Source organism: Syngnathus floridae, chromosome 11 (genome assembly GCF_059516105.1).
Source record: "Syngnathus floridae isolate MCC-2025c chromosome 11, RoL_Sflo_1.0, whole genome shotgun sequence".
In the NCBI taxonomy this organism is placed as follows: domain Eukaryota; kingdom Metazoa; phylum Chordata; class Actinopteri; order Syngnathiformes; family Syngnathidae; genus Syngnathus; species Syngnathus floridae.
In genome coordinates, this window is record NC_142423.1 from 2,997,428 (window position 1) to 4,094,920 (window position 1,097,493).

The 1,097,493-nt window shown below is 43.5% G+C and overlaps 65 protein-coding genes, 13 long non-coding RNA genes, 4 other non-coding genes and 1 pseudogene across 179 annotated transcripts in view; 39 read left to right on the forward strand and 44 right to left on the reverse strand.

Moving 5' to 3' along the window:
- The window catches only part of LOC148390313 (uncharacterized), a 139,312-nt gene extending 129,737 nt beyond the window's left edge, over positions 1-9,575 (reverse strand). The window contains exon 1 of the long non-coding RNA XR_015861392.1: positions 9,419-9,575. This is a non-coding gene — a long non-coding RNA (uncharacterized LOC148390313). The remainder of the gene's footprint in view (positions 1-9,418) is intronic.
- A 6,831-nt stretch (positions 9,576-16,406) lies between these two features.
- Positions 16,407-46,895, reverse strand: LOC148390319 (uncharacterized). Of its 2 annotated transcripts, XM_088390202.1 has the most exons (3): positions 43,999-46,895; positions 43,453-43,869; positions 16,407-25,585 (listed from the first exon to the last, which is right to left on the reverse strand). In XM_088390202.1, the coding sequence occupies exon 3, from the start codon at positions 21,856-21,858 to the stop codon at positions 20,863-20,865; it is 996 nt and encodes a 331-aa protein (XP_088246328.1). In that variant the 5' UTR covers positions 21,859-25,585; positions 43,453-43,869; positions 43,999-46,895; the 3' UTR covers positions 16,407-20,862. The 2 variants fall into 2 exon arrangements, with proteins under 2 accessions (XP_088246328.1, XP_088246329.1); XM_088390203.1 differs by lacking the exon at positions 43,999-46,895 and having other exon boundaries at positions 43,453-43,990.
- Positions 31,397-43,171, forward strand: rspo4 (R-spondin 4). Of its 2 annotated transcripts, none has more exons than XM_088390206.1 (5): positions 31,397-31,663; positions 32,690-32,878; positions 33,760-33,897; positions 36,675-36,905; positions 37,330-38,262. In XM_088390206.1, the coding sequence occupies exons 1-5, from the start codon at positions 31,591-31,593 to the stop codon at positions 37,611-37,613; spliced, it is 915 nt and encodes a 304-aa protein (XP_088246332.1). In that variant the 5' UTR covers positions 31,397-31,590; the 3' UTR covers positions 37,614-38,262. The 2 variants fall into 2 exon arrangements, with proteins under 2 accessions (XP_088246332.1, XP_088246330.1); XM_088390204.1 differs by lacking the exon at positions 37,330-38,262 and adding an exon at positions 41,516-43,171 and having other exon boundaries at positions 31,470-31,663.
- Positions 46,896-49,297: 2,402 nt separating the features above from the next.
- Positions 49,298-50,611, forward strand: LOC148390321 (uncharacterized). The gene is made up of 2 exons (XR_015861368.1): positions 49,298-49,491; positions 49,589-50,611. It is a non-coding gene; the product is annotated as an uncharacterized LOC148390321 (long non-coding RNA).
- Positions 50,612-50,783: 172 nt separating this feature from the next.
- chd6 (chromodomain helicase DNA binding protein 6) lies at positions 50,784-145,890 on the reverse strand. Of its 10 annotated transcripts, none has more exons than XM_088390192.1 (48): positions 145,495-145,889; positions 143,883-143,959; positions 142,772-142,824; positions 139,664-140,047; positions 139,226-139,421; positions 138,991-139,093; positions 138,776-138,926; positions 137,921-138,070; positions 137,658-137,723; positions 137,527-137,591; positions 137,338-137,455; positions 117,106-117,192; positions 116,904-117,041; positions 115,637-115,758; positions 114,988-115,231; positions 114,244-114,420; positions 113,891-114,034; positions 113,608-113,706; positions 113,386-113,542; positions 112,855-113,065; positions 101,547-101,742; positions 98,277-98,441; positions 81,240-81,419; positions 80,943-81,053; positions 80,659-80,861; positions 80,143-80,223; positions 79,213-79,337; positions 78,971-79,130; positions 78,224-78,313; positions 77,879-77,982; positions 77,680-77,809; positions 77,405-77,474; positions 77,282-77,339; positions 74,714-75,107; positions 74,075-74,283; positions 73,502-73,599; positions 73,200-73,424; positions 72,338-72,802; positions 71,758-71,985; positions 70,597-70,846; positions 69,304-69,903; positions 58,380-58,528; positions 58,052-58,249; positions 56,363-56,881; positions 56,012-56,248; positions 55,223-55,363; positions 54,567-54,671; positions 50,784-54,486 (listed from the first exon to the last, which is right to left on the reverse strand). In XM_088390192.1, exons 3-48 carry the CDS (start codon positions 142,802-142,804, stop codon positions 53,455-53,457), a joined length of 9,168 nt encoding a protein of 3,055 aa, XP_088246318.1. In that variant the 5' UTR covers positions 142,805-142,824; positions 143,883-143,959; positions 145,495-145,889; the 3' UTR covers positions 50,784-53,454. The 10 variants fall into 10 exon arrangements, with proteins under 10 accessions (XP_088246318.1, XP_088246324.1, XP_088246317.1 ...); XM_088390198.1 differs by having other exon boundaries at positions 56,363-56,821; positions 142,772-142,870; XM_088390191.1 differs by having other exon boundaries at positions 142,772-142,870.
- An 11,983-nt stretch (positions 145,891-157,873) lies between these two features.
- ripor3 (RIPOR family member 3) lies at positions 157,874-211,551 on the forward strand. 8 transcript variants are annotated; one of them, XM_088388548.1, is made up of 26 exons: positions 157,874-158,358; positions 161,444-161,492; positions 161,763-161,861; positions 187,771-187,926; positions 188,701-188,779; positions 189,294-189,317; positions 189,394-189,447; positions 190,237-190,386; positions 190,634-190,697; positions 190,778-190,821; positions 190,934-191,059; positions 191,570-191,715; positions 191,798-191,924; positions 197,896-198,047; positions 198,581-198,760; positions 201,626-201,725; positions 201,876-202,070; positions 204,309-204,421; positions 204,593-204,737; positions 204,801-204,930; positions 205,088-205,270; positions 205,620-205,787; positions 205,858-206,060; positions 206,124-206,207; positions 206,280-206,370; positions 206,449-211,551. In XM_088388548.1, the coding sequence occupies exons 3-26, from the start codon at positions 161,764-161,766 to the stop codon at positions 206,547-206,549; spliced, it is 2,913 nt and encodes a 970-aa protein (XP_088244674.1). In that variant the 5' UTR covers positions 157,874-158,358; positions 161,444-161,492; position 161,763; the 3' UTR covers positions 206,550-211,551. The 8 variants fall into 8 exon arrangements, with proteins under 8 accessions (XP_088244674.1, XP_088244673.1, XP_088244676.1 ...); XM_088388547.1 differs by lacking the exon at positions 161,444-161,492; XM_088388550.1 differs by lacking the exon at positions 161,444-161,492 and having other exon boundaries at positions 201,632-201,725.
- On the reverse strand, positions 191,729-193,202 carry LOC148390324 (uncharacterized). The gene is made up of 3 exons (XR_015861150.1): positions 193,070-193,202; positions 192,163-192,969; positions 191,729-192,070 (listed from the first exon to the last, which is right to left on the reverse strand). It is a non-coding gene; the product is annotated as an uncharacterized LOC148390324 (long non-coding RNA).
- blcap (bladder cancer associated protein) lies at positions 211,115-214,121 on the reverse strand. Of its 2 annotated transcripts, none has more exons than XM_088388564.1 (3): positions 213,909-214,121; positions 212,080-212,409; positions 211,115-211,550 (listed from the first exon to the last, which is right to left on the reverse strand). In XM_088388564.1, the coding sequence occupies exons 2-3, from the start codon at positions 212,290-212,292 to the stop codon at positions 211,500-211,502; spliced, it is 264 nt and encodes an 87-aa protein (XP_088244690.1). In that variant the 5' UTR covers positions 212,293-212,409; positions 213,909-214,121; the 3' UTR covers positions 211,115-211,499. The 2 variants fall into 2 exon arrangements, with proteins under 2 accessions (XP_088244690.1, XP_088244688.1); XM_088388562.1 differs by lacking the exon at positions 213,909-214,121 and adding an exon at positions 212,489-213,902.
- A 160-nt stretch (positions 214,122-214,281) lies between these two features.
- On the reverse strand, positions 214,282-224,423 carry podxl2 (podocalyxin-like 2). Of its 6 annotated transcripts, none has more exons than XM_088388558.1 (12): positions 224,294-224,423; positions 223,332-223,375; positions 223,122-223,257; positions 221,873-221,910; positions 221,299-221,458; positions 221,058-221,227; positions 220,789-220,863; positions 220,372-220,528; positions 219,619-219,680; positions 219,361-219,543; positions 218,960-219,157; positions 214,282-216,679 (listed from the first exon to the last, which is right to left on the reverse strand). In XM_088388558.1, the coding sequence occupies exons 1-12, from the start codon at positions 224,367-224,369 to the stop codon at positions 216,623-216,625; spliced, it is 1,356 nt and encodes a 451-aa protein (XP_088244684.1). In that variant the 5' UTR covers positions 224,370-224,423; the 3' UTR covers positions 214,282-216,622. The 6 variants fall into 6 exon arrangements, with proteins under 6 accessions (XP_088244684.1, XP_088244682.1, XP_088244683.1 ...); XM_088388556.1 differs by having other exon boundaries at positions 221,299-221,451; positions 221,873-221,928; positions 223,112-223,257; XM_088388557.1 differs by having other exon boundaries at positions 221,873-221,928; positions 224,294-224,422.
- A 6,617-nt stretch (positions 224,424-231,040) lies between these two features.
- Positions 231,041-259,420, forward strand: rbl1 (retinoblastoma-like 1 (p107)). The gene is made up of 21 exons (XM_088389384.1): positions 231,041-231,402; positions 233,333-233,466; positions 233,694-233,974; positions 243,508-243,636; positions 245,781-245,935; positions 246,184-246,248; positions 246,324-246,516; positions 247,496-247,662; positions 247,739-247,851; positions 249,332-249,435; positions 249,684-249,821; positions 249,893-250,057; positions 250,207-250,348; positions 250,672-250,887; positions 253,305-253,489; positions 253,551-253,727; positions 253,975-254,046; positions 254,137-254,230; positions 254,303-254,421; positions 254,658-254,813; positions 258,323-259,420. Exons 1-21 carry the CDS (start codon positions 231,241-231,243, stop codon positions 258,515-258,517), a joined length of 3,162 nt encoding a protein of 1,053 aa, XP_088245510.1. The 5' UTR covers positions 231,041-231,240; the 3' UTR covers positions 258,518-259,420.
- Positions 259,421-272,345: 12,925 nt separating this feature from the next.
- tmem74b (transmembrane protein 74B) lies at positions 272,346-275,505 on the forward strand. Of its 2 annotated transcripts, XM_088388975.1 has the most exons (4): positions 272,346-272,440; positions 273,211-273,408; positions 274,043-274,174; positions 274,259-275,505. In XM_088388975.1, the coding sequence occupies exons 2-4, from the start codon at positions 273,259-273,261 to the stop codon at positions 274,538-274,540; spliced, it is 564 nt and encodes a 187-aa protein (XP_088245101.1). In that variant the 5' UTR covers positions 272,346-272,440; positions 273,211-273,258; the 3' UTR covers positions 274,541-275,505. The 2 variants fall into 2 exon arrangements, with proteins under 2 accessions (XP_088245101.1, XP_088245100.1); XM_088388974.1 differs by having other exon boundaries at positions 274,043-275,505.
- On the reverse strand, positions 275,280-282,630 carry psmf1 (proteasome inhibitor subunit 1). The gene is made up of 7 exons (XM_088388973.1): positions 282,080-282,630; positions 278,338-278,490; positions 277,602-277,684; positions 277,227-277,403; positions 276,228-276,284; positions 275,901-276,062; positions 275,280-275,820 (listed from the first exon to the last, which is right to left on the reverse strand). Exons 1-7 carry the CDS (start codon positions 282,206-282,208, stop codon positions 275,769-275,771), a joined length of 813 nt encoding a protein of 270 aa, XP_088245099.1. The 5' UTR covers positions 282,209-282,630; the 3' UTR covers positions 275,280-275,768.
- A 57-nt stretch (positions 282,631-282,687) lies between these two features.
- Positions 282,688-287,154, forward strand: pigu (phosphatidylinositol glycan anchor biosynthesis, class U). Its single transcript, XM_088388970.1, has 12 exons — positions 282,688-282,941; positions 283,453-283,517; positions 283,620-283,679; positions 283,830-283,892; positions 283,982-284,091; positions 284,291-284,391; positions 284,463-284,560; positions 284,677-284,831; positions 285,025-285,168; positions 285,239-285,363; positions 285,438-285,580; positions 285,944-287,154. The coding sequence occupies exons 1-12, from the start codon at positions 282,812-282,814 to the stop codon at positions 286,055-286,057; spliced, it is 1,308 nt and encodes a 435-aa protein (XP_088245096.1). The 5' UTR covers positions 282,688-282,811; the 3' UTR covers positions 286,058-287,154.
- Positions 286,996-300,638, reverse strand: cyc1 (cytochrome c-1). 2 transcript variants are annotated; one of them, XM_088388972.1, is made up of 7 exons: positions 300,488-300,638; positions 290,448-290,638; positions 289,431-289,557; positions 288,624-288,781; positions 288,242-288,402; positions 287,380-287,480; positions 286,996-287,303 (listed from the first exon to the last, which is right to left on the reverse strand). In XM_088388972.1, the coding sequence occupies exons 2-7, from the start codon at positions 290,630-290,632 to the stop codon at positions 287,199-287,201; spliced, it is 837 nt and encodes a 278-aa protein (XP_088245098.1). In that variant the 5' UTR covers positions 290,633-290,638; positions 300,488-300,638; the 3' UTR covers positions 286,996-287,198. The 2 variants fall into 2 exon arrangements, with proteins under 2 accessions (XP_088245098.1, XP_088245097.1); XM_088388971.1 differs by lacking the exon at positions 300,488-300,638 and adding an exon at positions 291,429-291,588.
- Positions 290,993-307,502, forward strand: LOC148390332 (uncharacterized). Of its 3 annotated transcripts, none has more exons than XR_015861199.1 (4): positions 290,993-291,095; positions 291,920-292,150; positions 292,247-292,401; positions 301,508-307,502. It is a non-coding gene; the product is annotated as an uncharacterized LOC148390332 (long non-coding RNA). The 3 variants fall into 3 exon arrangements; XR_015861201.1 differs by having other exon boundaries at positions 306,143-307,502; XR_015861200.1 differs by lacking the exon at positions 290,993-291,095 and adding an exon at positions 291,500-291,834.
- A 3,303-nt stretch (positions 307,503-310,805) lies between these two features.
- On the reverse strand, positions 310,806-314,112 carry LOC148390333 (uncharacterized). The gene is made up of 3 exons (XM_088389833.1): positions 313,954-314,112; positions 313,333-313,390; positions 310,806-312,868 (listed from the first exon to the last, which is right to left on the reverse strand). The coding sequence occupies exon 3, from the start codon at positions 312,445-312,447 to the stop codon at positions 311,023-311,025; it is 1,425 nt and encodes a 474-aa protein (XP_088245959.1). The 5' UTR covers positions 312,448-312,868; positions 313,333-313,390; positions 313,954-314,112; the 3' UTR covers positions 310,806-311,022.
- A 5,528-nt stretch (positions 314,113-319,640) lies between these two features.
- Positions 319,641-330,321, reverse strand: ahcy (adenosylhomocysteinase). Of its 2 annotated transcripts, XM_088388741.1 has the most exons (12): positions 330,155-330,270; positions 329,082-329,262; positions 327,503-327,693; positions 325,958-326,033; positions 325,404-325,556; positions 323,843-323,955; positions 323,285-323,492; positions 322,664-322,751; positions 321,055-321,172; positions 320,742-320,864; positions 320,472-320,543; positions 319,641-320,092 (listed from the first exon to the last, which is right to left on the reverse strand). In XM_088388741.1, the coding sequence occupies exons 3-12, from the start codon at positions 327,635-327,637 to the stop codon at positions 319,961-319,963; spliced, it is 1,218 nt and encodes a 405-aa protein (XP_088244867.1). In that variant the 5' UTR covers positions 327,638-327,693; positions 329,082-329,262; positions 330,155-330,270; the 3' UTR covers positions 319,641-319,960. The 2 variants fall into 2 exon arrangements, with proteins under 2 accessions (XP_088244867.1, XP_088244866.1); XM_088388740.1 differs by lacking the exon at positions 329,082-329,262 and having other exon boundaries at positions 330,155-330,321.
- Positions 325,195-325,273, reverse strand: LOC148390335 (small nucleolar RNA SNORA17). Its single transcript, XR_015861511.1, has one exon. It is a non-coding gene; the product is annotated as a small nucleolar RNA SNORA17 (small nucleolar RNA).
- Positions 330,322-331,694: 1,373 nt separating the features above from the next.
- On the reverse strand, positions 331,695-343,767 carry LOC148390336 (charged multivesicular body protein 4b-like). Its single transcript, XM_088388742.1, has 5 exons — positions 343,419-343,767; positions 334,020-334,197; positions 333,182-333,296; positions 332,986-333,112; positions 331,695-332,101 (listed from the first exon to the last, which is right to left on the reverse strand). Exons 1-5 carry the CDS (start codon positions 343,606-343,608, stop codon positions 332,040-332,042), a joined length of 672 nt encoding a protein of 223 aa, XP_088244868.1. The 5' UTR covers positions 343,609-343,767; the 3' UTR covers positions 331,695-332,039.
- pck1 (phosphoenolpyruvate carboxykinase 1 (soluble)) lies at positions 335,681-354,711 on the forward strand. 2 transcript variants are annotated; one of them, XM_088388730.1, is made up of 9 exons: positions 335,681-335,835; positions 351,174-351,426; positions 351,765-352,153; positions 352,221-352,408; positions 352,484-352,646; positions 353,024-353,248; positions 353,356-353,487; positions 353,689-353,784; positions 353,909-354,711. In XM_088388730.1, exons 1-9 carry the CDS (start codon positions 335,685-335,687, stop codon positions 354,364-354,366), a joined length of 2,055 nt encoding a protein of 684 aa, XP_088244856.1. In that variant the 5' UTR covers positions 335,681-335,684; the 3' UTR covers positions 354,367-354,711. The 2 variants fall into 2 exon arrangements, with proteins under 2 accessions (XP_088244856.1, XP_088244857.1); XM_088388731.1 differs by lacking the exon at positions 335,681-335,835 and adding an exon at positions 350,384-350,534.
- On the reverse strand, positions 336,600-343,403 carry LOC148390338 (uncharacterized). The gene is made up of 2 exons (XR_015861170.1): positions 337,609-343,403; positions 336,600-337,517 (listed from the first exon to the last, which is right to left on the reverse strand). It is a non-coding gene; the product is annotated as an uncharacterized LOC148390338 (long non-coding RNA).
- Positions 354,712-355,895: 1,184 nt separating the features above from the next.
- Positions 355,896-358,927, reverse strand: LOC148390339 (uncharacterized). Of its 3 annotated transcripts, XR_015861168.1 has the most exons (6): positions 358,686-358,927; positions 357,442-357,507; positions 357,298-357,378; positions 357,131-357,204; positions 356,782-357,021; positions 355,896-356,714 (listed from the first exon to the last, which is right to left on the reverse strand). It is a non-coding gene; the product is annotated as an uncharacterized LOC148390339 (long non-coding RNA). The 3 variants fall into 3 exon arrangements; XR_015861169.1 differs by having other exon boundaries at positions 355,897-357,050; XR_015861167.1 differs by having other exon boundaries at positions 355,898-357,021.
- A 472-nt stretch (positions 358,928-359,399) lies between these two features.
- Positions 359,400-364,900, reverse strand: hp1bp3 (heterochromatin protein 1, binding protein 3). 4 transcript variants are annotated; one of them, XM_088388729.1, is made up of 13 exons: positions 364,745-364,900; positions 363,598-363,678; positions 363,319-363,487; positions 362,808-362,885; positions 362,544-362,700; positions 362,334-362,471; positions 362,192-362,251; positions 361,979-362,118; positions 361,634-361,724; positions 361,378-361,537; positions 361,166-361,277; positions 360,791-360,934; positions 359,400-360,638 (listed from the first exon to the last, which is right to left on the reverse strand). In XM_088388729.1, the coding sequence occupies exons 2-13, from the start codon at positions 363,662-363,664 to the stop codon at positions 360,011-360,013; spliced, it is 1,944 nt and encodes a 647-aa protein (XP_088244855.1). In that variant the 5' UTR covers positions 363,665-363,678; positions 364,745-364,900; the 3' UTR covers positions 359,400-360,010. The 4 variants fall into 4 exon arrangements, with proteins under 4 accessions (XP_088244855.1, XP_088244853.1, XP_088244852.1 ...); XM_088388727.1 differs by lacking the exon at positions 364,745-364,900 and having other exon boundaries at positions 359,400-360,150; positions 360,187-360,638; XM_088388726.1 differs by lacking the exon at positions 364,745-364,900 and having other exon boundaries at positions 361,979-362,115.
- A 563-nt stretch (positions 364,901-365,463) lies between these two features.
- Positions 365,464-399,472, reverse strand: eif4g3a (eukaryotic translation initiation factor 4 gamma, 3a). Of its 10 annotated transcripts, XM_088388716.1 has the most exons (36): positions 398,735-399,471; positions 392,374-392,446; positions 390,860-391,027; positions 390,193-390,285; positions 389,735-389,767; positions 385,952-385,972; positions 384,302-384,481; positions 383,408-383,519; positions 383,135-383,295; positions 382,831-382,965; positions 382,288-382,450; positions 381,551-382,041; positions 381,295-381,433; positions 381,045-381,133; positions 380,207-380,486; positions 378,276-378,409; positions 377,078-377,197; positions 376,721-376,876; positions 376,445-376,642; positions 376,133-376,279; positions 373,452-373,688; positions 373,221-373,325; positions 372,987-373,125; positions 372,499-372,611; positions 372,008-372,098; positions 371,709-371,829; positions 371,387-371,631; positions 371,219-371,316; positions 370,969-371,141; positions 370,756-370,881; positions 370,595-370,676; positions 370,308-370,406; positions 370,078-370,224; positions 369,710-369,791; positions 369,458-369,604; positions 365,464-367,060 (listed from the first exon to the last, which is right to left on the reverse strand). In XM_088388716.1, exons 1-36 carry the CDS (start codon positions 398,893-398,895, stop codon positions 366,879-366,881), a joined length of 5,241 nt encoding a protein of 1,746 aa, XP_088244842.1. In that variant the 5' UTR covers positions 398,896-399,471; the 3' UTR covers positions 365,464-366,878. The 10 variants fall into 10 exon arrangements, with proteins under 10 accessions (XP_088244842.1, XP_088244834.1, XP_088244833.1 ...); XM_088388708.1 differs by having other exon boundaries at positions 381,295-382,041; positions 382,288-382,447; positions 398,735-399,472; XM_088388707.1 differs by having other exon boundaries at positions 381,295-382,041.
- An 846-nt stretch (positions 399,473-400,318) lies between these two features.
- On the reverse strand, positions 400,319-421,432 carry LOC148390342 (endothelin-converting enzyme 1-like). Of its 5 annotated transcripts, none has more exons than XM_088388724.1 (24): positions 421,285-421,432; positions 417,552-417,638; positions 417,141-417,273; positions 415,405-415,617; positions 415,205-415,329; positions 414,972-415,118; positions 414,808-414,873; positions 414,391-414,579; positions 414,152-414,294; positions 413,972-414,086; positions 413,360-413,470; positions 413,192-413,290; positions 413,030-413,107; positions 412,857-412,960; positions 412,602-412,712; positions 412,349-412,416; positions 412,080-412,270; positions 411,874-411,969; positions 411,450-411,622; positions 407,172-409,763; positions 406,777-406,888; positions 403,664-406,622; positions 403,082-403,497; positions 400,319-402,975 (listed from the first exon to the last, which is right to left on the reverse strand). In XM_088388724.1, exons 2-20 carry the CDS (start codon positions 417,636-417,638, stop codon positions 409,655-409,657), a joined length of 2,358 nt encoding a protein of 785 aa, XP_088244850.1. In that variant the 5' UTR covers positions 421,285-421,432; the 3' UTR covers positions 400,319-402,975; positions 403,082-403,497; positions 403,664-406,622; positions 406,777-406,888; positions 407,172-409,654. The 5 variants fall into 5 exon arrangements, with proteins under 5 accessions (XP_088244850.1, XP_088244848.1, XP_088244849.1 ...); XM_088388722.1 differs by having other exon boundaries at positions 417,141-417,291; XM_088388723.1 differs by having other exon boundaries at positions 421,166-421,298.
- On the forward strand, positions 402,360-411,136 carry LOC148390343 (endothelin-converting enzyme 1-like). Of its 3 annotated transcripts, XM_088388720.1 has the most exons (20): positions 402,360-402,510; positions 402,728-402,784; positions 402,952-403,041; positions 405,298-405,421; positions 405,493-405,705; positions 405,778-405,902; positions 405,987-406,130; positions 406,363-406,425; positions 406,494-406,682; positions 406,744-406,886; positions 407,011-407,122; positions 407,203-407,313; positions 407,383-407,481; positions 407,558-407,635; positions 407,713-407,816; positions 408,087-408,200; positions 408,466-408,533; positions 408,832-409,022; positions 409,116-409,211; positions 409,290-411,136. In XM_088388720.1, the coding sequence occupies exons 3-20, from the start codon at positions 402,952-402,954 to the stop codon at positions 409,452-409,454; spliced, it is 2,229 nt and encodes a 742-aa protein (XP_088244846.1). In that variant the 5' UTR covers positions 402,360-402,510; positions 402,728-402,784; the 3' UTR covers positions 409,455-411,136. The 3 variants fall into 3 exon arrangements, with proteins under 3 accessions (XP_088244846.1, XP_088244843.1, XP_088244845.1); XM_088388717.1 differs by having other exon boundaries at positions 402,491-402,784; XM_088388719.1 differs by having other exon boundaries at positions 402,492-402,784; positions 408,096-408,200.
- On the forward strand, positions 414,403-416,779 carry LOC148390344 (uncharacterized). The gene is made up of 2 exons (XR_015861173.1): positions 414,403-414,637; positions 414,943-416,779. It is a non-coding gene; the product is annotated as an uncharacterized LOC148390344 (long non-coding RNA).
- Positions 419,937-431,075, forward strand: alpl (alkaline phosphatase, biomineralization associated). 7 transcript variants are annotated; one of them, XM_088388735.1, is made up of 13 exons: positions 419,952-420,090; positions 423,039-423,090; positions 425,815-425,941; positions 426,301-426,420; positions 427,281-427,396; positions 428,043-428,217; positions 428,458-428,633; positions 428,742-428,882; positions 429,037-429,106; positions 429,166-429,300; positions 429,380-429,571; positions 429,641-429,760; positions 429,830-431,075. In XM_088388735.1, exons 3-13 carry the CDS (start codon positions 425,863-425,865, stop codon positions 430,102-430,104), a joined length of 1,599 nt encoding a protein of 532 aa, XP_088244861.1. In that variant the 5' UTR covers positions 419,952-420,090; positions 423,039-423,090; positions 425,815-425,862; the 3' UTR covers positions 430,105-431,075. The 7 variants fall into 7 exon arrangements, with proteins under 7 accessions (XP_088244860.1, XP_088244861.1, XP_088244863.1 ...); XM_088388733.1 differs by lacking the exon at positions 419,952-420,090 and adding an exon at positions 422,108-422,255; XM_088388738.1 differs by lacking the exon at positions 419,952-420,090 and adding an exon at positions 422,124-422,213.
- LOC148390346 (uncharacterized) lies at positions 427,970-433,702 on the reverse strand. The gene is made up of 2 exons (XR_015861172.1): positions 433,490-433,702; positions 427,970-428,233 (listed from the first exon to the last, which is right to left on the reverse strand). It is a non-coding gene; the product is annotated as an uncharacterized LOC148390346 (long non-coding RNA).
- A 12,725-nt stretch (positions 433,703-446,427) lies between these two features.
- LOC148390347 (uncharacterized) lies at positions 446,428-454,731 on the reverse strand. The gene is made up of 2 exons (XR_015861345.1): positions 454,474-454,731; positions 446,428-453,203 (listed from the first exon to the last, which is right to left on the reverse strand). It is a non-coding gene; the product is annotated as an uncharacterized LOC148390347 (long non-coding RNA).
- Positions 454,732-457,091: 2,360 nt separating this feature from the next.
- gnl3 (G protein nucleolar 3) lies at positions 457,092-472,016 on the reverse strand. Its single transcript, XM_088388963.1, has 18 exons — positions 471,890-472,016; positions 471,746-471,804; positions 471,537-471,677; positions 471,257-471,376; positions 471,097-471,183; positions 470,886-471,021; positions 470,716-470,807; positions 470,291-470,441; positions 470,112-470,199; positions 469,828-470,005; positions 469,606-469,748; positions 469,275-469,411; positions 469,053-469,201; positions 468,809-468,866; positions 468,587-468,740; positions 463,938-467,735; positions 457,373-457,526; positions 457,092-457,313 (listed from the first exon to the last, which is right to left on the reverse strand). Exons 1-15 carry the CDS (start codon positions 471,900-471,902, stop codon positions 468,634-468,636), a joined length of 1,659 nt encoding a protein of 552 aa, XP_088245089.1. The 5' UTR covers positions 471,903-472,016; the 3' UTR covers positions 457,092-457,313; positions 457,373-457,526; positions 463,938-467,735; positions 468,587-468,633.
- Positions 464,866-468,473, forward strand: glt8d1 (glycosyltransferase 8 domain containing 1). Of its 3 annotated transcripts, none has more exons than XM_088388967.1 (9): positions 464,867-465,740; positions 465,856-465,954; positions 466,151-466,361; positions 466,490-466,607; positions 466,699-466,783; positions 466,875-466,987; positions 467,063-467,229; positions 467,309-467,421; positions 467,580-468,473. In XM_088388967.1, the coding sequence occupies exons 1-9, from the start codon at positions 465,731-465,733 to the stop codon at positions 467,759-467,761; spliced, it is 1,098 nt and encodes a 365-aa protein (XP_088245093.1). In that variant the 5' UTR covers positions 464,867-465,730; the 3' UTR covers positions 467,762-468,473. The 3 variants fall into 3 exon arrangements, with proteins under 3 accessions (XP_088245092.1, XP_088245093.1, XP_088245094.1); XM_088388968.1 differs by having other exon boundaries at positions 464,868-465,196; XM_088388966.1 differs by having other exon boundaries at positions 464,866-465,954.
- On the reverse strand, positions 469,486-469,559 carry LOC148390350 (small nucleolar RNA SNORD19). Its single transcript, XR_015861510.1, has one exon. It is a non-coding gene; the product is annotated as a small nucleolar RNA SNORD19 (small nucleolar RNA).
- Positions 470,529-470,664, reverse strand: LOC148390351 (small nucleolar RNA SNORA47). Its single transcript, XR_015861514.1, has one exon. It is a non-coding gene; the product is annotated as a small nucleolar RNA SNORA47 (small nucleolar RNA).
- Positions 472,017-472,395: 379 nt separating the features above from the next.
- On the reverse strand, positions 472,396-490,273 carry LOC148390352 (uncharacterized; annotated as a pseudogene). Its single transcript, XR_015861197.1, has 8 exons — positions 490,075-490,273; positions 489,587-489,704; positions 489,022-489,246; positions 480,753-480,858; positions 477,825-477,931; positions 476,785-477,681; positions 475,675-475,747; positions 472,396-472,705 (listed from the first exon to the last, which is right to left on the reverse strand). The product of XR_015861197.1 is annotated as an uncharacterized LOC148390352 (transcript).
- Positions 472,549-475,606, forward strand: LOC148390353 (uncharacterized). The gene is made up of 2 exons (XM_088388964.1): positions 472,549-472,813; positions 473,636-475,606. The coding sequence occupies exons 1-2, from the start codon at positions 472,633-472,635 to the stop codon at positions 474,604-474,606; spliced, it is 1,152 nt and encodes a 383-aa protein (XP_088245090.1). The 5' UTR covers positions 472,549-472,632; the 3' UTR covers positions 474,607-475,606.
- LOC148390354 (adenosine receptor A1-like) lies at positions 482,723-487,190 on the forward strand. The gene is made up of 3 exons (XM_088388969.1): positions 482,723-483,416; positions 484,756-485,050; positions 485,138-487,190. Exons 1-3 carry the CDS (start codon positions 483,088-483,090, stop codon positions 485,525-485,527), a joined length of 1,014 nt encoding a protein of 337 aa, XP_088245095.1. The 5' UTR covers positions 482,723-483,087; the 3' UTR covers positions 485,528-487,190.
- A 3,049-nt stretch (positions 490,274-493,322) lies between the features above and the next one.
- Positions 493,323-557,701, reverse strand: cpne5b (copine Vb). Of its 4 annotated transcripts, XM_088389230.1 has the most exons (21): positions 557,543-557,701; positions 557,196-557,468; positions 546,138-546,178; positions 543,859-543,905; positions 541,235-541,338; positions 540,535-540,574; positions 537,982-538,058; positions 524,826-524,889; positions 521,104-521,207; positions 519,629-519,733; positions 510,558-510,599; positions 510,382-510,457; positions 509,225-509,278; positions 508,602-508,663; positions 507,068-507,114; positions 506,266-506,447; positions 506,070-506,197; positions 505,228-505,330; positions 495,343-495,400; positions 494,821-494,894; positions 493,323-494,594 (listed from the first exon to the last, which is right to left on the reverse strand). In XM_088389230.1, the coding sequence occupies exons 1-21, from the start codon at positions 557,599-557,601 to the stop codon at positions 494,403-494,405; spliced, it is 1,932 nt and encodes a 643-aa protein (XP_088245356.1). In that variant the 5' UTR covers positions 557,602-557,701; the 3' UTR covers positions 493,323-494,402. The 4 variants fall into 4 exon arrangements, with proteins under 4 accessions (XP_088245356.1, XP_088245358.1, XP_088245357.1 ...); XM_088389232.1 differs by lacking the exons at positions 543,859-543,905; positions 557,543-557,701 and having other exon boundaries at positions 557,196-557,263; XM_088389231.1 differs by lacking the exons at positions 546,138-546,178; positions 557,196-557,468; positions 557,543-557,701 and adding an exon at positions 544,833-544,929.
- Positions 557,702-561,747: 4,046 nt separating this feature from the next.
- Positions 561,748-562,685, forward strand: LOC148390356 (uncharacterized). Its single transcript, XR_015861388.1, has 2 exons — positions 561,748-561,924; positions 562,008-562,685. It is a non-coding gene; the product is annotated as an uncharacterized LOC148390356 (long non-coding RNA).
- A 3,314-nt stretch (positions 562,686-565,999) lies between these two features.
- On the reverse strand, positions 566,000-604,961 carry kif21b (kinesin family member 21B). 2 transcript variants are annotated; one of them, XM_088389717.1, is made up of 34 exons: positions 604,520-604,960; positions 592,756-592,978; positions 592,160-592,342; positions 590,982-591,131; positions 590,139-590,276; positions 589,525-589,707; positions 589,241-589,356; positions 588,949-589,144; positions 588,254-588,443; positions 588,108-588,171; positions 585,558-585,788; positions 584,882-585,005; positions 584,675-584,807; positions 584,380-584,568; positions 584,102-584,301; positions 583,925-584,032; positions 583,402-583,718; positions 583,148-583,331; positions 582,862-583,065; positions 582,619-582,720; positions 581,933-582,098; positions 581,784-581,844; positions 581,654-581,702; positions 580,955-581,205; positions 580,692-580,760; positions 580,504-580,614; positions 578,904-578,942; positions 575,158-575,294; positions 574,891-575,071; positions 574,591-574,755; positions 573,962-574,079; positions 573,695-573,865; positions 570,815-571,014; positions 566,000-569,509 (listed from the first exon to the last, which is right to left on the reverse strand). In XM_088389717.1, exons 1-34 carry the CDS (start codon positions 604,558-604,560, stop codon positions 569,461-569,463), a joined length of 5,043 nt encoding a protein of 1,680 aa, XP_088245843.1. In that variant the 5' UTR covers positions 604,561-604,960; the 3' UTR covers positions 566,000-569,460. The 2 variants fall into 2 exon arrangements, with proteins under 2 accessions (XP_088245843.1, XP_088245844.1); XM_088389718.1 differs by lacking the exon at positions 566,000-569,509 and adding an exon at positions 570,265-570,372 and having other exon boundaries at positions 604,520-604,961.
- Positions 604,962-611,748: 6,787 nt separating this feature from the next.
- lhfpl5a (LHFPL tetraspan subfamily member 5a) lies at positions 611,749-612,742 on the forward strand. Its single transcript, XM_088389988.1, has 2 exons — positions 611,749-612,244; positions 612,492-612,742. The coding sequence occupies exons 1-2, from the start codon at positions 611,836-611,838 to the stop codon at positions 612,740-612,742; spliced, it is 660 nt and encodes a 219-aa protein (XP_088246114.1). The 5' UTR covers positions 611,749-611,835.
- A 336-nt stretch (positions 612,743-613,078) lies between these two features.
- srpk1b (SRSF protein kinase 1b) lies at positions 613,079-621,525 on the reverse strand. 3 transcript variants are annotated; one of them, XM_088388567.1, is made up of 16 exons: positions 621,409-621,506; positions 620,796-620,850; positions 617,757-617,878; positions 617,563-617,671; positions 617,353-617,440; positions 617,179-617,266; positions 616,710-616,816; positions 616,463-616,628; positions 616,075-616,100; positions 615,790-615,994; positions 615,208-615,609; positions 614,987-615,081; positions 614,793-614,900; positions 614,521-614,590; positions 614,329-614,421; positions 613,079-614,141 (listed from the first exon to the last, which is right to left on the reverse strand). In XM_088388567.1, exons 1-16 carry the CDS (start codon positions 621,419-621,421, stop codon positions 613,960-613,962), a joined length of 1,929 nt encoding a protein of 642 aa, XP_088244693.1. In that variant the 5' UTR covers positions 621,422-621,506; the 3' UTR covers positions 613,079-613,959. The 3 variants fall into 3 exon arrangements, with proteins under 3 accessions (XP_088244693.1, XP_088244691.1, XP_088244692.1); XM_088388565.1 differs by having other exon boundaries at positions 614,329-614,590; positions 621,409-621,525; XM_088388566.1 differs by lacking the exons at positions 620,796-620,850; positions 621,409-621,506 and adding an exon at positions 619,573-619,842 and having other exon boundaries at positions 614,329-614,590.
- Positions 621,526-621,987: 462 nt separating this feature from the next.
- On the reverse strand, positions 621,988-633,288 carry mapk14b (mitogen-activated protein kinase 14b). Of its 2 annotated transcripts, none has more exons than XM_088388569.1 (12): positions 632,829-633,288; positions 629,779-629,908; positions 628,205-628,263; positions 627,831-627,942; positions 627,327-627,356; positions 626,935-626,982; positions 626,613-626,727; positions 626,381-626,452; positions 626,201-626,280; positions 623,958-624,036; positions 623,589-623,762; positions 621,988-623,490 (listed from the first exon to the last, which is right to left on the reverse strand). In XM_088388569.1, the coding sequence occupies exons 1-12, from the start codon at positions 632,942-632,944 to the stop codon at positions 623,423-623,425; spliced, it is 1,083 nt and encodes a 360-aa protein (XP_088244695.1). In that variant the 5' UTR covers positions 632,945-633,288; the 3' UTR covers positions 621,988-623,422. The 2 variants fall into 2 exon arrangements, with proteins under 2 accessions (XP_088244695.1, XP_088244694.1); XM_088388568.1 differs by lacking the exon at positions 626,201-626,280 and adding an exon at positions 625,852-625,931 and having other exon boundaries at positions 632,829-633,284.
- A 432-nt stretch (positions 633,289-633,720) lies between these two features.
- Positions 633,721-635,844, reverse strand: tmem167b (transmembrane protein 167B). Its single transcript, XM_088388574.1, has 3 exons — positions 635,591-635,844; positions 634,833-634,964; positions 633,721-634,673 (listed from the first exon to the last, which is right to left on the reverse strand). Exons 1-3 carry the CDS (start codon positions 635,598-635,600, stop codon positions 634,591-634,593), a joined length of 225 nt encoding a protein of 74 aa, XP_088244700.1. The 5' UTR covers positions 635,601-635,844; the 3' UTR covers positions 633,721-634,590.
- Positions 635,845-635,864: 20 nt separating this feature from the next.
- Positions 635,865-638,370, forward strand: LOC148390362 (axonemal dynein light intermediate polypeptide 1-like). Its single transcript, XM_088388573.1, has 6 exons — positions 635,865-636,270; positions 636,531-636,670; positions 636,737-636,906; positions 636,977-637,155; positions 637,513-637,677; positions 637,758-638,370. The coding sequence occupies exons 1-6, from the start codon at positions 636,190-636,192 to the stop codon at positions 637,791-637,793; spliced, it is 771 nt and encodes a 256-aa protein (XP_088244699.1). The 5' UTR covers positions 635,865-636,189; the 3' UTR covers positions 637,794-638,370.
- b3galt6 (beta-1,3-galactosyltransferase 6) lies at positions 638,371-641,201 on the reverse strand. 2 transcript variants are annotated; one of them, XM_088388572.1, is made up of 3 exons: positions 641,039-641,201; positions 640,837-640,945; positions 638,371-640,546 (listed from the first exon to the last, which is right to left on the reverse strand). In XM_088388572.1, the coding sequence occupies exon 3, from the start codon at positions 640,534-640,536 to the stop codon at positions 639,517-639,519; it is 1,020 nt and encodes a 339-aa protein (XP_088244698.1). In that variant the 5' UTR covers positions 640,537-640,546; positions 640,837-640,945; positions 641,039-641,201; the 3' UTR covers positions 638,371-639,516. The 2 variants fall into 2 exon arrangements, with proteins under 2 accessions (XP_088244698.1, XP_088244696.1); XM_088388570.1 differs by having other exon boundaries at positions 640,837-641,141.
- Positions 641,202-641,443: 242 nt separating this feature from the next.
- LOC148390364 (dnaJ homolog subfamily C member 16-like) lies at positions 641,444-647,078 on the forward strand. The gene is made up of 15 exons (XM_088390470.1): positions 641,444-641,831; positions 641,948-642,014; positions 642,275-642,411; positions 642,552-642,727; positions 642,812-642,996; positions 643,320-643,424; positions 643,524-643,682; positions 643,826-643,956; positions 644,033-644,210; positions 644,316-644,498; positions 644,579-644,655; positions 644,875-644,955; positions 645,050-645,139; positions 645,379-645,549; positions 645,734-647,078. Exons 1-15 carry the CDS (start codon positions 641,644-641,646, stop codon positions 646,221-646,223), a joined length of 2,418 nt encoding a protein of 805 aa, XP_088246596.1. The 5' UTR covers positions 641,444-641,643; the 3' UTR covers positions 646,224-647,078.
- cdab (cytidine deaminase b) lies at positions 646,985-649,161 on the reverse strand. Its single transcript, XM_088390471.1, has 4 exons — positions 648,926-649,161; positions 647,693-647,804; positions 647,508-647,565; positions 646,985-647,436 (listed from the first exon to the last, which is right to left on the reverse strand). Exons 1-4 carry the CDS (start codon positions 649,110-649,112, stop codon positions 647,296-647,298), a joined length of 498 nt encoding a protein of 165 aa, XP_088246597.1. The 5' UTR covers positions 649,113-649,161; the 3' UTR covers positions 646,985-647,295.
- A 1,968-nt stretch (positions 649,162-651,129) lies between these two features.
- Positions 651,130-654,176, forward strand: LOC148390366 (calcium/calmodulin-dependent protein kinase II inhibitor 2-like). Its single transcript, XM_088390790.1, has 2 exons — positions 651,130-652,097; positions 652,679-654,176. The coding sequence occupies exons 1-2, from the start codon at positions 651,929-651,931 to the stop codon at positions 652,750-652,752; spliced, it is 243 nt and encodes an 80-aa protein (XP_088246916.1). The 5' UTR covers positions 651,130-651,928; the 3' UTR covers positions 652,753-654,176.
- A 169-nt stretch (positions 654,177-654,345) lies between these two features.
- On the forward strand, positions 654,346-656,428 carry LOC148390367 (uncharacterized). The gene is made up of 3 exons (XR_015861375.1): positions 654,346-654,564; positions 654,655-655,370; positions 655,903-656,428. It is a non-coding gene; the product is annotated as an uncharacterized LOC148390367 (long non-coding RNA).
- Positions 656,429-660,660: 4,232 nt separating this feature from the next.
- Positions 660,661-666,657, forward strand: LOC148390368 (ATP-dependent RNA helicase DDX19B). Of its 2 annotated transcripts, none has more exons than XM_088389025.1 (12): positions 660,661-660,885; positions 661,343-661,382; positions 661,465-661,536; positions 662,196-662,331; positions 662,453-662,545; positions 662,639-662,741; positions 662,854-662,968; positions 663,056-663,233; positions 663,531-663,768; positions 663,968-664,130; positions 664,559-664,750; positions 664,867-666,657. In XM_088389025.1, exons 1-12 carry the CDS (start codon positions 660,823-660,825, stop codon positions 664,926-664,928), a joined length of 1,455 nt encoding a protein of 484 aa, XP_088245151.1. In that variant the 5' UTR covers positions 660,661-660,822; the 3' UTR covers positions 664,929-666,657. The 2 variants fall into 2 exon arrangements, with proteins under 2 accessions (XP_088245151.1, XP_088245152.1); XM_088389026.1 differs by having other exon boundaries at positions 660,662-660,885; positions 661,468-661,536.
- Positions 666,619-672,197, reverse strand: pusl1 (pseudouridine synthase like 1). The gene is made up of 9 exons (XM_088389027.1): positions 671,868-672,197; positions 670,915-671,193; positions 670,779-670,839; positions 670,327-670,514; positions 668,755-668,904; positions 667,514-667,684; positions 667,258-667,312; positions 666,956-667,118; positions 666,619-666,725 (listed from the first exon to the last, which is right to left on the reverse strand). Exons 2-9 carry the CDS (start codon positions 670,986-670,988, stop codon positions 666,649-666,651), a joined length of 939 nt encoding a protein of 312 aa, XP_088245153.1. The 5' UTR covers positions 670,989-671,193; positions 671,868-672,197; the 3' UTR covers positions 666,619-666,648.
- On the forward strand, positions 671,924-707,615 carry acap3b (ArfGAP with coiled-coil, ankyrin repeat and PH domains 3b). 8 transcript variants are annotated; one of them, XM_088389019.1, is made up of 26 exons: positions 671,924-672,204; positions 686,917-686,974; positions 689,623-689,742; positions 690,024-690,077; positions 692,226-692,284; positions 692,395-692,578; positions 692,733-692,777; positions 692,891-692,986; positions 693,176-693,250; positions 693,834-693,845; positions 697,847-697,959; positions 698,059-698,110; positions 698,228-698,328; positions 698,537-698,648; positions 698,730-698,962; positions 699,267-699,336; positions 699,506-699,600; positions 699,672-699,892; positions 699,984-700,076; positions 700,226-700,318; positions 700,403-700,626; positions 700,700-700,809; positions 700,904-701,014; positions 702,971-703,032; positions 706,459-706,505; positions 707,328-707,615. In XM_088389019.1, exons 1-26 carry the CDS (start codon positions 672,158-672,160, stop codon positions 707,394-707,396), a joined length of 2,556 nt encoding a protein of 851 aa, XP_088245145.1. In that variant the 5' UTR covers positions 671,924-672,157; the 3' UTR covers positions 707,397-707,615. The 8 variants fall into 8 exon arrangements, 7 of the variants coding, with proteins under 7 accessions (XP_088245145.1, XP_088245147.1, XP_088245143.1 ...); XM_088389017.1 differs by having other exon boundaries at positions 671,925-672,204; positions 700,217-700,318; XM_088389021.1 differs by lacking the exon at positions 706,459-706,505.
- A 453-nt stretch (positions 707,616-708,068) lies between these two features.
- On the forward strand, positions 708,069-711,466 carry ube2j2 (ubiquitin-conjugating enzyme E2, J2 (UBC6 homolog, yeast)). Its single transcript, XM_088389028.1, has 7 exons — positions 708,069-708,231; positions 708,709-708,839; positions 708,991-709,031; positions 709,568-709,670; positions 709,778-709,916; positions 710,017-710,097; positions 710,334-711,466. The coding sequence occupies exons 2-7, from the start codon at positions 708,709-708,711 to the stop codon at positions 710,622-710,624; spliced, it is 786 nt and encodes a 261-aa protein (XP_088245154.1). The 5' UTR covers positions 708,069-708,231; the 3' UTR covers positions 710,625-711,466.
- A 1,868-nt stretch (positions 711,467-713,334) lies between these two features.
- Positions 713,335-717,744, reverse strand: LOC148390372 (uncharacterized). Its single transcript, XR_015861366.1, has 2 exons — positions 717,605-717,744; positions 713,335-714,640 (listed from the first exon to the last, which is right to left on the reverse strand). It is a non-coding gene; the product is annotated as an uncharacterized LOC148390372 (long non-coding RNA).
- On the forward strand, positions 714,249-715,260 carry LOC148390373 (RING finger protein 224-like). The gene is made up of 3 exons (XM_088390154.1): positions 714,249-714,322; positions 714,398-714,736; positions 714,913-715,260. Exons 1-3 carry the CDS (start codon positions 714,312-714,314, stop codon positions 715,019-715,021), a joined length of 459 nt encoding a protein of 152 aa, XP_088246280.1. The 5' UTR covers positions 714,249-714,311; the 3' UTR covers positions 715,022-715,260.
- LOC148390374 (uncharacterized) lies at positions 717,321-718,506 on the forward strand. Its single transcript, XM_088390155.1, has 2 exons — positions 717,321-717,857; positions 717,946-718,506. Exons 1-2 carry the CDS (start codon positions 717,553-717,555, stop codon positions 718,052-718,054), a joined length of 414 nt encoding a protein of 137 aa, XP_088246281.1. The 5' UTR covers positions 717,321-717,552; the 3' UTR covers positions 718,055-718,506.
- Positions 718,507-718,627: 121 nt separating this feature from the next.
- On the reverse strand, positions 718,628-727,919 carry LOC148390375 (homeodomain-interacting protein kinase 1-like). 3 transcript variants are annotated; one of them, XM_088390151.1, is made up of 18 exons: positions 727,583-727,919; positions 725,909-726,639; positions 725,611-725,802; positions 725,354-725,535; positions 725,156-725,279; positions 724,928-725,047; positions 724,756-724,842; positions 724,495-724,679; positions 724,235-724,385; positions 723,976-724,162; positions 723,673-723,791; positions 722,949-723,083; positions 721,834-721,991; positions 721,081-721,152; positions 720,824-720,994; positions 720,533-720,747; positions 720,336-720,448; positions 718,628-720,256 (listed from the first exon to the last, which is right to left on the reverse strand). In XM_088390151.1, the coding sequence occupies exons 2-18, from the start codon at positions 726,635-726,637 to the stop codon at positions 719,780-719,782; spliced, it is 3,417 nt and encodes a 1,138-aa protein (XP_088246277.1). In that variant the 5' UTR covers positions 726,638-726,639; positions 727,583-727,919; the 3' UTR covers positions 718,628-719,779. The 3 variants fall into 3 exon arrangements, with proteins under 3 accessions (XP_088246277.1, XP_088246276.1, XP_088246279.1); XM_088390150.1 differs by having other exon boundaries at positions 721,834-721,994; XM_088390153.1 differs by lacking the exon at positions 722,949-723,083.
- A 575-nt stretch (positions 727,920-728,494) lies between these two features.
- Positions 728,495-778,740, reverse strand: LOC148390376 (calmodulin-binding transcription activator 1-like). 2 transcript variants are annotated; one of them, XM_088389432.1, is made up of 23 exons: positions 778,677-778,740; positions 776,641-776,736; positions 769,540-769,643; positions 751,763-751,830; positions 747,709-747,844; positions 746,180-746,251; positions 744,389-744,542; positions 741,654-743,509; positions 740,862-740,988; positions 740,435-740,569; positions 737,781-737,929; positions 736,905-737,089; positions 736,755-736,833; positions 736,413-736,680; positions 735,794-736,302; positions 735,539-735,687; positions 735,414-735,475; positions 735,229-735,344; positions 734,993-735,061; positions 733,986-734,131; positions 733,833-733,904; positions 733,667-733,697; positions 728,495-732,487 (listed from the first exon to the last, which is right to left on the reverse strand). In XM_088389432.1, the coding sequence occupies exons 1-23, from the start codon at positions 778,699-778,701 to the stop codon at positions 732,455-732,457; spliced, it is 4,641 nt and encodes a 1,546-aa protein (XP_088245558.1). In that variant the 5' UTR covers positions 778,702-778,740; the 3' UTR covers positions 728,495-732,454. The 2 variants fall into 2 exon arrangements, with proteins under 2 accessions (XP_088245558.1, XP_088245559.1); XM_088389433.1 differs by lacking the exons at positions 733,667-733,697; positions 734,993-735,061.
- A 1,720-nt stretch (positions 778,741-780,460) lies between these two features.
- Positions 780,461-789,095, forward strand: LOC148390377 (dnaJ homolog subfamily C member 11-like). Its single transcript, XM_088389435.1, has 16 exons — positions 780,461-780,586; positions 781,422-781,551; positions 781,662-781,735; positions 781,802-781,903; positions 782,013-782,141; positions 782,212-782,334; positions 783,010-783,083; positions 783,187-783,376; positions 784,280-784,365; positions 784,939-785,055; positions 785,138-785,293; positions 786,142-786,211; positions 786,293-786,350; positions 786,752-786,894; positions 786,963-787,092; positions 787,573-789,095. The coding sequence occupies exons 1-16, from the start codon at positions 780,512-780,514 to the stop codon at positions 787,596-787,598; spliced, it is 1,683 nt and encodes a 560-aa protein (XP_088245561.1). The 5' UTR covers positions 780,461-780,511; the 3' UTR covers positions 787,599-789,095.
- A 328-nt stretch (positions 789,096-789,423) lies between these two features.
- Positions 789,424-793,903, reverse strand: phf13 (PHD finger protein 13). Its single transcript, XM_088390178.1, has 5 exons — positions 793,487-793,903; positions 792,470-792,574; positions 792,060-792,239; positions 791,560-791,959; positions 789,424-791,499 (listed from the first exon to the last, which is right to left on the reverse strand). Exons 1-5 carry the CDS (start codon positions 793,529-793,531, stop codon positions 791,255-791,257), a joined length of 975 nt encoding a protein of 324 aa, XP_088246304.1. The 5' UTR covers positions 793,532-793,903; the 3' UTR covers positions 789,424-791,254.
- Positions 792,908-800,641, forward strand: LOC148390379 (uncharacterized). Of its 2 annotated transcripts, XM_088390174.1 has the most exons (5): positions 792,908-793,046; positions 793,257-794,240; positions 794,504-795,048; positions 799,432-799,475; positions 799,544-800,641. In XM_088390174.1, the coding sequence occupies exons 2-5, from the start codon at positions 793,874-793,876 to the stop codon at positions 800,385-800,387; spliced, it is 1,800 nt and encodes a 599-aa protein (XP_088246300.1). In that variant the 5' UTR covers positions 792,908-793,046; positions 793,257-793,873; the 3' UTR covers positions 800,388-800,641. The 2 variants fall into 2 exon arrangements, with proteins under 2 accessions (XP_088246300.1, XP_088246301.1); XM_088390175.1 differs by lacking the exons at positions 799,432-799,475; positions 799,544-800,641 and adding an exon at positions 798,368-799,261 and having other exon boundaries at positions 792,920-793,046.
- A 226-nt stretch (positions 800,642-800,867) lies between these two features.
- slc48a1b (solute carrier family 48 member 1b) lies at positions 800,868-803,102 on the forward strand. The gene is made up of 3 exons (XM_088389778.1): positions 800,868-801,267; positions 802,104-802,271; positions 802,378-803,102. The coding sequence occupies exons 1-3, from the start codon at positions 801,138-801,140 to the stop codon at positions 802,512-802,514; spliced, it is 435 nt and encodes a 144-aa protein (XP_088245904.1). The 5' UTR covers positions 800,868-801,137; the 3' UTR covers positions 802,515-803,102.
- Positions 803,103-806,129: 3,027 nt separating this feature from the next.
- On the forward strand, positions 806,130-815,297 carry LOC148390381 (twist-related protein 2-like). The gene is made up of 3 exons (XM_088390672.1): positions 806,130-806,972; positions 810,415-811,366; positions 814,657-815,297. Exon 2 carries the CDS (start codon positions 810,474-810,476, stop codon positions 811,044-811,046), a length of 573 nt encoding a protein of 190 aa, XP_088246798.1. The 5' UTR covers positions 806,130-806,972; positions 810,415-810,473; the 3' UTR covers positions 811,047-811,366; positions 814,657-815,297.
- A 2,272-nt stretch (positions 815,298-817,569) lies between these two features.
- On the reverse strand, positions 817,570-842,049 carry LOC148390382 (histone deacetylase 7-like). 2 transcript variants are annotated; one of them, XM_088390308.1, is made up of 25 exons: positions 841,827-842,049; positions 832,639-832,820; positions 832,443-832,527; positions 831,957-832,071; positions 831,806-831,882; positions 831,095-831,208; positions 830,916-831,007; positions 830,426-830,524; positions 830,038-830,191; positions 829,422-829,651; positions 829,134-829,328; positions 828,552-828,747; positions 827,741-827,874; positions 827,483-827,603; positions 827,276-827,325; positions 826,612-826,719; positions 825,781-825,836; positions 824,979-825,066; positions 824,787-824,906; positions 823,241-823,338; positions 820,696-820,814; positions 820,484-820,617; positions 820,310-820,394; positions 819,190-819,331; positions 817,570-818,765 (listed from the first exon to the last, which is right to left on the reverse strand). In XM_088390308.1, the coding sequence occupies exons 2-25, from the start codon at positions 832,768-832,770 to the stop codon at positions 818,723-818,725; spliced, it is 2,787 nt and encodes a 928-aa protein (XP_088246434.1). In that variant the 5' UTR covers positions 832,771-832,820; positions 841,827-842,049; the 3' UTR covers positions 817,570-818,722. The 2 variants fall into 2 exon arrangements, with proteins under 2 accessions (XP_088246434.1, XP_088246435.1); XM_088390309.1 differs by lacking the exon at positions 841,827-842,049 and adding an exon at positions 838,098-838,525.
- Positions 842,050-854,784: 12,735 nt separating this feature from the next.
- On the reverse strand, positions 854,785-874,981 carry LOC148390383 (vitamin D3 receptor B). Of its 4 annotated transcripts, none has more exons than XM_088389980.1 (10): positions 874,856-874,981; positions 874,147-874,220; positions 865,913-866,060; positions 864,986-865,116; positions 863,630-863,826; positions 863,129-863,228; positions 862,349-862,529; positions 861,276-861,427; positions 860,960-861,076; positions 854,785-860,462 (listed from the first exon to the last, which is right to left on the reverse strand). In XM_088389980.1, exons 3-10 carry the CDS (start codon positions 866,056-866,058, stop codon positions 860,209-860,211), a joined length of 1,278 nt encoding a protein of 425 aa, XP_088246106.1. In that variant the 5' UTR covers positions 866,059-866,060; positions 874,147-874,220; positions 874,856-874,981; the 3' UTR covers positions 854,785-860,208. The 4 variants fall into 4 exon arrangements, with proteins under 4 accessions (XP_088246106.1, XP_088246107.1, XP_088246108.1 ...); XM_088389981.1 differs by having other exon boundaries at positions 874,852-874,939; XM_088389982.1 differs by lacking the exon at positions 874,856-874,981 and adding an exon at positions 874,624-874,839.
- Positions 874,982-878,265: 3,284 nt separating this feature from the next.
- trnaq-uug (transfer RNA glutamine (anticodon UUG)) lies at positions 878,266-878,337 on the forward strand. Its single transcript has one exon. It is a non-coding gene; the product is annotated as a tRNA-Gln (tRNA).
- A 753-nt stretch (positions 878,338-879,090) lies between these two features.
- On the reverse strand, positions 879,091-894,354 carry LOC148390385 (tensin-2-like). Of its 2 annotated transcripts, XM_088390351.1 has the most exons (25): positions 893,914-894,354; positions 887,002-887,034; positions 886,871-886,920; positions 886,610-886,793; positions 886,473-886,523; positions 886,266-886,388; positions 886,127-886,191; positions 885,971-886,054; positions 885,653-885,765; positions 885,517-885,577; positions 885,228-885,303; positions 884,948-885,077; positions 884,553-884,618; positions 884,357-884,467; positions 882,912-884,204; positions 882,689-882,830; positions 881,836-882,602; positions 881,635-881,766; positions 881,437-881,529; positions 881,268-881,345; positions 881,015-881,092; positions 880,627-880,795; positions 880,493-880,561; positions 880,236-880,265; positions 879,091-880,094 (listed from the first exon to the last, which is right to left on the reverse strand). In XM_088390351.1, the coding sequence occupies exons 1-25, from the start codon at positions 894,019-894,021 to the stop codon at positions 879,950-879,952; spliced, it is 4,251 nt and encodes a 1,416-aa protein (XP_088246477.1). In that variant the 5' UTR covers positions 894,022-894,354; the 3' UTR covers positions 879,091-879,949. The 2 variants fall into 2 exon arrangements, with proteins under 2 accessions (XP_088246477.1, XP_088246478.1); XM_088390352.1 differs by lacking the exon at positions 880,236-880,265.
- Positions 894,355-896,338: 1,984 nt separating this feature from the next.
- Positions 896,339-903,368, reverse strand: eif4ba (eukaryotic translation initiation factor 4Ba). Of its 5 annotated transcripts, none has more exons than XM_088389193.1 (15): positions 903,347-903,368; positions 901,574-901,717; positions 901,227-901,432; positions 900,956-901,072; positions 900,810-900,864; positions 900,569-900,718; positions 900,151-900,270; positions 899,843-900,019; positions 899,497-899,764; positions 899,335-899,423; positions 899,011-899,254; positions 898,889-898,926; positions 897,936-898,059; positions 897,471-897,543; positions 896,339-897,271 (listed from the first exon to the last, which is right to left on the reverse strand). In XM_088389193.1, the coding sequence occupies exons 1-15, from the start codon at positions 903,351-903,353 to the stop codon at positions 897,197-897,199; spliced, it is 1,887 nt and encodes a 628-aa protein (XP_088245319.1). In that variant the 5' UTR covers positions 903,354-903,368; the 3' UTR covers positions 896,339-897,196. The 5 variants fall into 5 exon arrangements, with proteins under 5 accessions (XP_088245319.1, XP_088245321.1, XP_088245323.1 ...); XM_088389195.1 differs by lacking the exon at positions 903,347-903,368 and adding an exon at positions 902,830-902,988; XM_088389197.1 differs by lacking the exon at positions 897,936-898,059.
- A 2,284-nt stretch (positions 903,369-905,652) lies between these two features.
- On the reverse strand, positions 905,653-908,671 carry LOC148390387 (keratin, type I cytoskeletal 18-like). 2 transcript variants are annotated; one of them, XM_088389200.1, is made up of 7 exons: positions 908,183-908,671; positions 907,163-907,245; positions 906,696-906,852; positions 906,451-906,615; positions 906,249-906,374; positions 905,926-906,146; positions 905,653-905,769 (listed from the first exon to the last, which is right to left on the reverse strand). In XM_088389200.1, the coding sequence occupies exons 1-7, from the start codon at positions 908,585-908,587 to the stop codon at positions 905,751-905,753; spliced, it is 1,176 nt and encodes a 391-aa protein (XP_088245326.1). In that variant the 5' UTR covers positions 908,588-908,671; the 3' UTR covers positions 905,653-905,750. The 2 variants fall into 2 exon arrangements, with proteins under 2 accessions (XP_088245326.1, XP_088245327.1); XM_088389201.1 differs by lacking the exon at positions 905,653-905,769 and having other exon boundaries at positions 905,922-906,146.
- A 4,449-nt stretch (positions 908,672-913,120) lies between these two features.
- Positions 913,121-916,819, forward strand: LOC148390388 (keratin, type II cytoskeletal 8-like). The gene is made up of 9 exons (XM_088389199.1): positions 913,121-913,632; positions 914,487-914,695; positions 915,027-915,087; positions 915,219-915,314; positions 915,402-915,566; positions 915,649-915,774; positions 915,886-916,106; positions 916,178-916,218; positions 916,309-916,819. The coding sequence occupies exons 1-9, from the start codon at positions 913,198-913,200 to the stop codon at positions 916,560-916,562; spliced, it is 1,608 nt and encodes a 535-aa protein (XP_088245325.1). The 5' UTR covers positions 913,121-913,197; the 3' UTR covers positions 916,563-916,819.
- Positions 916,820-924,786: 7,967 nt separating this feature from the next.
- LOC148390389 (keratin, type II cytoskeletal cochleal-like) lies at positions 924,787-928,235 on the forward strand. The gene is made up of 9 exons (XM_088389237.1): positions 924,787-925,296; positions 925,973-926,181; positions 926,256-926,316; positions 926,391-926,486; positions 926,569-926,733; positions 926,816-926,941; positions 927,023-927,243; positions 927,318-927,370; positions 927,449-928,235. The coding sequence occupies exons 1-9, from the start codon at positions 924,916-924,918 to the stop codon at positions 927,601-927,603; spliced, it is 1,467 nt and encodes a 488-aa protein (XP_088245363.1). The 5' UTR covers positions 924,787-924,915; the 3' UTR covers positions 927,604-928,235.
- Positions 928,236-930,766: 2,531 nt separating this feature from the next.
- Positions 930,767-933,632, forward strand: LOC148390390 (keratin, type II cytoskeletal 8-like). The gene is made up of 9 exons (XM_088389236.1): positions 930,767-931,259; positions 931,618-931,826; positions 931,937-931,997; positions 932,067-932,162; positions 932,245-932,409; positions 932,492-932,617; positions 932,699-932,919; positions 933,012-933,067; positions 933,142-933,632. Exons 1-9 carry the CDS (start codon positions 930,864-930,866, stop codon positions 933,288-933,290), a joined length of 1,479 nt encoding a protein of 492 aa, XP_088245362.1. The 5' UTR covers positions 930,767-930,863; the 3' UTR covers positions 933,291-933,632.
- Positions 933,633-938,261: 4,629 nt separating this feature from the next.
- Positions 938,262-939,435, reverse strand: LOC148390391 (uncharacterized). Its single transcript, XR_015861369.1, has 2 exons — positions 939,170-939,435; positions 938,262-938,550 (listed from the first exon to the last, which is right to left on the reverse strand). It is a non-coding gene; the product is annotated as an uncharacterized LOC148390391 (long non-coding RNA).
- A 1,172-nt stretch (positions 939,436-940,607) lies between these two features.
- vstm2lb (V-set and transmembrane domain containing 2 like b) lies at positions 940,608-957,545 on the forward strand. Of its 2 annotated transcripts, XM_088389443.1 has the most exons (6): positions 940,609-940,853; positions 945,247-945,413; positions 946,393-946,437; positions 946,564-946,868; positions 947,054-947,240; positions 956,689-957,545. In XM_088389443.1, exons 1-4 carry the CDS (start codon positions 940,748-940,750, stop codon positions 946,819-946,821), a joined length of 576 nt encoding a protein of 191 aa, XP_088245569.1. In that variant the 5' UTR covers positions 940,609-940,747; the 3' UTR covers positions 946,822-946,868; positions 947,054-947,240; positions 956,689-957,545. The 2 variants fall into 2 exon arrangements, with proteins under 2 accessions (XP_088245570.1, XP_088245569.1); XM_088389444.1 differs by having other exon boundaries at positions 940,608-940,853; positions 946,564-947,240.
- On the reverse strand, positions 947,759-954,338 carry tgm2b (transglutaminase 2b). The gene is made up of 13 exons (XM_088389442.1): positions 954,127-954,338; positions 952,056-952,235; positions 951,042-951,260; positions 950,815-950,933; positions 950,384-950,512; positions 950,131-950,311; positions 949,838-949,970; positions 949,640-949,746; positions 949,325-949,564; positions 948,981-949,256; positions 948,761-948,921; positions 948,553-948,689; positions 947,759-948,295 (listed from the first exon to the last, which is right to left on the reverse strand). Exons 1-13 carry the CDS (start codon positions 954,134-954,136, stop codon positions 948,145-948,147), a joined length of 2,043 nt encoding a protein of 680 aa, XP_088245568.1. The 5' UTR covers positions 954,137-954,338; the 3' UTR covers positions 947,759-948,144.
- Positions 955,600-971,429, reverse strand: quob (quattro b). The gene is made up of 24 exons (XM_088389440.1): positions 971,141-971,429; positions 966,369-966,566; positions 964,743-966,243; positions 963,255-963,458; positions 963,020-963,140; positions 962,282-962,375; positions 961,837-961,923; positions 961,653-961,769; positions 961,392-961,490; positions 961,152-961,300; positions 960,944-961,082; positions 960,756-960,872; positions 960,468-960,665; positions 959,492-960,369; positions 959,151-959,400; positions 958,858-958,947; positions 958,335-958,559; positions 957,557-957,727; positions 957,167-957,344; positions 956,981-957,097; positions 956,576-956,830; positions 956,247-956,470; positions 956,132-956,177; positions 955,600-956,062 (listed from the first exon to the last, which is right to left on the reverse strand). Exons 1-23 carry the CDS (start codon positions 971,141-971,143, stop codon positions 956,145-956,147), a joined length of 5,448 nt encoding a protein of 1,815 aa, XP_088245566.1. The 5' UTR covers positions 971,144-971,429; the 3' UTR covers positions 955,600-956,062; positions 956,132-956,144.
- A 4,200-nt stretch (positions 971,430-975,629) lies between these two features.
- Positions 975,630-1,027,628, forward strand: dlgap4b (discs, large (Drosophila) homolog-associated protein 4b). 4 transcript variants are annotated; one of them, XM_088389990.1, is made up of 16 exons: positions 979,638-979,954; positions 992,981-993,034; positions 993,428-993,543; positions 1,007,430-1,007,469; positions 1,013,578-1,014,827; positions 1,014,967-1,015,181; positions 1,015,895-1,015,996; positions 1,016,569-1,016,719; positions 1,017,229-1,017,481; positions 1,017,708-1,017,860; positions 1,021,019-1,021,440; positions 1,022,193-1,022,281; positions 1,022,880-1,023,370; positions 1,023,921-1,024,012; positions 1,024,998-1,025,168; positions 1,026,322-1,027,628. In XM_088389990.1, the coding sequence occupies exons 5-16, from the start codon at positions 1,013,631-1,013,633 to the stop codon at positions 1,026,562-1,026,564; spliced, it is 3,579 nt and encodes a 1,192-aa protein (XP_088246116.1). In that variant the 5' UTR covers positions 979,638-979,954; positions 992,981-993,034; positions 993,428-993,543; positions 1,007,430-1,007,469; positions 1,013,578-1,013,630; the 3' UTR covers positions 1,026,565-1,027,628. The 4 variants fall into 4 exon arrangements, with proteins under 4 accessions (XP_088246117.1, XP_088246118.1, XP_088246116.1 ...); XM_088389991.1 differs by lacking the exons at positions 979,638-979,954; positions 1,015,895-1,015,996 and adding an exon at positions 975,630-975,880; XM_088389989.1 differs by lacking the exon at positions 993,428-993,543.
- Positions 1,027,629-1,030,022: 2,394 nt separating this feature from the next.
- Positions 1,030,023-1,036,279, forward strand: tgif2 (TGFB-induced factor homeobox 2). The gene is made up of 3 exons (XM_088389715.1): positions 1,030,023-1,030,357; positions 1,031,966-1,032,207; positions 1,033,011-1,036,279. The coding sequence occupies exons 1-3, from the start codon at positions 1,030,339-1,030,341 to the stop codon at positions 1,034,373-1,034,375; spliced, it is 1,626 nt and encodes a 541-aa protein (XP_088245841.1). The 5' UTR covers positions 1,030,023-1,030,338; the 3' UTR covers positions 1,034,376-1,036,279.
- Positions 1,036,280-1,036,625: 346 nt separating this feature from the next.
- On the reverse strand, positions 1,036,626-1,039,381 carry myl9b (myosin, light chain 9b, regulatory). Its single transcript, XM_088389716.1, has 4 exons — positions 1,039,227-1,039,381; positions 1,037,721-1,037,924; positions 1,037,479-1,037,640; positions 1,036,626-1,037,346 (listed from the first exon to the last, which is right to left on the reverse strand). Exons 2-4 carry the CDS (start codon positions 1,037,902-1,037,904, stop codon positions 1,037,171-1,037,173), a joined length of 522 nt encoding a protein of 173 aa, XP_088245842.1. The 5' UTR covers positions 1,037,905-1,037,924; positions 1,039,227-1,039,381; the 3' UTR covers positions 1,036,626-1,037,170.
- Positions 1,039,382-1,040,480: 1,099 nt separating this feature from the next.
- LOC148390398 (phosphatidate phosphatase LPIN2) lies at positions 1,040,481-1,047,945 on the forward strand. 3 transcript variants are annotated; one of them, XM_088389957.1, is made up of 21 exons: positions 1,040,481-1,040,715; positions 1,040,839-1,040,886; positions 1,042,102-1,042,302; positions 1,042,374-1,042,469; positions 1,042,599-1,042,864; positions 1,042,958-1,043,059; positions 1,043,134-1,043,239; positions 1,043,326-1,043,974; positions 1,044,084-1,044,177; positions 1,044,289-1,044,470; positions 1,044,549-1,044,642; positions 1,044,716-1,044,785; positions 1,044,958-1,045,050; positions 1,045,115-1,045,173; positions 1,045,309-1,045,459; positions 1,045,544-1,045,692; positions 1,045,795-1,045,881; positions 1,045,959-1,046,111; positions 1,046,294-1,046,408; positions 1,046,675-1,046,778; positions 1,046,862-1,047,945. In XM_088389957.1, exons 3-21 carry the CDS (start codon positions 1,042,111-1,042,113, stop codon positions 1,047,004-1,047,006), a joined length of 2,907 nt encoding a protein of 968 aa, XP_088246083.1. In that variant the 5' UTR covers positions 1,040,481-1,040,715; positions 1,040,839-1,040,886; positions 1,042,102-1,042,110; the 3' UTR covers positions 1,047,007-1,047,945. The 3 variants fall into 3 exon arrangements, with proteins under 3 accessions (XP_088246083.1, XP_088246082.1, XP_088246084.1); XM_088389956.1 differs by lacking the exon at positions 1,040,839-1,040,886; XM_088389958.1 differs by lacking the exons at positions 1,040,481-1,040,715; positions 1,040,839-1,040,886 and adding an exon at positions 1,040,923-1,041,887.
- A 276-nt stretch (positions 1,047,946-1,048,221) lies between these two features.
- On the forward strand, positions 1,048,222-1,053,163 carry tpra1 (transmembrane protein, adipocyte asscociated 1). Of its 2 annotated transcripts, none has more exons than XM_088389959.1 (11): positions 1,048,222-1,048,433; positions 1,049,075-1,049,252; positions 1,049,319-1,049,451; positions 1,049,629-1,049,715; positions 1,050,168-1,050,240; positions 1,050,369-1,050,448; positions 1,050,573-1,050,683; positions 1,050,781-1,050,841; positions 1,051,400-1,051,502; positions 1,051,683-1,051,763; positions 1,051,847-1,053,163. In XM_088389959.1, exons 2-11 carry the CDS (start codon positions 1,049,086-1,049,088, stop codon positions 1,052,115-1,052,117), a joined length of 1,167 nt encoding a protein of 388 aa, XP_088246085.1. In that variant the 5' UTR covers positions 1,048,222-1,048,433; positions 1,049,075-1,049,085; the 3' UTR covers positions 1,052,118-1,053,163. The 2 variants fall into 2 exon arrangements, with proteins under 2 accessions (XP_088246085.1, XP_088246086.1); XM_088389960.1 differs by having other exon boundaries at positions 1,051,598-1,051,763; positions 1,051,847-1,052,096.
- Positions 1,053,164-1,053,408: 245 nt separating this feature from the next.
- chchd6b (coiled-coil-helix-coiled-coil-helix domain containing 6b) lies at positions 1,053,409-1,083,094 on the forward strand. Of its 2 annotated transcripts, XM_088390075.1 has the most exons (10): positions 1,053,445-1,053,648; positions 1,053,748-1,053,822; positions 1,054,266-1,054,350; positions 1,054,471-1,054,525; positions 1,054,593-1,054,749; positions 1,061,045-1,061,065; positions 1,062,330-1,062,413; positions 1,068,098-1,068,168; positions 1,073,211-1,073,346; positions 1,082,767-1,083,094. In XM_088390075.1, the coding sequence occupies exons 2-10, from the start codon at positions 1,053,796-1,053,798 to the stop codon at positions 1,082,788-1,082,790; spliced, it is 660 nt and encodes a 219-aa protein (XP_088246201.1). In that variant the 5' UTR covers positions 1,053,445-1,053,648; positions 1,053,748-1,053,795; the 3' UTR covers positions 1,082,791-1,083,094. The 2 variants fall into 2 exon arrangements, with proteins under 2 accessions (XP_088246200.1, XP_088246201.1); XM_088390074.1 differs by lacking the exon at positions 1,053,748-1,053,822 and having other exon boundaries at positions 1,053,409-1,053,648.
- The last annotated feature ends 14,399 nt before the right edge of the window (positions 1,083,095-1,097,493 follow it).

Here is a 1,097,493-nt window from a genome sequence, read left to right on the forward strand (position 1 = left end):
ATTCTCATATAGAGCTTCACTAAGTCGAGGCACTCTGGCCAAGGTCTGCCTGTTGTTTCCATGCATTTTTTCAACCTGCTTTTGATGGTAAAGTTTGCCCGTTCAACCAGGCCTGCACTCGAGGGATGCCAAGCACAGTGGTTTTTTAACGTTATTCCAAGGTGTACAGCCATGTTCTACACAACTTGGTTCACAAAGTGTGGACCATTGTCACTGTAAATGGTTTGGGGGATGCCATGAGTTGGTATGATGGTTTTGCAGATGGCTTTTGCCACTGTTAAGGCATCTGCGCGTTTGGATGGAACTATTTCCACCCATTTGGAAAATGCATCAATCATCACTAGGCAGTATTTGTGAGGTCCACTTTGTGTGAGTTCAATAAAATCCATATGCATGATTTGAAATGGATAAGAGGGTTTTGGAAATGAGCCTCTCTTAGGTCTCATGTTTCCTTGTGGATTATGTTTCACACAAACAGGACATGCTTTACAATTTTTTTTTAAGTAAGCATCTAAACCAAAGGTAGTGAATTGTTGATCTATGATGGTCTTCATCCCTCCTGTCGACACATGGCAAGGCCCATGTGTCGCAAGCGCTGCTGCCTTAAAAAGTGATTTTGGTAAAACAGGTTTGTCATTGATGCGGTGGATATTATCTGTATCCACTATTGCACCTTTTGTCGTCCACATTCGTTTCTCCACCATTGGAGCATCGCCCTGCATATCTGTCAGCACAGTCTTATCTATGAGTTGTGTGTCCTCTGAACCCAATAAAAAAAATTCATGGCCATGTCTCCATGCAGCTGCTTCTTTTGCAATTTTGTCTGCTAATCTGTTTCCATTTGAGACTTCATCTCTGCCTGTGGTGTGAGCAGCACATTTACACACAGCTAGTTTAGCAGGTAAAAGAATGGCCTGCAACAAGTCTTTTAACAAGGAGGCATGGGTAACCGGCTTACCGGTTGATGTTGTCATCCCTCTGCGCTCCCATTGTTTCGCAAAATAGAACAGAGTAGAAAATGCATACTGACTGTCTGTGTATACAGTGACTTCCTTATCTTCCGCTAATTGACAAGCTCTTGTTAGTGCAATTAGCTCAGCAGCCTGTGCTGACCTGTTGTAAGGAAGCTTCTCTGCTTCAACAATCTGGTTTGGCAATTTCACAATTGCATAACCACTTTGATTGTTTCCTTTAGGATCCTTTGAACATGATCTATCCACAAACCACTTTTCCCCTTTGTCAAGTGGCGTGTCACTTAAATCTTCTCTGGGCAGCTGTAGATGTTCTGTAGCATCCAAACAGTTATGTGGTGTTCCATCCCCTGGCAACGGGATCAACGTTGCTGGGTTAAGGACTGTGCACCTCTTTATCACGATGTGTGGTTGTGACAGAAGTATAGCAGTGTAGGACAGATGTCTGGCTGGTGACAAAAAGTTCATTTTGCTTTGCAGCAGCAACACATATACAGCATGTGGAACTAGCAGCTCCATTTTGTGAAAGAGCACCACATCTGCAGATTGTCTCACTGCAAGCGCCGCCGCGCATACTGCTTGGACACAGTCTGGCAAAGACAGAGCCACTGGATCCAGTTTTTTTGAATAAAATGCAATTGGTCTTAGTTTGCTGCCATGACCCTGCAGCAACACTGAGGTCATAAAACCATTCCTGCAGTCTGCTGTTTGCACAAAGGTTTTATTGTAGTCTGGCAAGATAAGAGTTGTGGTTTCTATCAGAGCCTGTTTCAGCACTACAAAAGCATCATCTGCTGCTGGTGTCCACATAATTTTTTCTGTCATTGTCATGGGAACTCCATGCACAATATCCAGCAGCGGTTGTGTTTTTTCCGCATAATGTGGGATCCATGCTCTGCAGTAATTGCAGAGCCCCAAAAATGACATCATTTGTTTTTTTGTTTCAGGTTTCGGTGCATCTGAAATAATCTGCTTTCTGGTTCTTTGTATCTGTCTTCCAGAAGCCGACAAAGTGTGACCTAAATAGTTCACTTCCTGTCTGACCCATTGTAACTTATTTTTGTTCACTTTATTCCCTGTTTTGCAGAGATAGTGTAACAATGCTAAGGAGTCTGCCTTGCAAGCAGCTTCAGTTTCAGAGGCTACCAGGAGATCATCTACATAAACTAGAAGTTGGCTTTTGTTTGACATCTGAAAATCAGCCAAACAGGCCATAATAGCTTGAATGAAAATAGTTGGACTATCAGCAAATCCTTGTGGCAATCTGGTGTATGTATAGCTTTGTCCTTTAAAGGTAAAAGCGAACCAAAACTGTGAGTCTGGGTGAATTGGCACTGAGAAAAATGCATTGCTGAGATCAATTACTGTGAAAAACTTCTGATTAGGTTTCAAAGTGTTCAGAAGTGTGTGTGGGTCAGGCACATTGGGTGCTCTTGTTTGCACTGCATCATTCACTGCTCGTAAATCTTGTATCATTCGCCAATTAATTTTGTCGGCCTTTTGGACTGGAAAAATGGGAGTGTTGCAAGGAGAATTCGAGCATTCCCTAATGATTCCTCCTGTCAAAAGATCATTTATAACAGGGGCAATCCCATTTATTGCCTCCTGTTTTAAAGGATATTGCTTAACTCTCGGACGCCACTCTGATCTTGGTTTGATCTGTACTGGGGAAATGGATCGTAAAAGTCCTACATCAGATGGGCCCTTGGTCCACAGTTTTTCAGGAAGCCCAGCCAATTCCTCCTCCTCCTTTTCATTCAAACAAATGTCAACTAGTCAGGGAAGCGCACAAGTGCCTGCTCTGCCTACAGCTACTTCACACACTGTTTGCTTCCACACGTCACAACTGGTACTGTAGCTCCACCCATCACCTTTGCCCTCATAATCAGTCACAGATCCAGCAAGTTTAATTCGGGAACCCACATCTGCCCACGTTATACTGTGAGGTTTAAACAATGAGATGTGGGGTACAGCCGACAATTTGTATCTTTCTGAGGAGCGGGCAAGAGCACAGCAGCAGCCGCAAATGACCTGCGATCAGTGTACAGAGCAGTGATTGTTAAAGTTACTTCTGTGTCGCTGAGAAAACTTCCAATATAGTCATCTTGTGGATCAGTGAGAATATTCATGGTGACATGTAATTCTGTACAAGTCATTTCTGATTCAGGTTGGGACAATTGTTTTCGAGCTTCACTCAGCATTCTGTTTGGGAGTTTAGGATTTCGTTCAGGAGGGATGGCATAGGAGCAGCAAATCTGTTCACCTGCTTGTGCAGCATATGAGTCCACATCTCTCACTCTACATGCTCGCATGCCATCCTTTACTGGAATTATTGCAATTCCCAACCGAGTCATCAGATCTCGTCCCAGCAGGTTTATGGGACATTTTGGAGATAGGACAATCGAAACTGAAGCCATGCTTCCAGTTTCCTTATCTCTCACTTCAACTGGATTTGAGATACTCTCCTTGTGTACCTGCCCATCAGCAGATTTCACCCAAATAGTATTTTGGGAGGCCTTTAGATTTGGGACTTTAGTTTTTATCACGGTTTTACAAGCCCCGGCATCACACAAAAACTCGACATCACTGCCTCCAATGTTTAGAGTAACATATGTTTTTTCTTTTAATGTACTCAGAATGTCCCATGCTGTATGGACATCTACTATTTCTTCCTCTATAGGAGCACCAGAGGTCAAAGGGGGGGGATCTAGTCATGCTGAGAATTTGGCCTTTCCTCTGCCCCTTCCTGCACCCTTTGATTGATATTGTTTTGCAGAACTTGCAAGGTGTCCTCGTTTCCCACAGTTCCAACAGTTGTCAGAATCTCGTGGGGGTTTTGAATTATATGGCGGCCTGCGACCTTGTCGGCCTCTTCCTCTGCCTTGCTGGGACCCTTGGAAGAAGACTGTTGTATCTTCATCTAGTTCATCATCATCATTATCTAGATGAAATACATCAGAACTTTTGCCTTTTTTGATCACTTTTTCAGCATGTCTGGCCCATTGCATAGTTGTTGTCACACTTGCAACATCCACTTCCACCAAATGTTTCCTCACCCAGTTGCCTATTTCAGGGCGGAAATTAGTGAGGAGCGCATTTTTAAGCTGTTGTTGATAAGCACTCTCAGCTGTATCATTGAATGGGATGCCACTATGCACCCTGAATTCTTTTTCAAATCTCAAACGAAAATCATCAGTATCTTCGCCAGGCTTCTGTTTTATTCCTGCCAAATGACCATAATTCGCTCGTCTTTGAAATATAGTTCGCACTCTTTGCACAAGACCATTCCATTGTGCTGCATACTCCCCTCCCAATTGATTTCCCTCAACGGGATAGGGAAAAGGCCCTTGATTATTTCTACCTGTATAATTTCCTCTAACTTTCGCCCAGTCTTTTCCCAAGGAGGACATTGCAGCTTCTCCTGCCTCATGTCCATTCAGTCTATAGGAATGTATAATTCCAGCCATGTCCTCTGCCCATATATCTGGGTCTTCAGCAACAGAGGTAACCCCTTCAACTGCTTTTCTTGCCTCTTCCAAAGTCCATGGCCAGAAAACATATGTATGTGGGAGTTGGCCTTCCCCTACATTAGGATTTGGCACCTGTATCATTGGGCATACATCAACCTTGTTTAAAATTTGAGAAAATCTAGCAGCAGCGGTCAAACTTCTTGTTTGTACAGGACTCCTACGAATGTGACCCCGACTTCTTTTGCTGTTACATGGGGGGGGGGCTGCAGGTTTGTTAAGCTTGGATACAAGTTTTGTGTACGAGCGGAAGGCCCCTCTTGCTCCTCTGCTTGAGCTTCGGCTGGAGCCGTGGCCGCGGCAGTGCGCCTGCGCACTGTGGCCTCATTGTCTTCCGGCCTGACAAACATAGTCTCAGCCTCATCACCTTCCATCTTTCTATCTTTTGTCTTTTGGATTTGTTCTCTTCTCTCTTGTGAAGCTTTTAACCACATTTTAGCACAATCCAATTCTCTCTCTTTTCTTTTCTTTTTCAGTCCATTTTTCTTTTTATCCACACTCTCTTCCAAAACATCAACTACTATCTTCCACACTTCAACTCTCAACTTCCCTTCTACTCCATACTTTTTCTTCCACTTCGGCATATATTGCATACAATTAAGAAATCTACTCGCCATGTACTTCTCAAGAGGTAGAGATTTACCGTTATCTTAATTCTAGTAGTTTTAGGTTATATAATTTCTTTGTCTCAAAAATATTATTATTATTATTATTACTTATTTATTACTTATTTATTTAATTATGTCTTTGAGGATCCTCAATGCAGGTTTAAATTGACCTTTCAACAAATTACTAGCCTGTATTATTGCCGTGGATCAATGCTAGAACTGCTATTTAGTCAATTTAACCTACCAGTCACACTCTCAATCACACAAACTCCAGCGCTTTTTTTTTTTTTTTTTTTTTTTCAGGCCTATCCAGGGATGGGTGTAAAACCCTCCCAAACAGCTTTGGAAAAACGGACAAAAGAAAAAATCTACGCCCTTCTTCAATTAAGAAAAAGAAGCTCTGTTTTTCTTAGCCCGTTTCTTCCACTGGGACTTGAACCCAAGCTGTTCTTTGGCTTGGAAAAACATACAAAGAAAAATCTACGCCCTTCTTTGATGAACAAAAAAGAAGCTCCGTGTTTCTTAGCACGTTCCTTCCACTGGGACTCTAACCCAAGCCAGATCCCTCAGCTCGGAAAAACAGACAAAGAAGAGTCTACACACTTCTTCGATGAACGAAAAAGAAGCTCTGCCTTTCTTAGCCTGTTTCTTCCACTGGGACTTGAACCCAAGCTGGCTCTCGTGCACCTCTACGTGTTACGCGTTTAACAACACAACACAACTTAACTTACTTGTCCCCTGGTTCGTTGCACTGCCGGGTCCCGTCAATCCACCTCTGTCAGATGAAGGCAGACCTAAGATGCTGGCCCAGCGAAGAATTTCCTTCCCAGGTCTTTCTTTACCAGGTCCGGCTAATGGACGCTGGCCCGTCGACGGTGTACAGCGCGTCGTCCTCCGTCAGCCAGATGGCGGGTATGAGAGATCCCGGGTTTCGGTACCAAAATGTTAGAGATTTGCTCACTCTAACTTATTTTGCAAGAACCACACGGGAGACAAGCAAGTCCTTTTAGACACCTGCAGGTGGAGAGTTCACTCGTTCAAGGAATGAAGTCTGAACCCTCCTTCCTGTGAGGGGATATTTATTAAGAGAAACAGAGTGGGGGTATGGGTAGACTGGCTAGAGAGCCCTTGTCCTCTAGTCTAAACATGTCAGGGGATGTTTTACGACCTTGTGATAAGGAGGACAAGGTAAGGTATTTATTACCTGTTGCATTCCAACATAATCCTACGATAAAGATAACCTGGAAAACCCTAACATCTATCACCTGGCAAAATGATATCCACTGCAAGGTGAAAAGAGTAGCCCATGCCAAAGCGAAGGCAGCCGTCCAAACACAGGTTAGGAAACTGAAGAACCAATGGTGGACAAAGAAGGCTCTGGAGATCGAGCAGCTTGCTGACTCTGGAGACACGAGAGGCTTCTTTGATGCCACAAAAGCGGTGTATGGTCCCAGCCACCGCTGCCTAACCCCCCTTCGCTCTAAGGATGGCCTGCTGCTGAAGGACAAGGAGGCAATTACAAACAGGTGGAAAGAACACTACGAGGACCTCTTAAACAGGGACACTATACCTGAGATAGAGGCTCTTGATCAACTACCATAACAGCCCACAGCTGAAAGCATGGGAGAGCCACCCAGCCTGAACGAGCTGCAGGATGCCATTGGGAAGATGAGGAACAACAAGGCTGCTGGGCCCGATGGAATTCCAGCAGAGGTCTTGAAGAAAGGCGGACCCGACTTTCTCAAGCACATTCATGCCCTGCTTCTTAAAATCTGGGAAGAAGAGGAAATCCCTGCGCAGCTCAGAGATGCCTTAACCGTCTCCGTATTCAAGAAAGGAGACAAGGCAGACTGCGGGAATTACCGTGGCATTTCTCTCCTCTCTACCATAGGGAAAGCCCTTGCTCGGGTTCTGGCCAACAGACTCACCCCCCTGTCAGAAATCATCCTTCCTGAGTCTCAGAGTGGATTTCGTCCAAGCAGAGGCACCACAGACATGGTTTTCATTGCTCGACAACTGCAAGAAAAATGCCGGGAACAAAATCAACCACTATACATGGCCTTCATAGACCTCACCAAAGCCTTCGATTCAGTTAACCGTCAGGCCCTTTGGCTGGTTCTATCCAAGATTGGCTGCCCAGACAAATACATCAGAGTACTGAGACTACTGCATGATAACATGTCAGCCACAGTGCTCAGCGGCAATGGAGACGAGACGGAACCCTTCAGGGTTGACACAGGTGTCAAACAGGGATGCGTCATCGCTCCAACACTATTTTCCATCTCTATTGCTGCTATCCTCCGCCATACAAGCAAGCATCTGCCCCACGGAGTCAAAATCATGTACAGAACTAACGGTCAACTTCTCAACATCAACCAACTCAGGGCTTAAGGTCAAACCACCACCATATCCATCATGGAGCTGCAGTATGCGGCCGACAATGCCCTTGTAGCCCTGTCGGAAGAAGACCTACAGAGTATTCTGTCTGCCTTCACGAAGGCATACAAACAGCTTGGTCTAGCCATTAATATAAAAAAGACCCATATCCTCCACCAACCACTACCAAACTGCCGTTTGACTGTCCGCCCCCCAAACATCTCTATTCATAACATCCGACTGGAAAAGGTTGACCACTTCCCCTATCTCAGCAGCCTCCTGTCATCTAAAGCCACCAATGATGATGAAATTGACCATCGCCTCAGCTGTGCCAGTGGGGCTTTCTCAAGGCTACAGAAGCGAGTCTTCGAGAATCGTGACCTCCAAGCAAAGACCAAAATCCTGGTCTACAAAGCTGTGGTCCTCCCCACCCTTCTGTATGGGTCAGAAGCCTGGACCACATACAGCAGGCACTTAAGGGCACTGGAGACCTACCATCAGAGATGCCTCCAGAAAATCTTCAGGATCAGCTCGAAGGACCGACGCACCAACACCAGCGTCCTGGAAGAGGCTGGCTTGTCTACCATCACTGCCATCATTGCCCAAAACCAACTGAGATGGATTGGCCATGTAATCCGCATGCCTGACTCTCGCCTCCCAAAACAAGTTATTTATTCCCAGCTCGCTGAAGGAAAGCAGGCCCGGGAGGTCAAAAGAAGAGGTTCAAGGACAACATAAAAGGAAACCTGAAGAAGTGTCACATAAACCTTAAAACTTGGGAAGACAAGGCCGCAGACAGGACGACGTGGAGAAACCTTGTCCGTGACGGCGCCGCTCAATATAACGTTGACCTCCACCATGCCGCTCAAGACAAACGCAGACGCAGAAAGGAGAGAGCCCCCACCAAGCAGGCCCAACCCAAACCCACCACCATTACATTCCCCTGTCCACACTGCACCAGCGTTATCGGGTCCAGGATCGGCCTCTTCAACCACCTGAAGACCCACAAAGACCAGGAAGGAGGACCGTCATACTCGACTACGAGTGACCGCCGATGATGATGATGATATAAGTCCTGTCTGCCCCTCACGCCCTGTCGGATCATTGTGTGTGTTGTTGTTGTCTTGATGTCTTTTGGTTCCTGTTGTTTTAATGTCTTCACGTCCTTTGTTTCGCATCCCTGTCGGTTAGTCCTTTTGTTATTTCGTTTAGTCATGTCAGTTTGCCGAGTCTATGAGTTTGTTTTGCTGAATAAACCCTGGTCCAAGCTGCATTTGGTTGCCCTGCTCCATCCAATCTGTGACACATACAGGATTAAATAATGGGGGCTATTTAACAGAACAAAACTACATTACAATATAAATATATACTTTTGTGTAGGACATATCAAACAAAACAACCAGCTCGGCGAAACACAACAATATAAACATCACTCTCTTGTGGGCTTTTGATAGCCCTCTTTGCTACTCACCGCTGGAGCCCGTTTTAATTTTAAAGCCATTGCGGTCCTTGTTTCATCATCCGTGGCCTCTGTGCGTGTCGCCAACAGCTTCTACAAAGATGAACTCGATGTATATCAGGCACCACCCATTGTAGACCTTGGGATTAATCTGTAAAAGAAATATGAATATGGGGAAAAAAAACATGACTACCTGTAAAATAGTTTTTCCTTGATGCATCTCATGTCAGTCGCACATTTCGAACATGAAGCAATCGTACAGGAACGAGGTTTTTTTTTTTTACCAGCGCTATCAGAGCAGTCTTCCTGAGGGCCCTCTGCATGAATCACACGAGCACGCATATTGAACGTTGTCATTGTCATTTGTGTAGAGTCTACAACAGAAATAAAATGTCAACAGTGTGTGGAGCCACCGTGTCGTAAGCCTTTACTGGTGTCTTTTTTTAATCTTCAGTACAGATGTCAAACTAATCATACCTGTCCATGGTCTTGGAAACATGCAGGTCTTCAAATCAGCGGCCTCCTAACACAAGACTACTTTGCAATCTGTATACAAGGAATTATGAACAGTGTCTCAGAAGAGTGGAATTAAGAGTAGACATAATTGAATTGGGGACTTTTTTTCTTATAAATCAAGCAAAAAAGTAACTGAAAAGTCAGTAACTTTGACAGTACAGCAATTAAACCAAGCTATCAAGAGTGAGGGTGGGGACATCCAAAATTTTGACTAACCAATTCTAAGCTTATTCTAAGACAGAATAATTCTAATTCTAATAATAATTCTAATAATTCTAATAATTCTAATTCTTTAATTCTAATAATTCTATATTCTAAGCCAGGGATTGCCAGAAGGGGCTCCCCAATGGCATTCAGAAACTCTGAGAATAAAGAGAATAGATATAAAATACTCAAATTACTGCAGCTATGACCTCTTTTTAAATGACTAATACCTACAAAAAAAAAACTTCACACTCACTTCCTAGCTGTTGAAGAATGAAGCAAATGTTAGCTGCAAGATTCAAATGAACCATTATCCAATGATAAACTTTGCCCTGTTTTAAAAAAAAATAGTGGCATTCTGTCTGTGCCTTTGAATGTGGTGCAAATTAATTTGGCTGTTGTACATATCCAATCACATTATTTTAAAATAGTACTGATAAAATTGCTTCTACAAGTTGTTATCCAAATGATGAAAATGTACAGGGTAAACCTGGGTTTTATTTTGTACTTTGGCATCCGCCCCGGTTTCCGGAGTGTGAAAGTCACACTCACAGTGTGAAAGCACAGATAACGCTAGGCCAGTGGTTCTTAACCGGGGGTGCTCGCACCCCCTAGGGGTGTGAGAATGCTTCCTAGGGGGTGTGAGGATACCCTGGGGGAAATTTACAATTTTTCGGGGATAATGGTCGGGTAACCGAAAAAAGTGAAAAATTCTGGAAATCAAGAAGTCATTGTGTTAATTGGCATTAGTGATAATGCTAATTAAGCCTTATAGCTGTAAAATAAACCAATTATTATTATAATAATTATTTAGGGTTAGGGGTGCAAGAACTGGTTGGTGAATTGAATGGGGTGCGAACAAGGAAAAAGGTTAAGAACCACTGCGCTAGGCAGTTGTGATTACTTCTACAATCAAGAATAAATCAAAAATCAATCTGTACCTTGTGGAGTCCGGTCTGTTTTTAATAAATCACTACATGGGTAAAAAAGGGAAATTACATCTTTGCCATGCCATCATTTCAAAGCTCATCCGGAGTGAATGGTTTTGTAACTGTTTTGTACCCTGCGAATAATGACATATGTATGCAATTTACAGAATGGTTGTGGGTTTAATATTTCATATTTGATTATTTATTTTTGTCGTCTATTTTAGGCTTATGTGTAGACCTAATATATACGTCTATTTTAGGTTATTCTATAGACCTAAAATAGACATCTAAATGAGATCTAGTATGTGTAGACCTAATATAGACGTCTAAATGAGGTCTGCAGATAGACCTAATATAGACGTTGAACAGGTTTCAGAAATAACCACACTTCACCCGGACCAATGGTTGTTTAAAACAAAGCAATGCAACCTCTGTTCATTATTTATACAACCTACAGCTAGTTAATGGTTTAATATTTCATATTTAATGGATTTGTCATCTATTTTAGGTCTATATATAATATATATATATATATATATATATATATATATATATATATATATATATATATATATATATATATATATATATATATATATATATATATGTAGACGTAATTTAGACGTCTATTTTAGGTCTATAAAATAACCTACAATAGACGTCTATATCAGGTTACAGAAATAACCAATTCACATGTATGGATCAATATGCTTGTTAAATCCAAACAACTTCTGTACATTATTGATACAACTTACAGCTGCTTGAAACTTTTGAATTTCGAAATATGATCATATTTGATATTTTTAATTTAGACGTCGATTTTAGGTCGATACCGAAACCAATTTTAGACGTCTAAATTAGGTCTATACAAGACCAGACGTCTAATAGACGTCTATGTCTGACATGGATGGATGGATGGATGGATGGATGGATGGATGGATGGATGGATGGATGGATGGATGGATGGATGGATGGATGGATGGATGGACGGACGGACGGACGGACGGACGGACGGACTGGTGGACGGGCGGACAATTAGATAAGGGAAAATGCAATCCACCGATAAGAGGGAATAGGCTTTGTTGGATTTGGTCCACAATTTGGGAAGCGCGCTATCCGCACCTCATGGCAAGAGCCATAGCTAAACACCTGTCATCCAATTCACTCACTGCGTTTTAGTTATTTCTTCAGTTTTGAGGACAACAAGACACCGAAACAAAAATTAGACTTACACAGGTTGGTTGAGTTCAATCACAATTCTTAAGAAACCTTTGTTGTCAGGAAAAATACCGTATTGAAGCGTTTTTTGCATTGAAATAAGACTGAAAAAGTGGGGGGGTCATCTTACATTCAGGGTCTAGACATTATACCCATTCACAACGTGAGATGGCGCCAGATATCTTCAAAGCAAATGCTGAACTTAACTCCCCAGGCCAAAGCGAACCCCTGTCACTAAGAAGAAAAATAAAAATAGCGGTAGCAGTTTGCATTATTTTATTGCAATGTTTTTCCTTATTCAGATTTGTTTCAAGACTAAAGTTAGTTAGACTTTACTTTGATGGTTAATGCAGTTATTGCAATTTTGTTGTTTTATCACAGTAGATTGGTTTATTTACATTTCAAAAAACAGAAGCTATTCATTTACAAATGTGTTAGTTTACATATTTAAATGTTCAGATATTAAGAGGTGATAGACAGTTTTTACATGATTTGAATGAGGCAGAATAACATGCTTTTTCAATCGAATATATTGTTATAATCATTTGTTCTAGATGTACTGTAATTATTTTCTGTATACAAATTAAATTTGGTGTTCAAAAAGTCTTTTTTCAAACTTGAGTCTTGAAAAAGAGGGGGTCATCTTATAATCAGGGTCGTCTTATATTCGGGCCAATACGGTACAATACAGCACTGGGCCTTTCGTGCAACGATGCTCAAGAGCATCATTCAGAAAAAGCCACGTTCAAAGTTCCTTGGTCAGTTTTTATTCAGTTGCACATGCAGTTGGTGACCGAGTCCATGGGGCCAGGTTGCATGAGAGTTGATTCCATGGACATAGGTGTGAGTTTGATAAGACCTGATTTGTGTTCCGGAAGGGTCACACAAAACACCTGCCGCTGATCATCGACGGTGCTGTGGTGGAGAGGGTGAGCTGCACCAAGTTCCTGGGGGTGCACATCAGTGAGGACCTCTCCTGGTCCGCAAACACCTCGTCACTGGCAAAGAAAGCTCACTGCCGCCTGTACTTCCTGCGGAAGCTCAGGCATGTGCTCCTCAGGCAGTCCTGTCTTCATTCTACCGTGGCACCATTGAGAGCGTCCTCACCAGTTGCATCGCTGCCTAGGGTGGTAACTGCACTGAACAGAACTTGAAGGCCCTGCAGCGCATAGTGAATACGGCTGGTAAGATTATTGGTGCTTCGCTCCCCTCCCTGAAGGACATTTACACCTCCCATCTCGCCCACAAGGCAACCTCGATTGCGAGAGATGTGAGTCACCCGGCTCACTCTTTGTTTGACCTTCTGCCTTCTGGGAAGAGGTACAGGAGCCTGCGCTCCCGCACCACCAGACTCGCCAACAGCTTCTTTCTCCAGGCTGTTAGGACCCTGAACTCGCTACCCCATTCTGCGTAGTGTGCGGCACTGTTGCGCTATTTTCTGTAATGTCTGCTGTACGCTCACTTGTTCCTTTTTTGCTCCTCTTATTTATTTATTTGTTGTGTTATTTATTCATTATTTATTCAGCACGCTGTTGTTATACTTGTTTACTTGTTTGTCTGTTGTGGGCCATGTCTTGTCACCGTGGGATAGGGGGGAACGAAATTTTTGTTTCTTTGTTTGTCTGGCATGTGGAGAAATTAACAATAAAGCTGACTTTGACTTTGACTTCCATGAGAGGTTGATGCGGTGATGGGCGATTTGGTGTGTGTGTGTGTGTGTGTGTGTGTGTGTGTGTGTGTGTGTGTGTGTGTGTGTGTGTGTGTGTGTGTGTGTGCGTGCGTGCGTGCGTGCATGTGTGTGTGTTGCGGGGGGGTTGGCTTGGTGGGGGCTGTTGTTTTTCCATCCACCTGTTTCCAGTCTTTCGGCCTTGGCCTCACCCTTTGGCCAGGTTCTTGGCTGTTCTCCTGCCGCTCTCCCTCTGGCACCTCTGCTGGTGCAAGTAACATCTCTGCAGACCCTTCTCACCCAGGTCACAGTCTGTCCAAACTACTCCCGTACGGACGGCGTTAGAGAGTGCTGTATGTCAAAACCAGCAGACACAGACACAGCTTCTTCCCCCATGCTGTCGCTCTGATGAACTCACACCACTCATAGAGTCTTAGAGACATCACTGTGCAATAACATCTTGCTCTCGCCACTTAAATGTTGTAGCAACCCAAGATTTTGAAGGAACAGGCTTGGACTGTTTCTGAACGAGTGTAGTTTATTGAAGAATTGTGCATAGGCACCAACATCGTCGAACACCGTGAAAACTGTGACACAAAATGACAAGCAAATTAGCCTACAACAGGCACATACTGTAAACAACAACTGCATATTAGCAGGCTAACAAAATGACAAAGTATATGAAATACTATACAAATCAATATATACGGTACCCAAATGAATCATACCTCGCTCCGCTGATCAAGGGTGCTAATGGGAATCCTTGGAAAGCTGCCACCGATACTGTTGCAAAGCTAGTTAGCCATGAACGTTGCTAGGTACACAAAGAAACCAGTCTTCTTTTAAACTAAAATTGCCGATAATTCTATCGCTAAACGGGACAAAAAGGCACACAATAACACTGTTAACCAACACTGAGTGGAATGAAACAAAAGTAAACACTCATTAACAGAGGAGAGAAGACGTTGAAAGATAAATTATTATGAGCTGTCATTCTTGCTACTATCTTCTTCGAGGTCTCGTCTTTCTCCGAGCTTGACCGTTGGCGCGCACACAGAAGTTACAAGGCAAAAGAAATTTAAAGTGACAATGCTCAAGTCACACAACTCACGGCCACTTACAAATGTTGTTAGTTGCCTGAATGTTGACAGTCACTTAAATGTCGTACAGAGGCTGAGATCAACTGGAGTCAAATTCCCTGTTTGGCATGCACAAACTTGGTCAATAAAGCTGATTCAGATTCTGATTCTGACTTACTTACTTTCGTCACATTCTCAGTAAATCATACTTGCAACCATATCTTTTCGTTGTTCGGCCAAACGTTTCGCTCAGTCCAGAATATTCTCCAATAATCTAAGGCTGGCATCTAGCATTAGGCAACATGCGACGTAACATCAAGCATTAGGCAAAACATAAAATGTAATCAAGCATTCAGCATTCTTAGACGTCCTTGGCAGTGTCCATGATTTAGAAAAACATCAGGCATGCATTGAACAGTTAATTAAGATGTCATTAAGATATTCAGGCAATATACCAAAAACATTTATTTCAAAGTGAATAAAAATACATATCAGATCATGAAGTTATAAAAACATTTTCTCATTACCACTTAGTCCATCACATACCAAAAATGTCTAGTTACATCTTTATTGATTTAGTGTGTATTAGGTATTAATATATGCTTAAAATGTTGATTTAATGTTTGAATATAACTGTAAATGTATGTACTTTATTCAATGAGGTTGGAGCAAATCTGACAGACAGCATTGCTGCTATGTCAGCCGACACACGTTATGCCGACATTGTGTCAGGAATGAGTTGAGCCAGGGCGACCAAATGCAGCTTGAACCAGAATTTATTGAAGGGAAAGGGAGTTGGAAGGGAGGTAGGTGGGGAGCCGAATACACAGACAGAACAGAGACTCACGGCCAGCAAACAGACAGACTGACCGACAGGAGTTCGCTTGGACAAGGTTACAATTCTGACCATGAGCCTCCAGATAGACCAGGGGAAAACCAGCCAACAGGAACACTGGGCACGGACAGGGACGGAACACAACAGTAGACACCAACAAGAAGGAACACACGGGCAGGGTTTAAATACATCAGGTAACAAGAGGGAGCAGGTGACAGACATGACGATAACGAAGGGGTGTGGTTGAGGGAAGTTCACGGCCGAGCGTGGTCTGTCACGGGACTGTGAGCCTCCAGGCAGACCGACAGGGATGTGAAATAAAAGACGTGAAGACATTAAGACAACAATGATCCGACGGGGAGTGAGGGGCAGACAGGACTTAAATACAAAACAGGTAACAAGAGGCAGGTGACTGTGGTTACATTAATTGAGGTGAAGCAGGAGAGGAGGGGAGACACGAACAGAAACCATGGCAACCTAGACACATAGCAAAACTGGGGACGTGACGTGACACATTGTTGAGTTGAGCTGCAGGCCACACCCCTCTCTGGCTGAGCTGCCTCAGGTTTGGGTGTGTCTTCCTGCCTGGAGGCAGCTGATTAAGTGCACCAGGTGGAGATGTTGGGAAAATCAGTGTGGTTTGGAGGCACTCACACACGGGACATTGAGGAGCAAGCAGTGTGTGTAACAAAGGGAAAAGCTGGATGTGAGGAAAAGAGACTGCAGGACAAAGGCTTGTGAAGGAATGGGGTCGAAATACAAAAAGTCCTGCCTTGCTACAAAAACAGATATGCTCAAACCTCATTGAATAAAGTACATAAGCAGAAAAGTATATTCACATATTAAATCAATAAAAGAAACACTTTAAGCATATAATTATACCTACACACCAAATCTATAAAGAAGACATAACTAGACATTTTTGATAAGTGGTAATGAGAAAGGTTTTTATAACTTTATGATCTTATATATATTTCTGAGCAATTTGAAATAAAACATGTCTTTTGATATTGCCTAAATAGCTTAATGACCCTTAAGGAACTGTGTAATGCATGCCTGATGTTTTTTCTCTAAATCATGGACACGGCCAGAGTCGTCTTGACCGTTCAGTACTTGATTGTATCTTATGTTTTGACTAATGCTAGACGCCAGTTTTTGATTACTACTGAACGCTCTGCACAGAGGGAAATATTTTGCCTAACAAAGAAAAGATACGGTTGGAAGCATGATTGAACTAAGAATAAGCAAAGACATGAAGTATCAAAAGAACAGAAATAGATTAATGATGTCACAGCCAAAAGCTAACATAATTTCGTACAAAATGACAAAATTGAAAGAATGAGGTACGACAGTGTATGTCCAAGATTGGAGAAGAATGTTCACAGGAAGCTCACGTGGAGATAAAACCAGCAGGTGCCAGAGGGAGCCAGCCAAGGATTCGGCCAAAGATGATCGCCAAGGCCGAAAGACAGGATGGAAGACAACAGCCCCCACACACACCGAATCGCCTATAACCAGCGCACACTCCTACGGCGAACTTGCCCCACCCCAAAGACTCATCAGCCATCAAACTCGGCCCACACTGGCATGTGCAACTGATATAAGCGAACCAAAGAACCTTGAACGTTGCCTTTTCTGAATGGAGACTTTCTGCTCTTGAAGGGCCCAGCGCTGTATTGTACTTTCCTGAAAACAGAGCTTTTTGAACAAGAATTGTGATTGAACTCAACCAACCTGTGTAAATCTAATTTCTGCTTCAGTGTCTTAGCATTTTCCTAAATCTGAAGAAATCAAACGAGCACGCAGTGAGTAAATTGGATAACAGGTGATTGGCAATGGCTTTTGCCGTGAGGCGCAGATAACGCGCTCCCTAAATTGTGGACAAAATCCAACACTTGCAAAGACAGAAGCAGGAGCCGGTGAGCTTTTGGACATTTGCATGTTTTGCAGAGAAATGGACTGATAATGTGATGAATAAGTTAAAATCCGCGAGTCGTCACCTTATCGTGGTGGAGGGGTTTGCGTGCCCCTATGATCCTAGGAGCCATGTTGTCGGGGGCTTCATGCCCCTGGTAGGGTCACCCATGGCAAACGGGTCCTAGGTGAGGGGTCAGACAAAGCACGGCTCACCCAAGCCCCTTATGATGAAAACCATAAATGGACTTTGTTTTCCCTCGCCCGGACGCGGGTCACCGGGGCCCCCCTCTGGAGCCAGGCCTGGAGGCGGGGCTCGAAGGCGAGCGTCTGGTGGCCGGGCCTTCGCCCATGGGGCCCGGCCGGGCATATCCCGAAATGGAAACGTGGGTCCCCCTTCCCATGGGCTCACCACCTGTGGGAGGGGCCGAAGGGGTCGGGTGCAATGTGAGCTGGGCGGCAGCCAAAGGCAGGGACCTTGGCGGTCTGATCCCCGGCTGCAGAAGCTGGCTCTTGGGACATGGAATGTCACCTCTCTGGCTGGAAAGGAGCCCGAGCTGGTGTGCGAGGCAGAAAGATTCCGACTAGATATAGTCGGACTAGCCTCCACACACAGTTTGGGTTCCGGTACAAGCCCTCTCGAGAGGGGCTGGACTCTCTTCCACTCTGGAGTTGCCCACGGTGAGAGGCGTCGAGCAGGTGTGGGTATACTTATTGCCCCCCGGCTGGGCGCCTGCACATTGGGGTTCACCCCGGTGAACGAGAGGGTAGCCTCCCTCCGCCTTCGGGTGGGGGGACGGGTCCTGACTGTTGTTTGTGTCTATGCACCAAACAGCAGCTCAGAGTACCCACCCTTCTTGGAGTCCCTGGAGGAAGTGCTGGAGAGCGCTCCTTCTGGGGACTCCTTCGTTCTACTGGGTGACTTCAATGCTCACGTGGGCAATGACAGTGAGACCTGGAAGGGCGTGATTGGGAGGAATGGCCCCCTTGATCTGAACCCGAGCGGTGTTCTATTGTTGGACTTCTGTGCTCGACACGGATTTTCAATAATGAACACCATGTTCAAACATAAGGGTGTCCATGTGTGCACTTGGCACCAGGACACCCTAGGCCGCAGTTCGATGATCGACTTTGTAGTCGTGTCATCGGATTTGCGGCCGCATGTTTTGGACACTCGGGTGAAGAGAGGGGCGGAGCTGTCAACTGATCACCACCTGGTGGTGGGTTGGCTCCGATGGTGGGGGAAGATGCCGGTCCGACCTGGCAGACCCAAACGCTCTGTGAGGGTCTGCTGGGAACGTCTGGCAGAATCTCCTGTCAGGAAGAGCTTCAACTCCCACCTCCGGCAGAGCTTTTCCCACGTCCCGGGGGAGGCGGGGGACATTGAGTCTGAGTGGACCATGTTCCGCGCCTCCATTGTTGAGGCGGCCGACCGGAGCTGTGGCCGTAAGGTCGTTGGTGCCTGTCGTGGCGGCAATCCCCGAACCCGCTGGTGGACACCGGCGGTAAGGGATGCCGTCAAGCTGAAGAAGGAGTCCTATCGGGCCGTTTTGGCCTGTGGGACTCCGGAGGCAGCTGACAGGTACCGGATGGCCAAGCGGAACGCGGCTTCGGCGGTTGCTGAGGCAAAAACCCGGGCGTGGGAGGAGTTCGGTGAGGCCATGGAGAATGACTTTCGGACGGCTTCGAGGAAATTCTGGTCCACCATCCGGCGTCTCAGGAGGGGGAAGCAGTGCAACGTCAACACTGTTTACAGTGGGGATGGCGTGCTGCTGACCTCGACTCGGGACGTCGTGAGTCGGTGGGGAGAATACTTCGAAGACCTCCTCAATTCCACCTACACGCCTTCCATTGAGGAAGCAGGGCCTGGAGACTCTGAGGCGGATTCTCCAATCTCTGGGGTCGAAGTCACTGAGGTAGTCAAAAAACTCCTCGGTGGCAAGGCCCCGGGGGTGGATGAGATCCGCCCGGAGTTCTTAAAGGCTCTGGATGTTGTGGGGCTGTCATGGCTGACACGCCTCTACAACGTTGCGTGGACATCGGGGACAGTGCCTCTTGATTGGCAGACTGGGGTGGTGGTTCCCCTCTTTAAGAAGGGGGACCGGAGGGTGTGTTCCAATTACAGGGGAATCACACTCCTCAGCCTCCCTGGTAAGGTCTATTCAGGGGTGCTGGAGAGGAGGGTCCGTCGGGAGGTCGAACCTCGGATTCAGGAGGAGCAGTGTGGCTTTCGTCCTGGCCGTGGAACAGTGGACCAGCTCTACACCCTCGGCAGGATCCTCGAGGGTGCATGGGAGTTCGCCCAACCAGTCCACATGTGTTTTGTGGACTTGGAGAAGGCGTTCGACCGTGTCCCTCGGGAGGTTCTGTGGAGGGTGCTTCGGGAGTACGGGGTGCCGAGCCAACTGATAAGGGCGGTTCGGTCCCTGTATCACCGATGCCAGAGTCTGGTCCGCATTTCCGGCAGTAAGACGGATTCGTTCCCAGTGAGGGTTGGACTCCGCCAAGGCTGCCCTTTGTCACCGATTCTGTTCATAATTTTTATGGACAGAATTTCTAGGCGCAGCCGAGGCGTTGAGGGGGTCCGGTTTGGGGACCTCAGCATCGCGTCTCTGCTTTTTGCAGATGACGTGGTGCTGTTGGCTTCTTCAGGCCGTGATCTCCAGCTCTCGCTGGAACGATTCGCAGCCGAGTGTGAAGCGGTCGGGATGAGGGTCAGCACCTCCAAATCCGAGTCCATGGTCCTCGATCGGAAAAGGGTGGAATGCCCTCTCCGGATCGGGGATGAGATCCTGCCCCAAGTGGAGGAGTTCAAGTATCTTGGAGTCTTGTTCACGAGTGAGGGGAGGATGGAGCGTGAGATCGACAGGCGGATCGGTGCAGCGTCGGCAGTAATGCGGACCCTGTACCGGTCCGTTGTGGTGAAGAGAGAGCTGAGCCAAAAGGCAAAGCTCTCAATTTACCGGTCGATTTACGCTCCTACCCTCACCTATGGTCACGAGCTATGGGTCGTGACCGAAAGAACGAGATCTCGGATACAAGCGGCCGAAATGAGTTTTCTCCGCAGGATGTCCGGGCTCTCCCTTAGAGATAGGGTGAGAAGCTCGGTCATCCGGGAGAGACTCGGAGTAGAGTCGCTACTCCTCCACGTTGAGAGGAGCCAGATGAGGTGGCTCGGGCATCTTATCAGGATGCCTCCTGGACGCCTCCCTGGGGAGGTGTTCCGGGCATGTCCCATCGGTAGGAGACCCCGGGGACGACCCAGGACGCGCTGGAGAGACTATGTCTCTCAGCTGGCCTGGGAACGCCTTGGGATCCCCCGGGATGAGCTGGATGAAGTGGCTGGGGAGAGGGAAGTCTGGGAGTCCCTCCTAAAGCTGCTGCCCCCGCGACCCGACCCCGGATAAGCGGAAGAAGATGGATGGATGGATGGATGGATGGATAAGTTAAAATGTGTTTGTGATTAATCATGTGAAAACTTCAAGATAGAATATTGTATTTTTAATATTATTCGGGTGAAAATACAGTTAATAATGTGGTGCGTTTAAAAGGTATTGGTGTCAGAAGCTAGGTTGATCAGGGTCCCAATTTTCTGCCCAGCATTGGCTGTTACCGCCAATCATGATGACAGGCCACTCTGCTAGGCCGCTCTCTGCCAGAAGACTTGAGTGACTCTTTGCTACATGGGAGTTGCTCACTGCTGTGTTACAGAATGCGTCCCTGCATTGTTGGAGTACTTCAGGTGAGAGCTTCCTGAAGAACTCCTCCTGGACCTCAGTGTAACCCCTCCTGTGGCCGCCTCCCACTGTGCTGCCTTTGCTCCTCCTCTGGGCCACATTGCCTCTGGATGCTTTGAACTTGGCACACCAGAAGTGGTGATCTTGCTTGTCCTCACACTCAGGATTTCTGCACAGGAACGATGTTTTACAGTCATTCCCTTCATCGTGGATCTCCAAACATTTCCGGCAGGCTCCCAGTTCCCGCACTGCCTCCTTCTTTTCTGCGAGCTTCAGTACCTTGAACTTTTTACAGAAGTACAGCGTCTTCTTATGCCCGCTGTCACCACAGACAATACATACAGAGTGATGCCTGCTGGCTTGATTAGAGGCTCTGGTTCTGGCTTGCCTTTGCTCAGGTCGAATCTTTGATGGCTCTTCATCTCTCAGCTGGTCCAGCTGTTCATATATGTTTTCTTGACTCTTAAGGAAGGTCAGAAGATTGTCAAAACGTTTCTCTGGACCAGCTCTGCCTCTCTCAGCTGCACAGAGAAGCCACTCTTTCTTCAATGCATCAGGAAGTTTGCTTTCTATTGACTTTGTCACCAGAGGATTCTTTAAAGCGCCGGTGTCACCAAGGTCACTGAGGTCTTGAAGGGCTTTCTCAACAGCTTGGATGAGCTCAACAATTTTCTTGGGCTGGTGACTTTTGACAGCTGGAAGTCTCTGGAGCTCCTCAACTATTTCGATGGCGATCAGCATTTGGCTTCCAAACCGGTTCTCCAGGACCCGAAAGATGTCGTCTGCTGTGTTATAGGTCATCACTCTAAGATCTCTCATTACTTTGTCATCTAAACTGTCGAGGAGCTGGAATTTTTTTACCTCCTTGGACCCAGTAGGCTCCCCTTGCCTCTGCAGGGCCTCCCAGTCTCTTCTCCAGCGATGGAAGTCTCGCCTGATGCCAGTAAATTTGGGGAGGGAGGTTGGTTTCAGTCTTATGGCCGGTATCTGGTGGCTGGGGTTTGCACTCACATCTCTGTCTTCTTTAGCTTTTGCTGCAATTGAAATCTGCTTTTATTGACATTAACTTTGGAATGAATTGCTCGAGCTCCCTTACACGCAGCTGGAGGTCTTTCTGCTCAGCAGGTGGGGCCCAACACTTCCACTGTGTGTGCAGCTCCTTCGCCCTCTTAACCAGTCCTTCCATATAGTCCAGGGGTGTCCAAACTTTTTTTAGTGAGGGCCAAATACAGAAAAATAAACAAAGGGCCGGGCCACACACTAGAGGTGTCATACTGACACATGAATACTGTGTATTGTGAAGAACATTGCACTCAGTGGGAGCAGTGATGCTGTCCTTTGGATTGAAGGATGGCTGACATGTCAGGAGAAAGTTTGGTGGTTGAGACACGAAGGACTTCACAGAGATGGCTATCAGTTATTCTGGTTCTCAGTCTGCTTTTGTTCTGATTGAACAGAGAAAATGTTTGTTCACATATGTATGTCGAGCCGAACAGGCTCATCATTCTTTTTGCGTGGCGTCTCATCAGAGGAAACTTGGCATTATCCAAACTCTGATAGAATTCGGGGAGGGGGAGAAGCTGATGCTGACTCTTCAGAGAATCATCACATTGAATTTCAATCAGCTCTAACTGCAGACTCTCTTCCACTTCTTCTGCATCCATCAGGAAGGGGGTCGAGAACAGCTTGATTTGTTTTTCAATGGCAGAAAAATCTTGGAAACGCTGGTTGAATTCCGTCATGAGAGAGGAAATCACAGACACATATTTCTCCTTTTTAGCAGAAAAGTCGGCGTTTGGAAAAGCAGACTTGATTTCAGACAGCGCAAGGAAGTGTGCAGCATTAAAACCTCGTAGTTGTGTCTCAAACAGGTGGAGCTTTACGCAGAAGGCTTTCATGTGTGCATGCAGTTGTGGCACCAGCTGTTCTTTGCCTTGTAGGTTCTTGTTCAGTGTATTCAGATGATGCGTAAGATCAACTAAAAATGCCAGATCTGCCAGCCACTCTTTTAAAAACTGGTCGATTTCTGATCTCAGAAAAAAAAAAACGCTGCAGCACAGAGCCGCGACTGAGCCAGCGCACAGTGGTAGAGTACATCCCTGTATTCAGCATCCACATCAGATAGGAAAGCCTGAAATTCTCTGTGGTACAGTCCTCTCGCTCGAATTACGTTGACAGTTTTTACGACAGTGTTCATCACATCGCCCAGCTGGACAGTCTTGGCACACAGTGCTTCTTGGTGGATTATACAGTGCATCCTAACAGCCTCACCTTCGCTCTCTTTTACCTTGGCGCACACCAAAGATGCCATTCCTTTGCGCTTGCCAGTCATGGCCGGAGCTCCATCTTTTCAACTGCCTCTGACACAGCTTCAAAAATATATTTTCCCGTCATTGTGCCTTTTAGGCTCATCATATCAAGCAGCTCCTCCGTACAGCAAAAATTATCATCTACTCCCCGCAAAAAAATTAACAGTTGCGCGGTGTCTGTGGCATCTGTGCTCTCATCGCATGCTATTGAGTAAAAATCAAAAGCACAAGCCTTGTCTCTCAGCTGGAGTTTCACGTTCGCTGACAAGTCCTCAATTCTCCGCACCACTGTGTTTCTGGATAAGCTCACGTTGTTGAAATCCGGCACTTTTTCTGGGCACATTACTTCCGTGACTTTAATGAGGCACTGCTTTATGAAATCACCGTCTGAAAACGGTTTGCCGTGCTGGGCAATAAGTGTAGCGACTTCATAGCTTGCTCTTGTGGAGTTTTCCTGTGTTTTGTTGGCATGAAAAAAAACCTGCTGTTGAGCTTGCAGGCTAATTGCCATTTGCTTAACTTTCTGTGCTCGTTCAGCACCAGTGTACGATGTGTAGCTCTGATGTTTGGTCTCATTGTGCCGACGGATATTATACTCTTTCATCACAGCAACATCTTCATTACAAATCAAACAGACACACTTTCCGTTGATTTCTTTGAAGAAATACTCATTTTCCCACCGTGTTTGAAATCTTCTACACTCACTCGCGATTTTGCGTTTCTTTGGTGCAGCCATTTCTGGTGACTAGCGGTAAAAGTTTTTCTTCGCTTGATTTCGTTTGTTTGGCGGACTCCATCTAGTGTTGAAACTGAGAAGTGCAACAGAATTGAGCTCAAGCTTCTTGTGCGGGCCATATTCAATTATGTTTTCAGAATTTGCTGCGGGCCAATAAAAACTGGCCCGCGGGCCAACTGCATATTCACCCAGCTCCTCTTCTTCAGAGTCACGCCACAGGAACCTATGCAAATGCACCTCTTGATCTTCCAGCCATACTGAATTGTACTTTTTCTTTATGTCTCCAAGAGCAGCAAAACGTCCCCTCTGAAATTTAAGCAGCACAGCACGAATTGAGTTGAGGACGTCTGGGCCTTTCAACAGGAGATCATTTAGACTCACACCTCTATACTTTTGACTGCTGTTCCAGACCAGCCTCACCGGAGTTGTGACGGAGTGTGGGTTGGGTGCGATGAGGTGGCTAATGTACCATACTGGGCCAGTCCATTCACAAAGGACATCTTTGGTCAACTTCATTGCGGCCCAGTGCTCGACCATCTCGTGAACTTGAGCAGCATAGGCGGCCTTCCATTCCGGCTCCCTGGCCAGCTGCCTTTCAGTCCTCAAGAACGTGGCCTCAACTGCACTCCTGTTGCTGGGTAATGTGGCTGGATCTTCCACCCAGGGGTACTTGGTGTGCCAGTGAGGCCTCTCACTGTGGTCATCAGCTGCTATGTATTTGAGCCCACTCTTTACCACCTCCAGTTCCCTTTCTTCAGCCAGGGTCATCTCTTTACCGCCTGGCTGACAGTTTCCACAACGACAGCCCCCACATCCCGGGACACAGCCAGCATTGGTATGCTCTCCCATTTCCACCAGTCGAGGAAGTTGGATGTAGTAGCAGCACAGCTAGATTTTTTAGGTTGGCCTGCAGTTGGGGCCTGCTGGCTTTGAGGAGGATGAATGGGGGGTTCACAGGTGTGTTCTTCATACTTTACAGCAGCAGTTCTCATGGACCTTGCAAAGTGTGTCCTCGACAAGTGGGCTGATACAGTGACCTCTTCAAACAGCTCAGGATGGGTGCCAGCAACTGTCTTTCCCATTGGTCCGTCCCACAGCACGAGGTCTCCAACCGCATGGATTTTCTGTGGAGCCAGCCGTCCCTCCTTGTGACTTACAAGGAGCTGGATCTCTTTTGGCCTTGTCAGGTCGCTGAGCGGGATGTCTGGGAAGAACTCTTGCAGTTTTTCGACTGACACATGTCTGTGAATATCTGCAATGCTGTCTCGGCCATAGCAAACCAGCTGGTGGGACTTGAGAGTGCCTCTTGAGGTGTTAATCCGAATTTTCAGGAGATATCGCTTTGTCTTGACGAAAACTTTCATGCCTACCACACCATGAACCACAAGTGTGATGTCTTCACTTCTGAGATTCAGCCGGTCTGCTGCCTCATGGGTAATGTAATTGGTGTCAGAAGCTAGGTCGATCAGGGTCCCAATTTTCTGCCCAGCATTGGACAACTCTGAAAAATAAAAGAAAGAAAGAAAAGAAGTCCAAATCTTGTACATTTGAGTGAATTCCATTCGAATCTTCGAAGCAAGCCTCCTTATCAAGTGGGGGAACTGCAGTTTAACCTCACAAGAGTGAGGTCCACTTGACACACATTGATGTTTTAATTTGTATTTGTTGGGTTGTAGTTGTTGGTGTTATTATACCGAATGTGTTTGTGTTTGAATAAAAGGTTGGGAAAAAAAACGTTATGCCGACATTTGTTATTTTGGGGAACACCAACTCAAATACATATACACATACCGTATTTGCCGGTGTATTAGTCGACCTTTTTCGATCCAAAATCGACCAAAAAAAATCGACCTCGACTTATACACCGAGTCATAAAATTTAACTTCGTATTCATCGCTTCAAATGTGATGGTAACCAAGGCCGTTTCTCATGCATCTCATTGTGCGTGGGTGTGCGTCCGTCAGGCTCATCAAACAGCGAGAAACGGAATCATTATAAAGCGTTCGTCGCATTAACGCGCATCCTCAGCAACAATTTCAAATATTCTCACCTCAATAACGGGCATCGAAAGACGATGACTGCTAGGGGGAAGTACTGGGTATTGAGCGAATGTGCGAGTCATCGCGCGTCAAGCAACGACAATAACTACCGGTACGTAAACATTCAATCGCCATGTCTAAATGAATGTCGTTGGCACTTAGAAAATATTCGCCAAACTTGGCCAGACTTCCAGGGGAAGAGGCCGAATTTTCACTTGTTCTGGCCGACCGGAGGAACCAGCCGAGGCGGACACTTTACGGCGGTTGAGTCGTTGGCACTTAGAAAATATTCGCCAAACTTAGCCGGACTTCCAAGGGAAGAGGCCGAATTTTCACTTGTGGTGGCCGACACGGGGAACCAGCTGAGGCGGACACTTTACGGCGGTTGAGTCGTTGGCACTTGGAAAATATTCGCCAAACTTGGCCGGACTTCCAGGGGAAGAGGCCGAATTTTCACTTCTGGTGGCCGACACGGGGAACCAGCCGAGGCGGACACTTTACGGCGGTTGAGTCGTTCGCACTTTGAAAATATTTGCCAAACTTGGCCAGACTTCCAGGGGAAGAGGCCGAATTTTCACTTGTGGTGGCCGACATGGGGAACCGGCCGAGGCGGACACTTTACGACGGTTGAGTCGTTGGCACTTAGAAAATATTCGCCAAACTTCGCCGGACTTCCCGGGGAAGAGGCCGAATTTTCACTTGTGGTGGCCAACACGGGGAACCAGCCGAGGCGGACTCTTTATGGCGGTTGAGTCATTCGCACTTTGAAAATATTTGCCAAACTTGGCGAGACTTCCAGGGGAAGAGGCCGAATTTTCACTTGTGGTGGCCGACATGGGGAACCAGCCGAGGCGGACACTTTACGGCGGTTGAGTCGTTGGCACTTAGAAAATATTCGCCAAACTTGGCCAGACTTCCAGGGGAAGAGGCCGAATTTTCACTTGTTCTGGCCGACATGGGGAACCAGCCGAGGCGGACTCTTTATGGCGCAAGAGCCGTTGGCACTTAGAAAATATTCGCCAAACGCTTTTCGGAAATAGCGACGATGAAGACGAATTTTGAACTCTATGTACCGGCAATCACTTTATAATTATAATTTGTTGTTTCTTAACTAAAAATAAACCAGTTTCTAAGAGTGTTCATTGTTAGTCTCTCTCGGCGCGTAATATCACAGGGTCATGAAGTAAATAATATTTAAAATGGCGTATAGATTGCTCGCTACAAACTCGCGAATTTGAACACATTTCGTCAATAAATTTCGCATATTTCTGATTGAATTTTGAAGTTTAATATAATGCAACAATTGAGCTCGACTTATACAAAGGATATATCATAAAATCGGAAATTTCCGTCGAATTTTAGGGGGTCGACTTATACACCGAGTCGACTTATACACTGGCAATTACGGTATACATTTTGTCATATAAAACAGTTAACCAAATGTCAGATTTTTATGTTTTAATTGGCGAATATAAAAACAAGGAATAAAACATCAGACGTTTTAACGTAAATGTTTATTAAAATAACAATAATAATAATAATAATAATAATAATAATAATAATAATAATAATAAAAATAGCGGCTCAGTGACGCACCGGGTAGCACGGCCGCCTCACAGTTAGTAGGATGGGGGTTCGATTCCACCTCCGGCCCTCCCTGTGTGGAGTTTGCATGTTCTCCCCTGGCCTCCGTGGGTTTTCTCCGGGCCCTCCGGTTTCCTCCCACATCCCCAAAATATGCTTGGTAGGCCGATTGAGCACTCCAAATTGTCCCTGGGTGTGAGTGCGAGTGCAAATGGTTGTTTGTCTCTGTGTGCCCTGCGATTGGTTGGCAACCGGTTCAGGGTGTCCCCCGCCTACTGCCCGATGACGGCTGGGATAGGCTCTAGCGCAACCGTGACCCTCGTGGGGACTAAGCGGTTCATTGGATGGATGGATGGATGGATGGATGGATGGATGGATGGATGGATGGATGGATGGATGGATGGATGGATGGATGGATGGATGATAATAATAATAAAAGTAAATTTCAAACCAGCAATCTAATGTGAAATTGCAGTAGATATATTGGATAACAATATTTAGGCGCATATATGTATATACGTGTTATTTAAGAACTACTGTATTATAAAATAAGATTGCCCAAAGAGAAACATAATCTCCCCGTTGTTGCATATCTATGCATTCCTTCATGCAATCAAGTTAGACGTTAGCTTGGAGAAAATGAGCACAAAAGAAGTGGTGTTTCAGAGAGTGGTTCTTTCTTTCCCTGGCAAATCGTTTATCTACATTCCGGCTTACACGGTTCACGCCAGGAGACGCTAGAGTGTAGTGTACAGTGACTAGCGGTAAAAGTTTTTCTTCGCTTGATTTTGTTTGTTTGGCGGGCCCCATCTAGTGTTGAAACTGAGAAGTGCAACAGAGTTGAGCTCAAGCTTCTTGTGCGGGCCATATTCAATTATGTTTTCAGAATTTGCTGCGGGCCAATAAAAACTGGACCGCGGGCTGTAGTTTGGACACCCCTGGTTTAGCCTGTTGTTGCTCGTTCATGTCTGTTCTTGGTGTTGGATTTTGTCGAATAAATTTCCCCCCAAAATGCGACTTATGCTCCGGGGCGACTTATATATGTTTTTTTTCACGTTATTGTGCATTTTATGGCTAATGCGACCTATATTCCGGAGCGACTTTTAGTCCGAAAATTATGGTAAACTCAAACAATTCAAGGCCACCCAGCCCTGGGGAGACGCATGCAGGCCGCAGCGTGGTGATGAGTGCAGCAATAGATGCAAGCCAGATAGAGTTCAGCGGCTATTTGTGTCTTTCTTGGAGGAGCGTTACATTTCTCTGAAGACAAAAGCATCTTAGAGCCTTGCGTAATGGCCCCGAATGTTAGCACGCTCTTCACAAGCGCCGCTTTCTGCTCATTTCGTACCAAACGTGTCACAACTCGTCCCCGGTTGTTTTATTATATGTAGGTTGTCATGGTTTCTGTCCACGTCTGTGTACTCGCCCCTCCCTTCCTGTGTCTACTCACAACCTATGTACGAATTAATCACAGTCACCTGCCTCTCATTACCTGTCGCGTATTTAAGTCCTGTCAGCGTGTCACTCCCTTGTCGGATTATTTCATGTCTTCTGTTCATGTCTCTCGTCTGTCGTCTTGTTTCTCATTGTTTTGTCTCGTCTTTCTGTTCGTTTAGTTTCTCTCCAAGTTGGTGTGTCTGTCTGTCGGTTACCCCTGTCACTCTGCCTCTGTTATGTTAGTTTGCTGGTTCTGTTGGTTTGTTCCCCACATCCTCCCTTCCAACTACCTTTTCCCTCAATAAACCCTGGTCCAAGCTGCATTTGGTCGCCCTGCTCCATTCCGATCCGTGACAAAACGAGGTTCATCATTCAGAAACGTCCCATTTACAGAATTAACAAAACATGCGTGTACACAAATCAAAGCCAAAGGTGTCTCCAACAAACGCAGAGTGTTTTTGTGAACATCAAAAACTAACAAACAGATAAAGAGGACAATTTAGAGTCACTACCTGCAACAAATGTGGATGGCGCTGGCCCAAAAATCAACTTGCTCAAAACCTCAAAATGCTACAGAACTCGTCGACCTGTTAATAATAATAATGTTAATAATGGACGAACGCGTCGACCTGTCTGCAGGTGGCAAGCTTCTGGGATTTCCTCGCCATTTGCACATCACGTCATCGACAGGCTGAGCTGTTATGGCGCAACGCGACGTATGACGACCAGCGACTTTTTCTCGCTGGTCGTACAGATTTCCATTTAAAAATGTAAGAAGGATAATTCAAGTATGCGAGGAAAAAAAATGACTCAAGTATAGTAAGGAGGAACTTGTACTTTGTTACATGCCATCCATCTGCAGGGGTTTTTCCGCTTGTCATGTGAACGCTCGCCCAGCTTTCAGGCTTTAGCCTTGTTTGGGTCAAAGCGCCTAGCTCTGAATAGCTCTGAATTTGTCGCGCCCAAGGCAGCGCTATCTGGGCCAATGCTGCTGCGCACGTGTCAGAGCCCACACTGAAGGGCCAGAGTGTGACGCAACGGCTCCTCCACATTTCCCCCATCCATACGAACGTACTTGAATTTGGGGTCGCAGCGAGGAACATTTTCCCGTTCTGACTTGAAGTGTCGATGACGTGACAATAGTCCGTATAGTCCAATGGCAGAAAAATGCAAGACGGGGAGCTTGGTGTGTTACTGTCGATGCAATGATTAAACGGCAGGTTGGTTTGTGACATCTTGTCTGGCTTGTACGACCGAGGTGCGGTTGAATGCAGCAGCAAACACGCGACACTGAGCAAGTCACGCAACACAATTATGACGGAAATGCGCTCCAGCAGGGATGCGCAGTGAGACAATTACAAGACATGTGCATGCAGCCACATCCAATAAAGATATTACATTAGAAAATAATGCATGCGCGCTGCTAATTGTGGACGGATATGTGTACATCTTCTCTTTGATTTCCACTTTCTTTGGCATTGTGGATGAATCATGATGCTTGATGATACGGATAAATCCGCAATCGTGGAGCGTGCAAGGTGGCGCTGCTGCTGGCTTCCGTCGCCGTGGCGTTGAGAAGAGAACACATTTGAAATAACTTGCCCCTGAGTTCAGTTAGCTAACTTTGGAAATTACACTTGGCCAAAGAGCCGAGGGAATTGCTTATTGCTCTTAATTCATGAATTCGTCCTGGCTCTCTGTGTCCCCAACCTAACCCAACCCATACAACCACCACCATGGGAAGTTTCCATTTTCAGAAAATTCTCAGAATTTGGTTATCTAAAATTTGTTTTGTACGTGTGAAATATTGCATTTGCAACTCTGATCCAAATCAGAATCGTCACAAGTGTTTGTTACAACAGAGGGTGTCGTGTTCTGGATTTCCCAATTTGGGGCTTCAGCGGCCGCTGCTGTCGGCTGTGGCTGAGCCTTCCCGCCGCAAAAGGTTCTGGCTCTGAGCCCAATGCCCATGAGTGAGAGGCCGAAGTCAAAGTTTCGATGTCGCAGGTGAGACAAGCAAGACAGAGCGAGCGAGACAGAGCGAGACAGAGCGAGACAGAGCGAGAGAGAGACTGCTCATTTTGGAAAATAATTCTGCACGTCCAGCAGGAGGAGAGGAGGAGGAGGCTGTCATAGATCTCAGTGCAAATGTGGAACCACTTACGGCCCTGGAAAGGGTTAAAGAGAAAAAAGAAGAGAGGATTAAAGCGGCTTGTTTAGAGCAAAAGCTGTCAGAGCTGCTCAGCGGCGACGTTTCCTTGACGGCATCCAGAAGGAGCTCCTCTCAGTTGCTCCTCAGCTGCTCTTCTTCCTTGGCCAATCCGCTCTCCTCCAGACCTGTCATCTTCTTGTCAACGCAGAAGTGGACGGTCCGGAGGGCTGCTTTTTTCCCGCGGATGTCGGCAGCCCGAACCTGAAGGCCAGCCAGCGCCTGCCGGGAGCCCAAATGCGTTTGCCACTCGTCGCCATTGTCATGTCTTTGCTTTGCCACGCCATCAGGAGTGTGAGCCGGCCCTATGGTAAGTGCGCCCGACCGCCCGCCTTTCAAGCAGAGACTCCGCCATTTGAGTCCAAGCATCGGACTTGAATTAAACCGCGTTGACCAGCATTGAGACTTTTGCGGGTGGATTTTCTAGCCATGAGCGTGGTTTACTCGTAGGCTTTGAAGGGCAAATTTGGTTCGAGCCATGTTGCGGGCGGCCATCGTCCTCCTCAAAACGATGGCGTCCACGCGTAAGCTGTCACACTCCAACCACATTTGACAGAGACGAGAGTGACCGGTGATTCTTTGGCATCGTCTGTTTGCAATGTGATTTGATGTTTGCATCTGTTGTGACTTTTCAAAAGCAACTGGACTCCCGAGAGCCAAATGACAAAACTGACCAGTCTCGTCCTCAGAGGGCACGCCATTGTCATTTTGAGGGAATCAAAATAAGATGATTTGGACACATTCCCCCAAAACAAAGTCACAGAAGTCACAAGGAAGTATCACGAGAAGCGACAAAGCGGCGAGGTGCCACGGCAAAGGGGCCGCTGACGAGCGGGCTGCCGTCGGCAGATGAGCCAGCGAGCGCCGTCCTTCGCCCCCATGCATGTGGTCGGCAAACGGACATCCCGTCGTGCTTTGGCCTTTTGCTGGCCTTTGGCCTTTTGCCGGCCTTTGGTCTTTCATCCCCGCTCCCGCGCAGGCGAAGGGCAACCGGGTCCTGCCTGATTTGCGCTTTGATGGCTCAGCGGCTGTACCCGTGCCGCGTCTGCAGATGGACAAACAGATGTTCGGTGTTTCCCTCTTTCTGTTTGCAATCAGTACATGGGGGAATGCGAGGAATGAGATCCGTGTCGGGGTGGCGCACGGCGTTTGCCGGGCTCAGAGCTGGGGACCTTTTTATGAAGGTGGTCGCTCCAGAATTTAATTGAAAAAGCTTCCGAGGACAAGAATGTCAGCAGTTAAAGGGGAGCCAAAGTCTGGCCTTCGGTTTTGTTGAGAATAACAATTTGGTGGCTGACGAGGCCTTTTACTTCTTCTTGGTGTCCTCTCTCCTCAGCTGAGCAAGATTGGTCGCGGAGTTGCACAAACTGCAAGGAGTGTTCCCGCGACAACGGCTGCGTGCGCTGCGCCGAGCGCCTCTTCCTTCTGCTGCGTAGGCATGGTGTGGCCCAGCACGGAAGCTGCCTGCACGCCTGCCCCACAGGATACTTTGGCCAGAGGGGGCGCCACCTCAACCGATGCTTGAGTACGAGCGCAGCGCCGACGGCCACAATCACACGTGACAAACACCAGGTGGCGCGCATGCCACAAGTGCTGAAGCTCGATACTAAACTTTTCAAGGCTCTTGAAAATATGCACACAGCTGAGATGAGTGATGCTCCGCTCAGATTTCTTGCATCACTTGTGCTCATTGTCCCCCGCCCTCAGCCAGTCCAAATGAGTCAAGGAAGGCAGCGTCTGAACATGCAACCATTTGATGGGCTTGATTTGATGTTCGATTTGATTGGCCACGGGACCACTCGAGCGTGTGTCGGCCACGCCCGTTGACAAGGAAGAACATTTACAAATGGCAAAAATCTCAAAGGTTGCAAATAAGCGTCTCAGATGAAACACTCAAGTACTATACAGGAGCATCTGCAGTCGACAGCAATGCAAATGGCGATTTGACAAATGGGGCAGATTTGTCAGCAAAGCATCGGATGGGGCCTAACGGCTGCGTCCTTGTGCTGGCGCCCTCTGGAAATGAGGAGGTGTCAGCTTTTGTTAGCAAGGTGACGCAAATGGAGAGCTCTGCTGTTTTACCGGGTGGCCTTCTGAGAGCTGCTGAAGCATCCCGGCATCGTCGAGTAAAACAAATTCCCGGGCGGAGTGCACGGCCACTTTGTGACGGCAGCAGAAAGGGCGCATGGTTTCTTTAACAGCTTCGACGCTGCCGGGGGTGCGCGTCATGCTTTGATGCGAGTCGTTTTCAAATCAATGGCAGCCTTGTTTTTGCTTGACATGTAAGGCAAGGCTCAAAAAGCGAGCGGCAAAATGTCAAAATCCCCACTCGGCTCAAAGACACATGTGGCGCAGCGCCAGGCCAGCGCATTGTTTGACCTCATGCCTCTTCGCTGTTGTGTGCAGAGTGCCGCTCGGCCAACTGCGAGCGCTGCTTCGGACGGGACTTTTGCACGCGGTGCAAATTGGGCTTCCACCTCTTCAGCGGCCGCTGCCTGAGCGTCTGTCCCTCCGGGACCTTGGCCAACAACTCCCAATGTCTTGGTAAGGATCATGGGTTTGCAACGTGACGCTCGCACGACGTGTCCATCGAGAGTAGAGCCACCAAACGTGGCCAAGCTGCAAAATACTAAGAAACCCATTTTGGTTTGAACCTTTCATTGTGAATATCAAACCTCCAGTTCTGAGATGCTCACTTTTGAAAATTGGTCCTGTGACTTGGCAACATAAAATTTGGAAGACAATTTCTATCATGGGCAGAGCCACAAAAACGTCTGGAAAGACGCAGGAGGTCTGTCAAATGGACACAATTTGCAGACTGACTGACTAAGTGGTAAAGAATGTTTTTTGTCTTTGAAATTCAGCACCTGGTCAATTTGCCAAACACGTCTGTCACGAGCATAAGCACCCAAAAAAAGACTCCCAAATTCTGAAAAGTCTCAGTCCTCCGTTTTGGTTAAGAGTTGGATGAGCCGCCGGCAAAGGCAAGACTCAAGAAAAAGTCAAGTCAAAGTCTGCTTTATTCTCAATTCCTTCACGTCAAGACATACAAAGAGATCGAAATTGCGTTTCCTACGATCCCACGGTGGAGACATATTACACCCAATTGGTCCACAGACAAACAAAACATTCAAGTAAACAATACAAAATGTAAAAAGAAGAAGGCACATATAATGAATAAACAAGAGCAGCTCGGTTGAAATGGTGCAATTGTGCATACAGCAGACAGTCAGTGTAATAGCGCAAAAGTACAAGTGGAGTAGTGCAAGTGGAGTAGTGCAAGGCAGCCATCATGGCCAAAAAGGCCAGGACATTATGCAGCCGAGGGTGGAGGGGGGAGAGAGCGTTCAGGATCCTAACAGCCTGGCGTATGAAGCTGTTGGTGAGTCTGGTGGTGCGGGAGCGCAGGCTCCCGTACCTCTTCCCAGAGGGCAGAAGATCAAACAAAGTGTGAGCGGGGTGACTCACATCACTCACAATTGTGGTCGTCTTGTGGGTGAGGTGGGAGGTGTAAATGTCCTTCAGGGAGGGGAGTGAAGCACCAATAATCCTTCCAGCTGTGTTCACTATGCGCTGCAGGGCCTTCCTGTTGTATTCAGTGCAGCTTCCACCCCACACAGCGATACAGCTGGAGAGGATGCTCTCAATGGTGCCTCGGTAGAATGTGGTCATGATGGCTGGTGGAGCACTTGCACGCCTGAGTTTCCGCAGGAAGGACAGGCGGCGCTGAGCTTTCTTCGCCAGTGATGCAGTGTTGGTGGTACAGGAGAGGTCTTCACTGATGTGCACCCCCAGGAATCTGGTGCTGCTCACTCTCTCCACCACAGCACCCTCGATGGTCAGTGGCAGGTGTTGGGTGTGGCCCTTCCGGAAGTCAACAACAATCTCCTTGGTCTTGCTGACGTTCAGCAGGAGGTTGTTGTCCCTGCACCACGTGGTCAGAAGGTCGACCTCCAACCTGTATTGAGTTTTTCACCCTTGGTGATGAGACCCACCAGAGTCGCGTCGTCAGCAAATTTCACTATGCGGTTGTTGCTGTGGGTTGCAGTGCAGTCATGCGTCAGCAGGGTGAAGAGCAGCGGAATGAGCACGCAGCCTTGGGGGGCCCCCATGCTCAGCAAGATGCTGCTTGAGATCGCTTGCCAACACGTTCTACTTGAGGCCTCTGACAGAGGAAGTCCAGTAGCCAGTTGCAGAGGTGGGTACTGAGTCCCAGTTTGTCGAGTTTGCAGATGAGTTGTTGTGGTACAATGGTATTGAATATAGAGCTGAAGTTCACAAACAGCAATCTCACATACGAGTCCCTATTTTCCAGGTGGGTGAGGGCCAAATGGAGGGCAAAGCAGATTGCATCCTCAGAGGACCGTTTGGCTCGGTATGCAAACTGGAAGGGGTCAAGGGTAGGGGGGAGAATGGATCTGATGTGTGTCATAACAAGCTGCTCAAAGCACTTCATGATGATGGGTGTCAGTACTACGGGGCAGTAGTCACTGAAGCAGGATGGAGCAGTTTTCTTCAGCACAGGTATGATGGTGGCAGCCTTGAAACATGATGGGACGATGGCTTGCTTCAGGGAAGTGTTAAAGATGTCTGTGAAGACACCCTTAAGCTCATCAGTGCAGTTCATCAGCGCTCGACCTGGGATGTTGTCCGGGCCTGCTGTCTTACGAGTGTTGATAGCAAGTGTCCTCCTCACGCTATCGGCAGAGAGGCACAGGGGCTGCTCGTGTGGAGGGGGAGGGGTCTTCAGCGGGCAAGTACTATTCTGAGCGTCAAAGTGAGCAAAGAAGCGGTTCAGATCGTTGAGCAGAGGGATGTTGCTCTCACAGCTCTACAGCGTGGGCTTGTAGTCCGTGATGGCCTGAATGCCCTGCCACAAGCAACTGCCCCTGACTGCAGCATGAAATTTGCATCCATCATGGCAAGAGCCACAAAAAAAAAAAAAACTAGCAATTTCCAGTCACTTGCACCACTTGTTCCTCTTGAGATGGCGCCTGAGGTTTTTGTCAAACGGTGCCCCAGAGTCCACCATAGGCCGCTCTCGAATGGGCCGGCTGCGGGCAAGGTGACCTTTGAGTGCAGGGACGGCGGTTTCTCCCTTTGTGGCTCTTGTTTTTCCTCGGCACGGCACAGCTGCGGCCTCCCCCTGCAAGCGCTCCCTCCGTGCCTCTTCCAAGCTCGTCACCTTGAAGGCCATCTGTTGAGAATTGCTTTGAATGTTTGATGATGGTTTGCACATGTCACTGCTTTTGCTCTTTTATTGCACCAAGAGACTGGCTCCATCAGTCGAATGGATGGATTTTTTTTCTTTTTCTTCTCAGACGAGTGTGTCCTGGCGTCGCTGTCCGAGTGGAGTGTGTGGAGTGCCTGCCTGCGTGATGGTGCCCCTTGCGGTTTCAGGTCGGGACAGCAGAGCCGCACGCGGGAGAGCGCCCCGCCCAAGCACACCCCGCCCGAGCACGCCCCACCCGAGCGCGCCCCGCCCGAGTGGACCACCTGCCTGTTGCATCGCGAGACCAGAAAGTGCCGGATGACCATGATGTGCCCCGCAGGTCAGGGGGCACCAGCCCACACGCACACATGAATTGCAAACCTTGTCAAGTGAATTCAGAAACCCATTTGTAAATGCCACAAATGCAAACGCGGGACTAGGGCAGGGGAGCAAAGCTTTGACACGACAGATCACTTGCGGAGCGGGCCAGGCAGCTTCTCTTGGTCCTCTTATTTTTGGACTCCTTTCTTCCCTTACCAGGTGAAATTTCTTCTTTCTTCCTTGACTGGACTCGGTCGCTTTTTCTCCATTCCTGTCGTTCTTTCCTTCTTGGGACTGGAACCCAGAACCTAAAAGTGCGAGGCCTCCCGTGGTGCCGCCCCTCTCCCCTCTGATACTCTCCGTCATCAATTCCCTCAAAGTTCCTATTTTGCGCTCCATTTCTTCCTTCTGTCACTATTTGCTTGCTTTCTGTGTCCTTGCAGGAAAACAAATGGAGGCAGCCTGCAACCTCCCAGTAGCGAACTACCAGTACAAAAAACCCTACGATACACAGAGTTGCCCTCTTGAAATGAAGACATCTCAGCTCCTTTCCTCAGCATTGCTCCAAAGCGGAGCATTTGGATTTCGAATTTTGCGAAAGAGTGGTGCTAACCTCCACTCTGGCCAGACCTTTAGGACGGGGAGAGTGCCCCCCCCCCCCCCCCGAGTGGAAAAGCTCAGCCGCAAATCTTCAGCACGCCCCGCCGTCTCGTACATCAAACGCTAAAGCGGCCTGCTGGAATTTCAAGCAAAAGCAGATTCGTTAGCAAGCTGGCGTGGAATTTGGTAGTCGTATCCACCATGGGAAGACCCACAAGACAAAAAGGCTCATGTTTGAAGAGACACAAAAAGTCCCTCACCGACACTCTTAGGAGCTTCTGTCAAATTTTGCAGCGGGATGTGCGGTGGGCAAGCCTGAAAAGATTCGTCAAGTTCGATCTTTTGCTGTGAAACATGGCCCGTTACCAAAAGGGCGCCTTGTAAATTTTTGTAGCCATGCAAACACATTTGGAGAGCCTTTCCATCTCCAAAATCATGAACACGATCGGCGGGCTGCGTCACTGACGCAAGCCAGGACTGTGTCCCGTTTCTTGGCGCATTTGTGCAAATGTTTGCCCATGTGGGATCAAAAGACAACAAGGGCAATTTCACATTTTTGCCACCCAAAAAAAGCTTCACCATCAGTTGGTGGGGGAATGAAAGCAAAGTTTGGTTTGCTTTTCTTTGCTCCATTCTCTCGGTCAACAAGCAAGCTTTCAAGCTTTTTGTGTGTTTGGTTCCCCGAGCGCAACTCTGACAGAAATCAGAAATCAACTGTTGAAATATAGTGGGACCGCTCAGTCGACACCAACTCGAGCCGACCGATGGCACACGTTAAGGACCAAAACAGACTTGATGGCTTCGCAGCATTTTGTGGCCAAGAAGTTTTTGCGATTTCTGTGACCAATATAAATTTTGTAATTCTTTTTTCAAATGATGAAAATAGCACTCAATAATTCAGAGCACTCAATAATTCAGTTCAAAATTAAAACAATTAATCTAATATTGGGTGAACTTATCAAATCTTTGGCGTTATTCATTGTTGAAGCAGATCGAGAAAAGTTTCAGAATTCCCTTCCTTTTCTTCCAAAACAAGACTTGACTTCAAAGCGAGAGCGCCGAAAATGTGGCAAAATACGTCGACGATGACTCACAGTGCTTTGGTTCGTGCCAAGTGGACAAAGTGGCAAAGACATTGAGCATTGTGTTCCAAAGTCAGAGCAGATGTTTGCAAATGTCATATTTGGAGTCCATGCAACCATCGGAGGGAGGCAGGGAGGAAGGAAGGAAAGAAGGATGGAAGGTTTACGCGGGGGAAAAAAAAAAAAAAAAGTTGAGGATGACAATTCCATCAACCAAAGTCGCAAACGACGCTCCTGATGGGGTTGGGGGCTCGCTGCTGCTGCCGCCGCCTCTGCCGCCGCCTCTGCCGGCAGCCGTGACTGCGAGCAACTGCAAGAAACCCATCAGAAATTGTATTTTTATGGTGGGGTAAAATGGATGTTATAACTTGAAGCCATGTGGCCTTGTTAGGAGAAACACAGATGTGCTCTTGTTCGATTCCAGAGTGGTGACGTGACAGTGAAAAACGTTGACGAGAGCAAGCGCGTCTCCACGCGCAGGCGGAAAATCCCAACTCCAGGATAATTCTGTGTTCATCGCTCATCGCACTGCCAACAAACATTTTGCTATTGTGCCCCGCTTGCCCTTTTTTTCTGCATGACGCTGCTGTTTGACTCTTGAGCGGCGTCTAGAGGATCCCCAACTGGGAAGAGACAAGGGCTTTCTAGAATTACGTAACGAAATCTTCTTTCGACTTTTCCCCTCCCTCCCTTCCTTTTTTTAACCCCTCCGCCTCTTTTTCCTTCTTCCCCCTACGCTTTCCTTGTTTCTCCTTTTGCCCTCTCGCTGACATTTGTGACTTCTGCTCCTTTTCTTCTGCTTCTTTTCTCCCAGCCAGTACATCTGCCCGCTCGCTCGCAGTCCTCAATGTAGCCGTGCCACAGCCTCATGCAGTCAAAGGAAGGCGCATCAGCAATTTCCAGGCACCGTGAACATTTGCTGAGAGCTCACATGTCCTCTCTGAGTGCAATCACACAAAATTGGTACACACACTCTCTGGCTCGGGCGCAACTTTATGTTTGCTCATCAAAGTGCTTCATTTCTTCTTTTCATGTCCGCTGGTTTGGAGTGAACCCACACAAGCAAATTCCATGACGCGGTGAGACGGCACATGGACAAATTTGGCTTCCTGCTATTGGGCAATTTTCTTCCTCTTCCTCCTCTTTCTTTACTTCCTGTCATGTGTCCCAATACTTCTGCAGGGGTCAAGCATGGCATTCTCTTTTGCAACTTTTCTTCCCATGGATCCACATCACTTGCGTTCTTTGCTCTGGCTGGGAGTCACGCGCATTCACGTGGACCATGGCCCAAGTGTGTTTCCTGTGAATTGTCTCACAGTAAACGCACCGCAAAACAAGTTTTCAAATGCTGCTCTGGAAAAGGGCCTCAGTCTGCGGCATATGTGGGGAATAAAATGAAAAAGGGAGACGGTTGAGCAAAGAAACGGGATTTGCTTTTACAAGAGAAATGGGAGAAGGCAAATTGTGCAGATGAGTTTAAATCAAACACGGGCTCCAAATGATGAATTCACGATCAAAAGAGTTCCCACTTCATTTGCTGATAGCTAAATTGTCAACAATCAAAGTCAAAGTCAAAGTCTGCTTTATTGGCAATTTCTTCACATGCCAAGACGCACAAAGAGATCGAAATTACGTTTCCACTATCCCATCGCATGACTCGTCCACGCTTGCGTCAAAATTTGGCGGAGTTAGACAAAAAAAGCAGCCAAAATAGACGGCCACTTGGTAGGTCTGAGTTCTCTGCCCCCTCCCTCCCTCTTCTTCGGATTTACTCCGGACAAAGCCATTTGCTGCGTGTAGGCGACCCAATCCGTCTGTCCATCTGTCTGTCCTTCCGTCCATTTGTCCACCTGTCTGCCGCCACTTGTTGTGACGTCATTCCAAACGTCGGCTTTGGCCGCGTCAGTCGTTTGCTGACATTTTTGCTACCGTCCCTTAAACAGAAACAGCCTGAGTTGTCTCGGTGCCGGCCGAGCAAACAAAATGGCTTTTGAAACATCTTCTCATCCCCAGTTTGAAAGGTGTTTATGGACTTTTGTTTTGATGCCGTGTGCTGGCATTAGTCACGCAGACACCAACCAAACTTTGCCTTTGTGTGTAACACGTCCACATAATGAGGGACAGGACGAGCTCCAGCTGACAAGCTGAAGGATAAAGCGGGACAAATGGACATGGACGCTCCAGACTATTGTGCAGAAGGGCCAACGAAGCCCGCAATAAAAGAAAATATATACTATATATATATATATATATATATATATATATATATATATATATATATATATATATATATATATATATATATATATATATATATATATATATATATATATATATATATATAGAGGTCTTTCCCACGTGCTTTAAAGACATTTTCAAACTGATAACATTGGCTAGTTGATTTGGATGCTTTCAAAAAGAAATTATTTTACACTACAAAATAAGACAATGACATTCAAACATTGAAAGAAATTGTCTAAAAAAGGACAACACATTGCACAACAGTTCTGACTGCAATCTCAGCATAGAAGGTGTTCAAAAACACATCCATTCAGTCAAACGTCCGTCCGTCCGTCCGTCCGTCCGTCCGTCCGTCCGTCAGGAAAGGAAAGGAAAGGAAAGGAAAGGAAAGGAAAGGAAAGGAAAGGAAAGGAAAGGAAAGGAAAGGAAAGGAAAGGAAAGGAAAGGAAAGGAAAGGAAAGGAAAGGAAAGGAAAGGAAAGGAAAGGAAAGGAAAGGAAAGGAAAGGAAAGGAAAGGAAAGGAAAGTGGCAGCTCTCCAAAGAAACGCAGCGTGGATGTTCAACAGAATGCGCAGCCTCAGCAAATTTTGCAAAAGCTGACACATCATCCAAAACCCCGTCGACGGGTCAACAGAATGCGTGGCAAAAAAACGAGCAAGTGGATTTGCATGAACGGCTGTTTCCAAAAGGCTTTTCTCGTCTCCAGGCACCAGAAGGCCGAGGACGCGAGGGCGAGGCAGCGACCATCCTAAGAAACCGCTGTGGATGCTGGCCATCAGCAACGCCAGCAATGTGCGCAACGTTTTCTGAGATGCCCAGCAGACCTGCTCGCTCAAGGACAGCAACGAGGCAACAATTCAAGAGTCGGCCGCAAACTGGGACACCCTCTTGTCAATTTAGTGCACCTCGATAACACGGACACAAGGATATTGCGGTGCTATTAAAGGTCCCGAGACGGAAGGGGCGGAGCTGCAACAAACAGTTTGCAGTCTTTGCAGAAAAGGTCTTTCCAAAGTGGCCCTGCTTGAATGTGGACGTGCATTTGGACAAGAGGGCGAGCTTTCAGAGGGCAGGTCAGCGGTCGCATTTAAAGGGGCGGGCCTCTAGCCGCTATGCTTGCGCAATGGCAAAATGTCCCAGAGCGGAGGGGTCCAGAGTGGATGGGCCCAAATTTGTGTGCTGAGGCACACAACTGCAACTTTCAAAATACGAGTCGTGTTTTATTTGGACTGTGAGGCCCAGTCCGAAGCAGTGGACGGGCCCCGCCTAAATCAACCACAAAAGCTATCGAGATATGCAGCAAATTCATCAGCAGAGATGAGACAGCGGCCCCGTGAGAATTTGTGCCCCCCTCCCATTTTGAGAACGGTGAGTCTTGGACATCGACTGACTCTTTGTCTTCCTGGGCGTCTGTTCAGGTAGTATGGCAAATTTGAACAGATTGCTTCCTTCCTAGCCCAAATTACAGGGGGGGAACAAATCCTCAGAGCGGCCCCGTGAGAATTTGTGACCCCTCCCATTTTGAGAACGGTGAGTCCTGGACATCGACTGACTCTTTCTCTGGTTTCCTGGGGGTCTGTTCAGGTAGTGTGGCAAATTTGAACGGGTTGCCTCCTTCCTAGCCCAAATTACAGGGGGCGATCAAATCCTCACAGCGGCCCTGTGAGAATAAGTAGACCCCCATTACACTTTTCACATTGCTGTAGTGTCAACATTTAATTATAATGCACTCATTTTAATGCAAATTATTAAATGCAACAATATTAAGTTGCTTAGAAAATACATGAATAATAAAAATAGATTAATGATACTCACAATGAAGGAAAAGGTCTCCTTTGTAATATATAGTCCTTGTAGCATGTAATGCTCCCCAAAACGAGGAGCTCCTTTGCATCGAGGTCTATGCAAAGATCTCACGTAATTATAGCATTGCTTTTTGGGAAGTGAATGAGTGTTCCGTCTGTACGATTGGTCTTTGAACGCACCTCGTGTCAACGGCAGAACGCGAATGAACTTAGAAATAAAATGAAATAAACCCTTTATGAAAATTAAAATTGGCTGACGCAGATGTGTGTTCATGTTTTTATTGAAAACAACCAAGTGCTGTTGCCGCACGGCATCGCTTTTTCGCTTTCCACCGCTTTCCAAACAAGGCGTGCGCGCTCCCGCGGCAGGGGAAACAAGTCTTTACGGGTGAACCTACACAGGCACACCTGTTGACCTCCCCTCCTTCAACTTTATTGCATGAAGTGATGCGTCGGTATGCAACAGCGGGGAGATTATGCTTCTCTTTGGGAAATCTTTATATTATAATACTTACAGTAGTTTTTAAACAACCAGTTTATGCATTTATACGTCTAAATATTGCAATTTCACATTAGATTGCTGGTTCGAAATGTACTTTTATTATTATTATTATTACTATTAATGATTATTATTTTAATAAACTTTAATTTTAAAACGGGTGGTGTTTGAGTGGTTTATTCCATGTTTTTATTTTTGCACATGAAAACAAAAAAATCTGACATTTGGTTAACTGCTTTATATGACAATATGTATATATGTATATGTGTTATACGTTATGTGTTATATGTGTTGGTGTCGCCCAAAATAACAAATGTAGGCATATTGTGTAATACTTACTTAGGCCTTTACATTCCTTTCGGAACATAGGCCATTGATGAAGAGTTTTCACCCTCGTCTGTCTTGTGCCATTTTCTCCAGCTGTTTCCACGACAGTCCCCTTTTCTTGACATCCAGCTCTGTGCTCCTTCTCCAGTTGTTTTTGGGTCTCCCTCTACTTCTTTTGCCTTGTGGGTTCCATGTTAACGCCTGTTTAGTAATAGCCGTGTTGTTTTTCTCAGGGTATGTCCAATCCAGCTCCACTTCCTCCTCATATCTCTATTGTTTCTTGTTTGGTGCGGTCCCACAGGCTGGTGTTGCTGATGCAGTTGGGCCAGAAGATCCTGAGGATGCGTCTTAGGCAGTGATTTGTGAAGGTTTGCGGTTTAGTGGTGATGTGTTTGGTGGTCCTCCATGTTTCTGATCCATATAGCAGCACTGTTTTGAGGTTGGAGTTGAAGATTTGAAGTTTAGTATTGAGTGAGATTGTCAGGTCTAAGTACCATCAGATATTATTTTACACAATATAACAAAGAGGAGAAGACAATCAGTATTCGTTTTACTTACGAGGAGAATTACGTAGAAGGCCCAGTTACAGTCCTCCACCAATGAGCTTCTCTCCCGCTATCTCTTCTTTTTATTTTGGGTTGCCCTGGTTACAAAAGGCGTTGCTACACTAAAGGGAGGGGAGATTGTGGCTGTAGCAACGCTGATTAGCTAACGAATGTTATGTGGTGCAAGGCCTTGGCCAATTCGTGACTCCAGCAATGCAGAGTCTGTCCTGTTACTCCTCAGCTGGTTGGCAGCCGGTTGGCTGACTCGTCCTTGATTAGATAGCGTGTTGAGTGTCGTTTTCCTGTGGAACAATGCAACTTTCTTGCTAAGTGTCACACAATACTAATATTGAGTAAATATGGGATAACTTATATGCAACTACTTCAACAGATATGTTTTTTCTGTAACACTTAAAGACAAACAGTCTAAATCAACAACAACCCATAGATAAAAACTACAGAGTTGGCTTATGAGGACAGAAGTCCTTGTGAATTAAAGAACTAGTGAGATAAGAAAGGAAGGGAGCTAAAGGAATTCTCTGAGGCTAGACAGAGTCCTTTGTTGAAGCAAAGGACTCTCAACTTGTAAATAATGAGGCCTTTGGTCAGGCCGACCATCTAATTATTCCAACAGAAATGTTTTTGGTTTTCCAGATCTTGATATTGTGTAATGCGGTCACCTAATGGCCCAATGTCTTTGTTTCAGTATTGAAGTGGGTGAAACAGCAATGTGTGCATATTTTGTTAAGTTAGACAAACTCATATACTTTTTCATGTTCATATGCGGGCAAATATTATTATTTTATATAAACATAACTGCTCAATCAGAACATGGCTACAGCACCAAGAACTTTGTGGCCACATCGGCGCACACGCACACACACACACGCACGCACGCACACGCACGCACACGCACACGCACGCACGCATGCACACACACACACACACACACACACACACACACACACACACACACACACACACACACACACACAAATACGTATAAGGGCGGTAACCTCCCAATACACACAGGTACCAAATGGTCAGGTGATGCTTTCCCACCTTTTCTGGACAGTATAAAATCTTGTGAACTCGAGAAGGAGACTGTTGTTTTATCTGCTGCCGTGCCTGGTGTACTGGCCGCCATTAAACAACCCAAGATCTTGCCAATAATGAACTAACTTGTTGGAATAATTTAGGTGAAGCCTTTGGTTGCCAGACCTGGGGGCCTTATCTTTTCCGAGTTGAACTCCTTCTCATTTTTGTTCAACTGAGTTCTTCTAATTTTATCTCGCTCCAGGGATGTCCTTTGACTCCCAATCAGTTTTATGTATCCTTCCTGTCCTTTCCTTATCTGTTTGTTAACTGCTGTAAGAGGCCGTCACTAGCAATGAGAAGAGCTCCTTTGCACAGGCAAAATGTTCGTTTAGTTCAAAGGAACTTCTTTCCTTTTTGTTAACTGTAGCTTTGATTCATAGATTGCTGTTGATCAGAAATGTTTTTCTTTGTTGTGTTATATGCAGTTTGAAGTAGTTGCATATAAGTTATCCCATATTTACTAAATGTTTAAGTGTTTGGGGTTATTTACTCAATATTATAAACTCATTAGACAAATTTAGCAAAGGTTTAGTTGCATTGTTCCACAGGAACGCAGCATTCAACGTGCTTCAACTTATCTGATCACAGTCGAGGACGAGTCAGCCAACCATGGAGAAGACAGCCGGTTGAGGAAACAGGACAGACTGCAATTCCAGTGCTGGGGTCACGGACCGACAATTAAATGCTGAATCACACCACACTACATTCCTTAGATAGGCAGCGTTGCTACAATTCCAAACCCCCTCCCTTTAGTGTAGCAACGCCTCTGTAACCAGGGCAACCAAAACATTAAAAAGAGGAGTACGCAGAGTAAGGACTCAGAATTGATGGAGATTGTAACTGAGCTTCCTTTCTCTATCGTTCTCCTCGCGAGTAAACCTATCCTGGTTGTCTTCTCTTCTTTGTTCCAGCGTGTGGTTTAATGTCTGATGGTACTTAGACCTGACACAACTCTTACTCCACATCTTTGTTTTTCCTGGCTCAACAACGGACATCCCAAACAACATGCAACAGATGGTGACCCTGATGTAATTTTGTCCAGTTGAGCGCTTTTCGCATGAAGAAAGGTGAGGTATTGCACTGCGGTTCGGAGGTCCGGGCCCCCACCCCCCCACCTTTGGGAGGTAAGACTTTCAGGGACTGTGACCTCCGCGCCGTAGTGGTACTGCCTTTCCTGACCCCAAATTTGACAAACCATGAATTGACTAGATTTGATGTAGAGGAACGTGTTTTCTTGGTACAGTTAAGGTAGAATTCATGTAGAGCAGGGGTGCTCAAACTTTTTCAGCTTACAAGCTACTTTTAAAATGACCAAGTCACAAAGAGCTACCCACTACAATAAATTAAATAAATAAATAAATAAATAAATAAATAAATGAATGAATGAATGAATGAATGAATGAATGAATGAATGAGTGAATGAATGAATGAATGAATGAATAAATAAATAAATAAATAAATTTATAAATAAATAAATAAGGGCGGCTCGGTAGCACATCCGCCTCACAGTTAGGAGGGTGCGAGTTTGATTCCACCTCCGGCCCTCCCTGTGTTGAGTTTACATGTTCTCCCCGGGCCTGTGTGGGTTTTCTCCGGGCACTCCGGTTTCCTCCCACATCCCAAAGACATGCTTGGTAGGCCGATTGAAGACTCCAAATTGTCCCTAGCTGCGCGGGCGAATTGTTGTTTGTCTCTGTGTGCCCTGCGATTGGCTGGCAACCAGTTCAGGGTGTCCCCCGCCTACTGCCCGATGACGGCTGAGATAGGCTCCAGCACACCCGTGACCCCCGTGGGGACTAAGCGGCTCAGAAAATGGATGGATGGTTAGTTAGTTAAATAAATAAATAAATAAATAAATAAATAAATAAATAAATAAATAAATAATATAGTGCGTGTATTTTTGTAACGCACTTAGAAAATGACAACCTGCGTGAAGTTGGCCCCCCCAACCTTGCAAAATTTAAGGAAAATAGTCTGATTCGTTTGTGCTTCGTTTGTGCCGGTTTGTGCAGCAAAAATCATCGTTTGTGCTGCTATGGTTTTTTAGTTATGAACGATTATTTTATAGGTCATCCAGAGTTCACCCAGCCCCCCCTTTCCCCCCAAATGGACCCAAAATGGTACCGTCCGTTTGTGCTTCGTTTGTGCCGGTTTGTGCAGCAAAAATTTTCGTTTGTGCTGCTTTCGTTTCGGAGATATTACACAGTTATTTTTTAGCGATGACGTCATCGAGCCCCCCCTTTTCCTCCAAATGGACCCAAATTGGTACCGTTCGTTTGTGCTTCGTTTGTGCTCGTTTGTGCAGCAAAAAGTTTCGTTTGTGCTGCTTCCGTTTCGGAGATATTAGGCATTTAATTTCTAGCGATGACGTCACCGTGAACTTGGCCCCCCCTTTTTCTCCAAATGGACCCATAATGGTACCGTTCGTTTGTGCTTCGTTTGTGCTCGTTTGTGCAGCAAAAAGTTTCGTTTGTGCTGCTTCCGTTTCGGAGATATTAGGCATTCAATTTCTAGCGATGACGTCACCGTGAACTTGGCCCCCCCTTTTTTTCCAAATGGACCCAAATTGGTACCTTTCGTTTGTGCTTCGTTTGTGCTCGTTTGTGCAGCAAAAACTTTCGTTTGTGCTGCTACGGTTTTGCAGATATTACACATTTAATTTATAGAGATGACGTCACCGTATTTCGTCGCGAATTTCAAGTTCCTGGACTGGAATGCACCTGCGTGAAGTTGGCCCCCCCAACCTTGCAAAATTTAATTCGCGACGAAATTCGCGACGAAATACGGTGACGTCATCTCTATAAATTAAATGTGTAATATCTGCAAAACCGTAGCAGCACAAACGAAAGTTTTTGCTGCACAAACGAGCACAAACGAAGCACAAACGAAAGGTACCAATTTGGGTCCATTTGGAAAAAAAGGGGGGGCCAAGTTCGGCACAAACGAAGCACAAACGAATCAGACTATTTTCCTTAAATTTTGCGAGGTTGAGGGGGCCAACTTCACGCAGGTCAAATGACATTGTGAGAAAAAAGTCCAACTCCCATTCCGTTTGAAAGTGATACGTTTTTGGCTTCTTACTTGGTCCAGCAACCCCACTCATTTTTGATGGTCATAAACTTTCTTTTGTTTAAAAGAAAAACGCGAGTGCGTGCGTTGATTAGCTTATAAACTTTGGCGGTTTGTGTGTGCGCGGCCGTTAAACTTGCTGCAGTGAGGGGTTGTAGTCACCGTATATTGCGCATGTGCGGTTCACTGTGATTGCCTCCCGACAGGCCTACCTGTATGTCAATCAAGCGATGGGCTGGATTCTAGCATACTGCTTTTTTTTTTTTTTTAACGTCATGCGATCTACCAGTAGTAGCTTGGCGATCGACTGGTCGATCGCGATCGACGTATTGAATAATACAATAATAATAATGATAATAATACAATAATGCGACCAGCGCGGTGCTGTTGCGCGGTGTGTCAGGGTCCGGGGTGGCATGTTTCTTTTATCCACAGGGGGCAACTGTGAGCAGGGTGCAGAGGGCCCAGGTGTGACTCATCAGGCTCGTTAAGGAGTGCCCTTACATGCTGTCGACTGAGCGTCCCTACCAGTGTGATAATCTCCACGGTTGTGCCTCTCGCTCCTTGATCTTGCTCCTAGTTCTCGCCTTGCTCATCCACGCCACGCTCTTCAGATTCCTCTTATTACTTCCACCGATCAGCACCAAGATCCACGCCGTTCTGGTTGAACTCCTCACGCCCCGCCACTGCTGCCCCGCTCCGTGCTCCTAGCTCCGATCATCCCGCTCTACCTCAACGCAGCTCCTCCAATAAACACTCCCAACTCATTCTGGACATCTGAGTTAGTTTTCTGCATGTGTGTCAAATCAGTCGTTGCAGCGATGACACGGTGGGCGACGGTTGCGCGATCGGACAAATATGCGCAAATGAAAAAATGCTTAAAAAAGGCGGGGTTTTTTTTGTCTTGAAACGAATTTAAAAAAAATCCATTATTTGTAATGGATTGATTGAACATTTATTGATTCCCGGGGGTGGGGAAAATTCAGGCCCCAGCAGTACGGGTATACAAAAGACACACAGATGGCATGAGCGCAACTCAATAGGCTCTCACACAATGGCGCCACAAAGAAAGCCAGAAAGTGCGAAAGATAAAAGCCTTCAAAGCAAAGCAAAAAGACAAAGGAAAAAAAATAACAGCGGCCAACCAGAACCCCTCAATATCAGAGAACACCCCAAAATACACAAAATAGCCTCCACAGGGTCCATAGATAGGTGTAAGGGCAGTCCAGTTCAACGGCGCCCAATGGACCGTGGTCGTGAATCGGTGAAAACATCACAAACCAGTCACTTCACTGTTGACACTCTGATGAAGGCGGAAGAAACCGCCGAAACATGTCAGGTAATGCACCTAAAATAATTTGTTTGATATAAAAGAAACCAATGAAGTGATTAAAAAGGAAAAACAAGATGAACTTAGTACAACCATCACAAAACAGGCAAACGTGTGAGCAGCGTCCTGGGCACCCAGCCGGGGCACGTGCAGATGATCACCACGGGGCTAGCACGGCGGAGGTCGTTGGTTCCGACGAGCACGAGGGTGCGGACTCCCCACAGGGGTCGTGGCTGCGAGGCCAAGGCAAGGGACCCGGTCAGCACTGGCCGGATAAGCAGGAAGCCGTTGTAGAGTTACGTCGGTCTCGACCGATGTGCGCAGCTGTCCCGGTCCCAGGGGAAAAAAAATATCCGATCCGAAGCGATACTGAGGTGCGGTAGAAGGCACCAGCATTGCCGAATGGACAAAAAGGCAGAAAGAAAAAAGAGAAAAGAAGGAAATAGAGAAAAAGAGAGGAAAAAAAGATTCGGGATTCGACCGATTCGCTTCTCGAACTTCCTTTCTGGAACGGATTGTGGTCAAAAACTATGGTTTGAATGTATTTTTGCTATTCTTATTAAAATCACACATATGAACTGGAATTGACAATAACACACAGTGAAAGCCAAATTGAGCAAATTGTCTATTTCAGAAGTGTGTGTCAAACTGGTAGCCCTTTGCCTTAATCAGTACCCAGGAAGTAGCTCTCGGTTTAAAAAAGGTTGGTGACCCCTGATGTGACCCATTTGAAAGAACAATATTTTAAGACCCCAAACAACTTTTGATTTCGGATTAAAGATTAAAGTGAAAGATTTAAAAACAATGTTTGTAGCAGCTTACATGAAGGCCTTTTCCGAGTTCCCAGCTCACTTGAGCGCAGCAGCACGCCCCTCTGGATCAAAACAAACTCAAATCTGTGCGCAAAAGAATGCAACTCTTCATGAAAGCTGTGATAACCTGACAGGAATAACATCACTTTTTAAGTCGAAGTCATTTTAATATTATATAAAGGAATTGGTGTGGTTTTCTCTTTGTTTTTCCAGAAAAGTGGAGTTTTCCCCAAAAAAGTGAAACCACAAAATGAGTGAGCAAAATGTCAGGCTGGCCCTCGGGTTGCTTGGGAAAAAAAAATAAAATTCTACAGCACCTTGTGTGGAATCCAGGCCATTGGCCAAAGAACCTCCTCCTCTGCCCTCCAGCTTGTGAATTAGATTTCGGTTTCTTTTTGGTTGTCGTCTATGAAAACAGGCGCTCAGACTCCATCTTGTGCTTTGATAGATGTCGTCTCACCACGCAAACAAACAAAGGCAAATGAAGGGTTTCTTCATGTTTTCTTTTACTTGGATTAATAAGACAAAATAATATTTGGCCAAAGCAAAAGGTATCATCATAATAATAATAAATTATGTGGCACCACAATAAGTTGTGGCAAGGCAATGTCTACCAAGTGTTTTTTTTTGTCTTGCCACACACGAGGACTGTGCAAAAATGTATTTTTTTTCACGTCATTTCAAAAACAACGTGACCCTGTTGGATGTTCATAACTTCCTGTCAGCACGCGCGTGCGCACACTCGCACACGCACGCGCACACACAGTCAGCCAATGAGTAACAAGCAGAAGGCCAAAAAGAATCATTAAAAAAAGCAATATAGAGCACCACACGTGTTTGTTGATATATACATGTGTGTATATACGTTTGCAAACCTATTTTTTCCGCTTTTTAACCCCAAAGCTTTTCTTTTGCTCCGTTGTGCTTTCTGAAACAGCCCACGTTGGCGCCCAAGCCTCATCGCATATAAAAGTAGAGCTTTGGTGCCATGTCGTAGCATCTCATTGCCAAAGGACTACATTCAAGAGACAGGAGCGTTGTTTGGAAGCAGAAAAGTAGTGCTTGGGTGCCTTTTTGCGGCATCTCAGGAAATGTTAATGACTTGCAGTTTGTCAGCAGTCACAGCAGCGCTCAGCATCAGCAACATTACTGCACTGTACACTTTACAGGACATGTACAGCTATACACGACTAGCCAAAAACAGTTGTACTGGCTTTTAGAGTGAAATTTCCACATGGAGCACTTGCGCTACAGCTGGGCAACCTAATTAGTTTTGGGAAGGGGGCGGCGTGGCTCAGTGGTCGTCTCCCAAGTCAGAGGTCGGAGGTTCACTCTCCAGCCACTGTGAAGACTGCGCCGAAGCGTTGCTCTAGTTGCCGCTTCATCCATCAGTAGGTGAACGAGGGAGGCAGTGCAGAGCGCTCGGAGTAGCAAAGGTAGAAAAGCACTACAACCCATTTAGTATTTTACCAACGGGTGGAATTATGGGGAGTACCTCTTCAATTTGCTGATCAGAAGGTAGGAGATGAATGGAAACATTCTTAACAAGGGGTTGATCTGAAGGCGATTTGTTTGGTCGACATGCCATGGTGGGGGGGAGGCCAAAAAAGCAAGCCACTTTTAGATTGGAAGCCCACCTTTGCAGGGCCATTTCAAGGGGACCTAACAATGTTTGTCTTTGTGGGGAGGATCCACTGCCAAAGCCAGTTTGACCACACTGCCATGACAATTGAGGGCACTGCAGCTCTTCACTTTGAATATGGACATATAGTTTTTCTTTGGATTGTTTTACATTATGTTCCACGTACCCTCTCTGTATCCATTGCAACCTGGTCATTCTGGAAGGGGGATCCTCCCATCTGTGGTCTCTTCTCAAGGTTTGTCATTTTTCCACAGTACGGGTTTTTCCCTTGCCCTCCTGGGAGTTTAGATCAGGGGATGTTGAGAATAATTGTCAATTTTGCACATGTGAAGCCTTTTGAGACTTGTCTGTGATTTAGGGCTATATAACTAAACTTGACTTGATCAAGCAGCCTGGATTTTGCCGACCCACAAAAAGAGTCTCTGAAGGCCATGCCCAAAAAAAAAGTTTGTTTGATGTCAAGTGGCCATTTTAGTGTCCGTTTGAATCAATACGGACGTGACGAGAAATTTGGCAGACAGCTCCCGGACAAGAAAATCTCAAGAAGCCATTCTGCTTAACAGGGAGTTTTACATTCTAATGAGAAGCAAATATTTTGGGTGCTTTTTATTTGGCAAAGGAAGCGCTCCCATCAAAACTTCTCAGTAGAGTCCGATTGCGACCCAATTCGAAGCTTGTTGGGAGGCAAACAGGTTGGTGGGGTAAGTGTGTGTGTGTGGGGGGGGTCTTCTGACTTTCCAAGCTACACTCCAAATGACCTTGTCCTCTGCCCTCGAGTTAAAAAAAAGGGCTGTTGTGTGTGAATGTGTAGCAATGTCACAAAAGATACAAACAATCTCTTTTAATGGGTGTGCATTGGTGACAAGTGAATTGGCTTCCAAGTTCCAATGGAGCTGTGCAAATGTGTGTTGATGGATGTGTTGCTGCTCCCTGCAGCATCTGTCAAAGTGAGTGAGAGAGCCACAGACTCCACAAAAACATGTCATGGACGCCATTCTTTACCCTAAAAGTTGCAATATTATAAGGATAAAGTCAAATCAAATTAAAGTGTATTTTTTTTTAAGCTTAAGGTAAGTCTTTCCCCAACAAAATGTTGTCTTCAAGAGAATCTATATTGTTGGGGGGTTTGTTGATGACTGTGGCTCTAACACTTGTCAGTAAGAAAGTGACTGCGTGTGTTTGTGTGCGTGCGTGCGTTTTTGAAAGCATGGTCTTCTCAGTCATAAAAAAACAAAAATCATACAACCAATAACATGCATCATGATTGTTCTCTGCTTTGCTTTTGTAGTGATGGGTCGGCGTTGAAGAGATGAAGTGGAAAACGGAAGTGCCCGCCCGAGAGGGACCATTGGATGGCGACACGTCATAGGAGCTTAGAGAATAGAAAGGAGCATCTCCGATGGAGGGGGCTACGTCAAAAAAAAATATGTTGGTCCGAGGAGGAGGAGGATTCATGTCGGATGACTGACTGACAGATGTGGCACAAACGTTACACTCAAGAGTTTCTTTCCTGCACTGTTAGACGCTTTGCTCCTGTCTTTCCGCTTGTCTTGCTCTCCTTTCTGGGTCACGTGGCTCTCCCGCAGGCCTCTGATGGCAGTGCGCTTCTTGTGTCGGGGACAGCGAGGGCACCGGGACAAACGGGCTCCGCTCGGCCTGCGGCTGTGGCTCCTCGCTGCGCTGCTGCTCCTCTTCCGTCTCCAGGCGCAGATCCAGGTCCTTGCAATATTTCGACTCCTGACGGCATTCCGCTCCCTCTTGGAGTTCTGACTCCCGGCGCGGCTGCGGTTCTGGGTCCTGGAGCAAATCAGGCTTCTGGCGCAGAGGGGCCCGCTCCGACTCGTCCCGCTCTCGCCGCCGCCTCCTCTTGGGGCTCCCCGGGGAGGCGTCGTTAGCAGAGGCGCCGTGCGGCACGGCGGGCAGCGCCATGATGCCACCGTGTGGCACAAACATATGCGGGTAGAGCAGGCCGTGCGACACGCCGGGTATCAGGAAGGGGTTGAAAGTCAGATGGCCGCCGGGATGTGAGTCGCACTTATTCTGGCCCTGGGAAGGGACGGCCTCGGCGGATGCCGCCGAGGCGCCGCCGCCCATTTCTGCCGCGCTTGCAGTGGCTTTCGCAGCCGGTGAGGCGGAGGAGGGCGAGTGCAGCGGCATGACACTGAACAGTGCATGTTGCGGGACGGCGGCCCCGCGGGGGGACGGCGGCACGCCGTGCAGCATCATGGGTAACATGCTCAAGCCGTTCTTGGCATCCTCGGCTGACGCCCCGCCCACGCCCGCCGGAAAAACGTGAGGGAAACCCGCCGCCATGATGCTGGAGATAGGGATGCCGGGCATCCCGCTGCGCAGGTTTTGCATGGCCACCACTGAGTCGACGCCGCTCATCAGAGCTCCGTTCATGAAGATGGGCGGCGGCGGGCCCGAGGCATCTGACGGGAGAGGTTTGGGCATCTCACTGCGTGGGCGGCGGCCGCGACGGCGTGACGAGGGGTCCCGGTTGACTGGTTCCGTCAGGATGCGGGAGAACTTTCCCTCTGGGAGGAAACCCTGCGGGTGCGAGACTGGTTGATCAGACGGGATTGGCGGCAATGCCCGTGGGTGAGACCACAAAAGTGTTTGTCACTCACAGATTGTTTGACCACGTCCGCCCAGTCTGGAGCCACAAAATACTCTGAGTTGGCATCCAACCAGCGGGACAGCTCCTTGATGGCTGGAGCCATCGCGCCACCCAGCTGCAAGGCGGGAGAACACAAGTTGGACAATGGATTGAGCGGCACCGGCGCACATTCAGACCATAGAGGAGGCTGGGTCAGAGGGCCGACCCTCCTGCCTCTAACCCAGTGGTGCTTAACCTGATTTGATCGAACCCTAGGGGTTCGGTGAGTCTGTCTCAGAGGTTCGGTAGAGCCTCCACTGCGGAAGTCCAAACACACCTGATTTATCATGTAAATTCACGATGACGCATATCTGAACTGGTCTCACAAAGGCAACAGCAGTAGTCACACTGATTTGTAAGTATGTAATTTGTTGTGAGTTCATGCGGCCGCTAATGTTTTGTTCTTTGAACAAGGTGATGTTCATGCACGGCTCATTTTGTGCACCAGTAAAAAACATCCATGTCTTGAATTTGAAAAAAAAAAAAACTATATATAATTTTCACTAAAGAGGGGTTCGGTGAATGGGCGTATGAAACTGGTGGGGTTCGGTACCTCCAACAAGGTTAAGAACCACTGCTCTAACCCCTCCGGCAGCGCGCTGACAAACAAAGGCGGCGTGGACATACCCGGCGTCCGGTGGCGCGGTGCACTACTGGCACACGCTCCTCGCCTGTCAAGGAGTTGACGTCCAGCTTGGTGGGATCTTTGCAACGGTGGCGCCGCTGCTTGGGCCGCTCCACCAAACCGTGCAACACCCCCGTGCCAACCTGCCAAGGGCAAAGACCACAAGTCAGGAGTGATTTTGCCATGTCTGCTTGCTATTATTGGTTGCAATCATTACCATGATTATTTCTGCTCAACCCGCGCGTTTTTTTTTGCCAGAGATGTATTGTCATCCTTGTTTTAGTATCGCTGAAGCCACTTAAATAGCCTTTTAGAGGCTTTGAACTACATTTGTTCAATCATTCTTCTTATTCCCCAAATTAAATCTGATTTGTGGGCTTCAACATATCCTTATTATAAAAATCAACTTTGATTATTATTATTTACTATTAGCGTTGTTTCAAACCTTACAGTTGTAATGTCTGCAACATTCAAAAAATGTATTGTACTATTAACATTTCTGAATAGCAGCGAATAATGCACCAAATTTAGAGGCAGTTGTTTGAATTGTTATGTTGTCATCAACCAGTGCACCAATTACTAAAGCAATAAATGTTGGATTTTTTTTGTACAAGTTCAACTCCCAGCAAGTTGTTTGAGTCCTCCCTCTTTGCTTTCGGCTAACTTTATACTTATGGCAAAGGTATTTCCAAAATTCAAGTTGCCCTCCAGCAAATACCTCCACCCCACCCCCACGTACCGAATGCGCAACAGGCATTTTTTAGAAAAATGCAAAGTGTGAAATAACATACATGAACCAAAGGAAGGTCCAAGCTGTATCCCGGTTTGTGTCGCAGCCACTCCATCAACCCTTTGCCGGCGGTCCCCTCCCGCTCCATGGCTGCCGCCTCGGGGCGGGGCGGCGTGGACGCCGAAGTGGGTGCAGACGATGTCATAGGCGGTGCCGCCGCCGGACACTCTGAGGATGAGGCTGACTGAGCTGACGTGGATGGCACCGCCGCCGACGGGCTCAGAGCCTCGGCGCGATCCTGGACATGCGTACAATACATCCACGGACGTGGTATGTAGGTAAATGGCCTTCTATCCACCGCAGATGGATAGTTTATGGTTTGGGGTGGATGCCAAAGTGTAGACTGAGTCACCTGTGCTGTGTCAGGGAGGCGCATGGCTTGAGCTTTAGTGAATTCCGAGTAGAGCGCCTCAACGTTTCTCCTGCGTCCCCGTCTCCTCCTCAGGCAGTCGTCGCCCCTCAGACTTCCGTTGACAATCTGTCCTGTCACTGGGTGGATAAGCCCAGCCTGCAGGATTCCCGCCATGTCCATTGCCGCTGAGCCCGGCTGGGGCGCCGTAATAGGCGGCGGCACCTTGCAGGTGGCGTCCCCTGACCCAGAAGCCAGTGAGTCGCCTGGCGACTTGCTGAGATCCATTGCCGCCTCCTGCCAACCGTTCATCAAGAGATTGGCCGGCGGTGCGTCCACCCCAGGCGTCCTGCTCGCCGCTGCCTTCCCCGCTAGGGCCTTAGCCGTTGGTGCTGCTTCAAAGGAGTGCCGCCCTACGGAATGCTTGAGTTCGGGGAGGAAGCCCGGTGCCACCAGTCTCTCCTGTAAGAAAGGGAGGGAGGTGAGGCGCCAAGCCCTGCGGCCGCCGCCCCGCCCCGAGTACTGCCGGAGTGGACAAGACACACAAGAACGATAGGCTGGTTAAAACACAAAATGAGCAGCAGCATTATTTAGTACACACATCAAAATTGCACCTCTGATGCCAAAACCACTTGGGAAGGCTTCGATTATGAGGGAATCCTCAACAAAAAATGGCAATGGCCCAAATAACACAGTGAATTTTGCTTTGAAGCAGACAATTTAGGCTCAACTGGATTAAGCACAGCCCACGGGGCCATTTTCACTTGCTGACATCAAATTTGACCCAGAGAAAAACGGCAACAATTATCCGTTAAAATTAGTTTAGGGACCTTTTTTAATTTAGAGTCATCCAAAGCCTCACAATTTGATAAAAGAGATAAATATTCTCACCCACCCTCCATAAAAGTCGATTGGTTGCGTGTTTCTTCTGCAACTGAAATTTCTGTTTGTATAGTGATAAACAATGATAGACACGTGCCATTTTTCTAACGGACCAAAACAGGGGCGATACCCTAATTTATTTTTTTTGCATTTTCTTCACTGTCAATTTTTTTAATAAAGGGTGGATTCTTTTTTTTTTTTTATTTGATTCATTGATGAAGTTACAAAATAAATGAGATTAATCACTTCTTAAAATAAACATTAGTTGAAAGTATGTTTAAACCTGCAAAAATCTTTCAAGAACCCATGCCTCAAAAGGAATTCATCCAGTTTTGTTTGCACCAACCATTTTAGGTTTGTTTTGCACATTCACAAGGCTCCTTCAATTTTTGATAAACTCAACCCCAGACGCCAATTTCAGTGAGAAACATGAACATTTTGGAGACATGTCTTCTATGATGTATTCTACAAAAAAGTCTCAACAAACCATGCCTGAATAAAAATAGGAAGTCAGCCATTTTGATTGAAGCAGACCTATGACCGATTGAGCACAGCTAATGTCGAGCCACAAATGAATGCCGTTTCTGAAACGTCTGCCATTTTGCTTACTTTGTAGTGGCTGTTTTGGACATTTCCAGTTGTTGTTTAAAGGCTCAAAACTGGTACCAAGCATCCATGTCATGTACATTTGAGCTGTTTCTTCGTAAGTACGACGAAAGCGTTAAAGAAAACGACGCGCATACGCGAACACATGCATGTGCAGGCACGTGGCATGACGTCAAGCAGAAAAGCTGAACGGCTTCAGCTCACCTTGGGCAGTCTGGCAAGAGGAGGCGGTATGATGGGGAACGCCAGGCCCGGGTTGAAGGCAGTGCGCTGCAGCTGCTGCCGGGCCAAGTGGTTGGCACAGACTGAGGCTGGTGAGTCGTACTGGTCACTGGCCGAAGGCCATTTGCCCTTCAGAATGGCGTGACAGATGCTGTCCAAACGGTTGATGATCACGCGGTCCTGCCGAGACCAAACAAACAAGGGACGCCTCGGCATGAGACAAGAAGTCAACCCAAACTATCTTGTGAGTACTCCAACTTTGTGGCACAAAACAGAACGCAACGATGCTGTGATGTAACGGTCGGAGTACCTTGGGCCAGTCGGAATAGGAGTAAAGCGCTTTCTCCTGGAGCAGCTGAGCAATGGTGGGCTCCCGGGCGTCGTGGATTTCGGGGGACTCGCACACAGTGAAGGGAGCGGTAAAGCCGGGACTTCGGGAATAGTCCTCGGCCGCCGTCACTGTAACACACCAACATTGACATCTCAGCAAGGAACGGGCGCAGTGACTCGCGAGACGACGCTCCAAATGATCTTTGCTATGGCATTGGGAACGAGACATGTTTCAAATGCCTGTCCGACATGAATGAATTATGATAAGCTGAATCAGGCAAAGCATGGAAAATGCATTTGGCAGTGCCTTCATTTGCTCTCGCCCTTAACGTCCCATTCACAAAGGATTTTGCGCTCAAGGCAGCCCAGGGCAAAGGCTACCCCACAATTTACCATTGCGGGCATTGCGGCATGGTCAAACGATACCAGTTTGGAGGAGACTCTTTGGCTCGATTCAAATCACAACTCAAAAGGCACTCGTTTCAAACTGCCGATTCAACGTGTCATTTCTATCAGGCCCCTTCTGGTTGTATTTGACTGTTTTTTTTTTGTTTGTTTATTTATTTCGAACATTTAAAAAAATACAAGAAAAGAAAGTAAAAAAAAAAATACTGAAAATAATAACTCCATAGTACAATAGAGAAGAAAGAAAAGAAAAAAACATTGCGTTATAAATTTTCACTTTATCGTAAAAATCTTATTTGTTCAAAAGGGAGTAGAAGGAAGCCTAGGCTTATCTAGCTCTACCCCTTGTAACCACGTTTGCTTGATTCCGTCAAGATTTGTCCATTTTCAGATATGTTAAAGATATACATATATATATATATACATATACATACATACACATATACACACATACACGTACATATGCATACATATATATATATATATATATACATACATATATACATGCATGTAGACATACATACATACACATACATACATATACACATATATATTACACACATATAGACATATACACACACATATGTATGTGTGATACATACGGACTCTGATGCGGACTCTGCCGTGCATCTGGAGCAGCTAGTGTGCTGTCGGGCGGACCGTGCCATTGTACGAGGGGGAAAGTCGCGAGGAGGTGGGATATGCGTCTACATCCGAGAAGAATGGTGCCGGGACTCTGTGGTGGTATGTAAGCACTGCTCGCCGCTTGTGGAGTTTGTGATCATTAAGTGCCGTCCTTTTTATCTGCCGAGGGAATTTACCGCGATTCTGCTAGTCGCGGTATACATCCCGCCTTCCAACATCGAAGGAGACAGGATCGCGGCGCTTGGTGAACTGTACCAGGCTGTCAGTGAACAGCAAACAGCGCACCCTGACGGTTTCACCATCTTCGCTGGAGACTTCAATCATGCCAACCTGAAGTCTGTTTTCCCGAGGCTTCACCAGCATGTTCCTTTTCCGACACGTGGAGACAGCTTCCTGGACCTAGTCTACTCGGCGCAAAAGGGAGCTTTCAAAGCCACCCCCCTCCCCCATCTGGGGCTTTCTGACCATCTCACCGTTTTGCTTTTGCCCGCATACAGACAATTGGTAAAGGCATCCAGGCCGGTTCGGAGGCAGGTTCGAGTGTGGCCTGAGGGTGCCTCCGATGCACTTCGTGACTGCTTCGACACCACTGACTGGGACTTGTTTAGGCAGGCAGCCACCTACAACGGTTGGACGGAAATAGAGGAGTATACTGACTCTGTTACCTCTTACATCATGAAGTGCATCGATGATGTGACTTGCTCGAAATCCGTCGTCACTCGCGCGAACTGGAAGCCGTGGCTGACGGGGGCTGTCCTCAGACTGTTGAGGGCCAGGGACAAGGCTTTCAGAGCGGGGGATGAGGCTGGCTTGAGGACAGCGAGGGCCGACCTGTCCCGAGGCATCAAAGAAGCGAAGAAGGCGTTCTCGTGCAAGGTCTCCACCCACTTCAAGGACAGCAAGGACGCACGTAGCCTTTGGCGGGGCATTCAGACCATCACGGACTACAAGCCCGCGCCGAGGAGCTGTGAGGGCGACGTCCGTCTGCTGAACGATCTGAACAGCTTCTTTGCTCGCTTCGACGCCCAGAACAGCACTTGCCCGCTGAAGGCCACTCCCCCCCCACACGAGCAGCCCCTACGCCTCTCTGCCGACGGTGTGAGGAGGGCGCTTGCCGTTATTGACACCCGTAAGGCGGCGGGCCCTGACAACATCCCGGGTCGAGCGCTGAAGGACTGCGCTGGGGAGCTGTCGGGTGTCTTCACGGACATCTTTAACGTTTCCCTGCAACAGGCCATCGTCCCCTCGTGTTTCAAGGCTGCCACCATCGTTCCTGTGCCGAAGAAACCTGCACCGTCCTGCTTCAATGACTACCGCCCTGTGGCACTGACGCCCATCATCATGAAGTGCTTTGAGCGGCTGGTCATGGAGCACATCAAGTCCGTTCTCCCCCCCACCATTGACCCTTTCCAGTTTGCGTACCGATCCAAGCGGTCCTCTGAGGATGCCATCTGCTCTGCCCTCCACTCGGCCCTCACCCACCTGGAGAGAAAGGACTCATATGTGAGGTTGCTGTTTGTGGACTTCAGCTCTGCCTTCAACACCATTGTGCCGCAGCGACTCATCTGCAAACTCGACGAGCTGGGCCTCAGTACCTCTCTCTGCAACTGGCTACTGGACTTCCTCTGTCAGAGGCCTCAGGTGGTGCGTGTTGGCGACAAAATCTCCGCCAGCATCACGCTGAGCACGGGGGCCCCCCAGGGCTGCGTGCTCAGTCCATTGCTCTTCACCCTGCTGACGCATGACTGCACTGCGACCTACAGCGACAACCGCATAGTGAAGTTTGCTGACGGCACGACTCTGGTGGGTCTCATCACGAAGGGCGACGAGACTCGGTACAGGTCGGAAGTTGACCTTCTGACCACGTGGTGCAGGGACAACAACCTCCTGCTGAACGTCAATAAGACCAAGGAAATTATTGTTGACTTCCGGAAGGGTCACACAACACACCTGCCGCTGATCATCGACGGTGCTGTGGTGGAGAGGGTGAGCTGCACCAAGTTCCTGGGGGTGCACATCAGTGAGGACCTCTCCTGGTCCGCAAACACCTCGTCACTGGCAAAGAAAGCTCAGCGCCGCCTGTACTTCCTGCGGAAGCTCAGGCGTGCATGTGCTCCTCAGGCAGTCCTGTCTACATTCTACCGTGGCACCATTGAGAGCGTCCTCACCAGTTGCATCGCTGTCTGGGGTGGTAATTGCACTGAACAGAACTTGAAGGCCCTGCAGCGCATAGTGAATACGGCTGGTAAGATTATTGGTGCTTCGCTCCCCTCCCTGAAGGACATTTACACCTCCCATCTCGCCCGCAAGGCAACCTCGATTGCCAGAGATGTGAGTCACCCGGCTAACTCTTTGTTTGACCTTCTGCCCTCTGGGAAGAGGTACAGGAGCCTGCGCTCCTGCACCACCAGACTCGCCAACAGCTTCTTTCTCCAGGCTGTTAGGGCTTTGAACTCGCTACCCCCTTCTGCGTAGCGTGCGGCACTGTTGCGCTATTTTCGGGAATGTCTGCTGTACGCGCACTTGCTCCTTTTTTTTCTGCTCCTCTTATTTATTTATTTATTTATTGTTGTGTTATTTATTCATTATTTATTCAGCACGCTTTTGTTATACTTGTTTACTTGTTTGTCTGTTGTGAGCCATGTCTTGTCAACGTGGGATAGGGGGGAACGAAATTTCGGTTTCTTTGTGTGTCTTTGGCATGTGGAGAAATTGACAATAAAGCTGACTTTGACATACATAGATACATACATATAGATATTATACATACACACACTTATACATACATACACCTCCTTTAGATAAATACAAAAGCAGTTTAAACACCTCACAGCATGCTACGGTATCCCATCAGTATTTTGCCTTTATACATTTTTTTAAACTGAGGTAAAGTACTACAATTCTTTAGTTCGTCACTGCTGGTGTTCCATAATTCCACACGTTTAGCTGTTATACAATGCAACTTTAAAGTTGTTCTCACCAAATCTCTTTTAAACATAAGTGTTCCTCTTAAATAATAGGTACTTTCCCTCCACTCAAACAACCTCTGGATACTGTTTGGTAATTAATTATTTTTTATTTTGTACATGAGTTGGATGGTTTTAAAATCGACTAGATCATTGTATTTCAGTGCATTCAGTTTTACAAAAAGAGGGTTAGATGGTTCTCTGTAATCAACATTATTTACAAGTCGTATTGCTTTTTTTTGTAGAATGTAGATTGGATCTGTGTTTGTTTTGTATGTGTTGCCCCACACCTCCATACAGTCCATAATGTATGGGAGTATGAAGGAGCAGTACAAGGAATATAATGATGTTTGCTTTATAAGATCTTTTACTTTATACAATACTGCCAGCGATTTTGAGATCTTTGATTTGATATACATTATATGTGGTTTCCAACTTAATTTTTTATCTATTAGCACTCCAAGAAATTTTACTTCATTCACTCTTTCTATTTCTATATTATTTATTGTAAGAATTTTGTCTGTGTTTGTCGGACGGTTTCCAAATATAATATACCTTGTTTTACTTAAATTCAATGTAAGTTTATTTGTGTCAAACCAACTCTGTAATTTTTCCATTTCAATACCCGCAGTATCCAGTAATTGGTCCGGGTCGTCCCCACTACAGAGCAGATTCGTGTCATCTGCAAAAACTACGGCCTTGAGTAACCTGGAGACCTTGCACATATCATTAACATACAAAATAAATAACAAGGGGCCTAATATTGAGCCCTGAGGAACCCCACACTTTACCTGCTTTAGTTTTGATTTGAAGTCCATTAATTGCACATATTGATTCCTGTTTGATAAATAACTGTTTAACCAAGTGAGTGGCATACCTCGTATGCCATATCTCTCAAGTTTTGTTAACAGTATTTTATAATTTACAGAATCAAAAGCTTTCTTAAGATCCAAGAAGACACCTACAGCATATTGTTTATTTTCAATAGCTGTTGTTATTTCAGCTACGAAATCTAACAAAGCCATTGTGGTGGTTCTATTTTTCCGAAATCCATACTGTTGGTCACACAGAATATTTTGTTTTGTGATGAAATCATCAAGCCTTTTATAAAATATTTTTTCTAGTATTTTGGAGAATTGTGGGAGTAAAGATATTGGCCTGTAATTTGAGAATATGTGTTTGTCCCCAGCTTTATATATCGGAATAATTTTAGCTGTTTTCATTCCACTCGGAAAAACACCATTTGTCAGGGATCGGTTGCAAATATGTGTTAGGGGTTTCACCACACTTTCAATAATATTTTTAACAAGTGACATATCTATTCCATTACAATCAGTTGACTTTTTACCTTTAAATCCTCTAACAATTTCTATTATTTCCGTCTCATCCGTTCCCCTTAGAACCATACTTTTGGCTATGGGTACATCCTTAATTAGGTCACTTGTACTCCCTTTTTTTTGGTACTTCTTCCGCCAAAGTAGGCCCAATACCAACATAGTAATCATTAAACTCCTCTGCAATCATTGCAAGTTCATTTATAGTTATATTGTTTCTGTTTACAAAGTAAGAAGGATATCCTGGCTTTCCTGGTAAAGACTCATACTGTACATTAAGTTAATGAATTCTGTTATTGGAGTCAGCTGAAGTGGGTTCAGTAGATCTATATTATAATCACCACAGACATAGACCATTTTCGTATTGATTTTTCTTTCATACATTCTTGATAATAGTTCACTAAATGCCCCAATACTTGAACCTGGACATCTGTATACACAGCTTACCAGAATGTTTTTTGATGATTCCATTTCTATTTCAACAGTAATACATTCCATGAGATTATCTATTGCTTGAGACATATTTCTTACTACCTTACACTTATAGAATGAATTAAGAATTAAGAATGGTGCCGGGACTCTGTGGTGGTATGTAAGCACTGCTCGCCGCTTGTGGAGTTTGTGATCATTAAGTGCCGTCCTTTTTATCTGCCGAGGGAATTTACCGCGATTCTGCTAGTCGCGGTATACATCCCGCCTTCCAACATCGAAGGAGACAGGATCGCGGCGCTTGGTGAACTGTACCAGGCTGTCAGTGAACAGCAAACAGCGCACCCTGACGGTTTCACCATCTTCGCTGGAGACTTCAATCATGCCAACCTGAAGTCTGTTTTCCCGAGGCTTCACCAGCATGTTCCTTTTCCGACACGTGGAGACAGCTTCCTGGACCTAGTCTACTCGGCGCAAAAGGGAGCTTTCAAAGCCACCCCCCTCCCCCATCTGGGGCTTTCTGACCATCTCACCGTTTTGCTTTTGCCCGCATACAGACAATTGGTAAAGGCATCCAGGCCGGTTCGGAGGCAGGTTCGAGTGTGGCCTGAGGGTGCCTCCGATGCACTTCGTGACTGCTTCGACACCACTGACTGGGACTTGTTTAGGCAGGCAGCCACCTACAACGGTTGGACGGAAATAGAGGAGTATACTGACTCTGTTACCTCTTACATCACGAAGTGCATCGATGATGTGACTTGCTCGAAATCCGTCGTCACTCGCGCGAACTGGAAGCCGTGGCTGACGGGGGCTGTCCTCAGACTGTTGAGGGCCAGGGACAAGGCTTTCAGAGCGGGGGATGAGGCTGGCTTGAGGACAGCGAGGGCCGACCTGTCCCGAGGCATCAAAGAAGCGAAGAAGGCGTTCTCGTGCAAGGTCTCCACCCACTTCAAGGACAGCAAGGACGCACGTAGCCTTTGGCGGGGCATTCAGACCATCACGGACTACAACCCCGCGCCGAGGAGCTGTGAGGGCGACGTCCGTCTGCTGAACGATCTGAACCGCTTCTTTGCTCGCTTCGACGCCCAGAACAGCACTTGCCCGCTGAAGACCACTCCCCCCCCACACGAGCAGCCCCTGCGCCTCTCTGCCGACGGTGTGAGGAGGGCGCTTGCCGCTATTGACACCCGTAAGGCGGCGGGCCCTGACAACATCCCGGGTCGAGCGCTGAAGGACTGCGCTGGGGAGCTGTCGGGTGTCTTCACGGACATCTTTAACGTTTCCCTGCAGCAGGCCATCGTCCCCTCGTATTTCAAGGCTGCCACCATCGTTCCTGTGCCGAAGAAACCTGCACCGTCCTGCTTCAATGACTAGCGCCCTGTGGCACTGACGCCCATCATCATGAAGTGCTTTGAGCGGCTGGTCATGGAGCACATCAAGTCCGTTCTCCCCCCCACCATTGACCCTTTCCAGTTTGCGTACCGTGCCAAGCGGTCCTCTGAGGATGCCATCTGCTCTGCCCTCCACTCGGCCCTCACCCACCTGGAGAGAAAGGACTCATATGTGAGGTTGCTGTTTGTAGACTTCAGCTCTGCCTTCAACACCATTGTGCCGCAGCGACTCATCTGCAAACTCGACGAGCTGGGCCTCAGTACCTCCCTCTGCAACTGGGTACTGGACTTCCTCTGTCAGAGGCCTCAGGTGGTGCGTGTTGGCGACAAGATCTCCGCCAGCATCACACTGAGCACGGGGGGCCCCCAGGGCTGCGTGCTCAGTCCATTGCTCTTCACCCTGCTGACACATGACTGCACTGCGACCTACAGCGACAACCGCATAGTGAAGTTTGCTGACGACACGACTCTGGTGGGTCTCATCACGAAGGGCGACGAGACTCGGTACAGGTCGGAAGTTGACCTTCTGACCACGTGGTGCAGGGACAACAACCTCCTGCTGAACGTCAATAAAACCAAGGAAATCATTGTTGACTTCCGGAAGGGTCGCACAACACACCTGCCGCTGATCATCGACGGTGCTGTGGTGGAGAGGGTGAGCTGCACCAAGTTCCTGGGGGTGCACATCAGTGAGGACCTCTCCTGGTCCGCAAACACCTCGTCACTGGCAAAGAAAGCTCAGCGCCGCCTGTACTTCCTGCGGAAGCTCAGGCGTGCATGTGCTCCTCAGGCAGTCCTGTCTACATTCTACCGTGGCACCATTGAGAGCGTCCTCACCAGTTGCATCGCTGTCTGGGGTGGTAACTGCACTGAACAGAACTTGAAGGCCCTGCAGCGCATAGTGAATACGGCTGGTAAGATTATTGGTGCTTCCCTGAAGGACATTTACACCTCCCATCTCGCCCGCAAGGCAACCTCGATTGCCAGAGATGTGAGTCACCCGGCTCACTCTTTGTTTGACCTTCTGCCCTCTGGGAAGAGGTACAGGAGCCTGCGCTCCCGCACCACCAGACTCGCCAACAGCTTCTTTCTCCAGGCTGTTAGGGCCCTGAACTCGCTACCCCCTTCTGCGTAGCGTGCGGCACTGTTGCGCTATTTTCGGGAATGTCTGCTGTACGCGCACTTGCTCCTTTTTTTTTTCTGCTCCTCTTATTTATCCATTTATTGTTGTGTTATTCATTCATTATTTAATCAGCACGCTTTTGTTATACTTGTTTACTTGTTTGTCTGTTGTGAGCCATGTCTTGTCACCGTGGGATAGGGGGGAACGAAATTTCGGTTTCTTTGTGTGTCTTTGGCATGTGGAGAAATTGACAATAAAGCTGACTTTGACTTTGACTTTTGACTTATAGTTTTTGTCTATGAATAGAGCAACCCCTCCGCATCTTTTTCCCATCCTATTTAATGTATAACTCTCATACCCCTCTATGTCAATCTTTTCAGACTGATCTTCCTTTAACCAGGTTTCAGATATTGCAATAACAGTAAACGGATTATTCATATCTTTTAAACATTGTTTGATCTTAGAGATGTTTGCTTTCAAGCTCCTACTATTAAAATGTATAATTGACATTGCCCTATTTGTTGCTACATTCTCGCTAAATTGCTCTACAGTGTAGTATTTACAGTTCGTTTGATTGTAGTTGATAAAGAAGTTATTCACAGGATCAATATTGTTCTCTATATCAAATCCCTTATGATCAGTGTAATCAAATGTTTTCAAATCAAGTTCTTCATTTTCAGCTATCAGTGCTTGCTTGTTAAACAGACCAGTTGGAAAGGAAAGGCATTTGTCAGTACTGTTCATGATAGGTTGATAATTTCACCAGGTTTTTTACCTTCCATTATATAAAAGTATCAGAACTTGAGGTTCTACGTAATGATGTACAGGTTACTGATCTCCTTCATACCGCTTAAGTTGCTCTATGGCACTAATGCAGAAACCATGAGAACGCTCTGCTGCTCCAACAGGTTTGATGAATACCTTACAACCTGCAGTCCAAGTGGACTGTATTTTACTGTTTTTCTTAAGAGCTCTTGCTTTTTTAGCTATTTCATCATTTTTCTTGGTAAGGTGTTCATTCATGTATACGTTGGTGCCTTTTAGTTTCCTACCTTGTTTGAGTAGATTTATCTTACTTTTCCTATTTGTAAAACGGACAATTATAGGTGGTATCTTGCTATCTAGACTCCTCGTTGGCAGAGTGTGGCATGCCTCAATATTGATAGTGTCAATGACGATGTCTTTGCTGTGGAGGAAAGATTTTACCTGCTCCTCGGTTGTCTCCTCATGTTCAGGATAGTCCTCTGAAGCAAGGCCTTTCACAGCCTGCTGGTAGCTTCGTGGTTTAATCTTTAAACCTGTGATGATGACATCGCTCATTCTGGAATACTGCTCCAAGTTGTCTAATCTATTTTCCAGGGTGACTATTTTCTTATTTTGTTCAGTATTTAATTGTTTGAGCTGCTTCACCTCTCCCATCAGCTCTGTAATAATGGCCTGTTGCTTCATTATGGTTTCAAGAGTTGAAGACATCACTTCCATTGATAGCTTCGGCTCCTCCATGTCCTTCTGGAGCAATTTCATGGCCATCCTGACTATCAACCTGTAACTGATGGTAGCTTTCCCCCTGGGGCTGGAGATGCTATCCCACTCAACCCGGTGTCAGATGACCTCCTAGGGCGGCTGGTGGTGCCAACTCACTGGAGCTAGTGGTGGCTATCCTCCTGAGCCTGGTGATGGTAGTCTGCTGAGCCTGGTGGTGGCTGTCCTCTTGGGGTTGGTGGTACTAGCTTACTGAGCCTGATGTTAGCTCTCTTCCAGGGGCTGGTTGTGCTAGCACACTGGGCCAGATGGAAGCTCTCCTCCTGGGGCTGATGGTGTTAGCCTCCTGGAGGTCCGGTGTAGACCGCAGGTCCGGCGTAACTGGCACGCAGTCACCGACGGTCACAGGTCCAGCGTTGCTGGGACGAAGTGCAGCACCGACCGCGGGTCTAGCGTTGTTGGCTCGAGGTCCGGCAACGGCAGCGAATCCGGCGACGTTGGAGTGGGACACTAATGCGACCGCGAGTCCAATTGCGCCGGGAGGATTCCCAGTGGCGGCCGCGGATCTGGCGTCGCGCTACGATCCGTCAGTTTCAGTTACTTTCACATCAGCTCGGCTCTGAGAAATCCGTGCAGCAACTTCAAATGAACTTCTCATTTGAGAGGAAATAAAAGTCCTGCATTTCTCTCAATGCAATTCTTGTTCTTTTAATGAAGGTCATCGTACGGTTTTATGATTATGATTCCAAGCCCAAGTAGCGTCTTTAAAATTATCAGTTGGACAGAGGTTGCTCATTTTGGACGACAAGCCCTCGTGCAAATGAGTAATGGCCGAAGTAATGTCTTGTGTATGTTGGTCACAGAGTAATCCCTCACGCTGCTCTGGTAACCAAACTGGAGCTCGAATTTGAATGAGAGTGAATCAAAATGAGGCTCATTTGCACAGAGGTGGGAAATGTCTCTGATGTTTAAATCGGGGAAAATACCACCAGCGCGTCGAGATGCATACTACCCAGCGACGTGTGTTTTTGCCCCATTTTTACCGCTTCGTGCCGCACAAAAGCGACGCAAAGCTGTCGTGAATGTGGCCCCCGGTGTGCAAGTGTGGATGTAGCGGAGCGGCCCTTACCTGGTGAAGAGGGCAAGTCGTTGTCCTTGGGCTGACCCCTGAGTTGGCCCGGCCGCTCTGTCTTGGCCTCCACAAAGTTCCGCCCACTGTCCTTCGAGTCCAGAGCACCCGGCTCGGTTTCCTCAGCTGTGGGCCGGAGGGCGTCCTGTTCTACGGATTCGCCTACAGGGCGGACTCCGACTTCCGACTTGACGGTGCTCGTCTCAAGGTCCTGGTCTTCGGTCTTGATCCGGAGCTCCGATTTCTCCTCTGAAGGCGGCGCTGCCGGCTCACCCCGCTGGTCCGCCGTAGTGTCGTCCAGAAGACAGAAGCCATCGGCCGTCCGCTCGGCAACGGGGTGGCCGCTGAGGCACCCGTCTTCTTGGAGAAGCGCTCTGTGAGCCCCGGTCATCAAGTCGGTCACGCCGGTGTGCTCCTCGTCGTCGTTCTCCTCCTCCTCTTCTTCCTCGGCAAACATCAAGGTGTCCACCTCCTCCATGGGACACATGAGCTGGTTGGGAACCTCCATGCCGTCCACCGGATCCCTCAACGCCGACGACGGAGGCTCGCCAGCACCCATGTGTGCCAAGTCCAAAGGCAGACGCAGACTCGGAAGAACGGCTGCCAAGTCACAGACACGATCAAACCTCATTTGAATGCTTGATTGGAAACTTCAAGAAGACCTTCATTTTAAGCCCCAGTTTGAAACCCGAGAAAATTACAACACTGATCCTGGCTTCTTAAAGTCCAAATTTTGTGATGGATGAGGCGGCCTCAGGAGGAACCGGGGGCTCAGCGCCTCGCTGGCGCGATCCTTGGAACAATAGTCGGGGAACGAAGCCCCGACCTTTGGCTTGGGGGACGGCAGCTCTACCACTGAGCGACTCCGTCCTGAGGCTCCAAAGCCTAACCTGAAGCCGTGGCCCTGGTTTTAATCCCTAAACCTAATCTTAAATTTGACTCCCTATCATTTCAAATTAGAACCCAAATTTCATATTGCAACCCTAATTTGAAAGCCAGGTGCTTCTACTCGGGGAGTTGGTTGACCTGCCTGTTGAGTAGCAGTACCCGAGTGTAAGGCTAAAGTCTTCTGCTTAAAAGCCGACCCTGAATTTCCTACTCAACATCCACTTTCAAACCTTGGCCTGTCTTGATACCCCACTTTGAAAGCCTCGCCCTCGTCCAATGTAATACCGAGTTAAGAAACCGGCATTCAATTTGAGCACACGTCATGAGCTCAGCGGGCTCTCTCACCCTCGTACGTTGACAGAGAGGCCACAAGCCGAGCTTTTTTGCAGCCACTTGTGCCGATACCTTTGTGTGCGTCAAGCAGAAGGCCATCTTTTTCGGTGCCCACGTCTTGGCACTTGCCGTCAAAGCGGAAGCCACCTCTGCCTGGGCCTTCACTTGCACCTCCATCTGCGTTCTGGCTCCCGACATCCTCCTCCCGGTGGCCCGCGATGTCAGGGGAGGAGAGCGGGGTGTGCGGGGGGATGTAGGGCGGCAGCGGGCTCGCCGCCAGGTCGTTTTGCTCCACGCCTGCTTCTTCGTTCACGCCAATGTCCTGATCACAAGCAGACGGATGAGCAGAGAATTGCATCGTAGTCCAAAAGCGGACAATGCTTGAACCTATTCGGCTGCTTTCAAAGCAGACTGGCCCATATTGGCTGCAGCCCGACTGGTCAGCTAATGACAATATAAGCATTGAACTCGCACTGCTGACTCATGACTATTTGAATACTCTCGCTGGGTTTCAAAGTTGACACCACCCATGCTTTTCTACCCGTATGTGTGTGTTCCAACATGTTTATGTTAAGACTACAAAGGTTTATCAGCCGCTTATTTCCTGTAAGCTTCTACAGAGCGAAAAAGGGCTTTAATGGCAAAATATTACTTTCTGTCCAGATATTCAACCATGAAGCATGCGCTTTGAGTGATGCTGACTGACACGAACTGAGTTACCTTTTTGCATCATGGCGACACACAGTTTTGGTAACCTGCACTCTGTTCGTAGCATTCCTACAGGTTCTCTGTTCAAGTGTCAGGTCCCTAAACTTGTGCGACTTCCTCCCTGTTGCCATTTGCTCCTTCATAACATATGAGCAGAGATTCCTTGCAGTTTACAGTCCTGTTCATTGACAAAGCTGAATTTGGCAGAGTGTGCCCATTGAAAAGCATAGAATATGGATGGCGACGACAATAAATGGCAGGATTCCAGCTGACCAATACAAAGTTCCGTAGCAGTTGAGAACAAATGCTCTTTAGGGATTGCCGTCATGACGAGTTCAACAGGCGAACTGGGGATCTTTTCAAACTTTATTAAAAGCTGTCTGATATGAATCCCTGGATTATTCATCTTTTCCCTTTCAAAGACTTTATTCTTAATTGGACGCAAACGGAAGGTGAGAACGTCATCTGTGTGCAATAGCAGGATGGACAATGCTACGAGTCTAAGTCCTGCCAAGCAGCACAAACCTTGAAAAGCAGGAAACTGGACGACTCTACGGAGTCTGCGGCCGAGGGGTGAGAGGGCGAAGACGGGGGAGGGAGGCCCAGACACTCTTCCAGAGTCCCATCGGCTGTGCCGTCGCCCCGCCCAGACTCCTCGTCCTCCTCCAGGAAGCCCGTGGGACCCAAGATGGGGTCCGACTCGTTGAACATGTGGTGTGCTGGGCTGGAGTGGTCGGTCCCGTCCCAGGGCGCCTGCACGCAATGCTTGCTCAGTACCGGCAGACGGACAGAAAGAAAGAAAGCGATGCAATCATCCTGTTCATTTGGCTTCTTCTTATCTTACATTTATGTATTAAGAATATACGGGGCCGGCTTCTACCACTTCTGACAGGGCCAGCACAACTGGACCTCGCCAGCGCGCTCACCACCATCAGGAGGATGAAGGAGCTGCATGCAGCTCTGGAGCTGTGCGCCGCTGCCCCAAACTGTTGCATGTTACTGTTGCGCCCGCTTTGTTTCTTTTTCTGCTTCTTTTCTTTTTGGGAGAGGGTAGCATGTTTCCATTTGTTGGTTGGTGTGCGGTGAGGGAAGCGTGCTGAAATACCTGCAGCCGATCCAACTCCACGGACGGCGCCAGCAGCCCGGTCTCTTCGGACGATCCCTGCTCACCCACCAGCACGTCGCTCCTCAACTCGGAGCAGAGATCAGTCCCGCCTAGTCGTCCATACGGGTTAAGCATTCTCTGACCGCCCGCCGCTGAGTTGAAGGGGAAGCCGTTCAGGGCATCCTTAGAGGCCTTGGCGCCGTGCAAGGCTTCCGCAGACATGGGGTCCAGGTCGGCCAGGCTCTCGTCCAGTGGAGGGCAGTCCAGGAAGTCCCCCCGAGAGGTGGAAACCATTCCCAGGCCTGTAGCGGTCGCCTCGTCCAAGGTAGGTGGAGGCGGAGCGCGGAGGTGAGAAGAGGGGGAGGACGACGAGGGAGCAGAGGGAATGGTGACCTGCTGGGCGGCCTGCTGGGGATAGTCTGGAGGCTGGGCCGCGTCGTACAGGCAACAGTGAGGGGGCGGCAGCTGGGGAGGACAGCAGATCCATCGAAGGTTTAGTCACAAAAAAATAATACGATGGTGCCTTGAGATTCATACATACGCCATCAAGAAATGTTTCTCGGAATCTAAGAAACATACGGATTGCGTTTGAAGTGAAAACATTTTGGTTGCAGTTACTGTTTGTGACATGGTCATTGTTGTTTACTTGCCATTGTTCAATGATGAAACAAAGCCAAATCAACAAGGAGCAATGTGCCACTCTTGATGTCAAATTCTGTTTAATGGGGCTGGCAATATACGTCATGGCTTAGGTGACAATGAATGGCCACTCCTCTTGATTTCTCCAGTATCGCGCTTTGCTAACATCCGCAATCAAATCAATCAATCCACAATTAGAGACCGGGCACTTTTCTTCACGTACCCTGTGAAGATGCGAGGCGTGGTGTCCCCTCACGTAGTTGCGGTGGGCCTCCAGGAAGCTGAGCTGCGGGTCGTTGAGGATGTAGAAGTCGGTGCGACTCAGGCCGTGTCGCGCCGCCCCAACCAGGAGATCGCGGTCGTGCTTGCCCGACTCCCACCACACAGGGAGGTAGAGGGAGGGGCGGCACAGCTGCAGGCGCGCCGACAGCAGCGGGTGACGCAGAACCTGAGGGCGACCGGGATCCCGGCTGTTGATGACTCGCTCGGCATCTTACCCGTTTGCGGCGTTAGCGATTTAGTCACCTGCTCGCGGATCTTGCGGAGAAGCTCGATGCGGTATAAGGTCCGAGCAGCTCGCTCTTCTGTCAGAGGCTCCACTGGAATGGCAGCGTCCGTCAAACCTGTGTGGCAGAGAGGATGGGGAGAATACAGGTTCAGACAGAGAAGAGGACCGCCAGAGACGAAGGCTGGGCAAATACGCAAACAAATACAAATAACCACGCTTATCTTATTGATCTTGAAATTATGAGAAATATACAAAACTAAATGTATTCGCTCAACTACCAAAAGTCAACTACTCTGAATTACCATCCGAGACTCAACTCGGGCCGCCCATTCAATGCTGCATGTTGAGCACTTGATTCAGGTGTTTTTCTATTAGTGTTTTCTTTCCTGATTGCCTGTGTGTGCGTATGTGATCCTGCAACATAATTGAGGGAACATCACTCCCAGATGCCAATGTTAATTGGCCATTAGCATGCAAATGACTTTGGGTAGAGCACCGGCCGGCAATGTTCTTTAAAAGGAAGCGTGGCTGTGTGCCTTTGTCTTAAAGCTTCTAGTCAAGCGCAACTGTGCTGCCCTGAAACAGGTCACCTTCCTCCTTCCTGGGCGGGAGCTTGCAGGCGGTGCGACACATGCTGACGAAGGAATTGAAGTATCTTTCCAAGCTGTCGTCCGTCTTCCTTTCCAGACGCGCCAGCACGCGAAACTGCGACCAGTCGAAGGCTTTCCTCTCGGGATCGAAGGCCACGCCAAAGGACGACACCGTGCGGTAAAAGTCCATCTGCTCGCGCCGGCTCCATCTTACAAACACCATACACAACTGACCTTTCAGACACACCGACCAGAAAGGAAAACAAACTGTCCTGGCTTTACACACAAATTGTTGATTTTGACTTGCCTGACATGTTAACATGCAGATTGTTAAATTTGTTTGATCGCCCTGAGCCATTCAAAGACATTAGTTAAATTTTCAGATTGATACCTGTTTGCAAATTGCCCATCTTATTTTCCCTGTGCCTTTCACACAAAAATTTGGAATTCGCGCATTTCACAAACATTCGCACAATTGTGGATTTTGTCTGCTTCTGCACAATCAAACTGAAAAAAGAAAATTACATTTTCACCTGTCCGTGTCTTTCACACAGAGATCTGCTAAGCTGATGTTTATCTGCCTGTCCATTTCACACTTAGAGCTGCAAAAAGTATTGACAAAGTCAATCATCCTCTCACCTTCTCTGCCACTCCATAAAAACAGCGTCTGATTCAGCGTGGGAGGCGGAGCAGCGCCTCAACTCCTCGCCAAGCTGCCAAGCCAGTGCTCCCCCCGCGTGGTGCCCGAGAGGGGCGCCTCCCGCGCTGCCGGCCCCCACCCCAAGGGCCGCCAGGCCGTCGTGGAGGAGGAAGTCGGGGCGCAGCGGGGGCTCGCGGCGCAGCGTGAAGCGCTGGTAGGCTGTGATGAGGCGGCGCAGGCGGGCTGTCAGCGCCGGGCCAGTGGGCCAAAGGGGGCGCGCATGGACCACATGGAGGGCCGCCACTCCCGTGCCGCTTCCCACCGCCCCATCGAACATGGTCGTCACCAGCGTGGCGTCCTGGGCGCACAAGTCAGCAGCCGCTGCATGCGAGTCTGGCGAGCGTCAAAGGCAAACATCATCGATAGGCTGCTCTGACTTTCACGCTTCACCATCTGCAAAAGTGGTCTTTTTTTTCTGCCTGCACTTATCACACAAACCATTTTTTCTGGTGGGGGTTTTGTTCCACAGAAATATTGCAAAATTGCTTTTATTTGCCTGTCTGCTCGTCACGAAGAGAACTGCATTTTTGACCTGCCCGTGTCTTTTAAAGCAGCGGTTCCCAACCTTTTTTGCGCCACGGATCGGTTACATGTCAGACAATATTTTCATGGACCGGCCTTTATATAAATATATGAAACATTTGTAATAAAAACGGCATAAAAATAAAACTCATCATTAAGTATCTGCTCCGTAGCTTTGTGGGCTCGACTGGGGAAACATGTTACGTGACCGGGACGAGCGTCTTGACCTAAATTATTTGATTGTCGATATTTTTTTTTTTTTTTTTTTTCTGTGCGGCCCAGTACCAAATGACCCACAGACTGGTACCGGTCCGTGGCCTGGTGGTTGGGGATCTTAGTTTTAAAGGACAGTTATCTTGCAAAACCTTTTTTTTTAATCTTCTTGTGCAAAATAGTGTTGTTTTTTTAAATCTGCCTTCAACTTTCAGATAGAGCCTGCAGGTGCCTTTCATACAGACGTCCTGACTTTTTTTCTTAAGTCTTGTTTGTGCCTTTTACACAACCTTTTACTAAACTGTTCATGTTTGTCTGCCTTTCAAAAAGAGAGCCTGCCTTTTCAAACACGGTAAATTGCGTGTAGTGGTAAACCAGTAAAGTGCTCAGTGGCCTTGTGGCAGAGATGGGACCAAGTCACACATGTGCAAGTCTCAAGTAAGTCCCAAGTCATATTTTTCTTGGGCAAGTCAAGTCAAGTCCTTAAATAGGTCAAGTCAAGTCCAAGTCAAGTCCTTAAATAGGTCAAGTCAAGTCCAAGTCAAGTCACCTTATTGTTGCAATTTTACCCGCAGAATCTAATCTTAGTAGTGAAAAGACAAGATATCAGTAACTTTAAGTAACCATCATTGTCCAATGTGTCTAACCTGTTTAAAAAATATGACAATAATTTGGATTTGCACTGTAATTACTGATATTCAGTAAAATACACCATGGAATCAAACAAAAAAGAAATTACCTCATACAATGATTTATTGACAGCTCAATCTAAACAAATGAACGTCTGCCGACAGTATCTGACACATTTGAGTTGCAAATTTTACTTGGTAGAATGGTTCTTCAAATGACGGACAAAGTTTGAAGTTGTCGTCTGGCTGTCCGAAATGTTTTTGTTGCATATTTTGCTGTCATAAAAGTAATTGCGATTGCCGAAGGTTATGACTCGCGGTACCGCTCCCGCTGACATGTTTGCGCATGTCTGATATAAAGGGGCGTGATTCTCCAATAAACATGTTCCGTAGGTAGAGAGGGCACGACTGATTGATTGACAGGGTAGTGATCCAATCATGACAACGCCATTCTCAGCCTGCACTCCTACTGTGTTATCGATATTATTTTTTTAATGTATTATTAATTTTATATTCAAACTGAAAACATAAACTAAATAACACTGAAGTCATTCAAGTCATCGTGTCTCAAGTCAAGTCAAGTCCCGAGTCTTTAATTTCCAAGTCCAAGTCGAGTCTCAAGTTTTTTCATTTTTTGTCAAGTCAAGTCACAAGTTATCAAAACAGCGACTCGAGTCGACTTGAGTCCAAGTCACAGTGACTCGAGGCCCCATCTCTGCCTTGTGGTATGAATGTCCGCCCTGAGACTGGGAAGTCGTGGATTCGATCCCCGGCCGAGTCATACCAAAGACTATGAAAAAATGGAACCTGATGTCTCCCTGCTTGACACTCAGCATTTAAGGGTTGGATTGGGGATGCTGTAAAAGCTGCACCTTCTTGGGCCGCCCTGCATGTGGCAGTACCTGCACCTGCTGGGCAAACGACCCTCTGAAGGCGAGAGGGTGGCAAGGGGACGGCATGGCCGCTTGACACCTAAAACAATCTTTGTGCTGGTAAGACTTACAGAAATAACTGCTAGTCTACTCATCCGTCGGATCGACGGGAGATTCCATCCATCCAAATTCCGTGTAAAAAGGCAACCACAGATGAGTTGTGTGAAAGTCTCCACTTGATAGTGAGGCTCGCGCGAAAGGGGGTACTGACCTGGGGCAGCAGCGCCACCGTCCGGCTTGTCGGCGGTGCTCAATCGGCTCTCCTCTCCCTGAACAAGGTGTGCAAAGGAGCAAACGTCACAGAGCTGACGAGGAAGACGTACGCCCTACGTACCTTGTCGTTGTCGTCTCCTCCTTCACTTTGACTGTTTACGTTCTCGCTGACGTTGTCCACTTTTGCAATGCTGCTCAAAAGAATAAAAACAAACACGCACCCACTCTTATATTATTTGTCTCTAATCCGCTTGTTCTTACTAAGGTTGTTATTGCTAAGGTTACTCTGTTTGCTTTGTTCTGGCTATCTTTGTTTTTGTTGTTGTTTTCAGTGCCGTTGTTCAAGTGTTTTTGCTGTCGCTACTTTGTTTTTGTTGCCCCCTTTCATAGCGCTACCTGTCAGCGGCGTCGGCAGCTGGCTCTCCTCCTCCCTGCTCAGTGGAAAGCGCGGTGACGTCGGGCATGCCGACCCTCTCCAGGAAGCACAAGTCGGTGTCAGCCCGCATGGCGTTGTAGCGCTCGTAGCCTGTTCGGGCGCATGTTTCAAACACTGTGCCTCTTCTTCACGCATCAAACATTGTGTCAGGTAACTCACCGTGTTTATGGACGCCTACAAGCAAAGACTTGTCCGCATCGGCATCCCACCACGACGCCGGAATCTCGATGTAGTCGATGTCAGGCAGCGACACGTCCAGCTTACTGGAGTCATCAAATGAATATGAATTTCACTCGTGCGGAGCTCTGACCTTACAACGTTTCAGTTCAGTTCAGTGTGTGCGTATGTGTGTGTGTGTGTGTGTGTGTGTGTGTGTGTGCGTGTGCGCCTGCATTCAGAAACGTGAGTGACTACCACTGACATGAACTGAAACAATGACCAAACATCATGGCTTGCATTGGCATTGTCCTACATTTATGAGTTAGTACGTGTGGTGCCTTGTACCTGGCGGGTGTGCCCTCCAGAGCCTGATTGGCTGCTTCACCCAGAACCTCTACCTTCAGGTAGTACAACATCCTCACCCTAAGTAGAACCCTGCACACAAACACGCAAACATACTAATTCAAGGCGAAAAGAGTCCAATGCGGCAAACGCCACAATTATGCAGTGGCTTTAAGCCAAAACGGCACACTTCCTTTTCAGTGGATCGACTTGTCTTGGACAAAAAGTGCATGATACGAGGTTGAAATGGCTTCAATGTCAGAATTCATGTTGGTAGAGCGAGTTTGCCATTGAAAGAGCCTTGGCAATGGCCAGCCTGATCAAACGGCACCTCGAACTCAAGCTTCCTGTGTATTTTCTTGCCAAAAAGTTCTCGTCAACAATGTTCATTTGTGAAGGCTCCCTGAAAATGGCAACACAGACTGTTTCACACAAAAAGGGCAGACTTCCCGTGGGACTTGGTGGGTCTTCTTTCGATAGACATTTCTCTCTGATTTTGGGGGCTGAATTTTAACAGTGACAAGACTACTTCCCTAAGTGTCACCGAAAATGGCCAAAATGAGGCGAGTGTGTCGGCTGCTTGACAAAATGCGCTCACTACCGGTATCTTTTCGGGCATATGGTTTTGCTAGACTTTTTGTTGGGTCTACTGATGATGCACATGTCCACCAAATTTGATGTGGCTTTGTCAAAGTCGCAACGCAATTCTTTTTTGGGGGTGAATGAAGTAAAAGGTAGGGCTGCTCTGACTTGTTGCAATGCTGTTTGAGGTGTTTCTTGTAGCTGTCGTCCTGCAGAACCACTTCGGGGTTGCAGTGGGCCAACCAGTCGGCATTCTTCAGCTCTGGAACAGTCAGCGGACTCTTGGGTCTGTTGCCCTTGCGTCCACGAGGAACCGGAGCCGACAGACCTGAGGCGCAGACACGCACGCACGCGGAAGTCAACCCTCGTTGATGGAGACAGCTGGACTCGTAAAAGTCTGCGGTACCGACCGGAGTGGTTGAGCAGCTCTTGGTCCTGGTCCTGGCCCTCCTTGCTGGGGGAGATCAGGTCCCAAATGAAGCTCTTGATCTTGTCGTCACCTTTGTAGTGCTTCAGACTGTAAACCAGCAGAGCCCTGAAGGAAGAAAAGACAACAATATATGCCGGAACGTACAAGCGTTTCATTTAGATCACAGCTCTCAAACTCAAAGCCCGGGGGCCAGATACGGCCCGCCACATAATTTTATGTGGCCCGCGAAGACAAATTGTGCATCAAATGCGTGTGTCATTACTAGAATTGCAAATTGTCTTCACTTTTAATATCTTTTTTTCTTTTAATATTTGACCAGCTTTTACTCGTCTGATTTGAAAACGAGTTGTTTGTCAGTTTGTTTTGTAGCTTTTACTGTATATAATATGAGGTGCTCATACATTTATTTGGGTTGACAGTCATAATGACCCTCCGATAGAAACTATGACTACAATGCGGCCCACGAAAAACATGAGTTTGACACCCCTGATTTAGATCAACAATTCATTTATAGAAATGATTCCCCAATTCATTCATCTATCCATCTGCATACATACTGTATCAATTCCCAATCCATTGGTCGACCACCATCTCAACATCCATCCAGGAACCATCCATTCATCCAACCACTCAGACATGCACACCCACATCTAGTGATCTTATCCATCCGTCTGTCTGTCCATCCATTCATTCATAAAGCACTCCTCAGCGACCATCATCATTATTGAGGCACCGTTTTATTTTTTCATCCTTGTAACATGCAAGCAACTATTCACTCATCATCCGTTCTTTCTTGGATCAACAATGTTTGTCTGTTTAATGTTTCACTAATTCATCATCCATCTATCATACATTGATCTGTTCCAAATCAATCATCCATGCGTGCTGTAACATGTCGGCGGCGGGTGACCTGCAGATGGCCTCCATGTCTCTCTCGGTCAGGTGCCACTTGAAGCGACCGTGGTGGAGGATGTCCTTCCAGCGGCCCCACCTACACACACCACCAAGATCCAAAAACTCAGTAATCTTCCATGCATATGACATGCCTGTACAGCATAATTCCTGATTTCTATTTGATCAACTCCTCGGACCTTCAGCCCGTAAACAGTACCGACTGTCACATTTTTGTAGTCCTCCATGAAAACGGACTGATTATCATTGCCTTTAGCAAAATAAGACGTTTGCAAATATCTGCTTCTACTTTGGAAAAGAAAGCTAAACATTTTTAGCAACTTTCTGACATGTAACATACCAATCAGGAATTGAATCCTAATTTATGATTGGCCATTGATTTTCTGCACTGTCAGTTTTGTTTTGTTTTTTTAAATGAAATCTGATCCAATGACAAAGTTATGGACAGATGAATCGCCTCTTAAAATAATCCAAGTGGTTGCTGCCCTAACAGATGACGCCAACTTGATTGTACCCAAAGATGAGCAGGTTCTTCTCCACGCGGAAGCACTCGGCACGCAGGTAGCGGCGGCTGCGCTCCCCCAGGCGGCGGGTGCGGCACGGCTTCTCCTCCGAGTCGCTGTCCAGCTCCGAGAACTCCATTAGCTCATCATCCTCGAAGGAATTGTAGTGGCGTGTCTGCTTCCTGACGCGGGGCGTGTCAATCACCAGCGACTCCTGAGCATTGCGCGGGCCAGGGCGGAAGGGAGGCGGATCAGCAAAGATGCGAATTGCATCGTCAGCTCATCTTTTTTGTACCTTCTCCGACTTGGAGTCAATCTCCACTTCAGCGATCTTGGCCCACTTCTGCCAGAAGTTGGGGTCGTCAAGAGAGATGTCTGTGCGGTTACCCGAGGAGACAAAGCTGGCCTGGAGGAGGGGGGGAGGACAACATCAACAAAAGAAAAAGTTGACATGTCACAAACTGGATTTGACAGAGCGATTGGACCCGAAAGCTGAGCAAGAACTCTGACTCATTATAAACGGCCAAAACAGACGTAGCAATCAAAACAGAGAACGAGCAATAAGAGAAAACGATGACTCTTTGTGACTCACCTTGGCAAAGGTGGAGCCTTTGCCTTCCGACTGGATGGTGATGGTCTGCGTACGTCTCTGCAGGATCTGGTCGATGTCCTCCTCGCAGAACTTGGAGCCTTCGTCCTCTTCGTCCATCAGAGCACCGTAGGCGCCTTTCTTCAGCAAGTCCTCCAGCTCCAGCTTGGACAGCTGCTGCACCTGCACCCACGCCCCAAAGCGCATCACAGACCTGCCGAAACCTGAACGTTGTCACCAACGCGCACTACACCCAATCGTAGCCCCGACTTGCTGTCGCTCGTCCTGCGGAGCGTCCTTCGAAAGGACATTGTGATTTCCATTTTGGCTTGCCTCCATTTTCAAATACCGTATTTTTCAGACTATAAATCGGTTTTTTTTTTTCATAGTTTGGGTGTGGGGGGGGCAATTTATACTCAGGAGCAATTTATATGTGAAATTATTCACAGATGTTCAAAATTCAAAAATCCGCGATGTAGTGAAACTGCGATAAACAAACCGCGATGTAGCAAGGGATAACCGTAATCTGAATTGCAACTCCAGCGCGGCGCATATGCGGTGGTGTTTTACATAAAGGACAAAGGATTTGATCACGGGATTTAATGACTTGGAGTGACAGAGATTGTTTGATAAAATTGTTGTTTATAATTACCGTATTTTCTGGACTATAAGTCGCTCCGGAGTATAAATCGCACCAGCCATAAAATGCCCCAAAAAGTGAAAAAAAACATATATAAATCGCTCCGGAATATAAATCGCATTTTGGAGGCAATTTATTCGACAAAATCCCACACCAAAAACAGTCATGAACGAGCAACAACAGGCTAAACGATAGCAACAACAGGCTAAACGATAGGTATGCTAACGTGACAAACTCAAACAAAGAGCTGAGAACGGGCCTGACGTAACATATAGAGTGATTAAGGACAACTATTACATGAATAACATGTTTATAAAACCATCGGTGTCACTCCAATTCATTAATTAGCAACAACAGGCTAAACGATAGGTATGCTAACGTGACAAACACAAAGAGTTGAGAACGCGCCTGACGTAACATATAGAGTGATTAAGGACAACTATTACATGAATAACATGTTTATAAAACCATCGGTGTCACTCCAATTCATTAAATCCATCGATCGTTCTTTGTCAACAATGGGTGCGCACGGCTGAGGGCGCTTGCACTTCAAAATATTCCACAGGCTCATATAACAATAGATAAACTATATTTCAAATAACTATAATACAAGCCAATAATATTATCAAACCATCCGTGCACTTTAATTCCATTAAATCCATCGATCAAATTCCTCGTCCTTTGTCAACATCGCCGCGCGTGCGCCCTGACGTCAGCCTCGTCTTTATTCCACAGATCTACTATATAACTATATTGTAGCGTTAACAAAGTACAAGGATAGACGTGGGCTTGGTAAACGGCTCTTTATTAAACAAAATAAACTTCCAAGCGTGTGGCGGCGTGGACTTCCAGACAGATCGGCGTGCGTAATGGCCATGTCCGAGCCCCGCGCACCGTTCGCGGACAGCCACTCGGCCGAGCGCCGGCCCCCGACTCAGTAGACTAGGACCGGGCGTGCGTAAAAGCCATAATAGTTTTTCAAACCTTCTATGTCACTCCAAATCCTTAATTCCTTCAAACTCTTTGTCCTCCATGTCACTTAGAAATGATCACCGCTAATGATGCCGGTAGTCCTTATGTGGGCACGTTTGTATGTAAACAACCGCCGCGCCGCGCTACTGACGTCACTTGAAATAGTAATCCATTGGTACATCACGGTTCTCCAAACTTTCTTTCTGCTGCTCGGTTACTGTTTTCAGCTGCATATTTTACAACTTGAAGTTTGTAACCTGCAAAATATGAGTTTCTTTTTGGTGCCATTTTTCTTAAGCCCACCCAGTTGATGAGTCACGGCGAACGGTGAAATTTAGAGCGCCCTCATCCAGTTTCGTCTGAAAATATAATTTTTTTTGGTTGTTTTATCAAAGTCAAAGTCTGCTTTATCGTCGATTTTTTATTTTTTTATTTTTTTAATATACTAAGACACACAAAGAGATTGAAATTACGTTTCCACTATCCCTCGGTGAGATAGTACACATATGCATACAAGCAACACAAAAAAAACCCAAGAAGGCACAAACAATGAATAAATAAGAGTGTTGAATAAATGATAAATAAACAAATAATAATAAATAATAATAATAAATAATAATAATAAATACAAGAGGAGCAAAAATGGAGGAAGTGTACATACAGCAGACAGTGGACTTGGATATGGTGCTTTAAAGTGTTAATTGCTTTATTTGATGTTTTTTCTATTTTTATGTTTTGAATATGTTCAAGATAAAGATATAAAAGCATGTGAAGTGATCAACTATACTAAAAATAACATGGGAAGTGGTACTATACTTGTAAGTGATGTCTTAATGATCAAGTAAAAATTTGTGAAAAAAATACATATATAAGTCGCTCCTGAGTATAAGTCGCCCCCCCCACCCAAACTATGAAAAAAACCGTGACTTATAGTCCGGAAATTACGGTATATGGGCCTGTGGAATATTTTGAAGTGCAACCGCCGTCAGCGGCGCGCACCCGGCATTGTTAACATCAAGGACGATCGATGGGTTTAATGATTTGGAGTGACACAGATGGTTTGATAATATTATTGCTTACATAATAGTTATTTGATGTATACCGTATTTGCCGAGAGCTGGAGATCACGGCCTGAAGAAGCCAACAGCACCACGTCATCTGCAAAAAGCAGAGACGCGATGCTGAGGTCCCCAAACCGGACCCCCTCAACGCCTCGGCTGCGCCTAGAAATTCTGTCCATAAAAATTATGAACAGAATCGGTGACAAAGGGCAGCCTTGGCGGAGTCCAACCCTCACTGGGAACGAATCCGTCTTACTGCCGGAAATGCGGACCAGACTCTGGCATCGGTGATACAGGGACCGAACCGCCCTTATCAGTTGGCTCGGCACCCCGTACTCCCGAAGCACCCTCCACAGAACCTCCCGAGGGACACGGTCGAACGCCTTCTCCAAGTCCACAAAACACATGTGGACTGGTTGGGCGAACTCCCATGCACCCTCGAGGATCCTGCCGAGGGTGTAGAGCTGGTCCACTGTTCCACGGCCAGGACGAAAGCCACACTGCTCCTCCTGAATCCGAGGTTCGACCTCCCAACGGACCCTCCTCTCCAGCACCCCTGAATAGACCTTACCAGGGAGGCTGAGGAGTGTGATTCCCCTGTAATTGGAACACACCCTCCGGTCCCCCTTCTTAAAGAGGGGAACCACCACCCCAGTCTGCCAATCCAGAGGCACTGTCCCCGATGTCCACGCAACGTTGTAGAGGCGTGTCAGCCATGACAGCCCCACAACATCCAGAGCCTTTAAGAACTCCGGGCGGATCTCATCCACCCCCGGGGCCTTGCCACCGAGGAGTTTTTTGACTACCTCAGTGACTTCGACCCCAGAGATTGGAGAATCCGCCTCAGAGTCTCCAGGCCCTGCTTCCTCAATGGAAGGCGTGTAGGTGGAATTGAGGAGGTCTTCGAAGTATTCTCCCCAACGACTCACAACGTCCCGAGTCGAGGTCAGCAGCACGCCATCCCCACTGTAAACAGTGTTGACGTTGCACTGCTTCCCCCTCCTGAGACGCCGGATGGTGGACCAGAATTTCCTCGAAGCCGTCCGAAAGTCATTCTCCATGGCCTCACCGAACTCCTCCCACGCCCGGGTTTTTGCCTCAGCAACCGCCGAAGCCGCGTTCCGCTTGGCCATCCGGTACCCGTCAGCTGCCTCCGGAGTCCCGCAGGCCAAAACGGCCCGATAGGACTCCTTCTTCAGCTTGACGGCATCCCTTACCGCCGGTGTCCACCAGCGGGTTTGGGGATTGCCGCCACGACAGGCACCAACAACCTTACGGCCATAGCTCCGGTCGGCCGCCTCAACAATGGAGGCGCGGAACATGGTCCACTCAGACTCAATGTCCCCCGCCTCCCTCTGGACGTGGGAAAAGCTCTGCCGGAGGTGGGAGTTGAAGCTCTTCCTGACAGGAGATTCTGCCAGACGTTCCCAGCAGACCCTCACAGAGCGTTTGGGTCTGCCAGGTCGGACCGGCATCTTCCCCCACCATCGGAGCCAAGGTGGTGATCAGTTGACAGCTCCGCCCCTCTCTTCACCCGAGTGTCCAAAACATGCGGCCGCAAATCCGATGACACGACTACAAAGTCGATCATCGAACTGCGGCCTAGGGTGTCCTGGTGCCAAGTGCACACATGGACACCCTTATGTTTGAACATGGTGTTCATTATTGAAAATCCGTGTCGAGCACAGAAGTCCAACAATAGAACACCGCTCAGGTTCAGATCAGGGGGGCCGTTCCTCCCAATCACGGCCTTCCAGGTCTCACCGTCATTGCCCACGTGAGCATTGAAGTCACCCAGTAGAACGATAGAGTCCCCAGAAGGAGCGCTCTCCAGCACTTCCTCCAGGGACCCCAAGAAGGGTGGGTACTCTGAGCTGCTGTTTGGTGCATAGACACAAACAACAGTCAGGACCCGTCCCCCCACCCGAAGGCGGAGGGAGGCTACCCTCTCGTTCACCGGGGTGAACCCCAATGTGCAGGCGCCCAGCCGGGGGGCAATAAGTATACCCACACCTGCTCGACGCCTCTCACCGTGGGCAACTCCAGAGTGGAAGAGAGTCCAGCCCCTCTCGAGAGGGCTTGTACCGGAACCCAAACTGTGTGTGGAGGCTAGTCCGACTATATCTAGTCGGAATCTTTCTGCCTCGCACACCAGCTCGGGCTCCTTTCCAGCCAGAGAGGTAACATTCCATGTCCCAAGAGCCAGCTTCTGCAGCTGGGGATCAGACCGCCAAGGTCCCTGCCTTTGGCTGCCGCCCAGCTCACATTGCACCCGACCCCTTCGGCCCCTCCCACAGGTGGTGAGCCCATGGGAAGGGGGACCCACGTTTCCATTTCGGGCTATGCCCGGCCGGGCCCCATGGGCGAAGGCCCGGCCACCAGACGCTCGCCTTCGAGCCCCGCCTCCAGGCCTGGCTCCAGAGGGAGACCCGCGTCCGGGCGAGGGAAAACAAAGTCCATTAATTTTTTTCATCATAAGGGGCTTGGGTGAGCCGTGCTTTGTCTGACCCCTCACCTAGGACCCGTTTGCCATGGGTGACCCTACCAGGGGCATGAAGCCCCCGACAACATGGCTCCTAGGATCATAGGGGCACGCAAACCCCTCCACCACGATAAGGTGACGACTCGCGGAGGGGTGACGACTCGCGATCCAAAATCGACCGAAAAATATCGACCTCGACTTATACACCGAGTCATAAAATTTAACTTCGTATTCATCGCTTCAAATGTGATGGTAACCAAGGCCGTTTCTCATGCATCTCATTGTGCGTGGGTGTGCGTCCGTCAGGCTCATCAAACAGCGAGAAACTGAATCATTATAAAGCGTTCGTCGCATTAACACGCATCCTCAGCAACAATTTCAAATATTCTCACCTCAATATGACATCGAAAGCCAGGCAGCGACGATGACTGCTAGGGGGAAGTACTGGGTATTGAGCGAATGTGCAAGTCATCGCGCGTCAAGCAACGACAATAACTACCGGTACGTAAACATTCAATCGCCATGTCTAAATGAATGACGTTGGCACTTAGAAAATATTCGCCAAGGTCGGCCGGACTTCCAGGGGAAGAGGCCGAATTTTCACTTGTTCTGGCCGACCGGAGGAACCAGCCGAGTCGGACACTTAACGGCGGAATAGCCGTTGGCACTTAGAAAATATTCGCCAAAGTCGGCCGGACTTCCAGGGGAAGAGGCCGAATTTTCACTTGTGGTGGCCGACATGGGGAACCGGCCGAGGCGGACACTTTACGACGGTTGAGTCGTTGGCACTTAGAAAATATTCGCCAAACTTGGCCGGACTTCCCGGGGAAGAGGCCGAATTTTCACTTGTGGTGGCCGACACGGGGACCAGCCGAGGCGGACACTTTACGGCGGTTGAGTCGTTTGCACTTTGAAAATATTTGCCAAACTTGGCCAGACTTCCAGGGGAAGAGGCCGAATTTTCACTTGTTCTTGCCGACATGGGGAACCAGCCGAGGCGGACTCTTTATGGCACAAGAGCCGTTGGCACTTAGAAAATATTCGCCAAACGCTCTCGATGGGACAGAAGACAACCTTATCTGGGAAGAGGAGGAGGAAACTGAGGATAGAGAAGACCAAGAAGATGTCCTTTATGACGACAAACTAAACGAAAACGAATGGAACGAGCTTTTCGGAAATAGCAACGATGAAGACGAATTTTGAACTCTATGTACCGGCAATCACTTTATAATTTGTTGTTTCTTAACTAAAAATAAACCAGTTTCTAAGAGTGTTCATTGTTGTTAGTCTCTCTCGGCGTGTAATATCACAGGGTCATGAAGTAAATAATATTTAAAATGGCGTATAGATCGCTCGTTACAAACTCGCGAATTTTAACACATTTCGTCAATAAATTTCGCATATTTCTGATTGAATTTTGAAGTTTTATATAATGCAACAATTGAGCTCGACTTATACAAAGGATATATCATAAAATCGTAAATTTCCCTCGAATTTTAGGGGGTCGACTTATACACCGAGTCGACTTATACACCGGCAAATACGGTAATCTATATATCGATATATGGGCCTGTGGAATCATTTGAAGTGCAACCGCCGTCAGCGGCGCGGCGCGCATGCGGCATTGTTGACATAAAGGACGATCGATGGATTTAATGATTTGGACTGACACATGGTTTGATAATAATATTGCTTATATGATAGTTATTTGATATATAATTTATATATCGTTATATGGGCCAGTGGAATGATTTGAAGTGCAACCGCCGTCAGCGGCGCGCATCCGGCATTGTTGACATAAAGGATGATCGATGGATTTAATGATTTGGAGTGACACAGATTGTTTGATAATATTGCTGATATAATAGTTATTTGATATACAATTTATATATCGTTATATTTACCTGTGGAATAATTTTAAGTGCAACTGCGGTCAGCGGCGCAGCACGCACGTGGCATTGTTGACAAAGGACAATCGATGGATTCAATGATTTGGAATGACACAGATGGTTTGATAATCCATCCATCCATCTTCTTCCGTTTATCCAAGGTCGGGTCGCGGGGACAGCAGCTTTAGGAGGGACTCCCAGACTTCCCTCTCCCCAGCCATTTCATCCAGCTCATCCCGGGGGATCCCAAGGCGTTCCCAGGCCAGCTGAGAGACATAGTCTCCAGCGCGTCCTGGGTCGTCCCCGGGGTCTCCTACCGGCGGGACATGCCCGGAACATCCAGGAGGCATCCTGATGAGATGCCCGAGCCACCTCATCTGGCTCCTCTCAACATGGAGGAGCAGCGGCTCTACTGCGAGTCTCTCCTGGATGACCGAGCTTCTCACCTTATCGCTAAGGGAGAGCCCGGACACCCTGCGGAAGAAACTCATTTCGGCCGCTTGTATCCTGGATCTCGTTCTTTCGGTCACGACCCATAGCTCGTTACCATAGGTGTGGGTAGGAGCATAGATCGACCGGTAAATCGAGAGCTTTGCCTTTTGGGTCAGCTCTCTCTTCACCACGAGAGCTCAGTACAGAGTGCGCATTACTGCAGACGCTGCACCGATCCGCCTGTCGATCTCGCGCTCCAACCTGCCCTCACTCGTGAACAAGACCCCAAGATACTTGAACTCCTCCACTAGGGGCAGGATCTCATCCCTGATCCGGAGAGGGTATTCCACCCTTTTCCGACCGAGGACCATGGACTCGGATTTGGAGGTGCTGACCCTCATCCCGACCGCTTCACACTCGGCTGCGAACCGCTCCATTGAAAGCTGGAGATCATGGCTTGAAGAAGCCAACTGCACCACGTCATCTGCAAAAAGCAGAGACGTGATCCTGAGGTCCCCAAACCAGACACCCTCAACGCCTTGGATGCGCCTTGAAATTCCATAAAAATTATGAACAGAATCGGAGACAAAGGGCAGCCTTGGCGGAGTCCAACCCTCACTGGAAACGAATCCGACTTACTACCAGAAATGCGGACCAGACTCTGGCATCGGTGATACAGGGACCGAATCGCCCTTATCAGTTGGCTCGGCATCCCGTACTCCCGAAGCACCTGCCTCAGAACTTCCCGTGGGACAAGGTCGAACGCCTTCTCCAAGTCCACAAAACACATGTGGACTGGTTGGGCGAACTCCCATGGCCCCTCGAGGATCTTGCCGAGGGTGTAGAGCTGGTCCACTGTTCCACGGCCAGGACGAAAGCCACACTGCTCCTCCTGAATCCGAGGTTCGACCTGCCGACGGACCCTCCTCTCCAGCACCCCTGAATAGACTCTACCAGGGAGGCTGAGGAGTGTGATTCCCCTGTAATTGGAACACACCCTCTGGTCCCCCTTCTTAAAGAGGGGAACCACCACCCCAGTCTGCCAATCCAGAGGCACCGTGCCCGATGTCCACGCAATGTTGTAGAGGCGTGTCAGCCATGACAGCCCCACAACATTAATAACTTTAATAACTCCGGGCGGATGTCATCCATCTGGCCACCGAAGAGTTTTTTAACTACCTCAGTGACTTCGACCCCAGAGATTGGAGAGTCCACCTCAGAGTCTCCAGGCCCTGCTTCCACAATGGAAGGCGTGTAGGTGGAATTGAGGAGGTCTTCGAAGTATTCTACCCAACGACTCACGACGTCCCGAGTCGAGGTCAGCAGTACGCCATCTCCACTGTAAACAGTGTTGACGGTGCACTGTTTCCCCCTCCTGAGACGCCGAATGGTGGTCCAGAATTTCCTCGAAGCCATCCGGAAGTCATTCTCCATGGCCACGCCAAACTCCTCCCACGCCCGGGTTTTCGCCTCAGCAACCGCTGAAGCCGCGTTCCGCTTGGCCATCCGGTACCTGTCAGCTGCCTCCGGAGTCCCGCAGGCCAAAACGGCCCGATAGGACTCCTTCTTCAGCTTGACGGCATCCCTTACCGCCGGTGTCCACCAGCGGGTTTGGGGTTTACACCAAACCTCAGAATGCTGCGCAAAGCCAAGGAGGAGGCCTACAGGAGTGGGGATTGTGACCTGTTCAGGCAGGCCAGGAACACACTGACTCGAGAGATCAGGAAAGCTAAGAAGAGCTATGGGGAGAGCCTGGAGCGGCACTTATCTGCCAATCCTGATCCCTCAACAGTGTGGAAAGGCCTGCAGAGCATCACGGGCTTCAAGAAACCAAGCCCCCGTCCTGTGGAGAACACAGTGCTTGCAAACCAGCTAAACAGGTTTTATTGCAGGTTTGAACGGTCCACCCACACAACAGGACCTCCTGCATCACAATCAATAACCACACCTCCCCCCACAACCCCCCTGTTCATACCTCCATCGTTGTTATCACTACTCTGTGGAACAGCGATACACTGGAACAGGCCTGTTCTCGGAAGTGTCATCTGTGGTTTTATCACCAGTGGCTACCTTCCACCCAGACAGTCTGGTGAACGCGCACTCACGCACACCGCCCGGGACTAGATTGATCGTCGCTCTTCGGACACAAAGTATGGCAGCGGACCAAGAGGTTTGTACGGCTTCGTGCACCAACTGCACCCTTCTCTTAGAGAGGTTGTCTCTGCTAGAGGGACGTGTCCGCCAGTTAGAGCAGAATAGTGCGATAACAGTAGTTGCGGTGGACACAGACGCGGGCTGTAGTCAGCCCGCTAGCCCGGTTAGCATTAGCCCCAAGCAGCTTGCTAATCGCGATGAGCCAGGTAAGACGCATAGCCGTCCAAAGTCATCTCGGTCTACTGGCCCTCGCACTCTGGTCATAGGCGACTCCATTACCCGAAACATTACGCTTAAAAATCCAGCCACGGTAATGTGTATTCCTGGGGGCAGAGCACCCGACATAGAAGCTAATCTTAGGGAGCTGACTCGCAATAGGCCTAGTCAACAGCGTAGTTCCACCAACACTAGCTACTCGGACATAGTAATACACGTCGGCTCCAATGATGTTAGGATGAGACAATCAGAGATCACAAAGAAAAACATAGCGAGGACTTGTGATCTTGCCAGAAAGATGAGTCGGCATCGAGTATTTGTCTCTGGCCCCCTGCCTGGGAGAGGCACTGATGAGAGGTTTAGTAGATTAGTCTCCCTTAATCGATGGATGGCTGGGTTCTGTAAAAAGCAGGGACTGTATTTTATAGATAACCGGTCCTCCTTCTGGGGCCGCCCCGACCTGCTGAGGAAGGACGGCCTTCACCCTAACCGTGAAGGCGCCTTCACTCTTTCTAGGAATATAGATTACTGTTTGAGCCACTCATGACAGGTCACTTTAGAGCAGGCCAGGGCACAGGTGATTAGACCACCTGTGAGGATGGGTTTGAAGTCTGTTAAGTTAAAGTTAACTAGCGCTAGGCTAGACTTTCAGCATACACATAGCTCCTCGTGTAGACTAGAGCGCGACAGTTTAAATAGTGCTGCAGTACACATAAACACACTTTCTACTGGGGTAGTAGACAAATCCAATCACTCCGTCCCGACCGGTCTTGCTAATGAAACTGTGCCTGTTTTAGATAACTTCACATGTGTAACAAATATTCATCATCAAATTCCCACGGTCGTTTCATCTCACCGCGCTAATAAACTTTTGAGAGGTGATGTTAGGCCTAGAGAACACAATTTTATTCGCATCCCGTTTAAAAATCCTTCGATAGATACGCACCCTGATCGACCGATTACACTTAAACTCGGTTTTATGAATATTAGATCGCTTCATACGAAAGCAGTTCTCGTTAATGACCTTATCACGGAACATAATCTAAACGTTTTTGGTCTTTGCGAGACCTGGTTAAAACCTAATGAACTGCTGCCACTTAACGAGGCCTCGCCTCCAAATTTTGTGAGCTCGCATGTGGCACGTCCTCGAAAAAAGGGTGGGGGTGTCGCCCTCATCTCAAATTCTGAGCTTAGATTTAGGCCTCGCTCAATTCACGTATTTAAAACATTTGAAGTTCTCATTGTGCGATCCACTGCTTTACCGTCATTCTATCTTGCTGTTATTTACCGTCCACCCGGGGCTTACTCTGGCTTCCTGGATGAATTTTCAGAATTTGTGGCTGATTTAGTGACAAATGCAGATAATATAGTTATCATGGGTGATTTCAACATCCACATGAATTCACCGTCAGAACCACTGACTTCGGCATTTCAGACTTTAATCGATACGTTTGGTTTTACACAAGCCGTACAGGCAGCAACGCATAAGAATGGAAATACCTTAGATCTGGTATTATCCCGGGGACTAGCAACCTAAAATATAGCAGTACTGCCATACACTACTGTTCTGTCTGATCATTTCTTAATAAAATTTGAAATTTTAGTTCCTTGTCAAAGACAAGACAGCAATCAGAATTATAGCAGCCGTAATTTTAACTCCATGACTGCAACTGCGCTATCTGAGTTACTGTCGCCGGCAACCGCCATGTTTCCCGCATACAGCGGCTCTATTGATAATCTTACAAATGAATTCAATGCGACATTATTAAAAGCCATCAACTCTGTGGCACCGCTACGTCTGAAAACTCGTCGTAGATGGCCAACTCCGTGGTTCACAGATGAAACAAGTACGCTTAAACAATTATGTAGAAAGCATGAGCGCAGATGCCGTTTAACCAAACTTGAGGTTTTCCATCAGGCATGGAAGGACAGCCTCCTGAAATATAAAGATGCGCTTATCTTAGCAAAAACTCGTTATTTTTCGCAAGTCATTAATCTCAATAAAAACAATCCTAAATACCTATTTGATACAGTGGCAAAGCTAACTCTGCGCCAGCCGACCCCCGATAGCTCCTTCCACTCAGCTGACGAGTTTATGAAATTTTTTGCACAAAAGATTGAGTCCATTAGGGACGAGATCAAGAATACCATTCCAATCGCTCAGCCGGTTACTAGCGCTGGGGATCATGCAATAACCCTCTCAAATTTTAAAAGCGTTTCCCTTGAAATGCTTACAAAATTGGTTAGTGCGGCTAAACAAACAACATGTTTACTCGACCCGCTTCCAGCCGAACTACTTAAAGAATTATTTCCAATTTTAGGACCGTCCGTCTTAAATATAATCAATCTGTCTGTTTCCTCTGGGATAGTGCCAACAGCCTTTAAAACCGCTATTATTAAACCGCTACTTAAGCGAGCAAATATTGACCCGGACTGTCTCAGTAATTATAGGCCAGTTTCAAACCTCCCATTCATAGCAAAACTTCTTGAAAAAGTAGTAGCGCAGCAGCTTATTGATTACATGGTCGCTAATAATCGATATGACTCTTTTCAGTCTGGCTTTAGAGCTAATCATTCCATAGAGACAGCACTTGCTAAAGTGACTAATGATCTCCTCATAGCTATGGATTCAAATACGTCGTCTGTATTGTTACTACTCGATCTTAGTGCTGCCTTTGACACTGTAGACTTCGATATTTTATTAGGGCGTCTTAAAAATTGTGTTGGTATCTCAGGGTCAGCACTCAGCTGGTTCAATTCCTATCTATCAGACAGGACGCACCGAGTGGTCCATGGCAATACGTCCTCTGAGCTCTATAATGTTACGTGTGGTGTCCCACAGGGATCGGAATTCGGACCGATTTTATTTAATATTTATATGATTCCGCTTGGGGACATAATACGTAAATATAATGTTAGTTTTCAATGCTACGCGGATGACACCCAATTATATATGCCGTTATCGATGACAGATCCGCGGGACTGTTGTAATCTCGAAGCGTGCCTTGCGGAGATCAAGCAATGGATGTCTCTCAACTTCCTTCGTCTTAACCCAGATAAAACTGAGATGTTGATAATTGGTCCTACTCGTTATCAACACTTATTTAAGGAAACCACTATAACTATAGATAACCGTACTATCGCTCAGAGTGATACGGTAACTAATCTCGGGGTAATATTTGACCAAACGCTCTCCTTTCAAAAACACATTAAGAATATAACCAGGATTGCGTTTTTTCACCTTCGTAATATTGCTAAGATTCGTCCGATCCTCTCGATCGGGGATGCGGAAACTATTATACATGCGTTCGTCACGTCGCGCCTGGACTACTGTAATGTATTATTCTCTGGTCTTCCTAAGTCCAGTATCAAAAGTCTACAGTTAGTGCAAAATGCCGCTGCGAGGCTGCTCTCACGGTCAAGAACATTTGATCACATTACCCCAATATTGGCCAAATTACATTGGCTCCCGGTCCATTTAAGATGTGACTTCAAGGTTCTTCTACTAACCTATAAATCACTGCATGGCTTAGCGCCTTCATATCTCGTCGACCTAGTCGTTCCTTATGTTCCGTCTCGTAACCTTCGTTCGCAAAACGCTCGTCTTTTAGTTACACCGAGGGTCAAGAAAATGTCTGCAGGTTCTAGAGCATTCTCTATTCGGGCTCCAGAGCTTTGGAATGCCCTACCCATGGATATTAGAACTACTACCTCAGTAGAAACATTTAAGACACGTTTAAAGACACATTTCTATGAGATGGCCTTTAACTAACTTGTAGTGGCCGATTTGGCCGGAGTTTGTTTTGTTCTCTCTGCCCACCCCCTCCCTGGCTGGGGAGGGGGTTAGGTGGCGCAAAAGCTGATAGCGGCTAGCTGGATTCTCGGGGACCAATTCAAGATGAAGAAACTGCAGCTCAACCTCCTTGAAGACACTGCCAGGACAATCGAGGGCACCTCCGACATCCATTTTTTCATTGATTTTCATATTAGGTATTACTTGTGTCCTCTCTGCATCCATTACAACCTGGTGATCCTGAAAGGGGGATCCTTCCATCTGTGGTCCCTTCTCAAGGTTTCTCATTTTCCCCTGGCAGGGTTTTTTTGACTTTTTCTTTGCCCTTTTGGGAGCTTAAGATCAGGGGATGCTTTGAGAATAATTGTCAATTTTGGCTATGTGAAGCCCTTTGAGACTGTTTGTGATTTAGGGCTATACAAATAAACTTGACTTGACTTGACTTGACGCTCTCTCTTTCAGAAGCCGCGCCCGCACTTCAGATCCGCGAGGAGGAGGTGTGTCAGATGTTCCGGAGACAAAAGGTCAGGAAGGCACCAGTCCCAGACGGCGTGTCCCCCTCCAGCCTGATAGTCTGTGTTGAGCAGCTGGCACTCACCTTTGCACAGATCTTCAACCGTTCCCTGGAGCTGTGTGAGGTGCCATCGTGCTTCAAAAGCTCCACCATCATACCGGTGGCCAAGAAGCCCGCCATCACAGGTTTGAATGATTATAGACCTGTCGCCCTGACATCTGTGGTCATGAAATCCTTTGAGAGGCTAGTGTTGAGCCAGCTGAAGGACATCACGGGCCCCCTGGGGTGCGTCCTCTCTCCACTGCTCTTCTCTCTCTACGCCAACGTTTGCTCCTCAGGCGACTCTTCTGTGAAGCTCCTGAAGTATGCGGACGACACCACTCTCATCGGACTGATCTGGGACGGTGACGAGACTGCGTACAGACAGGAGGTGGAGCGGCTGGTCCACTGGTGCAGCCAAAACCATCTGGAGCTGAACCCGCTCAAGACCGTGGACCAGTCATGACAGTGGACTTCAGGAGAGAACCGCTTCCACCCCTCACTATCCTCAGGAATGCTATTCCCTTAACAGACACCTTTAAGTTCCTGGGATCCACAATCTCTCGGGACCTGAAATGGACCTGCCACATAGACTCTGTCTGGAAGAAGGCCCAGAAGAGGCTGTACTTTCTGAGACAGCTCAGGAAGTTCAACCTGCCACAGGAGCTGCTGAAGACCTTCTACACTGCCATCATCCAGTCTATCCTCTGCACCTACATCACTGTCTGGTTTGGATCGGCCACCAAACAAGACAAGCACAGACTGTAACGGACAAGCACAGACTGCAACGCACAATCAGGACTGCGGAAAAGATAATCGGGACCAACCTCCCATCTATCCAGGACTTGTACCTGTCCAGGACCAGGAAACGTGCAAGTAACATCGCTACAGACCCTTCTCACCACGCCCGGACTGTCCATCGGGAGAACCGGGAGTATTCTCGAAGCGCCGGCCTAGGATTGGCCTGCTGGCCTGAGTCTCTCTGCGTCACTCTTTTTTTTTTTTTTGTGTGTGTGCTAGTGCGGCGGCTCGCCTATCAGAGAGACAGGCCAGGCCACTCAGGCCAGGAGCATGTGAGGAGGGAAAGCCGATTGGTTTATATCAATTAACACCCGCCCCCACAGTCCGTATCAACCACACAGCGCGTGTGGAGGAAGGGGTGTGTTAAAATAATTACTATGCAAGGTGCTGGCTGCTTTAGCTAGCAAACGGTGCAAGTGAGGATAATGGACTTCGAACGTGGTAAAAAGAAGAGGAAAGGCGGTGCGGAGAGGGACAAAAAAAGAAAGGCGCTGGAGGAGGATGCGGCCAAATGCAGAAAAGTTACGGATTTATTCAGCCCCCCCTTACACACACAGCCATTAAAAACTGTGTGTGCCGGCACGTGTATCCATGCCAGTTTGCATGTGTTGTGTGCATATGTGCCGCTGCCATCTAATAAGGCTGTCCCTCTGCTGATTTATTGTTAGATTTAGTTCTAGTTGATTTTGTAAGTTGAAGAGTCATTTGTTAGTCTTTCTTACTTGCACATTCCTCTAAAATTTGTAACTGGCCCTGGCTAAATTAATATTAAAATATATGTCTATGTTTCCTATGCAAAGGTGGAAATATTGCCAGTTTTGGTGCTTCAGAAAGTAGGTCAGAGCAGCTGACAGGTATGACTATGCATGAAACATTTGGGGGAAAAAAGCATATATTTAACCGTATCATTCTTTTGATATTGATTAAATGTATTCTTGTCAATAATATAATTATTATGCTGGTTGTTCTGACACTCCCAGCAGATGCAGAGTATACTGGCAAGACAAGTCCAGGGAGCAGTGCAAGGGTAAGGCCAACTCAGGACACACAGACACACAGTCAGACTCAGAGAGACCTTTTGATTATTTTGCTCGCCCTCATTCTAGAGATTTTGATTTGTTTTTCCGGTACCACCCACAACAAAACCCAAAGAATGATTGTGTGCATGTGTGTGCACACTACTGCATTTTGCTTGTGCCCATGTATTTAAGTGTGGGTGTGAACATGCACGTGTGGGCAAGGCCAGGGTGGCCTGGTTACATAACTGACTCCTGGCCTGAAAAAATCTCTGTGACCTGCTTCTTACCCAGGTCACAGTTGTTTAAAACTACTCCCCTCCGGACGGCGTTACAGAGCGCTGTACGCCAAAACCAGCAGACACAGACACAGCTTCTTTCCCCAGGCTGTCGCTCTGATGAACTCACACCACTCAGAGTCTCAGAGACATCACTGGGCAATAATATCCTGTTCTTGCCACTTAAATGTTGTTAGTAACCTGAATGTTGTTAGTCGCTTAAATGTTGTACAGAGACTGGGATCAACCGGAGTCAAATTCCTTGTTTAGCATGCACAAACTTGGCCAATGATGCTGATTCTGGTACAAGAATAAGAATCACAGGTCACCGAGTTAAAAAAAAAAAAAAAAGATGATCCCTGATTTGATCACAAGATGGATTAACCTATTTGAGACAATTCTGTGCAAAAAGACAAAACTGTTTAAAAATATTGTTGTTGTTTTTTTTTTTTTTCAATCCAACCGTATGTGCTGACAACTGCAGCACAGGACATCCCTGGAGTGGAGGAGATTTTGTTTAGTGACTCAGTGTCAAATTATGACACTGATTTTTGCAATGAAATGCCAAGTATCTGCCAATCAGATTTGCGTTAAGTCTCGGACAAAGCATCGAACATGTGTGACGACTGGCCATGAGGCGAATACGGTCGAGTTTTAGTACTGTAGTTTTGAAGTCACTGAAGGACGGTTCACTAAATTGTGAGGACTTTTGTCACATTGCCCTGCTGGCCCAGCCAGACGGACATGTCTCACCCCGTTGAGGCCGCCCTTGCGGTTGATGTCCTGGAGGACAGCCTTGTCCAAGCCCAGCTTGAGGCTGGCCTTGTCGAACATCTCTCGCTCGTAGGAGTTCCTGGTGATGAGGCGGTACACCTTGACCGCTTTGCTCTGGCCGATGCGGTGGCAGCGCGCCTGAGCCTGGTGGGGGAAGCGGACACACGACGTTTTGATTACTCCCTAATCTACCCATATATCAATTCTTCCAACATAATTTGGGCCAGCACTCATCCTACCAAGTTGAATCGCATTTATTGTCTACAAAATCGTTGTGTCCGAATCATTCTACATGCTAACTACCTTGCTCATTCACTACCGCTATTCCAGGAACTATCAATTCTCAGTTTATACCAGGTAAACTGTTCCCCAATACACTCAATAGCTTTTACAGGAGAAGGGAAGACTATCACTGTCATAACACCAGAAATAAGGCTAGACTTGAGTTGCCCACCATACGAACTTCCCTGTCCAACTGTAGTCTTCATTTCAGGGGTGCCAAAGTATTTAATCCATATCCATTTCTTTGACCTTTCGTCCTTCATGTTTAAAACTGCTGTTAAATGACACATATTCACAAATCACATATGCACTATGAGCTATAGTAGTATTACCTGAGTTAGGTTGCTTGTTACCTTGGCTACTGTTATTATTTTGCCTTGATGTTGCTATTATTTGTTTACTAAGGATTTATTAACATTATTTGTTTATTAAGTTATTATTGCCATCCCTTTGTAATTACATTGATTTCAATCCTACTTAAAATGGTAGGCTAATTGATTGATTATATATTTTTTATAAAACTTTCTTTAATTTTAACTTGAAATCTGAGGGAGACACCTACTCTTCCTTGCGCATGACTATTTTCTTTATTTTTTTTTTCTTTATATGACATTTATGTTATTATGTGTGCGCTAACTAAAAATAAATAAATAAATAAATAAACAAATAAATAAATAAATAAATAAATAAATAAATAAATAAATACCGTAATTTCCGGACTATAAGTCGCGTTTTTTTTCATAGTTTGGGTGGGGGGGCGACTTATACTCAGGAGCGACTTATGTATGTTTTTTTTCACAAATTTTTACTTGATCATTAAGACATCACTTACAAGTATAGTTGACCACTTCCCATGTTATTTTTAGTATAGTTGATCACTTCACATGCTTTTATATCTTTATCTTGAACATATTCAAAACATAAAAAATAGAGAAAACATCAAATAAAGCAATTAACACTTTAAAGCACCATATCCAAGTCCACTGTCTGCTGTATGTACACTTCCTCCATTTTTGCTCGTCTTATATTTATTATTATTATTTATTATTATTTGTGTATTTATCATTTATTCAACACTCTTATTTATTAATTGTTTGTGCCTTCTTGGGTTTTTTTTGTGTTGCTTGTATGCATATGTGTACTATCTCACCGAGGGATAGTGGAAACGTAATTTCAATCTCTTTGTGTGTCTTAGTATATTAAAAAAATAAAAATAAAAAAAAATCGACGATAAAGCAGACTTTGACTTTGATAAAACAACCAAAAAAAATTATATTTTCAGACGAAACTGGATGAGGGCGCTCTAAATTTCACCGTTGGCCGTGACTCATCAACTGGGTGGGCTTAAGAAAAATGGCACCAAAAAGAAACTCATATTTTGCAGGTTACAAACTTCAAGTTGTAAAATATGCAGCTGAAAACAGTAATCGAGCAGCAGAAAGAAAGTTTGGAGAACCGTGATGTACCAATGGATTACTATTTCAAGTGACGTCAGTAGCGCGGCGCGGCGGTTGCTTACATACAAACGTGCCCACATAAGGACTACCGGCATCATTAGCGGTGATCATTTCTAAGTGACACCGAGGACAAAGAGTTTGAAAGAATTAAGGATTTGGAGTGACATAGAAGGTTTGAAAAACTATTATGGCTTTTGCGCACGCCCGGTCCTAGTCTACTGAGTCGGGGGCCGGCGCTCGGCCAAGTGGCTGTCCGCGAACGGTGCGCGGGGCTCGGACATGGCCATTACGCACGCCCGGTCTGTCTGGAAGTCCACGCCGCCACACGCTTGGAAGTTTGTTTTGTTTAATAAAGAGCCGTTTACCAAACCCACGTCTATCCTTGTACTTTGTTAACGCTACAATATAGTTATATAGTAGATCTGTGGAATAAAGACGAGGCTGACGTCAGGGCGCACGCGCGGCGATGTTGACAAAGGACGAGGAATTTGATCGATGGATTTAATGGAATTAAAGTGCGTGGATGGTTTGATAATATTATTGGCTTGTAATATAGTTATTTGAAATATAGTTTATCTATCGTTATATGAGCCTGTGGAATATTTTGAAGTGCAAGCGCCCTCAGCCGTGCGCACCCATTGTTGACAAAGAACGATCGATGGATTTAATGAATTGGAGTGACACCGATGGTTTTATAAACATGTTATTCATGTAATAGTTGTCCTTAATCACTCTATATGTTACGTCAGGCCCGTTCTCAGCTCTTTGTTTGTGTTTGTCACGTTAGCATACCTATCGTTTAGCTTGTTGTTGCTATTTAATGAATTGCAGTGACACCGATGGTTTTATAAACATGTTATTCATGTAATAGTTGTCCTTAATCACTCTATATGTTACGTCAGGCCCGTTCTCAACTCTTTGTTTGAGTTTGTCACGTTAGCATACCTAACGATTAGCCTGTTGTTGCTATTTAATGAATTGGAGTGACACCGATAGTTTTATAAACATGTTATTCATGTAATAGTTGTCCTTAATCACTCTATATGTTACGTCAGGCCCGTTCTCAGCTCTTTGTTTGAGTTTGTCACGTTAGCATACCTATCGTTTAGCCTGTTGTTGCTATTTAATGAATTGGAGTGACACTGATGGTTTTATAAACATGATATTCACGTAATAGTTGTCCTTAATCATTCTATATGTTACGTCAGGCCCGTTCTCAGCTCTTTGTTTGTGTTTGTCACGTTAGCATACCTATCGTTTAGCCTGTTTTTGCTATCGTTTAGCCTGTTGTTGCTCGTTCATGACTGTTTTTGGTGTGGGATTTTGTCGAATAAATTGCCCCCAAAATGCGACTTATACTCCGGAGCGACTTATATATGTTTTTTTTTCACTTTTTGGGGCATTTTATGGCTGGTGCGACTTATACTCCCGAGCGACTTATAGTCCGGAAAATACGGTAAATAAAGGGCTCGCTCGGAGAACCCCCCCCAAAGGCAGGACGAGCGGCTACCTGCAAGTCGTTCTGCGGGTTCCAATCCGAGTCGAAGATGATGCAGGTGTCGGCAGCCGTCAGGTTGATGCCCAGGCCGCCCGCCCGCGTGCACAGCAGGAAGACAAAGCGGTCCGAGTCCGGCTTGCAGAAGCGGTCAATGGCCGCCTGACGCAGGTTGCCGCGGACGCGTCCGTCGATGCGCTCGTACGTGTAGCTGAGGACAGGCACGCACGCGCACAAAGTTGGGTTAGAAAACAACTGATCACTCCAACGTGCTTATTCACAGTGTTCATATTCATCAGCCCTTTCAGACATCCTTGGTGGATAATGGCTTTAAATTCCTGGTAGTTCATAGTACTGGGTATCTATGAATTGAGAGTACCTTTGCTAGCTTTCCTATTTGTGTGCACGTGTTTCTTTTTATCGGTTGTGTTTCAAATGTAAGTCGAATTTATATTTTTAATTTTTATGTGTTCTTGTCTTGTACTGTCTGTTTGTGTCAATAATTTGTAGTGATTATGTAGTAAAAAAGATTGTGTTATACGAGGACAAATAAAGTGTTGGGGCAAAAAAAGCTAACTCCAACCTGCTAATAAGTTCACGGGAGAGTTGTTTATTCGACCGAGCAATGATTTGTGCTTGCCGGTAAATGGATTAGATTGACCGATGACCGGAACCTGACAATGAGTATATTCAACCGGCCAATAGTGTAAAGATGTTGGTGTACAGTAATCCCTCGCTACATCGCAGTTCATTTATCGCGGCTTCAATACATTGCGGACCCCCAGCAAAAATAACAAAGATTCAAAATAAAAATTCTAAATTGAGGAATTATGGCATGAAAGTTGCCCGCACGCCAGCAGAAGGCACGGAGTGCCCACACAATTGCAGTATGTACACTTGTACCTTGTTATAAAAAAGTTGTTATAACCTTGTTATAAATGTTTTTATAATAAAAGAGTTCTTGAAAATATATTTACAGTATGTACACTTGTATCTTGTTATAAAAAAAGTTGTTTATAATGAGAGTTCTAAAAACATTTACAGAATGTGTACTTTTGCGACACCTACATACACACGCGCACACGCACACACACACACACACACACACACACACACACACACATTATTTTCTGTATGTCATGAATACAATTAATATAGTATTTACATGTTTGAAACTATTTGTTGTTCTAATGATAAAATCTGCACTTATATGGTTTAATATGCATTTATTGATACACAAAAAAGTCCTCGCCTTCCAACACTCGATTGATGTTGTCTGCCTCCAAGAGACTCACATTGGCACAGAGGAAGCGGGCCGCTTCACCATCAAAGTCTTTGACCTCCTGTGCTACATCCCACATGCCACCTATGTGCGCTCTAGGAAACCACTTAACAACACATTTCTCTGACACCATAACTATCGGTGGTTTCAATATTGTCAATGTGTACAAGCCCCATAGTGCCAACTGGGATGTGCAGGTCCTACCCACACTACCCCATCCTGCCATCTATGTGGGAGATTTCAACAGCCACCACCCTGACTTGGGATACCCAGCAGCGGATAGCGATGGAAAGGCACTTTAAGACTGGGCATCTAAAAATGACCATGCCCTGATACACGATCCCAAAGAAAGAGGAATCTTCCACTCCGCCAGGTGGAAGAAAGACTACTCTCCTGACCTGTGTTGGGTCAGCTCTTTGAATGGAACGCCATATCCTGCTCAGATCCTCATCCTTGATGACTATCCACACAGTCAACACCGCCCCTTGCTCATACACGTTGGCCTACAGCTTTCAGTCATAAACAGCCTGAGGAAGATGCACTGGAACTTCCGCAAACAACAAATATTCATCATCAAATTCCCACGGTCGTTTCATCCCACCACCCTAATAAACTTTTGAGAGGTGATATTAGGCCTAGAGAACACAATTTTACTCGCATCCCGTTTAAAAATCTTTCGATAGATACGCACCCTGATCAACCGATTACACTTAAATTCGGTTTTATGAATATTAGATCACTTCATACGAAAGCAGTTCTCGTTAATGACCTTATCACGGAACATAATCTAAACGTTTTTGGTCTTTGCGAGACCTGGTTAAAACCTAATGAATTGCTGCCACTTAACGAGGCCTCGCCTCCAAATTTTGTGAGCTTGCATGTGGCACGTCCTCGAAAAAAGGGTGGGGGTGTCGCCCTCATCTCAAATTCTGAGCTTAGATTTAGGCCTCGCTCAATTCACGTATTTAAAACATTTGAAGTTCTCATTGTGCGATCCACTGCGTTACCGTCATTCTATCTTGTTGTTATTTACCGCCCACCCGGGGCTTACTCTGGCTTCCTGGATGAATTTTCAGAATTTGTGGCTGATCTAGTGACAAATGCAGATAATATAGTTATCATGGGTGATTTCAACATCCACATGAATTCACCGTCAGAACCACGGACTTCGGCATTTCAAACTTTAATCGATACGTGTGGTGTTACTCAAGCTGTACAAGCAGCAACGCATAAGAATGGAAATACCTTAGATCTGGTATTATCCCGGGGACTAGCAACCTCAAATATAGCAGTACTGCCATACACTACTGTTCTGTCTGATCATTTCTTAATAAAATTTGAAATTTTAGTTCCTTGTCAAAGACAAGAGAGCAATCGGAATTATAGCAGCCGTAATTTTAACTCCATGACTGCAACTGCGCTGTCTGAGTTACTGTCGCCGGCAACCGCCATGTTTCCCGCATACAGCGGCTCTATCGATAATCTTACAAATGAATTCAATGCGACATTATTAAAAGCCATCGACTCTGTGGCACCGCTACGTCTGAAAACTCGCCGTAGATGGCCAACTCCGTGGTTCACAGATGAAACACGTACGTTTAAACAATTATGTAGAAAGCATGAGCGCAGGTGGCGTTTAACCAAACTTGAGGTTTTCCATCAGGCATGGAAGGACAGCCTCCTGAAATATAAAGTTGCGCTAATTTTAGCAAAAACTCGTTATTTTTCGCAAGTCATTAATCTTAATAAAAAAAATCCTAAATACCTATTTGATACTGTGGCAAAGCTAACTCTGCGCCAGCCGACCCCCGATAGCTCCTTCCACTCAGCTGACGAGTTTATGAAATTTTTTGCTCAAAAGATTGAGTCCATTAGGGACGAGATCAAGAATACCATGCCAATCGCTTCGCCGGTTACTAGCGCTGGGGATCATGCAATAACCATCTCAAATTTTGAAAGCGTGTCCCTTGAAATGCTTACAAAATTGGTTAGTACGGCTAAACAAACAACATGTTTACTCGACCCGCTTCCAGCCAAACTACTTAAAGAATTATTTCCAATTTTAGGACCGTCCGTCTTAAATATAACCAATCTGTCTGTTTCCTCTGGGATAGTGCCAATAGCCTTTAAAACCGCTATTATTAAACCACTACTTAAGCGAGCAAATCTTGACCCGGACTGTCTCAGTAATTATAGGCCAGTTTCAAACCTCCCATTCATAGCAAAACTTCTCGAAAAAGTAGTAGCGCAGCAGCTTATTGATTACATGGTCGCTAATAATCGATATGACTCCTTTCAGTCTGGTTTTAGAGCTAATCATTCTACAGAGACAGCACTTGCTAAAGTGACTAATGATCTCCTCATAGCTATGGATTCAAATACGTCGTCTGTATTGTTACTACTCGATCTTAGTGCTGCCTTTGACACTGTCAGCACTCAGCTGGTTCAATTCCTATCTATCAGGCAGGACGCACCGAGTGGTCCATGGTAATACGTCCTCTGAGCTTTATAATGTTACGTGTGGTGTTCCACAGGGATCGGTACTCGGACCGATTTTATTTAATATTTATATGATTCCGCTTGGGGACATAATACGTAAATATAATATTAGCTTTCAATGCTACGCGGATGACACCCAATTATATATGCCGTTATCGATGACAGATCCACGGGACTGTTGTAATCTCGAGGCGTGCCTTGCGGAGATCAAGCAATGGATGTCTCTCAACTTCCTTCGTCTTAACCCAGATAAAACTGAGATGTTGATAATTGGTCCTACTCGTTATCAACACTTATTTAAGGAAACCACTATAACTATAGATAACCGGACTATCACTCAGAGTGATACGGTAACTAATCTCGGGGTAATATTTGACCAAACGCTCTCCTTTCAAAAACACATTAAGAATATAACCAGGATTGCGTGTTTTCACCTTCGTAATATTGCTAAGATTCGTCCTATCCTCTCGACCGGGGATGCGGAAACCATTATACATGCGTTCGTTACGTCGCACCTGGACTACTGTAATGTATTATTCTCTGGTCTTCCTAAGTCCAGTATCAAAAGTCTACAGTTAGTGCAAAATGCCGCTGCGAGGATGCTCTCACGGTCAAGAAAATTTGATCACATTACCCCAATATTAGCCAAATTACATTGGCTCCCGGTCCATTTAAGATGTGACTTCAAGGTTCTTCTACTAACCTATAAATCACTGCATGGCTTAGCGCCTTCATATCTCGTCGACCTAGTCGTTCCTTATGTTCCGTCTCGTAACCTTCGTTCGCAAAACGCTAGTCTTTTAGTTATACCGAGGGCCAAGAAAATGTCTGCAGGGTCTAGAGCATTCTCTATTCGGGCTCCAGAGCTTTGGAATGGTCCATAGATGTCCATAGAGTTCAGCTGCTATTTCTTTTGACATATAACAGCCATAATCATTTTTAAAGACTCTTGAGGCACATGTGGGTGAGTCTTTTGGGAGCTCGTCTGTGTTCATTTCCTCAAAGCCTCTTGCAACTAATCTGGCTTTAGGTATGACCCCCGGTGGGGTTTCCTTGAGTGTGCACACCCACCTTGTGGAGATGCATTTCTGACCTTCATCTTTGACCTCTTCAAACACATTGTTCTGTTTCCAGTTGCTGAGTTCAGCATGTTTGGCAGAAATTAAGGCGTCATCATTCACTTTCAGTATGTCCTCTACATGGCAGTCTGTACATAAATCAGCATGCTCAGTTGGACCCAGCTGAGGATTGTCCACTTGTCCTAAGTCCACTGATCCAGTTGTGCCAGCAATTTCCTCAGGTTCTGTATACTGTAAGTTGTACCAGTTTTTGTATGTTCCAGTGGACTTTTCTGCCCGGCTGAGGATTTTTCCGGTTTGTGCTTGGCCACTTACACTGTCTGTATATGTGACTACCTGTCCAGTTTTCAGCTTTAGTCCTTCAATAATAGTATTTGAACGTGCTGATGTGTGAGGGGGCTCATTGTTATCCTCAGCATCTCCATCGTTTGAGGGTGCCTCTTCCTCACTTTCATCTACAGTGTTATTTTCAAAAAGTCCTGTTTCTGGTAAGGTGACATTTTTAGTTCTCATTAACGGCTCATCTCTTTCCCTCAACACACAGCCATCAACTCTTTGAAGTCTGGATTGATGCACACGGACATAAGTGCCCGCGTGGCGAAACAAATATCACCACACCATCTTGGCCGATGACCACACCTGGACCTTTCCACTGTCGAATCCACCCGTTTATAGTAAACTTTATCCCCCGTTTCATACAGGTCATCAGTGGGTCGCTGTTGTTTACGAAGGGCTCTTCGGATCTGCTCAGAGCATTCTGCTTCTGCGAATGCTTTCCTTGTGGCATGCAACGCTGAGATGTGCTGAGCTATCCAAGTAGACATGCTAGTCCCTTCCAGAGCTGGCGGCTTATCAGTGAGAACTGACGGCAGATTTGGGTTCTGCCCGAACACAAGTTGGTAAGGACTGTAGCCATGCACATTATGCATAGAGTTTTTTGCCATCAGGGCCCAGTCAAGGGCTGTCTTCCAATCACATCCGTTGTCTCTCTTTACTTTCAACAGGATTTCAGTGAGGGTTTGATTATGCCTTTCTAAGAGGCCATTGCTCTATGGGGTATATGCTGCAGTTGTTTTCACTTCCATGTTAAAGTTTTCAGCCAAGTCCCTCATTTCTTTATTATAAAATTCACCCCCATTGTCAGTGAACAGTCTGCGTGGAGGGCCATGAACACTTATCCAGCAGTGAATAAACTGCTTCACAATTGCTTTGGATTTCTTTGTGGTAATAATGCTCCCTGCAATGAATCTTGTGAAGTGGTCAATGGCATGCAAATACCACACTCCTGGCTCGAGCTCATGTAAGTCCATAGCTACAGTTTCATTGTAGGCTGAGGCCATGGGTAGACCTATTGCTGGCTTTTGCTTTGGTTTACTATACCTGATGCGTGTCTCACAGTTTTTTACAATTTCATGCAGGATTGTGATGCACTCCTCATCAGTATTACCTGAGCAGGTCAGTAGTTTTTTCAGTCTGTCAACTGAGGCATGTCCAAACTGTTTGTGCAATTTCAATAGCACCTTTTGTTTCTCTTGATTTGTCATATGTTCTGTCACAATAAGGATGTCATTTTCATTTAGGGTGTCACTTCCATCTGGGGTATTTTTGTCCCTCAAGTTCACACAATAATGTCCTGATGATGTTAATTCAAGTTTCACTGGTTGCTTGAACATTATGGCCTTGTCATTCTCAATGTCCAAAACAGTACCAGCTCTTTTCCGTGACGTCTTGCTTAAAATCAAAGGGATATCGGCTGGGACAACTTCTGTCTCAATTTGGCATTTAGTTTGTGCTATCACAGCTGGGATTTTTACTTTCTTTGTAGAATGGACAATTTGCCCATCACCAAACTTGAATGGTCTTGCACTTTTCACATCTTTCATTTTCAATAACTCATAATAATGATCAAGCCATTTTTCACCACACACTGTTCTGGTGCAAGCTGCATCAATTACAGCAGATCCTAGAGACTCCACCATGAAAATCTCTGCGTTAGTCAATGCATCTTTAGACAATAAGGTCATATTGCATTCATCAACCTCCGTTTGTCGTTCTTCTTCTGTTAGTTTAGCATGTTCATTTTTGTGGGGGCAGTCTTTTGCCCAGTGATATAAACTTTGGCAGACTGCACATCTCGTTCTTCTACCATATCTGTCAAATGTATTGGTACCTTGAACAGCTGCTTGTTGTCTCGGATTTGACCTACTTTCTCTCCTGCCGGCAAACCTTGTGTAGTAGGCATCGTCAGTTCCATCTCCGCTCACCTGCAGAGCACCGACTCCGCCTTGTGGTGTATTGTCGCTAAATATCCTCTTCAAGGCAGCCTTCATGTTGTCAAACGTGAGGCTTGGACAAGGTAAGTGCCAACTGTTTGTCTTTAAAGTCCCAATGATCATCGTCACACACACATCTGGGTGTGGTGAAATTTGTCCTCTGCATTTAACCCATCCCCATGTGATTTTAATCCATCCCCTGGGGGAGAGGGGAGCAGTGAGCAGCAGCGGTGCCGCGCTCGGGAATCATTTGGTGATCTAACCCCCCATTTCCAACCCTTAATGCTGAGTGCCAAGCAGGGAGGCAATGGGTCCCATTTTTATGGTCTTTGGTATGACCCGGCCGGGGTTTGAACCCACAACCTTCCAGTCTCAGGGCGGACACTCTACTACTAGGCCACTGAGCTTTAATATAAAGTCCCGCAGTGTCTGGCAGCTTGAAAGCTAACACCGCATCGGGTAACTCCATTTTGAACTGACTTATTCTGTTGTACCTCCGTTCAAACTCGACCATTGAAATGGCCGTGTCTTTCGTTATCCGGTCGAACTCCGTATATGCCTCGCATTGGCGGTCCTTTTCCTCCTTCAAAAACACAGAGTCCAGTTTTCCCAAAAGTGTAGTCATTCCATCATCTGCATTCAAATCCCCTGCGGATATTTACAGCGCGCTGTCTCTCGCTCTTCCCGTTAGCGACAAGGCAACCGCCAAAGCCTGCTTCTTTTTATCCAAGTCCGTAACAAGTCTCTATATTTCGACTTCATTTTTCCAACTTTCGTAAGACTTCCTCTCATCAAACGCTGGCGGAACTTTGTAATTACCAGCGGCCATCCTCTGCTACCATGTTAAGTTGACAATACGACAATAACAACAACTGTGCGTCTCGCTAGACTTTACTTGTACATCTGCACAACGTGACAACTTTACCACCACCAACACACAACACGTCTGCACATGCTCAGTAGGAAAAGCATATAACAAATGCATATAACAAACACGCAGTAGGAAAAGCATAACACAGAGTTCACCTCGGTCAGAACACGAGTGCATGGAGAAGGCAGACAAACGGGCTGCCACAAGGCTCAGTTCTAGCTCCAACGTAGTTCAATCTCTACCCAAATGACCTACCCACCACCAAATCCAGGAAATTCATCTATGCAGATGACATCTGTCTGGCATTTCAAGCACCAGACTTCGATTAACTGGAACGGGTGCTCACAGAAGATCTTGCCAAACTGGACCAGTTCTGCAAAACCTGGCGCCTAAAGCCAAGCCCAGCAAAAACTGTATCCAACGTATTCCATCTCCATAATGCAAAAGCCGCCAGAGAACTAAACATCTACCTGGGTGGACTCAAGCTGAAGCACGCCTCGAACCCAACCGACCTTGGAGTGACCCTTGACCGGACCCTATCTTTCAAGGAACACCTAAAAGGGACGGCAGCCAAAGTTAAATCAAGGAACAACCTGCTCTGCAAACTCGCTGGTGTAAAATGGGGGGCAGCAGCGTCCACACTGCGCACCTCAGCACTGGCCCTTGCATACTCTGCAGCTAAATATTGTTCCCCTGTCTGGTCAAGGTCCCCCCACACTCACTGTGTGGACACCCAGCTCAACACAACCATGAGGACCATAACCGGGACTGTCCGCTCAACACCACTCCTCTGGCTTCCTGTCCTATCAAACATCCCCCCAAACACATATCCGGCGAGAAGCAGCCACTCATAAGATGCTTCAAAAGATCAAAGACTCCCCATCTACCGATCTATACAGACATCTACAACCCACCTACTGCTCGACTCCCGTCCAGACAACCAATTTGGAAGAACATCCCACCAACCGACTTCACCATCCAGCTGGCTTGGAAAATGGAATGGGAGTCCAAGGAGGTCCCAAACAAACACGTGCTGCCAGACCCCAACCAACAGGTCCCTGGCACCAAACTCCCAAGACGACAGTGGTCCACACTCAATCGTTTCAGGACTGGACATGGCCCCTGCTTGGCCAGCCTTCACAAATGGGGCAGCAGCCCCACCCCACTGTGTGCTTGTGGAGAGGAGCAAACCATGTAACACATCATAGAAGTTTGTCCTCTCCACAGACTTAAAGAGGGTTAGTCACCCTCCATACAGCAGACCAGGAGGCAACTGCTTGGCTTAGGGACTTTGCATTCGCTAAATAAATAAGATACACAAAAAATGTACCGTAATTTCCGGACTATAAGTCGCGGTTTTTTTCATAGTTTGGGTGGGGGGGCGACTTATACTCAGGAGCGACTTATATATGTTTTTTTTTTCACAAATTTTTACTTGATCATTAAGACATCACTTACAAGTATAGTTGACCACTTCCCATGTTATTTTTAGTATAGTTCATCACTTCACATGCTTTTATATCTTTATCTTGAACATATTCAAAACATAAAAAATAGAGAAAACATCAAATAAATCAATTAACACTTTAAAGCACCATATCCAAGTCCACTGTCTGCTGTATGTACACTTGCTCCATTTTTGCTCCTATTATATTTATTATTATTATTTATTATTATTTGTGTATTTATCATTTATTCAACACTCTTATTTATTAATTGTTTGTGCCTTCTTGGGGTTTTTTTTGTGTTGCTTGTATGCATATGTGTACTATCTCACCAAGGGATAGTGGAAACGTAATTTCAATCTCTTTGCGTGTCTTAGTATATATAAAAAAAAAAAAATCAACGATAAAGCAGACTTTGACTTTGATAAAACAACCAAAAATATATATATTTTCAGACGAAACTGGATGAGGGCGCTCTAAATTTCACCGTTGGCCGTGACTCATCAACTGGGTGGGTTTAAGAAAAATGGCACCAAAAAGAAACTCATATTTTGCAGGTTACAAACTTCAAGTTGTAAAATATGCAGCTGAAAACAGTAATCGAGCAGCAGAAAGAAAGTTTGGAGAACCGTGATGTACCAATGGATTACTATTTCAAGTGACGTCAGTCGCGCGGCGCGGCGCGGCCCGGCGGTTGTTTACTTACAAACGTGCCCACACAAGGACTACCGGCATCATTAGCGGTGATCATTTCTAATTGACACGGAGGACAAAGAGTTTGAAGGAATTAAGGATTTGGAGTGACATAGAAGGTTTGAAAAACTATTATGGCTTTTACGCACGCCCGGTCCTACTCTACTGAGTCGGGGGCCGGCGCTTGGCCGAGTGGTTGTCCGCGAACGGTGCGCGGGGCTCGGACATGGCCATTACGCACGCCCGGTCTGTCTGGAAGTCCACGCCGCCACACGCTTGGAAGTTTGTTTTGTTTAATAAAGAGCCGTTTACCAAACCCACGTCTATCCTTGTACTTTGTTAACGCTACAATATAGTTATATAGTAGATCTGTGGAATAAAGACGAGGCTGACATCAGAGCGCACGCGCGGCGATGTTGACAAAGGACGAGGAATTTGATCGTTGGATTTAATGGAATTAAAGTGCACGGATGGTTTGATAATATTATTGGCTTGTATTATAGTTATTTGAAATATAGTTTATCTATCATTATATGAGCCTGTGGAATATTTTGAAGTGCAAGCACCCTCAGCCGTGCGCACCCATTGTTGACAAAGAACGATCGATGGATTTAATGAATTGAAGTGACACCGATGGTTTTATAAACATGTTATTCGTGTAATAGTTGTCCTTAATCACTCTATATGTTACATCAGGCCCGTTCTCAGCTCTTTGTTTGTGTTTGTCACGTTAGCATACCTATCGTTTAGCCTGTTGTTGCTCGTTCATGACTGTTTTTGGTGTGGGATTTTGCCGAATAAATTGCCCCCAAAATGCGACTTATACTCCGGAGCGACTTATATGTTTTTTTTCACTTTTTGGGGCATTTTATGGCTGGTGCGACTTATACTCCGGAGCGACTTATAGTCCGGAAAATACGGTGTGTATGTTAAAAATGAGAGGGTAACACTACTTTGTGGCTTTTCACCTATCGTGGGTGGTCTTGGAACCAATTATCCGTGATAAAGAAGGGATTACTGTATTGCGAACCAACAACTTGAACCAACAAGCGAGCCGTCCTGGATACACTTCCTAAACTGTTGGTTAGTGTCTCAGAGTGAGCACTGAACTCTCAGTCCATGTATAGGAGTGGCCACCAAGGGCTGTAACAAATGAGCAAAGTGTCTTGGCGCGCGCTCACCGTCTCTGTATGAGATAGTCCTCGAGGATGTCGAGGCAGCGGACCATCTGCGAGAAGACCAGGACCTTGTGTCCACCACTCAGCAGTTTGGGCAGCAGCTTGTCAATGAGCACTAGCTTGCCAGCCGCCTGTATCATGGCCTGCAGCTGCAAGTCGCAGGCGTCGACCATGTGACTCTTGCGGAAGCTCTCCAGGATCTTCTCCTCGGCCCCTGCCCAGACAACAGTCCGTCACGCTAGAAGCCAAGTTGCTAGCAACTCCCAACACAAATTTTTCGAGCGACCAATAACTTGAACCCGTTGGAAATGTATCACACACCTAGCAGTGACTTAACTATCAGACTGAGCAATAACTCAAATTAAAATCAATCAACAACTTGAAACTGAAAGTACAGGAAATGTATTAAATTCACCAGCCGCTAAAAGATAAACGGAGGAAAATCATGTCCCGTCTCGTCACATCACGTCAAGTCAAGTCAAGTCAAATCAAGTCACGTCACTTCAAGACTTTAGGAGGTGCGCCGGCCCGCACCGGTGATCAGGTAAGGATGGTTGCAGCACTTGCGCAGCTCCATCATGGTGTTGATGAGGTTGGGCATGTTGTGCTGGTTGGCTCCTTTGGACAGGAAGGAGAAGTTCTTCTCCAGAATCGCCCGGTAGTATTTCTTCTGCATGTTGGTCAGCTCCACCTGCAGGAGGATGCCGGCAAGCTCAGAGTGGGAGGGGAGGGGGGACTGAGACAAGAAACTCCTACCTCAATGATGGTCTCCTCTTTGGGGGCCAGGTTCTTCTCCACGTCGTCCTTCAACCTCCTCAGCATCATGGGCTTCAAGATAGCCTGAAGCTTCTTCACCTGGGAGTGCAAGAAAGCAAGATTAAGATCTGACGACCACATAGTTGGGAATCAGATTTAAAAAAAAAAAAAAAAATCCACATTGTCAAGAGCAACGCAAACAACCAGTCGTGGCATTCACTGCCTTTAGACGCCCAAGATCCTTTTCAACTGGGTGGGCGGTCAAAGAGTTAAAGGGCCTTACCTGCTCCTCGGTTTTCAGGTCCCCAAACTCGTCGAGGAAGGCGCTCTCCGAGGGGAACTGCAGCGGCTCCAGGAAGTTGAGCAAGCTGAACAACTCCTCCACCGAGTTCTGCAGCGGCGTTCCCGTCAGCAGAACCTTGTGCTCCTGCTCCGAGCAGCCAAAACAGAAGTCGCAAGTCAGTCTCAGGTCTCAGTCTCTGCCCTTACGCTTTTCCACAAGTGCCCCCGAAACAACCAAGATCGTCAACCTTTTAGAACTATTACAGACAAAGCCGTGACTGAGACGCAGACCAACCAATGACTTAAGCATGTGATGACTTTGTTTGTGAGAGGGGCCGAGAAGTTTGGACTGACCAAGTTCATGAGTTTGAGTCCTTCCAGCAGCTTGCAGTTCCTGTTCTTGAGGCGGTGCGCCTCATCGATGACCACGCAGCGCCACTGCAGCTTCTTCAGCTCGGGGCAGTCGGCCATCACCATCTCGAAGGTGGTGATCAGCGCATGGAATTTGAGCACGCTCGGCGCCGCAGTGCCCTGGCGGAAGCCGCATGTTAGCTTGGCGCTCATGCCAGGGAGCATCTCGGTATTTGTGCTTGACGCATTTACACAACGGACCCAACGCAAATGCTTCCGCCACATGCGGACAAACAAAATAATGGTGCTACGTTCTTTATCTTCTGCGTGGAACGATGAAGAGTGTCACGCCAATGCTGGGCACATTATTGAGTGATGCAGTGTGGCAGAAACGGTTGAATTCTATTCAGCTATAGTTTTCTTTTTTACCACATGGTTTCAGGCTACAGAGTCACAGTGATGATTTTCCTGATAAAAATGCATGTTAAAACATTTTTGTAATCAACCTGAATTATAATTAAGTAAAATTGTCAAAGATTTTCATTTTAAAACATCATCAAATTCTAATAATGATAGACTGCTGTGAGTTGTGTTGCGACTTACTTTTCCACTGCTTGCCAAGAAAAGATTACCGAGTGGAACTTTGGTCGCTGCAAATACTGCAAATACCAAACTGGGGAGGGTGTATATGTCGTTGGAGTGTGATGCACGTTTGCGTCTGTTGTGTTTGCCAAAGAAGAGCGAGACCTGCGCTTTGTGATGGAACATCTCGTACTGCAGAATCATCTGGCGGCTGATCTGCGAGCCGTGGTACACGATGACGTTCATGCGCGTCCAGGTGCGGAACTCGCGCTCCCAGTTGGTGATGGTGGAGAGGGGCGCGATGATCAGGAAAGGCCCCCGGATGCCCATGCTGAACATCTCGTACAAGAAGGTGATGGACTGGATGGTCTTGCCCAGGCCCATTTCATCCGCCAGGATGCAGTTCTTCCTGCCGCGGACCGGCGGGAGGAGGAAGGCGCGTTCAACTTCTACTGTGAGAAGGCGTGTGTATGAATGGATTCTGTCTGCATGTGTCTATGTGTCTCTCCCTATATGTGCGTGTATCTGTCTGCAGGTACGTGTGTGCAAGTGCATCTGTGTGTAACTGTCTCTGGCTCTATTCACACCACAGGTCTTAATCAAAACAGTCCCAAGCGGAGCGCATGATGTCGTCCTGGTGAGATATACACCAACTGGCTGCCACCCGGCCGTTCAGACCGCGTTGCAAAATATCCGAAATGTATACAATCTAGAAGCACGAATGAAAGTGGCCGGAATTGGGGGAAAAAAAAAATTTAGAATTGTGCCGCAGAATGAACGTAGCCTTTGTGTTTGCATATGCATGCGCGTTCACCTGTTGTACCAGTTGAAGAGCAACCAGTTCATGCCCTCCAGCTGATACTCTCTCAGCTGGTTCCCATTGCGGTAATCTCGTGAACGCTCCAACTTCTGCCATTTGTCCGGGGGAGGACGCTCCTGAGCACACAGACAAAACACACGCTTGTACGTTGACATTAAAATACTACACGGTGTTCACCATACATTTGCCATTCATGACTTGTGAATGTACAGTGGTACTGCTACTTACGAATGCTTACACTTATTAACTTTTTAAACTACGAACTGGAGCCTTGCAATTTTTTTTGCATCTACTGATGAACCAGTTTTTGATTTCCGAACCGACGCACCCCTCCACCCGCCTTGTCTCTGACATTCCCTGTTCGTCTCGGCGCGTTAGTAGTGTAAGAAATAAGTAGTGTAGTCGAGTATGTCTTCAAAGACGATCGACATGATACACAAAATCATAAAGGAGCATAGCAAAGGCATGCGTATCATCGGGTTTGCGATGGAATATAGCCGGTGTTGTGCCAAAATAGGTATCCCCTGCTGCTGGATCATTCACGGCAGCATCCCTTTATCTGTGTCTTCTTAGGGGTATTTTCACTAAGTGTAGCAAATGTGAAAAGGTGGCCCCCTCTACAAGCAGTTACAGGGGTACTCATTCTAACAGTAGCCCTATTAGAAAAAAATCAGCCCGTGAGAATAAGTGCACCCCCCCCTCATCTTCAAATTGATTCCAGGCCATCAACCGTTTCAGGCAACGGTGATTCCTGACTGCCTAATGGCTTTTTTCACATGGCTCAGTCGTAGAGTGATAGTCTCGCAACTTAGAAGAGGTGGGTTTAATTCTTAATTGCACCAAAACGTAATGATGAGTATGTGAGCCCATTGCAAGGAGTGTGTGGAAGCTCACAATAATTTATTAGCCTGACTTTTTCTGTGTCTTCTTGGGCAAATTTTTAGCAATGGTAGAAAATTAGAACTTCCCTAAGCAAAGTTGGGAGGTCAAAAACAAAGCAACATTTATATTTTGTTCTAAAAGTTTAAAAAAGCACAAATAAAATAATTTGCAAATAAATTCTTTAAAAGTCAGACAATGTGATTTTCTGGATTTTTTTTTTAATTTTGTCTCTCATAGTTGAAGTGTACCTATGATGAAAATTACAGCCATCTCTCATATTTCAGTATTTAGTCAGCGACAATTGGTGGCTGACTAAATACTTTTTTTGCCCCACTGTATGTAGCAGAAGGTTCCAGAAGGTTGTCTATGGGCTCCTCACCAGATGTCGCAAGTCTGGCGGCAGCTTTTGAATCTCCTCAAACTCTTTGATTTTCTCAGGGTCCAAGTCCTCCTGGAGCTCCCAGGTGGCCTCTTCATAGGACAGGCTGCACCACTTGACCAGGTAGTGCGTCACCTCCTGAACACGCAAAGTGCGGCATATGAGCGCGCGCATGTGAGCGTGCGTAAGCGCATCAACCAACCTCTCCAGTCTCCGTGTCCGTGGTAACGGCCACCTCCAGCACCCTGTCCACCTCCACGTAGTCGGGATTAAACAAATCCTCGTCAGGCTGGAAAAGGAAAAAAATAACATGGGGAAATGGCCCAAATGACAGTAAAACGGCGGCAAAATGGCAGACCCTGGGAAGAGGGACTGTTCATATTTTCAAATCCACATAGGATTTACTTAAGGAGTGATTACTTTTTAATCTTCCGCAAAGATATGCATAGGGCTCTGGACTGTGAAGTGGGAATTATGGACCTTTCGGACCATAGCCCTCTCTTTTTGGAAGTGCAACTTGAACAAAGTTGGAGAAATACTTTGTGGAGACCAAATTGAGTCATATGAAAGAGCAACTTAAAAAGGACATTTCAGAGTTTCTGGAATTGAATGATCATCACGAGGTTTTACCCCCAATTCTTTGGGACACGTAAAGCGGTACTGAGAGGCAAGATCATAGGATATTGTTCCTATTGAAAGAAACAAAAACAAAAAGAATTGGATCAACTATTGGCAGAATTGAAAATGTAAGGCTGGATTTTATTTGTTGTTGATGATGTGAAGGGGTACCCCACGATTCTTATTCTAGGGAGTTTTGGATTATTACACAGAGTTGTTATTGTTCATTGGTGGTAAAAGAAAATATTCATTGCTGCATGTTTGAAGTACCGTATTCTCTGCACCTTGTGCAGACTCAGTTGCAGGTCTATTTAGTATTTAATCCTCACATAGGGTGCACCGCATTATAGGACGCATGCATACCATGACTTACAGTAAAAAGAAAAAGTCACGGGAGCAAGACAGTGAGTTCAGTTGTAGTTTATTCTACTGTTTAACCACATACTCTACTGTACTCACATTGTTAATCAATATTGATACGCAAATCCGTCAAAGTCCTCATCTTCTGTATCCAAATTAAACAGTTGGGCAAGTTCGCCGTTAAACATGCCAAGCTCCCTCTCGTCATTGTCTCGTCGTCACGTTGCTCTTCTGCAATGATCCTGGCTTTCCAGGAAGCTCTAATTGTGCTTCGTAAGCATATCTCTTTGTCTATACCATTTTAGAGGGTCCTAGTGCTGTTTACTTTGCACAAACGATAGTATTTATTTATCAATGGCGACGGAGGTACGTACTCTCTGTGTGACGTACAGTCCTCTGATTGGTTTACTGCCCCGGTCGCCGTAAAACATAATGTCCTCTGATTGGTTCATCACGTCTACATATTATGCCTGTATATTACGCCTCTGTGTGGTGGAAGCCACACAAAACAACTTTACAGATTTGCAGATTTGTAATACCGTATTGGCCCGAATATAAGACGGTGTTTTTTGCATTGAAATAAGACTGAAAAAGTGGGGGTCATCTTACATTCGGGGTCTAGACATTATACCCATTCAGAATAATAGATGGCGCCAGATATCTTTAAAGTAAATGCTGAATTTAACTCCCCAGGCCAAAGTGAACCCCTGTCACAAAGAAGAAAAAGAAAAATAGCTGTTAGAAAGGTTCCTATGTTGATGTTAAAATGTTGGAAAGTTATATCACCGCGCCTTACGTCTCGCGTGAGTTACCTCAGCTTATCGCGATTGTTGGAGCTTGTGCGCAGCGGTAAGTTAAAGGTTGCTGCTATCGACTGAGTATGTTGCTGTGATCGTGTGCGTCTTTGACACAAAGTGAGTATATACATTTCATTGTTACTACTGTCTACTCGAACAAACTCTACTCGTCCTGGTTCTAGAACAAATCGGAATTCGAGATTTTTTTGCTTCGGTTGTCGAAAAAAATTCGGAGGTCGAACCTCGCGAGATGAGCTGAAGGGACCCGAGAAAACCCGACCGCGCGGCCCGGATGCCGACTGACTCCGTTCGTTATGGTATTTTCGTTACTTTGAGGATTGTATTAACCCCTAATCATGCCTCCAAAGAAAGCAAGTGGGAGCAGTAAAGCCATCCTAAAACACAAAGACGCTCTTAAAGCAATGCGACAGTGAGCGCCCGGCGCGCTGCGGTTGCGCGATCGGACCAAATTAATCTCCCTGCGCACTGAGGTCCACTTAAATTTTGGAAAATACATCAGGACTTTGAAAATATTTTCTAAATTTCAGTGACGACTCTGTCACAATAATGCGACCAGCGCGGCGGTGCAGTTGCGCGGTCAGCAGCGCACTACGGTTGCCCGTTCGGCAGTGCGCTGCAGTTGCACGATCAGACAAAAATGCGCAAATGAAAAAATGCTTGTCTTGGAACGGATCCAAAATTTTTCCATAGTTTATAATGGGAAAAATAGATTCGGACCAATTCACTTCTCGAACTGCCTTCTGGAACGGATTGTGGTCGAAAACCGAGGTTTGACTGTAGCTGTTAAAATGTTGGAAAATTATGTCACCGCGCCTTAAGTCTTGCGTGAGTTACCTCAGCTTATCGGGATTGTTGGAGCTTGTGCGCAGCGGTAAGTTAAAGGTTACTGCTATCGACTGAGTATGTTGCTGTGATCGTGTGCCTCTTTGACACAAAGTGAGTATATACATCCATTTCTATACCGCTTGTCCCCACGGGGGTCGCGGGCGTGCTGGAGCCTATCCCAGCAGTCTTCAGGCAGTAGGCAGGGGACACCCTGAATCGGTTGCCAGCCGATCGCAGGGCATACAGAGACGAACAGCCATCCGCACTCGCACTCATACCTAGGGGCAATTTGGAGTGCTCAATTGGCCTACCAAAGCATGCTTTTGGGATGTGGGAGGAAACCAGAGTGCCGGGAGAAAATCCATGCAGGCACGGTGAGAACACGCAAACTCCACACAGGTAGGGTCGGAGGTGGAATTGAACCGGCACCCTCCTCACTGTGAGGCGGACGTGCTAACCGGTGCGCTACCGAGCAGCTGAGTATATACATTTCATTGTTACTACTGTCTACTGTTGTGCCGTTTGTCTGATCGCGGTTTGTTTCGTGTGTGTGCCGTTTGATTGATAGCTTCAGCGCGCTCCTTTAAGTTTGCCTCGCATCGTACGAGTAGCCGTTATGCAGCGGCACGGTCGCCAGCAAATGTATTTTGTTGTCTCGAAGGCTTATGTTTGGTGTGTTGCAGAGTATTTTATTCATGGTTATTTAGTATAGCGGAACCGTTACGCGCAGTTGGTTATGTATTGTGTGCCGTCTACTAGTGGTGTGTGACGTCAGAAGTTGAGCGTTGACTTACGTGCTTTATTTCTGTCTGTTGCAGAACCACACACCACACACACACAACCTTCCCACGCTTCATACAATAATCACACAGACAAGAATCACATTCACACACCCAAAGACTCAGCCATGTACACGACACACACCTGCTTTCACATCCTTACGACCAAACGTGTGCCTATACCCTTTTGCCAGTTTGCCATTTATACCCCTATGAGCCACAGTGCTTGTTACTTTTTTGCCAATAATTTGTGTTATTCTATGTTATTCTGTTATTATTATTATGTTTTTCTACACCATTCACTTTATTATTTATTTATTATTATTAGATTAGATTCAAATTTATTGTCAATGTACAGCACAAGCACAGTACAGCGAAAAGAACTTTGACATCCAACCAGAAGTGCAAAAAGCAGTAAAGTGCAGAGGTAAAAGAATACTGAGCAGTGGGTACAGTGCAATCAGGTAAATATGAGGTGAGTTACGCTATGCGGGATAATATACAAGAGGGACAAGTGCAGATATGACTGGCTAGGTATTTACAATAAGGTGCAGTAGAACAAATATTTGCAGGCGGTACTAGAATGCTAATTATAAATATAGGGTTATAAATATATATAGTGTCAGTATAACCAGATATGAAGAGATATGTACAAGCGGAGTAAGAGTGATGAATAAATATATAGATTATATAGAATTATATGCAGACATGGACAGTATATGCAGGTAATACAGGTGTTGTTGCAGTGGGGTTATTGTGCTGCAGGGTTCAGAATGATAAGAGTTCAGGGGGATGACAGGGGTGTTGTGCTGCGGAGTTTAGGGCGATGACGGCATAGGGGAAAAAGCTTTTCCTCAGTCTACTCGTCTTGACCCGAAGAGTCCGGTATTGCTTCCTAGAAGGAAGAAGATTAAACAGTCTGTGGTTCGGATGACTGGAGTCTTTGATGATGCTGCGTGCCTTCTTCAGGCACTGTTTTTGGTAAATGGACTCGATGGTAGGAAGTGATGTGCCGATGATGCGTTGGGCCATCTTCACCACCCTCTACAGTGACTTTCGGTCCGCGGCTGTGCAGTTGCCGCACCAGACCATGAGGGTTTGGTTGCGGGGGGGGGTGTTCGTCCGAGATGGCCCGGATGCCCAGCCACATGCGCCGGGGATCGCCGTTGTTGAAATGATCCTCCACCTTTAGCATGTGGCTGTGCTTGGCCTTTTTTATTGCTTTATTCAGGGCAGCCCTGGCTGAGCAGGAGGCCTGCTTGTCCCCAGATCTGAAGGCAGTGTCACGTGCCTTAAGGTGTAGACGGACCTTGCTGTTCAACCACGGCTTCTGATTTGGAAATGTGGTAATCCGTTTGGTGGTGGTGACACTGTTAATGATGGAGTTGATGTGATCCACCACAGAGGAGGCGTAGGAGTCAATATCAATGACGGAGTCCCTGTTGGCCTGGGTGGCAAACCTCTTCCACTCGGTGTCCTGCAGTCGTTGCCCCATCTCAGCGTCAGCCCCCTCTGGCCAGATCTTAACAGACCTAGCAGAGGGCTTCACACGTTTGATGAGGGAGGTGTATCTGGGCAGGAGGAACAAAGAGAGGTGGGGGATTGTCCCAGGTGGGGGAGGGAAACAGCCTTGTATGCATCCTTTGATGTTAGAGTAAACATGGTCTAATATCTTCTTGCCCCGAGTGGGACATGTGACATGTTGATAGAACTTGGGGAGCACAGTCTTTAGATTGGAGTGATTGAAGTCTCCTGCTGCTATAAAGGCTGCCTCTGGATGTAGGTTCTGGTGTTTGCTGATGGTAGCATGTAGCTTTTTCATAGCTTGCTTAGCGTTAGCATCGGGGGCTATCTAGCAAGCAATGACTACAGTTGCTGTGAATTCCCTGGGCTGGTAGAAGGGTCTAAATTTCACAACGCGATATTCTGCATCAGCAGAACAGTGACTCTCAACTGTGGAACTGTCTGAACACCAAGCCTTGTTAATAAACCTCCTTGAAGACACTGCCAGGACAATTGAGCGCACCTCCGACATCCATTTTTTTTCATTGATTTTCATATTATGTATTACTTGTGCCCTCTCTGCATCCATTAGAACCTGGTGATCCTGAAAAGGGGATCCTTCCATCTGTGGTCCCTTCTCAAAGTTTCTCATTTTCCCCTGGCAGGGGTTTTTTGAGTTTTTCCTTGCCCTTTTGGGAGCTTAAGATCAGGGGATGCTTTGAGAATAATTGTCAATTGTGGCTATGTGAAGCCCTTTGAGACTGTTTGTGATTTAGGGCTATACAAATAAACTTGACTTGACTTGACTTAAAGACGCACAAGCCTCCAACGCAGGTTTTCCCGGAGTCGCCAGTTCTGTCGGACCTGTGCAGGACGCGGCCTGCTAGCTCAAAAGCGCTGTCAGGGATAGCGCTACAGAGCCATGATTCTGTGAAAATCATGACGTTGCAGTTCTTAATCCATCACTTGATGTAAATCCACAGCCGCAGTTCGTCCATTTTGTCCACCAGAGAACGGACATTGGCAAGGAGTATGCTAAGAAGTGCCGGACCGTGGGGCGCTAGCCCCAGCCTAGCCTGTGCGCCTCCACGCTTGCCTCGCCTTTGTTTACATTTTCTGGCCGGGTGCGCGATACAGCCAGCCGGTTGAGTCACATTGGGTAGCCACGGAGAGCTAGCGATGTCGTTGTCGATTCGTAAGCCTTCCAATCCAGCGTGTTGATGTTGTAATCCTATGTCCAGGAGATGTTGTCGGGTGTAGGATAACAACGCACGACTATTTTGGATACCGTATTTGCCGGTGTATTGGTCGACCTTTTTCGATCTAAAATCGACCGAAAAAAATCAACCTCGACTTATACACCAAGTCATAAAATTTAACTTCGTATTCATCGCTTCAAATGTGATGGTAACCAAGGCCGTTTCTCATGCATCTCATTGTGCGTTGCACTTAGAAAATTTGAACCGGGCGGCGTGCGCGAGTGCGCGGCCCGCTGGAAGTCGAATGAGGCTCCGCGATTTCATCCGCGGTGCTTATAAAGTGCTGATCCGCTCGGCGGGAGCTATTTTCGGCCACTTGGCGCGTGCGCAAGGCCTCCCGGATGTGCCGGGCGGCGTGCGCGAGCTCGCCGGCCGCTGGAAGTCGAATGAGGCTCCGCGATCTCCTCCGCGGTGCTTATAAACAGCCGATCCGCTCGGCGGGAGCTATTTTCGGCCACTTGGCGCGTGCGCACGGCCTCCCGGATGTGCCGGGCGGCGTGCGCGAGCTCGCCGGCCGCTGGAAGTCGAATGAGGCTCCGCGATCTCCTCCCGGTGCTTATAAAGAGCCGATCCGCTCGGCGGGAGCTATTTCCGGCCACTTGGCGCGTGCGCACGGCCTCCCGGTGGTGCCGGGCGGCGTGCGCGAGCTCGCCGGCCGCTGGAAGTCGAATGAGGCTCCGCGATCTCCTCCGCGGTGCTTATAAACAGCCGATCCGCTCGGCTGGAGCTATTTCCGCCCACTGCGCATGCGCACGGCCTCCCGGAATTTGAACACATTTCGTCAATAAATTTCACATATTTCTGATTGAATTTTGAAGTTTAATATAATGCAACAATTGAGCTCGACTTATACAAAGAATATATCATAAAATCGTAAATTTCCGTCGAATTTTAGGGGGTCGACTTATACACCGAGTCGACTTATACACCGGCAAATACGGTAAGTAGACTGACAACTGTAAGGTAAATAACTACGTATTTGCAAAATCTGATCGGACCTCTGGCTTCGCTGTGCAACCACTGCGCCGCCATCTTGAACATCTGTTATTCTACACCACAGGTGTCAAACTCAAGGCCCGGGGGCCATTTTATGTGGCCCGCAAAGACAAATTGTGCATCAAATTCGTGTGTCATTACTAGAATTGCAAATTGTCTTCACTTTTAATAATATCTGTTTTTTTAAATATTTGACCAGTTTTTACTTGTCTGATTTGAAAACGAGTTATTTCTCAGTTTGTTTTGTAACTTTTACTGTATATAATATGAGGTGCTCATACATTTATTTGGGTTGACAGTCATAATGGCCCTCTGAAAGAAGCTATGACTACAATGCAGCCCGCGAAAAAAATGAGTTTGACACCCCTGTTCTACACCATTCACTTTATTATTATTAGTGTGAAGGTGAAGGCCTTCACACTTATGATATTCTACACCATACACTTTATTAGTGTGAAGGCGATGGCCTTCACACATGTTATTCTACATCATTCACTTTATTATTAGTGTGAAGGCCAAGATTTTCCACAGTATGTGACAGTTTGACCTTGTGATAATGACTTGGGCACATATGGCTGGCTAAGGAGCACATGACCGGGGTCATGAATCGCATTATACAATAAACTCCTTCGTTAGCTAGTCATGACCAGGTCATGAGTCTGTTATGATATGGCTAAAGCAGACAAACGCGTTATTTAATCCATAGTCATGAGTACGCCGCGGATGTATGCATCCCAGGGGCACTAAGACCCTCCTACTTAACTTTGTTAAAGTCATTAGACGACCATACTGCTCTCTCTATAATAGCATCCCTGTTGTTCTGTGGTCATGAGATGTAATTATGAGATGTCCTTGCTGTTTAAGAAACTATGCATTCATGTAGACTCCCCCATTGTTTTTCCTCAATACAAGGCACGACCAAACTGGAGGAAGAGCGCAAATCTCAGCCACACTTGCTGTGTGTCTGGTTTGCGCCCTTCTGCAGAGGTCGCTGGCCATCGAAGACGTCTTCTGCCTCTGAGATTCTTTTCAGATAAACCCAACATTTTGTGGGGGCTCGTCCGGGATTCCAAGAAATCTGCTCGCTGATCCGAGGAGTGTTGAAGACGCCAAATCCGTGCACGGCAGAGGTCATAGGACGCCTGAAGGAAAGCCCTGGGGAGCGATGTTCATCCACCAGGCCGGCGAAGTCCAGTTCAGCACCTCTAGGTGGCGATGAGTGACGGAATCTTCAAGAGAAATCTTTCAGAGATTCGGTGAGACCTCTTTGTTGGCTGCGTGGTTGGGGTATCTTAGTCCCCGGAAAAAAGGGTACCCGGGTAAGGACGGCGGAGTCCTTGTTCTGAATTCCAAGTGATAGGAATTCGTTCTACAGATGGAACTTGTAGACGGAAATACACCTCGTTGTGTTAAGAAAATTCCGCGGTGTGAATGTGTGTGTGAATGGTCACACGTATCACTCGGTATTGTGCTGCATGTAACATGGTGGGAAGAAATAGCGAATTTCTGTGGAAGCACAGGCAAGAATTCCTCACCGGAAAACTGGTCGAAGCAGGAATTACCACAGAAAGTTGTTATCCCACTAAAGAAACATTCCAGCTTTAGAAATCCCTAAGATTTGACAGTTGGACTAAATTGATTAAAATGGGGGGTCGTCGAAGTGTTACTGACAATGTATCAGGAGATGAGAAGTATATGTTAAATAAGTTACCATACTTGAGGCAAGTGTCATTAAAAGCGATGAGGCCGCAAGTATGATTGTCAGACAATGAAGCCACAGTGCGCAGGCGCACTGTTAAGGCGTGGCTCAAGCAGAGGAGCCTGAGGCAAATGCTCCTTCTGCTCCTATGCAAAACATGCATCTAAATTTAAAAGACCTGAAAACTCCCCCATATACGTAATAGGAAAATATGTCATGGTCAGTCAATTAGAACTCCTGTACAAACAAGAAGCATGACCAAGGCTGTTAAATTTCCCCAAAGTATAAACGACGCTGATGTATGCGAATGATACAGGTGTCAAACCTTATTGAAAGATAAGGCCACTAATATGAAGAAAAAAAATAATAAAAATAGTAAAACCACAACATCAAATAGAGGATGACGTTTGCGCAGCGTTGTTTGTTGATATTGTTTGTGTACTGTCTTTATTGTGGGCCCTTGTCTTGTCCTTGTGTGTTTATGTGTGTCTATGTGTTAATATTATGAAATTGGCTAAAATAGTGTGCAAGGAAATTTACTAGACTGCGGTCTATTTGATTTGCACCGCGACACAAAAAAGCTAAATGATTTTGACACTAGAAAATGCAATTTTTGGAGGAATTGCGTGTGAAGGCCAAAAAGATGAATAAATACTTAGGAGATGCAACAGAATGATGTTAGAGCAGAATTGAATCAGTTGAAAAATGTAGAAATTAGAGGTGAAAAATGAATTTTGTAAAATTTTGCAGAAAATTTAATTGATCAATCTTTTATTGGCCAAGTTTGAGCAGGCCATACAAAGAATGAATAATTTACCGTGAAAACATGAATTTTTTAATTTTGGGAATGTTGAAAACTTTCCCCGGTGTGATTTGAATGGGCTGAATGATGTGAATTTCAAACTGGGACAATGTAAATGTGACACGTGGAATGTGCCATTGAGAATGAATGGAAGGAAAAATTGCCGTAAGTTTGCAGATTTTGTGAAAAGCTTATGGAATTAAATGAATGCAAGCATCTCTTGCGTACATTTTTGGAATATGTCAAAATTGGAATGAGTGGGTTGTTTTATCAAGAACCTTGAGATAGGACAAATTCGAATGAGGAATGTGAATTGAAAATGATGTATGACTGTGTGAACAGCTTGAAGAGAGCTTGAGGAGAGTGAGACCAGTGTGTAATGGAGGCCGTGTGTGTGTGTATGTGTGTGCGTGTGCGTGTGTGTGTGTGTGTGTGTGCGTGCGTGCGTGTGTGTGAGATGCAGATGAGCAGGAATGAATGACTGACAGGATGAGAAGAAAATACAGGTTGAATGGTTGACGTTATTGGAGACTGCTATGGGAAAAGTAGTAGATCAACTTTGAAGGAAGAGTGATTTTGAGCAAATTTAATGCTAAGTAAAGAAAATAGGGCTTATTTCACAGTGATTGACTGATTATCTTGAATTGAATGGCTGGTTTTACGCTTTCATCTAAAAGTCAAGTTTTGGTCTACGTTGGTGATAATTGCTTTTGAAACAAAGGAAGCGCGAGGATGAGGTTCCTTTCTCCACATGCAGCATTTAGGCCAGAGACGAAATGAAGTCAAGTAACAGAAGTTACGGTGGGTAAAAACCAGAAGTAAAATATCTTGGTTTACCCTCAGCGAAAGGGAGAGCAGTGCAATGGGGCAGGGAACAGGCTATATTAGACACACCACAACCTTTCACAAAGAACAACTTATGTCTTTCTTTCTATGATTGCTGCAGAGGTTGGGCTCCACACTATGCTGAAAGCCACTAACAGGAGTGGCTCATGGACAGCCGTTAGCAGTCGAAGATACATTCGCGTGGACACCAAAAGTAGAAGAAGCATTGACAAAATTGAAAATGGCATTAGTTCAAACAACAAAGGGTGCGATAATGGATAAGGTGTTATTGACCATGTCAATAACATAACTGTTTTGCCAAAATGACTTTTTAAGGCAAACCTGGGCAAATTACGGCCCGCGGGCCACATCCGGCCCTTTGTGCGTCCCTGTCCGGCCCGCATGAGGCCAATCGTAATTTAAAAAAAAAAAATTGTGTCGTGCGTACAATACAACTGTTTCGCTTTTATTTTGAAAGGCGTCGCACTTCCGTGTAGCGTACGTGTATGTGAGCTGTGCGTGAAGGTGAAGAGTGCGAAGTAATGCTGCCCGAGAAACGTGTGCTGACCCTCAGAAAAGAAAAGTTGACAAGGAGCGCCGTGTTTTCAACAAGACATGGACTGGCAAGTATTTCTTTACAGAAATTAAAGGTAAAATCATGTGCCTGATTTGTGGTACACAGGTCGCTGTGTTTAAAGAATATAATTTGAGTCGCCACTACACGACCACCCCTCCGTGAGTCGTCACCTTATTGTGGTGGAGGGGTTTGCGTGCCCCTATGATCCTAGGAGCCATGTTGTCGGGGGCTTCATGCCCCTGGTAGGGTCACCCATGGCAAACGGGTCCTAGGTGAGGGGCCAGACAAAGCACGGCTCACAGAAGCCTCTTATGATGAGTAAAATAAATGGACTTCGTTTTCCCTCGCCTGGACACGAGTCACCGCGGCCGACCTCTGGAGCCAGGCCTGGAGGCGGGGCTCGAAGGTGAGCGTCTGGTGGCCGGGCCTTCGCCCATGGGGCCCGGCCGGGCACAGCCTGAAAATGAAACGTGGGTCCCCCTTCCCATGGGCTCACCACCTGTGGGAGGGGCCAAAGGGATCGGGTGCAGTGTGAGCTGGGCGGCGGCCAAAGGCAGGGACTTTGGCGGTCTGATCCCCGGCTGCAGAAGCTGGCTCTTGGGACATGGAATGTCACCTCTCTGGCTGGAAAGGAGCCCGAGCTGGTGTGCGAGGCAGAAAAATTCCAACTAGATATAGTCAGACTAGCCTCCACGCACAGTTTGGGTTCCGGTACAAGCCCTCTCGAGAGGGGCTGGACTCTCTTCCACTCTGGAGTTGCCCACGGTGAGAGGCGTCGAGCAGGTGTGGGTATACTTATTGCCCCCCGGCTGGCCGCCTGCACATTGGGGTTCACTGCTCAAGAACACCAATAGGAAAAACGCAGACAGGTTATGCTGTAGTGGAAAACCCAGATACAGTAATAGAAGCAGCAACTCTTCCTTCGCATTTCTCAGCCCAAGCAGCTGAAATCATTGCACTGACCAGAGCATGTACTCTAGCAGATGGACAAGACCTAACCGTATACACAGACAGCCAGTATGCATTTTCAACAGTTTTTTTACTTCGCAAAACAATGGGAAAGGCGTGGAATGATAACTTCAACAGGAAAGCAAATAACCCATGCGCAACTTCTAATCCAGCTCCTCCAGGCAGTAATGTTGCCCACAAAGCTTGCAATTTGTAAATGTGAGGCACACACACGGAGGAAAGACTGGGTATCACTAGGCAATGCCTTAGCAGATAAAATAGCAAAGGAAGCTGCTATAGGCAAATACGGAACCTCAGACCTATTTCTGAGATTGCCGTCAGAGAGGGAGGAACTAATAAATACGCAGATCTTGCATGATATGCAACATTTAGCCCCTAAACAAGAACAGAAAATGTGGATTGCTAAAGGTGCACAACTGACAGACAAAGACATATACGTTGTAAATAATAAACTTGTTCTCCCTAAATCCGTTTTTAAAGCGGCTGCAATTTCGACACACGGAAGTACTCATGTGTCGACAGGGGGGATGCAGGAGCTAATATCACAACACTTTATAACGTATGGTTTCAATTTGTACTCAAAGCTTTTTTGTAGAGCATGTGAAGTATGTATAAAAATAATCCACAAGGGAATGTAAGACCAAAAAGAGGAAAATTCCCAGAACCAACATATCCGTTCCAAATGTTGCATATGGACTTTATTGAACTAAACAGGTGTGGACTGTACAAATACTGTTTAGTCCTAATCGATGCCTTTTCAAGGTGGACAGAAATGATCCCAGCAAAAAATGCAGATGCTATAACAGTAGCAAAGGCTATCTGCAAGACCATCATTCCCAGTTATAGCATCCCAGAGACCATTTACAGTGACAACGGACCACATTTTGTCAATTCGGTCATTAACCAAATGCATGGCAGAAACAGGAAGACCATGGCCCGAATGTCTAGATTTGGTAAAAATTACGCCCTGTAGCAAGGGTCTAACCCCTTATGAGATCATTCATGGCAGAGCATACAGGCTCCCTCTGTTCTCACATGATTTAGACAAAGCTACAGAAGAGCTAACTCTATCTGACTACATGATCAAAACCATGCAAACGAAAAATGTGTCAAATGCAAATTTACTCATATATACCAACTTATATGTGACCAAGTCATAAAGATCTACCCACTAAAACAAATAATTTATTTTTTATATATATATATATATATATACACATATATATATATGTATATATATATATGTATATACATATACACCGTATTTGTGTATATATATATATATATATATGTATATGTATATGTATATATATATATATAAAAAAAACTTTTTCCTCACCCCCCGTGGGTGGTATCTTTTTCCCTTCAAGCTCGGGTCCTCTACCAGAGGCCTGGGAGCTTGAGGGTTCTACACAGTATCTTTGCTGTTCCTAGTACTGCACTTTTCTGGACTGAGATGTCAGATGTTTTTCCTGGGATCTGTTTGAGCCACTCCTCCAGTTTGGGGGTTACTGCCCCTAGTGCTCCAATGACCACAGGTACCACTGAAGTCTTAACTCTCCAGGTCTTCTCCAGCTCTTCTCTGAGCCCTTGATATTTCTCAAGTTTCTCATGTTCCTTTTTCCTAATGTTACCATCATTTGGGATGGCTATGTCAACCACAACGGCTTTCCTCTGCTCTTTGTCCACTACCACAATGTCCGGTTGGTTCGCCATTACCATTCTGTCTGTCTGGATCTGGAAGTCCCAGAGGATCTTGGCTTGGTCATTCTCTACCACCTTTGGAGGTGTTTCCCACTTGGATCTTGGGACTTCCAGTCCATACTCTGCACAGATGTTCCTGTACACTATTCCAGCTACTTGGTTATGGCGCTCCATGTATGCTTTACCTGCCAGCATCTTACACCCTGCAGTTATGTGCTGGATTGTCTCAGGACCTTCTTTGCACAATCTACACCTGGGGTCTTGTCTGGTGTGGTAGATTTGGGCCTCTATTGCTCTGGTGCTCAAGGCCTGTTCTTGTGCAGCCAGGATCAGTGCCTCTGTGCTGTCCTTCAGACCAGCTCTTTCTAGCCATTGGTAGGATTTCTGGATATCAGCTACTTCAGCTATGTTTCGGTGGTACATCCCATGTAGGGGCTTGTCCTCCCATGATGGTCCCTCCAGCACCTCATCTTCCTTTGATGCCCATTGTCTGAGACATTCACTGAGCACGTCATCCGTTGGGGCCTTATCCCTGATGTACTTATGGATCTTGGACGTTTCATCTTGGATAGTGGCTCTCACGCTCGCTAGTCCTCGGCCTCCTTCTTTACGGCTCGTGTACAGTCTCAGGGTGCTGGACTTGGGATGGAACCCTCCATGCATGGTTAGGAGCTTCCGTGTCTTGATATCTGTGGTCTGTCCTTTGGCCACCGTATGATTCCTGCAGGGTATCTGATTACTGGTAGGGCGTAGCTGTTAATGGCTAGGGACTTGTTCTTGCCATTGAGCTGACTTCTTAGGACTTGCCTTACTCGATGGAGGTATTTGGCTGTGGCTGCTTTCCTTGTTTCCTCGTCAAGGTTGCCATTTGCCTGTGGAATTCCAAGGTATTTGTAGCTGTCCTCAATGTCTGCTATTGTTCCTTCTGGGAGTGAGACCCCCTCTGTGTGGATTACCTTTCCTCTTTTAGTCACCATGCGGCCACATTTCTCAAGTCCGAATGACATTCCGATGTCAGAGCTGTAGATCCTGGTAGTGTGGATCAGGGAGTCAATGTCCCGCTCGTTCTTAGCGTACAGCTTTATGTCATCCATGTAGAGGAGGTGGCTGATGGTGGCCCCATTCCTGAGTTGGTATCCATAGCCCGTCTTGTTGATTATTTGGCTGAGGGGGTTCAGTCCTATACAGAACAGCATTGGGGACAGAGCGTCTCCTTGGTATATACCACATTTGATGGTCACGTGTGCAAGTGGCTTGCCATTGGCTTCAAGTGTGGTTTTCCACTGTTTCATCGAGTTGGCGATGAAGGTTCTCAGAGTCCCATTGATGTTGTACAGCCTCAAGCATTCAGTGATCCAAGTATGTGGCATTGAGTCATATGCTTTCTTGTAATCAATCCAGGCAGTGCTCAGGTTGGTACGTCTAGTTCTGCAGTCTTGGGTGACTGTTCTATCCACCAGGAGTTGATGTTTTGCTCCTCTGGTATTTTTACCAATCCCTTTCTGAGCAGTGCTCATGTATTGATCCATGTGCCTGCTGATCTTATCTGATATTATGCCCGACATCAGCTTCCATGTTGTGGAGAGGCAGGTGATTGGCCGGTAGTTGGATGGGACTGTACCCTTTGATGGATCCTTCTGGATCAGGATCGTACGCCCTTGGGTTAGCCATTCAGGGTGAGTCCCATCCCTTAGCAGCTGGTTCATTTGTGCTGCCAGGCGCTCATGGAGAGTTGTAAGTTTCTTGAGCCAGTAGCTGTGGATCATGTCAGGGCCTGGTGCTGTCCAGTTTTTCATTCCTGAGACTCTTCTCTGGATGTCTGCTACTGTGATGGTTACTGGGTTCTGTTCAGGGAGCTTGCTGTGGTCCTTTCTCAGAGCCACCAGCCACTGTGCATCCTTCTTATGTGATGCCTCCCGCTCCCATATATCCTTCCAGTACTGTTCAGTTTCCAGCCTTGGTGGGTCTGCTCTGCTATTATTCCCCTGCCACTGAGCGTACACTTTCGCTGGTTGTGTTGTGAACAACCTGTTTATTCGTCTGGCTTCATTCTCTCTTGTGTACCTCTTTAGGCGGCTGGCCAAGGCTTGGAGTCTTTGTTTGGCAGTTTCGAGTGCTTCAGGTATGGGCATCTGGCTGTATTTCTTGGGAACTTGCTTTTTCATTGCACCTTTCTGGGCCTCTGTCATTTGGCTCACTTCTCTCCGTGCTATCTTGATTTTGGCCTCCAGCCTTCTCTTCCATGGTGGGCACTGTTGTGTTGTGGTCGCATATGGTCATTCTTCTTGCAGCCAAGCATTTCTAGGATCACTGCTGCTGAGGTGTATATCAGCTCATTGGTTTCAGTGATGGTAGCCGTAGGAATTGTTGTCAATGCTGCATTCACATCTTCTAGGAGACTTTCTGAGGGTACTTCACTTAGCCTCTGCAGTGTATATCTAGGTTCCCGAGCATTCATTCTCACCGTGATCTTGTTCTTCAGGTCAGTTGCTGCCTCGTTCAGCTTGATTATGCTTATTGGGGTTTCGTACCCAACCTCTGGACTTTTACATGGATTTAACTCGTCTCTGACCTGGTGCTCTGGTTGGCCTTCGTTATGGCATTTGTGTTGTATCTCATCAATCTCGAGGTGTGATAGCAGGTGCCGTTTATGGATATTGGAACATTGAGCTACTAGTTGCTTGGCCGATAGTGTTGACTGTGGGTATTGAAGTTGCCATTGTTCCCGCATTCTCCGCATGTAACCCCTCTCGCTCGGGTTGCTGGAGTAGTAGCATTCCAACAGATCCTTATTCTCACATCTCGCCCATTTGTGTCTTGTTCCAGTAGCCCATTTTTCATCAGGGTACTCTGGTTCCCCAGCACCTGACGCAGACCTTGTTTGTCCGGGCGACGTCTGAGCCGGCATGTCTTTCGTTTCTTGTACTCTCATTATCTCTGAGGTAGGCGGTATCGTTAAGGGTCTTGCCTAAGGACCCACACTGACTGTTGGTAAGGTAATCAATCGCTCATTGCTCATATTGTGCCCCTGCCGGGAATCGAACCCGGGTCTTCCGTTTGTAAGTCATGTCACTTACTGATTGAGCTAGTCAGCCGGATAAAATATATATATATATATATATATATATATATATATATATATATATATATATATATATATATATATATATATATATATATATATATATATATATATATAAATGTATGTATGTATGTATGTATATATATATATATATATATATATATATATATATGTATATATATATATATATATATATGTATATATATATATATATATATATATATATATATATATATATATATATATATATATATATATATATATATATGTATATATATATATACACCGTATTTGCCGGTGTATTGGTCGACCTTTTTCGATCCAAAATCGACCGAAAAAAATTGACCTCGACTTATACACCGAGTCATAAAATTTAACTTCGTATTCATCGCTTTAAATGTGATGGTAACCAAGGCCGTTTCTCATGCATCTCATTGTGCATGGGTGTGTGTCCGTCACGGACATCGAAAGCCAGGCAGCGACGATGACTGCTAGGGGGAAGTACTGGGTATTGAGCGAATGTGTGAGTCATCGCGCGTCAAGCAACGACAATAACTACCGGTACGTAAACATTCAATCGCCATGTCTAAATGAATGTCGTTGGCACTTAGATAATATTCGCCAAACTTGGCCAGACTTCCAGGGGAAGAGGCCGAATTTTCACTTGTTCTGGCCGCCCGGAGGAACCAGCCGAGGCGGACACTTTACGGCGGTTGAGTCGTTGGCACTTAGAAAATATTCGCCAAACTTGGCTGGACTTCCAGGGGAAGAGGCCGAATTTTCACTTGTGGTGGCCGACACGGGGAACCAGCCGAGGCGGACACTTTACGGTGGTTGAGTCGTTCGCACTTTGAAAATATTTGCCAAACTTGGCCAGACTTCCAGGGAAAGAGGCCGAATTTTCACTTGTGGTGGCCGACCTGGGGAACCAGCCGAGGCGGACACTTTACGGCGGTTGAGTCGTTGGCACTTAGAAAATATTCGCCAAACTTGGCCGGACTTCCAGGGGAAGAGGCCGAATTTTCACTTGTTCTGGCCGACATGGGGAACCAGCCGAGGCGGACTCTTTATGTCGCAAGAGCCGGGCGGCGTGCGCAAGTGCGCGGTCCCCTGGAAGTCGAATGAGGCTACGCGATTTCATCCGCGGTGCTTATAAAGTGCCGATCTGCTCGGCCGGAGCTATTTTCGGCCACCCGGCGCGTGCGCACGGCCTCCCGGCTGTGCCGGGCGGCGTGCGCGAGCTCACCGGCTGCTGGAAGTCGAATGAGGCTCCGCGATCTCCTCCGCGGTGCTTATAAACAGCCGATCCGCTCGGCGGGAGCTATTCCCGGCCACTTGGCGCGTGCGCACGGCCTCCCGGAGGTGCCGGGCGGCGTGCGCGAGCTCGCCGGCTGCTGGAAGTCGAATGAGGCTCTGCGATCTCCTCCGCGGTGCTTATAAAGAGCCGATCCGCTCGGCGGGAGCTATTTCCGGCCACTTGGCGCGTGCGCACGGCCTCCCAGTGGTGCCGGGCGGCGTGCGCGAGTGCGCTGGCCGCTGGAAGTCGAATGAGGCTCCGCGATCTCCTCCGCGGTGATTATAAAGTGCCGATCCGCTCGGCTTGGAGCTATTTCCGGCCTCCCGGTGCTGCCGGGCGGCGTGCGCGAGCTCGCCGGCCACTGGAAGTCGAATGAGGCTCCGCGATCTCCTCCGCGGTGCTTATAAACAGCCGATCCGCTCGGCTGGAGCTATTTCCGGCCACTGCGCATGCGCACGGCCTCCCGGAATTTGAACACATTTCGTCAATAAATTTCGCATATTTCTGATTGAATTTTGAAGTTTAATATAATGCAACAATTGAGCTCGACTTATACAAAGGATATATCATAAAATCGTAAATTTCCGTCGAATTTTAGGGGGTCGACTTATACACAGAGTCGACTTATACACCGGCAAATACGGTATATAGATAGATAGATAGATAGGTAGATAGGTAGATAGGTAGATAGGTAGATAGATAGATAGATAGATAGACAGACAGACAGACAGACAGACAGACAGACAGACAGACAGACAGACAGACAGACAGACAGACAGACAGACAGACAGACAGACAGACAGGCAGGCAGGCAGACAGACAGACAGACAGACAGACAGACAGACAGACAGACAGACAGACAGACAGACAGACAGACAGATAGATAGATAGATAGATAGATAGATAGATAGATAGATAAATGTCTGACGTAATTTTCGGAAGTCCAAACATTTTAGTGGGTAGATCTTTGTGACTTGGTCATTTCAAAAGTAGCTCACGAGCTGAAATGTTTGGGCACCCCTGGCCTATACAGTCCTCAGGCTCCCCAACAATAGAGGTAGCAGTTTGCATTATCTTATTGCAACGTTTTCCCTTTTTCACATTTGTTTCAAGACTACAGTTACAGTTAGACTTTACTTTGATGGTTAATGCAGTTATTGCAATTTTGCTGTTTTATCACAGTAGATTGGTTTATTTACATTTCAAAAACCAGAAGCTATTCATTTACAAATGTGATTGCACTTTAGTTTACAGATTTAAATGTTCAGATATTAAGATGTGAGACAGTTTTTGCATGATTTGAATGAGGCAAAATAACATGCTTTTTCTCTCAAATATATTGTTATAATCATTTGTTTCAGATGTACTGTAATTATTTTCTGTATAAAAATTTAATTTGTTGTTCAAAAAGTATTTTTTCAAACTTGAGTCTTGAAAAAGAGGGGGTCGTCTTATATTCAGGCCAGTACAGTATTTATTTATCAACGGCGGCGGAGGTACGTACTCTACGCGTTACGTATAGTCCTCTGTTTGTTTGTTTGTTTGCCCTGATCTACGTCAAAAGTACTGTCCTCTGATTGGTTCATCGGGTCTTCATATTACACTTGTATATTATGGAATCCACACAAAACAACTTTACAGATTTTGGAATTTAGTCCACACAAAAGGCGCACCTTATTAAAAGGTGCACTTCGTTTTTTGAGAAAACTCAAGGCTTTTAAGTGCGCCTTATGGTAAAATCTGGTACTACGAGTCGAGAAAAGTGGATATGATTAAAATGTGCAGAAGTATGGATGTTTATTTTGTATCTGCTTTACAAATGATGGACATGTAAACTACAAAAGTGTTAATTCAAAAGAGAAAATGGCCCAAACGAGAAAAAGAATGTTGGCTTCAAAGCAACATTCATGACCTCTTGTGTTTTTTGGGCTATGACTTCTTCCCTTTTTTGGGGGGGGAGTGGTATCCTGTTGACAAACGTGTCAACAATTTTCTATGTTCTTTCACAAAAGTTTTTTTTTTAAAACGCAGAAGATAGCACCAAAACTACATTTTGAAGGGCTGCAGGAAGGGGCCAAAGTGTGGCCAAAGTGTGCCCAAAATGTCGCTTTCCGATTGGCTGCGCTCACCATCAACCATCCGCGTGCCCGTTCGTTGCCAGGGGACACCGCATGGTGTGAAGTCGGTCCCAAAAAAATCCAACATGTTTATCTGCTAAGATTATCTTTGGAGCCATGACTGGAATTGCGACCAACCTACAATTGTCGGGGGGGACTTAATTCGGGCCGCTAATCCTGCCAAGTGACGGCGTAAAGTGTTACCTCGCTGAAAAGGTGCTTCATCTGCGCCCGCTTGGTCCTGAAGCGTTTGATCTTCTGGTGGATTCTGGGATCTTTCTCCAGCTCACCTAGCGTGGCCCACTTGCAATGCAGGTACGAACTGCAAGGGGCATAAAATGCAAGGACCAATGAATGACTGAACAAAACAAAACAAAACCAAAGTTGACTCACAAGTTTCTGTATTTGACGTAAAACTCTTCCGTCTCGTCGGCTTGCTCCTCCGGCGACGACGTTTGCTAAGGAAGCCCAAAGGCGACAATAACGATAGCAGCAAGCAACAAAAGGAAAAAATAACGCTTTACCTCTTTCTTGACTGGTCGCACCGACAGGATTTTCTCGATAATGTTGGCCTCATCCTCGGGCGGCTCCTGTGGAGAAGATGTCATTCATTCATTTGATTTTCATGTAAATAGGTCAATTTGACTTGTGAGGGTTTATTTTTCTTCTTCTATAAAGTTTTCTTTTCCTTTGAATGCAAAACACATGCACAAACTGTTCCTTCCATATGAACATGTTTTGTTTTCATGTCAATCCAATCCAGTAAGGTTTCCTTCCTTGCGTGTACCTCAGCTTGCCAGGCCAGCGCCGTAGCACTGAGCGCTGCGATGCGTCCCGCTCCCAGCACGGCAATGGTCTCTCCGTCGTCGTCCACCACTTTGAGGTCCAAATCCTCGTTGTACTTCCGGCGTTTCACTTGACGCCCTGAGCGCCGCTTCTGAAGGTGAGAGAAGACAAAAAAAAATAAAGGTTCCTGTCGAACAAGTCTTGTGCGCAATAAAAACGCGCATGCACTGTCGGTACGGCATGTTGACAAATGGCCAACAAAAGAATAAATGTAATGCTTGCTTGATTTTCACACAATACCCATATGGACGGCTCTCAACTCAGTGATTGCTGTCTTCCTTGATATTACAAATGAAAAAAAGAATAGTGTACAGACTGGTGTAAAGACAGTTGGAGCCTCATCAAAGTTGTACGATTGAGAGAATACCAATGTCATAACTTGGCAATTAGTACTTTCCTTCATCAACTGCAAGGTCTCGAGAACAATGTCATTTTCATATTCAGCGACATCAACACACTGTTGAAGCTTTCCCAGCACCAAAGATGTACAGTATGCAACCAGTATAATTGACAACTAGTCAATTAATAATTTATCGTCCAACCTGTCATCAGTGATTATTCTCTAATTTCAGTATTTAATGAAAGCATACTGATTATATTTGCAAACATCCGCTTTTAATTTGGGGAAGAAAAAACAATGATCACCATTCTTTGCCAATTTTCTGACAGACGTTACTCTCTGCTGGACTCGCAACTGAATTATCAATTTTATGATTAATTTTTTTTTGAGGTTAATGACTGTTGTCAAAGCGTGCCAATTGGTTTTTCCATCCAACGAGCCATGTGTGAGGCTCACCGTGTTGTCCATAGGGTCCTGGCTGTCCTCTCCGCCCGTGTTGACCGACAGCGAGGTGGTGTCGTCACTCTCGGCCCCCTCGGGGAGCGCCGCCATCTGCTTTCTCCTTTTGGCCTTCTTCTTCCTCTCCACCGGGGCGGCACTAGCATCTCTGGAGAAGGAAGACGACGCGAGGATTTCTCTTTCCGCCGCGTTCTTCACTCTGATGGCCTTACCTGGGTTTGCGGGCCCTCTGCTTAGGCGCAGAGTAGAGGTTGGGCTTGAGGCCGGATAGGTTGTGGTTCTTAAGGGGCGGGGCTGAGGCTGGAGCAGGTGTGGCTGTAAGGAAGAAAAGCATGTGACATCAAAGCAAAACACCACTTGCAGTGCATTCATGTTAATACATATTTCAGAGTCTACTGTACACACACACGCATGCATGCGCGCACGCACTCGCACACACACACACACCTTGATGAGGGGGATGAGGGGGCAGGATTTTGATCTTGGGTTTCCTCCCACGTTTTCCAGGCACCTTAACGGGCACCTCTGAGGGAACCGGCACGGCTGTGGGGGCAGAGGCGTTTTTCCGCCCGGCGTCGTGCTTGAGCTCAGCCCGGTCGTCCGGGGTGGCGTCCCCCCTCCCTTTGGTCCTGCTCTCCTTCCTCTGTTTGGGAACCAGCGTTTATTATTATTTGCAATAACTAACAAAATGACAGAAACTAGATTTCATAAGTGCATTGTCCATTGACAAAATTAAGGGTGGCTTCATACTGCAGAGAAATGTGACCCAGATTGGCTTTTATTTTGCCCACATGCACCTCGAAGCAGGCCCCCTGTAAAAACGAATGCCAACAAAATGATTTGGAAAGCAAAAAGGGAAAATCAAATCAATCAAAGTCCGGTGACCTTATTTGGAAGCACGGTGGCGACGGGCACCTCCCTGGCCTGCTTGCGCTTCTTCACCGAGGCTCTGTTGTCGCCCTCCGCCCGCTCCCGTTTGTCCTTCTTCTTCCGTTTCTTCCTCACCCTGCCGACGGCCCCGTCGCCATCGTCATCCTCCTCACTCAGGGAAGAGGGGGGTCTCGGGGTCGCCGCCACTACCAGGGCGGGGGCCTTGCAGTGGTTGGACAAGCTTCCCACAGGGGCCAGAAGCCGGAGCTGGTCCTTAGAGCCCACCAGGAGGTGGGCCCTGGGGATGGCAGGCAGCGAAATCTGCGCACCGCTGGTCTGCTCCGGTGGGGGTGACGAAGCTGACGCCAGCGGCGCGTGCTTTGGAAGGCCGCCCAACGTCTGAGAAACAACAACAACGATGGTTTGGCTCGCATGTTGCCGTCAGAGCAGTCACCATCCTGAAATCTGGACTTTCATTGGGGTTGTCTCCAAATTGGTAGGCCAAATGTGAAGGCCACGTGGCGTAGCTTCTTGTGCGCCTTAACGACACGTAGCCTTCAAATAGAGCCTTCCAATCTCCCCTTCCTCTCCATGGAAAGGAGTGAAGGCTGTTGTGGAGCACAAATGTGTCGCATCAATATCGGGCCTCGACATCCAAGGCACTTTACTGTGGTTGTTTCCATGGCAACAGCTCAAGGATAGCAAATTTTTGGTTGTAGTTTTATTTTGCTGTTTTTCTGTGTTTTGGTGGCATGCCTTATCAATAAAAAATATCCTGAGATAACATTTCAATCAATGCCACACACACGCACACACACACACACGGAGGGGCATATGGGCTGTTGCCATGGAAACAGCAAATGTTGCGTGGAAAAGCAGACATAAACAGGTGGTTGCCATGACAACGGCCTTTTGTTGCCCGCCCGTGCATTCTACCCATTTGGACGCGTTTGTGACGCACCAGTCAAAACATCGATGTCATCCATATTGGAAATTATTACAGCTTTGTCTTTTTTTCGCTATTACGTGCGTATAACGAGACTGTTTTTTTTGTTCTTCAAAAGATTGATTCATTTTTCCAATTTTACCCAATGTTTATTTTGCATCAAATTTGCTTTATTTCACATAATTTGATAAAAATGGGTCGTGTTCCTATAACTTCATCAGTAACGATTAAGACATAGAATATTGCGTTTCCATCTGAAAAACAATACATTTTCATTGGAAGATGGTATCATTCAAAATAAAAAAATATTTCTGAATGAAAAAACAAAAAAGCTATTGAGTGATGCTTGTCGCACAGTGTCTTTAATGTTATGTGCCCCAAATCACATTTCATGATTTCAACATGATGCTTGAATATGTTTCTCCAATTGCTTAAAGTTATCTCACAAAAAAATACCCCAAATGCATCTTACTGCTGTCAAAGTATGGTGCTTTTGGTCCTTTCTTTTCATTGCCACTCAAGCTATCTTTGGGGTTCATGCAATCGAAAGTAGCCTGGCTACAGTATGTCGTCGCAGGCCTCCAGAGGGAAGTGGCAGAATGTCGCAGAGATTGTGCGCTCCCGTAGCAGCAGATAGCAAAAGAGATGCAGGCGCTCTTTGTGAGCTTTGCGAAGGCCCCGGAACAATTACATGACTTCACCACTGACAAATCGTCTTCAAACCCATTTTTTCTCCTTGGCTTTTGACTCCGCATGAGACTCGGATTGTTTTAGCGTTTTGTGGTGTTGACTGTTTTTGTGTAAATAATTGATTTTGAAAGGTATGAATTTTTACACTTTGTGTTCAGCAAGCGTTGTTTTTAAAGCGCTCTATAAATAAAATTGAGTTGATGTTTTAACTATTATGGCCTAAAATTTAACATGATTTTAATTTTCTCCTTTTGAATATAGGACTCCAAGCATGGCTGACTCAGGATGGGAGATGTGTGCAAATGTAAAACCAAGGTGCCATGAAAAATAAAATTTCATTGAAAACAAAATGATGGTTTTTGGACAGTTAATAAAAAGTTGTTTTTTTTTTTTTTTTGTGCAGCAATTGTTATTAATGTATTTTGGTGACGCGTTAACGTAGTTTATACAATTTTATTTCACTGACCTTAAGGCAATATAAATTGTTTGTTCTCATTAACATCGGCTAAAATTAGCTGCTACGATAACACGGGCTCAATGAGCAGAACTTTACGCAGGCGCTCACACATAAACGGGCAACACAATGCCAAAGATTTGTATCACAAATCACTACGCCTGTGCCTGTATGGATGACGTCACGTGTTGTAATGGCAATCGGACGCAGGCAGGCACACACAGTAGCATGCTGCGCCGTAGTGGCGGCTGCCAGCCCAGCGAGCACAGCTGCCGCTTGCAGTCACACACCAGATGAATCACGCAAACACGCACATACAAAGAACACGTCTTTGGGCATAAGTGAAGCGCTTGGCTCTGCAGTTTCGCCGCTGCTCCTGTGGCAGCCAGAACCTGTTTAGCATACTTGCTAAGTTATCCCTGCAGTGTGAGCAATGCCATTCACTGTGCTCTGGGTTAGCATTTGGGACAATCCATTACTGTTGCGTCGAGCGCTCAACAACTAATCTTGATAGCAAACTAAACAAAAAAACAAAAATCGATGAATTGTTTTGAGTTTCAATTTGATTTGTCAAAACGCGCTGATTCAAGGCTCTCAACTAGGACTGCACCAAAGTATTTTATTCTAATGATTAATCTGTCATTTATTTCCATTAATCAATGAATCCGATTTAATTTTCATCCCTTCATTGAAAAACAGGACCTTTTTTCAACCTGACTGTGAGGAAAATAGCCTAAACTTTATTGGTTGATTCACTGAGTGGCTTAGTATGTAACATCTGTCCGAAAACAGGCAGAAATGTTGATCACTGCAATCCAAAGTGAGAGCAAATTGTCATCTTTGAATTCACTACAGAGGTAATCGGTCGGCTTTCAAGGAGGATCACTGAAACCTCCCCAAATTGAGAGGCCAAAATTCCAAGGATTTCTTTGGACAAGTGAAACGGAGTTCTTGAAGCAGACGGGCATTTCTTTTGGGGGTACTTGCAGCATTTTAAGAAGAAAACTGGATGGAAACATAAAGGGCAACCAACCTGCTGCTGCTTGTCCTTTTTGTAGATTTTCATCTTCTAGGTCGTCACTGCATCTGTCTCTCACACACGCACACACACACACACAGACACACACACGTGCTTGATTAAGCACAAAGCACTCCAATTAGTGATTGGCGCATGCAAATCAAGATGTTCCGATCAGGGTCTAATGCTGCCGGTTCCGAAATCGATTCTCCGTGAGCGATATGGGCCGACAGCAATTCAACTGGTACCAATCACATGGATGAGGCGCACACTCTCTGGATGTTTTCTAACCTACATCGGAACACAGCTGCTTCAAACGATCACGATTGTCGGGCAGAGTGTGCGAACCTTGCGGATTATGGCGCACAAGCAGGTTATGGTGTGTGCGCCTGATGTCACATTGGAACGCCATGTCACGTTCGGCTAGGCTATTATTTTGTAGCAACGATTATGGATCACGGCAGCAATAGTCATTGAAGTCGCATACATCCAAAGCAGCACACACATGGTCCCTCGCTCGTTCTCAATCCTACGCTTGCAAACGGACATGATCTTTGCTGCAACTCCTCGACATAAGTTTGCCAGTTTATCACAATAAACTACCATACCGTAAACTACCAGCTGAAAGAAAGGACATTCATCGAAATTGTTATGGATTTTCTTTTTTGTTCCCATTCCAGGTGCATTTTGATTTTGTAGATCAATGTAATACTTTCAATGATACATACTAGTGGAGAAAAGCAAAAAGTTTTGGATATAAAGTTTACATCAAAACAGAAACTAGAAACCCCATACATGTGTTTTCTTTTGCACCATGCCATTTCCTCATTTTACTTATCAGTATGTTCTACATTTACAAAATGCTTGATGCCCGAATGGAGTAAAATATGTCAACCAGTATTTACTTTTGGTATTTGTGGTTACATTCATAATGCAACTATGCATCATTGATTGTTCGTTTTTTTTTTCTAAATGCACTTGACATTGACAGCTAAAAATGTTCAGCCCACAGTATTTCCTTCATTAGAAGTTGCTCCACCATCTGTAAACATGTCAGGAGTGCCGATACAAGCTGAAAAGTTTAATACAAGTTGAATACACATCTTAATGCATGATTTGCACATACCTCAAAAAAGGGGCGTGAAACTCTTTTTTGTCACGGACCACATTGCAGTTACGGTTTCCCTCAGGGGGCCGTTATGGCTGTGAAAACATAGAACTGATTCATCATCTCCACATATGATGACATGAACAGTGAACAACAAATTGAGAATACTCCTTTTGAAATCAAAAGACAAGAATAGTTTGTTCAATTATTGTTAAATTTGTGATCAAAACATAAACAAGAAAATGCTTGCAATATATCTCGACGATGTAACGATTTATTACATATGACAATTTGAGATTTTGGGGCCTATTTTAGCAAGTGTCATGGAAGTCAATATGGGTTTGTCGCCTGTACTTTAAAGAATTCAAGCTGTGAGCAAAGTGTGGTTTCACAAAAGTGGACGCTTACCAATTTGGGCTCTGTGCGATCTGACCAGTCGACTCATCGAGACTACTACCAGTGCCGAGTTGACTCGCGATTCATATTGATGGCCTTGATTTATTGCCCCGCCCCGAGTGGAAGTCAAGGGAGAATATCGAATGAAGTTGAACTTCTTCATTTAGGTTTGAATGCATTTTTGAACAGATTTTCTGTAAGCATAATGACAAAACACCCCCACCCCACAACATGCCCTATACACAAAAAGTCTCCAGAACCTATCATGTGTTTTTCAAAATTTGAGCTTCATTGTACTCAGGCTGTAGTGGCCATTGCAACCAGACTGAGCGTTTGGAGAGTTGGTCTTTTGGGGAAATGTTGACATGATTCTACTTTTACTTCTCATAACTCTGAGCACCTCTACCAACAGTAACTGAAACTACTGGATTTATTAATCGTGTTGTTTACTAACTATAGTAGAATGTGTGTCTCAAGATGTACATGAAAATGGATCTGATATACTGTCGTGTCAGCATTCAATGTAAATTGGACATTTTTGTCCCCATTGTACAATTTTATCTTTGGGGCCTGAGCAACGAGGTGTTGCTTAGTATTGCAGCCTTTTGATGACTTAACTCGTATCAAGACTAGTTCATAAAATGCTCTGTTTTGTGATTGTGGTATGAACGTTTGGAAGCTGCGCTAGCCTTAAAGCCGGGCAACATCAATATCCACCTACCTGGCCAGGTGAAAGCGAGAGGACAACGCGCGACTATTTCGTTTAATTGCCATCTTACAGCAGTTAAGTGTGAAAAGGCATTCGCCTGAGCTAGGAGGCTAGCCTGCTAGCTAGCTAGCTTCCACATCGCTCGGGGGGCTTGAAGGGGATGCTATCGAACGCGGCGGCGATCGCTCGGCTTGCCCGCCTCCATGTCTGAATATTCCGCCAGTGAGGCCCTCGTCTCGGATCGAAGGAGAAAGGAGGCGGTTAGCATGTAGGAGGGAAAAAAAATAAAGCCAAGGCGGGCAGGGAAAGCGGAGACCCTCGCCGGGTTGTTTGAGCCCCTGCCGTGTTAGCCACCTAGCTCGGTGGGTCGGCTAGCTCAGTCATGTCCCCGCAGCGCTGGAGGAAATGCATCCCCGGCATCTGCCTCCTCCTAACACGTGCGGAGCTCCGAGGGAAAAGTCCGTCCGGAGCGACGACACCGCCGACTACGACGAACGTAACCCGACCAGCCAGCCAGCTGCTCACCTGCTCCGGCGGCCGCTGGCACGCTGACTCCCCCCTCAGCCCGGCAAGACGTCCGAGACGGCCCGGTGAGCGCGAAAGTCCGCCGCCGCCGCTTGCTTCTGCTGCTGCTTATTTCCAAGGACACAAAATCGCCATGACAGTTAGGAAAAATGCATAAAAAATGAGCGGGAAGGAGGGGCAGGGTGGTGGGGAGGAGGGCAGCACGAAAAGGGGGGAGCAGGAGCAGCGGCGGCAGCAGCAGGGGGAGGAGGATGAGGTGGAGTGGTGATCCACATCCCCTAAAAAGACTCCAGTAGGATGGGACTGTCTCCTCCAAGCCCCTCAGCTGCCTGGAGGAGCCAAAATGGAGCCCCCTAAAGAAGCGCCTCAGGATGGATGCTAGGGAAGTTGGCCGTGCTTGCGTGTGCACGTGTGCCGCAGGTAGACGTGCACGTTTGCCTCGTTTCGTACATGTGTTTGCGTGTTATTGTTGAGTTTACATTTGACCACCAGGTAATCTCGCGGTGCGAAATGTATTCGGGTTCTCGCATAGATTTTCAACAATATTCAGAATTGTTTTGTGATTCATCCATCAATTTTCTACACTGCTAGTTCCCACGGGAGTCGCGGGCGTGCTGGAGACTATACCAGCAGTCATCGGGCAGTAGGCGGGGGACACCCTGAACCGGTTGCCAGCCAATCGCAGGGCAAACAGAGACGAACAACCATCTGCACTCACACCTAGAGGCAATTTGGAGTGCTCAATCGGCTTACCAAGCATGTTTTGGGGATGTGGGAGGAAACTGGAGTGCCCGGAGAAAACCCATGTGGGCACGGGGAGAACATGCAACCTCCACACAGGGAGGGCCCGAGGTGGAATTGAACCAACACCTTCCTAACTGGGATGCGGACGTGCTAACCCAGGGGTGGGCAAACCTTTTGAATGGCGGGCCGAATTTGGTCTAAATTTTGATCGGGGGGCCGAACCAGGAGCAGATGGATGGAGTGTTTGTGTGAAGTAATTGAAATGACATGTAAAGGTCATTGCATAAAAGGTTTGTGCTTTTAGTAGGTAGTAAAGCATAGATATTCAAAAAAAGCTTTTTGAAAACAAATGCATTTATTAACAGCATTAAAAAAATATTTCACCAAAAAACTACTATCAGTGATTCTCAGTTATTATGAATAATAGTTTCCATCACTTCAGCGCCTGCAGGTCAAATGTATGAAATATGTTTGTCTAATGAGGCGAAATCACATCAAACAACAAACATTCCGACCAAATACATCATCTTGAAGAATCAGTGAAAGAATACTTCTAAATAAAGTAATAAAGAAAGCAATAGTATTGTTGGTCTCCCTATTTTGCTAGTGCATCATGGTCTGGAGTAAAATTTGTTGTGGTAATTCTTAGGATAGAGCCGAGGTGTCGGTCCGTTAACCTAGAGCTGTGACGGGCTTTGTTGACGTTCATGTGGCTGAACGTCTGCTCACACACGTAGGTTGAGCCAAATTGTCCTCTCTTTTTTTTTTTAAACACTCGTCCACCTTTCTTTTCCTCGGGCCACTCATTTTAGTGGAAGGATTCCAAGGGAAGGTTTGTGGGTGGCATTAACGTAAAATTGTATCTGAAAGCTCAGAGCGCGAATAACGAGAATGCTGACGTCACAGCCCACAGTCGAAATTCGGCATCGATGGAAATAGAGCGCGGAGTGTGCCGGGTCCGTACTACTTAGTACGTACACGCACTTGTGAGTGTGCACCGAGCTTTCTGACATGTCTTCCGGCAGTAAATGCGCGGGCGGGCGCTTCCCCATCTATTGGGGAAACATCCTAATTGCAGTATGTTCAATAATACAATTTATTCAAGTTTGGCGGGCCGGATTAAACGGCCCCGTGGGCCGGATGTAGCCCGCGGGCTGTAGTTTGCCCATATCTTAGATCTAACCAGTGCACCACTGAGCCTCTGAATTGTTTTGTATGCCACGAAAGGGTATTGTTACAAAGAGTCACCATTTCAGCAGAAACAAAGACACTAGAGTGGTTTTGTTCTCCACATTCAGGAAAATAAAGTTGTTAACTCTGCCCCCCCCCCCCCACCCCCTAAACACACAAAAAATGATATTAAGAGATCATTTTAGATTTTAGGACTGAAAGAACAGAAGCAGAACAAAAACAATGTCAGAAAACCTGAAAAACACATGCTGCATAGAAGTGCACACACGTACTGAATGCACGCACGCGCGCACACTCACCTTCGGCAGCCATTTTGGCTCGGACAAGCCGGTCTGAGGCAGTTGCCATAGCAACTGATGTTGATTTCCGGCATTGCGCGTGTGTACGTGGGTCACAAAAACAAAAGCCCTAGATTTAGTACACACCTCTAGTAAGCATATCGTTTTATCCAACCATCCATTTTACACCACTTACATACAGTCCATAATACACCTTTAGCTACCGTATTTTTCAGACTAAAAGTTGCTCCGGAATATATGTCACATTAGCCATAAAATGCACAGTAAAGTGAAGAAAAAAAAAACATATATAAGTCGCTCCGGAGTATAAGTCGCATTTTGGGGGAAATATTTTGACAAAATCCAACACCAAGAACAGACATGAACGAGCAACAACAGGCTAAACGATAGGTATGCTAACGTGACATAAACAGAAACGAAGAGCTGAGAACGGGCCTCACGTAACATTCAGTTATTCAAATAACTATTACATAAATAACACGTTTTTAAAACCATTTGTGTCACTCCAATTCATTAAATCCATCGATCGTCCCTTATGTAAACGATGCCGCGTATGCGCCGCGCCGCTGACGTCTAAATATTCTAAATATTCCACAGACCCATATAACGATATATAAAGTATATATCAAATAACTATCATATAAACAACAATATTATCAAACCATCTGTGTCACTCCAAATCATTAAATCCATCGATCAAATTCCTCGTCCTTTGTCAACAACGCCGCGGGTGCGCCGCTAATGTCAGCCTTGTTGTTATTCCACAGATCTAGTATATAACTATATTGTAGCGTTAACAAGGTACCAGGAAAGACGTGGGTTTGGTAAACGGCTCTTTATTTAACTAAACAAGAGTTCAACGAGCCAACAACTACTGAACTGTAACAATAAAAACATATACAAGTTGCTACATGAAATAAAATATATCAAATAACTATAACATAAATAGTTCACCGTCACACGGCCCCAAGCACCGGCGTCGACTTCCAGGCGTGTGGCAGCGTGGACTTTCATCAGAGATGGCACATCCAGCCACGAAGGTGGCTGGGACCTCCATAGAGTAGGACCGGGCGTGCGTAGGAGCAGTGTCCGACCCCCATCCACTGTCCCCGGACAGCCAGCTGCCGAGCGCTGGCCCCCGACTTCCAGCCATGGTGGAAGAGAGCACCATAGAATAGGACCGGGCGTGCGTAAAAGCCATGCCCGAGCCCCATCCACCGTCCCCAGATAGCCACCCGGCCGAGCGCCAGCCCCCGACTTCTATCCACGAAGGTGAAAGAGAGCTCCGTAGAGTAGGACCGGGTGTGCGTAAAAGCCATAATAGTTTTTCAAACCTTCTGTGTCACTCCAAATCCAACTCTTCATTCTCCATGTCACTTACAAACAAAGCCGCTAATGATGCCGGTAGTACATGGGGCCCTTCGTCATCTTCGTTATCCCGTGAACGAATCTTTGTCCTTTATGTAAACAACCGCCACGCCGCTGACGTCACTTGCAGTTCAAATTACAGTAATCCCTTGCTACATCGCGGTTCGTTTATCGTGGTTTCACTTTTTTTTTTTTTTTTGGGGAATTTTGAAAATTTGTGAAAAAAGTCACATATAAGTCGCTCCTCAGTATAAGTCGCCCCCCCCACCCAAACTATGAAAACAAACACGACTTATAGTCCGAAAAATAAAGTACATATGATCAAATCTATCAGCAATGACGCCTTGATGTCCTGGAGAAGTGATTTGAAAAAGTGTGTATTTTAACCCCCCCGTTTGTTTTTTTTCATTCCCTTTTCCATTCTATTTTTTTTAGAAATCGTTGACATTAATGTTCCCAGCCCACCTTTTTGTGCATATTTAGTCACAAAATAACAGTAGGGGGCGTCATAGTACAATAGTGTAACGACGTAATTAGGCTTCATGAGTTCAGTGGGTCACAAACACGGCAGCACCATGCAGACCTGCACTTTGACTTCATTTTAAAATGTTTACGACAGTTCTGATTTGCAACTTGTCAACGATGCGTCTCAACTTTTTTTCAGGCCCTAAAAGGGTGACCTCTGCTGCATTGTGTCTTAAAACAAAGCTAATGAGGGGATACCTAGAGAGGAGCTGTGCTGCTGCACGGGGAAGTCTGGAGTTGCAGAGTATGTATGTTAGTATGTATGTTAGAATCATAGCGGACATGTATGCGGGCAGCGGAGAGCAGCTAAAGTGGCTTGCAGCTGCGACAGAAGACTCCAAGGTGGAAGTGGGACTGCCTCAGGGTTCAAGCATGATCCACCTCCTCTTTGCAACAGTGATGGAGAGACTGACATGAGGTTAGAATGTAATTGCCGGGGACCGTGATGACGGCAGATGGCAGGGGCGGGGGGGGGGGGGCTTGCATTTAGAGAGGCGGAGGCCGGCGCTGGAAAGGTGAGGAATGAAGATGAGCACAAGCAAGACAACGTGACTGAGATAGGCGTAAGGAGGTAGAACGAGTGAGGCTGCAGAGATAACGAGGGTGGAAGCCTTGGGATACTTGCTTAGTGGGGTCACGAGGTGAAGAGTCACATCCGAGCATGGGTGGAGGAAGGCGTCAGCTGTGCAGAGATGTCTAAAGTATTGGTGCTCAATACTTAAATAAAATAGTACTTGTGCAAAAACAACTGAACACACTGAAGCTGCTCCTCACTTGAAGTGCTACTTTACTCATTTATCCATTATCATCAATGTTCATATTTTGTCTAGAATGAGATTGTCAACTGCATTATTTTTCATGTGCAATTAACAAAAAATATAGATTATTATTTTGCCACTTGCTGGCGACTGAAAATTACATCCCATGTGCTTCGTACTCAGGTAATGACCAATAGTGACTCAGCTTGCAAATGTCATGGGGGGAGGGGGGGGATACATATGGATCCAATTAAGTCTGCACAGAACATTCCAGAAAGAACATGAAATGACAGCAGATAGACTGCAGGCTCCACACTGCACATATGACTTTGAGTGTACATATAAGTCAAAGTCAGCTTTATTGTCAATATCTCCACATGCCAAAGACACACAAAGAAACCGAAATTTCGTTCCCCCCTATCCCACGGTGACAAGACATGGCTCACAACAGACAAACAAGTAAACAAGTATAACAAAAGCGTGCTGAATAAGTAATGAATAAATAACACAACAAATAAATAAATAAATAAGAGGAGCAAAAAAAAAAGGAGCAAGTGCGCGTACAGCAGACATTCCAGAAAATAGCGTAACAGTGCCGCACGCTACGCAGAAGGGGGTAGCGAGTTCAGGGCCCTAACAGCCTGGAGAAAGAAGCTGTTGGCGAGTCTGGTGGTGCGAGAGCGCAGGCTCCTGTACCTCTTCCCAGAGGGCAGAAGGTCAAACAAAGAGTGAGCCGGGTAACTCACATCTCTGGCAATTGAGGTTGCCTTGCGGGCGAGATGGGAGGTGTAAATGTCCTTCAGGGAGGGGAGCGAAGCACCAATAATCTTACCAGCCGTATTCACTATGCGCTGCAGGGCCTTCAAGTTCTGTTCAGTGCAGTTACCACCCCAGACAGCGATGCAACTGGTGAGGACGCTCTCAATGGTGCCACGGTAGAATGTAGACAGGACTGCCTGAGGAGCACATGCACGCCTGAGCTTCCGCAGGAAGTACAGGCGGCGCTGTTTGCGGACCAGGAGAGGTCCTCACTGATGTGCACCCCCAGGAACTTGGTGCAGCTCACCCTCTCCACCACAGCACCGTCGATGATCAGCGGCAGGTGTGTTGTGTGACCCTTCCGGAAGTCAACAACGATTTCCTTGGTCTTATTGACGTTCAGCAGGAGGTTGTTGTCCCTGCACCACGTGGTCAGAAGGTCAACTTCCGACCTGTACCGAGTCTCGTCGCCCTTCGTGATGAGACCCACCAGAGTCGTGTCGTCAGCAAACTTCACTATGCGGTTGTCGCTGTAGGTCGCAGTGCAGTCATGCGTCAGCAGGGTGAAGAGCAATGGACTGAGCACGCAGCCCTGGGGGGCCCCCGTGCTCAGCGTGATGCTGGCGGAGATTTTGTCGCCAACACGCACCACCTGAGGCCTCTGACAGAGGAAGTCCAGTAGCCAGTTGCAGAGGGAGGTACTGAGGCCCAGCTCGTCGAGTTTGCAGATGAGTCGCTGCAGCACAATGGTGTTGAAGGCAGAGCTGAAGTCCACAAACAGCAACCTCACATATTTGACCTGCTGAGGGCCGAGTGGAGGGCAGAGCAGATGGGATCCTCAGAGGACCGCTTGGTACGGTACGCAAACTGGAAAGGGTCAATGGTGGGGGGCTTGTCATGGAGCACATCAAGTCCATCTTGAAAAATATATAATATAGACTATATAGCAGTGTTTCCCAACCTTTTTCATTCGCGGCACACCTTTTCATTTAAAAAAATCTCGAGGCACACCACCAACAAAAATCTGTTAAGTGTTACACCAGATTCTACATTAAAATCAGTTATATTACAAAGGAAAACGTAAAGTCCTATTCCTATATACCAGACCTGGGCAAAATACGGCCCGCGGGCCACATCCGGCCCTTTGTGCGTCCCTGTCCGGCCCGCATGAGGCCAATTGTAAATTATATTTGATTACAACTTAATTTAAAAAAAATTAAAAAAAATCTGTGTCATGCGTGCAATACAACTGTTTTGGTTTTATTTTGAAAGGCGTCGCACTTCCGTGTAGCGTACATGTATGTGAGCTGTGCGTGAAGGTGAACAGTGCAAAGTAATGCTGCCCTAGAAATGTGTGCAGACCCTCAGAAAAGAAATGTTGACAAGGAGTGTCGTGTTTTCAACAAGACATGGACTGCCAAGTATTTTTTTAAAAGCCGTGTGCCTGATTTGTGGTACACAGGTCGCTATGTTTAAAGAATATAATTTGAGCCGTCACGACACGACCAAGCATGAGTAAAAAATACATCTATCTTATAAACAGCGCGCAACAGAGGCTGATGCATTGCTAGCAAAACTGCAAGCCCAACAAGGACTTTTCATCAAACTTCACACCCAGAGATGCAGCGGCTTTGTCATTTGAGGAAAAGTTAAAGAAGTTAAGAATAAATTGTACTGATTAATGATTATTTTTTATTTGACCTATACACCACAATTTCACATAGCTTAATATAAATATAAACAGAATAATTGTATTCTTCTAATTACCAGTACCAGCTATTTAAAATAAATAATTTAGTGCATTTTACAATGGAAGAAAATTGAGAAGGTTTAAGTTATTGTAGGTGTGGCCCTCTGACACAACTCAGGTTTTTCATGTGGCCCCTTGTAAAAATGAATTGCCCACCCCTGCTATATACCGTATTGGCCCAAATATAAGACAGTGGTTTTTGCATTGAAATAAGACTGAAAAAGTGGGGGTCGTCTTACATTCGGGGTCTAGACATTATACTACGACCCGCGGGCCACATCCGGCCCACGGGGCCGTTTAATCCGGCCCGCCAAACCTGAATAAATTGTATTATTAATTACATAACTTTTTGGAGGGGTCATTTTCCCTGCAATTACCATGTTTACCCAATAGATGGGGAAACGCCCGCCCGCACATTTACTCCCGGAAGCCGCGTCGGTGCACACTCACAAGTGCGTGTACGTACTCGGTAGTACGGACCCGGCGCACTCCGCGCTCTATTTCTATCAGTGCCAAATTTCGAGTGTGGGCTGTGACGTCAGCGTTCTCGTAATTCGCGCGCTAAGCTTTCAGATACAGTTTTACACTAAAGCCACCCACAAACCTTCCCCTGGAATCCTTCCATTAAAATGAGTGGCACAAGGAAAAGAAAGGCGGGTACTGAGTGCCGAGTGTTTAAAAAAGAGTGGACAATTTGGCTCGACCGACGTGTGTGAGCAGACGTTCAGCCACATGAACATCAACAAAGCCCCGTCACAGATCTAGCTTAACGGACCAAAACCTCGGCCACAACAAATTTTACTCCAGACTATGATGCACTAGCAAGAAAAGGGAGACCATCGACATTGTTCCCACTGAAAATGAAGGGGAGTTTCTCTAGTTTGTTGTAAAAAAAAAATAATAATTTGGAAAATAATTTGTGCAAATAGCAGGGATTGAAACTAGTGACCATTCTCATTTTCAAACAATGCAGGATGCTCAAGGACATTGATGCACCACCTGTTTGCGACTAATCTTACAATTTAAAATTCTTAAGGCTGACTTTAAGGAACTGTTTCCTCACCTCTATCACCAGGTGTTTGTGAGTTTACGCTCTGCTCTGCTTTTCAGATATCGGTCACTGTGTTGCCGTTTTGATTTCTTTATTACGTTATTTAGATGTTGAAGTGTAATTTGGAATTCCCTCTCTATTCCTGTAGGTGGCCTTAGAATGTCCACCTGGCGTCGGTGACACGATTCTATTCTATATTTGCTGGTCAGGGAGAATTCAGTTTCAGCAATGTGTGCAATCCTATAATAAGGTAAAGTGGCTGTTGTCGTCCATCACCAACAGCGCTGGTCAAGATCTCCTTTTTAGGACTGAAGTAAACTAGTAGATTGAAAACCGCAGCTGGTGCACAAAGCCATGACATCAGCTCCTTGCCAGGTATAAAAGATACGGGCCTGACAGGGGTTGGGGGGCTTTTTACATCCATGCCTTGGGCCACTCAACTTTTTGGAAAGACTTCACTCTGACATTGGTTGAATAAAATCTTTTCCCAATCAGCCGTGGTCCCTTGAAGTGCTCATTCGTCGGGAAACAGCCTCCGATCACCGAGTGTTTTTTGAAGACCAGCGAAGCAGCAAAAACCATATACCACATTTTATTCTTTCACTGATTCTTCAAGATGATGTATTTGGTCAGAATGTTTGCCGTTTGATGTGATTTTGCCTCACAAGATAAACATCTTTTATAAATCTCACCTGCAGGCACTGAAGTGATGGAAACTGTTATTCATAATAACAGTGTTGTATTTAATGAGAATCACTGATAGAAGTTTTTTGGCAAAATATTTTTTTAATGCTGTTAATAAATGTTTTCAATAAGCTTTTTTTGAATATCCATGCTTTGCTACCTACTAAAGGCCAAAAAAAATCCACGCAGGCATGGGGAGAACACGCAAACTCCACACAGGGAGCGTCGGAGGTGGAATTTAACCGGCACCCTCCTCACTGTGAGGCGGACGTGCTAACCAGTGCACTACCGAGCAGCTGAGTATATACATTTCATTGTTACTACTGTCTACTGTTGTGCTGTTTGTCTGATCGTGGTTTGTTTCGTGTGTGCGCCGTTTTATTGATAGCTTCAGCGCGGTCCTTTACGTTTGCCTCACATCATTCGAGTAGCCGTTACGCAGTGGCACGGCAACTAACGGTTGCCTGCAAATGTATTTTGTTGTCTCGATGACTTATGTTTGGTGTGTTGCCGAGAGTATTTCATTTATGGTTATTTAGTATAGCTGAACCGTTACGCGCAGTTAGTTATGTAATGTGTCAGAAGTTGAGCGTTGACTTACGAGCTGTATTTCTGTCTGTTGCAAAAACACACACACATACACACACACACACAACACACACACACACACACACCTATCACACGCTTCATACAATAATCACAAGAATCACATTCACACACCAAAAGACACCTGCTCTCACATCCTTACGACCAAACGTGTGCCTATACCAGGGGTGGGCAAACTTTTTGACTGGTGGGCCGAATTTGGTTCTGAATTTAGACCGGGGGGCCGAACCAGGAGCAGATGGATGTAGTGTTTGTGTGAAGTAATAGAAATGATATGTAAAGGTCATTGCATAAAAAGTTTGCACTTTTAGTAGGTAGTAAAACATGGATATTCAAAAAAAGCTTTTTGAAAACAAATGCATTTATTAACAGCATTAAAAAAATATTTCACCAAAAAACTATCAGTGATTCTCATTATATACGACACTCTTATTATGAATAATAGTTTCCATCACTTCAGCGCCTGCAGTTCAGATTTATGAAATATGTTTATCTAATGAGGTGAAATCACATCAAACGGCAAACATTCTGACCAAATACATCATCTTAAAGAATCAGTGAAAGAATACATCCAAATAAAGTAATAAAGAAATCAGTAGTATTGATAGTCTCCCTTTTTTGCAAGTGCATCATGGTCTGGAGTAAAATTTGTTGTGGTAATTCTTAGGATAGAGCCGAGGCGTCGGTCCTTTAACCTAGATCTGTGAGGGGCTTTGTTGACGTTCATGTGGCTGAACGTCTGCTCACACACGTCGATCGAGCCAAATTGTCCACTCTTTTTTTAAACACTCGGCACTCGGTGTCCACCGTTCTTTTCCTCGGGCCACTCATTTTAATGGAAGAATTCCAGGGGAAGGTTTGTGGGTGGTATTAGCGTAAAACTGTATCTGAAAGCTCAGAGCGCGAATTACGAGAATGCTGACGTCACAGCCCACACTCGAAATTCGGCACTGATGGAAATAGAGCGCGGAGTGCGCCGGGTCCGTACTACTTAGTACGTACAAGCACTTATGACTGTGCACCGAGCTTTCTGACACGGCTTCCGGGAGTAAATGCGCGGGCAGGCGCTTCCCCATCTATTGGGTAAACATGGTAATTGCAGGGAAAATGACCCAAAAAAAAGTTTAATAATACAATGTCTGGCCTATACCGTTTTGCCAGTTTGCCTGTATGCCCCTATGAGCCACAGTGCCTGTTACTTTCTTGCCAATAATTTAGTAAAGCAATCAAAACTGAACCACATCCTCCCTCCTGTGTTCTGACCGACACCCGGGGGCGAAAAGAGCATAACCATCCAAGCCAACCCCCTATTCGGTCCTGAGGCTCAATATAACAATAGCCGTAGCTGTTTGCATTATTTTATTGCAATGTTTTTCTTTATCCAGATTTGTTTCAAGACTACAGTTACAGTTGGACTTCACTTTGATGGTTAATGCAATTATTGCACTTTTGTTGTTTTATCACAGTAGATTGGTTTATTTACATTTCAAAAACCAGAAGCCATTCATTTACAAATATGATTGCACTTTAGTTTACATATTTAAATGTTCAGATATTAAGATGTGATAGACAGTATTTGCATGATTTGAATGAAGCAAAATAACATGCTTTTTCTCTCGAATATATTGTTATAATCATTTATTTCAGATGTACTGTAATTATTTTCTGTATAAAAATTAAATTTGTTGTTCAAAAAGTCTATATTCAAATTTGAGTCTTGAAAAAGAGGGGCTGTCTTATAATCAGGGTTGTCTTATATTCAGGCCAATACGGTATGTATGGAGAGTCGAATAATTTAATAAAAATAAATACTAAATAATCTTTAAATTGCATTTCTTTTTTTAAATGAAAGTGACAGTTTTTTAAAAATGTTTTAGACGGTGTAAGGAATAAACTATTGAAAGTGATTGTGATTAAAATCCAAAAGAATCAACATAACTTTGTTTACTGTTTTAGACTAGCGCTACAAATATTGCGACACGAAGAACAAAGTCACTTTTAAAGACACTGCTGTTCTGACAGCAACTGAGTGGATATCACAGTTGAGGTGTCTCAACTTGACAGTGTATTTTATGTTGGTGAAAAATTAACAATCCAGGTTCTCCGGTTGAACTGCATGCTTCGATTTCCATTGGACCACAAAGTCACCACAGCCGTCATAGTGTCACTGTTAGCAAAAGCACACAGCAACACACACACATAAACTAAATATGTGCCGATGCAATACAATCAGACCGACACAACATGAAATCTCAAGATTCTCCGATTTGCCACGCATGCACGATTAGCAAGTGGCTGACCAGGCCTTGCACTAACTGACCAGTGGTTTGGCGATCCTGTTTACAATGCGCTCCGTAATTGATAATGGACAATTTCCCGGCACAGCTGAACATATCTCTCGGGGCACACACCAGTGTACCACGGCACAGTGGTTGGGAAACACTGCTATATAGGATGTAATGAACTTTAATGTGTGTCCGCGTGAAGGTCCGCTTGTTGTGTATGTCAACGCTTGCGTGCGGCGCTGGATGTAGGAAGGAATGTGTTCAGAATGTTACATGGTCCAGATGTATGCAAGCTTCGACGTTGGGGGGGCGGCAGCAGAGTGGAAGCAGAGGAAGGGAGAGAGGAGGAGGAGGAAGTTAAAGCAAAGGCAAGTAAACAAAGGAGGCAGGAGGGGAGTAGCGGTTGGGGGAAAAAACATCAAGGAGTGCAGGCAAAAGTGTCGGAAAGAACTCAAAAAGACGAAACGCAGCATTAAAGACAAGTGGCAAAAAAACAGAAGAGGAGCGCCGGAGCAGAGAGGATCTAGGTGGATTGACAACAGCGGAGAAAGGATGACGACGAAGGGCAAAGGGGCAAGACAGGGCGGAGGAGAGTGGGAGTGGTGACTGGTGAGGAAAGCACAGCTGAAGCAAGAGAGACAGCCACTCACGTACGGTGACGTCCTGAAACGTCCGAAAAGTGCTATCAGCAACTCACATGCGCACGCACAGGAACAGGTATGCAGCATGTTTATGCCACTCAGGCAGAGGAGCGCCCTAATAGTCCAGCATGGAACCTCTGAGCTAAGGAAGCCTCGGACTTGGAACTAACTTCTTACTAAATACTTCTTCACGGACACCACAAGTGAGTGACGTGCTGCCCGTGTCTTGTTATCGAGTAATCCATCGAGCGATGTGTTGTTGGATGAAGGACATGTGCTGTGTGTGTAGACGAGACCAACATACAAAGAATTCCAAAAGCTCAAACCAGCTGTTTGAAACCTCAGATGGATTCTAAAACCGAAAATCATAGCAACTGCATCAAAATAATGCAAATATGAAAGCAGCATTCAGCAACGCAATATGCAACAAAATAATCCGAAGCATTAGATGTCGAAACAACTGCAAATGTCTCAAATCATTGGTATTATCCTACTAAATATATACAGAAATTAATGTGTAGTGCGACAATGCTCAGCGTCAAGCAACTCTTCATGTATGAATTGTTTGAGCTGGCTACGACAGTACAGAAGTCAAAATGAGCAGCACCACAGAGTTGCTTGTCGTTTAATGTGTCAACAGGCAGTCATCTCAGAGATTGCTTATGAGAGATTCATTTACTACTTATACATAGACTCACGAGTCTCAATATACGTACTCTAAAGTGGCATGTACATATTATACATCTGTACTAAAGTGGCATTGATAGTCAGCAGTAATAGTCAGCAGCAAGTGTGTGTGTGTGTGTGTGTGTGTGTGTGTGTGTGTGTGTGTGTGTGTGTGTCACACGTATCACGAAATACTTGTTTAGACATACTGTATACGCAGTCTTGAATATGTTATCAACAGTTAAAATAGTCTGCAGCGTATGCAGTTAAAGTAGAGTAAAAATCAATACGCACGTTTGTATACAGGTGAATTTGAGCATTAGCAGTACTAAGCATAGTTGCATGTAACAAAGGCCGATAACGGATGGATTATAAATAGTCGAAATGCAGTACACAGCGTAAACTGCACAGCTTTTGTTTTTAAGCAAGGATCAATCCGTGTGCGGAGGTGAACGTGAAGAGCAGCCGCAGCAATACTCGTCAGTGTTGCTCGTCTATAGTGCAACAACGACACGTTTCAAGCAATTGTACACTCTGGGTTGGAATGTAGTCCAAGTGCAAAAGGCAACAAGAACAGCAGCAAAGCTCAGTATTTTACATGAAGAAGCAGTTTAGGTGTCGGAAGTACAGAGTAAAAGTGAGTTGTATTGCAGCGTTGAATGGCCAGGCGACTTATTTCAATATACTCGTGGCTGTGAGGCAGCCAAGCTAGCCGAGCTTGAAACATCCTGACCGAGCGTGCACGCACTCGAGCGCGTTGCAGCTCTCAGCAGGCGTCGCTCATCTGTTGGCTGCAGATAGCTGAGTTCAGATAGCAGAGAGCGCATGTAGCAACAAGTAACGCACGCTGCCACAAACGTTGCCACATTCAAATGCTCATGTCGCCTCAGATCTTGGCTTTTCAATGCCAACAATCATTTCAGTCTTTCTAATGTCAACGTGCCGTGTCATCTTTAAAGCCAAATCAAATTCCTAATGGAGTCCTGTAAGGTAGTATTTGCATTGGACCTTTCAGGACCAATGTATCGGTTCAATGGCAACTTTAAGCCTTAAAAAGAAAATCTAGTCAAGTCAAGTCACGTTTATTTGTATTGCCCTAAATCACAAGCAGTCTCAAAGGGCTTCACATAGACAAAAATTGACAATTATTCTCAAAGCATCCCCTGATCTTAAGCTCCCAAAAGGGCAAGGAAAAACTCAAAAAAAAACTACCAGGGGAAAATGAGAAACCTTGAGAAGGGGCCACAGATGGAAGGATCCCCTTTCAGGATCACCAGGCTGCAATGGATGCAGAGAGGGCACAAATAACACATAATATGAAAATCAATGAAAAAGTGGATGTCCAAGTCAAAGCGAAGAGCTGCCGGAGGTGCCGTCGATTTTCCTGGCAGTGTTTTCGATGATGGTGAGCTGCAGTTCCTACTAAATCTACTAAAAGCATTTCTTTAACAGTCAGACTTTCTACAAGATATACTAGTATGACTATGTGTGAAAGGTTTGCCCGGTCTTGGGGATTTGAGAGAAGTTTCAAACTGATTGATTGATTGATTGATTGATTGATTGATTGATTGATTGATTGATTGATTGATTGATTGATTGATTGATTGAGAATGACCACTCATTGCTACTAAGTCACTTTGCTGTGCCTTGTCCAACATCCTGTCTGCGTGTGTGTGCGTGTGTGTGCGTGTGTGTGTGTGTGTGTGTGTGTGTGTGTGTGTGTGTGTGTGTGTGTGTGTGTGTGTGTGTGTGTGTGTGTGTGTGTGTGTGTGCATGCGCGTGCGTGTGTGTGTGTGCGTGTGTGTGTGTGGCATAGTTGCCCACCCTGGGGAGCATGAGTCATTTATAACCTCTGAACTCTCTGTAGTGAGTCGGTCTTGTTTGAATTGGCGTGGACCCTAAAAGAAGAAGATGAAGAAAGTGAAATCCTCAAGATGTATTTCAACTCAATATCTCTAGGTTCTGTGTTGTTGTTTTCAAAATTTTGTTGTGCTGTTTCAACACTCGTCCTCAGTTACGAGTGGAAACAAGAGGGAAGTCCCGAGCAAGACAACAAAAGGAGGAAACGCAGCCTCGCAGCCCAAGATGACTCAGTCGTACGTGCGAGAAACGGAATCAACTGGAACGATGGAAGAGGGGGGGAAAACAGAATTGAAAAAAAACAGATAGGATGGACTTTTGTCATTCTCTAAATGGGGAAATTGTGGTTTGACCGCAGAAAAGTGGACAGTCACAAAGTAAGTCAAAGGTCTGAAGTCCAAAGTAAAAGGTTGTAGGCCCAAAGTCTAATGTCTAAAATCTATGATCTGAGATCTAAATTCTGACTTCTACAGTGTGAAGTTTAAAATCTGCAGTCTGATCCGTGAAGTCTCAAGTTGTGGTATGAAGTCTTAGGTCTAATATTTATGGTCTGACATCTAAGTAAGAATGTCTAAAGTCTGAGATCTAAAGAATCAGGTCTGACATCAGATATCTCAAATGTGAAGTATAACATTTTTAATCTGAAAGTCTGAAGCTTGAAGTTGAATGTCTGAAGTATGTTGTCTGAAGTCTGAAGCCTGCGTGCGATCTGCCGATTGTAATTTAAAGTGAAGTCTAAAATCTGTGGTCTGATATTCCAAGGTCTGGAGTCGACGGTCTTTGCTATGAAGCCTAAAGTCTAACTTCTGAGGTGAGAACTCTGAAGTCTAAAAAAGAATGTCTACGCTCTGAACTCTGAAGTATGCAATCTGGGTTCAGAAGTCCATGGATGAGATCTAATGTCTGACGTTTGCGATTCTGGCAGTTGTTCATTCAAGGTACCTCCGTATTGTCTTTGGGAAAGCCAGCGTTTGCGCTGACTGGTGCTCAGTGTTTTTTGGGTCCATTGGGGAGCTGATGCACGTGAATGGATTGGGAAACAGGAAACAGGACGCCTGACAACCACTTTTCCTGCTTTCAGGATGTCGGTCAAGCTGCGATTCGACTCACCCTCGGATGGAAAGCCAATCCGTCGGAGTCGCTCCTTCACAGGGTTCGGCTCTCTAACAGGACGACGGCGGTAAGTGTTCGCATCATTAGCACCGAGCAAACAAAGAAAGTGCTAACACTCCGTTGCTTAACCCTTGTGCAGTATCTGTCCATTTTCTGGACATTTTTTCCACATATAAGGTATTTCATCAAAGGCCAAACATTGAATACAAAACCTAAGGAGCTGAAATTTCACGCAGATGTTCAGAACATGTCAATCGTCAAAATGGCTCCATGCTGTAATTTCAAAGTTAGATATTCTTTAAAGTGCATTGGCTTCATATTTTTTACCGTTCCTTCCGTATTTTGCCAAATTTTGGCAAATTCAAGTCAAATCAAGTTTATCAGACACTCACAGAGACAGGCTGGCTGCAAGAGAACGCCACCGTCTTCTGAACTCTCTTTCACTGCGGTGGTACAATTGGACTCAATTGAAACCGACAACGCAGAAGGACGCCATCTTTGTACGCGTGGAGAGCACCCACGGACTCAGCGTCTATCTCCAGCTGCACATACAGCAGCGGATATTCGAGCCACCTCCTGCCAAATAAACCCAACGGCGCCATCGGAAGGAAGCTGACGGTGCCAAGGGCAATAGGAGACCGGCCGAGGAGGGACACTGACGACTTGCCGCCCGATCAGGTGTCTGTTAGAGATGTTATGCTGGGTTGTGTGACGTCATGACGCTCGGGCGTCAGTTGAATACAGACACAGACAGTTGTCGTCCGCGGTCTCTTTCATATCAGTATATATATACACACAAACATGGTGTCAGAAGCGACTGGACCCAACCACAGTTTGGCTGGACGGCGCTGTGCTTTACTGCGGGGCCAGTGAAAGAGGGTGAAGAGGGACAGACGGACAGATACCAAAGACGAGCGGAACGGCGGTTAGCAAAGTCAAAGTCAAAGTCAAAGTCAGCTTTATTGTCAATTTCTCCACATGCCAAAGACACACAAAGAAACCGAAATTTCGTTCCCCCCTATCCCACGGTGACAAGACATGGCTCACAACAGACAAACAAGTAAACAAGTACAACAAAAGCGTGCTGAATAAATAATGAATAAATAACACAACAATAAATAAATAAATAAGAGGAGCAGAAAAAAAAAAAGGAGCAAGTGCGCGTACAGCAGACATTCCCGAAAATAGCGCAACAGTGCCGCACGCTACGCAGAAGGGGGTAGCGAGTTCAGGGCCCTAACAGCCTGGAGAAAGAAGCTGTTGGCGAGTCTGGTGGTGCGGGAGCGCAGGCTCCTGTACCTCTTCCCAGAGGGCAGAAGGTCAAACAAAGAGTGAGCCGGGTGACTCACATCTCTGGCAATCGAGGTTGCCTTGCGGGCGAGATGGGAGGTGTAAATGTCCTTCAGGGAGGGGAGCGAAGCACCAATAATCTTACTAGCCGTATTCACTATGCGCTGCAGGGCCTTCAAGTTCTGTTCAGTGCAGTTACCACCCCAGACAGCGATGCAACTGGTGAGGACGCTCTCAATGGCGCCACGGTAGAATGTAGACAGGACTGCCTGAGGAGCACATGCACGCCTGAGCTTCCGCAGCCTGCTAGCAACCTGCTAGGCTAGCGACACCACCCACCATGGCAACGAATATACCGCCGCCGGAGGAGATGAAGATGAGTGGCGACCTCGCAAGCAATCGGGACAATTTCAGAGGGGAATTTGAGGACTATTTACTGGCAACGGGATTATCAGAGAAAGTGCAAGCAGCAACCCTACGGAGAATAATGGGTAATGAATGTCGTCACATATACAAGCATAACTTGGGACTCACGGCAGACCAAGGGAAGGATGTAAAAGTTATTCTTGATGCTTTGGCGGAGTACTTCAAACCAGCTAGGAACGTCATATTTGAGAGATTTGTTTTTGGAAACTGCAAGCAAGATTGATGTGTTCGTAACGAAACTGAGGGAGAAAGCTGCTTCATGTGGGTATGGACAACTCAACGAGGACTTGATCAGAGACAGGCTGGTTCTGGGTGTGAGTGATGAAAGTGTGCGCCGCCGGCTGCTCAGACAAAAAGATCTCACACTAGCATCGGCCATAGATATATGCAGAACAGCAGAGATGACAGACACGAGGATACAAGCAATCACGCAGGACAGGCCTCCAGAGATGGTGCACACAATGGATGGCCCGCGGCCACGACACCCGCCCAGGCAGGAGCGTCCGGACAGAATTCGAAATCAGACACCGAACACATATGACAGCGCTACGTGCAGATTCTGCAGCAACACGCACAGGCGTGGCCGTGATTTTTGCCCAGCCTTTGGAAAAAACTGTAGGAGCTGTGGGACCGCAAATCATTTTGCCTAAGTTTGCATGAAGAGGGGCCAAACCACGGGACAGCTGCACGCGGTAGACGGTGAAGTACCTGAGGACATGGACAGGTCTGACATGGAGGCACACGTTTACACAGCGGAGAGCATAGGGGCAGTTCAGGGGCGGGGGAAGAAAGGGTTTGTTAACTTAAAAATGAATGGTGGGTTTCAGAGGTGCCAGATAGATTCGGGGGCCACGTGTGATGTCATGAGCATAAAAGACATGAGGATACTCGACCCTGGGGCTAAGCTACTACCTAGCCAGACCAGGCTGGTATTGTATTCGGGCCAATCCATGCAATCCACGGGCATATTCCGCACAAAGTGCGTAGTGAAGGGAAGAGTACACAGGCTAAGGTTCGAAATAGTGAGAAGTGGACAGAGACCTCTGTTGTCAGGCAAAACGAGCGAGCGGCTAGGCTTGGTGCACTTCACCATCCCAGAAGAACTTCTTATGGTGGGACACGGCAGCTCAGGGCCATTAACCAGACAGAACCTTGTACAGACGTACGTAGATGTTTTCAACGATCCAGTTGAGTCACTCCCAGAAGATGTTCATTTTGAGTTAGATACTAATGTACCCCCAGTGCAGGCTTCCCCACGCAACGTCCCGGTGGCCTTCAGGGAGACAGTCAAGGCCCAGTTGAATAGGTATGAGGCGGATGGCCACCTAACGTCAGTGTCTGAGCCTACTGAGTGGATTAGCAACATGGTGATTGTCAGGCAGGCAGAAAAGTTGAGAATTTGCATAGATCCCAAGTCATTAAATCGGGCTCTAAAGAGGTCCTACTACATTATGCCAACACTTGAAGATGTGTTGCATAAGCTGCCCAGGGCCCACGTTTACACTTTACACTAGTAGATGCAAGAGATGCCTTTCTACAGTGCAGATTAGACAAAGAGAGCAGTTACACCACCACGTTCTGGACACCGTGGGGCAGGAAGCGGTGGTTAAAGCTGCCGTTTGGAGTGTCTGTGGCCCCAGAGATTCACCAGCGAAAGCAGCATGAGCTACTGGCAGGGCTAGATGGGTTGGAACCTATAGCTAATGACATAATGATTGTGGGGTGTGGTGGGACAGATGAGATAGCCACACGGGACCATGATACAAAGCTGTTAGCGCTCATGCAAAGATGCAAGGAGGTAAAGCTGAGATTGAGTTTAAAGAAACTAGTGTTCAGGGTCAAAGAGGTCAAGTTTCACTGACACATCCTATCAGCGGAGGGCCTTAGAGCAGACCCGAAGAAAATCAGTGCGGTCCAGGACATGCCACACCCCGAGGACGCCAAGGCCGTGCAGCGATTCATTGGGTTTGTGACCTACCTCGCAAGGTTCATGCCACGCCTCTCTGAGGTGTGTGAGCCACTACGGAGATTGTTGGACAAGGATGTTCCATGGCATTGGCTGCCAAAACACGACGCAGCAGTCGAGGAGATTAAGCGACTAGTCACGTCGGCCCCGATCCTGCGATACTACGATGTGACCAAGTGACGCGAGTCAGAAGGGACTTGGCTGTTGCCTACTGCAGGAGGGTCAGCTTTGCGTCACGGGCACTTACTCAGACGGAGCGGAACTATGCACAAATCGAAAAGGAATGTCTGAGCATAGTGTTCGCGTCTCAGCAATTTCATTACTACCTGTATGGGTGGGGGGAGATCACAGCGGAAACCGACCACAAGCCACTCATCTCCATTTTCACCAAGCCACTCCTCTTAGCGCCCAAACGACTCCAGAGCATGCTGCTCACACTACAGGGCTACAATCTGAAGGTGGTGTACAAGCCAGGGCCCGACATGCACATCAGTGACACCTTGAGTAGGACCACGGCTTCACCGCAGGGGCCTGGCACGAGATATACAAAACAAACTGTTTGCTGCATGCAGAGAGCACAAGTGGATGCTGAACAGATAAATCAGGCTGAGCATCTGAACGTCACCAGCCAGCGGCTGAGGCAGATAAAACTGCATACAGTGGGTAATGGGAGTCTTCAGCTGTTGCAAGAGGTAGTGCTCCGGGGATGGCCAGATCGCCGGGAGGACACTCCATTGGCAATCAGAGAATAATGGTCAATCAGGGATGAGATCAGCGCACAGGATAGAGTGCTTTTCAAAAGTCAGCGAGTCATAGTGCCCAAATCATTGCGTGCTCAAATGTTGAAACGCATCCATGCCAGCCATGTAGGAGGAGATGCCTGTTACCGACAGGCCAGAGACACGCTATTTTGGCCCAACATGCACGGTGAGATCAAGGACTATGTGAGCCAGTGCTCTGCCTGCAACGAATATGCACACGGACAGCAGCGGGAGACGATGATGACCCATGCACTCCCTACACGACCATGGCAGATCCTCAGCATGGATCTGTTCACGCATTCTGGCAAGGACTTTCTGATCATGGTTGATCATTATTCGGATTTCTGGGAAATAGAGTTGCTCCCAGATCTTTTACCTGAGACCACGGTGCTGAGGTGCAAGGCCCAGTTTGCACGGCACGGTCAGCCTGACCGAGTAATTATAGACTGTGGTGCCCAGTTCGACTGCGAAACGTTCAGGAGATTTGCGAGAGACTGGGACTTTGACCATGTCAAATCCTCTCCCAGGTACCCAAAATCGAATGGGAAGGCTGAGTCAGCCGTGAAGATTGTCAAGAGCCTGTGCAAGAGGTCAGCGAGGGCGGGGACTGACCCTTGGCTGGCCATCTTGCCTGCTCCAAAAGGTGAACACCATTTTCAGTGCCTCGGTACTTTGTGCACTTTTCAACATGTATTATTACAGACGATTGCGTATGGTCTTTTGGCCTATATTGACTATTATCTACCTGAGCCTTCTGGATCAATCCGGAAGGACCACTGGCAGTCATTCGCACAGGCCAGCCATAGTCTACTATGGTGATGGCACGATGGATTACAGGCTATTGCCCAGAGACGTTCTCACTTTCTGGATCACTAGAAATACAGGATTTTCTAATCTGTCTGGGCTAAAATCTCCACTGTATTCCTTTTTTCTATTGCAGCAATTCATTGACTCTCCCTTTCTATTATATGTTAAAACCTCATTGAAAGAAAACTGCAATACTCCTAAAAAAACTTTTATCTATGTGCTCAGGCGCAATTGAATCATTCTCATGCTGCTTATCTCAGGCAATATACATCCAAACCCAAGTCCAGCTATTCTTAATCAGAATGTTTCTATTTTGTCATTCACTGATTTTTGTGATCACACATCTAAGGGTTTTTTACATATTAACATTCACAGCTTGTTACCCAAATTTGATTGGTTGAAATCATGGATTCATACTGCTACTCCTAATGTTCTTGCTATTTCAGAATAATGGCTTAGAAAAAGTACTGTCAATTCTGTAATTTCTATACCAGGTTACACTGTTTTCCGTCAGGACAGAGCCACCAAAGGGGATGGTGTTGATTTATATATAAAAGACCATCTGCAATGAACTATTTCCCTATCAAGGTCTGTCCATCAGCAATTGGAATTATTAGTGGTAAAGATAAAACTTATAACTTCTCCCTTTCTGTTGCTGTCTGCTACAGACTACCTTCTGCCCCTGTCTCATCTTTAACTACCCTCAGTGAACTCTTGGCCCCACATATCTCCTCTGAGTTCATTCTTTTAGGTCAGGGGTGTCCAAACTTTTTTTAGTGAGGGCCAGATACAGAAAAATAAACAAAGGGCCGGGCCACACACTAGAGGTGACATACTGACACATGAATACTGTGTATTGTGAAGAACATTGCACTCAGTGGGAGCAGTGATGCTGTCCTTTGGATTGAAGGATGGCTGACATGTCAGGAGAAAGTTTGGTGGTTGAGACACGAAGGACTTCACAGAGATGGCTATCAGTTATTCTGGTTCTCAGTCTGCTTTTGTTCTGATTGAACAGAGAAAATGTTTGTTCACATATGTATGTCGAGCCGAACAGGCTCATCATTCTTTTTGCGTGGCGTCTCATCAGAGGAAACTTGGCATTATCCAAACTCTGATAGAATTCGGGGAGGGGGAGAAGCTGATGCTGACTCTTCAGAGAATCATCACATTGAATTTCAATCAGCTCTAACTGCAGACTCTCTTCCACTTCTTCTGCATCCACCAGGAAGCTTGATTTGTTTTTCAATGGCAGAAAAATCTTGGAAACGCTGGTTGAATTCCGTCATGAGAGAGGAAATCACAGACACATATTTGTCCTTTTTAGCAGAAAGGTCGGCATTTGGAAAAGCAGACTTGATTTCAGACAGCGCAGGGAAGTGTGCAGCATTAAAGCCTCGTAGTTGTGTCTCAAACAGGCGGAGCTTTACGCAGAAGGCTTTCATGTGCGCATGCAGTTGTGGCACCAGCTGTTCTTTGCCTTGTAGGTTCTTGTTCAGTGTATTCGGATGATGCATAAGATCAACTAAAAATGCCAGATCTGCCAGCCACAGAGGGTCACTTAACTCATGAAGAGGTCGGCGCTTCTCTTTTAAAAACTGGTCGATTTCTGATCTCAGCGAAAAAAAACCGCTGGAGCACAGAGCCGCGACTGAGCCAGCGCACATCAGAGTGGTAGAGTACATCCCCGTATTCAGCATCCACATCAGATAGGAAAGCCTGAAATTCTCTGTGGTACAGTCCTCTCGCTCGAATTACGTTGACAGTTTTTACGACAGTGTTCATCACATCGCCCAGCTGGACAGTCTTGGCACACAGTGCTTCTTGGTGGATTATACAGTGCATCCTAACAGCCTCACCTCCGCTCTCTTTTACCTTGGCGCACACCAAAGATGCCATTCCTTTGCGCTCGCCAGTCATGGCCGGAGCTCCGTCCGTTGTTACTCCACAGAGCTTGTCCCATTTAAGCCCCATCTTTTCAACGGCCTCTGACACAGCTTCAAAAATATATTTTCGTTGTGCCTTTTAGGCTCATCGTATCAAGCAGCTCCTCCGTACAGCAAAAATTATCATCTACTCCCCGCAAAAAAATTAACAGTTGCGCGGTGTCTGTGGCATCTGTGCTCTCATCGCATGCTATTGAGTAAAAATCAAAAGCACAAGCCTTGTCTCTCAGCTGGAGTTTCACGTTCGCTGACAAGTCCTCAATTCTCCGCACCACTGTGTTTCTGGATAAGCTCACGTTGTTGAAATCTGGCACTTTTTCTGGGCACATTACTTCCGTGACTTTGATAAGGCACTGCTTTATGAAATCACCGTCTGAAAACGGTTTGCCGTGCTGGGCAATAAGTTTAGCGACTTCATAACTTGCTCTTGTGGAGTTTTCCTGTGTTTTGTTGGCACGAAAAAAAAACTGCTGTTGAGCTTGCAGGCTAATTGCCATTTGCTTAACTTTCTGTGCTCGTTCAGCACTGGTGTACGATGTGTAGCTCTGATGTTTGGTCTCATAGTGCCGACGGACATTATACTCTTTCATCACAGCAACATCTTCATTACAAATCAAACAGACACACTTTCCGTTGATTTCTTTGAAGAAATACTCATTTTCTCACCATGTTTGAAATCTTCTACACTCACTTGCAATTTTGCGTTTCTTTGGTGCAGCCATTTCTGGTGACTAGCGGTAAAAGTTTTTCTTCGCTTGGTTTCGTTTGTTTGGCGGGCTCTATCTAGTGTTGAAACTGAGAAGTGCAACAGAGTTGAGCTCAAGCTTCTTGTGCGGGCCATATTCAATTATGTTTTCAGAATTTGCTGCGGGCCAATAAAAACTTGACGGCCCGCGGGCCGTAGTTGGACACCCCTGTTTTAGGTGATCTAAATTGGGATATGACTAACCCACCGGAACTGGTTGTGCAACAATTTGATGCCCTAAACCTCTTTCAAATTATATCTGAACCTACTAGACATAACCTGAAATCTCCTTCTTCTGCCAAACTGCTAGATGTTATCCTTACAAACGCTCCCTCTAATTATAAGTCTGGTGTTTTTAGCCAAGATCTGAGTGATCATTGTGCTATTGCTTGCATACGCTCTGGTTCTTCGGTTAAACGCCCACCCATGATGGTCTATAAACGCTCCCTGAAAAAGTTTAACCTAGACGTCTTTCTCCAGGACATTGCTGCAGTGTGCTGGGAAAAAATTAACACTTTTTCTACTGTAGATGCTGCGTGGTCCTACTTCAAATCGACTTTCGGACCGATCAGCAATAAACATGCTCCGCTCATTAAACTGCGAATCAAAGACCGCTGCAGTCCCTGGTTTTCCCGAGATCTGGCTGTGTTAATCCGTCAAAAGAGCACCTTATGGTGGAAAGCCTGTTCCTCCCAGTCTCCAAGTGATTGGCTTGCTTTTCGGCAATATAGAAACAAATGCACACAGGCAATCAGAAAAACCAAAATCACCTATTTTCTGGATAAATTTGCATCCTGTTCCTCTGATGCCAAAATATTTTGGAAAACAGTCAAATCCATGGAAAATAAATTGACACCTCCCCTATTTCCCAGTGCTATGACTTTTGGTGACACTGTTGTTACCAATAAATTTCTTATGGCCGCTCTTTTAAATCAACATTTTGTTAATTCAGCTATTAATCTCCCAATCATACCCGCCACCGCTGCCATTTTACATTCATCTATGTGTTCTAGCCCAGTGAGGTTCTCCTTTAGACCTCAGAGGTTTTTGAGGAACTCTCTAAGCTGGATAAGTCGGCAGGTTATGACAAGTTGGACCCCAAGATTTTTAAAAATTGCTGCTCCCATGCTTTTTAATATGTCCCTGGGGTTGTCTGTCTTTCCTCCAGACTGGAAATTCGCATGGATTACTCCACTCTTTAAAGGAGGTTCTGGCTCTGACCCCAACTGTTATAGACCTATTTCCATCCTGCCCTGCTTGGCTAAGGTCTTAGAAAAACTGTTCCACAAACAGCTCAGTCTTTTTTTGGCCTCAAATAACATCCTGTCCAAACTGCAGTCTGGGTTCCGCCCTGGCTATGGATGCACAACAGGTACTTAGAAAGTCCTAGACGGTATCATTACTTCCCTGGATTCCAAGCAGATTTGTGTTGTTGCCTTCATTGACCTGACGAAAGCCTTTGACTCCATCATCCATTCCATCCTCCTGCGTAGGCTCTCTATTATTGGCCTGTCATCACAAGCATGTGATTGGTTTGCCAGCTACCTAAATAATCGCCTCCATCAAATTAAATTGGAAAATATTCTTTCTGACCCTCTCACCAACTCCAAAGGGGTTCTTCAAGGCTCGATCCTAGGCCCATTGCTGTTCTCCATTTACATTAATGATGTAGTCAAGTATGTCGGCAGTTCAAAGATCCACTTTTATGCTGATGAGACTATTTTATACTCTATTCTATACATTGTTCCCTCAATCTAAGGTCAAGTAATCTTATTAAATTCACCATACCCAAAGTACGTACAGTTTTTGGTCGAAACTCCTTCCATTTCTCTGCAGCTTATGTTCGGAATACTATGCAAAATAACCTTAAATTCACTGTCATCACATCATTTACAGTTTTTAAACAAAAATTGCAACAAGCTTTAACCAACTCTTGCAGCTGTTAGTTTAAATATGTTGTTATATTGTATAGGTTTATTGTTCCTGGTGGTTTTTGATTGTGTATTTATATAACCTTGTTTTATGTATTTATTCATTTTTTAGCACGCCATCCCCCATCCCCCTCAAAGTGCCATTGTTCTTTGGGTCAGGCCGCAGTTGTAAATAAGAACTTGTTCTTAATTGTTTGCCTGGGTAAATAAAGGTTAAAAAAAATAAAAAATAAAAAAAATAATAATTTATATAGCCCTAAATCACAAGCAAGTCTTAAAGGGCTTCACATGTACAAAAACTGACAATTATTCTCAAACATCCCCTGATCTTAAACTCCCAGGAGGGCAAAGAAAAACTCAGAAAACCCCACTGGGGGGGAACTAGAAACCTTGAGAAGAGACCACAGATGGAAGGATCCCCCTTCCAGGATGACCAGGCTGTAATGAATTCAGAGAGGTCACATACAACACGATATAAAACATTCCAAAGAAAAAGTGGATGTCCAATTCAAAATGAAGAGCTGCAGGAGGTGCATTCAATTGTCTGGCAGTGTCTTTGAAGGTGGTAATCCACCACAGTTCCCTCATCCCGATTGGTCCACGAGAAATCCAGACAGCCGTTAGCAGTTTGGGTGTCACCGAACCCCCCCAGCTGAATTCTCAATCATTTTCTGTGATGCCCCCCCCAGGGAGAAGAAAACATTTAGCGCCCCCCCATGTTAACATGAAAGAAAACAAAATATAAATAAAAAAGAATGATCATCTGACAATAAATAACTTTATTAATAATATTGTTTTTTAGTCTGTAACAGAACAGATTCAATGTGCATCCCTTTGCCTGAAATCAAAAAATGAGTTATAATTATTTAAATTATAAACATTCTTGACCAACTGCCATTTTATGCTGAAAAAAATACAATAAAATAACAATAAACATATATACCGTAATTTCCGGACTATAAGCCGCGACTTTTTTCCAAAATTTTGAACCCTGCAGCTTATAGTCAGGTGCGGCTTATATAAGATTTTTTTCATGATTTTTTTGTGATGACTTGATCACTTTTATACACTCGTAAAAAGGCTGTGGACCACTGTTGTGCGGTATCTTGAAGAAAAAAACAACAACAAAAATACTATTTTGAAACACTACTATGGCTGCTGTTTATTCTGGCTGTGTTGCTTGTGACTATAATGAGCTTTAATAGGAATGCACGCTAGGTGACCTGCGTCAAAGGGCTCTAAACCCTTTCTCTTACTCTGCCATGTGACTCAGAGATTACACAAAGCAGTGGCGCTGTTTGGACCATCTGCATTGTATTGAAACCCAATCAATCAGCATTTAAATTCAATTCTTCTGACATTTTGCTCACCAAAAACAAGTTGTAATGAATGTGAACTTTTAATGCATTTTATTCAGAAGGTTACTTTGAACCCTGAGGCTTAAATGGCGGCGCGGCGTATTTATGGATTTTTACAGCTTTCTGTGTACTGTCTTTCTTTGTAAAAAACTCATGTGCACGTGCGGCTTATAGTCCGGTGCGGCTTGTGTAAGAAAAAAACAAAAATATCCCTGAATTTTAGCTGGTGCGGCTTATAGTCCGGTGCGGCTTATAGTCCGGAAATTACGGTAATATTAAATTAAATAACAGCAATAAATAACATTCAATTCAAAGTAATCAGCAACATTAACTCGCTAGCACAATATACAAAACATTTTAACCTACATTTTAACCTAAAACAATTTGTGCTGTTTTTTTCAATCAAAATGAGGCAGCATGACGGAGACCATATCCACGCCTGCAGGTAGTATCAGCTCTTCTGCAATGGTGTGTTTTTTTTTGCACTGAGCAATTTGGTGCGCTGCTTTATATGATGCTTACAGTGCTTGCTGATTGACAGAAGTAGCATTCACAACGTGGGATAATTGTTAGCAATATTCAGCCCGTTTTTGCTGAAAAACCTCAAGCATCTTATCAGCGTGATTGGGGTGCAAGGACTTTAAGTGCCGCCTTAATTTATTTGGCTTCATACTGTCCGCTGCCAACATTGTAAGGCACAGTAAACACACCGGTCTTTCCTCGTCTCCCATCGTAGTCACACTGAAGCCGAGCGCTACGTACGCTTCATCATATTTCCTTGTCTTAGCTTTCGTGTGACTCTCAATTCTCTTATCGCCATCTCTCTCCGCCGTTCTTCTCAATCCTGTTAAATATTTTTCCATGGTGTCCCACTGCACTTTTTATCGCCTGCTTTGTGCTGTGTGTGCGTATGTTCCGTGCGCTCTACACTGTAGAGTGAATATACTCCTTGTGCACACTCTTACAGTGATACCGCCACTCCCACCTACTGCAGTGGATGTCTAATTACCCTTTAATCTAGTATAGCCAAAAGAAAAGCATGTTCCCTAGTGTCACACGCGCCCCCCCCCCCCCTTTTGGTAATGCATCGTGCCCCCCCCAGGGGGGCGCGCCCCACTATTTGAGAAGGACTGGGTTAATTCAAGGCCATGTCATAAAAATGTGTCTTTAATCGTGTCTTAAATGTTTCTACTGAGGTAGCAGTTCTGATATGTATCGGTAGGGCATTCCAAGCTCTAGAAAATGCTCTAGACCCTGCAGACTTCTTTTTGGCCCTCGGGGTCACTAAAAGGCTAGCGTTTTGCGAGCGGAGGTTACGGGACGGAACGTAAGGAACAACTAGGTCAACGAGATACGAAGGCGCTAAGCCATGCAGTGATTTATAGGTTAATAGTCACATCTTAAATGGACCGGGAGCCAATGTAAATTGGATAATAGTGGGGTGATGTGATCAAATGTTCTCATCTGCGTGAGCAGTCTCGCCGCAGCATTTTGTACTAACTGTAAACTTTCAATACTGAATTTAGGAAGACCAGAGAATAATGCGTTACAGTAGTCAAGGCGCAACGTAATAAACGCATGTATAATAGTTTCCGCATCACGAGTCAAAAGAAACGGACTAATCTTAGCAATATTACGGAGGTGAAAAAACGCAATTCTAGTTATGTTCTTAATGTGTTTTCGAAAGGAGAGCGTTTGGTCAAATATAACTCCGAGATTAGTTACAGTATCATTATGAGTGATAGTAAATTTATCCATTTTTATAGTGGTTTCCTTAAATAAGCAATGATAACGAGCAGGACAAATTATCAACATCTCAGTTTTATCTGGGTTAAGACGTAGGAAATTAACAGACATCCATCGTTTAATTTCTGCAAAGCAAGCCTCAAGATTATTATTATTTGTCGTCGATAACGGCATATACAGGACTGTCTCAGAAAATTAGAATATTGTGATAAAGTTCTTGATTTTCTGTAATGCAATTAAAAAAACTAAAATGTCATACATTCTGGATTCATTTCAAATCAACTGAAATATTGCAAGCCTTTTACTATTTTAATATTGCTGATTATGGCATACAGTTTAAGAAAACTCAAATATCCTATCTCAAAACATTAGAATATCATGAAAAAGTATACTAGTAGGGTATTCAACTAATCACCTGAATCGTCTAATTAACTCGAAACACCTGCAAGGGTTTCCTGAGCCTTGAAAAACACTCAGCTTGGTTCAGTAAACTAAATCACAAGTATGGGGAAGACTTCACTGGTTCTTTTATATCAAAATAATTATTTTAGGTGCATTAACTGACATGTTTCGGCGGGTTCTTCCGCCTTCATCAGAGTGTCACTGATGTGGTTGTGAAGCGTCAGCTGATAAAGACGAACTTAGATGAACAAGATGAACTTAGTACAACTATGGGGAAGACTGCTGAGAGGACCATCATTGACACCCTCCATCAGGAGGGTAAGACTCAAAAAAAATTTCTCGAAGAGTTCTGTTCTGTTCACAGAGTGCAGTTTCAAAGCGCATCCACAAAAAGTCTGTTGGAAGGGGGAAATGTGGCAGGAAACGCTGCACAACCAAGAGAGATGACCACAGCCTTAACAGCATTGTGAAGAAGAGTCGCTTCCAGAATTTGGGGGAGCTTCAAAGACAGTGGACTGAAGCTGGAGTCCAGGTATTAAAAGCCACTGTTCACAGACGTGTCCGGAAAATGGGCTACGATAGCCGTATTCCCATGGTGAAGCCACTTCTGAAGCGTCTGACTTGGGCTATGGAAAAGAAACACTGGACAGTTGCAGAGTGGTCCAAAGTCCTCTTTTCAGACGAAAGCAAGTTTTGTATTTCATTTGGAAGTCAAGGCGCCAGAGTCTGGAGAAAGGCTGGAGAGGAGCAAAATCCAAGTTGCTTGAAATCCAGTGTGAAATTCCCACAGTCAGCGATGGTTTGGGGAGCCATGTCAGCTTCTGGTGTTGGTCCACTGTGTTTCATCAAGTCCAGAGTAAATGCAGATTTTAGAGCACTACATGCTTCCGTCTGCTGAAAAGCTCTATGGCAGGGGTGGGCAATTAATTTTTACAAGGGGCCACATGAAAAACCTGAGTTATGTCAGAGAGCCACACCAACGATAATTTAAACCTGCTCAACTTTATGCCATTGTAATATGCACTAAATTATTTATTTTAAATAGCTGGTACTTGTAATTAGAACAATACAATTATTCTGTTTATATTTATATTAGGCTATGTGAAATTGTGGTGTATAGGTCAAATAAAAAAATCATTAATCAGTACAATTTATTCTTAGCTTCTTTAACTTTTCCTCAAACTGCGAATTACAACATATTTATAGAAACATATCAATGTGTCCTCAACCCGCCTTGTTACGGTACGTCGGGAGAGTGACACATTCTCAAATGCGCTCTTTTTCTCCAGGCATATCAGTGCAACAGAGTCCAATAAGCACTCCTTAAAAAAACTCTCCGTCAGTAAACGGCTTACTTTTTCTGGCAATTTTGCGGGAAATGACAAAACTTGTCCTGACCGCTGCATCTCTGTGGGTGTGAAGTTTGATAAAAAGTCCTTGTTGGGCTTGCAGTTTTGCTAGCAATGCATCAGCCTCTGTTGCGCGCTCCTTATTCGACAGATTTCTGTATTTTTCCTCATGCTTGTTCGTGTAGTGGCGACTCAAATTATATTCTTTAAACACAGCGACCTGTGTGCCACAAACCAGGCACACGGCTTTACCTTTCAGTTCTGTAAAGAAATAGTTGGCAGTCCATGTCTTGTTGAAAACACGGCACTCCTTGTCAACTTTTCTTTTCTTCGCGTCAGCACACATTTTGAGGCCAGCATTACTTCGCGCTGTTCACCTACACTCACAGCTCACATGCACGCACGCTACTCGGAAAAGTCAAAGTCAAAGTCAGCTTTATTGTCAATTTCTCCACATGCCAAAGACACACAAAGAAACTGAAATTTCGTTCCCCCCTATCCGACGGTGACAAGACATGGCTCACAACAGACAAACAAGTAAACAAGTACAACAAAAGCGTGCTGAATAAATAATGAATAAATAACACAACAATAAATAAATAAATAAGAGGAGCAGAAAAAAAAGGAGCAAGTGCGCGTACAGCAGACATTCCCGAAAATAGCGCAACAGTGCCGCACGCTACGCAGAAGGGGGTAGCGAGTTCAGGGCCCTAACAGCCTGGAGAAAGAAGCTGTTGGCGAGTCTGGTGGTGCGGGAGCGCAGGCTCCTGTACCTCTTCCCAGAGGGCAGAAGGTCAAACAAAGAGTGAGCCGGGTGACTCACATCTCTGGCAATCGAGGTTGCCTTGCGGGCGAGATGGGAGGTGTAAATGTCCTTCAGGGAGGGGAGCGAAGCACCAATAATCTTACTAGCCGTATTCACTATGCGCTGCAGGGCCTTCAAGTTCTGTTCAGCGCAGTTACCACCCCAGACAGCGATGCAACTGGTGAGGACGCTCTCAATGGCGCCACGGTAGAATGTAGACAGGACTGCCTGAGGAGCACATGCACGCCTGAGCTTCCGCAGGAAGTACAGGCGGCGCTGAGCTTTCTTTGCCAGTGACGAGGTGTTTGCGGACCAGGAGAGGTCCTCACTGATGTGCACCCCCAGGAACTTGGTGCAGCTCACCCTCTCCACCACAGCACCGTCGATGATCAGCGGCAGGTGTGTTGTGTGACCCTTCCGGAAGTCAACAATGATTTCCTTGGTCTTATTGACGTTCAGCAGGAGGTTGTTGTCCCTGCACCACGTGGTCAGAAGGTCAACTTCCGACCTGTACCGAGTCTCGTCGCCCTTCGTGATGAGACCCACCAGAGTCGTGTCGTCAGCAAACTTCACTATGCGGTTGTCGCAGTAGGTCGCAGAGCAGTCATGCGTCAGCAGGGTGAAGAGCAATGGACTGAGCACGCAGCCCTGGGGGCCCCCGTGCTCAGCGTGATGCTGGCGGAGATTTTGTCGCCAACACGCACCACCTGAGGCCTCTGACAGAGGAAGTCCAGTAGCCAGTTGCAGAGGGAGGTACTGAGGCCCAGCTCGTCGAGTTTGGAGATGAGTCGCTGCGGCACAATGGTGTTGAAGGCAGAGCTGAAGTCCACAAACAGCAACCTCACATATGAGTCCTTTCTCTCCAGGTGGGTGAGGGCCGAGTGGAGGGCAGAGCAGATGGCATCCTCAGAGGACCGCTTGGCACGGTACGCAAACTGAAAAGGGTCAATGGTGGGGGGGAGAACGGACTTGATGTGCTCCATGACCAGCCGCTCAAAGCACTTCATGATGATGGGCGTCAGTGCCACAGTGCGGTAGTCATTGAAGCAGGACGGTGCAGGTTTCTTCGGCACAGGAACGATGGTGGCAGCCTTGCAAAGTGCGACGACTTGCAAAATAAAAGCAGCACAGATGTATTGCATGTACGACACAGATTTTTATTTATTTATTAAGTTGTAATCAAATGTAATTTATGATTGCGGGCCGGACAGAGACACACCAAGGGCTGTATATGGCCCGCGGGCCGTATTTTGCCCGGGTCTGCTCTATGGAGATGATGATTTCATTTCCAGCATGATCTGGCACCTGCCCACAGTGCCAAAACCACCAGTAAATGGTGTACTGACCATGGGATTACTGTCCTCGATTGGCCTGCCAATTCCCCTGACCTGAACCCCATAGAGAATTTGTGGGGTATTGTGAAGATGAAGCTGAAAGACACCAGACCCAACAATGCAAATGAGCTAAAGGCCGCTACTGAAGCATCCTGGGCATCCATAACACCTCAGCAATGCCACAGGCTGATTGCCTCCATGCCACGCTGCATTGATGCAGTAATTCATGCAAAAGGATTCCCAACCAAGTACTGAGTGAATTACTGGACATTTTCAAATGTTTGATTTTGTTTTGCTGTTATAAATCTTTTTTTTTACTTGGTCTGATGAAATATTCAAATTTTTTGACATAGGATTTTTGAGTTTTCTTAAGCTGCAAGCCATAATCAGCAATATTAAAATAATATCCATCCATCCATCCATTTTCTGAACCGCTTAGTCCCCACGGGGGTCGCGGGCGTGCTGGAGCCTATCCCAGCCGTCATCGGGCAGTAGGCGGGGGACACCCTGAACTGGTTGCCAGCCAATCGCAGGGCACACAGAGACAGACAACCAATCGTACTCACACTCACACCTAGGGACAATTTGGAGTCTTCAATCAGCCTACCAAGCATGTTCTTGGAATGTGGGAGGAAACCGGAGGGCCCGGAGAAAACCCACGCGGGCCCGGGGAGAACATGCAAACTCCACACAGGGAGGGCCTGAGGTGGAATCGAACCCGTACCCTCCTAACTGTGAGGCGGACGTGCTAACCAGTGCGCCACCGAGCCGCCATTTAAAATAATAAAAGGTTCGAAATATTTCTGTTGATTTGTTGATTTTTTTTAATTGCATTACAGAAAAGAAAAAACTTTATCACAATATTCTAATTTTCTGAGACAGTCCTGTATAATTGGGTGTCATCTGCATAACATTGAAAACTAATGTTGTATTTAAGTATTATGCCCTCAAGCGGAATCAAATAAATACTAAACAGTATTGGTCCGAGTACCGATCCCTGCGGGACACCACACGTAACGTTAGTGAGCTCAGAGGTCGTGTTGCCATGGACCAATCGGTGGTTCCTGTCAGATAGATAGGAGTTAAACCAGCAAAGTGCTGACCCTGAAATACCAACGCAGGTTTTAAGGCGCTTTAATAAAATATTGAAATCTACAGTGTCGAAGGCAGCACTAAGATCGAGTAATAATAGTATTGATGAGGTGTTTGAATCCATAGCTATGTCTCAGTGGAGTGGTTTGCACTAAAACCAGACTGAAACGATTCAAATCGTTTATTGGTCACCATGTAATCAATAAGCTGCTGCGCTACTACTTTTTCAAGAATTCTTGCTATGAATGGGAGATTTGAAACCGGCCTACGTATAATTACTGAGACAGTCCGGGTCCAGGTGTGGTCGCTCAAGTGGCGGTTTAATGATAGCTGTTTTAAAGGCTTTTGGAACTATACCAGAAGAAACAGACAGATTAATTATGTTTAAGATGGATGGTCTTAAAATCTTAAATAACTCTTTAACGAGTTTGGCTGGAAGCGGGTCGAGTAAACACGTTGTTTGTTTAGCCGCACTAACCAATTGTGTAAATCTTTCAAGGGACACGCTTTTAAAATTTGAGAGGGGTATTGCATGATTGTCAGCGCCCGTAATTGGCAGTCTTGACTGAGTAATTGATCTTGATCTCATCCCTAATGGATTGAATCTTTTGAGCGAAAAATTTCATGAACTCGTCCGTTGAGTGGAAGGAGCTATCAGAGGTCGGCTGGTGTAGTGTTAGCTTTGCCACCGTATCGAATAAGTATTTAGGATAGGTTTTATTGAGATTAATAATTTGCGAGAAATAATTCGTTTTTGCTAAAATAAGCGCATCCTTGTACAAATTGGATTCGGTTGAAGTTGGGAAATTGTGTAAAATGTAAATAAAAACAAAATACAAGGATTTGAAAATCCTTCTCAACCCATATTCAATTGAATACACTACAATGACAACATATTTAATGTTCAAACTGATAAACTTAATTATTTTTTGGCCAAATAATAATTAACTTAGAATTTCATGGCTGCAACACGTCCAGTAGAAGTTGGGAAAGGTGACAAAAAATACTGAGAAAGCTGAGAAAAGCTCATCAAACACCTATTTGGAACATCCCACATGTGATCAGGCTAATTGAGAATAGATGGGTACCATGGTTGGGTATAAAAGGAGCCTCCCCAAATATGCTCAGTCATTCACAAGCAAGGATGGGGCAAGGTTCACCACTTTGCGTGAGAAAATAGTTGAACAGTTTAAGAACAACATTTCTCAAAGCAAAATTGCAAGGAATTTAGGGATTTCAACATCTACGGTCCATAATACCATCAACAGGTTCCGAGAATCTGGTGAAATCACTGTACGTATGCGCCACCGCCGGAAACCAAGATTGAATGACTATGACCTTCGATCCCTCAGACGGCACTGCCTTAAAAACCGACATGAGTGTGTGAAGGATACCACCAAATGGGCTCAGGAAAACTTCAGAAAGCCACTGTCAGTAAATACAGTTCATCACTACATCAGTAAGTGCGGGTTAAAACTCTACCATGCAAAGCAAAAGCCATTTATGAACAACATCCAGAAACGCCGCCGGGTTCTATGGGCCCGAGCTCATGTGAAATGGACTGATGCATAATGGAAATGTGTTTTGTGGTCTGATGAGTCCACTTTTCAAATTGTTTTTGGAAAGACTGGATATTGTGTCCTCCGGACCAAAGAGGAAGCGGATCATCCAGACTGTTATCAACGCAAAGTTCAAAAGCCAGCATCTGTGATGGCATTGGGGTGCATTAGTTCCCATGGCATGGGTGACTTACATTTCTGTGAAGGCAACATGAATGCTGAAAAGTACATACAGATTTTGAAGCAACATATGCTGCCATCCAAGCTACGTCTTTTTCATGGACGCCGCTGCTTATTTCAGCAAGATAATGCCAAGCCACATTCTGCATGTGTTACAACAGCGTGGCTTCAACGTAAAAGAGTCCAGGTTCTCCCCTGGCCCGCTTGCAGTGCAGACCTGTCTCCCATTGAAAATGTGTGGCGGATTATGAAGCGTAAAATATGACAGGGCAGACCCCAGACTGTTGAACAACTGAAGGGTTCATCAAGCAAGAATGGGAAAGAATTCCACATGAGAAGCTAAGAGAATTAGTGTCCTCTCTTCCAAAACATTTATTGAGTGTTATTAAAAGGAAAGGTGATGTAACAAAGTGGTGAACATGCCCTTTCCCAACTTCTACTGCACGTGTTGCAGCCATGAAATTCTAAGTTCATTATTATTTGAAAAATAAGATAAAGTTTATGAGTTTGAGCATTACAGTAAATACGTATGTTGTCTTTGTAGTGTATTCAATTGAATATAGGTTGAAAAGGATTTTCAAATCCTTTTCAAAAACATTATTTTGTTTTTAATTTACATTTTACACATTTTACATCTAACCCTAACCCAACTTCAAACGAATCCGGTTTGTATTTCAGGAGGCTGTCACGCCATGCCTGATGGAAAACCTCAACTTTGGTTAAACGCCATTTGCGCTCAAGCTTTCTACATAATTGCTTAAGCGTACGTGTTTCATCCGTGAACCACGGAGTAGGCTTTCTACAGCGAGTTTTCAGACGTCGTGGCGCTACAGAGTCGATGGGATTTAACAGTGTCGCATTGAATTCATTTGTAAGATTATCAATAGAGCCGATATATGCGGGAAATATGGCAGTTGCCGGTGGCAGTAACTCAGAGAACGCAGTCACAGTTACGAAGTTAATATTACGGCTGCTGTAATTTTGATTGCGTTCCTGTCGGTGACAGAGAGCTAAAATTTCAAATTTTATTAGGTAGTGATCAGACATAAATTGACTCCCATTCAAAATCATAATTCATGATTATAAGTGTATTTCCCACCATCACCAAACGAATCCCTTCTATGGCAAGGAATTACAAACCCAAGTCATGAAACTGGTGCTGGGAGTGTTAACAGCTTTTATCCAGCAGGTAGAGCCAGAATACAACTCACGATTTTGGGTGTGATTACGTATGTTATTGTAGAGTGAGTTTCCATGCACAGAATCGGCCCGGAACGGTCTTATTTTTGAGAATACTGTTGTGTCTTGGTATGCAATCATGCACAAGAATGTACAGTCACGTACGCGCGTGTCATCCCTGCGCATTTCAGCAAGTACATTTTTACGCACACTACGCATAGGGCAATACGCAGTGCATCATAGTTACTTGTGCTCATGGCACAATATTGCTTTTATTGCCCGTAGAGGGTATGAAATACAAACAAATAAACAATACATATGTATGGATAGGTCTCATGCCGCTGAACATTTTGAGTGGCTGAAAGTAAAAAAGTATAAAAAATATGACTGAGTTATCACATTTCAAAGAGTGTGCCATTTCTTGGACAAAATAATGCATTTCATGGTCAATTATATTTCACTGCACAATTGAATTTTCAGGTATTTGTACTTGAGTACATGATTTTTTTCCATCCATCCATCCATCCATCCATCCATCCATTCATCCATCCATCCATCCATCCATCCATCCATCCATCCATCCATCCATCCATCCATTCATCCATCCATCCATCCTCCTGGGCAGCAGCTTCAGGAGGGACTCCCAGACTTCCCTCTCCCCTGCCACTTCATCCAGCTCATCCCGGGGGATCCCAAGGCGTTCCCAGGTCAACTGAGAGACATAGTCTCTCCAGCGCGTCCTGGGTCGTCCCCGGGGTCTCCTACCGGTGGGACATGCCCAGAACACCTCCCCAGGGAGGCGTCCAGGAGGCATCCTGATGAGATACCCGAGCCACCTCATCTGGCTCCTCTCAACGTGGAGGAGTAGCGACTCTACTCAGAGTCTCTCCCGGATGACCGAGCTTCTCACCCTATCTCTAAGGGAGAGCCCGGACATCCTGCGGAGAAAACTCATTTCGGCCACTTGTATCCGGGATCTCGTTCTTTCGGTCACGACCCATAGCTCGTGACCATAGGTGAGGGTAGGAGGGTAAATCGACCGGTAAATTGAGAGCTTTGCCTTTTGGCTCAGCTCTCTCTTTACCACGACAGACCGGTACAGAGTCTGCATTACTGCCGACGCTACACCAATCCGCCTGCCAATCTCGCGCTCCATCCTCCCCTCACTCGTGAACAAGACCCCAAGATACTTAAACTAAATGATTAAATGATTTTTTTCCAACTGATTTTTTTACACGGACTTCCGAACATTTGATGTCAGATGTCTGTACCTTCTACACTTTTTTTTCAGGTCTCAGATTTTTTTCAGGCCAGGAGTCAGTTATGTCACCAGGCCACCCTGGCCTTGCCCACACGTGCATGTTCACACCCACATTTAAATGCATGGGCACAAGCAAAACGCATTTGTGCGCACACACATTGTCACGGTCGGGTGGAGCATGGAGCAGGACGACCAAGTGCAGCTTGGACCAGGGTTTATCGGTGAACTCAAAAAAGGCAAATTGACACGACGTAACCACAATAACATGAATGACTGACTGGGACGTGAACCCAGACGACATCAGGACATGACGACAGCAAGACCGGACGACAACAGGAACCAAAAAAGACCTCATGACAGGAACACACAACGTAATCCCAATACCGAACAACCACAACCAATGATCCGACAGGGAGTGAGGGGCAGACAGGACTTATATACACGACAGGTAACGAGAGGCAGGTGGGAATAATCACACTGATCATGGGCACACAGGAGGGGAGGGGCGAGCACACAGACAGAAACCAAGATAACAGACACATAGTGGAGCAGTTGGGGACGAGACGTGACACACATGCACATAATCATTCTTTGGGTTTTGTTGTGGGTAGTACCAGGAAAAACAAATCAAAATCTCTAGAATGAGGGCGAGCAAAATAATCAAACGGTCTCTCTGAGTATGACTGTGTGTGTCCTGAATTGGCCTTTCCCTTGCACTGCTCCCTGGACTTGTCTTGCCAGTATACTTTGCATCTGCTGGGAGTGTTAGAACAACCAGCATAATAATTATATTATTGACAAGAATACATTTAATCAATATCAAAAGAATGATATGGTTAAATATATGCTTTTTTCCCTCCAAATGGTTCATGCATAGTCATACCTGTCAGCTGCTCTGAGCTAGTACTGGGCCTACTTTCTGAAGCACCAAAACTGGCAATATTTCCACTTTTGCATAGGAAACATAGACATTTATTTTAATATTAATTTAGCCAGGGCCAGTTACAAAGTTTAGAGGAATGTGCAAGTAAGAAAGACTCTTCAACTTACAAAATCAACTAGAACTAAATCTAACAATAAATCAGCAGAGGGATAGCCTTATTACATGGCAGCGGCACATATACACACACAACACATGCAAACTGGCATGCATACACGCGCGGGCACATACAGTTTTTTAACGCACCGTGTGTGTGTGTGTGGGGGGGGGGGGGGGGGGGGGCTGAATAAATCCATAACTTTTCTGCATTTGGCCGCGTCCTCCTCCAGCGCCTTTCTTTTTTTGTCCCTCTACGGACCGCCTGTCCTCTTTTTACCACATTCGAAGTCCATTATCCTCACTTGCACTGCTCGCTAGTTACAGCAGCCGGCACCTTGCATAGTACAGTCAAACCTCGGTTTTCGACCACAATCTGTTCCAGAACGCGGCTCGAGAAGTGAATTGGTCTAATTCCGAATCTATTTTTCCCATTACAAATAATGGAAACATTTTTAATCCGTTCCAAGATAAAAAAAAACAAACGCCTTTTTAAAGCATTTTTTCATTTGTGCATTTTTGTACGATTGCGCAACTGCAGCGCACCGCCGAACGCGCAACCATAGCGCGCCGCCGACCGCGCAACTGCATCGCGCTGGTCGCATTATTGTGACAGAGCCGTCGCTGAAATTTAGAAAATATTTTTAAAGTCCTGATGTACTTTCCAAAATTTAAGTGGACCTCAGTGCACAGGGAGCTTAATTTGGTCCGATCGCGCAACTGCAGCGGGCCGGGCGCTCACTGTCGCATTGCTTTAAGAGCGTCTTTGTGTTTTAGGATGGCTTTACTGCTCCCACTTGCTTTCTTTGGAGGCATGATTAGGGGTTAATGCAATCCTCAAAGTAACGAAAATACCCTAACGAACGGAGTCAGTCGGCATCCGGGCCGCGCGGTCAGGTTTTCTCGGGTCCTTTCGGCTCATCTCGCGAGGTTCGACCTCCGAATTTTGTTCGACAACCGAAGCAAATAAAATCTCAAAATTTTCGTTAGAATTCCGATTAGTTCGAAAACCGGGACGTTCGAAAACCGAGGTTTGACTCTAATTACGATTCACACACCCCTTCCTCCACACGCGCTGTGTGGTTGATACGGACTGTGGGGGCGGGTGTTAATTAATATAAACCAATCGTCTTTCCCTTCTCACATGCTCCTGGCCTGGGTGGCCTGGTCTGTCTCTCTGATAGGCCAGCCGCCGCACCAGCAGACAAAAAAAGAAAAAGAGTGACGCAGAGAGACTCAGGCCAGCAGGCCAATTCAGGGCGGCGCTTCGGGAATACTCCCGGTTCTCCCGATGGTCAGTCCGGGCGTGGTGGATGCCAATGCTTCATAAAAAAAGCGGGGGGAAGGACAAAGAGAGGAATGAGGGGAATGTCAACCGTGATCTTGATTGAGATCTTCTTATCAGGTGGGGGCAAAACTGGGATTGCAGCCACGTGTACGAATGGGAACCAAGGTGCATTCACAATAGAAGCTCCAGATGAGGAGAAGGAATGGCCCGATTTGAGGATCGTGTGTTGTTGTTTGCTCTTAGAACAATTTATGTGCTGTGTCATCTTAAAAAGCAAAAGTTTCCGTCATTAAAAAATGTGCAGTCTAATCTGACAAAAGGCATACAAGGTTTTTTGTTTGTTTGTTTGTTTGTTTTGTTTTTTTTTTGCTTCGAGTTTTTGTTAATGGGGCTAATTAAGCATTTTAGGAGGTCACATGGTTCACAAAGTTTTTTAGCATAAAAGTCAACCCAATGCTAATTAATGCTTGGTTGAAATAACATGTAACATAATTTTTGTCTTCTCCCCAGTATGCGTATTAGGCAAGTTCAGAAAAGAATGGAAGCTATTTTGTGTGCAAAGGTTCTTTATTTGGAAGCTCTTGGGTTGTTTTACGGCAGCCAGTACACAATGCACTTCAGCAGATGAAACAACAACCTCATACTTCCCGTCAGAAGGCTTTATAGTGGAGGGGAAAAGAAGGAAAAACATATCCTGTTAGAGATTTGCTCACTCCAACTTATTTTGCAAGAACCACACGGGAGACAAGTAAGTCCTTTTAGACACCTGCAGGTGGAGAGCTCACACGTTGAAGGAGTGAAGTCTGAAACTCTCCCAACTGCAAGGACATATTTATTAAGAGAAAGAGTGGGGGCAAGAGTAGACTGAATAGGAAGCCCTTGTCCTCTCGTCTAAACATCTCAGGGGATGTTTTAGGTAAGGTATTTATTACCTGTTGCATTCCAACATAATCCTATGATAAAGATAACCTGGAAAACCCTAACATATCCTCATAAGGCAGACATTTGTTCTGTTATTCCCTTAATGTCTTGTTATCTACTGAATGTTTTGTATCTATGTGTCATGACGTTAATGAGCTGTGCCTTATGTGTAATTGAAAAGTTACCAAGCTTTGTGTGCTGTGTCTTTGCTCTGATGGAGCAACTATGTTTGTATAAATTAATAAGAGTATTTACACATTGCCGTTGCTCCCTCTTCAGTTGAAATAACATGTAACATAATATAATATAAATTAATATAATTTTTTTTCTTCTCCCCAATATGCGTATTAGGCAAGTTCAGAAAAGAATAGAAGGTATTTTGTGTGCAAAGGTTTTGTTTTCAATTTATCAAAACGGGTATTAAATTCAAAAGTCACTTCTTAACTATGTAGTTAATTTTCAGTCTGGTTTTGTTTTACTTTTAATTAGGTTTCAAATCAATACTTGTACTTTGACCAAAGTATTTTTTACACAAGTATCCCTACTTCTACTTGAGTGCAGGGTATGAACACTGCCTATGGCTGCTCTTTTCAGGCCTTCCTCCACTCGGAACTCACTGCGCCTCAACTCCGTGTCTGAAAGAAAAACTCCGAGAGCTCCTTTGTCTCCTAGAAGAGGGTTCGGAGCCATCTGGTCCATGCAGCCAGAGGACGTTGACCACGTCTTCCAGGCGCTTCGCAAAGGCCTCAGGTAGGGTTACTCCAGGTCACGTGCCATTTTCTGCTCATGTGGCACGGATGGTAGGTCTGCCATCTAAGATCTATTGTCTGAGTTCAGAAATCTGATGACTCACCTCTGAGGCCCGAAGTCTGTTATCTAATGTGTGAGAAGTGAGTTCTGATTCCTGAAATCTTTTGCTTGGGATCTGAAGATTGGTATTAGGCGAGTGAAATTTCCCATCTGAGCTTTGAATTGCGAGCTCAGAGTTCTGAAAACAGATATGGGATCTCTAATGTGAATTCTGAGGATTGATATCTTATGTTTTTAGGTCTGAAATTTGGATGTCAAAGCTCTGTTGTCTAAAGTGTGAGGTCTGAAGTACTGTACATGGACAAGAGGTTTAGAGTCTGTAATGTCTAACATCTGAGGTCTGCAATCCAAGTTGTGAAAATTGAGGCCTGAGTTCCAAGGTCTGACTTATGAAGACTGGTATTTGTGGTCTGAAGTCTAATATCTGATGTTTGAAGTCTAAGATCAAGGGTCTGAAAAGGAATTTTGGGTCTCACATGCAAGTTGTGAGAATTGATATCTGGTCTGAAATCTCAGATCTGTAGTCTGAGATTTGAAGTCTGTTATCCAAAGTCAGCGGTCTAAAAAACTGAGATGAGAGATCAACAGATTGATGGTCAAGGACTCAAATATACCGCCTGATATTTAACCTCAGAAATCTAGGTCTGAAAACTGAGCTTGGACGTCTAAAGTGCGAGTGTATGTGCACGTGTGTGTGCACGTGTGTCTCCGCAGGGAGCATGTGCACCGTCACCAGACTGAGATGGACTTTCTGTCTTCACGCCTACAAGAAACAAAAAGAAACTCCAGGCTGGTGAGTTCACAACGACCTTTTGGACACTATTATGATAGCGAGGTTATCCAGAAAAAGAGAAGAAGTAAGTCATTTTCATCTCTCACCTGTGTGATTTCCACCTTCTGCTCCGTATCCAGATCGTCTTCTCGTTTCACTGCTGAATGTGGAGATGCTACTCAGTACGAGGGCAGATTCTCATCCACTGGCCACTCCAAACTCCCCGCCAAAAACGTTACTTTTTGCTTTGCCTTCTAATTGTGGTTTTCTTAAAATAATGCTGTACAAAATCAATATAGAATGTCTTTGCATATTAGCATGTGAAGTCAAATAAAGCTAACGAATGTCAAAGAGGCCCTACTAGCCACCTTTGAATGTTGTGTACCTTGGAAGAATCGCCCCTAGCATAGACCCTAATTCATCCTGATGGTCACGTGTGGGTCAAACTATATCTGATGGCGCAAGCCCAGAAGTTTAGGTCAGCGCTCGAGACCAAACAATATCCCTTAATGCATGGCCTCATTTGTCTTTGCAGGGCTTTCAGTACGACCTTGACAAGGTGAGCAACTCTTCTCGAGCTTCGTGTCTCTCAGGGTCAACCAACAATCACTTGCCGTTCGACTTTGCTCTTGCAGGAGATTCGAGTTCAAGAGAGGCTGATCCGCAAGTTGGAATTCCAAATCAGCAAGGTAAATGCTCCAGTTAGGAAAGTGTGACATCACTATCTCGAGTCCTAAACTTTATTTCTGGCCAGTTATCAATTACTGTGATAAAACAACAACAACAAAAATCAGCCAAAGAGGAGTCCAGCTGGACTCAAGTCACAAATAGAGCATAAAACGTACAGTGCTCACAGGTGTCTCTTCTCTCTTTGCCACCTGGCAACTTGGGGCACAGCACGCCACTTTGGCCATGATCACATTTACGAAAAGATGCTGAAGTGGGACGTTGCGAAACTGCACCTCTATGGTAAAGATCACAAGCTCATTGAATTGAGCCAAACAGTCCAAGTTAGAACAAATTGTAATTCCCTCCGCAAGCAGTTGAGCTAAAGACAGCTTTATGCAACAGTGTTTGCCATCACTCAGCACGCACACCAGCTAACACGTTAGCCAGCTGCCAACCTGCCAAATGTCGATATCACTAAGTCACACGCATTCAGTCTCAGATACAACACTAGTGTTGAACGTGAGGCTGGCGAGCCCTTCAGCCAGAACATAGCAAGGAATAAAACAAATAAATACGTATGTGGTGACCTCTTTGCAGATTTCATCTACGACTGGAGGCCAGTGCTCTGGAACGTAATAGTGATTGAGCCTGGCGCACACGAGGCACCATTTGTGCTCGTCGTCCCGGGCGCTTGTTGCGTCGTGCACGCCAGGCTTTAATGAGGCCGTACTGTGCTAAGGCGGATCTGTGCTTTCCCACTAAGGCTACTTCTGACTGAGATGCTACCAATTACGTAATCCTAAGCGCAGGTGGACGAGCTCTACGAGAACTACTGCATCCAGTGGCGTCTCTGCCAGGGAGCTGTCAACATGAAGAGAGCCTTCTCCCTGGCACCCTCCACCAAGGAGTCTAGGGAGAGCCTCCTGGAGCTGGGACGCAGCCACAGGCACAGCGAGCAGGTTCTTACCACTCCCAATTTGTTGTTTACTCACACTCAGCCCTTTCCATTGTACGGACTTCAAGAGTTGCCCAGTTACACGATTGCATGCTTGCCATCGGGATGCCGAGCACAATGGTGACAGCCGTCGGTGGGTGGGTCACAACACCTTGTGCTCGCGAGGAATTCCAGCAGAAAAACACCTCTTTGCCTTTATTACGCAACAACAGTGACCTAGTCGATAAAAGCAACTTGTGTTCTCTCTGCAGGCCATGTCGGCCATGGAGGAAGAGCTGGAGGTACTCCTGGGAGAACTTCACGTCAAGATGAAAGGTAGAAAAGGAAGAGGTGGATTGCCTGTAACCAACGACGTTAGAATGGATGGATGGTTTTCATGCTTTTTCCACGCCCAGGTCTCATTGGTTTCGCCCGGCTATGTCCCAGAGACCAGTATGAGGTGAGCATCTCCAGCCAACTCCACCTACCTAGCTCGCTAGCTCCTGAGCTTCCTCCTTTCTGTCTTAAGTAAGGTGCCTACTTTCTTATCCTTTTGCGTCTTGGCGGTTCAGGTCGTGCTGCAGTTGGGCCGTCAGCGCTGGAGGATTCGCGGCCGGATCCAAAGCGACGACGTCCAGTCCTGGGACGAGGAGGAGATGCTCTTCCTACCGCATATCAAGCACAATTTTGAGATCAAGGTGAGGCGGAGGCTTTCTACAGCAATTCTTCTCAAATTGGGGCTCCAAATACTCTGCAATAAATCAAGTATGAGTGCATCAATAAAAGAAAACAAAGAAACTTTGCTCAAGTTTTTAGCCAATCCCTCCTCGCAACTGGAGCTTTGGGCCAATCAAAAGCTCTAAAATAAATTCTTGCTAAACATTGTTTTGCCTTGCGTGCTAAGCATTAAGCCCGCAAATTTTTCGAAGGCTAAGCGATGTGATAGGTTTGGATTCACAGCGTGTTGCTCTCTTTCTTTTGCACTCTGACAGTCAACTGCGACTGGGAGTTGAAGGAAACCAACAACTTGCAGCCAGTTTCAACAATTCCTCACAAACATTCTTCACTCAACATTTTCTTAATTCCTCTCAAATTTAGGGGTATGGATGCTTGTAATGTTTAACTGGCATTAGGGTTAGGAAAGGCTTCTTGGAAACATTTGTGGCCCACAAACTTGAGGATGCTGAAGTCAGCACCCCCTCGTTCAGGTTTCGGAGGCCAAGGGTCTGGGCTGGCAGCTGGTGGGTGCGGTCACCTGTGCCAGCGCACACTTCTTTGTGGCTACTCCCCAACTCATGCTGGTGGACATCACCCAGCTGGGTACCATCAAGCTACAGCTGGAGGTTACCTGGAAGTAAGTAAGACACACAAAGGCACACCACCACCACCACCGAAACAACACTTACCGATTGCATTTTGTGATTCTGCGTGTATAGTCCATTGGACAGCAGTGAGAAGGTGGGACTTATGTCCAGCTGCCGACCATCTGGGTGGAGCAGGAAGACTTTGGTGCAAAGCTGGACCGCACCCAGCACGCCGTCCATCTCGGAGAAGTACTTCCTGGTGAGTGTGTGGCAATGACCTGATAGCGACAGTAGGTGTTGGGGAGCCTGAGGACTGTATAGGGTGTTGGCTCGCAAGGGTATGCCCGTCTCTTGCGTGTACAATGCCCGTACGATGCAAGGCAAACCTAAAGGAGCGCGCTGGAGCTGTCAATCAAACGGCATGCGCGCCAAACAAACCACGATTGGACAAACAACAGCACAACAGTGGACAGTAGTAACAGTTAAAGTGTACTCACTTTGTATCAAAGACGTACACGGTCACAGCAACACGCACACGGTCGATATCAGCAGCGTCGAACTCCTTTCTCTGTCATCGTTTTAGCGATTGAGTTGACCCACATGCAGAAAAACCAACTCTGACGTCCACAATGAGTGAGAAGTGTTTATTGGAGGAGCTGCAGTGGAGGTAGAGCGGGATGATCGGAGCCAGGAGCACGGAGCGGGAGCAGAAATGGTGGTGCGTGTGGAGTTCAGCCAGAGCGGGGTAGATTTTGGCGGTGATCGATGGAGGTAATCAGAGGATCTGAAGAACGTGGCGTCGATGAGCAAGGCGAGAACTATGAGCGAGGAGCTAGAGGCACAACCGTGGAGGTGATCACACTGAAGGGACACTCAGGCGACGAGCAGTTGACAGCATGTTCCTTAATAGCCCTCCTTTAACGAGCCTGATGAACCACACCTGGGTCCTCTGCACTCTGCCACTCTGCTCACGGTTGCTCCCTGTGGACAAAAGAAGTATGCCACCCCGGACCCTGACACCCACGCTTCTTTCAACGGCCGCCCCCTGGCGGCCCAGAAGAGGAAGACGGGAGTGACGACCAGTAGTCCTAGATGAGAGTAGGGTCGCAGATGTAGGAACGGGGCACCCACGACTGGTCCTCGGGCCCATAGCGCTCCCAGTCAACGAGGTACTGCCACCCACGGCCCCGCCGATGGGCGTCCACGATCCGTCGGACCGGGTAGACCGAGTCGCCATCAAGATCCCGGGCAGGAGGCGCGGTCTTGGCTGGGGGAAGGAGCTCACTGGACTCGACCGTCTTAATCTGTGAGACGTGGAAGGTGGGATGGACTCAGAGGCTTGGAGGAAGATGGAGACGACCTGGGTAATAAACTGGGGCAGGCGTGCGTCATCCGTCAGCATACTTGCAGTTCTGTTCGATGGACCGGTGAAGGGCCTTGACGGCGTTGGACCAAACGTTCTTGCAGCGTCGTATATGGTGGCGAACAGACGTGACCGCGATCTCCTTCTGATCGGCTGGAAACAGCGGCAGTCGATAACCTAACGAAATCTCGAACGGGGAGAGTCCTGTGGCAGAGGAGACATGAGAATTGTAGGCATACTCTACCCAGGGAAGAAACTTGTTCCACTCTGACGGGTTATCAGAGCAGAGACATCGGAGCAGAGACATCGGAGCAGAGACATCGGAGCAGAGACATCGGAGCGCGGCCTCGAGCTCCTGGTTCAAGCGCTCGGTCTGCCCGTTTGTCTGGGGATGGTAGCCCGGTGTCAGGGAGACCTTTACATCGAGGGCTGAACAGAACTGTTTCCACACCTGGGATATGAACTGGGGACCTCGATCGGACAGGATCTCCTGCGGGACACCATGGAAACGGAATACGTGTTTGACGAGAAGCTGAGCTGTCTGGAACGCAGAGGGGAGTTTTCTGAGCAGTACAAGGTGACATGACTTGGAGAAGCGGTCGACGATGGTGAAGATGGTGGTATGGGACTAGGGACGGTTGGGTATGGCGAGAAGCTGTAGAAGACGAGCAGGGGGTCTTTGGGAGGACTTGTTGCGAGCGCAGATGGGACAGGCGAGAACGTATTCCCTGATGTCCTTGTGGACGGATGGCCACCAGAAACGTCTGGTGATCAACGCGATGGTGCAGCTGGTCACGGAATGGGCTGAGAACTTGGCCGAATGAAACCAGTGAATTAGGAGAGGATGGACTGAGGAAGGGATGTAGGTCCTTCCCCGTGGCCCCGTGCCTGGACCGGGTTCCCGTAGCTGAGCCTGAGCAACGAGCCCCTCGATATCCCAGGAGAGGGAGCCTATGGTGCAACTGGGGGGAAGGATGGGAGCTGGTTCCTCCACTGACTTGCCGGGAGTGAATTGGAGGGACAAGGCGTCTGGCTTTGTGTTCTGGGAGCCTGGGCGATAAGAAATTGACAAAACGGGAGAAAAACAAGGACCAGCGAGACTGTCGAGGATTCAGGCGTTTGGCGGACTGTAGATACGACAGATTCTTGTGGTCGCTCCAGACCAGCACGGGTTGCTCAGTGCCCTCCAGCCAGTGACGCCACTCCTCAAGCGCCAACTTAATGGCCAAAATTTCCCGGTCACCGACATCATAATTCCTCTCTGCAGGTGACAGACATCGGGAGAAACAGGCACAGGGGTGAAGCTTCCCATCAGAGTCCGAGCGCTGTGACAAGATAGCCCCTACTCCTGTGTCGGAAGCGTCGACCTCCAGGGTAAATTGTTTGCAGGGATCCGGATGAATGAGGATTGGTACCTGTGAGAACCTCTCCTTTAAAGTGATGAACGCGGCGTTAGCTTCTTGAGTCCAGGTGAATGTTGTCTTGGTCGAGGTCAAGGCTGCTAGGGGAGCGGCTGTCTGACAGTAGTTGCGAATGAATCGACGGTAAAAGTTGGCAAACCCAAGGAAGCGTTGGACCTGGTTGCGGTTCCCAGGAACGGGCCAGTCCAGGACGGCCTTGATCTTGCCGGGGTCAGGCCGAACTTGACCTCCCTCGAGAATGAATCCCAAGAATGTGATGGATTGTTTGTGAAACTCGCACTTCTCAGTCTTGACAAACAAGCGATTTTCCAGGAGGCACTGCAGCACCAGGCGGACATGGTGGCGATGTTCTGAGAGGTTCCGTGAATAGATGAGGATGTCATCAAGGTAGACAAAGATGAATATGTTGAGGAAGTGCTGATGGACATTGATGACTAAGGCTTGAAAAACTGCGGGGGTGTTGCAAAGTCCAAAGGGCATGACAAGGTAACTCAAAGTGGCCTAGCGGGGTCTTGAAAGCGGTCTTCCACTCATCTCCCTGGTGGATCCTGACCAGATGATATGCATTACGGAGGTCGAGCTTGGTGAAGATGGTGGACTCCTGGACTGATTCAAATGCTGATGAGAGGAGGGGAAGAGGATACCTGTTTTTGACGGTGGTGAGGTTGAGGCCATGGTAGTCAATGCAAGGGCGGAGAGTCTTATCCTTCTTGCCCACAAAGAAGAAACCTGACCCCAGGGGTGAGGAGGATGGGCGAATGATGCCAGCGACCAGTGATTCATTGATGTAAGTCTCCATAGCTTGTCTCTCTGTGCGTGAGATATTGTAGAGTCTACTGGACGGTAGCGGGGCTCCGGGAAGAAGCTCAATGGCGCAATCATAGGGGCAATGTGGCGGTAAGGATGAAGCCTTGCTCTTGTTTAAAACCTGTCTTAGGTCATGGTATTCTTTGGGCACTTGTGAAAGATCGATCGGGCCAGGTTCCTCGGGTGCTACTAGCGGCGGGCGAGATGGCACGGCAGACTGAAGACAAGAGGATAAGCATGTCGTGGACCAGGACTTGATTAGGCATTCTGACCAGTTGATCTGAGGGTTGTGTCTCTGGAGCCAGGGGAAACCAAGTACAAGGCCTGACTGTCTTACGGGGAAGACATAAAAGGAAATGATTTCACGATGGTTGCCAGAGATGATTAGCTCCACGGGTTTGGTGCGTTGGGTTATGCTGGAGAGCCCTCTCCCATCGAGGGCAGAGACAGCGAGAGGCGTAGGGAGAGGTTCTGTCTCGACTTTGGCTCAGGAGACGAATTCCTGGTCGATCCAGTTTCTCTCGCACCCCGAGTCGACCAGCGCGGATAGCTTGTAGTGATGGTTGTGCACAGACATCATGGCGGGTAGGGAGAAGCGGGGAGACTTAACACTTGTCGGCTGGTCCGGCGGTCCTCCCCTCAAGACCGCCGGACCCTCCCATTTGGCCGAACCGGACAGTAGGCGATGAAATGATCCGGGGAGCCGCAGTACAGACACTGTCGGGACTCGCGGCGCTGCTGCAGCTCCTCCGGAGACAGTCGGGCCCGGCCAATGTGCATGGCCTCGGGTTCTGAAGAGGACGGGCTAGGTGATCGCCTGGGCGGACTGGGTCTGGCTAAAAAAAACTGTGATCTCTCCTCCGTCCGCTCCCATGAAGAGCTTCTCCATCTCTCCCTAATTCGATTGTCCAACCTAATGGCCAGGGAAATCAGGTCGTCCAAAGTCCCTGGTTCTTCCAGGACTGCCAGTTCGTTCTTTAAGGACTCATTTAAGGCTATGAAATAAGCCGTTTTCAAGGCTACAAGGCCCCACCCGGACGCAGCTGCTAACATACGAAACTCAATAGAGAAATCTGACACGGTGTTGTTCCCTTGCCTAAGCCCCCACAACCGGCTAGACACACCGGTCTGATCGGTCTCGGTCGAAAAGGTCTGCTTAAATTCCTTTAAAAACTCTTCGTAAGAACAGCCAAAAGGCCTGCAGTCAGAAAATCGGGCTTCTGCCCAATTTAGCGCCTTGCCCGTGAGGAGTCCCAAAATAAACGAGATCTTAGCTCCGTCGTGGGAAAAAGACTGGGGAGACCGATTAAAAACTAGCAAACATTGCAGGAGGAAACCTCTGAAATTACCACCCTCTCCGGAGAACTTCTTCGGATGAGGGGAACGAACCTCGCCGAAGTGCAGACTCGGTGGCGATACTGAGGAGCTCGAGGCGCCAGCTGGCGGCAAGGTGACCTGGGTGTTTTGAAGCAATCTGGTAACTTGTTTCAGTTGATCGTTGGTTCGCTGCTTCTGCTCCAGGAGGGCTTGGAGAGTGGACTCGTGGGATTGGAGTTGGTATTGCTGTTTTGCGAGGGCGCGTCTGAGTGGCTCTGCTGGGTCTGATTGGCCTGAGTGTTCTGTCATCGTTTTAGCAATTGAGTTGACCCACATGCAGAAAAACCAACTCAGACATCCAGAATGAGTGAGGAGTGTTTATTGGAGGAGCTGCGGTGGAGGTAGAGCGGGATGATCGGAGCCAGGAGCACGGAGCAGGAGCAGCAATGGCGGAGCATGTGGAGTTCAGCCAGAACGGGGTGGATCTTGGCGGTGATCGGTGGAAGTAATCAGAGGATCTAAAGAACGTGGCGTCAATGAGCAAAGGCAAGAACTATGAGCGAGGAGCTAAAGGCACAACCGTGGAGGTGATCACACTGAAGGGACACTCAGGCGACGAGCAGTTGACAGCATGCTCCTTAAGAGCCCTCCTTTAACGAGCCTGATGAACCGCACCTGGGCCCTCTGCACTCTGCTCACGGTTGCTCCCTGTGGACAAAAGAAGTATGCCGCCCCGGACCCTGACAGTCTGTAACTTACCGCTGCGCAACAAGCTGTAATTCACGCAAGATTTAAGGCAAGGTGACGTAATTTTCGGCACAACATGGACACATCTCGACACGACAATATTCAACACAAAATATATATTGATTTTCAGCATCAATATGAGAACCTTTCTCACAGTAGGTGTATAAGCAGTTAGGTAGGAAGATGAACAAGTTGGCCATCAAAAAGATGGTTAGCTCGGAAGCTAAGAACATAGATATGTGGTAGTTAGGGACTAGCTAGGTAGTTAAAAAAAAATTGGGGCCTTCACACACACATTCACACCGTCACTCACACACAAACATTCACACCGTCATATGTGGGAATCGAACTCATGGTGTCGGCACACAAGACAAGCACGTGTGTCCCTACACCATCAGCGACTCCCAGGGAGTTACATTTTACGTAGCTAGGCAGGAAGCTAGGTTGATAGGTAGCTAGCAAGGGAGCAAATGTATCAAGTTAGGTAAATTTTTGTCAACTAAGCTGGTCGGTGGGTAGCTAATGAAGATGTGAATATAAAAATATTGTGTCTGAATTTGATTTTTGTGTTGCAGTCAATGGTTCAAGAGCTGCAGGAAGGAGGAGGAGGAGCTTCAGTCCCACTCCGAATGATAAAAAGTGGGCGGGACAGGGGTGTGTCTTTAATGAGCTACCTGTCACACTCGTCCATCACATCCAGCCTCTCACAGGCCAAGACGCCGCCCAGGTACATGCACACAGCACAGCACACCCCACTCACTCCACAATCAACCTTCTATGCCTCCATCCACCCAATATTCTGTCCGTCCATCCTTTCATCCATTTGTTTGCCTAATCAACCATCCATCCAGCTATACATCAATGATTCGAATTGATTTGATTTGACTTTATTAATTCATGTTTGCAGTGGAGCCAAAAAAAAAAGGCCCGACTGAAGGGACAGCAGAACAATAACAACAGTAAAATATTAAATATTTAAAAACATGTTTTTCAAGGCAGCGGAGCATGGAAATTCAATCATCCTTCCAGCCAGCCATCTAGTTTTCTGTCCTTCTTTCCGCCCAGCCTATTTTAAAAGCTTCTGCATCCATTTGGCCATCCATCTTTTCACCATTTCATTCCACCGTTCATCCAGCCAACCTTTCTTCAGGCCATCAGTCCACTTTTGTTCCTTCCCTTTAAAATTTCATCCATCCAACAATTCAGCTTTCCTTCTGCGCATCCATTATTTAATTTATTGTTCCATCCATCCAACCTCAGCAGCAGCAGCGTGGCAGGTAGTCACACTCAATTTTCCCTGGGGGAGGATGGAGAGGGAAGAGTGACTGGCGAGAGGAGAGGGAGGAAGCTGGGTGGGAAGGAAGAGGAGGAGGAAGACGATAACGGGGAGCCCTGGAGAGGAACGTTTGCTTCTTCGACTTCTCTCGTGGATCTTCCCAGGTGACAACTTCAGCATCAGTCATCTCAGCCGTGTTGAAGCAAGTTTAATCAAGTTTGGCAAAGTTTTTTTTTTTTCACTTTCAACTTAATCAATCATATACGTTTTGCATCAAACGGCTTCCTGTCTCTATTGTGGTCACTTCCGAGCATTTAAAACCCATGAAAGGGAATTTTAGGGTGTTTTCACACCTGGAGCCTTTTAAAAGAACCAAAGTCAGGCCTCTTTAAGTCAGGCCTCTTTAAGTGGACCAAAAAGTGGACCAAGAGGAAACAAAGTCAGTTCTTTTTGTGTTCACATTGTGAGTGTATTTCAAAGAGGACCGAGTTCTTCTTTTGTTTTTGCGCCTGCAGTCACGTAACCAATCTACGGCAAGCCAAGGAGGTTACAATACAGTGCAAAAAGGCGAAGTGAACCCAGTGCGCTTTGTGTTCACAATGCACAGATTAGGTGAACCGTACCGTTGACTTTTTAGCGAACCGGTGGTCTCAGGGTGTTTTCACACTTGGTCCCTTTCAGCCCTCTAAACGAACTCAGATCGATGACTCAGAATTTTTTGTGCATATGTGAACACGCCAACCGTACTCAGACCCCTTTAAAACGAACCGTACCTCACTACGGTTCGCTAAAAAGTCAACGGTACGGTTCACCTAATCTGTGCATTGTGAACACAAAGTGCACTGGGTTCACTTCGCCTTTTTGCACTGTATTGTAACCTCCTTGGCTTGCCGTAGATTGGTCACGTGACTGCAGGCGCAAAAACAAAACTGTAGAGAACAGAGAATCCAAAGTATGGCAGCAGCGAGTCGTGGTCGTGACCGTGGTTCTAATAGTAAACGTAGAGAATCATGTGCCGTTCAAAGTTCTTCCACGGCACCTGGACGCGGCATAGTTTGGGGAGAAGACGAAACGGAATGTCTTTTGGAAATTTGGAACGACGACAGCATTAAATCACAACTATCTACGACCCACCGTAATGCGAAAGTATTTCAAGAATTTTCTGAGAATGAAAGCAGCCGGTTTTGATAGAACTTCAAAACAATGCAGAATAAAAGTGAAAAAACTAAAGTATTTAGCTACTAGAGATAAAATGCGAAGAAGTAGGGAGTCAGGGGATTTCAAAAACTACCCAGAATGCAGTGCAGTGGGAGTGTGAGAGCTCTAGAGTCTAGAGGACCTAGTGTGAACAGAAAGAGGACTGAGGCCCCATCAAGGCTGAACTGAACCAGAAAGAGAACTCGGTCCTCTTTGAAATACACTCACAATGTGAACACAAAAAGAACTGAGTTTATTTCCTCTTGGTCCACTTTTTGGTCCACTTAAAGAGGCCTGACTTTGGTTCTTTTAAAAGGGTCCAGGTGTGAAAACACCCTCAGTACGGTTCGTTTTAAAGGGGTCTGAGTACGGTTGGCGTGTTCACCTATGCACAAAAAAATGCTGAGTCATCAATTTGAGTTCGTTTAGAGGGCTGAAAGGGACCAATTGTGAAAACACCCTTAAATACAGTGGAGCCTCGGTTTTCGACCACAATCCGTTCCAGAAGGCTGTTCGAGAAGTGAATCATTCAAATTCCTAATCATGTTTTCCCATTACAAATAATGGAAAAAAATTAATCCGTTCCAAGCAAAAAAAAAACGCCTTTTTTAAGCATTTTTTCGTTTGCGCATTTTTGTCCAATCGCGCAACTGCAGCGCACCGCCAAACGCGCAACCGTAGCGCATCGCCGACCGCGCAACTGCACCGCGCTGGTCGCATTATTGTGACAGAGTGGTCGCTAAAATTTAGAAAATATTTTTGAAGTCCTGATGTACTTTCCAAATTTTAAGTGGACCTCAGTGCGCAGGGAGCTTAATTTGGTCCGATTCCGCAACCGCAGCGCGCCGGGCGCTTACTGTCGCATTGCTTTAGGAGCGTCTTTGTGATTTAGGATGGCTTTACTGCTCCCACTTGCTTCCTTTGGAGGCATGATTAGAGTTGATGCAATCCTCAGAGTAACAAGAATGTAATAACGAACGAAGTTAGTTGGCAAGCGGGTCCTCTCGGCTCATCTTGCGAGACTCGACAACCGAATTTCGTCCATCATCCGAAGCAAAAAATCCCGAATTCTTTGTTCGAATACCGAGGCTTCACTGTACCTTCTTATTTCCTGTTTGATTCTCCAAAATATAAGTCACATGGGCCTTATTCAAAGCCCAACACTTGCAAATTTGCCTTTTGTGTGTGTGCGTGTGTGTGTGTGTGTGTGTGTGCGTGTGTGTGTGTGTGTGTGTGTGTGTGTGTGTGTGTGTGTGTGTGTGTGTGTGTGTGTGTGTGTGTGTGTGTGTGTGTGTGTGTGTGTGTGTGTGTGTGTGTGTGTGTGTGTGTGTGTGTGTGTGTGTGTGCGTGTGTTTTCTACCAGTTTACATTTGGTAACACTTTAGGGTTTAGGGGATTTTGGGTTTGGATTCAAACAAGGAATCTTTGTTTCTCATTTCCCCTGGAGTTTTGAGTTTTTCCTTGCCCTCTTGGGAGTTTAAGATCAGGGGATGTTTGAGAATATCTTTCGTTTTTCACATGTCCTGAGTATTGTTGTTAGTGACCTAAATGTTGAACAGAGGCTGTGATTTACCGAAGTCAAATTCCTTGTTTGGCACGCTCAAACATGGCGAATAAAAAACTCTTGAATCTTGAATCTTGATACGCTGACTGACTAGAGAAGCATTCCATTCGAATTGAAGAGGATGCGGTGAAAACGCCCTCTGCTGGCTGCACCACGCAGCTCCAAATAAACTGCAATTAGCAGAGTTGAAAACTACAAATGATGGCTACAGATGATGTTGGTTAAAAACTGCAGGAGTTAGTGTTAAGGCTTTGACAATATTTGTCAGTTTTAGGTCCAGCACCCCGGATATCCTCAAAGACAACCCCGCAGGAAGTTGCGAGGAGGCCGAGGACGGGCAGCCCGATGGGGTCAGCCGGGAATGCAAAGTTTGTTGAGCTATTCTTTGTTGGACTATCATCTTGGCACAACTCGAGTTTGCGTTTTGGCCATAATTCCAAGCGGGTGTCATCATAATCATTGCCTTCTGTCAACTGAAGGAAACGGGACTTTTGACTGCCTCACTCCCTTAATTGCAGGACATAGGGGAGTCTCCCGCATCCCCGGTTGCCTCGGCAGCTGCGGAGCCCGGCGGCGGAGAGCAGCGGGCGCAGGCCCTGCAACTAGGAACGCTGCTGGGGGAGCTGGAGAGAAGCCTGCGGCCACTGCGGGGCTGCGAGAGCCCGCTGAGGCTCCTGAAGCAGCAGATAGAACACCTCAACACCATTCTGAGGGTGAGATGATCACTGGAGCTCAAAGTGCTGAACCTGGCTCTGACCAAAAAATTGACACCGGCTCTAAAAACATTGGCGGCAGAGAACCTCAGATGGCAAATGTCCCGTGGCACTGTGATGCCACCAGGTGGTGTTACAGCACTGCATTTGTCCAAAGTTCATCAACTGCCCTTTGGATAGTTAGTTAATTGGCAAGAAGATGCCACAAGATATCGACAAAGCAGCGCTTGTTTCCAGTGTACACGAAGCTCCCAACAAAGCAACGAAGTCAACCACAGGGATGAGAATCTTTCGCGGATCCGCGGATTTCCGTGGTTTTTTTTTCCGTCCTGAGTATCATTTTCGTGAATCGTTGAGAAATTTGTTTTATATGGGGGAGGGGCAGCGGCTGGCAGCAGTATTGCGACAACAGCCGCCTTATTTTCGGCAGCATTTTGGCGCTACTTTCATCACATCATTTGCCTACACGTTTGCCTAATTGGCAAAAGTTTAAGCCAGCATGGCGAAAGTTTTAGAGAAAAAAGACGAGGATCGTGCCAGGGAAATAGACAAGTCGAACGGGATCAGGAACAGCTTCAGATGGGCATGGCTCGAGAGCAGCGTCATCTTACAACTCGGAACACAGTCCGTAACCACCTGTCTGACGGATCATATCCGTAAATTAGATGTCCCGGTGAAGGTTTTGTGCATTATTTGTCAAGATGTGATAAGCTATGTACAAGCATGTGGGTAACATGATATTACATGTAGTAAGTTAATGGTAGGCTATTGTGATAATATCGTTAAAGAATAGATCTTCAATGATAGATAGATAGATAGATAGATAGATAGATAGATAGATAGATAGATAGATAGATAGATAGATAGATAGATAGATAGATAGATAGATAGATAGATAGATAGATAGATAGATAGATAGATAGATAGATAGATTGGGTGGGTGGGTGGATGGATGGATGGATGGATGGATGGATGGATGGATGGATGGATGGATGGATGGATGGATAGATAGATAGATAGATAGATAGATAGATAGATAGATAGATAGATAGATAGATAGATAGATAGATAGATAGATAGATAGATAGATAGATAGATAGATAGATAGATAGATAGATAGATAGACAGACAGACAGACAGAATGACAGACAGACAGACAGACAGATAGATAGATAGATAGATAGATAGCAGGGCTGTGGACTCGGTCGGATTTTTGCACCGAGTCCGAGTCTGAGTCCGGCCTCTTGACCACCAAGTCAGTGTCCGAGTCCGGCTGTCCATTTTTTCTGTTAATTCATGTGACCGCTTAGTCTTTATTCAAGGCTAATAATCAAAATAATGATATAAGCTGGGTGACATAATCATCCTTGACATTGGTACATAATGTAAACATTAGCCTAAGTGCAACTCAACGTGGCCGCATTGATCGTAAGCAGGGCTGTGGACAGTATTCCTACACGCATTCTCAGAAGCATGATGAAAATAAAATTTAACGTATTTTTTTTTATTGTCGGACTCGGTGGACTCGGTCAAAATCAGCACCGAGTCCGGCAAAAATGACCGAGTCCGACCGAGTCCGAGTCCACAGCCCTGATAGATAGATAGATAGATAGATAGATAGATAGATAGATAGATAGATAGATAGATAGATAGATAGATAGATAGATAGATAGATAGATAGATAGACAGACAGACAGACAGACAGACAGACAGACAGACAGACAGACAGACAGACAGACAGATAGATGATGCAAAAAATTTACAGTTTTCATCAAAAGGAAAAACTCCAGAATTGATTGTGCCATTTCGATATATTATATTCACCTTGGTAGCCCACCAAGCAGGAATATTTTTTTCAACAAAACTGTTGAAATTGAGTGATGAAATTAATGGTTTTGGGGTTGCTATACTGCCAAAATCTAGGAGTTTCCAGGGAGCTTTGCCCCCTGAGCCCCCTCCGGGGCGTTGCCACTGGCCACCAATGGGGACCTGTGGGCCCTGTGGCCCCCAATAGGGGCCTGTGGCTCCTGGCGCCCTGTGGCCCCCAATGTGGGCCTGTGGCCCCTGGCCCACTGCGGCCCTCATTAAGGGGGTCTGCAGCCCCTGGACCCCCATTGGGGGGGGGCTGTGCCCATTGGGGCATGCGGCCCCCAGACCCCGGCTACTTCTCAGTGTTTTTTTTCATTTGCCGTTCTCATCCCTGCAACCAGTGTGAACGTACACTTTGAACCCCCTCAGAACGACTTGTCCCTCATCAGACCGTCGTCATGGGACGACACCTTGGCCGTGGAGGAGGTTCTCTGCAGCTTTGACTTCCTGTCACATGACGACGACTCTTCCTGTTCCGGCGGGTGAGAAGAGTTGATCCGCGCGCGCGTGTGTGTGTGCGTGTGTGTGTGTGTGTGTAAGAAGTAAGCATGGATGGGTCATTGATGTGTGTAAGTAGGCAAGTCCTGGAGGTAAGTGCTCGTGTATCTTTGGGGTGGGTCATTGAATTGTCAGCGTACGTGTCATGTCCACAGCATGTCTTGTCCGAGGAGCCCTTTCCTGCAAAACCACCGATGGGGTTGTGAGAAGGAGCCGCCGGTTGTCCCGCTGACTTGTGGCCACTGGGGTCTTGACCAGGTTCTGGAGACACACCTGGACACCTGTTGCATCCTACTGGAGGTACTGAGGCTTTCCTGTCGATGTTCCAGGATGTTCCTTTGAGGTTCTCGTGGTTCTCCTCAGATGCTGCAGAGGATCAACTTCAGTTTGACTCGTGTTGATCTCCTTGAGGATGTTTCTCAACAAGCAGACGTCCTGAACAGAATTGGCTGCTTGGTGTTGGAGGACAAGAACGGCATCTCCACTGAAGACCGTCAGTATCACTAACCTTTTAACTAGCTAGCTAGCTTGCTAACAAACTGATGGCTTCTGATAGCTTGTTTGCACAACTTGCTTGCTTGCTGGTCAGTCGGTCGCTCGGTCGGTGGTTCAGAAGTGAAAGCTTTCTTATCCGCTGTTGTGGTGTCCAGTGCTTCCGGAGGATCAGCGGAGTCGAGATGTTTTGCTGTTGTGGGCTGAATGTGTGCGAGACTCCGATTCTTCTTCTCCATTCTGCTGCCACTCAGACAACTTCGTCAATGCACTCAGGAAACAATACTCGCACAAAATTAAAGCCAACGCAGAGGCCAAGCAGCCCGGGCTCTCCGAAAGAGGTCAGAACAAAGACTTGTGTGTGAAGTTAAGTAAACTCGTGCCTTTGATACGAGTGAGTTGTCTTGTCGTGGGTTAACGTGTCTTAGTGACGCATATGTAAATATGACTCTCTGATGTGTTCACATAAATTAGCTTGTTCTTTGTTTCTTTCGTGCGAGTCTGTACATGCTCTTTGATGTAAAGATGTCAGAAAGTGAAAATGTATTTGATGCATTTAACTAATCATTTGATGTGTAGAAGTCAACATTTGGATATCCTTTGATATGTTCATCAGTACATTGTGTATAAGTCACTATTTGTCTTTTATGGCAATAAGTAAGCAAAAGTGTGTCTTTGATATGTATTCAGTGTTCCGCACGCTGCTGCAGCAAGTGCAGGCAGCCTGCAGGGTGGCGCTGTGGCCACCACAGCCTCCGAGCGCCGCCGACAGAGTGAGCGTGTTCCAGCTGTCGATTTATCTGAGACGGTGTGGCATCGCCACGCTGGGCGAGCACGTTGCCCACCTCGCCAAGGAAGGTGTGTTCCGTTCAGCCGTCACCCACCCCAGGCCAAAAAGTCACAATTTTCGGACGTCATGGCCTTTCAGAGTACTTCCTGTCGGCATTGAAGGGTCCCAAGCGGCGGGGCATGCTGACCAGGATGACATCGCGGGGCGTGGCCCGCCTTCTCCCACTGGGCTGCACGTTGCAGGCCATAGCAGCACTCTTGACAGACGCCGACCGCAAAGCAGGCCAGGCGGCTGCCCGCTGCCTGAGACGGGCTTCTGCCTGCGCAACCTTCCGAGCCAGGGTACACCACAAGTCCCGCGTTAGCATGTGGCAGGGCTAACGCTCAAAGTGTGTGTGTTCGTAGGCACTTGTTTATTTCACAGAGAGTTTGAGGAGCACTGACGTCGTCGTCCAGCGGAACTCTTGTTTGGCGCTCCAATGCTTGGCGGTGAGCGCGCAGTGGCCTCCCATTGCACTGGCTCCCACACATTCATTTGTATTTGTGTGCGTGTATTTGCAGGCCACAGAGAGCGTGGAGCACATGGTTGAACTTCGCAGGTGTCCCAATGAAGACGTTCAAAATGCCGCCAAGGAAGCGGTCCTCTCATTTGGTAGTTGGTGCTTGATTGGTTCACAGCTTTCTTTCCTTTTTTTTAAATTTTTTTATATTGATTCCATTTTTTTGACAGGTAAAAAAGGCCACGCAGCCTTCCAGAAGATGGAGCAGCTTGACTTGGAGATGCAGGAGGACTTTTTTCAGAATTTGGAGACTGAGATCACTTTTCTTTAAGAGCAATTTTTGCTGTCTTTTTTCCTTCATGGCCAACATATGAAATATATCCAACTATCTATCTATCTATCTATCTATCTATCTATCTATCTATCTATCTATCTATCTATCTATCTATCTATCTACCGTATTTGCCGGTGTATAAGTAGACTCGGTGTATAAGTCGACCCCCTAAAATTCAACGGAAATTTACGATTTTATGAAATATCCTTTGTATAAGTCGAGCTCAATTGTTGCAATATGCGAAATTTATTGACGAAATGTGTTCAAATTCGCGAGTTTGTAGCGAGCGATCTATACGCCATTTTAAAGTCAAAGTCAAAGTCAGCTTTATTGTCAATTTCTCCACATGCCAAAGACACACAAAGAAACCGAAATTTCGTTCCCCCCTATCCCACGGTGACAAGACATGGCTCACAACAGACAAACAAGTAAACAAGTATAACAAAAGCGTGCTGAATAAATAAAGAATAAATAACACAACAATAAATAAATAAATAACACAACAATAAATAAATAAATAAGAGGAGCAGGAACGATGGTGGCAGCCTTGAAACCCGAGGGGACGATGGCCTGCTGCAGGGAAACGTTAAAGATGTCCGTGAAGACACCCGACAGCTCCCCAGCGCAGTCCTTCAGCGCTCGACCCGGGATGTTGTCAGGGCCTGCCGCCTTACGGGTGTCAATAGCGGCAAGCGCCCTCCTCACACCGTCGGCAGAGAGGCGCAGGGGCTGCTCGTGTGGGGGGGGAGTGGTCTTCAGCGGGCAAGTGCTGTTCTGGGCGTCGAAGCGAGCAAAGAAGCGGTTCAGATCGTTCAGCAGACGGACGTCGCCCTCACAGCTCCTCGGCGCTGGCTTGTAGTCCTTGAAGTGGGTGGAGACCTTGCACGAGAACGCCTTCTTCGCTTCTGTGATGCCTCGGGACAGGTCGGCCCTCGCTGTCCTCAGGCCAGCCTCATCCCCCGCTCTGAAAGCCTTGTCCCTGGCCCTCAACAGTCTGAGGACAGCCCCCGTCAGCCACGGCTTCCAGTTCGCGCGAGTGACGACGGATTTCGAGCAAGTCACATCATCGATGCACTTCGTGATGTAAGAGGTAACAGAGTCAGTATACTCCTCTATGTCCGTCCAATCGTTGTAGGTGGCTGCCTGCTTAAACAAGTCCCAGTCAGTGGTGTCGAAGCAGTCACGAAGTGCATCGGAGGCACCCTCAGGCCACACTCGAACCTGCCTCCGAACCGGCCTGGATGCCTTTACCAATTGTCTGTATGCGGGCAAAAGCAAAACGGTGAGATGGTCAGAAAGCCCCAGATGGGGGAGGGGGGTGGCTTTGAAAGCTCCCTTTTGCGCCGAGTAGACTAGGTCCAGGAAGCTGTCTCCACGTGTCGGAAAAGGAACATGCTGGTGAAGCCTCGGGAAAACAGACTTCAGGTTGGCATGATTGAAGTCTCCAGTGAAGATGGCGAAACCGTCAGGGTGCGCTGTTTGCTGTTCACTGACAGCCTGGTACAGTTCACCAAGCGCCGCGATCCTGTCTCCTTCGATGTTGGAAGGCGGGATGTATACCGCGACTAGCAGAATCGCGGTAAATTCCCTCGGCAGATAAAAAAAACTTAATGATCCGTCCTTTTTATCTTAAATATTATTTACTTCATGACCCTGTGATATTACGCGCCGAGAGAGACTAACAACAATGAACACTCTTAGAAACTGGTTTATTTTTAGTTAGGAAACAACAAATTATAATTATAAAGTGATTGCCGGTACATAGAGTTCAAAATTCGTCTTCATCGTCGCTATTTCCGAAAAGCGTTTGGCGAATATTTTCTAAGTGCCAATGGCTCTTGCGCCATAAAGAGTCCGCCTCGGCTGGTTCCCCATGTCGGCCAGAACAAGTGAAAATTCGGCCTCTTCCCCTGGAAGTCTGGCCAAGTTTGGCGAATATTTTCTAAGTGCCAACGACTCAACCGCCGTGAAGTGTCTGCCTCGGCTGGTTCCCCATGTCGGCCACCACAAGTGAAAATTCGGCCTCTTCCCCTGGAAGTCTGGCCAAGTTAGGCAAATATTTTCAAAGTGCGAACGACTCAACCGCCGTAAAGTGTCCGCCTCGGCTGGTTCCCCGTGTCTACCACCACAAGTGAAAATTCGGCCTCTTCCCCTGGAAGTCTGGCCAAGTTTGGCGAATATTTTCTAAGTGCCAACGATTCAACCGTCGTAAAGTGTCCGCCTTGGCTGGTTCCCCATGTCGGCCACCACAAGTGAAAATTCGGCCTCTTCCCCTGGAAGTCTGGCCAAGTTTGGCAAATATTTTCAAAGTGCGAACGACTCAACCGCCGTAAAGTGTCCGCCTCGGCTGGTTCCCCGTGTCGGCCACCACAAGTGAAAATTCGGCCTCTTCCCCTGGAAGTCCGGCCAAGTTTGGCGAATATTTTCTAAGTGCCAACGACTCAACCGCCGTAAAGTGTCCGCCTCGGCTGGTTCCTCCGGTCGGCCAGAACAAGTGAAAATTCGGCCTCTTCCCCTGGAAGTCTGGCCAAGTTTGGCGAATATTTTCTAAGTGCCAACAACATTCATTTAGACATGGCGATTGAATGTTTACGTACCGGTAGTTATTGTCGTTGCTTGACGCGCGATGACTCGCACATTCGTTCAATACCCAGTACTTCCCCCTAGCAGTCATCGTCGCTGCCTGGCTTTCGATGTCCGTCATTGAGGTGAGAATATTTGAAATTGTTGCTGAGGATGCGTGTTAATGCGACGAACGCTTTATAATGATTCAGTTTCTCGCTGTTTGATGAGCCTGACGGACGCACACCCACGCACAATGAGATGCATGAGAAACGACCTTGGTTACGATCACATTTGAAGCAATGAATACAAAGTTAAATTTTATGACTCGGTGTATAAGTCGAGGTCGATTTTTTTCGGTCGATTTTGGATCGAAAAAGGTCGACCAATACACCGGCAAATACGGTATATATATATATTAAAGGGAAATGTGCTTTTGGGAGTTTGCAAACATATTTTTAAGGTTGTGTTAAACTTATAATCATATTAATATCTAGTATTGGAGTGCTCGTGTGGATTGGTGGGGGCCGAGGAATGTGCAGGCAAACTGCATGAACTTGTTTTCTTCGAAGTGTTGTGGAATAGGCCCGGATAGGGAGTACCGGAGAAGACCACCTCAAGGTCGGTGAGGAACGAGAACAACAGCACGTCTATGAGACACGGCTTCGAGGGGAAAACCCAACCGTCTGACCTCAGCGACACCTGGACCGGGGAGGAGATGGCCATCGACCAATCATCTCACAATATTTTGCATGCTTTAATATTCATATTGTGTTTCTTTAAAACTGGGCAACTCGGAAGAATGTGTCGTCTTTTGGTGGTCACAAAAACGCACGAGTTTTAGTGTGAGGGACCCAGGACCCAGGCCTGTATTAGTGCGCTTTGTCAGGAATAAATAATTGGTAAATTTGGTCTAATTGATCTACTGGTCTTCTCTTTGACAGAACGAACTTGCAAAATTGTTAGGTGCGCCAGTGTGTGGATTAGGACATAGCAATTTATGTGTTAAGTGTTGATCGCAATTTGGAGTCAGATCAATAACTAGAATCCGTAACCTAACAATATATATATATATATATATATATATATATATGTATATATATATATATGTTTAAAGAATATATATATAATTTGATACATATTTAAACAATAAAGTCAGCTAAACACAGCACAAGTGTCAAAGTACATTAAAAAAAATTTCAAACATTTAGCATTTAATTTTTAAATTATACATTTCCAAAAATGAAAGAGGTTTCCACAAGTGTTCAGAATTTAAGGTTTTAAAAAAAATTGGACAAAAACAAATCAGTATTTTTTTCAACAAAGCAGCTAAAAATTTAAATGATGCTGGCAAAATATTAAAAGTTTCAACGCGGAGAATCCACAATTAATTTAAATGCACAACAGACTAACAGATCAAGTTAGAAATGACAAGATAAAAAAAAGACATGTTTGATTGAAGGAGATGAAAAATGATAAAGGAATCCATGCTAAATCCATCACAAATTGTGAAGGCAATACAGCTTCATGTCGTTGCCGACCATTAACTGTGACAATCTGGATATAGCATCCATTAGACCAGTGTTTCCCAACCTTTTTTGAACGAATCGTTCACTCACGAGCCAACACTAACAGCAACACACACATAAATTGAGTATGTGCCGATGCCACAACATGAAATCTCAAAATTCTCCGATTTGCCACGCATGCACGATTAGCCTTGCGGAAACTGACCTGTGGTTTGGTAATCCTGTTTACAATTCGCTCGGTATTTAATGTTGGACAATTTCCCACGGAACATTTCTCACGCACGCCGCGGCACACAGCAAAATCTAATTCCACCTTGACAATCCATCTAGTCGAATGATCAATAAGGCAGAAGTTCTATTACATTGGCCACACGCATTGTACGTGAGAGAGCGTTTGGGGAAATTGACTTCTCATATCTCTTTTCAAATTTTGTCACTGTTGGTGAAAAATATGACACCTTCAACAATAAGTTTTCTTTTTCTTTTTTTAATTCATGTACTCAACACTATTGGAGGAAAAACTAAATATTTTATTCCACTTAAAAACCAAAAACAACATTGTGATGAAACACAAGGATTAAAAAAAAAAAATGTTGCCATCCAACTTTGTGTGTGTGTTGTTTCTTTTGGATGTGCTGAAAATACTGACAATCACTTCAAAGAACATGGTTGTGTGCATTTAGCCAGAGGAAAAGGAGTGGTTGGCAACATTGATTGTCCGGTGTGTGGAAGATTGTGTCTGCGCACGCACAGCACGGCCTGGGCAAACAAAATGTCTCCCGCTGTCTCCGTTTTCAAGTCTTTACTTCAAAGTTGGTCTTGTATCCAGCATGGCGGCAGCAATGGCGAGGGGCCTCTAGGCGCCCACGATGGCCGGGTCGTGTGCGGCGTGCGGCAGGGCGGTATCCTGGAAGTGAGACGTCAAAGCACATCAACCTTCGTTTTGACAAGATGCCACCCAAAGTCAAGTTCCATCAATGTACTTCAGTAGGACTTCAACGATGACAGTTTGCCATTTAATTTTTCCTCCTCTGATAATTTGCTTACAAAAAAAAAGGAATGACTGTTAGTGCCAAGCCAATAAAAGTACTTTGCTCCCATCTTGATAGTGAGCTGCGGCGCTTCATTGAGACAAAAGCAGTGCTTTGTTGCCTTCTGGTGGCATCTTGGTGCCCAGGAACGACAGTAGCTTTGACTAGAAGCGCTTCGCTCAGGCAAAGGTAGTGCTTAGCCGCCATGCTGATCCTAAGAAACTACACCCATGTGAATTGAGGAGCCTTCTTTAAACAAATGTAGAGCTTTGCAGCAACTTTGTTTCAGCTGCCGCTTTTCAAGTGCTCTGCAAAATCAAAGCGAATTGTCAAACACGGCACTTGAATAGAAAAAAAAAGCGGTCAAGCAACGTTTGATTTGGGAATTTTGTGTTGTATATGCACCTGGCAGTGGTAGAGGAAGCAGTTGCCCCAGCAGCTGTAGCAGATGAGGAAGAGGGCGGTGAGGAAGACCAAGGCACAGATGGTGCAAGGCTTCCTCTCCAGCAGGAAGCTGAGCAGGTAGAAGCCCATGAACATGGAGTGGTTGAACCACAGCGCCGGGTTGAGCGGCTTGGGGATGAGCAGCACCGGCAGAAGCCACTGCAGGCAATACATGCTTGACGCCCTACTCGGTGGGTGGCAGCAGTCGGCGGGACGGGCACTGCACGGTCTCAGCGGAGGCTGGCCAGGAAGTGCAACACGACAGCAAATTTTGCTGAGGTCAGCTCGTCCCTGCGTGTGCACAACACAATTCCACAGTCAATGATGAATCTTTGCTGCACAGCCGCTCGCACGGCGTGCGCAGGTGTACCTAATCAAGTGACCCACACCGCTGCTTCCTGCTTGGCTCAAGGTCTCCACAACCGGGAAACAAACGATACGATAACAATAAAAAACATTACATCATTAGAAAAGGAATCAATCAGATCTTTGATCATCAAGTAATTGTCAGAATACTTTTTTTTTATTGAATGTGTCCATATGCTTGGAATTTAAGCTTTAAACCACTTTCTGAAAAGATATTCAAACTAATAATCACCAATTGTGCATTCCTTCTGACTTGTAAACTGTCACTGAATCATTTGTTTGTCATTTCTTGCCTGTCAAATTAAATGTTTTTGAATAAAGGGATGGAAATTAAAACTTTTGCTGAATTTTCCAATTTATATTGCAATATAGTCAAATGTAATTTTTTAAATCGCAAAGGCTGAAATTTAGGAAAAAAACAAAGCAAGAAAGACTGCACCCTTGCAGTTAGTCGACAGTTTTTTTTTTTTTTTTTTATATTCCGACATTCCTGAGACGCTTCTCTATACTTCAGTGAGCTATTATCATTTCCTAGACTAACTGACTTAAGTTTAGGGCACGCTGGAAGTGGACACTTAAAGACTTGAAGTCACTGCAGCGAACAACTTGAACAGGAAGGATTTCAACCGTCAGTCATTAGCATTGAAGACCAATGCTTTGGATACAAAATCGGATCTCGGAATTCTACAGATCAACATATTACTTGCAAACGTGAGAGGAGGAACTTGAAAAAAATATAAAGTGCATATAAGGTTAAATAAGATTTCGACGTGTTGCTTGAGCTGCTGTAAAGTGTACCTATTAAAGTGACCAATTAGCCTTCCTGCTTGTCTTGAAAGTGTCCATCACTAAACGATAACAATAATGAAAATAACATCAGCAGCAATAAAACGAAGAAATAGAACAAATATTTTTGAATCCGGACGCCGACCAAATTCTTAATTAGAAAAGGATGGACTTTTGAGTTGCCATAGCTGGGCACCAACAAGGTGTCCATTTTCGACTGCTCAACACTTGCCAATGGCATGTCACGCTTGAACACTTAAGCGGAGCGCAAATACGAAAAAAGTTGCAAACATTAGCGTTCTTTTGTGGCCTTTTCCAAAACGCCGAACGCCACTGAGCTCTCACGTCGTCCACGTTTGAGTTACTAGCGGAGCGTGCGAGCGGCGTTAGCTAACTGCCTCCGTTCCTACCGTGTTGTCGCTCCAGACGCGAATAACGTAATTTACAACCAGCAACGTCCACATAAATTTTAATGGCGCTTTGTATTTTGGTGTTGGAGCAAGGTCACGCCAGGAAGGCCGATGACGCTGGCCTCACTGCCCGCTTAGCTTTCGATTTAGCGCTGACACACAAAGGAGGCGAAACGGCCCAAATGCTGACGAAAGATCGCCTTCGTGGAGACCAAGAAGCGGACAAACCTGGCAGCCATGTGAATCATTCTGGCCTTAAACTGTTTCGCTGAGCGTCTGCGTACGTGTTTGCTATCGACAGCAATTTGGCTAAGCAACGACAAGGACCCGGCGGCCAGCTGGCAGAGGTGTCCGTGGATCTGCCTGAAACAACCGATCGTTGACTCTGGCAGACTGGAGACGTCAAGTGCTGATTGCGCCCTTACACTGGTCAGATGACAATGCAGCACCCACATGCTCCACTGACGCTACAAGCCTCACAGAACAGCATTTACTTATTTTATTTATCAAATCTGATCTACAAACACATTTTAGAAGTGTTTCCCTCTAATATCAGATAAGAACGATTTACGCTGTAAGAGAAAGTCAATGGCTTCAATGATAGGAGTTTCAAAACTTTATTTGGCACATTCCAGACCGACAAACAAATGAGCAATGACGCAAACGCAACGTATCACAACTCAACAACGCCAAATTGTTTTTGACACGGGAATGCGAACTGACTTGTACTAGCATTGCTACAAGTGCAACCATTGCCAAGCAGGCTGTCATTTATACTCTGGATACATTTGTTCATTATTGTTATGATTTTGCTTCAACAATGAAACGTGATTATTTTTCTTATTCTTATACTAAGTATTAAAATGAGCTTGCTAGCAGAGCTAAACACAGCCTGTAATTTCTCTTTTGCCATTTAGGTTGCCAAGCACAGAAACTGTTAGTATGGTAATGTTTTATAACTTGAACGTTTCTCCTTTTTTTTAACCCCCAAACGAGGTTTTGAGGTTTTCCTTTGCCGTTTGAAGGGGCTTCAATGAGGGGATGGCATCGACCTTTGTCACCTGCTGCCCCGTGAAGCCCTTTGAGACTCTTTTGGTAGGGCTGTACAAATAAACTTGCTGTAGCATTGTATCAAATCTCACAGGAAATCGAACCCAAGGACAAAGGACTTCCTATTTGTCCTCTGAGTCATCAGAAGACCCACACGACTTATCAGTCTTCTTTGACCCTTTCCCTACGAGCATTCGATCTGTTCTCATTTGAGATGCCACTCGACGACCGTGCAAAATATATCGACTGCTTATCGGGCTACTTAAGCACTTTCTGGGTATTTGTTTGCATGCCATCTGCTAGGGTGACCAGATTTGGGTTTCTGAAAGAGGACACCTTTTTGTTGGGGGGGGGGTCATTTGTTTTTGGTTTTTTTGAGGGGGGAGGGGTCATTTGTGTCATATATTATGACACAAATGACATGGTGTCTGTATAGCAATTCAGTCAGGTGGGAGGGGTCATTTGTGTCATATACTACGACACAAATGACATGGTGTCTGTATAGCAATTCAGTCAAATTCCTTGTTTGGCATGCACAAACTTGGCCAATAAAGCTGATTCTGATTTTGAATAACACAAAAAAATATATACAATAACAAAGACATTATTTACACTAACAAAACCATATGTGTACACAGACATCTATGAGTTTTATAGTGGTACACTAAGTAAAAAAAGACAAAAGAAATACGGCCATCGGTGCAGCATTTGAAGAAAAAAAAAAAAGGCTCCTCTTCAGTCCTCCCCTTGCAGGGTGCGTTGGCACCTTTATTTGGCACATACACGTAAGTGCCTGCCTTGCATATCAAGCACTCAGCTTCATAAGGATCACGACCCTGGCGAAAGCACGGGAATTTAAACGTGCATTTTCGTTTCGGCATTGCTTGTAAACACTCGGTATGAACTGAACAGCCCACCCTATTTCGTAGCAATGTGACTAGATTTGGGGAGAAGGGCGTGACTTATTTGCGAACGATACAGAAAAACCTGGAATTGTGTGAAATGGAACGGAGTGGCAATTCTATTGACAACGTACTGTACATGTATTATGTTTGAGGCAGTACAACAAAAAGTACTGTACATGTATTATGTTTGAGGCAGTCCAACAAAATCCCGGACGATTTTGAAATTCCCCCCAGACATTTTTTTGGGGCTCAACAGTAGGACATGTCCGGGAAAAAGAGGACGTCTAGTCACCCTACATCTGCTCACATATGTAGCATAGCTCAACCTCAATCTTAGTTGGCTTTAGCACATTTATTGGTTGGAGACACAAGGTTGTTAGTTGCTATTGTATTGTAGTATTGCTTCAAATGCAAATGCCCATTGTGGAGACAGTTTTTGTCAACTGGTAGCAGACCCATTATTTATTTCATTTATTTACGTACTATTTTTAATGGCATTATTGTTGTTGGCGGGCAAGTGATGGCATGTTGTCATGCGTGTTTTTACACAATAAAGCACCACTATTATGTGCCTCACGATGGGTTGCACAGTAAATAGTCACCTGACTACAGCTAGCATAGCACACCGCTAATGCAAAAACAACCATGCAGGCTCAACTGCGTGCAAAGTAAACAGCCTCAATGTCAATAGAACCTCTGAGCTTTTCACTTGTCTTTCACGTGCGTAAAACCTGAAAGAGAAGAACATGTTAGAACTATCCAATCAAATATAGAGAGCATATTTTGGATGATATTTTTGTTTTGCAAATTTTCATCATTTCCAAACATTGCGCTAAATTGCTTCAGTATTTTTCAGAAGAATGCTGATCGCACTGGTTGTGGCTAACAGATAGCGTGGCTAAAAAGCCCTGGCGATATCATGTGGATAGGTGATTCTCTTTGGCGCCCTCCCTCAAGGCCCAGACATTCCATCCTCTTTCTCCTCCATCAAAGGTGTGTGTCCTCTTGTTCTTCCTCCTCAGCTGCTGCTTGATTGACAAACACCTAGAGGACCAATGAAATGGCGCTTATTGTCGAGCAGAATAAAAAGCACATGACAAAATAGGTCCTACTCTTGGGAGAAGAATCTTCTCTAAGAGCAAGAACCTTCTTGGGGAATAAAACATGCCCTGGACTAGAACCTTGTCTCGGGACTCACTACAATCTTATCTCAGTATAAGTACCTTCCCTTAGATCTAGAACATACTCTCTGGACGATAACCTTTCCGGACTAGAACACTTTCTTGGAATTACCACCTTGTCCCAAGACGTGCGTCTTTCCTCCGGGCTAAAAATGATCTTAGCCTTTTCACTGAACTAAAACTTTCTCCCTAGACTTAAACATTTCTCGGTACTGCAACATTCTCAAGGGAGCACAATGCTTTTCTTAGGGTGAAAACCTTTCACTATGCGCCAAACCACAGCTCAGAGTCCTCATCCTTTTTGGAGTTCTTGGAGGGGTGTGCTGGAGAGTGCTCCCCCTCGGGACTTCATCGTTCTGCTGGGGGAATTCAATGCTCACGTGGGCAATGACAAAGCTGTCAACTGATCACCACCTGGAGGTGTGTTCGCTCCAATGGTGGGATAAGATGCCGGGCCGACCTGGCAGATCCAAACATATTGTGAGGTTTGATGTCTGGCAGGATCCCCCTTTGCCCACGTCCCAGGGAGGCAGGACACACTGAGTCTAAGCGTTTCGTGCCTTCCTTGTTGAGACGAACAATCGGAACTGTGGTCGTAAGGTGGTCGTTGCCTGTCTTGGTGGCGACCCCCAAACCCGCTGGTAGCGGGTAAGGGATGCCGTTAAGCTGGAGAAAGAATCCTAGCAGGCCTTTTTGGCCTTTGGTCACAGCTGATAGTTACCGGATGGTCAAGCTTAACATGGCTTTGGCAGTTGCTGAAACAAAAACCCAGGCGTGGGAGTAGTTTGGTGAGGCCATGGAAAATGACTTCCGGGCGTATTCAAGGAGATTCTGGTCCACCGTCCGGACAGGGAAACAGTGTAAGACGTGTATAGTGGAGATGGGGCGTTGTTGACCTCGACTCAGGATGTCATGAGTCAGTGGGGAGAATACTTCAAAGACCTCCTCAATTCCACCAATACCCCTTCCATTGAGGAACCAGAGCCTGGAGACTCCGAGGTGGACTCGCCTATCTCTGGGGTTGAAATCACCGAGGTAATTAAAAATCTCCTTGTTGGCAAGGCCCCCAGCGGTGGATGAGATATGCCCGGAATTCCTGAAGGCTCTGGACGTTGTGGGGCTGTCCTGTTTGACACGCCTCTACTACTTCACATGGAGATCGGGGAGAGTGCCTCTGGATAGGCAGACCGGGTTGATGGTTCCCCTTTTTACGAAGGTAAGGGATAGTCTATTCAGGCGTGCTGGAGAGGTGGGTCCATCAGGAGGTCGAATCTCAGATTCAGGAGAAGTAATGTGGTTTTTGTCCTGGCTGTGGAACAGTGGACCAGCTCTTCACCCTCACCAGGGTGCGTGGGGGTTTGGCCAACCAGTCTACATGTGCTTTGTGGACTTGGAGTAGGCGTTCGACCGTGTCCCTTGGGGAGGTCTGTGGGGGTTGCTTCGTAGCAGGGTAGCGAACCCCCTGAGGTATGGGATGTGACCGAAAGAACCAAGTGGCCAAAATGAGTTTCTTCTGCAGGGCGTCTGGGCTCTCCCTTAGAGATAGGGTGAGAATCTCGGTCATCCGTGAGGGACTCCGAGTTGAGCTGCTGCTCCTCCGCGTTGAGAGGAGCCAGACGAGGTGGCTTGGGCATCACATCAGGATGCCCCCTTGAAGCCTCCCTGGTGAGGTGGTCCAGGCATGTCCCACCGGCAGGAGACCCCAGGGACCACCCAGGACACGCTGGTGAGAATAAGTCTTGGCTTGTCTGGGAATGCCTTGGGATCTCCGGGATGGGCTGGACGAAGTGGTTGAGGAGTGGGAAGTTTGGGCTTCCCTTCACAAGCTGTTGCCCCTGTGACCCGACTCTGGATAAGCAGGGAAAAATGGATGGATGAATGGATGGATGGATGGATGGATGGATGGATGGATGGATGGATGGATGGATGGATGGATGGATGGATGGATGGATGGATGGATGGATGGATGGTACCGTCTCTTGAAAGTAGAACCTTCACTCGGGGCTTTTTGGAAAATGAACATTCTCTATTTAAAGGCTTTCTCGGGACTACGACACCCTTCTCTCTGTACTAAACTGGTGCTTCGTCCTGAGCTAAATAGAAAGCACCTGACAGGTTACCTCCATCAAGGTTTTCATCCTACCTGCCAGCGAGGGTTGTCATCCCCGCCGATACCTTCGCCTCCCCCCACAATTCCATTGGTACTAATCCCCTTGTTCTTTATCTGTTCTTCTTCATGGTGGTCTTCAGGCCGGTTGTCAGGCTGGTTGTCGCCTGCCACGTCCAGGGTGGGGTTGTCATGGCAACCGTTCTCCACAAAGCGAAGCTCCTCTGTGTGGAACTAAGCAACACCAACAAATAGGTATCAGAAAATGGGGGCGTAATATTCGTATTAGAACTTAAAGTGCTTTTTCTCAGCGGTACTTTGAACATGACCCGGGTAAATGAAAAATTAACCGTTTGATACTACTTCAACCATTGTCATTGAAGATGCCCCCCAGCTACGGCTCCCCCCAACTTTGAGACCGTGCATGGCGGTCTTACAGTGGTCTTGGTGGTCGAGGGCCGCCTCTGCCAGCAGATGTAAATGAAGCCTGACGTGATGATGGCCAGGCAGATGGAGCCGATTACCACCAGGACCACAAACAGTTTGCTGTAGTTGCTGCGCTGGGATGGACTGCGGCGGGGAGAGCACGTAGAAGGCAGGCCATAGTCCTGGATGCCTACCTGAGGGGGTGGGGGGATTGGGGGTTAGTACAAAGACACCACAAGCTCAGAAGAATTTTCTATGAAAAAAGTTACTTTGTTTAAACTCGGACGCATTTCTCCCAGCAGGTTCAGCAGGTCCTTAGTGGACATCACACCTGGAAGATACACACATGCACGCACTAGCAATCCAATCGGAAAAATGTCACACAAAAAATTACAGGACTCTTGATCATGTAAATGCTTGACGGCCACACGTTTCCCACCCCTGGCTTGAAACATAACAAAGCATGCGGACAGTAATTCACATCATATTTCAGCCATTTTGCATGATCATCCATCGAGCAGATAACAATTTGGCAATGTGGGTCCATGTCCACACAATCTGGTGTTAGTTGCTTCCAGGGAAGATTTTTCTAATTATGCTGGTAGGATAAATTTGTCTTTGATGTGTCCTTGTAAATGGCCACCATGGCCCTGAAATGCCAATTTTGAGCAAAAATGTTGAATTACTTTTTAATTTTGGGGTACTTGTGAATTTGGAGAGCCACCACTCGCGTGAATTTAAAAAAAAATCATAGGGTAATTAAGATACAGTCCTAACTTGACAAATGGTGCAAGGACAGCCACAGTTAGAGAGACAACACGTCTCCAATTCAAAATGAGAACACAAGCAAGGAGCTGCTGTAGGTCACGACTCACCCCAAGAAGCTCACATGCAAACTAAGTGGCTTACCCGACTCCGGTGGCTGACGTCACTCACCACACCACGCCCCTTCGACACGCACATACTGCAGTGCGTACAGCATAAAAGCAGTTGATTTTGCGTTTTCTTGTGTGTGCGTGTACCATGCTCAGAGGCCGCGTGCATCAGCATTTGTCGTCGTTGGTGTGTGGGCTTGCTTAGGTAAATGACCCACGGCCCCTCTGGGCTCTTCATGCGCCGTGCAAACTGGCGCTCCATTATCTTCAGCAGGCGCACACCACCATCACTGCGGAACTCCTCCTGCACACAAACACCATGCTGTAAAATGTTGAGTGGACCTGTGTGTGTGTGCGTGTGTGTGTGCACTTTTTCGTTGCAGAGAAAAAGTATATGAAAGGTTTGTGCATGTGAGTCCGTGAATTGTTTGTGTCTCTCTAAATGCTTTTTGTGTGTTTTGTTGAATTTGCATTTAGTGAGTACATAATTAGAATGTACGCGCACAAGTATGCGGGTGCACCAATTTATCCAGTTAGCATCACGATGTTGTAATTAGCACTTACGCAGTTGAGATTGTGTGTCATGTTCAGGAGGACGTAGCCATGCCCACTTGGCTGCATCCAGTCCACGCACAGCACCTGACGGACAAAAGATGAGAAAACAAGACAAGGAGGCAAAACGGCAGACTTGCTGAGACTTATCAGTCAGCCTCTTGAGACTCGGACAGTGTCTCCTCCTAATAGACACATCCACCAAATTTCACTCAAAGTGGCAACATTTTTATGTCAGTGTTGTCGACTTGAATTCCTTTTATACATTTAAAAAAACGTACATGTTCCTCCTGAGGGAGCGTGGTCATCCAGTCCCAGCTGGTCGCAGCTAAGCCTCCATTGGGTAAAACATTTGAGGTGGGCGTGGACCTAGTTTCCTTTCCTTCCTCCTCCTCGGGCTGTATGCTGGTGGCCGTGTCACCGTGTGCCACAGTGGCACTGTGGGTCAAATCTGCAGGAAGGACTCCAAAGTCAAGGAAAGGTGCTTGGCTGACAGCCAAAACAGACATTCTGTTGCTTGACCTTTGACCCCCAGTAGTCCAAAGTCGGTGCCTGTCCCGGGGGCCGCTGTCGTCGCGGCAGTGTTAGAAGACGCTGTCGTCGTTGTGGACACCAATACGGAGGAGCGAATGACGCCAAAACCGCTGGAGTGACCACCTTCATTGAGCTCCTCCTCTAAAACCTCAAGCAATACAAGTCAACGTTGAAATAACAAACAACAATATAGTATCACTGTTCAAACAACAAACAAAACACAAACAAGACCGGTACTATGGCATTCATCTTCTTTGTATAACATTTAGGTTTCTTTTTTCAACCAATGTCTGAACAAAAGAAACAGAAAACTAAACAACACAGGGCCAACAAATGGCAAATAACAGAACAAAAATATCCAACAGCAACACAAATATTTACCTATTCTTAGTTTATTAGTTTGTCCGTCTGTTCATTCATTCGTAGCAAATGTTTATTTTGAAGTCTTTATCTCAGTTCATTTTAATTATGTAGTTTGGTTTAGTAAAATTCAGACAATTCGTAATTTTTTGTTATTGTGTTATTTTGATTTTAGTAGGTCAGTTAGTCAATGACTGATCACCTGATGAGGCCCCGTCTGGTGGGGGAGGTCTGGGGGTGCTGAGGGAGGAGTGTACCCTGTCAACATGTCACCATGTTTGGGTTGTTCTTCCAAATATTACATCGCCAGACACTTCATTAGGTACACCTCAGCACATCACATCGCAGCCAGCCTGCGCCTCTAACTACAAAAAACACTGTCAGAAATCATTGACAAATATGCACTATCATAAATCACAAGTGTACATGCATAGTCATGAATCGAATGTGTGCATGTAAGTCATACATGTACATCCAACTCTGCAAATCTTATGCGTACATGTACAACCAAACTATGTGTTATCAAATGGCCATAAATCATACATATTACTGGGCGGTCATAAATCATATACATGTGCAGTATTAATCATGTGTACTCAATTGTGGTCATAAATTATATTAAAATGTAAAGTCACAAATCATATGTGTACATGTCTCAAATCATGTAATACATCATAAATTGTCATATTATTGTCATGCCCGTGCCAGAGCACGCTCGGCCGGCAACTTTCCTCAGCCATACCCCTTCATCACCGTAATGTCTGTCACCTGTTCCCTCTCGTTGTCTCATGTATTTAAACCCTGCCCGTGTGTTCCTCCTTGTCAGTGTCTACTGTTGTGTCCCGTCCCTGTCCGCGCCCAGTGTTCCTGTTCCTGTCGTCTGGTTTTGGTTCCCCAAATCCTGGTTCAAGCTGCATTTGGTCACCCTGGCTCAAATCATTCCTGACAATTATTCATTCTGTAACTACATGCATGGTGAAAAATTATGCATATACTTGCATGGTTGTGAATTATGTCATAAATCACAAGTGTTCAAGAATATTCAAAAATCATACAGGAGTCCTACATTATGTTAATAAATTACAAAAATGGTTAGAAGTTATGTGTCTATCATAATTAGACATGTGAGGTCATAAATAACACATGTACCTCAACATAAATCTAATGACTGGAGAGGCAACCTGTTTGTTATGCGTCTATACGTAAACCTGCCATTGATTGCCTGGTGCATCATTTGTGTATATGTGTTCCCCCACTCCTCCATTAACTGATGACCAGTGCATTTTTTATGGAGTATGTGACCTGGCATTTGTTGGTGACCAATTCAGGGTGGATCTCTCCTCTCGCACAAGGTCATTTGAGATAAAACAGCCTCCAACCCTAATGAGGGCAGGTGGAACCGGTGACCATTCTGTCAGTGTACCCAATGAAGTGACCACACCTGCACCGACCAATCATAGCATCTAAGTCCAGTGTGGCGTGCGTCCTCTTCGCCACGAGATGCTTCTCGAGCCAGCTGAATGAACCCGAGGCCTCCTCCAGTGAAGAGTCGGAGTACCCGCCAAGTGGCCCCCTCTTTTGTTCCTCCTGAGGAAAATCGAGAGGATGATAAGACAAACAAGACAATCGTATTGAGTGGTTGTCAGCGTTCCTCTTCTCACCAGGTTCCAGGACTTGGACACAAAGGACTCAGACAGCTGCAATGCTATAGGGGTAGGTTAGGATTTAGGGGATTTGAGGGGAGAAGGGAAAAAAACATCACTGTTAGACCGAGGCTCCATTCCCCCAATTATTTGCAGACTAATAATTTTCACTCTCAAGTGCGCACACACGCACACACAGACGCGCACGCATGTGCACGCACACACACACACACACACACACACACACACACACACACACACACACACACACACAAACACACACAGAAAACCTGAAAGCCATAACAGTATGGTGGTAATAGTTGAATGGTGGTAATTTTTCCATCTGTGTGGAAGGATATGAAAGTAATTGTCAGTGACATTGCGTTTGTTGCACCAACTGCGTGGGCAAGATACCAACGTTTCTGTGTGAAAGGACACAAAGTTGCGCAAAGATCCTTAGGAGGGTTCTGTGTCGAAGGCAATAAAGACAAATTCTTGTTCTCCTATGAGAGTATGACTAAACCCTGTCGTTTCATTCACTGTGGCTGTGTGGAGTCACAGCAATTTCAGAAATATCTTGTCTCTTTACTGTGCTGTGTGAAAGGGAAAGAAGAAAAACATGTTTTTGGGGGGCCTCACCAGACACGGATGTCATCTCATGATCTGATGCTGTGTCACTTGCAGCAATATGCCGCCTTTACTACTTTCTGTGTGTATGGCAAATGAGGATATTTTTTTTCACCCTTTCTATTACGATCAGACCAGAGGCGTCACCGATGGTAGAATGCCGTGTTGTAGTATAAAAGTACAATAAGATGTAAACATATCCCACCTTTACTGCATTCTGTGCGAAAGTACATACGATCACGGCAATTATACGTGTTCAAGCCTAACGGAAAAATCATCGTCGTCATCGTTGTTACATTATCATGCAAACAAGTCATCAGAGCAATCGTGCATGTGTGCGCGTGTAGACTGACCAATCAGCGTGACGAAAGTGAAGAGGAGAAGGCTCGCCATGTTCGCTATATTGCACCTCATCATGATCTTCATCATTTTCTTATGTGAACGCGCCACAGCCCGCTTCAGCTGCGCGTGCGCAGTGGACACACAGGAGAACGTTGACATGTAGTTTACAATAAAAGCCACTAGAGTACGCCGTTGCTTGCCTAGTTTTTCAACAAAGCTGCTGTTTTATTCATTTATGCGTTAGAACGTTTTCATTCATAGTCGGGTTTGAAAAATATTTTTTTAACCAACGTGCATCAAAAAATATATATTTGCTAAGTGAGAGAACCAATAATAATAATAATAATAATAATAATAATAATAATAATAATAATAATAATAATAATAATCATATGTAGCGTTTAAATGAATCAGGCACGTCGTGTTTGGTAACTGGCTCTTTATTCCACACAACAAAGAGGAGTACAAAGTCAAGTCCCCCTCCCACACGCACACGCTCCCCCCCTGCTGCTTTCACAACCTCCCTCGGCAATCGGACAATCGAACAGCAATTACACCCACTAGTTGCTACACTGCGCCCCCCTATCTCAAAAACCTTGTCCCGAGGTGTCACAAATCAAATCAGCCAGGTGACCTGGTGGCCTTCTCCATCGCCGAGGGCGGTCTGGGGTCGGCTGCCCCGGAACAGCCTGTGTGGAACCAGGCAATGAGTCTACAAGAACAACGGCCTGTTCGGGGGAGAGAGGAGGAACAGTGGTTCGGCTTGGGGATGTGGGAGTTGTGCCGCGCCGGGCTCGAGACCGGGATCCCGTGTGCCACTGCGGACGAGCATCACCTCTATATGAGGCCAGGCGGTCCCTATGAAGAGCCACCCGCCTGCCCCTAGGGGCCAGCTGTATACCACCTCCCCAAGTCTTTCCAGCACCTCACACGGCCCCACCCAGTGGCTGTCTAATTTCGGGCATCTGCCTTTTTTCCTCTTTGGACTGTACACCCACACCAGCTATCCAGCCACGAAGTCTCTTCCTTTGGCCCGCATGTTGTAGTTCCTTTTCTCTCTAAGGCCGGCCTTCTGCAGTTGATCTCGAGCAAAAGTGTGGGCTGACTCCAACCGGTCCTGGAGCCTCCTGGCATATTCCGGTCCTGGCGGCACGGCCGGCATATCTGGAGGTCTGCCAAATGCCATTTCTACCGGCGTCCGCAGTTCACGACCCAGCATGAGCAGGGCTGGAGTGCACAAGGTAGAATCCTGCACAACAGACCTGCAAGCCCACAAGACTAGAGGGAGGTGCTTGTCCCAATCTCGTTGGTGCTCCGCTGTGAGGATCGCAAGTTGTTTTGCCAAGGTCCTATTAAAGCGTTCAATGAGTCCATCACTTTGAGGGTGAAGAGGTGTAGTGCGCGTTTTTCCATGCCCATTCTCTCACATATTGTCGCGAACACAGCTGACTCAAAGCTCCTGCCCTGGTCGCTGTGAATGACCTCAGCTGCCCCAAACCTCGCGAACATGCCTTCCACGAGAGCATCTGCAACAGTCTCAGCCTCTTGATCGGCAATGGCATATGCTTCCGGCCATTTCGTGAAGTAGTACATGGCAGCTAGGACAAAACGATTACCTTTGTTGGTGCGAGGGAATGGGCCCATTATGTCCACAGCAACTCTTTCCATTGGTGCGCCAACTGTCAGTTGTTGTAGACGCGCACGAGACTGTTCCGGGAGTCCCTTGTACGCTGTGCAGAGGTCACAGCAGTGGCAAAAGTCCTCAACATCTCTCCTGAGCTGACCCCAATAAAAACTTTGCCGGAGTCGGCGGAGGGTTTTTGAGACGCCAAAGTGCCCTGCTCCGGGAGGCCTATGACAGGCTTTCAACACAGCCTCTCTCAGAGCCTTGGGGACAACCACCTGCCACCTCTCTTCCCCAGTAGCGGGTTCTTTCCAAGCTCTCTGGAGTACCGTATTTGCCGGTGTATTGGTCGACCTTTTTCGATCCAAAATCAACCGAAAAAAATCGACCTCGACTTATACACCGAGTCATAAAATTTAACTTCGTATTCATCGCTTCAAATGTAATGGTAACCAAGGCCGTTTCTCATGCATCTCATTGTGCGTGGGTGTGCGTCCGTCAGGCTCATCAAACAGCGAGAAACTGAATCATTATAAAGCGTTCGTTGCATTAACACGCATCCTCAGCAACAATTTCAAATATTCTCACCTGAATAACGGACATCGAAAGCCAGGCAGCGACGATGACTGCTAGGGGGAAGTACTGGGTATTGAGCGAATGTGCGCGTCATCGCGCGTCAAGCAACGACAATAACTACCGGTACGTAAACATTCAATCGCCATGTCTAAATGAATGTTGTTGGCACTTAGAAAATATTCGCCAAACTTGCCAGACTTCCAGGGGAAGAGGCCGAATTTTCACTTGTTCTGGCCGACCGGAGGAACCAGCCGAGGCGGACACTTTACAGCGGTTGAGTCGTTGGCACTTAGAAAATATTCGCCAAACTTGGCCGGACTTCCAGGGGAAGAGGCCAAATTTTCACTTGTGGTGGCCGACACGGGGAACTAGCCGAGGCGGACACTTTACGGCGGTTGAGTCGTTCGCACTTTGAAAATATTTGCCAAACTTGGCCAGACTTCCAGGGGAAGAGGCCGAATTTTCACTTGTGGTGGCCGACATGGGGAACCAGCCAAGGCGGACACTTTATGATGGTTGAGTCGTTGGCACTTAGAAAATATTCGCCAAACTTGGCCGGACTTCCAGGGGAAGAGGCCGAATTTTCACTTGTGGTGGCAGACACGGGGAACCAGCCGAGGCGGACACTTTACGGCGGCTGAGTTGTTCGCACTTTGAAAATATTTGCCTAACTTGGCCAGACTTCCAGGGGAAGAGGCCGAATTTTCACTTGTGGTGGCCGACATGAGGAACCAGCCGAGGCGGACACTTTACGGCGGTTGAGTCGTTGGCACTTAGAAAATATTCGCCAAACGCTTTTCGGAAATAGCGACGATGAAGACGAATTTTGAACTCTATGTACCGGCAATCACTTTATAATTATAATTTGTTGTTTCTTAACTAAAAATAAACCAGTTTCTAAGAGTGTTCATTGTTGTTAGTCTCTCTCGGCGCGTAATATCACAGGGTCATGAAGTAAATAATATTTAAAATGGCGTATAGATCGCTCGCTACAAACTCGCGAATTTGAACAAATTTCGTCAATAAATTTCGCATATTTCTGATTGAATTTTGAAGTTTAATATAATGCAACAATTGAGCTCGACTTATACAAAGGATATATCATAAAATCGTAAATTTCCGTTGAATTTTAGGGGGTCAACTTATACACCGAGTCGACTTATACACCGGCAAATACGGTACTCCATCCCTCACCCCGAGCATCTCCATCTTGGCGTATAGTCCCTTCATGGCAGGCGAGTGCTCAGCGACCTCTTCCCACTTTGGTGTTTGGCCCCGTTCCACCCACTACATAGTGGGTTGCAGATCCACATCCTGTTGCTGCTGTTTCCTCTATTCGGGTGCATCCACAACTTGCATCTCTCTGCAAACGTGTTCGCCGAGATCGCGCTGAGGATCCTGTTCCTCACCGCGCAGCTCTTTCTCTCTGCCTTCTATTCGCTCACAGAAGAGGCAGCCAGCAAGTGCACAAGGGCGTCGAGACATAGCGTCCACATTGGTATGGCGAGGCCCAGCCCTGTGCTCCACTCGGAAGGTGTATGGTGCCAGTTCTTCAAGCCAGCATTCAATCTGTCCTTCGGGTTCCTTAAAAGACATGAGCCACTGGAGTGCAGCATGGTCAGTGCGTACCGTGAAGAGCAAACCCGCCTGATAATATCTAAAGGAAAATGTGCTTTCGGGAGTTTGCAAACATATTTTTTAAGGTTGTGTTAAACTTATAATCATATTCATATCTAGTATTGGAGTGCTCGTGTGGATTGGTGGGGGCCGAGGAATGTGCAGGCAAACTGCATGAACTTGTTTTCTTCGAAGTGTTGTGGAATAGGCCCGGATAGGGAGTACCGGAGGAGACCATCTCAAGGTCGGTGAGGAACGAGAACAACAGCACGTCTATGAGACCGGCCTTTGAGGGGAAAACCCAACCGTCTGACCTCAGCGACACCTGGACCGGGGAGGAGATGGCCATCGACCAATCATCTCACAATATTTTGCATGCTTTAATATTCATATTGTGTTTCTTTAAAACTGGGCAACCCGGAAGAATGTGTCGTCTTTTGGTGGTCACAAAAACGCACGAGCTTTAGTGTGAGGGACCCGGGACCCAGGCCTGTATTAGTGCGCTTTGTCAGGAATAAATAATTGGTAAATTTGGTCTAATTGATCTACTGGTCTTCTCTTTGACAGAACGAACTCGCAAAATTGTTAGGTGCGCCAGTGTGTGGATTAGGACATAGCAATTTATGTGTTAAGTGTTGATCGCAATTTGGAGTCAGATCAATAACTAGAATCCGTAACCTAACATATCGAAAGTGGCTTATAGCCCTCACGATAGCCAGCAGTTCCCTACGTGTGGCGCAATAGCTCCGCCTTGTTGAAGGTTTTGCTGAAGTACACCACAACTTTTTCTCCCTTCACCCCCACCTGACTTAAGACTGCCCCATCCCAACATTGCTGGAATCTGTGTCCAGGAGGAACGGCAGTTTAGGATCGGGGGGAACAAGGATGGGAGACTCTGTCAATGCTCCTTTCAAGGAGCTGAAGGCCTGTGCGCACTCCACCGTCCACTCAAACTTGGTGTCCTTGCGCTGCAGGTGGAAAAGAGGAGCGGCTATGCACGAAAAGCCCCGTACAAACCGCCGGTAATAGGACGCTAATCCAAGAAAGTTCTTCAGCTCACGCAAGTTGTTGGGAGCAGGCCAGTCTCGCACGGCCTGCACCTTCTCTTCCAAAGTCCTAATGCCTTCCCCTCCCACCTTGTGCCCCAAGAACTCCAACTCTCTCCTCATGAAGCAACACTTGTCAAGATGCAACTTCAGGCCAGCAGAAGCCGCCTTGAAAGAGTTCCCATGGACAAGAATGTCATCCAGATAGACCAAACATTCCTGTCGAGAAATGCCAGCCAGCACCTTTTCCATAAGCTGCTCAAAAGTAGCGGGTGCGTTGCAAAGACCAAAACAGAGGACTCGGAACTGCTACAAACCTCTCCCGGTACAGAAAGCTGTTTTTGGCCGTGCCTCGGGGGCGAGAGGCACCTGCTAATATCCGCTGCGCAGGTCCAGCGAGGAGAACCAGGATGACCCAGATACCAGGTCTAGGGTCTCATCAATGCGGGGCAGAGGGTAGGAGTCGTCACACTGTTCAGGGGTCGATAATCCACGCAGAAGCTCTTCTTCACTGACTTTTTCTTGTTAACCATGACGACCCCTGAGGCCCATGGGCTATCAGGTGGCTCAATGATGCCAGCCTTAAGCATCTCATCGATTGCCTTGTCAGCGTCCTCCTGGTGTGCCAGCGGAAGGCGGCGGTGTTGTGTTTTGATGGGTTGTGCATCCCCAGTGTCAATGTTGTGCTGCACGAGGTGTGTCAGGCCCACCTCCTCTTCATTCAGAACAAAAATGTCCTTGAATTCCCACAGTAGAAGCCACAGCTCCTCCTGTTGCTCCACTTTCAAGCCATCACAGCTGCGCTTCCACACCTCCCTCACCGCCGACTCCCTGCCTGCATCATCTGCTGCGGAGCCCCGGGCAAGGCAACCGAGGCAGCCAAGAGGATCCTGTGTGGCTGCAGAAGGAACTAGGAGCAGTGAGGAGAGGTCAGGCTCATGCTCTGTCACTGCTACTCTTGACATCGGCAGGTGTGTGATTGGGAACTGCGTGGGGTGTACCATTTCAACAGTGGGGCCTCCTGGAAAGGTCAATGTGTTCCTCCCCAAGTCCAACACGCAACGGGCTGCTCGCAGCAAGTCCAATCCAATGATGCAGGGATCCCCCACCGCTGCCACCCACACCCGAAAGTTCATGCACATTCCCCCCACATGTAAAGTCACCACCACTCTTCCCAGCATTGGGGTGAGTTTGCCAGTCACTGTACGCAGCTTGACACCAGTAGGTTCCAACTGTGCTCCTGCTGGGAACACATCGGGTCTCAATATTGTTGCAGTGGGCCATGATATAATGATTAATTAATTATAGATATAATCAAAAATGTGCAGGATTGTCATTTGCTGCCTTCACGGCCTCCCTAAGCAATCGGACAACCGACAGTAATTACACCCACTAGTTGCTACAATAATAATAATAATAATAATAATAATAATAATAATAATAATAATAATAATAATAATAATAATAATAATAATAATAACGTTCGGTAAGTCAGTAATTACGGTCAAACAGAGCTTCATTTAGACCACCCCCCGTAAACATGATATAAAAACAAATTCTCCAGAGTTTAAAAACGCATTCTTTGATTTTTTTTTTTTTTTGTCGTCGCATGAATACATGTTTGTTTTGTAACATTCCGGAAGTGACAGAACAGTAACTTGAAGAGGAGGGGTGGAGGAATTGTTTACGTCAGTGACAGTAAATATGACAAACGTAAAAATAGATCTTCTAAGTATAATGTCTTTGGGAAAAGATCTATTCGTGAATTTCTATCCAACAGTGACAGATACCTTGTTAGCGGTTTATTGAAATGCTTCAGAAGGCAGCACTGGTTGGGTGACTACCTCACGTGACCAACACGCCGATTCACCTCCTATTGGGACTCGCTCGGCAGTTTTGGCGCCACTGTTTAGCGGAAGTGGAGCTAGGTCATCGTCTCGGCTGCTGGAGGAGCGTCGTGTTTTTGTTTTGCTTTCATTTGTGGGTCCGTTTTTCTTAACACCCCCCCCCCCCCCCCCCTTAAAAAAAGGATTACCACCTCCCAGCTGCGGCCACCACAAGTGTGAAGATAGCGATAGCCGCCCTGTCGGCCACGATGCGCGGCGACGAGTCGTCCGATTCGGAGTCGGGCCGAATGGAGGAGAGCGTCGCGCGGAGGAGTTTGGAAACGCTGTGTCAAGAGCTCAACATGGACGAGCGCACGGCCACCGAAGCCATGGATAACTTCACGACCATCTGGAACACGTACACGCTGGAGGTGAGCAGCAGGGGGCTACTTGAATAGACTGTTTCTGCCTCACCAAACAAACAACGACAACCTACGGACGTCGGAATTTAAGCACTCTAAATGTTCGCCGTCAATCGGACGTTCGCACATTGACTTTTAATCATGAACAAGCAATTGTAGTCATTTACAACTCAACGATAACTTCTTGCGATAATATTGGTGATTGCACGGTGATGCTAGCTACATAGACTATGAAGAGTGTTTGGGATTAGTTGTGTTTACAGACGGTCCTTGAAGGCAGCTAGCTCCGACGTCACCGACCTTTTTGAAACTGAGTGTTCTCGGGTACAAAAACACCACCAAAGAATCCTAAAACAATACTTATTGGGTACTGACTAATCTGTACTGTGGAGGAATACGTAACTGTGTTATACACACTTATGAAATAAAACTGTTGCTCAAATTACTTATACGAACGTAACAGTCACAAACATAGTAGTCTGTTATTGAAAATTACTTATACGAATGTAACATAGTCACAAACATACTAGTCTGTTATTGATCATTAGTCTTCATTTATTTGAAGACAATCTTAGGTTTTTCTCAAATCAATATGCAACACTACTTTCCTTTATAAATCTCTTCCAGTGTTCACATCTTTAAGTGATCACTTCTGCAACATTCCCAAAAAAATTCACTTGTTCCCAACCAGTGGCGGATGCTGGTCTTTCAAGGAGGGAAAGCTCAGTTTCGGCCTACATTATAAAATGTGTCTGTTTATTTACCTGCTGCTCGGAAGGGACAGACACATAAGTTGAATGTGTTGTAGTGCATATTTAGTCAATGACAATGACACACAACAGTATATATGTGATCACTTATTTTTTGACATTTTAGGGGAAGCTGAGCTTCCCTTACAGTCTTGGGGCGTATTCAGACCTGACTGTTTGGTCTACTTTAAACGGACCAGGGTTCGATTGTGACTTTGGTCTGGACCCTTTATGCAGGTGTGAATACACGCAAACGAATCCTGGTGCGGATTAAAGAAACGGACCGAGACCCGCTTTTTGAAGTGGTCTCGGTTTGCTTCCGAACAAACTGGTGCGGTTCGCTTCAGGTGTGAATACAAACAGATCCAAACCAATGCAGCGCAGAGGACTCGCATGTTATCCTCCATTTCCGGGTCTGTGCTCTGTGTGCCGCCCTGGTCATTGCTGTCCAATGGGAGCACAGATCCTCACAAGCTTGGGTGTGTTTTCAAAATATACTTCGCTCGCAAAATGTACAGTCTGAATAGGAATCGCACTAAACGAAAAAAATTCAATCCGCTTTTGGTCCAAACTAAAGGACCTTTCTGGTCTGAATACACCCTTAGAGCAATCGCCTCTGGTCCCACCGCTGGTGCACTATCCTTAGAGCAGCCTCGCGAGCTAGTCATGTGGTCGTCGGAGGCTGGCCGGTGCTCCTGGGCAACATGTCAATGACCCCTGAATTCAACACACAAGCTCGCCGTGTAGGTGTTGAATGGTCAAAGCTGGGATCTCACCGAAGGCAACACCAGATCATTCATTCATTTTCCAAACCGCTTCTCCTCGCGTGTGTGTGCTGCAGCATACTATCTCAGCTGACAAGCAGGGCACACCCTGAGCTGGTCACCGGCCATAATAAGCAAGAACACAAATACATAATCGATAGCAAAATATGTAGAGCTAGGTAACTACACACCTTTTCTTTGAGTTGTTAAAATAAGAACCTCCCCAATGTGGCAAGAAGCCGTCATGTTCTGAGCAATATGAGCGGGTGTTGTTTTAGTAAATTTAATAAGAAACCCACATTGCCGGCCCATTCCTGACCAAAATGGTCGGCTGCGCTTGAACAGGACAGTACTGCATTGTTTCTTGTACTTGTGTGAAAGTGATGGAAAATGACGTGTTGTTGTTGGGTGTACGTGTGTGTACAGGGTGAGGTAGTGCACTGGCTGGCCTGCTCGCTGTATGCTGCCTGCAGGAAAGGAAGCACACCCACGGTGGGCAAAGGCCTGATGGAGGGAAACTGTGTGTCGCTCACCAGGATACTGCGCACTGCCAAACTCAGGTGCTAAAAAAAAAACCACAGACTTCAAAAAGTTCAAACAATCACAGCCTAAAATCACTCTTTTTTTTATTAATTTTTTTATTATGACAATAGATATCTGATTATGGACAAACCATAATATTACCAAAGCATTTTGTCATTCTGGTTAAAAAGAAAACACGTGTAGCTGTTTTAAAGTTGGGCTTTTCTTCTCACGAATGGCCTTGACTCGCCGGTGCGTCCTGCAGCCTGATCGAGTTCTTCTCCAAGATGCGCAAATGGTCCGACATGTCCAACCTGTGCGAGAACTTCCGTGTGCGCATGGAGCGCCTGGAGCGCAACTTTGAGGTTTCCACTGTCATCTTCCGCAAGTTCCAGCCCATCTTTGCCGCCATGTTTCGCAGCCCGCATGGCTCCGAGGCGCCACCTCCTCTGCCGCGCCAGCCCCGCGGCCGGAAGCACCGCCGGTTGCCCTGTCACTCTCCCGACATCTTCAAGTTCTGCTGGACACTCTTTGTCTACACCAAAGGTAGGCCGCTAAACATTGACACCCTTGTTTTTCCCAGCGGACGAGACATCGTTTATGATGCCGGTTTGCTTGCACCTTTGCTGAAGACATTGGTGGTACAATTGCAAAGCGATGTCTCTCTGAGGCTTCAAAATGCTGACACTATCAGCTTAGGTTGTTGCATTCTATGAGTTAATCACTGGAGGACAAATAATTTAGACATAAATAGTAGGGCGCTCCCTGGTGATGCTGGGGGGTACAATTGTAAAGCAATGTCTCTCTGAGGCTTCAAAATGCTCACACTATCAGCTTAGGTTATTGCATCCTATGAGTTAATCACTGGAGGGCAAAGAATTTAGACATACCGTATTGGCCTGAATATAAGACGACCCCCTCTTTTTCAAGACTCAAAAAATACTTTTTGAACATCAAATGTAATTTTTATACAGAAAATGATTACAATGAAACAAATGATTATAACAATATATCCGAGAGAAAAAGCATGTTATTTTGCCTCATTCAAATCATGCAAAAACGGTCTATCACATCTTAATATCTGAAAATTTAAATGTGTAAACTAACGTGCAATCACATTTGTAAATGAATGGCTTCTGGTTTTTGAAATGTAAATAAACCAATCTACTGTGATAAAACAACAAAATCGCAATAACTGCATTAACCGTCAAAGTGAAGTCTAACTGTAACTGTTGTCTTGAAACAAATCTGAATAAGGAAAAACATTGCAATAAAATGCAAACTGCTACCGCTATTGTTGGGGAGCCTGAGGACTGTATAGGGCAGGGGTGGGCAAACCTTTTGACTGGCGGGCGGAATTTGGTTCTAAATTTTGACCGGGGGGCCGAACCAGGAGCAGATGGATGTAGTGTTTGTGTGAAGTAATAGAAATGAGATGTAAAGGTCATTGCATAAAAGGTTTGTACTTTTAGTAGGTAGTAAAGCATGGATATTCAAAAAAAGCTTTTTGAAAACAAATGCATTTATTAACAGCATTAAAAAAATATTTCACCCAAAAACTACTCTCAGTGATTCTCATTAAATACGACACTGTTATTATAAATGATAGTTTCCATCACTTCAGCGCCTGCAGGTCAGATTTATGAAATATGTTTATCTAATGAGGCGAAATCACATCAAACGGCAAACATTCCGACCAAATACATCATCTTGAAGAATCAGTGAAAGAATACATTCAAATAAAGAAATCAATAGTATTGTTGGTCTCCCATTTTTGCTAGTGCATCATGGTCTGGAGTAAAATTTGTTGTGGTAATTCTTAGGATAGAGCTGAGGTGTCGGTCCGTTAACCTAGAGCTGTGACGGGCTTTGTTGACGTTCATGTGGCTGAACGTCTGCTCACGCACGTAGGTCGAGCCAAATTGTCCACCTTTCTTTTCCTCAGGCCACTCATTTTAATGGAAGGATTCCAGGGCAAGGTTTGTGGGTGGCATTAGCGTAAAACTGTATCTGAAAGCTCAGCGCGCGAATTACGAGAATGCTGATGTCACAGCCCACACTCGAAATTGGGCACTGATTGAAATAGAGCGCGGAGTGCGCCGGGTCCGTACTACTTAGTACGTACATGCACTTGTGAGTGTGCACTGAGCTTTCTGACACGGCTTCCGGGAGTAAATGCGCAGGCGGGTGCTTCCCCATCTATTGGGGAAACATAGTAATTGCAGGGAAAATGACCCAAAAAAAAAGTTCAATAATACAATTTATTCAGGTTTGGCAGCCCGGATTAAACAGCTCCATGGGCCGGATGTGGCCCGTGGGCCGTAGTTTGCCCATGTCTGGTATAGGGGGTTGGCTTGGATGGTTATTCAAGATTCAAGAGTTTTTATTCGCCATGTTTGAGCGTGCCAAACAAGGAATTTGACTTCGGTACCTCTGTTCAGCATTTAGGTGACTAACAGCACTCAGGACATGTGAAAAATGACTGTTCAACATTTAGGTGACTGACAACACTCAGGACATGTGAAAAATGACAAATATTCTCAAACATCCCCTGATCTCAAACTCCCAGGAGGGCAAGGAAAAACTCAAAACTCCAGCTAGGGGAAATGAGAAACCTTGAGAAGAGACCACAGATGAGAGGGTCCCTTTTCCAGGATGACCAGGCTGCAATGGATGCAGAGAGGACACGTAGTACAAACAGTGTAGACAATTCAAAAAAGGTGTGGAGAGCAGGATGTTATTGCACAGCAATTACTCTGAGACTCTAAGAGTGGTGTGAGATCATCAGAGCAACAGCGTGGGGGAAGAAGCTGTCTCTGTGTCTGCTGGTTTTGGCGTACAGAGCTCTATAACGCCGTCCGGAGGGGAGTAGTTCAAACAGACTGCAACCTGGGTGAGAAGGGTCTGTAGAGATGTTACTTGCACGTTTCCTGGTCCTGGACAGTACAAGTCTTGGATAGATGGGAGGTTGATTCCAATTATCTTTTCTGCAGTCCTGATTGTCCATTGCAGTCTGTGCTTGTCTTGTTTTGTGACCGATCCAAACCAGACAGTTATGGAGGTGCAGAGGACAGACTGGATGATGGCAGTGTAGAAGGTCTTCAGCAGCTCCCGCGGCAGGTTGAACTTCTTGAGCTCTCTCAGAAGTACAGCCTCTGCTGGGCCTTCTTCCGGACAGAGTCTATGTGGCCGGTCCATTTCAGATCCCGAGAGATTGTGGTTCCCAGGAACTTGAAGGGGTCTGTGGAGAGAATAGTATTACTGCGGATAGTGAGGGGTGAAAGTGGTGAAGGGTCTCACCTGAAGTCCACCGTCATCTCCACGGTCTTGAGTGGGCTCCAGGTGGTTTTGGCTGCACCAGTGGACCAGCTGCTCCACCTCCTGTCTGTACGCAGTCTCATCACCGTCCTATCAGTCCAATGAGAGTGGTGTCGTTTGCATACTTCAGGAGCTTCACAGGAGAGTCACCTGCGGAGAAATCGTTGGTGTAGAGAGAGAAGAGCAGTGGGGAGAGGACGCACCCCTGAGGGGCGCCAGTATTGGTGGTCCGGGTGTCAGATGTGATGCTCCCCAGCCTCACACTCTGTCTCCTGTTGGTCAGGAAGCTGGTGATCCACTGACAGGTGAAGGCAGGCACCGCGAGCTGGATGAGCTTCTGTTGGAGGATGTCAGGAGCGATGGTGTTGAACGCCGAGCTGAAGTCCACAAACAGGATCCTGGTGTACGTTCCTGGGGTGTCCAGGTGGTGCAGGATGTAGTGCAGTCCCATGTTGACCGCATCATCCACAGACCTGTTTGCCTGGTAGGCAAACTGGAGGGGGTCAAGCAGGGGGCCCGTGACATCCTTCAGGTGGTTTAGCACTACCCTCTCGAAAGATTTCATGACCACAGATGTCAGAGCGACAGGTCTATAGTCATTCAAATCTGTGATGGCGGGCTTCTTGGCCACTGGAACGATGGTGGAGCTCTTGAAGCACGAGGGGACCTCACACAGCTCCAGGGAACGGTTGAAGATCCGTGCAAAGGTGGGTGCCAGCTGCTCAGCACAGACTTTCAAGCAGGAAGGTGACACGGCGTCTGGGCCCAGTGCATTCCTGATCTTTTGTCTCTGGAATATCTGGCACACTTCCTCCTCGTGGATCTGGAGTGCGGGCGCGGCCTCTGCAAGAGAGAGACTAGGTGACAACGGTGATGGAGGTGTGGACAGAGCGGTTGTGGGGGGAGGTGAGTTTGTAGATTGTGCTGCAGGAGGTCCTGTTGTGTGGTAGGACTGATCAAACCTGCAGTAGAACATGTTTAGCTGGTTAGCAATCCTTGGGGTCTCCACAGGACGGGGGGTTCGTTTCTTGAATCCCGTGATGCTCTGCAGACCTTTCTACACTGTTGAGGGATCAGGATTGGCAGAGAGGTGTCTCTCCAGGCTCTCCCCGTAACACCTCCTGGCTTTCCTGACCTCTCGGTTCAGTGTGTTTCTGGTCTGCTTGAACAGGTCCCGGTCGCCGCTCCTGTAGGCCTCCTCCTTGACTTTGCGCAGCCTCCTGAGGTCCGGTATAAACCAAGGTTTGTCGTTGTTGTACGTGCAGAAGGTCTTAGTCTGCACACACAGATCCTCACAAAATCTGATGTATGATGTGACAGTCTCAGTTCATGCAGGTCTGAAGTTGCAGCTTCAAAAACTCCCCAATCGGTGCAGTCAAAGCAGGCTTGGAGGTCCTGCCTTGACTCCACTGTCCACTTCCTCACAGTCCTCACTACAGGCATAGAAGTTTTTAGTTTCTGCCTGTAGGCTGGGATCAGATGAACTAGACAGTGGTCTGAGAGTCCTAAAGCTGCATGAGCCACAGAGTGGTATGCATCCTTAATTACGGTGTAGCAGTGGTCCAGTGTTTGTGCCCCTCTGGTGGGACACGTTATGTGCTGTCTGTATCTGGGGAGTTCGTGTGTGAGGTTTGCCCTTTTAAGATCACCCACAACAATGATTAGTGAATTTGGTAGAAGTTTCTCCATGTCTGTCACCTGGTCAGCCAGCATCTGTGTGGCTTTACTCGCACGTGCGTGTGGTGGAATGTAAACAGCCGCCATGACGATCGAGGAAAACGTCCGTGGTGAATAGAACGGCAGGCAGTTTATAAAAAGTGTTTCTAGGAGAGGGCTGCAAGACTCTTTCAACACCGTGACATCAGTACACCAACGTTCATTAATGTAGGAACAGAGACCACCTCCCTTTAATTTTCCGGAGAGCTCCGCGCTGCGATCTGCACCCATTAGCCGAAACCCAGCTGACTCCACGGCACGGTGTGGGGGTGGTGCGTCCGCTAAGCCACGTTTCAACAAAACACAGCGCAGCGGATCTGCTGAAGTCCGTGTTCCTTGAAGTGAGGAGCAGCAGTTCGTCCATCTTGTTCGCCAGGGAGCGTACATTCGCCAGATGAATTGATGGTAGGGCAGAACGGAACCCTCTCTGCCGAGGGCTCCGGCTCGTTTTCCGCGTCGTCGTGCTAGTTTGTGTAGCACCGCCGCTTCGGCTAAAATCTCTGACAAACAGTCTGAATCAGAGAGAACAGGAGAGAAAATACCAGAAGACAACTGTCCGATGTTTAACAGCGCTTCTCTGGTGAAAGTGATCCGGGATGGACACAGAAAACACACAAAATAAGACAAAGAAACAGAGCAACTCACCGTGGCGGCCATCCGCGGCGCCATCATGACGTCATATACTCTTTTCGCTCCGGGTGTCAGTCAGAACACAGGAGGGAAGACGTGGTTCATTTTTGATTGCTTTACTGAATTATTGGCAAAAAAGTAGCAGGCACTGTGGCTCATAGGCAAACTGGCAAAAGGGTATAGGCACACGTTTGGTCGTAAGGATGTGAGATCAGGTGTGTGTAGTGTACATGGGTGGGTCTTTGGGTGTGTGAATGTGATTTTTGTGTGTGTGATTATTGTATGAAGCGTGTGAAGGGTGTGTGGGGTATGTGGTGTGCGTGCGTGCGTGTGTGGTTCTGCAACAGACAGAAATATGCTCAACTTCTGACGTCACAGAACACTAGTTGACGGCACACATTACATAATTAACTGCGCGGAACGGTTCTGCTATCCAGACCTGGGCAAAACACATCCAGCCCTTTGTGCGTCCCTGTCCGGCCCGCATGAGGCCAATCGTAAATTATATTTGATTACAACTTAATTAAAAAAAAAATAATCTGTGTCGTGCGTGCAATACAACTGTTTTGCTTTTATTTTGAGAGGCGTCACTTCTATGTAGCGTACGTGTATGTGAGCTGTGCGAAGTAATGCTGCCCTCGAAATGTGTGCTGACCCTCAGAAAAGAAAAGTTGACAAGGAGTGCCGTGTTTTCAACAAGACATGGACTGCCAAGTATTTCTTTACAGAAATGAAAGGTAAAGCCGTGTGCCTGATTTGTGGTACACAGGTCGCTATGTTTAAAGAATATAATTTGAGTCGTCACTACACGACCAAGCATGAGATAAAATACATCTGTCTGATAAACAGCGCGCAACAGAGGCTGATGCATTGCTAGCAAAACTGCAAGCCCAACAAGGACTTATGTTCAAACTTCACACCCAGAGATGCAGCGGCTTTGTCATTTGAGGAAAAGTTAAAGAAGTTAAGAATAAATTGTACTGATTAATGATTGTTTTTTATTTGACCTATACACCACAATTTCACATAGCTTAATATAAATATAAACAGAATAATCGTATTCTTCTAATTACCAGTACCAGCTATTTAAAATAAATAATTTTGTGCATTTTACAATGGAAGAAAATTGAGCAGGTTTAAGTTATCGTAGGTGTGGCCCTCTGACACAACTCAGGTTTTTCATGTGGCCCCTTGTAAAAATTAATTGCCCACCCCTGCGCTATACTAAATAACCATGAATGAAATACTCTCGGCAAGGGTCGATATTGGGACCAAAATTATTCATATTATACTTAAACGAAATCCGCAATGTCTCAAAAATTCTGAAATATGTCATTTTTGCTGATGACATAAACATCTTCTGTATAAGTAAAGATCTCCAGCACCTTTTGGAGGCTGTTACAGCAGAATTGGGGAAGCTTAAGTTGTGGTTCGACGCAAACAAACTATCTTTAAATTTAAAAAAGACCAAATTCATGGTCTTTGGCAAAAGAAATAAACACCCAAATACTTCTGTAGAATTAATGATCGATAGTGTAAAATTGGAAAGAGTGTTTGAGAATACATTTTTAGGAGTGATAATCAACCACAACTGAAACTTGAAACCACATATCAGGCATATCAGATCCAAGCTGGCAAGTACTGTGGGGATTTTATGTAAAACGAGACATATTCTGAACAACAAATCACTGCAAACACTGTGTGTGTGTGTGTGTGTGTGGTACACTCTTTTTACCATATCTGGGGGGCAGGGGGTTGATGATCCCAGGGAATATGTTATTTTTGGCTGTACTAGGTGAAGTGGCGATATTACTGTAAGAGTGTGCGCAGGGAGTATTCGCTCAGTAGTGTAGAGCGCACGGAGCATACGCACACAGCACAGAGCAGGCGATAAAAAGTGCAGTGGGACACCATGGAAAAATATTTAACAGGGTTGAAAAGAACGGCGGAGAGAGATGGAGATGAGCGAAATGAGAGTCATCCAAAAGCTAAGACAAGGAAATATGAAGAAGCGTACGTAGCACTCGGCTTCACGGTGACTAAGGTGGGAAACGTGGTGTGTTTACTGTGCCGTACAATGTTGGCAGCGGACAGTATGAAGCCAAATAAATTAAGGCGGCACTTAATGTCAATCCAGCCCAATCATGCTGATAAGCTGCTTGAGTTTTTTTTTTTTTTTTTTTTTTGCAAAAACAGGCTGAATATTGCCAACAATCATCCCGTTTTGTGAACACTACTTCAGTCAATCAGTGAGCACTGTTAGCATCATATAAAGTAGCGTACCAAATTGTTCAGTGCAAAAAAAACCCCCACAGCATTGCAGAAGAGCTGATATTGCCTGCAGCCGTGGATATGGTCTCCATCATGCTGCCTCATTTTGATTGAGGGAAAAAAACAGCATAAATGGTTTTATTCATTTTTGTTATATAGGTTAAAGTGTTTTATTTATATCATGCTCCTGAGTTAAAGTTGCTGATTACTTTGAATTGAAAATGTTGAATTGATGTTATTTAGTTTAATATTACCGTAATTGCCGGACTATAAACCGCACTGGATTATAAACCGCACCAGCAAAAATTCAGGGATATTTCAGTTTTTTTCTTACATAAGCCGCACCGGACTATAAACCGCACGTGCACACAAGTTTTTTTTACAAAGAAATACAGTACATAGAAAGCCTTTTTAACATTTTAATAACATACTTGAGCATATCTTTCGAAACATTGCCTGTGACGCAGCAGTAGTACCGCAGCAACGCGGAAGTGTACACGCGAGTTATTAGCAAAGAAAGACTGGACACAGAATTTTTTTTTAAAGCTTTAATAACATACCTTAACATTTCTTTACAAACACTGCCTGTGACGCGGCAGTAATACCGCAGCAACACGGAAGTAACACAGCAAAGTCACTGAGACGCGGCAGTAACACAGCAGCAACACAGCAGCAACACGGTAGCACAGCACTAACAGGGCTGGTTAAAAAAAACATACCAGTAAAAGTAAAAAAAGAGCCGTCTCCATCTTCCTCCTGTGCACTGAAACCATCGAAGTCCTCCTCCTTAGTGTCCGATTGGAATAGCGTTAGATATCCTTCGCCTCACACTTTCTCAGTCTCTCTTTCGTCGTCGGTTTTATGCATTTCTTCGAGTGTGAAGAGGGTCTGTTCATGCTAATCTTATTCATGCACGAAGCGCTAAATTACATTAAACTAGCGAGCGACACGTATAGCTTAAAAGCGGCATCATATGCATTTCTTTTGTCCCCCATAATGACGGTTTGTGTATAAAATCTTCCTGTCTTTGTGTGAATGCGGGTGTGTGCGTGATGCGCGAGACGATCAAAACACAAACTAGCACGTCTTCTTCGGCGTATTATCTCTTCTTCGTCTGTCTCGCTCTTGCTTCCTGCTAGAGCGCCCCCTGGAGGCCGGAGGCCGCAAAAATCCATAAGTACGCCGCACCGCCGTTTAAGGTTCAAAGTAATGTTCTGAATAAAATGCATTAAAAGTTCACATTCATTACAACTTGTTTTTGGTGAGCAAAATGTCAGAAGAATTGAATTTAAATGCTGATTGATTGGGTTTTAATACAATGCAGATGGTCCAAACAGCGCCACTGCTTTGTGTAATCTCTGAGTCACATGGCAGAGTAAGAGAAAGGGTTTAGAGCACAGGTGTCAAACTCAAGGCCCGGGGGCCAGATACGGCCCGCCACATCATTCTATGTGGCCCGCGAAGACAAATTGTGCATCAAATTCGTGTGTCATTACTAGAATTGCAAATTGTCTTCACTTTTAATAATGTCTTTTTTTAAATATTTGACCAGTTTTTACTTGTCTGATTTGAAAATGAGTTATTTGTCAGTTTGTTTTGTAGCTATTACTGTATATAATAGTGTTAATAGTAAAAGTGATCAAGTCATCACAAAAATCACGAAAAAAATCTTATATAAGCCGCACCTGACTATAAGCCGCAGGGTCCAAAATTTTGGAAAAAAGTCGCGGCTTATAGTCCGGAAATTATGGTATTCATTTTTATTTTACTGTTTTTTGCATAAAATGGCAGTTGGTCAAGAATGTTTATAGTTTTAATAATTGTAATAATTAATAAAAAGTAATAATTTTTGAATTTCAGGCAAAGTGATACACTTTGAATGTGTTGTGTTACAGACTAAAAGCAATGTTACGAATAAAGTTATTCTTTGTTGTAAGTTGATCTTCCTTTTTTATTCATTTTTTGTTTTCTTTAATGGGAATAAGAGTACAAGTGTGGGGGGTGCGAAATGTTTTCTACTTAGAATGGGCATCACTGAAAATAATTGAGAAGCATTGCTTTAAGGGGACATAACATCTGTGTGGCGTTTCTCATTAAGCTAGCTGAAGGCCGATGCAGTTAATTTATTTCTACGTCCACGGCAGGTAACTTTCACATGATCGGAGATGACCTGGTGAACTCATACCACCTGCTGCTGTGCTGTCTTGACCTGGTCTTTGGAAACGCGCTGATGTGCGCCAACAGGAAGGAGCTCATCAACCCCGCCTTTATCGGTGAGAACTGTAACCCTGCGCCATCGCCGTTTAATTCAAGGGGCTGTTAGGGACAGCGGAAGACTTTATAATAAAAACTGTGACATTCAAATTCCAAGGATAATTAACACTTTGAATGCCAAGCGTTTACAGAAAAAATGACCCCTAAAATCCCAGCCGATTTTGAGCATTTTCACTCATTTTGTAAGGTCTACACAATGTTGTGTGCTGTGGCTATATACACGGGTGGTACCAAATGAAAGATTGGACCCTCCTCTTTGATTAGGAAAAAAAAGTATGATTCTAACTTATACCGTTCTGTTATCACCATTTAAAAATAGCTTGGTTTCACTCAGACCAGCAATATCAGACAAAATAAGGAGAAAATGAGGTTTTTGTGCAAGATGTATTTTCTGCACAATTGCGACTTTGACACTAATATTTGTTGGTTTAGTGACATCTCAACAGCCCTTCCCTTCTATAAAACATGGACAAAAATAATGAAAAAGTGTTTTTGAAGGCAAAACATTTATTTACATATTTGATAATGTGCGCAAACAGCAACATTTTCACATTTGACAAACTCTTTACAAAATTTTGGGCTATTTGCAGAGATGTTTGTGTGGGTGCTCAAAATGGGTGTGTGTGTTTTGCTATTTAGAAGGGATGTATTTGTGCGTCACTGTATCCCGCATCAGAATACTCATCAGATGACAGCGATACATTTGACCTGTGGCATGTACGTGTATGACTAAGCCAGTGGTGACTGGTGATGCGGACTTCCGTGTATCGCTTACTCACAGCCATCCATCCATCCATCCATCTTCTTCCGCTTATCCGGGGTCGGGTCGCGGGGGCAGCAGCTTTAGGAGGGACTCCCAGACTTCCCTCTCCCCAGCCACTTCATCCAGCTCATCCCGGGGGATCCCAAGGCGTTCCCAGGCCAGCTGAGAGACATAGTCTCTCCAGCGCGTCCAGGGTCGTCCCCGGGGTCTCCTACCGGTGGGACATGCCCGGAACACCTCCCCAGGGAGGCGTCCAGGAGGCATCCTGATAAGATGCCCGAGCCACCTCATCTGGCTCCTCTCAACGTGGAGGAGTAGCGACTCTACTCCGAGTCTCTCCCGGATGACCGAGCTTCTCACCCTATCTCTAAGGGAGAGCCCGGACATCCTGCGGAGAAAACTCATTTCGGCCGCTTGTATCCGGGATCTCGTTCTTTCGGTCACGACCCATAGCTCGTGACCATAGGTGAGGGTAGGAGCGTAAATCGATCGGTAAATTGAGAGCTTTGCCTTTTGGCTCAGCTCTCTCTTCACCACAACGGACCGGTACAGGGTCCGCATTACTGCCGACGCTGCACCGATCCGCCTGTCGATCTCGCGCTCCATCCTCCCCTCACTCGTGAACAAGACTCCAAGATACTTGAACTCCTCCACTTGGGGCAGGTTCTCATCCCCGATCCGGAGAGGGCATTCCACCCTTTTCCGATTGAGGACCATGGACTCGGATTTGGAGGTGCTGACCCTCATCCCGACCGCTTCACACTCGGCTGCGAACCGTTCCAGCGAGAGCTGGAGATCACGGCCTGAAGAAGCCAACAGCACCACGTCATCTGCAAAAAGCAGAGACGTGATGCTGAGGTCCCCAAACCGGACTCCCTCAACGCCTCGGCTGCGCCTAGAAATTCTGTCCATAAAAATTATGAACAGAATCGGTGACAAAGGGCAGCCTTGGCGGAGTCCAACCCTCACTGGGAACGAATCCGACTTACTGCTGGAAATGCACGGTACTCACAGCCATCTCCTCTAAATTCACACTATCGTTTTGCCCTACCGCTATCACGAAGCGAAATAGTTTGCTCAATTGTAAGTTACATAAAAGCCGATCACTTCTGTTTCGCCAGCAAGAGCGAGTGGTCAGAGTTAACCACTTGCTTTTAAGTGGGGAGGTGGCCGGGGGTCTTATTTACTCATTAAAAAAATAAAAATAAGTTGACAAGAATACTCGTCAACGGGATCCTACGTCATTAATGGTCAATGACGAGTATTGTCGTCGCTGGCATACAAAGAGTTAAAGGACCGCCTTTTTTGATCGGTAGAGGTCTAATTGCAGCAAAGCTGAAACAAAGTGAAAACAAAGTGAGCACTAAATGCGTTTGCCAGGCACATCGGGGGACGAAGTCCAGGCGTGCGCCGATGAGGCGTCTCCATGCGTGTTGGAGAGATTGTGCGAACTTCACGACGGCCTGGTGGTGGAAGCCAAAGGCATCAAGCAACACTACTTCAGGCCTTACATGCACAAGCTCTTCCGCAAACAGGTACTCAAAGCCCCTTCCTTATATCGCGGGAGTCAGCCAATGAGGGTGTCGAGTCGGAAGTTGAGTTGACTCAGAAAGAGTGTTGAATAAAAAAATATCGGTCTAAAATCGGATAATGGCCAATTTCAAATCTGTGAGACGGCGAAACAAGTTTTGGTGTGGCAAGGGACGTCACGACACTGGCTCGCGGCCTTTCCGGGCACAGGTGCACAGAAAGAATGTCTGGCTTGATCTTTGTTCCCGATCAGATCCTGAAGGGCAACGAGAATCTTCTGACCGAACTATTGGATCCCCACAACTTTATTGACAACAAGTAGGTTGTCGCTCCTCCGCTTGGTGCAGTTTTGCGTTGGGGCCTGCTAATGCCTCGCTCTGTCTTTGCTTTCAGCAAAGCGCTCAACCGCCAGTATGAGGAGTACGTCTTGACAGTGGGAGACTTTGACGAGCGCATCTTCCTGGACGCCGACGCCGATGAGGAAATTGGAACGCCCAGAAAAAGTTTCCAGCCGCCAGCTGCCGCGGGCACAAGCATGGGACATGCCACCGCCGCTCAGACGCAGCTGCAGCATCACATGGAGAAGGTTAAGCGCGACATGGCACAATCAGCCTGCTGACGCTAATGCAAATGTAGCATGCTAACAGAAAGGCGCCGACCCTAGTTGGGATGAGAACACACTGCTGATGCCAATGAGTAGCTGCTATCGGGCACGTACTGTTGCTAACGAGGAGTGCTAACATAATCATACTGGCTAATGAGCGCAAATGCCCACAGCAAGACACTGAGGCATATTAGAACAGGCCTATGAGAGCGACTGCTAACAGAATTGTGCTCGTGCCTACTCGGACTGGAACATTTCTAGATTCAAGAGTTTTTTATTAGCCATGTTTGAGCGTGCCAAACAAGGAATTTGACTTCGGTAAATCACAGCCTCTGTTCAACATTTAGGTGACTAACAACAACACTCAGGACATGTGAAAAATGAAAGATATTCTCAAACATCCCCTGATCTTAAACTGATCTTAAACTCCCAAGAGGGCAAGGAAAAACTCAAAACTCCAGCTAGGGGAAATGAGAAACCTTGAGAAGAGACCACAGATGGTAGGGTCCCTCTTCTAGGATGACCAGGCTGCAATGGATGCAGAGAGAGTTTCAGTGTTAACCAGAACAAATGCTACGAGAAAGACACTAATGGCTACTAAGGGCTAATTGGAATGGGCGTGCACCATTGCTATTGTTATTGTGCGCTAACGACATCGACGCCATCTTAGAAGTTAATGACGGTAACTGGATCAGGAACATGCTAATATGAATGAGAACTTGCTGACAGTAGCAGGAACACATTAAGTCCAACGGGAACAGGCATGCACTAGTGGTAACGAATGCGAACTTAACGATAACGAGTGCTAACAGAATCGGACTGAGCGGGAGCCCCTTTGAATGCTGATGAGAAGTGACCGACGCTAATAGAAAAGCACTTAGGGCAAATGAAACAGGAACGCATTGCTGCAGACGCTAAAGAATGCGAAGGTACGCGACTGACGGGAATTGTGACTGTGCAGACGGCCTCTCTGGCGCCTTCTACGCCTCTGACGGGTCGCGCCTACCTAAAGGAGAAGGATGTGCCGGTGACGCCGGTGTCGTCGGCCACGCAGAGCGTCAGTCGTCTTCAGAGCATGGTGGCCGGGCTCAGGGGGGCGCCCAGCGAGCAGCTGCTGTGCATCTTCAAGTAACCTTGCTTTTTCTTCACCTTTCGCTTTGCGTTCAAAATTGAGGGGGGGTTAATAAGTTGTTTTGGGCTTCAGGTCGTGCTCCAGAGACCCCACGGAGTCCATTGTGAACCGGGTGAAGGCGTTGGGACACACCTTCAAAAAAGAGTACACAGACGACGCGGATCACTCTTCAGGGTCGCACATCGGTACTGACGGATACCACACAGTTTTCAAGCAGGCCTGGACCACGTGTAAATGGCAAAATGTTGCGTATCATTGACCACCGCCGTTATGATTGCATTGGCCGGAAAAATAGGTCAAAACTTCAAAGTGAAATCCACAATATTGAAACACTCCCTCAACATGTTTTTATAGCAGAGAATGTGCTTACTTTCTAAAGATCTTTGCTTCAAATCCAAAACACAAAAGCATTGAAACATGCTGAATGTGTTGCGAGGGAATACAAACAGTGGGTGAGGCCAAACTAGGGTTGTCACGATACCAGAATTTCAGTAGTCGGTACCAATACCTGGGATTTTCCACAATTCTCGATACTAATTCTGTACCATGGTAAAAAAAAAAAAAAAAAAAAAACAGAATCCACTTACTTTTAAAATCACTAATCCATCTGCTATAGCCACCAAGGCTTGCGCACACACCCTCAACATGAGCCCAAGTGTAATTTTGCATATTTGAGCCTTTGTCTGCACATGTTGTCTATGTGTTTGACATTAAATACGTTTGGTAACCGTATCGCCCCAGCCGAAATGACGGCACGTAGGCATATTCGGGTTAATGTATTTATAACGTAACGTGGCACAACAGTGATAGTAAACGGATGAATCTATAATTGCTCCGGTTGCATCCGCCTTGAATGCAAAATATTTCCACACTTGACTCTTTGAGCGACCTGACTTCTCAACAAGCCAGTGTGTTGGACTTTACTCCCACTTGCTGAAGCCATTTTTGAAAGACTGAAGGTTTTCTTCTTCTTCAGCGCTGCTGACTGCTGCTCCGTGCTGCTCCATGCTGTCCCCTTCAGTTGCGGCAAAAATCAACACAGCTCGCCGAGTGAAAACTTAAATATTCGGTTCTGACGTTATCATAAAAAGCAGGTATCGACGTATTTTTTGCGTGTTGGTACCGAATTGGTACCGGAAGTATCGGTTCTTGTGACAACCCTAGGCCAAACTATCGCAATAACACTGTAGCAGTCCCTCGCTACATTTACCCACCAAGCCAAAGGGGCTGACAACTGCAGTGAGAAAGTATCTACTGTCTCGTACGGTTGTATTGAAAATTCCAGGGGACTTTTCATTTGCAGGGCTCCCTGCACATTTTGTTTGTTTTTAATTTCAAGATCAAACAAAACATGTTGCAAATCGAAAGAGCTGGTTCATAAAACACATCCGTAGACACATTTGAAGGAAGTCGAGTGTTTGCTCGATTCCAAATCTCAAATTTTGACACCAATATTTTCACTTGAAGCTCAAATGAATAGCGACTCCAGACACCAGCTATCGGCCTCACTGACTATCAATAATCGGTATTGGTATCGGTCCTGACAAGAAGGGTTTTGGTTTATCACTCATAAAAAATGGTTGCCCCTTTTCAGCCTCAATTGCCCAGCCTACAAAATGGCTGAATGCCCTTGTGCGGTGTGGTTTTCATTGTGTGCGCCGTTAGACTTTGCTGAGAGTCGCCTGAAGCTAGCCGAGATTCTCTTCTACAAAGTTCTGGAGAACGTCTTGGTGCAGGAGACCAAGAGGCTGCAAGGAAAAGACATGAGTGTACGTACACACGAGCACGCTAGGCTCCACCCTCAAGAACATTTGGCCTCTTCTCTCGCAAACAACTGCGTGTGTGTGTATTGAGTTTTCCTTTCTGGCATGTTTCTTCTATTTATTTTTGTCTTGCATGTGTTTTTTTGTTTGTATGTTTGTTTTAGAAGCGTGTGTGTGGTTTTCCTACTGTGCGTTTATTTGCAAGCAGAGTTTTTCCTGTGTGTGTTCATTTGCTTTTGGATGGTGTGTGGCAGGCTCTACTGGAGCAGGACATCTTCCACTGCTCTCTTCTGGCCTGTTGCCTGGAGGTGGTTTTGTTCTGCTACAGCTCCCAACGCACTTTCCCGTGGATCCTCGACGTCTTCAAGCTGGGCCCATTCTATTTCTTCAAGGTGCGGCCTCCGCACTGCCACCCGCCTGCCTGTGCACACATGATCTCACAGCTCTGCGCGCATGTTTGCAGGTGATCGAGGTGTTCATCCGCTCCGAGGAAGGCCTGTCCCGAGACATGGTCAAGCATCTGAACCTGATCGAGGAGCAGGTGCTGGAGAGTCGGGCATGGACAGCAGACTCCGCCCTGTGGAACGCCTTGAGCGCCGCCGGCAATAAAGTGCCCTCCGTCGAGGAGGTCAGTGCAATGCTGCAGCAACGAGCTCATCAATGACATTTAGTTCCGCTTCGACAAAAGGCCCATGTGGTTCAACGATTTCCTCAGACGCTAACCCCTCGCAATGACTGGCCGCACCCTTTGGAAATATTTTTTGCTTTTTGTATCAGGTTAATTTCCCGTCCAGTCTGGACTCTAGCAGTTCTGCTTCCACCGGCAGCGCCCAGTCCCACCTGCCACTGGTGGCGCTGTCGCCCATCGTACATCCTCGCATCCAAGAGGTCCGATCTGGAGTGGGCAGCATGCGCAAAGGTAACCAGCCGAATGCCAGCCGGTGTTCCTCTGCGCCGTTCGGGGCCTGTCTGAGATTGTCGTCTGACATTAGCAAAACTCAACTCATCGCAGGAAGAGGACGGTCTTTGCCAGTACCAGAAAAACTTTCAGCTTTTTTTTTTCTTCTTTTTTTACATTCTTTCGTATTTGGCCTGGAAACTTGTTTCCCTAAAATCACCAGTGTCTGAGCAAACATTTGAGAAAATATACATGTCAAGTGTATAAGTGAGCTCACCCAGTCCAATTGCGGCCAAACCATTTGCTCAGGCGCCGTTGCTTAGACTAGTTGTTGTTTCTTGTAGAAGTTCCACCGTCGCCACTATCGGTGCACGACCGCTACAGCTCTCCGGCCGCCGGCAGCGCTAAGCGTCGTCTGTTTGGCGACGACCCACCGGCCTCCGTGACGGCGAGCGGCCCTGTTGCATCTCCTACCAAACGCCTGACACTCAGCTCAGCCGGCACCCTGAAGATCGGCCCCCAGGCGGGCCAGACGGCCGTGCTCAGCATACCGCTACAAGGTGAGAGTCGCACGCCACGTGACAAATAGAATATTCTACAACAACAACAAAAACTAAAGGATGGAATGCAGTGTTTAAGGAGTTTTGAGTTTTTCCTTGCCCTCCTAGGAGTTTAAGATCAGGGGATGTTTGAGAATAATTGTCAATTTTTGCACGTTGTCCTGAATGTTGTACAGAGGCCGAGATCTACCGGAGTCAATTTCCTTGTTTGGCATGCTCAAACTTGGCAAATAATAGATTTATTGATGAAAAGATTGATTGATGAAGGCAGAGGTATTCAAATTCATTTTGGATTACTGGCACTATTTTAATTATTTTACTACTGTAATTGCCGGGCTATAAGCCGCACCGGATTATAAACCGCACCAGCCAAAATTCTGGGATATTTCAGTTTTTTTCTTACATAAGCCGCACCGGACTATAAGCCGCACATGCACACGAGTTTTTTACAAAGAAAGACATTACATAGAAAGCCTTTTTAACGTTTTAATAACATACTTGAACATGTCTTTCTAAACATTGCCTGTGACGCAGCAGTAGTACGGCAGCAACGCGGAAGTGTGCACGCGAGTTATTAGCAAAGAAAGACTGGACACAGAATTTTTTTTTAAAGCTTTAATAACATACCTTAACATTTCTTTCCAAACACTGCCTGTGACGCGGCAATAATACCGCAGCAACACGGAAGTAACTCAGCAAAGTCACTGAGACGCAGCGGTAACACAGCAGCAACACGGTAGCACAGCACTAACAGGGCTGGTTAAAAAAAACATACCAGTAAAAGTAAAAAAAGAGCCATCTTCATCTTCCTCCTGTGCACTGAAACCATCGAAGTCTTCCTCCTTAGTGTCCGATTGGAATAGCGTCAGATATCCTTCGCCTCACACTTTCTCAGTCTCTCTTTCGTCGTCGCTTTTATGCATTTCTTCGAGTGTGATGAGGGTCTGTTCATGCTAATCTTATTCATGCACGAAGCGCTAAATTACATTAAACTAGCGAGCGACACGTATAGCTTAAAAGCAGCATCATATGCATTTCTTTTGTCCCCCATAATGACGGATTGTGTATAAAAGCTTCCTTTCAGTAATGTCCGTCTTGATCTCGTTCTGTCTCTTCTTTGTGTGAGTGCGAGTGTGGGTGTGTGCGTGATGCGCGAGACGATCAAAACACAAACTAGCACGTCTTCTTCGGCGCATTATCTCTTCTTCGTCTGTCTCGCTCTTGCTTCCTGCTAGAGCGTCCCCTGGAGACCGGAGGCCGTAAAAATCCATGAGTACGCTCCAGAGTAGACACAACATAATGTCATCAACATCGACTGCCTTTGGCTTAAAAGCGGCATCATATGCATTTACTTTGTCCCCCATGATGACGGTTTGTGTATAAAGGCTTCCTTTCAGTAATGTCCGTCTTGATCGTGTTCAGCGTGATGCGCGAAATGTAAACACAAAATAGCACGTCTTCTTCGGCGCATTATCTCTTCTTCGCTTGTCTCGCTCTTGCTTCCTGCTAGAGCGCCCCCTGGAGGCCGGAGGCCGTAAAAATCCATAAGTACGCCGCACCGCCGTTTAAGGTTCAAAGTAATCTTCTGAATAAAATGCATTAAAAGTTCACATTCATTACAACTTGTTTTTGGTGAGCAAAATGTCAGAAGAATTGAATTTAAATGCTGATTGATTGGGTTTTAATACAATGCAGATGGTCCAAACAGCGCCACTGCTTTGTGTAATCTCTGAGTCACATGGCAGAGTAAGAGAAAGGGTTTAGAGCACAGGTGTCAAACTCAAGGCCCGGGGGCCAGATACGGCCCGCCACATCATTCTATGTGGCCCGCGAAGACAAATTGTGCATCAAATTCGTGTGTCATTACTAGAATTGCAAATTGTCTTCACTTTTAATAATGTCTTTTTTTAAATATTTGACCAGTTTTTACTTGTCTGATTTGAAAATGAGTTATTTGTCAGTTTGTTTTGTAGCTATTACTGTATATAATAGTGTTAATAGTAAAAGTGATCAAGTCATCACAAAAATCACGAAAAAAATCTTATATGAACCGCACCTGACTATAAGCCGCAGGGTCCAAATTTTTGGGAAAAAGTCGCGGCTTATGGTCCGGAAATTACGGTATTTCTATTTTAGCAGAGTATGGAACCTTTGATGTGATCTGATTTTCTCTTGAGAGATTTCTGTAGCCCTTCATGAAAGCAGACTGATGATTTTTGCTGTTCAATCGAAATACGATATTTACGAATGTTTGCTTTTCCCCTTTGTTGTCGTCGAGTTGCATTGGAATCATTTACCGTACCGGTACCACAGCGGTGGGCTGATTGCACACTTGAACGCAAATTCCAACGTAGTCTGCAAATGGATCAGCCTGCACCGGCCCTAATGAACAGATCGAAGTGGTTATTTGCATCCAGGAAGCGGCAGCGAGCACACCATCACGCTGATCCCCGTCCAGCCGTGCGACCCGACGGCCGGCGGTCCCACTCAATTCTTGCTGACGGCCTCGCCCGGCCGCCCCCTTCCGCTTCCCGTTGCGGAGGCCCAGCCGGCGTGCAGCCGGCCGCAGCGCACCGGATCCCTGGCGCTTTTCTTCCGAAAGGTGCAAAAGCCGTCTTCGCAGCGAGTAGACCTTTTCCTGACCTTTGACCTGTACGTGGCAGGTGTATCACCTGGCTAGCGTACGGCTTCGCGATCTATGCGCCCGACTGGACATTTCGTGCGAGCTGCGCGCTAAAATCTGGACAGCCTTTGAACACGCTCTGCTTCACGCCGCCGAACTCATGAGGGACCGACACCTGGACCAGATGTTGCTCTGCAGCGTCTACATTATTGCCGAAGTTGGTTGCATGCACTGAAGTCTCCCACGTGCACTCGCTCTAGCTCTCCTCACACACTTCAAATGCTCTCACAGTCATACACAGTCACACAAACTTCAAATCATAGTTCAGTACATTGTAAAACACGCACACAATACAGAGCTAATGCTAGCATGCTGACGTGATTAGTCAGTGAGAGTTATTGCCAGCAGTGAGTGGGCAAATGGAGGGTTGACACTCAGCGGTGTGCGTGTGCTTCCTGCTGCAGATTTCTAAGGAGGAGCACACCTTCCAGGACATCATAAAGTGTTACCGCAGCCAACCGCAGGCCAGCAGCCACGTGAGGACACGGCCATCTACCTACAGCCTGCATACAGTTGCTAGCAGTCAGTTGCCATGATGACGTGCGTGTGTGTATATTGGTGTGTAGGTGTACCGCAGCGTCCTTCTTCATCGCACTCCCAGCCACCGGGTGGCGCCGTCTGATGAGAACATGGAGGTTGACCCTGCATCGGAAGCAGACTGTAAAATAATCCGCTGACGCTAACGTGCTAACGTGACCGCTAGCTCTTGACGTCAACTTTTCCTTTTTGCAGCTGCCGAGAAGACGCAAGCGGGCAAGGAGGAACGCGGCGACTTGATCCAGTTTTACAACGACGTCTACGTGCTCAAGATGGAAAGTTTTGCTATGAGATACGCTGCGCATGACAACAGAGTACGTGCACACCGACACAAGTACAACAATTCCATTAAATGACTTGAAAGGAACTTGCTGAGTGTTTGTGTGACTGATTGTGTGTTGTTTTTGTGTGATTTTGTGTACGTTTGTGTATGTATCCTATATTGTGTGTCTGCATTTGTGTGTTGTGTTTCTTTGGCGTACTTATGCACATGCATGTTGTGTTTCTTTGCGCGTACTTATGCACATGCGTGTTTATGTTTGTGTGTCAGATGCCCGTGTCACCGTTCCCATCAGTGCGTTGCCACCCGCCGTCTCCTCGTCGAGTGTCTCAACGTCATTGTGTTTACGTGTCGCCTCACAAAGCGTCGAGGGGAGGCCTGGTGCCAAACTCTTTCACTTTCCGCATCAACAGCAGCCCCTCCAAGGTAAGCTCGCCTCACCTGGCAAACAAGTGACTTGTCTGTATTAGTTCCCAGTTCCGAGCTCTGCTTCTTTCACTTTGGTACATTGTGACTTTTGGGCGGGAACTATTGTCCAGTGTGGAAAAACATCAAGCAAGGAGTCGTTTTGTCATGTTTTTGTTTTTTTTTGTCATTGATTTTCTTCTTTTTTTTACTTGATCGTTAGCTAGTTGTGCCTTATGCTAAAGCCTTATGTTATTGCTATTCCACCCACTTTTTTGATGCTTAACTATCTATCCATCCATTATCTGTACCGCTTGTCCCCACGGGGGTCACGGGCGTGCTGGACCCTATCTCAGCAGTCATCGGGCAGTAGGCGGAGGACACCCTGAACTGATTGCCAGCCAATCGTAGGGCACACAGAGACGGACAACCATTCGCACTCGCACTTAGGGACAGTTTGGAGTGCTCAATCGGCCTACCAAGCATGTTTTTGGGATGTGGGAGGAAACCGGAGTGCCCGGAGAAAACCCACGCGGACCCAGAGAGAACATGCAAACTCCACACAGGAAGGGCCGGAGGTGGAATCGAACCTGCAACCTCCTAACTGTGAGGCGGTTGCGCTAACCAGTGCACCACCGAGCTGCCACAACGCTTATCTACTTCCACATGATTCATCTGATTCATTACACTTTTACCGTATTTTCTGGACTATAAGTCGCTCCGGAGTATTAGTCGCACCAGCCATAAAATGCCCCAAAAAGTGAAAAAAAAACATATATAAGTCGCTCCGGAGTATAAGTTGCATTTTGGGGGGCAATTTATTTGACAAAATCCCACACCAAAAACAGTCATGAACGAGCAACAACAGGCTAAACTATAGCAACAACAGGCTAAACGATAGGTATGCTAACGTGACAAACACAAACAAAGAGCTGAGAACGGGCCTGACGTAACATATAGAGTGATTAAGGACAACTATTACATGAATAACATGTTTATAAATCCATCGGTGTCACTCCAATTCATTAAATCCATCGATCGTTCGATGCAATGCAACAGGCTAAACGATAGGTATGCTAACGTGACAAACACAAATGAGGAGCTGAGAACGGGCCTGACGTAACATATAGAGTGATTTAGGACAACTATTCATTAAATCCATCGATCGTTCTTTGTCAACAATGGGTGCGCGCGGCTGAGGGCGCTTGCACTTCAAAATATTCCACAGGCTCATATAACGATAGATAAACTATATTTCAAATAACTATAATATAAGCAATAATATTATCAAACCATCCGTGCACTTTAAATCCATTAAATCCATCGATCAAATTCCTCGTCCTTTGTCAACATCACCGCGCGTGCGACCTAACGTCAGCCTCGTCTTTATTCCACAGATCTAGTATATACATAACTAGATTGTAGCGTCAACAAAGTACAAGGATAGACGTGGGTTTGGTAAACGGCTCTTTATTAAACAAAACAAACTTCCAAGGGTGTGGCGGCGTGGACTTCCAGACACAAGAGCTCCATGGCATAGGACCGGGCGTGCGTAAATGCCACGTCCGAGCCCCATGCACCGTTCGCGGACAGCCACTCGGCCGAGTGTCAGCCCCCGACTCAGTAGAGTAGGACCGGGCGTGCGTAAAAGCCATAATAGTTTTTCAAACCTTCTATGTCACTCCAAATCCTTAATTCCTTCAAACTCTTTGTCCTCCGTGTCACTTAGAAATGATCACCGCTAATGATGCCGGAAGTCCTTACGTGGATACGTTTGTCCTTTATGTAAACAACCGCCGCGCAGCCCCGTGCCACTGACGTCACTTGACATAGTAATCCATTGGTACATCACGGTCCTCCAAACTTTCTTTCTGCTGTTTGATTACTGTTTTCAGCTGCATATTTTACAACTTGAAGTTTGTAACTTGCAAAATATGAGTTTCTTTTTGGTGCCATTTTTCTTAAGCCCACCCAGTTGATGAGTCACGGCCAACGGTGAAATTTAGAGCGCCCTCATCCAGTTTCGTCTGAAAATATAATTTTTTTCAGATGTAGTTTTTTGTTTTGTTTATTTGGTTGTTTTATCAAAGTCAAAGTCTGCTTTATTGTCGATTTTTTTTTTTTCATATACCAAGACACACAAAGAGATTGAAATTACGTTCCCACTATCCCTCGGTGAGATAGTACACATATGCATACAAGCAACACAAAAAAAACCAAGAAGGTACAAACAATGAATAAATAAGAGTGTTGAATAAATGATAAATAAACTAATAATAATAAATAATAATAATAAATATAAGAGGAGCAAAAATGGAGCAAGTGTACATACAGCAGACAGTGGACTTGGATATGGTGCTTTAAAGTGTTAATTGCTTTATTTGATGTTTTCTCTATTTTTTATGTTTTGAATATGTTCAAGATAAAGATATAAAAGCATGTGAAGTGATCAACTATACTAAAAATATCATGGGAAGTGGTCAACTAAACTTGTAAGTAAGTGATGTCTTAATGATCAAGTAAAAATTTGTGAAAAAAAAACATATAACAAACAAATATTCACGCCAAATATTCACGCCAAGCGTGCGTGTATTTTTTTCATTCCAAATATTCACAGTTTTCAAGAAATTCAAGCAAAAATTTCACCATTCATTCTTACCAGGACATTCAACGTTTCTCTTTTTTTTTTCCACATCATTCATCCGATTCACCTCCTTTCACTTTACACATATTCTAGATCACAGGTGTCAAACTCAAGGCCAGATACGGACCGTCGCATCATTTTATGTGGCCCACGAAGACAAATTGTGCATCAAATTCGTGTGTCATTACTAGAATTGCAAATTGTCTTCACTTTTAATAATTTCTTCTTTTTTTTTTAAATATTTGACTAGTTTTTACTCGTCTGATTTGAAAACTAGTTATTTGTCAGTTTGTTTTGTAGCTTTTACTGTATATGATATGAGGTGCTCATACATTTATTCGGGTTGTCATAATGGCCCTCTGAAAGAAGCTATGACTACAATGCGGCCCGCGAAAAAAAAATAGTTTGACACCCTTGTTATAGATATTCATATCATTAGGGCCTCTGTTTTTTTGTTTTGTTGGTACATTGTGACTTTTGGGCGGGAACTATTCTCCAGTATCAAGCAAGGAGTCATTTTGTCATGGAGGCTTTTTTGTTTTTGTCTTAACTTGATAGTTAGCTAGTTGTGTGAAGGGGAAGGCCTTCACATGTTATTGCTATTCCACCCACTTTTTTGACGTTTAACTACTTCCACATAATTCATCCGATTCACCTCATTCCACTTTTCACTTATTCCTAATATTCACGCCAAGCCAAATTTTCACTTTTTTTCCCTGTTCATTCTCTATGGGCCATTCAACATCTTTTTGGACGCTTAACCACTTCCACATAATTCATCAGATTCACCACATTCCACTTTTCACTTATTCAAGCCAAATTTAACTTTTTTCCCTGTTCATTCTCTATGGGCCGTTCAACATTTGCTCATTCCTTATTACCACAGGATCTGTCCGACATCAACCGTATGCTGCGGCAAGGTTGCAACGGCCGCAAGAGAGCCCTTGGCATGGAGAGTGAGCTGATGATGTCAGTGTGCGACTCCCCCAGCAAGCGGGCGTGTTCTGAGAGCAGCGCCAGCGGCCCCGACATTTTGCTGAAGAGGTTACAGGATGTCGTGTCAGAGAGGCAGAGCCACTGATGGAGCAGTTACCATGAAAAATGCGTGATCACGCTAATATTGTTCATCAAAGAGTCAATGTTAACTCCTTAACATGACTCCTAGCTATAGCACTGATGCTGCCATGCTAATATTACTGGTCATTACTGAGCTTACGCGCATGACCAGTCACTATGAAGCTAACGCTTGCTTGGTAACATAACCGGTCGTTTTAACGTTAACTCCTTGTGGGACTGTAAATATGGTAGTGTTAGCTGTTAAACTACTCAAGACAGGGCTAATGCTAACATGACTGCTCATTACAACACTGACTTGCTCAAGTTAAACGTAACATCGCTAATTATGTCACATAATCAGTTGATGTACAGCTAAAGCTAGCATACTAACATGACTGGTTATTACAGTTACATGCTAATGTTACTTTTCATTCTGATGCTACAGCTAACTGTCATTACCCAACTAATGTTAACTCTGACACAACGGGTTTCTGTGGCGATAATGCTAAAGTTTAAGTTGAAGTGGTAATGTTTTCATGAGACTTTGGAAAAGGACTTTATAGTTCTACGTAAGTGAACGTAAGACTGTACCGTTCTGTTGTTCCACTCGATTCAAGGGACAACTATGAGCCTGTAATGCTAACTGTTAGCATGCTACAAGTGTTTGGTTTTATTTGTTTTGGCTGCCAATCCAAGTTATCACATTGGCTATGTCGCCATGAGAAATTTGTGAAATGTTTTTGAGACGTTTTGATCTTTTCGTGGTTTTTCATTGGAATTTGCTCGACTATTTAATGTCATTGTGCATGTGTGTGTGCGCGTGTGTATCATCTACACACGTTTGGCGAGCGTTGAACTTTTTCTTGATCTTATCTGTGTGTAACCATGTAGGTTAACTTGTGAAATTGAAATACAATGTAAAAAACAACGTGTATTTGAAGTATTTGTCTTTGTACCACAGTCAAAATTTTGCCGGTCCATCATTTGTCAGCGGCCCCTTTTATTCGTCTGTCATTAAATTTTGTAAATTGCCCATCTCAGCAAACAAGTGATTTTAAAGTGCAAAGGGCAGTTTTGAACAAGAGTTAGGGTTTGTATAGTATAGTGTGTGCGTGTACGTGTGTGTGTGTGTGGGTGTGGGTGTGTATATATATATATATATATATATACACACACACGTGTATATATATATATATATATATATATATATATATATATATATACACACACACACAGTAGAGCCTTCCAATCCGTTCCAGAAGGCTGTTCGAGAAATGACTGTTCGAATTCCAAATCATGTTTTCCCATTACAAATAATGGGGAAAGAAGTAATCCGTTCCAAGCAAAATAAAAACGCCATTTTTAAGCATTTTTTTCATTTGCGCATTTTTGTCCGATCGCGCAACTGCAGCGCACCGCTGAACGCGCAACCATAGCGCATTGCCGACCGCGCAACTGCACCGCACTGGTTGCATTATTGTGAAAGAGCCGTCGCTGAAATTTAGAAAATAATTTAAAAGTCCTGATGTACTTTCCAAATTTAAGTGGACATCAGTGCGCAGGGAGCTTAATTTTGTCCGATCGCGCAACTGCAGCGCACCCCCTAACGCGCACCCGTAGCGCGCCGCCGACCGCGCAACTGCACCACGCTGGTCGCATTATTGTGACAGAGCGGTCGCTAAAATTTAGAAAGTATTTTTAAAGTCTTAATGGACTTTCCAAAATTTAAGTGGATATCAGTGCGCAGGGAGCTTAATTTGGTAAATCGCGCAACCGCAGCGTGCCGGGCGATCACTGTCGCATTGCTAATGGAGCGTCTTTGTGTTTTAGGATGGCTTTACTGCTCCCACTTGCTTCCTTTGGAGGCATGATTAGAGTTGATGCAATCCTCAGAGTAACGAGAACGTAATAACGAACGGAGTCAGTTGGCATGCAGGTCCTCTCGGCTAAATCTCGCGAGGTTCGACAACGGAATATCATCCGCCATCCAAAGCAAAACATTCTCGAATTTTTTGTTCGAATACCGATTTGTTCGAGAACCGGGACGTTCGAGTGTGTGTGTGTGTGTGTGTGTGTGTGTGTATATCTAAAAAAAAAATATATGAACTCCTCACCCCCCGTGGGTGGTCTCTTTTTCCCTTCAAGCTCGGGTCCTCTACCAGAGGCCTGGGAGCTTGAGGGTTCTACGCAGTATCTTTGCTGTTCCTAGTACTACACTTTTCTGGACTGAGATGTCAGATGTTTTTTCTGGGATCTGTTTCAGCCACTCCTCCAGTTTGGGGGTTACTGCCCCTAGTGCTCCAATGACCACAGGTACCACTGAAGTCTTCACTCTCCAGGCCTTCTCCAGCTCTTCTCTGAGCCCTTGATATTTCTCAAGTTTCTCATGTTCCTTTTTCCTAATGTTACCATCATTTGGGATGGCTATGTCAACCACAACGGCTTTCCTCTGCTCTTTGTCCACCACCACAATGTCCGGTTGGTTCGCCATTACCATTCTGTCTGTCTGGATCTGGAAGTCCCAGAGGATCTTGGGTTGGTCATTCTCTACCACCTTTGGAGGTGTTTCCCACTTGGATCTTGGGACTTCCAGTCCATACTCTGCACAGATGTTCCTGTACACTATTCCAGCTACTTGGTTATGGCGCTCCATGTATGCTTTACCTGCCAGCATCTTACACCCTGCAGTTATGTGCTGGATTGTCTCAGGACCTTCTTTGCACAATCTGCACCTGGTGTGGTAGATTTGGGCCTCTATTGCTCTGGTGCTCAAGACCTGTTCTTGTGCAGCCAGGATCAGTGCCTCTGTGCTGTCCTTCAGACCAGCTCTTTCTAGCCATTGGTAGGATTTCTGGATATCAGCCACTTCAGCTATGTTTCGGTGGTACATCCCATGTAGGGGCTTGTCCTCCCATGATGGTCCCTCCAGCACCTTATCTTCCTTTGATGCCCATTGTCTGAGACATTCACTGAGCACGTGATCTGTTGGGGCCTTATCCCTGATGTACTTATGGATCTTGGATGTTTCATCTTGGATAGTGGCTCTCACGCTCTCTAGTCCTCGGCCTCCTTCTTTACGGCTAGTGTACAGTCTAGCACCCTGAGACTTGGGATGGAACCCTCCATGGATGGTTAGGAGCTTCCGTGTCTTGATATCTGTGGTCTGTATATCCTCCTTTGGCCACCGTATGATTCCTGCAGGGTACCTGATTACTGGTAGGGCGTAGCTGTTAATGGCTAGGGACTTGTTCTTGCCGTTGAGCTGACTTCTTAGGACTTGCCTTACTCGATGGAGGTATTTGGCTGTGGCTGCTTTCCTTGTTTCCTCGTCAAGGTTGCCATTTGCCTGTGGAATTCCAAGGTATTTGTAGCTGTCCTCAATGTCTGCTATTGTTCCTTCTGGGAGTGAGACCCCCTCTGTGTGGATTACCTTTCCTCTTTTAGTCACCATGCGGCCACATTTCTCAAGTCCGAATGACATTCCGATGTCAGAGCTGTAGATCCTGGTAGTGTGGATCAGGGAGTCAATGTCCCGCTCGCTCTTAGCGTACAGCTTTATGTCATCCATGTAGAGGAGGTGGCTGATGGTGGCCCCATTCCTGAGTTGGTATCCATAGCCCGTCTTGTTGATTATTTGGCTGAGGGGGTTCAGTCCTATACAGAACAGCATTGGGGACAGAGCGTCTCCTTGGTATATACCACATTTGATGGTCACGTGTGCAAGTGGCTTGCCATTGGCTTCAAGTGTGGTTTTCCACTGTTTCATCGAGTTGGCGATGAAGGTTCTCAGAGTCCCATTGATGTTGTACAGCCTCAAGCATTCAGTGATCCAAGTATGTGGCATTGAGTCATATGCTTTCTTGTAATCAATCCAGGCAGTGCTCAGGTTATTACGCCTGGTTCTGCAGTCTTGGGTGAGTGTTATATCCACCAGGAGTTGACGTTTTGCTCCTCTGGTGTTTTTACCAATCCCTTTCTGAGCAGTGCTCATGTATTGATCCATGTGCCCGCTGATCTTATCTGATATTATGCCCGACATCAGCTTCCATGTTGTGGAGAGGCAGGTGATTGGCCGGTAGTTGGATGGGACTGTACCCTTTGAAGGATCCTTCTGGATCAGGATCGTACGCCCTTGGGTTAGCCATTCAGGGTGAGTCCCATCTCTTAGCAGCTGGTTCATTTGTGCTGCCAGGCGCTCATGGAGAGTTGTAAGTTTCTTGAGCCAGTAGCTGTGAATCATGTCAGGGCCTGGTGCTGTCCAGTTTTTCATTCCTGAGACTCTTCTCTGGATGTCTGCCACTGTGATGGTTACTGGGTTCTGTTCAGGGAGCTTGCTGTGGTCCTTTCTCAGAGCCACCAGCCACTGTGCATCCTTCTTATGTGATGCCTCCTGCTCCCATATATTCTTCCAGTACTGTTCAGTTTCCAGCCTTGGTGGGTCTGCTCTGCTATTATTCCCCTGCCACTGAGCGTACACTTTCGCTGGTTGTGTTGTGAACAACCTGTTTATTCGTCTGGCTTCATTCTCTCTTGTGTACCTCTTTAGGCGGCTGGCCAAGGCTTGGAGTCTTTGTTTGGCAGTTTCGAGTGCTTCAGGTATGGGCATCTGGTTGTATTTCTTGGGAACTTGCTTTTTCATTGCACCTTTCTGGGCCTCTGTCATTTGGCTCACTTCTCTCCGTGCTATCTTGATTTTGGCCTCCAGCCTTCTCTTCCATGGTGGGCACTGTTGTGGTCGCATATGGTCATTCTTCTTGTAGCCAAGCATTTCTAGGATCACTGCTGCTGAGGTGTATATCAGCTCATTGGTTTCAGTGATGGTAGCCGTAGGAATTGTTGTCAGTGCTGCATTCACATCTTCTAGGAGACTTTCTGAGGGTACTTCACTTAGCCTCTGCAGTGTGTATCTAGGTTCCCGAGCATTCATTCTCGCCATGATCTTGTTCTTCAGGTCAGTTGCTGCCTCGTTCAGCTTGATTGTGCTTATTGGGGTTTCGTACCCAACCTCTGGACTTGTACATGGATTTAACTCGTCTCTGACCTGGTGCTCTGGTTGACCTTTGCTATGGCATTTGTGTTGTATCTCATCAATCTCGAGCTGTGATAGCAGGTGCCGTTTATGGATATTGGAACATTGAGCTACTAGTTGCTTGGCCGATAGTGTTGACTGTGGGTATCGAAGTTGCCATTGTTCCCGCATTCTCCGCATGTAACCCCTCTCACTCGGGTTGCTGGAGTAGTAGCATTCCAACAGATCCTTATTCTCACATCTCGCCCATTTTTGTCTTGTTCCAGTAGCCCATTTTTCATCAGGGTGCTCTGGTTCCCCAGCACCTGACGCAGACCTTGTTTGTCCGGGCGACGTCTGAGCCGGCATGCCGTCTTTCGTTTCTTGTACTCTCATTATCTCTGAGGTAGGCGGTATCATTAAGGGTCTTGCCTAAGGACCCACACTGACTGAAAGGTAATCGCTCATTGCTCATATTGTGCCCCTGCCGGGAATCGAACCTGGGTCTCCCATTTGTAAGTCATGTGACTTACTGATTGAGCTAGTCAGCCGTATATATATATATATATATATATATATATATATATATATATATATATATATATATATATATGCGTGTGTGTATATATATATACACGTATATATATATATATATATATATATATATATATATATATACATATATATATATATATATGTATGTATGTGTGTACGTGTATGTGTGTACGTGTGTGTGTGTACGTGTGTGTGTACGTGTGTGTGTGTATGTGTGTATGTGTGTACGTGTGTATGTATGTATGTATGTATGTATGTATGTATGTATGTATGTATGTATATATATATGTATGTATGTACCGTAATTGCCGGACTATAAGCCGCGACTTTTTTCCAAAATTTTGGACCCTGCGGCTTATAGTCAGGTGCGGCTTATATAAGATTTTTTTCGTGATTTTTGTGATGACTTGATCACTTTTACTCTTAACACTATTATATACAGTAAAAGCTACAAAACAAACTGACAAATAACTCGTTTTCAAATCAGACGAGTAAAAACTGGTCAAATATTTCTAAAAAAAGCTATTATTAAAAGTGAAGACAATTTGCAATTCTAGTAATGACACACGAATTTGATGCACAATTTGTCTTCGCGGGCCACATAGAATGATGTGGTGGGCCGTATCTGGCCCCCGGGCCTTGAGTTTGACACCTGTGCTCTAAACCCTTTCTCTTACTCTGCCATATCACTCAGAGATTACACAAAGCAGTGGCGCTGTTTGGACAATCTGCATTGTAATTGTACTAAGTTCATCTTGTTTTTCCTTTTTTTAATCACTTCACTGGTTTCTTTTAAATCAAACAAGTTGTTTGATAATAACTTGTTTGATATAAAAGAAACCAGTGAAGTAATCTGCATTGTATTAAAACCCAATCAATCAGCATTTAAATTCAATTCTTCTGACATTTTGCTCACCAAAAACAGGTTGTAATGAATGTGAACTTTTAATGCATTTTATTCAGAACGTTACTTTGAACCTTAAACGGCGGCGCGGCGTACTTATGGATTTTTACGGCCTCCGGCCTCCAGGAGGCGCTCTAGCAAGAAGCAAGAACGAGACAGGCGAAGAAGAGATAATGCGCCGAAGAAGACGTGCTAGTTTTTGTTTACATTTCGCGCATCACGCGATCAAGACGGACATTACTGAAAGGAAGCCTTTATACACAAACCGTCATCATGGGGGACAAAATAAATGCATATGATGCAGCTTTTAAGCCAAAGGCAGTCAATGTTGATGACATTATCTTGTGTCTACTCTGGAGCGTACTTATGGATTTTTACGGCCTCCGCTCTCCAGGGGGCGCTCTAGCAGGAAGCAAGAGTGAGACAGACGAAGAAGAGATAATGCGCCGAAGAAGACGTGATCGTCTCGCGCATCACGCACACACCCACGTTAACACAAAGACAGGAAGCTTTTATACATAAACCGTCATTATGGGGGATAAAATAAATGAATATGATGCCGCTTTTAAGCTATACGTGTCGCTCGCTAGTTTAATATAATGTAGCACTTCGTGCATGAATAAGATTAGCATGAACAGAACCTCTTCACACTCGAAGAAATGCATAAAACCGACGACGAAAGAGACTGAGAAAGTGTGAGGCGAAGGATATCTAACGCCATTCCAATCGGACACTAAGGAGGAAGACTTGGTTTCAGTGCACAGGAGGAAGATGAAGACGGCTCTTTTTGTACTTTTACTGGTATGTTTTTTTTAACCAGCCCTGTTCGTGCTGTGCTACCGTGTTGCTGCTGTGTAACCGCCGCCATTACCGCCGCGTCTCAGTGACTTTGCTGTGTTAATTCCGTGTTGTTGTGGTATTACTGCCGCGTCGCAGGCAGTGTTTGGAAAGAAATGTTAAGGTATGTTATTAAAGCTTTAAAAAAAAACTTTCTGTGTCCAGTCTTTCTTTGCTAATAACTCGCGTGCACACTTCCGCGTTGCTGCGGTACTACTGCTGCGTCACAGGCAATGTTTAGAAAGACATGTTCAAGTATGTTATTAAAACGTTAAAAAGGCTTTCTATGTACTGTCTTTCTTTGTAAAAAACTCGTGTGCAAGTGCGGCTTATAGTCCGGTGCGGCTTATGTAAGAAAAAAAATGAAATATCCCTGAATTTTAGCTAGTGCGGCTTATAATCCGATGCGGCTTATAGTCCGGCAATTACGGTATATATATATGTATGTATATGTGTGTATATGTATATACATATGTGTGTGTGTATATATATATATATATATATATATATATATATATATATATATATATATATATATATATATATATATATATATATATATATATATATATACCACCGTCGGATGTCCGTTGAAAGGCCAGAGCTCGCGTGGCGTCGGGGGAAATCCGCGTGAGCTCGACTAACATCTGCTCTCCCAGTTCCCGTTCGAGTTCCAGCTCCTTCACGCTACAAGCACGCATCCAGCTTGCGGCGGGCGACCGCAACGTGGCGGCCTTGGTGGATTCCGGAGTGGAAGGAAATATCATGGACATCAGTTTGGCCCATCAGTAGGAGATCAAGTCCCTGCCCCTGAGCCCGTCAATCCCCGCTCATGCCATTGACGGTCGGCTGATTGGCGAGGTGACTTCCATCACGGAGCCAGTCAGGTTACTTCTCTCAGGCAATCACCATGAGACGATTCAGTTCTTTCTCCTGTCTCTCCCAGAGCAGCGACTCATCTTGGGGCTTCCCTGGCTGCGGCTGCACAACCCGGTGCTGGACTGGGGGGTGGGAGGCGTTCGGCAGTGGAGCGAGCGATGCCATCGCTTATGCCTAAGAGCAGCTGCCAACCCACTCAAAAGGCCTATTCCAGGCCCTAACCCGGACGTTTCCGACGTCCCGGCACAGTACCATGAACTCAAGGATGCTTTCAGCGAAGCCAAGGCGACTTCTCTTCCCCCAGTCATACGATTGCGCAATCGACCTGCTACCTGGCACCTCACCTCCCAAGGGCCGCGTGTACTCCCTCTCTCCCCCTGAGCGTAAGGCCATGTAGGAGTACATCCAGGACTCTCTGGCTGTCGGTATCATTCGGCCATCCTCATCACCCGCAGGAGCAGGGTTTTTCTTCGTGGGGAAGAAGGATGGGACGCTCCGCCCGTGTATTGATTACCGAGGAATCAACGAGATCACCGTGAAGAACCGCTATCCCCTTCCTCTCCTCTCCTCTCCTCTGCCTTCGTGAGCCTGCAAGGCGCCACTAACACTTATCACCTGGTACGCATCCAGGAGGGAGACGAATGGAAGACGGCCTTCAACACTCCCAGCGGGCACTATGACTACCTGGTGGTTCTGTTCGGGCTCACCAATGCCCCAGCAGTCTTCCAAGCCCTGATCAACGATGTTCTGCAAAACATGTTAAACAGGTTCGTGTTTGTTTACCTGGATGACATTCTCATCTTCTCCTCCTCCCTCTCAGAACACATCAAACATGTCCGGGCGGTGCTGCGCCGTCTCCATGAGAATTCCCTGTAGGTTAAGGCGGAGAAGTGCATCTTCCACACGTCGTCTGTCAAGTTTCTCGGCTACATGGTGCGAAAGAGATCCGTTGAGATGGACCCCGAAAAGGTGAGGGCAGTCACGTCTTGGCCAGTTCCCGAAACACGCAAGTGGCTGCAGCAATTCCTGGGATTTGCGAACTTCTACCTCCGCTTCATCCGCAACTACAGCACCGTGGCGGCACCCCTCACCACTTTTACCAGCCCCGCCTCCCCGTACAAATGGGCAGACCTGGCAGAACATGCCTTTGCGGAATTAAAGAGGAGGTCCACTCCCATCCTCCGAGTGCCAGATCCCGAGAGGCAGTTCGTGGTCGAGGTGGCCGCCTCCAACGTGGCAGTCGGGACAGTATTGTCCCAGCGTAGCCACGAGGATGATCGCCTCCACCCATGCGCTTTCTTTTCTATCTGCCTTTCATCCGCAGAACGAAATTATGACATCGGCAATCGGGAACTCCTGGCGGTCAAGCTGGCTCTGGAGGAGTGGAGGCACTGTTTGGAAGGCGCCACCACGCCGTTCATCGTCTGGACGGACCACCAGAACCTGGAATACTTGATCGGCCAAGAGACTGAACGCCAGGCAAGCTCGGTGGGCCCTTTGTTTTGACTGGTTTGAATTCTCGCTCTCATACAGGCCGGCCTCCCGCAACGTGAAGGCGGACGCCTTGTCGCGCAGGTTCCCTGGAGGGGAGGAGGTGGAGGGTCCGATTCCCACTATCCTTCCGAGCTCTGTTCAGGTGGCGGCCCTGTCGTGGGAGATTGAGTGTCAGGTGGAGGCCGTGGCGCGCGATCAACCTGGTCCCAGCAACTGCCCAGTGGGTCGCCTGTTTGTACCCGAGGACCGGCGGTCATCCGTCCTTCAATGAGCACACGACTCCCGCCTCGCCTGCCATCCCGGGACTGCCCGCACAAGGTTCATGGTGGCTCAGTGGTTCTGGAGGCCCACCTGGAGGGAGGACACACGGGATTACGTCTGGGCCTGCCCTACCTGTAACCGCTGTAAATCATCTAATCAGCCACCGGTCAGGTTGCTCCAGCCCCTGCCTGTCCCCCGGCGACCCTGGTCTCATCTGTCGGTCAACTTTGTCACGGGGCTTCCGTCCTCGGAGGGGAACATTGTGGTCCTCACAGTCGTGGACCGGTTCAGCAAGATGGCCCATTTTATTCACCTGCCCAAACTCCCGTCTGCAAAGCAAACGGCGTTGATTCTGCTGCAGGAGATTGTTCGGCACCACGGCATCCCTCAGGACATTCTGTCGGACCGTGGCCGCCTTCTGGGCGGAGGTCTGCCGGCTCCTCGGCGCCACGGCCAGCCTCTCCTCAGGGTTCCATCCGTAGTCGAATGGGCAAGCCGAACGTCTGAACCAGGAGCTGGGCAAGGCTCTCCGGTGCATGGTTGCTGGAGATCAGCGCTGGTGGGCCAAACAGCTTCCCTGGGTGGAGTATGCCCACAATGCCCTTTCCAGCTCGGCCACAGGTCTGTCACCATTTCATTGTGTGTTGGTTATCAACCACCCACCAGGAGCAGAGCGTGATGTGCCCGTCGGCCCTCGGTTGTGTGCATCGCTGTCATCGGGCCTGGGCGAGGGCTCGGGTCTCTCTCCTCTGCTACGCTCGCCAGGCCAATAGGCATCGGACGCCAGCTCCGTCGTACAGCGTGGGAGAGCGTGTTTGGCTCTCGTCGCGGGATCTGCCGCTGCGCACGGAACCCCGCAAGCTAGAGCCCCGCTACGTCGGTCCCTTCCCCATAAGCAAGGTAATTAACCCATCTGCTGTTTGTCTGCGCCTTTCTAGCTCCATGAAGGTCCATCCCACGTTCCACGTGTCTCGGGTGAGACCCGTGTTTGAAAGCCTCTTCGCTGCAGCGTCTGCTCCTCCTCCGCCCTGGCTTGTCGAGGGAGAGCCGGTTTACACCGTCCGCTCCTTGCTCCGGTCGCGGGATCGTGGCCGCGGGCTCCAGTACCTCGTCGATTGGGAGGGGTACGATGATTCGCACCGCTCCTGGGTGCCGAGTTGCTGGATCCTCAACCCCTCACTCGTCGCGGTGTTCCACCGCCTCCATCCGGATCAGCCGGGCCCCCGGCGGGGGCATCCGTGTCCGTGCCTCGCCGCCTCCTGCGCCCGCGTCTGCTGCTTCAGCATCGGATGTCGATTCGGATGCTTCGACGGAGTATTGAATTATTGAATGAATGAATAAATAAATAAATACATAAATAAATAAATGAATGAATAACCATAAATCAAATACTCTTGGCAACACACCAAACATAAGTCATCAATCGAGACTACAAATATATATATATATATATATATATATATATATATATATATATATATATATATATATATATATATATATATATATATATATATATATATATATATATATATGTGTGTGTGTGTGTGTGTGTGTGTGTATATATACCGTATTTGCCGGTGTATTGGTCGACCTTTTTCGATCCAAAATCGACCGAAAAAAATCTACCTCGACTTATACACCGAGTCATAAAATTTAACTTCGTATTCATCGCTTCAAATGTGATGGTAACCAAGGCCGTTTCTCATGCATCTCATTGTGCGTGGGTGTGCGTCCGTCAGGCTCATCAAACAGCGAGAAACTGAATCATTATAAAGCGTTCGTCGCATTAACACGCATCCTCAGCAACAATTTCAAATATTCTCACCTCAATAACGGACATCGAAAGCCAGGCAGCGACGATGACTGCTGGGGGGAAGTACTGGGTATTGAGCGAATGTGCGAGTCATCGCGCGTCAAGCAACAACAATAACTACCGGTACGTAAACATTCAATCGCCATGTCTAAATGAATTTCGTTGGCACTTAGAAAATATTTGCCAAACTTGGCCAGACTTCCAGGGGAAGAGGCCGAATTTTCACTTGTTCTGGCCGACCGTAGGAACCAGCCGAGGCGGACACTACGGCGGTTGAGTCGTTCGCACTTTGAAAATATTTGCCAAACTTGGCCAGACTTCCAGGGGAAGAGGCCGGATTTTCACTTGTGGTGGCCGACATGGGGAACCAGCCGAGGCGGACACTTTACGGCGGTTGAGTCGTTGGCACTTAGAAAATATTTGCCAAACTTGGCCGGACTTCCAGGGGAAGAGGCCGAATTTTCACTTGTTCTGGCCGACATGGGGAACCAGCCGAGGCGGACTCTTTATGGCGCAAGAGCCGTTGGCACTTAGAAAATTTGAACCGGGCGGCGTGCGCGAGTGCGCGGCCCGCTGGAAGTCGAATGAGGCTCCGCGATTTCATCCGCGGTGCTTATAAAGTGCCGATCCGCCGGCCGGAGCTATTTTCGGCCACCCGGCGCGTGCTCACGGCCTCCCGGCTGTGGCGGGCGGCGTGCGCGAGCTCGCCGGCTGCTGGAAGTCGAATGAGGCTCCGCGATCTCCTCCGCGGTGCTTATAAACAGCCGATCCGCTCGGCGGGAGCTATTCCCGGCCACTTGGCGCGTGCGCACGGCCTCCCGGATGTGCCGGGCGGCGTGCGCGAGCTCGCCGGCTGCTGGAAGTCGAATGAAGCTCTGCGATCTCCGCGGTGCTTATAAAGAGCCGATCCGCTCGGCGGGAGCTATTTCCGGCCACTTGGCGCGTGTGCACAGCCTCCCGGTGGTGCCGGGCGGCGTGCGCGAGTGCGCTGGCCGCTGGAAGTCGAATGAGGCTCCGCGATCTCCTCTGCGGTGCTTATAAACAGCCGATCCGCTCAGCTTGGAGCTATTTCCGGCCTCCCGGTGGTGCAGGGCGGCGTGCGCGAGCTCGCCGGCCGCTGGAAGTCGAATGAGGCTCTGCGATCTCCGCGGTGCTTATAAAGAGCCGATCCGCTCGGCGGGAGCTATTTCCGGCCACTTGGCGCGTGTGCACAGCCTCCCGGTGGTGCCGGGCGGCGTGCGCGAGTGCGCTGGCCGCTGGAAGTCGAATGAGGCTCCGCGATCTCCTCTGCGGTGCTTATAAACAGCCGATCCGCTCGGCTGGAGCTATTTCCGGCCACTGCGCATGCGCCCGGCCTCCCGGAATTTGAACACATTTCGTCAATAAATTTTGCATATTTCTGATTGAATTTTGAAGTTTAATATAATGCAACAATTGAGCTCGACTTATACAAAGGATATATCATAAAATCGTAAATTTCCGTCGAATTTTAGGGGGTCGACTTATACACCAAGTCGACTTATACACCGGCAAATACGGTATATGTATATATACATTTATATATATATATTATTTATATATATGTATATATACATATACCGTATATATATATATATATATATATATATGTATATATATATATATACACATATATATGTATACACATATGTGTATATATATGTGTGTAAATATATATGTATATATATAAATATGTGTAAATATATATGTATATATATATATATATATATATATATATATATATATATATATATATATATATATATATATATATATATATATATAGTAAGGCTTTTTTTGTAAAAAAATAACCATGTTTCAAACTACAGTTAGGGTTTTAAGGTAGGGTTATGGTAGGATTTGAAACTAGGGTTGTCCCAAAACAACAAACCATGAACAAGAGTTCTTCTGACCCCAGAGGAAGGGTCTGTATTTTGACAATTTAACACGTTTAAAATTATATATTACATTTTGATGATACAATCGGGGCTCATGCGAGAACTTTGGGGATTCAGCGTCCTTTGAGAGAGTGAGCGAGCGCGTCCTCTAGCGGCCGATCACGCCACTTTAGAGTGCGACATTTGCCTCTTGTGCGCCTGCGCATTGCTCCGCGCTCGTCCCCCCACTGGTTTCCTTCTCTGTCGTCCATCCATCTTCCGCTCCTGCCTGCCGACAGGTAAGTGCCCTCCTCCGCTTCCTCATGCTTTTCCTCCTTTATCCATGCTCCGGTCGTCATCCGATTCGGCGTCTGTATGATTGATCCACGTCTGAATTAGATGCTCATCTGGTGCGGCCAGACGCTACGCGTGCGCGTACGTAGAGTCAAGTGAACGTCGCCATAAGGTCGCGCGAATCATTCGCTTAGTGCGCATGCGCATGAATGGTGAACCGGTGGTCGTTTCGTGAGATTGCGTGGTACCTCTTCCATATGGCGTCCTAATGTTACGTTATTTTGGACAGACACTACGTTTGAGAGCGGCAAGCTGGAAAGTAAATTTGAAAAAGCAAGTCATGTCAAATCCATCCATCCATCCATTTTCTGTACCGCTTAGTCCCCACGGGGGTCGCGGGTGTGCTTGGAGCCTATCCCAGCCGTCATCGGGCAGTAGGCGGGGGACACCCTGAACCGGTTGCCAGCCAATCGCAGGGCACACAGAGACAAACAACCATTCGCACTCGCACTCACACCTAGGGACAATTTGGAGTGCTCAATCGGCCTACCAAGCATGTTTTTGGGATGTGGGAGGAAACCGGAGTGCCCGCAGAAAACCCACGTGGGTTTTCATGTCAAATCTTTAAGTATAAATTGAAATAACTCCGATGACATGTTTGGAAGTGTAAAAATAAGTTAATCGCTGTTGACATGAACTAATGGCGGGAAACAAAGAGCTGTTGTTTGCATTTTCATGTTATTAATGACAGTGATGTTGATGTCATCGTGTCCAGTGAGGAAGATGCTGATCGGACGAGCGACAATGACGGAATCGCTTTTCCATGGACTCATCGTTTGACCTCGTAGAGCTCCTCGAACTACCAAACAAGGCTAGCGACATTGGCCGAGGCTTCCGCAACGCTTCCTACGAGCACGACCACGAACGCCACCAAGAGGCGACAGGCTTCACCACCACCTCGGGAAGCTGCAAGGTTCTTCCTTCATGTTTCGTGCATAGACACACACAGCAGAGAAACACAAAGATAGAATCATAGCTGATGCAGAAAGATTAGGCCAAGAGGCAGAGTCAAAACACATGCATGGATAAGTCCAGAGTAATGTCACAGCAGAATCTGTTCCCATAAGCACAATACAAATAGAGACAAAAAGTCAAGACAGATGTAAGCTCTCATGTCTTGTGCATAGACACACACAGCAGAAAATCACAAAAATAGAATCATAGCTGATGCAGAAAGATTACTCCCTTAAGGCCGAGAGTCAGTCAAAACACATCCTCAGGTCCAGAGTAAAGTCCCAGCAGAATGGGTTCCCGTTAGCACAGTAAAAATAAGTCAGGACAGATATACTAAGGAGAGCAGTCCCATTTGGAAAATAAAGTCAAGAGTAGTGTCACAGTAAAAACGCCAGCTGGAGTGGATACCAAAGGTTGAGACAAAGGTAAGGAGAGTAAGAAACAGGGTCACGTTAGCTACAGTCTCACAGTAAGTAATGTTCTGTAGCGTCCGCTGGAAATAAAAGTTGCGTCAAGAGGCCAGAAAATCTGGGGTTTGGACAAAAGTATTGGGACCACAAGCAAGTGAATCAACTTTTGTCCCCCCCCTTCAGGATTCATCAGTTCCATCTGGTGCTGCTGATGATGAGGTGGTCCGGGGTTCCGGCGACAACTGGACTGTCCCCGACGGTGGCGGTATTCGGCGCTCATCCGATACGGGCCTGGCTCTTGCCGTGGCGCTGCTGGTGAGTGGCGTGGCACTGGTCCTGGTGGCCTACGTCGTCCCCAGGGAGGCCCGCGTGGACCGTGATGCCGTGTCGGCCCGGCAGATGGAGCAGCTGCAGCTGTACTATGCAAGGCTGGGCTCGCACCTGGACAAGTGCATCATCGCCGGTCTGGGGCTACTCACCCTGGGAGGGATCTTCCTCTCTCTGCTCCTCCTGGCTTTCATGTGCCGGGGCCACGGCGTCTCGCCCTCGCACTGCCGGGCGCCCTTCGTCCGGCCCAAGCGGACCTACGGCTCCGTCAACATGAGGATGAAGCAACTCGCCGCTGGCGAAGACCAATCATCTGGAACCGAGCGGGAGGGACCTGCTTTGCCGGCCGAGTGATCCCACCGACCGCAGCGATTTGGTGCTAACGAAGGATGCCCGTCCATTTCTACGTCCGTCCTCTGCAAGGCAAAAATGAAGGAAAGCTGGATGCTGGCTATGAAGTTTTGGGATGCAAAAATGAAGAAAGTGCCGAATTTGAATTTAAGTCTTGGGACAACCATTTGCTGAAAATGGGGAGGGAAATGTGAAGACATTGTCATCATTCCTACTCAAGTGAAGAAATGTGGAATGTGGCCAAAAGCGAAAGTGGCCCTTGGACAAGAAAAAGTAAATTTGGACCAAAATGTGGAAAAAAAAAAAAGTAGATTTGGGGCAAAAACGTCAAATTGGTAAACGGGGCATTTTTGTCCATTTTGAGCTGTTTCGACAGGACAAGAAATGTTGGGGGCTGTCATCCAAAAAGAGGTTGTTCGCTGCGCCCGTTGGATTGTTTCGAACGCCAAAGACCTGATCCGGAACATCTTTGTCCATACAGCCAGTTGGCTTGAGACATAAGGCACAAGAAGCTGGACCTCCAAGGCGGATGTCATTATAAAAAGCTGCAATAGATATAGTCACGCCCCCCAGCGCCAGAGGGAGACGCATATTCACTGATAGTTTTTGTTTGTTTCTCGGGGTTTTGCCGTTCGTTGCTGTCATGTTGTTTTGCAGGTTTTGACGAGCCTGTGGGAACGAAGACAAACCTTCGCGACTTTGAATCAAAAGTTGCCTTTTGGAGCAGGACATTTTTCAGATATTTGACATTTGAGTATCTCACATGTTTAATGATCAGCTGTTTGAAGAATTGCAAAGATATGTCGACATTACAACATGAGCTGCAGTTAATGACATTCAAAAAAAGATCCTATGCAAAAAAAAAAAAACTAATGATGATTTTTTTCCGTTGAAAAGCTAAACAGCACTAAAAGGGTCAACGTTTTGTCAAACGCTGAAAAGTTCCACTTGTAATTCCGAAGCATTAAGGAAACAACAAAAAGGGATTTTAGTCACTTTGTTTCTTTAGATTGTTGGATTTTTTCTTCTGCCAAAAATTGTCTCAAAAAGGTCTCCCCATGGCCGGGCCCTGTTATTTCCTAATTCCTTCCACATTTCTTGAGAGAGTCAAACCAAAGACATGTTTCAGTTCTTCCCAATTCCAAATTGTATTTTGGCGAGTTGCAGCGCTTCCTGATTTTGCTAGCAACAGAAGCTGATGGACTCTGATTGGCTAGAGGACTGGAAGCAGCTACATGAACATGTCGTCGTAGCCCGGCGGGGGAAGGTGGTCCGGATCGGGCCTGAGGGAACATGACCAAGCTTTGTGAGACACGACACTGGCCAGGCAACGCGGGTGAGCGAGTGAGACGGCACATCTCACCCGGGCTGGCGGCGTCCCACGGAGTTAAACGGGTCGAAGCGGGCGCCGGGTGGCACCGCACCAGGGGGCAGGATGTCCGGGATGCCACCAGATGGGTCAAAACCTGAGCGGGGGTAGCCCATTCGCAGAGGGTCTGCCATCATGCCGCCACCTGATGCCGACCTGCCGGGAGGCAGAGAAAGTGAAAAGCACGTGTCTTGCCACTACGGTCAATGTTGCACTCAAGAATTGGACCGCAAGTTTGTTTGGCGACTTCAGGAAAGACAATGAGTAATTTGGACCCAGAAAAGGGAAAAATGCGTGTGATGCGGCAAGCGTGTGACTCACCCCAAAGGATCCAGATCGGCGCCTCCCACTGAGAATGGCGGCGCCATGGGTTCGGGCCTGAAAAACACACGTCACGCCGTGTTGCAACCAAGAGTGTATTCAGACCTGACTGTTTAGTCCACTTTAAACGGACCAGGGTTCGATTGTAACGCTGATCCGGACCATTTGTGCAGGTGTAAATACACGCAAACAAATCCTGGTGTGGATTAAAGAAACGGACCCAGACCCACTTTTTAAAGTGGTTTTGGGTCGCTTCCAAATGAACTCTGGTGCGGTTCGCTTTAGGTGTGAATACAAACAGCATAGATTCAAACCAACAGCACAAATATGCGGCGCAGGAATGCATGCGCGTAGGCTGTGCTCTGTGTGCCGTCTTGGTCATTCCTGTCCAATGGGAGCACAGATCGTCACAAGCATGGGTGTGTTTACAAAATATACTTCGCTTGCAACATGTACAGTCTGAATAGGAACAGCACCAAACGAAAAAAAATTAAGCCTGCTTATGGTTTGGACCAAACAAGGACTTTTCTGGTCTGAATACACCCTAAGTATCGGCTCAGCAACAGGAGAGGAACTTGTGGCAATCCCCACAAAGGTGTGTGGAAATTTGCAGGAAATTTGGAAAATTGTCGCATCATTGTACAACTACGCAAAAATTCAAAGTGGTGTCCTGGGCTGCTTCTTTTGTCAAAATCAATCTCCACAACTTGGGTCCGCACCGGTGCTCGATATGGCGAAGAGTCACCACTTTTCTTCAAGCCAAACTCCCCGATCCATGTAGGCACTAGTGCTGGTGCCTGAGCGCTACTTTTGTCTAAACCAAACTCCTCCACTCGGGTTGGGACGGATGGTTCTTGGGCACTACGCCGCCACAACACTTTGCCAAAGCGCCGTTTGGTCAAAATCCCCACAGGTGGGCACGACTCGGTCCTGATGCTTGTTACCACGGCGACTTGCGATCAAGGCAGTCGGTCGGTTGGCCTGCCGGTTGGTTCATACCAGTGCGGCTGCGCAGCATGTCGCGGGTGCCTCTCAGGGACCCGCGTGGAGTCGCGGAGGTTGTCATCGTCGCGGCCGTCTGGCCTGCGCGTCCACTCCGCTTGCGTGCGTTTGTCTCGCGACGGCAGCAGCTGAGAGCGAACGGCCGCCGCCAGGCCACCCACGTCCTTGTAGACTCTGAACACCAAAAACGAGAGCAAAACGTCTTCGGAGAAAAAGGTTGGAATGTTTACAAAGCGCTGGCTGGATGGCCCCTCTCGGGTTCCCAATGGAGGATCAGCGATGCGCTTCTGCATCTTCGAGAGCAACTCCTTCTCAATGTGCAAAAACATTATTTGCAGATGGTGCTATAGCCACAAATCCTGTGGCACTCACCTGTCGAATGTGCGCAAGTGGCCAGCTTCCACGTGCTCATTGAGGTTGACGATCACGTCCGACCTCTGCTGTGTGCTGCGGTTCTTCACAAACACACACGCGACCACATCAGTCACAGCTCCGAGCGTTTGTCAACAACTACTTGAAAGTTGCTGATTTAAAAATCTCCCCCCCTTACCAAAAAAACAAAAATCAAGATTGACACATGCCGTTGGTGAGGAGGCGCAATGGAAAATAAAAAAATAATTTCCAATCGCTTCATGAAAAACAGGACGTTCATTTCCATGGACACTAAACTAAATTAACGACGATTTGGGTTCGTCGGTCCTTTCGTCATATTTGTCGAAAATTGGCAGAAAATGTTCATTCTTCATTTGGAGGATTTGGACAGTTTCAAGTTAAACAAGAGCTCCAAACGTTGATCCAAGTAATAATTTGATCATAAATGGGTCTTGTTAGTTTGCTTTATTAATCAATCCCTTCACCTCCAGTGCCGAGTGTGGTTAGAAAACTGGGCTTCAGAGAACAAACGGTGGCAAAAAATATCATAAAAAAAGAAACACCTTCCAATTAGGAGTAATTGAGTCAAATTAATTATTCAATTTACTTGTCAAGTTTCTTTTACGATTCATTGAAGAATTAGATAAAAGAAGATTGAATCTTCTGCTTTATTGTCCTTTCATGTTCGCATGACTTGCCCGATTGGAAATCTCTCCGCGCAAGGCTGATGACTCACCATGAGGTTGAAGACGAGCGCCGAGTCGACCACCAGTGCTTTGAGCAGCAGCTGAGCGTCTCCCGGCTCCGAGGCGTACCTCAGGGTGTAGATCTCCTTGTTACTGCTCCAGCCCGACGGCAGCAGTTCCGACTTCTTGTCGCTGCTAAGCGCCTGACCAACCCCGAAACAAAGAGAAAGAGAAAGGTTTGGGGAAATACTCACAAAACTTCACTACAGCCACTTATCATCCTGCAGAAAAGAGCAATAAGGACTATTCATAAAGTAAACTACTTGGAACACACAAATCCACTTCTCATACAATCCAAACTATTGAAATTCACTGACAGTATCTTATCAAACAGTAATCATCTTGTATAAGGCAAAAGCAAAACAACTACCACAAAATATCCATAACTTACTTAGGAATCGGGAGGGAGGTTATAAGCTAAGGGGAATCATAACTTCAAAATCTTAAACATAAGAACAACCTTAAGAGGTTTCTGTATATCTATAACCGGGGTCAAACTATGAAACAGTCTAAGTGAGGAACTCAAGCAAAGTCCAAATATCCACCAGTTTAAATTGTTTCTACAAAAACATGTTGTTTAGCGGGTACAAGGACTAAAGATCATAGATTGTGTGTGTGTGTGTGTGCGTGTGTGTATACTTGTGGGTATATGTGTATGGAAGTATAAATATTTGTGCGTGTGAATACATACGGATACATGTAGGTGTATATATGCTATGCTACTCAAAGTCAAAAGTCAAAGTCAGCTTTATTGTCAATTTCTCCACATGCCAAAGACACACAAAGAAACCGAAATTTCGTTTCCCCCCTATCCCACGGTGACAAGACATGGCTCACAACAGACAAACAGTAAACAAGTATAACAAAAGCGTGCTGAATAAATAATGAATAAATAACACAACAATAAATAAATAAATAATTAATTAAGAGGAGCGTAAAAACGCGTACAGCAGACATTCCCGAAAATAGCGCAACAGTGCCGCACGCTACGCAGAAGGGGGTAGCGAGTTCAGGGCCCTAACAGCCTGGAGAAAGAAGCTGTTGGCGAGTCTGGTGGTGCGGGAGCGCAGGCTCCTGTACCTCTTCCCAGAGGGCAGAAGGTCAAACAAGGAGTGAGCCGGGTGACTCACATCTCTGGCAATCGAGGTTGCCTTGCGGGCGAGATGGGAGGTGTAAATGTCCTTCAGGGAGGGAAGCGAAGCACCAATAATCTTACCAGCCGTATTCACTATGCGCTGCAGGGCCTTCAAGTTCTGTTCAGTGCAGTTACCACCCCAGACAGCGATGCAACTGGTGAGGACGCTCTCAATGGTGCCACGGTAGAATGTAGACAGGACTGCCTGAGGAGCACATGCACGCCTGAGCTTCCGCAGGAAATACAGGCGGCGCTGAGCTTTCTTTGCCAGTGACGAGGTGTTCGCGGACTAGGAGAGGTCCTCACTGATGTGCACCCCCAGGAACTTGGTGCAGCTCACCCTCTCCACCACAGCACCGTCGATGATCAGCGGCAGGTGTGTTGTGTGACCCTTCCGGAAGTCCACAATGATTTCCTTGGTCTTACTGACGTTCAGCAGGAGGTTGTTGTCCCTGCACCACGTGGTCAGAAGGTCAACTTCCGACCTGTACCGAGTCTCGTCGCCCTTCGTGATGAGACCCACCAGAGTCGTGTCGTCAGCAAACTTCACTATGCAGTTGTCGCTGTAGGTCGCAGTGCAGTCATGCGTCAGCAGGGTGAAGAGCAATGGACTGAGCACGCAGCCCTGGGGGGCCCCCGTGCTCAGCGTGATGCTGGCGGAGATTTTGTCGCCAACACGCACCACCTGAGGCCTCTGACAGAGGAAGTCCAGTATCCAGTTGCAGAGGGAGGTACTGAGGCCCAGCTCGTCGAGTTTGGAGATGAGTCGCTGCGGCACAATGGTGTTGAAGGCAGAGCTGAAGTCCACAAACAGCAACCTCACATATGAGTCCTTTCTCTCCAGGTGGGTGAGGGCCGAGTGGAGGGCAGAGCAGATGGCATCCTCAGAGGACCGCTTGGCACGGTACGCAAACTGGAAAGGGTCAATGGTGGGGGGGAGAACGGACTTGATGTGCTCCAAGACCAGCCGCTCAAAGCACTTCATGATGATGGGCGTCAGTGCCACAGGGCGGTAGTCATTGAAGCAGGACGGTGCAGGTTTCTTCGGCACAGGAACGATGGTGGCAGCCTTGAAACACGAGGGGACGATGGCCTGCTGCAGGGAAATGTTAAAGATGTCTGTGAAGACACCCGACAGCTCCCCAGCGCAGTCCTTCAGCGCTCGACCCGGGATGTTGTCAGGGCCCGCCGCCTTACGGGTGTCAATAGCGGCAAGCGCCCTCCTCACACCCCTGCGCCTCTCTGCCGACGAGAGGCGCAGGGGCTGCTCGTGTGGGGGGGGAGTGGTCTTCAGCGGGCAAGTGCTGTTCTGGGCGTCGAAGCGAGCAAAGAAGCGGTTCAGATCGTTCAGCAGGCGGACGTCGCCCTCACAGCTCCTCGGCGCGGGCTTGTAGTCTGTGATGGTCTGAATGCCCCGCCAAAGGCTACGTGCGTCCTTGCTGTCCTTGAAATGGGTGGAGACCTTGCACGAGAACGCCTTCTTCGCTTCTTTGATGCCTCGGGACAGGTCGGCCCTCGCTGTCCTCAAGCCAGCCTCATCCCCTGCTCTGAAAGCCTTGTCCCTGGCCCTCAACAGTCTGAGGACAGCCCCCGTCAGCCACGGCTTCCAGTTCGCGCGAGTGACGACGGATTTCGAGCAAGTCACATCATCGATGCACTTCGTGATGTAAGAGGTAACAGAGTCAGTATATTCCTCTATGTCCGTCCAATCGTTGTAGGTGGCTGCCTGCTTAAACAAGTCCCAGTCAGTGGTGTCGAAGCAGTCACGAAGTGCATCGGAGGCACCCTCAGGCCACACTCGAACCTGCCTCCGAACCGGCCTGGATGCCTACTGTGCGTGTACCTATGTATGCATATAAATTATGTTTAGATAAAGGGGTGAGAGCTACAAAACTATGCTTCTCACTCCTTTCCGAATGTCTTTTTTTCCTCTCTTTTTTTCTCTCCGTGTTTATTTTGCTTCCTCAGTTTCATTTGGTTTTACGCAGGGATTTTGTCTGAAAGCAAACGGGAAGCTCGGTATTGTTTGTGTATTTGAATGCTCGGAATAAAAGTTGTAAAATAAACAAACAAAAACGATGAAAAAGACGAAAAGAGGACAGAAGCCCTTTTCCCGTTTTGTACTTCTTTCTGAGACTCTTCCGGTCTCAAATACGTTCCAAACGAGTGTCCTTGTAATCAAAGCGTAAACAGGGCATCGACTCTCGATAATACGTCTCTGGGCATTGCGGAAAAGAATTTTGAGAAACTTGCATCTTGTCCATAAGCACGTAGCATTACGTTATGTGTGCAGGGGCTAGTGGATTGGTAATCACCGACCTGGACTCATCTAACTTGAAGTGGGGTGTTGGGGGTGTGAAACTGATCACGTTAAAATTTGATGCTCAACTTTTATCTTCAGCTGCAACCTGATAATGAAACCCTTTAAAAATGTCTCCTTGAAAGAGGCGACGGTGTCGCGTGACTTGTAACGTTACGCATTTGGCTCGCAGCCTACGAGCACGGGTTAGTGAAGAATATCCGTCTATGGTCAGTAGACAAAAAGAAGAAAACGAGGTGAAACGACACGCTCAAGAGCCACTAAAGAGTGCGTTTACCTCGTCCCCGGAGCCGAGGCACTTGTATCCGCTTTTGACCACTTCCCAGTGGACGAAACACACGACGGCGTCCTGCGGACACGAGATGGCGTCGCCAAGGCAGGAGTATAACAGCTCCAAACCCGCCATGGTACTAACGCAAACAAATGTTGAGAAGCAAAACGAAAAGGAAAAACGCAATGAAATGATGTGATGTCACATTCACAATCGGAAGACGGGCGGGCTTCCCGCTCGGCCTTTTCAGCGTAAAGCGTCAAGAGGGGCGACACTGCACTGCCTAGTCACTAACAACCGACTATTGAAATGATTGAAACTATTGAAAACAATTGGTCAAATAGACTATTGTATTATATAACATGTTTTATCTCTTCTGTGGGTGTGAGGGAAAACATTAACGGTTCCAGCGTTCATTTTGAAATTTGTCATCGATATAAATTGAATAAATTATTATTATATCCAGTTACCCACGTTATTTTGCCGTCACGATTTGTCATATAGTTTGCGTTACATACTACGATTAATATTAAATGCTTACGACGAATTGATTGCGTTTTGATTATATATAGTATCGTAATATCTCGCCCGTCAGTTGAATTTTGAGCCACACTTAAATGCTCCCCTGAAAACGTTAGCTTTCGCCTTAGTTCCGCTCTGTACAATTAAACAAAAGCTGTGACTGTCGTGAATCTGTTCATTTCCCAGCGTGCACCTAGACTAAGCCTTAACGTCAAGATGGCCGCTCCGTTGACTCTCCTTCTGATCGTGGCTGTCACCATTCGTGCAGCTCTTTTTAGGTCCGCCTTGGCGCATTGGATCGCCGAGAGGGTGGAGGTTGCGTCCCCGTTAACCGCCTGGAAAAGAGGTGAGCGTGGCGGACACTCTGAGGGGATTAGGGTTTAGGGGGTTGAGTTCCACTGCTGAAGCATCCCTCCTGTGTTCCGCAATGAAAGCCAGTATGCCTTCAAAGTCACTATTGATTTTGCGTCCCGTTTGGCGAAAAACAATGTCCCTAAAGCGAGTAATGATAAAAAATGAGCATCAATACTTTGGTTTGAATATGCCTTTTCTTAGCGCATACACCCGGAAGACTTTCACAACTTTGATGTGTATCGGTGACGTCACAAGTGTCCAGCTGTCCAACCACCTCTCGTACTCGGTGGACACGACATAATTATAGTTATTCTGTTTAGAGGTGCAACGTCAATTATTGAAATAATAAACAACTGATTTGATCAGATTAATCATTTAGAGACCTGGTGTTTAGCGTTTAACACAATGTTGTCCGAATTTTCACTTTTTTTACAGACCGAACACTGCTGCGAAAAAGTTTATCACACAAAAACAATAATAACCCTCTTTTTGTTGGCTTGTAGTGGTGGAAGGTTTGGCGCTACTGGACTTGGGAGTGTCGCCATATGAGGGAGATGTCTTTCATGAGGTGAGGGGGTTGAACACGTGCACGCGCACGAGGGTATTGGTTCTCCTGAACTGGTTGTCATGACAGCGATGATGGATAAACGCCTTTTTCTGTCTTACTTAGACCCCTCTCATCATCTACTTCTTCCACTTTCTTGTGGACTATGCGGAAGTTACCTTCATCGTAAGTAACATCTGTTCATTATAACACCGTTAGACATGGTGAGGCGTAGAATTTCAGGAAATTACGGGTGTAGAATACATGACCATGAGCACTTTTAAAGTAGACTAAGGTGCAAAGGTTAAAAGAAAGAGCTTCTCGGTGTCTCTCCAGTTGGCCGACATCATCGTGGCCGTGTCCTTGTACCACGCAGTGAAGGACTACAACAAACAAGTGGTGAGGAAGTCAAACAACCATACATGGCCGTAATGAAAAATCGTCCCGGCCTATCAATAACCGCCAACACATGCCAACCGTGTTTCCAGTTCAGGAAGCAGAAATTCGCTCTGCAAGCTGAGCGCTACCCCGCCGATTGTCACGAGCTGGTTCGAAGCCCCAAAGAGATGCACTACATCCCCCTCAAGGTGGCCATGTTGTGAGTACCAATCCAATGAAAAAGCAAAACGCACTTACACAGCCAAATTTAGGACAAGAGTCAAATGTATTTCATATCAGGGGTAAGGGAGCAAACATTTTGCTTTTGCCCCCCAAATTATTTTTTTCCCCAAAAAATAAAGCCAAGAAGCCATCGTCTTTTTGATGCACAGGATGTTCCATGTGCTCTGGTTCCGCAGTTACCTTCTGAACCCGTTGAGCATACTGTCCTGCGTGGCCAAGTCCACATGCGGCCTGAACAACGCCGTGATGTCGCTCTTCATCCTGGCCACAGTGAAAGGTGAGGCGGCTGAGTTAATCTGGCGTGGCGTGCAAGGGGGTTGGGTCTCATCCCTTTCCTTATGTGGGCAGGGAACACTTTGCTGAGCGCAGTCTTCTTGGCCTTGGCCACGTACCAGAGCTTCTACCCACTCACGCTATGTGCTGCTGCTCTGCTGTACCACATGCAGGTAAGCTCGCAGACAGATCCCGAGTCGTAATGAGCAGCTTATTCTGCCATTAGATGGCGACCCACCTCTCCTCAACTGGTTGACTGCAAAACTCCTGGCTTGCTTTGTGTGTGCAGCACCAATTTATCCCCGTCAACGCGTGTCGTCTGAGTTTCTGGTGGTTCGTGGCACAGTACGCCTTCATGTACCTAGGCAGCCTTCTAGTGACAGTGGGCCTTTCCTTCTTCCTGCTGGGCTCGTGGGACTTTGTACCCTCCGTTTATGGCTTCATGTGAGTATGCGGTCAAGTATCTGAAAGTACAAAAACCTGAGCAACTTGAGTAGTGCGGTGCCGGCTTGAGATTCAGATGACAAAACTCACCAATTGCGCTGAACGTTGTATCGTAAAAACAACCAGGCCACGGAACAGAATTGTTCCAAATGGTGGTGAAAGTACAGTGACGCCCCGCCGCGTTTGTTTCCAGCCTCACTGTTCCAGACCTGACGCCCAACATCGGCCTCTTCTGGTACTTCTTCGCAGAGATGTTCGAACACTTCCGCCTCTTCTTCCTCTGCGTCTTCCAGATCAACGTCTTCATATACACCGCCCCCCTGGCCATCAAGCTGAAGTGAGTCCTCCTCCGACACAGCGGAGAGACCACAAACCGGGCTGCCGAATGACATTTGTACGTTTTTCAGGGAGCATCCGGTATTCCTGATCTTCATGCAGCTGGCCATCATCTCTATCTTCAAGTCGTACCCGACGGTGGGCGATGTGGCTCTCTACATGGCCTTCCTGCCCATCTGGAGTCACCTCGCCAGATGTGAGTCAGGTGTGATGGTGCTCCCATCGGTGTCCCGCTATCTATCACAAGTTGCCATGCTTTGCCCTTTGTAGTTCTTCACAACGTGTCCCTGGTGTCCTGTGTGCTGCTGACGTGTTCGGCGCTCTTTCCAGTCTTGTGGCACTTGTGGATTTATACGGGCAGCGCCAACGCTAATTTCTACTTCTCCACCATGCTGGTCTTCAACGTCGCTCAGGTCAAACTTTTGTCACTTTTTCAAAATCTCGCCAACTCGATAGTTTTGTCCCAGACCCTGACTTGTTTCTCTCCCATCGGTTTTCTTCTCCTGCTATATGGCTTTTTTTTCTCTTTTGAGTGTTGTGTGGGGAAAAGCACGTGTTTGAATGGAGAATACCTCAAACAAATACTTGGAGACAAATTGATGTAGGCAGTTTCTTGTTCTTCCCTCCCGTCGAAATGCACACAGTTGGCTTTACACCTCCGCCTCGGGCTAATGATTTTGGGCAGACGGACTGGAAGCAATTCTTGTGTACTTGACTTCAAACAGCTGTCGTTACTCACTATTAAAGGTACAAAAACCTCTGTGTGGCCCTTTCAGATGCTGCTGGTGTCGGACTACTTCTATGCCTTCTTGAGGCGAGAGCACCACCTGGTCCATGGACTTTACCCAAAGAAGCAAGACGGGTCGGAGGCCGTTCTGGTGCTCAAATGATCCCTTCAAACTTCAAAGCACGGAGAAGGAACGACCAGCTGATCTTCTTGCAATTTTCTTGGAATGGGGGGGGTCGTTCTGGTGCTCAAATGATCCCTTCAAACTTAAAAGCGCGGAGAAGGCGCGACCAACTGATTTTCTTGCAAGGCTCTTGGAATGAGGGGGTGGGGTCCTCACTTTTTTTTTTACTTATTGAGGACAAATTAACTGATGATTTCTGTGAAAACTCCGGGAAGAATGTTAAGGGCACACGGGGGGTGGGGGGGGTTAATTTATGTTTTGTAATGATCATGCATTGGAAATACTATGGTTGCGAAGTTATTTTTTGTTTCAAGTCTAAAGAGTGAAAGTCATTCTCCAGGTTGGGGTCCATACTGACTATTGAGTTAGGAACCAGGTTCACCCATCTGAAGTCATTCACACTTTGGCATCAAAAAAGTCTGGCAGTCAAAAGATTGTTTTGGAAAGCTATCAAAACGTAACAATTCAGTTTTTGAGTTCACGCCAAAGCTAAAATAGTTAGTTGGGCTTCGGTGGTAAATGAGGGATGACTGCGTACGCAAGTGTCAAGCTTTTGAACTTGACCAAGGTGACATTCGGGTGGTATTTTGAGCCAATTATTCATATAGCGAATTTGTTTGGATTGAGCTGAATGCAATAGCATTCAATATTCCTGGAGCCAAAGTAGAAGATTTTTCTCGTGACAGCAAATTCATAAGTGGTCGATGAAATAAATACATAGATCAAGTTAGGGGAAATTTTCTTAAGGTGGACGAGACGGACTTGCCTATGCAAAAAGTGCATTCAGCCTTTTGGTCGCAAGTTGCTAATCTAACTTATGTTTTCTGTTTACATACAACTTTTCTAACTAAAGTGTTTTGCTTAAAGGGTTTGGTTTGATTTCCATGTCTGATAATTACTGATGGATTGAACAGAGATTGCTTCTGGATATAATTTATTTTGTACAGTAGAACAAAGGCAGGAATCTCACATGGTTGTCAAGTGTTTACCAAACAAAAAAACATTGAATGTTGACATGCAGCAGCGAGTTTGTTACCTTTTTTCTTGCTTTGTGTAATAAACATGATGGAAAGATGTTTATGTGTGTGGTGCGCTTGCGTGCGTGGCCACGCCCCATGCCTTATTTAGGCGGCCTGTAGGCGATTTTCCTGCTCTTGAGTACGGCCCACCTGTGTCGCTTCATGTAGTAGAGGAGTGGCACCAGGATGGCTGAGCCCATCAACAGCTGCACCAAAAACAAGAGCCGTTGCTGATTTGTTACATGTATTGTGCTCAAGTGCGTGCGTGCGTGCGTGCGTCACCTTGAGTCCCATGCGCTTGCGCTGGTCGTGCTCGGGCTCCGCCGCCCACCTCAGGAAGGTGCACACGTCTTTAGCCACCTGGCTCATGGTGGCAGGGGTCCCTGTGAAAACAGCATCTTTGTGCTTTTCCATGTCTATGTTTGCCTCACGTTGAAAAGATATGCCCCCACGGTCGCTGAAAAACGAGGGGTCCACCTCATTGCTAGATACAATCATGATTATTTTTTCCCCGAAGGGACTCATGCCCTTTTAGGTCCTCAGTTTTTAACGGACGAATGGTAAAGCCTACTAAACAGAAATTTGTCCTTGAAGCTCTTGTTTGGCGTTCTCTTCAATTCAGCATCCTTTATGGCATTCTTTGCAGAATACTTGTACTACCAAATGTTCAAAAGTATTTTGGGGGGTGACTGGTTATCACTGACCTTCTATTGGTTTAATTGTGCCATCTCTATTATGAAGGCAGTTTTAAGGAATAACGCCACCGCTGAGATGCCACGTCTGTCTCCATGTGCAAATACTGACAAGTTTCATGTGCACACGTGGGAAATGTATCACTCATGTTACTTGCATCACTGTTCTCTCGTATGCAGCTAATCTGGCAATTACCATTGCATCAACAAACCGTGCACATGACACTTGAGCTTGTCTACCAGCAGCTATTCCGACTTCAAAGACAAATTGGGAGTACAAAGGAGCAGAGGGCAGATGACATCTGCTACTTGCATGCCACACACACCTCAAACGCTACGCGTTTATGTCACGTTTATGTTTTCTATACTCATCATTTTTCGTTAATACATTGCACCTCTAATGTGGCCTATTTGTTGTTTCTTGCGTACATCTGTAACGTGGCATATCTTACCGTCATCGTATTCCAGAATCTCGTTGTAAATGGGCGGCGCCATGCCAATTGCCTGTCCGGGGAAGTAGGGGTTGTAGTAGAGACCCTCCCTGACCGCCACGCCGGCGGGGGGCTCGCAGTAGCCCGTCAGCAAGCTGAACACGTAGTCCTCACCACCGTGCCTGGGAGGATTTGTAAAGGAAAGGGCAGAATTTTAACAGACAGCCCCCCGCAAGCTTTATTAAGCTTGTGCGAACGACTGGCGTCGTGCCGTGTACATATATGAGCCGGCCACCCAAAATGGTTCATCTTGCACATGGCCACCCCCCGAGACGGACCCCAATATTAGTGCCAGAATGCATGACGAGTGAGCAGCCAGGCGCATCCGAGGCATTTTTGGCACCTGGCATTGACGATGTAGCTGAGGTCTGGCGGCAGGGCGCCGTTGTTGGCCACGCGGGCTGCCTCTGGGTTGGCGTAGGGTTTGGGGAAGTAGTCAGACAACTTGCCGGGCCGGGTGAACATCTCGCCAGTCTCATCAGGACCGTCTACCACCTCCACCTGAGGGGGGCAGGGGGCGACTGTGAAACAGTTGCCAGATAAAACAATAGTGCGCTCTTTCCATCGACATCGACGGAGATATCCGCGCTCCTCAAACTGACTGATTTGTTGTGCTTTTTTTGTGCAGAGGCCATTGCTTGGCACCATTGCCATCAACCAGGTTCCAAATTTGTTGCTACATTAAAGTCCATTGTCAGTGCTTTTGGCATTTCACAGCTTAAGCGAGCTTTTGTCGTAAGCCTGCATATTAGTTTGCCCTTGAGTGATGTCATGGCACTTTTGGAAGCCACTATACTGTCCATCACTAGCAATAGGAGGGTGCTTGCTTTGCGTGGAACAACGTAGCTGCTCAACACAGTTGATGCGACGTGGATTTAGGCGCGTGTTCATGCAAGATGCACAGCACTGAGGATTTTTGCCATCTCATGGCATTTGCATGCTCAGTTATTGTTCCGTGTCGATGCTCACAGGTAGCGCTCAATGCTAAGCTAAGCTAGCCGCAGAAGTAAGTGGTGACATTCATCTGCAAAAAATTGTGGGGGGTAAAAAGGTTTGCTTGAGCAAAAACGGAGTCCGAATGTGAGAGAGGAGTTCATTCCTGTGATAGTGGCATCTTGAATTTTGGCAACATGATTATTATGGCACTCACCTCCTCAGCTATGGCCTTGACTTCATCCTCGGTGTGCGAAACTCCCACCAGGTTACGGAAGGCAAGGTACTCCATGCTGTGGCAGGCTGAGCACACCTGCTTGTAGACCTGGTAGCCCCGGCGAATACTGCACGCGCACACACATACATACAAATTTTGGACAAAGTGATACATATGCACTTGGCTAAGAGTCCAGGAACATTTCTTGCATTCATTTAGACATTTCACACTAAAGCCACTAAAGCGAGTGGATTAAAGTGCACTGGTCCTTTTTAAAAATAGCAGAATTGTTTTATGTGAATAATCATTATCACAGGTTGACAAACTAAATCATTCAATATGAACATTGAATATTGTATTACTTTTATTAGATAATCTGTTCAATTATTTACTGCAACCAAAACGATGTTTAACATTTTTTAAATTTACAAACTGTTGAATGACTTGTAAAGTCAAAATAAACCATTCTCCTCAAACACTAAATGTGTTATATTTAATAGAGAATACTCATTTTTTGTACAGAATAGAAAAATACATCCATTAAACAATTGATGATACTAAATTGTAAGAATTTCTATTTAACTTTTTCTTAAGTTTTTCTTAAGTAATTTGACATGTTTTAAACAAAAACAAGCAAAACAATTTCACCTCCTCAACTTTTCATAAATCAGTTAGTTTACTGTATGTAAAAAAAAAAATCTGTACTAGTTGATTTTTAACTGCGAAAATCATTTTGAACAACACACAAAAATAGCTACAGACTGTTTTACAAATACAAAAGAATAGTGAAATAACCAGTTGACCATTACATTTAGTTACATTTAGGTTGGAGTATTATTTTTGCCTGAGAATCGTTGACACGATTGCGGTTGGAATAATTTTTTCAAATGAACACATCAGGATGACTTATGATCATATGACTACAACAAACTCTTGGCCCTAATTGCAGGCATGCCTTTGGAAACTCAGAGGAGGATGCATGCATGGTGTCAAGCGTGTGTGAGGCATGCCCCTAACCTGCCATGGTCCAGGGACGACAGCGGCCCAGCGTGGCTCCAGGGGTAGTTGGGCGGGTGGAGCTCTAGGTCAGAGGCTTTGACGGACTGGTGCAAGGCCAGGGCCACAGCGGCGGTGCCCGCACCTACCAAACCCAGTGTGGTCAGTGCCACCTTCTTGCCGCGAGGCAGGCTGGCCAAGGACATGTTGGCCTGCGGGCAAAGCAATCTCATACATGTGCTGTACAACAATTTGCTCGATAACAAAAGCACAGTCAGTGTTGACAACTTGGTCATTTTTTCTTTCACGAAAGGGCAACGTCACATTACAGTTTGTGGCTGAGCTCGATGTCTTCTTTCTCGACAACTCTGACCTCCCAGTCTAAAGAGGTGTTGTTGTGCACTTTTTCTAGTCCGAAGTCGTTAAAGTCCGACTTCCCACCTCGCCCGAATGCAGCAAAAATAATAATAATAATGAGGGCCTGGATAAACCTGCGACGGAAAAAACGGAAGTCTGCTCAGTCTTTGAGCCGGAAGTACATTTAATTATTGAAATGCTAACCAATTGAGCGTCACACAACCGATTGGCTCAGCACCTCGAACAGGTGACAACTGTATGGCGAGACGACCGTTGCACGAATATCGGAATTCCTACCGCATCTCAACAGCGGTGAAACATTTGAATGTACTTCTAGTGTGGCCAAAGGTGTAACAAGCTAAAGCCTAGTCGGGTTTATGCTACACAACATGACTACTGCCTGCATCCAATAGGGCTTTACAACTCGATGTCATTTCATTCTTAAGTAACTATAAGTTATAGATTTGAAATAATGAAACATGACGCAAGTGACCTTGTCTCCACCACCTGACTGCTGTCCGCGTTAGCATTAGCTCCGGGCTAGTTTACTCGTAGCCAGGGTATCCGTCCCCGTGCAACGACAGTTACCAAGACTTTGTAGTGAAAGCACAGCGTGGGCTAGTTTACACGCTCCGGTTCGACTACCTTTGGCGTGGTGATGCTTTTTGAGGTACGCAGGAGGGCTCTCCCGTTGCCCGAAAGCGACGCGACTCGTAACGCCGCCATCTTTACTTCTGCTCGCTCGCTCTCAGTTGGCGCCGACAAGTTTTGACTTGTTTCCTCGCGGCGTTTCCGGTATTAACTTCCCAATGCTAAAGCTATTGGAGTTGAAGCACAAGATGATTTATTTATTCTGAAAATCCCGGCCGTTCTCTAACCAGAAATGACGTACATTTTATGCAATCGTGGTTCGTAATGTTATAAAATGAAGGTGAAACCTTTTTATTTTTTTATTATTTTTCAATTGACAATCAATTAATTCAGCTCAAGACGCTCGTCCTGGTCGCGTGACATGTTTCCCCAGTCGAGCCCGCAAAACTAGCAAAAATGAGTAAGAATTTATTTTGAAAAATATAAAAAAAAATTGGCGATCCTCTCCCAATTACATCCGTCGGTGCATCTGTGTCTCTTGACAGATTAATTCGGTCAAGACACTCGTCCTGTTCACGTGACATGTAACCCCAGTCGAGCCCGCGAAGCAAACAAAATGAGCAAGAAACAGAGATGTTTGGAAAGCTTCTTCGGAAAGGGAAAAAAGCCCAATGAGGAGACGGAAGAAGAAGAGGCAACGACTTTTAATAAAAGGCAAGCTGCAATTAAAAGAACATTTCTGGAGTCCTACTTAAAATATGGATTTATCGCCACAGGTGACTCTGACGCGCCACTCTGCATAATATTTGGCACAGTCGCCACAAAAGCGCTGAAAACCCTGATTCCTTTTCCAACAATCTATCTTTGTGAAGTTGGATTTTCTTCGGTTAAAGCGACTAAAACAAAGCTGCGGAGCAGATTGGACATCAACGGCACACTTCGGGTGTCATTGTCTCCGATGACACGTCGATGGGACCGGCTCGTTTCTGAGAAACAAGCTCAGTGCTCCTACTAATTCAACGTAATGGTGAGTTTTATTTTCATGTGGTTTATATTTGTTTTTATACCAGTCGTATAATTTTATTTCTTCGTATTTATATATTATCAATGTATCATTTATTTATATAAAGGCCGGTCCGCGAAAATATTTCTAACACGTAACCGGTCCATGGCGCAAAAACGGTTGGGTACCACTGCTTTAGAGTGCGTCTGCTCCAGCAGGAGGCGCAAAAGCCTCACCTGCCAGGAGCTAGATTTATACGCGAATCACTCTACAAACTTCACAGTATAGTCGCAGCCAAATATTCCGGCCCCAAACCTGTTGTTGCTTTGTGATTGGTCTGCACCATCAGCGCAGGGCTGAGAATTTTCCGCGGATTTCCGTGTTTTTTTCCGTCGAAAGTATTTTCGTGAATCTTGTAAATCCGTTGAGATTTTTTTTTTTTTAATATAAATGGGGGGACGGACGGACGTTAATTATTGAAAGGCGAACCAATTGAGCGTCACACAACCGATTGGCTCAGCACCTCGAACAGGTGACAACTGTATGGCGAGAGGACCGTTGCACGAATATCGGAATTCCTACCGCATCTCAACAGCGGTTAAACATTTGAATGTACTTCTAGTGTGGCCAAAGGTGTAACAATCTAAAGCCTAGTCGGGTTTATGCTACACAACATGACTACTGCCTGCATCCGATAGGGCTTTACAACTCGATGTCATTTCATTCTTAAGTAACTATAAGTTATAGATTTGAAATAATGAAACATAACGACGTTTAGAAAGACATGTTCAAGTATGTTATTAAAATGTTAAAAAGGCTTTCTATGTGTCTTTCTTAAAATGTTAAAAAGGCTTTCTATGTGTCTTTCTTTGTAAAAAAACTCGTGTGCACGTGCGGCTTATAGTCCGGTGCGGCTTATGTAAGAAAAAAAATGAAATATCCCTAAATTTTAGCTGTTGCGGCTTATAATCCGGTGCGGTTTATAGTCCGGCAATTACGGTATATGTTGATGAAAAGGACAGAGACTTCCTGAGATTTTTGTGGTGGCCAGGCGGTGATATCAGCAAACCACTTGAGGTTTACAGGATGAAAGTTCACCTCTTTGGAGCTGTATCATCCCCGAGCATTGCAAATTTCGCCCTGCGCCAAACTGCTGATGACAATCAGAAGCATTACTCTGATGAAGTTTTGAAAACCATCAGAACTAACTTTTATGTGGATGACTACCTCAAATCTGTGTCAACGGTGGACCAAGCTGTAAAGCTTGTCAAAGATCTCTCAGAAGCCTGCAGTCAGGGAGGCTTCACATTGACAAAATGGATCAGCAATAACAGTGAGGTGTTAGCAAGCATTCCTGAGCATCTCAAGGCAAAATCAGTCAAGGAACTGGACCTGGATAAAGAAAAATTTAAAGAACAAATCACACTTGAGCCGACACTTGGAATCTACTGGAAGACTCACAGTGACACCTTCAGCTTTAAAGTAACTGTCAGAAGCAAGCCTGCTACCAGAAGAGGCATACTCTCCACAGTAAGTTCGATTTATGACCCGTTAGGTTTTCTCTCCCCTTTCATCCTGAAAGCTAAACAACTACTTAAAGAACTTTGCAAATCCAGGTACGGCTGGGATCAAGTTATTCCACAGGCCTTTGCAAGGATCTGGCAGAGATGGATTGGAGCGTTAAATCAGTTACGTGAGTTTCAAGTACCGAGATGCATAAAGCCTGAGAATTTCAACCCAGTGAAGATGGGTGAACTACATCACTTCTGTGATGCAAGTGAGTTAGGTTATGATACAGTAAACTACCTGAGATTAATGAACCAACAGGGCAAAATCCATATCTCCTTCGTATTTGGAAAAGCCACAGTCTCACCTTTCAAGCAGATGACCATTCCCAGGCTTGAACACACTGCAGCAACACTGGCCGTGAAAATGGATCGTATGTTTAGGAAGGAGCTGCATTTACCACTCACGGATTCAACTTTCTGGACAGATAGTACATCTGTATTAAAATATATCTTTAATCAGACAAAGAGATTTCGGACATTTGTAGCCAACAGGGTTGCATTAATCCATGATCTCTCACACACAAGCCAGTGGAGATACATAAATTCAAGAGATAATCCATCTGATGATGCATCACGAGGATTACATGTGGAATCTTTCTTAAGATCAAGATGGCTGAGAGGTCCAGAATACCTAGGCAGAGAAAAAAGTACCTGGCCAAAAATCACATAAGGTCTGGGAGAGACATCAACAAATGACCCTGAGGTGAGAAAAGAGGTTACAGTATGAAGATTGAAAACCAACATCCAATATGCACATTAATCAAATATCACTCATCATGGAACCGATTTAAGAGGTCTGTGGCCTGGATATTGAAGGTGAAAAAACGACTTCAACTGCTAAGCCAACTAAGAAAGACACGTGTCTTCAGAGATGAAGAAACTAAAAGATGAGTGCAGGATGCAAAACCTATCAGTGGAGGATATGCAAGAGGCAGAGAGGGCTATCATTTGTTTTGAACAAGGATGCTACTTCAGTCATGAACTTAATTACCTGAAAAATGGCAAAACCCTCTGTTCAAGAAGCACCCTTCACAAACTGGATCCGATCCTTGACAATGGCATCTTAAGAGTAGGAGGCAGAATAAACAAAAGTGCAATGCCAATGCATCAGAGAAATCCAATTATTCTCCCTAAAGCTTCTCACATATCTACCATATCATCAGAAACTGTGTATTTTGCAGACGCATGCAAGCAAGACCCGGAGAGCAGAAAATGGCAGATCTCCCTGAGGATCGTTTGTATCCAGATCTACCACCCTTTAGCCATGTTGGCATTGACTATTTTGGTCCCATTGAAGTGAAGAGGGGCCGAGCACAGGTGAAACGGTGGGGTGTCATTTTCACCTGCCTGGTGAGTCGAGCTATCCACTTGGAGATGGCAAACTTCCTAACAACAGACTCATGCATAAACGCTATCCGCAGATTCATCTGCAGAAGAGGATCAGTTATAAGTATCAGAACTGACTGTGGGACAAACTTTATTGGGGCCCAAAGAGAACTCAAAGAAGCTCTGAAAGAACTAAATCACCAGAAGATTCAGAACACTGTTAACAGATGGAATAAAATGAGTTTTTAACCCTCCTTTTGGAGCCCACCACGGCGGAATCTGGGAGAGACTGATCAGATTAGTCAAAAAAATTCTCACATCTGTTCTAAAACAACAAACACTTGACAATGAAACTCTACTAATCCCGCTGTGTGAAGTAGAAGCCATCCTGAATGACCGGCCAATAACTACAGTATCAAACGACCCCAATGATTTAGAACCACTAACCCCAAACCATTTACTTCAGCTGAAAGCAAAGACAACTCTGCCACCAGGAATCTTTGAAAAACATGATCAATATTCAAGAAAGAGATGGAGGCAAGCACAATATCTTGCAGATCTCTTTTGTAGACGTTGGACAAAGGAGTATCTTCCACTCATGCAAAAGAGAAGCAAGTGGAACAGCATCAGAAGAAACTTTAGCCTTGGAGATCTGGTCATTATTGTTGACAACACAGCACCAAGGAACTCATGGATTATGGGCCGTGTTATAGAAACCTTTCCAGATGCCAAGGGTTTTGTACGAACTGTTTTGGTTGAAACCAAAAGCAGTGTCATTCAACGACCAATAGACAAGCTCTGTCTTCTAATGGAGGCAGCAGGATGAATGGAGAGAGGCCGTAGTTTCCCAGCCTCCACTATGGACTGCATCAGACATTTTGACATAATTCTGAACTTTGATAAGACAGATGGTCATCAAGTAACTTATTTGAACTTTTGCCTTGATTATTTGAAGTACCGTATTTTCCGGACTATAAGTCGCTCCGGAGTATAAGTCGCACCAGCCATAAAATGCCCCAAAAAGTGAAAAAAAACATATATAAGTCGCTCCGGAGTATAAGTCGCATTTTGGGGCCAATTTATTCGACAAAATCCCACACCAAAAACAGTCATGAACGAGCAACAACAGGCTAAACGATAGCAACAACAGGCTAAACGATAGGTATGCTAACGTGACAAACACAAACAAAGAGCTGAGAACGGGCCTGACGTAACATATAGAGTGATTAAGGACAACTATTACATGAATAACATGTTTATAAAACCATCAGTGTCACTCCAATTCATTAAATAGCAACAACAGGCTAAACGATAGGTATGCTAACGTGACAAACTCAAACAAAGAGCTGAGAACGGGCCTGACGTAACATATAGAGTGATTAAGGACAACTATTACATGAGTAACATGTTTATAAAACCATCGGTGTCACTCCAATTCATTAAATCCATCGATCGTTCTTTGTCAACAATGGGTGCGCACAGCTGAGGGCGCTTGCACTTCAAAATATTCCACAGGCTCATATAACGATAGATAAACTATATTTCAAATAACTATAATACAAGCCAATAATATTATCAAACCATCCGTGCACTTTAATTCCATTAAATCCATCGATCAAATTCCTCGTCCTTTGTCAACATCGCCGCGCGTGCGCCCTGACGTCAGCCTCGTCTTTATTCCACAGATCTACTATATAACTATATTGTAGCGTTAACAAAGTACAAGGATAGACGTGGGTTTGGTAAACGGCTCTTTATTAAACAAAACAAACTTCCAAGCGTGTGGCGGCGTGGACTTCCAGACAGACCGGGCGTGCGTAATAGCCATGTCCGAGCCCCGCGCACCGTTCGCGGACAGCCACTCGGCCGAGCGCCGGCCCCCGACTAAGCGGAGACCGGGCGTGCGTAAAAGCCATAATAGTTTTTCAAACCTTCTATGTCACTCCAAATCCTTAATTCCTTCAAACTCTTTGTCCTCCGTGTCACTTAGAAATGATCACCGCTAATGATGCCGGTAGTCCTTGTGTGGGCACTTTGTATGTAAACAACCGGCGCGCCGCGCTACTGACGTCACTTGAAATAGTAATCCATTGTTACATCACGGTTCTCCAAACTTTCTTTCTGCTGCTCGATTACTGTTTTCAGCTGCATATTTTACAACTTGAAGTTTGTAACCTGCAAAATATGAGTTTCTTTTTGGTGCCATTTTTCTTAAACCCACCCAGTTGATGAGTCACGGCCAACGGTAAAATTTAGAGCGCCCTCATCCAGTTTCGTCTGAAAATATAATTTTTTTTGGTTGTTTTATCAAAGTCAAAGTCTGCTTTATCGTCGATTTTTTTTTTTTTTTATATACTAAGACACACAAAGAGATTGAAATTACGTTTCCACTATCCCTCGGTGAGATAGTACACATATGCATACAAGCAACACAAAAAAAAACCAAGAAGGCACTAACAATGAATAAATAAGAGTGTTGAATAAATGATAAATAAACAAATAATAATAAATAATAATAATAAATATAAGAGGAGCAAAAATGGAGCAAGTGTACATACAGCAGACAGTGGACTTGGATATGGTGCTTTAAAGTGTTAATTGCTTTATTTGATGTTTTCTCTATTTTTTATGTTTTGAATATGTTCAAGATAAAGATATAAAAGCATGTGAAGTGATCAACTATACTAAAAATAACATGGGAAGTGGTCAACTATACTTGTAAGTGATGTCTTAATGATCAAGTAAAAATTTGTGAAAAAAAACATATATAAGTCTCTCCCCCACCCAAACTATGAAAAAAACCGCGACTTATAGTCCGGAAATTACGGTATAAGTGAGTTCTATTGTATACTTGTTCTGTTTGGCTCCCTTTGAATCTTATTTATGTAATTGTTTTGCTAAAGCCAACAATTAGGGGCCGGGATGTTGGAGCCTAAATTATTCTTTAAGATTTGAAATGCTAAAGATAAAAATTATGAAAATGATGAGTATTGTAGATTAACGATTATTGATTATAATTGCCTTTTGCTGCTCAGATCACTTGCTCCTCCTCTTCCTCCTTGCCAGCCTTCTCCTGATAAGGGAGTGAGGACACCTGGCTTCCCTTGGTCTGATTCTGCTGTTGAAGGAATCGAGAGAGGAGGAGTGATATAGTTTTTCAACCACTAAAACGCTCTGATTCGACCAATATATGCTTATTTATTGATTTAATATGTGAATATACTTGTCTGCTTATGTACTTTATTCAATGAGGTTTGAGCACATCTGTTTTTGTAGCTAGGCAGAACTTTTTGTATTTTGACCCCATTCCTTCACTCCCTCTGTTGACCTCAGTTTAACTGAGGTCACCAAAATCGTTGATGCCACCAGGGTCCCTCTGTTGGCATACAACGTCCCTCTGTGGAGCCGCTTCAAGTCCCTCTGTGGGGCCGCCAATGAGTGAGAAAAATATAGATAAAATTCATACCCAGACATTTGTAAAAGATAGAGAGTGGAAAGGCAATTGGCCTAGACGGCATTCCAGTGACAGCATGGAACTATCAAGGAGAGATGGCAGGGGAGATTCTTAAAAAGCGAGAAGATTCCCGGAAAGGTGTTGACTTCTATTTTTTATTTCAGACCATGGCGATGCGCAGAACTGTAGTAGCTACAGAGGTGTTGTTATGTTGATTAAGCAAAGCATGAAGTTATCGGAAAGAATATGTCAAACGCACCTCTTTCAATACGGTGCCCCCGGCTCCCCAGTAACGGGTTTGTCTTAGCCGGGTTCGGAGATTCGTCCGTAATCTAACCACCCGAGTTAAATTAACTCCACCGGAATCAATCTAATTTCTGTACGACGCCAATCCCTCTCAAGTCACCCGAAGCTCGAGCCGAGTAACTCAATTCGAGGCAAGACTTCGAAGTGACCGCATCGTATTGATGGCTCCCCGCTATTGTTTGAAGTTCTTATTATGTTACGGATATTTTTAGATGTCTTTGTTAAGACCTCAGGGATTCATTTATATAGCGCACCCAAGCACTAGTTTTGCCGAAGTAAATGTTGATATGGGTCCGTTCCACTTGGTCGCTCAAGCAGCGAGCCGACCAACTTTGTTTATTCGAAAGAGAATCGAATTAATAAAAGTGTGACAATAATAGCATTTAAGAAGAAAATTAATGTACTTTATATTATTAATTCTAACTTCTTATTTGTAGATCTAGCACTTAACTGCCGGAGTGCTTCACCCCACTTGATTACTTTTAAAAAAATAATAATAACTTTTTTAAATCGAATAAAATGTCTTACTCTATTTAGATTTGCCCAGTAATTAATTTGGAAGGCAAGTCTATTTTTCGATCGGGTCCTGTTTAACTTTTGATGCGGCCCGACAAAAGGGGAAACGGGCCGCGCCCGACGGACAATCGAAATACTTTTATCCATCACCCACTCAAATAATCTAATTTAACCATCGTCGTTTATTTAGAGCAAGTAGATTTTCAAACAAATTAACAATTAACAAAATTCACTCTTCCCTTAAATATTTACGAAAGTTATTTAATTCTCTAACATGTTCGGAGTTGCGTATCACACGGCCCGTCAAAAAAGGGGAAACGGGCCTGCGCCCTTCAAATAATTAAATTACTTTCAGTTCTACACCCAACCAATAATCCGATTTAAACACTTCCGCTAATTTATTCAGACGAAGCAAACTTTCAAACGGATCGAAATTCACTCGTGTCTCAAATAACTACGAAAGTTATTTAATTCTCTAAAAATTGTCTGATGTTACTTTTATTTATTACGGTTCTATGTTATACCATAATAATCCCCCCCACATTAATCAAATTGTCAACTCAACCCCAAACCATCGATTGCACATTCAGTACCAATCAGCGCACAACGAAGTAGATAATATACAAAACACATTTATTGAAGAAACATGAAATAGAATTACAAATCTCAATTACTCCAGAAACCGAACAATTTCACTCACTGATACCCGTGTTAATAAAATCATTCAATCCCAGAACAATTCGATTGCAAAACACAGTTCATGAAAGAGGGAAAAAGGAGATACCAGCTGCGTGCTATTTTTGGTGGAAGCAAAGTCGAGTGATCAATTCGATCTTACTTCTAAAATCCAATTCAGAGAAACAGGCTGGCCTCGAGGGGACCGACGACCCGATGGCTATTCCCTTCCTTCGCTAAAATAAAGAAAAGTCGTTCCCCTCACCTAGTTTCGTCTGCAAAGTTGTCCAGTCCAATTTTTTGGAGTAAATCCAAGTTAATTTCAGACCAGCGATCCTGCGTCTCGCACAAAGATCCCGGGACTCTGGAAAAAATCTTGAAACTCCCTCGGGCTTCTTCACGTATGAGCACTCTTTGGGGGAAAAAGCCTCGTAGCTGCTCCTGCAGGACTTTTTATAGACTTGTCTGGTACCTATATCCTCTCTATAGGGTAAGACCGCCTAGTTTCCCACGCCTTATAGAATTTGGTCAGTTTTCCCACGCTGTATAGGGTTTGGACAATTTTCCCACGCTGTATAGGGTTTGGACAATTTTCCCCCGCTCGTACACTTGCTGTCCTTCAGCAGATGTTTCCGCCTTGACCACGCATTAATTTCCACCAATGTACAGCTAGCCCCTGGTAAAGCCTTTCACTTCCCCTTTTCTTCACTTCCTGTTTCATGAGAATAACTTTTTAAAGTTACGCTTCAATTAACTCTGAAATAAAAATCCAAACCTTTGATCTATTTCTTTAAACAATTTATGTCACGCCACTATTCTCATAGTGGTGGGCCTCTTGATCAAATTGACTAACAATATTGCTTTAAGCTGTTACAGAATACATTTTTAGCCAAGCAAAGAAATCAAAAAGTAAAAATCACATTTGTGCTTCTCCAAACAATTTATGTCACACCACTATTCTCATAGTGGCGGGCCTCTTGATCAAATTGACTAACAATATTGCTTTAAGCTGTTACAGAATACATTTTTAGCCAAGTCAAGAAATCAAAAAGTAAAAATCACATTTGTGCTTCTATGCGTGACTCACAATCCGACACCGTGTTCCTGTTTTATTTCTATTTTAACTAGTTTAGCTTATTGTGGCCCCTTTTTGGTCTCATGTTTCGGTCTGGCGCCATCTTTTGGACAAATTTGGAATTTCAGCTCTGCCTATTTATTCCTGTGAACAATCCATCTTTTACCATTTGCACCATCTTTTCCCCCCATGTTACATGACAAATATTAGAAGCAAGGCTTGGAAATCTCTACTGGCCAAAATAATGGAGAGTGTGGCAGAGATGAAGATGGGACATGCAGATGGTTGGTGTGACCGCACAGAAAGATATGGAAACGATTACTCTGCAGACACGGCCCCTAACAGGAGCAGCCGAAAGAAGTGGAAGATGAGAAAGAAAATGTGAAAGAAAAATACATAAACAAATAATGAAATACATACATACATACATATATAGTACACACATATAGACAGACAGACATCGAACGATTGCCCATTCGGTCACTCAGTTATTCAGTCACTCAATGAATCACTCAATCAATCAATAAACCAACCAATCGATCAATCAATCAATCAATCAATCAATAAACCAAGCAAGCAATCAATCAATCAATCACACAGGTGTTAACTAATTTGTAATTGTATTGCAAGCAGTTTAAACTCTAATGGAATATGTGGATGTCCATATCAGTTTTATCAAATTCTAATCCTACTTTACCTTTGTATAAGGCACAGGTGTCAAACTCAAGGCCCGGGGACCAGATGCAGCCCGCCACATCATTTTATGTGGCCCGCGAAGACAAATTGTGCTTCATATTCATGTGTCATTACTCGGATTGCAAATTGTCTTCACTTTTAATAATATTTTATTTTTAAATATTAGACCAGTTTTTGTCTGATTTGAAAGCGAGTTACTTGTCAGTTTGTTTTGTAGCTTTTACTGTATATAATATGAGGTGCTCACACATTTATTTGGGGTGACAGTCATACCGGCCCTCCGAAAGAAGCTATGACTACACTGCGACCCGTGAACAAATGAGTTTGACACCCCTGGTATAAGGGATAGCCTTCTCAAAGCATAGTTATCGTAATTTATTGAATCTGTTGTTTTACTAACATTTAATCATTGATCAATCACGTATCTTAAATTATGCTTTTCCTCCTTTGAAACGACTATGAACTTCAAACCCAAACGGCACCATTTTATAGGGAAAGAAAAATTTGTTGAATCTATTTGTTTTCGACATAATACTCCTGCAGTCATCTTAAATTTGTTCAATTTATCAATCCCTTCCATTGTTTATCCTGCAAATGAATCACATGAATAATGTGTTATTCAAACTTTAACGTTCATAATCCACCTGTTCCCAATTTGTTTGGAGTCTGTATGTTATTGTTCTAATTTTTTTTACATTTAACACTCTCCCACCTATTTGATCCTATATCTTGTGAAGGTCTACAGTTTATCATAAGCTATTTTGAAACTCTTCACACTTGTTACCAGGCTTTGGCTCCATCTCACGATGTTGTCTCCCATTCACTTAATTTCTGCCGAGCTGCTTCTTCTCCTCCGTCTAGCATGTTGAAGACTTAAAAACCATCAATTCTGAAAACACTTAAAATCTCACAATTCCCCCCTTTGGTTTTTTTTTGTTTTTTTTCTTCCACCTCCCCCTTTTGACACATTCTAAAAAATGTGTCACAATGGTTAAAAAGTAAAAATAACAATGTCCATGGTGACATACCCATCGCCAGCTGGACTTCGGTGTACCTCCAGATGCCATCCTGGCCTGGAATCATCAATTCTCAGTCCCTGAAACTCGACTGGCAGCATCTCACATGGCTGTATGAACAAAAGCCACCACCCACCTATAGCTGTGTATGCAGCTCTCCGTACAATAAACATCCATAATACCAAAAAATAAAATTCATAATGATAAAAAAATAATCCACACACGGGCGCATGTCAAACGCATGAAATAGAAAATTGGAGCCTGCCGAGCCTGTCATGAAACCGATCACATTTACAAACTCATTATGAAAAGTAAGGGGTTAGTTGTTAATGCATGTTCACAGACATGACACAAAATTCTCCAAGACTGCAGTTGACAACCTGCAAAGTAAACGCAAGTTTAAAAAATAAAGCACAATCTGCTCCCTGGGTTGCTGTTAGAGGCTGCAATACAATTAGGTAAAACATCAAAACAAAACAAGTCATCACAAATTCCGTCACATACATTTCGTCACACTGTCAGGTAAGTCCAGAGTTGTTGTCATACACTTTCATGGCTCAGAGTCTTGATTGTCAATGCTGGTATAGTCACGTCTGGTCATAATCTTGAAATGGGCCTTCTCCATTGAAGTCTTTTGTTGTCACTGGTGCCCCAGAGTAATCCTAAACCCATATTTAGTCCAAAATGAGCCCTGATCAATCTTGCTTTTTTAAATCTGTAGTATCTTTATATTTTTCAGGTGAGAGGAATGTTATCCTCTGCTGTGATCACATCACCCCAACCTTGAATCATGTTAACCATTCACAATACACAAACACCACATCCCAAGTACAGACTTGACATTCATACAGCATTACAGACAAACTGTCATCCCACAATACGTACACACATAAAACATACAATATTAAATTGTAAAAGGAACCCTCCCTACGCAAAATTTTCTCCTCAATTAAAATTTCCCCTTTTTATTTTAAAGCCATTAATATCTAATTGTCTGGTCTCCTGTCCTCTCATCGTTTGCCAATATGCATAATACTGGAACATGATTTAACTCCCCATTTAGTTTGCTCACATCTCACACTTGGACTATTTGACACTTTGTGTTGAGCTGTAACTTCAATATTTCCACCTTCCCATATTTCTTCCACTAAACAGTTCCATTTTGCTTTCAGTTTAAATTCATCCCTCCAAATAACTACCTCTGGCAAAGAACCAAAAAAGTTTAGAGCACTCCCTTTTACTGTTACCTTGTTCCTTCATTCATCTCCTCACAAGCATTACTGACCCTAATGTATTTCTTAGGAAATAATGATACTGAAAATAATGTTTAAAAAATATACACAGCTTCCTCCTGCCACTTACACTATCACCTTGGATTATCGTTCTCATTTTTGTTGATGCCAATTCTTAGAATTAAAAAGAAATACTTACTCTTGATACTCATTTTTGTTGATGCCAATTCTTAGAATTAAAAAGAAATACTTACTCTTGATAATGGAGTCACGCTATATCACAAATTTTGAAAATCTTCTATGTTCCCCCTTTGTACCTATCAAAACCAATTAGAAATATTTTTGCTGTCATGATCATCATTGTGGCCCTCACACTTATTGTTCTTGTATTTTAAATTGGCAAATTTTGTACATTTGAAGCCCTTTGAGACTTGCTTGTGGGCTATATAAATAAATTTGAATTGCCTTGACTTTATTATTATTCAACTTCTTCTGCATTCTTCTTCCTTTTATTTTATTTTTATCTGAACTACTTCCACATAATTCATCTGATTTACTCCATTACACTTTTAACTTCCTAGATTCAAATTCAAATTTCACATCCTCACTTCCAACATTGCGGTAAAATTTTGCAAAATTTCGTTTTTTCCCTTCTAATTTCTTCTAGTTTTCCTTTTTTCTTCTTTTTTTTTCCCACTGACTCAACCCATTTCAATTTTTTAACTGTTCATCTTATGCCTACCTATTCCAAAACTTCCCACTTATGGAAAATTTTAAATTTTTAAATTCACGCCCAATTTTAGAAAATTCTTTCTATATTTTATAACAATTTTCTGACCAATTCAACACGTTCCAAATTTAAACATAAACTTGTAGCATTCCCCGAATTTTTATTCAGCCTCTTCGCCTTCACACGCAATTTCTACAGAAATGACAAATTCTAGTTATTATCGTTAATCCTCCGTGACCCTCGTAAGGACAAGCCGCACCAGTAATGGATGGATGGATGGATTTTTAATTCTAACCCTAAATGCCTATCATAAATTGCCATTTAAATCAATTGTCGCAAGGGTCATGTCAATGTATTTGTTATTTAAAGCCCTACTGTATTCTTTTTTTAATTAAGTAGTGCCCTGTATTACTATTTTGCTGACTATCCAGAATTCCAAATTTCTTATGGCCCCTCTACTCCTTCAAGCTCAAATATGCATCCTATAAATCAGTCGCAATTGATATATAATTAAATTCTGTCGTTTGGATAAAGGACAATTAAGTTTAGCAATTCAACCTTCTGTTGCCCGAATCCAAATTTCCACTGGTCCAATTATAAAATGTCATTATTTCAATTAGATTAATCATGTCGTCAAAATGCTGTTACATATAAAAATTTATGATTCAAATGATTTAATTTCTATTGATCAATGTCCACTTTGCAAAGTTTCTGATCATGCTGTCGTATAATTTGTCAGTGCATCTTCACTGTCCATATCGATGTATTTTGTTTTTTATCCCCGTTTCAGTGTCAATAAGCAGCCTTATTATTCCCTCTTTTATCAAAACTCCTCAGTTATGTCTGCCCCAGCACCCAAACACACTTCCATCCCTTTTGTCCCATACTCCACCAACTTTGTAATGCTTTAACAGTCTTTAGCAATGTGTCCAGTTTGACTTCATGTGCCTCTTGCAAGTCTTTAGCAGCCTCTCCTCTTAGATTCTCATGATGATGATTCTGGGCTGGATCGTCCGCCATTCTCAAATGCGTCCATGTTGTCTTTGTTCTTTCAGTCCATTTTCTTTTTGATCTGCAACTGTGTGTATTCCACCAACTGTGGTTCTTGTCCTGTGAAGAGCTGTGCTTGCCCCCTTCAAGCATGATAATAGTTCCTGTTGTTCTCCCAAAGGTCAAAGGTGTCTCATGACCAGGGACAGTCCTCTGTTGATTTTGAGGCAGCCAGTGGAGTACAAGGACTCAGTTCAGGACTTGTGCCACGCGCTAGGGCAGAACACACTGGGACACAAATTTCACAAAACTATCTTCGTGTTATCAGTCTTCCTGTGTAGTATTTGTTCCTTACACCCCAAATCTTCCTATTAACATTTTATATCTTATCAGTTGCGCACACTCATCATCTTACTATCAAGCCGCCCTTATCAAATGCTTTTTTTTTTTAGTAATCCATCCACCCTACCCATTAACACAGCTAAAATCAGTGTTTATCATCAAATAAAGTTCCGAAATCCTTTGTAATAAACTGTAATGTAATTTAACAATCTACCAACATGGTTTTGAGTTTTTCCTTGCCCTCTTGGGAGTTTAAGATCAGTTTAAGATCAGGGGGTGTTTGAGAATATCTTTCGTTCTTCACATGTCCTGAGTGTTGTTGTTAGTCACCTAAATGTTGAACAGAGGCTGTGATTTACCGAAGTCAAATTCCTTGTTTGGCACGCTCAAACATGGCGAATAAAAAACTCTTGAATCTTGAATGGTTGTATATGCAGTGAATGTTATTGTTCAATCTATAGGTCATACAGCGCGGAGAGCTTCGCCACCACCACGTCACACAATGCAACCCCCCACCTCTGTCCAAAATATGCATTTGTGCCCACCTGACCGTTTGGCCCAAACTTTAGAGCCGCACCCTTTTAAAAACAAAAATGGTTACAGTTTAACCCCACCACACAATGGGATATAACCTTCATGCCAATTATATATACATTCTTTATCAAATTCTTGTTAAGCCATTTTTCTGACTCCAACTCACATGCAAAATAAAAATAAAAATCAACAATTTTATACCAATCAACTTATTGTTCTTGATGAACCACAAATCATCACTTCCATCCCATGAACAGCACCACAACTAATCACTCACTTCTTCAGCTGTGTCGCTGTCCCATCTGACAGCCAAGTCTGCTTTCCACACAATATCATCATAGACACACTTCAACAATTATGTAGCAACCTGATTAACCCAGTTACCCTTCCTGCTATATCAGCGACGCCTTCACCTGTTTTTGTATTTTTAATTTTTTCCACAAATCACTTTTACCAAGTTCCACACAAACACATTTCTATACAACCACCATTCCTGAACACAGAGCTGAAATTATTAATTTCGTATTCCGCTTTCACTCCACAATATTGCTGAACTGGGAGAGAAAAAAAAAAGGTTCCCTCTAACCTTTTGTGCCGATCGGACTGCAATATTGTTGCGCAAGAGCGGAGAAGGAAGAATCCTTTGTGGAGCATTTCCCTTCTGAAGAAATCACGTCGGATGGTCACTATTTGTTGGATTTTGAGACAATTTAGGGAGCGCGTTATCTGCGCCTCACGGCAAAAGCCATTGCCAATCACCTGTTATCCAATTTATTCACTGCGTGCTCGTTTGATTTCTTCAGATTTAGGAAAATGCTAAGACACTGAAGCACAAATTAGACTTACACAGGTTGGTTGAGTTCAATCACAATTCTTGTTCAGAAAGCTCTGTTTTCAGGAAAGTACAATACAGCGCTGGGCCCTTCAAGAGCAGAAAGTCTCCATTCAGAAAAGGCAATGTTCAAGGTTCTTTGATCAGCTTATATTCAGTAGCACATTGTGGGCCGAGATTGATGGGTGATGAGTCTTTGGGGTGGGGCAAATTCGCCATGGGAGTGGGTGCTGGTTATGGGCGATTCGGTGTGTGTGGGGGCTGTTGTCTTCCATCCCGTCTTTCGGCCTTGGCGATCATCTTTGGCCGAGTCCTTGGCTGGCTCCCTCTGGCACCTGCTGGTTTTATCTCCACGTGACCTTCCTGTGAACATTTTTCTCCAATCTTGGACATACACTGTCGTACCTCATTCTTTCAATTTTGTCATTTTGTACGAAATTATGTTAGCTTTTGGCTGTGACATCATTAATCTATTGCTGTTCCCTGACAATGTAAAGTTTGTTCTTTTGATACTTCATGTCTTTGCTTATTCTTAGTTTAATCATGCTTCCAACCGCATCTTTTCTTTGTTAGGCAAAATATTTCCCTCTGTGCAGAGCGTTCAGTAGTAATCAAAAACTGGCGTCTAGCATTAGTCAAAACATAAGACACAATCAAGTACTTGAACGGTCAAGACGACTCTGGCCGTGTCCATGATTTAGAAAAAAACATCAGGCATGCAATACACAGTTCCTTAAGGGTCATTAAGCTATTTAGGCAATATATCAAATGACATTTGTTATTTCAAAGTGCTCAGAAATATATATCAGATCATAAAGTTTATAAAAACCTTTCTCATTACCACTTATCAAAAATGTCTAGTTATGTCTTCTTTATTGATTTGGTGTGTAGGTATAATTATATGCTTAAAATGTTTTCTTTTATTGATTTAATATGTGAATATACTTATCTGCTTATGTACTTTATTCCATGAGGTTTGAGCACATCTGTTTTTGTAGCTAGGCAGGACTTTTTGTATTTTGACCCCATTCCTTCAATATATATATACACACATATATATATATACATACATATATATACAAATATATATATACATACATATATATATATATATACATACATATATATACAAATATATATATACATATATATATATATATATACACGTATACATACATATGGCATGCCGTTCAGGAAATTAATATTTGAATATATTGAATGAACCTTGAATATATTGAATGAACTTCGGAATATATTGAATGAACCTTGAATATATTGAATGAATTTCGGAATATATTGAATGAATTTCGGAATATATTGAATGAACCTTGAATATATTGAATGAACTTCAGAATATATTGAATGAATTTCGGAATATATTGAATGAACTTCGGAATATATTGAATGAACTTCGGAATATATTGAATGAACCTTGAATATATTGAATGAACTTCGGAATATATTGAATGAACTTCGGAATATATTGAATGAACTTCGGAATATATTGAATGAACTTCGGAATATATTGAATGAACTTCGGAATATATTGAATGAACTTCGGAATATATTGAATGAACCTTGAATATATTGAATGAACTTCGGAATATATTGAATGAACTTCGGAATATATTGAATGAACTTCGGAATATATTGAATGAAACTTGACTGACGTCATCATTGCCGCCATCTTGTACATGCATTTCGTTGCTGCCGCAATTATGAACCAGTCAGCTCGCAATATCGTGTCAGCTATTCTTAGCAATGATGAAATTGTCAATGCACTGGCGAGTGCTTGTACCACCCAAAATCCCCCGGAGACACATGCCCAGCAATATAATACTTTGGACGAAGAAGTCCAGGCTGCTTTTAATCGGGGCAGACCTGGGCGCACAACAGACCAGGCTTCTGTTAATCATCGCAACCTCAGCTTGCCATCGACCTCACAGCAGTGCCCCACAACAATCTACGCCCGTTCACTAGAAAGGGCCCAAGACAGAAGAAGTAAGAATAGGTAGGGTTAATTTAAACCGCACGTTGAGCCGTGAATATGGTCCGTGAAAATATTGTCTGACATTAAACCGCCCCGATTAAAAGCAGCCTGGACTTCTTCGTCCAAAGCATGATATTGCTGGGCATGTGTCTCCGGGGGATTTTGGGTGGTACAAGCACTCGCCAGTGCATTGACAATGTCATCATTGCTAAGAATAGCTGACACGATATTGCGAGCTGACTGGTTCATAATTGCGGCAGCAACAAAATGCATGTGCAAGATGGCGGCAATGATGACGTCAGTCAAGTTTCATTCAATATATTCCGAAATTCATTCAATATATTCCGAAGTTCATTCAATATATTCCGAAATTCATTCAATAAATTCTGAAGTTCATTCAATATATTCAAGGTTCGTTCAATATATTCAAGGTTCATTCAATATATTCCGAAGTTCATTCAATATATTCTGAAGTTCATTCAATATATTCCGAAATTCATTCAATATATTCAAGGTTCATTCAATATATTCAAGGTTCATTCAATATATTCCGAAGTTCATTCAATATATTCAAGGTTCATTCAATATATTCAAGGTTCATTCAATATAATCCGAAGTTCATTCAATATATTCAAGGTTCATTCAATATATTCAAGGTTCATTCAATATATTAAGTTAAGTTAAAGTTAAAGTCCCAATGATCATCGTCACACACACATCTGGGTGTGGTGAAATTTGTCCTCTGCATTTAACCCATCCCCATGTGATTTTAATCCATCCCCTGGGGGAGAGGGGAGCAGTGAGCAGCAGCGGTGCCGCGCTCGGGAATCATTTGGTGATCTAACCCCCCATTTCCAACCCTTAATGCTGAGTGCCAAGCAGGGAGGCAATGGGTCCCATTTTTATGGTCTTTGGTATGACCCGGCCGGGGTTTGAACCCACAACCTTCCAGTCTCAGGGCGGACACTCTACTACTAGGCCACTGAGCTGGTATTCCGAAGTTCATTCAATATATTCCGAAATTCATTCAATATATTCCGAAGTTCATTCAATATATTCAAGGTTCATTCAATATATTCCGAAGTTCATTCAATATATTCCGAAGTTCATTCAATATATTCAAGGTTCATTCAATATATTCCGAAGTTCATTCAATATATTCAAGATTCATTCAATATATTCAAATATTAATTTCCTGAACGGCATGCCATATATATATACGTACATATATATATATGTACGTATATATATGTACGTATATATATATATATACGTATATTATATATATATATATATATATATATAAAAAACTTTTCCTCACCCCCCGTGGGTGGTCTCTTTTTTCCCTTCAAGCTCGGGTCCTCTACCAGAGGCCTGGGAGCTTGAGGGTTCTACGCAGTATCTTTGCTGTTCCTAGTACTGCACTTTTCTGGACTGAGATGTCAGATGTTTTTCCTGGGATCTGTTTCAGCCACTCCTCCAGTTTGGGGGTTACTGCCCCTAGTGCTCCAATGACCACAGGTACCACTGAAGTCTTAACTCTCCAGGTCTTCTCCAGCTCTTCTCTGAGCCCTTGATATTTCTCAAGTTTCTCATGTTCCTTTTTCCTAATGTTACCATCATTTGGGATGGCTATGTCAACCACAACGGCTTTCCTCTGCTCTTTGTCCACCACCACAATGTCCGGTTGGTTCGCCATTACCATTCTGTCTGTCTGGATCTGGAAGTCCCAGAGGATCTTGGCTTGGTCATTCTCTACCACCTTTGGAGGTGTTTCCCACTTGGATCTTGGGACTTCCAGTCCATACTCTGCACAGATGTTCCTGTACACGATTCCAGCTACTTGGTTATGGCGCTCCATGTATGCTTTACCTGCCAGCATCTTACACCCTGCAGTTATGTGCTGGATTGTCTCAGGACCTTCTTTGCACAATCTACACCTGGGGTCTTGTCTGGTGTGGTAGATTTGAGCCTCTATTGCTCTGGTGCTCAAGGCCTGTTCTTGTGCAGCCAGGATCAGTGCCTCTGTGCTGTCCTTCAGACCAGCTCTTTCTAGCCATTGGTAGGATTTCTGGATATCAGCCACTTCAGCTATGTTTCGGTGGTACATCCCATGTAGGGGCTTGTCCTCCCATGATGGTCCCTCCAGCACCTCATCTTCCTTTGATGCCCATTGTCTGAGACATTCACTGAGCACGTGATCCGTTGGGGCCTTATCCCTGATGTACTTATGGATCTTGGATGTTTCATCTTGGATAGTGGCTCTCACGCTCGCTAGTCCTCGGCCTCCTTCTTTACGGCTAGTGTACAGTCTCAGGGTGCTGGACTTGGGATGGAACCCTCCATGCATGGTTAGGAGCTTCCGTGTCTTGATATCTGTGGTCTGTATATCTTCCTTTGGCCACCGTATGATTCCTGCAGGGTATCTGATTACTGGTAGGGCGTAGCTGTTAATGGCTAGGGACTTGTTCTTGCCATTGAGCTGACTTCTTAGGACTTGCCTTACTCGATGGAGGTATTTGGCTGTGGCTGCTTTCCTTGTTTCCTCGTCAAGGTTGCCATTTGCCTGTGGAATTCCAAGGTATTTGTAGCTGTCCTCAATGTCTGCTATTGTTCCTTCTGGGAGTGAGACCCCTTCTGTGTGGATTACCTTTCCTCTTTTAGTCACCATGCGGCCACATTTCTCAAGTCCGAATGACATTCCGATGTCAGAGCTGTAGATCCTGGTAGTGTGGATCAGGGAGTCAATGTCCCGCTCGTTCTTAGCGTACAGCTTTATGTCATCCATGTAGAGGAGGTGGCTGATGGTGGCCCCATATATATATATATATATACATATATATAATCAGGGACGTGCAGTCAGAGGAGGCAAGAGAATAAAAATGTAAAACTATACATACAGTATTAAAAAATGGGGGCTATTTAATACAACAAAACTACTATGTTACAACAATATAAATATATACATATTTTAAGTAGGACATATCAAACAAAACAACCATCTCGGCGAAACACAACAATATAAACATCACGCTCTTATGGACTTTTGATAGCCCCCTTTGCTACTCAGCGCTGTAGCCCGTTTTAATTTTAAAGCCATTGTGGTCCTTGTTTCATCATCCGTGGCCTCTGTGCGTGTCGCCAACAGCTTCTACAAAGATGAACTCGATGTACATCAGGCACCACCCATTGTAGACCTTGCGATTACTCTGTAAAAGAAATATGAATATGGGGGGGAAAAAAACATGACTACCTGTAAAATAGTTTTTCCTTGTCAGTCGCACATTTCGAACATGAAGCAATCGTACAGGAACGAACAGACAGGTTTTTTTTTTTTATTATTTACCGAAAAATACGGTAGTACTGAGAAAATTGCTTGCTTAAAAGTTGTTATCCAAATGATGAAAATGTACAGGGTAAACCTGGGGTTTTTTTTGCACTTTGACATCCGCCATGGTTTCCGGAGTGTGAAAGTCAAGGCAATGAATGACATGTTATAAATGCAAGTTCCATATTGAAGATTGCAATTACAACATACACTTTTTGCACATGCGCGACAGTCGCTAAGCATACATGAGTATATTCAAACCACCAATAACAGATAAATTTCCAAAGATAATGCAAGGCAGTTTGTATTACTACAATCAAGAATAAATCAAAAATAAATCTGTACCTTGTGGAGTCCAGTCAGTTTTTAATACAGATGCTCTTCTTATCTCCAGGCTTGGAGTCTGAAAAGGGGAAAGGGAAAAAGAAGAGGTCTGATTTGACAATTCACCCATTAACCGCTGTTAATAACATGACACAACACAATTTTAACTTTTGAAGTGATTTGCCTTAGAGTTCCAAGGCCTGTTGAGCGCAAAACAAAGTTAGGTGCACATTTTAATGGCATCAGAAGATAAACACCTACTTTTTCACGTGCCACTCCTTGAGCTAAATCTGGAGTCACAAATCAGTACATGGGTAAAAAAGGGAAATTACATCTTTGCCATGCCATCATCCCAAAGCTCATTCGGAGTTTTGTAACATCTTTGTACCCCGCGAATAAGCCCCACCCCGGAAAAACACGCTCACTCCAACTACGAGCAAAAGTAGTTTATATGGGTCTACATTTCAATCGACATAAAATGCCTTACATTAAAAACGTAAGAGGAATAAGTTTTAACCACGTTTAAAAAGTAAAGGATGTTAACTTTACCTAACCAGCCCCCAACAAACACATACAAACAAACCACTCGCAAAAACATTCTTGAAACATACAGACCATGCTCTGTTCAAAATTATTACGTACCTAAATGCAGCCCTTCTTTGTCTTACAGAAAAGTAAGTTGGTCTGTTCTTTTTCTTTCACAACTTGAAGAACGAAACCAATCGGCGCTTCTTTCTTCCTGGATTTTAAAATTATTACCAGACAAACCGTTACCGGAAATAAAAGCGATTACTTTTAACCCAAAACTCGAATTTCTGCCCCCTCGTGGAGAGAGGCAAAACATGCGTGCAAGTTGATATTTTATTTTACTTTAATAAAATAAAATAAAAAATAACAAATAAAATAAATAATAATAAAATAATTATTTTATTTTGCTCCACTTGATGAGCCGTTTTTTGGGCGTACACTATCTAATTTATTTTATTCAATCCCCCACATGTACAATCTACATTGTAGATTCTACAAGTAGACGTGTGGTTAAAATTAATAATAGTTGTTGAAAATTCTGTACATTATTTATACAACTTACAGCTGATTCAGAGTTTTATATTTTAAATTTGTCATCTATTTTAGGTTTTTCTATAGCATCACAACAAAGCATCACAACTTCACAAATAAAACTACTTATTTATACAACTTACAGAATAGTTTTGGGTTTAATATTTTATATTTTATGGATTTAATTTGTCATATATTAGCCCCAGTGACACTTTACAGTGTAACCATTGGGGCAACCATTGATCCGTGTAAAGTTTACACGGATCAATGGTTGTTTAAAACATGTTTGTTTTGGCTTCAATATGATCATATTTGATGGATTTAATTTTTTTCATCTATTTTAGCTAAAATAGATGACAAAATTAAATAGTTAATTAATAGTTAATAATTACAGATAGAACTAATATAGACGTCTATTTTAGGTCTATATATACAGACGTAATTTAGACGTCTATAAAATAACCTAAAATAACCTAATATAGACGTCTATTTTAAGTCTACATATAGACGTAATTTAGACATCTATAAAATAACCTCAAATAACCTAAAATAGACGTCTATTTCAGGTCTATATGTAGACGTAATTTAGACGTCTATAAAATAACCTAAAATAGATGTCTATATCAGGTTACAGCAGGGGTGGGCAAACTTTTTGACTTGCGGGCCGAATTGGGTTCTAAATTTCGACCGGGGGGCTGAACCAGGAGCAGATGGATGTAGTGTTTGTGTGAAGTAATATAAATGACATGTAAAGGTCATTGCATAAAAGTTTTTTACTTTTAGTAGATACTAAAGCATGGATATTAAAAAAAACTTTTTGAAAACAAATGCATTTATTAACAGCATTAAAAACATATTTCATCAAAAAACTACTATCAGTGATTCTTATTAAATACGACACTGTTATGATGAATAACATTTTCCATCACTTTAGCGCCTGCAGGTCAGATTTATGAAATATGTTTATCTAATAAGACGAAATCACATCCAACGGCAAACATTCTGACCAAATACATCATCTTGAAGAATCGGTGAAAGAATACATCTAATAAAGTAATAAAGAAATTAATAGTATTGTTGGTTTCGCTTTTTTGCTAGTGCATCATAGCCTGGAGTAAAATTTGTTGTGGTAATTCTTAGGATAGAGCCGAGGTGTCGGTCCGTTAACCTAGATCTGTGACGGGCTTTGTTGACGTTCATGTGGCTGAACGTCTTCTCACACACGTAGTAGGTCGAGCCAAATTGTCCACTCTTTTTTAACATTCGGCACTCAGTGTCCACCTTTCTTTTCTTCGGGCCACTCATTTTAATGGAAGGATTCCAGGGGAAGGTTTGTGGGTGGCATTAGCGTAAGACTGTATCTGAAATCTCAGCGCGCGAATTACGAGGATACTGACGTCACAGCCTACGCTCGAAATTCGGCACCGACAGATGAAATAGAGCGCAGAGAGCGCCGCGTCCGTACTACTGAGTACGCACACGCACTTGTGAGTGTGCACCGAGCTTTCTGACACGGCTCCCGGGAGTAAATGCGCGGGCGGGCGCTTCCCCATCGACTGGGGAAACATAGTAATTGCAGGGAAAATGACCCCCCCCCCCAAAAAATTAATAATACAATTTATTCAGGTTTGGCGGGCCGGATTAAACGGCCCCGTGGGCCGGAGGTGGCCCGCGGGCCGTAGTTTGCCCATATCTGTAACAGTTACAGAAATAACCAATTCACTTGTACGGATCAATATGCTTGTTAAACACAAATCCAAACAACTTCTGTACATTATTTATACAATTTACAACTGGTTCAGACATTAAAATTTCAGAATATGATCATATTTAATGTTTTTAATTTAGACGTCTATTTTAGGTCTATACCGTAACCAATTTTAGACATCTAAATTAGGTCTTTACGAGACCAGACGTCTAATAGACGTCTACATAGACGTCTATGAAGACATATAGATATATATGTATTTATATTTATATATAAGTCAAAGTCAAAAGTCAAAGTCCGCTTTATTGTCGATTTCTTCACATGCCAAGACACACAAAGAGATCGAAATTACGTTCCCACTATCCCACGGTGACAAGACATAGTTCACAATGTACATACAAGTAAACAGCAAAAGAAAAATAAAACAAGAAGGCACAATCAATGAACAAATAAGAGTGATGAATAAATAATAAACAAATAACACAATAAATAAGTACAGGACGCTACGCAGAAGGGTGAAGAGAGTTCAGGATCCTAACAGCCTGGAGAATGAAGCTGTTGGTGAGTCTGGCGGTGCGGGAGCGCAGGCTCCTGTACCTCTTCCCAGAGGGCAGAAGATCAAACAAAGAGTGAGCGGGGTGACTCACATCACTCACAATCGTGGCCGCCTTGCCGGCGAGATGGGAGGCGTAAATGCCCTACAGCACCATGGGCAAACTACGGCCCGCGGGCCACATCCGGCCCACGGGGCCGTTTAATCCGGCCCGGCAAACCTGAATAAATTGTATTATTGAACTTTTTTTGGGGTCATTTTCCCTGCAATTAGTATGTTTCCCCAATAGATGGGGAAGCGCCTGCCCGCGCATTTACTCCCGGAAGCCGTGTCAGAAAGCTTGGTGCACACTCACAAGTGTGTGTACGTACTCAGTAGTACGGACCCGGCGCACCACACGCTCTATTTCCATCAGTGCCGAATTTCGAGTGTGGGCTGTGACGTCAGCATTCTCGTAATTCGCGCGCTGAGCTTTCAGATACAGTTTTACGTTAATGCCACCCACAAACCTTCACCTGGAATCCTTTCACTAAAATGAGTGGCCCGAGGAAAAGTAAGGTGGACACTGAGTGCCGAGTGTTTAAAAAAAAAAAAAAAAAAAAAAAAAAGAGAGGACAATTTGGCTCGACCTATGTGTGTGAGCAGACGTTCCGCCACATGAACATCAACAACGCCCGTCACAGCTCGAAGTTAACGGACCGACACCTCAGAATTACCACAGCAAATTTTACTCCAGACCATGATGCACTTGCAAAAAAGGGAGACTATTGAAGTGAATTTTGAACTTTAGGCGTATCTGTATGTTGCATTAGATGATCCAATAGTATCAGTAAGACTATCAAACTATATTTGCTGTACAGAGAAGATTTAGTTTCAGTAGTGTACAAGTACTTAGTAGAAGATAGAAGGGCCAGTTGTCCGTGACCAGGGAGAATTCAGTTTCAGCAATGTGTGCAATCCTATAATAAGGTAAAGTGGCTGTTGTCGTCCATCACCAACAGCGCTGGTCAAGATCTCCTTTTTAGGACTGAAGTAAACTAGTAGATTGAAAACTACAGCTGTTACCCAAAGCCGTGACATCAGCTTCTTGTCAGGTATAAAAGCTACGGGCCTGACAAGAGGGGGTTCGCTCTAGCGGGTGCCAGGGGTCTCTCATTTCAGCGGGGGCTCGCTCTAGCGCGGGCTCGCTCGCTCCCTCTTTTGGGGGGAGGGCTTTTTTACATCCATGCCTTGGGCCACTCAACTTTTTGGAAAGACTTCACTCTGACATCAGTTGAATAAAATATTTTCCCAATCAGCCGTGGTCCCTTAAGTGCTCATTCGTCTGAAAACAGCCACCGACCACCGAGTGTTTTTTGGAGACCAGCGAAGCAGCAAAAACCATATACCACACTATCAATACTACTGATTTCTTTATTACTTTATTTAGAAGTATTCTTTCACTGATTCTTCAAGTTGATGTATTTGGTCAGAATGTTTGCCGTTTGATGTGATTTCGCCTCATTAGATAAACATATTTGACCTGCAGGCGCTGAAGTGATGGAAACTATTATTCATAATAACAGTGTCGTGTTTAATGAGAATCACTGATAGTAGTTTTTTGGTGAAATATTTTTTTAATGCTGTTAATAAATGCATTTGTTTTCAAAAAGCTTTTTTTGAATATCCATGCTTTACTACCTACTAAAAGTACAAACCTTTTATGCAATGACCTTTACATGTCATTTCTATTACTTCACACAAACACTACATCTGCTCCTGGTTCGGCCCCCCGATCAAAATTTAGAACCAAATTTGGCCTGCCAGTCAAAAAGTTTGCCCACCCCTGCCCTACAGGGAAGGGAGTGAAGCACCAATAATCTTACCAGCCGTGTTCACTATGCGCTGCAGGGCCTTCATGTTGCATTCAGTGCAGCTACCACCCCAGACAGCGATACAACTGGAGAGGACGCTCTCAATGGTGCCACGGTAGAATGTAGTCATGACGGCCGGAGGAGCACTTGCTCGCCTGAGTTTCCGCAGGAAGTACAGGCGGCGCTGAGCTTTCTTCGCCGTCACTGGCGAAGTGTTGGCGGACCAGGAGAGGTCCTCACTGATGTGCACCCCCAGGAATTTGGTGCTGCTCACCCTCTCCACCACAGCACCGTCGATGGTCAGCGGCAGGTGTTGGGTGTGACCCTTCCGGAAGTCAACAACAATTTCCTTGGTCTTGTTGACGTTCAGGAGGTTGTTGTCCCTGCACCACGCGGTCAGAAGGTCAACCGCCAACCTGTACTCAGTCTCGTCGCCCTTGGTGATGAGACCCACCAGAGTCGTGTCGTTAGCAAACTTCACTATGCGGTTGTCGCTGTAGAACGCAGTGCAGTCATGCGTCAGCAGGGTGAAGAGCAGCGAACTGAGCACACAGCCTTGGGGGGCCCCCGTGCTCAGCGTGATGCTGGTGGAGATTTTGTCGCCAACACGTACCACCTGAGGCCTCTGACAGAGGAAGTCCAGTAGCCAGTTGCAGAGGTAGGTACTGAGGCCCAGCTTGTCGAGTTTGCAGATGAGTTTTTGTGGCACAATGGTGTTGAAGGCAGAACCTTTGCACCAGGGGCAGAGCGAGAAGATGGCCATAAGCCCTTTGCATGTGAAGCTGAATGCAAATTTCTTTGGAGCCTTGAATGCCCAGCTTGTCGAGTTTGCAGATGAGTTTTTGTGGCACAATGGTGTTGAAGGCAGAACCTTTGCACCAGGGGCAGAGCGAGAAGGTGGCCATAAGCCCTTTGCATGTGAAGCTGAATGCAAATTTCTTTGGAGCCTTGAATGCTTTTATCATTTTGAGATTTCAAATGAAAAGACTGAGTGGGTAAACTGTCAAGATTTCCTGGTTGGCTCAAAACACCTGCGATGTAAAGGAGATAATTCAAACTGTATTGCATTTTTTTTCTTTCAATGAGGAATAGTATTCCTTGCCATCCTTTCAACAATAATACCTATTGTGTAGACACCTTGATAGTGAACAAAAAATAAGGAAATTCCCAAGTTTATTGTTCACAATCATCAGTAATGTTGCAATATTAGTCAGTTGACAGAGCTGAGTGGTTCAAGTCAAATTAAATTCATTAATCATTACATATTAAGACCTTGTCAGAAATCCTCTCTGTCCTCCCCTGTACCTGACAGAAGGCTTGGTGGGTGACAAGTACTAACTAGCAGAAGGCCACTGCAAGTAGTTAGTTAGCTAGCTAAAAATGCTCCAAGGAAAAGGCTTAATTTGATTCAGTTAAAAAGAGCAAAGGGCAGCAGATGAGTCCAAGAGACCGCCACACTTTTTCTGGCTGCCAGCATCAGTAGCGGTAGTGGTCGGGCTTGAAGGGTCCTTCTGCGGGGAGCCCCAAGTATTTGGCCTGTTTGTCAGTCAGCTTGGTCAGCTTCACGGCCAGCTTGTCCAAGTGGGCCTCCGCCACCTGTTCGTCCAACTGCACGTGTGCACAAAAGCAAACAAAACGGGTCCAAACGTCACAGCTTTGTTTATGAAAGCTAAACCAAAATTACTCTTCCCAAAAAAAAAAAGGGGGGGGGGGGGGGAAGCCTGACAGACAAACAAACAAAGCTGAGAAAAATAAAAACGAAATAACCAAACTAAAAAAGACGAGAGCTCAAAATGGGAATTAAAAAAATAATTAAAAAAACAAAACAAAAAACAAAAAAAACATGTGGGGGGGGGGGGGGGGCATTAAAAAAGAAACCATAAAGGAAAATATTAAACAAAATGGATGAGAAAAAAAAAAAAACCTCAAAGCAAACAGGAACCCTAAATGACAACCAGAATAACAGTAGTATTAAGCACCATCTGACCTTTTTGGGGAGGAAGTAGACGCCTACGGGGTATTTGTCATTGTTGGTCCACAGTTCGATCTGAGCCAGAACCTGAACACACAAAAGTGTTGGAAATACTCTACATAAGGCTCATTTCATAGTATTGACTCCACAAAATTTCATTTCAACATATGATTGGCGAAACATATGTTTTTCTCTTAACATTCAAAGGAAAAGCCAACATAGGAAGCATGACGTTTTGCGTCGAGCCGCCAGGGCTGTCGATATAGTGACGATGCTTAGGGGCACCTGATTCGTGAAGGAGTTGCTCATGACGAACGAGGGGTGTCCCATCGCGCAGCCCAAATTCACCAGCCTGCCCTCAGCCAGCACAATGATGTGGCGTCCACTCTTCATCCGGTAGCGGTCCACCTGCAGCCATAAAGAAGCAGCTCTTAAGCCTTTCCAGTTTGCCTTTGTCGTTTGAGTCCATGGTCTTTCATCTTTTTGAAGCATATCAGCTGGCGTTGTCGTCAACTCCTTTGCACTATTTGGAGTTCCTTGCAGAGGATAAAAAAATATCACATTGCCGGTGTACTGTTCTATTTTTAACGTGTTTGACCTGTGGCTTGATGTTTATCTTCTCTACAGCGTTGTGGTTGAGCCAGCTCATGTCGATCTCACAGTCAAAGTGTCCAATGTTGCACACAATGGCGTCGTCTTTCATGCTCTCAAAGTGCCTGCAAGAAAAAACAAAAAACAAACCTTAAGCAAAACACCTCAGCAAGACCTTTTGTGTTATGACCAAGGATGAGCACCCAAGTCGCTACGGACGGATTAGAGTCAGTACTACAGTATAGATCAGGGGTGGGAAAACCTTTTGACTTGCGGGCCAAATTGGGTTCTAAATTTTGACTCGGGGGCCGATCCAGGAGTAGATGGATGTAGTGCTTGTGTGAAGTAACATAAATGACATGTAAAGGTTATTGCATAAAAGTTTTTTTGGCCTTTAGTAGGTAGTAAAGCATGGATATTCAAAAAAAAAACAACAAAAAAACCAAATGCATTTATTAATAGCATTAAAAAAAACTATTTCACCAAAAAACTATTAAATGATTCTCATTAATTATGACACTGTTATTATGAATAACAGTTTCCATCACTTCAGCGGCTGCAGGTCAAATTTATGAAAGATGTTTATAATTATGAGGCGAAATCACATAACGGCAAACATTCTGACTAAAAACATCATCTTGAAGAATGAGTGAAAGAATACATCTAAAAGTAATAAAGAAATCAAAACGGCAACATGGTGACGGATATCTGAAAATCAGAGCAGAGCAAACTCAAACACCTGGTGACAGAGGTGAGAAAATGGGAAACACTTCCTTAAAGTTGGGTTTAAAACCTTTAAAAGTTAACATTTGTCGCAAACAGGTGGTGCATCAATGTCCTTGAGCATCCTGCATTGTTTGAAAATGAGAACGATTGCTAGTTTCAATCCCTGCTATTTGTACAAATGATTTTCAAAATGCATTTATTTACAACAAACTCCCCTTCATTTTCAGTGGGAACAGTGTAGTTGGTCTCCCTTTTTTTGCTAGTGCATCATAGTCTGGAGTAAAATTTGTTGTGGCAATTCTTAGGATAGAGCCGAGGTTTTGGTCAGTTAACCTGAATCTGTGACAGGCTTTGTTCATGTTCACGTGGCTGAACGTCTGCTCACACACGTCGGTCGAGCCAAATTGTCCACTCTTTTTTTAAACACACACTTTTAAACACACCTTTCTTTTCCTTGGGCCACTCATTTTAATGGAAGGATTCCAGGGGAAGGTTTGTGGGTGGCTTTAGCGTAAAACTATCTGAAAGCTCAGCGCACGAACTACGAGAATGCTGACGTCACAGCCCACACTCAAAATTCGGCACTGATAGAAATAGAGCGCGGAGTGCGCCGGGTCTGTACTCCTGAGTACGTACACGCACTTGTGAGTGTGCACCGAACTTTCTGACACTGCTTCCGGGAGTAAATGCGCGGGCGGGCGTTTCCCCATCTACTGTGGAAACGCAGTCATTGCAGGGAAAATGACAACAAAAAAAAAGTTTAATAATAGTATAGTAATAATCTGGTATCAATTGATGTGAAATCAAATGCTATCGCATTTCAAAGCCAAATTGTGGATTTGTGATGAGTTACGCGTGTGCAGGAGTAGAAGTGTTGCGGCGCCACCTACTTCGCCTGTATGATGTCCTCACAGCCGGTGGTGGTGACAAAGATGTTTCCTTCATGGCAGGCTTCATCCATGGTGGTCACCTCATAGCCTGCAAGGTACATTGCATAGGAATAGTCTGCACACCACTGTTCCAAAACTAGGTTATCGTCAAAGCGGCACCTTCCAGAGATTGAGCACGCCAGGCAGTATTTTAAAAAAAAAATAATAATAAAATAAATAAATAAATATATATATATATATATATATATATATATATATATATATATATATATATATATATATATATATATATATATATATATATATATATATATATATATATATATATTAAAAAAAAAAAAAAAAAAAAAAATCAAGGTTTCATCAAACACCTAAATGCTCAGTCACTGGTAATGAATCTCTTGTTTTTTTAGGGGACTTGGATCGCAGGGCTCGCTAAAGGAACGTTTTTTATTGAGCTAATGGCGTGTGTGTGGCCCTCGGCTTTTTATTCCCCCTTCTCAGGAGGACTCTGGCAAGTAGGCAATTAGTTCTGTTCTAAAAATTGCTGACCAGTAATGGGACACTGGGACTTATTAAGGAGATTCATCACAGACGGACAATGTCAAAATTGCTCCTCACCCTCCATGGCAGCCTGCAGGGCGTTGATGGGGTCGATCTCCGTGACGATGACTCGGGCTCCGAAGGCACGCAGCGCCTGGACACAACCTTTGCCCACGTCGCCGTAGCCCGCCACCACCGCCACTTTGCCGGCGATCATCACATCAGTGGCGCGCTTGATGCCGTCAATGAGGCTCTCGCGGCAGCCGTACAGGTTGTCAAACTTGCTCTGAGAGCAAGACGGCCACACCGGTCAGTCCTCGCGCTCATTTTCACCGCATTTACTCACATTGACATTGCTTCAGAGTTAAAAAAAGAAGAAAAATAAAATAAAATTTGCAACTACCCACTCAACTCGCCCAGGACATACAAAATCAAAATTAGTCAATTTCAATGAATCTTAGAAAATTTGTCTAAATGGGGAAGGGTGTAGGTTTTTTTTTTTTTCTTCTTCAGAAAAAATAAAAGACTTCTAGTGTTTGATGACAAAGGATTTTGCTGAGGGAAAACAAAGCCAGAATACGGTATCTGGTTGTAAGAATGGTACGATGACAAGCGTGTCACGTTGCGGTTTAGTACCTTTGTGACAGAGTCGTTGACGTTGATGGCAGGCACCTTGAGCTCTCCCTTTTTCATCATCTTGTACAGGTTGTGGACGCCCGTGGTGGTTTCCTCTGACAGGCCGCGGATGCCTGGGGAACACACGCCGCCGCTTTAGTACGTGGCGTTCAGAGAAAGCACATTTGTCTTGTTTTGATTTATATGCTAACTATATCTTTATAATATATCTTTCACAATTCATTTCCGAAAGATAGGTATGATGAGTGTTCTTTGATAACAAGATATGTGGTTGTAGATATATGTTGCAAAAAATTAATAGTTTTCATTGAAAGGAAAAACTCCAGAACGGTTTGTGCCATTTTGATGTACAGTCTAACCTCGGTTTTCAAACGTCCTGGTTCTCAAACAAATCGGAATTCAAACGAAAAATTCGAGATTTTTTTGCTTCGGTTGTCGAACAAAATTCAGAGGTCGAACCTCGCAAGATAAGCCGAAAGGACCCGAGAAAACCCGACCACACGGTCCGGATGCCAACTGACTCCGTTCGTTATTGTATTTTCGTTACCTTGAGGATTGTATTAACACCTAATCATGCCTCCAAAGAAAGCAAGTCGGAGCAGTAAAGCTATCCTAAAACACAAAGACGCTCTTAAAGCAATGCGACAGTGAGCACCCGGCGTGCTGCGGTTGCACGATTGGACCAAATTAAGCTCCTTGCGCACTGAGAAAGTACATCAGGACTTTAAAAATATTTTCTAAATTTCAGCGACGGCTCTGTCGCAATAATGCGACCAGCGCGGTACAGTTGCGCGGTCGGCAGCGCGCTACAGTCGCGCGTTTGGCGGTGCGCTGCAGTTGCGCAATCGGACAAAAATGCGCAAATGAAAAAAGGCTTAAAAAAGGCATTTTTTTTAAAGTCTTGGAACAGATTAAAAATGTTTCCATTATTTGTAATGGGAAAAATAGATTCGGAATTCGACCGATTCACTTCTCGAACCACCTTCTGGAACGGATTGTGGTTGAAAACCGAGGTTTGACTGTATTATATTCACCTTGGTAGCCCACCAAGCAGGAATATTTTTTTAACAAAACCGTTGAAATTGAGATGAAATCAATGGTTGCTATACTGCCAAAATCCAGAAGTTTCCAGGGGGCTTAACCTCCTGCGGACCCTAATAGGGGCCTGTGGCCCCTGGCCCCCTGCGGCCCCCAATGGGGGCCTGCGGCTCCCCAATGGGGGCATGCGGCTCCCAGACCCCGGCTACTTTTCAGTGGTTTTTCACACTTGCCATTCTCATCCCTGTCAGAGGGCCACGTGTCGGCAATCGGTCGAAAAAACGCTAAGCCGTCACCGTTGTCGACTCGGCGCAAATAACCGCCTTTGCTCTCTGCCGTCTTCTGACACGATGGCAACACCGACTGCTGCACCGCAACGCCTCAAGGGGCATCCTAGAGTACGGAAAAAGGCTCTTCGTGTGCTCGGCGGAGCGCAATCCTCTTGCCGTTCAATCCCCGACACATAAGAGTCCCTTTAACCTCAGCACTTTGACTCCGACGAGAAGCGCCGCTGTAGACTCACCTTGGAGCAGTTTGGGGTACTTGCTGTGGACCAGGTTGGTGAGGTCGCCACCGTCATCCAGGATCATGTTGAGAGGTTGCCCGTCTTTGAAGAAGATGGTCTGCTCGATGCACCACATGTACTCCTCGTCCGTCTCACCCTTCCACGCGTACACTGTGTACAAGTTTGCAGGCAAGTCAAAAAGTTAAGCTGCCCGTTGATTTGCGGGGGTTGCGTTCCATCCGCCCGCAACAGGTCAAAAGACACACCAATTTTACAACCATCAAACTCCTTCAAGGGCACTTTTCAAACAATTCTCCAAACAGGAGGCAATGTGTGCTTCCTTCACGCCGTTTGTCACTTAGACACATGCACACAAAATTAATACACTACACTATACACACACACTATAAGCAGGTCAACAGTAATTATTTAAGTCTGTAACTCAAAACTCCAACTTCTACTTTAACGCACAACAAGAAGACAATATTCAAAGTTGTCCAGCCCCTCTCTTCTGCTTTCTCGCTCAGTGCTACAGTGGAGGCAGCCCGCCAAGGAAAAGCTGTCTGGGTTACCTGGGACGCCAGTTTTAGCGATGGCCGCTGCAGCGTGGTCCTGAGTGGAGAAAATGTTACAACTGGACCACTGAACCTGCCATACAAACACACAGTGACAACTTGTCAGATCCTAAAGGACAAAAATAAGTTGGGGGGGGAGTTAGGTTTTCTCATTGGGAATATGTATTTTCAAGAAGGTCTAAGTTTTTATTGAATTGTGTTTTCCTGTGCAAAAATTCAAGTCCTACATTCAAGGAAATAGTGTTGAGGGGAAAATAAGTGTTCACGTACGAGAAGTTGTTTTCTCTGGGAATTAATTCTTTAAAATATATAATAATAATTCATTAAATTTGTATAGCGCTTTTCAAAGACCCAAAGACGCTTACAGGGAAACAAGGCGAGGATGTACAGGGGGGAGACTGGGAGGAGACAATAGGATAAAGTTAGGAAGAGGACACCAGTTATGGGTAAGGGAGGTCGTAGGCTTGAGAAAAGAGGTAAGCTCTTAGACGGGACTTAAATATGAGTGAGGGTGAGTCGCAGATAGATTGAGGGACAGAGTTCCAGAGTCAGGGTGCTGTGCAGGAGAAGGTTCTGTCACCGAAGGATTCGAGTTTGGATTTTGGGACTGTCAGACGTGTAGGATCGGAGGGGACGGGTGGGGCGGTAGGGGATAAGGGAGTCTGATAGGTAAGGAAGAGCCAGGTGGTGAATGGCTTTGAAGGTGAGGAGGAGTATCTTGTAGATGATGTGCTCTTTGATGGGGAGCCAGTGAAGAGAGTGGAGAATGGGAGTGATGTGTTCGCAGGACCGGGTGTGGGTAAGGAGGCGGGCAGCAGAGTTGTGGACTAGTTGAAGTCTAAGGAGTGAGTGAGCAGTGATGCCAGTGAGAAGGGAGTTGCAGTAGTCAAGCCGGGATGAGATGACGGCATGAATGAGGGATTCAGCGGCAGTGAGAGGCGGTGTCGGATTTTGGCGATGAAATATGAAATACAATACAGAAAAAACTAAGCTATTTATCCAAGAATGCCCAGAATTTTTCAACTAATTCCTACTCAACAATGTGGTCGGAATTTTACACGTCGGTGCAATAATTCATCATTCATCACAAATTATTGAACAACTTGTATGGACTACTCCAAATCCTCCAATTTCACCCTATTGACATTATATATTCTCACAAATCTTTTGTGTACTCTGAATATCAGCTGTTACATTTTATGGAGTAAACCTAAAAGTGCATGGTGATCAATTTAAACAGTTTGCACCCTCAATTTCAGACAATGTCTTCTTATTTAGTAAAGGAATGAGGGGGAAAAAAGACAGATCAATCAATTACTAAAATAATGATTAGCTGGACAAAAAGATTTGAAAGACGAATCGCCAATGTTTAGTTGCGTTGACTCGGCCTTCGCTCTCAGTCACCTTTTAACGCAGCTTTAACACCGACAGCTGAGCTGCACTGCCTCAAGGGGCAAACTCGCAGGACACGCGCGGACGCTGCGCCAATGCCGACTGCGCAATCAAGCGGACGCAAACGGAGAAGAGCGGGCGAGCGCGGACCTCGGCTCCGAGGGCGGTGAGCGTCTCAATGAGCACGGCAGTCTGCAGAGTCATGTGCAGACATCCGGCGATCCGGGCGCCCTTCAGAGGTTTGGAGGCGCCGTACAGCTCCCTCATCTTCATCAGGCCCGGCATCTCGTTCTCGGCGATGTCGATGGCCTTGCGCCCCCACTCGGCCAGGCTGATGTCAGCTGAGGGACAGGGCAGGGGGAAAGAAAAGAATTATTAGCAAGTCATCCTCACTTTTAAAGTCAGGAATTGAAGTCGTCTCAACTTTGGCAGTAATTTCTTGGTGTACCACTAGAGCACCCAAGTATCACTAGTGGTACATGCAACAAATGGCCCACAAATCATCAGTTTACCAGCTCAGTGTCCTGCTGCGAGAGTGTCCACCCTGAGACTGGAAGGTTGTGGGTTCAAACCCTGGCCGGGTCATACCAAATACTATAAAAATGGGACCCATTGACTCCCTGCTTGGCACTCAGCATTAAGGGTTGGAATTGGGATGTTGGATCACCAAAAGATTCCTGAGCGCGGGACCACTGCTGCTCACTGCTCCCCTCTCCCCCAGGGGATGGATTAAAATCACACGGGGATGGGTTAAATGCAGAGGACAAATTTCACCACACCCAGATGTGTGTGTGACAATCATTGGGACTTTACCAAGAACCAGGAACATTTAGTCAAAGGCCTGAAACCTATTCTTGAAAACCAGGACATTTCAAATGGACTAAGCAGAAAATGTGCTGGCAAATAGGATGATTCAATTTGTGCTTCTGTCCATAACATCATTAGAAAATCAGCCAAAGTTTGATTTCTTTTTCTACCCCCAAAATAAGCAGTTTGCAACTTGATCAGTCTCCCTTTCTGAAGGACTACAGAAAAGAAACAGTGTATTTGAGTGATTCCCTCAGTTTTACCACAAGTTTTCTACTTTCACCCTAAAATTTCAGGTTTAGATTTACTGGACTCCTGATAAGGAAATAAAAGCTTGTCTGAAGCCTTGTAGACAATTAAAATCTGCTGATTATTTCCAAATTGACGGATGAATCAGGAAAAAAAAAATCGTACCTAAAATGTATTACTTTTCAAAATAAAAGCACGTGTTTGTAAACATTTCATTTTGATTAAATACATGCTTTCATGAAGGACTACAGAAAGTAATTGCATGTTTGGCCATTTAAATTGATAAGTTGTCAATTGATTGTTGCAACTTATAAACTGGTGGTGACATGGTTAAAAAAAAAAAAAGAAAAAAATTATAAGTCAGGGACTGGAGGACCATCATTTCACAAATTGACAGTCTGTAAATCAACCACTGGCCGGAATGCTGGACGCATGAAACAAGGCTAAATTTTAACGGTTTGTACGGACTTTGGCCCTTTGCTCTTATCTGACCGCATGCTGTTGAGCAACATGCAATTTTCAACTGACTTGACTCATTTTTGCAGGACAAGACAATGTGACATTACCATGTAAAATGTGAAGGAATTTTAGAAAATAAATTATTCGCACTCAGGATTTATAGACTATCTCTGAGAGTGTGGCTGTTCAATTATTCATTCGTCTTCTGTAACACCTCTTCATGAGGATCCTGGGCATGCTGAAGCTTATCCCAGTAGTCTTTGGGCAATAGGCGGGGAACACCCTGAAGCAGTCAGCAGCCAATCGCAAGGCACACAGATGAACAACACAAGCACATCTTCGGACAATTTGAAGTGGTCAGTCGGCCTTTGGAATGTGGGAGCAAACCGGAGTACCTGGAGGAAACCCACGCAGGCACGGGGGAGAACACGTATTTATGTAAAAAATAACATGTACATTTGTGTAGAAACGTTTTGCAATAAAGTATGGAAAAAAATAATGAAATTTGCAATGAAATACACACAACAAAAGATAATGAAATAAACAAAGGAATTTTGTACTTGCGGTATTAAAAAACACTCCATATTAATTGAAAAAATAGGTGATGTGAGTATGAAAGTAAAAGTTTTGAAAACATTTTGAAATTATCTAATGGTATGTAGAATTGGTACACTGATGGATTGCTATTCACTCATGTGCTTTTAACCCAAATGTGTCTTTATTAATACATTAAAGTACAATTTTGTGGATTTTTTTTTAGTTAGATAATATGCAAATACGTTGACCATTGATTTACTTTAATTTGGCATTTGAGTTGGTAGTGAGCACGTGTGGCACTACAACAGTCTGCTGCTGTCATTCTGTCCACCATAAAGGGGGCGTGGTATATTGCATCATGGGAAAGGCAGTTCGCAGGCATACGTCCTGTGAGCAATTTACCGCACCCACAAACTACAACATCCAAAAATCCTAGGCAGTTGATGGTTCATCGTGACGATTCCTTTCAAAAATGTTTACACGCTGCGGAATTGAACAAGCAGCTGTCCAAAAAAATCTCCATAACGATCCAAACACATAAGCGCTTTGCAATTCAAAACGCGGATTGTTAACGTAGAAAGAAACGAGGTTATTATGAGAACAAGTGTTACTATACAAACGTAAAAAGCTTTTCTGATCTCGTAGTGATTGTGCCCCTCGCTCATGCTAGCGCGCTAACTCGCCCTAAAAACATCGCCACACACGCACGCAAAACTCGACCTAAAGAGAACAACTAAATTCAACACTGACCAACTTTGAAGGCAATTTTCTCTGACATGGTTGCGAGTTCGCGTGTTGATCGAGCTTGGTTGGGTGAAGTGGCGACAGCCTGGCCGATGAGTAGAGGCGGAGAGGAGGCACCTAAACACGTCGCCGTGCTTTTCAAGATTGAGGGCGGTGCTTGGAGGGCGATTTATGTTTTCCAATTGGCTGAACGACAACACCAAATATAACTGACGTGTTCGTTGAATGGTGCGGACACGCCTCTGCAAATGATGCGTTCAAGTGCCGCATGTGGTTGCCTGCCACTAGTTTGGTGTGGAAACTGACAGCTTGAGTTCACGTAATCGTTTCTTACGACACATCTTATTTAACGGTGTCCTGTGTTTTTAAGTGAAAATGTACAACTGAAGACAAACACACGGACACAAATACAGATGGGCAGACTTATAAAACACTGACCTGCACTTGCGTGGAGCCTTTGAATCCCCGTCGCTACGAGTTCTCAGTACGGCAAAGTATAAGCGTGCAACCAAAAAGGTTTGAATGTGTTCAGAACCCAGCTGTGGTTAGCACTCATGTTGTGAACAGCTGTCTCCTCCACTCACATCTTCCAAGCTTGCCGTTGTGTCATAATGATTAAAAAAAAAAAAAAACATTTTTGGTACACTGAAAAATAAACAAAATCTGAAAGGTCTCATCATGAATTTTGAATATCAGGTATGACTCGATGCACTTTGTTGTAATTTGATTATTGAACTGGTAAACTCAAATTTGGTCAAACACCAGGGGTCCTTGCTGTATTAATCGTGGCGGCATTGAGGAAACAGTCATAGGACAGGAACCCTCTTGATGAGGTTTCATTTGAGGTGTGATTTGATCCACTTTGGCTGTCATTTGTTAACTTTTCACCCCATTAGTCCTATTTGTCACTTGCCCTACAAAAACGTTTATTGGTTATTAATACAATTGTATGCCACTAAACTTTTTGTTGTTTTGGTGGATCATTCTAGCAAAATGCAATTGGACCTTAAACTTGAAACAATCACAAAGTAGCCAATGTTTTACTTCGGATTGATCATTGAGTGACAGACCCTCATTATAAATCACTGCACTTTTTGCTCCCCCCCACCTGCTCATCTATTTTAGACACATTAACACGCACGCGCGCGCGCACACATTCGCACACACACACACACACACACACACACACACACACACACACACACACACACACACACACACACACACACACACACACACACACACACACACACACACACACACACACACACACACACACAAAATCTGTCACAAACACTCACACAAAAACTCACCCACTCAATACGAGTGTACAGGTACTGCAAGCACAAATATTGACACACACACAAACACACGAATAATGCCACTAAGCCGCACAATCCACACAAAAGCCTTGTGTCAAAGTGAGGCACCGTGCGTACGAGCGTCCATTTTCAGACCTGACGTGTGTTTAGCATGTGTGTCGAGGTTGAAGTCGACGCGCTCATCAATCTCAACCTTCTCCAATCAAGCAATTTCTTTTGGTAGATTTTAGTCTGTCAGCTATAGTTTATTGAACAGCAGAGCTTGATGATAAAACATGCCCACAAGTCAGGACAGGACATTGTTTTCTGTATCCACCGTCTTCACCTTAATGTCTTTTTTTCTTCTTCTCGTTTTGTCTTTTTTTAAGAATAAAAGCAGCACAAATATTTTGAGTGGTGGCATTGTTGTTGTGTGCGTGCATTGATTGTTCACATTGAACGCTTCCACCTGAAGAGGATGCACAACGGGGTCCGGCATGAACGCACACTTCAGGGTGGTGGCTCGCCAGGAGGTGGGTGGGTGGGGTCGGAGGGGCGCCCCTGCGGTCCCTCCCCTCATCCACTTGAGTTTAGTTGGTGGCCCAGGCCTGCAATTCGGCCATGTCCATGCCATCATCATCTTCCTTCTTGGCTGAAAGGCAACAAAAAACACTAACATGTCATTGCAGAGCTCCAACTCCTAACACAGATGTGTCCAAGTAGACCCACAAAAAAAAAACATTTAGCAATATGCAATTTGTCCAGAAAGAAAGAAGGGCGCTGTGGCTCAAGGTGAACATTTGTTCATAGTAACTATTTTGAAAATGATGTCCAGGTTAATCAATAGTAGACCCACAAAAAAAGCCAAAGGAAGTCAAGCCTACAGAGAAAAAGGAACCCAGCCACTTTGACTTTGAAGCAGCCAGTTGGCACTTGCTTGTTTAAAGGACACATATCTTGGAACATTTTTTTCAAATCAATTTCTTGTTTATCTGGAGTATCCATTAGTGTAGAAAAGTGTAATATGTTCCTTTCAGGTGCTGCAGAGATACGGTTATGATTGTTTTGAGGGGCTATTTTTTACTCTGTTCAGATTTCTCTATTTTCTATGACGTTTTTTTTTTTTAATTATTACATCACATCCGTTGAGGCGGGACAAACCAAACAAGGTAATTGGTGTTGCCAAACGAAAATCCAAGTCATAAACATGGCGGATTCGCGAATCCACCATGTTTAAAACGAATCCGCCATGTTTATAAGTCGGTGAGACTTTTGTAGTCCAAACAACTTATGGATGCCTAAGTGGAGAGATCAAAATGTTCCATTGTTGATTGTTTTAATAGGTAAGTGTTCTCTGAATGAGTTAGTGTGGTGTGGTGTAGGTTGATGAGCTACAAAAAAAAAAAATGGGGCTGATTTTGCAAACTACACGCCTCATGCTATAACCAGGTGTTGAGCATCGCTCCAAACATATCTTGATCTTCCAAAGGCTTTGAGGGAGGTATTTATTGTTTTTTTTGCCAAAGGACAGCTCACCTGGTCTGGACGGCAGCGACACAGACGGGACGCTGGGCAGGTTGACATTCGCCAATCCTTCCACATCCAGAAGGTTCCTGTCCAGCTCTTCTTGCTCAAGCTCCTCCAGCTCAGCCATGAGCTCATCCTGAGGAGTTCAGTGGTTATTGTCAGGCACCAAAGATGGGGCATGGGGAACAAGTCAGTGAGCTCCTACCTCATCCACCTGATCGCCAAAGCTGATGGGATTGGAAATGACGCCCGTGATTTCCTGCGCCAGCTCCTGCTGCTCCATGATGTCCGACATCAGGTCGTCCACGCTGTCCACGTTCCTGCCGTCCCAAACAAGTCACAATGTGAACATTGACGAGCTGGTAATTTCTGGATCGTTTCCGAGAAAAATGATATCTTTTCAAAAAAAGACCAACTTTTAGATGACAACCAGTGAACATGTGGAGTTGAATTTCCCAAGATTTCTGAGTTGGAATGTAATCGTAGGTTGATTCGGTTTGCTTTAATAATATAGCCAATGAAACACATTTTAAAAAACTGACTTTTTAGCCAATCTAAATAAGAAAAGTACAACTTATTGGGTCATTGGGAAATTACAACAACCTTTAAATCAGTGGTTCTTAACCTTGTTGGAGGTACCGAACCCCACCAGTTTCATATGTGCATTCACTGAACACCTCTTTAGTGAAAAATAAAATTATTTTTTGGAAATTCAAGACATCGATGTTTTTTACTGGTGCACAAAATAAGTCGTGCATGAACATCCCCTTGTTCAAATAACAAAATCAACACAATGCATGAACTCACAACAAATTACATACTGGCAAATCAGAATTTAAACAATAAATCAGGTTTGTTCGGACCTCCTCAGTGGAGGCTCTGCCGAACCCCTGAGACCGACTCACCGAACCCCTAGGGTTCGATTGAACCCAGGTTAAGAACCACTGCTTTAAATCTAATAACCTCCACGTGGCAACTTTTTGGAGACCTCATTTACAGTGATGTCTTTGCGTGCGTGTGTTCGTGCATGCGTGTCGTCTCACAGTTCTTTGTGTGCGGCCTTCATGGCCTTGGCGGCGAAGCCCATGTTCTTCAGAACCTCCGTGTTGGTGTTGGCGTTCTCTAGCGCCTCCCTCTGGAACTCTATAGTGGACAGCGTACCGTCGATTTGCTCCAGCTGCTTGCTGTAGCGTTTTTTCCTCTTCAGGGCCTGCAGCGCCGCTGCGGCCACGGGAAAGAAAGGGCAAAGTGAAGGAGTTAAGAGCATGCGGTCAGCAAAGAAACTAAGCACAGCTGGGTAATTTAAGAAAACCAATAAATGGACGTGGATAGGCTTGGACCTGCGGCTTTTCCCAGTTACATGCCATCGTATGGTAAATTTTCTTTTCCTTCTTTTGTGAGCTAAAATTTGAGTTACACCTTACGAGTGACGTTACCCAATTACAGGTACTGGGATGCACTGGCATGTGGCCAAGACAAGTGGCGAGGTGGGACTGTAGGCCACAACTCCTGAGCAGATTCTCACACACAGATGATTTGTCGCCATCTCTCAATGTCTCCTAGCAGGCCACACCCCTTAAAGGCACACCAACACTACAGCGCTTGTGAAATAGCAAACCTGACGTTTTCCTTACAATCTCTTTTACTCGCCGGTGGCGCGGGAGTGGTGTTTCTTCATTCAAAACATCTCTGGGGGCTCTGGAAGGGATTATTGACCACCGCTTTGCATCATTAGCAAGCACACAATTGGGTTTGTATCCGAATGAACTTTGACGCGAGGTCCTCTGACAACGCAGTCAAAATGCAGATCAGATGTCAACTGGCAAGTTGAGAAGGCAAAGCAACAAAGAGGACAGATTGCAGTCTGAGTCAAGCGGGACTCTTTTTTTTTTTTTTTTAATCTGATTAAAGCCTATCTGATTAAAACATACGGCAGCGGCTTTTCGGCTCAGCGACTGGGCAGACCGACATCTTAAAAGAACAGTGCAGATGCTCCGCTCCACTGTAAAAAGCGGACTGGAAAACAAAAGCAAGAGTTGAAACATGGCGCATATCCAAAAGAGGCACGTCTTAGGCTACGATTTGAAACGGACTACTCGGACAATGTAAAGGGGCTTTCTTTCTTTTTTTGCAATTTGCATTGAGTAGTCGACAAGCATGTTCAAACTTATTTACTCGTCAGAATATTTGTCCTCCGCTTTGGCAGCTACATGCTTGTGTAAAAAATTATGATGAATATGATTTTTTTTTTTAAAGGAATCATCTGACGTCCAAGTCACATTGCCCTATCTGTCCGTCTACAATCTGGCTTGTTAGTGGGCACTCCCTCCCCATAAAAGTAATCCAATTTAATGATTTTATATTATTTGATCTCAATTCGCGTTATGATCTTTTTTATTTTGTTTATGAACTGCCCGTTATAAAGCAGCTGTACTTAAAATGAAAGAAACTAGATTGAAGTTTAACATTTAAATGATAAAATAGGCAAAGATTTTTTTGGTCTGCAGCAAAACAAAATTTGAAGGATATAAGAGTTAACTATTTGAGACAGTCTTGTGTTTTAGCAAGAGTCCAAATAAAGAAAGTCCTGAAGCTTGTAATGTGCAAGTTGATAGATGATGTTTCAAAGGGCGTGACCTCACGAAAAGATGATGCCACCGATTGTTGCTTTGCAGCCAAGCAGCTTGTTAGTAGTGGCGAAAGCGCATATGTCTTGTGTGTGGCCAGCGCTGGTATTTTGCTGCTTTCCACACCATCGCTTGGCTGGCTTCGCTCCTTTTCACGATTCAATGGCGAACGCCAACATATCGTGTATATCAGATTCACATGCTCACTGTCGCCAGCGCCACACAAGCAACGGTAAGTAAGTGGCCTCGTCGGTTGGGGAAAACGCAGAGTCACGGCTGACATCAAATCACTCAGCCATTGTCTCTTTCTGACGATCGACTCGCAAAGCAGAGTGGGAAGAATTGACTCGGATTGGTTGGTGTTTGGCACCTGAGTTAACGCAAAAAGTCAATGTCATATTTGTACAAACGACGGGATCGGTTGAATTCCAGAAGTCTGATTTTGGTTCAGAAAAAACAAAAACGTATATACCGTATTGGCCCGAATATAAGACGATGTTCTTTGCCTTGAAATAAGACTGAAAAAGTGGGGGTCGTCTTACATTCGAGGTCTAGACATTATACCCATTCAGTTGTGCGCAGCGGTAAGTTAAAGGTTGCTGGTATCGACTGAGTATGTTGCTGTGATCGTGTGCGTCTTTGACACAAAGCGAGTATATACATTTCATTGTTACTACTGTCCACTGTTTTGCCGTTTGTCCGATCGCGGTTTGCTTCACGTGCGCGCCGTTTGATTGACAGCTTCGGCGCACTCCTTTAAGTTTGCCTCGCATCGTACACGCATGACTCCAGCCGTTACGCAGCGGCACAGTGACTAATGGTCGCCAGCGTATGTATTTTGTTGTCTTGATGACTTATGTTTGGTGTGTTGCCGAGAGTATTTCATTTATGATTATTTAGTATAGTTAGTTATGTAATGTGTGCCGTCCATAGTGTTGTGTGATGTCAGAAGTTGAGAGTTGACTTACGTGCTGTATTTCTGTCTGTTGCAGAACCACACACACACACACACACACACACACACACACACACACACACACACACACACACACACACACACACACACACACACACACACACACACACACACACACGCACACACGCACACTTCATACAATAATCACATTCACACAACCAAAGACTCACCCATGTACACTACACACACCTGCTCTCACATCCTTACGACCAAACGTGTGCCTATATACCCTTTTGCCAGTTTGCCTGTATGCACCTATGAGCCACAGTGCCTGTTACTTTTTTGCCAATAATTCAGTAAAGCAATCAAAACTGAACCACGTCTTCCCTCCGGTGTTCTGACCGACACCCGGGGGCGAAAAGAGCATAACCATCCGAGCCAACCCCCTATACCAGGGGTCTCAAACTCAATTTACCTGGGGGCCGCTGGAGGTAGAGTCTGGGTGAGGCTGGGCCGCATCAAATCGTAATCCACAAAAGTAATCCATAAAAAAGGTCAACTGATCCAATCTTCTCAATTTGAACAAATTAACAGTCAGAACATGCAGAACATGAAGAACAGGAACAGTTCTTCAGAACATAGGCTTCATTTACTTCCTCCTACTCCTTGCTGCCAGAGACTTGGCAGCGCTTCCTCTCACACAGCTGAGCCACATTTGGCTTGAGGGAGGAGGCAACTGAGACCCTCAGTATGGCTTTAAGATGCTCATATTTAATTCTGGACCTGTACTTTGACTTATTGAAGTTCATTGTGGAGAACAGCTTTTCACACAGATAGGTGCTGCCAAAAAGGCACATGGTCCGCTTGAACATCCTGGAAAGCTCAGGGAAGCTGGGGGGCAGTTCTCTCAAAAATTGTCCAAGCTCCACTGTTCTTCCACTCACTTCTCTGAACTTGGCTTTGAGTTCAGTATTGCACTGCAGGTCAATTAGCTCCATCTGTAGAAGAGGGGGGGCATCCTCAACATCAAAGGAGAAGGGGTCCGCAAAAATGTTAAAAGTGGCTCTGTGTGTCTTGAAGTCTGCAAACCTGTGATCAAATTCTTCTTGTAGCTTCCCAATGGTATCAGCATACTTCTCACCACTGAATGCTGTGCCTGAATCCATGAGTGTCTTGCAAGCTGAGAAATGGCTGAGGTTTTTCTGAGAAAGGTGGGCTTTCCATAACACAAGTTTCCTGGAGAATGCTCTGACATTGTCATATGCAGCACTGACAAGCTGGCCCTGGCCTTGTAACTTCTTATTCAGTACATTCAACTCCTGTGTGATGTCAACAAGAAAAGCTAAGTCCATCAGCTATTTAGGATCACTTAGCATAGGAACAGGCATCCCATCCTTCTCGATGAAGGCTTTCACCTCTTCTCTCAACTCAAAAAAACCTCTTCAAGACTTTCCCCCTGCTGAGCCAACATACCTCGGTGAAGTAGAGCACGTCCTCATATTCCGACTCTATTTCTGCCAAAAAGTCGCGGAACTGTCGGTGCTTTAAAGCCCTGGATTTGATATGGTTGATCATCACCTTGTTAAACCCCAGGAAATTTTCTGCAAAGGGCCTGCTGATGGATATTGCAGTGCAAAGCAATGGCATCCTCCACACCCTCCTCTTCCAGTTTTCTTTGAACAAGTGCTACAAGTCCGTTTTTTTCTCCCCGTCATTGATGGCGCTCCGTTGGTAGTTATTCCGGCCAAACGTTTCCATTGTAAGCCGGCATCCTCAATGGAATCACACAGCTGTCGGAATATCTCCTGACCGGTGGTCTGGCCATGCATTGGAATCACTGAGAGCAATTCCTCCGTAACTTCAAAATTGTTGTCAACACCACGGAGATATATTGCAAGCTGCGCCGTGTCAGTGACGTCTGTGCTCTCATCAAGAGCCAGCGAGTATGAGTGGAAATGTTTAGCTTTCTCACGCAGTTGATCGTAAACGTTACCCGACAAATCAGAAATACGGTCTGCCACTGTGTTGGCGGAAATACTGATGTTACCAAACAGCTCCTTTTTTTCCGGGCAGACAATACTTGCAGCCTGGATCATGCACTGTTTTACAAACTCACTGTCTTTGAAGGGCTTTCCAGCTTTTGCTATCATTTCACTCACAACATAGCTAGCTTTCACAGCCACTTCGTTCTCTTTGCTTGTTTTTTTGAAAAAAACTTGTTGCCTCAGTAGAGATGATTTAAGTTTGGCGACCCGATCCTCTCGCTCATCTCCCAGGTATTTTGCATACTCCTCAGCATGTTTAGTTGAGTAATGACTTCTGATGTTAAACTCTTTATTAACAGCAACTTTACCCATGCATATTAGACAGGTTGCGACGTTCCTGTGCTCAACAAAAAAATATTCCGCCTCCCACTTCTCCTGAAATTGCCTGTGCTCATCCGCAACTTTTCTCTTCACGGCAGGTTTTGAAACAGACATGACGGGGGCTGACAAACAATGTACAGCACTAGGTGACAGTGACAAGATATTTCCCTCCACTCGCTCATTCAAACATGTCAAAGTGCTAATTCGCCAATTAGCCAATTGCTAATTCGCCCAGTTGTCACGAGCCTGAGCTACGGGAGCCCATATGTGTCAAAAAAAGTAAAACGGCCAGATGCATGTGCGAAAAGAAATGCGCGGGCCGCACTAACGCACAGCTTAGATGTCACGCAGGGGGCCGCAAATTATTGTCCCGAGGGCCGCAATTGGCACGCGGGCCATGAGTTTGAGACCCCTGCCCTATACAGTCCTCAGGCTCCCCAACAATAGCGGTAGCAGTTTGCATTATTTTATTGCAATGTTTTTCCTTATTTAGATTTATTTCAAGACTACAGTTACAGCTAGACTTCACTTGATGGTTAATGCAGTTATTGCAATTTTGTTGTTTTATCACAGTAGATTGCTTTATTTACATTTCAAAAACCAGGAGCCATTCATTTACAAATGTGACTCCACTTTAGTTTATATATTTAAATGTTCAGATATTAAGATGTGATTGACAATTTTGCATGATTTGAATGAGGCAAAATAACATGCTTTTTCTCTCGAATATATTGTTATAATCATTTGTCCATCCATCCATCTTCTTCCGCTTATCCGGGGTCAGGTCGCGGAGGCAGCAGCTTTAGGAGGGACTCTCAGACTTCCCTCTCCCCAGCCACTTCATCCAGCTCATCCCGGGGGATCCCAAGGCGTTCCCAGGCCAGCTGAGAGACATAGTCTCTCCAGCGCGTCCTGGGTCGTCCCCGGGGTCTCCTGCCGGTGGGACATGCCCGGAACATCCTGATGAGATGCCCGAGCCACCTCATCTTGCTTCTCTCAACGTGGAGGAGCAGCGGCTCTACTCCGAGTCTCTCCCGGATGACCGAGCTTCTCACCTTATCTCTAAGGGAGAGCCCAGACACCCTGCGGAGGAAACCCATTTCGTCCGCTTGTATCCTGGATCTCGTTCTTTCGGTCACGACCCATAGCTCGTGACCATAGGTGAGGGTAGGAGCATAGATCGACCGGTAATTGCCAGCTCAGTGGCCTAGTGGTAGAGTGTCCGTCCTGAGACTGGAAGGTTGTGGGTTCAAACCCCGGCCGGGTCATACCAAAGACTATAAAAATGGGACCCATTGCCTCCCTGCTTGGCGCTCAGCATTAAGGGTTGGAATTGGGGGGTTAGATCATCAAATGATTCCCAGGCGGCGTGGCTCCGCTGCTGCTCATTGCTCCCTTCGGGGATGGGTTGAATGCAGGGACAAATTTCACCACACCCAGTTGTGTGTGTGACAATCATTGGGTCTTTACCTTTTTTACCTTTAAATTGAGAGCTTTGCCTTTTGGCTCAGCTTTCCCTTTACCACGACGGACCGGTACAGAGTCTGCATTACTGCCAACGCTGCACCGATCCGCCTGTCGATCTCGCGCTCCATCCTGCCCTCACTCGTGAACAAGACCCCAAGATACTTGAACCCCTCCACTTGAGGCAGGATCTCATCCCCGATGCAGAGAGGGGATTCCACCCTTTTCCGACCGAGGACCATGGACTCGGATTTGGAGGTGCTGACCCTCATCCCGACCTCTTCACACTCGGCTGCGAACCGCTCCAGTGAGAGCTGGAGATCACGGGTTGAAGAAGCCAACAGCACCACGTCGTCGGACACCCTCAACGCCTCGGCTGCGCCTAGAAATTCTGTCCATAAAAATTATGAACAGAATCGGTGACAAAGGGCAGCCTTGGCGGAGTCCAACCCTCACTGGGAACGAATCCGACTTACTGCCGGAAATGCGGACCAAACTCTGGCATCAGTGATACAGGGACCAAACCGCCCTTACCAATTGGCTCGGCATCCCGTACTCCCGAAGCACCCTCCACAGAACCTCCCGAGGGACACGGTCGAACGCCTTCTCCAAGTCCACAAAACACATGTGGACTGGTTGGGCGAAGTCCCATGCCCCCTCGAGGATCCTGCCAAGGGTGTAGAGCTGGTCCACTGTTCCACGGCCAGGACGAAAGCCACACTGCTCCTCTTGAATCAGAGGTTCGACCTCCCGAAGGACCCTCCTCTCCAGCTCCCCTGAAAAGACCTTACCAGGGAGGCTGAGGAGTGTGATTCCCCTGAAATTGGAACACACCGGTCCCCCTTCTTAAAGAGGGGAACCACCACCCCAGTCTGCCAATCCAGAGGCACCGTCCCCGATGTCCACGCAATGTTGTAGAGGCGTGTCAGCCATGACAGCCCCACAACATCCAGAGCCTTTAAGAACTCATCTCATCCACCCCCGGGGGCCTTGCCACCGAGGAGTTTTTTAACTACCTCAGTGACTTTGACCCCAGAGATTGGAGAGTCCGCCTCAGAGTCTCCAGGCCCTGCTTCCACAATGTAAGGCGTGTCGGTGGAATTTAGGAGGTCTTCAAAGTATTCTCCCCACCGACTCACGACGTCCCGAGTCGAGGTCAGCAGCACGCCATCTCCACTGTAAACAGTGTTGACGGTGCACTGCTTCCCCCTTCTGAGACGCCGGATGGTGGACCAGAATTTCCTTGAAGCCGTCTGGAAGTCATTCTCCATGGCCTCGCCAAACTCTTCCCATGCTTGGGCTTTTGCCTCAGCAACCGCCGAAGCCGCGTTCTGCTTGGCCATTCGGTACCTGTCAGCTGCCTCCGGAGTCCCGCAGGCCAAAACGGCCCGATAGGACTCCTTCGTCAGCTTGACGGCATCCCTTATCACCGGTGTCCACCAGTGGGTTCGGGGATTGCCGCCACGACAGGCACCAATGACCTTACGGCCACAGCTCCGGTCGGCTGCCTCAACAATGGAGGCGTGGAACATGGTCCACTCGGACTCAACCTCCCCGGAGGTGGGTTAGAGTTAGCTCTTCCTGACAGGGGATTCTGCCGTTCCCAGCAGACGCTCACAGAGCGTTTGGGTTTGCCAGGTCGGACCGGCATCTTCCCCCCACCATCGGAGCCAACCCACCACCAGGTGGTGATCAGTTGACAGCTCCGCCCCTCTCTTCACCTGAGTGTCCAAAACATGCAGCTGCAAATCCGATGGCATGACTACAAAGTCGATCATCGAACTGCGGCCTAGGGTGTCCTGGTGCCAAGTGCACACACGGACACCCTTATGCTTGAACATGTTGTTCATTATAGAAAATTCGTGTCGAGCACAGATGTCTAATAATAGAACACCGCTCAGGTTCAGATCGGGGGGGCCGTTCCTCCCAATCACACCCTTCCAGGTCTCACTGTCATTACCCACGTGAGCATTGAAATCACCCAGTAGAACGATGGAGTCCCCAGAAGGAGCGCTCTCCAGCACTTCCTCCAGGGACTCCAAGAAGGGTGGGTACTCTGAGCTGCTGTTTGGTGCATAGACACAAACAACAGTCAGGACCCGTCCCCCCCCACCCGAAGGCGGAGGGAGGCTACCCTCTCGTTCACCAGGGTGAACCCCAATGTGCAGGCGCCCAGCCGGGGGACAATAAGTATGCCCACACCTGTTCGACGCCTCTCACCGTGGGCAACTCCAGAGTGGAAGAGAGTCCAGCCCCTCTCGAGAGGGCTTGTACCAGAGCCCAAACTATGTGTTGAGACAAGTCCGACTATGTCTAGTTTTCTTGTGTTTGTGCATTTCAAATAATGTCATGTTTTTGAATAGAGGGATAGCTTATATAAATGTTTTTTTCCAAGTCACCAGTTCATCAACAAATTAAATGGGTCAATTGATTACGAATATACTATAACTATTTGGATAATGGATTTCGGGAACAATAAAGATGTTTGAGAATGAAGTTTAGAGACCTTGTTAAATTTCAGCCTCTCAACTGGAATTATTTTCTGATTCCTGTAGTCTTTGTGTTGAATCAAAATAGGAATGTTGCAAACTTTTGCTTTGCCTCGGGAAAACAATGATCAGCATGTTGGCCACTTTTCTACCACGTTACATACCAATACATTGAATAAATGCTAATCTGTTGTTTCTGCACTGCCATTTTCAATGATGTCCTGTTTTTTTTAATCAAATTAATCGACAAATGACCAACGAATTAATCGCTGTTTAAAATATTCTAGTTACAACTTGCAGCTCTACTATACATTTTCACTGAAACATTGAAGTCGAATCAGACATTCTTTTTAGACTCAAGTAAATGTCCTTCTACTCACGTTAAGAGTGAGTACATTTAATTTCGAACAGAGTAGGAGTATTTTTCCCACCTGTTTTTTTTTTTTTTTTTTTTAAAGGCGTCGCCTATCAAGGTGATTTAAAAATGGAGTCCCGTCAAGTTAGCCCGTGTGCTTACAAGTGATGAACTCCGCCGCCCCTCACCCGACACCCTCCAACTCCACTTCCCACGCCCCCTCACCTCGCTGGTTCTTCATGCCGTGCTTCTTGGCCATCATGATCTCCTGCTCAATTTTTTTCTCGAGGAATTCCTGCTTTTTGGCCAGCATCTCCTCGGTCTCGCGGAGTTTCTGGACAGCCTCCTGGGGTGTGGGCCCCTTGCCCCCTTTGCCCCCACCGCTGGTGCCGAACCACTTTCCGAACAAAGACATGCTTGCAGACCGAAGACGATTGAGCTCTTGACCAATGAAAGAATAAGATTTTAATTTTTTTTTTCTTTGGGAAACCTTTCCGCCGAGTCGAAGCTGCCTGCTTGGCGCAGCTATCGCTGATGTTGTTTTCAGTCTCCTTCCGCCTTCTACATACGGGTCTCGTGGTATCATGACGTCAGCGCCCTGACATGACTCACCGGGGAGTTTCCCGCCCAAAGTGGGACAGGCGTCATCACAACAAAAGAAATATGTGATTCACCGTCAAAATAACGTTACAATTGGAAATGACATAAATCAATTTGAGTTATTAAAACAGTGGAGCCTCGGTTTTCGAACGTCCCGGTTCTCGAACAAATCGGTATTCGAACAAAAAATTCGAGATTTTTTTTGCTTCGGATGTCGGACGAAATTCGGTTGTCGAACCTCGTGAGATGAGCCGACAGGACCCGCATGCCAACTGACTCCGTTCGTTATTACGTTCTCGTTACGCTGAGGATTGCATCAACTCTAATCATGCCTCCAAAGGACGCAGTAAAGCCATCCTAAAACACAAAGACGCTCCTAAAGCAATGAGACACTGAGCACCGGGCGCGCTGCGGTTGCGCGATCGGATCAAATTAAGCTCCCTGCGCACTGAGGTCCACTTAAATTCTGGAAAGTACATTAGGACTTTAAAAATATTTTCTAAATTTTAGCGACCGCTCCGTCACAATAATGCGACCAGCGCGATGCAGTTGCTCGGTCGGCGGTGCGCTACGGTTGCGTGTTCGGCGGTGCTGCTACGGTTGCGCGTTCGGCGGTGCGCTGCAGTTGCGCGATTGGACAAAAATGCGCAAATGAAAAAATGCTTAAAAAAGGCGTTGGGTGTTTTTGGCTTGGAACGGATTAATTTTTTTGTGTGTAGCGGTGCTACTCAGTGACGTGCGGTGAGGTTCATGACTGGGGAGGCACTGACGTAACCTCCCCAGTAAAATTTATCCGGCACCTAACCGTGTCACAAAAAAGGTTGGGGAACGCTGCTCTAGTGTGGCTTATTCATTATTTAATTTTAACTATTTTAATTAAAATCTCATATCAGCAGTCTTCGCACATAAAAACACTCAATAAAGCACATGAAATCAAAAACTTGTTTTCAAATCGTGTGTACCACTCCGTTCCGAAGTCCCGTTGTCCGAATCAAACCTTTTAACTCCGGAGTTGGTCTTCCTTTACTGATGACCTCCTGCTTCGACCGAAAATCCATAGTTGAAAATCGTTTGGATATGTAATCCTCCATTGTAAAACGAAATGTAAACACGGAAAAGAACAAAAAAACGAATATAAAACAAAACAAATGGACGACTGCTCCTCAGTTGTTCACTGGTGTTGGCAAGTGAGTGAACAATTCGATCAAAAAGAACGAGTCCTGTGGAATCTTTTACCAGGTAAGCCAATTGAGAACACGTTCTCCTTTACAATGGCGACCTGGAGGCAAGGTGTGTGAAGTGTCTTGCCCAAGGACACAACGACATGTGACTGACAGAGCTGGGATTGAACTGCCAACCCTCCGGTTACTAAACGACCCACTCTACTGCCTGAGCCACAGCCGCCATATAACTTCAACCAGTAGGTGTCGATAATGCCTATTGAAGTTGGTGCCACCTCGCCGTAAAACAAAACGAAGAAGAAAATGACGTAACTTCCCGTTTACGAACGAGTCGTGAATTGCATTTTCCGTTCACCAACGAACGAATCTGTGAGTGAACGAATCACTCACTGAGTGAATCACTCACTAAGTGAATCACTCACTGAGTGAATCACTCACTTTCAAAATATCGCCTGCAGTTCACATTAGATTGCTGGTTTGAGATGTACTTTTTTTATTATTATTATTATTATTATTATTATTATTATTATTATTATTATTATTATTATTATTATTATTTTAATAAACATTTATGTTATAATTTTTCTGGTGTTTTATTCCTTGTTTTTATATTCGCCAATCAAAACATAGAAATCAGACATTTGGTTAACTGCCTTATATGACAATATGTATGCGTTTTACGTTGTTATATGAGTTGGTGTTCCCAAAATTAACAAATGTCGGCATAACTTTATTTTCCCAACCTTTTATTCAAACACAAACACATTCGATATAATAACACCATCAACTACAATCCAACAAATACAAAATTAAAACATCAATGTCGGCATAAAGTGTGTCGGCTGGCAATGGCACAGCGGCAATGCTGTCTGTCACTCACTCGTGAATCTTCGCGAACGACCAATCAGCAGCGCCAGCGAGCGTTAGCTGGAGGAAGGACTTTACGAGTCAGTGACGTATTTCCCGTTCACGAACGAGTTAGTGACGCAATTACCCGTTCACGACCGGGTGAGAGACTGTTGCCAACGGATCAGTGTGTAAGTGTTGTATTATAGAAAGAAATGTGTTAATTACCCGAGCCAATTGTTATTATATATAATAATTGGGGCGGGGGGGTAGTTGTATTGTTTGATGTGTATGGGTTATTTCCACTGGATGTTATTAAAAAAAGAAAAAGAAAAAAAAGTATCAGTGTGTTCGTTTGTACGAATCTTTTGAGTGAACCAGTTCTAAAGATTCAATTCACCTAAAAGAACTGGAATGCACATCACTATAGTTATAGTTATAATTTGAACTGGAGATCTCTTATTCTACAGGTAGGCACATGAAGCATCCCCGGGATCACTAGCACCCCCTGCCATAAAGTTGGAGAACCTTTTTTCGTAGCCTCCGTAAGATCCCTTTTCAAAGCCGTTTTGTTCATGACGAAAAACACAAGATGTTATATACACCAGCTTAACTACGGAAATTAATTAATATAGCTACAGTGTTTGAACACTTAAACAGCGACATAAAGACAGAGCAGTTCAGTCTCACTGCCGTGTGATGACGCAATCCTCAGAGGAGGCTTGACAGGACGTTGGCTCCTCCGAGCGAATCGTTTTCGGTTTCAAAATAACTATAGAAATTCAGCGATTTTGGTTCAAAATGATACAAAATTATTGAAATTAAAAGGAAAATGACTATAATAAAAACAATTGAATTTGTTTTTCCCCTTTTCATGACGGCAGGGTAGGCGTAGCAGACAGTCACAAGTCAACTTTGAGCTGTCCAAAAAAAAAACAGAGAGATGGCGCTACACTAGATTAACTCAAGGTGATGCTCCTATCAAATGTACTGGACATTGAAGTGGCGCGCTCAACTGCTACGGACAAAAGCATTGGGACACCCACAAGAATTGAAAAGAGAAAATATGAAGCTTGGATCAAAGAAGTGGGTGGGACATGCTGGAGAAGTGAAAAATTGAAAATATGTAGCTCATTCAAGGAAGAATTATTTGGCAAGAATGTGATGATATTGAGTTTGGTCAAAAATAATTGGGAGGAAGTAAATAGGGGAAAAAAATATGGAAATTTAGGCCCAATTTGCGGGACATGTACAACTGGTAAAAATCACAGAAAAAATTCTGACAGAAGTAACCTGTACCCAACCGTCTTGACAAATGACACAATCATTCAGGCTGTAGTCCGGCCTTGGATGCATTCTTTGAGCGATAAATAAACAAAATACAATGTAAACATGCGCAGAAAAAGTTTACAGCACCTGAACAATAACATGTTGTTTGTTTGAGCCATATACTTGTGCGTCATTGGTAGTATGTGAACCTTGATACACGCCTTGACGTCACCAACCTTAAGTGTGCGTGTAAGTGTGTTTGTGTGTGTTATTCATTGACGTGTGTTTGCATTGCAACACTGATGTGCATGCTGATGTTGCAGTCAAGAGGCGACATGCTGAGTGAAATTCAATGCGCTTAGCTTACTTAGCTTTTGACTAACACTTGATAGAAAGCTAAAGAATTAACAAACTAACCAGCTGTCAAACAAACAAACAAACTTATCAAAAGAAGTAACTTACTAAATAAATGAATAGATGACAAGCTAGCTAACAAATTATGTTGACGATTTAAGAAAAATTATTACAACTCAAAACCAATAGAATTTATTTGTAAAAAAAAAACAAAAAAAGAAAAAGGTCGAAAAGAACAAGGGTGGAAAATCTCTTGGTTTACAAATGTTTGTTGTTGTTAAGGTTAATTGAGTTGCGATGTCATGTGCTGAAGTAAACATTGGGGGCGTCTCCAAAGTCTTTGAATTGGTGGCTTAAAGAACGCACTTGAGCACATAGGCCATTAAACACAGCACTTACGTATGTCATGCACACTGTAATGTGACCGTGTCGTGATCACCAAGTTGCTTCCTGCCTGTTTGTAGATACTAAAACACAGGGCAAAGTATGTTCACCACAAACACCTGTAGAGTATGGTGGTAGCAGCTCACTGGCCTAGTGGTAGAGTGTCCGCCCTGGTTGTGGGTTCAAACCCTGGCCGGGTCATACCAAAGACTATAAAAATGGGACCCATTGCCTCCCTGCTTGGCGCTCAGCATTAAGGGTTGGAATTGGGTTGTTGGATCACCAAGCACCGAGCACGACAACACTGCTGCTCACTACTCCCCTCTCCCCCAGGGGCTGCATCAAAATCACACGGGGATTGGTTAAATGTAGAGGACAAATTTCACCACACCCAGATGTGTATGTGACGATCATTGGGACTTTAACTTTTAATGCACGTGACAAAAGTGAGTGCCAACTCTCACAAAAAAAGCTTTTTTTATTTTTATTTTGCTACAGCTCAAACTGCTGGATCTGTTTAGTCACCATCCCAAAACAAATAAATTAAATAAATTAAATATAAAAGTAACTGAATAAATACATACCTAAATAAACTAGACTGACTGACTAACTTCCAATTTAATAGCTAACCTGCTAAGTAGCTAACTAGATAGCAAGCTAGTGCTAGCTAACTGGCAACCTACCTAACTAACTACATACCTAAATAACAGACATACTGAGAATCTAGCTAACTACCATAAATGACTAAGTGAACAAAGAATGAACATATAAACTAACCAACCAAATAACCAACTCCCAAACAACAAATAAATTAGGAAACTAACCAATGAAATAATGAATGTGCAAAAAAAAACACAAAAAAAAAAAAAAAAAACACCATAGAACACCATGAGTATTCAATATATGAAATGATACATACAATATAGTACAGGGGTGGCCCACCCGCGGCTCGCGAGCCGCATGCGGCTCCTTGCAGGGTTTCATGCGGCTCCTTGCCGGGTTTCATGCGGCTCCTTTACGTTCATATCAACATTTGTGGGTTTATTTGTTTGTTTGTTTTTGTGCGTGTTCGCTTCGCTTGAGTTCAATATGGTATTTTCGTCAAACGCTGCGTGTTCGCTTCGCTTGAGTTCAATATGGTATTTTCGTCAAACGCGCATGCGCATGCGGTGAAATCCCGCAAAGGAGGAGAGGCAAACCCATTCGAGGAAACAATTAGTGTCAATTTCGTTCTCAAAATGGCAGGGGAAAAAATGCACAGCTAAATGTGGCCCATTTAAAACCGAGCTGCTGGGGGGGGGGGGGGGGGGGGGGGGGGGTAGTTCATGTGTGCTCATGTGTATGATGTGGCTCTTTGCAGTACACAGTAAAAAATGTGGCTCTTAGTCTCTGACTGGTTGGCCACCCCTGATATAATATGATCTATATATACTGTACATAAAATTGCCAGCGACCGTATGGCAGAGGGGCTTAACTGGGGCTCCACAGATGGTTCCATCTCAAGCGCAGGATCCCAAGCCTGGACACAAAGCGGAAAAAGGGGGGCCATGAATCAGTGAGCGACCTGGGCGCTATCTAGGAGGAAACAACAGGTCTCCAAGAATTCCTGCCTTTTAGAGGTTTCAGGCAACAGGAGCTCAGTAAGAAGAGAGAGCCAGATGGACTGTCATGGAAAGGAAAGCCCCTGCATGACAGGTATTGCCGAAGAAGATGGATGGATGGATGGATGGATGGATGGATGGATGGATGGATGGATGGATGGATGGATGGATGGATGGATGGATGGATGGATGGATGGATGGATGGATGGATGGATGGATGGATGGATGGATGGATGGATGGATGGATGGATGGATGGATGGATGGATGGATGGATGGATGGATGGATGGATGGATGGATGGATAGATAGATAGATAGATAGATAGATAGATAGATAGATAGATAGATAGATAGATAGATAGATAGATAGATAGATAGATAGATAGATAGATAGATAGATAGATAGATAGATAGATAGATAGATAGATAGATAGATAGATGGATGGATAGAGAGAGAGACAGAGAGAGAGAGAGAGAGAGAGAGAGAGAGAGAGGTGGGTAGGTAGGTAGGTAGGTAGGTAGGTAGGTAGGTAGGTAGGTAGGTAGGTAGGTAGGTAGGTAGGTAGGTAGGTAGGTAGGTAGGTAGGTAGGTAGGTAGGTAGGTACTTTATTGATCGCTGGGGAGAAATTCAGGAGCTAGCAGTTAGATACAGAAAGCTGACATTGAGAAAACATAGCAGCGGCTGGAAAAGGCTGGACCGAAAGACAATGCGGAGCTGCTAATCATGGCAGCGCATCCAGTGGCGGAGTCACACCGTCAACTTACGTCATAATAGGTCAAAGTTCAAAGGCAACTGCTGCTCATTATGGTATGTTTTATCTGTGCTGTGGTGGGGGCTGCAGATAAGATGATCAATAATCAATAGGCTGTAAAGTCTTCATCAAACCACTCCGGTCAACGGCTCAAACGGTTCTGGAATGAATCATTCACTTCGTAAAGAACAACTTGGTCCGGACGCACTTGAGAACCTCCCCCCCCCCTACCTGGGCCAGGCCCTGCCCTCACGTGTGATATGCCAAAGGATAAAAAGAGCGCAACTTAGTGAGACACACGCACACTGGCATATACAGGGTGGATGACACCACAGCGGAAACACGATAAATCAGGTCGGTCATCTTCACTTCTTCACCAGACAAATCACATTTTATGTTATCACTTGTCACTTCCTTTCTCGAATAATAGAGGAGTAAATCAGTTGCGTGAGGCATTCCACAGAGTCCAGAATACAGAACATCTCATTGTGCATGTCCAAGTCACCAAATAGTCAGTTGGTTATTTATGCTTATTTCAGTAGTTTTTTTACCTTGTAGATGTTATACAAGGCAGCCAGTCAGTCTGATAGCAACCAACTTGGTTATTTGGTTCATCAGCTAGTTAGGAAGTTCATTTGTTTGATGGCTGGTTTGTTCGTCTGCTTTGTGCTAGTTCTCAAGCTCATTTATTTATGTATTTATTTATTTATTTAATTTATTCATTGGTTGCTTGCTTTGTACATTGGGTGGTTTATTTACATAGTTGGTTAATGAGTTCATATATTGGTCATTTGGTTCATTTGGTGTTGTCCACTACTTCATTCTTGGTTACAAGTATTTCTCGTTGATTACTTGGTTAGTTTGTGAGACACTTTTGTCACCATGTGAGGTGGTTATTTCTTTGTCTTGTTTATTTTTTCATTCTGTACTGAGTTTCTAATTAACTGTCAGTATTTCTTTGACCCAAGACCATTTCTCCTTCTCATCCTCCAGCATCTTCCCCTTTGTCAGAGTCGATCGTGATGCCTCCTCAGCTACAGTCCTCAAAGCGGGACGGGCCTCAGGTTCTGCAGGGCGACCTGAGCGCCCTCAGTCCGCCCGTCAGGGAGTTTGTGGAAGCCAACGTGACGCTTTGCCAGCCTGATGCCCTCCACATCTGCGATGGCTCCGTCGAGGAGAACCGGGCCATCCTGGCCCAGCTGGAGGAGCAAGGGCTGATCAAGAAGTTGCCCAAGTACCACAACTGGTAGGTGGAGTGGAGCGCATGAAATGCTTGCAGGGAGTCTGGACTGTTAAGGCTGTCGCGCTTGTCCGTGTACAACAGAGCTGAAAGAAAACCAGCCAAAACAATCTCCTTCCATGTTACACACACCAGGCTTTTTAGAAAAGTAACCACTCAGTGTTGAGACCATGAATCAACACGTTTGTTTTTTTCCAATTCACACATTTCCTTCACTTTTCACTACCCCCAGAATTTCCCTTCCCACACTTGTTGCAACTCTTTTATTCATGCTCCCCATTTGCGTGACTCTTCAGCGGACGTGTTCCTGTACTTCCCTCAACTTGAGCTTTTCCCTTCTGCAGCTGGCTGGCCAGGACGGACCCTCGGGATGTAGCCCGCGTGGAGAGTCGGACGGTGATCGTGACCCGCGAGCGCCGTGAAACGGTGCCCACGCCTCTGGAGGGTGGCGTCAGCCAACTAGGCAGCTGGATGTCACCTGAGGAGCTCGACAAAGCTGTGTCCCAGCGTTTCCCGGGTTGCATGAAGGGTCGCACCATGTACGTGATCCCTTTCAGCATGGGACCCGTTGGATCGGCGCTGTCCAAGATGGGTGTGGAGTTGACTGACTCGCCCTACGTGGTGGCCAGCATGAGGGTGATGACCCGGATGGGGAAGGCGGTTCTAGACGTCCTTGTGACCGGCGACTTTGTCCGATGTCTGCACTCGGTTGGCTGTCCGCTGCCACTTCAAAGTATGCCGACTCCTCTCACAACTTGACTGGAGGCGAAGATCTAAGACTGCACGTCTCCTGTCTTAAGGGCCTCTGGTGAACAACTGGCCTTGTAACCCCGAGCAGACGCTCATCGCCCACATCCCAGAACGCCGGCAGATCATCTCTTTCGGGAGCGGATACGGGGGCAATTCTCTGCTTGGCAAGAAGTGCTTCGCCCTTCGCATCGCCTCACGCCTCGCCAAGGAGGAAGGCTGGCTGGCAGAACACATGCTGGTAGGACGCCAAATTGTCTCATTAGTCTGCCAGAAACCACCCTGCGGAATTGCTATTGATTTGTGTCTGGCTCAGATCCTGGGCATCACCAACCCCACAGGCCAGAAGAAGTACATTGCAGCAGCATTCCCCAGTGCCTGCGGGAAGACCAACCTGGCCATGCTGAGCCCCACGCTGCCCGGCTGGAAGGTGGAGTGCGTGGGAGACGACATTGCCTGGATGAAGTTTGACCACCAAGGTTCAGAGTCATAGGCTGTGCGCAGTCCCGCTCCGATGTTTCTTTTTCTTATTGCTCCTGTCGTTCCCTTCTCATCAGCTCAGTGGCCTAGTAGTAGAGTGTCCGCCCTGAGACTGGAAGGTTGTGGGTTCAAACCCGGCCGGGTCATACCAAAGACTATAAAAATGGGACCCATTGCCTCCCTGCTTGGCACTCAGCATTAAGGGTTGGAATTGGGGGGTTAGATCACCAAATGATTCCCAAGTGCGGCACCGCTGCTGCTCACTGCTCCCCTCTCCCCCAGGGGATGGATCAAAATGGGGATGGGTTAAATGCAGAGGACAAATTTCAACACACCTAGATGTGTGTGTGACGATGATCATTGGGACTTTTATCAGGTCGTCTGCGAGCCATCAACCCAGAGAACGGCTTCTTTGGAGTAGCACCGGGCACCTCCGCCAAGACCAACCCCAATGCCATGGCCACCATTGCCAAGAACACCATTTTCACCAATGTGGCAGAGACCAGCGATGGAGGCGTGCACTGGGAAGGCATGGATGAGTCTCTGCCCCAGGACGTCACCGTTACTTCCTGGAAGAACGAACCTTGGAGCCCGGAAGATGGTAAGCCTTGGTGAAAACATCAATAAAAAACAAAGACAACAACAACAAAATCCAAAAATGTAGGTCGATCAGTCGAGATAACAAGTCAACATTGCTTGTTTCTTTAGGAGAACCTTGCGCCCATCCCAACTCCCGCTTTTGCACTCCGGCCGATCAGTGTCCAATCATCGACCCACTGTGGGAATCGCCCGAAGGTGTCCCGATTGAGGCCATTATCTTCGGGGGACGCCGGCCTGAAGGTGAGCAGGACACTTGAGGTTCCAGACAAGATGTCTTGGGACATTTTTTACGCAGTTGGAAAGGCACATGAGCCACTACAAGAAATGAACCAATTTTACAGATCATCGACAAATTTGGACCAGAGAAAGCCAAGTATACTGTAAACACAAAAGGACCCCTAAAGAATGTGTGATGTCTAAAACTTTTTTCCCTATCTTTAGGTGTGCCACTGGTCTACGAAGCATTCAACTGGCAGCACGGTGTCTTTGTCGGTGCAGCCATGCGTTCAGAGGCCACTGCCGCAGCAGAACACAAAGGTACGTATCGGAAGAAGCTAGAAGGTTTAGGTCAGGACTTGCACATCTGATCTATTGCCACCGAATGGTAAGAAGTAGCATGAAGAAGGGAAGTCGACTTACTTCTCCTCATTCCTGGCCGCAGGCAAGGAGATCATGCACGACCCGTTCGCCATGCGCCCCTTCTTCGGCTACAACTTTGGTCACTACCTCTCTCATTGGCTGAGCATGGCGGAGCGTCCCAATGTCAGACTGCCCAAGATTTTCCACGTCAACTGGTTCCGCAAAAGTCCCACCGCTGGTTTTCTCTGGCCCGGATTTGGCGAAAACATCCGTGTCTTGGACTGGGTGTTCCGCCGGCTAAATGGCGAGGCCGGAGCTAGGCTCTCCGCCGTGGGCTATCTACCGTCCCGCGATTCCCTAGACCTGGATGGCCTGAGGGACCCGGTGGACCTGGACCAGCTCTTTGCTCTGGACCGGGCTTTCTGGCAGAACGAGGCAGAAGAGGTTGCAAAGTACTTTGCCACGCAGGTGAACGAGGACCTGCCTGACGAGGTAATGAGGCAGCTGGAACTCCTTCGGCAGAGGGTGGACCAAATGTGAAAAAAGCAATAAATGTAGTTAAAGAAAATTCTTGAAGTTGGGAATCTTCACTTAGTATTTTTGGCTAACTCCGAGTGATTCAAATTGATTTGTTTCACTGTGAATCTTGCTTCATAGGAAGGTAGTAATATAGGTGGCACTCATGATAGGTAGCAATCTGTAGTATAGAGTTCTAAACAAGAGATTATATTGTTTGTTAAAAAAGGTTTTAAAACTGTAACAGAAGTTCTGTAATCTCATTCAATGGTTGGCATTCAGCGCTAACAGCTAAACGCTCAATCATCAAAGTGTTTGTGATGCCTACATTGATTTGATGCTAAGGAATTAAAGGAACACCTCGTTTTACGTATGACTTAATTTATTTTTGTATTTATCTATCCATTTTACTGATATTTGGTGTAAATCTGATTTGAAAACATTTATCTGTGCTACTGCAATAAACACTGAGGAATACCAAAATTTGACTTTGTAGTTTAGGGCACTAACATGCGTACAATTGTTGAGGTGACAAACTGGCCTCATGCTGCTTCACCAAGTCTGAAGAAAGAAAACTCCAACTGACATGTTCCCAGAAAAAAAATCGCTTATCTGATTTTATGGTGGTATTTATCTTTTTTCACGGACCAATGACCACAGAGTAGCGCTGTGAGTGAGGTGATCAGTTTCACATGTTCCATCACATCGTCATGAAAATCATTAACGGCGTATCGGGCCCATTCTGGCCTTAGCCCCCCAAAATGGAGTTTGAGGGGTCAAGATGGTTTTGAAAAGGAATTTATAGTTTATGCTTATGACAACAACTAATGTTAGGCAGTTACTCTGCAAGCTGAAAGGGCCATGAAATGGAAGGCGGCTTTTGGGCTAAGCGCAAGGATGAAGTTGTGAAAGTGTTCTTGAGTGTTGTTTTTCTCAACTGTTGCGTAATATGTAAAGATAATGATGCTGGACAAAGTTAATCATCACTAGCGTGTTTTCAACAGCCCTCATCTTGGCTTTGCCACTTCAGGGAAAGACACAAAAACAAGTGGAACAAGGTCCACTTGTTACAAAAACTCACAGAAGCGTGTTGATTCGTGCATGCTCATTCTGATTAGTCTCCATCAAAGCATCACAGCACAGGATGCAGTTTGCGTTGACGTGCAAGAGCAGAAGCTATATTGAAATTATGTGTAATTAAGTGAACTGCTAGCATCCCCCTCACTTCAATTGCCCGGCTTTACTATATGCTAGATTTTCCTACGCGTGGGCCTCGCTGAGAAAACTTCTGGAAGCTCGGAATAAAAGTAGAAATAATAGAAGGCATTTGGGTCCACCTAAAATGTTTGACATTTGACACCATGCAGCATTTCCACGCAAGGCAGACGGTGCCTTTCAGAAAACTGGGAAAGCGGCAAATTGCAGGGAAAAGTGTCAGCCGGGCGTGTTCCACTGGAGGCTCCACTTTATATCATTGAGTATCAAATGTCTTCTTTTAAATCAAGGTATTATGTCCTTGCTATGTTTTTTTTTTTTCAAATGCAGCATTACGACTTGACCAACTCATGATTATTCCTTTCCTTGATTATTCCTTTATTTATTTTTTTAATGTTGGAGGCAATATGATGCAATAAAAGCATAAGGGATAAGATGAAAACGCAGAAGGCACACGCTTAGATGCCGCGATTAGCGCAAGACACACTCAGGGTTGATTGGGCACTAAAAAAACAGAACGATACAGACGTGTGCAGGGCAAAACATTAAAAACTACAACAATGCTAAGATAAACTAGCACAAAACAAGGCAAAGAGTGGATGTATTGCAACATACTCGCTACACAAAAAAAAAAAAAAGAAATCATCATTATGTGTCAACCATCATCATCCAAACATCTTTGAACCTGTGTCCCAGGATGATTAACAGTCATAACCGGCCGTTCTCCTCGCAATCAAAATGCATCACCAGGGAGATCACGGAAGGCGCTCTGTCATTGGACAGACAAAGTAGGAAGCAGACACTAAGAAAGGAAGCAGGGAAGGAAGTGAGTGGGAAGTGTGGGTGGGGGGGACACTTTACAGGCCGACTGTGTGTGTGCGTGTGTCAGTGTGTGCTGAGTCTGCTCACTGTGTTTGGTTTGCAGTCTGAACAGCAGCAGCACTTTCCAGGATGCGCACGCACACACACATATACATTCAGTCGAATGTAGTTAATAGATTTCTGCCTGTCCATAACTCACTGCTGTGAATGACATTTATGTACATATATGAGCCTACATACATACATGTACATATTTGACAACTCCGCCTCCTCCACCTCCTCAAGAAATCACTAGCCAGCGAAAAAACAAGACAACAAAATCGATGTCATCGGCTCTGAAAAAAAACAGATGCAATCGTCACCGCAGGATCCCTGATCAGAACCCGTCCGATCTTGTCTTACCCGTAGCGACCCTCCCAGGCGGGACAACCACACCACAACCAAGCTAACTTTAGCGACCATGCTAACGTTAGCGGCCATTTCCCTGTGAGGGGCACTGTTGCATAAAGACCGGGCGCTAGTGGGCGCTGGATTTGATAGGATCTGAAAACATGCCAGTACAGCTAGGCGTCGGCGCTGCCCGGGTTGTGGGAGACGAAGGCGAACTGGGAGTCGCTGGGCTGAGCGGTGGACAGTGTCACTCTATGAAGGGCGTGGGCCATCAGAAGGGGCTCCAGGACGGAAGACAGGTTGGAGCACATAACCATTGTTAAGTGCAGTTAGAAAAAAAAAATGAAATAAACATCCATACCATTTCATCCTTGTCGTACATTTTCACGCTGTGATGGAGAACTTGAGGGATACAGGCCTACTTTTCTTGCATGTCTGACAGCAGAAGTACAGTGGTACAGAAAATGGATGGGGGAAAAAAATGCTTTTGAACTTGTAACAATTTGAAAGTCAAGCAGCAGGACTTACATTCAGGGTCTTCAGGTTCCTGTGCAACTGCTCCATCTGATCATCTAGGCAGCTGTCGTGCATCAAAAACGACCCGACATACTTTGGAGCCAAAATGGGGCATTAGATGTAGAATAATGGCGGTAATATACTAATAGTGCTGACCTCAGCTGATCGGATCACTGCACCATCCTCTCTAACTGCTGTTTCTCCCATGCCGTCTGGAGATTTCTGCACATATGCATACAGTTTACATCAATGTAGAAAGAGGAAGAATTCTATTAACTGTTAAGTTGAACAGCAGTTTTTTGTCAACTTTATCTTGTCAAATCAAATCAAAAGAGGATCACCGACAGACTAAAGGCATATAGCCAATCTCTGCGTTTAGGATGCCCTCACACTGATATAGATACTCTATCTCAGGGGTCTCAAAGTCCAGTACTCGGGGGCCGCATTCCTACGTTTTCCAAGTTTCCCTTGTTAAACACACCTGATTCAAATGATCAGTTCATCCTCACATTCTGCAGCAGCCTGATAATTGAATCAGGTGTGTTTAACAAGGGAAACTTGGAAAACATGTAGGAATGCGGCCCCCGAGGACTGGACTTTGAGACTCCTGCTCGATAAGCATTGGATTTTCATCCACTTTGAAGGTCCACATTGTAATTATACATATCCCAAGCACCACTTGGACATGTGTTACTTGAACAGTGTTCAAATTTTATGCTATGTACTCAAAGTTGACACGGAAATTCCAATCTAGTTTGTCAATTATTCACACTATTTCATCTGGGGAAAACAGTTATAAAATTTTTAAAAAATCCCAAATTGGAAGTGGTATAGAAAGTGGATCATGGATGACATTTTTCTTGTGTTGCATCTCACCATATTCCACAATTACACACAAGCAAGTTGGCAGATGTAATGAAGACAGCTAATTAAAACATTCTAAGTCAGGTATTCTCTTTGAATTATCTCGACGAATTTCCTCCATAAAAAACAACAACAGTCAACAGTGTCTCAACAGTCGCGGAACGTCTCCCTTCTCAACCGAGATCGTCTTCGTCGACGCCCCCGCCACCTTTAAATTTAAAAAAGTTAAGTTAAAGTCCCAATGATCGTCACGCACACATCTGGGTGTGGTGAAATTTGTCCTCTGCATTTAACCCATCCCGGTGTGATTTTAATCCATCCCCTGGGGGAGAGGTGAGCAGTGAGCAGCAGGGGTGCCGCGCTCTGGAATCATTTGGTGATCTAACCCCCCTATTCCAACCCTTGATGCTAAGTGCCAAGCAGGGAGGAAATGGGTCCCATTTTTATAGTATGTATGACCCGGCCGGAGTTTGAACTCACAACCTTCCAGTCTCAGGGCGGAGACTCTACCGCTAGGCCCATTGGGCTTTAGTCACCTGAAGTCCGGCTGTCCGAGTTCGGCTGGTGCTTCGACCCAGGTATTCTGTTCAAGCCGAGATAACGGGTGGGTGTTGGGTTAGAGGAGAGGGCGAGCAACGGGAAGCGAAGTTACGTGCTTTTCGTCTTGGTGTTGCCTCTTGGTTCTCAAATTGCTACTTGTAACGGCTGCGACGTCACAAGTCAGAAGTAGCACACCTCCACGCGATGGAATTCCATATCGCCCTGCCCCCTAATTGTTATCACGCTCACGGCTAAAGGAATAAATGTGTTGTTTCTTTTAAACTTTTAAGGTCTAAAAAAGTTTGCTCACAATTAAATCAGTCTAGAAACTTGGAATTAAAGAAATAAATGTATATTATCATTTTAGTTGTGGAAATAATGTTTTATTCTATACCTTTGTTTTTTCCAAATTTGAACTATTTTAGTAATAAAAAGGTCAGTTTCATTCTACTGTAATTTAGTCATAAAAGAACTTCATCCAGCATTGTGTACTGTCTTTTTTCAGTGTGATAGTTACATTGCCTTGACACACATTTTCTGTTTCTTTCATTTTTGTTCAAACCAGCAACGAAGAGCGCTCCCCTCAACACATCAAAATGTAAGAAAATCTAAACTAACAATATTAGACTACTGTACATGTACAGCTAATGCACTGAAAAAAATAACACTTATTGTATATGTTCTGGTGTATGGGAGGCAAAGGGGGGAAGTCATGTACAAATAGCCATTTTATTACTTGGAAAAAAGGCTTAACAACACAAAAAATACACATGCAGGGGGTGGAGATGCTACCCTAAGCAGCTTTTTCCTTATTCACAACATGGCGCTGCGCACCGAATTACAGCTGTGAAGCATTAAAACCAGTTTTTTATCACACACATACATTCATATGTATATACATAAAAATAAAACATGGGACATTTGATGTTTGGACGTATAAGAAGAGCAACAACGCATAATATATTTTTTAACAGGCTGCTTCTTTGAACCACAGTGTTAGAACAGGCTGAAGGTCTGAACTAAAATGACCATTTCACTTCCTGGAATAAAACCAGCTGCCAACACGGAGCGGACCAGGTAAATTTAGAAATAAAAAAAAAAAAAAAATAAAAAAAAAAAAAAGAAAGCTACATGGCCCTCACTTATAGGCTGTCAGGCCTGAGCTGAAGTGCGCTTCTCTACAAACGTATTAAAAGCAAACTGATGGTACCACCTTCTTCTATGTTGGATATGAGAAAAATAAAGAAACTACTGCCCCATTAAGAAAGGGGAAGACAAATAAGGGAGCACTGATGAAAACGGAGGTGGTGAGACTCAGGGCTCAGTTCTTTCCTCTCTTGGACTTCCGGGTGGACCCCTTGCTAGGAGCTACTTTTTTGGCAGGGGGCTTACCGCTAGCATCAGCTCCAGAGCGCCTGGACTTTGCTCTCCCTGCTGGCTTCTTGGCCACTGGCTCTTCAGGCTCCGCTGGCTCTTCAGGCTCCGCTGGCTCTTCAGGCTCCGCTGGCTCTTCAGGCTCCGCTGGCTCTTCAAGCGTGGGGTCTTCCTGCTTTGAACGCTTGGCAGCGCCTCTTTTAGCAGGCTGCATGGCTGGTGATGCTGGCTTGGAGCTCTTTGCAGAGCCCCGCTTCTTTGGGGCCACGGGCTCCTTTTTCAATTCAGGCTTCTTCTCCTTGGGCTCCTCTTCCTCTGGCGATTCTTCTGGGGTGGCAGGTCGCTTGGATCCCCGTCTGTTCAAGCGTTTAACAGTGGGCGTCTTTGGCCTCTTGGCAGCTGCTCGCCTCTTAACAGGCGTGGTGGCTTTGGAAGTCGATGCCTTGGCTTTAGTCACCTTCTTGGCCGCCACTTTCTTGGCGGGAGAAGTTTTGGCCAGGGGGCGTCCTTTGTCTGTGCTGGCCTTCTTGGCAGCAGGAAGCTGGCGGACCCTGGGAGGGGGTCTCTTCGTGGACCTGCAGTCAAATCAAAACGAGTCACAGACTTGAACATCGAAATGACTAAAAGTCATTCTCTACTCATGTTTTATAAATAGGTAGTAATCGATATTAGGTTTGGGGGTGCACAATAACTATTGGATCGATAAGAGAACAGTTGGAGTATGCACTTCTTTTGCACGGGAGCTTCGTCCTCAGAGTCTTCCATCTCATCCTCTTCCGACTCCTCCTCTTCAGATGCAGCTCTCCGCCTGGACCTGGAGGAGGGCTTGGTGGACACCTTGTTGAACTTGTCCGGATACAGGGTAGTTGGGCTGAACACAGGCAAATGAATGAATTGTCTTTTTTTCTGAAGTAAAGCGGGGCAGTGGTAGTCTGCACTAATAGTTGAGAGGTCTAGATGTTTATTTTATTCATTTCCATGGAAAGTGTGGATTGGCCTTTTTGTGCATTTAGTCAATGTAGACAGAACACCAGTGATAAATTCATATTGAGATACTTTAATTTTGAAGAAAAAAAAAAGCTTTTTGAACAAGAAGTATTACCTTGGGTAGAACGGAAAGCAGAGCCTGTAAGTCCCTGTGAAACCATGCCCGGTGATCTGCTCCATCCAGCCGAGGACTTTACATTTTGTCAGGGTCCTCCTCAGATTGGCCACTTAACAGTATACACATTCAGTTTGTCTTTTGTCATACAAAAACATGGCTGGCGATGTAGCGGTTTTACAGGCATGTCCTCTAGAGGGGGCCAGACTCACCTAGCTGGTACTCCTTGGCATCCTTGTTGGCATCAACTAAATACTTGCGCAGTGTAGTGGTGCTGCATGTCTTGGGCTCGTTCATAGCCGTGATGGCCGCCAAGATGGCGTCCTCCAAGGTGCCGCCTTTCAGGAGCACTTGGTTGCCGGTACGTTTCAGCTGTGATAAAATGGTTTGAATTAAAAATGCTTGCATTACTTGCAGTTATATGAGGGTTTAAAATACTTAGATGTGTAGAAATGAAGGTGACTTTACCTGGAACGTTCCGGAGGCTCCCTTCCCTGTAATTTGCTCCAGTTGTCCTCGCTCCACCGCCTTCACCAGGGCCGACTTCAGGACTTCTGGTCTGGGGGGGAATCATTGACGGTACATCAAGCCAAAGTTCCACAAGAGAAGATTCAGCATGTTATACAGAACGCAGTAAGGCGGAATTTTACTTTCACAGAGCAATCTGCAATTTGACATTGTGACAGCAGCATATACATTAGAATGGAAACAACAAATGCCTACAATTGCTTTTGAGTACAGGGCAGGAGAAGAATGTATTCAATTTAAGACCCACATAGCAGAATGTCCTTCAACACACACACACACACACACCTGTTCTCGATGTTAAAACCAGGGAAGTGCTGCTCCAAGTACTTCTTAATCAGCAGGTACGAAGCCTCCTTGGGCTCACACAGACGTGTAATGATGAGCGGCAGAGCGTCTCCAAGCGCCTCCTGCTTAGAGCCAGCCTTCTGTGACACACACCGCTCGCCATCATCACCATCAGCATTTGTGACATCAATTCTTGCAGGACCAGGCACTTACTTTGGACGCAGAGGTCATCTTCCCGATGGCGAAAGTGCCCGAGAGGCCTTTGCCCTTCAGCTAAGAGCACAGCGGAAGAAAAACGTGTTGTGATGAGCAGCGAAGGAGGTTTTAAACGGGCGTCTTGATTTGGCTATTTCACCTGTTTGATGGTGCCCTTCTCCAGATGCCTCTTCATCGCCTTCTTGATGTGAAACTTCTTCTTGTCTAGCTCCATGTCGGGGCACTTTTTGGCAATGTACTTTATGACCGACTGGTAGGAAACTCCAGACCCTTGTGACTGTACAAAAAGAAGGTTTTGACATGTATGAACCTTCACTTGACTTGCATGAACGCACACGCACACACACACCGTGATGGCTTCGATGAGGAGATGGTCCAGTCTGTTCTGCGTGCCGGCGTAATTGGAAACAGGAAGCTTCTTTCTGGCAGTGACGCTGGCCCAGACTGGGATGGTCCTTTTCACCTTCTTGACTTTGGCTTTCTTGTACTTGTAGCCATCCTTTAGCCTGGAAGTAGAGAGACAGCGAGGAGAATTGAGTGTCGTAGCTCATCAAAGCCAAGGAGCGATATTTCACTGTGATGGTTCCCACCCTTATCTCTATCGCATCCTCACCTTAGTAGGAGAACATAGCAGTGTGTTGCGCACTGGCCAGCCACGCAGTCCTTGCATTTGTCACTCTGTCCGGATAAACTGAAAATTTGAGAACATCTGTCTTAATAAATAAGTCGTAGCTACTTTAGCGCACTCTCGTTTGCTCAGAAGAACAAGAAGAGATATTACCACAGTCATGAAAAGCTAAAATAATAGACCAGAAGATGTTTTCACAATAAACAGAAAAGTGAGATTAACTACGAGTTAACAATACAAAAAAATGCAATTAAATATTTTAATCGCTTGAAAGCCCTTTAGCCCCGAGTCAACCAAACCTTTTGTTTCTAATCATCTGATCTGCAATCTAAAATCACCTCACAGTGGGAATGTAACATCACACCAGGGTGGAGCGAGCAGCCTGCCATTACAGGGCGGAGCTATGGACCATGTGAGCAGATAAAAGAGCTATCAGAGTGAAATATCGCAGTAGGTCCCCCGTTGTGGTGACTGGGTGCACTCGTGGAGAACTCACTCTTTTTTCTCTGTTCCGTCATCCAACTTGTCACAGGCCCCATCATCCGCTTTCTCGCCGTTCTCAGCCGCGTCGCATGCCTTTGCCTCGCTCTTGGCAGTGGTCTCCGCGGAGGACACGGGCGGATCACCTTCAACGGATGGAGATTCCTTGGGGGTGTCTTCGTTCCCTGATCATCATGAAAAAAAAAAGGAAATTCACGGAAGGTTACTTTGGCTCTATGTTGCTTCATAAATAGCCATGTTTAAGCTCGGAGTTGATCCTCTTCGTGGTCCTCACCTATCTCTACTGCAGCCGAAGGGGGTTTCTCCTGCGTTGGAGTTGCTGCTGCTCGGCGAATCGGCATCACAGGAGGGTGATCTGCAAATGTTTTAGGAAAACAAAAGACAATGCCAATGCTGCTTCACATACATACAGGACGCTACATCGAGCTGGTTAGGCGATCCAACATCTTATGCATGACTACCAAACTTTTATTTTGACCAATCCTCGCTTCTAAAAAGATTAGTTTGTGACAGCCCTAGTGTGAACTCCTCAACAAATGTGAAAAAAGGTACAATACTCGACCCCTATTCTTTCAAAGTCGTCTGTTATGCAGGGCCTTCACTATCAGGTAATTTTATGATCAATAATTCTATTATTCCAATAGTGTATCAGACAATTTTATTTTGCATAGTGTATTAGTCACGTTTTCCCAATTGCTGTTTATTACCAACAAATGTGTGATTTAAAAGAAAAAAACTAAACTAGGCAATCACAAGTGTGGCGCGGTGCCTACTGGTGAACACGTCCGCCCCACAGTACAGTGGTCCAGGGTTCGATTCTGGATTCTTGCTTTTACTAGGTACATGGTTTTTTCAATATGCAATTTAGGGAAACTCGGTAACGTACTAATAAATATCTACCCTGATGTCCAGAACGATATGCATACGGTGGCAGGAAAGTTGAAATGGTTTCAATCAATCAAAAACCAACAAAACCGAAAACCAAAATAATAAAATAATGAAATGAATAACACCAAATTCACACTACTGGATGTGGAGAAAAAATGAATTGGGGGGCGGGGGGTGTAGTTCAGGGCCCATCACTGTGAAAGGATTCAAACAGGCAAATTTTACTCCAATTCGCAGAGGCCCCACGCCGTTTAAGAGAATAAAACTGTCAAATACACGAACTCCCCCGGGGGTCGACAAAGCATTTCGAATCGGTTGCTCTCTTAGAACTCCTGACCAATGTCGGCAGAAGAAAAGTCGCCAATTTCGCCATTTTGTCCTCTGGTTAATGTTACACGCACACACAGTATCGACACACATATAGAGCGGTGGTGGTGATGGCGTCGCGGGAGCATTGCAAGAACTCGCCCAGGCCTGCAACAATTCCCACGTACGGCATTCCGAGCTCCTCTGAAACTGCAACGTAAACTTACCTTTGACTTTATGGGGAAAAACTGGAGATATTCGCGAGTTAAAAATGAGTGTTCGAGCCTTTATTTCGATTCCTCTGTTTACGGGCCCCGCCCCACTAGAGTGCTGTGTGACGTCAAGGCGCCTCGACTGTCATGGCGGACCGCCGGGAAGTCGACTCTCCCACCATTTCCTTCACCTCGGTCTTTGTTTTATTAGAACTACCTAATCGAATTTATCCACAAATTTCAAGTTCACGTCATGGTCAATTGAAATTTATGGGAACAAAATAGGCTTTAGTTCGATATTATTGTTTAAATTGATCCCCGTGTGTATTAAAATAAGACTATTTTTAGGACACCCCGTAATTAAATGCAACTCTTATTTACCATGGCAAATCAATCATGAGGCTTGCCGGCTACAAACATGAACGTGTATCGAGAGGAACTGCGCCTATGGTTCATGGGAGTTGTGGTCCAAAAGCGTAAAGTTGTTTAGGGGTCCGCGAAAGTATACGATTATGTCGTTCATATTTGTAATTGTGGTACTTCGCAGTTGCACTTGTTTTATTCTGTATTTTGTATTGATTTTATACAGTTCTTTTAATCCTCCAAGTGACATGGAAAATAAAATGCACCATCATTTGCATCAGAGGTTGAATAATGTTTTGGGAATTCATTTGATTTAAAAAAAAAATGGACGGACTTGCCAGATCACTCATAGATAAAAAAATAAGCTAAAATGAACGTGTTGAATAATTTATTCTTATAATGTATTCATTTGGTCTAAAATTGAGTAAAATCTAATCAAATTAAGATTTTAAATTTAGTAAATTTTCTTTACAATAAAGCAATCGCCCTAATATCTAATTTACATTACATTATATTTTCTAAAAGAAAAAAACCCAAATATAAATATATGAACATTAAAATAAGGTTAAGGGGAAAACAATCGAAATTATCAAACAACTGTGATAATGTGACTTCTTGGCGGGCAAAAGAGAACTAGAGTTGAAGAAAAGGGACAGTCAAGATGTGACTTTAGAACACAATAAACAAACGGGTTAATCATCCCAGCAAATGAATTTAAGGTGCTTCTTCAAACCTGCATTGACACACTTTTGCGCAAGCACTTAAAAGAAAAAAATTAAGACAACTGAAAATACTGCAGAATAACACATTTCCATGCTCACAAAGCAGGTGAATGCATCAAGGCGACATTAAAAGTCAATTATCACATCATGATCAAATTTGTGATAACATTAACCCTCCTGGTGTTTGTTTCTTTCATACACCAAACTGCTGCAAGTATGCAGCACTACACTGAGGACACTCACAAAGCGGTATGTTTTAAGGGAACTCATAGGCGATTAAGTCGTCGGAAAAATATTCCTTAAGAGCATAATCATAGCAGTTCAATGGATGACATGGATATTTGAGTTTTGAGGGTGTCTCAGCATCAAATAGGAAAAGGAGGATGTTTGAGAAGACAGACACATACAGAATCATCTGCAAGTTTCAAAACACTTTTTTTCTCTCCATCTTTAATGTATTTACAAGCTTTCATTGAGCTGGGTGGGGCTGAAGTATTACAAGCATTTTTGTCATGAGCGCTTCGCTTCCCCTTAGTTCCTCCATCGTCCTTCCTGGCATTTTATGGTTCCGGGTCCACTTTGTTCATCTGCGATTGTCCGTTTTCCGTCGCGCCGACGTCAACTGTACAAGCAGAGGCCGAGGGAGGTTTTGGGGGGCATTATTTTAACCGCAAGCTTGGCTTCTTTTCAACCCCAAATCAATGATTTATTCCTTTGTCAAAATTAATATTTTGTTATCATTCTTATTTAATATTATTATTTCTGCTGCTTCGGGTTCTTGCTTCCATATTTGCAGTCCTTAAAAAAATAATAAATTAAAGAGTCCAGAATCTATGCTGCTGCTTCTTTTTTTAAGTCTCTTATTAAAAAGTAACAAAAAAAGTAAGTTAAAATTTAAAACAAAAATATTTTCTATATATAATACATGTATTTAGTGCTTCAGTCATTGGAATTCAAACTGAAAAAGGCGGCATGTTTCCAAACCGTACCGCAGAAAAAGGAATTCCAGCGAACATGAACGGGTCACGTTCAACATTTTGTCGAGCGGGGCCATGCACGTCTCCTCAATTGTCCTCTGACTCTTCCTCGGCCTCCTGCAGCCACGTGAAGAAGGCCGTCACCGACTTAAGGGCCACGCCTTTGCCCTCCTGCTCTGCGGGGTCTTTGCTGGTCTCCCACTTGTTGAACGCCTCCTCCGAGATGACGTCCTCATCATAGAGGCAATCGAAGAACATCCGCAGTAGGTCTGGCAGATTGGTCACAATGAGCTTGTGCTTCTTTAAACTGTGACATACTGCTAGAAAGCTTCAGTACTTGAATGGTGATTGGTTAATAAGGATCCAATCATTAACCGGCAGTGCTTACCGTAATTTCCGGACTATAAGTCGCGTTTTTTTTCATAGTTTGGGTGGGGGGGCGACTTATACTCAGGAGCGACTTATATATGTTTTTTTTCACAAATTTTTACTTGATCATTAAGACATCACTTACAAGTATAGTTGACCACTTCCCATGTTATTTTTAGTATAGTTGATCACTTCACATGCTTTTATATCTTTATCTTGAACATATTCAAAACATAAAAAATAGAGAAAACATCAAATAAAGCAATTAACACTTTAAAGCACCATATCCAAGTCCACTGTCTGCTGTATGTACACTTGCTCCATTTTTGCTCCTATTATATTTATTATTATTTGTTTATTTATCATTTATTCAACACTCTTATTTATTCATTGTTTGTGCCTTCTTGTTTTTTTTGTGTTGCTTGTATGCACATGTGTACTATCTCACCAAGGGATAGTGGAAACGTAATTTCAATCTCTTTGCGTGTCTTAGTATATAAAAAAAAAAAAAAAAAAAATCAACGATAAAGCAGACTTTGACTTTGATAAAACAACCAAAAAAAATTATATTTTCAGACGAAACTGGATGAGGGCGCTCTAAATTTCACCGTTGGCCGTGACTCATCAACTGGGTGGGCTTAAGAAAAATGGCACCAAAAAGAAACTCATATTTTGCACGTTCCAAACTTCAAGTTGTAAAATATGCAGCTGAAAACAGTAATCGAGCAGCAGAAAGAAAGTTTGGAGAACCGTGATGTACCAATGGATTACTATTTCAAGTGACGTCAGTAGCGCGGCGCGGCGGTTGTTTACATACAAACGTGCCCACACAAGGACATCATTAGCGGTGATCATTTCTAAGTGACACGGAGGACAAAGAGTTTGAAGGAATTAAGGATTTGGAGTGACATAGAAGGTTTGAAAAACTATTATGGCTTTTACGCACGCCCGGTCCGACTCTACTGAGTCGGGGGCCGGCGCTCGGCCGAGTGGTTGTCCGCGAACGGTGCGCGGGGCTCGGACATGGCCATTACGCACGCCCGGTCTGTCTGGAAGTCCACGCCGCCACACGCTTGGAAGTTTGTTTTGTTTAATAAAGAGCCGTTTACCAAACCCACGTGTATCCTTGTACTTTGTTAACGCTACAATATAGTTATATAGTAGATCTGTGGAATAAAGACGAGGCTGACGTCAGGGCGCACGCGCGGCGATGTTGACAAAGGACGAGGAATTTGATCGATGGATTTAATGGAATTAAAATGCACGGATGGTTTGATAATATTATTGGCTTGTATTATAGTTATTTGAAATATAGTTTATCTATCGTTATATGAGCCTGTGGAATATGTGGAATATTTTGAAATGCAAGCGTCCTCAGCCGTGCGCACCCATTGTTGACAAAGAACGATCGATGGATTTAATGAATTGAAGTGACACCGATGGTTTTATAAACATGTTATTCATGTAATAGTTGTCCTTAATCACTCTATATGTTACGTCAGGCCCGTTCTCAGCTCTTTGTTTGTGTTTGTCACGTTAGCACACCTATCGTTTAGCCTGTTGTTGCTATTTAATGAATTGGAGTGACATCGATGGTTTTATAAACATGTTATTCATGTAATAGTTGTCCTTAATCACTCTATATGTTACGTCAGGCCCGTTCTCAGCTCTTTGTTTGAGTTTGTCACGTTAGCATACCTATCGTTTAGCCTGTTGTTGCTATTTAATGAATTGGAGTGACACCGATGGTTTTATAAACATGTTATTCATGTAATAGTTGTCCTTAATCACTCTATATGTTACGTCAGGCCCGTTCTCAGCTCTTTGTTTGAATTTGTCACGTTAGCATACCTATCGTTTAGCCTGTTGTTGCTATTTAATGAATTGGACTGACACTGATGGTTTTATAAACATGTTATTTATGTAATAGTTGTCCTTAATCACTCTATATGTTACGTCAGGCCCGTTCTCAGCTCTTTGTTTGTGTTTGTCACGTTAGCATACCTATCGTTTAGCCTGTTGTTGCTATCGTTTAGCCTGTTGTTGCTCGTTCATGACTGTTTTTGGTGTGGGATTTTGTCGAATAAATTGCCCCCAAAATGCGACTTATACTCCGGATCGACTTATATATCTTTTTTTTCACTTTTTGGGGCATTTTATGGCTGGTGCGACTTATACTCCGGAGCGACTTATAGTCCGGAAAATACGGTACATCCTCCAAATGCAACATATTTACTGGTTTAGAGAACCTGCTCGGCGGACACTTGCAGCATCTCAAGTAATGAAGGAGTACTTACTGGGAGGCTGATCGAGAGAGACTATCAGCGTCTGAAGTGCATAAAGTGCTTGCAGCTGTCGCTCAGTGTCTGAGTTAAAGTACTTGAGTAATACGGGCAACCTCCTCTGGATGATGGCTTTGTCTACTTGACAGTTGGTGCCAATGTCTGCCGACGAAGCAAGGAGGAAGGAAGAAAGGAAGCAGTTGAGTGAGTGAGTGAGTCCCCCCCTCCTCATCTATGACTGGCAAAGACAAAACGGACGTGGCTTACCTTTCACCGCTGCCTTGCACACGGCCGTCATCAGTGCCCTCAGGAAGGGTGACGAGCTCATCTGCGTTTCGTCCAGGTTTGCCTAAGTGGCAGATACGTAAAGCAAGAATACTTAAAACACAAAAGAACTACTTCATTAATGTAAATAAGACATTCACAAACATTGTGCCACAGCGCATTAGTGTGCTGTGAGAGATGAATAGGTGTGTTGTGGGAAATGACCGAAATAGTACATATATTGTTTTATTGACTACAAATAATCTATCTGTTGAAGTGGCGAGGGATCACTGTACATAAAATCAACAGTAACAAATTTCAAGTATTTGCGAGTTGCTTCCTTTGAGAACGCAGTGAGCGCCCCTCAGTACCTCCACCCAGTCAAAGATCTGCTCGTCGCTGGCCTTGTCCTCCAGCAGGAGCCTATCCAGCTGCTGGCTCAGCTCCTCAGGAGACAAGGTCTGTTTGAAGAGAGCAGCTTCGGGTTGCGCAGCATCCAACTGGGTGAACTCCAGCCTCTGCGTGCGAGAGGTAAAAGATAAATCAAAGATAATTCTGTGGACCGCAGCTTGTTGGTGGACGTAGAAGCGGCTCGGGGTACCTGTTGTGAGATAAAGGCCTGGACATCCTCTCCCTCTGGCAGGAAATCAGGCCATCTGAGGTCAGATTCCCTCCACAGAGAACCCACAGCTGTATGGCTCTGAGGAGATAACCGGTGTGCATAAATCCATCAATTAATTAACAAAAAGGAAAAATGGAAATACAGGTGAACAATAGTACAAGGTGATTAATTTTCATTGTAACAGACACCACTGACATCTGCGGCGTCTGTCTTCGTCCACATGCGCAATCAAGCATGTTTAGACAGCAGATCAACGTGTCGCTTACCATATGTTTGCATAATATGTGCAGTACTTCAGATATGAGGATTCCTGCTCTTCCCACAGCTAACAAGGGTTTGCTCAATTCACTGTGAACACAAACGGCATTATCAAACTAATGAGTCTACACATCCAAGCCGCAAGGGAGGCAGCGGGCACACTGGCTACCTGAAGTGCTCTCTCATAGAGAAGTCTCCGTCCTTCAGCACGGGGCTTAGCAGCTGGGCCAGGTACAGCCAGATATGAGGAATGTCGATAACCATATCGTCCGCCTGCTCCAGTATTTCCGCGAACCTGTGTAGGCATGTGTGTTTATTCACGCTGGCTGGTCGGTACCGAATTTGATTCAAAGGCTGTGCCTGCTCAGTGTGCATGGGATACCCTTTGTAGAACTGGTCTTTTGGCAGAACTCCCTGCTGAACCAGCCGCAAGAAGAGCAGGCCCATGTGGTCCCGTGTGATTTGACTGCGCTCCAGCGTCGACTCCACTCCGACACGCACGAAGATGTGCAGCTGGGGGGCCGAAACCAGCTCGTCCACACACTGAACGGCCTCCTGCAGATACCGCAATGGCCAACTCAATGGACTACTTAAAGAAGATGATGGATTAAACGTCCAGTGAGTGTCAGTACCTTGTAATCATTAATGTGGAGGAACTCATCAATGATGGACTTGGACTTAAACTCCATGTCTTCCTCAGACAGGACAAGCCTTTCTGGCTCCGGTTTGACTGTCAAGGTATCGTAAAACAACTATGAGTCTGAGGTGTTCTTTTTTGTGATCTGATTGACATTGCTTACCAGGCTCTCTGGTCTTGCTACGCTCTGGTTCTGGCTCTGGTTTGTCCTCAGTGACACTTTTTCTGCGGGGCTCTGCTGCCTCGTTCTCCCGCTCCCTCCGCGTCTCCTCCAGTGGATGGCTGTCTTGCAGATTCTTAGAACTGTCACCCCGGTTGAAAGACGTGCGCCTCGGCGACGACGACAACGGTGGCGCTGTTTGGACCTGTGACTTCTCACTGCGCTCCCGTGTCACACTGCTACGATTGCTGGAAATGAACAGAAAATATTTTTGTGGGATAAGCACAATCAACCATAGCTGAAACTAATGATCATTTTAACTCACCTTCCGAGAGTCCGCCTCGAATCAAAGTCTGGGTTCTGTGGAGCAGCCGACGAGGCCTGTTGAGACAGTGTGGACTGCAGCACAGAGTAGTGGTTGAGGCTGCTGCCACTCCTCAACAGTTCTAAAAGTGGGGAGGAGAAAATAATTACCAGATCAATGGGAGCTTTCACAAATTCTAAGCAACATCAGACATTAGACCTCTTTCATCATTACATGATGAAAGAGAGAGAAAGTGAAAGAGAGAGAAAGTGAGAAAGAGAGAGATGAAGATATTGAAAATCAATTTGTAAAGATCAGACCTGAGTCGCTGGCCTTGGCTCCACCGCTGCTTCCCTTCACCCATGTGACTTGAGCCCGCGGGCCAAGCTGGATCTTCTCATCCATCTGAGGCTGTAGAGAAAGTTAGAAAACGTGTGATGACACCAACTTGAGGGAGACTTCAATTTGACAGGTCAATGATTTATCAGGGTCAAGTTTTAAAAGTTCGGAAAGAATCTATTTAATCCATATGATAGTTTTTTGGGACTGTCCATTTCATAGTGATTCCCAACCAGTGTGCAGTGTGTTGTGAGAAATACTGCAGGAAAATAGACAAATTCACTTTGTCCAAAATGTATTTTTTACAAATATAACAATATCTAACCTGTGGACTTAAAATCATAACACGTCGCTCTAAGCATGCAAACCGCCAACTTGGTTCAACTCATGAGGGGAATTCTTTTTAAAAAAGCTCTGATGAGGGAGTTAAAAAAGTTCTGCAAACAGACCTGACATAGCAGCGGTAGCTTACCTTTGATATCTTTGGGATTTTATTCGGGTCGATCGTCCTGCTGTTCTTGGTCATGGGCACGGTATTCCAGGTCTCTTCTCTGGGCATGCGGGCCTCTCTCTGCTCTCGCATATCTATAAAACAAAATGTGACCCACCCACCATTGTAGCGCAAAGGGTTAGAGCGTAAGGTAACTTCGTTAGATAATTGAAGCTGAACATTAAAACATTAAAGGACTGAGAGCTGATACAGAGAACAATGCATCTGATGAACTTTCACATTTTATTTCCGTCACATTCATCGCTACGGGGCAACGAGGTAACGTTCAGTGATTTCTGTAATAAAACGCAGACGATCTATGTAACAGCTGGCAGCTCAGCAGAGGCTTCCCGGTGGCTGCTGCGTAAAACTTCGTATCTGCGCGGTCATGCGGACATAAAGTTGGAACGTTTGTAGACGCGCAGATGTGACTGGGAGTCCTATGAAAACGATCATGCAGGTGGCCTCACCTCCTCGTCTCTTGTTCTCTTTGGAGAGCAGCTGTTGGTGCACTTTTCTCTGCTCTTCCTGCTCTTCAATTTTGGCCTCCTTGTGGATCTGCTCAATGGTTTTGGGCCCCTGGTCGGCTCTTCTGGACACCCAGTTGTGCTACAAGAACAGGAGTGACCACGTAGCAGTGTCACATTGTGTATGGCACTTTAGAAAACGACAAAAGTCACATGGAGGCATTTGACAAAACTCACCAATCTCAGGTCAATGACATCCTGCAACATAAAGCGTATCCGAGACGACGTCTTCTTCTCCTTCACTATTTTTTCCATCTGAGTGAAATATTGATCCATTCGAGGCTAGGGAGAGGATGAAATTAATGTGGGTTATTCAAACTTGCGAGGTGTGCGTCTGTGGCTCCGCCGATCATTTTTTTCACTCGCGTTTACAAATGTTTGCCGTCAAAATCTCACCATGGGGCTCACCTTGGCTTTTTCAAAGTCGAGGTCTTTTCCGATTGTGGTGAGAAGCCTGCAGAGGCACTCAAGAGACTCTTCGTCATGGTTTTTCAGCAGCTTGACAACACAATCGTGCATGATGGCCTCTGTCAGCATTTTGAGCTTGAAAAGCTCCCCGATGAACTTGATATTGCCGATGGATCGCCGACGTGCCTTATCCTTGGCCTCCTCTAACTCCTCCTGAAGCCGCTCACGCTCCGTGGACTACATGGACATGATAAAGAAAGGAAAACACTGGTAGGTGGATTCAAGATTGAGATGGGCTTTTGGGGTGTCCGTGACCTTAAACAATTCAAAGGATGGATTAAAGGTCCAGAGACACCGGTATATGTATAAATCAGTTTTAGTTAGCTTATGGGCTTATAAATATAAATTGACGATCGAAACAACGAAAAGGAAGCTGTTGCTCTGAAAAATATAATTTAAATTTGCCGCGCAGACGAGTTTAACTGCACCGAGCCGCCTCCTTCTAGACTGGGGAAGAAGCCGGAAGTGACATTTCAAGTTGTTCGCGTTTAGCTTCAGTGAATGTAAACAAAAAGAGAAGAGGGGCCAGCGCGGAGACGTCGGGCCAGGCTTGCAGCCAACCCAGCTCGCCCAGCCGTGCCTTCCATTCTCCTGGCGTACATTCGTTCGCGGGAAGACAAGATGGGTTGCGTTCACCTGATAGGATCCACGAACCGGACAGTGCGTGCCTGCTGTGTGCTCGTGTTCACAGTGGCGTGGTTGACTGTCATCTTTCCGGACTCTGGTGTGCATCGGGAGCTGCTAGCGTGCTATCACTCTTATTGTTCATTGATGTTGACTTCTTGTTTTATTTTTCTTGTGTTGTTTACTTGTATGTGCGTTGTGAACTCTGTCTTGTCACTCTGGGATAGTGAGAAACGTAATTTCGATCTCTTTGTGTGTCTTGACATGCGGAGGAATTGACAATAAAGGAGACTTTGACTTTGAGACTTTGACTTTGAAAAGTATGTCGAAGCGTGACGGGAGGGGCACAAATCAGAAAACGTGCTCAGCTCGTCGAGAAAATGTGATTTAAGCAATAAAATTAAAAATGCGATTCAAACCTAAACCAAACGCTGCAGATGGTCATTTCTTCATGCGCCGTGGTCACCTCGGCACTCTAAAGCAGTGTTTCCCAACCACTGTGCCGCGGCACACTGGTGTGCCGTGAGAGACGTTCAGCTGTGCCGTGGGATTGTCCAATATTAATTACGGAGCGCATTGTAAACAGGATCGCCAAACCACTGGTCAGTTCGCGCAAGGCCTGGTCAGCCACTTGCTAATCGTGCATGCGTGGAGAATCGGAGAATCTTGAGATTTCATATTGTGTCGGTCTGATTGTATTGCATCGGCACATATTCAGTTTATGTGTGTGTTGCCGTGTGCTTTTGCTAACAGTGACAGACACTATGACGGTTGTGGTGCGTTTGTGGTCCAATGGAAATCAGAGCATGCGGTTCAACCGGAGAACCTGGATTGGTTATTTTTCACATACATAAAATAAACAGTCAAGTCGAGACACCTCGACTGTGATAGCCACTCAGCTGCTGTCAGAACAGCAGAGCGTCTTTAAAAGTGACTTTGTTCTTATCGTTGCAATATTTATTGACCTAGTCTAAAACAGTAAACAAAATCACGTTGATTCTTCTATTTTAATCACAATCACTTTAAATCGTTTATTTCTTACACCGTCTAAAACCTTTTTAAAAAACTCACTTTTATTTAAAAAAAGGAATACAATTTAAAGAATATTTAGTATTTATTTCTATTAAATTATTCGACTCTCCATACATATATAGGAATAGGACTTTACGTCTTTCATTGTAACATAACAAATTTTAATATAGGAGCTTAACAGATATTTGTTGGCGGTGTGCCACGAGATTTTTTTTTAAATGAAAAGGTGTGCTGTGAATGAAAAAAGGTTGGGAAACACTGCTCTAAAGCCCCCTAGAGAACCTTTTACTATGCCAACCTAACCAGAGTGACGGGAGAGGCACATCTTAGAAAACGTGCTCAGCTCGTCGAGAAAATGCGATTTAAGCAATAAAATTAAAAATGCTTATAAAACCTAAACTAAACGATGCAGGTGGTCATTTTTTCATGTGCCGAGATCAACTCGGCACTCTAAAGCCCCCAAGAGCACTTTTTACTATGCCAACCTAACCAGAGTGACGGGAGGGGCACAATTCAGAAAACGTGCTCAGCTCAGCCCAAGTGAACTGCTAGATTCATCATATTCTGCGTCAAAAGAGGTTTCTGAATCTGATAAAATGATGCTAATATTGCCGCTAGAAATGGAGCTGTCGCTATCATCTGCCATGTTGTTTGGGTTTGTTGAGCTCCGGATGCACAACTTGTGACGTCACAGTAATGGCGCCACCAGTGTGGCTGTGTGCGGAACCCGATCGATAAACTGGCATTTAATTTTAGCTTTATTCTTAGTAATCGGTGTCCATTTTTAATTTCCAATGCGGCAAATGTGTTCTCTTTATAGATTCTATCAAATTCCGTTCTAATTGAAAAAAAAAAAAAAGGGATGTCTCTGGGTCTTTAATAGTTCTATGAATAATTTTCCATGACTGCTAATTTCTTATGACACACTCCGAAAAATCACCAGCTTAAAATTTTTTGGCACATACCGAATCAGCAGAGTCCAGCTCTTTCTGCTTCTTCTCAAACACCACGTCATCCACTTTGTCCTTCTCAAACTCCTTCTGGCAGCGGTGGAGCAGCAATTTACGAAAGTTGACTGTGTTGTTGGGCTTGTCCGCAATTTCCACTTTGAGCTGTATACACACGCACGCATGCAACTTCTGTTTAGCAAGCATTATTTTCTGACCAGAATACAGACAATTGCAATTTTGTTTTTCCAAAGGTGGATGTTCGCCACTTTATATATCTATAAAATTTATCACGTTATTATAAGTTAATCATAGCAGCTGTAGCTTTACCTCGGCAAGGCACCTGCACATGTTCCCGTAGGCGACAGAAAAGCTGGGCTCATCAATAGCTTTCTCAAAAACGAGGTCGATCACCCCCTTCAGTCGCTCTTCTGTGTCAATGGTCAAGTCCATCACCTGCTTCATCAGCTGGCTGAACTTCTGTGGCGTGAGCTTGTTCAGAATGCTGCGCACTTTCCTGAACAGCTCCTGGAGGAGACAAGACCCCACAAAAAAAAAAATGCAGCAATTCCATCTGTGGAAGGGAGGTAAAATCCAATTTCCTACCTGTGTCCTCAAGGTCTCCGGGTCCTCGACCACACACTCCCGCTTGGAGCCCGGCTTCCAGGCGTTCTTTGCCCTCTGCAGTTTAACTTCATCATTCACCGGCACGCTCATGATGATCTTCCTTGGAGGAGGCCGCCGCGTGCCCATGTTCATTAGCTGTGCAGGAGGAGGGGAAGAGAATGATTTAAACAGAGCTAGATATTTTCAAAATGTATTTTTATTTTTCCTAATGGGGATAAAGTCACACATCTACAGAAATTGAGGGAGGCATTTATTTGTGTTGACCACTTGGGCCCTGATCAAATGAAAGCAGTCACGAAGCTTCAGAAGAGTTTGTCAGGTATTTATGCGACTCACCATAGCACCTCTTGCACTGCTCATCTGTCTGCCAAAGTCTGCAAAGGCAGGTGTGAAATCTGGTCCCCTGGAAATCACCCTGGGATCCACCGCTCGAGAAGGCAACTTGTTTTGGTTCATCTGCAATGGTATGCATGTTACTGAAAAGTCTAAATTACTCAAGCGTGAATATAAGTATGATTGGTGGTTTGTCTACATGTGTCCAGCTTAGGGAATGCCCTGCTTCACTCGCCAAATTGAGTTGGCTCCAGCTCACCCGTGACCTTAAAATAAGCGCAATAGAAAATGGCTGAATCTTCAACAGCAGGGGGAGCAGTCATCTTCCGCCAATATTGGAGAAAAGGTTGGCCTAAAGGTGACTCGTTGCAACTGACAGCCTTGCAACATTTTAAGTTGTTTTGCTTGGTGTATTTTTTTTACAGTACAGCCCTGCTCAAATGGCCGTCCAGTGAGAACCAGATGTGGGGGGAAAGAAAGGAACGTAGAAGCAAGAGGGACTATTGCGGGGGAAGAGGGAGAAAAAAAATTATTCAACTCATTGACCTCTCCGTTACTCCGTAAAACTAGGAGTTTTGACATCAGCCAGTTTAGCGGCTCTTGACAGAGGTGGAGGACGGCCTCTTAATGCTGCCAAGTGTGACATAATGGCAGTGTGATTTTAATCAAAACAGGATTTCAGCAGAACCCCACGCTCTACATTACACACTCAAATACAAAAATCAGGAGCCTCTTTGACGCGATCTACCTTTGCGGTTTACACAGCGGAGGGGGATTTTGCTGCAACTATTCACGCTTTCACACCACATCCCGCAATTGGATTATTAGATTTTTTGAACAATAAAAAAAATATAACTGAATAGAAGAGATTCTGTGGCCAGCAGAGAAAGCCGTTTGAGCGCTGCGTCAGCTTATAGTCCATATATTACATGCCATTTTTTTCGCACTAGTAAGACAAGTCAGCATACTTTGTAGGTTGTCAAATAAAAGCTAAAACAGTTTGTAAAGCATTTTTTCAACATCCTACCAGTGGGTTGAATTTTCTTACTACAAAAGGCGTACTAATGAACCTTAAACTGGGTACCATGGAAAAAGAGTCCATGCTCAAAGGGCTTTTGATAAGCCTGGAAATAAAGACCAGATGGTAGGTAAAAAGTAATCAACCCAACCGCCATCAACTTCTTTCAAATGGGGTACTCACCTTGTCAAGCACCACGTCGCTGATTGGTGGGAGACCCTCTGGTTTCTGTACACAAGCAGGCATGAATTGGAAACGCAATAAGTAGCTCCTGTCGTACTGTCGCTTCTTGCTGGGATCGGACAGGTCTGGACCACCTAGAAAATAAAAAAATAAGACCGGTGGTCATTATAAATCAGATCAGAGGAAGGCTGGATTTTGAAAATATTTCAAACTTAAAAAAAATAATTAAAAAGGTATCATACTCTAGCATGAATATATATATATATATATATACTGCTCAAAAAAATTAAAGGAACACTTTGAAAACACATCAGATTTCAATGGTGAAATTTTTTTGGGGGGGGGATAGCTATACTGATATGGGCAGTTTAATGTCTCAGGAACAAAAGGATGCCACATCTTTTGATGGAAATAAAAGTTTTCAGCCTACAGAGGGCTCAGTATACAGACACCCCGAAAATCAAAGTGAAAAAATGATATGGCAGGCTCGTCCTTTTTGCCTAAATTCAATTTCTGCAACTCAAAATTCTTTTCGATATCTTGTGTGGCTCCCACGAGCTTCTATGCATGCTTGACAACGTCGCGGCATGCTCCTAATGAGACGACAGATGGTGTCTTGTGAGATGTCCTCCCAGATTTGTCTAAGGGCATCAGGGAGCTCCTGTAAAGTCTGAGGAGCAACCTGGCAGCGTATGATGGACCGAAAGATTATGTTCCAGAGGTATTCTATCGGGTTTAGATCAGGTGATTGTGAGGGCCATTCAATTGTGTCAATTCCTTCATCCTCCGGATACTGTCTGCATACTCTTGCCACAACAGGCCGGGCATTGTTGTGGATCAGGAGGAACCCAGGACCTACTGCACCAGCGTAGGGTCTGACCATGGGTGCAAGGATTTCGCCCCGAAACCTAATGGCAGTCAGACTGCCGTTCTCTAGCCTGTAGATGTCTGTTCGTCCCTCCATGGAAATGCCAACCCCAGACCATCACTGACCCACCACCAAACCGGTCATGCTGAATGATGTTGCAGGCAGCATAGCGCTCTCCTCGGTTTCTCCAGACCCTTTCACGTCTATCACAGGTGCTCAGGGTAAACCTGTTCTCATTTGTGAAAAGCACAGGGCGCCAGTGGCGAACTTGCCCATTCTGGTGTTCTATGGCAAATGCCAATCGAACTCCACGGTGCTGAGCAATGAGCACAGGAAACACTACAGGACGTCGTGCCCTGAGGCCACCCTCGTGAAGTCTGTTTCTGACTGTTTGGGCAGAGACATTCACACCAGTAGCCTGCTGGAGGTCATTCTGTAGGGCTCGGGCAGTGCTCAACCTGTTCCTCCTAGCACAAAGCAGCAGATATTGGTCCTGCTGATAGAATGAGGACCGTCTACGGCCCTGTCCAGCTCTCCTAGAGTAACTGCCTGTCTCCATGCTCTGGAGATTGTACTGGGAGACACATCAAATCTTCTTGCAACAGCACGCATGGATGTGCCATCCTGGAGGAGTTGGACAATCTGCGCAACTTCAGGAGGGTTAAGAAATCGCCTCATGCTCCCAGTCGTGATAATGACTCTAGCTAAAGCCAACACTTGTGGAAGAACAGTTAAAAAAGATCAAGAGGGGGAGGAACTTGAAATGGCCTCCACCTGCAAAAATCAGTCCTGTTTTGGGGACCATCTCATTGTTGCCCCTCTCGTGCACCTGTAGTTAATTCCATCAACACCAATGCAGCTGAAACTGATTAACAACCCCCTCTGCCACCTACCTGACCAAAACCTTATCAGAAAAGTCTAACTGAATTCATGCCATACCCTGATAAAAAACTGTTCCTTTAATTTTTTTGAGCAGTGTATATATATTATTTTCCAAATTCCCATATACTTTGGTTAACTTCTAGAATTTTGCAACACTAGTCTTGAGTGGAGTTTCTCTCACCTTCTATGTCCTGCGAGGCCCCAATGGAGTTGTGTTTGTCCCTAGGCGACGCGCCACTGTCGTTGGTCTCATTTTCAGAGGTATGGCCCGCCCCGTTCCTTAAAGGCTCCAGCTCGGCATCCCCGTTCTCCTCTGGTACAGCCAGCCTTCTGTTGGCCTCGGGGCTGCTGGCAGGAGCTGGGACGTCAGCAGAGGCAAAGAGCAATGACCCGGAGCCTCCAAGCAGTGTCGACTGCAACGCCGGATCCGCAGCAGCAGGGTCAACGAGCCGAGGCTTGTCCTGCAGCAAGAGTTTACATACGCAGGGTCCTCAGTTTACATCCATACTGGCATTATATATTCCCAGCGACTGGTCATTTATTTATATATATATATATATATATATATATATATATATATATATATATATATATATATATATATATATATATATATATATATATATATATATCCAATATAATACTGGTTTGAAGCTTTGTCAACGACGTCAAACTCGAACAAGCCATGAAAAAGTCTATGAAATAGTAGGGGTGTGGTTGTCCATCAATGAAGGCAGAAAATGAAAGAAGCTGAATTTACAAACAGTGTGCTGAACGAGCAGCGAGGATGATGGATAACACCTTGCTTGACCCAAAAGTCACGTCTAAGCGCTTTCCTGCAGCACACTAAGAAACATTTTCCACATGATTTATTGTGGCTTTCTGTTCTTCGCACTCTCTTTCCAAGTGTCATGCTTCTTTGATACGCTGACATTTTTCAGTGGCTTTCATTTAAAAAAAAAAAAAAAGAAAAAGTGTACATCAATGTGAAAAATGTCCAAGCATCTTCCTTCTCTTACCTCATTCTCCTTCAGAGGTGTTTCTCTGGCGTGAATCAATTCATTTGGTTTTCTCCAGGTCTTTGGTGTAGCAGCTGAAGCCTGATTTACTGCAAATAAAAGCTACACTTTAGAGCTTTTTACACCTTCAGGAGTTTCTTTGGTACTCCAATTACTTCGAATGACTACAATTTAAAATCAGAATTATTTCTCAAATATACTGTATAGAGTGAAAGTTTATAAGTAAGCTGTTTCCATTGTGTTCATGTACCTGTAGTGGGGCTCTTCCGAGTGAATGAATTATGCTGGGGCTCTGCTTCAGTAACGACTCCAGTGGCCTCTGCCCCCACCCCGGTGACAAGGTCCTTTCTCTCCAAGGGCTGCTTGGGCTCATCACTCTCTGCTGTGGCCTGCACAAGAGGGGGAAGGCCGGGGGGGACCGAGACATGCAAAGTTGTGACAGGGCTGGAGGTCAGGGTGACCATCGCCAAAGACGTCATGGGAGCCAGCTCAGTAGCGACGGGCACCTCTGGTCTGACGTCAGAGGGTGAGATTTCCAAAGAGGAGGTCTCTTGAAAAGAGGGAGAAGCAACAAGAGGATTTGCTCCAGATGGGGACGCCAAAGGCATCTCAGGGGACGGCACATCCGCATCGGTGTCAGGATCCGCGACACCATTCACAGCCTTGGAAATCGATGACAGTGAGACAGTCGGAGTCCGAGAGTGGGCATCCGAAAGTGTGTTGTCAGCGGTGGGAATACAAGGCGCCGTCGAAGAATATTGATGCTCCCCGCCAGAGCAGAATGAAGCAGTCGAGGGTGGCTGGTCACCAGTGTCGACAGCCGTGGGCGGCAGGACCCCGAGGGTGGGCTGAGCGGCAGGGAAGGCAAGCTCGGGTTCAATGGAAGAGGGTTCCGATGCAGGAGGGCTGGCTTCCAGTCCCTCCAATGGAGCTTCCGGCTGCAGGAGGCCAGTTGGGGAAGACTTTTGGACAAGTGGTTCCAATTTTGGTGACACACCTGTAAGGAGCAAAAGCACAGGTCACAAATGTTAGCAAAAAAAATAGTGATATCATTAAGGGACAAAGTTTCATTTCATGCATTTACCAGAGCAGACGCTTAGGCGCGTTTAGATTTATTTTGAAATTTTATCAGAAAGCCGAGTTTTCCAAATTTTTGGGGACTAGTATATTTTTATTTTCAATGGGATCACAAGTGTTTCCGAGTTGGTCAATCCCAAAACAGAATGTATGTATTGAAGCCCACCTGGCCCTGGTTTGGCTTCTTGGGCGCCAGTTGTCACCCCTTGTTGCGGCTGCTGCGGGGACGCCGAGGGCTCTGGCGTAAAGTCTTCAGAAGAGCCATGCTGAGGCTGGGGAAGCTGCGAAGGCGACCGCAGCTCCGGAGTCTGCCTGCTGCTCAGCGGCTGCTGCGGTTTGAGGTAGAAAACGTGAGGATAATAATCAGGGTGGGTCCAGGAGAACTGAGCAGCACACAAATCAACAGAAGCCACAGAGATGGCCAGACAGCATTAGACAACAAAAAAGTACAAAGCGGAATTAAGCAGAAACAATGAATCCACGTGAGGTGTGGTGTGTAATAAGACAAACGGAGCAACGGGAGGAAGTTTAATGTGACAGCAATTACAGCACAAAGGACGCGGATACATGCCCAAAATCAAAACAAACAAAATCAAACAAAGACAGAGGGAGAGGAAAGACACACTGTTAACACACAGGGAGGACAAAAAGCCGCCACATCAGCATTTAGAGCTGGCCTGCTCTTAAAGCGATAGTACGATGAGCCTACCTGAGGGGGGGTAGGAGTGGAGGAAGGAGGGCCGGCAGGGGGCGTTGAGTTCCTGCTCCCTGACCCCCCTGCCATGATCTCCTCGGTGATGTCCCTTCCACCCCGATTGGGGTCGCGGATACGAATCTGGGAGGACAATGGCACAAAAAGAGCACATCTCAGTAAAGCGCACATGTCCAACAACTGCTGCTGAAGGCTTCTCGTAACACACATTTGTACAGTGCTCTACCACTAACGCAGTCGTAAAGTCATAGTTAAAATACATTTATATTACAAATCCTGAATGAACTACTAAGGTGCTCACTGTTTTTTTCTCGCGCTTGGCTGGTGGAGGTTGCTGTGGTGTAGGCACTATGATAGGCGGCGACGCCGAGTACACTGTCTGCCCCGGGTAGTACGGCGGGCCGGCTGTGGGCACGGGGGCTGGGACAGAAGGTGACACAGGTGGGTGGTACCTGAGGGGATCTTGGGATGGGGTGAAGGGGGTGGTTTCAGTATGACTACATTCAAAAGCAATGGTCACAATTGGTGGTGTTTTTTATGGTGTGTGAGTCTTTTGAATTTGGGAAAAACTCACGATAGGGGGATGGGTACTCCCCTGGTCCTGGACCTGGATAGAAGGTGCCAGATCCCGAGGGCTGGACAGAATACTGCTGAGGAGGCGCCACATAGGCAGTGCTGTGACGATACTGCAGAGAGACAAAGACGTCAATAGAACGAGAAAAGAGCACTCCTCTCCTCAGGCACATTTAGATGAGTGTGTTTCACAGCAAAACTGGTAAAACAGCTTTCCTTCTACTTTTTATCTCAAAAGGCAAATCAGCATGGCGACACCGCATTGACAAGTCACAACATTGACAGTGTAACTGCAGAAACAACTTGCAGCAAAAAGAACAGATTACAAAACAATTTCCTCGTACACAACCAGATTCCACTCAAGTGCCTCAACAGAGGCGAAAATGAATTTGAATGCCAGTAGACCAAAAAAAAAATCAGCTTGGACGTAGTCGTATGAAAGATTGGCCATTATGTTTTTCCCACAATTTAAATGTTCTAAGGTGTCCCATTGCTTTACATATTAAAATCAAGAACAATATACCTTTTTATTACCAAACAATGTGAGGAATATGCTGCAGATGGTGAAAGAAAAACAATCTAAATGAACTATAACAAAACAGAACATTTCAAAATAGTTTTATCCCTCCTATACACTTTAAAGGCAATTAAACAATTTATGAAACTTTTTTTTCTCCAGCGTTTGACAGAGTTTTTCCGGACCCAAAGTCTGTATTTTTTTTTCATCGAATCTACCAAATGAAAAGAGGCTATTCTTTTAGAGAAAAAAACGTTTACGGTTTTCTAGTAATGAAACACCTAAACTCTGTGGGCACTGAATGTTTTGATTCTAATGAAGTTTTTATTGGCTTGGGATAAAGGCATTGTGTACAAATGTATACACACTGCGCCTGACCTGTGGTATGTAGTACTGTGCAGCCTGCGGTGATGTAAAAGGCATGGGCGCCATGGTCATCATGATTGCTTGATTAGTAGGGTAAACGGCCGCCGTGGGGGCCTGGGAGCCGGGCCGTATGGTGGGGGTGTTTGTGGGGATGGTGGGCCTTGCAGTCTGCATCTGAGTCCTCTGGAAAAACTGAAAGGAAAACGACAGAAAGGAGGAGAGGAAGCTGAAGCTATCGTTGCCCAACAAGTGTACAGCGGAGGCGATGGGTGGTCTTGCTTTGTTATGCTCATTTCCACTGTCCGTTTCCATACTGCTTATTCATAAGACATTTTTGCTTGTCGGGTTTAAAAATAAAAAAACAAAAGGGAGGGAGGGACCGCTAACTCAAACATAACTTTTTCAGGTGCCAGATGATAGTTTACCACTCATTTACTGGTAGTGGTGGTGATGTGCATTAAGAAAAGGCTTTGCCGGATAAAAAGTCATTTCAAATCCAACCAATTCTTTTCATATTTCCTGGAAATCAAGATATGTGGTTCACGCACAAGCCTGCAAGCTAACAAAATATCCGACACACTAACCTACCAACAAACAATGAGCAACCACGCACTTTTAAGCTTGGAAGAGGTTAAAAAGTTGCAATGGTTCCACTGGATTGGCTCATTAGCATGATAAACCCAATGCCCTAAAAGCACAAACAGCCCCATGTCATTAATGAATTAATATACTAAATAAACACTTGTACTTGGCATTTGCAAGGAAGAAAGCAAACACGGAAGGTTACTATTGTGACATCATACAAAGCACCGGGCTTTGTGAAGCCGTCAAATAAGCCGTGTTGTAGTCTTGTTTTAACCTGGTGATCCTGAAAGGGGGATCCTTCCATCTGTGGTCCCTTCTCAAGGTTTCTCATTTTCCCCTGGCAGGGTTTTTTTGAGTTTTTCCTTGCCCTTTTGGGAGCTTAAGATCAGGGGATGCTTTGAGAATAATTGTCAATTTTGGCTATGTGAAGCCCTTTGAGACTGTTTGTGATTTAGGGCTATACAAATAAACTTGACTTGACTTGTTTTTTATTCCGAAATTCATCCAGCTTCAACTAGGTGAGAAAAGCACTTCAAAATGGACATAAAACAAGTGCAATGGCCTTTCTTGAAAAATTGCTCAGTAAAACTCTGCCAAGTTGATCAGCGTAAAGATGGAAAATAAACCCCATCCATTCAACAGGGACAGCTTCTCTAGAGAGCCTTACTACTCCAGGAGACAAAATGTGATGACTAAAATGTACATTGTGAATGCTGCATGCTGTTTGTGCAAGAGAGCAAGCGGGTTAGGAGATGAGTCATACGCAAAAAATAAAATGGCAAATGATGAATGTACAAAAGTCAAAGCGTTTCCTCTACAAAAGGGGTGGGGAACCTCCAGCCTGTGGCCTAAAACAGCTCACAATGTCTAATAATAAACATGAGTTTATCTCTGCATCAGGATTTGTTCCTAAATTTAGTCTGGTCCTCTAAATACTTGAAATGTTGACAGAAGTTTCCCACCCCTGTTCTCTACAAATACAAAAGACGATGCCAGAGATCCGTCGTGTGAATTGTGAGGAGAGGACAGGAGAGCCCCTCCTCATCATCATGCCATGCAGGTCTGCAATCGGGTTACCTGGATGGGCCTGAATCCTCCCTTGACAGCAGGAAAGAGAGAAAAGCCAATTGCACTGGTAAGACTGCAGACAGACGCGGGCGCTCACACACACGCGCAGAAAGCACGCAATAATTTTCGACGACCTGACACGGACCACTTGGAATAAAAATACAAGTGTCAGGATGAGCGTTGAAGTGGGAGGGCGAGTGGAAACCGCTTACCGAGTCGGAGTCAGAATTTATTGGGTTGTCTACATATACACATACAGAATCGCACACAAGGACAAACAAACGGGTGCACTTGGAAACAGTACAAAATAACACACACAATAGAATTTTTTTTTCTGTAAATGCACTCGCCCATTTAAGCATATAAACTCAAAAGAATAGGCCACTCTGCACCAAATGAATGAATTTCTTCATGGCTGCACATGGAGTGTCTTACTCAGGGCACAATGGAAGCTTCTCCATTGGAATAAAAAGCTTTACTGTTTGGCTTCATCTGCTTTCCGACTCCACTTCCGTGGCGGTACAACAGAGCATAGCGCCAGTTAGTGACAGCCAGCGCATGCGCTCAGTGTGTGTGTGCGTGCGTGCATGTGCATTTACACCAAACGGCCCACACTCATTGACCTCATATGACTTGTCAAGAGGGGGGTACCAAAAACATCAAAAGCTGAAGACTGAAGTTTTGCATCCGGTAGAGCTAGTGCAGTAGTTCTTAACCTTGTTGGAGGTTCCGCACCCCACTAGTTTCATATGCGCCTTCACCGAACCCCTCGTTAGTGAAAAATTATTTTTTTTAAATTCAAGACATACCGTAATTTCCGGACTATAAGTCGCGTTTTTTTTCATAGTTTGGGTGGGTGGGGGGGTGGGGGGGGGGGCGACTTATACCCAGGAGCGACTTATATATGTTTTTTTTCACAAATTTTTACTTGATCATTAAGACATCACTTACAAGTATAGTTGACCACTTCCCATGTTATTTTTAGTATAGTTGATCACTTCACATACTTTTATATCTTTATCTTGAACATATTCAAAACATAAAAAATAGAGAAAACATCAAATAAAGCAATTAACACTTTAAAGCACCATATCCAAGTCCACTGTATGTACACTTGCTGCATTTTTGCTCCTCTTACATTTATTATTATTATTTATTATTATTTATTTATTTATCATTTATTCAACACTCATTTATTCATTGTTTGTGCCTTCTTGGGTTTTTTTGTGTTGCTTGTATGCATATGTGTACTATCTCACCGAGGGATAGTGGGAACGTAATTTCAATCTCTTTGTGTGTCTTAGTATATATATATAAAAAAAAAAAAAAAAAAAAAAAAAAAAAAAGACGATGAAGCAGACTTTGACTTTGATAAAACAACCCAAAAAATTTATATTTTCAGACGAAACTGGATGAGGGCGCTCTAAATTTTACCGTTGGCCGTGGGCTTAAGAAAAATGGCACCAAAAAGAAACTCATATTTTGCAGGTTACAAACTTAAAGTTGTAAAATATGCAGCTGAAAACAGTAATCGAGCAGCAGAAAGAAAGTTTGGAGAACCGTGATGTACCAATGGATTACTATTTCAAGTGACGTCAGTAGCGCGGCGCGGCGGTTGTTTACATACAAACGTGCCCACTTAAGGACTACCGGCATCATTAGCGGTGATCATTTCTAAGTGACACGGAGGACAAAGAGTTTGAAGGAATTAAGGGTTTGGAGTGACATAGAAGGTTTGAAAAACTATTATGGCTTTTACGCACGCCCGGTCCTACTCTACTGAGTCGGGGGCCGGCGCTCGGCCGAGTGGCTGTCCGCGAACGGTGCGCGGGGCTCGGACATGGCCATTACGCACGCCCGGTCTGTCTGGAAGTCCACGCCGCCACACGCTTGGAAGTTTGTTTTGTTTAATTAATAAAGAGCCGTTTACCAAACCCACGTCTATCCTTGTACTTTGTTAACGCTACAATATAGTTATATAGTAGATCTGTGGAATAAAGACGAGGCTGACGTCAGGGCGCACGCGCGGCGATGTTGACAAAGGACGAGGAATTTGATCGATGGATTTAATGGAATTAAAGTGCACGGATGGTTTGATAATATTATTGGCTTGTATTATAGTTATTTGAAATATAGTTTATCTATCGTTATATGAGCCTGTGGAATATTTTGAAGTGCAAGCGCCCTCAGCCTTGCGCACCCATTGTTGACAAAGAACGATCGATGGATTTAATGAATTGGAGTGACACAGATGGTTTTATAAACATGTTATTCATGTAATAGTTGTCCTTAATCACTCTATATGTTACGTCAGGCCCGTTCTCAGCTCTTTGTTTCTGTTTGTGACGTTAGCATACCTATCGTTTAGCCTGTTGTTGCTATTTAATGAATTGGAGTGACACCGATGGTTTTAGAAACATGTTATTCATGTAATAGTTGTCCTTAATCACTCTATATGTTACGTCAGGCCCGTTCTCAGCTCTTTGTTTGAGTTTGTCACATTAGCATACCTATCGTTTAGCCTGTTGTTGCTATCGTTTAGCCTGTTGTTGCTCGTTCATGACTGTTTTTGGTGTGGGATTTTGTCGAATAAATTGGCCCCAAAATGCGACTTATACTCCGGAGCGACTTATATATGTTTTTTTTCACTTTTTGGGGCATTTTATGGCTGGTGCGAGTTATACTCCGGAGCGACTTACAGTCCGGAAAATACGGTAGATGTTTTTTACTAATGCACAAAATGAGCTGTGCATGAACATCACCTTGTTCAAAGAACAAAACCAACAGAATGCATGAACTCGCAACTAATTACATACTGGCAAATCAGAAGCTACACGATAAAACAGGTTTGTTCAGAACTCCTCAGTGGGGGCTCTGTCGAACCCCTGAGACCGACTCACCGAACCCCTAGGGTTTGATCGAACCCAGGTTAAGAACCACTGAGCTAGTGGCTGGGAAGGGCATGATGACTCAGCAACCCGCAAAAAAAGGTAATTGCTAATTGGACATGTTAAGATCCGCATCGCGACAACAACACCGACTACACGATCAGACGTGATCTTGGGTTTTCCTTAGACTCTGATGACACCTTATCACAGGTGTCAAATGTCAGGATCACATCGTGCAATTGATATTATTTGATGCTTTGTGAGTCGTGTAATGACGTAATACTACTACTAATAATAATAATGACACAATCCAGTACAACAAAAAGGGAGTTTAAAAGTTTTTTGTCACACTGGAGCAAGTGAATGGCCATTGAGCAGACCTTTCTGTCGTGCCTGCATTGACCACCTGAGGGCAGTATAGACATATATTGTTCACCGAGATGTCTCAACTCCTCCAAGCTCATCAGTACGGCAATATTAGTCAATACTCACATAGGATAAAGACTATGACTTGAGTAATGTTACACTATAAACAAGTGCTTCTGCGATAATTGTGTTCAAGCCTTTGCCTAAAAGGCTAACATAGTGCTATTTAGCATTAGCGCTGAGCTAACCAACTGAAAGGCTATGCTATGTGGTTTGTTCAATAGTGAGAATACATTGAAATTGGGCACTTGGAACAGCTGAGTAAATCAATTAGTGTGATCAAGTGAACACCCAGGGTGCAAATCATTTAAATAAAACCCAGTTTACATGACATAATTCTCATGGAAATAGAAACCTTTTTGAAATTAGAATCTTAATGTGAATTAGCTTGTGCATTTAGTTCTACTGCGTCGTCATTGAACATTAAAATAGCCAAGCTTTCAAATCAACGTTTCATGATAGTCGTAGAAGTATATACCTGATGGTGGGTCGGTCGTGGGCCTGTCGCGAACTGATTGGTGGGAAGATGTTTGAAGCAGTGGTGGCAAAGCGGACAGAGGGAAGAGCACAAGAGACACAAGAAATGAGCAATGTAGAAGCAGATGGTAAAGAGCAACCAAGCTGCAGGAGAGCATGATACAGCAACTTCGTCTTAATTAACTGACTAACCAGGGCTTGAACTCATTGAGAACATTAAACCACAGGAGTTGTGCGATTTATGAAAGAGATCTGCTCCTGCGGCGACAATGCACTTTGGAATATACTATCATGCCGTAGTCACACAGGAGCTAAAACAGAAGCAGTGCTTTACAATTCAATAGATGAATTTTGCAGATAAGTAAATATGAGCCTTTGTACCGTGAAGTGTTTTGGGCAGATACACTTCAGTATCAATTAATTTGTTGGAGGCATAAGGGGGTTCGGGGTGACACTTACCGGGCGACTCTGCGGCTGTGCATTCATTGGCTGCGTCTGAGGAGAATACAGTAAAGGGGCGGAGCCAGCATTCTGTCCAGGGTTGTACGGAGACTGTCGATCGGGGGACAAGACAGAGGTCAGCTTTAAGTTAATTGAGGTCCACACATTTCATCAGCCACAGTATTATGGACATCAGCTCATCTTGCTATGAAGTAGGCTGCCTGTTTACATGTTCCCGCAATAAATGTTATGAAATTGGGGTTGACATCTTGTACATAATGGCTCCCTGGAGGTCTGCAACTCTTGCGGCGCATTATTGCTCATCAGAGCCATGCGAGAAGCCAGTTTATCTCCTTTTCTTAGTATGGTTGTGCCCATTTAAGAGTGTGCTGGCTGAGTGTGCTATTTTTAGCACGTTAAGACCAGAGCTGCTCCCAGGACTCACAGTGGGCGACCAAACTGCCAACACTGAAGATTCCTATGATGCTCTCACACATTTACAGAGACTACATGGCGTTCCTAAATTGGCCTCATGCACAATTGAACTGCCATTGTATTTTGCTCCATCACATTTGCAAATGTAGAAATAAAAGATATTTACATGACAGATGCAAGCAAACATTTAGAAAACGCAAATATAAGTACGCAAAGAGGATGAAGGCGGCGAATACCACACAAAACTCACCCCTCCGCCTGTCTCCCAGCCCTTAGGATAGGGATATGTGGGAGCTGTGGGTACGGATACCTGAGAGAGCGACGGGGAGTGGGCATGACCCGGTGGGGTGCCCGCCAAGCTCGGGTGTCCCTTTGTGATGTCGTGAGGCGTGTAAGGAGGGCCGGCGTGCCTGGGGAGCTGTGGGATGAGAAAACAGTGTGCTTAAGGCCCGATCAGTGCTGCTAATGAGACACTTGGAACACGCAAATGTTGGCAGGGGTGTGAAGTCTGACAGTCTGCCACAATGTGTTGAGAGCGACTCGTTGTCTGCCACTGGTGCTGAAGTCATGCATGGAAGGATAGATTTATATATATACCTCATCAATGAGAGTTTGACTGCATGGAAATAAAATGAATCTCCTCTATATTACTAGTGGAGTAATAGCTTTTTATGGGGTTTTACGATTTAGTGTCCGGAATTTGAGTTGTGCAACTTCAACATAGCACAGAGGACCAAAACTGCTTACTTGATTATTAAATAAAATAAGTAAAAAATAAATTAAATCCACTTTAATCATCTGATTGAGGCACACTGTGCGAAAGTGCACACCGGGTTGAGCTCGAAATGGCAGGAAAGGGCTTGCCTGCCACAGCTGGCACCGTTCTCACCACTCGGACACACGGCGGAATGAGAGCAGACACTGCGGCAAGGCAACAAGAAGCCTGCGCGTTTCATCAACGACTCTCCTCAAAAGAGTCTTTTTCTTCCTGACAACGATGACATTCAGCTCGCTCATCGTTGCAATGTGGTTGCGGGCACTAGGACCTGGGGGTGCAGCCGCCACCATTTATGCTCGTCTCTCCAGCTCCTTTGTGTGGCACACTTCCCTCACATGACCCAGGATAAAGCAACTAATCTCGCTGCTGTTGCCAGGGGAGGAGCCTGCTCTGCTTGGGCGGCTGACTGAGGCAGAGGACATATGGAGCCATGAGGTGGGGGAGGTGCAGCTGTATAGGATCTGTAACGTTCATTCCTCTCACGTTGAACAAATGCTTCACGCCACGGGCATTGCTTTAATTGACGCATCTTACAGTGACTATACAGCATGCCCTGCAAACTAATCACTCCCCGCGTAGCCAAAAGCACAACTGGTTTGAAAAAGCAGAATAATTTGAATTTAACTGCCGGACAAGGTGAGTCATACCCATCTGCCATGTAGATGCTCACGTGCATTTCGAATGAGACTTTTATTATTATTATGGACTACATATTGGTATCTACCAAATACCACAAAATCAGAACACTCGGAAGGACCTGCTATAGGCCACAACTCACGCCTGGACACTCACGCCATCCAACTTGACTCGACATCACTTGCCAGTTCACTTGAGGCCCTTTAAATGGTGCACATGTAGCATGCAGAAAGTACAGAAAACAAGTCAAGGTACCGTTGTACTTGTACATGGTCTTTAGCAATAATATTTTAATTTTGATACGAGATGTGTCAAGATGCACAGCTGTACGCATGCATGTGTATACTCACACTGTAGACAGCGGCAATTCCAGGCTGCGTGGAGAAGATTCTGTCATCCAGTGACTGTGGAACCCGAGGAATCCTGCAAAGGTGCATTTTAAGGAAAACCAGCACCGTGATACATGGTTCGGTTGGTTTGTTTGGGTTGTTTATTTCAAGAGAGCAAGAGTCTTTCAAATGTCACTGATGCTGATACACGAGAACATTTGGGACACCAACAGGAAGTTTTAAATTGGTAGAAACGATAGAATAAATGTATCAACCATACTGAAGCACATTTATTTCGAAAAGGGATTTCGACGGTGCTTTGCCGGGTTTCATTGCAAGGATTCCCCTAAGTCCCACCCCCAACCACCAAACAAGCCCCTTACTCTCAGAGTACACTATGTACCTAAAACCATTCACTGTGTCAAAGGGAAAACATGATGTGGATTTTCTCAGCCTACACACAAGACTATACCTAAATAGTGAACTGAAAATGTCCTGTTATAACTCACTTCGAAAGTCCTCAGCTTGAATGTTAGTCAAGTGGCAACGCTGAGAATGGGCAGATGCAGAGAGCCACTTAGTGAGGCGTCGCAGAGCACCCAAAAGAAGGAGCGCCTGACAAGCACACATGTGAGGGAAACCCGTGGTTAACCTGCTTGGCCCCTTGTCTGTCACACTCGCAAACTGCTGGTCACATGGTTTAAAGTTAAAGTTAAAGTCCCAATGATCATCGTCACACACACATCTGGGTGTGGTGAAATTTGTCCTCTGCATTTAACCCATCCCCATGTGATTTTGATCCATCCCCTGGGGGAGAGGGGAGCAGTGAGCAGCAGCGGTGCCGCGCTCGGGAATCATTTGGTGATCTAACCCCCCAATTCCAACCCTTAATGCTGAGTGCCAAGCAGGGAGGCAAAGGGTCCCATTTTTATAGTCTTTGGTATGACCCGGCCGGGGTTTGAACCCACAACCTTCCAGTCTCAGGGCAGACACTCTACTACTAGGCCACTGAGCTGGTTGGGGAAAAAACCAGCGCGTGGATGTCCTCCTCCTGGCTCAAAGTCACTGCTCGCTATTCTCATAAACCGGCATTCCAGATAACTCTCTTGGCCTGCTGCCAGGCCTAAGCGAGCCCAAAAAAAATATATTTTTTACATAAGTGTCATAATTGTATTTAGTGTAAATTACTCATGCCTACAGAGTGAAATGCTCAGAAACAAAATCAGAGCGGCAGAAAATGCAAAATGAAATTCATACAGCCTAAATTAATTGAAAATTACTTTCAGCAACCTTCAAGACAATTAACAGATCTGTAAAGGGTGGCGCTTCGGTCTTTAAATTCATCCTTGAGGCCCAAAAATATCTTCACACTGCATATAAAAAATAAACAAAATTATCAGACACATATCGGCAAAAAAGAGACATCGGAATTGAGCTGCAATCCAAACAAATTCAAAGTCTCGCTCAATGACGCAGGCTACTCGAACCATCAGAGACGACGAATCAAGATTGGAGGCACAGGAAGTGAATGGACATGTCCCAGATGGTGCAAACGCGCTGTCTTCTTGCTGCTGGTCCACTCCCCTCTTGCTTATTCTTTCCCAAAGGCGCACGCACGCGCACACACACTTGGCACTAACAAAGCTTATCACTGCATGCTGCAGCTGAGACCACGGCAATACAAACAATAGATGGTAGCTTAGTGAATTCATGCCTCACAAGCCAAAATTTAGGAACTAAGTCTTATCATGGAATATATAACAAACAAAGCCATACAGCTTCTATTTCATGGTTAGAGAGTGTCATATTTGCCTGTTAAAAATTCTGTCTATCCATTGTAAATTTATGGAGGAACTTTGGCCTAACTTGTTTGCTGCCATAAAAAAATAATATGTATATTAACCCTTTAAATTTACTACACCTTCAAAAAGAATCTGCATATGATGTTTTCCTGTTATTTCTATGCAAAGTCAACTGAATAATTTGAATGTTTTGAAACAAACCTCCCAATGATAAGGGGAATAGCTGGGCTTCACTGTTGAAAACTTTAGAAATGAGAATAAGAAATGTGTCAAAAATGGGTCAAGTATCATCAAAATTCATTAGGATTCACCGCATGTCCACAATAGGGGTCTGTACAAAATGTCACATCTATCAGCCCAATAACTGGCGAGGCCTTTAAAAAATGTCAATGTCTCAGCAACTCAAGAAGCATCGCCAAGGTTCCTCCTTTGTGGGCCCCAGGTGACTCAAATGCAGTCCTGATACAGGTTAAACTCACATGACAGATTTTTTTTTTTTTTTTTTTGCTCTCAAATGCCCGAGGGTATACTGTACGTCATGGCAGCGTAAATACATGAGTGACAAATACAATAACACCTGCTGTTATTCTTAGATATTGCCAAAGCATAGACAATTATTTCTCCCCCCAACAAGACACCCCAGTAACAAAATAAAAATCCAGCCTTAGTCGAGTGTGCATCAAAGCAGCGTCTCCAAAATGCTCCAAAAGTTCCAATTACAGTGCCAGCAACAGCGAAAAAAAAAAAAGAAAAAAAAAAAATTATAAATCTGTCAGAATGGGTGACTACCACGTCATCTGCTTTAGATCATCATCCTGTACGGGAAATGAAAACATGAATCCGTCATTAACAAGTTCATGTTTATCTCAAAAAAGCACTTGTAGCATCCAACCTCGTCAACATGACTCCTAGACAGCCCATTGAACACTGAAGATTCCACAGAGGAGCTGTTTGTCCTTTATAAAAAAAAAATAAAAAATAAAATAAAAAGCACATCTGGAATGCACAATACGAATAGCGAGCATGTCTTATGACATCAACCAGGAAGCTGTCTTTAATCACGGGCACGCCCTCTCTGGAAGACGCCGTCCTAAATGCTGGCTCATAACAGCTCAGCAGTTTATTTATAAACGTCCCACAGAGAGCGCACTCACATAACCACATTTTCACAGGCAGTTGACACACATACATGCACCTGCCCTATCTATGCGCAATTTGTACTTATGACAAAAATGGAGATGGGCCTCATACCTGAATTTGTGCGATAAATTGTCACAGAGCCAACTATTGCTCCGAGATGCTGCAAGGGACTTCAATTTTTTTTTTAAATCCCATGTGTCACGTTCAGACACACGTCATGTCGTCAGTGTAATCCAAATCAAGATAAGCATATTAATCTGAATTTTGAACTTGTTTAAATCCATTTATCGATCATCTAATTGGTCTGAGGAAAAAGCCGCCAGCTTCTCAGCAGGGCCGCCAACGGAGTGAGGTGAGTTGGAATGAAATAAGGCGAGGGGGCTGGGGGTGCTCAACGCTCAAGCAAGTCTGGCTGACCTGGCCCTTTGTTGGCAGATGGTGGGAAGCGCCACCTTGGCCTCTCACACTGAATGCTAAGCAGCGCCGCCATTGTCAGAGGTTGCGCGCCAGCAGATGCAAGTGCTGAGCGTTCCTATGGCAACCAGGAACAGCAACAAACTACACAACCACACACCTTCAGGGAGCGCACAATCCCAACAAGTGGGAACTGGTGATCCCTTGGGGAGCGATGTGCTAGACGCAATGTCAAATCTATACGACCCCAAAAGGTTAGTTAGAAAAAAAGGTCAGGTCATACTCGTACTTATTTTATGTCCATCCTTTCATCAAAATAAAACATTTGCAGACATCTGTTTTTATCAGAAACCCCCTACCCAACATTTTTATTTCTTTTCCAACACGTCATGGATTCGCATAGAGAAGCAATTGGTTGTGGTGAATTTTTTGAAATGTCTCACAATTGATTCACTACATGAGAAATAAGGATAATGTTAACTACAATGACGGTACTAACTACTAGCTGGAAGAGGAATGTTTTTACGTAAAGGTGATTAAGATCATTGAAAGAGGTGCATCGGACCATCAGCAGTCAGTCACGGGACATTTATAAGTCAGATGACATAACACAAATGTCAAGGTGTAACTCCTTGCAGCAAAAATCTCAACAAGCCATATATTTGTATTCATTCCACTCATATAACACATTCTATAAAGATCAAGAGTTCTATACACCAGTGATAAACTTTGACAGCCATGCACTGGAAAGTAGGTTGAACAGATTCAACAATCAGGAGTGTCCAACAAGGACACAAGTCTCTGTACTGTGTTCAATGTACCCGGCACAGCACACCAGTTTTGGGTTACAAACAAGCACCTAACAGTACAACAACCAATTGAGTTTTAAAATTATCCCTGCTCACAGCGGAAATGCAAAAAACGTAATATGCATGCCAGGCCACTAGGTGGCAATGCTGATCCCAAACACTGGCAGCCTTAACAAAATAGTAGGGATGGGCAAGTCGAGTACCGATACCTGGTAACGGTACCGTTGCCAGGCTTATTTCATCGATACTAGTGACAGCGGCCAATATCACCCACCCTCTTATAGTCATTTAACAATCAGGAACTAGAAATTAGAAAAGAAAATTAACAGTCTGTTGAAAAATCATGGCCTTCTTGAACAATGCAAACTTTCTCTACTGCTTGAAGAAAGTGTCTTCTAAAAACAGGCGTCGTAAGTTAATTTCAAATAATTTTTGTTTTAAGGTTCTAAATGGTTGCGACAGCAGACGCGCTTTTGTAATGATTCCAGACTTAGAGACTCTGTCATATACTGACTGTTTGCTGCTATGGCCCGAACACCCTTCCACACAAAGTCGTGCATGAGTTTGCAGTAATGCAGCAACATTAGTCTTGACTAACTTGCGACTGTTACTACTGCGTACAAATTTATGCTTCCATTTACTGTTTTCAATGTCTTTGTGGTTGTCCCTTTGCCATATTGCTCTGTTGCAGCTGTTGTAAAGAAAGTTGTATTGTATAATGCGAAAAAATGATCACAAAGCTTAAAAACAACTAGTTTAAATAATTGTTAAAGCTCTACTTTTGCATTTGGACCTGCAGTTTCAATCAACCAACAACCAATCTTGGGCCAATTACTCACTGAGACATTGCTAGAAGTGTAACTGGAGATGACGTGACTCACTCCACTCTAAAGTAGACTAGTGTGTGAACATCTCTCAACAATGCAGGTGAGGGAGGGTAACTGCGGTAATGACATTTGGCGTCACACCATGGATGTTAATGCTTGACAGACACTGGAGCCATTTCATAAAACAAAGGTTTAACGACCCAGCGACATGTTACATGACATCCTTTAATAGTTTGGTTACTGCTTACGAGTGCTTCTCAAACTTATTATCTGCAAAAAATTATGTTATATCAATTCAAATTTATTTTATTGCAGATATTGCGATAATCTGACATCTCTGCATGAGTTTTTACTGCTATCAGGCACTCCTCACATGATGTAAATCTCACAAAAATATTTGCAGCTTGATAGCACGTATTTCATGTCAAAGTTTCCAATGTGTCGACAAATTGTCGCTACATATGAACTGGCCGTGTTAGTGCACGTAGTGGCTGGTGACCATCTACCCATTTTGGCTAGAGACGTAGGGTACAACCTGGACTGGTCGCCAGCCGATCCCATGGATTATGCAGTTGACAAACATTCAAAATGTGAAAACGATGGAAACTGTTGTCATTGACGAGCACTGTACTTATTATAACACGAATTGCTATATCAGCAAACATTGAAAGTTAATTTCCCTTTCTACTGCCAACATGTCGGACGATTTTGAGGCTTTTCAGGTAACTCAGGTAACAATCCAAATTGGCTTTAGGAGAGTCACTTGAAAGAGGATTACACTTAAACACATGTAAATACTTCACAGAAAATGGGATTTGGATGATGAGAACGCTGCCACCTCAGCTGGACCTAAACCAGCTGAGAACGTTTGTCTTTTAGGGGCTCATCGAGCTGACAGGCCTGTCAGAGTGCAACCCCTCATCCCCCTCAACCACTGGAGAAGAGGTGGCACCTCCCCAAAAGCGGCCCTTATTTTGGGGCTAACATTAGCAACCTTCTGAAGCGATGCAGTTAGCCACCGAAGATAAGCGAACAAAGCCGGCCGGCCGGGCGCCGGTAACCGGTGTCGAGAGCCAGGAAAGCCTGGCACTAACCAAGAATGTCAGCCCGCTTTGACACTACAATAGAATAAAAATACGCATTACTGACCACGAGATTTAGTTTGACTTTGGGTGTGCCCCCCAAACAAACAATCTAGGCTGGTGGCGTTCGAAAACCGGCTAGCATTAGCACACTTAGCATCCTAGCTAATTGTCCCCCTCCCCTTCCACAACCACCATCATATGGAGCCTTCACTGTAGCGTTAAGAAAAGTCCAACTCCTGGGCCCAAAACAAAGGGAGAGGAGGTGTTGGGGAACATCATGGGTTACCGTGCGGATAAAAGGATACGGAGTTGGCGTTACGGATCCGGGTTGGGGAGCTGCTGGGGCTCCCGGCGGCAGCGACACGGAGGTCAGGGTAGCCCGCAGTTGGCTCGACGGAGAGGGTCCGCTTCCAGGTCCACTCACGGTGACGGCGGGTTTGGAAACTACTTTCGGTGGTAAACTCATCGTAAAAAATCAATTAAGAAATGAAAGAGGAACTAACGCAATAAAAACAAAATAGTGCTACAAATAGTGAAAGGACCGTCGCTTTAACGCGCACACATGGAGCCAAAACAGGCCCCGAGCCCACCCCCCAGAGAAGCGGGATAAGAAGCCCAAATAGCAACACGGATCTTTCCTTTTTTTCATGGAAAGTCACTGCCGGAATCAGCGGTGCTCTTCATGGGGACGGTGGGGAGCTTTCCCAAGCCCGTCCGGAGCCTCTGCGGATCTCCGGCCCCCCCCACCGGTTTTGCTTCTTTTCCACGAGAGGGGGGGGGGGGAGAAAAAAAATGATACCGCACAGTCTTCAACTTCCCGCGCGGGAAGATTTAGTTGGCCTGCTCGTCAAGTGTGTTTTCTCTCATATTTTGCCCGCATATACATGAGAGAGTCGGCCAACATGGCGCAGCTGCCTGCCGCTTCTCCTGCCGTCCGGGTAGGACAGATGATTCGGCAATTCTCGGCCAATTACGGAATCGCTCGGCTAATCAACCGAGCGACTGGCGACCAGCTTCCGCTGTGACTATTCGAACTGACTGTCAGACGGCAGTAAACATGCACGTTTATGTCAGCATTTTATCAACTAAAAAAAGTTTCTAAACCATTTACACATGAAAGAATATGACGAACACGCCACAAATGTACAATAAAACACGAAACGGTCAAAATTTCATTATATCCACACATAATTTGCGTGGCATACTTTTAGTTTTCTTTCTACTGTATGTATTTACAATAAAGGTATTTTAATTATCGGCACCCTTCGGGACCTGTGTGCTAGTAGCGCCCTCTATCGTCGTTAGTCGTCCTCTGCATCTTCTCCAATGATATTTTGTGTTTATATGATGCAGTTTCAACAATGGCTTGAAGTTTGAAAACGTTGTTTTATGTGATGTTTCTCAAATAAAATATTGAGTATTTTTTCAAATGTTCTGGTATTTGTGATTATAATGAGTGAATACATATTTTAGAATTCAGGGCTTTTCAACTGGTTTTGTCCAAGGGACCCCCATTATAACCAAGAAGCAACTCGGGGACCACTGTTTTGGCAGTATATTATTTTATTTTGCACCGAAGGAGGATAGACTTCTACAAGCTATTTATTTGCACCTACAAGTCTGGACATGAAAAGAATATGTGGCTAATATTTTCGTTTTGTTAAGCAAAAACAGCAGTTAGGGTAGGTGAGTGAATTGAGAAATAGTTTTCCTTTGCTGGATAATATTGGATTTTGTCCACAATTTAGGGAGCGCGCTATCTGTGCCTCACGGCAAAAGCCATTGCCAATCACCTGTTATCCAATTTACTCACTGCGTGCTCGTTTGATTTCTTCAGATTTAGGAAAATGCTAAGACACTGAAGCAGAAATTAGACTTACACAGGTTGGTTGAGTTCAATCACAATTCTTGTCAAGAAAGCTGTTTTCAGGAAAGTACAATACAGCGCCGGGCCCTTCAAGAGCAGAAAGTCTCCATTCAGAAAAGGCAATGTTCAAGGTTCTTTGGTCATCTTATATTCAGTTGCACATGCCAGTGTGGGCCGACTTTGATGGGTGATGAGTCTTTGGGGCGGGGCAAGTTCGCAGGAGAGTCTGATTCCATGGGAGTGGGTGCTGGTTCGGTGAGAGCTGGTTCTGTGGGGTTGGTGCTGATTATGGGCGATTCGATGTGTGGGGGCTGTTGTTTTCCTTTCCGTCTTTCAGCCTTGATGATCATCTTTGGCTGGGCTCTCCCCCTCTGGCACCTGCTGGTTTTATCTCCAAGTGACCTTCCTGTAAACATTCTCCTCCATTCTTGCACATACACTGTTCCACCTCATTCATTCATCATTCTTTCAATTTTGTCATTTTGTACAGAATTATGTGAGCTTTTGGCTGTGACATCATCTACGTATTTATTAATGTTCCCTGACTATGCAAAGTTTGTACTCACCACTTACCATGTTTTTGTTTGTTCCTTTGATCTCCATGTACTTGCTTACGTCATCATATCCTTAGTTTAATCATGCTTTCAACCATATCTTTTCTTTGTTAGGCAAAATATTTCCCTCTGTCCAGAACGTTCAGTATTAATCGAAAACTGGCGTCTAGCATTAGTCAAAACATAAGATACAATCAAGTACTGAACATTTTTAGACGACTTTGGCAGTGTCCGTGATTTAGAAAATCATCAGGCATGCATTAAACAGTTCCTAAGGGTCTTAAATTAAGCTATTCAGGCAATATATCAAAAAACATTTGTTATTTCAAAGTGATCAGGAATATATATCAGATCATAAAGTTATAAAAACCTTTCTCATTACCACTTATCAAAAATGTCTAGTTATGTCTTCTTTATTGATTTGGTGTGTAGGTATAATTATATGCTTAAAATGTTTCTTTTATTTATTTAATATGTGAATATACTTGCCTGCTTAGTATGTACTTTAATCATTGAGGTTTGAGCATATCTGTTTTTGTAGCTAGGCAGGACTTTTTGTATTTCAACCCCATTCCTTCACTCCCTCTGTTGTGAGGTCAATATCAATGAAGAATTGTAAAATAAATATGATCTGATAATCTTATGATTTTTTTTTTCTTAAATAATATTACTTGTGAGTTTCATTTAGATTTACATTGTTTTGCTGAACGTGTTTAATTTTCTGTATACATTGTCTTCTTTATTCTTACTTTTTTTGTCAAATACAGTGCAGTATGTAGTGTAGAGTCGGCAATTGTTCTTATTAATTATTAATAATTAAAACTACAAATCTATTAATAATTAATAGATTTGTAGTTTTAGTATGATTTGACACCACCTAGTGGCCTTTTACGAGATGACACACTTTAGTCCTTAAAATATGAACACTGCTATTGATTTATATTCTATAAATATAATTGGAAATTTGTTATAGAGATAAAAATATTTCAAGACAGCTCCATTATTATCCACCATTAAAGTCTTTAAATCTAGGACAGAAAATTAAAAAAGTGATCAATGACTTGTATACAGCAATTATTCCAATTGACAGATTTTGACAATTTTGCTCTCTGTAATGATGACATGTTTTAAAAAAATCATTGTTACATGCATGTAAAATATTTCAGTCTTTTGTTTCCTCCAAAAGCCTGCGGGCTCAGATGGTCAATCCAGAATTCAATAAACTTACTCTCCTACTCTAGCCTGATGGTCGGTCCCAAAAGGTCACACTTAAAGAGATTTTATCTTAAATAAGCGTTAAAGAAAGAATATACCTCACTGGAAAGCCTCAATGATTCGTAAAGCTTCATTTGGCCACAATGGGACATTCTTTTATAATACTGGTTCAGGAAGCTTCATTTTGCCATTGGAAACCACCAGCACGTTTTGCTCATATCGGGAAGAAAACCCCGCCCCTAATTCTGCACAATTTAAACAAGTGATAGGAAGCAAGTGCCTGTAAATGACATGTCACAAAGCTTTTGAATGACTCATAAAGCTTTTAAATGACACATATTTGTTCTCGCAGAGAATTTAAAAAGAGGAGCTTTAAAAAGCAACACGTTGGCTGGACCAGGACAGAAACAGAGTGCAAGTCTTGATTCTCGGATTGACACCCTCGGTAAGCAGAACAAACTCGAAAGTTTCTTCGTGCTTATAAGAAGACGGTTGTACGTTTATTTTATGTCTTCGAAAAAGGGCCCAACCAATTGTGGCCCAACCAACCTATTATGGACCTTAAAACATTGACCAAAAAAAATTGCCAAAATGATTATTTTAACTATTCCACCTTTTACAACATTTGTATAAAATTATATGCACATTTTCTCTCGCACCAGGTGGAACCAGCAAGTTGTAAAAGAGAATTCTCAAGGATTTCGGGGAGGTGTTGTAAGGTGCGTCTGGCAGGGAATGTCTTAGAAATAGTCAGCTTTCTTTCATATGCAATGGAAACCAGAGTGAAACCCAAAATACCAAATGTTGTGGAGTAGCCAGCTGAAGAGCTTGAAGTTCTATACCATGTAGGAACTCATAGACTCTTGTGTGTATGTGGACATTTTAGATGTCATCATCCAAGAAAGTCATCCTGGACAAGGAAGAACTGGTTAACTGTGGTAGTGATGATGATGACCACCAATCAACATCCGTGCAGGTAAGACAGACAACAAAATTGTATCGTTGCCACATAATACCTGAGAGCTGCTTTGTGAATTTTGCTGGTGGATCTTAAGATTAGTTGGCTTCTCGCGATCACGGACGGGTTTGAGACTGCGTATCCACAATGGTCTAAAACGTCTTCCACTTTAAAGCAATTATGGTCGTGTAAAGGGGACAGTAAATCGGACTGAACATAGGCACTTATATAATAACAATATTATAATAAAAACAAGAAACGATTAGCATTAAAATTCACATCTATAAAAGAATCTGGTGATTTTTGGAGGTGAAATCTCCCAACAAACGCACTTTTGGAGCTGGCTTCCTGTTGTTTTTTCATCTCGGCCTGTCACCGGAGGCAGGCAAGTTGCAATGTGTGGCGTTTCCTGCTTTGCTTTGTCACTTTCTCGTCACCCAGTGTCTGAAATGGTTATTGCCATCAACATGTAACCTGTGAAAATATGGAAAACATTAGCAGAATAGTTTCAGCTTCTTACAAGCAAGACATGGGGCCTCTGTGTCGCAGACACCCGCCATCAATCAACAGCCAGAGCGCCCTCCTCGACGCCGACCTCATTCACTGACGCCGATGAGGCGGCCGGCAACACCTACTTTACCTAATTTGCCGGCCCCATTGGCCGGTGGGCTGCACGGCGAGGAAGCTCTCTCCCCGCCACTGACCGCATTCGGTGATGGCAGGGAGGCAGCATCTTATTCGCCGGAGCGCTCTGTCACGGCCTCCCGCCGTCCATCCAGCCGGAGCAGGAGTTGCAGCGGCGTACGTCCCTCTGGCAGTCAGCCGGCCCGTGCCCGTCGGCGCGCTGCCAGTCAGCCGGCCCGTGTGCGTCAACTTCGGATAAATAACTGCGAGACAACCCCAGGAGGCCGGCTTGTTGAAATTGAAGTAGAACTTGAGAAGATTGACAGCACCTGACTTCCAGCAAGGAGGTCTAGTGAGGCCGCTACCAGCGCCTCATTTTAAGATGGAGAAAATAGATAGCCACACGAATCACTTATGAACAATACAACTTAAAAAACGCCTTTCAGAACGCTTGTTTGCGTATCCTGGTGACTTATGAAAGAAAATAGACATGTGACAGAAAAGTCAGCCATGGAAAGGCATATCATTCGATGAGCTTTTCAGAGGTTGTAGTGGGCCTAAGTAGAGACGTCCACATCTATTTTGAGTCTGTCTTACTATACAGAATGGACGGTTAGAGCCATCACGTTTGCTCACTTATCTTTCTTTTACACATTTCTGTAATGCGCAACACGTCCGACCACATTTCATGTGTTGCACAGCAACTCAACAGTTCTGGGAAAACAATCTAACAATGCTATTGTTACACTGGCTAATCCGTGTTATTTTGATTTCCAATGGACAGTGATCACTACCACAAGTGACTCCCAAGACATGAACGGAGGGGAAGGCAGGGGGCGTGGCAATAGAGCTCTTTGGGCGCCTCTGAAAAAAATTGAATGACACTTTTTCATTTTCCTATTAATACTTGACTGGGCCTTTTTTTTTAATCAATTTCACGGTACAAGCGTTTAGTAATTGTATAAATCTACTTTTTCTTTTTATTAAAAGTCTTCTGTTGATGCTGGAAATGTACTGTACATCCGTAAAATAATTTGGTAAGATAGTTTTTTCTTATGTTTTGCTTCTGAATGTCGTTAAATGTTTTTATGAATGATTTTGTCTGCTTGTGTGAAGCACATAGCCTTGTGTATGAAATGTACTATGTGCTTGTACTATAAATAAAGCTGCTTTTCTTAATATTGGTGAAAAAAATAGTTTTTTAAAATATTTTCACTCATGGATGCAGCACTTTGAATTTGGATCTGGAATCAAACACCACAGTCCAAAAAGAAATTTCTTAAGCAAGTTCAAGACTGGAAGACTAAATCAGAGGTCACAAATCCATCTTGTGTGGGTGCCGCTAGAGATGGACTCTGGGCCACATCAAGTGCTGTATTCCACAAAAAAGGAGTCCAAATAAAAAATATGACTTAAATGTCAAATATGCTATTGCAAAATATCATCCTGTAGGTGAGGGTAAGCGGTACAGATAATGGAGGGCCGGATACCACAAGATGGCTGCCAAGCGCCTCACGAAGCTCCTCAGATCACTTCCAACATACACGACACCAAAATACCATAAGACTACACCAAAACAAAGCATTTGAAAGCCATTGAAGTCAATTTTCCATAATATTTCTCCTTTAAAATCTGTCAACGTGCGTACAGGCCTTGGACACCTCGTGCTGCCCTGAGGAAATGCCAAGGAAGAGGCACTTTCACTTTCTGTCGTGCGTGCTGTCTGCAGGCCTGTTTGTAACGCTCTTCACAGCCGCTGTCTTCTACTGGCAAAGTGAGTTCTATGGCTTGGCTTTCCTCAAATGCCGTTGTATTTTGACAAAAACGCATTATTGTGCTCGACAGCACATCCGGGCGTTTGCCTGACAGAGACTTGCATCAATGTGGCCAGCGCCGTCATGTCAGCACTGGACCGCTCAGTGGACCCCTGCCAGGACTTCTACAACTTTGCTTGCGGCAGCTGGATGAAGAACAACCCTCTTGCTGATGGCAAGTCCAACTGGAACCCTTTCAACACCCGGTGGCAGCACAACATGCTCGTGATGAAGCAACTATTAGGTGAGTTTGGCAATAGATGATTGTCCATCACGTTGCCGTGATGGTTTTATTTTGTTGTTGTGATTTGAGCAGAGAACACGACGATGAGCGGTCTGAGTCAAGCAGAGGAGAAGGCCCAGAGATATTATCAGGCCTGCATGAACGAGACAAAAATCGAGCAGTTGGGAGCGAAGCCATTGCAGCGACTCATCACACAGGTTTGTGCTTCAGCAACGGTTGCTGTCTCAATTTGGTAAACTTGACAGTCGATCGGACACACACACTTCTGCTATGTCCTTTAGCTTGGAGGATGGGACCTTACCGGACCGTGGGACAAAGACAACTTCCAGAAAGTCCTACGCACGGTGTCCGCACGCCAGCTCGCTTTACCGTTCTTCGCCCTATTGGTCTATCCTGACTTCAAGTCCTCCCGGAACAACATATTTGTGAGCCAGCTTGCCAGTGATTTTGTTGTGTTGTAGTTAGGCAAATTCATCAAAAAATAATCTGATGAACCTATAAATAGAATTATAACTCTGGACTGTTGCATGTGCCAAATTTCATGCTTTTCTATTCTCAGTAATTCTTTGATAAATTGCAGGAAACCACCAACTGTTAAACTGACACAAATATGAGGAGCTGATTAGTGATTATGTCTGATATTTCTTTTGTTTGTAGGTGGCTCAGTCCAGCCTGGGACTCTCGCAGAAATTCTATCTCAACAAAACAGCCTATGGAAATGTAATGCACGCACTGGGTCGCATGCAGGCACGCATGCACACACATTCACATTCACTGCTTGTTTGCAGCATCTGACGGTGTACGAGAACTTCCTAGTAAAATTAGGGGTCCTTCTGGGGGGTTCCATGAAGACGTCCCAGAAAATTATGAAGGAGATTTTGGACTTTGAAACGTCACTGGCCAACATCACCGTACCCCTGAAGGGGAGAAAGAATAAAAAGCCCGTCTACCACAAGATGGAGGTCAAAGACTTGAAGGTGAGTTAGAGCTATTTGTCAGAGCCAGTAACTGAACTTAAGTTGTATTTTTTGCGTGTAGAGTCTAGCCCCTGCAATAGACTGGATCCCTTACCTCAATGAGGTCTTCGCTCCTGTGCCCATCAATGAGTCCGAGCCGGTGATCGTCTATGCCAAAGAGTACCTCCAGAACGTGTCGGACCTCATAACAAACACCAATAAGAGGTCTGTTGAGTTAAAGCAAAAAACGTATTACATTGGTGTCATCTGGTGGATTATTAATTATTATGATTCGTTCCATTTCCACACATTTTTTTTCTAACCAGCAATGACTGTGTCTGCTTTCCAGCATTCTCAACAACTACATGATCATGAAAGTAATAAGGAACATGATTCCCAACTTGGACTGGAGGTTTCGGGATACCGAGCAGCGCTTTCAACAGGTCATGTACGGAATTAAAGTAAGTAGATTTGCAATGGTAAATCTTCAACGAGTAGTTGGAATGTCACCTCTGACCTCCTCCTATTGTTTGTATTGCAGAGCTGCACTCCTCGCTGGAAACTGTGCGTCAGCGACACAGACTCGAGCCTTGGCTTCGCTCTGGGTGCCATGTTTGTCAAGGCCACCTTCGCAGGGGACAGCAAGGACATTGTGAGTGCACAAGTGCTCGCCTAGCGTGAGATGCACCCTTCTCAGCGACCCCTTCTTTCCGCTCCGCAGGCCGAGGACATGGTCAACAACATTAAAAGAGCATTTGAGGACAGCCTGGAGCATGTGAGCTGGATGGATAGTGACACAAAAAAAGCGGTAAAAGAGAAGGTGAGAGGACGTAGAAGACGGAAGTGGAGGAAACACTGCCCCCTGGTATCAAAGTATTCACCGCTTTTTGTTTTAGGCCGATGCAATTTACGACATGATGGGCTATCCGGAGTTCATCATGAACGACACCAAGCTGGACAAAGTGTACAATGATGTGGGTAAATGTGGTCACATTTAAACCAACTTTTCCTCATCAAAAGAGCCAAACTCTTTTTTTTTTTTTCTTTTCAGTTCAAGGTCGAGTCAGATCTGTACTTCCAGAACGTCGTGCAGTACTATAACTTCTCTGCCAGGTTGATAGCCAACCTGCTTAGACAAGCTCCAACAATATTTCAGTGAGTGTCTCTGGAACACAGAGTGATAGATATTGTCTGCCTACATAAGTTGCTCCACCTTTTGTGGCATTGAACAGCTCGAAGCCTCTTTTTATAGCATTGCTAAATTGCTTTTTGTAAAGTGAGTTAGTTGGTCAAATACGTGCCTGCAATGCATAACACAAAATTGGCAGAACGTGTGTCTCGAAAAACATGTTGAGTCACTTATATCACGAGAGACTACTTGATATTTGACCCTGCACTAAATGGCCTGCCAATTTGTGTTTTTTGCTGGTGGAGCACGACCCCCCCAGAAGTAGAGGCCTATTACGACCGCATTGGAAATGGGATTGTCTTGCAAGCAGGAATTCTCCAGACGCCGTTCTACAACCACCACTGGCCCAAGTAAGCGTTGAATATGAAACCCCATGTTACTGTAGCAGCCACTTTGGCTTAACGCAAACATCTCAGAAAACATGTGAGGTTTTCGAAAAGTTGCAAATTTTGTTCCTGGGCACTTTTTCTTGGTCTCAAGAATTTTGCATTTATAAATAAAATGACTTAAAGCTTCAAGTTATGCCAAATATTGAAGCCTAAATATCAACTGTGAAGGATTTCTTTAATTTCATATGTTTTCATTTTTGAGTGTTCTTTTTTTTGTATGTTGCAGATTTCTTAACTTTGGTGGAATTGGGGTCATCATAGGGCATGAACTGATTCACGCTTTTGGCAAAAAAGGTTCGTAATCATTTGTCGGTAATAGTTCAATGTAAAAAAAAACAATAAGATACAATAATCCTCTAATATTTAGATTTGTCTATTTACAAGTTCACTTATTTATGTAGTTTTGTAAGTTTGGTCCGAGTTGTTAGCGGCACTTTGGGAGAGTCTTGAATGGTCGTGTATAAATGGCTCACAGATTTTGAATTTCAACAGCAACAGCAATTAACAGAGGCAAATATTGGGGGACTGTTACAGATGACATTTGATTATATTCAATGACGCATCCTGATTTTGTTAAAAAAAAAAAAAAAAGCAAGGGAGTTCGACACATACGGTAACCTGCGCTCTGCGTGGAAGAACTCATCTGTGGAGGCCTACAAGAATCAGACACAGTGCATGGTGGAGCAGTACGGCAACTATAGCATCAACCAGGAGACCCTGAATGGTAGCCACACGCTGGAAGAGAACATCGCCGACAACGGCGGACTGAAGGCTGCCTATGAGGTTAAGACGCCTATTGACAGATGCAGCTATGTCTCTGGATGTCAGTGTACAGCTTGTGTAACGTGCTGGATGCTCTGACCCCCCACTTCCAAGGCTTACGTGAACTGGATCGAAAGGAACGGTGAGGAACCGACACTGCCTGCGCTGGAAATGACCAACCATCAGCTGTTTTTTGTGGGATTTGCACAGGTTTGTAGCGTGTGTATGATTTTTTTTTTTTAAAGACTACATGTTAGTAAACATCTGAGTGTACCTTTTTGCCATCAGATTTGGTGCACCGTGAACCAATACTACTACAATGTCAAAGACCCGCACAGCCCGCCCAGATTCCGAGTCATCGGGAGCGTCTCCAACTCGCACGAGTTCTCCAAGCACTTTGGCTGCAAAGAAAACACGCCTATGAACCCTAAACACAAGTGCAATCTTTGGTAATGGCTCTGTTATTATGTAATTGAGCCTGTGACAGCAAATTTAATTACAGATAGTGCAGATAGGGCCAGATTCAATTAGATGAAAATGTATAAGGGCTGACGACTCGGACGGACATTACTTGAACCATTACCATTGTAAATTAATTGTCTGCAGATAAATGAGAATTGTCAATTTGCATTACCATGGTAAATCAAGTGATTTTAACTGATGAAATGATTGATTTCCCTCCCTCCAACACACCTGATTCTTTGATCAGAGCTTGCTGATAAGTTATCGTCAGCAGGTAGAGGCTCCAGCTCACCTGTAACCCTAAAAGAAAATGATTTGGAAATGAATGTTTTATAATCATTTTAATATACAAAATAATCTTACACATACATACAAGCTTACTCGGTACAACTGGTTTTGGTTGTGAGTGCCGTTCTATTTTTGTATATGCTTAAATCAGTCCAAATTTGGCTTTGTCATTATAATACAAAAACATTTTCCCCAATAAATGACACCTTGACCATGTTGTACCTCCCCCCAACAGTGCAGCTTTCCCCTCAATATTTGTGTTAAGACATTAATATGGCTTTGGCTTTGATTGGCTCAACAGTCAACAACATCAACATACCGGTCCTGAATTCAGTGTCATATAAAAATGTTACGTAGATCATAAAATCCAGTGGTACCTTAAGATACAAAAGAGAATGAAAATGCAATTAATCTAGGCCATCCTCCCCAAAAATACATTTGTTTTTAATAAGGAGCAATAGCAATCTTTGACACTGTAGTAAGTGCCGAGGGCAGCCGCTGAACGACGCCCGAGCAGAGTTCCAGGCGTTCGGATTGATTTACATGAGCTCCCACTGGAGCGCTAACGGGGAAATGTCGCTCTCTGGCGGTCACGCCGTTGTAAATGAATGGGCTTTCGCACTTAAGTGTTAAAAATGTAAAGAATTAGTGTTAATGCTTTAATAATTGGTAGGGGGTAAGGAATATATGCCAGCCAGTACTGTTACTATCTGCCCCCATGATGCTTCTAATACCTGACAGTACACAGAGTAAAGTGTCAACTGAGAGTGGAATTAAAAAGTTCAAAGCTTTGAAAAGTTATTCAAGACTGCGCTATCATGGAAAACGTTGAATTAGGGTCACTTGTATCTCAAGGCACCACTGTCGAAGTGAGAGAAGGGTTCCCGAAACTTAGGTTACTGAGCATTAACCAGAGAATTTCTTGTCCAATGACATGTAGTAGATTAAAAAAGTCTATAGATGTCTATGTTTTGGCAATATGTGTTGTGTATTGTTAGCATTCAAAAGTTTGGGAAATCCTGGCACAGGATAGTGACATAAAAAGCAACTCAAAAGTTGTAACACTAAAATTTACAGCTCAGCAGTCCTTAAAAAGGGCATACAGTGTTCCTTTGCAACTTCGCAGTTCGGGATTCACTCTATGGCAGTTTTGCCTCACTATTTTGAAGGTTATCTTGCTTCTTACTAAGACCAGTCATGGTAATTCACTCTGACGTCTGTACACCACTCCGAAAGTGTGATCGAGCACGCTTGGAATGGATCACCCGCAAAAAGTGAGGGAACACTGTATTACATGAAAATGGACTTTTGAGTGGCTCGTAAACAAATAAATGGGCCCAATACAACCCATCAAGTTTGAAATTAAAAGACTCAAGTAAATATTGCTATCTGCTCTCTGCCTGATTTGTAACTGTGATTAATTTACATTCCTCTAACCAAGACAGGAAAATGTATAGCTTGATCCTCGGGCTATTTTTTTCAAAAAAGCCCGTCATTTTTTTTTAAACACCAGGGAAAAGGTAGAATGTGTCTCCTTTGGAAAAAAAAGTAAAGATTTTCTCGAGCAATTCTGTACACAAAGTTGGCACGTTTCGTCCTAACAAAGGCATGGAGTGCTTTTTAGTGGTTCTTTGGGCCAGTGAGCCTCCACAGTCAGTTTGCTCATACTGCCCTTTGCTGTCAATTTTGAGGCATTACCAGAGCTTGCACTTTTGTTTGGGGTTCATAGGCGCGTTTGCTTTGCAGCCAAAGTGCTTGGAGAACTCGTGTGAGTTGGAGACGGTCCCGATGACTCGGAATCTGGGCGGGCTGTGCGGGTCGGTGATGACGCCCTCGTGCGAGCTCTCGGGTGTCCTCACGGCGCACCACACCTGATGACAAAAAGGAAGGCTTACTTGACATCTGTGACTCTTACGGTCTCTCTGCTGTCTTTGGCTTCCTTTTTTCTTCCATTTCATTTTTTTTTTTAAGTACTTGAATTGGTGTCAACATGCTATTAGCATACATTTTATGTGGTTATATATATTTGACGTATTTGCTAAATCTCAGCTATGGGTCAATACAAATTTGGAGATGACCAATATGTGTATTCTCATTTTTTTTATATATTAAAATAACTAACCTGTGCAAATCCCACAAAAAACAGCTGGTGGTTTGTCATTCCCAGAGCTGGCAGCGTGGCTTCCTCACCGTTCCTTCTGATCCAATTCACGTAAGCCTTGCAGGAGAGGAGGCAGAGCATCTACCGCGTTACACAAGCTGGGCATTGTCGTCCAAAGAAGTAGCTGCACTTGTGTTTAAGCGAGCGAGCTCAATCGGCGTCTTAACCTCATAGGCAGCCTTGAGTCCGCCATTGTCGGCGATGTTCTCGCCCAGCGTGTGGCGACCATTCAGGGTCTCCTGGTTGATGCTGTAGTTGCCGTACTGCTCCACCATGCACTGTGTCTGCTTCTTGAAGGCCTCCACAGATGAGTTCTTCCACCAAGAGCGCAGGTTGCCATCTTTGTCAAATTCCCTCCCTTTTTAAAACAAAATGAAGACGCGTATGCTACAACTAATTCTTTTTCATGACCTGTTAGAGGCAAAAGACTACCAACCTTGGTCATCAAAAGCGTGAGTCAGTTCATGACCCATGACAACCCCGATTCCGCCAAAGTTAAGAGCTCTGCAACATACAAGAAAAAGTTGTATGAAGATGATTAAACAGAATAAGAGGAGCTGCTCCCATAGGCTGCTGTGTCCACCATCACATCGGCGCAAACATCCATTTGTAACCGCATAAGACCAAATTAACAAAAGAAAGAAAACTCCTTTGGCAAAAATGGGGGGGACTTTAAATTCAAGGCTTACTTGGGCCAATGGCGGCTGTAGAACGGCATCTGGAGAATTCCTGCTGGCAAAACAATCTCATTCTTAGTGGGGTTGTAATAGGCATTCACAGTTGGGGGGGTCATGCTCCACCTGCAGAAAACGTAAAAAGTGGCAGTCACTGTTCCTATCACATGCAACACATGTAGCCTTACTGGTCAATCTCTACGTTCAGCACTTTGTGGATTGAGTACTCCACTATTCTAAGCCCCCCCTTGGACGACCAGAGACACTCACTGGTTTCTGTTTGGAGCTTTTCTTAGCTGGTCGGCTGTCACCCTGGCAGAGAAGTTGTAGTACTGCATGACGTTCTGGAAGTACAGATCCGACACGACCTCGAACTGAAAAGAAAGAGTTTGGCTGTTTTTGATGAGGAATAAGTTGGTTTAAATGCGACCACATTTACCTACATCATTGAACACTTTGTCCAGCTTGGTGTCATTCATGATGAACTCTGGATAGCCCACCATGTTGTAAATTGCATCGGCCTAAAAAAAGCGGTGAATACTTTTAGACACCAGGGGGAAGGGTTTGCTCTGCTTCCCTAAGGTCCGTCTTCTACGTCCTCTCACCTTCTCTTTTGCTGCTTTTTTTGTGTCACTATCCATCCAGCTCACATACTCCAGGCTGTCCTCAAATGCTCTTTTAATGTCGCTGACCATGTCCTCAGCCTGGGGACCGGAAAGAAGGGGCCGCTGAGAAGGGTGCATCTCACGCTAGACGAGCACTCACGCACTCACAATGTCCTTGCTGTCCTCTGCGAAGGTGGCCTTGACAAACATGGCGCCCAGGGCGAAGCCAAGGCCGCTGTCTGTGTCGCTGACGCACATCTTCCAACGAGGAGTGCAACTCTGCAATACAAACAGCAGGAGGTCAGATGATTGGGGGAGAAGGGTCAAAAGTAAACAAAACAAAAATTGGCGTGGACCCAATTTGAGCATTTTCTTTGACTTATAATTAAACAAAGCAAAGGCACGTAAAAGTAACAGACGCAGACACACGCACACACACGCATGTACACGCACATGTTGTCTTTATTATTACAGCTTGACCCGCTAGCAAAACAAACAGGATTTCACCCTGATAAATGCTAAAAGGTCGACTGCATTTTTTCTCCCCTCCTCCGTTTTACCAAAGCCACCAATCCACTTGAGGGCCAAGCTATTTCCTGTCTAGTACTGCCGCAAAGCTTTTGTTTTTACATTTTCCACAATGGTCACTTTTTAGGGCTGTGTCTGTTCTGTCACTGTAATTCCACAAATAAGCAGTGTAAAGTCAAATTAAGAGTTTAACCATGTCAGAAATGGGCTATAATGACTTGAGGAAGGAACAAAGAGCAGATTTTCATTCACCTTTTTAGTTCCGTACATGACCTCTAGGAAGCGCTGCTCGGCATCCTGAAACCTCTGGTCCAAGACGGACACCATCTTCCTTACGACCTTCATGACCATGTAGTTGTTGAGAAGGCTGCAAAACACGGTCACTGGGTGGTAAAAATCAATTCAACTTAACAACAATGCCAAGACTCTGACCTTTTATTGGTGTTTGCTATGAGGTCCGACACATTCTGGAGGTACTCTTTGGCATAGACGACCACCGGCTCGGACTCATTGATAGGCACAGGAGCGAAGACCTCGTTGAGGTAAGGGATCCAGTCTATTGCAGGGGCCAGACTCTACACACACACAAAAAGACAACTCAAGTTCAGCACGATGTCAAGTAATCTTTTTTTGTTCTTGTTGTGCTCTTCTGACAAATAGCTCTAAGTCACCTTCAAGTCTTTGGCCTCCATTTTGTGGTAGATGAGCTCCTCGTCCCGTCTCGCTTCCAGGGGTACGGTGATGTTGGCCAGTGCTGTTTCAAAGTCCAAAATCTCCCCCATGAGTAGCCGAGACGTCTCCTCTGAGCCTCCCAGAAGGACCCCTAACTCCACCAGGAAGCTCTGGTATGCCACCAGATACTGCCAAGAAGACAATGTGATTGTGCGTGTAGCTTCCCCTCCCCAAACAATTACCAAGGTAATCCTCAACTATGCAAACACAAATCTCCAATGCTCCGGTTTCATGATTTAATTGTGAAAGACTTTCAAACAAATCGAAATGAAAATGCTATTGAAGCATGCCCAGGGTGTATTTAAACAACCCCTCATTGATTCATTTATTTGTATGCGTGTAATGCCTCACAATACCTTTTCATTGGCAGTTTTGTTGAGGTAGTAATCCCGCGAAGGGAGTCCCAGGCTGGACTGATCCACCTACATCGGCACAAGAAACATCTCAGACGTCACGGCCCACATTAAATCAGTGTCAAATCCCCAATACAGAACTCAGAATCAGCGGTCAGCGTGTTCACCTGAATGATGTTAGTGGAGGAGTTCTTGGAATCGGTACTGACAAACACGGTGAAGAATGGTGAGGTGCGGTAATTTGCTGACACCGCACGGAGAACTTCCTGGAAGTTGGTTTTGTCCCATGGTCCGGTCAGGGCCCATCCACCCAGCTAAAGGACATAGCAGAAGTGTGAGTGTCCGATCGACTTTGTCAAATTTATCAAGTTGAGACAGCAACCGTTGCTGAAGCACAAACCTGTGTGATGAGTCGCTGCAATGGCTTCGCTCCCAACTGCTCGATTTTTGTCTCGTTCATGCAGGCCTGATAGTATTTCTGGGCCTTCTCCTCTGCTCGACTCAGACCTTTCATCGTCGTGTTTTCTGCTCAGATCACGAAAACAACAAAATGAAACAATCACGGCAACGTGATGGACAATCATCTATTGCGAAACTCACCTAATAGTTGCTTCATCACGATGATGTTGCGCTCCCACAGGGCGCTGAAAGAGCCCCAGCGAGACTTGCCTTCAGGGAGAGGGTTGTTCTTCATCCAGCCGCCGCAGGCAAAGGTGTAGAAGTCGTGGCAGGGGTCCACTGAGTGGTCCAGGGCTGACATGACGGCGCTGGCCACGCTGATGCATGGCTCGGTCAGGCAAACGCCCGGACGTGCTGTCAAGGAGAAGAAAAGCGGCTTCAAATCCCATCGTTTCCTCCTCCGTGTCATGCGGGTCATGATGTTTTTTGAAATGCTGTGAATGATGGGGAAAATATTTCAAAAGCCCAACAGGTACATGTGGCTTTGAAGGAGCATTTGGAAAGAATAATTTTGGACGTACTCACGCCAACATGCACTTTTCAGTCCTCACCTCACCCCTCATAAAAAGTCTGTTTTAATAATTATTCACGTCAGATAGTGACAGACTCTCTTTACAGAATACATGTTGGTGAGTTCAAGCTCTAACAATAGGTAAAAAAAACGCTTCCTCATAAAAAATGACGCGCAAGACAGGGATGGAGACTTGAGCTCGGCCCGAGTCAGGAGGTTAGCACCCTGAGGAGGATTTACCCTGTGTTCCTTCCATTATACCACCAAACGTTGTGACACACTTGTGAATGGCAGGAAGTGGCATGAGGCCTTCCCATGGCAACTGAGAGGAAAACCAACAGAGCAAATGGCTCATCCACAAGCTTTTTTTTTTTTTTAATCAGGATGTTGAAGCTCACGGGAGAGACTATGAAGACGGGTAGAAGAGCCAAAGGTGCGGCTGCTATGATTCCACAAAATACTTTTGCTTTAACTTCAAAATAAGTTTTGAGTGCACATCAGTGAGGAACTCTCCTGGTCCGCAAACACCGCGTCACTGGCAAAGAAAGCTCAGCGCCGCCTGTACTTCCTGCGGAAGCTCAGGCGTGCATGTGCTCCTCAGGCAGTCTTGTCTACATTCTACCCTGGCACCATTGAGAGCGTCCTCACCAGTTGCATCGCTGTCTGGGGTGGTAGCTGCACTGAACAGAACTTGAAGGCCCTGCAGCGCATAGTGAATACGGCTGGTAAGATTATTGGTGCTTCGCTCCCCTCCCTGAAGGCCATTTACACCTCCCATCTCACCCGCAAGGCAACCATGATTGCGAGTGATGTGAGTCACCCAGCTCACTCTTTGTTTGACCTTCTGCCCTCTGGGAAGAGGTACAGGAGCCTGCGCTCCCGCACCACCAGGCTCGCCAACAGCTTCTTTCTCCAGGCTGTTAGAACCCTGAACTCGAAATTTCGGTTTCTTTGTGTGTCTTTGGCATGTGGAGAAATTGACAATAAAGCTGACTTTGACTTTGACTTTTGAAATAAAAGCCAAATAAAACTTTTTATACAACTCAGTTGTGTTAAATAGGAATTCAACCTGTTTTATAAAAGAGTAAATTTGAATGAGCTGCCATTGTTGTTGTAAAAAAAAAATAATTGAAAAAAAATATTTTTGTGACATTAAAATGACGTATTAGACATATTAATGATAAACCTTGAGCAGATGTCCTCGAGCTCATTTGAATTGAAAACCTAACCAAAATGCTTATGTGCGCGAATTAAACATTTGGCCATTTGTGGGAATTCGAGCCATATTATGCCACAACTTCTCTGGGCAGCGTTATCCAGTTTAATGCTTTGAAGCTGATGGGAGAAGAAAAAAAAAAGAACTCACTTTGCCGGTAGAAGACAGCGGTTGTGATGAGCGATACGAATAGGCCCGCAGACAGTGCACACACAAGAAACAGAAGCTGCCTCTCCCTTGGCGTTCTCTCCGGCCAGCATGAGAAGCCCCGTCGGAGACTCACCTGTACCCACATTGACACCTTTTAAAGGGGACATATTATGGAAAGTTTACTTCTATACAAAGACAGCTATGTAGATGCTGGGAAAGTTCATTTTCTTCGCAAAACTAGGTCAAAGTTCAGTTCATCATTTATTAAAAATCAACATGTCCAGATCATAGATCATACATAGTATACACATATACCCACCCACACACACATATATATATATATATATATATATATATATATATATATATATCAAGAAACTCAAGAAAAATGTTTTCTTGAGTCTGTCTTACCTGCATTGGTGTTGACTGGTAGACGTCATCGCCGCCAGAGTCCACCAGATCTTCCTCGTCCAGTGTGGCTCTCTTGTAGGACGACATCTGAAAAGTCAGATGCACAAGAGAGTCCCTGAGTGTCTCCATGCTTGTTCTTCGACCTCCTTCAGCTGTCTACGCCACGTTTGGGGGTTCGGGTTTCATCACCCCATCTGCGGCAAGTGAACAGTCTGGTCGGTCCGGTCCGGCCGGTGAGCGTTTCAAAGGCATCCCCGTGGCCGCCGACACCGTACGTCACAACACTAAACACCTCCCCTATATCCTTTTTTACAACTTACTGGTTCCACCTGGTGTGAAAAGAGACGGAACCCGTGAAAAAAAAAAACAGGAAAGAGTGCTGACTGACTTGTGTGTCAGCGCACATTCCCAGAAAGTTTAGGCCAGGCGAGGCCGCGCCTCGTCTCGTTTCTATAGGACAAGAAGTTCTGAGAAGGAGTCGCCTCGGAAAGCGTATTGCCCTCCCACAACATGCTTACTCCCGTCGCCATGGTAACCAACACCTGATAGGTAGCCTGGTCTCCTCTTGAAAGCGTCATCAACAGCCCTCTCTGATGCCTCTAAACTCATGTAAACTTCATTGACTGTTCATTATTTCCCATGCGAGGAAAAAAAAAAAAAAAAAAAAAAAGAAAGCACTACTTGGACTTTAACTGTAAACAAAGTCTGAGCCATGTCGTCTGGCTCTTATCTCAAGCCCCTCGTAACTTGATATGTTTACTTGACCCAGACAGCTACCTGTAAACCACAAAGGCCTTTTGCTGCCACACGCTTAAGTCGCCTTCACGACTTAATATAAACACAAGGGAATGATGGTCTTCTTATCCCGCCATTGAACATTCCATGGAAAGAAAGAGTGTCATTTAATTGCTTTTCCCTGGAAGGATGACGCGTGTTCCAGCAACACCAGGTGGAAGGAGCTCAAAATATTCATGCTGCCAAAGGTTAACATGGATGGGCCTCTTTGTAGAACAACAACAACAACAACAACAACAACAACAACAAATCACGCTTTTAACTTTGCAGTCAACCACTGAAGAACATTGCATTATCAGTTCACGAAAAGTTCATGCAAGAGGACCATGTTGTAAAATGCACATTCCTCTGAAACACAACCGCTGACTAACAAACAGCCACCAAACAATGATAAACACTTTCTGAGAAAAATCTCCCCGTTGTGTAACATGAGCTAACTTGTTGCCTTTCGGACGCCACATCTTGCTTGCTGTTTGTTTGCTCTCCTATATGGAATGGAAACAAATACCCTGTGCCCATGACTCAACAAGCAAACACTCGCACCCAACCAACTCTAACGATTCACACGGCCGAGATCGCCCGGCCCGCTTAGAGCGACAGACAGCGAGCGTCTCATGGGTTTAGCTCCTGACCGCTGACGTTAACACAGCACAGGAAAAGGTCCCTTTTTTCCCTCCTATCCTGCAGCAATGATGTTTCATTTCCTTTTGAGAGTGGAAAACACTGATAATTATGGGAGTGTGGCGGCAGGGAAAATAAAGCCAGCTTAGCCGCTTTCCCATCAAATTTAAAAGCAATTGAAAAAAAATCAGTTTGTTTATTTTTAGAATCATTGCTAGAGAAAACAAAGCCTGTTTTGGGAGCCACGTGGTTATTAGTGTGCACGCTGCAGCTCTGGAATTCTTTACATTCCTCAGTGCGCAGTGCAGGTACTCAGTGTTTGTGTGGGGTGGGTGGGGTGTCTGCGCGTGTGTCAGGGTTGTAATATTTTTTTTTCAATTATAGTTCAATTTTATTTGATCTTTTTTGTTTTATATTTAGTTTGTATTTTCTTATTGCTTTTCAGTCATTTAAGTATTTGTTTTTTAAATTATATGATTATATAACTATAATATTAAGTAACTCTAATTAGTATTGTGTAGTAAAATGAACAACACTTCTAAAAAAATCACAACAGTCTACCTGTGATTAATTCAATGGATTGGACAAGATTTGGAATAACATACACGTCACACAGTTGACATGAAAGCAAAGGGATTGTGTGTAGACCTCAGTATTTTCTTATGAGACACAAAGGGACGACCAACACTGCAGAATTTTCATTATATTTTCATTTCATGAGCCCAAAGCATAAAATATGACAAAAGTGAAATACTACTATGAATACCTTCTGGATGCACTGTACCTTTAAAAGGACAGTGTGTTGGTTTTTGCCATCTACTGGTGACCTAATAGAATGCAATGACAATGACAGGATAAAAAAATGTTTTGATGGCAGGCAAACACGTTTGCGTGTAGCTTTGACATAAGTGACATGTCATTTAGGGCCCTTTGTTTCCTAGCAACTGTTTGATATGTGTAAAAAAGGGATTTGTTCTTTAAAAGGAGTGGTATGGTATATGCTGGTTATTTGGTTGGCTTTTGAGTCATAACAGAAAATTGATAAGAGGCCCTCCCCACTACACGGCTGTATGTTGTGGCTCTCCACCATACACTCTCCAGACGCTTCGATAATGAATAACTGGTGAGCAAACAAGACACTCAAAAGCCGCACTCTGCGTGTGTTTGTGTGTGTGTGTGTTATCACATCGATTAATCACAGAATAGGGGAACCTACTTGTGCCATCATGTTTTGTGTGGTAACAATATTTGTATTGCTTTACTGCACATGATAAGGAAGCATGATGAAGTGAGAAAAAAAACCCACAGTGTGGAACAACTACGAACTACCTGAGAAATAAACTGATTGATGAGTTCCATTTCCAATCTTAGCATTTCTCCTTTATCATATCATGGCACAAATACGACTTGCAATGCACTGTGACAAGATGTACAGTACAGTCACTCTATCAAAACTTGTTTACGCTAATGTGTAGGGCTATTTTAGCTTAATTTCACAATAAAGCTACCTTCTTAGAAGACAATGAGAGTTTATTGTGTTCCCAGTTGAAGGTTATTGTAAAAAAAAAATTAAAAAATGATATTGGCACATTGGGTAAGTAATTTAAAATTATAATCAGCAAAAATCCATTATCAAATCAAAGGCAGGATAATGGAACAAGCAATGGATATTTGGAACACAATATATATTAGAACACAAATAATGTAGCAACACATCTGGAAAGACAATATAACAATACTCGCAAGTCAATATTCTTTCTTATTTGCTACTAATAAAGCTTACTGAGACATAGTTATAAAACTCTTCCTTGTTTATCATGAATACATGAATTAAACTGCCCCCTGGTGGCTAACGTGTGCATAACAGATGGAGGAAAATGTCAATGGACATAAAATCATATTGTAAAAATCTGCTTTATTTAGTATACGGTTTGAGTATGGTTATATAGTATATGGTTTTTATATAGTACATTACGACTGATTGCTATTTTTTCTTTCCCTATGTGACAGTAAAGTTAAAGTTGATGTTTGAGCTGGAAGTTGCGATTGTTTACCACGTTTGTATTCTTGAGTAATTTGCCATTGCAGCACTCTACATTCACTTCCACATCAGATCCCTGACGTCAATATAGTTATCAAGCGCACAATTGCACAAAAATAACAGTTTAACGTGGAGGTAAACATTCGAAGATACATGCCATTTCACGTTAGCGCCCCGTTAGCGTACGTTGAAATCCGTGCCGTTTTTGAGTCATTTCCATACAAGAGAAAAGGTTGGTACATTTTTTGAAGACGCACACAAAGGAAGTGTACTCACAGTGCCGTCAGATGGTCCACTGGCGTGACGAGGTCGGGTAGTCTTTTCTGGCCCCAGGGGCAGGGGGTGGGGGCCAAACAACACAGCCAGCCCCCCTCTATATCCAATCCAAATGCCCTATGCGCGGATCGACATCAAGATAGTTCCCAACCCTCATCAACGTCATACCGGAAGCAGTCGAGCACTTGAGTCGGAAAACAGATATTTTGATGTAGAAATTGGTGGGTGATTCTTTTTGCTAACGCTATTATAACTATTAATGTTGGTGAACATGAAATATAAATAACAAACTTAAATGCTTATAGTATTTGTTTAAAAAATTTCAACATATTTATAAGAGGATGCAATATGATCAAATTGTGTGTACACATGTGCTTGCCATTTCTTTCCGTGTGTTTTGTATTTTCTCTCAATCTGATATTTGGTTGGAATTGCATTTCTTTTCATTTTTATTTGGGTGATTTTTTTTTACGTGGACGAGTTTTGTATCCATTCTTTCTATTTTTGTTTCATTTAAAGATGCATTTATATTTTAAAATGTTATATTTTTTGTTGAATGTGCACATGTGTGAATTAATTTGAATATGTTTAAGAAGTATAATTTTATTTCGAAATATTTTTTACTTTTGTATTTTTTTTCTAAAGGCATTTAAATGTTGCAATTTTTTTTCATTTTATTGCTTGTTTTTTTTATTCGTGGTATACATTATTGGGTGAAGGTAGTCATGAGAGCACGCATTAAGGCATCCTACAGGGAGCGCTCCGAGTCCACGCTGCGCCCTCACAGCGCTCAGTTAATAAGGCTGTTATTTCTATGCCTTTCCCCTCCTCCACATGGGTTGCTGACCGTCCCCCTCAAAAAGCCTCGGTAGAACCACTCTGGGCCTTTAAAAGGCAGTGAAAGCAACGTCAAGAAGACACAAATCAAGGTGAAACATTACAGGGCAACGTTTGAGGAGACACTGTGTGCAGTAAGTGGAACTGCTGCACTTAACTTTTTTGGGGTGAGATTAGAAAATGAGCGCGTTTTTGTTATAATCATTCAACAATTTGCGTCCCTCTCTTTCTTTGCATGCTTAAGTAATAATTATTTTTATGCAGTATTTCAAATGTTGGATGTTTATACAATGCAATTTTGTATTTATTTTATTTTTTTAAAGCTTTGCATGGGTGATTTTCCTCTGGGGAATGGTTGCTGCATGCCGTTGGTCAATGTGGAAAGAAAGATTATGTAACGGTGCATTTGTATGGCTTGGTTGGACCTTAATGGCATATAGTTCCTTGGTTCCTTAATGGCATAGTGCAATCATTGCAGGGTTGCAATATTTAGCAGAATAAAATCCACATAACCATCTAATTATTCAATTAATTTCTCATCAATTAATTAGATAACATATAATGACAACAATAACTTATTTTGGGATCCCTTAACATTATAATGAGAATCAGAATATGGTTGGCTCCACATCATGTTGTTCTTTCGTTGGACCATTGACTAGCTCAGACTGAAATAGTCTGTTGTTGCTTTTGGAGGTCATCTGAGCCGGTGCTCCAAATCTTAATCCCACTTTGAGGATTGAGCCCGAGAGGAGTGAAGTCAGTGTTTGTACTCAGTCTTGACATCACCTTTATTTGATCAACTTTATGTATCGTGAAGTCATGACTGAAGCGGCCCACCACTTGATCATAACCACCGTGCTGTCTGCTCTCCTATTGATGGCTATAGTGGCACTGCTCTGTTTCTTCATGTGCAGGCTGGCTGGATCTCTGCCTCTGGGCGGACCGGGTACCTTCTGACTGAGGCAGGTTGGTGCAGCGCTTTAGTTGGTTGTGACATGCTGATTTGCGGTCACTGAGAAAAACTTACAGCAGGTTCCTTTTTTTTTTTTTAATGTAATCCAATGTAAAACTGCTATCAAACTCTGACCCGCAGGCTAAATTTGGCCCGCAGTTTAGTTATATTTGGCCTGCCAAGACAAATTCTGCATCAACTTTATGTGTCAATACTAAAATTACAAATTGTCTTCACAAATAGAGATGTTGCTAGCAAGTTTTATTACCCTTCATTTTTTTAAATTGGAACAGTTTTTTTTACTAGTCTCTGCTTTCAAAACTAGATATTCATCAGTTTGTTGTGTAGATGTTTATACATTTATTTGGGTTGGCCCTCCGAAGGAAACTATAACTATGATGTGGCCTGTGACAAAAATGACTCGCCTACCAAATGATGTCACACGGCTTTTTACCCTTTTATGGTTCATTTAGAGAGGTATTTAAGACAAATATAAGAAATATGTCAGAAAAAAATTTTGATGACTGAAAGAGACTACAACTAGTCACATATGTGATGACTATTTGTCAAGGTTTTGATTGTGTCCAAATTTGTAGTTCGCAAGCTGGGTAGTCCCTTGAGTCAAAATTTGTTTGCATTTGACTTTGTGGAGTTAAATTTGACGTAATTTAGTTGGCTAAAATTTTTGGGGTTTAAATAGATTATTTTAGGTTTTAGTTTGATGTGCATATTGTGGATTTGACTTGTTCCATAGCTATATCAGGCATTGTTTTGTTTAGTCGGACACTGAATGATGTATGCGAGAGTCTTCCTGCAGGGAACTAGTCCAAATTTTGTTCTTCCCACATGTAATGCTGGACATATTTTACAGGGATGATGAATTCCCACATGCAATGCTGGACATATATTACAGGGATGACTAATAAATGGCTTGACGCGAGCACAACAAACATCTTTTCAGGAAACTATGAACAATCTGCTTAACTGCGCAGATGTACCGTCCTACCGTAGCGGTCGTATTATTTTGCAAAATAGAGCTCATACCAGCTGACCCTTGGACACAATCACAGTTCACATAAAAAAAAAAAAAAAAAAAACTATTCTGAGATGGTAACCCATAAACTCAAAACTGTGATGCAGATGTGCAATACTGGTCCAAAATTCTATCAAGCCATGCAAGAAAAAAAATCATACCCCAGTGTCAGATTTGCTTTGTGTGTGTGCAGTCAATCATCGGTTTTTAATCGGCTTTGTTCTGGCCCTTAAACCTCTTGGTGTTATGGAGCTCAATCCCATTAAAACAACCTTGAAAGCTATAAAGGCAAAGACGAAAGAGGGAGGGTGTGAATAATCGTAGTTAAAAGCCTTAATGAGTAGACCCCTTTACAAAAAGCTCCCGTTGTGAGCACTTTCTAGCACAGCGAGGCCACTGGGAAGGCTTGGAAAGTCTGACATGGGCCCCTGAGACGTTACATCCTGTCGTTAAGATATTGCTAAAGCAGATGTTCACAGAACTTGGCAGCAGAAGGGCATAGGAAGACCTCTATTACCTCCTTTGTGGCATTTTATTGCTCTCCAAATGGATTTAAGTCGTGATAGACTCCTTCTCCATGTGAAACATTTTCATCTTGTAAAATTCTGTCACAGACTAAAATGAAGGGAAGCTCACAGTCAAAGTCAAAGTCAAAGTCAGCTTTATTGTCAATTTCTCCACATGCCAAAGACACACAAAGAAACCGAAATTTCGTTCCCCCCTATCCCACGGTGACAAGACATGGCTCACAACAGACAAACAGTAAACAAGTATAACAAAAGCGTGCTGAATAAATAATGAATAAATAACACAACAATAAATAAATAAATAATTAATTAAGAGGAGCGTAAAAACGCGTACAGCAGACATTCCCGAAAATAGCGCAACAGTGCCGCACGCTACGCAGAAGGGGGTAGCGAGTTCAGGGCCCTAACAGCCTGGAGAAAGAAGCTGTTGGCGAGTCTGGTGGTGCGGGAGCGCAGGCTCCTGTACCTCTTCCCAGAGGGCAGAAGGTCAAACAAGGAGTGAGCCGGGTGACTCACATCTCTGGCAATCGAGGTTGCCTTGCGGGCGAGATGGGAGGTGTAAATGTCCTTCAGGGAGGGAAGCGAAGCACCAATAATCTTACCAGCCGTATTCACTATGCGCTGCAGGGCCTTCAAGTCCTGTTCAGTGCAGTTACCACCCCAGACAGCGATGCAACTGGTGAGGACGCTCTCAATGGTGCCACTGTAGAATGTAGACAGGACTGCCTGAGGAGCACATGCAGGCAGTCCTGTCTACATTCTACAGTGGCACAGGGAGGGAACAGCAGAAATATTTTCCCTAGCGATCAACAGGTCAAATAAGTCATAACATAAAGGTAACCAAAATAACCATGTATATTTCTTACCAAAACACTGACAAGCTTTGACACAATCGTTGCCCTCCTGTCAACCCTTCCCGGTGTTCAAATTCATTCATTTATATGCTTCCCAGTACAATGCACAAGAGTGCCTCTAGTGGCATGGAGGTAAATTACATCAATGCTTGTCTTTGAAAGGCAATTTTTATGCAAAAGCCTATTGCTCTGCCCCCCCCACCATCAAAATTTGTAGTTATTTTGTTGTTTGCTTAAATAGCACAACAGGAGTGTAGAGTAAATTACTCAGTACTCTTCATGTGACTATTCTATTCTTTTCCATTCCTATGCCTCATTGTGAAGCAAATAAGAAAAAGCAAGACGACGTTTTTGACACATCGAGCTGACAACATGAAGGGGACACTGCAGCTTGTTGTCATCTGCTGCACTCTGTTGGCTCTGCTATGTTCAAGTCAGCCAAGCTTTCCTGGTAAGTTGGGAAAAACATTGTTGTCAATTACATGATCATTATGTCAGGTCAGAGGTATTGGGCAAATTTTATCAGCATTTCCCAACCATCAAATGTATAATGTATTTACTTATGAGTTACTCACACAAACGTTAACATGCAAGGTAAATTAGACTCAAAATTGTCCAAAGTTGTGAATGGCTTTTACCTGTGTGCCCAGTGATTGACTGGCGACCAGTTCGGGGTGCATACAACTACTCTCGTCCACTCAGCCTTGAACTTAATGAGAAAACATGATACAAAAAAATGAATGGATTTTTTTTTTTTTTACTATGTCCCAAATTCACTGTGAGCTTTTTTTATTAACCTGACCCCATTAGTGCAAGAGAAGGATCCCAATTTCTGGAGAGACTGGGCCCAAAAAACCCTGAACAACGCGCTAAGGCTGCAGACACTCAACCAAAATAGAGCCAAGAACATCATCATGTTCCTTGGTGACGGTGAGTCACGATGCCTCACTTGTGGATAAAATGAACCCATAAATATATGCAGTCGTTCATTTTTCCTTCAACACACATGAATCACCTTCACGCGAGGTTCAATACAACACAACAGTGCATACTGATGCGACATCACACGTGTGTAAGCAAAAGACTGCAACTCTAATTGAAGTAAAGTGTCGCTTATAAATTCATGGTTCATTTGCCTCGATTTTAGTGCAATAAGCTAGAAGGGCAAAATGTAATACAGAATGAATAATTTTTTTTGTGTTAAAATACACACAGGCAGGGGACTTAATCGCAATCACAATAGTGAGGTGGAAAAAATCTGAATTCAATTATTTTGCTTAAGCGTTCAGCTCTACTATATAAGCATTGAATCCAAATTGAATCCAATTGGCTGCAGTGTAACGCAGCCCAGATGTTGCGGCGGTGAACCAACACTGGAAAAGCAAACAACGTTGCACGCTCATCAGTGGAACAATAACTGGAGTCTTTCATCGGGGCCCCTACGCTGGGCTTTTTGGATGCGGGCCACATTATGACATTCCTGTCCAGCATGGCGTGCATACTTATTCACGTAGAACCAATGAGCGGCTTTCCTGTTTGAAAGAACGTTGCAAATGGGAAATGTTATGTCACTTCAAGGAATGTGTGGAAAGAGCCAAGTGATGCAATTGTGGTGATTTAGAAACAATTGTGATGAATCAGAGCTGAAATAACTTTACATGCTCAAGCGTCTTTAGTTAGTTAATCGATGAATGGCATATGGTAATTGTGTGATGAATTGATTTATTGATTTCCCCATGAGGACAAAGCAAATGCATTGTTAACAGTTGACCTGTTTGTGGCGTTTAAAGGGATGGGCGTTCCCACGGTAACTGCCGCTCGGATATTGAAGGGTCAGCTGAGCGGACAGTCTGGAGAAGAGACCGTGCTGGAGATGGAAAAGTTCCCCTTTGTGGCTTTGTCCAAGGTGATTGATTTTGCTTAGTCCAAAACAGAAATGGCTTTGAATAAATATAAGAAAAACAAATATTATATAAGAAAACCAATGCAACTCAAAAACTATTTTTTTGCCTTTTTTGTTCAAGTTGTGCAATGCCACTCACACTTCCACATTCTTGTCATATTAATTTTTTTATATTATGATTTTTCAACAAAAACGACTATTAGTGCAACATTTTACTAAGAGACTAGTGGTAGGTTGCAGTGCTTATTTTCAATTTTACTAGTTGTAATCTAACCTACACAATCTTTGGTGGTATTTTTACAGGAGTATTATTTTAACCTGTCCAATTTTAAAAATTGGAACTTTAAACCTAAAGACAATAAATTGTAGTCCAACTTGAACCATAGTCTAAATTTAAAGTGCACATTTTTGGGGTTAATTACTTTTACTTATTTTAAATTGTGCAACTTTTGAAAGTTTTCTGTATTGTTTGGAATCCTTTAAAAATCTCCCATGAGACACTAATTGTAAAATCAAATGCATGTCTTTATGAGTGGAGCGAGTGGGTGCGTGCCAAGCAGCCAAGTCGTGAGAGAATATTTGGCAGGGAATTATATTGCATTCTATACATACATTCAATGGAGGATCCCTGATCATTTGATCTGCGCAGACATACAACACAGATGCACAGGTGGCCGACAGCGCCGGCACGGCCACAGCCTTCCTTTGCGGTGTCAAAGCTAACGCGGGCACGGTGGGCGTGAGCGCCAATGCCATCCGCTCCCAGTGCAACACCACGCGGGGTAACGAGGTCACCTCCATCCTCAAGTGGGCCAAAGATGCAGGTAGGGCTGTTGACGACTAGCGGGCACAATTTGCATACTTGTTAGGTAAGTGTCGGAGACAATGGGACATTTGGTGTGATCTTAAAATTGTTTGGCATTTGGCAAACAGAAATTCATCCTACCAGACCTAGAAGAGGAATAGTTAAAGACATTTCATGTCGGACAGCAAAGAAAAAAGTGTGTTTTTATGTAGTGGATTTAAATTGTACATGGGAATTCTCATCTTCGCTATATTTGCAGGCAAGTCGGTGGGCATCGTGACAACGACTCGCATCAACCACGCCACACCCAGCGCCGCTTACGCGCACAGTGTAGACCGAGACTGGTATTCGGATAACGAGATGCCGGCTGAGGCGCTGCAGGCCGGCTGCAAAGACATCGCCAGGCAACTGTTTGAAAATATCCCAAACATTGATGTGAGTTGTACTATACACAGACGGTTGAGATTATCCATCAGCCAAACAAACAACAAAAAAAGCATAGCAAAGCACTGAAGTATCGTCTTCAATGTTGTGGCTGTGCAGGTTATGATGGGCGGAGGAAGAAAGTATATGTTTCCCAAAAACACTTCAGACGTGGAGTACCCCACCGTTGAGAAGCATAACGGCACGCGCAACGACGGTCGGAACCTGGTGCAGGAGTGGATCAACAAAAACAAGAACAGTGTAAACAAAAAAACTTGTTCCAAATTAGGCTTTCATTTCTGAGTTAGTTTCGTTATTTTGAAATGAAGATTCAAGCGTGAGTTAAGTTTTTAAATGGGATTTTTTTTTTATTTGTATATTGCGTATTCAGTATACTCTTGTTTTCATTGTGCAGAAAGGCCATTACGTGTGGAACAGGTCTCAGCTTTTATCGCTCAACCCAATCAATGTCAATTACTTACTGGGTGAGTTTTGCCACGTTTGCTTTCCGCTTGCAGTCCGCTAAGTACTGTCCCCCTTTTAGGACTCTTTGAACCGTCGGATCTCATGTATGACTTGGAGAGGAACAATGAAAGCGATCCGTCACTCACGGAGATGGTGGATGTGGCCATCAGGATCTTGAGGAAGAACCCCAATGGATTTTTTCTGCTTGTAGAAGGTGCGTTTGTGCACCACAGTTAGTTATAACCGAGCCTATTCGGTGGCTAACCAAAATGATGTAATGGCCTATCCTTCAGGCGGGCGTATCGACCACGGTCACCACGGAGGTCTGGCCCAGCTGGCTCTGCACGACGCCGTAGAAATGGACCGGGCCATCGGCCGAGCGGACTTGTTGACCAGCGTCTACGACACCTTGACTGTCGTCACCGCCGACCATTCGCACGTGTTCAGCTTTGGAGGTTACACGTTTCGAGGAAACAACATTTTTGGTAGGCATGATAGAGTATTTTGAATGTTGTGGGAATATTAAGATGCCAATGCTTTGTCTCTTTCTGTAGGCTTGGCTCCCGAGGTGAGCGACGTTGACCATAAGCCTTTCACCGCCATCGCATACGGCAATGGCCCCGGATACAAATTAGTCGACGGCGAAAGGGAGAACATCTCCAACGTTAACTATGGTAAGTCGTCACTGTAATATAATAAATAGGTTACAGGCAAACAGAATTTGACCATCAAACCAAACGCAGGTGACATCCACTACCAGCCTCAGGCTGCTGTTCCGCTCAGCTCCGAGACCCACGGCGGCGAGGACGTTCCCGTGTTCGCCAAAGGCCCGCTGGCTCACCTGATGCACGGCGTGCACGAGCAGAACTACATCCCGCACGTGATGGCGTACACGGCCTGCATCGGGATCAACAAGGCACACTGCGAGCAGGGCAGTTCCGTTTTTGATGACGCCACACGCCCCACCTTCTCCATTGTTGTTGTCGCCGCATTGGCAGTCGTACGATTTCTCTGTTGACGGCAATGCATTTTTAATTTTTCATCTTACGGCTGTTGCTCTCGTTCTTTACTATCCTTGAGTTGATCTATACGATAACACTTTCAGAATCTACAGACACGTATGTCAAACATAGCACCACGTTAGTGGATGTTGCCACACTATCTTCAGATTCCTCAACCACAATCTCCCAATGCAATAGACGAGCATTTATTGTGCATATTTTACATTACAAAAAACTTACCACAGAACAAAAATGTTACAAAAAAGATGCTACTCAAAATTTAATCAAAAGTGACACAAAAAAACAAAAGGCAACAGCTATAAAGATAGTTGTATCTTCTGTCATCTACTGTTTGTCAATATATGTCGCTTGCATAGATAGATGAAGAAAGCATCAATGTTTCAAAAGTGAGTACAAACCTTGCATGTTTATACATTGTAATGGAACAACACAAGAAATGTAGTAAGTAGTGCACAGCTTGCATAAATAAATGTATTGTCCCCTCAAAAAAGAGCACAGCCATTAATGTTTAGACCACTGGCTAACAAAGTGACTAGACTTTGAAGTGCAAATGTCCAAATTGGGTCCAAAGTGTCAAAGGCGTACTCACTTTTGTGAGACATTGTAGTTTTTGTAAATAAGTAGTTAAATTAAGTGGAATTAGATCATGGCAGAGTGGTTGAAAATCGCTGTAGTGTTTTAAGTCTGAAATTGGCTTTTCTGTTTTTGTTTTTTTTAAACAATAACATCTACCTCATACGTGTTGGGATGATGAAATGTAGTATGTGTGAAGATAAAGTCACTTTTGAATGTATCATTAATCACTAAACTAGATCCCCAAATTCTCAATCGGTGTAGTTTTCCATCTGCTCTGTTGTTTGTGGAAGGTGGCTGCAGTTGGATTCATGTTTAATTGTAGGGAGCCCATGATTGGCTGTTTGATTGGGTTTATTCCTGAACTGGTGTCTAATAAAAAATCTTGACAGTCTGCATTTTCTCACTGCTTCTCTATCACACAACATCTCATGACATTGACATTTTTGATACAATCACAGTACGATACATAATGGAAGACAAATATTATAGAGGGGATTAGAGTTCAACCAAATTAGAGTTCCGCTCTTGCAAAATACTGTAGTGAATCAAGTTTGTGAAATGTGTAATCTTCAATAATTTCTGAGACAAAAACGTCATTGCTGTTGCACCATGGTTCTGTTTCATTTACATATAACCTGTAACAAAAAATGACATTACCTATGACCTAGAGGGTGGGTGGAGTTGATGACAGGATCTTGAATGATGTCCAAGAGAATTCACGGGTTACACAGGAGACAAAAGACTGACCCACGAATACCGGGCTTTTGAATGAATGCCTTTGTTTGAATGACACATGTTGTTGTTAGGTCATTTCAGAGCAATAAAATGAGAAAGCGACACATAAAAACAATGCCATTGGGGTACTTGCAAATAAACTAGCTGTGCAGCAGTGTGATGGACGATTGCCTGACCTCCCCAGAAACAGCAAGAGTTCACTGTACCGTATTTTCCACACTATAAGGCGCACCGGATTATAAGGCGCACCTTCAATGAATGGCCCATTTTAAAACTTTGTCCATATATGAGGCGCACTGGATTATGAGGCGCACCTTCAATGAATGGCCCATTTTAAAACTTTGTCCATATATACGATATATACATTTGGCCCGTGGGCCGGACTTTGGACACGCCTGCTGTAGTGGCTCAATATTGGTCCATATATAAGGTGCACCTGATTATACGGCGCACTGTCGGCTTTTGAGAAAATTGGAGGTTTTTAGGTGCGCCTTATAGTGCGGAAAACACGGTAGTTTTTTTTTTTATTATTCACACAATAATCAGCTCCAGTTTCCTCCCCTGGAGCTTCCTCTAAACTCTCGCTCCTCTTACAATTCCTGAGAGCCTCCCTCCCACTCCGCCATACACATTCAGTACCATCACAGCTGCAGTGAATGAGCAGCCCATTCCCACTCCTTCTTGGACCAGCGCCTGTAGTTACTCAGGGAACAGTGGGAGAGTGAGAAGGCACCTGACTCTCACTCTGCATTTTAACTACAGGGGGTCCTCAATTCACGACAATATTATGAGGCTTGAGACGTCTCCTAATCTTTTTTTGAGCCAAGCACAAATTACATTTTCAGAGAGGAAGATATAAACAGCCCAGAATGTCACATCAAGTATTTGCCTTAAATATAATTTGCTAACACTAATCTTTGTATCTAACAAAACGTTACGTTTGGATTGCTTCCCCCAAGATCCAACTATTTGCATACGAGCGTTTCAAAAGTCAATTTGGCATCATGTCTCACAGGAAGTGAACCACTATGCTTGCTATGCTGTTATCGTTGACCGGCTGTGGCTATCAAGGCCAAGATTTCCTCAGGAAAAAGGAAAGTGTACCGTGATGACTTGTCCGCAGTTTAATAACAATAAGATTCATAACAATCGGGTTCAAATTTAGTTGCAATCGGTCAAAATCCCAAAGACAAGTTCCACTTTGAAGACGTGACTTGCGTGTTTCCTTGTCAGTGAGACTTTTTTTATGCCGATTGCTTTTCTTAATGCATTTTCATCCCGTCTTGGGACCTGCACTGTGGGAATTGGTGCACTGACAGGGCAGTCAGGTTTGTTTACAAAGAGCCCTTGAAAAAGGCAAAAATGCAGCTTCAGACCAAAACAACACCCTGGATCCTTTCAGGCATAACTTTGTTTTTCCTTTCCAGGAATCCCCCATTGAATTTAAAATCTAATTTTCAAAGGAGTCCTGGCCAAGAGGAGACAAAAAACTTCAATACAATTAAAATTACAATTACCTACAGGCGTATATGGTTAAGCAGGCTGTCTCGAGCGCTCTCAGTCAGGATGAAATACATTCTTTTAGCTTTTAGGCCTTTTGCAACAGGTTCCATGTAGAGGACAAAAGCCCTTTCCCCCCCCAACTCAGTGTGTGCAAATGGAACATTTGGCAACAAGATGTGATTTGAATGCAAACTGTAAGAATCAACAATTCTCTGTGTGAGTACGTTAGTGGGCACAAGTTCAAGAATGGTCTTGTAAATATAAAAGTGTAGCAGTGAGCCAAACAACCTCTATGCTTACTTTTGATTGACATGTCTGCAAAATTCCCTGCGTCAAAGTGTTACAGGCTTCAGGTTTACAATTAGTTATGCTTTAAATTTAGAACCAATCAATATCTCCGGAATGAGTCTGTCTTTGAAGGATAGAAGCAGCAAAAACAAACTTAAAATGGGTGAAGAGGTGACTATTCAATGTGACATGTAGTCAATAAGTTACCAACAAAGTTTAAATATTATTAACGTGCTACCTAAATGACAGTTTTGGAGTAGAAAAGGATCCATCGCTTACCTTGAATCGCCTCTGTGCAAGTGGGATGGGTCAATCTTTATTTATTTCATGCATGGCCAGTGTTCCTTTGTTCCATCCATGGTTCAGTTTTTAGGTATGATAAACAAAATATTATCTTAGGCCTAAACAGGCAAATAAACTGGTTAGGAAAGATGACATGACAAAGAAGAATGAGGCCCGGCAGACAATTTGTCACGCAAATGTGTCCTTAAAACAAATGTCAGACATTGGAGGAATGAAATCAGACACGATCACATACACCTGAGCAAATACCCATGTTTGAGGTCAAGGGAGTTAGGTTAGGTCAATCTTAAATGAAAATATGCCTCAATTTGATGGTACTTGGAGTTACAAGTTAACATTTTTTCCCTGTCCACTCAAATCAATCTCAAATGTCTATCTACATGTCTCAAAATTTTGATCATGGTTTTTCAAAATAAAACAAATCTTTTATTTTGATTCAACACAAAGATAATCAGGCTGCTTTCATGACAGAGATCGGAAATTATTCAATGCAATTTTAAATTCATAAAATTATCTAAATGATTAACTGATCGCTGATCAAAAATCATTTATTGAATAATTGTTAATTAGTTGTCAATTATTCAATCATTATGGGCTTGACCGTAACGTATTACTATCTTGTTCAAGACGTTTGCCAAAAAGAATATAGTAAAATTAAATCTAAATCTCCCTCCAGTCCTTCAATGTCACCTCATACGACTGCTTCAAGACTAAAAAAAGAGAGGGAAAAAAAAAATCATATCACTTACTTTCCTTTTTACTTGCATGTGTGTGTGAGGGTGTGTAATATGTTATCTCAAAAAACATTTAGCCAGCTTTGAAGGAAAAATGAGTTTGACTGTAAAAAGTCTCTAGGGAAGGAAAGCAAACTGTGAGTGTAATCTGATGCCTGTTTCCTATTTTCTTGCTACGGCTGAGAAATGTTAACGGCTTTGCTTCTCAGCCCCCTCACATTGCATAAATGATTACATGTTGTGTTTAAAGCAACCACATGGCCTCCGCTACCTTAATGTTAAAATGCTCCAATTAGCATCTAATTGGCAATGGATAACTGAACACAAACTGTGCAGCAAATCATATAAAGTGATAATATCACGCAACTCATTGCCAAAATATATTTCTTATCTACTGCGAAGGACGAGTAATAGACAATGGAGCTAAGTTCCTGATAGCAAACATGATTTAGGGGTTTTATTTTAGTTACTCTGCCTGTGTGTGTTGATAGGCCATCTTAACATTTTGACCCTGAGCTGGAGACGTGGTGACACGGGGTGATTCTCCCTTATCTAATAACAAAACATGACATTCCTATTCTGAGTTGTGCAACATGGACTTGGGAACTTGTCAGTGGCTTAAACAGAATGTCCAGAATCTCAAATTACTATACGGTTTATTGACGCTTGAATGCTTGACAAGTCTGGTTCACAGTTCTGTGGTTTTGGGTTTGAATGTCATCTCTTCAAGAGTGTGTGTGTATTTTTCTTTTAATCCTAAATACTTTGGCTTCCTCTCATATAAAAAGCGCTCATGTTGAGGATGTTGAAGATAGGTGTGAATGCTTATTTATTCATAGGTGTCTGGTGATGAATATCTGACAGAAGCATCCTATTGTATAATCTTGATAAGACGCTACTCAACGACAAACTCTTCAGCTCGGTCAAACTGATGCAAATTAATGGCAAAGAGGAACACCCTAAATATGCAACGATGTCGCTGACTATCTGTCAAGTAAAAAAACATGAGTCGGTGCTGCTCTCTGGTGTTGAAGTAGCACAACTGACATTCCCCAAATAAAAGAGCGTGCAACGATCTCTTCGCCAAGTCCAATCGCCTTAGGTACTATGACACCAGTTTTTAACTTGTTTATTCATTTACTTGTTTAAGATACACACTTACCGCTAAAAGCTGGGCTCGTCGATTGGAACCGAGAACCTCTCGCACCCTTAGCGAGAATCATACCCCTAGACCAACGAGCCACGCCGCCGACGTAACCCTATTTTTATTTTTTAGTCAATTTTTTTCTGTTATTGTACACTAAAATAAAACTGATCACTACTTGACAAATGTACTGTACTCATAATTAAAAAAACATGACATTTTAAACTTTAGTTTACACAAAAACGAGCAATCCTGCCTCCTGTTCCCAACCGTACCCAATATGAACCAAAGAATGACCTTAGAATACAACCTTAAACCTTTAATGTGGTTTCACCACTATAAGCAGGTATACAGTAGAAAATGTCAAATACAAGGGAACCAGCAATCAGGTATGCAAAAAAAGCACATTTTATCATCAGGAGATTACCATAAATGCATTAAGAGGCCAACATAATATGAGAGTTGACCATTAAAATTAATCAAAGTCAAAGTCAAAGTCAAAGTCAAAGTCAGCTTTATTGTCAATTTCTCCACATGCCAAAGACACACAAAGAAACCGAAATTTCGTTCCCCCCTATCCCACGGTGACAAGACATGGCTCACAACAGACAAACAGTAAACAAGTATAACAAAAGCGTGCTGAATAAATAATGAATAAATAACACAACAATAAATAAATAAATAATTAATTAAGAGGAGCGTAAAAACGCGTACAGCAGACATTCCCGAAAATAGCGCAACATTGCCGCACGCTACGCAGAAGGGGGTAGCGAGTTCAGGGCCCTAACAGCCTGGAGAAAGAAGCTGTTGGCGAGTCTGGTGGTGCGGGAGCGCAGGCTCCTGTACCTCTTCCCAGAGGGCAGAAGGTCAAACAAGGAGTGAGCCGGGTGACTCACATCTCTGGCAATCGAGGTTGCCTTGCGGGCGAGATGGGAGGTGTAAATGTCCTTCAGGGAGGGAAGCGAAGCACCAATAATCTTACCAGCCGTATTCACTATGCGCTGCAGGGCCTTCAAGTTCTGTTCAGTGCAGTTACCACCCCAGACAGCGATGCAACTGGTGAGGACGCTCTCAATGGTGCCACGGTAGAATGAAGACAGGACTGCCTGAGGAGCACATGCACGCCTGAGCTTCCGCAGGAAATACAGGCGGCGCTGAGCTTTCTTTGCCAGTGACGAGGTGTTCGCGGACCAGGAGAGGTCCTCACTGATGTGCACCCCCAGGAACTTGGTGCAGCTCACCCTCTCCACCACAGCACCGTCGATGATCAGCGGCAGGTGTGTTGTGTGACCCTTCCGGAAGTCCACAATGAAAAGTAAATTCTGGAAAGTAAAAAAAACAGGACAAAGTATCATTATTTTCTTGTTGCTTGCAAATTATGATTATTTATTACAAAGTCAGCCTCAGCGCAGACAGCCAAAGCACGACGGGTTGACACATATCTCACACGGGTCAGAAGATGTGAGAACATTCACTAGAAAGGACAAAAACGACCAAATATCATAATTGTCGCCGAGAAAGGTCTTCAAAGTATTCTCCCCACCGACTAACAACATCCCGAGTTGAGGTCAGCAGCACCCAATCTCCAGTGTTAACGGTGCACTGTTTCCCCTTACTGAGACCTCGGATGGAGAACCAGGAGTTCCATCCATAATTCGGTTTCCATGGTCTTACCAAATTATTAAAGTAGGTAATTTTACAAGAATTGTTTTTGGCAATTTTACAAGAAAAATAAAATAACCAATAATATTATTACGGAATTATATAATAGTTGTTTTTTTTTTAAAGAAAATGTGATTTTTCTATGGGAATGCAGTTTACATTTTATGAGAAAAATGTCCTCATAATACAAGAATAAAGTACAATGTACTGAAATTAAGCTGCAATACTTAACATTTGTTTCTCCGAACTTATTATTTATCCCCTCACTGCCTCTAAGGGGAAGCTTCTGTCACCATCCTACGAGAAGAAAGAGAGTTCAGGTTCAAAAGCATTCTTCATACATCAGGTGTGTGCTTTGTGAACGAACAAAAGATTAAACTAACTAACTAGCTAACTCGCTAACTAACTCAATAAATAAAATTCACTAAAAGATTGTGTCCTGATTCCCCCTTCACAAAACCAAAATCATTATATAAAACATTTTTTTTTAAACTGGAATACTGTTCTAAGAGCAGGGCAACAATTTTGCAGTGTGTTAGCATGAAAGAAGCTTTAAGTCGTTAATGAATTGATTTGCTATATAAGTTAGTTATATAATGTATAAAATCACAGCACTTCATTAACTCCAAAAATACATACCTTGACTTGCACACACAAAGCTGTACTGCACAACAGCAAGATGACAGCCACCACACTTTTCATAGCGAGAGAGATGAGGACCAAAACGCAGAGATGCTTTCAGTGCGGGTTTTTCGTCTCGTATGCCTCCTGCAGGGCGGCGCCGATGCTTATAAAAGGCGTGGAGAGGCTTAGGAATGATTGATTTATACCAGGAATGAAGGCGTGTGTGTAAATAAAACTTATCGGGGTACTCTTGGATCCTTACAAGTAGTCTAACTACTGCCCTAATGGCATTTCTGCATTTGTTCATCCAGTCAAAGGGAAGTTTAACTGTTGACTTTAGCTTCCAAAGGGTCATCATCATCCTCATTATCATAATTTTTTTTTAAATAGACACTTTCTACATGCAAAATCTAAGCGAGCCAAGGAGAAAATATGTTTAGTAGAATATAATAGTAAATCTTCTGAGGTGCCTCGTGAACAGAGAAGGTAAACCACCCGTAACGTACTTTTTCCTGTATTATCACTTAATGGACAGCATTGGCGTGTCGTGAAGACGAAGTAGCCGCGATGGCAATTTTTCAAATCTCTAAGCACATTCCTGCTGCAAGGCTGTTTATTGCAAGGTTGTTTATTTCATCTCAAAGTCAAAGTCAAAGTCAAAGTCAAAGTCAGCTTTATTGTCAATTTCTCCACATGCCAAAGACACACAAAGAAACCGAAATTTCGTTCCCCCCTATCCCACGGTGACAAGACATGGCCCACAATAGACAATCAAGTGAACAACAGCGTGCTGAATAAATAATGAATAAATAACACAACAAATAAATAAATAAGAGGAGCAAAAAGGAGCAAGTGAGCGTACAGCAGACATTCCAGAAAATAGCGCAACAGTGCCGCGCAACAGAAGAGGGTAGCGAGTTCAGGGTCCTAACAGCCTGGAGAAAGAAGCTGTTGACGAGTCTGGTGGTGCGGGAGCGCAGGCTCCTCTACCTCTTCCCAGAGGGCAGAAGGTCAAACAAAGAGTGAGCCGGGTGACTCACATCAATCGCAATCGAGGTTGCCTTGCGGGCGAGATGGGAGGTGTAAATGTCCTTCAGGGAGGGGAGCGAAGCACCAATAATCTTACCAGCCGTATTCACTATGCGCTGCAGGGCCTTCAAGTTCTGTTCAGTGCAGTTACCACCCCAGACAGCGATGCAACTGGTGAGGACGCTCTCAATGGTGCCACGGTAGAACGTAGACAGGACTGCCTGAGGAGCACATGCACGCCTGAGCTTCCGCAGGAAGTACAGGCGGCGCTGAGCTTTCTTTGCCAGTGACGCGGTGTTTGCGGACCAGGAGAGGTCCTCATGATGTGCACCCCCAGGAACTTGGTGCAGCTCACCCTCTCCACCACAGCACCGTCGATGATCAGCGGCAGGTGTTTTGTGTGACCCTTCCGGAAGTCAACAACGATTTCCTTGGTCTTGTTTATGTTCAGCAGGAGGTTGTTGTCCCTGCACCACGTGGTCAGAAGGTCAACTTCCGACCTGTACCGAGTCTCGTCACCCTTCGTGATGAGACCCACCAGAGTCGTGTCGTCAGCAAACTTCATTATGCGGTTGTCGCTGTAGGTCGCAGTGCAGTCATGCGTCAGCAGGTTGAAGAGCAATGGACTGACACGCAGCCCTGGGGGGCCCCCGTGCTCAGCGTGATGCTGGCGGAGATTTTGTCGCCAACACGCACCACCTGAGGCTTCTGACAGAGGAAGTCCAGTAGCCAGTTGCAGAGGGAGGTACTGAGGCCCAGCTCGTCGAGTTTGCAGATGAGTCGCTGCGGCACAATGGTGTTGAAGGCAGAGCTGAAGTCCACAAACAGCAACCTCACATATGAGTCCTTTCTCTCCAGGTGGGTGAGGGCCGGGTGGAGGGCAGAGCAGATGGCATCCTCAGAGGACCGTTTGGCACGGTACGCAAACTGGAAAGGGTCAATGGTGGGGGGGAGAACGGATTTGATGTGCTCCATGACAAGCCGCTCAAAGCACTTCATGATAATGGGCGTCAGTGCCACGGGGCGGTAGTAATTGAAGCAGGACGGTGCAGGTTTTTTCGGCACAGGAACGATGGTGGCAGCCTTGAAACACGAGGGGACGATGGCCTGCTGCAGGGAAACGTTAAAGATGTCCGTGAAGACACCTGACAGCTCTCCAGTGCAGTCCTTCAGCGCTCGACCCGGGATGTTGTCAGGGCCCGCCGCCTTACGGGTGTCAATAGCGGCAAGCGCCCTCCTCACTCCGTCGGCAGAGAGGCGCAGGGGCTGCTCGTGTGGGGGGGAGTGGTCTTCAGCGGGCAAGTGCTGTTCTGGGCGTCGAAGCAAGCAAAGAAGCGGTTTAGATCGTTCAGCAGACGGACGTCGCCGTCACAGCTCCTCGGCGCGGGCTTGTAGTCCGTGATGGTCTGAATGCCCTGCCAAAGGCTACGTGCGTCCTTGCTGTTCTTGAAGTGGGTGGAGACCTTGCACGAGAACGCCTTTTTCGCTTCTTTGATGCCCCGGGACAGGTCGGCCCTCGCTGTCCTCAAGCCAGCCTCATCCCCCGATCTGAAAGCTCTGGCCCTCAGCAGTCTGAGGACAGCCCCTGTCAGCCACGGTTTCCAGTTCGCGTGTGTGACGACGGATTTTGAGCAAGTCACATCATCGATGCACTTCGTGATGTAAGAGGAAACAGAGTCAGTATACTCCTCTATGTCCGTCCGATCGTTGTAGGTGGCCGCCTGCTTAAACAAGTCCCAGTAAGTGGAGTCGAAGCAGTCACGAAGTGCATCGGAGGCACCCTCAGGCCACACCCGAACCCGCCTCCGAACTGGCCTGGATGCCTTTACCAATTGGCTGTATGCGGGCAAAAGCAAAACGGTGAGATAGTCAGAAAGCCCAAAATGGGGGAGGGGGTGGCTTTGAAAGCTCCCCTATGCGCAGAGTAGACTAGGTCCAGGAAGCTGTCTCCACGTGTCAGAAAAGTAACATGCTGGTGAAGCCTCGGGAAAACAGACTTCAGGTTGGCATGATTAAAGTCTCCAGCGAAGATGGTGAAACCGTCAGGGTGCGCTGTCTTCTGTTCACTGGTACAGTTCACCAAGTGCCGCGATCCTGTCGCCTTCGATGTTGGAAGGCGGGATGTATACCGCGACTAGCAGAATCGTGGTAAATTCCCTCGGCAGGTAAAAAGGACGGCACTTGATGATCACAAACTCCGCAAGTGGCGAGCAGTGCTTACATACCACCAAAGAGTCCCGGCACCATTCTTCTCGGATGTAGACGCATATTCCACCTCCTCGCAACTTTCCCCCTCGTACAATGGCGCGGTCCGCCCGATAGCACGCTAGCCGCTCCAGATGCACGGCAGAGTCCGGAATGTTGTCAGTCAACCAGGTCTCGGTGAGCACGAGCACACAGCAGTTCCGCACCGTCCGGTTCGTAGACCTCAGCAGGCGAACGTAATCCATTTTGTTGTCCAGCGATCGAACATTCGCCAGAAGAATGGAAGCCTGGCCCGGACGCCTCCGCGCTTGCCCCTCTTCTGCCTCCTCGCACACCGTTTCTGACGGCTCCCAACCGGGGGAGGAATAGCGGGCGAGGTCGGCGATGTTTCAGGACGTAGCAGTCCGAGCACCTTTAATGTCGGCGCTTCAAAGTCCAGAACGCCACAAAACCCACTTCTGCCGATGTCGAGCAGAACCTGCCTGCTGTACTTGTAGCACGATATAGCACGACGAGACGAACACATAAGACTGTCGGACGAACACTCATTGGACGAACAAATCACCGTACTGACGGGACAGAGAGTGGCCGCTGCGTGTGCACGCGCCGCCATCTTGGAATTTGCTCTGCTGCAAGTTTGAAATATTGCAAGCAGTGAAATTTAGTCATTCATTGTAAAGGGAAAACAATATTGACTCTCTGAAAATCGTAGGTGTGCCAGAGCCAATCCCAGCTATCTTTGGATAGTAAGCGCGGTAAACGCTGAAGTGGTTGCCAGCCAATCGCAGGCCACACATACGACAAACAACACTTAGAGTCACACCCATGAAAAACATGGAAACGCAACAGAACTTAAATCGTACTGTACCACTTTTAGAATATATTGAAATGGCACTGAGTTTATGCAGGCTATCATTTTGTAGTTTGTATTGATTTTTTTGTTTCCTTATTCAGACCTTTATCCATAACCTTAAATCAGGGATCTCAAACTCCAGTCCTCGGGGGCCGCATACCTACATGTTTTCCAAGTTTCCCTCGTTAAACACGCCTGATTCAATTATCAGGCTCCTGCAGAACGTGAGGCTTCGTTCTGGCTACCGTCACTACCGTCCCTACCCTACCGTCATTTTGTAGGGCAGGGGGCGGGGCGAAGCCCCTACCCTACCCTACCATCATTTTGTAGGACAGGGGGCGGGGCCAGGGCGGGGCCATTTTGATGGGGCGGGGCCAACTGATTCGCCCCGCCCACTTGCGGGCGGGGCCACACTGGGTGTTTACACATAAATAAATGCGTAGATATGCAATCTGTATGCATGTATTCAGACACTTACAAAAGTAGACCAGAGAAAGCTCTCACCCATGGGATTGAACCAGGATTGTACGGTGCAAGAGGCTGTGTCGGCCAGTGTGACCTGGAAGCTGGTGGCCGTCTGTTCTGTTTTCTACTGCTGGATTCTGTCCACAATTTAGGGAGCGCGTTATCTGCGCCTCACGGCAAAAGCCATTGCCAATCACCTGTTATCCAATTTACTCACTGCGTGCTCATTTGATTTCTTCAGATTTAGGAAAATGCTAAGAAACTGAAGCACAAATTAGACTTACACAGGTTGGTTGAGTTCAATCACAATTCTTGTTCAGACAGCACTGTTTTCAGGAAAGTACAATACAGCGCTGGGCCCTTCAAGAGCGGAAAGTCTCCATTCAGAAAAGGCAACGTTCAAGGTTCTTTGGTTAGCTTATATCAGCTGCACATGCCAGTATGGGCCGAGTTTGATGGGTGATGAGTCTTCGGGGTGGGGCAAGTTCGAAGGAGAGTCTGCTTCCATGGGAGTGGTGCTGGTTATGGGCGATTCGGTGTGTAGGTGGGGGCTGTTGGTGTGTTTGGGTGCTGTTGGTGTGTGTGTGTGTGGGCTGTTGTCTTCCATCCCGTCTTTCGGCCTTGGCGATCATCTTTGGCCGAGTTCTCGGGTGGGGGCTGTTGTCTTCCCTCCCGTTTTTCGGCCTTGGCGATCATCTTTGGCCGAGTCTTTGGGTGGCTCCTTCTGGCACCTGCTGGTTTTATCTCCACGTGCCCTTCCTGTGAACATTCTTCTCCAATCTTGGACATACACTGTCGTACCTCATTCTTTCAATTTTGTCATCTTGTACGAAATTATGTTAGTTTTTGGCTGTGACATCATTAATCTATTGCTGTTACCTGACTATGTAAAGTTTGTGCTTTTGATACTTCATGTCTTTGCTTACGTCATTATATTCTTAGTTTACCGTATTTGCCGGTGTATTAGTCGACCTTTTTCGATCCAAAATCGACCGAAAAAATTGACCTCGACTTATACACCGAGTCATAGAATTTAACTTCGTATTCATCGCTTCAAATGTGATGGTAACCAAGGCCGTTTCTCATGCATCTCATTGTGCGTGGGTGTGCGTCCGTCAGGCTCATCAAACAGCGAGAAACTGAATCATTATAAAGCGTTCATCGCATTAACACGCATCCTCAGCAACAATTTCAAATATTCTCACCTCAAAAACGGACATCGAAAGCCAGGCAGCAACGATGACTGCTAGGGGGAAGTACTGGGTATTGAGCGAATGTGCGAGTCATCGCGCGTCAAGCAACGACAATAACTACCGGTACGTAAACATTCAATCGCCATGTCTAAATGAATGTCGTTGGCACTTAGAAAATATTCGCCAAACTTGGCCAGACTTCCAGGGGAAGAGGCCGAATTTTCACTTGTTCTGGCCGACCGGAGGAACCAGCCGAGGCGGACACTTTACGGCGGTTGAGTCGTTGGCACTTAGAAAATATTCGCCAAACTTGGCCGGACTTCCAGGGGAAGAGGCCGAATTTTCACTTGTGGTGGCCGACACGGGGAACCAGCCGAGGCGGACACTTTACGGCGGTTGAGTCGTTGGCACTTAGAAAATATTCGCCAAACTTGGCCGGACTTCCAGGGGAAGAGGCCGAATTTTCACTTGTGGTGGCCGACACGGGGAACCAGCCGAGGCGGACACTTTACGGCGGTTGAGTCGTTGGCACTTAGAAAATATTCGCCAAACTTGGCCGGACTTCCAGGGGAAGAGGCCGAATTTTCACTTGTGGTGGCCGACACGGGGAACCAGCCGAGGCGGACACTTTACGGGGGTTGAGTCGTTGGCACTTAGAAAATATTCGCCAAACTTGGCCGGACTTCCAGGGGAAGAGGCCGAATTTTCACTTGTGGTAGCCGACACGGGGAACCAGCCGAGGCGGACACTTTACGGCAGTTGAGTCGTTCACACTTTGAAAATATTTGCAAAACTTGGCCAGACTTCCAGGGGAAGAGGCCGAATTTTCACTTGTGGTGGCCGACATGGGGAACCAGCCGAGGCGGACACTTTACGGCGGTTGAGTTGTTGGCACTTATAAAATATTCGCCAAACTTGGCCAGACTTCCAGGGGAAGAGGCCGAATTTTCACTTGTTCTGGCCGACATGGGGAACCAGCCGAGGCGGACTCTTTATGGCGCAAGAGCCGTTGGCACTTAGAAAATATTCGCCAAACGCTCTCGATGGGACAGAAGTCGACCTTATCTGGGAAGAGAAGGAGGAAACTAAGGATAGAGAAGACCAAGAAGATGCCCTTTATGACGACAAACTAAACGAAAACGAATGGAATGAGCTTTTCGGAAATAGCGACGATGAAGATGAATTTTGAACTCTATGTACCGGCAATCACTTTATAATTATAATTTGTTGTTTCTTAACTAAAAATAAACCAGTTTCTCAGAGTGTTCATTGTTGTTAGTCTCTCTCGGCGCGTAATATCACAGGGTCATGAAGTAAATAATATTTAAAATGGCGTATAGATCGCTCGCTACAAACTCGCGAATTTGAACACATTTCGTCAATAAATTTCGCATATTTCTGATTGAATTTTGAAGTTTAATATAATGCAACAATTGAGCTCGACTTATACAAAGGATATATCATAAAATCGTATATTTCCGTCGAATTTTAGGGGGTCGACTTATACACCGAGTCGACTTATACACCGGCAAATACGGTAATCATGTTTCCAACCGTATCTTTTCTTTGTCAGGCCAAAATATTTCCCTCTGTGCAGAGCGTTCAGTAGTAATCAAAAACTGGCGTCTAGCATTAGTCAAAACATAAGATACAATCAAGTACTGAACGGTCAAGACAACTCTGGCCTTGTCCATGATTTAGAGAAAAAACATCAGGCATGCATTACACAGTTCCTTAAGGGTCATTAAGCTATTTAGGCAATATATCAAAAGTCATTTGTTATTTCAAAGTGCTCAGAAATATAGATCAGATCATAAAGTTATAAAAACCTTTCTCATTACCATTTATAAAAAATGTCTAGTTATGTCTTCTTTATTGGTTTGGTGTGTAGGTATAATTATAAGCTTAAAATGTTTCTTTTATTTATTTAATATGTGAATATACTTGTCTGCTTATGTACTTTATTCAATGAGGTTTGAGCATATCTGTTTTTGTAGCTAGGCAGGACTTTTTGTATTTCGACTTCATTCCTTCAGTACTTACCCAGCGCGCGCGCAACTCAATACTGAATGTATAAGAATGACTCGAAGTGAAAGCGGAGTAACTCCCGAGCTCGCCACGCTTGGCGAGTGGCTCTGTTACTGTGCTTGAACACCTGAGAATCAGCGTTCGATTCCCCACCCTTGCTGCTTGCGCCCCATACTGCCTGCGCCCCCTACTGCATACGCCACGCTGCGATATTCGCTACATTGCGATGGCTATAAATAGGCAGACATTTACCTGTACTTCCCACTTGCAGCGATTAATGACTGTACAAGTTTTTTTTTTTTACCTTCTGTAATTTACGATTCTAAACTCTAAAACACCATCTGGTATGCTTGATACACATTAGAGGAGGTGTAAAAAAAACATTCCGTCATTTACTTCATATGGTGTACCGGCACAAAGGTTTGCAGTGCTGAGGACATGATGAGACCTAGAAAGAAGCATTGCTGATGTATCAATGGCCGAGCGATTAGGCACATGGACGGGCAACCCCCAGCCTCGGGTTCAGATACGGCATTGCTCAAATTTGCAAATCTTAGCAAGCTACAGAAGAAGACTTTCTGCATCACATGAAATTTTTTTTAGCATGTGGTTTGGAAGTTTATTATGCAAATGAATTTGCTTTGTACATTTTAGAGACATGCACATTGGCGAGATAGCGGCAGTACCTATGCGTATTTGTTAGGTTGCTTTGGGCAAAACAAACCGCAAAAGACGGGTCACATTGACCCAGCTGTCTAATTAGGGCGCCTATCATTTGTAATGTAGCTGTTTCAAGTTAAAAATTATTGCATACAGTTCAATGGAGCGTGTTAGGTTACGGATTCTAGTTATTGATCTGACTCCAAATTGCGATCAACACTTAACACATAAATTGCTATGTCCTAATCCACACACTGGCGCACCCAACAATTTTGCGAGTTCGTTCTGTCAAAGAGAAGACCAGTAGATCAATCAGACCAAATTTACCAATTATTTATTCCTGACAAAGCGCACTAATACAGGCCTGGGTCCCTCACACTAAAACTCGTGCGTTTTTGTGACCACCAAAAGACGACACTTTCTTCCGGGTTGCCCAGTTTTAAAGAAACACAATATGAATATTAAAGCATGCAAAATATTGTGAGATGATTGGTTGAGGGCCATCTCCTCCCCAGTCCAGGTGTCGATGAGGTCAGACGGTTGAGTTTTCCCCTCGAAGGCCAGTCTCATAGACGTGCTGTTGTTCTCGATCCTCACCGACCTTGAGATTATCTCGTCCGGTACTCCCTGTCTGGGCCTATACACAACACTTCCAAGAAAACAAGTTCATGCAGTTTGCCTGCACATTCCTCGGCCCCCACCAATCCACACGAGCACTTCAATACTAGATATTAATATGATTATAAGTTTAACACAACCTTAAAAAATATGTTTGCAAACTCCCAAAAACACATTTTCCTTTATTCCCTCTCATGACCTCATTTATGAGGTCATCACCCGTTACCCTAGCAAACAGCTACCAGCGCGCTGTCGGTCCTTCCTTCCCCCCGCTGCTCATGTTGAGTCACCAGGGCATATTGGCCCATCGGTGGCAACGGGCCAACGGTTTTCTCGATCAACCGGACAGTGAGTGACCTAATACATGGAATACAACAACAATCGCATAAAATCATAACTGTAGTAAAAATAGCCACAGCAACAAGCACAGACATGATGAGGCCTTTCCAGCTTCCGAACGTTTTCATCCAATCAGACCAAATATCGGTGTGTAGGCCTGAATGATCTTTCATCTTTTTGTTCAGTGTCCTTAGTCCTTCCAACGCCCTGGTCAGTCGGCCCCCTGGTGCCGTGTTGTTTGGGATAAAAGTACAACATGCATCACCAAACATTCCACATACACCATGTTCCTTAGCCAATAGCATGTCCAACGCAATTCTATTTTGGAACGCCATTAACGACGTTGCAGCCAATTGTTCATGAACTGCGGCAAATGATTCAGCTGTATAATTACCCAGTCGTTGGACATTGTAATGAAAGTCATTAGTACGGTCTACATTTTTATTGGGGGTGATCCATAGGAAGATACTTTCGAATCCCGAGGCCACTTGATTAGCGAGTTTATACTCATCTGGTACACCCCGGGGCACTCCTATAGCGTCAATATATGTTGGATCGTTGTCGTTCAACCACGGGGGCAAAACGTCTCTTTTGGCTCGCTTCAGGAGCTCCGCCAGTGGGAACTCCAGGTCCCAATTGAGATTCTGTATTTCAATGGGGACAACCACCACAGGCATTATCAAAGACACGAGGGCACAGATACCTGATGCGTTCTTTGGCAAGCGATCCTATAATTTGTCATCACCACACCACAACCAGATGTCACTGGTTTTCCTCTGCTCCTTCCATCACTGCTGGGTGAATTCTGGCATGTCCTGTTAAAGCTTGAAAACAAGTGAATTTGGAAAAAAAACTTTGTATATCACAATTACAAATTGAAACCTACTCACCCATTTCTATTTTACCACTCCCCCTTTGACACATTCACCCAATGTGTCATTACGTATCAAAAGGAACCTGCAAAGCGTCCCCTCTCATCACCACTCTCATTGTAGCCAGGCCCGCGGAACCTCTAGCTCCCATCTGGGCCCCGGGACCATCACCCCAAGTCCTTGAAACTTGACTGTCCACCACACACTCGGCAACACAAACAAAAATCATCGCACTCCTGTCAGTGAGCTTATAGCCCTGCTGACAGCGGACATTTGTACACACAAAAACAAAAACAGACATCAAGTATCAAAACAAAAACAGTCATAAAATGAATCCTGGCGCCCGCGGATCGTGTCCTGAAAACCACGTCATCAACAAGTTCATCATAAAAACCAAAAGGGCAAGGGTTAACATATTCTTGTAAATCCAACACAAACTTTCCACGAACGCAATCGACAACCTGCAAGAATGAAAACAAGTTATGCAAGCAACGCGCAATCCGCTCCTTGGCTGGTGGCTGGTGCTGCAAAAAAAAAAAAAATCAAGTCACACAGAAAAACAAAGCAGAGCGTGCTATTGTCGCAAACACGTTCAAGCGTCAAACAATTGGTCACTGTCCACCTAGTCCGTCACCCCGTCGGGTGAGCTCAAAGTCGTCACACGTCAAATCGTCCAAAGTCTTGCTGTTCGATACTAGTTCTGTCTTGTCTGACCATATCACTGAAATGGGCCTTCTCCATCACACCGTTTTGTTGTCGATGGTGCCCCTGATTGATCATTGAGCCATGGTTCCGGTCAGAACTCATCACTTACCAGTTCCAGACCCTCCAGTCTGTACCACCCCTTCAGGTGAGAGGAATTTTATCCTCAATTGCAAACACATCACCCCAACTTCAGACCTCTCTGGCCAATCATACTGCGCACACACACTCAAAGTTAGTATGTTAGTGTGCAGGCAAACATTGACTCCTAATAGTAACTCTTCACATTTGGACATAGTTGTCAACATGACCTATTGTAAAATCTCCAATTCAATTTTCCATAAACTCGCCCATCAGATTCATCGCAAATTGTCATATATGTCTATCTGGGGGGGCCGACTGTGGGACCCGCGTGTCAGGGGAGCCTCCATAACCTCAGATTGCTCTTACAAACTCGGTCTCTATTACTTATCCTAATTAAATTCAATAAAGATGGGTCCGACTATTCCCTCTGGATTTTTACGTCATCATTTGGCTCTCCCCCTTTTTCCTGTTGTCTAGCTCAAATATGTTTCTCAGTCTGCTTCACTTTATTGCCCCTCTTGGCGAGTCTCACTCCCCCCTCTCAAATTTTCAACTTTAAAATTCACGCCCAATTTTACAAAATTCTTTCTATATTTTTATCAATCTTCTGACCAATTCAACACGTTCCAAATTTAAACATAATCTTGTGGCTTTCCCCGAATTTTTATTCAGCCTCTTCGCCTTCACACGCAATTTCTACGGAAATTAATAATTCTAGTTATTATTGTTAATCATCCGTGGCCCTCGTAAGGACAAGCCGCAACAGTAATGGATGGATGGATGGATTGTTAATCCTAACCCCAAATGCCTATCATAAATTGCCATTTAAATCAATTGTCGCAAGGGTCATGTCAATGTATTCGTTATTTAAAGCCCTACTGTATTCTTTTTTTTTAATTAAGTAGTGCCCTTTATTACTATTTTGCTGACTATCCAGAATTCCAACTTTCTTATGGCCCCTCACCCCTTCAAGCTGAAATATGCATCCTATAAATCAGTCGCAGTTGATGTGTAATTAAATTCTGTTGCTTTGATAAAGGTCAATTAAGTTTAGCAATTCAGCCTTCTGTTGCCCGAATCCAAATTTTCACTGGTCCAATTATAAAATTTCATTATTTCAGTTAGATTAATTATGTATTCGAAATGCTAAGTTACATATAAAAATGTATGATTCAAATTATTTAATTTCTATTGATCAATGTCCACTTTGCAAAGTTTCTGATCACGCTGTCGTATAATTTGTCAGTGCATCTTCACTGACCATATCTATGTATTTTGTTTTTTATCCCCGTTTCAGTGTCAATAAGCATCCTTATTATTCCCTCTTTTATCAAAACTCCTCAGTTATGTCTGCCCCAGCACCCAAACACACTTCCATCCCTTTTGTCCCATACTCCACCAACTTTGTAATGCTTCAGCAGTCTTTAGCAATGTGTCCAGTTTGACTTCATGTGACTCGTGCAAGTCTTTAGCAGCCTCTCCTCTTAGATTCTCATGATGATGATTCAGGGCTGGACCGTCCGCCATTCTCAAATGCATCCATCTTGTCTTTGTTCTTTCAGTCTATTTTTTGATCTGCGACTGTGTGTATTCCACCAACTGTATGGTTCTTGTCCTGTGAAGAGCCGTGCTTGCCCCCTTCAAGCATGATAATAGTTCCTGTTGTTCTCCCAAAGGTCAAAGGTGTCTCATGACCAGGGACAGTCCTCTGTTGATTTTGAGGCAGCCAGTAGAGTACAAGGACTCAGTTCAGGACTTGTGCCATGCGATAGGGCAGAACACACTGGGACACAAATTTCACAAAACTATCTTCGTGTTATCAGTCTTCATGTGTAGTATTTGTTCCTTACACCCCAAATCTTCCTATTAACATTTTGTATCCTATCAGTTGCGCACACTCATCATCTTACTATCAAGCCGCCCTTATCAAATGCTTTTTTTTTTTTTTTTGAGTAATCCATCCACCCTACCCATTAACACGGCTAAAATCCTCGTTCCAGTGTTTATCATCAAATAAAGTTCCGAAATCCTTTATAATAAACTGTAATGTAATTTAACAATCTACCAACATGGTTGTATATGCGGTGAATGTTATTGTTCAATCTATAGGTCATACAGCGCCTGTGTTCCAACTATGACACTCCTCCTTGGTTTACCATCTCATAAATTATTGTTGTCAGCAGCGCTAAATGATAGTGCTTGAAAGTGAATGTCTTATCGCCCAATTTAAAACACATGCCGCATTTGAGCGAGTATTTATTCATTTATTTGCCATCCTCATGTTAGCTGGCATGTGTCAGAATTAAAATGTAATTTTATTTTTAATTTTAAGTCTTTCAAAATTGCTATATCCTTACTGCACCGAGATAAACTGTTAAATATATCTTTAAAAACAAACAAAAACAATCTATGCTCCTGTTAGCCTGCAATTGTCCAAATCAAAAATTTTATTTTCTTTTAATTGTCTTTCTTTTGAACCTCTAAATCGCTCATGTTGCTAACTTAACCTAACCTTAAAGAAAGGACCAACAGGTTACTCCCAATAGCTCCTCATTATTTACGAGTTAGCCCCCCCCTTTCTTGAACATTCTCTGATCCATGCAGTCTTCCTCCTCACACGCCTGCACCCACACAGGGTGTGCACATAAACGCACACACCGAGCGCGCACACAATCGCACGTACACACACACACACGCATCCGCACGCACGCACGCACGCACGCACGCACGCACGCACGCACGCACAATCCATCTCTCATGTAGCTTCTTTGCCACTTTCTATCGGTCAATACCATTCACAATTTGCGCTTCCACATCAGCATATACATTCCTTCAATCTCACTGCTTCAAACATTCACTGAGAAACTCACACTGTCCCTGCCCCGCCCGGGCCATAGCACCCCCCCGTGCGAGGGGGGGGTCGCGGCATCAATGTTGACCGGTTACAGGCTGGCCATTTCCTGCAACAATCATGATGCCGGCCCACCGCCCGCACGAGCATAGCACAGGCCCACGCGCACAGCCCAGACCCGCGACTACGCGCGAGTGCAGGCACGCTCATTAGTCTCAACTTCTCAAAGGGCAGGCCAACTTTGCTGTTGCGCCCTTCATCATGTTCACATTCGACATCTTTCAATGTCTTCTACACAACATTTGTTGTCTCTTATTCTCATCCTATCAAGCCACCGTTCTAGTAACTTTCTGCCACACACGTCTTATTTTCTCTATTGCACACACGCCCTATTTTCTCTACTGCCACACCTTGCTCATCTTAGTTTCTCTAACCAACTTAAACACACCATTGTACACTTCTCAATTTCCCTATTATCGCTCAAAAGCCTCCTAAACATTCTCCATTACTGATTTCTTCCATAGAACACACATCCCACTCACACACACTGATATACACACCCACTCATGAGGATCCTCTGCGCGCACACACACTCTCCCCCCAATTTGGTTCATTTTGGATATTTTAGCGGTCTGATCTCTCACAGGAGGAACTGTTACCACCGGATATTTTTTGAGGAGGCCTCACTTCCCCTCGGGGATCTCTTTATTAACCCCAGCTATTTGAATACGATCGTCACCGCACCCTTGTCCGCCACGACGAAGCACTAGGTCCCTGACCTATCCTTAGTACACGTAAGTCCCTGACTTTACCGTACACGTTACACACGTAAGTTCCAAACTTATTCACCGTATGTATCTTAACTTCATGCACTCCTTATTTGATCTGAACGACAGTCTCCTCTTAAATTTCCTCTTTCAATTTGCAGCATTTCGACTTATAGTAACAGGTATTCTGCTTACCTTATCGGTGATGAGCTCAGGGTTTAGGAGACGTCGTACCAGCTCAACGTTGTGCGCTTATTCCAAACGGTTCGCCGACCGGGAGACAGTGTCCCTGACACTGTCCGGTGTCTTGGCTAAAGACCACGAGTTGTCAATTACCCTTCTCTTGACATCACGTCGGGGTCACCAAGAAATTGTTAGGTTACGGATTCTAGTTATTGATCTGACTCCAAATTGCGATCAACACTTAACACATAAATTGCTATGTCCTAATCCACACACTGGCGCACCTAACAATTTTGCGAGTTCGTTCTGTCAAAGAGAAGACCAGTAGATCAATCAGACCAAATTTACCAATTATTTATTCCTGACAAAGCGCACTAATACAGGCCTGGGTCCCGGGTCCCTCACACTAAAACTCGTGCGTTTTTGTGACCACCAAAAGACGACACTTTCTTCCGGGTTGCCCAGTTTTAAAGAAACACAATATGAATATTAAAGCATGCAAAATATTGTGAGATGATTGGTTGAGGGCCATCTCCTCCCCAGTCCAGGTGTCGATGAGGTCAGACGGTTGAGTTTTCCCCTCGAAGGCCAGTCTCATAGACGTGCTGTTGTTCTCGATCCTCACCGACCTTGAGATTATCTCGTCCGGTACTCCCTGTCTGGGCCTATACACAACACTTCCAAGAAAACAAGTTCATGCAGTTTGCCTGCACATTCCTCGGCCCCCACCAATCCACACGAGCACTTCAATACTAGATATTAATATGATTATAAGTTTAACACAACCTTAAAAAATATGTTTGCAAACTCCCAAAAACACATTTTCCTTTAAGCGTCAGACAGGTTGAGGCAAATATTGTGTATTAGGTTGCTTTGGGCAAAACAACGAAAGATGCATCGCATTGACCCAGCACCAGACAGCTTGAGGCATATGCTGCTGCCTAGTGGTGGCACTTGGAATTCATCTAGCCTGTCTGATATGGTCAATTTCATGAGGATGCTGGTATTAAAGTCCCAGAGACATTTTTTTTTTCCCAATTACAACGGAATTTGATAGAATGTATAAAGAGAACACATTTGCCGCATTGGAAATTAAAAATGGACACCGATTACTAATAATAAAGCTAAAATTAAATGCCAGTTTATCGATCGGGTTCCGCACGTAGCCACACTGGTGGCGCCATTACTGTGACGTCACAAATTGTGCATCCGGATCTCAACAAACCCAATCAGACATGAGACAGCATGTCAGCCACCATGGCAGCAATAATCTTAAACAGAATGCAACATATTTCAATTACATGTGCTTCATTGATTTTATACATTTATTCTTGTAGGAATGAGCCTTTACAAGACAGTTATTTTTTTTAATATATTTTGGGCTGGAGAAGGTATTTTTCCAAGGGTAAAATTCCCCATTTGCAATAAGTGATTTATTTTACCCTTGTAGTACAAAATGTTGTACTTGTGTGGGTATTATTAGGTACCTAGGTCTCATAAATGGTTTTATAGCAGTCCGGCTGGGGGTGGGATGGAGGCAGGCAGGTGGGTTGTGCAGGCATGTCAAACCGCTACAGCTATCCATTAAAAATCAAAACAAACCAAAATCGCAAAAAATTCAACAAAGGCAAGGCTCTCAAATCATATCTTTAACACTGCGCCTTTGAAAGATTTCACTGATAAAGGTGCATTATAAATGCTGTATTATTATTACAATTATCATTATTATAAGGGGGGGCTTAGAAAATTTGAAGCAATTTCTGTCTATTAAAATCCTGTCTCCAAGGACCATATCCAGTCTAAATTCCCAACTCTGGAAACTGAGAAGGATGTCTAAAAAATTCATAATATTCATTTATTAATTTCCTGATGAGTGATGTCTGCAAAATATTTATTTACTAGTATTATTCTTGGTACAGTGGCCTGACTTAAAAAAATTAAACTTACCCTTTTCCCCAAGTTTGATCCTCATAAGGGGTCCAGGTTAAAAGCAGGTTTCCTGGAAATGTGCACTGCACAGAACACTATAATCTGTAGGACCAGACCAGTCTTTCCGCGTCCTTTGTACCTGTTTGGTCCATTGTTTCCTCAAACCCTCGTCTTTTGGAAACAAAAATAGCGATACACCTGCTTCGTTTGTGTTTCTGCATCCCATAGCGATACACCTTTTGCCTCCACGCTTCGACATACTTCTGTTTACATTCACTGTAGCTAAACGCGAACTTGAAACGTCACTTCCGGCTTCTTCCCCAGTCTAGGAGGAGGCCACTCGGTGCAGTCAAACTCGTCTGCGCGGCAAATTTAAATTTAATTTTTCAGAGCAACAGCTTCCTTTTCGTTGTTTCGCTCGTCAATTTATATTTATAAGCCCAGAAGCTAACTAAAACCGATTTATACATATACCAGTGTCTCTGGGACTTTAAGACGACCACTCTGGCCTTTACTTTACTCTGAACTGGGTGGTACCACCCAGTACATGTACCGAGGCTGGCCGTGTAGTTAAGCAACTGTGCTTTGAATTGAAAGCCAAGGACCTAAACGTTACACGCTATGTTTATAAATTCAATTGACCTCGGCTACAACCTGGACTGTACAGAAACAGCCTTCTTTGTAGTCAGACAGCCAATGGGGACGTCAAGCCATGCAATAAAACATGCAAGAAGTTTCACATTCAAGAGATGCAGCTTCAATTAAGCTTCATCGCGAATGATGACTGACACCAAAGTTGACTATTTACAAGACCACCAACAGGAAGAAAACACGCTGATTTTATTCACAAGAACGCCCACATGATGCATGACTATTCAAAACAAACCAAAAAATGGCTGACTAGATTAAAATACCAGCTTTTATTCGTACAGAAAAATGTACCAACATTCTGCAAGATTCTGAGTTCGGTGGCCATTTTAAAGCAGGGTTGCCAAAGACGACTTATTGATCGCAACAGAAACCGTTTGTGCGCTTGCGTTTGCATCTATGGGTGTCTGGCTACTTGGCTTTTGTCAACAATGCAGCTTTTCTTTGTGTAGTTAAAAAAAATAAAAGCCTGACACTGCATATTTAACAAGACAATTTGCTTTGAGAGTAACTTTACAAATGTCTTGTCATTGAGAAAGTCTCAAATGATTCCAGTTTGTATGCACGATAGACTGCCCATGCCAATGTTTAAAATGGACCACTTGAATTCAGTTCACAGTTTAACTCAGGTTCAGAGGTACACGCACACACAATTACAGTACAAACAGTTCACTTCATGTATTTACTATTCACTTATGTACCAGCTCAGTGGCCTAGTGGTAGAGTGTCCGCCCTGAGACTGGAAGGTTGTGGGTTCAAACCCTGGCCGGGTCATACCAAAGACTATTAAAAATGGGACCCATTGTCTCCCTGCTTGGCACTCAGCATTAAGGGTTGGAATTGGGGGGTTAGATCACCAAATGATCGTGCCAGACGCGGCACCGCTGCTGCCCACTGCTCCCTTCGGGGATGGGTTAAATGTAGAAACAAATTTCACCGCACCCAGTTGTGTGTGTGACAATCATTGGGGCTTTAACTTTAAAAAACACTAACAATAAAACAATATTGCAAAATGACGCAGCCCTGAGAAAGACAGAGGCCTCATGCAGACAGCCAGTGTGCACACCCAGTGAAAAAGTGGAGGGAGGGAGGGAGGCAGGTAGGGAAAGAAAGAAAGCACAAAAGGAAAAACAAAGTCATACTCTCTTTAAATGCTGGCTGGGCGCTTTGCCCTCGCCCCATCCGCCTCGTGTCGGCCGCTCATCACGTGCGAAGGTCGGCTGATGGTTGGCTTCCCCCCCCGGCCGATATTCGACGTTTGGACTCATCCTCCGCCTCATGCCACTGCAAAAAGAAAAACGGCACTCTGTTGCATGCGGTTCACTTCTGTGGACGTACTCATTACCTGTCTATTAAAGCTTGGTCCTATTTTAAGCTCCCTTTATTAATTGCGTATGCATACATAAATGTTTTTGTTTTCTTTTTATGTCTGTTCCTATATGAAGAATTCAATGCTTGTAATTTCTTTCTTTGTTGTAAAGTGCTTTTAGCTGCATTTCTTGTATGAAAGGTGCTCTACAAATAAAGTCTCTTCCACCTTGCAAGACAAGCACAAAAGTCTCGCTGTGGCGTCGCTGCGCGTTTGGCACTCAATGAGGGCTGCACAACATTTTGGAAAATCAATGATATGGCAGTATTGGGCCAGACCACTGCATTGAGGCAAGTTGTGCAAAATTCTTGGATGGAGGTTAACTATTTGATCGCAATGAGATCAGTTAGATTAGTTAACTAACTTACATCAATGACTTATCGTCTTAACTCATTACAAATAGGCAAGAAAACATGTTTCATTTGAGACATGAAAAAAAAAAATCTTTGCTGTCTTAAAGTGCATGTCAATAACCTAGACCACCATATGGCAGTTTTCCAATACACGTGCAGCCCTACACACGTCACCATTGGTGTCCAAATGGCAGCCTCGGGGCAACCTGATCAACACACCACACGAATAAACACAACACTGCTTTGTAGCACTAAATATCAATGGCAACATTTCGTGATTGATTTAATGAATTTGCGTCAAAGAATTCTGAACTTGTTTCAGTATGCAGCCCTCAAGCAGACATTGGGACACCGCTGGTGTAATTAAAAAAAAAAAAATTCATTTCACACGTTGAAGCTGCGCAGGTCGACGCTTCTAGGGAACTTCAGAGCGATGCCACAGCGGTCCATTCACCTCTGATCAGATCGTGTCACATCCCGGTCGCCATCTGCAGAAACAAATGCTAGAAACTCAAAGAGCACCCCAAGTTGTCGGTCACTTGCTTACTTGATCACAGCGGCTAGCTACTATTGGTGACCGTCGCCGGGTCGGATCGGGCCGTACGCCCCCCCCTTTTGCGTCCGTGGCAGAACATGCAATGAGTTGGGCGCTGCTCACGTCTTCCTCGTGGACCGGCTTGCCCAAACACCGCCCCCTACACCTAGAGAACAAAGGACACACATCTTAGATTAAGCACGATAGTGGTAGGTTAGAAAAAGACAAAATGTTACCGTCTCGCTCCAATGCTGTCCTACACCTAGGAGAGAACAAAGAACAAAAGTACCACAGTGGTGGTAGGTTAGGGTTAGATCAAACCTGGGCAAATTACGGCCCACGGGCCACATCCGGCCCTTTGTGCGTCCCTGTCCGGCCCGCATGAGGCCAATCGTAATTTAAAAAAAAAAAAAATTGTGTCGTGCGTACAATACAACTGTTTTGAAAGGCGTCGCACTTCCGTGTAGCGTACGTGTATGTGAGCTGTGCGTGAAGGTGAACAGTGCGAAGTAATGCTGCCCGAGATACGTGTGCTGACCCTCAGAAAAGTTGACAAGGAGCGCCGTGTTTTCAACAAGACATGGACTGCCAAGTATTTCTTTACAGAAATGAAAGGTAAAGCTATGTGCCTGATTTGTGGTACACAGGTCGCTGTGTTTAAAGAATATAATTTGAGTCGCCACTACACGACCAAGCATGAGGAAAAAATACATCTGTCTGATAAACAGGGCGCATCAGAGGCTGATGCATTGCTAGCAAAACTGCAAGCCCAACAAGGACGTTTTATCAAACTTCGGCAGCGGCTTTGTCATTTGAGGAAAAGTTAAAGAAGTTAAGAGTAAATTGTACTGATTAATGATTGTTTTTTTATTTGACCTTTACACCACAATATCACAGCTTAATATAAACATAAACAGAATAATTGTATTATTCTAATTACCAGAACCAACTATTTAAAATAAATAATTTAGTGCATTTTACAATGCAAGAAAATTGAGCAGGTTTAAGTTATCGTAGGTGTGGCCCTCTGACACAACTCAGGTTTTTCATGTGGCCCCTTGTAAAAATTAATTGCCCACCCCTGGGTTAGATGAAGTGCAACGGTGGCAGGTTAGAAAAAGACAAAATGGTACTATTCAAATTGCAAAATTGGACATTGGGATCAGCTCGCTCCAACGCCGCCCTACACCGATGGGGGAGAACAAAGAACGCAGCAAGCACGACAGTGGCAGGTTAGAAAAAGACAAAATGGTACAAGTCAGATGGCAAGCTTGGACATTGGGCTCCGCGTCAAAGTTTAGTTTTGTCTCCATCCAAGTCACCACGTCCTCCCCCAAGTGAGCTGTCAATGGCAACCAAGCACAAGACACCGCTGGATCCAGATAAGCCACAACCTCTTAAGCAAGACCAACCGTCAGAACCCCAAACACTGTCCACACCTGCAACCTTTCCGTCGTGCACCTATAACCAAAGGCAACCACACTGCCCCCACCTGGGCACATGATCTGCACATGTTGACTTTTGCAGCGTGCTGCTTGATTCTTGACTTGATATAGCATTGCTCTTTTGGATATGGCATTGCTCTTTTGGATATGGCATGGCTCTTTTGGATAGCCCATTGCTCCTTTGGATAGCCCATTGCTCCTTTGGATAGCCCATTGCTCCTTTGGATAGGCCATTGCTCCTTTGGATAGGCCATTGCTCCTTTGGATAGGCCATTGCGCCTTTGGATAGGCCACTGCGCCTTTGGATAGGCCACTGCGCCTTTGGATAGGCCACTGCGCCTTTTCATATGGAATTATACTCTTCCCATTTGGCTCCTCTTGCAGCCTACAATAACACACACAGTGATTCACTCGCGCGAACTGGAAGCCGTGGCTGACGGGGGCTGTCCTCAGACTGTTGAGGGCCAGGGACAAGGCTTTCAAAGCAGGGGATGGGGCTGGCTTGAGGACAGCGAGGGCCGACCTGTCCCGAGGCATCAAAGAAGCGAAGAAGGCGTTCTCGTGCAAGGTCTCCACCCACTTCAAGGACAGCAAGGACGCACGTAGCCTTTGAAGGGGCATTCAGACCATCACGGACTACAAGCCCGCGCCGAGGAGCTGTGAGGGCGACGTCCGTCTGCTGAACGATCTGAACCGCTTCTTTGCTCGCTTCGACGCCCAGAACAAAACTTGCCCGCTGAAGACCACTCCCCCCCCACACGAGCAGCCCCTGCGCCTCTCTGCCGACGGTGTGAGGAGGGCGCTTGCCGCTATTGACACCCGTAAGGCGGCGGGCCCTGACAACATCCCGGGTCGAGCGCTGAAGGACTGCGCTGGGGAGCTGTCGGGTGTCTTCACGGACATCTTTAACGTTTCCCTGCAGCAGGCCATCGTCCCCTCGTGTTTCAAGGCTGCCACCATCGTTCCTGTGCCGAAGAAACCTGCACCGTCCTGCTTCAATGACTACCGCCCTGTGGCACTGACGCCCATCATCATGAAGTGCTTTGAGCGGCTGGTCTTGGAGCACATCAAGTCCGTTCTCCCCCCCACCATTGACCCTTTCCAGTTTGCGTACCGTGCCAAGCGGTCCTCTGAGGATGCCATCTGGTCTGCCCTCCACTCGGCCCTCACCCACCTGGAGAGAAAGGACTCATATGTGAGGTTGCTGTTTGTGGACTTCAGCTCTGCCTTCAACACCATTGTGCCGCAGCGACTCATCTCCAAACTCAACGAGCTGGGCCTCAGTACCTCCCTCTGCAACTGGATACTGGACTTCCTCTGTCAGAGGCCTCAGGTGGTGCGTGTTGGCGACAAAATCTCCACCAGCATCACGCTGAGCACGGGGGCCCCCCAGGGCTGCGTGCTCAGTCCATTGCTCTTCACCCTGCTGACGCATGACTGCACTGCGACCTACAGCGACAACCGCATAGTGAAGTTTGCTGACGACACGACTCTGGTGGGTCTCATCACGAAGGGCGATGAGACTCGGTACAGGTCGGAAGGTGACCTTCTGACCACGTGGTGCAGGGACAACAACCTCCTGCTGAACGTCGGTAAGACCAAGGAAATCATTGTTGACTTCCGGAAGGGTCACAAAACACACCTGCCGCTAATCATCGACGGTGCTGTGGTGGAGAGGGTGAGCTGCACCAAGTTCCTGGGGGTGCACATCAGTGAGGACCTCTCCTGGTCCGCGAACACCTCGTCACTGGCAAAGAAAGCTCAGCGCCGCCTGTACTTCCTGCGGAAGCTCAGGCGTTCATGTGCTCCTCAGGCGTGCATGTGCTCCTCAGGCAGTCCTGTCTACATTCTACCGTGGCACCATTGAGAGCGTCCTCACCAGTTGCATCGCTGTCTGGGGTGGTAACTGCACTGAACAGAACTTGAAGGCCCTGCAGCGCATAGTGATTACGGCTGGTAAGATTATTGGTGCTTCGCTTCCCTCCCTGAAGGACATTTACGCCTCCCATCTCACCCGCAAGGCAACCTCGATTGCCAGAGATGTGAGTCACCCGGCTCACTCTTTGTTTGACCTTCTGCCCTCTGGGAAGAGGTACAGGAGCCTGCGCTCCCGCACCACCAGACTCGCCGACAGCTTCTTTCCCCAGGCTGTTAGGGCCCTGAACTCGCTACCCCCTTCTGCGTAGCGTGCGGCACTGTTGCGCTATTTTCGGGAATGTCTGCTGTACGCGCACTTGCTCTTTTTTCTTTTTTTCTTTTTGTGCTCCTCTTAATTATTTATTTATTTATTGTTGTGTTATTTATTCATTATTTATTCAGCACGCTTTTGTTATACTTGTTTACTGTTTATCTGTTGTGAGCCATGTCTTGTCACCGTGGGATAGGGGGGAACGAAATTTCGGTTTCTTTGTGTGTCTTTGGCATGTGGAGAAACTGACAATAAAGCTGACTTTGACTTTGATTAATCGTGTGCTGGGAAGCTAAAACTTGACAACCATTGTGTGTTGAGAAGCTGAAACTTGACAAAAACAGTTTCTCACCTGGTTTAGGACTACTCTTCCTCAGTGTCCTCAGCATCACTGAAATAGCTCCTCAAGAGCCTCCTGCTTGCTTTGTATAGAACAGGGGTGTCCAAGTCCAGTCCTCGAAGGCCGCATTCCTACATGTTTTCCAAATTTCCCTCGTTAAACACACCTGTGCAGGAGCCTGATCATTGAATCAGGTGTGTTTAACGAGGGAAACTTGGAAAACATGGAGGAATGCGGCCCTCGAGGACTGGACTTGGACACCCCTGGTATAGAAAGATGCTGGCTGGGCAGCCTTTTCTAGTGCTACGAAAGTCAAACAAATTATTGCAACAAAAATAGATATTTTAATTTTAAGTAGAGTTTTGCAGTTGAAAAAATGCCCTGCGATTGGCTGGCAACCGGTTCAGGGTGTCCCCCGCCTACTGCCCGTTGACGGCTGGGATAGGCTCCAGCACGCCCGCGACCCCCGTGGGGACTAAGCGGTTCAGAAAATGGATGGATGGAAAAAACATAATCATTATATTGTACTAAATTATAATTATTCAGGATTATTGTTGGAAATATACTTTTTATTATTGGATTCTATGTAACTACTTTTGTGTGCAAGATTCTCCGAAGTATGTGACCATCTGGCCTCGTGAAAATGACTTGGGGGCATATGGCCGGCTAATGACTGGAGTCATTAGCCGCGCTATACAATAAGCCCCACAATTAGCTAGACATGATCAGATCATGAGATTGTCATGGGATGGCTGAAGCAGACAAAGGTCTTATTTAAGTTGAAGTCATGAGTACGGCACAGCAATGTATTCCCAGAGGCACTAAAGACTATGTCTTCGTTAAGTTAATGGTCATGAGACGTCCATACTGCTCCGACCATAAGAGTATATCCTTTGTTCTGTGGTAATGATATAATTATGTCCTTCCCATCTGGAAACCTACTCGATCATGTACACTTGCCCCTTTGTTTCTTTCTCAATAAAAGGCACGGCTCAACTCGAGAAGAGCGCGGATCTCAGCCACACTTGCTGTGTGTCTGAGGTGCGTCCTCCTGCGCAGAAACGCTGAGCCAAAAAAGACCTACCGTCTCTGAGATTGATTTCAGATAAATGTTGTCAACTGTTAGGTTACGGATTTTAGTTATTGATCTGACTCCAAATTGCGATCAACACTTAACACATAAATTGCCATGTCCTAATCCACACACTGGCGCACCTAACAATTTTGCGAGTTCGTTCTGTCAAAGAGAAGACCAGTAGATCAATCAGACCAAATTTACCAATTGTTTATTCCGGACAAAGCGCACTAATACAGGCCTGGGTCCCGGGTCCCTCACACTAAAACTCGTGCGTTTTTGTGACCACCAAAAGACGACATTCTTCCGGGTTGCCCAGTTTTAAAGAAACACAATATGAATAGTAAAGCATGCAAAATATTGTGAGATGATTGGTCGATGGCCATCTCCTCCCCGTCCAGGTGTCGCTGAGGTCAGGCGGTTGGGTTTTCCCCTTGAAGCCCGGTCTCATACACGTGCTGTTCTCGTTCCTCACCGACCTTGAGGTGGTCTCCTCCGGTACTCCCTATCCGGGCCTATTCCACAACACTTCGAAGAAAACAAGTTCATGCAGTTTGCCTGCACATTCTTCGGCCCCCACCAATCCACACGAGCACTCCAATACTAGATATTAATATGATTATAAGTTTAACACAACCTTAAAAAATATGTTTGCAAAGCAAAGGGAAAGCACATTTCCCTTTACAACCCAACAATTATAATTCATATTTTCATTTCATTATTCATCAACTCACCTCACATTGGACAGATGATCCTGGTTGGCGGCGTCCAAAAGGGGAGAAAATAACCCACGCAAATGTTTGTTGCGTAACAGAACGAGAGCGGGCGGCGCCATCTTTGAACGGATTTGGTCCGATTTGGACATAACGTAACAAATTCGTTACATTTATCAGTTTGCATAACACGGAAATGGCACACGCATGATATAAAATAATAAAAAAGTGTGTAGTTAAATAGAGTCAAACTAACATTTCCTATAGTCAGACAAACACACGCTTATCGCTGGCGTCATTTACGAACCTTCAACAAACAAACTAATGGAAAAATCCTGGCCAGCATTGAAAAAAAACAAAACAAAAAAACCCGTGGAAGACATTGGAAATATCGTAGCGGCAAAACGACCAAAACGCACAACGACGCAAAGTCAATTGTGGCGTGCCGTGCCCAAACCTCAAGCACTCCCTAGACAGCTAAAATCCTGCAAGAAATAATAAATGGCATCGTAAGAAACTGCAAACATTTGCTCACGGGCTAAATTGCCTGCGGCCTACAATTTACCCCCAGGCCCACCGCCGCGGTGGACGTGACGTTGCAGAGTCACGAGAGTACGACAATCTTGTGACAAACAAAATAAAAAAGGCTTGTGAGAAAAGGCAACAAAGCACACATTTTGGGGCCTTTTTGAAAACTCTCCTTGTGGTCTGCAGTTAACTTTGACGCCTACAGTCGCCGTGTGAAAATCCTCCAACAAACAAACATGGCGCCCGTCGTGAGAGACGGCAAGAAACGACAAACATTTGCTCCCTTACCTGAGAAAATGCCACGCGCTCGGTGGCACCTGCATTTGAGAACTCCCCTTGAGAGCGAAAATCGTGCAACAAACACGGCGTCCGTCGTGAAAAACGGCAGGAGACGACAAACATTTGCTAGCATGAGAGCTTACCTGAGAAACCGTACGCCGCCACGCGCTCGGTTGCACCCGCATATAATAACTCCCCTTAAGCACACCTGTCTTCAATTTACCTAAAGCCCTGACGTCACATCCGTCAATTCAAATGGGGGCCACTTTCACGCAGTGCTCCCACCTAGTGATGTGCATTCCAGTTCTTTTAGGTGAACGAATCTTTAGAATCAGGTTCACTCAAACGATTCTTTCAAACGAATCGTTCAACAAATCCCCCCAACCAAATGTCTGATTTTTATGTTTTGATTGGCAAATATAAAAACAAGGAATAAAACACCAGACAAGTTAAATGCTCATTAAAATAATAATAATAATAATAATAATAATAATAATAATAATAATAATAATAATAATAAAATAATAATAATAATACATCTCAAACCAGCAATCTAATGTGAAACTGCAGTCGATATATTGAATAACAACATTTAGGCATATATATGCATACACGTTATTAAAAACCTACTATAAGTAAATCGTAAATCTACATTCTGGCTTACATAGTTTACGCCAAGAGACAGAACATATTCACTGACTTATCTGTTGACGCACAGGAAGGCAGTTCACTCATTGTCTCGCAAACGGGAAAGCCAGGATTCAGTGAGTGATTCACTCAGTGAGTGATTCGTTCAATCTCAGATTCGTTCGTTGGTGAGCGAATCTGAGATTGAACGAATCTCAATTGACGATTCGTTCGTGAACGGGAAGTTAGGTCACTGACTCGTAAAGTCCCTCTCTATGTAACACTCGCTGGCGCTGCTGATTGGCTGATTTTCTTCTTCGTTTTGTTTTGCGGCGGGGTAGCTTCAATGGGCGTTACTCACATCTACTGGTTGAAGTTATATATGAAAGCAAACTAAGCTGGGCTTAGACCGTCGTGAGACAGGTTAGTTTTACCCTACTGATAATGTGTCGTCGAAGGAGCGCGAGGAGCTTTGGAAGAAGTTGGAGGACTTGGAGCTCAAGCGAGGCCTACGGAGTGATGGCATCATCCCCACTTAACGCTCAACCCCCCCATCCCCATCAGCCACGTCCCGCAGAACCCACCCCTCCCCAGAAACGTCTGGCCGGCGGTGTCTGCGGTTTGGATCGGGAGCTCCGCTGGTCTCTTAATTGATACTTACTCTCGTTCACTGAAAGGATACGTTCTTTTTGATCGAATCGTTCACTCACCAGCCAGCACTACTTGTTTATCGCGACGGTTCGGGCGCGCCTATTATCGGCGTCGGGCCACCTTCACAGTATTACAATTAATAAATGGATGGATGGATGATATAAACAATACCTATAACACGCAGTGATTCAAATTGACCTTATTTTACTTGTATATATTTTGAAATTTTACCAAACAATCTAGCTTGTTTTTGTTTCTAATCAGGCACGCCGTGGGCGACTATTTCGTACCTGCGACAGCAGATGGTGTTGCGTTGGCAGTTCTCATGCAACTGTTTTTACTGCACAATAAATGTTTTGGGATTTTAAGGTTAACATACACACGGACGGTTAAATGTGCTCAAGATTGAGAATGGTTTTATTTTCTCACATAGTGGAATTTCTTTAGCCTAGCAAAAAAAGTACGTGGCGTCTTTATTTACACAAGAATATTGAGCATAATTTGGCGGAGTAACGGAAGAGGCGATGAGGAAAGGTTTGTGCAGTCGTGTATAAATACGTGTTTGTTTCTGGCCATCTGGCATTCGTCCCCTAATTTTAAAGTAATCGCTCAGGATTTTTAAATATGCGTGCTCTTGATTGTTTTCCAGTAAACGTGGTCATCCTCGTGCTGCTTGCTGTGGCTTTCCTGATCATAATTCAGCGAAATCTCTTGAGCCTCAGTGACTTTTTACATAAAGAAATAACACGTAGGTGTTTTTCCTTCAATTAGCATTTCTTGCTCAATGTTCTACTACCCTTTTTGTCCTCAAAATAAGACAGTACTAGTTGATTTACTGCCACCTGTTTTCCACTACTACTATTTTTGTATGTCAGACAGCAGTAGAGATAATGTTGCAGTCATTTTAACATTCAAAGATCTATCCTATATGTGGTGTTCTCCAGATACTGGAGCCATCCTTCCCTTTGAGGCAGAATTGTCTCCTGACCTTCGAGTGGATTTGGAGAGAGAAGGGGATGAGATCCCTGTAGTCATGACTGCTGCTGAGGAGAGACTTGGTGCTGCTGTGGCCGCCATGCACAGTATCTACCAGAACACTAAAGCCAATGTTGTCTTCACCATTGTTACCATGAACGACACAGCCGATCATCTCATGTAAGACAGCGAAGCACTGTGGCTATGGAGATGTCTCGTATCATTGTGCTTATCTTGCACATTAAACTAATGCAGACAGAAAAACTCTTAGGTTTGAATTATCATCGTCAAACTTTGTTGATTTACAGGATGTGGTTGAGTGCGCCAAGGCTAAAAAACATCAAATACAAACTGGTTCTCTTCAAGCCTGAGCTGCTGGTTGGCAAGATAGCAAAAATACCTCAGACTTTGGAGGCTACAAAACCAGTGAGGAAACTTTTTGTTCATTTAGAGTACTGAGCATATTGACCTAAAGTTTATTCCTTGCAAGTCTTGCTCATCTGGTCTATTTTTACAGCTGACATTTGCCAGGTATTATCTGCCTTTATACCTGCCTGAGGTGGAGAAAGCCATTTATCTGGATGATGATATTATTGTGCAAGGTAAAAAAACTCCACGCCAATATACACCGTTTAATCTAAGCCTGATTGTCTTTACTGAAGAAAAAAAAGTTCATTTTCCTTTTTTGCTCAGGGGATATTAAAGAGCTTTATGACACAAATTTAAAACCTGGACATGCAGCGGCCTTCTCCGATGACTGCGATTCAGCTTCCGCTAAGGGCATTATTCGAGGGGCTGGAACTCAGGTAAAAAGTACCGGCATTTTTCCTTCTATACCAACACGTTACATATATATATATATTTTTGCTTTCTTTCAATAGAATAACTACATGGGGTTCCTGGATTTTAAAAAGGAGGCTATTAAACAACTGGGCATGAGAGCCAACACATGCTCATTCAACCCGGGAGTCATCGTTGCCAACCTGACTGAGTGGAAGAACTTGAACATCACTATTCAGCTGGAGCACTGGATGGAGCTCAACACACAGTCAGTCATTCGTGCTGCACAAATGTGGCCGTCTTGTTTCTGTGCATTGAACGTACCTGCATCACTTTTCTTCCCCCAGGGACGATCTGTACAGCAAGACGTTAGCCGAGAGTATCACCACGCCCCCGCTTCTTATAGTTTTTTACAAGCGTCACTCTGCACTTGACCCCATGTGGCATGTTAGGCACCTTGGTAAGTGGCTACAGTGAAGCTCATAATTATTCATACCCTGGAGACATTTTGATGACTTGTTTTAGCTGGAAATTATGCAAATGTGGTAAGATACTTTTTATAAAAATAATAATGCGTATCATTGACTCAGTATATTCCAACTGTGACTTTTCTTGAAGGTACTACCGGTGCTGGAAACCGCTATTCGCCGCAGTTTGTCAAAGCAGCTAAACTCCTTCACTGGAATGGACACTATAAGCCATGGGGCAGGATGTCCGCCTTCACTGACGTATGGGACAGGTGGTTCATTCCAGACCCCTTGGAAAAGTTTCATCCTGTACGAAGACACACAGCAGACTAATAAAACTGAAAATGTGTGAAATGCAGCTATCTGAGCATGTCGAGTCAGTCCAGCCAGCAGGAACATGCCTCTCAGGACCACCCATGAGAAAACCTTCCACTCAATTCTCATTGTACCATTGAGTTTTGTTTTAGTCATTTTACTGAACAGTCTTTGGGGAATACTTTTAAAGTCACACCTGCTTTAGTTCAGATGAACATATGGATGTCCTAAAGTTAGCTCATTGAAATCCTGGTGGCCATTTGAAAAATGACACCAACTGTGTTGTCATACTTACAAAGCCGATGCCTCGTTGTCAATTACAAGTGCAGCATTTTGCCAAATTTTATAGAGCTCATTTGAAAGTCAGAAATGCTGTTACCTCATTTCGATACTTCCTGTGGAAAATGTATTGTCACTCTATCATCAAGGTCATTTATAAACAGTGACCTTTGCCTCTTCTAGTTTCTGTTTTCTATATAATGATTGAACATGTTACAACACTAATTGTGCTAAAATGGCATTTTTTCATGGCTAGTTTTTTTTCCTCCCTGATGTAATATGCAAACCACTAAGCAACCATTGCCATTCCAGGTGAGGTGTTTCATATTGTACATTAAACACATTTTGTAGAACTATTGTATTGAAACTTTGACAAACCTACATGTGGTGTGAATGGTCTCTACAGTATGAAATGTTTACAAAAGCTGAAATAAAGTTATTGGCCAACAGATTGGGAAGAATTCTGGTTTATGACATCAGTAGCATCTATATACAAAATGTTCATGCAGAGATTCAACTTAAATTGGTTGCATCATGCATAAAAATAAAAGGTTAGTATTTTACCATATTTCTCCATCCGTCACACCAGCCAAAAAATTGACTGGGAAAGTTCATTTAAAATAAGTGTTGAAGTCATAGGCATCATCATCATCTGTTTTCACTGTGGAGGAGCCGTTGTCAATGGCCACCGGTTTGAACTGGACATGTTTTGTTTTTTCTGGAAAGACAAAACAAGGTGTTAAGCAGGCGTTCACATTATTGTCCATTTGTGAAAAACAAATGTACCTTCAGATAAAACTTTCTCTGGTTCATCTGCCTTTGTCTCAACCGCTATTTGTTCAGACTGTGAGGGGGGAAAAACAAATAGTTAAAAGATAGAAAGAGCACAATTCTCTCAGAGGTTTGTTCACCAGCAGGATCAGAGTTGGATTAGAAGTCTTCATGAGTGAATTCAGATTTATGCTTCTGTCCTCATTTCCATGCTAAGGTTACACTTGTAAAATGTGGCACCATCAACAATGTGATATACCTCGTTATTGTTCTCTGCCTCCACAACCAGCTCCTCTACAGGTCTAACACTGGCTTTTTCTACAGGGATGTCACTGACCACCAGAAGACCCCTCGTGGGACCGCTAGACGTAAAGCTGATACTGTTGGCCGGGGTTGGAAATTTTATACCTTCAGAGAGGAGAAATTGTTGTCAACCAACATCACAATGTTGTGTAGCTCGATCATGTCTGTTAGCATGTACTTCTCAGCGTATCCTCATTGCCCATTTGCAGTTGTGCGCGATCCAAGCTGCTCCACATGTCCGCGATGACGGCGTCCGTCACGTAGGCAGAGGTGGCCTCTTTGTCTGTGGGTTTGCAGTGGTAGCTCAGCTTGGCTCTGAGACAAAATCAAAACATAGACCAGTATGAGAAAGCAATCCCGTGCTTGTACTAGCACCTTCGGCAGCATGGCACGGTGTTTGGATCAGAGTTGGATTAACAGTCTTCATTGTGAAATCTGTAAACCATTTTTGTCCTCATTTCCACACCAGATGTATGTAGCTGGTTTTTGACCAGAATCAAAAAGCTCACCCAGACCAGTCTTCCAGAAACGCTGAAGCGGCCTGCTCTGTATTGAGAACTCCGCCCTTTTGCAAGAAGCCCCGCTTTTTGGCCAACAAGGTTAGAAACTCTGCAACGTTTCTATAGTTTGCAATATTGAACTGTAGTATGACCTGAAGCAAGAAGAATACAAAATCTGAGATGACTTCGTAATGGCAGGGATTGCGGCCCCTTTACAGCACCGGATAGTACCTGAGTCTGGTTACACTGTTTGAGCAGAACCCTGACAGCCTCCTGCGTGCTCTCCTGGCCCTCCTCCACTTGCAAGCTCCTCAGAGCCATGGCGGCTGCCGGATTGGACGGACACGCCAGGATTCCCGGACTATCCAACAGATTGACATTCTCCGAGATTTTAACCTCCTGCATGGATCTAAAGGAAAACGATACATTAATGATGTAGGTTTGTAATACACATCACAAAACAGTTACAAACAATATTTGCCAACACTGCTCGATCGATTGTTCCAATAACTCACTTTGTGATGCCTCTTTTCACACCAGCAATGCAGGCAGTACTTTCTTTCAGATTATTGATCAGGCTGCTCTTACCCACATTGGGAAAACCTAGATGGAAATATTGTTAAGTGTGGTCACATGATCATCACATTCAGAAGCACCTTAGACAGAACCTTCAGGAGTAGCAAACAAGACTCACCAACTACGCCTACTCGAAGACGAGAGTCGCCCCCCTTGCTTGCGGCATAATGTGTGAGCAGCTCAGTGAGAACAGAGTTTCCAAAACAGGCGGCTCCATAGGAATTGTCATAGATTTCTTTGGAGGCCTTGAGCCTGTTCTTCTTCACTTGCTAATAAAAATATAACCACAAAGGGGAATGTGTGAATCATATAAAAACATTTAAAAACTAACCACAATGAACAGTCTCATTTCTAATCACTTGTTCGCAAACACACAAATTAAGCTCAGCACACGGCCGAGCTATTTTCATGAGTGGTTTGATTGTTAATATCGGAGGTTGTAACCAGTTAAGAACAGCACCACACAAACTGCTCAACTTTCTCAGACCTCCAAGAAACGAAAATGCAAGAATGGATTCCATGTTTAGAGCATTTAACTCCTACCGCTTTTGAAACGGATGCTTTGAACGCCACAACCGGAAACTCCTGCTGTAACTTCTGTATCCATTTATCCACATTTGCTTTTGGTACCAAATCTATGACAGAATATAAACAAAGCGCTTAATTTTACTGCACACACAAGTGGCACAGAGACACGTCTTGCCCATATGTACCTATTTTGTTTAAAACAAAAATTAGCTTCTTGTTGCCCTCCTTCTGCAGCACCATCTCCTCCAGCTGTGGACATCTGCAGCCCAGTGGATCACGAGCATCTAGCACTTCGATTACCACATCAGATGCATCAATGACCTTAAGAGTGGAAAATAATCTGGTGAGTTACGAAATAAATACACCAGATAACAGTAACAACGAAGATGTCGTCACCTTGTTTAGTTCAGCACACTGAAACCTTTTAGAGTTCCTTAGTTCAGCATTCTTTTTTTCTGGATGTTTTTTCTGGATGTTGTTATCCTGCAATATAGATGGGTGGATTTAGTTTAAAAAAATATTTTATTTGAATCCGATTTTTGTTTTTGTTTTTTACCTCTCGTGCTTTCTTGGCTTGGGGTTCTTTTTCTTTACTTCCAGACTCCTTTTCCTGTTTTCGTTTTTTGGCACGTTCTTCTTTTGCTGCTTGCTTTTGTTTCTCTTTTTGCTCCTCAATCTGAGACGACAGTATGTGGCAGAATTAGTACCTTTCGTATTTAACATTATTATCATGCCTAATAATGGCAACGTGGTAGAGCTGACCTAAGGCAAGTCGTTTCAGTATTTATACACTCGTAAGATAGCAAATGACTGATCAGACGGCTTTCCATCCAAACCTGAAGTCTCCTCTGCTCGGCCTCTCGCAACACTTCCTCTTTAAATGGAGCACTATTCGGCACTCCTGGATCTTTCTTGGGTCGATTCTTCACTCCTTTCTTCTTGGCTTCTTTTCTTAACTTTCTGTTATGCTCTTTGACCTAGAAAAACGAGGAGCATTAAAGAAAAATACGTGCATACAACCATGCTCTAAAACTGATCATCGTACCTTCTTTTGGATTTTATACCGTTTAGAACATGACAATCTCTTACTCGCTTTCCTTAGCTCTAAGAAGAAAGAAAAATACTTTAAGCATTTGGCAAACGTCAAATATTTGTAGTTTGATGAAATACGATAAAAGTGTCGACTTACTTGGTCGTTTCATCTTGGACTAATGCCGATGGTACCAACGTGAAGTGCTGCACGTGCAGGGCAAGTCGCAAGTCGTCATTTCCGCTTTATTCGGCGAATAATTTAATTTTATACCGCCACCTATCGATCAGGAGGTTCGTCGTTAAACGTTAGAATAAATAAAATAGGGCCCACAAATCCATACAATTTTTTTTCCATACAGTTTATTCGGGGTCATGGGAGAACAGTATACATCAATGTGGAATGTATTATATATATATATATATAATATAATAAATAATATAATGTAGCTTACAGAGAAGACAAAACTCATCACTCACTGCTCTTGAAAGATAGGAACAGATTTTCCACAAAAAAGATCAATATATGGGGCTCTCCATATAACATAATTATTTGACTATAGACAAAGAATGTGCGTGATAATATTTTTTATTTTCCATTTGTATGATACTGTATCAAAGATACTTCTCAAATTAGTTTTTGTCTCATCGACGGGTTTTCCAAAATAACCCAACATCGTATCAACTTTATTTAAAAACACAAACCAGAATGAAACAATCAGACAAAAAAATTGTTTTTTCGTCGCATAATATAATATTCTGATGTTACTTTAGACAAAAGCAAAGTAGACTGAGGCAAAAGGAAGAAACGATTGGAGATTGTCACGTGACCGAGAGACTCATCTTTTTTTCGGTTCCTTTTGGATGGTGGAGAGGGAGCGATCCTCCGCGTAGTCCTGGACGATGACCAAACTGCAGTTTTTGAACGTCTTCCTGACCGAGCGGCTCATGCTTGCTGCGCAGGAGATCTACAAGTCTGTAGAGGACACAATTTTGGAGTACCAGGAGGAAATAGCAATCCGGGAGCGGGAGAACGACCATCTGAGACGCAGGCTGCGAGATGCAGGGATTGAAATATGGCCAGGTTAGCTCCACCAGAAGCTAACATTTGCACGATTCCTTTCTTCACATACATACGGGTTATCGTTGGGTGCTAGTTGTAAAAAAAAAAATAGAAAATAAAAATAGCACCCCCAAAATAAACATAGCTACTCTCCACTAAGTCATCATTAGCCGCTAGTTGACGTTAGCAACTACTGTTGTGGAGCTGCTAGCGCTTTAGCAACCTTTGTTTGTTAGCGAACTTGTTAGCTCGTCTACATTTTTAACACTTATAAGTAGACACAGGCAACACACAAATGCTTTATTTTTTGTGTGTGTCTTGTCTTGGATCTTCTTTCACTTACGGTACACAGCAAGTGCTAATTTAACTTTTAAAGCCTTCGTTTTTTAACCGTTTATTTCATCCACATCTAATTAAGAACGACTTGAATTTATGCGGTCAAAATAGTTAACTATTGTGAGTGACTGCGACGTAACGACACAAGTTCATGTAGAACACTAAAACATACACAATATTGTGTGAAGAGATGTGTATACAATGATCCCTCGTTTATCGCTGATAATTGGTTCAAAGACGATAGATGAAAATCCACGATGTGGAGTTAATATTTTTACGATATCCGCATAAGACTTTAAAAACCCTATATTGTATTTTTAAACACTTTATTGTATGTTTAATCACTTTTTAAACGTTATTTAGGGCTTCAATAAAACTCTCAAAGTCACAAAAAAACTATTGTAAACGAATTACAAATCAGAATGATCAATGTTCTCGCTTGTTGAGGTACCCTTAGCATAATTGAGTCATTTGCCTAACTTGGGTCTCTGCTGATTTTGTACTCAGACCGCCCATCAATGGCGTTGCTCGAAGAAGAGGATGGCGAGCATCCACGGCGTGAGTGGAGTCCCAGCATGGGACATGAAGAGCGTATTCCAATTCAGATCAAGGACAAGGGAGAACTGCGGCCCAATCAAGGAGAGCTCCATGCCCATGGCTCTTGCAGCACTTCAGAAAACATGTTCTCCCCCGCGCATGTCGCAAATGAGTACGCGCAGGACGCCCCACACACGTCTGCCCCACACACGTCTGCCCCACACACGTCTGCCCCACACACGTCTGCCCTACACACGTCCGCCCCACCCCAGAGTCAAGGCGTGGAGAACAGGGACCAGGATCCTGGTTCCCGGAGCTCCTCGAGGCACGTGAAGGCAGAGAGTGGAGGCAGCCACAGGGGCCCAGTGTCATCCAACAACGGCGGGCAGCCCCTCGCACCAGTCAACCCAAACTGTGCAAATGAGAACAACATTGACATCGGGGTGGAAAATGGCAGACAGATGGTTGGTGCTAAGGGAAACGAATCTGTGGCAAACAGGGGACCGGCATCTCATACGCGCAACCAAGAAGCCAACGCCGTGGAGTGCCCCCATCCGAAATCCCCCCTCCAAGGCCACATGTCGTCCTTCTGCTGCAAGGTTTGCGGCGAGGCCTTCAGCCATGTGGGTCATTTGCACGTGCACGTGCAGGTGCACACGCGGGAGAAACCTTACCGCTGCGGCGTGTGCGGGAAGTGCTGCAGCTCCGCAGGACGACTGCAGGAGCACCAGCGGAGCCACACTGGGGAGAAACCCTTCCGCTGCCAGATTTGTGGCAAAGGGTTCACCCAGATGGCTCACCTCAAAGTGCACATGAGGATCCACACGGGGGAAAAGCCGTACAGCTGCCCCGTGTGCGGCAAGTGCTTCAGTCGCTCGGACAAAATCAAACGGCATCTCCAGACGCATAGTCGGGAGGGGACCTATTTTTCAGGGCAATGATGCCGCTGAGGAGCCAGCCTTCTTTGGGAATCACATCCATGTGGTTTTTTTTTGTTTACGAAAACAGTTGCTGCCATTTAGTAAGATTTTTGTACTGACTTTGAAAATGTGTAAATATGTTTGTAACATAACACTTATTCATTTCATGATCATGTCATTGATCTTTATCAGGTTCCTAAATTTTACATTGACACAAGAAAATTCAAAAAATGTAAAGTTTTACAGTTACATTTTAAGAAGGCTTAAAATAAAAAACAAAAATCAATTCTTTCACACATTCCTTGAAACTGGAAATGGGAATGTGACTGGATTTCCTTGCTCAATGGGGGGAAATGATCAATATTTTTTACTTTTTAAAATCTCTATTGTATTTCTGGAGTTGGGGTGGTGGTGAAGTCAAGGCATGTTATAGAAACTTCTGCCGGTATTGTTATAGTAGTTCAATAATGACACTAGCACCAAAACAAGAACATTCATTTGAGAGTGACTACATTTAGAACATTTATAAAGTAGCAGTTGCAGATTACTTCATTTTTTTTTAATTTGTATTCATTTTTCATTCATTTTTCAATCAAGGAAATTCTGTCAAATGTCCATCTCCAGATGGGACAGTGTGTATCTGAATGTTTTGTTTCAATGCTACAGTGTATTATTTTGCCCTGAGAAAAGACCTGCAGTTATTAGGACTTGATTCTTCTACTAATTATCTCTTCAATCATTTGAGCCATTGCGTAAAATTAGCTTTAGCGTAATATCTAACCACAAGACCAATGCAAAATACACATGAGAAGTGCTGGTATTTTTTCTCCACTAGGGGTCACTATCCTACACTGTAGTATTCGCCTGATGATGTGTGGGTCAGCAAATGAGTTAGTTCAGGTTAGCCGGTCTGGGCGTCGAGTCCCCGGGCATCACTCGTGGTTGTTACACTTAAAGTATGAATGTGCTTAATAAGTTTTTATTTTGTTACATTTTGTTCAATAAAGTAATCGTAAGCGCATCAGTGGCTGTGTTCATCCTTGACCCAGTAGCAGGCTATATTAAAGTAGCTAAGAATCTTTATGTTACCTTGTGTTGGCTGATTATTCAAATTCTTGTTGCAGCTCTATCTGAGAAGTCCTTCTCCCATAAACGTAGTTCCCTATAAATATAAAAAAAATATATAAAAAGTAAAATATATATTTTACTAAAAAAAAACCTTACTATACGTGTTCAGTTTTTTACAAAAACATTTTTTACTATACATAATCGATTCTGTTTCCTCAAAAAAAGCTCAAGTTTCATTCTTAATTTGAATCAAATTGTAAAATTCCAGTCCAGTATTAACATTTGCTGCCTATTTTATCAGCTCTCATGAAATAGTAATCACTCTAGAGACAAATAAATTTCATTTGTTTGTTAAATGTTTATAAATTAATCATTTTGGAGACATTAAATCATTTTTGGCTTACTTCATTTTTCATTTCAAATGTTTGCTTGTCCTGTGAAGGTCTGAATTCTTCACATTCATAATTCAGAGTAGCCCAAAGCCTGTGGTGCTGTAAATAGATTTTAGTTTTGCAATAATTAAACTTGCCATGTCGACTAATTGAAACATTAATCTCCTTGTAAGGGATTATGAGTACGACAAAACGAATAGGTCGTTAATGGGATTACACAACTCGGAACAAATATCAACACACCCCTCATTTAACTCCTTGGCTTCAGGAAAAAGGAAATGCTTGGATTGTTTTTTTTTCTTTCTTCTATTTTTGTTTTTATACTTCTAAATAGCTTTATCCACTGATTTGAAAAAGTAAAAACATCTAACTCACTTTCTTTGCTTCATCTCTCTTCATCTGTCAAATCCCACCTCTGCACTCCAGCCCGCACCTTGACACTCCTGCCATCATAATGTTTTACGGACATTGACATTTTATAACTTATCTCCTCATCATCTAACCCGAGTTTGAAAACTTACTTCAAAACCCTAACCTATTTTTTTTATCTGATGTATAAAACAAACTAAAAACGATGTGCTTTGGTATTCACATACCTTTTATGAACCTCAACATGCATTCTACTTGATGTGACGTGATTCAAAAAAATTGGGCAGGAGAATGTGGGAGTCATGGTTCATTAGACACAGAGTCTATTGAACCTCATTAGGACAGAAGCTTCATAAAAGAGCATACTCACTAACAAGCTTGCGGCTTTGGCCAAAGTTGAGCGACAAGGTTCACTGCAGCAGAACAGCTTGAATGGTTTTGGGTGTTGTGGTGATTGGGCCTCCTCTCCTTTCCTTCTTAGAGGTCATCAGAGACGAGCGTTTTCTACTGCACATCCCCTGGCGCGCTGGACAATCTGGTGACTTGAAATTTAGACCAATTGGAGTCCATGCAAAAGATCAGCGCATGCAAAGTACATTTAGAAGAAAGAGCTCCATGTGTGGATGATGTAAAGTTGCACCTGCAATTAGCCAACTGACTTTAACTGTCTGGTCACAAGCCAAGTGATTTTCTGTTACATGATAAAAATTCTGTTCCATCATCTCCTGAGTGTCAATTAAAACGTTAGCCCAGTCAGTCACTGAGATGGGTCGATTCGATTAGTCACAGTCGAGGCAATGAACTCGGGTGAAGCCGGGACAAGAAGGCAGAGGCCGTCTTGGACTGCTTCCCCTGAAGACAAGCGCTCACTGGGACTTTCTGCATCACTAGGCAGACAATGTTTCAAACTGATGTCAGGAATTGAAAGAAACTGGAATTTGTCACAATTTTAAAGGGTGGGATGTTTTGTATTTCTGTGAAACTTCTTGCTGCAGCTTTGCCTTTTGAAGACAGCACCTCTGGAAGCCATAAAATTTACAACTGCTGCTGCTGGAGGGAATCACGTGACATAGTATAATTCTTTACTCTTCATTGAACAGGCTCCTTGAGGCTCTTTTAAATGTGAAATAACCTAATAAGGGACATTATAGTGAAGTTTATGAGGCTGTGAGACAGCAATATGGTGAATGTCAAAAATGCACTTAGCTTATCAGCTGTTGGCTCGTCCTCAAAGGGACATTTTGTTGATGACATTTAGGTGAGTCCTCTGGGATAGACAATAGGAAAACAAATTATACTGCGACAGATGATGAAAAAACGCACGACTTTGCTGTTCGGGCTTCCATTCTGCATAATTATGGTACATTTCAATTTAATTGGAATAGGTAGTGATTATGCAGTAATACGCACCCAACAAAGGACATCTGGAACATAGAGGTCAGTCCAGCAGTCAGGAAGAATTCTGTTGTGGTCCGGGGATGTTGCAGGCTGCATCACAATGAGCTTTGAAGCTCAGCCTGTCACAGTGGATATGTGAGAAAGGGAGAGGAAAAAGCAAGCGGGGGTGCAGGTGAGAGAGGATTAAAAAAAAAAAAAAAAAAAAGTAAAACAGGTCAATATCGATTTGTTCAACTTCAGTCTGAATTAATTCATGTTTAACTCCAATTCAGAATGCAAAGTCAGACACCGCTCATAATGCAAATTTACATCATTCCCCAATTGGCAAAAAAAAAAAAAAAAAAAAAAAAAAAAAAAGGCTATTTACAGAGTACAATTTTTTGTTAGTCAGGATTCCAGGAGTCCTGACACGTTTCAATCTACCTTGGCATCAATCTTAAGCGACCAAACAGCTGCTTGAAGCATAAATTCAAATGACATAAAGCTCTTGGCAGATGTTTTAAAACCTTTTAAAACCTTTTACGATGCACAGCGCAAGAGCAAAATGTCACAATTATATCCCGAGCACCTGCGCACATGCAAGGGTAATAAAGCCCAGAATGTTGCAACGGATTGGCCTGAAACAATTTACCTTCATAATCAGCCATGCGCAGGTGGTGAAATGGCCACCATCAAAACCAAATCATGTTGTTTTTCGTTCAATTATGGTGACCAGAGGAGCTAGTTGCAAAATTAATGATGCCTTCTCAAATCCTCAAATGGGTTCCTGGCTCAGAAGGACACTTCAACTCAGACTCTGGTACTAAATGACTGTATGTGATTGAGCTAGAATCTGCTGAAAGAGGCAAAAAAAAAAAAAAAAAATCTACAATGATTTTCAATTACAATTTCAATGATGCTTTTTTTCCTCATCATAAAAGCTAATTCATTTAATAACTCTCTGACAGCGTCAATCCAATCTGAGTGGTCTTCAGAATAGCGGCCATTCACTCGCTGCAGTTCTTTGTCGTGGTGGAGGCCATGAAATGACATTAGAGGCAACTGCGTGGCCATCTGCCAAATGTTGCTTAACCATCAAACCGGAATAATAAAATTATTTGTCACTATAATTTAGTGGGCTGATATATTTGTTATTCTCATTACAAGACTGCAATAAATCATAAAGCTCTTAGATAAAAAAAAAAAAAAAAAATCCTTTCATTTTTTTTTTAACATCCCTCCAAATCATCAGAAATTAACGAACTAAATCAAATGGTTGCATTTCTGGACATTTTTTTTCTGATTCAGGACATTAGTTTTGATGCTATTTTTAAATTAATTCCTGTACTATTTTTTTCATGGTCATTGTGTAATGAGAATATTCATATTGACAAATCACAAATCCAAAGTATATGACAGTGGAACAAAAAGTTACAAAAAAATATTTTTTGAATGCGATGTAATACATGTCCCAAGTTTTATGATAGTGACAGTTAGAAAAATCAACTCAATTTCCATTATTTTCCACCGGGAAAAAGATTGTGCAAATGTTTTGGTTCCATTACACCCTTTTCATTGGCGAGAGGCTATCAACAAATGGAGAAAGGCAGCGTGTGGCAATGATCAATACTTCACAGACAACAACCATGATGTAATTTCAAGTCGGGCAGATTGGAATCTGCACCGGCATTTTAAATCCGCCACCTCTACTGAGGCGGAGAGCGGAGGAGATGCCGTGTCTCCTCTGTTTATGTCAAAGAGTACAAAACACGTCCGTGACCTGTCAATCAATCTCCAGTGTCACGGAGCCAAGTAAACAACACGACAACCAATGTGAGGAAAAGAGGAACCTCTAATGGAGCACAGTGTGAATTGTCTAATCAGATCAATTTTGCATTTTTATCTAATTAGACTGATTAAAATGGAGATTGAGCATTATCTCAGCAGCAGCATTGCTAACTTGTGATTACTTATTTATTTGTCATAATTTGCATTTAAGTCATGCATGCAATGCTAAGCAGGAGCTTTTTTGATTTTCCCCTCGACTGAATTTAAAAGTAACATCTGTGTTACACGTATCGGTCAAAATATTAGGTACACCTGCACCATCAAAGGAGATCCATGCATAAAATGTCTTTAACACTAACTCTTAGGTCACAAACAATCTGAAATGCTTTTTTTTTTCATTTGGAATGACACATCTTCAATTTCATACAAGCATCCTTTCTTCAGAAAAAAAGATTGTTTGCCAGTGGGAAAGCAATTCAATTGCATTCGATACCTTTCCAGATACAATCACTTCAGATTTTCATGCACTAAATGGTTAAACGCCAGTACAGACTTGCCATAATGTGACTCAAAATGTCTTTTCCTTGTCAATGTCTTTCCGGCCGCAACATCAAATTCAGGTGATTTTTTTTTTTTTGGGAACACCTCGGCATTACGTTTGACAGCTGCAATATAAGGATGAATAAGTCATTTCACTAGAAGAAGCTCACTCCCACAGGAAGTAGACGGATGATAAGTCACTATTGTCAAGATGTCACTCGATAAAATCTAATCCTGTGTGAGCCCATTCTTTGGCCTATTTTCTCACTGTGGCTTCTCGGAATAAAAGAATAGAGACATACACGTTACTACCACTTGTGCAACATAATGAGATTGAATATGAAAACTGTATCAGTGGTGCGTTATGGATTTGGTGCTCATCAAAATATTAAAAATCCCTTTGACAAAATCCATCTCTGATTCAAATTTGCTGATGAGCACGGTATGCATCAGTTAACCACATTTGAATCATGTGCGGCTGATGTGTCTGGCTTCCAGAATTTTCTCCTTAATTGAGCCCTACCCTTGTTTGTGTATGAGTGTGAGTGATCGTGTGTGTGTGTGTTTGTATGTGTGAAATTGGAGTGAGACAAGTGGAGTTCTGATCAACATCATTTGCCTACTCAAACTAACCTGGAATTGCACCTTGTCGCCAAATCACCTTCCACGTTCCATTCCATGGGATGATGCAGACGGCGCCATTAATGACCTCGTGCCGGTTTTCTTTTGCTCCAGTAGCCTGAGGATGGAAAAAAAAATGCATCGGTTTTTGCTTCTTCTTCAAAATGTAATGTGACTTTTTTTATCAATTCAACAAAACTCAATTAAGTTAAAAAAACGTTATTCCCATCGCTGACTTGACATGCAGTTCTTTACAGCTAAAATGACTTCTAAAAAATGCCTTTTTCTCCAATGTTATAAAAGCACAAGACGTTTTAACAGCCATGTTGTAAATGTATCTACCACCAGTGCATTAAATCAATTGGACACCACGCCAAACTACTCATTTTATGTGAACATTTGCATCGGAATGAATTTTAATGCCTCCACTGTAAGCTTTCTGCATTATATCACACTTTAGTGTTTTTGGAATATATTTGCTTTGGGCTCTTTGGAATTTGACATCTTTTGACCTCTGCAGACAATATTCATCATTTTACACATCACCTCTACACCTCTTAAAACTACAATTATAAGGTGCACCGAACGCTGTGGCTTGGGATTGTCGTGTTAAAAGCAAACATTTGGCTGAGCTCGAGATTATTTATTTTGTTCTCCCCTGGGGAGCTCTGCAGTGCACACTTAGGAACATTTCATCTTCACTCACGTTCTCACCCAGCCTGCCGTGAGCAAATAAAGTCCTCGTGACGCTCGCCTCATCCCAGCAGGGAAAAAAAATGTCGGAACAGTTTCCCTTCATTTGTGGAGGGCTGCACATAGTTGATGAGGAGCAACACCCAACACACCTTCGAAGATTCACCGCAATTGGACCCAAGGAGAATCTGGGGACGCAATGTGTTTCATTTCATCAAACACGAGTATTATCATCGTCTATTATAGAAATTGATTTTACTCTTGGAAATATGAAGGTGGGATCATTAGCCCTTACTTAACAAAAATGTCACGCATGCTAAGGGATAGTAGATCAATCATTTTGCCCCGATAGCTTATGAAAACGAAATAGGAGACGGCCTTTTAATTTTGACAGCTCATTTATCATCTAAGTCATGGTCTCAACTACAGTCTACACCTTTTTAGTAAACTGTCCGGTCAAAAACAACCCAATTTGGGTTGAAAATGGGACCAACCCAGAAAGTTGGGTCAATTTGAAACCAAATTAATGCTTCATTTGCACAAATTTGATATGAGGCAATACGAGCAAACAAGAGGAAAGTTGCTCTTGCACTGGCTTGTCTGACTACTAATCTTGTGGGCATGTAAAAAGTAAGAGATGAGTTTCTGATAAACGATTGAGCAAGTAGACACTCATGAATCATTCCCAGCACGAAGACCTTAACGACACTCAAGGTGATGGAAAGGAGACTCTCCATCAATCATCTTCTGATTGTAATATTCTCACTAAGGTGGGGAATCTACTCCAAAGATCTCATTTGCCATATGTGGACAATAGTAATGGGACACCTAACCAATTATGCACAATTGCAATTATGTTGAACAATTAGGCCTGTATAGTATACCATGGATGTCAACGCCCTTGTCCCATATTCATTTTTTAAAATGTCAAATGCAAAGTTTGACATCAAACCTGGATGGACGACATGGAGAAACCCCTTGCAAAAAAACAGTGACATGTAACCTCCACACAGGATTCAAACTTTGAACCTCCAAACTGCAAGGCAGATATTCCATCCACTCCCACACCATGCTGCCCAAAAATCAAATATTGAATAATAATAGCATTAATAAATCTTAACTTCCAGAATAAAAGCAACAAATAGATAAAGCATGCCTGGTCTCAATGCATCGTGACTTTTGAAAAATTCCAGTTAAAGAAACGAGACAATATAACAACAGCATTACACAAACGTCTTCTCGATAAGATGTAATAACAATGACTCAGGTTCCCGCAGAAACTGCGTGAGCCACTCTTAAAACGCTTGCATTTGAGTGCGCTTTCTTTGCGGCGCAGAATGCAAGATTTCAACTCCTCTGTTGTGAAAGGAGCTTTAATGACTCATTCACTCTCCACCGGAGCTGCGGGAAGCACTCAACCCTTCTCCTCGAACGCCTCCTCGCAGCATGTGCGGAACAAGTTTGGCGTGTGATTAGCGGCTCCGCGTTCCAGAGAGAAGACCCTAGATGAATTCAAGCGGACACCCCAGGGGAACAAAGGATTTGTTGGCTCTACTTGACTGAGTCAGTCGGAGGTTTGTTCCGAGCGCAGGAGTGTTCGGGCCGCTCCGCTACGAGCGCGCACGCCTCCCACCCCCAGACAGTCTCCCCGAAAATGTCTTGGCCGTGGGTTGTCTACACTGGCATGGAGGTGCTCATCGCCGTCTCGTCGGTCATCGGCAACGTAATGGTGGTGTGGGCCGTGCGCATTAACCGCTCGCTCCGGGACACCACGTTTTGTTTCATCGTTTCGCTGGCCTTGGCTGACATTGCGGTCGGGGCTCTCGTCATCCCCCTCGCCATCACTATCAGCATCGGACTCGAGACTCACTTCTACAGCTGTCTGGCGGTCGCTTGCACCGTGCTGGTCCTCACTCAAAGTTCCATCCTGGCCCTCCTGGCCATCGCCATCGACCGCTATCTGAGGGTCAAAATACCCATGAGGTAGGTGGGACTCCACTTGATGAGCACATCTTCACTGAGCAGCAGACGCCTTTGTGTCTGAAGCCACGCACCATGTCATCTCATCGTGAAGTCAAAGAACAAGGGAGGTTAATTGCAATTAGTTGCCAAGGCATCAAGACTGCAGTTTGTCATATTGAACGTCATTGTCTCTTAGCCCGAGTGCAACTTATTAAGCAACTAAGTAAAAATAAAAAAGAGTGCAAAATTAAGACAAATTTAAAACGAGGTGGTTGTAGATCAGTCCCAGCAGGCATGGTAGGGGGTCTTGGGGGATGTTGTTTTGTCGAGGCCTTTATTTGATGAATTATTCCATTTAAATCTTGTTTGACCAAATTCAATATTAATCAGAGCATTGTGTTTTGACCAGAACTGTTATACTGTAATGTGGCTTTCTTGTAAAACTTTGATATCCAGTCTAAAAGACAATCCACTTCAAGTTTTCCCATGTGACAAAAGGCTGGGAATATTCTGACACAGGATGGATGCATGATTGGTCAATAGGCTCATGCTGGCTGCTTGGTGATTTACATAATTTCTCAAACTGGCAACTGGCACACCCGTGGACATCATTGTCACGACTTCAACCCAATCTAGATTTGAAATTTGCCTTTTTCATGCAAAATTTCGACTGGATAAAAAAAAAAAAAAGTCTACACACCCTTGTTCACGTGTCAAGATTTTGTGGGATATAAAAAAAAAGATAACGTTTCAAAACTATTTTCCACCATTGATGTGACCTACTATGACCCTTGTGACTCAACTCAAATATATTTCAAAAATGCTACATAAAAACAAGCTGAGATAATATGGTTGCACAAGTGGTGCCTAATATCATAGAAAAAAAGGCAAACATTTCAAAACTCTTTTCCACCACTGATGTGACCTAGTATAACCCTTGGGACTCAATAATATTTTAAAAATACCAAATAAAAACAACTCCCGAGATAATATGGTTGCCCAAGTGGTGGCTAATATTTTAATATTTATGGATGTGTGTCCAGACTTCACCAATCACATTCAAATTTGTGTTAGATGGAAGTCAACACACACATGCCACCATTTCAAGTTCCCTCCAAAATTGAGAAAATGAGGGGAAGGAGGTCAGAAACGTTGGGAGGAGGGGGATCAGATGGCAATACTAAATGAACTGCAGGAATTTATGGCAAGTATTTCCTTTTAAGTCCATGTAACAACAATCTTCCATCTTCTTCATCTGGTTGGTCCAGAAACGCAAGGACAACAATTAATAAACTGTAACTTTCAGTATGTTACAGTACAGAAATTCTAAACAGTCCGACCTTCTCTCCTGTAACCATAGCTACAAACGAGTGGTGACCTCTCGGCGAGCCGGGTCGGCCGTGTTGTTGTGCTGGCTGGTGTCCATCCTGGTGGGCCTCACGCCTATGTTTGGATGGAATAACTTACAACATCTCAGTGACAACGGTTCCCTCGTCAGCACCGACCTGGTGGTGAAGTGCCAGTTTGAGACAGTCATCAGCATGGATTACATGGTCTACTTCAATTTCTTCGGCTGGGTGCTGCCCCCCCTGGTCCTCATGCTCGTCATCTACGTGGAGATTTTCTACATGATTCATAAACAGCTTAATAAGAAGGTGAGAATGAGGAACAGCGGCCATGTTTGCATCAATGGCAAGTTGAATGGTTTGATATGTGCCGACATCGTGTTTGTCTCTGCGCAGGTAACGGTGAGCCACGCAGACCCCAGTCATTACTTCGGCAAGGAGCTGAAGCTTGCCAAGTCCTTGGCTCTTGTTCTTTTGCTCTTCGCCGTTAGCTGGCTCCCCCTTCACATCCACAACTGCATCACACTCTTCTGCCCCAAATGCGACAAACCACCGAGCGTGATTTTCATCGCCATCCTCCTGACCCATGGCAATTCTGCCGTCAATCCCATCGTGTACGCTTTCCGCATTAAGAAATTCCGCTTGGCCTTCTGGAGAATTTGGAATCAGTACGTTCTTTGTCGGGATCAAGTTGGTCAGGTTCCTCAAAGAGGTAGTCAGAGGATACAGAATACCGCGAGGAGGCTGAGGCACCACGATGACGACGATGACGACGATGATGTGTGAACCGTAACGTGGGTGGATCAAGGATTCCGAAAAGGACCTTTCTTAAAGGATGTCAGACGGATGAAAGCTATGCTCATATGAAGATAAACAGTCAATAAATCTGACTGACTCAGATGGGAATATTTTTGTTTTATATTGGGAATGTTTTTGTTTATGTCTCAAGCAAGCACCACAATTTGGTGATGATGTCATATGGGATAAGGGCCTTACCGCCAATGTGAATAACTGCAAAGATGTTGTACCGCATTTTAAACAACTCTTCGTGACTGAATTATTTTTTTTTTTTCAACAATTGACGGGTCAAGCCATAATTGTGTGCTTGAGCGGCAGGAACATAGCACTAATTTAGCAAAATTCGAGCAGATGCTTGAGGGACAATGATGGAGGAAGGATGTATAAATGAATCGTCAGTGATGCACTTTGGGCAAGCTGTGTTCAGGTTGAATGAGCCATCAGTGTCACATACTTTTATAAGTGTGCAGGTTGCAAGCGTGACCACATGGGAAACGGATTTGTTTATCTGCGACTTAAAATAGCATCCTTATCGGCCAAGCCTGAAACTTCCATGCCTCTCTTAAGTATACTCCAATTGTGTATCGATTGTTGTGAGGAATACTACATCACCCTGAAAGCACTTCGATTATAGGAGACCTCTTTGATTATGCACTTATCTCTTGTCACTAAACAGATTTGACTCACCTCAAAAATTGCGAATTTGTAAAAGTATACTCAGCCTAAAATGATTCCATTCCTGGCTTAATTTGGATTTAAAATCAACATGTGTTTTTTTATGAATGGGTATCTTCTGGCTATAGATGACAAGATATTGACAAAAGACTGCAATATATTTTGAAAATGATGTACATGCCTGACAATTAGTGAGGAAATACAAAGTTTTGGACCATATTTATATAATTTATAATCAGCATTGAATGCATAATTGAGTATGAATCTGAATCATTCCGTAATGGAGAATTCAAAAAGTAATAACATCTTACAATTGTGTGCCACTTGTGTCATTTTCTGCTATAGGATACCCCGTAAATTCCCTCAAATCAACATTTGGCTCATTTTCTGGTTTAACTGTGTATTATTGTATTTGAATATTATTATTTATTTGTGGAAACAGTGGTACATATTTATATCACTATCAGCTAATAATAATAACAACAATAATGCCTTTGTACAAATACTTTAGCCTTATAATACCGTAGTAGAAGCTGACTCAATAAACAACCTTGGACACTGTATGAGAAAAGACATTTTTTGGAACGATTACCTGAAAGTTACATTCATGGACTGGATACTGACAACAAAACAATTAATTGTTGTATGTTTGGGATGGCGATGTGGAAAAAGGTAATGTGGATCGGATTCGAGAGGATTGCTTAGCAATATTGTAACAAATTTAATCCAGTAATTCCTAAAAGTGGAATAACTATATGCTACCTGATGCGTTTCAAAGTGTTTGTACACATGGCCTGACACTAGCAGTTAGTGTGCAAACAGCTTGATTACTTAACACCCTAAGAAAATCAATTGCATTTCTCGTCAACAGAAGAACCAACATACGTATCAGAGTTCAAAAGGAAAATTTAAATTTTTCCTTTGTGTGTGTTTCCTGTGTGTTTATACGGAATAAAAACTATGACAACTAAACTCATTCACTTTCTGTCTGATAAAGTTGCCAATATATTTTTTTCACCGACAGACAACGGCTTGATCAAATAAAATTGTGGGCCAGTGGATAATGGCTGGATCTACTGCATTGTGCTTCCCTCTGCTGGCTGCATTTGGAGTTAACTACAACTAAGCCGTCTAAAGGAAATGTAATGTTTCAACTGTTGTAGATTTTGTTCTTTTGCTTAATTCAGTGATTTTTTTAAAAAGAATTCACTGACATGTACAATACCGCACTGTTCTAAAGTGAAATAGCCCCTGTCAAGCTATTTAATACAGCATACAACACACTATGAACGGTAGATAATGTATATTTATTTGAGTCTAAATGTACAACACAGTGATCAAGTTTGCAAAACGCATTGTCGACATGTTTGTAATTGTTTACCTAAGACATAAAGGGTGCCACTGTGCGCAAACATAAACAAATGCAACTCCTTAAATGAATGTGAACAGTCTCATGCACAACTGCCTCTGTTATGCACTACCAGAGCACTTCAGGGATTTGGAAAAATAAATGAGGCAAAAGTGTTTTAATGCAAGTTAAATTAAAATTAATTTAATGCACAGCAAATTATTGATCTTACTCAAGTCACTATTGTCTTGCAATCAGTATTAAATTGTTTGTGTGTGTGTGTGTGTGCATGTGTGAATGACATATTTATAGGAATGTTACCTAACCCTACAGTAGGATGTAATATGCATGCTACAGTAAAAGCTAATTTTGCTACCTACAATAGGTAATGACGTCGTAAAAACTTTATTCCCTGTATGGTAAATATTACATAGGATGTTGTAAACGTCATTTTTTGCTCTATAAAATACAAATTGACAAATTTCAAGTATTTATAGTCACAGCTTCAAGTGCATTTTAAAATAGTCATTTGGCAGGAGGCTTTGTAGCAAAAGTGTATAATCAACAGAATTTGAACAAGAACCTAATTTTAGAGGGACATTAAGGCAAACAACGCGCTTTATCAATTAAACACCATAACGAAGTATTGTATGTTAAGAACGGACTTAACTATAAACAGAGGGCTTGTAAGGCGGCAGGATGTTAAATTTGACATCATCTGCATCTAACATTTTGATTTCTTACTCATCGTTGTCAAAAATTGAGATTTGGTATGCTTTTGATTGATAATGAGGCTCCACAAGTGCTTTTGGTGCAGCATTGTTGTTCAAGTAGGTTTCCTCCTCAGTGAAACATGTTTCAATTGCCTCTTATATCCGTTTTCACCTTTTCCTACAAGGAAACAAGCAAGAAATGCACTCAAACACAAACCTCGGCGCAGAATGAAAGTGTATAAACCAACATATGCAATCACATTTTCAACTTTTACTGTCAGTTAAGAATGACTATTATGCTAATAATGCATTCAATGTGTGGAAATGGAAAAAATGACCCCCCCCCAAACAGAAGTGAGTAGAGTTGCAGAGTCGAACCAAATCAGTAGAGTCACTTTAAAAATAAAAAATACCAAGAAAGTATCAGTTGTCTTTGATTCACACATGGCAACATCTTCCCACCCAGCCAGTCATTCACATTTATGCACTGCATACACCACTGATTTTTACTCACATTAACATACCTGGTATTCATTTTGGTATTGAAATATTATTAGTACTGTTTGTGAAATAAACCATTTTGATTGACCTGAACCGTTTGAGTTATTTTCCCCAAAGTTTGTTGGTGTTGTGACTTGCTGTTGAGCCAGGCTTGTTACAGTATTTAAGAGTGTTTTTGCAGTCACTTGACAGCATCGAAAAGACAACATGAATGAATGAATAAGTAAATAAATAAATCTGCTTACCCATCCACCTCGCTGATTTACCCATGTGGCAACACGGGTGTTGAGTAATGCTGTCACAGCTCTCTGGGCTTTGGTTTTCAGCTCAGGGCAGGATTGCTTCACAAAAAGCCCGAAGGCAAAACAAACTTTGATGACCTGAATTTCTGGAGCCAAGTCAGTCGCATTCTGAAAGGTTTGAGCCTTCAAACAGGTGTCCACACCAAAGCTAAAGGCTTCCTCCATGGCCTGGAGGGAATAGAAATAATTGTCAGAAACAAAACATCTTTTTTTTAAAGGAAACAACATCCAAACAGAGTAACGTGATATTTTACCTTTTTTTTTTTTTTGCATTCATATTTATTCATATTTATACTTAGTTTGGTTATCATCTGTGTGTATACAGTCTCGTACAGAGCTAGAACTTAGTGTGAGTGCATTTGGAAGTGGTTGATCACATCCTTGTTGTTGACCTTGGCAAGTTTTCTTTAAAAACATACAATTCCCAATATCTGCATAAAAGTGCACATAACCCTTGCAATTATTTTTAGGATTCAGTGGGTGGCAACAATGATTTGTGTGTGCCTACCTCTTCTACTAAAGCACACTTGAGCTCTTTAAAGCGGCGTTAAATTCTGCATCTTTAGTCAGAGACTCGGCCACTTTTTTCAGGCTTTCAGCTACAGTAACTGGGTCAAAGTGTTGTTCTGGAAAACAAAAGGAGAGTAGCTGTTAAGTCAGGAAAATGAATGAGTGGCGCTCACAATAACAAGTTTGAACGAGTTTATGTCTTTCAGTTTATCAGCCATCCATTGCCCAAGGAAGACACGCCCTTATTTTAATGGTCATCGCTCGCTTGAGATTTCGGTTTCATTTTACTGTAAGCGGTTTCAATACTGTTAAATGTATACTTATATAAGTCTTGTGTACAGTACAGTTGGACTCTGTGGAAAATAAAGGGTATCGGCGAGCGTACGCTTAGAATGTAAATAATAAAAACGACGTGAAATGCAGGTTATAGTTTATATTAAAAAAAAAAATCCAGTTAAAACACAGTTCTCTTCATGAAAAAATTACCATTGTACACTGGGCCGTCAGTCTCCAGCTCTTCATCGAGTTGACATAAGTCAACTACGTCGTCGTCTTCAAACAGACATTGGACGATTTGAGTGGTTTGACGCTCAATTTGAAACAATTGCAGTGGTCCAGCCATTGTTGCTCTTCCTCACAGCTGAATTCTACAAGACGAATGTCTTCTTTGTTGGTTTGCTACACCTGGTTATACTGCCTTCTATCGTTTACCGTCAGTACTTCCTCCCATCTATTTTCTGTACCGTTTGACCTCGTATCAGTGCATGTTTATTCATGGAACACTTGAAATAGAGGCCTCTCAAAATGTTTCGACATGTCTAACGTAAAAAAATAAAAAACAAATACGTCACATTAATATGAATACAAAACAATCCAAACATCAAATCGAGTCTTCATTCGAAAATGATCAAATTTTATATTTAGCCATCAAGCTCATTCATACAATAACGTAGTGCACTTTATCTCTGCGAACAAATACATAAACATAATCAAATAAATATTTCTAATTAATAAACCAGTACATAAACAGTACATACGATAGCCCTTCGGGAAGCCTCAACATACAGTACCTGATTTTCCCAGAAGGTGAGGCTATCTTCTTGCATATGATGTTTTGGGCACCTTTCCACTTTGTTGAATGAACACACCCTGTGTGCATGCATTCTTCTAAGCAAATGATGCAGTGCAGAATGATGCCCATTCACATCTCAAATAAGAGATATTGGTTGCTTATATCAGTAATCAGTAATATCGGATCATATTTCTCTTTTTACCTGTCTAATGATCATGGTCAAAATATGCATATATGTGCATTCATACATTGGAAATAATTTTAAAATTGAGCCAATTTTCAAAGTAGCTCACTAAAAATAATAATTTGGTGGTATAGTAGCGTCATTAAAATTAGAACAAAAGGCAAACGAACCATACTTTATGAGTAAAAGTCTTGGTGGGAGCCTACTCCTGCATAGTGATAAAATGGCTACAGGATGTAGTTTGTAATGACTGTGCGTGTGGGGGGGTGGGGGGGGTGGTAGTTAACAATTAATTAGTACTGAGAGGAAAGCAGGAGAGGCTTTTAATTCTTTTTTTCTGAATGCAATATAAGCAGTTTCAAAGGTCGTGACATTTTCAGATATATTTGTTTTTTCCTATGCTGCTACTTTAAGAGTGCACTCCTGATTTTTTTGTTTTGCTCCCCCCATCCCTCTGCTCTTTTCTGATGTTACATACGTTTGATTGCATTCATGGTACTGCATCTGATATATGCATTGTACTATACTTTATTATGTCTGAATTAAGAAGGGTTGGATTGCATCTATAATAAATCTGAGTGATTCATTTAGATCCAAATGCACTGATGAGGACGCAGTTCATCAATCATTAAAGATGAACTAATTGACAGTGAGATATCATTCAGCAACCTAGTTTGGAATTCAAAGTTTGTAAATCATATTACAATTGTGAACTTTGTTGAACTTGGAGAAACACAATGTGTTCCAAGTCCATTCATGAATTATTAAGTCTGCGATTTTTCCCCTATAACATTCTCGTTGGTCTTTTTACTTTGTAACCACACAAGTAACCACACGTGTCATGATTCAAAATGTCCCGTTTTGGTATTTCTTTAGACATCATCTGACTGTTTTCTCTCAGGGACCAACCAAAAAAGAAATACATTTTTGTGAAGGTCATTGGTAAAGGTCAAAATCTTGCAACTACAAAGAAATACAGTATGTCCAAATACCTGGGGAGTCAAACACTTTGGTTTAGGGACTAATCCTCCATTTGCTCACCAGCCATCTGTTAACTGCAGCACAACACAAGAGTGGATGTCACATACATGTGTCACACACAAACCACACCGCACCCTGAAATGACAAATGTGAAAAATAACATCGCAAGTGTTCATTTTTTTCCCTTTAAATTGAACTTTAATTTAAGGCAATCCATTACAAAGCATTTCACAACCAACCATTTGACACTAATCATGTACAATAAAGGAAAGCAGTGTCATGCAAATAAAACAAAGAGAAATAAATTCTATAATAAACAACAAAGATAGATTGTGGTATTGAAAAATAAATAAACCGTAACATGCTAATTACATGCTACAATGTAGGTTTTTTTAACCACTGGTGAGAGAAGAAATGTTAGGAGAAGCAGGTACAATGGAGAAGAAACAGCACACTCCCATGCATGTTGGCTTGTTGAACAGGTTTCTATTTCGTAAAATGGCAGTAACTGTATAAAACAGTTCAGGACACATGCAGCTATGCATATTGAAAATCACAACCCTAAAGGGAAATTAGATGTAATTGATGGCAGAAGCAATGACCTTTCATACAATACAAAAAAAAATATTAGTAGCAATTCCTCTCCAAAAATATCAAACATATTCAATAAGCACTCTTTTATATTTAAAGTGCTAACGGGATCAATAGGCAAATCAGATATTATATTCTCATGCATATTGATCACATTTACATGTGTACTGTAAATGGTTTCCTTCTATCCAAAATATTCTGCCATCCAGCTGTATTTGTGTCCAAACGTGAAATAAAGTGAACGAATTGTACATCTCTCTGAATGCTACATTGGGAAATGACGAGAATAAATTAAAATAAATAAATCTGTGTTTTCTTTAAAAGCATAGGACACCTCAAAAATAGTCATCATGGAAAATTTGGATGAAAACCAAAACCCTGCATGAATAATTTTCATTATCATATTTTTATCGTGTTTCAACACTGATGGTTATAATCTAATGCCTTATTGTGAATCGTGTAAAAGGCAACTTTTTGTTGTTGTTGAGTTTTTAAAGGGTCCCGTTTATTTAAACACAAAGGGGGTTAATTTTGGGACCCATGTCCTGTGCGTAGATGAGTTGGACTAGGTTTTGGTAATTTTGAAAACAAATAATGATAATAATAAGAATAATACCTCAAGTCTGCGGAGCTCACATCTGTCATATATTTTTAGATTTGAATCGAAAGGGTCTACAAAATTATATTTTGCTTTTTCTTTGGCTTTCTTTGTGAGACAACCACAGATTTGGTACCAGTGATGTCAAAGAGAAACTGTGTGGTAGAACTGGAAATGGAACGCATTGGCATTGCCATATGCAAGTAATGATTGCGCTACATACGTCTGTGTCTTTGTTTTTAGTTCATTATGGCTAACATTACAAAAGGCTGACAATGTTGAGAAAAAAACGACAATGTGCACCGGACGCCAGTGATGTCATTTGGACCCTGTGACCGTTTCGTTTAATGTTCAGCATTTCGAATGGGAAAAATGTTTGAGGGTATGAACAAAGCAGATATCTACCAGTGGGATGGACTGAGGCTGACTTTAGAGGTTCCAACACATGCCAGAAAATTGCAATTTCCTGCAAATCTACATGCAGGTGATATACAGTCACCAACAACAAAGAGATTGGCCAAGTGGCGCAAGAAAAAGAAAAAAACACAATATCAACAAATAATATTTGAAAAAAAGTACCTTTAATAATGGTGGTATGTCAACAAATGCGAACAAGCAAATATGAAGTTATCAGCGCAGAATTGTAAGGAAAGAAAAATGAACCAGAATGTTGACCACGCTTGTAAAAATAATCTATCAATAAATCTGCTTTATATTCTTGGAATAAATTGTTATTTGGAATTATATATATTCATGTATAAGGATGAACCTGCAACGGCTCGTAGAGACCATCTGCTATTAATATGGAAATCAAACAAAAATAAGTTTTGCTTTACCGAAGTTTTATCAACTGTCCATGCCACTCTGAACAATACTTTTTTCCAGTAAAATGTAAATAAGGGGACTTTTGTTCTTATAAACTTTTCCTCAATAAGAGAAGGGCAAGGTCTGAGGGTATGAAATACCTGATTGATGTTTAAAGAAATCAAATTGTAAACTCCACACGGGTATTTTTCATTAATCATTCCTGATGCATCATTGAGTAAAGGAGATAAATCATCTCCAAATATAAAAACTAATTCCAGACAAGAAAAGGTGTCTGGAAATGTTACCGTATTAGGCCACACCAAAGACTGAGAAGTAGTCCTTCAGGTCAAAGTTGACATGTCCTGAAACACTGTCAGAAATAAGCACAGACAGGCACAAGTTTTAACCACAACATGATCTTTTTGTTCCACCGGCCAGCTGTCCATTTAGACGTCAAACAGTCTCCGCCGCAGTTTTGATTAAAAAAAGGCTTTTTTTGAGTCCTGGAAAGTTTGCATCTTTTCTTCAAGAAAAAGCAAACTTTATGAAGATGGCTGCTTCATGGATAAAATGTCATCTGGTCAGATTTGTACGTGGTGGTGTGTGAGTCCGGGCGGCGTGTACGGTGGCGGGGCTGGGTTGGGTTTAATCCCTCGACTCTTCATGTAGGAAATGAACTGGTCGGGAATCTCTGCTAGCACGTCTTTTGCCAGACGGGCCATGCTTAACACATGGTTACCTGTCCGGTCCATATAATCTCGGAAAGGGACAAACTGAGGAGGAACAATACAAAACGTGATATAAAACACACTTCAAGCAACATGAATAAATTCATTTTGATCAAAAAAACACATCTATCTACATTGAATCAGTACTTTCATTCATATGAATGGTGTACCATGAAACTACTTTTTCCCACTCCCCCTATTCTGACCTAGCTTATGCATCTGAAATGACAGCAAATATCTAAAACTTTTATGCTCTGATAAGAGCTGTTACCTGGACAATGTCTCGCTCTGCCAGTTTCCCTCGGGATGAGACACGAATGTCATCACCATCCAACTCCACCATAGCTGCGAGAACATAAAGGCGTGAGTGGAAAGCAGGGAAATAAATTATTGATGCCGCAGCTCACAAAAGGCGGGAAGAGCTTTGAGTGCTCTGTAGATGCATATTTCTAATCGGATGGAAATGAAAAGTTCGTCATTATGGCCTCTGACATTACCAATCATCTTTCCTAATAATTATCATCAGCCATTTTAGTACATAATTACAGTAAGCACACAACTACCTCTGACACAAATGATTATTGACAAAAATTTCCTCATAATAATAAACGGCAATTTAAAATGTGAATCACTCCCTTTAACTCAATTTAACAGTTTTGTTGAAGAACTCATAAAACGCTTTGAGTCCAGCAATAGCTACATTGTTACCATGGCAACGTTTCTGCTGCCTACAGTTAAAGACCTGATTAATATTTATCATTGCAGCAGGCTTTAACCATAAAAATCGCCATACCGTCAAATTCAGCCTGACCCACTCCCACGATGATGATGGACATTGGAAGCTTTGCACCCTACAGAATAATCAAAGTAGAGCAATTAGAAGAAAGAAAAAGTGAACACACTATCCACTCATTAAGGGAAAGCGGAAGCTTGTACAACGATAGCGACATTGTGGCTTCAGAGCAGTTACATGCTCAGCTATCCATGGTACAGCTAATGTTCTGTAATGCTCTTTAATGATCTGAAAGTCCCACAAGGCTTAAACAGACTAACAAAAGCAGTGCATTACATCAGGTAAGCAAAGGTGAGAATGGGAATATTCTTATTCCACACGCTTTAGTCCCCTAAATCCACATTTTGTTGAATGCTCCCTAGTATCAGCTTTGGTTCACAAAATATTTATCTTCATGCAGGAGGAGGCGACACCAAGTGACAATATTAACAGCTACACGGATAAGCAGCCGCTTACATTTTATTGTGGCAGAGCAAGTTCAATAAGCCACAGGGAAAGTTTTGGTGAGCCATGAGATGAGTGATAAAATATGTTTGCGGGAGGCTCAGAATAGATGGGGTGGCCTCGAAATAGATGGAAGCTGTTGTGAGCTTGGAGAGGAGGGAAAGGGAGGAGATGCCAACTTTTCTTGATACAGCATCCGTCCTCGGTCACTCGCCCAGCCACTCCCAAGCCACACGTCCATACTAACAAAATCATATTGATTGCATCATAAACATTTAATTGGAACATATTAAATGTTCTTAAGAAGTACCAGAAACAGAAGAAAACAACATTTTAAAAATTGTTACCATTATCTATGACAAATTCTAAATAAGCCTAATTTGCTTTTTTTGCATTGAGAATTTATAGCAAAGCAAATAACTGTTGTCACAGACACAGATAAAAAAACAATAACTGTCAACATATGAATATAATATGACCTGATATAGTAAATTGAAAAGACGTGTCAAGCTTGCTCATGACGTTTTGTCCACGAAACTCTTCTGCTGCATATTGTATGCTGCAAAAGTAATGATGGATATGCATGTGATACGTGCTACTAAAATGATTGGCATGTCAAATTAACATTCCTGTGGACCAAATGAAAATGGCAGACTGCAATTTCAAATCGGATGACTAATGGTTGAATGGTAAATGCATGAATAAATGTTAATTGGCAAACAATATGATCTAAAGACAAGCCAGCCCAGTTGTTGCTCTAACAACTTCCAGCTATTTACTTTAATGACATTTGTCTGGACAATTAGGGAGCCTCTTTTAGCAGAGCTTCCCCAACTGCACATCAGCGTAATAATGAGTATTCAACACTTCTGTCAGTGCCTGTCCTCCCTCCCACACACACACACACACACAGACAAATGTGTGCGCGTGTAGCTCATGACATTAAAACCAAAAATAACCTGGCAGTATACCATGCCCTATTTTTTTTCTCTCCCAATGCTGATGACAGCCTAGAATCAGCTCAATGAAACAACAAAGAATCCTTTAATTTCCTCAGCAACTCATTGCGGATGTGCTCCTCAAATGTAAATGTCATGGCCACATATCCTTTATTGGGATGTCGATTTAGGTGACCTGATGTCCTCTATTTATAAGTTAGAAAACACATTGCATACTTATAATCAGCCAAGATTTTATTTATTAATATTATTTATTTATTTATTTATTTATTTATTTTACAATGGGCTTTTTGCCTCATGTTATCTGAGATAGGCTCTAGATGACCAGCAAGATAAGCAGCATAGAATACGAATGGAAAGGACTTGCATTTCCCTTTGGTTTGACTTTGTTGACGCCCCCTTCCCACCCTGCTCCCCCTCTTTTTTTCTTGCATATCATCAGTCACCCCTTTAAGTTTCATTCGAGAAAATCCTCGTTCCAATCAAAAGGGTGGTGGAGTGGTTTTGGCATATGTGGTGAGATGAAGAATCTAGACAGACAGTTAATAAGATGAGAGAGTGAAAGAAATCAAAGGCTATGAAGGATTTGGTTTAAAGGAAAATGTGTTTTTGGGAGTTTGCAAACATATTTTTTAAGGTTGTGTTAAACTTATAATCATATTAATATCTAGTATTGAAGTGCTCGTGTGGATTGGTGGGGGCCGAGGAATGTGCAGGCAAACTGCATGAACTTGTTTTCTTCGAAGTGTTGTGTATAGGCCCAGACAGGGAGTACCGGACGAGATAATCTCAAGGTCGGTGAGAAAGGAGAACAACAGCACATCTATGGGACTGGGCATCGAGGGGAAAACCCAACCGCCTGACCTCAGCGACACCTGGACGGGGAGGAGATGGCCATCCACCAATCATCTCACAATATTTTGCATGCTTTAATATTCATATTGTGTTTCTTTAAAACTGGGCAACCCGGAAGAATGTGTCGTCTTTTGGTGGTCACAAAAACGCACGAGCTTTAGTGTGAGGGACCCGGGACCCAGGCCTGTATTAGTGCGCTTTGTCAGGAATAAATAATTGGTAAATTTGGTCTAATTGATCTACTGGTCTTCTCTTTGACAGAACGAACTCGCAAAATTGTTAGGTGCGCCAGTGTGTGGATTAGGACATAGCAATTTATGAGTTAAGTGTTGATCACAATTTGGAGTCAGATCAATAACTAGAATCCGTAACCTAACAATTTCTTGGTGACCCCGACGTGATGTCAAGAGAAGGGTAATTGACAACTCGTGGTCTTTAGCCAAGACACCGGACAGTGTCAGGGACACTGTCTCCCGGTCGGCGAACCGTTTGGAATAAGCGCACAACGTTGAGCTGGTACGACGTCTCCTAAACCCTGAGCTCATCACCGATAAGGTAAGCAGAATACCTGTTACTATAAGTCGAAATGCTGCAAATTGAAAGAGGAAATTTAAGAGGAGACTGTCGTTCAGATCAAATAAGGAGTGCATGAAGTTAAGATACATACGGTGAATAAGTTTGGAACTTACGTGTGTAACGTGTACAGTAAAGTCAGGGACTTACGCGTACTAAGGATAGGTCAGGGACCTAGTGCTTCGTCGTGGCGGACAAGGGTGCGGTGACGATCGTATTCAAATAGCTGGGGTTAATAAAGAGATCCCCGAGGGGAAGTGAGGCCTCCTCAAAAAATATCCGGTGGTAACAGTTCCTCCTGTGAGAGATCAGACCGCTAAAATATCCAAAATGAACCAAATTGGGGGGAGAGTGTGTGTGCGCGCAGAGGATCCTCATGAGTGGGTGTGTATATCAGTGTGTGTGAGTGAGATGTGTGTTCTATGGAAGAAATCAGTAATGGAGAATGTGAGAATGTTTAGGAGGCTTTTGAGCGATAATAGGGAAATTGAGAAGTGTACAATGGTGTGTTTAAGTTGGTTAGAGAAACTAAGATGAGCAAGGTGTGGCAGTAGAGAAAATAGGGCGTGTGTGCAATAGAGAAAATAAGACGTGTGTGGCAGAAAGTTACTAGAACGGTGGCTTGATAGGATGAGAATAAGAGACAACAAATGTTGTGTAGAAGACATTGAAAGATGTCGAATGTGAACATGATGAAGGGCGCAACAGCAAAGTTGGCCTGCCCTTTGAGAAGTTGAGACTGATGAGCGTGCCTGCACTCGCGCGTAGTCGCGGGTCTGGGCTGTGCGCGTGGGCCTGTGCTATGCTCGTGCGGGCGGTGGGCCGGCATCATGATTGTTGCAGGAAATGGCCAGCCTGTAACCGGTCAACATTGATGCCGCGACCCCCCCCTCGCACGGGGGGGTGCTATGGCCCGGGCGGGGCAGGGACAGTGTGAGTTTCTCAGTGAATGTTTGAAGCAGTGAGATTGAAGGAATGTATATGCTGATGTGGAAGCGCAAATTGTGAATGGTATTGACCGATAGAAAGTGGCAAAGAAGCTACATGAGAGATGGATTGTGCGTGCGTGCGTGCGTGCGTGCGTGTGGATGCGTGTGTGTGTGTGTACGTGCGATTGTGTGCGCGCTCGGTGTGTGCGTTTATGTGCACACCCTGTGTGGGTGCAGGGGTGTGAGGAGGAAGACTGCATGGATCAGAGAATGTTCAAGAAAGGGGGGCTAACTCGTAAATAATGAGGAGCTATTGGGAGTAACCTGTTGGTCCTTTCTTTAAGGTTAGGTTAAGTTAGCAACATGAGCGATTTAGAGGTTCAAAAGAAAGACAATTAAAAGAAAATAACATTTTTGATTTGGACAATTGCAGGCTAACAGGAGCATAGATTGTTTTTGTTTGTTTTTAAAGATGTATTTAACAGTTTATCTCGGTGCAGTAAGGATATAGCAATTTTGAAAGACTTAAAATTAAAAGCAAAATTACATTTTAATTCTGACACATGCCAGCTAACATGAGGATGGCAAATAAATGAATAAATACTCGCTCAAATGCGGCATGTGTTTTAAATTGGGCGATAAGACATTCACTTTCAAGCACTATCATTTAGCGCTGCTGACAACAATAATTTATGAGATGGTAAACCAAGGAGGAGTGTCATAGTTGGAACACAGGCGCTGTATGACCTATAGATTGAACAATAACACTCACCGCATATACAACCATGTTGGTAGATTGTTAAATTACATTACAGTTTATTATAAAGGATTTCGGAACTTTATTTGATGATAAACACTGGAACGAGGATTTTAGCCGTGTTAATGGGTAGGGTGGATGGATTACTCAAAAAAAAAAAAAACATTTGATAAGGGCGGCTTGATAGTAAGATGATGAGTGTGCGCAACTGATAGGATACAAAATGTTAATAGGAAGATTTGGGGTGTAAGGAACAAATACTACACATGAAGACTGATAACACGAAGATAGTTTTGTGAAATTTGTGTCCAGTGTGTTCTGCCCTAGCGCATGGCACAAGTCCTGAACTGAGTCCTTGTACTCTACTGGCTGCCTCAAAATCAACAGAGGACTGTCCCTGGTCATGAGACACCTTTGACCTTTGGGAGAACAACAGGAACTATTATCATGCTTGAAGGGGGCAAGCACGGCTCTTCACAGGACAAGAACCATACAGTTGGTGGAATACACACAGTCGCAGATCAAAAAAATAGACTGAAAGAACAAAGACAAGATGGATGCATTTGAGAATGGCGGACGGTCCAGCCCTGAATCATCATCATGAGAATCTAAGAGGAGAGGCTGCTAAAGACTTGCACGAGTCACATGAAGTCAAACTGGACACATTGCTAAAGACTGCTGAAGCATTACAAAGTTGGTGGAGTATGGGACAAAAGGGATGGAAGTGTGTTTGGGTGCTGGGGCAGACATAACTGAGGAGTTTTGATAAAAGAGGGAATAATAAGGATGCTTATTGACACTGAAACGGGGATAAAAAACAAAATACATAGATATGGTCAGTGAAGATGCACTGACAAATTATACGACAGCGTGATCAGAAACTTTGCAAAGTGGACATTGATCAATAGAAATTAAATAATTTGAATCATACATTTTTATATGTAACTTAGCATTTCGAATACATAATTAATCTAACTGAAATAATGAAATTTTATAATTGGACCAGTGAAAATTTGGATTCGGGCAACAGAAGGCTGAATTGCTAAACTTAATTGACCTTTATCAAAGCAACAGAATTTAATTACACATCAACTGCGACTGATTTATAGGATGCATATTTCAGCTTGAAGGGGTGAGGGGCCATAAGAAAGTTGGAATTCTGGATAGTCAGCAAAATAGTAATAAAGGGCACTACTTAATTAAAAAAAAAGAATACAGTAGGGCTTTAAATAACGAATACATTGACATGACCCTTGCGACAATTGATTTAAATGGCAATTTATGATAGGCATTTGGGGTTAGGATTAACAATCCATCCATCCATCCATTACTGGTGCGGCTTGTCCTTACGAGGGCCACGGATGATTAACAATAATAACTAGAATTATTAATTTCCGTAGAAATTGCGTGTGAAGGCGAAGAGGCTGAATAAAAATTCGGGGAAAGCCACAAGATTATGTTTAAATTTGGAACGTGTTGAATTGGTCAGAAAATTGACAAAAATATAGAAAGAATTTTGTAAAATTGGGCGTGAATTTTAAAGTTGAAAATTTGAGAGGGGGGAGTGAGACTCGCCAAGAGGGGCAATAAAGTGAAGCAGACTGAGAAACATATTTGAGCTAGACAACAGGAAAAAGGGGGAGAGCCAAATGATGACGTAAAAATCCAGAGGGAATAGTCGGACCCATCTTTATTGAATTTAATTAGGATAAGTAATAGAGACCGAGTTTGTAGGAGCAATCTGAGGTTATGGAGGCTCCCCTGACACGCGGGTCCCACAGTCGGCCCCCCCAGATAGACATATATGACAATTTGCGATGAATCTGATGGGCGAGTTTATGGAAAATTGAATTGGAGATTTTACAATAGGTCATGTTGACAACTATGTCCAAATGTGAAGAGTTACTATTAGGAGTCAATGTTTGCCTGCACACTAACATACTAACTTTGAGTGTGTGTGTGCAGTATGATTGGCCAGAGAGGTCTGAAGTTGGGGTGATGTGTTTGCAATTGAGGATAAAATTCCTCTCACCTGAAGGGGTGGTACAGACTGGAACCATGGCTCAATGATCAATCAGGGGCACCATCGACAACAAAACGGTGTGATGGAGAAGGCCCATTTCAGTGATATGGTCAGACAAGACAGAACTAGTATCGAACAGCAAGACTTTGGACGATTTGACGTGTGACGACTTTGAGCTCACCCGACGGGGTGATGGACTAGGTGGACAGTGACCAATTGTTTGACGCTTGAACGTGTTTGCGACAATAGCACGCTCTGCTTTGTTTTTCTGTGTGACTTGATTTTTTTTTTTTTTTTTTGCAGCACCAGCCACCAGCCAAGGAGCGGATTGCGCGTTGCTTGCATAACTTGTTTTCATTCTTGCAGGTTGTCGATTGCGTTCGTGGAAAGTTTGTGTTGGATTTACAAGAATATGTTAACCCTTGCCCTTTTGGTTTTTATGATGAACTTGTTGATGACGTGGTTTTCAGGACATGATCCGCGGGCGCCAGGATTCATTTTATGACTGTTTTTGTTTTGATACTTGATGTCTGTTTTTGTGTGTACAAATGTCCGCTGTCAGCAGGGCTATAAGCTCACTGACAGGAGTGCGATGATTTTTGTTTGTGTTGCCGAGTGTGTGGTGGACGGTCAAGTTTCAAGGACTTGGGGTGATGGTCCCGGGGCCCAGATGGGAGCTAGAGGTTCCGCGGGCCTGGCTACAATGAGAGTGGTGATGAGAGGGGACGCTTTGCAGGTTCCTTTTGATACGTAATGACACATTGGGTGAATGTGTCAAAGGGGGAGTGGTAAAATAGAAATGGGTGAGTAGGTTTCAATTTGTAATTGTGATATACAAAGTTTTTTCCAAATTCACTTGTTTTCAAGCTTTAACAGGACATGCCAGAATTCACCCAGCAGTGATGGAAGGAGCAGAGGAAGACCAGTGACATCTGGTTGTGGTGTGGTGATGACAGATTATAGGATCTCTTGCCGAAGAATGCATCAGGTATCTGTGCCCTCGTGTCTTTGATAATGCCTGTGGTGGTTGTCCCCATTGAAATACAGAATCTCAATTGGGACCTGGAGTCCCCACTGGCGGGGCTCCTGAAGCGAGCCAAAAGAGACGTTTTGCCCCCGTGATTGAGCGACGACGATCCAACATATATTGACACTATAGGAGTGTCCAGGGGTGTGCCAGATAAGTATAAACTCGTTAATCAAGTGTCCTCGGGATTCGAAAGTATCTTCCTATGGATCACCCCCAATAAAAATGTAGACCGTACTAATGACTTTCATTACACTGTCCAACGACTGGGTAATTATACAGCTGAATCATTTGCCGCAGTTCATGAACAATTGGCTGCAACGTCGTTAATGGCGTTCCAAAATAGAATTGCGTTGGACATGCTATTGGCTAAGGAACATGGTGTAGGTGGAATGTTTGGTGATGCATGTTGTACTTTCATCCCAAACAACACGGCACGAGGAGGCCGACTGATCCAGGCGTTGGAAGGACTAAGGACACTGAACAAAAAGATGAAAGATCATTCAGGCCTACACACCGATATTTGGTCTGATTGGATGAAAACGTTCGGAAGCTGGAAAGGCCTCATCATGTCTGTGCTTGTTGCTGTGGCTATTTTTACTACAGTTATGATTTTATGCGATTGTTGTTGTATTCCATGTATTAGGTCACTCACTGTCCGGTTGATCGAGAAAACCGTTGGCCCGTTGCCACCGATGGGCCAATATGCCCTGGTGACTCAACATGAGCAGCGGGGGGAAGGAAGGATCGACAGCGCGCTGGTAGCTGTTTGCTAGGGTAACGGGTGATGACCTCATAAATGAGGTCATGAGAGGGAATAAAGGAAAATGTGTTTTTGGGAGTTTGCAAACATATTTTTTAAGGTTGTGTTAAACTTATAATCATATTAATATCTAGTATTGAAGTGCTCGTGTGGATTGGTGGGGGCCGAGGAATGTGCAGGCAAACTGCATGAACTTGTTTTCTTCGAAGTGTTGTGTATAGGCCCAGACAGGGAGTACCGGACGAGATAATCTCAAGGTCGGTGAGAAAGGAGAACAACAGCACATCTATGGGACTGGGCATCGAGGGGAAAACCCAACCGCCTGACCTCAGCGACACCTGGACGGGGAGGAGATGGCCATCCACCAATCATCTCACAATATTTTGCATGCTTTAATATTCATATTGTGTTTCTTTAAAACTGGGCAACCCGGAAGAATGTGTCGTCTTTTGGTGGTCACAAAAACGCACGAGCTTTAGTGTGAGGGACCCGGGACCCAGGCCTGTATTAGTGCGCTTTGTCAGGAATAAATAATTGGTAAATTTGGTCTAATTGATCTACTGGTCTTCTCTTTGACAGAACGAACTCGCAAAATTGTTAGGTGCGCCAGTGTGTGGATTAGGACATAGCAATTTATGAGTTAAGTGTTGATCACAATTTGGAGTCAGATCAATAACTAGAATCCGTAACCTAACAGGTTCTATAGGGAAAAAAGGGGTGACACGTCTGGGGGAGAGCTGGACTTGATCCTCGAGAGGGGATGAGAATAAAAGTGACAGCAGAAGTCTTTGTATGTGTGGGTGAGACAGTCTAACTTTCCAAAGGGAGACGACAAAGAGGCCAGAAGGAAGGTGACGAGTGTTTGACGCATGGTATTTTTGTAGACTAGCAAAAACTGCGATCATTTTTAAACTCCATCTTTTCTCTCACTCTCACACACACAGAGGTTAGTAAGAAAGTCATGCAACTTTTTCTCATGCTGTCATTATTTTAGGGCGAAAACACCTTGGCAGCATGTTCAAAAACAACTCCAAAAGATCCAAAGAGGGTAAAAGCAGAAGAAGTGGAAGCGGAAAGCAGCAGTCATAGAAGATACGGTGCGATAGAGCAGCAGGCAAGATCTTAAAAGGAAGGTGTGGCTGTTCTAATGTGTTGACTAACAGTCGCAAATTCCCTTTAAATCCAGTCTGCTGGGTGTTCGGAGCAGCGGCTGGCTGCGGAGGAGGTGATAGGTGCTTAGAAGAAGAGAACAAGGGAACAGGTTGTATTCAAAGATAGCGAGACAAAAAACATTTGGGAGGGGAAAAAAAACATAATGTTGACTTAGGAGAGACCAATTTATTTTATGGAAAAACTTGTTGAATAAGATTCTCAGCGTGGCAAATTTATGACAAAACTCCATGAAAAATAATCCTCGGCTTGTTCAGTTAATTGGACACCTGGGAAAATTGTGGAAAATGTTAATGGATTAATCCCATCACCTCTTTTTTTTTTTTTATATGAACATTTCGATTAAGTTGCATCTTAAATTAGCTCTGGCCTTCCCCACACTTACATTAACAATGGCCTCTTTGGTCTGAGCCATGTCAGATATGACTCCGTCTGTAATGATGAGGAGCACAAAGTACTGGGAGCCGTCTTGCACTGACGCCGCGTACCTGCGATTAGACATTATGGATTTTCAAAAACAGCAAACAAACATAAAAATGGGGTTTTCAGATAATGCTCAGCAGAATTAATTCTGGAGTACAGCATAATTTTTTTAATTGGCAGATTATCATCTTGTACCATAAATGAGTGAGATTCATACCTGGGTACATTTTGTCATATACTAAATTTAAACAGGTCGATTGTCAGAGCTTTTTCGAAGTAAATGTTAGCATTTACCTTGGAGATCAATACCAGCTTGTAAGTATATTTTGACCATATCTGTTGACAGCTGTCATGGGATCGAAATATCCGTTCACATATGTCAAGTCTTATTTCTTTGTGTCTGCGCTGTTATTGGTTTGGACAATTAATCCAGAGACAGACGAAGACACTATTATTGGCATTTTCTTTGTAACATTTTATATCATCTAAGGAACACCTAAGTATGCCATTAAAGCATTGGGATTTGAAATGAATTTAAGAAAAAGAAATGAATGAAGTCATTTCAAAGAAGAAAATCTGTCCCTTGATGATAGCAACCTTGCTTTTCCTTCATGTAATTTCTTGAACCCGTCAAATGATGTTTTTTTTTTTCCTTTTCTTTCTTTGCCATTTATTAGAGTCTTGAATGTTTCATTGCAAATGAAACACTTTTTCATCTCAATAACGGTTTTGTAGTTGAAATAGAATTGTTGTGAGGGCAAAAGAGGGACACACCCTTCCAGCATGCTTGTGTTGTTTGTTCACCTTGCGACATGGTTCACCACCGGTGCAAAGTTGGTTGGCCCATATAGTTGTACTGTCTTCAGACTCTGGTGGTAAGCTTCTAAAATGCCCTCAATACCATTGCAGTAAGGATTCTCCATATTTCCATTCTGAGAAAGGAGCACCACATAAAACTCCAGTATCATAAAGTTGCTCTCTGAACAGCAAATGAATTTACCAGTGGAAACTCATGTGAGACTCGTCCATCGGGGGGTAGTTTGGCTCCAAAGCCGAGAGCGGGAAACATCTTATCACTGTCATAATCCTGAATGATCTCCCCAACAGCCTTCAGGGCCATGGCGTAGGCGTTCAGCTGGTACGGGTTCATGTAGTGGAGTGAGGTGGACTGGGAGGGATTACCTGTTGATTACACAAGCGACACAAAGCTTTCACATCACTTCATACAATATTCAGGTCAACCAACTTCTTCAAACGGACCCCATCACGGAGGTTACACATGATTTCACAAAAACTCTGTATTCTGAAATATAAATAGAGAAATCCATGAGTATATACGTATTATAGCCATCATTGCGTAAAGAACTTTAATGAGGCAAACTGGAGGACGGCTAAAGTTCAAACCTCGATACATTCATTACTATGCCGTGGCTCGTTGGACAGCTTGCCGATAACTGTGACCTTTCGGAATATCAAGAACGGCATGTTACTTGGTCATTGACAATTAACCAATATTGGGAAATCAATACAGGACTGAATTCCACGGAGTCAACCGTGGGCTTGTTTGCGATTCAGTGACAGAAGAAAATAGACAAAAAGATTAAAATGGGGCTTTGTCCTGTATTTTGCCGACTATCACCTCTATTTACCGTATAGTGATGGAGCAAGGTGACAATGTTTGTACAGTTTTCGAACAAGGCGCCAGCTCGCGCGTCTGTGATCGATTCCAAAAAATGAACATGCCACAGTCAAAGAGTACTTCTATCACTTCTGGCTTTGCACATACAATTTGTATCACTCACCGTTAGATGCTGTGAAATCGATGGCCACAGTGAAATTGATCTGCGTTCTAGAAAGGGAGGGGGGTGGGCGAAGAGAAAAATGTAGAGATGAAACAGGCAGGAGCATCAAACATTCCTCATCAAGTTTCGTAAATGATTTCCTATGGTGCCAAAGGTCCAGAAGCCATCAGTACTTCAATTTGTCATTGCCATTTGTCATATGTAGTCAAGCATAAAGTGGTCCCTCACTACCCTAAGAAAAATTGAAGTGATTATACCCGTGTACTTCTCCCACTTTCACCTCCACTAGGAGCAGTGGAAGGAGGAAGCGACTTGCCAACCAGTAATTAAAGTGACGGAGCACTTATGAACAAATCATAATCTAATTCTCCCTCGCTGATGAAGTTCTGGCTTCGTCTTGTTAATTTACAGCACGGTGACGAGATCTCGTGGAAGGCCCAAATGACAGCCCCTCATTACATGTGAACGCTAGCCCAGAAGAAAGCAGGAGAATGATAAGCAAATGAACGACTTAAAGATTCACATTAACCTTTCCGTTTTAGGTTGAGACTGAGAATATGCCAACGCCTGACCCTGCCAACCTTAACATTAATTACACATGCTTGTTTTATTCATGAGGTATCTGCGTGCTATGGTAGCTTTACAAATTCTCTTGCGGGAAATGCTGTGACAGTGACGTCATTCACTAAGCTCTCTTCAGCAACAACTATCCAGAGCGATTATCTGCTTGTTTGTGCAATGTGTGTAAAGGTCAGTGTTAGAAAAGATGCTGTGACATCTTTTGGAGACTCTTGTCACTTTGGTGAAACCATGTTAAATGAATGCTTTTGACATTTGTTCACACTCTCGTCCCTGGAATGATTGCTAGCGCAAACCAGTTGACGCACTCTTCTCCTCTGTGAAATATTTTTTCGACATTTAACCAATTGGTGAACACCTTTTCTTGTAGACGTAAAACCCAAAGTGTTTCATTTATATCTGAGCGGAACCCCCCTATTAACAGAAACAACATCTTAATTCAGTTTATTGTTTTAAATCTTATTCAGCGCAATTGTCAGCTTTATTATACTTTGTGAGTTTATCATTCTCCATCATATTACTCCATGCTGAAAAAAAAATCAACATACTGATTGTATTTATTTTCTCTTGGCCTGCTATTTCATTATTAATTTAAACAATAGGAGTAGTTTAATTATCTCAACGCTAGCCAAATCCGACAGTAAATTGAGCCACTTCATCACAATTGGAGTACTAACGAGTTTTGTGACTATTTGGTATGTAATTCCCCACCAAACAGTTGCAAGACAGCAGCAAGCTCATGAGATGTCAAGCGTAAAAAAAAAAAAAAATTGGTTTTGTACCGCAGTAATGATCAACATTAAATTGCAGTTCCTTACTGGTGAGTGCACATTTAAAATGAGAAAATGTTTATATTCTTCAAAACTTCATTTCTAATTTAAATTGTGACATTATGCAAAGTGTGAAAGCAATTCTCAATAAATTTGGAGTCGGTAAAAAAAAAAAGTGCATTTACCCTCCTTTGATGTAATCTAAGAATGTGAATTCTGATTCCACAGAGAATGAGAGCAGCGTCACCTAAAAGACACAACAACAACAAAAACACAAATGAGATTGAAGACAATCTACGTGATTTGATGGCCAAACAACTGAAGCGTCGCTTCCCATCAATGACTTTCAATGTTGAGTGAGCGCTTGCCACACATGCCGAACGATAAGAGCCATCTGCTTTTTAGATAATTTGTTGACTTTACCCGAGACAAGCGTGAAGATGATTTGTATCACTTGTTATTTGTATGCATTGCTTGCAAACGGCCACACAAGCAAGGACGCTTGGGGAAAATTGCTTGATGACATCTAACATTGTGATCTATCAGTTGGAATGCCATTCAAGCTGTGAACTACAATGATTTTCGTTTTTGTGACACAACACCTAAATGAAACAATCGAGTCAACGACTGAGCAAGTGTGGAGCTGTACAAACTGTGTCTCCATCCATTTTTGTATTCACCAAAAATACTCAATTTTCACAACACCCTCCACCAAATGTGACAATTGGACTGAACAAGTGAAAAAGAGAAATAACAGGAAAGCACAAAAGAGGCAAACTTCCAGCCTTGATTAGCTGCAGGCACTCACAGTTCCAGAGTTGACATATTTCTTTTTCTTCATTTTCTTCTTGGTATTTATAACCTAGAAATGAAAAAAAAAAAAGGAACCAATAAGAGAAACGTCTTTGCATCAGATAGAAAAAAAAATCCCATACATATCATTATAGAAAAAAGTATTTTATTCAAATGACCTTAAAGGAGCATTAGAAGATTACAGTTATAAAACTGGATTTATCGTTTGCTCCATTACAATGGAAGCAAGTTAATGTCATTCAAATTAGAGTTCAGTTTTTCACATAGCTCACGTAGAAAAGATGCATTAGTTCAAAAAGACAATTAGAGCAAACATTTGAGTAAATGTAGCTCCTGCTAATGGTTGTACTGACACAGTGTATCCATCTTACCAGACATAAAGTAGTTGTAATGCATTCAAATGGAGCCAAGCCAATTTAAAGTCAAGTTAGTCTTCATGGTAACGGTAAAATTATAGTCACATCAAACCTCAAATATTTTGGGCGATGAGGACAAATATGTAACAATAGAATAAAGGAATGTAACATATTGCTGTGTAGCGGTTAGTCTTAGATACTAAAGTTCACTTTTAAACACCTGATTTAACCCTTTGGCCCTGGTCTCCAATGAGACTGACGTGCCCAAATACAATGTCTATTGATGGGTGTGGCGGACAGCAGGCTCAAGGTGCAACACTGACTGCCTCGAGAACAAGCGAGAAATATCAATTTTGAGACCAAAGGCGTCTCAGCTCATTACTCTGATTTTCTACGGATGTGAGGCATGAAAGTGACAACCCCTAATTTAACATGGAGGGATAGCAATTTGTCTGACACACTGAACAATCTGCTGATGCAAAAAGTGAAGAAACAAAAAAGCCTTTCAGACGCTCAAAGAGGGAGAGAGGAATCAAGAGTAAAAGATAATGGAGATGACATTCAGGACAGGTATTTATCCTGAGTGTGGGGCTAGTGAACCATTGCATTATGAAGACCCTGACATGTCTTCTTTGTTGCTTTGCACAGACTCAAATATTTGCTATTGCTAAAGGAAATAATGTCTAGGTACATAAATAGAATTGTTAACACAGGTGTTAATTTTGTTTTGACAACTCCCTAAAAAAATCAAATAAAATTAAATAGATAAATGATAATAAAAATGCTAACGAATTACCTCATACACATTGAATTGACTCTGCCCTCGTGCTAATTCTCGGTAGCTGGTGGTGAAGTCCCCGATGAAGTCGTGGCTGGCAAGACAAAAAAAAAAAAAATGCACGAATCACTTGGACAACTTGTGAGATACAAACAATCAGGCACTTACATCAACAAAAAGACAATTCCACTCACCCGCCGTCTCTATCCCAATCATACACCTCCACTTTGATTGTTCTGGAGAGAAAAAAAATCAGACAGAAGACAGATGTTTGGGAAACAGAAAGGAATTTGTTTTGGAACAGTATAGTCCAAGAAGATGCTGAAATTCATTTCCCAGTTCTCATGTTCTAATCTACTTGGCTTCTTCCAGGTCCATATGTACCAAGAAGAATTCATACATCCATCCATCCATTTTCTGAACCGCTTAGTCCCCACGGGGGTCGCGGGCGTGCTGGAGCCTATCCCAGCCGTCATCGGGCAGTAGGCGGGGGACACCCTGAACCGGTTGCCAGCCAATCGCAGGGCACACAGAGACAAACAACCATTGGCACTCACACTCACACCTAGGGACAATTTGGAGTCTCCAATTGGCCTACCAAGCATGTTTTTGGGATGTGGGAGGAAACCGGAGTGCCCGGAGAAAACCGACGCGGGCTCGGGGAGAACATGCAAACTCCGCACATGGAGGGCCGGAGGTGGAATCGAACCCGCACCCTCCTAACTGTGAGGCGGACGTGCTACCCAGTGCGCCACCGAGCCGCCAAGAATTCATACAAATATGTTGAATTCCATCCTGTGTTTGAACAGGACTATATCCCAGTAACATGACTATCAGGCTGGTGGATGAAACACAACAAAGCAAACAGGCTCAATTCTGATGTTCAGAGGCTCTACAAGTATTGCAGAAGGAGGAACATTATGATAACACAGCTGGTGAGATATTGAAGAGAGGGCGGTTATTTTTATTTGGTCGTTGAGCATATTGCACATAAACCCGTCGGCATAGGAATCAGCATCTTAGTAGTGTTTACTTGCATGATGTGTTTGTGCTGGTAACAGAAGCTTTTTATACTTAACTGTGGGCAGATGTTTTCCCCGTTCGTACTGAATCATGTCGTACACAAAATGAAACAGATTCTTTTCATCCCCCGAGAATTGGCAGTGTGGATTTTCCTGCAGAGCTCCAATTCCCAATGTTTGTCACAAATATTTTAGTGGCGTTTGCATTTGACTGTGTATCATTTTCTTCTTAGCCACCAATCTGATCTCCTTTTGCACTCAGTGCTTCGATCAATTAACCAAGCTCGTATTTCTTGTGTAAAAGTGGAGAGGCGTTTACGAGTGTAATGTTTCAAGTGGAATCTGCTTAAAGCAAACACAGGATACTGTCATGATGGTCTAAATGACAAAATACAATTATGTCATCACATGAACGTGTCCGCAAACTATCATCAGTATTAAACACTTCACTCATAAACAAGTCCCTCATGTATAATTTTATGATGAGTTATAATTCACCACGTGTCATTGATTTTACAAAAAAAAAAGGTGTTCTGCACACAAGAGCTAATTGATATAATATAATTGGCATACACAGTTGCTGGTGCCTGGAACATCTGCCTCTTAGCATACATGATCAAGTAGCCATTGTTCACGCCCACAACAGCGGAAACAGACTTTTTTTTGTCTGCCAAAATACCAACACTCCTCTGCGCAGAAGTATTTAATTGAGTTTGTGCACTGTTAATGGGTGTCACCAGTTTGATGGATGAGATTAATTCAGTTGAAGTGAGGTTTTGTTTTGCTTTTTGTCCAACAACCGTAGCACACAAGGCAGTATCTTGAGAGTAACAAATTTGACTTCCATTAGTGCAGCAGGAGAGAAATGTTCCTGCAGAGCAAAGGAAAAACAACTCTGTGGGTACCTTCACAACTGAGTTTCACTGATCTCCCTCTGGTGTTTCTCATCTTCCCTAACTTTACCTTACATAGGAAGTTCCACCAACCCAATTTCAAAGAAATCTGTCAAAGAGGACTGAGAATAAGCCAAACTAGTTCCCTGCCATCTGGCCTCTGTTGCTGTGAGGTGGCAGGTTGCTCTTTTGAGCTTATCTTCAAGCATGTGAGCCAGAGAATATGTGCTTGACACATTGGTGGTTAAAACAAGATGCTTCTCTCTTAGTTGCAAAAAAAAAAGGCATTGAAAATTCAGATAGAGGAAGAACAAGTGGCAATAACATTTCATTCATTGTGTTGTACAGCTTTGGGCTCAATACAGGTATTATTCCGACACATTTGCATTATGATTTCAAATAAACTTCCTAATATGGCTAATAAGACTTTCAGATGCTTTAGTGCCCTCCTTGAACTCACAGAACAATATACACTCCAAAACTAATCTACCACTGTTATCTCTTGCAATTCTCAGGCTCCTTTAATGAAATGACTCATCCCCAGTAATGGAGGTACATGTGATTGAAAGGGTGGAAAAAAAAGCGGAGTACATTTAATACTGAACCATTCTACTGCGGTAATTACAAAGATCGCCTTGTAATATTTGCCACCGATGAAAAGAGAAAATTTCAGAGTCACTGTGATTGTTAATATGGATGAAATGAGCTCTGGGAGGTTTAATTAAATCACTAGAGTATATTCATAACTGTTCCTCAAAACCATAGGAAAAACGTTTAGAATATTTTGTAATAACTGCAGCACAAATCTTTCCTTGTTATATCTCACATACCTACCAAAGCATCAACTAGACCTACGATAGTTTCTTTATCTCTTCTTCAACGATGGTCCAGTTTCATCAACACACACTGCAGCCAAGAGCCCCATTTAAAAATCCTAGCTGTCCTTTGTTGACCTGCCACAACTTTTCCTGTTGCCCTTTGGTGCATGAAGCCAGGAGCGGGAACATGTCCAACGAATGCACTAATCCAATTAGAGCAAACCACATCAGTAGAAGGCCAAGCACTGGCACACTTCTATGTTCTTACAGCATGCTCTGCCAAATTCCCAAATCGAACCAACTTGCAGCCCGAGTGCACTTCTGCTATCTATGAATAGAGAGTATACAAGTGGGCACAGAAAATAATTTCTCAAAAATAAAGCAAGTGCCTTTTTGGGTCACACAGTAGATACATATAATTATAATCATATGGAAATCTAATGAAAGGAAATTATGTGTTCTAACTACAAGATCAAAAGGGATGTTTTTCTCCTCAGTTCAAGGTAGTGGTAAAAAGCCTCACTTTCAGCTTTTGATCCGAATAATTACTGTTAGCGGATGACCTGGCTTACAGCCTATTTAAAAAAAGGTGACAGCCACATTGTATGCTCCTCAATCAGGTAGTCTGGTCTTAAACTCTAAAGTGTGTAAATGCATGTATTGCTGTTGATACTTGTCTGGGTGCCACAGTTACAAGTGCATTTGTATGCCATGTTACCCCATGTTACATTGCATTGATTGAAACACACACTGAATGGGAAAACGAGCAAGTGTATAATCTGTTCCCTTGTACGTGTTGCCTTGGTCATATTTCAAGACCTGCAGCATTTCAAACTGTTTCAGTTTGTGACTTGTCACATTTCATTACTCACACCATGTGTGTGTGTGTGTGTGTGTGTGTGTGTGTGTGTGTGTGTGTGCGCCTTTGATGCCCACCACACTCCCCAGTGTATGATCGACTCTGGCAGGTTAGTGACCCCTTTCTGAGCTCACGGGTGATACACTGGCTGACACAATTTCCCCCCAATGTTTTGTTACATCTTTCAGCTCCTCTGGAGGAACAAGCAGCTCTCATCCGTTCTGTCTGCTTGGGTTTGATCTCACACCCACCCATTTATTTTTCCAGCATCCTCCTTAATTAGAGTTCAAATGGAGTCACACACGCATTATGACAAAAATATAGTCTCGCACAAAAACTTTCATACCCTCCAGAAGAGAAAATGTGCCTGTCACTTGTATTTCATCACTTTTTATAGCTCCTTCCTGATTGAGGTTGTTTTCTTTCTATCACTGACTTCTAAATGAAAAGCAAGATGGATAAGCTAGGTGAGAAATGAGTTCTGATCCCCTATTACACAATATGTCTTTATTCATAACGTGCCAAGTAAGACAAGAGAAATCCATCATAGCATCAGATTCTGTCGCAGTGCAGTCCCATGGGTTGTTAAAGGTCAATTTAATGAGGGAAGTATTAATTCAATTTAATTCAGTGTTACGTCTCATTGGTATTCTCTAATGTCGAACTCCACTATTTACTTTGCTTTGCATAAAATAAGTGATCTTGTTAAACCCCATCACGCTTCAACTTTAAGTGTAAACGTGGAACTGAAACGCCTCATTTAAACAATGATGTATTTGTTTCTAATATTATTGAACATAGCCCGAAATGGAAACGTGGGTCCCCCTTCCCATGGGCTCACCACCTGTGGGAGGAGCCGAAGGGGTCGGGTGCAATGTGAGCTGGGCGGCAGCCAAAGGCAGGGACCTTGGCGGTCTGATCCCCGGCTGCAGAAGCTGGCTCTTGGGACATGGAATGTCACCTCTCTGGCTGGAAAGGAGCCCGAGCTGGTGTGCGAGGCAGAAAGATTCCGACTAGATATAGTCGGACTAGCCTCCACACACAGTTTGGGTTCCGGTACAAGCCCTCTCGAGAGGGGCTGGACTCTCTTCCACTCTGGAGTTGCCCACGGTGAGAGGCGTCGAGCAGGTGTGGGTATACTTATTGCCCCCCGGCTGGGCGCCTGCACATTGGGGTTCACCCCGGTGAACGAGAGGGTAGCCTCCCTCGGCCTTCGGGTGGGGGGACGGGTCCTGACTGTTGTTTGTGTCTATGCACCAAACAGCAGCTCAGAGTACCCACCCTTCTTGGGGTCCCTGGAGGAAGTGCTGGAGAGCGCTCCTTCTGGGGACTCTATCGTTCTACTGGGTGACTTCAATGCTCACGTGGGCAATGACAGTGAGACCTGGAAGGGCGTGATTGGGAGGAACGGCCCCCCTGATCTGAACCCGAGCGGTGTTCTATTGTTGGACTTCTGTGCTCGACACGGATTTTCAATAATGAACACCATGTTCAAACATAAGGGTGTCCATGTGTGCACTTGGCACCAGGACACCCTAGGCCGCAGTTCGATGATCGACTTTGTAGTCGTGTCATCGGATTTGCGGCCGCATGTTTTGGACACTCGGGTGAAGAGAGGGGCGGAGCTGTCAACTGATCACCACCTGGTGGTGGGTTGGCTCCGATGGTGGGGGAAGATGCCGGTCCGACCTGGCAGACCCAAACGCTCTGTGAGGGTCTGCTGGGAACGTCTGGCAGAATCTCCTGTCAGGAAGAGCTTCAACTCCCACCTCCGGCAGAGCTTTTCCCACATCCCGGGGGAGGCGGGGGACATTGAGTCTGAGTGGACCATGTTCCGCGCCTCCATTGTTGAGGCGGCCGACTGGAGCTGTAGCCGTAAGGTCGTTGGTGCCTGTCGTGGCGGCAATCCCCGAACCCGCTGGTGGACACCGGCGGTAAGGGATGCCGTCAAGCTGAAGAAGGAGTCCTATCGGGCCGTTTTGGCCTGCGGGACTCCGGAGGCAGCTGACAGGTACCGGATGGCCAAGCGGAACGCGGCTTCGGCGGTTGCTGAGGCAAAAACCCGGGCGTGGGAGGAGTTCGGTGAGGCCATGGAGAATGACTTTCGGACGGCTTCGAGGAAATTCTGGTCCACCATCCGGCGTCTCAGGAGGGGGAAGCAGTGCAACGTCAACACTGTTTACAGTGGGGATGGCGTGCTGCTGACCTCGACTCGGGATGTCGTGAGTCGGTGGGGAGAATACTTCGAAGACCTCCTCAATTCCACCTACACGCCTTCCATTGAGGAAGCAGGGCCTGGAGACTCTGAGGCGGATTCTCCAATCTCTGGGGTCGAAGTCACTGAGGTAGTCAAAAAACTCCTCGGTGGCAAGGCCCCGGGGTGGATGAGATCCGCCCGGAGTTCTTAAAGGCTCTGGATGTTGTGGGGCTGTCATGGCTGACACGCCTCTACAACGTTGCGTGGACATCGGGGACAGTGCCTCTGGATTGGCAGACTGGGGTGGTGGTTCCCCTCTTTAAGAAGGGGGACCGGAGGGTGTGTTCCAATTACAGGGGAATCACACTCCTCAGCCTCCCTGGTAAGGTCTATTCAGGGGTGCTGGAGAGGAGGGTCCGTCGGGAGGTCGAACCTCGGATTCAGGAGGAGCAGTGTGGCTTTCGTCCTGGCCGTGGAACAGTGGACCAGCTCTACACCCTCGGCAGGATCCTCGAGGGTGCATGGGAGTTCGCCCAACCAGTCCACATGTGTTTTGTGGACTTGGAGAAGGCGTTCGACCGTGTCCCTCGGGAGGTTCTGTGGAGGGTGCTTCGGGAGTACGGGGTGCCGAGCCAACTGATAAGGGCGGTTCGGTCCCTGTATCACCGATGCCAGAGTCTGGTCCGCATTTCCGGCAGTAAGACGGATTCGTTCCCAGTGAGGGTTGGACTCCGCCAAGGCTGCCCTTTGTCACCGATTCTGTTCATAATTTTTATGGACAGAATTTCTAGGCGCAGCCGAGGCGTTGAGGGGGTCCGGTTTGGGGACCTCAGCATCGCGTCTCTGCTTTTTGCAGATGACGTGGTGCTGTTGGCTTCTTCAGGCCGTGATCTCCAGCTCTCGCTGGAACGATTCGCAGCCGAGTGTGAAGCGGTCGGGATGAGGGTCAGCACCTCCAAATCCGAGTCCATGGTCCTCGATCGGAAAAGGGTGGAATGCCCTCTCCGGATCGGGGATGAGATCCTGCCCCAAGTGGAGGAGTTCAAGTATCTTGGAGTCTTGTTCACGAGTAAGGGGAGGATGGAGCGTGAGATCGACAGGCGGATCGGTGCAGCGTCGGCAGTAATGCGGACCCTGTACCGGTCCGTTGTGGTGAAGAGAGAGCTGAGCCAAAAGGCAAAGCTCTCAATTTACCGGTCGATTTACGCTCCTACCCTCACCTATGGTCACGAGCTATGGGTCGTGACCGAAAGAACGAGATCTCGGATACAAGCGGCCGAAATGAGTTTTCTCCGCAGGATGTCCGGGCTCTCCCTTAGAGATAGGGTGAGAAGCTCGGTCATCCGGGAGAGACTCGGAGTAGAGTCGCTACTCCTCCACGTTGAGAGGAGCCAGATGAGGTGGCTCGGGCATCTCATCAGGATGCCTCCTGGACGCCTCCCTGGGGAGGTGTTCCGGGCATGTCCTGTTAGGGTTTTCCAGGTTATCTTTATCATAGGATTATGTTGGAATGTAGACTATAATGATTAACCCATCTTGTCTTGCTCTCACAACGCAGTAAAATAATGTGGCTGCATTCTCTGCTTGATTGACCAGCTGCAGAGGAAGCAATCAAAGTTGTTCTGTTTCCCACAACATCGTAAAACACCCCCTGCTCTGACCATACCAGAGGCCAGGGGTTCACCAAACCTGTCAACTCTCAACCCCCACTCTGTTTCTCTTAATAAATATCCGCTTGCAGGAAGGAGAGTCCAGAGATCTATTCGAACATCGCTGCACGCACAGCGACGAATGGACTCTCCACCTGCAGGTGTCAAAAAGGACTTACTTGTCTCCCGTGTGGTTCTTGCAAAATATTGTTTGAGTGAGCAAATCTCTAACATGTCCCACCGGTAGGAGACCCCGGGGACGACCCAGGACGCGCTGGAGAGACTATGTCTCTCAGCTGGCCTGGGAACGCCTTGGGATCCCCCGGGATGAGCTGGATGAAGTGGCTGGGGAGAGGGAAGTCTGGGAGTCCCTCCTAAAGCTGCTGCCCCCGCGACCCGACCCCGGATAAGCGGAAGAAGATGGATGGATGGATGGATTATTGAACAAAATATAACAAATCAAATCAATCAAATCAGTGTTTAGTATAAAGAGAAAATTAACATGTGTTAGGGAAGCACAATTCAATCAGCTGTGTTCACGCCCACAACGGCGCAAAATGCCCGTTTTTAATCGCGCCAAAGTGCACGAAATAATTCTTTGCATTCCTTTCTATTCCCAAATGGGAAAGAACAACTGGAGGTCAGCCAACAGAGAAGAGTGCTTTTTACCCAAAAGGTCCGACATTATGAAGAAAATCGCATGTTACATTTAATATACAAACATTTGGCAATCAATTTAGTCAAATGGATTTCAATATTGTGACTTTTCACACTTTGTCATATCGCCATTCAAGTGTTATTATGCTTTTCTTTTTGGGAAAAAAGAGCCGAGCAGAACGAGTCATCCAGTGGCGAAATAAATGCATTTGAGATAGAATCAATACTGAGTAGTATTAGTACTGAGTAGTAATCCATTGATGTGATTACAGTAAAATAGTGTGACGGTGAAAGAAAAAAAAAATGTAACAGTGCAACATGTTGAGTTGATATTGATTCTCGCTGGTTGAACTCAAGTCTACTTGTGGTTCAGTAATGGCTGCCATCAGTAGACTGGACATTGTTGGAGGGATACCGTTTGGGGCTTTGAAGGTCACTAAAAGGAAATGTGCTTTCGGGAGTTTGCAAACATATTTTTTAAGGTTGTGTTAAACTTATAATAATATTAATATCTAGTATTGGAGTGCTCGTGTGGATTGGTGGGGGCCGAAGAATGTGCAGGCAAACTGCATGAACTTGTTTTCTTCGAAGTGTTGTGGAATAGGCCCGGATAGGGAGTACCGGAGGAGACCACCTCAAGGTCGGTGAGGAACGAGAACAACATCACGTCTATGAGACCGGGCTTCGAGGGGAAAACCCAACCGCCTGACCTCAGCGACACCTGGACGGGGAGGAGATGGCCATCGACCAATCATCTCACAATATTTTGCATGCTTTACTATTCATATTGTGTTTCTTTAAAACTGGGCAACCCGGAAGAATGTGTCGTCTTTTGGTGGTCACAAAAACGCACGAGTTTTAGTGTGAGGGACCCGGGACCCAGGCCTGTATTAGTGCGCTTTGTCAGGAATAAATAATTGGTAAATTTGGTCTAATTGATCTACTGGTCTTCTCTTTGACAGAACGAACTCGCAAAATTGTTAGGTGCGCCAGTGTGTGGATTAGGACATAGCAATTTATGTGTTAAGTGTTGATCGCAATTTGGAGTCAGATCAATAACTAGAATCCGTAACCTAACATCACGATCGATACATTGTTCCAGTAGGAGTCAATGAAGTCAGACCAAGTGGATGGGGTTATCGGGCTTTGTGTGTCGTGTGTGTGGTTTACCTGTCGTAGTCGCCATTGCAAAGTGCTCGGACTGGAATAGTGAAAGGCTGCCACGCTGGGTTTAACGTGTTCTTCACTACCTCTGTTTTATGGCAGATCGTAAACCTAGACAAAAAGAGTGGAGAAGAGGAGACGAGTTAAAATAGCAGTGAAAAGAATTTGCTCATTAATTCCTTTCATGCAGACATGAGAGCTAAAAATGCAAATAAGAAGAGGAGCTGTTTGCTATGGAAAGGACAGAGGCACCGATGCGGAAGCCAAGTAAGATACTTCCAAATGGGGCAGTGTCCAGCCTTGTATATGCTTTGGCTCGCCTCGCAGTAATATTGTTTTATAGACCCCTGAGAATGATTTCATATCTGAGTCCAACCAATGGATTTCCGCTCTCCACAATGCTTCACCGAGCACAAATCCCTATTAAACACCAAAAGCCGTCCTCACACAAAGCAACAAGGCGTGTCACTTTTTTTTTGGATAACTGCTGTTCCACTAAGTGCATCAAGCATTTTAAACCCGTGTAAGTCTGTTAGGTACTTGGTCCCCAAAATTGGTTTTCCTTGTGGTCCTAAGAAAGCTACAAGAGAGCTAATGAGGTGTTTGCTACAACATTTTCCGTTTGATTCTGGTCAGGCCCTTTGGCTCGCGAGCCAGATATGGCTCTTTAGGCGACGTTAAAAATGTTATTAAAAAGAATACACTCAAAAAATCGTTGGGCTTAATTAAAATACATGCATTTAATTATATTTAACCTATTGTTTTTTTCAAATGGTATGGTTCTCACGGGAAATTATTTTTTAAAAAATGGGCATTTATAGCTCTGTCCGCCAAAAAGGTTCCCGACCCCTGGTTTAGGCTGAAGCTGCTTGGAAAAAGGAAGGTGCTTGGAGGTGGTTGCAGAACTGATGTGACCAGTGTGTCTTCATACAGCATGAGTACACTGCAGCTCCTTCAAGAGCGCCCATAAAATACAGTTCACTCTCATGTGTGTTTTTTTATAGTTCCACTCTAGCCCATATGCAATATGATTACATATTCTATAGGCGCGTTTGTAAGGACTTGGCTTTGGGATTGGAGGATCTAAATTTGGAGTCCTGCTGTGTAACAGAATACAGAATTTATGATTAGCTGCTGGAGACATGGTAATCAACTTGCTACAGGGTTGCCCTTCAGCGTTTAGTGTGGTACTGACTGACATTTATAGTTCAACTTTTACATTGTTTTCTAACCAACTCACCTTGTCCTTTTTTTACTGTGTGGGGCAGCGAGGACATCTGCCCCGAGTTACCAAATAAAAAATATATTCAGTCAGCGTGTGACTGCTTTTAATTGGGTAGAGACAAATTCACTGTGACAAGATGGAGCAATGCGACAAAGGAAATAGGCTGTGATTCTGTTGAAATATGGAGTCACACCTCGTAGCTCGCCACAATTATAACTGGTAGGTGGGTAAATACATACTTTAGGTAACGACTTACGTTCCATCTTCATTGCTTCTGTAGAATACCATAAATGGATCTGATTTCCCAAAGAAGTCCTTTTTGTCTAGCTTGTTGGCACAAAACTGCATAGTGGCGCTGTCCTAGGATGTGAACAGATGGAGAAATAAGGAGACAAAGGCGGCATATGATAAGTACCATTAAAAATTGTATTACAGTTTATGTGGATTGTTTTGCAGATTTTGAACGCTGCATGCATTCACACGGCGTAATATTAGAGTGGCAATTTACAACAACAACTGCAAAGCCATTACAGTAGAAATCAATGAGTTGAGTAATGACAGTGTCAAGATAATGACAATTTTGTATTGCCACAAGTAATTCCAAAGGAAAATTGAACTCGCAGTCAAACTGGAGGAAGGTTTTGGTCAACACATTACCTCTTTTTCTTGGTTATATAAAGTGAATTTTTATTTTATTTTATTTTATTTTATCCAAGTAAGGCATGACCCATCTACCAATTTATCTAATCTATCAATCAATATGGCAAAAAAAATAACTGTGAGACTAACGAATTTTAAATTTAAATATACAAAAGGGAAGCATACAAAACGATGACCTCGCATGAATCAAAAGTGAGCTGATACTGCTGAGAGATTAATTTATGCTGTAAATTTTTTCTTTCCCTTTGCCTTACTGTGCATTTTTTTTCACAGATTATTTATCATTTAGGGCTTAAAGCACGTCCAAATATAGTAAATCACTGGCAAGCCTTTAAGCCTTGAGGTACTTTCTTAATGTTCTTCTCTCAGTGGCTGCCTCTTCTTGTGTTCTAAAAACGATTCCTGACCAACACTTGGATGCACACTGTGGCTAATCTTTTCGATGCAGTGTTCACGACAGTACTTTTCACATGCTTTAACAATAAATTGCTGTTGTTGTCATCTTTGCCTGAGGTCGTACACCAGGCAGCCAGTGCTCCACTAATGATAGCTTGATAGCTTTTTAATGTCACAGCTTGCACCTTGTGTCAGTCGGTGCGCGGGGTGGCAAATCAGTTAAAGGGATGGATGTTAGCTTCCCACTATGATAGATTGTGTGAGTCTTTCTGAGCGTGCATGCCGAATGCCTACTCAGATTCCCGGTTCGTTTTTTTCCCCCCCACAGTGACCGCCAGCCTGTGTTTTTTTTTATTTTTTTATTTATCACTCCAGGCCAGGCACTTTGAAGCAAGTGAGAGGAACTTCATCTGGCTTCTTTCCCTCACCCTGGGGGAATATACAGTACCTACTGCACATCTGCCACATTTGACACCATCTTTTTGCATAGCTCATTACATTTCATCTGGGTACGCATTCATTTCACATGCTGCTCACTGGATGACACATTAACAGCTGTGCCTCATACGACATTGCGAGATGATCGAAAAGAGAAGCGTATTATACTCTGAGGTGTTTATATGTTTGAACATTATTCCTACTCATGCACTCAGTGTCTTTTTGTCTTTCCTTGCCGATAGCTGCAGCATTTTGAGGAATTGCACAGATATTCTCGGAATTCAGAAAAAGTTTCGAAATGGAATTGTGATAGGTTAGCTGGCTAGCTAGATAGGTTATCACTGGCACAAATGTGTTTTTGCTTTATTATCACTAAAATGATGATTTAGTCAGAATAAATGGAGACACGCTGCTTGTGATTTTTTTTTTCTTTTTTCATCTTTTTCCAAAAAGATTTTACAATTGTTTTTCCTTGAAAGTTTTATGTGAAAACTAAATTATCTGAAGATGATATAGCACAATGCCATAAACTCTTGTTATCAATGAATAAAGGAGAACTCGCTTATCATTTCATGCATTTTGGAGTACATGGATTCTTAGAATCCTTCGTTCTTTCTTTTGTCTAGGGGCAACTTGCAAACCCAAGTCATATTAAAAAAAATTACCATAGAAGCATGTGGCAGAACAAAAGAAAGACCTGCTTCATCTTCTCAGCACATTAAACATTTTCTTCCCGGCTTCTCATTAGTCTTCCCGAGCATTTGAACGGTTTTGTGTGCTGCTGTTGCACTCTTGATTCAGCCAGAATAAAATGACACACATACAAAGGAAGCGCTGCTGCGATAATAGACGCATAAAAATATTGATGGCAATGATGGCAGTGTTGGGGATATTAAATATGCATATGCTCCTGCCTCATTAATGTTTTGTAGCACGAACAAACATTCTTGCTCAGATTGAGCATCAGCAGTGTTCATTAATAAAAGGAGAATCAACTTTCAATATTTAAACAATGCAACTGCTTTCTCACTAAGTGAACCACAACAGAGTTTGTTTACTAATGAATGGTCTCGAGCTAGTTGACAGCAGATTACCAAATGTGCGGCACTATAGGGGGGAATGAACTAGATGATCCAAAAGCACTAAAGGATGAAAATAGCTTCAGATTCCAAATAGGGATTCAATTAAAGGATAATGTCGGCAAACTGCTTGTGTGTATGTGTTCTTACATGGGGACAAGGTCAGGCTGGGCTGGGTTTTAATTGAGCAAATCTCAGTCTCACACTCTCATTATCCGAGGTGATTTTGGAGGTACGAGTTGGTACCTGCGGGGTGTGCAATCATCTCATATCGATTCACTTCACGGTTATTGTTTCGTTGTCTCTGACTCTCGCACACACATCCTCAGTAATTCTTCATCTTTTAATTGCACATTGGCTTTTGTTTTCAATATTCCGCATCTGCTCCCTCTTTCATTCCCTCTCTGCCTCTGTCTATGCACAATTTGTTCGGTTTCACACTCTTGCTTTCCAATATCCTGCTCTAATGTGTGTGCGGTGAGCTCAGTGGAGCATCAGACCGCAGGCTTAGTGGAGAGAATGATCTGCATTCACCTCCTCATGTTGCGGGGGCCATTTCATTCAACACTGTGCCACTCCACTGAGTGACAACAGATGTCCTGTCGGTTGTGTTGCGAGAGGGGTGAACGGGTCGGAGATAGCCGCCAGCGTAAACACGCGACCATATACAGGTTGGGGAGATAAAATTAGTAGATATCAATGAGCGGGTATGATTTGGCTGTCTGGGAGCATGCACAGATTCTCACACTAATTGACAAGTGTAATGCGAGTGAAGATAGATTTTTTTTTTGTTATTTTTTTTAATCCACCCCCCAGTGCTTCGGCAAATGCATACAAGTAGCACAGGTACAACAAAACTGTATGCATTGCCACCCTCCACATTAAAAGAACTGCCCTTCAAAACAGGCTGATTCAAACAGGTATATAAAAAAATAAATGTGAAGTTTCCTGCAAGGACACCTTAGTTGGTGGAAACACTGCAAAAATGCCTCCTTTGAATTTTTAGCCAAAGCGTGGGAGAGTGTGCCTACCTCCTCAGGGGACAAAAAAAAAAAAAACTGTCGGGTCTGCTGCTATTTGAAGTTGATATATTGTTGTATCTATTTAACCATAAAAAAAGTTTCGGGATTTTATGACAAACGTAACTTTTCTTTTTTTGTCTTTATAGCCGTGTTTAGCATTCTTTTCCAAATCAAGGCTCATATTTTACATGAGAGGAAAAACCACCACAAAATGGCCACACAAACTACACTGCAGTAATGATGTTGTGCCCTTAACAGGTTTGAGTGCCATTTTTTTTACTTGCATACTGCATTGGTATAATTTTGACCACATCAAATGTGTACTTTATACTCACAATAATTTCAAGAAGCTTTTTCAATCTGTCACCTGATGCTCTACTTACTCTGCAGTTGCTCAGCTCCTCTGCAGACAGGATGATAGTGCCGCATTTCTTCCCTTGGATCCCTCTGTGGTAGATAGTGAAATGATTTTACGATCAGTTACAACAACTAATGAGATACTAATTCATGCTCAGGAACATTAAATTCACATTTTGTGGCTTTGGCAGTGGTGCTGTGCAAAGGTCACCTCTGTACCTTTCATCGACGATAATATATGTTGTATTCTGTCGCAGTGTATCAATAAATCTTGCTGCTATGCATTGCACTCATCTTTTCAAAGGAAGAACCAGCTCACATGGTTTGCAAAGTGTCCAATAAGGTGGTCCAACTTAAAAGGAAAATACTTATTTCGGTGTTTCGCTCCTTCGTGTAGTTCCCAAATTCAAAACGCGAACAAACACGAGTCTGTTTGATGACTCATCATGAGCTGAAAGACATCGCGTGCAAGATTGAACGTTTAACATCAAACAAGGCTTGCACTGTTATCTCATGCAAATAGAGGTCATGATCTGCATGTGCTCATTTGCATGTCCAGATCAAATGATTCTCAAAGAAAAAAGAAAGATGTAAGAACAGAAAGTATATTCTGTAATCTGTCATACAAACTTATTTATTCATTTAGGATATTTGATTATATTGGGCAGGACACAGAATTAATGCGACAGATTGTGAGCACTGCTGTATGAAAACACACAGGCAATATTCTGATTTACCAAAGTTAAACACCAAATGATTTCAGTAATGTAACAGACCATAATAATAGCCTCCAGGTCATAGAATTCAATCTGTTTGTAAATCCATTTTGCACACTTTAGCTGTGAGTTGTTGGCCCCCGACATTTCGGTTTTGGCTATAATAACCCCTCCCTGGTAGACTGATTGTGTTCATCTCTTTAATAATTCATTGGTGAATTTACCGAAATAAATATTCCCACAGAAAATCATTAGATGTGTACCAGCCTCCTCATGATGCAACTTGCAGAAAATGCACTCAAAAACTTTTAAGAGCCTTATTAAAACTTCCCAGTGGTTCTGTGGTTCTGTTCTGCTAACAAATTGGGCTGGAAGTCAATTTTGCTACACAAAGTGGCTGTCTGTATTGCCGGCTCCTCGTTTTAAAAGTTGTTCCTGTATTTTCTGGTGACAAACATTTCTGTGCCAGTGTAGATATTCTTGAAAATTATTTCTATTGTTGCTCCATTCCGGTTTGTTCTCAACTAAAAAAGAATTGTCATCTGTGTTGTGTAGATTACTCCTGCTGAGTTATACACGGACACCCCTGCCTGCCGCTCCCCCATGTCCGCTTTCAATTATAACAACACTTTGTGGTTTCCTTGGAAAACATCGTTCTTTGTTTTAAACAGCAGGACATCGAATATATTTGCGTGTGTCAGCTGAGGATATTTGAGTTTGATGTTGATATTTTGCGAGTTGATTAATGATGTTGGTAATCAGTTGTTTGTCTTAGTAAGCAGTAAGTGTTATATTAGTTTGGAAATCTCACAGAAGGCAGAATTATAACAGGAGGATGCCATCTCAAGGACTTCGAGGATAAGAATATGATAATGAGTCAATCAGCGGGATGTTTGTTAACGCAAAAGTCAACATTTAAAGCCACAACATTGGTAAAAGCCAATTATAGCTTAAACATTTTTGAATCGATATAATTTATATATACTATATAATGCTCAATGGTAGTGTTACAGTTATACAATGATATACCAGTGGGGGGTGGGAAATTAATTCTGAATGTACATTGACATATTAACAGACGACTTTAAAAACATTTTAAAAGATTTTCTCGTGTGCGGAACTTAAAGGGAGAGCAGCTTCCATTCGATGGTAAACAAGTTCGCCGTGTTCCCTCCCACAACGGCGCAAACACACTTATTAGCCTGCGGCCGATTACCAAAACACCAAAAGTAAGAAAACTAAACCCATGCGCACATTTCAGCTGTAATTTGTGCTAGACATGGTCTGGATTGCTTACAGTTCCTCTTTGATGAAACTGGATGCTAAAATTTAGAACGTTCTGTCAAGGAGCTCCAATGAGTGTGATGCAATAAAAGGAAAAAAAAGATTGAACACGTGTTTGCCTCCTTCTGGTTTACAGGCGCTGAGGAAAGAGCTCTCCAACTGCGTGCAGAGGTGTGTAAAAAGTCAACTCGGAGACCTTTAAGTCACGCGTTGAAAGCCCTCCATCAAAGTTTAGGTAGGGGAAACATCCCTGTCATGTGGACAAGTGATGTGAGAAGCTGTGAGTGCTTTTTGGCACCAAGAAGTCAATGCGCACACCCACATAAAAACATTTCAACAGCACGTCCTCTGGAAACTGGCCGGGGGGGTGCAGCCTTAAAACGAGAAACGTGGCAATTTTGACAGATCTGAAGGTTGTGAAATCCAAGAATCAAGAAGTACAAAAAAGAGATTGATGAGCAACTTCAATTTATGCTCGACCATGTCTTGTCGTGTTTGACAATGAAATGTTCATGCCTGCAAGGTCACATATGAACAGAAGATATGAAGGAAAAAAAATTTGACTGGACCTATTCGAGGGATTTATTTTCAGTTTAAATACAATTTTACATGTCATGGCCATCTGAAAACAGTCCGTCTTAAATGACGGCGTGTTCCTCGCTATCAAGACATTCTTGCGTCACTATTAGGTGCCTGGATTCCATCTAATCAAACAACTATTGGAAAGACGAGATGGAAATTATTGAACACAATCTAATTTGAGACTCAGAATTGATTGACAAGAAGTAATATTCCAGTTATGAAGAAGAGACCTCGTGAGGATGGCACACAAGATGATAATGTGTCTTCAAATGAGCATAAGCAATGAAACAGAACATTCATCAATTAAATGTAACAGGAAGTTGGCGTTGGAACCTGAACATTAAAGAGCTCATCTTGCAATAACTGAAGATGATTGAAAAAAAAGACCTGTGAGGGGTCACTGTGGAGTCAGAAAAATATTGCATGCATAATATAACCCACCATCAGCCATCGGCGTAACGCTTCAAAGACTCCGCATACATTTGTTTATGAGCATTAAAGCAGCAGCGAGGAATAATTGGGTTGTTTTGTTTGATGGTTTTGCCCAATGTTCGAATGTCTAATGTAATTTTTTATTCGTGGTTGCTTCAAGGTTAACGTGGAAAAGCTGAATGCTAAAGATGCGAAGTAAATAATCAGCATAGCAATGATTCAACAACAAAACTAATGTTTTGTAATTCAAGATTCAAGATTCAAGATTCAAGAGTTTTTTATTCGCCATGTTTGAGCGTGCCAAACAAGGAATTTGACTTCGGTAAATCACAGCCTCTGTTCAACATTTAGGTGACTAACAACAACACTCAGCACATGTGAAGAACGAAAGATATTCTCAAACATCCCCAGATCTTAAACTCCCAAGAGGGCAAGGAAAAACTCAAAACTCCAGCTATGGGAAATGAGAAACCTTGAGAAAAGTCCACAGATGGGAGGGTCCCTCTTCTAGGATGACCAGGCTGCAATGGATGCAGAGAGGACACATAGTACAAACAGTGTAAACAAAAAAGGTGTGGAAAGCAGGATGTTATTGCACAGTAATGACTCTGAGACTCTAAGAGTGGTGTGAGTTCATCAGAGCGACAGCCTGGGGGAAGAAGCTGTCTCTGTGTCTGCTGGTTTTAGTGTACAGAGCTCTATAACGGCGTCCGGAGGGGAGTAGTTCAAACAGGCTGCAACCTGGGTGCGAAGGGTCTGTTGAGATGTTACTTGCACGTTTCCTGGTCCTGGTCAGGTACAAGTCTTGAATAGATGGGAGGTTGATTCCAATTATCTTTTCTGCAGTCCTTATTGTCCGTTGCAGTCTGTGCTTGTCTTGTTTGGAGGCCGATCCAAACCAGACAGTGATGGAGGTGCAGAGGACAGACTGGATGATGGCAGTGTAGAAGGTCTTCAGCAGCTCCCGCGGCAGGTTGAACTTCTTGAGCTGTCTCAGGAAGTACAGCCTCTGCTGGGCCTTCTTCCGGACAGAGTCTATGTGGCCGGTCCATTTCAGGTCCCGAGAGATTGTGGTTCCCAGGAACTTGAAGGTGTCTGATGAGAGAATAGTATTACTGCGGATAGTGAGGGGTGAAAGTGGTGAAGGGCCTCGCCTGAAGTCCACTGTCATCTCCACGGTCTTGAGCGGGTTCAGGTCCAGGTGGTTTTGGCTGCACCAGTGGACCAGCCGCTCCACCTCCTGTCTGTATGCAGTCTCATTACCGTTCTGGATCAGTCCGATGAGAGTGGTGTCGTCTGCATACTTCAGGAGCTTCACAGAAGAGTCACTTGCGGAGAAATCGTTGGTGTAGAGGGAGAAGAGCAGTGGGGAGAGGACGCACCCCTGAGGGGCTCCAGTGTTGGTAGTCAGAGTGTCAGATGTGATGCTCCCCAGCCTCACACGCTGTCTCCTGTTGGTCAGGAAGCTGGTGATCCACTGACAGGTGGAGGCAGGCACCGCGAGCTGGATGAGCTTCTGTTGGAGGATGTCAGGAGCGATGGTGTTGAACGCTGAGCTGAAGTCCACAAACAGGATCCTGGCGTACTTTCCTGGGGTGTCCAGGTGTTGCAGGATGTAGTGCAGACCCATGTTGACCGCATCATCCACCGACCTGTTTGCCCGGTAGGCAAACTGGAGGGGGTCCAGCAGGGGGCCCGTGACATCCTTCAGGTGGTTCAGCACTAACCTCTCGAAAGATTTCATGACCACAGATGTCAGTGCAACAGGTCTATAGTCATTCAGACCTGTGATGGCGGGCTTCTTGGCCACTGGAACGATGGTGGAGCTCTTGAAGCACGCGGGCACCTCACACAGCTCCAGGGAACGATTGAAGATCCGCATAATGTCTATGCAGAACACGGGGTTGATCCCTCTTTTATTCAATTGTATCCGAGCACTAGTTTTGGAGAGAAAGCTATTCGCAGTCTTCAAAGTCAAGTTTCATCCACGGACAAAGAGCACTAGAGATAAACCGACCTGTTGAAATTGAGATTGCGCTGGATGTTGTCCAGAAGGGCACTTTGGCAAAGAGAGCCACAGTTTAAAAAAAAAGCAACATAAGTATCCCATTGATTCAACATTGTAATCAGCCCAAAGAATCGAGAGGTCTGGCCTGACTAAAAAAAGAAGTCAATGATGAACAATGAAGTCTTGAAATGACATTAGAAAATGGAATTTCTGTAGGATCTCTCGGTTACCCAAAAGCTAATCTAAGTTTGAACCCTCAAGGTTTTGATAAGACGGTGGAAGGAGGTCTTGTTGAAAAAAGGTCATCATATTTTCAGAAGGACAGCCAATCAGGTAGCATGAACATAACAGAAAATTCCGTTTTAAGTCCTGAATCTGAACGCAGTCAAATTTTGTGCATGTATTGCAGTCAAATGACTTGTTTAAAAATAACTTGGATCTTGCAAGATAAATTAAAGATCTAGTTAGAACATAAACGCCTGGAGTAAAATCCATCTCATGCTACACTGTCACTGATTGCTCTGATTCTCTAGCAATGATAAAACCATTATTAAATAAGGTTCCAGCAAAATTACTAACATGAGGGGAAAGAATGGATGAGAAACTACACACATATAATACGCTTTGGAGACTGCTCCCTCCTCAATTACCCACTGCTGATTCTACAATGCCTCAGCCATTTGTGACCTCATTTAACTTTATTACAACTATACCAGCAAAAGTGCAACATTAATCAAATTGTACTGGGGGAAAGTGTTAGCAGCCACCATGAAAGTAAAAACCGGCCTCAAATGTGTGTTCAGCCTCTGGCTGGGAGACGAAAGCAGCCCGGTATCTATCATGCTCTCCAATAAAGCGCATCAAAAGACAACACTCCCATCTTCATCTGAGGTCTCATCCATGGTGGAGACACACACTCAGCAATTAGGAACACTGTCAACCGCACCCAATTTATTATTCATATTGCTGTAAATATTTGATTTGCTGCCCTTCCATTGGCAATTTCATGTTTTACTCAGGAAACACGTCGATGTGAAAGCTTAAACAAGCCGATGGAGGACAGGAGTGTTGAGAGACAAAATAGAGTACATGCACACATCGGACACTTTTATCACTTGCACTAGCAACAACACTCAGTGGGGGAGTAAATGACACCTTGGGCAATCAGCGTTGTAACAATAGCAGCCAATTGTACGCTTTGTTTGCAATCAATGATGCTGGGCCTGCTCATTTGTTTTGGAGGGGGTAAACAATTCTGTTTGCTAAAACGGCTACCTCGGAGCGTTTTAAGGTTTGCGTGATGAGCGAAGGAGAAGAACGGATTCCCATCTGTCTGCTCATTCCCAAGCAGACAAGTGCATGGTGGAGAAGAATTGAAGAAAAGAGCTCATTCCTAATGACATCCTCGTATTTGTGTACTTAGCGCGGTGTGGTTGAGCCGTCTCGTAGATTGAGAAGTCAAATTGAATCCACAGAAATTTGTTTTCTTAACAGATGGTTCGGCTGAGTGAGAGACGAGTGATCGATTGTTAGCTGCAGAAAGAGGAAATTGACTTGAACTCCGATTTAGGATGCAATCAATGCTGGAAGATCACAAAACTTTCTGCCATGTCGCCGAACATTCACATTGTCTGTTAATATATCTAAATAACAATATAATATATATTAAAGTGATGCTCATTGCATTTTAGACCAAAAGGAATTCACTTGCCTATTTATGGTTGTGGAGTCGATCTGGTCCTGCTTCCCGCTCTCAACCAGGATAAAGATTGCCGCCATCCAAGTTTTTTTCTTAATGAGCAGCCACACAGGCACCGTCGGGATATCAGCTTCACAAAGTCTTGTTCAAATAGTTTCTTTGTGATTCTGATCAAGGAATTGAGGTTCCTATGGGGCAGTCCCCTCGCTGTCAGACACATTTCTACAGAGCTCAGCAGGCCTGAACCATCCGTTTCCCATCACCTAACCCGCTCAATCATCAACTGCCTGGGGGCATTACAGGCGCCACTTTTCATCATGACATCAAGGACTTCCCAGTACATTTTACAGATGGAGTTGGAGTGGGAAGAAGTAACTGTTCTCTCTCTTCCCCCTTCAAATTCTCTTAATTGAGACTTATGCTGACAAAGGGAAATATTCACTTTGTGCAATAGTGCACCAGTTGCTCTTTAAAAGTTAATTGAAAAAATATCTGGCTCAATTACAATATGAAGCACTTTATATTCGAAAATATTTCAAGTGCTGGAGAACCATCTGTAAAAATGTGTGTGCATGACCAGAATCATAGCACTAAGTCATCTTGTACTGATTTTCAGCCCTTAGCAAGGGAATCTGTTAACCAGCACTATTTTCAGTTAAGACCCTTCTGTGGTATCTGGCTTGATGACAGCAATTCACAGCTTTCATGAGCAATTGCAGAAGAAAATCTTCCTTCTGGGTTGCAGAATAAATTGCAACCGAGAATAGGCTTTTTGTGTAAAATGCCTCGGGGGTCAATTCTATGATTCTGCAGTTACCCGTGATTGGAACAGAAAAAGTATTTTCAACAAGCTGTTTCAGATTTGCAGACAGGACCGACACTCACCTCTTCAAGTAATTCTCAAACACCTAGCAGAACAGAAGATTGTTTCAACTGAACCAAGAGGTTCAACCAAAGATCCGACATAGTTGAGCAAGCAAAGCAAGTTTTCAGTCCCAACTCCTACGCATTCTTTTCGGTGTAACCGAGCGTAACCTCAAGCTGAGCAAAACTGCTAAACTGTGCCTTGGCTTTTGATGGTGTGACCTGTTTACAAAGATCTAGATGCTGCCTCAAAGGTCTGCTCTGGTTAAATATTCCATGAACTGCTCCCAGAAGATAGAGAGACAGCTGGAGCCTGAAACAAAACACCAGTTTCCCATCTGCCAAGGCACTAAAGACAGATAAATTGAGCTTCAGAAGCGCTTTCGGTCGGAGAAGAAGCAGAAGAAGCCCCCAAGTAGTAATTAGACTCGTGACCATTATTCTTGTTTGACCAGCAAACTTCTCCCCAAGGAAATAAATCCGGTACCTTGTATTTACTGTACTCTTGAAGGAAACCTGGCACGATACTGCACTTACTCCAAGAATACATATTAGCCTGGTGTCACAGACCCAGACAAGTGATGGAGAGCTAGTAAAGTGCCGCATGGTGGATTCCGTGAAATGCAGTCCAATCAGACCGATACACTAGTGTGTAAGCGAGCGAATGAATGATACATGGTGGAATAAAAAGGAGAGACAATTGTGTTTAGAAGCTATAATTAGCCTCTTAAAACCTCGTCGCACACAAAAAGCATCCGATGCCTCTTTGTGCTTCTGTGTGCTTGTGTGAAATGTTACTTTATAAAAGGACGCCATTAGAGCCACTTCATTTATCACTTTATGCGAGAGAGCAAGAAGCAGAGGAGAGGTGTCATGAAAGCTTTATCAGTCCACTATTTCAGACTTCCATTAGCACAACTCAGTGGAGGAAAACAACAAATGTATGTGAGGATATTTTGTGGACACAAGCAGTATACAAAAATACAACTAACAACCACTTAACATGTGCTTTCACACACTAATGAAGTTGTTTGGTGTATAAAGAGTCAATGCCAAATGCTATTATTCACAATACATTGTGTCACATACACTCAAGTGGACCACTTAATGAGGTGGATGTAAAGTTAGTGCAGATTTCACAAAATGATTTATCGGCACGCTTTCACATTATGTGAACAAACAAATAAAACACGAGGAGGTGAAAGCATTACCTTGTTTGCAGAGGCGGTTACAGATAAATTGATTCTCATTTTTCATAAAGTCCCAGTACATATCTTACACTTTGATTGCAGCAGTTTTTTTTCCGTCGAGCGCAGCATTGAGGAAAATAAAGAATACAGGGGCCCCTTGGTAACTAAACAGACATCTATGAAGCTAGCATAACCTCACCTTGGATGTTTTGGTGAATTATTTATTTGTATTTGCTTTTCTTTTGGTTTCCTTTACTTTGCAGTATGCAGCCGGTTTAAGATTACAAATGATACACTGTTCTGAATTTCATCACCTGGATAAATAAATAATAAATAATATCACCAGCCAACTGCAGCGCCCATATAGAACAAAAAATAGTTGCCAAATAAAATGAGATTCATGGCCAGATGGCAGCTCAACACCCAACTACTTTTTTTCTTTTTTACCCTGATGTGCCAATCGTTCTGGAACGAGGTCAGTCTCATCAAACCACATGATCCAATGACTTTGCTCTTCAGTCCATATTGGCCAACAAATTATGATATTTTTGCATTTAGCTCTGATTATAATGACAAATTTTAATCGCTTTCGTCATCATAATGAATTTTTGAATACTAATCAGTTTTCCACAAACATTTATGGTGTTGGTGGTCCACACACAGGAATGTCAACTGTGGATAATTGGTATGGCTGCTATGTATCCCTGTCTGTCTTGGAACCTGAACCCGAAGACTGGAAATGGTCAATATCACAAAAAAATGTGAGGAACATAAAGCTGTTTTGTCATTGCAACCCCATGTAATGTAGGAATTTCTTTCAAAAATGATTGCCAGATTCAAGATTGGAAAAATAGCAATTCGTATGCCTGATGCTTAACCCAGAGGACTTGTGGCATACATTTCTTGTCAGACACACACACAATATATTTCAAAATTATTCTCCGTGATTTGTGGTACATTCGTTAACATACTTGGATGTAAAACCTATGCCTTCACCGACACACCAAAGCTGGCAACAATTTTAAATCCACAGATCAGCAAACAACTAAAACCTCATAACTGAAACAAAATGACATTTTTTTTTCATGAGCAGCCAAAAGTCCACAAGAGCAATATCACCAGCAGAGCATGCCAGCTGGACCACTTTCAGCACGCATTCATTCTTTCATTCACCTGTGCTGTGTGGTGTGTCTGCATATCCTAGATAGGTGATGATGAGCCACAGGCAAACATAAATCATTGCCAAAATGACAGCATAAGTAAATCCACTTGTCCAATATCTCAAAGCTGCAGATTTGGACAGATAAGAGCGAATAAGTTGCTACTGGGCAAAGTGTTCACTTCTGTGGCTACTTAACTACGAAGAGCAGCTTGGTAAATTGGAGCTTCAGATCCTGTTTCAGATGTCAGACTTCAAGCACGAGGATATGCAATCATCTTTCTGAGCGTGTTGCTGACAACTGCAGCTCGCTCTCCCACAAATTCAAACATGAGGAAGTGCTCACAATTTGGCCATTTAAATATATCATTTGGTGGGGGGAGTGTGTGTTTGTGAATGAAAGGACCGCTAAAGTTAGTGTTTAACTATAGTATTCTTTAATTTTTGTTATTGTTGGTCAGTTTCATACTTACTGTATTAGGGGCAAATAAATAAATGAATGAATGAATAAATAAATAAATAAATAAATAATGAAATTAGAGAATTATGTGAATAAACTTGTAACGTGTTGATACCTGTGTTCAGATGAGGATGGATGAAAGTGTAATACGGAATTTTATCAAATAAAATATGGGAACGCATGATTTGTCTGTGCAGTTTCAGTACATCCTCATGTCAAGTGAATAACTAAAAGGAAACTTGAGTTAAAGGAGTTGAGAGTGCACTGTCTGCAAGGATGCATCTGAGATGGAGGAGCCTAGAAGCTATAATCTCTCCTAACGTGTCAACACAATTTCAGTAAGTTGCATTTCAAACCCATAAAACTACATCCATAAATGTAAATAAGATTATTATTCAAATATATGGCTATAAATAGCTTCTTCTTGCATGGGCTATAAACGCTCAAAATAATGAATTTTCGGTTCAGAAGTTCAAATTGGCAATTTACTAAACTAATGATTGCCTTCAAATGAAACATGTTGACTGTTTGAAACATGAACATAAACACTTTACTAATGCAGCATGTGTCTCGCCTTCCTCAGGCATTCACTGCACACACATTTAATTGAGTTTTGGAGGTTCAATTTTACACCTGGTGAGTGCCTCAAAACAAATACCCAGCATGCAAAATAAGTGCTCTCTGCGAAAATAAAGGCAATTTCTTTCTGCTGTTATTTTCAACCTTATTCTTACCTCTGGCTATGGCCTTTCACTCTCTATTAACGCCATGTCAGGCAAAACAAAGACAATACGGTCTTCCATGATAAGAGTTCCCTCAGTTTTAAGGGTCAGTCAGCTATGAAAAAAACATCAGCTTGCAAAAGAAGTACTTCTATGAATTCCCAATACTAGCTCACCAAAACTTGACAGCAACACGAGGTCACATTAAAATTTCAACAAGTACAAAAAAAAATGTTCAAATCATCTATATGCAACAACACTGTAAAATTTCAGCGGCACTGAAATTGGCAAAGTTGATGCAATCGATTCCATGATACTAGAAATTCAAAACCAATTTTTGTAATATGTATTACGCAATAAATGAACATCATGAAATAAACAATGAAAATTAGTTTTCTGTATTTCGCATCTAACTATAATTCACACCAGTTACACTGCTTTTCCATTTTTCGTTTCTGTCCTCTCACTCATTCTCATTTCTTTTATCCTGCAGAAGTATTTCACTGATGACAAAACACAATGGCTGCTGCCTAATTAAATAGACAGAGATTAACAGCACAACTAATAGCCACAAAAAGGTTAGAGTAAGAGCACAATGAAATCCACGGGTATTCATATTGCTTTAGCAATAAAGAAGGTTCAATCACTGAAATCAGTATTCTCTTGTTTGTGTATGTATGCTTGTCCTGATAACATTAATGGCGATGTGCCTTGTTTTTGTGTGTGTGCGTGCATGTGCACGTGTGTGTTGTAATTTGTTCTAAAAAGATCTCATCAACAGAGCAAGGCTCAGAAAAATTTTGTGACATTTCAAAATAACATGAAATAATCTTTGTTACCATGGGAACATGAAAACAAACTGCTGGGTTGGAGTGTCACTCGTCTTGAATCTCATATCAGTTCTGTGAGCTAAAATATGAACGGCTAATGGAAGATTCGAACTTGGCAGCACTTCTGTACACCAAATGCATTGGGAAAAAATTAACGTACCTTTAAAGTAGCACAAAAACTCAGAGTTCAACCCAATGCATGACATCACTCAAAAAGAGCGACTCGCATGAGCATATCTTGACACCTTAGCATCTAAATAATTTATCCGAAATTCTAGACTGCTGGGAAGCAAGAATTTAGAACTTTGAACTAAGGTCTGACTTTAAGGAGGAATAATTTGAAAGATGATGATTTACAACAAATGATTGGTTAGGACAATCAAATGTGCACAAATGACCAGAGTGATGTCACAGCACAACCTTTCAACCCAAAGAAGATCATATTTATTCGTGCTAAAAAATGATTCAAGGCAGCCACAAAAATAATATTTGGCAAGCACTCACGTTATCGCTCAGCTGCAGATCGTCCCAAAATATATTATTTGGCACGACTAAAGACTAATTCTCTTTCAAGCCAAGCCAAGCTATAAATGTTCCCAAATCATTGATTCTAGATGTGAGAGATGCAAAAACACTATTCAGGTCAACGCTCCCAATTAAGCCTTCTTTGACTGTCGCCATTTTTTCTTTGTTCAGTGCAGCTTAGCACATACAACCTACACACAATGTTGTTTTCTTTGCAAATTGCATTTTTATCAAATTAGTATTTGGAAGTTCCAGTTAGCTTTTAGGTTCGACTTTATCGTGAATGCAATGACGGAGAACAGGACGTCCAATTATTACAGCCATTTCACAGCCATTGTAAAAACACAAGGTATAGATCTTTTTAGTAGTAATAGTACTTTTAGTTTAAAGACTTACTCCAATTTCTCCAAGTTTATCTGTACAACTTATTTTATTTTTTACTGACTTGTCTTTTTGGCCCGGGCTATTTGAGGTGACTCACAATTTGCTATTATTTTTTTTTAATTCAAAACAGTTTACCATTGTGAATTTACTCTAATGTAGACTCCACAACATTATCGAGGAGTTTTATTCATGTGTCAAATGTGCCTCATTTTGTGTCAAATATACACACATCAACGACATCACAGGAAGGCAGAAATCCAAAAACTCATTTGTTGTATCTTTTTGAGTCGTTATATCTTTTTTAATTACTTGAATGAGCTCACTTACCCAAGAGGTTTTTCCAGTCGACTTGCTGGTGATCCGACAATCTCTCCAAGAGTACAGAACATCTGTCCCAAAAAGTCCTAAGAACGTGGAAAAGCAAAGAAGGGAGCAAATTAGGCAGGCTGGCATTTATGGAATTGAGAAAAACAAAAAACAGAAAAAATGCTTTAAAGGAAGGTCAGATCCGTAGGTATATCTCGGCTGTCTTCTTTTTTTACCATGGACACCCCTGCAAAGGTCAAATTGAAGATCAAACTTCAGATTAAATTTAGTGCATCAAATTCAAGTCAGTCAACATATATTATGTTAGCCATTTGGAAAAAGCTTGTTTTGGAAAGTTGTGAATATTTCAACAGCAGATTTGCTGTCTTGGCATTATTTTTAAAGACAACTTGGAGGGGTGTCACACAGTACGCACACTGCGGTGAGTTGTGGACTATCACAGATACACAACAGATGGCATGAGATTGAAAGCATAGTGAGAATGACAAGCAAGATGATTCATGACCACTTGGCCTTCAAACATCCTTGACAATACCGTGCACACATTAAGAGTTGTTTTTGTAATGCTGTCATGACTGTATCAACTCAAGGCCCTTTTCGCTTTAGACAGCAATGTTTTTTTGTTAAGCAGCAAAATTGAAATTATATGCATTGTGAAATAGTGTCAGACAGAGTGTAACAAAGCTGATCGAATTCCTCAATGCTGCTATCAGGTGTAAAATTTGACACTCACTTTGCATTCAAAGAAATGGATATTTCCCCTTTAATATGTTACAGCAATAAAATGGAATTGTGTAATTAAGTGATTGCAGGTTGCCGTGCCACGGATACAGCCGGATCTACTGTTATGGCTTTTCTTCTATACTAATTGTATAATAACTTTGAAAATATCACTTGGCAGACTGCAGCCCTCCACCAAGAACAAAAACTGCTAACAAAAGTCAGTGTTCTATTTGTGGGTTTATTGACCATCTGTTGGTTAGTTAGCAAGCTACTTCCTGCTTCATGGAGGCTGATCAACCGACAGGCGGTGCCATATGTGATTCTGAGCTTGTGGACAATTTTATTGATGACTCAAATAGCAGGGGAGAAATAATTGTATCCATCTATTTATCCAGATCCTCGCAAACAACAGAATTCTATCAAAAGCTATTGAAAACTAAATTTGTGGTGGCCTGCAAATATTAGTAGTAGTGTTCTGAGCTCAATACTTTTCTGTTTGCTTTTCTTCACTAGAAAAGCAACAATCCAGCCCAAAGAGTTCCTCATGGCGCCTTGGCATCATGCTTCTTTGGTGTGTTGTGATGTAGTGAACATTTCCCCCGACCCCAGAAAAAAAAAAAACTGAATTAAGCCCTTTCATCACGCAGCCATCGTGTAACCCTTCAAGACCACGAGCGTGTTGAAAGGTTGCACAGATTGCCGCAGTGCCCTTCAGACATCGCCCTTCCTCTTGAGCCAATGAGAGACAGCAGCCATGCAGTGTCAGAGGTGAAAGCGATGCTAGCACCTACATTGAGTTCTGCAGGCTTCCAGAAATGTTGGCCAGCAGCAGCAACAACAATAACAACAGTGACAACAACAATAACAACAACAATAGATGCCCATCATATACCATATAACATGACACGTTGAAAACAAAGTGTCCTGATTCCTAAAGCCGCTCAAGGTGATGAGGTAAGAATGACAAGACAACATGCTGTGCTTTAACGTCCCCCCCCCCTAAAAAAAGAAAGCTAATGATGCGGAAAAAATGCAAACCCCTGTTAATCCAAATACATCCAATAATCATCAGCAAATGATTTAAAACATAATTTCTCAATGCTTTCAGTCACCATAGTTTCCGGTTGGATGAAGAAAGCTAATACAGTATTGAGTTAAAAGTTTGCCAGAGGTGGAAAAAAATGGTGAAAAGCATTGCGTGATTGATTTTTGTCATTGCAATGTCACCGCTGTGAGATGGTTTCTTCCTGGAGTTGCCTTCAGATTTCAATAACGTACAACCAGCTAGCTCTCTGTGGGATAAATCATTTAGACATAAAAGTACACATCCGATTTTATGTTGCCGGACCCAAATATTTATGCCAGCATGATTTTTTTTTTTTTTAAGTAAACCAATAATGAGATGGAAAAGCCCGAAAACTCCAGGAGGAAAAGCAGAGGTGCTCTGAGGTCACTGTGAAAAGTGACGCCAACGAGTGATCTCTCCCTATGTATGAACAGAAAGAAAATTATCCAAAATTATTTGTTCATGTAAAACTATTTACATGGTGGAAAAAAGAACATTTTGGATTTGGATTTTGCTACAACCCAAGCACTCAAGAGGGTTTGCCTTATTCCATCAAGTAGCAGCAGGCAACAAACAGCTTCTAATTAGAAACACCACAGATAAAGAGTCTGCACAGCTCATTGTCTGAACCAAACATGCACTATTTTACTTTGTCTCATGCATTAAGGTAACAAATAAAAATTTGGAATCCAGCCGAAACTGGTGTGCACTTATCTGTGGTGTCAAGTGGAACATAAATAGAAAACAGTACAATGTGCACTCACATGTTTGGACAAGTCTGGACTTTTGGAGTCAACATCATACCTGAAATGAAACCCAAAGGCAAAAAGGCCGTTTCAAAATTACACAATTAAAAAGTGGGGACATTTATTTTTATTTCTTTTTTATATTGTATGTATGTGAGTTGATCACACATTGATTATTTTTTGTCAATCTACTGTCCAGGGAATCTATTAACACATTTAAAAATACCCCATGGTCTAATATAAAAACTAAAATGAGCCACTGCCAACTTTTCAGATGTTACTATCAGTTGAAAATGTGATTTTTTTTTCTTCATCCATAATCATGAGTAGAGCTCATGATCTAATTTACATAGAATTACATGTAATTAAAAAACTGTGAAAGCAAGTGAAATTGTGCATATGTAATTTGCTGATTAAATGTTCACCTCTACTTTAACTACGCACAATTGGACAGCATGCAAGGTTTCATCATAGTTACAGGCAGCCTTTGGCCACCATGGATGAGTGTAACAATTTTTTGGGATGTTTAAGAAACCATGAGGACAAATATATATAATTTTTGTCGAAAGAGCAAAAAATCAGTGAGGCAAAGGAAGAGCAAGGCTGGATGCCTGATGGTGCCAGTCTCTTCCTCTGACTTCTAACTCAGCTTCAGTCAAAGCAATCTATCAAGGAGGTAGAAATAATCTGCAGTGACTTCCAAATACAACAGACTCACAAGTCGAAGCGAAGGCTCTGCTTCTCTTCAAAAAAGTAGTCCAGGATGTACTTCCGAACAAAATCAGGGTTCAGGGTGTTGTCGATCACTTCAGTCCTGCCAAACTGCAAATCGAGAAAGACAGACCGATGTCATAGAGACCAAAACACTCTGAAACTTGCTTTCGATTGGGATCTTCTCCCTCATCACACCCGTGCGAACACCTTTCTTGTCAGAGGCCTGATTAAGGGTGGCGCTTTCACACGTTGAAAAGGGAACCGGGGCTATGTTTCCGGGGCTTCTTGATCTTAAACCTCTCCCACATTAATTACAGCTGGATAAGTCTTCTTTGAACATCCCAGAGGAAAAGAAGTTACGATAAAGTCGCAGTGACATGACTTGCTGAGAAAATTAGGGGAAAAAGTATGACCAGTTACTAAACTAACCAAACTCATCCCGAAGTTTGGTATCAGGAAGATTTGCGAGCGTTTCCTTTTATGATCTGAGACAAAGATTAATTCCTGTGCCTGTTTAAATCTTTTAATCAATTTAATATGAGGTTAACTTGAATTACCAAGGTTTCCCAAACAACTGAATAATAGATTTGCATCCACCAGATTTGGTGGCATTGAGCAATTCTTACTTTTCATAAGCTGCATACTAAATGAACAGAAAATTAGAACCTACCTTAAAGAGATATGCACAACCCCATTCTGTGATCCAGTTCAAATAATTTATCTTAAAAACAAATTACAAGGCTTTTTCATGGGATATTTTTGGGCAGAGTGTTATACTGTATCTATTTTTACTCTCCAAAAATCTGTTCCTCCCTGCTTTCTTAATCCCTCGTCTTTATCAATCTCTCAGCAAAGTCTGCAATTATAATTCAATCCGCACACTACCTATTAATTGTATAGATAGTATGCTCCGTCCACTTCGTCTTCGGTTATATTGTAAAATCTGAAACACGCCTCGGTACCACGCAAACAGCACCTCTGTGCAAGCTGATAATTGCTTGAGCTGAAACAAAAGATCCAAGGCTGTTATTTGCAAGTTGAGCGTGAAGGAGCGGTTGTGCATGGATGCATGGCTCTCATTCCACAATGCAGAGCGCTGGCTGCATAGGTTGATGCGTACACTAACCTTGCCTACTTTTCAACACACGATAACAAATGCAGCCAAGAAGCAAAGACCTCCGATACATGTTTTGTCTCTCCCACATTCTTTCTGTATCGCTTACAATTTCTATCCTTGGAGTCAGGAGAAATATTAAACATGGTCTGTTTTTAGATGCGAATAAAATGCACGCCGACGTAATGATAGTTGACGGATCTATAAAGCTGTCGAGTTTTGTTAGGAGATTTTTCCGTGATCATCTTAAATGGCTGCCAAATGGATAATAGTTGGCTCCTTAATTGCCTTGACAATCCATTTGTATTCCACTGAAAAGATTAGATGGAGACTTTAAAAAAGTTTGCAGTCGTTAATGTCAGTGGTTCTTTTGACTGTTTTTAATGACCGGGTGAATTCTCATCAAACTTAAATTGGAACAGCCAATTAAAATCCAAGGTGAAATGTCACAAGAGAAGACAGGATCAACCCTGACTAAGAAAATCTTAGCCTCCCTTCTACATAATTAGAATAGCACCGCACATTAACAAACAAAATATTCCTCAGTATCCATTTGGAAGCAATATTTTTCCTGACAAACAATGGATGAACTAATCTACTTAAATGAGTAAGAATAGAAATCCCCCATCTCTGCCATGAGCCAGGCACTGCAAAAGGCCCAGAGGTGTTGATGAGATACACAGCACATGCTAGTGATGAGGCAGGTGATGGCAAAGACGGGCTCCATAATGTGATTTCCCTGCTGAGTGGCAGAGACAATGCCAAGCTCCAGAGTTCATTAGATACTGCTGGGCTGCTGGGGGCTAATGAGAATCTGGCGGGAAGTTTCTGGCTGACACCCTGCTCATGTCTACACACACTGTTCTGTTTTCCCTCACCTTACAGCCTATTATTATGATGATGATGATGATGAGTATTTTTATGATTATTATTATGATTATTATGATGATTATGACTATTATTATTATTGTTATTATTATTACCGTATTTTCGGACTATAAGGCGCACCTAAAAACCTAAAATTTTCTCAAAAGCCAACAGTGCGCCTTATAGTCCGGTGCGCCTTATATATGGACCAAATTCCTAAATTTAAACCAATCATAAGTTTGTTACGTCTGAAGTTGAAATAAAAAAGATAAAATGGAGAATGATTTGATTTGGATTAGAAATCTGACATGATGCATTAATGGTGCGCCTTATAGTCCGGTGCGCCTTATATAAGGACAAAGTTTTAAAATGGGCCATTCACTGAAGGTGCGCCTTATAGTCCGGTACGCCTCATAGTTCAGAAAATACGGTATTATAGGAAACAGTCTTGGTGTTTCCATCATAAAAGCTTTACTGTCCAGGCATTATTTTAAGTAACATTTTTACATTCTGAAGACTTCAATTGCTGACTAACTTGAATTCTTGTGAGGTAACATTATTGAAATATAATTGCATGGCTTCAGTCATTCATTCAACTTTTAAGTCTATTTTTTGTAGTTTAAAGATGTTAAAGAAGAAAAACTCACCTCTCTCCATTGTTTGGTTTCTGCGCCTTGTGTGTAGAGGACACACACTGTGAAGCAGGACAAAATCAGCAGACAGATGGATAGATAAAAGATTGTGAAGGATGAAAGACAGAGAGAAGAAAAAGTCAGTCATCAATCAGAGGAAGCCTGCCTGGAAATGATAAATCAATTTGTGTGTGCACTTTTGTTTTGGGAGGTTACCTCCAGTACAGTGAAGCAACATTAGTGGGTTGCTTTCCTCCTACAGTTTTGTAGGAGGAAACAAAGATTTCCCAAAACACAGTGAAAACTTTTTCAACCCGTAAAGAAAAAGCTAAACGCAGAAGATGAAAGAGTTACCGTATTTTCCGGACTATAAGTCGCTCCGGAGTATAAGTCGCACCACCCATAAAATGCCCCAAAAGTGAAAAAAAACATATATAAGTCGCTCCGGAGTATAAGTCGCATTTTGGGGGGCAATTTATTCGACAAAATCCCACACCAAAAACAGTCATGAACGAGCAACAACAGGCTAAACGATAGCAACAACAGGCTAAACGATAGGTATGCTAACGTGACAAACACAAACAAAGAGGTGAGAACGGGCCTGATGTAACATATAGAGTGATTAAGGACAACTATTACATGAATAACATGTTTATAAAACCATTGGTGTCACTCCAATTCATTAAATCCATCGATCATTCGATACGATAGCAACAGGCTAAACGATAGGTATGCTAACGTGACAAACACAAATGAGGAGCTGAGAACGGGCCTGACGTAACATATAGAGTGATTTAGGACAACCATTACATAAATAACATGTTTATAAAACCATCGGTGTCACCCCAATTCATTAAATCCATCGATCGTTCTTTGTCAACAATGGCTGCGCGTGGCTGAGGGCGCTTGCACAATATTCCACAGGCTCATATAACGATAGATAAACTATATTTTAAATAACTATAATATAAGCAATAATATTATCAAACCATCCGTGCACTTTAAATCCATTAAATCCATCGATCAAATTCCTCGTCCTTTGTCAACATCGCTGCGCGTGCGCCCTGACGTCAGCCTCGTCTTTATTCCACAGATCTAGTATATAACTATATTGTAGCGTTAACAAAGTACAAGGATAGACGTAGGTTTGGTAAACGGCTCTTTATTCCACAAAACAAACTTCCAAGTGTGTGGCGGCGTGGACTTCCAGAGACGATAGCTCCATGGCAGAGGACCGGGGGTGCGTAATGGTCATGTCCGAGCCCCATGCACCGTTCGCGGACAGCCACTCGACCGAGCGCCGGCCCCCGACTCAGTAGAGTAGGACCGGGCGTGCGTAAAAGCCATAATAGTTTTTCAAACCTTCTATGTCACTCCAAATCCTTAATTCCTTTAAACTCTTTGTCCTCCGTGTCACTTAGAAATGATCACCGCTAATGATGCCGGTGTTGTCCTTACTGGGTCGCGCCGCGCGGTGCCACTGACGTCACTTGAAATAGTAATCCATTGGTACATCACGGTTCTCCAAACTTTCTTTCTGCTGCTCGATTACTGTTTTCAGCTGCATATTTTACAACTTGAAGTTTGTAACTTGCAAAATATGACTTTCTTTTTGGTGCCATTTTTCTTAAGCCCACCCAGTTGATGAGTCACGGCCAACGGTGAAATTTAAAGCGCCCTCATCCAGTTACGTCTGAAAATATATATTTTTTTAAATGTAGTTTTTTGTTTTGTTTATTTGGTTGTTTTATCAAAGACAAAGTCTGCTTTATTGTCGATTTTTTTTTCATATACCAAGACACACACAGAGATTGAAATTACGTTCCCACTATCCCTCGGTGAGATAGTACACATATCCATACAAGCAACACAAAAAAACCCAAGAAGGTATAAACAATGAATAAATAAGAGTGTTGAATAAATGATAAATAAACAAATAATAATAAATAATAATAATAAATATAAGAGGAGCAAACAGACAGTGGACTTGGATATGGTGCTTTAAAGTGTTAATTGCTTTATTTGATGTTTTCTCTATTTTTTATGTTTTGAATATGTTCAAGATAAAGATATAAAAGCATGTTAAGTGATCAACTATACTAAAAATAACATGGGAAGTGGTCAACTATACTTTTAAGTGATGTCTTAATGATCAAGTAAAAATTTGTGAAAAAAAACCATATATAAGTCGCTCCTGAGTATAAGTCGCCCCCCCACCCAAACTATGAAAAAAACCGCGACTTATAGTCCGGAAATTACGGTAAGTGACTGAAGGAAAAATTCAAAAGACTCACGTGGATCTGACTTGGAAAACGTGTCTTTATCCAGAAGATTTCTGTAAATGAAAACCATATCACAGTTACTTACTTATGAAAGAACATTGCGAACAGATGACATCATTTTTTTTTTAATTTCACTTAGAGGTACAACAACACAGCACCGTAAAACTTTATAACACAAAGAGTGATACAATATTTCGCTTGACTTGAATGTGTTTCAGTATTTCTGTGATTTCTCAGTTCACTACAAAAACTTTGTCAAAAAATAACTGTGTCAATCTCTCGTGTCTGAGCTACACTTGTGTTTTACTCGTCTGACCTTTTTGCAATGCCTGCCCGCAGCCGGTATGAACATGATTCATGCTTCTCTTCATCTGAGATATCCCATCGCATACTCCCTCTATCTTTCTACTTTCACATCTTGTCTTGTACCATTTGCTCTTTCAGTTAGTGTCATCGTGTTCTGTTCTTTCATCAGCCTCAATCGAGCTTGATCTTTTCTCTGCTTGATGAAATTTATTTTCCACCCCTATCCACTAATAAAGTCTCAAGGTATCAATTCAAGAAGGAGAATACTGAAGAACATGGCATATTGATTTTTTTATTCAAAATTATTTTTCTACTAACTTTAATAACAAAAGACAGTCCTTAGGAAAAAAAAAAAAAAAAACTGTCTCTAAATGTTATACTGACTCATTGGAGAGCATGCAGAACTTTGACCTTTCATTTAGTCTCATTTTCCATTTGTGCATCAGAGCTGATATTACAATATATATTTTTTCCCCAAAAAGTCAGGTAAGTGTGAGCTGGTAAATGTCAATGATATTTTTACTGGGTGAGGCTACCCACTAATATGATTCAGTCTGAAAGTCTAAAAAAAAATATATAATATAATATAATATAATATAATATGATATAATATATAATATAATATATAATATAATATAATATAATATAATATATTATAATATAATATAATATAATATAATATAATATAATATAATATAATATAATATAATATAGGCAGCTCGGTGGCGCACTGGGTAGCACATCCGCCTCACAGTTAGGAGGGTGCGGGTTCGATTCCACCTCCGACCCTCCCTGTGTGGAGTTTGCATGTTCTCCCCGGGCCCGCGTGGGTTTTCTCCGGGCACTCCGGTTTCCTCCCACATTCCAAAAACATGCTTGGTCGGCCGATTGGAGACTCCAAATTGTCCCTAGGTGTGAGTGTGAGTGCGATTGGTTGTCTGTCTCTGTGTGCCCTGCGATTGGCTGGCAACCAGTTCAGGGTGTCCCCCGCCTACTGCCCGATGACGGCTGGGATAGGCTCCAGCACGCCCGCGACCCCCGTGGGGACTAAGCGGTTCAGAAAATGGATGGATAATATAATATAATATAATATAATATAATATAATATAATATAATATAATATAATATAATATAATATAATATAATATAAAACAATATTTATATACAGTGAACTCACATCAAGTAAAGGATCTCAACTTGGGACTTTGTGAGTTGATGGAGAAAATAAATACTTCCATTTGGTGACCTCAGTTTTACACCTCAGTGATTTTCAGATGATGTACATTACTAGTGTTGGATTTACCATCTCTCACTGGAGAGGTGAATGAGAATCAGCATCAAACCTGAGCCCAGTTTGCTCAGTCGAAAAAGAGCGAGGAGATCCTCCCCCAAGTGGGGGCATCTTGGAGTCTTGTTCACAAGCAAGCGAAGAAGAACGAATTGAGATTGACAGGCTGATTGATGCATCTGCAGATGTTGCATTGGTCTTTCATGGTGAAGAAGGAGCTGAGCCAGAAGGAGATGCTCTCGATTTACCGGTCAATTTACTTTACCAGCCTTACCTATGGCCAAGAGCGTCGGGTCATGACCAACACAGGAAGATCAGAGACGACGAAATGAGTTTCCTCTATGGGATTTTTTTTTTTTTTTTTTTTTTTTTAGCTAAGTTGAGGAGCTCTGTCATCTGCAAAGAGCTCACAATACAGCTGCTAATCGAAAATGTTTATGGCCTAAAACTGCTCCAAATCCTAACATTTACATTTAAGTTCCGTGTCTGAAAAACCTCAAAACGTGTAATATGATGTTACCAAAAATGTGGAAACGGAGGCTGCTGACACCAATGTCTATTGGATTCCAATGATTGACATGACATGAAAAATTACACATCGTTGTAAATTCTATCAAGTTGTTAACGCAAGACATTAATCAACCTCAATCATTTTCAAATTGAATTACAAGAGAAGCAAATTCTCTCCAACTGATTTTATAATTAAATAATTAAAAAGAAAATGCTTTTGATTGAAATCCACAGATTTGAGGAGGACAAACGTGCATGCAGAGGAGAAGGCCAAGTGCAGAATGTTCTTACATTCACTTCCAGGCATTCACCGTATATAAACATCAATACACAATGGTAAAAAGCCCTCCAGGGGGGTAAAAGGAAAAGACGACAACAGCCTAAACTTCAAACAGAAGCACCCAGCAAGCAGGAGGAGCTCATCTATTCAAAACCAGATCTGCTGCAATGAATTCTCATCAAAGTGATTCTTTTATTACCCTGTGCTGAGTGTGGCCTCCGTCGTGTATGCTTCACAACACGCCAAGCCCACATCAACAATGGTCCTGCCCTAAATTCACAAGCAAGCCTTCACTGTCCTAAATGTTAGCAAATAAATGCACAACTACAAGTACAAAGGTTTAGAAGTGCTGACCAAAGAATTTATCCTCCCTTTTGGCCATTACAATGTGTGCCAGGTCTGTGTCTATACTAGATTGGTCTATAAATACTCTAGATCAAGGGGATCAAGAAATTCTACTTCTACTCTACGTGAATTGTTCATTCGTCTTTGGTAATATCAACTCTGCTCTGTTTTGAAACACTTTTCCAAAAGTGAAGTCAACAATTGAAAATAGATATTATCCTGCACAATGCATTGTATAAATGGTAGCAACATAAAGGAAAGACTACCTAACTTCAAAAGTTCTAACAACAAATTAGGACACCATTTGACTAATTGTGAAAACAATCCAACTTTCAAAAGTGTCATCAGATTTACATTTGGGCATTATGCAATCTACTGGCAATGCTACAGGGCTTTCCAACAAACTTTCAAGATGTAAATGAGGTTCAAAAAAAGATCTGAGATTCAACCGAGGCAGTATTTGGATGCGTGCGAGTATGTGTGTGTGTGTGTGTGTCTGTGAGATGTGCCCTGCATGCGGCAAGCGATTGTCTGTATCCAAGATAATATTGTGGAGTGAAGTGAGCAGCAATGTAACAGAAAATCAATCACAAGCGGAGAAGAACAGACAAACGTGTTACACAAAATGTGTGTTTGTGAGAGGGAAGCCACCCTCCTTCCCTCTCTGAGAGTCAAAGCAGAAAATGTTGTGGATGAGATCAAAAATAGAGAAGAATATCAAAGCTTCCTCTGCTCATGTTGGAGAACCAAGCCCCAGCTCAGCAGACACGATCTCGACGGCCTTTATTGATATAGTGTTGGCCTACCAGCAAGCCTGCTAATTAGACAGATGCTTCTTTTAAGCAAACGGGGAGGCTCCTCCAGCCTCTCACACTTTAACTGCTCTGCTCAACTGGGGCATACTAAGGAGGAGATAATAAATATCAAGGGATCAGTGCTTCTGTTTGAAGAGGCATGCAAATTGAGACGAAGTGATTTGGAGACTTGGACTAGACTAAAAGTGAGCATAAATTTACGGTGACAGATTCGAAGGTTCCGCCCGTTCAGGCTTCCATCCAATCTAATATGTTGTGCATTATAAATGAACTGAATTTATGGGACACAGCTTTTTTTCAATGATTCCTAACAGGGTTTTATAGTGTTCACTCTTATTTTTACATCATGCACGCCAAGATTTATTCATATCACCGACACCTCATTCCTTGGCAATGCACATAGAGGAAGCATAAATATGTGTAGATTGAGGGTGAGAGGTTCACACACTGAAGGCGTTTTCCTGCTGCTGTAGTGGGAGTAGGTTCCAGCAAGAGCTTTACCTCGTGGTTGCCCAGAGTGTGCAAAAAGTAGCACCGTATGAACATTTCGTAGGATGATTCCTGTGATTAATCTGTTTCAGTATTATAAACCAATTTCTATTGGGAAAAAAAAAGAATAAAAAATCACTGCAGCTACTCCCACATCAAAAACATGAATATAAAACAAGTTCTATCCAGTGGTTGGTGGTGTTTGAGATGTGGAATTGATTAAAATTAAATCAATATCCATTCGATCTATAAAATCCATATAGAAAACGCTTTAAGACATTTGACCTAGTTTTTCCAATTCTAAGTCTTATCAAATCAATTTTGGTTGAGAAAGTGCAAAGGTAAGATGTTCATTGAGCAATGATGTTTTCATTCAGCAATAACAGCCTGCCTCAAAAGGCAACGTGTTCCCCTCAAGGATATTTAAGCAAGAATGGAACATAAAAAGAAGATGATCCACACTCATCCACCTTGAAAAAGCTACGGTATGTCAGTGTGACAAAATGAAAGCGGGCCATGTGCATGGTAACAGTCATGACAGAGCTGGAAGAGGTGGGCACAATAATTACAAATAAAATGAGAGGAGGCGGCAGAAGAGAGAAAGAAAAAAAGGAAACTACAAGAGAGATGTAGAAGGAGCATGTGCACACACTGGGAAGGAAGTTTTGAAGTAAGCAATTTGTTTTTAGTGCTGGAGCCGCATGGAGGAGAGTGTACGGGGAAATTATGTAGCAGTACGATAACTGCTCAAAAAATTCACTCAGCTGTCGTTTCTGCTTCTTATGGCATCATATCGCTCTTTCAATATACAAATTAACTGATCAACAGATTCCTTTCGATTCTGTACACGGAACTAGTATCATCAATAATCCATTTTCCAGAGATTATGGATCAACCGACTATGCAGGAATTTAATTGAGAGCAACAATTCCACCTGCGTAACTGTAATGCTGGCATGACTTTAGTGTCAAATGGATGGTAGACCCAAGCAGGATCATTCCACCCCACCAGCTGTTGAATTATTCAGGGCAGAACTTCCTCTGGGGAGAATCCAAGTCAGTGTGCCAGACAGTCACAGTGAGCTCGCTGCCTGGCTTGGCGTGAAGGCTTAAGATCATCCCTTAAATTCCAGCGGGGGAAATTGTGTTACTGGCTGACACAACAAAGGTCAGGGGTCAGGAAGATGTGCACGGTGTATAATTAGGAGAGCAGCTAATTGTGCATTACTGATAGGTGAAATCAGTCAGCAGTGGTAATGTGGGTCGTAGGTCAAATTGTTGGTAGCTGATTAAGAAAAAAACAACAGTGAATACCGAAATCATTTGAAACTGCCCCAAAGTAATATCAGGTTTAAAATGCTTAGCATACATAAGTATAGCATAAGCACATTGTTATTTTTGGATTGATATAATTACAGTAAATCAAAAATGACATGCTGAGTTGAAAGAAATACTGAAAATTATCTAAGGCAAATTTGAGTACAGAAGTGCCTTGACATACGAGTGCCCAAGTTCTTTGAGTTATGAGCTGTCATTTAGTCAGTCTTTTGATTTGTGCTGCAAGCCAAAATGTCAGTGGAGTGAAAGTGCCACAATTTTTAATTAACTTTTAGAAAATGGTACAAACAGCAGCCTTGTTCCTGATGTCACCCATTAGGCCACACTCCTTTGGAGAGATTTTCAGATTTCATTGCACCCTCCACAGATTCAACAATCTGTGGCAGATGTAGATCGCAACATCATAATTTCCCCCCATCTTATTTACTTATTCATTTATTAATTATGTTCTTTTCTAACTGTCATTATCTATAGTATATTACTATAGTATATTATAGTGATTGTTGGACATAGGGGGCATTTTGCAATACTGTGCCTGCAAGCAAAAATTCTTGAAGGCACTGCTGGCTGATTTATTTGATTGCAAGATTAAAAGATGATAAACGTGAACGATTTTTCTTCCTGGAAAAAAAAACAACTTTTCTAAAGTGGGTCACATCTAAAAGCACAATAATCAGTAAAATGCAGTAGGAATCTGTGATCTTGTCTTATCTGAGGCTAAAACAAGAAAATTGCTTCTCACGTAAGTCTGATTTGTTTTACTCTGTAGCATAAATTAATTTGTTCCACAGTATATGACTACCTATAGAACCAGAGAACTAATGTACAGTACTGGGAAAGATTTCTAAATGGATAGAACTTGAGCAGTAGATATTCTCAAGGGATGAAGCAACATATGTAAATTTCACATAGTTTGCATGTTTCCATGGCAACTGCTGTGCATTAATCTGGATCACTTTTTTTTCCTGTGTAGTGACATAGGGAGCAAACAGATGGACAGACAAACTGGTGTATTAATTTTCTAACTCATTCTAGACTATGCTATAAAGCCAAAAGTGACCTATTCCTGTTTCGGGCTGACTTATGCACCACAGACACATGCAAACCTGGAATTAAAATGTGCTTTTTATGAGGCATAAGTGTAGCTGGTTGCAGATCACTACAGTAGTAAGAGCTTGCGTGGTGGTTTCCAATCTCGTGGTGGTGAAAAAAAGGGCAGGAGCTGATTGCTGTCTTTGGACTTCTTCCTCAGGGGATCATAAATGTGTCTAAAAGACAAATGTCACACCAGTAGAAAGCAAAGACTCCCCCTTAAACAAAATCTGAACTTGAATGAAAAAAAAAAATCTGAAACCGTGCATGGAATTTCCCTACATCAGAGTGGGAAATGTATTCATTGTTTTTTTTTCCAGCGGTTTGATTGAATTCAACAATAACTCTTATCAGCCATCATAAATAAAATTACAACCTTCTGAATGTAATAAGTAGAGGAAGCAAGACCCTAACACACAAACACACACACATTTTCCATTATCCATTTCCCCTCAGGGTGTCAGTGGCATTATAATCAAATACACTCATCTCACCCACACATTTTTTTTCGCATATCCAGCTTTGCTGTACCACACGGGACCATCTTGCTCAATCATCTCATCCTGCAAAAAGGGGCACACAGCCAAAGCTGAAATAGCAGCACAGACTCAGAATAGGCGCAGATACGCATCTGATCGAAGCCAGTTGTTGATCGCTGGCTATGAGATTCTAAATGACATTTGCATTGTCTTGGCTATTTGCAAAGCGGTGTCAAAATTAAAGCAGTTGTCATGTCATATCAATCATGCCACTTCACTTGTCACAAGTGATTACAGTAGAGTGTATGATATGTGTGACAATCTCTATCAATCAAAGAAAGTGGATTAATAAGAGTAGAAGTAAGGAGCAAACTACGAAAATATGTAACTATGCATTTTAACCACCCAAGATATAGCGAAAACCCAACGAATGTAAAATGGCTGAAGACTGTTAAGTGTTCTAACCACATGCTTTGAAGTCCAATTGCCTTATCCTGTTTATGTGCTATTTTTTTATACAAGCCCCCAAAACAAATCTTAATGGTATTATTGTTAAATCTAATATAAAATAATAATATTATATTATATATCTTATAATATACATGTTATTTATTTATATACTGTTTATATATACACTATTTATATATATAATTATAAATAAAATATTATAATATAATCCAATAGTAAATAATAATATTAAATTACTTCCAAACTTTATAACTTTATAAATCAGTGTGCCACCAAACATTTTTTGAAACGTGCTTCACTACTAGACTTGATTTTGAGTTGTGGTGTTTCCTTGGCTGGTGTGTCTTTGTCAGACAAAGATCATCGATCAAAACCTCTTCAACCTCTTTCCATCAATACTCATCTTGTCTCCTTCCTAAACAGCAACTACTTTCTGTTCAAAACAGCTTCTCTGGAGTTAATGTGCAGTAAGACAAACTGAAGGCTTGATATATAGATTTGACATGTACGATTCCATCACAGAACAGATTAATGTTGTGGAAGCGGGAAGACGCTGACAGCTGAGCAGTGTTACTGACAGACCCGGGAGGGGGATTATCGGATGCAAAACTCAACATAAGAATCAGTGTCTTTCTGTTGTCATCATGCATACGATTGAAAGGAGGCTGCGGAATGTTTTAGTGGGACGTTTGCTGCTATGTAAGACTGTTCAACATAATTTGTCAGTTTTTTGCCACAAACTTTTCCTTAGCGTGTAGTGGCCAGATGTGCTTTCAAAGATCTAGCAAATCTGGTGTTTTAATTTAAACCACCGGGGAGCAGAACAAAAAGAAAATGCGCATTCATATTTAATGGGGAAGCATTGAGTCGCCTTTGTACCGTAACCATGTTGCTGCAGCAGCTAGTGTGGTACAGGAAGAATCCAACTAATGAGGTTTGTGATCAGAAGGATGAGAGAAGGAAAGAAAGTCTAAAAAGTTGGAGGTGGCAGGTGTGAAGAGTTCCTGGCCACTTCACACATTCCAGCTCTCGAACACCAAGACATCGTGGTAGGGAAATGTTTTTTTTTTTTTTTTTTTTTTTAAATAGGCTGACCCATTCTTGTAGATTTAATGCGACAAAAGAAATTAAATAAAAACAATGTTTTAAATTTCCCAATTCCCTTCTGGACACTGAAGAGCTTTTTCTCTTGGCTTCTATGGGTGTACCTAATATTGTGACTGCACAGATCACAAGCAGCTGTGATGCATTTCAAATGTGTTACTTTGCAGATATACTGTAGATCGTTTGGGTGTTTCTTTCTCTACGGTTAATTAGCACCAGGGATCTCTTGATGGTGCAGGAAATATTCCCACCAGAAGTGCTTTAACCTAAAGAGATGTGATGTGAAAGCGAGTGAGGGGGCTGAGAATGATGATAAGCCTTGGCTCTGGATCTCCCGGGGGCTTTTCTACACCGAATGTCCCAGATTCATAAAGGCACCTATCCGAGGCGGAAACCAGGCTTGTCATAAACTCAAATCCATATGCAAATGTCGACCATCCCGATATTTAGCACAGGAATTTAATCAAAGCCGTGTGACGCTTGCATGAAGGAAACAAGTGGAGAAATTCCACATCCCGCCCCTCTTGGGGAAACATGTCGCTGAAGAACAGAATATATGGTTAAAAAGTGTGACGAGCGCCATCCCCCAATTAGAGGAAGATTTATCAGCTATGAGATCAATCTTCCGCATCCCGAGGAGCTTGATTGTGATTAGGTGTCAAGAAAAAAACAATCCATGACAGTAATGGCTTGATTGGCTCTGCTTTGCATTCACGCAACTTGGAAGCATAGCTTGTTGACAAATCAAGATAGCCACGTACAATTGGACTCATGGGATTACTGCCTTATATAAAACACCATACGTTTATTTGCTAAAACACATCTTGGCATCATTATTAAATTATCGTGGAAATAATCAATTTCATGATTTGTGTTATACAAAATGACAGAAATATAATTATTCCAATGCAACACAGTGCTTCACATTGAACAATGGGATTGGAAACAAATAAATTTACAAAGGCAGGAAAGTAAGAGTCAAAAATCAGTTGAAAGCCAAAGAATCTTCAAACAAGTTTGAAAAATGGATGGTGAGTTGGGTTTGCTTAACATTCAAGGGAATGACCAGCAACAGAAAGGCTCCTCTGAGGCTCCTTCCGGGAGCATCTGGTCTGTGGACCTGATGCACCAAGTGGGTGGAGACTTTAGCTGAACTAACGCCGTAGGAATAAAAAATATCATTTGATGTCATAGGAATATAATCCACTAAATAAATACCACAATGTACATCCACCCTGGCTTGAAGACCACTAAATTCCTCCTATTATTTCCGTTGATCCTCCTTATCCCCTGTCCACCCACTTTCTCCGCCACTGGTCCTGATAACATGTTGTCAAAAGAAAGCTGTGTCATTTGTAATGAGGGCTATTAACCAAAACAGGCAGCAGCTATCATCAAGCTTCCAGACCTCGCTGAGAACATGACACAAATGCGTGTGAATCCTTTCTTCACAAACGTGACTCATACTTCATTGACGCAGAAGTTTTGAGATGACTGAATGACATATTGTAGCGGCACTTTTGTTCAGCTCGTGCTATGTCAAGAATGGGCAGGTAGGGCAAGGCCACCTGGAATAGAATAGTAGGTATCAAGATGCATTCTTGTTTTGCATTCTCCAGCATATGGGCCCACCTATTCGCTTGCCCCGCCCCCCATCCCTCCATTATATGACAGTGTGTTTCAAATGTGTATGATTTATTTATCACTTAAAGTCAGATTACAGCAGCAAATGTACTTTCATGATTTATCGCCTTTTTGCTTCATCTCACAATCACATCCATGAGCAGAAAAAAAGGGTCATCTTCTATGATTGTCACTCAAAGTGTCTGAATACTGCTTAATTCTGCAATCAGAAATAATGCATTCAAAATCAAAACTCTTTCATTGAAGCCTTGCAACTCTCCATTCCTTTTTATTTAGTGGATCATTAAAGCCACGAGTTCGTCCACTAATTAAAATGAAATACTTTCCTTTTTTTTTCTCCCTCTCTTTTTCTCTTTGCTGGAAGATGTGCGTGGCACAGAGCGCACTGTGTGTCAGACAGTACATCAATAATGCATACACAGCTCAAACTGGCTCGCTTGAATGGCTCAACAACCTAAAAACCCAGCATGAAAAGATGTGCAAGTGTGTGCGTGTATATGTGTGTGTGATAAGGCGCTGAGAGCCTTGACTTTCTAAACCTTTTGAATATTGAATGCAAAATGTGACTATTTTACCTGTGCAAGTGTTAAGTTTGGCAAATTTCTTTTCTGACTTCATATTTAACAGTTTGCTAAGAGTGATTGATGAAAGCTGTAGGATAGCAAACAGGTCAGGGGAAAATATTGCAGTGCAAACATTTATTAATCTCAGATTAAATTGAGGTTCAATTTTCATTTTTGGTGTCAAGTCTCTCCCTCACAGCTCTTTTAAGTCCATTTGCCATGTTTAAGGTACAAAAAAAGAATCGAAAGAATTCAAGGCAAAAGTCCGACAATGGGTGCGGCACCTTTTGCGCAACTTTCCCCCCCGAGTTGTCACCCCCCGCCCCCCTCACACCACCACGGAGACTCACCTGCAAGAAACGGTGACTTCCACCTTGGTGGCGGGGATGTTGCCGGTGATTGGGTCGAAGTCGTACACGGATGACAGGTCCTCCAGCTTGTCCATGACTTCCCTCTCCATCACGTCCATCTCGAGAGCGCGCGGTGGCTCCGGTCGGATCCGGGAGGCGCACAGCCTGGCCCCGATGGAGCGGGTTGAGTCTCCACCGACTCCGGAGACCAGATCAGAGACCAGGTGGCCTCCGGTCCGACTCGGTGAGGCAGCCACTTCAGACACGTTGAGGCTGGAGACGAAAGTGAGGAAATAAGCTGATGAACACCCGCGAAGTCAGCCGTGCAGTTGGTTATGTGTCCATACAGCCGGGGAAGTTTTGATGAAGACAGTTCTTCTCCTCCTCTGTGTGCACAGTGGAGCATGTGGAGAGGAAAGGCAGCAGATGCACTCAAACGTATCCGTCCTCCTCCGTGAATGAATCACACTCAAGTGTTGGCGACCCTGCCCATGCAAGGCTCACTGCTGGCTGTTGAGAGTGCATGCGCGCGCGACAGTGATTCGGTTACGCACGGATTCTCTTTGACGAGTTGCCGTGATTGCAAAAAACGATAAGAGTGGCAAAGATTTGGAATCAATAATAGGCTTGTCAAAGTTTAGTTTCAAAAGGGATTTCCCACTGACTTAAGATGATAAAAATCGAAATATTTACGATCTTAATGGCTTTGTACCTGTTTTTTGTTTAGGGGGGAGTTGTATAGATATTAAATTTTATTTTCAACTATTGTGTATTTAAACTAATTATACATAATCCACTACAATAAGCTAAATAATCAAATAAAGGCATCTTCAAAATTCCCACAACAATGGAGTACAATGTAGTTAAACAAGGTAAGCTAAATGTTTGCCTATAGACTAGAATAACTGCCCAAGCATTTCAAAATTGCTGTTACAAAATCACTCCAAAAATATATCCATTAATGTGCTTGCTAAAAATGAAGTGTTTTCACTTTATCTCTGTCATGGTATATGTGGCCCGCGAAAACGAATTGTGCATCAAATTCGTGTCATTACTAGAATTGCAAATTGTCTTCACTTTTAATATCTTTTTCTTTTTTTTTTTAATATTTGACCAGTTTTTACTCGAGTTATTTGTCAGTTTGTTTTGTCGCTTTTACTGTATATAATATGAGGTACTCATACATTTATTTGGGTTGACAGTCATAATGGCCCTCCGAAAGAAGCTATGACTACAATGCGACCCGCGAAAAAAATGAGTTTGACACCCCTGGTCCATGCGATAAATTGCATACCACTCTCACAATAACAAAGATTTTGTTACATTAATATATTTATCTAAAAGCATCAACCAAGACTAAAGTTCCACATGTTTGTACCACAGGAGAAATTAGCACGCCCTTTTAACAAGTGCAGTTACCAATTAATATATGCTGGCTGAGGTAAAATCAATATTAATTACACGGAGGGGAATTACATATTTAATGGCGTGCATCCATCATTGGCCAGTTGTTTGCGGCTCAGACTTTCGACACGATAAACTATTGCAATAAAAATGCAAAACTGGTGCGAGCGCCTGCCAACAATCAGATGGCTTTGTCATATTGGACTAAATACACTTCCCAAATGCATCCAGGCAGTCGGCATGTAGCCTTTGTTAAATCACTCACTCGCAATCTCATATGGTGAAACATCACATTTGGAGGACTACGGTGAGCCCAGCTGGCATTTTCGGTTTCATATGTCACACCACACATCCGTAGTTTGTCTCGCTTCCTTCATTGCTGACACGCACAGTCTCAAGCAGCTTTGCACACTTTTCACTCAGAAATGGATAAAAAGCACATGGCTTCCCTGCAATAAGCATCTATAGTTGTCTGGATTCTGAAAATCAATTTATGCCGGCAAAGGATGCTTCTGCCCACACAACCCCTCAGCTTAACATCAGCAGCACGCACACACAAACACATAAAAGCAATTTATCTTCTTCCATGTCACTGAACCCATAAAAAGCTACACACATGTCTACCTGCACACTCTTTCCTTTGATTCATATATTTGGATGGTTTTATGTAGATTGCGCAAATAAACGCCGAGATTCCATGGGCTGGCAGGGCAATAAAGAGGAATGTGAACAGAAAGACCTTCTGAATGGCAATTATCTACAGTACATTCACGGCAGGGGGAAAAAAACACTTAAATAAAGCAATTAACAGCTTATTATAGAAAAACAGAATGGCAAAAGGCAGATGCCGATTCCCAAAGGGAGTCACAGCATAGCAGTTGTGTTGTGTAATCGATCATACACATCAACAAAATGTCGGATTGCTCCGTTAAATGCTTTTGCTCTAGCCAATGGAGATGGCGCAGGATGTGGTCAATGCTTTGAGCTGGTGGTGACATTAATAACACCGTAGGGGATTCAAATGCCGCCTTCCTTTCATCTCTATCTATCACCCCTGTTTCCTCCTTCCTGTAGTTTAGTAAGTGCTAATTACTATGTTTAAAGTTTTCTTGTGTCATGCTGGCCAAAACACTGTCTTTTTCCAAGGCTAGAAATAGAATCATGTTCTGCAGAGCAAGATAAAGTATGTGATCTTTATTTTAGCGGCTTTAGCCATGGACATACTGTACAAATGTTTTCGATGAAGCATTTTGGGCAGATAAGCTTTGAAGAGTAATCTAAATCATACAGAGAAACTCAAAAGCAATTACAAAAAGAGGTTGTTTAGACTAGTGCGAGGCAGGGTGGAAAATGTGACGTCAGGCATGGTCATTAAACCTAATTGTCTAGCTGCGGTCAACAAAAAGGTAACAGAAGAGTAATTTTCTGGTGAGCCTTCAAAGCTTTTCAAATGTCTTTGGCAATGCTCACCAAAAAAATATCCAAAACGTTCTCGAAGCAAAATTAGAGTATGTAGAACAGTGTTCCCCAATTTTTATTTAACCAGAGACATATTTTATATCAAGAAAATGTCACAGCACACCCTTGGGCTAAAACGTCGCAAACATATTTTCTTCTCACAAATTGACTGTTTGAAAGCTAAACCTGTTTAGTCAAACACAAAGCTATTATACAAGCCCGCTGCTTTCAAATGTAGACACAGTCTGACAGCTTGCCCCCCCACCCCGCTCCAATTGTATAACACAGGCCGATCTCAACATTTCATACACACTGTATACTTGAAAAGTTTGTTTCTGTGAAGTCCATCTAAAAGTCGGATCCCCGTTGCTTGACGAAGAACCTCAGTGGTGACGTGCAAACAAACGCGGGGTTTTCTAAATCTCCTTTCAATGGGGCCACACGACATCCACCCCCTCCCTCACCCCCCCAGGATGCAATCCCGCTCAGCGGTGCTGTTGTTTAATCCAGAATCAAACGACTCCTGAGGTGGCTAACATGAAAGAGAAACATTTTCTGAATGGTTACCCAGTGACTGGTAAGCAAACAGAAGGGAATTACGCTCACGCACAGTATGCATGCAATATTTATAGGAGGGAATGTGACTGATTGACTGGCTAGGAGCCCGGTACTCCCTCAGACTGCAGCAGTGCACATTTAAGCAGTGTGAGGCTGGATGAATGAAGAATAACAGCCACTGACATGTAAAAGATAATCGGGAAGTCTTGATTCCAACTTGATCACAAGTGAATTGAGCTTTTCTCAAACCTTTCTGATGCAGTATGAAGAGCAGTTGTTGTCTCTTACCATAAACTGATAATGAGTTAAGATGCTAGCTGCATGTGGAGGCTATTACCACCAATAAATGAACAGCATTTAGTGCAAATTGACCTCTGGGGACTGGTTAGAATGCTCCAGAGTTATTTGCGGCAGTGGCTGCTTTGAGTCACCACTGGCATTCAAATTGATTACAGCAGGGATGGGCAACTTAAATTCTAGCGAGGCCACAAAGGACCACGCACCTCCTAAGAAGGCATTTCATTCTAAATTTTAATATTTCATTCCTTATGTGCCAAAAATCATTTCACCTACCGTATTTTCCGGACTATAAGGCGCACCTAAAAACCTAAAATTTTCTCTAAAGCCAACAGTGTGCCTTATAGTCCGGTGCGCCTTATATATGGACCAAATTCCTCAATTTAAACTGGCCCGAAGCATTATGTCATGAAATCAATCATAAGTGGCCCGCTGAAGACTATGAATCATGACTCAAAAAGACTATGGACTAAAAAAATTTCAAAATGAAAGCAACAATGTCAGCTTAAATAAACAGTTATTTGTTTTTTTAATTTGGTGGAGTCAATTAAATCAGTTTCAATTTTGTGTGAATAGAAAGAAACAATTGAATTCTGAGCAGTCATTCTGTATCTGAAATGGAACGTGTTCAACGACTAGCTTGTCAATATTGGAAGCACGTTTTTCCTCCCTGCTTATCACTGCATGTAATCACAACTGAAGCGCCAATGAATATGCATCTCGGTGTGTTTAATACAACTGATACGGTCAACCACTTGGCTTCAGACGTGTCCCGGCAAGAATAGGAGCTTCTTTTTTTTTCCATCAAGTCACTCAACAAAATTTTAGATAAGGAATGTTCCAATATCCCCGTGTTGGTATTTTGAAGGTAGCACAGATCAAGTGGGCTCATAAATAAGATAAGGTTGGTAATGTTTGATGATAGGATGATGGCTCAAAGGTCAAAGTCTGCTTTTTGATCCACCTTCACGTTTCACCCGTATTTTTCAGAGTGAGTTGAAATCTTTTACCGGTGAGTGTTTTATTGCACTTCTTCATTTCTAAGTTGGCATGTTAAATCCAAAGAGGTTTTCTTACCGGGTGTTGCCTCTTTAGCGTCATGGTGGAGCTGGCTTTCTACCCAGGGGTGGCGCTTATGTACTTTTTTGCGGTGATGAACGCCACCAAGTCGGATCGTATCGAGTTGGATGAGCGGGCGTCCGTCAACGTCTTCTGTCTCTTTGTATTGATGCAGCCACTGTGTTTGGTGTTTGGGGGGTACACCGGCATGGCCACGTACCTCCTCACCGCACTGGTCTCCTACAACTTCCTGCCATGGAAGAAGACCAAAAAGACGGGGAAAGAACCAAAGAAGACAAAGTGAACAAAAATACATTTTGGTTACAGTGAGTTGACTGACAGGAAAAATGTCTTAATGCTTATTTGCTTTGTGATGTATAATTTGTTGGTCTGGTTAGAAAAAAAGCACAGTATTTTCTGATGAGAATATTTTTTTCAAGCAGATAAAATTATGGTTAAATAAAACTTGTATTGTCACATAAAGTGCTTTTTAAGTTTCTCTATGTTCACTAGAAAAATCCTGAATTTTTTACTCATTTTTGGTCTCATTTATCACATCAATTTGACATTGGAACAAACATTTTATCAATAAACATTTGAAGGTTTGTCACATTGTACCTGAGCACAATATATAATTGTGCTGCTCATCCCACAAATGCGTGTATCCTCCATATGTTGCGTCATTGAAAAGAAAATAAACTGGCTTTCTGAGAATCATTCTTTCAAGTTGTGAAAATAACCTCCCCCGGGAAACATCTTGTTCTATCCTTGTTGAATGTGTAGTTTTGAATTGTAACTATGGTCATAAGTGCATTTCTGTGTGTGTGTGTGTGTGTGTGTGTGTGTGTGTGTGTGCGTGTGTGTACGTTAGTGATGAAAAAACCTGGAAACATTTGAAAAAAAGAACAATCTGGCTAGCAGTCTTTGGCTCTCCTCCATATACATGCAGATGTGTTCACAATCTGAAAATGGGAATATTTGTGCAGACATTTAAGACACCCTCCACCCTTAAAATCCTCTTCGGGGGTCATTTACGCTCCCCGAATGATTTGTTTCAGTCAAATGGTGATTTATAGCACCAAAGCATATACCAGCACGGTTGTTTTTGTAATATATTGTTTTCCGTTGAGGTTATGTAGAACTACGGGAAAATTATGAATCATTTGGCAATGTTTACCCTTTCTTTTATGGCAGTAAATGTGAGGCATATTCTCATTTACCCTCCTAATTGGCACATCAGCAAGGCTGCCTTCTGCATCATCCATTATTTAAAGCAGAATAAATATTCACGGCCCTCAGGTATACTGCTCATTTATTGCTCTTTCCACAAGTCTGCTCATTTTTCCCCCTCACAAGGTCCTTTTAGCTGAATTACTTGCCTTGGTTGCTCACCATCTGTCAAGCTCACCGCATCTCCTCAAGCCGCTTTGTTTGCCGCCAATTAGCAAGTTCTTGGCTTTATGTCGGAGGTGGACTTTCTGGAGGTGCTCTCATCTTCCCTATGAAGGGCATGAAAAAGAATGGAAGCGTTAATGGTCACGGCAGGATTGTTGTTTTTACCAGGATGATCTACTTTCTTCGACTGTGCCGAATATCTCATGGCCTAACATGATAATGATTTTGCTACTATGATAAGAAAGTTGAAATATTACCAGCGGGAAACAAATTGGAGTAGGTAAACTGAAACATCAAGTGCTAGCAACAGCCATTTTTTTGCAATCCCTCCAGAATTATTCACTTTTTGATGGTGTCATCATCCAATGAAACTATCTTCAGCAAGCTTTTTTGTTTTATGGTAAACACGACAAGCGTGACAGAACCATTCTGAAAAGTAATTCACTTTTAGGCTGGGAAGAAACGCGGCCAAAATAGCTCTGCGTATCGACACAAATGATTCCTGACAAAGTGAAGGACATAAATGCATCGATTTAATTACATTGCTGCATGTTAAAGTGCATGGTGCCAAGTCTCGAGGGAGGTTGTAATGAGTTAACGTATTATCAGGCCAAAAGGTAGCACTACTGAAGATTTTGAGTTCTTGAATTGGAGCTGTCAGAACAAAAACTTTTCTTAATTTAGGAAATTAATTTATGTTCAGACAGCTACAACATGAACTTTGAACATTGAGAATGTGATTTTGTCAATCTGTGCAGGTTGAATCCTCGAGAGTCTTTGCACCGGTCCTTTTATTATTGCCATTTGCCGGTGTATCGCAACGGGACACAGTGATGGATGGGCAAGTGAGAACTTTCATTTCCAGTGATAACCACCATGTGTTATTAATGTTTACACTCACACACACATAAGCAGTGGCCATGTAAGGACTTTAATATTCACTGCAGGTATCTGCCTGAATTTACTCCTTACCTTGGCACGGTGATTGATGGCCCAACGAGGACATGGATCGGCATGGATCAGCAAGTAAGAGGCTTGGCTGAAATGTTGCATTGTAATCAAAGTGAGGAAGATACCGGAATTAAATTCCTAAAGGTTTTTTTCTTTATTATTATTTTTATGTGGGACGAGCAGATGGAACGCATCCTGCTGGGATGTGACGGCTGTGCCGCGTATATGGATATTTGTTTGTGACTGGCATTTTCAAATGGCTTTCGGCTCCACTGAGGCGTTAATGGCCGTCATACATCACACCGTCGGTGAGTCCCGTTGCGACTGTGGCAAGTGTTGCCCCGCACGAGTTAATGATCAGCGTTCGCAAAGGGAATGAAGATGTATTCTTTTCTTGGGAGTAAATCTTGACATATAGATAGTTGTGGGGGGGGGGGGGGGGGGGCGGTGTAGGGGGGGGGAGAACATGTGTCCATCTGTTATGTTTCCTTTTATTTGCAACAATTAGTCAGCATATTTATTTTGGGTTGTAATTGAATGCATTGAGGCTAATCAACCCATCTGGAAAGAATATAAAGTTAACAAATTTCAAGTTTAGTAAGTGCAAGGCAATTAGACTCTAGTCTTATCCTAATGTGTTAGCAAAGTTAAACGTGAAGTGTTTTGTTCTTGATAGAAAACATTTCTTTTATTTTAAATGCATGATGCAATTCCCCTTCTCCACACCTATGAGAATCTAGGTATGCTGATATGCAGACCAGAATCTTACCACCTTAGTGGAGGTCTGCGACGCTCCACTGGGTGCATTTTGCTTCTATTTAAAACCACTGACATAAATGCAGGCTGACAATTTGTGACATGGCGGAGAAAGGGAAGGAACGCTATTGATATTGAATATGAACATTCACCAGTAGCTTCTGAAAGAGGACGATGTCATGCATTGTTTCGGTAATTGATTTACAAATTAATATTTGCTTTGAATGAATGCTAACAAGTATTGACATTGTCTCAAGCTAATAAAGCAAAGCTAAGCCAACTGTTGTTCCATAAGTTGCAAATATCACGATTGGAACTACCTAAAACTTTTCCCATTATGTAATGCCACTATTTTGTTATTCCTGTTTTTGAAGTCAAGTGAAGGACATTCGCAAAGCAGTCCTGAAGCCACTCCTTAGATATCTTGATTGTGTACTTTGGGTTGTTATCCTGCTCAAAATTGAAATGTCACCTCATTCTTGAGGTCAGGAGCGCTTTGGAGCAGGTTTGTCAAGGATGTCTCTGTAAACTGACAAAAAAAAAAGGCCTTTGTGTTCACATAATAGCAAAATATTGCACATGATTAAAATGTGCCACTCTGACATATATTGGATTATTTTCAAGGAGATGGATGGTAAATTGTTTTAACCAGTTTTTTAATCATGTGCAAACAATGAACACATTTGTAGTAATTACATTCAAAAGATTTTCCCAGATGACATCCTGCTCCAGAGCGCTTTTGACCTCTGAAAATATGAAGTAATCTATTTTAGAATAAGAGATTGAAGACGTTCACTGTAGGCAATTCAGAGGTTGCCACGGCAATGACATAAATGTCTCCTTTCATTCTCAGGTTATCTTATTACATATTACTGCTTGAACACAAAGCATTGAAAAACAACTGAAAGTGGTTCCGACAAAGTCGATCACGTTTTGTTAACTTATTTATTGTGTTCAGGGAACGTTGTATTTGTCATTAAATATTTACTTACATTATATACACTGAAACATGTTTGTACATGGCTTGGTTCTCATGCATATTTTCATACATTAAAAAAAAAAAAAAAGACCTGTACACACATTTACACTCATTTGTAAGAATGAGTAGTCTGTGCAATTAAAAGGCACAAATGACCTTTGACCCTGCATTCATGTCACATCAAGTATTGATTTCACAGACATTGCAACGTATATTTGTACAAGAGATGTGTGACCGAGAGCTGGCGGCTAGCAGCAAAGAAGTAAGCAGCCCTCTTGATTGTGCGCAAATGCAATCCCGTCCCGAGGGCCGGGGGCCCAGATGATGAAAAGACTTCTCAGCCGTTAATGACCCAGCAAGATGAGATATCCGCAGACTTAAAACAGAATCCCAATTTGTAGGACGAAGCTTCAGCTACAAAGACATTGTGCTGGTGTAAGGCCCGTTGGCTGAGGCACAAGGCGCAAGTCGAGCTAGCGATTGAGCTTCTATTTCTTGATGGTGACACGATGGTCGGGCTGGGTGCTAATTGCTAATCGCAGGCGAGCGAATTGACAGTATTGCAGAGACCGATCACGGAATCAATTGAAATCTGATGGCAAGTCATTCTTACTTCCATGTTTGTTTGGGAGTAAAATGTTCCTTCCACTATTTGTTTTCCAGAGCCTATCCTTAATGATATTGAACTTTGGTAGAAAGTCCTTTTTTTTTTTTTTTTTTTTTTAAATCATAGCTGCATAGTGCCTCGAGCTGGTTAGAGGCTCAATTGTACCATTATGCATGGTAACAAATCTCTCATGAGATTTTTTTACTGTTCGTCTGCAAACACCTTTCTTCTTTTTTTCTTTTTATCGTAATAAAATGAATCAAGGTGCCAGTGGAAGACTGGACTTGCATGAACAAAGGTCTGCATGCAGCTCTCTCTACATTTACAACACAGGCAGACATAAGAGTCTTCCTATGTCAGCACATTTGATGAATAACAATAGAACCGTCTGCTGAAGATCTAAACAGGTACGTTCTTTGCACTGTATTTAGAACACGCAGTCTAAGACTATGTTTCATACAGTACATTTGTGGACTATTCACAACAGTGGCCAGTGGCTACTATTTTAAAAAAAAACATTTAAGGCCTAACTTTCAGAGTATGAAAGAGTATTAGTATTTTCAGTCTGAGATTGGCTGTCTGAAGAAAGTCAGTTTGCAAACATGAAAGTTATGGCATGACTATTTACACAACGTCAAGCGGTAAACTGTCATTGAACAAACCTTTCTTTAGAACCAGGCACAAACTTTGAAGGGAATGATGGCCAGATTAAAAAATGATCTTGAAGGGAAGGAAAAGCGATGACTTTGAAATCTATCCAGTGTGATACCGTGGCGAATTGGATGCAGGTGTTAAGCACTGAGGCTGATCATTCCAAACTGCAATCTCCTTTCTCAGATGTGCAATCATTCAGTTAGTACCATGAAAATTGTGTGTTTAGGTAGGGGGCCACTCACAGTGAGATCCTCTTCTCTCCAGGTATGACCTAGAAATATGAAAAGTGGCAAATGGCTTTGATTGGCTAATTGGCACAGACTAAAATACAGTAACGCCAACGCTGGAAGCCAAATCCTATATAAATCCTCCACTGATTTACACAACAAATTGTGAAAACCTATTTTTAAGATTTTTACAGCAGAGCAAGACTACACAGAAAAGTGTATAGATAAAAAATGAAAATGTAGAAGTAGTATGAACAGGGTGATACGGTTAAGAGCACGCTTTTACACAAACAAGGCATTTTGAAGAAAAAAAAAAAAGCAGCCCAAAACAATCACATCAAGTGATGACAAACTAAAATGATCCTTCAACCTGTACCTGAGTTGCTCCACATAGAAAACAAAATATAGAAACCAACAACACGTCTGGCAGTGACGCAGGTCCACATACTTTCACTGATAAAAACAAACAAATTGCTTTTGGAGTGTTTCAGCAGCGTGTGAAACTAGTTTGGACTGCAAAAAATTCAGTGTAACACATCCTTGCATCATTTTAAAGAATTTGTGTCATGTACAGGGTGCAGAAGCTTGGGCTTGGGGGATTTGGCTTATTTTGATTGCTTGAAGAATCATGTCCAAATTAGGTGTTCTACAACAACAAACAAGGAAATCCAGTGGTCATTAATTCTGCAATCAGTGTGGGTAAGAAATGTGTTCCGACTCTTTAATGGAGCAACTGAAGTGTGGAGGGAGATTTCAGAATCCCTCTCAGTTGTGACCTGCTTTCCAGCAAAAAAATCTCCTCCGCAGAGCAGCCGGGAGAAATGTGACAGCGCTAATCAAATTAGCTTCACACACACTTTCACTTGCCGGGAAAAGGGGGAAAGCAGAAAGCAGATTTCCACCTCTGCTGTCAGAGGTGGAGATCTGCCATCCTTCTCGGTTTTTCAGGTTCTGTGTTACTCCTCGTATGTGTGAACAAAGTGTGATTTGGTTGGATTTGTTACATTTTGCACATGTCGTGAGTAGGCTCAATTGGTCATTCTCTCCTTGGAAGAGCGACATCAAGTACAGCGGAACCTCTGGAAATGAACGCCCTAATTCCGAAGACTCCGGGGGGGGGCATGTGGGGGCTGGGACTCATCTGCGGTCGTCTGCGGGGGGTGTTTCGTATTTCTGCTGTCGTCCGGACTTTTTGCACAAGATAATGAAGTCTAGTGAGCTCCTCCAGGGGTAGTATCACCTCGCTTGTGCTACTGGATGTGTGCTTTTCTGTTTGCAAGGTCAGCACAAGACAGGCTGAGCCAACAGAGGGCACATTTGCAGACATAAAGAGCCAGACAAATCCAGCACCAGATTTTTGTGCAAAGAGACCCATAAAAGTGTTCTCGCCCACTTGGAAAGCACAGTCCGAAAAACAAATGAGGTAGGGAAAATGAAAATGAAACACTACTTGTTGATCAGCACAGAAAGTCAGTGACATAAATAATTAAGAGAAAAATCTGGGGCAAAAATTGAGATGTCTTGTTGTGTAACAGCTTGATAAAAATGATGAAAAAAGACAATAATCTTTTTTCTTTTTTTCTGGGAAACTCAAGGTGTTTACACAGATGTTCCGTGACGTATTCTGCTTTTCAATCTCCTCAAGAAACAGGGGAAGAGCACGGCACTCATCATTTCGTTATGATGAGAGAAATCGTGCTGCCAGCAGCGTCTGCAAGATGCATTTGCCTTGTCCGAGTGGCATCAAGACAAATGGCACTTATAAATTTCAATCGGAAAAAACAAAAACATGAAAGGAACAATTGTTTATCTTGTCCTTCAGGGAAATGTTCCGTTTTTCACAGTGACAAATAAAAGTGGGATTGCCTCGGTGGTGGAAGTGAGGTCACAGATCACAACCGCCGTCCGTCACTTGTGTTGTCACCTCTTTCTCCACACCTTTGACAGCCAGATCTTCACCGTCTTGTCACTGCAGAGAGACACGGTGGAGGAGGGAGAGAGATGTGGGGTGTTTTCACAAAAGGGAGGGGAGGGGAGCAAAGGAAGTCAGGAAAACACAAGAGATAAATAACATCAGTGAGGTCTCCATAGAGAGACACACACACACACACACGCGCGTTTGCTTTTTTCCACTTTTCAAAAGCTATTTTCAAGCTGATAACTGAAAGTTGCTTTCATACCAAAGTCAATGTTGTCAATTGTCTTCATCACCCACTTTATGAAATTCATGTGCGCTTATGAGGCTGACTTCACAGTTGCCAAGTTTGGTTTTGTTAGAACAAACTAAAAACGCAATCATCTAAACTTGGAGGCTCAAAAGTTGCCCTAAAGTCATTTCTGTTACAACTATGAAACTTCACGGCTGCACTAGACAAGTGTTATTTTAGTCCATATTTTTCTGGTTATAAATTGGAATTTACTTTAAAGACAAAATTTGGCGTCTGTAGAAGAATGGTGATAATTCTAGATAATTGATAGGGAAAGATGGGCTGACAATAGTAATTAGTTTGGAGCGGAAAAGAATTCATGTGTGCCAGAGGGATGTTCAACCCTTTGCAGTTCATTGTTTTACTGCACGGATTGTATCACTTGTTTTCTATACAGCAGCAGAAACCTTTTTCATAATGACAGGAGAGCAGAAATAGGCCAATGAAAATGAAGGTGACAGAAAAGTACTAGGGAAGGAAAAGGAAAGGATAAGAAAGTACCAGAGGAAGGAAGGAAAGTGCTAATCATGGGAGGCTGGTGGCTCGGCCCTTGATGGCGAGGACCCGGCGAGGAAGACACGGGGTCAAGCCGGGCACATAGTTCCATAATTTCACTCTGCAATCACTGGCGGTGCCATTTTGAGACAAACGCATTGTTGTCCGGTAGGATCATAGTGGCGGTAAGATGGAGGAGGACAACGAGGGGGGAAGCAGAGGGAGGAAAAGTCAGTCAAGATGGTTCCGCACATGAGGGGGGCATTTTTACAAAATTATCATCATTTTACCTCTAATCAACATTTAAGAAACTACTCATTTAAGAAACTTCTTTCACACTGAGTTTGACACCAAGAAGACCAATGATTTTCATTTTATGACCATTTTTTTTTTTAAATCTCATTATTTCTCACTGGGAGATTTATCTGTCCAGCTGTGCAGAGTAAGGGGGCACCCTTTGAACGTAAGCTTCAGTCGCAAAAAATAGGTCCTTTCCCAACAGAGTTGATTAATTGCATACTGTGGTAGCCCCTGAGTGAGATTCATGGTAGTGCAGAAGCAACCCAAGTTACCTGGACGCAGTAAAAATCTGCTTGGAGTTGGTACATATGGCATTAATAGGGCTGTCGTGTGCTTTGACTTCTCCTATGGGAGTGAAGTTGTCGACGTTCCACACCTTCAGCATGCCACCCCGACAGCCGCTGAGCAGCAATGGCCTTGCCGGGACGTAAGCCAGGGCGCACACCCAGTCTTTGTGGGCGATGGGGATTTGCTGTTGAGTGAAGGGAGAGAGATGCTGAGTCAACAAAAGGGAAACGTTCTCAATTTAGCACCATTCAGTCAAGAAACATGAGCTGCCTTGTGTATGAGAAGTGACTCCCAATGACACAAACCTCAAAGTACCTGGTGATTAAAAAGAGAATTGCAGCAGCTAATAATTACGATACGAAGCTTTTTTATTTGTGCCCTGTTAAACCATGTCAGTGCTCAAGTGGCAAACTTTCTTGTTTCAAATACTCGACAAATGGGCACATTTAAAAGTATGACAAAACAAAATAGTTTTTTTTTCCATGCAAAGAAAAGTTAAAAAATGAAATACAATGAAAGAAATCTAATATTCCACTCTACAAAGACAACCTGTGATCTGTCGGTGTGCTTTTTCTTTCTCCAGCCCTCTCTTGCTCTCTAATTTCCCTCATGCGTTCTTCTCTGCATGGTCTCACATATTGTTTGGAACAAACTACCACATGCTGACAAAAATACCTGGCAAATGGTATGAATGTAGATATAATACCTTCCCCGGGGAGCTTTTAAGTAAAACCCTAACCATGCCTGAGCTCAAAATGGAACTAGATACAAACAAATAAAATGCAGACTTGAAGGAAAATGGACTTTTGCTTTTATATGTACATAATATAGTTGAGTCTCTATGGAGCTCTTGCCATTTCATAAAGCATGAATGTAAGCAATGAATTAGGTTTTGTTGTTGGCTCCTTTGTGCAAATGTGATTCTTTTTTAACTTTTGTGTATTCTGACCTTTGTGTTGACAATATAGTGGTTCAAATGCTGTTTTGCGTGACATCATACAAACGTATAACAGTAAAAATTTTAAAAAGCAAGATTCAACAGTCACACAAATGCTAATGTAAAACATTGCCCGTAAATTGCGGTGTATTTCTCTAAATGACAATGACGCATTGAGATGTGAAGTGAATTCAAACTACTGCGTACGGTATCGCAGGTCTTCAAGTGCACTCAATAAGCGAGAACTCATTATTGGGGTCAGCAAAGGTTTGTCAGTTCGAGATGGGATCTATAGGTCAGAAAAGGTTCAGTGGCTCTCTCTTAATACATAAATTAAAGAAAATATTAGAAGTGAAGTAGCGCCAAAATGGAGAACACGAAATGGAACACAAACGACGAGCCAGTGTGAGGTTTTTGTCACAGTTGTTTTGCAATGGGGGGATCATACCTTTGAATCTTCGAGGTTATAACAAATTAAATCATTGCTAATATTTAGAAGAAAAAAAAACATTCTTTGGATTCGTCATTGACTCGTGCATGGAACCATTAATTGCTTAGTCTGGTGAGTAAAATATTTGGTCTGACAACCTGACGGCACAGAAAACACCAGATGGTGTGATGGAATAAATAAAAGATGCCAAAGCATGAACTCAGTGACCAACTGAAATTACACCGTGTACGTACACAAGTGTTTTTGAGAGTTATATTTATACTTACATTGTGTAGATTAATTATAAACAAAGTGCTCCATTGCTTCCCGCGAGGTTGTGCACTGTACTTTTCCACACAAAGGTTGAGAATAAAACAGCTCCACGAGGAGGTAGCGTTCCAGAGCCGTAATATACAACAATATGATTTTATATCCCGTGCTTGCTTTCGGATGCAACTTCATAATTAGACAAGAGGCTGTAAAATAGACTGTATTGGCTCTTTGGTAAATGGGGTAGAGGTGAGACACCACGGACCGCAGCACCGACTCGGATTTAAATGAGTCTTTGAACAGCGCCTTATTTTCTTATTTAGTCTTCCGGGAGAAATTAGGGGGAAAATGATTGAAGATTGAAGCAAAAATAAAAAATAACTTATTAAAAACTTGACAACGCGCTGCTTAATATGCAAATGAATGTGCATGCGAATGAAGTCTCTCAAGGTGCAAGATTATGCATTTTTAACATAGGCAGGCGATTCACAAGAGACAGCGCAGAAGGAAACACGAACGCACGCAAAAAACACACGCTTTCTTTCCTTCGGAATCTTGGGCCCTGATGTTGACACACTTTCCTGCCACTTGACACACAAGCACCAAAGAGTGAATACCGTGTATAAATGAGGAAAAGAAGGAAGCGCTGCGGTGACAGGCAGCTCAATGACACCCCTCACATAACACATGAAAAGAAATATACACCGCCTTCCTGTAATGAGAACTGAAAAGTGTTGATGGAATTGCGTGAGGCCCGAACTTGACACAAATGCGCCTGACGGGCACATCCACATTGTCGGAATGACATGAGCTCCTATTAAGTGCCCTTCCAGATCAACTCAACGTCGAGGGTGCAACTAATTGACCCCGTAGCCAGACAAAAGTGCAATTTTGCCAGTCGTTCAGCCTGACCCACTAACCCTTTGATATGGAAGATGTGGAAGCAGCTCGGTAAAAGGACATTGTTAATGGCAGACGATAGACGCCTTAAACATCAAGCTAATTTAACATAGATGGTTTCTTTAAATCTTATAAAGCAGCAATCCCCACTCTGGAGCAGAAAAGTCTTTGTGTCATTGAGTGTTTTTTGCAGTTGTTGACACCAGTCACATGTAACCTAGATTTTATCACTTGAGTGACAGCATATGCGCCGTATCGTGGAAGAGGTATTTATTATTCAGCTGGCATTCTTCTGAAACAATAGGCCACAACACACACAAAGCATACCTGACTGAGCTCCTGCTGTTCCAAATCCCATTTTTTAATGCCGTTGTCTCTTGATCCACTGAACAGCACGTCTCCCTGCACGGTCAAACATTCGATGCCGTCGTAATGCGGTGGCTCAAAGTTATGAGCCGGGCCGATGTTACCCGGAGTCCCCTCCGCCACATCGAAGACCTGGAAATGGAAGTACAAAGCACCGTGAAATATCTTTAATGATTATCCTGACAATGTTACTAAAAATCAGATTCAGGTCTAGAAAGGTGCCACTACCTTTACGTAATGGTCTTTCGAGCCAGTGATGACTTGATCTTTGCCCAGCAGAGACTGTCCCACCGTCAAACACATGACGGAACCAATGTGGCCGGTCAGCTTGCCCAAAGCTTGCATCCTAAACACACACGTACAAGAAGTTGAAGCTCATTTTCATTGCACAAAGCCTTTTTCAATTTCACCAATAAACCCGGCTGAGCCAAAGCCCTGTCACAGAGGCCGACTTGATACTAATAGGGTCTATATTAAATGCATTTGAATCTTGGCAGAATTCCTACGCATCAATAAACGCTGAGATTTTCTGGTTTCTCTGTGTCCCTCAAGAAAAATGAAAACATATAAATACAAAATATAAAGAGTGTTAACACCTTCACAAAAAAAAAAACTTCTTCGGTATTGTGTAGCTTTTTAGTATCTTCTATAAAATGTTGAAAAGTATTTCTTGCAATTGATGTCGGATTTGTGTCTGTCAGTAATCATTACAAGGAAAAAAAATTAAATTAAGAAAATCGATAAAAATCATAAAGGAGCTTTATAAGTAGATTGCACACTATGAGATATATTTTGTTGACGCACAAAAAAAAAAAAAGAATATCATACAAACAATAAAACAAAAGAATGTTCTGTACCTGTTGAGATCCCAGATGCGAACCGTGTTTCCAGTAGCGGCATACAAAACAGATCCTGATGGATTGAGTGCAATTTGGTTGATCTGACATTCACCATGTGCAAACGTTATTGTGCGGGTGGTGGCGCCGGCACACGCGTCGCCTGACACTACTTGTCCTGATGAACTGGATGAACAGGAGAGAAAAAAAAAAATTAAATGTACAAACAAAGGACAGGTCCAGCTGCATCAAATAATGTTACTTTTTTGTTGTACCATAATAAATAATTGCACAGCCTGTAACTAGTAGACAAGCACTTACGTGAGTGTACGGACGCACTTGGCCGAATCCCGTATGTCCCACACCTTGATGTAGGACGTCGAGACGGAAAAGACCAAACCCGAGGAGGGACAGTATTTAACCGACACCACATTGTTGGGATGACCTTTGAGCGTGGCAATCTCCTGACCTGTCACCAGGTTCCACATTTTACAGGTACGATCTGGAACAAAGATGCGTAAGACGATGCTTTCAATGAATTTCTTTTCAACCGCTTCGGTTTTATCAACGCTTTGCTGAAGTGTTTACCTTTGGATCCAGTGAACAGCAGCTCATCTGTGGCGTCCACACACAGGACGGGCTTTGAGTGGCCCTCGGCTACAGACATACACTGCAGGGGAGCTGTCCGGCCCCCCTTCACGCCACCGATAGGATTAATCACACCCCTGAAGAAAAATCATCATTGGCCGTGTTACTTCCTCCAGGCAGAACGAGAGGATATGATCGCTCCTACATTTTTACAGATGGAAACATAACCACAGGCAAACATGCTTTTTCACACACACAAACCCCCCCCCCAGATATTTCCTTTTTAAATGTCATTCACAATGTGTTGTTACAGCTTTTATGCTGCGGCCATTGAGAGTACATACTCGAGGACAATCTCTTGCTCCAAGTTAAAGTGTTTTCATCCACAAGAGCTCTCTGTTAATCGACCTATTTTTCATCTTACACGCAAACATGCCATTGTGACTCCTGTTTAAAAGGTACACACAACTGTCTCTGGATGTTCTACGCACTGACCCTCCCCCCATGTTACGCTGACAGTCCAAAGTCGAAGAGATCCTGGAAAGCAGTCAGCAGAGTGAGACAAGTGCAGGGAGATGGTGAACGGGGAGGATTGTGAGAAAATTGGTCTCTGGTGGGTTTCCTAATAACACTAGTGGGCTCTGGGCGTGTGCGTGAAGTAGGTGAGGATGAAAGTGGGTAAAGAAGGAAAGAGTAAAGAGTGCAACTGGTTGGCCATTCTAATATGTCTTTTTAATTTTTATCTTGAAGATTCATTAGTGATCGTTGGACTTCATATTCCTGCTGGCTTTTTTTATTGGCTTGCAGGGGCTGGAGTCGAATCCTGCCCAGCAACCACCGGCAGGTGTTGGATGCAATCAGGGCAATTGTGTTGATCTATATTGTTCTGTCAGCAAGATTGTATGAAGAATAATTTGCGTCATCTGAGAGATTTTACTTGCTAGTGTTGAACAGGAAATTGGAAAATGGAAAAATGCCCAATAGACAGTAAAAATGATAATACTTCTCCAGGTATCAATTCTACTTAACTGGCTGGTGCCAATATAAAAACAAAGCTGGGAGATAAATGCACAAACACTGCTATCTACTGCATTAATAAACCAAATTAAAAAATCAGCCAATAAACAAAAACAAACAAAACAAATAAAATTATAAAAAGAAAAAACAATGCAAGTGCAACCTGCAGAGAAAAACATAAGGTGACATCATGCAACAACCATGTTCACCACCTTTATGGGTTGGGGGGCTTCCATGAAAAAAAAATACTTTGGCCACCTCCATATCAAAGGGGGACATTAAAAGTAAGATTTTTTTTTAGCCCCCGTCGATCATGGAGACGTCAGAATACCAGAAACATTGCAAGGAAAGACACATTTGCCTCTTGTAAAATATGCCCTACCTGTAATCTTGGGGGGAAAATAAATACATAAAAAAAAAAGTAACTTGTAAAATGTACAATAAAATACTATTAGGAGAGAGATAAAGGAGAATGATAATTTAAAGTAAAAGCTAGAAGTGAAATAGGTCAGTGTATTTTTATAAGCGAACCTCATTCCTGTCTGTTGTCAAGGCTACAGGAAGCTCATTGCTACTGCATTGAATGAAACATTGAATTTTCTTTTTTTTATCTTCCTATTTACATCATCAGCCTCATGTTTCCCCCCCATTCAGGATGCAAAATGGAATATAGCGAGCTTCTCGCAGCAGTGGACAGAATAGCACCAACTGCTCCCGCTCTATCAGAATGAAAGATCTCATAGTGTGCAGAGTTATCAAGTACCGTATTTGCCGGTGTATTGGTCGACCTTTTTCAATCCAAAATCGACCGAAAAAAATCGACCTCGACTTATACACCGAGTCATAAAATTTAACTTCGTATTCATCGCTTCAAATGTGATGGTAACCAAGGCCGTTTCTCATGCATCTCATTGTGCGTTGCACTTAGAAAATTTGAACCGGGCGGCGTGCGCGAGTGCGCGGCCCGCTGGAAGTCGAATGAGGCTCCGCGATCTCCTCCGCGGTGCTTATAAACAGCCGATCCGCTCGGCGGGGGCTATTTTCGGCCACTTGGCGCGTGCGCACGGCCTCCCGGATGTGCCGGGCGGGTGCGCGAGCTCGCCGGCCGCTGGAAGTCGAATGAGGCTCCGCGATCTCCTCCGCGGTGCTTATAAACAGTCGATCCGCTCGGCGAGGGCTATTTTCGGCCACTTGGCGCGTGCGCACGGCCTCCCGGATGTGCCGGGCGGCGTGCGCGAGTGCGCTGGCCGCTGGTAGTCGAATGAGGCTCCGCGATCTCCTCCGCGGTGCTTATAAAGTGCCGATCCGCTCGGCTTGGAGCTATTTCCGGCCTCCCGTTGGTGCGGGCGGCGTGCGCGAGCTCGCCGGCCGCTGGAAGTCGAATGAGGTTCCGCGATCTCCTCCGCGGTGCTTATAAACAGCCGATCCGCTCAGCTGGAGTTATTTCCGGCCACTGCGCATGCGCACGGCCTCCCGGAATTTGAACACATTTCGTCAATAAATTTCGCATATTTCTGATTGAATTTTGAAGTTTAATATAATGCAACAATTGAGCTCGACTTATACAAAGGATATATCATAAAATCGTAAATTTCCGTCGAATTTTAGGGGGTCGACTTATACACCGAGTCGACCTATACACCGGCAAATACGGTATGTAAGAGCAGCTAATGGATGTTGCAGTGCTGAGCTTGGGGGACCAACAAAATAATGAGAAATGTGGAGGCAGATCAGTGTGTGTTCCCTGCATCACACTGAGAAACAGACACAAGTGCCTCTGTGAAAGCCCCATCAAATTGAGAGTTAGTAAGAAATACTGAGAGGAGAAAAGATTTGTGTACATCATTATAAAATGACACCATTTGTGCAATCCTCTTGAACAAAACCTCTAAAGCTGACAAATTAATCTTTGTTGTTATCTTTCACTGGTATAACTACTCAAGGCTGAAAGAACACCAGTCTGGTTTCTCGCTAATACAGAATGGTGTCAATTTGGCAGTTTTTCATACAGATTAGATTTGAGAAAAACAAACAAGTGTAAGGTGTTAATTGGCAAGCTTAAAAGTTGTTGAGATGTAAGTGCTATTTTTGTACCAAGTTTTGTTTTGTTTTTTCTGCCATTTTAACATTTTGGCTAAGATTACGAGTTTTTTCTTTTCTCTACGGTTTTGCTTGGCGACTTTTACAAATCAGACACAAAGTCAATTATTCATTGCAGGTAGTAAAGAGTCAGATGAAAATAATAATAAAAGAAAAATACACCGTCTGTTTCGTATCGTGTACCATCTCATTAATGTTGCGTCATTTATTTCTTTTTGAAGAATGTTACTTCTAAAAGTTTTATAATGATGACAGTTTAACTCGGGTACCATCCATCTAATTTCCACATTGCTTCTCCTCATTAGATTCACAAGTAAACTGGGGCATTCTGCAATACTGGCAACATGAGAAATACTTTTTTACAAGATTGTGCTATAAAATCATATTTGCACAAGCAATTTGTATGTGAAAAGTCCATTCATAGCCTGAGGGCCATTCAGGTTTTGCGTGTAGTAGCATCACCACAAAGGAAGCACAATCACATGCGAGTGGAGAGGAAAGTGGATGGAGGAGGGACAGGTGGTGAAGAGGCGGCCACAGACGACCACGGGAACCGTGGTAGTCATGGTGGCTTAACAAGCAAATGGCAGAAGACACAGACAGAGAAGGAAAAGACACAGTTGGTCTACCTGAGCACCTCGGAGAGCGAGGAATCGCTGTCATCCGACCTGGAGGCAGAAGAGGAAGACGCAGGGTAGGATGGGGTGTCAAGGAGAGGAAAGGTTAATCACACTAAGGAAAGACAGAAGGGTTACTGGCAATGGGTTTACGAAGGAGGAGGGACTCCGGAAAAGCTCTGGATGTAGAGCAGCGCATAAAAGCTTTTTCTGTGATCACTTAACACCGAATGAGCTCTATGCTTGACTGAAGAAAGATGTCATGTTTGGGAGCCGCCATATTTGGGGGAATTCATAGGTATGCACTATGTGGTGAACACGAGTTCAACCATCAGTGAGATCAGATTATTAGGTGACAAAAGACTACATTGAAATATAAACCTAGCCCTCTGACATTCACAAATTTAAAATGCTGGAAGAAATGAAAATTAAATGCAAATTCCACTATACATGTACGTGAGAACTGCGATATTGTCGGTCTACATGTATTGCGGGACCGTTTGTGTTCAAATAAAAGTTGTTTGAAGGGTTATAACACTGTGAGATACTGTAGATGCTACGGTAATCATTATTTTGTGCTTATGGCAGTTTTCCATCCTGCTAAGCAAACAGCCATTGAGGGAATTCATACTGACCACTCCCCTCATCTCTACATCTCAGTCTGGAATAAAGAATATGGAATAAAGTTGAGTGTTGCGTTTAAGTCTCAGGTGAAGCGCTCATAAAGACTCTGCAGAGATTCAACAACCTCCCCACATTGTTGAACTGAGTCCATTCAAAATGGCTACAACTGACAAGAATCTGCATGGATAAAAAGCAATGCATTGACCTACGCCTCCTTCATACCAGAACGAAACATCAGCGGTCTTGAGCATAAAAACATCCATAATATGAAAAAGAAAACAACTCAGCGAATGAGGCAAAATACAGCGATGAAAAATAAATACAAAGAATGGGCAAAAGCGGCCTGAAATAACAGCTGACATTTGTCAGAATAATTTTGTTTTTTTCACGATCTCTACACCACCTTTGTTGCCACTCAATATTGTTGGGCTACACTTTGCTACTGGAGGTTGTTTTTTCTCTTGTGTATCGATGGGGGGAGGAGATGGGAGGTTGAAGAGGGCATACTACACCATTTTTTTTCTTCACTGTGGGCGTAAAGATTTCAGCCTTCCGTATGAATGAACACAAAATAAACCAGAACGTAAACAACTGATGTGTGTCCTTCTTATTATTTTGCATGGATTCCCTGCCAAACATTAAAAAAGTGATAGTGTCATAAAAATTCTTTCTATCACCTATTATCCACATCAGTGTCTCTTGGTCATATAAAACAACTGCTAGCACCAGTGGTTCCCACGAGATGGTATTAATGCCACTTGAAGTGTTCTAGGGTCCATGATGGAATGAATGTGTGGATAAACTCACTGGAAATTGCACACACTTAAGCTCCACAAAAGCACAGATTAAGGCCTTTTCTTCTCCAAAGACTTGACCTTCAACCACCCTACGGGACCAGTAAACCAATGAGAAGACATAAAAATAACTCTTCCTGGCCGTAAGAGCATGTAAAAGGAAAAAAAAAAGAACAGCATTTTATTGTACTCACTTGTCCAGTGCAGAACCTTGACTTTGGTTGCTGGTGAGCCTCGAGAACACGTTGCGGTCATTCCTGGTCCTCAGAGGAGGGGAGGAGGGTGGTGTATAGCCATCAGTGGGCCTGAGATAAAATCCATAAAAACGAGTTTGAGTGAAAAGCAGAACGATGAATGACATCACGACAAAGGTGATTATCACCTGTATGAACGGTCGTAAGATTTCCTTCTGGTGATGGGAGAGGTGTCGTAGCCTCGTGACTGCCTGGGACTAACGCACAAAAACAAATAGTCCTCAAGGGAGTATACAAACGCTAAACACACTAATTACAAGTATTATGCCCGTAAAGCAATTAGCAGTGTTACTGACACTAAAACAACTGGCTGACTCATTTTCAAAATGCAAATGCTCACATCCTACTTGACTTAAGTCAAATTGTACTGAATGAGCATTTTTCAGCTTACAAGGTGTGTCCTCTGATAGGCAAGCTGATGGTGCGTGACACTCTGTCCTTGTGGTAGGGGTCCCGCAGAGAGAGACTGAGACCAAGGCCCAGGCTCGCCTTGACCGTGCTCAGACCGTCCTCCTGGATGTCGGTCAGTGAGGCCAAAGACTTTGTGATTTGCGCCTGCTTGCAGCCTGACAAATGCTCCAGGGCGGGACCCAGATACTCGGCCGACACCGCCTTCATTTGAGCTGACAGACGAGGTTCCACCTGCGTGGGAGGTGGAAGCCCAGAGAGATAGGCCGAGTAAAAATCAGCGTAATAACGGAATCAAACGGAAATGCAAAATATAATTGAACTGAAGCCAAGCAGCAAGAAGATGAGCAGGAACACAACACAATAACTGGTCAAAATGAATCTGGGAGGAGAGGGGGGGGCATTAAAAGATGGAGGACACTCTGTAACCGGAGAGTACATCAGAACTGTGTCAAATGATAAATTATTTCACACTCAACATCAAAGCTGCAGAGGCAACTTGTAATTGCTTGCTTATACTGCCACTATGTGGTCAATAAAAGGACATATACGTCATTGGAAGTAAATATTCTGATTTAATACAGTGGTTAATCTGTCCGTAATTAAGGCTAGACTTGTTAAAACAAGTGAGTTGCACGCAATAAATAATAAATGAATGCTGAGAGCAAATAAGATGCTTTACCTTTATTTTGAGGTCATCTTGGCTGTTGGATTCTTTCAGTAAAGAGACACTGGAAAAGAAAAAGGGGAGCTCAGATAAAAAAAAAAAAAATCATTCCAATGACTAAAATGGCAGGAAGGTGAAATTTCACCTGTTGTCTGAGGCTTGACTGAACTCAGAAGGTTCCTCATCTGTGCTGGCGTAACCGTTCTCTGAAAATGAGTTGGGCACCAAGTCATCTCAGTCAGTAAAACACATTGGGCCCAATCAAAATTCACTTATTCAACCATTTGTGCTCACCCTGCTGTACATTGAGAAGGAGAGCCTGCAGTTCAGGGATGCATTCAGCTTTTTCCCGCAGAGCATCGAGGATCATGTGATTTTGGGACGAACCGATCACATCGGTCTGTCTCAGCTGACCCTCCAGTAGTCGGATCTGAGCCTCCTTCTGTGCCACTTGCAAGCTCTAACACACACAAAACCACAAGTGTGACTGTGCTGATGAGTGCCAGCCTCATGCTTACACAACAGAAAGGAGCAGAAATGCTCACAATGTTGTCATTTGCAAAACACACAAATGTGGTGTCAGTAGAAAATCTGTTTGGTTGATGTACACATAAGACAGAATGCATTTATACCCTCAACAGTCCAGAGTTACAATGTTGAAAACATGGTCAAAGCATTGGGGACAAGCTGTTCCACATACAGATGCTCGAGGGGATGGAAGAAGTTTGAGGATTTTATTTTTTACCACAAGTTACAGGGTCATTTAAAGTTGGAGGGAAAAGTGAATACAACTTCCCCCAAAAAGAATCCCCATTGAAATATACCTGAAATAGATGGTGGCTGAGTTTTTTTTTTTTTAGATAATAATCCATCAATCCTATTTTTCTTATGGCTAATAAAATATAAAGAATATCAAAGACAAAGCACATGACTTGACCAGAATATAGTGGTTATAGTGGTTCTTGTTTATACTGATAGACCTTGTCAATGGAGGCCTTGAGAAAATGGTCCAGCAGATGGCGCGCTTCAGCCAGAGAACATGAGCTGATTACCACTGATGTATCCACTGAGTCCAACTCATCCTGCAACAAATTGGCATTCTATTAAAATTATTATTTTTAACAATTTCTCTTTAAAATGATTCATATAATTGTTTATTTAACTAGCAGTCATTTATTGAGTACGAGTTTTTGTCCTAGCATGTCAATTTGTGTCTTCCATACCTTTGTTTCTTCTATCTGCACAATAGTCGCCTGGCAGTCGGACAGACTGTCATTTATGTAATCGATGTTAGCGTTCAGAACCTCGAGATCCTCGCCGATCTCCAAAAGGAGTCGGTCCTCTGCTTCTGGACCCTCCCCTTCGGCCATTAGTACCGCTCGCTTGTGAGAGAGTGCCTCCTGCTGGGCCGTCAGCTCCTCTCGTTTCTGACTCGGGGAAAAAAATTGGAAGAGTTTTACATCTGGAATAGGAAATTGTGTGTATGCCATAGATCAGTGCCTCCCAAACCTTGATGAGTCGATCCATGTCAGCTTCTACATTGGCAATGGTCATTCTCTGCATGACGATGTCCATAATGCGCCGTTCCAGAGTTTGCCACTTTTGACGGGCCATCTTGGAGAAGGCTACGGATCGGCCCGCCGTTGCGTTGGTGCCGACGCCCGCTGGCTTCCGCTGCAGCTTCTTCCGGCTGCTGTAGAAGGTAAATGAAAGATTACGACACGGCATACACAGCGTCCATCGCACGACTGAGGCCATCTTACCCAATGACCCGCGTTCCATCCATGCTCCCCTCGCTCTCTCCCAGGTATCCATAGCCATTGTTTTTGTTGTTCCACTGTCGCACTAACCCACTCACAGTCTTTCCGCTCTCAGGTTCGGAGCTGCTTGCCGTCGTGCTGGCGGACAACTCTGCACCAGAGTCGGTAACCGGGGCGGTCTGATTCCAGCGGGCCACGCGTCCAGCTACGCGGTCTGACATGGGCTTGGCCAGCCTACGCAGGGCGGTCACCTCCTGTGTTTTCCTGCGCAGGACCAGCTCCTGTTGTCGCTTCTGGGACTCCAGGGCCCGGATTTGAAACTAATGAGTATGAAAGGGAGAGTAAATTGAAAATATGACACGAAGGATGACTACATTGAGTTACATTTGCAAAATAGGATTACAATTTCATCCCCCTGGTGCTTGACTTTTGAAATAGCCCCCCCATCCTCATTCCATGAGACATAGCAAAGACAAGCAACGAAATTTGTCCATATCGCCCAGTCGTAGACTTATACCGGACTGACCTCTTGTCTTCGCTGCTCCTTCTTGAGTTGGGCAATCTCTCGGTTCCTCTTGGCTTCCACCAGCCTCCTTCTCTGCTGCTCCTCCTTCATCTGCTTCATCACCGCCACCTAGAACAGATGAGACAGGTGAGGTGGCGCCAATCTTCATCTCTCCAGTCTGTGTTTTCGTTCTCTCACCTTGGCTTTCTTCATCTCATTGACCTCCATTTGGAGTTTTTTCAGCTCCCGCTCGTACCTGCCTTGGTTTTTAAGCAAACGCGCGTGTTCCTTCTGTGCAGCTTGGAGCTTCAAAAGGTCTCGGTTCATCTCCTTAAGACGTTTCTCGTACTCCTGCTTTATGCGGTTAGCCTTCTCCTCCGTGTAGTTTTCCATGGACACTGTTGAGCCCAGTCATAAAGTAAATGAATGAATGACCTTAAAAAAAAAAAAAAAAAAATCCAAGTGAGTAGACTCACTGAGGTTTTGAAGCACGCGGTCCCTCTCTAGTTGGGTGTCTCGGATCTTGTTCTGCAGCAGAATGAGCTTCTCCTCATACTGGAGCTTCAGCATCAGCAACCTCCTCTGGCTGTTCTCCAGCTCGTCTATTAACTTCTGCTTGATCTCGATCTCGCAGGTCAGGTCAGCAAGGTCGGCCTGAAAGTTGGCTGAGAGTGGAGAGACAATCAAAAAGGACAGAACTTAAGACACGGCAATACATCGCTACACATTCAATATATTTTCATATTAGTGTCCAAAATCAAAGAAGCACACCTTTCTCATCAGAATCTGAGTCCGAGTCCACCAGGCTCTCATCGCTATCAAACTCATCATCTTCCTCCCTTCCTTCCTCCTCCTCCTCCTCTTCATCGCAACCACTTTCTTCCTGCAACGTCGACATGATGTCCTGCCCAGAAAGATCGAGATATCAAGCGGAAGCTCTTCCTTTCGTCTTTGTTATGAATCAAACTTTGACGTTACCTCTGTGTGATTGTCATCCGAATCGATCTCTCCGTTCAGCCCGTTTTGTCCATTTTGGCCGTTGTCGCCGTTCTCGTGGTTGTGTAACTTAACGCGTTTTTTCAACCCTTTCTCCAACTCCGGACTGAAGGACATTTAAAAAAAAAACTATTTATCCATAGCTGTGAATGTGACTGTAAATTGTTGTTTGTGTATAACATATATAGAATGTATGGATTCATTGATCTGATTAAAATAAATAGTAGTATGCAAAAAAAGGCAAAATAATATTGATCCATTTTGAGCGCAATCTAACCCTCTCCATTAGTGCTCCGAAAAAGTTCTTAAGTGATGTGCTCAACATAAAAACCAGACTCATTAGCAAAGTCTTTTTTTTTAAGTGCCATCACTTTTGCTTTTAGCTCTGTAGATTTTATGAGCATATTTACCCTCCCCTTTGCTCTGAGCTTTACGAGCATGCATCTTATCAAACGCCCCATCTTAACATTCCCACCTACATCCCATTAAATCCCAATTAGCCTTTTGGACTGTGCACTCTCACGACCTAGTGGCCAGCTGAATGAGCCAAAGCTAGTTTTACTCCTGGCTACATCCCAATTCCACTCAGTGACCTACATGGAACCTCAATGGCAAGGGCAGAGTTTCAAAAGAAATGAATACGAGGCGATTTCCTCACCTCATCCTCCTCTGCCTCCTCTCCTTCTTCTTCAGCCTTTCGATGTCCAGCTTGGCCCTGCGCAACACGTCCGTCATTTCGGCCTCCATGGACATGGTCGAGGGGGAAGAGCCAGGGGGGTGTCCAGGGGCCGGGCTCAAAGAGGAGGAAGCGCAGGTCGCTCGGGAGGAGGGCCGAGCAGCTTGACGTCGCAATGATTCGTTCATGGCCTCGCTCTCCAGCAGCTTGGATCTAAGTGAAAAAGACAGTTGATGAGTTGTGACTTTGTTAAAACCTAATAAATTGCTGCCGTTTAATGAGGCCTCGCATCCAAATTTTGCGCGTCCTTGTAAAAAGGATGGGGTGTAGCCCTTATCTTCAATTCCGATCTTAGCCTTAGCCCTCATTCGATTAACGAATTTAAAACTTTTGAAGTTCTCGTTGTTCGATCCACAGCCTTGCCGTCGTTTTATCTCGCTGTTATCTACCTTCCACCCTGAACTTACTCTGGTTTCCTGGATGAATTTTCAGAATTTATGGCTGACCTGTAGTGACAAATGCGGATAATATAATAATTATGGGGGATTTTAATATCCATATAAATTTACTGTCAGAGCCACTTACTGTGGCGTTTCAGACAATGATTGAAATATTCGGTTTTACACAAGCAATACAGGCAACAACGCATAAAAATGGAAATACTTTAGATCTGGTATTATCCCGAGCATTGGCAACCTCAAATATAACAGTATTACCATACACTACTGTTATGTCCGATCACTACCTAATAAAATTTGAAATTTCACCTCTCTGTCAACGATTAGGGATGATATCACGGTGATCGTTCCAATCACTCAGTCAAGACCGCCGATTACGGGAGCTGACTGATCATGCGATATCTCTCTCAAATTTTAAAAGCGTGTCCCTTGAAAGGCTTACACAATTGCTTAGTGCGGCTAAACAAACGTGTTTACTCGACCTGCTTCCAGCCAAACTCGTTAAAGAGTTATTTCAGATTTTCGGACCGTCCGTTTTAAATACAATTAATCTCTCTGTCTCCTCTGGTATCGTGCCAACAGCCTTTAAAACCGCTATTATTAAACCCCTACTTAAGAGACCAACCCTCGACCTGGACCGTCTCAGTAATCATAGGCCGGTTTTAAATCTCCTGTTTATAGCAAAATATTTTGAAAAAGTAGTAGCGCAGCAGTTTAATGATTACATGGTCGCTAACAATCGATTTGAATCGTTTCAGTCTGGTTTTGGAGCGAACCACTCCATGAGACAGCACTTGCTACAGTGACCAATAATCTCCTCATAACTATGGATTCAAACACCTCATCTGTACTATTATTCCGCAATCTCAGTGCCGCCTTCGACACTGTACGTAGATTTCAATATTTTATAAGAACGCCTTAAAACCTGCGTTGGTATTTCAGGGTAAGCACTTCGCTGGTTTAATTCCGATCTATCTGACAGAACCCATCGCATGGTCCATGGCAACATGACCTCTGAGCTCACAAACGTTACATGTGGTGTCCCGCAGGGAGCGGTACTCGGACCCATACTATTTAGTATTTATATGATCCCGCTTGGGGACATAATACGTAAATACAACATTAGTTTTCAATGTTATGTGGTTAACACCCAATTATACAGTTAGGTCTTAAAATATTGACACAATCTTCATATTTTTGGGCATTGCATGCCAACACATTGGATTTGAAATGAAACAACTACAACGGAATTGAAGTGCAGACTTTAAGATTTAATTCAAGGTGTAGAACATAAATATGTAATTAAACATATAGGAATTGTAGCTATTTTTATACAAACACTCCTTATTTCAGAGGCTCAAAAGTAATTGGACAAATAAATATAACCCTAACCTTTGCTGGCAAAACGCTCGTCTTTTAGTGACCCCGAGGGGCAAAAACAAATCCGCAGGGTCTAGAGCTTTGGAATGCCCTACCGAGAGATATCAGAACTGCTACCTCAGTCGAAACATTTAAGACACGGTTAAAGACACATTTTTATGCTATGGCCTTTAATTAACCTTTGGTGGCTGATTCGGCTGGAGTTTGTGTTCGCTGTCCTCCTCCCCCCCTCCCCGGCTGGATGACACCCAAACTGATAACAGCTGTCTGGATTTCTTGTCGACCAATCGGGATGAGCGCGGATTACCACCCTCGAAGACACTGCCAGGACAATTGAGGGCACCTTCCTGCAGCTCTTTATTTTGAATTGGACATCCGCTTTTTCTTTGGATTGTTTTACATTATGTGTTCTATGTGCCCTCTCTGCATCCAGCCTGGTCATCCTGGAAGGGGCATCCTCCCATCTGTGGTCTCTTCTCAAGGTTTCTCATTTTTTCCCCCAGTAGGGGTTTTTTGAGTTTTTCCTTGCCCTCCTGGGAGTTTAAGATCAGGGGATGTTGAGCGTATTTGTCAATTTTTGCACATGTGAAGCTCTTTGAGACTTCATTGTGATTTAGGACTAAATAAATTTGGCTTGACTTGCAATTTTCACCAAATGACTGATATGTGGTCTAAGAGTAAAAAAAGATCTCACCTGAGTTCTTCAACTTCACGAATGTAGTTCTGAATTAGAGCCCCAATCTCCTGGTTGCCCTCACCTAGAGGTCAAGTCAGATGGAATCAAACACTAAAAGAAAATGTGCCACGTTTACTATACAAGTTTAAGAGGAGTACACATACTTGACTTGGAGAGCAGCACGCTGACCTCGTTGGCCAGCAGATGTGTGACTCGGGTGTTGAGGTGATCGATGGTCTCCTGCATGGCCTTCACCCTGAGGCGCAGTGTGTCGTTCTCTCTTTGGAGCATGGCGTTCTCCTGGTACAGGTCGCTGTAACCCTCCGAACCGTCCTCGCATGCCACGCGCTTCCCCTGCATGCCAAGATGAGGACCGACATAAAATAAATACATCATTTGGTGCTGATCAACATTAGGACTGCCCGGCAGATTGCTTAGCGTTGGGCATTGTCAGACCCTGAATGATAAACACTAGAAAACTCTCTTGCATAATCTATGAACAGAGAGTGCCTGTCTAATCCGGACACAGCACGCAAACATCATGACGTCTGGTGGCAGACGGGCGTGTGTGTTACTCGCAGTTCTTATAACCGTATCCAGACCGAGTCACATTCACCACGCTCCAGTACCCGCGACAGCTCACTTAATCACATTGTAGGTGGACAAGCCAGAGGTCAAAAAGTGGAGAGCATAAATACTTCCACTGCAGTGGTTAGGTTTCCCGCTGCTGTAAATTTGGCATCAGTTAGACGGAGGACTATGTGCAATAGCTCCTTTCCTATATCTAACACTTTCCTCATCTCACGTTCTCATCAAAATGTGCGTGCCACCGTTTCCTATTAAATCTCCGAGCACGCACCGCCTTGTACTCCATCAGCTCCATCTGGAGGCGAGCAATCTCGGCACGCAGGGCGCTGATTTGCTGGCTGGTCTTGTCTTGGTTCACTACCACTTTGTTCTTGATGTTGCGCGCTCGGTTGGCATACTTGAGGGTGTTCAGGGTCTCCATGAAGTCACGGTCGGACGGACTGACGCAGGCGATCATCACGGTGCGGCTGGAGAGAATCATTTCATATATCTATATCGAAGTCCGACAGTAGGATACATTTGTGTTCATGGTTAAGAGGTATCTGATGGTGACCGTCATGTACCTGTTGCCTCCTAGTGAGTCTTGTAGCAGGCGAGTGAGTTTGGAGTCTCGATAGGGGACGTGGCCCCCTTTCTTGGTCTGGTCTCCTAAAGCACTGATGACATTTCCCAGGGCCAACTACAAGACACACAGAATAAAAACGCTACAACACGCCAAGATCAAATGAACAAAATGTGTTTACAGTCGGTGAACGCGCACGCACACACACAATAAACATACCAAGATCTAATGAACAAAATGTGTTTACAGACAGACAGATACACACACATTTTGTAAGTGCCTCACCAGTCCACAGTTAATGGAGATTCCCTCCCGGGCTCGCTCTCCTGTAGCTCCAGTGCGTTTGAGCCTCTCCGAACCAGCCAGGTCGACAAAATGGAACTTGGCCATCAGCGCTTCAAACTCGGGCTGCTCGATGGCATTGGAGTCCACACCATTTAATTCCTTGTTCCCCCCGTCTCCGTTTGACTAGGTTGGACATATGGTGCTTCAAACATCTTTTGCAGAAGCTATTTGCATAAACATATACAGTGGCTGTATACTTAATTTCATACTTTATATCGACATAATATGATATAAATAAACAGTTGAGTTTTATAATAGATGGAAGCAATATTTGACACTGTACAAACTTTTTGTGCGGTGTTACCGAAATACATTTAATATCAAATTCAAGTTACAATTTTTTTTTTTTTACCATATTTCTTCTTTCCTATCCTTACCTGCCTTTTCTATCCTCTGATTAATCCTAATCCTCCTTCCTCTGCCTTCTGACAGATTTGAATGTAAAAGCAGATTATAATGAAATTCCGATAAGACTCCCAATGAATCTCCCTCTCACGTCGTGTCTTTTTGTGTTCATTTTTCCGGCAATCCATTCACCCTGCAGCAGGGCTCACCAATTCTAAGGGCTGCTGGCAGACTCTCATCTGACAGAGGTGGATGGTGAAGATGGCGTGTGAGCGGGAGCTTTGAGCGTTCATCTGTGTGCTGGCGGTGGTGCGGGACAGCGCGCCCAGTTTCAGACACTGCAGCAACTACACACACACACACAAAAGATGACTTTTAAATTAGAAATGAAAACAAGGCAACCTAGTGCAATTTGTCCTCACTGCAACTATTTCGTCACTCCGTTCAGATGCAGGAACATTTCAGCTGTTTCGATTTTTACAGGCATAACAAGTCTTGACATGCTCACTAAAGTAACGAAAACAAATCATTCGCCGCAAAATCAATCAAAATCAGTGAAGCTGAAAAGCAGCTCGCAGGAGCAGAATCTCCTTTGTTAAGCTCGACCCTCATTGTCATTTTTGACAGCAGACAGTTGTTGACTTTTGGGAGCTTCTGTGGACCTCTGCCATCCCGTGGCAAGATGGGTGCCAAAAACTAAACTAAACTTCGACACACTGATAACATTTAGAAAATATGCCAATCAAACATCCAAAGAGAAAGCCGTCAAAACCTCCTGTTTTGATTGACGCTGTGAGAGGAATTCATTGAACAGCATGCATAATAATGATCTGATTTGAATGCCCCTCTCGCATAGCCAAACAAGGTAACAGGAACTTGAAGAACACAAATGTCAGTTTGATGGAATGTACTATAACACTGCAAACGCCAACAATAATATTTTTTTTAGAATTAAAGCGTCTCTGACAGCATCAATAAAAAGTTGGCCACAATATTCTTTCTGGCACGGTTTTTTAGATGTGTACATAATGTATTGAAAAACATGCACTCACCTCCTCCTCAGACTGGACGAGTCTGGAAGTGACCCCCGTGGTGTAGATACTACCACTAGAATCCTCGTGGATTTTTATGGTGGACTTCCGGGTCCGACTCTCTGGATCCCTCGTGCCGTCAAATAAGTCCAGGACCTCTTCATTGTAAAGCTAAAATGAATCCAGAATTGAATTTAAATAGCAGTACTTAAGTCATCAAATCAACAATGTTAGATTCGGTCGTCACAAACCCGAAATCATAGATTCTTTTTTTTTTGGTCTTGCACATTTGAATGTGAATACCTTTGAGATTTGATTTTGATCTATTTAAAATACGGACATGCTTGTATAAGAATTATTATTTACAATTCCTTCCATACTTTTTCTAAACATATTGACATAAGACAATGTCCCCGGAGCACACAGATTTATACGTAGAAGACCATGTGTCATTTTCATTGTATCTTGTGATCTAGAAATGTGAATTTAAAAAAAAATAGACCTACTTTTTATTTTCTCCGGATCGTCCTTATCAAAACAAACCTAACCACATTTAAACAGCCCATTTGCAGTAATGGATCACATGAGTGATGACTGAGGCCAATGAGGCCAAGGGTCACAGAAGTAAGCTGAAAGCTCAGCTTCTCCCAACGACTACCAAAAACAGAAACACACACACACATATGTTTAACATCAACAGCGATAACCTTTTGACCTGTGAAGCTACAGAAAGACCACCACCAGAGAGCAACAGCAAAAACAGACATTACCAACAACCAAGCTACATGACTGAGCGCAGTAATATAATTATTTTTAAGCATAATCAAATCCTCCACACGCACTTCCACTGACATTCGGAAGAAGCAAAAACATCCAGCAGAAAGCTTAGCTGTCTTTTTATCTTGTTGCTTGCAGATATGCTTCCCACTTTGCCCACTCATCCCTTGCTCTTATCCATCTTGCAGCCCAGGGTGATGAAGACTAATGTCAGTCATAATGGTCAACATTCATTGGGACAAAGCACAGAAGACACTCCTGCCCATCTGTCATCAGCTTGTCGCTTCCTGTTTGTGGAAGAGGGTCTGATTCCCTCGTTTCCCCTTTCACTCCCATCTGGTTAGAGTTAATAAGCCCCCCCCCTCCCTCACACACACACACACACGGGCCCGTGCTCGGTCAATTCCCTCTGCATCACGTACCTCAAGAAACTGGGCGCTGACTTTAAATTCGGGGGGCTGGGTGCCAGCTTCTTTGGCTTTCTCCTTCCTGCTCTGGATCCCTTCAAAGAGGTGGTGAACCGCTCGTGGGATGATGCCCTGCTCCGACAAGGCCAGACTCACGTCGAAACCGGTCCCCATGGTGTAGGTCTTCCCAGAGCCCGTCTGAATGAAGCGCAGACAAACTCTGGTATTTAGCGTTCAAATATAGCACAGCCTAGAGTCTTACGAAATATCGCTTCTTTGAACCACTCGACCATCAATAAAATCTCGAGCAGTGATTATCAACATGGTAAACTGTGAAATTTCTCCCGAAAGCCTTTGTAAGCCCATTGAAGTGGAAAGACAGCAAAATGCCTCCGGTATGTTTAACAACCATGGACGTACAAGCAAACAGCACCTGTACAAACAGAAAATTAAAACCCCAAATAATCCCAAACATAAACCCTTTTTGGATTAACACGCATACCGGATGATCCGATCACAATCTGACAGTACAGGTGGGAAGGAGCGGTGTGTTGTCACGCACATTTTGCTTGGCAGGACGTTTAGCGACGGCCGAGATCTCTGCAACCTACCTGGCCGTAAGCAAAGACGGTGGCGTTGTAACCCTCGAAGCAGCCCTCTATGAGCTTGTGCACGCACGCTTGGTAGATGCTCTGCTGTTCCGAGTCGATGTCGAAAACAAAATCGTAGGTGAAGGCCTTGTCTTTCCCCAGGAGCACTTGCGGCTCGCCGGGTGTGACCAACGTACACACGTGGCAACCTTCAATCTTCTCTTTGGCCATCTGAGGACGTATCCTAAGAGATGACAAAAAAGGTGCATTGAATAACCCAAATATGATTTGCTTGGAATGGATGTGATATCAAAACTGCTTCAAAGCATGCAGGAATCATAATATCAAACATCGGCCATACAAACTAGTTCTCCAAACACGTCGTGTATTTGCCTCAGTCATTTTGTTTTTGTTCATTGTCTGTGTCGATTATGTGTGATGTTATTCTGCCTTTCACAGAAATACCTTTCAGGCTTATGATTGAGTCCTAAGGATTACGAGGCAAATTCCTGACAGCTTGCGTGGGGACACGAAGACATAACCACAACCAGAACCTGCTAAATGAAACCAAACCTTTGTTGCAAAGTCATTAAAATATTGCTCATTTTATATATTTGCCTACAGAATGAGCAAGACAGCTGCAATATATATATATATATAGCAGTGCTGCCATTTGCCCTAAAGGGAGCACTCGAACTAATTCGTATCGGAATGGAGCTGCAGGAGTTCAATTTATGAGCGTGTAAGTTAACTTCCTGCAAAGAAAAACACTCTCAGTCATTGCAGTGTACATTAATTTAAACATATGACCTGTCGCACAATCATGCGGTCATATTGGTCTACTTGTGTGGAGAGGTAATCACTTTAGGAAGCAGGCTAAACCCAAGATCGATCTTAAGGGGATGCAAATCAACTGGCTCTCTCACTGAGACCAAACCGCAAATACACACACACACAAGGACACATGCAGGAAGAAAAAGTGTATCCAGATTGCATAAAAATAAAACATCACATGTCTGACTCAAGTACAGTTTGAGCCACACACACTGCTAACAGTCCCGACTAATCTCTCAACTCTTCAGACAAACTGAGAATACAAAATGATCAAATTCAGGACCACCTTCAGACGACCTTGACACCGAGGTTAATATAAATGGAACTGCACGTCCCATTTGAGAGATATCTAAGCTTATTATTGGCAGAAAGGGAATGTGGCAGGGTCACTGGCATGTGCTGATTTTTAGCTGGCGTTTCACATATTTATTTATTTGCCAAATATCAGTACGAGTGATGACTTTTAAAACAATGACTGTCAGTCTTCATGCCGCATCGCCGCATTTTTGCTCTCATCAGCTGTTTGCCCATTAGGATAATTAGTTTGCAAACAGCTTGGCATTTTCCTCGACTCATTTTAGATTGTAATTACATAATGAAAGTGCCCTATAGTTTTAAGTACTTGGAATGGAGCTCAAACTGAATTTGAGAGTCTCTCAGCGAGCTCTACACGAAGACAAGCATGTCTAACTTCCACACACACACACAAATGGAGATAAACACACACACAGATGAAAGTCAGCGTGTCTCCTGGAAGAAGAATGGAGCAGCTATTTATACTCATTTCACAAACTCCCACAAGCCTCAGCTGGAGCGACAAAGGACGGGATCCATAACATTGATTGGAACAGCAAATGTCTCACACTCGCGTTGATTTTAGTCTCACACACACGCAATCACTCCAAAGGACATTTTAGCACCAAGAAATATAACCCGAGACCTTGCAATTAAAAGTGTGAATGAGATCAAGGCTGTCAAAAAAAAACATTTGAAGCGGATTGTGGATTCTTCACATTGCTAGTTATCTTGTTTTTGGAGATAACGGATTACATATCCTCAAGGCTGAACACACACACACACACACACCTACGCTCGGAAACTCATTATACACAAGCTCTAAGGGAATTCCCTTATTAGACTAATTATCAAACCCAATAGTGCTAATTAGGATTAGCCTGAAAAAGGCAAACAAACTAACAAACACCCACAGCCGTAAGCCCTAATTGTGCCTCTTCAAACCTTGACAGAAGTGAAAGTCAAAGATGCCAAATAGGAGTGTCGAGTTCACGAACATTCCCAAAAGATTACACTGCCCACACAAACACATAAACCAATGCTCCAAAATGCTAATGGAGCCTTCAGCTGGGCTGGTCCAGGAGGGTCCGGTTGCCTTGGGAACGACACAAGTCGCTCAGGGACTGCTAATGTGTTATTGACCATATCAGTGCTCACATTGTATTTGCGTTACACCCCCACACCTCCTAAAATACAATAGTGGTGCACAAATGACAATATATCCAATTATGCTGTAATCCTCAGAAGACTCCGAATTGCTCACCAATAATCCCAGCACACCAATATCAGCCTGCTGTGTTGACTATGTAACTTGACATCCATTCAACCTTCAAACAAGCAGAGTGGCTCTAACCAAAGAGCTTTTTCCCCCCCCCGAATGGACATAATTTAGTAAAGACCAACAAACGAGCGCACAGAGGCTGAGTTAATCGTATTCACTTGAGCTGGGAGTGTTTCGGGGGCTCTGTTGTTTGTCAGCTGGCACGGTGGGCACAGGAAGCCTGCTACTGCTTCATACAACACTCGGCCCATTTATCTGAAAATAAGACCCACAAACACGCTCACGTAAATAATTCCATTCAGCTCTACTTGCATCATTTCCTTTCTTCGTTTGCTCCGTTTTTGTAAATGTTAGTCTTGACAATGTTTTATTCTGGTGCTGTGATTTTATTTATCCAGTCTTCCCTTCACATGTTGCCAGAAACAGGACAGGACCAGTTCCATTTCTGTTGTTGCAGATAACAGCAGAGGCCAAAGTGGTCTGTTTCTCGCTGCCTCAGTTTCGATCACTCTGGCTTGCTTTTTTTCATCCAAACCATCAGAGATCATTTTCTTAGAAGGCGAAAAGCTGACATTTTGGCGAGCAATGAAATCACTGCGCAAACAAAAAAGGAGGAGCAAAAAAAAAAAAAAAAAAAGGGGATTAGGCTCAGACTGCTGTGCAGGTAAAGAATGAAAACATTGATTTGTCTCAGATAACATCCTCCAAAAATTCACGCTGAATAGGAGCGCCTGAGAAACATTTTTTTTTTGACTGCCAGTTTAGAAATCGTGCAGAATTGTGCATTTTACTGTATGGACTTGATTTGTTTTATTTTTACACACAGTCCTGATGTCAGTGTTGGATCGCATTTTAAAGAATTTAACCAGTAAGTTTTTAGTAACACGTATTGGCAGTAGTTTGTTGTCGCCAAGTAAATCAAAGTCAGTTTCCACATGTGCTAACCTGAAACAAAATGGTGTTTATACTTCACACATTATCTTAAGTTCACGTGGATGTATTGAGAGGGCCGAATGCAGTCGAGCAACACTCTCGCAACTGATGCGAATCTGCATATTTATTTTCCCAAGCAAAACGCAAGATGACAGCTGTGACAGCTCCAAATATTAAAGCGACGGGACTCTGATTTATCCTTTACTCGTTCATCCGGAGCAGTAAACACATCAAACACATCATTGCCTGAAGTCAGCCCATTGCTTTGGTTTCCAACCGCCCACAATTTCGCTTCAACTTGCTCTACTCCCCATTAGCGTTGTTTCCTAAATAGTGAATGTCGTCAATCTGAAAATAAAGTCCTGCCCAGAAGACAAGTGCAGACAGAAATCATTAACAACAAAGCTGGCGAAAATGAAAAAGAATTAACAATGCAGAAAACCATTTATCTCTTTTGGGTTGTTGATGCTGAGGGCATATTGATGACTGAGGGGGGAAACTGGAGAGCCCCTGAGGTGCAGTCCAGTGGCAAGAAGCTCACAAGTGAGGTCAAAACTGGAAGGGAAATACATTTGCCAAAAAGTAATTATGGAAAGGTTTAAAATAAAACCGTCTCCAAAGCAAATTCTCACCAAGAGAGGATGATTTTTTTTTTTTTAATAACGAAATTGGTCACCAAACAGATTCAATCAAATACTTTATCCTAATTTTAATCCTAATAACTTTTAGAAATTAAGTCTCTTGTGCATCAAGATTGAATTTACCTTCAACATGTCTGGTTACTACTTTCATTAATTAAATGCACACCTGTGATTTGTAAGTACCGGTAAACCTTTTCCTATCCTTCTGTCCATTTCATCAATCCTGCATCGATTTCCCTCGGATCCTCGGTCTCCCGTGAGCGAGAACGTAAACCTATCAACTGTCTCCCACCTTTAATTGACTTTCTATCTGTCTTTGCATCCGTTTAGACGCAATATAATCTTCACGGACAGCTCGCCGTGTTGTGTGTATGAGACACACTCGTTGAAATACAAAGAAACTCACACTATAATGAATAAAAAATATTAATCTGAGATTACTTGGGCCTTCTGGAAAATAAAATAAAAAGCATATTTGTTTAGGTTTATATACAGTATACCTTCAATGAGTGCAATTTGCCCAATTGTGCTGAAAATGATATACTAATACAGCCATGACAGAGAATTGATCTCGAACTTTTATCACCTCAATGTGGCACACTTTTTGCAAGCTATCAATGATGCAAACTTTCCAGACGGGCAGCCATGCAGCCTTCAGGCATTGTTGGACCATCGGCAACAAGCGATAAGAGATTGCGGCACTCACATTCTCTGTGCTCATTGATTTGACTGCTTGTGTTGGCATGAAGTGTCGCTTGTTGGAGCACAAACGGGCGAAGTGGTTCATCGACATCAACGCGAGAATTTTCTTAACCCAGCCAGACTTCGGGGCCGGGGTTGCCCTACATTGTCTAGGTCGAGTACATTTGCCCACCATCTCCTTCAGTCAATTTACTTTGGAAAGACACAGTCTGTCAAGTTAATAAGTTTAAGGGCTTAATGTTTTCATGTACCACGTGGCACATTTCTTTCAACTGTCGGTGCAATTAAAAGAGCGGAGAGCTGTCCCTTGTCGCGTGACAACATCGAGGACATGAACGCTCCAACGTGCAAGAAGGCGATCTGAGGGGAAGGGTTTCAAATAACCTATTTTTGCTAATAACACGCAGGACAATAGTGAGTGCAACCCGAGTTGCTTGTTTGTAAACAATAAAATGTGACAACCAATCCGATGTATCCCGGGAAAATCATTTTGAACTATTTATGAAAGTGGCATAAAAAAAAATGGTGTCACAAACTGGTCCCTGCTGTCAAACTATGGTTGCTGTCAATCAGCTGGATGAACATGACTCATTGTTACACGGGCACATCAGTGCGCATCATCTGAGCCGATTCTGGGTCAATCCTCCTCATTTCCGCTCACCGTCAGTCTCGTCTGCTCCCCCGCGGGAGGAGGGACAACAAAAATTCAAATTAGCATGCTTTCCTTCGTTTTCACAACAGATGGCCTTGGCAAGGTTAGAGAGGTGCGAGTCTGCTTGATTCCAATCGACTATTTTTGATGGGATGAAGTCTTTTGTTTTGATTTACAGTCGATGATTCTCTGCTTGTGGAAAAATGATACGTGTTGTTGAAGACACTGAAGTGGGGGAGATACCTTTAGGATAATCTCCCAAAGGCCAAAGAAAATGTTCTCCAAAGATGAAAGCGGATAAACGCTTGAGACAAAATACACTGCAGCTTATAAAGGGCAGCAAACAAAAGGCTGAAAACATGCAAGGCCTTATGACTGATGCAAAAAGAAGTTGAGCAGATTCCTTCAATTGGCACAAAGACACCCTTTGAAGAGACTCACAAGGCTGGACAAATAATCTTTCATGTAAAAATTGTTCAAGGGCCCAGGGGGCAAAAAACGTTTTTTTCTAAGAAGCACTTCATTGTGACACCAAACTTCGAACAAGACGTTGACATTGTATAAGCGAAGCGAGATCGGTCCCAGAATTCATACTGTCGTCCAAAGCCAGTTTATTTATGGGCACGTGAAACTAAATTAGCTGTCTGGGGTGCAACACACATCTTTATTATCATAAATAACCATTACACAAGCTGTTGAGAATAAAATGTGTTATCTGCTAAATTGAACAATATTCGATTCATTTTCCTTCAAAAACTCCTGAGATGCCTAACAACATCAAAACACTTCAAATGGAGTGATTGCAGCAGTCAGTGAACAATTTGAAATAAAATCAAAGTGGCTATGATTATTTATTTACATCATTTGTGTTTGAATTGAGTACAATATTATAGATGTTCAAAATTCAATGAGTAATGTCCCATCTTAATGTTTCAGACTAACTGTACGCTTTTCCCCTCCATCAGACTTGACCCCAAATTAAAATGAGCATCTTTAATTTCAATTCAGGATTTGGTAAGTGTACCTCTTTTATCTGTGTTCACAACAAAACAAGCTCTTAGACAGCAGCGATTAAGCTACTTAGCATTGCAGGTGCTTATTGGCCAGCTGGCCGGCCCACACACACGCACACACTTGTGCACAACTTTTGCAGACCACTTTAGCAGAAGTTTAATCACAATGTAACACCTAACCCCGTCTGACGTTAATCCCACCAAAATGCTAAACTTGATCCCTTTATTGAAACACACATGCAAGACAGACCCACATCCCACCTCTTTGCAGATTCTGACGGCTGCTCCACTGAAGCATGAACAATATTGCATTGGACACAATCTGGCCCAAATTCTGACATGTATGGGAACACGGCAAACACGTGCAGCTGTCCCAAATTATTCATACACACACACGATGCTCCTTTTAATAACAACACTCATGCTCACACATGCGGACACACACTCATTGCATGCTATTTTGCATGTTTACAGCAGCCCCTTTTCACAGCATTTCTTTTTATTTTACAACCACACACACACACACACCCTCTGCTTCACCAACCCACCCTCTGTCTTACTCTGATTTTATTGGCAAGTGTGTGCAAACTCAGCACAGAGCACAAAGACCCGCACCAACATCAGGCTCATTCACACAGCATCCTCTGGATACACTCACCCGGGTGCACTGTTAAAAGGCTCTATGCTATGCCCACTATCTCTATGCCCACTATCTCTCTCTTAAAACACACACACACACAAACATGCAAACACAAAATGACGAAATGACTTTACAGCTTTTGCATTAAGTCTAACTCTACTCCCTGGTTGAGGTGAAAGGTTTGATTAAAGGAGAAAATAAGGATGTCATGTTCTTGTTATGACTAAAAAAAACATTACCACTTTTTTGAGAAACAAGTAATTCATTGAAATTATTACTGCGCTGTGAGCTACCGCTTTAAAATTCTTAACATTGTGATCCGATTAAATTTGAACTGTGAAGAGATTTGTCGAGGTCCTGCGCAATCAATTCGGACGGAATAATAAAGTTCCGAGTGACTTTTGAGGCGTGCAGTTGATGAATCATTTGATCAAATTCTGATTTTAACAGGTTTAACTTTACTTTGATAAAGAAATAATGACCCTTCATTGCTTCAGTAACATAAACAGTATCTGAGTAATTTATTTTAGAGACAAGAAGTTCATTAAAGTCTTAGTTATCCATTCATCATTCTTTACTATAAGCTCATAGGGAGGGGAAGTACATTGTGGTCAGGTCACCACTTAATCATGAGGTTGACACATGGAGACAGTCAATGTTCCACTTCAATTAACCTAATGAGCACGTTTGCGTTGTTTTTTTTTTTTTTTTGCAAGCGAGATTAAATGCAGTGAGAACATTCAAACCTCTTGCTACGAGATAAGTGTTCAAGAAACTTTTTTTCCAGAAGACTTGAATTCATATTTTGACTAAGATGAATCATCAGAAGCAGCCGTTGGACAGGAAGTACGAATAGTTCTCCAGTGGCTTGACAGGAAATTATTCTGCAACGACAGCAAACCATAAGAGGGTTGTTCATCCGTGTGCAACAACCAAAATGAAACTTCATATAAATTTCATATAAATACACATAAGGAATGTTATTGAGTTCTAAGTTTGTTGCAGCTTGGCAACGCCTTTGTAGATTGGTCGCGACCTCACTCAGACAGAGCGTGTGCTTGCAAAGCTCCGTAACACAGCAGTCAGCTGTTTCCAAGCAGGTGAAGTACACAACACCTTCAACTCTTTAACCCCAGACACTCCTTCATGCTCAATGTTTGTATTATTATCAGTCCCAGCGTTGCCACAATAAATGAAAAAAAAAGATGCTGCTTAATTAATCAATCCAAGCTTAACTGAAAAGATGACAAAATCTTATTGTTTGGGGCTTGCACCATCAAATGTTTGGATTTTTTTAGTTTTCACTCTAACCATTATAACATTGCCATTATAAACCTTCACCTGGGATAACAACAACAAAAAGAGATCATGAGGGTGAAGAGGAAGTGGTGCGCAGTAGTCGAAAACCCGCACGGCCGTGCTCCATGTCATGTTTCCTGCTCGTACCCCTCCCCCATCAGAGATTTTTTTGTGGGCTTTTCCGACCTAACGTCTAAATTGCAACACAATGTAAGTAGTTGAGGATAAGTTTTTAACTACTAACTGCTTTTCCATACACTCCCCTAATAAATTTCCCATTGTTCAGTGTTTGCAGGTGAACAAAGGCTCTCACTCTTCTCCACTCGCAGCAAATCTGCAGTAGACTCGTGCTACAAGGGCCGTGAATGTTGAGAGCGAGTGCCAGAAATGTCTCATGCCGCGTTGACCCGCATGAACACCAAACAAATATGCCCCACCTGGCACGATATTTCCCACCTACGCCAAAAAAATGCCGCCCCTTGGGAGACAGAGCCCGTGTGGCAGCCTATGAACGCTCACAGGAAACAGGCGAGACTGGTAGCCTCCACAGGACACACGTCCGACAACAAAACTTTTTTTAAAACACCCAAAGTCTTTGTGTGTCAATTGGGAGGAGCCTCACCTTATCATTTTGTGACGAATTTCTCCATAGAAACAAACTATCAACATCAGCCAGGATTTATTTTTTTCAAAAACAAGTCATAGGTTTCAGGCACATACAAGAGACGCCTTTATTCGTTTGCTGAGTTGATGCCTTTATATCCTCGCTTCCTTGCCGTATTCATGAGACAAACTCGGCGATTCCCCGGGTCACAGAGCTTAAATTAGAGCGGGAGAAGATCCTCGAGGAAAAGGCTGTTAAGGTGAGAACATCTATCAGGGATCACAAGGTCAAAGACCGCAAAAGGGCTAAACAGATTGGTCTTTGTGTCTATTTACGGTCGGCCGTGCATGCTGACTTAGCACTTTGGCGAGAGTGACTTGCCGCTCTCAGACGAGGACTTGGCAGAGTTGCCGTGAAAGAGAAAACAGGATTACGCAGGAAATGTGCGCACGGCTCTTGCCGTGTTACAGAAAGTAAATTACTGACATTTACAAGGGCAGACTGAGGAGCTCGCAGTAAACTTTCAATTTGGGGTCTCACGATGGGCGGGAAAATGTCAAATTAATTTTATTTCTTTAAGACTTCCTTAATGAAATACGTTATTCGACTACACCCATTCCCAAGTGCTCCTATAGTCGCTGGAGTTGCAGCTGTTACTATTGTCATCGTTCCCACATCACATGGCGCGTGGATTGGAAGGGACGCCACATTCCCCTCAGGACACACACAAAAAAAAAAACCGCCAAGCCAGTCACAACACGAACAGGTGATTAACTCGTTCACTACCATTGACGGCTATAGACGTCCAATATCAATTTTAACTGGGCTGGCAGTGAATGAGTTAAGAAGAGCGGACAGAACAAAGGACCAAAGACACAATGAGGAGAAAATGAGAAAAAAAAAACGTCACTCGTCGTGGTAGAAAGTTGATTTTGAAATCTGAAAACAGACTTTAGTGGGAACGTTTATATTTTTATGAACACATGTATCTCCATGATGAACTTTGTTCTATCTTATCGAGAGAGCAAGTTGGATTTTTGCGCAACCGTTGGCCTTACCAGATTCCTCTTGCGCTGGTGCACGTCTTGAGATGTTGCAATTGCATAAGCTGACTAAGAGTATTCAAAAAGACTGTTTTGCCTGGAAAAGCAGTAGTTGCTGCATATACTTGCGTACACATTTCATTATATGTAAAGTGACATCATCAAATGCAGGCCTTGGATGCATTTAAAGCCAGTTCACTCATTTGTGCCAGTCTGTGTGAACTGGAATTGTTTTTACATTTCCTTTTCAGCTGCAAGTTGAATTCAGTGTGTGTGCTTGTGTGTGTAGATTTGTATGCATGTATGTGTAACCGTGTGGCGCCATTCTTCAAGCAGCCACATTTGAATGCAGATTGTAGGTCATGTCACTGGTCATTGTTTGGGGAAGTCAGCGCAGACATTCAGGAAATGGATACCGCCGACTCAGACTGGGTCGGTCCTCGCTCCGACCTCCTTTGCCCTGCGCCGTGTATGCTCGCTCACGCACTCTTCATGCGGGCTGGCCTGAGGGCACTACAACATGGGACCAATTACAAACCCCCCACCCCCTCTCTTATCGATGGCCAACTTTCTCAGGTTAAAAGTCTGTGAGGTCAGTGGGAAAGCCGGCAGAGCTGAGCAGGAAGTTTATTTGCGTCTCATTTCCTGTCAAATATACATTCGGTGCCACTTAGAGAGCACGTAAATACAAACACATGGCCGAGAGCAGAAGTGCGAGCTCGCCCACCGGCATTGTAATTATACAAACGCTGTTTAATTACGACGTGAGACTCTTGCTAATAGGTTTGAGGCGGGGTGTGTGACTTCAATTACCTACGGATGACAGATTTTGCTCAACCTTGTATATGTTCGTCACACACTGGCTGATTATATAAATATAATTAAAAAACGGAATGTCATTTGATGACAGCCGTCACATTCAAACAAGGTAGATAACCTGCTCTTCCTCGTTTCAATCAATAAGTTCATTTGAAGAGCAGCTGGCTCAGAAGCTTCACTTTTTTTTTTTTTTGTCAACACCACCGCCTTCCCCACTTCCTGTTACTGTCACTGTGAGCGAGCACAAAAGAGATACACTCAGCTGTAAATGGAAAAGTGACTCCCAAGCTTGCCCTGGGGAATCGAGAGCTGCGGTGCGGTTCATCTTAAAAGGGTCTGCAACCCCCCCCTTTCAAATTCCATGAATGAATGCCTCCCAAAGTGAGGGCTCAAGAGGACAAAATTTTTGCTTGAGTGCTATGACATTAGTAATGAGATCAACACAAACTGTCAGTTTTCATGTAAACATGGAGAGACAAGAATGAAAGTCGAGCACATGCATATGAACAATATTTAGGAGGGCTGCCAATATTTTCTCATGTGAACACAAAAGCTGCTGTGCTGTCCTGTCCAAGCCTGGAGGTGCTTTTCCAACAAAGGCAGTCTTCCAGGCTGTGCCTTTGTGTTTAGGGGGGGGTTAGAAAATAGGACCCAGTAAACCATGATTTTTTTTTCATCACTTTTGAGATTAAGACAAGATTAAGATTTTACTCCACACCTGGCTGCAGCTGTCCTTGCCACATCAGCCTCATATTGAATGAAAGTATTCCACTCAACATGCTGTGGAGGACAGCATGCAAATGCAGAGGTAGTGTGTGTGTGGCACAGCATGCACACCTTATCAATGCCATCACGTGCATACACAATATTATAAAAGGTAGATAACCTTGCAGTATCATTCAACATAAATAGACAATAAGTGCAGACTGGAGGTGTGCATGATGTTTCAGACTGATGCCCGAAGGGGACACACAATGTGGTCTGCGGAGCACCATACACCTACAGAGAAACAACAGATCCGAGGCTTACCTCAATGCAACCTTCACGCAGCAGTCAGCCTGGCTCGCCATTGTCTCGTCTCAGGTCCCACGCTGGTCGTGGAGGATAACAGCTCTGTTTGGATTCAGTGCGTGGCCGCGATGCTCTGCAGCGGCGACTCTTGGCGTCTCAGGTCGGCGGGGTTGCCGTCAAGATCTGCCCATTAAAGACTGCCTCTCCTGAACTCCTGTCTGTTTCAATCCCGCGTTGGAGCTCATCTTGTCCGAGCCGGGTGCGTCCACCACGTTGCAGACTTGAATCTGTGATAGCAATGTTGTTTTCAGTGAGTCCCCTTGGCTACATGTCTGAAACACATGTGCACGGCACTGAACGTAGCAACGCTCCTGAGGAACACCGCAGCTTGATGGAGCGGCGAGACCATAAACTCAACTGGAGAACGCTGCCTTCATGACTATCGGAATTATTTAACTCCTTCGAAACGTACTGGCCATCGTGTCAAATTGACTCTCATCACTATTTTAACTTTACATCTCAGAGATACAAGTCATGCATGGAATATTATATACACTTTTTTCCTGCCGCAAAATTCAACTCCAATAATATAATAAGAAGGAAAGGGGAGAATCGGACAAACGCATCTCCTAATCATATTAAAATTGATATTACTTTGTGTGAAAGTAGTGAGGGTTAGAAACACATAAGAACTTATAAGCATTGGATCTTAGTGTAATTATAAATCTGAAAAGTGCTGCGTCTTTTCTAAAATTAAGTAATAACCGAGTGTTATTGAACGCATCGTACATTTGATTGACATAGATTTTGACCAACGACTGGTGTTCTTGTGGCGGAGGAGGCTTCGTGGCCCTGCCCAGAAGCTCACACCCACATATTAGGCCACGCCCACACTATAAAATGATCGCGCGTCAGCGGGTGTTCAGTTCACTAGTTTAACTGCAGCAAATAATGCACGCAGTCTAACTCATCGTTACATTATTGCTTATGGTTTTACAGAATATGGAGTTAATTTGCTCTTAGCGTAAATAGGAAGTTAGTACGTACACTTCCTCCTGCTGAGTCAAATCTAAAGAGGAAGTCCTTTCTTTGTCTCTCTTTGAAGTGTATAAAAAAAAAGGCAAAGCAAAATAAAAACTTTGAAAAAAGTCCCAAACTTCTCAAAGTCAGCTGGGATAGGCTCCAACACACCGCAATATTTTTGCAACATGCAATACGACAGTCATGAAAATGAAAATCAGTGATCACAGTGAATGCTGCATTGCTGGCATCTGGCAGAGCAGCTGATTTTTCAAAAATAATCGGGTGACCTGGAGCCTTTCCCAGCTGACTTTGGGCTTCAACTGGTTGCCAGCCAATCACAAATCAGCCAAAACATATTAATATTCTCAGCTATCGTGTTTTCAAATACCTTATCATGCAACTTGTTGGCATGTGGGAAGCCAGAGCAGATGGAGAACACAGGAGGTTTGAAACCACTGTTCAGTACGGCCTTGTGACAATCAATTCAGGACATCTATAATAATAATAATAAACATCTTCTCACAGTCTCACACAATAATCACATTCATGCTATAAAACGCAGTCCAGCAGCAACATAAGCTCGGTTCGCATGCTTGAGAAGCTTATGATGTGTGCTATACGGAGATCCTGGTGGTGATGGAAGTGCTACACCGGCAACGTTCCCCAGAAGCAGTATTGGATTCCACACAAGATTAGCATTCACTTATGAGGATAAAGCTTCAATCCCCCTTCATCTGCGACTCGGAACTCGTCTGCCTGCACAGCAGCCACAGCAAACATACACTCAAGTACACACACCAATATACTAAAGTGTATCTTATTGTCTTGTGAACTTCACAAGACATGTAACAGTTACATAAGGATCCATTTGATCACCAAGTAGGGGCATATTCGCAAATGTACCAAAATTGTTACCCTGAATGCCACTTTGTCAGAAAAGCACGTTTCATAACAGTGGCATGCAAAATCCTCAGGACATTCGACTTTTGTAATTGCCACAATATGCTGCTGCCTAATCCTTATTTCCACGTATAGTCAATACAGACTGTAGAAAGATAAACACTCCTGATGCCTCTTGGCTCCGTCTGTACCATCAATCCTTTGCAATTTGCATTTACGTCCTCTAGCTATAGACAAAGAGACAACAATACGCTTCAAAACCAACTTTTATGCAGACTCGGATTCTGTGCATTATCTTCTCAGACAGAATTTCTTGGTCCACCCTGAACATGTATGTAAATTAAGATGAAATCATAATTACCTGAGGATATTTTGTTTTAGTGACATTTCTGTTTGGTAGCATACTCTGATTTTTCCAAGATAAAATAATACAAAACACTGAATCAATGAAGATTAGACAGTGTCAATCATTCCAGATTATACTTGGCAAGGAACGTTTTTCTCTCCTCCGCCTTTATAGGTCGCCTGCCTCAAATAGAGGCCACAAGCGAGAGATGGAAGATGAGACTGCACCCTAATGTATTCCCCCCCATCTTTATACTTTGATGTCTCTATAATCCCCGCACATGCATTTTCTACATTTGGCTTTGAAGCTACTAAAAGCTAATCTCTTATACTCTCCTCCGGAACAAAATTGCCTGAATTGGCGCTCATCTGACTCAAATGAGTGGCCAAGTGAAAGTCAAGGATGTTGAATGGAGAACAGTTGTTTCACTTTCCTGCAATCCCCTCGAGGGGGGGGGGGGGGGGGGCAAACGTGGCCGGGTTTTAATGAGAGAGTGTCTGTGCATGTTTGATAGTGTGTTGCCACTTATGTGTTTTACATTTTCAGGGTTTGTCAGATGGTGGCGAGCACATCTTGGCAGTGTGACAGCTTCAGTTAGTAAATTACATTACATCACTATTAGATTTCAAAGAACGTTTCATAATGTATAAATAATTAGGTTCAATACAAGAGTCGTTATAAACCAGCAGAGAGCTCTCTGCAGATTTGGTTTTACTGCCACTTGTTCAAAACCAAAAACATGTTTCCTCCCCCACCCTACTGTCAGATATCAGTTCCAAGGAATGAACACAACCCACTGTGGATGAATGTTCCAGCTCTCGCGCCATCGGGCAAAAGTTGACCCACACTTTGCTCCATATCTGCCCGGCCGGCCTCGGATGCTCCCCGCTGGGTTGCGAATGCGCGGCGGCTGGTTCAAAAGCCGGAGGGCAAATCATAATGGCTGCAGTGGCCTCGGGAATCTTCACTCATTGACTGACTTACTACCCCATTAAAAGAAGTCCATGTGTGTGTGTGTCAATATATTTGTGTGTTCAGAGTACAAAATCAACAAAGAGGAGTTGTTCCCTGATGGTCAGCTACAAACTCTTGCCAAGTCCCTCTCATTGTCATTCACAAAAGACTAATAGAGTCCATCTGTGTCACATGACACAGACGAGGAGGCCAAAAGCCCCCACAGCTGTAGCTACAAGCTTGTACTGCAGTGACCTTCCATTTTCTATAACCGCCAATCCTCACTCAGGTCACGGGAAAACTAGAAAAAAACCATGTATGTCTTTAATGAACTTTTTTGTTTATGATGCGAAGGCCTTTAAAAGAATAGTATCATAATGTACCACCTGCATTATGCAATATACATTTGAGACATGTTATGAAGTACATTTAAAAATTGGGACAAGCTTTGTGTTTATAGTGTGAGAGGTATTACTTTTTTTTTTTTGCAGTGGCAGAGTTAACGGTTAATTTACATAAGGAAATTCAAACTGGTACAATAAATCATCACAGTGAAAGGTGTTTAGAACATTTTGTTAATTTTATTGAATTTAACAGGAGGAGCAAAATATTAGAAACACCTCTCGGCGTGGTGGAGTTCAATTTTACACCTCGTTGAATTTAAATTAAAAAACATATTACGATTTATCGATGTCGTAAGAATCAAGCATTTTTAATGAAGTCTTTTTTTTTTTGTTTTATTCTTCTTTGGACCAATTCAATCATCCAGTGATGTTTACACCGTCTAATGGTTGGAGTGGTGACGATTGCATGACTTGTGTCAAAGTTACATCATTGGATTGTTTTCTTCTATCCAGGACATTTATTTAAGATTTGAAAAATATCTGTCAAATGATGACAACTCTGTATTGTGGTTGTTTGATAAGATAAACAATAAATACTGCCTGGCAGGTGTATTTCCTAATGTCGGACACCGTATTCATCGTCCGTCCCGCCTTGCTCCTCCAAAGGGTACTTTGCACCTCGTTTCTATGGAAACAGTCTCTAAAGCAGCCATGCAGGAGGAGATGCTGAGCTGGTAGAAAAGCCTCTTTGTGTTGACACACCAGATAGGTCCAAAGGGGATAGAAAGAGAACTGGGGAGCTCTAAAGTTTGTCAACTTTGTATGACTTCCTCTGTTTCTGCATACATTTCCGATTTTATGCAGTCCTAAAACTAAATCAAGAGAACCTGAAGTATTCGATTAAGAAATTAACCAATATTATAATTTGGACAGATTTAATTAAACAGATCCATAGCGTTTCTAATTGTTTATCTGCCAAATGTTTCACTTACCTGCCGTTCGCTGTTTAGCCACAGTACAATATAAAAGTTAACAAATTAATAAGATGCCATGACAAAGCTGCATTAAATAAATACAGTAGGATCCTCAAAAACAATCTATTGTTGGATACTAGTTGACCTCACGGTTGAAGGAATCATCATAAAACCTTCATTAACGGTACATAAAATCCTTTATGTGACATTAGTGCCTAATAAAATGAAACTAAAATGACTCACCCTTTGATGACAAGTGGAGAAGAGAAGGAAGCTTGTAGAAGGCCAATTGGAGTTTGCATTGAGATAGATGACAGCTTACATCCACCATTGACTGTCACGGAATGTGTTGGAAATAGGTGTGATGGCAAATATCTACATACTTATACTGTATATTCACAAAAAAAAGAAATCCAGATATGTAATCAATCTTCCAGCACATGCATGACACCAAAACATCATATGCTGAGCAAGTACTGTTATGACATCATCGCCTTTACGTGATTGGGAGTGTTAAATGATGTCGATACTCAGGGTTTTAAAGTCGAACTCAAGGCGCTGTGCCGTATTTAAAAAAGAAAAATTCCATTGTATGTTTTTATTCGGTTGCTTTTTTCAAATTAAAAAAAGATATCAGCTTTTATTGTGACCAAAACGTGCATGCTAGCAGAGAAAGTAGACATATAGAAAACATTACATTTAGCTTAACTTCTCCCTACTTGAGGGCATATCTGTTTTCCCAGTGCTTGCGTACAATCTCTGTATATCCTCCCGCATTCCACAAACATGATAATTGAAGACTGGAAATTGTGCATGTTTGTGAGTGTGAATAGAATCGACCAGAATAGACCCACGGGATGGAAACAAAACTTCCAAAATCTATCTAGTTGAAAAATTATGCCGAGCCATGGTGGATGACATGTGCTTGAGAGGATGATGCAAGGGAGGGTGTTTGCATGTCACCTGACATAAAATGAAGATATGCCTGTTCCATTCATGTGCTGATATGGAACATTGACATGGTCCCAGGAAGTCCACATTCCTTAAGAAATGGTATTGTGGTTTATTCCTACATCATTGACTCGCTCTCTGTGGTCTCAAAGAATCTTCTTGATTGGCTCCTCCTCTGTGGTTTTGAGGAATCTTCCATACTCGAGTCCTGACACGTATGCAACCAAGAATATTTTAGTAGACATTCATGACTTCTGTTCAGAAATATATGTTAAAATGATGTGTGTGTGTGTGTGTGGGGGGGGGGGGGGGGGGGGGTCAAATAGTATTTTTGGTGAAGAATCCTATTGCTTTTAAGAACCAATTTAGTTGACATGTCTGTACAGAAAACTGAGCATGCATACTGCAATGTAAAAACACAAATAAGCAAACAAATCAAATTCCAAGCTTGTTTTCATTTGCAAAAACACACACACACACACAAAGCCCATACTCTATTCTCTGAGTAAATTGGATTGCTGGTGCTGGGAAGGGAAAAAAAAACTTGATTATAAACAGCCTCCCCCTCACTCTGGTGGTGAGCGTCACTTAATAATACTAAGTGCATCGACACGTCGGTGCCCTCACTCAAGCCCTGTGCAGAGCTGTACATCAATTTGATACACCCTTCATTCAAGTGTAAACAAATATATTAAGTACAGTAAATTATAAGGAGAGTAAATACTGTGCATTACTTTCATGAGCAAAACTTGAGTCTCACATAACATATTCATCCATCCACTGTACAGCATTGGCTTATGAGGTTTTGGGGGTTGTTTGAAAGTCAAATCTATTATTATTATGCTTTAGGGGGGCTTTGTCAATGCAATCTGATAACAAGGCTGCATTACGGAGAAGACAAAACTGAAAGCAAGAAAAGAAGATCCATATAAGATTAAACAGTAACGTCAGGAGGCCTGTGTGTATTTTACAGGCATTGTAAAATGTCTGCCCTTGCACGATAAAATATGTTTTGCTTTATGAGTTTTATTCCCATTTTTGCAATTGGGTTTGGATCTACTGGCCGAAATCAGCTGGGACAGGTTTGCGCACGCCTGAATGGATGGATGGTAAATTTTAATAGATGTACAAACTGCTGTCAATGCAGTACTTTCCGGCTTTGTGCTGCCACCTAGTGTTCATCATGTCAAATACAATTGCTCGCTAGTAATGAATTGGAGTGTAGTAGAATCTGCATGATTGGTGTGTATTTGTGTTATTGTTCATCCAAGTCATAGCTAAAAACAAATTTTGAATGGAATGTACAATTTAATTGTTGATATTATACGTCGATAACTTCCTACTATATCTTCGCTTATTTATTCCAGGAGTAGTGGAGAGTGACATGCAATTACGTGTTTGTCCACTAGATGGCAGAAATTTCAATTAATCTGTGTATCTACTTGTGTTCAATCAAACAGGCTCAGATTTCACACTGGGTAAATTTGTGATTACATTTATATACTATATTATACTATACTTTATTATACTTTTTGTTTGGTGGTGTGCTGTCAGATATGTGCCTTCACTCTAATGTTGGGGAACTTTGTGTTATATATTCATGTTATTGAAAGTGAATACCTTGAGAGTGAAAGTATCAGCTGAGCCTCAGCACCATCTGGCAGGCACCTCATTTTACAATGAATCATACATGAGTGGGACATTTAGAGGGTATAACGCTTCTCCAGTGGGTGGTATCTCTTCTCACTGTTGGGGGCGGTTGTTGGAGCCACATCAAACTAAATACACTTCTCATTAAGATCATTTTGGGAGCAGATTTTTTTTTTTTATCCCCAAAACGAGATGACCATGTTGCCAGCCCAGGAGGCGGCCAAGATCTACCACACCAACTACGTGCGCAACGCCCGAGCGGTAGGAGTGCTATGGACAGTGTTCACCATCACGTTCGCAGTTATCACGGTGGTGGTGTTCATCCAGCCCTACTGGATCGGGGACAGCGTCAACACGCCCCAAGCCGGCTACTTTGGCCTCTTCCACTACTGCATCGGCAATGCGCTCACCTCGGAGCTCATCTGTAAAGGCAGCGCTCTGGACTTTGGCTCCATCCCGTCTGGGGCCTTCAAGACGGCTATGTTCTTTGTGGGCATCTCCACGCTGCTGGTGGTGGGCAGCATCGTGTGCTTCAGCCTCTTCTTCTTTTGCAACGCCGGCAGCGTGTACAAGATCTGCGCCTGGATGCAGCTGGCCTCCAGTCAGTGAGCATAAAGCAGACACAGCTAGGTCACAAAATTAGGTACACCTGCAAAACATGACATACCACATTGCATAAGTGAATCCAAAGATGTTTACTACTCAAGTGCCCTATACACTGAATCATATATACGACAGGCGGGCAATATTTTGACTGAGAAAAAATATTTGAAAGTTCTCAACACTCGATTCAGCAATACTCAACTCACCTCGAGGTCGCTGACCTCCTGCGGCCCCTTCTCCGTCAGGCGCTTGCATGGTGATCGGCTGCATGATTTATCCTGACGGCTGGGACTCGGAGGAGGTGAAGCGAATGTGCGGCCAGCGGACCGACAAATACACCCTGGGCAACTGCACGGTGCGCTGGGCCTATATCCTGGCCATCATCAGCATCATGGACTCACTCATCCTCGCCTTCCTGGCCTTCAGCCTGGGCAGCAGACAGGACAACTTGCTGCCTGAGGACTTTCAAGTGGAGGAAAAAGGTACCAGCACTTAGGGGAGGATGGGGTGGAGAACATAACATGCACTGAAAGGAAAACAGAGGACTTGAGGAGGTAAAAAGTTTCTTAATTCATTGCGATGACTCAATTTCTGTTTTTCTTCTCTTCACTGCAGACAATGCATGAACCTACTGGAGACCACCCACGAAGATCTAAGTTCTTTTGGATTCACTGCGAATCCAAATGCGACGTGGAAGCAAGTGGCAAATCATTATTATTGGTTCAATTTAACACAAAACGTTAATTAGACCAATATCAAAAAAGAAAACATCGGATGTACTCGTGTTCAGTATCTTTTGAGCAATGATGAGTCGAGACAGGTGCTCAAAACAGACGTTTAGAAACATTTTATTCTTCTTTACCTACAGAAAATAAACTTGGCTGAACAGAAGAACCTTTAAGAACCTATGAGCAAATTTCTTTTGAGCCGTGTGCATACAGGTGGATTGCTGTAGCTATATTATTGATGGGAGTATCTTCCATTCCATGCATTTAAACAGCACCGGAATATCCCTTCAAAGATTCCCTAAAGGCGACTGCGTAGGCCCAGTTTGATGTATAATGAATTCTAAAACCTACTCTTGTGATAATAAACAAGAATATCGTGGGTTTTGATGATATTGTGCAAAGCTGAAAACAAAATAAAATTCATAGCAAAACTGTATAAAGACTAATCCTCTTTCCTCTTGTAATTGTGTACAAATGTAGAAATGTTTTCTAGTCCTTTCCGTGGCGGTCAGGTTCTTTGAGGGAGTTTGACCACTAAAAATATAAATGATGGCACGGCTAATGCAATGGTAAACAAGACTGCACGTATTTGGCTTCTTCGTGATCTAAAAAAAGTTGGTGATTTTAACAGCAAAATCTGTTACTGCTTGCTTGTACTCGAGCGCAAGAACTATTGTAGATCTTAAATTCTAAGAGTAACTAAAATATCTGAACGAGTTCATGTGCTGTAGACACCAAAACAAACTCGCCCTGTGAAATGAACCCATGAAAATTTGCTTCCTCTTCTGTCGGTAATCTAAAAAGAATGTGGATGGCAACTAAGGTGCAGTCTTAGCTGGTGTGACAAGTGTGTGCCGGATGCATCTGAAGGCCATGAAGAGTGCACAGTTTCGGTTTTAAGCCCATAATCTTCACACCCATCCTGTGTGCATCTAGAGGTGTGTGCGTGCGTGTGTGTGTGTATCACAATTATATGCACGCCATCTTATGCCAGCCAGGCATTAGAGAGACACTGAGCAGCCGTGGCCCTTCTTTCAGGGACAAGGTCCAGCATTGGCTGCAGGAAGCTGCTGAAGTTGTGCGCCTCTTCTTTGGACCACTCGTACTTGTCCACCAGCACATCAAACATCCCCCATGGCTTCAGCTTTGTGATGTGTCGCAGGTCACCTGGGGTCAAATGGCGCATTTTGAAAATGAGGAAGCCACTCTGTATGTCCAAAATATATTCTGTGGATGTACTGACTTTGATGCAGTAGTGTTCCACATATCAGATTTTATGACTTTGTGAACTTCTAACTAACCTCACAAGGCACAGGAAAAAGGCAGACAGTAGCAGCAGTGTGTGTGAGTTTACCTTTCTTGGTGAAAAACTCCTTGGAGTATTTGCCTGCCGTGATCAGCTTGCGAGGAACCTTGCCGAGCAGCTCGATGATCAGAGCTATGTGATCTGGAGACATGCACACGTGAGTCGCAATTGAAGAAAGGATATTGGCTTTTGTCTTGCATGTCTCGTGGTCATTTATAGGCAGGATTTGAATCCACAAACCTTCATCTCTGGAATAATCTTCTCCTGAGTGAGGTTCAAACAAATAGTCTCCAGTTGCCAGTTCGAAGGCCTGAAGACGGAGGAAAAACCATGAGAACATCAAGTATTTGTGATTACAAAGTTGCATTCTACATCATAAGTTGTGTTGGCATCTTGATAAGTGGTGCATGGATTGCTTTTTATTTATTTTTACTCAATTGCCATCAACACACGACACCCCCATATCAAACAGATTAGCTACTATTTTTCAGATCTACAGAGATCTGCGTTACCATGCAGGCTGTGCTCCAAATGTCTGCCGGCGTGCCATAGCCAGCTCCTAGCAGCACCTCGAGTGAACGATACTGCCGAGTCTGGATGTCGTCCGTAAAATGCTTGTGCTGCGCGAGACGGAAATCGATTAGTCAGTGGACACATTTCTGTCAAATCCGTTGAGAGATGCAAGTGTATTGTTTCTAATACTCACCACCCAGCAGGCGTTTCCAAGGTCGGCGATCTTAACCTGCAACTTGTCAGCATTCAGAGGGTCCAAGGGATTTACTAACAACCTACTAGATGATTCTATTGGAGGAAGCCCGACAACAGAGGCAGCAAAGAAAGAAAAAGAAGTGCAGATAATTAGTGACAGGAAATGCCTCCAACAAAAATATTGACATATATTTAAAAATGATATTCCTTCCAACTAACCACTCAAACTATTTTCTTCATCTTGACCTTGCGTTTTGTTCTCCCCTTGTGTGTCCATATCTTCCTCCTTTCGCTCTACCTTGACAGCATCAATCATCTCTGAAGTGGCAACGGGTGGCTCGGGGTCCTCTGAGCGTCCGTTACAGCTCTGGAAGTCGTCTTTGTTGCGTACTTTGTCGAGAGTCTGTATTTTGTCATCTACTCGGTTTTCATTCTGTTGGTCCTCTAGCTCTTCTGCAGACTGCTTGGTCCCATGTTCCGGGCTTTCTTGGGTGGCCTCGCTCACCGGTTCAGAGGCGTTACCGTTGCAGTTGACCTCCATGTTACTCTCCTCCTTGGTGGCGCCCTCTGTGGGTACACTTGGCTCAGCCACCTCTTGGGGGAGCTTGACAATGGGAGATTCTGTAACGAATGTAATAACGCTTTAATAAGCACTTCAATATTCTCATCCTGTAAGTGCCTGAGTAAAGATAATGCAAATATTCTAACTGACACTGTCAGAGGTATTAATTCAGCAAAAAAAGCATTTTTTTGTATTTCCTGTTTGCAAAGATGTTGGTGCGGCATCATTTGCTTAATGACCTGCGATAGGATGCTCCGTGTCATTTTGCAACGTGGTCGACGCCGAGGTGGGGGCAGTCGAGATGTCAGACGTGGTTTCTTTTGTGTCCTCCTCTCTCTCTTCTCCAGCTTTGAGTGACGCTTCTCCTACCACCTGTCGCTGCTCTGCCTGCTTCTTCTGCTTCTTCTTCATTTTTCTCTTTTTATTCTTTGACATTTTGGCCATCTTGAGAGAGACAAGAAACGATCGATTTGTATTCCGCACAGCCATTCATACTAGTCAGTTTGAGGAAAGAAAAAAATTACCGGCTTGGGTGCTGGAGCTGTACTCACTGTGGGAAGAGAAAAAGAAGAGGAGGATTGTATTACTCGAGGACATTGGAGGTACATCTATCACCTCCATGGAAGCTGACTCACACCAAGATGTATTAACGGACTCATGCAGAGGCTGTCTCTCACTTCTCAGAGCAAGGTGGCCGTTTAAACATTCATAGTCAGTGATGACTCATAGCGATCTTCTCCAAACAAGTTTAGAATGGTTGAAATTGCATCAATAAAGAAATTGTCGAGCTAATTGCTCAGTGATGTCAATTGAAGACGACGGGGGAATTACAGCTGGAAATCCAAACAGTAAATCATGGAATGATGAGGAGAAATTGTAGCGCAAACACAGGGGAGGGACTAAAAGTATAACCTGCAGAGCCAGAGGGCGGCACCACGCCGGTTTTCTGCCATTGCGTCGCTTCGACAGCCATTTTCTTGATATAGGACTCGTTGACAGTGAGAAGAATGTTTTCTGGCTTGATGTCTGTGTGGATGATTTTACATTTCGTGTGGAGGTAATCTAAACCCTGGAGGACCTGCATGAAAGTGACCATGTACCATCAGCAATATCCAAACAAAAATGACAGTTAAGCTTTCTGAAAGGTTTGCTGCAGTACCTGTCGAATGATGCTTTTAACACAAGGCAATGGTAGGCCTTGATAATTTGACTTGATGATCCACTTTAGAAGATGGTACCCCAGCACCTCAAAGACCATGCAGATATCTGGTGGAACACAAGTCAAGGAAGAACACAAGTAGGCATCGCTCTTTAAATAATAATTGTCGTCCCACAATGGACTTTGCGACTACAAATGAATGATCACGACATTCAGAGGGTGTGTGGGTGTTCTGTCAGAGAGCACAGCTGCAGACTGGATACTGCGGGAGAGGGGGAAAAAAAAAAGTGATGGTGTCAACGTCACTGCATCAGAGCCTGTGACACCCAAGGATGTGCCAATGCACAGCGAGCTGTCAGCAGAAGACCCACAAATAGCTATGTCGAGAGATGAGGCGCAGGGTTTGAGGGCAGAGGGTGTCGAAGTGAGTCTACAAGTGGTCTCCAAGCACAATTGTGTTAAAAGATACGCGTGCCGTTCATGCCAGAAATTTTGAAGTCATCAAGAAGCTGCACCACTCGCTCCCTGCTGGGATCAGCGGGGTCTGTGTTCCGCACCTGAAACAAATGGGACGGAGACAGACATATAATGGGTGTTTGGCTGAAACAAAACACTAAAAAAAGAAATGAAATTGCCATTTTACAGATTTGAGTAGCTTGATTTCATCCAGGGCTGTTTCTGTGTAATGCTCAGCGCTTTTCACAACCTTCATAGCGACAAAGCGCTTCTCCCTGCAAGATACACACAAAAAACAAGATTTATTTGTGAAATAAAATGTACCAGTGGAGTCGCATGAATATTTGTTTTTATATGGAAAATATGAATTTATATCTGCAGTCTAGTAACAACTTACTGGATGTCCCAAGCTAGCCACACAGTCGAGAAGTGCCCCCAGCCAAGCTTACGGATCACATGGTATCTTCCGTTGAAAAGATCTCCAATCTTCACATGGTGATATCCCCCTGATCAAACCATAATGATGTGATTCAGGAGGGGGTTTTTTTTCTTTGTTTTTAATAATTTGCTCTGATAATAGAAAGTTGTTACCCTTGCAGTAGTCTCCGGGATCCTCTTGCTCATCATCGTCAGAGCCCAGGATCTCCTCGTCTTGATCGGGGACAGGCGAGTCTGTCTGCTTGGAGGTGCCACCACAGCTCTGAGGCTCTGACCTAAGGGGAAAAAAAAACAGGAGGAGGTTGGGTCAGAGGTCACAGAAAAAGGACATTTGGGATAAAACAGACATGCTCTTTGGTTAAAAACAAGAGAAAGTCTTTTTCCTAATTCAGTTTTTAAGTCAGAAGCATGGAAGGAATTGCAGCTCACCAAACTAATGAAATAAACTAATCATGTTAATTACATGATCATCAGTGAGGGGAACATCCCACTTTCCAAACTCCTTATGTGTTGCTGCCTCTAAGCCAAGTCTTCATGTGTCATCTCTGTGATGCTCACAGAAATCCTGCATTGCAAAACAAGTTCAAATCCTGCTGACTGAGCAGCTGAAGAATTGACATTTTCCTGCTTTGCCCTCTCATCACTAGTCTTTGCCGCAGCCGTTACTAAAATAGCAGCTATTACTCGAGAGGGCAATGCTGGAATTGGGGTCAGCACAGTTTCCCCCTTTAGCCACCCCCTAATTAACAAGCACACAGAAATCATTGCAATACTTTGCCGCTGGATAACAATACTGCCAAATTGTAATCAAAATGAGTCTAACTGAATCTGCTGCATCATTGGAGTTGCAGAGGGTCAGTTACTCAAAACAAGCCAGACACAAAGCACAAAATGTCTTCTAATCTGAGTGACCACAAAAATAACACAGATGAGAATCCTTCGACCTAAACCTAATATCATTAAACATTGACTGCTTTGCTGAACAGCTGATGGGGTTACGGTGTGCCGAGTTGTGATGAGCAAATATGAACATAGTTGATTAAATAAATAAAAACATTGCCCCATTGGTTAAACAGGATGACCCAAAGCAAAGTAATTGTTGTTTCTGTTTGTCTAAAAGAAAAAAACTTGGACATGGTTCAACCTGTAATGTAAACTAGTAAGATAAGGAGCCCCTGCAGTGCTGAAAGGTCAAACTGCAGAGAAAAAACAAGCCACCAGCTTTAGGAAGGAGACCAGAAGAAAAACAACCAGCATTGCCGGTGAGACTTTATACCACTTTTTGCTTTGCAATGTTTTAAAATAAACAATGCTACACGAGGCACTGACTTAGTAACACGCGACGACTAAATAACAGACAACAAACAAGTCAACTTAGCCCCAACGTTCCAAGTCAAGGGCAACCAATAAAACAGATCCAAATATCACAGATGAATCTACTGAATGTTCGTCAGATAATATCTTATTTATAGAACTGTTCTTGTCAACATCATTAAAACATACCGGACAATGAATAGAAACTGCATTTTTCTAGTCAAACAAAATTTTTGCCAACTTGCTTATATCCAGTTCAACTTGTCTCTGCAGCAGCCTTAGCACAGAAATGTTATTACCATACAAATATTATTTAATGGACAACACAAAGGCCTAAAACATGCAGTTATTTAAGAAAATAGCAGCAATCGTGAAGATTAAAAACTATAAGATACAGCTTGAAAAGGAAAAATTAAATCCAAGTCATGAATAGAATGATGTGAAGAGAAGCAGTAACTTTACAAGAGATACTTGTGCATATGCATTTTTTTTTACTGCAGTACGCACACATTAACTGACATTCAAACATTCTTTGAATGGCAAAAGTCAAGGGCAAACATAAACATACTGCGCTTACAGGAAAATGTGTACAATTCAACATGTGGACCTGATTCAAGAAAACAATCCAAAATGGTTGTCAGATCTGCCTGCTTACCTGCAGGATGCACGGATACCCATGGGACTTGAAGCAGGGAGGCGGACAGGACAGTGGAGGAGACAAGGGCAGGTGTTCAAAGATGCTCTCACTCCATTAGTCAAGAGTGGGGGGGGGGAAATATTCAAGGGTGAGGGGGTTGGGGAATGAGTAGCACAGTTGAGATGATCCAAAAGAAGCAAAAACAAGTGCCGACACTCAAGGCATCAGCGCTCACTCGCATTGTCTCGCTTCTCCACTTGCACATCAGCTTACAATCTCTTCATTGCTCTCATCCTCCCTCTCTCTCTCTCTGACCGAGAACTCTCCTTGGCTGCCGTCAGCCTCTGGCCCCGCCCCCTGCACTAGCAGCAGGGAGATGATTGGACTACACAGCTCAGCACTGCAATGCAGGTGAGGGACCACATCAACCATTTCTTTCACTCCACCATCATCTTCTTCAGTTGACCTCTTCATCATTATTATCCTCAATCACAGGGTAGAGAATGTTAACATCACTCACTCCTTTGCACTGGAGAAGCAAAATGTCACCGAGGCTAAACACTGCAGCACTGAACTCCAATTGGGATGCTTTATACATTATGTGATTATTGGACCCACCTCGCAGTGACAACTATAGAACTGGAAGCTAGAAGTGCATTGTTTGTCTTTACTTCAAAAGTATTCTGCAGTTCTTTTAGACTTGTCTTTTCACAATACGTTTCTACTTCCTTAAATATTACCCAAAAAAGGCCAAGGGACGATCAAAACATGGAGGTCAAGGTTGAGTGAAATGCACTGATGCCTTCCATGGCAAGTCGAGCACAGTGACACTTGCATCACTCGCAGCCTTTATATCATTATCAGTTAGTCTTCTTACTTGATGGGAAAGAACGAAGGGCAAGTTAACACGCAGGGTGAGGGCAAAACGGATAGATGATGGGTTATGTAATAAACTGCAGTTGAGAAAACAAGGAGGCGGTGAAAGATGAAAATAGTGGGCAATGATTTATAACCACTAGTATACGATGCAAGGACAGTAAATGTTGGTGACTATACATTTGTTTTTACAGTCATTAACAACCCTCTGAAGGAAAAATAATAATTGTTTGACACCCCTGCACATACCAACTTTAAGGATTTAGCACGACTTGGTATGAAGATGGATTACTTCAAATATAATGTAATAAGCAAACAGCCTACTTTTTTCCGTGTTTTTTTTGCAAACATTTATGAGAACTTACTTCTTTCCAGTTTTTCGAGGCTTTGTCCTCTTCTTCCTCGCCTGTAAAGCGAGTACTGTCAAGTAGAATAACACCACATGGGTTAAAATCAGAACAGTCCATACATGTTGTACAGCTTTCTTCGATAAAAACCAAAACAATAATAATAGAATCTCCAACAAAAACCATAACACAACATAGCATCACATGTTTTATTATGGGGGGGAAAAAAAGTCCTAGAATGATGCATCAAGTTGACAGGTTCTCAATGCACAGTCACACACCCAATTTGCTAACGAGGTATATCCAAGTTGTCAATTAATTCAGCCTTTATCATGAACACAAATAGTTTGCATTGATTTATTCGGCTGGTGGAACTTAAGGAGTTGACGCTCTCTCATTATTGTAGAAAGTTTGAGCGCATCCGGATTCCGAACAGTGCTTGTCTCGTGGACACAACTAGCATAAATGCTACAGTACGCACACAAAGTAAAGCGCATGGTCCATCTTTTAACTATTACTTGGTGGGGTTAACACTACATGAGACATTATCATAGTGGCATAATCTGCCTCCGATAATGTCGAGAATAACTGCGAGAATCTAATACGAAAGAAAAGTGTTTAGTTAACGTACCTTTTCTTTCCATCGCGGTAAACCAGTCTGCGAGTGTTGCGTTTAGGAGGTGTTGGAAATACCAGCACTATAGTCTTTTCAATCTCCATCACGGTAAGAGGGTGTGTTCAGGAAACCTAAGAAATATTCCAACTTCGTGTAGCTATGCTAAAATTGTAAACACTAGTATGGCGCTTTGGATCGAAATGAAATATTAATGATTGTATTCACTTTGATTGACAATAATCGATGTTGCTGTCGTGTGCATAACAAATATTCCCTGTTGTAGTTTGTTTGTATTGCATGTGTCAACATAACCGGTTTAAAAGACGTGGACAGTCCCTTGTCCTTTGTCTACCAGATGGTTCAGTTCTTTCCCAGGCAGCTCAAAATAGACTAAAATAAAAACAACAGCTATTTAACAATACATTTACGTCACAACTATCTTTGCTGCATATTTAAGTTGTGAGATTGTTATTATGTAGACCATTTAGCGTTCCCTAGTGGTAGCAAGCAACAGAAATATTTTTTAAAACTATGCAGTAAATATATTTCAGAACTGTACAGGAATTTAACTGTATTGACAATGCACTTTTAACCTGTTTGAAAAATAGCCACCTTTATTTACTCACGGTAGCGTTTTACAGGAAATTAACCAGATAGTAAAAAAGGACCTAAAAATAGTGGTGCCAACAAAACCAAAAACCAATAAATTAACGAATCAATTGAGAATTCAGCATCCAGGGAGTAAATATTTAAATGTCATACATGTGTCTTTCTATATATGATACAAATCAATGACAAGATGTGGTTTGAGCATTCATTGGGAGAAAAACAGACCCCCCTCAAAAAATATTCAAACTACGAGCGCTTAATTCAACACACAATAAAATGTCACATTTGAAAAGCCCTAAATAAAAATGAGTATTTGCCAATGAAGCACTAAAGGCAGCATGTGTAAATTTGACTAGCTTCCTCATATAGCCCGCTGAGTAAACAGCCAAAATGTGTTACAAAGTGTTATTAAAACAATCGAATTGCCTTACATTTTTCGTTTGGTTCTGGTAAACGCAACTACAGTCATCAGACAATACATTTTGTGTTTGGTAAAGGACACCTCTCCATAAATAATAAACTGAAGCTTGTTTTTTTTCCACAAATAACATTCTTTAACATCAATATACAAAACATCTGAAAATATCATAAATATATGACAACCTGACGTCCATAAAACATTCAATGAACACTTGTGATTTATAAACGCAATATGATTAAAGTATACTGCCAGCCCATACTGTGGTGGATAACATTTAAAACTTCAAGACATATTACACCATAGTGGTCCTGCAGGATGTGGAAATACGCTTAAACTATGGACCAAAACTAAAGTGCTAACAGGAGCTAAGACTAGGAACAGACAACCCTCTCAGCGGTGTAGAGAAGGTACATAGAAAGACTGAATGAAATTATAAAAACAAAGTTGCAACTGTTACATATACTGAAGAGATGTCATACATACTTTATTCATTAAATAACAAATCTCCTTTTATGCCTTTTATGGCATCACTCATACTGTGGGTCCAATATGGTTACTGGCCTGGCTGAATCACTTGTATGCAAACACTGTTTTTCTTGTCATTCTAAAACACACCTATGTACAAAAATATGGAATTTAAAAGTGGAATTCATTTTATAAATATCTCCCTAAAACATTTCAATCCTGTTTATCAAGTATTCTTTTCATTATCCACTAAATAGAAGTAGCTCCAATTTGCTTACGATATAAAGAGAACAATGCTAGCTGCTAGCCTCACTAAATTATTAGTTTGTATTGAAACTAATAAAAAAAAACTGAACCACTTCATGAGTGATGGGAGAAACACACAAATCAATCAATCCCTGATAAATTACCCCGCAGAGATGTAAAGATGGCAGGCACTTGAACATTGTGGTGGTGTCGAGAGTGTTCGGAAAGCGTTGCCGAGTCACAGAGAGGTTTTAATGTGTTTCTAAGGTTGGTTGCCTTCACTCTTTCTCATGACTCCATCTCATCCCTGTCGAACGATGGAGGCTCGAAGCTGACCACCTCCTCGTAAGTTAACCCTATTGGACAGGACAGGGAGGAAGAACCTTACATCACATCTAGGTTCTGTCAGGAGCGTGACCACCTCCCCTCAATGATCCTAACCATGCCTACTTACTCTTCCACTCCTCAATTTCCAGCTCGCGGCTTTCAAAGCTCTGGTCATAAGGTTCCGCTTCAGGCTCATCATCTGGATCGTGATACTGGGCAAAGTAAGGGTGGGCCAGCGCCTCGGATGCCGTGATCCGTTTGTCTGTGTCCAGCACCAGCATTTTCTCCAGCAGATCCACAGCTAGGGAGAAGGAACAACATGAGAACTACTGGTAAGGTGCACAATCTATGGTGGCTGTTGAATACAAGAAAAGTGACTCCATTTAGCCAATCAAATGCAGCCAGGCATGAAAAGGGCTTTGTGGTTGATGAGACCACTAGAGGGACTCAGTGAGCCAAGAAAAAGATGATTATTGTTTTTAAAAGGCACACTTACCAAGAGGGTTGGCCCCGATAAATACATCCGCAAAGTTTCTCTTGGGCATATGGGGAAGTGAGTTGATATAGTTCCTTGCCTGTGAGAGGAAATAAAAACACAGCCCAGTCATAACACAATGTGAAAAATCTGCAATCTACAATTATGTGTACCGTATTTGCCGGTGTATAGGTCGACTCGGTGTATAAGTCGACCCCCTAAAATTCGACGGAAATTTACGATTTTATGATATATCCTTTGTATAAGTCGAGCTCAATTGTGCATTATATTAAATTTCAAAATTCAATCAGAAATATGCGAAATTTATTGACGAAATGTGTTCAAATTCTGGGAGGCCGTGCGCAGTGGCCGGAAATAACTCCAGCCGAGCGGATCGGCTGTTTATAAGCACCGCGGAGGAGATCGCGGAGCCTCATTCGACTTCCAGCGGCCGGCGAGCTCGCGCACGCCGCCCGGCACCAACGGGAGGCCGAAAATAGCCCCCGCCGAGCGGATCGGCTGTTTATAAGCACCGCGGAGGAGATCGCGGAGCCTCATTCGACTTCCAGCGGCCAGCGCACTCGCGCACGCCGCCCGGCACATCCGGGAGGCCGTGCGCACGCGCCAAGTGGCCGAAAATAGCCCCCGCCGAGCGGATCGGCTGTTTATAAGCACCGCGGAGGAGATCACGGAGCCTCATTCGACTTCCAGCGGCCGGCGAGCTCGCGCACCCGCCCGGCACATCCGGGAGGCCGTGCGCATGCGCCAAGTGGCCGAAAATAGCCCCCGCCGAGCGGATCGGCTGTTTATAAGCACCGCGGAGGAGATCGCGGAGCCTCATTCGACTTCCAGCGGCCGGCGAGCTCGCGCACCCGCCCAGCACACCCGGGAGGCCGTGCGCACGCGCCAAGTGGCCGAAAATAGCCCCCGCCGAGCGGATCGGCTGTTTATAAGCACCGCGGAGGAGATCGCGGAGCCTCATTCGACTTCCAGCGGCCGGCAAGATCGCGCACGCCGCCCGGCACCAACAGGAGGCCGGAAATAGCTCCAAGCCGAGCGGATCGGCACTTTATAAGCACCGCGGAGGAGATCGCGGAGCCTCATTCGACTTCCAGCGGCCAGCGCACTCGTGCACGCCGCCCGGCACATCCGGGAGGCCGTGCGCACGCGCCAAGTGGCCGAAAATAGCCCCCGCCGAGTGGATCGGCTGTTTATAAGCACCGCGGAGGAGATCGCGGAGCCTCATTCGACTTCCAGCGGCCGGCGAGCTCGCGCACCCGCCCGGCACATCCGGGAGGCCGTGCGCACGCGCCAAATGGCCGAAAATAGCCCCCGCCGAGCGGATCGGCTGTTTATAAGCACCGCGGAGGAGATCGCGGAGCCTCATTCGACTTCCAGCGACCGGCGAGCTCACGCACCCGCCCGGCACATCCGGGAGGCCGTGCGCACGCGCCAAGTGGCCGAAAATAGCCCCCGCCGAGCGGATCGGCTGTTTATAAGCACCGCGGAGGAGATCGCGGAGCCTCATTCGACTTCCAGCGGGCCGCGCACTCGCGCACGCCGCCCGGTTCAAATTTTCTAAGTGCAACGCACAATGAGATGCATGAGAAACGCCCTTGGTTACCATCACATTTGAAGCGATGAATACGAAGTTAAATTTTATGACTCGGTGTATAAGTCGAGGTCGATTTTTTTCGGTCGATTTTGGATCGAAAAATGTCGACCAATACACCGGCAAATACGGTATTTGTTTTTGTAGTAGTACTGAACACTTAAGAGGTCAAATGTTAACAAGCTCAAGACTGACAAAATACTAAATGGCCGTGACAACTGCGGTGAGACAAAGAGGAAACAGAATTAGCTAAATGAGAGCAGGAGAGAGCATCTCCAGCAGAGGCAGCTTGGCATGTCTCACCTCATGGCTGGGCATCCTGCTTATGAGGGAGGCCGGGGGGGTCCCCGTGAGACGCATTATCTGCTGGAGCTGGTTTATGTCTAAGGTGTCTGAGTCAAGGGGCATCATATCAAGGGGAAAGAGCACAGGCATTTTAAGTTTGTGCATGAAGAGTGAACAAACAGGGTGAAGATGACCATTTTAAGAGGCTATTGTTAAAGATCTTCAGCCATAGTAGCTCATAGTGCCTCCATACTTCTAATACATGCTAAAAGAGAAGCGTGTGTCAAGCAGGAGCAAAAAATGAGGAAAAGAGCAAAGCAGATGCAATGCAAGGAACGCAAGGAAATTTTGGCTGCTTGACACTCACAGACTCGGAGGAGATTTTCATTGAGAGCTCGGACCCAGGGGTTCCAACGAGCAGAATGACAAGCTTCAACTGATCAATATCTATCTCACTGACATGAAGGAAAACCATTAGCTGCATTCGTATACAGTTCATGCACTCATCTACAGCCTTCCCCACAACGACAGTAGAATGGAAGGATACGATCCGTGCCAGGGAACAGCGTTCGTCCGGTGAGAAGTTCCGCCATGATGCAGCCCACCGACCAGATGTCCACTAAAACATGGAGGCAGTAAAACAACAGTGAATGTTTTTTTTCTCAAGTCATTTTCTTTTGTTGTTGATGCAATATTTGTGAAGAGTCACAGTCCAAATATGTGAAAATGAATGACGCCGTAATGAGAAGAAAACTAGCATCATATCTGAGTATCCGTACCTGTCATGTTGTAGTGCATCCAGTTAAGCATGATCTCCGGGGCGCGGTACCAGCGAGTGGCCACATAGCCAGTCATTTCGTCATCTGTATGCCGGGCCAAACCAAAGTCCAGGATCTGAGGAACCAAAAACATTGGCGCTAAAAGCCTGTCCTAGTCTACATTCTGTGTTTCTTGGGGGTTCTTGTAAAGATAATGCTAGTCAGGTTTGATTGTCTCTATAAAAGAAGTAACAATATTTTGATTATTGTGGTTGCATTTGGTTTGATTACATAACTGCATGAGTAGCTAATTCGGTATCCGGTGTTTTCGGTGGCAACACACCTTCAACTCGCAGTCTTCATTTACAGCCAGATTACTGGGCTTCAAGTCCTGGGGAGTGGAGATAGAAAGAAAAGTTAAAGATAAGATCAACTCAAACAGACAGCAATGATGTGTGACAATGTAGCGTCACACCACAAAACATGAAATTTGATGCTGTGTTGATTGTTCTAATCCTATACTCGGGCCATGTCGTATTGAATAATTTTTTTACCCATGGTTAAAACTAGGATCAGGGTTTCAAAGTAGGGTTTAAAACTACAGTTAGGGTTTCAAAGCAGGGTTTAAAACGAGGGTTATGGTTTTAAAGCAGGGTTTCATACTAGGTAGGGTTGAGTATGCATGAAATGAAATGTGATCTCGATACTTACAACCTATTACACAACAGCACTTACTCTGTGGATGATGTCTGCAGAATGGATGTACTGCAGGGAGGAAAAAAAAAAAGAAGAGAAAATGAAACTCACATGCTCGTAAGATAATGTGTTGCTGCAGTTGCTGGAGTAAAAATCTTTCCACTTTCAGAAAGGGTTGGGCGCAGATCGAGTAAACATTTAACTAGAGTTTACTGGAGGCATAAACATGTCGAAAAGTAAGGTGAACTCTCGCAGGAGCGAGAACTGAGGCTGCCTATAGTTAAGATACTATAAATAGTCCTTTAAATGTTCCACATTGCATGCCTGAGCTTTCCCAGACATTTTATTTCAATATTATCATACAATTACATTGCTAAGAATTTATGGATGGATGTTAAAAATATAACTTAAAACATCATCTTGACAATTTGGAAATGTAAACACGAGGTTGACTACTCTTCGGGAACAAATTGTGTTTAACTCGAGGAGGCTCGACTATAGTCAATCAAATATGAAGCAGTGCTCTACGTTACATTGACTGACCTTTAGGCCTCTGAGAATCTGGTAGATGAGGAACTGGACGTGGTCGTCGGTCAGCTTCTGACACTTTACGATGTTGTTGAGGTCCGCCCCCATTAAATGGGTCACCAAGTATCTGCAAAACAGAACCGAGCGCTGTAGTGACCTACAAGTGCAACGATCTCACATATCCGTGACGTCACCCCCCCGCGCGGAGACCATGTGCACACTCATTGGAGTAGTCTATGCACACAAATGCATAGACTGCCAGATGGCTGTTACCATGGAAACAACTCCAATGTTCACAGTGCATCTGTTTAACCTACATTCACCTAAAACACTACATATAAGGTGGAATGTGCTTTGTGGAGCAAGGGTGGGGGGGGTGTATGACTTACACATCACTGAACTCTTCTAAGCTTGTTGCAGGTGTGAAAACATCTAACAGTCCGATCACCTGAGAAGGGAAAAAAAAGAGAAGGCAAAGATCCTGTTTACACACTGATATGATGCACTATTTTAGTCTTCTTCAATATCCTGTCTTTAATTTGCAACACGGAGACAGCAAAGCCGCTGCTTTAGATTTACAAAAGCATTTGTAGTTAGATTAAATTGCCACGTCGTTTTTCTTTGTGTGGTCTAATTGAAAGAAAATGGCTCTGGCAAAACATACAAGTTAGGCACCGACTAAACGGGTTTGTTTTCGGGGAGTATGATCATTATGACATGCAGCAAAGTTGATGCCAACCCGGAAAGAAGTCTGAATAATGACAGAAGCACACACCGAGAACAGAATGCTAAAGTTGGTGATCAAGGATGTAAAAAAATTTAACTGCATTCCATTTTTGATAAAATATTGATATTTACATGACATGATTCACGGCATGTCAAAAAGCAGGTCATACAGGAATGCAGATCCAGGGACCCTCCCCCCCTTTCCAAAACAGAGTGCCACAGATCAGTAGCGTAAAACACAGTTATGCTATCGCCGCTCACCATGAGCCCGCCTGCACACAACACCCACACAGATGATTGGTAGACTACAATCACAACAAATATCGGATTGGTTCATCTTAGCTTTCCAAACTCAAAACCCGGGGAGTCTCCTGGCAACAGCGGGAGAAAAACAGAATGTCTGTCTGCACAGCAAAAGGTAATCTAATCCAACATGTGGATAAATTTAGAATGCACAAACAAAAAGAACACAAAAAACACTGCATGCAATTTTTGTTATGATGAAACAACACGGCAATATGCTTGATGACAAATTCCACGTACCCTCATATTGTGGCCCGAGGTTTTTTTTTTTTGTTTTTTTTACTCAATTGCAGCTTGGCCCAAGTGTCTACAAAAGTGAATAAACCTTTGCAGCTTCAACTCTTCAGAGAAAATATTGCAGTGTTATTTCTACTTCCCCTCAGGCCACATGAGTGTGATACTCCAAATTTGTTTTCTTGCGCAAAACAAAACAAGGTGTTGTTAGTCTCACATTTTGCTCTTGTTTTGCTTCAGCTGGGTATTGAGAATGAATTAAAAGCGGAGTGAATGTATCAGACACTGCAGGAATTTGTGGTGTCATTTGCAAAGAACAGTTGGAGAGTTTTTCCTCTTGATGTGGGCAACCATGAGTGTTGCAATGGAAACGTTCTAGCATGATCAAATGTTATTAATTGTTCACAGGAAAGAATCTATATACAAGAGAAGATGTTTCTTGTGAAACCTTCCATACTTAACTGTCTGTAAAATCGGTATCAGAATCACTCATGCACACATTTGCTTTTCCAGCAGCACATATCCTTTGCCTGGAGTCGCTTGACAAAGTTACTGTGATTATGTAACGTGAAGTGGTCAGAATGGATGCAGCACCGGCACACAGCATCTAAAATCGTGTGGGCAAGTGTCTGCAGGTGATTTATCTACAATGCACGACCAAGTCTTCTGGTGGTTGGGGGGGGGGGGGGTAGCAACTTACATTCTCGTGCTTCATATGTTTAAGCAGCCGCAGCTCTCTGTAAGTTCTCTTTGCATGGATGATGGATTGGAACGGTCTGGATAACTTCTTTACTGCTACCTTCAGGCTCGTCTTCACGTCAAATGCTGAACTGTAAGATATATAAAAATAGTAAAACACACCGTTGATTGTAAAAGGTGCATTTGAGCAAAGTCAAAATCAGTTCACTGACTTGTACACAAAGACAACATGCAGGCCAGTGGTTTCCCCTAAAATTGAAAATCTGATTTTTATTTATATATTTCAGAAACACATAAAACCGTTCAGGGGCCAACTCACTGCAAGCAAAGAGAAATAAATATAACAGAAATAAATTGAGCTATTGTCACCTATTCTCTTTCTGTGCTTTGCACTACTAAGCACCGTCACATAAATTGCCGGACACATTGACGAATATGTCAACCAACAAATGAACATCACATGAAGTGGTCCTCGAGCTTTGATAGCTTTTGGCGCACTACTTTAGTTTTCTCGTACTGTATGGCCTTGATGGCAACATGCCAGTGAGTCCAGTTCAAGAAAAAAAAAAAGGCTCCGTGGTTGTCACATAATAAAGAAGGATCAAGAACAAAGGAACTAAAAGATGGCTGGATCAACTCAAACACCCCAATGCTGGAATGAGAAAGCATTACTCTACACCTCATTGACAGAGGAATCAGAACAGAAATGGGTGTGACGAAAAGAAAAGCACAGACGGACATTTTCCGTGTCGAAGTGACAAATTCTTTTGGTCAAATTCGTAGATTTGCCCGCCAAACTACAAAACGAGACAACTGTACTCGATTAAGACAATGAGGCAGAAGAACGGTCACGAGTCAGATGGGCCTGCCTGCGTTCACTGAGGGAATACGGGCCGGGCCCCCTTACAATAACTCGCATTCCTTCTAGGTTGACTAGTTACGCTGCATTACAAATGGCTCATTGCAAAATCTGGTGCAGACAGACATCAAGCAGGGAGTGGTGCACCCTCATTTAGCCTTGGCAGCTTGAACTGCAAAACCTGTACCGGTGACCCGGTCCACATGTGCAAGGTGACCTGAATATTTAATTCTATTTCTCCACTAGTTACAAGCGGAAGAGGTGAGTCATTTCCTCAAGTGATACTTCCCATAGAGCCACATTTATTAACTTTAGTCAGCAGCCTATCGAGATGTGTCACTGTGCCACAAGTGGCATGCCTAAAGGCCCATAATAAGAACATTATGATAAGCAGAATGTTTTGTCTTCTTCGGCACGAGCGAGATAATCACATGCAACCGGTGGACTTTCTGTCCCAAACAACCTGCGTGTCATCGCCAGATTGAAGACCAGTCGTTTTTAAGTGTGCTGATCTGCAGAACAAACAAGACAGGTCTAAGACAACAGCAGCCAATTAGTCTGTAATAAAAAGGAAGAGTAATAACAAAGTGGTCATAAAAATAAAACAGGAGCGATGCTGTGAGTTCAGAGGGGTGAGCGGAGGTCAGTAAGCAGCACGATGCAGCTTGCTAACTTCTGGTCTTCGTTCTTCTTTCATAGAGGAAAGCACTGGACTGTAAGAAGGCCAGCTTGCTCAAGCCAGGCTGTTGTAGCACATGCAAAATGTGACTGCATAGTTTTGCTGTTTTTGGAAAAGCATCACAGGCTATGGAAAATTGTACATAGATGCTGGCTATTGAACTTGGTGGGCCTTTCCATCTTCAGTCCAAAAATGGACAAGTTGATATTTCCCATATGCAGTAATTTCTCTGTAATACAAAACTACACAAACAAACTGCAACAAGTAACATAAAAATCTAATTTAGCTTATCTCACGTGATCATGGAAAGAACCATTATTGATAGTAGTCATGACATCAATTTATGACAGGAACTAACAGAACGGGTGTGACAATAAAAAAAAGACAATTAACGAGAAGCAGAACAAGCTGTTCTGTACTTCAACAAAGATGTGCAAGTGCTGTCAGGTTCCACATTTTTCAGCCACTTCAGTTTTGTTGACCTTCATGTACATGGCTACATAAAGTCCACCTCATATAAAATGAACTTGTGTTAAGAAAAAGGAGATATCACCAGAAATAGTAGGATCCTTATTGATTATTCAATATGTGCCTTAAGTACACCACACAAAGCTGAAAAATGTAAAAAGAAAATGGAAGTACTCGGCACGTTTTGGCATTCACAACATTCTCCCTTGAAGTGAAAGTTTGATAAAGCCAAAGTACTTTGTCACTTAAAAACTTGCAAGCAATTTATTGACATGTAACAATGATGTCATGGAGTTGCAAACCACTACCAACCACAAGCAGAATATTTAATTGTGGTGTTAAATAAATGTTTACTTTTTGAGTAAATTGTAATGGATTAGTTCATGTTTGTGTAAATGGGAATAGATTAAGGGGAGCTAAATTGCATTACTCGCATTCCTGATTGAAGCTTTGCTGCATGGTGATGTCATTGCTTACTTTGAGCATCTACAAGTGCACATGTATAGAAAGACTGAAGAGTAAGTGAGGTGCCATGGCTGGATTTAGTGCTGACTAATAGTTGTGTGCCTCACCTCGGGACTGTGAGTCACGCCTGTACTACAAAAAGTGACATCATTCTAGAGTCATCACCGTGCTCTTTTTTTTTTCTGCCTCCTATTCAAAGCCCTCACTGTGCACAAGGGGGCCTACTTTACTTACTGCAAAACACGTGACCTTCTGGTGCTGTGCAGGCTGCACCCAACTGGAAAATGCATAATGCATGCAGAGCGCCGATTGCAAAGAGTTAGCTTGTGCATGCTGGAGCCTGAGATACAATCGTAGTGTCCTAAACTGGAATCAAATGTGATGAACAGGCCGTTCTCAGGCCCGATGAAGGAGCATGCACAGGCACGCCGCCACTGCCAAGGCGGGTACAAAGCTGCACATTTCCAAGTCGGACGATCCGCAAAATAAACAGGGTAACAATGACAACTTGGGAACGTGCACGCTCCTTTTGGAAACTATAAAAAGGTAAATAAAAGGCATGTTGAAAGCATCCGCTTACCAAACGGAACCATAGGCACCAGACCCAACGGGAGACAGGTTCTGGTACCGCTCCGGGACCTCCCACATTGTTTTGTTGAGCTCCTGCCGGTAGAAAGTGGGTCTCTCCTGAGACATTCCTGCGGATTTAAGTAGCAGCGACGGGGGAAAACAAGGCAGCGGAAACTTGTGCCCTCTCCTCCCCGTGTGGCACCCACAACGCTGGGCTACTCTTGGAAATAATTCGACAAGACTGACGCGATTTGTGGAGGTAAAAGGCCGAGAACCAAGGGCGCCCCGTGGTGCAAAATTGCTTCCAAAGAAAGCTCTTCAATGCTCCGTGCACTTTCTCGATGGAGGTAACTTCCTCTTCTAAAGCCGCTGGGTCAGGTTGGATGAGCTTCTGCTCGAGTACTCGTTCGCTCTCTTTCGTGTTCTGCTCGGCATGCGGAAACGTGAGCGCGTATTTGTCTTGGTCACAGCGCGCTCTCGGTATAGAGGTCTCGCGAGAACCTCGAAATCGCGAAAACAAGGGGAGCTTCTTACAGTGCTGTTTAGAGGGTGGGAGATTCCCTGTCAATCATCTAGTCATCTTTCGTGTTTATTTTTGTTTTATTTAGGAACTCAGAACACAAATATGAAGGCAAATATTATTTTAAGTAATCATAAAAAGCACGACAATATAAAATTAGGGGTGCTTTCAAATTTGTGGATTGCTTAATAGTTTCAATATATTATATAATTATATATATATAATTTTTGGGAATGTGTCACATTTCAGAATTCAACACCTGTGACAGAGCAGTCAAGTCAATCCGTTTGATTGGATTACTAGTCCAGTACATTGTGGAAATTAGAAAGTAAAATTTACTGCAGACTTTCCAGGGATGTGTAAAGCAGCCGATTGCACTGAAAACAATTGTGATCTGGCTTTATTTTGCATTAGTGTCAAACATACTGAATAAAGGTAATAAAACAAATACACAACTGGAAATCTTATATAAGTGATTATGTTTTGATTTTTTTTAATAAAAACCACATACAAGTGTTGCTAACATTTTACCCAAAATTCCATTGGACTGCCCTCAATCATTTCTTTCAATAATAGCATGAAATGGTCAGATAACCACTATCCTTATTTAGCATTGGTATATCATGAGGCAGATTTAATATTGGTCCAATTTGTAAAAATATCCATTTGTAACAGTAGTCATAGACTGATTAAAAAAAAAACATATGCAGTTAGATGGGGTAAATTGTGTAGTACAAGAACCTGTTTCAAATTCATAAGACTTGTGCGAAAACAATGGTGGGGTGTACACAATTGTGTCAAAATACATCATATACTATTTCTTTATCCAGTCACTGAAGAAGCATTACAGATGTAACCAGGGAAAAAGCAGATATAGATGATCATTTTCAGATTTGAAATTACTCATCCAAACTAAATTGATGATGTCCAGGCCAACAATGACCATACCTTCAGTATAAATAATAATGTGAATGAAGACAACAGCATGAGTTGAAACCAGTACAACCATAGGGCACTCCCACTTTTCTTCTCTGTAATAAAAACTTATGAGGTGGTTTAAGGATGACCTCATCTGTTTGGGAGACCCCATCTCCGCAGTCGCCAGAGGGGGGCAGCACTGACGAGTCCATGAGGAGATGTGACGTCATGGGTCACATAGTCCACGAGTTGTCCCACAAGGACCAGGTATGGCCTCACTGAGTCAAACACCTGCTTGCGCCAATCCAAATCTTTCCAATCCAGTTTGGTTTCATCATTTCAGGAAGATCAAATAGAAAGCCATGACCACACAGCAGATTGCTACAGGAATATGGAGCCGTGTCCCAATGATTGCAGCTACAAAGAAAAATCAAATGATATTTCATGAAACATAAGTGGTTAATAAGGACTGTAAGGTAATTACCAGAAAGCACCCCCCCCAAACTAATTTTAAACAATTTTAAAATGCAGACTATAACCAAGCAGCCCCTCTTGATTTGCACCATTTGAGATTACCTTTGTAGAAGACTCCCCATACTCCTTTCTTTTCTGACAGCAGCCAGCTGTTGAGGCGAGGAACCTTTTTGAAGTATGCACATGTGCAGATGAAGAGCAGCCCAAATACCAGGATGCCATCAAAAGAATACACTGTAGGACAGGGGCACAAAATGGACCAAAAACTTACTTTAATGCAAAAACTAAAATGATCTAGCTCATGCGAATGACATCCAGGCAATTGTACATTAACGATTTTATTTTTACATTTAAAAAGCTCTTTACTTGGTCGTGAATGCTCATGTAATCCAGTGTCATTTTGATAGGTGGTTCTGAGTGCAAGTGATCAAATCACTGCAACACTCCAAAAGCTTTAAATTGAAATCACTTAAACACCACAAATGTTGACAATGACAGTGTTCGACGCGGGTTTAAAAATATATATTGAATGTTGTGCATGTACATGCAGTATCAGTATTTTGAGTTGCATTGTTGTAAACAATAACATAGTTCTAGTTTGTTGGAAGATTTCAATGTAGAATTCAACAAATCGACGCAAACCACGGGATAGTTTCATTCTGGGTGGTAGGATGTGATTCAAATGACAATTTTAGCATATTCTAGGTTGATAATTTAGTAGCACAGATTCAGTTTGAGAAAGTGAAGCGACAGCTCACGGGCCACGTCTACAGCTAAATTAACATTAGCTTTTGCCTGCTAAGGTAACTACACTTACGCTGACATTTATTCAACTAGGCGTTTTAATGAATACCACTTACCATTTGTCATATTCGCAGCGACCTTTTATCGACGTTATGTAACTGTTAACTTATGTCCATCAAAACGCCATCGTGTGTTTCGGAAGAGGGAAGCTAACGACATCGACTTCGCAGTCACTGAGTTGACATTTCCGGTTTCAAACCTCCTTTTACTTCTTTGCTTGGCGTCCATAGCGCACGGCTGCCACCCAGTGGAATTTGGGATTCTCAACACCCTTCACAATACAATTTATTGTAGTATTTTCACCGGTTCGTTAGCACAATGTGTGTACAGTGTCGTATTAAATTTTGCTAAACTTGACATGACCAACCATAAACGTTATTTGGATATGCCGTTGAAGATATTCCCTTGTCACGTCTTTTTTTTAACACGCCGTCAATGACAAGGAATGATGTCACTGCTGGTGACGTATTCGCAAGTGGCGAGATTACAAATCATAAACAATGCTCAGTTCCAGGAAATGTAATGCTTTACAAGTGGCTAGGGTAACGCTCAATATCGAGTTGTCTTGGTAAAAGAAAAAACATGAGAGATGGGATGGAATCTTCGGGAATTTCCTCTGAAAATATAGAATTGGAATATTTTTGTGGAGCTCAGAATGAATGCACCCGCCGAATCTCTCCTCAGATACGATCCTCCAGTTTTAGTTCCCAAAAGTGCAGATAAAAAATCAGCAAAGGTGAGTCGTATCCATCTAGTTTCAAAACACTATTAGGTATTATCTTTGTAAGGGAATATTTAACCGATACAAAATACCCAGCTCATATTTGGTCATATATTATATCTGATGTCATGATGTGATGTCATGACTGCAATGTTCTACTGACTGATTCATTTAAATAAAAAAAAAATGACATAACCTAAGAGCGTATTAAATATTGCACAAGACAATAATAATAATATGTAATTTTGTTTTTTAAAAAAACACGTTTGCTTCAGGGACGTCCTCCAAAACCCCTCAAGTCAAAACCTCAGCAGCCTGCAGACTCTTTACTACGTCTTCGTAAATCCATAACAGCAACGCTTGAAGACATCAAGCAGAAAAATGAGAACCTTCTCAATCTTATGTTTCCACCCAGGTATCTAAATAACTCTTCAGTCAGTTTCACAAAACAGTGTTATTTATTGTCATCTCCCCCTCGCAGGAGATGGGAGGAAGCAAACAAAGAGTGGGTGCAAAGAGTCTGCAGTGAACCATCTACTCGAGTGGATGTGGTAAACTTGGAGGAAGAGTTGGACAAGAAGCTGCTGCAAACACGGGCTATGGAGACTGGAATCTGCCCTCTGAGAAGGCAGTTATACACAGAGTGCTTTGGTATAGACTCTGTATATGATATATGTAAACTTTTGAATAGCAATTTTTTAATCTTACTTTTGTTGATTAGATGAGTTGATCAGACAGGTGGTCCTCATTTGTGCCGAGAGGGGTCTCTTGTTGCTGCGAGTAAGAGATGAGATCAAAATGACCATTGCTGCCTATCAGACATTCTATGAGAGCAGTATGGTTTTTGGTGTGAGGAAAGCCCTGCATGATGAACAGGACAAGGTGGCCCTGAAGGACAGAGTAAGACTAGCGAACTACAAAATACTAAAAGAAAGTTGTGCATTTTCATTTTTCGGGTGAAATTTCAGGATTCTTGAACAATAAAATTCACAATGTTTGAAATATTTGAACATAAAAAGGATTAGAAGTGGGCTTCTTTGAAAGATGAATGAAATATTGAACAGTTGGACAAAATTAGATTCAAAAGGTTAGAGGTCAAAATCATATACCCTGTAAGTCGATTCATTTTTGGTTTATCCTGAAATTTCCCCTGAAGGCCAAATATTTCAATTGTTTTGTGACTAGTGGACATATTTTAACCTCTCAAAGTTGTATCAACACATTTACATCTGTCTGCTTTTCTTTTATCTTGTATAGATTTCTGATTTAGAGAACTTAAAAGAGGAGCTGATAGAGAAACTGGATCACCAAAAAAAGAAATGTGTGGAAGTGAAGAAAATGGCAGCTGAAAAACAGGAAGCGCAAGAAAAGAAGTGCACCGAGGAGATTCAGAGCCTGAGGAAAAACAACCAACAGATGAAGGTCATTCATCACTACACAGCAATTTTAATTTCGTCTCAACTGATTCTCATTTTCTCATTCTTATACATCCTTCTCGTTAGGTCCAACTGGAGGGGCTCCTCACAGCAAAAAAGTAATTTTGTCTATATGGAATGAATTGTCCCAGTGTTGAACATTTATACTTTCGGACATCTCTTTGGAGGATGTTACACAGGTGACGTTAGCTCTAAAGTTGAAAGGTCAAAGTGAATTGTCAACTATTGCGCTGCTGTGGCCGCATCAGAGCGCGTGCAACGTCGTCGGCCACTGTTCCACAGACTCAATTTCCACAATGGCGAGACACTGTTGGCCACAACACACACACATATTGGGAATTGAGTGGACTAGAGGTGTCAAAAATGATCAATTTATCGTTGAATCACCTTAGTCGCCTCAAATTCTAATATTAAATTGTGTAGAGCCATTTGTTGACTAAAGATTGTCCAAATCTTTTGATTTCAGGCTCTTGAAAGTAACAATTCAGAATTTTTTCAGCACTTTATGAAAGCAGAGTAATTTTTTTTGTGTGATTAATCAAAATATGATATTTGCAGACATCTGCTTTTACTTTGGAAAACAATGACCAATTTTTTTCTTGTGTGGTATTGCCTAACTGTTTTGTTGCTTTTTAAAAAAATCAATAATTATGAAATAAAAAAGTTTAATAAATCGTAATGAAGGAAAAAACTTTTTTTTAATACACTTTAAAGCAAATAAAATTTCATCCAATTATTTGCTGGACAACGAATACATGCGACAGTACCACATCATTTTAATAATACATCAAGGGAGGATGACATAGTATAAAAAAAATAATAAAAAACAGCAACTGCTGCACAGTGTTGTAGAAACATGTTGACTTGATCTCTTCATAACCATCACATACTCTGTACATGCATCTCATCTCGTAAAGAAACAGGAAGACCTGCTGAACAAAACACATTCAACCATTTTCCCTTTCACGCAATGTGCAACTTGCAGGATGTCTTGTGTGTGTACCTCTGACCATAGACTTTTAAGACTACAAATTCACTGTGCCTCCTCATATGCCGGCATAACAACCAGTGTTCTTACTGCATAATAAATTAACAATAAATATAATTTAAAAAAAAGATTTTATAACACAATATAATGCCAGGTATGAATTTCCTAATGTGAAGACCCACAAATTTCAACAAATGTGATGAAGAGGCTCAACGGGAGGAAATAAAGGTAGTGTACAACACAGCTGACACGACTGACAAGGCTGAAGAAGGCTTGTACAGAAGGCAGAATTTGATATTTAAAATCATATTTCCACCATTACATGAAACACGATTTGTGCAAAATTTGTCTTTGACCTTTAAAACAGAAAAGCATTTCCCCTTGCAATTAGGTGTGAGTGCTCAGAAAAATAAACGTCCAAGGACAATTTACAGCATTTTAAATAAAATTCAGATACACTTAAGTGCAATCCTGCCCCACAGTGGCTGTGAGCAGTATTGGGATGACATTAGAGCAGTTTTTCAGAAAGCTATTTGAACTTTAGTTCTGTATCCTTGATAAACATCTCAGAGCATCTTTTTTTTTCAAAAGAATCACTTTATGTGACATTTGTTAAATGTGTCAGTATGACCTGACCGTCGTTCAAGAGTAAAATGATCTGGCCTCATCCATTTCCGCAACTATTCTCCCATTTGTATCCATTTGGATCAAATTGAATCATTTGGTGATTTGTGAGGAAAACACAAAGCTACAATGGGGCTAGTACTGTAAACGCAATAAGGACAGAGCTGAGTAGGGATTGAAAGTTGACTTCAGCCGAGCGATGAGGAGATATTATTAAGGAATGCCCTCCTTCCGTTGGCAGCATTGCGAGGGGGGCACAGCCCAGTCGTACACGTATGAGAGTCGCAATTTGACTTCCTCCTTACAGAGCCTGCCGTCACGCTGCAGCATCTGGTGCTTCTCCAGCATGTCCTCCAGACTTTGCTTATGTGTCACCAAGTATTTATTGTTGCAACCACGGGATTTATACTCCGTGTCAAAACGCGGGTCATGCGTTCGGCGAACATCCACCGGGGCCAACCACGCACCCAAAGACACATCCTCACTCTGCCATATTTTCAAGTAGCCTGCATTAAGATGCACATATCGCACCAGGTCGGATGACAAGATGTAGCCACCGCCCAGAGCATAGGGTAGGTAGTAGTCACAGAGCTCCCAAGAACTTTCCCGCCACTTCCCAGCCGACTTGACTCGTCCCCGGCCTGAGAAGAAGCCCCAGTACAAGCGAGTGGGCTCTTTCCCTCGCAGCTCCTCTTTAAGGATGTCCAAGCGAGCAAACGTGTCATCATCTGCTTTGAGGACAAACTTGAAGTCCACATTGTGGTCCAGCCAGGAGTACATGTGCAGCAGCTTTATGGTTAGGTTATCGTAAGAATCTTTCAAGTCAGGCAGTAGAAGCAGATCCTTATGTCGTCCTTGTTCTACGTTGAGGTTCTGAAGGTCTTCATTGGAAAGCCCTAGAGTTCCTACAACAAACATGGCCAGAACATCCGAGTCCCGCTTGGACAGCCACGTGCTCCGGATGATACTTCTACGCTCCGTGTACTTGGGCCCTGTTGTGATGAGGACTACCAGGAATGCCGACATGTCTTTGGACGAGGCGGATCGGTCGTGCTGCTCCGGACGGGGATGTAAAGCGCTGGCATGGGGGGCCAATCCCGGTGGATCGGCATGACCCTGCTTCAGGGTTTCTGAGGTACATTTGGCCAAGAAGACAAGAACCACAGCAAAAGTGCACACAGTGCACAGGAACAGCGCAGTCTTGTGGCGGCAAACGAGACGAACAAAATTCATGATGCTGAGCCTGTCGTGCAGGGAGAAAAAAAAACATTTGTGGTCATGTCATCAAAACATACATTTAGGTTCATAACTATTCGGACATTGATAAAAAAAAATAACATTCCAGCTCTGTACAATGGATTTGAAATGAAATAAATCAATCAAGATTCGCTTTAAGTGCAGACAACGAGCTCTGATTTGATAGTATTTACATCCAAATCAAGAACTGCGCTGAAGTAAATTGAGGCGCTTCATGGAGTATTTTGCTTCCCTCTTAGCTCTCCTTCATCATGCCAAGTTTGTTGGTTTATTTACCTGAGTACTAAAGTGGCCCTTTTGCGAATAGTCAAGCCACAGCAGGCCGTGAAGCTTTGCTAACGTTGACGTTGGCTACCGAGTCCAGGCGCCTTGCGTACTCTGGTAACTGTCTCCACAAAAAGCAAAATAACACATGATGCGTAAGTTAGGTGAAGAAAAAAACGAAACATGTAAACATAATGGTTTAAACTCGCAGAACCTGGGGAGACGTGGATCTTTTCATTTTTTTTTACCCCACGAAACGAGGGAGGCTGTGATCAGTGGATACCGGAAACATAGCCCCCAAACGGGAAACATTAGAGCACAAATAATACATATTTTATTATCATACTCTGCATCATTTAGGTTTAGAAACGTCTCCGAAAAAGAAAAAAAAAAGCGAAAACTGGTAGTAAATAGTAAAGTAGTAAATTGCGCATGCGCATTAAATGGACAGTAACTTACAACGGGGTCAACTATACATTACAGAAACCTTTCTGATAGATCCTCTTATTCCATGCAATAAATAAATAAATATTATATATCATAATCTAAATATATTTCCATAAACGTATATAAAATAATATTACTATATGAGCTTTATTTTGAAATTGAAAACCGGAAAAGATTCGGTGACAATTTGTACAACATTAGCCGGAAAAATAATGACCTCCGGCTTTTAAAACACCGGAATGTCTCTTTCAACCTGAAGCATGAATGAGTAAACTAGGATTTTAATGCTAGCTTATAGCTTCGTGTATCTTTACCCGACGGGTTTGTTGATTAAAACCATTACTTGTTAGTGCAATCGGACAGTGACGAGCGATGACTGCTGTGAGAAACAGCCGACATCCTGGGCTATGCCCACTGGCTCTCGCCATCTTTTTGCTAGTTTTTACTGAACATTTAGTGGAAACAACCGCTGCTTATGACCCTTATAAAGTCCTGGGTGTCAGCAGGAGTGCGAGCCAAGCTGAAGTCAAAAAGGCATATAAGAACCTTGCTAAAGAATGGTGAGTCATCTGCAACCCCATAGTTATGTGCTACCAAATGACAGCTGGACATCTGTGATTGTTATTCCACCAGTCATTGCGACGATTTCCAATTACCAATGTGTTTTCCTCCACAGGCATCCAGATAAGAATAAAGACCCCATTGCTGAAGATATGTTCATCAAGGTTTCAAAGTCGTATGAGGTGTGTGGTATACAAGAACTGCAAGATTGTGTCGCTTATTCTGGTGAAACGTGATTTTGAATGAATACCTTGTGGAATCTGTTTCACGTCATTTTCCCCAACTGTGCTAACTGAATAAATATATTCATTATGAAAATTTAAAGCGGTACTTCGGACATGGGTGTGGTGCCTTCTTGTATCAACACTGGACTCGGAACCAGTGCGTAATAAAAGGCAGTATGGAATTACTGTAACTTGTATTCTTTCTCTTTTGCACACAGATTTTGTCGAACGAGGAGCGAAGGGCCAACTTTGACCGGTACGGGCAGGTAGAAGAAAATGAGCCCTTTGGCCAGTCACAGCGTCAACATTTCCAAAACGGCTTCTACTTCGATGAGTCATTCTTTCATTTCTCCAGGTAACCCCTTTCCATGTTTCTTTAATATATATGATATATTAGAGGTGCTCTGTGAAGGGTTTTATGTGTCCGATTCAGACTATACTTTTAGACTGTTTGCTGTCATGTCATTAAAAATCTTATCAATCTGTTTTGTCCAGGTCCAGGGACTTTGCTGACAGCAAGTACTTGTTTCACCACGCTCAGTTTAACAGCGATGTCCTTCCAGACAGCCACAAGAGACCGTATCTCATCAAAGTGACCTCTGATTGGTGCTTTGCGTGCATCCACATAGAGCCTGTGTGGAAGGAGACCGTGGAGGAACTTGAGCCGCTGGGTAAGGCTAATGCTGATCCCACGATCACATTCAAACAGTATTTGTCTCTCCTATGTGAGATAAAGTTGTAGTTCATTTGTACAGGTGTGGGCATCGGTATTGTGGATCTGGGTTATGAGCGTCGCCTCGCCAACCAGTTGGGGGCTCACCGCGCTCCTTCCATCATTGGACTGCTGAACGGCAGAGTGACCTTCTTCCATCAAACCATTCGTCGAGAACACTTGCGACAGTTCATTGAGGACCTTCTTCCTCAAAATTTGGTGGAAAAGGTGAAAAACCCGAAAGATACACAAAACTTCCTCTTAGGGTTGCAAAGGGGTGAAAATTGTCAGGCAACGTTTGGAAATTCACATGAGTTGTTTTGGAAATATTCCTAAATTGGAGAATCGGAATGAACTTTTAGAAATGAAAACAAATCACATCAACCCTTTTGTTTGTGCTGTAATCATACTGATTAAACCTAAAAGCAAAATAACACTAATAATGGAATGCAATATGTGAAATTGACATTTTTTAAAAATATATATTATATTCTCTTCAATTCCCCTGGAAATCTGTTATATGATCTTGAATTTTCTTGTTTGTTCCCTAGATCACATCTGACAACTACCAGAATTTTCTGGAAAGCTGGCATGTTGGAAATAAGCCCAATGTTCTTGTATTTGACAAGCACTTCAATGCCCCCATAATCTACAAGGTGAGGCTTGTGTTGGAAATACTTAAGCGCCTGTTAAAATGTGTAATCTCCTCTTCCAATACATCCAAATTAAAGTAATTTCTTCCTTGTTCTCTCCAGTTATCAGCATTTGCCTTCCGAGACTATGTTCGATTTGGTTACGTAGAACAAGGTGACGTACGTAACACCGAGCTTCTGCGCCAGTTCAACGTAAACACAAAGTTCCCCATGTTGCTGCTGTTTAAAGAGGACACCAAAAACCCAGTGGACATGATCCAGGTGCTTTATTACACAAGCATGGCTCTGTGTCGTATTAAAATAAAAATCCACATATTAATTTTTGGAGTTTCAAATGTAAAAATGCACTAGTGCAACTGATCTTCTTCAAACTCCCTTTTTTTTTGCCTTCTTTTATCTTCCAGGCTGCAGGACTGTATTGGAAGCTCATGGAAATGTTTGTCTCCAACAACAAATTCCTCCAAGTTCCTAGACTGGTCAACCAGCAGCTGTTTGATGAGCTGTGTCCTGTTAAGCAGTTCCACAGACGAAGGAAGTAAGACACCGAAGATCATCGCTTTGAGTTCTCGCATGAAGAAAGTGAAGGAAATGACACCATTTGTTTTTGGCAGGTATTGCGTGCTGCTGATCACCAACGACGACCAAACTTTCCTTCCCCAGTATCAGGCCTTCTTGGACTTTGCTACGTTCAATAAGAAAGAGGTGCTACGGTTTGTGTACGTTTACCAGCATAAGCAGCAGCCTTTCTGCCAGGCTCTTCTTCCCAACCAGGCTGTAGTCTCTCCGCAGGTCAGTGGCATGCGCTCACACACACAGACGAACGTTCGATACATATATTTTTAAACTTTGAGGAGAAATGTGTCATCATTATTAGACACATGTTTTTTTCTCCAGGTGGTTATTCTTGAGAGACGGAGCTCAGGTGGCAAGGTGCTGTACCGCTCTGTGATCGGCGGGTGGAATGGCAGCGAAGAAGACAAGTACCGTCTCCTCGAGCATTTGGAGCTCCTTCAGAAGGACCCCACCTATCTGACCTCAGACGCCACCTTGCCGGAGCTCAATAATGAAATGGCCCCTGTAAGATATGACACACACCCCCGCAGAATATTTTTTCCCTAAACTGATCTGACAGTTTTAAATTTTCGATCTTTGTTCAGATGTTCTTGATTGAGTGGCTGAATGCTGCTTGTGATTACATCCATCAAATTTACGACGACCTTCTCTACTCAAACTGGTAAGACAAAATTGAAAAGTTGGGATGAAAAGAAACAGGAGGAAATTTCTTTTGGTGTACTGATCCCAACATCCCAAAAAATATAATATTCTATCTTGAGCGTGTAAACTGCAAATGTACCACAAACACACATTTTCAAGTACATTTGTCATTGCAAATGAATATTTTACGTAAGTACAACAAAAGTCCTTCCACTAAGATGTGATGTCTTTTTTCAAGGCGAGAGATGATGCCCATCCTGTCATTGATCTTCTCAGCTCTTTTCATTCTTTTCGGGACAGTAATCATTCAGGCCTTCAGGTGAGAGAGTGAGCTTTCTGTTATACAGTTTACCAGCTAAGACATGGAGAATTCACTTTTCTATTTGTTTTTTTATTTTGTTGTTTGATTTTAGTGAACCAAGTGAGACCAAACCCCGGAAACCAGCGTCAAAGGAGCAAACTCAAAGTGACGATGATGCATCAAGTCGATCCACTACCTCCAGGTAACTGTGGTTAAGAACTCGATACATCTACAGGGCCAAGGAGACAGCCATACTCTATTAAAATTTGGGGGCTTTTTATTATTGTTTATTAAAGATGTCTCCTGTGAGAATAATCTACTAAATTGAGCCAACCAGGAAAATTCGACATTTCTCTTCAAATCACTGCTGTTCAAATAATGCTACTGCATGTGATTAAAAAAAAAAAAAATGTTTTATCCTCTTGTCCCTGCTCCATGTAGCCGACCCCCCAAGAAGGATTTTGTGGAGGTCACAGAGCTGACTGATGTCACGTACACCAGTAACTTGGTCAAGCTGCGGCCGGGCCACATCAATGTTGTTCTGGTGCTCACCAATGCGTCGAAGAACGCCTTGTTGCGCAAGTTTGCCAAGGAGGTCTTTTCTTTCTCTGGGTAAGTGTCAGTACTCGTTCTCTGGATCATGACCACACAATGGAGAGGAGAATAGTGTATACAGATTTTTTTTTTTATCAGCAAATTCAATTTTAAAGGAGAAGTCTTTGAAAGTAGTGGCAAGTATGCTTTAGTATTACGTTCAATTGCCAGTGAAGTCATGTGAAAGTTTCTTCCACCACAGGACTCAGACTATTCACTTCTCCTTCCTCAACGCTGAGAAGCATCACCACTGGATGCCCACACTTCTCCGCTCGTGCTCAAAAGCATCACGCCCTGGAACTCATCCAGACGAGGATGAGGACTTGTCAGGCTACTCCGGCCACGTTTTGGCCCTGAACGGCTACAAGAAATACTTTTGCCACTTCAGACCCGTCTTTGTCGGGGACGATCTAAGCGACGCGTCGTCAGCCTCCGAGTCTTCATTCTCTTCTGAGAGTAGGAGAAAGTCCCGATCCAGGTCTCGGTCTAGCTCAGACTCTCGATCCCATTCCAGAGAAGATGGGGTTAGGTCCAAGAGAGGCTCCAGTAGGGCTACAAGTATAGACGTGCACCACAAGCTTGACCGCCTGGGACTGTGGATGGAGAGATTAATGGAGGGCACGCTGCCGAGATATCATGTGCCTTCCTGGCCTCCCCTCCATGCCGCTGCGAACACCCCCACGGAGAGCTGAGGTCGGCGTCACCAAGGTAGTGCTCACCATTTATGTTCTTGCTTTTTCTTTAAGTTTGTGCACAACAGTCTACTGTTTGTAAAATTATTATCTAAGGTTTATTTGTGTCCGCAATTCGGAATGCTTTTTTTTATGTTGCCCAGACTTAGATGCTTTTTTTTTTGTCTTGTTTTTTTTTTGGGGGGGCACACCAGACACAGTAACTGAAATGTTTAATCACTAAGAAGTACACTGAGGAAAAATTGTACAACTACTGTATGGCATGAGCATTTATTCTATATTTGTCCTCACGAGTAAGATAATGAGAGCAACTAGCAACTAGTAGTGAAAATAGTCATTCTACTCAACTGCTCAATTGCTTTACAAGTGAGGACGAAGAGCGTACTAGGACACTAGTACAATAAAAACCTTTGGAACAGGTCGATTGGATTATGACAGCCATCACATGCTAAATCATGGATGTTAATGATCTGTGGTTAAACATGTTTGAAGGTAAATTCAAAAATAAGATCTGCATGACACCTGTTCATGAGGGAGCCAGAGACCGGTACGTTTCGAAGCCTGACCCACAGAATCAGTCAATGTTTTGCTCTTTTAAATGCATGAACTTTGGAGGTCATCGACCACAAATAAGTGGGATCTTGCACTGATAAATTGTAGTATCATCTTGATTTTTTTTTTTTTTTATATGTTTAAATAATTTGGTGCTGAGTAAATAATAATAGACTTTTATGGCATTTGACAATATCCAACTTGAAGAGTTTGTTTGAAAAGTTTATTTATTAAATTATCTGCATGTTGTTTTGATATGTCATTTTATTCCATTCAGCTAATAAATGTTTTTTATATATGTGATTCAGCGTTTTTACTAATACAATACTAATTAGCACATGAATTATCCAGTGTCATCAGCCATAAAACAATTTATATTAATAACAAGCAATTAACACAAGAAAATACCTTTACCATAAATACAATAATACAGTAATAAATACAAGGACCTATTCAGCACTTGTAGTATTGACGAGTCTACACGACAGAATTCAAGTTTAAGTTCCAGTTAATTGCTGGTTCAGTACTCATTGGGTATGTCCAGTGCTTTTTTCATGTCCAGGTCTTCAGGACCAAATGAGACTGGCAGCAGCTGGTTGACGCTCATCTTCGTGTACGTCCCATCCGGCTTTGACAGGTAAACATCCCAGCTGGACCCAAACTGAAAGACGCATAGATGTGGTCTAGCTGTACCTAATGCAATGTCCAATGAGTGCTCATGAAGCACCGTACCTCTCTCATGAACTGCCTGCAGCCACCGCATGGAGAGATGAATTGGTCATTCAAGTCACTACACAAACGGATCAATCAAGCAAGAAGAAACCATCAGGTTAATGTTAAACATCTCGTGTGTGGCAGGGTCGCAAAACGAACCCTGTGAACCGAGTCATGTTTTTACATAATAGCGTTCATGCTACCTGGCAATTGCGATGGCCTTGAATGTAGTGTAACCTTCAGACACAGCTTTTGAAATGGCATTCCTCTCAGCACATACTCCCAGGTTGTAACACGCATTCTCCACGTTGCATCCTGCATAGATTGATTTGTATTAATAATAATAACAATCTCGTCTTACACAATGCAAAAAAAAAAAAAACCACCCTCAAATACAGCTGTTGAGCACAATTCTCGCATCTCATTTTACAGTACATTTTCAGGAAATAACACAAATAATGATAACTTGCTTAAATTATCAAACACACTGTTGGTATTTGCTTTTTTTCCTGTGCACCATTAGATAAAAGTTAATCAATGGCACTTCTCAATCACTGGGTTCATTGACTGTTCATTTAAGCAAATAAACCCCTCAGAAAAAAAACAGGTGGTGCCGTGAGCCTGGAGTGTTTGGGAATCAAACAACCTTTGCACTCTCAGCTCTTTGACAGCCCCCGCCACCCACCCCTCATTCCCAAATATTTTGCCAAGCATACGACACGTGAATAGCTAAAAGCTTTGCAAAGGCCAACAACACAAACTGAACTTGTTGATAATGATTGAAATCCCTGCCAGGGTGGCCTTTGCTGTTGGTGATGGATGACAATAAAAAAAAAGGTCATAGCGGTTCACTGGAATGCTCAAAAAAATATGTTCCCCTATGGAGGTGTTGAATGAAGTTGATGCATTTTACTAAAGTTAATTTTGCTTAAGTGCTATTATGACTTATTAATAATGATGATCATAACACAAATAATCAGCAGTTAAAAATACAGTATATAAAATAAAAAAAAATACAATACAACGAATAGGGCTGATTTATACTGATATAAACTCAGTATTTTCATAAGTATTACTCTTGCTTCCAATTGCATCAAAATAAAATCTGGACTCCTTGCTAGAACGGAGACAAATTATTTAAAATATCAACAAAAAACATGTTCTTCAATATTCTTTTACCCCCACCTACCCCTTCCCTGCAATAGTTACCGAGTATCGTAGGCTGGTTATTTATTACAGTGGTCTGTGCAATTTTTACTGCCTTTTTCCTCATACATTTTTCCCCCGACACTGAATTGATTTTATTTTGATTTCTAATTTCTGATTTCATCGGAGAAATCACATGACTTTTCCACCCCAGAAATACCAATTAAAATAAATATGAACAACAGTTAATTCAATTATTACTCAGAATGGGCTTGAATCAAGTACTCTACCTGTGAACAATAAGTTGTCAACAGTCAAGAGAGCAGCTCCAACTCTGAATTTGCTGTAAGGACAGTACGCTTGCTTCTTTGCCTCATGAGAGAGGTGGATCAGCTTTTTCACCGTTTCCTTGCTCAAACTTCTTGATCCCATATCCTCGGTGTGCACCAGCTCTCCCGTGTATTTGACTTGGTCCATTTGGGATCTTCTTGTATCAGTGCGAATGGGTTTGGTTGTCAGGTTTTAAATGTGAATGGAGCAGTAGCACATGGGAATGGGGAGAGGGTCAGTCCCAGCCAATCACCTGCTGGGACGTCAGCAATCCATGTGTCAGGAGTATCATTTGTTTTGTGTGCCTTCAAACCAAATAAACTCAAAACAGACTAATATCCCGACAAGGTCAAATTAATGATGTACGGCAAGGGTCAGCAACCTTTTGACAATGAGAGCTACTTCTTGGGTACTGATTAATGCAAAGGCCTGACCCTTAACCTTACCTCATATTACCTTTGGTTTAATAATCAATGATAATCGTCAATGTACAATGATGTAAGGTGTACCGTAATTCTTGATCTCTGAAATATTTTGATGGGAGCATCTCAGAGACATGTTAATGAGATGCCTGGTAATTATTTTAAACTGTGGTAAAACCAAAAACAAGTGGCTACCTGTCACTTACGACCTCACTAGTTTGTACTTTAATTAGTAAATTAGTAAAATTGCAGTAGCGTGAGGTTTCCAGCAGTTGGCAGCAGACACCACCTGCTGTTGACGACAGCTTGCAGTTGTTACGTGTGGAAGCTGAGCCATTTCAAAAAATAAAAAAATAAATCCATTTTCCATGATTTCCTCTTCAATCCATTAATTGTAAGAATGAATAAATCTGTGATAAAAAATGAACTGCCTATTAATCTACTTGCATTTGCTTTCATAACAACAATTGTAACCTGCCATTTTCCATGACAAATATTCTCAATCAATATTTAAGCAAAAATTCTATGGTTAATGGTTGCAAGCCATAAAATATTCCTTCCAGGTTTCTCACAACTCCTGATTTGAAACAGGTTTGTCACTGCCAAATAATATAGAAACAGAAGCTTTGATTATTTCTTTTTTTCGTTTGAAATTTAAGTCAAATTAAACCACAATCCCTACAAACACATCTGCATATACAACTATGGCTGAGAGTTACAGTATTTTTAGTTTTTGTCATTTTTAATTACAGTACATGTTTTGTGCTACTAAAGATGTTTGATGCTTGTCATACAATCACAGGTAACATTATTTCTTTACAGTGCAACTTGTGTTTCTAGTAAATCATGACAATATTTGTTGAGGTTTCCTCAGGTTGAGGTCAGATGAATGGCTGTCCAGGAAACGTGACTGCGGGAGGTCATACAAAGCCGTGTCTCTTGGGTAGAGCATAAATTATTCAGATGATGCTCAATGTGGTACAAGAGGGTAGATGTGTGTGTGTGTGCGTGTGTGGATGATGCTGACTTGCCATAAGGCTGATAATGGCATATTATCATTGCAAAGCTATAGTAGTCAATGGATGATTAATTCTTGCAAAGGGCACCCTGCATAGGTTAACAGGGATGTGGATGCATGACAAAAAAGATAGGTGTGCTTTTATCACAATGTTACAAAGTGTAAATAATGTAAAAAACATTTTATCTTAGCTCATCTTCCAATGCACTATAGCAAATGTACTGTTATATACTGTCACTATTGCATAAGAGCGAGGTGGCGGCAAAAGAAAGCTATGCTACTTCAGATTAGCTTCATTACACGCTATAATAGACAGTGTCGGTCAAGGAGACCAAAAGGCCATTTGTAATTGGGCTTGGTCAATAAGCTTTCCGTCTGTCCATCCATTTTCTATCACGCTTGTTTTCATTCGGGTCTTGAGTGAGCCGAAGCCAATCTTACGCCTTTATATGTCTTGCTTCTTTAATTATTTAAAGACTTTACATTCTTGAAAGCTCTGATGGTGTCTCTTCTTAAGTGTGTTTCTCACTGATAAATGTACCACATTAGATTCTGTTGATATAGTAAAAGTAAGGTTGTAATGATTTTATATAGAACTTTAAAGCTGTGCAATAGAGAAAATGAATACTACATGTAGTGATGTCATTCTTTTTACACACAGCCTTTGTTCCAGTAAACTAGTCACTTAAAGTATTCCTGCTACTTTCGTCCTTGTGTTGGTTGTTACTGGGGTTAAAATTAATTTTACAATGAAATTGTTATGAAGTGAAATACGACAATCATAACAGACTAGTGAAAAACAAGGGCACTTAGAGGCCAAAGGTCAAATAGTAACGATACTGCCACCTATTGGCCTGAGTCTTTTCCTCATTCCTGCTGTCCAAATAAGCTGCACAATTGTGTCTTCCATGCTTTGGCATCTCTGCCTCGTCGTGTCAACTGGATTTCGCACACAGTACATCCACGCGCCATAATTTCTGAGTGCAAATCCTACTGAGCTGGAAGCGGATCCTAAATTCTGTCTTTTCTGTCTGGTTTTTTTGTTTTTGTTTTTTGCTTTTGCACCAGAGACACCCCCCCTCAATCAAACAGCTCCCTCGCCAGGTCTCCCCGGGATCCGCGTTTTGCATCGCTCTTCTATTTGCATCTCTCTCTCACATTTTCCGTGCCAGCGACTCCGTGCAGTGGGCGCAACCACCGCGATTCTCCATCACCAAACCAACACGCTTCTCTTTTTTAGACAACCATCGACGGAGAGCGGAGAGAAAAGGAATAAGGATTTTTTTTTTTTTTATAATGTTGCCCAAGCTGCACGATTGAATGATTTAAGGACATTTCCAGTGTTTTATTTCTGAGACACACACACGTGTGTTGTGGGTAAACAACATAAGACTCGATCGTGCCCGCGTCGTGTGTGTCGTTTTATTTTTTTTCTCTTTTTGTTTTTTAGTTGTTGTTCACGCGATCGGCGAGGAGCTTCACGCTTAGCGCGCCTCGTGTTTTGCTCCAAGACGCATCTGAAAATGTCGGAAGTGCTGCCTTTCAACGAAGAAAAAATGAGTCATTATGGGAACGAGGGCGACGAGGAACACCTTTCCTTCACCTGTCGCCTTCAAGACACCAACAACTTCTTCAACGGTTCGCAGAATAAACGTCCGCCCAAGCTGGGACAAATAGGCCGCAGCAAACGGGGTAGGTACATGTTTTTTAATATATTGAATTAAATTGGCATGCGTGTTATGTTGACTGCGCCACTTTAACCTTTACGTGGATGTGTCACCATTCCACCCCCCACTAGAATTATTGCGTTTGTGTTCTTTATTGTGTGTTTTTTTTCATTTGGCTGTGCAGCACTAGTCAGATGCGCAATGCTTTTAAAACGCTCACTGCTCCCCATAGATGAACGCTTTACGCTGACTTAATTACCATTTGCACCAAAAAAAAAAAGTCTTTATGTATGTGCTGGATTCCTGATGGTAAATCCCAATGTGTGACTTGGACTGCCTGCCACGCACACACATGCGCACTTGATGTGGTGCACAACCACAAACGCACTTATATGTACAGTATGTGTATCATTTATGCATTTGTTTGCATGTCCTGCTCCTCTAAGGCCAGCACAGGTGCTTCATGCATGCATTCACATAATTATTGTGATTTTGTTTACCTCCACAAGCCGCTTGGCACAAACAATGATAATAAGCTTTAATTTGTCAGTCAGTCAGACAGACACTAAACCCTCTTCATTAACACGCTCCTTCTGTCATCCGCAGTGGTGATCGAGGATGAGGCCGGCAATGACGATGCACTGAAAAATGGTACAGAGAAGACCCCGGCGGACGCGTAGAAATGCCCCCTCCCTAAAGACACTCTTGGATTTTTTTTTTTTTTTTCTTTAAATGATGATATTTACCCGTTGTAATCCAAAGACATTGTATATAAGCACTTTGTTTCATGTGGCAGCAAGCAGCACTTCCACACACCCTCCTCTCCATGGCAGTTACGGCCAAATGGGAGATGCACACACAGCGGCAGCAAAGAGACCCCCAGGTGGACCACCCCCACCAGCACACACACCCTAGAAGAAGGGGTTTTGCCATAAATCGAAAAGCTGGAGAAGGATGGAGAAGGGGGTGGGGCTTCAGATGGGCGAAGGAGAGAAATCAGGGAGAGGATGCAGAAATTAATATTAAATAGAAACAAAAGCACACATTTCTGCTATAACGGTCAAAATATATATATATATATATATATATATATATATATATATATATATATATATATATATATCAATGTATACATTTGTATATAGGAATACATTTTCTTGCACAAGTTTGGTATCTATTTCTCTTTGTTTTGGGGGAAACAATGTGTTGCAGTGAATCTTTGTTGTTTATGTATGTTGAGGATTTTCTTTTGCCCAATTTGATTCTCGATGTTGCCTGTTTTTTTTGTTACCTTTTGCAGCTGACATTTATTTATTTATGACGTACCTTCCACCTATGCGTGTGAGCTTCCGGGCTTTCACCTTGATTGGTTGATATGACTGTACGCACCCTGTTGCTAAACTATTTATATTGCATTGTGCATCATTTTGTGTGTGCCAAACCTGAGGTGAATAATGTGCTTCACCGGACAAGTCGTTCTGTTTTTTTTGGGCTTTTACATTGACTTCTAAAAGTTATTTGTTGTTGTTTTTTTAGGGCTAACACTTAAAATACCAACTCATGCATGGCGACGTTAAAATCATGCATGCACAGCAGCAGAACTTCTGAAACGTGTGTGTATTCTTGAAGCACCTCGTGAAACAGCTTTGAATGACAAACCTCAAGCAGCAGTCTTAATACTGTACTGTATCGTTCACTCCTATTTGTACAGTGGCCTCATATCTTGTAATAAAGGCGATAACAAACTATTTACTGTTTAAGGAATGACGAGGTGGATTTTTGTTTTGTTTTGTAATGTTTACAAGTGTAGCAAAAACACAAAAGTCTAGTTTTATATGACGAGGGTTGGACTTGGCAGACTTTTCAGATGTGTTGTGTACAGTTGATACTAGATTGTTTATCTGGCTGCCAAGGACGGTTAAATCGGCGTTTTCCACTGTGAGAAAGTAGCGTCCCATTCATCTGAACGATTGGAAGGAATCGGGAATGGGATACAAATGAACAAACAATAAAAAAAAAAATTAAAAACATGCGTTGTGCTGTTGTTTTCACTTTCATCTCCAAATGGCGAATTGCAATAATAAAGTTGTATCCACCAATCTCAGCCGGTCTTTTGAATCAAGTGCTGCTTTAAGTTCATGGTCGTGCAGATGCAAATGGTGCTAGCGGGTGCACTGAGGCGTGAGCGACACTGATGAGACGTGACATTTCCACCTTTAAATGATTCATGTTGTGTGACGAGCCAGTGTCAGCGAGCGGGGACCGCCGTGATGTGGGCAGGGAATGCGTACATACAAGAGACGACAACACGTCCAAGCACGCACGTCTATTTCAGCTTCAACCGCAGGCCGGACTAACATATTGCATGTCTCTCCTCCTCCTCCTCCTCCTCCTCCTCCTCCTCCTCCTCCTCTTGACAGACATGAAAGGGGCTGCCTGGGTTCCGCTACCATGGTAACAGATGCACCTCGCGCTGCCGGATGGATACTGCGGTGGGTTGCGGAACAGTTTTCCCCGAGCCTCGGCTTTGATAGCATCGCTAACTGTAATGGAATGTTCCTTGTTCTTTTATCTCTCCAAAGTGCCTATTCACTGCGTGGCGTGACCACATTATCCCGCCGATGCCGGTCCCTTCTTCCGAGACAGCAGTCAACCATGACGATGCACGCCGCTTACTGCAGCAACAGCCTGTTCCCTCACATGGGATAAGAGGCTGCACACTTCGGGCATAATATTACTCTACGCAACTACGTTCCCTCATCGGGAAAGTTGCAGTGAAATTTCATGATGAGTTTTGTCCCACAACGCAATTGTTGTTTGCTCACTTGGGACAAAATATTGGAAACCGCTTTCGGGGTGATACAGTTGTACACATCATACAGATCCTGTTCACTTCCAGCTGGGCAGACTTGAACGTGAAATAATTCTGGGACGCCATCTCAGCTATGCAATTACACTCCACGCTGAATTAATTACTACCTCTGGGGCTCAAAGTGAAGTTTTATTAACTATAAGTCTGACATATTGGATAATATTGTCTCTCAAGGTATGACATGAAATACTTGCTGGACATAAACAATAGCTTGTTAGCTTCCTTCCTGAAAACTCTGACCTCTCTTACACACCATTTTGTCTCATAACCTTGGAGCTGGGGCATTGACCTCAAAGCTTCATTTGTGTGAATGAAAAGGCTTTTGGCTCCTGTATATGTGCTGAACTGGCTGTGGGATCAAGTATTCTCCGACTGACAAGGAATTCACAGGATGACCGCTCGCAGGAAACCTAAAAGTCCCTGAAGGTATCTGAACAGCTTGCTTTTGTTTATTTAGTGAAATATTGAAATGATGGTGCAGTAAGTCTGTTAAACGCCACTTTGCTTGCCACTAAATTAGTGATTGCAGATGACGTCAATCTTTCAACTGTGGTGGCTCTTAGATTGCAATCCAGTTTGAAGTCATTTTTAGCAAATTCTTGGCCCGGGGACATTGTCCTTGGGTGCTGTTTAAACAAGAGGGTAAAAATCCAAGTCGGGCAGATGGGACTGTCAGGACAGAGCCATGAAAATTTGGAAAAGCAACTAAAAGGATGAAACAAGGGAGCATGCTGCATTGACGTTAAACAAGTGAGGAGAACAGGAAGTATAATGCGAGGAAGATTCACAGAGAGATTAGCAGATAAGAGAGGCATGGAGGGAAGAAGGGAAGCGAAAGAGAGAGCGAGTTCTCAATGATGAAATGAATGCCAGGGAGAAACCGTTCAGACCCACCAGATGGTTTCTATAGCAACCACATCACCAGTCTCTCACTCTCTCCATTTCTCTCTCTGCCTAGTTGCTCAGTTGCCGCTTCACGTCCATGCTGAGGAATCAACGGCTGAGATCGAGCTTCATTTTGGTGCAGTGTTGTTTTCAAGCACAAAGAAACAACTTCATCTCATTGCATTCCCACTTTTGTGCTTTTAGTTTACACTGCATCATACCGAATGTTGTTTAATATATTGTCCTCTCCATAAGGTGACCAAGTATTAAAAATATCCTTCTGTGTGATAAGATGTCCTTGTATACCTGCTGCTGCAAACCACAACAAGAATAATATTATTGTCTTTAAAAATAGAACTTTGGATGTAGTTCTGTGTATGACTACCTGAAGCTGTGTATTCCAGGGTTCTGTTGTGACAGCTAATTTCCATCTTTTGGAACAAGCCGTTTCCTCATGTGCTTTAATTTATTCCCTAAATCATATTGGGCGTGATGCATCACAGTGCAGTGTGCACCAGAAACGGGGTTATGCGGAGTTCATCAATTAAAGAGACTTGCAGCCGCTGAAAACAATGTTTTTTTTATTCTCGCTCTCTTGGACCTTGCATCACTTTAATAGAAAAAAAGTCATTTATAATACAACAATACAATACAAATTATTATTGCTGCAGACAGACTACAATATAAGATCTGGGTATCATGTGTTTTTATATTAATGCACATCGATAAAGCACCATGAATCTGCGAATAGCAAGCTGACATCTTCCGAACAAACACATACAGACCTTTGAATATCCAAAGGGGGATGGTCAACAAAAGAGAAACGCTTGAGGGCCCCCCAGCTAATTTATTACTTGGAGATTATTTTCAAAACAGAACAAAATGATGGACCATCTCGCTTTGGCAGAGTGGGTCTCCACAGGGCCCTCGGGGGCAGGATGACATGTAACTGTGCACGGCGCGTGCCTTGTGAATAAAAGATGCTGACCCAGATGGAAATTGGCCATTGGTTCATTAATTTGTCCTACATGTGTGACTGGCCTGCACCCAAAATCAGAGTGTGTCATGGTGACATTTGTAAGCTTTCGTTCTCCAAATTGACTTGCTGCTTTCAAAATAGGAAATACAGTACAGGCTGACTTCATTTACACTAAAATGAGTGACATGTAAAATCATTTCCGCTTTTCTCTTTGCAAAATGGTGTTTTTTGTTGTTGTTGTTTCTTTAACTCCACCTGCAGTGTGACCACTCAGATGAAAACTTTCAGCAAGGCATGAGTTCCCACAGGTATGATATATAACATTATGAAGCTGACTCATGCGCTCTGGATCACTGCTTGAGGCCACCACTGGATCACGTGGGAGCAAACATAGTACATATATCGGCGGTTCTTTGAGCATGAATGAGCTGAGGGTGTTTTGTATCAACATTGCACTGAGCTCCTCTACATTATTGATATGCAATTTGACTGCCCGGCATCAATAAATTATTAAGGAATTGAAAATTGTTCAGCCGGGGCTCGAGAGCCTTGGAACGCTTTGGCCCTGATAAGATGAATGAGCATGGACGATTGATGATCATCAATAGTGAACTCCAAACTACACTGAGCCAACGGAGTCCAACTAATCTCGTTTCACGTTTTACAAAAGGGCTCCGGGCTGTTTTGTCCCTATTGTGCTTTACGTAATAATCCAGCTGTTTCCTCAACGAGTTGGTGGAACGAAGTCTCCCTTGAAGCAAACAGGAACACTGATCCTAGGAAAAAAAATTAAACATTGAAATACCGTATTTGCCGGTGTATAGGTCGACTCGGTGTATAAGTCGACCCCCTAAAATTCGACGGAAATTTACGATTTTATGATATATCCTTTGTATAAGTCGAGCTCAAATGTTGCATTATATTAAACTTCAAAATTCAATCAGAAATATGCGAAATTTATTGACGAAATGTGTTCAAATTCCGGGAGGCCGTGCGCATGCGCAGTGGCCGGAAATAACTCCAGCCGAGCGGATCGGCTGTTTATAAGCACCGCGGAGGAGATCGCGGAGCCTCATTCGACTTCCAGCGGCCGGCGAGCTCGCGCACGCCGCCCGGCACCAACGGGAGGCCGGAAATAGCTCCAAGCCGAGCGGATCGGCTGTTTATAAGTACCGCGGAGGAGATCGCGGAGCCTCATTCGACTTCCAGCGGCCGGCGAGCTCGCGCACCCGCCCGGCACATCCGGGAGGCCGTGCGCACGCGCCAAGTGGCCGAAAATAGCCCCCGCCGAGCGGATCGGCTGTTTATAAGCACCGCGGAGGAGATCGCGGAGCCTCATTCGACTTCCAGCAGCCGGCGAGCTCGCGCACCCGCCCGGCACATCCGGGAGGCCGTGCGCACGCGCCAAGTGGCCGAAAATAGCCCCCGCCGAGCGGATCGGCTGTTTATAAGCACCGCGGAGGGGATCACGGAGCCTCATTCAACTTCCAGCGGCCGGCGAGCTCGTGCACCCGCCCGGCACATCCGGGAGGCCGTGCACACGCGCCAAGTGGCCGAAAATAGCCCCCGCCGAGCGGATCGGCTGTTTATAAGCACCGCGGAGGAGATCGCGGAGCCTCATTCGACTTCCAGCGGCCGGCGAGCTCGCGCACCCACCCGGCACATCCGGGAGGCCGTGCGCACGCACCAAATGGCCGAAAATAGCCCCCGCCGAGCGGATCGGCTGTTTATAAGCACCGCGGAGGAGATCGCGGAGCCTCATTCGACTTCCAGCAGCCGGCGAGCTCGCGCACCCGCCCGGCACATCCGGGAGGCCGGGCGCACGCGCCAAGTGGCCGAAAATAGCCCCCGCCGAGCGGATCGGCTGTTTATAAGCACCGCGGAGGAGATCACGGAGCCTCATTCGACTTCCAGCGGGCCGCGCACTCGCGCACGCCGCCCGGTTCAAATTTTCTAAGTGCAACGCACAATGAGATGCATGAGAAACGGCCTTGGTTACCATCACATTTGAAGCGATGAATACGAAGTTAAATTTTATGACTCGGTGTATAAGTCGAGGTCGATTTTGGATCGAAAAAGGTCGACCAATACACCGGCAAATACGGTAAAGACATACATTTAACGATAAAGAACTGCAGTGGAAAACTTACTTCAATTGTAAAATGCTGAGCATTAATATTCATTTTCATCTCAACAGGATCAGTCTGCAAGGTGGCTTTGTTGTTTTCCTGTCAGTCACAAAGATCAACTCAAAAATATCCAGCATGATTTTGGATGGGGCGGTCCATGTGAATTGACATGTTTTGTTCCCATTTTGATATTTTTTGTCACAGATTCTTGTCCTTTCTAAACATCCTGTTCTGATCACTATCTTATTTTCTTATTCATTTCATTGCTATTTTGATCGAGATGGTAGAACAACATGTACACAAAAGCTAAATCTCACAGGCCAAAGCAGTAAAGCTCCCTCATCCCGATTGAAATTCCAATGTGATGTCCACTCTGCACCATCAGCCTCTGTGGCTCTAAGCCTGAGGAATACCAACCAGTAGTCAGGCCCCTCCTTGCATTTTCATTCTCATTCCACTACTGTGTCCAACCGCTGTAGTTTCGCACCCATTGATGCATCCATGCCATGTTTATTGGCAACCTGTGAAATAATGCATTGAAAAATATGCACAATAACATAATTCACAAAGCATCTAACTCATTACAAATATTTTGTAATGTGCAATTATTCAGTTCTGATGTTATTTAAATAGCATCTATCGCTCATAGTATATTTTAAGTAGAGTCAAAATATGAAACCACAGAACCAAGAGCAAATCTACTTTATGTGAGCAATAATGCATGATAGTATGCAGAAATCCAATTTCAACTTCATGTCTTCATAAAATGAGTCTTTATTTAGAGATTGCAAGTCCTTCTCTCCCTTTCCCCAATTCTCTGGAGAGCTCATATCTTTTACTTTTTCAGTTGCCATGGATATTTGTGGCGAGGCATGTGATTGGACGTTACCGTATAAATACTCCTTCAGGTTTTCGACAAATTTGTCTCCAAAACTGATAATAAGCACCTCCAAGCATGCTCATTCTCAAATGTTGTGACGTTTCACTCATCTACTATGTTATGCAAAAGGCATACGAGAGGTTTGGACTCACACACAGAACAAAGAGCACCGTGTGTTGACCCCCAGTTGATGGAACTGAGATCAATGCAATCTTCTGCAGCACAATCCCAAGCCAGTGTCATCTTCTATCTATCTCTCCGCGTAAAACTGCATGGGGAAATGTGTGAAATCAATTTTGTATTCAATTAAAGAGACAGACAGCCACAGTGGCCTGACTGCAGAGGTCACCCTGAGTATGCGCCCTGTGTGATGGCAAACTCTAACACGTGTGCATGCACAAACACACACCCAGACACATTAGAGCAGCAGGAACGGAGAGAAAGTATTTGCACTCTATGTGCTTGTGTGAATGTGCGTGTGAGGACATTGTTAGATTTTCTGTGGTTAATTATTATTATGTGGGGACAAGCGGTACAGAAAATGAATGGATGGATGATTATGATTATCATATATAGTAAAGTTACATTGATACTGCCTTGACAGTGTCCATGAAAACATGATCAAACATTAATAACATTTAATTAGTAATGAGTATAAATGGAAAATACTGTGGTCTTCAAATTTTATATTAGCTCTAGCAGGGTAATCTTCGAACCTAGACATCATTTTGAATTTTGACACTTTTGTTTTGAAAAATCCTAGCAATAATTTTCACAGTATTCCCTTTTATTTTTGAGGGAAATCCTGCTAGGAACCTTTAATACGGAGGAACTGTTTCTCTGCACTTCATTTCCACTCGGTAGACGTTGCTGTTGTACAAGGCTCTCAGTCGGTATCGGCACGCCATTGTGACTGTGAAGTACTGGATTCTACTTTTCTCTCACATTCAGTCTGAGACATTTCCACATTTTTAGTTTTTAAATAACGACAGAGCGAAAACAACGATGGCTTCGGACTCTTGGGCCCAGGCTGTTGACGAACAGGAAGCGGGAGCGGAATCAGTAAATGTAAGTGTGCTAGTTCACGTTGAGTTAGCCTTGAAGATGTTTTAGTCACAGGCCTAGCGCTGTATAAAATGAATGCTTACTATTTGTTTAATGTCAGACATTGTTTCAACACAAATCTGCTTGTATTACCGTGCCTTCGGATATTTGCTTAGTTTAAATGCAAGCGCTAAAATGCGCCAAATTAGCCGGTAAAGAATTGCTGCGTGCGTTGCTAGCTTTGGCAGAAGCTACCATCAAAGAGGTAATTCATTGAGACAGCTTTAACTGGCTGGCAACTGAATGATGCAAGAGGTTCCAAAATAGCTTAACCTGATTAAGTAGAAGCATTGGCTTCTTCTAGATTTGTGCTTTCCAAGTTTTATGTTTCAGGGTCACGTTTCTAAATATATATAACAGTTGACCATTACTGCCGTTAACATGTTTTTCTAGTCAACTGTGGTAAACTGTTTTTCTACAGATTGGAAACCTTCAACTAAAGGATGCACCTGGAGAAAACGGTATGTTTGCAAAGTGATGAGACTAATTTCAAGCATGAAAAGGCTATAAAGTGATTTTGCTAAGGAACATCTGTATCATCAGCAGGGAGTACTGTTGTAAAGTCAGAAGCAGGAGATAAGACTCCAGGAAAGACTACAGATGAAGATGAACGAGGTGAGTTGATGTGATTATGTATTCCCATACAGTAATTGAATTGTTTTGTCACCACAAACGCCCCTCACAAGAATTGTGCTGGCAAAATTATGGACCGAATAGACATGATAGAGCAAAAGGGTAGAGCAAAAGGGTAGAACATCAAAGTAAAAAGCTGTGATGCAATAAAGCAGAAGTTGGATCAAAGTAAAAAGCTGTGATCGAATGATGCTGTTTATATTTTAGTCCAAAAAGGTAGAACATCAAAATAAAAAGATGTGATCCAATGATGTTTACATTATATTGTAATTTTCAACACTTGCTAGAAATACCCCAGAGAAGACTCAGAAAAAATAAGTCATGCTAAGAAATTATTGTATGCTTCCACATACTCCTTGCAATGTGTTCACATAATTGTCATTACTTTTTGGTGCAATTAATGAGTTTGCGTCGGTTTGAAAGTCGAAAATTGGTTCATAAGTAGATGCAAAAAATCCGCGCAGCTTCCGTTCAGATCTCAAAATGTCCGTAAGTATAGGCGTTCGTAAGTAGAGGTACCACTGTATATGCAAGTTTATCATGGTCGCTTTTACTCGTATGCTTTGCATGGTCCTTCAGATCACTACCAATTCCTCCCATCTTAAAAATGTAATTTCTACTCTTTTTTTTTTTTTCTGCAGAAGACAAAGCGGCCCAGTCTTTGTTGAACAAGTTAATCAGAAGCAATCTTGTCAACAACACAAATCAAGTTGAAGTTCTTCAGAAGGATCCCAACTCTCCACTGTACTCCGTAAAATCCTTTGAGGAGTTGCGACTGTAAGTGTATCATTCTTTAATTTATTCATAATCCCTCTTGTGTGTTCATTACATGCCCAATTTGTTGTATTCCGGCTAAACTTGATCAATAGACCAAAAATATTTTTTCTTATATGTGCAGTAAACCACAGCTCCTTCAGGGTGTCTATGGCATGGGTTTTAACCGGCCCTCCAAAATCCAGGAGACCGCCTTACCTATGATGCTCGCTGAACCGTGAGTATGCTGTGCATTGACTGTGATGTGCTACTTTTCTGAACTAAATATATGATGCGACTAAAGTCGGTTTGTCTTGATTTTTCTGTTTAGTCCACAGAATCTAATCGCCCAGTCTCAGTCAGGAACAGGAAAAACCGCTGCCTTTGTGCTTGCCATGCTCAGCCACGTCAATCCAGACAACAAATATCCCCAGGTTATTTTTTGAAATTTTTATCAGTGATCCAAATAACTGGAGATGGGTTTATCCTTAGTCCTTGTGTGACCTGCGAGTTAGAGTTCTAAATCTCTTTTTCCTTTTCCATCAGTGCCTGTGTTTGTCACCCACTTATGAACTGGCGCTTCAGACTGGCAAAGTCATTGAGCAGATGGGCAAAAACTATCCTGAAGTCAAACTAGTTTACGCCATACGAGGAAATAGGCGTAAGTTCACATCGAGTGCCATGTTGACGTTCTCGTCTGTACTCGGCGTGTTTTTGTGTTGACAAAGTTTCTTTGAAAATTTTCCAGTACAGCGAGGCGTGAAGCTTCAGGAACAAATAGTCATCGGCACGCCCGGCACCATGCTGGACTGGTGCAGCAAATTGAAGTTCATTGATCCCGAGAAGATCCGGGTGTTTGTGCTGGATGAGGCTGATGTCATGATCGCAACGCAGGGTCACAAAGACCAGAGTATTCGCATCCAGAGGTAAAAATGAATATTAATAAAAAAGTTTCCTGACAATAAAAGATGCACGCATGAAAATTTAGATTTTACTGTAGGTGCCCAGACAAGGCAATAATAGCCTGACTAAATGAAGGTCTTATAAAGGAGGACCAGGATGGCACCAAAGCAATCTTTGTAGGTTCCTTCACAAAAATCTGCAATTAGGAGTATTCACGATAGCCGAACCATGAAAATGTGGGAGTCCACTTTGTGTCTATGTTCGGATTTTGAGTTTCCACTGAAGGATGCTAGGATTTTAATTTGTTCATTGCTACACAGGATGCTGCCCAAAAACTGCCAGATGTTGCTGTTCTCAGCTACGTTTGAGGAGACCGTGTGGGACTTCGCCAGGCGCATCGTGCCCGACCCAAATATCATCAAATTGAAAAGAGAGGAGGAGACACTGGATACGATCAAGCAGTACTATGTGTTGTGCAACAGCAAGGAGGAAAAGTTTGAAGCTCTGTGCAACATCTATGGCGCCATCACCATAGCCCAGGCTATGATTTTCTGCCATGTGAGGCACTTCACTACCCCAGCACTTTCCGATTGATAGATTATAAATGGTATCACATTTTCCTGAGAAATGTTCCAGAGTTTATGAAGAACTTCATAAGACTGGCGTCGTTTTCCACATGAAGCATAAATTCGTTATGTTCCTTGAGTGTCTGGCTGGTATATGAACTGGTGACTCTGCTTTCCTTCATGCGATCCAGACAAGGAAGACCGCAGGCTGGCTGGCAGGAGAGCTTTCCAAAGAGAACCACCAGGTGGCGCTGCTTAGCGGGGAGATGCAAGTGGAGCAGAGGGCAGCTGTCATTGAACGCTTCCGAAATGGAAAGGAGAAGGTGCTTGTCACCACAAATGTCTGTGCCAGAGGTGAGGAACCCATGCAGACCAAGTTGAACATATCCATTTTATAAATATGTATGTATAGTGATCAAAAATACAACACAAAAATACATTAAATTGAACATATGTCACAAAATTAAGGCAGTGGTGTAACGGCCTGCCCGTAGACGTAGTACAGGGTGTCGATGCTCTCTTCACAATTTAAGTAATTTATTACAAAAGCAAATAAATGACTAAAATAATTATGAAATATGCAGATATTTAACAATTATTTAATCTTCCACTTTTCCCTATCAATTGCTTTTGTAATATTGTTTTAACATGTATTCTGACTGTCAACACCCTGTACGCTATTAGTACCATATGTATTCTTCATACATTCAAAATATTAACGTCAATTTCCCCTGTCACCTCTCGCCTTGTTTTTTTTTCTTTCTGTACTTGCTGTCCACCAGGAATTGATGTGGAGCAGGTATCGGTGGTGATCAATTTTGACCTGCCTGTAGACCAGGACGGTAACCCCGACAACGAGACTTACCTGCATAGGATTGGCCGCACGGGTCGGTTCGGCAAAAGGGGGCTGGCCATCAACATGGTGGACAGCAGAATGAGTATGAACATTCTCAACAGGATCCAGGAGCATTTTAGTAAGTATTTATCCTTGCCATTATCTATTGTATTGGCCAGGTTCAATGTAATATATATTGCATTTTTATTCGTCCACTGGCAGAAAAAAACACTCGCTGTTTTTTTTCTTTTCCAGATAAGAAAATCGAAAAACTCGACACACACGATCTGGATGAAATCGAGAAAATCGCCAACTGAAAGAAAAGTGTGCTGACAAAGTGGACGCCAGCTAGACTTGCGCTCTGCAAAGACTGTATGCTTCTTTATGCTGGCTTTTTAAGTTTGTCTTTTATTTTAAGCCGTTAGGGTGGAGGGGGCAAAACCACATATACTGCACGTTTACATACACTTCAGTCTGTGGAACATACCCTATTTCACTCTTTTTACTAGAATAAAATTTTATTTTGTAATGCTGAAAAAGAGACTCGCCTTGTACACGTTTAACTGTCAAGTAACTCCTAAAGCCCCATTTGACTCTGCTGTTCATACATATATGAACATTTTTCATGAATGTATCCTCTTTAGGTCATTACAACATTGACAGTGTGTGGAAAGGGTGTGGTTGGGTATACTGCTGCTCTGAATGCAGGGGCATCATTTTGGGTGATGACTTTATGACTTTTATGGATGATGGATGGATTTTAGGGTCTATGCAAATTTAGAGTATACTCACATGACAGAAATGAAATTAACCTCAACTTATCTTCAGGGTGTGTAGCCAAATGGCAAAATGGAGATGACCTACCAATAACTCAACATTTTAGATCATTCTGGAGTAAGGCCCAGTCACGCGTCCCTCACAGTTTTATTTATAGAGTATTAAGACTGCTCAGCTGTAACATGTAGTTGTTTGTAAACATGTCACATGATTCTTCATTTTTTTTTAAAGATATGAACCATTAAGGTTCAATGTGATTTTGTCTCACAATCTCTTCAGTCAGGGTTGGACTTGTGCGCCATTCTTCTTCATCATCCAAACTACAAAGTTCTCAATGATTGTGAGTGAGATAAATACACAAAGCCTTCCTCAAGTGCATTATGTATTCATATGCTTTTGTTATTGGTAATCCAAAATAATGGACTTCACATGCTGAATGACACTTGAAATTTGTATCTATTGAACTCTTAAACCAAATGCTGAATTGACTTGAGGACCTATGCCAATCAGATTTACTGTGTTAAAAAAACATGGTCGCACAATAGAGGACGTGTACTTGTGTACACATTTAAAATCTACGGGGACAAATAAATTGTGTGACTGATTTAGTGTCACTTCTGAGAAGTGCAATAACACATTCCTCATGAGGTTCAACTTTGACTGTCGCAGCTTTAGAGAAGAAAAAAAAAGATTGGCTGTATCCATCAGTGACTGAACATGTGAGATCAATCCTTCAAATCATTGAAGGACTATAAAGGGTCAGATTGAAACTTCAACAAACCTCATTTGGTTCCCACTGACACTGTCAACACTGGTGGTCCGCTTTTATTCATTCCTGTTTGCAGGAAATACATGCAGCCAAATTTAAGGCTTGAGTACTAAATATCCAGATGGATCATCTGTGAAAACAAAACCGTGTATGCAGTTTCATTTGGATGTAGCGTAATACATGGTGGGCATGTGTGTGTGGTATGCCACAGTCTGTTTAGATGCGCACACAGCAGCAACACTCCCCATGTTGTAAACTTTTGTTTGATATTAGAAGATACCTTTGTGTTCATGGACACACAGGAAGTAGTCTTAAGAGTAATGTGTTTAGAACAAGATAGGCTCAACTGTTTGTGTGGTCAAAAAGCTGAGGTATGGATACCGTCATGTATTCATTTGAATAAAAATGTGTAGGTGGTCAACTGTTTGCAACGTCCTATGTGTCATACAACAAAAACAGTATTAACCAGAGAGGCTTAAATAAAAACTTTATTAAATGGATGTCCAGTTTGGAGTTTGTGCATCACTCATTAAAACTTCAGTTGAGGTTTTTGGTGAGAGCAGCAGATCTGATGGAACACAAAATAGTTTTTTTTCAGTAATTAACATATCAAACCTAACTTTTTCTACAATGCATGAAGCCCCATGAGATGCATACAGCGGTGAATGTATTTGCTTGTGTTATTTAATACATTGCTTGTACAATTCCCATAAAGGATTAAGTCATTTACAATTGATATGAAAAAAGTCTTGGTATTAAAAGAGTCAAGCATAATCTGTAATTCAACTAATTGCTTACCTGACTTGTTGTAGTCCACCCTGGTGAGGAAGAGGCCACGGGGTGGAGCAACAAGTTTCTGTGGATAAGCCAGACTGTCCCGAGCCTCCATGATGTCTTTCAGCTCGGTGAGTGAGATCCTTCCCTGGCCCACGGCCACGAGGGCCCCCGTCATTCTGCGTACCTGAAGCAACAATGACACAATTTAGCTTGGGATCTTTAAAGAACAAACAAGGTACGGTGATTACAGAATTCCAGGAGAGTTTTAATGGGACGATATGGGAATAAACTGAATATGTGCAGCAGAACATAATGCAACGTACCTGCTTGTATAGAAATGATTTGCTTTGAAAAGTCAACTCCCAAAATGGAATCTCTCTGCAAGATACCATGGAACCATGTTAGATTATCCATTTTGCATGTGTCTACCATCTTGGTATGCGTACAAAAAACATTGACAGTAATCTGTCATTTGGTAGACCTTTCCCTCAAATTAGTAGGTAATTATTCATTCATATGAATTATTCATATATGCTTAAGAATACTGTATGTCTACTTTACTCGTTCAACCGTCTTTACCTGTGGAAGTGCTCACATGCAAATGCTCTCCCAGGCTGTATGCTGGCGACATCCAGCGTCTTTACAGGGTTTTTGAAAGGCATGTCGGAGTTGACTGCCCTGAAGCTGCCGAAGTCGTGAGTTCCGATCAACATGGTGGCCGCTTCCCTCATTGCTTCCATATCGAGCTCGCTGACAACAAAGTGTGACCAAAATGATATTTACAAGACAAGTTGTACAGATCAATTTCGTTCTTTTGAAGTCATATTTTGGTGCAGTTTGACTTTTCGAGGTTCGCCTGTAGATGTGTGATTCGACACTTGAAACACGTCACGATTTAAACGCCCACTTTCCATTTGTAGCAGTGGAATAATTTATTGGTTAACTTGCACATATTTCGGAGTCACAACGCCACGTGAGCTTTTCAAGCGTGCCAATGTGAGGATTGCTGGATGGTGGAGAGGGTGGGCCGGCGCCTGGTTTCCTCAATAAGCTAATATCAGCTCAAATATGATCTGATAGATCATACTGTATCATACTTAATACCGTATTTGTGTTCATTTTTCCATCTGTATGTTAGTGACTACTTCCTGGTTGCTGATGGATGACGCAAGACACGACTTTTGGTTTTGCGGAGGTCATCGTGATTCGGCTTTGACAAAAGCAGATGAGAGAGAGGGACATTTCTTTCAGCAGTGACGAAAGAGTAGATCAAACGGGGATGCTCGGGGGCGGAAGGACGAGGCGGGTGCTGAAAATGTGAGACGGGATAACGAAGCGAAAGGAAGGAGGGAGGGAAGCAGGGGAAGACTGATCAGGAGAGCGAGAGAGGAAGACGTGTGGGTGCTGCTCGGCATGTGTTTAAGCCCGCAGCTTATCTTGGCCTACTTTCCGCCCTCCCTAAAAAAAAAAAAGAGACGACAAATGCTCTTACACTACGTGCTCCCTAAAATGTGTTTCATCACGCTCCTGCTTCCAATTCCCGCCAAGAGAACATCATGTAAGCAGCAAATCTCTCCCAAAAGCAATCCCCCCTCTTTCTTTCTCACCCCGACATCCATTGTTTCCCACATCTTTGCCTGTCCTTTGTTTTTGGGACGTCGGTTCGGATAAAACGTTTGACTTGAGTCGACTGGCCCTAATTTGCAGTTGCGACTGAGCACATGTGGATTACTCATGTGTCTAACATGTTATTGTTTCTGCAAGGGAGGGGGGGGGGCTTTGCGTGCACGCATACGATTGAGCTCTGTATGTTGACTCACGTGTGGCGGAGATTCCAGCACATGTCGCGTTCAACCAGGGGAAGCTGAGAGGGATGGGAAATACCCAGGGCGATGCGGTAGACATACGTCCGGGAGAGGGCTCGAAAACGGGCGTGGAAGTCATCTGGCACCCGATAAGCACGAGTGACGCTGGCAAAGGGGGGGAAACATTTGTCAATCAATATGTATTAGTTACCTCATTGGAATATTAGAATCCAGTATTAACATTGTCAGTATGCTGGCAGGAAAGGTCACTAAAACAGGAAAGGTCATGCTGCTAGCTAGCAAGGCTAATGCGACTATTGATCAAAAGCATCCTTCATTACCCGCACATTGGAACAGATGGTTTTCTAATACAAGTCATAAAACCTGTGCATGGGTCTTTGTCTAAAATGCCAATGATGCAGCTTTTATACAAAAGCACAGCCATTGTCAGAGAGCATAGAGCTCAGAGGAGCCGAGCGCTTACGCTCAAATATTTAGCATTAGTTCAGGATGAGACGAGCTTTGATGTGCATCCAGCAGAGGGACACTGAACGCTTCCTGCTTGTGACATTTAGACCACTCTTTCTTTTGATATCAGATCCAGTGATGGGAAACAATGAATCGGCCTGTGTGTGGTATTTGAATGGAATTAAGGTCAGTGTCATTTCCAATCACGACATCTGCTTTGAATTGAAACTGTGCACAATGGTGAACCACCGGATTTAGACACCACATGAAGAAATCCTGGTTGGATGTGCCATATGTATTTTTCTTCTCTAATCTTAATGAGCTGTTTAGTTGATCAGCTGTCAGAAAATGGTCTTTTCACAACATGTATTGTCAATTATGCATATTTATTTATTATAGTACTGCCATCGGTTAATCTTCTAATCTAAAAAATTGGACTTTTCTTCCAGGCCACAACACAGGCTTGGTTGGCATGCTCATGTGTAAAACAGGAGGTGACCGTCGGAAGGTGGCAGGGTAGAGAACGATGCTGTATGCATCATACATGCACGTGCGCATGCTAGCAGGCCTATTTCTGCTCACCGAGTTACATTAGAGAGCTCAGTGCCTGAGTGTGTGTGTGTGTGTGTGTTTCCAGTGCACGAGAAGCGAAAGTAGGTTACGAGGGAGGGGATAGGATGCGACACGTGGCATTTGAAAGCTTTACGTCTTCTAATGGCACCTGCTGAAATGTGAAGTGACAGCGTTTGCAAAAACAAACACATCAAAACATCACCACACATTTCTATTTAAAAAAAAGGCAGTTTGAAAAAAGTTATTTCCATCGGGTGTTGCAGATGCATACATGTGTGTTATTGGATCCTACAGAGCAAAAAGCAGAGCGGAGAAAATCCTTTCTAACCTTCTCTCTGCAGGTTGAAGGATTAGTAGGATGCAAGTGGGATGCTGGGATCCTTTCTGCTTCTCTCTCTCCCATTTGTTTCCCAATTGGCTCGTTCTCCTTCACACTCTCACCTCTCTATCTGTTCTGACATTTATTCAGTGCTTGACTTCATCCCACTCCTACTGTTTGACACTACACACACCAGTGTGCTGCGAAAGATCATTGAATCGACATACCTAATTTGCTCTGGTTTGAGGTGGTAATTGAGCGCCTCAATTAAAATGTCCTCAGTAAATGGCGGCTTGTCGTTCTTGCGTTGGAAATCAAAATGGGCAGAGTTAGAGAGAGCGTGGACGCCACTATCTGTCCTGCTGGAAATGGACACAGACACTGGGTTGAGTGGCCTCAGTCTTCTTAATGCATTCTGGAGCCACAGGGGGGAGAGAGAAATGACCGGACATAAAATAAGATCTCATTGGAAAGTTAACTTTTTAAGATCCAGCCATCCAGTCTTTGGTTAACATACATGTTCGTGCTACCAATTTGTTGTCAGAATACTCAATTCTGTAGTAACAGTGTAGTTTTATAAATATTGAACTTTCTCCACAAATGTGTTTTAATATTACTAGATACTAGGCCTATAATAGAGAATGTTTGATCATTTAATAAATCGCGTTGAGTTAGTTACCTCCAAGTGATCTTGGACCCCTTTTCTCTCCAGTTGTTGTGGAGGCACTTTGACTGCACCACTGTATAAAACACGAAACACTTTATGCCGGTTATGCTACATACATCAAATGTACTGTATGCAAATAATGGCCTACCTGTATTTAGTTCCAATGTATTGGAAAAAGATGAGGTAACGTGTGTGATTAGACATGACCTCGTTCGATGTCATTTACAAAAGGGTTGCATACTTAAAAGCTACAGGGGGACACTTTTGCACACACACAAAAAAAATGCATTGAATAACTAACTCAACTAGGGTGAACTGTTAAACGTCGCGCTGGTGCGTGCAGCAGAAGAGAAGATACTGTTGAACATGCTGCGAGTTGCATCCGGATGTAGGCACAATCGGATTTGTAGTCCGGAAGCACAGTCTTCTAACAACCAGAGGACAATTCGCGTCAAGACATATTTGGCCATTTAATATTCTACATAGCAAAATGCAAATTAAAAGATATATTCACACAGTGGTTCAATACCAAACTCTGCATTTGCCGATTTAAAATGTACGAGTTATATCTGCAGTAGGACGTTCTCTCTTCTGTCGCATTTTGATTACAATATCACACGTCGGCAAGTAGTAGCTTTCTGTTTCAATAAAATTAATGAGCAAAAAATTATATTTACAGGAAACAGACATGAAGAAGCACGATACAGTTGTGAAAACTGCTTTTATGGCCACGCAATGGATCAATCTGTCGTATTTAAGTGGAATCATGTTCAATGTTTGCATTATTGTGTGAATGGTGATTAAATGAAGTAATCTTGTTATTGCAGCAGTGCAGTGTTTCAAATATGCATTTTCATGGAGACTGGATTTTGTGTCAGGAAATTGCAACATGACTTTTGTGTAACTTTGTTCGTAGCACTAACAGACAAAAATATTTAAATGTAAAAAGCACAATTCGTAAAGTTTGAATGCCAATGCAATATATGGTACTGTGCATAGTAGTTGAAAAATATTCTAAAATAAAAATGCACTCTACTGGATTAAAAAAATCAGGTTGTATCTCATTTAAGCGTATTTCATTATGATTCTGCCTGTTTCAACCTTTGGTATTTTTCTGTTATTGCAGGTCGTCGCTAGTCGGCGCGCTCCTCTTCCAACTTGGTTCGCCAACGCGCACTCCTCCCCTCCAGCCGTCCTCCTCCTCTCTGCTTGTAGTAATTCAGTCACTGATCACTCGGCTCGACTTTTGGTGTCACGGTGCCACTGGGAAGGAGCTACCGCGCGTCAGGGACACGACCAGCCGCCGTCCATCCCCTCGGTTCATAGCGACAAGCCGCCGCGGGCGATGACACTGGCGCACTGATCCGGGAATACACAACGAAGACGCAAACATGACGGTGGACTTTGAAGAATGCATCAAGGATTCGCCCCGGTTCAGGTAAGACTGCTGCGCTAAACGGCACGCCTTCTTTTACGCATGATTTTTTTTCTTCTCCTGGGATTGTGCTTGCATCAACAGGGTGGATAAATCATCCGCTCCTTCATGGCATTTAAAGGGGAATGCTGTATTATTAGTAAAAATGCATTTATGTTATGTATTTAATTTGCAAATGTGTATTGCAAGCAACGTTGGCTCAGTATAAACGCAGAAGGGACAAATGTACATCATGCTCAGGCCACTAAGGAGCCATTAGCTTAATTGATAGGTTTTGTTGAGATCATTCATTTATCTATGTGGCCTTTGTGCGACCGTGAGTGTGTGTGTGAAAGAAAAGCCTTTCGTGCTTTTGCACGAATGCATAGTGGATGTCCACGCAGCTGCATTTGACTGGCCAAGCAATCAGCGGGGAGGTGAGAATGCTCTCTGCGGGAAACAGAGCATTTTTCCCGGGCATGCATCCAGATGTTTAGCCCCCTTGTGGGTGGGTGGGTGGGTGGGGGGGGGGGGCGCACTCCATCCACGTGCCAGCCTGGCTTCTAGCTTCACATGCAAATCAATGGAAACAAGTAGTTCCATGCTGTCAGCGTCTGTCTCTGACGTGTTGCTTTCCTTTAGTTTAGTTTAACAGATGACAGACGACCTCAGTCAGATAATGGAGCGAGCGTGCTCACGGCATTCCCTTTTGATGGATGGCGAGGACGAAAGGTCACAGGAGGGGAAAAGAGATGGTCCGCGTTTAAGCAATATCTTCTGACTGCTCCAATGCTGAGTGCTATTTGGAAAAATCCGCCTTACACAAAGGACAGAATGTCGTGTTGGCTAAAAATGAGGTCATGATGTAACCGTTGGTCATAATGGTGGCTGCTCTGTCATTTACACCCAGCACGTTATAGATACTTGCAAATAGACAGCAGACAACAATGTGTAGTTGCGACTCAAATGCTCTGCCTGGCTGCCAGAAACATCCAGTCCGCCAATTTTCCACATTTATGATGTTGAGGGTTTCAGGCAGCTGGAACCTGTGGCAGAAACCAACTGAACTGCCGAGCAGTGATCAGCAATGAGTTTCTATGAGTGGCTGACCGTCAACTGCTGGTTTTGCCCAATTCAAAATTTCAAAATGGCTCACTTGTTGTTGTTTTTTTTGGTTTGATCATGCGACTGATCAGCTGCCTTAAATGCTTCAACCGATACAAGCGTTCAGATTTCTCAAGTCTTTCAACACATTGGAACCATAAAATGATGCTTGCATGCATCAGGTCGGGCTCCCACAATTCAAAAGGACATTCTTCGTCATTGAAGGTGACTGAAGCAGGTCGGAATGTTTCGAGTCGTGCTGCGTTTTCGGAGTGACCGGCTTCTTGGCTGTGGTTGTTGTGTCATCTTAGAAAAGCAGCATAAGAGTCATTGCTGTGTTCTCCCACGCCCGACGCTACAGTGGCTCCTTCACGCCCACTCCCAGCAGGTCTTAACTTGTGCATGTTTTTGCATGACTGAGTATTGGAAGAGTATTGAAGGTATGCTGGGCATCTGTAACAAACATCTCTTTGTTCCGTTTGATCAACCTCTTTGTGCTGCATTGTCTGTGCAGCTCACCTGCCGTGTTCATTCACCTCGACAGCGTGGAGATAAAGCTGGCGCACCTGCTCAGTGTGGTCGGACAAGAAGGTTGTCATTTGATTCCATCGAGGCGGGCTCGTTGATTGCTTTGGGCAGCCGTTGGTTTTTATTGGACTAGCTGTTTCTGTTGGTTTCATTTTATGTATAATGATTGTTCAAGGCAGTTTTTCAAATTACCATCAGCATCAAATCCATCACAATTAACAGAAGTTTGAAACAATTTTCTTTAAGGGGGCGGTTTATTTAGATTGTATCGCTCAGTTTTTTCTACTTTTTTGTAATCCTGCTAACACTCAAACACTTGTGTAACCTGTTGACTCCATTCAATTGAATATGTCCAATCCTACATTGTGTGTTTAAAAAAAAAAAAAAAAAAAAAATTGATGAAGTTTAAAGTTGGGCAATTCAATAAAACTATTTATAGTTTTGCTGTTGTGGAAATCGGCTTTCCCACATTTCACAATAAAGAAATTCCAGAACTAAATCGTTCCCTGTATTGTCCTCCCACTTAAGGATATAATCAAAAACAACTCAGCATTTTTCTGGGAGCCAGCAACTTGCTTGCTTTGTTGCCATAAATGTGAATCATTTATATTTTAACGTTTTCGCCCCCAAAATACACTTTTTTTTACAGCATACGTCACATTAAAATTTCATTTTTGAATCTAAATTGGACATCTTGTTTAACAGTTACCAAACTGCAGGGCACACTAATGTAGTTTAAAAATGACTCTTCGAATAATTTGATCAACATATGCACACAGAACTCCAGTTTTGTGTAGCGCTAGCATTTTAGTTGTTGACCGACCTTCTGCTTTAACAAAACCCATATGCCACGTTTCTGTGTTTTTGAACTGTCTTGTAAATATGAAAAATGGCCTCCAGTAATATTTATCCCCGGTCAGCGTGTGCACAGAACCGAACACATGGACCGGTCTGCTTCCTCTTCACCCACTCTGCCGCATGGCCTCCAAACAAGTTGAGTGGCTCGGCCTCATTCACAATTTGATAAACAAACAATGGGACGTCATTGAAACGGGTGTCTGCCCTCATTCCAAAAACAAAACAGATTCAGGACACAGTCTTCATGTTTGTGCTGACTTTGAATTATCATTCTTCACCTTCATACGTGCAGGTGAATGTCGTTCAACCTGCTCGATGGCTGAGATTATAATCACATCTCTCCGGTAGCTTAGCCACATGTGTACAAGGGTATTCTTGTGCAGAAGGCTTTTTTTGTGTGTGTTTCTCAAAGTGGAGCGGGCGTGGAAGATGACGTTGTGCTGCTTCCCCCGAGTTTTTTTTTTTTGCCTCGTCTAAAGTGGTTGCTATGGTTACTTGCAAGGGGAAAAAAAAAGGATGAGCGGTCACAATCTGTCTGGCTATATTTATTTGAAAAGCCAGCATTGGGTGGCAAAAGGTTGTGAACAAAAGAAGGGAATCCTGTGGTTTATTGAAATATTGACCAAAATTGACCACAATCAATCATGTTGATCTATTTAAAATATTTTGAAAGGGCTGCAAATGTGGCTTCCTGACGTGACTTTTAAAATTTGCAGATTAAAGTGTCCTCTCGATGCTCTGGGTATCTGTTTGGTGCCGAGCCTTTGCAAAAATGTCTGGATTACTTCCTGCGTCATGCTTTTAATCCTGCGTATCATCTATTCACCTGTCTGAGATAATGCGGACTGATGTGCCAGCTGCCTGAAATATGAAAATGCACCCATCCTAAGTGAGAGGGGGCTAAAATTGCCTCCCAGCAATGAGCCGGAGTTTGGAAAAGTGTAAGAGGATGAAGTGACAGCAGAGTGAAGTTGTTTTTTCACACAGTGTCCTTACTGCTTGAAAATATTTCAGAGAAAACCACTTTGAAATCCCCCTTTGACCCTCGCTGGAAATAGACACCAGCAAACATCAAGACGGATTCCAGACCACTCACATTAAATTGCCTCAATCTAAACCAACGGCTACGATGTGACCCCAATGCTTATTCTATACTGCACATTATGTTAAAAATAATTTGACAATGCACAGCTCTGCTTAAGAATTCTACATTTTCTAGAAATTGCTTGCTCCGTAAATCTGGCAAATGCTATAAAATCAACAACTGTTCCATAATCTCTCCGGATTTGCAGCACAGAGATGTCGATTTTCTTTTGAAGGTATAGCAGGGCCAAACAATTTATTTCTATTTGATATAGTCGCTTTTATGATGGCAATGTATTCGTGGCCTAATGTGATATTGCTTTGCTCTGAATGGAAAAAAATGCACAAAGTCCAAAGTCTTCTCAGAAGAGCGGAAACTGTTTCAAGTGTACGTGGGGGGGAGGGCTTGACTGTCTTTCATTTTTACTTTCACTAGTCTCCTGTGCAATCATGTCATCTGTTCAGATCAGCAATTAAAAAGCAACTTTAGATCCCAAAGAGTCTATTAACAAAGCTCATCCTCTTGAAGCAAAATAACATTTGAACTCGAGTAGCAATCAAACCGTCTCAACCTTTTAGTGGATGCAATAAGTGCTTGTAAAATATCAAGAAGATCCCGTCAATACTACTCGAAGTCTCCTCACAAGTGCAGGAAAGACCACCGTTTGTCATGTCAGGAGCACGAAACATTCCAACTACTTCAAAGACTTGTGAGGATGCTGTGGCACAGCCGAGGGCAGCAAGGCGTCTCTCTGTTTGTTCTGACGGGCTCTCACACTTGTCGTTATATAAGTGTCTGATTGACACATTGCTGAGATGCTTATGAGCAGCAGTGAAAATAACAAGCTCCGTTGTGCCAGTCTGGATGCAAAATTGGCATGCGTGGGCTGAGCACTTATGTGGTCTTTGCATGCCTGTGGGTACACACAGGCCTGACATCATTCCCCGCACGTGGCCACTCCTGGTGAATCCACCACGAAGCAGCTTTCCCGTCGCTCGGCCGCACGTGCCGCTGCGGGGACTTATATGAAATAGGATTATCGGCAAGCACGATCTCGCTGATTCAATCTACTCGATAGTCGACACACAACATTGGCACTCGGACCCACCAGTTGACTTTCCAGATCAAAATGAATTGAAATGCCAGGTTCTTGTCGACTGGCTCAAAAGATGTTTGAGTAGAACAACAGTGTTTTTGAGAAATGTTACGAATGGTTTTTTTTGCAGCCGCTTTATCAGTTGTGAACATTAGACTCATGAATGACCTGATTTGTCTTATTTTTTTTCTCTCCGCTCAAGCTGCAGGCACTAGGTGGACCTGTGAAATGACAAATTCGCCATAGAGATTTCGCTTCCCAGGAAGTCGTTAAATGGTCGCTGTGCAATATGCGGAACGTCACACGTTAGGCCACGCATGAATAAGCCCTCTCAGGACTTAACACGTATGTACACGTGTTGAGTGCTGGCAAAATGGAGGAAACTGAGAAGCGTGTGTTTAGGTCATGTAGGTGTGTTAAATTTTAGAATGTGCTAAGTTCTTAGTGTGAGAGGTTAAGCAGACTCAATGAACCTTTTGAGGTTGAGCGGTCAACTTAAAGTTATCTTCGGGTTTATTGACGTACACAAAAAACATATTTGCGTGTGTTCGATGATGAAAATTCACCGCCATCCGTTTGATTGAAGTGGGTGTTTGTTCGTTTCTCAATGTGGCAATCATCTGGTGTCATTTAGTTCTTCGTTTGAAAAAAAGATTCGTCTGAACAGAAGGGAGAGAAGTAATCTCATTGTTTTGTCGTTTTCTCTCTCTGATGCTCGTGTTTTCGGATTTGTACTTCTCTCACCTTCAGACTGTGATGCAATTTGGAGAAAGGATGTGAATCATCATCGTCAGACACTCAGAGGATTTGATTCGATTAAGTGCATGTGTCTCGGCGGTTACAAGTCAACGCAGGGAGAGGAGTTGGAGAGAAATGAAGAGACTTCTAACTCTGGAATGAAATTAGATCTATGATTTGTTTGACTCGATTTTTTTACTGAAGTGAATGTCAATCTTTGTCGTTTTTGCGACACATTCATCATCAGTCACAGGAAGAGAATGAAGAAATGAAGTTTTCGATTTTTCTCTCACATGCAAGAGTCTGACATCTGGAAACCAGTGGATCTTCTCAAATTAGGAATTTGTTTCACTCGTTTTATTTTAGCTCTTCTATTTGGTTTTGGAACTCGGCGGTTTTCCTCACATCTCTATTTCTATTTTTTTTGCTCCCGCTTCTTTTTTGGATAATGTATTTGTTCTCTCTCCCTCCACCCGTGTTGCCTGCTGTGCAATTTCTCGTAGACTACATTATCTTTCGTCAACATTTAGGTCTTTTGGCTACTCAAGTGCTTTTGATTTCCTGATGGCTGCTTGGCATGTCATCATCGATCATGCTTTGCACCAGGCCTGACCCTCACTGATCCAAAAAACACAACGGCGCCGAAACCACACGTGATTGACAATCCGATCCTCTGAACAATACAAGCATTTATTTCCCTCTCAGAAACGGATGGATTCCCTTGTCACCGTCATTCTTCCATCCTACATCTCTGTGGAATTCTTTCCAACCAAACGAAAACATTCCCATATGCCGTGTCAGCAGTCCCACACTTTCTTGAATACGTAACGTTCCCCTCGAAGCCCCCCCGCAGTGTCACACGCATGTACTTCTACATATGGACTGGGCGGGTGTTTCTTTCCATTTGTTGGATGGATTGCCAACTGGATCCAAGTGGGAAAATCCGAACAGCTGAGGCCCAGTTACTGATCAGTAATGGACAGTTTGTCTTGAGTCCAGGCAGGAAGTATTATTCTGTTCCATTGGTATGTGTGTGCAGAGTCATGGCGGGAAAGCCAATGAGTCAATGTGTATGTCCCATTGGACCAGCCAGATGTAGCTGGATGAACAAGCAGGTTGTGTCCGAGAGATTCCTGGCTCCAGAGGAAGGAGATTGAGAATCATGTCTGTGTGAAACAAGCATAAATTTCACGCTAACCGCCACTGGAAGTTGACTTTGGACCAAAGAGCAAAAACTCATTGTATCTCACAACTGGGGAAAGAATTGCATAGAAGCACATTTTAAAGTCTTTATTTTGCACTTAGTTGTCAACCACAGAAGGTCCAGATTCCATCACGTGTCATTTTCTGCAATTAAAACGAATAGTTGGAATGTTGTTGCTCCATTTATGGTGACTTAGTGTCATCTGTCAGAACAGCTGATCCCCTCCGTCTAAACAAGAACAGACAGCAACGTGCGCCCAGACTGAGGATTTTTTAAGGCTTTGAGGACAAACATGATTGGAAAATGTTGTCCAGATCGATGCCAAATGTAAGCTCATCGCTTTCAACATTTCATTATGTGCATGCTGGATCTCATTGAATTGAGATTTCTTTGGGTCTTTAAGCATACAAACACATTTCAACATATTGAGAGAGAGCAAGATTAAGCAATTACAAACAGATATCAATTTAACAGCCTTTGGAGCCACGTCAAGACTTTACAAATGACAACACTTGGTTGGCCTACTCCAAATTATGCTCTAATCTCAAACTGGCAGAAACATTTTGAAACAATAATGCACATAAAGCTTTGCACTTGTCGTGCAAATCTGTTCTTTTGTCCTGAGATGTAAAATAATCTTCTAAACGATTCGTAACCTTATCCTCAGTGTCTCAGGAGGTACTTTACACGGGATGAATTGGCAAATCTCGCAGACCCCAACAGAACATCCGCCACCGAAAGAGGCAATCCGAACCGCTGTTTTAGTGTAAATGTTTATGTCAGATGAGATTTGTGTGCTTTGTAAGATCTCTGCGCAGCCATTCTGTGTGGCCCCTTCAGCAGATTCCATTTCCTTCCTCACAAGATAAAGAGTGGTGAATGCGTGAGCGTATGTTTTATGGAACTATCAGACAAACATTTATCAGGTGACCCCTTAAATACATACTCATGCATCAAATAAACTGTTAGAGATTATTTCATGAATCGAGCATCCATTGAAGCTGTTGCCCCCATTTTCATTCATCCAACTGGTGCACTTTAATTTTTATTCAACTAACTGAAGTGCGATGAGGATTTGGTTACTTCTCGTATGGACAGTTGTGTAAAATGAGAATGTTGCACTTCCTGCATGTTCGCAGTATGAATATGAACAGATGTGTCGCTTTGGTGGCTCGAATCCAAACTCCTGCACTTGATCACCACAAATCAGATATTCAACTGACAACTGTGACGTTTTCTTTTTATGTACAGGCAACTCTGCGCTGTTGTCAGGGATTCTCATTTCTCTTTCTGGCTTTCTGCTGAAAGCATGTGGGAGTGTTAACACGGCTTAGTCATCAATTTGGCGCTAACACTGAACATTTTGTGTGGCACGAAGAAACAAATGTAATAGAAGAAAATACACACGACTGTGGTCTTCACATAGAAACACACACACATGCATACATACATTAATATTACAGGCTACTTGTTTGATTTGACTTTCTATATGTACTTGTTTGTCTTCCTGTGAGCTTCCATCCAAGCCAAACACATCCCACTAGCTCTTGCGATAAGAGGCCGTCAGCTGGCTGTGGGCGGGAGAGATGCTAAGAACGCAGAAGTGAATTATTGCTGGGAACGGGAGCTCACAGTGTACACCGCAGGGGGTCTTCTCTTTCCTCTTCGATTCTCATGCCGCCTGCGTCATTGTGCATTTGGGCGGATGCTCAGTGGCCGCAGGGGGCTCAGTGAAGGTTAAAGAGGTGGGGGCTTTGACATTCGGCTAGTCTTCAAGTACATTTAAGCACTGTACAGCTTTTTTTGTATATTTTCCCCTGTGGGTTTTGTTTGTTGGTCTTATTGGGGTGTCCGAATGTCTTATTTCTGTTTTAATGGCTGACGCGGTTTGGATGTGTCCCATAGTGCAGGTCTTAACGTGCTGCTCTTCTTTGACCGCCAACTGCTTGAGCTGAATCAGCAAGCCCCTCTGATGCCTGCACACATAGCACACCCGTGGAAAAAATTAACTCTCCTGACTGCTCGCAAGGTCACGCTGTCATTTGAATGATTTCTGAATTTTGACTCTAGTTGCCGTCATAGCATCTTTTTTTTTTTTTTTAGCTTTTGCTCTAACGGTGGCGTGGGCAGTGGTTTACAGTATGTGGTAAGTGACTAAGCGAGGATGCAAAGCCACATTCCGCTGGGTGTGTGAGTGCAGCGTGACCCAACATGATCAAACCTTTGAGCTGGTTGTGCTTCAATGTCAGAAGTCATCGCTCCGCCTGGGCCACAGCTGTTACTGGTTGAAACTAGCAGTAAGGGAATGCTACGGGGAAATTAACATTAGATGAATCGACAAATCTATTTTTGTAACTATATGCGTTAAACAGTAGCACAGTGGGTTGTGGGTAGCATTTCAAATATGCATTTTAGCACACTTGAAGACTAAATTCTCCTTCTGTGAATATGAGTGTGAATAGTTGCTTGTCTATTTGTGCCCTGTTTGACTGGCGATGAGTACAGAGTGTACGCTGCCTCTCGCCCAAAGTCAATACAAACAAGCGGTATAGAAAATGCATCAATGTGCATTAAACATGAGTTGCCATGCTGTGCTCGAGAAAAAGCAGAGCAGTACAATAAAATAAAAGACTTGGGGCGATGCAGCTTTGTCATTGACTGTACAAGCCATCTAAAATAAGAAGTGATAGAAAACAAAATAAAAGCTCTAAACTTCTGTTTTGACGCCGCTGTCAGCACAACTGATTATTTTGCCAGAAAACTAGAGACTGTTGGTGGAATAGATTTATTCTAAAATAATGATTCAAGAGATTAACAAAAATGACACATAATTGACAGAATTCAAACAAACATTTTTTGTGACCATCGCTAATTGAGATTTTCTTTTTCTAATCAGTAGAGTCACAAAATATCTGATTGTGTCAAGGTTAGCAGAGACACTGGCGCCTATTCTACATGTGTCCTGGCTGACCCACCAGAATTTGATCTCCCAATTTCCCAACGTCCCATCAAAACGATATTGATGTTGTTATTCAAACATAAACGCACGTTCGCATGTTCTTCCGTTAGCACACTTTTGGGAAGCATCTGGAGTTGGTAGATGCATGCTTGAATGAACTTTGGAGTGTTTTGTTGTGCGGATCATTTTTTTACTGTCATTTCATGACTCCCTTGTGTCTTTTTTTGACTCGCACGTTGACAGCGCAGATAATGGAAGTCATGTCGGACTTTTCCCTGGTTAAATCTCTTCCCCCCTGTCTTGGCACAAAAGAGCGAGCTAGTGTCGCACTTTCCAACAAACACAAGTGGCACCTGGCTTGCAAGGCCGTCAGAATATGTTTGAGAAGGATCATTTCTGACCCCTTCACGCTCTGAGGCCTTCCAACACGTTTCCTGCTGGCCCATTCTCTGGAATGGTATAATGACGTTTCCACATTTCGATGTTCTCTGCCAGAAATATTTATACATGCACTGAGTTCATCGAAAGTGCAGCAGGGAACAGCAGAGGAAGCGTCTTCTCACTTACAGGACTTGCGTTAATTCTTTGTTCAGTTATGTTACTGCATCATTAAAAGCGTCTCATAAATTACCCATTGACAGTTTATGTTTACATTAGTGCGTCATAAACAATAGTGAAACTGTACTTTTTTATTTATTTATCTGACAGATCAGGCCATTAAAATACATTTTTAAATCGTTATAATTACTGAACAAATAATGTGTCAAAATGAAATATAACAGGCAGACAAAGAGGTTGTTAGTGGAAGCGTCCATGAGCATTTCATTTTTTTTTTTTTAAAACTGATGTGTTTGCACCCGTGAGGAAAATGTACTGAAAGTGTGAATAATAAATATGGCTAAGGAAATAAAGGAAAAAAAAGATCTTTCAGTATGGGAAACTTGAATGTTTTTTTTTCTTACAGCTTTCATTATCCCCATTCTCAGGAATATTTGAAATATGCTCATTTATGGAGCTCATGACTTCCGATGAAATCACATGGCACACAAGTATCTTCCTCAAAGTTTTTTCATGGAAAGAGTGTGATGTTTGTTGTGTGTATGGAGGAGGGGGGGGCAGTGAAGGCATCTTTGTAAGCCGCACATAAGATACCAGTGTTTGCCTTTAGTCGCCATTGATGTCAAAAGGCAGCGTGTTAGGCCGGGTGTGTGTTCCAAATGTGAGGAATATTATTGAAGGCTCTTGTGATGATGACTGAGCTCGTTTGTGCGCTCTTTAATGGTGTGGCGATTGTGCATTGACCTCACAAATGGTCCAATTAAATGTACAAATGAGTCTGCTGTTGTGTTTCATTGTCATCTTGTAGGCAGACTCACATGCTAAAAAGTGCGCACACCAAGAATTATGGGATGTGTTAAAGGAGGTCAATCTTAAAGATGTAGTTGAATCTTTTTTGAGTGTGTTCTGAGCTTCACAATGTGACGGCAAGACAAAGAAATGAAGGATGGGATGTTGTTACGTTAACCATCAAAATTCTACCTGCTCACTTTGTGCTAAATATCAGCAAACAAAGCAATTAGGCTACGGATGAGTGATTTGAAAGTAAATCCTGTATGCACACACGGAGATTATTGCAAGATAAAGGGAGTGGCGGGGAGATGCTCAAGTACAATCAAGTCAGACAAAGAGGAAATTGGTCAGTTTAAAAAAAAAAAAAAAAAGCGTGAGTAATGCTGATGCCTGTTGCCATGGTGATTTGGGTCAATGAACGGTTGCTATGGTTGCCTCCCTACTTGGAATTCCGAGAAGGAGATATTTTGACGTGCGCTCAGTCTGAACTTGCGGGTGGAGGATCAAAGTGTGTAATTATAAATGAGGATGTTTGGCATGAGTGTGTGTGTGTGCTTTTATTTTTTTGGGCTAGTCTTTGACTGTGGTCTAACACAGACATGATTCCTGAATTTAATTTGCGTGTGCTTCATCTGTCATATTGTGCTCCTGATCCATTTGTGTTTCTATGAGTGTGTGTACGTACGAGAGAGATTGCAATTGCTCTCCATTCACCTGATGTCTGTTAAAGAAAATAGGTCACTGCCCAATATATCTTGATCTGCTGAGTCAGATCACAAATACTGACAGATTAAAACTGCAGGGATTATACATCAGACTATTGGAAATAATATATATATACATATAATATAATGCATATACATCACTACATTTGTTTTTTAGGGCAGATGGAAACTCTACATTTCTCTTTTGACTACGGTTTGTTTTACTGGCCGACTCTAATCAACATCGTCACATGTGGTGGCTGACGTCCTGTTGCATGTGAGTATTTTTTTGCCCGCCGGGTCCAAGCTTAACTGGTATCAGAGGGCCTGTTGTTCCTGCTGCCCCTGTCCCTCTAGTGATGCTGATGTGGATGGGATGTTGTGTGACACATCGAGTGGACTCCACTGCAAGATACACAATGTATGTGTGTGTGTACACTAATGTGAAGAGATGCAGAACGATATCCACGCAAACGTCCTGCAGGAGTACGTACACACACAGTGGTGGGACCAGAATAGATTGCGAATGGTTGTTGGGTCTGACGAGAGTGCACGTGGCGCGAGGGCACGTGAAGCTAACCCTACCATCCCCCATTGCCGATGATGTTAGACCTTCTACTGTATGTTACCACTGGCAACAAGCATGTGCCCATCCCCCACTCATCTTCTGACTGGGCTGGCCGGCTGCATCATCATTGTTCAAAGCCTGAGGTTGTTCCTCATACAGTATGTCCACACACAGCGGACACAGGCGTGAGGGTGAGCTGTGTTTTAAAGTGGCTTCCCCATTAGGTACACACCTGATAGTTTCTAATTTTTTTTTTTAAATATATACATATTTTTTAAATGTGTATAAATATATAAATAATATATAAATATATAAAATAATAAATATATATTTATAATATATAAATATATAAAATAATAAATATATATTTGTACATGTATATTATTAATGACAATATTTACATTACCGTATTTTCCTCACTATAAGGTGCACCGGATTATAAGACGCACCTTCAATGAATGGCCCATTTTAAAACTTTGTCCATATATAAGGCGCACTGGATTATAAGGCGCATAGAATGAATAACTCAACGTTGCTCAAACGTGTATCCAATCACAATATAGTAACACTCGAAATAGTGACAACAATAACACTATATCAATAAATTAACGTTGCTCAAACATTAATGTCACACAACACACAAAATAAACACGTAAAGCTTACTTTAATAAATTAGTCCTCATCCACGAATCCATATTGGTCCATATATAAGGCGCACTGGATTATAAGCCGCACTTTTGAGAAAATTGGAGGTTTTTAGGTGCGCCTTATAGTGCGGAAAATACTGTACATATATTTTTAATGACAAGCATCGCTTAGTATAATGCAGTACTAAGTAGGAGAACTATCTTAGTCAATGCTGAAGTGATTTGCAGAAAAGATCGACACTAAATTCATTCAGAAGGAACTGGGGCATTCACATGTAGCACATTAAGCAGAGGAAAAAAAACTGACCGTTAGTGTCTTTGTAGAAACTATTCTTGATAAAGTTGCAGCTAATTCTGTTTTTAGTATTAACGTTGAGAGTCATTCTCCTGATTTGAATCCCATATTGCAAACAAAGACATACATCAGCAGTCAAGTCTGCTTTGAGGACAAACTGACATTTATTGCCTCCAGTATATTGTTGCACACGTTTCCATCCAAAAAGCTTTTTGTGTTCAACCATGGCAAGCTTGACAACTCTCATAGTGTACTTTGTGTGTTTGTGGACGTGTTGGAGCTGTAACACAAACCACGTTGAGGGATGCCTGCATTGGCCTCATGGTTAAGATTTTGGCCACCACGTCTCATTGACAGTGTGGTGTGCGTGATGCTTGATTTAATGAGCTTATCCTCGGACCCCCCGCACCGAATTGCCATTTGACATTGCTATAAGGAACACCATGTGCACGTGATTGATTGGAGAAAGGCAAATGAGTGCTGGTTGAATGGTCGGCTGCGCTTTTCAGCAATGGTGGTCGAGTGCAACGACGTGCACGGACATCTGCATACACACGCAACATACCTCCTGTGGAGACCACACACGTGCTCACCCTGCTGTGTCAGGAGTGTGTTCCTCAGACAAATTGGATCAACACTTTGTCTTCTTTGTGAGTGAGGAATTCTATCAATGTTCTTTTTTGGAACAGGTGAGAGAGCATTCCTGCATTCTTGTTCTGGATGGCTCCAATGTTGGGCGAGACATTTAAATGTATCTGCAAGTGTGGCTTTTTCCAAGTCTGCTGCAATGAGGGTGTTGCCCGGTTTGAAGGAGTTGCAGATGAGTCTGGCTTTGCCATTTCATGGTGAGATCATCGCCATTCCCAAGGGGTCTGGCTGTTATGAGGGGCTTGTTCCAGCAGCTCACGGAGGGTGTGTCGCTGAACTCTTGCTGGATCCGATCCAAATAAGCTTCAGCTGATGTTGTCATTGTGGAATTCAAATAAACCATAGCACGTCTTGAACAATGTTGATACTTTTACTTTTCTAACGTTTTATTGTGAGACCTTTGTGAGGCCTTATGATTTATTATGATTGCATATTGGTGTTGTTATCCTTGAAATACTAGATGCTGAATCCTAAAGAACACCTACATATTCCTTTTGCCTTTGTTTTTACTTTATGAATCCTGAAACTCGGATCCTTACCCTCCGCATGATGTCATTCATTGATTTTACAGCTGGGCCATTACCGCTAACCTTAATCATTGGGATTAATGTGAAAGTCTGAGCAAGCATGATGTGTGGTGTCTGGTTGCATCTTATTATACAGCAGGGATGAAAAAAAAAGTCTTTAGTCAGATTCACAGTGTTTGTTCATTTGTCAAAGATTAATTTAAAGGTTGATGAAAAATGATCTTCTCATAAGATCATCACTACAGTAGACTAAATAAAGTACAAAGATAGTGCTCGTAATGAATTCATTGATCACTTTCACTTCCTTCAGTCATGTCCAAAAAGTTTGTCCATATTATAAATCTTTTGGACACTCATAAGTCTGAGTTTGTGTGTGTGTCTCCAAGTCCATCATCATTTCAGTAACTTAGTTTATTCTTGTTTCAGGGCCGGCATTGATGATGTGGAGACAGACGTGGTGGAGATCGAGGCAAAGCTGGACAAGGTATGGACCCCCCCCCCCCCCCCCCCCAACTCCCGTACAGATGACGAAATCAAATATGTTTTCTTTTGACTGAATCATAATGCTTCCCTGAAAAATGTCATCAGTGCTTAGTTGATGTGTGAACTTGAATTGGTTTTCTTTGCATCAGTCCATTAAAACCAGATGTGCTGTGCTATGTCCAATTGGCTCGCGCGTAGCTAAACAACAGTGCACGCGTTGGAGTCCAATATAGAAACATTACAGTCGCCTGTTGTTGCTCCACTGCCATTTTTGCCTGTGTCAGCAATTTTAGTTCATGTCAAAATAGATCAATGTTAATTAATATAAAAATGATCATAAATAATTGTTGGGTTGGTTAAACAAACTTGACATTGGGAATACATTTCCCTCTGCATTATTGCCATGCGCTTTTAATATGATTTAGTGCTTTATGTAAAGTGAAAATACATGGCTCGTTTTCCCCTGGGAGTCTCGGAGCTGAGGTAATGTCTCTTTTGATAAACCAATAGATGTTTCTGAGTCAGATTGTATTAACTGCACTGCATCATGAGTTTCTTGTCATGATAATTTAATATGATGCCAGAATGCACGACACTTTTGTATTACTTAACCTTATTTTTGTACTTTTGGACCCGCAGAGACATATAAAAACTTGTTGGTCGGACATTTCATTATTCCAAGTGATTATAAATCAGCAATGGCAGTCGACGTTCATTTTTTTGTTCCTGTCCGTCCAAATATGCCTTTGCGTGAAATCAACTTGAATTTTTAGACATAACAGCTCAATCATGCTCAAGTTTGCCTGTCATATTATGAATTTGGTCTTCAATAACATTTGCAATTTTTAAATGTCTCCCGCAGCAGTTAAATTAGCAGGCTGGTGGGTGACACATCACATCCACCCCATCACATAATTTTGCTCCAAGCAAGTTTGATCCCTCCACTGAACTTTGAATGATGACTTGAGGTTCCATTTGGGTCATTTATTCTGGCAGCGGGGGGTCCTTACACTGCCTGAGGTGTATTCTGACAGCATAGAAATCTAAATAAAATGGAATGAATTACACTGTAGTTGCCTAATTTGATAAATTTGATATTCTCATGTGTCCTTCAACAACCAAATCTGCTTCTACTTTGACATATTTTACAGTTTGCTATGGTTTGAAGGTTCTCCATTACATTTTTGCAGTGTCAGTCAATTAACACAACCTATTTGGTCCGATTTGAGCAGATGTAGCGATGTGACTCCCCTGTGGTTCTTTCAGCCCATTTGTTGACAAGCTGACACATATACTGTGCCTGTAATGGCCATGTTCGGACCCTGGGGGGCTCGGTGCAGCACGCGATGAGATCACATTGCCCCCCCCGTCAGATAACTCACTAGACTAGCAGATATGTTGTGAAAGAGCAAGGCAGGAATTGCTGTTGTGTTGATTCAGACATAAAATTGACTAATGTACATTTAATATTAATGCTTTATGTCTGATGCTGGTATTACTTATGCATACATACATACATGTTAGTCATTCCATCTTACGTGTCTCACCAGTTCTTCCATAAGTGGCCAATGTTTACTTATCTGTAAGCTGCCACTAAACTACAGTGACCTCACGTTGGCTGATGCTGATGAGAGTTTGCACGAGATGCGATGTTTTATTCACTCCTTCCTCTGCATAGCTTGCAAGTTCTCGGCAACACACTCTTTCCAAGTGTTAAAGACTGTGCCACTCGAGTGCGTAATATTACCCGCAAAGTGGGAATGCATAGTTTGCACTCTTTAGCTGTCTGCACCCCATAATTTACATGTTTACACCCTCAAAGACGACTCCCTTGTTTGGGATTTAGCTTGTGATGGGAACATTTGGCTGAGTTATTTAACTGCCTGAATTCTCCGTGTGGAATTACCCAATCGACATCTTTTGTTGGGAGGGTTCTGTTTTTTTAGTTGTTTTATTTGTTTTGCCTCCCCGCCCTGTATTTTTATTATTTGTCCAAAGTTATACGACCATTATAAAATTAATTGCATGTTTATAATTGAGAAAATAAATCACAAATAGCTTGTTTGCCATACACAGCGCAGCAATGTATGATCAATATGTAACTTGACTCAAGTTCCACTTTTGAAAATGTCAAAACAATCTATATAAAGTTACTGACATGAGCTGTTCAGTTTGCCGGAAATGAGTTCTGTTGAATGAATGAGAAAAAAAAAGCATTTGAAAAATGTTGGCAAAGAAACATTCCGATTGACCCAAGTATGCTTAGAAATGTTTACGAGTGTGTCTCTGTGGGACTCTTCATCTCTAAAATGACAAGCACAAGTAAGTGCCTTAAAAGAATGTAAGATGGAATGTTCAGGATGTTAAGCATGTACTATTTACACTTAGACGATCATCCTGATTTGTGTCAAATGTCAATTTAGCCATTTGGAAGAAAAATAATGAAGTTCATTTACATAACACTTAAAAAAACAATTGAATTGACCACATTTGTGTTTTATTTGCAACTGCCAATCTACCTAAGCTTTCTTTGACTTATGTAATCGCTGCGACTATTATTATCATCGCTGTGTCGCATTTTTTTTTTTTAAATAGAACACATCCTCAATGGGTTTTTAAAATGTCCAAATTTGTATTTGCTCCTCTTAGCTGGTGAAGTTATGCAGCGGTATGATCGAGGCCGGCAGGGCCTACGTCAGCGCCAACAAGCTTTTTGTGAACGGCATCAAGGACCTGTCCCAGCAATGCAAGAAAGAAGAGATGGTATCGGTGAGTGAACGCCTGTCACTTCTGTTAGCATGTCGGGCACACAAACATACAAATTCCAAATGTAGGTCGAGGTCTTCCTCGCATCCCTCTGACTCGAACAGGACATTCCGGCGGTTCCCCACGTGAATCAAACAAGTAGAGCTGTATAAACAAGTATTGCCTAGACATGGAGACATCCAGGCTCCCAGAAAATGGGAGCGTCGGGGTGTCTCGATGTCTTTTGGGTTATCTTGAAATGAAATCAGATGCTTGCTTCATGTAAAATGTTTTTGTGTTTGTAGGACTGCCTTGAAAAGTGTGGCGAAAGCCTCCAGGAGATCGTCAACTACCATATGGTGAGAACTGTTCTTCTTTTACAATAGACTTGAGCCAGACCGGACGAATAAACACGAAGGAGCATTTTTGTCTGCTGTCTTAAAAAAGCATTAAATGCATCCATGTCTTCTTAAGATGCCAAGACATTCACTTTCGAGTGGGCTCACTATTGCATAAAACACACACACAGCAGAGCCGATATAAAGTAGAGGAATTAATTCACACATCAAATGGTACGGGGATCTTTTAATAATAAGGTAGAAACCAGATTTGCTGATTAGTCTGCTTTGTAGGTGGCTCTGCATACCGCTGCTTGTATTCATGAGGTTCCCTTTTTTATTTTATTATGTTTTAATCACGCAGAAGGCTTTTATGTTTTGTTCCCCCCCTCCCTCATTTGCTAATAGACTTCCCCACCTCGCGATTTCATTGTTGCCTCTTCTCTCGTGACATTGTTCTGGCCTTGGCAGCTTCTGTTTTTAGTATACGCTTGAAGGGCATCACAAATGAAATTCAAAAACCCAGACGTAGGCAAGTAGGCAACAATAAAAAATGTTTGTCCTACTGTCATTGTTCAACTGTATCTCTCTCCCCTTTGACTCAATTCCCCAAGGGTCAATCCCATTTGACCTCTCTAAGCTTTTCAAATCAACTCAATGTGTGCTGAACACAAGAGGATCTATCAGCTCAGTTTGATTTAATCACTCTTTGTGTTTGGTGTAACATTGGGTTTAATGGGGTTGGTGATGACAAAAATACTCCGACCGTCATCTGCTTACGTGCCTAATTGTGTTCTCTGTGTACCATCTTCAGGCCTATTCTCCCTTTTTCTGAAACCTCACATCATGCTAATGGTGCAGATAGAGACTCACCCACCCTCTCTATCTTTAAAAACATTTTTGAAATATTTTATGATAACATATTTCCAACCTTGTACATGGTCCGGATTTAACTACAGTGTCCCAAAATTTTAATAACTTTGACTGCTCGAATAAGTGCAATCCAGATGGCCGGCTTTGTGACTGATCCCTTTTCACATTTTTTGAAGTAGTTGAGGAACTGACTGAATTCATGTATTTATTGCCTTAATTTTTATATTTTATCATACTTAAACATAAGGAATTTGCTTGTCAGCAACTGTTGTGCAGGCTTGGCCTGCTGCCTGACGTCCATAGTAACAAACAGGGAGGGTCTTTGAACGTGACACGAATGTTTCAAGGCAACGTGAGTCGACATGATGATATGTGGGGGTCACGCCCAACAGGACACCATAATCCAAAGCAGGTTTGCGTGGAACTTTTGGATTACTGGTGTTCCTTTTGAGTGAGCCTGATGGAGCTGCTTTAGATTTCAGGGTGGGCTGGCAACCTCACCACTGTGGAAAGTACCAAGCAATTCCTAGCACAGCACTAATTGTCCTGTAACTGGAATTTGTTGATGCAAATTGAATTTATCATGTCAGACAATGAAAAAATAACCGATTAATAACCTATTTGCTGACCTTTGTTAGAAAAACAGGAAATGAAACACGAGTAGTCCAAGACAACATGGAAAATTGAGTGTTATTTGGTAAACAAAGGTTGTATTGTCAAGCCACAAACTCATAAAAGCTTAGCTTGTTGACTTGTTACTCACTGCAGCAGTTACCCTGTCATGCTGTTTTCCCACCATTTGGAACATTTCAATTCTGCAGTTATCACGGTTGTTTATATGATTATTCATCAGGACTTTAACTATTGACGGTACGGTGTCAATGCATTTCTAATATGATTGTGCTGTTCCTGCACAATCAAATGAGCTCCAACACAAGAGCAGCATTTATAAAGATAACATTGCCTGGGTGAGAGAGACATTGTTCCTGTGCCTTTTCTACCTCACGTCTCCTCCCCATACGTATGCATAGTTACTTCCAAAGGGATACAAGTTTATAACGCCACCTTGTGGTTATACAAGAAACTACAGCTTGTGTCTCCCAATGACATTGAGCGAGCGGTGCAGAAAAATAAATATTGCACACCACCAAACGGAAATGTGACAAAATGCACTTAGACCAAGTCTCAAGTTACTCACAAAGGGACCGGGTCGGTTTAGTTTAAAAAAAAAAATCTATTATTCTTTTGTGTGAATGGCAACAGGTATCTTATGTCCTCTGTCTTCTCTTTCCACAGATTTTATTTGATCAAGCTCAGCGGTCAATCAAGCAACAGCTTCACGCTTTCATTAAAGAGTAAGCATTCCATTGGATTTTCCTATTGGCCTAAATTATACCTATCAAATATTTCAGGTCTTGTGAGTTTAAATACGCTGATTTATGTGTTGCATGCTTCTTCACGATAGTGACGTGCGCAAGTTCAAGGATACCAAGAAGCAGTTTGATCGCGTTCGAGAGGACATGGAGCTGGCTCAGGTGAAGAACGCCCAAGCCCCCAGGAACAAGGTCCATGAAGCGGAGGAGGCCACGCAAGCTCTCGTTCTCAGCCGTAAAGCCTTCAGGCACCTCGCCCTGGACTACGTACTACAGGTGGGCTACATACATACTGCCATACAAAAAGTGTCCACAAGGTAGCGCTAATGATCCACAGCAAGTTCATCTAAATGCATGAAACACTGGCACTTTTTCCACCAATCGCTTCATTAGATACATAAATTAAAGTTTTGTTTTCTTTCCTGAACAGATTAATGTGCTTCAGGCCAGGAAGAAGTTTGAAATCCTGGATGCGGTGAGCCCACATTTATTTTCCTTAGTTTCACATCGATACTGCTCAACTTGCTTGTATGAAAAAAAAACTGCATGTTTCTGTGATGACAAGTGGAAGCTTCTCAATCTGTACAGATGCTGTCCTTCATGCGTGCCCAGTATACACTTTTTCAACAAGGCTTCAACATTCTGGATGAGATTGACCCCTACATGAAAAAGCTGGCTGCCCAGGTAAGGAAAACCAAATACTATTGCTCACGCACATGACAGAACTCCTTTGAATAAGGTTTTTAGCAACCCTTCCTCCATTATTATTTGAACGTGCTGCTTCCAGATGTCAAAGCATCTGGCGGTTATTTCATGTTCCACCTTAATTTGGCTCCCATTTCCATCTTATTCGCTCCGCTCTGCTTTGTGCAGTTGGATCAGCTCGTCATCGACTCAGCGGTGGAGAAGAGGGAGTTGGAGCATAAACATGCGCTCATCCAGCAAAGGGTGAGAGAACAAGACATCTTTAACTTTCGGTTGCCTTTTGTTTTATTATTAATACTAGTGTGGTTGTTATTATGATTATTATTTATTGTCAACCACTATAAATTCGATTTTTCTGTTAAACATTTACAATGTGTTAATTATTGAGTATTGAAATCTCAAACCATATGTTTAAATGGCGTCAGACATACTACAGATTTTTTCCATAGAATTTCAGATTCTTCCTCATCTCACTGTGCTCAATTTTCACTTTCTTTTGTAGCTAATTGGTCAACTTGAAAGGGAAAAGCAGCTCACATGGAGTCACTTTGATATATTTCATGGGTCAAGCCGCTGAATTAAAGCTATTGTTTGCTTGGCGATGCCTCACAGAGATAATCCATCTGTTGGGGCAGTAGATACCAACAACTTTTCTGTTTTTTGGCCTGATTTAGCCCATCCCTCACATAAAATTAGCTGCCAAGGGAAGGCTTAATGCCAAACTTGATGAACAAGGCTGTTCATCTAAGCTGTTTGAAAAATCACAATGTCATCTAATGTGTGTGTTTGTCTCCCTCTGCCTTCGATCGGTCGCATTCTTCTTCAGACTCTGATGCAGGTGAGTTTGTTTTGCCTTCATACTAAACATGACTTGAGCTGTTTTGCGTCTCGGCACATGAATCTCTGCAGACATATCCGACAGATGGATAATACAACGTTTTAGTGCCTACAAATGTGTTAGCGTTTAATTTGTGTCTGAAGGAATTTAATATAAGTCAATGTGATGAATGTGTACTTTTGTGTCACGACATTCCCAATGAAACGGTCTTTAGGGTTATTATTGTTTGGCGGTGTGATTTCACTGAACATGTGTGCATGTCTGTGTGCACTTGGCATGTCTGCCTGTTTTGGCGGTCGCGTGTGTGTGTTTCCCGCTCACACACACAGACATAAACACGCCATCTGCAACAAACCCATTGATTCAGGTTTATGGTCATCGCATTGTGGCTCCCTCTATAAACTTGCTCTGAATAGATCAGTCACTCAATCTGTTCTACTTTGCAAATAAAAAAAAACAGACACAGACACACACACACGCATGCACACACATAATTTTGTCTTTGTGATGAAAATTTTGGACACACTGCATTTCCTAAAACTCTAACAATGACAGCCAAGTGAGTGATAGCGAGCGTATTATAGTAAGGTCAAGGCAGTGTTTCCCAACCTTTATTGAGCCAAGGCTTATATTTTACATTCATCTCATGGCATACCACCAAGAAAAATAGCACAAAAAATACTGATATCATCATAATCTTATATTTAATTTAATATTCCTGCAGCAAGTCATGACATGTATGAATGACAACAGGTGGATTCACAGATTTGTTACCTTCTGCCATTTAATGGTATTTAATTGTTCTTGCCTGTTGCTGGCATTGATAATTAAACATAGAATTATTACTATAAATTATTTTAGGAAGAAATTAGTTGAGCCAGAAAGAAGTTAGACTAGTGTTGCTCATTTCCAGTCATGGCCGGCAGATCGAACAGTAGGTGGTCTGAGCTTTTTGTTTTCACTTTCATTTTAAAAAATGTGGCATTCTTTAGTTTCCTCCTCTTATTTGGTGTTTCAATCCCCTCATTGTTGTTTTTTTGTCAACTCACAGGCTTTGTTGTGATTCCGCATGATCGTTTATTCCCTTTTTATTTTTTTTCCCGCAATCGATCAATCGGATTGTCCGCTGAAAGAGCCGCTCTGCGCTGAGCTGTCAGCGTGCACCATAATGCAAAGACTAATCCCGCTAAACCTCACAGATTGGGATTACGACCGAGGCGGGAATGGGACTGTTATTCTGAGTAGTACCGCAGCTGGCCTGACACTCAGATGTGGATGAGATGTCATTGGAGAGATGAAGAGAAGTTTTAACCCACTTTCTTCTCATCATAGCCAAACGCAACTGAAGATATTAGCGCACGTAGTAAACAATCCACTGGCGTTTATATATGAGGGAATTCATTATTTTCACTAGTTGTAGCTCACTATGTGGCCTGTGACAAAGTGCCTTTGACACAATGGCGGGAGAAACATCTGCAAAAGAAATTGAGGAAAAGCAGCAGAGAATGTTCGCCACAAGTCTTTTGACACAATTTCCCCCCATAAAGAAAAAGTTCTTTTTTTTTTTTTAAACTCCAGGAAGCCACGAGACAGCCGACTTTGTGAATAATAGATGAAAGCTGCTATTTTTTGATGGCCATTACATCAATGCAGTAGACGAGAGGATTGTGAAGTTGAATTAGGGTGAGGTGTGAAAGACTACAATACAAGTTGTAAACGAGGGTGCAGGTGAGGGAATGAAGGCAGGTGCCTTCGCCCTCATGCTATTCCCTATATTTTTGTTGTTGTGCAAAATCGGTGCTTATTCCTTTCGTTTGTTCTAAACTCCTCCCTGCTGTCCTTTCACGGGCGTCTTTTGTGTACAGGCGACTTAATTGTGGCTCCCAAGAGGATTGTTGCCTTACTTTCCTCTGCCTCCATTTCTCCAGCATTTACGACTTTGTTTTGTGTGCGAAGCGGGTAGTGAAAACAAATGTTTGGATTGAAATTGCACAGAGTGACTTTTGGCAAATGAGAGGGTGAAAATGCAATCAGGCGCCACAACATTAATGATAGTTGGTGATGATACAAATATATGAAATCACCTGAAGTTAAGCAAAGTAACTGCACAGCAGTTCTTCACCATTGCAAACAGCAGCAATTATAATAAATAATAATCAATTGTTAGCCCATAGCATAATTGGCAAATTGTTTTTGTGACGATTTTAAAATTGTTTTTTTATTGGTTATCAAAATGATCAATTAATTCAGTAATTAATTAGTTGTGGATGAATCGATTAAACCTTCCGCAGCTAGGTTACAATAACTATAATAATTAAATCAAACATTAGTTCTTTGCAAAGTGAAATATATATATTCTTAATTCTCACATGTGCCTGGTGAAATGAAGCAAATGCAATATGCATTTATACTTGATGCAGATTAATGACAGTAACAACTAATTGACTTGGTCGCATATTTAGTGGTGGACTATTGAGATGAGACTCTTTCAGTGCCTTAATATGATAATCTTTATCGTAACATGGAATATGATATTAATTTCCCCCACTTTCCTGTATCTTTTAAACAATTGTTTTATATCACACCGTGTCACATGTCTCCGTAGCAGCTTTGTGGTGCGCTACCCTTGTGCAACTTGTGTGCTGCGTTCTTCAGGTCGCGACTGATTTAAGGTGGGAAGCGGGGGCTCCGTGCCGGTGCTGGGGGAGCCATAATATCAGCTTGATTAGGCAAGAACACTTGTCACCTCCACGGGCAGATGGAAAGCCAACTCCACCATAAAAGTGAGGATGTAGCCCCGAGCTTGACAAAGGGAGGGATGAAATGTTTGATCCCCCCGATCCGGCAGCCGCGGTGGGGTCACGGGGGCAGCGAGACCTCACAGCTGTATGCAAATGAAGCACCCGTGTCGCTTCCACGCGGCGTGCCAGTGTGCAGACCAGCGCGTGGAGGTTGAGGAACGACACGAGTGGGCTGCCGTTGGTCTCAATGGATGAGGGCTGCGCTAGTTTCCCGATATTAAGATACCTTTTTTCCTCATCCACATTTCTTCAGAAAGACAACTCTAATTTATTTATTTATTTAATATAACTTTTTAATGATAAAATTTTTTTGTAACATGCTGTTGGAAGTCACTGTTGTAAAGATGAAGATTCTTGGACGGCTGAGCTATCCACTGGTGAGAAAAGTTATTTGCTTTAGCTGTAGTTGTAATAGTGGGAGTATTGCGAAATCCTTTTGGTTGACGCTTGCGTCACCTGCTCTTGTTTTGAAAACTCGTAAACCTGACCCGACTTGTTTTGTTCTGTCATTGCTGTCTATGGAATGGTATTGTAGTACTATTATCCAAATTTGTATGATTTTTTTAATTTTTTTTTATAGTGACTTATTGTCACTGTAGCCTGATTGTACTGAGCCTGGGCAGAAATGTCTATAATGTTATTTGCTGTGCAACTGTTCAGTGATCATCCAATCACATTAACTGTCTAAAGAAGCCCTCAACAAAGGGAAAACATGACCTCGGAGCTGTCTTTTATGGATCTCATTTCCCGTCTTTTTGTCGTCTCCCTCTTTGAGCAAGTGGCTTGCAGCGGATTTCATTCCCTTTCTGTGGAATTGCATCTTAGCGTTGAAACTGAGAGGGTGACTTGACAAATAGAAAGACACAGACTGTGCGGTAATATGGAAAGGTAAGCTGAGGAACAGATGGCCTGGCATTCACCTCTGCACAATGGAAACTGCACCTGAACTGAGCAGTTCACTTGTCATTTGAGTCACCCAACTCTCACAATGGAGTCACTGTCGCCGACAGTTGCGTCGTTCCTTCTCAATATATAATTAGCGTGTAAGTCGTCTAAACGTAGACGCCAAATACGATCTTATCTATTCTCTAAAATCTAAACCATCAGCAGTGTTTAATGAATGAGCCACTCGTTACAAATGAGTCAGGAACTTGATTCCAAACTTGAGCAATACATAATTTAAGCAACATGTCTCCACAGGACTTTTCCTACGATGACCCCAAATTGGAGTTCAATGTGGATGCTCCCAATGGTGTCGTCATGGAGGGCTACCTCTTCAAGAGAGCCAGCAATGCTTTTAAGACCTGGAACAGGTAAAGCCTGACTGACTTGAAAATTTTGGATGGTAACTGCAATACTTTGCTTTTACCTGGTTTAATTTCCCCTAACTTCATGCCCCCTCTCCCCACAAGGCGATGGTTTTCCATACAGAACAGCCAGCTGGTCTACCAAAAGAAACTTAAGGTACAATTAGGCTTTGTGAATGTATCTCATTCAGTGGTATGAGTTTTGTGAAGATGAATTCTGATCTCAAGCTGTCACTAAAATTCTAACTGTGACGCTGCTCTCCTCCAATAACAGGACTCGTTGACGGTGGTAGTGGAGGACCTGAGGCTGTGCTCCGTCAAACCGTGTGAAGATAACGAGAGGAGGTTCTGTTTCGAGGTGGTTTCACCCACCAAGTAAGTGTAAATATGTACAGTGTGGCCCAACACGCAGTTTCGTCACAAGTCACCATCAAGTAATTTCGTTGCTGAGTCATCTCATGTTCAAACCTAACATTGTGTCTCCATCTCTAACTCAACTCATGTAACAAAACACACATTATGATTCAACTAATAGCAGTTCAGTTGTGTGGAATGTGAAAAGTCGCTCTCCATCCCCTTGTAGAAGCTGCATGCTCCAGGCTGAGTCCGAAAAACTGAGACAGGCTTGGATCCAAGCGGTTCAAGCAAGCATTGCCTCAGCTTATAAAGACATCGCTGACAACTACTACATTGAGGTATGAATCAGGGCCGTGTAATTAACTCTGAGCCACATATTTGAACTGTAATTATATTTTTTGTATCCCTTGTCTCCATAGCGCCTGGATCGCACAGCCTCACCTTCCACTAGCAGCATCGACTCAGCCAGCGAGCCCAGGGACAGGGGGGAGAGGGCAGATAAGGCAGTTCGGGGAGGTGGTGAAGGCCTCCTCCAGAGGGTGCAGAACTTGCCGGGCAATGAATTGTGCTGTGATTGCGGCCAGAGTGCTCCCTGCTGGGCCTCCATCAACCTCGGAGTGCTGCTGTGCATCGAGTGCTCCGGGATCCACAGGTTCACCTTCTGACTCTATGCAAAAAATTGTCCCAACTGTGAGATAAACTCAACGCATAGTAATAAAAATCATTCGGTTTTTATGTATAATTTTTTTTCAAGAAGGTCTTTTAGCACTATTATGCTATTATTGCTCTAAAGGGGTAAACTAAGTCATTTTCTTTCATTTTATATATACCTTAATGTGCAATTTCGATATGTTCAGAGATAAAGATGTAAGATAATTAAAGTAGTAAGACACCTACAAATAAATGACCAATACAATAAAAAAAAGTCTCATTTGGCATTCAACTTTTTCTTCCAGGAGTCTCGGCGTCCATTGCTCTAAAGTACGATCACTGACTCTTGACTCATGGGAGCCAGAACTACTCAAGGTAAGTCGTTCTTCTGTTTGTGTTGTTCATTAAACTTCGAGTTACGAAATTCCAGCAATTTTCTAAGTGGGAAAGTTGGTAAATGCAAGCAAAGCGAGGATTAGCATTATCGAGCATTATTATTTGAGTGACATTCTTAGACGCCCATCTTTCTTGCTCTTGTGTTCAGCTGATGTGTGAACTAGGCAACACTGTGATCAATCAAATTTATGAGGGAGCCTGTGAAGAACTTGGGGTAAAAAAGCCCGCACCATCCAGTACAAGGTCAGTGTGTGAACGGGGATATCACTACTTATCATGAACAAATTTAAAGAACGTCCACTTTGTTGCTCCAGACAGGAGAAAGAAGCCTGGATTAAGTCCAAATATGTGGAGAAACGCTTCCTAAAGAAGATGAGCGGGAGTGAGGCGTTGGTGGAAGGTGAAAGGAAGTCCCGACCGTGGACGGTGAAGAAGTGCCAGCGACACAACAGCTCGGTCCGGGCGCCAAACAAAGTCCGCAGGAAGTATCACCGCTACGAGCCCGGCAGTGCCTCACCTGCCAATCTCTCAGCAGGTGAGTTGGGCAACAAGCCTTGTGGCTGTTTTGTCATGATGAGCCACTTCAAAACCAACTTGAGTCTTTTACTCTTGTGAACGTTCGGCAGCAGCGGCAGCCAAATTTCGCCGGGATTCCCTCTTCTGTCCGGATGAGCTGGACTCCCTCTTCTCGTACTTTGACACGGGCTCGGGTCCTCGCAGTAAGTGCACTTGGTATCACTCCAGCGGGGCCATACGTTGCCCGCCCTTTGACTAAACGTATTAAAAGTGAAATCAAAAGATGGCGCACGACGAGGTATCTTATGTAATAATTAACGTGTCCGCGGTTTGGCATGGTTTGGCCCCGCAGGCCTGAGTAGCGACAGCGGCCTGGGAGGAAGCACTGACGGCAGCACCGACATCCTGGTGTTTGGTTCTGTGGTGGACAGCGTCACCGAAGAAGGTACGTTGAGGATCCCTGCTCTTTTTACGTGACTTTTAAAATTGTCATTTGCATTGCAACAAGCTGAACTTTTGTTGCCACCAGACGAGGAATCAGAAGAGTCCTCCAGTGGTGAGGTAGAAATTGAACAGGAAGTACCATCAGACCCTGAGGATCCCAGGGAGATCCATCCCGGCGCGCTGCTCCACCGCTCGTCCCGTCTGCACAATTTGCCCCTCATGGCGGAGGCGCTGGCTCACGGCGCAGACGTTCACGCTCCAAGTGAGGAGGAGGATGGGAAAACGCCACTCATACAGGCCGTAATGGGGGTGAGGAGAACTTTGTTTTGTGAGGGGAGGGGGATTTTGAGAGCAGCATTTCTAATGTGTACTTCTCTGTCAGGGCTCTCTGATAGCTTGTGAGTTCCTGCTTCAGAATGGAGCTGATGTCAACCAGAGGGACATGAGGGGGAGAGGCCCATTGCATCACGCCACCTACCTGGGACACACTGGGTATGAGGACGTATTATGTGTCACTAAGTGATTTCCTTCCCGGAATTAGGGAATAATCATACTTCAAGCATCTCGTATTTGTGTTGTCCTGCAGCCAGGTGTGTCTGTTTCTGAAGAGAGGTGCGTCGCAGACAGAGGTGGACGAGCAGGGCTACGACCCGCTCAGCATTGCTGTGCAGGCCGCCAATGCAGACATAGTCACCCTGTGAGTGAGCTCGCGTTTTTTTCCAGGATTGGGCAAAGGATAGCTCAGGGGTTTGCATATGGACCATTCCATTCTCAATCATTCATCTGGGCCGTTGAACACTTCTCGTTGCATTAATTCAGCTGGGTTACTTTGCAGTCCAAATATATTATTAGTTTAGTTCATTAACTGTTTGATGTATTGTAAATATATATATATATATATATATATATATATATATATATATATATATATATATATATATATATATATATATATATATATATATATATATATATATATATATATATATATATATATATATATATATATATATATATATATATATATATCTCCATCGAGTAAGGCAAGTCCTAAGAAGTCAGCTCAATGGCAAGAACAAGTCCCTAGCCATTAACAGCTACGCCCTACCAGTAATCAGATACCCTGCAGGAATCATACGGTGGCCAAAGGAAGATATACAGACCACAGATATCAAGACACGGAAGCTCCTAACCATGCATGGAGGGTTCCATCCCAAGTCCAGCACCCTGAGACTGTACACTAGCCGTAAAGAAGGAGGCCGAGGACTAGCGAGCGTGAGAGCTACTATCCAAGATGAAACATCCAAGATCCATAAGTACATCAGGGATAAGGCCCCAACGGATCACGTGCTCAGTGAATGTCTCAGACAATGGGCATCAAAGGAAGATGAGGTGCTGGAGGGACCATCATGGGAGGACAAGCCCCTACATGGGATGTACCACCGAAACATAGCTGAAGTAGCTGATATCCAGAAATCCTACCAATGGCTAGAAAGAGCTGGTCTGAAGGACAGCACAGAGGCACTGATCCTGGCTGCACAAGAACAGGCCTTGAGCACCAGAGCAATAGAGGCCCAAATCTACCACACCAGACAAGACCCCAGGTGTAGATTGTGCAAAGAAGGTCCTGAGACAATCCAGCACATAACTGCAGGGTGTAAGATGCTGGCAGGTAAAGCATACATGGAGCGCCATAACCAAGTAGCTGGAATAGTGTACAGGAACATCTGTGCAGAGTATGGACTGGAAGTCCCAAGATCCAAGTGGGAAACACCTCCAAAGGTGGTAGAGAATGACCAAGCCAAGATCCTCTGGGACTTCCAGATCCAGACAGACAGAATGGTAATGGCGAACCAACCGGACATTGTGGTGGTGGACAAAGAGCAGAGGAAAGCCGTTGTGGTTGACATAGCCATCCCAAATGATGGTAACATTAGGAAAAAGGAACATGAGAAACTTGAGAAATATCAAGGGCTCAGAGAAGAGCTGGAGAAGACCTGGAGAGTTAAGACTTCAGTGGTACCTGTGGTCATTGGAGCACTAGGGGCAGTAACCCCCAAACTGGAGGAGTGGCTCAAACAGATCCCAGGAAAAACATCTGACATCTCAGTCCAGAAAAGTGCAGTACTAGGAACAGCAAAGATACTGCGTAGAACCCTCAAGCTCCCAGGCCTCTGGTAGAGGACCCGAGCTTGAAGGGAAAAAGATACCACCCACGGGGGGTGAGGAAAAAGTTTAAGTTATATATATATATATATATAGTACATATATATTTTTTTTAAATAAAATCGTTTTATCACTGGTTAAAAAAATTAGAATCAGGTGAAATAAGATCTGAAAATAGCATGAATTATTATATCATTAAACTAAAACACTACACTATACATTTTAGTAAACAAGGTTACATATTACGTTGTTAAGTAATTGGTTATTTAATTCAATTAATTTTATATATAATAATGATTTGTGTCAAGACGGGCCCAAAGTCAGCTGGGATACGCTCCGATCCTGATAAGGACAACAGTCATTGAAAAAAAATAAAATGTACATATAAATATAGAGGATAGATGGATATGACAAGAAATGAAGCAAATGCTGGAAAAAAACAAATGCTCATCTCATTTGTCGGTCTTTGTCCCGTCTGTCCTTCCAGCCTGCGTTTGGCACGGATGAATGAGGAGATGCGAGAGGCAGAAGCCCCCCTGGGACAACCAGGTCAATACCCCAGCACCAGCCCTACTGAGCAGCAGTACAGGAAGTGCATCCAAGAGTTCATCTGCCTCACCATAGAGGAGTTCTAGCCTCTCTAGATATAGAGTTCTCCTCTAGACACTGATGTCAGCTAGACTGAGGCTCACGGGCAACACAAACCCCCTGAAGGACCTTTTCTAACTCTTACTGGCTTAACTGCCCTCATGCACCTCAGATTTTCTGCTAGTTTCTGCTCACCATTCCACCCTAGCCACATCACACCAAGTCAAATGACATCTGCTTGTTGGTGTTCTGCTAACATCCTCTCACGCTGCGGTTTAACCTCTCATGGTAGGACTGTGGCGGCATTAACCCAGAGCGAACCATTTCTCCTCAGCTTGAGGTGTAAATAGTCTCATTTATAAGTGCTTCACCGTGTGATGAGGCGATTAACATTCATGAAAGAACAAAATCCGTATAAAGCGGTGTCTGGGAGGGATGTAAGAGTAAAACTGTGACAAAAAGACTGCATCGCTTTCAGGAGGAGAAAGCCTCGTCTGCTTTGTAGAGTGAGGACTGAATATAACATTATAATACATTTCTGTAAAAGAAAAAAAACTCTCGCTAAAATGAAGTATGGATTTTTCATGTCAACCTCATAATTTGATTTTGTCAGCCAAGCCCTGTCGTTGTTCAAACTTAATTTTGGGCTTGTTTAGCTGACAAAATACAAAAGAGAGTAATGCGCCGTCTCTTCCTGCTGCTTGCTTTATTTACTAGTGTCAGTCTGTGCATTTAGTCCAGAGGGCTTCATCCACAATTAAAGCACTTCTTAATACCAACATTTTTAATTATAGAAATCATCAATACCATACAACAGAAACAAATGACATAAAGGCAGAGGCCTTACAAACCAATTCTACTATGGCGGACATTTTGTGCATTATTATAGCTGTTTGCAATGGTGCTAATGATAATGAAATGACATCATCAACATAGTTAGTGGTTATGTTACGATATAGGCAGACTCAGTTTCTGCAGATATGTATTTCCTATTGCTAACTGAACACTTCGTTCAGTTGCCATAGAGACATGCTGCTAAAAACTGTGCCTGAGGTTTTTCTTTTGGATGATATGATGATTGAATTTTTATTATTACGCAGGACTGTAATCATTTAAAATGAATATTGCCTTCCCCCGCCATTCGCTGGGGATGATGAATAGCAAAAAACAGTAATAGACCGAAAAGGTCAATACTGTAATTGCCGTTGGTTGCCTCAAATGGCAGAAAAGCATTTTTGTCTAATAAAGCTCCTCCTCGAACTTCAACATAGTTCCTCGGTGACAACTGCAAAAAAAAAGGATAATGCCAATACAATATTTTTCTATTTGAAAACACAACAATACTGAATCAAGAAAATAATTTGTGACGAGCTACAGGAAGAGACGTTACAGAGAGGCTGTTAACGTTGGCAAGAATAGTCAATGCTTCATTTTTTTGAGTGCTAATACTGTGCACTTTTCCTATTTTCAGTATTATAATTTTATTATGTCATAGTTTGTTTTCAGGTAATCTTTCTTTTCTCAAGTTATCGTCTGTTCTCCGCTTGTCTATTTTATTTGTCTTCCCAGAGGAGCCGTGCAATGCATTCACTGATGCAGTTTATTATATTCTGTTAATGATTGTCTTTTTAGTCTTGAAATATTACTCGGAGACAAAAGTGTTTTTGATCGTATCTTGATGATAGCAGTCGTAGAACCCCAATTTCTTCACGTTTTCGGAATGTGGAAAGGCCTTACGTTACGTTTGACGATCCAATAATCAGCATTCAGCACTGAGAGATTTTCTGAGTTTATGGAAAGAAATGTATTTAGTTTACGGACTTTCATTCATTGTTGCATTTTATGGTGAGGAGGAGGTGATAAACCCATAAAACGTGAGCTCAGTGGTGAGGAGGAGGTGATAAACCCATCAAACGTGAGCTCAGTGGTCGGACGTAGCAGTTCGGAAGAATTTCGACTTCCCTGGAAAGCGAATGTGCTGCTCACTGCCCTTTAGTGAACAACAATGACTTCATGGCTATATAACCACACCTGCATTTTCTATACTTGTAAATACGCTTCCATGTTGCAATATCTGTATCAGTGAGATTATGGAGCACATTTTCCGGACATGTTTACACACTTTGTTAGGCTTCGATGCCGAATAGCCGACAGTGTTCTCTGCATGCTTTGTGGGCGAGTCAACACGATTGCCGCTCCTAGCATGCTGTGATATTTTTCTACCGTTTTGATCACATTGTGCAGTGCAGTCCTGTGGAATAAGCATGTACCAACGTGACCTCTCTAATGTCACAGTCAAAATCCTTTCCACAAGCAGTAATTTCATATTTTTTGTGCTTTTAGTTTCCTCTGCCAAAGACTTTTGAAGGGAAAGTGTCCGACCTTGTATTATATCACAAGTTTGTTTTTGTTTGGTTTTTCTTCAACGTGAAACAATTTCTGAGTAGATGCAGCTTAGTGCTACGATGCTTTGTGAAGTGACAAGAGTGGTAGAAACACTGTTGGTATGCTCACATGATTCAAAACAGAACTGAGATTCGCACATGGCAATAGTTACAGACTGCAAGTAGTACAAGTTTAGGGGCGAGTGCGAGCGACGCCCTCGAGGAAGTGTTCAGTGTCGTGTCCATTGTGTGTGTTGACAGTGATAAAAAAGGTGCTGTAAATAGTACACTCGTGTATTTCAACTCCGTGCTTGCCTCTCAGAGGGTCCATAGCGGGTCGTGACGCTCGGATCTGTTTCATGTTTGTCTTTTGATTCTCTTTCCAAAAACACCCAACAGTCTTGGAAATTGTTATTTCATGTCTTTAGACACACTGAGGCGAACAAAAAAAAAAGAGGAATACAATAAAAGTGAGAAACTCTTCATGAACTAACCCAGTCTGTACTTGCTTTCATTTCTCTTGTTCGCTTGCATTCTCTCGGCATTGTAGCATTATTTAAATTAGTTGCAAATTGATCCACTTTTCAATATTTGATTTCAGTGATTGCTCTGTGTTGGGAGACTGCTGCTTTTCAAATCTGCTCTAGAGTGGCCAACCTTTCCTAGAAACACTGGACTTATTCAAAGCATTAAAACAGGCTTATGAAAGTGAGCCGTAGCGTATTTAAATGCTTCATTTTAAAATTAAAATTCACTTTAGTGCTCAGTATCAAGCGGTGCAGGGGTTTTAGGCCCCGCAGCATTTCTGTGTGCCTTGAATAATTCAGCGTCTTCACTTGTAAAACATTCATGTGACCTCACAAGATTTTTTTTTTTTTTTTTTTTTTAACACCAACTATGAAATTTTTACTCACTTGCCAGGACTGTTTTAAAGCATCATTTAATATTCAAGGAAAGACAGCGTGGGACACTAACTGACATGTCATTGCTTTTCTCACCGCAGGGGTTGCCAAGGGCAGCAGAAGGGTTAAATCCTTACCACGGGATAGAGTGAGTGAAGCATCCTGGGCCGTCTCTTTGATACGTAGTAGTGTAGAGGGACACTTTGGTTCTTTCTTGTTCTGATTACGGTGTGTTTTGTCAGGGGTCTTTTGGTCTGTCTGGGGCAAAACATCTGGAGCCTGCTTGTCTTTTTGCAAAACATCACATACTTGAGGTCTTTATGTAATCACGAGTGTTTTTTGTTTGTTTTTTAAAGCACACAAGCGCTTAGCGTACCATCCACTCCACTGCTACATTTGAATACTAAACATGATGCAATCTGATTAATTGCCACCATACAAGAAATTAATTTGGTGTATGTAAATGATTCCCAACCACTGCCCTACAGCAGTTGGTTTGAAAATTATTCATGTATTTTTTTTGTCCCAGTGAATTACAGGCAGAACAATTAAATGCTCCTCCACTAGAGGGCAGAAGGGCGACAAACCCCATTCATGCACCAGAATGGTAAATTTGTGAGTAAATTGAGACGTAGTCATCATTATTTAAGTCTGTTGCACATATTTGTGTGCCTTTTTTTGTTTAGTGGAGTGCCATAAATATAATTAGCAAGTGCCTCGGCCCAATAAATATTGGGAAACTACTGATATAGTTAATATATAACGAACAGGATGCTCCCCACTCTCTTCCTAAGTATTTTCTTTTCTTCTGACCAAAATCGACTGTGATGCTAGATGTGGTAGAGCTATCATGTTTTCTCTTCAAAACAAATCACATGCTATGGGTGTGTCATGGTGCAAGCTTCATATTTTTCGTCCTCTTTTGGCAGCCACATCACAGCTATAATGATGAAAACGCCTTGACTTTCAGGTGACGTCTCCCGTGGTGAAGTCTTTCGCGAGTTTTCTCTTCTCGCATCTCTCCAGCCCGAGAAGCTGAGGAGGAGAAGTCTCCAGTTCAGCCGCTGCGAGAAACCTTAAGGGAACTTTTCACCGCCTCATCATCATCTTACAGTTTGGAAGCCAGCGCTTAGTATATACTCAAGATGGATGTAGGTCAAAACGTGACTTCTGTACAGTCCTCCAAATGGCTGACCTATTTCAATTCAGATGTTTGGATATCAGAAGGATCATTAAAGGCAAACATGGGAAACGATAAGACTATTACAGCTTTCATATTAAAATGTCAGTCAAACTTTTCCAAGGAAGTCAAATATTTGTTGCCATCATAAATGACCATTCAATGAAACACCACACCCTCTGACTTCAGTCCAGTTTTTTGTAATATTTGCCCCCTGAATGCATTTTACTCCCATTATTAATGCACAAGTTGCGCTCATGCCATCTGTGTGTCTTTTGTATACCCGCTCTGTGGTATGGAAACTGCTGGGGCTCGAATTTCCCCACCCCTGGGGATCAATAAATGATCAATCAATCAATCAATCAATCAATCAATCAATCAGTCAAAATGGCAGGTGACTAGCACTATATTTGAACTGCTGCCACACAAATGTTGACAAACATTGTGGTGTATATTTTTTTTATGCTGTAACACCGCCACACCAGAAAACGGCGCTAATGAACTTTCTGAGCATTTTTAGACACGCCCCGACGGAACACGAAGAATAAATCCGGAATTGAGTCTTTCGGTTCCGCTACTAAGCTACCCTTTCGGCGGTGTCTTCGTCCTGTCGGTTTGTGGTCTGATCGCTGAGACTACGGCCCAAATTCGTATCCAGGCCCGAATCCCCATTTTCACTAGGGTCTCTGGAGAGGTATGTCCAACACAACACATAATAAGAAACTCGTGCAATTCTTACGACGAAGCGCCATGGCTGCTAGCATTAGCCATATAAGCGCTGCACTGGCCTATGATAGCCATTGCTAGCTAGTTAGTGTTTACACACCAGATTCGGTATGGGCTTCACCGTAAAGGGTAGTCTTAACGGCTGTTTTGTAATAATGGAGTCACACGTTAAAACGTTAATTTAGCCGATTTGCTTCGAGTTTTTGCATTTAGCCACTCTTAGATGACACGAGTGACAACGCAACGAGCCTCGCGTGACGCGAGCTCGGCAGACGTTAGTGTCGGTTTTAAAATCATTCTACCTCCGTTTGGTGTAAGATCCCTAAGCCTACCCCTATATATTTTTAATTTCCGCTAAGAAACAACGAGAAGAAACATTTTCACATTGCTTGGCGGTCATATTGCCTTCAATCTGTGTTTGCCTGTTCTGTTTTTTTGTCAACAGATGAGCAACACCGGGAACAAGAGAGCTCCAACCACAGCCACTCAGCGACTTAAGCAGGATTACCTCAGGATAAAGAAAGACCCTGTGCCTTACATCTGTGCTGAGCCTCTGCCTTCTAACATCTTAGAATGGTACCACACTTTTGTGTTTCGGGGTACATTTCATATTTTAGACTTGCAACAAGTCGATGACATCAGGTCAAACCTGATCCCTACCAAGAAGGTTTTCTTGTCTTACTTCAAATGTAGTAGCACATGCAACATTTTCTCTTGTCTCCTGCAGGCACTATGTGGTGAGAGGTCCTGAAAAAACTCCTTATGAAGGTAAAAAAAACGTGTACAAATATTCTGTCAGGTTAATTACTGGTCTCATGATTAATGTGCTATAGTAGGTGTTCAGCTGTTATCGAAAAGTGGTTTCCATGTGTCATACATAATTATCACTGGTATTTTTGGTTTTCTGGCGCCACATGACCTTGACTTTCAGGATATTGCGTCTTTGAAATAAAAAAAAGGATGCATCAAGTTGTGATGAGTGTGTACTAAACTCATAAATCAAAAGAGAGACTTCCAATGTGCTGTATTGCAAAGTTTTCACACGTCACAGTAAACATTTTCATCACATTAGCAGTGGCGCTGGTGCTGCTGTTTCAGTTCATCTTAACCTTTTGAACCCAACAGTCGTTCATTATTAAGTAAAACGTCTTATTATATCTTGTGTGTTCATAGTTGCTCTTTAACTAAGCAAGAATATATTTTATCCGGATTAATCAAATCTAATTTCATACAAATTTCACACTCGGCTAGAATTAAATTGTTTATTCTAACAATCGCGTTTTTCCGACTTGTGTTCCTAATAGGAGGTTACTATCACGGAAAACTCATATTTCCTCGGGAATTCCCCTTTAAACCACCAAGTATCTACATGATAACCCCCAACGGCAGATTTAAATGTAATACAAGGTAAGCGGATACATTTCGTGTTTTTTTTTTTAAATTTTTTTTACTGGACTTAGTCACTCACAGTGGTGTCACGTTGCCGTGCTGTAACATTCCGTGTGAACCCACAGGCTATGTCTGTCCATCACGGACTTCCACCCGGACACTTGGAACCCGGCGTGGTCCGTCTCCACCATCCTCACGGGACTGCTCAGCTTCATGGTGGAGAAAGGACCCACCCTGGGCAGCATTGAGACCTCAGACCACACGGTGAGCCCAGACAAACGAGCGTGATCAAGCTCAGTGCAGCCTTATTACAATACAGTGCTATTTTTTTTTATTTTTTATTTTTATTTTTTTTTATTCCCAGAAAAGACAACTCTCAGCCCAAAGCCTCGCCTTCAACTTGAAGGACAAAGTCTTCTGTGAATTGTTCCCTGAGGTTGTGGAGGTGAGCCATCTCAACCTTGATATTTTCAGTGTTGGGCTAAACCATTTCTGATATTACAATTGCAATTTAAAAAAAAAAAAAAAATTGGACGTTTATTTTTTTCCCCAGCTCCTCTTTCAAGCTCACTCCAATATTTTGCATTTAAAAGATGATTTGAATTTGGGTTAATTGATCAGCCCTGTTCCTTAGCTTTGCTTATTTGTTGCTCTGAATTGCTGTTTATGTTCCGTCGCCAGGAGATGAAGCAAAAACAGAAATTGCAGGAAGAGCTAAACGCCCGCACTCAACCGCTCCCCCTACCCGACGTGGTGCCCGACGGCGACCCCCAGCAGGCTCATTACGGCCTCCCCGCCCTCAACGGAGGTCCCATCCCACTCGGCGGCGCCAACCCCGCCCAGGGCCTGCAGCAACCCAATCGCAACCATGGACTTCTGGGTGGAGCCCTCGCCAACCTGTTTGTGATCGTCGGCTTCGCCGCCTTTGCCTACACGGTCAAGTACGTGCTGAGGAGCATAGCGCAGGATTGAGAGTTGGACTAACGTCAAGTGGATGGGGACGTTGTGTCCCGGGACCATCGGGGACTCTGGAGGACAGAAAGCAGCCCGGCTGTGACTGTGGAGGAGGGAAACCAACGTGGCTCATGGGTTTTGGAGGAACAAAGTCTTTTACTCCTCTGCTCACAAGTTGCTTTTGTGACCTTTTCTCCTCCTCTATTGGCAAACGCATATCCTCCTGCTTTTATTTGTTTTTGTCAGCAAAATGTTTACACAGAGAGGGAACAGTAGACGCCAAGAGGCACATCAGCAACTAGTTGGCAACCTTCAATTACCTCAGTCAAGCAGAATTGTTTTTTTTTTCCTCTCTTTTTTTTTTCTATTTGACCGATTACACACCTCTAGCTAAAGTTAGTATTTTCTCAAGCACAAAAGGAAAGTCTTCATTGGCAAATGTATGAACCAGGAAGGTATGCCCCTCCCAAACACACACACGCGCACACACACACACAAATCAAACAAAGCGACCGGAGCGGACAAACCAGCTTCCTCCAGTCAACCCATGAGTCAAAATCAGTTGTGAACTCGGGACCAGCGCAGTTTGGGTTTGGTTTAGCCAACCACTCTTGCATCGCTCTGTACATACGCGTCCAATTTTGAGAACGCGTGAAGCGAATCTATATTTTGTTCTGTATAGTTTCTTTCTGATCAGTTTTGTTTTAATTTATAGACAAAGCCTTGGAGAGTGTAGTTGGACGACACAAAGTGTCCACATGACCGCTGATCATTGTACTGTTGTGCATTGCGTTTTAGTGAAGCTAGTGGACTTCTTTTTCTCACCAACCACACTTCCGAAATAAATGAATTATAAATGACGGTGTGTTTTTGTTTGAATGTGCAGCAAACTTGCCCTGGTGTCACACTTAAGATAAATGAGCCTGCATAGCGGCGCAGGGGTGTTTTCTAAACCCAACAGTGTGACAAATTGCTCTCAAAGCTTCCTGTTCACGTGAGCAGTTTTTTATGGGCACACCTAGATCAAACAGTGAGGCAATCCTTCAGTGACGTCTCTTTACATTTGCATTACCACTGAAGAGAAGCTTTGATTTGTGCTAATGTGCTTTAGCAGGTCGAGGTGTGTCATCACTGTATTTTTCTACAATATGGCAGGCAATTTAAAAAGAATTACACTAAAGAATACAATTTAATTGTTTGAGTGGGCCACATAATTGTGGCCTTTGGCAAGTTATAGATAATGTAGTGCGAACCCACCCTACTTTGAAACCCTAACCCTAGCTTTAAACCCTAACTCTCTTCACCCTACACTACTAGATTTCACCACCATATAGGCCACCTTATGTATTTACGCATAAATATTTATATTTATATATAAGTAATATAAGTAATATAATATAAGTAATATTTATTTACGCATTTGTTTGCATATGCATACAAAGCGAGATTCCAATTCTAAAAGAAGATTCAGGTACATGTTCACTCTTAGGATCGAACCAAGTTCTTTCCAAGCAAGAGCCCATGTCACTAACCAGTCGGCTATTTCAAATTGGCAGCCTTTGGCCGTCTGCACTCTTTTGTACTAGTGATGTGCGTTCCAGTTTGCATTGAACTGTATCTTTAGAATCGGTTCACTCAAAAGATTTTTTTGTACCTAATAACAGGCCACTTTATTAGGGAAATATCATGGTCAAAGGTCACAGGCGTCAAGCTCTAGTCCTCGGGGCCGCGTTCCAACATGTTTTCCAAGTGACCCTCGTTAAGCGCACCTGCGTGAAAAGTTTTAGCCACTTTCACGTTCAAAAGGAGCTAAAACTTTTCACGCACCTGCACTTAACGAGGGAATCACTCGGACACTCCATTTTCCGCCATTTTCAAGTGTACCTAATAACAGGCCACTTTATTAGGGAAAAATCATGGTCAAAGGTCACAGGTGTCAAGCTCTAGTCCTCTGGGCCGCGTTCCAACACCGCCATTTTCAAGTGTACCTAATAACAGGCCACTTTATTAGGGAAATATGGTCAAAGCTTAAAAAGTGCCACACCCGCCCTCACCCCCACTTTCTGATTGGCTGCTTGATCTGTGACGTCATTCAGACACTCCATTAGGTACACTGCCATATTAAGGGGTTCCTAATAACAGGCCAATTCATTAGGGAAAAAATCATGGTCAAAGCTTAATTGAAAGTGAAAAGTGCCACACCCGCCCTCATCCCCACTTTCTGATTGGCTGTTTGATCTGTGACGTCACTCAGACACTCCATTAGGTACACCGCCATTTTAAAGGGTTCCTAATAACAGGCCACTTTATTAGGGAAAAATCATGGTCAAAGCTTAAATGAAAGTGAAAAGTGCCACACCCGCCCTCACCCCACTTTCTGATTGGCTGTTTGATCTGTCACGTCATTCGGACACTCTATTAGGTACACCGCTATTTTCAGGTTCGATCACGAAGATTCACGAGTGACAGACAGCGTTGCTGCTATGCCAGCCGACACACGTTATGCCAACATTGATGTTTTAATTTTGTATTTGTTGGATTGTAGTTGATGGTGTTTGTGTTTGAATAAAAGATTGGAAAAAAAAATCCGTTTTGCCGACATTTGTTATTTTGGGGGACACCAACTCATAACAACGTAAAACATACATATTGTCATAAAACAGTCAACCAAATGTCTGATTTTTATGTTTTAATTGGCAAATATAAAAACAAGGAATAAAACACCAGACAAGTTTTAACATACATGTTTATTTAATAATAATAATAATAATAAAAGTACATTTCAAACCAAAATTTCAAAAAAATATAAAAATAAAATAAATAAAGCAAAACCCAAGTAGGTGGTGGGTTCAATCCTCAAGCCTGATGATCATGTCATGATCGTGCCAAAAACCGCTACTGTTTACAACATAACTCTTGAAAACTTGATGAGGCAACAATCCCTGAGAGAATTATGAAACGCTATTCTGACTGCTCATTACCATAATATACACAGGGAATTAGTAAAGTCACTGTTATGAGCATTTAGGTGATAAAAGTGGAAGAGGTGTGCATGCTTCAGAAAACACAATGAGCAATAAAGTGCCGGAAAAGCAGATTAAGACCGCACTGCAACGGTTTGGTCTGCAGTTGCACGTGACAGAAAGTCAACTGTGTGAACCGGCTATTGTACAAAGTCCAAATTTGTCCCTAATCAAAATATTTTTAACCCTTACCTACTCTTCAAACTTGATGAATTTCAAATTTCTGTCACCCTGAAATGTGATGACTATATTTAAAATTGTCATCATTTGAAACTTGATGACTATATTTAAAATGATCATTTGGGCACACTGACAGGCTGTTCTTAATTAAATTGTCAATTTAAAAACAAATTCTTAACACAATTTATGGACAAATAATAAATAAATAAAATTATCATTTGGGCACACTGACATGCTCTTCTTAATCAAATCGTCAATTTGAAAAAAATCTTATCACAACTTATGGAAAATGAATAGACTGCTTTTTGATCAGATCAAGTGGGAGGGTATTTTCCTTCTTTGTGTTGGTTGAATAAGATTCTTCCGCAATGTGGTTGTGTTTACCTAAGTAGAATTCCCTGGAAGGGTGCTGACGTCATGTCACGTGTGGCTCGTCTTTAAGAGTCGCTTGCTATTCAGCAGCACTCAGAACACGCCTCAGCCGGCTCTGCAATAACTTCCCATGGACACCCGGTAAGTTCTAAAGTCTCTTTGTGAAGTCTTTGTGTGTGATAAGTGTATTGACTGATAATTGCCATGTTTTCAAAGAGTGCCTTCGATCATGTCTCAAAATGAAGATCTGGAGTGTGTGGTGTGTTTCTACAACTACTCGCGCAGCGAGCGGATCCCACGCATGCTGCACTGCGGTCACACCTTCTGCGCTCCATGTCTGGAGAAACTGGCCAACGTGAACGGCGTGATCCGGACCATCTGCTGCCCACTGTGCCGCTGGGTCACCTGCACTCAGGCCAGTCTGACCCTGCCCGGGGCCTTGTGGGTCAATACCGAGATCTGGGATGAGATAGCAGTAAAAGAGCAGAAGAAGATCAGGACGAGGACGAGGAACAATTCCGTGGAGGACTCGAACAAGCTCATCAGGCCAATGCTGTAAGTAGAAAATCCTTCAAACATTTCTCACTGGAAAAGCTGTTTAAGCATATATTCCCTTGACAAAGTCAATGATTGGGCCTGACTATTCTGATGAATGCTCAAAGAGCTTACTATATTGTCACGGTTCTTGTAAATATGAATATAAAAAAACATCTTTCTCTTTTCCTCCTCAGCTTGGATTCCAATCACATTGCTCTCAGGTCTACACTCCAAAAAATTTTCAACTGTATTGCAGTGCATGAGCAACATTTGCAGGCCACTGATGTTTCCAATGTCTTTTGACTTCCATTTGGACCAAGCCCATGTTTTTCTTTTTTTTATTCAACTTGTATATAGTTTTTTAAGAAATGAAATTACTGTCAACCAACAAGCAAACATAATGTTTACTTATTATTTATACATGTTTATTGTTGTATGCCATTGTCTACCTACACTTAAGTCTATCAGAAGGAAACTTTACAATGATGTGAATTTGTACTTTTCTGAATGGTGCTTAAATAAAATAAAAAAAATACTGTGAATATCGCTATCTCCATTTAATTAATTTACTATACATTACTTAATGATGGAAAACTATGAATCCTCTGAATAAATATATGCATTTTATATCCTTTTTTCCCCCACATAGTTATCATTTACATTATTTTTAAATTAATTGAGCATATCACTAACCACTAAGTATAATTTACTCTTCAGGAGTGACAGTGAATATCCATAGTTGTTTTTTTAAATTATTTATTTATTTATTTAGACAGGACAGCTCCAGTTTGATGAACACTCAAGATATAGGCATATATACATCTCAGTGTAAAACCAGTCAGAATTAGCCAGCGCTAAAGTTTTATATTTATTAATTGTGTGTTGCTATTTCCCCCATGTTGTTGTTTTTTTTTTTAAACAAATAATTCTTATACTTAGCATCACTGCACTTTTTCATCTGGTTTAAAAAGTCTCCATGGTGCAGCCTATTAAACTTTTATGGACTACATTTAGTGATCTTAACTACTTCAAAATTGTGTTATTCAAGTGAGTGTAAGATTAATAGAGCAGTCGTTGCACGTACCTATTGCTGTCATTTTCAAAGTCAAAAATTAACTTTCATTACAACTTCTTATCTCATTTGTTTGACGATGCGGGATGTTTTTTGCGCCCCCTTGCGGATGTCTGGGGACACTGCCGTGATTCTCTCTCACAAAGGGCAGCAGAGGGCAGTGTTTCACTTCTCAGACAGGTGTTGTGCTCGATTTGGTTCCCCCGTGAGATTTTGTTCCCCCTGCCGCGGGAGCGCGCACGCCTTGTTTGGAAAGCGAAAAACCGATGCCGTACGACGTCGTACGGCGTCAGCACTATGTTGTTTTCAATAAAAACATGAAGAATTCACGTTTGCGTCAGTCAATTTTAATTTTTATAAAGGATTATTCTCATTTGATGTCTTTAAATTCATCCGCGTTCTGCCATTGAAGCGGGGTGCATTCAAAGACCAGTCGTAAAGACGGAAAACTCACTCACTTCACCAAAAAGCAACGATATAATTACGTGAGCTCTTTGCATAAACCTCGATGCAAAGAAACTCCTCCTTTTGGGTACCGTTACATGCTACAAGGAGTATATATTACAAAGGAGACTTTATTCTTAATTGTAATCATCATTCATCCATTTTATTACTCAGGTATTTTCAAAGCGAATTAATATTGTTGCATTTATTAATTTGCTTTAAAATGACAGCGCAATATAATTAAAAGCTGACACTCTAGCAATGTCAAACGTGTTCATTTAAGAAAAAGCCACACACGTTTTGTGATCAAATCTTTCATAACGACAATGATTTGAGTGAATTGATTTGAATGAATAATTGAGAAGAAATTTCAGTTCTGAAGGCTCCTTTTGTCCCAAGCAAAGTGAAAGGTGGTGGGATAAAAATTGTAACAGGAACGCTATAAAAAATGTCAAGGCGTGAATATTTGTGCCCCCCTCCCATTTTGAGAACGGTGAGTCCTGGACATCGACTGGCTTTTTTTCTGTCTTCCTGGGGGTCTGCTCAGGTAGTGTGGCAAATTTGAACAGGTTCCCTCATTCCTAGCCCAAGTTACAGGGGGGGAACATATCCTCACGGGTGCCCCGTGAGGATATGTTCCCCCCCCCCTTATTTTGAGAACGGTGAGTCCTAGACTCCAGCTGTTTTTTTTCTGTCTTCCTGGGGGTGTTCAAATACAGTTGAATGCTACGGCATTATAGGTTTTAAAGCAATATAGCGTGATCCCCCGTTTATTGCTGATAAATGGTTCCAAGACCCCCACGATAGGTGAAAATCTGTGATATGGTGTGAATATTTTTACGATATCTGCAGAAAAACTTTCATAATTGTATTTTTAAACATTTTATTGTATTTTAAAACACTTTTTGAACATTTTAAAGTGAAACTGACTTTTAGAAATATTCTTTCGGGCTTCACTAAAACGATTTATGATCTGCTCTGGACTCGAGCTTCTGTCTGTTGGCGCCACACTTGCGCGTGACTGTCTGGAGTGTGAAAGTGCAACGTATACAAATAAAGGTGTCAATAAAGCACTTGCACGGGTTGTCAATTGTTGTTAAGATAACGTATTATCGTAATGGGTAACTGCATCGTATGAACGGAACTCTTTGGAAATACAATCAAGACTTCCATGGAAGAGTGCTCGTGTGTCACGTGCCCAAAATAAACATTGGGTGCGTAAAACCATCACAAACATCAGGAAGCATTTAAAGCAAATCTCAGCCAGCTTCTCCACTAACTTCTTGAGACAACACTACTCTCATCAGGTGTGGTCAACATGTCTCAAAATGAAGATTTCGAGTGTGTGGTGTGTTTCTACAACTACTCACGAAGTGTTCGAGTCCCACGCTTGCTGCACTGCAATCACACGTTCTGCGCTCCATGTTTGGAGAAACTGACCAACACGGAGAATGCGACCCAAACTATCTGCTGCCCACTTTGTCGTGAGGTCACCATTTTTCAAGCTAACCTGGCCTTACCTGAGGCATTGTGGGTAAACACTGAGATTTGGGATCAGATACCAGAGACAGAGCAAAAAAGGACCAGGGAGAAATTTGCAAAGCAACTCATCGGGCCAGTGTGGTAAGCAGAACTTCTCTTTGTAACATTGTCATGTGAAATGTTGGAGATTGAAACTCAAACCCACTTTTTTTTCTCTATTTCTCACCAGTTCGGATTCAAATCACACTGTTTTCAAGTCCAAGCTGCAGAAAGTTTTCAACTGCTTTGTGCTGGATGATGGACAAATTTCTTGGCCTTCAGAAGCGTCTGTTATCTGACTTTCATATGGACCAATGCAACATTTTTTGTTGCTCACTCTTGAAACACATTTTGTTGTGTATTTTCTATGCAATTGCTGAACTGCACAGACTCAAAGTCCTCCCCTGACCATCTCAGTCCTCAAGCTTTCTTGAAAACCTGTGGAATGAGCCAAAGAGAGTGCAAAGGAGAGGAACCAACTTACTGAATGATTGTGCAAAGAAGAATGTTGGAAGATCAGCTTCTGTTTTGTTGGCAAAATTTTTGTTTAAAGTATTACTGGTTAGATTTCAGTATTTTAAGAAGTTTAAGAACACTGCTAGGTTTTTATTTCACTTGGGAAAGCAGTTTAGTATGATCAATAACTTAAAAAGTGCATCTTTGCCATAGTATAACCAGGTTTTATACAAATTCACATGACATTTTATGATTAAATTCATTGTGTAAGAGGTAATAAACGATTTCCAGAGAAGTGATGAGAAAGTGTATGGCAAATACCCACCTTCCACTTTTAGTGCCTCATGCTTTTGTACAGCCCCATGAAATGTGGTCGCTTGCGATTAGTGAATGAGGAATGAGTATGACAAGACAGGTTTGTGTTTGTGGTTATTTTATTGCAAACAGTGATGGTAGATTATTGAGCAGAAACATTTCCCTGAATTAGCATCTTTTACTACTAGAATAAGGTCAAATTACAGTTAAATACTCAGACATTACAACACAAAACAATGCAAACACAACAGGGAAGAATTGACTAAAAAGCTTTTGAGAACCCACAGTCACCAGAAGACTTCACTGCAGTTAACCGAAGGAAAACATCTCTCTTCTGCAACATTTTGGCTGGATTTTTGTTTTTTTAAGAACTCATTCTCCTAAGTGCTCCTTGCACAACATGAAGTAATCAACCAAAAGATTATATGCCAATATTCAGCAGTCAATCAGTGAGCATGCATCCCCTGCCTATCAAGGGATGTATCTTTTATTTATTTATTTAGCTCTTTACATAAAAACTGGCCTTACTTAAACCTATTAAAAAGGTCCTACTTAACAGTGGCTAGCGGATGTGTCATTTAATAAGTGTCACTATGACAATCGGGATTTATTTTCTCTTTTAAAGTGAAACGGGATCACTTCCTTTCTGAAACAATAAACCCTAAAAGCTTTTCCCCATCATTTATCAGCATGACGATCTCACTCATCTGGACTTCATAAATACATTCAGTTCAAAAGAAAAGCAAAATCTAAATAAACTATTGCGTGATTCATCTGGCCTAAAACACTGTCACTACATAAACACACGATCACATGTGCACTTAAATTAACATTGAGTCATCACAATTGGGCCACCTTTTGCAGCTTAAACCCATCCCTATGCCATCGTCTTCCCACCGTACAAGAAACAAAACATAATTTAAAAATAGCAAAAGACATTTGTGAGTCAACGGACAAGTGTCAAGTACAGTTACTGTTAGGGTTAGCTAAAACACAGGGACTTACTGGATTAGTGTCAGCGAGTCCTCCACGAGCACAAGAAGCTGGCCTAAAAAGTGTCATCGCAGCTTGTGACAGGAGCAGAATCTCTCTTCACACAAAAACAATGAAGCACAACGCCTAATATGAAGTGGATAAAATAAGGGCGTCAGATAAGATCGAAGGGAAAACAAATAGAAAGGACAAGCCTTGTGATGGAAAGCAGCAATCGGATAAGTGACAGTTGTCCCTTGTAAGTAAGTGAATGAAGAATCTTATAGGTAAGGGTACTGCGCCAGGCGTCTGGGGCTCAGCTGGTAGGCGCCGTACGCCTCCGCCCGTGGCGTCACACTAACATACGGGGAGGCCGCGGCGAACTGCTGCTGGTAGACCGCCGGCAGGCCGTGCAGCAGGCTGCTGACCGACTCCTTGCGGCCGGCCGAGTCTCTCCTGGAGGACGAGGAAGAAGAGGTGTATGTGGCTGCATAGGCGGAGGGGGAGTGTCCCGAGTGTCCGTGGCCTCCGTGCCCGGCGTGGCCACGGCCCAGCAGCTGCTCCATGACCTGAGAGGCGGACGAGAGGGCGGTGGAGGCCGGGTAGGTGTACAGGCCGGGCCCGGCCGCTGAGACGGAGGCCAGGGCCGACACCTCGGGGAAGTTGTAGTGTGGAGCAGAGGCGGCCGCGGGGAAGGTCTGCTGCCGAGTGTGGGATGCCCCCGTGCGCTCCTGAGATGAAGACACCAGGGGCTGCACCTTTGCGGCACACGCACAAATATTTACGTCAGCGTGGGACGCAAATAATTCCTTTTTCTCCACATAAAAGCAGCCTCACCTGGCTGAGGTTTAAGGGGCGTGACTGGCTCAGCATCAGTCCGTGTCGCTCCAGGTTCTCCCCCGAACTACTTGGCTGCTGATGAGACATTCTCTTGGGTTTCATGTAGTTCACTGGGAAAGAAACGAATGAGCGTTAACTACCGGAACTTTCGATGCCACAATGACGGGTGGCTGAGGAATGAGTACGACGCTCACCAGTTTCTGGGCGGCTACGTGAAGTTGCTCCTCTCTCAGGCGCCTGAATTTTGACTGAAGGCGCCACCACGGCCAGAGACTTGGCCTGGCGAGAGGAAACGGTGCTGGCTGCGTTTAGCGTGCGGGGACGCGGGGTCAGGGGGCTGGCAGTCGACGAATCAGAGTCATGCACGGTCACACAGCTGATAACGTTGGTGCGCTGGCCCAACGTAACGCTGATGTCAAAAGAAAAAAGATTCAGTTCAAAATCAGCTCAAACATTTTTTTATCATGCTGTCAACGGGTGCTCACCTGGCAGGGTGAAACTTGCGCTCATCCTCAGTGTCGGTGTCGCTGTGGATGGTTATGATGCTAACTGCCGGGCTGGGCGTGTCAGAGATGACGATGGGCTGCGACAACGTGGCCATGAGGCTAGACGACGTCACGGCATTGGTGCTCAGCAACGAGGTGGTGGCTGCAGCCCTAAAGACGAGAATTGAATACAACACTGAGCTTGTAACCAAACAGCAAAAGTGAACAACTGCCATAAATCTTTCTTGGTCACTCACCTATTTCTGTTCTCTCCTCGCCTGGCTTTGACCTTCTTCCTCTCCTGCTGAGTTTTGGTTTGTGCTGAGCTCCTGTTAGAATACAAAACATAACATGAAACAGGTGTTGCAAAACAGAATCCCATTACTAATTCAATGATTTCATTTTTATTACATGCAAGAGAGAAAACTAAAACAATAAAGTAAACATAGGAAAAACATTGATTACTTTGGAGTTCTTACAGCTTAAGGCAAATTAAATTCATACTTTTTGATCCCATTTGAAACTAAATTTAAGACTAAGTTCACATAGTTGCCCATGTTCCTTGTTGTTGAATAAAACATTTGAAACTAATTATGCTCAGGAAATCCTATTTCGAATGTGTGGTTTTTTTTTGAGGCACTTTTGAAAGACATTTCAATGCCAAAAAGGCCTCATTTTTAGCTTCATGGATTGAAAGCCTTTCAACACTAAAGATCTGCTAGAACCCTGTACTAACTACTTTCATATTGCCCATTGAGCCAGGGCTGGGAGCTACGGCCTCAAAATAAAACTTCTACGTTCTTTTACAAAAAATGAATTCACAAACTTAATCGATTTTTCCTTTTTGCTCGTAATTCCTTTCTCCCCCCCTTGCGGGATTGTTTTATCTCTTCTGATACCAAACAAGCTTTACAACTATATTTTCCCCTCCAAGCGAGTCAGCAATGTTATTTACTGCGCAACATAACCTTTCTGATCCAAACGTAATGAACACTGCTTGGCTGACATACCTCCAATTGTGTCCCTGCTGGGCAGTGGCGTCGGTGTGGTGGGAGTCCCGTGGTGACTCTGCAATATTTGCCTGGTGCGCAGCGCTGTGGATGGCTACGCCCGGGACCTGCTGCCATGATGACGGGATGAGGATTTGTTGGGTTCCAGTGGGCCAGGCCTGCTAGGAAAAATGCCCAGAGAGTCACATTTTAATCGAAGTTATATAGATCAGTGATCATTGAAAAAAAATTCCACTGTTGGGACAAGTCGGACATTTGAGACCATGCTGAGAAATCAACCCAAAGACGACTGAGGGCAATCCAGCCAATATCTGCTGCAGGCAAAGCACAAGATAAGCGAGCAACTTTCCCAAGCCATTCCTTTATTTTTTAAGCACGGCCTTGCAACAAACCAACGTAACAAAACCATGCAAAGCATAAACACTGAAGCACTGGAAACAGACCAGGATGTGTATAAAATAAAAAAAGTAAGTCATGGTGCCTGTTAAAGAAGAAACAGGAGTTAGTTGGTTTTGTTAACTGATATTTGCAGTGTCTGCAGCATGCCACAAGTTGAGGGGCTGAAATAGAAAGTTTCAGAGTGAAATTGTTGTGGCTTTGATGTGCTTGGGAGGTGCACCATCCTGTGCTGAAACAAAAAAAGGAGGACAGGATATGAGAAGCTGCAAGCAAAGCGCAGACCAACTCAGCAACACATGCGATCTCCATGCCCTAAGCACACCTACGGGGAAAGAATGGGGGAGAGAATGTCAGAGTGTGTGAACAATGTGAGGAGAGGGGAAAAAAAAGGAGGAGGAGTCCTTTGCGATCATGTGTTTAGTCAATGTGCATCTAAAAAAAAAAAAAAAAAAAAAAAAAAAAAAAAAAAAAAAAAAAATCACAAATAAAATGTCAACAGAAGGTACTTGAGGTGTACCTCATTAGATTTTGTCCGGCTTTGAATAGACAAACCTTATATTATCTGATGCAATGCACATATAACTAGGAAGACTGAAATTCAATGTGTAATGCAAAGGCAGAGTGAAAAGCAAACCAATGAAAGAAAGTGGGACGGGAGTGAGCCGACGCCTTATTGGTAACAGGAAAAGTGCTCGTCGTTCTTGGTGGTTCTTTACCAGCACTGTGGCTGTGTGCTCCAACAGGGTGGGCCGGCCCACCCCAGTACCTAGCCCCACTGGTAGAGAATACTGGGAGGCTATGCCTGACGCGGGTGGGTGCAGAGTGGCCACCATCAGCGGTGTACAGGAACCCTGGAGGAGGTGAGGGCATAGGGGGAGGCAGTGTGAGAAAAGCAAAACGTCCTTCGGAGCTGCCGTGGGATTTAGAGAGCAGATCAATCCGGCCGGATACGCAAACTGCAACGTGCAGAAATTGGGTCGCTTTTTTTTTTTTTTTTTAGCTGGGAACCAGATTTATGGCCGAATGAAGCTCAGGATAGGACACGCCTAAAGTCCTCAGTGGCACTCACATCAAATATGGAAATACAAAGTGGAATTAGTTGCAACATAAAGAAATGACCACAAGAATCATAAATGAGTTCAAATGCATTCCAACAAGGCAAAAGGCTTCATTTTGGGTTCATGGACGTCATGTAACCTTTGGAGGAGATGCAGGTGACACGCACATGACGCAGCAATTTACCAACATCGGAAGCAAGAAAGCAAACTTTCATTTTCTTAAAATCAAACCACAAAGCCTGCCATAGCAGCACTTAAATGCCAGAAAACCAACCAACACAAGTGAAAACAAACGAGAAAAGCTGACAGTCAAATTGTGCGCGCTTTATTCAATCGGAGGATGGGCAGACATCAGACATGCAAACGACCGCCAAACTCTTACCTGCGTGAGCATGCTGGGCTGGAGCTGTAAGGACTGGGCAGGCTGGTTCTGAGGTACGATAGGAACCGAGTTATCCATCCTCACGGGGAAGCTGGAGCTCTTGCTTGAGGACTGCAGCCCTGCGCATAATTTTCACACCGATACTGGTGAACATCTCATGTGTGATGCGTGATGGATTTGTGGCATTGGAACGGATTCATGGCTATTCCATTCATTTCAAAAAACGATTTGCAGTAAACTCCTTCCTTGGGCACTGAACAAATTTAGCTTGAAAGTCACGGCAGCTCCGTATGCATCTTGTACCTTGAATGGTTGAAGGTGGGCAAACAATCAGAGTCTGCTGGAAGGGTTCTGCCTGGCTACACAGGCCGGCAGGACGCGTTGGAATAGGAACACTTTGTTGAGTCAGACCGGGAATGTTGATGGTTGCCTGCTGGTACAACGCTGGCTGATAATTTAGTAAAGGCACCGCTCCCCCTGCAGAAGGCACCTGATGGACATCCACTAGGAATTGGTATGCATTTTTTTGATGACTTCACATGCAAGAGAGTGTTGAGCTTGCCTGGTTATGCTGGTTGAGCTGGCTACTGAAGGTAACAGTCAGGTTTCCTGCCGCAGCACTGGGGACTGCGTTGGCAGAGTAGAGGGATTTGTTGCTGTCGTAGGTGCTCCGGCGTTTGCAGATCTCCATGTTCTGGAAGCACGATTTCACGCTGGGAAGAAACAACAGGATCTTCTTTAAGAAACCATCACCACACACAAAGCAGGTGCGTACCTACTGGTAGGCGCTAAGTAAGGAGATTTTTGAAATAGTCCACTTACTGAGAGCTGTGTGGATAATCCATGAGGTGGCTCATTGTGACAAAAGGGTGACCCAGTGTCTTTGTAGGCGTGATCCTCTTGTCAGCGTCCAGGCGGAGCATCCTCTTCAGGAGATCTATGAACTCGCGTCTATCTGCTTTCTCAGCCAGCATGTCTGTACCCTCCAAATGAGATGAAAGGTTGACCTGGAGCAAAATGTGATTTTAGTTAAATGTTCTCAGGCGTTGCCAGGTTTCATGATAATCCTCCCAAAACAGGCACCTGCATCATGTCATCCAAACAGTTGAAGATGTATTTTCGAGCTTCCTTGGATTTGATGCCCATCTCCATTTCGTGTTCTGATGGTGTCTGCAAAACAGATATGATAATGTTATTACTCAAGAACCTTCAGAGCCCACATCATTTTCAGATCGATTGATGTGGGTTTATTGACCTTAAGCCTCCAAAGTGGGTAGCTAGAGTCCGGTCCTCGGTTGAAAAAGCGGCTGGTTTTTGTGCCTGCACTCAGTAGGTACTCAGCTGGCAGGCCTTGAGTCTGAGAGATGTAGCGGATCTGTAAAGAGGGGCGGAAAAAAAAATTGTACTGAATACATTTGCATGAGGGGAAAACTGAAAATGGTGAGTCTCTTGTTTGTGGGATAGCTTGAATTGCTGAACTGACCTGATCGTACTCAGAGGCTCCAGGGTAGAGAGGCCACCCCAAAAAGAGCTCAGCAATCACACAGCCCAGAGACCACATGTCAATAGCCTCGCAGAACGGCAGACCTAAAATGATCTCAGGGGCCCTGCACGACAAAGCACACGTTAGATCAACAGGCACCATGACGTTATAAACTGAGGCTCTGACGAAATGCAGTACCTGTAGTAGCGGGACTGCAAGTATGTAGAGCACACAGCCTTGGAAACGTGGCTTGCGGAACCAAAGTCAATGACCTTTACCCTGTACGGCTGCCTGAGGGGGTCGACCAGCATGATATTCTCAGGCTTTAGGTCAGCATGAATCAGTCCCAAGCTCTTGAGCTTCATCAGTGCCGTCGCCACCTAAACACATCGAAATTAGTGCTTGGCTGCATACTGCATTCAAAAGGGATTTTGACTGGGAGCAGGTATGCATACCTGTTGTAGAATTGGTCTAATGTGCCGAAGAGGCAGCGGGCTGAACTTGCTGTGCTTGAGAAAGTCATACAGGTTCTGTTCGAGCATCTCAAACACCAAGCACGTATGACCCTTGTGCTGGAAGCACTCATAGGAGCGCACAAAGTTGTACTCGTCTGCATTCTCCGCACTCAGTCTGTTCAGGATGCCCACCTGGAAAAAAACAAAACATGAGGGGAAAAAGAAAAAAAACAAAAGCTCCAAGGAAATGAGTCTTTTATACGTTGGTCGTAAATGTTATATGGAGATGCGATGGTACCTCAATTTGTCCCTGGCGAGCATAGGAAGGATGGTTCTTAAGAATCTTAATTGCCACAATCTCATTGGTACCCCTCTTCCAGCACTTGGCCACTTGGCCAAAGGTGCCCCTCCCCAAGAACTCCAAAACTTCGTAACTGCAGGACACAGAGCAGAGGATCTCGTGCTGCACCAGCTGATAGTCGCCTTCGCCATTGGAGCTACTGCTTTTGGTGGTCGGGGCCGAGTGAGGTATGGACTGGCCGGTGCCGCCTCCTCCGCCGCCCGTGCGAGTGGAGAACGTTGCGGCTGGCGCAGAAAGCTCCTCCAGAATTTGCACGCTGCCACAGCCGCTCCCGCTGCCCTCATTGGTCTCCTCCATCTTTCTCTTTTGCCCGTGCCGATGTCCTCTTGTTTCCGAGGCCGCCTCGACGTGAGCGTAAGAAGAGGATGTCGCGTGCTCAGTGACACGCCGACTGGAACCCCGCGGAAGACTACCGGTGCTGTCAGCTGCCCGAACCACCACTTGGCCGCGAGATCCGGGCGCTGTTGGGGGGAAGACCAAGGATGGTGCGAAGGGTGGGACGGCCATGGCTGGGGTAAAGGTATACGCCGACTGGCCCGCTATGGAGTTGTACGCTTCGGTAGTGGACACATCCCAAACGTTGTTCTCCACCTTTAGCTTCTTAACACGGCAAAAGGCACTGGAGGAGATGGAGGGAGGCGAGAAGACTTGCAGCTGTGAGGTCATAGCTGAGAAAGAAAGATCATATTTCAGACATTGAAAAGAAGCTAGGCTCCTCAGCAGCCCTGTTCCTTCTGCAATGAGGTACCCCAAAATTCTACACCAGTCAGAACACATCCAAGGATATCATGCTAATACAGTGTTAAGTAGCCATAACATGCGAGTCATAGTAACATTATTTGAATAACACACATCTAGGCCATAAATACAATGATTTGAATTCAAACGATGAGTAGGAAATTCCAGACATCAGTCAAGACTAGATGGCGTTTATGCATGACGTTCCCAAGTAAAGTATGAGACCAGGGCGTGACTCGCACTCGGTATGAGGACGCTTTAATCTGAGAACTAGTCTGTATGATTAATTTCAAGGATGGCGCATTCTAAAACATCAACATTGTGTGCATTTTTCAACAGCAAAACGCATTGGAAGCATTAATGCTAGACATAGTTGCACGTATGACATCCGACATGCATACATACTTTGCTGCATCGAGTCAATGTACAAATACTGGACTTGATGGAAAGATAAAACCACAATGGCGGCACCGATGTTAATAAAAATCCAAACGTTGGTCCTGCGAGATTACGACACATTTACAGCTTCAGTAGCTCCACTATGCAGACTTTGCAGCAGTCATGTTGGGCCCGACATTTAAAGCCCTGCTACGACCACAAAATGTCCCGACTCTAATCACACAATCAAGCGATTAAAAGATGTGACAAACATATCTTTGTTAACCACGATTGTTTCTCAGTGAAGCCGTCTGGGGATATTAGTGAGCAAATCAACAGCGTTGATCTTCGTAGTTAGGCTAACCAACTAGCTTAAACGCAACTTTAGGGGAGAAGAGACGTCAAGTGAAAGCTTTCAAAATCGCCTCGAAAATATAAACAAAATAGATGGCTGCAGCAAAGTGGAATGCTGTAATGGTGGAATAGGTTACATACCGAGTGGTGTGTGGTTGCGCAGTCAGAAAACGGCTTCGCCCAAGGCTTTCAAGTCCCCACTGCGGCGGTCCACTGGAGCAGCTTTGCGAGTAGAAGATGCTAACATGAGCTATCAGGCCTGCATTGTTTTCTCAGTCGAAGGAGCGCTTGACAGCCATACAGGACGCTACTGCTCCGAGTTTACACGAGCAACAGCCCAACATCGCTTTATGAACGTCAATCTGTGGTATTAAAATAAAAACATTTGTCCTTTAAAAGAGTGACTATGTTCTACTCTAAGACGCTCTGTCCTGTGGCATAAAATCCCATTAGATACCGGAAAAACCCTTATATCAGCTGCAAATCTATGTCATTTCCGGTTGTTACCGTAATGCCGATAGTTAGAATCGAGAACGCAGATATGGAATGACGAAACGTGATATTTTGAAGAAACAAACGTCTGAAAGAAGCCCTGATCAACTGATTAACAATTAAAAAAAAAACGATTTTAAATGGTCATATATCTTCAGAAATGTCCATATATCATTTGGATGGTCGTATTGAGAGGCAAGGACAAACGCATACTTTTTAGTTTACGGTAATACGGATTGACGTCATAGGCTCCCCAGTAATTTTCCTGTGGTCCTTCCACATTAGGGTGGGTGGATAGGTGGGTGGATTTTTATAAATTTTTCATACACATGCTCGTTTCTGCGAGGGATGACTTGGCCCATATGTTCATTTATTTTAAGAATTAGATGTGGCAGAAAAGTTTGCCCACCCCTGTTCTACATATACAATAATCAAAAAGATTTTTTTTAGAATATAATTGCCCCCCATACATTTAGCATGATCGTCAAAGTACTTTACAAAAACTCAAATGCCCCCCCATTAGAAAAAGATACATTTAAACAAATAGCAGGCAAAGACACATTAAAGTGCAAATTTTCTTTTTTATTCTGATTTCATTTTACAGCAGAAATTATGTAAAGCATTCAGAGGACATTTTCCACATATAAGGGCAATATTCAAAACACTTTGCATGGCCTCAGCAACAAAATATTCTCTTAAAAACATCAACAGTTTTTGTGATGCTTGTGCATGCAAACCCAAAAAGTAGAACATAGGAAGTCAAAGTAGGCTACAAAAGAAGAGGAATGATAGGCATGGAGAACACAACAGCAGGCAAGGTTGGAATAGAGCAGGAGATGAGACAGAGGGAAGACAGGGGAGTGGAGAGGTCTAAACCTTAGCTTATCTATGAGGGTCTACCATTCGAGCATGCAATGTGGTGTTTGGGCACTCTGCCTCAGAGACAAGGCATAAAAGGTTATACAGGTACCATTCATTTTCCAGGCGCACCATTGGGAAACAGAGGACATCTCCGCACGTCTGCCATCAACTGCCTCATTCATACCTTAACTTTTTTTCATTGACTTTTTTTTTTTTGACATAATCTCTTTTGTTCTTCTTCCAGCCAACACTCTCTCCATAAACAAAAGCATAGTGATCTCCGTGTTAGCCTTTCTGTGCGCGAGGATATTGCGGTGTGTGTGTGTTTTGAGTATCTAAAAAGAAGTTGTGATGATGTGGGAGGAGTGTTTAATTGAGAAAGATACCGAGGGCAGAATTTTGAGATCTTCCAAATATTTAGCACTAGACTTGTGTTTGAATTAAGGTAACACATGACTGAAACTTACAGTACGGTATTTTGAATTCTTTGTATTAATCTTGTGCGTTTATGACCATTAGAAATCACTCAATACTTATTTTTCTTTTCTTGTAGAAAAAAATGACACACGTTACAGTTTCAATAAATCACATTCACTGCCTCACAAAATGAGACTATATGCATGAGAGAGGGCCAGTTAAGAACCACGATAGAAAATGAGCTGACTCAACTCGATAGATAAACAAACCGGAGTATCCCTAACGTACGGAATACACGTGCATACACAAAGTGTTAGCGATGAGTTAGTGACACTCCACATTTTATCTCCCTGTTCTTCAACCCTGAGTAAAATCTAAGGGAGAGATTGAACCGTTCCCAAAGACATAAGCACAGAGAGAAAGACTGTGGCCTTCTGGTATTTCTGACCGTGTGCACTTGAGTGTGTGTACGAGTGTGTCTGTGTGTGTGTGTGAGAGAGAGAGAGACATGGGGTGAATGGAGAAAGCGAGAGAGAATGGCAAAGAGTGTACAAGACATGTTGTCTGGAAAACGGCTGTGTTCTTATTTTCTGCTTAATGCTACGAGAACGTTTCCATGCGAACCCGTGCAGGAAAACACAGGCTCTGACTCCAAGGCATTCGATTGACTCGTGACAGAGAATTGAGAGATTTGATCGTTCTAATACTGAACATTGCGCACACACAAGCGGGCAAAAATGATCATGAGCCTCTGACAAATTAGCGCACGTAACTTGCAATAACTCGAATCAAGTCCAACACTGTCATTTTTTAACACACCATTTACGAGAAAGAAAAAGGTCAACTGGCAGCCATTCGGAGAACACACAATAGCTATTTTTCCTGATATGAACTTGCAATTTTCTGTTATTGATCAGGCACTTCCTAAACAGAGCTTTCCAGAGCGCTTAAGCACGTGTTACATCATGGCAGTGAGAATGGAGAGAAGGTTTGAAATGATACGATGTAAGGAGTGGGACGGAGACATTCTGTTTGACTGAATGGTGAGAATGGTTGAACGAAAAGTAGTATGTTGCTGAAGCACAACCACATTGTAAAGAACGTAGCACCCTCTTCTTGTCTTTTTTGGGTCAATGCATTCACATTAAAAACGATCTTTGTCAGCGTCTTCATCACCGCTATTTTAACAATTGCATCTTCAATGTCATCCTCTAGTTCAAACTACTGTTGAGCTATTTACTATCTTGTCTACTGTTTATAGTCTGTGTGTGTTGCCTCTGTGCATCTTACTGATATCTTTTGGGTGTTGGTATTTTTTTTCTTTTCTCCCAACAAAATGTATTAGGCAAAATAGCATTCATAATAATTGGCACTACTGGCAAAAAGTGTTGGATTCTTGCGAGCCAAGGAACAAAAGCACAACGTGTAAATGTTTTGTCTGAAAGATCATTGTTTCAGCTAACTTTGTTTTTCCCACTTATTTAATTCTAACGTTAGATTTTTCATTTGCATGCTTGAACAAAATGTTCTTTTCAGTAACACTTATACTGGATACTCTTAAAGTGAAGCCGTTAAAATCCTCTCACAGTCCATAGCCGCCACTAACATGTTCTTTTTGTTGTTTCTGCGTCTTAAATATCATGCACATTACTCAGTTTGTAATATCTACATTATGTACAAGCAATACAGCCATCCTGTGTAGCCAGGTCTTTATGTTAAGTTCTCATTATGGGAGTAAAATAATTTATAATCTTAAATACAGTCCTCTTATGAAAAAGTTTCAGGGTCCTTGTATCCCCTTACCTCGTCAGTTTATATACAGGAATATGCAATAGTCCAAAATAAGGATTTGATTGCCCGTATGGGCTAATATGGGGATCAATGCCCCGTATCGGGGAAGGTACTGGACCCGTGTCCTGTACAGAGCAAGCATAGAGACCTCTCAGAGTCAGGAAGAAGTCAAGGCAATGTTACTGTATGTTACTCTTTCCTCAAAACCACAGCTAGGATTTAGAGGTTCACGCAAAGAACTAACAGAGACATTTAATCACCGCAACATGTCATATTTTAGCACACAAGGGGGGCGGGGTTGGGGGGGAAACCAGTCTCAAGCTTAACCACTTCTCAAATAAATAATTAGACCCCAAAAGTAAACCAAAAAAAAAAAAACCTTTGTTGTTGCTGTTTTTTTTTCTTTAAAAAAAGCACCCCAAATATTGTCATTTGTCCTTAACACAGTTCACATTACGCAGGGCAAGGATAAGTCGATGAGAACAGTGAGACACAACTCCACATAGAAATACAAAAGAAACAACACGAAAGCAGTTTGGCAAGCATGCAGGAGCTCACGGCTCAAACACATGCATTGAATTGAACGAACACGGACACCACGCGGGCGAGCAAAGTGTCGCCTCTGAGAACGAACTCCATACAAAGTCCATGTAACAAATTAAGACATCGTTAATTCAGACTCCCACCCTCACGGAAACAATGCTCCTCTTACATTCAAGTGGTTCCTCCCCTTTTTGATCAGGTGACTGATTGGTAGGTTTGTAAGTAATGTAAGAAGAGTCAGACTGCTTGGTGGTGACATTATGATGATTAACAGGATGGTTTGTCTCGAGAGCTCTTGGGCATGATGGAGAGGAGGAATAAGCAAAAAAGAACCAAGAAGTAACTTGCATGCATATGCGACATAGACGTGAGTTTTTTTTGGTTTATGTTTTCTTATCCTTTCATGGATCAGTGTTTGGGTACAAAACGCAACGGGTTTTGCATGAGTTCGGCAAGTCCAAGTTGCCTTTGGCGAGTGAGCGAGCTGAAGCTTTTCACCACAACCGGGCGGCGCCGCGCTGACGCCGGCAGCCATCCGCTTCCTCCCGCTTGGAAACATACCCATGAAGAGTGCAAAGAATGCCATGAGGTTAATGCGATGGCCTCCCAGTGGAACTGCGGAGGAGGATCAGTGCTGCGGACGGAGCCAGATCCCTGGGCTCGCCCTGGTAGTCTGTCTGTCTGAGCTGCCATGATGGACACCTAGCCTATCCTCCGTCTCTATGGGAAGCGTCTTCCTCTCGAGAGGACAGGATAGAGGGCGGGCGAAAAAGGGGGGAGAAGAAAATGGATGGGGGAGGAGAGGGAGGCAGGGAGGAATATAGATTGGAGAGGAAAGAGAAAAAGAAGGGGAATGGGGGGGTTGCTCACAGGCTTAGTGGGCTGTGGGTGGGGCCTGGTGGTGGGATCTCAGGACCCCTGGCCTTTTTCTGCTCTCTGACCCTGGTGTAAAAACACATATTGAAAACACATTAGGGTGTTTTTTTTCTTTTGTGTGTGTATGTCTTGTTGTCTGTTTCCATTTACAGCAGGGATGGGCAACTTAAATGCTGGAGCGGGGATGGAATTTTTCATCAGTGCTATTCGGCGGCCACATAGGACCAAGCACTTTCTAACTAGACGTATGGCAGAAATGAATACAGATAAAATAAGTGCATACGTGCAAAACATGTGCTTAATACATTTTTCAATGCATCTACTGAAAAAAAGATTCAATGAGAAATCTCTGAACCAAACAACATGTTTTGAGCAAACGACAAACCCACATACTGTATTTTCTCCCCCATCGTGCAAAGACCTGGTTGCATAAAAAATACCATTGAAGGACAGCACAAAACTGCTGAACAAGGAAACAACATTAAGTGCAAGATCTCATTTTTTAAAAATATTTCATCACAGACATCAACTCATCAAAATTGTAAGACTGAGGTACTAAATTTGTTCTGCCAACTCGCGTTGTAGTTGTAGCGTAAGACCAAGTTTAAGTGCAATGAAAAAAGATCTGCCATCTAGTGGTGATTGGTGATTTTACAACTGAAAACTAGCCAACCTCTGCAGATTCATATATTTGCATTTTTCTTTTCAATAATTTTGTATTATTTTTTATTTTCCCCAGTTTTTGTAGGACTCCCCATTTCACCTGAAGTTTATGAAAAACGTCTCCTGAATGTTTATCAAGGATTTTTTTTTTAAATCCAAAATGAATCAAGGGGCCACTCATAATATAGTGGCATGAGGTCCGCAGGCCACCAGTTGCCCATCCCTGTAATTCCTCTACAGTAAATACCCACAAGCTATTTTTTGGGCAAATCTCCACCCTGGAAATTCTACCCAACCCCCTCAAGGCACAAAAAGGAGACAAACAAGACGATTGATTCCCCGACTGATGTCATGCCCCCAGGAAGATCATGTGCAAGAGTGCTCCTCTATCTATCTGTCAGTCATGCAGAAGTAGCAGCATCATTCCGCAATCGTTGACGAGACAGACAGAAGAGCGAGGGAGGGAGGGAGAGGACCCTCTCCTCCCCTCACATGCAAACAGGCATCTGCCACCAAGAGAGAGAAAGAGAGAGCGAGAGGAAGAGAGAGAGCCAGAGAAGGGGGGAGGGGGGGTGGACTCACCCGCTTCAGGGGCCTATGGTCCATCAAAGGGCTTCGCAGGAACAGTAAAACAACAGCAGCTGTTAGCACCAATGCCCGTGTGGCAGTGGGCTCTGAACGTGTGTGTGGGCAATATGTATGGTGTGTGTTCTCGTGCGCGCGTGCACGTTCCAACATTACTGCTCACCTGTGGCGGCATCGGAGCAGAAACCTCAGGATCTTGCGTGCAGCCTGGTTCTGTTTCTTTGTCAGAAGGTTGCTGCGGGCAAAGGCATAAGTGTGAGCCTTTTTTTTTAATGGGAAACAATGATTGTGAGTACAGGTTTTGTGTTTTCAGCACCTGAGGGAGTGTCTGTAAGAGCGATAGTATTGCTGTATGAGGACTGCTGCTCTGCGACTCTGCTGGAACTTCCTCTGCTCATGGAAACTCCGGAAACGACTCTGGATCAGGATGGCTGCCAGGGTCATCCTCTTATAAAGTGCATACTGAAAGCAGTTGGGTTGTAAACTCGTCATATGACAGTAAAAATTTTCACTACTGAACAGACTTTTAAAAAATGCTTCAGAAAGATACTGGTTCCTTGGAGGTGCAATAGGTAGAGTATATGGAAAGCCATTTGAGCATGTATTCAATATCCTTGACATCCAGTTCAGTTACTCAAGGAAAAGTTTTTTTTTCGAATGGCTGAACTAATGCAACAGATATTACAGGACTCTTGATCATTCAAATGCTTGGTGGGGATTTCTTTCTTTGTGATGACAATAGAAAGGTACCATGACAAATGACCAATGGCAAAAAGAAAAAACATGAACATGCAAATTGTTGAAGCAGTCTGTGTCCTGGCGGCTCAGTTGACAATAATAATAAAAAAAATGATAAAAATAAAATTGCTTTTTAATGCCCGCAGACCCCTGCACACCTGCTTGGTGTCTTAGCAAATCTGCCAAACGGTGGCTTTTCTGGTGCATGCATCTCTGTCCAGGCTGCTCAGTACAATAAATTGCTAAGAATAATAAAAGAAAAATGAAATGTAGACTGCAGAAAGAGCTAGGCGTATGCAAAGTGACTTGGATCCTATTCCCTGTGCTGGTACGGCGCCATTTATTGCTAGAACCATTTTTCTAAGATATATTATCATACTGAAGTCCAATTTAACAGGAAAAGAAAGTAATATTTAAAAAAATATTTAAAAAATATAACATACACATAATGTTTTATTCTAAATGAGATGCCTTTACTCTCTAAGAAAAGGACTTTAGTTATAAAAAAAAAATCAGTTTGAAAAGATTTTGACTACAATAATGCAGCTTTAGTTCCAAAACGTTTTAAGTATGATTGTCCCATACCTGCTTGTATCTCTTATAACAGCGTTGAATCACTGCTGCAATCTCTTTGCGTTGTTCCTGAATAGGACCCTGAAGGGGGTGATGGTAAGAATTTGTATAAAAGCTGCTCATGCAAGCAAGCAAACATGTATCACTCAAGATAGATAGATACATGACAGGAAGAGTAGATCATCGAAGCATTTACACCATGTGAAATTGGAGTGGAGGTTGGGGGGGTCACGCGAGAAAACGGCTACCTTGTGTTTTCGAAGAGAGTGCAGAGCATTCCTGATGGTGTCACACAGCTCTCTCTGCTCCGCTTCTGTCATGGCAAGAAAGGAGGAGTCCGTTTTCAAGCGTTCGGCTTTCATAGCTGCGGAGAGGAAGGAGTTCCAATCAGAGGGGGTTGATGGAGCTTCCTTAGCTTGAGGACACTACTCACCCTCAGGCCCTGAGTGAGAGTTTGCTTTCGGGCCAGGAGTCTGGGGCTTGGCATTAAGGAACCTGCGGAGCAAAATGTATGTCTAAGTCAAGCGTAGATGATCAGAATACGTTGGTTTCATTTACCTTTCCACCTCAGCAAGATAACCGGACAGTAGTCTGACATCGCCGCCGAGGCCCACCCTTCCGGAGTCTGTCTCAGTCTCCATATCCTCCTGTTTGAGTCGAGCAGTGGATGTCTCCATGATGTGATCAGTGAGCATTGAAATGTCCATCTGCAACAAACACACACACGCTTGTCACTTAAAAAAAATCACTTGTGTGGTTGTAAGTCAAGGTACCGGTGTCTTTATGTAAATGTGGTGCAAGTCCCAGTCCTACCTGCAAGTCCTCTGTGTTATCCTGATAGGTCAGCAGCTCCGTCCCCTCTCCCCTCTCTGACAGGACTCTCTGGCGCAGGTGAACAGCCAGTCGCTCCTTGCCGAGAATCCTCCTGGCTAGACTACGCTGCCCCAGAGTCTGTCTCAGACTCCACCTGGCCCCGCCTCCAGACTCCCCTATCCTGGCCTGCAGGTGGGAGAAGGAGGGGCTGGCGAGCTGAAGACAGTCAGGACTGAAGCTGGCGGGAGGTGCGCTCCGATTGCTGAGGTTGGGATGTTGGCTTTGTTGAGGACTTGGAAGAGGGGAAGTGTGAGTGTTCGGGCTGTGGTGGTTGGGGAGGGAGTTGAGGTTGCTGGAGGTTGAGTTAGCGAGCTGTTGCTGGGTGGGCTTGAGTCTTTTCGCTGGGGGTGGACCCCCTTGCTCTCCCTGGGTTGTCTGTGAAGCTCTGTGTCCTGTTTGGTTCCAGGTCTGGTTGCTGGGCTGGCTCTCAGTGCGGGCTCGCTTCAGTTCTAGGGGAATTGGAATAAGAACCGAATATAAGCAAAAGCTCATGTATATCCCAATTACATGATATAATGGGTCAGTTCAGCCAAACATATGTTCTTTTCTTCTTTCCCACCTGAGTTTCCATTTGAGGAGTGACTGTTGTTTATTCTGCTGATCTCGGAGCCTCCTCTCCACCTGTCCATCCACGTGTCAGCAGGCTGACTTTGAGCTTGAAGACTTTGTTGTAGCTGCTCCAAGAGCTCAGCCAGTCGCGTGTGGCCCCGAGATCTAGCGATATTGAGTGGCAAGCGTCCCAGAGAATCGGGAATTGCCAAAGCTCTTGGGTCCCACTGGTAAAGCACCAGTGCTGCATCAGTATGACCCAGAGCACATGCCCACATCTGGAAAGACCAATGGGATGTCATCACACACGGACATGGAGAAAAGACCGCAGAAGGAAATATCGATCACTCACCAGTGGTGTGCAGGAGAAATGGTCGACATTAAGAGGATCCACCTCCAGCTCGAGGTCAATACTGTCAGCGTGCTTGGTGCTGCAGAGCAAAATGGTCACGTGAGATGCTGCGTCCCTCTCTATGTTCTGCTATAATTATTTGTTACTCACCGCCAGCGGATGAGAGTCTGAATGAGCCCGGCATAGCCTTGAGCTGCAGCCAGATGCAATAAGGTCATTCCTCTCGAGTTCTTGCTGTGGACGAGCTGATTGGAGGAAGCCCAACAGGGCTGGGACATCATCTTCTCGCACACGACTACAACACGACCCTCAAATGAGCTGTGGTCAGGGGACGTCTGGGGAAGAAATTGTTACAGTGATTGAAGTGTTGTTTTATTTCCACCAAGGATGTTTTCATGTTCAAAAGAAAAAGTCTACAAGGTTTTGCCCCAAGAAATAACCTGTTAATGTTTGGTGCAAACAAGGGAAAAAAATGAAGTGGAGCCTGACATACAAGTTTAATTCACTCTGTGAACATGCTTGTATCTCAAATCAGCTTCCTCCATTGAAATGAATGCATATCTCATCAAGCCGTTCTAGCCTCCTATTTTCTAATGGGAACAATCGCACTTAATAACATTGTCACCTCGTTAATAAAACATACAGTAATGACATAATTAAATACAATGTAAACAATTAAACAGCCGTGATTAATTTAATTGTGTGTCATTTTATGGTGCATGTACCTCGGCCACCAGGGGCCGGTATAACAGACATGCAGATTAAACGAAGGCAACGTTCACAACAGCTTTGAGCCCCTTTATCGGCAGCTGGAGTTTCGAGTGCCCTTTTACAGGACAAATGGGACTAGAGAATCCTTTGTACCCAAAACAAGAAAATATAAATGACCCTAATATCAGCAAATGTCTGCACGCTACTGAACAGCATTCTAATTTTAAATACCCGCCTGAGATTTCTTTTTCCTTTTGTTGTTCATTCATGTTCAAGAAATTCCTCATTGAAACAAATTGCATCTTTCTGCCTTACTTGAGATTGCTGTTCGGCAGCTCCCCCTCCCTCTACACCTCCACTCTTGGTTGCCATAGTTTCAGAGCCAGGGTTTTGATTGGTTATATCCGCCATCCTCTGTTCCATCTGCTCCAGACGCTCCAAGATGGACATCCTGAACTGGGTATCTGCAGAAAATAATAGATGAGCTTTTCAAAACAACAGTTACTGTCTCTTAGAAGATAAGCAGTCCTAAGGTTGTTTATGAGGGGCTTGACATAAATCTACACACCCAAGGACCATCCAGGGTCTAAATCAGCAATGAAAAGTGAAAGTACATCCAGCATCAGACAAGCTTATGAATAATTTTTACATGGCTGCAAGTGTGACCCTTCATTCCCATGCAGCTGCAGTTTGCTGCAGTGCACATCATGTCACTCAGGCTCTTTATTTCCCTCTCCTCTCCACTGTCTGTAGCACACAGACTGAGGAAAAAAAGAGGGAGGAGCCATGTGAGTGACACAAACATCAGGCTCCAAACATTCCAGTTCACCAATCAGAGGTAGAGATTATCGATCAGTGTGAATAAAAAGCCAATCATACGACAAATGCCATATTCCAGATGTACAAGCTGTAACCACAGAGAAAGAAAAAGGGAAACAAAATCGACTTCAAAATTTGACACACATTTTGTACATTTCAAAACAACACTTTTCTTTATCGATACTCTCAGCTGGCAAATGCTTTGATATATTTCTCAAGCCGCTCTAAACTGCCTCACCATCAATTCCTGTTAATAGTTATTCTTCAGTGAGACCGCGATGTCAGAAGTTTGCCATTGTTTTTTTTAAACACTATTCCTCGCCAGGAAAAACTCATCATGAACAAAATAATTCGAGCAACTACCAACTGCTTATCGTCATACTTTTAATGAGATTGTTATAGTCCCTGGACTCATCCATTTTCAAGCAGGCAATTTCCATCTATAAAAACATCATAGATCATAACAACAACAGCAATAAAGAAATGTCAATGCACACATGCTGTTATGGAAGGTCAACTGGATGTGCATGGCATACACATAAGTCATAAACAGCACGTTAATATTGGTTGCAATTGTGTAAGCGGCTCCAGGAGGTAAATAGCCTCCCCGCACTTGTTGTGTTATTGTTCTCCAGCTCTGCTTCCAACAAAAGCAACCTCTGAGATTTTTTTTTTTTAACTCAAACATTTAGCAAGCAAACACAAACACTACCATCGGATGAAATCAATTTTGATCATAGTCAGTCTAACAATAAATAATTTGAATGCAAGCATGCAGCATCACCCGAATAAACAAACACTTGCACTACATGGAGGCAAAACCAGCAATTTCCAAAGATGAATTTTAAAATAAAATGAAATCATATCATTTACGAACCCAAACAGCGACTGTCTCTTTGTTCCAGTTTCTGCTCAACCGCGTTAGTTTGAAGTGTGCGACACTCACGTCGATACTCCCAACAACAGTGAGAGAGGGGAGGGGGCCAGAGAGTGAGCGAGCGAGCGAGCGAGAGAGAGAGAAATCGCACGTTGTGCGTGAAGAGAGCAGCGGCGCTCTTCTCTTCAAATCAGCCCGCCAGACTTTGGAGCAGCAGGAGGTTTAGGTCGTCATCGCCGCATGTGAAGACTGCACACCCAACTAAACTGGAGCAGACATGAGACGATGCGTAGACGTACTTTTGAACCATTTTATATTTTACCTCCACACTTTGCTGAACATGGCTAAGCGTCCCTCACCAAAGTCGTGTTTATGAATCCAACCTTTAGCGGGCTGTCAATGGCACGGCGACTGAGCCACATTGTGTTTGCCCTTCAGTCGTGCATGTACGCTGTGACCGCGTAGCCGCATTGCCGCAGTGCGCAAGGCGCAGAATGGGGGCGCATGCACACACACGAGCGCGCGCGGTAAAATCAGGGCATGCGTCGCCGAGGAGACACGTGTGTTACCAGACTTTGCATTCAAGCCCAGACAACCTGCCTGACACCGCCGCAGTACTTTGAAATCAAATCTGACGTCATTAGAAATAGTGAAATACTAAATGAATATATACCAATATGCTTCCTTATTTGCATGAGACGTGTAGAATAAAACCAGAGTGAAAGTGGAGGGAGTCCAAATACACTCACGCGCAAACACACACACACTTAGAACCTAACACACACATCACGTTGACCTTTTTACTCCTCAGAGGGCCATACAAAATCCAACCATGCATTTTCTAGACCGCTTATTCTCACTGGGCGCACAGGTGTCGTCTAGTCTAGTGCAATTTACAAAGTATGGTTCCTTGGAGGATTGGTGCAGTTTTACAATTTACCAGGGAAAACCAACGTAAGCAGAGCGAGAACATGAAAATGAAAACTTCACAAAGCACAGCCGGAGTCAATGTCAGAACCACAGCAGACATTCGAACTGAGAGTGTGAAGAAATTAACACAGTGTATTTTCCCCTAGTTTATAAATGTTTCATAATTTCATCTATTCTCTTTCATTCACATAGTCATAATTTTACACACATTGCTCACAATGAAAAAACGCATGTTCTAATCTTTAAAACTCATTAAATCTTAAGCATTTGGAATAATTGCAAGCAGTTCATGGCCACTTTGCAAGTATAACAGTTTGGCAATACACAGGCTGAATACTCTCACCGTCCAAAGACAGCCAGTCGTGTTGAGAGGATGGGAGAGCAGGAAGGTCGCGTGCCTTGTATTCAAAAACCACAGAAGAAGAGATGACCTCGCCACCCATTGCTACCTGTAGCATGACGAGTCCTGTGTCATGGGCTGGAAAAAAAAAATAAGATGAATGATTAATAAAGAGTGGAGTCTAATATACTACCCCAACCTTCGGCATAGTTTTTATATTATCGCTCTCTAAATAAACATTATTATCTATAAGGCCGAATAATTGATACAGGGGCATCTGTACCTAATCAAGTGGCCTGTTCTTACAGTCTAGGGATGACCATATGATTGACCGTTGATTTGAAGTAGGTGTCAATAATATTGTGGCTGTAATGTATGCATGTCAAATGACAAAATATATCATAAGATACCGTGGAGACAGATGACATACCTGGACAGTAACAGCGCAGCACGCCAGGCTGGATGAGGGCCGCAGGGACGCTGATGTGGTCAAACAGACAACTGTACTCGCTGCTTGACTCCAACCACGGCCCCGTGATAAGGACCTTCACGCCACCCTGCGGCACAAACACCGGTTAGTGGAATTTGACACAATATGGTGACGTTGTCACAGGAAGCTGTAAACAGCAAGTCCCAAAATAGAAATGAACCAATACAATAATAATCATAGACCGAGTAAGGTGGAAGTGAAGATAATTGGAAAACATTTCATAAAAAAATAAAAAATGAAGCATCAACAGATGATTAAATGCTCTTTCAACTTCTAAAGGCATTAGGGACTGCAAATGTGCAAAACAACAATAGAATGGGAATGAAAAAGAAAATTAAACAAGAATAAAATGCTTTGATTCACATCTAGAGTTCTCAATGGAAATGCCTTTGGAAAGGTCTTAAGCGTAAACAAATACAAACAAAAAGAAAATCGGCCTGGATTGCACCTTTGTTAGGTTTCCCCATAAATACTAAAGCACAAAGCATATTGTCCTAAGAGTGACGTGCCAAAGTTGTTCAACAACTGTACAATTCAGTGCGATAGATGGATGAATTAATGAAGCCACCCAGAGGAATCCATGTAATATTGAAATTTCATTAACTCGGCAATCAGTCGCGAGCATGATTCCATTTTTTAACAGCAGTACAAGGCGTCTTCCATCATGTGTCAGTTTTATTTTACTCCAGGCAACAATGATGAATAAATAATGATACTAATGTTGTTACTAACCTCTGGATAAGACCACTCTGGGGAGTAGTCTGTCACAGCAAACAGCCTCCCGGTCTCTTGGAGCATTCCCAGAGCTCCTTGCTCCACTTCCGAGCCCTGTAGGTGGCCTTCCCCTGTGCCCTGCTCCTCTCCCACCGCGCCCTCCTGAGGCATCAGCACCCCGTTGACGGCAGCCCCTACCCCGCCCGCAGACCCTTCGACCGAGATGAAATCATTGATTAGATCAGAGAACTGGCTTCCAAACGAAGCCTCAAAGCCCTCCAGGCTGATGGCTGCTCCTGCTGCAGCCGCCGTGGCAGTTACGCCTCCACCTTGTGGAGGAAGAGAGGAATTGTAGAGTGCCCTCTCCATGCTCGCACCAGCAGCGCCTATTGACTGAGGACTGGCCACCACCGAGCCGCCGGCCCCAGACAAGCTTACTCCGTTACATAGAATTTCATTTTCTCCTCCTCCAGCAGGCCCGCAGCCCCCTCCCGCTTCGTCCCCAACTCCATTGCCATCTGTAGGTTGAAGGTAGTGTTCAGCGTCCACACTGGCGTAAGCCTCGTGAGCAGCGCCAGGTTTGAGCAGCAACTCTGCGCCATTCTCAAGAACTTTGCCACCGACCTCCTGGCGAACCCCGCCGCCGGGCTGCTCAACATTAGCGTCCTGGCCCGTTAGGGGGAAAGAGGCCACTGATGTTCCTTTTCCGTTCCTCCCACACAGGGCTTGGTCTTGACTGGTTTGGTGGAGGTGTGCATGGTGGTCTCCGTTGGTGATCGGGTGATCCGCCGGCAGGCTGATGTAAGCTCTGGCGTCATCGGATTCCTGTGCTGCCTCAGTGCCGTTGGTTTGCTGCTGGGAGGGTGGGTTGGTGTGCGTGGAGGTCTGGAGGAAGAGATTTGGCGAAGGGTGGTGCGCGGACTGGGTGAGACCCGGGACGCACGGTGATGACATGACAGCACTAAAGTCCATCTGCTCCAGAGTGGTGCTGGGGCTGAGGCCCGCCCCCTCTCCGACATAACTACTCTGCGGGGCCAGTGGCTGCTCCATAGGCGTCGCTTCCTTCTTGATGTTGTTGACGAGGGACGGGTTGTACACGAAGCCGTTAGATGAACAGTGGATCCCCCCATCGTTATCGTTACACCCCTCAGTCTTTCCTCCACCTCCTCCGTAGGTCTGACCCTGCTTGGGGTTATTAAGGAAGCAGTCAGGGTCAAAGGTCATGGCAGCCTCTGGAAGGCTGACACCTCCGCCCGTGTCAAGTGAACTGGAAAGAACCAACTCTCCTCCCTCTCCTAAGCCCACGCCTCCGGGAAAGGAGGCAAACCTCTGGTTTTCGGGGGCGACGGCCAACAGGATGCCAGTGGCGGCGCTCTCGTGGGTGGACGGCAGAAGGTGGGTGTGGCCAGCTGAATAAACCGAATCCCCGGTTAGCGTGGTGACTTCGGACATGAACACGGCAGTGCTCTGCGACAGGCCGGCACTGATGGCGAGCGCAGGGCTGTCCGCCATGTCACTGGTGATTGAGAGCGGGGAACTCTGGGTAGTGTCAGGGACCTCCACCTGGTTGGTGGAGGTGGAGGAGGACACTTCCATGCTGCTCTGCGGGAGAAGGGAGGGCTTTGGCATTCGGCCGTTCCTCCTGTCGCCCCCGCCTGCCCTGCTCCTGCGCCCCCCTGGACTGGGCTCTGTCTGACCCTCTGAAACATCGCTGTTCTGGACCTCTGTGCCATCTGCTTCCTCAGATCTCTGGCCTGCTGTGGCGCCGCCACCCGCTGTCGCGCCACCCCCTGCTGCTGCCCCTGACTCCTGCTTGGATGAGATGATGCGCTGCTTGACACTGGAGCATTTCTGGTGTAGGCTGCTTCCAGCACCTGGCACACAACCAATACAAGATTTCCATAAAAAATGAACATCAAATGAAGAGAGAGCGTTTAATTTCACTCGATCGCATTATTTCAAGTGCACGTCGGCGCCCTCCAGTGACTGTAATGTAAAGTGACGGTACTCATCTGTCGTGCGGCTCACGGTCAGTGATCCAAACACTCTCTGTGACGCTCATGCAAAATGCATGAGCAGATTTGTAAAACATTTACATTCAACCAAGATACAAAAAATATTGTAATCCTGAATTTGTTCATGAAGCCAATGGAGGGATAGATGTGATTCACTGGCAAGAGATATGAGTACTACTTAAGTCAACAAGCCACTTTGTTCTGGGCAGCCGTCCTTATTCGTCCTTCAAAACCAGATCAAAAGATGAGCGATTAGGTAATTTTCCGCGTGTGTGTGTGTATGTGTGTACAGAAGTTATCTTCTCCCTCTCTGGTGCTGACTTATGAATAATACATGCTAGATATTTTGGGCACCTCCAGCCTGGGCCCCTCTATCCAACCACCCCTTTTTATTGGTTCTTTGGTGCAATGCGTAATTGCCTGTAGGTGGCAGCATGGCACTGACTTTTAGAATTATCCCCTAAAAACAAAAACATAAAAAGAACAGCTGAAATTGCACAGCCGGTTCTTTATAGTAGTCTCTACATCACAAGTTCTGCAGTTGCCTCTTATCTCAAGTGGATTTGGGAAAGCCGAGCCAGCAGTGTTTTTGAAGTCGTACATTTGAAGTTTGGGTATGATTGTTTTTTTTTTGTTTCCTTTTTAATTCTAATCACAATAACCGCTTTGGTTGCTGACACAGTATGATTCTGCGGGCTGGGCCAGTGAGCGGCAAAGGGGCTGGAAGCGATAACTCACACATAGGTTTGAGTTGTCCGATGAGCTCCTCCTTGCTCCACTTGGCCCACTCCTTCCTGTCCGTGTTGATAGAGCAGAGAACGGGGCCGCATGGCTTCCCGCTATCGTCCACCGCCGGAACGTTCAGATAGTGCACCAGCACGATGTCCGGGTTCTATAAGACAGCAAGACACGTCTCGTTGGTAAAACATGGCCTTTATGTTTGCTCATCTGTCTCTATCAACAAGAGAGTACATTGATGCAGTGTATTTGCAGAAGGAGAAGGAAAGGACACGGAAAGCAGAGGAGTATGCGGAGGTCAGGAAGGAGGTCGGATATAGCGTGTCAGACAAGATTCTCTCACCTGCCTATAAAACATTTAACAGCTCAAGCCCAGTCACTGCTCTCCCTTCCTTGCATTGCAGGGCCAGCAGAAACGTCCGCACGTGTGTTGGTGTGCGTGCGATTTAGAGAGTGAATTAACGAATGAACAGGTCAGCACGGTGCTCGCCGTACTGTAGCCCACCGGCAGGCCTACTATGGAATTGATATCCCATGAATGATTCAACAAGTGTGTATGTGGCTGGACAGCAGCAGAGAGAGAGAGAGAGAGAGAGAGAGAGAGAGAGAGAGAGAAAGAGAGAGAGAGGCTCCTCTTGATAAAAGATTCAGTAGACAGACTCAGGTGAGGGGGAGGGCGTGCTGAGGTGGAACAAGAAAATGGCACAGTGGGCTGCTGCAGCACCACACTGTGCAATGCAACAGAACAGACAGGCTCATTTATGATCATATTCACTGATGTGATGTGATATATGTGCAAAGAGCAGAAAATGGCACATTACTGAGGGAGGAAGCAGAAGTTCCCCTGCCAAATGTTCAACTCTGAGAGTCACAAGGGAATCAAATGCGCTGAAAAATAAAATATATTTGATAGGGGGCAAATTCAATTTACACCATGTGGCGAGAACGTCCTTGTAAAATTCATGTGACAAATTATGCAAGACCTATTGGCAAGGAATGCATGAATATGTATTAGATTTCCATATTTTAAATGAATATCGCTGGGCATCCAATATTTTCTTGGAAATGAAGGGAATGTTTAAGATTCAACATGTAGGTCTGGAGATGATGAAGTTCTGGTTACCCGCTCTTGCATGGCCAATCAAGGGCGGGATGTGTGTGTGTGTGTGGGTTCTTTTCACACGAGCTGGAGGGGGCAGGGGTGAGCTTAAAAAATCTATATGTGTGAAATGTGTGTGTGGATGTTGTATGGCACTCCAGGGTGTTTTCCTGGGGAGGACCACATGGAGAGAGAAGTGCCTTAAGACCTTGATAGGTTGTGCAAGTGAGGAATAGCGTGAAAAGTTCAAGCGGGGAAAAAAAGTTTCCTCAGCAAAGCGTGTTCACCAGATATATCCTGAGTGGAACGATAAACCCAGCAATGGCGTCCACTTTTATTATCACCCGACTTTTTAGTACAGTCTGCCTCATTAAATTTTGAAGAGGAGGATGTTTATCAATGCTTTATGTTGGAGGTTAGTGTGCTGTTTTGAAAATGTTATGGACAATTTAAGAGATTAAACATGTGGTGCGTAAAATTAACAATATACTATCCAGTTTCTGGTAGTTTAGCCCTGTGTAGAGTTGTGAATTAACATAACATGCTTGAAGAAGAAATCCATGTCGAGCCGGAGCGACGTGGCCGTAAACAGCTTCAACTTGTCACGATGGCTTGATATAATTTATCCTTCCCTGTTATACAGTCGTCTTGATTGAATGTTGAGAAGCTGGGAAAGGGGGCGGGTGGCTTACCTGCAGCAGCCAATAGCATCTACGGTGGAAGGTGGGGATGATGGAGGAGTGGACGTAGCAGCCATACAGACACTAGAGAGAGGAGAGGGGATTTCGGTTGGGGGGTGGGGGGGGGGGGAGCGGGACACAAGGAGAGGATGAGGTGAGGACAGCAAAGGAGAGAACAGCAAAGGAGAACTCAGGTTATAGCCACTCAGGTCGTATTCATTTAGGAGCTAAACATGCCGATGTACGTATTTTCGAAAAAGGTCCTTGGTTAGATGTTGTCGACTTGTAAAATATCAATAATTGGCACCGGGGTATGAATATCGATCGATAGGCTGAACCTGCTCTGGCTCCTGCGGGATTTCCCTGTGGAAGGTCGAAACGGTCTCCTATCAAGGTCATCACATTGTTAAGACACAATTGTACAGACAGCGGCGGCGAATACTTGACATGCAGGATATATAATAGCAACACGAAAAGTCGCTTCTTTTTACTGTCTCATTCGCACTCTCATTTTCTTGCCATTTTGCCTCTTCAGAGAAAAAGCCCGCAAGCTATCCAAAGTGTGTTTGGCCAAAGGCAGAGTGCATTTCCATATATTTCCATCTGATATGAGGAGGCTCTCAATCCAGGGGTTGTGTTTTTCCTGTCTCTCACTGTCCTCCTCCTCTCCCACCGCCGCTCCGCCATTCCTGCCCCCTGCACGACACAATGCTTTCTTGCTTGAGGGGGTCCCAGGAAGAGGTGACACAAACAATTACTGAGCAACTACCGGGGAGAGAAACACTTGCCTTTGGATGTGTGTGTGTATGTCTGTGTGTGTTTGTGCACGGCAGCAGAAAAATGCATGTCAGATGATTGTCAGTGCGAGTGTGGGGTTGTAAATAATAGAGGTGCAGATGGGAAGAGTTGATCTCAATTATTCCCTTTGCCTATGTCTGCTTTTCATTTATGCACAACTAGTGAGCCTTCCATGAGCGCCGCCTCGCCGTCGCGTCTTTGCTTTCCAGTCTCCCTCCGTCTTTCTCTTCCTGACACATGCACGCTCACTGCTCTCACCTCTTGGTACATTCCTGCTGAATAATCAATTTCGGAGCTGGCCGATGTGACTCAAACACACGCGCACACACACAGGCACGCACAGACGCTGCCTTGAGACTGGATCGATACCCCTCTCTGTTCTGCTGAAGAAGGCATTGACATCATTCCTGGCTGCTGGCCAAACACACTCTTATCCTTCAGAAAAGAGAGAGCCAGGGGAAGGGAGACAGGGACAGGAGCAGGACCAGGAGCAGGGAGAGCGCGGAGGAGTGACAGCTCTCACACAAACACACTTAGGCGCACGTACACAGGTATATCGCTCTTAGCCCTGTAGCTCCAGCATGTGTGTGTGTGTGTGTGTGTTTGTGTGTGCCCTTGCGTTCCACGCATGTGTCTACAAGGAGTGAAGGAGTGACTAACATTATGGATTGGATTGGCAGCGAAGCACAACTCAGCACAAAAAGAGATCACAGACTTGTTTCTTCTTCACGGCAGCCTCTCACCTCCACACCCTGGACTTTGAGCTTCATGTGATCCTCCCGGGTGGTCTTCCCATCTTTCCTTTTCTTCCAGCAGTAGCCATCTTTCCTGTACTTGACCTTCTTGCGGTTGTAAAGGATCATGGAGCCATTTTGAGGCCTGTTAGGAGGGAAGAGTAAAATGTGTCAACGAAGCGCGCGCTGTGAGAATTAGTATGACACGGGAGAATAAATATTGTGTAACGTGGTGATGTCATTGATAATGTCAGCGTTTCATTGCTCAGTGAGATGGAAATTTCCCAGTGTTATTGGCAAAGAATGTCAAGGTTAAACTCCCAAATTCAACACACACGCGCACGCACGCACGCACGCACACACACACACACACACGTGTATATTTAAGTAGGTCCATCCATTAACACAGCACAAGCATTAGCGTCTGAGTACAGACTCGATACATACGATTCATGGTGCAATGATTAATCGATTAGCAGTGAATCTATTGTCAAATCATAAATGATTATTTTTGATAATCGATGAATCATTTGGATACCCTTTTGTAATTTAATTTAAAATCGTCCTAATGCTCACAATCTCATCTCCTCATCAGTAAATGTCTTAAATGTCGGCAGTCTTCCATGAAAGTGGACTGGCCAACAATATTTATTCATTTATTTTATTTTGTTTTCTGGGTAATTTAGTGTGCTGAGTCAGAAAAGGACATCAGTTGGCGTGAATTTGGCTTCACATTTGAAGATATAAATATTTTTGACAACTAATGGACTGATTTATGTGCTTTGATGTTTACAATGAAAATCAAACAATACTGTACGGACATGCTTGAAAAGACAAATAGAGCCTAATCAAAGGTGCAGCATCAAGTGGTGGAACAACCACCAGCGCTTTTCACATCAGCCTCACTGTCCTCATCCCATTGTGTTGAAAGCAATTGCCTCCGTTCCACTGACCTCGCCATGCATTTCATTATTTTAATGGGGTAATCGCATCAGTTGTACAAACGCGCAGTGTCAGGCTTCTGCATGTTCTGTCTGGAAGGCACAAATTATGCCTTTGCCACTTCTCAATGAATACAGCGTGCAAGAGGTAAGGCTTGCCATCGCCACTATGACTAATAAGAAGATACGTCATATATGAGTTACAGTAGCAGTGGCGGGTCCTGAAATGGAAAAAAAAAAGTTAAAATTACTCTCTTCTATTTTGTCAAATGGTTGCACAAAATAAAATATTATCCAGATACATTTTGAAGTACCAGATGTGTAGTCTACTTACAAAAATGTATCTGAATCAAGAAGATTATAGTTTGTACAACCCACTTGATGAAAAAAATTTGAGTACACGCCATTTTTTTTTAACTGAGCACTCGGCACCTAGAATTTCATGTCATGACCATTGTTATATCATTGACTAACAAAACCCAACTAATAATATATAATAATAATAATAATAATAATAACAATGATAATAATAACTTCATATATATATGTTTTAAAAAAAAGCACAGTACACAACTGCGCCACGTACATTATTTGGAGCATTATTGGTTAGTGCCACATACACACAACTGAAATCTGAAAAAAATCCATCCTCCATATGTGCATACTGGAAGCAGAGCAGCCAAGAGAAATGCTAATGGAGTGAGGAAATTAGACTTTTGGGAATTAATTTATACAACTTAATGCAATATTCATATTCGAATTTAGATTGATGGCCCATCACAGAGAACACGGTAGTGACACAATCGGGACCCTGACTGATCACGTCCTAGAAATCAAGCCATCACTTCTATTCGAATCTTAATTCTTCATCTTACTGCTTAACCCCAACCCCATCAAACACCATGGTTGTCAAACAAACGGAATTTGAAATGAGTTTTTCGAGTCAAGTGCTCGAATGTCCTTTAACGTACACGCCTACGCACACGCACAGAGGCCAGGTGAGCATATGCGTGAGAAGACAGAGCCGCAATAGCAATGTCACAGATGGCGGGACCTACAAGCATGTGTTCTCGGCGCTCAATGTCAAATCTGCTGCCCGGCGATCAATCATTCTTCTATAACGTTAAGGACAAGTGTATGTGTTCACTGCATGTGTGTTGGGGGGGGGGCATTGTGGAAAATGCATCTTTGCCTTATCTCATGACAACAGAGACAATCAATAAACTAACAGATACTCACAAGTGCGCGTGCACAAACACACACAGTCTTTATCCCTCTTATCAGACCATCTCTTTATTTTGTCTTGACTGCGTCCCTCCGTTCTCATGGCCTTCCTTTCATTGTCATCTTCTGGTCTCATGCATTGCCTTCACTACGCCGCTCTCGCCTCCAGTTTGACGTGGGCACATATGGACTGGGATGATTGCAATTTACGCTGCGCACAGTGTGTAGTGAAATTGAATTTGCTTTGAACTGATTTTCTTTGACACCGCAAATCTGTTCTGTTTTTAGGGGTGGTGGTGGGGGGGGAGCCTGCCAGCTTGGAAGGCGAGCGGAGACCCCCACCTTCCTATCAAAGATGAGTTTAGTCTGTCTCTTGCCGTGTGAGTCATCTGAGGGCTGCTGATTCTAATTATGTTATGGAGACGATGGATGAGATCAGATGTGTGTGCGTTTCACGTTGGCGTGCGTGCGCGTGTGATGATGGTGCCCGTGCTCCTTGAAAAGCCTCCGATTCAAGCAGACATAAATGCTATTGATTGTAACTGGCCTGTGATGTGTGGGATATAAAAAGCTTTTCCACCGTTCCACGGTGTAGCAGAGCGAAAACAGAGAAGGCAAGGGGAGAAGAGCGGAAAAAGAGAAGGCAAAGATAAAGAGACAGAGTGGGCTATTGAGTGTGTCCAGTAAAGGGAGGAGAGAAGGAGGCGAGAAGACGAGAAACGAGCGAGACGGGGGCAACAGTCGTTACTCTAAACTCGGATTGCAGCGAGAGGACAAATGAAGGTCGTTGATTGTTGTCTTAGCGGCGGCAATGCGGATACAAACACACGCAGAGCGGCGCGGGCACAAAAATGTCACCGTCTCCTTTTGCTGAGCTCCTTTTCCATCTGATGGGATTACGTGTAATCTGTTCTAATCGTGCCTGATGTCATGTATAAATGGGATTATATCTAACTGCTGCTCAATAACAGCAATACAACTGCTGCTGCTGCTGCTGTGGCTGCTGGGAAGCCGAGGCGATACGGCAGCACAAGCAATCAATGAGAAATCCATCCGCAACATAAACTGTGCTGCTGGCCTCAGGCTGCTCCTGAGAAGAGTCCTTCAGCTCGCACAATGGGAGCACAGAGGTATCACCTCAGGCGCTCAGCGGCATCAGTAATCACAAATGCGGCCAGGAGGTGACCGCTGCACTTACTTGACTTTTTCGCGACTTTTTCTTCTCTCCCATCATGCCCTTGCTATGTTTTAATGTCATAGATAGAGACCAGTGGTGGGAAGTAGCAAAAGCATTTAAGCTTGGATGCTCACAATCATACTCATCCACCATGTTGTCATTTGAAGGACTTATCTAAATTGTCATCTTAAGGAAACATCAACCCGGTGAATCCTTATTCAGATGCTCTTTTTTTCCCGTCGCCATACTCGAGGAAATGAGCGAAGCAGGGTTCAGTGGGAATGATGAATATTTAGTTCTTGCATGTAAATTCACACGCATGAACGCAGAGGCACACACACACATTCGCGTGCATGAACGCAGACACGCACGCACACAACACACACACACACGTGCATCCCCTGAACCCCTCATTCCCCCTTATGTCTGAATTATACATCAGTTAGCCTAATACATTTACATTCATTAATACTCCATTTCCAGCTGACTAGGTGCTTTGCAGTCCGACCGTGTACGAGAGCCTTCTGTACATGTAGAGCAGCCCATCAGGAGGACTCTTTGGAGAAACACACACTTGCAGTGTTTTAATCAAACAGTCACTCAGTCATAGGGATTAAAACAACATGAGTCACCCACTGGCAGAGTCACCCTTCGTGTGCATGTGTGTGTCTGTGTGTGTGTGTGTGTGTATGAGGGGGGGGACCGTCTTCTCTATCCTCACCTGGTCTTTGGCGATGTCGTCAGCCACTCATCATGTTTCTCAAAAGTGATGAGATACGCAGCAATCTCCTGGTGAGACAAAGGCAAGACAGAAAGGTTACTGTATATATTTTGTGTGTGTGTGTGTATGTGTGTGTCACAGGGAGATAAACCATAACAGGTATTTCCAGATGACCTGCTGATGCCCACAGAGGGTGTGCATGTGTGTGTGTGTGTGTGTGTGTGCGTCGGATTATATCGGATTGCTACGGTGAAGTCTAGGCGCTTGATTGGTCACAGAGCAGCCAGTCAGGAGACAGACATTGAGCACAAACCCTCAGGGTTAGCAACCAATCACAGCAGCAGACTCACTGATGCCTGCCTCCACTGGTGAGGAAAGGCCAACAACACGTACACACACATACACAATAGCTGAGTGAGTGCGTTAATAGGAAAAGTTTCCTTGTTCTTTGCAGTTTGGCAGCTTTGCGCCAGATAAAGTCCGCTCATAACTTGATTCCTAATTCCTCCGGCTCTCCTTTCATCTCCTCGGCCGTCCTGTTCGTACTGTTTCTTTTTCCAGGGGTAAAGCTCAGTAAGGAAAAATAAAGCAGTCATACAGGTGTATTTTAGCGAGAGTAAGGAAAAAAAAAAAAGGCTCACACAGAGAAACAACACTGCCTTTTCCCTTCACCGAGGAAAGTCTCTCCTCCTTTAAACGCTATTGTCTCTTTCCCTGTCCGTGAATTCCTTCTCACACACACTTGTTGTGCAGGCCTATGAAATGTAAATTGTCCTCTTAAGGCAATCAGTGTTTGAAATGTGGCGCAAAGCAATAGTGAAGAAGACATCAACAATTCAGCCCTTCTTCATCTGCCCCCTCAGATCATCTATCTTTCCTCCAGACCTCCTCTTCCACTTTCCCCTGTACTTGCGTGAGTGCATGCGTGCGTTTTGCTGTTATTTGTCCCTGTTTGGCACGAGAGCACTCCAGCTCCAAGCTGACCAGATGAGATGGAGGGGGGGGGGGGGGGGGGGTCAGGTGGAGCGTGCTGCCACTTAACTGTATTGTTTTTAGAATCCTCCATTCTATTACCATGCCCCAACCCCTACTGCCTCAACCCATGCATGTGTGTGCATGTATGAGGGCCAGGCTGCCATCACACCGTTAATTATTATTACCATCAATCTGCCAACTGTTAATGTCTGTCTGTGTGAGTAAGAGAAAATTGCACAGGGTCGAGCCTAGGCTGAAAAGGCGCATCCCAACACTCCCGTTCACATTTTCACCCTTTGCAAGACATGCACACACTGGCATACAAAGAGCAGCTCATTCATTTATGCATCTATTCATTAGTGGTGACAAGCAGCCACCTCTCCTCCTCCCAAGCCACTCTGCAGCAAGTCAATATGCTATACGGCCTCCACAGCTCCGGCCAGGCGCTGGGGGCTCCCCGAGTGACTGTCAGCCGGCGGGAGGAGAGAGGTGGGAAGAGCGGAGACAAGGGGCTGGCTGGGAGAGACAGAAGGATGGGAGGATTACGAAGGAGGGAGAGAGACTTGCAATTAAAGGCCCGCCCCATAAGAGCCATTAAAAAGCCAGAAACAGAGGAGTCAGCTGAAATGCCAGCCCCCCCCCCCCCCACACACACACACACGCACACGCATACACAAACGCTTCTCTCCTTCACCGCGCAAACACACACACAGACACACACACAAGCTCCACGCCCAGAGTGACACAAGTGAGACTTGAAGGTCGATCCTCCGGAAGTCACCGTTATTGTCCCGACAGACAGCCAGTGAAAGAACGCTGTGAGCATGCCTAGCGACACACTGACCCGTCAGGAATACTCAGGAAGTGTGTGTGTGCGTGTATGCGTTGCCTGTGCCAGACTCAGGGACAGAGAGGATCTTTCTCCCGGGATCTACTCTATAAACCTAGTTATTCTGCATGTCTATGTGAATCTACACAATAATGCATTCCAGCAGGCCCGGCACATGCTACCTCGCCCCGCCCCGCCCCGCCGTATTTTGATGTGTCGCTAGGAGATTGACTGGGAGAGACTGGTCGAGAGAGCTACTTAAGCAATACTGTAGCTAACAAAGTTGGGATCATGAGTGGGAAGCCAGACTGCGAGCGATGCAAGTGGGGAAATCAGCCACCCACTCAGGTCTCGAAGAGGCCATCTCCCTCCAAGAAATGGATGGCATGTACAAAAAAAAGTCCTTGCATTTGCACGCATGCAAAAGACTCACACGCAACCTCCACACACACCCGGGCCCGGGGCATATTTCCCCGGGAGGAACGAGGGGGCGGCTTGGTTGGTCGCCTACACTGCAACAGACTTATACGGCAGCGTTCCCGGGGGGGATTCCGTTTAAGGGTCTGGCCACAGGCGAGTGTCTTGTGTGAGCGTGTGTGTGTTTTGAAGTCTAATGACGAGCATCACCCTGGCAGATATCAGGGGAAAACAGAGTTGTCTGTAAACTGGAACTGTCACATCCATTCCATAGCAGCACCTCAAAGGAAGGCTGACGCTCCTTCTCGCCACACACATTATTTGGCATTGAAGTGTTTATTTTATGGAGATGGGAGGCAGCACATTGAGGTTTGCTTTTAAGTACACCCAAAGTCCATTTTTGCCTTTGTCTTGTTTACACATATAGAGCAAAGAACTGCATTAGCATTACCCTGTGGAGGTTTGCTGATGTTGCTGGTATTTGTACTCAACACCACCACCACCACTGCTGAGCACTTGCAGATAAACTTTGAAAATATCTGACAGGGATTGGTGTAGCACTAACCCCCCCCCCCCAAAAAAAAATTCCAATTCAGACTTGTTCAGCAATTTGCTCATCTGCAGATTTCACACTCTGCTTTGATATGCAAAAACACACATTGAGAGACGGATTGACGATATATGATCGATAATCCATTGAAAATCAGCCAAATAAAGAAGACAGGGGATTACTGTCACATGTACAAAACAGCCAATACTTGCCAGAAATCCCTGCAGTTCCTTCAGTGTTGCTGTCAGCCTCTTGGCAGCCTTCCAAACTATTTTGTTTTTTTTCATCCATTTTTCAGAGGCATGTCCACTTCTTGGTAATGTCAGTGTTGTGCTAAATTTTCTCTTATCAAAAATGACCGTCCTCATTGTTTCATGGTATATTCAATGCCTGGGGAATTCTTTGTACCCTTATCCAGTGATGTCTTCACAATACAATATGATGCTGGACAAGCATTGTCAGGAAAAGCACAAATGTCAGGAAAATCATTCAAGGCTGGTTTTCTTTTCTTTTTTCTTTTTTCCTGGTAACATTTTTCATTTGCCTGATGAGACCAGCTTTATCCGAAGAGGACGTGCACACATTGTCTCCGAAAAGAAAAAAGAAATGATTGATAGTGGTATGAAAAATAAACATTTTTATTCTGCTATTTTTTGTTATTTCCAAAAACCTAGATATTGAGGGACTTTTTTTATAACCACTCACGTACTAATTCTCATGCGACCTTGAAACTCACCAATGGCAACGGCTTTTTTTCCCCTAAAAGCTCACAACTCAGGACTGCGTTATAAGACCTAGAACTAAACAGTCCAAGTTATGTTCCACTTCCCGCTGACGTTAATGATTCTATGTTGGTTGTAAACCAGCCCAATAATGTCTTGTTTGCACTCTATTCCTCTGGCCTGGTTAATTAATATGTGAAGCTCTTAAACCGAAAGATAGGCAGACATTGAATTACGACATGGATCATTTTGTTCTGTTCTCGCCGCACAATTAAAATTTCATCAAGGCTATTGTACACCAGAGCAATAATGTGTAGTTTGTATTATATTCCCAAACTGCCGTCCTCGCCACTGTTTGTTAGTTCCAACAGCCTCTATATTACCTCCACTGGCTAATACAGCTGCTTAATGCTGTTTCCATAACAACTGTTGCAAAGCCCCTGATCAGAATTCCTCTCAAGCTTTCCTTGTGTTTATCATATAAACACCTAATCAGGCACCGGGCAGCATGCACGCACGCACACACGCACACACACACACACACACACACGCGTGCATAGTCATGCACTCGTTGTATACACAAGCGGACAAACCGTCTGCGTGTTAACCCCCAGGCCTCATTTTGATTTTTCTTCTTTCAGCTTGTTTGTAGCTGTTTTTTTTTTGCCGCATCATTCATTTTGAAGATGTACTTTTAATTCGTTTTTGCTTCTTTTACTGCATATGTTTATTAGTTCTTGTCGTGAATAAAAAAAAGGTTAATTTGAGTTTGTTTGCACAAGGCAGGCTGTGAACCAACCTGAAAAATTAACATCCTATATATTATCACCCATTTTCTTACAGTACTAATGGTAAAGTCTTTCTATAGCCAGCAGCGAGAGTTTCCTCTTCTTAAATTAAAATTTAATTTTTCTCCATGGTCAGCAGCGGGTATCTCCACTTCTTGAAATCAAAATTGCATCATTAATTTGCTTCTTTGTTGTGCAATAAGCCATTAAATGTTTCTTTTGGAAACTAAGAATACAACATAAAATTGGTCCCTGGTTCAAAATGTAATGAATGATGTAATCAAAAGCAGCATTTCCAAGTGTTACATCCTCGAATGAACGCTTCTAACCCATACGCTACGATTGCAACTCAATAAACAAAAGTGGCCACAACGGGGCTCAAAAGATGCAATCTGACGTATGCGTTATATTTTGATATAAATTTTAAAATCAAACACAAATCCACACTCTACATTTGCATTGACGGAGCCAAATCCCCCCCCGCCCAAAAAAATAAATGGCCATCATAAAGCAGATAAGTTTAAAAGTTGCCTGTGTTGACGCGCTTTGGAATGCAGCATGCGCACACCTTCGCCATTTAGCGTTTTCCAGTCACTGGAGGATGAAACGTGACCTTCAGCTGGGGCTCACCCCTGTCACCCGCTTGGCGGGAGTCACGCGCATCACATTCATCATGCGGCAAGAGAGATGAATATATACACAACACGGTGAGCGTGTCATTACTAATGCATGCTGGGATACACAGGTCTTCGGCAACGTACGGGCACGGGAGGTCTCGGAAGAATCCACGTCGTGGCTTCTGTCCGCCCAAGTGACAGCTTTATGGTGACATTGTCACTCTTCCCTTCTCCGGCTCTCCTTTTGTCCAGACCTCTTTACCTTTCGCCCGTCCCACTGTCCCGTTTGCCTTTCATCACCCCACGGTGAAGTTTGCTGCACTCACTCTCTGCACAGAAAGTAGCTCCAACTTTTTGAGCAGAGACCTAAGCGCACAGGAGAGGCCGCCCTAATCTACCCGGGGAACATCAATCAAGATTCTCTTACGCAGCTTCTCTCTCCTCATCCTTCTATGCAGTATTTGCATTTGAGGAGAACAACCTCCCCATCTCTCCCCGCAGTGGGGGATGAACACATCAAAGACGGCAACAGGTGTGTGGTGTCAAACACAATGCCAAGACCCCTGCTGTGCCGGGGGGCTTCTTGAATAAAGACTGTCAGACTCCTCAAAATTTCCTCACTAAGTCAAGCAGGAGAGTGCGGGCACAGTCAGACACGTAGGTTTGAAAGTCAAAAATGATGGATGGCTGTTTGGCAGCGGGAGGCGGTTGCGGCGAAGGGCTTTGGATGAAAAGGTCTCCAGCGGTTATGTTAACCCCCAGACGCGTCATCTCAGGGTGAGGCCCTCTGAGGCGGTTGCCAGTGCCGACGCTATTGTTATCCGGCGCGCTTGGGAGAATGAAAGAAAAAAAATAGGGTGGCACACGCTCTCATTGGCATAAATACTTGTTTACAACAAGACACAAATTGGCACCCTGTCAGTCAGTCTCTGGCTTCCTCTCTCTCCTCTAACCCTTTGACTGTGTTTCCCTTTCTGTTTGTCTCTCCCGTCCTGGCTGTGTGCTGCTGAGCGTAATACAACACTCCCCGGTTCAACCCTCTCTCATTACCATATTCTAATTACATTCGTTAAGGGGAGCATTTGGGAGTTTAATGAATACATTTGAAAGATGGCTCTCTGCTGTGATCCTTGGGTTTGTCCGCTCGACCGGCTTCCTATAGATGCGCGCTCGGCTGGGCGAAACGGTAAAACGTACAACCGACCGACCGCCAGAGCTCACGTGGCGGCCGGCGTCGGGCAGCTCAAAAATCAATGCCGCTCGTCTCTGACAAATAAAGATTTCATGTCGTTTGTGTGTTGTTGTGTGGGGAAAAACTTGCCTCTCCCCCATGCTGAAGCTATGCATATTTAATTATCCTCAGGCCTCAAAAACAAACTAGGAAAGACAAGCGCCATTATATAGATATACAGTACAAGTACCTCGAGTTTATCTCCTCTTCTTCCAACAAGCCGGGCGGCTGCACGCAGCGAGCGTGGCGGGAGGGGTAAAAGCAATCATAAGGAAAAGCTAACATTGCAGGTTATCAAGCTAGTTCTGCCGACTGACTCGTACTCGGCGCGGTGCGTCTTTGCCAAGGACGAATCCTTGTGCTTGAACTGAATAGAGCGTTACTATGCCCCCCCCCCCCCCCCCGCGCTCATCCTTTCACTCCACTGAAAAACGCGATAAACCTTTCACACTTCCAATTCTGATGATTTCCAGCTTGTGGAATCGCTGTCACTTTTATATCAGCAATAACACTTTATGACGGTAATGTTTATCACTGTCTAAATACATCATTTTTTAATCCCGGAATACTAATTTGCTCGACTTGTTGACTTTAACCACAAATCAGGAGTCAGCACAATCTGTGCATTGTTTGATGTTTGTTTGGATGAAAGCGCCCCCCCGATGACAAGTTGTAATGATCCCACTGCGGACAAATGCATACGCAGTCAGAAATGATGTTCTACAAACATATGCAAGGGCATAAATACTTGGAAATGTAAAGTACACATCTGAAAGGACTCCTCTCAGCTGCAAGAGCGGTCGCTGCGTGCACGGTGATGATGCACTGCACAAAGTAGAGCCCGGTGTCATCACCCTCTCTTAAAGTACTGTGATTCATGCAGTGGGTGTCAAAGTGTGCTAGCTATCTTTAAACATGATGTAAGATACACGTATATAAATAAAGAATTGGCGGCTTGTGTAAAGAAAGCAACACTCTGACTGTCAGACAGGAGGAGTGGGGCCCGCTTCTTACTGTATCATCGCCGTCACGACCTTTGTTTGCTTAAATCCACTTCTTTTCTTTTCATCCATTAAATGAAATTCATAGTTGTTAAACAGCCAGATAATAATTGCTCTAATTTAATGCACTTTTAGAGACTAAAAAAGGAGTCGGACATCAGTTATATCCTGCCGGGGTAACTTTCCGCCTCGTAGGAACTGCAATGGTGTGTGGCTTTTGAATTCCGCTTGCACGTTGAGAGCAGCCGTTTAACACTAATATTGACGCCGCTCTTGCCGATTGGATAATGTTAAGACTTTTTGGAGCTACAAAATCCACAACATATAGCGCAGATGCTGCCAACCGGCCGCAGTGATATGCAGCCCTGCCACTTTATAATTGTAGTGCCTCCTTTTCTTTGAGCAAAACAAAGATTTTGTGGACAAACTATTTACCCGTCAAAGACAGGAATAAATCACTTCCCTGTCATTTTGGCCAAGATACAAATTAGATGCTCTCATTTGGAAATGTGTTTATCAATCTCCCACCCACCTACCGCTTTATACGATATAGTCAAAATTTAAATATATGCACCACTCGTATGCAAATGCGCTATCGGTGTCATTCGAGAAGTTCTTCTTCCTTAGAGAACAAGATGATGGATATTTTATTACAGCTGAGCTAGTCTTAGACTAATGACACTGCAGGAATACAATTCAGACCTGGTACACAGCTAATATCCAACAAGCACACACGCGTGTGCTCATGCACACACACACACGCACACGTACGCGTGCACACACACACACACACACACACACACACACACACACACACACACACACACACACACACACACACACACACACACACACTGTTTAATCCCTGAGGAATCAGTGAAATTTGATTACACTGACTGTTACAAACACCCTCGGTATGGGAGTAGACATTTCATACATCAGCATGAGGGAGGAGGAAGAGGGAGGAAGAGGGAGGACAGAGATGGGCAGACTAAGAAATATGTGATACCAAGTAGAATGGCCATTTGATGGGAGAACACTCTGGACAAATACTGGGTGTCTCCTGAGTGGAAGCGTTCAGATATCGCCAACAAAATTGAAAACGGCCACACTACACAAACACAATATTTCACCCTGCGAGTAAACATGGGAAACAATATATTTACAATCCATCTAAATATGGGCTCCATTCCTGGGATAGTGTTGGGAGAACGAGTTAGTCACAGTAGCAAAAGATACTCTCCACCTTACTGTGTGTTTAGTTTGGAAAACAGGATGTTGTTGTTGTTTTTTTTTTTTTTCATATCCAGCTGTCCTTCACTGTCCTTTAGCGGATACAGAGATCAGCAGATTACTGAAGGTGACGGCTCCATGTATGCGCCTCACGCCACAGTAAAGCAATGTTGGTTCGCTGTAAAAAAAAAAAAAAAAAAAAGAAAAAACAAACGCTAACACGTTGACGCATGTATAGATGGATGACAAACGAGGGTGGAAATGAGTTATGTCGCAACAAACAGCACCCGAGCGAGCCGTAGATATCATCCAAATATGTGAGCTGTATACTGATGACATCAGAACATTGATTGGATGCTGAGTAAGCTGTAATCTTTCATTGCTTTTCTGTCTTTGATCTCTCCTCTATTGAGTATTTTGGACCAAGACAAATAGTGCCTCATGCATCCCCAATGAGCTGGACCATGTGTGCTTTGCTTTAGTTCTAATTCTGAGAGCGATGGCGATGATATCACGTGGGGTTCAACTCCAGATATGAATAATAGTCCTGCTGCTCATTTTAAAAATGATGTTCAAGGTCACAGGGAATCTGGAGCCTATCCCAGCTGATTTAAGGTGAGAGGAAGGGTGCACACTGGACTCATCATTAGTCTTAGTGAACTAATAATAGCAACAACAATTTTTCATATTTAATAATTGACACTGACCTGCACAAACTGCATTGATTTCATATGCTTTTGTTTGTATGGAGTCCATCTTTACAAACTACAGTTTTGTATTTTCAGATTCTCTGTAGTCATAAAAACAAACAGCTGTGCTTTTTATCGTTTGCCATTAAAATTAACTTGGAGTCGGACAACCACTAACATGATCTAACAAGCCTCTATTGAACTGACTAAACAAAAATGTCACCAAAAGTACATTATACTGAAATAATGACATTTTTGTCTCAATTGACTTTGCTTTGGGTCGTCTGTGATTTTACTTTTATCCATCACATCACACGCTAACCCTACCAATGAATGTAGAAAGTTATTAAAGTTGTAAAGTGTTCTGGACAAAGTTGTACCCAACCCACACACTGAGCAGGTACTCAGAATGAGAGCATAATGATGTCACGCACACATTTGAATGTTTTATCTGTCTCCCATGAATTAAATCTAATTTACACAGGACTTAGATAATACAGAGGTTGTATGTGGGGACATTACGGATACAAAACGGATTGTAGCCACTGAATAGTCTGACTTCTCATTACGGCACACTGCTGGACATTTTTTTTTCCGGTGGGTGGTTGGGCTCAGAGTCTAACAGGGACCTGAATCACAAAGTTGCACACACGCGCAGGTACACACAAGGTTCACGCACAACACCCACACACTCGCAGTCACACATTCCCACGGTTTAATATATCTCTGTGTCTCCAGTTAACAATATTTTGTGTCAAATTAAAGCAGGCAAGATAAATAGGGGGTCTGCGCCACATGGAGAAAATAGAGCAGGAGCAGAATGTGAGGGAGGGGAGGGGGGGGGGGAGTGGTGAACGGTGAATCCCAGCCCCTTGTGGACTGCAGTGAGAACCGCTGAAACACGGATCCAAACAATCTGTGAAACCCCATTAACACATTTCAGTGAGCAGTCGCATTTAAGGCACGTGGGTTAATTACACATGCCGACAAGGAAATTGCACCTATGAATTTAATTAATCTAATGACTGTTTTATTTATTTTTTTTGGTTTATTTATTTGCATTGCAGCTGAATTTGGTTTCGGTTGCCAGTTGGGTCAACAGGGCAGAGACAATGTTTGAAGTTGGAGGAGAAATAGAAAGTCAAAACAGATACAAGCTGACGCCGGGTGTTAATTGGGCTATGTGTGACTCACACGCACAGCGAAAGAGCAAGAGAGAGAGAGAGAGAAGGAGATGGAGAGATAGAGACTAAGAAGAGGGAGTCAGAGAGCCTGGAGGACTAATTAGTGATTATAACTTGGCGCTCTCCAAACATAAAATATTTCTCAACCTAAAAGACAGAGGAATGATTAAAAATAAAAGAATTGGAATCAACATAAGGAGCTGGGGAACACACGATGGGTTTGTGCACAGGCTGTGTGCGCATGCGTGTGTGTATATGTCTGTGTGTTTGCATGTCAGTGTTTCGGCTTCTATGCCCTCTCATTAAATTGTGCTTTACTCTGGTAAACGGTAACAGCAGAGTTCTCAATGTCAACTGGAGAGGTTGGCGCTATGGGCACGCTCTGGGAAACACACACACATATACGCGCACGCGCACACACACACACAAGCGTGTACTGACAGAAATACTATGAATCCTACCGGTGCATGAACAGCACATCCATTTTATTCTAAAAATGAACATTTCTGTAAGTTTCCAAAAAGCACGCTTCTTTTATCTCGGCTCCGACACGGCTGACAAAATGGAGTGTGTCAGCTTCTGGCGGCCTCGTGCCAGAGTGAGTCGGACATTAGCAAGTCTCGCATCAAAGTCATAAATCAAGGACACCCTTCAAAACAGCAGAGGCCCCGAAAACTGCTTGTCTGCTCCCCGGTATCATTCTGACTTTCCATAATGGATCCGTAGCACTTTTCCACAGTCTGCTAGCTGACATTTAATACCATCCCTCAGGTGTAAATTATTTCTGAGACATATCTTCCGCCATGTCTTACCTGTGTGAGGAGAATAGAACCTATCGCTGCAAATACACGACGGATTACAATAAATGCATATTTAATTTGCGGCATCGCTTTAATGGCTTACAAACAACGGTGATGACAAAAATTAAAATTAGCTACACGTGCAAACGCAGTTTTTGGCAGCAGACAAGGTTTATAAGATCAGAGCCTAGAGTGCACAGAGGCGCACACTACTTTTGTCCTTCATCAGCTGTTTTTCTTTTTTATGTGTCGTACATGTTCGGCATTACAATCACACTTCTTTACCAGATGTCTCTCTTATCACTTCCGATGTACTGCGCAATCATGGACTCCATTTGTGTCACACTTGCACCATCGATCACGCCATTAGCACAACTACACACGCGCACGCACGCACGCACACACACATGGTTGCCATAGCAACACACACAGTAAATGGGGCAGTCGTCTTAAATATATATGCTTTTTGATCTTCTCATTCAAGCTATCATCTCGGTGTCACCCATGGGACGAGATCCCTCCATTTGGTCACACCGAGACCAGCGTATCCATTGGAAATGTTCACCAATTAAACCATGAATATTTCATTTCAAGTCATTTACAGACAAATCACGCTAGTTTGTTTTTGCGGCCAGAGTTATGTAGTGACGTAAAAAATGTTGGCACGGTATGGATGTCGTTTATGCTTCGCACTCCTCGGTGTCATTTTGACGGTCAGTTACCTTGAATCATTGCCTTTGCGTGTCCTTGCCTTTTCTTTAATCGCGGCAACACATTTTATTCATCCAGTATTTCTATTCATTTTAAAAGGCTAAAACTTAATGTTACTAAGCATTAAGTCATACAGTTCAACATTATTGAGCATGTGTTTTAAGGCTATTATCCAATCATTCAGTGATGATGATCCAAGAAGGGTATTATTGATGAAGATCACGGATCAAATGTTGGAAGAATAAATACACGAGGTCGGCTGATATAATTGAGTCACCAGCAGCTCATTCTCTATTTAATGTCGGTTGCCACACCAGCAAAGAGCCACGGTCAAGCACGGATCGTTTGCCGCACAGAGATGTCTCCACGCGTAATGTAAGTGTGCTGCATTTCAAGAGAATGAGAGAAGCCGCTTTGATTAGTGGGAGAAGGAGTTGGCTGTGTTCACACCCACAACGGCACAAACCTTTTTTTTTTTATGTGCTGGCTTGCTTGCGTGCGTCTGCAAAATTAGTAACACCCGGTCAGATTTACGCAGCCAGACTTGCCAGTCACAAAAATAGAGCCTTAAAATATTGCCTGTAAATTTAATGGAGGTTTTAAAATTTTGATTGTAATTAAAATGTTAATTTAATCCTATAGGTTATAAATTGTTTTGAAATTTGAACAAATCCCAAATGAGTGTGTTTGCACTTTTAAATGACTTGTTTCTCCATAGCAATAACAAAGCTCCACCAGAGTACAAAATGATTTTGAACGGCGATGATGAATCAATAACATGTATTTACTCGTCAAAAAAATGCACCCAACACAAATGAAACAAGTCAAAACAGAGTAATAAAGGGTAATATTTTTCGCTGTGTAGGACAGCAACTGCAGGCACGGCACATAACAAATGTTAGCGTTAGCAAAATATGAATATGAAATAGTTTGTGGCAATGACAAAGATACTATACTACACGTACCACATACTTATTTCAACGTTTGATTCATTTAGTGAGTAGTCGCTTCACGTTCATAATCCCAACAGTATTTTACGTGTCAGTATTACAAAGTTTGTCGGGCTTATTTTGTATCTCAACAACCAATTTACTGCAATCGAACAAGTTATTGCCTACGGATGAAAAAATAGTCTTTATTATCATCCGTCCACCTGAGTATGGTTTTGTTATCTAAAACTAGTCTATAGTCTATTACCACGGACAGATACACATACACCCCCAATCTATTATTGAACAAAAGGCTGACGCCTCCACTCAGCCCTTTGGGGAGGAATCCATCCCTCCATCCCAGAATAATTTCACACACCAGTAGATACACAAAAGAGAGAGAGAGAGAGAGGGAGCAAGGCAAGGGAAGGAGGAGAGGCAAAGGACAGAGAGCAGAAGGAGGAGTGGACGGAGTAAAAATGAACGGGGGTTTCAGCTCAGTGCTTGTGGGAGGCCAAGGTGTCAGGGGGAGCCATGCGTGACAAAACAGAGATCAGAGGATCATATGGCATCGCGCACACGAGCAAAGAAACAAATGCGCCACACACACAGATGCCGCACACACACACTTTGTGAAGCGTACGCATACCAAGGAAAAGGTGAGAATAAGGACATATCTGGTGATTGCATGACTGGCGCAGCTTTATCAGAGACATGAGATCCGAATGGTAATCTCTTTCTCCACACACGCGTGTGCGCACGGTAACGAGGGAAATCATATTGCACTTCTCTATGGAGTCATTAATAAAAAGCATGTAGATCTTCACTAAAACAGTGGGTGATGACATACCATACAAATGATGTCCTATGCTGCATCGGCATACATACGCTGTGTTGGTAATGGGGATCATTTTTATCATACAGCACATCACTAATCCTCATGAGCAGCACCTGCTCAAAATAAATTGTTGTTTGGCTCGGTCAAGACTCACGGACACGCCATTAGGTACACCTGCAGAATCCATCCATTCATTTTTAATAATGCTCTTTCTCCTTTAGTTCACACTGCGGGTGACCTGAAGCTTACAATTGCCGACTTTGAGCGACTGCTTGCCGATCAATCACAGTGCACAGAGAGACAAACAATCATTCAAAGTCAGGTTCATAATTTAGAGCACAGGCCTACTGGCCTGCTGTGTTTACGAGCTTTACTATGTGTTTACCCGGACTTTTCTCTCCATGCCAATGATACACAAAAGAGACACACACACACCCACACACACACGCGGAAAAAGAGCAATTGTATTCTTCCAAGTAAAGCAGGAAAAGCCACACATTCACCGCCTCAGTGAATATATTACCATCTTTCCTCTAAGTCTGGCCTCAAGTGGTGTTCTGGACGACACTGATGTGGTGACAAGCCCACTTACCTGAACTAGCAATGAGGAGAATATATCTACCACACACAATGGGACCGGGTCACTCAGAGTTCACTGCTACAAGGGCAATTTTTATATTTCAGTTTTGTTTTTGCACTAGTTCACACATTGAAGCTAGGTGGCACAAGAAATGGCAGATTCCAAGTTTGCTGCTAAAAGAATGGATGGTGGTAAAAGGCACTGGCACAAAATCTAAGCGTGAACTCACTGAATAATACGCGAGATCCATTTTTGTGTCTTTTTCATGTATATTCATTTTAATGTAGAAAAAAATATATTTTACTATATTTGGTGGGAATAAAAAGGCCATTATTTTGTTAAAGATTAAGATTTTTTTATTGACTACGATTGGTTGGATATTTTTAGTGGCACTCTTTTACAATTTAACACTTAGACGATACTGGAGCGCTGAATGTTGTAGATGATGCAGATGTTATTTTCAGTCCTGATTTCCATATGTGGCACAAAACGCTTAATGTCAACAGTAACGGCGAAGAAAATCTGTTTTTGTTGCAGGAGCAACAAGATAATCCGGCTCAATCATCCAGAGCTGCGCGCAGGTGAGGCAAACACACGTTGAAGCATGCAGAGCAGTACACACGGATCAGGACAGGAGCAACCCGAGCACACGCGGCTCGCTAGCCCAATGAAAGCACAAGAAGCACAATGGTGTCTTTAAATATGCAGCAAACTTTGCCTGCATGGAAGAGGAGCTTTGAAGGAATTCACTGAGGAATGCCGAACCTCCCCCTGAACTGAGCCTGTGCCTCCTCAGCAGAGAAAGAGAGAGAGAGCGGAAGGAGAGGCAATGAGAGCTGTTGATAGAAAAGACGATGACGCAGGAGTGTAAATTCTCTGCTGTACACAAGCGGCTTCCTCAAAAATACACCTGTCTCATTCCAATCCCATGACAGAATATTTCCTCCCCCTTCAGGCGACGCAATTGTTTTGATGTGATGTTATCACCGGTCTTGTCTCCGATTACTTTGTGTTGTGCAGCACAGCTTTTTATTCCCACCATATGGCCATCATGTTGGCACGGCACCATGTGTCATCAATCCAATTACGTCACACTCTGCCCCGGTGGCTGCTTGCAACCCGTTAGCAGAGCAAAATAAAATCAAATGTCAATTAGAAATTAGAATAAAATCTCAAAGTGTTTAGTAAATAAAAACTGCCCTGATTGTTATGATTCCACACCTGCATCCCGCTGACATTTCTCCTGACGTGGCCCAGTCACATGATGAATTTTGTAATTGGCTTCGGTCCCACGAGTAATCCGAAAAATGTCAGCCTCTAATGGAGGGGACTCGATTTTGAGTTGGGTATACATGGGAGAGGGTGCTCTGCTTGGCGCTGCTTTAACCTTACCAGTCGTGCTCATGTGGTTACTCATACACACACACACACACACGCACGACCTATTCACGTGAGCCCATTCGGTGTTGTTGCTTAACTCACAGTATGACCTTCATTGAGATGGATTGCATGAGAAATGTAATGACTTTCCTCAGAGAAAAACCACAAGCTAAATCAGCTTCGCATTGCATAATAATGCCGGACTTGGTAATCAATAACACAAACACACAAACACTCATCCATAATGGAGTGCTCAGCCTGCACATAGAGAAATTGTCCCGACAGAGGCCAACCGCATCGCCATGGATGTCGCAAACCACCAGTGTCGAGCGGTGCAGTGAATACACAAGTGGTGATTACATGAGATCCATTTCCACTTTCTTTCGCTAAGATCTTTATACTGTCGCAAAATGCGAGTCTGTGAAGATCCAAATTATTGGCCATTTTGTGTTTAAGATGACTGGAAAAAGCATACGGCACTTATTAGAAGAGCAAAACTTTAAACAAAACTTTCTTATTAGGAGAACAGTATAGGTGGTCAGGGTTGCCCATGTGGGGTAGGGAAATGGCTCTGTAGGCGTTCTTGATATTTGTGTATATTGAGTCGAGTATATATTATTGCCCCCTGGTGTAAATTTCAAATGCTGATGGAATCCATGGATGCATAATGAGAACCGGAATTAGCATCTGAGAGGCGCCACAGTCATTCCAGTTAAAGTTGTTTAAAGGACATGAAGCAAAAAAAAAAGTTTGGCATCTGCTATAAAATCACCCCATGTCCTGTAATTGGGGTGAGGGGGGAATCAATACAGAGTCTAAAAAAATAAAATCCGGCATAGCAATTTAGCAGCCCAACGTCTTGGTTGTGTAATATTAAAGAAGGGTTGCTTTAGATAATCTAGGTATGATTTTTTTTTCTTAATGGGGAAACCCTGAAATCTAGTTCACTATGTGAGCTGAAACTTCATCGGCATCCTTCACTGTATAAAAATCTGCGGGAGCTCTGTCCTATTTACTCTACTAAGAATTCACACATTTGGAGCTGACTAATGAGGTGAGAAAAAAATAACACACGATGATCAAATCCTCAAGGTGCTTGGTCACTGTTTTTGTTGTTTACTCATCACACAGAGATTTTCATTGTTCAGTCTTCCTTTTGTTTTGTCGGCTACGTTACACACAGTATCTAAGCCACCGTTTACACACAAGGCAAAAAAGAGCCTAAAATAGCATGCGTTTAACGGCGTCTATGGTTGCCTAGTAACAATGTTGAGATAACGTCTTTTTTTTTCTTCTGACCCATGGTTCATTCCATTCGCGGGATGAAAACGCCATGGATGAAAATTGGCACAATACAGCTTGGCTCGGCTCTCCTCGTCTCGGTTTGGGGCGGTTGGTGTCAGAACGAGACACGCTACCGTAAACGAGGGAGAATGAGCGTATTTTGTGTTTACTTCACGGCATGGAGCTGAGGAGACCAAAATAAGTCAAGCGGAGGCTAAGAGCAGCTAGAGAGCTGGCCGCTGCAGCAAAGTGGAGACTGTGGAGTATAACGTCTGACACAGTGACAGTCTGGCTAAGCCAAAATTAAATTCCATTCTGGTCGCAGATGATTGCGGGAAAGAGGGAACAGTAATATGTATATAAAAATCTGTGTATAATTGACGGCCATTAAAATACGTTGGCAGTAGAAAAAAAAATGATTTTATCAATTATATATTTTTAAAATGAATCTGCCGATTAATCAGTAACCTGTATTGGTCAGACTAAAAAAAACCCTACGTAAATAATATATGATAATATGATAAAAAAATTGAATTAATATGTATTGCAAATTGTATATGCTCAAATTATTCTTCACATACAACTGGACAACACTGAGAAAAACCAAGTGGGTGCCAATTTGCATTTCTAGAAATAGTACCTGCTTTTGTCAATGAAAAAATGTAAACAGTAAGTAGAGCCACGGCAAGCTGAGCAGGTACCGCACAAGCAGAATTAAAAGTCGGTCTCAAAAGCCTTTGTGTTCTTTGTACAGTCCCCGTCAACCCTGTTGGGGTTACAAAGCTACATTGTATGACAAAATCAATGCCATTTTAGTGCTGAGCTTGAGTTTGTGTGTTTATTTTCTTCCCTCGTGTCACAGTTTTAGGTTTATATAATGACAAACGACCCTCATGTTTGTTTACCCCCTCTTCATGCAGCCCTCGTGGTGACTTCAGCCAGAAATGAGTCACCAGCCAAAACAGTGAGTTCATCTCACTGTCACGCATATTTCCCTCACCAGTGTGTCACATTCTCACCTCGTTAGTGTTCCAACGATGGCGCTCTTTGGGCAGAGAGGAACATTTCGGCAGACACTCAAGTAGCTTCTTAGGAAGGTAGATTTTCAACTGGCCGGGCTCACCTGCAACGAGGGGAGAGCAGGGTCAAGATAACGCAATGGATTACTAAGAATTACAAAAGAAGACACATTTTTTAGATGTTTGGAGGGAGGTGAATCCAAACGGGTTCTCAAAGACTTCGATCCACTGGTTGTTTTTTATTCAAGGCATCTCATTTTTGTTTATTGATGCCGACATGTTTCTCAGACAGCTGCATATTGCACGTCAACCTCCATCCATCCGTCTGTCCGTGCATCTGTCCATCCTTCTATCCATCCCTCTTTCTTTGTAACTACATTTTTTTATGGATTTTAAAGCTGTTTTGTCAGTATTTCCATTTTTTTTCATTATGCCTTACCTTGTTCAGTACTTCAAATTAAGTAACCTAATTATAAAAGGCGCCAATCCATCCCCTTATGCATGTTTTTGGGAGTAGTTCTCTGGGCTTTTATTTAAAAAGGACAACAAAAATCCATAATAAGCAGACATCCTTGAAAGCAATTTAAAGCAAATTATCTTTTGATCCATTTAAGAAAAATAAATAAATGACAGATCACTGTTAGTAAGAGTGCTAGGTTGCATTCAAATAACAGTCGATAGTTGTTTTAATAGCGTTAAATGATTTTAAGCAAGTGATTTGGTACAATTGTTTGTTCAAACCATCTGAAGGACATAAGAAGCTGATTGTGCTAAAACGGCTTAATCCATTATAATACTGCAATGTTTTTTTTTTAATAATGAGAAAAACAAATTACAAAAAGTTAGCTAAAATCAATGAGAAAAAATACGTCTGAGGGGGATCGTTGTTTTTTATTTTTACCTTATTAATACTTTAGGAGAACACACGCACATTGCAGTGCACACTAGAATGTCCACCATTTTAATCTTCATTTAGGGGCTGATGCTTGTTATGATGTATCGAATTGTATGGTGGGGCTGCTAATTTTATAGGCGCGGCATTGAGTCAAAGCATGAAATGCACATAAGGGAGTGGCAGAATATTTCACTTTGGACTCTAAATGGCACCGCACACATAAAATCCGAGGCCCACACCGATACAGATTTGGTTGTAGAGCGCTCCATTATCATACATTATGAGTTCATTTGGTTGGAAACAATCATGTACAATTGCAAGTGTGTGTCTCTCACTCTCTTTTATAGTGGTGCTGCTCTACAGTGTGTTTTGGGTCATGAGAGGAGACTTGTGATCGTCTTCTAAAGGAGCTCGAGAGCAAATTACACTCATCGAGTGAAAGCAAATCAGTTACATTTGGTGAAGATGACGACAATGATGATTATGATGAGAGTGATGTGCAAATCCCGTAAATAAACCTCCAAAGACAGTAGGTGACCTAAATCCAATTGAAAAAATTGGGGCCGGAGGCCGTGTACGGGAGAGGCCCTCGCCATCAAACCACTTTGAAGCACATTTGGGCAAATATTGCCTAGTCAAGCTGTTCTATGCGGAGAGACTCATTTTCAAAGAAGACTGAACACTGTAATAAAACCCATAGGTGCTTTATCTCAGTCTATTTTTATTTAACATTACAAAAACGTTTTTTGCAGGAGCCACGTTTTATTTCCACTTTAAAACAACCTGCTGCTATAAACTCAACAGGACAAAAATTTAGAGAACCGTGGAAGCGTAACGGTTACACGCATTGTTAGGTAATGTAACGCAAAAAGTCTTGTCCGCCCTTATAACTGCAGAGAAGCTAACAATTGTTTCAGCCGTTGTTTATGGCATCTGCTGACAGTTACTAATACATCAAATATTGATAGTGGTGAAGATTTTTATTAAAGTGTAAAAATCTTGGAAAACTTTACTGTATCGCCACCCATCCATCTACTGTGATTGTTTTTCGGGGATGGGTCATGAAGGACTGTGGGAGGAAGCCAGAGCAACATCAAAGCCAGAAAATTCTCGCTGTGAGGTGACGTGCAAAAATATCAATATAAGTTATTTGTTGCCCTTTTTGGGAGATCTATAAGCGCGCAACCACTAATCATAGTAGATGGTGACACCAAAACCACCACTGCAAAGGGCAGGTTGTCAAAACAGAGGCGCAATGAAATACTGAGAAGACGATGGAAAAAAAAAAATCCCTCGGTGCATCGCAAAAATATCACTTGGCCGGTTCAAAATGTCCTCTCTAAGATAGAGCCCCTGTGTATGCGCAAGTGTATCCGTGTCCATTTGCGAGCGTGCGCCCAACAGATATGGCGCTCGGAATCAAAGACAGCGTTGCACTCAAAGGTTATTGATAAGCATTTGAGTGGAGGGCGTCCATTCATGACTCCCCTGGGAAGATAAGAATTATGTACTCTACCTGAGGGCAGATGAGAGAACGACAGAAGAAGAGCGAGGGGGGTCAAGGCGGAAGACGCCAGGGGAGGGTAGGGCAAAAAAAAAAAGAAATTTAGCAAGGGAGCAAAATATTTACACGGCCACAATTTGGCAAGGACAAGAGGTGGAGCATCGCAAAGATGCGCAGGAAGAGCAGTGCTGCTCCTGGACACCAGGGAGGTCTTGTCTTGTATGTGTATTGGTGTTGGGAGGAAGTGTGTTCAAGCACGTATGCTGCCCCTAATCAATTATGCATTTATTAATAGAAGGCCTGAGAAGACAGAATTTCAAACAGCCGAACGGTGCCGCAGCTTAGTTAAACAGCTGAATGGTGCAGCTTAGTTAAAGCCTAATTTCTTTTTTAGCAGCGCTCCAGCCTCTCTGCCATGAATGCCAATCAGCGTTTAAACCCCACCTCTCCTGGCTATAACCTCCGCCGCCCCCCCACACTCCCCTCCCCCTGCTGTTCTGAAGAATTCTCATCAGAGCCTCGCCTTTGAAATGTACCAGAACCACCACATCAAACAAAGCCATTCTGCACACAAACACACCCACGCGAGCACACATGCAAACACACACATTGCTTGCCAATCAAGGCACACACGTCACAGTATTTGTCCCAGAGCCTTTTTGTGCGTCCCCCCCCCCCCACCACCACCACCACCACCGCTGACCTTGGTGCTGAAATCCCTTTCAAAGCACACCTTCATGGACACGATCGCCATATTAACCTGCCCTCCTGATACCGCTTTCTTCCCAACGCTACAGATGAGCTTTAACCCCCTGAAGAGTTGTGTTATTTCACACAATGCATCCCCGTTTCAAAATATTCTGTCTGGCTACTGTGGGTAATCGTCTTCCATCTGTTCCAAATGATCCTCAGTGGAGCTGCACTACGATGGGACATGTGGCAAAAAAAATAAAAAATAAAATAAAAAACTTTAGTTCTCTGAAGTTTTGGGCTATCCAGGGAAATGATATGTCCCAGGACGTTATGGCCGGGCTTCTAAATATAGAAATATCGTGTTGTTTGGAGAGCAACCAAAATGTTCCGGAAAAATACCGTCAAGTTCAAACCGTCATCATGTTACATCACGCAAGACGTCAGCAAATCCTGTGACTGTGTTTTGCGTTTTCTTTTTCGTCATTCCACCACAGAATGTTTCCGGGGGGGTTTAACCAAAAACGAAACTCACTGTGCAGTACATTTTTAGCAACACAATTCATTTCATATCTGTTAATACCACTTATTAAGTGCCACTAGGTGACAGTATTGTTCTGCAACCCACTGATCCCTCTCCATTCATATAGTGGATATAAAAAGTCTACACACCCATGTTCGAACACCAGGTTTTTGTGATATCAAAGATGGGACGAAGACAAATAATTTCAAAGCATTTCATACTAATAATTTCACCTACAGCTTGAACAGCTCAATTGAAAAAATGTGGGGTGAAAATAAACGAGTGAGCCCAACTTATCACCAAAAGAACATCCTAGCTACGTTGAAGCACGGCTTTTAGCTTTTAAGCTATTTCGTTTCTGTGGGCACTGGTGAACGGAATTATGAACAGTTCAAAATAGCAGTCAGTGTTAGCACAAAGCTTCTGCATGAAAAGCCTACTAAAACAGTTGCACTTGAAATGGTAGCAGACGTGTTCAGAGTCCCATTTAATTTTTTTTCATTAAATGTGGCTGGTTAATTATGAGTTACATGACAAAGAGCACACATGTGCAACTCCATTATTGTAATTGTCTAATTTTACTTCCCGTTTTCGAAAAGATAAACAGTAATTCATTTGGGTTGTAAAAGTTGACTGATGATTAATTGTGGAAAAGATTCTGAAATGAGTCATGTTGGTCCATTTTCTATTATACTACAAAAAAAACAAAAGCATTGAACAGACTCTGAAGACCGTCTATTATATCCGTCAGGTGTCTTCCAAGGGTAAGCAATTTTAGTTCATTTTAATTTCATCTGGCTGTGTTTACAGCGCTCGACATACTTGGATGACGGTTATGTTCAACTGTTAGTTAAAAATTGCCTGTAAAGTCATAAATATGTCATCATAGTGACAGTTTGAGCCTAGAACAAATTAATTCACTTTACATTATTTCCTATGGGAAATTAGTTTTGACAATCTGGAAGTCAACGAGCATCACGGAACGCTTGCCGTTAGACTTTACATGCAGTATAATATAAAGTACATTAATAATTTAATAGTGTTATTTTAGTCCAACACGCGAGTCAAAAAAAAAGGACCACTCTAGGATGCTAAAAGAGGAGCTAATGGCGTATTAAGTCACATGCTTGCCAAAAAGTGTTGACCAAAGTGAAACATAGCTCCGGCAACTGATCAAATGCTGTGATTTACACGAAAATCACACACAAGTCAGGCCTGCGACTAATGAATATTTTACCTCATAAAACTGCCATCTCCATATTTAACGCAGAAACAAGCCAATGCCCTTGTGAGAAGGCTGTCAGTTAATTATAAAACTCTCCTCAGTAAAGAGAGATGCTCCAAACGCAACTCTTAACGCTTCCCCCCTCTGATATTAGGATGCGTCAGGGGAAATTTTTATGCCCCACTCCCCCCCTCCACCCCCGCACCCCATCCTGAACACACACACGCGCACACACACACTCTGTCTCTCTTTTCGGGATAAAATTAATGTGACATAGAGAAAGAAAGGCTCATTGCGCAGCAGCTAGAGGGATGGGAGGGAGGGCAGGAGGGCAGAGAGAAGAAAGGCGGGGGGGGACGCTGCATGGGATGAGTTAGGGTGTAGGGGGAAGGATGGATGCAGGGAAGAGAGAAAGGGGAAGATGAGGGGGAGAGGGGGGAGTGGAGAGCTAGGCGTGCATGCTAATTTTATCATTCTGCTGATAAACTTTTCCTCCGGTAATCCTCCAACTGGGACTACGGAACAGATAGGAGACAGGGATAGCAAGCCTCGACTCCCGATGAAGAGCCAACCAGCCATCCGTTTGCTCAAGCGCTTATCCTCATTAGGGCTGCAGGTGAGCTGGAGCCTGAGAGCCGAGGTACGCCTTGGATCGGTCGCCGGACAATCGCAATGCGTAAGAGACAGACGATCACTCGTACTCACATTGACAAAGACAATTTAGAGAAGGGATGGGCAAATGGCGGCTCATGGGCCGCGAGTGGCACACACGCACACTCTGAGGGGCACTCGATTAATTCAAAGAACAAAATGTTTTGTTTTGTTAGGGAAATTTAGACATATTTCCACCACTACAGCGGCCTCCGAATACTCGCATACGACCAGTTAAGAGATATATTTGGTCAATATTCTTCAAATGAAATTTTGTTTTGTATGCGTTTTATTTTTTGGGGGGGAGGGAGAGAACCTTCAATATTCATTGAAAATAACGCATAATGGAGGTTTATCAGCATTTTCGGACACTTTGTTTTTAAGTCCCGCCCCCAAACACATACACACACAAACACATACAAGATGCATGGTCCTTTGTGCCCCCCAGTAGTACTGAAGAAAAGTAGTGCTCTCATTTAAGATGCCCATCCTTGATTTAAACTCTTTGGTTCATCTAACATGCATGTTGTTGAAATATGGGAAGAAACTGGAGTGCATGCAAATTCCACACGGAAGAACTGGAAACCAGATTCAAACTGCCAACCTCAGAGCTATGGGGCATTTGCACGAACCACTAATCCACCATGCTGCTTTCATATTAAATTATTATTCCGTTTCAGCGGTAGAGAAACTATGGCCAGTGAGCAAAAAACAAACAAAATAAAAAAACTCTGAGGAACTGGAAGCCATAACATGCAACAATAAATTTTTGTTTGATTTTTTTTCTCTCTCTCAAAACAATGAATATCAAATGACCCCTGGTAGAAGAATTGTTCCCCACCCCCATTCTATCCTATTCCTATTCGTGTCTCAGCAGCATGCGTAGGCGTGTGTGTGTGAATGTGTGTGTGTGTGTGTGTGTGTGTTTGATAGCCATCAATAACCCAACCATGTCTGACTGCTTGTCCTTACATCTGTTCAGCTTCCCAAGCCTGCCCACCACTGATAATGCGCATGTGCCCAAATGTCCAATATCACCTTTTATCAATAACTAATCAAAATGATCACTGCGCATGTCGCCCCGCTGTCACACACATTCTCAAGCATGCAACGACCCGAGACTACTCAGCATGCCTCAGTGCTGACTTGAAGCAGGCCCGTTGAGGATTACAGATACATAATGCCATGTGTACAGATTAGGTTTGACAATAAACTACTAATAGCTGAAATGAGCCTTGCCTTTACAGTGACTTTCTATGGGAGTGCGCACTTTAATGTGTGTGTGTGTCTGTGTGTGTGAGCGCTAATACGGTACTGGCATGCATGAATAAACATGATGTGTTACAGTGCTGAATTATCATGATGTCTCAGCAGTGAAACATGGAGACAGAGTGTATGTTTGGCGTGCGTGTGTGTGTGTGTACGTGTGTGTGTGTGTGTGTGTGAGATGTGTTACAGAGCAAGACCTCAGTTCCTGCATCACATCATTCTGCCAGAAAGCTTTTATACTTGCGCCCAGAGTTAGCCTGCCTGTGCTATACACAAACGTAAGCACGGCACTTAAATGAACACAAAAACACGCACACACACACGTTTGTTTGTGTGTCTCTTACTGTTGGCGTCGGTGTCATCACTCTTGGGAGGGGTGTGTCCCGTGTAACCAACTGCAATCCTGACCATTCGCTCTGGATTTCTAATCTTCTTCAGTCCTGCAAAAAGAGAAAAAGACAAAGACATATTTAGAAGAAGCTCTTGGCATTTGTTCCTCCTCTACCCATTCTTCCTCCTTTTAAGCCTACAAATCCAACTCCAACTGATATGAATGTGGGCGGATCCATTTTCTGAGCATCAATTGTACCCTCTGATCGATTAGCCACAGTAGAAACGCTATCTGTGTGTGCGTGCGCGCCCGCGTGCGTGTGTGACTAACTTGTACCCTGCTTTAGTTTCTCCTCACCCTCATCATTTCTGTTTCCCTGACCACTGTTGCTATGATACAAACTAGTCCAACGGGGAGAGGGTCTTCCGAGCTATATGGTGGATGCCGTTCGCATGCCCACGAGTGAGCTCTGCGGATCGGCGCCGCGCACATCTGCCACGGGATGGGCAGAGCGGACGGCTGTCTCCTGCCCTGGCTGCCGTGATTCATTTGGCTTTCATTCAGCTTGGCTGGGGCTCGTAAATTGTAACATCCTCCCTGTATGTAACACTGAGGGGCAGTGGACAAAAGGCTTCCTCGTGCGGTGTGAGGGTGTGTGTGTGTGTGTGTGTGTGTGTGTGTGTGTGTGTGAGAAGCTACAATAAGGACAGGGGGATGGTTTCATATTTATGTGGTACACTGCCTACTGAACTGCCCATGGGCCTTCTGCCTCATCTTTCAGTTCAAGTATTTTCACGCAATGGGACTCTCAACCCGCGACCTTCCTCCTGCCTTTGGCTACTCGCTGCACGCTCGCTTGCACGTGTGCATTTGAGGATGGGAAAAAGGTTTTAAGTGCTCCGTGGCACAAAAGGGCCTTTACAAATATATGACACTGCATGTATGTTGCTAAAAATTGTTCCCCTCCCTTGGAGACATACCTGCCAGTATCGCTCCCTAGTGGAGAGACTCTGTCACTTATCAACCCTGTCCAATTAATAGTTGAATAATAATCCAGTCAACACTTAGGTATGAATATCATTTTGCCCTGTAATCTGAGGTGTGTTTCTCATGCGTGGCATGTTTGTTGGCTTTGAACGAAAGCAATCATTGAACACATTGACATGGGTGGTGGCGGGAGGGGGTGGTGGGGGGTGTACATAAACAAATCAAACGAAACACACTGAATAAAACATAAATTAATGAATCCACGAGACGAGATAGCGATATCGTTGCCGCCTTTTAAATAATGCATGAGCCAATGCATACCAGCCTGGATTAAATGGTGGCTGTGAGTGATAATGACCTCAAGAGTTCAATAGGGGGAGTAAAATTTGAAACAAATAGTACTGCTTGAAACTGGCACAAATACTTTACTACGCATAAACCTCCCTCTCTTTCTCTCTATTTCTCTCTCTCTCTCTCGCCTCCACCTAAATGCAACCAAATAGTCATGTGAAGCTACCAGAACCACACATGGCTATAAACATAAACACGCACACACACACGCGCGCACAAATACACGCGCACACGCACGCCCACTCCACACACGCACACGCGCGCACATGCACGCACACAGACACGACATGGAACACTGAGAGCTCTTGAGTGTTGTATGTGTCAGGAATTTGAAATGCAGCGGTCTATTATACTTTAAGCAGAGACACATAAACACACGCACGCGCGCAGCATCTGAATTCCTTCAGCGTGAACCACTGTCATCCTCTCCTCATCCTTTTCCGCGTTAAATCGCTTCGAAAGCACTCGGCTCGACAGCATCCTAGCACCACCGACAGCACACAGTAACTCTGTCTCGGTTATTTATGCTGTCGCTGCTTCAGCACCAAGCCAGCCTGCCTCCGTGTTTTTGGGACGGACAGCAAGAAAGGGGAAAGCCCGGCTCTTATCTCTTCCCTCGTCGGTCCCCCTGCGTCCCGTCATCGCCTCGTCTGAAGGCTTAATATAGCGACACGGTGCCACCTCAAATTAAAACCGATATTTCTGTCTTACCTTCCGGCTTGTTTTCGGCAGCCATTTCCCCTCCGCCGCGCGCCTCATCCCTCCTCCTCCTCCTCCTCTTCCTCCTCCTCCTCTTCGACTCGACCTAGTGGTGGTGGTAGGAGCGGGGTGGGGAGAGGCGAGGGGGGGTGGGGGGCGCACGCGCGTGCACACTCGGAGAGGACAGCTCAAGGAGGGGGCGGGACCGAGAAGTTTACTCGGCGGGGATGGGCGGGCGAACCTGCCGCGTTCGGTCGTACGATTGGGTCGAGTGGTGATCGACAGCGGGGATCCGCGATGGGAGCACTTCCCGCAGGCCCCGCCCACTGACGTTCACGCGCGCGCCCCTCGCTTCCCCTGCCACCCCTATAACGTCACTTCACCACGTCTGTATTCTAGGACAACCTTGACAGCCTCCTCATCCTCCTCGAGCGCTGCTTCATCGTTTTGTCTCGCGCAAAGAAGCTGCAGTCGCTTTCTCGCCGTTTCAAAGAGCAGTGAAAAAACGGGGTTGAAAGCCACGAGAGAGGAGAGTTTGCAGATGCGCGTGGGCAGGCGGCCGCTGTCATTGGTGCTGAAAGGACAGCTCCACACGCGCCTGCACAGGCCGCGCGCATGCGCATTGGAGGAGCATCCGCCAGCTGGAAACGTGATAAAAAGCAGCAGGAGATTGATCGGTACAAAGTTTCTAAAGACCACACGACTTTCATTGGCTTCTTTAAAAATAGTCTAACGCGGTAAGAATACTCAAACGCTTGTCTTAAAAAAACAGAATTACCCCGTGCACATAAATAAAAGCAAACAATGTACAGCTCTGATGCCACTGTGTTTCTGCCTTGAGTTTGGCATAGACAATTTCGCTCCAGATCATAGTCAGAAGTTTCCATTCACCTTAACCTTGAGAAACAGAGAGCCACGTGGATCTATGATTATACAGTACATAATTCAAGCAGAAATATGACACTGACATTAACACTACTATTACATGTTAACCCACAGAAACTAATTAGTGCTGGTGACAGATTCATGAATTGTTAAATGACACCTTATATTACATTTATTTTGTCTTTATGAAAGTATAATAATTGTGTCACACATAATCAGTTAGTCATGGCGGAGATTCAAAAGGATTCCAATGAAATTACTTTCTCTTTAATCTTGTAGAACTGAATCTGCGCAGTTTTAAAGGATTCAGTGCGCTAATAAAAACGGAGAAGACCCTAGAGCATTACATGAATAAATACATCCCATCAATGGCTTACGCGATATGACACTGACAAGTTGAGCAAGGACCTTCTTAAAAATTGACTAGCCAAAGACACGGAGCAGCCGCATTAATATATTGCTTATATATGGTAATTGGATAATAATAACGATTATGTACTTAGAAAAATCACTCATAATAATCGTTTATTTTTTAGTAGGCCTATTTGCAATCATCTGATTTTGATTAAATGATGACATTTTGAATTACGCCTTTCGGCGAGAGTCAACTGGAATAGGCTCCACAGCTCCCTGCTACCCTGAATAGGAAAATCACTAGAAAATAGATGGACCCATGGATTGAGGGACGGATGGAAGGATTTCATTGTACCACTTCTTTAGTACGGTGAGTATACCTACATTTGGTATTTCTGCAATATAATTTTCACGTTTTATTTGTTCTTCAACTTTGAAATGTGAAGTAAAGTCGTTAAAAGTAATGAGGTAGTAATGAGGTTGTCGACGGTAGTGTTTCCTCACATTGCCTGCAGAGGACGCCAAAAACAGTTTGAACTCCAGATTTTGTCAGCCAATAAGCTTTCGTTTCACTCGAGGTGTGGGCGGAACTTACAGTGAGCTTGAACATGGCTGCGTCCTTAGACGATGATGTCGAGTTCAATAACGAGGATTACTACTCGCTACTCAACGTGAGGAAAGAGGTATGCATGTCGATGTCTTACACCGACCTTGATTTTTTTAGGGTCCGTCACTGTGATCGTTGTGCTTAGGTTGCTCGTGAAGCACTTGGAGCGTCGTCCAGCTAGCGAGGATGTAAGAGGTTAAGACCGGGGTGATGCTGCAAAGACATCAATGAACCTTATTTTTAGCATTTATTCGATCATCTTGATGTCAATCTTAAACCCTATGCATTCGTAGTAAGACAATTAAATGCACGTACTAGTAAGTAGGATGTTACTAGTGAGGCACACGTTGACAACTGCATGCTACTAGTTGGTGCACAAATGTCATGCATATTGTTGGAACGAAGCTGGAGTATCCCGAGAGAAGCAAGGCTGGAGTGATCATGCAAACTTCACACAGCGAGGTTGCAGCTGATATTCGAACACTGAGCTATTGCCTCGCTGTGCTATACACCCCAATTAGGAAAACCCATTAAATCCGACTAAAATGTTCAAATATAATAATGTACTAAATAAAACTTGCATACCTGGTGATCCAGTTAATTTGCCATTCTAGCAGTTGCACCTGCAACCTCGTTTAGTGTTTTCTGAAAACTGAAAAATAGTGCACCAACGAGTCAAAGTGGGCTACAGCGCCCCCTATAGTACCAGTACCAAGCCAGTATTGTTATAGTATTCCCCGTTTTGCAATATTGCAATATTTTGTATGTTCAGTCTCTCAGCTTTATTGTCCTGGATTCCTAAATCCCCAAAGTTAAAACGATGGTTGATTTTGTGTTTGTTTGTATCTGAGAATGTTTTTTTGATTTAATGTACTTTGAGTTTGGCCTTGTTTGTTTCCTTGTGATCCCAGGCGACTCTGGAGGAGCTGAAAGCATCGTATCGGAGGCTATGCATGCTCTACCATCCTGACAAACATCGTGACCCTGAGCTGAAAATACAGGCTGAACAGCTTTTCAACCAGGTACACCAAGCTTTTGAAGGTAAGCACATGTAATGAAATATTATTTGATTTGCCTGCTATCTAGCTGTCTGACTCTCTCTCTACCTTTTAATGTATTTCACACCAAGTTGCTTCCCTCTGTTCCCTAAGTGCTAAGTGATTCTCACGCTCGATCGATTTATGACCTCTTTGGGAAGAAAGGTTTGGAAGTAGAGGGTTGGGAGGTAAGTTTTGTATTCCCGCCAATTTTTTTATGTCTTTATCCTCAATACGATGATATGCTTGTCCAGGTGGTGGAACGGAAACGAACACCGGCAGAAATTCGTGAGGAGTATGAACGTCTTCAACGAGAAAGAGAAGAGAGGAAGCTGCAGCAAAGAACAAACCCCAAGGTTCTGTTCGTCGTATTCCTTTCAAATACAAACCCGAAACTAAGATAATGACATTCCGTTTGGAAATGTTTTGGGAAATACAATCAAACAGTTATTTATTCATCAATAGGGCACCATCAGCGTGGGTGTGGATGCGACCGACCTCTTTGACCGTTACGATGAGGACTTTGAGGAGACGCCAGGGGGAGGTTTTCCTCACCTTGAGATCAACAAGATGCACATCTCACAGTCCATTGAGGTAAAACAAAATAGAATGCAAAAATCACACGGCACAATTTAGACACTTGCGTTTTATCGGTTTTCTTTAGGCCCCTTTGACGAACTCTGACACAGCAGTGCTCTCTGGCTCGCTCTCGACACACAATGGCAACGGAGGGGGCAACATCAACATGACTGTTCGGAGGGTTACATCTGCTAAAGGCTGGGGAGAGGTGAGCCATCTTTATTTTGGTCTTCACAATTTTTGTGATATTTTTGTTTGGTGTGTGCTCTGAGATTTCACTCATCTAAAATGCGAGCCTTAGATCAATAAAGGGTGAGGAATGCTGCAATCGTGCAGCCATGATGGATAAATGAATCTTAATTAAGTGCCCACGATTGTTCTGGTTGAGCATCAGGTGTGCAAAAGCCCTCGTTGGAATCAGCGTTATTATTCATCCAACAAATGAATTGTCTTTTTGGCCAATTCATCATGCCTGATGTTTTATTTTTTGCAAGCGAGTCTATCGGGTAGGAGTCCTCAAAACACCCACTCCAAAAATCTGTTCGTTAACATTATTTATGTACGTCTGTTGTTTTTCATTCTATGATAGCATGAATTGCTGAAATAGCTAGATTGAAAAAAAATCGAAACATTTTTACAGTGAAAAATTCTTTGAAATGGGAACAAAAGTGAAATTGCCTAATTTGCCTCATCACCGTTGATGGTTGGGAATCACTATTCTCGACAGATGGACTCTTAATTGCATAGCTCTTTTCCGACGCCATTTTATGCGGGCGGAGCATGGCGTCAAATTTTGATGATCGTTTTGAGGCTCCAATATAATCATTGCTGCTTGCGATCCTAATTATTTTTGTCTCCCTTTTGTAATCCCATATCCATGCAGGTGGAGTTTGGGGCAGGAGACATATTAGGACCTCTTATTGGACTGAAGGTGTTTCGTAATGTCACGCAACGATGGTATGACCCGAGTGTTTAACCTCCTGTTATTCTCTATGATCTATTTATTCCTCTGATCTATTTATTATCCTGATCTATCTGCTCTCTGCCATCCTCTGCACAGTTTCTTGACAGCGCAGTGCGGCTTGCAGTTTTCCCCCCGTGGCTTACGCCCCAGCTGTTCTTTGATGACAGCACGCCACCTGGATCAAAACACGATGGGTTATCTGCAGTGGCGCTGGGGGCCCACCAGTGCCATGACCACGAGCGTGGTGCGCGACACCAAGAGCAGTCACTTCACTCTAGCTGTACAGGTGATCCCAACATTTCTCTGTCCTTGTCAAAGTCAAAGTCAGCTTTATTGTCAATTTCTCCACATGCCAAAGACACACAAAGAAACCGAAATTTCGTTCCCCCCTATCCCACGGTGACAAGACATGGCTCACAACAGACAAACAGTAAACAAGTATAACAAAAGCGTGCTGAATAAATAATGAATAAATAACACAACAATAAATAAATAAATAATTAATTAAGAGGAGCGTAAAAACGCGTACAGCAGACATTCCCGAAAATAGCGCAACAGTGCCGCACGCTACGCAGAAGGGGGTAGCGAGTTCAGGGCCCTAACAGCCTGGAGAAAGAAGCTGTTGGCGAGTCTGGTGGTGCGGGAGCGCAGGCTCCTGTACCTCTTCCCAGAGGGCAGAAGGTCAAACAAGGAGTGAGCCGGGTGACTCACATCTCTGGCAATCGAGGTCGCCTTGCGGGCGAGATGGGAGGTGTAAATGTCCTTCAGGGAGGGAAGCGAAGCACCAATAATCTTACCAGCCGTATTCACTATGCGCTGCAGGGCCTTCAAGTTCTGTTCAGTGCAGTGCTGTTCAGGAAATAAACTCTACCGGCCGCAACTAACTAAATTACTCATAAAAAAAAGAAAAAGTAATTTACTTTGTGAATTGAATTACTGTAATTAATTAAGCTTCCCACAATATTCTAATTTATTGAGATGCACTTGTTTATTTAATGGCTTCATTCATCATTACGGAGACGGAGAGGAACTGCACCGGAAAGGTGTTCATGTTATTACATCCTAAAATTAGAAGGCGCTTTAAAACGTGAATCCAGACTGAGGATTATTAGCTCTCCCTTTTCTATTTTTTTTTGGAGCAGTTTGTTTGTGCTCCCATTAAGATGTAATATTGAAATGGTCTCCCTAGCTTGGCGTTCTGCACTCCTACCTCATGATGAGCTACCAGTACAAGTTCCAAGACGAGGACCAGACCAAAGTCAAAGGTTCAGTCAAGTAAGTGGCATGTGATCTAGTAGTTGAATTGAAAAATATGTATTGATTATGTGGAATTAATTGTTGATGACATGAATGAAGAAGCACATCATGCATGCTTGCCTTGGCTATGGCAAAAGCCCTCCAGGCAATCAATTCCAAGTTCTTGGAAAAAAAATACTCCAATTAATATAATCATCTAATTCATAAAAGAATCTAATCACTTTCACAATGTCATTTCCAGTCTTGATCGTGACTGTCCAATTAATTTAATTTAACAGCTGGACTGATCAGAAATCAGGATTCTTGAATAGTTTAACAATCTAGCACTCGCACTCTGTGTAAGTATCAAAGGGAGATTAAATAATTGCACATATTTCGCGATCAAACATCTTTTTATTCAAAGAAAGAATCGGATATTTCACCGCCCCGACTTTGCTCAAATGATTGATGATCAAATATTTGCTCTCCTGCAAATGTTAATTGTGTGTAATGTTTGATCATATATGATTAGGGCTGGGAGTTGTTCAGCCTCCGCCCACGTTGCTATCGTCAGTAGTGGCCGCATTGACGTCTGCGTCTTTCCTTCTCCAGGACAGGCTGGTTCGGAACGGTGCTGGAATACGGAGCAGAAAGGAAGATCAGTCGCCACAGTGTTCTGTCAGCAACCGTCAGCGTCGGCGTCCCTCAGGGAGTCACGCTGAAGATCAAGTAGTGACCGGCCCAGTGTTTGACGGATCCTTCTTGTATAATGTGGGCCATGTGGGATGATGTCATGGGTGCTTTCTTGCAGGTTGGCGCGTGCCAGTCAGACGTATCTGTTTCCACTCCACTTGACGGACCAGCTGCTGCCCAGTGCTGTGTTCTATGCTACGGTGGGGCCGCTGGTGCTCTACATGGCCGTCCACAAATTTGTCATCATCCCCTACACGCGAGCGCAGAAGGAAGAGTCAGTACATGTTTTATTCAGTTTGCCGGAGTGTTCACTTATTTTGCTTTTTATATCAAGAGATGTTGTCTTTCAAATTCATAGCTACTGCAGTAGGGCAGTGTAAAAGATTACAAGTCAATCCTAAACATGTAAATAATAATCATTTTAAAAAATATTTTTTGCATGACCTTGCATGAATCATATCTTTACATCTCTTTTTGAAGTGATGAATTCTCATTCACGCTACTGTATTGGACACAAGAAATAAAAATACAAAAACAGCCACAAGTAGCTCACAGAAATATCGCAACCATATCCTCGACACTCCCCACATGCAAAAGCGAGCCAAATTAGAATTTGCCACCACGAGCTGAACCTCCGCCGTTACTGAAGTTGTTTTTTTTTTTTGCATCAGAGCGGCAGCTTCAAGATAGTGGATGAACACATTTTATTTCCAATTCACCTTCAAATATATAAAAAATGAAGTCCAAATAGTGACGCAAAATCTCGAGTCTAATGCTTCTTACGAGACGGACAGCCTTACACCGAGATTGCGCATCATTGCAGGAGAGCCACTCCACCGTCACGCCAATTTACTTGTTTACTCGACTTACTAACTGTGGTGTGATGGCACTCCGAAATTGGGATTCAGAGAGTTTTTCAGTTTTCCTTGACGGAGCCGTGACAGCAGTCTCTGCATTTTAATCGGCTGCCTTACCACTTAAGTTGCTCCATTTTTCGCAATCTCTATTTGGCATTGTTATTGCCTCATTTGCTGACAATATTGTGACAGGGTTGGGGGGGAGGGGGCACTATCGAGCCTCCACGGTCAGTCCTACTTAGTATTATGTTCCTGTGCTTCTCAGAGAGTTGGAGCTGCAGAGGAAGAGCTCAGCCACAGACATTGCCAAGAAGAAGCAGGAGGCTGAGTCCGCTGTGAGTCTTGTTCAACTTTTCACATGAAATCATTGATCACCGCTGCTGGGGACTAAACTTCTGCACCTTCTCCTTTTTCAGGTTCTGCTGATGCAGGAGTCTGTGAGGAGGATTATAGAGGCAGAAGAATCCAAGATGGGTAAAACGCAACGTGTGAAAATGACCACTTTGAGTTTGTAGACAGGTTCCAAACTTAATAGGACTCCCAAGGTGTAAATCAGACGCATTTGTCACAGCGGCTGTCAGCCACATGATGTACACTGTAGCTCCAGGACTCAAAACTTCCATCATCCCGTGCTGTGAAGCCAATCTGCATGCCGCAGCGTCTACAGAGGTTAAATGTGTAAATCTGCGTCGGAGCACTTTGCCATAAATCACAACGCCGACCTCAGTGTGCTAATTAATTTGCTGTCACGTTTATGTAGAGGTTGCACATGGTTATTTGAGGAGACACTTGCTCAATGGGTTTGTCCTTCAGATGCTCTTCAAGATGAATACATCTAGAGGCACAAAAGCAAATGACACTTTGAACTGTTGTAGGGCTGATCATCCTGAATGCCTGGTATGGAAAGTTTGTGTCCGACACCAGCCAGAAGAAGGAGAAAGCCAAAGTCATTGATGTGACCATGCCGTTGCAATGCCTGGTCAAGGACTCCAAACTCATCCTCACGGAGACTTCCAAGGTGCGCGTGTGCATTTGGATTTTCTGCCTTTTCGATGCAATGCAAATGAAGTGCTTCCCTCGGCCCAGGCGGGCTTGCCGGGCTTCTACGATCCCTGCGTGGGAGAAGAGAAGGCCCTCAAATTGCTCTACCAGTTCCGAGGAGTCATGCACCAGGTCATCTCCGCAGACAACGAGCCGTTGCGGATACCCAAGCAATGTGAGTTGACCGCAGCTTCCGAGCATTTCGTTTGGCTTCATCTAGCCATTCATCCGGCCAGGCAAAACAATTAGGTGCTCCTCCACTAGGGGGCAGAAAACACAATTAAATCTGTGCATCCACCTGTTGCTATTCATACAACAGAATAATAATTTTGTGTTCATCTTAACATGCCTGCATTTAGCCGGAAGAAAAAATTGCAAGTAGAGATGACATCATCCTTATTTCAGCGGATATAATATTTTATGCGCTGTTTTTGTTGGGTGGCGCTGTGGGATTTTTCAAATGTCAAATATGTGCCTTAGCTCAATGAAGGTTGGGAAAGGCTGGCTTAGTGAATTGACGTGATAAGAACACTTTTGTGTCACACTGCTCTGACGTTTTATCAGACTTTAGCAATCCAAGTCATATCACAGTGAGAGAATATGCCACTTGGTGGTTTTGCTCTCATAGTTAAACAATTCTTTTTTTTTTCTCCAGCTCACAAGATTGAAAGTGAATCCTAGGAGCCACAGAGCACCACAGGGAAATGAAGGAACAAATGCACTTTTTGGACTTTTTTTGTCCAGCCTTTGGTCCTCCTCTGTGGTGGTAATAGTGAATCTTTTATCAAGTTCCTCCACTCCCTTTTTTTCCTACAAAGCGACTCCCAGCTGTGGTGCTAAAGCATCCGCTGGGAGTTTGCAGCGCACGTCTGCTTGACACTTGACAGAGCGGCACAAATATCATCTGTCCACCGAAGAAGGACCGAGTAGCACTCAACAGAAGGGCCCATCATGATGGTGCCATCGGTGATTGGTCAAAGTTTTGCAGGCAGATGTCAAGTTTCATCACCGTGTCAAGTATGCAGTCACGTAAGGAGAAGTGCGTTTCTACCTCTATTGTGGACTTTATTCATCACCCTTTGTCCTTCGGAACATTTATGATGTATTACAGCGTCTAATATACTCGCCATGCAAACTGGATTAAGTCATAGGATGACTCGGACTGAAGGTTACTTTTTGTTAAGGTCACGTCAACATGTTTTACTTCATGTCTGCTCCGCACTTTGGTGTCACTGTGTGTAAATGTGTGAAAAATAGGATATTAGGGAAACGGAAGTGACAGCGTGCTTACGAGGGTGCTGATCTGGCCGTTGTGGGAAATGGTCATCCGCTGTCATTCAAATTCTGTCTTCTACGTTATTAGTTGTGTTAGTCGCAGTAGTTTTTTTCCATTTTGACTGCTACTAACACATAAGCTCTGATGCAAATGTGTCATGTTTATTTTTATTTAACATTTTCATCATGAATTTTGGACAGAAGGATCCAGCTCCTCTGGAATGGATTTTACTTAATTGTTTTAGGATGGAATGTTGGCTGAATCAGCAGAGAGCATATGAGTCATATCTTAATAATTTTCCTTTTTTTTTTTTTATTTAACTTGAATAATTGCACTTTCTCCACATAATGTGCCCCCTTGAGTTTGGAGGTGTTTTCTCAAATGTTATTCTTTCAAACAATTATTTGTGAGGATAGGCATTATAATAGCAATTATAATCAAGACTGTAATAGAAGAAAATACTTAATATTTTTGCACTGAAATGATTGAATGCTGCAAATAATTCTGGTTATAAGTGGAAGTAATTTAGTGCTAACATTTTCAGACAGATGTAGAATTACAATCAAGTACAGATCCTGTTTCTTATATTTAGGAGACCTTATTCAACCAAGGGAAGAAAAAACCTCTTCAAGTAGTTCGACGACACATATTATCACCATATTAAATTACAGACATTATTTTTGCTTTGGAATTGCACGTGTACTTAATATTGTGACCGAGTGAGTTCTTTTGGCAGGTGTTGTGCTCATGTCTGCTGCAGCATCACTTTCAGGTCAGCATAAGAAAAGCATCCGAACTGTTACATTCCAAGCCATTTCTAAAATGTCCCTATGTAGTACAAAATAAATTGTAGTGTTTGCGCTCATCTGTAACTACTACAATAAATTCAATTCAGAAGTAAAGAGTTATCATTTCTGGGGAGCAAGTAAAAAAAATCTAAAAATGGCAAACAGCAACATTCAAGGTTTGCAACTCAAGATGTGACAACTGAAATTTCCTCCATCTCTATAAGCCACCCCGTGAAAAAACACAGGTGAGGTCGCTTCACTTTGACATTGAGCTAAATGTGTGCTGCTCAAAATTAATTAAGTCACTTAAGTCTTGCTTAAAACCTTAAATGATTTTGTCCATCTTGGCCTAGTCCCACTGCTGGTATCATATATCAGTATCAGTTAGGGTTTAAGATGCGATACTCTTATGTTGCACGATTAATACAAACAACACAATGGATAAAATGGTAAATCTTTATTTACAATACTTTACATTAGTTTCATAGAAACAGTTTTCACCACACAGTACACAAGAACACATTCTCAAAGGGGAGAGAGAGGATGAACTCAACCCATCAGAATAAACCAACTTTTATCACACGGACCACTGTTAATAGTACTTATACATCTAAGTGATCTTCAAAAAAAGAGGGCTCTCAAAGACATAACAGTGCTTGTCATTTAGGAAACATCCCAACTGGGCTGATTATTGGCAACACAGCACCAGAAGGCATCAGTCTGCCAACTGCACAAATATCCTCTGGTCAAAGTCTGCGAAAATCCCATCCTAGGATAAAAACGGTATCTCAGAGTCTCTCATGTCACTCTACGCTGGAGTATGGCTTTTCTTGAACTGACACAAAACAGGTCCATGGCACATATGCTTAAACAGTTTATCCGAATGGCAGCGAGTTTAAAGAGAAAAGTGTCCGGAAAAAAAAAAAAAAGCAATTTCCCAGTAAAGCTGAAAAGGGTGAAAGTATGTGAATACTGCTGTGAAGTTTTATGAAGTGATGAGACACCAGAGCTTATTTCATATGCAGATGAGCATCTTATAATAAAAGACCAGAAATTAGATATGTTCATAGCAGCACATGCATTATCCTCCCCCCCCCCCCCCAAACACACTCACATACACTCTTGAGAGACTCTCTACCCTATTCCAGTCAACTAACCATGACATTTTCTGCAGAAGCACTGAACGGAACGGCCTTCACTCCCTTCCATAAATATATTTGACGCAGGAAGCTTAAAAATGAAACAGCTGAACTGATAGTTAAGTTAAAATACTTATGAATGACAATCCTTGACCAGTGGAAATTAAGTCAAGTGTAGGAGGGAAAGAAGTGAACTATATCGCCCTAACCTTCGATACACACAGCATCCGAAATTGGAAGACAGCTTGAGAAAGAAAGAATAACCACCTCTCTGGGCTTCTGTGTGTCTACAATGGACTTAAATAACAAAAGGGACAGAAGAAGCAGATGTAGTCTAGATCTTAGCTCTAGTCTATTGAATTATCAGAATAATACTATAGCACCATCTGAAGCAGGCTTTACTTGTTTTCTCCTTCAAAACGGCCACTTGGGTTTCATACCATCAAGAAGCCGCTTGGGGAAAGAAATCAAATCGAGTCACATCTGAACGTACCTGTTTGCCAAAAGGGTCAAAAGGTTTGTTTTAAAGTGAGAAAAAGTGCAAACGTTTCTTTCCGACACATCCCAGCATGCACCAGAGAGGGTGGCAGTTTGTAGAGGGACTCGACATAGCAGCTTCCAGTGTTCGCAAGTCGCTACGGTCTCAACTGTAGCCGTTGGCTGCTAGGCTAGTCATCTACGGACACTAGTCAAAAAGTTAGGGATGAAATTTTCAGGTGGCGCTAAAATGTACCATAACCTTGACAGGTGAGCTTCATTTTACGTCAAAACGTTTGAATGCTCGTCTAACTGTTCACATGGTTCGGTACTTTCCGCAGGACTCGTCATTTGCTAAGAAGCTGAAAGGCAAAATCGGTGATGTTAGACTGCATTCAAAACTGCACACAAGGTCGAATTTGGTTCCCCTGTCAACGTTCTAGTAATTGTAGGCACATCCTGAAATTCCAACAAAAGTCCAGGTAGCCCTAACTTTTTCTGAGTAGTGTATCATTCAGTGATTGCCTTACGCGGAGAGTCTGTAGGGAAGCACAAGTACACATCGGCAGAGCTAAGGTAACCCCAAGTGGAGGTATAGGAGAGCTTGCTAAAGGTCCACAAGTGCTCTTAGAAAATCTTCAGGAGGGCGTTTGGAAGTTATTCTAGCAGGTGTTTACGCGGACCGATGCGAGGGCGGTGGGAGCGGCGGGCGTCGGCTCCTGCGGTTGCGGGTCCGTCATTTTCTCGGCAGCTCTGGCACATGTACGTTTCGGGCACGTGGCTCTTGCGGATTTTGGCGCACGACAGGTGGATCCAGGTGTGGCATTTGTTGCACTCGATCATGGCGCGGCCGGCGAACGGCTTCATGCAGAAACACGTCACCAGGTCCCATGAGTCGTCGTCTGAGAGGAGAGATAATGTAATTAGTAATTGGAAGCCTACCAGCATATTGAAGCACATACCTGAGTCCACCATGATATCCTCATCCTCTCCCGAGCCATCTTCATCTCGGAACACCACCTGCTTGCCCTGGCGGAACACCGTTCTGCTTCCAGAAAGGCCTTCCACTTTCTGGACCTTGACTACCCCTTCTTCCAGGTCTCGTCCATCCCACTGCCTGCGCTCTTCCTGTTGCTCCTCTTTGCACTGGGACGGACTGGTGACGCGTTGAGGGTGGAGCGGAATGCTGATGTCGTCTTCCGGCTCCTCTTTTATAGGCAAGTCGCCCAAGGGCAACGGAGGAGGCAAGTTAGGTTGCCCGTGTTCTTCGCCGGCCTGGAGCTCCCTCTCCTTTCTCCTCTTTTTCTTCTTCAGCTTCTCAGCTTTCCTACGATCCTCTGGATGCAAGCTGGTGAATGTGTGCTGCGCAAATAAAGATAGATGTGGAAGTATGTGAATGGAATCAAACCCTGAGAGCAAAATCTGTTGCAAACTTCCACACCCTTGTCTGAGCTCAACTCACATCTTTCTTGATGTGACTGGACAGTGTGCCCCCCATCTGTGGATGGCTTCTGCTCCTGTCCAGGGGGACCATGAAGGGGTGTTGGGGACAAGATGGCGATGGCCCCGGAGTCCAGCCATCGCTATCAACTGTGCTTCCAGTGCTATTGGGAGGGCTGGAAGTACTCCGCAGTGAAGAGTTCTGTAAATAGTAAAAACAATTTTAGGTCTGGCTGGCATCTGCTCCACTCAGCTTTACTCAAGTGTCTTTGGGGCTTTGTTTTTTCACTCAGAAGGAACCTTGCTAGTAAACCATAAACATTTAGGAGAATTAGACTCTCCTGTTCCTGACATGGCCTTCCACTATTTACTGTTTGTCCAAATTTGATTCTTAAAGATACTATCAAAAATATCAGCACGAGCCTGACTTACCTCTTGTGGGTAAGGGATGTAACCAGCATAGGCCAAGACAAATGTGCAGAACTGGTTGAAATCTTCCACTGTCCTTTTCCTCCTCCTGTATGGTGGACTGTAGCTCTAGAACACAGAAACACGAGTTAGCGCCAGCGGTGAGAAGGTCTCTTTACTATTAAGTTTGAATGTTCCCCTGTACATGTATTCTGTCATAATAGTGATCAATAGTTAATTTTTTCAGTCTTAGTGGAAAAATAAGGGGGGCTTTAAGTCAAGCACTGATTAAGATGGATAAACATCGTCTCATAATGTTCCTAGTGTAATGTGTGTGTCACTGATGCAAGAATTACAGTCATCCAAAAAGAATAACATAGCGACAATGTGCTTTATTTGAAAAGAAATGCTGCGTAAGGGCAAATAAGGCGAATTTGTCTTTTAAGTATCTTGAGAGCAGTCCTCCCAACCCCCCACGACTCAACGTTAACTCTCATCGACAACAAATGTGGGCTCGCAATGGACAGTCAGCAGTCACAAGAGCTGTAAGGCTAGCCACGGCTAGCAAGTAACAGTGAAGCCTCAACAATAACAAAGCAATGTTCGTTGTTGTTTTTTTTCTTTACCACAAATAGCACACATTGGTTCTCGAAATAAGAGGCGATCTTTTTTTCGAACGGACTTTGGCTACCATCATGCTTAGCTAGCACACGTTAGCATGTTAGCAATGATGATGATGGAATGTTTTCAAAATGATTGAACATTAACAATCTATCCAAAGTGGTGCAAACCGATTAATTCTTTCTTGCAGGTTAACAAACACACGCTTAAAAGTGTTCAAGTCGACGGACGGTGAGTGCAAATGCGAAATCACCGTGAGCAAGTTGATCACATTCATGTTCTCACATGATGTCAGTGAATTCACAGGCTAACAGTGCGATGACAAGCGGTCAGCAAGTTGACATTCTCTTGCGTCGTTAGCAGTGAAGCAAAACAACTTGGCAGCACATCGATGAGTTACTGCGATCGACAGTCACTTACCTCCGACTGGAAAGCAGGAGATGTCGACGGCTTGATGTCACCCATCTTCTCCGAGTGTTAATACTATCTTGACAGGCGACGCGGTTGTGTACGAGCTTCGGTGCCACTGTTTAAACACCGAAGCTAACGTAACGTACGTTTACTAAAAAACTCCAAGAGTGAATGCTCGATTGGCAACAGGCGCCAGCTAGATGTTGGAAACCGTGCCGTCAGTGAGCAGAAGGCTGTATGCCCATGAAAACGTCCCGTAATGTCTTCTCCCTATCAGTTAGATGTGGAGGGGGTGTAGCTCATTTCGCCTGGCGGCTGTCACCAACAGCAGCCTGCCCACTGCCCGCTCTTCTTCTGCTTCAGTGAATCCTCGGTGGCTCCTAAACGGCGTGACTCATGGACGCCCTCTTGAGTAGGCAGGGCGCTCAAGTGGGCTTACATTGCGATAAAGATAAGAGTCTGACCGGAAACGGGGGTCGTTTCTTTTCCGGGTTCTCGTTTGTCTCGTGTCGTCGTCATTCGAGTCCCGCGCGTACCCCAAAGATAAACAGCTGCTGTTGCGTTGCATTTCATTATTCCGACATGTCGACCGTCAGCCACATGCAAGCGTTTCAGATCCATTTAACAGAACGCTTTACCAGCTTCGCCATGGAGATATCCCAAGAAGTGGCGCTCATTGTGAAAGGATACCAAGAGGAGATCGACTGTCTACGGTCCTTACTGAACAAAGAGAGGAACCCTCGGTGGAATATAGCCGTAAAAGGTTAGTAACTTCACTTAAAACATTCACATACAGCGTTTTGAAAAATGGGAACGAATAATATTCATTGTGTAGTTTACATAGAAAGTCGCTTCAAGTAGCTCTTAAGCTACTTTCCTTCTGAGCCTCAAAAGTTGTTTATATTGCGCTCTCGAAGAATTGTGACCCCCCTGAACCATTTTCTACTCTTGCTAACAGACTAGGAAATACTTTTTTGCACCTGTTATACCAAAAGTAAAGTAGAACGTCTTCTTTTCCCCCCAAAGATCACAACAGATTGGCTGTGAGAGAGCAACCACCTGAGGAGACAGTAGCAGAGCCAATTTCCAAAAGATTCAAAATAGAGCATACCCAGGTATGGGCTGATGAGACAGAAGAGAAACCAACGGATGTTTTGCATCCACTTGCTAATACAACTAAAGAGGAACAAACGGAAGTACTAGTGTCATCTGCAATGGGACAATCTGAGGCAATGGCTGCTATGCAACAAACAGGACTGTCAGAGCCATGTGCATTTGAAATAGCTGGTATACTTGCACACAAGCAAACCAATGTGTCAGAGCCATTGGCAAATGGACCACATGAGCAGCATATTGAATACAATAGAAGTTTGGCACTAAAACAAGAGAGTGGAATGGATGTTGGCGCCGCAATGGATTGTCCGAAAAGTGAACCCAAAGAGCAAGACACGCCTGCACTTCAAATTTTTGACTTCTACACAGCCAAGGAATTCACTCAGCCAAGCACTAGTGGGGAAAACACAAAACAAGATCTGCTACATCAGGAGCATCCTAAGATACCCCTCAAAAAGGTAATGTTTCACTATTTGTTTGGAAGAGGATTGAAAATGGTAATGTTACTGTTGTGTGGTTTTCAAATTTTTAAAACCAAAACTGGTAAAAGTAGGCATGGGCCTATACTAGATTCTGGCGATATGATAACCATGAGCAAAAATGATGAGGCATCGTGTTAAATTATAGCCCTAAAATGTCCTTTTAAAAATGTTTGCTAAAATAAAAACAGTTTTTCAGTTTGCACATTTCTCTACCTCCCTCGTGTTTGGAGGGGGAGTGTGCAACTGCAAAACGACTTCTTAGTTAGACGCGGTGTGCATAGAGTTGTTTATTATTTTATTCTCCCCTCAAATGAGCATTTGAACTGGGGTATGAAGAATTGTTTTCTTTTTGTCTTTTTTGCCGCTAAACAAAAATCAACTGCCAACTACTTGTTTACTTTGATATTGCATACCATTTAAGTGATATGCCTTGCACCTACATTTGAATGGAAGAAGATAAAAGATCTTCCACCCTCAATACGACCTGTCACGTTATGACAGTTATAAATGGAAAGTCAGGTCCTGTGAAAGAGAAAGGTGTCTGGGAATATGGGCATCATTTAGCAATCGATTCGGAGTATGGAATTCTGAAACAAAATTTTGAAGATTCACTTGGACTATACACGGCAAGGAGGAGCACCACAGGCGACGGCTGGAGTAACCCAAGAGCCAGGCACGGGAACGATCTCATCTTCACTCTGGAGTGATCCACTTCCTGACATAATGGAAATAATTCGCCTTGATCTTCAAGCTATCAAGTTCAACCTGTTGTTCAAGCTATCAACTTCAACAAGTATCAACCAAACAAATGGTTCTACGAGTGGAAAGAGAAGAACATCATGTATCTTGCATACCTATTTTGGCACCATCATCCTTGTTAGTGTCGCTAACTGCAAGTCTGTGAAATGCTGAGACAGGAAGGGTGATTTTTAGAGGCAAAATCTCCCCCAAGAGATTCAATGTCTTCTCTGAGGCAAATTTTGTACAACCCAGAACAGGAGCATTTAAAAAAAAAAAAAAAATTGGAATGTTTAAAGAATTTGGGGGAGGAAGATGGAGCTATCTGAAGTTCTAAGTGTGAGAGGATATCCCTCCATTTGTATTTACGAGCTTGCTACTCAGCGATGGAACAAGGAACTATAAACCAGAGGTCTTATGTGACTGTCACTGCTGGAGGAAGACAGGGTGCTGGCCTGCGACAAAGAAAAGCATTTCAGTGGCCACTTGCCATATTTTCTCTTTTGCTGGATGTCAGGCCTTGTAAAGCATCTACAATCTGGATGGGAATGAACTCAGATGGGAGCCAAAAGATGCTTCAAAGAAAACTTTTCTCACAGCCTCAAATTTCTCAGGTAAGTTTCCTGTTGCAGTTGTGTGTGTTTGTGTGTGTGTGTGTGTGTGTTGGGGGGGGTGTCAGAAATAAACCAAATAAATCCTGAACCATCCTGATCTTTTATTTTGTTATTCTAGGTGGCATCCAGTGGAAAGAGAAAGCGCTGCGAGGTGTGTGCTGCACTCAAGGACACAAAGACACAAACCACATGCAGAAACTGCCAAAAGTACATCTGTGGGGCACATACTGTCAAACTTTGTGAACAATGTGTTTTTCTGCATATCCTAACATAAAGTGGTTGATCGTTAATGTCAGGTTAATAAATGATACAATAAATCTCAAACATTGTCTCACTTGATTTACTCACGCCTCCAGAGAACTCTTGAGTGTCATGGATTTTTAACAATAATAATTTTATACACTATAATTATAGCTTTGCCAGTGTGGTTTCTTATCACAAACGATCAAGATGGCCAAAAGGTGCTCTGATGATGTAGAGGGAGAGGATTCAGAATTTAAGGATCACATTTCAGAAAATTCAGAGTCTGACAATGACTCTGAAGAAGATCATGAGATTGAGCATCAGCCAGTTCCAAAACAAAGACGAGCCACAGGACCAGGCCGTCAGCAGCCTGGCCCAGAACAAGCCAGTCAGAAGGAGCAAGTGAGGAAATATGGATGTCAAAAAATTCTGAAGTTGAATGGTCTTCTCGCCCAAGAAAAGAGCCACCCCGCAAGGCTGCCAATGTGATGAAGATGTAACCAGGGCCAACACGGATGGCAGTTACTCACACACAAGTCATCAAGTCTTCTTTTGAGCTTTTTATCCCAGATTCCATCCAGGAAATTATTCTTGACTGCACTAATTTAGAAGGAAGACCTGTTTTTGGAGAGAGGTGGAAGGAAATGGACCAACCCAATTACATACTTACTTTGGAGTTCTCATCCTTTCTGGAGTTTTCAGGTCCAAAGGGGAATCCTTGTGAGAGAGAGAGCGAGAGAGAGAGGTGTTAGTAAAACTCCTGATCTTTTCATTATTCTAGGTTGTGAACACAAGCAACAAGAAGAAGCGGTGCGAAGTGTGTGGACCCAAGATGGACAGGAAAACACGATATACATGCATCAAGTGCAAAAAGTATATCTGCAACACACACACAGTACAGCTCTGCCCCTCGTGTATTGTATAGGCTAGTGGCTAAAGGCCATGTATTTAATGGGGCTGATGTGTTGTCTTAACTTATATGTTTACTCTGTGTTCACGTGTTTAGCTTGTGTTGTTGTGCACCTGAATGGGTTGAATTTCAAGTTGAAAGAAATAAAAGTCAGTAGTTTTGAAAAACCTTGCTTCACTTGTAAATTTGTTTCCACTCACATCTTGATTTTAATTGGATTTTCTGTATTATGTTATAAAGAAAATTTCCACTTTTCCTTATTTATATTCTAGAATTGTTTTTAATATTATGTCGTATGTAGGCATGGGCTGGATTTCGATTCTGACGTAACAAAAACAAATGGTATTACCGTATTCAAGTTACAGCTTTAAACTGACCCTTTTTTTAAAAACCTATGGGCTACTGTGGGCTAAATAGTACCCGCTGGCACCATTTTTATTTTAATTAGGTCAATGCACAGAGCAAAAAGGCATCCGTGTCTGCAGTGTGTTGTTCGTCTTGCTGCCTCCCTCCTATTAGCGATAATCGTATCCTGGACTTTTAAAGCCACAGCAAACCATCAGGCCACTAATTGGCCCGTGCCTAGTTGCATGTTAAATACATTTTCTGAAGGGCTTGAATAAAAACCACAGTGGACCCTTTTGGAAGTCCAGTTTGCGGGGCGGATAAACTAAACACTGTATGTATGAAAGTTGAACTTTTAAGGATAAATACTAAAGTGTTTTTTGTTGTTGTTTTTTTTCATTATCATGATCTTTTCATGTGTGATACCTATCCCACGTCACCACAGAAGGGTACCCAGGATGACAAGCCAAAGAGGAAAACGGTGATGACCACTATAGCACTGAAAAAGGAACTTATCGCCAAGTGGGAGAGAGGCACACGTGTCTCTGACTTGGCTCTTCAATACAAAATGGCCAAGTCGACGGTATCGACCATATTGAAGCGAAAAGAAGCCATCAAAGCTGCCGATGTGGCCAAAGGGGTCAAAACGCTGAGCAGCAGAAGAACTGATAAAATGGAAGAGGTGGAAAAAGTTCTGCTCGAGTGGATCACTCATAAACAGTTGAGGGGCGACACTGTGTCAGAGACCCTTATTTGTGACAAGGCAAGGGAGCTGCATAATGCCCTCACCCGAGACAACCCTGGGGGAAGTGCGGAGGAGTTCAAGGCCAGCAAGGGCTGGTTTGTTAATTTCAGGGAGAGAAGCGGAATCCACGGCGTGCTAAGACCGAGGGAGGCTGCAAGAGCTGGAAAGGGAGATATCAAGAGATTTGAGGATGGATTTCAAAACATTGACATCCAGCATTTTCTCTCATAACACGATTTTTTTTTTCCGTCAAGACGCCAAAGAAGAGCAAAGAAGACCTTTAACAGGGCTCGCTGTCCTGAGACGTTGCCAGTAGGGACTCCAGAATAAAACTACTGAGGATCAACGTGCAACAACAGGGACTGTCGGAGTATCGGGACTTTTTATGCACCCGCATAATGTCATTGCACCTTACAATGCTCACTGTTTAAAAAAAAAAGAAAATGCTTGTCACGTATGACAAATGTTCTGGTTACAATTCAGAAATTCAAAATAGACAATCTCAATTAAACACCATTTAAGAACCACATATACTGTACTAAATTATAAATGAAAAAATTTTGAGCAGTCATTAAATATTTCATGTTGATTAAAGTTGGTCCTCTGCGTATTTCTGTTTGATTGCCCAAAATTTTCAAGGGTCTACTGTTAGTTATATTACAAATATTCGGACATAAATAAAAAAGATTTATTCACACATTTATTGAAGCATTTTGTAGTCAAGGCATCAAATCTCTCTCTTATCTCCTTCCCTCCAAAACAAGATACCTGAATGTTGTGTGCAGAAGACCATCCTAGAATTCCCAAGGTAAGAATGATGCAAAAGCACATTATCAGATTTTCATTACATGCTTGATGTTGCATGGTTTATTCCAGGATAAGGCCCGACAAGTCTACAAATGTTACTTCACCACCTCCTCATACTTTTTTGGCCAAACTCAACCAACGCTCCAAGGATTGTCCTGAAGAGAACCCCCCGATTGCCAAAATAGAAGATATGGTCACCACTTTCGATCATGTTCCTCAAGATCATCCCATGTCCTTAAAAGAAGATTTTACGTATCACGATAATGTTTGCGAGTGGCCGCAGCTTCCCCTGCCACATCACACCTCACCTGGCAATCTGGAGCAGACCGCACAAAAAAAGAAAGAGCCTACAAAGCGGATACAGAAGATGACCAAGAGCTACCGCTCTGAAGCGAGCCGCAAAGTTCAACCGGGACCGTGTCAGCCACAGCCCCTCATCTTTACCATGGGCAAAAAACCCTCCATATCATCTCAGCAAGAGGAGGAAGTGAAGAGTCAAGCGCTTCGTTTGTATTGTCGCAACGTGTGTGTCAACTGGAGGCCCTGCGATTTGATTTTTGACTTGGATTCTCCATGGCTTGGGGCCCGGCCTCATGGCTTGGTGTATGACCCAAAGCAGGATCCCTGTTTTGGACTGGTATATGTCAGCTGTTCCACCCTCCGGAGTTTTGCGGAATGCAAATTCTTGAGATTTGAGAATGAAGAAGTTTGCCTGGAAAACACAGATGAGCACTACGTGCTCATCCAGGCACAGATGATGGTGACGGGCATGTCATGGTGTGACCTGCTGGTGTTCGCCAAGGAGGACGCACTGGTCCAGAGAATCTTCAGAGACATAGATTTCATTGAGAAAATGAAAGCAAAGGTGGAGGAGTATTATTTCCATCAGTATTTGCCACATTTTTCAAAGTAAGGCCTGAAGTTCTGACATGCATTGCAATTTGTTCGTGTTACTGGAAGAAGGTTTTGGCAACAATACATTGTGGTTATTTGTTTTTTTTTTTTCTCCATGAATCCTACCCTGGAAAAAAATCCCCCACTCTCCTATGCATGTGTTCTACATTACTCAGAGGGATATATTATATAAAAATATATCAATTATATTGTTCTTAACAAGTTTATACTTTATACTGTTTTAGGTGCAATTAAAGTCAGAGATTTGTATTTCGATTCAGTTTGCTGTATATTTTGCAAATGCATTAAAGGGTGGTGCCCTCTCAATCGTGGGCTAGTTTCTTGTGTCAAATAGAGGATATTTAATTAATTTAGAAAATAATAATTCAATAGCATTGCACAAAAAGAAGAAATTGCTACGATGCCAAAAAAAGTTCGATAACTGTCACCTTGATAAGTGTCATAAATATCCACAAGTCGAGATTTCCTTCTGCGCCCAAAGAGGTCGCTGCGCTCGCACAACAAAATTGATTTGCCCAGTCAGTCAGATGACGTAAAAACAGCCGCGTTCTATTTGAGCCTGGCCACAAGGTAAACATTCGATTGTAAAACGCTGTGCTTTGGAGAAGGATTTTTGTGCATGACAGCAACTGCGCCACGTTTCTCTTTTTGCGCCTATGCGCTCACCAAACGGTGTTTGTTTTGAAGCAGCTCAACTCGTGAGCTTCTCTTTTTAAAATCTCATTTTAACGCTTTTTTTCTTGGTACAATGGCTATAAACAAAACGTACGTGAGTATTGGCTATGCTACGGTCGGTTTGCTGGTGGGGACGTCTGCTTTTCTGGTTTGGAACGTCGTGTACCATCAGCCGTGGACAGCAGCAATGGGAGGACTGTCAGGTAAAGTGGAGCCGTCAACATTTGCCACGAGAAACGTGCACGACTCAAGTCAACAAACTGACTTATTCCTTGGTTTTTAGATCAAGAAAAAAAAAAGAGCCATCCTGCACACCGACTTATAAAATACATGATTATTAAAACATTCCCACGTTGGTTTTTACTGCTCCCAAAACTGTAAGTTTGGCCCGAGCCAAATTGTTTCATAACATTTTAATCGCGAGCTGAAATTACATTTTCAGATTCTAAGACTATCTTATTGTATCATTGACGTCATGTTTTTTAAAGCTGGCTGAAGCGGTTCCCAGTGGACGCAACCACTTTACAGTCATTTGGATTGTGCGAGTGGATCAATGAGACGTTTTTAGATGTGGTGGGCTACGATCCACTTGTGTAGATTTGGCGAAGCCTCACTGCATGTGACTCAAGACGGGAAATGAAGCGTCCCTTTGGAAACTTGCCGAGTCATGCTGTGAGCACAAGGGTAAAAAAATCTCCTACTCTTGCAATTATTGAACATGTGCAATTAAGCAACAGTCTTTTCTGCAATCTTAGATCTTGTACGTAACAAGTTTTCCGACCCCACTTGTGACTATTTCTCAAAATACCGACTACTGACAGCAGTAGTGACTAAACGCTGCCACCGATCGGGAATGGTCGTTGTAATTGCGTATAGGTAACGCAGGGTGGCGGCAACGCATCAAGCACCATAATGATTTATTCACACATTTAGTTATCATTAACATTGTTTCATGCTCCTTGCGTGTGTTTTCATTTTCTATTTGTGCATGTGTAACGATTGCCCTAAACAAGGATTTTTTTCTTCTTCTGCCTTTCAGGTGTGCTGGCACTGTGGACCCTAATCACCCACATCATGTACCTGCAAGACCACTGGCGGACCTGGCTGAAGGGGCTCAAATTGTTCTTTTTCATTGGTGTATTCTTCTCTGTGCTCGCGGTCGTTGCTTTCATCACCTTCCTGTCAATTGCCATACACTACAAGGAGCGTGAGTACTCATTCGTTATGTAGGAGTGAGGTTGGCGTGGATGAATGGATGATTCTGTTACATTGCTAATATAAGTAACAATGTAATGTTTCTCTCTCTCTTGCAGCCCTGACTGACCCTCGTAGTCTTTACCTGTCTTGTGTTTGGAGCTTCATGAGCCTCAAGTGGGCTTTCCTTCTCGCTCTGTCAGCCCACCGCTATCGTAAAGAATTTGCCGACATCAGTATCCTCAGGGACTTCTGAAAGTTGTTAATAATGTCACACAGTAACTAAAGGGACCAGCTTCCATCGTCTTATGCCAGAGGAGATTGTGTGATGGATGACTTTTTAAAGGTAATACTCAGTGTTTGGATGAACTTTCACCCCAGTTACTTCTTTCCTTTGGTGGTCAGTAAGCACACGATGACACACTCGCACATACACACACACACTTGTGCCATCTGTAAATGCAGTTTCAGTGATCGCCAGTAGAGGGCCTTACAAATCCAACAATACATACAAGTACATATGATGTTTCACAATCACATAAGTGAGGTATGACAGTTCATTTTTCATTCTTTTCTCTTCTAAATTTTGTTTTATTATGTGACTTGACCTCGGAATAAGGTAATGAAATTGGACTGCTGTTTTATGTACAATATAAAAGCTGTGCATGATTTTTTAATTATTGATTCCATACCCTCTTGATAATATTCAATCGAATATAACATTTGATATAATTACTGATCAGTGAGATTATTTGTGCGGTCTTTTCACCATGTGAGAAGGTACTTTGTGTATTCAAGTGAATATTTTTGTAGAAGAGTAGCATTAATAAAGTGCTTAAAAATATCTCTGAGAAATGTGGTGAAACACACACACTTCACTTTTTTACTCAGAGGGATTATTTGACAGTTTCTGTTCCTGAACAATATTTAATTGCTGTGTCAAAAGAATAAAACTTGGGGTTAGAGGAATTAGCCATAAGCAAAAGTCACTGTTGGGTATTAGCAGCAAGATTTGCGCCAATTAAAAGGCTCAGCCAGCGGCCTGAGAAACATTTCTGAAGAAAAACACCCTTCAGCGATACCAAAGCGACAATAAATGCTGGCCAATAACCTGAGCTTTGAAGTCCGCCAATTACACAGTCCATATTTTGATTTTGTCCATCAAAAGTTAGCTGACATCCGCTTGCTGCAGATTTTAAATATGTGAAAAATATAGCTTCACCGTGTGACTCTTTCCCGTTCTTGCAACACTCTTTAGTCCACTGTTTTTATCCTAATTGCGTTCAACTAGCTTGTTTGTCAGCTCCCACAGTCTGCTTGCATCTTGGTAATTGCAATGTGGTGGTCATATCACCATGGCAACATTTTTAGCTGAGTGTTATAAACTTCAACATTAGGAAACTGAAAAACTGCTCGTCTCAGTTTCCACTGAGCGGAATGGGGGTTTGAAAACCAAATGCGCCCTATTAACTTTACATACTAGGCTGTAAAGTGTGTGCGTGTGTGTGCGAGCGCGTGTGTGTGTATACATGGTATGTAAAGAGGGGAGGGGACTCATTTTATTCAATTATGGGACCCCTTTCTACACAAATCAGGGAAGGAAGTAGTCTCGAAGTATTAAATGCAGTCTGGCAGAGTGCGGTGAGACTGGGTGTTTATAGTTTAGCCTTTCAAATATCTTAAATATCCCGTACAATGAAAAGCTCAAAAGCTACGACTTTTTAACAACAGAGACGGCAGAATGGTCCATATATTACACAGCAGGGGTCCTCTGAGGACCAAACTACATTGATTGCATGCAATTAAATACAGTGTTTGATTTTAAACAAATATATTATGAGCATCTGTGGACCAGCCTGCATTGCAATTCTAAAAAAAACAGAACTGTTATAAAAAGCAACAGGACATGTAAACTCCAATCATCATATTTAGAGCAACTGATGGAAATTATGACAGGTTCACTTATATGATGATTATTGTGTTGGTAAAGAAAAAAAAAAAGGGAAGGAGACAGAGAGAAATAAAAAGCTCACATCTTGAACTGTTAGAGAACCAGATGGGCTTCTTGACATCAAGAAGCTGCTTTGGCATTTTAAGACAGTGGTCCCGGAATGATTTCCGAGGAACTTCTGCGGATTGAGTCGGGCATATATTTAAGGAATATCCATAGTGAGAGATCCAAACGGAATCGGAATGTTCGAAGCTCTTTGCGATATGTGATGGGAAATCAAACACTTTGTTTACTTCACTTAACTATATTTTCCTGGTATCTGTACTTGAGTATTTTGTTATTGTTGTAATTTTAAAATCAAATATCTCAACCCTCTTTGTCGTCGTGGTCTCTGCCGCCCCTGCCCGCTCTTCCTTCGGGACCACGGCGAGCTTGCATCTGAAACATTTTAGGGAGACACATATTTGCCGTTTGCAGCGAGCACAAAGGGATCTGCCATGACAGGGTGTGTTTGATGTGGCTTCACAGGGGGAACCAGAACCAGAGCTAGGGATTGGAAAAGCCATGAAGAAATGTTAGCGCTATGTAACTTTGGTAAGATCACCTAATCTAATGGAAGAAGGGATTGATTCAATGTGAAGGCCAAGTCCTTTGAAGCGGGGCCGCCGAGCTTTGTTGACGTTCCTAATGCAATGGCTCTGTTGTAGAAACGACGCATTCCCCTGCAGCTCGCACACAAGACGCCGTAAGTCCGAGCCGAGGTGGATGCGTGACAGCGTCACATCCCAAGCGGACGCTGCTTCCCTTAATTCTTATTTGAAGTGTGAGATTATAGATATTGCTCACGTGTTGTTGGGGTCTGGGGTTCCCAACAAAGGCCTTTCAGGCCTAGCAGCAAGATAGTGAGATAGAAGATGATCACATCATTTTTTTTTCCAAAAAAAGGAGGTTTAAAAAAAAAAAAGAGAATCATCTGTAAGATCTTTTCCCTTTGAGGCTTCAGAATTGGCTTGATGTGAATCGTGGCATCAATCAAAACATGGGAACATTTGGAGCCTGGAGATCATGTTTTTGTGGCTGTGAGCGATGAGGTCACCAAGGACCTCAGTACAGCGGAATCTTATAACTTGAACAACCCTGAGGTCACACTTTTTTGAAAAAAAAAGAAGAAATCTCTCCAGATTGGAAAGAAACTGAGTTTGTCTTGATGTTATTCATCAGAATATTGTGCAAAGAAACTGACTTTGTCTTCATGTTATTCATCACAATATTATGCAAGAATTTCTTTGCTCTTTCAGTGGGTTCTTTGTGTCTTTGTGTGTGTGTGACTTTTTGTACACGACGAATGTGTTCTAATTTTTAGACAAATTCAGTGACATTTGAATTTTTCCCATCTCGTGACATCCTAGTTGGGATTCATTGATGTACATTAAAAACAGGCAAATTTCTTTTTGTCTTGTTTTTCATCAGGCGTGATGAACTTACATGACACGTGTTACATAACGTGACAATTTTTCTATGATTTCCCTTGAGCAGCAATCTGGAGAACTGGTAAAGCCCACAGAGGCCAGATGGTCACTGGGTCTGCTGACTCACTGCAAAATCTTGCACACAAATCGAAGGGACTGCAATGAATTTCAGCTGCTGACTCAGCGGTGAAAATGACTTTCATGTGCTGCCTTGCTATAAATAGTGTTGCTTCATGCCTGATGAATATGCAAAAATGTTCTTTTTTATCTCATGTTTTGCACCCTCGCCTAAGCCGTCGATAGAAATTCAGATGTTCATTTATCTCTTTCAACCCACCCTGTCCTCTTTTTTTTTTCCTAAGAAATTGGGTCACTTGAAGGTTCCTATCAACACTTGGTCCACGTATGTGTTTCACATTAGCACATGCACACTAAGACCATCTGACCTCGTGTTTACCCATGTGGACATGATGCAGCATGTCCACGCAACCTCTCTCCTGGTCACGCTCTCTTTGACAGCCACGCAAGCAGAATCACTTTCCATCCTCATCAAATTGGCCCTGAGGTCTTTAGCGGTTTTAGATTAGAAATGCGATTGTTTTTTACAGTCAAGTTGGAATTTGGAACTGCATGCCTTTAGAAGAGGCAGAGAAGGTCTCCTACTAATGTTCCACTTGTCAATATCATGCGTGAGTCATGGATCCGATGCAGCGTGCCGTCGTCCTATCTCAGCTGTGAGCTCCAGCGGGACGGACCCCTGAACTTAAACAGTGTAATCAGAGCCGGGGCAGGATATTAGCTAAATTACACATGAAAGCTGGGATATTTGAAGGAAGCCCGTGCGCTAAATATTATGATAAATTATAGCCTAATGCAAGAAGATAAGACGCAGCTACACAAGAATAATAACGGCAGGCACGCAGCAGGGGAGCTGGCTGTTTTTGAAGAGATACTGCCACTCCATACATGAGAATAACATCTACAAACATTTGTGAAAACAATCTCACCTCAGGGTCCACTTGGTGGCTGCTTTGGAGTGTGTGATCTTATCGCATGATTCTCAACAGATGCTGCTTTTTTTTCCACACAACTGTCACTGTTGGAATATGCAAGATTGGAAATGACCTGAAACGGCCAGTGAGGTTTCATCCATTTAAATAGTCATGACTAATGCCACTTTTTCTATGCAGGAGGAGGTAACTATTATTCGCGAGGATATTAAATGCATGATGCAGATGGAGCAAAGTGGACGTTGTGGACTGTGGAGCATCCAGAGTGAAGGCACAGCAACAGGGCAAGTTAAGAATTATTTTTTTTCCTCGTTTCTGGCCATGTGTGCTCAAACGATATTGTGGCGGAAAATCTGCTTTACCATGGTCACCTTTATAGTATCAGCTGAGCACACTTTGAGCCGGTACTAGTACCTGGTACTGCCTACTTGTGACTATGGAAAATTACACTTGTTAATTAATTTTAACACTTAGATTAAAACATAAAATAATAATATATATCTAATTACAAAATATAATTTGGACTGTAACATGAAAAGAGTCGAGAGTGTTGTAGACAAGGCCGCGAAAATGCAATTAATTTGATGAACGCTGGACCGTTTTGTCTTCAGCCAAACAGCGTTGACTCAACCTGCTTATCATCCACACCTCCCGTCCTCATTATTAGTTTTCACCCTCCCAACCTCCCCCACCTCCACTGCACCCTCAGCCTCCCCCCGGCCGCCATCCTCCTCCCCAGCCACTCTAAGTGGATACCCCACAGGAAGGGCTTCTCCAGGGGGGAAATGGGTCCCAGATGTGCGCCTTTGTGCCACTGTCGGCTCCTCAGGAGGGATGGAGCCATGGAAGGATGGGTGTGTGGCTGAGAGGGGGTAGAGGAGGGCGCGCGTGTGCGCAAACATCAATAACAGCAGCCGAGAGGGCGAAGACTCCCAGCGTGAAGTTGAGGGGGGAATTTTAGTATCGGTTCCTTTTGCTTGAGACTGCGTGGGTTTCCAAACACATCACTTAGGATTGGTCACAGTCTTGTACACCTTCTCTCCGCAGCTCTCCGACCTTTCTCCATATGATGGTAATTGAATTGACGGCATTATGAACTTAAAGAAAACCGTTTTTTCTTTTTTATTTCCCCGGAGCTCTTCAAACGCTTCACCGTGGCCGTATTTCATTTCAGAGCAAACCATATGGCGGAGAGAGCCCGACAGACAATGCATATCTCGGTCTTCTTTGATACCTAAGCCCCCCCTGTGTGCGTGTGGAAGCCTATATATACACTGATATATATCAATATACCTGTGATCTATTCTCAGCCACAGAAAGGGTTAATTATGACCACTATGGAAATAAAACAAAGACAAAAGCAGGGCCCAAGTGTTTAGTGAAACATTATGTCAAGGCTCTGACAAGAAAATGAAATGTGCAACATCAATCAGACGATGAGGACCGAGATCAAACGGGCCTCCACACTCCTGCATCTGGTTCTGTTTGGACAGCCTCACCCCCCCGCCCCCCACCCTACCCGCCCTGCACCCCCAACTTGCCTTTCTTTTCCCGTTTTCTCCTTCTCTTCCCGCGAATCTGCGACATTCCTGCTCGGCCCCCTCGCTTTTGTTCACTCATGTTTTCCATCACGGTGGCACGACGCCACGCTTTTGCTAAAAAGGTAAGCGGCGGCAACAATAGCTTTCCGGTGCCGCCGCTGTCTCCAGCAGGTCTCCCAATAAAGCCAAATCTAAAGCCAGTTAATCCGAGAGTGGACCTGGCCTGTTTTGAAACATAGTTCACTGTCTCTCTACTTTTGAAGACCGCGTGAGTTTCAAGTTGATTGAACCCAAATGGGGGCGAGCCACTTTCCGTTGAATGAAATGTAAACCGGTGCAATCATGGGGCTCATCAAAGATGCTCACACGCAATCACGCTCACACTCCCGAGGTCCACTTTGAACCCGCTTTTCTCAGGAGTCTCTGAGGTCACGTCGGCTCAGTTCAGGAAACATATACATGGCGGATGGTGAAGGTGTTGAAATCGATGCATGATTCAGAGTCATTCCAGTTTAGTCACTTTGCTCGTGACGCAAAAACGTTGTCATGTACGGTTGCAAAATTTCTGGGAATTTTCAAATGGCAGTTTACGGGAATGAACTGGAATGAATGGAAATGATTGCAAGTATAGTAGTGTTCCCTCACTTTCAGTTACTGCGGTCTTAGTCTAGCGCAGGTTTCCTCCTTTTCTTCCTCTTCTTCTTCTGCTTCTTCATCATCATTTTCCAGAATATTTTTAGAGTCTATAAATGAATGTCTGAAATTTAGACATTTATGATTCCACCCGTCGGTCCGTCCGCCCGCCATCCATCCATCCATCCATCCATCCATCCATCCATCCATCCATCCATCCATCCATCCATCCATCCATCCATCCATCCATCCATCCATCCATCCATCCATCCATCCATCCATCCATCCATCCATCCATCCATCCATCCATCCATCCATCCATCCATCCATCCATCCATCCATCCATCCATCCTATCACAGCTGATGCAAACCAGAGCTGAGAATCGAACCCAGAGTCATTTGACTGCAAATGCTCCACTCTGCTGTCATTACATGTTGTCATGGAGTGAAGCAGCCCACTGCCTCCAGATACACATTGTTTTGGGTTGCCAAATGGAGGAAAAGAAACATGTGTTGATTTGAGCCCGAGGACATGGATAGCACAATTAGGTGCTCTCTCACCTCTGCAGTCTCAGGTCATTGGGCCACGGCAGGGTCAAAGGTTGTTCTGTCACTGAGCAGCACAGCTGAGGCATTGGGTCATCAGTGAAACAAGTATTGGTCAGGTGCTGGGGGTTTTATGGGAGTCAGGATTATTTTCAACAATTTAACAAATCTCCCCGGGCCTGCGTGGGTTTTCTCCGGGCACTCCGGTTTCCTCCCACATTCCAAAAACATGCTTAGTAGGCCGATTGAAGACTCCAAATTGTCCCTAGGTGTGAGTGTGAGTGCGAATGGTTGTCTGTCTCTGTGTGCCCTGCAATTGGCTGGCAACCGGTTCAGGGTGTCCCCCGCCTACTGCCCGATGACGGCTGGGATAGGCTCCAGCATGCCCGCGACCCCCGTGGGGACTAAGCGGTTCAGAAAATGGATGGATGGAATTTAACAAATTGATTGGCAAAGTGCAAAATCTGAAAAACATCCGAGTTACAGTCGGAAAAATCTTAACTTCTTGAGATTCTAACTTGAAGCTTTTGAGTCGTGCTTTTTTCTAAATTCTCAAGAATGCGATTTCCTCTCAATGTTGCCTTTGATGTTTTCCCTCCAGTTGACTTTTTTTGTGGTAGTGAATGAAACGAGAGTGTGCATGTGGACCCAATCTGGAAACCATAAAGCCTCCGTCATCGCTGCAACATGAAGTCGGGGACTTGTGATTGGCCGAGAGGACCACTTACCCCCGTCTTCTCATCGCCCGCCCAGCCGACGCGCACTTCCTGCTCCCCTGCCCTGACCACGTCCCCTGCAAGTGTGCGCAACCAATGAAACATGCCCACAGGCCCCAAGTCAGCGTTTGGTTATAAAAAGGGCGACGGTGGGGTGGCCTGTCAGATGGTTTGTTGTTATTCTGTCTGCCAGGTCGTGACGGGAAAGCGAAAGTTGAACGAGCGGGAATTCGAGAACAGCCACTGATGGAGATAAAGTTGTAGGACAAGAATTTTTTTTTTTTTTACAGGTATTTGAAAGGCAAAAGAGAGAAGACAGAACCTTTTGAAGGTTTTTGGAAGGTGTAAGATGAGAGAAGAGGTGTCCTGCACTAACTCCCCCGAAGGAGGTCTAGGGGCCAGCGAAGAAGAACTGGAAAGAGGCTCCAAGAAGAGCCAGCAGTCGGCTCACCGAAAACGATCCCCTCATCCCAAGAAAGACAATCTGGCTCAGACGGAGGACAGCGTCGCCGGCAGTCCCACCGGCCTCCTGCCATCCGGGCCCAAGAGGGTGAAGAAGAGTCCCTCGGCCGTGGTGAGCCTGGCCCCCGCCTCGCTAGGCCCGCGGCCCGACCAGCCCTTCGAGGACCTCCACTCCCAGCGGGTGATCGCCAACGTGCGGGAGCGCCAGCGCACCCAGTCCCTCAACGACGCCTTCGCCTCGCTACGCAAGATTATTCCGACGCTCCCTTCGGACAAGCTGAGCAAGATCCAAATCCTGAAACTGGCGTCGCGCTACATCGACTTCTTGTACCAGGTGCTGCAGAGCGACGAGATGGACGCTAAACTGGCCAGCTGCAACTACCTGGCCCACGAGAGGCTGAGCTACGCATTCTCAGTCTGGAGGATGGAGGGCGCCTGGGCCATGTCCGCCAGCCACTAGGACCCCCTCACTCACGTTTCCCTCTCTCTCTCTCTCTCTCTCTCTCTCTCTCTCTCTCTCTCTCTCTCTCTCTCTCTCTCTCTCTCTCTCTCTCTCTCTCTCTCTCTCTCTCTCTCTCTCTCTCTCTCTCTCTCTCTCTCTCTCTCTCTCTCTCTCTCTCTCTCAATCTCTTTTTCTACATTTCTTATTTAAATCTTATCGTCTAATGTCTCACGTCGTCCATCTATCTGCAACCCTTCCAAATTCACTTCCACTGTTCCCCTCTTATCTGTCCCACACTTATGGCTGTTCCTGGAAGACGCTCCACTGCTAACCCTCAGGTACAAACACACATACACACACACACACACACACGCACACACACACACACACACACACACACACACACACACACACGAATCCTCTATGACATCAGTGTACAGGCCCGTCGCATGTTTACGTCTATAACACACAACCGCTTTGGCACGCCAACATTTGCCTTTGAGCTCAACAAATAAATAACGAGGCAGGAAGGAAACAGTTATATTTACATTTATTCTGTTTGGGCGAGACAATCAGGCACAAACAAGTCGCACACATGCATTTACGTATTCTTGTTTGATTAAGTTAAGCTTTCAAAGGGCAGAGTTTGTCTTCGAAAAGAGTATTTGTGTGATGCGCGTGTAAACGCATACGTAACCCAACCAAAACATTAGTTCTGTGAGTCTTCATTTATCTCAATCAAAACCAGATCAAAAATTAGATACATTTGATTGACACATCATCTGAAATTGTCAGTTAAAATTTAGCTCTAAAACGTGTAGCTTTTGTTTAATCGTCAATTACCATAACACTATTGAAATGAAATGATTATTATGGAACCCTTTTAATTTTTAGATATGCTCTAAGTATTTCATAACATTGATAATGCAATTAAGAAAGAATAACAAAACTTCTGGGTCTTTATGAGTAAACCCCAATTTTTTTCTGCCTGTTGAAATATATTTATTGGCGATTTTAAACCAAAACGATCACATCTGTATTGATTCTTAAAACAATGGAACAAAATGAAACCAAATAATCTGTCTCAAGAACCTGAAATTCAACATCTCAATAAAAGTTGATAATCCCAGAAAGAAAGCATTTAATTATTATTCTATTGTCAGGAGTGTTGCACTAGATCATCTTCAAACTTCTTTTTTGGACACTTGATTGTTGTGCAGGTAAAGCACATGAATCCAAAAGATTCCCCTCGTTGCCCTCGTGGAGGATAGAGTATGTTGTTTGTTGCGTGTTGTATCCAGTGTCGTGCAATCAGGCGGCAGCGCTCGGGGCCCAGACAAGCAGGAACCTTTAGATTGGAAACACTTGTGAGCTATTTGGAAGGTGTGCGGACTCGGGTGAGGGTCATGCGTGCATGTGAACTTGTGTGTATTTGTTGTCAGATTTCATTAGTGGTGCACCAATGTGTGTGTGTGTGTCATCTGAACAGAGATCATTTTATGTTTTACTTTGATCAGCAATGTCAATGAAAATACATCTAGGTATCATTGACTGAAAAAAAAATCACATTCTCTGAAGTTTCAATATGAGAAAAGTACCCCAGCTCATACCAAAGGCCGGTGAGCGCACATGACAGTATCCAGACACAAACAAGCAAGCGTGTGCTCACTGCAGGTGCTCTCGCAGTTATTATGAAATCTCAAAGGGCCTCAGCGGCGCGCGTGGAAAGCCGAAGCCGAGCGTCCTTGAACGCAACGCGTTAGTTATTACCGTCCACTTTGCCGGCTCTGCTTGTTCTCATCAGCTCGGCCTTCGGAGACCACGTCGCAACATCGCGGGCCGCTACGGGCCAAAGCATCTCGTTTTGACCTCGGAGCCGACGTGATGCGAGCACATGTGTCAAGAACAGATGTGGCTCACACCATTGTTGAGCTGACTTGATGAATGGAAGAGAAAATATGCGGCATTTTGGAAAATCACAACTGCTATACTAGAATGCGAGTAAAGTTAGATTCTTGCCCATTTTCTACATTTCTCCCATTAGTTGTTCTTTGTTAAAGTAAAGCTCCATTTAAAAAAGATTTTTAAACCGTTTAAAAAAAGCCTTAAAGGTCTCTTCAAGTGGTTGCCCTGAAATGGACACCTTGTGGCCCACTATGAGGCAGTAGAAGCATGTGATGTCTCTCAACCAATCTGTGAAGGAAGATAATGCTAATGGGGGAAAATATATGACCCCAATGCAGGGGTCAGCGACCTTTTTGAAACTGAAAGCTGTTTCTTGAGAAGCTTAATGAGAAGCACTAATGGTTTCGTACACACATCTGAACTATAGAAAATTCTCATACTTGAGTTAGCTATGACTAATAATAATTTATATACAATAATCTCACAATAATAATCTCGCAATTCTAATCAACAAAAAAATCACAAGGCAGGATGTAAATAAATATTATTATGCAACACTTTATTTTGATTTTTACGCCTGCAACGCTCCTAGGAAATTATTATTAGCATTCTCGAATTTAATTTAGTTTGAAAGGGAATTTTGCATTCAAAAAAGAGAATTTATTGTTGCTTTCAAAATCTGTACTCAATTATTTTGTATTGTGTTTTGAGTAATTGCATCATATTTCTAGACGTCTTTGTCACATGTCAAAGAAAGAAAAGACAACATGGCTTCATCATGATGAGCAAAATGATAGCCTGCGTTTTCACATTGCGTGTGCATGCCTCGCTATAATTAACTCGATTCATAAGTTTAGGACACGCACACGTATAAACACAGAGAAGATAGAAGAGCATTTTGATTACAGTCTATGCAGAAAGGGGACAGCAGATTTTTTTTCCCTTCACAAACAAACATCTCATTTTCCAAGCTTCACATGTCCATGTTTTGTGTGTGTGTGTGTGTGTGTGTGTGTGTGTGTGTGTGTGTGTGTGTGTGTGTGTGTGTGTGTGTGCGCGTGTGTGTGGGCACGTGTGTAGTATACATTTTGGCCCGAGCTGTGGGACGCTCTTGGGTTCATCATAAATCTTTAGCTGCTACTCTTCACTGATCTGAGAGCAGCTGTGGCTCATTTTTAAAAAGCTTCATGCACAACTTGTGGTTTGTGATAGTGGTCTTTATTTTTAGACTGATTCAAAATGGGAAATTTGTGAGTTGAATGTTAACTGCTCCTATCCAGGAGTGTGGGTTTGAGCCTGCGTGTGCATGCAGCTGCAGGGATGGCCGCTTGTTTGATATGTAGGCATATTTTTTGGGGGGGGTGGTGGTGGTGGGGGTTAGGGTTAGGTATGCCCACATCACTCGATTAAAATTATTGGTCAAATATTTGAAAACACACAGAAGTATTGAAGCTGATAACCCAAATCTAAGAAATCCAAAATGGCTTATATTTACTCAGCTTTTAAAAATGTCAAATGTTTATTTATAAATCATGACAAATAATATTTAAATTAGAAAAACTAAATGAAATGTAATATATGAGATGAAAATAACTAAATTAAAGTAGAGAACCAAAAATATTTTCTCTCCCATGTTACATTTCTCTTGTTTTACAAAATTAAAAGTAAGTTCCATATGTTGGTATCGGCAAGTATGTTCACCCGTCTCTTTATTTTTCTGCAGAAAGCCAACAAGTGGAAAATTCCAGCGGACAACAAAAAAAAAACGTCATCCAGACTTTCTTTGGCGGAACTTTTCCCCTCTCCCTTGGACCCTTGCTTGCCTCCAACTTGACTCTGAACTGAGTGAGGAGACGTGACAATCCAGAAGTGGACTTTTCCAAATGATGCTTTCATCAACAACCAGCTGGCCTGCAGTGACAATGAAACAAGACGGGCGCCCACAAGCGCTTCTGACGGGGATGTTTACAGCTAAAATGCTAATAAGCTAATCACTCCGGCTCCGGCTCTCAAAGGCCCCACTCGTGGGAAGACGGAGCGCATGAGGAATCAAATCTGATTTGGTTCTGCAGTGGCTGGACACCTTTCCGCATCTGATTCTCTTTTGTAAATAAAATGAACTGCTTGCAACATCCACACATGCAGAAGCATTTCTTCTTCTGTAGAGTTTGTGCTGTGTCATACTGTCATGCAAGAATATACGATTGATGTATTTCTGGCATTTCATGAGGCAAATGTGTTTGTTGATTAGGAATGCTACATCATTTAGAGGTGCAGAAGTTGCTCTTCAATTTGTATAGTTTTGCATCTGCTTGTGATCTTTGTTGTGTCAGCTCCTGTGGCCAATAAACCTTTTTTTTTGTAGTGACTGCTGCATCTCTTAGAACAGTTTCCCAACCTTTTTTCATTCACGGCACACCTTTTCATTGGAAAAAGTCTCGAGGCACACCACCAACAAAAAGCTGTTGAGTGTTACACCAGCTTCTATATTAAAATCAGTTATATTACAACAAAAGACGTAAAGTTCCTATTCCTATATATGTATGGAGAGTCGAATAATTGAATAAAAATAAATACTAAATATTCTTTAAATTGTATTTCTTTTGTAAATGAAAGTGTGTGTTTATATATATATATATATATATATATATATATATATATATATATATATATATATATATATATATATATATATATATATATATATATATATATATATTGTCATATAAAGCAGTTAACCAAATGTATGATTTTTATGTTTTGATTGGCGAATATAAATACAAGGGTTAAGGTTAGTGAACGAATAATTTCCTAAAGTGATTCGTTCTTTTTTCAGTTCATGTGACTTCAACCAGTAGGTGTCGGTAATGCGTATTGAAGCTGGTGCCACCACGCTGTAAATCAAAACGAAGAAAAAAATGACGTAACTTCCTGTTTACGAACGAGTCGCGAATTGCTTTTCCCGTTCCCAACTGAACGGATCTGTGAGTGAACGACTACTGACTTTCCCGTTCGCGAACGAGTTAATGGGTGAACTGCCTTCCTTCCCGTGCATCAACGGATCAGTCAGTGAACGTGTTGCGTCTCCCTCCTGGCGTGAACTATGGAAGCCAGAATGTCGATTTACGATTTGCCAAGGAAGGAAAGAACCACTCACTGAAACACCACTTCTTTTATGCACGTTTTCTCCAAGCTAACGGCTAGCTTTATTGCATGAAGGGATGCGCCGTTATGCAACAACTGGGAGATTATGCATCTCTTTGGGTCATCTTGATTTCATAACACTTGTAGTAGTTTTTAAATAACGTGTATGCATATATACGCCTAAATATTGTTATCCAATATATCTACTGCAATTTCACCTTAGATTGCTGGTTTGAAATTTACTTTTAATATTATTATCATTTTCAAATAAACTTTTATATTGAAACTTGTCTGGTGTTTTATTCCTTGTTTTTTCATTCGCCAATTAAAACATAAAATTCAGACATTTGGTTAACTGCTTTATATGACAATATGTGTAGGTACACCTCATGGACACGACACCAGGTAAAAAACAAACGGGATAATTGCACAATAGATGTATAATATTACAATTTCCTACGACTGGGATCGAACAAAGTTCTTACCGAATAAAAGTCCATCCCATTATCCAGTCGGCTATTTCAACCTGAAGTGTTGACGTAGTCTGCTGTTTTGTATTAGTGATGTGCCTTCTAGTTAAGTGAACTCAAAATATTTGTTCAAAAGTATCATTCACGGAATCGTTCACTAAACTTTCTTATTTATTTATTCTTTTTTCTTTTTTTTACCTCAAAGGTCACAGGTCTAGTCCTTGGGGCCGCATTCCAACATGTTTTCCAAGATTCCCTCGTTAAGTGCACCTGCGTGAAAAGTTTTAGCCACTTTCACTTTCAAAAGGAGCTAAAACTTTTCACGCACCTGCACTTAACGAGGGAATCACTCGGACACTCCATTAGGTACACCGCCATTTTCAAGTGTACCTAATAACAGGCCACTTTATTAGGGAAATATCATGGTCAAAGGTCACAGGTGTCAAGCTCTAGTCCTCGGGGCCACATTCCAACATGTAAAAAGAATAAACAAATAAGAAAGTGTAGTGAACGATTCGGTGAACGATTCTTTTGAACAAATATTTTGAGTAATTCGATTCTAAAGATTCAGTTCTTAACTGGAATGCACATCACTAGTACAAAACAGTGCAGACGACCACAGGCATCCAGGTCGAAATACCCGACTGGATAATGGTCCGGGCGCTGGCTCGGTAAAACCTTGGTTCAGTCCCAGCTGTGAGAATGTAAACAGATAAGTTTTTCTTGTGCAATTAACGCTTTATTTATTTATTTATTTATTTTTTTACCTCGTGTAGTGTACCTATCAAAACGGCACACTGGTTGGGAAACACTGTTTTAGAATATATTGTCTTTTGAGAAACCAGATGAGCAGTGCTTAAAATTTAATCTAATGTTTTAAGTTGATTTTTTAAAATCATTATTATTTTGAAAATAAAAGTAGTAGTAATGGTCAGCACAGAATCTCATCTCGATTTTAAATAAAATAAAAATAAAAAAAGTGGTGCTCTTATGAATAGAAATAATTTATCAGAGAACACGAGTCAACATTTTCAAATGAATATAATTGATTCTTTTTTTCCAACAGTATAAAGATTAAAAAGCAGACAATCAAAAAAAGGCATCATATCAACGTGTCCTTCACGTAGCTTGGTCAGATACTTCATTTCACAATTTGGTCTCTTTAAGTAAGCATACTGGGTGGTTGTTCTTTGTCATTATGTACAAAAATAAGCTTTCATTAAGACAACAGGTGATTAAGATCTGTCGGATGTGAACGTCAACATGGTAACAATGGCTTGATGAGCCACCCAAAAAACCAGGGCGACCTGTTTTGTTTTCACATCGTCAGCAACATTATTGATGTGCTTGACAGCATTTCAGCTGCACAAACAACCTGATATTAACAAAAAAAAAATCAAGATCAGATGCAATGTAGTCAAAACAACACATTGTCACATACAAGAGCACCTCAAAGAATGTGCTGCATAAATAAACAATTATTTCTTTGAGATGGGGATTTCTTTTTCAACATTTCGGGGAAAATAACATTCACAAACTTCCTAAAGCTATGCCAGTCCATCGTCGGCACATTGTTGTAATAAACGGGCTCAGCTTGAGTTACAACATTCAGTTGTGTGCACGAGTCAGCTGAATCGCAAAGGCTTTCGGTGGCCGTGCCGGAGTTAGTGAAGACATACAAGTATTGAATACTTCTTTCAAAATACAGCAGGAATGCTCATCCATAGGTACGAAAAAAACAAAAAAAGTTTGACTCGACACCATCAAGTCTTAGCGAGCCCCTGTCCTGGAGGGCATGTGCACTGTGGACTCCTGAAAACATCACATCCATCATCTTCGATTGGTCACGGCGCATTCAGGCTTTGCAGATTATGATGCCATGACGGTGGGCTTGGTCAAAAACACTCCATCCAGGCCAAGCGAGAAAATAAAAAAAATGATAAATCACTGTAGCTAGACCAGATAAAAAAAATCCGTCTGAATATCTGAGCACAATCCGCCCTAAACTGTCAATAGACGACAGTATATAGTGCAAAACGAATTCTTTCTTTTCGATGATCATCACAAGGGGATGTCTGCTCTCCTTCACAGGCACATTTGTGTGTGTGCATTTTTACGTGTGTGTTCTTCCATTAAGGAACGCGAGAAGGTCATCTGCTTCCGAAAATTCCCTCTTCATGTGGAATGGCTTTTCTCTGGCGTTTTGGCTGCATTTTTCCTGATTCAACGAGAAGGATGTTTATGAGTCATGCGATTCATCAAACTATAAACCAGTACAGGTACAATCAATCAATACAACATTAAAATCTACATCATCATGACAAAACTAAACTAATTGCACATATTTGTGCTTTTTCCGTAACGCTATAAGAGACGACACGTTAGCAGCTAGATGGCTGCCAGATGACAGCAAACAGGATGATTTAAATTCTATAAGGGGAGTCAAGTCCAAAATATTCTTCACAATATTTTCTGCACGTCCCCCACTAGTTTAAACATGCTATTCTGTGGAAATGGATATAACCAGAAAGATCTGCCCGTTTTTGTCCATGTCAGGAGGACGGCCTTTTTACCAATTGACTGAAAATAATTGGGCTTATCTTGCAGATGTATACGTGGATTTACGTGAACATTCCACCAACCTGTCAGAAGCTCCCATGGAAAGCGAGGCGATGGCGTCGACGGCGTCGCTGTCCGAGTCGCGCCTCAGCCACCGCCTCTGGGCTTGCAGGTAGGACAGCTCCACTGTGGCCGCCGAGTCCTTCACGCTCTGCCAGTAGTCACCTGATGCGAACGAAACGGAGAGGGAGGGAGAGAAAAATGACTGGCTGTCATCTGCTCGGTGCTGTTTAATGTCGCGGCATTCAAACTCTAAATATCCTTGTTGATAACATCAGAAATGTAAACTGAAAGGGCGTGTGACACACATTGAGAGGAAGTTTCAATCAGGCCAATGTGTTGCGAGAATACAACTCCCATATATTTCTCCCCAGGCTTAAATCACAGGCTTAACATTCTTGTGGTTTTGCAAATATTTTTAATTAATCTAATTTGGTTGGGATAACATTTGTGTGCAATCAGGAGGGGATGTTGTGAAGGTCGTGTGCCAGAGAAGTGTTTGAAGATAATTGGAGCCAGGATGAATTTGTGTGTGTGTGTGTGTGTGTGTGTGTGGGATGGCCGGAGGGAGGGATGAGCGCCGGGGGCGTAGAGGAGGAGAGGTGACAAGGGAGGAAGAAGAAGAAGGTGAGCGCCTCAGAAGATTCAATTATAGACGATAGAAAAGGAACGATACTGGGACGCGGGCCGACCTTGGATTTGTTCGATTTCCTGTAGGAAACTTTACCCAAAACAAATAATACAAATTAATCCATTTCAGGTTTAAACTGTTCACATCATGACATGATTTGTTAAGTTACACAGGCAATGTTTGCTGCAAGTAGTATGAAACCCTACTTTGAAGCCCTAACCCTAGATTTAAACCCTACTTTGAAATCCTAACTCTCGTATGAAACCCTACTTTGAAACCCTAACCCTAGCTTTAAACCCTAATTTGAAACCCTAACTCTAGTATGAAACCCTACTTTGAAACCCTAACCCTAGCTTTAAAACCTAATTTGAAACCCTAACTCTAGTATGAAACCCTACTTTGAAACCCTAACCCTAGATTTAAAGTAAAGAGAATCTGCCAGAAATTATGCGCATTTGTTTCCCCTGTTGTTGTGAGCTGCTGTGCTTTGTTTACATTGTTTTATTTCTCACCTTGAACCTGGATTACACTCAGTAGTGAGTGCACAGCGTTGTCGCAAGGCTTTTGGTCCAACACGGACTGGGAAAAAGGTTCCACCTGAGGTCCAACAAGCAGGCAATGGTAAGCGGATGGTATGCAAAGACATACACACACATACTAACTCTAATCCTAACGCTAACCCTCACCTCCATTCCCAGCAAGGCGCTGACGCAGGCTTCAGAGGCATCGCAGATGGCCTTGAGGTCTTGCCCCCCCTCCAGAGCCAGAACAACGCGACCCCCGGCTAGTGACATCAGCTGTCGAGTAAGGAACCCAAAACCTGGATGGGCACAAGCACAGTCAAAGTCAAATCCAGTTCAGCTGAGTATTTGTGTCTGTAGGTCTAAGTGAGTCTTACACTTGGCTGTGACTTTGTAGCCTCCCAGCGGCGACGAATGGCCTTCGACTGCATCGAATCCGGCCGAGACCAGCACCACGTCAGGCGAAAACTCGTGGGCGATGGGCATCACTACCGTTCTGAGGAGGACCACAGAATGACTTCATATATAGCTTCACTGAGCAATGGGACCCCAAAATCTCCTTTCAGGTCATAACATTTGGACATGAAGACATGGAAACTAAGCTAACATTAACTGCTAAAGCTACATTTGCTATGGTCCGGGCGCACCCCATCAATTAATGGAGCCCAGATTTTAAAGCAAACATGGTGGAGCAGCTGCTCTGCTGCACAGATGAAATAAGTTGCCAACTGAAGTGAAGTCAGACCCAAGTAAAAATACTTTGAATTCCAAGTTAAAAAAAAAAATTCTCACAAGCAAAATTTGAAAACACATGATTGAAACATGACACGTGTCATGTGTTTCGATGGGACCATGGGTGAGAGCAGCAAGTGTGTGAACGAGTGCGAACATGAACGAGTGCGAACATGTGCAAAAAGCACACGAGTGAAAACAGGGGAGGAGGCCTACGACACAAACAGGTAGAAATGAGACACCCCGCGCACTCCAGGGAGAACACTTTCCTCCGTTCCGACTTCCTTCCCTCGCCGGCTGCCAAAGCGCGTACACGGCCCATGCCGCGTTTGATTCTCTCTCTCTTTCGCCGGCAGTTCAAAGGCGTTTGCGTGCGTCTGGTTCCTATTAGGAGCTCGTCCCTCTTCTCACGTCACTGACAGCCACCCATCTGGGATCCATTGGGCCTAATTACGCCGCCTTTGGATTCTCTAACAATTGCACCCCCCTTCCCCTCCTCACTTCTTTTCCCTCTCTCCTCCTCTGTATTCTTCTCTCCTCCACACTTTGGGATGTGTCAGTAGCCAGAGAAAGATGAACACACAGCGCTACCGGACGCTTGCATGACCTTAAATATGGACCGCTGTTGTGATCCTTTAAACATCATGACACCTCAGATCAGTGCAAGTGAGCTTTTGCTTGATTGTACTTGAGTCTCACCACCACAAGCCTGTCACATACAGGCAGTCAAAAACAGACACACATCACCAACGACCCGAGTCTGGCTAGCTTTTCGCTCCATCGTGAGAAAAGTCTGGAACACCCTGTCATCCAAACAATGGATTCAAATTGAACGATGCAAACTGGCAGCGGTCCGACAACATAAACAGGAACTTATGATGCATTAAATTGTGTCCGTTTAGCGTGTTATGCTTCTCGTTGCGCTAATCACCTAATGAGAACAAATGCGGTGTGACGTTCCGATGTAATTCAGCAATCTTTGAAGTTTGTCGAATCTTGCTCACTTCTTGTTGAAATTACAGCAATTATTAAATTACAGCCCAATTTGATGATCAACTGGTTGACCGTAGCTTGCAAGATAGCAAATTAGTGATCTATTTGCCTATCAATAGCCCCATTACCTGTGGCTTAGAATACAATTTTTTTTGTGACTTTATACGATACACAAACCGTAAACATGTGGGAAAGGAGCACCACAGTCGCTGATGCACTTTTCAGCCATTTATTAAACGCTGGGAGAACAGTAAAACCCATAAACACACTGAGCAGACTCACACAGGAGCTTCTGTCGGCCAGACGCTCACTTGCGAACGCAGCTTCAGTCCACCAAGCACCCCCCAGCTCAACATGTCACTCGTCACCCTGTCAGGCTCCGCCTCTTAAAGCCGCACATTGAACACAGGTACTGCAATGTACAAACTTTTTAAGCTTGCAACTTTTTTGTTTTCAACTGCATTTTATTGTATAGCAATGGAAATAATGTGGGAGGAGTACAACTGTTAAACTTTTTAGTGTCTGAATTTGTTTTGCGTAAAGACTGGCCCAAGTGGTTAAAAATTGTCATGTCAACTTCCCTTGAGGCTCTGGTACAGCCACCAGGAACCTCACCCCCCCATTCCAGAACCACACGTTACTGCAAGTACTGTAAAAGATTGTGGTTAGCTAAGGAAGTTTTACACATGAAAACGCTCTTCATTTCCCCGTACTGGGTGAAAAACCAAAACCAAACGGCTGCTCCGGAAAGTACCAGTTGTTCCTTAATTACCATTCTAAACTCTAGTAAACACTGGACTTAGTGTTTCAAAGCCGGCACACCGGGCCTATGGCTTTCTTTCTTTCTCTCTTTTTTTTTTTTTTTAATCATTACGGGGAACCTCATTAGCATTTTCCCTTTGACGAGGGGCCCACCCACCAAGTGAGCGGGATGTTGATCTGAAATACGGTTTCATCATCTGGTGGTGCGCCACGAGTGGAAACATTTCACAGTATTGAGCTGAACAAACTAATTTATTACGGGAAAAATAAAATAAATTAAAAAAATAGGATGTGGGTGACAGCCAATAGTAAATATTCCTGGGAATTTGTTTATCATGGGAGATAAAACCTTCATGAGGTAAACAAATAAAGTACTTCTAAGCTGTATTCTTGAGGCTTATGTAAAGAATTGATGGTGGAAAAAGTCATTTTTACCTGAATGCAGCCAGGTACTCTGCATCACCCATGGGAGGGCTCAAACCACCTGTCCAGCCAATGTTCACATTGAAACCTTCGCCCACCCCTGCGCCAACCTGAAATAGCACAGACCACATTTAAAAAAAAAAAAAAAAAAAATCATTTAAATATGCACTTTCTATTGTTGTGTTTCTCTATCATTGAAGTTAGGAAGCGCCAAGGGAGCTCTTTTGACTTTTACATAGTACTCAAGGGAACTGAAAGGAAACTGAGGCCCAATTTTGGAAAGAAGGGTTCAGGATTCCTCGCTCTCTTTGTAGTCTTGCTAACAGCCATTTAGCTCTTCCCTCAGCCCTTTGCCATCCGTCAATGTGTCAGTTTGAAGGGAGCGTGTGGAGGCTGATTGACACCCTCTTGGCAATAAGGTGTGGTAACGTGCATGCGTGCGTAAGAAAGAATGCCGATGAGCGTTGCGGAGCGCCTGACTCCATTCTTCTCTCAAAGGACGGGATGTTCACAGGACAAACGCAAAACACATGAGGCCTTCCATCCTCTGCCAACTGGTAATGTACTCGCTTGCGCGTGCACACGCACACACACACCAAGTCGCACAATTCTTACGATTGCTTCGAGTATCTCGTGCTCTCTTCTGTTCTGTGTCTTCCTTTCATGTTGAAAGGGTTGCTGGAATCGTTTAGGACTTTGCTAGTCACTGTGTGGTACACAGCACTCTGCCTTATGACATCACAACCTTACCCCATGGTGAGTTATATACCTACACGAGGGGACAGTGAGACTCCAGTGGTTTACCGCAGGGCTAAACAGAGGTTGAAGGGCCACTTAAGGCGAAACCACATCCAAGTCAGACGAATGTTTTATGTACCGTCCTCGTCGGGGGATTTATGGGAAAACATTGACCATTTACGCTCATTATTGGGGGGAAGACAAAGGAATGTGTGGGATTGAATGGGTTGTGAATTCAATTGCTGAATTTATTTTGGGGGGAAGACCACAGGCAGATTTCATTGGCATCTCCAGCGCTTGTATGAAAATACATCTTTCATGGAGTTCGATCCTTATGTGCTCAAACATGGGAAAATCATACACGCAAAGAGGAGTGATGTAGACATTACAAAAGATGATGTTTAGAATTAAGGGAAGACTGATCCTAAGTGAAGTTTTGTATGGAATATAGTCTGTTTCTTTTTTACCCCCTAATCTTACATTAGGCCTAATTGGCGGATTTATGAGGGATGTGAGCAGCTGCATTTGTGCACCTTCAATAATTATTTCTTAGTGAATTTGAGTTTTAAGTGCCAGGGGTTCTCACATGTGGTTGCTATGAGTGCTTTTACTTATGTTGCTCAAGGATTACAGTGATTTCTGAAGGACTTGCTGTAGCCCATGATGAGAACTACGACTTGGCTAATCATAGCCCTCACCTTGAACACGTAATTATTTCAAACTAAACTCATAATGCATGACCACAATTTATCGCACTGGACATGTTTTAGTTGCTACAGCCTTCATTTGGGAAAAAAAAAAAAAAGTCTAAAGTCAATACCTCATTAGGATGTCCACTACCAGGGAAAAAGTTGCCGTTATCGTAGCGATGTAGCGAGATGTACAAGACGCTCGGGTCATTGTAAAAGGCTTCCTGGGTACCGTTGCCATGGTGAACATCCTGGGCACAGATGGTGACAAAAGAATAATTGATGACTGATTACAAAAGCGGTGTCGTGTTGTAGCAACTCACCCAGTCCACAATGAGGATTTTGCCGACATTGACTTTCTGTTGGAGTTGCTTAGCAGCAATGGCCACTGAGTTGAAGAAACAGTAACCCCTGCGGACAAACAGGAAGGCCATATGTGTTTATCAGGATATCATCGGCGAATTAATATCAAACAACCACCATGTGGACTGTCGGGACCTCTAAAACAAATCATGTGGTGCTTATTGAACGCAGGTTGGGACAGTCACAGCACAGACGGCCCTCGACACGCTAACGTGGAAATATTTTCGGAATGAATGCCTTTTGTGCCATGGGAAATGTTTTTCTACGACAATGTCACGTTGAATCCAAAATCTTGAAACAGCCCAAGAAATGCAGAGGCCACGACTATGTGACAAAATGAAACACGCTTTGCATAAAATTCACTGCTCACGGCAAAAAGATTTACAGAGTATTTCTGACAGGATGTAATGAGGAATGAGTGCAGAATGTGGCGGAGCAATTCCCTATAGCGGGAAAAAAATGGTGATGTGTGAAAAACAGTGGAGGAATGCTGGTTGTAAACTGTGTGAGTGTGTTTGAGTATGGAAGGATATAGTTTATATACCGTTATCTTATTTAAAAAAAAACAACTGTTGAGGGCACACACAAACATGAGGTGAAATGCTTCCAATCAAAGATTCATAGATCCACTCCCACCCATCGAGCGCACACCCAACCAACTACACACGTGCTCAGCATGCCTGCTCTTGAACATCAAGTCAGGAGCGCAGTTAATATGTAAAAAAAAAAAAAAAAAAAAATTTAAATAAAAGGTGCGCTTACAGAGGGGAGGAATGTGTGGCATGGTGCCCGGGTGGCCTCACCACTGCAAATCCATTCTGGAAAAGGAGAAGAAAAAAATTAAACACCTCGACCGAGATGTGCCAAGAATCACTCTGAAAAGATTCACATCTTTGTGTATTTACACCTGCAGGTGATGTTTGAGAAGACCATGAAAACACACAATAATATTTACCTTAGAAATAACATATGCAAACTACATACTGAGGGGCAAAATTAATATGGATTATTAATTTTGTACTTGAAATGTTAGAAAATATTATGAGACTTCTCATTGAATTTGATTATAAAACTTAAAGTATAATATGCACAATTTAGCACTTAATAAAAAAAAAAATGTTGTAAATCATGTGTTTTCCAAGGGTGAGTAGATATTGTATTCTATTTTAGTTAAATTTTTATGCTGGTACGAACAGCAGGAACATTAAAATATTCATTTTAAAAAAACTGTCTGTACAGTTAGTAAAGGAAAAAGTTTGCAAATTATAATTATATGAGAAAAAATATAAAATCACAACCAATTCAAGCAGCATGTTGTCACAGTTTTAGTTTCCAGTAAGCCGTTCTAAATGTGTGCATACTGGCTAAGGAAGAATTTAAAAGATGTCATTTAATTTTAAGACAACGACGAGACAGAAATTTGAGATGTAAGGGTTTATTATGACCAATTATGGACTAAAAGGAAAAATGTTAAAGTGGGGTGTGGATTTTGGATTTCTTGTTCAAAGTATTACTGCCACTTATAATTGTTCAGACTTTGAAATTCTTGCATGAATGTCATCATTGAAAATTTATTCTATAATAAAGACGCACCTTCAGCTCTCCTTGCGCCACTTTCTGCGCCAGGTCGATGACACAGCCGGCAGCAATACGAGACGCTGCTGCCGTGTGAAGCTCATTCCAGACTGTGTCATTATCAACCTGTCAGCAAAGAAAAATAACCCAATCATGAAATGAACATTATATATAAAGTACGCAATTAAATGCAACTCTTGATTCATTTATAAAGATTTAAATTGTCTTCAAATTCTCAAAGCAAAACTGATTCAAGTCAACATTCAGCCACTTTGGACACGACTTATTTTCAAGTTCCGTGTCTGGCCGTGTCCCAAAGCAGAACAATGAATTCGGAGGAATTTCTTTTATCATAGACGCTGCCATCTTGTTCCAATAACTCGCAAAGCAAAGTCCTGGGCCGGAAATCCAGGCAGATCAGTCGTCTTATCGACTGACACCCAGCCCCCCTCCCCTCTCCTTCAAATAAATGCCTTCAAAGTTATGTTGACTGCTCCACAGACATTTTTTTTCATGAGTCTTTACCATAAAAAGTATATTCTGTATTATTTTTGCCATCTCTGCTGCCAAATAAGTTTGAACTAAACCACCTTCTCTTTTTCCTTGCGCACAAAAACTACTTAACCAAACTACACTTTTTTGTGGGACCAAAAAATGTCCCAAGATTCTTGAGTCCACTCACCCCCGCTCCTCCGCATGGTAACATGACAAATATGCGTTGAGCCAAGATTCCTGCAGGAAGAAATTGATCATATTCAATCATCATGTTATTATTCCGATTTGAATGATCACGTATGTCACTGCACTTTGGTCAACAATGTTGTTCTTAAAAACGGGCTTTCTAATTCTGTTGGATGCAGTGATGTCAGTTAATGTTTGTAAGACTTACGAGCCAACTTGGGGTTGTCTAGCTTAAGGCGGTGCAGCGGGTTGGTGCCGTAGCGAAGCACATGTTTTTCTGAATGGACTGACTGCAGCTCTTCTAAACTGGCCTTCCTACTTCGGAGATGCTACGAAGCGCACATAGACACAGAAATACACAAATGGGTGAAAAACGACAACGGAACACAGCTTTGACATCACATCTCAAAAGAAAACAAAAAAATGAATTTGCAAATGTGATGGAGTAAAAGATAAGCGTCCATACTTCACATTTGCTTCGCAGACCTCTTTCGTTCAGTCGGGACCAAATGCTTTGGATCCTCCCGGGATGCTCGGGGTGGCTGCTGTTGTCCCCGCAGGTGCACTGGTGCTTTTGCATCTGAGCATCATAAACTATACCTACAGACACACACACAGATTGGCACTTCATTTAATGTACAGTGAAAAGTGAAAATTTAACCCATTCCAGTGAAGCAGTGGGTGGGCCAGATCCTGTGTCAGCACCACTATGAAAATACACAAGCTGTCACTTGTGAGTAAAAGTGACCAGGCATTTTAATTTTGTCCTCATTCTATCCAAAGTCGCTCCTGTCTGATCGCTCTTTATTTGGTGCAGTTATAGCGGAGGCCATAAAAGCCAAATAAATGCCAGTTGCAGCTTCCAGACTTCCAGGGTTGGATTTCTAGAATGTCAGCATGGTGAGTGGTTCCACCTTGCGATTTACCACAAAGCCACACCAGTTCCTGGCCAAAGCCACTTCAATGTACACGTGCAAGTTTGAGGACAATAAACATGGCACAGACGACTTGGTGTGAGGTAGCTTGATTCTCAGAGCAACAAAATGAACAGCTTTGAAACAAAAAACACCCTTCTAGTGTTAAATCATTTTTAGTTGACATTTAAACTATTTGAGGTGTATTGAATGTGTTATTTTTTAAATCATAAAGCAGAAGAACTGTTCTGCGTTCAAGTACATTTTTGAAGAGCTCGAGATTTTTTAACAAAGAGGAATTGTTGAGAGGCATAGAAAAAAAAAATGTGTGCTTTTTTTTTTTTTTTTCCCAGCACAACTCACCAGTGGTGAAGTGCAGCTTGACATCTGGAGCAGGACTGGACAGAGAAACGGGTACGCTTGTGGATGCATTGTGAAGAGGTGGCAGGGAGGTTGAGGCTGGAGACGACTGGGTTCGGACTAAAGGCTGGTGAGGCCACATCAGGATAGGCACATTAGGTGAGTCCACGTGAAATGCTGGACGATGGACCAACTGCCTCTGTGATTCCCACGTAAAGGATAAAAATAGAACATCAGCAAGCCATGTGAAGGACAAATGATCACATAAAATTTCCCTCCTCTGAATGTTTTGAAAATTAACCTGCGCCTGCCTTGAACTTGGCTGAGAGTTGACAGTTGTTTTTAAAGCTATAGCGCCCCCTTATGTTCAAAGAAACGTTCGAGGATGCATGTACGGTGAATTCAGCTCAACACTCATCATTGATGTAAATCCTTCATCGGTTAAAATTTCTTTGATAATTAATAATAGTAATAAAATGATAAAATATCATTTGGGATTTCAAGCAAATTGTTAATCGTGGCTGTTTAGTACAGTGAGCATATCGCTTCTTGCTTTGAGCACAGCGTTTCCAGCATCAAATTTACCTGACCGACAGAATGCGAGTTTTCAATCAGGCTTTCCCGTGAGGAGGTGGTGGACTCGGTGTCATAAACGGAGTCTGCACTGGCAGAGCTCTGCCTTCTGAGGTAGCTGTCCTCGGAAACCGAGCTCGGTTCTGAGCCGCACATGGATCCGGACTCTGATCCAATTTCCTCCAGGTCCATGTCCTCTGATGGGATCTGTGTCAGATGAGGATTCTCAATGGGTATCAGGATGTTTAAGTTGTCTCAACAATATATATGTATAGTGCGCATGCATCTCCAACCGCTCACCTTTCTCAGAAGGGAATTCAACTTAAACCTCTCCAGCCCACTTTTGTGGCATTGCTGAGTGTGACACTGAAGGCTGGCGTGCAGAGGAAGGGGCGCGTGACTGTAGGGCGGCGGTTCGGAGCGTGTTCGCTCCAAGGGTTTGTGGGAGGAAAAGGGGGTGAGGCCTTCCTTTCTTGTAGGAGAGGTTAAGTGAGGTCGCTGTTGCAGAGAAGGAGGACTCAAACCTTGATCTGTGAACATTGGGCAATAACATTACGGGAATACAATAGGAGGAGGGGCAGAACAAATAAGAAAAGCAAGTTGAATATCATGATAAAAATGCATAAAATGTTAGACAGAAATCAGTTACAATAAAATCGAATCATGGCTAGTAAATAGAATTATCACTGAAGAAAAACAGACTTTTAAAAAAACCTAACTGTACTGCGTTAATACAAAACGGCCGCTAGAGAGAGCCCTTGTGTTCATTATATATGCATACTGTACATAGTGTATTTAAACACAGTTGGAAGAAAGACAACTTTCTAATTACTAATATTCACAGTTATCTACAGACTGCCAAATGTTGAGCTATTTATTGCCGTGGGGCAAACTTTTTAAGTCGTTCATTACTCACAGGAGATGAGTTGCGAGTGCACAAGCCCAGTATGCGGCTCCAGTATGAGTACAGGCTGCAGACCGTGAGCCTGGCCTGGAAAACTTCCATCGAGGGGTAAGTAGACTTGAGGCAGAGCTGATACTGCCAAAGTTCTGGCTACTCGCAGGTCAACCTAGATGGACAAAGAGGTGGACAATTGAAAGATGGGAGGATAGATGTCTAGGGCAAAATGGAAACTTCTTGTGATTCACATTCCTAACATTTGTCAACACAGCAGTGGCTTGCTAACCTTAATAGATCAACTATGCAAAGAATTTGGGTTTGGCCTATCAAGAGATGACCACGTCTCAGCTCTTATTTTACTCACAGGCCAATCCAACACTGTCACACCGAAAGACCGGCTCACCTGCACAGGAAGTCCTGCAGTGATATTAGGCCGGGCAGTTGGGTTGGTGGGCAAGGTGAAATTGGCCAATCGACCATCTTTCAGCAGAAGCTTTTGTGCCTGTATCAGATGAACACATTGATTGCAAAGTACCTTAGGAATGATCACAAAAGGATCCTATTCATTTTTATCAATACAACAAAATTGTCTACATTATGGTAACTGTTAATATACACATAGTATTTATACAACACATTATCGTTAAAATGGGACAATGTGACCCTGAACAGATGGACTGTAACACTGACTAACAGGAAGTACCACCATGGACTGCTCTGTATGATGTACACACATTCTTGGCTATTTCTGTTTAATTATATGACGACAAGCGAGAGCTGAAGAAAAAAAAAGGCATCTGAAAGGCTTATGTTATTTAACAAATAAGCGCATTCAAACACTAGAACTCATCCAGATCACTAAGTTAGATCTCATCTGGAGCAATAGCCGGTACCTCGTGAGCAATCGGGAGGGCTCCATTCTCTGAATGGAGGCCGTCATTGGGAGAGCTACGATCTGATGCTGGGGTGCTGCCGGGTGAAGAGTCTGAGAGACAAAATTTTTAACTCAATATACAATCTGAACATAAAAAAGAAGTTCGTAGCATAAGACAACTTGATGCAAATACTCCACCTCGAGTTTCTGTCCTGTGCTTGACAGCAGGAGGGGCACTGATCTTTCTCTGCAATGGATTCGGTCTTGTGCTGATGAGCTTCTTTAACTTCCACTTCAGTGTTGGCTCAGACACTGCGTGCATACAAAAAAAACCCAAAAAAACAGACATAAACACTCAAGGAAACTCGTGCAAGACACAACACTCACATGCAACTGTATATTTAGCCCACGAATTGCAGCCTAAAGAAACCATAAATGAAAGACGTACAAAGTACCTCGGCAACACAGCCCACACACACAAAGTCAAGCATTTAACTTCAATGTTATATTTTGAACATTTGCTAGGGACAAACAAAACATTAACCATGTCAATATAGCATAACATGTTTATTTTGCTCAGAATCAAATATTCTGAAAAAATAAATACACAAAAATTGTGTCTGGTTCACAAAATATACAATCAAAATGAGATGAAATCAAATTAGCTCAGTGTACTTTCAGGCATGTGCTAGAAGATCAAACCACTCCTCCTGTCATTCTCTGAAAAAACCTGCTCTGTATTCTCACAGTTCATTTACGAACACCCAAGTCATTGTTACATAACTGTTTTGTTCTTTGTGCCTCGCTGTCACTATTGTTGTCATGACTTGGGAGATTATTTTTGTTCTCTCTTTCTTTCTCTCTTTCTGGCTCTGCAGGCCAGGAACAATGAGAGGAACAATAGCTCACCTGTTCTCCGCAGTTCCTTACTATGGATGTCACCAGGGGACGGCTGAGACTTTGGGGACATGTCTGGAAGTGGTTGCCTTGGTAACCCAAACAAATTCAGTTCAATGAATATAGAGTAATGGGAGTCTGTTTGTGGTTTGTTTTGACTTACGCGTATCCTGGTGTAGGACTGGCGTGTTTGGGGGTGACCCTGTCATGGCTGGGCTGGCTCTTCATAATGATGTGCTCTCTGAGTTTTTGCCTCACCAGTGGACTGGCGACGGCACCTGCAGGTCAACGTGACCACATCATCAAGAAGATGTCAGGATGAGCAGCGGCTGTATTTTCATAAGTTGTAAGTGAAATGAAGTTTAGCAGCAAAATCTGCAATGTTTCTTCTGAGCAATGACGAAAGCGAGAACATTTTCAAGTTGCCTCGAGGCTCCTGCCTATTTCCTGTGAGAGGGGCGCAGCTTGAGTCAATCTGTCTGGTTTGACGTAAGATTTCGTATCAACGCAATTTCCTCGGTATATGAGAGCAAAAAGAACGGCTGGAAATCCCCTTTTTTTATGGGAACATTCAGTGATCTATGACTCAGATAAATCAAATGTCAACAAATGTCAACAATCTGACAAGAAGAGAACACAAGACACTCACTTTGTTCGTTTTTACTCTTTCGTATTAGCTGCTGGAGCTCTTCTTGCTTCTCAGCCTCCATCTCGCTTTGCCTTTGTTCGGCGTACTGAAAGAACAAAACTGTGATGAAAACAAATAAGGGCAAGGAGGCAGAATCAATCGAGTACGTGCAACAGGAAATGCGACTGCAATGAGTCAACGGCACGTGTGCGCATACCTGCAACTGTTGGTAAGGAAACTGGGAGAAGGGCTGAGAGCTAAATGGTCCCAGGAATAAGGGACGGTGGGGGACCAGCATAGCCGAATCTCGGCCTGGATGAATTACCCTCTGGGAGACGCTTAGGTCCATGGACCGGCCCCCACTTTCGGGTAGTGAAAGACCTTTGCTGATGGCATCCACTATGGAGTGCAACAGAAAGAGGAAGACATTATTTTTACAAACATGGCAGACATATTGCATGACAGGACTAAAGAGACTTTTGGATTATGATGAGGATAGATCACACTTGACTTGGGAAGGGGAAAAAAAAGCAAAAAATGAGAAAATTTACTACAGTATATGGAAATACATAATTGCTTAATTAATCTTGAAGAATTCTGCTGAATGAGCAAAATTGATCAATTGCGGCAAAATGGAGAGTACAACTTGGCTGCAGCCAGTATGAAACTAGCTATGAGTTACTTGAAAGCAACTCTAGGAAATTTACCAAGCCCATATGGCTGCAATCGACAATATTGCTCAATATATGTCATGAGTCTTTTTGCTGCCAGACAGTAGCCACAATTGTATTGTTAAAACAACAATATGGACACAAAAATTCATTTATGTCTAACAAAACAAAAAGCACAACAAAGGCTGAACTTGACTGAGTACCAGTGGATGAGAATTGATGCCGCATGCAAGTCAGCTGAGCGAACCACTACACTCCAGTCCAAAGTCAACCTCGGAAGGTTCCAGTAAATGTCTCTCCTCATAAGCAGTGTTGTATTTCATGGTCACAACCGGCTTGATTTGGGCCCAGTTCCCAACAGTCACACTGACTCACGATGAAATAATCATCTCCGTGAGGGTGTTTCAGGTTTGCAACAGTCGCTCCCACGCTGCTTGCAAGCAGCGAAATAATAAAAGGGAGTTAATGAGACCAACAAGATTTACAGTACATGCTAACGTGGATTTCGAGCATCGTGGTTTCACTTCTGTTCTTGCGAGGTCTTTCATTACTAATTTTAAAATCGTTAGCTTTATACAAAATGCGCTCTGCGATTGATCGGTGACCTTTCGTGGTTGTCGCCCGCCTCTTGTTTGTTGAGCATAAGTGAAAATGGATCATCGCTGGAACGGGTCACACAACATAAGCAGACAAATAGCCTACAACCTACCTGCATGTGGCGCACAAGGTAGGGCTGCGAGGTATTAATAGAACAGAGAGACCGAGTAATTAGCAAGGGTGGGGTGGCAGGAATTACCTGCACTCAAGCATATAAAGTCTGTAAACATTTTACGTAACTTCATCTTGGATTTAAAATAATATTAAGATCTTTATTTTACCAAACACTGCTTCTGCCCAATAAATCGGCGAAGTGTCGATTGACTACCCAAGACTATCAGTTTGGTGTGACATACGCTACAAACTACAGTTCAAATAATAAACATAAAACAGAATAGGATTGTCTTTGCCATGATCAAATGATTGAATGAATAACTGGACATCTAGAAATGATCTGAAATGAGCTTCTCTCTTTTCTCATTTTCAGCATTGTGGTGCTAAAAATAAACAGGAGACAAACCTCTGGTTTCTGTAATGGCATATTTGTTTCACAAGCAGCCATCCTCTTTTTGTGGGCCTTCTGCACAACACACACACACACACACACACACACGCACGGACACACACAGACACTTACGCACTTCCTGTATCTAAAGTTAGTCAGCACCATAACATCCTCTTGGTTCATTTCGGCAAGGAGAAGCTGCTATTTTGGTTGAATAGATTTACTGGTGCATCTCGAGAGTGCAGATGTCTGTCAACTGTATTTATAGCCCCTCTGCGGCCTGTAAATTTGGCTTTGTTTATTGTTGGGTTGAAGCGAATGCCACTTTGTTATTGGATGGAGTTCAGTCGCTGTGTCGGGCTTAAGGCTAAGTGAGAGTTACTATTTGTGTACATACGGCGCACACTGCGTCATTGAGGTTTTAACCTGTTTGGACTAGCTAGCCTACGAGGAGAATATATGAATGATATGAGAGAATCAATCACCCAATGCAAACGTACAGCCACTTACATCTAATTCATTGGGTACAGCAATTCCTCCTACTTGCCACCAATCCCTCCGTTTCCCGGTTTCCCCCCCCCTATTCTTACGTTGAGAGGAATGCACAGCTGCTGGGGACATTTTGTCCCTCTGCTTCCGAGCAGCTGTAGTATCCATCTCCAAATGTGTGCATCCATACGTGTGTGTTCTTGTGTGTGTGGGTCCAAGATATTAATAGCTTGCAGTTGCTCCTTTTGAGTGTACACAGCAGGTCTTTGTGTTTGCATACGTAGGATCGAAGTGTGCGACAGTTGAAGGCGTGTGTTTGCGCAATCCAACGACGATGTTTGTTACTTTGGAAGGCGCCCACCCCGTATCGCTGAGTGCATCTTTGAGTCCATCACTGTTTATTTTTAGCATCACCTGTTGTCCTACACACATTTACTACTATCATGCAAGCGTGAGTGATGCCGTATTAATAGCAGTGGTTGGTGCATTTGTTATGAGCGTGTGGCGTTGAAAGCAACTGACGCCCACGTGTTGGGATTGTTTGTGTGAGTTTTACCCACACGGTGGTGAATAAAATAAATAACTACTGTCAAGGAGGACAAGCAAAGAATTGATTTACAACGATGATTTAAATATATGAAAAATGACTAGGGGCATAGAACCATTCAAGCAAAAGTAAACTTGTCTTTTCATCGCTCATATGCTGTGCGCGGTTTGCATTGTCTAGGCCACATTTTTCAACCAACCTGAGTCACAAATATTTTGATATCCTGTTCCTGAGGCTATGCGGGCTGAGCAAGGTAAGGTTCTGTCAGCTCACTATGAACTCGTGTAGGCGTGATACAATGTCACAAGCTAGCATGCTCTTTAGTAGGATCTAAATTGATTCCTCACAACACACACAGATCTTTATTTGTTAAAAGTTGATCCGTAGTGATACAGAGAATATCCTCGTTTGAATGGGCTGTTTACACAAGACTGTTTGCAACTGAAAACAGATGTAAACTGTTATTTGGTCTGTTTGTTTACATAAGAGCCTTTAAAGAAAAACTGTGAAAAACAAGTTTTACACAAAAGTATTAAAATGTATAGAAATTGGGTGGCTTGAGAAGTGTAGCACTGAGATTAAAATACATTTTTCCACACCAACTAACTATTCTGCCATTAAGGCAGTTTAAAAAAAAAAAAAAGCTGCTGACTTTGTTCAAATTGCATCACGATTGCTCATTCTTCCCATCTTGTTTCCCGCATCTAATACCCAAGTCAACTTATTTCTGTGTATTGAGGAGTGTATCACAGTCATATGAGTTGAAATCTTAAATCAGGAACAGGAAATGTGATCTAGGGCCATGGCCTATCCAGAACACTGCGCTTATTGTCAGCACACTGCTGTGGATTACATTGGCAAACACTGGAGACTTGTAACGGTCTTTTCCTGGTAAAAGGTTGCAATAAAATGGACATCCCAGATAGATGACTTGCAACGACTATATGAGGTTTAGATTTTGCGGTAGATTGTGTAAATAAAAAAAAGGCAACGGACATGGTAGTGAATTGTGGATGGATGGACGGACGGACGGAAATATATGGAAAGGTGAAAGAACTGGGACAGCAATGAACATACTGTACTGAATTTATTTTGAACTTTGACCTCGACAGTTTATGAGGACAAACACCTCCATCTGTTTCATGCCACTCCGGCATGAATCTTTTTGCATGACCCAGCATGAGAACAGAATTAAAGGGGTCAGAGGAAAAAAAAAAAAGTTTAGGGATCAATTTTATCGAGCCAAACACTAAAACACTGTTTTATGGACAAAGCCATTTTTTTTCATCACTCTCCACATGAGACCTTTTCTGAGAAACAACCCTTGAGGCTCACAACTTGTAAAGTTAAAAGGACAACAGTTAAGGTAAGGTGACACGCCTCACGTTGAATAAAAAGGCCGCTTATTATTCCTTTCGAGCCTATCAAACACACACACACGCAGATTGTGTATCAAGCAATTCAAAGGACCAACGATATCTTCTCTTAGTGAGCGATAAACAGAGGAACACATGATCTGAGAAACTTGAGAGGCAACAGAAAGCAGACAGTGGTGTCAAATCCTTGGATGAGGACACCAAACTAATGTAAGTTGAATCTTGGTAATGGCACCCAAACTATGACCTCATCCATCCAGAGAGGAACATAACAGAACAAAGTGATATTCCATCAACTCTTGCTTAATGGGTGTAGGCCTTCATGCACGTTGGCGTGCATCAAGTCGTGTGCGTATAATCATTGTAAGGGGCTTATAGGGTGTGACATGCAAAAGCTTTTGTCATATTAATGTAAACGCATTTCGACACAGCTGCCCTTAACCTCTGACATCATACAACTAAGCATCTGTTGCCTAGCAGAAAAAAAATCAAATTTTATTATGGGTAGAAATGTCCAGGAAGAAAAAACAAGTCAAATTTACAGCATTTATGATTTTTATCACCAAACATTCACATTAAATGGTAGCCTGTATTATATAGTACGTGTACATTAAAGGGTCAGACAAATGAAAATATAGTTCACATTTCCTCTTTTTCCTCCTTCCTTTGCTTACAGCTGTTTCTGTCTTCCTTTCTCCAGTCACATCTGTTATTTATTCACTTCCTTCCTTCCTTCCATCAGCCTCAAACCTGCTTGTCTGCCTTCCTTTTTAATCTTCCACCTCAGACCTGCTAATTTTCTTCTTCCCTCCTACTTTCCTCTCAACTTTCCTTCCTTCTTCCACCTTCAGCCTATCTTGCTAAGGGCTTGTGGAAATGATTCTGTGGAGCTCCAGTTCTTTCTTTTTTTCTTTTGACCACCTTTGACTACATGCCTTCACAACAAAACCTTCCAAATGTAAACATTTCAAGTCACCTTCAGGCCTTTTATGTGCTTAACTGGGAATGATGTATGTGAGGAATTAACCAAACCTGTCTATGAAATGATCATTGACTCATTTGCCTAATTAATTTTGGTCCATTTCAGGGTGCACAAATTAAGGTACTGAATCGCTTTCATTTACATTTCCTTCATTCAATTTATTATGGATAAACGTGTAAATTGTTAAAAACAACAACACGCCGTATACAAATGTATTTAGACCTAACCCTATACTTTTTGTTTTCATGATTACGCTTGCAGGGCCATGTGAACATTTAAATTTAAGTTAACTTGAATACATATTTAATATAATAAAATTGTATAAAACAACATTACTATATCAATGAGCATATCAAGCAAACACAGAGCATATATTTAATTCATTCATAGCCTTAAAAAGCATTTTCCAGAAATCTTAGCTGCTAAAACAAACAAATAAAAATAACAAACAAATAAATAAATAAATAAATAAATAAATAAATAGACAAACCAACAAAAATATCGCCTACCTTTCTGAAGGTGAAGTTCAAAACAGTATTTCCACTTTTCCACGAGGCGAACCGACGGGCGTATTTAAGGTGAAAGAGTATCACGTCACACAAAAAAACAAAATGTCATATTAACTGTTATCCATTCTTGTTCAGTAATGGACAAATCAGTCCAATCTAAATGCGGTTGCTGCTCGTGCTCGGGTTGAGCGATCACTGAATTGTTGTAAGAAAGTTCCTGAAGTGTTCCTCCACAAGCAGTCTCACCTTGAGTGTGGCTCTCGCGGGAGCGCTTTATCCACTCAAGTGAGATGCTCAAATTGTGTGGGTGCGTTTTTTTTGTTTGTTTTTTCCCTCATGTAGTCTACAATCTGAACACAGTGAATGAACTCGACAAACTTGTAGGTTTTTTTTTGTTTTGTTCAAATATGGCGACAGCTGTCCACAATGTGCCAAATAAGGTTGGCAACGGAATAGAAACGCCTTTCAGAATAATTAGGAGCAACAATCTACTTGGCAGGTTGCGGTGGTGCGCTCATCATGACGTCATTACGTTAAACTATTAGACTGGTGAGTGTATTTCAGGAATTGTGTAGTCAGTGTACAATAAAAGCATTTCTCAAATTGTGACATTTGGTTGTTAAATTGAAGTACAAAGCATTGATTTGAAGGAATGTCCTTATTTGGGCAGGTTGGCATTTTTCCAACTGTCAGTTAAAAAACAATTTTTTTTAAATATCTAAATGAAATCTATTGGTGCAGGCAGCAGATTCTGGCCTTGGTCTTATTAAACAAAAAAAAATCTCGGTTTAGCCGAGTGAAACGTGATTGAGGTTAAGTGCATACTGTAAACCGCCGCAATTGTGCAAACAGCATTTGCAAATTCTCTTATTCGCAGAATTCTTTTAACCTGTTATTTGCTGAAAAATACTAAAAGCTTTGGTGCCAAGGAACTTTATTGAAATGAGCTGAAAGCATCATTTAGACAAATATAGTGTTTTGCTGCAACTTTGTGGCGCAAGACATCTTAAGTATAAACTTTTTTAAGGGTGTGACAATGACTCACTGATTTTCACTATTTGATGCAGGCCTCTGTCTCAGAAGTAAAAAAAATTCAAATAAATTGTTTTTTTTTTGGTGAGGCATTTAATTGCTTGTCACTTGACAATGAAGATGTTGCGATAATCTTCACCTTTCGCCAGAACAATTGTTCATTCATATCACTGTAAGCAACAAACAATGCACGGCATTAAACCGAGCCGGTATATTATTACACTTCACCCAGAACTGACCCTGAACATCACAAGGTTGACCATTGTGCACTTCAATTGTTTAAGGGGAAAATGACAACTGGAGTTAGAAAACATCATTGTCTCGACAACTACTACTTCCGATCAACTGTGCTGCATCACTAGAGATACTGTCCGTTCGAGTCAATCGAATTTCACGCCTATTCTTCCAAATTGAACGCTAAACTTTTGACAGAGAGAATATAATGGCGCACTTTATATCAACAAAATTGCTGACACAATCAGGCTCGTGCATGTCAGGCGACTATTTTGAACTAAAAAGTAGATTTGCCTCCCGAACTTTCCAAAATAAGTCGGTAATTGTTGTGTCCCAATATTTCTTTCCCAAATATTCAAATAGGCCCAGTTTGCATTTTATTTCTACAATGAATCTAAAAGTGAAGAGGAGACAATCGACATATGGAATACATGGGTAGGACTTCAAGGTGGAGTTTCACGGCCAGCAAGGCCTACTTCTCTTCAAGTCACAGGAAGCCAGCAGGAATGGGTGGAATGCAGTCAGGCAATACGTTGATGGAGGGAGCAGCGCTTGAAGGGCAGATTGCCAGAAAGCATGACAGAAGAAGAGTGAGTGGATAAGATGATGAGCACAAGATTTGGAACAATTAACCATCACACCCTATAATAAAAAGGTGGATGCCTGCATAAGATGGCATTACTCCATATGGTAATGGGACTTCTTGAAGCAAAGACTTTTTTTCAGCGGTGGTGAAAAAACTTTTTGGCTTCCCGACGATAAAGGGTGCACCCCGTGTTGAGGAAACTAAGCAAGAAAAGGTTCTCACAGTGGTGGGTAGCCTCAAAACCTTTTTCCACTCCCAACAGCAAAACAAAGTCAAGCCACAGAGGAGGGAGATATCGCTGAGATGAGTGTGGAAAAGGTACAATTATATCTTTGACATTTATAATATGTCCAAGTTTCCTTCACCAGACAGAAAAAAAGATGCAGAAATATTTAGTTCAACGTCTTCCACCGTGACAAATTCATCTGACAGTCTTTCCCTGTACAATTAGACCTCCCTTGGCAGCAACATTCAAATGAGATCATTCTTGCAAGAACCTTTTTTTTCCCCCACCAGGGGGTGGTACTCTTATAAGCAGCATGTTTTATTTCTTACCTAAACAGACAAGCGCCTTCAATCTAGCTTTCTTTACAGGGTTGTCTGCTCTCCAGACCAGGATATCCACCACCAAACACATGGTCCACTATCCATAGAGTAGATTGGAATTGTATCTAAGATGACGGTTAAAGTGGACAACTTTGGGACTAAAAGACAGACTGATGTGCCCTTCACAGAATATGAGTCAGAGGTTGTGCTCTCAAATGCCACTTCCACCTGAGTGCCTGCTGCCCCCTGACCTTTGCAAACCAGACAAATGAATTGTGAGGACATGCGTTACTTAACTCCAACCAGCAGTGACGCTGTTGAGTGAGTCTCAAGTTGCTTACATCACAAAACAAATGCAACTTTGAATATGAAAGAAATGCTTACAAAATACAACTCCGGCATAGAAACGGGAGATGGGCTATCTCGTCCAAAAAAATAATAATATTTAAAGAAATATGTGCATATATATTTATAATTGCCCATCAATAAGCTGCATTTGCATTCAGTGCACAGAAAGGGTTAAAGGTGATGTAGTGAAAACGGTTCTTATAGCTGTTTTTATAGCTGTTATTATTATTATAGTGCTGTTTTAGCCATCAACTGAATGGCTCCACTGATTCATGCCTCATACCACAGAAGCAAAATCAGTTATATTCTCAGTATGTTACTATATGGTGCAAATGTGATTTATTATTCAGAGGGAGGGCTTCCGTAAATGATGTATATTCATCTGGAAAAACAATATGCGGAATAACTCGATCCTTTTTTTAATGCTCCTTGCTTGAAAGAAGCGGTATCTGGTGTTGAGACAACTACTTCCGTACTCCCGGCCTCTTTCCGGCCTTTAACTATATTGCCTCCATGTTTTGATCTCTATATGTCTGTCTCCTGCAGCACTGCATTGCATTAATGTTCTGTTTCTCATTTTTTTGCAAAGATTTGAGTGGACACTCTCAAGGGTGGGTGAGTCTGTTTCCAATTTTCTCCCCTTCCCCGTCCTGAGGGACAGCATTTCCAAAAGCAAACAAATACAACTTATACCCACAAAAAAAATCTTTACAATATAGCTTTACAATATTTACACCTACGCATTGCTTCTCTTGCTTTTAACACATAAACAGTTTTTTTTTTCCGACTTGAATTTTTCTCTGATAAAAACTCATTTCAACAAACTTTTTCACATAAAAAAAAAAAAACGACAGCCTCTACTACATCACTGAGCATATAAGATTGTCAGCGGCCACTGAATCATACTCCTTATTACGATAATATTTTTTGTAAAATATAAACAAATAAATAAATAAATAAACAAATAAATAAATGTTTCCTACCAGCTTCGAGGTTCCCCAAGTCGTCACTTAGTGACAGCAGTCAGAGAGGTTCTATGAGAAGACGGATCCGGCTTTGACAGGGGAGTGGTGCTGAAGCGCACTGACTCAACCGCTTGACACAACTGGCTCTCAAAACGTCTCGCGCTTGCCTTCATGTGAGCGCAAGCAGTTCTTCTCTCTTCTTTCACCCTCGCTCGTCTAATCACTCCCTTCAGCTCACTTCTTTTTTTTCCGCGGACGACACAGTTGCTCTGACGTATCAACCTCCCGTAACATGTTAGTGCCGCCCCTGCACCAGTAGCTGCACAGAGGTTGTGTGTTTCTGTTAGCACGGGGCTGCGTGTGTGTGTGTGCGTGTGCGTGTGTGTGTGTGTGTGTGTGAGTGTGTGCGTGTGTGTGTTTTGCAGAGCGCAACAGATTGTGCTTGTGTTTGACAGACAATAGCAGGAAGTGTTCATTTAGTACTCACAAAGCACAGAGGATGGAACTATAATAAGGCTAAGCATTACCTGAGTAAAGAATTTTTACAGTCAGTATTCTAATTAAGAGAAATATATTCAGTTATATGCTAAATAAAACATACAAAGCATATTGAATAACATTCGGCTCTTTGCTGATGTGCTGGTTCAATATGTGGAAGGGAAAAACGGTAGTCTGTAGTTTTTTATGACACCGCATTATGTTTCCTGGCCATTAAACGCAGTATTGCATATAATGTCCATAGTTTTTCAAAAGGTCAAATCAAGGATGATACACATTTTTTACTTTTGCATTGTTTTTGTAGTTTTTAACCCCACTCTCTTACAAGAAAGCATTATCTTCACCTGATTGGAGCATACATCCGAAGGCTTTTTAAATGACAGGAATCACACAAAAAAAATGCCCTGACAAATAAACTTGACTGAATCAATTAATCACCCAGCCCTAGTTTGACCTTTTAAAATGATTTGCACGGAAAATAACTTGAACATTGATTCTTTGAATTCGATTCTCTCGAAATGTTTTTAATGGGTGAATCACGCACAACATTGCTGTTTGCTAACGCAACACAAGAGGAAATAGCAGAAGATTTTCAGCAGACACAGTCAGTGGCACATCAAACATGTTAGTTGAGTTAACCTGCTGATCTCTTCCCGAGGGAGTGTGTGCGTCTCTTGTCTGCCGAAGAGAAATGTGGCTGAGAAGGTCAGCAAGCACCATGACCTCAGCTGCTGTGTGGTCTGCCATTCCGCTCCGTTCAAATGAAACTTCATCCCTTGGGAAAACACACTGACCAAAGTAAACTCATGTTTGGGGGTCATCGACCTTTATATTTATTAAGAGGGAGAGGGATTTTCTTGCTCTCAATTTCTCCTCCGAGGTAATGCAAGAAAGAGTGTTAGAGATTTGCTCACTCAAACAATATTTTGCAAGAACCACACGGGAGACAAGCAAGCCCTGTTAGACACCAAGGCCACTTGTGGTATTGTCCGTCCTTCAACAGTCACATTGAGATTTGTCCAGAATAGCTGATCACAGGCACCGTCAGCAAGTCCAGGGCGGTAAGGGTCGGCATCCTTGACTGCGACGGCACGGTGCTGATATCCAACTCCTCCCATGGATGCCATACATTTTGCTTCAGTGACATTCATTGCTCTGGCCTTCAAGCGAACTTGCGTGGAGGAAGGGGGGAGTTTCGAACACACATAGCGTCCCTCCTGTGTGTGAGCTCTCACAGTGAACCTGACATACCGGTACCAAGTGTTGGTTTCGTATGGGTTTCTGGGGTCCCATGACCAGTCCTCAAAGTTCTCATCATGTGACCATCGTTTACCACGGGCAACATTGTCATTTGGTCTGTTCAGATGAGTCAATAGACCATAGCACGCTCCAACCACAACGCAGCAGAGGATCCATCTGGCATATGGAGCCCCGTTGCTACTAGGATGGCAGAGACACCGGGACATCCCCACCACTCCGAATTAGGGGTCCAGCACTCTCTGCAACTTGCAGTGGCTGAGGTGAATCCAACTGGGCCGTTGAGAAATTTTAATCGCCGTGGGAGTAGCAAGCAAAACCTCCCACCGTGGGCTGGCCCAGTTCTTTCTTTTGATGACCTTGATGTAGACCCAGTCTCCTGGATTGATGGGGTTGTCCACCTGTGAGGGAGAGAGATCAGGCGGCAGTAAATTTGCATTTGACACATCTTTCAGTTTGAGCGTCCTGATTAGATAATCTGCCAAGGTCTGTTCTTCATCTGCTTTTTGCAAATCTGCAGGGAACACTGGTAGTCTGTATGGTCTCCCATGTATGATTTCAAAAGGTGTTAGTCCTTCTGAAGTGGGAGTAATTCTCATATAGAGCTTCACTAAGTCGAGGCACTCTGGCCAAGGTCTGCCTGTTGTTTCCATGCATTTTTTCAACCTGCTTTTGATGCTAAAGTTTGCCCGTTCAACCAGGCCTGCGCTCGAAGGATGCCAAGCACAGTGGTTTTTTAACGTTATTCCAAGGTGTACAGCCATGTTCTGCACAACTTGGTTCACAAAGTGTGGACCATTGTCACTGTAAATGGTTTGGGGGATGCCATGAGTTGGTATGATGGTTTTGCAGATGGCTTTTGCCACTGTTAAGGCATCTGCGCGTTTGGATGGAACTATTTCCACCCATTTGGAAAATGCATCAATCATCACTAGGCAGTATTTGTGAGGTCCACTTTGTGTGAGTTCAATAAAATCCATATGCATGATTTGAAATGGATAAGAGGGTTTTGGAAATGAGCCTCTCTTAGGTCTCATGTTTCCTTGTGGATTATGTTTCACACAAACAGGACATGCTTTACAAAAAATTTTTAAGTAAGCATCTAAACCAAAGGTAGTGAATTGTTGATCTATGATGGTCTTCATCCCTCCTGTCGACACATGGCAAGGCCCATGTGTCGCAAGCGCTGCTGCCTTAAAAAGTGATTTTGGTAAAACAGGTTTGTCATTGATGCGGTGGATATTATCTGTATCCACTATTGCACCTTTTGTCGTCCACATTCGTTTCTCCACCATTGGAGCATTGCCCTGCATATCTGTCAGTACAGTCTTATCTATGAGTTGTGTGTCCTCGGAACCCAGTAAAAAAAATTCATGGCCATGTCTCCCTGCAGCTGCTTCTTTTGCAATTTTGTCTGCTAATCTGTTTCCATTTGAGACTTCATCTCTGCCAGTGGTGTGAGCAGCACATTTACACACAGCTAGTTTAGCAGGTAAAAGAATGGCCTGCAACAAGTCTTTTAACAAGGAGGCATGGGTAACCGGCTTACCGGTTGATGTTGTCATCCCTCTGCGCTCCCATTGTTTCGCAAAATAGAACAGAGTAGAAAATGCATACTGACTGTCTGTGTATACAGTGACTTCCTTATCTTCCACTAATTGACAAGCTCTTGTTAGTGCAATTAGCTCAGCAGCCTGTGCTGACCTGTTGTATGGAAGCTTCTCTGCTTCAACAATCTGGTTTGGCAATTTCACAATTGCATAACCACTTTGATTGTTTCCTTTAGGATCCTTTGAACATGATCCATCCACAAACCACTTCTCCCCTTTGTCAAGTGGCGTGTCACTTAAATCTACTCTGGGCAGCTGTAGATGTTCTGTAGCATCCAAACAGTTATGGGGTGTTCCATCCCCTGGCAACGGGATCAACGTTGCTGGGTTAAGGATTGTGCACCTCTTTATCACGATGTGTGGTTGTGACAGAAGTATAGCAGTGTAGGACAGATGTCTGGCTGGTGACAAAAAGTTCATTTTGCTTTGCAGCAGCAACACATCTACAGCATGTGGAACTAGCAGCTCCATTTTGTGAAAGAGCACCACATCTGCAGATTGTCTCAGTGAATTGGCACTGAGAAAAATGCATTGCTGAGATCAATTACTGTGAAAAACTTCTGATTAGGTTTCAAAGTGTTCAGAAGTGTGTGTGGGTCAGGCACATTGGGTGCTCTTGTTTGCACTGCATCATTCACTGCTCGTAAATCTTGTATCATTCGCCAATTAATTTTGTCGGCCTTTTGGACTGGAAAAATGGGAGTGTTGCAAGGAGAATCCGAGCATTCCCTAATGATTCCTCCTGCCAAAAGATCATTTATAACAGGGGCAATCCCATTTATTGCCTCCTGTTTTAAAGGATATTGCTTAACTCTCGGACACCACTCTGATCTTGGTTTGATCTGTACTGGGGAAATGGATTGTAAAAGACCTACATCAGATGGGCCCTTGGTCCACAGTTTTTCAGGAAGCCCAGCCAATTCCCCCTCCTCCTTTTCATTCAAACAAATGTCAACTAGTCAGGGAAGCGCACAAGCGCCTGCTCTGCCTACAGCCACTTCACACACTGTTTGCTTCCACACGTCACAACTGGTACTGTAGCTCCACCCATTACCTTTGTCCTCATAATCAGTCACAGATCCAGCAAGTTTAATTCGGGAACCCACATCTGCCCACGTTATACTGTGAGGTTTAAACAATGAGATGTGGGGTACAGCCGACAATTTGTATCTGTCTTTCTGAGGAGCGGGCAAGAGTACAGCAGCAGCCGCAAATGACCTGCGATCAGTGTACAGAGCAGTGATTGTTAAAGTTACTTCTGTGTCGCTGAGAAAACTTCCAATATAGTCATCTTGTGGATCAGTGAGAATATTCATGGTGACATGTAATTCTGTACAAGTCATTTCTGATTCAGGTTGGGACAATTGTTTTCGAGCTTCACTCAGCAATCTGCTTGGGAGTTTAGGATTTCGTTCAGGAGGGATGGCATAGGAGCAGCAGATCTGTTCACCTGCTTGTGCAGCATATGAGTCCACATCTCTCACTCTACATGCTCGCATGCCATCCTTTACTGGAATTATTGCAATTCCCAACCGAGTCATCAGATCTCGTCCCAACAGGTTTATGGGACATTTTGGAGATAGGACAATCGAAACTGAAGCCATGCTTCCAGTTTCCTTATCTCTCACTTCAACTGGATTAGAGATACTCTCCTTGTGTACCTGCCCATCAGCAGATTTCACCCAAATAGTATTTTGGGAGGCCTTTAGATTTGGGACTTTAGTTTTTATCACGGTTTTACAAGCCCCGGTATCACACAAAAACTCGACATCACTGCCTCCAATGTTTAGAGTAACATATGGTTTTTCTTTTAATGCACTCAGAATGTCCCATGCTGTATGGACATCTACTATTTCTTCCTCTATAGGAGCACCAGAGGTCAAAGGGGGGGGATCTAGTCATGCTGAGAATTTGGTCTTTCCTCTGCCCCTTCCTGCACCCTTTGATTGATATTGTTTTGCAGAACGACACTCCCTTGCAAGGTGTCCTTGTTTCCCACAGTTCCAAGAGTTGTCAGAATCTCGTGGGGGTTTTGAATTATATGGCGGCCTGCGACCTTGTTGGCCTCTACCTCTTCCTCTGCCTTGCTGGGACCCTTGGAAGAAGACTGTTGTATCTTCATCTAGTTCATCATCATCATTATCTAGATGAAATACATCAGAACTTTTGCCTTTTTTGATCACCTTTTCAGCATGTCTGGCCCATTGCATAGTTCTTGTCACACTTGCAACATCCACTTCCACCAAATGTTTCCTCACCCAGTTGCCTATTTCAGGGCGGAAATTAGTGAGGAGCGCATTTTTAAGCTGTTGTTGATAAGCACTCTCAGCTGTATCATTGAATGGGATGCCACTATGCACCCTGAATTCTTTTTCAAATCTCAAACGAAAATCATCAGTATCTTCGCCAGGCTTCTGTTTTATTCCTGCCAAATGACCATAATTCGCTCGTCTTTGAAATATAGTTCGCACTCTTGCCACAAGACCTTTCCATTGTGCTGCATACTCCCCTCCCAATTGATTTTCCTCAATGGGATAGGGAAAAGGCCCTTGATTTTTTCTACCTGTATAATTTCCTCTAACCTTCGCCCAGTCTTTTCCCAAGGAGGACATTGCAGCTTCTCCTGCCTCATGTCCATTCAGTCTATAGGAATGTATAATTCCAGCCATGTCCTCTGCCCATATATCTGGGTCTTCAGCAACAGGGGTAACCCCTTCAACTGCTTTTCTTGCCTCTTCCAAAGTCCATGGCCGGAAAACATATGTATGTGGGAGTTGGCCTTCCCCTACATTAGGGTTTGGCACCTGTATCATTGGGCATACATCAACCTTGTCTAAATTTTGAGAAAATCTAGCAGCGGTGGTCAAACTTCTTGTTTGTACAGGACTCCTACTAATGTGACTCTGACTTCTTTTGCTGTTATATGGGGGGGGGCTGCAGGTTTGTTAAGCTTGGATACAAGTTTTGTGTACGAGCGGAAAGCCCCTCTTGCTCCTCTGCTTGAGCTTCGGCTGGAGCCGTGGCCGCGGCAGTGCGCCTGCGCACTGTGGCCTCATTGTCTTCCGGCCTGACAAACATAGTCTCAGCCTCATCACCTTTCATCTTTCTATCTTTTGTCTTTTGGATTTGTTCTCTTCTCTCTTGTGAAGCTTTTAACCACATTTTAGCACAATCCAATTCTCTTTCTTTTCTTTTCTTTTTCAGTCCATTTTTCTTTTTATCCGCACTCTCTTCCAAAACATCAACTACTATCTTCCACACTTCAACTCTCAACTTCCCATCTACTCCATACTTTTTCTTCCACTTCGGCATATATTGCATACAATTAAGAAATCTACTCGCCATGTACTTCTCATCTCCGTCAAGAGGTAGAGATTTACCGTTTTTATTTCCCATCTTAATTCTAGTAGTTTTAGGTTATATAATTTCTTTTTCTCAAATATATTATTATTATTACTTATTTATTACTTATTTATTTAATTATGTCTTTGAGGATCCTCAATGCAGGTTTAAATTGACCTTTCAACAAATTACTAGCCTGTATTATTGCCGTGGATCAATGCTAGAACTGCTATTTAGTCAATTTATCCTACCAGTCACACTCTCAATCACACAAACTCCAGCGCTTTTTTTTTCTTTCAGGCCTATCCAGGGATGGGTGTAAAACCCTCCCAAACAGCTTTGGAAAAACGGACAAAAGAAAAAATCTACGCCCTTCTTCAATTAAGAAAAAGAAGCTCTGTTTTTCTTAGCCCGTTTCTTCCACTGGGACTTGAACCCAAGCTGTTCTTTGGCTTGGAAAAACATACAAAGAAAAATCTACGCCCTTCTTTGATTAACAAAAAAGAAGCTCCGTGTTTCTTAGCACGTTCCTTCCACTGGGACTCTAACCCAAGCCAGATCCCTCAGCTCGGAAAAACAGACAAAGAAGAGTCTACACTCTTCTTCGATGAACGAAAAAGAAGCTCTGCCTTTCTTAGCCTGTTTCTTCCACTGGGACTTGAACCCAAGCTGGCTCTCGTGCACCTCTACGTGTTACGCGTTTAACAACACAACACAACTTCAGGCCTTTAACTTACTTGTTCCCTGGTTCGTTGCACTGCCGGGTCCCGTCAATCCACCTCTGTCCGACGAAGGCAGACCTAAGATGCTGGCCCAGCGAAGAATTTCCTTCCCAGGTCTTTCTTTACCAGGTCCGGCTAATGGACGCTGGCCCGTCGACGGTGTACAGCGCGTCGTCCTCCGTCAGCCAGATGGCGGGTATGAGAGATCCCGGGTTTCGGCACCAAAATGTTAGAGATTTGCTCACTCAAACAATATTTTGCAAGAACCACACGGGAGACAAGCAAGCCCTGTTAGACACCTGCAGGTGGAGAGTTCACTCGTTCAAGGAATGAAGTCTGAACCCTCGTTCCTGCGAGGGGATATTTATTAAGAGAAACAGAGTGGGGGTTTGGGTAAACTGGCTAAAGCCCTTGTCCTCTAGTCTAAACATGTCAGGGGATGTTTTACGACCTTGTGATAAGGAGGACAAGGTAAGGTATTTATTACCTGTTGCATTCCAACATAATCCTATGATAAAGATAACCTGGAAAACCCTAACAAAGAGCAAACCGTTTATTTGATTCAGTATATTTAGCAGATGAATGGATTGCGACGTTTTGAGGATTATTTTGGTGCGTCAAAGTAGAGGCATTTCTCAGAACCTGCACTTTGACGCATTGAGAGTCGATAAAAAGAACTGGTGATTTTTCCAGATCGAAAATAGGCTTGCTTTGACACAAGCAACATTTGGGGAGGACAAGAAGACAGAAACAGAGAAAGTGAGACATTGAAAACAAGCAGTGTTGAAGAATATGACAGGATCTGCATCATCTTAGAAACATGCTAAGTGGAAACATACAAGAGGAGATTCCGTCCTGGTGTTGACTGAAAATAGATTTTTCATCCCCACCCCCTCGCCCCATTTATATATGCCAATCCTTAAAACAAAGCAATGTCCTTTCGCACATATGACCTCTCAACGAGACGTTCACACACTTTCCAGAATGTGAGACTCGATTGGGACTGAACGGCGAGCCGACCTCTGTCTACAGGAAGGGACAGTTTCCTGAAAGGTCATGCTTGTTCCAGCCAGACCAAACACGGCCTAATTGCTTTGTTGTTTGTCGGGCCGGGTCTGTTTTTGTGTCGCACTTTTCCTTTGTTTAGCATTCCCAAGTATATTACCTGCACCAATGGCCAAAAAGTTAGGAAGGATTGAGGAGGGAAGTCTGAGGAGTGGGACAAAGAAGGAGGAAGGGAGAAAATATAAAAGCATGATGGCGAGGGTGGGGGGGGGGGGGCTCCGACGCTCCTTTTCCTCTCTCAAGCTAAAAATAGCAAAAGTAGGAAGGTGGTGATGGGAGGATCTGAATGAACAGGGGTAATAGCCGAGAGACAAACAGCTGGGGGAAAGCATGTTTTTTTTTTGCAAGATGGCGGCCTGCCATGCAGCTGTACTCCGTCCTTCAAGCTCGGGCTCCCTTGGACATTCTTACATCGGCCCGCTCTTTCTCTCACACTCATATGTTGAGCGGGAAGGAGAGTCATGGGCCCCTGACAACACCAAAGAAGTAAAAGAATGTGCAATATGAGGCAAGAGAACAGCTGTACGGCGAGAGAACAGCAAGTCGAGGGGCGGGAGGGTCAGTCCATTCACACAAGAGGTGCAGCTGAAGGGAGCCAACCTTTCTGGAAGTGGAATCAACAAATGCATGACATGGTTTCAATCAAGTCCAGAAAGTCCCGGCTGGGACGGCCGAGGCCCGACAGATGTGCAGCTCAGCTGTTGCTGCGGAACTCACGGGCTTGCGGTGGTCGAGGCTTTTATTAAGTAGGCTCCCCCGTGGCCAAACAGCCTTGGGAACTCGGCTTAAAGAAATGACGCGATGGAAATACGATAAGGTCACCCTGGTGAAGATAGAGTCTTGAGTCTTAATTCATTGGCCCAGAGAAGTTGATTCATCTTTGATCAACACTCACCTGAATCTTACACACATGCACCGAGGCTGGGTTCTTGTGAAATTCTCTTCCTTGAAAAGCCACTTTCTCTGTGGTTGCCACCAGCACAGATGGTAAAACCATAATAGCTTGAGCATGTTCCTTCACACTTAACACCTCAACCTGCCCGTTGGTTTCCGCTCTTCACTTTAGGGTAAATTCTAAAACTTGTTGTGAAAGTAGTTGAGCATGTCAACTTCCTTGACTGATTGTCATGAACTTGCGGTTTTTGAGATCCAAATACAAAGCTTTGAGTTGAATGAGAAGCGGAGTTTATGTTAAAAACTTATATATATATATATATATATATATATATACTTATAATACAAAGTATTCACAGACAATGCAACGTGCCGCAATGACGACAAACAGAAAACCTTGTGTCTTATCTGCATTGTGTCTTCTGTGTATGTAGGCCCCGAGGGGGACCACAGACCCCACAAGGAGGTCAACAGGTGTCCCCCCACCTCCAGGTGCAAAACACCGCAACCTTTACAAAAAGTACAGCAACTATATACTATGCATGCATTTTATCTGCCAGATGGTCATCTTATTAGATAACTTGATTCTGAGCTTCTATGGATTTTTTTTTTATTTTGCGGGGGCGAGGTAACCTTTGCTGCAAATGGCAATTGTGATTCTGAGATTGAAGAGCAGAAGCACGAGATATATATATATAAAAAAAAAAAAATAGTCATTTTGTCAATGTTTTCCACTATCAAGTACGATCAACTGAAGTAAAACTCTTATCAGGAGTTCTGAAACTATTTTGGCCTTCATTGCACATGACTTGACTGTAAAAACAAATAATACTGAGAAGACCATCTATGAGGTTGTTCTTTCCGTTCATCTATTTACTTTACTCATATTAGGAGAGAAACCCAATGCGATTTCTCAGCGGGACATTTTTAGGTCTTTTTTTTTTTAAGCCAATATGTGGAAGATTTAGCAAGACATTCCAAACGTTTCTGATCAGGGTGGACCCATTCATTGGCCATTTAAAGAAAAACTACACATTTCTTACACACACACACACACACATATGTACACACTTCAAACTGGAACAATGTGCAGAATAACTTGAGTTTATCATATGCTTTCCTTCACATTGAAGGCACACAGCTGCTAAAATACAACATTATATTCCATGAATAGAATGAAAACAACATTGTGAGTTCAAACTGTGTCGCATGGGAACACCTTGGAGAAGTTCCACACGAAACCTTATAGCACGTATAATGTCATCTGGGCTGTTATGGAAGCCACATGACTCAAGTGGTTACAAAGTGAGTAAACACATTGTTATGTCCGAGTGTGTGTAGTATAGATTTAGAGGACGAGAAAAGCATGAGGAAAGGTTCATATACATATATATACGTATATGTGCGTGTGTATATACACGTATATGTATATATTTATAGAAGACCAGCCTTATAGTTCTGTGGTTAGAGCACTGGTCTTCAAAACCAGGGGTCGTGAGTTCAATTCTCTGTTCGCCCTGTGCCTGTGTGGGTTTTCCCCAGGAACTCCGATTTCCTCCCACATCCCAAAAATATGCTTGGTAGGCTGACTGAGCACTCCAAATTGCCCGTAGGTGTGAGTGGGATGGTTGTTTGTCTCTGTGTGCCTTGTGATTGGCTGGCAACCAGTTCAGGGTGTCCCTTGCCTACTGTCCGATGACAGCTGGGATAGGCTCCAGCACACCTGCAACCTCCGTGGGTATGTACGTATATATATATATGCATATGTACACATATATGTATGTGTATATGTGTATATATATAGTGTATATATTATATATAAATATTCATTTATTTATTTATTCAGACCCAAGGATCATTTCAACTTCAATGAACCTAGTGTAAATGTTTTTGCAATGTGAGATGACCGAGAACTTCACACAGCAAGATCGCCATCACAATATCAATGATGCATGCATTATTTTCCCCATCTTCTCAACACACCCCATGCTTGCATTTTGAGCCTCGTGAGAAAGCAGTGTCCTCGCAGAGGACCGGAGAGGAGAGGACCATCATGCGTTCCTCGCATTCTGTACCAAAACTGCATGCTTGCTTGAGCCCTAATGACATTTGGATGACTCGCATAAAAAAGGGCATCCAACTTCCAATTTGAGCGGAAGCTCAATCAATGGACATGGAGTGAGGATAAAGGTCAATCTGTGCTTTGCATTTTGAATGTGAGCCAAATTATTTTGTGTTTTTATTTGTTTGCACGCTATGTTTTCATGTTTTGTTGTTTAGTTTGAAATCAAACTCTTGACTATCTCCATCTAACACACACACACAACTTGTTATTACTGGAACGCAACAACTGCAAGTGGGTATGTGCCATATCCGACAGTCTTCTCAAAGTGGGATTACAAAATAAAACACTGATTATCACAGAGACGAAATGTTTTTTTAAGAAAAGGAAGAATGAGCTTTTCTTTTTCATCATGATATCCTGAAGTGTCATTGTGGTCCTCTTCTTTTCATGACTTTGGTTTGAGCCATTTTGTACATATGTAAGCTTTGTGTATCTTCTGGACTTGAGAGGTTCCACGATATGTCCCACTTGGTTTTTGTAAAGTTATGTCCACCATCCTCGGAATCCACCTGACCTTTACATACCTGAACAGTGCCTGAGATAGCAGTTAGTGACTGATCCTTATGACATATGGACATGAACGTGCTCTCAGTAATCCATCCACCCGGCATCAAAGCATCGGGTGTATTGTTTCTTCTCACTCTGCTGGGACGCGAGGCTGCCAAAACGTGCTCACCTAGGGGATGTCGCTGCAACCAGAGCCTCTCTTTTCCTTCACCTAACCTCATGCACAGATGCGACGGTTTGAGCAGACCGCAGGAGAGCAAGCTTATCAGCAGGCAAAACAAGTGCGTCTGCTTCGCACCAGGCGTGACAATTAACTGTCGAGCTAAGACTGGATTTCTCTGATAACCTTTTATTTGCCGCCCCAGTAGATGTGCAGTAGAGATGGGATCAAATCTCATCCGGCATATTGTACACTTGCCAGATGTGTCTTGATATTCAGTCTGCGTGCTTATGTGCTGCCGCAGCCTTGTGGTCAGGCTGTCCGCAAGTGACTAACTGTGATGTCAACTGCTCCTGACCAGCCAGTCACAGGTCATCGGGTCAGTGATGGCTTGTCTGGCTCATTGGATATGACACTGCTCTCTAGCGGTTAGTTGGTAAACTACATTTATTTAAAGGCAGCCGCACAACATCCATCTGATTTTCTCTACTGATTATTCCAAAGGTGGGAAAGGTTTCTTAATTTGTCCCACCAAGCATTTACATTATCAAGACTTGTGCAATATTTGTTGCCGTTTCCTTCCTGAAATTGGTTAATCAAAATGTTGCGTTTTTTTTTTTTTTTTTTTTAATTAAATTGACTTGTTTTAAAAACGTACAATGAACATTTTCATTTGATAAAATAATTGTTCATAATGAAATTACATAATTGAGGGTTGCGGGAAGCTTGAGTTCATAACTGGGAAACAATTGTGTGCAGTGGATGTTCCCTCAAAATATTTCCCACAGAAAAACTCTGCACTGTACAAGTGTTTATTTTTGATTTGCAAAACATCAGACAAAATAATATTACATAGACATCAATTTATAATAGAAAAGAGATCTTTGAGAGAAAAAAAAGACACAAAAGATAAAATTGCAATTACAATAAAATTTAGGTGATTTAAATTTTTCTGATAACTAAAGCCAAGCGTGACCTATACATTAGGCCTTTTGTGGCAAATAGAGTCAATCAGTATGCGCGCATTACATAAGATTACATTAAGTGCTTTTGTTGGTTTAGGCATTTTAATTGAACGTGGCATAATTTGGCTTCATAAAGAAGGACTAGAATTCCATGCCAAATTCAGAAGTACTACATTATAAGTCAGATTCTCTCCCAGTCACAAAGCTGGGGAACGTGGTGTCCCTGCAGTAAAAAGGCCATGTAGCACACAGCTCAGGGTAAGTCGTCATGGCAATAATCTTCCTCTTTATATTACCCAAAAAACAACAACTCTAATCATTCCATTCAGTGTTTACCTGAAGCAGTTTGACATGAGTACAAAAAGTGATCTCTCTCCAATGAGTACCACTATATTCCTATTGGGGGGAGGGACACTTTGGACCATGCCCGCATTATGTAGTCTCTTTAACTTCGTGATGCTTGCCAATTTAAAAAAAAAATATATATAAATAGAACAAAAGGGGGTAGAAGCAGCATTGCATGTAGTGTGTACTGAAGATGTCACCTCTCCTAATTCCCTTCGTCGGACCAAAAACGGGTCGGGAATGACACAGGTGAGGGAGTAGACTTCAGACAGAAGATATGAGGAGAAAGAACGTGGGGGCGGGGCACTGTCGAGCTTCAACCACACATATAGTAGAACCAAGTGGGGCTAACACACCTCTCATTGCTCCATCAGCCACTGGAGTTCCTCTGGACACTTCCCTAACGAATTACATCCTCTCCAAGGTTTGCCTTTACAAACCACAGTGGCTTTAAAACGTCTACACATCCTCTCCAAAAACTTTCAACATGAATGATAGCCTTTAGGGGATTGCAGCCATGACTTGCCAGAAATTCCTGCAGCTCCTTCATCTCATGTGTGAACGTATCTGACTGATCACATTGAAACTAATCTATACATGCCTCTGAGCATTTCCAACATTGAGATTTCTCTGACAAGTATTTCCAAGGCTTTAGCTGTACCTTGGAACAAAGTGAAGACAGTCATTATGCAAGTACATAAAATATGGCACCATTGTGAGAACTGGAACAGGAGAACTGGACATCTCTGTTAAACGAATGTAAAGACCAGAGAGAGAAGGAAAACACAGAAGGAATTTCTGGCAAGTCATGGCCTAAATGACAATAATTGACTTATTTTCTTCCACACACACACAAAAAAAAAAACATTATCCAGCCATTGTATTTTTTCTACATTTCACAAAAATCTGATCTCGTAAATGAGGTGTGTAGACATTTCGTTTTCATTCCACTCTCTAAGTATACATGTCAAGAGCAATGCTGCAAAGCGCTTTCTAGCCAGTGAGAGCCCCGTGGGTGTAGGCACAAGATTTCATAAAAACACCACTGGTATTTTGTGTGTTGGTGGGAACGGAGGGGGCAATGCTTAGTATGAGAAGACAACTGTACAACGACAACAAACAAACTATCAACGACTTCATTAGCTGGACTCTCCCAAAATCTGTGAGATATCTCTGAGGTAATCATTGAAGTATGACTCATTAGACAGCAATAAATACCAATATGAATACAAACATTACAAAAGTAAAAACTGAAGCAAATGCTAAAGCCCAAAAAAAAAAAACAAAAAAAAACAAAAGAGCTAAAAGAGGTAGGTTGTTTCTTATTAGGTTGACGACGGTGTACATCCATTGTGGAAAATCTTTGTCTTAAGAACTACATTTAAGTTGATTCCATTACAATCCCTGTCGTAAAGGCGGGAACAAAAACTCCAAATAGAACGTGTGGGTGGGCGGGTGGCAAGACGGCTATCATACCTGCTTTATGGACAGGATTTGTAATGGCAACAGTCATACGGACAAACTTTCAGAAAGAGAAACAAAATAGTATATCTGTAAAGCTTGCTGGTGATAGTGTACCATGATGTGTATATTACAGGTATTACGGTATGTGATGTCATTCTTGTTGACTAGAACGCTACTATCTCAACAAAGATGGTCGCATGTCATGCGTGGTGGATCTCCGTTGCAGTAGAATTTACAAGGTCCAGTAATCCAACAAGCACCAACCACATTGTTACAATGGTTTGAAGCAGCTTTGTATGGTGAATGCAAACAAGAAAACCTCGTGTCAATATGAGCAGATCCATGATATGTACAATGAGTCAGAGTCATGAGCGCCAACGTCTACGTTACTTTTGTCCTCTACAATTTTCCTGCTCGGCTCAGAAATCCTCACCGAAGAACTCACTGACCCTGTTCTCGTTTGGAGGAAAGCCTTCCTATGGCACTTTCGCATTCCCCAAAGTTCCTTACTTGGATAAAACACGCGCATATCTACAAAGAAATATTACGACTGCACTGAAAAGAAAAGACCAGCACAAGAAAGCCCTAAAGTTACCTGAATGAAGAATGGAATATTACATGGAAAAAAAATTTTTTTTTGAGAGATTGTTTTTTTCTTTTCAGTGTTGCCTTACTACTCCTCTGTACAAGTCAACACTGCATTACTATCTTTAACCTACATACAGCAGTAGAAAAAACTTTCCAAAAAAATAAGTACGCGTGGTGGCCTACTGCCTCCAAGACACTCAATCGTCACTTTTGAGGACATGAACTTAGTCCGTATACTGTATCGGAGAAAACCAAAAAGGTCGTTACATTAACAGGGAAACATTTTGCAATATATCTCCCGTGCAGTTGGATTGGCACAAGTCATCAATAGTAGACGAGTTGGACTTATGCCACAGTGAAATAGAACGGTCCTGCTGGTGAGTCAGTTTGGGCTGCACAGTTTAAAGCGACAATGCTCTCCCGATGACAAACGAGGAGCAGCGCGACGGATGCAAGAGTAGCCCTGAGATGATGTCAGTGGAAGCGTCATTATAAGGTCTGGCACAGGAAGCCTGCATAGCCAATCACAGGAACTACTTTCGCCCATGTCAGAAACTATTTGACATCACATCGCTACCGGGAAAATAGCTTGAATGCAACGCAACCCCATGAAAATAGTCCACGCCTAACAGGAAAGGGAGGATTTGTGATGTGCATGCGGCATACTATCTATCAAGCAATCTACAGATCAGTTTTCTTCGGGCAATTTCATTGTGGCACCAAATAATACAGCGGCCTCTTAAGTACCAAATGTGACTAATGACTTAATCATCAAACTGGGTCGTTCTAAAACTAATGAGGGTTCATCAGTTGATCACAACAAAGTGGAAAACGGCAATATTCTGTATTGCATATTTGTTTTGTATATCAATTTAAATACTATTTAGAATTCTCTTACATTTACATTTAAATCTGTCATCTTCACGACATTTGCTTTACCCTGATACAAAGTCATTTTTTTTTGCAGTGAGTGTCCTCAATGGGACAAAAAAAATTAAATAAATAGATCTTGTAAAATTACAACCTTAATCTGGATGTCGGGGGATACGAATATTCTATTTCTTTAATCATGTATTTACATAAGGGCTTCAATCCTGTACTATTTCACCTTTTACTCCTTTTTCTTTCAAATGTCCAACGTCACTTATATTACAATGGAACATTGTTTTTAATCACTCGCATAAGAAATTCTCACGCATTTTTTTCTTATAAACATTATCAACATTAAAACTCCATTCCCATTTTAGTCTTAATACTACAAGTATATTTTTTTCACACCATGAAATGTTTTTTGTTCTCGTGATACTGGTTTTAACCGTCTTATTTTACGTTATTACAATTAAAATGTTTTTGTGTTTTTAACCGGCTTATTTTATGTTATTACAGTTAAAATGTTTGTTTTTTTAGTAGAACCAAATACACAACTTTTCTCAAAGTTCCGATATGAATTATCTAGAGCAGAAACTGTACTCTTGAGTTATATTGAGTAATACAAGGCTGAAATTGCATCTCTGGTCACCCTAACGATGACTTTTATGTACTGCATATCTGGTCCTTAGACAAAACAGCCACTAGGGGGGCGAACTGCACACATGAGCCATCTGGAGGGCCTTTGGGAGGAGTTGCACACCAACCACAACCAGTCTCCCCCTCAGCCTAGTTCTCAGACGTTCTAGAAAATTCAGGGTATTATAAGTGCCAAGGTGTGAAGGAACTTGCAAAGTTCACCCCCACCGAGCTCATGATATTCCACCGAAAAACAATTCTTGAAATTGTCTTGGGGAAGATACAGGGACATATAGAATAAAATAAACAATTCTGAAGCAATGATATCCATTTCTAAGCCAACTCCAGGTATGGTTTGCAGCCATCCATTAACAAGTCAGGTCTCTTACCGGAGCCTTAATTCACTAATCCAGTTAAATTTGGCATTTAGCCCTTTAAAATCTGTGATATATAGAGTATACAGTCTTGAATAAATGGTGATACAACAGTGCTTAGGATACACATGGTAGCAATTAGCTATTTACAAGGAATTAACTATATCATTAGAAGCTTTAGGAAAATAAAGAGCGACAAGCCATAATGTTGGCTCGGTTTGATTGACCGTTTGCAGTTAGAAAGACAAAAAAAATAGTAGCTAACACATTTAGTGGCTGATTCTCACCTCCAAAAACCAGGCAAACCAAAATCCAATCCACTAAATGACAGACTATACTCTGTAATCTAAAGTGAAATACTGACCGTTTTCCTTCATGGGCTGTGAGGTTAGTCAGAAAAAAAAAAAAGATTGTGAGCGTGTCACGTGGCCGCACGCAAGTGAGCAGCAAGATGGTTTTCCGAGATGGTAGAGGACCATACCTTTGGCAAGAGATGAAAGGTTGGTATACATAAATACACACTGCCTTGGAGACAAGCAGATGACCATAAAAAATGACAACTTGTAAAGTAATGCAGAGGCACTGATTTCATCCGATAAAACGTCGTCCGTACTGTATCTAAAGCATCCATAGAGGTGATAGTAATATAAAACAGCCCCGGTAAAAAAAAATAAAAATAAAGAGGTAGCTCAACGGAATGGCTAAATGAATAACTGAGTGTGTTTGTTGTTGTGCACCATGTGTGTACACAAAATGTCCTGACATTTGAAGCAGCGTTGATTTTTAAATAGACAAAAAAAATAAACACTGTAAAGAGGCAGAAGTATGCTTAGCTTAAGTTGTACTGAATGTAGTTCCCTTGTTTACTGTCGCTTAAACATTTGCTTGCTCGCCTTACGGACTCTTGAAAGACACCCGCGTCCGGATCATCATCGGCTCCCGCCCTCCATTTTGTACCCACACGAGTGCGGTCACCCCTTAGGACACCTCGCTGCCAAACACCTCCAGCACCAGTGGGGTGAGCTGCATGCTGTGCTCGGGTTGGAAAGAGAGCGAGCGGTACTGTTTGGAGTGCTCCTCGTTGAGGCTGCGCAGGTCGGCCAGCTTTTGAATCATCTTGGCGTAGAGCAGGCTCCCGCCGGGGTGGTTGAGCTGGATGTAGGCCTGCAGAGTCTCGGACAGGCGGTCTTGGAGGGTTTCGATGCGCGCGTGGTCCTGCACACCTGGGCGGTCTGTGGGCAGGGGCGGAGGGAGGGGTTGGTGCTTAGAAATGATCATGGGTGCTGTTGACAAATGAGGTTTTCCCCAGAGTTTGGTTTTATACGGAAACAAGTGTCACTGGCATTAGGTTGCATGTTGAATGCATGTTGATCAATTTTAGTGGGAGCAATGGTCTGCAATTTTAATGAGGATCTTCCAGTTAGTTATACTCTCTGTCCTTGCTTGCATAACTAGTCATATATAATGTATGTCTAGTGTTGTCTGATTGGAACGCCGTGACAAGACATAAAACCCTTCTGGGTGAAGTTCTGAAGAATCGCATACAGTGGGGATAAATATTTGATAGCTCTGCTGAATTTGCTCACTTGGAATCCTTCAATTTTTTGTTGTTGTTGCGCGAAGCCCCAAAATGATTCCAAATGGACGGAAGTCAAACAGCTCAACTTTGGTTTCTCCAAGTCATCTGTGATTCACTAAGATGTCTTCATTTGCGTAACAATGAGCGTACCTGGAGAAAGCAAGCAGATGGCCATCAGCAGTACATGTTCCTCCTCATGTAGGCAAAGCTTCTTGAGGCCCACTTGGAACTTAACCAGCGGCTCCAGTAGTTCCAGAGTGTGGCCCGCTACAGCACAAACAACAACTTGGCATGATTATGTTCACCTGCACAGTCTAATGAGATTCCAAGCGACACGTGTATGCCAGCGGTTCTTTGAAGCTCTCAAGATAAGTCCCACAAATGAGGCACCAGACAAAGGCAAAAAAAAAAACAAAAAAAAAAAACAACAACATCCGAGTGTACATGTGGTAACTTTTAGACTGACCTTTGGTGACATCACTGATCTGGTATTTAAAGTCGGGAGCACCGCAGCTCCAGGACATGTCTTCCAGGTTGAAGCTCTGATTTGAGCGAAGCATGATCACCTCAATGGCACTCGACTTCAGCAAGGCAATCTGATCTTCTGCTGTCAGCTCTCTGCGAGGGAAGATGCTAATGTGTTAGCGTACGCCAAGGGCTGGCTGTTACAGTAAATGAACAAATAATTGATCAAATGATGTCACACTTGAGATGATGGATGCATATGCAGTGTTTCATACTGACAAACATGTTGAGTTCAAGCATCATCAACAAAACTGCCGCAAGCAAGGTCGCTGAATATGTAAAGGGATGGAAATAGAATATGGATCTAGGAAGATCCTTTGACTCCTGAGCGACGGCCCGAGCTTAAGCGAATGAAGGCCAACAAACATTCCGTGGGTAATCCGAGCACATCCATCAAACGCAGTCGATGTCAACAATAACTAGCGGGAAATACGGGGCCCGGCTCACTTTAGCCGCAACTTTGAGGCGACCCCTAGATGAGACAAATTTTGTCCTACCAACGAGGGGCGGGATGACTTTTCATAAAGCGGAGGTCGTCAAAATGTTAATAAGGAACAAAAACAACTCAAAATAGAAAGTGGTGCCATTGTGACGCCGACACCAGTCATCCGATTTTAATTTTATAACACATTTCCCACAATTCGGATGTGAACATTATTTTCCATTCCCTCAAATTAGCTGCTTCAAGTTTTCCCTATTTGTGAGTCAGCTGGATTAGAAAAGTAAAATCATTTTTATTGCGGGCGATAAAACCTGCACTCAAGACTGGTATTTCGTCAGGAAGTGTGGTTTAAGGACTTTTATGTTCACATAAAAATACATTGACTTTTATTGAATACAAAAATATGCAAAAATATTTTAATTCATTTAATGCAGCGTTCATATGGCCAGAGAAGTTCTCATGTCAATTTCTGGTTTTATGATGATCAAGATCTCTTCCAAGTTTATCATTTTGATTTTGATATTGTGCTCTAGTTTAGCAGGCAGCAAATAAGACATGATATGAAGATATACCTGAAGCCCGGGATCATCTTGGCAAAGCCGATGACCTTCTGAATGCTGTAGGACACCAAATCGGCCAGGTGGGGCAGCATGGAGAAGCTGGAGGCTTCCTCTTCACTGGAATCGGGGCTGCTTCCTTGCTCCTGATACATCATCATCAAGTTGTTCAAATTCATTTTGGTGTCCACTGATTCTGCAGCAAAAGGGGGAGAGGAAAATTAGACTAAGAGGATAAAAAAAAAAAAAAAAATCCATAAATACAAACTAAGTGAATGTCCAGCATAACATGAGTAAGCGGCAGGGGAAAACGGATGAGAGCCTTGAAAACACGTGAAGTACTTGAACATCAATGGGGTTATTTTCAGTCATTTGTTGGCGCTGCGTGTAGGCTATGTGACCGTGCCTCTCGCTCTGTGCACTGCATTAGTGACAGATGCATTAATGGACTCATGTTTACTAGCGTACGTCAGATGTCTGCAGGGTACGAGGCCTTCAAAGGATTTCCACCGCATTCTCAGTAAACCAGTACAAACAAATTACACAAGCTGATAAAATAAGAGGAAAGTAGCTTGCTTCGAAACAATTATAAATATTACGCTTCCCTAAATAGATTCTGTGATTATAAACGGAGTTTGACGTGTTCTTGATGGCTCTTGCGAGGGGGGTTTATGTTCTTCTTGAACATAACATTTACTCTTAAAGGCAACTGTGCTGGAAGGTCTATGTGAATTATTTCACCCAGCAGCCAATGTTGATCTTGAGAGACGTTTTCATAGAGCGAGAGCTTCTCACCAGGAGAGTGACTGAAGGAATCGGAGGAGGCGTCCGACAGAGAGTGGAGGGAAGCGGCTCTGCTGGCGCTGCGTGTCACTGGCCCCTCTCGCACAGGAGGCTACAAATGGAGGCAAAGAGCACAGTGGAATATTATTTATTTACTGAACAAATGATTACTACAGTGGAAAAATCTGAGGGAAAATATCATTGATGCTTGTCTGAACTGAAACATGAGCCACCCATATGTAGTTTCGGGACCAGAGATGACACTAAAGTGGCGTTTATGTTGTTGACACTATAAGCCCTTAATGTGATAATTACAAGTTTGGTTCACGCTACAAAACGTTTTCCTTTTGTCTTTCGTTGGGTAAAAAAATGCTTCTTATCAGCACTAGATGTCAGCAGCGAGATTCACAACAACCAGCTGTTTAGCAGCTGGTGAACGATTTTGGCAACGCAACCCAGTCGTGAACAGAATGTTCCTTCGTTCGTCGATGGATTGCAGAATGCGACACAAACCCGAAAGCGGCAGAAGTCAGAGTAGGAGTCGTCGAATGTTTTGTGGTGCGCCTCCACCAGCGTGGCAATGACTTGACTCTGTTCGTCGGTCAGCCGAGGTCGCCGTGCTTCCCGCTCCGCTTCGCGTTGGGCCTCCTCATCCTTTCGCCGTTGAATGAGGTCCTTCTTCCTCTGCACTTCCTCGTCTGTCAGGATGACTGTGGCGCGGAAAGGGCAGGAGGGGGGCAAAGAAACAAAGTCCATCATTTATTTATATATGTACGTATTTTTCCAGACAGTTAACTAATCTATAGGAAGAAGGCCATCACCTCTTTACATAATATATTTTGCATTGTGATGACAGCTATGTCAATATAGCATTGGGCGGGGGTGTTGTTGTTCTCTGGAGGAAGAGAATGGGAGGGGACCAGTCCACATGGAGACCCCCGCTGTACTGAACAACTGAGAACATTGTCTTTGTTCTGTGGGCTCCTTGTTGTTCCAGCCACTGAATTAGCTCACAGAGAACCAGAGAGAGCGAGAGTCCGCGAGCCGGCTGACAATAACATGCTGCTGTCTTTTTTTTTTTTTTTTTTACATAGTGTAACAGAGTGACAGGCCTAAGGTTCCTGTTTGACGCTAATGAACTTAGCTGCAACGAGGAGGGTTTTGGATAAAGGTACTATGTGTTGCATTTATTTCAATTTGCATGAAAACAAAGGGGGGAAAAGGTCTACGGAGCAGCAGGTGTTTGAACTTGAGCTAGAGAATTATTAGTCTTTACAATACCGGCTGACTCCACTAGTTCAAACATGTCAACGCTCTAATGGGGGCAACAACTCAGCGATACTTTACCCTAGTTCAAATATTAGGTAATATTTGAAAAAGCCACCTCATGACCCCCCAAACACCTTATAGTTCACTTTGATTCTGAAGAGAGTAGTAGGACAGTAAACAATATTTTGTAATCACCGGGTTATTTTTTCTAAAAAGTGGAACAACAAAAATAACTGAGATGGGAAAAAAAAATTGTTAATGCTGTAACATTAACTTGTTCATCCAGCTTTTTTTGTTATAAAAGCATCTGTCAAGATTTCATAAAAAAAAATACAATAATAGGTCTGGGAAAGGCCCACCTGTTGAGAACTTCTACCCTCTAAGTATCTTTTGTCTAAGTTTTATTGAGGCAATCCATAAAGTTCAATGTTGGTCTAACAGTATCAGATGACACAACTTTTTGGTTCTTCTTCAAACTGGGGTCCATGCTGCAAAGCTCCAAAGCACAATAACCAGTGTAAACATTTACAGTAGTATGGTGCAAAATTTAACACAATAAATACCTTCCTTGCAAGTATCTGGGTCAGCAGTCATACTTACACTCTTTCATCATGCCAATGTCCACACAGCGTTTGAGCCGGCATGCCTGGCAGTGGCGTCTGTTGTCCTTGGTGATGGTGCAACTGCCGTTAAAGGGACACGTGAAGGAAGCCTTGCGCTTCATACTGCGCCTAAATCGAGCGAAAAACATTTCCGTCGGTTATGCAACAGATGACATAAATATGTTGAATTCATAGAAGAGCTAGTACTTACTTAGGAGCTTGCTTACTTTACTATGGTTGAAAACAGAATCAGTCAAGGCCAATCCACAGACGTTTAAATGGAGATAAAAAATGAATTTAAAATTTCTGGAGTATAATTTTTTTGTTTGTACCATTTTTGCATTTCACTACCTCACAATGTCATCTTGAGTTTGATTAATCATTGTTCAGCCTGACCAAAAAACAGACTCGGCTCAATTAAGTTCAGGCAGAGGCCAGATGAGCGAAAAGGACAGAGACTGTTTAACACATTCATCGAAGCACACAAAAACCCTATAATATATATATATATATATATATATATATATATATATATATATATATATATATATTTTTTATTTACTGTACTTGTCAGCCCAGGAATATTCATAGCATTAATAAGCTCAACCGGCTGCTTGGTATTAGTGTGCACACGGATGCTGTTTTCAATGTGTTCTTATGTAACTGAGCCATATGTGTGTGTGTTTGTGTGTGTGCATGTGAGTGGGAGGTCGCGCAACATAGGCAGGACCTGTGCATGCATACTAATTCGTATGTGAAGCAATTTGTGCTTTTCAGCAGGATAGTAAACGCGGTTGCACAAAGCACACACTAAGCGCATGTACAATGTGAACGACTACGCGGTTTGGAGCATGTGCTTCCGTTTACATCAACCCATCGGCATGCTTGTGACATCACGGGCAATTTGTGTGTGCCGTTTGTCTACCTGAAAAAGCCCTTGCAGCCCTCGCAGGTCATGGCGTTGAAGTGAAAGCCGGTGGCTTTGTCGCCACACACGCCGCAGATTCGAGGCACATTTCTGTCGAACTCATCAGGGGCCAGGGTGGATGTACTCACAACAGTGGGCTCCATTACTGAAAACAGACGGGAGAGGTTCGATGGAAAATGTGAGAAGTCCCAACAAATTGGGAAACCTGAATAATTCTATTTTTACCACAAAGGAGAAGAAAAGTCAAACTTTTGTGAGAGTCAAATTTTTAAGTCTTGAGATCACTATCTCTCGATACCTGCCAAACAGCTCCATTAAATATTTGTTCAATAACATTGGCGGTTGATGATGAAATGGTTTTCCTCTCAGAAGCCAATATTTGTTCACTAAACAGAAAGTTGTTCATTTTGGTGCCAGAATTTTCACTTTATTCAATTCCTTATGTTTGTGAAACTAAAGTGTATCTTCAAGACACACACACACACACACACGACAGTATCTGCTGCCTATTTTCACAATATAAATTCACAAATTCCTGTCACGTTTCTTCTCCCTGCAAGCCAGATAATGTCCCTTCCAGAAGCAGGGACCTTAACTTTCCAGTTTGTCCTTTGTAGGGTGGACTAAGGATTTTGTAAGGCAAACTGAGAGTTTATCTCGTCTGGAAAAGGATTTACCGCAATACGCAACAAGTGGAAAAATTCCTGTTCAACTCCAAAAAATGTGTGCTATATTTGTTTGCCCTTAGCGCTTGGGCATCTATTTCAGTAAATGGCCTCGCGAAGGGGACAAAAAAACCCATGTCACCAAGAGGCCAGCATTCTCAAAAACAAATACGCACTGTCCTTGCCACAAAGCGCCTTTCTTACTATTTTCTTCGCTTCTACTGCAGAGTCAAAGCGGGACAGATGGCGGGAGGAAATGGCGAGTCAAGGGAAAGTAGGATGCAAACCTCAACAAAGTCACGAATGAACCGCGGCTGGGCGGGGGCCAGCATGAAAATGTTTGGACCCATCGCTCCATTATCGAGTCATGTTATTTTCAACTTGTGAATATCACCAGACCATTTCTTCTCGTGCCACACCCATGCAGACATGTTGACTAAAGCATATAAAGAATACTACAAAGGTTGTATACATAAAATTCTTACTGCTCCGGGCCTGTTACTGGAGAGGAAACACAAATCGGACTTTCTAATTATACAGGAAAGAGACACGCCGACATGACGGCTTAATATGTTGAAACAAATTCAATGTTATGTCACATTGGCAAGGTGGCGCTTTTTTACTCCTGCTTCTCTTACCGTGTTGTTTTTCTCCCAGCCAACCCCTTCACTCACCACTTTTAAGAACAAAGGTCAACAGAAGCAGTAATCCTATCGGCCACGTTGCAGATATTTTAAGGTCATCTTTTCGCAGTGGGATACATGTCACACAAGACTTGATCAACAAAGGCCGCAGCTAGCATTATAATAAAGGCCATGTCATGATTGACAGTTGCGCCACTACTTCAACAAAAACACTGGCAACGCAAAAATAATATGCTCATAATTGGCATAATGGTAAAAAAAAAAATCTGACTCCAATACTAAATAGTATTTAAAAAATATTTGGATTTTCTTGACTGACTCACCATAACTGACAAAATACAACGCCAAATTATTCAAGATTAAAAAAAACAACCTCTATCAAATCGTGCCCTCCATTTTGATTGATCAAACATCCATCCATCCATTTTCTGAACCGCTTAGTCCCCACGGGGGTCGCGGGCATGCTGGAGCCTATCCCAGCCGTCATCGGGCAGTAGGCGGGGGACACCCTTAACTGGTTGCCAGCCAATCGCAGGGCACACAGAAACAGACAACCAATCGTACTCACACTCACACCTAGGGAAAATTTGGAGTCTTCAATCGGCCTACCAAGCATGTTTTTAGAATGTGGGAGAAAACCCACGCGGGCCCGGGGAGAACATGCAAACTCCATTGACCAAACATATTCTCACAAAATGGTTTGCTTTACAACACCATGGAGGTACGATGCGTCAAACGATATATTTGCATTTTATTTTATACGTACACTCATGCTCCACTGAAGTACTTCATAACGCGCTACATAATAAATAAAATGAAAAATCATGTGCAAGTCAGCGACTCCCTGCAGGCACACTCATTCACCTTCCGATATCACTGACTAATGAGTGAAATCCGCCCTCTGCGGTTCCATTGAGCCTTGACAGGCCATTACACTCAACACACGCTTTGTATTGAGAGGGGGCTCTAAATAATTCATCAGGTTATTAGACCAGATCTGTACTCATTCCAGTTTCAGACACGCAGTACGACAAACAGCTCGGAGCGACGGCTTTCCGCTGACTTACCTCTCTTGAATAATATGCATTGTGTTTTCCACTATCGGCGGCATCAATCACACTTGTGTCGCAATAAGGACGACGCTGCTCACGGGCAGATTTGTTTGTGTTCTGACAGGTATGGTTTTTTTTTCTTTACCCCTCCTGGTTGGCTTGTCCGAGCTGCTGTGTCACTGAATGAAACATTTGTAGACTGTCTTAGTGTGTATTTCTTTGTCACTTATATAAAGGTTATTTTAGCAAAAATAGATTGTCAAGTGGTTTTACTGGTGCGGTGCAGCAAAAACTGATCCTGGCATCAGAAGTCACCTCGTGAAACAAAATGATCAGTTTGGGGAAACGCCCTCGACTGGCACCAATCCATGCTGCATCGCAATAGCAGGTAAATTCAAATATTTCTTCTCCGGAGTCATAACGATAAAGGAGCTTCCTCCAGTAATGGAGTTGAACAGACCACATGCAGTGCGGCAATAAAACGGACAGAATTATACGTCACGTGAAGTGGAGAGCCACATGACAAGTCTAAGTGAGTATAATCTTGCACCAGCAGAACATTTATGACTGCTACACGGGACAGAGTTTGTCAAATAGTCCGATCCTCAAAGTTGCGGTTTACTTCATGTGCTCTCGTTTTCCAAACACTGGTCAGAGTACAAGATTGATTTCGTAGCGCTAGCCCCGAGTGACTCATTATATCAAGTAAGCGCAAACATATTCAGTATGCTGAAGAGAAATGACAAATATTTATGGTCATATTCAAAGCAGAGGTTTATTTAAGCGCGCTTGCCTTGTGCAATCCTCGCCCGCTGTCGCCATTGACAACCTCACCATACTTCTAACACTGCCTATGTTACAATTGGTCACAATCTCGCCTCGCCACGCAGACGTTTCTCATCTCCTTTCCTTCTGAATGGCCGTTTGCTGCAGTCAGACAGGCACGGCATCAACCCACAGGAAAGCATCGTAGGTGCGGTGCAGAAGGGGAGCGATTTACGAGAGAAGCGGGCCAGAGAAGAAGGAAGCGGAGGGAGCGCGGGAGTGAGGGATGGGAGCTGTGAAAGTATACATACATCCGGCCAATGAAAAAGGGAGTGACCTCCATGTGACTTTCGGGGTCACCAAGCCCAAGTGTGCCCTTCTGCAGCGAGAAAGGGAGGACTCGTTTAAGCGTTGGCACGGAGAAACGTGCCAGACAAGACATCAACACAAAAATGTCTGTTTTAGAAATCGCAAAAGCCGGCTAAATATACACATTCGTGGGACACTTGAATTACAGGCTAAATATAAAAGTGTCTCATCCCTGTTGGCTGCTCATCTTGGGAAGCATCAAGGGGAAAAAGTGATTTACTTTGCTTGGTGGAGTCACATTTTAGTACGTTAGTACTGTTACAGAGCAAACCTGACAAAGATTCTCCATGCGTAAATTGATGTGTTTATTTTGGGAAGTGGGCGGAACCTATTGATGAAAGATATAAAAAAAAAACAGAAAGCTATCAGGACAAGACAATAGCTGTTTCTCTATTTGTCCTTCTGATGTTCCGTTTTTAATTGGCAACTTGCCCCAATTACTCATTGGGTGTGTCCATTTGACGAAATGAATGCCACATCGCAAATATATGTACCATAGATGCTTCCCATACCACAAACCGCTCATTTCTAGTGGGTGGGTAGGGTTGTGAGCGATTGAAACTAAAAAGCCGCTAAACTTTTGGGGGGGTTATTGGAATTTCCTTTGCCTTCAAACAACCAAATTAGCCGAGTCAGTAGAGGTGCTACTTGAGGCGGGGCAATGATTGATGGTTAGAATTTAAATAAGAATTTCACTCCGATTTACTCAAAATGTCCAGAAAAGGGTTTGTCAAATTTAAAAAAATATTATAACTTCAGCCATCGATATCATCAAGTCTAATCAACTGCGTAGTGCCAAACTTTATAGCATGAGACAACAACAGACTCTAACAATAAGCTTAAAAGGTTTTCTTTTGAAACGTGGTAATAGCGGCTACACAAATAGTGCAATATCATAGAAATATAAAAATTCAGAGTATTGGGTTCCTGGACAGCTGATCTGAATGAGTATGCAGCGCGTTCACCTTGAGCTGAGCCAGGACAATTACTTCATTATTGAAGCCTCAATGTCAAAACACCATGGCAACAGAGAAAAACATATCAGGTTACTTTTCCCCCTTTTCAAAATGGAAATGTTTGCGCTGGCGTGTCGTGGCTAAAAAAAAGATCGTAGGTGAAAAGGCGCTGCAGTAAATAATGTTCGATTTTCATTTAGGTGCAATCCATCGTTGCAGAAAAGAATTTGGAAGCAGTTTAAAATGAAATGAAATTACATAATTGAGATACACAATTATTCCTGGATGGGACCTCATTCAGATTTGAGTTTTACTGATTGACTCATAAAGTTAGTTTTGAGATTTGTTTCTTCACAAATGCAAACACGCTTTTTGATACTTTTGATAACGTAGCTTGGCAGGCCAGATTAATAAAATGAACGAGCTGTTTGTGGCTTTTCCCATCTCTGAATTACTCATTTGAGTCTGAGTGGCAGTGTGTCCATCATAACCTTTTAAAGGATAAAATATTGAGCACACACATATGATTTGCACATCAGCTACTTGCACTCCCGACTGAGGAATGCAGCTTTGATTTTTCTTACAGGTTTGTGCTCGGCAATGATCACCATTCCGGTTAACGACCGCTTAACAGCGACTTCCCACCGGCAGGAAAACTGCTGCTTTCATGCAGTATGCTCACCGTCACTGTCACACAAAAGCAAAAATGTGCATGCAATGTACGATGCACAAAGTTTGCACTGATGTCACCTGACGTTATCTCGTTACAAGCACACACACACGCACACGCACAAGACCAAATAAGAACCACCCAGATGTTAACACTAACTTCCATCAAATTCAAAACATTTAACGCGGTATACGCAGAGCACTAAAACATGCAGAAGAGGGATTGTCAAGTGGTAAATTCAAGAATAAAAAAATTTGGCATCACAGCCCAAGAATGCCAGCAATGAACTTTTGATACCACATCCCAACACATACAAGTCGAAGCCAGAATGTCACCTAAAACAGACATGAAGCATCTCCGACAGTCTAATCAGCATCCACCATCCAATGGGCCTAAAGGTGTACTCGAAAAGTACTGTAGAAGGGGACGGATTGCAAAAATAAAAAGGAAAAAATTTATGGCGCGAGAGAAGGGAGCAAAACGTAGGTGAAAATGTTTTAGCACATACCTCGGGCGGGTCACCACGAGTACAGAAGATACATAAAAAATATCAGATCTGGAATGACCCGGGTTACTCAGAAGGACGCCACAATGGAAACATATGGACTTTTATGTTACAGCACAGCCACCGCAAAAAAAAAAAAAAAACAAGGAGCAGGCGGGATGAGGTGCGCAACAAAAACGGATATTTACAATAATGGAAGTTAATGCTTAGGTCTCCGGAGAGCACATGAATGAAGGAGAACAATCGGAGCAAACCACAACAACACCGTCAATAAAGAGGTTTGCAATGCGGCAAAACAACTGGCGGAGTCGACTAGTCCAGTCCTGTCCCTTTTCTTCCTTCTCTCATGCGCGCCCTTGGTCTATCATGCTTTTTTTTCTTTCTTCTTCCTACGATCTTTGGGACTATGTTACAACAGCAGTAACAGCACGTGACAAGGTGACCTGTGCCCCACACAGGAATGGGTTAAACTGGGTTGGAAGGGGCGGGGGTGCCGTGTCCAACATCTATGGTATATTGCTCCCCTACTCAGGCCCCTATTGCTGGCCAGCAAAGGGAGGGAGAGAGAGAGGTAGTGACGGCAACCTGCCCCTTATGCTGGGCCCCTTGCTGGACTCTAGAGAGGGGGAAAGGCAGAGAGAAGCCCACTCAAACACACACACGTCGAGAGTCCTGTTTATGTCTTTGCTGAATTTGACAGGGAATGCGTATTCTCAAGCACACGGGTCATGCAAGGAGATAACTGCTCAGCTCATAAATGCGCCGAAACCAATCTTATATAAGCATCAAAAAACGCTCCTGAAAATTGTCAATGATTACGAATGATGAACATAAATTGAATACCTGAGCCAAACGATTATGGGGAAGATCACAAGAAAAATTCGTTTGCAGATGTCATATGTGGATGCTTCGGGGAAAAATAATAAAAATGGTCATTTTTAGCAAGTTATAGGGACAGTCAAGTAAGAAAAACACCCACATTAGTCTAAACACAGCATTCAAATAAATGTTGCTTTTTTTTTTACTTAAACAGCTAAATCCACCCGTTTTCGATTTATCTCAGGTGGCGGCCATTCTGCCAATTGATAGCAACTGAAAATGACATCACAGTCCCTCAGGGCTCATGTGACAACTCTCACATCTGACCTGTTTTCTGGGTTTGGTCATCTGAAATGCGCTGAAGCACCATGATGTCATTTTCCGTCAACAGCAATTGATAAAATGTCTGTCCCCTATATAATATAATTTTATTTTTTTATTTTTTTACTTGACTTCCTCTTATAAGAAAATGACAAGACAATTATTCAATGTATATTGAGTCCTTTTTTTTCCCCGAACATTTTGCTGTCCAAGAAGTATTCATTCTGCTTGAACAGCTGTCCATCAAATATATGTGTTTGGCCTACAAACCATCAGCCACAGGAGTTAACCGCGAACCCGCAGACATCAGGGTGAACTTACGACTTCATTAGTTACAAAGGCAACTGAACATATGTAGCACGTAGAGACAAGTGGCTCTTAACGGTACAACGAAGCCCTTTATACGTTACACGTGAGGAGGAAGCCAGCAATTAGTACGCCCACAAAAGGGGGGGGGGACATCACTGCATGATATCTAATGGGCTGTACCTTCCCCACCACGCGCACGCACATCGAACACACAACTTCATAAACAACATGATGTAAATACATTTCATAAAGGAAACAATTGTTTCTTAAGTTCACTTTGACGGGTTACATCGAGGAAATAGTATCTAGGAAATTTTTCGCACTGAAAGAATGAAGTAGTGGATATCGAAATAACATTGTGCATGCTATAAAACAGGTGTGGAATACTAAGAAATAGATAGATTGTGAGAAATGAAGTACAATCAATGGAAGGGGTAGTAATGAGAACAATTAGTGCGTTAATGGATGGTATGTGGGGAGGGGGAGACAGGCTGGTGGTGATAAATTTAGATAAGGTTTTTGTTGCTGTTGTTGTTTCACCATTTTGTCATGATAATAAAGTGCTCACAGACTATGGAAATGAAATGCTGGGATGTACAAACCAAACAATTATTATTTGAATATTAAATTTAATTTAATTATATTGTTTCAATAAACCTAACCTAAAAGGTTGGAGAAAATAATTATGAAGAGAAAGTGTCCAAGACTTACAGAAAAAGACATCAATAACGACTGATCAGATAATTGATTGCTAATTTTCCCTGCCATTGTCCATAAATGAAATGCAGTCAACCACCCATGCCTACTTGGGATGATTAATTTATCGCGACACAGGACATCCATCAGAAGCAAAAGACAGCGAAATGATTGACCGTCGAGGGCATTTTTGAAGAATTTAACAGCTATTTGCGAAACACATTTCAATACTGCCTTGATAACAAATCCAAGCACACAATATCTTCCCAATGTCCATTTTACTTGGATGGTAATTTCCTATTTATATAATAAGTATGTGACGTTACATGAGAGAAGTAATTCTGCCTTCAGGGATATTTTTTTCCAGGAGTGGGCATTTTTCAAAGCAGAAAAAAAATCAGTGAGCACCGCTGCATATTATGTGGCTAGCTTTGGCTTATGTGTGATAGAAATGGCTCACCTGAGGATTTGGCATGCCCTTGAACACTGGCTGAGACTTGAAAGCTTTCCTCCGTTTATCCCAAGATGTTAATCCTGTTCAATAGAAAAGCAAAAAGGCATGTGGCAAGTTAGTGGAAGGGGGCCTTCACCCTCGGACCTGACCAACAATTATGTAACGCAGAAATATCAACCCAAACATAACATGTCATCCGAAGTTGCGCAACGTTACTGATCGACATCGACAAGTTTAGGAGACGGGACTGGGGTTCAAATGAAGCTGTCATAAGGAAGAGACATTTCCAAAAGTCACAGTCTGGACTTTAGCACGTTGCTCTTGTGCAATGCGAGTTTTCATACCTTAACAGTTGAACACAACTTTCCCCCCCATTAAGCCCCGAGTTGCTTTTGATCTTCTTCACACACAGTCTTCGTGCGTGCCCGATCCCATGTTGACGAAGTGGTTTCTTTCGAGACGAGACGACTGTGTTTTGCAAACCTTAGGAATGTGGGGAAAAGTCGTCCGCCCTTCCAGACGTCGGACTCGCACGCGGCGGCGCTGGTAGTGGCTAGCGCTGTTTAGCGTGGTTAGCAGGCTGCCTTTAACCCTCAAACGCGGAGCAACTTCGAGCAGATCGTTTAAGCGGTGCCGAGCGGGTCAAACGCTGAACGGGAAAGCTGCTCGATAAAGCACAAACGCTTTAACATTTGTAGAAGAAATTCACACCTACTGTAGTACGACGACATATATCCTTTAGCGCTTCTGTAACCAAATAGATGGCCATTACTTTTTGTTATGCACCGCCTCCTCCTTGGAGCCTCTACGGGAAAGAGGGATTTCCTCCCCGCTCACATAATGCACGTAGCCAATCACGTGTGAGCTCAGCGGATCGGCCCTGATCTGGTTGGTGACACTTCTGCTTTGCAGTCATCCAATTGGTCAGTCTTGATGTCCGTAACGCAACAATCCAGCCCCTAAAACAGGGGTGTGTCGTGACGTCAGAGGTAACGAAGAGGTAAACAACTTTGACCGCGTGAGCTTAAAGCAACATGGTTTTGCCTCCGAATTTTGCGTGCGTATGGAGAGACCCCCGGTGCGGGGATTACCGCCACATCATTATCGACAATGCCCCCTCTCGATTGGCGGAGATTGTGAAATTTAGGCCATGTGTTTCTCTGCATCTCTTTGTTTATAAAACGACGTGTGATCGGTTCATGAGGACGCAAACGTAATTGTGTTCTTGTCTCTGGTCGAATGTCGAAATCGCGCCATTAGATGGACCTCGTTTTGTTTAATGCGTCTCGCCTCATTGTTTGACATCCTCAGAATGTGTGTTCGGTCAGGCGTGTGGAGACGAGGGGTGTGTCTACTCTGCAGTGCACTGGTAGGCTGCGAGCCGATGCCGCCGCTCTGAGCAGTGTTGCCATAGTACATTTACAATGCAAAGCACACCGGCTGCAAGGAAAATAGATGACTAAACAACGCCAATGCATAATATTGACGTTTCGTCGCGCTTTCCTTGAGTAAGGATCGAATCCGCTGCGCCTTCACGCTTCACTCGTTCAAATGGCATTTACGTCCGCGGTCGTGTTGCACATGGGAGCTGTGGTGCAAGGAGGCAATTGTCGTACAAAGTGTGTGTGTTGCTGAGGCCAGAGGAGGAGGCCTATATGAAGGTCAGGGGTGTGTCTGCAATAAAAACACCGTAGAGGGGGACAGATAGGAAGGGGAGAGGGAAAGAGGGAGAAGGGCCCCATCCGGCTTCATATATACGCTTCCAACTAAAATTGTTTTTGGACTCCTGCTGCAGGCCGAGTCAAAGCGCCATCTGCAAATTCCATAAGTTCAAAAGCTTTATCCACACACTTCCCTTAAATCTGTTTTACGTACATGTGTCCAATATTGTACTTAAAACTGATTATAACAGGGAATAGGAAAGTGGCGGCCTGTGACCTCACTGAGTGGCCCATGGATTGTTTATTTATTTATTGTTCAAAGTTGGACGTTTTTTTTTACAGACCCAACATTCTTCAAACGCTGACAAACATTCAATATGTTTATAAATTATTTAAACACATAAATGCACGATAAAATGAAACAGAGAGCTCATAAAAAAAAATTCTAAGCGATAGTCTCAACTTTGTTTTGCGGAAAATTGCATTCAGTGTTATGGTTATCCTCCCAGTTTTCCTCATCATCATTAATAATACCCATCTGTAATGGGATCACAAAAATAGCCAACGATGAAGAAGGATGGTTTGAACTTTTTGACTTTTGAGGCATCTAAAATTCATTTTTAACTGCAATTTCACCACTTTCGGGGCACTGCACATAACACGCTTGTTTCGATCCGTGTTTGTGCACCGTCTCAAGCGCATAAATGTATTGCGGAGCCACTTAAGAAATGTGGTGAGCTGCTGATTCACACAGTGGCTGGCAGTAAAGTGTGTGGGTGTTAGGTTCATGCTCGTCATTTGTCCTGTGGCTTGGGCCCTGTCCAAGTCTGGCACCGGGGCCCGATTCGAGCAGCTCCGGTAGCAGGGATTTATTCGACTGTGTTACATCCATGTCGGACTTGTATTTTGGCTGGGCCAATTTGTGTCCTCAGATGCTCCGATTCTCACACTCAGCCAGGGTGATGTTTGGAAAGCATGAGGGTGGAAATCATAAATCAGAAACACTTGACCCACTTAAAGTAGGGAATTTGTTTTTGTGGCATTTGCGGGGTGACATGAATAGCCTGCACAGTAGAGCTCATGCTTTTGGTCAGCCAGAGTTGACAGTGCACTCTTCAGAAGTGCAGGCAGACTACACAGAACATAGACAGTAAATAGTGAAATTTGCATGCTGTATTTGTAAGCGTATGAATATGAACATGGCCTTGTTGATTCAAAAAGATTCACGGTTCTGTGACTTACTCATTTTACTTTCTTGGAAAAAAAAAGTATGAAATAGACAGAGCCAAATTCATTGAAGGTTTACTGTATTTATACAATTGAGTTTACGTTCTCTCATGCAATTTGTAAACTTGTCAAAATGAGAAATATTTTGATTCTGGCTTCTACTATCACACAACACCACAGGAGACCCCCCCCCCCCCTTATATTATTTAGATTAGGTTAAGGGCTGTTTCTGGAGTTCCACACTTAAAATTGATGTATACAATTGGATTGATTGAAATAACAAATTGTACAGTAGTTGTTACACAATCATCTAATGCAGGGATGCTGACTGGGATATATTCATACACAGGCGAAGAAAGTCTATATTTCACACTGGAGTTCAAATGTTTACCTCCGGAGGCCCAAGCACAGCTGCAAGATGGACTTTGGAGGAGTGGGCTGAGCAGCTCTGGTTCCCTCCTGTGGGAGAAAGAAGGACAGCGTTAATCACTTCTGTTCTGGACAAGATGATCAAACGTAGAATCAGATTTGGATTCAAACCGTAATTTCTAACCCTGATGCCAGTTAATATCCTACTTTGAATCTCTAACCCTAATAGTAAGCCTCCTTTAAAACCTTAACTCAACAAAACTTTTCTTAACTAAATGCCTAGTAAATGCAGCCGTTCATCTGCACCCCATCTCCCTCCGTGCGGCACCCAACCCTAAGACCTCTGCGCGCCCCTGGCCTGCTGTACAGTATGTACTGTCCATTGTGACGTAACATGAAGCAAGCTAAGATGCTCTCGAACGCGTCATGAACTGTTGAGTCGTACACACCAAGATCAATCACACAGACAGCAAATGAAAGTCTCTTATTAGACGTGAATGAATTACCACGTTGAACATTACGTGCAAATGCAATCGATCACCTGTCTATGCTTTCATTTTGAACAGACTGAATCGACAAATCCACACGCTTGGATATCTGGACAAACAAGGCAATGCGACTACAAATTATCTTCGAATTTATTACCGCCATCGTTTCAGTCTTGGTTCATTTCGAACTCTGCGTCACGACGCCATCTTCCTGACCAGCTAACTTGCATGGTAGCATGTCAATTTAGCCACATGTGGTTAGTTGGAGTTGCATAAAACGTCACTAGTTACAAGGAAATGCAGTTAATATGATCTCGGCGAGCCAATTAGTACTTTTTATTATAGTTAAATACAGTCAAAAAAGGCGATGTGACAGCGCCGGTCCCGTGGTGTAATGGTTAGCACTCTGGACTTTGAATCCAGCGATCCGAGTTCAAATCTCGGCGGGACCTCGTCCTTTTACTTCGTATTTTTCATCGCGTGTGGATAATTTGGGTTATGATGTAATGGTGCAATACAGTGATTCAGTTATAACTTGTGTATCTTCGAACCTTTTTATTAAACAATGCCTTGCTCATACGGTCAAAAATAAATTATTCTTTTTCTTTTAGTTTCCCGAATGCGAACATTTAATTCTCTTAGGCATACAATATGCCCCGTTAGGAAATCACTGTTGTCATGCATAAAATATAGTTCAGGATGCAAATAGATTTATATTTGGATACTGTGAATGTATGCGCCATGATACATAGGTACATGTGTATACGCACTCACATTTCTACAGTGCAAAAAAAATACACGCATACAGTACATACTGTAGATCGTGGTTAGAAAACCACTGTCGTTGTGCATAAAATATATTTCAGGATTCAAATAGAGTTTATATTTGGATACTGTTAATGTGTGATACATACGTGTATGTACATGTAAGTGTATGCACACTCACATTCCTACACAGTGAACAAATGTCACACACATAAAATACATACTGTCATGCATTTTCTCTACCGTTTCTAAAGTCACACTACAAACATGACACTAATAAGATTTAATAATATATTTTTTTAAATATCGTACATGTCTTTATTGGGGTCAATGGTGAGCTGATGCCTGTCCTATCTGGTAATAGATGGGGTCCAACTGTTTGCATATCTCAAATATCACACTTAACCATTTTCATTTAGTAACGAAGCGTATACATTGCGTATATTTTTGTAGAATTTTATTTCACACAGTTCTTCTTCAGAGGCATAAAATATATTACTTCTTATATGGACAAACATTATGAAAATTGCATTTGTGCTCACTGAAGTTACACTGTTTGTAAAAATAAAAAAAACACACACACACAGACACACGGGTGAAAAAATAATAAAAAACAAACTTGAAATATATTTTTACATTTTATGTCTTTGGTTGTTGTTGTTTTTTTATTTTGGGGTGTTTTTCCAAGAATCTTGGTTGTCTTGTGAAAATAAAAACAAACCAACCAGGTCAGGACCAATGTGTGGTCCTTCTGAGGCATGGAGAAAGTGAGGTAATGTCTCTGTTGAAAATGACCTTAGCAGCGTGACATGTTTCCCAGATTGTGAAACGTTTCAGCTTTAAGGCATGAAGTTGTGATTCCCAGTCACAAAAATGTTAATATATTCTCTCTTTGAATTGGTTGATACGTTTATGGCTGTGCGTGACTGAGTTTGTCTTTCGATTTATGAAGATTGATGAAAATATGGGCCGGGCTATAAGATTCTGTGCACTGTACAGTGGCTCCAATATGTAAACGTCCCGATTTTTTTGTGTCTAATCCTGCTCACAATTAAAAATCTAATTATTTGTAACCTTTCTTCTCTTTAACTAAGACGTAGTGGAACATAAATCCACTATTGATCAACAATCAATTCCACACAATCAGAAGAATTAGAGATCCTCTTTGGTAAAACATACAACATGACTGTTTAAAAAAAAAAAATCAAAACAAAATCAACGATTGTGTGTGTTTTTTGCACTGTAGTAAATGTAACTTGTGTAGACCTCCCTCTTGCCCTCAAAATGTTTTCAGATGTTTCATCGGCGCAGCTGTGGTCCGAGCATAACTTTATTGATAAAGTTGACAATGGCCACTGCAGGTTGCTCTGGATCCAGCTCTGCAAAAAGGTGACACACATTCTCTGTGGCGCTGCCCGTCCGCCTGGCAACAAAACCAAACATCCTGGTGCAAAAAAAAAAAAAAAAAAAAAAAAAAAGCCATTTCAACTCAGTTTTTACAGTATGAGCACCACCAAGTACAATGTGTTAATTGCCATGCAATGTTGGTAGTATGACTTGCTTAAACAGGAAGTCAAGCACTTACTTGCTGGACGTGCTATCACTGTTAGTCCATCTGAAGCACGGCACACAAATAGAAACAGAAGACAATTGCAGGAATACATAAATCAGGAGCTCAAACTGATGATTCAGACTAAATAGAGACTTACAAAAACATTGCTTAAAAAAAAAAAAAGGGGGGGACAAGCACTGATAATTCTGCCTTTATTAGTCGCAACTGCCTGGAAAATTATATAAGCGCACACGCATACACACTTTTTTTTTTTTTTCAAGAAGTCTCACCTCTGGTCTTGGGGGTCAAGACTGCTGAAAGTCACACTGCTGATGGGGTAGTGCCTCCGGAAAAATAATCTGTGCAAACACAACCATGATCAGTTCGAAGTGCATCATCAAGAAAAAACATCACATCATGTCACCTTCTTTTGCTGTCAGTCAGAGTGATGCCCTGAGAGGAAACTTTAAAATGGACCATTGTTGCAGCAGGACGTGGACTCAGAGCGAGTGTACTTTTGGTTGCTTTGGAAACGGCTTCCGGTCCCGTTAATGATTCTGTTTCCACCGAGTTCAGATAGAGAACGTTGCAAGCTTCAGAGAAATCACAAGAATGGGTTTTAAACACAGTGAACAGCATTGTGAGGCTTTACTGATCTCTACTGGTCAAAGGTAAGAACTGCAAAAACACGTTGCACAACTTTCTATGAGCATTTTTGTTTATTGTTCTTTGATGCATTTCGGACAGACTGAACAAAACTGTTGATAGAAATAAAGTTTTGTGTCATCAGAATAATTTAATCCAAATCTTACCTGCTCCCTGTTTAAGGAGGTCGGCCGCCGTGCTCGTGTTTGTTACAGTCCGTATCTCCTGAAGATCGCCGATCAGATCTAAAACATTGCACACCTCATGAATGCATTTTTACTTGACTTGGGAAACACTGAAGAACCTCCAATGTCCAACCCAAAAGTGATACAAGTTGTTTAACCAATTAAAAAAGAAAATTAATATGAGTTGGTAGACATTCAGAAGAGATTAGAACCAGACGACTAGAACCAATATTACCTCTTTCTGGGACACGAAGGGCACACGGCAAAGAGATGGGTGTGATTGAATGTTGATACACCAGGGCAGACAAACTCCCTAAAGCAAGAATAAGTTCAAAAAAAATAAATAAATGAAAGTAACCATGGAATACCACACCTGAGGGAGATAGCAGAAAACATCAACTTACCAAAATATGCCTCATTCTGACAGCCCTTGATTTTGACACCTCGCGGTCCTGTCTCAATGAGGAAATGTCTCACGAGCTGTTCCAGGACATCTGCTGTGAGATGATGAATTGTGTGCAGAGGGTGAGTATGAAGCTTTTTTTTTTTTCTAACAACAGAGTACAAACACGGCTCATGTCTAAAAACTGTGATGACACTACCTTTACTTCCAGTGATGTTGGCATTAGGAGGAGGTGTGGCCACTTTGAGGGCCAGGCCGTAGGCACCTTGGAAGGAATTACTGTCTCTGATGAGGAAAGTTCCCGGTTCCTTGTCCTTCAACACTGCGATGGCTGCGGAAAGAACAACAGTGAGGTCTTGTATACACTGAAACATACACCAGTAGTTTGGTTCCAACTCACCTTGATCTCTGGAGATGCTTGGTTTGTACCAGAACTTGGAACTATCTTGGACAAACTTAGCGTTGACCCTGATGTCCTCCCTGCTGCTGCTATACTGTTTCTGCTCTGGCGTAATTGGGGACAAAGCCATATTGTGGATGGGGGAAGGTGCCGGAGAGCCTCGTAGATGAGAAATGTGCCCGTTAAGCGATCCCGGTGTCCCTGAAAGTCGTTTCTTCTCCGGGAGTGGCGGCTGAGCGGCTGGGATTGTGATTGCGGTGTAGCCAGTGTAAGGGACATGTGGGACACTTAGGAACGGGTAGTAATAAGGTGCGAGGGGGAACGTTGGCGTGTGGTAACCATCAGGCACAGGCGACGGTGGTTTGGTGGGGTCAGTGGAGCTGTCTCTCTCAGGCGTTAGGTGAAGCTCTGTCGCCGATGGGGAGCTGCGACATGGGGACTCACTTGGAGAAATTTGTGAGGAGTTGTTGGAAGAGCTCGGACCGGCAACGTGTGTCGCGCCGTCACTCGGCGCGTTTGAGCCGTTGAGGTGGTCTTGCACCGGGGTGATGATGATAGTGGTACTTTGAGACTGATCGGTATCCTCGTTATTTTCTTTGACTTTTAGTTCCTCAAGTTTCTTTCCATCAGATGTACGACTGTGAGGAGGTTCACTTGACGGTGGTGTTGCTTCAGGACTTGGGGATTGCTCTTCTGCCTCTGCTATTAAAAGTGTTTTGCTTCCATTTGTGTTGAACTCCAGTGCTAGTGAGGCGTCTTGACTTAAACTGCAAATATGAGAGAAAATTCAACTGCTGAATAAATGATAAATGTCTTCTCTGCATCATCTCGACAAAGGTGAGGTGTTACCTACCTGTCATCTGTGTGTGTGGGGCTGCTGCCACCAATGACTGTATAGTCATGATCAGAATCCAGAGTCTGGGTGCTTGATCTATCATGTTTACCCTCTGAACTCCGCGATACGTCGACCTCTGCACTAGCTGTGGCCTTTTCCGCTTAGAAAAGAAAAAAAAAATCAGATGAATGTAGGTTGCAGGATTATATATTATTCTAAGAAAGTCCCATCTGTTTTTTACCTTTGAGATGCTCGTTCTGATGATCTTTGGCTTCTGGAGGGGTTCCTGCAAGTATTTCTCTCCCAAGGGAGGGGCTACTGGCAGGCAGAGGAGAGGCTGACCCAGAGAGGTAACCTGAAGCATAACCTCGACTCTCATGGCTCTCGACGGGAGATGATTGATAAGGAGAGCAGGGGCAAGATTGTTGTGGGGGCGGAGGGCTGTGGTATCCACTGCTGACTCCGTCCCGCATGTCCACCACAGGCTGGGGGCTGGGATAATTCTGGTGAGGTCCAAGGACAAACCTTTGCTGCTCCGCTCCTTGTTTTAAAGCAGCAGAGTGACAGCCATGATATGGTGGCACGGCTGCTTTACACTGCCAGAAGTCAGCCTCTCCTGGCACTTCCCACGGGTTTTTACTTTCCCACAATGCCTCTCTAGTTCGTTGTAATCCCACCGCCTGGTCCGGATGCATCGAATGGAGCAGTCTGACCGAGGCCGCTTGGTGCTCCCGCCTGCTGGAGCAATCTCGGCAAGGACATTGATTTGGAGGACTGAAGAACATCTCTCGGTATGGGCTTGAATGGAGTGACTGGTGGGAAAGGTGAGCGATGGAGTTTTGGCTGGCATAATGGAAGCCTTGGCATTCATCATTGTAGTGTCTGTTCGAAGCTGGAAGGGTGTGACCATGCGAATGCGGATGCTCGGAAGCGGAGTAAGGGAAGCACGATCTGTGGAGACAAGGTGCAGATGGGGCCGGCTGTTCCCACGCGGGCAGAGGATGGACACTATGGCGATGACAGAGTTCCATATGAGTCAAATGAGGTGGAGGTGACACGGATTTGGTCGCTAAGGTCGGCAGGGTTTGGCTTTTGGGATGTTTTTTAATACTGTTGCGGCATCCAGCACAGTGACCATTGGATAGGCACGGCTCTTCCTCCCATTGCCGCCCCACCCCTCCACACTTGATACCTGCTCGACCGCAACATGAGTGTTCTCGCCTTAATCCACCCGTACTTGACAGGTTCGCTTCCTCTAAAATCTCCGTCTCTCTGTCTTTGTCTCGTACACGCTCTCTTGTTCCCCTTTCTCTTTTTTCTGTCAGACTTTCAGTCGTCTCGCTTTCGGGATGGGAAGTAAAGGGGACGCAGCCGGAAGTGCTGGTGAGAGTTTGCGGCTGGCTAGCAATCTGTGTCTTCACCGTTGGGCTGCTGCTGAGGCATCCGTTGGGTGAGGAAGTCGGGACCGGTCCTCTGCGTTTTCTCACCTGTGCGTACAGACTTCCGTCCAGAGGGCCCCGGGTATGAGAAATATCTGGTGGAAACAGGAAGTTCTCATTTATGAGACAACTCCAGTTTTAAACCAGTGGTGCAAATATGGCACTCAATGTGTCGTTCAAAAGCTTAGTGATGCTGAGGAAGAACAAAATTTGTTTCCCAACGAGATACAATGAACAATTTTCTTACTCCCTGGGCTGTCTTGATGGTGCAGGTTCAAGTTCTCATAAGAATCCCATTTGACTACTGGATCTGATGTGTTGTAGTTCATTTTGATGGAGGCATCTGTCTTTTGGTTTTCTTGAAAGCACACACAAAATAAGTAAGTTAAAAAAAAAAAATCACATTAAAGATACTCAAGACTTCAGAACTCGGAAATATTCACCGTTTAGTTTTTCTGGGCTGCTAGAAAAGATAAACTCCACTGCAGCATCACGAGGGAACCTGTCATCTATAAAAAGATACACAATGTCCAAAATATCACCTTGACTGCAGAAATGATAAAAGCACTCTTATTATTATTATTATGTGAAATGACTAAAAATGTCACAAGGAGAGGTATTGTTCATCTCTTAACAGCGTCACTTTAATTGAAAAGTTGGTCAATTTATACCTTGTAAAAAGGCACTTAAGCATGTACTAAGACCGCCACTTACTAAAACATATCCAAACAAGCGCCACATTAGCGCGAGTTTGAAATAGTTCTCACACTTACATCGATTTTCCAAAACGTGGCCTTTGATCCAATTTAGTACAATCTGGGGCTTCCCTTTTTTTTACCTGTGCAAGCTACGTCGAGGTCCTTCTTGCCAAACCACAGCTGGGCGCCGTGAATGGTGCACGTGTGGAACTGGATCCTGAACACCACTTCTCTCTCTGCTGCCTGGCTTCGTCGATGATAGCACTTGACCTGAGAGGAAGACAAGAACTTGATGAAAAGGATCATACAGAAAGTGGTTCAGAGATATTTGAACTGTAGGCAAAAATATTGGACCACCAGACGGTGGAAAAGCAAACACAAATTACAAGTAGTCTTTTGTGACATTGTGCAGTTCCTCACCAGAATGTCCCCCTTTAACAATAACGCCGGTTCCATGGTCACACACAGCTTTCTGGACCTCGAGGTCTGAGGGTTGCTGGAAAAACACGCAAGAGCTCGATTACAACCAAATATAAGAGCAGTCAAAACATGTCTCTGTCGAGTAAATCAAATGTAAACAAGGTGGACTTGAACGTAAGCAGTCGGGCAGCCATCATCTAAACATAGACAGTGGGCCAGTAAAAGGAACGTCTGTCTGTTTGAGATGAATGGCGAACATGGCGGAACAACTAGATTAGTGACCACTCACTAGACGCAGGAATTGTAGATCAGCTGGAGCGATTGGTAGATCTTCAGAAATGGAAAGTAACCTACAGGAAAAAAAAAGAACATTTACAGACGCTTGCTTTGTATTTTTCAAGAACTTTTGTGTACAACAAACGTACCTCCTGCTGTCTGAAAATTTGGCAGTGATGGAATAAGAATCTGATGAAGGAACAAAGGACTGCTGTTCATTTTAATGGCACCGGAGAGCAGACCACCAAAGTAGTAGATGTACCTGAAGAAAGCAGATGAAGATCAATTGATGACAGGAACCGAAGAGAAATGAAGACATATTTTTTGTTCTATTTATGAATATTTTCTGGCTGGTTCAACACAAGAAGTCTTATTTTAAACTGCAATTGACCAAGTCCACCACAGAGAGGCGCAACTTGACCCAATTGTGCTTGCATTCACTTCTTGTGACCTGAAATGAGTGAGACCTGTTCTGAGAGGGCTGAAGGGAAGAAGAAACTTTGTCCTCGCAGAACTTCCTCATGGCCAGCGTGGTGAGCGCCTGGTCCGCTCTGTGGACACCCAATTCATTTACAGATGTGTATGACAGCTTCCCTTATTAAAATTAGAAAAAAAATAATTACCCTGCTGAGATCTTGCTGTAGTGCATGTAGGCCGCCACAATGACCCCCGTCTTCCCTTTGTTTCCCTGTCAGAGCAAATAATAATATCCTGTCACAATCAGAATGTCTTCATTTTGCGCTGTGTTGGGCTTGCACTGACCTTACAGTGGAGAACCGCTACATTATTTGGATCAGCGCTAAGCCACGTCTCCATAGCCTTACATACAGTACAGATCCTGTCCAAAGGTGGAGCATGGAGATCAGGCCAGCCAAAGTCCTGCATCTGCAGCCCAAAAAAAAAAAAAAGAAAAGAAGGGAGCTGGGCATTTGATGTTATGCTGCTTTTGAATGTACTTTCAAATCGTACCTTTGGGATGAGTCTTGTCATGTCGTGTCTCTTCTCTGATAAATTTAAAAGCTGGGGGGGGTGAAGAAATCTTTTTTTTATTTTTTACATAGCCAAATGATCTCACTGTAATGATCTAAAAAACAATGTTTACTAACCAGAAACTTGTCTTGGTGCTTGGATTTAAGCATGGTCGCCATTTCCTGTAGCTCTCCATGGTATCGCTGTTCTTCAAGCTCAGGCATGAAGAAGACCGAGATGATCCTCTCCGTGATATAGGTGAGGTCAATGTCGTAGCGGCGCTCCATCACCTGCTCCATGACTTGCTCCTCACTTTTACTTCTGGACATTGAAATCATTTCAAATTCAAATATTGGGTCTTTACTTTGGGTTAGGAGGAGGAAGCTTTCCTACGCTACCTCGGCATGGAGCTTCTTTTCTTCAGTGATGCAGATTTCATGGAATTGAGCTAAAAAAAAACACACACACAGGAATGCAGCTCGGTGAGTGCACTGTGACTTTTAAAGACAAACACATGTCCAAAACATACCTGGTCTGGTGTTGAGGCACAGGTGGTGGACACCTAGAAGAAGAAGAAGCACAAAGTTACCAATGGCGAGAATATGCAAAGAAAAAACATCTTGCAACGCATCGTCCATTCTCCATATCCCCCCAGCAATGAGTCACAGGCTAAAAATAAAAAAAGATTCAAGACTTCCACTGTAAACCTCAACAGGCAACACCTTGTCAACTTTTCACCTTTGAACCCTTGAAAGAGAATGATTGGCATCCAAGCGGCCCTCTCGGATGGAGGTCCGGCCAGTCGATGACAGGTGTCGGCAACAAGTTAACAAGTTGCATACCTCTGCAATTGAATACTTCCTCGATACAGAACAGTTTTGGAGCGTTTTAGGATTAAAGCGTACTTTCCAAAAACATATAGCAATAACATAGATAGGCAGAAATTGTTTCTCATAAATCCTTAAAATATAAATGACTGTTGCTCCTGATGAAGTCTTTCTTTCAAGATAACAAAACTAGCATAAAAGCCACAGTGGGAAACGGGAGGACATGTAAACATTGCCGTCGGGGCAAGAACTTCTGTCTTTAATAAGGGTTGTTAAGAGGCTGAAGGGTGCTCGGCTTCAGGAAGGAACAGTAGGAGACGGACGCAACCTCCACATGTATGACCGACCGTGCATTAAAAACACATGACGCTTGACATATAAAAACAACAGAAAGAGATGCGAGAGTCAACAATTTGCAACAGGATGTCAGCGCTGGTCAACAGTGGTTGAGTCCTGCACATGGTTGGTAGCGCTGCCGGCCACGGGCTCTGCTGGATGTGTGTGTCTGTGTGTGTGTGTTTGGCTGAGCCATCTGGTTCAGCTTGTCTTGTTCATCAGTGTGCTTTACGGTGGCGGCAATGACAGCGCGCCATCACAGCCCCGGGGACTGACTCCGTGCCAGTCAACATGCTAACGTTTTCTTTTCTGCATAAGTTTTCTTCTAAGGTCACCGTCATGACAACCACAAGAAAAATAATGGTAATTCATTCATATGCCCTAGATATGAATGACCAAAGTAATTCCAGGAAAAAGGTCATCCCCCCTTGAGCTGCTGATGGAAAAGTGTGTCGGAGACACAGTCGTGCCATCCAGGACGGGCGAAAGCTGACATCAGACGAAGGGAGAAGTGACTAAGCCTTCTCATTTGGAAGTGGAATGGCAAAAATAACCAGAGCTTATTCCATATCACACCATCTGTCAATATGTCGACTGAAGGTAAACAAGAATGAAGCTGCTGTCATCATTTATTTAGGAGAGGTTGAAAGAATGAAGCAGCTCTGGCTTTTCTCACCTTCTTCCCCTCTAGCTCCATATGAAGACCTCAGGAAAGGATGAAGAAAAAGAAGAATGCCTTTAGAGACCAACAACAGCCACATCGCCACTGAGCGGTAATCGAGTGAGCGAATGATCAGACAGACATGTCAACAGCTGAAAATTCCTTCTGAGGAGATCAGAAAGATGTCAGACAGCTATTTTGATCAGGCTCCTGAATATAGATCACAAGTCCCTCTGGCTGCTCTTTTACTGGCTATCATTATCTTATATATGTCTGTAGCCCCATAAATAATAATAAAAAACGGGAAGTCCATCTGGAATTATTAATCCAGCCAGAACGGTGACAAAATTTAATTAAACAAACCAAACAGCGTGTTTATTGCTTGATGATGGATACGAGGAAATTAAAGAGATAAGGCGAAGAAAGCGTGTTGAATTCAACTAAGCCAAGCATTACATGCTAATAGTTTGCCCGGCTGCAACTATAAATAGTTGGGAGGCGATATGTCAACATGTTAATCTGGTAACACAGATGTTCATCAGCAAAATCCATTGCCGACCTAGTGAGGACCTCCTCTCTGCACGCTCCTCAATGATCGGCTTTGTTACCTGCAGAGCGATGCTCGGCTAATGGCACTTTAACTATAACAGCAAACTATTACTTGCAAACATTCAGACAATAATTCCAGTGTTGTTTACAAATCCGGATATCTTCATTTTCATCACCACCGCAATATTCTTTAATACATTGCAGAACGGTTGCAGAAGCATCTATCCGTCAATATGCAACATCAGCATCCATCACGTTGTTGCTGTTGATACAAGGGGGCGGGGTTTTGTCTCTGCTCAGCACCCTTGGGTTATTCACATAGTTATCAGCAACCCATGACTCAAATCATATTCAACCATCTTCTATCCTCATCTATTTCTCTGGAGTTCATCTCAGCTGACGTCTGGTAAAAAGCAAACAACACCTTGGATAGAACGCCAGTCAAATGCAAAGCACATGGATAAACAACCGTTCCCACATTCACATTGGCACAGAGTTGAAACGAAACTGCTTCCACGCAACCCATTAATATTAAAAATTCAAAGATGCATATTTTTTGTAGGTCACAGCGCACGTCTATTTTTAAATATTTGCAGCAAAAGAAATACTATGCAATCATCCTGCATTAACACAGCATATTGAAAGTTTGCCGCTCACTACAAGAGATGCTGCATAGTAGATTTAACGTGACCAAAAAAATAAGTTACACAAAGTGCGGTAAGTTCTTTTTTTACCTCTCACAAGGAGCTTCAGTCCTTGCCTCTCTCTGAGCTGTCCAGTCTGCACACTGGCACACGTACGCAGCCTCCCTCTGCCTCTCTGTCACACGCATAAAGCTTTTGCTCACTCTCTCCCGCTCTGTCTCATATGACAACACACACATGCACTCTCGACCACGCTGCCGGCAGCAGTCGCCACATAGCTTTCTTTTTCCCCTCCCGCCCTGTGCTGCAGGCCACACAACCACCCACACACCCAGTCAAACATGCCTACTTTGCTCTTCAACGAGTATTTCCAATGACCTTCCAAAATCTAAATAATGCACTCATAAAATACTTTGACTGTCCACTTAAAGTGCCAAGTTCCCGGAAAGTTCTAACAACAGCCCTGCCAGCTGCCTCTCACCTATTTGTGTCCCCAACACCAATCGGTCCGTGACAAGCATTTACGGCACTCTTGTTATTTTCTATATTTACACTCTTCTTCCATCCACATTGATCATGATGTTGATGATGACCACTCTGGCCGAATCAACATCCAACAAGCCACTCCACTGCACTTGTATTTGTCCATCTCCGTGGTAACGCAGTATGACAAAAACAATAATCCTCTTTTAGGAGCAGGCTGCTGAAGCACAACAGCTGCTAGTGTCCAGTGGCTATTAGGTCATTTTGTGTGCCATTGGGAATCCTGCAGGGATTTGAGGTGATGGGGTTCAGCACAAGTATAATATGCTTAATTGTGCCGGTTTTGTGGCTGTTTGGGACCTCCACACTCAGTCTTCTGTGGTTTAGGACTTTTCCACGTTCCTTCTAGTAAACTCATCCAATTGTACCTTTCATATAAAATGTCTTGATTAATTAAAGAGGGCATTCCAGCTCAACGCATAATTGCTCAATTAATACAGAGGCATCCCTTCCTGAAAAAAAAAGAAGAAAAAAAAACAGGCAACACAACCCCCCTGTGTAGTGATGTAGACGTAACCGCTGTAGGTTACCACGATGAATTACTCATAGCGACCTGGCTGCTTGCTGTTCAAGAAAGGGGCTGGCCTTTCCCAAAGCTGACATCTAGGTCAGTGAACATGCCTCGGCCGTCCATCGCCCAGCAATCTTCTTTGCTTTCCAACGTGAGGTCAAGACAATAGACGGGTCACTTTGCAGTAACATGCCACTTTTTGGTAACCTTGCATAGGAGTTACCAAAGGCCCACCAAACACAAAATGAGTTAACCAAAATCTACTCATTAGGCAACTGACCCTCGCGGATAAAAGCCAACTCACTAGCATGAATAAAGTTACTCCTGGTCTTGTTATCGGTAAACAGTTTAAAAGCGCCACATTTATTGTGTTACATTTTCTATAGAGCCACGAACAACGTGGCAAAATTGTCAAGGGAGAAGTGGTTTGCTCTTGGCTGCTGCGGCTATAATAATACAAAGCAAACAAGCAAGGATTTAAATGAGAGTGGCTATTTTAGAGACTGTTGACTCCATTCATTAATGGTGCTCGTGCATTTCTGCGACTCTCCCCAGAGGTTCACTTTTTCACTCAACATGATGTCATCCTCCAAGAAAACACCTTCCAGTACGAACCATATCAAACCACTAAGTGGTTTTTTTTTTCGTCCATGTTTTTGGTGCTTGTGCATTAATGTGTGAGTCTTTCAGAGGGAGTACCCCCCCCCCCCTTCCCCCCCCCACCTGTACACAAATGTTTATTTTCCTGTACAACAACTCAGTGGATTTCCTAATCCCCTGAAATAACATTTCCCGCATGGCTTAAATACTTTTTTGCCTTTTTCCAATGGCTGGGTTTTCCTCACAAGAGGAGTATTTCACTCCAAACTCTAATACACAAGCACCTTTTGATTATCCCATACCTGACCAACTTGCACAGTTTGACTCGCACCCGCTTGAATTCTGAGCTCATGCATTGCGATGCATTATAAAAGAGCACTTTCTTCTAATGTGTTGTTGTGAATGGACTATAAATCCTTTATGAATAGATATGCATAATGCATGAAATACCAACTTCTGTCATGAGTTTTTTTTTTGGGGGGGGGGGGTTACATAATGTGGACCGCACAAGGTGGAATGTTTTATCTTTTTCTCAATAATGTCCATGTGCACGGGTCCGTTTTTTGTAGCTGCACATATTATGAAACCTGTTCTTGTTTTTGTTTTCTCATTGCAAAGTGCGAATTTCTGCCTTTCCTGTGTGGAGTAGTCAAGGGCGCTATCTTGTGGTAAAAATATCGCATTGCAGCTCAACCAGCAACAGTTGAATGAAAGAAAGGACCCAGCACTGCTCCTCCAAGTCATGCTCTCACTTGATAATGCCGAGAAAACCCACACGAACACGGAGGAACCACGCAAACTCCACTCAGTCTAAGCATTGAACACAGAATTTCTGAACTGAGAGGCAAATTTGCTGACCACTGTGCCAAATTAATTTTCACTCATCGATTAACATTAAGAAGGATAACCGAATGCTGTAAATGCTAATGTGTTGCTCAAGTCCAAAGCCTCAATAGGGTCAAGGGTGAACATTTGAATTGATTTCACACTTTGGTGAAGTTCTTTTCAAACATACTTGTTTGGTAACGACAGTTAAAGAGTCCTTGAGTCTCCAAGGGATCTCATGACTATCAGCCACAGCAGCAGCAGTTTTAAAGGACCCCACCCATTTGGAGTTTAACAGCCAAAGTCAGTGTCATTCCCGAAGCATGTGAGACCTCTGCAGAGAAACTTCCACTTCTCTGTTGCTTCACTATTTTATTGCACATTTTGTAAAGGGTTGTTCTAATAGCAGCTCAACTACAGTTTAAGCGACGTGCTGTTGTGACTATAATTGCGATATACGAGATATGGATGTGGGATGTAAGAATGAAGTGCCATTCTCTAAGATGGCCGATAAATGTTTAGAAAATAAAACGTAAGACTTTTTAAGACTTCTGCAGAAACAGCATGCATGGGGGAAGTGCTCAAAAAGTCTATTTATCTAAGAATAATAGTATTTTCAGGAGCGCATTCACACTACTGCTCGGGCCCTAAAAATACACTGCTGCACCACACACAGACACACACACTGAAAATGAATACTGTACTTGAATACAGTGACACACTCACTCCTTGCTCAATGTAAGGGTTTCTTTTCGTGACACCTCACTAGCGATGACATACAGGACCCCCACACACAAACACAGACACATGAACACACGTACACACAAACGTACTCACGCACACAGTCCAGAAGGGACGGGAGCAGGTGGCAAGCCAGGAGTATGCTCCAGTTCAGCCAGGGTATTTATAACAGCGCGGGTAGAAGCAGTCACCTCGGAAGAGCCACAAAAATTCTGGAAATAGGTGCGGGGCTATGTTTGTTTGTGTGTGTGCACGTGTGAGAAAGAGTGAAACACAGAGGGAAGAAATCTGGACAGTACAATTGTATGGAATTAAAGACTGGCGAGTCCACCCATTCTGGAGAGACCATGTTATCATAATTTGGCAGACTCAAACATTACACACGTGCAAGGACATTCACACACACACACACACAAAAGTAAAAGCAGGCTTTAAGGAATTTGACGCTGCATGTGATCTCAGTCATGTTTTTACGGCCATCATAGATTAGGCACATGTGCTCTAACGCGTGCATGGCACTTTATTGGTGATTTACAACTTACATTTATAAAAAAATAAAGAAAGAAAGAATTGTGATGTTCTAAGCTTCTATGTGTGTGTGTCATTCCAAAGTAAAGCCACTAGACAGACAGACGACGGGTCGAACCATGGATAGTAACCGACACCACTACTTCCTTTTTACCCTTGACCCCACGGGACATGATTAACAGCCATCACTGGACCGCTGGTTTCATCACTCCTGACGTTGGCGAGATGGACAATTGTTTTTGGGCCATTTCATCTGTCAACTTCCACATTAAACTCATCCAACGTGCCTCTAAGCAGTCATGTAAAGTCGGTTGGGAAGATGTTGAAAGTGTACAAGGTGTGACGTGTGTCTCAATACTTATGTCCACATAGATCAAGTTTTTCCAAACTGAAAAATGCACTGGAGGTTGGGTGATTGCCTTTCTTGTAATCATATCGTAATTTTTTAAGCTTGATCGCAAATAGGTTTGGTCAGATGGAATTTTCTAAGATTTATCATCAGGCATATTAGGAAAGAACTTTTGGATTCTTGTCTGGACTGTTTGTAAGAATGTCTGCTACATCTCCAAATAGCAGAACAGCACCTGTTTTTGAATCTGAGACAAGGCAAGTTCTTTTAAAGTTATAAATCAAGTAGCTAACATGTCAACCGGCACAGTTGTTTCACTCCACTTACCTCCAGAAGCTGCAGGATCTCGGGGAGCACCTCGGGGTCACTCTTTAGAGGGGTACCCTCGGGGTCAGCTTCTTGAATTCTGCTGGCCAGGCTGTGAATGCATCCCATGTTTGCAGTCTTTGGTGGCCCTCGTCATCAATTCCGTTCACCGCTGAAGTTGAGTCACCAGAAGAGAACTTCTCAAAGCTTCACAGCCCATGTCCAACTCCTGCTCCTCTGACGGATGACTTCTTCTCACTGCTCCTTTTACAACTCTTTCTCACTCTTCCCAGTCCTCTCGCACTCCGGCTTTCCTCACTCTCAAAGCATGCGGGTGCACACTCAGCAACTCCCGTCTCCCATTCCACTTCCCAGCACCTTCCTCTACGTCTGAAGACCCTCAAAGGCGACACTCCCTGTTGCACTCATGCCCTCTCACTTCATCGGGTTCCTCTTGCTGTCTCTGCATGGGGGGGAAAAGAAGGGAGCAGCTGTTTATGGTCCTTCCTCTTTCCCTATTGGCTTCACTTCAAGCCCTCTCACTCTCTCGCAACTGATAGTCGCTTTCAGGCAGCCTGGCCCATCCAGACTCTTTCTAGTGCGCACAACACAGGATCGAGCCATTTTTGGGCTCCTCTTATTTCAGCGAGGAGTGCTTGACTTGATTTTAGTATGCAGTTGTAGAGCTGCAAAAAAAAACAGAAAGGGGGGGGGGGTCACAAAAAATAACTTGTTAAAAATTTCATTATTCAGGCACTATGATTGTTCTGAATGTCATCCTGAAGCTGCAAAAAAAAAAATATATATATGAGGCCTGCTCATTTTGTATATGGGAGTATAAGACCTGGTGCGAAGCCATTACTGCCATCTAGTAGTGGATTGTGATATTACAATTGGAAACTGTATAGTGGAACGCCTCTATTCCTGAAGGATAGGACAGGGTTGGTCCACAAATAGTGAAAATCTGTGCATAGTGGACATCCAATCAAAATTATTTGGATCTTTTTTTGGTCTACACATACCTTAGTGGATCAACTTTGAATCCCACTGAATGAATCCAAATCGAATTGTTCCGAATGTTAGTAGTGTCTGTCTTGAGTGGTGTCTTCCATTGTGTCAATTATAATTTGTCAGTGTGTTTGAAAGTACTCCAAGCCTGCAGAATGTTTGACAGGAAGAAGCAGAAATACTGATATCCATTCTTGATTCCTCTCCACTCAGATGAAAACAATGATTGTCTGTGTGCTTGAATCTCAACACAACTCCCTCTCTATGTAGCACAAACTGAACTGTAATTCCTCAGACAAAACTCTTCTTTTAGCAGACCGTTGGGAGAGGAAAATTTTAAACAAGAAGTTCTTTCTATGAGCCAGTTTTTAGCTACTCACAGTGCTCTTTCTGGGCGGGACACACAAATTAAATGAGGGTACAGGCCATTAACATGGAAACATTTAATTCAGTCAGTCTCGGACTTATGATTGGGGACATCTTCCGGCGTTAAGGACATAGGGCTGTCATTTGCTGTGATGGGTGATGCTGTGTGTGTGTGAAGCAGCTGCTGACTCACATGGTGACACAGGTGGGAGTTGGAGCCGAATAGTCTCTTTAAGGATTTCCAACTCTGGGAATTTACTAAAACATAATGTGTTGCCATTATAGTAACATGATAAAGAACACATGAAGAAAAAAAAAAATGCTACCTACTTGATGGGCACTGGAATGTACTCGGAGATCAACGTAAGCACATGTAGTAAAAATCTTAATTTAGTTCAGACTGTAGTTTATCACCTGCAATAAAATGAAGGGTATCAATCACATTTACGACGCTTGTAAAACAACAGAACATGTCAGTCACCAGCATGCTGACCCTTCATGGGTGTGATGAAGCTCGGGGGGATCCTTACCAGCTGCCACCAGGAGTCCAGGCTGCGGTAGGGGGCCCCCGGCTGAAGAAACATTGTGGAAATGTCTACGTTGTTGGGACATTGCGACTGGTACAGTACCACACCCATAATTGACATTTATTAGCAAAGTGTGGATGTAAATATTAATAGGGCCTTCAAATTCTCTAGGTTATTAGTGAGAGCCCACTCGTGCTGGTCTCAGAAGGAAGTGGTGGTAACCATGAGGAAATGTTTAGTTTGTGCCAATACACTAGCCAACATGACTAGCCTTCATTTCTCTGAACATGCGTACCAGATTCTCAGAGATATCACATATTTTCAGAGCCTTTTTTTTTTTTTTTTTAAATCCCCTATCCCAAAATCTACTATTAATATTTATAATTTTCCTCACTGGAACAGAAAGTCCTTTAAATTGACTTAATTTGAAAATGTACATGTTCAAATAGAGAACAATCAAAATACTTGTTTCAGTGCACCAGTTGCATGGAAAAATGCAAAGCACTCATCGATTGGAGTAAAAAAATAAACAGTTGGGAAGAACGTGCTGTGTACCCCTTTTTATTGCAAGCGGGAAAAAAGGTCATGTCATGAAAACCAGGCTCCCACACTGCAGCCCTCACATGAGGAAGAAGGATTTGTGAAGAGCAGAGGACGACGGGAAGACGGCCAGAAAGGAGCGCAGATGGACTAATTGAAGCGATGATTTCATCAGAAGTTATAGAAAGAGAACAAAGTCTGTACAATGATAAGGGCAGAACAATAATGGCACTTAAAGACTCGAGCGGAGTCGCGAGGCGGCTGTTTGGTGTCATTTGGAGTGAAACACATCAAAACATGTTGCACAGTGGACATGGACTACAGTCCATGGGGTAGTTTCAGAATCAAAGTCAGTGCTGGAAGACATGATTTGTGATTAATGATAGCGGGAGTAGACTTAAGGACAATTTCCAAATGACTAATTAACTGCTGTTGCCTTGTGGGAGGTACGCAAGTCAATGTGAACGATTTGATTCGAATTTAAAAGTCCATGACAGTGCCATTATAGCTACAATATCTAGGATCAATCCATCGCATCTTTGATCCACAAATGTACAAATTGCTTTTTCCCCACTTTTTCCATTTATTTATTACAATTTTCCAACTTTATCACATTTCCAGACCTAAACACTCATAATTTTCCCCAACCCAATTAAAAGCAAGTCCAGTAGGTGACTGTGTTGAACCTGAAAGAGTCCTCAGAGTTGAGTAGAAGGGAAGGAAGATGAAGGGAAAGGACAGGTTTGAAGGTGGGTTGGGCTGTTTGATCACCCGGGGAAGGGGGGGCTACATCCACATGAGAATATAAGCTATGTGAAATTATTATTCTTGTGTTCATTTGCTCCTCTTCTTTGCCGTCTTCTCTACTCCACATCCCCAGCGTCGTCGTCGTCTCCGTCCATTAGCAAAGCGGCGTATTTACTGGCTGAGCTGAACTTCTGAAAGAGACAACCAATCGGGCATTCTCAGCAAATTGCACTCATGCAAATTATTCAGGTACATTATTTGGTGCCTGCTGCTGGTGGTGGTTGGTCTGAATAAATTGTGAGGGAAGAGGAAGAGGAGCCCAAGTGCTTCGAGAACAGCCTTTAGAAACTACGTCAACTGCCAGAGTTGGGTGCCCAGTGACGGACTTACAGGGATTGGGGATTCTTTGTATTTCTTTGGCTCTGGCGGTGGTCTGGCATCTCGGTCTCTTCTGTTATCCTTTCTACAGTCAGAATGAACCCGTAGGTTAACGTTCACCAGCAGGACTCGCAGCGCTTGCCAAGAATACTCAATAGCAAAACAGGAGCATAAACCATCCATTTGGATCATCTACAAGCTGCTATTGGTCAAAGTCAAAACTTGTTTTCTACAGCACATGCTACGCTGTTACTGTTGTAGCACTCCAACATCCAAACTGGGGATTGTGAGCAGGTTTTGCAGGGAGTGCATTAAATAGTCCCACTGCCCGAGTTGGTAGTCCACCACATTCAAAACAAAGGATGCATCAACAGTTGTGTAGCTCAATGTGGGCCACTCTTTGCAGATGCCCTCATGCTAAATCCCTGTCTGTTTTGGTTAACAACTTGAAGAGTTGCTAGGCTTTAAGTGGCTGACCTGTCTGCCTCCTTTCTTCGGTCTCTGTTGGGAACCTCTCCTCGCCCTGCTCCAGGCCCCGCAGGCCCACCTCGAGCCCGTGGGGGGCCCCGGTCCCGGTGAGCACCGCCGGCCTTGTTCTCATCTTAAAGGAGAAGCCAGGCAGTTGAGAGAACGGTTGGACGGTAAACTGTCGACTATGCTTTCAACACACGGCAGCAGCGTGGCACTCACTGATTGAGGGGCAATGACAGACCGATGCGTATTAATAATGCCAACTGTTTGTTTAGTAGATCCGGAATTAGAGAATCGGTGCAATGTTTAGAATAAGTGAAAATAGTTTCATTTTTCACCACTCCCCTCCAAAAAAAAAAAAAAAAAAAAAAAATCACCACCGAATCTCACCAGAGAAAATAATGAAATTATATCTTAAAAAAATACAATGTTATATGAACAAAAATACAGATGAGCAGATTATCAATTGAAAAATGACCTAATTAAACTGTCAAAATTCTTCTGTTACAAACCCGTTAAACCAGTTCAGGGTGTACCCCGGTTGCCGCCCATAGCCTGCTGGGATAGGCTTCAGCACGCCCGTGAACCGCATGAGGATAAAGCGGCTCGGAAGATGAATTAATTAATCTCCCTATTGTGGTGGATCACTGTACTTTGTGAATTGCTGCGCAAAACCTAAAGTTAGTTGCCGAGACTTCAGTTGCTTCTTTGTCATCGCGGTCTTTTAAAGAAGGAGCAAGCTCCGCCAGATGTACGGAAGAAGAAAAACAAAACAGAATCTGCTAAATGCTGTTTTTTTATACTGGGTCATTTCACTTGTCAAATCGTAAATTGTAAAATATCATTGTAAATTGTTTCCCCTCTGCTGTGTAGTTTTGCTAATCACAATGCTTTGCATGTGTCCAAGGCTGTACTTTGCTGAAATCCGCCACCGTGTCCCCGTGTTCAGCAAGCCTTACCCTTTCCGGATTCTCTCTCATCTGAAGAATTTGAGGAGCTAAAAAAAAAAATAATAATAATAATTAGAGCATAACATTCCATAGTCCATGTACTTGGATAGGCATTGAAACTTTACACTCACCTGAACTTGGGGGGAGCCGAACCAACAGGGGAGACCGGGGATCGCCCATCAGCGTCAGCAGTGCTGGCGTTGGCCGCACTTCTCTTGGCCCAGGCGTTCTCCTTGGGAGGAGGTGCTGGCATCACCTTCAACGGCTCCTTCGTGGGGGGAGGCTGTGATGGGGGCGCGGGAGATGAAGGCTCATCTTCCCTCCCACTGAAAACCTCGTTCTCCCCGGAACGCTCGCTGTCCCGACACCGTGACGCTGGCGGGAGAAATGAAAGGCGGCTTGTGTTACTTGCTCTGGACAAATTTGAAAATTAGACAAGATAATAATAACCTCACCTCTTCCAGAACCACTTCCTGTCTGGGAGGACTCACTTCCTGTACGAGATCTCTCTGTGTAACTTTCCTCATTTCGCCAGCTTGGGTCTCTAGTTATAAAAGATTGACTCAGTGTATATTTAGAAATCATTTCCATTTTGACGAGCAGGGCAAAGCACATACTTGTCTCGTATCTTTCGGTCAGGGCCCCGGCCCTTGTCCTCCTCCAGCTGTCTCTGGAAACTCTCTTCCTGTTTCTTCAGCCTCTCTTCAACCGCCCGTTCTTTGGCTGCCGTGTCAACAGGTTTGGCATCACCAAAGATGGAGGAGGCCCTGCCGCTGGAGGTCGGCGCAACGGCTGGGGAAGACCCACCGCTGCCGGCACTGCCGCCTTCCTCATCCTTGGGCACGCTGCGGGGCTTTAGATTCAACTTGGGCCGCTGCTGGGGAGCTGCAAGAAACAAGCATGGTTTATTTATGGAGCAGTGAAGCAACTTAACAATTACCATGTTCCAAGCTGTGCACTGACCTCTGTCATCACGCCTCTCATCACGTCGCTCGTATCGATCCTCACTGTAACGATCCCTCTCCCCATAACGATCTCGATCGCTGAAACGGTCATTGCTACCCCGATTATCATCGTAATCTCGACGGAAGCTGCTGCCAAAAGCACGGCGGCCTCCTCCGCCACCACGAGAGTCATAGCCTAGAAAGCAGAGAGCAAAACGGGATTGAAAGTTGAACTACAAACTGAAAGACATTTTATCACAATGATTGATCTATACCAGTGAAAGCTCTCCTAATGAATCCATCCCATCTCCAGAACACACGACTCACCTCTATCGTACTCTCGCCGGTCTCTGTCATCGTAGCGGTCTCGGTAGCGATCTCTTCCACCGTCATAGTCCCTTCGTGAACCGTCTCGGAAACGATCCGACTCATAGCGATCCCGTGATCCTGCAGGACATTTTAGATACATCTACTTATTTAAAACACATTTGTGTTTATAATTCATCTTTCAGTTTTAAACTGTCTATCTGTAGCTACACCAAGCTGCTCTCCTACTTGCTACTATAAATAGTTGTTCAAAGTATCTCATTTTGAACCTGGAAAAATATGTGCACTTTATTTCCGTGACATCAACAACTTAAACTACAGTCAAGTTCAAAATGTAAAATTCCAAGAAGCTAGTCGCAAATAACCACTGTGATGCAGTATTGTTGCATTCCCAATCAAAATTTTAAATGTGACCTACTCTCTCCAAAGGCATCGTCTCTCCTGGGAGGCCCATCATCACTCTCCTCTCCGCTGGGCCGAGCCCTCCAGTCACTGTCTGTCTTGTCCGGGCCCATGTCCGCCATTCTCCCACCGCGGTCTCGACCTCCCATCATTCCGCTGTCTCTCTCTAAAGTACAAAATGGAACACATCGTCAACAGGATTAAATTGGATTAAATCACATTACAGACTTTAGGGGAAAAAATGATTAACTTTATACCTTTATCATTCGACTGGTCTGCTATATCTACACGGATCCTGCGGTTTCCCAGGTTCTTTGGTTATAAACAAAATGGCAGGATCGCATTAGAAAGACATTTGTAATCATGTCTGCTACAAATTCATCTACATGGTATGTTGCCTCACCTCCTCATTGAGACTTAAGGCCCTCAGGAGAGAGTCCACATCATCAAACTCTGCATAGCCAAAACCCTTCAACCTTTCATGGTTGCTAGGTTCACGGGGCAGACGCACTGCACTGATCTAGAGAAGCAGAACAGACTTGATACATTGGTAACTTGGGGCAGCATTGGGACAAACAGAAACTCTCACAAACATCACGTGCAATTGATTATCTTAAGACCGCAGGGTGATTGAGTCGTTCCACTTCTGAACAGCATGTTAAGTATTTGCTTACTGCCAAGCCGCGGAAGAAGTCTTTGATGGATTCTTCAGTGACATCATAGGGCAGGTTGCCAAGAAAGGCGGTGTACGGCGGGCTGCGGGGCAGACGGGACCGGTCGATATTGGGCTCACGAGCTGAACGGGGTGCCGTGGGCAGGCTGGACCGGTCAATGGGCGGGGCCCGGAACGAATCCTCATCTGTGTGCCATGAAGTTGACACTGAAAAGATGGACAGAGGGAAACCAGATCACTCTACTATTTCATTATTTCTCTTTCAAAACAGCATTCCAATTTCACAGCAGGGGACTGATTATTGGCTTGAACAAAAAAAATATCTTCTCCATTTCAATACGTGCTCACCATCTCCATCCAAGTCAACTGTTTCATCAGCCCAGCTAGTGGTTTTGGCAGGGTAGCTGGGAGCCGGTGCACTGCCTCCGCCGCTTTGGTCTGCCAAGAAGTCGGTGAGAGTGATGGTCTTCCCCTTCTTGTTCTTTTTCTTAGCTAAGGGGAGACCAATAGAGAGTTTGCACATTGGCGCTGCAAGCTATCACAGAAACAGCATTGGAAAAGGCTGGTAGTGGTTGTGACAGCCAACCAGAAATCATCCATGTATGGCAGAACATTCTATACTGTCTGAACGGCAAGCGAAGTCGATTTGGCTTTGATCAGAGGCAGAAGAGCGTGCACGCAAGTTCTAGGAGTCATAACATTCATAACGTGATACTGCACACAAATAGAGTAGGATGTTGTGCGACTGCAAATTAAATCAACGAAATTGACAGCACTGACACAAAAGACGCTAGGCGAGAACTTCATTGCAAACTTTTATGAATCAGTGAGCCAAGAGAGGACCAACACGTGGCAGTCAAAAAACATGAATCATATAGGAGACTCTTCTGGCGATGCTAGCCGCAGCTTAGTCAGCACAAGGCGTGCTGACGGGGAGCGTATGGCTGCTGCGCTAGCTAGCTTTTACGGCCTAGCTCACGTCGCGGCGCCACGAATCAAGTGCGCAGTCGTCGCAGCAATACTGGACCGGAAAAGACTGCCGAATGGCCCGACGATGAAAAGCTACCACCGATGTGTGGCGTTCGAGCGAACGCGCAAGAGCTGACCGGTCTTAATTTAGCACTGACGCTGAGGAGAGCGACTGCACACGTGGGGAGAGTCCTCTGATAGCCCGGGCTGGTTGGCCCAACCCCTCCTCCACTAAACGCGCTTGCTGCTTCGTGTGCTCCGAACATTAGCTAGCCGTTTGCTAACACGTCATATAGCAACCGGAGGCTTATTATACAACGCTTGTTAATAAACTAATAAGTGCTCAAAAATGAGTCCCCGATTTGTTGCTTTTGAACAACAACATCAAAACACAAATAACGTGTAAAATGTTCAAATTGAGCTGATCGTTGCTTCGTGCAGTTCCCCTCCTTCGGCGGTTTCGTAGGCACCGGCTTAAAAATAGCAACAGACCTAGTTTCCGCACTAGACGACGACGGGGAAGTGAGCGAAGATGTACTCGCAACTTTAAAACATAAAGTGGCCGCTTATTCGTTGTGAAAACCGGCGGAATTTCACCGGAACCGACCCTGTCGGTTCACCCACATAAACCTCACCTGACGCCGCCATGTTGAAGAGCGAGTTCGCGGTAGTTCCCGGATGTAGGCGTCAGCGGGTTATTGTCGGGAGCGCGCATTTGCGTTCACGAGCTCAGCTACGAGCTCGCCTCCCTTGGCCAGCATCATGGTATTGTTGGCGTGCACCCAAGGAAGGCTGCAAAAGCACTTATACTCTGTGTAAAAAATAAAATAAAAAAAGTAGCTACTTAAATCTTGTACTTGTACTAATTTTTACAAAATATATAAAACTGCTAATAAATCTGACATGAAAGAGCTGTGGTTTAACGGATTACGATCCTTCAACTCTGGCCATGACTAAATGCTTTAAATATTCAAGTAAACAATGGAACTCTTTATTCTGGGTTTCACTAATGGCTGTAGAAGGGCCCATGGGATTTTTATTGTGACTGCACAAAATGACCTATTATATCTGTACTAAGTTCATTTTGTTTTTCCTTATTTAATCACTTCACTGGTTTCTTTTATAGCAAACAAATTGTTTTAGGTTATCTACCTGACATGTTTCGGTGGTTTCTTCCGCCTTCATCAGAGTGTCACAGATGTGATAGTGACGCGAAGTAGTACAAAAAGACCCAACAGAAGACAAGAAAAACAAACTCAAAGCATTACTCAAACCACTACTCATTGAAAATAAAATAAACAAACAGACATACAATCACTTAATACCCACAGCAAACATCATCCCCAGAATTTATGGCACACCAAAAATTCATAAACCAGGTACACCTCTCCGCCCCATCGTAGACAGCATAGGGTCAGTCACATACAACCTTTCAAAAGCACTCACAAAAATAATAAAACCACTACTAGGACTCACGGATCGACACTGCAAAAACTCGAAACAACTCGCTACAGAACTCACACACGTAAAGGTACAGAAAGATGAAATGCTCATATCACACGACGTCATTTCACTCTTCACAAAAACACCCACACATGCCACCATACACATAGTACATGACAGACTATCAGCAGACAGGACACTTAAGAAACGCACAAACCTAACAGCACAGGACATCACCCAACTACTCCACTTCATCGCCACCTCCACATACTTTCAATACAGAAACACAATTTACAGGCAAAAAGAGGGATTCCCCATGGGAGACCCTCTTTCTGCCATCATGTGCAATTTTTTCATGGAAGATCTGGAACAAAAGGCACTCTTAACAGCTCCGGACACATACAAACCCACGCTATGGAGACGCTACGTCGATGACATTCTAGAAAAAACAAAAACAGGACATACACAACACCTCACAGACCATCTCAACACCATAGACACCACCGGTAACATTAAATTCACCCATGAAGAAGAAACAGACCAAGCCATAGCCTTTCTAGACATCAATATACACCATACAGACAACGGAGACATAAAAATAAAAGTACACAGAAAACCCACACACACCGACCAATACCTCCTCTGGACATCAGAACATCCCACTATACATAAACTGTCAGTTGTCAGAACACTATATGAACGCACAACAATAATCACGGATCCGGAGGACGTAGCACAGGAAGAACAATACATACAACAGGCACTTAAAAAATGTCAGTATCCACAATGGGCAATAACCAAAGGTGCAGAACAGGTAAAAAACAAAGGATACAAAACACAGGGGAAAAGAAAGAAACAAACACAGAAACAAGAACCCAGCGGAATGGTGATTTTGCCGTATGTGAGAGGAATTACGGAACGCATCAAAAGAGCCATGAATAAACACAACATAACCACACCTATCAAACCACATACAACACTCCGTCGAATACTGGTCCACCCAAAAGACAAAGTCAACCCGGAAAACAAATGCAATTCCATATACGAAATTCCATGCAAATCATGCAATAAATCATACATTGGAGAGACAGGGAGGAACTTCATCACAAGAAAAATAGAACACAAGAAGGAGTGTGAGAAGGAGACGGCAACAAGACAAACAAGAGCAATAAAACTACAAGCAGAACAGGAGCACTACAAGTCAGCCATAACCGATCACTGTAAAAGAGAAAACCACATCATGAACTGGGAAAAGGCCAGAGTCATCCGCACTGAAGAAAATAAACATCAGCGTTGGATCAGGGAGGCCATTGAGATCCGCAAGCGGGGCCCGAGAACCATCAACAGGGATGAGGGAGCCTATATGCTCTCTACAACCTGGAACAGCATTCTGGAGAGGTGAATGGACAGCAGAGGGCGTGGCTCACCTGTCAAATCTGACAGGTGAGCCACGCCTTCATCCATCTGCTGATAAAGACGCGTCACTATCACATCTGTGACACTCTGATGAAGGCGGAAGAAACCACCGAAACATGTCAGGTAGATAACCTAAAACAATTTGTTTGATATAAAAGAAACCAGTGAAGTGACCTATTATATCTTATTATCTATGCTTCGTATTATTAGAATTGACTAACTGCAAAGTACAAAAACACTAGTCTTCTAAAATACAGCATATTGGCAAATTGTTTACGGATTTCAGATTTGTAGAGCTTAAAATCGCAAGTGAGGGGGGGAAATGGGGATATTTAAAAAAAAAAAAAAAAAAAGAAAAAAAACTGCCACAAAAACATGCGTGTGCGTCTTATGTGTTTTGAGTCCAGCGCTCTCTAGTGGCCAAAAATCAAAAGCTTCAAGATGTGCCACGGTGGCTCAACAGGACTCAAGGGACAATTCATTAGGTATACTTGCACACTTAGTTGTTACTTGCATGTAACCTCCTATTCAATACAACTATATCAATGTAAATAATCAGTTTTCATATTTTGTCACAAAAATACACCAGTAGTCAGCACTGTTGGTCAACAAATTGTTTTATTGCTTCGAGGTCCGACATTAGTCAGGGTTGCACAGGCCTGGATGGCCTTTTACAGGAACTTTGGCCGACCGCTCATTAGAGTGCCTCTTGAAGCCTGTCAAATCAAATATGTTGATGGTTACAAAAATATTTCACTTTGAACGATTTTTGCATCTACTTGATCATCAACTTCTGAGAAGTGACTTCAACGTTTGCCTCCACTGCAACCATCAAGCCAAACATGTTTGGACTTATGTTACTTCAAACTTACTTGAAATCACCGCCGTCCAGTAGGGTCTTGTAGGTCTGGATCTCAGCTTCCAGTTTCACCTTGAGGTTGAGCAGAGCCTCGTACTCTTGCGTCTGCTGGTTGATGTTAGCGCGCAGGTTTCCGAGCTCCTCCTCCAGACGTAGGAGGATAGAGTTATACTTCTCCATTTCTATGTTGTTCCGGAGCTCTGTGTTGCGTAGTGTGTCTTCTAGGGAGGCTTTCTGATCATCATAAAACAACGATGAGATGTTTGAGAGGGATTTTAGTTTGATTCAACTGGATGATAATCAAAATGGATTCAAATACAAAAGACGAATCCTTACTAAGCTCTGTTGAGACGCCAGTTCGATTTCTAGAGTTTGTATCTGTCTGCTTAAGTCACCCCTCTCCACTTGGGCACCCTGGAGCGCTTCTGTGTTCTGTGATACTTGCGCCACAACTTCTGCTGTCTAAAGTGGAGAGGAGGAAGAACATCACACGTATCAACGTGAACTTTGTTGAGGGATCACAGGATCATCGCCTTACCTGATTTTCATGCCAACGTTTGAGATCTTCTGCATTTTTCAGTGCGATCTTCTCGTAGTTGCCCCTCATGTCCGCCATGATCTGGGACAAGTCCTGACCTTTGGGGGCGTCGACATCCACTTGCACACCTGACTGGGAAATCTGATTCCTCAACTCCCTCACCTCCTACAACAATAAAAAAACGCACACACTTTGTAGTTGACACCAAAGAATGAACTGCAATTGTTTCTGTACTGTCCACTTACATTTTCGTGATTCCTCTTAAGGTAATCAAGCTCTTCCTTCACGGCTTCAATCTCGCTCTCAATGTTCATCCTGCTCATGTTGGTGTCGTCGATGACTTTCTTTAGCCCGGAAATGTCGGCCTCCACCGACTGGCGAATGGCCAGCTCTGTGTCATACCTAGACAAACCAACACTCTATTACAAACAAGCTTCAAGCTAATTCTTTTTTCCAAGCTAATTTTTTCCATGTTTCGGATAAAAACAACAAATCAATTTTACATTCATGATTTCCATCCCTCGTGTTTTCAGACTGCTGGTATTCAAAAGTGTTCAAAGGTGCCATAGTGAGATAATCTCTCACAAGGGCGGATGGAATTGTTTCGTCTGCCTTGGCAAGGCCAAATGACATGTGACTAGGAAGCCTTGAATCACCACATTTATAGAACCTTGAATAAAACACTTGGGCGCCTGAAGACAAAATCACATACTTGACTTTGAAGTCGTCAGCAGCCAAACGAGAGTTGTCAATCTGGAGCACCAGACGAGCGTTCTCCGATATCTTGTCGAAGATCTGAGAAGAAAAAACAATGAGACGGATATTTTGTTAACGGTCAGTTGGTGTTGCAAACTTTATTCTGTTCATATTCCTATTGGGAGTCATGGGGATTCGTTCTTCATATTGTGTCCAATAATCTGCAGATGTGATTCGGATCTCCACATCTGTTCAAGCGACAGAGTGTCCGATTACACAAAAGGAATCATGGAAGAGAAGGAAGAATGTTCCACTGGAACTCTGAAAAAAGAGACTTTTCCTTGCGAAAAAGAGTTGCATAAATCAAATGTGTTTATATGTTCACGTGTTTACGTGAGTGGAGGAGTTTGAATTCTTTGCGGGTGGGAGAGAATTTCTTTTAAAAGCACCGTATCCTGTCTGGCCGGAAAGGGGAAACACAAAAGCCTATAACAGTTGAGGGAAAAGTGAAAAATGTGAAATTTGTGGCATTTGGAGAAAATATGTGACATTTGACTCTTGCCGAGTGAAGCTGATTGTTATGCAAGCAGAACGCTCACGCGCATATACATCGACACACACGCGGGGAGGACAAGGTCTTTTGTGTCGTCTTTACCACACATCTGTTTCACATTGGGGCCCACGGACATGGGTGGGGAGGGGGGGAGTGGCATAGAATGTCAATTACACGCGGCGCCATTTGGAGAACTGTTGTATGTGGAAGTTTCTACCCTCGTGTTGGTGACTCATCAAGGGAAGTCATGAACAACTTTTTGATGGGGGTGGGGTGGGGTGGTCAGAACCACACCCTTCATTCTTATGCAAGAAATATCATAACTGGCAAAGGATATTTTAGAAAGAAATGCACTTCTTTGCATTTGGCATTGACTGAAGAAGCTTTTCTGGGTCTCATTCACAAACGTGCAGGTTATCTTCACTGTCTTAATAATGTGATATTAGATGAAAGTAATTCTGGTTCTTCGCTTGTCACACCAACCTGTTTACGGAGGTCTTCAATGATGGGTTCATACTTGCTGTAGTCTCTCAAGTCAGGCCCTCCGGTCTTCAGCGCCTGCCTGATCTTCATCTCCAGTTCCTGGTTGGCCTGCTCCAGGTTCTTCACCGTCTCAAGGTAGTTGGCCAGACGATCGTTGAGGTTCTGCATGGCTCCCTTCTCGTTGCCTGTGATGCCCCCTCCCATGCCGCTGCCCGCTGCCATGGAGCCGCTGACACCCAAACCTAAACCAGCAATCATACCGCTGCCCATTTTGTTTGAAGAACGCAGGGAAGGTACAGAGGAGACGCGGACGTCCTGGGAACCGCCATAGGTGCTGAAGGCACGGTAGCGGGGTTGAACGTGGGATGCAGAGATCTGCTGAACGTTGGATCTTCTGAAGCTCATGATGGAGAAGTTTCTGTGTTACGGAGAAGAAGAGGAGAAGTTGACACTCGCTGCTGGTCGGCGTCAGAAGAGACGATGGCAGTGGGAAGTGGGGAATTTATACTCCGCCTCCTTCCCCCCTCAATCTCAGTTGGCCTTTTTTAGACCCAGCCCACTTGAGCATCGCCCCAATTTTCATTTCCTGCTCTCTCTCACGCTCTCCTTTGCCCACATGTTTCCTTTTCTAACCTGGTGTGTCTTCAATCGTCATGGAAACATACAAAGCATATTATATGCAACAAACCCTGCAATGCAAATCAGTTTGGTTGAGAGCAAGAGAGAGAGAGAGAGCATAGGCAAATGAGAGAAGTGTAAGGTTACATAATCTTTAACAGAAAAATGAAAGAACTTGGCAAAAACAACCAAATGCTTTTGTTTTACCCATAAAAGGAATAATGCCCGCTTTTCATTGCAGCCTCCAGCCCTGGTCAGCCAGGCACAGACGTAAAACCATTTTGCCACATGCAAAAAAAAGTTTAAGCTCTGTGAAATAAACACAATGTTAACCAACAAATGTGCAAAGTTGACTTGTGATTGCTTAACCCTTTCAGTGATAGCTGTCATCACATTTCAACACAAACAAAATGTACACAGTGAAGACAATAACTGTTCCCACATTCACAAAGAAAATCCAAAGGACACAAGCTTCCGAGATATCCCGGGGGCTGTGGAAAAGCTGAGATGCACAAAGCCAGCGCGTTAGCTGATACCGTGCTCACAATACAATCACAAACAAAACACAGATAAAGGACACCTTTGTTCACCAATCACGTTGTATCGGTTGATCCGCACATATCGGGTCGTCTATTGATACAATAACTACTGAAGACGTGGCTTCACCTTTGATAGAAGAAAGCAGAGAAGACTTTTGAGAAACAACAGCTGACATCACATGGATCAACAGGTTGACATAAATATGAAATTGAAAACTCTCCTAAACACAGCACTTGATTTTCAAGGGGCATGCTCAGATGTTGAGTGATGTGTGTGAAGCCACAGCTCTCTCAAGACATTTAGCAGGTTGTTTATTTATTCATTATTTGTCTTTTCATAGTGAATGGTGCCCCCTCGCCCAAAAAAGCTGATAGCACCCTCAATAAAAACCAAAGCAACACGGTAGTGCCTTCAGGAATGTGGCTCCCTTGGCCCTTGAATTAAACTCTGCACTTTTATTACCGTATTTGCCGGTGTATTGGTCGACCTTTTTCGATCCAAAATCGACCGAAAAAAATCGACCTCGACTTATACACCGAGTCATAAAATTTAACTTCGTATTCATCGCTTCAAATGTGATGGTAACCAAGGCCGTTTCTCATGCATCTCATTGTGCGTTGCACTTAGAAAATTTGAACCGGGCGGCGTGCGCGAGTGCGCGGCCCGCTGGAAGTCGAATGAGGCGCCGCCACCACCTCCGCGGTGCTTATAAACAGCCGATCCGCTCGGCGGGGGCTATTTTCGGCCACTTGGCTCGTGCGCACGGCCTCCCGGATGTGCCGGGCGGGTGCGCGAGCTCGCCGGCCGCTGGAAGTCGAATGAGACGCCGCGACCACCTCCGCGGTGCTTATAAACAGCCGATCCGCTCGGCGGGGGCTATTTTCGGCCACTTGGCTCGTGCGCACGGCCTCCCGGATGTGCCGGGCGGGTGCGCGAGCTCGCCGGCCGCTGGAAGTCGAATGAGGCGCCGCCACCACCTCCGCGGTGCTTATAAACAGCCGATCCGCTCGGCGGGGGCTATTTTTGGCCACTTGGCTCGTGCGCACGGCCTCCCGGATGTGCCGGGCGGGTGCGCGAGCTCGCCGGCCGCTGGAAGTCGAATGAGGCGCCGCCACCACCTCCGCGGTGCTTATAAACAGCCGATCCGCTCGGCGGGGGCTATTTTCGGCCACTTGGCTCGTGCGCACGGCCTCCCGGATGTGCCGGGCGGGTGCGCGAGCTCGCCGGCCGCTGGAAGTCGAATGAGACGCCGCGACCACCTCCGCGGTGCTTATAAACAGCCGATCCGCTCGGCGGGGGCTATTTTCGGCCACTTGGCTCGTGCGCACGGCCTCCCGGATGTGCCGGGCGGGTGCGCGAGCTCGCCGGCCGCTGGAAGTCCAATGAGGCGCCGCGATCTCCTCCGCGGTGCTTATAAAGTGCCGATCCGCTCGGCTTGGAGCTATTTCCGGCCTCCCGTTGGTGCCGGGTGGCGTGCGCGAGCTCGCCGGCCGCGATCTCCTCCGCGGTGCTTATAAACAGCCGCATGCGCACGGCCTCCCGGAATTTGAACACATTTCGTCAATAAATTTCGCATATTGAATTTTGAAGTTTAATATAATGCAACAATTGAGCTCGACTTATACAAAGGATATATCATAAAATCGTAAATTTCCGTCGAATTTTAGGGGGTCGACTTATACACCGAGTCGACCTGTACACCGGCAAATACGGTATTATTATTATCATTATTATTATTATTATTTTGCATTTAACTCTGCAACATCAACAACTTTCCGTTTCAAGATTGTCCAGATTTTAGCGTCATTCACTTGCTCACTAACCAAAAGGAAAAAAATGTGGAAAATCCAGCTTGTGAAGTGAAGCGCGAGATATAAAGAGGAACGATAAATTAAATCCGCATGACTCAACCCGCGTGACAGCGTTGCGGTTGTCGTTATTTGAATGGAAAAAAACCTGACAACATTTTGCTTCACCATCACAACCCCCAAACAAACAAATCAGGATCTTCTTAACTCTTCCCTTGATAAGGCTGGAGTAGCAGCGGTCATTGTCTTATTCAATTGGAAATAAATGATTGCAGTATTTGATGCACTTCATTAAAACGTGTCCTTCAAAGAACAAAGTTGCTGTGCAGCTTTAGAGTCGTTTAAGTTACCTCGTGAGAGCATAATCTGTGTCTTCATCAGGCTCACATTCACTTTAAAAAAACACAAACAAGATCAAAACAGTTGCTTCAATGATTTTTCCCTGTCTTGCTTTTCAAGGCAAACCAATTGAGGGGTGAGGTAGTAGCGCCCTCTCTTGGTAGTGTTATAATTGCAGTACACATGCACTCTCCGTCTGCAGTCACTGGGTGGCAGACGTCAGAAAAAAACAGTATAAAGTCGGCTACCCGCTGACAAAGTGAGTTTTAGTGACCTCAACAGGGCAGATTTGGTATTGCATAGACTGAGCAATAATGTATGAGCAGGAGCTGGGTTTTACGACTGACTTGATTGATAACGTCTAAGGCTTGGCAGGATCCTCCTGAACTATCCACTTTTTATTCATAACATTTGTCAGAATGAATCTGTGACGTCTTATAAGTATGACATCTACAAAAAATGTCATAGGCTATTAAATAATCATAGAACTGCAAATACTATCAAATTTGAGAAACTATTTGCATGCTTTGCCTTATGATATTCTATATTTATACAAACCTCATCTTAAACCTTTTTTATTTGCTTTACTGCCTGTATAACTTTTAATTGACTTCATCATCCTCGTTGACTTGTAACGTGTATGCGAGACCTTCGGAACATTCCTCACTTAGTGTGTCACTTCACACATTTATACAAACCATTACACCAGTGCCCTCTTAATAGACTTGCGATAAGACATCTTGGCCTCTCAGCCCATGCTCTTACTTTCCTGATGAAGAAATAAAAATAAAAAATTATTTCATGTTTGAAGTAAACAATGCATAAGTATCATACAATTACACACATTTGTGTACAAGTGGTTCCACTGTGATCGCATTTTGTGGAATGTCATGCAAAACAAATTTGTCAAAAGCCTCTTTACCCAGTGGATGATCTGTATTTTTTCCGTTTGTTGGTTTTTACGGGTAATTTGAAAGGTATTTAAGACTTAAGGTGGGACAAGAAAAATGCCACTTTGTTTGCTCTCCACAGGCTGATAAAGAAGGAATGTTCATGCTTCCATATTATTGAGCATACTGCCCATAAAAGTCCACTTAACTCTTGCTTTTTCAATCTCGTTAAAAGTATTTTATGACAATGACAGTTAAACTATTCATTGGGTAAAAATATGTTTGTCACATTTCTGAGACATACAGTCGCTGGCCACAAACGCGTGGAGCAAGTCACACGTGGGAGAAGCCAATTTACTTTCCAATATGTCATGCCTGTGAGAAGTGAGCCGCTCGAATTGCTGTGCTGAAGGTTTGACTCGGTGCCGCGTCTGCAGATATTTGCCAAAACATTTTAATAACACCATTTTTTGATGAAAGAAAACTAAGCTTAAGTAAGGTTATTCAAATTGTTATAATAGCAGATGAGTTTTTTTTAATGTGGTTTGAAACAATGACTGTCATTCCCTTGAACAATTTGCTGGCTGTTAATGTCCAACAAGATGTGATTTTCTTTCTTGACAACACACCCATCTCCACACCTCATGCCATATCCCTGTGTTCAATACAATGGCCAATCACGAACAAGGAGAGACCCTCCCCTGTTCAGATAAATAGCACCAAAACCCAGGCACGGTCTATCTGCCTGACTCTCCCATTTCCAGCAGAGTCTTCGAGCCTCCTCTCACCCCACCTTGCTGCCACAGAATCCTTTGTGACCATGTCTGCCAGAGCTGTGAAGACCACCACCTTCTCCACCCTGTCCACAACCAAAGGCCCGAGTCAGAGCTTCAGCAGCCGCTCCTTTTCCGGTTACGGTGGTCAAGGTTTGGGTGCTGGCAGGCAAAGCTGCGTAGTCCGCGGCTCCTACGGTGGGGTGGGCAGCAGCGGTGCCGCCATTGGAGGCTTCAAGATGGTCGGTGGGTATGTTGCCGGGGGGTCGGCCCAAAGAGCTGGTGGATTAGAGTTTGGCTACGTGGGCTTTGGTGGAGGCATGGGCCAGGAAGTGGTGGCCCCCATCACAGAGGTGACGGTGAACAAGAGCCTGCTGGCCCCCTTGAACCTGGAAATTGACCCCACCATCCAGTCGGTCCGCATCCAGGAGAAGGAGCAGATCAAGACCCTCAACAACCGTTTCGCATCTTTCATTGACAAGGTCAGTCAACTTCAACTTCTTTCAAGTACCAAGTTTCATTCGTACAAGGGTTTTCAACTGGTTTAGTCCAAGGGACCACCAACATAACCAAGAAGCAACTCGAGGACCACTGCTTTGGCGTAATATTATTTTATTTTGGATCAAAGGAGAATAGACCCATACAGGCTATTTATTTGCATCTGTATAAATAAATAAATAAATAATTAAATAGATAAATAAAACGCTGTAGCCTCCTCCCTCCAAACACCGCTTGCAAAAATGACACTCAATAATAAGAATGAAAAATTTGCTCTCTGCCAGTGATTGATCACCTGTGATCTCCACGTCGCCCCTTTGCTGGTTTTCTTGTTTAAGGAGGCCTCCCTGACAAATGTGAGCTAGAAGTTAACCCAGCAATCAATCACGCAAGTTCTTTGCACTGTAAAAAAAAAACAAGCCTTTTCCCCCTTCCTCTGCATTGTGGAACTACACATGCATGCTTGTTCTGTTTGCCCAAGAAGACCCCACCCAGGGTGAGGACACTGAAAGGAGACATTGTAAAGGGGCACCGATGCATTACAATTGGGAAACATGTTCATTGTGGCTCCAAGTTGAGTGAGTAATAATTGACGTGACATTGATGTGGTGTCAGAGGAGTCATTTGGCCTTCTTTGTCCAGCCACACAGTGAAGCTATTCATTTCAAACTCCTATCTCTTTATCACACATTCTGAAAGACTCCTGTCCCAAATTCCATACAGTTTATTCATTTGTGTTGATTGTAGTTAGATTTCTCCAGAAATGCATACATGTTATCTGCACGGGGGCGCTCTCCTCTGGATCTTATTGCTATTACATGATGCTTTTATTCTGTAGGTACGCTTCCTGGAACAGCAGAACAAAATGCTGGAGACCAAATGGAAACTTTTGCAAGAGCAAACCCCAGCATGCTCCAGCATCGATGCCATGTTTGAAGCCTACATCGCCAACCTCCGAAAGCAGTTGGACAACTTGAGCCATGAAAAGGTCAAGCTGGAATCGGAACTTCATCACATGACAGGTCTGGTTGAGGACTTCAAGACCAAGTGAGTTGATGATGCTTTAGGAATACTGTGGAATCTCAAAAGACAAACACATGATCATTTTTTTGCTTAAAAGCTGCTATGAAAGTAAATTAAAGACATAATGGAAAGGTAATGCACAGGAATACTGCCACCTTGTGGCGTTTTATAGACATCGATGTGATTATAAAGTGTACAGTGTGTGTTTGTTTTTGGACTAAAGTGACACATCTTGAGGGTTGTTGTTACGATAATACAGTACGTGCTGTGTGAGATATTGAAACTCAACAGTGGTGGTCATTTATTATTATTATTATCTGTATTAAACTGAGACAGTACATTTCTACTCCTTTAGATACGAGGATGAAATCAACAAGCGCAATGAATGTGAGAACAACTTTGTTCTCTTGAAGAAGGTGTGTTCAGGTCTTCCGATCATTTTTTTGTAATAGTCACACTAAATTCAGGTTTCCCATACACGGGTCATTTGCATATTTGACGTGTAGTGTGCAAGAATGCATTCTAAGCAGTGTCTGATGCCACACAGGACACAGATGCAGCATTTTTGATCAAAGCAGAGTTAGAGGCCAAACTCGATGGACTTTCTGATGAAATTGACTTCCTGAGGCAGATCTTCAATGCTGTAATGAACTTTTAATGAGTCACCGATCTACACTATGGTGATCACCTGCATTGAAGTTTCACGTCTGTCTGTCTTTTGGTTGTATAGGAAATCCATGAACTACAGAGTCAGATCAAGGATACATCTGTCGTCGTGGAGATGGACAACAGCCGTAACTTGGACATGGATGCCATCGTTGCTGAAGTACGTGCCCAGTATGAAGACATCGCCAATCGAAGCAGAGCTGAGGCGGAATCATGGTACCAGAACAAGGTAATGGATTATTTGGACAGAAAAGCCAACGGAAGATTTTCTATTAGTACAGCTGACCTGCATGTGCTGCATTTCCCTATAGTATGCCCAGATGCAGGAGTCTGCTGGTAAATGCAGTGAAGATCTGAAGTTAACCAAGGCGGAAATTGCTGACATGAACCGCAGAATAATGAGGCTCCAGTCTGAAATTGACATGGTTAAAGCACAGGTGAGGACCACCTGGCTCATTTTCATAGATTGTAGTCATTAAGAATCCAAGGAAACTCTTTGGAGCAGCGATAAAGAAAACAACCACAAACACTTTTCATCTTTTGATTAGAACAATAATTTGGAGGCCCAGATCGCTGAGGTTCAGGAACGTGGTGAGTTGGCAGTGAAGGATGCCAAACTCCGCATTAGAGAACTGGAGGAGGCTCTTCAGAGGGCCAAGCAGGACATGGCCCTGCAGGTCCGCCAATACCAGGAACTGATGAACGTGAAGCTTGCCCTGGACATTGAGATCGCCACTTACAGGAAACTTCTCGAGGGAGAGGAGGACAGGTGTGATCATTTGGACTTTTTTTTCATGTTGTAAGTTTTGTTATTAATTAAGATCTATATGTCTCATTTAGGTTCACAACTGGAATCAAGACCAAGGTGTCCAAAATCACCTGTATGTATTCCATTCATTTATTTTGTTGTCACACCCCTAATATATCTGTATATATGTGCATATATAAAATATATGTTTTTTAATGCACAGCTATGAACTACAATGCTTATGGCCTGGAGAGCTCCTGTACCCCATCTTACGTCAGCTGCTCATTTGGCACCATCAAGGCGAGCGGCGATTCTGTGCCTGAGGCGGAGACTGCGGAGGTGAAGAGCACCACTAGTGTCACCACAACAGAAACTGTGGTGAGCACTACTGAGGTGAAGAAGGAGGTGGAGGTGCCCGCTGTTACTGAGGTCGCTAAAACTGAGGAGCAGGTGGAGGCTGAAGTTGTGGCTGAGTGATCTTCTCAAACCCCATTTGAGTTAAATTTGGCCCCTCCCAAAAAAAATCACACCATTTCGTTTGAGTTTATAAGGCGAATGCCTTTTCTCTTTCTGTCAAGGATCTGTGAGCAGCAAGTGGGAAAACCATTCATCAATGCCATATTGTAAATTTCAGTACAGTCAGATGTTATCAGTGCAATAAATGCAACTGGCCACTAGGTGACTATGTGGCATAGGTTTTACTGAAGTCAATAAATCAAACTGCCGTTTACAAAGTAGGCTGTTGTCTTTTGTCACGGAATGTGGAATTTGTTTTTCTTTTCTTCTTTTCCTCTTGTAATCGGCGTTTGAGGAAAAAAGGTTCTCACGAGCACAATGACACGTTCAGCTCTCAAGTATTATTGACACTAAACATGATGAGTGCATGTGATTTGTTGATTTTTCTTGAGCCACCCTATTATTCTTGTCTCTCACTCAGAATCTAGTGAAACAAGTGATCAAAACAGATACATTTATAACAAACTATTTAGGCCAGGGATGGGCCAATTGAAAACAACAAATTAGGTAGGGAGGCCTAAGGTGAAATCTGAAGCCACACTTCACAAAACCTACAATGAATGTAATGTCCATATTACAATTTGTGAATCGGAGACTACTATGAATGGATAACTAAAAAAAACAACATTAAATAAAATTAAAAAAAACTAGTTAGAACATGCATTGTGGGTAGTGGTGCCACACCCAAGGCTATCAAAGCTCTCATGTTGTAGAAAGCCTCACAAAGGTTATGTCCTTAACTGTTTTCTTCTTTAGCACAACTGTGACTGCTGACTATATACACGATAAGATGAGTATATGATCAGGCTTGAGTCAAGATTAGCACAGTTTACAATGTGTGCACACATGAATCCAAAGTGAACATAACCTGGAATAACACCCGTGGGTGGGGAGAGTCATGAAGTTCAAATGTTGACCTACCTTATATGCAGTCCAATTGTACATTCAAGCAGCTAAAAAGACAATGCAAACAACCAAACAACAATATAAAATCGATTTTACTCTGTATCACGTGATTTTTAATCTCATTATCAAATATCCAGAAGGTGTTGTTTGGAGCTTCTGGAAGAATACCTTTTTCTTTGGCTTTTTAGCAAAGGGGACAGTGTGCCGATAACCATAGACAGCAAAATGTCATGCTGGAGTCATGGCATGTGGGAATCAAATAGAGTAGATTTAATCATTAAAGCATCATTAAGCATCCGCATAATTGAGGGTTAGACATCTGGCAACAGCAGAGAAATGTTCCCTGGCAGTTGCTGACACGCACTCATACTTTCAGCAAATTACTGCCGCGTGCTTGAAAGCGTTTTCACGGGTATCATATAGGGTCGAACAAACAGCTTGACTTTTGTGTGTTCATCCAGTAAGTTATTTCAGAATATTTTAGATTTATATAATGCACCTTTCATTATTGTTGCACCACTTGCGATGGTATTTAACACCGGTTTTGGATTGTGTTATGTAACGTGCAACCTAGGCCTCGGTGTAGTAAGTACTGTGCGACTCCTCAAATTGTCGCCAAGTTTCAGTGGGAACATTCAATCATCTTTGCATCATCCTGCAGTTAAATGTGGTAACTCTGAACCACACAAGTTAGACTTGTTAGAGGGTTGGCAGTTAAAAGCATTTTCGAATTATTGGATGGTAACATAAGTTTCTGTTAACGTTGGTTCTCGACTTCTTGCTTCAATATAAATATGTCTTCAAATAAGAGTAGCAATTGTGCCTACAGATCAACAAAGGATTGAAATTTAGCAGGAAGGTACATTGTGGTTTTACGTAAACAAGAAAATTAGTTTCTGGGTGAAAGTGGCATTTGATTTCTCAATTTTTGTAATGTCAGTCACAGAGCGACATGGTAGACTGTTCTTAAATGTAATGCTGACTAGTGATCTATTCAACATACTTTTTTTTTTGCCATTTTTTTTATTATATGTTATATGACGTGCAACTCCATTCACGCACTTGTTCATTTAAGTTTTAAGCTGATTGACTTTTTTTTGCTGATGCATACAATCAAATGGCTTTGTTTGAATCAAACCTTCCCAGCTGCACCTCTCGCAACCATTTCAAGCATTCAAAGCCACCCTTTCGAAAAACAAAACAAAACAACTCAAGTAAGTTCAAGGATCATCATGTGTTGTTTCTCCCTCATTTTGACTGACAAGTAGTTAAGTCCCTGCAGGGCATCTCAGCACAACTGCTAAAACCTGTGAACTGGACCTGTTTGGTTCCAGTTCAGCATCTAAATTCTGATCTGAAAGTCGAGCTGCCCCACCCAAGAGCGATGCATTGTTAAGGATGGGTGTGAAGCTTTGAATGCCTGCCGCTGTACAAGAGTTGTTGTGCTGCAGGCCCTGCCATAATGAAGGCAATCAAATCATTAGAGCAAAAGAATTGCAAAGGTTGTATAATGCATTTTTGGCTGTCCTCAAATATTTCATCTATTTATTTTGCATCACTGCAACTGTTTGTTTCTTCTTAATATTGTGTTTGGCTCGATGGATTCACTATCAACTGTTTGGTACCATCATTGTTCAGAAACGCTGTGTCAACAAAATATGTGTTAGTTTAGTCCAAAGCAGCTTAAGTCATTTGACAGGCAGTATGCTACAAAACTTGATCAGTGTGTAAACCACTCGGACAGGAACATTTAAGGTATTGCAACAGTAACTATCTCCTGGAGATGCGTGGGACCTTTAAAGCGTCAGATGTTTGGGTTAAGGTTCGGATCAGAACAGTTCGGGTCAGTGTGTCCGTGTGTGTGTGTGTCCCTTGTTGATAAAAAAAAACAAATAGATGTAGTACATGCTTAACATTCTGATCCATCCCTTACTTTGTTACCCACAGTCAACTTTGGACTCTGTGGCAAAGCAAAGCAATAAATAAATAAATAAATAAAACAAGAAAGAAAGAAAGAAAGAAAGAAAGAAAGAAAGAAAGAAAGAAAGAAAGAAAGAAAGAAAGAAAGAAAGAAAGAAAGAAAGAAAGAAAGAAAGAAAGAAATCAAATATGTCATCCTTGGAACTCTCTGTTGCTCAAGTTATTAACTAAATAATTTCATGCAATAGTTGACTTTTCTTAAGTGCATTTAAATGTGTTGAACTTGTCATTTTGCGGTCGTTGGTGTTGCAGAAATATCAGCAGAGTGCGCTATTGCTTAACTGGACAAGTGTCGTCATCAATAGTGACGATTTTCCCACCTATGGAGCATTTGACCGTCCACGCATTGCAGCGAGGGCCCTCTTCCTCACACGCTCTCATTCTGTTGGTTCACTCTTGCTAAAGAGCACAAGTTAATTATTCACTACTATGAAAATGACACCCAGTAAAGTTAGAGCTGCCTGGGTGGGGTCAGCGTATGACACTTTACTTTCACTTGTTCAAACATGCCAACATTGCCGGTGTGAACAAAGCGGCCTACCGTTCTAGTTTGCAGTTTTCTATTGTAATCAAAAAATAATAATACATTGCCATTTAATTGCATTGTTTATTCAATTTATAAATACAGTGCATTTTTAAGCATCAAGCTTGGAATTTGTTTGTTTGGTGACAGAACATGGGTTGCTAGGCACCACTGCAATAACAGAATATTAGTGAGACGAATGATGGGAAGAGAATGTAGTCAGTCTCATTAGTCATTCTTGCATACAAGTGTCGTTCCGCCCCCACTGTACACACAATTAGTACCATTTCTGCTGACTACAAACAAACAATACAAAATTTCTGACCGCGTGACCAAATTTAGAAATACCCTATGTCAAGAACTCTACCTTATTCATTCCTAAATCATCAAACATGCACATTAATAATCCTGGGTGTGATACCAAACAGGTTTCACTGTTGACTGAGCAACTAAAAGCAGACCCACCCTCCAGCACAAATTCTACGGTTATCACTCGACTGAAGCACAGCTATGGCTGCACCCCCCTCTAACTGTTGATAGACGTGTACATTGCATGACTTCAATGGTGAGTATCTTTGAGTCACTGAGAGGCAAGAGACGGTGCCAAAGGCCTGATAGGCTGGGCGGTGTCCCGGACAAGAATGCGTGCACGACTCGATTGAGCGCACTGACCTGCTTCAACAAATTGTGTTATTATGAATGGCCAATGTGTAGATGGGTCAGAAATCCAACAATGTTGTGGAAGTTTATATCTACACTACTTAATAATAACGACATGGAAATGACAGATTGCGGTTGGTTGTCACAGTGATGATGATTTACAGAGGCCATCTTGGTTTCTATGTACTCAAAGGCCCGAATAGAAAAATAATGAAATCCAATAAATGTTAAAATGCATTATGAGTATTTGTGGTGTAGATAGATTTGAATTCAATTGTGAAGAAGAATCATAATCTGCAAAACAGTGAGCAGAATAACGATTATGAACAGATACTACATGCAAACAGGTGTTTGCCAGTTACGCAAGCAAAGCTCATATTTCGTTACAACTTTTTGGCCAGACGTCTCATTGGATGTCTGCATAAAAGTGAATCATCCAGTTTCACTGCAGCTTGTGCCAGAGTTCCCATGGCGAATGTCTTACAAAATTACAGCGCATACTGTACGTGTGTGTGTGTGTGTGTGTGTGTCGGGTAGGGCGGAGTATGAGTGTGCCTGTTGTGGGAGGAGTCGACACATTGACAAGGCGTTAAAGTCCAGTTCTGCAGGCAGAGTAGAAGGAATTGTGTTGGCATGCGAATTCTGTCGACTTGTCAACTCTGCAAGATGTGTGAAAATGTGCTCAAAACGTCAACTCAGTAACGCGGCTCAGCTATTTCGTTGGAGCTTTAGTGAAAGCCTTTTGTGCCGCACTCATTAATGTTAACAAGCCAATAGTTGACATTCATGCAGGTTAACCACATTCCCTGCACTTGGCCCTCATAAGTTAGTTCCACGCACGATTTACGGCTTCTGTGTTGTAAGGGTGTGTCCATTTTCGCAGGTGGCGAATGGCCAAGTTTAGATTACTATCCAAACCTGCAACACTCCCTGGCAGACACACCCACGTCGCAACGCCGACACAGGTATGAAGGGGTGTGTTTGTGAGTGGACTCGTTTCTGCTTATGAGTCATTTGGTCGATGAACTGATTAGAGCTAGATAAAACGTCATGGTTGATTTTGTTTAATCCTGTTGGTTTCATAAAAGGTGCGTCCAAACTTCACTGAAGTAAGGTTAAATCAACATGACATCAACTAATGAATAAATAAGGCAAACATGCAGAAATGTCTGCAGATCAGGTGTGCAAGAATATTCGTCATGTTTGAGTGCACACATTATTGCAGTCGTGCAGTGTTTCCTTCTCAGGTTTGCTCATCAAACATTTGAATTCACAGTAAGACGAAACAAATGTGAATTGTCACCAGGCTGTGGTTGCTCGGTAGGTTTTTGTCACCAAAACCAAACATCAAAAAGCCTCATTTTGCCTTGAGCCATAGATACAATGCAGACTTTGACATAATGTGAACTTATCCATTTCGGGAATTCAGGCCTTTGGCTTTGAATGCATTGGCACAATTGCTTTGTATTTTACAAGCTGCTGATAAAAAAAAACAAGGTGGGAACTGCATTTTACTGACGCTCCGTCAAGTCAAGTCAAGTCAAGTCAAGTCAAGTCAAGTTTATTTGTATAGCCCTAAATCACAAACAGTCTCAAAGGGCTTCACATAGACAAAAATTGACAATTATTCTCAAATATTGAATAAAATTTGTATAAACAAGGAAGAGTTTCGGGAGTAATAGATGAGAAAAGTCTGAATTACATTCCAAAAAATAAAAATGGCAATTCGTAGGTGGAGATGTGTCTTTGCTCGCTACTGTTAAGGCGCGCTTGGCATGGCTCTGTGTGAAATCCGATCCTCTACAATGGTATGCTCAGCACAAAGTTAAAAAAAAAAGTTATTTCAATACCCATTGCATGTGTGTTTCCATTCAATGGAATGATACACATGAAGGTGTGAAACGATTAACAAGTAGAACCCCAAAAAATCCTAGTAAGTAACAATTAAAAGCATTTGTGATGTGAAATATGCGTGGGAGTACTTGTATTGTCTATCATGGCAAGAATGACAAAATCTTTCGTAATGTGCTCTCCTTGAAATAGAGCAGTGGCAGCAAAAAAAAAAAAAAAAAAGCATCAGCTCTGTGAATAAGATACAGTGTGCAACTGAAGATAATTCACAATTTGTTGCCCGGTGACAAACGAGCATAACATGTACATCAGTTTGATTCATTCTCACTACATTAAAAAAGCAAATGTCATTTTAAATTGACATGTGTGTTTTGCAGACAATCACAAATGTAAGTCGACATCATGTGAATTGTCTTTTTTCATAAAAGTAAGTATGAGGAAGGTGAGCTAGCAGAAATGCACCTCAAAAGAATGTCCACACCCATTTTACACATACTGTACGCTAATGGAAAAAACTCCACATTGTAATCTCAGCTCAAAAAAGCTCTTAAAATATTTTTCGTGGAATGTTTTCATTTGTTTGGTAGTAAAAACAACAAATAATAAAAATCATTTTGTCATTCATACAGATATAATAAACCAGAGATTGCATTTGCAGTTTTTCAAGCATGCTTGGTGTTTGTCCACTGAAGACTCTGGAGTCGGGCAAGCACCCGGGCAGGGTTTGGAGACCATCACTTACTTGACATGCTCTGCTTGTGAGTAAATACAAGCATTGTCAATTTCAAACGGATATAGTGAGCAATTTTGAACGTCAGTTTTCTCCAAATAGTTGTCGGACAGCCGACATTTGAGCTTCGGGGTAAAGTTCCACACCATGGTAGAAATTAAAGGCGCATGCGTGTGAAAGGTTTGGGAAGAACGAAAAAGACTGCAGGCCTCAACACCACCAAGTGTACAGAGTGAAGAAATAAAAATGGAGCGGTTTGAGAGTACGACAACTGGGTGTGGTGACATTAAGTCCTGTCATGCAGCCAGTACACCTGAAGTGCACTCCTGAAGCTTGTTTGATTGTTTTTCACGGAACAAGAAAATTCCCACTCGACAAGACACAGTATAGTATACAGCTTGAAATATATTGGGCAACTCCCTGGCACATTTGCGACCTGCTGCAACACGCCTTTTGCGACAACAATAAATTGCCTGAAGGCTTCTCGCTGAACAGCCATTACAGCCGTATGTTTGCTCTCTCTGTTTTGTAATTTTCCTGCCGTATGATCACACACTGAGCAGGACACAGTATGCACAGAAATTTGCTTACGTGGTTTATTTACTCAAATATTAGCAGCCTTGTATGGGCTCTGCTTCCTCCCATAGTCCAAAAATATGTAAGATCCAATAAACTTTTGGAATGTGAGCGGTTGTGTGTCAGTTCTGTGACTGACTGGTGATCTGTTCAGGGACTTTAGTAGATGGGTGGATTTGTCTTGACATATATTTTTGAAGGCCTATTCCAATTCAACACAGTTGGGACCTACCCAAGATGACTAAAATGTGACATACTGTATTATGGAAAATCTCTGGAATCCCTGCATGCCCACATTGTGTGCAATTAAACAGATAAGTCCAACAGGTCTTTAGTTATTTGCATATTTTTGAAAATGTATTTGCGATCGAGATGTTCGGTGGATAATTTACACCGTTGCCACCTCATCAAGGGATTCTGAGACTGTTAAGATAAAGTCCCAGAGCAAAGCACTATTGCATGTTTTTTTGAATAGTCTTGCATGCCGACTTTAGAGTGCCTCATTGTAGGCTGCAAGTGTGCGCACATAGTGGATATGCTCACAGTGTTTGACAGTCAACTTTTCTAGCATGAGTATACTCTGATCCTTAGTACAACAGTAATACGGACATCACCCAAAGGATGCAGGGTTCTGATTTGAATAATGTTGAACAAATATATATTTGCAATAATGCTCAGTAACATTGCCCCCATTTGGGTTATTGTTGTTCACCTATTGATACACTCTCAGAACCCATTAAGTCTTTGTTTCCTTGCATAACAACCTTTCCCTTCTGCCAAACTCTTACTCTCAGCCTTTCCCAGGTAGGGTGTGGCACAATTTATCTTCTGACAAACCCTAACTACCTGTTTTACAGGATTGGACACTCCTCTTCAGAGCCAGAGGCATGTAGGTTGGGAGGGACTGTGGTTGGCTAGTAAAAGTGAGGACAGGTTGTAGTGATGAGGATCCTCCCTCATCAGCCCAGCTCAGCCATAAAAGCCAGCCGACCTTTCCATCAGACACTCAGAGGGACTTAACTCTCCTTTGAAGCGTGCACATCTTCAGTTCTCCACTTTCCCCCTTTGACCACCTCAACTACGCCAACATGATCTCGGGCAGGAAGTCCTACTCAATTGCAGGAAGCAGTAGCGCCTCCAGGAGGTCCTTCGCAGGACCCGTAACTAGCAGCTACACCATCAGGAGATCCAGCCAAAATCTTGGTTCCACTTCTGGTGGTTTTGGGGGTTATGGCTATGGTGGTAATGCTGGAGGCGTAAGCATGGGCTTTAGCAGCAGCTCAATGCTCGGTAGTGGTGGTTCTTATGGAGGAGGAATGATGGGCGCCAGCATCAACCAAGTCACAGTCAACCAGAGTCTGCTGGCCCCCCTAAAACTGGATATTGACCCCAGCTTCCAGGCTGTTCGCACCCAGGAAAAGGATCAGATTAAGACCCTCAACAACCGTTTTGCTTCCTTCATTGACAAGGTTGGTTGTGATAAGCCCGTTCGTAGTATGCACAAATGATCTTTGTTTCAGACCGCAGCCAACCAAAATAGTGATACGGATTTACCTGACTAAGCAGCAAAGCCGTGACGCTTATTTGTTTGGCGTTGTAGCGATCGATGAGTAGCTTGTACGATGGGCAGGATTAGAAAATAATCAGTCTATTCATTTTCAACGATGATCTATGCTATTCTACTTGATGCAAATTGGATCCCCCCCCCAAAAATTGTACAGTAGTACCTTACTGTTTTGCTTGTCATTGAAAGTTAGAGTAGTAATCACAAAAAAATGGCACGCAAAAAAATGAGAGCATGAATCCGATGATGCAACAGATGCTTGGTCTCCCTGGCTTATCTGCCACACCTAATCTTTTTTTTTTTTTTTTTATATAGCTGGAGCGACTGTGGCCTTCATTAGCTAAACAAAGTATAAACGAGAACATCAAAGCCATACCAAATGAATTATAACGATTCTCAAAAGTCATAGATAGTGGTCATTATAGTTACGATTGAAGGTGTGGCTATTCATTGATTAGATTGAAGAGAAGGGATTATAGGCCACTGACAGTAACACGCAAAAATGTAACATCAAGTTAAACTAACACAATAAAAATCAAATGTACATTTGAACAATTTTCTCTGGTGCTGTGTTCCTGCAGGTTCGTTTCCTGGAGCAGCAGAACAAGATGCTGGAGACCAAGTGGAGCCTCCTGCAGGACCAGACCACCACCCGCTCCAACATCGACGCCATGTTTGAGGCCTACATCGCAAACCTGCGCAGGCAACTCGATGGGCTGGGCAACGAGAAGGTCAAGTTGGAGGGAGAACTGAAGAACATGCAGCTCCAGGTGGAAGACTTCAAGAGAAAGTGAGTAGATTAATCTGTTGTGGATATTTTAGTGAACAAATGAAGATGATTGATTTTATGTTCTGTGTCCAAAGGTATGAAGATGAAATCAACAAGCGCACAGCGGCAGAGAATGAGTTTGTGGTCTTGAAGAAGGTGGGAACTAATCGATTAATTAACTAATACACATTACTTGGAATATATTCTAATGCTTGAATTTTTTTTCCCAGGATGTTGATGCTGCCTACATGAACAAGGTGGAGCTGGAGGCCAAATGCGATGCTCTTCAGGATGAGATCAACTTCCTCAGAGCCATCTATGAGGCTGTAAGTGATACAATGATGCAGTTTTTGCCATTGCTTGAACCTGGGCACTGTCTTGACTTTGCAACAATTTGTGCTTCTGCAGGAGCTTCGGGAGCTGCAGTCCCAGATCAAGGACACCTCTGTCATTGTGGAGATGGACAACAGCCGCAACCTGGATATGGATGCCATTGTGGCCGAAGTGCGCGCTCAGTATGAGGACATTGCCAACCGCAACAAGGCTGATGCGGAGGCCTGGTACAAACAGAAGGTAAGAGCAACGCTGAGAATCAGTTCCGCTCCTTTCCCCTCTTTGCAACACAGGGTACATTTTGTTGCATTTTCCACAACAGTTCTTGGAGATGCAGAACTCTGCTGGCCAGTACGGCGAAAACCTTCAATCAACCAAGGCTGAGATTGCTGAGCTGAACCGCATGATTGCCCGTCTTCAGAACGAGATTGAGAACGTCAAGGCACAGGTACAAAAGTTAAAATGGATCTTTATCGGCTCTAGCCGTCAATGGCAGTGAATGACTTTGTTTGTGATAACCTCTGCGCAGAGGGCTTCCCTGGAGGCTCAGATTGCAGAGGCTGAGCAGCGTGGCGAGTTGGCAGTGAAGGATGCCAATCTCCGCATCAAGGACCTGGAGGAAGCCCTCCAGAAAGCCAAGCAGGACATGGCCCGCCAGGTGCGTGAATACCAGGAGCTGATGAACGTCAAGATGGCCCTGGACATTGAAATCGCCACCTACCGGAAACTGCTGGAAGGAGAGGAAAACAGGTAGGACCTCAGTATTATTAAATTTGTCACTATTGTATCATCATTCATCTAATCCAAAATGTGCCACCACCCAGACTGCTCTCTGGACCATCTACAGCAACCATCCATGTGCAACAGTCCTCAAGCGGTAAGTTATCAATCATCTATATTGATCAGATGTATTTGCACTTGGGATTAACAAATGAATGCCTTTGCTCTCTTCTAGGAATGTCCAGCAGCGGTGGATTTGGTTACGGTGGCAGCAGCGGTGGCGGCAGCATGTCTGCTAGCTATGGTGGCAGCGTGACTGGAGGATACAGTGGCACCATCACCAAGTCCTCCACGGTGTCCTCAAGCAGTTCCAGCAGGAGATTCCTTTAAGAAGGAGAGCAGTCCCTCTCTTTCTGAAAATCTCAAATTGACCCCAAGATCTGTTAACTCATTTACATACCCCGATGAAGCAAACATACCAATTCAAAGAATTTGCACTTTGCCAAATTAGGACCATGAGTCACTGGGTCCATTGCAACAGTCATCATCATTTAAGAGTATCTGAAAGTAAATGTGGCCTTCAACATGCGGCAGGTCAGTTGCAAAGCAAAATGTCATATTCCTGCACTGACTTTGGAAAAGAGAAGCAATGGAGGTAAGGGATGTTGGAACAATGTAAGGGAAACATTTGTATTCACACAATCTTGAACAACTGATGCTCTGAAAGAGACAAGAAGACTGCTCCAGTCCTTACGAGAAGTCTCCGATTTTTAGATTTGAGTGCCGACGCTAGTAAAGAGAGTTGGAGGAATTTTACATGTTTACAAATATGATACAAGATTTATTAAACGATTAGCGTCGCAATCTTTCTTGGGCAAATAATTCCTTATTTTTGTTGAGCATTCCCTTGCCTTTAATGCTTCAGTTGTGTTGAAACCAGATTCATTTTGGGTAAATCCTTTTAGCAACATGATTGATGACAGTTGCAACAAATAAGATCGCCAATAAATCTGAGCACCTCATCTCCTTCCTGTCTGTCTGGTTTTTTGTTTGAGAAAATACTTTTGAGAAGGGCACTGTAACACTTCAACCTATAATTAGTTCTCGGGATGCGTCCAGACATGCTTAGGAGAAAGCCGAGCTATTTTCTCCATTTTATTGACAGGTTTGTCATGTTTACCTGAGGCTGAGCCTTGGCAGTTATTACTCATGGGTTTATGAATGAAAAAAAAAAAATAGCTTGGCTTAAAATAACTCCTGTCGAGGCTTATGCCAAATGCCAGAAATATTTTGTCTTAACTGCCTAGATGATGACATGACAAATGATGAAATATATTCGCCCGGTGTTAAACTCGCTGTTTTACATGCGTCAGTCAAAATCATCGCACTTTCTTTTTTTTTTATGAACATCGCAGCGGGACAATAAATCAGCTCTGAAAACAAACATCATTTATTATTATTTATTTATTAGCTGATATTAGTCTGTATTCAAAACATGACTGCAATCACGGACACAAAGGAAAGGTTTTAAAAAACATCCAGAACTGTCACAAGAAAACTAACCCTGTACTTCCTGGTAGAAACGGCAATAAGGTCTTTTATTATTATTATTTTTTTAAAACGTCTAATAATGTCTGGTTGCTAGCATCTGTGCCGCTACCTGCAAAGATTGACTTGAGAACTGAAGACTGCATGAATCTTGTGATCTCAACTAATAAACTACTCACAGGATCATCATTGCTGTCTCAATAATAGTGATGAGCGATAACTATGTGGCCACTCCTGCAGACATAACACTGAGCATATCTCCAGTGGAGAAGAACCTGATTCTCTCAGCATCAAAAGTTGGTGACCATTTTTAAACACTGTGAAGAGAAGCTCCGCCAGGGGCTCGTTGTTTGTCTACACAGCGCTTGTGCAACAGCATTCAAGACAAGCTGGAGAACTTGTTTCCCTGCATAGATTAGTGGTGAGGAATTTAAGAATTTTCACTCGCTTATATAAGTGACAGAAGGCTGATCGAGATGTTTGGGGATTGGTGGACAACTTGGCTTTTTTGAGTTTTTCCAGCTACATGCATGCTGGCAGCCTGGCATTATGAACATTATTTACTACAGAGAAATTAAATCTGATGAGAATTAGGCTCCGGTATGAACTGGATTGTTGACTTGATGGTTGTGGTGTGTTGTCAAAGGGAAGGTTGCAGGACAAGGGTGTGGCAAGGCCATTCACTTTGCACTAACACTCTCACATTTAGATGCATTCCACACAGTGTGACACACCTTACAGTAATGTTGCACACACAATGACATTCTGAAGATTAGTTTTGTTTTTTTTCTTCCAGTGGCAGGTTAGTCAGTGAGATAAAGAGCAATTTTTAATGTTGCATGTACCTTGTGCTGTCTTTTTGGGTAAAATGAACAAAATCACAAAACAGAGCATGGACAACATGAAGCCAGCAGCTACAATGCTTACATTGCGTTTTTCAAGTCGGCTTTCTTTTGGAGTCGTTTTGCCTCTCTGCCTCCTGGCTAAGGCGTGGTGTGTTTTATTAACGCGAGAAATATCTTCATTATTGAAAATGACCAAGTGGTAACCCATTAAATACTGTCACGGACATTCTCTGACCCCACCGGTGGTTCAATAATGGCTCATAAAGGCACTTTTAAATGACACAAATTGTGCCACAGTGGCTGATTGATTTCTCAAATCCAGATTTGAAAAGTTTGAGATCAATGCTGGGGAATTCTGCAAACAGTGAGTGGTAGAGGGGATGCATGTCACACTTCTAACTTGGCAAACTGAGATACCGCTCAGAATTTCACATAGCAATGGCAGGCTGACAGCATAAATCATAGGCACGTACAGTTTTTCAAGATGAATCTCTTTTGCACAAACACATAAGCAACCATTACAGCAACATGTGACGACGAAAGCCATACGTTGCATTCTGAGTGTTTAAACGGCATGACATTTCACAGCCTTATGTCACGGGCTTGAAACATATGAATGTTTTTTACTATCGACTAGGCCACTCCTTCAAAGTGGTCTGGCTTGTCTGCCTGACTTTCGTTGGGAGTGGCCTGGCCTCTGCTCCCGAGCATTGCTTTAAAACTGCAAACTTGCAAATAACAGGCAATCATTGCATTCTATGATACAAATAAAATGTAAATTGTATTTTATGAATGGAGCAGATGGTAGATGAGACAAAGAAGTGTGACCGCTCATTTCTTAAATCCAGCTGTTCCAATATGATTGTTGTGACCTGTGAGAGGATTTTTTGTTTAAAGATGTTTCCACTATTCAAAAGTCATAAGCAGCCACCATGAACAGTATATATTAGAATATTTGCTTAAATGGGAGGAGTGGCCGTGTTGATTGAAGGAGCACATTTTACATGTTTTCAGGACTGGAAAGTCCTGTTGATCAGAGTTGCAGGCATGTGGGGTGGGAGGGAGTCAGGTGAGCCAGTAAAAAGTGAAAAGACAGGTTGTAATGGGGAGTGTCTGCCTCCTCCCCCATCAGCTCAGCTCGGGCATAAAAGCAAGCAGACTTTTTGGTCCGCCACTCAGAGGGACTCGACTCTCCTTTGAAGCCTGCACATCTTCAGTTCTCCGCTTTTCCCCCTTGACCACCTCAACTACCGCAACATGAACACGTACAGGAAGTCCTACTCGGTGTCCGGCTCCAGCGGCGGCTCCAGAAGGTCCTATGCAGGATCCCAAGGCGGCTTCAGAACGAGCTACACTCTTAGTTCCAGTGGTGGTGGTTTAGGTGCTGGTGGTTTAGGTGCTGGTGGTTTTGGTGTTGGCGGTTATGGTTCAGGTGGATTTAGTTCCTCCTCCATGGGGGGCTCTGGCTCAATGCTTGGTGGTGTCTATGGCGGAGGCAACTACTTGGCTCCCAGCATCACCCAAGTCACTGTCAACAAGACTCTGCTGACCCCCATGAGTCTGGATATTGACCCAAGCATCCAGGCTGTCCGTACCCAGGAAAAGGATCAGATCAAGACCCTCAACAATCGCTTCGCTTCCTTCATCGATAAGGTTAGAAATATTTTTTTATTCTTTAACTTGATGACATATTTTTTAGTTAGATGTCAACATTGTTGTCGTGCTACAATTATTGTGCATCTGGTTGAAGCATTTGTCAGAAACTCCTTCACAGGTCAAAGTCTTGAGAAATGAGTTCAAATGCTGCAACAGTAGGGTGTGGCTATTCACACAAGGGTGGGGGTGGGGAATTCATAGCCATGATGGCAAAGGTTCAAGGATCATACAAAACCATGCACAAATATACAATTACAATACATTGGTCATTAAAATAAAAGAGCGAGTTAAACCAGAATGCAACTGAAAGAATTTTGAATAGAAACACTAACTTGTATGTGTGGTGTCCTCCCAGGTACGTTTCCTGGAGCAGCAGAACAAGATGCTGGAGACCAAGTGGAGCCTCCTGCAGGACCAGACCACCACCCGCTCCAACATCGACGCCATGTTTGAGGCTTACATCGCAAACCTGCGCAGGCAACTCGATGGGCTGGGCAACGAGAAAGTCAAGCTGGAGGGAGAACTGAAGAACATGCAGCTCCAGGTGGAAGACTTCAAAACAAAGTGAGTGTTGATAAAACTGGAACCTTGTGGATTTCTGGATACCATTTTATGCTTAATTTTAAGACAATGTTGGGATGATGTTTGATGTTGATTGTTTTGTGTTCTAAAAGGTATGAAAATGAAATCAACAAGCGCACAGCGGCAGAGAATGAGTTTGTCCTCTTGAAAAAGGTCAAATCAGATTGCATTTAAGTTTAAATATGTTCAGCGCTTTCTTAACACTCTTAATGATCTTTCCAGGATGTTGACGGTGCTTACATGAACAAGGTGGAGCTGGAGGCCAAATGCGATGCTCTTCAGGATGAGATCAACTTCCTCAGAGCCATCTATGAGGCTGTAAGTGATATAAGGATGCAGTTTTTGCCATTGCTTGAACCTGGCCACTGTCTTGACTTTGCAACAATTTGTGCTTCTGCAGGAGCTTCGGGAGCTGCAGTCCCAGATCAAGGACACCTCTGTCGTTGTGGAGATGGACAACAGCCGCAACCTGGATATGGATGCTATTGTGGCCGAAGTGCGCGCTCAGTATGAGGACATTGCCAACCGCAACAAGGCTGATGCTGAGGCCTGGTACAAACAGAAGGTAAGAGCAACGCTGACAATCCGTTCTGCTCCTTTCCCCTCTTTGCAACACAGGATACATTTTGTTGCATTTTCCACAACAGTTCTTGGAGATGCAGAACTCTGCTGGCCAGTACGGCGAAAACCTTCAATCAACCAAGGCTGAGATTGCTGAGCTGAACCGCATGATTGCCCGTCTTCAGAATGAGATTGAGAACGTCAAGGCACAGGTACAAAAGTTAAAATGGATCTTTATCGGCTCTATCCGTCAATGGCAGTGAATGACTTTGTTTGTGATAACCTCTGCGCAGAGGGCTTCCCTGGAGGCTCAGATTGCAGAGGCTGAGGAGCGCGGCGAGTTGGCAGTGAAGGATGCCAGGCTTCGCATCAAGGACCTGGAGGAAGCCCTCCAGAAAGCCAAGCAGGACATGGCCCGCCAGGTGCGTGAATACCAGGAGCTGATGAACGTCAAAATGGCCCTGGACATTGAAATCGCCACCTACAGGAAACTGCTGGAAGGAGAGGAAAACAGGTAAGGTCAACATTAAATAAGCTCAAGTATTTTCATAGTATCATAAACCAGAATCGTGCAATTATTAATCCAATCAAATGTGCTGTTATTAGAATTGCCGCTGGACCCTCCAGTGCAACAATTCATGTGCAGCAGACTTCAGGCAGTGGTAAGCTTTCCCTCTTCTACAATGCTTACTCTTACAACTCACAAACAGACATTAATACAATGTTTCTTTTCTAGCCGGATACTCCAGCTCTGGCTCCGCTGGTGGATTTGGTTATGGTGGCAGCATGTCCGGTGGTTTTGGTGCAAGCAGCAATACCGGAGGCTACGGTGCTACTGTCACAAAGTCCATTGTGTCCTCGTCCAGCTCCAGAAGATACAACTAAGAAAGAGAGCAGTCCCTCTTGCCGTCACCGTGCTATCCAATATCAGTCGTTCGTCATCGGAACCACTTCTCCTCACGAGGGTCACGGGCTTGCAGAAGCCTATCCCAGCAATCTTCAGGTTGTAGGCGGGGTACACCGTGAACTGATCACCAGCTAATCGCAAGATCCATTACCAACAAACAAGAAAAATGTTCCACTCACCAGTTGTGCCTCGAAATCTTTGAATCTATTTGTACAATGTCATTCATCATTACTGAAGACAATTTGGGAATGCCCTCGATGAAATACCATGATGAGTGCTGAAATGGTAATAAAGACATCTGAACACACGGTTCAATCCTATGTTGCGTCTCCTGTTTGTGGATTGCTGGAAAAATGTCAAAAGTTCTGCAATTATATCAATTATATTAATCGTTCTTGCAAACAAGCGCTCTTTGTGACAGCCGTGCCAGAGTTGTGATATGATAACTTTATAAGCTAAATTCATGCTAACAAGAGGCTATTATGGATAAGTGGAGAACAGCTGGGTGGTCCTGATAAGACTCACCTTTGTGACCTTTGTTGGCTTATGGGCCTCCTATTGGCTGCTGTTGACAAAATACCATCACAGTCCTTTGATGGTTTATTAATGGCAAAATGCTCAAAGTAATGCCGCAATATTATTTGGCGGACAAGCTGTAGCGGAAGAAATTCCAATAACCGAGCACCTGATGAAATGGGTGTGTCATGATGATGAAGGATTTCTTCTGTTACAAGGTTAAGGTGTTGATTATCACAAATGGTGCTGCCGTGTTTTCCTCTCTCACGTGACATCAGCAAGCCTGGTTTAAATGAGATGAATGAGTTGCGATCCTATCATGAAATAAATATCTTCAAACTGAAGAATGGGTAATTGTTCAGGGTTTGCCCTCTTCGCTGCAGAGCGAGCTCCTCACGTTTGCGACATCCAACAACTCAACCAGCCGTGGCTTTCCATTTCACCGGCAGATTTTTTTGTCAGATGCGGTCTGCTGAATTTTCTGCTGCGCTAACAAATTGCTTGTGTAGCTTTTTTGAACAAAGGGCCAACATGGAAGCGTGACAGCTTGACATATTCAGACTTTATGTTTCACTGTGTTACCATCGTTGCTGAGCAAATTAACACATTTTTTGTCATTTATTTTTCAGATTGGGATTTTTTTCTCTCCTCGGTATATAGTCTTCGGTGTTTAACGCAGATTGGCGGGGAAGCAGTTTTACGTAAATACAGTTGACTTCAAATACAAAGATCTGTGTACACCTTGAATTGAATTATGACATTCTAAGTTGAAGACATAAATCAACGCAGGTTTCTAAGCACCAATTATTTTGTCTTGCTCAGCAAATGAAGGAAATATTTGAAATAGCTAAAGGTTCACTTGTTTTTATGTGACTTTGCCTCTCCCTATGCATAACTACTTTTGTCAGTCTCTGTCACTGTTCTGACAAGTCACAATCGGAAACCAGTTTGTCTCGTTTACAAAATTTGACCTGCGTCCACGTTACCCCATTCGCTGCGTGTTACAACTTCATCGTATAATACCAGTAATGTCTAACGTAACACCAAAACCATGCGCTTCCTTTAGAGAGATTACATTAAATCCGTAGACAGAGCAAAAAAGGAGTTGTGAAAAATAAACCGCGTCGTACTGCTCAAGTTCTGTGAGATTTACAGGATGTCGGCTCATCTCTGCTAAGGCAAGTGGTTTGGATTAAGGGTCAAAATGAAAAATCTTGAAAGAAAACTGCCACTGTGCTGTCACAGCAAGTTCAATGATTTGCTATACCACCTTCTAGTGAAACCGTGCTGGTTTTATCAATCTATATTGAAAACTGCTGGAGGGGAAAACGATAGTGTGTCACAGAGAGTGACAGCTGTGGATGGGCCAGTAAAGAGGCGCTGACAGGATGATGAGTTAAGGGCACGCATCAGCGAGAGATATGATCAAGCCTAGATATGGGGGGATATTTATTAGATATGTATGCACAGGACCAGAGGCAAAACATAACATTATTACTGTAACATTTACACTATTATTCTTCATGGACAAAAGTGTTTTGCTGCAAGAAGGGTTTTGCTTCATATAATAAATTGGAGGCTTTTAACGGAAAGACAAAATACTTGATGGCTTTCTTTCTATGTTGATTGTGGATTGTGTTGAGCCAAAATCTTTCAATTAGCCACGTCATTTCTTTTAAGTTTAATGGCATGTTACTAAGTTTTATTCATTTGTGTTGTAGCACCCCCTATTGTTCATGAAGGGAAGTCATGGACGTGTGACAGTTCTCAAGTCAGTGATCTCATATTTGTGGTGGTCTCATCTGGAGGAAGTCACGACCCCCATCAGTGACACTGTTAAACGCTGGGTGGTCGGCCATACTCGCCGCTTGATGAAGCTGGACAGGTGATGGACCGGCAGAGGAAGGGGGAGGGAAGAGATAGCGTAAAAGATCTTATCACCAAAATCACAATGATATCATTGGAGTTTTTGGCACTTCACTCATGGAAAATGGAGGTGTGCATTTGGGGTAAAAAGTCAGAAATACTCACAAAAGCGGTCAGCAAAGTTTTATGCTTTTACAGATGCATACACTTGAATTTCAGGCCACGAATTTGTAAGTTAGAAGGTATTAACTCTCCTTAAAGCCCTGGAGAGGATTGCATGCCTCTTTTTTTTTTATCTCTCATGTGCAGATTAGAGGATGGTTTGCAAGGAAAACACTTTTAGGTCTTCTGGGTGAACAGCAGGTGACTGCTTGGTGTTACCAATTCTGCTATGATGACAAAACTAGCGTCGAAAAGTTGTCAATAAAGAGAGTTCTTCATGCAAAAGAGGATTTTTAACATCAGTTGCCGGCAGAACTGAGACTGACATCATTTTGAAGGGCACCGGTGTTATCGGATAGCTTTAGATGACTTATCTACATGCAGCATCAGCAGCAGAGCACACCTGGGAAGGAAGCAAGAGGTCGGCACTCGCGTGGAGGATGAGGGGTCACGTTCTGTCGTTCAATAAATATTTGATATTAGTTTTGTCACTGTTGCAGATTATTGTAGTGGTGGCAAAAAAACAAACAATGCGAGGAAAATGACTTGAGTAGGCAATGACAGATAATGAACGCACAACTCCAGATCGGACACTTAAATCCAAACTGACAAACACCCGGATGAGTCATGAGTGGCTCAGGGATCGGATTGACAAGCATGGATGGACAAAATATGGGTTCGGATTAGCTCTTTCTTTCTCACTAATTCTAATTCAGGCCTCCTGAAAATTCATTCATTCATGCTCATTTTGTTATGTCAACGAGAGCAATGAAGTTCAAGGTTGCTACTGGCCACATTACAACTTGCTTGGATGATATTTTTTTTTACTGACTGTGACACTATAGACCTCCACAGCATTCCTGTTAAGCTTGAGAGGATCTTGCAGCCCGACGAGGAAAGACTCGTCTTGTCCGTGCAATGGATTAGCCGCAGTGACAGGTCATTAAATACCTGGGAGCGTAGGCTAATCAGAATGTCAGCAGAGCCGCATGCCTTGGGAAATTATCGCCTCAGTTTTAACGTTCAAAGCTCATCTGTACTAATAGTATTGCCACCGCACTGGCATTTTTATGGCCACCTACAGCCTATTGCAAATGCAAACACTAAGACGTTATAGACATAATTCAGGGCTTGTAGGAATCTTACATCAAAGTGGTGTAAATTCCGCACACCATGACAGGAAATGCAAATCTTTAAACGTCCAAATGTGTTTACTTTAGCATGTAAGACTTATAGCGCCAAGACTTGTGGCATCATTACCTCCACCGGCGAGGTTATGTTCTAAACTGCCCTCGTTTGTCTTTCTGTCTGCCCCAGTGACAGATTAAGTGAAAAGAAATCCTAAGAGATCAAGAGCCCAAAAACCAAAATCTTTGTGAACAAGCTTTCTGTTTGCACTTCTTTCTTTCAACAAGAACATTGTAGTTTATATTTGGAAAGTAGCATCGATATAAATTTGAACTAACCAATGTAATTTATTAGTTGACATGAATTAATTCACATTCATTCATTATCAGAACCGCTTTATCTTCAAGAGGACCCTATCCCAGCTCTACTAAAACAATGCTATTGTCAACGGCAACTGAATTCTTCCTGACTTTGTATTGCTCTAAGACAGCTATATGTTATTTTCCTTTGCTGTATAAAGGTAACTCGTCCATGAAGCCCTCAGCAGTCCGTTGCTTTCATCCTAGAGGGACGAATGCTAGAACCCGTAATAAGCAATTAGGGAGCCACACAAATGCCAACTGTCATGCTCCTGTCTGGGCCTGAGGTTAGATGTGAAAATGCCCTGGCTTACTTTCTGCCAGTCTCACAACCAGCAACGTTTTTCAATTGAAATCTGAGAAGACCACAGCAGAAAAACCGCAAGGCAGTTCCTTCAATGTGGTCCGATAATGTATGCATCAACTATTACTACTGGTACCGTATTTTCCGCACTAAGACACACCTAAAAACCTCAAATTTTCTCAAAAGCCAACTGCGCCTGATAATCAGGTGCGACTTATATATGGACCAATATTGAGCCACTACAGCGGGCGTGTCCAAAGTCCGGCCCGCGGGCCAAATGTATATAGCTTATATATGGACAACGTTTTAAGATGGACCATTCATTGAAGGTGCGCCTTATAATCCGGTGTGCCTTATAGTGCGGAAAATACGGTATATATTTTTTTTTATTTAACCAGCTATAATACCAGTTTACCAGCTTTCAAGCTTGTCGTAATGAAAAAAAAAGCTGTATTTAATCACCTATATTCCTTTCATGATTTTGCAATTGTAACATCAGAGCACACTGCAGCAGAACAACTGTTCCTATTTGCCAGTCATTGGTATTGCATGCATCCTTCACACAGCCACTCATGGAAACGGAACACTTAAGAAATAGTCAGATAAAAAAAAAATGCTTATTCAAGTTTCCATTTATAAATCACTGATTGTTTTGTCTTACAATCGCGTCTCCGCACAAGTGGCACATGAGTCAAGTTCTACTCGACACATTTGAATTGGGCACCGTTTCATCAAATATGAAGCACAATACATTCATCAGCACGTTAGCTGCTCCATCTTTATTCATGGCATGTTTCTGTCGAGCCGCATTAGCCTCGGGAGGAAGGCAGCCTGCAGAGAGATGCTCAATGTGGCGCAGCTGCCGCTGCCGGCACGCTCCTCCACATCGTTCACAATTGTGCCCTGGAATGAACAGTGAAGATTTACCGAAGCGCAAAAAACATAGCCAGTGAACCAGGAAATGATGGCGCTTTTTTTGCCATCATATAATTCTTCCTAAATGGTCAGCGAGATGACAGTGACAGAGGAGAGCGGCTGGCCAACCATCTGTCTCACCACAAAGTGATGAATCCTGTGGGCTGTGAAAACACTTTAGGCCTAGCGTTGAGGTCCCGTGTTCATAAATGCTCTCGGGTGGCTAAATGACATTTCATCAGGTAAAAACGATTGATGCCTTTAACAGTTTCCAGTCTGCTGCTTTTGCGCGGTGTAAACGAGGGACAGTTTATTTCGTTCTCCAACTTTAATGTTGCTCAACAGGACTTGACACTCTGTAGTATTTCAGGCGCTGAATCGACAATAGTATTGAGACACCTGGCCTTTAGGTTAACATGCAATACCATTGATCTATTTTAGCGTTTGCTCATTTTCGGTACATTTAATTTTGTTTCAGGTTATGTTGTTTTTCCACATCTCATTTTTCATATCTCGTCATACTGGGTTATCATCTGTTCTATTCAGGCCCGTTTCTTATATCGACCAATGGCTCATCTTGACCGCTCATCAATTTCTTTGCATTTACCTGCTTTTCTGAAGTCTGAAGCTTTATGGGTCGCATTGTCAGGAATGACTGGAGCCAGGGCGACCAAATGCAGCTTGGACCAGGGTTTATTGGGAGTAAAGGTAGTTGAAAGGGAGGATGAGGGGACAAACCAACAAAACCGGCAAACTCACATAACTTCCTAACAAAACCAACAACAGGACTGACCGACAGACAGGATAACAGAAACGAAACTGACCGACACAGACGTGAGACAAAAAGACATCAACGATCCGACGGGAGTGACACGTAGACAGGACTTAAATACAAGACAGGTAACGAGAGGGAGGTGACTGTGATTAGTCCATTGATTGTGAGTTGACACAGGAAGGGAGGGGCGAGTACACAGACGGACAGAAACCATAACAACCTACATATCATAAATCAACCGCGGACGAGTCATGACACGCATAGCATTTGTCATCATGTTCCCATGTTTAGTTTCCTGTCTTGTCTTACTTAACTCAGTTTCTACAGCACTTAAACAACTGCAGCTGTAAAAAGCTGCCCACCGTAAAACATAATAATACGGACAGTTATATGAATAGCAATAAATCTGACATTTTAACAGTGAAAAGCTGCCATTGTGTTGTTCTGTGGCTTATGTCAAATCAAATATTACTCCCAAGTGTTGAGTTTGACTTCAGGCACAATGCAAGACTTCATTTTCAAATAAGCAAAGTGACACAATGCAACAGTGAAAGAGCTAGCCTTTAGGCATATTCATGTTCTCTTCTTGTGTCCAGATTTGCTTCTTTTCAAGCATTAATTTTCTCCTTCGGCTCACCAGGTGCCAGCAGCTGAGCAGCGAGAAAAAGGCAAATGGACCTGAAACTGAATATTTTGTTCCCCCCCCATGGCCTCGAGGATTTAAGTGTTTTTTTTTTTTTTTAGTGCTAATTTTGTATCTCAGTACAGGGTGCAGTCTTGGGACTTTTATGTCTCAAATGAACCTCGAGCAAATCCTTTTCTGGTGGTGACTTCATAAGAATATAGCAGGTGCTTGCATCTAATTACTGTTTGCATCTAATCAGCATGAGAAAACAAACTGATTAATGGCCACATGTTCATAAGTCTCGTGCTATTTCCTACATGTACCTACCTATATTTATTATCAAATATTGTGCCAGTTGCTCTACTTTGATTTGTTCACCCCAATTAGTGAGATAAATAATACCTGTACCTCAAATTTTGTTTGTTAATATGACTGATCTATGATGAATGTAACTAAATTATTCTTATAGATTTTTGTTCATGGATTTATTAGTCAATAAACAATTTAAAGTGAAATTATACTTTGATAATTGCCCAAATCAACCATTTGCAAGCGTCGGTTTGAGATCCCTCCGCGTAATTGACTTTCACTGTTAGCTGCTTCACTGTTGCTCTTTTGCGTCTCCTTCCGCTTGCTGCCTCATCACGTCCATGGGCTGAGCAGCAGAATAGTGCATAACTGTTCAGTTCCATGTCCGTGACGGCTGCAGCGCTGCGGAGCTCCTTTACCGATGATCACCACCTGATGTGACATTTCCTTCTCACTCGTCGACACATTTGGAAGCAATGAAAGGCATAGTGGGGCTTTTGCACTACGTGGGACTTTATGTGCAATTTAACGCAGCGCTCTATGGAGAACAAAATGAACTGGATAATCATTTATCTGGAAATGGTGAGTTTGAATTCTTTGCATGTAAAATATGCACTGTTCGTTGGGAGTGAGATTGTTTGATTGTGGTGTTATTCATTTCTTTAGGATTTTATTCTAAATTCTAAATTTATTGGATGATATTTAGTCACTTGATAATAGAAATAGCCCAATGTTTCAACTTTGGTCTCAGGGCCATATAAAAGTCCAAATGCATAGAGAAAAACTGCAAAAAAGGTTGATTTATTTTTTTTTTTATGAAAAATTATTCATCATTTTTTAGTTTGGCCCTTTATTAAAACCGAAATGATTGGCAGATAAAAGTTCCCCAATTTAACCTGAAATTTGAGAAATGAACAGTATTCTACGTATTTTAATCTCAAAAGCTTTAAGCAGTCAGAGAAGTGAAATTCATTGAATTTTGACCTTTAAGGTATGAAAGCACTTCTTCAATGTCGCCCTAATCACCCCCACACACAAGATGATGATGTCATGGAGTGAACTGCATGATTCACTCCAATCATACTGATGAGGCAGGATCAGGTACTAATTTGATACGGGTATCAGCACAATGTTTTTATTGAATAGTAAATAGTTGAAAAAAATGTTGTTTAAAAACTGAACTTTAAAATGAAATTGCGCTGCTAGAACATGTTTTTTATTTTAAATTTAGTAACCAATGCTTCACAGTACATGTTGCTGAGCCTTTTTTAATCACTTTGACTTCACTTTTAATGGTAACTCAGTCATTATTAATGAGTGCCCAAAGCAGCATCTCTAAATGGATTAACCGTGGTGAGCAAGTTAGAAAATCAATTAGCCAAATTTCTCCCATTGGGAGTTAATTCTAATTGGCTGTAATTGTTGAGTTCTCACTCATGTGGGGTTTCAAACAGGCCATGAAATGAGAGTGGCGGGGGGGGGGTTATCATCACAAGCTGCCACCAGGATGAAAAAAAAAAAGTAAAACTACTTCAGAAAAAAAATCTCCAAAAATCATTTCATAGGTTTCGTCAATGAATCACCAAAGCAGTGGAGCTTTCATGCAGAGCCTGAAAGCGCTGCTCTCTGGAGTGCTTGTTAGACGCAAGCCAGACCCATTTGTTTCAGATAAATGCATCCATCTGAGGACCGTTAAGCTCCCGCAGCCCAGTTTCCACTTGAGCTCAAGTAGAAATCAAATTGCCTCCCAACACGAAACACTTATTGGTCCTGTGTGAAGATTAATCAGCGGGATGAGTTGGTGAGTATCGGCGGGAGGCTGCACAAAGAACCTTCTGGTTGTTTGCTCAAACGATAGTACCAGATCTCACACTCAGTTTGTCGTCTCTCCTTGTTCTCGAGGTGGAGGTAAGTTGGTAGCATTCCTCCCGTTATCCCTTGTGAGCGCATCACTAACGCTCCCTTCGTGCCTGTAATGATCTGTCAGGCCTCAGCATGGTGTCATCTTAATTAGGATGACACTTTGCGTTGCTGTCTCACTTAATAGTGCTTGGACTGTGCTCAAACAGATTAATTGGTAGATTTGCATTTGTGAAACAATATCTGACAATGTTAAATATAAACTTAATTTAAGAAAATTCACATTTGGTAACATACTAGGTAAAATGGACGCAATGTACAAGATAGATATATATATATATATATATATATATATATATATATATATATATATATATATATATATATATATATATATACATACATACATACATACATACATACATACATACATACATACATACATACATACATACATACATACATACATACATACATACATACATACATACATGAACTATCCAGACGTACTTGGGCTCCATCTCATTTAAAGCGCATCAATTCAGGTAGAGATGAGAGCGGGTCAGTCGGCGCCGCACTCAATTGTACTTCAATTCGCATCTTTTGATGGCCGTGCACAATCTCCGACAGAGCGTGACGTTTGTATTCATCTCCCGTGAGTTCGGCCCGGGTGCGAGTTGTCAACAAGGCATGTTCTCACACACACCGGGAGGAAGTGGAAATAGCCCCTCGTTTGTTACGTCCCCGAGGATATGAAGAATTCATGCCGCGGGTTCGGATGATCCGCAGCAACAGGCAGACAGCTGCTCTCTACTCTTAGTTCATGATTTTTACCGTCCACCTTGAATGGAGGCTGAAGGGCTCACAGCATCCACTTATTTCCCCGAGGAGCTGGCTGTCTGTTTATCCCGCTGCTGAATCTGAACCTAATGCAACATTATTGACTTTCTGGCAAATTCCCACATGACTTATTTTTGTTTATCAGTATGTAATGTTGTATATTCACCCCTCTCGCCATTTGGAGCTGTGAGCAATCTTAGTACAAGGAAACTCCTGTCATTACAAGCCAGGGTGATAAAATGTTTTCATAAGAGTATTTGAATCCGCAGGGACATGAAGTGAAGTAGCAGCGCTGTATACATCAAGAAATGGATTTTTATTCGCTTTGGATGAAAATAATCAAAGCGCTTTCCATTATTCATTCATTAAATAAATAAGCTTTATTTGCACGAGTACAAGAGTGACAATTTTCGCGAGAAAGATCAATAGTAAGTAAGTCTCTTTTTACACAAGCTTCATTCAACTTTGGCTTTAGCCTTTGTTGATTTTTAAAGCCATTAGGGAAATAACACCTCCCAGGGCAAATCTGTTCACGGCTTATTTACACTCACCTTGGTGGAAGTTAGTTTTTGTTCATGTCCTGAGCTTTGGGTACACATTCCCTCTGAGTTGGCAACACAGAGTAACCCTTGATTATGCACTGTAGCTCCATCCTTGGTTGTCATGGTAACGAAAGCTCTATTATGCATTTGAGTGAGACTGAAGCAAACAATTTCAACTTGAGTGTGACAAAGGTTTGCTGCAATTGTGTTTTTTGTGTCTGTCTGGTGCATCTTTGAAAATGGTGTGGGGGGGAAGCACGGAATCTTACACACAAACGCTTCTTGTCGATGCTGATACATCCTCTTTAAGTCATCTTGAAAAAGCTCCATGGGCCAAAAAGAAGAATCGTTGCTTTGACCCCCACTCTGCCACTCACTCTTGATTTATCCAACTAATTTCCCTTCTGACCTGAAGAGAAAAAATATTTGATTTGGACTTATCCCTCTTGGGCTTGAGTCACACGTGTGAGTGTGTGTGTGTGTATTTTTCTGTTTACATTTATAGGTTCTATTCCTCTTCCTCTTTCATTTTTAATGAGTCTTCTGTGGCCAGCAAGCAACCTCTTCTCGAGTCCCCGTGGTCTCTTCGCTCTCTCAGAGTTCAATATGCAGTGCGGTGAAAAATGCCACCGAGGATCCCTTTAAAAATGCATGTTGTGGACGTGCATCATGAAACAATCATTCCTCGCTTTTGCTGGAAGAGCCTTCTGCCAAGTAAAATATATGCTCAAGAAGGTCAGTTCAGCAAGCCTCCGGCAGCTGGCTCAGTTCATTATTCGGATTTACATACTGGACTGTTTCATTTAAATTACTGCGTGTTGTTCCTTTGGTTTTGGTGCAGGGATCTTAAAGTCCGAAACAGTTGATGATATTTGTCACGAATGTCAGAGTGGTATCAAGATTTGAATCAGCAGTGTTCATCATGAACCGATATATATTGTTCCTCAGTGCAAGATTTCGTGATGGTGGTAAGCGAGGGTAGACGGACACAGAGCTGATTTGATGATTAGATTGCGATGAGCATCGACCCGGTGGAGACCTAATCGGATTGCGATCGGCGTGTTGTTGTCTGTGGACTGATTGATTCTGTGTGGCACGGAAGGTGTGCGCCAAATGTACCTGCCACGAGGGATGAAACAGTTCAGGGACATCGAGGAGAGTTTCTTTGCTTTAAATGACACAGCTAGAGGCAGTTAGGAGACAGTCGAAGATGGCTAAAAAATAAGCACTGGAAGCTTCAAGGAAAAAAAAAAAAAGAACTGCTTCAGAAGTCATGCCCACACATACACACGTTTTTGTGCAGGACTTAACTTTGCTTAACTCTTTGAGTCACATCGACATCGGTTCACCTCTAACCGCCTCGCTTCTCTTGACAAATGAGACCACTGGCAGGCCGTGAGTTGAAAATGCATCAAGGACGTGACTCTAAAAGGTCAGGTAGTTCAAATGATACAGAATTCCTTGTCAAGGCTTTCCCCATTCTCTGACTTGATTTGAAGTACGGAGATTCTTTGCAGTGCATATCACGAGCGTTCGAACTTTTGTACCGAAAAGGAAAAGACAATATTTAAAGCAGTTGATAATGCCACCAGCTACTTAGTAAGAAGACATTCTGCAGCTCATCGATAAAGCTGCCCTTCACATAGTTTCTGAAGGTGACAATTCTCTCGGGCTGGCATCCGTAAAGACATAAAGAAATTACAAGTCAATCTTTCAATGGCTCTCTCTCCCAGCTTTATTCACAGAAGTGCCCCACGACATCACGACACAGAGTGGCGAGGATGTAGAGATGGCGTGTTCCTTCCGCGGCGCAGGTTCTCCTTCTTCTCTGGAGATCCAGTGGTGGTACACCAAGGAGCACAGACACGGACCCAAGAAGCCTGCACATATCACAAATGATGTAAGCAGCAAGGCACTTTTCTATTGTTACTAATTGCAAAAGAGATTTTTGGGCATATTTGTTTTTCATGCAAGTCTCCACTGTTTTGTTAATGGATGCTCTCAAGGATGACCAAGATTTATATGGACCATGTAATGTGTGTACGTTTTTCTTTGAGGGCCAATAGATGATGGATGTTTCCAATTTGAACACTAATGACGGTACGGACGTTGCTATATTTTGTAGGACTGTAAGAATGAATTAAAAGAACAAGAGGGGCATTAAATGGCGTCAATAATCAAAAGAGGACCTCATGGGTTCACTTTGCCAAGCATTAGGTTTGCTCAGTCTGCAGTTTTGGAGAGATTCGTTGATTTATGAATGCAGAATTGGTCACTGTACCAAGATATTATCGACCATAAATCCCACGGAACAGAAATGAGTGGATAATTACTAATTGACTCCAGCCAGCACTGGAGGAACAGGTTGACTCCCTCCCCGAATGGGGCCACTTACACTCTCCTGCGGAGCCTGCAGACACCGTAATTGGCACTGAAAAATAAATAGATTTTGAAAACGTCTACGCCATGCATAATTCATACCAATGCCCAAAAGAAATGCATCTGTGCAAGTGCGCACGCATATTTTGTAGAACTCGGAGATGGGTGGCTCTTGGGAAACCTTGTGCAATATAGGCAAATATATGGGATGAGGAAAAATCATACATAAAGATCAGATTGCATAAAAAATAGCAATTTAAGGAGGAAAAACAACATGAAGAATAGTGATGAGGGATTCAGGATTTTTTTTTTTTTTGAGTCTAGCCAAAAGATTGGCTCTTTTGACTCCCAAACAGCTCTTTGAGTTTTATGGGATGACAAAAAATGTCAAATTATACATACAAATGTTATCTAATCACTTCTTTGCAGACTCTGCCTTTGTATCGTCAATGAAGTTGAAATGTTTCTGACGTTTTCTGACATTTTATATTTCTGTGCAGGTTGTTCCTCTGGAGGAGACGTTGAAAGACGCCACTAAAATTAGCGTAAGTACAAAGACACGTTTCTGCTTTTCAGTTGAGCTCCACACTGAAAGATGAGACTCCTCCATTTTGCATCATTTGCCTTCACTCATCAGTAAAAACAAGTCAGTAAGTCCGCTTGCCTCTTAGGTGGTGAAAGTAGCCGGCAGCAACATTTCACACAAGCTACGCCTGTCCAGCGTCAAGCCGTCGGACGAGGGCACCTACGAGTGTCGCGTCATTGACTTCAGCGGCTCTGTGGCACAGCGCCATCACGTTCGGGCCTACCTCCACGTGGAGCCTCGCCAGAGCTCCGACGTCCACGGATCACGCCGTCGCTCGGACCAGCGGGGCAGCCAGCACAGGAGAGAGAAAGACGAAAAGGAGTTGGGGTCACAACACGACTGACTGACGACAAAGTCTGTTTCTTAGCGTGCATGTTCGTGATTAAGAAGGTGATCATTCTCATCGTCCGCATCATTTTTATTGTTACCGCCTTCCATTTTTTTGCTTTGTTTTAAATATGAAATGGATGTACTTTTTATGAGTCGAACCTCTGCAGCTGTTTTTCTTTTTGTAAACAGGTAATCATTACTAGCACTGATTTATTTTTTTATGTGTTGCTAATCTCCATTTTCAGGAATGTACAATTAATTCCCAATTGAAAGGAAACAACCATCTGTTTTCCCTGCCACTTGGCCTCATTCGATTTGTGGCTGGACTGGAACTTTAATGAACTTGGCATGTTTTTGTAATGTTGGAGGAAGTTGACGTTAAGGAGGCTAAGCGATAAACTTTATGGAAAATGGATCTTTGAACGGGCAAATGTAAGTAAAATATTTATTATCACGTCTAATAGTGGCTTCAAGACCTTTTGAGAAATGTTTAGCGTTTTTGTTTAGAATGTTTTTAGTTTTAAATGTATGCCTTCAACAACAATATTGGCTGTCTTGTAATTGCTATTCTCATTTCGTATCATTTTATCCACTACGATCCAGTAAAATAGTTTGTGTACCTTCATGCCTACTATGTTGCAGGTCTTTCTCAACATATTTTACACTTTCTGTTTCTTTTAGAATTTAACTAGTATGTCCACATAAATCTTTATTTACGCACTTTTGGTGTTAAATACTCCCAAAAACTTTAAGGTGTCTTGTATTTTCAAGAATAATTTTTGACTGTGGGCAGTAGAGAGCAGTGTTGTCCCATAACACAAGTAAAACAATATGGAATACAGTCAGTCTTTATTTGTGATGTCATAACAGCTCCCACAGATGGTAACATAGGATGAAAACTAGAAGAAGAAAAAAATTAGTAGTGTGACATAAGAAAGAGTCTGGCAACATACAGTCCACAAATTTATTATATCATTCAAACACAAGGCATGAACCAAGGGGGAGAAAAAAAAATCATTCCATTTGTTTTGAAATTCGAATGTGGAAGTCAGTTCTATGTAAATTGCACTCTTAATTCATTCTTAGTTGCCTTAAATGTTTGTGCCAATAAAAACATTGACACACACACTTATTGACAATGATAAAAACATTATTCCAAATGTCTCTTTAGTCTTCAAATTTATATTTGGAAGAAATACCTGTTTAAAATCATGTGCCGTTTTACATACAAAAATATAAACACTCATTACACTACATGAAAACTTTATAGGGTTACATTTTACATATGATAAAAATTAAAGTGACACCTTCATAGTGCTTCTGTCTCGTAACGTGATTACTTTCCAATGATGACGTTTTTGTAGCCCTTGACGTGACACAACTTGCTGCTGTCGAAATCCACCACCAGCTTTCTCAGTCCGCTGTGGGTGGGAGTGAAGTACATTTTCACCTTGGCGTCTTCCCCAGGTCCCACCGAAAAGCTCAGCCTGCGGGTCAAAGTAAATATTAGTGCCAAGCAATCTCACAAGCCTCCGGTGAACTAAATATTTACATGACTAATCAGCATTTATATTCTAATTATGGCAGCGTTATCTTTTTGAACTGACAAAACCTGTGTTTACCTCCAGTATAGATTAAGATCAAAGTTATTTATTTTTCCCAGTGTTGGAAAGCAATGACATACAATTTGATAAAGCCAGCTCCCGGAAAATAGACATCAGACATGCTGACAGAGATAGCCAACCTCTCCGAGATGACACTTCCTCCAGTCAGGTTAGCCCCCTCCATGCTGAAGCAGCAATTCTCCAAAGGCTCCGGCAAAGGATTTTTTAGCGTGATCTCGGCCGCCAATTTGCGATTCTCCTTGGGTTCACCCAAAATCTGCAAAAGACACAATTAGCATCATTTTGAGTGCAATCAAAATACACGCTTCTCTCATCACTAACACTCACTCGGACTTGAATTTCAGGATTGTCCAGCACAATGTTTCTCACTGCCAGCGTGGCTTCCCGAGTGGCGTAGTCAAACACGAGAGCTGCCAGACGGATCATGTTATCTTCAGTGAGCTGCCCACCATATTTGGAGTAGTTGAGCCTGAGTTGAACCTTCCTGGCTGGAAGAAAATAATACATGAGTTGTGTCATTTGATGACGATTCCGACGGCTCGCTCACCTCCTCCAGGTGACAGCTCAACATTGAGTAAATCTTTGAAGCCGCAGTTTCCTCCCTGATTGCCGTTATAGGACACGGCACAGGATCCAAAGAGCAGGCGGCACTTTTTGTCGCTCTGTGTGTTGTTGCTAACCAAAGCAAAGACGTCAAAGTCGCAGCCCTTTTTCATCTCGGGGGACACTTTGATAGTCACGTTCAGGCCTTGGTTGTCCTTCTGCTGGAGAAGTTTATTTTGGTGGTTGGCTTTCTTGAAGGCCTCGCGCTCTTCATCAGAACCTGAGCACAGATTTATTTTTTATTTTTTTCTTCCCAATGAATGAACTTCACCCATGCCGCCTGCTTACCTTCGGGATGCTTGTACAGATGAGTGATGTCTTCTCTGTGGTCGCTGCCAATGCTTTTGGTGCTGATCTTCTTCCCCACCAGTTGGGTCGAGGTGACTTTCGATGTGCTGCCGTCTTTTTTCTTCATGGTGGTGATGACGTCAGCGTTGACTTCGGCAAAGACAAAGGGAGCGTCGTACTTGTACATGAGCTCACCATCCTTAATGGCCCTGACAGGGATGGGCCCACAACGAAACACCCCTGAGGAAAAGAAGGTGTGTGATGCGACGTGATCCACCATAATTCGGAGATGTGGTCATCAAAAGTGTTGGTTACCGTCACTTTTTTCTTGAGGTGTGGGGTCACTGGCTTGCCAGCCGTTATAAGCGGAACTAGTTAAGTCTGGTCGGGTCATCCAGCTCTCCACCCAGCAGTGATAGTTCCTATAGATCCCCGCACGATAAACAATACACAATCAGAGACCTCTCAACTAAAGTTGCTTCTAGACTTCAATGTTTTATAATAAATAGATACCAGATCATTTCTCTGGATGGAATGATTTCCCCATTCTCGTTGATGTAGCGTTCGATCACCAGGTTGCTGTTAACGTCATGCGCTGAGTAATAGTTGGTGACCACTCTGCAGGGGATGCCAAGAGCTCGGGAAACTACAGTGTGATACATGTGGTTATTGCAATACTTTACAAAAAAAAAATGTTGCACATCATAGTATCACACATGTACACATATCAGCATTGTCTCCGTGTAAGGCAAAGTGTGTTTCATCGCGATAGATTGCCACATTCTATATACAAAGTCCTATCTTACTTGAGCAGGCAACAGCAGCAAACACCCAGCACTGTCCGAAACGAACAGGCTGACAACTTTGTGTGTCCCAGCAACGCAGAATCTCCACACTGCCCTTCCAGAACATGGGGCTCACCCCTCCGTCAAATTTGTTTGTCCAGTTTCCCTGCAAAACCCCTTTGTCTTCATCATTGAAATTCACCTGTAAGCCAAAAAGGAGTGTCAACCTGCAGCTTAAAATAAAATAAAATAAAAATAATGTCAGTCAACTCACCATGGCACTGAGAACTCTGGACACATAGATGGGATTTCTCCTGCCTGAGCAGTCTTTGCCTGGATTACGTAGATATTTGGGATTCATATCCAAAACCCTCAAACACACATCCAGGATTCCACTTTCAAACTGTGCATCAAAAGAAACAAAGTTATTGCCGCCTTTTATCTGCAGAACATATGTGAGAAACATGTTTTGGAAACAGGTGCGGCGAAAGCACATAAAGCTTCAGTAATCACATGCTGGCGATGCCAAGAGAAACTGGAAACAAAAGCAATCCTCCTCTGCCTCCTGTCCGATTGCATAATACTCTGGACATTGCAGGTGTTACTCTGAAGTCTTACAAATGTGTGATTCTGAAGAGCGTTGGCTCTCAACAACCCCATGCATGTGTGGAGTGAGTCTGGCTACTTCAATGTTGATGTTGGTACCTGGCCAAAGTTCCATGGAGTCGCTATTGGATATTTGGCATCGCCCTGAAAGATGATCCCATCCTGGGACAAGACATATTCTTCCAAACCCTCCTTATTGTCCAGATATACAGCATCTCCTGTTGCCAAGAAACGACCTTTATTCTAGATAATGCTGCTCACTCATTTAGCTTATTTTGTCTCAATCAATTCATATGTTCTTCAAGAACCAGGTTGAGTTGATCCACCTGAACACCAGGGGTTAAACAACAGGATGAAGTCAATCCGTGCAGAGTGTCCCAAGCTCAGGCTGTAACGTCCAATGGGTGCATCGGGGGCAGCGCAGAGGGACAGCGCCACTCTGTCTCCGGGGGGGCTGACGACCGCCGCACTCCAGCGCGACGTGTCGACGTTGGCGGAAAGACCAAACGAAGCCCGGGTGCCGTATTGTTCAGAAGGCTGCGGACCTGCAAAAGTAATTATGGTTGAAGAAAAGTGAAATATTTGAGTCTGGCTAACAAAACTCAAGGGAGGATTTTCAAACTGCCCTTACTGTAAATTTCTTAATGTAAACCAACAGTGAAATAACACATAATGACGATGACCCCGATGATTTGAAAATCATGTGGCCTTAAATGGCTAATTTTGCTGTTCTGGTAAGTTACATAAGCCTCCGTCTGGGTCACGCTCCGCTTCCTTCACATCTTTCACCGCCTAGGAAACCAAGAGGGTCATGGAATCAAAGATCCTCCTTGAACCCATGAAAATATGCTCAATGTGATATCATAGACATGGTTATCAGGCAATACACACATCTCCTGTTGGCAAGCGGCACTTCCTGACCATTTGTTGGCAAGAAGTCTTATCACGGTAGGCGGGAGACAATGACTAAATGTTAGATGACAGGCAGAAGTTGATGAATGAAATATATTGCCCCAGTAGGAGAAAGGAATGAAAAACATCTTCACTAAATGACACGACAGTACCCCCCCTCTAAAAAATAAATACACGTCTGAGGGTTTCCTTTCCCCATCAATCAACACCACATCTCATTTCCTCTTTTCCATGTCTGAAATGACAATAGGCTAAAAAACTTGCTTCAGCATGAAACGGGTCGGTAATGTGTCCTGAATTCCATTAACATCCGAACAGGACGCAACCACAATGGATTCTCCTTTCCACCTTTGAAACTTGGAACATGTTCCAGTCAGAGAGCCCTCTCAGAACCCTGACAAAGAAAGAATTGATAAAATTTGGATCACCTGTCTCAGCAACGCATTGCAGAGTGCTAAGTCTTGGTTGGTAGCTTCCCGAACGAAGATACAAGCTGATGGTGAAGGGTTGACCCCGCCTCACAATCAGCCGGTCTACCCCGTTGAGGTCAGTGTAATGGTCTGTGTTGTTGAAGTCACATTCCAAGTTGCAGCGATCGATGTCTAGAGCTAAAAAAGAAAAGGAACAGTTTCAAGTGAGTTGCATTGCATTCCGGATGACAAACTTTTTCATGAGACCTCATTCGATGTTTTACCAGGTAAGCCAATTGAGAACATTTTCTCATCTATAATGGCGACCTATTGCATGACAAGTATGCCATTAAGAATTTGTAGATAAAAGGTGTGTTAGTTTTAGTAGTTCGGGACTTTCCTCATCATTTCTCGATTCCGTTTATGATGATAACAGTGAACTGCAGGACTCTTTCGTAAACCAAGGTGGAAATATTTACTTCCACCACACTCACAGTAGAGCCGCTCCTTCTCTCCAGGGTGAGCCATGACTAGAAGACAGTCCCACCCTTTGACTTCCTCTCCATGCAATTTCTATTTAACGCTTTGCTTGTTGGCCTCCTGCCAAAAGCGGCCAATTCATGACATGTCCAAAGGTTAACAACCCTTCCGTCCATTTTGTATTAGCGGCTGCACACAAACACGAGTCTGCGATGTCACGGTCAGGCGAGACCAAAGTAAACACAGACGAAGCCTCGAAGGCGTCCTGCTGATTTATATGAAGCCAAAGGCAATCCAATCTGAGCAGTGTTCTACACGCACGACTTTGGTTTGTTCCTTAATTGAACAGATGTCAGTTGAACAACTGCAGCAAATTCCTGAAAGATGCCAACATGATTTAGCTCGGGAGAAATGCGGATCGGCTTAGCACAACTTTTGCTCATTTCATTTCATTTGATCTGCGTGCAAGAAACAAAAGTATTTGTAAAGTGATAAACCACATTTGCAAGTCCGTCATCCAACACATCCATTTTAATACATTCTTCTGAATTTTAAAATCCACTCACACATTGAAGCCAATTCCAAGCGGATTAGAATGTGGAAACAATTACAAAGCTGAATATCACATGCACACATTTGACCATGCCTGTGTTTAAATCCAAAACAGTTGTCTTAATTCCCTCTCTGGGGATCAATTGAGATGAAAACCAGTACATCAAATTTACTTGCACATATACAACAAACAATCCAGCCTGGACGGAACACTCCCACACTCTTGCGATTATCGAGCTACTTGCATCAAAAAGTGCAGCGGAGGCCTAAGTTTACCTTATAAGGCCAAAAGACAACAATCATGTGCCTGTAGCTTTTCTGTGAAAACACAACATTGACTTTGGGAAATGTACATGCAAAAATGTGGATGAGACATTTTCTATGGATGCTTTGTGGAAATTCCCGAAGCTGAAAAGCAGGCGACATTGTACTAAAGATAGAAGTGTAACATTGAAACGTGTTGTTTTAGCCTGAAGCGATTGAAAAGGCAGCGTACATAAACCGTTTTAAAATTCTTGGTAAAACTTTGTACTTAATTGACTTTTAAAAATATTCTGACTATAATCTTATCGATACTATTGCGACATTTTAATTGTAATATTACACCTTGTAACATAAAAACGGACTTATTATGGAATCTTATTTTTAATTGCAACATTATGAGTACTTGCTCCTGTTGAAAACATGCATCTATTTTAAGCACAATAATCTAAAGATAGACGATGCTAATTGTCCAGAATGACAATAAAGGTCATCTGCTCATTTGACTGATTTCTCTTGAGAGTTGTTGGAATTCCTCCCAGGGGTAAATACTTCATCGAGTCGATGAGAGGAACTAAGCCGCAGCTGCTCAGATTCTATAAGTGGTCCAGTTTCAAAAGGTTCAGTGATTTATTGTTATTATTTTTAACATGCATACTGTACATGCTTAAGAAGTGTGATGGGGGTGCAGAAAAAGTTCCAGTGAAATCACACATAAAAGACATAAAGAATTCCATTTTCATGCTGGATAAAAAAACCAAAAAAACTGGCATTAATCTAAGCAAGTATGACTTACCTTGAGCCATGTTTTTGGAGTGGAAATGTCACCCGTGGAGCACCTGAATGGAAAATGTGTATTTGCTGTTATCTGCATGTTATTTGTACTCTTCCTCCACCCCATGCCAGAGTGCTGTGTGGGCGTGATGCGACCCTCCCCTCTAAAAGTTCTGAGGGGGGGGAGTCATTCCCACAGTCAATTCACATTTAGGTTAGAGTGGAACTTCCCAGCACTCAAGAAGCATGCTTCTCTTGCATTGGCTTCCCGGTGGCCACACAAGGCAGACTTGATTCAACAGTGATGTCACGATGGCTTTCAAGACGCACTAACAGGATGTAAAATCACGACCGTGCATGTACGACACACCGGGTTACTCAATGCTCAAGTCAATGACGGCCTTCATTGCACCATTTAATTGGAAAATATTACTCAGCAATCTATTTGCACGGCATGGCTCAAATGGACGCCATTGACAAACACATACTGGGTCAGTTTTCTGCGCTGACTTTGGCACACATTCCAAAAAAAAAAGACTCCAATTTAAATGGGTTTGTTTGGGCTGTATGTACCCACAAATTCAAAACTGGGTGAACATTTGATAACAATAAAACAATAGGTATCATTTTCAATGTTAAATATCCTCTTTGTAGTGTATTCCAAAGAATATATTTTGCAAATCATTGCATTCTCACTTTATTTACATTTTACACAATGTCCCAACTTCATTGGGATTTGTAGAAAAGAAACTGACATGATAATTATACACTTGAATCAAACTGTTATTATGAAAGAAGACTAGAGTTGTCGTTCTCCTCCCCTTTTCTCCTCCTTGGTTAAAATTGAAAGCGACCAGCTGTACACCATTACCTCAACCCCACCTCACAAGCACCAGCAAGGTAAGTTTGGAGGAACTCAAAACCTTTCACAGTTTAAAGCTTTGATTTGATATATTTTACCCCCCCCAAAATTTTGATTGAAAGTTCCCAATGCACCTTTATGGAAACTCTTAAGAGATGAGACAATGCAGCCGTATGTTTGAAGGCACTCTGGGTAGACTTGTAACGCACGAGCGTTGGCTCCATGCTCGGCATTACATCACACCATGAGTGAAAGCAAAGCCAGACGGCCTCTGTCCAAACCCGCACGGTGGAAATGACTGCAGGCCTTTGCCAAGGTCGGTTTGGCAAATGATTTGTGCTTCTTCCCTCCACAACGTTCACATTTTCAATATTTATAAAATAGCCATGAAGAAAGATCAATAGAAGGGAAATACTATCTTTTATCTTGTCCCAAAAGTAATCAAGCTTGATTTGTTTTTGATTGTGGTTACACTAAATGTCGGATTATGAGGATTGTTGCGGATGTGCAAAAAAAACCCCCCAAAACAATTATAATAGCTACAAAACAGGAGTACATGTGTAGTTCTGCTTCTTAAATGATGAAATAAAAATTGTAAACCTTATACTGAACATTAAAAGGCTAGTCTGGATGTACTTTTTGAATTTGATTTATTATTAGAAAAATATGAGTTGCAAATAAAAATATCGTAAAACACAAACAAACCACTGACAAATAGGAAGGCAACATTAGTGTTGTAAATACATAAAGCTGGATATGTATGTACAGAAAGCTGCAGGTTATAAAATAAATCTTGATATGTTTTTGTAATCGTACCCTCAAACTGTTATTTAGAGTGTCTGCATTATTATTCAACTGCATCCTTCCACAGTTGTTTAGTTTGCTGAGAATAAACAAAAACTGAAATATCGCTATGATCCTGTTAACATGTGTGTTACCTTCAATCAATATAAAGCTGTGTCACTTTTTATAATTTATCAATGCTGATTAGATGTTTTGTCTAAAGTGAGATTAGAAACCAGGTTGACACAATATTGTACAATGCCTGCTCATGTCCTGCTACTAAATAATCTTGGCTCTCTCGAGTACTCTCAGTCTGAAAAAAAAAGAAAAATTGAGTGAGTGAATCAGAAGAGCAAATTGTAAACATCTAATGTCACTTTACCTCATGTGATAGCTCACACCTCAGTGAACTTGCCAACACTTGAATTCTGCAACAAAGAGTATTTTCGATTATTGTAAATACATTTAAAAAATATTGCAAGGCTTTGGTGCTACACCTTAGCACAAAGCACGTTCTTGGCCTGAAGGACGACTGCTGCTTGGCTTTGTTCAGAGGCTTCGCAAGCTCCCGTTGGGATGGAGCTCGCCGCCTCCCTGACAGCGATGGTGGAGGTGAAGACTGAAGATGTGTCCTCAGTCTCCCTTTCCAGAGCAGAGCGGTAACTGTGAGCGGAGCAGCTGAGGCCGCTCACACTTTCTCCGGAAGACTCTGAGCTGTCCACTGCACAAAGACAATCCAAAAGTCATCACATTCCATTCCGTTGTATTTAAAAGCAAAAACTCACTGCCCAAATTTTTGCACCAAATCGTTGAAATTGACTCTTACACAGTAAGTTGTGACTCCCACTCTCACGGTCGACGTCATCCTCCTCTAGAACCCCCGCTGGTGATACGTATCCATCCAAGCCACTTATTAACATCTTCCGCTTTGGCCCACAGAAATATGTCGCCGGGGACAAGGAGCCCCGTCCCGAGGAAGAAGACGAGGACGAAGTACTCCGTGAAGCAGCAGATTTTGGCCGTGCCCCGGTAAGACCGTTGTGTGGCCCATATGCACCACCATGGGCCAGCATCTTGTTTTCTAAAAGAGAGCAGCATAAACACAAATTTTGAGGATAAATTAAAAAAAATTATCTCCATTGGGGCATTATTTGGAATGTATGAGGAAGCCAGAAAAGTAAACTTGCAACCTCATAACTGCTCATATTAGAATTAAAAAATATTGCTTTACCTCTTGCCATCAGCCCGCAGTCAACAGCTCTGTCACTGATAGCTGCCTCACTGGGTTGGATGTCCATAAAGGGTTTGTTTCCAATTCCCATAAAGACTCGCTCTTGCATACGGATCTCTGATGGACACATGGAAGAAATAATAAGTCATGTGTGCGTGCCCACGTTTGTAACAATCACTTTTGTACCTCGGTTGTGTAGTGCCTGATCCCAGAGGATCCGTTCCAGGTCTTTAGTCCAAGCCTCCTTCAATTCCCGGCTAAATGCTTGCAGTGTGTACGTGTCTTGGGTTTTCCGTTTTCTGAACCAAATTTCAAAGCAAAGACCGGTGTCGCCGGTGTTTTGGGTCATGCCGACGTCTGATGTCTGAAAACAAACACCACAGTCATGATTATTGATTATTTGGGCTAGACTGGACCTGTGAGATTTGCCTTTATTTTATGCTTATTAAAATGTGAACATGTGTGTGACATGGTGGTTGGTTGACATTGGTCAAAACTTTGCAACAAGTAGAGCAATTTTGTATATGTATTATGGCACCTAAATTAAAAAAAAAATACATTGGTGTGTATGTGTACCTTGAATGACTGTTTGTAGACATACGTATCATTCCCCACGTCGGTCTTCCTGGTTTTGCTAAAGAGGATAAGTTCTTGAAAAAGGAAAATATGACGGGAGCATTTTTTCTTCCTAAATGTTACAAAGAACTCGTCCTGGCGAATTAACTGCCCTTGCTCCTTGAGATTAACCTGCAGGGCATAAAGAGAATGATACCAAACCTCAATCAAGATGGAATGTCATATTTTTGCATCTTTTGTAACAGAGATCATTTATTCATAAAACAGATGGAATGTTTCTTATAAAAAAAATGACTTGCGATGGGCTACGGATTTGACTGCCTTGCAGACAGCACCTTAGATTCATTCCGCAGAGCAGATGGAAGAAATATTAGCATTTGAAACTCCCATCCAAGATGAATGAAGATTGATCATACTAAATTAAAGAAGCCACATTTCCGCCTCCGCTTGTCAGTTAAGTTTCCATTGTTATTTGTCATCTGCGCTTCTCTGCAGCATTTCTAAATTGCATCATAAGTAAATGTAGACACACACTTCTAAAAATTCTGCTCAAATTAACTTTAATTATACTGTATTTTGAAGAATTAATTTTATTCATCCATGACACCGGTCACGTTATTGATGATAATTGACATTTCTTGACCCCTGCTCTAATAAACCCACAAATGTGAGTTAGCTGACAACCGCTCCAGGTGGTACTCCACCTGAATATGATTTTCATCTCTGGTCCTGACCTATAAAGAGAAATTGTAATGTACAACAGTGGAGTTGTCCTCACGTCACAATGGCGGATGGCGTCCATGGCCAGCAGATTGTTGCCGTGTCTGAGCTGGAAGTGAACGACCTCCAGGGCAGCTTTGAGTTCGGCCAGCTCTCTGACTTGTCCTGGTGTGCACTCCCTCATCATGTCTTGCAGCAACAGGCTGTACTTACTGATCCGCTGCACCGGTTTCAGTAAGTAAGACCACAGGTCCATTTTGTCCCTGAGAGCCAGCTGCTTTTGCTGGTGGGCAAGGAAACAGGAGAGATCTTTCAAAGAAGAGTTACAACACTAAATGAAAAATACCTTGAGATGATAATCCGGGTGTAAGAGTTTCTTGGCGGAATACCAATAATAATATTTGAAGAAGTGCTCGTCACAAGTCCTATCAATGCATGAATCATGTTTGCATGCTAACCAGGAGCATGTAAGCCAAAAATCTCCACCCTGACATTCTTCAAGTAGACAGTTGGGGAACCATCCCTCCGCTCATGTTAAAAAAAAAAATGCACGATTGAATTCAAAGTAAAATGTGATTCACCTTGAAGAAAGCCTTTCCATGATTGATGAGAAGACTATCAGACTGTGGTTTGTTTTTGCTGTAAAGGGCATACAGAGCAAAGTTTTCTCTCTAAAAGGGGGAGGAAGGAAAAAATAATACTATTAGATAAGAGCCTTATCACGCTCCACACTTCAAAGTCAAAAGTGTAGTTTATAATATTTCACAATTTTAAGATTGCGCCACACGTTAATCTTTAACAAATATAATTTATTAGTAATATGTCATTGTGATTTCTATAGAATTCTGTGGAAATGCCTCGTTGCTTCACGTACATGTCGTAAGAAGCAGCGCCCCACCCTGAAGGGTTCATTAGCGCAGTTCTCCAGCTCACTCATGAAATGATGGTGGTGGAAATCATGCAGTTTTTCCAGGTTACCAAAGATGCTCCCTTTCTGGCCCCTGAGATCTTGCGGTACGTCGCTTCTCTCCAACTCGGGGAAGTAGTGCTCCCGAACATAGCCTAGAGCTTTTACGTATTCCCTCTCTGTGGACAGAAGCTCCTCCATGATCTTTTGTAGTTTCCTGAAAGTATGATTATAACGGAGAGAGTGTGTGTTTTAGAGTTTCCTAGACAAGACGTCACTATTTTTTAAATTAAGGGAGTCTAACTTACAAAATATTGCTTCCATTGTCTGTTGGGACGACGATTGTCTCCTTATTATGGCAACTCAGGGTCGAAGCTGGATGTTCTTTGGTGGGACCTTCCTCATCGCCCTCTGTTGATTTGAAGCTCAGATTCTCGGAGTAGGAAGAAGGCAGGCTTTGGAGAGGCTCCGGGTTTTGTTCTGACGTTCGCTTACTCGTCTGACAGAGCGGCTGTTTTTCATGAAAAGGTGCAAGAGCAAAGGCGAATGGCGAATAAGTGGTTATACACGATCCCTCACTCAGGGAGCGACTCAAGACTCGGTGCCGAGAAACGTCGGCCTCCGTTTGAACCGAGGCTGTTCTCCTCAGATCAGCCTCACTGCGATGCCCTCTTGGCTTCCATTTTGTTTCTCCCTTTCTTTGCGGTAGAAGCTTCAGAGCTGGAGGTTCTCTGTTTTCATTCGCTTTCAAGGATGCAGCTTTGGTGTGTTGATTTTGAGGGATGTAAACTTTTTGAGAATTTGCATGCTGGGTCAGGGAGGATTCAACCTCCCTCATTTCAGTCTTACTCTCCATTCCTCCAGTTTGCCCATGAGTGCTTACAACCATGGTCTGTTGGTTGTGCTTCTTATCTCTGCATGTCTTCTTCTTCTTCTGCATCTTCTCAAGACACTGCCTGACTTCTTGGCACCGCACCCAAGCCGCATTCCACACTTTCATCGCCCCCGAGGATCCCGATCTTAAAGAACAGGCCTTAGATTTCAAGGCCTGGAAATTCCGGGTGGAGAATTCATCACCTAATCTCTCTTCATACATCTGCAGTGTGCTGAGATTGGTCTGAGCCAAGTAACACTCGTGCTCTACCTGCTCTAAAAAATGACTGCATTCCTTGGCCAAAGCACAAGCCTACAGAGAGAGAGAAAAAAAACAAAGCTTTTAAGTTAGCTCATGTCAGTCAAACTTGGAGTGCAATTAAAAGTCACAAGCAAGATGGCGACTCCAACCTGCTCACAGAAGCGGTGCACTTTCACAAGCGTGGTGAGTTCCTTGAGTATCTGCTCCGCTCGGGACATAAAGTCATCGACATTGCACTTGAATGTGTTGAGGACTGTCTGAAAAACATCCACCACGGGACTGGACGGACTTGAACCCACATTTTTTTCTGCTTCACTCACGAGAGAAAAGGCGTGCTGTTGTTTTTCCTGGAAGAAACAATACGGAGGTTTTGGACATTTTATAGACGCAGGGATGTTTTTTTTTTTTTTTTTCAGTCACTATGAGGATGTCTGTACCTTTGCTTGAAGGAGGAATGTGTCGTACCGCTGCAAGATGTCCTCAGTGTACAAATGATCTTTTTGATCAAATTCCTTCAGTCTATGTTCACCTTCTTCGCTGAACCACACAGCCGACTGCAAAAAAAAAAAATGCCACGGCAATATTAGCGACGTTTCGCCTCACGTTGCGTCCGAACTCACAGTACCTCTTTAATTTTTGCATCCATGTCTCGGAGCACAAAAAGGTACTCCAATTGCTGAAGTGATTCGTTCGATCGCATCACCAGCATGTGGAGCTTCTCCTCAACCTGGTTGTACAGATGTGTCACCGACTCCAGAGCATCTCTGCAACGACACACATGCATTTTTGTGTTCACCAAGAGGACAAACGTGGTACTACGCATTGTGAGCTACCTGTAGTCTTCAGACTGTGGAAAGCGGAATTCTTCCCTCTTCATTCTGGCCAGCACCGCCCCACCTTCTCTCTGCAGGGTCACCAATCGAGCATCCTCCAGCACCTTCTTCATCGAATCCCTTTGTTCTTGAATGCATTCACGAACCTCCTGCAACAGGAAAACATTCATTGAGTGATCAAAAAAAAAAAAAAAGAACTAGGACTCATTCAGTGCAACACAAAATAAATATTTCTTTTACCTGGGCTGTGTCCATGACATTGACTTCATTCACTTTAGTAATAGCCCTCTGTAACAAACTGTCAGCCTCGTGAAGGTCACTTATGAAAGAAACCAGTCTCTGAAATGGAATGTATTTATGCTTTAGTGGAACATAACACAGTAACTGTCTGGAAGTAAAACCCCAACATGCTGTCATTCACACAGGAGTTACTTTTGTTAAAAAAAAACAACAACAAAAAAAATGTCCATCATTCCTGACATAACTATTTTTTGGCATTACCTGATGGAATTGGAGCCAATCTTTATGGCTGTAGGTGAACGTTCCTCCCAGTTCAGAGGTCAACTGTGAAGCGTCCACTGTCTTGTAGAGTGCTTTCATAGACGTCACCAAGTCCATCTAGCAGTGAGAACATGCAAATGGTACGGAAATGCACAACCGTGCGACTGACTTTGGTGTTTCTTACCTGCAGACCAGGCTGCTTCTCAGGGCGTGGACATGTGTCTTTATCCACCAGCATTACTACACTGTGGACAGCGTGCAGTGCTTGCTCCTGTTATGAACAGCAGACTGTGTGTGGCTCTTGTGTACAAGTCATTCATTGCCATTTTAAAATGTTGTTTGTACTTCCCACACACTATAAGGACAAAAATACTTGTCACACATTTTAATCCCTTGTGCGTTAGGCTTCTTGTTACCTATTAATTAAAATTTGTCATTTGTGACAAATGCTCTTCTGGATATTGGTGCAGTAATTCCCACACACAAGTAATAATTCAAAGAATGTTCCCAGAAGAGTGAGGTGTCGCCCCCTAGTGGATGCAAAACATCCATCCATGCAGTTTCTTTAGTGTGGATGGATCTTTCACTTTTCAGTCTTTTGTGCCTTTGTCTCCTATTGTTATTCTAACCTGTGCCATGAGCAGAGCTTTGTAGAGTTGAGGCGGAGGAACTTTTTTCCTGGCATCAACGACCAAAGTCATTCCCAGCTCCTGAACATCTTTCCTAAAAACAAACAATGAGTCACCTGAGGGCACATTCAAGCATGTTCTCTTCCTCACAAGGGCCTTTGAGATCTGTAATTATCTTTTATCGCTTTATCTCTCTGTGTCTGGGAAACATATTCTTGCTTTGCCGCGCCCATTACAATGGCCTGGATGCTCTTGAGTTAGTTGTGCCTACGTCAGGGATGTGTGCTAATTCTAGCAGGGCGGACTTGCATACCAGACAGTTGGCAGCCAGCCTGGCTACAGTACATACTTTGGAGCTGTGGCTTTAAAGAGGAGAAGGGCGCTATCAATTAGTTCTTGAGCTTCAAGGACTATGTGAGTGCCAGGGTAAACATAAACCACTGTTGAAGTATTGGCAGAGAATAAATGGCAAAGTTAAATAAGTGCATTCTGCTGCCCTCTTGTGGCACAAACACTTATTACATACTCCCACATTTGCCTCCCTCAATTTAATACAATCAACTAGTGGTGAATTTTAAAATCTTTATATTAAGCATGCAGCAATTTTGTATACTCATAAAAAGCAATGGAGTGTAATACTGTTAAAGTTCTTCACCAAACAATTTTTGACCCTTAAAGGCCACCACACTAGTAGGACTGACACTGCAAGCTTCCAAAATATGATTCTCAATGCAGCACCTGGGTATGGAATGGAGATAGAGGAGTAACTCGCATAGATTCTGTGCAGATGGAGGAGATGAGGTCCATTCCTTATCACAGTGAACTTCCACCACTGCACGGCCAGTCTTATCCCGGCTGCCTGAAGGTGAGCAAATAAAAGGAAGTACAGAAAATAATTGACAAGGTTAATATTGGCCTCCATAAATGCTGCCTGCCGCTCATCTTGAATTGTTCAAACATTAAGACAAAGTACCTGGTAAATAAATGATAGCTAGTTCAAGCAAACCACCAACGGTTTGAAGAGTGGACTTCAGACTTTGAAGAGATTGTGGCGGCGGAGTAGCGCTAACAGAGGTGAGTTGAGAGGAAGATTTCTCATCTGTCTTTGAGTTTTGCAATCTCAGATGCGGTCCATTTGAAGTGGAGGGAGTTTCGATTCCGCTTGGCTGGTGGGAATCTGCCAGTAAACACAAACGTGCATTTTGAAGCCGCGACATCTATGGACAGTTTACAGTCATCTATTAACCTAAAACGTATGTTTTGGGAATGTGTGAGGAAATGTGGCGTTTCCGGAACAAATCCTGAAAAAGCCTGAGGGAGAACATGGAAACTCAACACAGGAAGCCACTAGCGCGACTAGAATAACACCACTTTTAAGGGACTCAATGATGCTTAAGCTTCTCAAGGAAGTGATTCCATATGAATGAACTACCATAGGATCAACGTTTGTGATTTTATACTACCGTATTTCCCGGTCTATAAGGCGCATCTAAAAACCTAAAATTTTCTCAAAAGCCGACAGTGCACCTTATATATGGACCAAATTCCTAAATTTAATCTGGCCCGAAGCATTGTGTCATGAAATCAATCATAAGTGACCCGCTGAAGACTATGAATCATGAATCAAAAAGACTATGGATCATTATTTTGTGATTTTAAAGTAATTTGTTGCATCTGAAGTTGAAAAAAATAAGAGAAAATGGAGAATGATTTGATTTGGATTAAAAACCTGACATGATGCATTAATGGTGCGCCTTATAGTCCGGTGCGCCTTATATAAGGACAAAGTTTTAAAATGGGCCATTCATTGAAGGTGCGCCTTATAGTCCGGTGCGCTTTATAGTCCGGAAAATACGGTAGTTACATTGCAAGCGATGACTCTTGGCAGCCTTCTTTAAACTCAAAACACCTGGACAGCTGTGTGTAAAGCTTTTCAAATGTGGACATGCTCGCTGTAACTAAACACTGCAGTGGCCCAGATAAAACCCGCCTTTGATTTCAAAAATCTTAATTGCTCTCTCCTCTGAGCCAACAAAGATTGCTCTGTGCTTTCTGCCTTTGCTGATTTAATAGTCCGTGACATGCTTATCTCCGGTCAAAATCTGGCCACGCATCCTCTTGAGGTGCAAGGGATCGTGTATGTCAGTGAGACACAAAATGGCTCTTCTGGCATTTTATGATGTCCATCTGCACAGTAAATTGCAGAGCATTAATTCATCACAAGCTCTCTGTTTAAATGGGGTGGAGAAAGCCATAATTGTAGTGATATAAATGCAGCCATATTACAAAAAAATTATTGAGACAGGATCCATTGAAGATAAACCGCCGTTAGATGAGCCTTAATGATGTGTGTCCTTTGCAATATAATGAGACTATTTGCAAATGTTCTCAAGAAACTCTTTAGAAACATGACCATTAACAACAACATATAAAAGAAGGACATTTCATTTCAACTTCTTACCTTTTCTGTAGAATTTCAGTTTTTCCAGCTTGGTGGTCACTTCATCTGGTAGATCCGATTTTTTGCACTGCATCATGCTACTAATTGTCTCTGGGCAAATATCACTGTGGCTCCTGTTACTGGGTTTGTAGAAATGTGGACTCCCTTTCGGAGTGTCCGATACAGTCGACAGAGACCTGACCTTAAATTTGTGTTTGCCTGATGATTTCATAACATCCACTTTCTGCTCCGACTTCTTGTCGGGATCATCACGCATATCTAAAAATAGCCCAGGTCGCTCCATGTGCTCAGACTGAGAAAGAAGTTTGGTTTGAATTTTATGACTGTAACTTAAGCCAGGGGTCGACGACAAAATAATCGGTGATTCTGTCAAAATGTCTTCTGATTCAGAGCTTGTGGGGAGATTTTTGTGACTGGAGCCAAATATTTGTGTTATTGGCTCACAGTAGTGCCTCTTTTGGCAGACGTGGTGGCCTGACATGGGCGTATTACAGTGGTTACAAAACTGTCCAAGTTTATTGTTTTGCTCCAAATCTTCGCAATGGCTGACCTCCTCTAGCGCCGCAAGGTCAACGCTCCCTTTTTCTAAAGGGACGGGGTTTCTCAACGCCGCGAGGTAAGAGTCTCTGTTCCGACACTTGATGTCTTGCTCTGAGAGGTCCTCCCCCAGCTTTCCCTGACTGCAAGGCATACAAGGTTCTTCGGCATACTGTAGAGTGCGGCCGCAGAAAACGCTGCTGGCCAATGGCGCGGACGGCGGTGGTCTGACAGGTTTGATCAAGACGGATTTTGGTGGATTTGAACGGCCGTCGTGTTTTGTTACTTGTGCAACATCCACCAAGTCGACATAATCGCCTTCAATTTCGAGATGGTTGTGGCTGTCCCAGGTGTTAGGGGACACCCAACCAACAGGTTTTATTAGAGGTTTGGAATAGGATCTGGGGATTCTTTGATAATGTTCTAATCTCACAAGTTTGGAAGAAGAATCCACAGGTCTTAGAGAAGCTGACATCCTATCTTTGAAAGGTTGAACCCGAGCCTCCAGCGGCAGAGTGGATGCGCCGTAAGTGGACGGAACTGACATTGGCTTTGGCTCAGGAGAAGCTTCCTGATGAGTGCTCATAACCTTCGGCTTGTCCAAAAATTCTGGGACGGCCACCTCTGCCCACTGTAACTTGATGACTCCTTGGTCCGTGCAAAGTAAGCAGCGTGACAGAGGAGTCCCCTGGCGTCCATCATTGATGTCCCGCAGCCAGTTTTCAGTGAAGATGCATGGATAGGAAGTCTCAGGAATGGGGGTCTCCTCCACTTCCCGACCTCCGGTTTCCAGAAGGCTTTTGAGGACGATACGAGCCGCCTGCTCGCCAAATGCTTCCACCTGGAGATAAAAGTCTCCAGGACGCAGCAGTAAAGGGTTCACTGGCGCTAACTGGACGACGGTTCGGTCATGGAGGCAGAGAGGCCAGCCCTCACAGCGGAAAACCACATCGGAATATCCAGCCTGGAAATATAAAAGCAGAGTTTCATCGAACGTGTCTCCATCTCTTGCCTCGTGAATTTGAAATAGTCTTTGATTAGCTTAGATAAATAGATTTAACTTGTGATGGAGTTTTTGGTATGACTTACACATGCCGCCTGCTGTACACTTTCCAGCAGGTGTTTGGAAGGGATAAGGAAATCAAGTAAACACCGCAAGGCATCGCCATGGTAATGCTCCTCGATGGTGCGGAAGAGCTGGCTGAGGACGATGGGCGCCGTGGCTTCAAAAGGCGGGTAGAGTGCCGAGAGGGCGCTCTGGATGGATGAGTCCAGAGATTCTGGATTCTGCAGAACCACAACAAGAAATGATTGAGTTCAATTGTAGTCACTTTGATACAGGGTGAACGGCTCACAACGATGATTTTAAAGTCATGACCGACGCATGATCTTAGTTGCTAGCTACAGCATGTCTGCTATTCATACGATCGCATCACAGTGCCCAGCTGTGTTAATCTCCCAGACCCACAAAGAAGCCTGCTTTCAGCCCCTTCCTCATTTAGGCTGACAGCCACACCAAGACCAGAGCCTGACCCAGAGTAAACACAGTAGAGCAGCTTCAAAGACCTCACACTGCTTGGGCTGGGACTGATGCTGGTGTGACCATGTTGGATATTCGTGGCACACTGAGAACTGAGGTCATAGCTGTTTTTCACTGAATGCTTCGGTAAAGTCTTCAATTTTGCCTTAATATGCTATGTATTTGTCAAATTAACAACATTTGATCTGTGAGGATTTAGTATCTTTCATAGACAGCATGTGCTAAGTAGAAAAGAATGTTTCCTTTTTTGTGTGTGTGCACATCTGTAACAATAGATTATCTAAAGGAGAACAAAATACCTCCGAGTCTGGCTTTTGAGCAGTAATGCATCACAGCTGTTCCAGCTCCACTGTATGCATGTGAGCCTCAAGTCACAGCTATTAAAACATAACACTGGGAAGTGGCTTTTTCCCATTGTTAGAGATTTCAATTGCTTCAAAGTTTGGTTTGGCACATCTTGTCATACCAGAGTAAATTCATGTATTGTGTCAATAATGATTCGAACAATACTGTAAACGCAGTGGCCGCTTTTCATAGTTTCACTCCCACAAACAGCCAGAATGCAGCGTTCCGTTGGATTTCTATCCCGGCCTTTATCAGAGATTGGTGAGCCGATGGCCACATTCCACAGCCGCCTCCTTTCTTCCCACTATTGCCCATGTTGCATGCAATTTAGCTCGGAAAAGGGAGTCGGACTCCAGCAAAGCTCTTTGTGTCTCCTGATTTAACATACTGGTGTGGACAATTATTAGTAATAAAGGTTCCTGCGCTCTTTTTTTTGTCCTGTCTGCCATTTAAGACGCCCTGGGGCTATTTTCAGCCTTTGTTTCTCCATATTGCCTCTGGCTTTGCGTCAAACAAGCCGATTCGAGCTGTTGTATAAACAAGTAGTCAAGATCTGTACTGCAGTGGCACTTTGCCATTAGCCACGAAGAAGGGGAAGGGTTAGAGAGGCTAAACTGGCCTTGCTGTGATTGTAGAGATTAACTAAATGGACACAAGCTCTTGGGACTCACAATGCATTTGCAGATGTCATCACATCCCCCCCAAAAAAGATTCTGGGAAGAAAGTGACCTCCAGGCTAATGTTAGTTAGCAGCACAAACACGTATGCTGCATGTAGGGACAAGCCAGTACATCCAAGGGCAATATAGGAAAACACCAGCAACTCAGCCGTGACAACAGATACTGACAGTATGGCAACAGAGTGCTGATGTCGTATAACGCCTGGGCATGTTTGCTAAACAGACATGTGCTCAGTGATGTCAAAAAGGAGAAGGAAATATATGTCAAGAAAGTTGTGAGACAGGGCTGAGGGCCGACAAGGCTTTGAGAAATGGCTCAATCTCCTGCAGCAAATTGAAATTGCTATTTTTTTAAGGCTGTTGTAAGTCATGAGAATCACCATGACTGGCGCGGTGATTTATTATTTTCTGACATTATCTAGAATGATTGTTGTTCACATGGGCTTGAAAAAAAAACGCTTTAATAAGCACATTGGGCTAGGGTTGGCTCATTTTTACATTTGAGTTATATGACATAGTTGTGTTTTTTTTTTTTTTTCATATATATATATATATATATATATATATATATATATATATATATATATATATATATATATATATATATATATATATATATATATATATATTCTGATAGACATCATGGCAGGGTTGCGAGAATAATACCCGTATGGAATCTGATAACCAGAGATAAGAATCAGGCCTCTTCCAAATCTGGGTACAAATCAAATTTGCATCGGTTATCTTCTAGTATGACTGCAGCAAAACTGCAGACTGTTCCCATCAAAATAAGCCGTAAACATGCATGCATCCAAAATTTGTCATTTGCTACCTAATGCGTTACAAAAATAAAACAGTAAAAATGAATCAAATTAATAAAATGTGCTTTAATATATACTTATCAGTTTTAACTGAAGTGAAAAGTTTTGTAAAAGTTATGAAAAACAATTGCTAAAACAAGGCCCCAACCCTGAATTCCATTTTGACATATTTTCAGTAAAAATAGACCAGGAATAATCCTTTTCAATAAATCATGTCATCCCAGCCCACCCCATATAATCATATACACTTGTAACTGGGACCTCCATGCTGCTCTGGCTCCTCCACTCTTTCTTCCTCCGAGCGGAAGGGAGTTACACTTGTCTATGCGTGCGATCTATTCTTGTTAACATCAGCAGACAGACGCTCCATCCCGAGATGACATCTTAAATCCTTTTAGCCGATAAAAAAGCCCATCTAAGACTGTACGTTGCTCCCGTACACACGGATGCCAAAAATGAAGCAAATTCCTTTCTTTCAGGATTAGTTAGTATTTTCTATTTGTGGAGCGCAGTTTGTAACAAGAATAGGTTAAGTGACAACAAACGCAGATATCTAATTGGTTAAGCTAACATTTGAATTTACAAAAGTAAGGACCACCTCATCACTATAGCAACAGTACAGGAAGTGAAAATACAAGAAAACATTTTGAGGGTATCGAATGTTAAACTGAAGAATTTGTTTCAGGGCAGGAGTCCAGTCCAACTCGTTTATTCACTCGCTTAATTATTTTCTTATGAACTATGAAATTCTTTAGCCCGGCCAACGTAGTGTAATACTGTTGGTTTTAAAACAAACGTGAAACATTTGGGCCTACTCGTTGAACTCCGGTTGCAACACATATCTGCTATTCACTCCACAAAAGTTTTGTTTTGAAAACATTGCAAAGCACTTGACTCACTTTTACGAAACCGAGACAACGGACAAAGTCAAACGATTGCCCACAGCTCCGAAATGTTTGCTTTTCTGATTGAAACAAACGGGAAAAAAAAGGACTTGGCTTATTGAGTTGCACAAGGTGCGTTTGTCACTAGAGTTGGAGCAGATGGTTTTCGTGGATTTGTCGGTAGGAATTTGGCAAGTCAAAATGGCCAGGAAGTACGATTTAGCTTCCAGGGGTAGCTGAGATATCTTAAAGTGAAGAAGTGATGACATGTTGCTGGCAAGGAAGCCCAGCTACTGATGCACTAGGAGAGATGAATACCGACAAAGTAGGCAATGGACTACATATGAAGTGTCATTCATTGATCATTGGTGAGGGACAATTATATTTGTACCATGGCTAAATTTCAACTGTTAGTGTCTTTTTGTTTGTTGACCAGGTTCTTATTATGACAATAAGATGAACAAGAAAAGGCATTATGGATACTTTTAAGGATATTTTTCTACATGATGCAATCTGTAAATTAATGAACCAAAATGCGGAAAAAGATGCCTCAAGTTAAACAAAACTTAGGAGCTCAATAGATATTCAGCTGACTGAGTTCCAAAAAATTAACTTCACTAATTTAAGTCATTAACGTTGAGTAGTTTAAGTTTGACATTTATGGCAACAATGTTGGTTAACACAACAAAACAAAATTCCGAGTTGTCTTTACTTATAATTTCAAAATATTTTGTTGAATTGGCAAACTTAAACATTGTGTTGCCTTAAAATTTGAATTTCAATCGATTTACCTTTTCTTTGGATCTGGGCCCTTTTATGATGCAAAGATTAAAAGTGTAATGACAACCATAAAATGTGAAAGATGACTCGTGACCAGATGTACAACCAGTTACAATTGTTACAACCAGTTACAATTGTTACAATTAATACATTTCAAACCTTCATTCATTCCAGCAATACTTTTAAAAGCACATTAACAATGACAATTTTGGTGTGTGCAAAGAGTGATTCGAGTTTTTCTATGATTACAAAGCTGTGTTGTACAGAAATCAACTTTTATTTGTACTTCAGTGCAAGTTTCTTCCTATGAACTGTTGAACCGCAAAGCTGCAGAGGTATTCATACACCCAGAACTCCCTCCACTTACTAAAGAATTTGGCCCATCCGCATGAATTGAAGTCTTTTAAAAAGTGAAGGACTCGAGGAAGCTTAACAAGAGAGCCTGCGCGCTGCTCTTTGTCACTCTTCTCACACTCCAGCGGCGTGAGATGCTGCGGGCTGCTGATGGGAACCAGTCCCACCAACTGTGCTGAGGACAACAAAAACTTTTCTAGTCCTTCAAGTGACATCCACTTTTGTGTAGCGCTGCTCACTGCTACTGCCCTTGGGTGGGCTTCATTTGTATTTCGCTGTTGAAGTTAGGTACAGAAAAAGGAATCTGACTTCACTTGCACACACACACTTGACAAAGACAAAGAGACAAACATGCCTAAGCTAGACACTCATGCTCTCTCCCACTAGGTCAGTGGAGCAACGGAGTTTTGAAAGCAAGCTGTAACAATAACACCCCAAAAACAAATGAGTGCATTTACCATCTTCACAGAAGTTTCTCCTCCAGCAGGCAGCGACTTTGATTGTAATCCTCTGCCAAGACGCTCCCCGGGATCAGCCCAGAGAGCCTTGCCATATTTAGAGCGCCAGCAGAGGAGCTGTCGTCTATTATACTACATCCGCATGACAATCCTGATGGAAAACTGACTTGTTTCCTCATCGACAAGCAGTGCGAGGAAGAAAAACAAGTTGTCAAGCAAGTCTCCCCTGTTCACGGCTCTCTGGCTTCTCTGAGAGTTTCCAGGGGTGAGCAGGCAGGGAGAGAGAGAGAGGGAAGGGAAAGAGAGATTGTTAGAGAGGGGGAGGAGAAAAGCTTTCTTTTTTGGAGGAAATCCCCCTGGAGGCTTTTCAGTTTCTTGTCTTTCTCACACACAAACACACGCACACACAAAGTCCGTGCTGGCTTTATCACACACCCAAACACACAGACATAATATCACCCAAGAGAAACAACCCACTCTGCACAAACACCAATGGCATGCATGGCTGTAAATGCAAAGAATGGATTTGTTATGCGTTGACGTGCACAAATGTACACACCATTCAGTAGAAGAAAGCAAGCAGACATTTCTACGTGGGCCCCTTTATTCTATTTTAATCGAGCTGTTTTTCTCAAAAGTCTGCCTCAGGCTTTTTCATTTCCTTCATTGGGTGATTGTCTTCAAGCGCACAGTCCAGCCTTTGACTGCAATCAAAGAGGAGACATGAGAGGGGCTTCCTTGCCTCGGGCAGCGGGCTAACCGCCTCCACATTTGACCTGAGGAATGCGGTGGTCTTGCCTCCAGACCTTTTTTAACATCTGGCCTCGGGAGAAGGCAGAGTGTTTGAAAGCGACGTCAGCCCGCATCACGTTCTCACAAGGGAAGACTGACAGGCCTTATTTCTCTCGGCTGGCTGCCAGAAAACGAACGCAAGCGGATTCGTTTACACTCGCCTCGGTTCTTTCCGGTTTCTGAACGTTCCGTGAATATTTGTGTTCTGAAGGGATGGGTGTGTTGTGTTTCTTTTAATCCAGCAAGGTACTCGGTGGGTGAAGCTGGAGATCAAGAGTCACTCCTGCGCTTCTGCTTCTCACGAGGGCTACGGAAATTTCTCACAGATGTCAAAGCTGTGCCAATATCCTTCTTGCCCATGCCAAAAGAAAATCCTCTGGGAAAAGGGCCCATGCCTTTAATCTTGATATATTCTAGACAGATACATAGATGGATTACAAGCAGCCATCTGTATGCTATGAAAGCACTAATATGATGTCACTGCCACGGTGGGAACCATCGCACAATCAATGGCGGCCTGATTTTATTTTTCCTTTTTATATTAAGAGGAAAAATATATTAGTAGTACATTCTTTTCCAGCCTCACTTTGTTTCAAATTGACATTTGCATTTGTTACTATTGTTTCAGTGAACTCAATTGTGCTTTTGTTCATTTCGAGATTCTTTGCTGACAGGCATTTCTTTTGTTTTAGACTTCCTCCTTTTGTTTACATATCTGCGCCGAAATCAGCATTTCTTTTTGGAATTCGTGTTTTGATCTCAGTTCTCGTATTGTATATATAATATATAATATTTCCCTCTGCCAAGAAAGTTTTCAATTTATTGCCGTACGTGGTTTCTTTGTTGGTAAGATAGAGCAATTTGAGCTATAGTCTCGTGTGTGTTTTAGTAAAACTCCCCCTTTTTTGGGGGGGGAATGAGACAGACCATAAATAAATCGAAAATTCATTGTAAACATGTTGGTACGACTTGGTGAGCTATCAGTCCCCGGCATAAATACTTGTTTAAAAGAATATATAATCTCCTTGCTGTTTGTTTAGTTTCGTTTCACTCATTGTCAAGGTCCAGAGCCATTTTGTCTGCTTGTTGACCAGAATTGTGACAGCAAAGTTTCTGATGGGAAGGATGACAGTGGGCCACAGTGGGCCGTCTCTGTTTTGATCCCTTTTCATGAAAACCAGATGGGCTGTCCATCTAAACCAACAAAGAGTTGGTGGAAGAGATGGCAGAGGGGCTGCTCTGCGTCTTGTGACTCAGTGATTGTGGAGATTTGATACGGCGCGCACAAAATATGCAGACATAAACACACACCTATACACACATACACACTCGTAGAGTAAACCAGACAGGGGAATGTACACACAGATAGCGAGCGAGACTTTCAGACGGAGAGCCCAGGCCAGGAAGTTTGAAGAACACACCCAAGTGGGTTCATTAAGCAGACGTCTAAACATGCTCTGCAGTTTCTTAAATAATGTCCCGACATAAACACGTACTCTACAGGCCCCCTGCAGCATCTCCGACGCCCCTCCCTTCTCCATCGCCACCCTAGTGGGGGCAAAATGGACCCCTTGGGTGATTTCCTTCAAACTGCCAGTGGAGCTCATAATCTCTGGTGTCTTTAAATTGTGAGTCACAGTCAATATCCACACTAATCTCATTATATGGAAGTATGTGTCTGTATGCGGCACACTACCTCCTGGACTTTGCTACATGTATGAGAAGTCATTAACACATGGGGTGGGGGTGGAGGAGGAGGGGGGTGAGCTTTCTCATCAGTGACTAATGCCGCTTTTCTTTCTTTTGGAACATCTGAACAGCATTACTATAAAGTGTGCTGTCTCAGTTAAGATGGTTCTTAGGATGCCCAAAAGCCTTTTCAGCAAAGATCTATTGCTGCTGTGACATCATTTCCTGAGCGACCCGCTTTGTGAAGATCAACCTGTGATCTGGATATTTGCTTTTGTAAACCACCTTAAGCAAACAGAGGCATCTGTCTCCGCCACAGATGTTCCCTTACACTGACTCACTCTTTAAAGGAAGACTTGTTTTGAGCTGCATGTCACTCAAAAAAAAAAAAAAAAGCAGTGAGATCGGAGGGAAGAGCTATAAGGGACATTCCGCGAGGTTGTGTGGTCCGAATTTATGGCACACACTTTTTTGGGGTCGGTTTTAATATTAACTTTTTGTTTAGACAAGTTGTCGCTATGGTAACGGCACATGAATGAGGTTATGTTAGTGTTTGTAGCTGTGCGTATCTGTAATTGTGCTTTTCTCTTACTGTTTATTCCAGTTGCAATAAAATATGTGAGCCAAATATGAGTGCTGCATCATAACTTTAAATGTTCCCAAATGTTCGACTTTCTTGGAAGTGTAAAACCCTTCCTTATTTTTTTTTCATATCACACGTCACACAGTGAAAGTAAAACCTCCTACGCTTCATGTGAGGATGCCTCACAACGGAAGACGAGTGTTCAAATGTTTATTTTTTTATGGGGGGGGGCAGCGGGCCTTATTTGGCAATAATAAAAACGATGCTACAGAATTGATACTGTGGTACTCAGTGGAGCAGCACAGTTATTATCTAGGTTATTCCCTTCTCATGTTATTATATCATAAAATCCTGTTTATCATAAATCCACCACACAATCTTCAATCCCTTTTTAGAGCACAATGCGCTTGCACTTTAAATCTCAGCCGGAAGCAATGTAGTCTATAAGGTCTCTGTTTTGGGTATTGTATGAATGTGAGAGCTTGTCAGAATGGATGGAGAGAGAGAGAGAGAGAGAGAGAGAGAGAGAGAGAGAGAGAGAGAGAGAGAGAGAGAGAGACTGCACAGTACTGATACAATGACAAGTTGCCAAAGTGGGAAGTTCTTGCAGTGGGAGAACTTTGTGTTCCATGTGGTTTAGCAATTTCACATCAATCATCAGAAGAGCTGAAGACTACACAGCGCTCATCTGAGACGGAATTGTTCTTGCAGGGATGCATTTAGATACAAAACCTCTTTTTCATGTCTATGGAACAAGGCAAGGTTTAGGTTAAGACTCAATTGTGACCCCAATTACATTCAGATGTCAAACGGCTGCCTGGTTAACACATTGAACATTTCCACATGTTTTTGGTTTAGTCCCCCTTTTGTCCTGATGTGTTTTCCTGAAATCCACAACACTTGGAGGTTCAAACCTCAGCTGGTCAAAGGCCAACTAATATATGGAGCAGGTGTTCAAGTCGCTGCAGTTGACCAGAATAGCCGAGTCACAACATTCGAACAAGGACAGCGAATGAGATAAGTTACCACACAACGGGGAAAGTTCCGTTAACATACCATCAAGAAAATTATCACAATTATTGTGGTGGTGGGTTGTGATAGTTGGTTGTTATAGATGTTGTGGTGGTGGTTTTTGTACTTTTTAAATGTTTTTAGGTTTGTTGTTTTGGTGGCGGTTTAAGCAGTTAAGCATTCCCACAAACGTAATAATAATACCAGCGCAATAACAGAAAAACAAGTCTTGTTGTCATAATCTGTGTTTTGTTGGTTTTGATTAGATTTTAATTTAGTCATGTTTTGTGTGCAGTTTTTCCATGCCTGTTTCATGAGGTTTTTGTGTCCACCTGTTTTCAGCAGTCCGGCCCCTTCTGTTTTCCAATTGGCTTCCACTTGTCTCGTCCTGGTGTTTCTTGTTGTCTCGTCAGTTTGTTTGGGTTCAGTTATCTGCTTAGGTTAGGGTTAGTTGAGTCCAGTTGAGTCTTGTCTTAACCCTAGTGATTTAGTTTGGGGGGGTACAATTGACCCTTGTTATTTTTGATTTTTGTTAATTTAGTGATTTTGATCATATGAGTTTCTTGTTTGTTTTCTTCTTTTTGGTAAATTAATGCAGTCTTGATTTTGAACACATCCTGACTTCTTGGCTTCCCTACACCTGGCTCCACAACTCTGCCTTAACTGTAAGTTGCTCTTCTTATTCAGCTAAAATCTGCAAAACTGTTCTTTGCAAGCTACAAAATGTTTGACCACTAGAGGTCGCGTTTTATCTACTTTCTGGTTTGTGGTAGGCCTGATTTGAGAGACACTAACATCCTCGGTCATTATCTCTTCCCTTTGGGGTCTAATCTTATTCATATCTCCTTAAATGAACAAAAAGCAGACAAGGAGCATAATAAATCTGTTATTTACACAGCAGGAAAAAGTGACTCCTCTTCAGCAGAGCTATTATGTTCATTCTATCTGTGTTCCAGTAAGCAATTATCACACAAACTTGCCATCTAAAAAGGTGTTGTTGATGATGCTGTTTCTCAAGCAATTCATCTAAACATGCTCTCTTCATTTTGTAAGAATGTGTGAAAGAATATGCTTCGACAGTTTTGTAAAGCTAAAACGTGTACACAGGCAAGAAAGAGAGAAGCCGTTAATGATTTCAAGGTGAATTATTACTTTGGGTATGATAGACTGTGTGAAAGAAACACTATCTAATCCAAACAGCTATTCAATCATGTTCCAGAAGATTAAAACATCCCCTCCAGATCATACTTTCTTATTATACTGGTTGTTTTTTTAAATCATGTTGCACCAATTCATGGTTGTAACATGCATTTGTTGAGCTGACTAAGACATTTAAAAAAAAAAAAAGGGAAATACCCAAAAGTCACTTACAGTGCTGTGCCTCCGTGGCCCCCCTCTAGCTCAACCCATGCTTGAGTTTAAAAAAAAAAACATTTTGCAATGATTTTGTCAAGTTTGATGAAACATTTACTGACTATAAACAACGTTGTTTTGATTTCAATACTTTGAGGTAGTGCACCAACGCTGGCATAACATTGTCTGGCTTCCAGCACGAAGAAAAGGCAGAGTGCACGTGCTGTGTATATAGATTCCACGTTTATCATGAACACAAGTAGACGGACAGGAGGTAGTTGATGGTGAATGTGCATTCCGGCCTATGAGAGCCTGCAGGTCCATATGATGAACTGCACTATTTTAGTTGTGCGTGTGTGTGTGCACGCGCTTAAGAGAGTGAGTATGTTCGAGCCTGGCTGAACAGGGCATACGTCCAGGCCTATGGAGGTCATATTGCGTATGCATGTCACGGTGCTTAGAATATCACGCCTTACTAGAGAGAGTAACGCTCTGCAAGTTTATTCACCATTTTACTACTATCAACAACAAAACAGTCACGTATTCAATTTGTCGTGCACGTACATTGACTTAATCACTTTCTTGATTGGTATAAAAAAAAAAAAAACAGCCAGGCTTACTTAGCCAACATGCTAATCCTTCATTGCTACCTCTCTACTCCAAAGCTGCTTCTGCTCCCATTAGGCTGATTTCATTTATTTCCCCCCGTCAAGTCTAAATGTCCATGCTAGCATTAAGCAACCATCTGTGGCTGGGTTACGATGGCCACTGGCTCAAGGCTGTGTTTTAAATAGACGCAATGGAAAGTTAAAACTACATTTAAGTGTATAAAAAGGAAGAAGGAATGGAAAACTCATTCGTCGAGCCTGAAAATGGTTTCTCATAGCATCAAGAGGACAATTCCTAATCTATTGTAATTATATTGTGTGTCATTTATCGCAAATCTGAATGTACAGTGCAGGTTATTTGTCTGATTTAATGTTGTAATGAGGATCAACAAAGAAGCCACCAGGTCCCGTTCCAAACGACAATGCGGTTTGATTGCAGCCCCAGTATTGTCGAAGACAGTAACCCCATCGCTACCGACGGCCTCCTTTGTGATCCCATCATCAGCTTCCACACGCATTTGCTCACATTGTCTCGAGGGAGCACAAAGAAATCTAGCAGAATCCAAATCAGCGCTGTGCAATCCAGACAGCAGCTCGAAACAGCACACCCAAAATAGTTTATCGTTGTTCAAATATTGAAAACTGCTTCTGTTTGCGGTTCAGATTGGCCTGCATCTGGTTGTGTGTATTTGAAGAGAGAATTTGGCATGATAGGTAAAATATCGATGCAAAGACGAAATCATTTTCTACCATGTGAGAAGGTTTTGAAATGACACGTCACACTAAATTCACACTTGGCTTGAAACACACATATTGTGTAGTGTGACTTTTACCTTGCACATGCCGCTGAGTGTTCATCATGTGCACCAAGTGCTATTTTTTTTAATTACTTGGGATGAATTAAGACAGAAATACTGACAGAGTTGTTGGAGAAGCAATTATTGATTAGCTCATGTTGAGGTCACGCTCCCTCTCTTGTACATCACAGCTCAGTCTCCCTAAAGCAAATCAAACATGCTTTCATTCCCTGAGCTGCAGTATGTCAATGTGAGCGTGTCCTGGGACACTACCAGAAAAGAACCACATTTAAAATCCAATTACCTGTGAAGAAAACACTTTGCGAGCGGCACAGGCTGACAGGCTATACTCACGTAACGTTTAGCTGAGGACATCGGCGCCGTTGCTCTCGTAAATTGCCGGTGAACTCTATCTGTTGACTTCTTTATCGAGTAAAAGGAGTAAAGAGCATTAGAAAATAGTAAGCTCATTAAGTTTTGGGATGTTTTTCACCTCACCTTTTAATGAAGTAGCTAATCCGCCATCATGGCCTTCTCTCATATAGCACAAATGCTATGTGAATGCTACAAATGTCTACATTTATCAAGATGGTCCGGACAGCATTCTAAGAAATAGGAAAGGCTTAGCTGTGTTAGCTGTTCTCACGGCTAAAGCTAGTTCCAACATGTTTATGTATTTAGGGTATGGCTCCAAATACACACCTCTCTGTGACTCTTCCAGTCACTATCTTTATTTGAATCTACTGATGGCACTTTGTGACTGTGACAGGATGTCAAAATGTGAACAGCACAATAAAAAAAGGTATATACCGGTTCTGATTGAACCTGTTGTGGAAAAAGCACTGAAACCTTAAACGGCTGGAAATGACAATATCACTCACTCTGAATAGTGTGTGCAGCATCAAAATGAATGGTGACCTTTGGAGAAATACATCACTTGTGTATTTTCACCCTGGGCCCCAGCTAGCAATCATGACAGGGCTCACAAAGGACAAAAACTCCCATTTGGCTGCAATCACTTGACAAAAACTTTTCTGGTGCCGCGGTGACTTTCATACACCTGTCTGTTTTTTTGTTTTTTTTTCATTCAATAGATGCTTTATGTGTTTTGTGCCTTCAAGCAGCCTAGTAAGTAACTTGTTTTCATCAGTCTGTTCCAAAATGAACTTAGATTGACTGGCATGATAAAAGTAAGGTGGCAGTGGCTGGCTGCCCTTGAAGGTCTACAGAGAGAGCTGTCCACGGTGCTGGATCCTGTTTCTGGGTGTTGTTGGCTTGTTTTGAACATTTGAAAGCAGAGTGACAGTCAGAACAATAAGTGGTCTTCTCCCAGATGTCAGAATGCATAAATATGCATATTTTAAAATATTCTTTTGCAGTGGCTGTGAGACTTATTTATTTAAATATATCTTTGCTCAATCAAAATTAAACTCCACCATAGACTACTATACAGCCATGCTGCCTATATGTGTGTATATATATATATTTTTTTTTTGTTTGTTTGTTTTTTTTTTGTTTCTTTTTGAATCAGCATGAGTAAGGGTGTCCCAAGCCCCGGAAATAGTAGCACTACGCGTTTGTTAAAGGTCTCTTCCTCTCTTTCTCTCTGTCTCCCCTCGGTTATTAGTCTGCAGCAGCATCCTGCGTGACACACAGAGGCAGGCAGTCCTCCTCTCTTCTCCTCTTCTCTCCATCTCCTCACTCTCTTCTTCATCCAAGCACGCATGTATCACTCATTCTCTCCGCCTCACTGCGCGGTCGCCAGTGGAGGAGTCGTTTGGCTGTGGAGCGGCTCTGTCGTCTTTTCCTCCCCAAAAAACTCAGCGGGCGAGTAGAAAAGGACAACTGCTGATTTTCGCCCTAAAGCGGCCGCCGTTCATCTTCGTGTCTTGGGAAGTTATTTGCGTTGCATGGATAGAAGCTGCTGATTGTGCTCGCCGTCGTTCAAGCGTAGCAGAGGAGAGATCGTCTTCAAGGCAAGGTAAAAACTGTTGTTGCCGTCAATTCCAACACAAATAAATACGCAAGAAAATGTTGCGTTGAGATGCTTAACAAATGTGACTCAAGTCAAATCTGGACTCAATGCGAACTACGCTGTAGACCCAATTTTCAAAATATGAGCGCTTTAAAGACAATTCTATTTGTGCCAAATGATGTACGATTGTTTCTTTAATCAAACAATTGCTACTCACACAGACGCACATCCAAGAGATGCTGATGTGTCAAAAATGATGGATTTGCTCAAATTGATGATTTAACCAAAGTACGCATTAGAAACCGGTTCCATTATGATGCAGTTCTATTGTGCGCCACACGGAACGACAACCACTTATTAATTAAACGTCGACTTTATTAAAAGAGTGCGCGATCCAAAAGTAAGCATTATTTTTACCAACTTTTTTAGTACCGCTCTATTTCATTATATTAAATTGTAAAAGTGTACCTAATATATGGCTGGTGTATGTTTAGCAGCAATGAAACAAACCTAATCTAATAATCATAATTAATATATTCCCTCAACTGTCCTAGTTTTTGTAACTTCTGAAACGTGTCATAAAGTGTATTTTCATGTACTTGAGTTAAATATACTTCTATGAAGCTGCTCAAGTGAAACCAAAATGTAAAAGATTATTGGCTGTCTGGTACTTGGCCACCAAGGAAAAGAATTGCTGTATTGATTGACACATCTCTAAATAGGCATGGGACCAGCTGGACTCTCTTCAACCAGATGGGCACAATAATAATGACAAAAACAACTCGCATCAATTGCCATACTTCCTCAAATAGTGGCTGGGTGGCCATGTTTGAATTGAACTGTAGATGAGTGAGGGATTGTAAATCTAAAACGAAACAAAAATGATGGTGAATTGAAGGATGGAAATAAGGTCACAGTTTACTAGAAGGCCAATTGTCATTACACTGTACTTTGGTCCTGCTGTTTTGGTTTGCAACACAAAGCAAATGGGCTCAGCAGTTAAGTGGAGAAATTACGTTTTTTCTTCATGGGGTTGATGATGTACCCAAGATGCTAATCGAGGCGCTTTAACCAATAATAGAGGCAGCTACTATTTGAAGAATTGCGGTATCTAGCTCAAGACAACATTATAGCCACTGTGGTGTGGCTACAATAAACATTCTATATTTTAAATGAAAAATGGCTGCCATGTAGGAACTGGAGCATCCAAGGAGGATATTTTAATCCCACAAACTGTCAAGGCAACACCTTTAGGCCCTTGTTATGAACTAAATCTGCTCTTTAGAATTAGTCCACATGTCTGAATAGATAACACAAAACACTTGTATGCACTACAAAAGCTGGATCCTTTCAAATCCAGCACCAACTTCCATGCCATCAAATTAACAATGGATTCAGGACTAGCTTGCATATTAGCACAGTTTTTGGAGTGACCTGAAAAGCAACCCCCTCCCTCCCTCCCATCCGGCCTCCCTCCCAAAACAGGAAAACAAGAACATTTTAGGTTATGCTTACTCAGAGATATTTAGGTCTATCTTGGCTCTCTTGTTCTCACTCACTCATCCAGTTTTCTCTCTTTGTCTCTCTCTCTGCACTCACAAACTGTGTCTCATCACATCTCGTCACTCCAACCAGCACTCTGCCCTCCATTGCTCGTCTCCGTCGCACGCACACAAAGACGTACAAAGGCCTGCAGCCATGTCTAGCTTGAACCCTCCACACTGTATGCATGCATAGCTTTGGTCATGTAATATTTGCTTGTGTCCGATTTCTTGGTGTGCTACTGTCGGAGCATTCCGTGGTCCACGATAACCTTTTGGGCCTCAACATTGGATCACGTGTGAATATCACTGCATGAAATCTCCTCTTTGTGATGATTTTGACTTTTGTGGCTTCTTAAGGCAAAGAGAGAGGAAAGCGCTGCATCTATATTTTCATTTGCATTTCACCTCTTTCATATCACGTATTATGTAGACAGTAAGACAAATGGCTCATATTAAAACCGCGGGCGTGTAAGTGGGGATTCAAGGGTGGCATATTCCATTTTCTTTTTTTATTTGTGGCCTGACAAAGTTAAGACGGAAGCGACGTATATATCCCACAGGGTCATTTAATAATGTATGGGGCCCCTCTATATTAAATATCTGAAGCGGTGGCATAGTGATGCTCCGTCACTCGGGGACGAGATTCCATCAGGGTGCCTCTGGTGACAGCATTGTGTGGAATTCTCATTGAATAACAGCCGTTCAATCACACAGCCTTTATGTGGCTTTCTAAAGGATTTGTTTTAAATATAGTAAGTTATATACTAGCGTAATAAAAAAAAACACTAGCCACAAAAAAAAGTGACAAAAAAAAGGTATCAGATGTCTATATTTAAAGCTCCTTCCTGGAACAGATGTTGCCCTCCCTTGGGTTGGAGCACTGTGTTTTTTGGAGGGACAAAATCTGCTCCTTTTTTTTTTTTTTTGGAAAAACTTTTTATAGAACCAGACCACAGCATCTTTGTATTCGCTCGCAGGTGCGTTTGCAGTTTGATCACACTCGTCTTATTGGCTTCCCAAAGTAGTGGCTGTGTTTAATCAGCAACACTGGGAAAAATATGGAGAAAATATTTGTTCTGTTTGCCAATTTGCAGTCATAAATAAGCATGTAGGGATCACAAATAGTCGACGAGATTATGCTCAGTGGAGAAGAAAATGGTCCATTTTGAGTAACACGGCCGTGATTGCCATTATAACAATTGGACTGACTGAAAACAATGACTTTTAAATGAGATGTCACAATTCATTTTGTAACTCTTGAAAATGATCTAGTTGTAGTCGGTGCTGCCTTTCTTTCTCATTAGCGCTTTGTATTACTTTTTATCCTCGCGTGTTACTCTTCATTCCAGAATGCATCGAAGCAAAAACTGTAGTTTTGAATAATAAGAAGCAAGAGTAATAGAGGAATTAGAAGACACTAAGCTAACTGTTAGCTTATTTGATAACAATCTAGCAAACTCTATTGCTTGTAAATTTTTATTGCCCCCATCAAGGGACTTGTTATAAATGTGTCGTTCAGAATTAAGAAAATCTGTCCTCTATTTCCGTGCACTCGGGATGTTTTTCTTGTCTTGTCGAGCTTTGCCCTCTCTATCCGTGGAGGCGCACATCACTTCAGCTGGCTTAGTCAGCACACCCTCACAACAAGGCTGTTCCACACGGTGCCTCGCATTAAGATGCCGAACACTCTCGCCGACTTTTTCCTCATTGATCCTAATCCTTCGCCTCTCCACAATGACTGATCGCCAGAAGAGTGAGCAAACCTCTTGTCCCTGGCGCAGAGCACCTTTGCTTAACGTAATGATGAGAGCGCGACTGGAATGAGAAGATGTCTCTCAATGAGGAGAGATCTAACTGTCAATTCACTCAATCAGCATGTTCCAGGCACAGGCCCATGGAGAGAAAGAGGCGAATGTCAGGAAGGTGCTAAGAATTCTGCAAAGCTGGAAGATAAAATTAATATTGATGAAATGTTGGGTGATTCACAAAAATAATGATGAGGTAGGTATGGCATTTATTATGAATCAACATCAATCTACGAAATGTCAGTCTGCTTTTATAGTTTGTTTTTAGACAGTTGCAGGCCATTCTCAAAGTTCACCTTAGAATATCTCATTTGGATGATATTGCCAATGATGTAGAATTTGACAATGTTCTAATCTAATATCCTGTAGTTCATCATCATAGGATTATCATTCATAATAAATCAAAAACACAGATGTTGGCCACCTAATGGCTAATCATTTTGCTTCTCTGCATGGTGAGTCACAGGATTGCTACTGTGACTGTACCTACAGAGGGACATGACTTGATGTTCTGGTCTTTTTGCTTTTTCATTACACCTACAAAATGGGACCGTTGAAATGGAATGATTGAAACACTCTCGATTTCAAAGTAACTATTTCAACTAATGGTACAACACACATACTCTATACTGTAACCTGGATTTGCAGCGCTAATTCCTTCAAACCTTTCTCGCTCATTCTCACTGGGAGTCATGACTAACTTGATTGCGCTTTGCACAGGCTTTGAAAAACGGCTTGCTTGCCTGAGTGGAAAAAAACAAGACTTTTTAGATTGCACATGATTGTTCTGTTGCATAAATAGCACAGTGCGTACAGCATGGACACCTGATATAGTCAAAATTACCGTTTCCTCTGAATGAATATTTCCTTCTGACAAGTGTATGTTGCTTGTTTGTGGTCGAGTCAAACATCGGGGAGTTAATTACTCTGTGTGATTTTACAGTGAGCGTGCTCAAAATACAAAATGGCCCGTTTAACTGATTGCATTGTAGTTCTCGTGAAAATGATGCATTTCAATTCTTGTGAAATTATAAAATTCAACTCTTTTCCATACTTTTTTTTTTTTAAACAGACATACAATTATCTGAGCTACTTTCCCCTGCTTATGAAATGACAGATTATTCATACTGCAGAGAGGAATAATACTACAGAGTGGAAAATGAACCTTTTAACTGTATGTATGTCTTCTGGGGACAGTAGGTTAATATTCCACCCCGGTAGCTTACACAGAAATCAGCTTTATTGATCATTTAGATGCAGAAACCCATTTGAATGGGATGATGAAAATAATATATATATAATATCCATGACTACAATCTCATGTCGGTCGTGTCCATATTCTTTGTTGCTGCATTATGCTGTGCAATGTTCATATTTAATGCCATTGACCTGATTTTCTTCTGCTCATCGTAGAGTATATGTTGGCTTACAGGCATATCGCCGACTTGTGTGTGGCCCACATGAGTTAATGCCATTATCAGGAGGATCAAAATGAATTCATAAAAGTTCATATTTGTTTATGCATAAGAAAAATAGTTTCGAGGCAAAGTTGCCATTTCAATGAATGACTGTGCTCTCCTCACCATTCTACTATAGTAATGTAAAATCTCAAAGTAGTAAAAAGAAAAGTAACTGTGTCCTCTTGTCCTTGTTGTGAATAGTAGATGTCTCTTTCTGTCAAGCACCTCCCGAGTGTCACTTTGTCAAGGGGACAAAATGGACTGCTCTTCGTTGCCTGTGTGCATATTGTGAGCATATTTTTACCGTCAAGGGCAGAAGGTTTCAGAAGATAGCCCAAATTTTCTATGTACGACAATCCTAATTCACTGTTTGCGTATTTACAGTTAACAAGATTACCATTTAAATCCCTTGCTGGAATGCTACATTTCCAAAAGCCACATTTCCACTGAATGTTTTATTTCGGTTTGCCACGGCACCGTTGGAATAAGTAATTCGGGCTGTAGCTGTAGAAGAATGTGCCCGCATCAGATGAAAGTATTAGGATGAAATCACAGCAGCAATACAACAAAAACACAGCAAGATAAGTCTAAAAAATGGAGTCAATTTCATCCTCGGTTCAATAACACGACACTATAAGAATAGCTGGAAAATATATTGTAATTTTTTTTTTGTGTGTGTGTCGTCTGGGCCTCACATTTACAATTGTGTGGACCTCACTTTATGTTAACATTTGTTGACAGGTTGTTTTTTGGGAACAAGGTCATAATCAGTACACGATGTGCACTTGTATTGTAAACACACTTCAATCTGTAGTTTAGAGCCATCTGCACACCAAAAAAATGCTGCTAAAATGTTTGACCTTGTTAGCACTTATTCCAGCTTGTTCATTGGCCACACAAGTTCATGCATATTTAATAGAAAAGCTCACTTGACCTTATAAAAGGTACAACACAGCGCATGCTCTATGTAACTCCGCCCCTTTCAGCCAAGTACTTGATGTGCTTTCCTGCTTGATGCTTTTGGAAAGTCACCTATATGTGATTTAGGCCAGTCCTTGATGTTCTAAAATGACAAAGCAAATCTAGGTCCAGAGTTCCTCATGCTTTAATAAATAGGCCAAATGCCGACCTCGTTGCCTGCGCCGCTGTCAGAGCAAATGGGAGTGTTGAAGGATGAATGATTTCCTTTTTTTTTTTTTATAAGACAGAGAACAATGTTGTTCATCTGTAGTTTTAAGATTGAAAGAGAAGTCGGTATAACAAGAATCTAAAAGGAAACTCGGAGAGTCGCAGTGACTCACAAGCTAATGAGAGCTGCGCTCTTGAAGCTTTTTGCCCCACTTTGCCTCCTTTTAACGAGGATTACTTTTAGCTGAATGTTTTCACTCGTGAAAATCCATGCTCTGTCCTAAGTAAGCTATTGTCAAGGTGCTTTGAGGTCAGATTCTATTTTTATCTGGACATAATTCATTCTTTTTTTTTCCCCTCCCATGTCTTAACTGGTTTAGCATCCATCACACTTTTTTAGTCTTGTGTATTGGCTGTCGCATGCATATTTTGACAATTCAACTTGACAACGGGTGCGTAAAGAAAGAGATTTAATGAGTTAATGCATTCCGATAACACTGTGGGTATTTGCCAGTCAGACACTTTATTAAATCTACACCACTTTGATTAATTGAGAAGCATATGACTACAATTAAAGAGGAACCGAATTGAGGAAAGCAGATTCCATAACAAGAGAAAATGTTCTTAACTTCCCAGCGGGATGTCAGCAACAGGATTTGCAAATTGCTGTGACATTTGAGCCCTAGGCTAGAGCTAGCTAGCGGAGTTAGGCCGCTGATAGTAGATTGTGATGAGGCCCTGACAGTGCCTGTTGGTATTATTATGAATGTTTGTGCTGCAGCGACAGTATCCCTGCAAGAGCTTGTGTCACGGTTTTTATGAGGAGGGCAGATTTAAGAGGGATTGGCGCTTAATCCTTCTGGGGTTGCCCATGCTGTGCGATAACAGCTGACTTCGGTTAAAGCACTGATGGACTACACTTGTTGGAGAAGTCTCTGAATGCTGAAAAAGGCAATTTGGTCAAAACGGAGTCAATGATAACATTTCTGAGTGACAGGCTTGTAAAAGTTTGAGTTTTTAAATTCAATTCGTTTTAATTCATTCTTGGAGTAAGTTTATTTTTTTTCAAAAATCACATAACCACATAAAGATGTTAAGTGGTCGGCTGCCAGCCAAGACTTCATTTAAATCAAGTTGCATGTCTGACCTTGACCTTGAAGCGAAGCCGTGGCGAGCTGATAATGCAAACTGTGACGGGAGGGGGGGGGGGGTATTTGATTCTGAATGCAGCAGTCACATACACTTAGGTCTTTTTAAACCAAACGGCATTTGCACGGCACAAGACCAGCTCAGTTTTACTCGCTTCCGTTCAAGGCAGTCGGAAAACGACAATGGGGAAGAATAACGGTCTCCCATAATTATGTCAGAGCCTGGTAGGAAGATCAATTTTATTTAGACAGAGACTGAGAAAATAGTGTGCTGCAGCAAAGTGAGCAGAAGCTTGTGTGGTTTTGGGTTTACAATGGAGTTTGGGTTTTGTTTCCACTACAATGAAATAAAACTTTGCGGTAGTAAAGGCTTATTTTCAAATGTTTTTCCCCGACCGACACCATTCATGCAAATGTTGCACACCAGCTGGATCCTTGTAGCCACAACAGAGAGATCACGGGGCGGTCACGCCAAGTCTTTATGACCAAACTTGTGTTGTAAGCATGTGAGTCAACGTGATTCAGCTCATCAGGTACAGTCATGTGGTAGCGACATATCATGTTAGCGTCATATTGTCGCATGTGAGTGTACAGAACGAAATGATTGCCCATATTAATTAGTCAATGCTTGCAACTGAGTGATATAACAAAGGCGAGACACTCGGGCGGGATAAGCGAAGGTCATATCTCATTTCTGGTTCATTTTTATTAACTCCTTTACCGCCATTGATGTCTAAATTTTTCTTTAACTGGACTAGCAGTGAATGGTTTGATCAAATCGGCCCTGAATTTACACTAAACTGTGCTCATGTAACTAGTTGCTAATTTATGTAAAGGAGGAAATAGTTTTTTTCTGAAGCACATATACAGCAGGAAAAAAAAAATCGTCAAGACGAAGCAAAATTTGCTACGCAAGGCCAGCTTTGTCTGTTTGTCGCATGCAGCTGTGTGCCAGCCGTGACATCTGAGGAGCTTCCTGCAGAGACAAAACTACTTAGCATTTTCCTGCCTTTTACCCTCTTGAGAGCTTCACTATGTCAGCATAGCTATCAGTGTATCTACAGCACAGGTGTCAAACTCAAGGCCCGGGGGCCAGATACAGCCCGCCACATCATTTTATGTGGCCCGCAAAGACAAATTGTGCATCAAATTCATGTGTCATTACTACAATTGTAAATTGTCTTCACTTTTAATAATATCTCTTTGTTAAATATATGACCAGTTTTTACTCGTTTGATTTGAAAACGATTTATTTGTCAGTTTGTTTTGTAGCTTTTACTGTATATAATATGAGGTGCTCATACATTTATTTGGGTTGACAGTCATAATGGCCCTCCGAAAGAAGCTTTGACTACAATGCGGTCCGTGAAAAAAATCTGATCTACAGGATTGAGTTGGCTGGAAAAAAAAAAAACCATGGCATTGTTAAGGTTACCAGAAATTACTGTTGCATTGTCAAACTATTATTATTATTATTATTATTATTATTATTATTATTATTATTATTATTATTATTATTATTATTGTTATTATTGTTATTATTATTATTATTATCATTTTAAGAAAATATTTGTTTACTCGCATAACTTGTTTGCTAGTATTTAATGAGTGGCGCCTGGTTTTGGAACAGATGGAAAAGTTCCATACTTTTCCCTTTTATTTATTAATGTCAGATTTCATGTAAACACAAAAATGATGCTCGCTCTTTGGGTTTCCTGTCTGGTTCCAAAGAAGAAGTGCAGGCTAATTGAGTGTAAGTGATACAGCAAACTGCAGCAGTTGACATCCTGATGCACTTTCTCCCTCCATGGTGGCATTTACAGGACACGAGCTGAGAGGCTCACTAACAAAGATTCTCGTTTAAGCCGAAATGTTACACATCTACATACATTTTGAATCAACGCCTGGCGAAAGTTGCGTGGCCCTAATTTTGACAGGCAGCTGTGATTATCTCCGCCTACGGCTATGTGAATGACGCATTGCAGGCCTGATTGCATCTTCCCTCCTCAACGGCTCAAAGCCACAAGCATTTGCTCGGGAAGAAACATTTCTTTGTTTGTAGATCTGAAAAGTTATCTCCATAGCACAATATTCTATTGTTTCATTGTGTATGCACGTCACCAACAATCGTTTCTTGCTCTTTTGATTTGTCTGCATAACAAATATTACATGCGGCGAAACTAAATGGTTTTGAATCAAGTTTATTCAGATCACATACACAGATAAAACAGAATAAGAAAATAAATCACAAGCTAGGCTATGCCCGGGGTGTGTTGCATCATGTAAAATGCCAAGAAATTTGCATTAGCGATGGCCTTTTTTGAAGTTTCTGCCCTCAGGGTTTTGGAAGTCTAAATATAACTAGTGTTGTTATTTATGTGTACCACGAGGGGAAAATAAAAACAAAGGCAATAGCAGAGCCGTAGGGAAACTGTCACTCAATCATTTGTGTTAAAAACGGCCATTTTCGTTATCAATGCGTCTATTCTACTTTATAAAAGTAAACATTTGATAATACTTTTAGGTTGAATGACTAAATGACAAAAATTGTGTTGTTTTTATTTCTCAGGTGTAATTAACCACAACTCTGACATTTGTTACCAGAGGCACTTTAATAGTTTTTTATGAATATGAAATACTTTGTTAGAAGCCACCGTGAGTGCCGCGGTTCACTCAAACGACTCCCATTGTGAGTTCAATTCCACCTCACCGCATGAACACGAAAGAAATCTTGTCTGCCTCCATATGTACCCCGTAATTAAATAAAACTGATCCAAGTTGTAGTATTCTTATCAGCAAACGTCAGCTGGGATAGTCTTGAGCTCCTTCTGACCTTGAACGGGGATAAGCTGGATAGAAAGTGGTGAGATGGGTTTGGTTGTGTTTTCAATGGGATGGCATTTTTAGTATTATACTGCACACCCATTTAATGCAAGTCAATGTTAAGACACAGAAGAAACAAATGCAAATTTTTCTCTGCGATTGAAACCGGTGTGGAAAAATTAAAACTTTTACATGCAATCATTATGATTAAGGTTAGTTTTAATGAAGCAGTTTGCTGCAAGAGTAGCAATTACTATGACTTGAAGATGCTTTTAAAAGCATCTTGTTAATTTATTATTCCAACTGTGGATTATTTGCCAACACAGGTTGCTAGTGCGAGCTCTTACTTTAGTTATTGATTTGAGGACAGCACTTTCAACTGATGACTTAAATCTGAATGAGAATTCATTTCTACTTAATCAGTCAAAATTGAAGTGATTCTTTTTAAAGCACCAAATGGCACTAAATAGGCATAAGTGGTTCATGAAGAAAATAGATCAAAATGAGCCAGTATTATAATAATCTCAACTAGAGAGCTCAGGAATCATACAATAATATACAATCTTTTCATCTCAGAGCAAGATTGTCGTCTCCATGGCAATTCTTATACTCGGCAAATTCACCTTCAAAAGAGAGCAAAAAAGTCAGCCAATACCAAAGAAATTCAATCAGGAAAATCACAAGTTAGCTGCACACTTTGGTGTTACATTCCAAGAGAGAGAGTGGAGGTTGGGGGAAATGTTCAGATGCGAGGGAAAAAGAGATGAAAGAGGAGCATTGAAAGCAGAAGAAGGGCACCGAAGCACAGGGGAGGGCTGTATAATAAACAGCATTGGCTGCCGTTGGGATGAAGACAAACTCATGGCGCAGTACATGGGAAGCGTACACACTGCATCATTTCACTTCCGTCTGCCAAGCAAATGACATCCATCCTTCTCACTTAGCGCAAACTCCTCCTGGCAGCGGTCCTGGATGGCCACCACCCCCCCTTTACCCCCCTCGGAGTGTGCTGGCGGTCGCCTTCATCGGGCTTCAATCAATATTTTAGTGCTCTTGCTCCTGTGGGGTCTGCTCTGAGCCCAGGGGAGGTGTTGACGGAGAAGTCTGGTAGGCGGAGGAAGGAGAGTTGTGTTCCAATACTCACGAAAGGAACAAAGAGGGATGTGGAAAGGGAGAAATAATCCAACAGAAAATGGGAAGCAGCATCAGAATGGCTAAGTGGAAAATGAGTTGATGGAAGGAGACAAATTTGCTTTTTTTGTATTTAGAGAATAAATGTCACCATATTAGCTTTGCATTTGTGACAGAGACATTTTGTCCCTTTTGGTCCTCTCTCATCCCTTGTTGTCACTTTGTTACGCTCACAGGCTGTTGCTACGACGACGGCCGTTTACACAATTAGGGATTATTAGGGGTTGTCAGCCTGACAAGGGGGACAGATCGACGGAGATCGTAGAAGGCCTCCAATGATAATGTTGGGATTATACATGACTCCATAGATCAAGGAACCGGGTAAAATTTGCCATGCCAAAATTTGTTCAGCTCTTTAAAAAATATATCAGCGTTAATCCGACGTTTCTTTTGCCCTAACATTTAATTCAGGAGCAAGTATGTGTAATTGTGGTGCACTTAAAGGAGTTTAGTGTGCCATAACTAAAACTTTTAGGAGGCAAAAAGTGGAGCATGAAGTTGAGCAACACAGCGGCACAGCCTCTTGCAGCCCACTTTTCTGATCATCTTTTTTTTTTCCTGTACATCTATTTATGTTAGTTTATGAAGCTGAAGTCCAACAGTTAATGGAATCTTAGCAGTGTTTGCTAGCAACAATGATGAAAACTGAAAAAAAGAATCTTATTTCGATTCCATTTGTTAACAGAGCGGCCACCCCCGCCCCGGGGTTCACATTCAAGCAGTCTCAAAGAGAATGTCAAGGGAATTTCAGAACACAAACATATGTGCCCTTTCAAGGATCAATATATTATTGGCATTATTGAACCTTGGCTTTTACGCCACAAAGACAAGTTTGCCAGATGAACCGAAAGTGTTTTTATGCATGTCGATTTTAAATTTTAAACTATCCAAGGGAGTCGTAGGGCGCACCGACCAATTTATATACAAACTTAATAAACAAACTGCCTTATTATAAAATTTATATGATAAAACTTTTGCCATGTAGCAGTTTTTACTACTCATCCTTTGGCTGCTACTCTTTCTTAATTGGAGTCCGCTTGTGATAAATTCAGTTTATTAGACATGATTTATAAAGGCACACACATCAGACCATGAGAGAGAAAATTCTCTGTGGCCAACATGAAATAACCTCACGCTCATGAAAGATGAACCTCATTGGCAAAATCCAAAATGTGGCCAGGATGACGAGAGTCGGCAAACCTCCAGTGAGGTCGGGTTCCTCTCATCAAGCGGAGGTCAGGTAACGGTCGGTTGTGATCAGCTCAGCTCAGTGGCACCCAATCTGGTATCATCAGGCGAGAACAAAAGTCCACTCTTGTGTTTGATTGCTGCTTCAATAAACCAAACAATTTAATCAGCGTTACTCAGGTCGGTTGCCCCAAGCGATTTTATTGATTGTCTCGAGGAACGCAGTTTCCTGGCAAAGAGCTCGTTGTCGTAAATTAATGCCTCTTGAGTTCTTGTCGTAATCTGGGATGTGTCAAGTTGGCATATTTTTACACATTGCTGGTTAATATAACGTCAGCTTCCTTGCTAAGAATAAACAAACTGCCTTTATGTTATGTTCTACTACATATAACATCAGGTCATATATGTGGGGAAAAAATGATGCCACTTACTTTCCTGATTTTTTTCCTGCTTCAGGAAAAAGCCTCGAATCTAATCAGTGTTGTGTAATTAAAATGTGTTATCGGCGCGTTAGTACAATTGGCCTATCTCGAGCTGGAAATTGATTTTAATGAATTTCATTTCAGATCCTGATTAAGATCACATCGTCAGACTTTTTCTGTCATTGTAGCGATAAAAATTCTCATTAAAATAAACAGTGTGATTATGTTTTGATCATTTTTCCAGATGGAAAAAAAGTCCAGAAATGTCTTTTTCTCTCATTGTGTTTGCTTTGCCGATTAAAACTGATTCTTTTGTGTTGCAGGATTTATTCCTCTCTGAATTGGCTCTTCTCTGACCTGGGCGGCAAAGTAATAAGGTAGAGTGTGTTGATGTTCTATCTACACTGTTAATGTTTTTTTTCTCTCTCTCTCTCTCTTGCTACTGTGATCGGGACCATGCAAATGAGAGAGTGGGCAGCTCAGTGTTGGAGAATAGGATATGAGAATTGCCGAGGGGGATTAGCTCATTGGCCGTGGGGACATGGTGTATCTTGACCTTGTCTTGTGTGGATTGAACTAGCGTGGATCCTGAAGGCTTTGGGACACTTCACCAGACAGAATATGCATACATGCAAGCTATGGCTTGTCCTAATAAATCTCTCAGGACTTTTGTTTGCAAAGGCAAAACAAAAAAAAAATCTATCTGATGGTAAATATTTTGAATGCAAGATGAGGAGCAATTGGGGTAAAGGACACTTTTGGTTACGCAGCAATGTCGCCTGCAGAGGACATGGAACATGGTCGCAGTGCTCGGCGTCACCGGCGTCCTCTGTATTCTGTCCTGAGGAACATCAGTGGTCATATTTCACACCAGATTAATTTCACTGTAAGTGCAGCCTGATATCAACATGAGTGCAACTAATCATTTCCAATGTCATTCAATATGATTAATGATTTTTGAGAACCAATAATGGCTCATTTTATTTTTGTTTGTGTGCAAAGACTTTTGTTCGTTTGTGTGCTTGTCTGTGTGTGGTGTCCACTTTGTGTTGGCATTGCATTAACATACTTTAATCCTCTGCATGGCTTATTGGACACAAATCCAACCCCAAGCCAAAAGCTTTTAAAGCGCCTGCTGTTTGGTTTGTGTCGCTACCTTCGCGTTCCAACTTAAAACAAATCTTCATCCAATGTAAACCCAAACATTTTTGTCAACTTTGCTGTCGTTACAAATCAGCTATTGTGTTTTGGTATTTGGCTCAACACTTGAGGTTCTATTTTTAACGATGATAATATTAAATCAAATATTAAAGTAAATGAATGAAATCAATAAATTAAATCGATATTAAATCAGAATACAAATTTTAAAAAAATAGTAGGGGTGTATCATTGTCATCATTCCAGTTGCCTGAAGTTAAGAAATTCTGTAGAACCTTCGAGGCAAATCCGTGTGAGATGTTTTGTCTCTTTGTAACTGTTTTGCACCAAGACCCTCTTCACACAAACCTCTTCGCCCCCGGCTGAAAGCGATCTCCAATGCACAATGTAATTCTTTGAACAGAGCAAGGAATTGTGTTGCTTCTCTTTGACAATATGAGCAAATCTAATTATGTTCTCCCCTACTCGGTTGTTGTCATTATTAGGAACGTCTGATTACATTGAATAAATTTCCCGGGTAAAATGATGGTGAATATGGCTTCAATTTTAATGAGTCCGCCATTGTTACTGCAGCTTTTTGCGTGCATATAATTAAGTCTCATTTATGTGGTGGAGACAAAAGTAAAATTCCTATCGTGATCACAATCGAGCACCAATTTACATGTAGATTGTTTGGATTTATGTTGCACACTACTGCCTTCATATTTTTGAGCAGCCGTCCACATTGGGCTGTAATTAAATCCAAACGACCAGAGCCAGAAATGTTCCTACCTGACTTTCTGTGCGAATCATTACAAAGATGAATGGCTTGTGTGGAGCTAATTTTTATACTTCAAATTATTAATTTATGAGCTCCCTCCCATTTTCTACCGTCCAAGACATTTATGGCTATTCCCACGATGTAACTACTTTTCTTGTTATTTTTAGCTCCGCCAAGCTTCCAGTCATGGAAGACAATTTGAATTTCACAGTGAGATTAAGCGACGACGTGGGCTCGACACCCAGCTGACAAGAACATTTGGTCCACCGTATCACTCTGATGCTTACTGTTGATGCTCCGTTTTTTTTTCATTTAGGTCTCCATTTGTTGTTGCCATCACTTTGATAAGCCTAATACATAATTCATCTGTGATGACAGCAGGAAGTGCTAAGACATCGCATCTAAGAGTCGTATACGTATCTAAGAGCCGTTAGCTTTCATCACGTCTCGGTATGACATCTCACTCTCGCAAATGCTTCTCCCTCCGAATTCTGCACACTTGCCTTTTCTTTACTTTTCAATCGATGAATTGGCTCTCCTCTCTTTTCTTTAGTAGACAGGTCTGCACTATTGTTGCGCAACCTATAAAGTCGGAATGTCTTGGCGTCGTTTTGCCAACCAAGTCCATCCATCTATCCATTTTCTGTACCGCTTTGACCCCACAGGGGTTGCGGGCATGCTGGAGCCTATCCCAGCTGTCATCGGCAGTAGGCGGGGGACACCCCGAACTGGTTGCCAGCCAATCGCAGGGCACACAGAGACAAACAACCATCCGCACTCACACCTAGGGACAATTTGGAGTGCTCAATTGGCCTTGTTTTTTGGGATGTGGGAGGAAACCAGAGTGCCCAGAGAAAACCCATGCGGACACGGGGAGAACATGCAAACTCCACACATGGAGGGCCGGAGGTGGAATCGAACCCGCACCCTCCTAACTGTGAGGCAGACGTGCTACCCAGTGCTCCACCAACCGAGTCTGATTCTTAAATTTTAAGGATCTGCACCTCTGCGTACAAATGGTCACAAATTACGACGTACGTACAGGAATGTAAAGGTCGGTAGGATGGACACAATCATGGGTCGTTAATGATCACATTGGACTTTACCATATTTGATCGCAGCATGATAGAACCACGCTGCCCTTTGCAAATTAACAGTGGGCACAAAGGTTGTTAACAAATAATTGTCGCTGCGATCTTAATTTTCTTTTATTGTTTCACCAGCTCTCGGGCTGGTCTCAATAATTTGGCCAGCAAGGATCAGTTGGAATTAGGAACCTTAACTCTGTTTTGTAATAATGTAAAACAACACCTTAAGAGAACTCAAAGAAACAATCTTCTGATTGAAATGTGTTAACATAAATTATTCAAATTTAGAAGAGGTCAAAATGACATCAATTTAACACATTTTATTTATGCACGACTGATAATTAAGTTGGGGTTTTTTTCCCCCAGTGAAGTAACCTTCGATTCCTTTTTTCTGTATGACCTTGATAAACACTGAAAGAGAGTCGTCATTTCCATTTTAATATTGTAGGAAGAAGAACGTTTGCTTCAATCTGACAACCGTGGAATGCAGTAGGTGTGCACAAGGTCTTAACTGACTAACACGACAGCTGCTGTCGCACTTGAGCTGCCTTGTGACTTTAACAAAACTTCAAAACATACAACAGTTACTTCGAACAGGGAGTACCAAAATAGCATCGGCTAATGAGTCCCATCTTGCTTCACCAAATCGAAAAAAACGTTATGATCTCATCATGTGTATGTTCTGGAAAATGCCCATCCTATTCTCTGGAACGTGCCGTTAATTCATGTTACCCAAAAAATTATTTTTATTATTATGAGGTTTGAAAAAGCAAAACTGTTGTTTTGGTTTTATGTATGTTTTACATGGAAAAATAGGGTAAAAAATTGAGACTTTTAGGATAGTCCGGCACGCATCATATGCTTTTACATTGATTCCTATGGGAAACGTTGCTTCTACTTAAAAACGTTTCTACTGACAAACCCGACCACGGAACCAATTAACTTCATAAGTAGAGGTTCCACTCTACATTTATAAGGGTTCAAACTTCACAACCATAACGGCCTTGCTCAGGAAGCCATAGCAACAATGTGGACCACGACAAAAATAAGTTGGACACCCTTGACCTTATCGGATTGTCAGACATGAAATGGGTGAAAGTGTTTGAAATTGTTAACATAACACATGTTTGGCTCAGCCTGACATCCAGGTAGAGTAGGTTTTCCAATCTCACACGTTCACCTTCTCACCTCCATCTTGCATTCTGCTCTTCCAGAAAAGCAATTTATCGTATGTGCTAATTAACAAGGTCGGCCTCAATTATAGCAGTAATTGGACCGTGTGGAACACCCAAAATGAGACAAATCACAGCCACTTTGTCATCCTCAGATGAGGACCTATTACTAAAATAAGCCGGGCCGGGATGAACAGCCTTTGGACTTGCTGCTGCCGTCTAACATTTTGTTTGGAAATCAGATACAGAATTGAACAAAAATGAGAAAATTAGATATGAAATTTAACAAACACGTGAATTTATATTCTTCAAGTCGTTAGAAGTCAAATGGATTATATTGCCGAATTCTGTTTTTACATGTCCGAATTTTTGGGCGGTCTGATGATTGCAACATAAAAGATAAATTGTAATAATAAAAATAAATAGAAGCTGAGTATTGTGCAATAGCCTGAGACAGCCTGCTCATTTCCACGTGCTGCTGTTGCATGGCCTTCATGTGCTTTACTGAATTTGAAATATTCCTCTAACAATGGGTGACAACGGCATGAATATATTCTCTCACTTTGCTGGAACCTCAGCATGCTTGTAACATTTTCAGAGAATTTCATTCAAAGTGCAAGAAGTGAGCTGGTGTCACTTTCTATTCAACAGTTGGCCTTTAAAAAAAAATTTACTTATCAGCCTCTACTTTTTTTTTTATGCGGAGTGGTGCATTCATCGCGGTTTTTATTACTGAACTCTCATTTGCTCATTTTCGCAACTTTTGTACGTAATTCAGAGCTACTGTGGGATCGTTTTAATTAAATTTCCATATCTTTTTTTATCATGCCTGCATAGACAACAAATCCCGTGGAGTATATTAGTTTTCCATTATTCCATTCGGGATGAGGAAGAATTTGTTCCTCTGAGATTAAGACTATCTATGCCAAGATACCTTTTCAAGCCTCTGTGCACCATTAATCCTCTTTAAGGCGTAAAGCATTTAGATAAAGTCCAAAGGCATGCTCAATAACACTGAAATAATAAAATGTAGCAAACGAGACTTCTCTCCTCGTCTATCCTAAATGTTATTATCAAGCGTGCTGATTCCGATTCAAACACAAGACTTCTCACATACATGCACAAATAGCATGGCGGCTGCGATTTGCAAAAAGGGCTAACGTGTTTAAAATGGTAAATAAACCCTGGCGGGGCAGATTAAGGCCACGTCATCTGGCCACAAGTGGAGCTTTGGCATCATGAACACGTCAGCGCAGCGTGTGTGGAGCCATGTGCAAAGCTGTATCAAAGCGCTCTAATTTTGGCTATCCTTGCTTTTATGTCACAAAGTTACTCATCCATGTGCTGGCAAAGCATCCACACTAGCCCACCTAAGGTCATTGGGTCACATCCCACTTTCATCTCGATGCTCCTCTATCACTTCCTGCTGTTGCTATCTCATCAAGCTGACCTTGTTCCACTTCCCCTCGGTCTCCTCTTGTTGCCCCAGCCTCTCATCTCATCCATCTGTGATTGTCTTTTTTTTTTCCTCGCCTCATGTTTCATCGCTGCCGTAAAGCGTAATAACTTCTGTTGCACTTTGCGGAAATGTAATGGGTGACCGTGTCTGGCTCAGGATTTTAAACCACCTGCCGTCTGCCCCATATCTGTGAGTTTAGTGGGTAGAAATAGTGATGACGTCGTGAGCCAAGATGGGGTGGCAGCGTTTTGTGGCGTGTGCTCGTGATTGTGCCATTTTGTAAGTGCAGACGTGTATTCCAGTGGCCTGTAGCGAGGGAACGGGGTTGCACATCTGCTTGTGTGTCTGCCTGCCGTGATTGTGTGTCAGTTGAGTATCCCATCTGGTCTTGCGAGTAATAAATAAAACATTTAATTAGCCAGAGCTGCGGGCATATTTCGGAAACTTGGATCTGTTTCTCGTCTACGTATTCACGAGAAAGTATAAAAATATGAACGGAAAATATTTGATAAAATGAAAAGAAGACTTCCAAGCAATTTCTTCAAGCCGACATAAGAACATCAAACATGTGCATTATAATTAATAGCATTTAGGTGTATCAAAAATATTTTATATAATATAGTTTATAATAATATATAAAAAAAAATAGTTAATAATTATTAAGTAGGATAATATTATATGATACTGTACTATGGCAAAGCTCACCAAAAAAAATCAGAAAAGCAAAACTCTACATGAACTTCTAGTTGAAGAACCCCAAGGTAGTATTTTTGGCAGCATTTTAAAAACCTGAGATTCCCTCATGTTTTCTAAACCCATTTGGAGCTCCACTTACAAATAATACAAGCGCGTTAGTGTTTATGTAACTTTCTGTGCTTAGCAGGTAGTTTGTTTGTACTTGTGGAGGTGGAGGGTTGAAAAAACAGAGGATGCCAGAAACTGTCTCATCCTGGCACCCACACGGACAAGGTACATCATTAATGGCTGCCATTGAACACAGTCCAAAGATTACAAGCAGATCAAAACATTCTCAGTTATTGAATTGCTTTGTTAGCACATTAAAGGATCTTGGAAAAAGTCATTATGTAGACTATGGGTGTCAAACTCTGGCCTGCGGGTCAAATCTGGCCTGCTATTTGGCCCGCTAAGACAAATTCTGCATCGGGTTTATGTCAATGCTAAAATTACAAATTGTCTTCACTAATAGAGATGTTGTTAGCAAGTTTTATTACCATTAATATTTAAAAAGAAAAATAATAGTTTTTACTAGTCTCTGATTTCAAAACTAGTTATTCATTAGTTTGTTTTGTGGACTAATATTAGACGTTCATACATTTATTTGGGTTGACAGTGATGGAGACAATTGATACCCACAAAGCTCAAGTAAAACACAAGCTGGGGTTTCTTTTTGTCATTTTGTTAACATATCCGATGAATAAAAGAGAGCAGAAATAACCTAAAATGATCAGATTATTTCTCTTAAGCCTCATTTTTGGGTTTTCTTTCGGAAGGGATTAGATCCATAATTTTAAACCTCCGACGATGCGCCTCAATTGTTGTTTCCTCCATTTTTAAACGTGTGTCATCATCATCAAAGGACGTGCGCATTTAAAGCTGTCCTTGCACACATTCATGCAAAATGCATTTTAATTTTGCCAATTATTTCAAGCAATAATTGTTCACAGCCCCGGTTGCATGCACGATTGAAGTTGGAAAAATGCGCAATGACGCTGCTGAGTTTCAAAATGACTTGGTAAATCTCCTGCTGCATTAATTAGCACAAATAATGTAAAGCTCGTGAAAATTATTCATAAAGGTCTGCCACAGTACTTTAGGCAATCAAAATCTGACTTTGAGTAAGTCCTTGGTGCTATACTATGGCAATTTGACGCATTATTGAATAATCATCTGCTTCAGAAATGAAGGTCTTTGTTCACAAGTCAAAACAGTGCATGCACAGTCAGCAATTTACAAGGAGCTGCTAGGACACAATTCACAAGTCTTCTGCAAATTAAACGCTAAATGTTGATTATACACTGCATTGACTCATAAAAACATAGATTATCTGAAACAAACTGCATTAAATCACAGAATTACATAAGATTGCATGACTCAACCAAGTGATGTTTGGCCATGTCACTAGGCCAGGCGGGACCTTCTCTCCTCTGAGCTAGCATGGTCAAGATGTAAGCCTCTCAATTGGCTTGGGATTGCTTTGAGTGAGACATGCTCGTGTAATAATGTTAAAGTGGTTAAGCCCTTGGGCATCTTTAAAGAGCTTTCTGCAGTCGCATCGGGTGAAAGCGGGGGGGGGGGGGGGGGATGGAGAGGAGGCGGGGGTCAAAATAACAACGCAGAGAGCGGAGAAACTATTTCCCCCCCTCCACCACCGACTTTTATGACAGCAATGCAAACAGCAGAGGAGACGTCTCATTACGCTCACGACACCGACGAGAGAAAACACGAGTGGGTCGTTGACAGATGACGAGGCTTTTCTTCCACCGAGCCGGTCTCCAAAAGAACCGCCTCTGTCATTCGCTTTAAAGAGGGCTAATAGTAGTTACGGGTTCTGCTTAGCAATTTCAGTGTGATGTGTTAAGTCTCAGTGGGCGGTCAAAGAACACAATCCCGTCAAGCTCGAGGCTGACGTGCTGCTTGTTTGGCGGAGGAGTACCCATCATGCCAGCGCAAAGTCTGCGACACGACGAGACAATCGTGAGTTGCAACTGAGCTCACTTTGACTCAGGTGCGTTTACAAATAGATGAGGCGGATGGTCGTAGCATGTTTCTCAACTGCACCATCATCGGTCACTAACTAGGTTAAAGGCTTTTTTTTTTTAATTTCCAATCAGGGAATTCATCCATTATGTCACACTTTCACCTATAGCTTTCCCCTTTGCAGGTCATGCTGGGTTTTGCTGCAACAGGCCACCATGTCTTATTTTTTTTCGTCCCATTTGCTCAGGCTGACTCAGGATGTGAAGTGGAAAATTAAAGGAGAGCCCAGGGCAACAACAGTCCTATTTATTTAAATCACAGGAATCCACTTTTTTTTTTCCCAGAGAGGAAAATATATGAATAAGAAAAATGGCTTAAGTTGTCTCAAGTTTGAAAATATTAATTCATCATTTTAATCCTGCGCTTTTGCTCACATTAATTCAATTTAGTGCTGCTAAACCGTATTCGCTTTGACGATATTTTAGAAACTCTGATTCTCCGACCAGCAGCAACATCATGGCCACTTGCACAGCGTCTTACGTTTTAGTGACACATGTTGATGATGATTTAGTTCACCATTTATGTGTGTCGCTTTTAACAAATTAAAAACAAATGGCCATTATGTAATTTCTCCAGCCAGAACTGAAATGTGTTTGTGTTTTCTTGGAGAAACACTTGGCACAGTTGGACCGGCGCAATGTTGTTGCCACTGTGCTGCAGCAGATGTTTGTGCCTGTGGTTGAAGACGCTCCAGATGTCTGTTTCATGCAGTCTTTTAAAGGCTGTGCTAACACTGCCAGCTAACCGCAGGGCAGGCGTGCAGAATTTATAGACTCACTCTGAGGGGAAAAAGCATAGTGAGCTCATTCTGTTCTTAGCCTAGAATACTATCCTTGCCCCTCAATCCCAATTTACTGAGTGTTTAGCTCACGCTGTGTATCATGTAGACATTATCTTAAAGAAAATGGGAAGTTCAGTATAATTGGATCGCTGTGTTTATTGAATTACTGTAGAGGACTAACACCGTGCTCCCATTTCTGGGTCAAGTGAGCATAAAAATGTACTTCTGGCACCATTTGTCTCAGGGGAATTTGAGCTGTGATGACCTTGAAGCTATTATGCTAATTGCATGTCAGTGTGCATCGTGCCCGATTTGGTCGAAGGTGATAAATTTAGTGTGTAATTTTCAGCAGTGGCATTTTGAAAAAAAAATTCTTTAACAACGTGAAAAATTGTTTGTTGGTACAAAAGAAGTGATGGTGAATACCGAAGATTCTCTAAGCTACTTCCGAGCAAGTTCAAGGTTAAGATGAACAAGACAATCCAATCTGAGCATAACGTGAAGCTAGCCAGATACACTCCCGACTAAATGCAGCAGCTGTCTCATCCGAGAGCATCCCATGAGCTTTTACAGTAGGCCGCCATGTTCTTGTTCCAATTTCCAATGTGTCTTTCTTTCTTGTCTGTTAAATGTGACAAGCTGGCCTTCTTTCCGAGTCGCTCTCTGACAGAACCACCACTTTGGGGACTCGGCCATCCGTCTTCTTTACTTTAATAAAAATCCAATTCCCTCATCTCATGCGAGCTTCTCCGCTAACATCCATCCATCTTTTGCCACCCGTGCGTTAGAGCCATCTGGCCAGGTGCTGCCATTTGTTCCAGTTAGTTTGATCTCCTCAGCTCGCTTTCCTTTGTGCGCAAGCGCAAGCCGGCGTTGTGTTCAAGGCTAACACAATCACAGTGGCAGGGCAATGAATGAAGTTGGACTTTTTGCCGCCAGCAACTGATCAAACTTAATCAACACAATGTTAAATTGAGAATTACTGCCATAGGCAGGTTGTTGACAGTACCGTCGGCCGTATTCCAGACGGCGGTAATTGCATCATTTTTAATGCTGTGACTCTCAGTGGGCCATTATTGAATGTGATGTGTGCAAATAACGACTTCTCCCACTGGAAGCCTCCAAAAAAGTCTCCTGAGAGAGTCATCCCGCTAGTGTAATGGCTGCTATTACTTTGCATGAGTAGAAATGTTGCATGTATTACTTCCTTTGATACAGCATTATGATTTAAAAAAAACAGAAATACTTCTCAACAGGTTCAACTATTGACACTTCGGACGGATGACACTTTGTGCTCAATCGAGCGCATTGCTGCTCCGCAACCTTGCGAAAGAGCCGATTGAGCAAATCATTCCGACACAAACGCATCTTGTTGGGCTCGGCTGGCAGCTGTAACCTGTTGTTGCTTAGCTCATCGCTGACAGCGTTACATAACAAGACAACGCTGGCCCAAAGCCACAAAGCATCCACGCCGACATGTGGGCAGCCAACCATTAACTCTACTTTGCATAGAAACAGAAACATTGTGAGAGCTGTATAGAAAGAGCATAAAACAACTGCATCATAAAATGGCCAGGTTTGAGAAGGAAAGGATCTGCTCATGAGCCTAAACACAGGCTCATCTGTGACGCTCAGTGGAGGTAATCATGGCTTGCCATCTTTAGAGACGGACTCATTAATCTTCACTGATGTAACACATGAAGGCAGCGGCAATTTACACAAATTACATAAGGGGGCAAATGAATTTGAATGCTCCTCTTGTGTGTGCTTTCATTTAAGTGGAAAGAAATACTATGAGGTTCAGATCGATAGAAATCCTAGTTAATGATTCAATCTAGTCCACCAAACCTTCACAAGTCCCAAGTGATAAATAGCGAGTCCACCAAACCTTCACAAATTTCAAAGTGATAAATAGTGGTTTCCATTTGCAAACATTGGCATGCAGTAGATTTATGTTACACTCCAACAAAATGGAGCTATAGGGGAGCTTTATATCATCATTATTTTCCATCTCCCAACCTTCAGCCTCACATAATCCTTTTTAGCATTTCATTCCCACAGGCACCACGCAGCAATTTGAGTAGCAGTCTCCAAAAAAAGTCACATGGTAATTGAGTTTATCACTCCGTCCTCAGAGACCCCACATTATTGTTTTCCATTCGCCTGTAATATGCACGTGTAGCTTATTTTCATTTCATTTTTACTGCCGAGAGTGACACCCGTGAGTGACAGGTGCTGTCTACCTGCTCCCCCTGTGAAGTGTGTCAATGAGCAAGCTTTATGGCTGTGTGTCCATGCATAAACAGCATGCTCCATATATGTGTGTGTCTGTTTGTGTGTTTATTTTGTCTCTCTGGAGCCAGGTCTTGCAGAGCGAGCATGCTGTGTTCACTGTCAGCCTGCATTCTAGCAGCAGTCTCTATTTACACCGTCTGCCACTTGACTGTCCACATCTGACAGATTCTCTTGAGTAGATGAAGGCAGCAGGATGCATGTAAGATGTATGAATATCTTGAATGTGTTGCATCCCCCCGTTAGGACACAAATGATCTATGAAAACGTGAGCGCGTACGACATTAAAAACAGCTGACGTATTTATTGATTCGACTAAGAGCTGGAGACTCAAGTGGAGGTGACAAAGGACCGATGTGACTTGACTAATGTATCCTGATGATGTCTTGAATTGATTTGAATAATGAATAGATTGCGAGAAACAAACAACACAAATAAATCTCTGACTTCTTTCCTCCAGAGGCACTAAACATAAAAGCAGCTTCATCGATTATCTCAATGAGGGGTAGACTCAAGGAAAACAAGGGGAAAATAATCATTGAATGTTTTAGTTTTTTTTTTTTTTTTTGGTCAAAGTGGGAGTTTGCCAATATGTGAACTTTGCCACACAAGACTAGAAAATATGATGTTCAAAAGAAGCGTGGTGTTATTTTTGTTTGATATGTGTTCGCTAACAACCCTGATGCTTCCTGATTACCGAAGGATGGCAGACAGCGGCGTGATGACTCACGCTCGCTTCCAAATATTGCAGGCGAGCTGCAATTCATCCAGCTGCTTGAGTTGTCACCAAGCGACTGAGTCATGAGAGGTGATCCTAAAATGTTGAGGGTTTTTTGAAACGAGCATGCGATGATTTCCCAAAATGTTGTCACGCTGCCTCAGCGGCTAGATTTGCACTTGAGTCGTCTCCCATCTGCTCGTTGAAAGCTACAAACTGCTCGAAAGGAAACATTATCATCTTCAGCCTTTTCCTTTTTGGTTTGCCAAAGCACCGAGGGAGCTTTTATGCAGTTTAAACATTATGACCTCAACATTGTGACCTGATCTTGGAGCAATTGAATTTCATCATTAAATACTGTCTATGAGGGATTTTTTTTTTATTTGTTTCTATTTTTTTTTCAGCTGACAACCGGACTCCATTTTAAATTTTGTCTCCTTTTTGTGTGTTATGTAAGTCATTGAGAGGTTTATATTTTAGTTAGCAACTTCAAACCACATTTCAAAGGTTGAGAAGCTCTCCAGTAAACATCGAACAATACAACATTGATTCTGGTTTCTTGAAAGTTATCCAGAAATTCTGGATCTGCTGATTGGATAGATGTTTGCAGTTGTAGTTCTGGGTTATTCAGTGTTCACTATTGGATGTTATGTGAGCTGCTCTGGAGGTCCCTAAAGACACCATGGGGATGTCCAAATGAGAGAGCAGATGGTGATTGGTGGAGGAGGAAGTCAACCAAGTGGTGTGTTTCGATGGTGTCAAACTTGCATGCAGCTTCAATGCAGCACTCATTAATTGCTTTGCGTATCATAATTTTATTCCACATCATAGTTATGTCAAAATACATCAGAGTTTCACTTAATCAGGTTTAAGTTTCAGGTCAGATCCTGGTTGGCACTAATCACGCTCTAATGGATCAAATGCGGTATTGAATATCATTGGGATGGGTGTTGAAAAATAGACCTAGTAGAGGATATCATTGGCTTTCACTTCCCTGCAATGTGGTTTGGGAAAAAAAACCTCATTCCTCATCCTGGCCTGTGAAAGGAGCTTTTGGCCCAATCAGCAGATCCTTCCAGTCTGATGCCTCGATCTCATTTCTAATTTATCTCACTGTGGCTTAAGCAACCTGCAAAGTGCAGTTTGACATTAGTCCTTCAAATCAGTTGTGTGCAATGAAGCAAGGAGGTTGCTGCTGCGAGACAAATCTACCTTCAATCCCTTAAAGTGTCATAGGTATAGTAAGTTTAGCAAATCCTTATTCTCAATTAACCTTTGACATGCACTCGAGCTACTAGAAATGTCTAATATCTTGTCGTTGGTGTTTTTTGTTGCTGTTGTAGTTCTGTATGTAGATCTTAAAGCTGTTTTGAGGATGACCTTTCGCGCCGTTAACACAGCTAAGAGGTGTAGATACTCCATGGCTTTGTTTCTTGACATTTTGTTTTTAAAGGTCATAGCACTCTGAAAAATCAAAGTGAAACACAACGAGGGGGGAAAGATGTTCGCTCAATGTTTACGATCGGCAGTGGTGTGGCCAAAAGAGACGGCAAATAGAATCTTTAAAAAGCAATGTCAGAGTAGAAGTTACTGTATATACAGTAGGAGCTCCCTCTCATGAGAAGCCGTCAAGAGGCAAGCGGCAGCATTTTGGACTTCGATGGAGGATTGACTGACTGAAATAAAGTGCGTTACTGTAATCTACCTGAGATGTGACAAAGGTATGAATTACTGTGTTGAGAAAGAAGAGGCTTTATTTAAGCCATCTAGAAAAAAACTTGGATTTAACAACCGCAATAATTTGCTGCTCCAATTAGATCTTCAATAAAATAGATAATAATAATAATTTATTATAATAATAATAATTTATTATTATTATTATTATTATTATTAATAATTTGTCCGAGAGTCTTTGACACATACCCTCTGCCTCAAATGTTAAAAGGAAGCCGCAGCAGCATTTGTGCATGTTTTAAATGTCCTGTCAAAGTGATGGATTGTGGAAAACAAAAGTTTTCTGCTACATTTTGAAGGTCATTATGAAACAATGGGTATTTTCTACAGAGTGTGTCAAAAAAGAAATCGATAGCTGGGCTTTCAGTTTGGTTTTTGCTTGGGATGTAATGAACACACATAATACTGGAGGAAGAAAAAGATCAATACTCACATGGATTTTTATGCGCATGAAGATGCAAAAACACAATCTTGTGGCAGAGCGTTAACCCGTTTGTGGTGTTATCATACAGGACACGTGGTTGAGAGTGTTTGCCGAAGTGCGGGGGTGACCCAAGTCCGCATTCAACATTGTCAAAGCGTCTCAAACCCTGCAGGTGTTATAAAAGCCGGCGGAATATGGATGAGTGAGAGCATGCTGCCATTGAAATGCGCTATTGAGAGTAGAGGAGGAAAGTAGGTCAAAGAAAAGTCGACATTTCCTTGCTTGAACTTGAACATGACTCGGCCTCAAGCGCTTTAGCCCGCCATCTGATTATTTGAACACGCTCGGTGATGTGTGTAAAGCGTGACAATGTGATCTAGGTTGATAATGTCGTGTTTTCTTTTTCAGGAACGTTGGGATCAGAACTTCACGGAAATGAGACGCCAATGTAAGTCTTTTGACCTTCATCATTTATGTTGTTGAAGGTCGAACATGAAGGAGCAGTGATGCTGGAGCATCTTCACCTTTCGAAGGCGTGAAACATTTCAGCAAGCAATTGAAATTCCACTGCAAACACCCTGGCAGGACTTCAAAGAGTCCACGCTGGAGGAAGAGAAAGTGAAATTCACATTTCAAATACAACCTTCCTTTCAGTTTCCTGTTTTAGAAATATTTCATCTCGAGCACAAGGAGGGCTAAAGGCGATGTCAATGTAGATGAAGATGTAAGGCTTTCCAGTGACTTCCACAGAGAATTTCCATTTTTGACTTTGATAGGATGACTGTAAACTTTGAAGTAGAGGCTGAAATGTAGAAGGCATGACGAAATACAAAACCAAAGACTGACATCACTGTTGGAAGACCATCTGCTGGGACCTCGGAAAAATATTTCTCCCATCTTTCTTGCAACTCCAGACTGAAGGAACTTGATGGTGATTTATGCACATGACAAGTGTTGATAATTACTTGGAATTCTGGTTGTGTTGCAGGGGATCAAATTACATATATTCAACTCAATCAAAACCAAAACATTCTTCAGCTTGTACATTTTGTGTGATCTCGCGTCTCTCCTAAACAACCATACAAATTGGTGAATGCCAATTTCTTTGTAAGTAAGCAAATTTATGACTAATAATCGTGCAGTAACAACGGCCCACTTATGTAAACCTGCAATTTTTCTGCAGTGTTCTTATATTGTCTCGTCTTTCTCTCCCTCTTATTTTTCTTGCCTTGAGCTGTCAGTGGCACCAGAATATTTAAATAAGTGAGAACAAGTTGCACAAACGCTGCCATAAATAAATGCAACTCTCTCGAGAAGTCTTCTCCACCATGTCGCTCGTCTTAAAAGCTAAATTAATGGCACTCTCGGTTTGTACTTTAAGGATTATGCTTCGTAAAAAAATATCCACAATGTCATTAAATAAATCCTTTAATGTCAAGCCACGGTCATTCATTCTTTCGTGCTCGTCTTTTCCGAGCCACGCAGATTCTGTCCTTGTCGTCCTTGAAGGGGGGCGGTTGCATTAAAATACTCTTATTAACAGTCTCACATGTGTAAGACCCTCTCGTGCACATATAGATTTGCAGTTTCCTGTCGAAACGGCGATCCTGCTGGCAGTGTGGCTGTGTATAGGTGATAACGAAATGCTCCAATCACAGAGCTCCTCGCATCCCTCCCGGGATAGTGGATGAGAGTGTGGAAGTGGAATCACACTCACAATAGGCCATGCTGGAGGTGTTAGAAATGAATCGAGAGGTGCTATTTGACACTGGCTTTTGTCTCCACGGATGATCAATGAATCACAAGACGTTTACTCTGGAAAATTTCGACTTTACAATTTAGGTGTGACAGGCAACATTTGCCCGCGGATGATCAGATCAGTTGTGCAGTAACTCGGATCAAAGTGGAAAGTCAAAAGCCAAGCGGCGCTTCTAAACTGTTAGATGCAGAAATTAGTATCCGCAACGTCTTTTTATTTTTCTCCACATGCCAAGATGACACATTTGTAGTATAAATCTACTTTTAATAAAGCTACAATACAAACTATCCCCGGAGAGTAAATTGCAAATGGATGTGCTGTGTTTTAAGCCTTCATATGACTTTGGGGGCTAAGCCATATGAGCCAAAGGTTTATAGAGCACATCACCTAAATGTCATATTAAATGTATCTGTGAGCCATCTTGGCTTGTCCTGCTGGCTTTATGGTTGTTGTCATGGCAACGGCTCCCACCCGGCGCTTCTGACAGACCGGCGGCTTGACAGACGGCCATTATTGGTATTATTGTGACGTCAGGTCATGTGGGGATTGAATGGCATGAATATGGACTATGACCCACTTGGTGTCCTCCATTTCCTGGTCGTCCCTCATGCGACGGGAAATCTCTCTGCATCACTGCTTCCTCTGTCAGGGTCTATAAGATCGTTTGGACTCAACTGTGGCTTTGGCGTGTCATTCCAAGGGCATTTGGAAGTGGATTAGATTTCAGGATTATGCTGGTGGGCTGAGTGGGAATTCGCCTGCTCGTGATGGACTGTAGATGGTTGCTCATACACGTGCAAAGCAAGACAAGTTGATCGCTGGAAATCTTTAGGCGCTCTTGATAAAAACCAGACGTTGAAGGTCAAACAAAGGCCAAGAAACAAGAAGTTCCCTTTGAATGATTTTCGAAAATCTTTGCATATCACATGAAAGAGATTGGATGAAGGCAATGCTGTGTTTTAAAAATCAAGGTTGGTTAAGTACCCTCAGAACAATGGCTCTTTGAGATTTTTTACTCGTGTGTGAGTGTGCGAGAGAGAAGTCTAAGCATCTTCAGTGGTGCATTCAAGCATTGTAATACACGAGCATTTAGAAAAATACGCTTGCGTGCATACTGATGATGGGACGTCTGTCTGATGTTTTGAATTCATTGAATTCATTCTCGATTTGCACCAATTTAAGTGGAAAAAGATCGTATTGTTTCATCATTGACAAAAGAACCCAAGCGAGACTTTGAGTTATATTCTCATGAGTTCTGGCTCAACTATGTCGGCATACTAAGTTCCGAACGGCTATCAGTATTTCTGATCATGTGGTTGGTAAATCATGCTGAACATTTTTTCACTCTATCTGACAGAAAACACTTTTGGTTGGCTCCCTCGCAAAGCGGAAGTGATTTTCGAGGGCATAGAAGCAGAGCTCAGCTGCCAGCGGAGGCAGTGACACAGTGCCACCAGTTTTTTCCTGCCTTCCTCTCCGCCTGGCGGTCTTGAGAGATGGACTAAAATGAGTGCGGGTTATCTCTCACAACAGAGGGGAGGGTGATAAATTTATAGCGATGAAAATAGGCCAGTGCACAGCACTGATGGAACACATAAGGTATAATTAGGACAAGGTTAGACTCCTTCACTCTCACATCATTTATTTAGTATGTGTCACATGACTTGAGGTCGGGCGTAGGTTTGTGCATTGACCTGACGGACACCCATAAAATAACTGCTTCCTTTCTTTTCCTTGGTGCCCAAAGTATCTTTCCAAATGAGTACAAATAATTAGATAAATAAAAAAGTTCCATGTGCCCCCTTTTCAACCTTGAGCACAAGCACCCTCTTAAGACATCTTCTCAGCGAAAACTCCTTTTGGTTTGACATGTTTCTAAAGATTTGAACTCTCCTGACAACTCATCTCACATCTTCCTCTGCCGCTGCGCAAGCCGCCTCGTTCCCTCTGGATGGCTTTCATTTTCACTGCCGTCAACCTCGCGCCGAAACTTCACGCCCTCGCTTCCTCCTCAACACCAAGTTTGAAACCCATAATTGAGAGCCCACTCACAGACGCGCTGGAGTTGCCCCATGTGTTCCGGGCCAGTACAGCAGATGGACTCGATTCTGACTGAGCTGTGCACCAGTGCTCAGATGAGGGGATGTTATCTTTTGCACAGGCCCACCCACTGACTTGCTGGTTTCGAAATGAAGGGTAAAAAAAACAACTCTGCATTACACATAAATATACCAAACATCACTGAAGATTGCTGTGGTAGACATATTAGGCAGAATTCCACCATGTTGCCCCCGTCTCTGTTTGTCAATCCAAATTTAGATATATCACCTTTGATCCAGCTCATCTTCAATCTCGTCCGATTGTGTAAGCGGTATTAATAGCTCACAGGAGAGTTCAACGAGTTTTTATGCAATGGAAATGTTGACAAATTCAAATTAGCCTTGCACAACTCCAGTTGGAAAATTTACATATTTATGATCCAGCTCCAGAGGTGATATTTCACTGGAGAAAAATAATCTGTGGCAACGTGTGTGATACTCCTCATCATTAGCATCCTTAATGCTGTCTGTCACTTAATGGATGAGAAACAAGCTCATCCTCATGACAAATACACACGGTGGCGTTTGATATTTTGCTTTGACACATGCCACAAAACATAAGCAAGATATAAAATGTGATTTTTTATTCAGCGGCATGTCCCTCTTCTTGCGAGTGGCGAGAACTGGCCCAGTGTGGCCGAGGTCATGAATTGGACACGCTGCCAAAATGCCCCTACCCCCCTTGAAGGAACAGATTGCAGCTTCCCAGTGCACGCGGCTGCCACCAGACGCTCCACGCAGAGTGTAATATTACACACACACCATGAACACTCACACTCGCATTGTTGCATGCACTGAGCATTAAACATTTGTACGTACTCCCCAAGTACGGAGTGCAGACGCTTGACCTAGATGATTCCCTTTTCTCATGTGGGCATCATTAATAGTCTGGCTGTTTTAGATTTGAAGTTACGTTGGATATCATGAACATCAGCATGAATAGTAGCTGCCTGGTTTTCATCTATTCAAGCGCTTTATACAGATATGCCGCAGTGGACATTGGGGGTAAATTATGCACACGGTGTAGTTTTAGAAGTTGTAAATGGTGAGTGGGGACTTTTATGTACAGAGGTGTACAAATACAAGCCGTCGTTGAATTTATTTAATAATTGCTAGTGTAGACTTGGAATACTAGTGCTGTGTGATAACAGTTACACCTTGGATTCTATTTTTGTGCCCAGTGCAGAAAAAAACGGTGTTTTGCGCCGTTGTGGGTGTGAACACAACGGATTTTATGTGTTATCTTTAAAGCAATCACAGATCGGGGTGATTTTAAAAATGTAATAAAGATGATGATAAAAATAATATGCCCAATGAATTGATTTTGGCCGATTCAGAGAGTTTGTTTCACGCTGCCGTCATATTTCTGAACTCAAATCCACCACACGCACCTCAATCAAATTGACCAAAATTATTTTACATACCGAAGATAGCATATAAGTTTCTCAAACTAAATGGCAGTGTCTACTTTTGATCCCTCCCTCCTTTCATGGTGCATCAATCACTGTCTTTGGGAGCCATACTGGATGACACATTGATGAGGGTGTGTTAAGCTTATCTGAATGGCGTGCCACTATGAGATCTGAGGCAGTTAGCTAATGTGGTGTAAAAGGATTTAAAGGATTTGACCCGATCAGCGGAGATGGCACCCAGAGAAGCTGTGTTTAATGACACTAAATGAGTCTGTGCTTGCGGCATGCTAATAATGGTGCCTTGTCACCCAGTCTTATCATGTGCAGTTTTTTTGGGGGGGGGGATTAATAGCTATTTGATATTCACGTACAGAAGAAACATTGCACAATTTTTTTAGGCAAGATGGAGGTCACACAATACCTGCTACATTTGACTTCACCTGAAGCTTCATTAGAAAATTAAATTACGTTACATCATGAATAAAGCATCAGCTCACAAATTAGCATTCTTTGGTCTAGCAGCTTGCAATTATGTTTTTTTTTTTTTTCCCCCCTCCAGGTTTTGGCTTGGGTAAAGGTGAGCATGGCAATTAAAGTAAAATGAGCCGCTTTACCTTGTAAATTAAAATAGACTTTCCACGGGGCACAAAACATGTTTACTGCATGAGCTTGTTGTTTGCTAAGAATTCAGTCAGTCGGGCGTGTAGGCTCCATTTCAGCATCACCTGATCCAATCTGCTTTAACAGGAAGAAGTGTTGAACAGAATCCATAATTGTAATTAGTTTCTGCTTTTTTTTCCCCCATGAACTGAGTCACAGGAAAACTATTGGGCCTCGTAAATAATATCTAAAAAAAAAAAACTGTACAAATACTGCCGATAGTACCACTCGCCAAAATTCTACTCACAGGCTTCACTATTGTGTCACCACTGTGACTAGTTCTCTTAGCACCAAGACGCACACATTGAGAAACTGAAAGAAGAGATTATCATTCATATTATTCAGTCCAAATAGTTGTGGAGGTAGCTCTTGGATTTGTTCCCACGATGACCCACAAACTGAAGATTGTCATTGTTTGACATGTTGTCGTTCCATTCGTTTCTAGAACAGATGTTCATTGTTGAAGGCAACGGATTGTTGTCAATATTTGCCTCGTAGCGCTACACAAAGCTTGTTTGTGATTCGGTTTGCCTCGTGTAGGAGTGCATCTCTGGCAGAGCTGAATAAACGTACGTCTGCCTTTGTGTGTTTCATTCTGGTTCTCTTGTTTTCCATCTATGGTATAGGAGGCAACTTGTCGGTCTGGAGATCTACTAGAAGATTGGGCCTCCTTGCCATTATGAAAGGCCTGGGGACCAGTCATACCAGACACCTGTCTGACTCCTGTGACCCTTCCTCTGGCCACTTGGAGGCTCTCTACGCACAGAAGACCGGCACCATGCCTCGGAGTCCTTACCTGCTGAGCCCGACAATGGACCCATATGGCAATATGGACCCCCATCTTTACCCATCAGCCAACTCAGGCTCCCTGCCACCAGAATGCCTGCTGCCCCTCAACAACCAGCTGTCCAACAGCAGCACCTTCCCCAGGATTCACTATAACTCCTACGATCCGTCGGACTTCTCCGCGCCTGTGGAGGGCATTGGTGGAATGAGAACTGGGACATTGGGGGCGTCCATGTCTATGGGCATGGGTTCGGGAATGGGCATGGCTGAGCTTAGTGGACGAACATCCATGATTACAAGCGGCTCGGCTACAATATCACATCACATGACCAAGAACCAAACACCACACAGTCTTCTGGAGTTTGAGAAGCAGCTACCCGGCGGTCGGGATGGCTTCAGCACCTTACAGTTCCATAGAACATCTGCGGCGGGCGCAGGCAAACAACGTACAGACAGTCCCGGTCGCATCCGTTACATGCTTCACTCGGTGCAGAAGCTCTTTGCAAAGTCCCAGTCGCTGGAAAGCCACCACATGAAAGGAAACATCAACGGACGCTCAACAAGTAGCGGCGGGGGTTCGTCGGGCACCGATGACGGAGGGAAGCATAACCGCAGAGCCAAAAGTAAAGATCGCGGGACGAAATCGGAAGCAACCGCCAAGCGACGACCGCGCTCCAACATGTCCGGTTACTGGAGCTCAGATGATTTGGACAGCAGTGACGTAAGCAGCTTCCACAACACCATGGCCATGATGACTGTGGGACGCTCCAGTGGCCACGAGAGCCAAGCAGGCCAGAACAAATACATTCCTAGCGGCTACAACACGATCAGTTCATCCAAAACCAGCAACGACATGAAGTATCAGACGCTTGCTGCGCCTACGAGCGGAGGAGGAAATGGACTTGGAGGAGCACGGAACGTGCTGTTGAATGATAGCGACTACATGAAAGGAGGATCCTGGTCCGCACTGACCATGGGCCAGCCAAGGCAAGTGATCCAGAAGGGCTCAGCCACTCTCGATAGGTCCTTGCTCAAGTCCAGGTCATGCCAACAAGAACTGACCTGCAACTACCTGCAGGTCGGCCGAAGGGTAAGTCTAACCACCGTTGGACATCAATTGGTTTAAACGGTACTCACCCGACTCTTTAGGACTGGCGTGTAACAAAAAGTGATGCGACCGTGTGGTGTCAATTTTAAAACCCAATTTAGCCATTTATTGCTGCCTGCAGGGAGACTGGAGCAGCTCATTAGGCCGCAGCGGGGCCGCCAATGAAATTCCATGTCGGCGCATGCGCAGCGGAAGCTACGTGAAAGCCATGGCGGACATCGAGGACAGCGACGACTCGGAGGGGAGCCCCAAACCTTCGCCAAAGACTGCCGCTCGCCGCCAGAGCTACCTCAGGGCCACGCAGCATTCTCTGAGTGACCAGCTTCCCCCACGCAAGTAAGGCCACCACAGCAAGCAGACGTTATATAAATATATGTATATGTAAGTGGGAGTTACCATTTGAGGAGTTTTACTCTAAATCAAAAGTTACATTTCAAACCAACGAATATTCCATTTAATTATGATCGGACAGTCAAACTGCCTGTTTGAGTCTCACACTGCATTTTAACAGCAAACGTCCAATTAATGGCCTCCTCGGAGCACACTGACAACAAGCAGAAACTCACCGGCACTTAAAAATCCATTTACATGTAGATAATAGTCTGGCTTGTTTAATTTATAATACAAGGTGCAGAGAATTGATAGGCATAACATCGTTACATCTGAAAGGGACTAAACAAGCGTCCATTTTCTTCCCATAAATTATGTATTTGTGATTCACATTCTATAACAGTACTGTGAGAAATGAAAATATAGTGCAACTGAAGCACTCGCACTCAGAAACACAAAAGGCTCGGTAACAATGACAGTAATAATAATAATAATAATAATGTGTTCAATTGATGTCTACAATGATTCACGCTGTTGTCATTTTTATGAATGAAATACGATGACATCCACTACACCCTTCCGCGAAGATCATGAGAGTGCTGTCCTGCCTTTGGATGTCTTGATAGAATTCTGATTTTAGTAATCCCATGTTGTGTAGTATTGTCAACACGCATGAATGACTAACCCACGGCTCTCTTGTGGCCTGCTGGCATGAGCAGCAGAACCTTGGATTATTCCTTTTTGCAAGGGGATCTGGATGCCCTGTGGTCACCCGTCCACAGTGTGTCCTCCCTCAACCAACTGAGCAGGTCAATGAGCAGGTCAGTCATAGGCCCAAATAAGAAACATGTCAGGGGTGTGCTGTTGCGTGGCTTTGCCGCATTCAGACGAGTCAGTAAAAAATTCCTTTAGGTGGCAAAACCATGCCCTGCTACCGGTCACAGCTGCCCACCAGCTAGCTTGTCAATACCATCTGCTGAGCACTTTGAGGTGAAAACTACAATTCTGTAGTTTGGCTCTGGGGAAGCATAACCATCTTCTTTGGCTTGTTTGGCACCATGATGGCTCAATAAGCAGACCATGTGCCACCTGACATCACCAGCTTTGCATGCTCTGATGCTGCTAGGAGGGAAGCCAAGGGTACTTACTTGCATGTAAGTTTGTAAAATACTTTTGTAAGGGATGGATTGAAATTGAAAAATGGAAGCCACATAATGAGGAAATAATAGACTTGTCCTTTTCTTTATTTCTCTTCCAATTGCCACATTGCTGATCTTGGATTTCTTCTGTTGCTGCCTCCCCCTCATCCTATATTGACATTGATTGTTTACGCTTTCTTTGCCCAAGCATGTTCTTGTGATATTGCATTTTGATTTTTTTTTTTTTTCTGCAGCTGTCTTCCAGCTCTCCAAGAGCTTGCCAATAACCGCAGCCTGGACAACCTTGACTGCATTAGGGGTACGGGCTCACCTGTGCCACACTGGGATGATGACGACTTCAGCCATGCCTGCAGCACATTGGGTAGACGAAGCCGGATGGGGCAGGTCAGTGCTTCCAAATTGTTGCATTTGATGTGCTGTTAGTAAGCCAAGTGAGTCCCAAAATTGCATTCCTGGGGCAATTTATTTTTCTCTGCTTTGCTTAGCAGATATTTTTTCCCACTTAATAAAAGTACAAGATGAATATTTCATGAAGTTATCTCTGAGTAGAATTTCCCACTCTAGATAAAGTGATCTCTAAGGATACACTAAGTTCCTACGGAAAAATAAATGGATGGATGGATGGATGGATGGATGGATGGATGGATGGATGGATGGATGGATGGATGGATGGATGGATGGATGGATGGATGGATGGATGGATGGATGGATGGATGGATGGATGGATGGATGGATGGATGGATGGATGGATGGATGGATGGATGGATGGATGGATGGATGGATGGATGGATGGATGGATGGATGGATGGATGGACGTACGTATTGATTTCAAAATTTTACCATAAACTGAATGTGTGCAGCAATCTCTTCTGCTTCTTTCTGCTTCCGTGCAGCTGCGGGACCTGGACATGAGTCATCATTATGAGGACCGTAGCTCTGACTCCACATTCCGAGATTCCCGTTCGCATTCCCAGGACAACCCAGAGCCTCCAGACCTGCCCATGCCCACTTGCTTCCGCTCGCGCAGCCACAGCTACCTGAGAGCCATCCAGGCGGGTTGCTCTCAAGATGACGACGTGGCTTCCATAGACTCAGGCTCGCTTCCGCCAACTGACACCACTGTTCGTACCTACTGCACCAGCACTGGTGAGTCATGAACCAGTAGTACAAGTTTTCTAATCAGTTAACTCATCCAAAAAGGAAGGAAGAGGAGAGAAGCTTTATTTTGAGTGATGACATAGTTTGAGAAATTGAGTGAGTGGGACACCGGTCCAGTCAAATGCACACACGTACACACCCACCCACCCACACACACACACACACACACACACCAGAGTTTTAGTTCAAATGTAGCCTCTTTTGCCCATACTAGACGGCCTTTCTACACAGTGGAAGACATGGAAAGAACAGTTTGGCTCTTACCTGATAGCCACTGGCTTGGACAAAGCTCCAAAGGAGAAACAACTTGCAATTTTTCTGCAGCGTTTGGGGGCAGACAGACCACGCATCATACCCACACACACAGGTAACAAAGTCAAGACAGTTCCTCTACCCATCCTCAACCCAGTTTGCACCTAATCGAAAGGCCCAATTGGTTGGTGATTTGCTGGTGTTCACATCACAAACTTTCTATGGTTCACAATCACATTATTGGTGACTTCTTGGGATTTTCACACTCGTTTATTCATCTCCAAATAATATTGAATAGTCACTGTAAGATATTGTAACTGTATCAGCTTCCTCTTAAAATGAGATAAATAAGGAAACTTTTAAACAGCTTTCAGTGTAATTCATTGCTTTACACGACTGCAATCTGTAATTACAGTAACAAATGTCTGGATTTTCAATGCAAATATACGACTCTATTAGATTTATTGGATATGTTGAGCTTTAAATGCCGACGGATGTGGCTGCTATTTGGCTGGCAACCACTATTTGGCACAGTTTCACTTTATCGTGACTTCAGCGTTTGCTGATGGGATGATTAACATCCACATGGCGGCGCTCTTCACCGCAAGTCACACTATGAAGTGTTGCTTTTATGAATTTCGGAAATTTTTATCCAATCGATTGTAAGCATTTTTGTTGATATTATCTTTCCATGCAATAGTGCCGAAATGTATTTTGATTATTATAGAATTTGTTTGCATATTCTCAATACACAAATATCTTAAAATAGTGACATCATTTAGAAGTTGTTTTCATGAGACCGATGAAAACAACACTCCCAATGCCACCACGCCCCCTCACAGACTTTCGGGCTTCCAACAAAAGGAATACAAAACCAGACGTCTTTTGTCACTCGTCAAATTGTTCCTGAAGAATTGACAACTTCTTTAGACTGTCACGCGTTGCTTTTGCTTGTGCGCCTGAGTGAAAGGTAAGAAATAAAATATTTTATTAAATAGCGCATCAGTAAATAGAATATTCTATTTACTGATGCGCTATTTAACGGGGATTGAGATTAAAAGCAATACACCTTTATGTTTACATGTTTGATTTGAGGAATATGGTATTTATATTTATTTTAGTATCCTTTTCGCTATTAAAACTATTTCGTCATTTGGTATTTTGACGTTTTAATACCCCAAAAAGTTTTTTAACATGATTTTCCTGTCTTGAGTCACATTAAAAATAAAATCACAGTACGTACTTGGTTGCTGACATGTGATTCAAACAGAATATTGTGGATTATGTTATTATTTAATGGGGTGATCATTATGGTGACATTGCGGATGGATTGTCACGCTTTCTGGCAAAGTTACCATTGTTTTGTGGCTGTCATTGGATTAAACAATACAAAAGTGCAGACGACTTGGCAAGCAATGTTAAACCGTTAAATAGAGAGCACAATCAACCTTTTGTGTTTCATTGTTTTTGCATATTGTCTGAGACCAACTAACGTAAGGGCAACACAATTGTTGGACAAAACCCTTTTTTTCCCAAAAGCTTTCTTAAATGTGCTGTTATTGCTTTAAATAAAATGAACAGTCAAGTAAAGAGTAACATCATTAACAGTCATTTAAGGTTTTAAAAAAGTTAATCTGATAACCTACATCATAAGATTTAATTGAAATTTAAATAAAGCAGAAGCTCAACCTGGGAGGTTTTGACTATCAATCATGTCATTCCTGCTGAACCAAACCAAAACTGATTCCCTACCCACAGTTGAGGAGTTGCTGGAAATGTTTTAGATGCTCAAGCTTCTTCCTGCTAATTGTTATCCAGCGTTGAAAATCACATTTGGGGCAAAACAACAGCACCACTGTCCAGTCATCTTGACAGCACTGCTCAGTGCTCACTACAGATTCCACTCAGCACATTTTGGCACAAAGCACCTGTTTGTTTGCCAGATTCCCTTCTCAGGAATTTCACTAATTTATCAAATTAGCCTTTAGTACGTATTTTCACTTTATCTTTTTTGTGGTGTTAATATTCTGTCCAGCTTTGCCAGTTTTGTAAATAGTCATCACTGGAACAAACGTTGTTTTGACTCCACAGCTGTTGAGGTTGGAGTTGCTAAGAGATACAAGACAGTGTCTGAATCAAATCCAACATTTTCGCTTTATTCATCCCTCTCCCCCTTTGTAAACGATTTGCAACGCCATGGAACTTCGGCTTGGCTCATTAGTTTCTTGGCTGATCTGTGGAGGAAAGAAACCCCAGTGGTAGCAGCATATCTTGCATTTTTAACTGAGCTGTTTATCATGTTGTGTTTGTGCCCAGGATAATGTGATTTTGAGAAGTTGGGTGGAAGGGGGGGCAGTTTCTGCACATTTGTGTAGAATGAAGATGGCATCATATGGCACGTGTTACACCTCAGGGCAGCTATCTAAATGCACGGACATGCAGATATGATCGCACACACACACACGCTTAATCCACCTCAATCTGCCGATATACTTTACACGAGTCTGTGGGGTGTACTGTACATTCTGACATCATGGTTCAGGCAGCATGATGGTCAGATGCTGGCAAGTCTCCTCCATGCAAGATGCCAAGAGTACATTTGCAGTGCACAAAATTTGCTTCTTCACTAGTTGCTGGCATGTAGTATAGATCATGTTGGGCAACTCTCATATTGTGTAACAACTCCAGGCATTGTTAATCTGCTCATTAGCACACTGGAATGGAAAAAGCATTCCAAAAGAGATTCTCATATGCGATATTTTTCTTTGACATTCAGTTCAATCATTTTCATCATTGACTCTCCAAGGGTGGTGCAGTGTGTCACTTAATCCTAATTAAATAATCCCAGATACTCCAAACTGTGGTTGTCAAATTTGTATTAGTCATTCGTTCTGGTTCAGTCAGACGTGTAGACACACACGCATTATGATATTATGATGAAGCCATTGAGTGGATTAAAAGGCACAGCGAGTCTTTTGTTGGGGTATTTTCACAACCGCTCACGTGTATTCTGAGACTTTTGAAAAGGTCAGGAGGTCTTATGTGATATATGGAAGGTGACTTTGCCTGCATATATTGGCACACTTTGAAATCTGTGAAGAAGACATTCTGCTGATTTATCAGATTGACCTTTTGAAGGCGTTTCATTAAATCCGTTTTCATCATCAGGCATAAAACGGACAGTTAAAAGGAGATGTGATGCCGTGGCGGCCGAGACAAGATGAAAATGTGTCTTGTCCCAATCTGATTCATTTTTTGTCTTTCTTTCTGCAGTCTCATGCATCACCACCTCTAGGAGGACCGCTCCGCCGCCTGTGCCGCCCCGCACGACCTCCAAACCATTCATCTCCGTGACTGTACAGAGCAGCACCGAGTCGGCTCAAGACAATTACCTGGAGCAAAGGTCAGAGGTCAACAGCCAGTCCAGCCACGCGCACAGCAATTCGTCCGACAGCCTCGATAGCACTCGCGCCAACAGCCTGGCCCGGGGATTACCTCGCCCTCCGCACATCATCCCTACTCCCATCGCCATCCCCCGGGAGCCGCTCATCCCGACCACGGCCAACGCTTCCACGGAAACCAGCGACTCAAATTTAATCCTGCATGAATCCATGAGGTCGGGATTGAATAATTCTGCCGACGAGCCTCTTGTGGTCCCCGTGCCCAGACGGAAACTCTCTTCGATCGGCATCCAGGTAGATTTTGTTTTGGATTGACGTCTCAGTATGCCAAGCTTCAACCCATATCGATATTTAGAGTACTTTGATATTTAGTGTACTTGAATGTCTCTGTGTGACACAAATTGTTTTGCGTACCGACATCTTCTGCAATGCCAAAGGTTTGAAAATCACCACCACCCCAAAGAAAAATTGCGCATCGACTTTATGTGTCAATACTAAGATTGCAAATTGTTCACTTTTAAAAAAACTAGAGATGTTGCTAGCAATTTTTATTACATTCATCTTTGTTTGAATTTTAACTGGTTTTACTAGTCTCTGATTTCAAAACTTGTTATTGGTCAGTTCGTTGTTTATCCTATACTTTATATAATGTGAAAAGTTCATATATTTATTTGGGTTGATAGTTATAATGGCCCTCCAAAGGAAACTATGACCATGATGCAGAAGATACAAAAAGGAGTTTGACACCCCTGAATTGCAGACAATGAGGAAAATTTCCTCACAGTTTTTGGTATTTATCGTAGGGCTGCACATAATATCCAACTGTGGCTTTTCCTGCTCTGTGCGTCCTTACACAACACTCCCTTCCTCCATTTTCCAATGTCTACACAGTAACAACACAAAAACGGAATAACAATGGAGCGTGACATTTTAAAAGTGAAGCAATCACAAACTGGTGCTTGAAATCACTTGATGCAAGTGTTTTCACTCCAGGCATCATGAAATCGTTCATGAAATAATAATTTGGTGTCATTTTCTGTCCTGAGGTTGACTGTATACAAGAAGTTCCGCAAGAGGAGAGCCCACCCCCAGCCAAGTTTCAGTCCATCGGAGTACAGGTGGAGGACGGGTGGCAGTAAGTCCTCTTCCTGTCCTTGTAACAACGTGAGGAATTTATATTATAGCTGCACACACAAATCTGTCTGTTCATTAAAAGCACATTCTGGGCTGTTTATATTTGGGCTCAACAGTTAGGAATATCATTTTTTTTATTCTAGAATAAATCTCTCAAAACAAAATCTCTACACTATATGGGCAAAAGTATTGAGACACTCATGCATTAAAAATACCTACAATGCATAGAATTGTCCAAAATGTATTTGTAAAACGACTCATCTATAGTTAGAAGGCACTAAGAGATCTAATCGTTGATTATGTCATTGATATTGTCTCGATACTTTTGTCCATACTATTGTGTGTTCAACAGACAGCATTTGCCCATCGAACTGGATTTGTCATATTTTCATGTTTATATTTAAGATTTCTAACTCCCCATCTGTCATTGTCTACATTATGATATTTATTTCCCCCTTGCATATTTGTAGACTTTTGTTCTGTTGTTTGTCAGACTTTGTTGATTACTTTAAGCCCCAAGAATGATAATTTCTGATTAATTTGCCTGCTGATCTTTTTTGTTGTGTCCTTGTTCTATAATGTCACCATGTTTGTTTCAGGCCTGGTCACCATTCCAGCATGGCCTCCAAACAGGACACAGACTCAGATAAACAGGACACCTCTGCTGTTCCCCACATTAGTCAGGCCACACCCACTGACAAGAAAGTCATGGTCAGTAGTGGCAGCCAATCGTTGAGTTCCCCTCCTGAACAGGACTCTTTAGACAACGGCGACACCACGGGTGACGCTTCCTCCCCTCCGCCTCCCAGGCAGTTCCTCAACCGCTCCACCACACGAAGTAGCTCTTCCTCTTTCTCAGAAAGCCTCGACCCGGCCCTGGACCCCTCATCCTTACCTCCCCCAGATCCTTGGCTAGAGAGCGGGAATGGGAGTAGCAGCATTGCTCCCCAGAGTGTTAGTGGAGGGGGCACACTATGTCGGAGGGATGGCCACTGGTTCCTGAAGCTACTGCAGGCTGAAACGGGACGAATGGAAGGGTGGTGCCAGCAGATGGATCAGGAGACCAAAGACAACCAACTCTCAGATGAAGGTAAGGTCGCCTGTTTCCATTTGCATTGACTATTATCATCTGGAGCCAACTTGGTCATGTGGGTCGCTGATCAGTTCTCAGGTTTTGGCTCTGTCAGAGATCCACAACATGGAGGGGAATGGAGCTGTAATACCCGCAGCTACCACAAGCACGACTGTAATCCTCAGAATGACACAATTAAACCTCCAGATTAAATTAGCGCGTTATCCTGACAAAACGAAAAGTGAGCAACTTGTAGAAAATGTCAAGTTTGTTATCGTAACTTTGTAATCCAGATCCAGTGATTACAATAGATCTGTTGTTTGTCCTACTTTTGACACAACAACCCACATTGGCCAGTGGTTTGAGTATCTACTGTATATAAGATTAAATGACTTCAAAGAGGATAAAGATTGTCCAAATACGATTAAATTCCTCCCACACCGTCTACCAACATGCTCACTTCAGCATCACATTGCACTTACACACCTCAGGATTTACAAGACAACTGTGATGACCATATTTTGTGTACACTAAGATGGACCTGTCTTCTTTGTGTTTGGCTCTATAGTGTTGGGTAAAGTCCGCAGTGCAGTGGGAAGCGCCCAACTCTTAATGTCCCAGAAGTTCCAGCAGTTCCGGGGGCTGTGTGAACAAAACTTGGTAGGTTTTGCTCTAGCACTGATGCCCGCATCAAACTGACACAAATACAGGCTCGCATTACAAACAACATTTTATTGGGTCCATCAAACGGCTCCTTAAATAGGAAAATGTCAAAATGTTAGGGCAAAAGAAAAATATTATTGGACCCGAGTAAAATTTAAATGGTGTGATGTTTGATGCCCCTGATTAGACATTATGTTTTCACTTTGTGGGGGAGCTTACTGGTGAACCACCAACACTCAAATAAAAGGGGTTTATAATAAACCCTTAAGTCTTTTCGACTGATGTGTTGTGCGTTATGGAAAATGAAGCCAACTGCAACACGCGATACTTAAACCAAATAGCAATTTAACTGTCTCATCACAACAAGGTAAGCTCCTGCCTTTGCAGTTTCCATTTTCTCCCAAATATTAAGTGTACTTAATGTGTAACTCAGCTTGCCAGATCCGCATGATTTGATGGACATCTTTACCATAATTACCTTGATTATTCATACAAATCCTTAATTTACCTCAAAAACACATGTTGAAAAAAATAAAACAAGATGCTGGAACCCGTTTTTTAGCAAGCTATAGCATGGCGCCCTCCAGTGGCGAATATTTAAGTAGCGTGTATGTGAATCAAGGAATTATGTAGATTGTGAAGCGCTGTATTCGTCAGTATTTTTGAAACTTGAACAGACAAAACAAGTATAGAATAGAACAAATGATGTCGTCGTTCACTCTGCAATCAGGAATCGTTTTTACAACAGTGGATAGCAGCAGCGCACGAGGAAAAACAATGTGCAAAAATATTCACATATGGAGTAATGTAACTGTGAACTGACAGTTGAGCATCAATAAATAAATAAATGTGCCACATAGCTTACTACGCTACACGGATATTTCATGTTCTAGGTCAAATTACCTATTAATGACCTGGTCTATTTAATGCAACTCCCTCCTCCTCACATCTTTTATTCATTCCATCTCCCTCCTTTGGCCAGAATGTGAACACCAATCCTCGGCCCACACCGCAGGACCTGGCCGGTTTCTGGGACCTGCTGCAACTGTCCATCGAGGACATCAGCCTCAAGTTCGATGAGCTCTACCATCTCAAGTCTAATGACTGGCAGCCGGTGCTATCTGCGACCGAGCGGTCACCCTCTGAGCGGAAGGTACTTCCCACCCCTGCTGCCCAGTGCCCTGGCTGGGGTAGGAAAGCCGCCGCAACCGGCCTCTCTCCTCCCACCACCACCGCCATTTCTCGTTCTTTTGACTCCCCTTTGACCCCACATCCGTATGTGGGATATACTATAATGATCAAATAAAAAAGGGACCGGAAAGATGCATGGAGGAGTTCATCTCAAAGCGGACAGTTGTTGGTGTGTCTTGGAGCCCCGCTTTGAGCATGCATGTGTTGTGGTTGTAGTGGAGCATGGCCAAGATGTTCCGACTCAGGTGAAACCTCTTGCTCTTGCTCCTTCTGTCAAATATTTGTGCTTGTGTCTATGTTAGCGTTTGTTTGTAACTATTTACTTAGTCTGGGGTGTGTTTGTGTAGGGACAGGCATGCAAAGTCTACACTAAACCACTGATTTCACTACTTTGGTTGGATCATTTACATTGTCCAGAAACATGGCCATAGTCGTACTATACACGTGTTTGCTAGGCAACACCGCTAAACGTTAGTGATTTACAATAGCTTACATTTATTACCGATAGCTTCTAAATTGTTGCTTAACTGTGGCTGTGTTTCGAACATCCTCCTAAACTTGCCATCAAAAACAAATGGTTTTAGTCGTAGTAAAGCAGTAATTGACCTGATCCATTGATTAATTAATTGTGATTAATTGATCAATTTTTCCGTGGAATCAGATTTTTTTAATGCCCTTTCGTAATCTTTATGTTGCCTTGCAATGTGTCTTGTTCTGTTGTGATTTGAAATCATGTTCATCAGTTCATGTTACCATTTGTGTCTAACAATATTCACTGACTGTTACTCTGTTTGCCAATTGTCTATACTTGTATTGTCTTTTTTTTTTTCTCTGAGTCACTTAAATCTACCAGTACAGAAGAGGATTAAGGCCAAAAAAAAGGGGGGGATGACAGGATTCTGACTTTTCTTAAATCAGAATCCTGTCCCCCCCCCTTTTTTTCTTCTTCACCGGCCCTAATCCTCTTCCGTATACCAGATATGTTTAAAAAATAGATATTTGTCCAAGTCCTGTCTGTCAAATCTGGTGTAGGCTTCCCAAGACACTCTTTTTGCCTTTGTGTCTCATTTCTCATCACTCCTGCCTTGTCTGTCATGTGTCGTCGCTCTTTCTAGGACGAGGAGAAGGCGCCCGCTCCGGCGTCAAAGAAGGCCACTAAAGGACGGCCGTCGCTGGGCCGCGAGAAAAGCGCCGACTCCTCTTCCACCCCTTCTTCGGCTTCGGCGGAGAAGCAGAGGCAAGAGGCCCGCAGGCGTCTGCTGGCCGCAAAGAAGGCCGCCTCTTTCCGCCAGAACTCGGCCACCGAGAGCGCAGACAGCATTGAAATCTACGTTCCAGAAGCACAGACCCGCCTTTGAGGGAGACAGTGAAAGACAGGAATGTAAGGTCAGATTATTGGACGGATAAGTGTCACTGAAAAATACCTGTAAAAGAGGAAAGCCAGGTGATACTTGGCCAATGTGAATGACAAGAGGTATCGAGTTGGGGGAGGAGAGGCCAAATACTTCCTTGACTGGGGCGGGGGTTGACTTTTATGTAGGCTGGTCCTGAAGGCATCAAACACATAAATATTGAACTTTTGTGTACTTGTTATGAAACCTGCCAATGAAAATCTCCACAGATTTACTAATATTTATCAAGACACAAAATTAAGTTAATAAGCGTATTTCCATCACATCCTCAAAGTAAATTTGAAAGACTGTTTAAAATGTTATTCTATATTGGCTATAAGATCTATTTAAAGGACACAGTTGAGCATTTGTTTTGCTTTTCTGCTTTCCATTGTTGTCGCCCTTCTACCCAGACTGGCCATTTTGTAGCTTCGTACGACACCACCTTGTGGCCAACATACAAACTACACAAGCCCGACTTGCTTGTCTTCCTTGCACTGTTTTGGTTTCTTTTTTGGTTTGTTAAGGCTCGACTTACTGAAGATGAGGTCCTGAATATTTTGTCATATGACAAAAAGCCAATTCTGAAGGGGTGTTTATATAGTTGCTAGCACATATGCGTCTGTTAAATGGTTTTGTGTCAAAGAGCAACGGTAAGAATTTATACAGGTTAGTTTTTCATGCTTTTTAGTGAACACATATCTTCATGTGATGAGAATCTCAAAACGGTATTTTCAGGTTGCGAACATTAGTACTAACAATTGCCACAGTTTGAGATTTTTTTTTTAATTTTCTTGTAATTTTTCTTCCACATCTCTGTTTAATATTTCCCCATGTATGTTCGGGGCTTTTAGAAGCCAGGCTGGGTATGCAGCATAATAATGGTAACACACATTTTTTAACTCTCTGCTTCTCATTTTACAATAACACATTTTCTTCTTAACGCTCAAGCAAATCCATCTTATTTCTGTGCAACTAACCTGCCCTCTTTTAATTTAAAGAAAGTCTATTTAATTAAAATAGTAACTGCATTAGTGGTTGTGTTTGCATCATTTTTTCCAGTGCTTGCTGGGAGACTGCTCCAGTCAAAGATGAGTTCCCTTCATTCCAATTCATCTCATACATTAACATATCAGCATCAGCAGCAGGTAGCTCCCGCCATGCAAAACAAAATGAATGAAATGAAATTAGATTGCAAAGTTCATAAAACTAGCTGTCACCATCTGATGCATAAAACTTATTTAAGACAAATGTAAACATCCTTTTAGGGGTTTAAGTGTTCTGAGCATGCGAGGTAGAAAGATCTTCAACAAACACAGATGTTACACTTGTTTCAGTCTAAAATCAACACGTCATGTGACATATTACATTTAACACGTTTCACTTAAACACTACAAGTATGGTGGCCCATCCTCAAGTCAACACTGCAAACAAACTCAATTGTTTACACGTCTTCCAATCCAGTTTTATCTCTGCAGATGGTAAACAAATTTCCACTGGCTAACGGATTCAGACGACGCTGTCATTCCATTGCTTTCTTTCTCATCTGCACCTTCAAGCCCAAAACTGCAACCTAAGGCTTTGACTTGAAAATATCCCAATGAGCGCCTTTCTTTCTTGATGGTTGCCCTTTGTTTGCTGTTGGCTTTGCCTGCTGGGTGGAGTGGAGGCCCAGGGAGTGTCAATTGCCCATTCCGGGGTGAATGTCCCTTCCCTTTGACTGAGGTGAATAGCATCGTTATCACCTCCACGTCTTTTGTTTGAGCTGAAATCTCTGTCGTTGACTTGATTTGATTTCTCACTCGTAGGGAACAGTTGTCTGACTAGTTATTTAAATTGTCTTGGAATAAGCAAATAACAACCCGAGCACATCTGTCGGTCTGACTTGAAGTGAGATGAGCACATAAACATGACAGAATGAGAGTGTGTTGGAAAACAAAATGGATATCTCCAAAAGATAATATTGTGATCTCATACATTTGTACGAGGTCTCATTCCAATACACAATTGGCTGACTGATACAGTATCATTCGGACACACCTATAGGTCTATTTCCTGAGTGGGCTTATCTGAGTTTCAAGATGGTTCCACTTTGGGGTATATGCTTCCTGTTGAAGCTTTTGATATTGGTTTAATCATGGCTCCAGATAGGCTTGATTTAGGCCAGTGGTTGAAAAATAGTATTTCATTGAGCCCACCAGGAGATTCTTTAAACAAACCAAGCCTTAGATGACACATACATGATGGCAAACAATTAATTTATATCACGTGTTGATCAATTCTGGATTTAGGGAAATTGATTTAGGCAATTGTGTATTTTGACCTTCAGACAGGGACAACTGTGTCCTTGTGTTGATTACACTTTTCATTTCGTAATCACATGAATGGAGACTGCAATCATTTGCCAACCGTATTATTACTAGAGCAAGGAAGGACGTGTTTAGTTTACCTCCACCGCCCACATACAGTATTCCAAAGGCCTATTGACTTGCAAGTTCATTAGCATCTTTGCTTTGTCCTACTGGGGTGAGGGGCAGAACGTCTGTCTCACCACAAGAGATGATGTAGCAAAAACTTGTTTCATAAAGTAAGCACTGATAAGAAAACGGATCTCTTCGCTATAATTATACATCAAATGTGAGTGACGCTTTGTTTTCCTGAAAAAAAAACTTTGTCACAAATGCCACTCAAAGTATATGTGCGGATTGATGTATTTGATATTGAAATGATTATTCTTAGCATACCCCTGCTTCTTAAAATGAACCTGTGTACATAAATTAGATAAATGGATATCATTGTTTACAATACTGTAGCTCTATTTATACGATTTAAAGTTTGTTCAGATCATACAATGCATATGGTTCAATAAAATGATGAATTACTTTCTCAAAAGGTCATTGCTGTTTATTGGGGTGGAGTAAATAAGCCGTGATTTCCCCCTCCGTTATTGAAACCGTATGGTATCACCATGTCATTGACAGGTATACGTGTTGTTTGATTTGTTTTGTACGGTCATCAACTTGAAACACGCATTTAATGTAGATTACATCATTAACCCGTTAAAATGTACTCCAACATGTTGCACAATAGATTAGTTGAGACGTCGTTTAGAATTTATATAAGAACATTTGGGTTAGTGTTACGTCATGCCGCCCACAAAGCGTGAATGTGTCATTCGAAATGCACCAGTTGATACCTGCGTGTTTTTTTTTTTTTTTTTTTTTGTAAATAAACGGAATTGTTATTTCGGGTGAAATCTTGCATTTCAATCTCATGAGTTTTACATTTTGAATGGAATGGTCTTACAGTCAGTTTGGATGACACAGAGCCTGGCCGTTGTCCAGATGAGCGTCGTGATTGGTTGACAACTGTCAAAGAGGCAAAACGGAAGGTCGTGATTGGCCCACACCCGTCAATAAGGCGGGATCATTCCAGTGGCGACTGTCAAGATTGGCAAAGAGCTCTGCTTGCTGCCGTGCAGGTATAGAACAAGCGACGCCGAAAAGAAACATTTATCCTCAGAAGAAACCAAACAGTGGGATGGGAACTGGCCGACCGCGCCAAGCTCTTCACGCGAAGCAAGCTTTAAGGCGACGTGTTTAAGTTTGTGCAAGACGGGAGCGAAAAGAAGCGTGTGGGAAGAAGTACTGTTGTGTCAACCGTCGTTTGTCTCGCGGGCACGCTTCCCCACAGCAGCAACTTGAGACAGCTGCGTGCTTTCCAGCCGCCCATCAACAAAGAATGAAAGCATTCAAGCGAAGTAAGTGTACTTTTGGCATTTTCAACGTTTTCTTTCTAAACGTGGACTGGCTCTCTTGTGTGAGCCCAATGTGTCTTTGCTGTTGGTTTAGAATGGAATGCGCGTTTTGTGTGCGTGCGTGCGTGTCGCCAGCCAATGCGGCGTGTTTGTGTTTTAATTGTGGAGGGACAGCTAACCAGCTAGTTATCTCCCGAGGCTGCCCATTTAGCCTAAAGGCATCGTGTCCATCTGGCCGAGCGACATGCGGCTCGCCGTCTGCCTCCTTTGTGTCCCGAACAACAATTTTGTCCGCTTTGTTTGAATGCTGTCCGTCAAACGTGGATGTCTTTGAAAAAAAAAAACGTGCTAGCATGAAAACTTGTTGGTTTCGGCTAACGGGCTCGTGCGATGCTGAGATTTTTCCCCCCTTGTCCGTCAAATGAAACATTACCCGACTTTCAATCGTGATTAAAGATTATTTCGATTTTGTTTCTTTTGTTAAGGACCGTAAGATTTCGTGAGATTCGCATATGCTGGTCGCGCTCGAACTGATATGAAAGCAGCATGCGCTTGTAAACAAAACAAAAAAAGTTTGGTCTCTTTTGACAATGAGGTGCCACCAATGGCAGACAAGACAATGCGGCCCGGGCTGCAGCTGGTCGACTTAAGGAGTCGACAACAACAACAGGAGAGGACATTTACTTGGACTTTTAGCAGTTTGGAGAAGAAAAAAAAAACCTCAAATTGACTGGCGTGTAATCAAATTTTGAGCAATTTTCTAACCAAATTATTAGACGACCCAAACATAATTTAATGATAAAATGAAACGCACGAATGTTATACAATATATTCTGAGCATTTGGAGATTACATCTTTATAGCATTTCCTCCCTCGGTTGTATTTGTTTTTAGAATGTCTGGCAGGCTGGGTTCAAATGCTTGCGAGTCTTGAATATGGCCTACAGGCTGTAGGTTTCACTCCAAATCAGTAGTAGTAGTAAGCTTCAGTTGTTCGGCGATAGTTTTATTTGCTTTTATAGAATGTGGCAGACCAGATGAAATGTTCCAACTCCTGAATGTGGAAGTTAACTACTACCACAACACAATTAGAGAAGCAGGGCCTCTCCACATTAGCTTTCCCATGCACATTTTAAAGTCTTTACTGTGGGTTTAGTGTAAAAGTCATTGTAAAAAGTAGCAACGTTTGAGTGAAAACGGCTTACTTCTTCCTCGCATGGTCAATGGACTCCTGGGCCAGCAGCCACTGTGATGTTGATATGCACACAATCTCCTTTGTGAAGACAGGCGCTGCCCTGGGGGTCAGGTTTCACTCAGCCGCAGAGAGAGACATTTAGTGCATTCTGTGGCCCACCCCATGGGATCAGGCATGTTCCATTTTGAAGAGGAGATTCCCTCCACTGACCACCCAAAACTTCTAAAACTGAACTAGCTCACTTGGGTTTAAGTGGACCTTTACGGCCCATCAGTGTCTTGATACTGATACCAAATCATTGAAAGGCATTTCATTAGCATTAGTTTCAGCTTGGAGCATTTGTTTTGTAGTTGTCTGTAATGGATGCGGTGTCCTCCTGAACGCTGCTGAGATCTTGACACTTTCCCCCCCCCCCAGCTTCGGAAGAAGAGCGTTACACGGAGCAGGAGCAGTCTTCTGCGATGTCCGACAGTGATGACGGCTCCCCCCTCGACCTGTCAGGAAGGGGACTCTTCGGGAAGCGCCGTCGCCGTGGCAACCTGCCCAAAGAGGCGGTGCAGATTCTCAGGAGTTGGCTGTACGAGCACCGCTTCAACGCCTATCCCTCGGAACAGGAGAAACTCAGTTTGTCCAGCCAGACCAACCTGTCCGTGCTGCAGGTAACGAGATGATTCCAAACGGATATATTTGTTTTGCGACCCGCATAATGAATGTTCAGCATCGGTTTTGTATTTCCTCTCCCGCCATCACAAGGATGCGAATAAGCCGCAAGTAATGTTCATGTCGTCGGTTGGCTGTAATGTCATTTGGCTAGCTTTTCTTTGCGGCTCAATGTTTTGAGCACAGACTTTCATTATTGGCATGGTGTCTTAAGGAGGCTGGACCACAAAAAGGAACTGGGTCATGTCTGGTCACGTTTGCCATAAATGACACTGCATGGTAAAAATCCAGTGACCACCAGGATGCTAGATGGTCCAGATTTGACCCGGCAGTGTTTGCTTACTGGCATGTTTAAAAATACATCTCCATATGACTTAAATGTACTTTTGACATTCCTGTTTTTTTCCAAGCACACCGGGATTGGCCTATATAAGCAATACTTATTTTTACCATGCAGTGTAATTTATAGTGATGACGTTTCGGCAAAAAAAATCCACCAGTTTTTTAACGTAACCCTAATTCATAAATATTACTATCCTACATATTGTATTGTATTATTATGTAACATGACAGGTTTGAGAAGTTTACTAGCATCTCTGATTTGGGAAATAGAAAAAAAAAAGGTCAAGTTTGTGGTGCCCACCATTATAGGGCTTATTCACAATCTTGCCTGCATAATGATAGTTTGTCACACTTGAATCGTGTTCAAGAGCATGTACAAAAATTGTAGGCATTTTTCTCTTCAGTCTTTAAGCTCGAGTCTAAAACATAATCACAATGTCCATCCCTTCCTCTTTTCCAGATATGTAACTGGTTCATTAATGCACGTCGCCGTCTCCTGCCTGACCTGTTGCGAAAAGATGGCAAAGACCCCACCAAGTTCACCGTCTCCCGCAAGTTGAGCGGCAAGAGCGAAGGCCACTCGTCCACCGGCGGTGGCGCAAGCTCCCCTGAGAGTCACTCGTCCGCCAGCTCCACTCAACAGCGCCCCTCTGTCATCTGCTCGGCCCCCACTCTGGACCTCGGCGTCCTCGGCAACACCGCCACAGCTATTCTGACCGGAGCGGGCTATCCCGGGAAGGACAGCTCGGTTCAGGCGCTGATGAAGCTTGACACGCAAAGACTGCTGAGGGAGGCCGAGGAGCAAGGAGCAACGACGAGCCCATCCGGAGGCCTCTTCAACACCCCTCCCCCAACACCCCCTGAGCTCATGCCCACTCAGGATTTTAGCGATCTGAGGCTTCTGGTTGATGCAGCACTGCAGAGGGCCGCCGAGCAGGAGAAGCTCAACCGCATCCAGGAGAACACCAGCATTCCGAGAGAGACTGAGAAGGTAGAGTCACAGGGTAGCTCTTACGCTAGCGACATGGGCCCCACACCTCCTCCTGAAGACCGCCAGCAAGTCTTGGACCCTTGCAGGGTCCAAAGTCTGATGGAAAAGGCCATGGCGGTGTCTGTGGCAGCCAGAGTTCCAGATACTCCTCAGTCTTCTGCCACAACTGCACCAGCTTCAGTCCTGGTCTCAGCCCCCAGGTTGTCAGCCATGCCCGTGACCAAAGCCATTTGGAGTCCATTGGAGGACTGCAAGCAGTCACAGCTCATCCCAGCTCACGTGCCAACCTTGGTGCCTGTGTATGGGCAGCCAAAATCTGAGAAGCCTTGCGTCGATCCAGATCCAACCGCAGCCTCAAATAATCCTCTAGTGCCTGTGACCAGGCCATTCTCAGTCCCAGCTACGGGTTCTACCTCCACCACAAGCCAGGTCTCCCCAGCAGCCGTCACTCTGGTGCCAGCCGCTCCCACTCAAAGTGTCTCGGCGTTCACAGGCCCGCTTTACATGCCTTTCCACAAAACCCACTTCTTCCCCATCGCCTCATCGGCGTCGCCTCCCCCTCTCCCCTCACCGGTCGCTACCTCCGACCAGGCTCCATCTCAGCTCCTCAAAGCGTCGAGTTCAACGGTCACACCTCTGCTGGGCCTCCCACCGCACCTCACCGCAGCGCCCAGCAGCGGCGGAGGGGGCGGCTCCCAGAGAAACTCGCCAGTGGTGCCCAACATGTGGAGCATGGTCCACGCCGACGCCAGGCAGCCCAGCCCCCTGCAAGTCGTGAAGGCGCCCATCACCGGCGCAGTGTGGGGCCCGCAACACACAGCCTGCACACAGTGAGCGGAACGCAGGTGCTCACCTTTTTTAGGGGGCAAGAGTGGGACAGACTGGTAAAAAATTTAAATAATCACCACTCCGCATCGAATTGACGCATGTGCCTGTGAAATACAGGCCTTTTATTTTAGATCCATGAATTTTGTTTTAAATAGCTGCTGGTTCAAGTATTTTTTAAGGGAAAGTCAAGTTACAAATATTTTTTACAATATGTTCTATGTACAATATTGATTAAGCATCAAAATCCGGGAGGCGGCCATTTTGACACATGCTATCAGCTGGCGATGACATGGATTGTGTTACGTGACGTTCGCAAGCCGAATCTTTACGTTTCGGTCGACAGCAAGTGGCAAAATGGTCCCACCCCAAGATGCCCCAAAACAGGTAGGTTTTGTTGTTTCATTAATCATCTATGAACGCAATAATGATCAGAGTGCTGTGTTTGTAAAGCAAATGTTTAACTTGGCTTCCTCTTTAAGTGCTTTAAAATGACGCAGCCGCTGTTAGCAACACTCTGAGCATTCCATTCAGTGCACAAAAATAAGTAGCGTGTGGTTTGCGATGCCTTCGGTAGCAATCTTTCTCGAATGTATAAAAGCTGTTCAAACACGTTCCAGGGGTTAGTTACATTTGTTTTTACTCCATGTTACACTAACAACATAGTCCTCGTTTTTATAATTCAAATGATCCTCATTGGCTTATTTTTGTTCTCTTACGGAGGTAAACTGGAGTAAATGGTGTCTCTCTTCAGTAATGCTGTACCGTTTAGATCTTGTTCCACAGTCACCATGTCTGTATTTTATAGCCAAAGGATTTTTTTTTTTGTGTGCTGTTTGATGATGATGATGAGTTCTCGTCCATTCCAACAGTATTGTCCTTGAGGGGCTTGCGGAATGAAAGGACGGTCACATTGAGCCTGTTACTGAAGTCGATGACGATATCGTGTAGCGGCTTGATGACATCATGCTTATCTTGCAGCTCTGTTACATTTGGCACCTTTTTGTCTGAGGCAATTGACACAAGAACGGATCTTTTTGAGACCATTTCTTTCTACTTGGCCAAAGTTGAATGTCAGTTGACAAATGTTTATTCAGGCATATTGCATATATATCCCCCCGCGCCCCCCCCACTCATCTGTGATTTAGTAATGTCCAGTCATTCATGAAATTGTAGTTTCCATGAAACTGTCTTTAGAATAACTGCAATATATTTGTGCGACTGAATGTCGACATCATAGAGATACTGTAGCGGAATTGTGAGGTTCCTGTTTACCAGAGTCCTTGAACATTTGGCCAGTTTGTACCATTACGTACATTGCATGTGCTGAAAGATGAATTACTTTTTTTTTTTGCCTATCCATTTCCTTCTCGCTGTTTTTTCGCATTGAATCTCATTCCTCTGTTCTTTTCAGGTTTGTTCATGTTGTCAATGGATGTGCATGTATACCTCATTTTACACAGGTCACGCCAGGATTAGGTTTTTGCGTAGAGAACTAAGTATTAAAGTAGTTTTTTATTTTTTACTACTACATGGATGTGGCTTGTGATTCCAGAGATGTCTGGTCAAAAGAATTAGATGAACAGGTTTTAGATAGCATGGTTTTGTATGTTTTAGATGCTTGACATTCCAGTTGGAGAAAGTTGTATGTAAATATTTTCAAGGTCAAGGCGTTTTAGTTTGGTAATGACATATTTATCTCAAACATTGTCATTTCTTCACTGCCAAACCCATTCAGAAAATCTTAATGATGTTACTGACCGTTAGCAGTATGACGGGTTTCTGTGCCTTAAACCCCGTTTTGTTTTGTTTTATACATATAAATGAGCTCAATAGTTTGTGCAATATATGCCTTAAACTTTGTGTGTTTTGTATAAGCGTTTCAAAGAAATAAAAGCTCAGTTTTTCATAAATCATCAGCATTGTGGCATTTTGAAAATAATCCAGATGGCATTTGATGTCAATTTTAGCATTAGCATCTAAACCGATAGCTTTTCCATCGTCATTTTGGGCCACTAGATAGCCAAAAATGAATGGACATTAACTACTATATTTCAAATCAGTCAAATGGAACACTTTCAGCGCAGGGAAATTTTATTTTCTACCTTACAAAAGATACAGTTGCAGTAGACTGAAAACATTTCAAGATGATGAATTATTTTCATTGAATGGGTCGGTTCTCAGACGTCATGTTCCATTTATCATAAACCAAACTTTGTAGAAGAGAGAGAAAAAAAAACACTTCTTATGGTCAAAGGGCACGGATAAACCTTCTTTATTCACCTGAGCATTTTACACCCCGTGATTTCACAATTTCACAGCACACACGGCAGATCCTGACCAAATACACACAACCAGTTGGTGAAATTGGAGTTTTGACCACAAACTCTTGAAATCACGCCTCATCAAGTCCACATTCGATTGTCATACAACAGAGGAGGGGAATTTCCTATCATGGGCATTTCAGTCAAAGATAATAGAAGCAAACTACTTCGCGATCTATTTAAACTTCACGATAGATAAACCAAATACGGAGGAAACTTGCAATGCTTTTTGCAAGCGTGCTAGCTAAATGGCAGGAAGAGGTCAACATTTCTGGTATTTTACATCTGATTGCCAAATCTGCGTGCACACATTGTGGAGTTAATAGCATCTCAAAGCTATCACTTGCTAAGATGCAATGCTTCTTCATGGTAACCTTTGCAAATATATCACAAGCATCTATTCATAAAAGTAGGACGTATAATCGGCTGGGTGGGGGCGTGTGTGCAGAGGCAGGTGAGTGCCCGCCTCTCCTTTCTCTTCTACTCGTCATCCTTTTCTTTGGCGCCGTGTTTGAGGATGCGGGTGAACTCGCCGTAGTTGAAGTTGCCCTTCTTGTCAATGGGCGCCTCGCGGAAGAGCTCGTCCACATCTTCGTCTGTGAAGCGGTCCCCCATGGTGGTCAGCAGTTCCCTCAGATGGTCTTCGTGGATCACACCTTGGAGGAAAAAAGGCAACATTGGACCAAACATCAAGGTTAGGTGTCCCCAACAAGATTTAATACTTTAGCTTACGCCAAATATCTGGCATCCATTTTGACTTGAGAGACCCAAATATGACGTCAACTTACCAGACCCTTCCTCATCAAAACAGGCAAAGGCGTTGCGGATGACGTCCTCTGGGTCGGTGCCGTTGAGCCTTTCTCCAAACATGGTGAGAAACATGGTGAAGTTGATGGGTCCCGGTGCTTCGCTCATCATGCCCTCCAGGTAGTCATCAGATGGGTTTTTACCTAACGGCAAGAAAATGGTATCAATCGAAGGAACGGTGTTAATGTTCCATCCAGGTGGTTGAATGAAATTGATGGTGTACCCAGAGAAGCCAGCATGTCGTGCAGATCCTCCTTGTCGATGAAGCCGTCCCTATTCTGGTCAATCATGTTGAAGGCTTCTTTGAACTCTTGAATCTGAGACTGGTCGAACATGGCAAACACGTTGGAAGTGGCCCTCTGTGGGCGCTTCTTCGTCGTCTTTCCCTTGGCGCGCTTGCTCGACATGGCGGCGGTTGAGGTTGGGCCTGTGCGCAAATTGATTAGGGTTCGTTAGCTAAATTATCATTACTAGGTTAATTGGTGCTTGTCCAAGTGGACACCGGCTGTATCTGCAGTTCAACCACTGCACCGAGTATAATTTAACAGGTGATCATCATTTTACAATCTATCTCCAGTGATAGGTGTGAAAATGACACATCTCCACAGTAGCTAACTTAACGTCCATCCAAAAATAGACCTGTCACTCGTATTCGGCTCTGACGTGTGTGTTGTGGGATGCGATTCGTGATTGTTGTTGATACCGAGACGGCGGGAGCTCGTTCAGGTTTCGACGGAGCGGGTCCATTTTAATGGATGACTCACACAAGGGGTGACGTCACACTATTTGTGTCCATCAGCCTCTCGACTCTTTGCCATTCCAACCAGTTGCACGGAGAAAAGACGATTACACCCACTGCCCCATCCTGCCCCCAAAGGCCTGTCTATCCTTATAATGAACATTACCGATAACAACCCCTGTTACTATAAAGAAAAAAGTTAAGACGAGAAGATAAGTGACCAATACTGCAATACAATGTTTTAGTGTGATTGGTATTTCATAAAAATATAAAATGTTTTCTTGCTCCAGACCTCTCAGTGAATAAACTGGAGATAAATCAGTATCTAATTTCCAATTTAACCATAAAATTCTACAATCAGATAAGGCTCTCTCTCATCTACATTGATTTTCATCACCACGCGGTGTGTGTAAGTGTGTGCGTGAGCATGTCTGTGTGTGTTGGAAGTTGAAGTCGCACTAATGTAAACACTAATTTGAGGCCCTCTAATTGTGTTAAATGTTTGGAACAATAGATGACTGTTTCCTGGGCAGAGTATGATCAATGAGTGCTGAAATCAACAAATCGCAACTAGAATAGAATAGAATAGAATAGAATAGAATAGAATAGAATAGAATAGAATAGAATAGAAAAGACTGCTCTTGAACTCCTCTTCCCGACACAAAAGCACACCCGTACATTCATTCAGTTGTGACTGAACGGCCTTCCTGTCATCCCTTACTCTTGCTCAAACCATGGAGTTCAAAGGTCAGGAGTTCCAAAAACACAAAATGTGCAGAGTCAATGAGGTGCAAAAGAGATCTAAATGGGTCAGAGGAATTCCACCGTGTAATGGAGGAAACCCAAATACAGTAGAGTGCACTCGGCAACATGCAGTATACGAACAAGCCCATCATCAGTGTTGCAAGCGCCACATCTTCACCTGCAGAATCCACACCACTCTCAACACTTAATGTGCCATCCAGTCGGAAAACAGCTTTTCTTTCTCACCTTGTTTTCAGGTATACGTGGGGAGTCCCTCAAACGCCTTTTGTCCACTGCTCCAGACACAGCACTAAAGTGGGAAGGGAAGCAGGCAGTCCCACTGAAAAGTTTGTTTAGAGAATCAGACCCTCCCCTTCCCGTCCCGGCCAATGGCGAGGTCGGCCCGGCCCGTAGAAAGACATCTCGGGGCCAGGCCATTTCTCCATACAAGGGAAAAGAATGCGCATGCCGCAGCTTGCTACTGCCACACGGACACAAGGAAGATGTTTGAAGGGGGAGTAGGCAGAAATGACAGGAACTACGACAGGGCTGCCTTATTTAGAGAAATAAATATTTAGGAAGAGGAGGAGGTGCAGTATGGGGCAGTATTGTGAGTAGATGCAGAGACACTATGGGAGCATCATGTTGGAGTTAGAAGAACAGCAGTTCCCTTAATAGGCACTTTGCTTTGCCACCACTGTGACATGAACAAGCAGGGGGACCTCTTGATTTAAGCCATGACTGCACACTTCCCTTCATGGTTAAGCTGTGTTGTCTAGTAATACTAAAAGACCCCCCCCCACTGTATATTGTACTAACTTGTGAAATATTTTCATAAGTCACTGCAAAATTATGCACAGTTTCAACATTAACATTTCTTAAAAAAGGAAAATAAAAAAGTGTACTTGGATAATGGTTCAGTGTGAAATGTACTGCACACAAGTTTGTTACAAACTGTACTTAAAGAGAATAAACATTAGACAGCAAACCAGATTTGGTTTTAGTGATTTACTACAAGTGCTAATTCTCAACAGATGTCCAGGGGAGGTGTATTAAAATAACAATCAATAATAAATGCCAAATATATTGTAACAATTCTGTTCATATAATAATTATTAATATAAACATAATAATATAAAAAAGTTTGAATGCATGCTGTTCTAAATCAGATGCAAATGTATCCAATTAAAAGTTAAATACAAGGGAACTGTTTGGAGAGAGCATGTGCACCGCAAACTTTGAATAACTGTTATAAAATTCCTATTATTTATTGCTATCGTTAGTATTTTGTACTATAGGTGGCTGATTAAATTTATTGAGTATTCTATCAGTAGCAAGAATGTAAAAAAAAAAACAACAACAACAGAATACACCCTGTGTTAGCGTCATAGAGTTCAGTACAAAGAAGCATGACTTCACTGCAAAGCTCACAACAATCAAGTATACACACATTATGGTCAAGTCACACGCTTGCATCACAGATAGAAAACACAAGGATGTGTTGCTGAAAATTTATGTGTATGAGTAAGTTGTTTTTGTTGTCCTGGTATAAAATCATTAATCATTAAGGAACTGTAATTATTGCCAGGAAACGGTATGTTGACACATCAAAGCGTGGGCGTGTCTGAATGCATTTCTCATTGTTCATTGGCTGTTGGTGTCACGTGCATGTCTCATTCACCCGGAAGTGTCCACAATGGCTGACGCCTTCACAAGTTGAGCACTGTCCCGAAAGGTACATTTTCTTCTACTTTTGTCACCTATGTGAAACAAAGTTTAAGGATCTTCACGTTTGACATTTAAAGAAAGAATCAGCGATTCCGCTACCGGTGTTTCAACATTCTTATTATTTTATTAGTGTAACAGTTAAAACGACAGTTGAAGATTCACTAGCTTTGAAGATTTGGTAAGTAATTACAAGTCAGTTTATGTAATATTACTATAAGAGACGTGTCGTGTCGCTCGTATGTCTTAAAGGGGACTGCATCAGCACAACATAGTCTCCCCCCCCCTTCCCATTCCTGGTGACTTCTGAAGTTTCTAATTTGTGTTTAAAAGCATTGACTTAAGTACCGTTTGCAGTTTATTCCATTTACATGCAACATAATAGCTAAATGCTGCTTGATCGTGTTTTGTTCAAATCTCTGGTCTCTACTAATTGACCCAAGTCTCTAGGTCATTGTTCAGTTGAGCATCACTTTAAGTCAATGAGTAAGTCAGTCAGTCATTCAGGGAGTGAAGGTGATCAAGTGCGGTCTTACATTCAGACAAAATTACATAGTGATTGTCTTATTTATTGAAGTGGTCTTCGCCCACAAGCGGCAGCATCCATGTTAATCCCTCAGGGGCAGGCGCGCTGTAGTCAGCTCCAGAAACTGACGCCTGACTGATGAGTGTGTGCTGTGTTTCCATGTCAGCTTGGTGTGAATAGCCTGTCAAAGCCTCTCAGAAATTGCTGGTTTAGCTGTCATGTGCAGCGTCAGTGAGGAAGTACCAACTGGACAGTGACTGTGTATATGGGTGCAGTGTTAAATTGTGAATCAGAGTAAGCGAGAGTGTGTAACTGAATGTGCCAGGACTCTCATAGCGGCTTAATTTTGCTCTGAACTCACAGCACAGTGTCACTTATGGGATTGAGCAGCATTGTGACAGACGGCAAATTGGAGTTTAATTGAGTGGGTGGCATGAACTTTGCTGAAGTCGTAATTTGGAATGATTCAAGCGGACCAAAGGTTACCGTTGGGCACTGATGAGTAATATGAAAGATATAGATGTGGGTTACCTTGGCAACCGGGGCCTGGTGTGTGATAGATGGGTGCGAGATTTCAATAGTGCTGCGGTATGGCAGAGAGAAAGTCAAGCAATGGCAGCCTGCTTGAGAAGGAACGTCTGCGTTCCTCACTGTGGGTAAGACTTGATGTTTTGAATTATATAACCCAATATAGCTGAGCAGAAAATGTACTCGGAGTGAAATCTGGCCCTGTCTAGTTGAAAACCAAGCTGATATACTTGCAGGAATCTAAGAAACAGATATAATAATTTTCGCTGCTTTCTGTCTGGGGGTGCTGGGGATTGTTTTTTAAAAATATTTTTTTGCTTATTGGTTGTTTTTGATGTCTAGTCCCAAACCATGAATATTGTGGGCCAGTTGGCAGAGACCGTGTATGTGACAGTCAAGGAGCTGTACTGTGGCCTTAATCCCGCCACTCTCACCGGTGGGATCGATGTCATCGTGGTGCGACAGCCCGATGGCTCCTTCCAGTGCTCCCCCTTTCATGTCCGCTTTGGCAAACTGGGTGTGCTTCGCTCCAAGGAGAAAGTGGTAAGTTCAGTCTCGTTTCCATTTGAGTCTGTTTGTTTTCAGTTTCAATGATGCCTTTGAGTCTTTTACAGGTGGACATTGAGATCAATGGAGAACCAGTGGACCTGCACATGAAGCTAGGGGACAATGGGGAAGCTTTCTTTGTTGAGCAACATGAAAACTTGGAGGTAAGATAAAGAAACAAATGGAGTTACATCACATGGCTGAAGTGGCCAAACAAAAATTCTGACTCCAAAATCAGTCAGTGGAGTATTGGTTAGAGGCTAGTTGTTAATTAGTGTGGTCATTTCTTGCAGTCTGAAGTCCCTGCCCATCTCTGCACATCCCCAATTCCTTTTGACGTCCCCCAAGACACTGAGGAGACCAATGACGGATCCTCTCTCTCTGGTTCCGGGACGCGCAAGAAGAGGCGTCGTCGTAAATGCGTGCGCTCAGATAGTCGCCAGAGAGAAGAGGCGATGTCCTCTTCAGATGAGCAAGAAAAAGACAGGGAGTGGGATAACGATTATAGTGGACAAGAGAGCCCAGATAAAGATACACATGCCACGCAGCTGCAAGTCAGGTCGGTGAACAAATACAATTTTGGTTTATCCGAGTTATTTTCTTTTAAGGAGGGGTTAATGTGATTGTTATGTGCTTTGTTTGTGTGTTAAAGTAAGTCGGTGTACTATTCGCTGTCTGAGGAGCCACCCGAGGAGGAGTCGGGAGTCAGAGATACTCATCGACACTCGGACGGAGACCAGTCGCCTGTAGAAAAGTGAGAAATTCATCTCTTCCTGAGTGTGACTGATTGTGACAGGCACTTACACATACTCCTTCTCCTCCCAACAGTGTTTTTGACAGCCGTCCATCCTCCCCCAAGAGTGACTCGGAGCTTGTGGTGAAAAATCAGTCTCCCGGGGTATTGATGCAGTGGAACTGGGGAGGATTTCCCACGGTAAGGCAGGATTCACACCCGTGTGCCGCGCAGGAGCTCCACATTTGAGACTATCATCGTAATTTATCTGCTTTTTGCCTTTGCAGCCACGCCATTCTGAGAGATCATCAGGGGAGTTGCAGCAATCTGACTCGACTCATTTCCGCACCATTCAGAGGCAAGACTCCTTTGACATGAGCAATGAGCCTGTGAATAACTGTAGCAGAGCAGGCCGGGTTACTGTGGTCAGACCGCAACCCAGGACTCACTCCCTGGACCTGAGTGCCTACGCTTCACAAACGGTGCCCCTGACCTTTGATGAACACCTCAGCTTTACCGCCTCAACCTGGAGCGGCCTGTCAAAGTCTGAGAAGGATGACTCTGAAGTCATTGCTCCTGAAGATGCCACAGTCAATACTGAGCAAGTTGGTGATAGGAGTGATGCACCTGAAGGTCAAAATTATGATAACAGTGAGGTCACTGAAGACACCATGGTGGAAAGAAATGTAGCAGACAACACAAGCATGGAAACGCAGGAGAGTGGGCAGACGGAACCAGGCTGCAGCGGTAGCGCAGCCGTTAGCAAGGGCGACAGTGGCATCGATCCCTGCGCCGAGGGAGGGGAAGAAGATGGCCGACTTGGATTGTCTCACTTTGCATCTCAAAAAGATGAAGACGCAGACAACATGTCTGCTGAGGAGTTAGCAAACTGCGCCGAGTTCTCAACCAAACAGGATCAGCAAGACAAAAAGAAGGGTGAGTGTCAAAACTATGGTGACGATTTGCTAATCTTGGATTCAGGTTTCAAGTCAGGATCTTTTTAGCATGTGTAAATGTTAACATGTTCATCTGTGCACTTTTGTAGGCAGATGTAATCATCATCTTGGACCGACGGGTATTTACCTGGATGATCTGACTTCACTTGACCCTGAGGTTGCAGCACTCTACTTCCCCAAGAGGTAAAAGCACTAAAGCGTTTTGTACAGTGTTGTGAAAAAGTATTTGCCCTCTCCTGTTTTTGTAATTGTTCAAGTTTTTATTCTATCAAGTGTCTCGCATTATGTCTGTAGTGAAACGGAGAATTGCTCCCCTCCTGTCGTCGAGCAAGGCTCCGGCTCAGCAAGTCAGTCCCCGCAATCTATGGGCGCGCTGGACAGCGGTACGGAGTACTTGTCAGATTCTGCTCCTGACGCCACAGAGGTCAGCATGTCCCTCTGCGGTCATGTGGGCGACACCAGCCAAATCACCAAAGGTAAATAAGTGTGACTTTCTGCCATCTGAGCATTACTGTCTACGAAAGTGTCAAATGTGTCTTTTGCTGTTTGTCCAGAGAAGTTTCTGGAGCACTCTGTGTCATACCAAGACTTTGTCAACACTCCAGGAATCATTGATGACCCGAGTCTAGTGATCTGTATCAATTCCAAGTAAGATTTCAACTTTTTTTTTTTATTAGGATTGACTTGTGATTGTAATCAAATTCATGCCTATGTTTGCCAGCTATTATAACTGGGCAGTGGCTGCTCCAATGGTTTTGTCGCTGACAGCTTTCCAGAGGAATTTACCCAAGGTTGGTTTGTTGTTGTTTTTAAGAATAATTCCTCATTTAAGACTCCTTCACACTAAGGTTCCCATGATGGCCTTAACTGCTAGCCAGACATTTATCTGTGACATCACACACCACGGTGGGAAAATTCTGATCAAACCAATTCATGTGTTTGTATTGTGCTCTCTATCCTTAGAGTACTGTTCAGAGCCTAGTTAAGGACAAAATGCCTAAAAGGTCTGGACGCTGGTGGTTCTCCTGGAGGAGAAGAGACTTGGACAACAACCAGGTTGCTGTTTTTGTGTTTAAACGTTGTTCTGAGCATTTACTGAAACTGTCTTTTGGTCTTTCAGCAAGGGCCTCAGAAGAAAGACAACCAGGAAGTACAGGGTGAGGGTCCTAACACAGAAATGTACGTATGTTTTATTATTAAAAGATTTTTGGCTGCCCTATTTAGTTAAAGCACAGGAGAAATGTATTTGAATTAGTATTTCTTTGAGTATGATGCAGTGCGGTTTTACTAATAATGTTTTTTTCCCCTTCTCAGCGCTACACTGGACGATGGGGATGAAAATGCAGTGGCAGGGCCTGGTCAAAAAGCCGTCCTTACTTCGAGCTTGTCAACAGACACGCTTCGCACCACTCAGTGTCTCACTCAGTTGTACCGCAAATCACTTCGTCTGACTTCTGAACAAATTGTAAGACACCTGCATGTCGTCCTCTTTGTGTAAATAATGTGTGACTATACCTAACTACCTTTTTTTACTATACTTCATAACCAGGCAAACTTGAATTTGCGCGAAGGAGTCAACAAGGTGATATTTAGCGTGACCACTCAATACCAGGGCACCTGTCGCTGTGAGGCCGCCATCTATTTGTGGAACTGGGACGATCGCATCATCATATCAGACATAGATGGCACGATCACTAAGTACACACAGCTGTCTCTCCTCGTGCTATAGTTCTAATTGGTCTTCTGACTCAAACAATGAAAATGCTTTGGGAAGTTTGAAGTTTTTTTTTTTTTTGACAGGTCAGATGCTCTAGGACACATCTTGCCTCAGTTTGGGAAAGACTGGACGCACAAAGACATAACCAAACTCTACCACAAAATTCACCAGTAGGTACACTGTTAGCGTGCTGGTGTTAATAACAGTATTTGCATAGCTGTTGAAATGACTCTTTCTGTTATTGCAGAAATGGCTACAAGTTCCTGTATTGTTCTGCGCGGGCTATAGGCATGGCCGCCATCACGAAGAACTACCTGCAGTGGGTCAACGACAAAGGGACTGTTCTTCCAAAAGGCCCAGTACTGCTGGCCCCAAGCAGCCTCTTTTCTGCACTGCACAGGTACACATTCTTTTTTTCCTGCAAAGGATAAGCAGTATAGAAAATGGATGGAGGGAATTTTGCAAAATGGTTGCGAAGTGGATGGATAGTTTTTCAGAATGTGTCATTCTAACAGTTGTTGCTCACGAAATGATCTGTCTAACAATTGTTGCTCATGAAATGATCTGTCGTCCCATCTGCAGGGAGGTGATTGAGAAGAAGCCGGAGGTGTTTAAAATCGCCTGTCTCAGTGACATCAGGGATTTATTCAATCCTAGGAAACAGCCTTTCTACGCTGCCTTTGGCAACAGGACCAACGTATGCACCCCTGCATATTTTCTCTTTGTCGTATAGGAATATGCATTTCTACAAATATATGATACAATTCTATTTGCATGTGATTGGTACTCGCCCCACCTACAAATAGACACATTTCGCATATATTTGACGCCCATTGACATGTATTTGTAAGGACGTAACAATTAAATCCTACAACTTCTCCCCAAAATGATGATAAAACATTCAGTACATATATGATAGATTAGTTTCAGGTAATACTGAATACTTGCCCATGGTTTGTGCAGGATGCTTACGCCTACGGGAAGGTGGGGGTGCACAACACCAGAATCTTTACTGTCAATCCAAAAGGAGAGCTGCTTCAAGAGATGACCAAAGGAAACAAGTCCTCGTGAGTTTTGAGCCTTTTCTACACCGATTGTGGGGTAACACCTGTGCGCTTCACTCCCCAATTGTCGTTATCGTTTGGTGTAGTTACAGCCACCTCGGTGAGTTGGTGGAGCATTTCTTCCCTGAGGTGGATGAGAGCGGCTCTGCTGCTTTCGCGTGTCTCGAATTCAGCAGCGTCACCTATTGGAAGGATCCACTGCCAGAACTGGACCTCGACACACTACTGTAGATACACCACACCAACATAACCATCATCTGCCTTAATATTTACAACAATGTGTTACAACACCTAATAACTGCCTTTGATTGACTTCCCGGTGGTGTTATTGAGTCAGCATTAATTACACTACTCCGACTGATACGTACAATCAGTCCAATGTTAAACCTAAATATGCAATTGTTCAAGTAATATGTTGCCTTTGTTTTTATTATTTGCGATGACATTCATTCCAATTATTTATGCCACATAGCTTTCACTGCGTCCAACATATCAGCCCTAAAGCATAAGCCAAAAATGATGCTAATGCCAATTTTTTTCATGCGTGATGGGACCATTGGAAGCACCAAGCAGTGACATGACGTTCCTGTTGAATGGACGCTTGATACCGTATCTGCATGCATGGGTGTGGAGTTGTATACGTTGTGCTTTGGCTACTATTAAGTTATTTAACAATAATGTTTTTCTGAGATTTTTTTTTGGGGGGGAGGGGTCTCTGCTATTTTAATTGTTTTAGTATACCCATGGTACTAAAGAATTTAGGTATGACAATTACTCCCTACTCTGCAAACAAAGTGCATGGTGGTTTTGTTATGCTGAAAATGATTGATTTAATCATTTCATAGAGAATGGCTGTGATGGCAAAATCACCATGTAAACAAATGGCACATTTCATGTCTTCCTTTTAGTGACTACAGCACTACAACATTCAGAAACGTTTGTACACTGTGAATGAGGGAGATGCTTTTATTCTGACATAATGTCTCTGACCTAAGAATTGAGGAAAATTGCAATGTTTTTTATGGTTGTTTAATGACACTATTTATTTTCTGTGCGTACTTTTAATGATACAAAAATGGAATTCAATGGAGGTGGTTGAATGTGCGGTTTTAAAAACTAAATGCATGGCAGATATGATGCATTTGAAATAAATAAATCTGTTTTAATACATGTTGTGCATTTTAATATTGTTTTTTTTGTTAGTTCCACCCCCAATTATTTACTTTATTGTTAATTGGTTTTCCATTTCCCCCCCGCAGATCCTTACTGTTTGTCAGTCCAAAGTTGTGTATTATCATCATCATTATTATTAAATCATTGACCAATCTAAAGTGTTGAAAGTGGCTTACAACAATGATGCAATAATTGGACAAAGTGCCTTTTCAGTCTTTTCCTGGACATGTTTTCGTGAACAAAAACAAACAGTACAATGACGTCACTGTACGATCTCGCGAGATTTACTACGCGAGTCTGCAAAATGTCATCTGACATTCGGGGATATATTCTCGCCCAGGGAACTCGACAGAAAAACATGTCCAGCTATATTTACTAATCGAATATTGTGTGTCGTTTTTGGGACAGCATGTGAATCATACGGCAACGCTACATGATTTTACTACAACGTTTACAGCACGTATACAACGGAGTCTTCTGAAAAGGTAAAAAACTGTTTTGCGGGATTAGTGTTGCCGCCTTTCCAGTGTATTTTTCACTTTTGTTTCGGTACAAACGAAATTCCTTGAGAACATCTCATTCGCCAACCCTCCCGTTTCTTGCGTAAATTACTATTTAAAAATATTTATCCCACTTAGCAAAATTCACTAACGCTGACAAAGGCTAACTAGCTGTTTCGGCTAACAACGCTGCATGAAATTCCGTCTAAGTATTGTGTTAAAACTGCCAACAGATTGACGATAATGCTACCCAAGGTAGATTTTAATTATTACATTAACATACGTAGTTTTTAATCAATTACATTAACATCGTCATGTGATTGTTTCGACAGAGTACATTTAATACAGTACACAAGTACTCGAGTCCAACTACTGACACTTCTCCTTTAGTTTGCATTTACGACTCTCACATGGACACCAAGGGTTGTTACATAATGTTTTGAATCAGAACCTGTGAGAGCAGGTGCCTGCTTAGTACCAAACAGAATACCTGTGGTGAAGAATGCTTGGTATGTATGGACAGCTGTGATGTATTAATTTCAATGAAAATTCCTCCCAGAAATAGCATATCTTACTTACATTCTACTGAGTTTATAATTATATAATGTGTCTGTGTCTCCTCCCAGGCGGAAAAAACATGCTAGCCACTCCTGTGGTTAGGTTTGCTCAATACAATGGCAGCAGCACATCAGCGCCACTGGACAATACATCTGCATTCCCCACCTGGGTACCTGATTCAGAATCTAACATCAGCAAGCCTCATAAATGTCTACAAATTTTGTATGAGGATGTTGGTGACTCCAGGTAATCACAAAAGAAAACACAAATGAACAATGATGGTGCTAATGGTCTTTATGCTCGCCTTTCTAGAGTGCGTTTCTGGGACATCACTCTCCTCATACCGAATGTGGCCTTCTTTGTTTTCCTGATGTGGAAGCTGCCGTCAGCCAGGGCAAAAATTCGGGTCACGTCCAGTCCAATCTTCATCACCTTCTACCTGCTGGTAGGACTCGAGACATCGAGTGGAAACTTGTGATGCTGGTTGACCTCAGACCTGTTCGAATTTCAAAATAAAACAATATTAAGTGAAGAGGTCACATATGATGCTTTTTTAAAAAAAATTATACACTTACTGACAGCATGTTTTTGGTTTTCTAATATGTTGTTTTGTATGTCTCAGGTGTTTGTCGTAGCAGCAGTTGGGATCACCCGGGCCATTGTATCAATGACTGTCAGTGCATCCAGCTCTGCTACCATCATCGACAAAGTAAGGAAAGGAAAAGGAATCGGCAGTGTAGCTCCAGTGTTGTTAAAAGAACAATCAGATTGAGTTCAATAACCCAACATTGTTTTTCATCGACGGCTGTTGTATTGTGTAATAATTCCAAGCAGCTGCCTATAGAAATGTTCCCCTTTTTCCGCAGTAGTGGCCAGAGGGCCTGATCCGAATCACGGCATGTATTTGCAAGGTTGTTTCATAAACGAGAAAAGACATGGCGACATTGTTCATTTAGCATTTATCTACACTAGAGATGTAACTACGGTATGTACTCTTACGAACGCACTCAAATGGGTTCCCTGCACAAACAACAAATGGTTTGGTGATGCTTACGAACAAGAGGTCAACTGTACGGTTGTGCGTGTCCTTTGTGGATGAGAACATAGCTGTTTTATCACAGCACAGTCTCCTGATCTCTGTTTTGTTTTTTTCTTTCAAAGGTTTTATGGGAAATCACCCGCTTCTTCTTACTGGCCATTGAACTCAGTGTTGTCATCCTGGGACTGGCTTTTGGTTGGTTTTCTTTATAGTTTCACTTTTCATTTCATATGTTGCAATATTGCAGGTGTGGGTGGTCTTCATTGAAAACGCTAAAATGCACTTTCTCTTTTCTTTTGCTGTGACTCATTTTGTATTTCTAGGTCACCTGGAGAGCAATTCTAGTATAAAGCGGGTGCTGGCTATCACAACTGTGCTGGCCCTAGCATTTTCCATTACACAGGTGATTTCAGATGATAAACACTGACAGAATAATGTAATACATGTAATAGTGGAGCATCTAAAAACAAGTGCCATTAACTTTTGTAATTTTTGTTCCCTTCCTCTGTCAAATTCATCCCCTCCAGGGTATTTTAGAGATCTATTACCCGGACAGTCACCTATCCGCCGAGGACTTCAATATCTACGGACATGGAGGGCGACATTTCTGGTTGGCCAGCTCCTGCTTCTTCTTCTTGGTTAGATATTCAGTGGAAAAATGAGGGGGAGGGGGGGGGGGGGGGGGGCTGGATCATATCAGCCTTCACTTTTCAGCATCATTTATGTCTTTCCTAGGTGTACTCTCTGATTGTGGTCTTACCTAAAACTCCAGTGAGGGAGAGGATATCGCTACCATGTAAGTTGGAATGGTGATTGGCAAACTCTTGTCCAGTTTGCTTCCTGCTCAGTTTACAAAAACAGAAGTTCAGATGACACAAAAACAAAAGAAGAGGAAATGTAATGTGCTGCATGGATTGCATTTCACAATGCGCTCTGCACGTACAGCTGTGAGCTCAAATTAATACATTTGACAGCCTTGTATTTGTTGCCGAGTATAAGCCTTGGAAAAGATATTTATTTTTTCTAAAAGCAAATCAATACCATGAAAATTGTTTCGTTGAAACATAGATGCAGTCATTTAAATTCCTACCAGTGAGTCTTCATCATGGTAAGATTACTGTCAACACAGATACTGACAAATAGTCAACCTGAGACAGACTGCATAATGCACGTGCAAAAATTGTCAAGTTCCACTTTCTTTAACACTGACACATGACACAGCATGTAAACCTTTTTAAAAAAATAGTTTTATTGTCATGACTGACAAGAGTGCTTCTGGCGGCTCGTGAGTTTGGTCTGTAGAAATGAAGGAGGATTATTTTTACAGTGTATTATTTTTGTTTCGTCGGTGCAGCCAAGAAGAGTTTCTATGTGTATGCTGCCATCCTGTCCTTGTTGAACTTCATCCAGGGCCTGGGCAGCGCTCTTCTTTGTGCGGGAATCATCGAGGGACTCTGGTGAGCAAGAATACCTACACAACATGAATTTGGAATACGTGCATAAATATTTTTAAATAGGTGGCACAACAATAGATATGAATCTGTTTTTAAAGTGACAGGCATACAGAGCTATTTGGATTCAGTGTAGCTCTTTCTCCTACCTGTGAAAGCCCAACTCTTAGTTTCTTTTTGATCCAGCTGTGTGGATGTCACCACCTTTCTCTACTTCTCTGCTTTCGCGCCACTCATCTACGTCACATTCCTCAAAGGATTCTTTGGGTATGTAAGAAGAATCACACAGACCAAAAGTGTGCCGAAGGCTAACCAAAAAATGATTTTCTTTTGTTTTATCTCGCCCGCAGCTCAGAACCCAAAATCCTATTCTCTTACAAGTCCCAGGTGGACGAGGCAGACGAAAGCGACGTCAACCTTCCGCCGACCGTCGCTTCAGCGCTGGGCCGTAGAGAGCTCACCGAGCAGGGCCTGTATTATTCTTCCACCCAGTTTGACGGCTCGGGTCCCGGCGGTACGGGTGTAGTTGGGGCGTATCTTGACGATGTTGTTTCAGGACCTTATGGATCCAGCAGCATCAACAGCATCGAAGCTGAACGTTGGAGACCTATTAACGTCTAATTACTTTCTGGGGCTCAATTTGAGCGTGTGCAACTGAGGTGAAGTCAAGAGCAAAATGTAAATGTGCTGTTTCTATGAGACCAACGCGGTAGAGATATGGACGAAGAAGTAAGGAAGGACCGTTTTTGATCCATTTATCTTACGGACCCTGACTCTTATTGACAGATTTTTTTTAACACTGTCGCCAGTGTGCCCTGCTGCTGTCGCTCAAGCTGACTTTTTTTCTCAGCAGATATTCTCTCATTCCGCTTTTCTTCTGCAATCGCTTTGTCCTCAGTGAGGAAGATTTCTTTATGACACCAGTCTTAACATGATTTCAGAGAGTATGGTTTGTACATTCCCAGTGAAATGGTTCACAAACTATCTCCCACCAAATATCAATTGTCTCCTCAACTGCCATTTGTCAACGTAATCGGCAACGTCGTGTGCTTTTGACGGGTATATTTCACCGTTTTAACTAATTGCTGTCGTGTTAACAAGTCCAAGTGTTGTGTGTTGCTTTGTGATGGGGAAGTAGATTGAATATGCATTCTGTGGTTCGGATTACATCTTGACATCAGCCCAACACACCTTCTAAACCTCAAATGAAAATATTGATAAGAGTCATTTCAAGAAGCTAACCACTATTCTCTTCATCTGAGCCAGAAATGCCTCATTTAGAGAATTTGTTTTCTCTCTCCTTTTTGGCAAAACCTGCCTTATATTTGTCCCACCTGTCATTGTTGGTTGTGTGAGTGCTCGGAAATTATTTGAAGTTAATGTGAACAACAGATATTTGTATTAAAACTACATAGTATTGATCAGAGTAACCTGCATACTGAAAACATACGGCAAGGTTATATTTGAATGTATTGTTTTGAGGTAACACACAAAAACATTCTTGACCTGGCTGACGCAATGTCTCCTTGACGAGAGCAGTGAACAGTAACTGCTTTATTGTGCAGAGTAGCTCTAAAATGCTTCTTTAAATTGGATTCCATCAATTGTAAAATTGATATTTCCTGACAAAGCATTCCATGCTATATACAATAAAAATTATCACAGTTTTCCATTGTCTCTAATGAATTTTGCTAGTATTTCTTTAACTGGACATTTAATTAGGTTAAAAAATAATACCAAAAATCGAAATCGTTTTTAAAATTGCAATGTTAAAATGCAGTCATAGGAAAATGTTGAATAGGTTGACTAGACTTCAGCTCGAGACTCCATTTCCCATCTTCCCCTTTTCACATGTGATGGACGATGACGTCACAATTGTTTCAACCAACCAATTAGCTTTGAGAATATTGCAGGGCGGAGTGACCTTGATTGGACCGTTTGGACCAGCGTTAGAGGGCGGCTGAGGGAGGCTGCTGTCTCCTAAGTCAATGTCTACCTGTCAGCAAACAAAGCAGAATTGATCCCCAAGAAACAAAACACTCTAAGTGGGACGGAGAAGGCGTTTGAAATGGGAGGAAATGGCAGCACGGCGAGGAAAGTGTCATTTGGGCTGGACGAAGAAGAAAAGGTCACGGTTATTGAAGGAGTAAAGGTAAGTGTCTAATGTATTTTGTTCTGCTATTACATCTGAGTGGCGTTAATGATTGTTAGCTGATGGGGCTTCTGTGTCCTCACATGAACCTGCACCCAGAAGCCCCTTCATTGACACCCACCGCTTGCAACTTGACACCCTCTGCAAATGACGCGGTCCAGCCACGATTGCCATGTAATGAAAGTAAACTGGCTTTGACCTCAATTACGTGCGCACTGAATAATGATTAACACGATTCACTGGGAGCCTTTGTTTTGTTGGTTTATTTGGTCAGTAGTGTGCAAACTCCCACTTCCAATGGCTGCATAAAGAAGGGCCACTTTGACACTCTTCACCTTTAGTTTTATTTTAAAGGATAAAATCAAGGATAAAATAAGTCATCATTTTACATTATTCAAATTCAAATCCATGCAACTTTCTTCATCTTACAAGAAGAAATTCATTCGTAGCTTCCCACTGTGTTATCTACTTGCAGAACAGGAATGAGAGTAGTAAATATATGCAAAGCAAGTAATTTAAGTCTGGATGCATGAATGGTTGAGTCACTGTTTTATTCCAAATGAAGATGAAATTTAAAATTCCAAATTGTGATGCAAAGCCCATTTACTGGTTTCCAGCTGTCAGAGGATGTTCTCAGTCGAATGAAGAACACTCAGGGGTCTTCCAGGGCACCAACTAAGCAAGACAATCACAAAACATCAAGTATGTCGCTGTCACTGATACTCAAGCTACGTTTCTTCTCCATTGGTTTCATTTGTTGTTCCTTCTAAAAAGTTTGTTGCTACAGGAAGTGCCATTGTGTTTTTCCCTTTTGGTTTCCAGGTTCAAAATCACCTGGCCCCACTGCCACAGAATTACAGGAAGAAATCCGTAGAAAGTAAGTGTTATCTAGCTAACCCTGACAGCTATAGATTATCTACTTATGGTTATGTTTCTGAATTCAGCTTCCAGAATCAGCAGGCTCTGGTGCAGGAGCAGTTGGCCAAATTGAATCAGAGGGATAGAGAGACAGCAACGGCTGTCGGGTTGGATGATCTGAGCCCTTCGCTCATGGTCGAGAGAGGGAAGGCCTGGGAAGAGCACGAGAAGGCAAAGCTACTGGTGAGTCACATTGTCTGTCTGTAACATAATGTTGAATAGTTCTTGTGGTTGGACTTTGTTGTACTAAAATATCTCCGAAATAATAATACGATTGAGAAAAAACATTGTTTGAAAACTTAGAAATAGGAAAAGCAATATTTTTCAGCGGGTTAGTTAAAATCCACAGACAAACTGTAAATTGTATACATTATGTAAATTGAAAACCGTTTTTTGTCAAAACCTTTTTTTTAACTCGTCAACACCGCCCTCTGCTGTTTGGATTAAGAATAACATGTTACGTTACGTGATTTAAGTATAAGTAATTGAAGTAACGTCAGCCTGTATTTTCCAGAGTGGATGAAAGCTGCACAAATACATTTAAACCATGTGAAGACATCATCATTCACACTTTTTGCTTTTTTTCTATCTTATTGTGGCAGTTTAAATTAATTCTGAGCGTTCCCACAGTATGATTCAGCTTGGATACTTCCTGCTGTTCAACTTCTGTTTGTAAATAATTTCATTGCCAAGTACACTGGTCAACTATTTTTTTTTTAATGTGCTCTATGAATAAATTTGAGTCCAGTTGAAATGGAGGCAGTTCCCAAAGCAATGGCAAAGATTCCTCTCCCCTATTTTAATTACGCAAGCAGAGCAAACATAAACAACCCTATAAAAGTGTCAACTGTGCTCTTTGCAATCCTCAGCATCCTAACAATTATCACGTAATATGCAATGGAGCAAGAAATAAAACGAATCTCCACTTGTGTTGACAGAGTACGTCCATACACATACTGTAGCTCTTTTCAGTTGGACCACAAGTGACAACAGGTGACATATTGGGTGCCAATGCTCTTTTCTTTTCCAGTAACACTACCTGCTTCTGCTGTACTATTCCCTCTATCCCCGAGGTGCCATTCCTGCTACAAATAAAACGTCATTAGCATGCACCGGCATTCTCGCACGTAGTCAGGCAAACAATAACGAGCATCCCTTTTAGGGTACACACATTCGCTGGGAGAGAAGCGATGCAAATCCCCCCGTTGTACATTGTACAGTACCTTGCGATAATTTCATGCTGTGCTGCATGCATCTGTTGGCTCAGACAAAGAAATAGCCAATTCTTGAATTTTTGAGGTTAAAAAGAAACTGAACCTGCAAATTGTATTTGCCAGTACTAGCTGAATCTCAAACCGATAATTGGTTCATGAAGCAAATTTGAAGCGTCATTTTCTCATCAATACCATAGGGCTACAAAATGTGGCAATGATAAGAACTAATTACCCTTATACTAAATTACCTTTACTTATTGTGTCGCTCATGGCTCTAACACCTTTGAAAAAGACTTAGCAGGTGGGCGCACGTTGCTACCATTTTAATCAATCGCAACATAATGAGCTAGCTATTTTGTTAGCATATTCAATTAGTGTTGAATATAATTTTGAGGTGTTGCCGCGTCAAATTTGGGTTTAGCTGTATGAATGTCTTTGTTAATTATTCTATTATCTTAAAGCAGATTTGCAATTTCAACTTCTCACAGACGTTAAAGAACATAAAAAAAAGAGAGAGAGAGATGAAGTGTGTGGCGAGAGGTGACAAACCCATTTGGTCATGCTGATGTCCCTTCTCGCTCACACTTCTTCTTTCCTTTTAACACTTCAGCCAGACTGTTGTGTGGGCAGTTGACAGGAAATTGGGCACTTCTGTCAGACCGTGGTAAGTTGCTAAATGTCAGTGGCGCTTGCTCAGTGCTTATTTTCAGTTGGTTGGAACAGCTCTACATTATGGAGGATGCAAATGAACAAGACACAATTTGTACTGTTTTTGCCTCAACGTTTTGCTTGAAATTGAATTGTGAACATGCCTGTTATTAGAGGAAGTTCCAGCAAAGGATGCGGTGCTTTAAGTAGCCACTAGATGGCGTGATGGAAGCATGTTAATGTTCACAAAAGGGCTGAGGGTTTTTTTTTTCCCTGCACAGCAACATGTGCTCTTCACCAGATTTTCTCTCGCATCTTCTTTTTTTATGTGTTCCTTTCCAACCTGTCCTTGTGCCCTTGTCTTTGAGTTATGCCTGAGATCAAAACGTTTGACACTGTCCACTAGAACGATGATAAAACATTGGGTGAAAGCATAAAAATGATACCACATATTTGAAAAAGGAGACTGGCTGCTCTCGGCACAAGAAAACAAGATTGGGTGGAGCTGGTATGCTTTAACACTGAAATCCGTTTTTTATTGATATACTTAACATAATCCCGGTCACCAACAAAATATAAGTCTAGTCTACTGCTTGCATTGATCTCGTTCACTGAACCACATTGGTGTTTTGATTTGACGGGTTACTCCGTCGCACCAGATCCCAAAAATATTTGTACATGACAGTGGTTTTCAGCCTTGAAAGAACTCAAATGCATTTGTCGTTTTTGTTTACAGACAATAAGTCGGCATCCATTAGTATTCCGGGTCAGGATCCTCCTCTTTGTTCAATTCACGGGAGAGTTATACACTTTGCTGTGTTGGTATGAAGTCACTTTATTTACATAGCTGTCACAGATACGGCCATCTGGCCCACATGCACCCCACGGTGGAAAAGAGCCAGTGGAAATGAAGGATAGGCTTTTGACTAAGTCTGCGTTTATTTGGCAATGATCTATTATGTTAAACAGATTAATACTCCCTGCTCTCTTTTTTTTAATTTACTCGCCCAAATTTGAACGTACCATTGCTAATTATAAATACTTTCTCCATGTTCTTCAACTCATAACGAGCCCATCTCAGATTACTGCTTGGCGATATTGTGATTCCGCATGACTCAACACAATGTCGACCAGCAAAATTGATCACACAAATCAGGATTCTGAGCTGTAATTCCCACATGGATCATAAATTTAAAAAAAATGCCTTTATAGAGAGAGTACTGGGAGCATTATAGTAAGCGCCGTAAGGTAGCAGCAGGGCCTGGAACAGCAAATACTCTGAAGCATCTGGCAAGAGGACTCAAATGGAGGCTCCATCAGGGATGGGCTATCTAGCACGCTTTCAGATGTCTGAGTCCGACTGGCGTTCAGCAAGATAACCAACGTTGCTTGTTAGCAAAGACAGAGCGGGGGTGGAGGTGAGGCAGAGTGTGCGCAGAGGGGAAAGATGAATGCATGTGGAAGGGCCGGCCGGGATCTTGCAGATCCAAATACATGTGTGTAACATTGATCGAAACGGTTTTGTTGTGAGTCACGCACCCAAAAAATGTATCAGTAATCCTGACATATTCTCACGTGGTTAAACCGGTTGTTATCAGCTCCTCTAATCACCGGTGTGACAAATTTTCATCACGTTAATGCCGATAAGCCCTTTGCACACGCACACACTCCATCACTTGTGTTTTGCTGACGCGGAGAGTCCTCACTGGCTGACGAGATTTCGATCTGTGCGGCGCCGTGTCGGAGGAAGGCGAGCGCCCTGGCACAAATCTTGGCGGCTCAAAGGACAAACGTGTAGGAGTGGAATACATTCCCCCACCATCAGTGAGCTGCGGTGATGTAATAAGATGGCAGGGCAAGACCTGTTGATCACATGAGGAGTTTACCATTTCACATTGGTAACGCATTCATTGGTCAGTTTTTAAAAAATGAATTTGCCTGGCACAAGTCAGAGTGACGTAGCTTTATCTGAATCCTCCAGCCGTTAGCTGAGCTGTGGAAGTTTGTTGCCAAGAGATTATGTCTGCTTGTGTCCTGATGGTGCAACCATAAGTCTATCCATTAACATGTCCTCATTTATTTCCCCAATATTTGATTTCCCTTTGCCTTTTTTTTCCCCCTCGTGACTTAAATTTGCCATCGCTATCTGACTTACAACATACCTTCATAATCATCACTATTCTGCGTAAATGCCATAATTTTGAGAACTATTTGATGCATTTTGTTTTTCCAATTGTTATTTTTCTTGTCAAATTATCACTGACACACATACAGTGTACCTTATGTGCAACAGCTTCCGTCTCTGTCTGTGTTTTCTTTTTAAATGAGGCGTGGCAACATTAAAGTCGCTTTTTACTCTCGTCTCACTCTCTCGAGGGAGCACTTTGTGTGTGTGTGTGGCCACAGCCCGAATAATACCAGGTTGTTCTAAATAAACTCCAATCCCTATTACCGTATTTGCCGGTGTATTGGTCGACCTTTTTCGATCCAAAATCGACCGAAAAAAATCGACCTCGACTTATACACCGAGTCATAAAATTTAACTTCGTATTCATCGCTTCAAATGTGATGGTAACCAAGGCCGTTTCTCATGCATCTCATTGTGCGTTGCACTTAGAAAATTTGAACCGGGCGGCGTGCGCGAGTGCGCGGCCCGCTGGAAGTCGAATGAGGCGCCGCCACCACCTCCGCGGTGCTTATAAACAGCCGATCCGCTCGGCGGGGGCTATTTTCGGCCACTTGGCTCGTGCGCACGGCCTCCCGGATGTGCCGGGCGGGTGCGCGAGCTCGCCGGCCGCTGGAAGTCGAATGAGACGCCGCGACCACCTCCGCGGTGCTTATAAACAGCCGATCCGCTCGGCGGGGGCTATTTTCGGCCACTTGGCTCGTGCGCACGGCCTCCCGGATGTGCCGGGCGGGTGCGCGAGCTCGCCGGCCGCTGGAAGTCGAATGAGGCGCCGCCACCACCTCCGCGGTGCTTATAAACAGCCGATCCGCTCGGCGGGGGCTATTTTTGGCCACTTGGCTCGTGCGCACGGCCTCCCGGATGTGCCGGGCGGGTGCGCGAGCTCGCCGGCCGCTGGAAGTCGAATGAGGCGCCGCCACCACCTCCGCGGTGCTTATAAACAGCCGATCCGCTCGGCGGGGGCTATTTTCGGCCACTTGGCTCGTGCGCACGGCCTCCCGGATGTGCCGGGCGGGTGCGCGAGCTCGCCGGCCGCTGGAAGTCGAATGAGACGCCGCGACCACCTCCGCGGTGCTTATAAACAGCCGATCCGCTCGGCGGGGGCTATTTTCGGCCACTTGGCTCGTGCGCACGGCCTCCCGGATGTGCCGGGCGGGTGCGCGAGCTCGCCGGCCGCTGGAAGTCCAATGAGGCGCCGCGATCTCCTCCGCGGTGCTTATAAAGTGCCGATCCGCTCGGCTTGGAGCTATTTCCGGCCTCCCGTTGGTGCCGGGTGGCGTGCGCGAGCTCGCCGGCCGCGATCTCCTCCGCGGTGCTTATAAACAGCCGCATGCGCACGGCCTCCCGGAGTTTGAACACATTTCGTCAATAAATTTCGCATATTGAATTTTGAAGTTTAATATAATGCAACAATTGAGCTCGACTTATACAAAGGATATATCATAAAATCGTAAATTTCCGTCGAATTTTAGGGGGTCGACTTATACACCGAGTCGACCTGTACACCGGCAAATACGGTAATTGATTATTTTCTGAAAATGAGATTTGAACATTGTCAGGTATTCACGCCATTGTGTTCTGGCTGCTTTCAACAGCAAGGCATCTGAATATATCAACACAGTCAGGAATAAACAAAGCATAATAAATGAATAGGTTTATATTCCGGAGAAATTGTAAATGAGCACCATGTGGTTATGCCTTTGCGGTTGTACAAAATGAAGGGTGTACTGCACAGATGCGCCTTTCTGTGCAATGAAGTCGATATAAAGTGTGGACTTCAACTGTCTTGGGGCTTATTAGCTGTGTATGCACATAGCAGGTAATAGCTCAGCTTTTCTTTTTATTGTTAGCTATATGGCCTTTTAGTTATATGGTTGAGTCATAAAAGTATTCAATAGCCAACATTGACTTTATTTGCCCCCAGTTAAAGCCAGTCTTACATATTGAGCATCAAGCATTTGCCGGCATCTCGACTTTATATTACATACTGTTTATACCTCCCCGGAGTATGAGGAGGTGGGTTTCGTTCAAAGCGGATTAGCGAAGACAGAAGGTTAAACATGGTGGAGGTGGGGGTGGGTGACACTCGGCGATGTCAGACCCACAAGGATGGGCGCACTACTGATTAAATCAGATACATTATTCTGTTTTTTTAACCTGTGGGCTATCTTGTCACTATTCCAGTTTTTAGCGCCGCTTTAAATCTTCAAAACACACTGTAGGAATTTGTGAAATCTTGCCAACAGAGTGCAATTCTATTCAGGCAGACTGGGCCACTACGATGTTGGTTCTGGGCTGCACGTGGCCCGCGGACCGCTGATTGGAGAGCTTTTGAGGCACTCTGCGAAGACTTTCTGTCATTTTTTTTTTCCCATCCCAGTTTTTTATACTTTTGCTTTCATACTCAACCAAATACCTTCTTCTCTCCTAGCCTGCCGATTTAGATGCCTGGGTAAGCAACACTGCCGGTGTCTTTCACATTTTCCTTTTCTTGTTCTCTCTCCTTCTCGCTCTCTCGCTCGCTTTCTTTTTCTCCTCTCTCTCTCTCGCTCTCTCCCTGTCTCTTCCTCTCTCTCTCTATCTCTCTATCTCTCTCTCTGAATGTCATGTTTTCATTGTGCATTAAAGCGAGGCTGTGAGTGTGTTTCCAGCACTATTCCACACAACAACACTTTGGGAGGTATTCAGCCAGAAAATTACACATCATCTGTGCTGCTGGCGGAGGTGATTTTACACACATACACACACGAGGCCCTTGAGCATCAAACAGCCGCTGCAGTAAAAAAAAAAAAAAAAAAGTGCAGCGAGCAGCATAGTATGAGGATTTGCAGATGTGCTCTTTAGGGATGCAGATGCCTGTTAAATTGGGATAAGACTGGATTACAATAAGTGTCATGTCAATCTCTGTGAGCATGTGTGCAATCAGCAAAGAGCACAGAACAAGCTTTTTCTTACAATCTGTATTACCTGGCTATGGGTGCATAGCAGTATCTCCCGGCTTGATATTATCCTGGCTTAATATTATTTCTTATTAGTTGTAGTTTAATTAGTCTGTTTATATCCTACCATAATATATATACTGTCTCAGGCCAAGCAAATTTTCACAATCTTTTTTTGTCTGGAGCTAGTATGTTCAGGAGTGGTTATCATATTGATGATATTCACAGTTTTACACATTAAGAGGTTGTTGAAACACATTATAGCTTAGCGTCGTATTTTTGAGTGTCAGACTTGCTGTCCGTCTTGCTACACAGAGAACCTTAATAACATTTTTCCTCTATCTTGCTCTGCTTGCATGCTGCCATGGCTGCAAAACAGCATCTTTTCCTTCCGCCATCTCGCCGCCTGTAAAAAGCTGGGCTCACTGGTCATGTTAAAGCATTTCATCTCATCTTAAAAGCCGCTATCAGCACTGCCAGCTCTTGCTGCATGCACCGCGAGTAGTTTTGTAAGTTCTCAACTGATTTATCAATTGCCCCACTATTTTTGCACCACAAAGTATTTTTTTTTTGCATTAAATCCATTTATTATTGTTATTCAAATATTCATATTTCTTATGATGTCAAATTAGACACCCTATAGTTACTTGTTTTAGTCCCATTACTATTTAAGGGCTCAGGTGGTAGAGTGATTATCTTCCACCCTGATGTTTAATCTAGTGCCATATTTTACTTCTCAAATTCAGGTCATCTTACCTTGTCGCTTCTTTTTCACAGGCCAGGCAGTTGGAGAGGAAGGAACAAGAGTTGGTCACCGTTTCCAGCTTCTACCAAGAGCAACTTGAGATACTGGAGAAGAAAGTAAGTACTTTAACTGTGTTTTGAACTCTTTGTAAAGTGACCTTGAGTGACCTGAAAGGCGCTTCCAAATGAAATGTATTATTATTACTAAATTTACGGATTGCAAATGAAACATTTTTTCTTCAGTCGAGGCCACCACTTTAACTTGTGCCGTATATCAATGAATTAGCGGGTGCACGACAGCAATTTTCAGCATATTACGCTCTTCTTTGTAACTTCTGTGTAACCAAAATAGCATTTAGCATTAGCCTAAGTTTTAGCACGACCCCCCCATCGACGAGCATTATTCAAAGTTTTGTTTTTCTTTCTTCCACATGAAGCACGAATGCACATTTCCCCAGAAACAGTCAGAACGTTTCTGTGCCCCATTTATGCAGACAGACGGCTGCTCTTTGAAATATTGACGCGCTATCCCTCTAACGAGACAAAAATGGTGCATGCATTCATAAAGATGTCGTCATACATTTAGAGTATCACAACAATCCCGGCTCCCTGTGGAGTAGTCTCATCCCGACACAAGACACTCTTCCCTCTTGCAGAAATGTCAAGCCTAGCAATATCAAAATGTAAATGAAGTGAAAGTTTCAGCAGGCAGCCAAGAGTCTGAGCTCAGTGCTGATAGACCAACACTCAAGAGACTCTTTCACTGGAAAAGCCTCGTTGGCCTCATCAAATGTACTGCAAATGTCCCTTTGCTAGCGTCCCTGAAATCTTTCTTTTATTTTATTAATGGGCAGGGGGCAGACAATAAAAGACACACTTTGTTGGGTGCTTTCAAAAAATTATGACAGATTTCATTTCTACTTGAACACTAATGCGTTCACCCTGTAAAAGCCACCAGCATTGTGGTTTTATAAATGTTCCATTTTACCCGCTACATTTATTAAATGGCTGTGAGGTGCAAGGTTCAGACTAGTGTATGATTTTTGTGCTCTTAGTGACTGATGGAGACCAAAGTAAAGGAAAAGATGCGATAGACTGAAATCAGTGCGAGGGAAGAAAAAAAAGAGGTAATAAATAACTGCACAGAGAAGCACTCTGAAAATGGTGGCCTTCCTTAAGAATCAGATATAAAGGCAAAATGCAACATTCATTTTGAATAAATCGCGGAAATACTACACAAAATACATTTTAACCTCCATTTCCTGACAATGAGTAAAAATGCTTACAAACAGTCCGCCCTGCTAAAATGTGTTAAAGTCAAAGTCAAAGTCAGCTTTATTGTCAATTTCTCCACATGCCAAAGACACACAAAGAAACCGAAATTTATATTTAAAGCATGAGGTACCCAAATCGTTCAAATGAATCGCAATGAATCATAAATGAATCATATGAAGATATTACTTTTTTCTCCATTGGTAATTTTTATACGGACATCCGCTAAGTATTGCCGCTCCCTGGGCTCATCCACTCTCGAGCCTTTTTCACTTGAAACTATCCGTCGCACCTTCCAGCATGGCCCCATCAGGCAGGCTGGACCTTATCTGCCGCTAGCTTCCTTTAACCCACTGAGGGGGGAAAAAAATAAATAATAAAGTCGACATAGTTCCGTTAAAAGGCACGGTTCCCGCATGCGAGCGGCACAGCCCGCAATGCTCGATGGAGGAGAATGATTGGCAGAAGAGCGGAGGATGCTCTATCTTTCCGCATTTGCTGCCACAGTCCCCTCTCCGAGACATTTTCCAACCTTACTAGCGCGCAGCTGACCTGCATGTGGATGAGGGAGCGAGAAAGAGGGGGACTGAAAGCCGGCGATAAAGAAGCTATATGGACTATGAATTAAGCAGACAGTCTCTCCTGAGCAGGCATCTATCGCCCGCCTTCTCTTCTCTTCCATTTCCAATCTAGCACTTAATTCATCCAGGTCTCCTTCTCTGCCCTCTCCACCTTTCTCTGCCTATCTTCACACTCCCATACCTGTGGAAAATTCCTCTAAGATGAAATGAATGGCCTCTTATGAATTCAATTGTAATGTGCTGGCTTGGGTCACACTTGTAAATGCTGAAAAACAGTGAAAATATTTTATTTTGTCATAAACTAATAGCGTTGCACATAGTTTTTAAATTTATAATTACTGAAATTACCCAATTTGCTGATGTCCATGCTCAAGTATTATATGTAGAGTAGATTTGAATTTCTTGTCTTAAGATACACTTTTTTTTTTTTTGCATAAAGAGAAGTACTCTTCCCTTGTTTGGGTTGTTATCATTTTTGCTGCTCTCCAAGAATTATAAATTAGTTTCATACCACTGTTGACAACTAGATGACCTGAGGACTTCCATGCTAATTCCTGTCATCTTTTACCGAATCTATAAATTTTTTTTGTATCAACAATAGCCGTGTATGTGCGCGTGTGAGTAAATGGACACAAACACATCGCGGCTTGAGTTTGCCAAAGGGATGAATGATAACCGATTACCGTGTTTGCTTAAAGGCTACAGAGTGATTTTAGATCCACGTGGACACAAATGAGTCTATATTTATGTTTACCTTGGCATGTTTGACTATCAACTGCTGTAGTCGTTGTGATATTACAATCCCTCTCTTCCCCATATATTAAGGCAGACGCACACGTCGACACCCCAATAACGTAAGGATTGCAATCCTTCCTGCAACTGCTCCCTAATCTCTTCAGGTGCAGCATGTCTTCCTGAGGCAACAGAGACTGTGACTCTGTAAACAAGTGTCGGTTTAAAATTCACCTTTTAATCCCCTTTACCCTTTTTTGTTGGCGCCTTCCTCCAAAAAAATAAATAAAAATAATCTGCCTTCGTCCAAGTGGGGACCGTGAAAAAAAAAAAAAAAATCGCAGTCCCTCCACACACTGACATCAGACCATCTCAATCCAAAGCCGCCGGAGTGCTGTCTGAAGATGCACGCAAGCGTCATTGGAACACGCGCATACACGGATTTAGTCACACACCTGCATGGATGCAAGATTACTCCTACACACTCATCTCGCATGCACCCACACTAATCCCCTCCATGAGCCTTTCTTACACCCCCCGAATCAGAGGTTCCTCCTGTTGAGGGTTATCATTCCCCTTGACTGTGTCTCTCTCTTGGGCTTTTGTCCCCATGTGAGCAAATGACTGTGAAGAGCTTGGTTTCTGTGTGCACGACTGATAGCGTTGACATTCGTCTGATGTCAAAGAACGGAGTATGAGTTGCAAGTCATTTCTTGCACGAAACATAAAAATAAAATTATGCAACACTCGATGAGACGTTACTATATACTTGCCAGTCACAATTCTTGGTTCTCATATTTTTACATTGTCTTTTGAATGACTCCATGCCTCTATATCAGGGGTCACCAACCTTTCTTAAACGGAGAGCTACTTCCTGGGTACTGATTAAAGCAAAGGGCTACCAGTTTGACACATACTTCTGAAATAGTCAATTTGCTCAATTTGGCTTTCACTATGTGTTATTATTGTCATTTCCAGTTCACATGTAAGTGTGATTTTAACAAGAATAGCAAAAATACAGTCAAACCTTGGTTTTTGACCACAATCCGTTCCAGAAGGCGGTTCGAGAAGCAAATCGGTCGAATTCCGAATCTATTTTTACAAATAATGGGAAAAAATATAATCCGTTTCAAGACAAAAACACCCGCCTTTCTTAAGCATTTTTTCATTTGCGCATATTTGTCCGATCGCGCAACATCAGCGCACCGCCGAACGCGTAAACCGTAGCGCGTCGCCCACCGCGCAACTGCACCGCGCCGGTCGCATTATTGTGACAGAGCCGTCGCTGAAATTTAGAAAATATTTCTAAAGTCCTGAGGTACTTTCCAAAATTTAAGTGGACCTAAGTGCGCAGGGAGCTTAATTTTGTCCGATCGCGCAACAGCAGCGCACCGCCGAACACGCAACCGTAGCGCGTCGCCGACCGCGCAACTGCACCGTGCTGGTCGCATTATTGTGACAGAGCGGTCGCTAAAATTTAGAAAATATTTTTAAAGTCCTGATGTACTTTAAAAAATCTAAGTGGACCTCAGTGCGCAGGGAGCTTAATTTGGTCCGATCGCTTAACCGCAGCGCACCGCCGAACGCGCAACGTCGCCCACCCTGCAACTACACCGCGCTGGGCGCGTTACTGTGACAGAGCCGTCGCTAAAATTTGGAAAATATTTTAAAAGTTTTGATGTACTTTCCAAAATTTAAGTGGACCTCAGTGCGCAGGAATCTTAATTTTGTCCGATCACGCAACCGCAGCGCGCCGGGCGCTCACTGTCACATTGCTTTAAGAGCGTCTTTGTGTTTCAGAATTTCTTTACTGCTCCCACTTGCTGTCTTTGGAGTCATGATTAGGGGTTAATACAATCCTCAAAGTAACGAAAATACAATAACAACGGAGTCAGTCGGCATCCGGGCCGCGCGGTCGGGTTTTCTCGGGTCCTCCCGGCTCATCTCGCGAGGTTCGACCTCCGAATTTTGTTCTACAACCGAAGCAAAAAAATCTCGAATTTTTTGTTCGAATTCCGATTATTTCGAGAACAGGGACGTTCAAAAACCGAGGTTTGACTGCAAAATAAATAGATGCAGCTCAGTGACAAGTGCCGCTATTTGAGCTAATTTTAGAACAGTCCTGCGGGCGACTCGTGCGGTCCTCACGGGCGACCTGGTGCCCGCGGGCAACGTGTTGGTGACCCCTGCTCTATATATATATATTTTTTTCAGTACATTGCATGCATTTGTGTTCATCAATTAAAAACTGTTACATAACACGGGTTGCTGGGAGGGCAAAATCTATCCATCAGACTTGGGATTGCTGTCTGGAAGAGCAGCCAAGTATCGCGGGAAGACTCCAGTTCATACTTGCCGATAGGATTAAGGAAACTATATCTGTGAAATTACTTAAGTCTTTTCCTTATGCCAGACATTCGGATCAGGAGAATGATGTGGATCAGTGTGAAATAAAAAGAGATGAGAAGGACTTGGGGGGCTTTGGAAGAATGGAAGGCAAGAGGAGAGAATAAGGGCATTTTGTTGATCCCATCTCTTTCCCTGCTCACTTATTTCAATTATCTTCCTCCACTATCATCCCGTCTATTGGAATATAGGGATTTTTTTTTTTTTTTGTATAATGTTGTGAATGCTGCACAACGACTATATGGGATAAGAGCGATGACTCAAATCTCGTCATGGGGCATCATTTTGGAATATTTCTAAAATATTGAAATCACTGTTTAATTCAATTTGAATGAATTAAATTTGATCATGATAATTTGAACTTGGATTTTTGGGGGATTTGGCATGGTTTTCCAGAATATTTCGATCAAATCTTATATCTTTTGGTCAAAATTATCTTTTTTTCTTTGCCCCCCCTCCCTGGCATTCTCTTGTGAGCGTTTACGACTACCTGTAGTATACTAAGCACTGTAGCCGCTGATTACTCTTGTAGAGGAGCCCTGGGTATGCCCTTGCTCTCATGACATAAGTAATTAGAGTTTAAATGCCACCCCAACATGAAATAAAAGCATTGTGGCCTATCAGCTGGCCATCGGCATTAAGCTTTGCTGTGAATTCAAAGCTCCCTAATTTAGGGGATTTGACATTTGTGAGGATGCATCTTGTTACCTTATTAATGCTCAAATATAAAATTCTGTTGAAATAGAATATCATCAGTAATTCAAGTATTTCTGCTGTAATCTGTTTCTTTATCCATCTCTTTGCCGCCAGAATCTAGAAACTTACCATCAGACAGCGGAACAGTACAACCGGACAGCCGCCAAAGCAGAGGCTAATATCAGGTAATATCTAATTTCAGCCAAATCTGGCAAACTTCGAGACGAGACGGGTGGATGGATAATATGTACTTAAGTAAACTTGCCTGAAATGTCTGGCTCTATTCTTTTAGTTATTCGATTTTCTGTGGAAGACACACACTTGAATCAATTGTGTTTCAGTGCTCACAGACAGTATAAGTGGTTAACCTAGTGATGATTTTGTTGCTCTTTTCTGAAGAAAAAGGTACATCGACATAATTACAGCGCTGATTCTTTTAATTTTGAGATGACTGTCATTCCTGTCTTTCAATCACAGCATTCAAATGCCAACAGACTTTTTAAATAGTAGGCGAGTTGATGGAAAACACAAGCAGCATGACGTCCCCAAAAGAACATGTTTTCCTGTGGGATGGTACATCACCTGCTCATAAAAAAAAAAAAAGTCAGATGTTTTTTTTCCCCATAATGCTGTTCCAATGCAATGTAGAAAAAAAAAACAGCGATGGGGAGTTTATTTCAACATTTTTGTCTTATATTAGCATTTTCCACCACTATTCATCCACTTGCGACATTGCAACTCACACAATTCAAACCCAAAATGAAGTTTACCTGATTACATTAGGCGGGGTTTTGTTATTTACTATTCATTGCTGTATACACAAAAAGGTTACAAAAGCCGTTGAACACAATTTTACAGGTAGGAAGATCATTTTGTGCCACCACAATCTTCAGATTATTATTTATTATTTTTGACAACCGCAAATATGTGCACACGGTATTCAGGCGACATTCAGTGCTCGTCATGTTCTGTCTACACTTGGGCAACATTTCATTGTGCTGTGGTCAACTGCCACACTGGTAATTACTATTGCCATTTTTTTAATTACTATTATTAGGTATTTACCTTCGCTATTTTCTTCTGGCATCATGTTGTCCATATTCTGGTCAAAATGTCATTTCCACTTGCCAATATTTTTTCTCTCTGCTGTCAACAATTTGTGTTTCTTTCAAAATAATGACAAGAAAAACACGGGAATGTTGAAAAATGTGCCCGACAAATTGTCAGTATTTATGAACACCCTCTATTGGCATAAGCTCATACCGCCAAGTCAACTGGTGTTCCAAGCATGCCAAGCCGATACCGCTTGAGTAATATAAACCACTGCTGGCTGTTCACTGGCCAAGCAGATTTGTCATTGCCACCTCTGTGTATTATTTGATGATATAGTACACAGCTAGAAATGAGGGGGGAAGAAAAACCTGCTGCTGGTTGCTGCAGTATTTGCTGCAGCACTCAGTTTTTTTGCTGCCTCCCCTCCTCTTGTGAAAATTGTCCCTTTACTCATACATGCAGAGAAATAAACACAGAAGGCACTTGTCCTCTTCCATTTTGTTTGTGTGCATGTTTAGAATTGATCAATATAAGGCATGTTTTTTTTTTTTTTTTTACCTCGAACATCAATCCAGGTGAAATTTAAAAGACATTTTACTTATAATGAACGGCCCATTGCTTTTATTTTTTTTATTTTCATTTTTTTAGATGACATTTTTCCTGAGGATAAGAAACATTAGAAGATGAAACTTTAGGCTGTCGTTTTTTTGCTTGCTAAGATATCACATTTGTGTGAGCTACGTTTGTTAAAACTGGATCAGGGGGAATTGTGCGACAATGTCAGACTGTCAGAATCAAAAATAAACGTGCACATGTATTTTCTTTTGAAAGAAAATTCTAAAGGTTGTTGCCAGCCTATACGCTATATAATTCTTAACAACAACCGCGTAATTAACTTACGTTTGTTTCCCCGTCTTTAATTAGCGGTTGAACATATTTTCCGGAACCGTTGTATTTGATGTTGGTAGTGTGTTGCCAAGAAAAACTGGCTAGCTTGACTTGTCGGGTACGAGGCAAATAAAGCTCTAATATCATATTGTATCTATTGCTTCTGTATCACACATATTAGCAACCTGCATCTTGGCATATCCGGAGATCTTAAAATCCACAAATCCTCTCAGAAATACTCTTTACAACTTCTGAAGTGACTTCTGTAAAGACACAAAAGGTCGGTGCCTTTAGTGAGGCTTAACCATGAAGCAAATGCTGGCAACTCACACTTAAACGCACCTTTGTGTGGATTTAGGGCAACTTTATTTTGTGCACCTCGGAATCTTTTTCTGGCTGTATGTGGGAAGCACGTGTCAGAGGTGAACAAGTACTTCACACACAACTGCAGCATAGTACACACACTGCATTGTATATGCATATATTATATGCGTATAAATATATATATATTGTTTGGACATTAATCAACCATTTCTTGTCCCACTGCTTTGCAACCCAGGACCCCTTTCAAGGATAAATTCATAAAATCCAATGTAAAACCCGTGGAATTGAAATGCTTGACAATAAAAAAAAAAAAAAGGCTAGTGACGATAAGCGATGCCAGATAGTCTCGCCCGCGTCAGCCACAATTTGAGTGAGTCGTCCGACCGCTGAAGTTCCGCTGATTGAAATGTTATCAGCAAATAGATGTCTCACACAAACAGGCGGGCACATGTGCACCTTATCTTGTTCCTGAATGTCACCTGTTTTAATGAAACCCTCCTCTTATCCCCTTCCCATCACGCTTCCCTACAGTCCCTCAAAGTGAGTTTGGTGGGGATCAATCAGCGGAGCTAACAGTGCAAATTGTCCTCCTACATTCCTATCTCCTTTGCGCACTCCAACCGTCTGCATCTGCTCACAGTCCGTGACATCCATATTTCGGGTTTTAAACGCTTTAAAGGTTAAGTTAGACCAGATAGGATGTTTGAATATAAAATGTGTCAAGACCAAAATAACACAGGAAGTATTTTGTCTGCAGTTTTGCTGAAAATGTTGCCTGAATAACACAACTAAATGACAATGGTGGAAATGTGACATTTCTGCCCTTAACAATTCAAGTTTATCAAACTCAATAACATACGGTATTACCAAATCACAAAAGAAGAATAGGCTGAAAATCTGCTGAAAAGCTGTCGTATTCAAATGTGCTATTCGCTGTGTGTGCAAAGTCGCATCCAATTTTTTTTTTTTTTTAACATACAGAGCAGCCATCAGCAAAACTGCATCACTAATCAATCTGCTTGCTGTTTGCTGGCTTCAACATTTCCGACCTGTTTCAATTACCTGCATATTGCTGTTTGACATAAGACTTGCTCCAGACTGACATTTACTAAGTGCGTCGCTTGGCGAGAGTAGAGACGACCTAAAATAAGTCAATCGTAGCACATTTTACACGCCGTGTCAGTCCTCAACTAGATTTCGGAATTAAGTCTTCGCCCGTGATGCTATGCGGCCTTTGCAAGTGTCTCGCGAATGTTATCCTTACGACACCGTCGTCTAACTACTTCTACACAAAGCTTTGCACAATGAAAGATGCTTGCGCCCTAATTCCTTTTCCTCTCAGCCAAGCCATGACATTTTTTATCCTCTCCACTTTGTTCGGCGTAATATTAAAAACTGAAGATATAAAGCTCAGGCTTCTGCTTTAAAGGAGCGCAAATCCTTGTCATCTTAACGTTAATAACCGCTCGCATATAAACAACGCCACGTCTTCCACAAAGACAGAATAATAAAACGTTACGCCTTAACAGTCTTTGCCTTTGCCTCCAATTGCTTTATTCCCCAATGTCACGCTTTGCGGCAACTTCGAACCGAAGCTCTCTTCGCGTCAACCGCGCTCTGCCAAGGTGAGACAAATAAGAAGGGGAAATTTTAATGATGTGAGCCTAATCTTTCTTTCCCGACCGACTCTGCACATACTTATGCAAAGCAGCACAGGCTGAAAGCCATCTCAGTGTTGTTTTGCTTCCTTCTGGCGCAAAATTGTTGCTGTCAAACAAGCCCGAGTGGCTAATAGTTTTCTAATAAGAGCTCACCTTTAATTTCAGTCAAACGAGGCAGTTGGTGCAGATTAGCAGAGACAATTTTCTGCTTCAGATTCCATTATTGCAACACTATCACAAAGTTTCTCTTTATGAATAGAGAAAGGATTTTTTCTCTCCCCCCCACTTGAGCTCGGATTATTACCTTGAGGCTATTGTTGCCGTTATCGCCTCCTTTTAGTGATTCATTCAGAATGACAAACAACTGTCCGAAGCTTTGGTGTAATTATACTCTTTCAGAGTCTATTTTATATATTATCTTATGCAATCTTATATCAAGGCTCAACCTGCCAAAAGAATTTACCATAATTTCTATAAAATGCTACTTTTTTGCACAAGCTTAAAATCTTGCTGCTTATAGTCCGGTGTGCCTTATCTCTGGTGATTTTTTTTTTTTTTTTATGATATTTTAAAAGGATTATTTTATACATGAACAAAACAGGATTATCCCCCTAATTTTAGCTGGTGCGGTTTATACTCCAGAAATTATGGTACTTGTTTACCTGCGAGGTGCTTGAACGAATGTATCCAATGTAGCGGCGGCAATATTTTCTATGGGCTGTGCAAGGTGTAAACTTTCTCATTGAATACATCACTGTCACATTTAGCACCACCCCTCCGCCGCTCCCTTTCTTTCTCACCTTCGCTCAGGTTGCAGTGGCTTCTCTTTTCATGAATATTCTCTCCTCCAATGATTAATTTAATCCTGTTTCTCCACCCTCCACTGCACACACGCACACACGCACAAACACTCAAGGCAATACACACGGCGCCGCAGAGCAATTTCTTCCCGTTTTCACTGTGTATACTTTATCTGGCGCGTATGCCGCACAGACATAATTCACGCACGCATGCTAACATATTAATTGTGTGTATTTGTCGGCGGATGTGGGGAGACCTGCGCTTATTCATGTGTGAAGGATGCATAATTTGAAGATTGCTCTGTGTGACGCCGTGAGGGGAGCGTCAGTCAGTGTTTGTACGTGCAGATTGCGTATGTAAATAAATCTTGGGCCAAAGCGAGTAGACTCGTCATGTCTTATCAAATGAAGCCGTGAAACCTCCGAATTCAACAAATTGTCACCAAGACTTTCCATGAAGTAACTTTTCACAAAATCCCATCTCCGTTCTGTTGTGCGCAGGCCCCGGCAGAGTGCATCAGTGTGCTCTGAGCTGCAGGCCAAGGTGCTCCAGTGTTACAGAGAAAATCCTCAACAAACCCTGCACTGCTCCACTCTGGCCAAACAGTACATGACCTGCATCCAGCAAGCCAGGAAGGTAGGCGAGAGACGGCTTACTGTGTGGGCGGAGCAAAACTTAACCCAACTAAGTCTTTAGTTTCAGTCGATGTCTAATTACAATGGATATCATAATAATATCCAATCTGAGAGCAAAATGTTGATCGTAAAACCTCCAAGATTCTTAACTGTTCAAAAAAAAAAAAACATCAACATACTATTAGCCATAAATCAAAACAATATAAGACTTGCTAAAGACGAGAGCAGTCAGATCGGAGGCAGAACCGTGCAACTGATGTCGGAACAAGAAGATAAAATAATTTTAAAATTTGCCGACAATCCGTTGATGGCCCAAGAGGAATTACTCATTTGACACTTTCTAAATCTCCAGCCGCCTATTGTGTCTGCACTTTTTTGGATAGAAAGATTACACCCTTATTAGTCTATTGAAATCAATTTTGTCCATTCAAACCTTGAGAGATGGATTCGGCTCCCTCTTGACACTTTCAATATTAGTCTTCGTAGCCACTGCTTATCTCCAAAGTGCTCATTTTTAACCGATTTTTCCATCAAACAAACAATAGCGATGACAAAACCCAACGATATGGAGGAGATAAAAGGAAGAAAGCAAGTTGGGGGATTTGGCTCTTTAAGTAGTCCACAAAATCACTGCAAGCACAATAAAAGCATTCTGTCTTTTCAAAGTGCTTCAAAGAATCATTTTGCCACTCGAGTGGTGTTCTTTGTGATAAAGAAAGATATGTATGTTTATAAATGCAGCTATTATTGGGGGAGTGGGGTTTATTCAGATTGACATTTGATAAAGGGAAGCACTCAAACTATTTTTCCACCAAGCAATACAATTCTTTTGAATTTACAGCGTACATCATTGAGCATTTTTTTGCTATATGCTAGTCAATTAAAGTGGTGATACGTTTAAATCCTTCATAGTATTTCTTTTATTAATTATTATATCCACATGACCTTAAAATTTCAAAGGACTTGAAGGTGAGAATTCATTCTCGCCAACTGTTCAACCTTTCTCTATGAGGATAATCTTTAAGATGATATCGCTGTTTTCATGACTGACTCACGCTAATCTTTTGAACAGTTGGATTTTCAAGTTGACCTTTAGATTTCTGAAGAGTGCTCTATCCTAGGCTCAAACTTAAAAGAGCGCCGAAATGTTGTTCCATTCAAGATACAGTAGCGGGAATGTAAAGATGTTCACCATTTGAAGGTTTTGTTAAATTTCAACCTTGCGATAGGACGACTCGGTCTCTCTTTCCTTCATGTCCATTCCGCATGACGTCAAATATTCCCGCTGCTGTCACTATAGATCTTTTTTTCTTCCCTCCCACTTGCCATCCTCCGCACATCCATCTAACCTGATTAAGACCACTTCCACTGCCCGTCAATTCACACGTTGTCACTTGCGCTGGCGGCCATCATGCTTTCGCAAGGTTTACTTAACATGACACGGGCTCTTATTAACATTAATGACACATTGCCATTGACTATTAAGAAGTTTGTTCTAAATATTTTATTCATCAAACTTATTGAAACTAATAATTCCCTTTATGATTCTCTTTCCACAACTTCAATGGCAAGGTTATTATTACCTCGGATGAAATCCAGTGTTTTTTTAATCCCGTGACACTAAATAGACAGACTTTGAGAGAAAATACTTTTTTAAAAGATTATATAATATACAGTATATGCATAAGATATTTTTTTTTTCCTCAGCTGTAATTTGAATGTTAAGTCGACATGGAAGCTTATTGCTTTTGCTTAAGCCTCCTGACAGGTTAAAAGCACTGTTCTCGTGTGTGTGTATATACTTTGAAGGATTTGCTAAAGCAGCCAGGTTCTTCTTTGCTACTTCACTCTTTGTTCTGAAAAGGAAAATTAAATTATGTCATGAAATAATTATTAGGTGAGTCTGAAAGTGAGAGGTTTCTTATTGATGTTTTTTGTGTGAAGAACTGAGAGCAATGATTTAATTAGGATGTTCGTATTGATCAGTCGAAAATGATAAAACACTTTGAACTTTGACGAATGACGAGCGGTAATGAACGTCTTGTCGCTGATTCATCTTACACGTCTCGTTTTCACACGTGGATAAAATGAACTTCACTGTAAATGTCATTCAGACATTCTGTATTTTTCCCCAAATGTTGGTTTGACAAAGTCTCTATCCCTAATATATTATGGATCTCTTATTTACTGTCAGTTACTCTACATTTGTCAAAAAATCAACCGGCATTAAACATGCGCACACATACATACACACACATATTCAGGCCTTAGACCTGGCCTCCGCTATCATCCCCATCCATGCCTCCCCGTTCCCAGGTGGAATCATTGTCATGCATATGGGACCTTCGGTCTGTGTGTGGTGCGCTTAATGATGCAGGGTGAATGTCAGCTCACTCTAGACTTAGTTATCAGTTCGTTGTGAACCTTTTAACTCCTGCACACCACATCTACATATTTTCATACTCACTGGGAAGAGTGTGATGTATAGCAGTGAAAATGTAGCCACTCAATGTGTCACTTAACGTACCACAAGTTTTATTTAGTTCTTTACAGCTAATTCACACAAACAAATCATTGTTCACATACATTTAAATATTAAAGTTAATTTCCCATCCAAGTTATGTTTCTGGAAAGCCTTTCTATAAGACCATAAGTTTAAAAGCTTTTCCTGTCCTCGTCTATTCTTTCAACATCGAACAAAACCCGCCATTGTCAAAGTCACACTGAAGAACAAATGTTTCTCCGACCACCACTTACTGCAAGTGTCATCACCCTCCTCGATAACACTTAACAATGCTCCACCGCCGACCATTTGTGGGATGCAAATGCTATTGCTGTGCCTTTTTTAAAATCATCCGCAGGGGCTCACAGCATCTGAGAGACACTTGCCTTTTTATTCCAAACACTTAACCCACTTAAACCCATCCGTCTCCTGGAGAAAGCATTTGTCCATCCTGGTGCGCGAGTGAGCGCTGGCCTCAGAGATGCTCGATTAAGTGCCACTCGGGTTTTACAATTATTACAGAATATACAAGTGAGTGAGTTTCTGCTTGAATACACGATGATGACCAATCAAAAGGCGACATATCTGTACATCGATTAGATACGACTAAATATATTTCAGCGTCATGTTTACTTTATATTCGTAAAAAACTGACTAGTTTGCAAGAAATGGCTTTTTTGTGTAGCCACACAAGCATGAAACAAAAATTTACGTGTGTGGGCCAGACTCAATAACGCAACTCATAATGTGTTATGTGGAAAATTAAGGAAGAAAGAAAAAAACTTTAAATCATTTTGCGTATCCAAAGTTTGAGACTGTCTCTTTCTTCATATCGATCTTGTACGGTCATTGAACGTTTAGAGTGCCACAAGAGATTATTATATTGAATCTGCTTCTGTATAAACCTTAACATTAAATCTTAATGCTTGCAATTCATACTACACCATTCTCATTAGATTTTTTTGAAGTTTTAATCTAACAGATTATTCAGGTTCCGTCACATTGCCCGGTATTTATTGCACTGCTTAGAGTTCAGCTGCTTCGACACCACTGACTGGGACTTGTTTAAGCAGGCAGCCACCTACAACGATTGGACGGACATAGAGGAGTATACTGACTCTGTTACCTCTTACATCACGAAGTGCATCGATGATGTGACTTGCTCGAAATCCGTCATCACTCGCGCGAACTGGAAGCCGTGGCTGACGGGGGCTGTCCTCAGACTGTTGAGGGCCAGGGACAAGGCTTTCAGAGCGGGGGATGAGGCTGGCTTGAGGACAGCGAGGGCCGACCTGTCCCGAGGCATCAAAGAAGCGAAGAAGGCGTTCTCGTGCAAGGTCTCCACCCACTTCAAGGACAGCAAGGACGCACGTAGCCTTTGGCGGGGCATTCAGACCATCATGGACTACAAGCCCGCGCCGAGGAGCTGTGAGGGCGACGTCCGTCTGCTGAACGATCTGAACCGCTTCTTTGCTCGCTTCAACGCCCAGAACAGCACTTGCCCGCTGAAGACCACTCCCCCCCCACACGAGCAGCCCCTGCGCCTCTCTGCCGACGGTGTGAGGAGGGCGCTTGCCGCTATTGACACCCGTAAGGCGGCGGGCCCTGACAACATCCTGGGTCGAGCGCTGAAGGACTGCGCTGGGGAGCTGTCGGGTGTCTTCACGGACATCTTTAACGTTTCCCTGCAGCAGGCCATCGTCCCCTCGTGTTTCAAGGCTGCCACCATCGTTCCTGTGCCGAAGAAACCTGCACCGTCCTGCTTCAATGACTACCGCCCTGTGGCACTGACGCCCATCATCATGAAGTGCTTTGAGCGGCTGGTCATGGAGCACATCAGGTCCGTTCTCCCCCCCACCATTGACCCTTTCCAGTTTGCGCACCGTGCCAAGCGGTCCTCTGAGGATGCCATCTGCTCTGCCCTCCACTCGGCCCTCACCCACCTGGAGAGAAAGGACTCATATGTGAGGTTGCTGTTTGTGGACTTCAGCTCTGCCTTCAACACCATTGTGCCGCAGCGACTCATCTCCAAACTCGACGAGCTGGGCCTCAGTACCTCCCTCTGCAACTGGCTACTGGACTTCCTCTGTCAGAGGCCTCAGGTGGTGCGTGTTGGCGACAAAATCTCCGCCAGCATCACGCTGAGCACGGGGGCCCCCCAGGGCTGCGTGCTCAGTCCATTGCTCTTCACCCTGCTGACGCATGACTGCTCTGCGACCTACAGCGACAACTGCATAGTGAAGTTTGCTGACGACACGACTCTGGTGGGTCTCATCACGAAGGGCGACGAGACTCGATACAGGTCGGAAGTTGACCTTCTGACCACGTGGTGCAGGGACAACAACCTCCTGCTGAACGTCAATAAGACCAAGGAAATCATTGTTGACTTCCGGAAGGGTCACACAACACACCTGCCGCTGATCATCGACGGTGCTGTGGTGGAGAGGGTGAGCTGCACCAAGTTCCTGGGGGTGCACATCAGTGAGGACCTCTCCTGGTCCGCAAACACCTCGTCACTGGCAAAGAAAGCTCAGCGCCGCCTGTACTTCCTGCGGAAGCTCAGGCGTGCATGTGCTCCTCAGGCAGTCCTGTCTACATTCTACCGTGGCACCATTGAGAGCGTCCTCACCAGTTGCATCGCTGTCTGGGGTGGTAACTGCACTGAACAGAACTTGAAGGCCCTGCAGCGCATAGTGAATACGGCTAGTAAGATTATTGGTGCTTCGCTCCCCTCCCTGAAGGACATTTACACCTCCCATCTCGCCCGCAAGGCAACCTCGATTGCCAGAGATGTGAGTCACCCGGCTCACTCTTTGTTTGACCTTCTGCCCTCTGGGAAGAGGTACAGGAGCCTGCGCTCCCGCACCACCAGACTCGCCAACAGCTTCTTTCTCCAGGCTGTTAGGGCCCTGAACTCGCTACCCCCTTCTGCGTAGCGTGCGGCACTGTTGCGCTATTTTCGGGAATGTCTGCTGTACGCGCACTTGCTCCTTTTTTTTCTGCTCCTCTTATTTATTTATTTATTGTTGTGTTATTTATTCATTATTTATTCAGCACGCTTTTGTTGTACTTGTTTACTTGTTTGTCTGTTGTGAGCCATGTCTTGTCACCGTAGGATAGGGGGGAACGAAATTTCGGTTTTTTGTGTGTCTTTGGCATGTGGAGAAATTGACAATAAAGCTGACTTTGACTTTGACTTTGATATGGTCTAGTTTAATTGGTTAAATAAAAAAAAAAAAAAAATATATATATATATATATATATATATATATATATATATATATATATATATATATATATATATATATATATAGGACCTTGTAAATTATTTCTGCTCATAGTAATTTACTACCGACTACCAACCATTACATGACAAACAATTTTGACATTACATTACATTACATGACTGCGCTTGGTGACACACTTGAAAGTAGCAAATTGACATAGGCAAGCATGTGTGAATATCAATATTTGTGTCTCTATCTCTCTGTATTCCATCCCACCTCTCTGTCATCCATCATCACCAAGGCGACCATCCCGCGAAGGCACAGACCACATCAAGATGAGCTGTTTTCTCCTGCAAACACACACACACGCACTCACACACACACGCATATACACTCATCCTCCACAACATTGGCTGAAAGCTATATCTTAGAGCCAGCTAAACCTCTCGCCTTTGCCTCCGCTCTCCACTTCCATGTATCACGTGATCAATTTCCCCCTGCCACGTTTCAGCTGCCATGTCCTTTTCTTCATTTCATGCCAGACACGCTTTATTGGAGAGTTGTGACTCAGCGGGGCGAGTTGTTCATTTACACATATCGGCAGATCGAATTAGTGATTAGCGATATTCGCTATCATTAACATAGTCGTTGCGCAAGCAGGCCTCAAATTTGACTTTTATTTGTGATGGGGGGGGAATGAAAATCTATGTAATTAGCTCTGGCAAATAAGCACTTACAACAGTGATGATGTCATCAAAGGGGAAAATATTGGCTAAATAGCATTAAACCATTGCTCATTTCCTACAGTCATAACTTTTGTCATTTGAGGTACCATGTATTGAGTATTAGCATATTCATCGTAAATTTCACAGCAACATAAAATGAATAGATCTAATTATGACAGCAATGTGGAATAGTAGTTGTATGCCTCATAGTCTCCCATTATTGGAAGTTCTCAGTGGTGTTTGTGTTTTCCCTGAGTCTTTTTCTGGTTTCTTAAAATGCTACTGGCCACATGTTTTTTTTAATTAATCAACTAAAAAAGTTTTTCGATTTAATAGTCAACTTCTGCATCTCATTACATTATGACACCTTCACCCAAGTTTTGTACATTGGCAGTATCAAGTCCCATTGGGTTAGTAGCTTTAAATAAATCCGTCTCTGGCGCGGCTTTGACGGCAAATAATGTATGTGCGTGCCAAGCAAGCTATTTGAATGAACGGAGGGCCAAAGTGCTCAAGTCGGCCAGTAAAACATGTCTGTCTAACAAACATCCAAGATGATTGAAGGGCTGCGCACGTAAAGGCTAACGCATCGACTCGCTAGATGGCCTAACAGTAACCTTGTGTGTGTTTTGTTTGGAAAAGAAAAAAAAAAACAATAACCGTACCTCGCGATAGTGTCTGATTGACAGTGTTTGCCTGGCAACTGTCTCTTGGCCTCCCAAGAGAAAGGCAAACTGAGTGCTGTTTGCACTGAGCAGAGAAGACAGTTATTGATTTTCTACTTGTCTATTATTTTTGTTTTTCGCAGAGAAAGGGCCAAGCGAGTGAGTCTTTTTCATTTTTTATTTTTTTCCATCACAAGCATCAATGTCATTCTCTTTATCTGTTTCCAAAAGTGTGTTCAGGTGTGGTTGCGCTTTGCCGTCCGTCTCTGTTGCTTATTAGTCGGTGACTGCGGAAGTGTGAACGCGGCCCGCACGTGTATCCTCCGGCTTTGACACCGCTGCCGTTTGAATTAGATTTCCAGTCATCCAACGCAACAATTCTCCGACACCTCACGCTGCTCACTAATTGGATGGAAACTAGCAGGGGGAGAAGAAATGCCTCTTTGCTGTGTGTCTTTTGTGTGTTTCTTCTGTTTACATCTAACATCAACAAACTTTTTCATCTCACAGGGTGATATCAAAGTGAAATTGTTTGTTCAACTTTTTAGTTTAATCTCAAATACATTTAAAAGTGAAGATATTCACCTGGAATTATTTACGATCCGTTTATGTTCGCTATGCGTGGTGTTGTCTTCCATCGTAACAACGCAACCTTTCCTAGACCCAACCACTCACTGTTATGCAACAGTGGGCCTTTATTCAATTCAGTGCTTGGCCAAATTTCTAAATAGAAACTTCGTGTTAAAAAAAAAAAAAAAAAACCAGCAAAAAATCTAAAAGAAAACTTCATGCGTAAAATAAAAAAATGACCATTATTTGCACATCATGTATAAAATGAATATAAAGTCGAATGATTGTGACCTTTTAAAACTAAACTTTTTTTTTCCAATGATAGACTTATTACAGTTATCCTCAAGTGTGTTAGTGTGTGTACATAGCAGAGCAGTGTAGTCGTAAATCTAGGGCACACCTTGAGCTAGAATACTTGGCTGCCCTCCCTGCCTGAGGTGTCGAGCATAAAAAGCTTCCCTGTCATTAAATTATCCGAGTGTGGATGGCAATAAGCCAAACGTGGTCTAGAGGAATCATATCGAGCTGTGCGTAGTGTGGGAGGTGCTTGGGGTCACTTTAAAATTCTGGAAAGACTTCATACACTATGCATGAGGCATAACGTCCCGTCAAATTGTCGAGTATTCGGGTGACAACGGCAACTCCGATAGAACGCCGTCTTCGCTAGCACGTTCGCAAACAAACACAGTTCCCCGTTTATGTTTCCGAACGTGAGCGGAACAGTAAAGCTAAGTCCCCTTGTCACAATTTCCTCTCATCTCCAATTCAGCGACACAGGCCGCGATGCCCTCGGATGTACTTGGCGAGTAAGCAACTAACCTGGCCGTCGGCGTATCTGCTTGCCAGAAGAGCATCGAGGTAGTTTGCATGCCAACTTGCTTCCCCGGCAGCCACAAGCTAATGCTTCACTAACCTTGTCACCCTGCGTCTCCTTCCGCGATTGTGTCTTTGAACGCGTATTGACACAGGCAGTGTCTAGTCATACCCCGTGGGGACTGGCTCCGAACAGCTCCTTCTCTGCACCAACTAGCACAATTCTTATTAATGCTTCGATTTCTTTTTCCGGCTACAGCCGAACGTCAAAGGTTGAACATAAGCCGTTTGGGAACATTTTGTGCCATAGCAAATAATGACATCATTCCTTTTCTGCCGCCATCATAAAAATGTTATTAAATCCAAGAAGTCGAGCACTGGAAAATGGAGAACACAGAACACTGTTATATTGTAATTGAATGAAAATATACCAGTGTGTGGCCTAAAGAATAGTTCAGACCCCTTTTCACACTGCACTTGTTAGCTCCTCTGTATTCCCAATGAAGACAAGGTGCTATAGAAATTGGATGAACAACCATGTCATGTTTTTCAAGGCATTATTTCTTGGAATATATTATATGTAACATTATTTACTGTACAAAGAGCAGATTAAAATGAAATTGCACTTGGCGGCTGGATATTTTTAGACTCATTCTACACTAGTTGCCACGTTCGGTCTTCTTCATGAGTAGGCCGTCACATCGGTGTGTAGCCATGGACGAAGCGTTCAAATAAACAAGTGAAGATTCCCAGAAGCTCTTAGGCTTTATGGTCGATTTGGTAACAGCTGAAAAGTTGTCTTTTCTCGTATGTTGGATCCACCCTGTTTTGGGACTTAATTTGCACAACCGCTTTTAGTCATGTACAGTTTTTAAACAAGCCTCTCCGTTGTTGTGTTCCACCATCTCTGTCTTGCAGAGCTCACTGACCAATCACGGATGAGAAGCCCCAAGCAAGAAAGTATGAAGAGCAGAAGTGAAGAAGAGAGAGCATGTCAAATCCATCCAATTCTTGCCTCCCTCTGTGCTTTCGGTTAGACATCCATTCATTTATTTATTTAGCTGCCACCACTGAAGAGCCTCACTCTCGTCTTCTCCACTCGCCATCCTTCAGTTATTTTTTTTTAAGCGTATTATCTTGATTTGCCCCTCTGGAGTGTATGATGCCTTGATTTATTGTCAAGTTGCACAGGCACACCCTTGCCTTCTCAGAAATAAATCCCGGTGATCCGGTGGTGATGAGACTACAGGTTGTGTGTCTTTGCATTACGTGTGAATGTGTGCGATGGCTGTCTCGTCGCAGTATGCTAATAATGACTGGAAATGGGCTCGCGTGCAGCCGTCTTACAAGGCCTACAGGCTTGATTGTGTGCCGTGCTTGTGATTTCATTGAGAGAAGCAAAGGAAATGAGGTATAAATGAAGTGGAGGACAGATGAATAGTGAAGTGAGCGTGTATTAATGTGTTTGTGAGTCCGTGTGTGCATGTGTGTCGTTCCGCCATATTAAACCTCTGCATAGACGTGGTCGTGAGAAGGTGCATGTGCGGATGCACACGAGGAAAACAGCGGACAGGCCATGTATTGTCCCTGCTGCTGTTACCATGGTGACTGTTGGTTTGCGCTAGCAGCAAGGTCTGGAGCAAGCCTCCAGATAACCCTCGAGGTCAGCGCACAGAGGTACGACAAACAGCACCACGGATACGCAGGTGCGCACTTAACCCTTTCACCTTGTGTGTGAACGAATGTGCGTTTGTTCGACTTTGTTTATGAGATATATTTCTATTGACAGCAATGGAGGAGAACGAGGCTCTCCTGTGTTTACTTGGATTAAAGCCTATGGACCACCACGGTGGTGGAGACATTGTAAGGTAATGTCGTATGCTAACACATATAGATATAACCTATGCTCATTTTTGTCATTCTTCCACCCACTAGGTATCAATTCCGCATGTTTGGATCCAGGCTGATCTGATATTGCAGGGTTCTCAAGGTCTTGGGCTTTGGGACCCTTTATAAAAAGAAAAGTTGACCTACCAGGTGCACCCCTAAGTACCACAGGTATCATTTATTCATTCTGCCAAGTTGGAGCATTCTAGAAAATGTCTGTCTGAAAAATCACACTATTTTTCGGGTACTTTGTACTGCAACACACCAAACAGTCCCACCTGTCACGCTCAAAATAAGTTGCATTAGTGTGTAGCTCTTAATGGACGTGATGAGAAGTATTTTGACTTCACAATCGATAGATCAGACGTATTGATCCCAGTTTTTCTTATCAATACATCAAATGCTACACAAAAGCACAATTGGTCCACTAGTGGTCCGATGATGTCATGATAATGATGATGATAGATTCAGGCATGCGTACATCTTGTGTGTGGGTGTGTGTCTGAGACTCAAGTCAATACCTCCTCTTCTTCCAAACGCCACCAAGGATTAGTTTGCTCTGACCCAATAGCCATGATGCCCATATTGCCTATATTGAAGCCCGTGCTGTATTTGAGTTTTCTGCCCGAGATTCTCATATCTCATCTCTCTCCTTGACATTTCTTTACAAATACCAGCCTCTATTCACGCTGTTATTGCCTTCTCCTACTCAGTCACCCTCCGATTAAACAAGCTTCGAAGAGCCCGGCCACTGCTGTGATGCCATTTGGTTTTTATTAGAAACACGTGGACTTTAATTAAATGGACTGATTTAGAGAAATAAGAGGGATATTCAGCAATATATATTCAATAGAGGAGCACAATGGGAAAAAATAGAATAGAGGACCGTCTCTTATTGAATGTGGAAGGGGTGTGAAATTAGGCTTGGTGTTTTCTTTTTCAGGGAAACTTAGTTTTATTCCATTCAGTCAATTAGAATCTCGTCATGCACATCACATGCTTGTCATCTTATGTCCCCCCCTCCCTTCTAAGACTTTTAAAGAGATTTTGTTGTCTGTGCCTGCTTCATTCTCAACCATGTACTTTCTCCTCTGCGCCGTGAAAGACTTGGGACTGTGGTTGCCGTGGTAACCGGCACCGCTTTGATTGGAGGAATCAACCGCGTAGCGGAGCTCGGAAGGCATGCTTCTCTATGCGGCAGTATTGATTTCCAGTCTCGAACCGTTCGCGGGGCCCAATTGACAGCAATAGGTAACGTAATTGTCGGAGAAGTGAGGGAGGGAAGTCCAAGATACTGTAATTAGCAGGTATTTTTTTTACACTTAAGTGCAGCCATCTGACAGGTAATTGTTTGAGTTGAGGCGTGAGTTTTAACCTTTCCGTCTTGTCGTTTAATGTTCTATATGCTTCACCAGCTCGCCTCCGCACTCCTTTAAGTGTCTGCTCTGCCAATCAACTGAGAAGGTGTCAAACAGCAAGAGGTGATGTCAGACTTTGACAAACCGCTGCCCTTTAAAACACTTAATGGGGATCAATTCACGTGAAGTAAGACACATGGAGTCACATAAAAGTTCCGAGACGTTTCCACACATCAATCTGCTCCTTCTTTGACTTAATCCACGCCTCCATTTCTCTCTCCTTCACCCCACCCCTTTTTTTCCTCCTTCTCGCTCGAGTCAACTTGGCTTTGTGGAAGTGAGATTTTGCCTGTGATCCTAATTGAAATGTGTGACTCCATTAATGACTGTCACCATTCACTTGCACACATTTCCAGGGAGCGCCCTTGCTAATTGAATCGGCTTTTATTAAACACGCTAAGGCAGTTCTGTGATTGCTTGCCTGTTTTCCCCAAACTTCCTCCCACATTCCAATAGCATAGTTATCGACAATTAACAGTGGTATCTAAACGATTCATCGATTGTCAAAAATAATGATGCTAATTTGATTGTCGGTCAGTTTTCGATTAATCGATGCACCTCTACTGAGTCTGTGAATCTAATATCAACATGAACTACTCTGTACACCAATTATTTTGCTCTTAGAATTATGATAGTGTTCAGTTTTCATTTGCGCTGTTAGACATATTCATTTTGACTCCTGTTGTGTTTATAAACACTCACTTGTCTTATATTAGATCCCATCATCATGTTTTTATAACGTCTTTGCCTCGGTCAGGGATGCATCACATGATTTTATGGTGCTATTATGCCTCCATATGGCGTGTGTGCAATAGGATTCTATTAAAGTTAGTGTAAGGGAGATGTGTGTTCACGCCTGTACTGCTATGCAATGTCAATTTAAGCCACACCTCAGGCAGTGCTGTTACTATTTATGTTGTCCACTGCAAAACCCAAATGCACAAAAAAACATTGCATAACTGCTCTTATCAGTCAAGAGCAAATCCTGCCTGTCTTGGATTACGGGCAACAGGAGTATCTCAAAATAGAAATAATCTTAACGTTATAGTAGACCTGTAAAAGCACTCTAAAGTATTTGAAGTGTTCTTAATGCCTTGCAAATATTATTGAAATAAAAGAATTGTGCTAGTGCAGAATATGACGACGGCTGATACCTCCTTCCACATTCCTAAAACGTGTGTGTTGTGTTCATTGAAGACTAACTGCCATTAGTGTCTAATTCTGTCAGTCAAATTGACTGATGATTAGTCTGTTGAGTACTCCAAGGCTCTCTTCAAGTCATCCATTACAGCCTCCAGCGAGGTTCTTTATTAAAATACTGAGGAATCCCTAGCATATTTTTGTTTTGGCATTTTTATTTAAAATGTTTGTTCTTTCAAATGATGGAAGAAATGTTCTTTTTTTTCTGATGCTCAGCGAGCGGGACAGTCGGTGTGTTTAATCGCAAGGCTGCCTGAATCTTGACCTGTCAGGTTTTCATCCATGTCATTGATATTGAGCAATATATGCCGTCTCTCATGCCCCCCCCCTAGTCATCAGGCAGCAATAGCAGCAAGTAAGGGGCCCTATCTGGGGGATTTTTGACATGCAGTGTGGAACGCAGTGCCACTTGGGAATTAAAAAAACGTTTTCTGAATCTCAATTGTTTTATAATTAGATATGGGCCAATGTTAGCCGTCACTTGCGGACCCCTTCACCTTGCGATTGCCTTCCCCGTTGCAAGGTTTCTGCCTTTGATTTTTCTTGTGACTTCCTGCACTGACCACACCATCTGGACAGCATGTCTCTCAACCCGCTTGCTTTCCAGCCAGCATTTACAGACTGTAGACAGAGAGTGGACATCCAAAGGGTGCTTGGTCTTTGCAGAGGGTAGAGATAACAGCAGGGGACCTGACCTTGGTGTCTGGACCAAATCGCTGCCTGTCACTGCACGCGAGCCAAAGGTTGGCCGGTGCGAGAACCTGACACTTTAATGCCTGACGCCGGAGGGGCAAAATACCTCTGGAGAATGACAATAAAAAAATCAAGCACAATGAAGTCAGTTTTTCAAGTGGTGGGCGGGGGTAGTGCAGCAGGAGGCGGGGCCAGCTTGTTGGTAGCAGCGCCACACTTTCTAATATAGTTGTTATCGTTGGGGGGGGGGGGAATATCCACCAACCTTGTGTCAGGGGGCAACGCTGCTCCTTAACCCCTCTCAGCACTCCCCTGGATGCTACTCAATGAGCGATTGTATGATGATGATGCTAGCACACCATTTAATCCTGCCCCACTCACCAAGATAAGGCAACAGTCTTATCATCCCTTCTTTCCTTGTGTGTCCTTTGCCTCTTTTTTTTTTAACTATTGAGGCATTTTCCCTTCCGCCTATTATTATGACACCGCTCAGCGCCACACTTTAAATGCCGTATTATTTTCTATCAGAGCTCTAGAAACTGCTCCTGCATTCGCAAAAGGGGCAAACACATATTCTGGTTCTTTATAGCGGAATTTGAGAGATTCTTTCCAGAGGATTTCTCTGTCCTGTCTTACAATTTAACAGTGTCCTTAATAGAGAAGGGTTTTTTTTGTTTTGTTTTGTTTTTTTAGCAAGAAAACCATGGACCATGCATTTTTTATTTTTTTTTTACCCTCGTTTTGTGCCAAGAGGAAAAGCAGGACATGGCAAACTGACAACACACACTCCATTACCCTTCTGCGTATTCTTTTCCCTCTTTGTCACTCACACACTGACACAAATGCAGTGTCAATAATGGCAGGGCGCCGTTTGTATATTGATGCTATCTCGCCAGAAAGACGGAGCGCTATCAGCTTTGTCTGTCAGACAAAGAGACGAAACGCAGCGCGAGTATGAGTGGATCACCCCAACACACACATACACGGAACCTCGATCATAGCGCCCTCTGACAGACTTCCTGTGTCAACATTGGATTTCATTAACCACGAATGGGGGCCTGGCCTTTATTTCAATGGGCACAGAAGCAGAATTCAAAATTTTCTGTCCAAATGGTTGACGCACCAAAATGACGGCATCAGCACGAATGCTCTAAATGTAATATTTGATTACCATACGTGAGATAATACTCAAATTTCACTAGCCATGATTGATACTCTGCCGCTGACTTCATTTACAAACCATTAAGAGAGCATAAATTAAGCACAGCCAATTTCCTGTCTGATTTCACCTTAAACTTCCAATTAGCTGCCTTCACTCAAGCCATCCGTCTCTTTTGCTAGGTGGTGAATTATTATTTAGCAGCCTGCCTGTAACATGAAAACAATCTCTTTTCAAGTCTTTTTCTTGTATATGTGTGTATGGTGTGTTAGAGGGTGGCGGGCACCCTCTGAATGATTCCTCCCGCCTTTTTACCTGCTGCCAGGTGAGCCGGGCAGTGGCATCAGGGCAGCAGAATGTCAATCAGCTCTGCCCCACAGGTCACTTTTGGTCAGCTTGTGTTAGATGAGGACACTTTGAGGTTGCGATGTGTTTTGAATTCTTAATGAGCAGCATATTTTGGTTGTTAGACTGCAGACTATTTGCAGGTGAGAAGGTTTGAACCCTTTTGCCTATAGATGGCAGCAATACACTCACTCAGAGAAAAATCATTCTATCAAGCTAAGCACTCTGTGACGGAAAAGCGTGTTTGTGTGTATGTGTGTGTGTGTGTGTGTGTGTGTGTGTGTGTGTGTCAGGGGGGAGTTTAAACCCCCAAGTGGTCCAAAACAGCACATTTGTCTTACCTCTATGTCATAAATAAGTGATCTGTACTAACGGTTGCAAGACTTGACCAACTGGCATGCACGCTAACTGGACCACACATTCTCATGCCATGGCTATTTTCATCCCCAGCTCCTTTTAAACTAAAATCACTCCACATTAAAAGTGTTCAAATTCTATTGTGTTCTATCCTATCCTATTAAAAAAGAATCAATCAGATTATACAAAAGCAAAGCTTGCATAAGATAGCACAAAATGTTTTGTGTGCAGTAACACACTGGTGGTACGCTTTTAATATTTTCAAAGTGCACCTGCGTACCACTTAAATGCAAACTTGTACTTCTTCATTTTTGTAATGTTTATTTTTTGGGATTTATTTTTTCTACATTCTCACTGCACTGGAAAGGGAGAAGCTCTCCAATTTTGTAAAATTGCATTGTAAAATGACAACAAAGGGCATTCTATTCTATCCTATTCTATTCTATTCTATTCTATTCATAAGACCTGGTCAGATTTTTGCGAAATTGTTGACCAGAGTTTTTTTTTCTTAATTCTAGCAGTACGTGAGTTTAAAATAAACAATTCAATTGAGTAATACTATCCCCAAAAATGCATATCTACTGTGTGTGTTTTGTGTGTGTGTGTCACATAGTCATTTCATGCTTCATTTGTTGCCTCATGAGCATCGTTAATAAACACGAAGCTTTGTTGCTTGTGCTTCCGTGGGACTAAGTGTGGCACCCTCCTCATCAGCGTCACATCACTTAATCACACGCACGTTCTTTTCAATTACGTGTCATTAGGACATAACTGCTGCCACTGATGACCTTTTATAATACTGTACGTTTCCTTGTTTAGGTCTCTTTGCGATAAGATTTTTTTTTTAAAAGGCTATTTTGTAAGGCTTTCATTAAAGGCGAATTTGCTCAAGGGAGGCTTATTCCTCCAGCATGTGAACCATTAACACGGAGCCCTTTCCCCCTGAAACCTCTTTTCAGCTTTTCAGTAAGGCCACCGTTGAAGCTACCTTGTGATATTATTCTTACTAGTGAGTCATCCTCCGAAGGCGTATGTATGTAACACCTTTGTGAATCATATGCGGATACCTTCTGAAGGTGAACCAGAGCGGCTGCATTTCTGATAACCAAGGAGTGACTTTTGATATCTACCCTTTATATATGAAGGAACGCAATCATTGACTTTTCTTTCATTCTTCTTTTGATCATTTCCATTTTTGAGCACGGCAGTATCGGGTGTGATTGTGTGTTTGAAATTATTGCTCCAAAATTGCGTGCGTGCGTGTATGCGTGCGTGTGTGTTTGATCTGAGGCACAATCTCACGTTGTCATCTAGTGGAGGTCACACACTAATGTGTGAACATGGCAGGTCCTGGAAGGCGTATACCACAACAACACATCAGACAGCTGTTATGTATGGGCTACACATTCATATTAACGGATGAAGATGAGAATACTGTTAACCTTTCATACTTCATGTCATTGTTTTGTTTTTTGTTTTTCAGAACCCCCCCCCCCCCCCCCCCCCCAAAAAAAAACTAAGAGAATACCGTACTGGATATCCTGGAGGCATACCTGAAGGTTTGGTCCACCTTTATTGCATTCCATGCATTTGACACGCCATGCGCTTGCAAAACTTGCATGTAAATACAAGAGTTGTGAGGATGAGAGCAGTCAGTGTAAGCAGGTATTAAGCGTCTCGTGGTTCTGAAGTGATATTGGCCAGCAGCCCGCACACCTTTCTTCTCATTCTCTTCTCCCTTAGGAGTCTCCTCTCACACACCGCAGGGAAATTGACCTGTGAGTAAAGCAGCCATTTTGGGGAATGGCTATTTATTGAAATCCTCCAGATGAGGCCAGACGGTTTTAGTCCTACACACAGCCAAACACACACACACCACATCCAATCATAGATGTTCTTTCGATATCATGTTCAGAGTTAAGGTATCAAGGAAACTTCACGCACCAGAAAGAATCTATTTGTTTTCTTGTGGAGTCAATATTGTTTGCCTCCCACACCACTTGTTCTCTGAGTCACAACGTAACTTTCTGAAGGTTTGATATGATCCAGTCCAGCGACTATTCTATAAACAGGTTCTGCCCAGACCGGTTAAAAGTGTGTTATTCCACCTAGGATGAAATCCACTACAGTGGAGCCTCTGAGGCCGAACACAATTTTTGAGACACTGATTTATTAGGTTTTGGGGTAGGGGATGCTTTTCCATTGAACAGAAAAAAACCTAAATTAGTTGCACATTGTTCCATTTTTTTGTAGTTCTTGGAGCTGGAGTTTTTTCCGGCTGGCACTATGATGTCATTTTCAGTTGCCAGTATTACAAGGAAAAATGTCCGCCCCTGAGATAAATAAAAACAGGTCGATTTTTTTTCTGCTTAATACATGTTCCACAAATGCAATATTAATCAAAATACTCATTGGGACGCATAGAACATATTATTGCACACAAAATGTTTGGCTTGATTTTGAGTGCAGCAAAGACACAGTAAATACCTGAAATGCTTTTTGGTGATAGCATTCTTTCACTAATGCTTCCCGCTCAAGCCAATGGCCCAGCTGATCTGATGCTCAGCGACATGACCTTCACGTCTTGCCCCGCACTCCGCCAAGCCCCTGGGGTGACCTGCCCTCCCCCCTCTCGCTATCTCTGTTTCTCACCTCCCCCATCATCATCATCTCTAGCGTCCACGCCATTCGGCTCCTCCCTTCGTCAGGGTTGTCTCAACAAGGTGCTTGGATGATGTGATATTTTTTTGGTGACACAATTATGATAACATTCTGGTGACGGGTCCTTCTTGACAGCTGTTCAGCTTATGCATAGGCTGCGTGTTTTCAATCCGAGCAAGGTTCTTCTAATCAAGCGCCAAGACGCCTTGACCCAACATGAACCGGCCGCTTCACCATCCTGAGGACAAGCTCACACTGGCAGCTCACATTATAATTCATGAGTCCCTCACCAGCCCTATCCTACACACGCACACACACGTGCACACTACATATTTAACCTTTGATGCTTGTCAACACAGCAGAGGAATCGTAATGTCTTCATCTCCAAGTATACAGTCACAGTGTCAAAGGCAGCCCTGCAGTAATCTTGCATCCCCTCATTTTGTTTTCATCAGCTGGTGAGTAACAATCGCTCGCTTTGATATTAATAGGACATATTTTTGCTTCTCTCTGTTGTTTGCTCTCCATAACTTTTGACTGATTTCTATCTGCTTCTCATTACTGGGAAAAAAAAATCTCTTTGTCAAAAGCGAACAGTGTATTATCATTATAAGCAATAAGAAGTCAGATGGTCAAGAGAGTTATTATTTCTGTCACAAAAACACAACTTAATTGGACTCGAGGCGCTGGCAGGCGTAGCTTGTATAAGCAGCTGCAGGCACGTGAGACCATAAAGTGAACTGGCCCCAGTCCTCCGGCACCCTGCTGTACTGCAAAGAAAATTTTCATTTTTCACAGAACTAACGTGTGTCCACTAAACATCATCAGAGCCGCATTTGTGGAGAACCCACTGACCCAACTTGGATGATAATGAGGATCAGGGCTATAATTTTTTTTCCAACTTTTGTGATCACAACCTAGTTTGACTCATTCCAACCTCTAGTCAACCACCAATGGCTATGGTGTCGCCATCGAGCATGTCGGAGAGCGTGCTAGCCTCAGGCGTCTTCATTCCCTGTTTGCATCTCTGAGACAAGACACAAATTGTCAGTTATGTCTTAATCAGGCGTTTAGCCGTACAGCACTGCATATCCCCCCCCCCAAAGAATACTTAGATATTCTCCAGAGTCAACAAACAAATAGACCTATTCATGTTTTCCTGTGATAATGTTGCTCAGCTATTCACGGATTTATCGTGTTTTTCCATTAAACTGCCACCAGATGGCGCTATAGCCCTGATTCAAGGAAAGTAGTAATTGTGGAGATTAATTGCTTCCCACACATGCTGATCTTTACTGTTGCAGAGTCACGATTTTGTCATACTTTGTATGCTGGCCTGTTGTCGCTCCAAGCAGAGTTTGCGTTTGAGGGCGTCGTTTAGTCTGATTCTTTTGACCACATCAGGCCATAGCATGTGTCAAAATTTGTCAATAGTCGCTCATAGTGTAGTGAGTGACCCACTCGCCTAATTTATCATTCCGCCATAAAGAAAACAAAAAGGCAGATGTGTGTTTTGAGATTGTGTTTCTTTAATTATTTTGTCAGTGTTGATTTATCAAATATTTTGCTGTGACATCTCCATCAAGGGATAGTGCAGACCAGATGTGCAAGGCACAAAAACATCTTTTGCGCCAGTGTCCATGTTGCCTCTTCAATTTAAGAAATCTGCTTTCCAATAAGTTTGATTGTCCTCTGTCCAGCTGTCCTGGAACGGACTTGTTTCTACTTCCTTTTTTACGACGATGTAGCCAATGTGAAATTGTTTGGCTGTGTCGATAGAGTCGAGACTTGAATTATGGATAACTTGTCTCCAAGAGCGTCCAGAGTCAATGCAACAAAGGCTTCGCTTTTTACATTTGGAGTCTAGGTGGCAAACCGGATTAATTGGTGCTGCTTGGCAAGAAGCCCAGCCAATAAAAGAACGCATATTGATTAACACAACAGAAACCCCCATCATTCCAAATATTTCATTTGCAAAGAGACAAGAAAACCTCTGTTCACCCCCGATCAAATAGCGTGTTTTGTTTGCTGATAGAAGTCGTTTAGACACGATTGGGTTGTTATGTTGCTAAAAGGACAGAAAGGGAGAAAGAGTGATCGAGAGCATCACTTTGCGCTTGGAGACAATTGCACTCGTCTCTGCATCTCTGCTCTTATCCTGTCTGCGGCATTCAGGTGGGATGGTGACGCATCGATTCAGGCAGGTAGCAGAGCGCTAACAGGCAGCCTGCGTCCCCGTGGGGCTGAATGCTGCTGAGTCATACGCACACACACACACGCACAAACACACACACACACAAGGTGCATGAATTCTACTAGAGTCCTAAACGTGTAGGCATCTCAGGCTGTGTGTGTGTGTGTGCATGTGAATAGTTGGAAGGAGATGATGAGGATTTTACCTGGAGCTCCCTCTCCATCACCTGTACAGCTTGTTGAAGTGTGAGAGCAAAATAATTGACAGCTCATGTCCAGCCTCATGTTAGCCTCACTAACGGTGCCATTCAAAACCAGGACACACACACACTAATGGACAGTTGTGAAGGAAGGACTGACTTTCTCCTTCGTCCTCCTGAGAAATGACTTGTTCTTCATGGCAAATGTCCAAGTGAAGAGAAGAAGAAAGATTTGGATTGCTTCGGTTGATGGATCTTCTTTGTAGGACATCGATGAATTAGTTGATTGTTAAGAAGGTTGTATGCTGTTTGGAATTATCCGATTATGTGTTCAAATGTAATTGGACTAAAAATGGAGGCCGCTGATTGGCTACACAGGTTGTTGATTAACGCTTGGGTTAGGCTGGGCATCTGCCGCATTTCCACTAAATTAGTCACTTCTCGACATTCACCTCACACACAGGTTGGTGAGGTGCATCACTCGAGCAACAATCCCTCTCGGAGGTGCACTTACTTTTACTTTTTTTTGTAAAAGTACTCACAGCTTCCAAAATAAAAACATTGACATGACCTTCAATGTTGACTGCTCAAAGTGAAGAGCCATAGAGGCAAGTGTAAGAAAGAATAAAGCAGCCAGCGAGACTTAGGCTGAAATGATGGATGAAGGCATGACGTGACTCAGCTCTGTTGTCGGCCGCTATTTCCATGACTGGCAATCGCCCGCACCTACCCGACGAAGACAAATGACCCGGCAATGAAGGAAAATGAGGATTTTATCACCCATTTCCCCCTCACATGACTGTGGGCCCCACGGATCGCTTGCTTCTGTGTGTGTGTTTGTGCACTGGCAGGTGAACCAATGGCTTCCTGACAGGCCATCTTCCAGTCATTCGCTTGCCCAAGGGTGCAGTTTAGAGAAATCGGTCACTCCACTAGGGGCTCGACGAGAAATGAATGCCTCAGGTTTGGAACATATAGTATATGTTACTTAGGACTGTGTGTGTGGGTATGTGTTTGTGTGTGTGCACGCACATGTTTAAAAGGATATCCTCTGATATAATTACACAGCCACAGGGGAAGGAGAAATCCAGTCCCTGTATGACCTACCTTCTGTGTAAAAAAAAATATATATATTCTTAACTATGAAATCCAGTCTGGCTCTGCTGAAATAGGAAGTCATTATGGGATTATGTTATTCCCACAATATGGATATCTTCCTTGGAGCGCCACACGTGGCTCCCAAGGAATGAAAACAAACTTCATGTTTGTTCTCCTTTTGCAAATACAACTGAAGATTGTAGTTCAGATTTGTTTGTTAATGCTTCTGTTTGTTCAAGTTAGCATAAAAGATGGGAATAACAGCATTGGCAAACACAGGAATTTGCATTCTGGGGGGTGCGAATCCCTCTGACCTGAAAGCATTTAGGTTATGACGCCTGCCAACAAGTCCCGCTCTCACACTCACAGCGAGATCAACAGTCACAGGCTGCTCTGAAGGCAAAAGGCAGTCAAACAGCCTTTAGAGGCTTTATAATGCATTTCCATTTGTTTGGCAGCTGGTTGCTTTCACTTTTACAGGCATTAACAGTCAATATAAGTCATTTTTCCACCGAGTAGTACGATGTGGTTTTATTCAGTTCGCTACCATTTGGAACAATAAAACTTTACCTAATTGTGACAGAGTATAACATTTGTATTGCTTAAAATAATTGACAAATGTTTTTCAACCAAATCAAACCAGACAAACCAAGTCAAGTACGGTGCGATTAATAAAAGGTCAATTTGCGCCGTTGTGGGCGCGAACACAGCTGACGTCATTTTTTTTTTTTTATTCCCCTTCAAACGTGGCAAACTCACGTCTCATATGGATGCAACAATTACGGGAGTGTTGTCACTGCCTGTATGGCAATAGACAATGTAAGCGGGTACTCATTAACCAAATGAGCTAGTGCTAACAGCTGGTCTGTGGACCTCCATGTAGCTATTCCCACCCCTAAGTAGGCCCTTGATACCTTAAGTGCTTGATTTAAGCAATGTTGGCTTAGAACCACACTTCAGACTTTGTTGAGGGCTGTCATTGTTTGTCATTATATAAAATGTAAAAAAATAACATTAGACAGGAAGTAGACTTTTCTGTTGTGTTTGCAGTTTGTTGCCTAAAGGAGATTCGTGCTCCACTTATTTTTTTTCCCCTTAACTAAAAATGCCACGGGGAACTCTAAACACATACTGAACTGTGCTGCTTGGTGGAAACAATGTTGTAAAGATAAGCGGATAAATGCATCACTGTCATGTATTGAAGAGCACATTGCTGAGCTAATCCTGCTGGAACTTTCTTATCATTTATTGTCAAATAAAAAAGAAAAAAGTGGGGCTGTAAAAGTTATGGAGTCTTTGAAGGAGTCATCAGGCCGACAGGCAGCGTTTCATAAGCATGCATTGTGGACAAGTCATGCTCACAGGGCCCTTTCTCAACTTCGCCAGTGTGCAGCTGTCTGTCGCCATGCTCAAGGGCATCAAGAATGTGTTGGTGACACACACACACATGCATACACACACACGCTCGAGTGTTATGTTCAAACTCAGAAGTTGTCCAAATGGGGCCATGTGGCAGGCTTCTCTTCTAAAGAAGGCATCCACATTTGGTAGCTGGCTGGGCATTTATCTCGTATAATGTGATTGTGCTGACGTGCCCTCGCTCTCAGTGGCGATGGGTCACGGTGGGCCGCACGGTTAGGGGCCGGCCCCTCCCCTGGGCCTTGTTTTTTACTCACAGTAGTGCTGGCCATTGTTAGCCCAAATGTCAGGCGTCAGAGGATCATGCCTGATTGAAAGTGAAGCCTCAAGGTTTCAGCCACGCTTCCCTTCCCATTTCCTTCCCTCTTTGTCTTGCCTGGCCGTATGCTCTAATGAGGACTATCTATTTTAGATCAAATAAATGAACCTATGTCACCTCAAGCATGCATTTTAGGTACTTATATGTTAACTGGCCTTCAGCTGCTTCTGATGTTTTTGTGACGTTTATCGCACGACACTTGGCCGGCGACCAGTTCGGGATGACTCAAGCCCAAAGTGAACTGCGATTAGAACAGGCGATGTAGAAAATGGATGGCTATTTATCGCTAGTTCAGTTTTAAGGAAAAACTGGACCTCCTTAGTGTCCTTTACTAATGTTGTGACCCGCCCATCGGCTCATTATTCTCTCCACCCATTGCAAAGCTACTTTACTGGAATGTGCACCAGACAGAACTAAAACAGTTCCTGTGCTATCATCATATGATCTGTGGTATTCAGTTCGTTTCAGCAGTAAATTCCATGTTCAATTTCCTTTATCCCTCTCCTTGACTTTTTTCATTAGATCAGCCGATGTATTTCCCCTGCCTGCTCATCTTACGTGCGGCCTGCTCCAAACTTCACTTCCTTCCTCATGTCACCCTCCCAGCTTGCTACAGAGATTCTTCTTCTCATCGAGGGAGCGACGGCTCCTTCTGAGCGAACGTCTCAACGCTTTCATCTCCGAATGTCTCTTGAG

Bases quoted from the DNA above. Each gene is read 5' to 3' on its own strand.
- LOC148390319 (XM_088390202.1), bottom strand. From the start codon at position 21,858: ATGAGAGATCTTAGAGTGATGACCTATAACACAGCAGACGACATCTTT.
- rspo4 (XM_088390206.1), top strand. From the start codon at position 31,591: ATGCGTTTGCCACTCGTCGCCATTGTCATGTCTTTGCTTTGCCACGCC. The intron at 32,879-33,759 runs GTACGAGCGCAG...TGTTGTGTGCAG, and splicing joins CCACCTCAACCGATGCTTGA to AGTGCCGCTCGGCCAACTGC. The intron at 33,898-36,674 runs GTAAGGATCATG...TTTTCTTCTCAG, and splicing joins CAACAACTCCCAATGTCTTG to ACGAGTGTGTCCTGGCGTCG.
- chd6 (XM_088390192.1), bottom strand. From the start codon at position 142,804: ATGAAAATCTACAAAAAGGACAAGCAGCAGCAG. The intron at 137,456-137,526 runs GTGAGTCAACTT...TGCCCCTTGCAG, and splicing joins TACGTCAAATACAGAAACTT to TTCGTACCTGCATTGCAAGT. The intron at 69,904-70,596 runs GTATCGGCACAA...GTGACTTGGCAG, and splicing joins TCTGCTTGACGCACACAAAG to CCGTTCTTCCGAGTCTGCGT.
- ripor3 (XM_088388548.1), top strand. From the start codon at position 161,764: ATGTCGGTCAAGCTGCGATTCGACTCACCCTCGGATGGAAAGCCAATC. The intron at 201,726-201,875 runs GTTTGTTGAGCT...CCTTAATTGCAG, and splicing joins GGGTCAGCCGGGAATGCAAA to GACATAGGGGAGTCTCCCGC. The intron at 206,208-206,279 runs GTGAGCGCGCAG...GTGTATTTGCAG, and splicing joins TGGCGCTCCAATGCTTGGCG to GCCACAGAGAGCGTGGAGCA.
- blcap (XM_088388564.1), bottom strand. From the start codon at position 212,292: ATGTATTGCCTGCAGTGGCTTCTGCCGGTGCTGCTCATCCCCAAGCCG. The intron at 211,551-212,079 runs GTGCATATACAA...TCTCACTTCCAG, and splicing joins GCTTCCTCTACCACTGCCAG to GATACCGCCCTGCCGCACGC.
- podxl2 (XM_088388556.1), bottom strand. From the start codon at position 224,369: ATGATGAAGATCATGATGAGGTGCAATATAGCGAACATGGCGAGCCTT. The intron at 221,452-221,872 runs GTGATCAGTCAT...TTGAGGTTTTAG, and splicing joins ACCAGACGGGGCCTCATCAG to AGGAGGAGCTCAATGAAGGT. The intron at 219,544-219,618 runs GTAACTTTTTTC...CCACCCCCTCAG, and splicing joins TGCGTCCGAGTTTAAACAAA to GTAGGCATCCAGGACTATGG.
- rbl1 (XM_088389384.1), top strand. From the start codon at position 231,241: ATGCGCGGCGACGAGTCGTCCGATTCGGAGTCGGGCCGAATGGAGGAG. The intron at 231,403-233,332 runs GTGAGCAGCAGG...GTGTGTGTACAG, and splicing joins GGAACACGTACACGCTGGAG to GGTGAGGTAGTGCACTGGCT. The intron at 254,422-254,657 runs GTACGTGCACAC...TTTGTGTGTCAG, and splicing joins ACGCTGCGCATGACAACAGA to ATGCCCGTGTCACCGTTCCC.
- tmem74b (XM_088388974.1), top strand. From the start codon at position 273,259: ATGGACTCATCGTTTGACCTCGTAGAGCTCCTCGAACTACCAAACAAG. The intron at 273,409-274,042 runs GTTCTTCCTTCA...CCCCCCCTTCAG, and splicing joins CCACCTCGGGAAGCTGCAAG to GATTCATCAGTTCCATCTGG.
- psmf1 (XM_088388973.1), bottom strand. From the start codon at position 282,208: ATGGCGGGTTTGGAGCTGTTATACTCCTGCCTTGGCGACGCCATCTCG. The intron at 278,491-282,079 runs GTAAACGCACTC...GGGGTTGGTCAG, and splicing joins GCCTCGGCTCCGGGGACGAG to GCGCTTAGCAGCGACAAGAA. The intron at 275,821-275,900 runs GTGAGATGTGCC...ATGTTCCCTCAG, and splicing joins GTGGGACGCCGCCAGCCCGG to GCCCGATCCGGACCACCTTC.
- pigu (XM_088388970.1), top strand. From the start codon at position 282,812: ATGGCCGCTCCGTTGACTCTCCTTCTGATCGTGGCTGTCACCATTCGT. The intron at 285,169-285,238 runs GTGAGTCCTCCT...TACGTTTTTCAG, and splicing joins CCCCTGGCCATCAAGCTGAA to GGAGCATCCGGTATTCCTGA. The intron at 285,581-285,943 runs GTCAAACTTTTG...TGGCCCTTTCAG, and splicing joins TGGTCTTCAACGTCGCTCAG to ATGCTGCTGGTGTCGGACTA.
- cyc1 (XM_088388971.1), bottom strand. From the start codon at position 291,509: ATGGCGGCGTTACGAGTCGCGTCGCTTTCGGGCAACGGGAGAGCCCTC. The intron at 288,782-289,430 runs GTGAGTGCCATA...TGCCCCCCTCAG, and splicing joins TCAAGGCCATAGCTGAGGAG to GTGGAGGTGGTAGACGGTCC. The intron at 287,481-288,241 runs GTAAGATATGCC...CTGTTTTCACAG, and splicing joins GATTCTGGAATACGATGACG to GGACCCCTGCCACCATGAGC.
- LOC148390333 (XM_088389833.1), bottom strand. From the start codon at position 312,447: ATGGATGACATAAAGCTGTACGCTAAGAACGAGCGGGACATTGACTCC.
- ahcy (XM_088388740.1), bottom strand. From the start codon at position 330,182: ATGTCAGAGAAAATTGCCTTCAAAGTTG. The intron at 325,557-325,957 runs GTAACCCAGACA...ACTTGTACACAG, and splicing joins CGCTAAAACTGGCGTCCCAG to TGTACGCGTGGAAGGGTGAG. The intron at 320,865-321,054 runs GTCAAACACGTT...TTATGGCTGCAG, and splicing joins AGATAAACATCAAGCCACAG to GTGGACCGCTACCGGATGAA.
- pck1 (XM_088388730.1), top strand. From the start codon at position 335,685: ATGTCTTGTGTGTGGCCAGCGCTGGTATTTTGCTGCTTTCCACACCAT. The intron at 335,836-351,173 runs GTAAGTAAGTGG...CTCATCCTCCAG, and splicing joins CCAGCGCCACACAAGCAACG to CATCTTCCCCTTTGTCAGAG. The intron at 353,249-353,355 runs GTAAGCCTTGGT...TTGTTTCTTTAG, and splicing joins ACCTTGGAGCCCGGAAGATG to GAGAACCTTGCGCCCATCCC.
- LOC148390336 (XM_088388742.1), bottom strand. From the start codon at position 343,608: ATGTCTTTGTTCGGAAAGTGGTTCGGCACCAGCGGTGGGGGCAAAGGG. The intron at 334,198-343,418 runs GTGAGGGGGCGT...CCGTGGCCGCAG, and splicing joins CGGCATGAAGAACCAGCGAG to CGGCGCTGCAGGCCCTGAAG. The intron at 333,113-333,181 runs GTAGGAGCTCAC...TGAACTCCTCAG, and splicing joins TTGGCGATCAGGTGGATGAG to GATGAGCTCATGGCTGAGCT.
- hp1bp3 (XM_088388729.1), bottom strand. From the start codon at position 363,664: ATGCCGATTCGCCGAGCAGCAGCAACTCCAACGCAGGAGAAACCCCCT. The intron at 362,472-362,543 runs GTGTGTGTGTGC...CTTTTTGTACAG, and splicing joins TCCTCATCGAAGCCATCACG to TCACAAGGGTCTGGAGTTTC. The intron at 361,278-361,377 runs GTGAGTCTGGCC...TATACTGTTAAG, and splicing joins TGCCAAGGAGTACCAGCTAG to TGGCCAATCTGAGGAGGACC.
- eif4g3a (XM_088388707.1), bottom strand. From the start codon at position 398,895: ATGAGTTTACCACCGAAAGTAGTTTCCAAACCCGCCGTCACCGTGAGT. The intron at 372,099-372,498 runs GTAAGCTACCGC...CTTTCTCTACAG, and splicing joins AAATCCCAAAGATATCAAAG to CCTCAGATGGATGAGAAGAT. The intron at 371,317-371,386 runs GTAAGCAATGTC...ATACCTTGACAG, and splicing joins TAGCAAGACCAGAGAGCCTG to TCAAACCGGAGCCAGAAAGG.
- LOC148390343 (XM_088388717.1), top strand. From the start codon at position 402,620: ATGGACCTTAAAACATTGACCAAAAAAAATTGCCAAAATGATTATTTT. The intron at 407,123-407,202 runs GTAAGTAGATTT...TTTGTATTGCAG, and splicing joins AGGTCATGTACGGAATTAAA to AGCTGCACTCCTCGCTGGAA. The intron at 409,023-409,115 runs GTTAAGACGCCT...CCCACTTCCAAG, and splicing joins GACTGAAGGCTGCCTATGAG to GCTTACGTGAACTGGATCGA.
- LOC148390342 (XM_088388721.1), bottom strand. The intron at 414,295-414,390 runs GTGACTTAGAGC...GTGTGTGTGTAG, and splicing joins TGGAGGCCAAAGACTTGAAG to AGTCTGGCCCCTGCAATAGA. The intron at 412,417-412,601 runs GTAAGCCTTGAA...TGTATGTTGCAG, and splicing joins TACAGCCGCCATTGGCCCAA to AGCTCTTAACTTTGGCGGAA.
- alpl (XM_088388734.1), top strand. From the start codon at position 425,863: ATGAAGGGGACACTGCAGCTTGTTGTCATCTGCTGCACTCTGTTGGCT. The intron at 425,942-426,300 runs GTAAGTTGGGAA...TGACCCCATTAG, and splicing joins AAGTCAGCCAAGCTTTCCTG to TGCAAGAGAAGGATCCCAAT. The intron at 429,107-429,165 runs GTGAGTTTTGCC...TCCCCCTTTTAG, and splicing joins CAATGTCAATTACTTACTGG to GACTCTTTGAACCGTCGGAT.
- glt8d1 (XM_088388966.1), top strand. From the start codon at position 465,831: ATGCGTGCTCTTGATTGTTTTCCAGTAAACGTGGTCATCCTCGTGCTG. The intron at 466,608-466,698 runs GTGAGGAAACTT...CTATTTTTACAG, and splicing joins CTTTGGAGGCTACAAAACCA to CTGACATTTGCCAGGTATTA. The intron at 466,988-467,062 runs GTAAAAAGTACC...TTCTTTCAATAG, and splicing joins TTCGAGGGGCTGGAACTCAG to AATAACTACATGGGGTTCCT.
- gnl3 (XM_088388963.1), bottom strand. The intron at 471,678-471,745 runs GTACGATGATCA...TCGTTTTTCTAG, and splicing joins GGTATAAAATCCAAAAGAAG to GTCAAAGAGCATAACAGAAA. The intron at 470,442-470,715 runs GTAGGAGTTAAA...TATTTTTATTAG, and splicing joins AAGCATCCGTTTCAAAAGCG to CAAGTGAAGAAGAACAGGCT.
- LOC148390353 (XM_088388964.1), top strand. From the start codon at position 472,633: ATGACCAAACTGCAGTTTTTGAACGTCTTCCTGACCGAGCGGCTCATG. The intron at 472,814-473,635 runs GTTAGCTCCACC...TTTTGTACTCAG, and splicing joins AGGGATTGAAATATGGCCAG to ACCGCCCATCAATGGCGTTG.
- LOC148390354 (XM_088388969.1), top strand. From the start codon at position 483,088: ATGTCTTGGCCGTGGGTTGTCTACACTGGCATGGAGGTGCTCATCGCC. The intron at 483,417-484,755 runs GTAGGTGGGACT...CTGTAACCATAG, and splicing joins AGGGTCAAAATACCCATGAG to CTACAAACGAGTGGTGACCT. The intron at 485,051-485,137 runs GTGAGAATGAGG...GTCTCTGCGCAG, and splicing joins ATAAACAGCTTAATAAGAAG to GTAACGGTGAGCCACGCAGA.
- cpne5b (XM_088389230.1), bottom strand. From the start codon at position 557,601: ATGCTCCACTGTGCACACAGAGGAGGAGAAGAACTGTCTTCATCAAAA. The intron at 540,575-541,234 runs GTGAGTCTGTTG...GTTTCATTTCAG, and splicing joins CAGAGCCTTCGCTTCGACTT to GTATGATGTTGACTCCAAAA. The intron at 509,279-510,381 runs GTAATTCGTTAG...TTTCATTTCTAG, and splicing joins GTCAATTCAATGTGTATGAG to GTTATAAATACCAAGAAGAA.
- kif21b (XM_088389718.1), bottom strand. From the start codon at position 604,560: ATGGCGAGCCAGGCTGACTGCTGCGTGAAGGTTGCATTGAG. The intron at 592,343-592,755 runs GTAGGTTGCAGA...CGCTTCATTCAG, and splicing joins CCGTCTTTGCTTACGGCCAG to ACGGGCTCTGGGAAGACCTA. The intron at 581,703-581,783 runs GTGAAATTTCAC...TTTCTTTTCCAG, and splicing joins AGTCAAGCCTCAGACAACAG to TGTCTCTTTACTGAAAGAAT.
- lhfpl5a (XM_088389988.1), top strand. From the start codon at position 611,836: ATGACCATGTTGCCAGCCCAGGAGGCGGCCAAGATCTACCACACCAAC. The intron at 612,245-612,491 runs GTCAGTGAGCAT...CTTCTCCGTCAG, and splicing joins CTGGATGCAGCTGGCCTCCA to GCGCTTGCATGGTGATCGGC.
- srpk1b (XM_088388565.1), bottom strand. The intron at 617,441-617,562 runs GTAAGTTGTTAC...TGTATCTTGCAG, and splicing joins TGGCTAGCTTGGGACATCCA to GGAGAAGCGCTTTGTCGCTA. The intron at 614,901-614,986 runs GTGAGTATTAGA...CGTCTCGCGCAG, and splicing joins TTGGAAACGCCTGCTGGGTG to CACAAGCATTTTACGGACGA.
- mapk14b (XM_088388569.1), bottom strand. From the start codon at position 632,944: ATGTCTCAGGAGAGACCCACTTTCTACCGGCAGGAGCTCAACAAAACA. The intron at 626,728-626,934 runs GTGTGTTGCCAC...TTGGTTCCTCAG, and splicing joins ATGAAGACTGCGAGTTGAAG to ATCCTGGACTTTGGTTTGGC. The intron at 623,763-623,957 runs GTAAGTGTGCCT...CCTTCTCCCTAG, and splicing joins TATCGGGGCCAACCCTCTTG to CTGTGGATCTGCTGGAGAAA.
- tmem167b (XM_088388574.1), bottom strand. The intron at 634,674-634,832 runs GTAATCTCAAAT...TTTTCTTTGTAG, and splicing joins ATGGGGAGTCTTCTACAAAG to CTGCAATCATTGGGACACGG.
- LOC148390362 (XM_088388573.1), top strand. From the start codon at position 636,190: ATGAATGCACCCGCCGAATCTCTCCTCAGATACGATCCTCCAGTTTTA. The intron at 636,671-636,736 runs GTATCTAAATAA...TCCCCCTCGCAG, and splicing joins AATCTTATGTTTCCACCCAG to GAGATGGGAGGAAGCAAACA. The intron at 636,907-636,976 runs GTATAGACTCTG...TTTGTTGATTAG, and splicing joins GTTATACACAGAGTGCTTTG to ATGAGTTGATCAGACAGGTG.
- b3galt6 (XM_088388572.1), bottom strand. From the start codon at position 640,536: ATGAATTTTGTTCGTCTCGTTTGCCGCCACAAGACTGCGCTGTTCCTG.
- LOC148390364 (XM_088390470.1), top strand. From the start codon at position 641,644: ATGACTGCTGTGAGAAACAGCCGACATCCTGGGCTATGCCCACTGGCT. The intron at 642,015-642,274 runs GTGTGTGGTATA...TTTTGCACACAG, and splicing joins AGGTTTCAAAGTCGTATGAG to ATTTTGTCGAACGAGGAGCG. The intron at 645,140-645,378 runs GTAACTGTGGTT...TGCTCCATGTAG, and splicing joins AGTCGATCCACTACCTCCAG to CCGACCCCCCAAGAAGGATT.
- cdab (XM_088390471.1), bottom strand. From the start codon at position 649,112: ATGGACCAAGTCAAATACACGGGAGAGCTGGTGCACACCGAGGATATG. The intron at 647,566-647,692 runs GTAGCATGAACG...CCGTTTGTGTAG, and splicing joins AAGGCCATCGCAATTGCCAG to TGACTTGAATGACCAATTCA. The intron at 647,437-647,507 runs GTACGGTGCTTC...TGCGTCTTTCAG, and splicing joins GCAGGCAGTTCATGAGAGAG to TTTGGGTCCAGCTGGGATGT.
- LOC148390366 (XM_088390790.1), top strand. From the start codon at position 651,929: ATGTCGGAAGTGCTGCCTTTCAACGAAGAAAAAATGAGTCATTATGGG. The intron at 652,098-652,678 runs GTAGGTACATGT...TGTCATCCGCAG, and splicing joins AATAGGCCGCAGCAAACGGG to TGGTGATCGAGGATGAGGCC.
- LOC148390368 (XM_088389025.1), top strand. From the start codon at position 660,823: ATGGCTTCGGACTCTTGGGCCCAGGCTGTTGACGAACAGGAAGCGGGA. The intron at 662,742-662,853 runs GTTATTTTTTGA...CTTTTCCATCAG, and splicing joins CAGACAACAAATATCCCCAG to TGCCTGTGTTTGTCACCCAC. The intron at 663,769-663,967 runs GTGAGGCACTTC...CATGCGATCCAG, and splicing joins AGGCTATGATTTTCTGCCAT to ACAAGGAAGACCGCAGGCTG.
- pusl1 (XM_088389027.1), bottom strand. From the start codon at position 670,988: ATGACATCGAACGAGGTCATGTCTAATCACACACGTTACCTCATCTTT. The intron at 670,515-670,778 runs GTAACTAACTCA...CTGTGGCTCCAG, and splicing joins GGGTCCAAGATCACTTGGAG to AATGCATTAAGAAGACTGAG. The intron at 667,685-668,754 runs GTGAGTCAACAT...CTTTGTTGTCAG, and splicing joins TGCTGGAATCTCCGCCACAC to CGAGCTCGATATGGAAGCAA.
- acap3b (XM_088389017.1), top strand. From the start codon at position 672,158: ATGACGGTGGACTTTGAAGAATGCATCAAGGATTCGCCCCGGTTCAG. The intron at 690,078-692,225 runs GTGAGAACTGTT...CTCTTTCCACAG, and splicing joins AGATCGTCAACTACCATATG to ATTTTATTTGATCAAGCTCA. The intron at 699,893-699,983 runs GTGAGTTGGGCA...AACGTTCGGCAG, and splicing joins ACCTGCCAATCTCTCAGCAG to CAGCGGCAGCCAAATTTCGC.
- ube2j2 (XM_088389028.1), top strand. From the start codon at position 708,709: ATGAGCAACACCGGGAACAAGAGAGCTCCAACCACAGCCACTCAGCGA. The intron at 709,032-709,567 runs GTAAAAAAAACG...TGTTCCTAATAG, and splicing joins TGAAAAAACTCCTTATGAAG to GAGGTTACTATCACGGAAAA. The intron at 709,671-709,777 runs GTAAGCGGATAC...GTGAACCCACAG, and splicing joins AGATTTAAATGTAATACAAG to GCTATGTCTGTCCATCACGG.
- LOC148390373 (XM_088390154.1), top strand. The intron at 714,737-714,912 runs GTAAGTAGAAAA...TTTCCTCCTCAG, and splicing joins AAGCTCATCAGGCCAATGCT to CTTGGATTCCAATCACATTG.
- LOC148390374 (XM_088390155.1), top strand. From the start codon at position 717,553: ATGTCTCAAAATGAAGATTTCGAGTGTGTGGTGTGTTTCTACAACTAC. The intron at 717,858-717,945 runs GTAAGCAGAACT...ATTTCTCACCAG, and splicing joins CAACTCATCGGGCCAGTGTG to TTCGGATTCAAATCACACTG.
- LOC148390375 (XM_088390150.1), bottom strand. From the start codon at position 726,637: ATGACCTCACAGCTGCAAGTCTTCTCGCCTCCCTCCATCTCCTCCAGT. The intron at 724,843-724,927 runs GTCAATAAACCC...TCTGTTTTGCAG, and splicing joins ACCCACTTTGGAGGCTTAAG to ACACCATCAGAACACGAAAT. The intron at 724,386-724,494 runs GTAAGTGGACTA...GTTTCTTCCCAG, and splicing joins GATTATCCACACAGCTCTCA to CGTGAAATCGTGCTTCCAGA.
- LOC148390376 (XM_088389432.1), bottom strand. From the start codon at position 778,701: ATGGCTGCCGAAAACAAGCCGGAAG. The intron at 736,681-736,754 runs GTGAGTGATCGA...TGGTCTTTCCAG, and splicing joins ATTTCTCCTGCACACCACTG to ATGTGGGCATGTGCTCTGGG. The intron at 734,132-734,992 runs GTATGGGACAAT...AACTGCTTTCAG, and splicing joins GTTATAAGAGATACAAGCAG to TATGCACTTTATAAGAGGAT.
- LOC148390377 (XM_088389435.1), top strand. From the start codon at position 780,512: ATGGCTGCGTCCTTAGACGATGATGTCGAGTTCAATAACGAGGATTAC. The intron at 781,736-781,801 runs GTAAGTTTTGTA...ATGCTTGTCCAG, and splicing joins TGGAAGTAGAGGGTTGGGAG to GTGGTGGAACGGAAACGAAC. The intron at 786,895-786,962 runs GTGCGCGTGTGC...CCCTCGGCCCAG, and splicing joins TCCTCACGGAGACTTCCAAG to GCGGGCTTGCCGGGCTTCTA.
- phf13 (XM_088390178.1), bottom strand. From the start codon at position 793,531: ATGGGTGACATCAAGCCGTCGACATCTCCTGCTTTCCAGTCGGAG. The intron at 792,575-793,486 runs GTAAGTGACTGT...TCTGTGTTCTAG, and splicing joins CTCCTGCTTTCCAGTCGGAG to AGCTACAGTCCACCATACAG. The intron at 792,240-792,469 runs GTAAGTCAGGCT...TACTATTTACAG, and splicing joins ACATCCCTTACCCACAAGAG to AACTCTTCACTGCGGAGTAC.
- LOC148390379 (XM_088390174.1), top strand. From the start codon at position 793,874: ATGGACGCCCTCTTGAGTAGGCAGGGCGCTCAAGTGGGCTTACATTGC. The intron at 794,241-794,503 runs GTTAGTAACTTC...TTCCCCCCAAAG, and splicing joins GTGGAATATAGCCGTAAAAG to ATCACAACAGATTGGCTGTG. The intron at 795,049-799,431 runs GTAATGTTTCAC...CTCCAAAACAAG, and splicing joins CTAAGATACCCCTCAAAAAG to ATACCTGAATGTTGTGTGCA.
- slc48a1b (XM_088389778.1), top strand. From the start codon at position 801,138: ATGGCTATAAACAAAACGTACGTGAGTATTGGCTATGCTACGGTCGGT. The intron at 801,268-802,103 runs GTAAAGTGGAGC...TCTGCCTTTCAG, and splicing joins AGCAATGGGAGGACTGTCAG to GTGTGCTGGCACTGTGGACC. The intron at 802,272-802,377 runs GTGAGTACTCAT...TCTCTCTTGCAG, and splicing joins TGCCATACACTACAAGGAGC to CCCTGACTGACCCTCGTAGT.
- LOC148390381 (XM_088390672.1), top strand. From the start codon at position 810,474: ATGAGAGAAGAGGTGTCCTGCACTAACTCCCCCGAAGGAGGTCTAGGG.
- LOC148390382 (XM_088390308.1), bottom strand. From the start codon at position 832,770: ATGGACCTAAGCGTCTCCCAGAGGGTAATTCATCCAGGCCGAGATTCG. The intron at 826,720-827,275 runs GTGAGTGGACTC...CTTTGCTGACAG, and splicing joins TACCATGCGGAGGAGCGGGG to GTTGATAATGACACAGTCTG. The intron at 820,618-820,695 runs GTAAGACTCACT...GTGCCCATCCAG, and splicing joins CTACAAAGTCACAGCCAAGT to GTTTTGGGTTCCTTACTCGA.
- LOC148390383 (XM_088389980.1), bottom strand. From the start codon at position 866,058: ATGGAGCCCACTGTTGTGAGTACATCCACCCTGGCCCCTGATGAGTTC. The intron at 862,530-863,128 runs GTGAGAAGCTCT...CTTTTGCTGCAG, and splicing joins TTCCTTCAGTCACTCTCCTG to AATCAGTGGACACCAAAATG. The intron at 861,077-861,275 runs GTCAGTCTAAAA...TTTGTGCTGTAG, and splicing joins GATCAGTGATGTCACCAAAG to CGGGCCACACTCTGGAACTA.
- LOC148390385 (XM_088390351.1), bottom strand. From the start codon at position 894,021: ATGGGATGCATTCACAGCCTGGCCAGCAGAATTCAAGAAGCTGACCCC. The intron at 886,389-886,472 runs GTACGATTTGAA...TTTGGGCTGCAG, and splicing joins TGACAAGACTCATCCCAAAG to ATGCAGGACTTTGGCTGGCC. The intron at 881,346-881,436 runs GTAAGTTGATGT...TTCTTGCTTTAG, and splicing joins TCAGAATGAGGCATATTTTG to GGAGTTTGTCTGCCCTGGTG.
- eif4ba (XM_088389195.1), bottom strand. The intron at 900,865-900,955 runs GTGAGGCAACAT...TTATAACCAAAG, and splicing joins CCTTAAGTCTCAATGAGGAG to AACCTGGGAAACCGCAGGAT. The intron at 898,060-898,888 runs GTAAGGCTTGCT...TTCTCCTTTAAG, and splicing joins TGAGAGAGAATCCGGAAAGG to ATGAGAACAAGGCCGGCGGT.
- LOC148390387 (XM_088389200.1), bottom strand. From the start codon at position 908,587: ATGAGCTTCAGAAGATCCAACGTTCAGCAGATCTCTGCATCCCACGTT. The intron at 907,246-908,182 runs GTTGGTGTGACA...TTTTCTTCTCAG, and splicing joins TTGAAGACCTCCGTAAACAG to ATCTTCGACAAGATATCGGA. The intron at 906,375-906,450 runs GTAAGGCGATGA...TCTCCACTTTAG, and splicing joins AACGTTGGCATGAAAATCAG to ACAGCAGAAGTTGTGGCGCA.
- LOC148390388 (XM_088389199.1), top strand. From the start codon at position 913,198: ATGTCTGCCAGAGCTGTGAAGACCACCACCTTCTCCACCCTGTCCACA. The intron at 913,633-914,486 runs GTCAGTCAACTT...TTTATTCTGTAG, and splicing joins TCGCATCTTTCATTGACAAG to GTACGCTTCCTGGAACAGCA. The intron at 915,775-915,885 runs GTGAGGACCACC...TCTTTTGATTAG, and splicing joins TTGACATGGTTAAAGCACAG to AACAATAATTTGGAGGCCCA.
- LOC148390389 (XM_088389237.1), top strand. From the start codon at position 924,916: ATGATCTCGGGCAGGAAGTCCTACTCAATTGCAGGAAGCAGTAGCGCC. The intron at 926,182-926,255 runs GTGAGTAGATTA...CTGTGTCCAAAG, and splicing joins GTGGAAGACTTCAAGAGAAA to GTATGAAGATGAAATCAACA. The intron at 926,734-926,815 runs GTAAGAGCAACG...TTTCCACAACAG, and splicing joins AGGCCTGGTACAAACAGAAG to TTCTTGGAGATGCAGAACTC.
- LOC148390390 (XM_088389236.1), top strand. From the start codon at position 930,864: ATGAACACGTACAGGAAGTCCTACTCGGTGTCCGGCTCCAGCGGCGGC. The intron at 932,920-933,011 runs GTAAGGTCAACA...TGCTGTTATTAG, and splicing joins CTGGAAGGAGAGGAAAACAG to AATTGCCGCTGGACCCTCCA. The intron at 933,068-933,141 runs GTAAGCTTTCCC...TTTCTTTTCTAG, and splicing joins GCAGCAGACTTCAGGCAGTG to CCGGATACTCCAGCTCTGGC.
- vstm2lb (XM_088389444.1), top strand. From the start codon at position 940,748: ATGAAAGGCATAGTGGGGCTTTTGCACTACGTGGGACTTTATGTGCAA. The intron at 945,414-946,392 runs GTAAGCAGCAAG...ATTTCTGTGCAG, and splicing joins CTGCACATATCACAAATGAT to GTTGTTCCTCTGGAGGAGAC. The intron at 946,438-946,563 runs GTAAGTACAAAG...CTTGCCTCTTAG, and splicing joins AAGACGCCACTAAAATTAGC to GTGGTGAAAGTAGCCGGCAG.
- tgm2b (XM_088389442.1), bottom strand. The intron at 950,312-950,383 runs GTGAGTTGACTG...TTTGGCTTACAG, and splicing joins CCAGAGTTCTCAGTGCCATG to GTGAATTTCAATGATGAAGA. The intron at 949,257-949,324 runs GTAAGCAGGCGG...ATCTGTGCTCAG, and splicing joins TCTGTACAAGCATCCCGAAG to GTTCTGATGAAGAGCGCGAG.
- quob (XM_088389440.1), bottom strand. The intron at 960,873-960,943 runs GTACTGTGAGTT...TTTTTTTTGCAG, and splicing joins TGGATGCAAAAATTAAAGAG to TCGGCTGTGTGGTTCAGCGA. The intron at 958,560-958,857 runs GTGAATCACATT...CTTGCCCACCAG, and splicing joins ATGGAAAGGCTTTCTTCAAG to CAAAAGCAGCTGGCTCTCAG.
- dlgap4b (XM_088389990.1), top strand. From the start codon at position 1,013,631: ATGAAAGGCCTGGGGACCAGTCATACCAGACACCTGTCTGACTCCTGT. The intron at 1,014,828-1,014,966 runs GTAAGTCTAACC...TGCTGCCTGCAG, and splicing joins ACCTGCAGGTCGGCCGAAGG to GGAGACTGGAGCAGCTCATT. The intron at 1,022,282-1,022,879 runs GTAAGTCCTCTT...TGTTTGTTTCAG, and splicing joins CAGGTGGAGGACGGGTGGCA to GCCTGGTCACCATTCCAGCA.
- tgif2 (XM_088389715.1), top strand. The intron at 1,032,208-1,033,010 runs GTAACGAGATGA...CCTCTTTTCCAG, and splicing joins CCAACCTGTCCGTGCTGCAG to ATATGTAACTGGTTCATTAA.
- myl9b (XM_088389716.1), bottom strand. From the start codon at position 1,037,904: ATGTCGAGCAAGCGCGCCAAGGGAAAGACGACGAAGAAGCGCCCACAG. The intron at 1,037,641-1,037,720 runs GTACACCATCAA...TCTTGCCGTTAG, and splicing joins CGACATGCTGGCTTCTCTGG to GTAAAAACCCATCTGATGAC. The intron at 1,037,347-1,037,478 runs GTAAGTTGACGT...TTTTCCTCCAAG, and splicing joins TTTTGATGAGGAAGGGTCTG to GTGTGATCCACGAAGACCAT.
- LOC148390398 (XM_088389958.1), top strand. From the start codon at position 1,041,822: ATGGCAGAGAGAAAGTCAAGCAATGGCAGCCTGCTTGAGAAGGAACGT. The intron at 1,043,060-1,043,133 runs GTGAGAAATTCA...TCCTCCCAACAG, and splicing joins GACCAGTCGCCTGTAGAAAA to TGTTTTTGACAGCCGTCCAT. The intron at 1,045,174-1,045,308 runs GTACGTATGTTT...TCCCCTTCTCAG, and splicing joins GAGGGTCCTAACACAGAAAT to CGCTACACTGGACGATGGGG.
- tpra1 (XM_088389959.1), top strand. From the start codon at position 1,049,086: ATGCTAGCCACTCCTGTGGTTAGGTTTGCTCAATACAATGGCAGCAGC. The intron at 1,049,452-1,049,628 runs GTAGGACTCGAG...TGTATGTCTCAG, and splicing joins TCATCACCTTCTACCTGCTG to GTGTTTGTCGTAGCAGCAGT. The intron at 1,050,241-1,050,368 runs GTTGGTTTTCTT...TTGTATTTCTAG, and splicing joins CATCCTGGGACTGGCTTTTG to GTCACCTGGAGAGCAATTCT.
- chchd6b (XM_088390074.1), top strand. From the start codon at position 1,053,565: ATGGGAGGAAATGGCAGCACGGCGAGGAAAGTGTCATTTGGGCTGGAC. The intron at 1,054,526-1,054,592 runs GTAAGTGTTATC...TTCTGAATTCAG, and splicing joins CAGGAAGAAATCCGTAGAAA to CTTCCAGAATCAGCAGGCTC. The intron at 1,062,414-1,068,097 runs GTAAGTACTTTA...CTTTGCCGCCAG, and splicing joins TTGAGATACTGGAGAAGAAA to AATCTAGAAACTTACCATCA.